Source organism: Marmota flaviventris, chromosome 16, assembly GCF_047511675.1.
Source record: "Marmota flaviventris isolate mMarFla1 chromosome 16, mMarFla1.hap1, whole genome shotgun sequence".
Lineage (NCBI taxonomy): Eukaryota > Metazoa > Chordata > Mammalia > Rodentia > Sciuridae > Marmota > Marmota flaviventris.
This window is the reverse complement of record NC_092513.1, coordinates 56,923,060-58,024,021: the sequence shown is the minus strand read 5'-3', so window position 1 is coordinate 58,024,021 and position 1,100,962 is coordinate 56,923,060. Positions and strand designations below refer to the sequence as shown.

General features: G+C 38.5%; 1 protein-coding gene and 2 pseudogenes across 4 annotated transcripts; 2 read left to right on the top strand and 1 right to left on the bottom strand.

The window, feature by feature from the left end:
* The first annotated feature begins 55,192 nt into the window (after positions 1 to 55,192).
* LOC114098698 (cytochrome b-c1 complex subunit 2, mitochondrial pseudogene) lies at positions 55,193 to 56,145 on the top strand (annotated as a pseudogene).
* Positions 56,146 to 110,894: 54,749 nt separating this feature from the next.
* Positions 110,895 to 111,504, top strand: LOC114098699 (large ribosomal subunit protein eL8 pseudogene; annotated as a pseudogene).
* Positions 111,505 to 200,883: 89,379 nt separating this feature from the next.
* Ptprm (protein tyrosine phosphatase receptor type M) lies at positions 200,884 to 1,029,727 on the bottom strand. Of its 4 annotated transcripts, XM_071602455.1 has the most exons (33): positions 1,029,188 to 1,029,727; positions 860,006 to 860,128; positions 754,913 to 755,184; positions 732,861 to 732,939; positions 706,803 to 706,918; positions 670,099 to 670,273; positions 664,605 to 664,898; positions 550,204 to 550,512; positions 545,612 to 545,721; positions 536,504 to 536,705; positions 533,652 to 533,754; positions 498,151 to 498,424; positions 497,125 to 497,161; positions 490,346 to 490,420; positions 458,643 to 458,775; positions 376,183 to 376,334; positions 372,549 to 372,623; positions 367,558 to 367,745; positions 319,675 to 319,762; positions 298,065 to 298,141; positions 293,177 to 293,213; positions 269,689 to 269,786; positions 243,117 to 243,233; positions 242,344 to 242,394; positions 238,860 to 239,014; positions 238,490 to 238,625; positions 236,307 to 236,456; positions 235,103 to 235,276; positions 234,032 to 234,163; positions 230,640 to 230,765; positions 228,277 to 228,440; positions 222,470 to 222,605; positions 200,884 to 201,709 (listed from the first exon to the last, which is right to left on the bottom strand). In XM_071602455.1, the coding sequence occupies exons 1-33, from the start codon at positions 1,029,258 to 1,029,260 to the stop codon at positions 201,656 to 201,658; spliced, it is 4,485 nt and encodes a 1,494-aa protein (XP_071458556.1). In that variant the 5' UTR covers positions 1,029,261 to 1,029,727; the 3' UTR covers positions 200,884 to 201,655. The 4 variants fall into 4 exon arrangements, with proteins under 4 accessions (XP_071458556.1, XP_071458557.1, XP_071458558.1 ...); XM_071602456.1 differs by lacking the exon at positions 242,344 to 242,394; XM_071602457.1 differs by lacking the exon at positions 490,346 to 490,420.
* Between the last annotated feature and the right edge of the window lie 71,235 nt (positions 1,029,728 to 1,100,962).

Genomic DNA, 1,100,962 nt, shown 5'->3' with positions numbered 1-1,100,962 from the left:
GCAACAGCAACAAAAACTAAATTCAGACTGTTAAAACTAATGGTGTAGTGACCCTGTGAGTCACTTATCCCAGGGACTACAGCTTCTCATAGGTCAGCCATATGAAAATGAATGAAGTTTCATGATAAATGGAACTCACCACACACCAGGCTATATGTTAATTATATTGCAGTGAATCATTTCTGGAAGCATATAGGACTCATCCCAAGTGGGTCTCATTCCAACAAGCTTATTATGAAGACATTGAATAATTTTTTTCTTCCTCCTCCTCTACTTCTCTCTTCCCCTGCCTCTCTTTTTTTTTGGGGGGGGGGGCGGGGAACCTATTCCCCACCCATCTTTTATATGTCAAATGTCCTTAAGTAGCTTTTGTCAAAAGTACAAAATACCTAACATCTAGTTATTTATACTTGTGGGTTGTTTGTGTGGACCTGTTCACTATAGCTCTAAATAAATGCTTTCTGGAGTGGATATGGTTAGAGGACTGACAATATGAATCCATTTATATGCAGTGTTTGAGTTTTAGATATCTAGACTGTATGCTGTAGACTGAATTGTATTTGTTGTTGTTTTTGCTAACCAAGTGGTCTACAGCTGAGTCATACCCCAGCCCCCTCAAATAACTTTAGATGTTAGTAGTGGGCTAAGAAGAATACTGTTAAAGTCATATTTGGTGGGGTGTGTTTCTCTCTCTCTCTATCTATCTATCTTTGTAATGGGGATTGAACGAAGAGGCGCTTTACCACTGAGCTGTATCTCCAGCCTTTTTTTATTTTAAGAAAAGAGCCTCATTAGGTTGCATAGGGCCTTACAAAGTTGCTGAGGCTGGCCTTGAACTTGTGATCCTCCAACCTCAGCCTCCTGAGGTATTACACATGTGTGCCACCACACCCTCCTGTGTTAGGTGATCCTTTCAGCATATGTAATTTCATCACTTCAGATTGGAACAGTCACCCCAACTAGGTCCCAGACCACATAGGATTGAAAGTACTGGATATTTTGTCCTGTGACCTTGTAATCTTTGCTTTTTATAAATCAGGAGCCTGGCCGGGCGGTGGCTAATGTTTCTGTCAGTGGAATGCCTTCTGTCTCCTCCTAATCATGGTCTTCTTGGTTGAACATTGAGCTCAGCCATCTTTTTTGCTTATATTATTTATTAACTTTATTCATTTTGTTTTTATATCATACTTAATACACAACAAAACATTTTAACCTCCATTGTATTGTTAAGAAAGAATCATTAAGAGAAGAGAGAAAGAAATGACTGTGAGGTCTTAGGATAGAATTTTGAGATAATCTAGACATGAAGTTGTCAGATATTGACAAATACTAACTTTTTTGTAGCCCAGTTGTTTTGTAGCCAATGGAATCTTCTGCCAGGCTCAGTGGTGGATGTTGCAGTCCCAGCTACTCAGGAATCTGAGACAAAAGAATCACTTAAGCCCAGGAGTTTGAGGCCAACCTGGGCAACATAGCAACACTCTGACTCAAAGAAAGGAAAGGTAAATGAAAGTTGAATATATCTATAGAAGTAGGGTTTTTGAAGGGCTTGCAGTGGACAGATATTCCAAAAGTGGTCAGAGGGTTCTGACAATCACATTTTGGAAAAACAATGATATGATACATCCATGCTATTTCATAGACAGGACACTGGACTGTAAAGAAAAGAAAACCTTTACTAGCTAGGTAGGTAAGCGGATTGGTAGGTAGGTAGGTAGATAGGTACAGCATAAGATCTATGTATACATAAACACTTGCATATATGTAAAATCATTCAATCCTTATTGTTTGTTTCTAAATATTTTTAGTTGTAGATAGACACAATAACTTTTCTTCATTTATTTCTTTTATGTGGTGCTGGAGGATTGAACCTAGGGCCTCACATGTGCTAGGCAAGCACTCTACCACTGAGCTACAACCCCAGCCTTAATCCTTATTCTTGAAGGTAGTTCATTCTATAGATGAAAAGATGAGGAAAGCTTTTAAGTAAACAGGGTTGGGACTTACTTTGATCCTTTCTGGTGACAAAGAAGCATTCTTTCCATCACATTTCCTCTCTGGTGCCTGGTTGCCTACTTGAAGCCACATGCAGCCATGGGCAGGTCTGGGACCCAGACTCCTCCTTCCTGGTCCAGGGCCATTTTCTCAGATGGCTTGCTGTCTTTAGTCAGTGGTAAAATGCCCGCTAAAAGGTAAACAGAATATCAAATAACCACTCAATTAGAACAAGAAATTCACTCCAGCCATATTGATCTTGAGAAGGGTTAATGTCCTTAGTTTCCTATATTTTAGCAACTGTTTGGTCAACTAGCGAAATAACTGCTAGGAAAGCTGATTCATGACAGTTTTTATGTCTTGTGAGTATTGCTCTAAGCTTGGAGAATTTTGCATGGAATCCAGCTTCCTAATTTTAAAAATTATATAACGAATTATTTTTCTTTAAACTGTTCTTTCTTTATGGTGAGTGGAGACATTTGATATTGGGTAAGCATTAAATACTTTTATGTTTCATAAACTTGAAAGATGCATAGTATGTAATCATTGACATTCTTTTTATGTTTAAAACCTAAAACCAAACACAACTGACTGAGGCATTAAACCAGGGCTCCAGTAGGATACACACAAAATCTCTGTGCTTTTCGTTGACTTATGCTGAGGTCTGTCAAATGGCAGCCTCATTCTTAGAACAGCAGGCCATGGGTATCTAGTAAATTCTTATATTTAGAGGCCAACTCTCTGGTTTTCTTTTTATCTGGATCATTTAGGAAAAGGAGACCTTCAGAATGAGTTTTTGTTCTTTCCCTTGGCTCCTGTACTAGTTTGAATTCCCTCCCTTTTTAAATCCATGTGTTCCCAGAGTTAACTTCCTTGAGGACAAGGACTTCTTTTTCATCCTCTGTCTCTCCCCTTTCATCCCCAGTGCCTGACCTAATACCTGGCATCAAGTCCTTAGGAACCTTAGGGCTGAGAGAGGGAGGGGGATGCTATAGTCAAATCAAAGAAGAGACTGAACTCTAGAATCAAGATTTCTTCTTCCATTGGTGCAACCTGAGTATTTGTTAAATAGAATAATTTGTCAAATTAGATGCTTCTTCTTCAGTGTTTCTTCCTAACAAAGAGACCAGTAAGCAGTGTTTGTTCTTACCTGTATTACAAAAAAAAAACAACAACAACAACAACAAAAAAAAAACTTCACACAATTCTGTTAAGTCCAGCAGGTATTTAATGATTTGCAAGTATTTTTCTAGGATTGGGGATAGGGATATGGAGATAAACAAAAAACCTTGTGCTGGTCTATTGAGCTCACAGTGCAGTAGAGAAGACAAACATGTCCAGTTAAGTGGCCACACAGTAGTACTCTAAGAACATCAAGAAGACTGATATATTTTGCAGTGGTGGTCCACAGGAAGGAGGATTGATTTTATCTGTTAAAGATATCAGGTTCCTATGTGAGGTGGCCTCTGAGCTGGGATTTGATTAGTGCTTGAGAGTTTTCAAGGTAGACTCTGGGCTCAGGGTGGGGAAAACCCTGAGTAGGTGCAGGAACTGCATGAGCATATGGCAGCACGGTCATTGGAGGTGAAGAGATAGCTGGGAATTACAAGAGTGTGAAATTAAGTGGAAACAGTAGTAAGAAAAGAAGATGAAAAGGTAGAAGGGTCAAATAAGAAAAGCAACATATGTCACATGATAAAACTTGAGTGTTATCCCATGGGCAGTAAGGAGCTGATGAATAGATTTAAGTAGGGGGAGAGTACTTAAAGCTATGTATTTATAAAATTCAGCTTTCAGGGAATGTGTGGGATTACTAGAGGGGCCAGACATGAGGGAATGGTTCAAATCAAGTGGATAGCTGAGCTGAAACTCAAATTGTGGGGGAGGATGGGAAACTGATAGGAGACACAATGAAGGGCATAAGATGTTGGGCAGAGAGTTAGGTGAGCCAACCAATGCAGTGAGGGTAAAGACACGTCTATTACTCTTTCTTCCTGAATCATATCATATGAAACAGGAACTTAGCTGTGACTTTCTTTGATGCTTATCATCTTCAATCAATGACCACACTTTCATAGAAATCGCCAAGTTCAACCTTCCCAGTTTCCCAGGCAATAGGTGATAGATGTTATGAAGGAACCATATATTCTGTAGAGCATAAATCCTCAGAGATTTTCCCTTCTTCAAAATTATCCCTGAAAACCCACTAGGGAATTTCTTCATTGAAGATTAATATATTTTTCCTCAGTAATTTCAACAGGGCCACTCTTGGGTCCCCTTGGCATTGGAATATAATTTCCTGTTTGAGCACAGAATTAGGTGATTTAGAGTTTGGACCCATGTTTTAGTGAAACATTCAGAACTTAACACTGAGAATTACACTGACCCCAACAGGATGCCATGCTAAGAAAGGCATGAAGGAATGGAGACCAACTGGGTGAGGTGGAGGGAGCACCGGTTCAGTTCCAGCTTTTCTGGGACATATGACTATTAGGCTCTTGGACTAAGTGCATTGACTTTTCTCTATATCACACTCCTCCCTTTTCTTCACTGAGATCATCTAGGTAAAGTGCACCCCCACTCTGAGGACTGCTCATCTCCTTCTTGTTCAGGGAGCAAGACACATATAACTATCAGATCCAGGACTTAATATACCCCAGGTCCCTGATCCCCTTCAGTACAGGTCAGCTGTACAATTACCTGATGTTAGATTAGTAATTCCCCTAATGATAGCAAATTGGAATGAATGGTTTGCCAAGAAAATATATGAAATTATATTCATTTTTCCTTATATGTCGATTCTACTCAGTGATTGTAAATGAGTAAAAAAAAGTTCATTGAATCATTGAAGCTTTTCATTTAGGTGAGCTTAGATTAATCAGAACCTAAGAAACACAAACAATTGGCTGGCTGTTTTAAATTTTGAACATAAATAATTGACTTGATATGCACTGCCCAATGGTGAATTCAGGACTTTATCAGCTTTTCCAAATAATGATTTATACTAATAAATCATCAAGAGATGGATTTGTAAATCATATTAAACTGTCAGGAGTGTATTAAGTGAAATTCTGTTTTTCATTAATTTCCTGGGTACTTCTGACCAGTACCTGGGATCATTTTCCATGTAGGATATTGAATAGTCCACTTAGAAAAATGACAGATTAGGGCTTTCTTAGCAGAAAATTAGAGCAACACTTTGATCCAGCTCTGCTATTTTTGTTTTCCTTATTTACCTGAGAGATATTTATGACTAAATTATTAAGTTAGTTCAAGCACCAACCTCTAAAAGACTTTCTACTTCTTGCCACTTTTGAGGAATATAGTAAAATCCATTGATGAATGAAAGAAAATATCTGAATCTCATCTTATATGTATATTTTCTAGTAATTCTTTAAAAACTCAATTACAAGCATACTTGTCATAATCAGCATATGCAGAGAACTACATGTATACAATTTATAAATAAATATAGAATAGTCATTCTTTTGGGAGGGTACTTTAGCACTATTTTTTGATCTGTGTTCTCTATGAAGAGAGACATTTAATACTTTGTGCATTTGATAAAAGCTGCCTTAAGTGGGGTCATTCTTTATTTAGAACAAATGAGAAAATGTTCCAGAAACCTTCTTAAGGGCTCTTATAGTCTTTTTACAAAATAACTTTAAATGGACTATAATTACAACAATAGGAATGATTGCCTAGGGTATATAAGTAATTTTAACCTATAAAAGAACAATTCAAAATGTGTGTTTATTTTACAAGTTTTTGAAATTTACATTTGATTGTCCTCCACCGCTTCTTAGAAGCAGTACTTTCAGGAGCTTATTTACAATGCATTTCATTTAACAGTCAGTGTGTTGTTTACTTATTTCATGCATGTAGGTAGGTGAATAATAGACTGGAAAGAGTATGGACTTTACATGCAGACCTCGGCTGAATTACTAGCCCTGAACTGAAATTTGCGGGATATTTTTGGGGAGATATCTAAGCATCCAAAACTGCCATTTGTAAAAATAGGAGCATAGTGGTCAGGATCCAGTCAAGAGACAAAAACAGTACAGTGAGTTGAATAGGGAAAAAATAATATACAGAATAATGAACTTGCCAGAACTGGTGGTGTATACCTGTAATCCCAGTGACTTGAGAGGCTGAAGCAGAAGGATCACAAATTTGCGACCAGCCTAATCAACTTAGTAAAACCCTGTCTCACTAAATAAAAAGGGCTCGAATGTAGCTCAGTGGTAAGGTGCCCCTGATTTCAATCCCAAGTACCACCATCACCATAAAAATAAATAAATATATAAATAGATAGAGAAATAAATAAATAGATAAACAGTGAACTATAAACGGGGGCTGGAATAGGAGAGATTGGGTAGTACAGACAAATGAGTGCTCTGAAGAGTAAAAGAATAGTAGATATATGGGACAGCCTCTGTCTGGACATCTTGGCAAACATAGAGCCAAGCAGGAGACCCAGGACAGGATGTGACCTACTGGATGGCAGAGTAGTCACTAGAAGGCTATACCTACAAAGCTTGGAAGGAATGTGCCTTCTGGAGAGAAAGCAGGGGGCAGAGAAAACTGTGAATGGGATGCATTCCATGGGATCCTGCTGCTGCAAACCTCAGGAGAGGTCCAGGGCAGGTTGCTTTTGCTGGAAGAGTCAGTCTCTGAGAAGGTTCCTGCATGGTGTGCTGAGGATCCTGCCAGGGAGTTGAGTGAGGCCATCCCTCCTTCCTGCAGAGTCTCTCCCACACCCTCTACTGAGAATCTTAGCTTCTTGCCCATTAGGACAGGTGATTTAGATAAAGGGCCTGGACACATTTTTGCATAGCAAGTGATGAAAAGTGTTTATAGACCTGAGAGGTATAATATATGCTGATAACTGGTACACAGATAGGTCTTTAAGAAAATTCAATGAGATGATACATATAAATTTTTGCATGGTTTTGTTATGCAGTGAGTTCTTTGAATCAGATATCTTGATACCAGAGTCTTCTACTGGTTGTGAAGAAAAAATAATAATCATATTGTCCCATAGATAGCATTTAGATAAAGGGCCTGGATACATCCTGTAGATGACACTAGGTCCATATTGAAGCAATAATAGCTGACAGTACCAGAGATCTTTGTGGATCAGGAGTTTTTCTGAGCATCTTAGTTGTGTACTCACATATTGAGGGTTGATTAATAACTTTGAGCTAAATAAACATTCTTAAGTAGTGTCTCTCACTCCCAAATCTTAGAGAATGCAAGAAGCAACTTTTGAAGAAACCCTGAAGTCAGTTTAGTGAATCTAGAGCTCCCGTTTGCAAAACCAGATGGAACACAGTACAAAATATTCACACTCTCAGTAGAGATACATTTGGTTAGTGAAGAATGCACGTAGGAGGGCTGGGTCAGGGTGGCGTGACTGGCTCACAATCAAAAACACGTTTTAAAACATTTTTCAATGGTTGGCCCTAATCTTTGTCAATTTGTCTACCTTTGTCTTTTCTCCAGGCCTGGAGTTTCAGTAGGACATAGAATGATGATGTGAAAGATCTCAGAGGGTTCCATTTTGGGTAAAAGTAGGCCAGTTCTTCACATCTTATATCTTAAAGATTTCATACTATTGTTGCAGTCATTTATGCTCCTCCAAAGAAAGAAGAAAGGCAAATTCCCTCCAGGATGCAAATGATAATAAAATATTGTCATTTTATTTTAATAAATTGAGAGTGACTCTTATAGGCAACTAGACTTGCCATCTAATTATTGCCAGGATAAAAAAAAAAGTTTGAAAGCCATAATTTGTGGAAACTTCATTAACACTTAACTGGCTTATAGTTTCAACCATAATAAAAAGTGAATATATTCAATGATTAGTCACCTTTTGCAGCTGTTTTATCTTGGGATACCCCAGAAGAATCAGGTGAGGTATTTTGGGGGGCTATATAAAGATTGTTTTTATTATTTAGGTGGATGTTACATTACACTTCCTTTCAAAATTTCCAGGCAAAAATTAATGCAGCCAGATCCTACATAGAATTTGGGGGAATTCATTGCCTCTTCTTTTAAGAGGTGTTCACTCTGTGCTTAGCAGGGAGCTGTTCTAGGGAATACCAAGGCAAGAAAGATACAGTTCAAATCAGTATTACCTTTGAGCAGAATTCCTACCCTGTTCATGGCCTTTCAGATACCTGTTCTTACAGCCTGCAGTTTTCATGAAAAGATATCTGGGGGTTTGACTCCAGAAAGTGTATACTATGCTATTACACCAATTTCTATGAAAATCAAAACCAAAACATTAATTGTTCTTTCTTTAATTGGTTGTTTCAACTCTTTTGTCACTTCCTTTAACATTATTTTAGCTCAAAAAATCACCTTTGCTATCTTCATGTGCCGCAGTCTGGCTGGGCACAAATCATGAGCCACTGAAGCAGGAACAAACTTTATTTCTGAACTCCACCAGCACACTCCACACACGCTCCCCGGGAATTCTCCGGAATGCCACGCGGCTCCTCCAGCAACCAGCAACTGGAAATATCCCTCCTCCGGCACTTCCCCAACCAATGGGAACTCTCCGGGAATCCCCGCGAGAGCTCAAGCAGAACTCAAAAGTCATCATCTTAATGGCTCGCTAGTCACCTCTCAACCACTACTTCTGGCAAAAATGCCATGCGTCATCCCAACACGCGGCTGTGGCCCTCAACATTCATGGTCCCGCCAATAAAGGTTGTTGTGCATGGGGGTATATATATTCTAGGGCTATTAGAAATTCTATGGTTGATTGTATTTTCAAGGGGCTCAGTAATCAGACATGGGCCCAGAAAGAACCATAATATACTTTTATATTTCCTTTCAAGTGATAAAACAGCTTTGTATCCCCTCACAGGCTTTGTATTGGTCTTCTGGGTTTGCTGTCAGCCACATGTGCTATTGCCTTGGTGTCTGGGTCCATCTTCAGTGCCAACAACTGACTTGTAAAGCAGATCTTTAACCAGCCTTTGCTGTTCAGTGGATGCATATCATTATTTCTGTTTAAGATTGCACAATAGGACTTTCACAATTGTGCTGTTTCCACTGAGGTCTCTTTTATATAAAAATTTATGATTATTTCATTCTTGTGGACTATTATTATTCATGCCACTCCAGTTGGGGTTATCCCTTCAGTACTGAAGCTATTCTCTATATCAAAATTAGGGATTGCAACTAAGGTAGGGGGAAATACCACAAGGATTTGTGTAATCTTCTAACATTTCTTAACCCAAATTGGAAAATTATTAGCCTTAGGCATTCAATGAATCCATTTTGCACTTGAACTTATTAAAACCTGGTAAGAGGGAAATACAAATGATTGATGGTTGTCAAGGTAAAACTTTGAGTTTAATGCTCTATCTTTTATAATGAATTTTCTGTTTCCACAAGAAAGTTTAGTTGAAACTAGAAGTGTTAGAGTTGTTACTGAAGTCAGTGAATGGACTAAGAAAAGTCTAGAAAGCTGGTAGAGACCATTTAAAACAGTTCAAAGTTCCTGGACTCTACCCTATGTACCATTTAATAGCATATCAGAAGCAAATCTGAGAGCATGCTTACTTTACTTTACTTTCAGATACAGACTGAGTATCCTTTTCAGAAGTGCTTGGGACAAAAAAAATGCTTTAGATTTTGGATTTTTTAAAATTTGAAGTATACACATATATATAGTGAGATGCTATGGGAATGGGACCCAAGTCTGAACACCGAGTTCATTTATGTTTTACATACACCTTATATACATAGTCTGAGGGTAATTTTATGCAATATTTTTAGTGCACCTACCTTTTGAATGTGACCCATCATCACATGAATTTAAGTGTGAAATTTTTCACTTGTGGTATCATACTGATACTCAAAAATTTTCAGATTTTGGTAGACTTTGGATTTTCTGGTGAGGCATGCTCAAACTGTAATGTAAATTTAGGTAGGACGACTAGTACCTGAGCAACAGGGTCAGTATGTTGAAAGTTCTCCATAGGTGACAGTGATGCAATGACAGTCCTGTGTTTGAATTCAGAAAAATCACCTCATTACAGAAAAGGAAAAACAATTCAGTGGCAGAGGTATGGAAAGGATGGATGGTTATGCAGGCTCCCAGCAGTTCAGAAAGGACCAGCACCTTGTACAGGCTGTTGAAAGAGCAGAGGTCAAGGGAATGAGCTGGTTGAATTCTGGTCTTTTAGACCAGTGTTCAAAGAACAACTGTCATGCTACTGACGAGTCTGAAACCCATCTAGTAGGAGGAATTTTAGGGGAGCAAAACATGTTTTGCTTGGAGACATAAAGACTTAGAACATGACAACTCTTTTCAGATGATCGTATTTCCCATGCAAGAGCTGAGATTTTTACCATTTCTTCATGGGTGGAGCTAAGATAAATGGGTTTCCATCTCAAGAAGCATATTTGTGTCTTTTTAAGGGGATTGTTGTTGTTGTTATTGTTTTTCTGGGGCAGAACCCAGGGCCTTGTGCATGAGAGGCAAGCACTCTACCAACTGAGCTATGTCCCCAGCCCTTGAGAGGAATTTTCTGTGTGATAAGTATATGTTACAAAATTCTGAGTGTCTCACCTCTTCAACGACTGTCTGCATGTTCAGGAGAGTATGGAATTGACTTGAGCATTTGCATGGAAGTTATATCAGGTGATCCCAACACCTGTTTTCTTTTTAATTTATCTTCTTGAGACCAGGGATACATTACATATATAATGTAATAATATTCTTAAATTTGTGTTTTCTTGACCCAGATCTTAATTCTCATTGGCAAGCACTTATAATTAATATTTTTGAATTAATGTAATTAGTATATTAATTATTGTTAAGTAATGGGTTACATAATAATATCAATTATCCATTATATAATGTATAGAATTTTTATAGTCATTAATATGGTTGATATAATTACTCGTGTTACCCAGGTGAAACGTGGATAAAGATCTGATGGTATAATAATTCAAAATAACAGACATTTAAGAGGATGAGGGGTGAAATCTACAATCATCAATGGGCTGAATGCTTTTGATGCTGAAACAGATGAACTGCTCTGCATGCACTGCATTTTCTATTGTGTTTGTTTCTTTATTTAAATAGCTTTATTCCTAGTAGCAAAATTAAGCAAATGTTTAACACATGTTTAATCTTGAAATTCTTTTTGCCTTTAAAACTTATATGGACTATAAAGTAAGTTTATAATCTCTTTTAATTTTGAGACCCTCCAAATCTCTGAAATACTAAAATGAAAGAGGTTCCTGTGTTAGATTTTAGAATGATCCTTTGAAAAATATTTTGTATTTTGTCCGTAATTTGTATTGCATCTTGTCTTCTACCATAGTGCCAATGTTGTGGTGAAAACATTTCTCTGTTTTTTGGACAAGTGATATATTTTTTAAAAATTGAAAACATATTGAATGCTTAGGGAATTTCTATTAAATGAATCACAGTGAATTTTTAAAATTCCTAGGCATCTGAAAAATGTGAATTTTAAAATTTCTTAGATCTTCCTTTCAGTTGTCTTCTATGGATATTAGATTCTTTCTGAAGAGCAACATGATATAGTGGTATGGGCAAGGCATGGTTAATACTCAGCCATAATTAGCAAATGTATGATAATGGTGAAATACACAGGTCCTGAGTAATAAAGGCTAAGTCAAACCAGATCCAGTTTGGCATCAAGTAGGTGTAATTATCACAGCTCACTGAAGAGGTCTGGTAGTCATTACTTTTCATTCTTTCACATCTTAGGTGGTTGCCTCTTTGATGAACCATCCAGCACATGTGGATATATTCAAACTGAAGATGATGACTCCATTGGTGGCAAGTGAACACCTTGACCAAACCAACTTCTGATCCATGAAAGCCATCAGGTTAGTTGTTAGTGTGAAGTTTCCTTTTTAAAGTAAAGGGAGCCCAAGGGTCTTAATCATCATCATCGTCAGTGTTCACTGGATAGTGTTGAATGATGGAGGGTGTTTTCTTTGAGTGTGGCAGTCAATGGCTGATTAGCTAGCGAGGGTGGTATAATTAATAGGACTGATTATAAGAGTTTTGACTTTATATCTCCCTCCTTATGGTCTACTTACGGTTTATTTCCCTTATCTTTGGGTACACCTTAGCTAGATTAATTGACCTCACCCAACTGATCATTTCCCAAGAAGCAGATATGGAAGATGGATGTCTTTTCTGGAAAATGTGACTCATGGATGGAATTTTACTTGGAGAATCCAAATAACAAAGTCTCTGTCTGTCACAGATAGGAGACCTTGGAAATGACTAAACATTTCTCAGCCTCAGGGGCTCAGTTTATACCTGGGAAATCTCAGAGGATGGCAAGTGGTCTTGAAAGCATTCAGAAAATATATGGCAATACATAGATATGTGCATAATTTTCCCAGTGTGGAAGTACTTAGTGAATTTTCTGCTGAAATAAAAGACATTTATTTCACTGAATACCAGCAAGAATTTGACTTGTTTTTTGGAAAAAAAAGAGTAGGAAGAGGGTGATTGATGAACTCTATTCCTATTGCAGCCTAACCATTTTACTGGATCCCTTTTTCAGGCTATGACCTTGAATGTCCCTTTAAAAGTTCAGATTTGCAGATTAATTCTTCAGGTGGAATGATGGGCATACCACCTTCAGGAATCAAAACAGTAAAACATGTTATTCTGATTTGTATTGATACAACACAATTTTCATTCCTTTTAATGAATTTAATTTTTTTCATTAATGCACCTACATGCAGCAAAAATTACATTTAGTAAATTAATCTTATAAAGGCAGTTGAAAAATGCGGTAGAGTCTAATGCTGTTCTGTGGTATCCACCACATTCCTGCCTGCCTTTCCTTTAACTTCTTATAATTTCAAAGAAAGGAGCACTGAGTTCTTTAGCACTGTGGCAATTGTCTTCTCACTAGATCAAAATTTGTAATTATTTTTCTCTGGGAGAACCCAACAGCCTGCATGGGCTAGGGAAGGGCTTACCATTGAGGTACCCTCCCAGCCCTCAGATTTGTAATTTTTCATGTTAGGTAGTTGATGTTATTATTTTGCCCCTTTAGATTGACATCTTATTTGGAAAAAATAACTTTAAAAAGAAGCCCAAACATTTGGGTCTTCTTTAGCAGCTACTGATTCTGTTTTTGTCACAAGATAACAGACCTCCATTGATAAAAACACCAAGAAGAATCTTTTCTTGCCCCCTAATTTTGTCTTTTCTGCTTTGTCATACCGAATCATGCACTCCTTACATTGAAACAGGATTTAAAAAGTCCCAGCAGTGGCCACAATAAATGTGGCATTTATACACAATGGAGTATTACGCAGCACTAAAAAATGACAAAATCATGGAATTTGCAGGGAAATGGATGGCATTAGAGCAGATTTTGCTAAGTGAAGCTAGCCAATCCCTAAAAAACAAATGCCAAATGTCTTCTTTGATATAATGAGAGCAACTAAGAACAGAGCAGGGAGGAAGAGCAGGAGGAAAAGATTAACATTGAACAGAGACATAAGGTGGGAGGGAAAGGGAGAGAAAAGGGAAATTGCATGGAAATGGAAGGAGACCCTCATTGTTATACAAAATTACATATAAGGGGTTGTGAGGGGAAAGGGAAAAAAAACAAGGAGAGAAATGAATTACAGTAGATGGGGTAGAGAGAGAAGATGGGAGGGGAGGGGAGGGGGGATAGTAGAGGATAGGAGAGGTAGCAGAATACAACAGTTACTAATATGGCATTATGTAAAAATGTGGATGTGTAACCAATGTGATTCTGCAACCTGTGTTTGGGGTAAAAATAGGAGTTCATAAACCACTTGAATCTAATGTATGAAATATGATATGTGAAGAGCTTTGTAATGTTTTGAACAACCAATAAAAAAATAAATGCTAAAACAGACTAAAGACCAGGTGTGTCCTACAATAATCAGGGGAGAGTAGAAGAACAATGGGCAAGCAACTTTGTAGATATTTGATGTTAGATAGGTTTTGTGCCTTGGAACAATGAAGTAGGGGCATTAAATGTTCAGTTTTAATTTATTTCTATTGACTAATAGAATAACTTGTGTTTTAAATCAGGCCTTTGCAGCATGAGGTCTTTGAGTGGTAACATCGAACACTTTCATCAAGTCACCTGATTCTTGCTTTAATCCAATCCAGTCTGCCAATCTATATCTTTTGATTGATGAGCTTAAGCCATTAACATTCAGGGTTATTATTGGGATATGACTTGTATTCCTGGTAATTTTGGTTGTTAAGTTGACTTAGTTTCTCCTTTGATTGACTTTTCCTTTAGTTTAGTTCCTCCCTTTGCTGTTTTCATTATTTTTTTTTTCATTTCCTCCTCATGGAATACTTTGCTGAGACTGCTCTGTAATGCAGGCTTTATAGTTTCAAATTCTTTGAACTTTTGTTTATCATAAGAGGTTTTTATTTCATCTTCACATCTGAAGCTTAGTTTTGCTGGATATAAAATTCTTGGTTGGCATCTATTTTTTTTCAGAGCTTGATATATATTATTTTAGGATCTCCTGGTGTTGAGGAGTATAGGTTGAGAAATCAGGTGAGATCCAAATTGGTTTCCTCCTATATGTAATTTGATATTTTTCTCTCACAGCCTTTAAAATTCTATTCTTATTCTGTATGTTAGTCATTCTATCATAATGTGCCTTGGTGTGGGTCTGCTGTAATTTTGTACATTTGGGGTCCTGTAAGCCTCTTAGAGTAGAAAAGATATATACAGATTTTTTTAAGGTGAAAATGTAAGAATACACAACAAAAAATGTAAAATACTATTTAGACATCCCATTCATTAATAAATTAAAATATTTGGTTTCAAAGATGGTAGAGATGTGAGAGAGGGCAAAAAAAAAAAAAGGAAAGTCTCAATGGAAAATTGAAAAATTGTTTCTATTAGCTTTGAAAATTTTTCTTAGCTTCCCTCTTCCACCAGTAGGTGCACTTGTATGAAATCTGTTGGTAGCTCCAGTTCAGTGGGTGGTAGACCACTTCCCACCCATTGCAGCTGGCCCTTTCAGTCCCCGTGCATTTCAGGACTCACTGAGCTGGAGAGAGCCTGGTTCTCTCCAGTTTCTCCAACCTGTGTTCCCCACCTGGAAATTTCCCCAGTCTCTGGCTTTCCATAGGGTTGCCAGGCCCAGACTGACCTACAAAGACCCAGCTGCAATGTGACAGATCTGGGCTTCAGATTCTCCAGCCTCTGTTTTGCTGTAATCCCAAGATCTCAATGCCTTTCCAACTTGCAGAAGGACCACCAGGGATGCCCTAACACAAAGGAACAACCATGCAAAGAGACAGTCTGATGGCAGTCACTAGCACACCCAGCAGGATGAATTCGGGTACAGCCAGACCTGCAGGTATCCCAACAATAGATTTCCAGGCCTGGCCCATGTTCCCATAGTGAAGCCCTGGTCGGTATCCCAAGATGGCAGCGGCTGCAAGTAAGGAAACCTGAAGATACCCCGACAGTGGACTTCTAGGCAGCAATAGGCAACAGGCCATATGAAGGAGAACAGCAGATGGTCTGTGGACAAATGGCGGGACATGGGCAGGCAAAAGGCGGGCAAATGGGCAAATAGTGGGCAATATTTAGAACAAAATATTTTTTGTATTAGTTATGAGAAATAGTTTAAAGTAAAGATGAAATGATTCCTCAGATCACACCACATACCCCACATTCTGAGGAAGCATTTCCTGGCTTTTAGGGTGCCCAGAATTATCTCTAAGGTTCTTTCAGCTCCTGTATAGCACAGAAACCTAGAGCTCCTGAGCATAAGAGAGAGTCTAGAAACTAATCCAAAGAATGGCTTATTCCAGAAACAAACCTTGCACCAGCCCATAATTGGTAATGATATTGACTTTTTAAAAAATTTCTTGGTCATTTGTATTTCTTCTTTTGAGAAGTCTCTGTTTAATTCATTTGTTCATTTATTAATTGGGTTATTTGGTATTTTGGTGTAAATTCTTTCAATTATTTACATACTTTGTGAGAGGAGAAGCTAGCAAAGACTTCCTTCCATTCTGTAGATTCTCTCTTCACATTCCTAATTGTTTTCTTTGTTGTGCAGAAGCTTTTTAATTTGATGCTATCCCATTTATTAACTCTTGGAATTATTTATTACCTGAGCTTTAGGAGTCCTATTGAGAAAGTCATTGCCTGTGCCTACATGAGTCTTGACCCTATATTTTCTTCTAGGAGTTGCACAATTTCTTTTATAATTGCTAGGTCTTTGATCCATTTTGAGTTGAGTTTTGTGCAAGGTGAGAGATAAGGGTCTAGTTTCATTCTTCTACATATGTATAACCATTTGTCCCAGCATCATTTGTCTTTTCTCCAGTGTATGTTTTTGTCAAGGATCAGATGATTGTAGATATGTGGTTTGTCTTTTATTCTGTACCATTGGTCTTTGCATCTGTTTTTATGTCAGTATATGCAGTTGTGTTACTATATCCCTGTAGTATAACTTGAAGTCAGGTATTGTGAGGCTGCCAGCATTAAGTTTTTGGATTAGGATTGTTTTGTTATTCTAGGTCTCTTATTCTTCCAAATGAATTTTAGGACTATGTTTTCTAGTTTTGTCAAGAATGTCATTGGTATTTTGATGGGATTATACTTAATCTATATATTGCTTTTGGTAAAATGATCACTTTAACAATATTAATTCTGCCTATCCATGAACATGGGAGATTTTTCCATCTTTTGAGGTTTTCTTCAATTTATTTATGTAGTGTTCTATATTTTTCATCGTAGAGGACTTTTACCTCCTTTTTAGATTTCTTCCTAAGTATTTTTTTAGGCTATTATGAATGGAATTGTTTTCCTGATTTTTTTTCTCAGAAGATTCATTTTTGTTACATAGGAAAGCTATTCATTTTTTAATGTCGATTTTGTGACCAGCACTTCATCAAATTTGTTTATTAGCTTCAGCAGTTTTTTGGTGGAATTCTTTGGCTCTTCTAAGTATAGGATATCATCTGCAAACAGTAATAATTTGACTTGTTCTTTCTTATTTTATCCCTTTTATCTCCTTTCCTTTGTGTAATTGCTCTGGCTAAAATTTCCAACACTACATTAATTAAGAGTGGTAAGACTTTTGAGATCCAGACTCCTGACAGATTAACAACTATAGTGACATGGCCACATCAAAGTATGTACTATGCTGACTTTAAGTCCTTTGGCTATAAACCAAGGAGTGGGATAACTGGGTCAAATGGTGTTTCCATTCCAAGTTTTCTGAGAAATCTTTGTCCTGCTTTTCATAGTGGTTCCACCAATTTGCAATCCCACCAGCAGTGTATGAGTGAACATTTTCCTCACATCCTCATCAGGATTTATTGTTACTTGTATTCTTGATAATTGTTTGGACTACTTCTCTGATCTCAATTTTTCTGTAGCAAATCTGCCCATTGTGTTTGTCTGTATTCTCCCTCCCTCTGTGGTGAGTCAGCATTGTCACTGTCACAACCAATTTGGCTCCACTATACTCTTTTTTTTTTTTTCAATGCACCCAAATTTCCAAGTCTCTCAGATACTCTGACTGTCCAATATTGAATTTTAGTTAAAACCCTCTTTTACCTACCTCACTGAGAAGCTGTACTACTACTGCCTGAATCCTGAGCCACAGGGCAACTAGAAATGCACCGTTCCTCTAACCCACCATCTTGAATCTCCTAAATATAGATCTTAATGTGTGACCACATATACACAGGAAAGGTAGCTATGTGAAGAGATTGATGTTTCAGTTAGATAGACTGAGTTATGAGTCCAGTATGTGTCATATATACCAAAACATCACATTGCACACTTTAAATATATACAATTTTTAATAAATATATAAAAAATAAAGTTATAAAAATCAAACAAATGGGCATAAAATAGTATACAATTTAAATTGTCAGCATCAATAATTAGTTGTTATTGTTGGTTGAAAGTTTCTGCAGCAGATCCAATGCATAATCATTCCAGAACACCATTTTCTACAAAAATGGACATTAGACTTTCCAGTGACATTGTAGCTCTTGAGTAAATCTTTTAAAAATTTAATTTTAAGAAGTATGGCTGTAAATGGCAAAGTTAAATATAGCTTGAGGACTACAAAAAATATTCAAAAATGCACCTGGTAAATTGTTGTTGCAAATACATTACAGTTCTTCCATAGGGGTTATATTAGTGTTTAAAAGTCACCCAAGTTCATTACTTTTTCATGTTGCTATCCCATTAATTTCTCATAACACACCATGTTTAACAACCAACTTCAACTCTAAATTTAATTTAGTTGTAGGAACAAGTGTTTATTATGATCTTTAAATTATGATGCTTTATAAATTATAAAAGGGTATGATTATTTTTCAATATTAAAAACTTTAAAAAAGGATATTATAATCTAAAAAGGGTAAAAGAAACATTAATTTTGAAATTTGGTGTTTGGTCATACATTCTGAGATGTGTAATCGAAATGAGCCTTCTGCCTTCTTTTTCTAGTATTTTCAATGAGCCTTCTGCCTTCTTTTTCTAGTATTTTCTACATTTGAGAAGTTGGTTTCAGTGTCAGTAAACTGCAATTTGTTTTGCCCTATATACTGTATTAATAATATCATTGTTTCATTTTTCTTCAAAGAATTTCTTAATCCCTTTGGTGCATTCATGTGCACATTTCAGTATTCATTATTGATTATGTATAATCACAGCCTGTAATCCCAGCAGTTTAGGAAGCTGAGACAGGAGGATTGCAAATTCAAAGCCAGCATCAGCAACTTAGTGAGGTCCTCAGCAGCTTATCGAGACCCTATCTAAAAATAAAAAATAAAAGGGTTAGGGATGGCTCAGTGTTTGAGCACCCTTGAGTTTGATCCCCAGTACCAAAAAAAAAAGAAAGAAAGAAAAAAGAAAGAAAAGGAAAGAAAAATTTGTTAATGCATCATTTTCTATTTGAAACATGATTCCAAATTATTACTGAGCAAATACAGTTGAAAGTAGATATCTCAAAACAATATCTTTGGCTTTCATTCCAGAACGTGTCTTCACTTATATTTTTCCAAATGGGTTAATCTGAGGTCTGATGGCACTAACTGTACCTTCCCAATGAGATTCAACCACAGTTACAATTAAATGCTTGGAATATATGTTCTTTTTTATGATTTATTTATTTATTTTGCATTACAATTCTTAATACACCATTATACAATAATTTATCATATCTCTGATTATATATAAGGTATGTTGACACCAAATTCACATCTTCATACATATATTTTGTATAATGATGAGAGTCTCCTTTCACCATCCATGCGATTCCCCTTCTCCTTCCTTTCCCTCCCATCCCTATTCCCTATCTAGAGGTAATCTTTCTCCCTTGCTCTCCCTCCCAACCCCATTTTGAGTCACCCCCCCTTATATCAGAGAAGTCATTTGGCATTTGTTCTTTTGGGATTGGCTAACTTCACTTAGCATAATCGGCTTTATTGCCATCCATTTCCCTGCAAATGCCATGATCTTATTATTTTTTATTGCTGGGTAATATGTGTTCTTAATACACTTTAATATTTACTGAAGCAACAAAATAGCTGTATCGTTCTAGGATATGAACAAAAAGTTCAGTGTCATCAAAAGTGTTTTCTGGGTGGGGGAGGGGGCTGGGGTTATGGCTCGGTGGTAGAGCGCTCGCCTCACATGTGCAAGGCCCTGGGTTTGATCCTCAGCACCACATATAAGTAAATAAAATAAAGTTATAATTTTTTAAAAGAGTGTTTTCTCTGCAGTGTTCACTTAGTATACTTGAAAGTATGCAAAAAAAAAGGAAGATAGGATGCCTTAGACATTTTTTTCTCTCTCTGCTCTTGCAGCCTATTCTGTTTTCTGGGCATATTTAATGGCTTGTTAGATCTCTTTTGGTGTTATTCTGTTAAAAATGGGCATAGATTCTCTTTATTCACATTGCCTTCTGGGCCAAATCCTATGAAATACTCATATAGAGATTATCTGAATCTTGAAAATCTAGAAATACAACAATAATTATCTGCTTCATGTGGCTCCATTTGGGATTTTATCTAAAACAGATACATAGTATTCTGCATTTCTTACTTTATTCAAAGTTATTTCATTCATCATTTTTATTACACCTTTACGTGGTTTTGCATTTCATTCCTTAGATAATGTTAACATTTCACATTGATACTTGTTTTCTGTGAAAGTATTCCATTATGATGTTATTACATTTTATTGTTGTTTCTGCCAAATGGAGAAAATCCTACCATTTTCATAGTTTTTTAGCTATCCCTCTGTACACTAGACATCGCCCATAGAAAAGAACTGTACCATGCATATTATGAATCCAGTGTGCCAAGACATTTTCATGCAGTGTCTGCCCTTTTGCCCCTCACATCTTTTACATATTTTTACTTTTACATATTTACTATTGTTGAAAACACACATTTCACTAACTTCAAGCTTACCAAGCACGTTGACAATTGCTGACAATCTTTGTGTCCCCCTTTCATTTTCAATGGTTTACATTTATCCCTAGAGAACATACAATGTGGACAGATAAGTCTTTGAGGTCAAATAAATTAATTAACATCTATTGATTTTTTTTCTCTATTTGGAAAGAAATTGTGTGTAGCAAGTTTCTAAATCTTTTCCAGCTGAGGTACTTTTAGAATGATTCCAGCAAGAGTTTTCAATGAAAGAGCCTGGCTTTTAATGTCCAGGTCATTGGCTGGACAGAAAATGTATTTGGTTTAATGCATTCTTGAAAAAATTCTTTCAGTTTTCCCAGAAATCCATCAGTTATGGTTGACATAGAATCCACGCATTTGAACACATGCTGCTTTTCAGTGAGACAGCTGCATCTTCTCTTTGTGGCTTCATTTTACTCTCATATCTTATTTTCTTCAAAGATTTACTTAATGATCAAAATAATTTTAATCATCTATGATTTTGTTTTCTGATACTGATGAATAATTTTTTTTTCCCTACCATCTGAGGAGAAACCATCTCTAGATGGTCCCTGAGTTAAAATAGTATGATTTACAATAGTATTGGATTTTTGATTGTACAAAAGTGATATGTATTCAGAAGCTATACTTCAAATTTTCAGTTTTGATCTCTTCCTGGACTAGTGATATGTGGTCTGATCCTCTCATGATTCTTTTGTCTAATAGCAGTAGAAGGAATTGTAGGGGGTGGCTAGGGAAGAATAGAGCTACTTTAGATTAGGTAGAGGGCAGTGAAGGGAGGAGAGGGGTGTGGGGTAGGAAGGATAGTAGAATGACCCAGGCATTACTACCCTATCTACCTTGGGGCTATGAGTCCCAAGGGTCCCAGGCAGCCCTGTGATCATCAGGGAAAACCACCAATATTCTACAGTGTGCTGTGTTGCTAAGCTAGAATATTAAGTGGAATATTTTAAATGTATTTTCAGTTTATGATATTTCCAATTTATGACTGGTTTATGGGGATATTACCCGATGATAAATCATGGAGTATCTGCCATGTTTAGTGTTTTTCTTGGAAATTTTAACATTCAAATATAACATGTATCTAACAAACTTCTTGATTTTAATACTGCTTACTTTTTACTGACAAAATTTTTATAGCAGCAAATTAAACAATTGCAGTACTATAAGACAGATTACTTGTGGATTATTAACTGCAAATGAAAGTTTTTTCTTAGAGATTTGATTTGTATCTTTAAAAATTGTTTTATTTGTTTTAATTATACCACTTAGTTATATATGATATATCAAAGTGCATAAATGTATTCTACTGTCATGTATAACTTTCATCTTAATAGAAGTACTATAGATTTTAATTGGAAGCTCAGTTACTCTGTTCTGGTGTAGTAAACAATCTGGATGACTGAAATTTCAATATAAAGTATAAACTTTTGTCAGTGCTCTAGAATCAATGGTGGATTTAAATTTTTTTCTAAGATGCTTACTGATTAGTATATTAGATAAAAACTTGAACCTTTATTAAAAGCACAGATTTATTTAGATGGGTAGGATGAAGGATCTGTGATTATTTTCCTTTTTCATAAATTAATGAAGAATCATATTCTGCACTATTGGAATAAGCCATTTTTCTGTCTGTTGAAAATTGTCAGTTTATACTGACTCTGATAAAGTAAGATATATTACTGCCATCTCCTGGAAAATTGTCATAATAATTATGCAATTGCCCATCTTTGAAGTGGACAAATATATAATAAAGACCCTCAAATCCACAATAATTAATGTGTCTCTCATGTGAACAATTTCCCCTTATAGGTGATGATCTTGATCAGAGCAGAGCCTGAATAAGTGTATATATCCTGCTCTTAGTTACCTTTTGGTTCCAGTCATAGAGATTTTCGAGGACTTTTTCTTTGTTTTGGGAAACTCTGGGAAGAAACTTGAGTATCCCTTTGTCTAATAACAGTAGAAGGAATGGGGGTGGTGCTAGAGAAGAATAGAGCTACTTTAGGTAGAGGGGAGTGAAGGGGGGATGTGGGGTAGGAAGGATGGTAGAATAAATCAGACATTATTACACTATCTACACATATAACTGTATGACTCGTGGGATTCTACATCACCTACAACCAGAAGAATGGGAAATTATACTCCATCTATGTGTGATGTATCAAAGTGCATTCTACTGTCATGTGTAACTAATTGGAACAATTGAAAAAATGATTTAGTGATTTTAAAGACAATCTGGGGCTTCTCTAAAATAAAACTCAGAAATAAAACATAAAAAAAATAAAAGAAGAAGGAATGATCAGGTTGCTGCCTGGAGAACCATTTTGTTACAGTAATGGGAAACTGCTTAACATAAGGGCCACTCTAATTTGTTCACCAGAAAACCATGGGAACTTTTGAGCCACAGGGTGGTCATCAAATTGGAAATATGGATGCCATTATTTTATTATGTAGCATAGGATAATAATAAACCATTTTATACATTTGACTATTGTATTAGTTTTCTACTGTGACTATGAAAAAATTACTATGAACTTAGTGACTTAAGACAACACAAATTTATTATCACACTGTTATGAAAGTGATGAGTCCAAAATGGTTCTTATGGGGCTAAAAGTGTTGGCAGAGTTGTGTTCTCTCTGGAGTCTCTGTGGGGGGTGGGGGGGAATCCATTTTGATATTTTCCAATTTCTAGAGGCTGTCTCCTTCCTTGGTCTCTTTCCTTGGCCTGTGGCTCCTGCTTCCACCTTTACATCACATCACCTTAACCTCTGTCTGTCATTACACCTCTTCTAACATTGACTTTTTGAGTCTATATAAGATATATATATCTGTGATAATGACATCCACTCAGATCTTTCAGGGACAGTCTCGGTCTCAAGATCCTTGAAGGGGAGTGTGCCTCGGGCACAGGTTCTTCACATCCCACTGGGATGTACAGCTCCTAGGGTCCCTGCTCCTAGCAACCTTCCCATTCCCAATGGATTTCCTGTTCCCATGTGCCCCAGGAGAGGCTGAAAGGCTGGCCTACTCATGACAGATCCAGGTATAGGTCCCTGCCACTATTTCCATGATAGTGAATAAACATCATTTTGGTCTTATATATCAGCTTCACTTTTTAAATTTAAAAGTTAGTAAATTGATGATTAATTATATATTTATGGGGTGTAATGTAATTTCTTGATTAATGTTTACAATATGCAATGATTAAATGAGACTAACAAATACTTCACCTCTCATACTTTTTTTGTGGTGAAAGTATTTAAAATATACTGTTAGCAATTTTGACTTATGTACTACATTGTTGTTCATTATAGACATCATGCCATGAGATCACTTAAGCTTATTCCTCTGGACTAAAACTTTGTCCCCTTTTATCAGTGTCTCCCCTTCCCCTCTTCTCACACAGCCTCTGGTAAGCACCAAGGATTTGGTTTTATGCATGGTTCATCTGAGCCTTCCCTTAAGAGTGTATCCACGCTTCATGTTCAGACAAAGTCAGGCTTCTGATGCTGTTTGGAATCAGAATTAGCACAGAGATAAGCTAATCTAAATTCATAATTGTCTTTTTCCAATAATAGAAATAAAACAAAAGCACAGTCAGCTCTTCCTTTCCGTAGGCTCTGCAGCCAGCACCTCTCCTACAAGGGAAGGTCTGTGCAGGGCTGTGGAACTTGCCCCTGTGCTAACATGGCTGCTCAACCAGACTTGGATCCTGGCTTGCTCTGCTTGCACATTGGCTTATCTAACCTCTGCTGTGGCTTTGCAGGCTAGTGTCCTGCCTGTCCTTGTCTCTTCAGGACCTGGTCCCTGTTGGGTTCTCCAGGCTTGTCTTTCTTCCTCTCATTTTTACTTCTAGCCTTTGCACATGCTAATCCCTTCATCCAGAAAAATATTCTCCCTTTGTCCTGCCCCAGGAATCCAAGCATTTTATTTTGTAAGCATTGACATAAAATTATCTAAATTCTTAGGTGTTTTTTCCCATTTTTATAAATAGAATAAAAGTATAGTCAGCTCTTCATATCAGCAGGTTCTCAGCCATGGATTCAGCCAACCGTGGATCCACCTTAAATACCCAGAAAAATATCTCATCCATACTGAACCTGGACTGTTTCCTTCTCCTTATTCATTAAACAATGCTGTATAACAACTTTACACAGCATTTATGTTGTACTAGAGATCATAATGAGACCCAGGCAAAATACAAATACATCCTCAAGCTTCACTTGCTTTGTTACTTTCTTTTAGTTGACTTTAGAAACATCACTAGTTCTGGAGGTCACACAGCTGAGCTGTACACTATGGGTCTCCCACTAGCTTTGCTGTAGGTAATGTGTGGGTTATGATTATAGCAGTTGCCTAGGTTATTTTTCAAGGACTTGAAGGTCACCTTTGTTGACACTACTTTCTCTTCACTTGGACCTGTCCAGGTGTTCTATTCTTATCATCTTGGTAGGTTCTAATCTCCATCAGAAGAGTAAGATAAAGGCACAACTGTGAGAGAAATAATATTTTTATTGGGATATCTTGCTTGTGCAAGATACAGCATTGACCAGGAGAGTGTCAGGCTGGCGAAGAAGAAGAAGAAGAAAGAAGAAGAAGAGGAGGAAGGTGTACAGTTTTTAAGACATCTTTGTCAGGCTGGCGAAGAAGAAGAAGAAGAAAACAGAAGAAAGAAGAAGAAGAAAAAGAAGAGGAGGAGGAGGAGGAGGAAGGTGTACAGCTTTTAAGACATCTTTGGGGTAGGCAGGGACATGGTCTCTTGATGTCATCACTTGTGGAGGTGAGAAGGTATTAGTTGTTCCTAAACTCTTCTCCATCATGCTGTTTCCTGTGTTCATTACCATCTTAAGTCCCCGCCTAGGACTCTGCATTTCTCTATGTTGCTAAGGTAAAGGCAACTGTGGGTTACTTCAGTGGCTGTTCCACCGGTGCCTTTGCCCCTCACCACCTGAAATTTGCTTCTTACCATTGGGGAAAGTTCCTAATTGGGCTTTGGAGCAAAGCAGGTCATTGTCCTGCCTCAGTAGGTATGACTTAATGATCTTGGTTTTCTTGATTCTGGCCTTTTGGGATCTCTGCTTACAGTCTTTGAAGGATGCACTGACTACCCAGCATCCAGTCTCCTGGCATGTACTGTTAGTTCAGAGCCTCGAAGACTGGTGCTCTATATGAGGTATGTTTTTTATGGGGGTCTCTAACTGTATTACTGTGGGTAACCTTTGGATGCCAGATGTACAAAATCTCCTCTCTCAGATCATGCCACCACTGCTATTATCTGAACAGGTGTTCCATGAAGAACTATGAAGACTGATTGTGCATGCATAGACCGCTGATTTCTTCACCTCCGATTATATTTCCCCATGCCTCAGACTACTCTGTTTCATTACACCATAAATATACCCAAACCTTTTCCTCAATGAGGTGATTTTCAGACTTGGGTCTTCTCCTCCATGCTTGGCCACCTTTCAAATAAACTTCTACAAAATTCATCTCAGTGATTGGCATGCCATGTGGAGGGCACAACAGACCTGGTTTGATAACAATAATTAATTTAAGGATGGATTAAAGTATACATAATGATGTTCACTGTGTTCTGTGCAAATATTGCACAATTTTATATTATATGAGACCTGAACATGCATGGATTTGGTATCTTGGCATTCCTGTGGGTACTGACAGACAACTACAGTTTTATCATCTTACAGTTTGTGAACAAAAGCCTTTAGCTTCCAACAATTTCTGTGGTGAAAGTATTCTTTGTATCCCAAAACAGGTTTTGAAAATATAATGAAGAGAACTTGTGGAAGTATCCTTGTTAATTCTGAAATATAGAATTTAACTGTTTTAACTAGTTTGAAGACCAAAACATGAAACAGCAGACTACAATACACATTCAAACACTGACATTAAAAGGCCTTTCCATGGCCAAACTAATTAGCAGAGGGCAATGGGCTGGAGGCCCAGAAGAAATTAGGCCAGGAGAAGCCACTCTCTGGGAAAGCAAAAACAATGACTACAAACTAATTACAGCCCCTGCCTGAGCCATAATTAAGCTATAACTAACCCCCTTTGGAGTAAGCTTCCCCATCACCCTGGCAGAGATCTGCATAGTGCAGGGGAAATTTTGCAACAAGCTACAGTGTGACCTGAAAATTTCCTGTTTTAAACACTTATTTAAAGGCCAGAATAAAGAAATGAGGTCTCATATTTCCAGAACTAAAAGGGTGTTTCTGTTTCAAAAATTAGGTATCTCTGTCTCTACCTATATATCTACCCATTTATTATTTATCTAATAAGGTGGTTCATATTGGCTGATTTAGAGGTATTCCTATCCTACTGTTTCTGCAGAAGTTTTGAAGCAGCCTAATGCTTTGGCTAAAGAAGCTTACTAAGACTTTGAAAGGGAACTCAAGGCCCTCCTAGATTATAGGGATGTGGGGTTAGTGCTGGGATCATAACTCAGTGGTAGAGAGCTACCTCACATGTGCAAAGCCCTGGGTTCAATTCCCATCTCTCTCTCTCTCTCTCTCTCTCTCTCTCTCACACACACACACACACACACACACACACACACACACACACAGACTTGGATGCATAGGCAATTTGCAGAGGTATTGTCTCATGACAGTCTAAGGAAGAAGGAAGTCAATGAAGATGGAGACCCTACAAACCCCTACAAACCCTATACTGTGCCTGAATACCCAGGACTGCAGTGAACAGGTGCTGAATAAATTAGAAAAAGGGAGATGAAAGGAGACAGAGACGTATTTTCTCTAGAGAGCACAATTTCAGGCTACATCAACTAGCAAACAAGTAGGAAAATGAGCCAGCAGAACCCTTGGGAAGGGGAGGGAAATTTACTGCTCCAATGGGCTCAAGGGCTCCATCACCTCCAAGACCTCAGGCTGCTTCATCTGTAGGTGGGGCTGTGCAGGAGGATGGTTTCTGCTCCCCGCCTCATTTCCTTTCTCCTTTAGGTATTTTATTCTTGTTAATCAGTGTAAACATCATTTTGTAACATACACTTGAAGTTACAAATACTCAAAATATAGTTTTATGTTTTTGATTAATGTAACAAATACTTAAAGAGACCATGCTCAGGATGAGAAGAAAGGAGGAATGTGGAGATATATAGATATAGATATAGATATATATAGATATATATATATAGATATATATATATATATATATATACACACAAAGATATATATACATTCATATAGTGAGGAGGGAGAGAGAGAGACAGAGGGGAAAATACAGAGAGGGACCAGGAAAATCTAGAGAGGGAAAAGGGAGGGGTTGATTTATCATTTAGAATTTCTGAATTCATTGACTATACACAAATCAATATGGACAGACATGCGGGCATCCTGAGCCCTCTGAAGATCTTGTGTCTTGCATTTCTCTGCTGCTGGCTATTTGTCATTGTTATTAAGTTCGTGAATGGAAGAGAGTTATCAATGGGAAGAAAAGTAAAATCAGAAAAAGATGTGAAAGGCAGGAGGTTGGTGGGAAGTGAGAAGGGACATGAAATATGGGGTTCTGTAGGGACTGGGAATTGGGGAATAAGTTAGAAAGACAGCTCTGGCAGTTGCCTTGAAGTTTGGGACCTCAGGGATATGGATGGGTAAAAGGGTTTCTAGGAAGTGTTCCTGCTGTTTTGTAGTTTAAAGTCTTTCTTTGGGGGTTAGGCTTATGTTTCTTTTGGACATGGCATTGAGCTGAGATGGGCACTTTGGTAGATTGCAAACTTTGTAGCAGATTCTTCCCATTCAGGTTGAAACCTCCACTCAACATAAGTTTTGCGACTCCCCTTCAAGAAATGAAGTCTATGCTTTTTTACCTCTTGAATCTGGGCACGGTGATGTGATTTGGCCAGTGTGGTGATAGTAAATGTGAGGCAAGCAGAGGCTTGGGAGGTAAGTGGACATTGGCACTTGCCCTTTTGTTGCTCATAAAATCTCTGGAACCATTACTGTGAAGGAGCCCGCCTACCCTGCTAGATGAGAGTGACATGACCTGGTTTTCCCAACTGGCTCTACCAGTACCCAGCCACCTATCAGACATGAACGAGGCCACAAACTACTGATTGCAAATTCATGTGCAAGTCCCCTTTCTATCACATGGAATAGAGACCACCAGCCTCTGTGAGCTTAGCTCAAAACAGAAATCCACAGACTAGTAAATTTTTTTTTTTTTTTGTACTGGGGATTACACCCAGAAGTATTTAATCACTGAGCCCATCCCTAGCCCCATTTAAATTTTATTTTGAGACAGTCTCACTAAGTTGCTTAGGGCCTCACTTAGTTGCTGATTCTGGTTGTGAACTTGTGTCCACCTGCCTCTGTCTCCAAAACTGCTGATATTACAGGAATGTGCCACTGGTGGTGCCTGACATGGTTGTCTTTTTAAGCTACTAAATTTTGGGATGGCTAGTTATGTGGCAAAAGCTAAGCTATACAGGCAGGAAGGAGTTTCGTACTATGTGATGGTGATGGGTCTTTGTTAGTGCTCAACAATTAGTAGCCTATAAAATAGCAGCTGCAGCCAGTTCCCCAAAGAGCTAATGCTGTTAATGCATGTTAGCAACATGAGTGCCCCTGGAGCTCACGCTTTGCAACCTGCCTGATGCAGGAATCCCTTGACACCACTCTGCCTCATGGCTTCCTGGGGCAGAGACTCCCCCAGCTCTCCTTGGCAGTCCATCTCACTCAGAGAGTTTGGATTAGGGATATGCTCTTCCTTATATTTGGCCAAAGGCAGCAGCTTTGCAAATGAGAGTGGCATTTTATTTTTAGAGAAATCTTGGGTCCAGGAGAGATGAGAGGTGAAGGAGAGAGATGAATACTCCTTTGCACTCCTCTCTCTTCTTCCCCTGTACTTCTCCCTGAAGACATCTCCTAGGTTCTGAAATGGGACAGCCTCTTCCTATGGGATGACCCAGTTAGCTGGTTGGGGTGATTCATTTAGCACCTTTCCAAGGGTGTAAAGCCTGGGAATCTGGGTTGTTAGGGAGTCCAGGGGGCTGAGGAAGAAAGGACCAAGACATGGCACAGGACAAGGAAGGGAACAGGCATTGTGCTGTGTGTACAGATGGGATGTATGTGGTAGGTATATGGGATAGTGTGGTATACAGTGTTGTGTGCAGAGGAGGGATGCCGTTCTCAGTGAACCTCTTATGACATGGTTTTCCTATGCTCAAGGGACAATTTGCACAAGTTTTATGGTAACAAAGGGTTGCCCTGGTGGACTCAATTACTGTTCTTGAAATCAAATCAAGAGGTTTATCACTCATTCATTCATTAAATATTTTCTGAATATCAGTCTTGGGATGCAGTGACTAAAATATGAAGAGTATATGAATTCATTGAGCTGCTCTTCAAAAAAGGAAATACCCAATGAACAATTTGTTATATAACATACATTCAGATGCATGAAGATGGTGAAATGTGATGTCTTGAGATAAAGTGGTCAGCAAAGGCCTTGCTGAAGAGGTGGTGTTTGAACAGAATTGTGAATTAGAGAAGGAAGGAGGCTGTGAATTCTAGAGGAAACCACTCCAGGCAGAGTGCACAGGAAGTACACAGGCCCTGAGGTCACAATGCTGGGTGGAGGATGCAGTCAGGATGTGATAGGTCAGTTGAGGGCTGGAGCTGGGGAGGAGGTTGGAAACTTGCATATCATATGCTGAGCCTCGTAGGTTATCAAAAGAACTTTCATTTGAGTTCTGTTAAGTTGCCTGGGAAGCTTTTAAAGATGGAGGGCAAGGGAGTAACTTCTGATTTTCATCCTTAAGGGATCTTCTGCCTGTTGCATAGGAACAGAAGACTTCGAGAGAGCCCTAAAAAGACAGCTGGATCTAGATGCTTGAACAGTGGCTCTGTCACTGGCTGACCTTGGCTTGTATCTTAACCTTTCTGAGTCTCAGTATTCTTGTACACAAATTGGCGACAACAATACATACATATGTACCTAATTCATCACATTGTGGAATAACGTAACTACTTTTTGAGGATCTGTTCTGGGCCAGACACTCTATGAGGTGCTGAACTGTATGGTGGACTAAGCAGTACCCATGGGGATCCAGCTGCCCCTAACCACAGTGAAGTTTGAGAAACGGTGACCATGCTATTGCCTTTATTATTAGGCAGATGGTGTCTTGGCCTGAGGGAGGAAGCAGCTGTGGACCTTATTTCAAGGGCCACAAACAAACCTGCTCCCAAGGCAGGAATCCATCTGGGAGGTCTCAATCACCCCTGGAGACTGAGGCCTAGTGCTATAGAAACCTAGGAGAAGGCCTGCTTTATCCTCTTCTCGCTACCTGCCATTTAGCCTTTTTCATTGTATGATTCTTAAGTGTCTTGACTTTATTTGCTTTGTTTTGACATATCTTATCCTTTGTTCCATTACTCTTTGTATGTTGATTTTGACTTTGGTTTTGGTATATTAATGATTCCATTGAGTCAAAATCTGCCTCCCTATAGCTTCAAATGTACAAACATATAAAAATAAGAGTTGTTCTGCCTTAGTCTCCTCAATCCAGGGGTTACAGTGGCAGCATTGGGTGTCATGTTACTGTTAATTATTTTTGTTATTCCACACCAACCTCCAATAAAATCATGTTAAGGAAAGCTAGATTAAAAAGAATATAATTTTATTTTAATTTTTAGTGTGATCAAATACAAAACATGAAATTTACCATTTTAATCATTTTTATGTGTATATTTAAGTATGTTCAAATCGTGCAACCATAATATCTGTTCAATTCTAGAACTTTTTCATCATCTCAAACTCAACCTGTGTTCATTAAACAAAACTTTCCTTTCCCCACTTTCTGTCTCTATGAATTCAACTATTCTAGATATCTTATAGAGAACCATCTAGTACTTGTCCATTTGAATCTGGCTTTTTTATCATAATGTCCTCAAGGCCTAACCATATTGCAGTATATCGAATTTCCTTTCTTTTGAAGACTGAATAATATTCCACTGCATGCATATGCCACACTTTGCTTGTCCAAACACTTGTGTTGCTTGTACATTTTGCCTATTGTAAATAATGCTGGTATGCACATGGAGATTTAAGTTTCTGTTTGAGACCCTAGTTTCAATTATATTGGGATTTATCCATAGGTAGAATTTCTATATCATGTGGTAATTATAATTTTAATTTATTAAGTAATCACCATACTGTTTTCCATAGGGACTCTGCCATTTTACATTCCCATCCACAGTGCTAAGTGTCACAATTTCTCTACATGTTCACCAGCACTGGTTATTTTCTGTTCTTTTTTTTTTTTAATAATAATCATCCTATTTTATTTGAGGTAGAATCTCATAATGGTTTTGATTTGTATATCCGTAATGATTAGAGATTTGAGAATCTCAATATGAACTTGTTGATTCATGTATATTCCTTGGAGAAATGTTTACTCGAGTCCTTTGCCTATTTCCTAATTGTGTTAGTTTTTTGTTGTTGTTGTTTTTCTTTGAATACTCTGGATATTAATCCCATATCAGACCTATGATATACAAATATTTTCTCTCATTCTGTTAACTGTCTTTTCATTCTTTTGACTGTATTCTTTGATGCACAGAAGTTTTAAGTTTTTTTCTCTTCTTCTTTTCTTTTTTTTTTTTTTTTTTTTTTTTTTTTTTTTTGGTACAGGGGATTGAATCCAGTGGCACTCAACCACTGAGCCACATCCCCAGCCCTATTTTGAATTTTCTTTAAAGACAGGGTCTCACTGAGTTGCTAAGCACCTTGCTTTTGATGAGGCTGGCTGTGAACTTATGATCCTCCTACCTTGGCCTTCAGAGCTCCTGGGATTACAGGCATGAGCTGCCACACAGAGAAAAAGTTTCAAATTTTGATGTAACACAATTTACCTATTTTTTCTGTATTACCTGGTTTTTTCAGCGTCACGTTCAAAGAAGAGTTGTTAAATTGTTCAACAATGCTATGGAGGCAAATTGTAAAATTTAGTGCAATGAAGTTTATGTCCTTGATCAACTTGAGTTAATTTTAATTACTAATTTATTGTTAGTCAATTATGGTATAAGGTAAAGGTCCAATTTCATTCCTTTGCAAGTGGATATTTGTTGAAAAAAATGTCCTTGCCCCATTGAAACATCTTAGCACCTTTGTAGAAAATCATTCGACGGTATGTGTGAATTTATTTCTGGATTCTTTATTTTATTCCATTGGTCTATATGTCTTTTTCTAAGTCAGTAAAACTATCTTGTTTTGATTAATGTAACTTTGGAAGTTTTGAAATCAGGAAGTATGAAACCTCTGACTTGAGCCTTCTTTTTCAAGATTATTTTGGTAATTTTCAGGGTTCCTTGATATTTCAACTAAATTTTGTGATGAATTTGTCTTTTTTTTCTGCAAAAAAATGATATTGGGATTTTGGTAGAGATGAAATATATCTGTAGGCAACTTGGGGCTATATTGACATTGTAAGAATATTAAGTCTTCCTGGACCATCAGCCATACTGTCTTTCCACTTACTAGTGCCTTCTTTAATTTCTTTTAGCAACATTTTATTGTATTCTTTGTCCAAGTTTTTTCATGTCCTTGAATAAGCATTTAATTTTTCTCAATGCTATTGTAAATGGGATTGTTTTCTTAATTTTGGCAGGTCATTATATGTCAAGTTAGTATATATAGACATAACTGATTTTTGCATGTTGATGTTGTATACTGCAATTTTGCTGAATTCATTTATTAGTTTCAACCAGTAAATGTGTGCATATGTGTGTGTGTTTGTAAAATGGAATATAAATTTTTAAATTATTTCAAAACCATCTTCTCCCTGTCTCTTAGGAGGCTGTGCATGAATGCTCTTTGCAGCTAACAAATACCGAATGAGATGTGTGAAGAATCCTCACCATTCTATGCTGATGCTGGTACAGATAGAAAAAGCAGATCACGATTGCCAGTGTGCTTTGAACTTGTCAGTTACACAAAATCAAGTGTAAATGACTAATATTCCAGGTCAAAAATGTTGGCAGAAGAGGGAAACATTTGAAAGATCTTTGCATATGTTTTAAATTTTCTTAATATTAAGATGGGAACCACTGAATAAATTTGTGTTTATCCCAGCATGTTAGAATTTTCACAGAAAATGATAGATATTTAGTAGAAAACTGCTTTGCTTTATGGGCTCTCTTTCCACACCATAAATGAGGTGTAAATAGTTTTCTAATTTAGGAAAAACAGAAGATTTTCCTGCATGAGAAAGACAGCTTTACTTATTCTCGTGGTAATGGGATGTCATACTGAAAACATTAGCACAGGAGAACACAGAAGTCAGGGAACTTCTGGAAGGTCAGATTAAAGCTACAAAGAGATGCTGTGCACATCAAGATTGTACATGCAACTGTAAAGAACAGTGTATGACTAAAAAGGTGAAGTAGCTCATCTGCCTCCACCAAGAGCAGCATGTCCAGGGGTCAGTTCTCTCCTCTGTTGATCCCGCACTCTGGGGTTAGCCACCTAAGCAGTGGCTTCCTTCATTGCTCAGAACCCAAAACAACCTCACTTGGGTCCTAGGAGCAGCCTATCTTGGCTTCCATAAGTGAGGCCAGGAATTAGAACAGATAGGATCATCTGCATTGGCAACTCCATGGCTCTTCAGTCTGTGAAGAGCACAGGTGGAACCCTGTAGCTCTCTGAAGCACATGGGATCAATAAGCCAAAGCCTTCCCCTTTCCTCCTTCACTTAATGGACAAATTGCCGCTGAGTGTCTCCCAGGATCCCATGTGGTCCTGCCTATAATTACGGTTTGATTCCATTTCTGGTGGTTCACCTCGTGACAGTCCATTGACATATGAGACCATCTCACAGACTGGCAAACAGGGGTGGAACATGTTCCAATAAGACTCTGACTCACTCATTTGATTGGGTCAAACTTCAGTTGCATCTGCCCTTAGCTCATCTCAGTTGTGTGGGCACAGTGTGCAAACCATCCCTCTGTTCTGCCAGGTTATACCCCCTGTCTGTACTCCCCCATCCAAACACTGGCTGACCCATGGAGTTTCTCCTGTGTACTGGAAGAGCTCTTTTTATTTCTACTCCTAATCCTGAGGACTTCTCCTTCCTTTATGCTGTAGATTCCTCCTCCAGTGAATCCTGCCCACTTAACATCAATTCCACATATATCATCCTCTGCCTCTTGCTTGCATTTCCCTATGAGAAGAAAATTATTAATTATTTTCCCTGTCTGTTCACCTTGGTTCACTTCTTGTATACTATAGTTTATTTCCCCCTTTCAAAAGAAAAGTACTGATACCCCTACTACTGTAATTCGCTATTTAAAGATATGTAAAATATGAACTTCCCTGTCACTTTTCCCAAAAGGAAATGTGCTTTTAACTAAGCTGACATATCTGGAAATACTGTCTTTTTACTATCTTTGAGAGCTTTGATCCACTAATTTTTTTCCCATTGTTCTATGTGCGCCACATTTCTATCACTTTTTTTGTAATATATTTCTTTTATTTTGTTTTAAATATGTGAAACAATTTCAAACTTAAAGGAAGACTGTAACACACAACTATTTTTTTCCTCAGTAATTTGCAAATAATTTGCCCACATGATATCCCATTATTACCGTCATATTCTCAAACCCCTTTACCTTTTGCTAGTTGTCTTAAAGGTGTCTTTTAGCAAAACAAATCAGCTGAAAGCCTTGCATTGCAAGCAGCTGTTCATCTCTTTAGGTTTCTTCAGTATTGAATAATTTTACAGTTTTTCCTTGACTCAACCTTGACTTTGGAGATTATGGGCTATTTATTAGACTGTCCTTCAGTTTGGGTTGGTCTGATGTTTCATCGTGGCTTAACTTCAACTATAACTCTTTGCAGAAATATGAGAGTGATGCTATATTTCTATATGTTTTTTAAATGGAATATATTTCAGTTAGTCTCATTACTGCTCATGTTTACTCTCATTACTTGATTAAGGTGGTACCTGCCAACTTCCCTGTTCTAAAGATATTCTTTTTCTCCCATAGTAAATAACATGTATTATGGGAGGAAAGTCTTGCATACTATGCAAATATCCTCTTCCTCATGAAACTTTCAAGTTACTCTCTTATTTTCTTATTTGTAGCAACATGTTTCTGTGGATTACAATTTTACTCTATGCCTTATTTATTCTGTTACTATCATGATGTATCTGAATGTGCAAAAATGTCTTAGGTCTGGTCAGTAGGAGCCCCTTCAAGCTGGCTCCACCCCTTTGGCAGTTCTTCTTATTCTTTGAGCACTGTCCTACCTCTGGCACAAGAAGAAGTTCTTCCAGGATCATTCTGTACATGCCCTGCTCCAGCTCTGGAATCAGCCACTGTTCCAAGGTGCCCTGCTTCTTCATAATGGAAAATAGGATTTAGAAATCAGAATGTGGGCACCACAATATGCTCATTGCTATTGGGCTGTTGGATGTCCCTAGGCCTCTTAACACATAGAACATCTGTACACATGTATACACATCTACATTTACATCTTTATGGCTATACATTTCTCTGTGTTGAAAATCTTGTTATCTCCAATTCCAAACAAATGGCATTGTTTATGCAGGCTTTTTTCACCCTCTCCACTTCTCCAGTGATGAGAAATCTGGCTCCTGTTACCCTTAGCATACTGACACACTTGTCAATTTCCCAACCTTCCATTGCTGCCACTGCCCTGCCCCCTCCCAATGCAGACAGAGTCCCTCCTTGCTCACTCAGGCCCTGATGCCCAAGCCAGGGCAGCTCCCTGTTGGAACATTTTCTCACCTTCCCCAGGGATCTGGCCCCGGACACCACAGTTTACTCCCTCTTCCCCACTCAGGCAGACTTTGCTTACTTCACTTGACTTTACCTAAAGTGAATTGGACTTTATTGTTCAGAAAGGAAGAGAATAGGAAGAGCTTCAAAGTCCATTCAATGCAGTGTCCACCTCTACAAAATGTCAAGTTTATTGCCACTTATTTTCCCATGGTCTAGAAGACAAAATCCATCACTTACTGTGGTATTCTAGGTCACTCTGGAGTATTAAGGTAAAATTTGGACCAATAAATATGGCTTGTATTATCTGGAAGAAACAGAAACCACCTGTGGTTGGAAGCTACTAAAATAGATTGGCTGATCTTATCATAGCTTTACCCTGTCTGTCCCTGCCAGCATCACCCACCACCCAGCAATTGGGATGCTTCCCTGCCTGGGGCTTTACAACCCCCCCTCCACATTCCACCCATCCTCCAGCCATGCCTCCCATATGGGGGGAGTGATGGGGTCAGGGAAAGTACCCACTTGGGGTCCATACTTCCCTTCTCTGAGCCATGCTCTGAATATAGGCATTTCTCCACCTAAACAGCCCCCAGTTCTTCATCTAGGGCCTGTACTAGTCTCCCCAGGTCAGGGTCAGTGGCATCCTTAGAACATGTATTCCTGAGCTGGAGGCAGGGAGACAGTGAAGAGGCTGGGTATGCAGACTGGGGCATCTAGACTGAGCATCCAGAAGATGACTTTTGGTGCAGAGTAGAGCTTAGAGTGGAAAGAAAAGGTGGTCAGGAATTCCAAGGGGCTTGAGCAATCTACTTGTGAAACTGGCCTTAGGTTGTTAGGAAAGAATATTCATCAAAGTGGAGGGAAACAGCATGTTTTATTTTCTAGCTATTAGCTTGATTTAGAACTTTCAAATATTTAGATGATGATATATGAATCCACATTTCCTTCTTTCCTGAGAGCTATCAAATATTATAGAAAGAGTTAGCCCTTGCATACAGTAGGTACTCATGTACATGAGTTTTCCATATGTACTTGTACAGTATTTCTGATATCCTTCGCTCAGGTCCCACTCTAATTTGCTCTGATGTGTAGTATGACTTGGGCATTCACACTCAAAGAGCCTGCTCTACACATCTTCAGGCAGATTCATATTATCTTCTGCTCGTATGTTCATCCTGCCTGAACTGCACAGAGCTGATTTGGAGACTGTTGTTAGATCTGTCAGGGGGAGATCCATGGTGAAGGCCCTTGCTCCAGTGCCATCCAGCACTGCCAGAGGGCCTTCTCTTCTCCTCCAAGTAGCACTTACTGAAAGGCACATAACTGATAACACAGTCACACTAAATGGCACTGTGCCCTGCTCCACCTCTGAATGGTCTTTATGGCTCTGCTTATGATCAGATCAGCCTTAGCACTGTCCAGAGAGGGCTCTCAAAGTTTTGTCATTTGGCTAACCAAAATGTAAGAAGCCATAGTAGACCATCCATTAATGCAAGCCACCAAATTACAGAAAATACACGGGCGAGACCATCCTCTTTGTTCTTGTAGCACTGGCAGTGGGGAGGTTGGCCCACTGATCACAGGTTGCTTGGTGTGTGTGTGTGTGTGTGTTGCCTAGTAGAAGGAAATTGAATTAAAAAGCTAGATTATCCTGCAGGATTAAGAACCAGATAATCTCAGTTTCTTCCTGGAGGGTAGGGTCTGGAGACCCTGGAATGTGGAGAAGAGAGAAATAGGGACGAGAGAGGAAGGGTGACATCAGGGGAAAAGGATAGGGTAGGTCTAAAAGGGACAACCAGTGGACTGAAGATTAATGATGTTTCTCCAATAATGTGACATTCATTAATATCTCTATGCAACACCTTACAGGAAAAGGCGTCAAGATCATCTTAAAATATTTGTCTTTTTGCATTAACATTTGCCACTTTTATTTAAAATATCTTCTTTCCTACCTATTTTTAAAAAGTGATAGCTTCCACTTATACACTTTTTATACTTTGTAAAGTTTTTACATTTGGCATATCGTTATCGTTTGGATCTGGAAAATTCCCCAAGGCCCATGTTAAAGGCTTGGTCCCAGGATGGTGCAATTGGAAGGTGCTGTGAGTCTTTAGTAGGAAGAGCCTAGTGGGAGATCCTCAGGTCATGGGGGTGTTCCTCTGAAGGGAATTATAGCACTTAACCCCTTCCTCCTTCTCTTTGCTTCCTGGCTTGTGAAATAACTGATTTTGCTCTACCATGTGCTCTTACCATGATGTGCTGCCTCATCCCAGGCCCAAAATAATGGGGCCAATTGATCATGGACTGGAACTTCCAAAACTCTGAGCCAAAAATAACCCCTTTTATTTTTATAAGTTTTTATAAGTAAGTTATTATTATATCTTTAAGTTTTTCTTTATAAGTTAGTTATCTCAGGAATTTTCATGGCCAGTTAGTCATAAGTACATGATGTGGAAAGTTGAACTTCTATTTTACCTTTTAATATTAATACAGTCTTTCTTTTATTTGCACTTGAAAAAATACATCTTGCAGGGCATCAGATATACTCCTGAGTTTAAGACAATCTGCAAGATCATTTCCTATTGTTGTATTAATCCTGGCATGATCTGTGAATGTGTTTTTCTATTTTATTATCTATTCTAATGAGAAGGATAGCACCATTTACTAAACACACTCACCTTCCTGTAGGTAAACACATTCTTCTCTATCATTGTTCTATTTACAAATACCCTAGGCTCAAGGTTCTAACCAGTAGTTCTAGTTACAACTTCAGATATTTCAATAAGTCAGGAAAGCTCTTTATTCTTTTAAGTAAACAGAAACTCAACATTTTGTTGACAAGATAAAAACATTCATATAGATTTAAGTTGTATTTTTTTGGTAACTTGCTTGTGAATCCTTCCTAACCTTTTCCTTATTTTAAAATAAAAGACAATTGGTATGGTAGACTTTGCTTTCTCAGAATCACTTGTATCTACAACTTTTCATCCTATTAATGTTCCTGCTTAACACCATCAAGTAAACAATCTGACACATGATTATAGCCTCTTGGATCAGTTGCTTATTTAAACCAGGCTTAATAAAAAAAAATCTGGAAATTCTGTTTTGAACTTCTCCAAGGATCTCATTTGATCCCTACAACAGGGCCATGTGGCCCTCAGCAGAATCATTACCCACAAAGATAAAGTGAGAATTTGTTTGGTTTGGAGAAAATAATGATACAAAAACACATCTTGCTAAACAGTTGCTTCTCATTATAGTGAGTGAATCCACTAAGCCAAAATTTCAGTTTTGTTAAGTATGAGTAAGTTATAGTCTTAACTGCTACTTTATTTTCATTACATTTCTAAAAATGTTTTTCCATTATACTTTTATATTAAACTCAATGTTCATAGAACTTTTAAAATCCTAAGTGTAAGTGAAAGAAATCATAAAAATGGAAAAAACTGAACACTAGAAATTTGTAATTTTAGTTCTAAAAATACAGTTTTAGATGCTAATTACTTAAAAAATAACTTCAAGGCCCAAATAATGATTTACAAGCAGATATTATCATCTCTAAAAGAAAGTTTAAAAATAAAAATTATTTCTATGTGAAATTCTGCTAAAGAGGTAAAAATAGAAATAGAAAAACAGTTGTTTCTTCAGAACATATATTTGTTCACTTCTTTTTACAAAGGCATCTCAATTTTAGCTCAGGAGATTATATTATAGTGTTGGAGAGTAGAAGGGAGTGGTGATTTGTGAACTTGGCAGTTTCTTGGAGATTTGCTTGCCCTGAGAAAGAAAGAGAACCGACCTTAATTAAACTACACGTTACACAGCCAGGTACACCCTAGCAAGGCATGAATAAGATGAACATAATCAAGCAGCATCTAAAAGGGGTGAGTGTAGTTGAGCAGTACCTAACAGACACTTCAGTTGCTTACAAAAGCTGCCAAAGTAGAGCTAATTATCTTTTGGATTGAGCTTCCACTCTGGTTTTAAATGCATATTTTTGATATGCTACATTTGAAACAATATATTGCCATTTCTGCTTAGTCTCACACAGATAGATCATTTTTATTTTCATTTCATTAAAATATTAAAAAATGTATAATTGACCAGAAGATTAAATTACCCTAATCAACAAGAACAAAAGATCCATGTGTCTCTGTTATTTCTCTAAGAATAATAACTAATAAAAAGGCATTAAATATGGATTTCCAGAAACCACTTTCCAGGAATGACACGTTGCCACGGTTCATAAGTCTTTGGGCATGATATAAGTGATTATTCAGTAATGAAATTGGCAAATTTTTTTCATAGGACTTATTTTGTTAATTTAGAGATTACACAGATGATGCCTAACAGCTGGTTAATTAAGTTACTTCTGGAAAAACAAATCAATCTCTGAATCACCTTATAAATAGATTAAATTTCTCTTACACTAAAACATGGTTTAAAAGTAGGAACACACAGTGTGTGATCTGGTCCCAAAATAGTACAGGCTGTTAATTTCCATAGGAAATGGGGATCACTGACATGATCATTTTCACTCTTTAACAAATACATTGTCCATTCCTGGTCATCTTTAGGTGGAGCTGATCACCCCTGCCAAATCTTCCCTTCTATTCCTGGGGAACAGTCTCAGCTCAGTTTCCACCATGAGGATAACAGTGGCAGAAGGCACCAGCCAGTTGCTGTAGCAGGTGAAAACTGAAAGAGGCTGAACTGAAAGAGACATTTCTAAGAGGATGCGGGGCTTGTGGTAGACTTTAATCATATGCAAAATGTCAAAATTAAGAAAGAGAACAGTAGTGGCTGCTTCAAGAGATGGGTAAGTCTGAAGGTAAGGTAGTTGGCAGCTGTAGGCTACAGATTAAGAGCATGAGCAATAATGTTTGTGAGCCATGTTGCCCAGGGGACATTAATAATATTGCATGGGAAACTGGTATTGCTTGGTGGTAAATTCAGCAGGGACCTGTATCAGTTAGGATTAGATGCCATTACTTAATAGAAAACTCCCAAATAAAAAATTACTTAGAAAGGGTAGTTTATTTGTGCACTGGAGTTAGGGAACTAAGGCCTTTCTTTTTTTCTTCTTCTTCTTTTTTTGTGGTGCTTGGATTGAACCCAGGGCCTTCTACATGTGAAGCAAGCACTCTACCAAGCTATATCCTCAGCCTAGGAATTAAGGCCTTTTTAAGTCATTAGGGACCAAGCTCCATCCAGTTCTCCTTGACTTTATGATGAAATATGACAGCTGGGATTCCAATCATTGTATTCATATTTCAGGCAACAATATTGAGACATGGGAACTCTCTTTTCTAAGAGAATCTTCTAGAAGTTCCACTAACATTTCTCTTACATCTCATTGACTCCTTAGCCATTTCTTAGTGCAAAGAACACTGGGAAATGTAGTCCAGCATATTCACCCTGGTGTGCTAAACCAGCCTTATCTACCCCACCTCACAACCCAGAGAGAAAGGGGGGGGGGGGAGAGGGAAGGAAGGAAGTCCCAATTGTAGCATTTGCTATTTTATGTGGTGTAAATACTACTACTGAGGTCAATTTCAGGCTGCCAGTGATTAACAGTGGTTTACAAAATTCCTGACAAAATTCCTTGTGGATCACTGAACTGCAAATATTATTTGTTTTGTCACTATTGTAGAATGCAATGATGGAGAGACAAACAACAGTCTCAGCCACAGGCCTCAAATAGGAAATATTCTGACCAGAAGTAGGATCAGAAACCCCTGATCTTAGATTCCAGAAGGAAACAGATACATTTCCGATAAGTCAGGAGCAAACATGGGCTGGGGGAGAGGTTCATATGTAAAGAGAGCTATAGGGCAAGGAAAGTCCATCCTTGGTGCAAGCAGATGCCATGAGAAGAACATACTGGAATGAGTCTATTTAGAATGAGCAGACCTAGGACCAGATGCAGAAGGGACTGCAGGGTAGAGGACATGGCATGAGGCAGCCAGATCTTCTGCTGAAGGAAGACAGTCTGTTTTGTTGATTCTTCTCATTTTTTGTGTGTAGCATTGATTCATTTAACTAGCAGTGTTCCCACTCTGTGGCAGGCACTGCTCCTGTGCTGAGGAAATAGCAGTGAATAAAACCCAGAAGCTCACATTCGCTGGCAGGGTATGGGGTGGGGGTGTGGGGAGAATGAACAAAATTTATATGGTAATAAGTGCCATGCAGAAAATAAGGCAGGGAAGGAGGATTGGAGGGTTATAAGTGCTCAATAATTTTTAAAAATTACTAACTAAATTCATGGGCAAGAGAGGCATAAAGGATGTGCCCTGAGACACTGGCAAACTGGGTTATGAGATCTGATAGTAGTGATCTCTCAACTGGATCCTCTGGAAAGCAGAGCTGCTTCCAGTAATTGAAGGGAGAATATTTACTTGGGAGATTCAAGAGGAGAGGAACCATGTGACATGAGGGGAAGGCTTGCTGTGTTGGATGATGCTCACTGTGACTCACAAAGAGACGCAGCTCACAGGCCACACGCCGGTCTCTGGGAGAGCTCTGGTTGGGAAGTGGCTGGAGTGTGTCTTCCATGGATTCATGAGTTGAATTTAATTCCCTTTGTGGTAGTAAGAGGCTGGAAACAGACTGCAGTGTGTAGAGTTGGGGGCTTTGGGAGGTGATGAGGGTTAGATAATGTCATTAGGATGGAGCCCCATGACTGAATACTTCCTAACTCATGTTACCAAGATACATTCCATGGGGGACAGCAGCAGGCTCCTCAGTGCCTACTCAGAAATTCATTCCTCTTGGTGTGTGGCATTTTGTTAAAGTCTGGAAGGGGAAAGGCAAGCCAGTGGTGGGGCTGGAGTGGCCCAGGAGAGAAAGAAGAAAGCAATGTAAGAAATCCAGAAATGCCAAGGTTCAGGTCTAATACACAGAGGGTCAGTCCTGGTTTAGCTGCCAGTCAGCGTCAGGCCTTGAGCATGCTGCCTGGGGCCTCTGAACAGCAGTCTCTTCAATAATAAGGGCTGCAGTGGGCCAGTCTGCTGAGTCCCCTCAGCTGAGACTGCTTGCTTTGGCAGGGCCCAGCATCTCACCATGTCCCTGGCAGCACCAGGACATACTGGTGTCTCCAGAGCCTGGCACACCGTAGGCACTTGATAAATTCTTGTTGAATAAATGACACTGGAATGCTTAGTTTTTAGCAGTCATAGTTGGTGGTGGGAGAGACAAATGTGCTGGGTTTGAGCAGAGATTTTTGAAAAAGGGTAAGAAGGAGAATTCACCTCTCTTTGCACCAAAGGAAGTGTTTCTTTCACTCTGTAGGAGGGGAAGGAAAACTTATTTCTTTGCCCAGAGAAATGTGTCACTAACATTTACTCAGTGGTGAGTGGGAGCTCTTTAAATGTGTTCAAACAAAATCACAGCATAGTTGGCTGCAAAGGGAATGGAATGAATTTTTTAAATCCCTTAAATCAAAATACTGAAATATTTTCAGATCCATTTGCTAAAAAAATTATAAACATGGATTCTACCTCGGAGTTAGAACAGTGGTGTCTTGTGGTGGGGCTAGGGAGAGTGTGGCACAGGAAGAAACAAGAGTGATGGTGGATGTTTAGTGTTAGGAGAAAACTATTGAAGCATCTGAACAGTACATATGGTCTAGAGTTGCCCTCAGCTCCATTGGTGCCTGAAGGGCAGACACAGGCTGCTCTCTATAGCAAGTGCCAGTGACTTCCTTGGGTGACGAGCCACCTTCACCAACAGCAGTGCCTCCTAATAATTTAACCAGGTCCCACATCTCACAACAGCAGGGAACACCATGCAAACTATGTCCAGTTTAGGAATATGAGCTTGGAGGGGCTGTTGCTTTCCTTTGCTGAATGTGCTCAGGCCATCGTGTAAATTTTTGCAAACAGAACACTAATTTTCATATACTTCATCACCTCCAAGTAGGGTTGCAAGATTTAACAAATATAAATGCATGCTGTTAGTTAAATTTGAATTTCAGATATAAATGATTAGTTGTTTTCCCAAATATTGCATTGAATATGATATTCATTGTTTATTCAATATTCAAATTTAACTGGGCATCTTAAATTTTATCTGGTGGCCCTACTTCAAATATGGTATTTTCTGTATATATGGGCATTTTCTGTGGATCTATAAAATGTTTTGTTTTGGCATATCTGGCATTGCATACTGTTTTCTATGTTTTGTTTTTTTGTGTGTGTATTTTGATTTTTGTTATTAAAAATGCATCTTATAGATTATTCTTTATTATACACACACACACACACACACACACACACACACACCTGCCTCATTCTTTTTAACAGCTGGTGAATGGATGTACTATAGACATTCAGCCATCTACATTTTCAAACTTATCACTTTTATGGTTGTCAAATAATGTAAAACTTTTTTCTTTTTGCTGTCTTCTCTGGGGAAGATTTAAACCCTTGTCATGCCATCCTATCATGATGGAAATGCATAGGGGGCTTTTCTACTAAAATCTTGTGCTATTCATGATGGGACATTCTGAGAAATACATCAATAGGTGATTTCATCATTGTGTGAACATCATAACGTATGTGCACAGACTAAGGTGGCTATGATGTCTCTAGGTAGTATAATCTTATGGGACTACTGTGATAAGTGGTTTGTCATTCACTGAATTTTGTCATTCATATGCAGTGTATATCATTTAGTATACATTTAGCAATAGTCATAATTACACTCTTCAGTCCTTCAGATCTCTACTCCAGTGCGGACTGGTTGCTACACAGATGAGTATAGACAGCATTCTGTGTCTTGTCTTCAGTGCTGTCTTGGGTTAGATACATTGTTTTCTGTTAAATGTCTTTATCTTTCTTGGTTTATAACTTCATTTTATGGGAGAGCATTCTCAAAGAGTTTTCTTGGAAAGACAGTTCAAAAAGTAATATTATAGGCCTTTGCAGGTTTGAAAATATCATATTCTTCTCATATGTTATTGATAGTTTGGCTATCAATCTCTCTTAGAATTCTAAAGACCTTTATTCCATTATCATTGAAATTCCTGATGACATTCTTTTCAGTGAATTTTTGTTCCTTTTTAGTGTAACCTTTTTTTTCCCTACAGAATCTTATAGAACTGTTCATTTTGAGTAATGAAAAATTTCTTGAAAATGTGCTTTGGTGTTAGACATTTTATTGATGGTGCTTGGATGATAATGGATGTTAATTATAGATCCCTAAATCCTTCAATTGAGGTTCATGTTTTTGTTTTTCTTGAATAATTTTTCCCAGTAATTTTCTATGTTCTCTCACTTCTAAAACATATTATTAGGATGTTGGCATTTTTATTTGGTTGAATCTCTTTTTTTTTCTTTTTCTCTTGTCTGTTTTTCATCTTCTTATCTATTTTTCTTTCCAAGAGGTTGTGTTGAATTTTTTTCTTTCTCTCTCAGATCTTTTAATGCATTTTTAAAATTTTGAAATGTTGAATATTGTATCATCCAGCATAGGCTAGTATGTATTTTGGTCACAACACTGAAATCTCAGTGACTTGAAACAGCAAATATTTTTCTGCCAGTTCAAACTACACATCTATTACAAGTCAACTGTGGCTCTGCTCTGTATATTGTCACACGGAGACCCAGGTTGAATCCATATGTGGAACATTGCTGGTCTCCTGCAGGGGAAAAAATTGAGCACATGGCCAACCACACATCAATGTCAGCCTGGTCCTATACTTCTGCTTACAGTTTAGTGGCCAAAGCAAGTCACATGAGCAAGTCTATAGGCAATTTTCCCTCAACAAGAGGCAGTTAATATTTTTTGAAGAATAATACATTTGACTTCATATCAAAAATTAAAATAACAAGATCATGTTATTATGTTTGATTTGTGGATTCGGTATCATTTTGAACATCTCTGAGAATATTATTTTTTATTTTGAAGTTTTACCTCAATAGTTTCTGTTTCCCCTTATTCCTTACTTTTTTGTTTGTTTATTTTTGTCTACATATGATGGTCTTCCTCAGTTGTGTCCTCAGTTGTCCATTCAGATCTAAGACAGGAAAAAATCGAGGATATATGGTCAGCCACAAGTTGATGTCTGCCTGTGTGATACTTTTGCTTACGGTTCAATGATCAGGGCAAGATGAGTCTCTTAGGAGCAGATTGGAAGCTGCCAGTAGATATTTTTTTTGAGTGTGGAACTGAGTTTGTCAGGGCACTGACCATTATTGGTCTGTGAAGGCTGTTTGCACTCCTGTCCATGCAGGAAATAGATATCATACTCAGACCCTCCCATAGCCTCTTCTTATAACCTCCTATCCCTGTCCTATAAAGACTAACAGTAGAGGGTGAGTGCTCAGGTGAGACTGGCAACAGCTGGGAGCCAATACCACATGAAGTATGAAAATAAAAGAGTACAAAGTTTGGGACTCTCCTAAAAGCTCCCAGCCCTGGGAGAGGGGTTCCTTAACAGGAACCATTGCCATCGCAGGGGAATGAAGCCATTGCCAAACTACAGTCTGGCATGAAGAAAAGGGACAATAAATATGACAGCCTCTGTCTGCTGCAGTCCAGGATCACACCAATGCATTGCCAACCCAGCAGACCTACCCAGAAGCCAGAATGAGAATTCCCAAGGGACACTGTGTGTGTGTAACTTACCTCCTGGAACACAGAACACAGAAGAGAAGGATCAAGAATAGTTCCTGAACGGCTCAGGAGAAAAGAGCTAGGCCAGGGGTCTTTCCCTAGGGGACAGTGTAGGTTTCCAAGGAGGCTGCTCTGAGAGCCTTCTGGGGCATCTGCAAATAGGGGGAGCTGTGAGGCCAACTGTTCCATATGAAGACTTTCATCTGCTCCCGACCCCTCTGTTCTCCCCATGCCTCTGCCCTGTTCTCCACTGCGCCTGTGGCCCCAGAGCCTCCTGTGTCCAGGGAAGGGAGTGTGGGCCACTTCCTTTTGTAACTTGTGATTCTGGAACATCCACTTGGAGTTGTGGCTTCTTCTTCTCTTCCAAATCAGTTACCACTTCTCTTCTAAGAACCTGTTGAAATTGCGTGGCTCTGTGTTTATTTCCAGTTTTCTTATTCCTCTGCCTTATTTCTCTAGGAAGTGGAGTTAATCACAATATTTTTACACTTACCTTAACAGAGTAATGTTAATAATATACTAATTATTTACAGTTCTTTAACACTATCCATAGTGTCCAGTGTGAACATAAAATAAATAATTACATAAAGTAACCTGAAAATTAAGCCTGTGAGAGCACACTTTATTGGAATATACTCCAAGGACATATACAACAAAGGGTAAAGGAATCTTAAATTTGGTATTGGATATGTTCTTTTTAGTGGTACCAACACTTTAAAACTAAAACTTTGCATGTGGATTGTAGATTAGAACACATGAGTAAATACAGTCATCCCCCATCAGAATCCTTGGATGCTCAAGTCTCTTATATAAAATGGCATGGTATTTACATAGAAGCTGTGTACCTCTTCCCATATGCTTTCCATGATTTTTAGATTATTTATAATACCTAGTACAATGTAAAGTCTATGTAAATAGCTGTTTAGGAAAAAAATCTATTGTTCAAGAAATGAAGACAAGAAAAATGTGTGTACAAGTTCAGTACAGATGCAATTTTTTTTTCTGAATATTTTTTATCCATGGTTGGTTGAATTTGCAATGTGGACTCCAAAAGGTATGGAGGGCCAACTGTCTATTTATGTTGTGGGGGCAGAATTATCTCTGTGGAAAATAGCAAGGGGGAAGTTGCAGAAGAACCCTGCATTACTGATTTGTTACTCTGATTTTAAACACCTATTGTTTCCTGTGTTCCTGTTGTGAAGTAGTGAGAAATTCACAAATCCACCAGTGTTCTATTTTCTTTGTTTTTTAAAATTAAAAAAAATTGTTCTAATTAGTTATGCATGACAGCAGAATGCATTTCAACTTATTGTACATAAATGGAACACAAATTCCATTCCTCTGGCTGCACACAATACAGAGTCATACCATTCGTGCAATCATACATGCACATAGGGTGATAATGTCAGTCTCAATCCACTATCCTTCCCATCCCCATAGCTCCTCCTCTCCCCTCACTCCCCAATGTCTAATCCAAATTTTCTCCATTCTTCTCTAGTCCCACACCCCCATTATGGATCACCATCCACATATCAGAGAAAACATTTGGCCTTTTGGTTTTGGGGATTGGCTTATTTTGCTTAGCATAATATTCTCCACCTCCATCCATTTACTTGCAAATGCCATAATTTCATTCTTTTTTAAGGCTGAGTAATATTCTATTGTACAAAGAGTGTTCTTCCTGCTAATGTTTAAATCATGAGGAAAGAATATAGGATGTTTTGCAGGAACTCTTCAAAGAACTTGTTGTCATGCAGAACAGTGATGTGACAGGACTATTCCACAGGAGGGGAGAAGACCAAAATGTAAGAGTCAAATGCAAATGTGTGGTCCCCAGTGTGTGGCACAATTGGGAGGTGGTGAAGGCCATAAGAGGCGGGCCTAACTAGAAGAAGTTAGATCATTAGATACATGCCTGAGAAAGGGATACTGGGACCCCGTCCCTTCCTTTCTCTTTGATTCTTGGTTTCTAGGAGGTGACCTGTTTCCTCTGTTGCTTGCTCCCACCGTGATGCACTGCCTTGCCACAGACCCAAAGACCAAACATGAACTGAAATCTACAAAAGTAAGCCAAAGTAAGCCTTCCTCTTTCTTAGTTATGAGTATTTCAGGTATTTGTGAAAGCAGTGGAAAGCTGATTAACACATCCTTATCTTCCAGAGCTGAGTCCTTCTACCCATCAGGAAATGAGAGTTGTGGATAGTCACATGGAAAACTGCTGTGAGTTCTCCCATCAGGAATGATTCCCAGATTGAATCCTGTCCAATGATGGGATGAGTCCCAAGAGTCATGGGGCTGGTGTCCTGATCTTCAGTGAAAGCAGTACCTCATGGCAGAGTAGGGTGTGCAGCAGCAGGTTTTCAGTCTGGACCTTGAAAAGCAACATCTCCTCAGGAATTCCATGTGTTGAGAGTGAACTCAGAGCAACAGAAGTTGACCAAAACACCCTCGGCCTTCAAGATGACCTTTTTTTCTCTGACCAAAAGGCAACCTATGTGCAGAGGTGGACCTGAAAGAATCCTCTTTATTCAAAATGGTCAACATCTCAGAGGGAGAACTGGCTCAACGAGGTGGTTCACTGAAGCACATTATTCCTCTGTAAGTTCATCTGGAAGCTTTGACTTTCTTCTGGATTCTTCCTTTGTGCAGGCATAAAGTTAATTTGTACTTTCTGCTTAAAAGTTGACTGTTCCAATGCTCCAAAACATTCTGAAAATGATTCATCACATTCATGTTCTGTATGAGTTTTGCTCTTGAAATCACTTCTTTCCACACATTCTGAGAGGAAAAATGGTGTATGGAGGGATAATGTTACGACATCCCTATTTGTCACCACCAGCAGGTCATCAGATGGATAAATCCATAGAATTCCTGCACAAGAAGTTGCAAGAACTTCAAATAAGAGAGTTTGCTTCAGATTGTCCACCTGTCTCTTCTGTGGAAAACTGTTTTTAGGGTCATGATAATGCTTTGTAAAGACAGAATATTCCTCCTGCTTCTGCAATACACATCTCCTTCTCTTCTATTTTCTGGGAGTAGTGTTGACAGTTTTCATGAATGGACAATCCTTGGCCAGCTACTATTCACCCAGCACATCAGGGTCAGTCTGCAGGGAGATATCAGCTTTTCCCCCAATGAGGGTTCTCATCCAGTGGAATTTCCTGGTAATGGGAGAGGCCATACATAGAATGGAGTTTCCGTTTATAAGAAGAGAGTTCCTTAGACATTTGTGACTGAGTTTTAAAACAATCATTCATCTGGAAATCATTGCTGGGCTTTATAATTTCTAATTTGGCTGGCATATCGCAAGAAGTAATATAGACTATATCAGTTTTATCCTTAGCTTGGTGTGGTTTCCAGAGCAAAACTCAAATAGCTGAGCACACTTAGAATTCAAATTTGGAAGAAGGAAAGTCTTCATTCTCTCTGTAACCAATATCTCAAGACTTATCAGGCAAAATTTTTAAATTCAGAGACTTTCTTATCCTACCTGGGTACCATCTTGGCTTCTAAGAAGTTTTTAGTGTAGATAGATAATGTCAGGAGAAACAGAGAAGAGTCCTGTTTTTCTTACACAGGTTAGTTAAGTGATGATTAAACCTGGTTGTGTAAGCCAGCCTGTCTCTAATAAGGTCAGCATTGGAAGCAAGCATGTTGCAACTCAGTAGTTCAGACAAATACTGCTATGGTTTGAATGGATACATCCTTCCAGAATGTACAGGTTCAAACTGAATCCACAGGGTACAGTAATGAGTAGAGATTTCAGGTGGTGATGAGTAACCTTATATAAGGACTAGAGGGAACTAGCTGGGCCCTTTCTGCCCTCTGCCATGAGAGGACACAATGTTCATCCCTCCCAGAAGACACAGTAACAAGACATCATCTTGGAATCAGGGATAGAGCCTCACCTGTTTGAACTTTGATTATGAACTCCCAGCCCCTGGAACTATGAGAAATAAATTTCGATTATTCACAAATTATCCATTCTGTTTTATTTTGTTCTAGCAGCACAGATAAGTACATATTAATTAAAATATATGCCCCTAAGTTTTAGAACTTTCTTCACAAAGGTTTGCTGTGTTTAGCAGGCATTGATAGTAAGGACAGAGAAATGTGTTCACTTCCTGTTACTGCTATAACAAATTACAACAAACATACTGGCTTAAAAAAACACAAATTTATTCTCTCATAGTTTTGATGTCAGAAGTCTGAAATCTGTTTCATTGGCCTAAATTCAAGGTGTTGAATGCTGGTTCCTTCAGGAGGTCCTTAGGGAAGATCTGTTTCCTTGACTTTTGCAGTGGTGCCTGGCCACCTGGATTCTTCAGCTGGTCCCTTTCATCCATTTCCAAAGTGCATCACTGCAGCCTCTGCTTCCACTGGCACATACCTTCTCCCCTGACCATGCCCTGTCTTATAGAACCCTGTCATCAAACACACCCAGATAATCCAGGATAATATTCAAATCTCAGAATCCTTCATCACATCTGCAATGTCCCTCTTGCTGTACAAGATAAGAGTCACAGGTTCTGGGATAAGAACATGCACATGTTGGGGGGAGGCAGGTGGTACAGGGCAGTGAGTGACTCCAAAAGATATTACACAACCTTGGAACCAGAGGCCCAAACAAGGATCTTCTCTGCCACTGGTCTCCCACATCTGGAGTGCCATGTGGGGATTTATATTATTTATTACACAATTCATATGTAAATATTCATCCTGTGAAAAAGCTAATTCTTCTGATTACTTCCCCCAATCCTGATTCTCTTATTTCTCCATCCTCCAAAAGGTCAACATTTTGTTCTTCACTTAATCCACATCAGATGTGTCTCTGTGTTTATATACATTTATTTGTTACTATAAAAAGCATAGCCTTGTTTATGGTTTCTATAAGTGTAAATGGTATTTTTATGGATATAATTCTGTCACATGCTTTAATCAAGCACCATTATCTTCAAGATCTTTCCATGCCAATATCTTTCCATATAAATGGAGCTTATCCTTTCCAACTTCTGAAAAATATCCTATGAAATGAGTATATCATGGAATATTCATATTCCTGGACTGCTATAACAAACTACCAGAAATGGAAATATTAAAACAATGGAAGTATTCTTATATTTATATTCTTATATTTATATTCTCTTATTTGAGTCCAAAATCAAAGCGTTGGCAGGGCTGCACTCTCTCTGAAGGCTCTAGGAGACATCCTTACTTCTTCCAGCTTCTGCTGGCTGTCAGGATCCTTTGACTTGTAAATGCATCACTCTAATATCTGTCTCCATCCTCACATGTCTATGCCTCATGCATGTCTCTCTTATCGCCTTTCTCTTCTACTGGCCATTGATAAAAAAGACAAAAGGAGGAGAGGGTATATTCCTTCCCATAAGGAAATGTCTTTTAAAATCGCAGTCTCTTCTTACATCCCACTGGCTGAAATTTGGTCACATTTACTCTTAAGGGAAGCTGGGAAATGTAGTTCCTTGCTGGTTGTCTGGAGATCTTATTACAACACAAGAAATGAGGAACAGATGTGGAGATAACTGGCAGCCTCTGCCCCCATAAGTATTTCTCTGATTTAAATACCTAGAGCAGAATGGTTGGCCATGAGGACAGGCTCATTTTAATTGTGAGACTGACAGATTATCCTCTAATGTTGTCATGTACATTTATACTCCCACCAGCAACATTGAGAAGAGCTTTTCCCTTTCCTCCACTGGAGCATTAATGTAAAATGTTTAAATATTTTTTGTCATTATATTGGGTAAAAATGACATCATGTTTTAAAATTTTTTATATCCATGGCTCCTACTGAAGATGAGCATTATTTAATATATTTATTGGCCACTTCTATTTTATCTTCTCTAATTTTCCTTTTTATTCCCCTTGTTCATTTTTTCCTACTAAGTTTTTGTCTTTTTCCAGTTGACCAGGAGCTCTTTACAATATTCTCAGTATTAATACTTTTCTGTCATAACTGTTACAAAAAATTTTTCCCAGTTTGGCATATATCTTTCCATTTTTTTTTTTTTTGGAATATTTTGTCATATCAGAAGTTTTAAATATGCTCCACCTTATCTAAAACATGTTTATTTACAAAAGCAAATGCTGTATAAGCTTTTTGCTTTATATAGCTAGGCAGTTCAGATATGATTGACTGGAAAGAGTCAGCTCCCCTAGTCTAAGTAACGGGCACATAAAAAACCGTTTCACAAATCTCAACTGCATCTGTTTCATACATGTTCACATGAGGCTCTTGTTTTCAGTCAAATGAGTAACAAAGCTTTCTGGTGATCATGTACATGCTCTGGCTCCTTAGAGGACAGGACCTTAGAGGACAGGGACCCAGTTAAGAGCAGAAGGTCACCCTATTACCTATGAGAGTCTACTAGGGCTTCAAGATGCTCACAGAAAGAGCCATTCAAATGGGCAAAATATGCTGTACCCAAAGGATACAGAAATATAATACAAAAGGTCCAGCTGTCAGAACCTACTTGAACAAAATTAGATAGAATAAAGAGAATCTCTTAAGCAACCTCCCTGAAGACTCAGAGTCCTTATCTTTGAATCAGATTTGGAGAGACTAGACAGTTATCTTACACCACTTCCAGAGTGGCCACAGGGTACTCAAGGTCGGCTTGGGATCTTCTTCAGAGAAGAGGCACCCAATCCACTTTACCCCTAATAGGAACATTGTCTTTAAAATACCAAAGGGCTGGCCTGAATGGGAAAGGAAATGGGCTGTAGGCCCTCTTATGATTATGAAGGTGGCATATTTCTTTGGCTGCTAATCTACTACTTAACTAGAATTTTAAGGCTCAAACTCTTTTGATAAAACATTGGCTGCAATATATCAATGCTATTTAAAATCTGGTTCATAGAACCACTTCCCCAGTCCAATATGAACATCCCACTATGTTATGGTTTTTATCTGGAATGTCCCCAAAAGACTTAAAATGGACTACAAGGAGGAGGTGTGGCAGGGTTGGAGAAAGTAGGCCACTGGGTGTGTACCCTTTGGGACTATATTTTGTCCCTGGTCCTGCCCCCTATCCCCCACCACTTCCTGGCTGCCATGAAGTGAGCAGTTTTCTTCTGCCATGTCTTTCTGCTAGGGTGCTTTTATCTTGAAGTCAGCTGACCATGGACTGAAACCATAAGCCAAAATGAATCTTTCTTTCTCTAATATTTTTTCCTCATGTATATGTCACAGCAACTAAAAGCAAACATGCACCCCCACTTCAACCTCCACGTTCCTTAACTAGAAAAGCACTTCAGGAGCTCCTTGGAATATCCTTTTTAAGAAAGGGCAATTCAGATTACAGCTATCCTTCCAACAGCTCCCTCCCTATCTCCACCTGTGTGGAAAAATAGGAAGAACGTTTTACTACTCTCTCCAGAACTATAGAAAATATCTTCTTGATGAAAACAGTGAACCAGCCTCTGATCTAATGCTTCTCTCCATTAATAGAAATCTATGGACAGAACTACTCCTAGTTAAGGTGTACATTATTTGTATTGCTCATTTCTATTTCATTTTCTTTGATTTTCTGTTTTCTCTATGTTGTTCATTTTGTCTTATTCTAACGGACTTTTTCTGACTGAATTCTATCCCATTAGAAATTTCTGACTGAAATTCTATCCCAGTCCCTAAACCCATAGAGTAATACCTCGGTATCACCTACAATGCCAGCCCCTGCATATGATATTTTGGTTGAATGAGAAAAACAAGATAAATTATAGACTTTTGACTTTCATGTTGTCTGATGCTCTGGGCTGAGAAAATGTTCCACTCTCTCCCCTGTAGCATGGCTTTGGTGTTACAACTCATCAACAAAAGGTGTATGCCCCAAGTTTGCACTTGCTGCCATTGACTTCTGGACAGAAACAAATTTCTTTGCAGCATTTATGACATCAGTGTTGGCCACCGAGTCAATTTGTTGAAGGAGTGTGGATGGTGGTATGTAAGAACCAGCAGCTAGAGTCTGGGATTCAACTTCATTCTGGAAGCCTTCAGAAGACTTCACTGACATTAGGTATCCAGCTTTCAGTTTTTTCTTGGCAGCCTGGACATCTGCATTGGAAAGGTTTCCTTGGGCAATTGTTTTTACTTGATTATAGGCAGCCTTGATCACATCTACAGCAACTACAGCCAGGAAGACAGTGTAAATTCCAAAAAGCCAGAATCTAAGTAATTGGCATTGAAAGAAGAAACAGTGAATTTCTGGTGCTTTCCTTTGGCAACAGCCTGGTACTATCTTGCCTGTCTTTAAGCCACAGTGACAGTGAGTCAGAGCACTCTTGAGCCATGAAGCTACTGACTAGAGCCAGGTCCTTCTCAAGATTTTATTCCTTCAAAGTTGCTCCCCAAATTAAAGGTACAACTGCCCCTGCAGGGGTTACTCTACATCCTCAGGACCTTGAGTTTACCAAATTACCAAATGGTTTGATAACTGTTTCTCTGGAAAACTATGCTCCTGCATCAAGAATTGGTTTGTTCATTAAAGCAGGCAGTAGATATTAGGACTCCAACCATTTAGGAACCTCTCATTTGCTGGGTCTTGCATCCAGTTTAGCTACAAAGGGTGCTTCATCTTTCAAGATAACCCGAGGAATTGAAGCAAGTGATGGTAAACTAAGTGTGACTGGGAAATGGAGTGCCTGCAGTATGATGGTGACATTTCAATGGAATTCCTGCTCAATGTCACCACAGCACCAAAATTTTGTTGTTGGGAAGCAGTTGCCCTTCAGTCTCAGCTAAGGATTGACAGAATCCACAGGCTCTTCTTGTTGAAAATTTGCATGCTGCTGTTTACCAGAATGCCTTAGCTAAGTCATTGTATTGTCCTGACTATAGGATTGGAAAAGTGTCATCAGAAGAGTTATATCACTTTGTTCAGAACCATTTTACAAGCACAAGAATGACTTTGATTGGGTTTGATGTGAGTCATCCTGTATTAAAGCAGGTTGCTGAACAGTTCCTCAATAGAAAGGGTGGGCTTGATTTTTACCTGGTGCAAAGGCCATCGTGGAGGTGAAATTTGAGACCAAAATGGAGACAATCTTGTCCATGCTGCTGTTGTAGCAGAAAGTGCTGCTATAGGAAGTGCAGAAGCTCATGCATTCACTGTTTTTCAGCATGTCCTTGCTGCTGGACCACATGTCAAGAGGGGCAGAAATGCCACTAGCATCTTGTACAAGACAGTTTCTTTAGAGACAAACTGTCTTTGGATGTTTGCTCCTTCCTGTGTCTTTACATGAGGCTAATTGCTCAATGTACTATGGTTGACAGCCAATAAAAAATGGGCTGTGGGAATTCTCCAATTTGAAGAAATTGCTCCTGTATCAGGAGCTCTCTGTACCTTACATGGATCACCTTGGATCCTACTGGTTTCCAAATATGCAATCTGCTTCCTGCTATAAAAGACTTAGAACTCTTCTGGAGAGTGTTTGTGGGTTGCTTGGACAAGAAGGGGCTACAAGTTTTGGGAAATTAAAGCCCTTGGGAATATCCCTGGAGCAATGATTCAAGAAGATCCATTGGGAGAGACAATGTGGAAACATGACCTAAACCATGATTTTAAATCTTTCCTAGGAGGAACCAGTTAGTAAATATTTTTTTAAAATATTTTTATTAGTTTTTGATGGATCTTTTTAAAATTTATTTGCTTATATGTGGTGCTGAGACTTGAACCCAGTGCCTCACACAAGCTAGGCAAGAGCTGTACCACTGAGCCACAACGCTAGCCCCTAGTAAATATATTTTTTCTTTTTTTTTAAATTTATTTCTTACATACATGACAATGGTGGAGTGCATTACATTCATAATTATCCATTCACAGCACAATTTTTGTAACTCTGTATATAAAGTATATTCACACCAAATTATGCCATTATACATGAGCTCTCTTATTTTTTTGCATACAATTCTTAATATACATTTATACCACCATTTATCATATCTCTGTTTGTATATAAGGTATGTTGACACCAAATTCACATCTTCATACATGTATTTTGTATAATGATTACCCTCTCCTTCCACCACCCTCCTAGTAAATATTTTAATCATTGTGGATCATCTGGTCTCCACCACAACTACTCAGTTCAGCAGTTTTAGGGAACCAAGATGCATCTACCAAGCAGTGATAGCATAGATGAAATGTAAATAAATGGACAAGGCTTTATAACAAGAAAACATTATCACTACTAAAATTTGAATCTCAAGAACTTGCATGTCATAAAATATTAATTACTTTTCTATCATTTAAAAATATAAAAGCATTTTTGCTTTAGAGTCATAATAAAAAACTAACAGGCTGGATTCAGCTGTAATTTTCTGATCCCAGTCTAAATGGTTTCCCAGGATCCCTAATGAGATCAGCCCTGGTTTCCTGCAGCAGTAATCTGCTCATTAGAGCCTTTGATTGGCTCTCTTCCCTTCCCTGGCTTACTCATCTATTCCTCTGGAATCCTCTTCCAAATAAACTTTGACCTCAAAGCCCTTGCAGATCCGTCTTTTGTTATTAGACTGGTAAATGGAATTTCCAGTTTTCCCTTCTCCCAAAGTTATATAGAAAGTAGAAGTTTTAAGCAGGGCAACTCTAGCAATAGCACCTGGCCCTCCATCACAGTCGTCACCTTCCTCTTGCTCTATCTCCCTGGATCTGTCACATCTAGACAGCATCCAGAGCTCCTGGCTTCACACTGACTACACTTTAGAGAACAAGATTGTCCTTCTCTAGCACCACAGTGTTTGTACTCTTTGGGGGAAGGAAGAGAGTTTACCCACAAGGATGGTGCACCCGATAACCAGGAAGGATGGCAGGTGGTGCCAAAGGGTCAGGAAGGATTCAAATATCAGCTGTCTCATTCATGACAAGGAGAATTTAACCAAGCCTCATTTATTCAGGGATGAGTAGATAGACAGAGCTCATCCCTTCTGGGACCAGTGGAGGGTTAAATAGATATCAGATGCCAATCACACATTATAGTGTGGGGCATATAGTAGGCCTAATAATTGAAGAGTCCTACTGTCATTAATAGATGAATAATCGGTAAAACTCACAGTGGGGGCCAACATCATCATGGGAGAGGTAGGGATATGTCAAACAGGACCCTGAGAGTGGGTAGAGTGGGGAAAAGGGGCACTTCACAGTAGGAAGTCAACATGAGCAAAGATACAGCCATGAATTCCCAACAGAAGAAACTCAGATAACAATTCCAGCTTCCTATTCCTGGCAACACAGGCTAAAAAAGAAAAAGAAAAAAAAGTTGCTCATTGAGATGCATCTACTAAGTCCCTACTTATGTTATAGGCAGTTGTTCTCTGTGCTTATAGATTCTCACCTTCAATTCTTAAAACAGCAATTATAAAGAAATGGATATTACCCAGATTTTATAGGAAAGACATCAAATTCCAGAGAGGTTAAGTTTGCCAGTGTGGAGAGTCCAATCATGGTTCCTCTAACTGCAGAAACTCTGTGCTTGCCCACAAGGCTCTATAGCATGCAGAAGAGAGACTAAGCTAGACTTGTGATTCAGAGACTGTGTCCTGAAGGATTACTGTCTATGGGGAGAGCTGAAGAATGAGCACAAGTTACCTCTGAGAAGGTAGAAAGAAAGAACATTCTGGTCATAGTCATAGTGTGTCCTTAGCTTCAAAGCCATGCTGGATGCTTGGGAATTCCTTTGTGGATGGAGCTTAGAGTACTAGAAAAACAAGCTGGAGGGGGGATGGGGGTGAGTGATGATGTCACAGGCTAGAGCTATTGGTAAGATATTGGGATATCTAATATCTGATGTTGGATAGCAAGATATTGGGGATCTGAGTATGTCTGACTGATCCCCCAAAACCAAAAGGAAGCCACATTCATTTTTGAGGAATTCTTATATATGAGCATGTGCTACAAATGACTTTGAAGCAATTGTTAGACCCACATCAGCTATTGCTCACTGTCCATGGTTTTAAGAGAATCTAGACACGGTCATCTGGACTCCATATGAAGGGGAGAAGTGAGAATTTCCTTAATAAAACCCAAAGAGCATGGAAATGCATGCCTTTATTTCCAGCTATTGGGAAGGCTGAGGCAGGAGGATCACTTGAGCCCACAAGTGGGACACCAGCCTCAGCAACATAATGAGACCGCGCCTCAAAAAGTGAAACAAAACAGAAACATAAGCTTCAAAGAATGACAACTTAAGCACTTCACTTAAAAAAAATGAGGGAAAATAAAAGACATGGGCTACTATTTCGATCCATGATCTCATGATTGAGTCATTGACACAAAAATATAAAATTCGAGGTTGAAGGGATACACTGGGAAGAAAGACCAACCTAAGGAGACCAAAATCTCCAGAGAGGGAGAATAAAGTGGGTGAGTTCTAAAGATCTGACCTGCCACATCCTAGCTGTAAAGTCTCAGGCAAGACATTTGATTAACCCAGTTTGTTCTTATCTATGAAATGAGAATATTTGTGTTTACTTCATTAATAGTTGTGAATGTCAAATGAAGTTGTGATGTAAGAGTGTTATATGTAAATTGTTTAGGTTTACAAAACTAAGATATTATTTTTGCTCAACTCCAAACATTTTCCTGAGAAGGTGTCAAAACATGCATTGCAAATCTGAAGTCCCTAATTACCTGAGTGCTTACAGAATTGGGTGCAGTTCCAAGGATGCATGAAAGGTTTTCTGTGACCATATGTAGCTCAGGAATATGTTTTTGGCATCTAACATCTTGTTCTTAACTTGAAAATAAGCTTAGGATTACCGTCTATTAATGACCAGTTTGAAGATGTCATATTGGTGGCTACAACAGTTTCACCAACTCCATTTCCTGTTTAAGCAGCTTCTATACCCTAGAGAGGCTGTTTTTATGCAGAAGAGGAAGGGCCTGGATCCCTAGAAAGAAATCTGGACACATCTGGTTGGGGCCAGAGTAAGGATTCTGGATGGACACTTCACAGTAGATGTGGCGAAGCAGGCTGAGCCCCCAGCACGGCTCCATGCTGGTGGACCTGGTTCACTCAACCTTAGCTGCCTTTCCAGCTACAGCTGCCCCTGCTTCCTGGACCAATAACCCAGCCAATCTGGTTCATATAACTATATCCCCTACCTGACCTTGACTGGTGACTAAGTGTCATGTCAATCCCTTCATCACCAGAGAGAATCATTACCTGAAGTCCATCGAGACTGCAGCCTGCCGAGACCTGGGCCACCACCAAGGGATCCCACTCTTTTTGTTCTTTTAGCCTCATCCATCTTCAACTCTCAAACAGAAGCTGTTCCAGAGATGAGCCTATGGACTGGCTCAGGTGGTACTCTTCCCATCCCTTCTTATATCTTTTCATTCTCATTTTACTTCCTGAGTAAATCCTCTTTAACTCCCAGACTGGTTCAAACTCCTTTTTTTAATATTTGTTTTTTAGTTGTAGTTGGACACAATACCTTTATTTTATTCACTTATTTTTATGTGGTGTTGAGGATCCAACCCAGGGTCTCACACGTGCGAGGCCAGCGCTCTAGTGCTGAGCCACAGCCCCAGCCCCTGGTTCACCTTCTTCAAACATACTTGTACTTTACCCTCATACTCAGGAAACAGCCTGATTTGGGTGTTTGAGTGCTATGAGGGAGGGAGCTGGGGGGGTGGGCATGGCTCTGTACCTATCTCCTTCTTTCTGAAATTGAACAGGAGCAGCAACCCCTAAAGGCAAGCTGCCATTGACCAGAGGAGGTTCAGGTGAAATACTAAAACAACAAACTGTCCTGTGATTTAGTTTTGTGCACTAAGGTTTTAGGTGGCCTCTCAAATATGGTGCCAAAATTTTTAAGATGAAATACATTTATTATTGTTATCTTAAAATGCATGAGAGAATATTTTTTATTTTCTCAGTTTTAATACCTAACAAAGTAATTATTTGACAGCTACAACATATATAAACCAATTTAGACTGTATCCCTTATCAGAGTTGTAATGTAAATCTCCACACCTTTCTGATCTCAATTTTCCTAATCCAGTAAATAAGGATAATATTGACCTCACCAGGGTATTGAGAAAATCAATAGAGTTTTAATTTTTAATGCTGGATTTGTGGCTCAGGAATCTATGTTGGTCTGGTCAAGTCTTCTCTAATGATAATACCAGGAGAAGTCCCTTTCAAAGTCCTTAATAAGAACCTTGTATGGATCTTCATCAAACTTGGTCTTTCTGTGTCTCCCCCCTTGCTCAGATGTGTCTAACCCATGGCCTGATTCATGTGCTCACTGAGCCTCAATGGAAAATAACAGAACTTAATCTAAGACCTAAAATGCCAGGTTAAGGGCAATGGTATGCTGTGCTTGTCAATGTCATTAACCTAGCATCACATTTTAAAAATAATTTTAGAAAGGGTTTTACTATGTGTCTCAGGCAGATCCAAAACCCCCCAGGCAAAAGTAGTCTTCCTGCCTGAGCCTCATAGACAGTTGGAACTGCAGGTATGTGTCACTGCACCTGGTAGCATCATATTTTTAATAATAAATACTATTCATGTATGTGTCTTAGTACAGATTATTGAAGCCCACATGATGTAAGCACCAGGAGATGGAGAATAAACAAAAGAAACGTTCATCATGATTAGAGTAGGAAGAAAAAATAAAATTCAATGTTAGACCCACAGACCCCTGCTCTGAGAGCTGCTTATGGAGTCAATGATGCATACAAAGATCTGTACACAGGTGGGTGATCCATTACTCACCCGGAGGTCCCCTTGGGACTGTGGTGCCACTGACTGAGCACTTCTATTACATTCATCACTGTTGTCATCATTACTCAAACGAGGGAGCAGAATGAGAATGAAAAATGGACATGAGCTATGGAGACAAGCTGGTGTGAGGATGATGGGACACTGGTATTATAGTTAGTCTGAACACAGCCGATAAATAAAGACATAGCGTAACAAATCAAAGCAAGGCTTCTATTGGAAACCCATTGGTTGGAAATATGAATTTTCATGTTCTGTCACAAAGCTGAATTAGTCTTTTACAAACTTTGCCTCCTGAAAGAAAGCTTCCAACAAGCTAAATATTAAGCCTGCTATAAATTCATGCCTAATATAAGATGATATTTCCTTTCTGCAAAGGAAAAATAAGATGATTCAGTCCATGAGTAGATTGAAAAGTGCATTGGAGTTTGGCATTCACAAAGTCATAAAATTAATGTGTGGTGAGGGATTAGCCTTTATGACAACATACAAGGAAATGCACCAATAAGAAATTTGCTCAGAAGATAAACTGTTTTTTTCCTGCCTACTGCCCATCTGGCTATTACCTTGAAATGAATATTCATCAAGGGAATCAAATTAAAGCATTCTAAGTCTACTAAAGGAATATGCTTAAATATAATCAATGATAAAAATATAATATATAATGGGATGGACTGGATTTTTAAAAATAATAGAATAAATCACAATCTTCAAAAAGGGTGTGTTTGGAGTGTGTTTTTTCTTAAATCAAGATGTGAAGTCAGTGAAATGGGATCTCTGCACTACTTCTGGGGAACCTTAGCCCATCAGCCCATCAGTCTGCAAACCTTTGTGCCTGGAAAGTCACTGGGAGCAGAGCTGGATGTTGATTAAAGGTTTTGCGGCACATACCCTTCCATGTCTGCTGGAGGGCAATGTCCTCGCCTGCTCTGCCTTTAGTTTGGATAAGGTTTGTTATTGTCCCCTCGGGTACATGTGTTGGAAGCCATTTCCCTAGTTGTTGACATTAAGAGGTGGTGGGAACTTTAAGAGGTGGGGTCTAGTGGGAGGCCTTTAGGTCACTGGGGTTCCTGCCCTAAAGGCAGGAACCCCAGGATTCAGTCATTCTCCTGGAATCACAGATAGTTCTTCTGAGAGTGTAATAAATGAGCAAGAGTATGCCCTGTGGGCAGCCAGTCTGAATGATTCACATTCTCCTTCCCTGAGCCAGAGAGGTTTTGACCATTACTACATCTCGTAGTGACCTGGACATTTCTGTGGTCCTGGAATTTTGAGGACATGTCTTCAGATGTAGGCATGTTGCCCCATGAGTCGAGACCTGTTCCTTTGTGATATTACCCCTTTACCCTGTTTGGGATAGAATGTTCCATGGAAACGCCCTTCATATGTCCCTTTCTCTTACTCTGCCTTTGAGTGTGGCCTTCCTAGATGTCACTCAACCTGCTGACAGCAGACATCAGGAAGCTAGTCTCAGCCCCTGAAACCTGACCCCTTGCCTCATTCGAATGGCTTCTCCTCAATAAAGGTGTCCAGCATGTGCTTGCTCACTCTTTCTGTGGACCCTTAAGGTCAGAGGAGCCGCCACAGGACCACAAAGAAAAAGGTATCTCTGTCTCTTGTGTGATTATTTCATGCATCCCAGTTCCCCTGGAGTGACCCTGAGTGTTTTATTCATGAGGAATGGGACAATGCCCTGCCCTAGCTTCCTGAATTGCCAGCTGATCTTTCTTGCATGAACCCTGCCATGATGCCCTCTCCCACTAAGTCCTTACCACAATTGGTGCCATGCTGTGTGACGTTCAGACTCTAAGACTGTGAGATAAATACATTTTTTCCTTTATAAGTTTTCTAGCCTCGAGTATTTTGTTATAGCAATAGGGAAAAAAAAGACTAATACACCTTCCAAACCATTTTTCCTTGCTCACTTTGCAAGAAGACCATCATTGAGAAATAGGGGTGAAAAACTAGATGATCACTAAGGTGCTCTGGGACAAGGGGACTGAGTCTTCATGTAATGCCTTGCCACATCAAGGATAGAGAGAGAAAAGGAAGGAGGGAAGAATAAAAGAGAAATATTTGAGATATAGCCTCTAGACCTAGATAAACCACTATACTTCTCCTTGACATTTTAGCTGCATGAGCCAGTAAATTCGCCTTTCTATCTAAGCCATTTCAAATTGGTCCCCTGTCACTTGCAACTGAGTCTTTACTAATAAATATGCCTCTCAACTCAGGGCAGACAGCTCTGGAACTGACAATGGCTGATATTTCGGTCTCTGATAGTCTGACATGTGCATAATGAATATTCAATAAGAACAACAATTGCTGTTTAAACATATGCCAAGAAACACAGTTCAGAGTTGACTATTTGGGGGGATATTATGTGAAAAAATGAATTATTATTTCTAAAGGAATAATAAAAATACCTATTAGGATAGCAAGCAATTTTGATTTTCTTTTTACTTTTCAAGGGCAGATTCTCTTTCTATTTGATCTTTTAAAACCTAAAAGCAGTGGTTATCCCACCAAAAGCACAGACAACAAAAGAAAAAATATATACAAATTGGACTTCACCAAAATGAAGTCCAAGAACACTATCCAGAAAGTGAAAACCAACAGAATGGGAGAAAATATTTGCAAATCATGTAAGTGATAAGGGATGAATAGAATATACAAAGGAATACCCATGGCTTAACCACAGCAACCAATCTACCTGATAATGGGCAGGCCAAAGATTCAGGTACATAATTGTCTCCGTAGATAAACAGATGGCCAATAAGCACATGAAAAGATGCTCCAAATCATCAGTCACTAGGGAAATGCAAATTCAAGCCAAAATCAGATACTACTCCATACTCCTTAAATTGGCAATCATAAACAGATAGACAAAACCAAAAATTAAATAGTAAATACCAAGTATTGATGATGAGTTGGAACCCTTGTGTATTGCTGATGAGGACATAAAACAACACAGCCACTATGGAAAACAATATGGTGGGTCTTCCAAAAGTGAAACATAAAATTACCATGTGACCCAGAAATTCTACTAGTAGGATATACCTCAAAAAGTTGAAAGCAGAGACTCAAAAAGACATCTGTACATCACTATTCATGGCAGCATTATTCACCATAGCCAAGAGATGGAAGCAATCTGGTATACATCATCAGAAGAATGGATAAACAAAATGTAATATACATATACAATGGAATATAATTATTTAGCCTTAAAAGGAATGCAATTCTGATACATGCTATAATATAAATGAACTTTCAGGGCATTGTGCAAAGTAAAATAAGCCAGACAACGAATGGACAAATACTGCATGATTGTACTTATATGAAGTAAACAGAATAGTCTAATTTATGGAGACAAACATTAGAACATAAGTTACCAATGCCTCAGGGGAGGAGAAATTGTTTTTTAATGAATATAGTTTTAGTTTGGGATATTGAACAAATTGAGAATGACGGTCGTGGTGTTTGTACAACAGTGTGAATGTACTTAACACCACTGAATTGTACACTTAAAATGGCTAAAATGGTAAATTCAATGTTATGTATATTTTACCACCCTCCCCCAAATAACAATGTTTCTCAAGGAAAATCTATAGAAACAGAAAATAAATTAGTGATTTTGCCTAGATGGGGTGGGAACAGCGATTAACAGTTAATAGGCAGGAAGATTTATTTCATGGGGTGAATGGAAAGTCCTAAAATTATTTATGTTAATGATCACACAGCTGGAAATGATATGCAAAATATGCTTCAATAAAGTTGTTAAAAAAAACCCAACAGTATATCTAGAAATATTTTTCAGAAGAATCCTGCTTCTAGAATGTTAATAGGAATTCCTCAAAAGAGGAGCCGTATGGTCAAGTGTGTTTGGGAAACACTGTCCATCCATCTCCCACAGGGGGACTGACCAGCCACAGGAGAACATCTAGGTCTGAAAAGACAGGTGGTCAAGAAAAGTGCTCATTTTAACCTTCTGTCCACTCCCCCCAGTGCGTTTAAGAGGCATCCTTCCCCTCTTCACAAAGTTGTTACTTACATCCCTCTGAACTCAGGTTCCACAGAACACGCTTTAGTGAATGCTAACTGGAAGTTTTGTGGAAATCACTTCAGTGGGCAGGCAGCTGCATAGGATCTTTTAAGTTGTTTTTTCTGGATCTCTAAAGTTGTTTACTTGCTGTTGTCATTTATGTCACCAGAGGGGATTATTCAGCTCAGAAAGTGCAAAGAAGGCCCCAGTGCCACACCAGATGGTGTTTATCTGCACCATAAAGCCAGGATTACCTGGAACAGGAGTGAGTCACTCTGACCCCTCCACAGGGAGGTGTGGAAAGCAGGACAATGTCTTAGCCCCGGGTACCCCCAGGCACTGCCCGGCTCCACCACTCATTTCTCTCTCAGTTACATTAAAGCTCTTATTAGGAAAAGACAAGTTTTTTTGACAGACTGGTTGGTCCAAGGTAAAATCCTAGATAATGACTTCTAATGGGTCTTTCAAAGCTCTTTGGGAAGTAAAAAGCATTTTCCAACACCCACTAATGCCAGCCACCACCCTAGATGAGTTCCTATCATCTCATTTACTTCTCTCATGTGGCAGGTGACATTTTGCTCCTTTGAAGGTGGGGAATGTGAGACCCTGAAGTGAAGTCAGCAATGTGCTTGTCACCTTGGGTCACACAGCAAAGTGCAAGTTCAAATCTGTGTTCGACCTTCCCACAGCCTATGTTCTTTTTCCATGTCACCACACATTGAAAATCTGGTGAAGTGTAGCCTGAGAAATTATGTCTAGAGGAAAATGAGGTGCCCCAGGTGGTATCCATAGGGCACCATTTGGCAGAACCTCCCAGGTAATATACGAATTATATTAACAACCACATCTCCACTGCACACTGCAGACTGGACCAGGGGTCAGTAGCCTGAGACACAAAGCAAGGACAAAGGCAGAGCACATGAGACAGCAGCTGGCCTCCAAGCTAGGAATACGTTTGAGCCAGGGAAGTTCTCCACAGTGAGCTGGGGAGAGGCTGAGGCAACTGCTGGTCTTATCTCTGGGGCTCAGCAACTCAGAAGGCTATAATTCACAGAAGAACCTGTTCTAGTTAAAGCTTTGTCCCAGGGTTTCATAAACTGACTTCTAGACCACTCACCTATAATCGAATCAAGCCTTTATTGAAGCACACCGGTGGCGGCTGACCAGAACATAAAGCTGTTCCCCTGATCAGCCCCGAACAATTTCAAGGGCACTCCTTATAAGCCTGAAAACCGCAAAAGAGATGTTCGGGGGTCTAGCCAATGCAAGCAAGCCAGGTTACAGAAGTGGGACAGTGCAGTCAAGTGGAGGGAAGCCTAACCAATCACAGTTAGCCCAGTCACCCCAGTTATAGAAACAGAGCCCCGTTACCCTAGTTACAGAAACGATGCCCCATTAGGTATTCCGTGTTCTTAAAGGTTTCTATAGCAAAAGGAAAAGAACATCTTGCTCCAGTCATGACTCTTCTACTTGGCATGTTTGTTTTACAGGATGAAGTCATAAAATAAAATGGAGTCACATTTGCTCCTACTATCACAAACCTAGAATGCCTGAATGGATGGCAGCACAGACTGATGTCAGCATGTCATGTACACAGGCCAGCAGTGCTTCAGCCAGGCCTGGGGAAAGTGGGGCTTCCTGCTCTGTCCCCTGGCTAATCCAGCTGCCCCGCAACTTTATTGAGACATTTTCTGCTCTCCCCCCAGGAGGCCACATTCAAGGTGACCTTAGAGACCCAGGGAGAAATTGTTCTTCCTGTCTCCAGCTGGTGGAGGTAGCTGGGCTGAGAACCACTGTGGCTCCTGCTCAGTCATAGACCTGTGCTGGGACAGGGTCCCTGGGAATGTCTCCTGAGGATCATGCCATTATCGTTGTCCTGTGACCCTCCATAAATAATAGAGCCACTAACACATCCCAGGAGCTACTCAGTTAACAGAAACAAGTCTGAAGTGGAAGTCCTGGCTCCCTGGAAATTGAGAACACACAGAGATCAAGCAACATGGCTGAGTCTCAGAGCTGAGTGGGCAGCTGACTCCAGTCTCCCTCTGCAAAACCTGGGCTCTGAACCCTTCCTAGACAGGACGGAGTAATAGCATGGGTTTTACTTTGACCTGATGTTGGCACAAGACCCAAATATGAAGATGAGAAGGCAGTTCTCCCTCTCTTGGGACCTGTCTACCTGGCTTTCTCCTTCTGTGCTGGCATTTATCTTGACACAGGAGTGCTTGCCCTGTGTGAGGTCCAGCCACTCCTTGCTGGCTTACCAAGTCCTGTGAGTGAGGTCTCTTCTTCAGTGTCTTTTCTGTCTAAAACCCACTTACAGCTCTAGGTACATGGTACAACTGTCCTTCAGTATCCATAGTGAATATTTTTTTACAGGAAAAGTAATACATAATATCTATTTTTAAAATAAACTTAGGTACAAAGAAAAAATGTAATTTTTCCTGTTACACCAAAGAAATAATTAAGGCTAACTTTGGCTTTATGGTTTCAAGTGTTATTTTTTTGTAAGGTTTTTTTTTTTTTTTTTTTTTTTTTGGTACTAGGGATTGAACTCAGGGGCACTCGACCACTGAGCTACATCCCCAGCCTTATTTTGTATTTTATTTAGAAAAAGGTTCTCACTGAGTTACTTAGTGCCTTGCTTTTGAGACTGGCTTTGAACTTGCAATTCTCCTCCCTCAGCCTCCCGAGCCACTGGGACTACAGGGCTGCACCACTGTGCCTGGCTGTGTTTTTATAGAACTGAAAAACATGTTCACGTTTTGTTTTCAAATTTTTTTCAAGCTATCTACATAGTGAACCTTTGCCTATAATATGAGGTACTCTTCAAAGCCATGATTTCTAAGGTCTGTCTATAATTCATCATTATTGATGATCCCCTGGATTACTTTATGTTTATTTTATTTGTCCTTTTTCACTATTATGGAAAATTATTTAATGAAAATTCTTGTAATAAAATTTACATGCACATTTGAATATTTCAAATGATAAATTACCAGGTGTAGAAATCCAATCTGCAAAGCACTTTAAAAGGTACAATTTTAAAAGCTTTAAAAATTATAAAAGCAACACACTCTCATTGCCTGAAATGTAGAAAATATGTAAAAGTCAAAAGAGTTGTGATTACACATAGAGACATCTCTTCTGAAACAACCATTGATAATATTTTACTTTCTTCCAGTGTTTTGTCTGTGTATTAAAAAGCATAATCGACCACTTTATATAATTCTGTGTTCAGGAGTTTTCACTTAGCATTTCTTGGCAGGATAATTCATGTTTACTCAATATTTTCCCTCATTATTTGTGTATTCCTACTCTCAACCTGAAGGATTTTCCCAGAGGAAAAAAGAAAGCTACTTAAATGCTATGGGTATATAAAACAAACAAATAACCCCTCCCTCTGGATGCTTTTGAGGAGCTTCAGCTGAGCCCTGGGAATGCTAAGGAGGCAGGGAAGACTGAGCAGGGCTCCAACTCTCCCACCTTGGGCCTGATCAGTCCCTAACCCTGCTCAGTCTGAAGGGTCAGGCTCGGTTAGAGCTGAGGTGGGGAGAGGAGGGCCCCATCCTGCCCAGTGGCAATTCCTGGGGAGGTGATGGTACTGCAGGGAACAAGTCTTTCCACCCAGGATGGTTAGAGGCCTCCCTGCTTCCTCTGGGCCTTCTGAGCCCCCAAAGTGGCATCGAGGTTGGGTCAGAAGGGACCAAGCAGGCTGGGATCCTGAGCACACTGCAGGGAAACATTTATTCAAGAAGCAGTTCATGGCACCACGTGTGAGAAATTCAGTGGTGAACAAGAGGGACAAGGTCCCTTCATTCATCAAGCTTACAACCAAGTGCTCTGACAGCTTTTCTTCTGCCAAGAATGAAAATCAGATGAAGTGACAGGCATGGCCTTGGCAGAAATGACTCTCATGCTCAAGTGCTGGCCAGGGATGACCCTGAGGGAGGTCATCCCAGGAAGAGGAACACTTGGGAACAAGCCTTAGGATGGCAAACTTGGATGTCCCCAAGCTGGTGGACAAAAAGAAGGACCCCATGGAGAGGGCAGCGAGGGGAGGCTAAGAGGTGACAGGGCCAGAGCCAGGGTGAACTGCGGGTAATAGACTAGTCATCCCATGGTTATGGGGAGTCATGGAGGGTTGTCACAGGAATGGGACACAACCTGTCTTACTCTGAAAATGCCCTGGATGCTCTGTGAAGGCTTTGCAGGGGATGGGGGGACAGCAAGTGGAATGAGGAAGCCAGTGGTCCAGGGTGATGAAAATAACAGGTCACCTAGGGATGTGGGGCCTGAAGAGCTTTGTGGTGGGTTTGGGGGGCTTGCCCTGGATGATCCTGGATGTAATGTGGGAGGGTGGAGAAGAGACAGGGATCAAGGAATATAGCTTGGGTATAGATCTAAGTAACTGTGTGGGTGGGCATGTAATTTACTGAGCTGAGAAAAGCTGGGGGAGAAATTGATAATGTCTGGGATGAAATTTCCTACTAAAACTGGGAGATGAAGACTGGATTTGGATGTAATTTAACTTACAGATATAGGAAATGGACATCTCAAACCTCCATGTGACCCGCACAGTTTGTGGATAAGTTCTTACTATGCTTTGGACAAGTGTCTTTGAAAGCTCATTGGTCTCCAGCCCATGGTGTCATTGGGAGGTGGTGGAACCTTTAGAGGTGGGGGCAGGTAGGAGGTATTCTGGTCATCAGGTGTGTCCTTAAAGGGATATCGAGATCCCAGCCCCTTATTCCTCTCTTTCTTTTTCCAGAACACAAGAGGGACAGTTGTACCACGTGCTCCCTGCCATGACATGCCGCCTTTCCATAATTCTAGAAGCAATGGGTCAATCAGTCATAGACTGAAACTCAGAAACTCTGAGCCAAAATAAACTTTCCTCTTTATAAGTCAATTATCTCAGATGTTTGTTATAGTGATGGAAAGCTGACTAAGGCAGTACACTTCTGTGCATTATAATGGGATCATACAAGCAGGGGCAACTCCCTAGACTCCAGAGCCTACTAGGATTAGTGAAACTAGCCAGTCCTAACATAGGCAGCACTCTTTCCATGCCCCCATACGCATTCCTTCCTAAGAAAACCCCAATCAAGTATTCCCAGCTGTTCCCTTGTTCATTGTCCCTGCCTGCAACTGACCCTGGTGCTTCCCGTTGTGTCCCTCCATGGCATGCTGTGCCCCTTCCTCTTAGAAATCTAATAAAATCATATTTTCAATGACAGTCTTCTGATCTGTTGGCCTTACCATACCTGAACTAAACAAAAATTTATTAAACTCTTACAGCAGTCTTGCAAAGGAAGCTTTATTCTGTCCCTCTTCCTAAATGAGGATAAGCAATTCTCCAAAGGTCACAGAGACACTAAGTGCTGAACTTAGGATGGGAACCTTGTCTAACTCCAGAGCCCTTACTTTTCAACAACCATTATTGTACACACAGAAGACAAGGAAATACGAGTTAATGTATTCTATGTCACTAACAAGTGTTTATGTGTATTTGGTAGCAGGAATTCAGAGGCAAGTAATGTATTTTCTCAAGTCCTTTATCTTAAAATTATTTTAATAGAATGAGAATGGAAAATTTCCTTTTATATCAGTTTCTTATTGATGCTATAACAAATTACCACAAACATAGTAGTTTAAAATAACTCTAAAGTTTTGAGGTTAGAAATCTAGAATAGGTTTTATTGGTATAAAATCAAGGTAATGTGATCATTTCCTTGTTTCTTCCAGCTTTTAGAGAACACCAGCATTCTGAGGCTTGAGGCCCCATCCTCCATCTTCAAAGCCAACAGTGTAGCATCTTCCAGGCTTTCTCTCTGACTTTGACCCCTGCTTCCCTTGTCACCTCTTTTCTCACTATGCTCTTCCTTCCTTTTTATGAGGATCCCCTATGATTATATTGGATCCACCTGTGTTATCCAGGATAATCTCCCTATCTCAAGATTCTTAATTTAATCACATTTATAAATCCCTCTTGCCATGAAAGTTAATATATTCAAAGGTCCAGGGATTAGTACTGGATATCTTAGGTCATTATTCTGCCTACCACAGCTATAAAGAAAGCCTTTTATGAAATCCAAAATGCTTTCTTAGGGATTGGGAATGTAGCTCAGTGGTAGAGTGCATGCTTAACGTGTGTAAGATCCTTAGTTCAAAAGCCCAGCACCACAGAAACAAAAACAAAAACAAAAAAACCCAAATGTGTTCTTAAATCAGAATTTATGTATAATTATCTTCCTATTTATTTTCCATTTAATCTCACTCTTTAAATGTGTTCTTCCAGTTCACATGTAAGGATAATCAATTTATCTATTTCTATTAAGTGATTCCATATGATATCTTTTTCTAAAAGAGATATCTTAGATATTTTTCCTTGTCACCATATTGTTTTGTTTCTTTTGATGATACACAGGTTTTCAGTTCAAGAATTCACTGTGAATGCATTTGGCTAATCTCTTATTGGTAGATGTTCAGTTTGGTGGACACTGTTTCCTTCTTTTTTTTTTATTGGTTGTTCAAAACATTATAAAGCTATTGACATATCATATTTCATACATTAGATTCAAGTTGGTTATGAACTCCGAATTTTACCCCAAATACAGATTGCAGAATCACATCGGTTACACATCCACATTTTTACATAATGCCCTATTAGTAACTGTTGTATTCTGCTACCTTTCCTATCCTCTACTATCCCCCCTCCCTCCCCTCCCAACTTCTCTCTCTACCCCATCCACTGTAATTCATTTCTCTCCTTGTTTATTTTCCCATTCCCCTCACAACCTCTTATATGTAATTTTGTATAACAATGAGGGACTCCCTCCATTACCATGCAATTTCCCTTTTCTCTCCCTTTCCATCCCACCTCATGTATCTGTTTAATGTTAATCTTTTCTTCCTGCTCTTCCTCCCTGCTCTGTTCTTAGTTGCTCTCATTATATCAAAGAAGACATTTGGTATTTGTTTTTTAGGGATTGGCTAGCTTCACTAAGCATAATCTGCTCTAGTGCCATCCATTTCCCTGCAAATTCTATGATTTTGTCATTTTTTAGTGCTGCATAATACTCCATGGTGTATAAATGCCACATTTTTTTTATCCATTCATCTATTGAAGGGCATCTGGGTTGGTTCCACAGTCTAGCAATTGTGAATTGTGCTGCTATGAACATCGATGTAGCAGTATCCCTGTAGTACGCTCTTTTAAGGTCTTCAGGGAATAGTCCAAGAAGGCCAATAGCTGGGTCAAATGGTGGTTCCATTCCCAGCTTTCCCAGGAATCTCCATACTGCTTTCCAGATTGGCCGCACCAGTTTGCAGTCCCACCAGCAATGTACAAGAGTACCCTTTTCCCCACATCCTCTCCAGCACTTGTTGTTGTTTGACTTCATAATGGCTGCCAATCTTACTGGAGTGAGATGGTATCTTAGGGTGGTTTTGATTTGCATTTCTCTGACTGCTAGAGATGGTGAGCATTTTTTCATGTACTTGTTGATTGATTGTATGTCCTCCTCTGAGAAGTGTCTGTTCAGGTCCTTGGCCCATTTGTTGATTGGGTTGTTTGTTCTCTTATTGTCTAATTTTTTGAGTTCTTTGTATACTCTGGATATTAGGGCTCTATCTGAAGTGTGAGGAGTAAAAATTTGTTCCCATGATGTAGGCTCCCTATTTACCTCTTTTATTGTTTCTCTTGCTGAGAGAAAACTTTTCAGTTTAAGTAAGTCCCATTTCTTGATTCTTGTTATCAACTTTTGTGCTATGGGTGTCCTATTAAGGAATTTGGAGCCCGACCCTACAATATGTAGATCGGCGCCAACTTTTTCTTCTATCAGACGCAGAGTCTCTGATTTGATATCTAGCTCCTTGATCCACTTTGAGTTAACTTTTGTGCATGGCGAGAGGAGGGGATTCAGTTTCATTTTGTTGCGTATGGATTTCCAGTTTTCCCAGCACCATTTGTTGAAGATGCTATCCTCCCTCCATTGCATGCTTTTAGCTCCTTTATCAAATATAAGATAGTTGTAGCTTTGTGGATTAGTCTCTGTGTCCTCTATTCTGTACCATTGGTCCACCCTCCTGTTTTGGTACCAGTACCATGCTGTTTTTGTTACTATTGCTCTGTAATATAGTTTTAAGTCTGGTATCACTATACCGCCTGATTCGCACTTCCTGCTTAGAATTGCTTTTGCTATTCTGGGTCTTTTATTTTTCCATATGAATTTCATGATTGCTTTATCCATTTCTACAAGAAATGCCGTTGGGATTTTGATTGGCATTGCATTAAACCTATAGAGAACTTTTGGTAATATCGCCATTTTGGTGATGTTAGTTCTGCCTATCCATGAACCGGGTATATTTTTCCATCTTCTAAGATCTTCTTCTACTTCTCTTTTTAGGGTTTTGTAGTTTTCATTGTATAAATCTTTCACCTCTTTTGTTAGGCTGATTCCCAAGTATTTTATTTTTTTTGAGGATATTGCGAATGGAGTATTTTTCCTCATTTCCGTTTCAGAAGTTTTGTCGCTGATATACAGAAATGCCTTTGATTTATGCGTGTTGATTTTATATCCTGCCACTTTGCTGAATTCATTTATTAGTTCTAGTAGTTTTTTTGTAGACCCTTTTGGGTCTTCTAGGTATAGAATCATGTCATCTGCAAATAGTGATAATTTAAGTTCTTCCTTTCCTATTTTTATGTATTTAATTTCTTTCGTCTGTCTAATTGCTCTGGCCAGTGTTTCGAGAACTATATTGAATAGAAGTGGTGATAGAGGGCATCCCTGTCTTGTTCCAGATTTTAGGGGGAATGCCTTCAATTTTTCTCCATTGAGAATGATGCTAGCCTGAGGCTTAGCATAGATAGCTTTTACAATGTCGAGGTAAGTTCCTGTTATCCCTAGTTTTTCTAATGTTTTGAACATAAAGGGATGCTGTACTTTGTCGAATGCTTTTTCTGCGTCTATTGAGATGATCATATGGTTCTTATTTTTAAGTCTATTGATGTGGTGAATAACATTTATTGATTTCCGTATATTGAACCATCCTTGCATCCCAGGGATGAATCCTACTTGATCATGGTGCACAATTTTTTTGATGTGCCTTTGTATCCGATTCGCCAGAATTTTATTGAGGATTTTTGCATCTAGGTTCATCAGAGATATTGGTCTGTAGTTTTCTTTCTTTGAGGTGTCTTTGTCTGGTTTTGGAATCAGGGTGATGTTGGCCTCATAGAATGAATTTTGCAGAGCTCCTTCTTTTTCTATTTCCTGAAATAACTTGAAAAGTATTGGTATTAATTCTTCCTTAAAGGTTTTGTAAAACTCCGCTGTATACCCATCCGGTCCTGGGCTTTTCTTGGTTGGAAGTCTTTTGATTGCTTCTTCTATTTCATCTATTGTTATTGGTCTGTTTAAGTTGTGAGTATCCTCCTGACTCAGTCTGGGCAAATCATATGACTTAAGGAATTTATCGATGTCTTCACTATCTTCTATTTTATTGGAATATAGGTTTTCAAAATAATTTCTAATTGTCTTCTGTGTTCTGTAGCGTCTGTTGTGATATTGCCTTTTTCATCCCGTATGTTAGTAATTTGAGTTCTCTCTCTTCTTCTCTTCGTTAGCATGGCTAAGGGTCTGTCGATCTTATTTATTTTTTCAAAGAACCAACTTTTAGTTTTGTTAATTTTTTCAATGGTTTCTTTTGTTTCAATTTCATTGATTTCTGCTCTGATTTTAATTATTTCTTGCCTTCTGCTACATTTGCTGTTGTTTTGCTCTTCCTTTTCTAGGGCTTTGAGATGAAGTGTGAGCTCATTTATTTGTTGGTTTTTCCTTTTTTTGAGGAATGACCTCCAAGCGATGAATTTCCCTCTTAAAACTGCTTTCATTGTGTCCCATAGATTCCGATATGTTGTGTCTGTATTTTCATTTATCTCTAAGAATTTGTTGATTTCCTCCTTTATGTCTTCTGTAACCCATTGATCATTCAGTAACATATTGTTCATTTTCCATGTGATGTAGGATTTTTCCTTCCTTCTTTTATCATTGATTTCCAGTTTCATTCCATTATGATCAGATAAAATGCATGGTATTATCTCCACCCCTGTATATTTACTGAGGGTTGCCCTATGGCATAATATATGGTCTATTTTTGAGAAGGATCCATGTGCTGCTGAGAAAAAAGTATATCCACTTGATGATGGTTGATATATTCTATATATGTCAGTTAAGTCTAGGTTGTTGATTGTGATATTGAGTTCTATAGTTTCTTTATTCAGCTTTTGTTTGGAGGATCTGTCCAATTGTGAGAGAGGTGTGTTGAAGTCACCCATAATTATTGTGTTGTGGTCTATTTGATTCTTGAACTTGAGGAGAATTTGTTTTATGAATGTCGCAGCACCATTATTTGGTGCATAAATATTGATAATTGTTATGTCTTGTTGGTAAATGGTTCCTTTTAACAGTATATAATGTCCTTCCTTATCCCTTTTGATTAATTTAGTCTTGAAGTCAATTTTATTCGATATGAGGATGGCCACCCCTGCTTGCTTACGAGGACCGTGTGCGTGGTATATTTTTTCCCAACCTTTCACCTTCAGCCTGTGTATGTCTTTTCCAATCAGATGTGTCTCCTGGAGGCAGCATATTGTTGGATTTGTTTTTTAAATCCATGTTTCCAGCCTATGTCGCTTTATTGGAGAGTTTAAGCCATTAACGTTTAGAGTTACTATTGTTATATGGTTTGTACTTCCAGCCATGTTTGATTATTTATCTTCTTTTTTTTTTTTTTAATTTAGTTTGTTTCTCCATGGTTAGCTTTCCCCCCGCCCTCTGTCTTTATAGAGGCACTTCCCACTGATGGTTTTGGTTATTGTTTTTCATTTCTTCCTCGTGTAGTGTTTTGCTCAAGATGCTTTGCAATGCTGGTTTTCTGGCTGCAAATTCTTTTAGGTTTTGTTTATCATGAAAGATTTTTATTTCGTTGTCGTACCTGAAGCTTAATTTTGCTGGATACAGAATTCTTGGTTGGCATCCATTATCTTTCAGTGTTTGAAATACGTTGTTCCAGGATCTTCTCGCTTTCAGCGTCTGTGATGAAAAGTCCGTTGTTAACCTTATTGGTTTACCCCTGAATGTAATCTGCCTCCTTTCTCTTGTAGCTTTTAATATTTTCTCTTTGTTCTGTATATTGGATATCTTCATAACAATGTGTCTTGGCGTTGGTCTACTGTGATTTTGTGTGCTCGGTGTCCTGTATGCATCTACAATTTGTATATCCGTTTCCTTTTTTATTTCTGGAAAGTTTTCTGTAATTATTTCATTCAGCAGGCTACTCATTCCCTTGGTTTGAATCTCTGTACCTTCTTCTATCCCGATGACTCGTAGGTTTGGTTTTTTTATGTTATCCCATATCTCTTGGATGTTTTTCTCGTGGTTTTTAACCAGCCTTTCTGAGTTGGCCAGGCTCTTTTCAAGATGATATATTTTGTCTTCATTATCTGATGTTCTGGCTTCTACTTGCTCCACTCTGTTGGTGATACTCTCAATTGAGTTTTTAATTTGGTTTATCGTTTCTTTCATTTCTAGAATTATTGTTTGGTTTTTTTTATAATCTCTATCTCCTGATAAAGATGCTTAACTTCTTCTTTTATCTGTTTATGTAATTCATTTTCAAAGTGTTCTTTCACTGTTTGGATTTGCTGTCTCGTATCTTCTTTAAGGTTCCATTCCATTTGTCTAAGGTATTCCTTGAGTTCTTTATATGACCATTTTTCTGCTGACTCTAGGTCCTCCTGAATATTTAGGCTGTCCTTCATTGTTTGTACTCCTTTTTTTCCTTGCTTTTTTATGCTGCTCATGTTACTTCTTGTTCTGTTTGACTGCTGAGTTTCTGTTTACTCTTATAGATTTATTTGATGCTTGGGAGGAAAGATATTAGAAGGGAAGGGAAGAAGTCACTAAAGAGAATGAGAGTAGGCAGGTAGAATTCAAGGAAGGGGGAATAAGAAAATTGAAAAGAAATGAAAAGACAAAAGAAACAAAAATAACAAAGATTAGATAATAAAGAAAGAAAAGACGAGAAAAAAAATTTTAACAAAAATAATAATGATAATAAAAAAATGAAAATTAAAATTAAAATAATAATAATAATAATAAAATAAAAAAAATTAGAAACATTGAAAAAAATTTAAAGAACAACAACAAATAAAAATTGAAAATGAAAGAAAAAGAAGAAAAAAAATGATAATAATAATAATAATAAATGCAGTCCTAGAGTTCTATTAACTTCTCTTCCAGTAGGTGGAGCTGTGCCCACTGGGCCAAGCTTCTCCTCTCAATAGGTGGGAACCATTCACTGTGCAGCAGCTCTTTCTCCTAGACTGGGCGGGTCTCCAATCCTGAGTGTCTAGGGCCTTGTCTTGAGTTTCCTCAAGCCAGGCCGTGCTCACCTGTGGCGCTCACCACAATACTGGCTACATGCCAGGTCTGCTGCTCCTAGGAGCCCTGTTTTCATGAACTCCTGGGCTCACTCTCCCTGTTTGCCTCCCTCAGACCCTAAGTTTGTAGAGCTTGGGGCTGAGATCCCCCAGCGAATTTGCTTGCCCTCCTGTAGCCACGCCCCCGGTAGCTGGTGCAAGAGACCTCAGTTGTCAGCACTGGTGGGAGCGGTAGCCGGGAGTTCCGCGCCGCAAGTCCCGCGCCACTCCTGATTCCCTCGGTCTGGTTATTGCGTTCACAGGAGAGCTGGGAGTGGCCCTTAAGGTTTCCTCGCTGTGTGGAGAGAGATGACTAGGGGATTACACACCTGTCGCGCTGGTTTCAATGCAGTTATCTCCTCCGCCTGTGACGCCATTTCTCTGCCATGGTGGTTTCCATGCAAATGGTGACCGTTCGTTCCCTTTGCCGGGTGACCAATGCAACGGGTGGGTCCTGACTGTCTCTCCCAATCCCCGTTTCAGTCCTGTGGCCACTGCCTATGAAGGCTCGGTTGGCTTTTACCTCTGTAAGTTCCTAAGGGCCGACCAATTATTTCAGTGGGATCGTTAGTGCTGAGTCGCACGAAGCAGGTGAACCGAAGCTTAATTGCCTCCCATTCGGGCTCTGTGTGTGTGTTCTGAGGGGCCCAGCCTGTACACCCCAGATCCACGTCAGCTCAGCATTGCCTAGTGATCCTGAGCAAACAGCATTTAGACAGTTTACGGCTCCCTATGCCCACGCAGTTGAAGATGTCGGAGACTTGATCTCTCTGCGCCTGCCACCATGTTAGATCTCCTCGATGATATTCATGTTGCCCTTACAGCTTCCTGGCATATGCAAGTTCTTGGGATTATACAAACTGCTGCTTCTGTTTCCAGTCCAGATTTCTAGAAATGAAACCCTGCCGCCGTCGCCTCCATCTCTGGGCCGCGCTGACGGGTGCTGTGCTCGTCTGCGACCGTAGCAGAGCCGCCCTGGCCTCCGCGCTCTTCAGCCCGGTGCCCGGCCCCTGGGGCCCAAGTGGCTGCCGCCGCGGCTCTCCGTCCCCCTCCTCCGGAGCACGGGTCACCTGGCAAGGGGGTGCAGAACGACCCCAGAGCAGGCTCTGCCCGAAGGTGCAGCGGCAAACAGGCCACCGAGGTGCTCGAGGCTGCAGTCCAGCCTTCGGAGGACAGGGCTCGGCATGCAGCCCAGCTCCAACCTCTAGGTGCAGCTGCCGGACAATGTATACAGAGCCATCAAGACAGCGAGCAGAAAGCAAATGGCCTGTTTGTTTCCTTCTTAACATAATTTCTTCCCTTTCATCTTAACCTAATTACAATTCTGTTCATTATTTATGCCTTCTCCCCTGGTTCCAGAAGGGGATATTGATTCATATAAGCCCATCAGAACATGGCTTTATCTTGGTGATGGTGTTGGTCAGGAATATACACATAACCTAAGCTCATCCATCAGATTGGAGGTTGAGGCATGGAGTTCATGCTTGGTGGAGGAGAGCTAAATTCTGCCTTCTCTTTTCATTTTCCTTCTGGACACGCTCAAGGAACATTGTAGTCATCTTGCAACTGTGAGAAGACAAGAAATGGCAGAGCGGAGTGAGGAAAGACCTAGATCCTGAATGACATCTTTGAGTTGTTTCTCATGCCACATCTGGGTTTCCAACCTCTAACCTTGCAAGTACATGAGAGACTGCCTTTCTTTCTTTTTAAAGTTTATTGTAATTACAGTTTCTGAATCTTCTGCATACTAATAGATCGAGGTTGTTAGGAGGATTTAAGCCATTTATAGTTGTAAAATGCTTAGGATGGTGTTTAGCACACACTAAGCACTAGAGCAACTCTGGGTCAAATAAATAAATAAAACAGAGATTGGATTCAACCTTTCTTCTATTAAAAGTAATGTTGTCATAAGACTGTCACCCTACATCATTGGGCATTTCTACCAGAATACATACATGTTATATGACTAACAGAAATTGTTGTGACAGTAAGAATGAGCATCAACAAATTGTTCTTCAAGGAAGTTGTTGATTCTACATCTCTCTATGGTATGTAAGAGTATTTGTTTTCCTCAATAAGTCATATTATGCCTTTTAATATTTACTAAATATAATAGATTAAAATGTCATATTATTATTTTATATTTTTTAAAGAGAGAGAGAGAGAGAGAGAGAGAGAATTTTAATATTTATTTTTTAGTTTTTGTCAGACACAACATCTTTGTATGTGGTGCTGAGGATTGAACCTGGGCTACACGCATGCTAGGTGAGCGCGCTACCGCTTGAGCCACATCCCCAGCCCTTATATTTTATTTCTTTGGTTGTGAGGGTATGCATTTTTGATGTGTGTTGGTGATCTTCATTAAAAATCACCATTAAGAAATTCTAGTTTCAAATAATCAGAATAAACTGATTTTGTATGGATTTAACTATATAAGGAGCAAAACATCTATATGTCAAAAGCTAAAAAATATTGCCATTAAATATGAAAAGATAAAAGACCATCTCTAAACTGGGAAAAAGTGAGTGTAACATACCTGAAAAAATGATATAAATAGTTCACATAAATTTTAAAAAAATGGTAAATACTCAATTTTAAAATAGGCAAAGGGCATGAACAGGCATATTCTAGGATTCAAATAACCAACAACTATATGACTCACTAAAAAAATTGGAATGTGATTTCACCCTTCAGCTATCAAATAGGAAAGGATTTCTTTCTGCTAATTCTTTTTTTTTAATATTTTTAAAGATGGACACAATATCTTTACTTTTTTATTTTATTTATTTTTATGTGGTGCTGAGGATCAAACCCAGTGCCTTACATATGCAAGGCAAGAGCTCTACCACTGAGCCCCAATTCTTGTAATTTTCAATGTTATGAGAATTTAGACACAGACACTTTTATACATGCTGGTAAAAAATGAATTGGTTCACTCTTTGGTAATATTTAACTTGCCTTTAAAAATGTGTGTAACTCAGGATTTTTAGGAAGTGAAGCTTCCCTGAATGATACTTGCATGGTGTGGTGGACACATGTCATTTCTTGTCTGTTCAAACCCACAGCATCCACAAATGTGAACCCTGATGTGAACTATGGACTTTGGATAATAATGAGATGTCATTGTAGGTTCACTGATTGCAACTAATGTGCTGCTTTGCTTTGGGAGGTTGATAATGTGGAATGCTGTGCATATTGTTCACAATACCCTATTTATAACTGGATTAGTATAGATTTGGTGTTCAATAGTTTGAGAATGTTGAGTGTTAGAATGGCTGTGTGATGGATGGAGTTCTATGCAGACTTTGATAATCATGAGCAGATTGTGAAATCATAAAAGAAGTTGTTTATGATATATTAAGGACAAAAAGATCACAAAGCAGTGCAATAGAATCTCAATTTGTGTGTCTGGGATGCAGTGTGCAGGTGGCATGGAGAACATGAACATCTACAAAGAAAAAGACCAGGAATATGATATGAAACATTAACCATGGCTGTCCCTATCTAATGACACAATTACACGGTTTTTGGGTACATTTCTTTTTTATTATATATATATTTTTATTTATATAACAGCAGAATGCATTACAACTCTTATTACATATATAGAGCTCAATTTTTCATATCTCTGGTTGTATACATAGTATACTCACACCAATTTGTGTCCTTATACATGTACTTTGGATAATAATGATCGTCGCATTCAACCATCATTAATTACCCCATGCCTCCTCCCCTCCCCTCTCACCCCTTTGCCCTATCAAGAGTTCATCTTTTTGTGCATTTCCATATTGCTCAAATTTCATTATACAATGAGCATGTAACTTATCTTCCCCTCCAATCAATAAAGCTACCCGAAGTACTTTGATTAGATTAATAATTTTTGTATAACATGATATTCTAATTTGCAATAGGGTAATGCTAGAAAAAAAACCTATATAATGAAAATTGAATGTAATCTTTTCAAAATCTCAAGTATTTGCATGAAAAGTACACTGTAATGTATATATGTTTCTGATAGATTATGGGAAGGTCTGACAAGCCTCATTCTGGAGATGGAGACTATTTATCATTCTGATGGACATAATGCAACCAAGGTTATTAGGTGTTTGGTGTTTTTTTTTTATATCTGATCACTTTTAATGTTAAACATGTAGTAAATATTAAACATAAAAAAGGAAGTTGGTTAGCAAAAAATGAAGAAGAAGTATTCTTACCTGTTACTATAGTCACAACCTATCTTAGGTAAAATCACACCTGCCTAAGAAGTTCTGTGAAATGTGAATCAATCTGTACAGACTTCTGCTTGGTAATGTTGTGCATCAAGGAAATGTGTCCAGAGGTCCCGTGCTGACCAGGCAGGATGGTGTGTAGTACAACTGGCAACTGTATTAAATTAATATGCCTGAGAAAAAGGGAGGGGTCTACTGAACAAATGAGGAAAGCAGAGGTGACATGTCAAAGTATTTTGGAACTATCAGAAGCCATGTCCCAAGAAAGATGTGCAGGCTCAGATGATATACACTGAGCAGCATTCTAAAATAAAGTGCACATTTCTCAGGATGCATAGTCTATACCCTGAAACTGTTATTACAATTTAATTGTTTGGTGAACCACAGTGTGTAACAATGTCTGGGAGAGGACTCTGGAAGGGAGGGCCAATTTTCTTCTGTGACATGAAAATAAATCCTTGGGTATTGCAACCACCCCCCAAAATTGTGGTGGGTGGGACTGCCATAAAAGTCCAGAGAGCTGCTGCCCAGGTGTCAGGAGGCAAGTTCAGAAGGACCTTCCACTTGCTGGGTGATAGTGTGTTCCAGTGTGAAGATACAATGCCCTTCCTCAGGCCATTCTCAATCAAGGAGTCCAGTGATTTCTTCTAAGATGTCAGCTATTTTAAATTCCTTGGAATATTGAGAAGTATCAAAGAATCCCTCTTCAGTAAAGAAATATTTCCATGCTGGGCATGGTGGTATAATTCTGTAATCCCAGAGGCTTGGGAGGTTGAGGCAAAAGGATCATGAATTCAAAGTCAGCCTCAGTAATTTAGCCAGACCCTAAGTAGCTTAGCAACATCCAGAGTCTCCCTATTGACCCACTCATAAACTCTTCTCTCCAGGTTCTTCCAATAACTTGCCATTGCAGAGCCTCAGAAATCCCATCTCGCCTCCTTTCTGGGCTTTGTCCAAAGGCTTAAGGAATTTTTAAAAATTTATTTATTTATTCTAATTTGTTATACATGATAGCAGAATGCATTTCAATTCATAATACACATATAGAGCAAAATTTTTCATGTCTCTGTACACACAGTAGAATCACATCATTTGTGTCTTCATATATATACTTAGGGTAATGATATCTGTCTCATTCCACCATCTTTCCTTCCCACATGCCCTCTCCATTCCCCTCCTTCCCCTTTGCCCTATCTAAAGTTCCTCCATTCATCCCATGCTACCTGCTACCCCCATTATGGATCAGTATCCACATATCAGAGAAAACATTTGGCCTTTGGTTTTGGGGGATTGGATTACCTCTTTTAGCATGATATTCTCCAACTCCATCAATTTACTGCAAATGCCATGATTTTATTCTCTTTTAATGCTGAGTAATATTCCATTGTGCATATATATCCCAGTTTCTTTATCCATTCATCTACCAAAGGGCATTTAGGTTGGTTCCATAATTTAGATATTGTGAATTATGCTGCTATAAATATTGATGTGGCTGCATCACTTTAGTATGCTAATTTTAAGTCCTTTGGGTATAGACCAAGGAGTGGGATAGCTGAGTCAAATGGTGGTTCCATTCCAATTTTTCCAAGGAATCTCCATACTGCTTTCCAAATTGGTTACACCAATTTGCAGTCCCACCAGCAATGTATGAGCGTGCCTTTTTCCCCACATCCTCACCTTATTGTTGACTGTATTCTTAATAGCTGCTATTCTGACTGAAGTGAGATGCAATCTTAGAGTAGTTTTGATTTGCATTTCTCTGACTGCTAGAGATGTTGAACATTTTTCATACATTTATTGATTGATTGTATATCATCTTCTGAGAAATGTCTGTTCATTTCCTTGGACTATTGATTCAGTTATTTATTTATTATTTATTTTTGGTATTAAGTTTTTTGAGTTATTTATATATCCTAGAGAGTAGTGCTCTATCTGATGTACATGTGGTAAAGATTTTCTCCCATTCTGTAGGTTCTCTCTTCATGTTATTGATTGCTTTGATTGCCAAGAAGAAGCTTTCTTGTTTGAATCCATCCCGTTTATTGATTCTTGATTTTATTTCTTGTGCTTTAGGAGTCTTGTTGAGGAACTCAATATGATGGAGAATTGGGTCTACATTTTTTTCTAGTACAGACAGGGCCTCTGATCTAATGCCTAGGTCCTTGATTCACTTTAGTTGGGTTTTGTGTAGGGTGAGAAATACAGGTTAAATTTTCTTCTGCTACATATGTATTTAGATTTTTCCTAGCACCATTTCTTGAAGTGGCTATCTTTCCTCCAATATATTTTTTGGTGCCTGTGTCTATTATGAGATAACTGTATTTATTTGGTTTGTCTCTGCATCCTCTATCTGTACCATTGGTCTACCAGTCTGTTTTGGTGCCAATACCATGCCATTTTGGTTACTATTGCAGTATAATATACTTTAAGTTCTGGTATAGTGATGCAACCTGCTTTACTCTTCTTGATAAGGATTGCTTTGGCTACTCTGGGTCTCTTATTTTTCCAGATGAATTTCATGATTGCTTTTTCTATTTCTATGCAGAATGTCATTGGGATTTTTGATTGGAATTGCATTAAATCTGTATAGTGCTTTTGGTAGTATGGTCATTTTGACAATACTAATTCTGCCTATCCAAGAACAGAGAGATCTTTTCATCTTCTGAGGTCTTCATTAATTTCTTTTTTTAGTGTTCTGTAGTTTTTATTGTAGAGGTCTCTCACCTCTTTCGTTAAGTTGATTCCCAAGTATTTTATATTTTTGAGGCTATTATGATGGGGGAGTTTTCCTAGATTTTCTTTCAGAGGATTTGTCACTGATGTACAGAAATGCCTTTGATGTATGTGTGTTGATTTTATATCCTGTATAGAATCATGTTGTTGGCAAATAGTGATCTAATCTGTTGGTGATGCTTTCTGTTGAGTTTTTAATTTAGTTTATTGTTTTAATTTAGTTTATTATTTCCTTCATTTCAAGTATTTATATTTGTTTTTTTTTCTCAGAATTAATCCTTTGCTTCCTATATTTGCTTATGTAGCTCTTTATCAAAATAATCTTTTGCTGTCTCTATTTGATCTCTTATAGCGTCCTTTAATTCACAGAACATTTTAATTATGTACATCCTGAACTCCTTCTCTGTAATTTCTTCTGCTGTGCTGGCCCTGGATTCTAACAATGTGGCATCTTGGTTTGTTTGGAGCACTTTCTTCCCTTGTTTTTTCATGTTGTCCGTGTGTCTTCCCTTCTAGCACTGTGGATCTGAGGTATTATAGTTTTACTCTATAGGCTTATAGTGTCCCTGCAGGTTTCCAATACCTCTCCTTTAAGGGGGAGAAGAATATTAACCGATCTCAATACAAACAATATACAACCTTAAACCAAATAGCTGCTATGAAGACTTTTACAGTTTTGTCACAATATGCAGAAATGTTGAGTCCAATTATTATCTACAATATAAACTGTAGGTTTGCTAAAGGGTCTACAGTTTCTAATGGTGGACAAAGAGAGAACCAGGGATGAGGTGTAGGATGAGATATTAAGGGGGTAGGAGGTGAGGATATAGAATTATTCAATCTTAGGAAGCTTGAAGGAGGAAATTAAAGAAATTGGCTAGTAGCAGGAGGAAAGTGAGAAAGTGATTTTGAGGAGACAAATAAGTGGGAAGACAATAGAATACAAAAAACAAACAGAAAAAATAAGAACAAATGCAAAAATAGGAGATAAACGAGTATACAACCCATCTGTAATATACTATTCAGACATCCCAGTCCTCAGTAGACTAATTCATGAAAAGTACTTGGTTTCACAAATGTTGGGGATGTGAGGGCAGGAGAAGGGAGATAGAAAAGAACAAAACAAACCAAAAAACAAAAGAAAATTTAAAAATATATCTCAAAGGAAAATACAAGGGTTGATTTGGTTGGAGTTCAGTATCTTTCCTGCTTCCCTTCTTATCCAATAGGTGGGGTTGTCTGTTACTTGCTAGTACCTCTACCCTAAGGATGGTAAAGGTTATTAAGGTAGGGGTGTTGGTCTTGGGGGTAGAGTTCCTGGAGGTGGGGTAGCACTTGCTAGTCCCTGATGAGAGACTGTACCCCAGGATCTCCTTTGGGGCCCACTCCTGTGATGTGTGTACCTGGTCTTATCTCCTTATATCACCTGTAGACCTTACAAATCTTTTCTCTAATTTAGTCTCTAAACTGTATCTCACTCCCCCTCTCCCTTTCTGCTTCCCAATCAGGAATCTCTCTGTCCAGAGGTCTTGTGGGCTGCATGCTGTGGGCTGCCCACCTGCCACAGAGACCTGATTTGGGATATTTAGGGCCAGGCTTTGAGAGCTACAGACCGGCTGTTTGGCTGCAAGCACTGTGCCAGGTTAGTGGCTATGGGGGAGAGGAGGGATTTGGGGACTATAAATACCTTGATATTGCTTCTAGGCCCCAGCAGGTGTCCCAAGCTGGGAGTTGCCCAACTAAAGATGGCAGTAAAAGTGTCCCAAGATAGAGGAGGCTGCTTTCAGAGATGGAGTGTCGGGTTGGGTTGGGCTGTGGGTGGCATTGGGCAGTGTGTTCAGAGATGCAGCTCAGTGACATGCAGTGTTGTGACTGGCGGCTTTCTCCAGACCCTGTCCTGTGTCCCCAGGTGCAGGCTACCACTTGTAGGGGACTATGGCACTGGTTGCAGTGTCCCAAGATGGAGGCAACAGGGGGAGTCCTAATTGGTAGATGGGGGTGGCAGCCAGATACTCTGCCTGTGGGTAGCAGCTGGGTATCTTTTGTGGGAACAGAGGCTGTGATTCCAGCTCAGGTGGGTGGCCAGGGGTCCCCAGCCAGTGCTGATGCTTGTGGCCCTCTGTGGGTGAGCAGCCAAGAGACCTGCACTGACTGAGTTCTGGAGACCTGAGCAGGCATGGCGGCTGGGATTCCTGCATGGGAGCAGCCATCAGGGGTCCTCTAATAACTCTCAGAGAAACAGTATTCCCACTACTAGAATCCAAGGTCACAGAGCAACACGGAATGCAGCCTCTCTCTTGCCCACCATCTTGGATTCCCCCCCCTAGATTATTTTTGAACAATGAATAACAACAGAATTTAGTAGAATCTGAAAAAAGTCTTAATTTTAATGCTTCATTTCTCACACTCACAAATGATTAGTTAAATCTCATAGTCAAATAACTTTCCTGGGCTGGAAGTTAATGGGCTGTGTTTTTCTAGAAACATACAATTTGAAAATTAAAATGACAGTGTTCATTTTTGTTTAGGTAGCAGTTTTGGAAATTAAATAGATTAAGATGAAAGTGTATGAGTAAGCAGCATGTCTTCTTTTTAATCTGATTGTAGTTTCTAAATTTACTTTTAATATACAAAGAAGCTGAATATTAGTCTGATACCCAATGGGGCAGAAAACTTACTTGTCTTGATGAGAAAAAAGAGTTGGGGAAGCTACACAATTTTTTATTTTAAAAAATGACAACAAATTGCTTCTTGTATGAGTTACTTAATTTCTATTTGTTGTGCCCTGTTTTGGGGGCTCATTGCGTTGATCTGCACTTCAGACTTTTAGATTTATGTGGGCAAACTTGACGTGAGTTTGTGTTCAGAATACCTGAAGAGTTATGAAGCCTCAAGTAGTTCCTCTAATTTCTTCCTTCAAAAGAATTATGTTTTCCATCATTGAATTATTTTAATACACAGTGCCATGGAAACAACTTTCAAACTAGAGGAAATCATATTTTCAGTTTCTAAAGGTTTTTTTTAAATTAAAAATATTTTTGATTGACATGTCTTAATTGTACATATTAATGGGGTAGAGTAGGATAACTCAATACATGTACGCACAGGCAATGGTCAAATTCAGCCTCCCTTCACCCACCCCACCATTTCCCAACCTCTAATAAATAGAGAGTGTCTTTCTTTAGAAAATCCTTTCCTTTGGCTTTAGAGTTACTCTCTGGATATAACAGGGTTGCAGCACTCACAGAATAATTTCCAGGTTGAATTCAGACTGGCTTTTAGCTAATATTTGCCATCTTTTTTTCCCTAGCAGATATGCTTCACAACTGGAGGGAAAATTTGAATCTTTTAAGATTTAACAGGTTTCCTGTTGCTTTGCCCATCATTTGTGGGAAGTGCTAAAAGGAAGAATAGATTAGGGTCATTCTTCTCTCCCCAACCAGTTCATGTTGAGGCTCCTCAAGGATCAGGCAGTCTGAAATCATCTTCTCTTCTCTTCCCATGTCTTCTTCCCAGATGATTGGCCTAACTTCTCCTAAAGGATTATCTTTATGCTGCTGTCTCCCAAAGGCATGATTTTATTGAGATCTTTCCACTGAGAAATAAATCAACAGGTCCAAGTTCTATAGAGACTCCATTCTAGAGTGTGTTGGTTGTTGGTGTTTTAGTCAGCTTTTTTGCTGCTATGACACTATGACAAAAAAAAAAAAAAAAAACCTGACAAGAACAATTTAAACAAATAACCCAATCAATAAATGTGCCAAGAACCTGAACAGAACCTGAACTATCAGAAGAGGATATACAATCAAACAACAAATATATGAAAAATGTTCATCATCTCTAGCAATTAGAGAAATGGAAATCAAAATCACTCTAAGATATCATCTCACTCCAGTCAGAATGGCAGCTATTATGAAGACAAACAACAATAAGTGTTGGTGAGGATGTGGGGATAAAGGTACACTCCATTGCTGGTGGGACTGCAAATTGGTGCAGCCAATATGGAAAGCAGTATGGAGATTCCTTGGAAGACTGGGAATGGAACCACCATTTGATCCAGCTATGCTTCTCGGTCTATACTCAAAGTACTTAAAAACAGCATACTACAGGGACACAGCTACATCATTGTTTATAGCAGCACAATTCACAATAGCTAAACTGTGGAACCAACTTAGAAGCCCTTCAATAGAGGAATGGATAAAACAAATGTGGCATATTGCTCAGCAATAAAAGAGAATGAAGTCATGGCATTTGCAGGTAAATGAATGGCATTGGAGAAGATAATGCTAAGTGAAGTTAGCCAATCACACACAAAAAAACAAATGCTGAATGTTTTCTCTGATATAAGGTGACTGACTCATAGTGGAGTAGGGAGAGGGAATATGGGAGGAATAGACGAACTCTAGATAGGGCAGAGGGGTGGAGGGGAAGTGAGGGGGCAAGGGGTTAGCAATGATGGTGGAATGTGATGGACATCATTATCCAAAGTACATGTATGAAGACATGAATTGATATGAACACACTTTATATATAAACAGAGATATGAAAAATTATGATCTATATGTGTAATAAGAATAGCAATGCATTTCTGCTGTCATTTATTTAAAAAATAAAATCAAACAAAAAATTAAATAAATAAACATAAAGGAGAAAAAGTTGATTTGGAGGCTCACAATTTCAAAGGTCTCAATCCATAGATAGCCAGTTCCATCCCTCAGGGCTTGAGGTGAGGGTAGAACATCATGGCAGAAAAGTGTGCTGGAGGGAACCAGTTCATATGATGATCAGAAAGCACACAGAGAGAGAGACTGCACTCACCAGATACCAAATATATACTCCAAGGCACACCCCCAATGACCAACCTCCTCCAGCCACACCCTACCAGCCTTAGGCTACCATTCAATTAATCCCATCCTCTGAGCCTTCTTGAATTGTCTCACACATGAGCTTTTGGGGGACACCTCACCTCCAATCCATAACAGTTGGAAGGAAGGCTGATATGGATAATGATGGGGGTCACTGAAAATTTTTTTACCCAATTCTTTTCATTTCCCAGAGGAGGACTCTGAGACCTATAGTGGTTCAGGGATTATGTCTGCTTGGTACTTTCAGACCACCATCGGTTACATTTGTTAGAAACACTGCAAAATTAACATGTCCCCAACATTTCTTCAGTTTCTCCCCAACCAGTTCTCTCCTCCTCAGCTTTTCCTTTGGCATTAAATGGCACCATGATTTCCCCAGTAAGCCAGAAAGTAGGAAATCAGACTTCATTTATCAGTTTCATTAGTAAATTTCTCAGCAAGTCCTACCAGTTCTCCTTCTAAAGTGTGTCTTAAGTTTGTCCACTTCTCTCAGTGGCCACCCTCTCTACCTTGTCCAAGCCACTATCATCAACTACTTTGACCACTTGTCTCACCTTGCCCCAATTTTTTCACTAAAAACCTGCAATAGTAATGGTTATGGTTTGAATGTGTTTCCCATATGTTATGTTAACCCCCAAATTGTATGCTAATGGTAGTTAGAGGTGGGACTTTTAGGAAGTAACTAATATTAGATAGGGTCATAATGTCGGAACCCCCATAATAGTATTGGCAGCTTTATGAAAAAAGGAAGAGAGACTAGGGTGGACAAGCTTACTCTGTCTCACCACGTGATGCCCTCTGTTGTGCTATGATACAGCAAAAAGACCTTCACCAGATGCTGGTGCCATGTGCTAAACTTCCAAGTCTCTAGAACTGTGAGATAAATAAACCTCAATTCTTTACATATTACCCAGTCTGAAGTATTTTGTAATTGTAACAAAAAACTCTAAGACAGTGACCACCTTAGAATGTAACTTGGAACCCCAAAAGACCTAAGTTTACAGTACCTTTAAGACACAGAATAGCATAAGTGATGGTGACTTGGCAGAGCCAAGGGGACCCTAAGGTGGCAGAGAACGGACAACAAGGAGCTGATGGAGTGCAGTTATTGCCAAGCAAGTCACCGGCTATCCTGTGCCAGAGTGATGAGCAGGAGGTGATATCTGCCTGCTAGTGGCATGCTATTGAAGACACATTTTCCTTTCTGCTCAGTAAAGGATGTAGTGAGACTGTGGCAACCTGGCTCTCAGGTCAGTGGCATGCTGGCCTGGTCTATAATGTCACCATGAGCATCCATCCAACTTGTTTGGTTTGGACCAGCAGGTGGGGGTGGACTGAGGTGCTGTGTGTGGTTCTGCAGGGATGGAGAAATGGCAATGGAAGTCAGAAATCAAACAGGGGTTCTATTGCAGGGGTTCAGGACAGGGTAGAGGTAGACCAAGTTCATGGCCAAGGTCCTGGGAAAATACAGGGGTGGGATTCCTGGAAAAACTGAAACTCCCCTTCTCCCACCAGGTCATTTTGGCTTTGTACCTGAGGGGCTGATGTGATTTAGGATGTCCCTTGAAATGTCCCTTCCTCCTTTTGCTCTTACTCAGGGGATGCTTCTGGGTTGCTGCTGAGAGCTGGTGGTCTTCAGTGAGCATTTACAAACCTTGGGAAGAGGATCTCGCCATCCCTGTTTCAGCAAGGAGCCTGCTGTTCATCAGATTTCTCCCTGCAGAACAGGACAGTGATGAGGGCAGGACCTGACCCCCGTAGCTGCCCTGGACCAAGCTCCTACCATATGCTGGACAGTCAGCCAAAGGATGCACAAGGTATGTGCTTCTGACCTGGTGCTCCTGGAGGAATCTCAGGGCAGTGCCATGTTGGCCTGGTCTATAATGTCACCATGAGCATCCATGTGGGGCATTGCTGGGCCTTTCTCAGCTTATAGCACACAAGCCTGCACTGAGCTCAACAAACCTTGCCTATGGCCTCAGGGAAGGTCAGTTCAAAAACAAGTCTGTTTAAGCACATCCTTCCTCTGTACATCGTTTATTTCATGTATTTCCTTTGGAATTAGAATCCAAAAAAAGGACATTTCTGGGTGTTTTAGTCAGCTTTTTTTGCTACTTTTGCTTAAGGATCTAACATGAACAATTGCAGAAGAGAAACAGTCTATTTGAGGGTTTACAGTTTCAGAGGTCTCAGTCCATAGAAGGCCGACTCCATTCCTTGGGGCTCAAGGTGAAGCTGAACATCACAGCCAAAGAGTGTGGCAGAGGGAAGCAGCTCACATGATGATCAGAAAGCAGAGAGAGAGAGGTCTCTATTTGTCAGATACAAATATATACCCTAAAGCCACACTGCCAATTCCCATCTCCTCCAGCCACACCCCACCACTTCAGTTACCACTCAGTTAATCCCTATCGGGGATAAATTCACCGACCGGGTTAAGAGTCTCATAACCCAATCATTTCTCTTCTGAACTTTCTTGCATTGTCTCACACATGAGCTTTTAGGGGATGCCTTACATCCAAACCATAAAACTGGGTTTCTGTTTCATTCATTTTTTAGTTTAACATTTTGAACATTTCGATTGATAATTGATCTTTGAAGCTGTTGAATCTGGAATTTGTGCTATTATACTATCAAAGAGCAAGGGATTCCTTTGCAGGATAGGGAGCCCCATTTTCTTTCCCCTTCCTGCTTGACCAACATCAGACTCAGGAACAGAGAATGGGGGACAGTCACTGTGGTATAGGACCTGAGCAGCTGGAGCTGGAAGCTGAGTGAGGCCCTGAGAAGTGGCAGGTGTCGTGCTGGGTTGGTCTGGCCCAGGGCCTGCAGATCCACTCCAGTGGACTGGACACTGAGGCTGTTAGTAAAACGATGGCAGCAGAAGGCCTGGGTCAGGACTGCCCGCCTCCAACCCTCTAGGGATCCATTGTGTTTTGGTGTCTTTAAGCACACATGACAAGTTTCACAACCCCAAGATCAGTTGTCACCCTCTTTGGAAAGGAAGATTTAGAACAGGGGTTGGGATGGGTGGTTAGAAGGTTGCCTGTGATGGGGGCCCTGTGCTTATGGCAGGGGACACTTTCCAGGTGTACCGAGGATCCATTGTGAGAGGTAGTGAGGCTGCCTGTTTCATTCTGGGGAGAAGAGACTCACTCCTGAGCCTACCTGGCCTGTCTGGGACATGGGTAGCCTTGGGGATAAACTAACTCAGGCCTAAACTTCACCAGAAGTTTTGTAGGCTGCAGCTAGGGGACAACCAGGTCCTGATGGTCTGTGCTTAGGCTACTCCACCAGTCATGTGATGGAAGGGGAGGGAGCTGCTCATCTGCCGCCATGGAGCCACTATGAGGGTACACCAAGAGTTGATTGTTTTTTTTTTTTTTTTATTGGTTGTTCAAAACATTACAAAGCTCATGACATATCATCTTCCATACATTTGATTCAAGTGGGTTATGAACTCCCATTTTTTACCCCAAATACAAGTTGCAGAATCACATCGGTTACTCATCCACATTTTTACATAATACCATATTAATGACTGTTGTATTCTGCTACCTTTCCTATCCCCTACTATCCCCCCTCCCCTTCCCTCTCATCTTCCCTCTCTACCCCATCTGCTGTTGTTTAATTCTCTCCCTTGTTTTTTTTTCCCCCTTTCCCCTCACAAACTCTGTGGCATCTATACACAATGGAGTATTACGCAGCACTAAAAAAATGACAAAATCATGGATTTTGCAGGGAAATGGATGGCATTAGAGCAGATTATGCTAAATGAAGCTAGCCAATCCTTAAAAAACAAATGCCAAATGTCTTCTTTGATATAAAGAGAGCAACTAAGATCAGAACAGGGAAGAAGAGCATGAGGAAAAGATTAACATTAAACAGAGACGAGTGGGGGGAGAGAAAGGGAGAGAGAAGGGAAACTATGGAAATGGAAGGAGACCCTCATTGTTACACAAAATTGCATATAAGAGTTGATTGTTTTGAATGATATGTGGAAAGAGTTCATGTGACTCACTGGATTGAAAACTTGAAAAATAAAGACCACAGTTTATTTCATTGTCTGTGCCTCTGAGCTCTCAGCAATTCTTCGGTCCCCTCCTCTTCGTGTGGAATGGGAAACCCAGCTCCCAGCACACCTGGGCTCTGGGTAGATGTGATGAAGTTCCCTGTGTGTGCTGGGATGGAGAATGGTGAAGAATCAAGGTACAATTCTCAGCCTCAAAAACCTATTATTTTAGAACATTTTATTGTGTGGCAGCAGAGTCCACTCAAGGTGACCAGAGTGGGATGGACTGCAGGGGAAGACTTCACAGAGGGGAGGCACTGTATGGAGCTTGGGTGTCTGAGCTCCAGATAAGTGTGTTGCTCACCTGGCCATAAGTCCCATGAGAGGAGTAACAGTTTGTGCACATTACATCCCTGTGCCCCACATATCCTTGGTACACAGCAGGTGTTATTAAATCTTCATGAGTGGAAGGAGCGTGTTGCTGGACCCTCAGAAGTGAAGAGTTAGGAAAGCTTCAGTGGGGAGCAGGCCAGCTGGCAGATTGACAGATCCAGCTCAGTTTTAGATCCTGGAACTGTAAAGAACTTTGATGGTTCAACTAAGCCTTTCTCCATCAGTCTCTGCATGGAAAAGATGAAGAAAGAGCCAGCAAGATGTAGGATCTTGTCAATTGATGGCAGCCTGGCTGCCCCTCACAATGGATCCTCAGTACACCTGGAAAGTGTTCCCTGCTGATGGGGAAGAGGCCTGGCCTACAGTGCAAGCCCACCATACCAGTGCATTGGCTTTTACATGCTCAGTTTTGTCCTTCACCTTACAGCAAAAGGGAGAGAAATGTGCAGAAAAGAGAGTTGTACAAGGTCCCACATATTTGGTTCAGGGCCATTTCTGTGCAGCTCCCTTTGCGAGAGCTAGTGGTTGGCAGCTTCATTAAAGAGGGCTGGGATGGCCCACGGGTTTGAATGAGATATCAGAATCTCATTTAGCCAATTTCGTTGCATCTGCAGTACTGTAATTAAGGTATCTCAAAAGGGTCATCTTTCATCCTTGTCTTCCAAGCTGATAGAGAAGGTCCTGGAACTTCTTGGCATCCTTTATCAGCTTTGGATAAAATATTCGATTGAGTCTGTGGGCTTGCCAGGAGGGACACTGCCAGGAACCGCTTCTTCTGCTAGCTGATGTGGCATGGCAGACTCACTCTGAACCTTTCTCAGGAAGGTGTAATGGGGCAGGTGTGGGCCTTCAGAGTCAAGGGTAAATGTCCTCGACATTCTCAGGGCAAAATCCAGGGCATCATGTTGAGTGGTCCCAGTAGTGTGCAGGTCTGGGATTCCTGGGATGGGCCTGGTTAGCATCTGGTCGAAAGAGAAATGGAGCCTGGGCACTGTTTTGTATCTCTGCATCCTCTCTGATCTCAGCCTGAGGGGACCACCACAGGTGGGCTCTGTCTCTGGCTGCATAGTCATTGGTGACTGTACCTTTTTAAACCTGTTTCCTTTTCTGCAAAACAGAGACACTCATGTTACTCACTGGCTGGGATTGTCATAATATGATATGGGGTGACACAGGTAGAGCTGTAGGCACCCCACCTGTCAAAACTCAGAAGCACTCTATCATGATGTGGCTGACGAGAGGAGCCCAGAAGGTTTGAATTAGCTTTAAAGAATGCTGTGACTTTGGGAGCTGTTTTTGGAAGGGCCGATTGGCTCCCAGATGGGAGAGTGAGGAGGATTTCACATAGGGTTCAGAAAAGTTCCATCTGCCTACCAGGCCCTCTGAAGGGGTAGACCCTTGGTGGTCTGGCATGAATGGGTGCAACCTACCCAATAGGAGAGACAACAACTGGCTGGCCTCCAAATTCTGAAAGAGAAAACATGGCAGAGCCAGATCCCTCTCTCTCACTCTCTGCCTCCTGTTCATACCTACTCCCCTCCCTGCTTCTAATATTATGACTCTTATTGGCATGTGTTCTTGTAAACTGCATCCCTGTTTAACAAGCAAGCCTTTGTTATTTACCAACATGATGTTGCAATCCATGCCCTCCCATTTCTGTTTGGCTTGCAAAGTGTCTACCGGGACCCTCATATCTTTGTACCACAGCATAACTGGGCCACACAGTGAAACATACTCTCCCCAGGGAGTAGTCCCCTGCCTGCCCTGGGACACAAGATAACATGTCACTAGGGATATAAGTCTGCAGCAAAATTAATAGCTGGTCATAGGGCATGTGTGGGCTTAATGACCTAACTGCCTCCTGGTTGTTGGTGGAAGTCTGTCTTCGATTTTCCACCAATCCTTACAATCTATTTGTTCACCTGTGTCCCCACACTAGGCATTTCCTACTCTCCAGTGTTTGCCAGTCTCTGGGGACAAAGACCTACCTAAGTCCTAAAACTCCAAGTTCATGTTCTTTGCTGAGCCTCTTTCAGGGAACTGTCTTTCTCCTGTGGATGTATAGGACTTACTAGGAGAGCCCTGATTTTGGTTGTTTGTGGGGTTTAGACCCAGTAAACTGGGAGACAGTATTCACAGTCTGCCAACTGTCCATGGTGTCAGGTTCTCAATAGAAATCCTTAGTGTTCAATGAAATAATGTGTGTCCACCTCCCTGCTTCATTACTGCTTAGTACCTGGCCTGGGATACCTGGAGAAGCTGTTTCACTGACTTGTATGTTCTTGTTGGAAATAAAAACAAGGAGACTCATGAGCTAGCAACAAAGGGTATTTTTCAACTGGGACCCCAGGGAAAGTAGGGAGGAACTGGTTGGCTTGGGGACCTTTTGTGCATTATTGATGGGCAGGCTGCATCCCACTGGTGACACTGAAGATGAGGATTTCTGATTCAGCAGGCATATTACCTCATTCAGGTAAAATGGGTTGACTCAGATGAGCATGAACATATAGGCAAGGCTTTAAGAGGGGGGTCTTTACATTGATGAGAAAGGGAACAGCCCTGAATGGGAGAAACAGAATGAGCCAGGCTTCTAGTAAGTGGCTGGGTTGGGAAGGGCTGGCAATTTTATCATAACCTTTTAAAGGAGTGTCTTTCTTGTGGGAGACTTTTGGGATATCTCCTGGGCCACCCTATGCCCAGTTTATGAACACCTGTTTGTGGTTGATCTGATTTAATAATAGGAGGGTGGGAAACGGCACATTCCATGCATTGTTAGGGTAGAAGAGTAGGAAAAGATTATAGTAACATTATGAATTAAGGTTGAGAGTTTATCTGCCATGCTTCCCCCCATTCTGGTCTCTTATAGTCGCATTTACCCCTGAGAGATTTTATTCTCATCATTACTAAGAGGAAAGAGTTGAAGGACTCTGAATGATATATGGTTGTTATGAAATCCCTGCATGCCTGATTGCAAAGGGGGCAAGATTGGCCTTTGGTCTGGGAGGGTTGAAAAGAATTAGTTTGTCTTGCAGCTAGTGACGTTTGGAAGACACAAATCTTATCATTATGTTAAATATGCAAGACCCCCAAATCAGAAGTAAGATAACGATGATTAACAGCCCTGAAAGTGGTAAAGGCCAGGTGGGACCAGATAGCATTTGTCATATACCTTCCATGGATCCCTTTTGGTTATATTTTTGTAGACATTTGGCTTCTTTGTATATATCCTTAACCCATTAACTCCCAAGTTTTTCAATTCTGGGAATTTTTATAAAATGTCTTATACATAAGACAAATACAATATCCTTTCATACATTGCACAATATACAAAGAAGTGACCTTCATGGCCCACTAACAATTATTTTTTGGTGGAAAGAAGCAAAACATTTCGAAGGGTTACATTACATTTTTGACAACATGTTATCAGTTTTGCATGACATGGCTTATTTTGACACCTTCATCTTTCTTGCTGTTTGAGAACACTACAATCTCTCATGTCAAATCTGCTATCATGGGGCTGGGGATATAGCTCAGTTGGTAGAGTGGCTACCTAGCATGCAAAGGGCCTAGGTTCCATTCCCAGCACCACCAAAAAAAATCTGATACCATCTTGGACAGTATGGGTTCAGGTGTATTATACTATCTTCCTCCAGATGCTTTCTCATTGCATTGTTCTAGGTAAAATGGGTTGACTCAGATGAGCATGAACATATAGGTAAGGCTTTAATGGGGGTGTTTACATTAATGAGAAAAGGAACACCCCTGAATGGGAGAAACAGATGTCTCTTTTAAAATCTAACAAATTTGAGATATTTGCCTTTGTTCAAAAGTTTGTGAAAAATCCATGCATTTATAATACACATGTCAGTTATATATATGAGCGAACAAATGTGAATACCCTTTGGAAACCAACCAATCACTTTTATCCATAGTACCATTGAGATTATTGCAGGTACCCACTACTTCTGGTTGAAGCCCATTAGTTCCACTCTTTCTTTTCTTTTTCATCATTGAACTTTGCCAGGTGGTTCCATTGTATCATAGTTTGTTGCAACAATGAAGCATTTATTATCTTACCATTTCACAAAGAGAATTCCATTATTAGTATCATATCTAATCATATGACCTTGTTTTTCATCACTGTTGTCATTTCAGATAATACCTGTGTGGCCTGTTTTGCCTTTTCCAGCCAGTGGGTTGGAATCCAGTCTTCCGAAGGGATGTCAACACGTCATAACTGGTGAATAGTGGATTCTCTGCCACCTCAAGCATTTGGAGAACTGCCTTACTCCCACACTAAAGATCATGGTGAGACCTTTCTTGAGCACTTCCCCCACAATCCAACACGAGGAGCAACACATTAGAGTTTGCCAGGCAGCAGTGTGACACACTGCACATTACTAAGCAATATACATGGTCCTGGTATTCTGTTTAAAGGACAGTTGTTTTCAAACATCAGTAATTTGAAATATAGCACATTAGTTAAAATAAAATGGCAGCCTACTTCTAGAAAATAATTTCAGGAATGCATTTCTTATACCAGTTATGTACATAATAGTGTTCCACTGAACATTTAGTAAAAGTAACTTTTGCAGTAAAGTTTATGCTATTTTCACAAAGAATTTTTAAATATTTCAAATGATCTCATCATTCACCAATGACCTTTCTCAAAAGAATACCACTCTAAGAAAAATAATTTACTTCAAAGGTAACCATAAGTGGTCTATTTGTTGCTCAGTTTAATGTATAGGACACCTCTAAAAACTAATACACAGGACAGCTGACATAATGGGTTAATATTAACCACTACTTATCTTGAGGGGTTTATCCCAGTACAACTGGTGGAGTTTAAGTGTGCACAAACTCCTCCCTGCTCAACAAATAAGAAATCTAATGCCCTTCTTGTTTCACAATATTAATGTCGTTACCTTTTATAACAGGTAGGTGAAGCTGTTTGTTATGGTTTAGATATCAGGTATCCCCCAAAAGTTCATATTCGAGACAATGCAAGAAGGTTCACAGGTGACATGATTGGGTTATGAGTGTTTTGACATAATCAGTGAATTATTCCTTTGCTAGGATTAACTAGGACTGACTGTAGGTAGGTAGGTTATGGCTGGAGGAGGTGGTTCACTGGGAGTGTGCCTTGGGAGTACATATTTTGTCCTTGATAAATGGAGCTGTCTCTTCTTCCTGGATGTCATGTCCTGAGACGCTTTCCTCCATCACACCCTTCCACCCTGATGTTCTGCCTCTCTTTGGGCTCTGACTTAATATAGGAGACTGTCTATGGACTGAGACCTATAAAACCATCAGTGCCAAATAAAAGCTTCCTCCTCTAAAATTGTTCTTGTCAGCTTGTTTGGTCACAGAGATGGAAAATCTGACTAAAACACTATTCCAGGGAACAAGAGATGTGACTGCCCCTATGACTCCTACAAGAATTTATCCTCTAGCATGCTTATGCCAGTGTGTCCTGAGGCCCTTGTTTTCTTATAGATTGTCATTTATGCCAAGACAACATGTCAAAAAAGAAACCAGTCCCCTCCAAAGTGTTGGTTACCAATGCACACCAAATTTAAGACCCATCTTAAAGCCCTGTTTATGTATCTTATGTATCTGGGAGGAATCTAGAAGTGACCCACATATCCAGCTATAGCTCTAGGGAAGATATGTTCATTGAATTCAGAATTAAAACCCTGCAGGATGCTGGGAAGTGAGGAGCAATTTGGTGACAGAAGACCCTGAGGATCAATATATATTATTAGGGTCTGTTTATTATTAATATCTTCCTTTCCTTCTAGATAGCAGCATGAAGTACTAGAAATCCGTATGTGGAATTGCTGTGGATGTTTCAAGATTTTTTTTTCTTATTTTAACTGTAAGGTACGAATAAAATTGATGAGTTTTGCTTTGGGGCAGAAGTGTGAGTGGGGAGAGCATTTGCTTCTATGGTATCATAGAAACTGACTATTGCAGTCCCTGCTTTTATAGTACCTTTTTAAATAAAACTGCTTCCACCTGTGAATCATTTAGCCACAGGGTTATCAAGAGGCTTATCTGTTGGGTTTAGCTGGCTATAAAGTTTGTTCAATAATCTCCACACACTGGTCTTTTAAAGGGGCCAAGTCTGGGAATAGGGTAGCTAGATTTAAAGTTTGAAATATCTGCAAATGTTTGATGTCAGGAATGTCTCACAGGAGGGACTGATATTTTGTTAGTCTTCCTCCTATGAACCAGTGATGTCCCTTGACTTCTAAAACTGACTGAACTTGGTGGGAGGACTGGACCTCCACGTTGTCCCAAGGTTAATTGGGAGGCCTCCTTGACGACCAACAGAGTCGTGGTCATTACTTTTAAACAGTTTGGTAACCCCTGACCCACAGGATCTAGCTGCTTGGAGAAATGAGTAACTGGTCTTAGGATGGGCCCCCACTTTTGCGATTTAGACCCCTAAAGTTAAAACCATGTGACATTTCTTTTACCCATATGATAGCACATTTGTCTTTGGTTATACTTTCCTATTGGGCATTCAAGACTGAGTAGATAGTGCATTCCTACTGTTAAGGTCAGTCAAGGCACCTCTAGTGTTACTTTTTAGGATATTTAAATAAATGTGAATTAGATTTTATTTCTTAGTAATATATTTGAATGCAGACTCAGGAAGAAGCCCATGTTTTTACTTTTTAATATGTAATACTTTTTACTACTTTTTATATACAACAATTTATGAAAACACATTTAAGAGACCCAAATATATTGTCTTTTATACACTTTAAGAAGCCAAGAATATTTTAATTTATAATACTAATAGATGCTTCAACATTTTAACTTACAGATGACTCAGCTGTTTTACCTCTGTCATATGGTTTGCAGAATTTAAATTATATGGTAAGTGTTTTTACAAATATTTATGTTACTTACATTTAATGCATTTTTAATAGGGTTGGCACACCCAACCCCTTGTAGATTACCCATGAAAATCAAGATATTAGTTATTTTGGGCTGGGGATGTGGCTCAAGCGGTATTGTGCTCACCTGGCATGCGTGTGGCCCGGGTTCGATCCTCAGCACCACATACAAACAAAGATGTTGTGTCCGCCGAGAACTAAAAAAAATAAAAATATTAAAATTCTCCCTCTCTCTCTCTCTCTCTGTCTCTCTCTTTCTCACTCTCTCTTTTAAAAAAAAGATATCAGTTATTTCAAGTTGCCTTTTTGTCAGAGAAAACACTAAGAGTTATCATACCTAAAATACAGAAAACAATAACCATTGCATTTCTCAAACATCCAACAAAGATAAATATAGCTTTCGCTGGCCAGCCACCTAGGCAAAAATGTGTGCTAACAATTTGGAAATATCTTTATTTTTAGTACAAGCAGAGATTCAGAAGAAAGAAAATCACCAAAAACCTGTAGGTGATCCCTGTAATTGCAAGTTGATGACTATTTTTAAATTGTTTAAAATAAATGCTTTAAAGTAGGCATGTCTATCATCTGCTGTGCCAAACGTGACTCATGGCTCCTTCGATGTAAAAACAATCTGGGTTCCTGGATCCCTATGGGCATTTGGATCCTGTTATTTCATGAAGGAATTATTTTCAGTGAGAACATTGCCTTCCCAAGTGGGGACAATCAGGGTATTCCCATTGCCAGTGTGGCCATAGGAGTCTGACTTGCATATTTTTGTAGTCTTTTTTTGTATTCTGACAGAGGGCCATAAAGGCCTGCAAGTAAGGGATTTCTGTCCATTTTCTTTGTCTTTTGCAGTAGAGATCTAGTTGTAAATGATGTTGAAACAAAGAGGCCATCCCTCATGGCCATCAAGTGCATACAAAGGCCAAGCAATGTTGCAAAAAATATATATATTTTTCTTTAGATCATTTAGTTTGAATTTTTTTCCAAATATCTAATAATAGATACCCTAGTGTTTCCTGTATCTGAGACCTCTGTAAATTTGGTGTCTCACAATGAGCATTCCTATGGGGGTGTCTATCCCTGGAACAAGTGTCCATAAAAATGGAGTGGTAACATTCATTCTACAGGCTCTGATTAAAGAAATGTCACAGTAAGGCAACAGCATCCTGTGACAGCAGGGGCTGGGCCCCATAGGGATCTATTCAGGGTCTTAGGTTTGAATGAAATCAATCAAATTCCCCATCTAGACATTAAAACCATGATTTTGTAGTGGCTTTATATTTTAGAGATCTCTTTAAACTTTTACACTGGTCCCTCTGAGAGCCTTGCACATCAGGAAGCAGATACAGGGAGCTACAGTGAGTGCTATGGGCAGGCAGTGGGGAGGGCACAGGGAAAGACTTTATCTTCTGCTTGGACATTGTGCTATTCTGTTGCCATCATCGAGCTGTGCATCTTTCTCAGTGTTTGCAGTGACTTCCATGACTTGCTTGGAAAGTGGACCCATGATGTCTGTCATGACAACTTATTGGCAGAAATCCTTGTTCTTTTGCTAAAGATTTAGCAAAAAAAACTACCAAGTGTCTCTTCACTTCCACTCAACAGGAGAAGAGGCCAAATTTTGTTGTTCAGTCTCCTTATCTGAGTGTGGTGGGTTCCCTGCTCTCCTGGTTTCTGAGAAGCAGTGGAACCCATCAGATCATCTGCTGCCTAAGTTGGAGAGCAGCTTCCACCTCCACCAGCACCACATTGCAGAGAGGGATGAGGTGGGACCAGGCAGAGGCAGGTTCCAGAGCGGCTGCCAGGCCCCTACAGGCACCTTGAACTTTGTGGTGATACTGAAGCTCCAAGTTAGGCCAGACCTTATGGATGGCTAGCCCAGGCCCGCTGAGCTCCTCTGTTCTGACTGCCATGGGGTAGGCTGGGGCTGTCCCATTTTTTGCAAAAAAGGAAGCAAATGCAGAAACTCTCAAGAGCTTCAGTGATTCACACAAGGCTCCATGAGAAAAAACCTGGATTAAGATACAGGTCTTGAGGGTAGGCCTCTTGTTATTGCCCTCCATAGCATGATGAAGAGCAGTGGGAAAGAGGCTGGAATGCTTGGAAGCTGGGAGAAATAATCTCTACTCTGAGAGGTCCTTTCTTATAGCCACCCCAATAAGGCACTGTCTCCTCATGGCACACCCAACCCTTTTGTCTGCCAACACTCTGGGTCTCAGATTCCCCAGGGAGGAGAGATGGCTGCCTTCCCAGTTGGAGGGTTAGGGCATGGGACAAGTGCACAGATGATCAGAAGGTAATCACTATCGTGATTATGAGGGACACCTGGGCCAGAGGCAGGCACCATCTGCCATCTTTAGATGTCCTTCCCACAGTCTCCATGCTGGACCACAAAGTCCTCTTGGCTCCTCCTTCTTCCATCTTTCATTGTCACTGTATTTAATCATTGCTGCCACCAACTCTCCTTGGGGTCCCCAGAGCTGCTCAACTGACTCTAGGAGGAGTATCAGTGAGTCCTGGGCTTTCTTCTGAGGAAGAGCTCCACCAGGGAACCAGGGAGATACTTCATCACCCCTCTCCCAGCCCCTTCTTCCTGCCAAACTGCATGCTGACCTAGTGACCCAGGCAGCCATCTGGCTCTGCCACAGGTAGATCTTCAGAGGTCCTTGTCAGCAGATGACAGGGCTGCCTCTGCCACCCTGCTTCTGCTGCCAGGCCTGAGTCTGGCACATGCAAGGCCTCTCTCCACCTGGCCTGGCCTTCCCTGGCAACCTCAGGTTTCCTTTCCAATAGCTTCCAGTTTTTTTGTTTTTTTTTTATGTCACTAAGAGTGGGGTGGGGCCCACAGCTAAGGCTCCTGGCACTGGGGCAGGCCTGGAGGAAACCCACTCACAACCTGTGGTGATAGATGATGAAGGATGAGAAAGGCCCTGTGAACACCGACCTGACCCACTTCATGGGAAAACTGTCCTCTTCCTCACTGCTGGGTTGCCTTCCCCCAGGAACCTGTCCTCCTGCAACTTGGCCTGCATCTTCTTTCTGGCTCCAGTGCTCCTGGAACAAATCATAAGAGAAACCATGAGGTAAGTTTGGGCCCATCCCATGTAACCAGATTATATGGTTCAGGTCTCTTCAAATCCTTTGTGGGGAGGGCTAGGAAAAGAAGGAAGAAACGAACAAGGGAACTAAATAAGTAGTTAAACTCTTTTTGAGAAATGTTAGTTAACACCAATAGTCAGTGGGCCAACACTAGAACGACCACCCTCGCAAGAAGGCTATGAAATGTCTTTGCCACATAAGTAGGCCACAGGCGGGACTATGGGACCAAGAGATGTGCACATGGGAGCCTCCTTCCTTAGAGAGTTGTTAGGAAGACATAAAAGCTCAATATTTTTTCATCTCCATTAGGACTGATATTCTGCATAGAAAACCCAATCTTGACTTTGCTTTGGGTTGCATACCAAACTACAGTGCAGTCTGCTCTGAAAACACAGTGTGCTGCTCAGAGAGGAGAGCCAAGGCAGCACTGTGAGAGCCAGGCCTGTTTCTCTACACCCCCTTTGGACCTCCACAGGCCCCTGTCCACTCTCTATGAACTGCTTCACCTCCGGGGTTTGTCCAGTCAGTGAATGCCTGCTTGTGCTAGGCTCAGTGCTGAGCTCAGGTGAACAACAAGGGCACAGCCCCTGCACCCCTGCAGCTGCACTCTAACCATGCCTCAGCTTCCTTGGTGGGTCAGGGATGCGGAACCTGCCATGTTGGAACCCACCTCCGTCTTCTTGTGGCAGTCTTGCTACTGCTTCAGAGGTGATTCTCAAACTCGCCTGCTCCAGGCTGTGTTCACCAAATCTCTGCTGTCACCTCCTTTAACAGGGACATTTCTCGCAGTCTTTTGCTACTCATCACCCTTTTAGACCCTGTTCTTGAGACCCCCAAGTGCCTCTTTGACTCCATCTAGAAAAGTTTTGCATCCCATCCTTATTCTCTAAGATCCAGTCACATGACTCATCATCTTGCTGGCTACTCTGTGGACTCCATGTGGGCAGATTGGTCTTGAATCATCTTGGTGTGTCCACTTCATGTGTGCCAGGGACAGTGTTGGATAGTGAATGCACAGCAACTGAGCATGTGAGGGTACAGCCAGTTGCTGGAGGAAGTGCATCTTTCAGCTGTTGGTGGCACTGTTCGGTGTCCCACAGGCTTCTTACTCAAATGGCTGTTACCTCAGGATGGTTGAGTGTCCGTGTCTGTTTCTCCCACTGCATAGTGAGCTCTGCAAATATCAGCACAGCACCTGGCAAGAAGTGGGCTTAGTGTGTAGCTGTGTAATCTGTCACACTATCTGCTCCTCTGTACCTAGCACCTGTCATGGCATCTGGTACACAGCAGGCAGTCAGTGGACACTGAAGTGAGTTGACTGGATCCTTTCCATACCTGTTGTCACTACACACACAGTGACAGGCTTTAGAATGTCACTCATGTTTTCTCTCTTGGACTGCCCTCAAAAAGACAGAAGCTAGATCTTTTGGGGGGGGTTCGGTACCAGGAAATGAACTCAGGGGCACTCAACCACTGAACCACATCCCCAGCCCGATATTGTATTTTCTTTAGAGACAGAGTCTCAAGGAGTTGCTTAGTGCCTTGCTTTTGCTCAGGCTGACTTTGGAATTGGAGTTCACCAGCCCCAGCTTCCCGAGCCGCTAGGATTATAAGCATGTGCCACATGCCCAGCCTTGCCATATCTTTCTTTTTTTAAAAATTTTTTTTATTTGCTTTTTATTTATATATGACAGCAGAATGCATTACAATTCTTATTACATATATAGGGCACAATTTTTCATATCTCTGCTTGTATACATAGTATATTCACACCAATTTGTGTCTTCATACCTGTACTTTGGATAATAATGATCATCACATTCCACCATCATTGATAACCCCGTGCCCCCTCCATTCCCCTCCAACCCTTTGCCCTACCTAGAGTTTGTCTATTCCTCCCATGCTCCTGCTCCCTATCCCCTATGAATCAGCCTCCTTATATCAAAGAAAACATTCGGCATTTGCTTTTTGGGGATTGGCTAACTTCACTTAGTATTATCTTCTCTAACTCCATCCATTTACCTGCAAATGCCATGATTTTATTCTCTTTTATTGCTTTGTAATATTCCATTGTGTATATATGCCACATTTTTTAATCCAATCATCTATTGAAGGGCACCTAGTTTTGTTCCACAATTTAGCTATTCTGAATTGTGCTGCTATAAACATTGATGTGGCTGTGTCCCTGTAGTATGCTGTTTTTAAGTCCTTTGGGTATAGACTAAGGAGAAGGATAGCTGGGTCAAATGGTGGTTCCATTCCCAGTTTTCCAAGGAATCTCCATACTGCTTTCCATATTGGCTGCACCAATTTGAGTCCCACCAGCAATGTCTGAGTGTACATTTCCCCAATATCCTTGCCAACACTTATTGTTGTTTGTATGTATAATAGCTGCCATTCTGGCTGGAGTGAGATGAAATCTTGGAGTGGTTTTGATTTGCATCTCTTTAATTGCTAGTGACTATGAACTTTTTTTCATGTATTTGTTGATTGATTGTATATCATCTTCTGAGAAGTGTCTTTTCAGTTCCTTGGCCAATTTATTGTTTGGGTTATTTGTTTATTTTGGTGCTTAGCTTTTTGAGTTCTTTATATACCCTAGAGATTAGTGCTCTATATGATGTGCGAGGGGTAAAGATTTGCTCCCAAGATGTAGACTCTCTATTCACCTTACAGATTGTTTCTTTTGCTGAGAAGAAACTTTTTAGTTTGAGTTCATCCTATTTATGATTGTAATTTGGACAACCTTTGCTTAGGTGATTTTGCCTTATAAAGTATATTAAAAGTTGTATATTTTCCTGGAAAGATGAAAGACAGTTCTCCTAGCTGTAGAATTCTAACTAAATTTGTTCTGATTTTAATTAACTATAAATATTACTTTCCATGACAAGTACTATATGTTTTAAAGTACTTTCATTCTCAGAATATCAGGTGAAGAATGTTTGAGCAATGTCAGTATAGAAGGGGTGAGTGATAATTTTGGACTGGCATTAAGTTTTATAGGTTGTTTATTTGATCAACAAATGTCTACTGAGTGCTTATTATGAGCAAAGCACAATTCTCCAGGCTCTATGGAAGAAACAAAAATACCCAGATCTACTAAGCAAACACTTGTTTAGCATTTACCAAGGGCAGGCTCTGTGCTAGTAGAGAAAGAAAGCCTGGTGACAGGGAAGGCCCCAGCCCCATAGGAGCTCTCAGTGCCCTCAGTGGGAAGAGCTTACATTTTTGGTTATGAGCTGTGTGCCTGAGACAGAGTGGAGGGGGCAGAGGGAGGTAAGGGCAGAGCCTTTCACAGATGAACACTGCTCCAAGTTAGTTATCTATTGCTATGTGTCAGTTTACCCCGAAACCTGGCTGCTGAGAACAAGTTTCAGTCAGCTGGCTCCAAAGCAGAAACATCACCACAGAAGGGCATGGCAGAGGACCGCTGCTGAGTCATGGCTGCCAGGAAGCAGAAAGAGAGAGAAAGGAGCAGCAGGGGACAAGAAACACCTTCCAGGGCTCACCCCAGTGACCTACTTCCTCCAGCCAAGTCCCCCCACCTCCAGGAGCTCTTTCAGCTGTGGATGGATTAATCCATTGAGGAGATGACAGCCCTCATGATTCAGTCACTTTCCAAAAGCCCCACCTCTCAACATTGCTGCACTGGGGACAAGCCTTCAGCACAAGGGATTTTGGGACATTCCAGATCCAAACCATAACAAGCAATGAACATGTTCTCCCCCACAGGAATAGGGGGTGGCTTAGCTGGCTGATTCTGCCCCAGGATCTTTCATGAGGCTGCAGTCATTTAAGCCCTCCCTTGAGTGGTGTGGGCAGGCCTTCACTGCCCACTGACTGGCCTCTCCATAGGATTGTCTGAGAGTCCTCAAGACACTGAAACTGGTTCCACCCAGAGTGAATGACCCACTTGCAAAGCAAGGGATAGGTCACAGAGTCCTTTATAACCTGATCTGGAACATGATGTAATCACTTCTACCATATGCTAAATGGTATTGGTCACACTGACCACCTTGGTAAAGTGGGATGGAGATTACACAAAGGTGAGACAGATTCCAGGAGATGAGAATCACTGAGCATTTACCAAGGGCAGGTTTTGAGCTAGTAGAGAAAGAAAGCCTGGTGACAGGGAAGGCCCAGCCCCATAGGAGCTCTCAGTGCCCTCAGTGGGAAAAGGACACATTTTTGGTTATGAGCTGTGTGCCTGAGAGTTCTCAAAGTGACCTGGACAGAGTGCTAGTAGAGAAAGAAAGTGGTCCTCTGGCTTTCACACCCTCCTCTCACTGAGGACAGAAGAAAATGCAGATGGGCTCACCATGTGTGCTACAGCCACCGCCCAGGTGATAGAGCTGACCACATCCCTGGGCAGTGCTCATTTAGATGACTGCAGGAGCCTTGCCACGGCTCCCTGGATAACTCATAATTGAGATGGCTTACAGACCTAAGTTCACTACCTGAGATTCATAGTGTTACAATACATAGTGAGTAATATAATACCTAAAGTAACTCAATGTGTCAATCTGATATTAATCTCATAATTGATACACTTACATCTAACAAATTAACATAGTAAATTGAAATTTAAGAGTGTTAAAAACCAGTGAGCCCCAGCCACTTCTCGGTATTTATCCAAGTGAATTAAAATTTCTATAGCAGTACATGCATACCCACATTTATAGCACCACCATTCACAATAGCCAAGTTATGTAACCAGCCTAGGTGTCCATCAGCAGATGAATGGATGAAGAAAATACCATGTATATATACACAATGGAGCTTTATTCAGCCATAAAGAACAAAATTATGGCATTTTCAGGGAAATGGATGGAACTTGAGAGCATTATATTGAGTGAAATAAGCCAGACTCAGAAAATGAAGGGTCATATGTTTTCTCTCATATGTGGAAGCTAGAGAGGGAAAGAGTGGGGAGGGGAGGGGAGCTGAAATCTCACGAAAATAGAGGGGAGACCACTGGAGTAGAGGAAGGGCATCAGGGGAAGGTCAGGGAGGGCAAGAGGAGATACTAGGGAACAAAATTGACCAAATTATGTTGTTATATTGTGTGCATGGACACATGGTTAACAACGAATACCATGTGCCAATAAAAAAAAGAAGGTGAGATATTTTCAGATAATTGAAATTTAAATTGTGAAGTTTACATGGCTTTGGAGCTAGTCATGTATTACAGCCTATTGGGTGATATACCTGGCTATTATAAAAGAACTAATAACTGAATTTAACATTTTTATTTCAGGTGTGCTTTGATTGTGTTGGGCAAGCATAATCAGTCATGCTGGTCACTTGGTGTTTGCTTGGGTTTCATCTGTAACTGAATCTTCCCTCACTGGATGGGAGAGAATCCACTATTACCTGGGGTCCTTCCCCTTTATGTTTGCTTTGGCATCACATAAAATGATCGGCTAATTGTAAGTAGTGGAGGTTGAAATCTTAGATCCCTAAGTAAACAGGGAAGATGAGTTATTTCTATTCAGGCACTATCCACAGTAGAGAGAGCTCATCAGAGATGAGAGGCGGTGATGTGAAGGACAGAGTCAGAGAGGAGGTTTTGAGGTGGCGTTTCTTTTCCTTCAGCATCATCTTATAAGTGAGCACAAATTCACAGTCATGGGAGAAGGTGGTTCAGGTATTGTGGGTTCCTCCTACACCCCATGCAAGGTGGAGAACTCATGTAAATGGTGAGGAAATGTGTTCATTAGCTTTTTGTCATGTGGTGACCAAAATACCCAACAAGAACCCTCAGAGGAGGAAAAGTTTATTTTGGCTCATGGTTTCAGAGGTTTCAGTCCCTGGTCTGCTGACTCCATTGCTCTGGGCCCAAGGTGAAGGGGCACAGTATGGTAGAAGGGTGTAGCAGAGAAAAGTGCCTTAGCTCATGGCAGCCAGGGACCAGAGAATGCACAAAATATAAACTCTAAATATATTCCCCCCGTGACCTAATTCCTCCACCACACCCTACCTGCCTACAGTAGAGCAATCCTTTCAAATTATTAATCAACAGGTGAGGTTATACCTCTTCTATTCTAGTCATTAACCCTCTAAACATTCCTGCATTGCATAACATGAGTTTTTGGGGGACACCTCACATCTAAATCCTAACAGAAGCCTTCCTTGTATCAGGGCATTACTTCCCACATAATTCTCCAGCTCTGGCTCCCAAGGACACTAATAGTGCAAAGCTTCAGTAAACGATTTCTGTTTGATTTTTAGTGGAATTTCAAATGCTTATAACGTCAAGGTCTGTTTACCTGAGGACATGGGCTACACAGGTGCCTCTGGCCAGCGAGTCACCTTCCACTTCTCACACCATGGCAGTAGCCTCTTGGGGCCTTTGTCTGCACAAGAGAAAGTCACCACCTCTGACCAGACGGCCCATAGTGGGAGGTGGAAAGGGCCTCTCTGTGAAATAAAATTAAAATAATAAATAACAAAATGATCCATCTCTCCTCCAGGCATCCAATATGGTGAAAGGAAAGAAGGTCAAGGGGAAGAAGGTGGTCCAAGCCCCAGCCACGGTCAAGAAGCAGGGAGCCAAGAAGGTGGTGAATCCACCATTCAGGAAGAGGCTGAAGAACAGACCAGAGACCAAGCAGGAGAGGAACCAGAGGCCGTTGGCCAGGGCTCAGAAGAAGGCTGCTGGCAAAGGGATTGTCCCCACGAACAGAACACGGATCCTTTGAGCAGGAGCCAACACCGACACCACCTTAGTGGAGAACAGGAAGGCTAAGCTGGGGGTGACTGGACATGATGTGTATCCCATCGAGCTGGTTGTTTTCCTGCCTACCCTGTGTTGCAAGATGGGAGTTTCTTACTGCATCATCAAGGAGAAGGCCAGGCTGAGACATCTGGTCCACAGGAAGACCTGCACCACTGTTGCCCTCACACAGGTTAACTTGGAAGACAAAGGAGCTCTGGGCTAAGTTGGTGGAAGCTATTGGAACCAACTACAATGACAGATATGCTGAGATTCATCGCCACTGGGGAGGCAATGTACTGGGTCCAAAATCCGTGGCTCCCATTGCCAAGTCTGAAAAGGCAAAGGCTAAAGAACTCTCCACTAAACTGGAATAAATGTCCACTGTTGGGCTTCTGTACATAAGAATAATTGGCCTTCATCCAGTGTCTTGGGCTGAAGGCAGTAAACTTTTTTGGAACAGTAGCAAGCACATACCCCATAGTGTGAGAGCTCTAGAGACTCATTGTGTAACTTGCATGAAAAGGCTATAGATAGCAGTAAAATACTCGGAAACCAAGCCAGGATTTTGTGATTGATCAGTCACTGCCTTATTTAAAGTAATGATAAATGTGAGTCTATAAAGCTTTTATTTATGCCAAAAATACAAGATCCAATAAAGTCAGGCTCTGGAATAAAAAATTAATTAATTAATTAGTTAAAAAATAAAAAGGATCCCCAGCCAGGCGTAGGATGTGGAACAAGCAAGGCCTACATATCACCTGCCATACCCCTTGGTACCCACCTCAGTAGGGTCCATTGAGTAGCCATGGCTCAAATCTCTAATGTTGTTGCCTCCTCCACCCAGTTCACCTATTTTCCTGCCACTTTTTTTTTCTAAGGAAGAAATCAGTGCAGCAAACTATTTGGAATTGTGGCAAGCAGTTTTGCTTTATTTTATGACTTAAGGAATAGTGACACAATGTGGTTATTCTACAGGAGCTTTTGTTCCAATAGGATAACATCTATGATAACTCATAAGGAGACACTTTTTAAAATCGCACAGTTATTCCTATACAGGAATAACTGCACCGTAATTTGCTTATTTGACATACTCAAAACAACTTCTCTGGTGCAGGGAGTCATTTTTATAAATCAGCTTGTAAAGCCATGGTGGGCTAAACATTTATTGCCACATCACTGTCGGTTAATTATTTAGAACAGGAAGTGATCTTGCATGCTCTACCTGGTTTCAGAATCATTTAACCAGTAAACCAGGGGAAGGCAGGTTAGGAGAGTACAGAAATGGCCAGCTGCTTTGGGAGGTGACTACTTCCAAAGTGGACCTAATTGAACTGGCCCCTGGCTCACCAGCTTCAAGGGCTATAACTCTTCCCCAGCATTGCTCGGAGGTCCATGAGTCAGTCAGCTGAAGAAGTGAAGTGGCCAATCTAACTCACAGCAAAGGGAAGCCCGCTGCCCAGTACATGGCACACACTTGCACACACAGAGCTCCTAAAGAACTCTTTTAGTGACTCACCCTTAACAAAGGTAGCCAAGGACCACCAGACACTTGAGGAAATATGCCTTAACTTGCAAGACAGAAACCAGATGAATAAATTTAGGGAATCAGAAGAGACAGGAATCAGAATATAAATTTTTAAAAATCATATCTTTAAGGCTGGGATTGTGGCTCAATGGGTAGAGCGCTCTCCTAGCATGGGCGAGGCCCTGGGTTCCATCCTCAGCACCACATGAAAATAAATTAATTAATTAAACATATTTTTTTAAAAATCATATCTTTAGCATTTAATGAAACAAGAACACTCTAAATTTATCTTTCACCAGGAGATATTAAAGTTGAAAACCAAAATAAAAAGAAGAATGGAAGTCAGATAATAAAGTGATGATATACCAGAAATGTAGAAGAATGATAAAAGATGTATGAGAACAATAGTAAAAATTCGGTGATTATTCCAGAGGGTCTAACAAGCAAATAATAGGCATTTCAGCAATTCAGAATAGAGAAAATGTAGGGAAGAAAATGATCAGACAATTCAAGATTTATAAGGACTGAAAAGAGTTTCCAGTTTGAAAGGGCTCATTCAGTATTCAATCCAATGTGTAAAAAAAAAAATGCTCTGGGAAGGCACATGAACATAAACTTTGTTTTGTTTTTGCAGTGCTGGGGATGAATCCAGGGACTGCATATCTGTAAATGCTCCACCACTAAGCTGCACCCCAAATTCATGAATAAATTCTTAAATCCTCTAAATAAGAAACAGGTAACAGAAAAAGGATACAAAATCAGAATAGCAACAATAAATGTTACAAAAGCAATGTTGTAGTCCTTTAAAATTGAGAAAGAAAATAATCCCCAATGTAAATTCTATCATCTAGTTTAAGCATTGTGTCCCCCGCAATTCCTAGGGTATCCTTCAGCCCCAAGGTGAAGTATTAGGAGCTGAGGCTTCTGGAAGGTGGTTAGGTCATGAGGGTGGAGCCTTTTTCTCATACCCTGATCCTTTGCACAAGATTCATCACATTTTGCCATAAGCCTTAAACAACATCCAGCTTTTCAAAGTATTTATATACATAAAACAGAATGGAAGAGAGGAAAAGAAGGGGAAAAAAAGGAGGAAGAGAGACTATGGCAGATAATCCTGGTTGTCAATTTAACTGGATTCGGAGATGCCTAGAAGATTAGGAGAGCACACTTCTGGGCATGCCTGTGAGGGTGTCTCCAGAGATGATTTGCATGTGGGTCAACCAACTGAGAGGGAGACCTGCCCTGAATGTGGGCAGCCCTTACCAATAGGCTGGGGACCCAGATGGCATAAAAAGCAGAAGGGGAAGCCTGCCATCGTGCACAAGCTTGATTCTTCGTAAGCAGGTGCATCAGACCCCAGCTTCTTCAAATTCTCAAGATGGACTTATATGAACGACTCTCCAGGGAGATTCTAGGAAGGCTTCAGCCTCAGACTGAGGCTGCACCTTTGTCCCTCTTGTTCTGAGGCTTGGACTGAGCAACTGCTCATTTCTATGGCTCCCTGCCTACAGATGGCCACTGTGGGATGAAATCAGCCTTGGACCGTGCGAGTCAATAATAAACCACTTTTTGTAATTATGTATACTTCCTATGGTCCTGTTCCTCTAGTGGATCCTGACTAATACAGAGAGAAAAGGGGAAGAGGAGAAGGAGAGAGAGAGGGACCTGATAAATTAGTTCCTATTAAGCTAATTACGATCCATAACAGTTTAGTGAATTCCCTTTCCCAAGAGCATTCACATTTTAAAAGGTGGCGAGAAACACCATTTACACTTTAACCCACAGAACTGAGCCAGGCCCTATAATGAGGAAATGGGGGCTATGTGTGGAGCCACATAATCTGGGGAGATTACCCACCATTCCAAGCCACAAGCAGAAGAATGTAAAGACGCTGGCTAGCTGGAGAAGAGAAAGTGAGAGAACAGCACAGTGAACACTGCTTTCTTGGACCTGAGGATATAGCTCAGTAGTAGAGTGCTTACCTGGTATGTGTGCAAGGCCCCAGGTTAAACCCCAGCACTGCAAAAGGGAGGGGAAGGTGGGGCAGGGGATGGGGGATTGCTTTGTTAACCAACAGATCCGTAGAGATTCTGAGTCTGCTGTAGAGAATATTGAAACAATGAATCTGACCATGAGCTTGGGAAGCACCTAGACTGACCAGGGAAGAAATGGGGTGCAAGCAGGAATAAAGTTGGAAACAATGTCTTGTGTTTATTAGTTTTGGGGTGGCGGGTATCTATCAAGAACGATCTGGACATTCAAACTGAGAACACCAGCTCCAACATGGAACACTGCCTGAGGATAATTCTGAATCCTTGGTGAATCATGCACCCTGTACAAAGGACCAGGATATGAGAAGTATGCTTGGATGTTGTTGTGGATGTGTTGATGGGTACCCCCTCATGGAAAATAACGTAGTGACTGAGCCAGTTTACACCTTTGATGCAGTTGATTCACTCCTGGTACTGCATATTGAAGCAATAAATTTGAAATATAGGTAGATTTTCCCATGGCAGTATTATTTGTGATGTGAAGGAATAAGAAAAAACACTGGTTTACATATTTGCTTCCTTCTTGTGGGTATTTTTCATAACAGTATAAGTATAAATATATATATATATATATATATATATATATATATATATATATATATATATATATATATCTGCATAATAGAAAAGTTATACAGTATTAAACTATTTATAAAGAATTTGGTAACATGGAGATATTATATTATAATGTTAGTGGAAAAATAAAACTTTACCTGTTATCATCACAACCTATATTTTAAAAACTACAGCCATTCCTCCTTATCTATGGAAGACAGGTCCTGAGACTGCCAGGGGATGGCTAAAAACAGTAACTGTATCAATCAACTTTGTATTCCTGTAAAAAAAAATACCAGAGATAATCAACTTAAAAAGAGGAAATATTTATTTTGGTTCACAGTTTGGGGGCTTTTAGTCCATGGTCAAAGGGTCTGTTGCTTCTAGGCCTGTGGCAAGGCAGCACACCAGGTGGGAGTGCATGGCTGAGAAGGCTGCTCCCTTCATGGCAATTTGGAAGTAAAGGGGCTGGGGGGTCAGGGTCCCAATATTCCCTTCAAGGGCACACTCCCATGATCAAACTTCTTTCCCCTAGACCCTACTTCCTAAAGGTACTATCACTTCCCAAATAGTGTCACCATGGTGACTAAGCCTGCAACACGTGGCCCTTGGAAGACATTCAAAATCCAAATTAGAGCAATAACTAATAAGAAAATAAAATAATTATAACATAGTGTAATAAATGGTACATGAATATAATCTCTCTTCCAAAATATCTTTTTTTAACTTAAATTTTACCTTTTCACTTAAAGAACACACTTAAGGCTTCTCTTTAGCATATCCAAATAGTTAGCATCACTACTCTTGCACTTGGGGCCATGACGGCAAAACAGGTTATGTGAACATACACACTGATGCTATGACATTTGACCTGGTCATCCATATAACTTCTAAGTGAGTAACAGGCAGGAAGCGTGGATATTCTGGAAAAAGGATGATTTGTGCCCTGGGCAGGGATGGAGCAGCTGGAGCAAGAGTTCATCACACTATTCAGAATGGCGTGCAATTTAAAACTTATGAATTGATTATTTCTGGAATTTTCCATTTAATAGTTTTGGACCATGGTTGGCTGCAGGTAATTGTAAAAAGCGCAATCTAGGCTAAGGGAGGACCACAGTACATAAGGTGACAAAAAAGAAAACTGAAACCAATACATGAAATATTAACAGCAGTGGGAATACAAGTAATTTATCATCTTTTATATCTATATTGTCCCAATTTTATGTAATGGACATATATTGCTTTTTAATTGAAGATAAAATAAATGCTTTCAAGGAAAACTCCTATAGCATCAATAGATCTGAACCTTTAAAATCAGGCCAGGAATATACAACTTCTTTAAAGTTATCCCAGAATTCTAAGTTCCTTCTAACACTTCTTGCTACTTTTGTTTCCAAGCATCTATATCAAATATTGAATTTCTTTAAGAGTTAATAAAATTCAATGATCAGCACATCTACCTACAGAGTGATCGCAGGTCTCAACTATGCATGCTCTGCTAGAGGTTTCAAGCTTATTCAAAGTATTTCAAGAAGTCACTATACCATTTATTTTAAGTGATTTGATAAGGATTTTTATTAGATTTCCTCCAAGGAACATTGAAGTCATAATTAATGAACCCACCTGTCATTCAAACCAGAATACATCAAACCCAAAGGCCACAGAGCATGTTCGCAGACAGTCCTATGCATGTCTCCCTGAAAGCAAGATAATGACAGGCAAGAGGGAGACCTATAAATATTGCATCCTGGAACACTGACATTAACCCACACTGTCTGACAGAAACATTAAAACACAGAGCGGTCTGACATATCCTACTGAGATTTCTTTTCCCCAGAGGTAGCCAAGCTTCAGGCCTCTAGCATCATTGAAATTCTGAAAGGTCTCATATCTATTGCTACTGTTTTCTTGTCACATAGAAAAGGCTAGATGGCTCTTTATCCTGGCCTACCCATTTAATTGGTTGTGTAGGACCAGGAAAATATTGAACATGTTCTTCCTTAAGCCACAGAGATTTCCCAAAGTTCTCATCCGTTCTTAAACCTGACCTCCTCTTCACATGTTATTTATGCATTTTTTACTCCCACCTATGCAGAAGAGTTCTAAAACACTTATATCATGCCTTGTGGACGCAGGGATTTCACTGATTACCAAGAAGGATTTTGTATGCTGATATTCTGAGAGAGGCTCCGAGCAGTTCAATTTCTGGTAACTAATACTGTCCAGGACCACAAGATGGCGCTTTAGCTACAGCAAAGGTGGTTAAATTCCACGGATGTTGGGGACTGTGGATTGGTGGGAATGACTCACTCAGGCCCATGTATGGCGCTATTGATAGAAATGACAGCCCTCCATCCTGAATCCATGCTATTTAAAAAATAGGATCTTAATTTATTACTAGGCAACTTTAATATGTTAACAAATAGGACACAAACACTATTGAAGAGTACATCTGCAAACAGGTAGTTTTTACATGGTTGTTCTGGGAAACATTTTTCCTTATAAACATTGTTTAAATGGAGGGAAATAAGCTGTGTTTTAAATCATGGAACAATTTTTTTTTCTATAAATCCTCATGAAGATATTTCTCACTGCACTTTTCAAAATGGTTTGGTTTGTCCCATTAACAGGCAGGAAACCCATGGTTCTTTATAGCCTGATTCAATTGAAAAGCACTTAATTCAAGATCTCAAGGGTGAAGGTAATTTAGGGGTATTTAGGCAGCACTTTTTTCACTGGTGGAAAACAGAATTTTCCTGAACAAACTTAGTACAGCGCTGTGGTAACATAAGTAGCAATGTTCCTGTGTGCATCGGCTGGATTATTTTTGGCAAAGATACCTTTTGCCCCGTCACCACACTGAGGTCTAGCACAAGGTCACTTGGTCCTGGAGAAACCCAGCAGAGTTGCGGAGGATGAAGCAGGCTTCCAGGAACCTTCCAGATGGGGAATGGAGCAGGTGGTCACCTCTCCATGTAAGTGGGACAGCAGAAGTCCTGCAATGCCTGGACCTGCCTTTCCTTTCCCGCCACCCTGCCCTGGCACCAGAAGGCATCTGGACACACATTAGAGACATAGAAAGCACTTCTGGTTTATAGATTTGTGGTATAAACTGGATATGAACAGGGATATGTTTGCAAACTTCCCAGAGGTGATTATAGTATCCAAAGAGGGTAAGGAACCATTGGGTTGATGAGTGTCATGCTTTGGGGATCTGAGGTGTCCCCCAAAAGCTCTAATCAGAAAATGTAAAGAGGTACAGAGGAGAAATGATTGGGATATAGCCTTAACCTAATCAGTGCGTTAATCCCCTGTGGGATTAACTAAAGTGGTAGGGTGTGGCTGGAGGAGGTGGGGATTGGGGCATGGCTTTGGGCATATGTTTGTATATGGAGAGTGGAGTTTCTCTGCCTCCTGATCACGGGGATGTCAGCTAGTTCTTTCTGCCACACTCTTCCACCACATTTAGGCTTGCCTCCATCCCAGGGAAGTGGAGCCAGCCTTCTGTGGATTGAGGCCCCTGAAACTGTGAGCATTCAAATAGACTCTTCCTCCTCTACAGTTGTGCTGGTTGGGTCCCTTAGTCAAAGGAGCAAAAAAGCTGACTAAAACAGCGAGCTGACAGGAGAGAAGAGGCTAGAATAAAAGACACACCTGTCACTCCTCTTCCCTTGATTTGGCATCTTTAGCAATTATTTGACAAACTGTCCTACAGCATTTTAGACCCTCTGAAAGGGGTCTAAATTGGTAGGGGATTTGTATTCGTGGCTGGGGTCATTAAAGGCAGGACAAGTTCATTTCAGTATGAATCAGTGAATGTGGTGCACAGGAGGGACAGATGCAAAGCCAGTAGCTGGACTCTGTCCCGGGCCAGGTGTCTGTGTTTATGCTATTTTGTTTAATCTCATCAACCTCCTGCAAGGGGTTACACATCCACTACTGATAAAGATACCATTGTCACAATGATTATCTGTTTTGTCCACTGTCACACAGGAAATAAAGAAAATGGTGAGAGTTCTACGTTGTAGGGGCAGCAAGCCCAAGATGAAATCGTCAGAAGGCCTGGAAAATAGATTGGAAGCAACTGAGAATGTCATTGGCAAAGGGTTCCAGGCTCCAGCAACCTGTGGCTGGGGCTGCATGGCCACAGGAGGAACTAACTGGATCCTGGAGACCACTGGTGAGCACCCTCCATGCTTCCTACCCACACTTAGGTCTTAGTGACATCATCCTATTTTAGAGATGAAAAAACTGGGGTCCAGGGAAGTTAAATAACTCTCCCAAGGCCTCACAGTGAGAGTAGAGTTGAAATGTGGCCTCAGGTACCTCATCATGCTGCTTGACCTCGATTCACTCTCTCTTAAGCCTCTCCATTTCCATCTGGAGCATTTACTTTGTAGTATATGCTTAGCCTCCTCAAAGGCCTTCTTAGACCACTCTCCCCACCTGCTGGCGATACCTGGAACTGACTCTTGCTGAGCATCTTCTTTCCTTTGCAGTTCTTTAAAAGGAGTAACCCACAAATCACAGGGCTCAGCAGCAGGACCAGCTTCTCCTGCTCCTCACATCTATTTCTGAAGAACCCTAGCTTCCTCACTCAACATCCTCTGCTCACAGCACCAGCCATCCAGTTTTCCTAGCCCTTTGGCAACTCCCCTCCCTCCCCTGTATCTCTGCAAGGCTTATGTCCCTGGCCTATGGCACCTGCGTTCAATTACCACTGACAATGACAAAATAGCTCTTCAGTTCCACAGCTTCCTGGGCCACAAACTCCAGAGACCTGTCAGCTGCCCACATCACCCTGATCCCTTCTAACTCCCAGGAGGGAACTCTGCTGCTCCCTCTCAGATCCTTTAAGCCAGTGGTTCTTAAACCTTAGAGTATATTGGAACCTTTAAGAGGATGTGTGCAAACATACATGTATTCTGACCTGTCAGGTATGGGTTAGGGCCCATGAATGCATATTTCTAGAGATACCCAGGGATGCTGAGGCTATCATGGGCCCACAGTTGAGAAGCACTGCTTTGAATGGGTGCTCAACCCTGACTACTTATTCCAACCACCTGGGAAGTTTTAGAAGCCAGATGGATCCCCCAGCTCCACCTCAGACTAATTAAATAGAAACTCCAGATCCAGGCATTTCTGCATTTGGAAAGCTCCCCAGGGATTCTAACCCACAGCCCTGACGGATGGGATCTAGTGCCCTAAGGAACTTCACACCTCTTTTTCATAGGTCTCACCAAATACTTTAAACTTCCTTTCTTTGCCTACAAAAGTTGCAATCCAGCGTTCTGCTGTTTTCACTGCTAACCCTGAGCTGCTGAAATCACAATCCTGTGGATCCGGACCATTACAAGTGTAGCATTTTAAGTCTCTGCTGGGTATTTCATGGTGCTCAGCAGCCCTTTGATGGTTCCTCGTCAGCAACATGCAGCCTTCCCTGCCATGGGCCTGATCTGCAGATACAGGAGATCCTTGGCTCATGCCACAAGGGAACAGAGCTGCTGAGTCACAGCGATCCTGATCTGTAAGGGTGAGAGACAGTTGGATGTGTTAAGTGCCCAGTGCAGTGCCAGGCACAGAAGAAACTCATTTCTGGTCTTACTGCTTTTTGTTTGTTTGTTTGGTTTTGTTATTATTCTTTCTAATTGTTCAAACTGATAAATAAAAATTGTATATACTCGTGGTGTACAACATCCTGTTTTAAAATATGTATCCATCATGGAACAGCTGAATGAAGCTGTTTATTACACATGCATCACCTTACATACGATAATTTTGTGGTAAGAACATTCAAAATCCGCTCTTTTAGCAGTTTTCAAGAATAAGTTATTAACTAAAGTAGTTCAGAGGTTTTACTTTCTGCAGTTTCAGTTACCTTTCATCAATGGTGGTCCAAAAATATTAAATAGAAAATTCCAGAAATAAGCAATGAATCAATTTTAAATTCACAGCATTAGAAGTAGCATGATGGAATCTCTTAATGTCCTGCTCTGCTCTGTCCCACCAAGGATGTGAGTTATCCCTTTATCCAGTGTATCTGCACTGTATATGCCACCTGCCTGTTAGTTACTTAGTAGCCATCTCAGTTATCAGATCAACATCATGGTATGGCCATGCCTGTATTCATTACTTAGCTTACTTAATAATGGACCCTATGCACAATAACAGTGATGCTGGCAATTCTATTATAATATACTGTTGCACTTTATTATTAGTTATTGTTGTTAATCTCTTACTGTGCCTAATTTGTAAATTAAACTTTATCATGAGGTTGTTTGCCTACGAAGAAACAAAGTATATATAGTGTTCAGTACTAACTTCAGTGTCAAGAATCCATGGGACATTTTAGGGCCTCTTGGAACATATCACCAAGGGACAAAAGGGGCTCTCGTATAGTTACCATAAGATAGGTCTCTTGTATTTATTCCTCTTTTCTAGCTGAAATTTTAAACCCTTAAAATTTGTAATCCTCTCCTTCTCTTCCCTAACTCCCACCAGCTGGTAAGTCTGGGAAGAAGAAAGAGAACATGGCTCAGTCCAAGTCTCTTTTCAGTTCTGGTCCCTAGGAAGCTAAAATATACACACCCACCCATGGGTGCACACAGGAAGTGGGTTTTCTCTGGCACAGGAAGCTGTGATTTGCAGCTGGTCCTTTATCTGGTGAGGGAATTCAATGTTGGATTCAGGGAGGGAATGGATATGGAGAAGAGAGTGAGAAAAGACCCTGCCCTTAGATGACCCCTGCTCTGGCACCAGCCTTCTCATCCTCCATGAGATTGTTCCACTGCTGGCTTCTTACTTCTATTGGTTCCAAATATGGTGGCTAGGAACACTCGGTTGTGATTGTTTTTTATTTTTTCAGAATCTATAGATTTTGCATTTCCTGTTATCCCCTCTAAGGCTAATTTTCCCTTTGTTCCCTGGATTCCATCCTCTCTTACTTCCTGAGGGACAAAGCTCTATCAATCATTCTTTCTCCCAAATTCATCTTCATGCTCTCCCTCTCTGCAGACTCTCTACAGCAGATGATAAATAGATAATTTCCTTAATAGGAACAACGACAACAATACAACTCCTTTAACAGGATGTCCCTCTCTTTCCCTCATGGTGTGGCTAAATGCACCTGCTGTATACACTTTCCCCCTCCACCTCCTCACCTCCCTTCTTTCTTATCTGCATGCTACTTGAGGCTCTAGTCACTCAGCCAAAACTTCTCCCCAAGGCCAAATAATAGCTAAATTGGACTTCACTTGGCACTGTTGTCCAAACCCATTTTCTTGAAAAAGACTACTCAATTTATTTTCTAATTTTCCTTTTAAAAACTGCTTGACCACTCCTCCTCAGGCCATTTGGAAGCTCTTTTCCTCTTGGTTAAATTCAGGTGTCCCCTGAGGAGAGTCTGTCCTCTGCTCCTCCAACTCTCTAACCTTTCCTTATGTACACTCAGCCTCTTCCATAGCCTGATACCCTGATGGGAACCCCCATAATCTGCTCCAAGGCTCACCCATCCTGTTGATGGGGACCACTCTGCCTGTGGGTCTTAAAGATAGCCAGAGTCCAACACTTGCCATCTTCAGTCCCCACTCACAATAGGAAACAAAACAGTTTAGGGTGCCCCATCACCCACTTCAGTGTAGGGTGGGAGCTGGAGTTCTTCATAACCTGCCATCTGACTATCCATCTGGCCTCATTCTTCAGCTGCCCCCATATATACTTTATACCAGGTAAGAGGAGCCCCTGGGGTTCATCCACAGGTCAAGATCTTGGAGGCCATCAGGCTGTGCTCAGGGGATTTATTTTGACCAGCCTGTCCTTCCTCTAGCATCCTGGAGACTCTGCTTGCTTCTGTTCCTTTTTGGAACTTCCCTAGACTGGGTTGGGTGCCCCCTTAGTATTCCAATAACACCAAGGTGTATGGATATGCATATTACTTGAAGCATTGTATCATAACTAGCAGTTCCCATGGCATCACGCACTCCCTCTTTCCCCTTAGAGTTCCTTGAGATCTTTGCTTTTGGTGATTCTATGTCCCCAGTGGCCACAGAGCTTAGTACTAGGCAGGTGCTCAACAGTCTCTTGGTCTCACCAGTGTATAGGCTGCACTCCAGAGACTGAGGTCCAGATGGGAGTAGTGCATGACCCTGGCTCTTCAACTTAGCAGTTCATCATTTCTGTACCCATAAAATGGGATGTTAATTTCCAATGCATTAGTCCTTGTCAAGTATTAACGAGTGGCTGGCACTCAGTAAGTAGTGTTGCCAAGCCGTAGTCTATTATCTGTAAGGATCTGTTTATAAAGGCATGACAAGGAAGGAGAGAAATGAGTCGCCCTGTTGATTGAGTCGAGGACCCAGGGGAAGCAGAGGGAGAGGAAAGGACGAGGAAGAGATGTTATGGCTTGGATCATGAACGTTCCTGAAGGCTCATGTGATAAAGGCTTGGTTCCCAGTCTATGGCACTCTCACAGTGGGTTGAACCTTCAGAAGATGTGGCCTAGTGGGAAGAAGCTGGGTCATGTGGGGTGTGCCCTTGAAGGGGATATTGGGACTCTGATCCCTTCCTGTCTGTCTCTTTTCACTTCCCATGTGGTTATGGTTAGCAGCCTCCTCCACCATGGGATCCTACCATGATGTACCATGGAACCATAGGCCCAGAGAAACAGGGCCACACAATCAATGCCTGAAACTTCTGAAACCATGAGCCAAAATAAACCTTTTTTCCTTTTCAGTTAGCACAACAGATATTTTGTCACAGTAATGGAAAACTGACTAAAATAAGAGATAAGGGAAAATGGATGAATAATTTCTTTTATAATCAAGAAAAGGAGAAATTCCAATTTCTTCTTCCCAAAGTTATGGTGTGTGTGTGTGTGTGTGTGTGTGTGTGTGTAAGTGTAAAAATGGCACAGTTTGTCCTCTGGGCTTTTTGGTATCAGAAATTTGAGCATGAATCTGTAAAAGGATATGGCTTGTTATTTATCTACTTTAAATCTAGATTCCTCATTTATAAATCAGGGATTATAGTGCCTCTTTTAAGAATTAATTTAATTTAATTTAATTTACAAGAATTAAATTATGGACTTAAAGATTTTTTTCCAACCTCTTTCTGAAAGGTATTAGGTAAGGATAAAGCATTATGATGATATTATCATGAGCCAGCCATATAAGCCTCAAACTATGCATCTTATTGAATTTATAAAATACATTTTTAATTATTTCCCCTCTGGCTATCCTAGATGACAGGATAACTCTAAAATATAGTGAACAATAATAAAAGTAAATGGAAACAGTCATATATTAGAGCAAATTAAAAGAAGTCATTACATATAGCTTGGTTATAAAATAGATCACAGATAAGGGTATGTGTAAGTTATTTTATTTCATATAATGAACATTTTGCAAATTATTTCTCAGGCTAACAGCATCCAACTACAAGAAATAGAAGTAATTTTTTTCTTAGACTTGCTATACTATCTTACAACAGGCCTTGCCTGTTAGTTTGGGCCCATAATACTGAGATTACTGAGATTACCCACTTCCCTTTGCTTAAAAGGACAATTGTATCAAAATACATAAAAGTTTGTTACCTGCTCTATGTGGATGGACCCCAGATAGAGCCATGCCCAGGCTTCCATAGGGTGGCTGTCTTATCTCATATAGAAGGCAAGATTTAAGAAGCTAGATGGCTCACCCTTACCAGTAAAAACCCCTGAAGTTTTCTTAGATGTGACTGGGGCTATCCATTCTTTTTTCATTGCCAGTACACAGTAAAAGAGTAACATACCATTTCTAACTCCTTAGCATCTGTGGATTCATCAGAGGAACATGATCGTGGCTTCCTCCTCAGGTCATCGGGTCCATGCTCACTGATAAGGAAAGAAAGATGGCAAGTGGGAGTAAATGGAGCAGAGTGACTTATGCAGGTGGCATGGAGATGCAAGGAAGTGAAGGGGGAAGGAAGGGGAGTTTAGGCAATGCTCTGTTCTGGCAAGCAGGCTGTAAGTACATCCCAGATCAACTAGTGTGTTTGGCTACAGCCAGACCCCCTACCCAGGATTTGGCCCCGTTAGGTGAGTCACATGAGGGGAGACTGGGTCATCTTAGGCTGGTGCTATCATTAGCAACACTCCCCAACAATGAACATGCTGTCTAGGTTTGAAGGTCATTCCAGAAAAGCATTCACTTTCTATTTGTTTTTCATTCCATCTGTTGATATTCTCGAGTTCTGTCCTACAGGAATTAGCTACAAAACCAAGTTCAAACTCATTGCCTATCCTGGGTAAATCCAGATATGTGTTTTGCTTGGGTCCTTTCATTTTTTTTTCCTCAGCTGTTATGACTCTTGCCCTCAAAAGACTCAACCTGGTTTTCCAAGATGATGACTGTGGATTTGAAGATGCAAATAATCAAAACGAGGCTACCTTAGCTGACTAACTTGCATATTTGAAGATATAATGGCACAGCCTCCCATCTCTGATTAGTTTAATGAACCTAGTCTTCTGATGACTCTGAAGGAAAATGTATTCCTGAGTGCAAAGAAGTGTCAGGTTTGCATTACCTCTTGGAAGTTAGGTGCCTGTGGAGCAAGGCAGAGTCCAATATAAGAATTCACTGATGAAGAAAAGTGGTTTAAATGGCCTGACACCACTTTTTTCCATCAATCAACTCTAGAAAAAAATTCAACACACAGCCCTAACCTCAAAAGAAGTGTCCACTTCCCTTTGCTGAAAAGGACAATTGTATCAAAATACAGCTCATTTCCAGCTCATTCCTGCTCATCCCGGAAAGGCTCCTGATCAGGACTTAACAGGACTAGGTCTCTTTCCTATTTGTCCCATCACTGAAATAGCCCTAAGTGGACATATTTGAACAAACCTGCAGCATAAATATCATTTAAAGTGGAGGCCTGTTTCCTAAATTTCTATAGAGAACTATGGCTTTTGTAATTAGGAAATAGAAAATATTTTAACTGATAAATAATAATTGTGTAATTAGGGAGTACAACATGACATTGTGACCTACTTATATGTTATAGAAAAGATTCATTCAAGATAATAAACATATCTATCACCTCACTAATTTGTCTTTTTTTGATTGAGAGATAAAAAAACTTTAAAAATCTATTTTAGAAATTCTAAAATACATAAGACATCGTTATTACCTTGCAGTTAAACAGATCACTAAAATTTACTTCTATAGTCCAACTGAAACTTTGCCTTCTTTGATCAACATTCTCTTCTTTGCTCTTCCTTCTACCTCCCCTTCAGCCTCTGGTAACCACCTTCCTGTTCTCTACTTTTATGAGTTCAACTTTTTTAGATTCTACACATACGTGAGATCATATACTATTTGCCTTTCTGTTCCTTGTTTATTTCACTTAGCATATTGTTCTTCAGTTGCAAATGACAGAATTTCCCTTCTAAGGCTATACAGTATTCCATCACATAAATGTACTACATTTTCTCTATGCATTTGTTGATTGATGGACACTTAAGTTGCTTCTACATCTTGATCATTGTCCATAGTGATGAGGAAAAAGGCAAATTTTAGCATAAAGATTAACAGAAGGCTAACTAACTGTTTATAAGAACAGTCTAGTACACATGACTTCAATAAGAAAGATGATTATCCCCTCTAAGAAGCTTAAAATTTGATCACAATTTTGGTCAACTAGCAACACTAGATAGAACTGTGGCAGTTCTGAACCAGCAAAGCTGCACTGAAGCCAAAGAGTAGAGACTAGTGGGCACACAAACACAAGCACCTTGTCTGAGGAGGGCATCAGCTGAGGAGAAACCAGGCCAACGTTATATCAAAAGGCACATACAGGTTTCCCCTGTTGACCAGCCAGGCTCTCAGTCATGACTAAGCTTCCTGGGCCTTCAAAGTGCCTGTGCCTCATTGGATCCTTCATTCCTACTGGTGGGAACTATCAGGATGCCAGCTCCAGTCATGGGAATTATCTAAGTGGTTTTCTTATATGGGAAGACCAGTGTTTCCAAGTTTTTGAGCTTGGCAACTCCTAGGAGATGGCAGGGATCCACTAGAATGGGGTATTTTTCCTTCTGGAAATAATGGGGCTATTGAAAATCATTTAGCTTTGAATTAAACTTCTTTAGATCATGGGAAAGGGTGTTTCCCCTTATAAACACAGACCAAGAGTCTTCTCATTTAGTGAGAAGTTCCCATGGGCAGGCCAATGTGCTCCACTCATGCCATGCATTTTCTCACTTACCCCTCCCAACCAGCCTGGGAAACTATTAGCATTATCTAGATGAACAGATGGGGAAACTGAGGCCTTGAAAATTGAAGGGTCAAACCACTTCAATTTACCAGTGCTGGTAAACTGGCACATAAAAGAAGATACCCCTGAAGAACAGGTAGGAGAATTTTTATTGTGAACTCCTTCCTTCCTGGCTGGTCCACTGGTACCAATGGCTCACGACAGGATCACAAAATTCATGCATATTTAACCATATGCTTCCGCAGGCTGACAGAGCCAGTTCTAGGATGGCCCTGGCTGGGACATGAAGGCACTTCTGAATAAGCACTGGTCCACACCCTATTTCCTTTTACAGAAAAGTTAAGTTCAGTGAGGGCAAAATAAGTATTTAGAGGAGTTCTCTGCTGGTGAAGGCTTAGATTCATCAGTTCATACCACAAATCCATATTCTGTTCACCTGAGAACTAGGGCCAATAGGATTTTATTTCCTAAAAAACGGATTTTGTCTAATGGGAGAGTGATGGATTTCCCTGCCTCATGGATAGCATCCTATGGTCAGGTGTCTGCTAGGCACAGGAGCAGAGCTGACCCCTAAGAAGAGCTTTCTCCTCACATGTGCCTTTCCCACCCACCGTCCTGCCTTCCCCTCTTTTCTACCACACCCTCTTAGTGTTATCTCCCAGTGTCTTTAGATGATCACAAATTCCTCAAGAAGACTCAGAATCAACCTTCGGAGCCCCAGCTCAGCACCCGGCATGAAGTACAGGCTCACAAAGCAATAGACATACACTTGTCAGAGGCTCATCAAAGTATATAATCTCTTTTCAACAAACATATTTCCGATTTTGATAGCACCCCAATGGTCTGAATTTTCCAGATAAGAAGTACCATATACAGAAAAATGTCTCTTTATTGTAATTAGAGGCAGGTCAAAGCCTATGGAGACAATCCTGGCCTTAAGAGAGTTGGGTAGATGTAGTGTTTCCAATTCCCTTGCCCAGGCTGGCCCTGGGGTCAAGATATCCATTCCTGACAACTACCTCACATAGGTAGATGAGAGTTAAAGTATTCCTCGCTGTAAAAGCAGGAAGCAGTTCTGGGACTTGGAAGTAGATTGGTAAAATAAGGACAGGAAAAGCTGGGAGAAGAGCAGAACTCTAGATCCTCTGTCAGCCACTAGATCTTATGAGCTTGATAGAGACGGGAGACTGCTGTGAAGTATAAGAGCCTGCAGCTGGTCTCTGTACAGTTCAGCTGTGCTGGTTTCAGAAGAGAGCATGGGCAAAGGGCTGGGTGGGTGAAACCACGATGCCCAATACAGACGCAAGCCTCAGTGAGCCTGTTTCCAGAGAAGAGCCCGCTTGGTTGGGTACTGGGGGTCAATCTATATCATATCTTGTCCTACAAAGAGATCACAGCCCTTCTCTTGCTCAGATGACACTGCTGAGCCCACGCTATTCTGGTGACAGTATCCACAGTAGAGTCCAAAGGTGCAGAACTGAGCTTACAGAAACCAAAGGCTGAAGCCCACATACCACGTGGACTCTACTGTCAGGTGAGAGTGACAGCACATCCAGATGGAACCTGGCCATAGCTCTGGCCATACTTACTGCTTCAACCCCCAAGCTCCTCCTTTGCCTTATAATTCAGCAGACAGAAACATGAGAACGGCAAGTATTAGAAGTGTCTTTCATATCGAGTCTTCAGGGAATTTAGCAAATAGAGTGGAGCAAGAGGTGTGGCTGGTACTTCCTCCACAAAAGGTTAGTGATTCTGTTAAAGCAGAGCAGTTCTTTTCCCCTATTTGCTCTGTTTAATGTTGTCAGCTGACCCCGATCCCAGTAGAAGCCAGGGTGGATGAAGAATCGTGCCAAATCAGGCATGAAGCAAGCACAGCTGGGATTGAGTTATTTGTCATGGGCAGGACCCTCTATCAAGGCCTGCTTCTTTCAGGGAGGTCAACAGGGTGCATGAAACCCCAGGTAGGTGTTTGCTTCTGGAAGCTTCTAGTCCTTTCTGGAGGCTCCCATGATGTTCTGCCTAAGCTCTTGGTATCCTGTCTATCCTTTGGTCAGCATTTGAATCTCAAAGAAGAAGAGATCATCAGTGTCTTATTTTCAGTCTATTTGATTTCCTCCCCTTTTAACTCAAAAGTTCAGTGTGGAACATGTCTTCAGCTCTCCCCACCAGTCCAGATTCCCCTTAATAACATTAATGACAAAGCTGCCAGCTGCCGAAGGACTTATCATGACTAAAAATAAAGCATAACTGTCTGTTGCCTGACATAGATTTCTAGTCCTGAAGCTGCTGCATGTCAGACCTGTGCTGTGTCTATCCCCCCCACAGTTCCATGGCTGCGTTCCTAATGTGCGCTCCGGGCAAATAACTGCCCTGTTATGGGAGAAGTGGCTATTCCGGCGCTAATGCTGATATCTAGTGTACTGGGAGGAACCGTTTAGTTGCTTCCCTGCAGGGTCCCCCTTCACCTGCTGTTCTATTTTCCAGTCCACTTACAGCCTATGGCACTGACAGATACATCAGCACGTTCCGCTGCAACCAAGCACGTCGGCAATCCAGGAGGTGGGCTCCCAGAGGTCCCCGGCATGGTGCATTAGGCAGTGGGCCAGCAGGTTCCCATCCAAGAAAGCTCCATCTCATTAGTTTCTCCCAGTACAGCGAAATGCATGGTCATCTAGGTTACAGCAATCAGGGCAGAATTGCTTGCAGTTGTGATGGGAGATGCACTAGATTTCTGAGACTTTAGACAATGCTGTTCTGTGAACTGTGGCATTTTAAAGTAGCGCAATCGCAGGGCCAGCACGTGGGTTTATCTGGCTCCCAGGCTTTGGTTCTCACTCCTTTGTTCTGAAGCTGAGAAATGCTTCCAGGTGTCAGTCTTAGATCATCAACAGTCTCAAAGAAGCTCTTCTCTTGGCTTAACAGCAAAAACATAACATACTCCAGGAATAAGCAGAAAATATATTTGGCTCTGCTCTGAATCCTAGTAGGGGCTTTAAAAGTCAAATAGGATTTGAGAGCTGAGAAATCTTTTTATCTGTAAAGTTAGCAAACAGGGTCTGAGACTAAGATGTTGAAATGCCTACAGTGTCCGGGCACATGTGGATGGGTAAGAGATAAATTGCTTCACAAAGTTATTATTGATCCTACATTCATTCAATTTTCAGTTGATCACTCATTTTCTTAATTGGAAGAAAAGCTAAGGAGCCAAATGGGTAGGTGACAGCCAGACTTCATGTTCATGAACCCAGTGATTGATTTCTGTGAAATCCTGGGTTGAGCTCCACATATAGAGAGTCTGCTAAATGTCAGTCCCTGTGCTTAGGTTTGAGATTGGTCCTTGAAACTTCCTGGCTTATGGGTGGATGGAGGCAAGAATAGATGGTCATTTAAACACATCATTTCAGTTTAGTGAGAAAGATGATGGTGACATGCACAGAGGACTCCATCAGCCCTAATTCTGGCCTGGGGTAAGGGAGAGACTCTGGGGTGAAATGAGTCTTTATTCTCTAAGGCTTTAAAAGAAGGCCATTCTCTGGAGGGCTATGACCTCTCCTACTGGTAGCAGATCACACACCCCACGCTTAGCCCAGTGCAGTGGAGCTGGGCACAAAGGCCTCTGGAACTGAACTTCAAGCAACTTTTGAGATTTGGGGCCTGGCACTGGGCAGCAAAGTTCTGGGGGGAAAAACTGCCGGAAGGAATGGTAACTATTAAAAGACATGGAAAAGTCAATAGTCAGGATAAGACACCAACTGTGCTCCAATGAGCCCGTCTTCTTCCTGGGTAGAACTTCTGACTCTGAGGATACAAGTAAACATTTTAAAACCCCAAGGGCTCCATGCAATGGGTTAGAAAGCTTTTGCCTCTGAGCATTTGTAACTTATGAAGGGCCTCAGTGGGGCCTGATGTATGACTACAGGGTAGGGTCTGAGTACCTGGGTGATGAGGATGCACTTCCTCACCTGCTTCAGTGCCAGAATAGCTTCCTTTTGCCTTTCCTCAGGATGGAATTCTGGCAGAATTACTCCTTGGGTGTGATTCCTCCCTCCTTATCCAGGGAGGAGGAGGGCTTAAGGGAAGGGCTTGGGTCCATACCTCACTTATTGCACATGGCTAAAACGAACAACTCAACTGTCAGAGCATAGCCATAAATCCTGGAGGCCTATTTTGTGTGTGTGTGTGTGTGTATGTGTGTGTGTGTTCCTCTCCCCCAGTCTCCAATTGCAGCTGATCACTGAGTATCCTCCATTCTTCCCTTTGTCTAAGTTTGGTTCAGGTTTTAATCCTCTGCCTAGCAGGCCACATGCTCCAAAGACAGCTGGCCTCATCCACCTGAGGGCCAGTGCTTGCCTGCTAACCATGACCAACCAGGAACCCAGGCCCAAGCTCACTGTTAAAGAGCATCATCTATCTGGCTGTGGGAATTGGTTCAGGAAGGACCACTAAGACACAAGGACATATTTTCCAGGGCATTTGAAGGAGAGAATTGTCTTTGTCTTAGGTAAGCAATAGACTTATCCACCATGTTACATATGGCAGGATTTCCTTCTTTTTAAATGTTGAATAATAGTCCTTCATATGTATATTCCATATTTTCTTTATCCACATCGTTCAGACCCTTTTGGTTGTTTCCATATCTTGGCTATTGTGAATAATACTGCTGTGAACAAGAGATGCAGATATATCTTTAGGTCCTGATTTCATTTCTTTTTGGTAAATTCTCCAAAGTGGGATTACTGGATACTGTGGCAGTTCTATGCTAAGTGAAATATCCAGTCACACAAGGACAAATACTGCATGATTACACTTGCACAAGGCCTGGAAAATAGTCAAGATCACAGAAGCAGAGAGCAGAATGGTGGTTGCCAGGGGCTGAAAAGGGGAGGGGAACTTAGTCATTCAATGGGTAAAAAGTTTCTGTTTCACAAGATGAATAAGTTGTAGAGATCCACTGTACCACATAGTGTCCATAGTTACCAATCTGGTATGGGCCACTTAAAAAATTGTTAGAGAGCAGATCATGTGTTAACTGTTCTTACGAAAAAAAAAAAAACAGGAAAGAAAGAAAGACGCAAGGGATGAGGGGCAAAGGGACAAAATTTTTTGTCCCTTTGACAGATTGCGGTGACAGATCTGTTTATAACATACATTATGGTGATGGTTTCACAGGTGTATGAATATGTCCAAACTCATCAAATTGTATTCATGCAGTATGCACCATTTTTTGACTGTTTGTTTTGTGTATATCTAGAAAAGAAAACTGAGCCACAGGAACAGATGCTCATCCGCCTGGGAGGACATCATGAAATAGTGTTGGGACCAGAAAGTGCCCAGCCGATCACAGGCAAGGGGAGGCAGAGCCAAGGGAACCACAGAGGGTGGCGCAAAGCCAGAGCTAAACCAATCATAGGTTTTCCTGGTGCAGGTTTTCCTGATTTCATGGGCTTTCTGTTTCCTGCCCACAAAGTATCCTAAGGAAAATCACCCCCCAGATCCCAACCCTTGCTGAGCCTGCTGGAGCTTCATGAAAGGTCGCACCACAGAGCCAACCTACCTGCCCCACTGCACCATCCTGCTGTCCCTGTGCAGCCTCCACTCCAGCATGGAGGAGGGGCTGAAACACCATGACCTCCAACTCTCCTTCTGCCATCCTCTCACCCGCCCACCCCATGGAAGTGTAGGCTGGCCTGTTGACCCCAACTCTTCATAATCTGTCCCCTTCTCTGTAGCATCACTCGCCTCCATCCTTCCTCCGGGGTCTCCCCACCCTTCACGGCTGGGGATGGGGTTCATTCACTGCTCTTCCTGGAATCCCATCCTTGCTCAGCACTTGCAGAGTAACCAACCATCCCTGCCTCCTCTGGCCTGGGAGTGGTGCCTGGGCAAGGGGACTTCAGTGCTGAACCCAGGAAAGCACCCTCCCTTCCCCACACTGGGATGGGTTGGTCACTCTACCCCCAGAATCCCTATTAGTAAGTGGGCTTGACTTCCACTGTGATGGTTTGGATATGGGGTGTCCCCCAAAAGCTCACGTATGAGGCAATGCAAGAAGGTTCAGAGGAGAAATGATTGCATCGTGAGAGTCTTAACCCAATCAGTGAATTCATCCCTAATGGTATTAACTGAGGCAGGTGGGGTGTGGCTGGAGGAAGTAGTTAATTGGGGGCATGGCCAGGGGGCATATATTTTGTATCTGGAGCTGGAGTCTCTCTGCTTCATGCTCACCCTGCTATGAGCTGCTTCCCTCTGCCCCACTCTTCCGCCATGATGTTCTGCCGCACCTCAAGCCCCAAGGAATGGAGCCAGCCTTCTCTGGCCTAAGACCTCTGAAACCATGAGCCCTAAAACAAACTATTCCTCCCCTACAGTGGTGCTGGTCAGATCTTTTAGTCACAGCAGCCAAAAAAGCTGACTAAAACAGCCCCCTTGTCTTTGTAAGCTGAGACAATGGCAGCCCTAACGTTCAAAAGCATGACTTTCTGATGCCCAGCCCCCCCGCCCACCACTGCCTTTGAATTACCTATTTATTTGTTTGTTTGTTTTTACTACACTATGCAGCTTCCTAATAACTGCCTGGCCAAGCTCTCAAAGTAATAAGAATGAAAAGAAAGAAATACAGCTGGGCCTCCAGGTCTATAGTTCCACAGCACAGATTCCACATCAGCAGATTCAAACAACCTACGGCCAAAACATTCGAAAAAAAAAAAATGGATCTGTACTGAAAATGTACAGACTTTCTTTAGATTGTCGTTATTCTCTAAACAATTTACATTGTATTGGTATTGTAAGATATATGTATAAATATATATGCCCTCAACTACTGAACCACATCCCCAGCCCTTCTTATATTTTATTGAGAGACAGGGTCTCGCTAAGTTGTTTAGAACCCTGCTAAGTTGCTGAGGCTGGCTTTGAACTTGTGATCCTCCTGCCTCAGTCTCTAGATTACAGGCATGCACCACCACGTCTGTTGATATTGGAAAGAATCTGGATATGTTGTATTGAAAGTACACAAAGAATGTGTTTAGATTATATGCAAACATTACACCATTTTATAGAGGAGTCTGCAGCTTCTGGAGCTATTTGTATGGGGGTTCTGGCATTGAGGGATGACTCTATTTAGAAAACATATGTTGGAAGGTATTCAAAGCTCCCTATCATAGACTTTTGTGTTGTTCAAAATATAGTTATGATTTTAACCATCTTGCTAAACTTAACCATTTTCTGTTGTGCTAAGGAAAAAAAAATACTACACATTGAAACTAGAAAGAGAATAGTGTGAATGCATTCCAATCTGTGGGCTGCTGGATTGAGCAGTGTTCTGTCCCACAGTTTTAATACCCTCTAATAGCAGAATGGTCACATCATACTAGGAAATGTCCTTTAACCCACCTCAAAATGTGTGCTGATGTGGGTGACCCATATCTGAGACACAGGTCTATTAAAAAGTGCCAGTTCTGAGCCAAGAAAATATAAGAACATAAATCACATGTTGCTTTATGCAGAAATTGCCTGTTAAACTTTAATATCAACCACACAACCAGCCATCCTTTCTTCTTCCACGTTGCTGTGAGGAGAATATTTCTGCCTCCCAGTATGAGCTCCCTACCCTGGTAGGGGTTGGAGATTTGTTCTCCCATTCCCCAAAGCGACATAAAAATAGTAAAAGTAGTCAATGGTGATTGATTAATTTCAATAACATAAATAATGGTTGTAATTGCAACTGAAGGAGGAATGTTTTCCACTTTGATTAATCTGACCCTCTGGGCCACCATTAGCAGAGAGGTACATTAGAATGTGAATTAGGAAATAAATGCAGAGATGTAATGTGCCAGGTGTCCAGCTCTGTCTGGTCTTCCCTAGTGATGCCCTCTGCTCTCCTGACACTGTCTTTTGCAGTATAACCTGAAACATGCCTCTGTCAAATTGGACACATCCCTTTGTCTTCAAAATCTGCTTCTCTCTTGGAGCTATTACCACGAGAGAAACATCCTGGCTGGTACTTTGAACATTGCTCTTGGCAATTTGAAAGCACTGCGTGACCCTTAGTGGCTCAGTGAGTTGGCTAAGAGGTTGGATCATTATCCCCATTTTACAGATTACTAGGCAGAGACATTGAGAGGTTTTTAACGTCCATAATCAGTTAGCAGGCTGGAGGCAATAATAGAAATAAATGTGTCCCTCCCAATCCCACACTCCATCTGCATCTCTCACAGGGACTACTGAGAGCACTCCAGGGCAGCCTCCCCTGCTGATTTGCTCTGTTTACTTCTTCCTCCTTATCCTGGGGTTCCCTGATCCCTCACTATTGCCCTCTCCCTAGTCCCACCTATCAGACCAGGGCCTATGAAGAAAGCCACTGCTGCTTCTGATCAACCTCTGGAATCTCATTTGGGTTCCAAGTTTCTTTTCTATTACAGCAGCAAGCCTTAAAGTCTGGGTGGCAGAGTCCTGGGGATGGAGACAGGAGGCAGATCTTTCTGACTGCTGGTGTTCCTGCTTGGAAACGAGTCACTCTGCCCCTGTTCCCTGCAAAGACTGGGCCAAAATACACAATTGCCAAGAAGTGGGGAAGCAGGCAAAATGTGTCCCCAGGGATCTGCTGCCCAGGTGCCTTCCCACCTGCTTTCTGGATTCCCTCAGAAAGCCTGGTCTCAGAGCTTTTTTTTCACCTGAAACTGATAGTATACTGAGCACTCCCATCCAAGACTTTCAGTAAAGGAATACGAGTCTCTATTAGAATGTTCTGGACCTCAGCTGGAAACGGGTCCTTTGACCTTGGAAAATGGAAGAACAGTGGCTGTGATGGTGCATGCCTGTGATCCCAGCAGCTCAGGAGCCTGAGGCAGGAGGATCAAGAGTTCAAAGCCAGCCTTAACAAAAGTGAGGTGCTAAGCAACTCAGTGAGACCCTATCTCTACATAAAATACAAAAAAATAGGGCTGGAAATATGGCCCAGTGGTTGAGTGCCCCTGGGTTCAGTCTCCGGTACTAAAAAGAGAAAATAAAAAATAAGAAAAGAAAGGAAAGAAAATGGAAGAACAGACTGACTGCTTGGGCTGGTAAATAGGCAGGACCAGAGGGACATTAGCCCTAGGGAACATTGCAGGAGCCTTCAGCTTCCTAGGCTGACCCTGATCCTAGTAATACTTTTCCAGAACTTCAAAACACTCTGGGCACATGCTAGTGTGCTTTTAGTGACCAATATAGCTGACAAGAACAATGTAGAGGAGGACAAGTTCACTTTGGGTTACTGCTTCAGAGGTTCAGTCCATGTCAGCTGACTCCATTGCTCTGGGCTCAAGGTGGGGCAGAATATCATGGCAGGAGGGAGAAGTTGTAGTGTGGCTTCATTCACGGTGGCCAGGAAGCAGAGAGAAGAGGCTTCAGGAAATAGGAACCATCACATCACAGGGCACACCCCCAGTGACCCACCTCCTTCAGCCACACCCCCCACCCCCTACAGTTACTTCCCAGTTAATCCATTCAAAGTAGGATGGGCTGATTAGGTTTCAGCCCTTGAAATCCAATCATTCCACTTCTGAACATCTCTTAAAACAGGAGATTTTGGGGGGGATAATTCATATCCAAATCATAGTGGGGTCAATGAACCATCAAAATGAGCTGTTCAGTCCTTGTCTTTCTCCTCCAGGGGATGCTCCCCTAAAAGTCTTCACTTGAGTTCTTGATAAGGTGGGGAATATGCAGTTTCTTCATCTGTATCCAGAAATTGGAACCTCTGGATCTATTTTTAGAAGAATATAGAAGCCACTTGAAAGAAGGAAGGATCTTACTCTCATACAATTTTCTTTACATCCATCTAGTGATACTATTTAGTGGCACAGTCGCAATAGCTAAGCATGCTGATATTTTATCAATGAAAAGGCATTAAAAATGTCCTTTTGATCATTTGCTCAACATTTTGTACCTTATACACTGTGGCGCTAACCATCCCCCACCCAATGCATCTCCTCACTTGATTCCGGGGGGACTGAGATTCCTTCTAGGGACCAGCCACATTTATCCTGGGTGTTGCAAACAAGCCGGGCCTTGGAAAAGGCTTTCACAGTGATGCTGCGGCTCTGCAAAGGCTCTGTCAGAATCATTTCTATCTTTCCGTGATGGAGATAAGACTTTCATACCATCTGTGCTCTGAGCTTTAGAGCCTACATTGAAACTGTTTTTTTTTTTAAACAATAAATCCCGACAATCCCTCTAATGTACGAGTCTATCTTCCTTTTTCTTGGACTGCATTTGTGGGTCCCTCGGCTCCCTGCTTGCTCTTTCTCTCTTTTGTCTTTCCTCTTTATTTCTCCCTCCCATTGTCAATTATTTTCCCCTCTTAACCCATCCTAACATAGATAGGAAATTCCTTTAAACTTTGTTTTATTTCATATGCTTTTCTTCAGTTACAAAAGATGAATGAATATTTTTATTCCTCTATCTCAAAAAAAAAAAAAAAAAACAATAGAGACAGAGACGTCAGTTACGTTGCTCATTATCTGGGTCCCTGGATAGAGCTTCCCACAAGGAGCCAGTAGCTTTATAAAGTCAGCTTCTTGGTGTACATAGGAACATTTATTGATTACATCAAAAATAGGAGGGAGAGGCTCCCGATTGTCTCAGACATTATTATCTCCAGAAGGCATTGTGTTGGTGATGCAAGCGTCTGTGAGGGGTTTGCATGCTGATGTTTAAACACCTTTAAGAGTTCAGAGCACTTCTTCAAGGAGTCGGTACAGGGTTGAGCCTTCTGCTTTCCTGGCCTGCGTCACTGGAAAATGCCTATTTCTTCATTGTTTCCCACTCAGCCAGTTTCCAGCTGGCACTTTGAATCCATTTCATGACTCCTGCAGGCAAAACTAGACAAAAATTACTCTCTCCCCCACTCACACATATACTTATATTCTGTCATGGTTTTTAAAAACTAAATGAGGGGCTGGAGTTGAAGCTCAATGGTAGAGCACTTGCCTCTCACATCTGAGGCCCTGGGTTCGATCCTCAGCACCAGGTAAAAATAAATAAATAAATAAAGATAATGTGTCCATCTACAACTAACTAAATAAATAAATTAATTAATTAATTAATTAATTAAATGAGACACTGTGTACTGTACCTTCTTGTCCAAGAGTTATCTTGACCATCCCAGGTCCCTCTCTCATTATTTACTTCTGCTCTTAGATAGGGTTTATAAGGGCAACAATTGTTATGACAAATCCCCTTTGGAGAATAATGGATTTTTTAGTATTCTCAAAAGATAGTAAATTGCCTGGAAAAGTGATCAAAGCCTGAAGGTACATTCAGAGATTTGTACATAGTATTTGTACTGGTAAACAAAAACTTTAAGCAAAATATAATTATTCAAATTTGTTAAATATGACATAGAAGACAAATGAAGTCTTTTCAAGAATGAAAACCGAAAGACCACTAATTGGGTAATTTTTGGTCTTTTAAAAAAAGAAACGGAATTTTAAGTATGTCAGAATGCATAATTCATCTTAAATTTAAAATGATTCAAAATGATTTCTTTCAAGAACGAATAATCATTTATTTGCCTCATTCTGTGGGCAGAATGACCATGGCCAATGACCAACAATGGGAGCGCCATTCTAGCCGTCAGCCCCATTTCTCCTGTTGTAACAATGCAGAGAAAGTGCTAGATGGCTTTCTGCTGCATGGGCCAAATTCCCACCAACCAGGGGGAAACGCCTATAGCCTTGACAGCTTTTTTTTTTCCCTGTTATCCAGCCAACAAAAGACAATTTTTCAAGATCACACTTATCTATGCTTCAGATTTCATGTGTCAAATTGCAGTAATTTCTTAGCAGAGTGAAAAATATTCACTGCTGAAAAATAGCATTTTTTTCCCTTTCTAGGCAATCACTAAACTTTAAATAGCCATTGGTGAATAGCCTCCTTCCCCATTCTCCTGTCAAATTAAAAAAAAAAAAAAACACAACTTCAACTAGCAGGAAATATGACAACTTACACTGCATTTAAAGTCAAGCTAAGAGAATCTTGAGGTTGTGTATTTCATTCTGCCCAGGGCTAAGGAAAATACCTTTGCAAATAAAAATGTCATCAATAAACAGAACATTTTCTCTCTTTTCCAATAATCTAACATCTTGGGGAAGGGATTTTTTTTTCTACTAAAGTTATGGTATATTAAAAAGATATAAGGAGGGGATTTTTTTAAGGGAAAACATTCCAGTGAAATGACACTCAATTCTTCATAGCACAGTATTGCTTTCAGATAGTTTAGAAGAATAAGATTCCCTTCTACACTCCCATTTCTAAAGTTGCTACAACTAGGAATCCTAAACAATGCACATTTTTTTCCAGGAGTTGACAACTTTCCTAGTGGCTTCCAGAATTCCTTGTTGCAACCAGGCACTAGGTATTTCCTGTCTGAAAAAATGGTTTCCATTTGTCACCTCACTTGTCCAAGCAAGGGGTTCTGATCTAAGGAATTGATCTAAGAATCCCAAGTTTTTTGCATGGTGACTGAAATGTTTTTCTCCTGAGCAACATGGTCAGCATCACTCTGAGAAGTGAACTGAAAGCAAAGGTCATTCCTTGTTGGCAGGTAATCAGCTGTGGGATAATGACCCTGAATATGTCAGGAAGAATGAGGAAGCAGCTCAGCATGCTTAGGAGGAGAGCTCATTCGTCCAGTGATTGAGGTTTGGGAGGAGCAGGACACCTCCCGATCATCTGGAAGTGTTCTTGCTCAGCTCTTTGGGAGTGTCTTCCAGATCAAAGTTTACCAAATGCTAATGTGCATAAAATCACCCAAGGATCTTGTTAAAATGCAGACTCTAATTTTATTGGTCTGGGGCTGGGTTTAATCATCTATGGGTTTCTGGATGACACTGATGCTGTTGCTCTTGGACAAGTACTAGAGACTTGAATCCTGCAAGGCACTACCCAATGTGTGACCCTCAATCATTGGCATCACCCAGTTGCTGGTTAGAATGCAAATTAGCAAACCCCACCCAGATCTACTTGTCTGAGAGTAATGACTGGAAAGATGGATCATCTCCAGATGTGGGGCTCAGCAAGCTATGTCCCCAGGAGCATCTTTCTCATCTACTAGCTTGAGAGGCAAGCAGAATCTCCAGGATCTACTCCAGGTGTTCTGAACCTAAATCTGCCTTTTAACAAGATCACCAGGTGATTGGTCTGCATTAAAGTCTGAGAAGCACTGCTGTAGAAGACTGTTCCAGAAGAGCGATGATAACTCTGCACATTTAAGGGAGGGATAGCATACCTGAGGGAGTCTGCCTGCATCTGGACTGCTTAGAGCCACCCACCACCATCAGGTAAAGTTAAATCCCAGAGGCCCACCTGCTGGCCCACAAACCCCACCCACCACAACGTTCATCAACATCAGCATTCAGCTCATCAGGCCCTTTGCTCTGACATTTTCTCTTTTTTACTTGATTAGAAGAGTAACATATATCTTTTGGGAGAAATTAAGGTGTAAAGGAAAAAAGAATAGTTCCCTCATAATTCCACCTCTAAGAGAGAACCACCATTTATATTTTGGTATATTTTATTCTAGTCTTTTATGCATTGTTAGAATTACACTTTTTTCCTCCATTTGATCTTGTTTTAGGTTTTAAAAACACTGCATAAACATAATTTTAATTCCTTAAATAGTAGACATTAATAAACATTTTTTTGTACTAATGTTAGACATTGGGTCATTTAAAATTTTCTTTCTATACATGTAAGGCACATCTTTATATTCATTTCTTATTTCCTCTGGATAGACTCCTACAAGTGTAATTACAGTAATTACTGGGCTAAATGATTTTAATATTTGTAAGGCTTTTGTTATCTATTGCCAAATTGCTTTTCAAAAAGTTTTAGATAGTAGGAACTCTCACTTATATATCATGTTCCCCCTGGCCCTTGCTAGCTTTGAGAACTACTGTTTTCAGAAATTTGCTAATGTGATGAAAAATGTTATGTTGTGTTTTTCCTTCGTTGCTTTATGTGGTGATGCACATCTGTTCATTTGTGTAGCTATTCATTTGTGTAGGAATGAAACTTGTGAGAGTCGAATGTCCCAAGACAATGTGACTTTTTTCCCCATGCCTGCTCCTCTTCCTCTGTGCATGCAGTGGCCACGGTCCTGCAGGATGCCTCAACCCTCCAGAGCATGCCCTTGGGAAGCCTAAGCTGATCCCAGGACAGCTAAACCAGGCCCACATCTAGATCTGACCACTGGTCCCAGGCAATTAATTTCCGAGTCCAACTCACTGCTCACTGCAGCTCAACTCTTATCTTTAGTGTCAGGAGGATTTATAATAATCCTATAAATTGTGTGCATGGGTGTGTACCAGCGTGTGCAAGATGTCTTTCTTCCTAGCAGTGCAGCCTCCTAACAGGGTGAGCAAAACTTGGTAAGGAAAAAGGGCTTGACCTCAGCCCCACTTATCTGTTGGTTACATGTCCTCATATAGCACCCACCTGCCCAAGTCTACGAGCATCCCCAGGGACCAAGTTCTTTCTGTTGGTTCTTCATGAAGCCTCTCACTAAATTTGAGAGAGGGAAGAACTTCCTTCTCTCTCTCGTGATGCCAGTAACATTTCTCTATAGGAATCCTTTCCTCTAATCTTTACATTTCAATGATTTCTACCCTTGGAAGAGGGCATTGAACTGCACAACTTAATATTTTTCTCCTAATTTTTATTGAAATAGGAGATTACCATGATGGAAACTCATTTTAAATTCATGTTACACAAGATTATTATCTAGTTGATTGATAAATTATTCTAAAAACTATATTTTTAGATCTTCTGTTTGTCCTTGTCTCTAAATGTCGAAGTTCCCTCCTTCCCTTTGACTGTTGCTTGGGTCCTCAGGGCTGGCCCTAGCCTACCTCTCTCTTAGCAAATAAGAAGCTGTCACAAGATGACTTGTACAGGTCTCTGCTTTGGGCCTGAGGAGGACAAGGAGTATGAGACAGGGAAGCTGGCTTAAGATAATGAACAATTGAAGAAGAGAACCTACTTGTCTGAGAGTAACAGCTGGAAAGATGGAGAAGTCACCGGTCATCCTGTCTAAATAACAGTCACCTAGGAGAGGAACTTAATAGCAGAGCTTCTTCCTGGTGTGAAATATCATTAGAAATAAGTAGAAATGACAGCTGGTGTTGCAAGTCCTGCTACTCAATCTACAAGGCATTCTTCTGAGACCACCAGGATCTAATGGTGGTGAGGTCTATTTGGCTGCCACTACACCAGGAGTAATTTTAGCAGCAATCTCATTAGTCTTCAGTCTTCTCTATACATGCCCAGGGGCAGGAGGGATTTCTTAGACTCCTTTCTGTTGCTATAACAACGTGCCCAAAGACAGATAATTTAGAAAGAATAGAAGTATATTTGGGTAATGGTTCTGGAGCCTGGGAAGTCAAAGAACATGGCGCTGGCATTATATCTTGGTAGTGGATATCACATGATAAAACAGAGTAAGCATGCTAGCTCAAGTCTCCTTCTCCTTCTCCTTCTTCTTCTGAAAACACTAATGCCGTCACCAGGGCCCTGCCCTCATGACTTAATCTAATCTGGATTGACTCCCAGTGGCTCCACCTCCATATACCATTAACATATAAATTGTAGGATTAAGTTTCAACATGAATCTAAGAGGATAGATTCAAACCAAAACAAGGTGGAGCTTCTGGACTTTTATGAAGGATACAGGGACACAAGCTTTCTAGGGGCAGCAGAGCACTTGATTACCTTGATCCAGGTGAGTGTTTGCTTTGTTCTCTGTTCCCAAAAGGACATCAGATGTCTGCATTTATAATCATATCAGAAGGCTGTGAGGAAAAACTTCTCTCCACAAACTTCTTCAACAGCAAACATAAACAGCTCCCTTTCGCAGCAATGGACATGAAAGACAAATAAGTCCAAATAAGATGTTCAGAACCATCCCACTTGTGGACACCATCTAAAAATAAAACAAAGAAACTCTTAATGGAAAGTAGGTTGGGTTACTGGGCAGATTGTTTTGGTCACTGCACGCAAATTTCTTTCTTCACAGAAAGCAACTTTTCATCAAAATAAAAAAGATTCGTGAGGCTGAGGCTGTGGCTTAGTGGTGGAGTACTTGCCTGGCATGGGGCCCTGGGTTCCATGTTCAGCATCACATAAGGATAAACAAATAAAATAAGGGCATTCTGTCCATCTACAACTATATATTTTTTTAATTTTAAAAAAATTTGAATGAACTAATAAGAGTGAACTTTGAGCCCTCTTAGTGGCTGGGTAAGTTAGCTTTGGGTCATTGTGATCAAAATACCCAACATGAACAACTTAGAGGAAAAAGAGTCTACTTGGGGCTCAGAGTTTCAGAGGTTTCATCCATGGTGGGCGTGATGGAGGAGAGCTGCTCACCTCATGACAGCTGGGGAGAGAGAAAGAGAAAGATAAAAACGGGCCACAGGGCAAATAAATCCTTTCAGGGCACGTCCCCGGGGACCTACCTCTTCCAGCCAGTTACCATCCAGTCCATTCAGATTAGGATGGGCTGACTGGGTAGCTCTTACAGTCCAGTCACTTTATCTCTGATCATTCCTGCACGAACACAACAGCTTTGAGTGGACATCTCACACCCAAACTGTAACATTGGCTAAAGCATACCAGAACAGGATTTTTGCAGATATAGATTTCCTGCAGAAACCATCTTACAGTATAAAGAAAAGAGTTTCCCTATAGTTATGGTGTTGTCTTTATACAATTTTCCAACACAGTTCAGAGAAGGTCATCTTATTTGTGTGTCACATATTGTCAAATTCATGCTTGACGGACATCATTATCCAAAGTACATGTATGAAGACGCAAATGGTGTGAATGTACTTTGTATTCAACCAGAGATATGAAAAATGGTGCTCTATATGTGTAATATGAATTGTAATACATTCTGTTGTCATATATAACAAGTTAGAATAATAAAAAAAATTTTAAATTTTTAAAAATGTTTTTTGTAAAAAACAAACAAAAAAGTCAACTTGATAATTCATTCTACAGATTTTCCAGAGAATAAAATGAATTGACCATTTTCTTGAATCAAATGTTTGTTTTTACATTTGGATTATTAATAAAGTTTTAGTGTCCTGATGTTTTAAGAAAAAGAATTATAATTATTTGTAATCTTTATGAATTCTCTCTCACCAAACAGTGATACTCAACACAGAATTATATTAGAATAATAGTAATATAAACAAAGATAAAAGATTTGTAGATTATCAAGTCATTGAAACCACCATCTTCAAAAAGTATTCTGCATGAAGGAGGTGTATGGCCTTTTATGAAAAGCACAGAGCCCTAGCTGAGAAATCAAACTGACTACAGCCCCATCCATAGAGGGCAAGTCCAAATTCATCCATAACAGGATGGTTCAAAGGGACTCTGACTGGAGATAACCATGGCAAACAGCAGATAGAAAAAGGAAGGCAGAGAAAACCCTAACACTGTATGTTATGTCTTTCATGAGGGCAGCAACCCTATGTCTATTCATAACAATTGACAGAAGGGATTTAAAAAGACCAAAAGTTCACCTCGACTTTTTATGTGACAAGTGGACAAATTTCACCTATGCAATAGAGAAATACTTATTGCAGGAAGAACAAAGGAACTTGGGGACAAGACATCCAGAGGCAAGTTATCACATCAGATGTGATGTGCATTTGCATTTGGGCCAAATTTCATTCCAAATCCCAGAGGTTTTACACAAACAGACTGGATTGTTCAAACACCTGAAGAAAGTCTGAAGACAGTCACTCTCACAGTCTCTCTGGAACCTTGGAGTAGGAAAAGTGAATTTTGGGGCCTCAAAGCCAGCATCATTCCAGAGAGGGAATTGTTTTTGATTTAAATATATATATATATTAGTTGTAGTTGGACACAATACCTTTATTCTATTTGTTTATTTGTTTGTTTTTTAGGTGGTGCTGAGGATCAAACCCAGGGTCTTGCATGTGCAAGGCAAATGCTTTACCAGTGAGCCACAACCCAGCCCTATTTTTTATTTTGTATTGTTTTTTAAACCCATTTTGTACACTCTGGTTTGTTGTTCTCACAGAAACCATGGTAACCTAACATCATGGCCACTTCCTATTTGTTTTCCTAGGGCCACTTTTGCTCAGTGAAGGCAGAAAATACCAATGTATGTACTTTGGCACTGCGAGTGGCCCTAGTTCTGGTCAATGAGATGAAGGGGAAATCTGTGATGGAAGAGCTTGGTGTTCTACTCCAAGGGCCACTCCTTCCTCCCACCTTTCATGTGCCTGGGCTAGAGTGGTCTTCCGTGAACATGAGGCAACACTCATGAAGACAAAAAGAAACTAAAATTACAGCCAAGAGACAGAAAAAGCACCAAGTCCCCATGACACCTTAGGGCTGTGGAGCCCACCCCAGAGCTTTGTTTCCAATCTTCTTTTTCATATGTGTCCTGGTCTTTTTTAAAAAAAAGAATTATAATTACTTGTAATCTTTATGAATTCTCTCTCACCAAACATTCCTCTTGAACTAAGTGTTCATTGGGATCTCTGTTGCTTTTGGCCAAGCATACCCTATTTAATTCTATTAATGATGCTCTTAACTTGTGATCTTCACTTTGTACTGGCGTATGTGTTTTCCCACACATAGACAAGTGTGTAGAAAGACAGAAATCAAGCCAATAATTTTGATTATAATGGAGGTACAGAGGGAACATTGAAGGAGAAGAGAAAACAAAAAAAATTAAACAATTAAAAGTAAAATTTAATTAAAGTCTTTAAAAACTATAAATGTGGCCAGCCATGGTGGCACATGCCTTATTTCCAACTATTTGGGAGGCTAACACAGGAGAATTCTAAGTTAAAGACCAGACCTAGTGATTTAATGAAAACCTGCCTCAAAGTAAAAAAAATAAAAAATAAAGGAAGGGCTGGGGGATGTAAAAATATTTAAAAAGGAACTTTAAAAGACTATATATATATATATATATATATATATATATATATTTCATTATATATATATAAATATATATAAATATATATATATATATATAAATATATATACTATATATATATATATTTCATTAACACTTTATAATGACAAATATTTGAAAATAATTTTCAGCTGAAAAAGTTTGATACTGTAAAAAATGAAAATCTCTGAAGCTATTGGTAAGTGTTGAAGTATGTATGTGGGTAAAGGTACATGTATATATATGTGTGTGTGTTATACAGTTTGCCCTCTGAAACTTTGGCTTTCTATTCTGTGGATTCAACCTACTGTAGATCAAATATATTTGGGAAAAAATGCATCCATAGTGAATATCTACAATTTTTTTATCATTATTCCTAAATGATACAGTATGGCATCTATTTATTTACATAGCACTTACACTGTATTAGGTATTATAAGTAATCTAGAGATGATGGAAAGTATACAAAAGAATGTGTGTAGTTTATATGCAAATACTCTGCCATTTTATTTGAGACTGGGGCATCCACAGAGTTTAGTATTGCAGGTGTGTCCAAGAACCAATTCCCTGAGGATACTAAGGAAACAGCTCCGTGTGTGTGTGTGTGTGTGTGTGTATGTAAAATGTAAATATAGTAGGATTCCATCTATTTTTATGACTCTACACATGAAAAGCAGCCTGATTGGATGGATGGGTACTAAAATGATAACAGCATTTAGCATTCAGTCTTGGTCATGGTATTATGAACTATTTTCTATAACCCATAATATAATGGGTTTTTAAATATCCTGGTTTTCTACATTGGCCTGTTTTACCTGCATAATATAAGGAAGTTAGGGAGAAAAAATAAAAGATTATCTCCAGGAGAAAGCCTGACCCTCCCGGCGGGTCAGAGTACCACAGCTCAGTGCAGAATTAAGTTAGAGAGGAAAGAGGGTCTCATGGGAAGCTTCCAGTGCTGGAGACAGACGTGATCTCTGGTTAGCAGAAAGGGCTTGTGCCAAGACCCCTATCTCTTCAGTGCCTGCCTGTGAAGGATGATGATGGGATTAATCAGATTTCAAAATTGCCTGGAAAAATTCTATTAGTTCCTTAGAGATATATGGGATATAAATTTAAGGTTTTATTACATTATTATGGTTTTGCCATCTTGGTTGGGGCGGCAAAATCAAGACTATCAAATATTACAGATCTTGCATTCTATTTTTACTGAGTACTGGTGAATAAATTTAAATGGGAGAGACTGAAACGTAAGATGACCTCTTATCTACCAATTGTAACGAAAATTCAGCTCTACACTCTGAGAACTGTGGATCTTTTTCCAAGAGGAAAAAAAAATGACTTAGAAATTTAGATTCATGTATAAGGGCTTCTGCAAAGGTTGTAAGAATAACCTCTTTACAGAGCTGATCCCTCCTTGGTAAGTTTTATTGAATGAAATTTAATGAGAACTAGTTTTTAGCTGAAGTAGATTTCTCCCCCGTCCCTCTCCATTGGGTGTAAGTACATATCTGTCTTTTTCTCATCTATTTCAAAACATGATTTTAAAATATTGAAGTAATATCGCTTTTCCTTTAAAGATGCTTGTTTCAAGTGAGAACTTAAGGTGTTTTTTTCCCCCAGCATTTAATCTGTAATTTTGTAGGTTACTCTCATTTGCAGATTTTAGAAAGTGCCTTTTATTCTTCTCGAAGTGTTAAAGCAATTTAGATTAATGGGCCTTGGACTCTTTGATACCCGATTTAAGGCATTTCAAAATCTGGAGAAGACTATACCCTTTCATATGTGATAAGTAAAAATCTTGGCAGATGAAAGCCTTTTTTTTCCTTTTTGTTTTTTTGCACAAAAGAAATCTTCAGAGCCACAGAAAAACTGCAGAGGAGAGAGAAAAGAGCTTCCATATTGAAGATTTCCTTTTCTCCCTCCCCTGGCAATCCTACACTTTGCAGTTTTCTTGGAGGAAATGGGAGAGGAGGCAGAGAAGCCCACACCACATGGAGGACAAAGGAAGGCTAGACTGTCCCTCATGGTGATCTACACACACTAAACTTTGCACCTAATGGATACCACCATGGTTCCCCAAATGACATGTTTACAGAGCCTTATATTCCGTCTCATACTTCATCCATCCATCAGCTCAGGTAGTCTCTGTGAGGAATCATATTCTCTAGTAAGGACAATGATCCAGGCGCCTCTGGGGAAGGTTGACTCTGTCCTCCAGTGGTGCTCACACTTGTGGAGACCAGCCTTGGTGGCCATGGTTCGAGCTCCAATCCCTGGCACATCTCCACATGCCCCATGTGGACAGAGACGCAGAATTTACTAGTGATCCTTGCTCTAGAAAGGAAGTTAAGGGAGATCTCAGGAGAATAAAAGCATAGTTTAAGCTTGTGTGTGTGTGTGTGTGTGTGTGAATGTGTGTGCATGTGTGCTTATTTGGGCCCATTTATAGGTAGAAAAGATGCTTTTTAGGGATGTGGAGAAAAACAGTTGAAGAAGTAACACTGTGTTTCCTTACCCTTGGTCAGTTTCAAACCTTTTTCTTCTCTTTGAGATTAATGCCAGGATGTAGGTAAATTACAATTTGGTGCCTAGATGAGGGGATAAAAGATACAATTAAAAACTAACAACCCATAAGGTAAAAGATCAAAATTAACAAAGATAATCACTGAAACAGAATTTAAACTTTCCTAAGAACCAAAAGAAAATTATAAACCACACAGTAAAGGAAACATGTGAAAAAAGAAATCAGTATCAACATAACGTGGTGTTTTTCACAAAATAATATGTAATAGTTGATACCAAATTTCCGGCTTCTAAAAACTATGAGAGAATGAGTTCCCATTGTTTTAATTATCCAGCTTGTAGTACTCTGTTACAGGAGCCTTCAGAAACTGATAAGATAATTAATGATCAATAAATCAATATCTATTTTAAGAGCAACAAAATAGAGAAATCACTAGCTAACCTAGAAAGGAAAATAAAATTAGAGGCATAGAAAGCACAAATATATAAACTAAGAAATGGCAAATGGGAAATAACCTGACACAGAAGAAACTAAAATACCATGAGATTCCAGGCTTCTCTGCAATTATATTTGAAAAGTTAGTTGAATGGATAATTTTCTAAAAAAACCCACAATTTACCAAAATTGATCCTATTAGAAAATACAGAAACAGACTGATTTCTGTATCAGAAAGAAAGAAAGCTGTCCAGGAACTGTTGCAGAAAAAAAAATTTTTTAAAGAATTAGTAATAATTCTTTATTTTTTTAAAATTTTTTATTCATTTTATTTTAGTTTTCTGCGGACACAACATCTTTGTTTGTATGTGGTGCTGAGGATCGAACCCGGGCCGCACGCATGCCAGGCGAGCGCGCTACCACTTGAGCCACATCCCCAGCCCCTGTTGCACAAAAATTAAATAAATAAATAAGCAATAGGCGGGGAAAAAGAAAGACAGAAAAGAAGGAATTAGACCTGTATGGCTTCCTAGGACCATTCTGCCAAATCTTCAAAGGCTGAATATTCCCAAATTTTCTTAATTGTCTTAACAAATGCCTGAGAGCAATAAAAAAGGACGACTTCCTAATTCACTTTATGAAACAAGTATAACATTGGCATTTTAAACTTTCAAAAGTGAGAAAATAAAATATATCATTTAAAAATATTGTTGTACATTTTCTAGGTAAATTATCATTCCAAATCATATACCTCATTTAAACAAGTGAGATAAAATGGAGCTTATTTCAGGAATGCAAGTTTGATTCAATAATAGAAAATCCATTAATCGAATATATATGTTAATAAATTTAAGGAGAAAATCCATATAACAATTATAGATGCTGCAAAATCAATATCTATTCCTGATTTATTTTTTTTAACACCCCCACACACACACACCAAATTGTGTTCTTGATCCTAAAGGTAGTATTTTACATGAAGGAAAATTAGAGAAATTTCCATCAACAGAAAGAATATTTCAAGGAAGCTCACTATATCTATATTACTCTTCAATAATGAAGTGGACCTATTAGCCCATACTATTACATAAGGGAAATAAATGAAAAGCAGATGAACTGAAAAAGAAGTAAAGTTATCTCTATTTTCAGACAATACATAAAATTCCTAAAAAACCTTAGAGAACCAATATTAACAATAAATCAAATGATAAACAAAAGCTCCATAAAGTAGTAGAATATGAAACTACATACAGAGGTAAAGTCTTCATTAACTAGTTAGAAGGAATATGGCAGAACTATTTACAATAAAAACAAAGATAAAATACCTCAGAGTAGACATAAGAAGAAAATCTAAAAACTCTTGAAAGGCACAAACTTGGGCTTGAGAGGGAAAGAAAGAGAGATTGAAAATAAAGTGACAGGCAAATGTTAACTTCGGGGGAATCGAGATTAAGAGTTGTATTTGTCAGTTTTCCATTATAGCAACAAATGCCTGAGATAAACAAATTTAAAAAGAGGAAAGGTTTATTTTGGCTCATCCTGGTTAGTTGGCCCCACTGCATTTGGGTCTGTGGTGAGGCAGCACATCATGGTGGGAACATGTGGCAGAGGGGAGGATGGTGAATGAGCTGCCTAAGGGGGCTGCCACCAGTTCTAATGGCCCCTGAGACCTTGTAGTGAACTGAGACCTTGAATAGTGGCTTCTTTCTTCTATGGGGATAAGGGACCATCAGTTCCAGTTAGCCCCTTGCCAGGTTAGGTCAACCTGATTTGAAAGATGACCCTCGAGATTCCCATCTCTAGTTATCCAATCAAGAATGAATGTAGGTTCTGCTATAATGGAATGCTCGGATGCAATTAAATGACTCATCAGTTGACTTTAAAATAGGGAGGTTTTCCTGGATTTTTCAGATGGGCCCAATCTGATCACTTGGGTCTTTAAAAGCAGAGAGAGTTCTCTGATTGGAGTCAAGAGAGATTTGGTGAAAGAAGAAAGAATAGAGGAGGTTGAGGTCTGGATCAAAAAGGTTGACAGGTTTTGATTTGCAGATGCTGGCTTTGAAAGACCTGAGGCCAGGCAATGTAAATGACCTCTAGACTCTAAGAACAATCCATTTCTTACCAAGACCCAGCAAAGAAACAACTCTGCTACCACATAGAACCAAACTAGTTAATAGCCCCAACTATTCTGAAAATGGTTTCTTCCTTAGAGCCTCCCAGGTAAGGTGAAGGCCCTGCTGACACCTTGATTTTGGCCTCGGGAGGCCTTAAGCAAAGTACCAGCTGAACCACACTGTGTCTGCATTTTGCAACCACAGGAACTGTAAACAAAAAATGGGGGTTGCTCGAAGTTACTAAGTTTGTGGTAATTTATTATAGCAGCAATAGCATCAAAATAAAACAAATGTGCTGGCGTAGGATCCAGCAAGCAATTCTGTTGCTCCTCCCTCATATCTGAAGGGTAGTTAGAATAGCGCTGGACTGGGAGTGAGGGCTCATCAGATATTAACTATGAATGTTGTTATGATGTGAAAACACAGAGAACTCCTGTACACCATGTGAGATCTCCAAGTTGCCACTTTTCAGTCTGTAGACCCACACTAAGCTCACTTTATCAGCTCTTCCTATCAAGGTTATGAATCCAACACTACTTTACCAGTTGGTCAGAAATATATCCCCAATGTCCCTGTGTGCACAGCCTGGATGGCAGATGAGCAGAGGAGCAGGGGAGGCACCCTTGAAAATGAGGCTACTCAAACCTGAGGCCATTATAAGTCTCTGGGGCTCTGTGTCTGCCAACTAAACTGTGGCTTTTAAATTTTTAAGATATTATTTTAATTTTGATGTATTTAAAGTTGGGTTAGGGTAATACATTCTCTAGAACATGGCGGGGGTGCATACATCTTATGATTGTCCAAAGGTCATAGGTTAACCTGCGTCAAGGACATTGTTAAGCGTCTCTTCAGTTGCTGTGAGCAACACCAGGCCCCCACCTTGTATGAACTCTACAGAATTTGGGGTGAGCTCGCTCACAGGCCTTCAGATTCTCAGGCCTTAGTTTTCTCACCTACTAAACAGGTGGAGGAGTAAAATTAAAAGGCTAAAAACTTTTTTGACCTTTAAACACTGGAGATTTCTGTGTTTGGCCAAAGTGTCAGCCTCTGCCCTTTGAGCACGAAGAAGTCATCCACAAAGAGGAGATAAGTCTTAGAACTTGCGGGTGAGAACTATCCTGTTGGTCATTGGACATGATAGAGGCTAGTGTTGGAAAGATGACATGTTAGGGGAGCCTCAGGAGAGATCCAGCCCAGAGACAGAAAATTCCTGCCAGCAATATTCCAGTGTCTTCTCCTGGCAAAGAGTAACACTGTGCCAGTTGGCAAAGGAAGAATATTTACAGGGCCCAACTACGTTTTTTTTTCAGAGCAGGCAATGAAACTGGAACTGAGAGGAAATAAATCAAAACCAGCATAACTAATTTAATAGAATTCCCTTAAGTCAAGAAAAATGAGGTTATGAGAAAGGTAGAAGCACATTTTCTTTCCTCTTTCCTCCAGGACCAACACAAATAAGGATCAAGGCTGCTATGTAGGACCACCCTGCCCAAGAACCCCGTAACTCCAGGGGATTTATTCACAAGGCTCTTATTGTGAATGGCACTCGATGTTGTACTCGATGTCAGTCCTAATTTGGAGAGTGAAGTTATATATTTCTGGTAATTGTTCCTGAGATGGGAGAGAGTTACTGGCAGAGTAAAGACTATAGACCTGTGTTTAGCAATGTCAGGTCATAGTTATGATGACCCGGGCAGCCTAACCCACCTGTTGTTTGCAACCTAAAACATTCTAACTGATCCAGGATGAAAAACACTTAATAAGTACTTAACACATGGAAGTGGTTGTTGTCAACTGTAGTGTTTAAATATTATAATGGAAATGAATGTAAGGTCTCCCTCCCTCTTTCCCTCTCTCTTGTACTAATCTCCTAACTTTTCTAGCAGAAAATGTCAGCTACTCAAAGAGAACCATTTCTATAGCCACCTATGTTGCTCTGTGCCCTATTCTAGGATTTTGCCAATGAATCATCACCATGTCTCCACTGTACCAACCAAAGCATTGACATTTCCATATCTGGAGTAAGTAATTCAAGGCAAATCCTGTTAATAATATAAAAAAAATTTGATCCCAAACAACATATCTCCCTTTGTTCCCTCAATTAATTAAGTTGGCAGAATTAGGAAGTCTGCTGCTCCTCCCTAGAGCCAACAATCCCAGGCTCCTTGCAGACTCCAAAATGGTCACCTAGTGCCCTGCTGTGTGCACAGCAGCCTGGGCCTTATGGTCTACATGGAGAAAATGTCAAGCCTCTTCAATCTTCCCAGCAAAGTGAGGACTCCAGAAAGCAGAGGCTCAGGACCTATTCCCCGAGCCTTCCTCGTCAGAAATCCATTCATCTCTGTGTGTAGGAAGGCGAGAACAGGCATGGGCTTCCTCTTTGACACTCCACGGGCTGCCTGGCACTCTCTGCAGGGATGTTGAGACAGGCTGCAGACCACAAAGCCAGACCAAAGATGCAGCATATGTCTGGTCCAAGACATACGGCTGTGTCCCTTCAGAGCACAGGGCATGCACTCCCAGAGTGGGAGCCATCTCCTCCTGGCCTGGCCCTGCCATTTGGAGGTGATTTGAGGGTGGCCTCCACTTGTCATGAACTTGCCTGTTTTGGTGGACTGATTACAGCGTAGACACAGTTGTCACAGTGTCACCGGTGTGATTTGAAATCCCATTCCTCATAAGGGAGAAGCAAGTTGGAGCTGGTTGGGGTGGGAACAAAGGGGTCCTCAGCTGGCAGAGCAGGAGGCGATCATGAAGGACAACAGGTTGCCAATATAAATTCTTCCATCAACAAGCAGAAACTGCTCTGATGACATTATCATTGTACCCAGGGCTCTGCTACAATTCATAGCTGCCTTGTGTTAATGGTGTTTTAGCCCACTGATACCGCATAATATATTCCATCAATTCAGGGGATGGGGGGGGGGGCTCTTGCACAGAATGTCAAACCAATTTGTAAATATGGAATGATGGATTTTTGTCAGTAAATTTATGTCAGAACCAGCAATAACATTCCCCACACAAATTAATGTATCTTAGCAGATGTTTGACTTTTGAGTATCCTGTTTTGAATATATAGTACCTGATAATGTATAGACACTAAAAGCATTTTTTTTTAATTTCTGCTCATTAAATCTCAATCAAGTAAACGTCCTAAATGACAGAGGCACAGAAATCCTGTTTCCCTATCCTTCAAGGAGTAGCCGTTTATGATGGTATAAAATAAATTAGCTGCTAATAGAATACTTTAAAAAAAACAATAATCAAGCAAAAGGGCTATGTCCCCAGGAAAAGATCGCTGAAGTAGACTGGGGCTCAGGGAGCAGCCTGGCACCGGCTGAGTGACCTTAGGCAGTTACTTCATCTCTATCTCCATTTTCTGCTCCCTGGAATGAAGATGTTCGTCATCTATTTCACCGGGCTGTGGGGAGGATTCCATGCATCAATATGTTGACATGCCTTTGGAACCATGCCTGGCATTTTGTATTTGCTCATATTATTTATTCTCAATGTCAGAAAAGAAAGAGAGAAGCAGGGAGAGACTTTTGGGGGAAGGTCTGGATGTCAAGAACCACACCAAGCCCTGTTTCCAGACTTCTTCTCCCTCATGTGCCTCTTGGGGAAGCAGAGCCTCAGTTTCCCCATGTGCAGGTGTGGATCAGCATCTTCATCTCCTTCTGTGCGGCTGAGCCCAGGCCCGTCTCACAGGTTTCCTCTCACAGTGCCAAGGGCCTTCATGACCTGTCTCTGGGACCTTGGAGGGTCAGGGCAGGGGGCTTGATGGGATCTCCTGGGCAGGACAGGACATGCAGACCAAGGTTGGAGATGCCAGGGCTTCTGGATCCAACTGCCCCTTCCTCAGTCTGCAGGCCACGTGCTGCTCACTTCTCGTTATCCTTCCCATTTCCACTCCCTCTGTCGGGCTGTCTTGTGGGTTTCCCCCGTCTTCATCCTCATCCCCTCTCATCCCGTTACCTTCTCTAGCACATTATAGATGCTTTTCTCTCCTTGCTGTCATTTCTGACATTTCCTTCTGCTCTCCGATTACTTTCCTCTCACTTATTTTGTCTTTTCTGATTATCTTCCCTGTGAAGCTCACTTTGAGAGCTGTTAGTTTTTGAAGGGTTGTGTATCCAGGTTTGGCTTTTTGTATTCATGACAGGAGGAGGCAATAGAATGAAATGTGGATTGTCAGGGTGATATGGTTTGAATGTGATTTGAGTACGTCTCCCAGAGGTTTGTGTGCTAGAAGTTGAGTCCCCATTGTGGCTATGTTGAGGTGGTGGGACCTTTAAGAGGCGGGGCCTAATGAAAGGTAATTAGGTCATTGGAGTCTCCATCCTTTCAAAGGATTAATGTAGTTCTTGTGGGCCCCAAGTTAGTTCCTGCAAGAGTGAGTTATTTTAAAAAGAGCTCCCAGTTAATTCTTCCAACAGCTGTTTCAGAAAGAGCGAGCCTGGCCTGAGAATCCCTCTTGTCCCCTGTCTCTCCAGGTGATCTCTTCTGCATGTGTTCCCATCATTGTGATGCCTTCTACCATTGAGTCCTCACAAGACTCAAGCAGGAGGAACTGCTTGATCTTGGACTCTCAGCCTCCCAAACTGTAAGCTAAATAAACCCCTTTTATTTATATAACATATAGCCTCAGGTATTTTGATATGGCAACAAAAATGGACTAAACACAGGGTAGGAAGGGGTCTCAGAATCTTCATTCAGCTATGTGGGAAACCAGATGTCATGTGGCCAATCCACAGTCTCCTATTTGGTCCATGATAACCTGATAGTACAATCTGGCCTGATCTTCCTCTCCAGCCTATTGTGTAGATAAACTGGGTTGGAGCAGAGAGATAGATTGAGAGACTCTCTCAGGCTAACCTTTCCATGTTTAACATGTGCCAGGTACTGTGTAGAGTTCCTGTGTGGAGTCTACAATCCCACAATCCTGACCAACATAACAATAGACTATCACTAACATTTTTAAGTGAGTGCTTACTATGTGCTATGTTGGATTCTTTATTGTACTATCAAATCCCTACAAACCATATTACATTGATGCTATTGTTATCCTTACTTTATAGATGAGGAAACCACCAAGACCCAGAAAGTCCAGATAAAGTACCAAGATTTCACAGACAGTCAGGGAGGACAGAGTCCAGGCTCAGGCATTGAGGTGATTCGGTTTACTCTTAGCCCCTGTATTAAATGGAGTGATTATTTCTCTTGCTTTTCTACATTAGGAAACTGAAGTCCAGAGAAAGTAATTGACTCAAGGTCACAGAGCTAAGTAGAGCATCCTGTGCACACCTGGAGTTCTCCCTATGTGTCAGTCTGCTTCCAACTTTCCCCTTTTTATAAGGACACCAGTGATACCAGATTAGGACCCACACTAACTTTTAACTTGGAAAGGCTGCATTTCCAAATAAGGCTACATTCTTTGGAACTAGGGCTTAGGACTCCAACACAACGGGATGGGATGTGCAATCCAACCCATAATACGTGGGCAACAGGTGGATGCTGTACTCAGGCGTGTGGTTCAGCCAGCATTACATAAATGGTCCAGGATCTACATTGTCTCAGTGCAAACAGGTTCCCAAGAGCCTTGGCATTGTGACTACTGATGGAACTGTCCTTGATTCTCCAGAGATGAGACCTTACCCAGGAATGTGCCCTTGTCAATAAAGAGCACAGAGAAATTGTGCCTAGACCCCACAAAGAACCTCCACACTTAATAAAATTATTTATATGGACAGGGGCCTCCAAAATGTGTTTTCCTAGGGCCCCTCATACCCAAGTGGGTATGACCCCAGGGCCAACTCTGTTCTTGGGAAGACAGCTGCTGGTCTCAGCTCTCCTCTCGGTCTTTGTTAATTCCTGCTGTGTCCCTTCTCCTGACAGGCGTGAGGTTCCCATTAATTGTTAGTGAGATTGCAACTTAAGGTTACTGTCCACCTTAGTAGGATGGACATCATTTAGTTGTAGTTTCCCTTTTTATAGTTATATAAACCAGACCTCAGGAGAGTAACTTTCCCACAAGAACACACAGACACAGGGTAGCCTAGCCAACTTAGTTTTTCTTTTCTTCATTTCAACAGATGATGATATTTAGGCTTGAAATCTGGTTACAGTGAGCATCCTAGCCAACAATCATTTAGGCTAATAATCAGGCAACTCAGTGAAGAAAAAGGTTATGGTCCTAGACATCAACCCCTTGCTGAAATGTGTGAAATGAAGGAAAAAACCTCAGAGTAAATGGTTAATAAGAGAAATGAACAGGCCTTTCAAAGAACAGGCAATGGTTTGTGACAGGTCTGTCTGGGTATGGGGGAATCTCTCCCCTGATGGATTAATCTTCAGAGGATGGAGGATCTGTCTTTAAATGACAGGAATTCTGATACATCTTGCATATTGGTGTTTACCAATTCCCTTCAACTTAAAGTAACATACTAAAGCAACAGACTCTGGGGGTAGTATTTTCTGGACTCTTTCAATGACTGTCTTTGTTTAGAGAACAATTTAAGCATAATTGTAAGAATGAGTAAACTGGGTAACTGTAAGTGGGATGGAAGTTTGTGGATGAACTAGTCATAATTTCACAACTAGTTCAGTCACTCGAAGGCTTGGTGTTGTGTTGGAGTGAATTAAGTGGCAGGTATTTACGAAATACAAGTCATCGTCAAGTAAGCTGAAAACTAAAATTTGTTCCTCCACCATTCTGACTTTAATGTGTTGGAGGAGGAGATTCTGAAGTCAGGATAAACTTGATTCTAACTGCGGAGCATTTCCTGGTTAACTCTACTGATTGGGGTAGGCTGCTAGACATTGTTCTGAAGAGAAAACAGCCATTGGTTGCTCTCATTGAGAGATGTGGGGTGTCTTAACACTCAGTAGCAAGATACATCCATCCAACCGACATGTAGCCATTTGTGTTTCCTTTCTACAAGGACGAACAAAGGATATAATGGCAAACAAAGTAGATGCAGTTCCTTCCCTCACGGAGTGTGATATAAGGAACTGACTCACTCAGGGTACATGTAAGAAATACAAAAAATTAGTAATGTCAAACATGATGAGGAAAAAAGAATTGCCCACTCGCTTGCAAATAGATGAATGGTTGAGTTTAACTCTTTGTGAGAACTCCTTATTTTGTTGACTTTAGTACCAAAAATAATGCTGGTCTTATAGTTTAATGTCAGGTAAGAAATTCTGCTAGGGAAACATTTTGTTTTCACATGTAGGGAACTCTGTCTGTTTGGGTGTGTTCCTAGACTTGAAAAGAATTGTACTATATATTTTAAAAAGTCTATTTCTAAAGAAAACAAAAGGGGGCTAATCTACAAAACTGTGATACAAAACAGTTCAAAATTGCTTTCTAAGGTTTCATTAGAAATTAAGATTACTAAGAGTTATTTTAAGTCTCAATGGTCATTAACACCAGAAACAACACCTTCTTTTACAAAGAAATAAGATGTGTTTTTGGTGGGTGAAACTATAAAGTATGAAAAATGTGTTTAAGAAAAAATATGTTTTGACTTAAAGTAGAATAGTTATTAAAAACAAAAAGGGAACAAATGCAGGACAAATAACTGGAGGATTATAAGAAGGTTGTAGAAAATTCGTGAAAGATAAATACTTTTAAAGGAATTTTGACAAGCTCACTAAAAATGAGAAAGGAATTTATTTATTTATTTAATCAAACTTAGGATTTTATGCATGCTAGGCAAGCGATCTGCCACTGAGCTAAACCCCAAACTCCATGTTCTTATTTTGATCAAGAATTTTGAAGCTTTATTTCTGACAAATTTTCTAAAATCAAATTCTAAACTTGGAACAGAATCACCATTTGACCCAGTTATCCTACTACTCAGTATAAACGAAAAGGACTTAAAATCATCATACTATAATGACACAGCCACAACAATGTTTATAGCAGCTCAATTCATAATAGCTAAACTATGGGACCAACCTAGGTACCATTTCACAGAGAAATGGATAAAGAAAATGTGATACATATACACAATGAAATATTACTCTGCCTTAAAGAAGAATGAAATTATGGTATTTACCAGTAAATGGATGGAACTGGAGACTATAATGCTAAGTGAAATAAGCCAATCCCCCAAAACCAAAAGCTCAATGTTTTCTTTGATGTGCAGATGCTGACTCACAGTAGGGTTGGAGGAGAGAGTAGAGGAGATTCACTGAATTGGGCAGGGTGGAGTGGGGGCAAGGGAGGGGGGATGGGAATGGGGAAAAGTGTAGAATCAATGGGACATAACTTGCCTATGTTCACATATGAATTCAAAACCAGTATAACTCCACATCATGTACAACCACACAAATGGGAAGTTATCCCCATGTATATATGATATGTCAAAATACATTCTGATATCATGTATAACAAAAAAGAGCAAATGCAAATATTTTTTAAAAGAATAAAAAATAATTCTAAGTTTGTTTGACCTTGAACTAACTTTGGGATATTCCAGAAGAGTCCCTAGAGCATCTGAAGGAGAGTGAAGCCTGTTTAAAATGTTAAATTGTGTGGGAAGCTTGTCAAATAAGTGACACTGGATCTTCATTGTATTTCTATGGATGTATTAATGGATACAAAATTGTAAAAATTCATGAGATTCTAATAGTCCTGGGATAACAACTTTGGTTACAGTTCTAGTTACGGTTTCAGTGTTGGGAGGAAATGATTGAGTTTCCTTGTCAACTGCATCTTTTTTGTGGGGAGGTACTGGGGATTGAACTCATGGGGCACTTGACCACTGAGCCACATCCCCAGCCCTATTTTGTACTTATTTAGAGACAGGGTCTCACTGAGTTGCTTAGCACCTCGCCATTGCTCAGGTTGGCTTTGAACTCAAGATCCTCCTGCCTCAGCCTCCTGAGCTGTTGGGATTACAGGTGTGTGCCACTGTGTCCCACTTCAACTACATCTTTATTGTAATGAAATCTCAATAGATCTTTAGTCATGGCCATTTCAAGTCATTTTCACAGATGGTTAATTGTTTCCTTGTCCTGAAGTGTTTAGTCTTCAAGGAGACTCCTGGGAAGTGCAGATTTTTGATAACTTTGAGATCACATCATTGAACTCCAACAGAGTCCAGTCTAATGGAATCCATATCATCTAGAACTTTAATAGACAGACTGATCTCAAGCTTTTCAATCCAGCGTTACCAGAGGAGGAAGTGGTTGAATCCCCTGGAAATGCTCTGGGATAGCCAATGCCAAGATTGCTGAGATGTGTGATTTGAATAAACTCTTTAAAATTGATACAATTAAATTGCATATGGTGGCCTGTTGAATGGACAGAACTATACACCTGAGTTGGAGAAACAAAACTGGTATTAGAGAGGAGGTAAGCTCAGTGTTAAGTGTGGCATCAGAGAGGGCTTGGAAAGCTGCCTGATCTTTCTTGAATCTTCAAAGCATCCATTACCAAGTTCTTTGTGTGTTTTTGAGACATAATACTAGTACGTAGTTATGAGAACAATATGATAATTCAACACGAGCAACATGTAATGATCAAATCAAGGTAATAAGCATTTCAATCTTGAGCCTCAATCCCTTCTGTGTGTTGGGAACTTTTATACTCTTTCCTAGTTATCCTGAAGTATATCATTGTGATAGAAAATAGCTACTATACTATAGAAAAACCAGAACAAATTCTTCCCATTTTGGTGTTCCTTATCTCCCTTATCTAAATTTTCTCTTCCCCCTGCCTTTCCTAGTCTCTAGTGACCACTATTTTATTTTGTTAATTTATGAGGTTGACATTTTAGTTTCTACAAATATATGAGAATATGCATTATTTGTCTTTTGGTGTATGGCTTATTGCAAATAATGTAATGGTCCTTTACTTCCATCCGTGTTCCTGCAAATGACAGGATTTCATCCATTTTATGGTCACATAATATTCCATCACGTATGTGGGCGAGTATAGACCACATTTTCTTATCCTTTAAACTATTGATGGACACCTAAGCTATTAATCTGTTGATAGATACCTTGGCTATTATGAATAGTGCAGCAATAACCATGGGAGCAGATACCTCTTTGATGCAAATACTTTTGGGTATATAACCAATAGAGGAGTTTGTTGAATCACGTGGTATCTCTGTTTCTCTGAAAGGAGTCTCCATTCTGTTTTCCATAGTGGCTGCAATGTACTAACTGACATTTCTACTTTCTCCATGCCCCCCACCCCCACAGCATTCCTTTTGTTTTGTTTCATAATAGCCGTTCTAACTGGGGTGATGTGATATCTCCTGGTTTTGATTTGCAATTCTCTGATAGTGATATTCAGCATTTTTTCACACACTGGTTGACAATTTGTATGTCCAAGAAATATTTATTCAGACTCTTAACTCCTTTTCAATTAGATCATTTTAAGTTCCTTATATATTTAGATAAGTCTCTTGTTGGATAGATAGCTTGCAAGTACTTTTTTCTCATTGGGTAGGTGACTGTTTATTTCTTTTGCTGTAGAGAGATCTTTTGTTCAACATAGTTTACCTTTTCTATTTCTACTTTTGTTGTCTATGCTTTTGGAATACTATCAAAAGATTCTTTACCTACACTGATGTCTTAAAGTATTTATTCTTTTTTTTTTTAATGCAACTTCACAGTCCCATAGTTCTTACATTTAGGACTTTGATCTATCTTTGAGGGGTATGTGTGTGTGTGGGGGGGGGGGGGGGTGTAGTGGAAGGATGTGACTCTAGTTTCATTCTTTTGCATGTCCAGTTTTACCAGGATGCACTATTTGTTGAAGGGGCTGTCCTTTTTCCCATATATGTTCTTGGTACCTTTGTCAAATCAGTTGGCTATAGGTATGCAGATCCATTTTTGGCTCTCTGTTCTGTTCCATTGATCTGTTTTTAGGCCAGTGCCAGGGTGTTTTGTTTAATATAGCTTTTAGTACATTTGAGTCAGGTATTGTGAAAGCTACAGCTTTATGGTTTGGGGTTTTTTGATGTTCTCTTCCTCACTCTCCAACCTCAGGATTGCTTCAGTTATTCTGGGGCTTCTCTGGCTCCATGTGAATTGTAGGATTGTCTTTTCTATTTCTGTGAAGAATGTCTGGTATGTTGATGGGGATGACATTGAATCTATGGTACAGTCATCTTAATATTAATCCAATCCATGAACATAGGCTAGCTTTCCTTCTTTTGTGTGTTTCCTCTATAATTCTGTACCCTGTAAGTCATCATGGGGTAGACAAAAGAATACAAGTCAGGAAAAGTATTGGCGTGGTGACTGTTTAGAGAGTGACTGCTCTTGAACACCACCCAACTGCAGTAAAGCATCAGGGCCTCACGCTTGGTGCCCATATACCTGTGCAGATAGTAAGGTAAAGCTGAGTGGAGAAAAGCCTCCCTGGAAGCAGAGGACATATGAGGATGGGGAAAGCTTTGTTCAAGATGTCAGAACACAACTTTGAGCAGGAAAATAAAAATCTTACCTTTTGTTCACCTTTTGCACTTAACAAGATTAGTGTAGATACTTGTTCTCACTCCTGGTTTAATTTAACCTTGTTTTGTCTGAATAGGAACAAATCTGAGGGTGAAAATAATTTTGTTGAGTCCATACATTTGGTACTTAGAGACTCAGTTACAAGGAAAGCAACAGGTTATTTGGTTAGACCAGGTGGACTCCTCACCTACCTTGTTCTCCATTCATCTGAGTTTTAGTTGGTTTGGTTTGAGAACCCTGGCTGAGGAACATGTTCCCAATTCTTGGTATTATCTCACTTATAATCATACGTCTCTATAGTGAACTATTTTTCTGAGCTTAAATATTTATGTGCAGTCATCTGATGAATGTTACATGATCTCTCTTTGACTGGAATGATAAGAACTCAAAGAAATGCATGATCTTGAAAACACCATAACCTATGGATGATAGATCAGGACTAGAAACTCGGGATGATTTGTATAAATAAGAATGGCACTGAAGTCCTAAGTGTTGGCCAAATTCTCATTCGGTGAAGAGTGACCAAAGCAAAATGAAATCGTTAAAAGTTGTAGGAGGCCATGGATTTGGACTAGACACACTTCACTGGGCCCAACAGACCCAACTGAACAAAATCCAACCCCATTTGAGTTTTGACTGGTTGTATAAGACCCAGTAGCCTGTTAACTAATGAGGCTGTGAACAACTAACTAGTTGGGCTGTAACTGGTGGGTTGGTCACTGAACTGTGGCCAATTAGATTTTCCCAGCCTCACTTTTGTTTTCCTGTACATGCTTTCTGATCACATTCTCTGAGATTCTCAGGACCTGCTCTGTTCTGGGAGCTGCCCATTCCTGGATCATTTCAATTTGCTTTACTGAAATAAGCCCTCCTAAACTTAATTGGTTTAAGGAATTTTCCTCCTAACAAGTATATCCAGGATTTGGGGATTTATTGGACTTTGGGTCGTCTTTCTAGGCATGGGATGGGCAGTTCTTATCATTGCTTTGTGGTGGCTTCTTTTAAGTCCTACATAGTATTTGGCTGTTGCTTTGCAAAAAACAAACCTAATCAACAACATAAAACCCATGAAAGTGCAGTTAGAAACACAGACACCTGTGGCATTCTCCCTAGGTCCTCCACACAGCAGGAGGACCCAGAGTCTCCCCTCTCCTGAGGGTAGGAAATTCAGAGTGGCTAGAGCCTGAGGATCCCTTGGTGGGTTTGCCACGGGGAATCCCTGGTAGGAGGCACCAACTGACCCCAGCCCCTGGTGGCACATTACAAATCAGCTGAGGATCATTTAAAATATTAAAATACTACTATGCAGCAAAACCCATTCCAGACTTACAATAATCTATGGGAATGTGTCCTGAGCATTGGTCATTTTTTTAAAATCAGCTGATTCTAATGGGCAGACTTGTCCCACCAACAATCTCTTCCTTGTACCCCTGCATGGCCCCTCTCCCATTTTTTGTTAATAGATGTTTATATGTCAGGCAGATAACTGCCACATTGAGTCAACTCTAAAATGCACATTTTAGGATTCTGATAGGGATATTTCTTACAATCATTGTCAGGCAGGTGACATGTATAACAACCTGCCATAGATGTTAACTACGCATGTGCTTACTCGGACAAAATATTTTATATGGTTGTCACTTTAATGGGAACTACTGGTACCATACACAGTGAGTTTAATTGATATTTTTAAATGTCCTTTAAAATGTCACACTATGATTCAGCCTTTTTTTTTTTCATTTCAAGAATGTCTGTGTTGCAGAGGCTCCAGGAAAAGAGGGTCTTGTTCTGGAATCTCACCCTCCAAAAGGACTATTCTTCAGATGCTGTGCATTTTTTATCTATTCTCCTCTTCCTGTGTGGCTGTGTCTGCACATGTGTTTCTCCCAGGCAAACAGCCCCCCACTATGCACTCATGAGCATCTCAACTGAGGTTCAGCACAAGTTCGAGGTTACATGCAGTCTGACCTAGACTTCCTGTTTGAAGTAAATTTGGAGCAGCACTTCTCATCATCAGTGGACAACATTGGTGGATCCTGGTGCTCTTGTGGCAAAGCCTGGTTGGTAACAGCTGTCACTGCAACTGGAATTGCTCTGAGGACGAGGTCAGCATCCACTTGCTCAGGAACCCCTCCTGCCTCATTGGTGTGCAGGCAAGTTCAATTGGAAACTAGGGTCTGCTGCTTCCTTGAGGCCCCCTCCTGGGAATGTTGGAGTGGATTTTTGCAGACATATGGTCTGGGGGCGGGGGGCTTGCGGCTAAAGCTGCCAGGGATCACAAGCAAGAGGCAGGCACTGGGGAGGGTCTCTCCAGTGGAAGGAAGATTTTCTGCTTCTTGCCTTGAAACCCTTGAAAGCTTCAAGCTTTCCTCAGCATAGTCAGCTGTTCCTAATCCACTCTGTGTCCAAAAGGAGCACCATTGTGCTCTGACTTCCCACGTCCTTTGGAGACACTGGGTGAACACACAGAATTATCTTCCTGCTGTCACGCTTTGTTTTAGGAAAGTTCCCAAACCAGACATGTAGCGTGATAGCATTGTCACACCCGTAGCAATCACATACATAGATGTTTAAACCCTTCTCTGATGTGGAAAGTTTTGATTTTCAACTTTTGGGGAAGAAAGGAATTATCTAGAGCTGATAAATATGTGGTCTAAGGATGAGCCTCAGGGGTTTTCATTTAAATGACAAATATCATGTTTGAGTGCATGTAAATGTTTTTAATTTTTTTGTAATTGTATATGGGGACAGAATGCCTTTACCTTATTTGTTAATTTATATGTGGTACTGAGGACCAAACACAGTGTCTCACACATGCTAGGCAAGCACTCTGCCATTGAGCTACAGCCCTAGCCCCAGCCCTGTATACGTTTTTAAATGAGAAAACTTTGGTTTCTCAAATGGGTTGGTGACCCCTCCTCCAAAAAATCCAGCACTTTTATATATGTAGGAAACCTTTCATTTTATCTTAGGATTTTGTCTTTCACATTGACTTTAGATCTTATCTTGCTTAGATAGTTTAGCAAAATTTACTCAGGGATCACAGTGGAATCTAATGTCAGTCACCAAGAAGCGTAAATTAGATATAGATGAGAATGAAAAATAGAAGCATAAGGATTGCAATATAAAAACAAAATCTTGAGGCCAATAGCAGTTATTTATAATAGCTAAAAGGTGGGAACAACATAAGTGTTCAGTGGTAGATGAATGGATAAAGAAAATGTCATATGTACATATGATGGAATATTACACAGCCTTAAAAGGGGAGGAAATTCTGACATATGCTATAATATGGATGAAACTTGAGGACATTATGCTGAGTGAAGCTATCCACAAAAGGACAAATATCCCACTTATTTTAGGAGCCTATAATAGTCAAATTCATAGAGACAGAGTGAAAGGCTGGTTATCAGGGCCTGCGGTGCGGGGTGGGGAGTCAGTGTTTAACGGGGGTGCACAGTTTCAGTTGGGGAAGATGAAAAAGTTCTGGATGGCGGTGATGGTTATGCAGAACAGTGTGAAGGTACCCAATGTCACTGAATTATACATTTAAAAAGGTTAAAATGGAAAATTTTATGTTCAGTATATCTTACCCTAATAAAAAAAGACTCCTGAGGCCAATGTCAAAATACCAGAGTCTCATCTGTAATCAATGAGTTATAAACTTGTCTCTAAGCTTCATAGCAGCCAAATCTGAAACATTTTTCCTTCAAGAATGAGGAACTTATTTGACTTTTGAAGTGAAACACTTTCTTATAATGGCCACTTAAGTACCGACAATTAAAAGGAATACCTATTACACAGTCATTTAAATGTGTGACAATTTGCTAATGCTTTTATCAGCTAGTCTGATCGAAGGAGAGGTAAATTATGTTTAACTGATATACATACTTTAAAATGAGGGTAATGACCGATAAATTGGTATTTTATGAAATAAAGACATTGAGTTAGCAGGCAGAAGAGCAGGAGATGGGCACATGGATACAGACCCCTCATTAAGTCATCAGAGGAGCAGAAAGACAAGCCTCTTGATTCAGGTCGGTCATGCATACCCCAAATCCAATAGTTTTCCAGCAACGAGAAAATCTCTTTGGCCTGGGGAAGGCTTTGCTAATTAGCCAGGAGCTTTTAGGTCTGATAGGCACCCTGGAAGGGTGCAGCCATCCACATGTGTTCCCCTGAATGGCACATTCTCTTGCCGGGCAGATTAGAATAGCTCCCCAGGAAAGCCATCAAGCTGTCCCCACTGGCTGGAATTCCAGAGTGGCTTGACTCCATCCAGAGGTACCTGGAGGGTGCCAATTCTCCCATGCCTGGGTGGCTGTGTTTGGAACCTGCTGGGGTCAGGTTGACGTGGGAGCTCTTGGCTGATTTCTAATGTTATCAGCTCCTCCTTCCTATAGGTGGCAGGTAGGCCTGAAGTGCCCTACTGTGCATCACACATCTGCTCTCCCATGGAGGTCTCACTGTGGTTTGGACACAGTTTCAGTGTGTCCTCCAGAGTTTGTGCGCTAGAAGCTTTATCCCCACTGTGGCAGTGCTGAGGTGGTAGAGCCTTTAAGAGGTGCAGCCTACTGGGAGATAATTAGGTCGTTTGGGATACCATCTTTGGAAGGGATCAATGCTGGTCTCACGCAGTGAGTTAGTGAGAGAGAGAGAGAGAGAGAGAGAGAGCGCTATTATAAAGTGAGACCACCCAATGTTGGTCTCTTATGCATTTGCCTGTCTTCCTTTCCATTTCTCTTCCCAGTTGTGATATAGCCGGGGTTCTTACCAGGATGCTGGTGCCATGTCGTTTGGAGCCTCCAACCACTAGAATTATGAGCCAAATGAGCCTCTTCATAAAGAACCAGCTTCAGGTATTTTTTTCTACCTACACTAAATGGACTAATGCTTACTCTCATCAGGATGAGTAAAGGTCAGGGTGTTCTTTCATGCCAGCTACATTCTGGAAAGGGCCTCTGTGGGAGACCAACCTTGCACATGACTGAGTCACACTCCTCGGCTGGGTGCTGGGGCATCCATCGGGCAGCAATTTGCTAGCTAGACTTTTCCCACCCTTCTTGGGTTTGTGGGACCGTGTCTTGTGCTTGGGTATCTCTTGCTACAGCCCCATGGGTGAAGCTATGCTCACCTGTTCCTTTGTAATATAATCCCTCGCCCTGTTTAGGATAGAATCTTCCATGGAAGTGCCTTGTGTGTGTCCCCTTCTCTTACTATGCCCTTGGGTGTGGCCTACCCAGATGTCAGTCAACCTGCTGAGAGTGGACATCATGAAGATAGACTCAGCCCCCTGAAACCTGATCCCTTGCCTCATTAAATGGGGTCAGTGCGTGCTCTCTCGATCTCTCTCTTCCTGCGGACCCTTAAGGTCAGAGGAGCTGTCACAGCGACCCCAAAGAAAAAGGTATTTGTGTCTCTTGTGTGGTTATTTTGCGCAGCCCAGTTAGCCCAGTTTCCCTGGAGTGACCCCTGAGCCTTTTAGTCACGAGAACAGAAACCCACCACGTCTCTTGGATCTCCACCTAGAAGACGGTCCCCTCATCCCCTCCTCCAGGCTGGGCCTCTGCTCCTTACTCAGAGGGTGCCTGGGGTCACCAACGTCATAGAACCTATCTCCAGGGGCTATGGCCATGGCCAGGGCAGGATTGCCCCCACCTCAAAGAAGCTGCATTCTGCTGACCTGTGGGGAGTAGGGCCAACCTATGCTTCTAGGGAGCATGGCTGTCTCCCAATCCTGAGCTCAGCTGGTGGGGGCAGGCTGCCATCACTCTTCCTTTCCTAGCCCTCCTGGCAGGACTGCTGCTTCTCCATCTGTCCCCAAGCTCAGAGAGGAGCTAGGGTCAGGTGGTCTTTCAAGCCCAAGGAGGCCTCTATACTGATGTGGGGTCCTCAGAAGCAATGGCTGAGTGACTGAGTAAAGTATGACCACTGGTGTGGGGGTACAGGAACATGCGGGGCAACTCTTGTACCCATGAGGTAGAAAAGAGTCTGAATGGGTCAGGAGTATTGCAGGGTGTCTGAGTCTTTGAGTGGTAACAGGCATCCATACTCCAGACTAGGAATGCCTTTCATGCAGTTTGGGGGCTGGTCTGATTTCAAGAGCACTCTCTGAGGCTGCAGTGCTGGGTGCCTGTGGCATCCAGGTAACCCCTTCCCAACCAGGGTATTCATTGTTCATTTTCCCAGCCCCACTAATCTGCACTGTGTTTTCCCTCAATCTATGAATGAGCTGCAGATCTGCTCTTGTCCATTTTGGAGTACTGAAGGGGACACTCCTTTGTGGACATGCCCTGGGGTAAGATTGCCAAGGCGAGGTTAGTGCTTCACCCTCAACAAGGGGGAGAACAACAGGGAAAAACAGAACCTGCCTATTTCTTTGAAATATGCAGTGTGTCAGGAAGCACCTGTTGGAGTTGATCAGATACAGAGATTAAAAGAGCTGAGATCAACTGTCCAAGACCAAACAGCCAAAGAACCAAGTGGCAGCCGCTGGATCTAGAAAGTTGGTTCTGAAGACTGAATCCATCCTTGTAAGCCCGGGAAGAACATGGCAAAGCCTGAGTTCAAGTCCTGCTGTGGCCCTTGGCAGGGGTGTGGCCTTAGGGGAAGCCACTCACTCACCAGAAGATCTGGTTCTTCCTGGTAAACTGAAGCAGATAAAATCAGCCTTCTAGGTTTGCTTGGTGGAAGTAAAGGGTCCATCTACCACAGGATAGACTGGTTAACACAAGTGGCTCCAAATCCAGTTTTTCTGCAGTAGGAACAAGGGCAGCTTTTAGAAATGCTCTTAATTGAGGCAGCTGTGGTGATTACACTTTCCCTCTATTACTTATATTAACACACAGAGATAGAGGGCATCTTAATGTTGCTTTAATGAACCAAGAGAAAACCTCCGTGGGTCACCAAGCACAGCACTGGAGCCCTGGTTGTGGCTTTATCTTTGTTTATGGGGCCCAGCTGCCTGTTCTTGGCATCTGAGGGTCTGGGGGCCTCTTCCTCCACAAATGGCTGGAGGGCCAGGAGTCTGTGCTGGCATCTCTGCCCAGAGGCAGCAACAAAGAGCAAGCAGTTTCTTCTGACGCCTGCCCTTTGTAGGTAGATATATTAACATTTCCTGCATTGCAGTTTGTACTTCGTCCATGCGGAGATCTTTAGGTAAGAACCTCTGATACCTGTAGCAGCTGTATTTTGCATTCAGGTTGCCCTTAACTTTCACCACCCATTCTTACCTCATTTTGTCCCATGCTAGCCATATTCTTGTGGGAGAAATAAAGAGCTCTCCCCTGAGACAGGTGAGGAAACTGAGGCAGGGAAGATTAATTTCTTTTCTGTTTGAGTGGAGGGGCCTTTGGTATACAGGAAGAGACAGTGGCATGAATCACTCTTTTTCTTTTTCCAGCCACACTTGATAAGTGCCCAGTGCGACTGAGTTCCTTAGGAATATTCCATGGTGTGTTTATAGTGATACACCTGGAAAAGGCCCAGGGACTGGCACCACATCTCTCTCTCTCTCTCTCTCTCTCTCTCTCTTTTTGTCAGGATTTCGCCAGGTTGCTTAGGGCCTCGCTAAATTGCTGAGGCTGCTTTGAACTTGCAATCCTCCTGCTTCAGCCTCCAGGACCGCTGGGATTACAGGTGCATGCCACTGAGCCCAGCTGGTACCATTTCTCTTATAGAAAAAAGTTGGGGTTCAGTGTTTTTCCCCCACCCTTCCAACTAGCACATAGGACAATCACATTAAAATGTCTCAGTCAAGTCAGATCTTCTATTCAGTGGTTTCCAGCTCAGCACTAGCACAGTAAAAAAATGAGCTGGAAGTTCAAGGCAGGGGGGATCTCATGCTGGCCCAAGTCCTTTTTCCTTAAGGAAGTCTCCCCTGCCCTTACTAACAAGAAGGAAATGGAAGATTAGGCCCCGTGGCTGGGAGGGATTTGTCATAAGAGCCATTATCCAGGCTATTTGAGGCTGAGGCTCACCTGTGCTGCTGACCCAGATGTTCCCTGAAGGATGAGACCCTGCTGGGAGGCCCTGCGGGCCCTGAGGCACTGTGGGCGGAAGTGAGCTGGAAAGATCCAGAACTGGTCAGAAGGAAATGCAGTGGAACATTTGCTTGTGTGAACCTCTGTCCTATGAGTCATCTGCCTTTCTCTTCATGCTGCTAAGAAAAAATTTAAGCCTCTGGTTCCCACTGCAAATCCTGCACAGGCAGGGCTGAAACTCTAAGACCAGGGGCTTTCAAACATATTCCCAGAGCCCGGGGGCCCCTGCATAGGCCAAGGCTGAGACTGGAACTGGGACTGCAGACAGAGGAGTGGGGGTCAGGAGGAGCACTGTGCTGGGAGTCTCCAGCCTGCTGTGGCAGGGAGAGCCCTTCTTTACTCTGAGGCATTTACTTCACCAGAAACAGAGAGAAGGCAGTGTTTTGTCTTATTGTGATAAAATATACATGACATAAAATTTACCACTGTGATCATTTTTAGGTGTGCAGTTCAGTGGCATTATGTTCATATTTTTATGCATCACCACTACCCAATCCCAGAAGTTTTTACTCACCCCAAACTGAAACTCTAACCTTAAAACACTAACCACCAAATCCCCTCTGTCCCCAGCCCCTGGTAACCACCATTCTATTTCTAATCTATCGTCATGAATTAGACTACTCCAGGAACCTCGTAGCAGTGGAAACATGCTACTTGTCCCTTTGCAACTGGCCCACTTGGTATAACATTGTTAAGACTCGTTCCTGTTGTGTGGCATGGGTCAGAATTTCCTTCCTTTTTAAGGATGGATAAAATTCCATATACAGATATTCTGTATATCCATTCATCTGATGGAGGTCATTTGGGTAGTTTTTGCTTCTGAGCTATTTTGAATAACGCTGCAGTGAACACAGGTGAATAAGCACATGAATCCCTGTTTTCAGTTTTTCAAGATATACAGTGCTGTGCCACATACAGTGTTTCAGTATGTAATGGACCACATATGCAGTGGTAGCGTCACATATCTAGTGCATGACATTATAGCTATCTTAGTTTAAGTAAGTACATTCTGTGACGTTTGCACAACAACGAAATCACACGATGCATGTGACATTAGGCAACAAATGGCTGCTGTTTAGAGAAATATATTAACATATATTGATTGTCCATATTAATGAGCTTCAGTGTGGTATTTTCATACATACTTATAGAACGCATTGATCAAATCTGACCTCTTTTTTCTATCCTCTTCCCACACACCCTTCCCAGTCTCTAATAATCACTGTTAGACTTTCAGGTGGACTCTTTTTAGCTTATGCATGTGAGAGAGGACATGTGCTGTACTTGTCTTTCAATATCTGGCTTATTTCACTTAAATAATGTCCTACAGTTCCATCTATTTCACCGCAAATGACAGGATTTCATTCTCTGTGGCTAAATAACACTTCATCGTGGACCTATACACCATGGTTTCTTCATCCTTGTGTTAATGGACACTTAGGCTGATTCTGTATCTCAGCTATTGTGAAGAGTATTGTAATAAACATGAGTGTGAGGTGTCTCTTTGGTATGTTGGTTTCATTTCCATTGGATATATACCCAGAAATGGGATTGATGGATCATATGGCAGATCTATTTTTAGTTTTTCAAGGAATCTCCAAAATGTTCTCCATAACGCTATGCTAATTTACATTCCCACCAACATAATGTAGGAGTTTCTTTTTCTCCATGTTGTAATTATAATTTTTTTTTTTTTGCTTTTGTTCCTATTTATTCTAACTGGGCTGAGATGGTATCTCTTTTACAGTTTTGATTCACATTTGCCTAATGGCTGATGATATTGAGCATTTTTATCATGTGTTTTTTTGGCAATTTGTATTTCTTCTTTTGAGAAGTATGTATTCAGATCATTTTCACAGTTTTTAACTGGATTGCTTATATTTTTGAAAGGCTTTTGAGTGCCTTATGTATTCTGGAAATTAACCCTCTGTCAGATTAATAGTTGCCAAATGTTTTCTCCCATTCTTTAGGTTGACTTTTCACTATGTTGATCGTTTCCTTTGCTATGCAGAACCTTTTTAGTTTGATGTAATTCCATTTGTTAATTTTTGCCTTTATTTCCTGTGCTTTTGGGGTCCTATTCCCCCACCCCTAATCATTTAAGTGTTTCTTTAAGTGTTTCCACTGTTTTCTTCTAGAAGTTTCAGATCTTGTATTTAGGTGTTTGATCCATTTTGAGTTGATTTTTGTGTAGAACAAGAGGCAGAGATCAAGTTTCAGTTTTCTGCATGTGGATATCCAGTTTTTCCAGCACCATTTATTAAAGAGGTTATTCTTTCTCCAATGCATTTTATTGGTACTTTTGTCAGAAATCAGTTGACAGTAGATGGTGGGCTTATTTCTGACATGCTTACTCTGTTTCACTGGTCTTTGTGTATGTTCTTATGCTGATATCACGTTGTCTTGCTTACTATGGCTCTGCAGTATTGTGATGCTTCTAGCTTTGTTCTTTTTGATTAAGATTGCTTTTTCATTTAGTGATATGGTTTAAATTTGAAATGTTCCCCAAATGACAATATGCTAAAACCTTAGTTGCAAGCCTGTGGTGATACTTGGAGGTGGTGAAACCTTTAGTAGATGGACCCTGGTGGACAGCAGTGAGATCCCTGGAGGCATGTCCTTGAAGGGGATAGTGGGAACCTGGCTACTTGCTTTCTTTTTGCTTCCCAGCCACCATGAAGTGAACAGTCTTCCTCAATCATGTGCTCCCAACATGACGTACTGTGTCACAAACCCAAAGCAACAGGACCAAGTGCCCAGACTGCTCTGAAAACAAGAGCCAAAATAAACCTTTTCTCCTTTTAAGTTGTTTATCTCAGGTATTTTATCACACCCATGGGAAAACTGGGTTTTTTCCTGCTTTCATATGAATTTCAAAATTTTTTTCTAGTTCTGCAAAGAATATCATTGGTATTTTAGTGGGACAGCATTGAGTTTGTAGATTGCTTTGGGTAGTTTGGACATGTTAACAATATTCTTTCAATCCATGAACATGGGTTTCTTTGCATCTTCTTTCTTTTTTATATATATTTAGTTTTAATTTGTAGTTGGACAATTGTGTCCAACTTTATTTTGTTTATTTATTTTTATGTGGTGCTGAGGATCAAACCCAGGGCCTCGCACGTGCCAGGCGAGTGCTCTACCGCTGAGCCACAACCACAGCCCCTGCATCCTTTCTCTATGTTTGCATTTTCTATGATTTTTGTCAGAATTGTGTAATTTTCCATTCTATAGGTCTTTCCCTTACCTGGTTAATTTTATTCCTAGATTTTTCATTTATTAATTTTTTTGTGCTATTGTGAATGGGATTGCTTTCATAATTCTTTTCTCAGCAAATTGGTTTTTGGTGTATGGGAAAGCTACTAATTTTTGTGTGTTTATTTTATATCCTACCACTTCACTGAATTTGTTACCAGTTTTAGAATTCTTTTGATATAGTCTTGGGGTTTTTATATGTATAAGAGTGTGACTGTCTCCTTTCCCATTTCTTTCTCTTTTCTTTTCTTCATTTCTTTCTCTTGTCTAATTACAAAATGGATCAAGGATCTAGGAATTAAACCAGAAACTCTGCGTCTAATAGAAGAAAAAGTAGGCCTTAATTACTGTGTATAAAACTTTCAATATTATATCAAATAGGAGCAGGGAGAATAAACAACCTTCTCTTGGTCCTGATCTTAGAGAGAATGCCTTCAGCTTTTTCCCATTCAAGATGATGTTGGTTGTGGGTTTCTCCTATATAGCCGTAATTATATTGAGATGCCATCTGTCTATAAGTAATTTGTTCAGAACTTTTAAAAGAAATTATATTAATTTTTATTAAATGTTTTTTTCTGCATCAATTGAGATGATCATACGATTTTTATCCTTCATTCTGTAGGTATTACACTTATTGATCTGTTGGTATGTTGAACTGTCCTTGTGTCCCTGAGATGAAACCAACTGGATCATGGTGTATGATCTTTTGGGTGTGCTGTCAAATTCAATTTGTTGCTATTTTAAAGAGAATTTTCATCTATGTTCATCAGGGTTATTTGTCTGTAGTTTTATTTGTGTCATTGCGTTCTTGACTGGTTTCAGAAAAGGTAAATTAATGCTACACTCACAGAACAAGTTTGGAAGAATCAGCTCCTGTTCAATTCTTTGGAATATTTTGAGGTGAATTGGCATTAATCCTTTAATAGTTAGGTAGAATTTAGTGGTGAAAAAATGTAGCCTGAGCTTTTCTTTGTTTTAAGATGCACAAATTTAGTCTCATTTCGTGTTATTAGCCATGCCAAGGTTTTTATGACCTCATTTTTTTCAATTTTTGATTATGTGTCCAGAAATTTGCTCAAATCTTCTAAGTTTTTGCAATTTGTGTAGCACTTAGTTTTTCATAATCCTAGTGATCCTTTGTATTTCTGTGGTAGAGTCATACTGACTCTCTTTTTTTTTTATCTCTTGTATTTCTTATTTGGGTCTTCTGTCTTTTTTTCTTGATTAGTTTAGCTGAAGGTTTTAATTTTTATTTTCTATAATCAACTCTATGATTTATTGATCTTTTGTAGTTTTAAAAATCTCTTGTTTATTTCTGCTCTGACCTTTGTAATACCTTTTCTTCTATTAATTTTCAGATTGGTTTCTTCTGGCTTTTCTTTGTCTTTGAGACACATTGTTGGGTTGTTTATTTGAAATATTTATATTTTTATGTAGACATTGCTATAATCTTGACTTTTAGTACTGCTTTGCTACATTCTAGAGACTTTGGAATTGTATTGGTCAGCTTTGTGTCACTGTGACCAAAATATTGTAGAAGAACAACTTCAAGGAGGGAAAGTTTATTGGCCCATGGTGGGCTGACTCTGTTGCTCTGGGTGGGCCTAACATGAGTTAGAACATCATGGCAGAAGGGCATGGCGGAGGGAAGATGCTCAGGACATGACCACTGGCAAGCAGAGAGGGGATGGGGGAAGAGGCCACAGGGAAGATGAATCCTTGCAGGGCATGTCCCCAGTGACCCACCTCCTCCAGCCCATATCCTACACTTACCACCCAAGTCCATAATAGGATGAATTATTATGGCTCTCAAAATCCAATCATATTACCTCTGAATATTCCTGAATTAATGCAGGAGCTTTGGGGAAAAACCCTCTTATTGAAACCATATAAATAAGCTGTGTTTCCATTTTCATTTGTTTTGAGAAATTTAAAAAAAATTTGCTCTTTCTCAGTGACACACTGTTGGATCAAAATTGTGTTATTCCATCTCTATGCATTTGTATACTAAGATTTCTCCTGCAGTTGACTTCTAATTTTATTTAGTTCACTGTGATTGAAAAAAATATGGGGTGTTTTCAATTTGTTAAAACTTGTCTTGTGGCCTAATATATGATCTATTCTAGGGAAAACTGATGAAAAGGATTTGCATTCTATACATCTTGGTTGGAGGGATCTGTAAAAGTCTGTTAAGTCCATCTGATCTTTAATGTAGTTTAACACTGTCTCTCTTGTTTTTTTGTTTTTGTTTTTGTTTTTGTTTTGTTTTGTTTTTCCTTTTTGGTGGTTTTTCTGAAAGTGGGGTGTTGAAAGCCCCACTATCACTTTATTAAAGGCTATTACTCCCTTTAAGTCTAGTAGTGTATGTTTCATCAAATTGGTTGCTTTGACTTCAGGTTTTTGTGTATTTACTGTAATTCTTTTTTAAAATAATTTTTAATATTTATTTTTAGAAGTAGTTGGACACAATACCTTTATTTTGTTTATTTATTTTTATGTGGTGCTGAGGATCGAACCTAGGGCCTTGCACATGATAGACGAGTGCTCCGCCACTGAGCCACAACCCCGGCTCCTTTACTATAATTCTTTTTGAATTGATTCCTTGATTTTACTTGTCTTTTCTTACAATTTTTATCATAAAATCTATTTTGTGACATGTAATTATAGGCACTCCTGTTTGCTTTAGTTTTCTATTTTCTTGAAATATTTTCCTTTCTTGTTGGGGGATTGCTTTTTTAAATTTTAATCCATTAAGCCAGTCTGTATTTTTTAACTGGAGAGTTTATTCTACTTATATTCAGGTATAATTGATAGATTAAAACTTATTCTTAAAAAAAAAAAAACTTATTCTTATCATTTTGATTTTCTTCTAGTTGTTTTGAATATTCTCAGTTCTTTTCATCCTTTCTTGTTCATCTTTGTGGTTTAATGTTTAATGTTTGATAATGTTTGATTCTTATTTAGTTTCTTTTGTGTATCACATGTTTTCATGGGAGTAGTTATCAATCTTTCACTTGTGGGTATAGGACTTCCTTAAGCATCTTTTGTAAGGTTCTGGAGTTCATGAATTCCTTCAATTTTTGCCTGTATTAGAAGGATGTTATTCCTCCATTTCTGAAGGGTAGCCTTGTTGAGAATAATATTATTTATTGGCAATTATTTTGTTTTAGGAGTTGGAATATGTCATTCCATTCCCTCCTGACCTGAAGGGTTTCTTTTAAGAAATCTTCTGATAGTCTAACAGAGATATCCTTAAATGTGACTTGGCACTTTTCTCTTGAAGATTTATGAAATTTTTCTTTGTCTTAAACTTTTGACTATTATGTGCCACAGTGAAGATTTTCTTTGGTAATGTCTTGTCTATTTGGGTTCCAATAAGTCTCCTGTACATAGATGTCCCTAACTTTCCCAGGAGTAGGAAGTTTTATGATATTATTTTTTGGAATAGGTTTTCTATGACCTTAATTTATTCTATTTGCCTTCAATTATTCTGAAAATGTGGATTTTAAAAAATGGTGTCTGATAGGTCATTTATGCTCTCTTCATTCTTACCTACTTTTCAATTCTCTTTTGTCTGACTGGGCTATTTCAAAAGACCAGTGTTCAAGTTCAGATATTCTTCTTCTCTGCTTCATCTGGTCTGTTGTTAAAGCTATCGACTGTATTTTTTTTTTATATACAAGAAATTAAACCTAGGGGCACTTAACCACTGAGCCACATCCCCAGCCCTTTCTTTTTTTGTATTTTATTTAGAGACAGAGTCTCACTGAGTTGCTTAAAGCCTTGCTAAATTGCTAAGGTTGGCTTTGAACTTGCGATCCTCCTGCCTCAGCCTCCCAAGCCACTAGGATTACAGGTGTGTACCATTGTGCCTGGATCAACTGTATTTTTATTTGACTTATTGAGCTTTCTCTTCATTTCCAAGATTTTTGCTTGGTTCTTTTTCAAAATCAGTCTGCATGCTGAATTTCTCATTCACAATCTGCATTGTGTTCTGAATTTCATTTACCTGTTTATCTGTATTGTTTTGGTTCTCATTGAGTGTTTTAATAATTATTTTTTAAATTCTTTTTTCCTCTTTCTTTCTTTCTTTTTTTTTTTTTGCAGTACCGGGGATTGAACCCATGGGCACTTTACACTGAGCTACCACCCTATTTATTTATTTATTTATTTATTCATCTTCTTTTGAAACAGGGTCTCACTAAGTTTCCTCAAACTTGCAATCCTCCTGCCTCAGCCTCCCAAATTACCAGGATCAGGGGCATGTGCCGCCGTGCCTGACTCATTATTTTTAATTTTTTATCTGTCATTTCATCCATTTCAGTTTTGGGGGGATCTGTTTTTAGAGAATTGTTATGTTTTCTTGGGTTTGTCATATTACCTTTTCTCCCTCTGTTCTCCATACATCTCCTACATTGACGTCTGATGGATTAGTTACCTCACATTACTTTTATACTTTTATACGGTGGCCTTCTTCAGAAGCAGCTTTCTCCTGAAGGTGTGTCTTGGGGTGTTGTTTTGTTTTTCAGAGTTTGGCTTCATTTATATTTGGGCACCATAGTGTTGTCCCCTCTAGTTTTTTTGACTGTGATTACCATGGAGAACTCAAACCCAATATTTCTGTGGACTATTCAGGATTCGGGGACACTTTAGCAGTTTAGACAGGTGTGGTGCAGACAGAGATAGGTATGAGGGCTAACTTTGTGGATACTTTTACAATGGGGATGTTGACCACCATCAGGAAATGGGGTTTCCTCTGAACTGAGGATGCTAACTTTGTTCCTAGCAAGTTCCTCTACTTTGGAAGCCTCAGCAGTGGCGAGGGGCCTGATCTCACATTTTTAAAAGGCTTATTCTCTGATCAGTCAATGGTATGGCCCAGACACTTCACAGGGAGAGTCCACAGTGGGAAATGCAGCTCCCCTCTTGAGCTTACAGCCAGGTTGGATGGTGATGTGTAGACAAATCATACAGCTTGTGTGGAAGCAGGGATCATGATGTTGCTTTCTGCTGATAGCAGCAGTACCACTGGCACCAGGCAAAGCTCTTCCTGGATTTCTTTAGTCGTGGTTGCCTGGGGGTAAGACAATGGTTGGATCTGAGGCTTTTCTTCATCAACCTCTGCAGTTGTAGCATGTGCTCAGGGTTAGGGAACAGCTAGACCATGGAGTTGCACAAGAATCCCTTGCTTCCACGTGGGGCAGCAGCAGGAACTCAGGTTTCCCTCCCTGCCTATTCAGTAACAGGTGCCTTAATGTAATGGGAGGAGGGGGAGACAGAACTGCATGGGCACCTTCCCTCAGCTCCATCACCAGCAGGGTTGGCCACACCCTTGGTCTCAGAGATCAAGCATCCTGATCTTCTGCTTATCAAAGATGCTGCTCTCTGTTCTCCATGTTGCTACACCCAAACCCCACAGAGCAGGGGCATCTCGTGGTTTTACTGCACCCACCCTGCTGGACCAAGCTGGGTTTGTGAAGCAGCTAATACCCAAGCCACTGCACTGGAATGTCAGTGGAGTCCAAGAGATAGGAATAGGCAGGGGGTTTGGTCCCTAGAGCAGTCCAAACTCAGAAAAATAGCTTGGTTCTAGTATTTTCTGGGAGATAACATAAGATCTTTTTCCACATCAAGGCTACAGTGCAGATTTCTTATTGTTAATAAGTACATACTGCTTAAATAAGTGAGTTTTGTGAAACTTTCCAGGAGCTATGATTGCTGTCATCTGTGCTAATAGTTTGCTGGGATTCTCTTTCACCCTTCCTCCTGCAAAGGGGCGGGTTCTACCTGCATGTAGAGCCAGAGTAGCACATTCTGCCATATTTTGTTTCTCTTTTCACACTGTTGTCCTAGGTCTAATTTTACAGCCTTCCAGTCTCCCTCTTGTTGATGTCCAGTCCTCCCATGCTAAAGGCACCTCAAAATGCAGTTAGGTACTTATTACTTTGTTTCTTCTTTTTGGTGGAGGAGGTGAGTGCTAGGCACCTCTGTTCTTTAAATACTGTTTCATTTTTCCACCCTGTTCCCCAGGTCAGTATACCATTTTTCATTTCCATATGCCCAAAACCATCTCTGAGCCCTGTATAAACTGAGGAGTGTCCAAGCCTTTAGGCAGGGAAGCCTGGTTTGGGGGATACCCAGGCGGAACCCACTGGTCTGAGAATGCCCAATTCACATTGGCGCCCTGTTCTAACTCACTGCTCAAGTTCAAACACATCACTGGAGAGGGGTAACCTGCTGGAGACAAACAGCCTCCAGGAAATAGATGTAGCTTGCCAAACACCAATCGACCTGTTTACTGCAAGACACTCCCACCCACCCACCCACAGCCACACAGAGAAACAAGTATGGAAACAAGACTCCTCCCACTGAAAGCTTATCCCTGCCTTTGATGTGCTCCCCCTTAAATAAAGAATTGGGCCCTTTTCTAGTTGTTCAGTTTCAGTTCATAACAGGATTGCAAAACCCAACAGAGCTCTGCTTTAAATCTAATTTTTGGCTTTGTCTTATTTCTTACTGGTTATTTCATATTTTTTATTTTCTTAGGCTGTTCACACCTCCTGAGTAGGACCCTGCTCTGTCAGGGTGCTGGCCAACCGGTCACCCACTGGCAACATAGAAAGGACATCTAGTTTCTCTAAATCCCCATCAATAGATGTTGTTTTCAGTTTTGTTTTGCTTTAAATAACAGCCATCCGAATGAGTGTGAGGTGTTATCTCCTTGTGCTTTGGAGGAGGAAAGCATTTAAAAGGCTGACGTTGGGAATAACAGTGAAAAAACAGCTTTCCGGGCCTCTGTTTTTCCCACTGAAATTGACTCCTGCACTTTGGACCTACTGGGTTCCTTAGGAGTTCACGCAGGTACCTCCTCCTTCTCCCCAAACAGCGTGGCTGTTTGGATTGGGTTGAGTAGAGAGAAAAGTCGAAGAAGGGAGGCATAATTACTATCACTGGGAATTTTGCAGACATATAAAAATCCATATTTGGGATTGCCTGATATTATTAGCATTAATGACAGTCACCAGTCATGAGCTCTTACTACTTTCCGTATGCTAAACTGTATTTCCTTTAGGTTTCACAGAAATTCCATTTTATGGAGAAACTGGGTCAGGTTGAGCTCAATGGTACATGGCTAGTGAAGAGGGATGCTGAGGCGTCAACTTGGGTCCAACTCCAGAGTCCATGCCCTTAACCTCACAGCCTTTTGTGTGGATTGCTGGAAATCGATGCACGATGTTAGCACCTGGTGGGTGCTTTGTGACTGTTATGGTTTGGATGTGAGGTGTCCCCCTGAAGCTCACATGTGAGACAATGCAAGAGGGTGCAGAGGGGAAAGATTGTAAGAGCCTTAATCCAATCAGGGAATCAATCACCTGATGAGATTAACTAGGTGGTAAAGGAAGTGATAGGGTGTGGCTGGGGGAAGTGGGAACTGGGGCATGTTGTTTTCAGTTTTGTTTTGCTTTAAATAATAGCCATCCGAATGAGTGTGAGGTGAGTGGAGATCTCTCTCTACTACCTGATCAGGATATGAGCCGCTTCCCTCTTCCACACACTCCTGCCATGATGCTCAGCCTCACCTTGAGCCCCTAGGAATAGAGTCAGGCTTCTATGGACTAGGACATCTGAAACTTGAGCCCTTAAATAAACCTTTGCTCCTCTACACTTATGCTGGTATGGTCCTTTAGTCACAGCAGTGATAAAGCTGACTAAAATAGTGACTGATGACATATTGATTCTCCGGTGGCTTTTGAGCCCTGTAAGACATCACCAAGGTGCATAAGCCCCACCCTATTTCCACTGTGAGGAGAATAAATTATGAAGAGAGGTCTCCGTGAGTGGTCTGTGGCAGGGCTGAGGACATGAACAATAAGCTCTTCAGCAGTCATAGATGACCTTGGCACATCTTCTATGAGAAGGACAGGAAGAGTGAGCCATTGGACAATGTTGTATAACAGTTAGGGCTTTGTCTCAGATTCCTGGCATGGAACTTCTAAAAATGTGAGAATTTCCAGAGAGAAGCATCTTTATTATTCATGAGCCTTATGGATCACTCTTGAGTTTATGCTAATGTAGTAACTCCTGGCAGACCCTTTGAGAGCTTCAGATTGGGGGCTGGTTATCAGAAAGACAAACCACAAGTAGAAAAAGTTGGAACTTTGTACCAACCTCATCTCCTGACCTCTGGTGAAGGACAGAAACTGGAGATAAGAGTTTACTCCTTCGGCCAACAATCTAATCAATCATGCCTACATAATGAAACCCCAATGAGACTCTGGACAATAAAGCTCAACGAGACTTCACTTTTTAGTACATTTTATAAATTTTTATTTTATTTTAAATATGTTCTTATTTTAATTGACATAATAATTGTACATATTCGGGGATACATTGTGACATTTCAATACACTTACACAATATACAGTGTATAAGGATCAAATCAGGGTAGTTGGTATCTATCACTTCAGACATTTATTATTTCTTTGTGTTGGGAACAAAATCATCTCTACTAGCAGTTGTGAAAAATTCAATTTATTATTATCAATCATTGTTATCACTCCGTGCTATAGAACACTAGAAGTTCTCCTATTCAACTGTACTGCAGTACCTGTTCACCATCCTCTCTCCATCTTTTCCTTCCCCACATCCTTCCTAAATCTGGTTACCACTCGTCTCTTCATTTTGAGATCAATTTGTTAGCTTCTAAATATAAGTGAGAACATGTGGTATTTGTCTTCCTTTGCTTGACTTATTTCATTTAACAAAATGCCCTCTAGTTACACCTATGTTACTGCAAATGACAGAATTTCATTCTTTTATATGACTGATTAATATTCTGCTGGGTACATGTAATAGGTTTTATTTACCCATCCATGTATTGATGGACACTTTGGTTGGTCCTGTATCTTAGCTATTGTGAACAGTGCTGCAATAAGAATGTGAGTGCAGATGTCTCTTCAACATACTGATTTCAGTTCCCTTGTATATATTCCCAGTATTAGACTGCTGGATCATATGGTAGTTCTATTTCTAGTTTTCTTAAGGAAACTCTATACTGTTTTGCATAATAGCTGTACTGTTTTACATTCCCACTGACAGTGTATGCAATTTCCCTTTTCTCTGAATCTTCGTCAACATTTGCTATTTTCTTCCTTTTGATAATAGCCATGCCAACTGCGTTGAGGCGATAAAAAAAGTGATATCTTATTGTGGTTTGATTTGCATTTTCCCGATGACTAATGATAAGCATATTTTCATACTTATTGGCCATTCACTTATTCTGAGAAAGGTCTGTTAAGGTAATTCACCCAGTTTTAAATTGTTTTCTTTTCTTCTTTTTTCACTTTTTTCTTTTGTTTTCATTTTATTTTTGTCCTTTTGCTGTTGAATCCCTTGTATGCTCTGGAAATTAATTCCTTGTCACATGAATAGTTTGAAGTACTTTCTCAATTCTATAGGTCTTTTCACTCCTTTGTTTCTTTGCTGCTTTTCAGTTTGATGTAATTACATCTGTCAATTTTTGCTTTTGTTACCTATGGTTTCGGGATCCTATCCAAAAAAATCTTGGCCTGGATCAGTGTCCTAATGTGTTCCCCTTATGTTTTCTACTGGTGGTTTCAAAGTGTTGTGTCTTACGTTTAAATCTTTGATCCATTTGATTTGTTTTTTGTATATTGTGAGAGATAGGGGTTTACTTGCTTTCTTCACATAGATATCCTCTTCCCAGTAACATTCATTGAAGAGAATTTCCTTTCTCCAATGTACTTCTTTATGCCTATGCTGAAAATTAGTTGGCTGTCAATATGTGGATTTGTTTCTGGGCTCACTATGCCGTACCAAAGTTCTCTATATGTCTATTTTTATGCCAGTTCCATGATTCTTGGGGTACTGTAGCTTTGTGGGATGTTTTGAAGTCAGGGATTATACTGCCTTCAATTGAGCTACTTTGGATATTCAGGGTCTATTGTGCCTCCAACAAATTTTAGGAGGTTTTTTTTTTTTCCTGTTTCTGTGAAGAACGTCACTGGTATTTTTATAGGAATGACATTTAATCTGCCGACAGCGTCAGTTACTATGGACACTTTCACAATATTCTTCCAATCCATGCACATGGTGGTATTAGCCAACTTTTCATCACTGTGACAAAATACCTGAGAGAAAGGAAGAAAGGTTTATCTTGGCTCATGGTTTTAAAGGTTTGTTTTAGTTATCTTCTTTTTAGTTTTTATATTCTATAACTATTGAGTTTTGTAGATCCATATATTTTCCTAATGGTTGTTAGTTATCTTTCTTTTACTATCACAAGCACCTGAGATAACGAACTTACAAAAGTGAAATGGTTTATTCTGACTCACAGTTCTGGAGTTCCCATCTGTGATTGGTTGCTTCATTTGCTTTTAGGCCAGTGCAAGGCCTAAAATTTGGGGGAGTTTGTGATAGAGCAAAACCACTTCTCATGGCCAGGAAGTGAAAGAGAAAGGGCCAGGGACAGGAGTCCCACAAGGGCATGCCCTTAATAACCTAAATACCTTCTTCTAGGTCCCAGCTCCTAAAGGCCCCACCACATCCCAGTAGTGCCCCCTGGGGGACCAAGCCATTACTGCATGGGCTGTCGGGGAGCACTTATCCGAAACATAAAAATGGTAGTTCTCCTACTTTGACTTCTAGCATAATATTCTCTTAAGCATTTCTTGTAGGGCTGATCTTATGATGATTAATTCCCTCAGTTTTTGCTTATCTTGGAAAGAATTATTTCCAGGACATATTTGCTGGATATAGTTTTTTGATTGGCCGTTTTTCTCTTTTAGAATTTTGAATATATCATCTCATTGTCTCCTGGTCTCTAAGACTTTTGGGAGAAGTCTTCTGTTGGCTTAATGGGTACTCCTTGAGGAATGACTTAACACTTTTCTCTTACCATTTCTAGGATCCTTTCTTTGTCTTGTATTTTTGACAGTATGTCTATAATGTGCCTCAGAGGTGATCTATTTTGGTTGAATCTATTAGGGGTCCTTTGAACTTCTTGGATTTAGATATCTTTATTTTCCCCAGGATTTGGAAAGTTTTTGGCAATTATTTATTTGAAGAAGTTTTCTGCACCTTGCCTCTTCTCTTTTTAGATGAACCATAACCTAAAAATGTTCTTGTTTGATTGTGTCCCTTAAGACTTTCTTTTTTCTTTATTATTTTCTCATCTTCTCACTCTCTTGAGTGGGTTATTTCAAAAGATCCATCTTCAAGCTCAGAAGTTCTTTCTTCTGCCTGGTACATTCACTGTTTAGACTCTTGACTATATATATATATATATATATATATATATATATATATATATATATATATATATTTTACTTTATGTATTGAGTTCTTTATCTACAAAACTGATTTGCTTCTTTTTAATGAACTTTATCTTTGCTGAATTCCTTGTGTCATGTTTTTCGTAAATTCATTAAATTCTTTGCCTGTATTCTCTTATATCATCAAGTTTCCTTAAAATCAGTATTTTGAATTTTTTTTCAAGTAACTTATTGACTCTTTTTTCATTTGGGTTCTGTTACTAGAGAGTTATTACATTCTTTAGAAGTGTTATTTTACCTTGGTTTTACTTTTTTTTCATATATGTGTTCCTACATTCCTAATTGAATTTGATTAATGATCCATGTATTGAGCATTTTCCATGTTTGAAATTTATTCATTCTGAGATTTTAAAATTTCTCCCTAGGAACTGAAATAATTTTGCTCATTCCTGTGTCCCCAGTGCCTAACACAGAGTCAAGTTTCAATGCATATTGGTCAAATAAAACATAGAAACATCCAATGATGATTAAATAAATCTGTTAGGTGATATTCAAGTGACCTCAACAAAAATATTCTATCTAGGTCTGAAAAATGGGGAGGATATGAACTTTTGGACTTGTAAATATTATTGCTAATACATATGCACATAGAAGCCAACATGGATTTTTTGGTACAGAGCAGACAGCTTCAAGAATGGTGAAAGATGGAAAAATATAACTGTTGTGGTTCTTCCCATGTATGAATAAAATTGGAAAATCTCAGAATTAGCCCAAAGCCCTCATTTTATAGTTGAGGAAACTCTAAGTTAGAAGTAGATGATTCTTTCTCCTTCCAAACTAATTTTCTACTCTCAGTTTTAATGCTGGCCACGCATGCACCCTTCTGGTTAAGATTCTGCCTAGAAGATCAAAAGGAGAAAGCCACATTTCCTGTGGTGGAGCTCAGTGAAAACAGGTGTCAGGACTATTGGATGAGCCTTAGACCCACATGGAGCCAAATTTCCCCACCTTTTAACTTTCAGTTGCTATGACAAATACCTTAGAGAAAACAGTTTAGAAGGAGGAAAGGTTTGTTTTGGCTCATGGTTTCAAAGCTTTCAGTCTGTGGTGCTTTGTTAAGGTAGCTCCAGGGGCCAAATCCACCTGTTTGGTGAGAGCAAGCATGTTCAGGGCTTGCTCTGGGGCTGATTCAAAGTTCGTGGTCAGGGCGTTTGTCATATTCTAGTACTACCTACGTTATCACTTATAATTTGTTTTCTGATTGTCTCACCTTTTAATGTTATTTAATATTTTAAAAAGAAGCTGTATATTCCTACAATCTATCAATCCCAGAGAGAATATGTTGGTGGATGATGTAGACATATGTTAGTAGAGAGATTGGGTAGTGTGATAATATACACTGTGTCAGTACATGATCTTAGAAGATCATTGACATCTCTGTTTAAAAAAATACCCAACATCAACAACAATTTTTCAATATTGGAGCCCATGCACAACCCTGGGGCCCAGATTTTGGTGACTAACGCCATCCTCCAATTGAAAGAAGGAAAGACTTTGTTGGGCTTTGATGCATTATTTGGGGGCAAGAACAAAATTGTCAGGACAGGTAATAATAATTATAGAAATAGTTAATCAAAGAAAGTGAATTTAATAGAATATGCCCCATCTTGTCATTTTTAATAATTGAAAAATATTGTTATATGTCTTATTTCATTGGTATGTGCTGGGTATGTTCTCGCGACTAAAAGGCTCAGGGGTCACTCTAGTTAAACTGGGCTAACTGGGCTGCACGAAATAACCACACAAGAGACACAAATGCCTTTTTCTTTGGGGTTGCTGTGACGGCTCCTCTGACCTTAAGGGTCCGCAGAAAGAGAGAGAGAGCGAGAGCACGCACTGACCCCTTTTATTCAGGAGAAGCTATTCAAATGAGGCAAGGGGTCAGGTTTCAGGGGGCTGAGTCTATCTTCATGATGTCCACTGTCAGCAGGTTGACTGACACCTGGGTAGGCCACACCCAAGGGCACAGTAAGAGGAGGGGACACACACAAGGCACTTCCATGGAAGATTCTATCCTAAACAGGGCAAGGGGTTATATTACAAAGGAACAGGTGAGCATAGCTTCACCCATGGGGCTGTAGCAAGACACACCCATTTCTGTGACTGAGTGCCTCAGCACCCAGCTGGGGAGTGTAACTCAGTCACCCATAAGGTTGGCCTCCCACAGGTGTGTCTATTTATCAAATATAGATATGAACTCTTAGTGTAAGCAAAGAGGAGTGACTTGGTGTGTGAACTTAAAGAATCTTTGAGTAAAAAGAAACTTCATCATGAACAAGAAAGCACCATGAACATGAGTAAGATGTGCTGATTTCACAAAGTACCAGTTAAGCCATATTCACATAAGTTCTTGGGTAGTAAATTAGACAAATGTCCACAGAAGAAGAAAGAGCTAACCTTCGACTGATTTCTTTTCTGAAAAAATGAAAACTCTAATTAACTCTATTAACCATAACAGCAAACTAATAAATCCACGGGCTTCCAATTATAAAATAGGCCAGAATAACAAATCATCATTCTTGGACAATAAATACAGGCCACATACAAAATTTCAAGAGTACTTAATTCATGGGAAAGACACCAAGTCTCAAAAGTGAGCATCACTAAGGAAGATTAAAAACATAAAACTCCTAGGGTGTAACAAATGCAGTTTCCTTGTAATAAATAGACTCCCCTTAGGACCAGTGGCTCAGGTTTGAATCACCTTGGTCTGTATAACACTGTTCCCACCCCAAATCAATAAATTACCAACCTAAGATCTTAGATCTCTCAGTGAGGGTCAAGGCAATATACTCTTATTTTGGGATCTGGTAAAATTTCTAAAATTTCAGAAAGGTATAGAGTACCAACTGTGGACCACAGTATTGAAATCCTAGGACAATGTGAAGAATTTAACATTCTGAATGTGTAAGAATAAGAGCAAGGATCACAAAAAGAAACAAATTAAAGTCTTGGTATCAATATCATTGTAACAACTTTTCATTTAAGGGCATCAGTCAATTTTGTAAATTTTTTCTGTGGGATCATTTGCATTTGAAGGATCTTAGAACACTGAAGGGAATTAATTAGGTTAGAATTGAGATTTTAATTAAATGTCTAAAAGTGCTGGATTAAGTTTGTTATTGAGGTTTATATTTATTGGGAAATTTATTTTGTTAAATCTATAGCTTTTTTTTACTTACTATTTGTAAATAATTATAAATATTTAGGATAACATTGACTATTTAATATTTAGAAGAATTCTAATTATCTAATAAATTCTTAAGATTAATAATTGGGACATTTCCTAAATTGTAGTTAGTGGGGCGTATTCTTCTGCATGCAGATTCCTGCAGGCACTAAAATCCATCAGCACTGAAAATGGAAAGACTGTGCTTTTCTAATACATAGTGAAATAAATTCAGAGATGTTATAAAAATAAATTATTTTCTTTGTCCCAGTTATAATCACCTTTTGCCTTGGGAATGTCCCCTTCTGGGCAGGAGTTTCCAGAACCTAGAATATGAGGCACTTTGACCTACATTTCTAAATTTCTAGGCGGGTAGTAGCTCTCTCTGGAAGCTACTAATGAATATCAGAATTAGAGCCTAAGTCAGAGGTACACAATTATTCCGTCAAACCTAGTGCGTTAAACTGACAAGCATTTATTATCACAGAGTTTTCTTAGGGGTGGGAATCAGGGAGGAGCTCAGGTGGGTGGCTCTGGCTCAGCATCTGCCATGACATCCTAGTCCAGGTGAGCGCTGGGGCTGTGGCCATTTAAAGTTGGCTCAGAGCTGGAACATGTCCTTTTCAGTTTGATCTAGTGACTGTTGACACAGAGACCTTGCATGTTGATGAACCTTGTGTTACTGAAATAAGTACCCAAGGTACAATTGCTATGTGTTTGGGTCTGGAATGTTTCCCATACCCAAGGTACAATTGCTATGTGTTTGGGTGTGGAATGTTTCCCAAAGTCCCATGTGTTAAAGGCTTGGTTTCCAGACTGACACTATGGAGAGATGGTGGAACCTTAGTAGGTGGGGCCTAGTGAGAGGAAGTTAGGTCTTTGAGGGCGTATCCTTGAAGGAGAGATTGGGATTCCAGCCTCTTCCTGTCTCTCTCTCTTTTTGCTTCATGGCTTCTATCTGGCCCTGCCCTGATGCATTGCAGCTTGCTACATGCCTAAGGGCAATATGAGGCCAAGTGTCCATGCACTGAAACCTTGAGCTCAAATAAACCTTTCCTCTTTTTAAGTTGATAATCTCAAATACTTTGGTTATAGTAACAGAAAGCTGATTATCATCAACTTAAAAAGAGGAAAGGTTTACTTTAGCTCACAGTTTTGGAGATTTCAGTCCATGGTCAGTTGACTTTGCTGCTCTCAGGCCTATAACAAGGCAGTCATGGTGGAGCAAAGCCACTTACCTCATGCAGGAAAGTGAAAGAAAGAGGGAAGAGGAAGGAGCTGGTGTCTCAATATCCCCTTTAAGGACACATTCCCAATGATTTCCCTCTAGGTCCCACATCTAAAGGTTGTACCATATTCCAATAATACTGTAGTTTGGAGAACAAACCCCTACCTCAAGGGCCTTTGAGGGACCCTTATGTGAATTATAGCACCTCAGTTTCACACCAGCTGAGGGTTAGAGGCCGTGGATTCTCATTACTTGGGCCTCTCCAAGGGGTGTTCATCAGCTGCTGCCTTCTTCTCCAAAGTGAGCGGTCCATGGTGGGTAGGCTGCTGTGGGGCCTCTTCATGACCTTGTCTCTGGAGATGCTCAAAGTCCTCCTCATTCTATTTGTTAGAAGAGTTTCTCAGTCCAGCCCAACCTGGAGAAGAGGGCAGTTATGCCCTACCTCCTTCAGGGAGGCATCTCAGAGAATCTGTGGACCTATTTTACAAGCACCACAGCTCGCCTGAGCATGAGTGCTGGTGACGAAGCCAGGGCTGTCATTCCGAAGGTGGAAGACAATCAGCTGCAGCTGTCACTCCCTCCCTTCAGATTTCCTTTTAAAGAGCACATCACCCAGGGCTGAGACACCACATCACCACAGCCATTCGAGCACCATTAGCTGGTATAAAAGCAGACTGAAAACAACACTATGTCTGCTAATTGCCTACATTTTAACTTCTGCTCCTTTCAAACAGGTATACTTCTTTTAGCTTTTTAATTTTTTTCTGTCAGAACTAAAACCAATATCTGATTCTTCCCCACCATCCCCCAGCCTGAGCAGTTCCTCAAGTAAGAACAAACTCCCCCCCCACCCCGCCCCGATGTTTCAGAGGTTGCCAACACCTAGAACAGATTCTCCAAGTTTCTATGACTTGTCCACATGTACAAAAGAGCCTGACAACTAGGTGGTTAACTCCTGCCTTGAATCCCTTATTCTACCAGTGCTAAGCACAACGTGGCAGGCACTGTGTTGGTAACTGGCACTGTGGCCCTCCTGTCATGTGGTGACACAGACATTGCACATGGAGATATGGGGGCACTGAATGTAGAGGGCAGGTTTCTAAGGCCAAGCTAGTCTAGGGAAGGCATTCTTGAATGAGGAGGATACTCTTTTGAGTAAAGGTTTTCTGAGCCTCCAGGATCTTTGTGGGTTGAGAAATCAGAAGTTCTCTCTGAGACCCTCCTCTGGAAGTGGTTGTTACAGGTGTCCTTAAGGGGAAAAGGGAGAGATTGGGAGAAGCAACCCAAAAGAGAAGCAATGTCTCAGGACTTGGGGGAGAGAGGGAACTATGGATCCCTGGAGACAATGGGGGGACCTATGCACAACACTGTAGTTGCAACCCTAGGAAGTGAGCAAGCTCCCAGACTGATTTGCTGTGTGGCACATCCAGAGCTCAAGACCCCACTCTTCAGGATGCCCAGTCTTCCAGTTTAGTCTATTTTCTATTGCTAAAACTGGATAGCACAGACTGGCTAATTTATTAAGAATAGAGGTTTATTTAGCTCATGGTGCTAAGAAAGTCCGAGAGCATGGTCCTGGCATGTGTGAGGGCCTCCTGCTGTGTTATAACATGGCAGAGGATGTCATACGGGGAAACAGCAGGTATGCTAGCTCCGGTCTCTTCCTCTTCTTGTAAAGACACTAAAGCCAGCATGGGGGCCCAGTCCTCATGACCTCATCTAGTCTTAATTACCTCCCAAAGACCCTTCCTCCATGCACCAGTAATATTTGTATTTGGAGGGGACACATTTAAACTATAGCACTTCCCAAGCATCTGTGGTCGTGGGTGCATGAGGAAGAGATGGAGACATGGGCGGGCATGAAGGAGCCCTGGTGGCTGGAGGGGTGGGAAAGAGAACCTGTCACACAAGGTTGACAGAAGAGGAAGGGCTTTATCTCAATGGCAATGAGAAGGCAGGGAGGAGTGGAGTGGGATAGGAGTGACAGTGTCACATTTGGCTTTCTGTGTGATAATGAGAGAGAGGATGGGTTGGCAGGGGCATGAGCCAAGGCTAGGGAGAACACTTCTCATGCCATGTACGAGTAGAGAAATGACCATTGGCAGGGTGTCTCAGTGGTAATACATAAATGAGGGTGGATCTGAGAGGTATGCAGGAAGCATCTATAGATGCCCCAGGGTCCTGATCAAACAACTGGGAAAAGAGGGTGTCCAAGTTCTGAGGCAGCGAGAAGGACCTCACAGGGGGCGAGAGAGAAAGCTCATCTACCCTCCCTTCCCAATGGGGGCCTGAGCACTGGGATTGTGGAGGTAGTCCCTGTCTTTAGGACCTGTGTTATAAAGGGGGAAAGAGATTATTATTTCTCTGAATGTGATCACAAAGGGGAGAGGATGGGCGTCCAGACAGACACATGCACAGGCAGGAGTGTGGACAACTGACTTTTCCTGTGGAGAAGGAAACAGTTATTGTCCTAACTAAGTCGCCTAAGTTTGAAGAACTCTCAGGTTATTTGCGGTGGGGAAGGGAAAAGGAAAGATGATGCCATGAATTTGTAGCAGCTATAATGCACCCATTTGTGTGATCTTTCCCCAGCAGCTCTCAGCAGCTTGGGTGTGTTAAGGAAAGCAGATGGGTGAGGTGTTTGATTTGTCTCTTTGTGTTTAAGTGGGTTTCTTATAGGCAGCGTATAGTTGGGTTTTGCTTTTATTCCCTCCAATCTGACAATCTTTGACTGTTAATTGGGGTTTTTAGGCCATTTACATCTTAATGTGATTATTGATATAGTTGAGTTTAAATCTACCAGCTCGCTATTGTCCCATCTGTTCCTTGTTCCATTTTCTTTTTCCTCCTTTTGGAAATTGAATCTCTTTTTATGTTTCCGTTTTACCTCCTCTGTCAGCTTAGTAACCATAACTCTTATGTTATTTTAGTGATTGCTCTAGGGTTTATACTGTAGTCTTTAAATTATCACAGTCACCTTATAGTGATACTTTTTACCACCTCTTGCATAATAGAAGAATCGGATGGCAGAATACTCCCATTTCTTTCCTCTCTGCTATTTTCAGAATTTTCCCCCTACATACACTAAAACCCACATGTTATTGATTTTTATTTAGACAGTGAGTTATCTTTAAAAGATATTTAAGAACAAAGTTCTTTATATGTATCCATGTAATAAATCTTTCCAGTGCCCTTAATTCTTTCGTGTATAAGCAGATTTTCATCTGAGATCATTTTCTTCATTCTTTCAATTTCTCTGTGTTGGAAAATATCTTGATTTTTACTTATCCTTTTAGAAAGCATTTTTGCTGGGTATAGAATTCCAGGTTGATAGTTCTCATTTCAGTCAGTACTTTAAATTATTATTCTATCTTGCGGCTTATAATATATCCCAGAAGAAGTTCACTGTAATTCTCATCTTTTTCTGAACACAATGTGTCTTTTCTCTGGTGGCTTATTCTATTTTTTTTCTTTGTCATTGTTTTTAAGCAAATTTGATTTTGGTGTACCTTGCCGTCTTCTTGTTTCTTGTGTTTGAAGTTTATTGAATTACTTGGTTTAGTTTATAATTTCCATCCAGTTTGGAAAAAATTTAGCTCTTGTTTCTTTATATAGTTTTTGTCTCCTTTATTCCCCACTTCAGGGAGATTCCAACAGTTTAATCATACTCTGTTCATTTTTCTCCATTCTTCTATTTGATTTCTAAAAATCTTTTTATTGTAGATGGACACAATGCTTTTGTTTTGTTTATTTATTTATTTTTATGTGGCAATGAGGATCGAACCCAGTGCCTGAAGTGTGCTAGGCAAGCACTTTACCACTGAACTACTACAACCCCAGTCCCATCTCTTGCCGCAGTCTGGCTGGGCACAAATGCCGCAGTCTGGCTGGGCACACAATCACGAGCCACCGCACAGCTTGTAGATTCAAACAGCAACTCTTTATTCCCGAACTCACACCAGCCGTCTATAAACATGTTCTGGGGAAAATCACGTTCTCTGCCCAAATCCACGTTCTCTGCCCAAATCCACGCCCACTGGGCTTCTATCTCCAAAATATACTGTCTGAATCCCGTGAGAACTCAAGGGGAACTCAGGCAGCAGGATACGCCCTATTCCCAGCAGGAATAATCTTAAACCTTAAACCTGGAACCTAAACTGGGAACGCCCTAAACACGATTATCTTAAAACCGGGAACACCCTAATCTGCCTTGGTCCTTGAGCAAGGTCACCTACATTCAATGTCGCTGCAACATGTCAGCAACATGGGGTACGCTGGCAAGGAAATTGTCATACCTACTTGGCTAATGGCTCCCAGCAATCTCTATTTTATTTTGAATAGTTTCTAGTGGTTTTCTTCAAGTTCACTAATTTTTTTTCTTCCATAAAGTTTAATCTCATGTTAGATGGAGTATATTTTGTTATCTCACAATCGCAGTTTTCATCTCTTCAAGTTTTATCGGGATCCCTTTCATATCTTCCATGCTAAATCTTTCCTCTAATACTTTCCTCATCTGTAATACAGTTATAACAAAACTGCCTTAATGTGCTTGTCTACCATTCCAATGCGTGCATTATTTCTGAGTCAATTTTAATTGATTTTTTTTCTCCTCATTATAAATCATATTTTCCTGCTTCTTTGTGTGCTTGGTAATTTTGGATTGGGTGCTAGATATTAAGAATTTTACTTTCTTGAGTAATGGATATTTTTTATTTCTATAAATATTCTCAAATTTTGTTCTGTGCTGAAGTTACTTGGAAACAGTTGGATCCTCAGTTATGGCTTTGTTAGACTGGATCAGAGCTGTGCTTAGACTAGAGATAATTTTGCCCCACTTAGGGAGACAAAAACCTTCTGAGTTCTCTAATCAATGGAAACAAATTCCTCTGGCTTGTGTGAATTCTATTGTTCCCTCTGATTTATAGGGTGGTTCTTTCTTTGGCCTAAAGTAACCTTATTTGCTTATCTTAATTAGTACCTAGCTGCAGTAAGCCATCCCTGACATAGATACATGAGGACCTTCTCTCAGCATGGTAGCCAAGGAGAGATAGGTCTGGCATTGGGAACTTTCTATGGCTCTCCCACTGCAATAGATTGCTCAGTGCACATGACCTTTCCCTTCTCTCTGCTAGGAAGGTTCCTCATAGTAGCTCCAGAGATAATCCATTAGGAACTGAACAGCCCACTTTTAACCTTTTTTTGAGAACATTCTATAGAATCTCTTTGATGTTTCCTGATATAAATAAAGCGGGCACAGGTTCCATTTTGTCTAGAAGCTTGATCCGTGTGATAAGCTTGCCCATCATTCCACCATTTTTGAAGATACTTTCTGTGTTCTGTGTTGTTTTTGTTTTTTTTCTGCCATTTTATTTCCCTTAGCTTTTATTTCTCAGCCAGCCCTTATCACAGAGGGATCCCCATTCCCACTGTTGGCATGGGACAGTGGGCGGGACATAGTGGAAGACCTGAGTGAGACTCTCTCCAGATCTTTAGAACAACGACTCTGTGCAGCTTTCTCATCTGATTCTCTGCCCTGAAAACACTAGCCACCTGGGCCTTTTTGGACTTTAAGCCTCGTTTTCTCAAATAAGAGAGACCTCTGAGCTGTATCTGTATTCCTCCTTCCTGAATCCAATGTCTGGAAATTCTCTCCAAGCCTTTTGCTGAGGGCTATTCAAGGCATCACCTAATGCGTTTCCCATTATCTTGGAGATCAATGTCCTCCTTTGCCTGATGGCTAGTGTTTTTATAAACTTTTTTCTTTTTAATGTTTTTTTCCCCAGGTTTTTTTTTCCAGTTGCTTCATTTAGGAAAGTAAATCTGGTCTTTGTTCCAGATGAATTTCTCTAAAACCGACCATTTGAGTGGTGGATATAACAGAACTAATAACATATCAAGGGCATTGAAAGTGCTGGCACAACTGTGGTTGAAGCCATATATCATGGGGCTTGGGTTGTTCTGGGAAAAAGGTAAGGAGGCCAGTATTCAGAGGATATGTTGGAGATTTTTCATATGGTCAAGGAACAAGGAGGCAGGAATAAAGCAAGAGAAAATTAGCAATGGAGGGAAATGGGTCAGCATTTGGTGAGTTTAAGAATACAGAGGTGAAGTGGTTCAAAGTGACAAGCTATGGGATGTGGGCATCAGTTAGCTTAAGTATAGCAGGAAGAGAAGTGAAGAAGTTTCTGCGGTGTGGAAGGAAGAATGAGTTACCCCTGCTTAAGAGTTTTGGAGGAAGCCATTTCGTTAGGTTTCAGGACAAGAGAGCCTCATGTTAATCGAAGCTTTGAGGTAGTTTATAATTGGATAAAGTTTCCTTGGGGCATACTGAAAGTGGGAGTATTGTTAGAAGTCAAAGATGGTAGGACAAAAATGCATTTCAGTATGGAAAGGGCACTATAAGAAGAAGCCTTACAGGCCAAGCCCTTTGGGATAGGATTCTCTCAGGCCCTGCAAGCCAGCCTGCAGAAGTCGAAGTGACAGCTGATGTGGGAGGTCTGAAGCTGGCCAATGGGTGTAGGCAACCTGCCAGATCTCTCCAATCATCCTCTTTTCTTAGTATTTTTGTACCCTTGTGTAGTACTTTCCCACACTGAATACAGCTGACTTTTATAGCCATTGGGATAATGTGGCAGTGACAAAGTTTGACTTCCACACTAGGATATAAAAGAAATAGTGGCTTCTGGCTTGCTCTTTTGTTGATCACTGGATGAGGACATTTAAGCAGCTTATAAAAAGGCCTACATGGAGAGAAACTAACATCTTCTGCAAACAGCAAGTGCCAACTTGCTGGATGTGTGAATGGACTACCTTAGAAATGTATCTCTCAGTCTCAGTCAAGCTCTCAGATGATGCCTGCCGTGTGATGCCTACACCAGGTCAGGATTTTCAAGAAAGCTCTTGTCCTTGGACCTCCCATCTCCAGAACCAGGAGCTGAATAAACTTTGTTCTATCTTCTGGCTTACAATGTGTCTCAAAAGAAGCCTGTTGTAATTCTGATCTCTGCACATAATGTTTCAGCTCATACACTTTTCTCTTTATCATCGGTTTTAAGCAATTTGATTATGACTTACCTTAGGGTCTTCATGTTTCTTGTTATCTCTTTCTCTTCTTATTGGTGGTAGGGGTTGAACTCAGGGTTTCATGCATGCTAGGCAAGTGGTCTACAACTGAACTGTATCCCCAGACCATTTTTTTAAGTATTGACTTTTCTTTAATAATAATGTATGAATATTGCTTCATTAATTGTAACAAATGTATCATAAAGACTTGAGATATTAATAATAGGAGAAACTGGGTCTGGGTATATGGCAACATTCGACCATATTTGCAAATGTTCTGTAAATCTAAGACTGTTCTACAATTAAAATTTAAAAAGCCCAGATCTGTACAGATAGTGGTAACATACAGATTACAAAATATCTAAGAACCTACATTATCCATTTTATTTTATTTTTTATTAAATTATTTATTTATTCTAATTTGTTATACATGATGGAAGAATGCAATTCATTTCATATTACACACATAGAGCACAATTTTTCAAGTCACTGATTGTACTCAAAGTATTTTCACACCATTTGTGTCTTCATACATGTACTTAGGGTAATGATGTCTAACTCATTCCACCATCATTCCTACTCCTTGCCCCCTTCCTTCCCCTCCCTCCCCTTTGCCCTATCTAAAGTTCCTCCATTCCTCTCATGCTCTGCCCCCATCACCATTATGAGTCAGCATCCTCATATCAAAGAAAATATTCAGCCTTTGGTTTTGGGGGATTGGCTTACTTCACTTAGCATTATATTCTCCAACTCCATCCATTTACCTGCAAATATCATGATTTTATTCTCCTTTAATGCTGAGTAATATTCCATTGTGTATATATACCAGTTTCCCCATTCATTCATCTACTGAAGGGCATCTAGGTTGGCTCCTCGGTTTAGCTATTGTGAATTATGCTGCTATAAACATCGATATGGCTGTGTCCCTGTAGTATGCTGTTTTTAAGTCCTTTGGGTATAAACCGAGGAATGGGATAGCTCCTCAGACTAGTTTTATATACATTCTCAGTTTGTAGCATTCAGTTTAGCAACAGAAAGTAGCCTAAGACAGAAAATTTGATAGCTCTGACCTAACATTTTGATGGCCACCTGAGGGTGACCTTTGTGCCAGAATCAATTAGCTAAAACCAGTCATAAGTTTTAGACCTGCAGAAGCTGCATGAGGTAACAAAGTTTATTGTTTTAAGCATCTAAATTTTGGGGGGACTTGCTATTTAGCAGCAGATAACTAATACACATTTGCCTTAACGAAACCTAAAAACATAGGCCTGGGATGGATCTGGTGAGAAGACTCTGGAAGGCCTCTGAGGAGAGTGCTGATAGGACCTGAAGCCTGTTGTTCACCTTGGAGTACTGATCAATGGCTCTCTGGGTATAAAAACAATACAGCTGGGCTGGGGTGGTGGCTCAGTGGTAGAGTACTTGCCTTGCATGTGTAAAGCACTGGGTTCAATCCTCAGCACCAGATAAAAATAAATAGAATAAAGTTACTTTAAAAAATGCAGCTGCTGCTTCACTTCTGTCCTCCATATCTTGCAGCCAATGATTCCTGGGGCTAACCCTAACTAGAAATATATACACCGTGGGATTCTGGGAAATGCAGTTTAGCCTAGTCATGCTGCCATTCAAAGACACCATGGAATAACTGTTACCAACTTGCTCATGAGGAGGACTCCGTTGGTTAATTTGATTTCTCAACTTGATTGGATTAAGAGATGAAAGGATTAAGGGGATTATTGGTGTGTCAATGAGGGTGTGTTTGGGAATTACTGGCATGTAGGTAGCCAACTGAAATTGAGACCCTTCCTAAGCCTGGGCAACACCAACCAATAGGATGATGGCTTGGATGAAATAAAAATTGGAAGAATAAGGACGCAGCAGCAGATGCAAGCTCTATTCTTCTTGACCTGGTTCTGGATTGCTGCTGCGAAGGTCTGAGGACATCACACTCTTGCTTCTTCAGTTTTCCAAAGTTGACTCTGCCAGTGATTCTCCAAAAGCCTTTCGTCTTGGACTAGGGCAGCACTGTTGATCCCTCTTGTTCTGGGGCTTCAGCCTCTTGGACTGGGCAGCTACTGGTTCTTCCAGCTCTCCAGCCTGCAGACAGCCATTGTGGACTATCCAGCTTCTGGTTGTGTAAGCCAACCTAATAAATCCCCTTTTTATAATTATAATTCCTTTTTATAATTATATATATATCTGTTCCTCTAGAGAACCCTAATACAAGGACTATGTCAGAGGGTCAGGGCAGGGTTATTGACTTCCACAGTAGCCATAGGTATGAAGTGTCTAGGAGGATCAGGATGCCACACAGATGGGAACCCAGAGGATTGAGAAATAGAGGAGGATAAGCAGGCAAGAGGCTGGCTTCCATTGTTTGCAAGGGGCAAAGACTTTGTGTACATGAAATAACAGAACTCAACCATACTGCAAAGGCTTTTGGGAAATCAGACAAAGCCACAGAATGCCCCTTCCCTTCTATTTCTTCTAAAATATAAAAAAAGTGAAAGGAGGATAAAAATCCAGAGATTTAAGTATAGAGGGAATTTTTGTCTTCAATGTGAGACTAGTGTTTGCTAGTTTCCCACAGACTCCAATCTTTTGAAGTACACATGGACTTTGGATATCGGGGATGATGCCACTGCTGTCACTGTACCTCCTTTGGGCTCTGGAGGCATTTGGTGCCCACTAGTTTTGATTTTAGACAAATGAATTAATATTTTCTGAGTTTCTCCATCTGTTGGGTGAGATTCACAATCATACCTGGACTATATTATGGAAAGAAACTGCTACCACATCAGAAAGTGCCTGGCAGAGAATTGGTGTTCAGTAAAGGTTGGTCTCCATTAGCTACCATTGAACATCCTGAAATTCAGTTCAAATGTAAATCTTCCATTCACAGCATACTTGCCTTCTGTTTTAGGAGTCAAAAGTCCTCAGGTAGCATTGAGTAGGTTCCTTGGCCATGATGTTTCCTTCTGAAACATCTGATCTTATAACCCTTTAAAAATTGTTCTGCATATTTTAAGATTTGAATAAGGTGTGAAAAGGATATATCATCCTCCATTGAGTGAGGTGAAGCGGAAAAAGTGGTCCGCCCAGCCCAAAAGTCCCTGCCCTGGCACTTTGTTCAGCCTGCCCATCTAGGTCAGAATCCATGCCCCACAGTATGTTTCCTGAGCACTGGGTAGGCTACCATGATGGACTTAGAGCTTTTATTGACAAAAGTTCCTTCTCTAAAACCCTAGTCCTACCTGCACTAGTCAAATAGGACTACAATAATTTGGATATCCCCTAAAAAATTCATACTGACATTTACAGTCACCACTATGATGGTGTCAGGAGGCAGAACCTTTAAAAAATACCTCTATTGGACTAAAGCCATGATTGAGGGAGTGGGTAAGTTGTTGTATGGCCTTTTATGAAAGTGTCCTCAGCTTTCTCTTGCTCCTGCCCTGTCTCTTGTATGCTCACCTGCTCTTCAACCATTTTATAATGCAGCATGATGACCTCACCACGTGCTGCCCCTCAGTCTTGGACCTCCCAGCCTCTAGCAATTTGAGAAATAAGTTACTTTATGCATCACCCAGTCTGTAGTATTTTGTTATAGAAGCACAAAGTGGACTAAGACAAGGTCCCAGGTGTAATTACTCCCCTAGTGGTCCTGTGTGACGGGTGTGGCCTGCACTGCCCGTGCACTGGGACACCAGGAATACACCACGCCTGGTTACGGGTCATCATTTATTGAGTTGAGAATTCACATAAGGTAACATCATACAGTAAGTCATTTCCAAGGCTTAATAAAAATGATTGTCACCCACTGTGCTTCACAAAAATTTATTTTAATGAATAAATAATTTGATGAAATCAAAAATATTTACAATATAAACAAATGGAAAAGCTTTGGATCTGTGAATCTGACCATGTTGCATTTTTGAAGTGAGTCCTCCCCAAGCTTTTCCCTTGGAAACGATACAAATCTGATAGAAACAACAACTCATAGAACATCTCTTTGTTCATTACACATTGATCTGTTAGTCCTGGAAAGCTACATAAGCTTGTATTATGTGACATGTTAAAATACAAATATTAACTAAAATAATATATTATCATAATGCCAAGGAGCATTCTCCACAGAACAAAAACATACAATGACAGAGGATCACGGGCCACAAAAAATATACCCCAAAGGTACAAATTCCTTCATAAGAATATAATTGTGCTCTTCAATCGACCGGATGTCTACGCCGCTCTAACAAGCCGGTGACCAGGTGTACAGTATCTGAAGACTGTAGGCTGTGTGTTTCTGTCAGGCAGCAGCATTACTGGGAATTGGGCAGTGCAAGCAGTTTCATAAACACTTTCTTGGGCTCTTAAAAAGAGCCAATTATGCAAAGCAAAATAAGCATATTGAGAAGTCTTCATCTCATCTACACAAACACCATGAACATCTTGGCTTTGTGGTAGGAACGGGTTTGTCGGCAGAGCTGTTTCCGCCATCAGCCAGAATTCAAGTATTCCAGGGCCACCTCGTAGCAGAACTTATACTGATCCTGGAAAACAGAAGGGGGACAATGTCAGCTCTGTAATGCCTAAGCCCTGCTTCTATCAAGGAAATTGGGAGAAATCAAACTGATAAGGATTTGAATTAGAATCAGAGGGTCATGGTTCTGAACCATAAATACATTAACTGTTTGTAGCTGCTCCCCTGGCAAAGCCTTATTAAATATATATAATATATAGCCTTATATTATTCTGATATCTATCCTCATCAGAATTCTGGAAAGTCCAGGACTACTGAAAGATGCATGCAGTCAGCTGTTCCTGTCCATGGGTTCCACATGCTTGGATTCAACCAACCTCAGATCAAATATACTTGAAAAATAATTGTATACTGAGCCTGTAAGCTTTTTCTTGTCATTATTCCCTAAACAAGTTAATAGAACAACTATTTATATAGCATTTATATTGTATGGGGTAGTGAAAGGAATCCGGAGATGGTTCAAAGAATATGGGAGGGTGTACTTTGGTTATATACAGATGCTACGGGATTTTACATATGATTTGAACATCTGAGCGTTTTGGTATCCAGAGGAGGTCTTACAACAAATGTCCCCTGAATACAAAGGGATGATTGCATATTTGCACTCACATATGTCTACCTTCACATCAAAATCCTGAGCTTTGTAAAGGAAAATCAAGAGGTAGAAGAAGAGACCATGAGGCTTGAAGAAAGGCTTCAACCGCTGGCTCATTTTTTCAATTTTATTTTATTGGTTGTTTTGATTTATACATGCAGTTGAATCAATTTTGATATAATTATACAAGTGTGGAATATATCTTATTCTAATTAGGATTCTAGTTCCTCTCCTTCCCCTTCCCTTTCCCTACCTCCTGTTCCCTTGGTCTTTCTGCCATTTACCCATAGTTATTTGTATTTATTTTTCAATTAAGTTCTTGTGGATGGGCATATATGAATACACCACAGTGAATCTCCCCACTGCATACAACCACTGGCTCTTGCAAACCTCAAAATGAAGCTTAGGTCATGGCCCAGTTTAGAGATCAATTATCAGGATTTCCTCAATTTCATGAGAATTTACTAACCACCTCTGCAATACCATGTCCCTTGACCTAGCCTCTGCTCTTGGGAAGCCCACAATGCAGTAAGGATGAGGCAGGTAACCCAGTGAACACAGGTGCACTGAGGGCACAGTGTAGGCCTTCTTGGGGAGGATAGTGGGATGGGGTGGACAGCATATTCCCTGGAGAAGAAGGGAACGCCTTGGTTTGCTCCAAATAGTCCTGTCGTCTCCCTCTTGTCCTGGTATGATTACTACTAGCATCTTCTTACAGTCTCAAGTGTCCCAGTTTGGATGATAAATTACATGTCATTCTAATTGGAATAAAGCAGGAAATCCAGGTAGAGGAAAAGGAGGAATTCATATATACAAGGGGAATGTCTGAAATTCTCTGGAAGCACAGTATCATTTTTTTTTGTTTTAAAAATTAACAGATATTGAATTTAACCCCTATCTCTCATAAAACTCAACTCAAAGTGGATCAAGGACCTAGGCATTAGACCTAGTAGTAGGAAAATGTAGGTCCAACTCTCTCATCTTGTTGGCTTAGGAACAGACTTACTCAAACAAGACTCCTAAAGCACAAGAAGTAAAATCAAGAATCAATAAGTGGGATAGTATCAAACTAAAAAGCTTCTTCACAGCAAAGGAAACAATCAAGATTGTGAAGAGAGAGCCTACAGAATGGGACAAAATACCACCTGCACCCAAGATAGAGCATTAATCTCCAGGATATATAAAGAACTCAAAAAACTTTACACCCCCCCAAACAAATAAATCAATAGTTAAATGGGCTGAACTGAACAGGCAGTTCACAGAAGAAGAAATATATGAAAAAAGTGTTCAACATTCCTAGCAATTAGAGAAAGTAAATTAAAACTACACCGAGATTCCATCTCATTCTAGTCAGAACGGCAATTATCAAGAACACAAGTAACAACATATATTGGCAAGGATGTGGGGGAAAAGGTATACTCATACACTGCTGGTGGGACTGCAAATTGGTGCAACCACTCTGGAAAGCAGTATGGAGATTGCTCAGAAAACTTGGAATGGAACCACCATTTGACCTAGTTATCCCACTCCTTGGTATATACCCAAAGGACTTAAAATCAGCATACTACAGTGATGCAGCCATATCAATGTTTATAGCAGCTGAATTCATTAATAGCTAAGCTCTGGAACCAACCTAAGTACCCTTCAACAGATGAATGGATAAAGAAAATGTGGTATATATACACAATGGAATATTACTCAGCCAAAAAGAAGAATGAAATTATAGCATTTGTGGGTAAATGGTTAAAACTGAAGACTATCATGCAAAGTGAAATAAGCCAATCCCCCCAAAATCAAAGGCTGAATGTTAGTTGCTAACACACAATAAGGGGTGGCAGGGGGGAGAATAGAAGTTTAAAGGATCAGACAAAAGGGAATGAAGGGAGGGGGGATGGGAATAGGAAAGACAGTAGATTGCAGCAGAGGTAACTTTCCTATGTTCATATGCAAATATATAAGCTATGTAACTCCATGTCATGTATAACCCCAAGAATGGGATTCTAATTAGAATAAGTCATACTCCATGTATGTATAATATGTCAAAATACACTCTACTATCATTTCACATATATCTTAAATGAATAAATAAAATAATTAACACATCTTGTACATATTCATGTGGTTCAGTATGTTCTTTCCATTACAGGTATATAGTGTGCAAAGCACAAATCCAATCTCAATATCCCCTACCCTTCTCCTATCCTTCCCAATCTCTAGTAATCTCTAGTCTACTTTCATGTTGACATTTTTTAGCTTCCATATATGAGAACAGGTGGTACATATCTGTCAGTACCTGGCTTGGTACCTGTAACATAAGGTCCTATAGTTTTGTCCAGTATTCTGTAGAAGGTGGGTTTATTGTTTTATCTACTGACAAGAATCCATTCTTTATGCTGAATAATATGCTATAGTGTATACATACCACATTTTCTTTGTCCATTCATCTGTTGATGAGGATCTAGACTAAATCTGTATCTTGGCTATTGTGGATAGTACCACAATAAACAGGAGTTCAGGTATAAGTTTCATTGTCAATTTAATTTCCTTTGGATATATACTGAGAAGTGGGATAGCTGGACCATTTGGTAGATTTGTTTTTAGTTTTCTGAGGAATGCCCATATTGTCCATAATGGCTATATTAATTTATATTCCCATCAACCGTGTACCAGAGTTCTTTTTCTATACATTCTTGCCAGCTTTTAAAATTTTATTATTTTTGATAATGGCTATTCTAACTGGGGTGAGACTCTCTCTCATTATAGTTTTGATTTGTATTTCCCTGATGGCCATTGATATATATTTTCATATACTTATTGGTCATTCTTTAGAGAAGTAACTCTTCAGATCATCTGTCCATTTTAATGGGGTAACTTTTTTTGATTACGTTTTTAAAGTGTTCTTGTTATTTTAGATATTAGCCCTGTTTTAGTCAGCTATTTTCCTGTCATCCCCAAAAGACCTGACAAGAACAATCAGAGGAGGAAAAGTTTATCTGGGGCTCATGATTTCAGTGGTCTCAGTACACAGACAGCTGACTCCACTACTCTGAGCCCAGGGCAAGGCAGAACATGATGGTGGAAGGGTGTGGTGGAGGAAAACAGCTCAGGACATGGCCACCAGGAAGCAGAGAATGAGAGCTCTTCTCAAAAAGGACAAAATACATATCCCAAAAGCACACCCCCAACTACCCTTCTCCTCCAGTCCACAGCAAACTAATGTACTTATTAGGTTAAGGCTCTTCCCCTCTAAACCCTCTTATATTGTCTCACACATGAGCTTTTGGGGGACACCTCACATCTAAACCACAACAAGTCCTCTGTCAGATCAATAGTTGGCAAATATTATTTCTCATTCTGTAAATTATTTCTTTTGCTGTGATTTTTAGTTTGACAAAATCACATTTGTCAACTTTTGCTTTTATTTCCCGTGCTTTCTGATCCAGGAAATCATTGCGGTTTCTAATGTTCTGAAGGCTTCTCCTATGTTGTCTTCTAGTAGTTTCAGAGTTTCAGGTCTTCCACTGAGGTCTTTGATCCATCTTGAGTTGATTTTTGTACAGGGTGAGAGATAGGGATCAAGACTGTTTTCTAAACGTTGGTATCATTTCCCAACATCATTTATTAAAGAGGCTGTCCTTTCTCCAGTGTATGTTATTGGTGCCTTTGTTGAGAAACCAGTTGGCTGGAGACGGTAGGTTTATTTCTGGCATATTTACTGTGTTTCAGTGGTCTCTGTTTCTATGTCAATACCATGCTGTTTTGTGGCTCTGTACTATGTCTTGAAATCAGGTGTTTTGGTGTCTCCAATCTTGTTATTTTTGTTCAAAACCGCTGTGGATATTCAGGGTCTCTGTGCTTCATTTGTCTATCACAATTGTTTTGTCTGGTTCTATGAAAAATATAATGATCTTTTGAGGGAATTGCACTGAATCTGTAGATTGTTTTGGATAACATGGGAATTTTAACAATATTAATTCTTCCTACCCATGAATATTGGAGACCCTTTGACCTATTTCATGTCTTTAATTTCTTTCACCAGTGTTTTGTGATTTTCATTGTAGAGGTCTTTCACTTCCATGGTTAAGTTTATTCATAGGTATTTTTATATTTTTTATTTTTTGTAGCTGTTATGAATGGGAATACTTTCATGATTTCATTTTCAACAAATTGGTTATTGGTGAGTAGAAAAGCTACTGCTTTTGTATGTTGATTTTGCATTCTGCTACTTCGCTGACTTTTAAAAAATCACCTTTAACTGTTTTTTGTTGAACTTTTGGTCTTTCTGTAAATAGAATCTTATCATCTGTAAGCAAGGATAGTTTGACTTCCTCGCATTCCATTTCCATGCTTCCTTTGCCTTTTATTCTGGATACGACTTCTAATATTATATTAAATAAGAACAGTGAGAATTGATAGCCTTGTCTTGTTCCTGATCTTAGAGGAAATGTTTTCAGCTTTTCCCCTTTCAATATGATGTTGGGTATGGGTTTACCATATACAGCCTTTATTGTTGAGTTATATTCCTTCTACACCTAATTTGTTGGAAGGTTTTCTTATCATGAGTGGATGCTGAATTTTATCAAATGTTTTTTCTGCATCTTTTGAGATAACTACATATTTGAAATCCTTCATTCTGTTGCTGGGATGTATTACATTTATTTATTTGCATGTGTTGAACCATCCTTGTATTTCTGGAAGGAAACTGACTTGATCATGATGAATGTTCTTTTTATGTGCTATTGAATTTTATTTGCTAGTATTCTGTTGAGAATATTCTCACCAGTGTTCATCTAGGATACTGGTCTATAGTTTTGTTTTTCTGTCCTTGTCTGGTTTTGGAAATAGGACAGTGTTGGCCTCATAGAATGAGTTAGGAAGGGTTCCTTCACCTTTCAATGCTTAGGAATAGTTTGAGTGAATTGGTAGTAGTTCTTCAAAAGTGGTAAAATTCAGAAGTGAAGCAATCTTGTCCTGGGATTTCGATGTTGGTAGACTTTGTATTACTGATTTCAATCCCACTAATGATTATTTGTTTATTCAGTTTTTTTTAATATCCTCATGGTTCAGTTCTTGAAGATCATCTGTATCCAGAAATCTGTCCATTTTTCATCATAATTCCTAATGATCCTTTATATTTTTGTAATTTCTGCTAAAATGTCTCCATTTTTATTTCTAATTTTATTCAGTTCTGCCTGTTTTTCTCACTGAGTCTAGGTCTGTTTTCAAAGAACAACTCTGACCTTTTGTATTATTTCTTCAGTCTTTTTGTTTATTTCTGATCTGATCATTTTTATTTATTTTCTTCTACTAAATTTTTGGATTGGTTGATTCTAAATATCCTTGATATTTATTATTATGCTGTTTATTTGAAACTTTTTCCTTTTTTATGGGTAGGCACTTATTGCTAGAAATATCCTTCTTAATGCTGCTTTTGCTGTAGCCCATAGCTTGGCATATTGTGTTTCCATTTTCATTGTCTTTGAAATATTTAAAAATTTCCCTTTGAATCTCTTCAGAGATTCTCTGAAAAGTATGTTGTATCAATTCATTTGAATAATTTATAAAATTTATTATGTTGTTTATTTCTAGTTTTATTCCATTGCTGTAAAATAGATATGATTTCAAAATTTTTTAATTCATTAAGACTTGTTTTGTGGTCTAAAAGATAGTTCTATTCTGGAGACAGTTCCAAGCATTGGTGAAAAGAATATGTATTTTGCTTAGGCATGGTGTGTATAATCTTAGCAGCTTGGGAGGCTGAGGCAGGAGGATCACATGTTCAAGGCCAGCCTCAGCAAGTCAGTTGAGGCCTTTAGCAACTTATTGAAAACTTGTCTCAAAGTAAATGAATGAATGAATAAATAAAGAGGGCTGGAGATATAGCTCAGTTGTAAACTGCCCCTGGGGTAAGTACCTAGTAATCACCCCCACCAAATTTAAAAAAAAAAAGAAACATACACATACACACACAAACTTGTGTGTTTTGTAAATGTTGGATAGAATGTCCTGTAAACATCTGTTAGGTCCATTTTATCTGTGAGTATAGTTTAACTCTGATGATCCTTTGTGGTATTTTCTCCCCTGGATGATGAGTCCATTGGTTACAGTGTAGAGTTGAAGTCTCCCTCACTTTTATTATACTAGAGCCTATCTCTCCCTTTATGTCTAATAGCATTTGTTTTGCTCTGACATTAAGTTTATGTAAATTTTTGATTCAATTCTTCTTGAATTGATCCCTTGACAATTTATATAGTGACCTTCTCTGTCTCCTCTTACAGTTTTTGTTATCAGGTGTATTTTAAGTATAGGCACTCTGGTTTGCTTTAGGTTTCCATTTGTTTGAAATAGCAACCTCCTTTTAATTTCAGTCTATGTGTGTCTTTACTGGTGAAGTGAGTTTCTAGAAGGAAGTGTGTTTTTTTAATCCATTCAGCTAGTCTGTATCTATTAACTGGAGAGTATATTCTGATTATATTCAAGGCTGTAATTGATAGGTGAGAAATAATTCCTGTCACTTTTATTTTGTTCTATTGTTTTGAAATTCTTCCTTCTTCTCTTGTTCATCCCTATTGAGTGTTGGCTTACTGTATCAATGGTGTCTGTTTCTTTTCTGGTTGCCTCTTGTGTAGCTGTTCTTGTGATAGATGTAAGCTTTCACCTGCTTTCATGATGGTAGACATCCGTCTTTCACTTTGGGGTGTAGGAGTCTCTTAAGCATCTTTTGTAAGCCTGTTCTGGTGGTTATGAATCTCTCTTTTGCTTCTCTTGGAAAGCCTTACTTCTTCTTCATTGCTGAAGTGTAGCTTTGCTCATTGTGGTGTTCTTGGTTAGCAGCTTTTGCTTCAGGCCTCAGAATACATCATTTTATTTCCCACGAGCCTGCACCATTTTTACTGAGAAATGTGTTAGTCTATGGGATACCTTTAAACGAGACTGGGTCATTTTCTCTTGCAGGTTTTATAATGTGCTCTGGTGAAGAACTTTTTGGGTCATGTCTCTTTGGAGGTTTTATAGGGTTCCTATACATGGATGTCTATTTTTTTTGCTATGATTAAAGAAGTAACTATTATTTCATTGAAGAGGTTTTCTATTCCATTAACTTTAGTCTCCTTGTCTTCAGGTATTCCTGTTTGTTAATGGTGTCCCATTGTTCTGAAATGCTCTCTTCACCCTTCCACTTGATCTAGTACATTGTTGAGACTTTTGCTTTTTTGAGTTATTGAGCTTTTTATTTGCAAGATTTGTTTGATTATTTTTGAAAATCTCTCACTGAATTTCTCATTCATGTTCTCCATTGTTTTCCTAATTTCATTTGACTATTTATGTGTATTCTCTTGGATCTTACTCAGGTTTTTCTGATCATTCTTTTTAATTCTTTATCAGGCATTTTAATTTCTTTGGGACCTGTAAAGTTATTATCTTTTAGAAACATTATTAATGCCCCCACCCCATTTCTAATGCTGCTACATTGAGATTTGCCAGTGGATCAGGGATCTATACCATTTTTGAAATGGTTATCTTAGTCAGTGCTCTTGAAGATGGATTTTCATTTGTTATGCAATGTTGGTCACCACTGTGTAGCCTTTCTATAGCTTCTCTGGCTGTGATTAATGACTCTGGGCATAGTGCATATTGTGGCAGAGTCAGAGAGATTCACTGTCTCTGTAGGCCACACAAGAGTGTGGTGTTGACAGCAATGGGTGTGGGGTGCTCACTGTGTGGCTATTTCTAAATGGCAATGGTGGTACTTAACAAGCCATGGGGATTTGCTTGGGCACTGTGAGTTTCATTTCTGCTTTTAGCAAGGGCCCCAGGCACTGGCAGCACTCATAGTGATTGAGGGACCTGAAGTACTTGTTCTTTAACCAGTCAGTAGAGAGTTCAGAGGCTGCACAGGGAGAGGCAATAGTGGAAGCAGTAGCACCCCTCTGGTGCTCACACCCAGTCCTCACAGCAGTGTGTGGTGTGTGGGTTGGTGGGAACATTGGCCATGTATGCTCAGGAGCAAGACTGTGGCAGGAGGCAGGTTCTCCTTAGCCCTCTTTGATCTTATACATGCTGATGTATAGAGATGGCTGGAGCTAGGGATTTTCTCCCACCCATCTCCTCTAGCTGTAGTGAATGTCCTGGGGTGGAGCAACACCTGGAGCCACAGAGTTACTCAAGGCCCCCTCAGCATGCGAGAGGGATGAGCAGCAGCAGAAACTCAGCATTCTCTCCCTGCTTTGTGAGTAATGGGAGTCTGAGTGCAGCTCAGGGGAGAGGGTGGTGGGAACCACATGGGTACCTGCTTCCAGGATGCACTGGTGGAAATTCACATGTGGCGGGCCAACCCTTTGGTCTCAGAGGGCAAGCACCCTAATCTCCTGGTTCTTCTGGGTGTTGCCCTCCATTCCCCTCTGTGTTGTAATGCCTGTCCCTTACAGTGCAGGACACTCAGCAGGCTTAGGTTGTGTCACTCTGCTGGGCAGCTACCCTCTAAGCCTGTATGGCATAATGTCTGTGGAATCCTAGAGATGGAAATATGAAGGGGCTTCTGACCCCTATAATGGTACAAACTCAGATAATAGCTCAGTTCTCATGATGTCTTCTAGCAATAGCACCATGGGTGTTTACTGGGAGATGATGTGAGATTCCTTGCCAGAGCAGGGCTACTGTACAGGTTTTAGGTTACTTAATGGGCTACTAGCCTGTAAGGACTATGGAATTTTCCAGTAGTTAGGATTGCCAGCATCCATGCTAATAGTTTTCTGGGGTTCTCTGTTTTACCCTTCCCCCTACAAATGGGTAGCCCCCATACCAGGTGTTGAGTCGGGGTGGTAGATGCTAGAGATATTTTTTTTTGTCTTTCTATGCTATTGTTCCAGGTTTCTGAGTCTTCCATGTTTCCACTTTCTTTCTTGCTCTTTTCTGGACTTCTTCTATAGTTACTCATCTCAATTTGCAGCTATGTACTTGTCACTTTGGTACTTCTTGGAGGAGGTGGAAGTGAGTGAAGACCATCTCTATTCTGCCATCTTGGATCACTGAATTCATTTATCTTGAGCACAGCTTTCCTGGATTATATAGCTTGCCTGAGTAAGTCCTAAAAGAGTTCCTGGCCTAGGTGTGGTCAGTATGGCAGAGGAGAGCCTTCTGAACTGTGTGTGTGTGTGTGTACACTGTACTGAGGGAACCAAGCCTGGGTGTGGCATGTGAACCAAGCAAAGGGACAGGAGGCTTTCAGATGCCTCGATCTGCCAGTCCTGGGTCAAGTGCTTGGCAACTGCAAGGCTCTTTTCTTCCTTCTCTAAGGGACAAGCTTTTACAACCTGTGAGATTCAGCACTACTGTTTCTTACCCACCATAATAGCCACAACCAAGGAACTATACTTTTGATTTTTGGTTCTGCCTAATTAACTACAATTTCCACAATTTACATGCCTCCTGAATTTGTCACTGAAATTTCTTTTTTGTCACCCTCATTTTGTTCTATAAATACTCAAATAGTCCAACCTATTAATTTTAGGACAGGGGACACAGTTTATCCCTGTGTAATATACCAGTCTCTGGCACAGAACTTGACACGAGTTGAGAGGGAAATTCTGGCTGCATATAGAAATGATAGCAAACTGCGGATGTAGCAACAATGGGTTCAACTCAGACATTTAAGGGTTGAAACTGGGCATTCTAAGATACCATCTCAGTTTTCTGGGAGCTTACAAACTAGAGGTGAAGACAAAACAGATCATTTCAATATATTGAAGGTGCCACAAGATCAAAAGTCATTAACAGTAACACTCACTAGAAAGGCGAAGACAAAACAACAGTGACATGACAAGTGTTAGTGAGGATGTGCAGAAATTAGACCCACATATGCTGCTGGTGGGAAGGTGAAATGATGCAGCTACTTTAGTGAAAAGACTGGCAGTTCCTTAAGTTTAAACACAGAGTTATCACTTGGTCCAGCCATTCCACTACAAACAACACACCAAGAGAACTGAAGACTTGTGTGTGCACAAAAACTTGTAAACAAATAATAGTATGTTATTCATAATAACTGAAAAGGGTACATGACACAAGAGCCCATCAATAGACAGTAGATAAAAGGTAGTTTAACCACACAATCGATGTTTATTTGGGATAATAATACCTGCTACAACATACTTCTCACACATCAGACAGAGCACTAATCTCTAGAGTATATAAAGAACTCAAAAAGCTAAGCACTGAAAAAACAAATAAATCAACAAATGGGCCAAGGACCTGAACAGGCACTTCTCAGAAGATGATATACAATCAATCAACAAATATATGAAAAAATGCTCATCATCTCTAACAATCAGAGAAATGCAAATCAAAACTACTCTAATATATCATCTCACTCCAGTCAGAATGGCAGCTATTATGAAGACAAACAAAAATAGGTGTTGGCGAGGATGTGGCGATAAACATACACTCATACATTGCTGGTGGGACTGCAAATTGGTGCAGCCAATATGGAAAGCAGTATGGAGATTCCTTGGAAATCTGGGAATGGATCCACCATTTGACCCAGCTATCCCTCTCTTCAGACTTAAAAACAACATACTACAAGGACACAGCCACATCAATGTTTATAGCAGCACAATTCACAATAGCTCAACTGTGGAGCCAACCTAGATGCCCTTCAGTGGATGAATAGATAAAAAAATGTGGCATATATACACAATGGAATATTACTCAGCATTAAAAGAGAATAAAATCATGGCATTTACAGGTAAATGGATGGTGCTAGAGAAGATATTGCTAAGTGAAGTTAGCCAATCCCTAAAAAACAAATGCCAAAAGTTTTCTCTGATATAAGGAGGCTGACTCATAGTTGGGTAGGGAGGGAGGAGCATGAGAGGATTAGATGAATTCTAGACAGGGCAGAGGGTGGGGGGGGCGGGCAGGAAAGGGAGGGGGCAGGGGATTAGCATGGATGGTGGAATGTGATGGACATCATTATCCAAAGTACACGTATGAAGACTTGGGAAAAAATAAAAAGAATTCAGAAGAAAAAAAAAAAAGAAATCATGGTGAGTGAAAAAAATCAGACACAAAGGATGATGTATTGTATGATTCCATTTACATAAAATGTCTAAAATAGGAAAATGTATAAGGACTGAAAGTAGCTTCATGCTTACCAGGGACTGGAAGTGGGGGTGACTGCTAACGTGTGGAGTTTCTTTTGGTGGTGATGAAAATATTATAAATTGTATAGTTGTGAATATACTGAAAATCAGTGAACTTTAACAGTGGAAGTTTTATAGTATGTGAGTTATATCTCAATAAAGCTGTTATATAAAGAATCACCAGCAGAACAATACTATTTTTTCCATGCTGTGAATCCTACCTCTTCTGTCAATCAAAGGTGCAGGTGAATGAGAAACACAGATCCAGTGGTTCTCGATTGCATTTGCTTTTTGAGGAGTCAGGGGTCTGAGTGCTGCACACTGACTGGGATCTTAGTGTCCTGTTGACTAGCCCTGAGACACTGTCCATATAGTTCCCTTCTGTTTAAAAAAAAATGGGGCAATCTAAGGTCACTTTCTAGCTTTGTCAACCTAGAATTCTATGAATTTAGAACTTGGTTTGCTTTTACATCAAGTCTAATGACATGAGCTAGATTAAAGTACTTTCTCTTATCTTGTAAATAACAAGTATCTAATGACCATCCTATCATCTCTTTTAACAAGCTTTCTCTCTCCATAGAAAAGGGCATGTCCACAGACAGAAATTTTCTTTTTGAAAAAACTCAAACTGGAAAAACTATTACTTGTCCTAGGAAAAGTGATATTTCTGATTCACATTCCAGTATTTATTATTTCAGGATTGGATACTTTCATTTTCAGACTACTTATAAGAATTAACTTGAATTTCAAAATACTAAAAGGCCATGTTGTCAGATAATCAGGCTGAAAAACTGACCACGAATTGGTTCTATCATTTCTCCTGTTTTTGTGACTCACAGGGACAAAGTATTGTTCCTAGAAATCTAAGAAATTTCATCCCTCGCTGTATAAGTGACATTCACACTTTGTGCAATTAATTTCAGTGACTACTATGAATCATCTTTTTAGCATACTCAGATACAGTAGGGGCGCACTGGATGCTGGCTTTAGGCAGCGCAGGGTAGAAGCTCAGAAGGGATTTTCGGCTTCACTGCTGCCTGGAAGTCTCAGAAGTTGCCCTGTCTCAGTCATGACTATAATTTTCAAAATGAATTCCTGCTCTCCCATTCTATCCCTCCTAAGCAAGCTGCCCATCCCCATAGATTTTGTGATGACTGGTTTCTGAATCAGAAAAATAAGGGGAAGTAGAAGAAAGACCATAAATTGCTACGTCCCCTCCTCCAAGCACCTGGGTAAATGCCTGAAATCTTCCTACATTGGAAACTGATTACACTTGATCACCAGGTACAGGCTTGTCTTCTGCAGTTTCCTCTGTCAGCTCACTTGCTTTTGAATGGTATAATTAAGCCACATGAGCTATCCCTGTGCTTCAGGGGAAAAAGAACATTTATGCCTTGGTCCTGAGTTCTCCCAATTTGGGCCACATTAGTTGGCTACAGGCACAGACAAATGCTCAGCCCAGTGCCCCTCACAGCACTGTATAGGACCCTCACCAGGGTCCCTCAGTATTCGTCTCCATAACCCCTGACACTTGACCTCACTCTGGACCCTGCTTCTGGTCCCTGTGGAGAGGGAGAACATGAACTCTGAAATGGAGCCAAAAGCTGAGGTTGTTCTTTAGAAGTCCCGTCTGGCTCAGTCGGGGAGTCCCAAGGCCAAAGCTCCAGCAGGAGGCTCAGGCCTCCTGTGAAGGGCCAGAGTTCTGCCTTTGTAAGCTCATGCTGTATCTTGGGAGCTCCTGGAGCCACAGTCAGTCCGGGCACTTCAAACACCCGACATCTGCCTAAGAAGATTCAGAGAGAATAGCCCACGCAGCTCACCTGGGGCAAAGCTTTCCTTCCCATTGTACCTACTGTTTGAAACTAAGACAAGTTTCATAATGTATGCGGGATCATGTACTGACAGGTCCTTCAGGCTGTAAAAGTCTTCCTGACTGATGCCCTGTCAGAAAGGTGAAGCAGTCCCCATGTGTTAATAACCACGGGTGGGAACATTGGGTTCAATGTTCCCAGCAGGTCACAGGTGACCAGTCACTCCGTGCCAGGGAGGCCAATAAATTCTCATCACCACTCTACAGATGGCTGCACAACTGTGACAACGAAGATGGAACAGGTCCTGACTTTCATCTGTATCTTTTAAAAAATTTCTTTGCCAAAGCCTCCTGTGAAATCTATGCCCAATTCCCTGTTCATCTAAATTATAGTCACAGCAACAGAGGGCAGCTCAAGCCAGACTGGGGTCTGGCTGCACAGAAGAAATATCTAGGCATCCAGTAAATACTTACTGGACATCTCCTGGGAGCCAGGTGCTCTGCTGGTGCTGGGGGTGGGATGGGATGCACGCGGAGTCCCTCAGCCTCACCTCACAGGCTTCTGCTGGACTGGTCTAGCATGGCCTGGGCAGCAGTAGCTTTGAAAACTCCCTGAAGGATCCTCCATGTGCAACCTGGGCTGAGGCATTTCTAGATTACTAAATTCCTAACCTTGGCTACACATTTGAATCTAATTACTCTGATCATTCCACAATGTACACATATATTAAAATATCACTGCTTATCTCATGAGTATGTACTTTAATTGTCAATTAGAGATAAAACTAAAAAAGCAAAATGAAACAAAATGTTCCACTGCTGAAGCCAGGCCCCAGAATTTTTTAAAGTTCCCAGGTCACATCAATGTGTAGCCAGGTTTGAGACAGACACTGTTCTCTCCACCTTACAAAGGACATGGTGGTGGGACAGGGCTTTCTCAGTCCACCTTGTCTGAGATTAAGCTTACACACACCTGGATTGGGTTCTGCTCTGCTCCACAGGTCCTGTACCTTAATCTGTTCCCTCTGTCTCCCGGCCTGAGAGGACATGCTGGTTTATGACCCTTATTGATTTCTCTTGGCAACTCAGTGCTCTTGCCAGGCAACCAACAATAAGCCAACCCACCAAGGATTCATGACCATCACTTTCATATGGGTCTCTTCCCTTAAGACCTCCATACATTTTGTGATATATCTGGCTATAGTCTACTTGGGATTTTCATCTAATGGTTTTGTGTATGTTACTGATTTTTCTATTCTTCTATCCATGATGATTACTATGAGCCACATGTAAGTTTACCTTCTAAGCAGAGAAGACAGTTCTACAAGGGTAATCCTTGTGGCAGAGTCTAAAATCAGTGGGCCTGGAGCTGGGAACCAGGGTTCAGATATGAATTTGACTTGCACTAGTTGTAGAATTCTATACCAGTTTACTTATGAGCAGAGGATGGGGGCTCAAGAGCAAATACTTCCTCATTCCCTATGTGAAGATGTCTGAGGTCAACAAGAGAACAAGGGATCATGTTTTATAAACAGAAAAGCCCTGTAAATATCTAGGATCAGTATTCTTTGTTTTCTAAGTGTTACTTTTTAAAACTTGGCTTTATTGAGATATAATTCATATACCTTAAGATGACCCTTCAAAAAGCTACTTATTTTAAATAAAATTCATGGGAGGCTATTGTTTTGGACTACATTCCTGCACAGGACCCAACAGATCAGACCAAACCAGAGTGGAGTTAAGTACTATATAATTAAACTGAATTCTGAAAAAAGCCAGTTTAAAAATTCAGAAACAAAGTTTAAGAATCCAGAAGATTCACAGCAACCAATCAGGACCTGGTTTATTAGCACTGATGTGATAAAGAAGACCTCTGTGCTTCGACCATGTGAGGAAAGCAACTTTGAACTGATCAATGGCTCTTTTCCCATTTCTGTGTCTCCTGCCCTTTTCTACCTATAAAGCCAACCTCTTAGCTTAACTCATCAGAACATCCATTCTGTTTTTTTTAAAAATATTTTTCAGTTGACAATGGACCTTTATTTTATTTATTTATATGCAGTGCTGAGAAATGAACCCAGTGCCTCACACATGCTAGGCAAGTGCTCTACTACTGAGCCACAACCCCAGCTCCCTATAAGAGCCAATTAGATCTATACATTTATTGTAATTTTGTATTTTGACACAAATCAATGGTTTTCAGTATATTTATAGAGATGCACAAAATCTAAATTTAGAGCATTTCCAGAACCCCAAAGAAACACCATGCCTATCAGCAATCACTTCATTCCTCTGTCCTCCAGTCCCTGGCTAGTACTATCTTACTTGGTCTCTATGGATTTTCCTATTCTGAACGTTTAATATCCATGGAGTCATACACTGCTCTTATCCCTATTTTACAGATGAGAAAAACTGAAGTTCAAGAAGGTCTTGTGTTTTGTATCTGGACCATGTCTTCTACTTTTTTTGCATCCACTGCCAATCAGCAAGATAATGAACACAGAACAGAAGCTGAGAAACACAGGTGGAATGGAATAGAGCTGAGATAAGATACTGGTTGATTATGCCCAGTGACAGCAGGTATGATTTTACTCTCTTAGCAGACAGACCAGATTGATTTGATGGGAAATGTTCTTTATTTGAGAAAATACCAGTATAAATGGGCTTTGAGGGAAGCAAAGATACCCAAGGGTATGTCTACTTAGCAGATATGTGTTCTGCTCTGGAGAAGGAAGACCCAGGAAGACAAAGGGGTAGGTGTGGTAATGGGGGATGTCTGGACAAGAAATTGAGGAGCAGCAGGGAGCTGCATGGAAAAGGTGGAGGGTAGATATGGTTGAAGGTTGAGAAAATCACCCTGCAATGTGATGATGATGATGACCTATTTGAAGTGTGCCCTAGTTTGCAGACTGCACCCTATATTAACAAGTGTTCTGAGTGGGTGGTGACCCTTTTATCTGATGGATGCAGAGGAAGGCATGTCTCTCAGGTATGGGTTTCAACAGAGTAGTTTTAGGAGTCAATGATGACCCTGAGACGAGCCCTCAGGCCATTGGTGAAAACACTAAAGAGGATCTTAGACCTCTATCCTGGGGGTTTAGTCCAATTTTCTTCAGACTTTAACAATCAAGAGGCCCCAGCTGACCCACAGTTCAAAATCAGGTGATTATATATGCTGTGTATTTGCCTGAAGAAGCAGCTTTGTTGAACCTCCAAAGGGCATTTGGGAGAGCAGTGAACACAGGCCACTTGTTCATTTCTGGGCCAGGCACTAAGGTGGCAGAGGGGAGTCTTCCAAAGTCTTCCACCTACCCTAGGGGACACATGCTTCTTTAGGCAAGATCTGTTCCCCAGAAGCTGTGTGTCTCTTGAGAAAGAGCCCTAGAAACCACAAAAGCCAAGTGACAAAGTGAGAAGGGAACTGTCAGGGAAGCAGCCGTTTTCCTGCAGCTGTGAGAGCCTCAAAGCAGTGCAGGCAGGGATTCCATCTGAACTGAACTAGGCCATGCTGTCCTTGCCTACCCTCTAGGACTCAGTACTTTGATGGGGACAGGTTGAAGAGATGGACAGTGTAGAAGCTGGGCTGAAAAAGGGGTCAGAAACAAATGCAGCTGCCCTGTCGGGATTAAAAAAAAATTAAAAAACAGAGTTCTAAATTATTTTGCCTCCTGGCAATCTACTGACTTTTCTCTAGAGCTCCCCAAAACTAAAAATTAGAAGGAATCAACCTTTAGGGCCTTCTGGATCTCCCTCAGGAGTGCCAGGCTTCAAAACTAATGAATGAATTTTCAAAGTCAAGAGCAATTTAGAAACTTCAGAGCTGCAAAGGGAGATGGGGAGATCTGCAGACCTCTTCCCACTCTTCCCACCCAGCAGGGAGGCTGCAGCTTCCCTTTGTCATGTTTTGAATACAGAGGGATATAGTGGGATTCAGCCTCTCTATGTGCTGAATGAGGAGACCCAGCAGGGCCCAGGCTAGGTTCCTGACTCAATCCTGCCCTGCCTCCCTGGCTGGCCAGCTCAGAAGTGTGCCCTAGGGCTCTCTGGAACACACCAGTCATTTTCTGAAGATGCTGCTCACAAGACACAGTATACTGCTCCTTCCAGTTGCTGTCCAACAGTTGGCATTAAGGTCTCAGATGGCCTCTTATACCCAGTGAATCATACCAGATTTTATCACCCTGACCTAAATTAGTTAATTCCTTCAGTCAACATACTCACGCATGGATATCAAACTAAACAGAATCCTACTCTCAAATAGACACAAGCAAACAAATGACAAGAGCTCCTACTCAATTCTGGAAGCTTCAAACACACTAAAAAGAGCACTATGACATTTTCCTCTGATCACCAGATATTATCTGTTATCCTGCTAACAGTCACTGTGACAGGTTTAGAAGACAGTTTTCTCAGGAAATTGGACAACTTTCCTACATTTCTCAGCCAGTGACATTGTCCTAAAACCGGTACTGACCTTGTAAGGTTTGGGATTCCAGGGATCCCATTTTTTCCATTAAAACTACCCATAACTTTATAGGGTTGAATAGGAGGATGAACTCCCAATGTTTTAAAGCTTAATTTGTTTGGGTAATGATGATTAACAATGGTTAACTAAACATTTCAAAATAGCCCATAAAAGAGGATCTAGAGTGTCCCCAATACAAGGAAATTATGCATGTCTGAGGTGACAGATATGCCAATTACCCTTATATGATCATTGAATGTTTTATACATGTATTGAAATGTCACACTGTATTCCATGTACATACAATTACTATGTGTCAATGAAAAATAAAAACATAGTGTTTGAAAAAGAAATTATTCTTTTATCTTGAAAAAGAAATAGAATTACCCATACTACAAAAACTTTTCTAAGTTATAGAAAAATGGCCTGTGACCACAGGCTCTCTTCTGGTCCAACCACATAAAATTTCCATTCATTCCATGAAGAATTGCCCCAGTCCAATAGTCTGTGCCACTGCTTTGGACAAAGCTCAATCATTTCTGACCATAAAAATTCCTGAGTGATGAAAGCTGCAGCCAGAGCCATTAGAGGGAAGGCCTAGAAGGGTCTCTTCTAATCATCTGCTTAATTGAGGCTGCAGTGAGAGACAGACAACATTTTTTATCAAGGTCAGTTTTCCCAAGCACCAATCAAAATCTAGAAGCTGAACATCTATCCTTGAGATGGTGAGGTTAAGGACATAATGAGGTCAGTCAGAGCATTTTAATCCCATTCTCTGCTACCCTTCTTATTTACTCCAGTTTAGGACGCCACTGATCACAGGACTCTCTTCTCTCAACTGTTATCATCCCAGAAGAGTGGGAAATCCATGGTGGTCGACACCTTCACCATTCATGTGGGATCTCAGGGAGGGAGAGTTCTTAGCGGGTTCTAGTGGAATCTACTCATAGAACACAAGAGTTGGCCTTTTGGCCACCCTCACAAAATCTATTACTATGTGAAGGGTGCTGAGAGCTGTGCCCAGCAGATATTAAGCATCACATAAATGCTCACTGTAGGCATCTTCTTCTTCCTCCACTTATTCATAATCATCTCCCACAGGCTGATAGGGCATCACATCTAGCAGACACTTACACTATCAATAACCACCTCTGTCCTCTTTGCAATTTCCACAACACTTTCAAATACATCTACACATTGGATCACCTCAATATGCTACTACTATCCCTAGTTTAAAAATTTAAATTAAAAATTTTTAATTTTAAAGTTTAAAGAAGTGAATTGTGCAAGGACAACTAAATTTGAAAAGATAATGTATCTGAGGTCACTGAACTTGAATTAGTAGCAGAGCTGAAACTAGAATCTGTGTTTTCACAGGCTTCTGACAGGGCAGAGAAGAGCGGGCAGCAGTTTGAGGAACAAATCTTTTTGCCACAGAAGCTGCATTTGATAACTGCTGATGGTTTTGAGAATATGCAAATGGCCAAACATGTTCTTCTACCAAATTCCCTGGCTTGGAAATAGAATAACTATCAAGCACAGGGCACATATCACAGGGCACATATCTGAGGACAGCAGATGCCCCTGAAGAGTGCTGTGTACTGAGCCTAGGAGAAAACTTATGTTTTTAGGAATTGTCTTGGTCACTGGGATCCATGCTGGGCACTGCTGTAGGGACTTTTCAAGTTGCAGATGGGGACTAATTAATCATCTTCAACTTGAATTTCTCTTTAGTCCTTTTGTTTGTTTATTTATTAATATATATTTTGGTAGCATGGATTGAACCTAGTGGTGCTTAGCCACTGAGCCATATCCCCAGCCCTTTTTATTTTTTAATTTTAAGAAAGTTTTACTAAGTTGTGTAGGGCCTCATTAAATGGCTGAGGCTGGCTTTGAACCTGTGATCTTCCTGCCTCAGCCTCTGGAGCTGCTGGGATTATGGGTGTGCACCACTGTGTCTGGGGTCTTGTTTTTTTTTTTTTTTTTTTAACCCCAAGCCCTCCGAGACAATGTTGTGGAACCAGGAACACTGGCCTTCTGAATTTGTCATCATTGACCATCTCTTCCTCCCCCTCCCTTGCCCCAGGCCACTTTCTTAACTCTGGATTAGAATCACCCTTGAAATCCTTTCTCCATTTACAGAGCAGCACAATAACCTAATGGAAAAGCTTCCTCTTTTAAGCTGTTCTCTTATTCTTGACTCACCATGGTTGGCATTTCAACAGCTCCATATAAAAGAAATTTCATGAAATACTCTAAGAAAATAATTGCACCTCATCCTTTGTTTCTCAACTCCTTTAATCCTTTTCTCAGATATGGCCACCATAATTAAATACCATATTCTGGATGTCAAACTAAAATTCACAGCTTTGATAAATATTAGGCGATTAAGCTATTTATAAAATATATAATTTGAAAATCTGGCATTTCATGTGCTATGATTATTTCTTCTCCATGAAGATTAAGTGCTTAGCCGCGTGGAAGGCATTGCCAGGAAGGGAAATTAATAAGGATGTTCACTTGTGAGTTTCAACTATTTCCATATTTCAAACGAGTTGAGACAGTTTCCTTGAAAAAAAGAGAGGAGAAAAAGGGAGAAAAAGAGAGAAAATTCCTATAAGCAAAGTGATATGTTATGCTTTTTAAAATGAGTCTTTTCCTCTCTGAATCAGTGTCATTGAAAATTTGGGAGCTGGGGAGGTGGGTCTCAGAGTCCTATGCTAAGGTGGGATGCCCCACTGGGCAGGGTGGAGGGCGTGTCCTACCAGAAGGTCCACCATGTTGGGTTTGTTGTTCCTCAGCGTCTTGACAGCATGGAAGACGTCCACGGTCCTCTGGTGCCTGAGCATCTCACAGACAATGCTGATGGCACAGAATGTGCCACTGCGGCCTCCCCCATTCCTGTCATAGAAGAAATCAGATGATTGGACATTTACCTATCTGTTGCATCTTACACACAATCTGTGGAGACATGTTTTCTACACTCTACCGTGCCAGTCATGATGAAGGTTCTGGAGGTCTCTGAGCACTCTACCTTAGCTAAGACAAGTTCTCTACCAAAGGGGACAAGCTAGCCAAGTGTTTGACCCATAGTTCATGGGGGTAGAGCACATAATTGAACTCGGCCTCCATTATGTTATCTGCTATGGCACCTTACTGATTTTTATAGAAAGGGCCCACTGGACAATTTTTCAATGATTACACATCTCCTCTGATGTCTGCCAAGAAAATTGATAATAAGTGTGGAAAAGGTTCAAAGACACATCTGGCTTTTAAAAATGTCCATCATTTATCTCTAAAACATGAGGCTCTTTTTAAATAAAACTTTTTATTTTGAACTAATTTTAGATGTGCAGAATCACTGCAAAAATAGCATAAAGAATTCCCTTGTATATACAACTTTCCTGGCATGAACATCTTATATAACCACAGTATGTCATCAAAACCAGGACAGTAACACTGCTACAATACTTTTTTTTTTCCCTGCTACAATACTATTAAAAGTATGGGCCTCAAATTTCACTGGTTTCTCCACTGATGTCCTTTTTCTAGTCCAGGATCCCATCTTACATTTAGTTGTCATGTCCACTTAGCCTCCCTTCATTGTGTTCCTGTCTTTCCCTGCGTTTCTTGACCTAACTTTTGTTAAATCAGTTATTTTTCAGAATATAAAATGTGAAATAGAGAATGTAGATGGGGGAAGTACTCATGGGTCTCAGCCACACTTTGAGAAGTCATCACAAAGTACAAAACATAGACTGTGATTGGAAATGAAGCCATGCGTTTTTGCCAAGAAAACTGCAGAAGGAATTGCTTCTTGAAAAGGACAAGAATTGAGGAATAAGGACTAATACGTTGAGCCATCTTATTCCTGGTGATGTTGACCTTGCTCATGAGTTGAGATAATGTCTACCAGGTTTCTCACTGTCAAAATCTTTCTGTTTCTAGTTAAGACATATAATGGGGGACATACTTTGGACTGTGCAAATATCTTGTTTCTCCACAAAGGTTTGCACACTGATTTTTGCATCCATTGGTGGCTCACATCTGCACTAATTAATGATGATTGTGGTAGTTGCCTAACATAGGAAAGTGGTTTCCCCTTTCCCTCATTTAAACATGTATTTGCTTATTTTTATTTTGTTGTTTATATCAGTGGAGGCATAGCCTGAATACCAATTTTATTCCATGAGCTAAAACCCAATTACATCACTATTTATCTTGTTTCTCAAATTGTTCATTTTTGGCCATTAGGAGTTCCACATAGTTTTTGTGATAGGTCCTATACTTTTTTGAAGATTTTCTCATCTTCTGGAACCATAGATGTTCCCAACTTATCCTGTATTTTCTCTGCAACAGATCTGGAACATATCTATTTTCATGGAGCTAAGGGACCTTTTATATCTCTGTATTTTAAACTCAATATCTCTATCATACCTAAAATAAAGAAACATTACTGTTGATGTTTTACAGTGCTGGGAAGTGCTGGCCTTATGAGTGGTAGGCAAGTGTTCTACCTTTAAATCACACCCACCTCTCACCCTTCTGTTTTAATATAATCAAAATTTTAGTCAGTGTTCAGATTTCCCAGATGGTTTCTTATAGTTGATTAAAAAAAAATCACATCTAAGAAAAGGCCACACATTGCATTTGGTTGGCATGCCTTGCAAATTTATTTTAATCTCTTTGCTCTATCTTATACCTATAATAAAATTCACAAATGGTAAAAAGATATGTTACTTTTTACTAATGCACACATTATGTAACCACATCAGGTCTAGACAGAGACCGTGAGCAGCCCCCAGTCAGCCTCCTTCAAACTGTCTCCTCATCAATACCCTCAGGACCACCCAAAACAATATCTATTCTCACTTCTACTGTTACATTTTTTTTGCCTAAATGGATATATGGAATCATACAGCATATACTCTTTTGAGTCTAGCTTATTTCACTCAATATTATCATAGACTCTTCCTGTTGTTGACTGTCAGTAGTTTCTTCTTTAATATTGACAAGAAAAATTCCACTGAATGAGTACTCTACTGTGTAACTTACCTGTCCCATAGCTCCTTCCAGATTTTAGGTATTATGAGTCCACCTGCTATAAACATATCCTGTGTCATACAACTTATTTCTATAGTCACGTATCTAGGAATGGAAGGGCTCAGAGTATGTGAGTACCTAGCTTTGATAGATGCTGCCAAACAGTTCCAAAATGGTTGTATGATAGTTACTTCCTAGCAGTAGAGCCTGAGAGTTCTAGTGACTCCACAGCTTCACAACCACTTGGGGGATCATCATTTGTCTTTAAAATTCCAGTCATTCAGGTGGATATGCAGTGGGCATCTGATCCAGGTTTTAATGTGTATTTCCTAAAAGCTAATGATGCTGAATACTTTCTCTGTGCTCACTGGCTGTCTGGATAGCTTAATTTTTTCAAATGAAGCACTTGTTGATTTTTTCCCCCAGTTTAAAGAACTGAGGCCATCTATCTTATTCTAAGGACTTGCAGTAATTCTTAGACATTCTGGCTCTGAGCCATTGGGGAGACACACAGACACACACACACACAGACACACACACACACACAGACACAGACACTCACATGTATATATGAAACAAAATTCTCCTCCTACTGCTTTCTTACTCACTTACTAATATCTTTTGATGAACGAAAGTGTTTCATTTTAATGGGACCCAATATATCTCTATTTTTCTTTATGACTAGTGTTATGTGTCCTTTCTTGACCAGTCTTTGATTATCCCATGATCATGAGGAGTTTCTGCCATGTCTTCTTCTAGTAGCTTTGATATTTTACTTTGACATTTTGGTCTACAATCCTTCTGGACAGGAATCCTTGCTATAGTGTGAGACTTCCCTGATGGCCTACAGGTGTGTGCTGTAGGAGATCTTGCTGTGAGTCAGGTGACACAGATGTGCAGTTCCTGGACCTTCTCACGAGTGTGTTTGCTATTCTTGCACTAATATTACATTGCTTTTTCCCCACCGTCTTTTTACCTGATGCTATTGACAGTTGTGATGACCACTGTCTATATCCAGAGTTTCTAAATGGTAATACCTTAATTCTATTTTTCTGTTTCTGATTTCAGTAGTTAGAAGACACATATCAAGAAAAAAATTCCCTATTTCAGTACTTCAAGTGTCTGTGGCTCAAGGAACCATTGCATTCACAGTGCCTGGAGAGCTGTCTCATGTAGGAGTCTCTTCTTATGGCCAATAGGTGGCGCTACAATATGCTGAAGATGGCGCCATTATTACAGAGAGGCACAGTGTGGTGCTTCCAAAGTCTTCTTTCCTGGCCAATACTAGAAGATACCAATTTAACTTTGTTTCTTGTATAGTTAAAAAAAAGCACAGATTTATAAATCTTAAAATAAATCTCCTTTCCAGAGTGAAGTGTCCTGCCCAATCTGATGCCAGAAGGGCAAGAGGCAGCCCCAGGGGAACCTTGGAGAGCTAGCAGGTATGTGGGTGTGGGGAGGGGGTGGTTCTCAATAAAAAATCAAGGAACCCTCACCAAAAGGGGAAGAGATGTCAGGAAAGTAGGGAGAACAACATGGCAAGGTGATGTAATTATTTAGTCTGGAGAGCACAATGATTTAAGAGGTCTTCACAGTTCCTCCTTCATACCTTTCCTGGAGGATGAAGCATTAGCATATTTTATTTGGCAAGAGGCAGGGCAAAGTTCAGAGCTCCAAGAAAGGACCTTGGCATAGCCTGACACATGGCACTGAGTGTAGAGAAACCCACACCCTTAGCCAAGTCTGCCACTTTAATTCAGGTTAGTCTGCACTGAGTAAAACTTGAGTTTGCTTTCAATTTTGGAGTGATTGCATTGTGTATTTCTAATGACATTCCTCTGGAAAGCAACATATGCTTATACTTTGAATTTCCACAAATTTCTCTAAACATCTTCCCTAACTGCCATGACTTTTTAATTGCCTGTTCCATCAAGCCAATTCCAGCTGGATGATTAGCTACCTATCGTTGCCAATGAGAAAATGCAGGTAAAAGTACTTTGAAAAGCATGGCATTCTCTATTCATAGCTCTCAACCTTGGCTGCACATGGAAATCACTAGGAGGTTTTTTTTTTTTTTTAAACACTGATGTCTGTGGTTCATATGCACTGTGACTTCACTGGTGTGGGTGTGGCTTGAGGATAGGGTTCCCCACTTCCTAAGCTCCCCAAGTGTTACTCAGTGTACAGGTAAAGTTGGGATCCTTCTGTGCAGAGGTTCTCACATTTTGGCAACTGCTAAATTGGGGGAGGTCACCTTTTGAGGATATTGGCTCTGTGTTAGCCAGTTTTCCATCACCATAACAAATACCCAAGAAAATCAACTTATTAAGAGAAAGTGTTTATTTGGGCTCAAAAGTTTTGAGGTTCCAGTCCATGATTAATCCTATTGTTTTGGGTCTGTGATGAGGTAGCACATTATGGCAGGCACATGTGGCAGAGCAAAGCTGCTCAACTCATGGCCAAGGAATGAAGAGACTGGGGACCATGGTCACCTCTGAGTCATACCCAAAATGACCTAAAGACCTCCAACTAGGCCCATCTCTTACAAGTTTAACCACCTCCTGATAGCACCAGGCTGGGGACCATGCCTTTGCTACATGGACCTTTGTAGGACATTTAAGATCCAAATTATAGCAGGCTGTAACCAAATTCTAATATACATAAATCTCTGGCAAAAATCTCTCCTAAAAACCAGGAAGAGAAAGAGTTCCTTTGAAACCTCTGATCTGATTTCCAATAGAATTATCAAGTACTATAATATGATGGCAAACTGATTTTGGCTGGGTGGGCCCTGATTTATAGCATTTGCCAATTCTATGGTGTAAATACTTCCAATGCAGATAAGTTATCAGCATTTTAATAACCAGCTCAGAAAATTCTTAGACAATGGACTCTCAAGAGATAGGACCTCACTAAATCCATCCAAGTGGTTTTTGGATTTTTGGGTGGCTGGGGAAGCCCTAGTTATAGGATCAATGCTTTTTATAATTGTGACACACTCTCTGTATAGCTTGAATGTGTTCCCCAAAGTTCTTGTATTGGAAATTTAATTCCCAAAGACATATATTAATGATAGTTGGGGGGAGGTATTTGGGGGGTAGATTAGGATTATACAAGCCATAAGGGTGGGGCCCTCATGGTAGCATTAGTAGCTTTATAAGAAGAAGACAGGCTCAAGCTAGAACACTTGCTCTGTCTCACCATGTAATGTCCTCCACCAGGTTATGACATAATGAGGAGGCCCTCACTAGATGCCAATACAAAACAATGAGATAAATAAATCTCAGTTATTTATAAATTACTTTGTCACTTATTAATGTAACAGAAAACAGACTACGATCTTATCTAAAATTAATGTTTCCTTTTCCTGAAAAGCCAACTGAGCATTAAGTGAGAATACTGATCATCCCCCTTTACCCCAAGCTTCTTATTTCTTTTCCATTTAGAGTGAGACAAAAGACAGTATGTAGGAGGAGAAAGCTGAGTGGGGGCCCTGGACACTGAGAGGAACAGCTCCATCAATACTTACAAGCAGTGCACAACTGTGCGACCTTCCCCACCGTTGTACTCTTCCTGCCACTTGTCCACCTGGCGGATGAGCTTCAAGAAGGAACGCTTGGACACTGGTGTGTCCCTGTACATCGGCCAGCCCAGGAACTGGAATTGCTGTACCATTCGATATCCATCTTGGGGCTACAGACCATCAGGCAACAATCAGGGAGTAGAGAAAGAACAGGCATTATTTACTTCCTTGGACGCCAGTGGGCTGATTCCACCTACTTGATCTTCACATCAAAGCAGAGCATTATGAAATGAGAGTCTGGCCAACAAATAACAAGGCAGCTCCTACAGGCCAAGTAGTTATGATTTTTAATTTCAAGCAGTTATTAAAAAAACAAAAACAGGTGTTTTCCATGATAGGCCACAGACAAATAAGAGTGAAGCAAAACACTTAACCATTTTGCCAAAGCCAAGTAAAAAATAACCGTATGAGGACTGAGGGCATCATGCATTATTGGGAAAATGGTTTTACTTTGATTACACAGAACTCAAGGTGAAGAGCAAATTATAACCTGGAGACGTTTGTGAGTGCAATGTGATGTAGATTACACCATGTTTCCCATGACTATAACAGAGTTTTGCTTATTGGTGTGAATCTTAATCTTTACTCCTAATTAAGTGGAATTACAGGATTCACAAAGGTGTTGGAGTTTATGTTAGAAAAGCCACAACAGCTTAATCTGTCATGGCTAAATCACTTGGACTGAACCCTCTATGGCCTGTTGAGTACTCACTTCTCAGTACACTTTCTTCACTGGTTCTTCTTTCTTCTTATCCCTCTCTCCTCCTCTGCCTCCCTGCTTCAGCCTCCCTTTCTCCCAGACTTCTTGCTGATGGAAGCCTCCAGGCTCAGTCCTGGGGTTTCTCTCTCACTTCATGATCCCATTCAATCTCATGGTTTAAAACATCAACAGTAAGTCCTAAGTCTACATCTCCAGTTCATACCTCTCCCGAGAGTCCTGAAAGTCCTACCTAATATTCCCACATAGGGCTCAAAGAGTCATCTCAAACCTCTTACGTCTAGAACTGAACTTCTCTGCACATATGCGCCTTGCTCAAATAACCTGTTACACATACAGCCTTTCCTTCTCAGTGAATGGCCAACTCCACTCTTCTGGTTTACAGGATAAAAATCTTGAAAGTCACCCTGGAATCCCTGGAATCCTACTGGTCTACCTTCAGAATATATTTAAGTCTTTCTTTTGCTCCAACTGCTACCACTTCTGTCCTACCACTGTCATTTACACTTGGGTCCTTCTCACAGCCTCCTGATGGGTCTCTCTCAACACAGGAAGTCAGAGCACTCCTTTAAAAATGTAAGTTATATCTTAAGGTTTCTAGCGAAAACCCTCTACTGGCTCCTTATTTTCTTACAAGCAAAAGCTCAAAGCTAGTAAGGCCTGTGAGGCTCTCAGGATACCTTTCCTCCCACCTCTGCCAGTCTCCTTTCAGGTGCATGACTTCACCAGCTCCTCCTGCCTTTGTGAGTGTCACGGCCACACCAGCTTCCCACTGGACCTGTAGTCACCAGGCACAGCTCTTCCTCAGGACCTCTGCACTTGCTGTGACTTCTGCCTAAAATATTATGTCCCAAGGGAGCCCAGTGGCTATTCCTCAGGGCTCTGCTCACATGACACAGTTATTTAAAACAGAGACTTGCTCTCTTCATCACTTCTTGGTCTTATAAAATCCATCACTTTGTAACAAACTAAATCCATTATTCTATCTCTTCTGTTTTCTGCCTTCTGATAAAGAGCCTTTGCTTGACCAAAGTCAGGCTCTGAGCCTTCTCCTAAGCCCACCTGTGAACCGCCTTATAAAAAGCAGTTTTAACAACCCTTGCTAAATCAATTTTACAAGAGCATCCTCTCCCCATGTCTGGCCATTCTCATCATTTGATCAGGTTCCTCAGCCTCTACCATCCCCAGGTGATGCCTGACCACTGTGGCCTTTCTTCAGAAAGAATCCCCTTACCCTGATACTTCTTCTCCTTGGGAACTTTCAACCCACTGGCCCCCCACTTCTCCTTGGCCATCAATCCTCATTTGCCCTCAGAGGTGCATTCAGAGGTGAGCTCATCTCTCTCCCCTGCTGCATGACCCCACTGTTGTGGCCCCTGTCCCTGTCATGATGGCCTTCCTTTCAGAAAGTGTCACTGAATAACTTTTTCTTTGACATTGTTCCTGGTAGAATATAAGCTCCATAAGGTCAGGGCTCTCTGACACACTCCAAAATCCTAGAACAGTGCCTGATGTAGAGTGGTCTGTTAGAAATCAGTGGACAAGAATATGACGGACCACAGTACAAAGCAATACTGTCCCTGGCTCTTACTCTGGCTGCATTATAAATACGGAATATCCTGCTGATGATGTCCTCTTCTAGGTCGGCAGACACAAATTCCACCTGGATGGGGCCATGCCTGTGTACTCCATTTTCTGGCCAGTACTGAGGACACAACTGAATTTAAAACATAGAAACACAAGGTTAATTATAATACATTTACTACTAACAGTTTGGATAAAGTCAGTATCAGACATTCACTAAATCTCAAGACTTCCTTGATTCCCTTCCTTTTCTTTTCTTTCCATCTTTTCCTTTCAGCAAGTAGACTCAAGGACTCCCTTGTCTGCTGATTCCTCACCTGTCCTTCTCCTGTGACTCTTTTCTTCATTGTCTCAGGAAGCACCTGGAGCCATGACTAATTCTGCTTTCCAGGGAAGGCATGAGGATCTCTTCCATACATCCCTTCCTAGGTCTCCTGGCTGCTGAAATGTATACTTAGTTAGGCCCTAGGGGAAATGCCTCTAGCTGCCACTGTGAAACTGAAGATGTTTAAACTGGCATGTGTACCTGTTAACACAGGTTTTTATCCTCTCCTGCTGGACTTTTGGAAATCAGGCTATTTTGTGACAAACAGTAAGGGTTGGGTGCATTTTCATATTCTGGTACAAGCTCTCCCAAAGCAAAATCTAGGTATCCTGGGTTGTGAGAGTAACTGCTCTGCTTTTTTTACCTGGAGGCCACTTTGATTAAAAACACAGTTTTCAAGAAGCTCAAAACCCAGGTATTGATGCTATAAGATAACTAGAATATTTGCACAAATGGAATCACAACTCAGCGGGCAGGAGTGTTTAGGACTTGGGAGTTTAGGAAAGGGGTCCTTGCATTTGCCACCACCCTACCATCCTCCTAAACTTGAAGATGGTCAGGTGGGAAGAACCTATAAGATCTTTTCAAATACATTTCTTCAATCCATGAAGCCTTAATAGGTATTCAAACTTCTTTCTGGACTTGGTGTTCCAGTGACTTGTGGAATTGTGTTTAACTTTTATCTTTCTGATTTACCTGAAGGACAGATGGCTCATGGTGAAGCAAGAGGGGCACTACTTCATTATTTTTAAACCTGTTGCTATGGGATGAAGAGCAGGTGAAAACCCTATTATCTCATTTTAAGCAAAATGATATACCACAAAAGGATAATCCACTGGTTAAACTTCCTTTTATTTTTCCTTTTGATAACTTTTATTTTCCAAAGGATATAAAAATTTCACTGTCAAATGTTTGCAAAGGTTGATTTATATCCAAGATTGCACGACAAGTTCTCAGTTAACAGTGGGCCAAGAGAAACAGCATCTGTCTCCATTAGAAAGAAGTTGAAGGTTAGACCTTTTTTTTTCTTTTGATTAAAAATGAAAGTAGGATAACTAAGCATAGTTTTTATGGTAGCTAAGTCTATTATATTTTAGAAATTGCATTTATTTTTAAACAATTGCTTCCCTGAAATTTTTCCTTCTTCACTCAACAGCACTTCCTGGTGACAAGTTATTAAATTGCCTTGTCAAACAATAGCATGCTAATGTTTATTTTCTTTTTGATACCCAAGGATACCCACTGTTAAAATTAATAGGCATGATGATGGGAAGTCAAGATGGTAATAAAAGCCATAACATACACATTCAACTGTTGTACCCATTTTTCTACTGACTGAGCTAGCCTTACTTTCTGCTTGTCCTCTCAGTTCAAGCATCTGACAAAGCTTGTCACTTACAATGAAGAAATATGAATGGCCTGGACTACACGAGACTACACTCTTGGCACACTGCATCCTACACTCTGCCCAAGGAAACCATGTAGAAAATGGCTTAAATGGTGCATAACACGTCCATGAACTGGACCTATAAATACTTAAAATAGTTGAGTGCTAGTCTTGTACGGTTGCAAAGGCTTTGAGTTCAATGCTCAGTTTAGTGTTCGCTAAAAGACTGAATCCCCCGAGCCTCTTTTTTCTCACTCTGAAAATCAGCTCTGTCTGCTGAATAGAATTGGAGTCCTTTTGTTTCTCCTATCACCAGTCAGCCAAGGCTTGGTTGGAGTCCAGACATCTTGGGTTCAGAATGTAGCTTTAGAATTCAAATGCTGTTGTTCATTAAGAACAAGCTAGAATCACTGATATGTTCACAGTGTATACTGCCACTTTTCAGGATTCACTTTAGCAGCATAATTCTGAACAGGGAACAAGTCCTATAACCCTGACTGTGACTGTTCGTGAGTTAGTGTGGCTCTGCAAGTTGGAAAGTCAGATCCTTGTTTCTGTTTCAAATTGTGTGTGTCTTTATAAATGGTTCCAGTCTGCCTCTCTGAGAGCATCTACAGGAAGTGATCTAAAATATTTAAGCTTCTTAAGCCAAAATGACTAGATGAGAACAAGGATTATCATTATTATTTCATTAACTAGCTTTCAGGCAAGGGCCTTAACAATATAATGTAGTGCTTCAAACATAATTAAAAATCTTAAAGAACTGAATGTCCTTTCCAGATATGGCAGATTGATGGGCAACAAAACAGATTTTAGAAAGGAGATATCTTGTCCAGTTTGGAGAATGAAATACTTCAGATCTTTTCTTAAAAAAAAAAAGGAAAAAAAATGTCTCTATTAGCAAGAAATTAATTCCGTTCCAGAACAAGTTTATTCTTAAAACATGCTAAGTTTGAACTTTCCATAATGACCTTGGTCATGGTAGTGAAATCTGTGATTGGAATAAATTCAGCTCCCAAAGGGCCTTGGTGCTAACAGTCTCCTGACAGCTCCCTCTAAGAAACTTCTACCTCCATTACTAATCTTGAGTTATCTGTGTCCAAGTCTTTTTTTTTTTTTTCCTGTTTAGGAGGAGCTATGCAAAAACTCTATTTATCATTCAGAGCTTCTCTTATCTCCAGGTGACAGTTTTATTTCTTTTTAATATCTTTACCAAAGAGTTGAGAAACTAATTGCCATCCCTTAAACTTGCTTGCTTGTTCCCACTGTCTACACACCATGACGATTTCCACCTGCAGGCTCCAGGCGAGCTATGCCAACTGGATGCCCCAGGGATGGAAGCCAGGGCTGGTGTCCTTTCTCCTCTGTCCTCTGGTTTACTTGCTCTACTTTTGGCTCTGTGATGTTTGAATTCCTGTTCATCTATATCCTTATATATCCCTAGTGGGTATTTCTATCCTTTGGAGCAGGTTAATTTTTAACCCTGTCTTGCCATGTTACTTCCGCTGTCTATGACTTTGGCCTGTGCTTGGTTTCTACCAGCCTTCTGCTCTAGATTAGCATCCCTAATTCTCAATCATCAACTGGCATTTGAGCCCTGGCCTGAGAGCCTGTGATGTGCAAACAAAGCACTCACAAACTTGCCCTAGGAGCACGAGCTCTGCCTTCAAGAATTCCCGAGTCTCACCTGGGCAGGATCCACATCATTTAACATAACCACTGATGTGCAGTGATAATCCAGGACCAGTCTCCAAAAGTCTTTGACTGTGTTTGGCAAAGGATGCTGGGTGACTATAAAAGCTGAAGGCTGTTTATAGCTCTGCAAACACAAACAAGAAAGATCCAAATATACCCAGGAAAATGTGAAAGGAGGAATCTATTTAGTGCACATGGAAATGTGTGGCACAAAACACTGAACGTATTTAGTGACTGTTAAATCCTACCACTGTTGTCAACACCAAAATAAACTAAATGTAAATTTATCTGTGGAACAACAATGATAAAGTAATCTCACTTTGATATAAGGAAAACTTAACTATCTCTTACCAGTTTTTCTCTATTTCTGATAGGCAACATTGACTCCATATGTAATCATTATAATGGAGAAAATTCAATTTAAAATTATGAATAATTAAAATCATTCTGTTTTTCTTAAAGCTTATTTGTTTGTCACTTATAAGTTTTGGTGTTACTTATTCCTGCCATAAAGAACACACATACTTTTTTCAGCTCTGGAGAGCTTTGAACAAGTGTAAGTGCCCTTTTACAACATCACACCAATACAATTAAAATTTCCACATTAGCACTGAAAATATCCATTTACTCTTCCCATCAGTTGAACTGCAAGAAGTAAATTGACAAACAGTAAGTAATGAGTTGTGTTTTCTTCCCATGTTAATTACTGCCTAAAATAGGAGGAAAGGGAAATGAGATAATGCTGCTTCCACATTACTCCATTTCCTTGCCATGGGGACTTAACAGCTGTTTCTTGCTCTTTGGCCAGAGAGTAACTGCAACATGCTTCTTTTATCACTACTTCTGGACCCATGGCCACTGAGAGCGCAAGAATATCCAGCTACACAAAAACACATGGAATCTGAAAACTATGTTTTGTTGAAAAGAGTTTGCATCTTGAAAAAGGGTGGGAGGGACAGAGGAGCATAAAGAAAGACCTCTGAAGTGCTTGCCCTGACCTTCCCAGTGGCTATCCCTGTTGGGGAACACCTCCTATGTCCTTCCCAGAAAGGGAATTGCTTACGTCCATCAGGGCGGCATTGATGTAGTTGCTGCTCTCCCCGTCGATGGTGATAAGGAAGGGCAGGCAACGGTCTGGGGGCAGGATGTCCATACACCGGTTCTTCTCGTGGTTCCGAGGCAAGAGTGCGATGCTACAGTCTTCTACACGCAATGTTGGTGTCACCATGTTTAGAGTCTGTGGGTCAAAAGAAAGGCGCATGACCTCCAGGTTCAGCCATATTGCCACCAATGGCAGGATTTTATGCATTTTTATGGCTTGATAGTATGAATTAATGCAGGGAAAACATCACACTGTACCCCAAAATATGTATGATTAGCAATGTGTCAAAAAAACATAATACAACTTAAAAACCAACTTATGAATTGTATGTCTATGATTTTCCATTTAATATTCTCAAAACATAATTGAAACCACAGAAAGCAAAACCTCAAATAAGGGGGGATTACTGGAATAGGTTAAATAAAACATTAATTTTTTAAAAAGGGCACATGAGGAAGAGAACAGTTCCACAGCAGGTGTTTCTCATGGTCATTAAGTTTCCTTAGGCTGTCAGCAAGACGACTCCTTCAATAACCCTAAATGCCCCATTAGATTCAGTTCTTTCCTGTGCTCTGCTTTGGTCCATAGACTGTTTTTCAGACACAGGGACCAGTGGCAGAGGCATAAGGGCCACTGTTGATCCCTGGGATTAAGTACCATGAAATCTAACTAGAGCTGTCCATCTGGGGATCCGGGGAGCATCTAGCCTAGAGTCAGGTACACTTAGATGAAACATGTATGTGGGGAACTCAGTGAAAAATAATGTCCAGAAAGAATTATTAATGTGCATTTCTATGTTTTGCCTGTACCCATGGTTGGTTGCACTGTGAACAGGGGTTTAGGTGCTGGTAACTGCTTGGTGTCTGCTTAGAAAGGTAATGGTTCTGTAAGACTAACTTTGGTCCCCTCCCCTGGGAACATTTAGTGATGCCTGCACATATGTTTGGCATGGTGCTCATGTCAGAGACATCTAGAGGGTAGAACCCAGGGGTGCTCCTAAATACCCTACAGGACAACACCACAGCAAAAAATCACCCAGTCTCAAATATCAGTAGTGCTAAGACAGAGGAAGCCTGTGTTGGTTCAAGGGATCAGGAGCTGACTTTGAGACACTTCTGAAAAAGCAAGGTCAGAGTCAATCACCTCTCCCTTTAGCACAACTTACCCGGAATTCCTCTTTAATTTGGCTTGAATTTGTCTGTGGGTCCAGTTTGTTCATATCATAATATAGAGACCTAACTTGGGAAGCAGGGACAGAGGTGTCTCCACACAGACAGGCTTCCAGGATGGCATCGTGAATAAATACATATTGCTCCTGAAGAAGCAGACAAAACTAGTTAGTAATGGAGAAATCAAGGTAAACAAGAGCTACAGGAGGGAAGACACTAACAGTTTTAGCTCTACATCATCAAGGTAATGGGTAAAACACATTCTCAACAATAACAAGCTCTAAGTCTGTCTGACAGGACACTGGATTTCCCAAACATTATGTGGCATTCTACCTAATTGACCATGGGAAGGAGAGAAAAACTGGAGCTTCATACAGGATGTTACATAAATCAATAAGACACTGGTGCAGACTATAGCAGGCACTGCGTTGGTATATAATGGTGACTAAGATACCTTTGTAATTCTGATGTCCTAAATTTGGAATGAGAACTTTTTTTTTTTTTTGGTACTGGGGATTGAACTCAGGGGCACTCAATCACTGAACTATATCCCCAGCCCTATTTTATTTAGAGACAGAATCTCATTGAGTTGCTTAGTACCTTACTTTTGATGAGGCTAGCTTTGAACCTGCTATCCTCCTGCCTCAGCCTCCAGAGCCACTGGGATTAAAGGCATGCATAACCATACCTGGCAAGTAGAATTTTATCTATCTGTGTTGAAAAGAGATTTTTCCAACCAAATAAATGAGAAAGGTCCAGGGAAAACTGACATTGCTCTGAAGACAGTTCTGAACACTGGAAACTACTTCTTTGAAAACATTTAATAATGTGATAACTATGAAAACTCTTACAAGTCCATAGCTCTTGATATGTGTACAATAAGCCTACAGTTTAAAAATGAGTCCTCTAGGGTGTAGTCCAGTGCTTGTCTAGCAAGTGTGAGGCCCTGGGTTTGATCCCTAGGCCTGCAAACAAAACAAAACATAACAAAAACTCCAAAAAAACAAATAAGCATTAAAATGGGTCCCATAGTTGACTTTCTCTACAATTAACCAGTGCATCTTTACCATATTTATTATTGATCTTTAATTATATGAAATGTTAAAAAGCCTCTTATTACCATTAATTTCTATAAATACATAGGATTTGAATTCTGAAAAATAGCTTACTCCTATTAATTAAAAAGGGAATTAAGAGTGAGGATATGGGTGTGGCAACATGTGCTGGACTGTAAAGAATATAAAAAATAAGTTTTAATCATTATTATCTTGAAAACAAAGTATCCATAGTCTAAAGAAAAAAGAGTATAATATAAAAAAAATCTGTGATATATTCTGTTTTTTTATGTTAACTAAAAAATGGGATTAGGTTTCCCAGTGGTTACTATAAACTATAATGCATAATTTAAACAAAAGGGATTCTTATTTATTCTTCATTCTGCTCCATGAATCACTTTCTAGGTGATGGGTTGTAATGCCTACTTAAAATGATCAAATCTTAATAAAAATAGGAATGTCCTAGGAACAAGTTGTAATTCTTTTCAAAAATGTAAATTCCTGCTATACTTTGCATTTCAATTAGAGAGTTCCTAGTTGGTACACAGTACATCTATAAAATAGGCAAATTCCCATGATGCCAGGCTACTAGAAAGAATTTTCAGGGACAAGAGGCCACTCTTCTTCCTAGTATCCCTGGAGAAGAATAAAATGTACAGAGATTACCCTAAAGCCACTCGGTAGATGCCTAGCTATTCTCATGAGTGGTCTTGCTCTGGTTCCCAGCTAGTTTAAAAGATAGAATAAAAAGAAATGGTATTGAAACCTTGAGTGCTTGATATAGAAACTCTACTGGGTCCCTTGACACAGAAAAATGTGTAAATTTTAGCTCATGGCTAAAGATTCTGCTGCCAGGAAAAGTCCTGGTAGCAGAATCTGACTTGAAAGCTCCTTTTTTTGTTTGTTTAAAAGAAGAACAACAAAACAGAGGAAAGAAGGCAGGGAGGGAAAAGGGCAGAGGGTGGGGGGAAGGAGGAAACAGGGATTGCCAGGTATATTGCTTTATCCCTAGAGCATTTAGAAGAAAGAGTTGGCAGGCTTTCTTTTGTCCTTGGCTGTGGGAGGTGAGGATGCAGGGGAGACACCAGGGACCAGGCTGCAGGATGGAGGGCAGGTTGCAGTACCTCTGTTTGCACCATGTTCACCCTCCGTGACCGCAGCTCCCTGACACAGTTATAGATGTCTACCACCCCTTCCCTTTCGGCCATGTCCAACATGATGTCTATGACAATGAAGCAGCCTGTCCTTCCTGCGCCAGCACTGCACAAAAAGAGGGGTTCATCAATGGAGGCAAAAGGACCATTGAGCTGCTTCTACATTAAAACATTTTTTGTTAAGGTGAAATTCACATAAAAAATTAACCACTAAAACACTTAGCACATTCAAATTGTTGTCCAACTGTTGCCTCTATCCCACTCCAAAACATACCACCCCACTTCTCCCACCCACAACCCATGGTAAACTTCTTTAAGAGGCACTGGGAGCTCTACTTACCTGCAGTGCACCACCAATGGGCCTGCATTGGGTGGGCTCTTGGATTTGACCTGTCTGACAAATCCCAGAAGGCCGGTGGCATGGTAGGGGACCCCATGATCCGGCCAGCCAGTGAAGTGAAACTGTCTGATCTCTCGGATTTCATGAACGCCTCTCTGCATTTCCCAGTCAGCCACAACACAGAAGAGAACAAAGGAGAATAAATGATAAACTTCAAGAGCAACCAGGGGAGCACAACCCACCCCTAGGTAGCAAGCCTAGGGGCAGATAACAATGAGTTGCTGTGGAAGAAGGACATTCTTACATTCAACACAGGTTAATCACACTTAGGAAGATGTGGGTGGGAAAGGGAGGTGGTGTTTGGAGGACATGCTAATTTATACACAAGCAACTCTAAATGAATGGATCTCTGATTCTTTGAAATTCCTTAATAAAATATAGATTATGTTAAAAGCTGCTCAATACTAGTTACTGAAATGCAAGACCTTTGTTCTGGATCATCTGTATCCTGGTAGCTCTTTGTACCAGATGCTCAAGCAGTGCACATACACTGTACATGCTCAGAAAATGTTTTTGCTGGCACAATGAATCTACCTTCCAACCAGATGAGCTGGGGAACTCATTTTCATTTGCAACTGTTTTTCTCTTTTTAATTCAGGTCAACATTTAACCCAGTCCTCAAATCACTGACAATTTTGTAATTACAGTGCTCCAAGTATTATTCAAGGCGTTAGACTGTAGAGATATGAAGACACTGTCTCCTGTCTTTAAGTGATGGTCCCAGTCTGCAGGAAGCAGGCATGTCAGCAAATGAGCCCATGGGAATCAAGAGGTGCTTTTGTATCAGTAAATTGAAGGGGGCACTGCCTGCCACTGAACTAAAGGGAACTGAAGGAAAGATACTTTACTCTTGTTTTGCTTTTAAATTTGCTCTTGAGAGTAATTAAGCTGATTATCAGTTTTGTTTTCTAACTATGACTCGACATTTTAAGACTATGTTTTAAGGCAAAAGTGTATTTTGAAAATAAAAATTACTCTTCACACCAAGGTTACATATAAATCTGGGATCAAACTTAACTTTCTCTGTCTTCTCACTGGATAACCACTAAGTACCATCTCTGCATTTTAGTTTTATTGCATCTTAAAGGTAAACACACGCTGACCTTACCACACTCTCCATCAAGCAATTGTAGGGAATAAATAATAAGTTCAAATTTTATGTGCTTGGGAAGACATGGAGAGGCAAACAAATACAGATTTTAAGATAAGACTTAGTTATTACCAATGTGTTAATAGGGCTAATAATCCACAAATGCTGAAGCTTTATTTTTCTGTGAAGATACTTTTTTAGTAGAATTTAAGCAGTTAGGAGTTAAACAGTCAAGGACTCACAATGCAAATCAGCATTGTCATCTATTAAATAGGTGCAGTAATACCAGAGTGATATTACTAGGTGGTTAGGAGCTCAAATTTCTTATCTCGGAAAAAGTCATAACATTTGGCTATCCTCAAAGAATCCATCAGAGACATGCAGTTGAGCCTCTGTCACCTTCCAAAGCCGTAGAGAGCTTTGCTGGCTTTATGAATGACTTGGGCAGAGCTGCTCCCAAATGCAGAATGAGCATCCCATAAACTGAGAAAGCTTACCAGTGATAAAATCTTATTTATTCCAAAAGGAATAAACAGAAGATTTCAGCCTGTACATTACCAAGCTCTGAGCCCCACCCATAATGAGAAGGGCTCATGATCTAAGCCTCATTGTCTGAGCAAGGTAAATGTCAGTTTTTGAAATGCAGAAGAACTGCTCCCAGAATAAATCTCCACCCTCTGATATGTTCATTACTGCCAACATTAGCAAAGGAAATTGCTTCTGATCCAACTTTCATTCTTGTTCATGGACATAAGTTTCTCCTTTTGCTGTTTTGTAATACAATTGAGGAAGAAAATCATAGATGCAACCAGTGATCACAGCCTAAATACTTCCCAGCTGGATGCTAATTACATTTTTCCTTTAGTCTTCATTATAAAAGCATTAATGCTATATAAAAAGTCATTTAATTTTTCCATGTAATATAAATGGGAACGGAGAACCCTTGACATACAACAATGCCTAGACCAAAGTGGATGCTTAACAAACATTTGAAGAATGACTCAAATCACTGAGTGCATGTTCTGTCTTTGAGATGGGGGATCATATTCACACTGCCGTCTGATTCCCTTAATATGAGAAAGAAAAAGCAGCCATCAGATGCAAAACAGAAATTCTTCAGTTTCAAACTGAAGAATAAGCTAATAAGCAGATATAACAATCTGCTTGTTTTGCAGAGTGGAGTCCAAATCCATTTTTCACCTTTAGATCCCTTGTTGTAACACACTCTCAAAATAGAATGAGAATTGCAGGAAGCTAGAAGTACATCCCTAACCATTTGTTTTCTTTCCCTTTTAATGACAAAGTTTCCAACCTACCAGAAATGTTCTACAGAAGTCCAGTGATTTGTTTTCCTCAAAGATTCCAATTGCCCAGTTAGAAAATCACTAACATGTCATTTTGATTTCCCCAAATGCATTCACAAGCCCTGCTTCCATGCACCACCTCTTTTCTAGCTGTCTGATGACTAAAATAACTGGGTTTTCAGAAACATTTCTATGTGGCTGTGAATGCAGCAGAGTACAATAAGAGGTTAAAAAAAAAAGGAGCAAAGAAACAAACAAACCCTTCCTTTAGCAACAGAGACGCATTTTCAGCTTATTAGAGAGCTGTCTATTGTTCAAAGAATTCCATGTTTAAGCAATGGCTTAAGAAAAAAATATTGAGGGTCTTTTATCGCTATTTTAATGCAGTTATTCATGAGTGCTCTTGCCAAGAGCCATACAAAAATCCTCCACTTCTTTTTTTTCCCCCAATCCTGCCTAAGAAGGAAAAATTCGACATCAAAGTGTGAGGTTCAGAACTTGAAGAACTGAGTCAACCAGAACTTCACATTCTTTGAAGTCTCCAAGCTCTTGCCTGCTTATTAAAAAAGACAGGCTAAGGAAAAAAACGCTAAATAGTATAAGAAACATATTAAAATAAACTAGTCTTCTCAGCCTTGTGATTGTCTGGCAAATTTGGATTTGCAAACCAGGAATGAAAGTTCAAATTATCAGTGTAAATTATCCAATAAGCAGGTGCTACTATTTCCTTGAATTTTCTAGAACTGGTCTTGTTGATCTAAAAAAAAATGTATTTAGATGCAATGAAAATACAGAGTAGAAAGGAAGGTCAAGAGCCAACTGCCCAGCAGTTTGCTTATAACCCTGTCCTTCAAGGGGACCTGCTACTATTAAATGAGTGTAAGCAGAATAAATTCATGACAAAGTTGCTGCATCTGGTGCAACTGTGCGTGGCTCGGTGATGGAGAAGGAGCTCTTGATCGAAGTCTGTGGGCCTCTGGAAGGCAGAGTGTTTCTCAGTCACATCACCTCCACCTTCCCCACAGCCTACCTGTGACACTTCTCTGGATGGACTGCAGTTTGCTTCACCTCCGGCCCCTCCCTATGTCAGCAAAAAGAGAGGGAATAAGGAAATTCCCTGTTACGCCCTACAGTGCTTCCCAGAGAAGAAGCCCCATCCATGCACATGGGATGAGGCAGGGTAGAACCAAAGCACAGCATTCACCAACACCAGCAACTACGAAAGGCTAGACTCAGTATGACAGTGAGCATGAATGAATGCGCTGGTTCATGCAAGAGTGTCCTGGGTCCAAAGGTCATTGGTCACTTAGTTTTCCAGGTAGGTTGATTCTCCCTGGAAAATCATTAGTCCCTGTGGAACCATGGGCCTAAAAGAGCCATATGGAATCCTAAGGGATTCCAGGAGGAGTTAGGACCTGTGTCTTAACACTGATACTAACTCACTACTGGGAAACCCAAATGGACACTCACATGGAGGAAATTTATCAAACCTGAAGGACATTCATCAAAATCTCACAAACTGCTCTGTTAACAAAGAGAGATGAGCAGAAGAATATCAACCAGGTTAAAAAGAAGATAGACCAAAAATGTTATCTTTTGGTTTAGTTGCAAAATATAGACTGTTATGAAATGGTAATGATTTACTTTAAAGGTGGAAGTGAGCTATTATAGAATCAGAGGGCAAGATGAATCCTTGAGAAAAAAAAAAGACAGAGCCTACCTGCATTCAAGTATGAACTTGTATAAATGATGCTAGATAAGGTAATGAGGCTAGTGTAGCACCACCAGAGCTTTTAGACTTACCTTTTCAACAGCAAATGTTCTGATCACATATTCTGCCAGTAGTTCTGTTTCTATTAGGGTAACTTTAATGTCTTTATATATCTCTGTGTCATCTGGCCAGTATTTGCAGCATTTGACCTTCAGAAAACACAAGAAAATTATGGGTTTATTTGTTTGTTATTTTCAGTTCCACCAGTGATGGATCATGCTATGATTTATACAATAAAATTTGCACACAAAAATAAAACTTAATCATATACTCAAGAGCAAAGTCTGTTTTTTCTTTTTTCCTCTTTCCAGAAAAAAAAAATTTTGAATCACAGGAGGAGTAAGATTTAGAAAAATGGTATAAATTTAACAAACTGTATATACTACAAATATCCTGGTTATAGAAACCATTCCTTTCTGGGCTGGGCTTGAAAAAATAAACCTTAATGGGAAGTTGGCAGTATTTTAGCTTCTTTGCATCTGAAATTTCTTTAGGTTTCAGAAAGGGATTAACATTTTTTTAAGGACAAGTGAGCAGAAAAATCAGAATTAACACTCAAGACCAGAGTTTTCTTTTTCTGAAGAAGAAGGAAGCACTGCGGTTTTCCCTAGTTAGCTCTACTGATTGATTTTAACATAAGCAAACACACACACACACACACACACACAGTCTTTCCATGTTATCTGAAACCTCTAACCGGGGGATTTTTCAGGTGGAAGAAATTTGTTAGATTTGGCCCCTCCTAGAATTTGTTCTTGAGTTTCATCAGCAAGAGTTTAGGATGAGCTAAGCAGGGATAAGTAGCCTCTGTTAGGCTCTGTCCTTGACCTTTTGGGCCTCTCTGAATTCCTGGAAGTTCCATCCACTTCCATCCATGGATGAATTTTTTTTTTTTTTTCTGTAACTCCAGCTCTATTCCTCCAAGTGCTCAACTGGGCTTTTCACTTACTTTGTGGGCCTCTTCCCTTGGGGGTCCTGCCAGCAACTCAAAGGCAAGATGTCTAAAACAGAACTCTTTGTCCCACAGTCATGGCTCTCTTGCTGACTTCTATGTTAATGCTATTATAATTTCTTCCATTACCCAAACTTGGCCAATTCCTTCTCCAAAACCCAAGTCTAGGTGAGTTGCCAAGTCTAGGAATATCTTTGAAATACCTCCCAGATATGGTTTTCAACTTTTTAAAATTCCTCTGCCATTCTCAGTTCAGGCGCTGGAGTCTTCCTGCATGAATATGCTATACAAACTAGCACCAGAAAACCTTTGGCAAGAAGAATCCACTCTCTGAATTAGGCTGCTCAAGGATCTCCTATTGCCAACTTCTGTGAAGCTAATTAATTCTTAACATAATTCTTCAGTATGGCATATATGGAACTTTTAGAATTTGGCCACAATTTGTATTCTCAGCCTTATCTTCTACTACTCTCCTATTTATGTTTTATGTTCAAAGACAAGTGGTTTGCCCTAAATTCCAAACATGCTCCACAATCCAAACTCTGACTCAAGCCCATTCCTCTCTTTTAAAATGTTCACCTCCCACCCAGTTCTTTCCAGATGAAGATTTTTTTTTTTTTTTCATTCTTGAAAGTGATCTCAAATGTTACCGGCTCTAAAGTCTTTTCTCCATAGAAGTGGACTCTCTTTGATTCCTTCATGAAATGAGCTTTTTTGAAGTTAGGATGACACCGTCTTGAAAGATTTGATACTTACTTATTACCAGGCAACAGACAAGTGTTGCTTGCTTATTTCTGCAAACCCTGCAACACCTGGTCAATGTGTCCTGTATATGCTGAATATGCAGTAGACACACAGAGCTGAATTTCATGGAGAAAGTCAGTGGATCAGTGTGGGAAATTCCTGGGAAAGTTGACACAAAGGACAAAGGCCTGAGAACAGCTTTCCCAGAAAGCTGAACACCTGTGGTGCACTAATGTTCCCAATATGACATGGTGTCAGTCATTGTTCTAGCTGCTTCCTTAGGAGACTTTCTGGCAGTTCTAGGTTATTCTTACTACCTCTAGTTGGCCAGGTACAAATCAGATATGCTAGAAGTTAGAGATAAGTGGAGCACAAGACAAAGATGGGAGTTTTCAATTTGGAAGTCTTTTTTTTTCCCCCTTCTTGTTATTGGGAACATTACCTATGACTTTCTAAATGACTTATCTATAGTATCTCAGAATTCAGATATTACACAGTATCTAAAATATCCCAGAGCAAGAAGGATCCATTTATTTTCCTGTAAAGAATGTATGATTGGGTATGTGTGGAGATGTCTAAGTTGACAGCAGTCATGATTTCATTTATAGAATTTCTAGCACTATACTTTTAGAATGAGAATGAACAGATATGCTTATATGGTACACACTATATTCTCTGCTGTGTTAGAATTGCTTTTACACTTTTGTGACTTCAATTATGCAAGTGGACAGAACTAAAAATACAGGTCATGTGTGCACTTTTAAAAATAAATAACTCAATGGTACACATATTTTTTAATATATTTCTCTGGAAATTGAACAAAATCATACCCACATCTGCCACTTACATTGTAACACAGCTAACTTACCTAATAAAAATGCCACCATCTAGGTTTAATCTTCTAATCAGTGAGTTTACTAACTATAGGATGCAACAGACCTAAGATATTTTGTGTGGTTATCTGTTCTTCTACGTTAGACTTTATCCTTCCTGCCCTCAGATTTTCAATAAATATGAGCATGGGGGCAGAGGGTGGCTTCAGTTCCTTGCAATTAGGGAAATTAAAAGCCACCTATGAGTCCCGAGGACGAGAGTTTCCCTTTGGGATATGTTCTTCCCCATCAACAGCTCCAAATTCCTTTGGGTAAATTTGGGATCCATCTGAAATCTGACCCTGCCGCCTGCGTCTGCAGGAGCCCAGGCTCTGACCGGATGCAGCTGGTGCCCCTGTGCTTCCCCAAAGGCAAGGAGCTCTGAACCACAAGTTGTTGTGGGTGGCAGAGGGCTTCCTACTGGAGCGCCATTGGGGTGGGCAGGTGCAGCCTCCAAAGTGAAGTGGCAGAACCGTGAACACGTAGTCTTCCCTTAACCGCTTGGCACTGCCCGGATGCTTCCATGAGGAGGTAATTAGGAAAAAGGAAGCGTGGGGGGCTTCCTTCCAGAACAAGTACAGGGCGGTCCCCTCCTGCGCAGAGGCACCTGGTGGGGTGGGCTCAGAACAGGTGGATGAGCCATTTCGGATCTGGTCCTCCCCATCTCATCTCCCAGAATATCCTGAAATGGTTTGCCACATCTGTTTTCAGCCTACTAAAAACCCTTCTAAATTGGGTTCCTTTTAGTATCTTTTTAACTGCTTGGACTTGTGTCAAGTTATTTTTCTGGAAAAAAAATTAAAAGGAAGAGAAAATATGCTTTTCTCTCTGGGTGAAAATGTCTGGAGAATCTAGGGCTTGCAGTTGCCTCCCCTCCTGTCCTGAGTCTGCATACAGAGACACTGAAACCATTGCTTTTGAGGGCTTATTGGAGCTCAGGAACCGCAGAACCGGATGCTCCTCTCTCTGATTCTGTGCCAGGCCCAGCTGCCTCCTGCAGACTGTCGCTACCTGCACAGCTTCTAAGCAGAGGCTCTGCCTCCCACGCATCCTAATCATATAAGGCAACAGCCTTCAGCCCGGAAAGCGAGGCCCTGATCAGGATCCTCTAATTACCTTGGTGCCCTAGTGCTGGTTCCATCAGGCCATCAATCAAGCAAACAGTACTGAGCCCTGCTGCCTGCTCATTACCACACTGAGGGCTGCAGGAGATGATGTGGTCCCTGCTCCAACGGGGTGATCGTTTTGGCTTTAAAATTCATAAACATGAAACAGTACAGAAAGCAGTATAGCCCCAGGATTTCAAACTTACTGAAAAAAATTTTTTTTTTCCAGGAAAGTAATTTTTAACCAGCAGCCCATAGATAATCCCCATGTGTGTTAAAGTGGGAGAGCTGTAGTGGGCAGAGCTGAAGCTCCCCAGGCTGGCAGCACATCCTCTCGACCTTCATCGTATTTTGACATCACTACAGCTGTGGTTCTAAACTTCAGCAGGCCTCAGAATCTCTTGGAGGGATTCTCAACAAATCCAGTAGGCCTGAATTTGTGGGGCCTAAGAATTTACATTTTGAACAAGCTCCCAAGCTATGCTCTGGTCTGTGGCCCATATTGAGCAGTGAAGATTTAGACAACATCATTGGACTGCAGAGTCTGGCTGGGCCTGGGTGCAATGTTGATGGGGTCTGGGGGTCACTGGAGTTTACACAATCTCAGGTGCTCCATCTGGCAGGCCGGCAAGATTATGGTTCCTATTCAGGAGTGTTCTTCAAATAAAGCGATTCACTAATTTGCCTATACATTAGAATAATGGGGGGGGGAGTGTATGGGAGTGTCTAAAATTCCAAAGCCCAGGCCACACACCAGGCCAATTAAATCTCAATATCTGGGGTGGGACAGAGGCATCTTCATATTCTAAAGCTCCCCAGATGATTTTGGGAACTGGATTAAGTGATCCAGTGCAATGAAAACATTTGACCAAATGCCTGGTTCACCATAAGTGCTCAGAAAAATGTTAATTCTTAAATGATAGTTTTGTGATCTGGACCCTAGCCGACTGCAGGAGTTCAGGGAGCACAGAGCCCACTGAGGGCCTGGATAAGTGAAGAGAAGGGAAGTACTGAGCACTGGCAATTGTGTGGGGTTTATGATGAGGGAGGGGAGCAAAGGAAAATCCCATGATGCTGTTATTCCTCTTTTCTGCAAACCTTACTCCACAGAAATCAGATTCAGGAGAGACATTGGCATGTACATTCTCCTATTAATGTGGTTTGATCAACTCCTCAAAGAAATTAGAAAGTAGTGTCTGTGTTTGAGGAGATTCAAACCAAACAGCTGGAATCATAGAGACAGTTTCTAGACCCTCATTTTCAAGGTCATTGCAACTCCCATGCACAGAGCCTCTCCTGCTTTGAGTTAGTTGCACTAAATGGCTGCATTCTCACAGATGTGGCCTTACTCAGGGTAATAAATTGTACAGTGACAGAGCAGAGGTGGAAGCCAGGTCTGACCCCAGCTGCAGGACTATGTGGGAGGCTGGAACTCAAGACCCAAAATGCTTTCTTTGGTCTTGTTGGGAGGTTTTGGCTTCAAGAACAGATACCAAATAAGAAGTGTAGAATGGATTGGGTGGGTTGGGAGGAACAGGGTACATACTTTGAAATTTTTAAGTTTTGTCCCTGATTGCAAGCTGCTAACTTCTAGTGATGGTCCTACAGAGCCTGAGGCAGAACTGAAGGTCTGTTCATGTGCACTGTGCATGGGCATAAGGACTTATTTTGCTAAGAAGCCCATGATTAAAAAGGCTTAATAATGGTTAGCTCTTAAGTTGGGGCACCATAGTGTGATCTGACTAAAAACAGTTTTAAAAGGATAGAAGGGAGAGAAAAGAAAGCCTGTTATAAGTTTTGATTTGTCAAGAGTTTTCAACAGACTTTTTTTTTTGTCTTTGAAAGAGGCATCCAAAGAGAGAGTCACTACACTTCTATTAATAGGGTGTTCAGCCTACAGAGTGCAGCTTTGACGGAGATATTGGATGGAGCAAAATCACTGCTACGAAGCACATTACCAAATAGCCCCAGCCAAGAGCAACTGCCAGCTCTGTTTCCAAAGAACAGGTTCATTGTCTTTCTTTTTTTTTAAAAATAAAAGTTTTATAGGAATAAAAGAATTTGCTATCTAAATATCCCCAAATACAGATTGTTTCAGTCTTGTGTGGATGGGAGTAAGATGGACAGTGGGTTTGCTTTTGTTTGTGTCACTTGCTGTTTTAGCCAGATTTCTGTCACTGTAACGACTAACTTATAAAGAGGAAAGGTTTATCATTTCAGCTTGTTTTCAGAGGTTTTAGTCCTCTTTAGGTTGCTTGTCCCTCTGGAGGCGAGGCACGGCATACCACGGCAAGAGTGTTTGCATGATGGAGGAGGGGTCCTGTGGGTCAGGAAGCAAAGTTGGAGGAAGATGTTGGGGTCCTGGTATCTCCTTCTAGGGCCAGCCCCCACTAACCCAACTTCCTTCCACTAGGCCCTACCTCACCTCCCCAAAGCACCATGGACTGGTGGCCACAACTTTAATAATGGGTCTTTGAAGGGCATCTAGTATTCCAAACTATAGCACGTACATTTCAGCAAGTGATATACACCCTCTGAGCTTCTGTTTCCTCAAGTATCATGGGAGATAAGATCATTGCTTTGCTCGGGAGGGGGTGATGATTAAATGAGATTATGTCTATACAGAGTTGTTGTGTAAGGGCCTGGCTTTATTGTAGTGTTCACAGTTTCTTCCTTCCAGGCCTACTTCATTTGGCTGGGGTTCGGGGTCCTTTGGGCACTTTTAAGACTTTTAAGCATTATCTTACAAACCACATAAGAAATGTGTCTTGTTCCTTTTTTCTTGTAGCTCATGTGGATGGAAACTTATCCAGAAAGGAGAACACTGAAATGGCAGCTAGACTTTTAGAGACATACTCATTCAGTCTGTTTGATCCCCACCTATTCAAGAGATTTGGCTTTGGCATTTATCCATTCCCCAAATATAAGGCCTATTGGCAAAAGAGGGGAGATTTGCCATCATCAGGTGCAGCAAAAAGAATGTCATGTACTCTGAAGATTATTCTTGAAATAAGTGTTTTAGAAATCTTCTGAGCAATGATGTCATTATTACAATACAAATACGGGTCCCAAGATACATCTGAAGGGACACTACTTCTTAGAGTATTTAGTGCTTCTTTTCTCTCATTGTCAGTCTTCACATGTCTCAGGGTCATAGTTTAAATCTATGACCCTGTGCAAGTCCCAGGACTATTCTGGCTCTCTTTTCTTATATGCCAAAGATTGTGGATCACATATTGGGTGTAATGATTCTGGCTCCTAAAATTATTGGACTACATGCCCCCTCATACAAATTCTGTGGCAAATTATTATCCTTTTTTTACATATATTTAACTCAAAACTGGGAGAGACTGAAGAGAGAAGATGGAGATTTCAGCACTGTGGCCGAAGTTTGGCAAAGCTTGGGTCTCAGGTCTCTAGATTATCCTGCCAGTCATTTAGACAACCCAAAAGCCCTCGACAAGCAGAATCCCATCTAGGGACTGCTGGGGATGCGGAGAAATGAGATACAGTTCTCACACTCCTGAAGACAGATGTGTAAACATAAAACCTAATTCAAGGCAAAATGAGAGGAAATGGGGGAAAAAATGTCCTGCATTCAAGAAGGACATTTACTGCTAAGAATAAGCTATACCCTGAAGTGTGCAAAGCGGGGGTGGGGGGGCAGACTGACTTTCATGTGCTCCTGTGAGCAGAACAGAGAAGGGCTATTGCAGCTCTGAGACCATTCCATATTGTGACCAATGATGGTGCCAAGAAACTATAGCTGTGCACTGCCTGAGCAGGTAGGAGTATGGCTGGTGCTATAAACACTCTCAGGCTGCAATGAATTTATCCCAAGTGATGTGTCCATCTGCCACACACACAGTGCCCCCTCCTTATGCACTTAATAGACACATAGGCAGGTGACTGCCTACATGCATCCCCAAGACTATGGCAGACAAAAGTCAAGGTGGCAGAGTAAAGAGATAGAGGACCAAAGTTCAGTCTGGCCAAACTGCAAATAGACAAGAAATCAGACCCAGATGGAAATCAGGATTTTCCAGGATTGGCCAGCTGTGGCAGCACAGTGAGAGAGTCTGCAGAAGACAAGTGACAGGACTTGACAATGGTGACTCTGAGGCAGATCTCAGGCATAGGTGGCTCCAAGGGCTCAGAGAGAAATGTTAAAAGAGCTGATCTGCATACAGCTCACAGTTACCTGGAGAGTCCACAGAGCATGTTCCGAGAAACACTTGTTATTCTGACCTGCAAATTTGCTTTGATCCTATAATATCCCATCACTGTGGCAATATGAGAGATAGCTGGCACAAATGTGTCAGATGAATTATAGCACATCAAGAATCATCTCCTGGCGCCTGCCAGGTAGGCGGAACTGTGACCACCAACAGAAAAGGCCCAGTGGCCCGCGGCGGGACAGAGCTTCCAATCACTCCTGCAAGGTAGGTGGGCCTGCGACCCACAAGCAGAAGAGGAGCAGTGGCCTGCTGAGAGGCAGAGCCGCCCCCTCCCCCCGCGCCTGCAAGGTAGACGGAACTGTGACCACCATCAGAACAGGCCAGACCTGCAACCGACAGACAGAACAGGCCCAGTGGCCTGAGGAAGGGTAGAGCCGCCCCACCCCCCGCACCTTCAAGGTAGGCGGACCTGCGACCCACTGGCAGAACAGCCCCAGAGGCCTGCAGAGGGGCAGTGCCGCTGCCGGCGCCTGCAAAGTAGGCAGAACTGCGACCACCGACAGAACAAGCCTAGCGGCCCGCAGAGGGACAGAGCCGCCGCCCGCGCCTGCAAGGTAGGCGGACCTGCTACCGACCGGCAGAGCAGGCCCAGTGGCCTGCCGGCGTGGTAGGCACATTGCCCCAATTGGAGGAGGGGCAGAGCCGCCGCCCGCACCTGCGAGGGAGACTTTGCAACTATACAAGACCAATATAAATATATAGGGGGAAAATTCAATAGCACAACAGTTTCACCAAGTAGAAAGGAACGCGAACTGTATGAAGAGACAAGGAAAGAAAGGACCACAAGCAATGCAGGTCAACTCAATGTTAGAAGAGGTAATAGCTGCAGCAGATGGAATGTCAGATAAAGAATTCAGGATATACATGCTTCAGATGATCTGGAGTATCAAGGAAGACATCAGACAGCAAAATCAGACAATGAAAGATCACTTCAACAATGAATTACATAAACAAATCCAAGAAGCAAAAGATCAACTATACAGGGAGATAGAGGTTATAAAAAACAAACAAACAGAAATCCTAGAAATGCAGGAAGCAATAAACCAACTTAAAAACTCAATTGAGAATACTACCAGCAGAGTAGAACACATAGAAGATAGAACATCAGACAATGAAGATAAAGTATTTCAACTTGAAAAGAACATAGACAGCTCAGCAAAACTGTTAAGAAACCATGAGCAGAACATCCAAGAAATATGGGATAACATCAAGAGACCAAACTTAAGAGTCATTGGGATACAGGAAGGGACAGAGTTTCAAACCAAAGGAATGAGCAATCTATTCAATGAAATAATAAGAGAAAACTTCCCAGACTTGAAGAATGAGACAGAATCCCAAATCCTAGAAGCCTACAGGACGCCGAATGTGCAAAATCATAAGAGACCCACACCTAGACACATTATAATGAAGATGCCCAACATACAGAGTAAGGAGAGAATTTTAAAAGCTACAAGAGAAAGGAAGCAGATCACATTTAGGGGTAAGCCAATCAGGATAACAGCTGATCTTTCAACACAGACTCTGAAAGCTAGAAGATCCTGGAATAACATATTTCAAACACTGAAAGAAAATGGGTTCCAACCAAGAATTGTGTTTCCAGTGAAATTAAGCTTCAGTATGGAAGATGAAATTAAAACCTTCCACGATAAACAAAAGTTAAAAGAATTTGCAGCTAGAAAACCATCTCTTCTAAACATCCTTGGCAAAACATTACAGGAAGAGGAAATGGAAAATAACAATGAAAACCAACAGTGGGAGGTAGGACAGTAAAGGGGGGAAAAATAATCAAAGAGGAAAACAAACCATGTTTAGTAACATAAATAAACAAATATGGCTGGAAGAACAACCCATATCTCAATAATAACCCTAAATGTTAATGGCTTAAACTCACCAATCAAGAGACACAGGCTAGTAGAATGGATCACAAAACAAGACCCAACAATATGCTGCCTACAGGAGACGCATTTGATAGGAAAAGACATACATAGGCTGAAGGAGAAAGGTTGGGAAAAACCATATCACTCATATGGACTTCGGAAACAAGCAGGAGTGTCCATACTCATATCAAATAAAATAGATTTCAAGCCAAAGTTAATCAAAAGGGATAAAGAGGGACACTACATACTGCTTAAGGGAACCATACACCAACAAGACATAACAATCATAAATATATATGCCCCAAACAATGGTGCAGCTATGTTCATCAAACAAACTCTTCTCAAGTTCAAGAGTCTAATAGACCACCATACCATAATCATGGGAGACTTCAACACACTTCTCTCGCCACTGGACAGATCTTCCAAACAAAAGTTGAATAAGGAAACTATAGAACTCAATAACACAATTAATAACCTAGACTTAACTGACATATATAGAATATACCACCCAACATCAAGCAGTTACACTTTTTTCTCAGCAGCACATGGATCCTTCTCAAAAATAGATCATATATTATGTCACAGGGAAACTCTTAGACAATACAAAGGAGTACAGATAATACCATGCATCCTATCTGATCATAATGGAATGGAACTGAAAATCAACGATAAAAGAAGGAAGGAAAAAGAATACATCACTTGGAGAATGAACAATAGGTTACTGAATGATCAATGGGTTATAGAAGACATCAAGGAGGAAATTAAAAAATTCTTAGAGATTAATGAAAACACTGACACAACATATCGGAATCTATGGGACACATTGAAAGCAGTTCTAAGAGGAAAATTCATTGCTTGGAGTTCATTCCTTAAAAAAGAAAAAAAACAACAAATAAATGATCTCATACTTCATCTCAAAATCCTAGAAAAAGAAGAGCAAAACAACAGCAAAAGAAGTAGAAGGCAAGAAATAATGAAAATCAGAGCTGAAATTAATGAAATCGAAACAAAAGAAACAATTGAAAAAATTGACAAAACTAAAAGTTGGTTCTTTGAAAAAATAAACAAAATCGACAGACCCTTAGCCATGCTAGCGAAGAGAAGAAGAGAGAGAACTCAAATTACTAGCATATGGGATGAAAAAGGCAATATCACAACAGACACTTCAGATATACAGAAGATAATCAAAAATTATTTTGAATCCTTATACTCCAATAAATTAGAAGATAGTGAAGGCATCGATAAATTTCTTAAGTCATATGATCTGCCCAGATTGAGTCAGGAGGATATAGACAACCTAAACAGACCAATATCAATTGAGGAAATAGAAGAAACCATCAAAAGACTACCAACTAAGAAAAGCCCAGGACCGGATGGGTATACAGCAGAGTTTTACAAAACCTTTAAAGAGGAACTAATACCAATACTTTTCAAGCTACTTCAGGAAATAGAAAAAGAGGGAGAACTTCCAAATTCATTCTACGAGGCCAACATCACCCTGATACCTAAACCAGACAAAGACACTTCAAAGAAAGAAAACTACAGACCAATATCTCTAATGAACCTAGATGCAAAAATCCTCAATAAAATTCTGGCTAATCGGATACAAAAACATATCAAAAAAATTGTGCACCATGATCAAGTAGGATTCATCCCTGGGATGCAAGGCTGGTTCAATATACGGAAATCAATAAATGTTATTCACCACATCAATAGACTTAAAAATAAGAACCATATGATCATCTCGATAGATGCGGAAAAAGCATTCGACAAAGTACAGCATCCCTTTATGTTCAAAACTCTAGAAAAACTAGGGATAACAGGAACATACTTCAATATTGTAAAAGCAATCTATGCTAAGCCTCAGGCTAGCATCATTCTGAATGGAGAAAAATTGAAGGCATTCCCTCTAAAATCTGGAACAAGACAGGGATGCCCTCTCTCACCACTTCTGTTCAACATAGTTCTCGAAACACTGGCCAGAGCAATTAGACAGACGAAAGAAATTAAAGGCATCAAAATAGGAAAAGAAGAACTTAAATTATCACTATTTGCAGATGACATGATTCTATACCTAGCAGACCCCAAAGGGTCTACAAAGAAACTATTAGAGCTAATAAATGAAATCAGCAAAGTGGCAGGATATAAAATCAACACGCATAAATCAAAGGCATTCCTGTATATCAGCGACAAATCCTCTGAAATGGAAATGAGGACAACCACTCCATTCACAATATCTTCAAAAAAAATAAAATACTTGGGAATCAACCTAACAAAAGAGGTGAAAGACTTATACAATGAAAACTACAGAACCCTAAAGAGAGAAATAGAAGAAGATCTTAGAAGATGGAAAAATATACCCTGTTCATGGATAGGCAGAACTAACATCATCAAAATGGCGATATTACCAAAAGTTCTCTATAGGTTTAATGCAATGCCAATCAAAATCCCAACGGCATTTCTTGTAGAAATAGAGAAAGCAATCATGAAATTCATATGGAAAAATAAACGACCCAGAATAGCAAAAACAACTCTAAGCAGGAAGTGTGAATCAGGCGGTATAGCGATACCAGACTTCAAACTATACTACAGAGCAATAGTAGCAAAAACAGCATGGTACTGGTACCAAAACAGGCGGGTGGACCAATGGTACAGAATAGAGGACACAGAAACCAATCCACAAAACTACAACTACCTTATATTTGATAAAGGGGCTAAAAGCATGCAATGGAGGAAGGATAGCATCTTCAACAAATGGTGCTGGGAAAACTGGAAATCCATATGTAACAAAATGAAACTGAATCCCTTTCTCTTGCCATGCACAAAAGTTAATTCAAAATGGATCAAGGAGCTTGATATCAAATCAGAGACACGCCGTCTGATATAAGAAAAAGTTGGCTATGATCTACATACTGTGGGGTCGGGCTCCAAATTCCTCAATAGGACACCCATAGCACAAAAGTTAATAACTAGAATCAACAAATGGGACTTACTCAAACTAAAAAGTTTTTTCTCAGCAAAAGAAACAATAAGAGAGGTAAATAGAGAGCCTACATCCTGGGAACAAATCTTTACTCCTCACACTTCAGATAGAGCCCTAATATCCAGAGTATACAAAGAACTCAAAAAATTAGACAATAAGAGAACAAACAACCCAATCAACAAATGGGCCAAGGACCTGAACAGACAGTTCTCAGAGGAGGACATACAATCAATCAACAAGTACATGAAAAAATGCTCACCATCTCTAGCAGTCAGAGAAATGCAAATCAAAACCACCCTAAGATACCATCTCACTCCAGTTAGATTGGCAGCCATTATGAAGTCAAACAACAACAAGTGCTGGCGAGGATGTGGGGAAAAGGGTACACTTGTACATTGCTGGTGGGACTGCAGATTGGTGCAGCCAATTTGGAAAGCAGTATGGAGATTTCTTGGAAAGCTGGGAATGGAGCCACCATTTGACCCAGCTATTCCCCTTCTCGGTCTATTCCCTAAAGACCTAAAAAGAGCATGCTACAGGGACACTGCTACATCGATGTTCATAGCAGCACAATTCACAATAGCAAGACTGTGGAACCAACCTAGATGCCCTTCAATAGATGAATGGATAAAAAAAATGTGGCATTTATACACAATGGAGTATTACTCTGCATTAAAAAATGACAAAATCATAGAATTTACAGGGAACTGGATGGCATTAGAGCAGATTATGCTAAGTGAAGCTAGCCAGTCCCTAAAAAACAAATGCCAAATGTCTTCTTTGATATAAGGAGAGTAACTAAGAACAGAGTAGGGTCGAAGAGCATGAGAAGAAGATTAACATTAAACAGGGATGAGAGGTGGGAGGGAAAGGGAGAGAGAAGGGAAATTGCATGGGAATGGAAGGAGACCCTCAGAGTTATACAAAAGTACATACAAGAGGAAGTGAGGGGAAAGGGAAAAATAATACAAGGGGGACAAATGAATGTCAGTAGAGGGGGCAGAGAGAGAAGAGGGGAGGGGAGGGGAGGGGAGGGGGGATAGTAGAGGATAGGAAAGGCAGCAGAACACAACAGACACTAGTATGGCAATATGTAAATCAATGGATGTGTAACTGATGTGATTCTGCAATCTGTATATGGGGTAAAAATGGGAGCTCATAACCCACTTGAATCAAAGTGTGAAATATGATATATCAAGAACTATGTAATGTTTTGAACAGCCAACAATAAAAAATTAAAAAAAAAAAGAATCATCTCCTAAGTCTGATTTGGAATTCATCAATATTTGAAAAAATATGAATTTTGCCTTTTTTCCTTTTTAAAGGGACCTATGGATTAGGCTGCATTACCAATAACATTGCACAAAAGGGTAGGTTAAATGTAGGTATATTTCTGTCAAATAGAAATTTCTGTCACAATATAATGAATCTATTAAATGTATAGTTATATACATTAAAGTTAGTTTATCCCAGAAAGAAGAAATCAAGGGAAAGGGAGTACCAAATGGAAATTTCCCTTCTATGAAATAAGTCGTATTAAACCAGCTTAACATGTTCTCTTGTAATTATTTTTCCACTCCTCTCCAAATATTCACTGAGTATTTTTGATGTGTCCAGCCTTTTGGAATTCATGAAGGAACTCACCTGGCCCCTGCTCACAGAAGCCTGTGGTCAGGCAGGGGCTACCAAAGGTGTCTTGCTCCTTCCCAGATAAAACTCGTCCATAATCAGATTGTAAATGTCTTGAAAGTGCTTCTCTTCTGTTTTCTGACTAAAGCAGTTGACAGGTCACATAACAGAGCCATATGTTGCTTACGGGGATACATTCTGAGAAATGCTTAGAAGATTTCATCATTGCGTGAACATCCTGCAGTGCACCAGCACACACTGGGATGGCAGAGGCTGCTGCATGCCTAGGCTCTATCATGGAGCCTATTGCTCCTAGGCTACAAGTCTGTGACTGCTTTAGACAACTGTACCAAAATGATAACTACTTGTGTCTTTAAACACATCTGAATATAGAAAAAGAATAGCAAAAATACTTGGTGATAGGAATTTTCCAGATCCATTATAATATTATGGGAGGAATGCGGTTTCCTAGGTCTGAAACATTGTTGTTGAGGTACACAACTGCACCAGCATGTTAACTGGCTGCATACATGCCAGGGAGAAGACCCAGTAGGAGAGATGAACAAAGACCCCATGGGGTTTGGGTTTCTAACACTGACAACAATAGACATGGGAGGTGTGAGGAAAAGATATGAGACCAATCCTGTCTTCCCAACTGGAAATTTAATTCACTGTGACCACTCATACAGAATTCAGAAAGACAAATAGAAGTTTGCACTTGGAGTAGACAGCAGTTTGCTGTTCCCAATACGGTAAAGGGCATTTCTGAAGCTAAGGTAAAGCTGTGTGAGGACAGGAGTGTGTGTGTGTGTGTGTGTGTGTGTGTGTGTGTATGTGTGTGTAATGCACACATTTGGAAAGAATCTTTTATCAGCTCCTGGGAATGTGAAAGTTGCAAAAGAGATCTGTTCTGGTTTCCCCATAAGCAAATATGAGGGAGGGGAAGAGCTAGCTTCAAACAAAAATGTAAATATGTAACTATATTTATGTATACATTTATTTGAAAGAGTATCATTAGAACAAAGTTGACAGAAGTTGGCGAAAACATTAAAATATGAAGTTTTATATAGGAAACCTCATTACTTCAAGTTATAAAATATAGTAGTATTAGTTTTAAAATACTTACTACACTTTCGATAACAATGAAGAATAAAACCATGTGGTTTTCTCCTTGCTTTACTCTGGGATTGTCTATTTCCCTTTAGTCTCACATTTTTCAAAATCACCGGACAATTTGTTTTGCAATTGTATTTGTTCCTACATTTCCTATAAAGGTTTGCCTATCAAAAGTAAGCACGTCTGATAAGCAAATTGGATCAATGGACATGAAGTGACCATTCTCTGAGGATTAAATCTTTTAGGAAAAGTAACTATTTCTGGGAGCAGGGAGATCATCTAGGAGATCTCCCTAGATGCAAAGCTCTCACTTGCAGATCCACAGGAAACAACAAGATGTACATAATATCTTTATTAAATGATTGCAAGAGTTCTCCAAAGGAGCCACATACTCTCCCAGGACTCCTTTCCTACCACATGCAGGAAAAACACACAGTACTGCTGATTCTTGGGTAAAGGGACGGAAATGTGCTTGGGAGGTAAGGTTAATTTATTGTGCCAGTTGATAAATCAGTGGCTTGATATGAGCAATATGGAGAACTTCTGGAAAGAATGTATTCTCTCAAAATCAGTTTACTTTTGTCAGATTAGATTGTTTTCAAAAGAAGATCTATAAATTCTTAAAGAAGAGATAGAACATCTTTTACGGTCTACATAAAGTAAAATTTAGATCAATCACTGACAGAACTTGTCTCAATGGTACCTAATCTTACTGTAACATTCTCTTCCAGGTTTTCTACAAAATTCACTTTTAGCAGAAGCAGACATGGATGGCCCTTCCCAAGGCAGTGACATTGCCTACATCTTTGTACTGAATCATTTCCTTTTAAAAATCCAGACTCCCTATTTGTCTTCTATTGCTGGTTCTCAGACGAACACAGTGAGCACTGTGGGGTTCTGGAAGCCATGTGGATTAATGCACATTTGGAGGCAGATGTATCTGTTAGTCAAATGGATCTCTTAACCAGAATGAAAAAAAGAAAAAAGAACTATTCTTCATATAACATGAAACTTTAGAGTTCCTTTGGTCAGTTTGCCTTCAAGGATGTGAAATTAAAGTTCAGAGGTAAGAACTGGCTGGTTCACATTCACCTGGACACTCTCACAACACCTGATTCAAAGAGTCACAGCCTGTCCCTCCCCAGCTCCATGAGGACTTTGGTTGTCACCTGTCACAGGTTTCCAGTCCGCCAGATCCTGCTGTCAGCAACATCAGTCTTGTTTAGATCTTTCCCTTCTTCATCCTCTCCCCAAGAGAAGAGAAGGCTAGCTCCTTGCCCTGAGTCCCTGACCCTCCCTAAAACAGGTCTTTCCCCAGTTCCTCCAGGGTCTCAGTCATGGCCTTGCTCCTTTTTTCACCTGGAAAACTGATGTTCTCAGGAGCGTGTGCCATCCCACATTTGTCATTTATGTTTTCATTCCATTTACTGAAGTGCGTCTGCACCTGCCTCTCTGTCGGCTCAGAGGAGGAGATGCCATCCCCTGTAAGGATGAACTGATCTGTGCTCTGGCTCGCTCCCTCCTGCCTCCTTGCAGACAGTCTGCATCAACTGTATACTTTCCAAGATTTCCAATCTTTCCCTCACTCCTAATTCTTTCCCTTAACATGTTTTCAGAGGTCTTCCACCTCACAGATATCCTGATATTTGGCTACCTGCTGTCCCCAGGCACTATGTTTGCTGGGAACATGAACTGGAAAACCCCTCCAGCCTCAACTCCAGGTCTAGATGACACACCTCTTTTATGAACCACCACAGTACTCTGCAAAACCTTTTTCACAGCATTCAATCACTTTGTCTGGCTCCCTGTTCCTGTGCACTAGCACAGGCTTCATTTTTGCTTGCAGCCACAGCGTTTTTTGAGTATTCACCCTGACTGGGAAATATATGTGCTTGTTCACCAATGGAATCTCCTATCTTGTCTGTGATTTTTTTTTTTTAAAGAGAGAGTGAGAGAGAGAGAGAGTAAGAGAGAGAGAGAATTTTAATATTTATTTTTTAGTATTTGGTGGACACAACATCTTTGTTTGTATGTGGTGCTGAGGATCGAACCCAGGCCACACACATGCCAGGCGAGCGCGCTACCACTTGAGCCACCTCCCCAGCCCTCTTGTCTGTGATTTTCTTCTGCCACTTCTCCCCTTATTATTTTAATTTCTGATTGCAGTTTCTTCGTCTTTTCAGCCCCCCAGTTATGTTTATATCTACCTGCTATGGTATGAATATGGTTCATGTGGACAAACTCTCCCCTGAAATGACACAAGAATTCAATCTCCAATATTTTATATTAATGGTATTAAGAAGGTGGAAACTTAATCCCATTACAGAGTTTAGTGGTTTGGAAAGTGATTAGAATAGATTAGATGATTAGGATAGAGGCCCCATGATTGAATTCCAAGTGGCTTTATAAAGAGAAGGAAAAAGGTGGACACAGAGATACTCAGGTGTTCCCATGATGTGATGCCTCTAATAGGGACCCTTAGAAAAGCCTGCATAATGCTGTTTCAACTTCCAGCTTCGAAAACTGTGAGCTACATTCACTTCTTTTCTTTACAAAGTAGCCTTCCTCAAGTATTTCCTTATCGTAATGAAAAAAAAAAATGACCAACATACTACTAGATCACTAAACACACACACACACACACACACACACACACACACACACACCATGAGCACTATAATCACTGTCTTGACCCAGCTTCCCCTTCTAGGTATTGCTCTATTTCTCTTTGATTTACCTCTCTAACATGAAGCTATGATTGTGTCTTTACCACATATTTCACCACTCTTCCACTGCCATTGGGTTCCTGTTCTGTCACACAAAGGAAATCCAATAAGTGCCAGAAACCTAATAGACAGGCACTGTAGACTCGTGAAGAGAGCCTGGACTCTGAAGCCAGACAGATCTAAGTTCTAGCTCTATGCCCTGGGCCAGATGATTTTCGATTAATAAGCCTCAGTATCTCTATTTTATAAACAGAAATCTTTAATATGGACTTAGGGTAGTTGAGCTAAGAGAAATAAAGCTTGTGAAAGCATTTGTGGGAAGCCTGGATGAACATTTTTTATCATGTACCATCTTCTCTTTCCCTCTATGTGCCTGGTACCTGTAACCCACTCATTCTTCTGCTTAGAATTGAGACCCCATTCTTTCCCTCTGCCCTGATTGGCCCCAGATGACATTCTTACTGCTCTCCTTGTCTTGAGTCCTTTGTTGTCTCAATGGTACCTAATCTTACTGTAACATTCTCAAGGTGGCTCTGGCTCTCACTGGGCTCTATAATCTTTCTTGGTCTGTTTCTTGGATTGTGCCTCATTTTTTTCATCTTGATACCCAGCCCCATTTTGTGCAAAGCCTAGCAGAGAGCAGAAAATAGAAAGGGAATCTCCAGGTTTACAGTTTATTTCTGTCTTCAGCTCACATCTCTCTCCTGAGCTTTCTGGAAAGCCCACATTTGTTCCTTACTCATGGCCACAATGAATCATGGTACCTTTTCCTTAAACGTGCTGTTCTTTTCTGGGGGATGGGAAGAATCAAGAAAGGTTTCTTCCTTAGAAAGAGCAGTATTTTAAATTAGTATTATAAGAAGGATTACATTTAAATAGGCAGAGGAAAGAAGGTCAGGACTTTGCACAGACCAAGACAAAAGCCACTAGTCACATGTGGTTATGGAAATCTAAATTAAAAAATACTATATGAACCTAAGAATTCAATTTTGCAGTCACAATAGCCACATTTCAAATGCCCAATATCCCCCTATGGCTGGGGGCTCTAGATAGGACAGTGCCAACGCAGAACACTCCCATTATTGTGATAGGTTCTCTTGGTTAGCTCTACTGTACACAAGCAGACTGCACTGAAGGCAAGATAAACACAGTGTGGGGCATGTTTTTTAGAAAATGTCAAATACTTGGTGTGTCAGTCAGTTTTCTGTTTCTGTAACAAAACACTGGACATAATCACCTTAAGACATGAATATTTTCTTCTGGACCATAGTTTTGGAGGTGTTCGTCCATGGTCGGTTGGCCCCGTTGCTTTGTAGCCTGTGAGAGGTAGCACATCATGATGGGAATATGTGACAGAGGAAGCCCATTCTCTTCATGTTAGGAAAGCAGAAGAGAGATTTGGGGTCCTAATATTCCATTCAAGGGCACACCCCCAATGGCTGGAAGACAACCCAGTAGGCCCCACATCTTAAAATTTCTATTACCTCCCATCAGTGCTACTCTGGGGTTTAAGCCTTTAATACATGTACCTTTGGTGAACATTCTACATCTAAACCACAGCACTTAGTTTTCATGACATCTTCATTATTTGTAAGAGAATGTTAGGGAATAAGCTCTGGGTGTGTGGGACTGACACCATAATGTGAAGGGCAAAGACTAACTAGATACTGAGATTTGGACTGTATTCTTAATTCAACAAGAATAACTGAGGGATTCTGAGCATATACATGGCAAGTCAAAAGCCAATGTTTATAAAAATTAATGTAGTGATGAGATATAGAATGGACATACTAACCCAAAAGTATGTTGCTGCTGATGTAAAAGTCTGAGTAAAATTGAGCTACCAAGGAGGAGCCCTGAAAGCAGGAGGTAGATGCACATTCAGATGGTATTTACAAGGCTTGGAAGTATATTGTGTTGAGTACAAAATAAAATTCATTTTCCATCATAGATGATAATAAGAGGTAGTGGGGAGAAGGAGTCTGGGAAGGAGTGACAAGTTCAATTTCTGAGGTGCTTTATTTGTGCCATTCATGAAACACACATCTAGAGATGGCCACTGAGCAGGGAAAAATTCAAGTGTGAAGCACAGGAGGGAGGAAAGGCTGCAACCAGCTTCATTCTTATGGTAGTGGAAATGGGTACAGTGGTTAGACACAAAGTAGAGGGCTGCATGAACATTAATGAATCAAATCTTACTATAGTTACTCAAGTTACAAAGTATCAATCTTAAATATCCAGCTCATTTAAAAACATGTATAAAAGGGACTAGTGGGAGTGTAAGAGGGGAAAATTTCAACAATGTCTACAGAAACAATTAGGCCCTTCTCTTTCATAGATAAGTTTGATGTCTTGAAACAAGTAGAGATATTTTGTAGTTAAAAAGTATTAATGAATTTTTGTACTGGTGGGCATGACTTAAGTAATTATCATTGTTAAGTAATATTTCCACATTTTATAAGAGGGCTACCTTGCTCTCTCTTGCATCTCTCATTGGTTCTAGATTTGGAGGCTACTGCAGAAAAGCAGATGTTCTTTGTTGCATGTAATAGGGGCACCTGGAATCTTAGTATACCTTCCCTGTGTGTGATTTAGAAAGATGACTTTTATGTCTAGTGTTTATGTCTAGCTTTTTTCTTTTAGTGAGAAATATTGTTAAAGCAATTTTAGGTTAGCTTCCTTGGGCAGATAATATTCTTTGAAGCATCCACTCCCTCCTCAACTGTGACAGAGGTTAACATTTCTGGTCCCTAATTCTCTTAACTATAAAACATTTTATCATCTTTTATCAGAACTATTCATGGTGACTCAACAATAATTTTCCTAAATGACTGTGAGACCTCATTTGGATTTTTAATAAACAGTCACATTCTAATGAGGTCTTCATAAAACTGACTAAATATGTTTAGAAATCATTAGCTTAAATTACCGGTGCCAAAATCTCCTTTGGGAGTCCTGCAGATTTGGTTATGAGACGTCTGGCAGATGGATTAGTTCATTGTGATGGCAGAGTTTTTGGATCTCCACACAAGCAGAATAACTGGGAATGCCTGGGAACTAGGCTACTGGAGAAAAAGCTTAATGCCCCTCAGGTGGGTTCATTAAAGAGGGAAACAATCACAGCACATTCCAGTGCCATTCACATGCCAGGTGTGCAGCTGTTGGCAGGTGCCAGGAAAACTGACAAGGGTCCTTTCCCAAAACACAGAGGCTGAAAGGGGATACATGGTGGTGACAAGGATGTTTTAGATAATGATAAATCCTGGCAGATGTACCGGGGACCCCGCTGAAGGGGAGTGTAGCATCTTTGTCTCTTGTACCAGGTGCTGTGACAGGGAAGGCCTCCCGGTGGCTTGAACACCAGCAATTAAAGCCACCTAATGCAGAGTGCTTCAGGGCAAGAATGGGAAGAAGCAGGTCCCTAGCTCTGACTTAATGAATCAGCAGCAAGTCTGTGTAAACAAACACACATCTGCCTGGCTCATGCTTAATTCATGAAGGACGCACCATGTGCAGAACACATGTTAAGTAGGTAGCTGTTGCCCTTAAAAACCATGTCATTTTGATTTCTTGGATGATTTGTTGTTGTTTTTATGCATGGAAAATAGAGACAATGTTCCTAAACAAATGTGCAGGATTAACAATGGGAAACAGCATGGAATAAGGTGAGTCTCTTTTCCTGAAAGTAGTATGACCTCTTGTCAAAACCCCCAAATCATGCCAGACATTTCAAGGAGAGACACCATTAATGTCATTACTAATTGAAGACAAATCCATCCAAGGAGCTGAAGGCTTTGAGGTGACGCCTCTTCAGAGCTTACCTATATCCTCACCAACCTGGTAAGAATCTGGAAGATTTTTTCTTTTTCTGTTTTCATAAGCTTACCAGACCTAAAATTACTTTTGGGGAATTCAGTTACTGTGAAGTACAAGAAACACTGGGAAAGTCATCTCCAGCTACCTCCTTCTCCCCATCAGATATGAACAGTCAACAAATATTTATGAAATGAATGAAGGATTCAGAATTGAGTGCACATTTTGGCAGAAGAAACGTAGTATGTGAAGATGAGGAAAATATTTTGCATGGCTATATTAATTAACCTAGCCCATGATAATTGCTCTGTGACATTTATGTTGAAAATGTTATCATGGATTCACTTTGTGGGCATTCACTGAGAGCCAGGATCACTGTGAGTAAGGAGAAATCTTTGAGTAAGGCTGTCTCTTCCCTCAAAGGAGCTTGCATTTTGATGGCATTGACATATTTTGCCTCCAATTGTAATTTGTTACTGTCATAGCAAAAAAAGTTAGATTTTGTGCTGGGGTGAGGAGTAATTATATACATCACTGCAAGTATTAGGTTTGTTGATGGAAATGTAAAGGTTAAGCTAATGTCTACATTTACTAAGTCCTGATAATATGTAGGACGTTCTTCAACTGCTTGACACATAGAAGCTAATTTAATCTTTACAAGAACCTCATGGAGAAGGTTTTATGGACTGAAGATGTGTGCACCCTCCAAATTCAAATGTTGAAGCCTTAACCCCCAGTGGGGCTATATCTGGAAAAAAGGCCTATATGGTAGTAATTTAAATTAAATGAGGTCATAAAGGTAGTACCCTGATCTAATAGAACCAATGTCATTATAAGAAAAGACCCCAGAGAGCTCCTCTTTCCCTCAGGCCACATGTAAAGTCACAGAAAGAAGGCAGCTACTGAGAGCCAGGGAGGTAGGCTTCCCCAGACACCCATTCCTGCCAAAATATATCTGGACTTCCAGCTTCCATAACTGCAAGAAAATAAACTCCTGTGGGTTAAGCCTTCCAGCCTATGGTACTTTGTTATGGCAACCTGAGCTGGCAGATTCTCAGGTACCATCATACCCCACTTCCTAGAAGTGGTAGGAGAGACCTCTTCTAGGCTGGTAACACAGCAAGCACCTGCTGCACCAGGCTGTGAGCCAGCTCCCAACCAGGCTCCTAGTAGAAACAAAATCCAAAGAAAAGAAACAGTTTTATACTTTTGGAACTTTAAATGTTGCTTTGTATGTTTTTATGATTTACATAATGGTATCTCCCCTCTTGTCATAGTACTTAATATAGCCTTTATTGTACAGAAAATATTACCTGTTAATAGAGTCAAATTTCCAATCCTTTTCTTAATGTACTGTTCTTTTGATTTCTATGAAATGTACTTAATAAAGAAAGAAAGAAGAAACCAAAAGCCTTAAACTATTTCTTCTGCATTTTTCCCTAAAAGTTTTAAAGCTTTATTTCCTATATTTTGGTCTTTATTTGCTATACATTCAGTGGCATTTTATGAAGGAGGGACTTATTTTTGGTTCACATGGATAACCAAAAGTCTCAGCTCACTTGATTGAAAAGCTTAGCTTTCCCTACTAATTATATATCTTTCTACTTAGGCCTGCAGTTGACATCTAGGTTCTCTGTTTTGACATATTGGTCCATTTAGCTCTTCCTATCAATTTGTGACACCTATAATTTTCCCTTATCCTGTAGTCCTTGTCTGGTATTGATTTCAAGTTTGTCCTAGTCTCATAAAATAAAGCAGTGGAGCAATTTTTCATCTTCAATTCCCTTAGAATAATTTTTATAACATTCATAACATGTACCTATATTTTATACATTTATAAAATTTATGAAATTTCACATATTCATATCATTTATAAAATTTGAATGATCTATTTATTGAATATGTAGGACCTATAAATATATTTGGGTATGGTACATTTCTCTAAGTCAGTTTTAAATTGTACTTCAATTTTTAAGTAATTAGTGTTTAGTTACAACTTGGAAAATCATTTTTTAAACTAATATTATTTTTTTTAGTTGAAGTTGGACACAGTACCCTTATTTTATTTATTTATTTTTATGTGCTGCTGAGGATTGAACCCAGGTCCTCGCACGTGCGAGGAGAGTGCTCCACCACTGAGCCACAATCCCAGCCCCGGAAAATCATATTTTTTAAGAAAAGTACTTAATTTATTAAATTTGTTATTGATATTATTCTGATACAAAGCACTAGTCTACTTCTTGAATTCTCTATATATGGGCATCTTCCTTTTATTTCTGATCTATTAGCAGAGGTTTGTATTTTATTGATACTTATTATTGCTTCTTTGCTTTTTATTTCATAAGTTTATGCTTTTATATTCATTATCTTCTTTTTTCTCTTTTTTGTTTTACTCTGTTCTTCTATCTTCTTGAATTAAATGTTTGACATTTCTTCTTTTCTAATAGTAGCATTTAAGGATTTTTAGGTACTGTTTTAAATTGCATCCTACAAGATTAATACACACATGTCTCAGTATCTGTGGGATAATCTGTTTCAAGACCCCCCTGTAGATATAAAAATCAAGTCCCTTATATAAAAAAATCACAGTATTTGCATATAATTAAGGCCCAACCTTCCTTCAATATACTTCATCTCTAGATGACTTATAATAACTCATACAATGTAAATGTTGTATGAATAGACGTTATACTATTTAGGGAATAAAGACAAGAAAAAATATGTACATGTTGAGTATAGATGCAATTTTTTCTAAATATTTTCTTTAAAAAATTTTTTGTTTAGTTGTAGATGGACACAATATCTTTATTTATTTATTTTTATGTGGTGCTGAGGATCGAACCCAGGGCCTCACACATGCGAGGTAGGCACTCTACCACTGAGCTACGACCCCAGCCCCCCAAATAATTTCAATCCACAGTGGGTTGAATCCATGAGTGTTTAACTGTACATGAGGGCGAACTGTACATGATACTTTATGGTGCACAACCCTAAGTATTTTCTGATTTGTATTAGTTGTTTTACTTTGAACCAAGAGTTAGGTTGGTTCAAAGTAAAGTAATTTTCGTCAGGATCCTAAATGAAAACTCAGGATTCACTTCCCTGTCATTTCCTGAGATGGCTGGTGTTCTCTTCCTTCCCCATCCTACCTTCCTATTGGCCTAGTCTGCCCTTTATCTGAGTTTCCTCCTTTTGTGGGTTTTAGTGTTAAATTAGCATTACACAGGTCCAAGATGATATTTTCTACCGTTGGTGGGCTTTAAAACTCAAGATCCAAAATCAGGCACACTGTGGCTACCCACCTCTCACCAGGGTGAACACAAAGCATCCCTACCAGCCTCCCAAGGGAAGCTGCAATGTCCATTCTCCCTCTGATCACTAGTCCTCACTGTACTTCTGGGACCTGGTAGTTTTCTTTATTCTCTTGAATGTTAAGCCACACATTTTTCATATATCTACACATACACACATACACATACACGATTAGAAAAATGTATGAAAATACATGTTTATATTTTTATCTAGAACTTCTAGATGTTTCTAGTAGATTTCAGGCTATTTAGTCTGTCACTGTTGCTAGAAATAAGGATTTCCTACTTACTGATTATCTCGTTATAAGAGAATTGCAATGCTTCTCTTCTTCCTGGTTTCTGCCTCCTGATTTCTTCTGAGAATCTTAAAAGACAATACCTCTCTGTTTTTTAACCCAGTATTTCAACTTAGTGGTAAACTGCTTTGCCTAGCATGTGAGAGGCCCTGGGTTCCATCCCCAGCCTTGAAAAAAAATTCAATTCTAGGCTAATTTGTAGGCTGCATTTGTAAAGTGTAAATCGTGTTATACCATCTTCTCTAAGAAGTGACCTGGTTCTTCTCTTGAGCCTAACTACAGAATTACAATTATTATAAATCAGGCAATGACATCCTATATATTTTCTCATTTTAAAATTTCACTTTGCAATAATCTTGTGGCATAGCACTGCTGAAATTACAGCCACTTATGAGTTTCCTGGCTAAACAAAAAATAGCACCCAAAAAGTGTTTCTACAGAGAAACTAATAAAAGACCTTTGGGGTGAATTGCAATCTCCATTTTACAGGATAAGAAACTGAGTCTCAGAAAAGGCAAATCTATGAAGAGAAGATGCTGGAGTTCTAATCTGAAGAGTAAATCTGGACTCTATGCTGTTTTTAGAGTCAATTTTCCTGAGTTAGGGAATGCAATCATGTCTAATGCAACACCCATGGAGTTCTGACACCCAACAACCAGCATTCATGCTTAGAGGTATTTTTGTGTGCTCAATATAGCCAGATAACAACGGCTTTTAAATCTTGAGTGCTTTTCCTGTCTGTTGCTATCGCAACAAATGAAAGCAATTCGGGCTATGTTTACTGATAATTTATAAGCAAGTGCAGCAAGCAATAGGAGGAGGTGGAGCACTTAATATTTTTCAGAGTATACATAATACTTCAAGAGCTTGGCTCATGCCTTACTTTCTATTACCAACTAAGCAAGGAACAAAAGGGCCATGTGTAGTGGACACCAGCTTACCCTTCCCACTTCAACAAGGTTGGTCACCATGATTATGCTCGCTGTGTTTTCATGCCACACCATCCTCCAGAAGTCATAGATGGTCTCCTGCATTGGCCCTGAAGCAAAATGGAAGAGAATTTTATTTTTCTTAGTTAGGTTTTCAACTGTAGAATTTCTGGACTTGCAAATAAATCTATTAATACCCAAACAGATCTCTCATTTTCATACGTGGACAGAACTCTCTAGTGTTGCTGCAAAAAGGTGATCTTTCTCAAACCGCACCCATAGAAATATCAACTTCTTCATTCATGGTTGAAATTGCTCATGTCATCAAATGTTATCTGCATTTGAGCTCTTTTTACCCCTCCTAAACTACTACTGTGAAAGTAAGTTATTTTTCCATCATTCAGCTATTTATCTCCATAATACTCCAGAGAGAAATTTTAAAAAATTGATAACATTACTCTTTCTGTGAACAATTGGCAGCTATCCCAGGGAAGTGGTATAGAGAAAGAAATGAGCTTCTATAGGAAAATGGCCTTTTCTTGTTTCTAATATTTTTCTTATTTGGTGTCATCTGTCAAATTAATCCATTGTTTTCTGCCTGACTTTCTAAAGTGAGAGAGAAGTTAAGAGTTTTAAGCAGTTGTACTTCTCACTGAACACAAAGATTCCTGGCAGAACATGGCCAGGCTTCAAATTTCTTAGATCTTGGCGGAGCATTTAAAAACTATTCCCTATGGCTTGAGGAAAAATAGAGGTGGTGTTGAGGGGGGAGTTTGTGTATTACAAAATTTCTGGACTACTGATATCATCTGGTGCAGAATGTTGGAGTTAAAAATTTCTTTAATCCATATTTTTAAAAAAATTCCCAAATTCTATTTGATGCCCATGCATACTTGAGGGTATGTAACAGTATAAATCTTGAAATGACAAGCAGAAATGTGAGGAAATGCAACTTCAAAGGCTTGGAGAGTCATATGATATATGAAGAATTTTATAAATAATCAGACACATTCAGAGCCAGGACCCCCTTGTACTGCAGGATCTTGACATTACAGATTACTGGATCTGGAACTCAAATATTTGAATTTGAGATTGCTTCTGCCTTTTACCTGGCCATGTGATTTGGGAAAAGTCACTGAGCCACTATAAGCCTCAGTGTCTTCTCAAGGCTATGTGAAACAACTATAGAATTAACACACACGTGAGAATTTTATAAATGGCAAAGCAACAAAAGGACAGCAAGGTGCATTTAAGGTATTTATAAATGATCATTCCTGTGCTGAGGTCTGGACACTGAACAATAATGGCACACCCCAAGGTCCTTTCAATCAACCTTGCATTCTTTGGAATAATTACCAATTGGTTCTTGTTCAATTTCTCTTCCCTACCCCGCCCTGCCCAGGCTTTCTTCTCCATCCTCCAGAACATGCCCTCTGAGTATTCCCTTCTGCTACTTCTGAGTACACTCCTATCCTCCCTCAATGGCTTGCTCAGTTTCCTGATGTCTCTGTATCTAATCCCTTTGGGGATGGGACCATGCATGCCACCTCCTGTGAAGCCACATCATCCATCTCAGCCCATTCCCTTGGTATGTGCGTGCCATTCTCCTGAAGTCTAGGCTGAAGATTTCAGTGACTTTAATCTAAGGTTACAGAGGGGACAAGTAAACATCGGATTCCATCAATCACCACAGTTTTAGCTTGCACAGAGCTACGTTCACTGTATACTTAATAGCTTGTTACTTATTCACGAGGATAAAAAGGCATTGAGTCCATCTTTGTGCAGACACAATCTTCCCAATGTGACCCCTGAAGCAAGGGGGTGGCCTTCATTAGGTACACAGGCCTGCGCCACCTTTATCAGAAACAGCTCTGATGGCTGTGGCTGTAGTGGATGAGTCAGATGGTCTTTTATCATGGACAGTATGTACCTGCAGGAAAAAGAAGAAATCTTTCTTCTCTTTTTCCAACAGGAGACATCCTTTTGTACCAAAGTCATTCTATGCTAAGCGCCCTGTTCTGTGCTTCCAAAGTGCTGCTTTGCTTATCCTTTCCTTTTAGGCAACACCCTGTGATTACTGAGTTCAAGTTCCCTGGAGGGAAATAGGGCACCCTTGGCTTCCTTCTACTTCCTTAGTGTCCTTCTGGAACACCTGGCACAAAGCAGAAGCCCCACAAATAGGTGAATGAGTGAATGAGTCTGTATGCATGTGTACAAATTGTCCTTATTTAATGTTATATTCATCACATGCTAAGTATTGAATAACATTAAGATTATCTGAAGATGCTTGAAAATGCAGCCCCTTTATTCCTTTTCAGTTCATGGAAAAGAGCGCAACTTTTGCAATGGTTTCTTCTGAATGAGTGTGACTATCACTCTCTCCTCAGAGCATTGCCGGGGTGCAACCACATTGAACAGCTGCAGGCAATCACTAAGCAGATCTGTCTTCTAAGTCTCCCTGCCCAAGGCTTTGCTTGGAAACTTAGCTCAGTTGATTACTTGGGTGGCCAGAGTTCAATCCTAGCTGCCCAGTCACTGTTCTCTATTGGAAGCACTGGTTCTTACCTGTGACCACAGAAGTAAATTAGTGAAGCTTTAAAAAGATGCTGCTGTTCTATGAGCCTCTGATTTAATTGTCCTGGGTGTGTTTTCAAATCTCTCCTGCTCTACAGCATCAAGGGCATCTGCTCTGCCTTCCAACAACATTGTCACCTGGTCTGCTATAGAGCTGTCATTGTGAAACACAAAGGATTTGTTTGTTTTGAATCTATTGACTAGTCCAAACCTGTCTACTTATTCTGTGAATCAAAACCAATCCCATTTCTCTCTGATTGAGAAGGAAATACACTGTAAAATGTCATCTAGAACATGGCCAGGCCACCTCACCACTGGGCTGAGGATCAGTTAAGGCTGCTTGGGGTTTATGTGAGTAACTTTGCATTATGTTTGAAATAAAGGGTGCTTATAAGCATTAATGGCTCAGATGGCTGATAACATGTACTTTAGTCTTCATGATTTTCTTACCCATTGATCTGGACTAGAAAAGAAAATGAGGATAGAAAAATGAATTAGGTTAGGTTTTTTCCAAGGCTAAATTTAGGTTTACGGATCCAGAAGAAATAAAAGAATTTGGTGTGAAATTTAAAAACAAAACTGAACACAAAGACTATTCTAAGTTGATCCCTGAAAGGGAAAAAAAAATACAAGTACAGGGTACCACCTCTCCTTGTGGTTCAGTTCTGCCTTCTCTTCCTTGTCTGCCCTCCTTTATTTCTGTGACACCAAATCCATCAGCATTTGATGTGTGATCTTCTCTCTTGTCACATGGCAGTTCAAAAATAAAATTGCTCACAGGTGAGCATTAGAGATTCTTGGCTGATGATTTAAGATATTTTCTTAAATTTTCATTCAAACCTTATTTGTTTTAAAATTTAATTTTTGGGGGGGAGGGAATGGAGGAAAGAAGGCACCCCAGTTTAAGGTTTATGATACAAAACTCACCAATCTCATTTTTATTTTTAACATATTTAAAATGATTTCCTGAGATCTGAATAAATTATTATTCACAGACTTGTCTCTTGACAAAATCAAAAAGTGTATTGGAGGCTAGGAAGAAGCCTAACTGACTGCCTCCAGAGTTCTTCCATGTCACTTTAACAGTTCCTAGTGGGGTCTGAGGGATGGCAAGCATCCTGTGCCAACATTCTGGGTCTGCAGGTATGTACCCAGGTGCCGGGCCATCATGGACTAAAATGCAGGGAGGAACACCATGGGAAGTCAGAATTCATCTTCCCATGACTTTCATCTCTCAAGGTTACCTGGGGATTGCTCCTAGAGTAAACAACCAACTAAATTCCCAAGACAAGGAATCCAAAACAGTAGGTGAAGGACTCTGAAAAACTTTCTCTCTCAAGGTATGAAAATGTGCAATTGATAGCCTTGCATTTAATTTCCATGGTTTGCAGCTGGGTGGGAACCATTCTAATTGCTATGGAGGTACATTTACAGAGGTTTCCACAATAGGCAAGGTTATTCTTGGCAGTTGTCTACCCAAGGGACTCAAGAATTTGAAAGGTCAGGTCTAGAAATTTCAGTATTATCAGGCCAATACTACATTCCATCTCCTCCATAGTAGTTGGCACAGGCAGTCCTCTGCCGAGGAGGAAATGTGTATAGGGGACATTCACCTCCACCAAGCACCAGAAGAACAAAAGAAAAGGGCAGAAAGAATCAGAATACAAGAACAAGGTTGAAACCCAATCAAAGCAGAAGTAAAAGACATTCAAGGATGGGTTCTATTGTACAAGAGGAGTTCTCTAGTTCATGGGAAGAGAAAGAAATTAAAAATTAGAATTTCAAACCTTGATAGATGACTTGTACCCCTTCTTTTCACATTCGAATTTCTATACAGTATTTTTTTTTGTTGTTGTTGTTAACAAAAGCTGCTGAGAAGTCAAGGTTCTTTAAAAGCTCACAGTGGCATATTTAAAAAAAAAAACATTTTTTAAAGCAAAGCACAAATACCAATTGCTTTTCCATCATAAACACAATAAAATCTAACATCTTTTGAGTTAAGTTCTACTTCCCAGGTCCTGTTTGAAGTACTTTGTATTATCTCATTAGCTTTAAAAAATCACCATCCTGTGTCCAATTGTCTCTATTTTATGAAAAGAGGCTAAGACATAGAAAAGTCAAGTAAGTTGCCCAAGGTCACACAACTAGTGAGCTGTGAAGCTGTTTTAAATCCAGTAGTTTGCCTCCATTTTATACCAGGGCCTTCTTCTGAATGTCAAAAACAATTTAGAAGGGCTCAACAAGACAGGAGTGTACCCTGCAGTCACCACAATCCCCACAAGAATAAGACAGAAGATAAACCATGTCAACCACACAGAAACAACCTCTTTAAAAGTGGTTTTACATCAGGTCACTTCCCTCCTTTAACATCCCCAATGGCCTCCTGCTGCTACAGAATAAAATCCAACTTCATGAGCACAGCCAGCTCCCAAGCCTCTCCACCTACCCCAACCTCTCTGCTGAGGTAGGGAAAGTATTTCCAGAACATGGCCCTTCTGGCCTTTCTCCCCTCCAATCCTGTTCCACACTCTAGCTCCGGTGGCTTCACAGCCCACCTGAAATACCAAAAGTAGCTACACACTCCTGGAATCCACACTTCCTTCCCATCCATTCCCTGCCCCTCAGTCAGAGCTCATGTCTGAAAAATGCAACGATGACATGGCATTTTCCTGCTTAATATATTCCAAGAAGGACAGCATACAACCTGATTTTTTTTGATTGAGATTTTTGAGTGGGGCCACTATTCTAAGGCCTGAGTTAAGAGTCCCTCTGTTTTCATGACATTTAGTATCACTTGTAGAGCTATTGGGTTTTTACCGCATGTTTCCTCCTTGTTCTTGGAACCTGGCACCCTTTGCTTCCCTCATTCACTCTGCCTTCATGACCTCAGGTGGCGTGAATTGTAATCTCTACATTCACCAGTTCACACTCAGTCTGTCGTTAGATAGTAAGCATTCTGTGCCAGGAATACAGAGTGGTATGTAAGGGAGGCAAAGGTGAATAGGATAAATACATTTCCCACTTTCCAGAAGCTTGTCATTTTCTGTTTTTCTGGTACCAGTGATTGAACCCAGGGTGCTTAACCATTGACCCACATATCCAGCCCTTTTTTATTTTTATTTTATTTTCAGGCAGGGTCTTATTAAGTTCCTTAGTGTCATGCTAAGTTACTGAGGCTGGCCTTGAACTTGTGACCTTCCTGCTTCAGCCTCCAAGTTATTGGGATCATAGGTGTGTGCTACTGTGCCCACCTAAGCTTGTCATTTTCTAAGCTAGAGCTAAGGTTACCATCTCATATCAATAGTAAGGCTACTGTCCTAAAACACTGAAACTACCAACTTAGATATGCATAGCCCTGAACAATGTGAAGATTTCCCAAAGGGGATATAACTAGTTTCAAAGTACTAATTCCCCAGTGCTTAACTTCTATGTGGATTTTGCCAAAACTCTTCTTCCCGAGTGGGAGCCTCCATGCACAATTCTCTCTTGCATTTGATAAAATCTTTGCTTATTTCAAATGTGACTGGGGCACTGCTCAGGTATAAAAATCTATAGGTCATAAAACAAGGGGAAGGGCTAGAATATATATCTATTCTCTCTCTCTCTATATATATATATATTGTTCTATATATATATGTGATGTTTGTGTATATTTGTTTGTGTGTATGCATATATATATATGTGTGTGTGTATATATACATACATATATATATGTGTGTGTGTGTGTGTGTGTGTATATATATATATATATATATATATATATATATTTTATACCAGGGATCGAATCCAGGGGTGCTTAATCATTGAGTCACATCCCCAGCCCTTTTTTCTATTTTATTTAGAGACAGGGTCTCGCTGCATTACTTAGTTCTTCACTGAGTTGCTTAGTGCCTTGATGAATTTCTGAGGCTGGCTTTTAACTTGTGGTCCTCCTGCTTAGCCTCCCGAGCTGCTGGGATTATAGGTGTGTGCCATGGTACCCAGCAGGGCTAGAAATATTAACCCCAGGAAGACTTGGTATTTGGATCACGTTGGGATTCATGAATAATGAATTTGAAAAGTAAAGAACAGTAAACAAAAAGATTGTGCTTCATACTGATTAAAGAGAGAGAATCTTTAAAAACATTTAATGACATATTAAACCAAGGATGTCCAGACATGAAATGGCTGATGGAGGAGACCAGAAGTCCAGAAAGGACTAAGTTTGTCTTCAAAGACAGCAGCAGTATAGCTTAAGGTGGTGTTTCCAGATGAACAGCACATGAGCTTAGGGACAGGAAGGTCAGCATAGGACAGGAAGGAATAGTCCTGGGGTCCAGCGAGGGCCCAAGCTGCCCTTGCTCAGTTAGCATGGTGGGATCTATAGCTCCTTACAGCAGAGACAGAGTCCCAGTGCCCTTTGAGGCCCAGGCCATGCTGGCCTGGAAACTAGCAGGGCTTCCATCTGAATATGAATAGGGAAGACCAGAGCTGCTCTTGCAGGACAGTTCTGAAATCCAGGAGGGCACCTATTGTCCCTAGTGCTTTATGCAAATAAATAAGCCAAGGGTCTTAGGACAGAATGAGGGGGACCCAGGACCAGATGGTGAAGCAGCTGAACAGCTCTAGAACAGGGGTGCCCTTTGTGCATGTCAGTCCTGAAACGCTCTGATAGGACTACAGGGAAGCTGGGAGCAGAGGGAGTGGCAGGCTCACAGTCAGTGGCAGAAGGACAGAGGGAAGAGGAGTGGCCCCAGGATGGCCCAGCTGTAGAAAAGACAGATACTGGGCTTCACTATCATGGTTCTTCATTCTCCAGTTCACTCCATCAGAACTGGAGACACTGGAGGTGCAATGTGAATGTGGAAAAAGACAAGCCTCAGATTTATGCATTAATTTGAAAGCTCTTGCTACATATATAAAAGCGGCCCTAAATTTTTGATCCATTATTACTACTGTTGCTGCTGGTGATAATCTATAATAAGCATTATAAAGTCAGTTATTCAACAGTCAGAGAATTGGACATCCCTTCAGTGGTTACTGAGTAAGTTTTTATTAGAAAACTTCATGTGATTTTTCAATATGATACTGCCATAACACTTACGTCCATAATTTCACATTTAGTATCTTTTCATTTTTGCAGAAGTGAAATGTAAAAGGTAAGATCTGCCACTGCGTTTTACAGACTGAAGCTCTAATGGTGACACTGAAAACAGTTGGCTTCTGCATTAATAATCCTTAACATCACTTATTTGATAGATGCATTTGCTTTCCCCTGAGGCTACTTATGTTAGAATTGTAGAATTTTTATGAATAATTTTTGGTTTCAGCTGCAGAGAAAGAAAAATGCAATTGAGATGGCCAGGTACATGGAATGTGATCTGTTCATTTTTCTCAACTGGTAAGAATATTTCAAGAAAATTACCATTTAAAAGAACAATCAGAATCAACTAATGAATGACAAGTAAACACACTAAGAATTGTTCTGTAATGGTTAAAACTTGTGAATATTTTATTTAGCCTAAATTCAAAAATAGAACTGGCAGTCTGTTAAAATAGCATTTTCTAAGGATAGCTCTCAGGCGAAGCACTGTGGCAGAATTACAGGGTTAGGAAAGTTCCCCAGTCCACTGGAATTTTAATTGGTGACAGTAAAAGAAGAGAAAATTGGCACTGGAGCTACAATAAAAGACACCTTTTTAGAAGGAGTGTCAAAGTGATGCCCTAAATGATGACATTAAGTAGTGTTTTCTGTTAATAAATTTCAGGGGCTCCCATATGATGATAAATCCCTTTTTAGGCTGGAATAGCAGGAAAACTCCTGCTGCACAAATCAGTGTCCTTTACCTGGATCACTCTGATTGGCAGGTACTTGCTGTTTGCTGTGTATCTTCTAGATTGACTCCACTCCTTCATAGTTTTTATACTTCTTTTCATACTAAAATTAAGCATAGCCTTCCTGCTGTCCCCAGGAGCCACTTTTCCTCTAGACTACATGGTGATGTTCACATTTCATCTACACTCTCCCACAAAATCCTCCTTTTAGACTGAAATAAAGGGGATGTCAACATTTACTGTGCAAATGTTCTTGGCTTTCTCTACATAATTAGTTTTGTAGGTTGTTTGTTTCTAGGTGTATTACTAAAACAATGAAACCCTTTTGGACACCAAAAGGTTATGTCAAATTTAATTAGGAGAAAATTGGTATAATCCAAACATTAGCAGACAGGCTGCACATAAACACTAAACTAGCCTGGGATTCCCTGTCTGTAATTTCATTTAGAATCCTTCAATTATTCTCTTTTTTAGTTAATAATCTGACTTTCGCTTTATTCACTTATTCAACTAAGAATAATTATGTTGAAAGATAAAAAGGATAAGCAATTACATGGTGTATATTATTTTTTCTTAAGGAAAAATTTAATCAATAGCCTTGATTTTAATTCAAATATTTAACTTTCTATTCTTCAAATTATTATTATCTAGTATCTTAGTTTCAATACAGGCTTATTCCACCTGGATTTATCATTATTTTAATTTCCTTTTTCTTTATACTTTTAAAAACAAACCTTTGAAGATTTTTATTTTGGTTTTACTGAACTGTATTTACTAGAATAAAGTTCATGCATTTCCACATTATCATTAACTATGTCTCAAGTTGCAGCAAAAACAGATAAAGAAGAACTTTTTAAGTAAACTGAAAACAAAATGACTCAAGCATTATGAATTCTTTCTTACTTTCCTCTACAAAGAACTCCAAGATCTTTAAAAAAGAAAATAAATGAAAATAAAAATTTACTAGGTCATCTTTAAAGCCTGAAAAAAAATGATTTCTGATACATACACAAAAATACTTCTAATAATTTAGACAGATACATGTGTTAATAAAATCCCAGATGAAGATTTTTAAAAAATAAAAGTCATTTAAAAAATAACTTTGATTGCTCTCATACCACACATGACACATGATGATTTAAACCACAATCATGGTCTTATTAAAAAAATCTTATCAATAAAAATGATAGAGAGCAAACTCTTAAGAGTTCTTTAAAGTGATACAAATATCAAGAAAACTTAGAAAAAACATTTTCTGTTTGTAAAATAGAAGTAGAATATGAATGGTCTGATTTTGTCACTAGGACACTTGTTTTGGAAACATTAATGATTACTGAAAAGTTTAAATGTCCATTTTGCTTTTTTCTGTATAAGTAGCAAGATGCTGAGTTTGGGTCAGGGTGCAAGTACTTGAAGCCATGGGCATAATTACTCACTAGGGTATATCTACATTTCACTCTTGCAGGAATCAATCAATCAATCAATCAATCAATCAAATCAGTGTATGTTTTTAAGAACACAATTATATGATACCACTGTATCACTTTAGGAAAGGAATAGTAATTCCTTAGAAATCATCAAATACCAATTACTACAGACTCTATAGCCCTTCTATAAACTGCAGATACATCTCCCATGTGAAGTGGACCTTAGAAGTGGCTTGGAGGAACACCTGCAGCTCAGCACTACATCCATTTCCTGCCTCTTTACACAAATCAAGACTGGCTACTTCCAGACATCTGGTCAACCTCTAGCCAAGCAGAAGACAGCGCCTGGTTATTCACCCACTCAACACACACAGGCTGCAGGAGCAGGCCCAGGGGACACACGTTTCCTTCTGATTCACTTTAATTTCTCCATCTGTTCATCTTCCATTGTTTTATTCTCTTTCCCAAAAAAACCACATCTCAGCCTTATGGTGTCCTCCAGTGCTCTCTCAGACTCCTCTCTAAAATATTCCTGTGTAATTCCTATCCCAGAAATTGCTTTTAATAAAGCTAGATAAAACCAGAATAAACTGTACGGTGTCTGAAACTATGCTCTCTTCCCTTACATGTAGTCCACCTATCGTTTAGGATACCCAAGCATGAAGCAATGCCCTTTGCTGCTATTGGAACTGGTCAATTTCTTCCAGTCATCAAAAACTACAGGAAAATGTGCTTCTCCCAACTTATGATAGAGTTTATTGTCTTTCTAACCCATACATACCTTTTGTTTAGAAGTTTACAATGATGTAATCTATACTTTGGAGGGGAACACAGGATGCTGGTAAAAACCTAAGTTTTCCCTTTGATATGTTAGTAGGCATAATGTATTGACTTTTATGAAACCATATGAGTATACACTTGGGCTACAGTCTGAACACTCTCTATGCTATCAAGCTCTGTGTATTTTGGAATCTTTAGGATTCAGTGAACAATAAGAATGTAGGTAATACTGATTGACAAGCTGCTTGCAGAATAGGTATCTGAGTCTGGGCAACCCAACTATAGAGTTGATGACTTAAATAACCATTCTTCTCTATTATCTTTTGGGGTAGTATCATTCCAGTTACTGATATAGAACATGTTTATAGATAGAAGGAATTTTAGGGCCAAAATTCAAAGATCCAATTGTGACCATGCTACTTTCATAAGCAGAGAATGCTTGTGAGTAAAAACAATAATGGGGCTAACTCCTAATATGAGTCGCATTTGGAATTGAAATATTCTAAAGCATTTCTGGAAACTGCATCTACCTAAATGAGTTACTATGTGGATTTTGTTCTTTTTGGATTATACTTAGTCCTATTCTAGAACCCCTACCCCCAGCAGTTATAGAAATATTTTTGCGTGCATTGGGACCACTGTGACTGGGAATGCAAAGGCTTCTATTATTCTTGACATAGAAAGCAGGTTGTGAAGGTACACAAATCAGATTTGAATAATGGGGGTAAAGATTAGGCCTCCAGTGATAAACACACACACACAGGAAAGAATAAAAGAGGTGGGGGTAGTACATGTTGACAATTGTTTTTACAATAGAGGCTCACTACTTCTGCAGGGACCTTTGGTCCCTGATCCCTGAGACAGGCTGTATGGCAATGTGCAGGGGGAGCTGGAAGTGGGCACAGACACTAGGAAGACAGGAATGTGACAGATGTCCACAGTACAAGAGCTTCCTTTTGGCTGAGGCACAGAGCATTCATCAGTGTTGGTCTCCAAAGAGAACTCTCAGAAGCTGAGCCTGGGTACTTGTGCATGGTGTAAAGAGGGGAATACAGAGAAGGCAATCAAGGAGAAAAAAAAGGAAAGGCAGTTTTCAGAATGGAGGGGTTTGGTGACCCAAAGGACCTGGCTGCCTTCTGTCAAAAAGAAGTAAAATGGAGGGAAAAAACCTATATTCACATGCTTCCAGGGGGCTACTGCCAGGGAAATAAAGGCTTTCTTTAGTCTCTATCTTCTTTAATTAAGCATTTTTTTTTGTATACAAGTGGGATACTCTTTTATTTAGGAAAAGAAAGAATAAATCTAATAAATGAATAAAATAGAAATAAATTGGCTCCCTAGACATAGCTCAGTGCAGGCGATCTCAAATGTTCAATGGCAGTGCAGGGCAGAGCATCAGGAAACTTCCAGCAGCAAAGTTCTTAGTGAGAAGAGTGAGAAGAGAAAAAACAGAAGTAACCTGCAAGGGACAGAAACTTCCTAAACTGTTTCCTGCCTTGACAAGCTTTCCAAAACTGTGTCCATGGTGAAAAGGGAATAGAGTCAGAAAAAGTGGCTCAGGTCTGCATTGCATCTCACTTTTTTATTTGCCAAATGGGGAAGAAAACAGTCTAAAGAAGTCCCTGAATCTGCTGCTACAACAAAATCACAAACTAGTGATAGTGTGCTGACATTTTATAATGCACTGTATAATTCTAAGGCCCTAGTACATACCTGACCTTGTGCTGAGCCTGCATGTGGTAGGAGCACAGAAATGGTTGTTTAGTTTTTGATGAAACAGTCTGTAAAGGAATGGAACCCTTACTTTGTAAGGGTCAAGGCACTGAAGGCAAGGTGAAGCCAGCACTGTGAATACTCCATAATTTGAAGGGCTAAAGGGCTGAACTTAGTAATACATGAGAAAGAAAAAAATATATATATACACACGTATATACACTATATATATATATATACACACACACACACACACACACACACACACACACACAAGTATATATGCATTCTCTCTCTTTCTCTCTCTCTCTCTCTCTCTCTCTCTCTATATATATATATATATATATATATACATACTTTTGCATACAGGACTCATTTTCACTTATAAAAATAAAGAACACTTAAATCAATTTCTGCTTTCAATTCCAACTACCAAACAAGGAAACTGTACTGTGAGACTTTTAAAGTTTCTACCAGCTCTAAAAGAATCTATAATTTTCTACTTTAAATGAGGCATACACCTAAAATTCTCTTAAAGATTTAAAAAGCATTTGTTCCAGTTTTTTATAAAATACATATAAGTAAAAGCATATGGTATTTGTCTGTGTCTGGCTTACTTCACTTAACATAACATCCTCTAGGCACATAACATCCTCTAAGTTCACCCATGTTGTTGCAAATGACAAGATTTCCTGTTAATTTTTTTTAAGGCTGAACAGTATCCATTGGGTACATATAGCACATTTAAAAAACCCTTTCATGCATTAATGGATACTTGGCTATTTTCAAAATAACTAAAAGATAGGATTTTAAATGTTCTCACCACAAAGGTTTGATAAGCATTTGAGGTGACAGATAGCATTTGATGTAATCTTTTTATAATGAGTACATATATTGAAATACTCTATACCCCATAAACATCAAAATAAAATAAAATTTAATAAAATAAAAGTTTTTTTTAAAGCATTTGTTTGAGACAACCTAGAACTGGGCACCTTCTTAACAATAGGGCATCATTTGTCTTCAAATTACTCTTCTTCAATTTAGGTTTTATTTTTCAAAGGATCCATTTCTGTTCATGACATCCATAACAAGCTAGTGATTTAACAAGATTGATTTTTACCTTCATCTTTTCATTTACAACCTATCTTTAAATGTTCTCACTGCCAAAGAGCAAGTTTATTAAGAGCACAGGGCTCAGACATCTATGAAACGGGTCATTTGGTTAATTAGCCAGTATCTTTGGAAATTAATCTGAAGATGACAAACTGAAGGAAGTTTCTAGATAAGCTGTTGATTGCAATTGTTCATCTCTCTGGGAAAACCACAGATGGGTATAAGATGCATGTGAGTCCACACATTGTGGCTCTGAGTGGCTGGAATCCTTAGCCTCATTGGGAGAGGGTCACTTTTGCCTGTGTATAAATTACATTCTTTCAAAGTTTCCCTACTTAATATTGGAAACTAGACAATACTACATTTCACTAGGTACTACTTTTAAATCAATCTCCAAAAGGATATAACAAATGAACCGAAACCCCCATGATGTTTGAAAGAATAAAAACAAAAGTTGTTTACTAAAGGCTAAGCTCTTGATTTAAAAAATAAAGTTCTTTTGATTGTACTTAGAAATAATTTCAAGTGTTCATCTCCATTTGGAAGACAGAATGTCACATTACAAAATCTTCTTTACAGAGCCCATAGACTTTCATGGAAGCCTTGAGAACATTCTGTTTCAAGAATGACTTGCCCAGGAAAGCAAAGTGAACTAATATGAACTGCTCCAAAAATCTGGAGGGGGATTTTGAGTGGGGAAAATATGAACCATATTTGTGTTTTTGAAACTCTTTATTAAAATTATACCCCATGGAAAAAATGCATGAGAAACAGATGAAAAACAAATGGAAAGAAAGCACTAGAGCACCTTCCACTGTCGTGCAGGGGTTGAGGATCTGTAAATATGTCTACAATAAACCTTTATTCTGCCTTTTTATTATTTTCATAGTAAAGCTTGATTCTCTCTGCAAGTGTCTAGAGGAAACTTTTTTTTTGGTTTCTCTTTTTCAATTATGTACAAAGTAGAATCATGGGCAAAACTGACTCTATAATGTGTTTGTTGGGGTGTACAAATAAGATTAGTGCAAAGATAAGCAAAGTGAGTCTCACAGGATGGACTATCTCCAAAGAAAGTGCCTGGATTTACTCACACATGTGAAGAGAAAGTGTTTCTAAAAACAGAAGGTGATCAGCTCTTAACTGAAGAAACAAATAGCCAGAGATGTCAGAGATAATGACATCAAGGTATTTCCTGGAAGCATATGCTTGGTCAGAACAACATGAGACATCCTTCCTGCCTCTGAAATATTCCATCATCTGATTGGTGCATGCTAACTCCTTTATGCACTCATGCACCCATTCTCATAGTCTTACTGAGTATCTGTGTCAAGTTGGCTGACTACCAGGTGGTTGTTACCACCCAATGAATGAATAAATGAAACCCCTTTTCTGATATCCTAGTCCTGAAGCACCCGTGGCATCTTCCTCTTTAGCTGCAGACACAGAATGGCCCCACCAGGTTGTGAACAGTTCTGTCTGATGGATAGTTACATTTCTCACTGTAAACGATGACCTGGTATCAGGTTTTCTATCTCCATTCCTGTGGTGTCTGACATCTGACTTAGCATCCTGAAAAATGACATTGAGCATCAGAGTCTCTGATCATAAAAGACAGGTGGTGAGAAGGCCAATGGCACATGACACAGGACCTGTATGGATGGTCAATTCTCCACAGGCCACAGTATCTAGAAACTGTTCTAAGTCTTCTAAAAATGTACAGCCCAGGGTTATTCACTCGGGAGAAATCAATATCATGTCACTAGCTAGTTAGGAATTTTACACAAGACTACTACACTTGGAAGTGTGAACATACCTAATTAATAAGACCTACTCTTCGTGGTTTTAGTGCATTTTTAAGGTCAGTGAAGGAGAATGTTATTTTATCAAATTTTTTGTAGCAACTAATAGGTATTTGACACTGCTCTAAGTGCTTTAGAAATATTAATTCACTTCATCTGTATGACAACTCTGCAAGACCAACTATTATCATCTTCATTTACAATGAGCATCGTGATATTAAGTAATTGTTAATGTCATACAGGTTATAAAGGAGGAGTCAGGGTCTGAATCTTGGCACCATAGCTTCAGAAGCCTTGTTCCTAATCACGAAGTTATACTGTTTCTCATTAACAAGAGCTTACATCTTCATGGCATTTATTCTGCATCAGGTACCTCTATATATTTATATATGTGAATACATTTAATTTCCACAGTGGCCTCTAGGAGGCAGTATAGTGAGGTAAATATTAATGTTGATGCTAGCATTCAATAGTCTGCATATGAACATGGGTCTTCCACTTCCTCTGTCTGTGACTAAGCAAATTCAAATCTTTCTACTTTAGTTTACTCATCTATAAGTTGGGGACAACAATATTTCCTATCCTCAATATTCAGGGTAAAGATGAAATTAGTTACTTTATATATAAATGTGTAGAATGTTGTCTGGCACACAGGAAGCACTATCCTAGTCATTGTTAGTTTAACCAAACACTAGGACTCTACATTAAATAAATTTAAGAAGTTTAGTAACTTCTCTGAAGCAGAAAAAGAATCTGGGCCCAGGCCTTCTGACTGTGGTACTTCTAGTACATTTTGCTTTTAAGAAATAAAAGTAGGCCATGGGTTCTGTTTCCTGTCACCAAGAGGGAATAATTTCTAACATAAATGCTAAAATTGCATTTTTAATATAAATGCTAAACTTTTGGGGAACAAATGTAAAAGAATAACATATAGGCCTCCCCCCCAAAAAATCCTGAGACAAATATGTACACAATGTACACACAGACCTTTACTGACAATGGTTCAAAATACTGAAGATTACAAACAACTCTATTCCATGGTCTTTCAATAAGGAATCAGGTTATTAAACATTTTAGTTACAACTTTTTAAATTTAATAAAAATTTTGAAGTTCTTAGAAATGTATTTCTAAGAAGAGCTGTACAGTTGTAAGAAATCTATGACTTTTTTTTAGCACCTGACAAGTATCTTTTTTTTTTTTTTAAGTTAATTAAGTTTGGGTTTCTTGTCCTGCTCCAAAATGGCTTTAAGTTTTTGATTTAAGTGAAGTTTGTAACCTGAATTTCATGGAGATAATTCATGAATAGGTTGTGGAGGTGGTATCCATGAACCACCTCAAATTAAAATGCTGTGAATAAGTGTATATATGACATTTTCTTTGGGAGGAGAAAATCTTACATCACACCAGCTACTCAAAGAAGTTCTTTGTCTCCTAAGGTGAGGAACCATGAGAGCACTCAAGGCTGGGCAGTCCTATAGAAAGCATGAGGCAGTCTTATAGAAAGCATTGGGTATAGGGATCTCCCTGTTCTCACACCTGTTTCCAGGGTTGCCCAAGGGTCCTGCACAGAACAAACTCCTGAAAGAGACAAGAGACTCCACATAGCAAGAGCCAGGTTAAGATCGGAATCCCAACTGACTAATCCTGTCAAATTAGCACAATTTACAAAAAAAAAAAAAGAAATAATATAGTGGGTATCATACCTGTACTCAGGAAGAGTCAAAGGTAGGGATATTAACAGTCTGTAGTTTCTGTTAGGACTTCTAAAATTATTTTAATTAAAAGAGGCATTTTACACTGGGTGTGGTGGTACACACTTGTAATCCCAGCAGCTGGAAAGACTGAGGCAAGAGGATCACAAGTTCAAAGCCAGCCTCAGCAACATAGTGAGGCCCTAAGCAACTTAGCAAGACTCAGTCTTAATATAAAAATATTTTAGGGCTGGGGATGTGGCTCAAGTGGTAGCGCGCTCGCCTGGCATGCGTGCGGCCCAGGTTCGATCCTCAGCACCACATACAAACAAAGATGTTGTGTCCACTGAAAACTAAAAAATAAATAAAATAAATATTTAAAAAAATAAATAAATATTTTAAAAGTGTCAGGCCGACAAACCTAAAACTGTCTGATGTTGGACAAGGGTGCCAAAGTTATATCTTGGAGAAAAGACAACCTTTTAAACAATGGTGCTGGGAAAAGTGGAGAGCTACTTGTAGAAAAGTGAAACTGGAACCCTATCTTTCACCCTGAACAAAACTCAAATCAAAATGGATCAAAGACTTATGTATTAGACCAGAAACCTCATAACTAGTAGAAAAAAACATAGAGTCAGTACTCTATCATATAGGTGCTGGCACAGATTTCCTTAACAAGACCCCAAAGCACAAGAAAAAACCAACAATCGATAAGTGGGATGCTGTCAAACTAAAAAGCATCTTCAGAGCTAAGGAAATGATTAAGAGGGCAAAGAGAAAGCCTATAGAATGGGAGAAAATCTTAGGCAGCAATTCATTCAGTAAGGGATTAATATCCATAATGTACAAAGAGCTCAAAAACGTAACACCAAAAACCCAAATAACCCAATCAATAAATGGGTAAAAGAACTAAAGAGAAACTTCTCAATAGAAGAAACACAAAAGGCCAATATATATATAAGAAGAAAATGTTCAACAACTCTAGCAATTAGGTACATGTAAATTAAAACTACACTAAGATTTCATCTCACTCCAGTCAGAATGGCAATGATCAAGAATACAAACAACAATAAATGCTGGCAAGATTATGGGGAGAAAGGAACACTTATAGATTGTTGGTGGGATGATAGACTAGTACAACCACTCTGGAAAGCGGTTTGGAGATTTCTCAAAAAAACAAGGATGGAACCACCATATGACCCAGCTATCCACTCCTGGGTTTTTTTCTAAAAGACCTAAAATTGGCATACTACAGTAACATGGCCATATCAATATTTATAACAGTACATTTCATTAGGTAAATTATGGAATCAACCCAGATGCTTGTCAATAGATGAATGGGTTAAGAAATTGTAGTACGTGTGTGTATACACACACACATATACTACACACAATGGAATTCTACTCAGCCATTAAAAGAATGAAATTATGGCATTTTCCAGTAAATAGAAGGAAATAGAGAATATCCAGCTAAGTGAAACTAGCCGAACTCAGAAACACAAAGGTCGAATGTTTTTTCTCATATGCAGAAGCTAGAGTAAAATAAAGGAAAGGTGGAGTGGAGGATAAGATTACATAAAGATCCAATCAAATAAAATTAATAGACCAGTGAAAGGAAATCTAGTAGTGTAGAAGAAGAAGGGGAAGGGGGAGATGGGAAAAAGGAGGGATCATGAACTGATATTGATTTCTATGCCTGTATGTGTTTGTTGGGATGAATATAATTATTATGTATAACCATAAAGCTCTAATAAAAGGGGGTACACTGCAGGGAAGTGGCTTAGTGGCTAAAACACATTTTATAATAGGGCTATATGAAAGAAAATTTTCTATTTTAATGTGGTAGTGAAACTTGGAAGGGGATGATCCTAGATCCATTTTATTAGAAACTAAGCATGTGATTTTGAGGGGTCAGCTTGTAGTAGACAGGGCTGGGAGTGTTAGGCAGGATCCTCTTTTTAAGGGGATTTTTAGTGCATAAATGGCTCTAGAAAATCCTTGCTGATGGGCAAGAAGTATAGGGTGTGGTTGAATTAGAAGAATAACTTTTTTTGTGTATGTGTGGTGATGGTGCTGGGGTGGAACCCAGGGTCTCATGCATAAAGCACTCTAATACTGAGCTGTGACCCCAGTCCCAGAGGAATAACTTCTAATGTCCCATATCACAGTAGTATAACTATGGTTGACAACAATTGAGTATTTCAAAATAGCTAGTGGAAGGATTTTAAATGTTCCCAACATAAAGAAATGATACATGTCTGAGGTGACACATGTGCCATTTTACCCTGAACTGATCATTACACACTGTTTGCATGTATTAAAGGGTCGTACTGTACCTCCCAAAAATGTTTAAAATTATTTTGTGTCAACTAAAAATGATAACATTTAAAAAATTAAAAAGTAAAATAAATAAAAATGACTGATGCCAGGAAAACATGTAAATAGAAGTGAAGAAGGACTCTACATGTGTAACCCACACAGATACATGTGCCAGAGACCTGCAACATCTTCTTTCACAACTGCCTTTCTGAGTTATCTAAAGCAAAACTCTACTGAAGTTAGTTTAATAAATGAAATACTAAAAGGAACACTTTTTCCAGGCCCACTTGTCTGCCCACCATGAGGCCAGCAGGTGCTCTCTGCAATCAGTGTGGAGAAGTGCTTCTTAATGTTCTTCATCCAGCTTGCATCCCACACTGTCTCTGTGGGTTGTATTTTGATTGTGAACTATGATCAGTTCTGGGCTAGAATACCCACCTGCATGCTCTTCTGGCCCTCACTGTGAGCCCTGGTTTTGAAATTCTAGCTCTGTCCTGGTTCTAAGCATATGGTAATAGATACCACTTCCTCTCCTTTGATAGATTTGTTTTGCTAATCCTAAATCTTGAATGTTACAATTGTATTAATGTCCAGTCAATCATACATTATGAAGTTCATATTAGACCATCAATATATTAGCTGTCACATGAAAATAATTAAACAGAAGAGAGATAGGAAGAAAATACTGAAAAAGCAACATATCAGGCTTGAATAGGATTTCTTTAATTTGCAGAAACATTACCATTATCATCAAAGGTCCAAATCAGGTACTGGTAGAAAAGTCAATGAATTTGAGGGAGCTGGGCAGAAGAGACTCAAAACATAAATTTATAATGTGGCCTCTGTATGAAAGGGAAATCTGTGTATTACTATCTCTTGGGAATAAAACTGGTTGTGAATAAATTGGACCATTCATGTAGTTTCACAGGTTCTGGCTGTGAATATATTTTAAAGAATTATCTCAGAACAAAACAGAGGGATAAAAGAGCGAGGACAGTGTTTAAAATGTCATCTTCCTTATGTGGATGCTAACACTCAAGGGGCAGGGAGAATAGGAGTTCAGTGGATTAGACAAAGGGAAATGGAGGGAAGGGAAGGGGACAGGAATGACAGTGGAATGATTCTAGCATAACTTTCCTATGTACATATATGAATACACCACAGTGATCTCAACATCACGTACAACCACAAGGTTGCGATCCTAATTGGAATCAGATGTACTCCATGTATATATGTCAAAATACACTCTATTATCACGTATATCTAAAAAGAACACATAAAATAAAAAATGGCATTTCCTATTAATCCTTATCATCTATTTAGTTGACTTCTTAGAATGAAATGGTTGTTTTTTTTTTTTTTTTTTTTTAATGAAGGTGATCCATGAACAAATTTTACCTCTCCACACCAATCACTGTAGGTTATTGGCTATCGTTTTGACTGGCCATCTAAGGCCATTAATTGCATTATGCTTGTGGCATATGTTAGAAAAGAGAGTCTAGCTTTCTAATCTGAGTATGGTGGTCTGAATATATGCAGCATATAGCCTTGAATGAATGTTAGAATAAAAATATTCATTTTTTACCTCTCCCTGAACCAATAAGAATGATGTTTGAGAATTCTGATCTGTAGTCCAGTCTGCACTAAAGGGAGGCCACCATGGTCTGGTAAACAGGGCATTAGGCATGACCTTCTCCATTATCGGCAGATAAGTAGCCCTACAAATGGATTGAATTTGCTGTTCCATAGTTGCCTAAAATGTATTTGCTCATTAACACCTGACAGGTTGATACCACTGAAGAGGGCTACCGAGCAATTAAGTCTCAATCAAATTAATTCTGCAGAAAGTGACTTCTCTAATGGTACTTTTCTTCAAAGAATAATCTCCCTTAGGGAGAGAATCAACTAAGGGAAGCCAAATGAGGGGCCATACATAGATTTGGGGATTTCAATCTCTAGCTGACTGTTGAGTCACATTAATCTACAAGTCCTCGGTTTTGAAAATTCAAATGAGGTTTAACTTTTATTTTCATACTACTTATAAAGACATGAATTTATAACCAAGATAACCAGCTCAGGAGTTTTTTGTGTACTTTACAATTGAATTTTCATATGTATTTATAAAAACACCAATTCAAAATTATCATCAAATTTATTACATCAAATGTTATGATGCCTACCTTAGAACACTTTGAAAGCCATGAAAATGAATTTCAAAGAACTAACAATGGGTTCCTCTAAAGGCACTCATTAATTTAGTTCAGGTCCAGAAAGCACCTAGGATTGAACTCAGAGGTCCTTGTTTAATCCCAGATTCAAGCACTTGAGCCTGAGCCAGGTGTGTGCTTTCTAAGATCATGGCAACTCCTATGTGGGGCCTGCCATGTGCTGGGGCACACTGGGCAGCCTAAAGGAGAGCTTGCACTTGGTCAGCAAAGCCCCTTTGGCAGGAGCCATTACTGATTTCATGGTACAAAGGAAGAAAGACATTTGGATTCTAAGCAGATCATCTCAGCCAGGGTGCACAGTCCCCAGTGATCATGGGAGACTGTGGACCTTCTGGTGCTACCCAGTTTTTCCATGCTAAGATTTGCTGGGCAACACTACAGGGAAACAGAAAAATACAGCTATTCACACGGATAAAAACATTTAAAATTCAGTTCCTCATTCACAGTAGCTACTTTTAGCATAGTCGTTTCCTCATTATTCCTGGGGAATTGGTGCTGGGGACCCCCTGTGGAAGCCAAAGTCTCAGGAAACTCATGTATTTTATATAAAATGACATAGTATTTTCATATAACCTACATACATCTGCCTGTATACTTTAAATAACCTCCAGATTACTTACAGTTCCTAACACAATGTAAATGCTATGTAAATAGTTTAGGGAACAATGAAAAGAAAAAATATATATACGGTACAGACAACATTTTTTCCTGAATATTTCTGATCCACTTTGGTTGGATCTGTGCACACAGAACCCACAAGTACAGAGGGACAAGTGTACTCGGTAGCCGCATGTTACTAGCAGTTATCATACTGGACAGTGCAGCTATAAAACACTCCCACCACAGCAGAAAATTCTAATAAGCTCTACTGCTGCCCTAATGCTTGAAATTCTGCTCTCTGGTTCTTCTCTTACTCTGTGACTCATCTACCAAATTTGGCCTCCATCCATTAACTATTCCCTCCCCTTAGGGTCCACTAGATCCTTCTGATCTCCCTGCCTCCAAACCTTCACTTTCCAACCAGGATTTTCTTCACATCCTTGATTCCCTTTCTCCTGGCTTTCTGTTGTGTATCAACTCCTGCTAATTTCTACTCTTTGGCAGGAAACATCCTTTTGCTCTCCCTGCTCCAGATTCTGGATTCTATTACTGGGAATGATGCAGAAATTATAATAATGCTAGTCAGCCTTAACTAGGTCTTCTCTGCTTCTCAGCAATTCTTTAGTTTATCTTATATCAACTTAGTAACTCATCCAATATGATGCCTTCTTCTCTAAAACCTCAGCACTCTTGGGACCCTCACTCTTCAATATGATCTGACCTAGTAGAGAAGATATTATTGCCATAAGCTTCTTTGACCTTTCCTCTAACTTTATTTTGGTTTCCTTTAACCAAAGGGACTCACCAATTGCTTTTAACCTGGGAATATGAATTTGCTGCTTCCAGATCTTTGTGTAATATCTCTTCATTTGCAAGTCCTCCCTCTCCAAACTGCACCTCTGCTGCTTTTGGATTCTCTCTCCTGAAAGCAATTCTTTCTGCTTCAAACTTCCCTAGCATCTTATCTGTGCCTTTCACAGTTATTACCTGGAATTTCACATACTCCAGTATACACAGGGCACCCACATATTCACTCATAAACACAAACATTTGGAGAAGGGGCTGCTAGGCAGATTGAGCTTGGCTCTCCAGCAGCAACAAGTACTATTCTTTGCACAGACAGCAGTCAGTACATATTTGTTAAATGGATATCTATAGATCTATTTTTGTAAATGTCACACTAATTCCTAAGGTAGACAGATTGAACTCAATAATGAATTGATGAACACATTTCTTTAATGATCTCAACATGAAGTTCTAACTAAATGGTTACATTGCCAGAACTTCTGATGAGAAAATAAGACTGTACATTTCGATGACTAGAACTGCAATAAATTGCATGTGCCATATCTTCTTGAGGGAGGGTGGAGTAGGTATGAAATGTTAGAGAATGGTAAATAAGCAACCAAAGAAAGATGTCAAGCTGAAATAAACTTACCTTGGGTAGCAATATAATGATTGGGTCGATGATAGCCCTAAAAATAAAGAATATTTGATAAAATCAATAAGTAGCACAGAAGTCATATGCTAAATTTGTGGAAATGATTTGCACATACAAACACAATAGCTGCTTCACTTGAAAGTTAAATTGGCCAGGCTTACGACCACTGAGTTTCTCTTAATAAGTGAAGGTGCATCAAATATAACTGTTTTGATGGTTGCACAGGAGGCGTGAGTAACTTAATTGTATATTGGCTATGAGATGATAGATGAGCAATAAACACTAACAACTTATGGATCTCCTGAAAAAAAGTGACCATCACTCTTATTAAGATGCAAACAGAGTGGGAGTGTGCAATAGAATTTCATTTATGTTTGGGATGTTATTGGCAAAGTGCCAAGGGCTTACACATATTCTGTTTTGTTGGAGTAGATAGTTCCATCAATAGTAATACTCAAAACCATTCTTAAAACACTATTAAACACCATGATATGATGCTATACCCAAGGGTCAGGAATTTCAAGAAACAAAAATTCTGTAAGACCCCTTCCTTTTATCAGGACCATATAAGAAACAAGTAAGATGAAAATTGGGAGAAAAAAAGCAGGTGGCAAAGAAATTGAAGGATAAGTATCTGGGAAAGACAAAGCCAAGTCAGAGAAATTATATCCAGTAACATATCTTCATGGACCTAATGCTTTCCATTTTAGTCCTCTGAAATGACCCAAAATATTGTGCCTAAGTTAGCTGGAACACACAAAAAAAGAAACTTGGAAAGAATATACAAATCTGTATATAAGAATATACAAATCTAAGATACCTTAAAGGTGTATCTATAAAATTAGTTTTGTTCTTAAAAACAAGTAAAAAATGAAAAACAAAAGCAAACAAGTTCTTTTTATACATCTGACTGGTTGTAGATTTCAAATTATAGAATCATGACCTATATAAAATAGACACTCATTTCCCAGTAGCTGACAAAGTTTCATAATGCAAGTACTCTGTCTGACTTATTCATTCTCTATGTCCAATGCCTAGCAAGGTGTCAGCAGATAGGAAAGACACATCTGATAAACTATAGTCATGCACCATATAGGAACAAACTATATTGCTAAACTTCATAGTCATTTCCCAGTCCTCATCTACTTGACCCATCAGTTGCATGAATACTACGGATCCCCTTAAAATACTTCTTCCACTTGCTTCCACAACAGGACTCTCTGCTGGTTCTCCTCCCTTTCTCCCTCCCTGGCCACTTGCCTTCTCTTTTGCTGGTAGGTTCTTCCTTTCCCCTTGATGTTGGAATGTCTAGTTCTTGGGTTTTCCTTTGTCTACTCTCACTCTCCTGGTCATCTGATCCAGTCCCATAGCCTTCAATACCATCCACATCCTGAGGAATTCCTCTAGTCTTTTTAAAAACATATCTTTGTTTTATTTATTTATTTTATGTAGTGCTAAGGATCGGACACAGTGCCTCATGCATGTGAGGCAAGAGTTCAACCACTAAGCTACAACCCCAGTCCCAAATCCTATACTCTTATTTCTAACCCCAACCTTTCCCTTGAAATCTGGATGTAGGTCAATTTCCTGATTATCACTCCACTGGATGCCTAATATATAGGCATTACTTTTTTACATGTGTAAAATTGAACTCATTTCTTCTTACCCAAACCTGCTCCACCCACAGACTTCTGGGAAAACAGCAATCCCATCTCTTAAAGGAATCCCTGACCCCTATCTACCTCCCACACCCTTGGCCAATCTGCCAGCAAATCCCATGGGCTCAGCCCTCAATATAGATCCAGGATCCCATTTCTCCCTGTCCACTCCCTTTGGATTACTTCCACAGTCATCTAGCAGGTCTCCTTGCTCCAGCTCCTACCCATCTACAGTTTGTTTGTTCTCCTCTCTGCAGTCAGACCTCTGCTCAGATCCATCAAATCACTCCCATCTTGCACACTGAAAGCCAAAGGTCTTGCCATCATTTCTATTACTTGGCTCCATGGCCTCTCGCGTCATTTCCTCCTTATTCCCCAGTTGCCCCCAATACCATTCCACCAACACCTGCTGCTTGTTTTTCTTTAGATTTGTTAGGTAAGCTCTATAACAAACCCTTTGCTCAGGTTGATTTTCCCAGATATCTACATGGATCCATCCCTCATCTTCTTTCTCCAATGTCACCTTCACACTGACTGCAGTCACTCTATTAAAAACTGCAGTTCACCTCCAAGCCTAACACTCCTACGTCTCCTAATGGCTTTACTTTCCCATAGTACACACTACCTTCTAATATACCATACAAAATTAACTCGTTTTACTTATTGTCATTACTTCAGCCTTATTAGATCAGAAGGTTATTATTATTATTTATTATTGTTATTATTATTATTATTTGGTTATTATTATTATTTTGGTTATTATTATTTTGGTGGTGGTTGTTATTATTATTATTATTATTAATATTATTATTTTGGTACTAGGGATTGAACCTGTGGTGCTTTACCACTAATCCACATTCCAAGCCCTTTTTATTTTATTTTTCTGTGTAGATACAGGGTCTCACTAAGTTGCTTAGGTCCTTGCTAAGTTGCTGAGGCTGGCTTTGAACTTGCAATCAGCCTCCTGAACCACTGGGATTACAGCCTAAGCATCGCCATGTCCAACAGTTTATTTTTGTTGTTGTTGTTTTGCTTTTTTGGTACTGAGGATTGAATCCAGTGGCATTCTACCACTTAGCTACATCCCCAGTACTTTTTATTCTTTATCTTGAGACAGGGCCTTGTTAGGTTGATGAGGCTGGCCTTGAACTTGTGATCCTCCAGACTCAGCCTCTTGAATAACTGGGATTATAGATATGTGTCACCTCATTCAGCTGGCTTTGTTTTTAATCTGAATTGTTCACAGGTATAACTACAACACTGGTGCTCAGTAAGATTTGACTGATCAAGTGAATAAAGTGGTCATTGAGTAATTACTCTCCTCTCTGTCAAAATTAACACTTGTCTATCAGGTATTTTAAAGTTGTGCTCATATTATTTCCTTGAGCTATAAGGTCTTCTCTCCTTTGTATGTCTACCCATCCACTATTTCAAACTTAGTTCAAGTGACCTCTTCTAGATGCCTACTCGGATCCTACAGACTCCTTTAGTCACTGATTCTTCAAACATTTAAGTGTTTAATATATTTCAGGCATATTCCAGGTGACTAAGAAACTGTACTCTATGCTCAAGGACCCAGCAGAGACCATTGGAGCTGGGACTAGAAGATGAACAGTGTTCAATGGAAGCCCCTAGGGGAAGGTATTTTATAGTTGACCTCGGGGTGAGGGGAATTGGAGAAGACATTTCATATTTCAGCTTCTACCTTGTGAGGCTATAAGGGTTGACATGATTTGGTCATCTCTTTTTACTACCATGAATAGTGAAATAAATGCAATGTACCTTAGGAAGAAATCCTGATTTAAAAAAGTCAAAATGGGAGTGGGTATTATTTTGGCCACTATCAAAATGGTATAAGGTTGTTTGATGAATGAGATATGAATTATTCTTTCAATAATAATCCTGAAGCTCCACCCACAAATCTATAAAACTGTCAAGCTATAACTAAATAGCAAAAGTTTTCTAATTAGCACTAAAAATATCATTCATAAATTATTTTTAGGTAACTACTAGAGATTATGGTGCTAGTTACTTTTCATAGCACCCAAGTCCTATTCAACCCCAGAAAAACAAGAAACAATATAAAGGTTAAACATCCCTTACCTGGAATGTTGAGACTTCAGATGGCATATTTGCATATACATAATGAGATATATGGGGAGGGGACCCAAATCTAAACATCAAATGCATTTTTTCTTATATATGTTATACATATAGCCTGAAGGTATTTACTCAATATTTTAAACACATTTTGGTTTTCAAGAAGTGAAGTTTGTGCATCAAAACTGAAGGAGCAAGAAGAGACTTTTTCCCCCCTTGGAGATACTGAATAAACTGTGTGCTGTGTGCCTGTTTTGGGCTATTACCTGTCACACAAGGTCAGATGTGAAACTTTCCACTCTAGACTTGTATCAGTGCTCAAAGAGAGCAAATTTTGGAGTGTTTTGGATTTGGGGATTGAAGATGTGTAGCCTGCATAAGATGGATAAAACTTGCCCCTGGAAATGTTGCTAGCCTAAAAGATAAGGTGATGGCCAGGCATGGAGTATATCTTGGGAACTACAAAGAAGTTGAAATATGTTTAATGTGGACTTGGGCCTTGGAGGGAATTCCAACCTTCACTTGATTTTTTTTCAGGCTACTTTTGATTTCATTCATTTCAACTGAAAACAGGCTGTCTCCTAAAGAATTTATCCTAATGTAAAACATTAAGTTAACATGATGCAGAATGAACAAAGAAGCTATCTTCAATAATTAAACAGCCTACATATTTAATGACACGTCTTGCTTTCGTTGGAAGTCCTGGTGAACAGCTGCAGAATACTTTGAAGGCAACTTAAAAGTGCACTGATGACAAGAGATTGCAAATCACTGCATTAGGAATTAGAGAGATTTGTTCCATTAATATGCAAACAGATTTTTTTACAAGTGTCGAATAATTACAAGTTGAAAAAATAAATAAATAAGAGGGGAAAAATATCTTAGTCCACATAAGCATGGGACAGTCATCAGAGAAATGCAGAACATCAGAGAAATTCACCAAGGAACAGGCTGACTTGAGAAAAGGAGTGACTGTGTAGTAACTGTGAAGTTCTATGAGGCATGGGGCAACATTAATACATTTGTTTTTAGTTTCTGTCTGAGGTGTGTCTGCCCATCTCATAGCAGACACACAATCTGGTATGTGTTAGGATGGCTGAGTTCACTGAGAGTTTAAAAATACATACATCAATATAATTTCCATTGATATAGTCTGAGTTGGTGTCTCCTTCTATTGTCTGTAGCCTCACCCGGGAATGATCATCTGCCAAGGAAAAAGAAAAAGAAAACATCCATTAATCAAAGCAAATGGTTAGGCTTCTCCAAGAATTGGAATATACTCCTATGACACAGAGATCATCCATGTATATGCTACCTTCAGGATTGCCACAATCTGTGTTTGATTTCTTTTTTTGCAGTACTGGGGATCAAACCCAGTGCCTCATACGTATTAGGCAAGTGCTCTACCACTGAACCACTTCCTGGTCACCCCAAGTTCAGCAGTTTGATCTACTGCACACCTTCTTCCATTATATGCTCAATTATGGACTAGAACCTCTTAAACTGGGCCAATATAAACCTTTCCTCTTTTTAAGTGGATTTATTTCATGCATTTTGTTACAGGAATGAAAAACTGACAGAAAGATAAAGAAATACCGCACACATTCTAAATTTCCTACTTTGCTATTGGCCATCTTACTTAGAGAAAGGGATAGCAAAATCTGCCTGAAATTGACCTGTTTCAAGGATTAAATAAAAAACATAATTTGCCAAATATGATATCTGACAAACAGAAAGTACTGTATAAATGCTGTAATTGTACAAATACTATCCAGTCAGTTATTTCATTGAAAATATTTTGAAAAGGAAGGTATTAAAAGCTCTGTAAAGGCATGTATTTTCCTTTTTTGCACTAGATTAGGACCTAGAACATAGCAGGTTCCTCTTTAAATATTTTTTTTGAATAAGTAAACTTTTCTTTTTTTGAAAAAAAATACAAACTTTTAAAAAGTATTTTCCTTGGAATGGGGATATATAATCTAGTGTTAAAGTGGTGGCCTGCCATGTGCAGGCTCTGGGTTCAATCCCTAGCACTGACAAAAACAAAACCAAAAATAAAACCAAAAACAAACACAACCAATAAAAATTTTCTCGCTAAATTAATTCTCTTTTTAGTAGAGGAACCTTTCCTTGTATTTAAGTGTACATGAGACCTCAGTATTTAGATCAGAGCTACTAGCTCTCTTGAAAAGGAAACTCCTATGGTTTCTGAGAAGAGAGGTGGCCTCATAAAGGCATTTCCATTGTTGCTAGAGTGATGAGGGATCCTGCTACCAAACTGTTACTGCTTTTCTCTGATGCTACGTTAACCCAACAGTTCATTTGAGTTAATGGGTGAGAAGAAGTTCAGAGTCTGAGGTAAGAGCCAGGAGAGCTGCAGATGCTGGCCTATTTTGCCCCCATCCCTGGGCCAAGTGCTGACCAGGACCTCTTCTCGGTATAACACGCTAATGGATCAAAGTTGCAATTTTTTGTTCGTTCCTGAAGTTTGATTTTTCTGTTGGATGTTTTGTTTGTTGTCAACAATGTAGGAAGAAGGAAATCTGTGTTGATTTTCTAAGTTTCCTTCCTTGATTGAGCTTTTCATTTCATGTCACAATAGAGCCTCATATTGAGTTGGGTTTTATCAATTTATCTGAAATATGGTTAGAAACTGGACCAGACAATCTACAGGACGGACCTAGAGGAAGTCATGTCTTTCTGTTCTTTTTAAAGGAGAATGTGGTACATGTGATCTCTGAGATCAGCTGGGTGGGTTGGAATCCCTGCTGAGGGGCAAGATTCTCTCACACGCAATTTTGGGCAAGTTACTTCATTGCTCTGTGCTTCAACTTCCATCTCTGGAAATGGGAAAAAAAAAAGTTTCTACTTCATGGAATTATGGTTAAAATAATACACATGAAGAGATTAGGGGAAAAAAGCCTGGTATACAGTAAGTTATGGATAAATGTCAGGTGTTACTGTCTGCTATGCAATAGACTCCCACACTTTCCTTATACTGACAGTTGATATCCAAAGGAGATGACAAGAAGCCCCAGGAATGGGTCATGCAGTCAGCATGTTTCCTCATGGAGACCTACTTTAGGAACTCGTTTCCTAGGACATACTTTACTTAAAACCTGTAGCTCCCTTTATGTTTTTTGCCCATGTCAGTGGTGAGGGAGTTGAGTTACTGGTGCACTGGACACGTGGGTTATTCTGGCATTTGTACATGTTGGAAGAGCTAGACCTACAACTATTTTAGAGTGGGGCTATAAGCAATCCCCTGGTGAAGCCACTGGAGCTTTCTGAATTAAAGATGCTGCAATAGAACTGAATCGGGCTGGGGCTGTGCTCGGTGGCAGAGCACTTGCCTCACATGTGTTAGGCACTGGGTTCCATCCTCAGCACCACATGAAAATAAACAAATAAAATAAAAGCATGATGTCCATCTATAACTACAAAAAAAAAAATAGAATGAATCATGGACATATTGGACATTTAGTCAACTCCTTCAGGTTTCTTTTATCTTCCTGTATGCTTAAACTTTCCCTCCACAGCACCTTTATTTTATTTATTTATAATGTTGCTGAGGATCGAACCCAGTGCCTCACATGTGCCAGGCAACTACTCTACCACTGAGCCAAAACCCCAGCCCAACTTTTTTGTTTGTTTGTTTTATAGGCAGGCAATATATTAGAGCCTTCCAGTCTTTAGAAGGGCTGTGATAAGGATATACTGCATTGTCCTGTCAGAACTTCTTTTAGAACCTCAGGACAAATGCTGCCCATTCTCTGTGATGTACCACCTTTGGGCTTCTCAAGTTGTTCTAGAACCTTCAATTTAGAAACTTCAGACTTTGAAAAGTTTGAATTCTCATCTTGTAAACACAAAGCCTTTGAATGAAGTAGTTCTTCTATTATATCCTACAATTCAATTTACCCCTCCATCCTCAGGTTTCACATGGCTGCCAGTTCTCTAAATTAGATTGCTCTTAACAACTCTCATGATGGAGAGACCTAAATTACAGATGTGTAGCATATTTTTTAAGTAAATTGAGATTGTTTATGTCTTTGTATGTATTACAGTATTTTTTTCTTCTCTTAAAAAATAATTCTACTACATTATAATGTCTTATAGCCAAAGACCAGGTCATATACATCTGGAATATCTGAAGGACATTTTTCTCCAAAGTCACACTGTCAAATCCTAGGGATTCCATTCATAGCACTTTGCAGGGCTACATGCAATGACCATGCCTAACACACAGCAAGCAAGAAAGGTTATTTAAAGGTATTTAACTCTTTGCTATGTTGATGAATGGTCATTGGTCTGAGATCATCCAAGATGTCTGGTCTTGCCCATGTATCTTTTTAAATTTTAGTTTTAATATAAAGTGGGATGCTATTTGCTAATGGAAATAACAAATATAACTATGTACAAAAACTGGGATGAGATAAAGTTGAACCAAAAAATATTAAAAAATGCCATACACCAAAGAGTACATGCTAATACCCTCTGGTAGAACTTTCTGTGTTGATGGAAATGGTCTATATGCTCTCTAGGTCAACAGTCAATAGCCAAATGCAGTTACTGAGTACATGAAATGTGCCTAGATTGATGAAGGAACTGGATTTTAAACTTTATTTTAATGAATTTAAATTTAACTAACTACATTTAACTAGCAGCTACCATATTGGAGTCAAACAGAACATAAAATGTTTCCTTTACAATTATTACATTGATTAAAATTGTAGAACTGTTAATATTTAGGATATATTGGGGTAAATATATCATTTAAATTAATATGTTTACATACATTTCATTTTTTTATTTTTGTTTTTTAGTGTGGCTATTAAAAAATTTAAAATCAGATATGTAGCTTGCATTTGTTGTATACATTCTATTTCTCTTGCAATATGCTGCTAGAGCATATGAGAAACAGGAAAAATGAGAATAAAAATTGTGCAAGAGTCTTTTGTTTTCTTTTGGTACCAAGGATTAAACCTGGGGCAGTGGAGTGGGACCTTTAACCACTGAGTCACATTCCCAGCCCTTTCCATTTTTTTTTTTTATTTTGAGACAGTCTTTGTTAAGTTGCTTAGGGCCTCACTGAGTTACTGACGCTGGCCTTGAACTTATGATCCTCCTGCCTCAAACTCCCGAGGTGCTGGGATTACAGGTGTGTGCCACCTGGTATGAGTCTTGATAGTTACTGTTTCAATGGAAGAAAGGGCAAACTGTGATCAGGACAAGAAACAATGGGGGCTTTCTGGGGTGCTGACAGTGGTCTAGTTGTGGACTTGAAATCTGTTAATGAGTACACCTTGAAGACATTATGCTCCATCAAAAGGATAAATACTACAGAGATTGGCTTGTGTGGTATCTAGAATGTTCAAATTCATTGAGGTAGAAAAAGAATGGTAGTTATTAAGGACTGGGTTGAGGGAGGAATGGCGTGTTGTTTAATGGCTACAGTTTCAGTTTTGCAAGATGAAGAGAATTCTGGAGATGGATGGTGGTAATGGCTACTCAACAATTTGAATGTATTTAATGCCACTAAACTCTACACTTTAAAAAGTAGTTAAAATAATACATTTTATGTTATGTTTACCACAAATGAAAGAAAATAAGAGAGCAAATCTTCCTTCCCTCTCTTATATATGACCTCCCCATGTTCCCCTCCAGCCCCAGACACCCTAGAAGTAGCATTTTCCGGGATGGGAAGGGCATTCATGGTCTTGGGGTCTTGAAGCCCAGGGCATTCTTTGCCAGGCAGATCCTTGAGATGGGCTCATTCCCTTTCCTTGATGAAGTAAGTACAGTGGTAACAGTGACTCTATGGCTTCCAGTGAAGGACAGCAGTCTACATTATTAATGTGAACTCAGTAGATATGTTTAAGAATTAGGAAACTGAAGTTCATTAAGTATTATTTCTTTTAGTGGAAAAATGAGTGTATATACTAAGAAGTGAATCTGTCTTATCCAAGGAGACACAGGTGTCCTTGGTATCTGAGAGATTGGTTCTAGGACCCTGTGTGGAAATGAAAATCCATCAATGCTCTAACTGAAAGTGGTCTAGTATCTGCATATAATTTATGCACATCCTCCCATATACTCTAAATCATCCCTAAATTACTTATAATACCTAGTACAATGTAAGTGCTGTGTAAATAGTTGCTATATTGTGTTGTTTAGGAAATAATGATAAGAAAAATGCAGTAGAAATGCAACGTTTTTTTCAAATACGTTCAATCTGAGGTTGGTTGAATCCATGGATGTGGAAACTATGACTATGGAGGGCCAACTGTGTAGGCTAGTGGTGAAGAGTGGGCTAACATCCAGCTCTAGAGGAGAACACTGGATATGTATTTTGCCCATGAAAAGCAGATTGGTCTCTACATATTGCATTTCTTGGCTATCATGTATCAGCACCTATTAAGTTAATCCGCCTGCCTTCCTTCAGGTGGATGTGAGTGAAATCAGGCTTCCTAAACAGGATACAATAGGAAAGTATCACCCTCACAAATAATGAGTCCATGAAAGAAGTAAAAAGCAATAGAAGCCAAAAGAATGTTCCTTCCAGCCACGGAGCCTAGGCTAAACTGACACTTGAACAACTAAAAATGACCTGGATTCTAAGGTTTCCTCTTTGAAGTCAAGTGCTAAGTTGGTTATCAAAACAATATGAACAAATGGGCCAAGGACCTTAACAGACACTTCTCAGAAGAGGATATACAATCAACCAACAAATATATGAAAAAAAATATTCATTATCTCTAGCAATCAGAGAAATGCAAATCAAAACTACTCTAAGATATCATCTCACTCCAGTCAGAATGGCAGCTATTATGTAGACAAACAACAATAAGTGTTGGAGAGGATGTGGGGGAAAAGGTACACTCATACATTGCTGGTAGGACTGCAAATTGGTATAGCCAATATGGAAAGCAGTATGAAAATTCCTTGGAAATCTGGAAATGGTACCACCATTTGACCCAGCTATCCCTCTATTCAGTCTATACCCAAAACACTTAAAAAGAGCATACGACTCGAATTGGGTTTCAATATACTTTATATATAAACAGATATGAAAAAATGTGGTATATATGTGTAATAAGAATTGTAATGCAAAAAAATTATAATGCAAAAAACCCCAAAGTACATGTATAAAGGCATGAATTGGTATGAACATACTCTATATTCAAAGATATGAAAAATTGAACTCTATATGTGTAATAAGACCTGTAATGCATTCCTCTGTCGTGTCTTTAAAAAAAATCAATAAAACTGAAAAAAACAGACTGTCAAAAAACCAAAATAAAACAAAACAATATATACATGAACTGGGGGTGTGGCTTAGTTGTAGACCTCTTGCCTAGTATTTACACCCTAGCACTGGAAAACAAATCAACACAATGATGGAAGCTAGGAATGTTGGCACACACCTGTAATCTCAGCAACTCAGGAGGTTAAGACAGGAGAATTACAAGTTTGAGGCTAGCCTCAGCAACTTAGTGAGACCCTGTTTCAAAATGAAATCTAAAAAGAGTTATGGATATAGCTCAGTGGTAAAGTGTTTGCTTAGCATGTACAAGATTCTGGGTTCAAACCCAAGTATCACTAAACAATACAACAAAAACAATAAAAACAGATTGTTGGGGTCCAATAAATTGGTGTGTGAATCCCCATCACCATATTTTCTTGGAATCTCATTTACCTTGAATTAGATGCCAATTAAGAAGATAAATCATTCTTTTAGGAAAACTCAATTATTCTCATGGAGCATTACTGAGGCTAAGTCATACCCAATTTCTATGAGGAAATACATAAAGGACATTTCCAACATGTGGCATATATGAGAGTAACTCAGGCAAAGTGCCCAAAGAAATGCCAAGTGTCCATCAACAGAGCCTCTGCCCTCCAGTCTGCTGTAGAGGCCACTAGATGGGCCTCTCTTAGGACCAGTGACTAAACATTCAGGTTGAAAGGAGGAAGCAGTTTGGAGAACTCAGTAGCTCAGGTACAAAATTTGGGAATCTAATGGGATTGTGGTGGACAACAGGTAAATTATTAACCATGAAAACCATGGGGTCAAAACTCCGAGGACTTACGACTTTTGGAGGACACAGCCCAGGAAGTTTGAGAAGATCTGAGCTTTAGAGTTACTAGCTTCCATCTGAAGTTTCTCTCCCAGAATTTTTTTCTTGGTTATTCCAAAGCTATTTAACACTCATATTTGGTAATAAATGATAGTAACAGGGCCTTGGGAATCTACAGACCCTGATGCTAGCTCTACAATTCCCACGATTGGTGAACTTACACACCTTTGAAGCTTGATGAGCTTCTTTGGTAAAAAGAGGGGTAAAAGTGGACTACTTTCATAGGACTCTTGGGAATATCAAAAGAGATCACACATATCAAGTGTATAGAACATAGTTCACCCCTTACATGAACAAAAGCAACATCCTAGCTGAGCACGGTGGTGCATGCCTATATAATCCCAGTGACTAGGGAGGCTGAGACAGGAGGATAGTGAGTTCAAAGCCAGCCTCAGCAAGGGTGAGGCACTAAGAACTCAGAAAGACCCTGTCTCTAAAATAAAAAAATACAAAATAGGGCTGGGGATGTGGCTCAGTGGTGCCCCTGAGTTCAATTCCCAGTACAAAAAAAAAAAAAAAAAAAAAAAAAAAGCAACATCCTTGTACAAGTTTCACAACATGATCATCAGAACCAAAAATGCTTGCTTGGGAAAAGCAGAGAAGGGCAGAACTGAAAACTCCAGCAGCCCCTTAAAGGAATGTGAGCTGCTTTTCCAGGGAGACAGGAAAACGGCTGAATCCTGCTTAACAACTCGTAGATTTTAATTCCCTGGCATCTATGCAATAACTTTCCTTTTTGATCCCTATTTCTTTGCAGTGTAGTATAGAGCTTATGATCTCTGCTCTGGAGCCAGCATTCCTGTTTGAATCACAGTCCTGTCACTTTCTGGTTATGTGATCTTGAACATGTTACTTAATTAGCACTTCAGTTTGCCCCACTGTAAATGGGAATAATACTCAAGCTAACATTTTATTGTTTGTGTATGATACATTAGTAAATGTTTGGCAAGTGATAAGAAATAAATTAAAAAGTTAGTAACCAGTAGTCTCATTACTGACAATGACTTAATTCAAGACTTGTTAAATTTTCACCTGGACTATTTCATTTTTTCTTCTAGACTGTTCCCTCTCTGGTGATCTATGCTGAGAGATGCTTTTATGAAATACATTTTTTTTCTTTTAGCATCTTGTTTAAACCTTTCAATGGTATCAATTGGGAACTGATCCATGGTGGTCATATAAACAAAAGATTGTAATACAATCATTAAAAAGGATTACTTTTGCTTTAATTTAAAAATGAAGAAAGGTCACAGTGACATATTATAGAGTGAAGAAGAGCAGGCCACAAAGCAACATATCTAATTAGAGTCCATCTACATGAAGTAATCAGATGCATGAGTACATAGCTGGCTCTCCTTGTCTGAGGGTTCCACATCTACAGAATCAAGCAACTATGAATTAAAAGTATTTGAGATATAATTGTACTGAACATGTACAGAGTTTTTCCTGACATTATTCCCTAAAGAATAAGTATGACAACTATTTATATAGCATTTACATTGTAGTAGATGTTATAAGTAATCTAGATTTAAAGTACACAGGGTGATATGTGTAGTTTATATGCCAACCCTATACCATGTTATATAAGGGGTTTGAGCATCTGTATATTTTGGTACCTGATGGGGTGGTGACCTAGCACCAGTACCCCAGATACTCAATGATGATTCTATGTGCATAACTATGCACAGTGGAATAACTGGAAGGAATGATGGGGCTTCTGCTGGGGGTAAATTTTGGAGTGGTTTTCTTTTTTACCTTTATGATTTTATGTACTACTTTGCTGGGAGCCATTAGCCAAGTAGGTATGACAATATCCTTGCCAGCGTACCCCATGTTGCTTAGTGGAAGGACTCGTGGAAATAGGACATTTTGCAGTGACATTGCATGTAGGTGACCTTGCTCAAGGACCAGGGCGGATCCGGGATTAGGGTGTTCCCGGTTTAGGATAATCGGGTTTAGGGCGTTCCAGGTTTAAGATTATTCCTGCTGGGAATAGGGCGTATCCTGCTGCCTGAGTTCCCCTTGAGTTCTCACGGGATTCAGACAGTATTTTTTGGGAGATAGAAGCCCAGTGGAGGTGGATTTGGGCAGAGAACGTGGATTTCCCCAGAACGTGTTTGTAGACGGCTGGTGTGAGTTCGGGAATAAAGAGTTGCTGTTTGAATCTACAAGCTGTGTGGTGGCTCGTGATTGTGTGCCCAGCCAGACTGCGGCACTACTTCAACTGTCTATGTAGTTTAGTCTGTCTTTGAGGGTCTGGGCAATTTCCCCAAACATTTTTTTTTACAGTACATGTTTTCTTTAATGTGAATGAACTTCTTTTATAATTGGAGGGAAAAAAGAGCCTATTTGCCATGAATGACTGGGATATGATAAAAATCCAAGTAATATTTATAACATAATCACAACTCAGGGTTACCCCATCATGAAATATAATAAACTCTGCCTTTTTGAGAAACTCAATCTGCACAAAAGACTATGTGCTATTTCTCTCATATCTTTTAAAAAGATTTTACTAGATAAAAAAGGGGGAAAAACCTAATATTTTGTGGGTAGGAAACTGGCACATAAAAAACTGATCATAACAAATCATCACTTACTTTTGGAAAATTCTCATGTGCTGAGGTTTTTGAACACATAGGTATGCATGTATGTGTGAATGCATGTATACAGGCACAATACACTGGAGGCAGGTCATGGAGGAGTAAAGCAGGTGTCTATGAGCTAGGAAGGAGAGGGCGAGGGGACAGAGGGAGGATATTGGTATATGATTACACTTCACAACAATCTATTATAGCTTTTTTAATATTTATTTTTTAAGTTGTAGTTGGACACAATACCTCTATTTTGTTTATTTATTTTTGTGTGGTGCTGAGGATCGAATCCAGGGCCCTACACGTGTGAGGCGAGCACTCTACCACTGAGCCATAACCCCAGCCCCCTATTATATCTTTTATAAAGAACTAGAAGAGAGGAGCTTGAACTTTTCCAACACAAAGAAATGATCAATGTTTAAGGAGAGGGAAATGCTAATAATTCTCATCTGACCATTATACATTGTAAGTGTTGAATTATCAAATTATACCCCTCCACACAAATATGTACAATTATTATCAGTGACAAAGAAAAATACTTCAGAAAACTGCTGGGTAATTAAGAAAAAAAAATTCTCTGTCCTAAGTCTCTAAAATGTGGTACTTACACACTTTCATCAAGTAATTATTTAAAAATACCTCTAAGAAGCTTCGAATATTTTCACACTTTCATACTAAACATAACGATATTGGTAATGGTCTTACAATTTTAACTTGCAAGTAATTAGATATACCCATCGGGGCAGAAATGAAGTACATCACTGATAATCTTTCACCTCTAGCCAATTTTCTCTGCCAAATATTGATGACATACTTAAGGTAAATTGGAATCACAATGATCTAAGTAACATTTGGCCTCTGAGGGAAGACTTAAAATTAATTTAATTACCACTGATTCTGCCAAGAATGGCTTTGCTTCTTTTATAGTTATTATCACCAAGGATGCTGCTGCACCTGTTTCAAGGTACAAGATGCAGAAGAGCCAGGTGACCATAACCAGTAGGAAGTGCTTGGCATCCTACCCCTTGGTGTTGAACTTGCTGGTTTCCCCCTGGGGCCTTACAATCCAGCCACACAGGCTCTGAGCAAGGAGCAAAGATAGGTCTCCTGCATTTAATGGTAGGTGGCACTACAGAGGAATCACTTTCTGCTGGTTTCTTGTGTGTCTTGTGTTGTTTCTGGCTCCTTGTTTACCTAGTCCCTCTGTTAACAGACTTGCACTCTTCACTCTTCAGAATCCTGGAAGAGATCCCAGACTTTACTCTATGCATTGTGTCAATCTATTTCTCCCTTGCTCTTGACCACCCGAATTTAATGCCAAAGCTCTCTCCACCAACTCTGTCTCCTCTAACTAAATTCTTGTTCTCTCCCTTCCCAGGGCTCTGGCTTTTACAGCTAAGTCAGATCATGACAATTATAGATTCCAGAGGAGGGGGTTGGGGAAGAGAAAGGAGAAAGGAAGAGGGAGGGGAAGGAGAAGAGGAAGGAAAAGGGGGAGGAGGCACTGTAGGAGTCACTTAGTTAGCAGAGACAACTTTGCTACAAAACAAAATCCAATACAAAAAAAAGTGAAGTCTTTAATGCAAGCCACCAAGATTGATCTATTGATTAAAAGAAGCTGGAGGGACAGATTAGGTGGAAAGTTTTCAGAGCCCTTTTAGTTTTCTCATTATTAGAAAACTACACAGGGATGCCTGGAGTGCCCCAGTGAAGATGACATCCAAATTCAGAAGGGGCCCTCTCTCCCCTTCCTAGCTAATGCCACACTTGTTCTGTCCTTGCCACTACCTCAGTCTTGACATTCCTAGGTATACCAACAGGATGTCATGAACACCCCCATTTCTGCACGACACAATGTTCCTGTGTCTAGGCTGAGCAGTTTCATCTCCATATTGTCTATTATTACAGCCCCTTTGGGTTGGTCCTGGGCTCTCTATACTTCTTCACAGACAATCTCATCATGCCAAAGGCTTCTCCAGCCACCTGTCTGCCCCATGAGTCACTAACATATCCAGGACAAGTTTTATACAACCATCGATTGGCATCCCATTCAAATGTTTCAAAATGTTCCCCACTTAAACCCATAAGCTTTCCATGCTACTGCTAACTTGAAGCTCACCTCTGAGCTCCTCTTCAAAACTGCTTCCTTCCAGTGTTGCCCATCTGAGTAAATAGCCCATCCCTCCATCTGCTATCTATCCAAATGTCCATCTATCATCTTTCTGCAAATTGGAAGTCTGAGTCATCTCTGCCTCCTCTGTCTTACTCCATATTCTATCCATATTTCAGTTTGGTCAATTACTTCTCTTGAATCTATAACATAACTTTTCTCTAGCCATAGCACTATTGTTTCTCACCTGGGCTACCCAGGATCTCCTAACTAGTGTTCTTTTCTGATCCATTTTCTATTCCTCTGACCAAAAATTTTCAATGCAAATTTAATTAACAATCCACTACCCCTACCCTCCCCCAAAAATTTCTTAATGAGGTCTCCCTTGTAATTATAATTATAATAAAATTATAAATAAAATTAAAATCCTTAATGTGCCCTAAAAGCCTCTATGGTCTGGATTCACCTGTTCCCTTCCTTCCCTTGCCTAACTTCCACCTCCAATCGATCCCAGCTCTGAACACCCTGGTTTCTGTCCAGTTCTTCGGATTTAAGGGGTTCCCTCATGTGACAGGTTCTTATCCTTTTTTTTTCTTTTGGTACCAGGGATTGGACCCTGAGGTACAACATCCCCAGCACTTCTTATTTTTTATTTTGAGGTAGGGGCTGGCTACATGGCTTAGGGCCTCACTAAGTTGCTGAAGCTGGAGTTGAATTTGTGATCCTCCTGCTTCAACCTCCCAAACTACAGGGATTAAAAAAGGCATGCACAACTGCATTCAGCTTATTTTATCCTCTTAATTCAGTTGTCTTCCATGTCACATCTTAAGGGTCATCTTCCCATACCTCCTGAATAAATCAACCCCCACATTTTGAGTTCTCATGATACTATGCGCTTCTTTTTATGCCCTTAACTTCAATTTGATTTATTTGTGCAATCACATGGGATCATTTAATTAATCCTACTAGTTCTCCTAACCCTATCAAGTTCATGAGGCTAAGGACTCTGTCGGCTGTTGTTAGTGTGCTCACCCCAGTGTCCCCCCACCCTACAACTTTCCTGTTCATTCCCTTTGCTCTGCTAACACTGGCCTCCTTGCCATCCTGACCACACTTCTTATGCCTCAAAGCTTGTGTCTGGAATTGCCACTTGCTCTCCTGCTTCTAGTCCTGGCTGGCATTGTGTCCCCTCCCTCAGGGAACTGGGGAACTGCAACTGACACCTCAGACCATCTTCGTCCCCTGCTTTATTTTTGCTTTTTGCATGAGTCACTTTGTGATACACATATTTTACTATGCACTAAGTGATTACTTTTCTGTCCCCTCTGCAAGAACATTAAGCACTATACCCACAAAGTAGTCTGCTATTTTGTTCCCAGCTCTGTCTCTGACACGTAGGATTGTGTCTGGTCTGAAAAGGCACTCAACAAATATTAGTGGAAAGAATGACTTCATTTTGGCACAGCGCCTGACACATGGCAGATCAATATGTATCTGTTGAATGAATGACAGTAAAGAGGAGGCTGGAATCTGCCTGGAATGCTCCTGCAGATTCTGGCTCATTCTTTTCAGCAGTCAGCCCTCCAGAACTCAGAGCCAGCTGCAAGAAGGCTGCCTCATTAGCTGGAGATTTGGTGTATGCCTTCAACTTGGAGTTTATTATAGCTAGGAACTGTGGAGAGTAATAGGGGCTGTGTCTGTGTGTGTGGTGGTAACAGCAGACAGAGTGTTAGTTTCTAATGGGAAAGGGCTAGCTCAGCAAATCTACAGTGTAAATAACGGAAAAGTTTAACTTACTTAGGAGCAAAAGCCAATAAACAGATTTTAAGTGCCATTAACGCCATTTTATATGCGAACACTGCTGGAATACAGTGAATGAGATCATTACAAGCACTTTTTAATGTTCTTTGAAAAGCACTAACAAGCATCTTGAAGATAGGTTGATGGAATCCCCAATTCCTCACAGGAGGTAAGTGGTGCTATCCTCAGGGCCTTGACTCTGTGAGGCAGACTTCCCAGTGAGTGACACTGACCTTTGTGCAATTACATACATGTTTATGGAAAGGGAGATGATAATACTAATCTCTAAACGTATAAAGAAACAGCCATTAAGCATCTATGGGCATATACATAAGCATGGTTAGGGAAGTATCCTCGTTTTCTTTCATTCCTTAAATCCTTGTACAACTTTAACAATAGCCAAGATTTACTGTTACTGCTGTATAGACAGACAGCCTAAGTGAAGCAGTTGCCAAATGGTGATGATGAAAGAGTGGCACAAAGCACTGCAGGAAATGCAGGCTGAAATGGGCGTCCTCCCTACTGACACACTGCTCAGATCTCAGGATCTGACCCAGACGCAGGCCGGTGCTGGTGCCTGAGCAGTTGTGCTACTGAAGCCTAAGGTAGTGGTTTTCCTTAATCCCCTACCTGGTATCAAATTCACTCTAATTTGCTGGATTGGATTAACAGATCTGTCTGGGATTTGGATCCTCTATTTAAGAAGCATTAATAACTTTGCAGGTGGCTTAAGTGTTTGATCTCTTAGGATATGCCATGATGGAGCCTTAGAGAAAATTAAATAACCAGTGTATGTGTGTATATATACATATACACATATACTATATATTCACATAAAATCATATATTTATGTAAGCCAATTATCAATAACAAAATTCTAGAGGGATTTTAGAAAATGATAGCCAACAGAACACAGGAGCACAAGGAAAGGCTTTAAGGTACTACGGAAGGGGAGAAGGAAGAGGACTGGACAGAAAGGCTGCAGCAGAGAAGTCTCTTCATATCATTGTCCCTGGACAGGTACAAAAACAATGCAATCCAATACAGAAACACTAAGGGGTGGGTGGGGAGTAGGATGGAGGGCAGGGGGATGCTAGAAAATGCAGCCCAGAAATCAAGGTGAAAGGCCACATCCAGTGCAAACCACTCAGAAACACAAGCCAGAGCCAAGTCTGGGAAGAGCTGGGACACCATCCACAGTGGGGCTAAAACTACAGAGCAAGATGGCACTGGTAATTATGTACTAACTATTCATTTGGAACCCGAGACTTCAAAATGCTGATTTTCATTTTATTTTATTTATTTTATTTTTGGGAGTACCAAGTATTAAACTCAGGGGCACTTGATCACTGAGACATATCCCCAGCCCTATTTTGTATTTTATTTAGAGACAGGGTCTCACTGAGTTGCTTAGTGCCTTGCTTTTGCTGAGGCTGGTTTTGAACTCTCGATCCTTCTGTCTCAGCCTCCCAAGCCACTGGGTTTATAGGTGTGAGCCACTGAGCCCAGCCAATTTTCATTTTAAATGACTGAGTCTACTTAGAAAAAGAAAGAATAGTGAAGAAAATGTGGTTTTTCTTTCAAGTGACAATAGTCAATATTGTTTTTATGTGACATTTCAGTTTATTTCTATAACAGGTGATGGTTCTCAGGAAATTATGATATTGATAAGGCTAATGACTTACCCAAGGCCACCAGCTAACATGTAGTGGAACAAGGACTCCAAACTGTACTCCATATACTATGCTCTTTTCTTTTGCCCAATAGGTCCTCCCTGACCTTCCACTCTTCCCTCATTCACCCTGGTCTTACCAGTCCCCAACAGTGTTACAACAACATAGCTTTTGTTATTTTGGGACCAGAGATTGATTGTTCTATGATGCCTTGGCCTTGCTTGGGCCACAGACTATAAAGTCATCAGGGCGGCAGGTAGATTTAAATATGCTTTACCTCTGCCTACAATGGCCTGCACGCTGAAGTCCAATGCCTGGCTTTGCAATGAAGGTTTATTGGTCACAGGTCCACTGGGTTTCTGTCTTGTCTGGCTGCTTTTGAAGCAGTTACACATCTGTACTGAGACTAGCTGCTTTGTTGATATGGTCCAAAATTAATGTTGAAACTTAATCCCCAACAAAACAGTGTTAGGGGGTGGGATCTGTAGAAAGTGATTAGGCCATGAAGGTTCTACCTTCATAGAACGGATTAGTGTCTTCTAAAATGGCTGGGGGACCTAGCTAGGCCCTTTTATGCTACTACCCTTCCATCATGGGATGACACAGGGTTTGTTCCCTCTGCTGAAGGACATTGCAACAAGGTGACAACTATGAAGCAGAAAGTAGCCCTCACCAGAAACCTATCCTGCTAGCACCTTGATGTTTTTTTAAATTTTTTTAATTAACTACACATGACATTACAATGATCTTGGCAATTCATACATTTGTATCATTGGGGTATAATTTCTCATTTTTCTAATTGTATAGATTGCAGAATCACACTGGTCATAGAGTCACCTATATACATACACCAATCATAATGTTTATTCTATTCTGCTGCCCTTCCTATCCCCACTACTCCTCCCCTCCTCTCCTATCATTTCTCTCTATCCAATCTAACGTGACACACTTTTTTTTCTTTTTCTCATCACAACATCATATATGTATTCTGTATAACGATCAGGTTCTCCTTCCATCTTCCATGCAACTCCCCTTCTCCCTTTTTTTGCCTCCTACCTCTCTTCCCTATTTAGTGGTAGTCTTCTTCTCATGCTCTTCCTCCCTATCTCATTTTGAGTCACCCCCCCCCCATATCAGAGAAGACATTCGGCATTTGTTTTTTAGGGATTGGCTAACTTCACTTAGCATAATCTGCTCTAATGCCATCCATTTCCCTGCAAATGCCATGATCTTGTTATATTTTAGTGCTGAGTAATATTCCATTGTGTATAAATGCCACATTTTTTAAATCCATTCATCAATTGAAGGGCATCTAGTTTGGTTCCACATTCTAGCTATTGTGAATTGTGTTGCTATAAACATTGATGTGGCTGTGTCCCTGTAGTATGCTCTTTTTAGGTCTTTTGGGTATAGTCCGAGAAGGGGAATAGCTGGGTCAAATGTTGGTTCTATTCCCAGCTTTCCAAGGAATCTCCATACTGCTTTCCAAATTGGCTGCACCAATTTGCAGGCCCACCAGCAATGTATGAATGTACCTTTTTCCCTGCATCCTCACCAGCACTTATTGTTGTTTGACTTCATAATGGCTGCCATTCTTATTGGAGTGAGATGGTATCTTAGAGTAGTTTTAATTTGCATTTCTCTGATTGCTAGAGATGGTGAGCATTTTTTCATGTATTTGTTGATTAGATTGTATATCCTCTTCTGAGAAGTTTCTGTTCAAGTCCTTGGCCCATTTGTTGATTGGGTTATTTGTTTTTTTGTTGTTTAACTTTTTGAGTTCTTTGTATATTCTAGAGATTAGAGCTCTATCTAATATTTGAGGGGTAAAAATTTGTGCCCAGGATGTAGGCTCCCTATTCACCTCACATATTATTTCTCTTGCTGAGAAAAAACTTTTTAGTTTGAATTCTTCCCATTTGTTGATTCTTGGTTTTAACTCTTGTGTTATAGGTGCTAAGGAATTTGGGACCTGCCCCCACATGATGAAGATTAGGGCCAACTTTATATTCAATTAGACACAAAGTCTCTGGTCTGATTCCTAGCTCCTTGGTCCATTTTGAGTTGACTTTTGTGCATGGTGAGAGAAAGGGATTCAATTTCATTTTGTTACATATGGATTTGCAGTTCTCCCAGCACAATTTTTTGAAGATGCTATCCTTTCTCCATTGCATGTTTTTAGCACCTTTGTCTAATATAAGGTAGTTATAATTTTGTGGATTTGTCTCTGTGTCCTCTATTCTGTACCATTGGTCTACCAGCCTGTTTTGGTGCCAGTACCATGCTGTTTTTGTTACTATTGCTCTATAGTATAGTTTAAAATCAGGAATCGCGATACCACCAGTTTCACTCTTCCTGCTTAGAATTATTTTATCTATTCTGGGTCTCTTATTTTTCCAGATGAATTTCATGATTGCTTTTTCTATTTCTGCAAGGAATGTCACTGAGATTTTGATGGGAATTACATTGAATCTGTAAAGTAGCACCTTGATCTTGAGCTTGGAATTTACAGTTTTTAAAACCATGAGAAGTATATTTCTATTACTTACAAGTTATCCAGTGTGTGTGATATTTTATTATATCAGAGGATTGGACTAAGTTACCTGTAAAGGCTAAAATATTTACAGTTGGATCATTTATAAGAAAACATTTGTCAAAACCTGCACCAGATTATAATTGCCAAACTGATTTATTTTTCATCATCTTTTTATAGTGATGTCTAGAAAATAGCAAATGATCAATAAGTGCTTGTTGAAAGAAGAAATGGGTTCACACACTCTTTGTCCATCTGTGAAGAGAACTAAGCAGAGGAGTGAGTAGGATATTTCTGTGACAAACAGGTGCACATCAGATATACAGAGGGTCAAGTCAAGATAAGGTGGGCAGAAACTCCAAGTGGCGGGGAGAGAGGATGCTGATTAAGAACAACATAGGAGGAATGTACTTGGAATGGAGCCTGAAGCTTGGAAACTTTTTATTAAAGGAGACAGTTGGTATAGGACCATTGTCAGGCTGGCCTGGAGGGGCCATGCCTCTTCCCAAGTCTATAAAAATAAACTTTCCTAATAAATTTAACTAGACCTTCATTGTTTCATATCACAAAAGAACAACTATCTATGTACTAGATCACAGACAAGTGACTTCCCTTCTCCATACATCAACTTAAAAGTAAGGACTTCACTGAGTTACATGAAACTATTTTATATTTGTGCAGCATTTGTGATTTTTAAATATCTTCATGAAAAAGTCAGTATACGTTGTGTAATAATAAGCTGGGAAGTAGGTGGGGCCACGTGTGACTTTCTTTTGCCTTCCTGCCATCCTGGGATCAGGATGCTGCCCAGTGCCCTCCAGCTGGGCATCCTGCTTTCCCAAGCAGGACACAGGCAGGGCAGCCCTGCTGACTACTGCTCTTCCTTATATCTGGCCCATTCCTAAAAAGTCCTCTGACAGTCTGTCCTCTCTGTGCCCATTCAGAGCTAGGTGACAATGATTGAAAATGGATTAACAATTACTAAATTGTCCCCATTGTCCTTCTTAGATGACAGACATGAAGCCATCATACAGAACTTCTGCAGAAGGCAGAAGTAGTACTCCAGAGTTTCTTGACAGAGGGTGTCAGGGGTCAGTCTAATAAACAGAGGACTTATCTTGAAGCCACTTTTAAGTACAGTTTTTAGTTCTTTTGTATATTTATTAGGGGTGGGGTGGCATGGAGAGTTGAAGGATAGGAAAGGAGAGCAAGAGTGTCCTTCAACTGCCTTGTCACTGAGACTGGCCTGTGAAGAATGTGACGGTAAAAGCTAAACTATGCCAATGGAAACAACCCTCAAAGTGCACATCAGGTAGTAGAGATAGCAGCTCCCAGGTTGGAGTCCTGCCTCCACATCTTATTAACTGTGTGGTCCTTTCACCCTCCTTTGCCCTCAATTTTCTCACCTATAAAACAGAGAAAATAATATTACCTATTTAATAGTATTGCATCTGGGAGTAAATGCAAAGTGCACAGAGTGGTGACTAGCAAAAGTAAATACTCAGTAAACACTAAATTTTTATGGTTGAAAATCCCTTATCCAAAAATGCATAGGACCAGAAGTGTTTTAATTTTTTTTTTGATTTTAGGATATTGCATATACATAATGATATATCTTGGGGATGGGACCCAAGTCTAAACATGAAATATTTATGTTTCATATAAACCTTATATGCACAGATTAAAGAAAAAAATTTTTCATTATCTTTTTACAGTGGTGTCTAGCAAATAGTAAATGATCGATAAGTGCTTGTTGAAAGAAGAAATGTATTCACACACTCTGTGTCCATCTGTGAGGAGAATTAAGCAGAGGAATGAGTATGATATATATAAAACTTTTTTAGTAATTTTGTGTATGAAACAAAGTTTTATGATATAGAATTTTTCACATGTATGTCAGTGTTCAAAAATCTTGGATTTTGAAACAATGTGGATCTCAGATTTTCAGATTAGGGATGCAAAAACCTCTAAATTTTTTCCTATTAATTATTCAGAAATATTTCTCAAGAGTTTCCCAAGTGCAGGTATAAAATTATATATCAGGAAGAAGTGGACTCAAAGTTATACTGCACAAAGCTCAGTTGACTCTCTCAGCATACCTAATGTGACACCCCTTGATATGGCCTTCTGTATGCTTTATTCTCAGATAAGGCCCAGATGGGCAATATTATAACAACTACAGGACAATGACTTATCAACATCCCCTTCCACATTGCATGTGAAGGGAAGTGTCCATGGTAGCTCTGTGAATCTCCTCAGAGTTTAGTGCAGAGATGAAGGGTTTCTTGGAACAGAAGCCGTTGGGAGAAATCTGAATTGTTACTAGTGAAAGACCTCCTCAGGCTCCCAGAGAACATGAAAGAACTTAGAAGAGTCTAGATAGGCTAAGAAGTAATGTTTTCCTTCTCTGAATCATTATTGCACTGTATACATAGCTGTCAACTGCAGGACTACAGCCACGGGGATCTGTCCTCTGCCTGGTCTGTTTTGTCCCATGGGCAGGGGCAACATCTCATATTGATAATCTTTATATCCCAAGTCTCTGACAAAGTGTCCCACAGGTGCCAAATGAATTCACTGAGTGGCAATCAAACCATGGACTGTGGGGCAGCATCTTCCATCTATAAAGGACCTTGACAACATCACTAAAGCACCAAATAAATATGGCATGCTTTAACAAAACCTGCAAAACAAAGCTGGTGGTTTGGCTCTATTCGTGGCCAAAGGGAAAACAAAAAATGCTCGGTTGGGAAGTTTCATATTATATGGAAGCCCCAACCCTTTGGATCTGCACTGACCAAGAGTCTGTGTACTGTCTAAATTCAAACAATAATAAAAAATAAAACCTTTCTCATTCATCCCAGTCACATGCCAAGTGCTCAGCAATCTCCTGGGTTTGAATAGAAATTTCTTTGGGGCAGCACTGCCAAAGACGCTGTGGTGTCAACTCAAGAAATGTTAACTCAGGCAAACAGAATTCAACTGTACTTTTACAATCAATAAAGCTAACGTACTGCTCCCCTGGAATATCCAAACCTTCCAAGTTTGTTCTCTTACACGTGATAAGGCACAATGAGCTAGATGTTCTCTCAGCCTTGCTGTTTAGTTTATATGTCTATATAAATACAGCTAATTCTGTTAAGTTACTACAGTGAGCCCATCACTACTGTGATGCATTTATGTGTGACTCACAGCAGTTTAATGCAGGGGATGGATAGCTTGAGCCTGGAGAGAAGGAGGCTCATCAATCTACCATGTGTCTCAGCATCATTATGGAACATTAATGAGGTTGGGCTCAATTTAAAACCCATCTGAGGCATTACGGATTGGCAACATTCAGTTTCACCAGCACTGGGAATTTCTGAGATATAATCCTAGATCTTTTGCTAATGAATATTGTGATATGGGGACTATCATTTAACTTCTGAGTTTCGCATTCCTGCCCTTAGAATGGGGCTATTACTGACCTATGTAACCCGGAGTCCAGAGGATTCATGAGTTAATATTCGCAGGGAACGCCAAGCTCCTTGCATGAAGGCAGGCTGTGCATCATGATTTCTATTCATTCTCATGAAGCAGCTGGGAAACATTAGGACGGGGGTGTTACTCCTAAAAATGTGTCTTCCTTTTCCACATTTTAACATTACCTATGTTCCTAGAACTTTAAATCTAAAAGTAAAACTGGGCCCACAGGGAGAGCACACTGATGTAGTGGCAGTATTCAGATCATTTTTCCTTCCCTTAGTATGAACATAACACCAGCCCCTTGCAGCAGGACGAAAGCAGTAATTGCACTGTAAATTCTTACTGCATGAGCCTGGTGGTCAATCTTATCAGATGTGGAAAGAAAGTTCTACAACAGCACAATTACACTGTCAGCACTCACATGCAATGATATTCCCATATCTGTTCTTCATTCTGTTCTCATCTTTCTTAGCAGAATCCCATGGTGCAGACTGCCCTTCAAAGAAACTCTGGAAGAAAGAGGAAGTGACACTAAGCATTACAATTTGGTGAAGTAAATAGAGGGATCTTAAGCAGGGAGGGGTCCTTAGAAATGTGGATTAAGGGTCAAACAGGAAAGAATACCCATGGGAATGAGGTAAGTAATTGGTTATTAAACTGTATTATATTTGAAACATTTCATTTGGCTTTTCCTAAACTTTTTTCCCCTATAGTTAATATCTCACAAACACAGGAATAAAAGTTGAAGAATGAATCCACATTTATTTGTGTAATCCAGTAAAAATGGTCACATGGTCATACCTATCTTACCTGAATAATACAGAAAACAATAAATTTTTCTCAATTTCTTCATCATATTACCACTTATCAATATTCTTATAGGAGACAGGAAGACACCTTTCTTTTCCCCCTCAATAATTGCTGACTGAAGGAAGGTTATTTTTGGTTAAAATGGTGAAAGTAGGTAAGCTAAGACTTTATGACTTTAAGGCTAAAATCCAGTAATACACTCTGTTGGAGTTTTCTCTTCATTTTTAATGGAGCTTAGATGTCCATTTATTTAAGGATTTGGCATTATTATGCCCTGGGTCTTTAATCTTCATGTTATTAGATTTTCTTTCAATTCTGGTTATAATGAAAATGTCTTCTGCCATCAGTGGACAAAGGAAAAAAAATGGAACTTTTATTTTCACTTCAGTTCATGTGACATCTTCTTTTTGTGAAGTCAATTATACATGAGGTTATGGGAAGAATGGTAGGAAGAAAGATTTAGTAGACCTGATTTCTTGTCATTACTACAGCTACCCTTACACTTTTTTGATCCCATTTAGGAAAGTAGAAGATTTGGGGAAGGAAGGAAAAATAAAGGTAGAGATGAGACAGTGCATTATTCTGAAATGTTTGAGGGCCATCATGGACCCCAAGATGGCTTTCAACAAATTCTTCAAGATGGAAACTCTTCCTTACTCCCTAATCTCCATTCTACCATCATGTCCCCTTTCACCCCTTGCCAACAGATGGTGATAGTCTGTGGTTCAAGTGAACATTAATTATTCCTTTTTCTGGGTTCTGTTTTCTCTTACTAGATAATTTGCTCTCCAGTCCTGCCACAATAGGACACAACTACTCACAGACTCCAGGGATTCTCTGCTCCTGCTACCTGCATATCACATGGCACTCAGACCATGTATATAAGGGACAGTGCTTGGCATATTCTGCAGTTTCCATGTCTATCTCTGCCACCAAGCTGTGGATTCCCTGAGAGCAGGGACTGCATGCTTATCATTTTTATTTACTAAGAGCCCATGTCTCATAATAGGAATTCAGTAATTGGTTATGGAATGAATGAGAAACTACATTATTTGGTTACAGTATGTCTTGGCTTTAATTTTAAAGATTTACATCTATAGCTTAAATGTGTGAGGAGATTCTAAGACTTGGAAAACCTATCTGTCTTGGTCCACTCTTCATTATTATAATAAAATACCTGAGGCATGCTATTTATGAAGAAAAGAGGTCTATTTAGCTCACAGTTTCAGAGGCTGAAAGTACAAGATCAGGTGACCCTACATGTTGGCTTCTAGTGAGGGTCTAATGGTGTATACTATCATGGCAGGTGCAGGTGCGAAGGGGAGTGATCACATCTCCAGATAGGAAGTCAGAGAGGTTTTCACAGTCCTTCCTGAGGACATACCTCTAATTGAACCAGGATCTCTCACCAGGCCCAACACATGAACCCTGAGGGGACAAATCACATTCAACCCATAGCACAGTCTGTTTGTTCCACAGTTTGTAGATTTCTTTTGGCCATGGATGGTAAAATCCTACTTTTATTGACCTGCTGGATCCTGATGCTGCTATTGTCATATAACTCAGCTCTCCTAAGAGACTAGCTGGAAAAGAGCCTAATCCCAGGTGTGTCCTACTGTCAGGCTTGAAGATCTGGTCATTGGTATGTCTATGCCATGGAACAGCAGGAGCAGACACTGATTTATAACATTAAAGAGCGAAAAGACAACAAGGGCAGAATTTTAAATGCATGGTCTTAAATTCCCTCAGTTATGCACACAACTGATGAACCATTACCATAACAGTTTTTGCATTACTGTAGTATATGCTAATAGCTCTATTAATAGAGCCACACCATACATTACTAGTTGAAGGATAAAATTCTGGAGAATGTAGGAGAAATACACACACACACACACACACACAAATGGCATTACTAATAAACTAAACAAATAATAATACTAGCAGTAAAAGAAAAATCACTACTTAATCCCATCTAGAACAAGACTATTATACAATCAGAACATAAACAGGTAGCAAACTAAAAAAACTTTAACTTCTATTTTGCTCTATAATGTGCATTTAAAAATAGCTCCAGGGATTTTAAAGTCAGATACTCTTGCTTTGAATAGTGTCTTTGTTACTCAATGAATGACAATTATTCTTACAGTTGAGTAATAACTATTATTTGACTTCCAACAATGTAATTCTACTTTGAGTTTGTCATGATTTAATTACCAATTTCACTTCCCCCGCCTTTTCTCCCCATCTATAAAGTTCTCTATTTTATTTTTTTTTCTAGGAAGACAGAAGAAGATAATTAACTGACTTTGAGGGAGACTCTGAAGTCTTCCAGTAAATCCACAGCTTCAACCAAAGGGAAATGCTCCCCGGTCCCTGAGGCACAGCCTCACAAATCCTCTCCTGCTCCTGACAGAGGTTCTCTCAAGGGGTCTGGCACTCACATCGCAGCTGTGTTTCTTTAGCATTTGTGATAATCATAGGATTACCAAAAATCCTTATTTTTAAAAAATGTTATTATAATTTCACTGTTTTCATTTAACTGATGACCAGAAAATAGACACAAATCAACAAATGGAAAAAGATCAAGTCTCATTCCAATTGAGCACTATAGTTTTCAGAAGGATGGGGCTCAGTGCCAAGTGTGGTCAGGAGGCTGAAGCAAGAGGATGGTGAGTTCAAAGCCAGCCGCAGTGGTGCTAAGCAATTCAGTGAGACCATATCTAAACGAAATACAAAATAGGGCTGGAGATGTGGCTTTGTGGTCAAGTGCCCCTGAGTTCAATCCCTGGTACCACGCCCCCCCCCCAAAAAAAAAATGATTGGGGCCCAAGCAGTCAAGTATGTGTGTGTGTGTGTGTGTGTGTGTGTGTATGTATGTATATATATATATAAAAGCATCTATACATCAACAAATGTCTGTAGATGAGTGAGTCCATCAGCTCAACTGGCCACCCCTGGGCTAAAGCGAGGCACAGGGGAGATGGCCTCCCAGCTCTTCAGCTGAGAGACATGGGATTGAGACAGACCTCAGTGTATTCTTACTCTTAACCCACTGCTCCTGCCCTGACAATGACATTGAAGGGGAAAACAGTATTAAGTCTACTTATATACATGCAGCCAACAATTGCTCTCCAAATTTAGATCTCTAAATGAAGGATTACAATAAGTAAGAGAATATAAAAGACACCAAGTAAACTTCGTCTAAATGTTGATTTTTTTTTATAAAATTGCAATTTTTTTTCTTAAATGATGTATGTTCATTGCAGGGAAGCAGTGGCAAGAGAAGGAGGGAGTTCTTGCTGTGAGCCTTCCAATTTCCTACCTAGAAATTGTGTGAATCACTTGAATGGAAAAAAAGAAATTTAACAAAAACAAAAAAAGAGGTGCTCTGAGAAAAAGACCAGATGATTATTGCCTCCATAGAAGCTAGCCACTGTCTACTGGCTCCCTGTGGATATGGTGACTCTTGTTTGCATTTTCAGCAATAGTTCTGCTTCCAGTTACATCAGCATCATTAGACCAGCTGTTCTTATTCTTGGCCTGGAAAAGAAGTAATACACCTAGGAGGAGCCCAAAGAGTAGAAATCGGGGGCTTTCTAGATTGGCTTGTCCTCTTCTGTTTCCTTTTTTAAATGTAGATTTAAATTTTTTCTTAGACACAGTTTTAAATGTTGCAGCATTTCATGAGTATATACTTTCAAAATACCAGAGAAAAAAATTTGCCTTTAGACTGTCTCTTATGCCTAAATAAGGATAAATGTCAACTGTTTAAGTTTCTAGTGAGAAAATAAAACTTTATCTATAATAAGGTACTCAGAGAATCCATTATATGCTACAGGGGTCTTTACAAGCTAAGTCCCTCATTGCCTTTCTAGTTTAGAAATTCTCAGAGCAAAAATAGTCACTGGGGAAAGAACACAGCTCATCAGTGCCATAGAATACACAACAAGTCCACAACCAGGCCTGGCACAGATGTGAGGTCCCCAATGTAGGAGGTACACATCCTTCTTTCATTTTTTCTTCCCCTGGAATATTAAGGCTTCTATGAAGCTGCTGTCATTCCACCTCTTTTGTGTGGTTTTTCATTTTATTTTTCCAAAGCATGAGATGGACAGAGAGTCACTAATAAACTCATCAGCAAAATATGCCTGTGGAAGATCATTTGGGGCCATCTGCAATTCTGCTTTTTCAATAATTCTATTCTTTTTCACACAGTTTTTGTTTTTGTAAACATCTTTTAATAAATTAAGCAAAATCAAAACATGTAAGTTTTTTTTCTGGGCATTTTTCTTTGTTCTAAAGAACAAAAGCTTCTTTAGCTATCTTTGTAAGAGGTCAAATCTCACACAAGTTCCTTAAAATTACATAAATCGAATTACTAAATTCTTGGATTAGCATTCTACTTTGAACCAATATTATTGGGAAAATAGTAATCACCACATAATCTATGGTGTATCTAGAGAGGCATGGTTTCAATCAATTTGTTAACAATACAGTGAAATAGCTGAGCATGGTGGTGCGTGCCTGTTACCCCAGTGGCTCGGGAGGCTGAGGCAGGAGGATCCCAAGTTCAAAGCCAGCCTCAGCAAAAGTGAGGCAATCAGCAACCAAATGAGGCCCTGCCTCTAAATTAAAATTCAAAGTAGGGCTGGGATGTGGTTCAATGGCCAGAGCTTGAGTTCAATCCCTGGTACCAAAAATAAAAAATATTAAAAAAAATTTTAAAAAGTACAGAAAACCAGATTTTGAATCCTCCTGGTTCTGAAATAAAAAGAACTTTGTTTCTTGAAGGAGTCAGAGTTTTCTGAACATTTGCCAATGACCAGCTCTGGTGGCTCATGTGAAATTTTGCTTATTTGATCCTTAAATTTTTCTATTATGTTCCACTTGAAGTACAGCCTCCAATTCCTCCTCTTTCTTTCATATCATAGTTTTTGCTTGTCAAAATTATGAGCAGGTTCACTAAAATCAAATTTAAGCAAAGCACAGATGATTTGAAGGAAGAGGCCCAATGAGAGAGAACAGAAGTGACAGCGGGAGAACGAAAGCAAAAATCATCATTTGGTGACCAAAGACTTGCTATCCAAGGAACAACAACTTAAGGACAAGCCTGGGAGACAGATGATGATTGCCCATGTTCCCAACACTCTTTTTATAGGAGGAATTTTGAATATGATGTTCACATTTAGGCAATATTTAGTGTTTAGGGCAGATTTTTAATATGCAGGTACAATTTAATGCACCAACTATGAATTTTTTTATTATGAAAAAACCACTTTATGTATTTTGGGGATTTAAGTTAATGGTCTCACTGCACCTTCTGTTAGAATTTTCATAAATATACTTATGCTTTTATTCTACTTAAAATGTAATTAAAGTGTTTCCTCTGACTACCTTAGCTCATATATACTGAGAAAAGGCAGCAAACCTGGGAGCCACTTTGAAAGAGTAATAAGTCTCTGAAACAATAAAAATGAAACCTGGCAAGCTCCAGTGAATACCAATGACTCCCTGCTTTAAGAGACGGCACTCTCCATGGGCACAGTGCAGAAGGAAATTGAACATCCTGCACACTGTCATTTTTTTTCCAAATAAGAAACATGTTTTTGTGATTCAATAACCTCCTCCCTCACCCCTCAAACCACCATCATTTTCCACAGGATATAATTCTATACCTCAGTTGCCCACCTCTAGAGAGTATTACTCTGAAATGATTCAGTCTGTTAAATATGCCACAGCTCCCAGATATTGAGAGAGAGAGAGAGAGAGAGAGAGAGAGAGAGAGAGAGAGAGAGAGAGAGAGAGAGAATATGAATATGAATCCTATTTTCCAGAAAATCTTCTGAAAGAAAGGGATGTAGTTCAAGGCTGGACATAATGTGCAGTACATTTTCAGACAGCACAGGGTCAAGTGTTTCAGAAGCTTCTGAAATTGAATTTTTCCTCCCTTCCTCTTATGAATAAAATTCTACACGTAAAATGACTAAAGTCATCACCCTTGAAAGAAGGGAGATGAACTCACTGGGGCATGCAGAGTCTCTGAACTTTCTTTGTTTTCCACCCATACTTCTCGTTCTTCTAAGTGTTCATTTTATGAGGTCCATATAAACTATTTATTGCTACAGCACTAAAGCAACTGAAGACTCCTAACTTTGCTTGATGGACCACAATGTGGTAATGCTGATGGGGAGGGGGCTCCTGAAGTTCAGGCCCAGTGGCTGCAGTGGTCACAGGTCACTGTCATTCTCTGATTTCCAAGACAAAGGCACTCAAAGGGAATAAGTGATGCTTTAAAGGCAAAGGAGGTTGGGACTGGGTGAAAACTAGTATCTAGACTTTGTTATTTATAAGCAAACTGAAATCTAAATGTGGATGAGCATTGATTCTTTTAAAGAAGTTGCTAATATCTCCACACTTCAAATGGCCATTTTTTTATTGAAACTTAATCCAATTTGAAACTTTTCAGAAGCTTTTTTCTTTTGCCAGATTCAAGCAGGTGGTGATCTCAGCAACACTTTCCCCGTGACTTCCCTCCTTTACCAAATATTTCTCTTCGGAGTAGAGGGTTGCAGCTTTAAAAATGTCTGTGGTGTTTTAGTACCCAGAACAGGCCTCTTGATGTTTAGCTAAGCTTTAGAACATGCTTCTTATTCTTTGGAATATTACACTGAATGAAGGATTTTATAAGTGACTTTTCACAGCAAAGACATGTACTTCCTATTGATTAATATTTACTTGTGTGGTTTTTGAAGCTCTATTTGATGAGCACTCTTCCCCACCAGCACCCCCAGTGCTGGGGATGGAACCCAGGGCCTTGTGCATGCTAGGCAAGTGTTCTACCACTTAAGCTACACTCCAGTCCCATTTTGAACATTTTTAATTCTGTTGCATAAATAAGGAAATTTAGGCTCTTCTGGAATCTGGCAGCTAATAAGTAGAAGAGCTGGGTCCCAGAGCTAGATAGATCTCCCCACTTTGAGCTCAGTGCTCCTGCCATTAGGCCACAAAGCTGGCTGAGAGCCTGGGGCCTAGTGTCTGATGCATTGCAGTGTACACTAGCTATCTGAAGTCACCATGGTCACAGTTCACACAGCACCAGCACTTCTGGTTACCACTTTTTAAGGAATAAGCCAGTTCAGTAACAGAGTCCTGCCACCATATGCTCAGTGATTCTTCTGGGGGTAACAGGGAGTATGTATACTCTGGAGGGACCCTTAATCTACTTAGTTTTCTTTCTCTTTGCATTTGCCCAATTTCAAGAGCACCTCTTTTCCTACCTTCAGAATCCTTGCAGTAGTCAACTTCTAGAAATAATGTGACATATCCTTCAAGGAAACTGAAGCAGAAAAAAACTGAGAACCACAGATGAAATATTGGGGGTAGGGTGGGGCGGGCATGAATGCACACCAGCCCTTCAGTTGAGTGATGGAGGAAAAAGTGGTGAAAATAGTAACCGTGAAACAATCTTGGCTGCAGAACATTCTATGGACAAGGCCAATATTCAGTGGAATTACAGAGACTGATGCACACATGGTACAGAGGCTTTAAAAAGGGGATGCTTTCTATATAACTGGGGTGAGGGTAAGCCTCAATGGAGCATTAATTTTAAGAAGTACAGGTTGGCTGGTAGGAATTACTTAGCCCTTTTCTGACCTGCATTTCTCTTACATTTGCATCCCCAAGGAAAACTTAATAGCAAAGACCAACATCCTCAGCAGTGCCTGGGGCTCCCTGTTAGTTGGGATGCCTTCTTAGGTCTGGAGGCCTCTGGCTTCCTATACATGTGATGAAGTTCTCAGATTAGTTTTGGGGAGTCCCTGGTTTCCCAGCATTTGACCCAAAAGGGGGGTTTCAAGGGGTCATCTTGAAGAGGATTTTCATCAACTTGAAATTCAAATTTTCAGACTTATTCTTTCCTCAAGGGGTCTTTGCTGCTTATTATTGAATGAGAACAGGTAGTGAGGGCTGGGACAGCAAGGGCTTTATAGCCTTTTTAGTTTTCAGTTAAAACTTAGTCAAAGTTTACTTTTTTGATCTCTGCTTGAGTTGGGTATTGCCTATTTCTTGATTATCCTGTACATCAATGAGATGAATCAATCTTTGAAAGATTCTGGAACTTGAATCTGTCCCTGTTCTCACTGCATTATCCTGGAAATCATGAAGCCAAAGTAATCAGATGGGGCATCAAAACAGTAACATTAATGAGTGATCTGTCACAAGTACTTAGAAAAAAAAAGAGAGATTACTCTGTTTTAAAGCTAGTTGAAAGTACCTTATTCAATTGCTTTGTAATTTCCATAAGTCATGAGGGGGGTGAGGTCCTCTCTTCAGGAATGCCACCCACATTTCAGTGATAGCAATTTTCATTTCCTCTCTGATGCAGATACTGCCAGAGTTTGGAATGCCAGCACTGCTAGAGAACTGTAATTTCCTCCACCTCTGCATCTGACTTGAAACTGATTTGTTAGTGAGCTGGCATTAGAGGTACCCAGGTTTTCAGAGACAAGGAAGAGCATGTCCCTGGGGAAAACCAACCTGAAAACAGCTAGAGACAAATGGAGTTTTCTGCAGAAAATCCAGCCTCTCTTTTCCTCCTGAGAGCAGCCAGAAAAGTTGAGTTCTTACTTCTCTCTTGCCTGCATCATTGCAGTAGCTTTCTAACAGTTCCCTCTACCACTCTCCAGTTATATGCTTGTCTCAGTGAGCTCCTTAATGCACACCAGGTCCCCTGTCACTTTTCTACTTGAAAACCTAGCAAGTCTCCTTACAGATCACTGTGTGACTGCCATTAGAAGGACTGTGAGACCCAGCCTATGCAATGCACTAGGATGCGTAAGTGCATAATAAAGGCTGCTACTGATGGATCTGATTCTAATGCTGAAGCCTGAGACTATGATGATAAGACACATTTGCCTACTGTATTCTTTTAGAACTGGGGGTAGTTTTTTTTTTTGGTGTCGGAGATTGAATCCGAAGACTTGCATATGCTAAGCATGTACTCCATCACTAAGCTAAGCCCCCACCCCTGTGGTATGTCTTATTCTTGCCCCTCTAATTACAAAAAAAAAAAAAAAAAAAAAAAGCCAGCATCTTCCTTTGGTGGTTCTCCTTGGAGAGCTGTGAGTTTTAAAGGATCAGAGCACATAAGCTTTATCAAATGTGATTGAATGAATAAGGATACATTTTTGGAGATGACAGTCTTGGATATGAATAGTGTGTCAGAAAAAGGAATTTTAATATGCAATTTGTGAATCTATTTTTGACATGTATTAATTTATAAAATCTCTCAGTACAATTACCAGAGTCTTCCTACAATACCCAAGTGGTAATGAGTAAAGGTTAAATTTTACAATAGAGAATTATTTTAAAATTTAGAAAACAAAGTCAGAAATATCTTTTCAAACAGTTTAATAAAAAATAATTATATCTCAATTTACTCTGTCAGAAAGTCCAATGTCTCCTCTTATTTTTCATTTTCATCTTATTTTATTTTTTTCCTAGTGCTAGGGATTAAAACAAGGGCACAGGTGTGTTGGACAATTGCTTCACTGCTAAGCTACATACCAGTCCAATGTGTACTCTTAAAGCAAACAGTTTTATTGAAAAATTTCTAAATGGTATTTGGGGGGTCACAGAGGTTCTTCTTTCTTGACTAATTTTTATCCCAAATGTCCTTTCATATTAAAGATAGAGGCTACCACCACTTCAGTTATGCAGACTGCTTATCAGGAAAGTCTTAGCATTCAGCCTTGTTATTCAGCCACAGTCTATAGGTATAAAGAGAAGATTCTAAACTAAGCCAAAACCAGGCTGTAGCAGGGACACAGCAGAGTTCTGGCATAGCAGAAGTATCCATGACATGATCACCCATCCACAGAAACAGAGAAAGGGATAGCTTGCCTCAGGAACACAAAATAAACTTCCCACTCAAGACAGATATATCACCTTTCTGTAGACTTTGGGTGGAATGCCTCAGTCAATTGAACACACTATCTAGAAACTACAATTTATCTTATTAATGTGCAATGGGATTGGGAGCTGCAGGTAGCCATATGGACAAAGGAAACAGGAATCTCTGGAGGCAAGTCATTATGATAGGAGGAGTCCAGTGCAATTCACAAGGTCTTTCTGAATTTAGCCCCTGCCACTTTGCTCTCATTTATTTTATGATTTAAATTCAACTACTGTATGTTGAATTTAAACTACATTTACTACATTTACTTTCAAAAGAAAATTTATGTCATTACAATAAATGGAAAGGTAGCCACAACTACATGAGACAATGACAACAGAAAAAGAGTAGATTTAATAAAAACAAAATAGCAGTATCAAATTCCAGCCTGGCTGAACTGTTTGGTTATATAGGATGAAAGAGATGGAAAAGGTGACAGTCCCAAACATATCTCATTGATGAATCAAAGGGTTGTAAGATAATTGGGGAGGGGATCTTTTTTCACCCTACAGGTGAGTGCTGCCCATGCCTTGTGAGAGGATCTTCTACCTTTCATCACCTGCTGTGTACGTCATCAGTTGTTTCACCTCACTTTTGGGGAAAACTGAATCCCCCATCCACCTCTGCTCATAACACAGCGGGCAGAAGGGACCTATGGCCAGAAGACTTGAATTTAAGTCTCAGCTCTGATCAATTTATAACTGTGGCCACAGGGAAGTTACTGCATTTGCATTTCAATTTTTATGATAGGATCTGTAATAATTAAGTGATCAAACAGGAATGCTTTTTGTATTAAACCCAATGAATAAATGTCAGTGAAAAGAACCTGTAGTTAGTACATATTGACACAGAATTCTCATGTTATTACAGTAGTATAACATGTTCAGCTTGTAGAATGTCCATGGAGATGCAAAGTTAGTCCCAAATATTCACATTCTTCCTAGACTATAAGCTATAAAAGGGAAGGAGCTTGACCTCTCTGCACATAGCACCCTTAGCACCTGGTATTGACCTGATCATATGGGGAACAACTGTCACTATAAGTGAATAAATTATTGGGACTTATATAGGTGAGATATATATATATACACACACACACACACATATATATATCCTATATATTTATAATATATATATATATATATACATATCAGAAGATTCATACAGCAGTGCTTTTAACTTAATATTTTTGAATGTACTTCTAAAGAAAAATTTCAAAAATTATATACCCTCATCTAATTTTAAATAAATTACTATCATGTTTGACAGAATAATAATGAAAGGTACTTTTGACAGGGATGTCATTGTACTCAAAATTTTAAAATTCCTCCCATATCATATAGTACAGTTTTTTTTTCTTTCTACTTCATAATCACAATTTGCTAAAAGGATAACAATTAGTTTAAGTGAACCAAGGTCAGATGCTAAAAGGAAATAGCCAAAGTTGTATTTAGAATCTGCTGATGTTTTTTAAAAAATGAAGAGTTGGCCCTAATTCAAGTTTCTAGATATTAGATTAAAATATTGGGGGCAGAGGGTTCAATTTTTTATTTAGAACTATAAGGTTTGGGATTAAACTAAAACCAAGATGCTTCATGCTATTATAAGTACCGTCTTAGAATATTTTAGAGAAGGCAACAGAGTCAAATGTCAAGGGTCAGTTTTGAAATGCAAACAACAAAGATCTAGTGACCTTGGAGAACCTCTACTACTAGCTCCATCCTAAAACAGAAGAAACTTTCACACTATATGTAAATATTTGCTTCAGAAAAAAAAATTCTGAAAGGGAATTTGGGTTTTTGCCAAGAAGGATAATAAACAAAAAACTTTAGCTCTAAAGATTTTGATTACTTAAGAATTATTTCAGTATAATCATAATAAACTATTAATTCAGTGGTGTTAATAAAAACAACAGGTAACATTAATAATATCACAAGAGCAGCCCACTTATTGTGTTCCAAATACAGTGATAAGTGCTTTACCTAAAATATTTCAGAGAGGTCAGCTTCACTGACAAGAATCCTTTACTCTCTTTCCCATTACAGCTATATCTTATGCTGGAAAAGAGACCCCAGCATATTTTAAAATTAATTTTAATGAATAACTATTACTATCTGTGAGTTAAGCCACCATGTTGGTAACTAACAACTTTAAAAAATTTAAATTATAAGATAATAACTTTTCATTTTTAAGTAAATACAGATTCATAGGAAGCTACAAAGACAATTTAGAGGTCTCATGTCCTCCTCATCAAAGTACAATATCAAAATCAGGAAACTAAAACTGGCACAGCCTCTGTGTATAATCTCTATGCTGTTTTATGCCATATGTAAGTTTGTGTAACTACCACTCCAAATAAATACAGAATTAGTCCATTACCACAAAGAAACCCCTTGTGGAATCTCCTCAAAGTCACCTAACCACTCTTAATTCTCAGCACACACAAGTCTACTCTTCATCTCTATAATTTCTATAACATTTATAGAATGTTCTCTAAAGGGAATCATGAAGTATTAGCACAGTAACCTTTACATTTATCCAGGTTATTGCATGTATCAATAGTTAATTCGTTTTCATGGATGAGTAATGGTATGGATATACCAGTTTGTTTACCCATTCCCATACTGAAGAACAATTGTACTGTTTTCAGGTTTGGGCTATTACAAAGAAAGCTATTATGGATATTCATTTATAAGACTTTGTGGGGATATAAGCTTTCATTTCTCTGGGATAAATGTCCAAGAGTACTATTGCAGGGTTACATGGTAAATCTACATTTAATTTTTTAGAACTGCCAAACTGTTTTGTTTTCCAGAGTGATTGTACCATTTCACTTTTCCACCATTAGTTTGTGACAGATGCAGTTTTTCCACATCCTCATCAGCATTTGGTATTCACCCTGTTTTTTATTTTATTTATTCTGATATGTATTCAATGGTATCTCACTAATTGGTGTTTTCACAATGATGTATCATATTGATGATCTTTTCATGTGTTTATTTAATTTACTTTCTACCCATACATCCTTTTTGTTGAAGCATCTTTCATATCTTTGCTTATTTCTAATTGGATTGATATTTTTCATAAAATTCTGTGAGTTCTTTTTATTTTCAGGATACAAGTTCTTTGTTAGACACATGGGTTGCCATTTTCCCCCCAACATACAGCTTATTTTTTCATTTTTTAATGATATCTTTCACAGGGCAAAAATTTTAAATTTTTTTATTCCAATTTCTTCATTTTTATTAATGGTGTGGTTTGGTGAAATGTCTACGATTCCCCATGCCTTAGATTCCAAAAGAATAATTTTTACTTGATTAAAAACACTAAAAAATTCTGTAATGCCTGATAATCAGGTTACTAAATTTAATAGTAATTAATATTGAATATTCAACATTCAATGAGTAATGGCATTGTCTGTATCAATACTTAGTATGCTAGGAAACTTCCTTAAACATAACTGTGAACATCACTCAGACATACTCTCCTAGATGAATGACTCCTCCTCTAACTGAATGTGACACCCATTTTCCAGGTTTCTGAATGCTTCCTGCATCTCTGAAGAAAGAATAGAGCTGCTGAAAAGGCTGAAGCCAAAGACATCACTGATTCTCAATTTATTGCTCAGCCAAGTTCCTGAGACAGCCCAAGGGAGTGTCAGCCTTTCTGATCAGCAACGCCCTCATCATAGACTCTTAACACTTAAATGCCACACATGGCTGGTGCTGTAATACTGGATGGTACAGACATGTCACTGTAGAAAAATCGCTGCTCAGGGGCCAGGGCAGCCATCAGCATGGTAGTCTCTACAACAAGCATCCTAGTGTAGGTAAAGGAGAAAAGAGCAGGAACTAAACAGTTCCAGAGGAAGACTCTTGAATGAAATAAAGCTTTTTGCATCTTCCAGGATGTGCCAGTGTCCAAGACAGTACTGACAAATGAAAAAGAAAAGCTGCAAAAGAGCAAAAGAGGTGAGAAGAAGAGAGAAGGAAAGTATCAGCGTCACTCAATGTCCAAGTAAAGGGCATGAGAAGGGCTGCCTTCTTTGCTGGTCATGTTCCAACTTCTGTGGCATATGCCCCCAGCAGGGGAACCTTCTCTTCATTTCCCTTGCTTGCCTCTTGCATGTATTTTCTTCTCTAGTCTGCATGAGCTGTTTTTCCCCTCCCAAGTTCTATTGTAGCCATTAGCATGTGCCACTCAAGTTTTCTCAATATCTCTGACATGCAAGATTTTATTTTTATCATCATAGATTATGTGATGCCTGACAAGACGACCTATATCCTCACTTTAAAATTCCACAGCACAGAGCTGGGCACAAAGCAGGTGCTGCAGGATATTTGCTGCAGAGTTACTTTCATATCTCACAAAGCCATTGGGCATGGCCCCTGCATAATGTGAAAGATAAAGGTTTTTCTATGTTGATAGAAATATTCTACTTTTGCATTATCCAATACGATGGCTACTTGTGGCTATTAAACACTTGAAATGAGGCTAGGGTGATTGAGGAATGTAATTTTGAATGTAACTTGGATTTAAATAGCCACATGTACTAGTAGACTACCATTTTGGACAGCTCAAGTTATGATTTACAGGGAACCATCCAGTAGAGCTGATGGAGTGTCTAATTTAAACTTTTCAGGGAAGATTCCTTGGTTAGATTGCAAACTGCAAAATATCCCAGGCTTTCTGAATGAGAAATATGATTTTCTTAGTGTTATGGGCTGAAATCTGTCTTCCCAAAATTCATATGTTGAGGTCCTAACCCACAGGTACCTCAGAAGGAGACTGAATTGGAAGACAAAGTCTTTCAGAGGTAATTAAGTTAAACTGAAGGTGGCAAGGGAGGAAACCAATCCTGCCATACCTTCATCTTGGACTTCCAGCCTCCAAATGGTAAGAAGATAAGTTCCTGTTGTTTAAGTCACACAGGAACTGGTATTTTGTTTTGGCAACCCAAGCAAATGAAAACAATGATCTCTATTAGAGATGACTCTTTCCTCGTGGTGAATCCATACACATTAAATTGAGGCAACTCTAATGTGGAACCCGGAATGCCAATGTACTAATTTAAAAAGGGGGAACTGTCCACTGTGGCCTAGGAAACGGCACTATCTAGGAAGTCAGATCATTAAGCTGAGGTTGTTTAGCAAACACTTATTTAGAGCAAGTGAAGCAGAACTGTTTTAGGGGATGTCAGCAAAGTACAAGAAATAGACCAGCTGGGGTAGGCATGGTTCTCCCACTGCAGGTGAGTCAGTGTGGGGTACACAGAATTTTTGTCTCTTAGAACATTGTTTCCATAATGGACATTCATATCCTTTATTTTTCAGGAGGTGTCATTATAACTGATTTCTTAGTGAAGCCCCAGCTCATGCAGCAGGGAGACACTGTCTTCCATGCTACAGTGTTGATTAAAAGTGACACTCCCAGAGACAGGCTCAGCCCTCCACCATGGCTTTGGATGTACAGGATCCAGTGAAAGAGAGAACAGTGCATGGGGGCAAGATGGCTACTGACCTCTTTCTCAGGCAGGATTTATTTTGTAATGACCCAGGGTGGGTGTCTTGGGGTACTCGAATTAAATTAAGAATACTAACGAGCCAACAACAATCTGCAGAGTCCTGGCAGTTAATTAAGGGTCAGAAAAGGGTGCTTCCTTCTCCAACCTTGCCTGCTACAGCAGGCCTTGGAGCTGTGAAGTCTTACACAGACGCTGACTTCCCTTTCCATTTGCCATTCCTAGCTGTAGAAGGGGACCTTAAGAGAAGTCATCACTGCATCTCTATCCTTTCCCAATGTTCTCACATTCAGATCACTCTTGACAGATGAGAACATTTTCTAGGATATATGATCTTGGAAAAGGGGGATTTTGCAACCCTGGTGAAGAGTCTGCCAAGTCAAACACACTTTCAAAGAGGCAGTTAAAAAAACACTTTGAAAAAGAAGTAAAAAAACATGGTTATGTCCATAGATACATCTCTGGGAAGAAAAACAGGTCAAGAAGAAAAGTATATATTTCAACAGGAGAGTTTGGGGATGATGGGGATATGCAGATTAATACCTTGGCATCAGTGGTGACCCCCTTCTAGGTCCTGCACCTACACATGCAAGGGTTAGATTCCAATTCACAAGGATGCTGTGTATCATGGCGATTTCTTGTTTTCAGCAGCTGCATGCCATTTTACATGTCCCCAAGAACTTCAAACGAACTGCTAAGCAATTACATTTCAACCAAAATGTATAATGTGATTGGGGTCTTTCATTTATTTATTTTTTCATTTTGCCTCTGCCCTCACTGATGACAGCAGCAATCTTTCAATCAGAAGTGAAGGGTGAGGTTTAATGAATTTATGTATAATTTAGTTTTCTGCAATATGCTTCTTCACTTTCTATTTTGCATGAGCTTAGGAAAGTATGGCAGTCAGGTCTACAAGGACACCTAGGGTTTATACCCATTACAGCTCTCCCTTTCACCCTACAACTTCTTTCATTATGAACTGTGTACTCAAGTTAAATTAGCTGTTATAAAATATTATAAAAGTTCATCCTGAGAGGCAGCAGATGCTTTTGTAGGTTGCACTGTTCCCCAAATAAAAACTTTTAGGAAACCTTGGTTGTTGTATACATGTTGTCTTTATAAAGAAGGCAAGCAGCAATTTTTCTTTAGATCCACATGAGATTCATTTAGGTTTCTTAGATTAGTGGGGTAGGTACTAAGAAACAGCTTTTGGGGTTGGCCAAAACAGAGCTAAAGAAACTGTGCTATCCATTCAGAATGCTAAAATGAAGCAAAATTATATACCAAAAACCTCAAAACCCTATTTTGTAGATGTGCTCATATCTATACCCATATCCCTCCATCCTACTTCTCCCTCAAATCTCATGGAGGCATGAGTGTATTGGCTTTTCTGTTAAATCATTGTTATTCAAGTCTTTCAAAGTACTGAACTGTGCTAGAAACAAAAAAAAAATTTTTTAGATTGCTGCTGAAGTGAGCACCAAAGAATATTTTTTAAAGGGTGGTTCCAGTTTTTAAAATATTTTTTTTGGTTGTAGATAGACACAATATCTTTATTTTTTATTTTTATGTAGTGCTGAGGATCAAACTCAGTGCCTCATACATGTGAGGCAAGCTCTCTACCACTAAGCTACAACTCCAGCCCCTAATGGGTGGTTCTTTTAGTAGCATACCTACAACAATTGGTGTAATACTTTTCATGTTGCCAAGAGGATTCTAAAGACACAAAGAAATACACACGCACAGAAAATAACAGCTTTAAAAAACCTTGACCACTTTAAACTGTTCTTTTACCCTAAAAGATTAAAATTTGATTCTTAAAGTTTGTATACTCAGGAGACTGAGTTTTTAACTTCATGAAATATCTTCATTTCTGCATATTAAACATTGACAAGAAATTGCAGCACTTCATCTCCACTGTTCCTTGACCTGAGCACATATGTGTTGCTTAATGTAAACAAAGTATTACAATGATTCAAATGCAATATGGCTTTTGTTTGATGCCAACACCACAGGGAAAATGTACTTTGATATTATGTGGCCTACCTCCACAGTGCTTCTTCCTTGCCAAATGGAACAAATCTATGCTGAAGTCTGACATTCAATGTTTTCAAATAAAGTGAATGTCATACAAACAAAACAAACTAAACTAGATTGATGAACATGATAAAAATCCTCCTATTAATGTCCTACAGTGAATTTTCTTAATTTCCAACATTTTTACCATTTCTTTGTATTTGGGGGAAAAGTAAGAATTAAAAGGATTATATCTTGACAAATATCTAAACATTATGTTTCCTATTTCTGTTACAATTAGGAGAAAAATGTCATGCTTCCTCGTGATATCTGACATACATGGATTCTTGGCTCTTACCATTTCCCCATTTCCTCTAACAATAAAGGTTTTATAAGCCCAAAGTACAAGGAAGATGAGGAAGAAGATTGTACTTCTAGGCTGTACCTAAAGTATGGCATTAGACTTGAAGTTAACTGAAGTGAATTTAAGTCCCATCATCTCTCAAGGGCTTGAAGACTTAGAAACTAAATATATGAATCAGCTTAACCCACTGCCTGAACCATGCCTGATGATCAGCAAATGCTAGTTGCTAGGATGATAAAAAATATTGGTTACATCACTACCTCTATGAAAAAAATCTACTACATTGTATTAAAATTTTTCAAAATCAAGAGATGATAACTGGTTGTTAAACTTTTGCATCACTACTTTATATTAACATATCAAAGATGGTTCTACAAGGAGCTCCCCATCCAAAATGGTCAACTCCCAATGCCTACTGATGTTGAGTACAGGGATAGACACTGTGGAGTCCACACCAAAGAATCCAAATCTACTTGGAGAAGATGCATCCCATTCATAATACTCAAGAGAAAGGTAGCAAATGTCACAGAGAAGTACATAAATAGAGGCTAGATTCCACCACAGGAACTCTGATTTGCTGCAAAGATTTGGAGAAAGAAGATATCATAGAGCGCCTGATGGATTGTGTGGTCAAAGCTTCAAGGAGTAGGAAGGAATTGTGCTGGTCTTAGTAGAGTAGAAGTACTAGGAAAGATAAAAGGGAAAATAAATGGGCTCCATGCAGAGGCAGGTGATTCCAGCAACAAAGACAGGAACATGGAAATGAGAGAAAGTAAGGATATGTCTGACCAGAGTGAGAGATTGTTCATCACAGAACAAGGGGATCCAAGGAGAAGTAGGACAGAGCTCACCAATCAGAAGCCATAAACATCCAGTGCTTTAGGCATTGTGGGCTCTGAAACACAGGAGAGAATACTATTTCAATGAGACTCCAAAATGATGGTGGTATAAAAATGGAATCAATCAGATGTTGGTGCAATTCCTCTGGAGGTGATTCTAGAATGAAAGGACCAGCTCTGGACCACAGTGAAAAGATCTATGTTTATCTTTATGTATACACACAGCTAGGTGTATATATATATATATATATATATATATATATATATATATATATATATATATATAATGTCATTCTCACAATGGCCCCACGGAGTGCACATGAATTCTCTTTCCTAAACAAGGAACTGGAAGTTTGGAGATGTAGACCAGCAGGGGAAGGGAAACCAAAGGCAACCAGCAGAATGAGCTTTCCTGGAAATGTCTTGAGATGTTGGGACTTTCTGATCTCATTCATTCCTCACTTGTACAACAGAACGATTCTTTTACTTATCTGCCAAGCTCTGCACAAAGAAGAGGCTCATGGAACCACTGAAGTTTTTACATTTCCATTATTATCCTCCTTATAACTCAAGTAGATATATCTGAAAGAAGGATGCTTTAATTTTTATTATCTATTTAATCAACATTTTAAAATCTAGTACTCATTTTTATGCACTTTTTAATTGAATCTCCCCATCACCAAATGCAGAAGGAACACATTTTGTACCATGACTGTGGGATGAAGGAGGATCACATATGTCCCATAAATTAAGAGTCACCCTCCTAGTGATACTGTAGCCTGTAATGCTGGAATGGCATCTGATGTCAATCAAAATCCCATTGAGTTCCTCCTTGATTAATTATGTATACAAGCTCTTGACAATGACATTGGAGGAACATTTCCTGAGGACAGAAAACTCTGACTATCATCCACCCTCATTCAAAGATTTTGAGCTTTGCTTAACAGGGTTCTGGTACTTATAGTAGAGGTGCCTGGGCTATGTCTCTGAAGCTCTGAATATCTAATAGTACTTTTGAGAGTCCTTGTGGGAAAAGAATTTAGAGGTCTAATTATTTAACAAATGCTTAGGGGGATGTCAGTCTGAAAAATGGTCTTCTAAGAGCAATGCCAGCATAGCTCAGGCACTGATTAAATTGTTCTGACATAATTGCCAATTCACAAGAATCATGACAGCTTCTACTCAAACAATTTGGGAGGGAAAACTATTGGAAAGAGTCACATGGGAAAAGCATTGGAAAAGCAATTATGAAGAATCATTTATTTATTTTATGGGAACACTGATGTCAAATATTGGCATTTTTTTAAAAAAGCATTAAAGTTATCAGACCAATGCAGTAATCATAGAAAGAACCCAAACACATAAATATAAAAATTTGTATCTGGTGCAAAATGAGTCCAATTCCATGTTCATCAGAATACTCAGAACTCTTTAAAATGGTTAGGAGGTCAATAATAATAATGATATCTGTGCCAAGTTATAAATAAAACCATACCATGGAAATTGAACATCAAGATTCTAAACAAAGCAAGAGCCACTGAGAACTACATGAAATATTTACTCTTCACCAACAAAGTATGGAACAGCATGACCAAGCTAGGGAAGTCTGTTCTATGTACAGGCATAAGCACCAAACCTACTTCATTGTTCCTGAGCACAGTAACAATGGTTTTGAGCACATGGAGACTGCTTTGGTGGCAGTCAGCTGCCACCCTCTGCAGAAAAGCTGCAGGATGGAGACAAAAACATTCTATGCCTGTACATAGAACTGACTTCCCTGCTGCTGACAGCCAGCACTACCATTCATAGGAAAAATGAGCAAATTCCATGGTACTTTTTGGCAAAGAACTATTCCATTAGCTTCAGATTATCTGTCCAGATTCATTGTCTCTTACTTTCTTTTTTTTTTTTCAATTAACATTTTAGTTTGAATCCATCCCATTTATTTATTCTTGATTTTAATTCTTGTGCCACAGGAGTCTTATTAAGGAAGTTGGGGCCTAATCTGACATGAAGGAGATTGGGGCTTACTTTTTCTTCTATATTGGATGCAGGGTCTCTGGTTGCATTCCTAAGTCCTTGATCCATTTTGAGTTGAGTTTTTGTATGGTGAGAGATATGGATTTCCAGTTTTCCCAGCACCATTTGTTGAAGAGGCCATCTTTTCTCCAATGCATATTTTTGGCACCTTTGTCTAATCGAATACAAAAACATATCAAAAAGACTGGGCATCTCGATCAAGTGGGATTCATCCCAGGATGCAAGGTTGGTTCAACATACGGAAATCTATAAATGTAATTCACCACATCAATAGACTTAAAGATAAGAATCATATGATCGTTTAAATAGACATAGAAAAAGCATTTGACAAAATACAGCACTCTTTTATGTTCAAAACCCTAGAAATATTAGGGATAACAGGAACATATCTCAACATCATAAAGGCTATCTATGCTAAGCCTCAGGCCAACATCATTTTAAATGGACAAAATAGTGAAGGCATTCCCTCTAAAAACTGGAACAAGACAGGGATGCCCTCTGTCTCCACTTCTATTTAACATGGTTCTTAAAATGCTGGCCAGAGCAATTATATAGACAAAAGAAACTAAATGCACATAGGAAAAGAAGAACTCAATTTGGCACTATTTGCTGATGATATGATTCTATACCTAGAAGACCCTAAAAGTTCCACCAGAAAACTTCTAGAACCAATGTAGGAGCACGATCTGTGCGGGCGGCTGCGGCAGCGCCCTGCTCCCACGGCTCGGATTTTCCGCCCAGCGAAGTAGCCTCCAGCGGTGGCGGGGGTGTCTGGGCAATGCTGCGGGACCCCTCAGGCGCCGGTGTCCTGGCCTCTTCCTAAGACTTTTAAAAAAGAAATTCCACATTGTTGGTGTATAGGAAAGTTATTGAGAAGTTTTTCAACATGGCGGCGGGCGCAGTGAGATCAAGTCTCTGACCTCTTCAGCTGCGCGGGCATAGGGAGTCGTAAATTGTCTAAATGCTGTTTGCTCAGGATCACTAGGCAATGCTGAGCTGACGTGGATCTGGGGCGAACAGTCTGGGCCCCTCAGAACACACGCACCAAGCCCGGATCGGCTGCATCCAAGTTCGCCTGCTTCTCGTGACTCAGCACTAACGATCCCGCTGAAATAACTGGTCGGCCCATCTGAACTTACAGAGGTAAAAGCCAACTGAGCCTTCATAGGCAGTGGCCACAGGACTGAAACGGGGCTTGGGAAAGACAGTCAGGACCCACCCGTTGCATTGGTCACCCGGCAAAGGGAACAAATGGTCACCATTTGCACGGGATACCACCATGGCAGAGAACTGACGTCATGGGTGGAGGAGATAACTTCATTGAAACCAGCGCAACAGGTGTGTAATCCCCTAGCCATCTCTCTCCACACAGCGGGGAAACCTTAAGGGCCCCTCCCAGCTCTCCTGTGAGCGCGATAGCCAGACCGAGGGAATCAGGAGTGGCACGGGACTCGCAGCGCGGAACTCCCGGCTACCGCTCCCACCAGTGCTGACAACTGAGGTCTCTTGCACCAGCTACCGGGGGCGTGGCTACCGGAGGGCAAGCAAATTTGCTGGGGGTCTCAGCCCCAAGCTCTACAAACTTAGGGTCCGAGGGAGGCAAACATGGAGAGTGTGCACAGGCGTTCATGAAAACAGGGCTCCCAGGAGCAGCAGACCTGGCGTGTAGCCAGTATTGTGGTGAGCATCACAGGTGAGCGGGGCCTGGCTTGAGGAAACACAAGAGAAGGCCCTAGGCACTCAGGATTGGAGACCCGCCCAGTCTGGGAGAAAGAGCTGCTGCACAGTGAATGGTTCCCACCTATTGAGAGGAGAAGCTTGGCCGAGTGGGCACAGCTCCACCTACTGGAAGAGAAGTTAATCAAACTCTAGGACTGCATTTACTATTATTATTATTATTTTTTTCTTTTTCTTTCATTTTCATTTTTTTGTTGTTGTACTTTAACTTTTTTTAATGTTTTTAATTTTTTTAAAATTTGTTTATTTTACTATTATTATTAATATTTTTTTTAATTTTTAATTTTCATTTTTTATTATCATTATTATTTAAAAAAAATTTTTTTTTCCTTTCTAATATCTTTCCTCCCAAGCATCAAATAAATTTATAAGAGTAAACAATAACTCAGCAGTCAAACAGAACAAGAAGTAACATGAGCAGCATAAAAAAGCAAGGACGAAAAGGAGTACAAACAATGAAGGACAGCCTAAATATTCAGGAGGACCTAGAGTCATCAGAAAAGTGGTCATATCAAAAACTCAAGGAATACCTTAGACAGATGGAATGGAACCTTAAAGAGGATACGAGACAGCAAATCCAAACAGTGAAAGAAAACATTGAAAATTAATTACATAAACAGATAAAAGAAGAAGTTAAGCATCTTTATCAGGAGATAGAGATTATAAAAAAAATCAAACAATAATTCTAGAAATGAAGGAAACGATAAACCAATTTAAAAACTCAATTGAGAGTATCACTAACAGAGTGGAGCAAGTAGAAGCCAGAACGTCAGATAATGAAGACAAATTATATCATCTTGAAAAGAGTCTAGCCAACTCAGAAAGGCTGGTAAAAAATCACGAGAAAAACATCCAAGAGATATGGGATAACATAAAAAAAACAAACTTAAGAATCATCGGGATAGAGGAAGGTACAGAGATTCAAACCAAGGGAATGAGTAACCTGCTGAATGAAATAATTACAGAAAACTTTCCAGAAATAAAAAAGGAAACGGATATACAAATTGTAGATGCATACAGGACACCAAGCACACAAAATCACAGTAGACCAATGCCAAGACACATTGTTATGAAGATATCCAATATACAGAACAAAGAGAAAATATTAAAAGCTACAAGAGAAAGGAGGCAGAATACATTCAGGGGTAAACCAATAAGGTTAACAACGGATTTTGCATCATAGACGCTGAAAGCGAGAAGATCCTGGAACAACGTATTTCAAACACTGAAAGACAATGGATGCCAACCAAGAATTCAGTATCCAGCAAAATTAAGCTTCAGGTACAACAACGAAATAAAAATCTTTCATGATAAACAAAAGCTAAAAGAATTTGCAGCCAGAAAACCAGCATTGCAAAGCATCTTGAGCAAAACACTACACGAGGAAGAAATGAAAAACAATAACCAAAACCATCAGTGGGGAGTGCCTCTGTAAAGACAGAGGGCGGGGGGAAAGCTAATCATGGAGAAACAAACTAAATTAAAAAAAAAAATAGGAAGAAGATAAATAATCAAACATGGCTGGAAGTATAAACCATATATCAATAGTAACTCTAAACGTTAATGGCTTAAACTCTCCAATAAAGCGACATAGGCTGGTAACATGGATTAAAAAAACAAATCCAACAATATGCTGCCTCCAGGAGACACATCTGATTGGAAAAGACATACACAGGCTGAAGGTGAAAGGTTGGGAAAAAATATACCACGCACACGGTCCTCGTAAGCAAGCAGGGGTGGCCATCCTCATATCGAATAAAATCGACTTCAAGACTAAGTTAATCAAAAGGGATAAGGAAGGACATTATATACTGTTAAAAGGAACCATTCACCAACAAGACATAAAAATTATCAATATTTATGCACCGAATAATGGTGCTGCGATGTTCATAAAACAAATTCTCCTCAAGTTCAAGAATCAAATAGACCACAACACAATAATTATGGGTGACTTCAACACACCTCTCTCACCATTGGACAGATCCTCCAAACAAAAGTTGAATAAAGAAACTATAGAACTCAATATCACAATCAATAACCTAGACTTAACTGACATATATAGAATATATCAACCATCATCAAGTGGATATACTTTTTTCTCAGCAGCACATGGATCCTTCTCAAAAATAGACCATATATTATGCCATAGGGCAACCCTCAGTAAATATAAAGGGGTAGAGATAATACCATGCATTTTATCTGATCATAATGGAATGAAACTAGAAATCTATGATAAAAGAAGGAAGGAAAAATCCTACATCACATGGAAAATGAACAATATGTTACTGAATGATCAATGGGTTACAGAAGACATAAAGGAGGAAATCAACAAATTCTTAGAGATAAATGGAAATACAGACACAACATATCGGAATCTATGGGACACAATGAAAGCAGTTTTAAGAGGGAAATTCATCGCCTGGAGGTCATTCCTCAAAAAAAGGAAAAACCAACAAATAAATGAGCTCACACTTCATCTCAAAGCCCTAGAAAAGGAAGAGCAAAACAACAGCAAATGTAGCAGAAGGCAAGAAATAATTAAAATCAGAGCAGAAATCAACAAAATTGAAACAAAAGAAACTATTGAAAAAATTAACAAAACTAAAAGTTGGTTCTTCGAAAAAATAAATAAGATCGACAGACCCTTAGCCATGCTAACAAAGAGAAGAAGAGAGAGAACTCAAATTACTAACATACGGGATGAAAAAGGCAATATCACAATAGATGCTACAGAAATACAGAAGACAATTAGAAATTATTTTGAAAACCTATACTGCAATAAAATAGAAGATAGTGAAGACATCGATAAATTTCTTAAGTCATATGATTTGCCCAGACTGAGTCAGGAGGATACACACAATTTGAAGAGACCAATATCAATGGATGAAATAGAAGAAGCAATCAAAAGACTACCAACCAAGAAAAGCCCAGGACCGGATGGGTATACAGCGGAGTTTTACAAAACCTTTAAAGAAGAATTAATACCAATACTTTTCAAGTTATTTCAGGAAATAGAAAAAGAGGGAGCTCTGCCAAATTCATTCTATGAGGCCAACATAACCCTGATTCCAAAACCAGACAAAGACACCTCAAAGAAAGAAAACTACAGACCAACATCTCTGATGAACCTAGATGCAAAAATCCTCAATAAAATTCTGGCGAATCGGATACAAAGGCACATCAAAAAAATTGTGCACCATGATCAAGTAGGATTCATCCCTGGGATGCAAGGCTGGTTCAATATATGGAAATCAATAAATGTTATTCACCACATCAATAGACTTAAAGATAAGAACCATATGATCATCTTGATAGACGCAGAAAAAGCATTCGACAAAGTACAGCATCCCTTTATGTTCAAAACATTAGAAAAACTAGGGATAACAGGAACTTGCCTCGACATTGTAAAAGCTATCTATGCTAAGCCTCAGGCTAGCATCATTCTCAATGGAGAAAAATTGAAGGCATTCCCTCTAAAATCTGGAACAAGACAGGGATGCCCTCTCTCACCACTTCTATTCAATATAGTTCTCGAAACACTGGCCAGAGCAATTAGACAGACGAAAGAAATTAAAGGTATAAAAATAGGAAAAGAAGAACTTAAATTATCACTATTTGCGGATGATATGATTCTATACCTAGCAGACCCAAAAGGGTCTACAAAAAAAACTACTAGAACTAATAAATGAATTCAGCAAAGTGGCAGGATATAAAATCAACACACATAAATCAAAGGCATTTCTGTATATCAGCGACAAAACTTCTGAAATGGAAATGAGGAAAAACAATGGCGATATTACCAAAAGTTCTTATAGGTTTAATGCAATGCCAATCAAAATCCCAATGGCATTTCTTGTAGAAATAGATAAAGCAGTCATGAAATTCATATGGAAAAATAAAAGACCCAGAATAGCAAAAGAAATTCTAAGCAGGAAGTGTGAATCGGGCGGTATAGCGATACCAGATTTCAAACTATATTACAGAGCAATAGTAACAAAAACAGCATGGTACTGGTACCAAAACAGGCGGGTGGACCAATGGTACAGAATAGAGGACACAGAGACTAATCCACAAAGCTACAACTATCTTATATTTGATAAAGGAACTAAAAGCATGCAATAGAGGAAGGATAGCATCTTCAACAAATGGTGCTGGGAAAACTGGAAATCCACATGCAACAAAATGAAACTGAATCCCCTCCTCTCGCCATGCACAAAAGTTAACTCAAAGTGGATCAAGGAGCTAGATATCAAATCAGAGACTCCGCGTCTGATAGAAGAAAAAGTTGGCTCCAATCTACATATTGTGGGGTCGGGCTCCAAATTCCTTAATAGGACACCCATAGCACAAGAGTTAATAACAAGAATCAACAAATGGGACTTACTTAAACTGAAAAGTTTTTTCTCAGCAAGAGAAACAATAAGAGAGGTAAATAGGGAGCCTACATCATGGGAACAAATTTTTACTCCTCACACTTCAGATAGAGCCCTAATATCCAGAGTATACAAAGAACTCAAAAAATTAGACAATAAGATAACAAATAACCCAATCAACAAATGGGCCAAGGACCTGAACAGACACTTCTCAGAGGACGACATACAATCAATCAACAAGTACATGAAAAAATGCTCACCATCTCTAGCAGTCAGAGAAATGCAAATCAAAACCACCCTAAGATACCATCTCACTCCAGTTAGATTGGCAGCCATTATGAAGTCAAACAACAACAAGTGCTGGTGAGGATGTGGGGAAAAGGGTACTCTTGCACATTGCTGGTGGGACTGCAAACTGGTGCGGCCAATTTGGAAAGCAATATGGAGATTCCTGGGAAAGCTGGGAATGGAACCACCATTTGACCCAGCTATTGCCCTTCTCGGACTGTTCCCTGAAGAACTTAAAAGAGCGTACTACAGGGATACTGCCACATCGATGTTCATAGCAGCGCAACTCACAATTGCTACACTGTGGAACCAACCCAGATGCCCTTCACTAGATGAATGGATTAAAAAATGTGGCATTTATACACCATGGAGTATTACGCAGCACTAAAAAATGACAAAATCATGGAATTTGCAGGGAAATGGATGGCACTAGAGCAGATTATGCTTAGTGAAGCTAGCCAATCCCTAAAAAACAAATGCGAAATGTCTTCTTTGATATAATGAGAGCAACTAAGAACAGAGCAGGAAGAAAAGATTAACATTAAACAGAGACATGAGGTGGGAGGGTAAGGGAGTGAAAAGGGAAATTTCATGGTAATGGAGGGAGACCCTCATTGTTACACAAAATTATATATAAGAGGTTGTGAGGGGAATGGGAAAATAATCAAGGAGAGAAATGAATTACAGTAGATGGGGTAGAGAGAGAAGATGGGAAGGGAGGGGAGGGGGGATAGTAGAGGATAGGAAAGGTAGCAGAATACAACAGTTACTAATAGGGCATTATGTAAAAATGTGGATGTGTAACCGATGTGATTCTGTAATCTGTATTTGGGGTAAAATTGGGAGTTCATAACCAACTTGAATCTAATGTATGAAATATGATATGTCAAGAGCTTTGTAATGTTTTAAACAACCAATAAAAAAAACCTTCTAGAACTAGTAAATGAATTCAGCAAAGTAGCAGGATATAAAATCAACACCCATAAATCAAAGGCATTTCTGTATATCAGTGACAAATCCTCAGAAAGGGAAATGAGGAAAGCCACTGTATTTTCAATAGAGTCAAAGAACAAAACAACAACAACAACAACAAAACAAATAAAACACTTGGGAATCAACTTAATAAAAGGTGAAACATCTATATAATGAAAATTACAGAACCCTAAAGAAAGAAGTCAAAGATGACCTTAGAAGAAGGAAAGATCTACCTTGCTCTTGGATAGGCAGAATTAATATTATCAAAATGACCATACTTCCAAAAGCACTATACAGATTTAATGCAAATCAAAATCAAAATGACATTTCTCATAGAATCCATTTCATGAAAAGCAGTCATGAAATTCATCTGGAAAAATAAGAGACCCAGAATAATTGTACACATTGTAGAATCACATCATTCATGCAGTCATATATGAACATAAGATAATGTCTGTTTCATTCAACTATACTTTTACTTTTATCCCCATGTTCTGTCCTTTCCCTTCACTCCTCTCCACCTAAAGTAACTCTATTCTTCTCTAATACCCTTCCCCCTTATTGTGAATTAAAAGCAGCATATCACAGAAAAAGTTTGGCCTTTGTTTTTTGGGGGGATTGGCTTGTTTCACTTAGCATAATATTATACAAATCCACCCATTTACCAGCAAATGCCATAATTTCATTCTTCTTTCAAGCTGAGTAATATTCTATCAAATATATATAAAATCACATTTTATTTATCCATTCTTCTTTTGAAGGGCACCCTAATAGTTTAGCTATTGTGAATTAAGCTTCTATAAACATTAATGTGGCTGCATCACTGTAGAATGTTGATTTAAATTCCTTTGGGTATAAACCTAGAAGTGGGATATCTGGGTCAAATGGAGGTTCTATTCCAAGTTTTCTGAGAAATCTCCATACTGCTTTTCATAGTGGTTCCACAATTTGCAGTCCCACCAGCAACGTATGAGTGTTCCTTTCCCCCCACACCCTCGCCAACACTTATTATTGCTTGTATTCTTGATAACTGCCATTCTGGCTGGAGTGAGATGATATCTTAGAGTAAAAGACACATACATGCCAAGGATCCCTACTGTACCTAATGAATTCTCCCAACCTCTGATGACTAGGAAGATGTTTCCATGGGGATTATCTTGTTTATAAGTTACAGGTTTGAGACAAAGTTATGAAGTTTCAAATGTTCTGCAGTGAAAGAAAGAGAAGAAAGAGCAGCTGCAGAGGGAGATGTGCAGGCCTGGCTGAAGGCCAGGCTGTAAGTAGTGCCAAAAGAGAGAAGAAAAGAGGAGGTAACTGAGCAAAGGGAGTGAAATATAGAACCCTGTCTTTCAGAACCATTGCAATTCATAGAGGAAAACCTAGCTGGCCAGAGGCTCACAAAAATGATCAAATTTTAGAGAGATCCACTTGATTTTATATATCCATCATCCAGGCAGCAAAACTGGAAGACAAACACAGAGAAAGGGGCCTGCCATCAGATGAGAGAAATACAACAACCACTACTGCTAGAAAGCCTCTCTGATAATGGGAGCATCAGGTGATGGTGTCTGTGTGTAACTACTATTATTAGTAACCAAAGGCACAGAGCAGCAGAGGGCCGTGTTCCAAGAGAAACAAGGGCATCACTGGTATTAGCCTGCCCTCTTGGAGCTGTGTGGCAACCAGGTAGAAGACATAGTTTTAGGATGTAAAAAAGACACACTATTTCTTGTGGGTTCCTAATTCTTCTGTGACAGAAAACGAGAGGAGTGGTCTGGGGAGGGAGACCAACATTTTTTGACCTTTCAAATACTAGAATTAAATTAAATTAATTCTAGATTTTTAAACTTAAATATAGATGGTAACATTTCTATAGTGACTAGTAAAAGAAAATAGAGTATATAATCTCTTTGGAGATTTGTCGTTACTGATTTGTCAGTAGAGTGAAAAACAGAATGAGAAAAAACAAAACTCAACCAGTAAGTAGGCTAGGTGGAAGGAGAAGCAAATGAAAAATGCAGCAAACACAACATATAATAGGGTGATGGGAATGCATTCAAATATATCAGTAACTACCACAAACTGAGCTGTAAGACTCCTCTGAAATACCAGTCCAGCTACAGCAGCCCCCTGACCCCTTTCTGTGGTTTTCCTTTCTTCAGTCTCTTTTACTAGAAGTCATCTGGAGTCTGGAAATATTAAATGGAAAATTACAGAAAGGGATCACACTCACCTAAATTTTATTACAGGAAATTGTTACAATTGTTCTACTTTATTATTTTATTATTATTAATACTTTACTGTATCTAACTTATAAAATTCTATACATAAGTGTGTATATGTAGAAAAAGCAGTTATGCATAGGTTAGGTACTCTCTGTTGTTTCATGCATTCCCTAGGGTTCTGAGAACTGTTACATAGATAAGGAGGAACTACTCTATATGCTCTTTATAAGAGAATCAATAGCTAGGTTGAAAATAAAATCCAGGGAAATAATAATAGGAAGGAAACTGGAAAAGTTATATTGAAATTAGACAAAATTTAAAAAGAAAAACATTACTAAAGATGGCATATTCCATGATGAAATATTCAATTCAATCAGAAAAAATAACAACTCTAAACTTGTATTTACCTGAGTGGGTTAGATTCAAAATGTATTTCTTTTTACATAGCTCTTTCCATAACTGGTAGATTAAACAGATAAAAAGTCAGAAATTACATAGAAAATTTATAAAATATTTAAGAAAACTGACCACATAGGTAGTTTTAAATAGTGTCCACATATTTCAATGAATTTTTTATTATTATAATTAAATCAAATTGGAAATGATAGACAAAAGGATAATAAAAAATCTTTCTAAATCATCCATGAGTCAAAGAAGAGATCACAATAAAAATTTTAGTCTACTTAATAGTAATAGAAATACTATTTATCAAAATTAATGAATGTAGTAGGACAACTGCTGCTTAGAAGAAAAAATTGACACTCATAAATATATTATTAAAAATGACTGAAAATTAGTGTTTAGTACTACATTTAAATGTAGGAACAGAACAAACTTAAAGAAAGTAAAAGGAAATTGATAAAGAGCAGAAATAAAGAAATTTTAAAAAATATAATATTAAAGGCCAACAAAGGCAATGACTAATAAAACTGATAAACTGCCAACAGGAATAGTTAAGGAAAAAGAAGGCACATCATTATGAAAAAGGGAAAATGGAACATGAGAACAGAAAATTAAGACCAGAAGATTATTAACAAATCCATGCTTCTAAATAAAAAGAAAAAATGTTCACATTCCCATGAAAATATTAACTACAAACATGAAAAACTAGAAATCAATAATAGTTCTACAAGTACTAAGGAAATTAGTAATTCAGTACTTTAGGAAGAGGAAAATGCCTCATGTAGTGAGTTTTATAAGTGACCTCTAAACATTTAAGAGAAAGATAAATTGACTCTTGTATAAATTCTTTTAATAGAAAAGAATATAGAATGCTATTCCTTTCATTTTAAGAAGCAAATATTTTTATTCTAAAACCAGAAAATGAACATATAAGATTAATAATTGTTATGATTTAAATATTCGGTGTCATGGAAAGGCTCATGTGTGAGATAATGCAAAAAAGTGTAGAGGTGAAATGATTGGGTTATGAGAACCTTAACCCAATCAGTGAATTAATCCCCCAGTGGGGATTAACTGGGTGATAACTATAGGCAGATGGGGTGTGGCTGGAGGAGGTGGGTCACTGGGGACCCACCTTTGTGGTATATATTTGTTAAGCTGAGCTTAGTCTGTCCCTGCTTTCTGATCATCATGTGAGCTGCTTCTCTCCACCATACTCTTCTACCATGAGCATTGAGGAATGGAGCTACCTGTATATAGACTGAGACCTCTGAATCTGTAAACCCCCCCAAAAAACCTTTTTCTCCTTTAGAAGTTTTCTTGTCTGGTCTTTTGGTTGCAGCAGTGGAAATGTTGACTAAAACAATATGAACAGACCAGACTCATAAATAAACTTGAATGCAAAAATCACTGGTAAATTGCATTCAGTAATGTTTTATATAGATCATGAACCAGTTATATGTATCCTGGCAAGGAAGGATTGGTGTTCTGATGGATCTATCTATCTGTCTGTCTGTCTCTATATCTATCTTAATAACTAACTTACCTTGCTAACATATTAAAGAAGAAAAAATCAAATAATTATTTTTTATCTCAATTAATGTGGAGAAAGAATTCTATGAAACACAATACCCATCCATGGTGAAAAATATGAATAAACCAGGAATGAAAGGGAAATACTTTACTCTAATCATAACTGATAGTTAATCAACTAAAGGCTTTTCTTCTTTAAAATCAGGACCTACATAAGGGTGCTTGTCAACGTAAGTATTTGGGGAGGGCTTTGATGTTGAGGATGTAACCCAAGATCTTACATGTATTAAGCATGCACTTTACCACTGATATATACCATCAGGATTTTATTTCATGCATATTCATGCATATTATACATGCATGAAATCATCACCACAGTCTAGTTGGCTAACACATATGTCACTGTAGTTATAATTTTGGAAGGTGCATAATTTAAGATCTCCTCTTATCTCAGCAAATTTCAAGCTTAAAATACAATATTAACTAGTCATCATTCTGAACTATCCTGTACTGTAGATCTCTAGAACATATTTATCTTTTAACTGTAAATTTATAGTCTTCAGCCAACAACTCCTCATTTCCACCTATATGCAGCCCTAGACAATGACCATTCTACTTTCTGTTTCAATGAGCTGGACTTTTCTTGCATTCGACATATAAATGAGATAATATAGTATTTGTCTTTCTCTGCAAGAATTATTTCACTTAAATTCTGTCCTCAAGGTTCATCCATATTGTTTCAAATGGCAGGATAACCTTTTCATGGTTGAATAATATTCTGTTGTATATATAAAGCACAAATCTTTTTAGCCTTTCATCTGTTGACTGACAAACAGGTTGTTCTCATGTCTTGGCTAGGAATAATGCTTATGAACAATGCTTCAATAAGCATGAGAGGGCCCACACTGCTTTAAGCTACTGATCTCACTTCCTTTAGATAAATATTTAGAAGAGGGATTACTAGATCATATCATAGTTATATTTTTGTTGTTTTAAGGAACTTCATACTGTTTTTATACTGGCTGTGCCAATTTACATTATCATCAGTGGTACACGAGAGTTCCTTTTTCTCCACATTCTTGCCAACATTTGTTATATTTTGTCTTTTTTATAATAGCCATCAAAAAGGAGGTTAAAAAAACAAAAAAAAAAGGTGTGAGATGATAGTTTGCTATGGTTTTGATTAGCATTTTCTTGGTGATTAGTGATCTTGAGCACCTTTTAATTTACTTGTTGGCCATTTGTAATTAGAAAAGATATCTGTTCAGGCTCTCAGAAACAGAGTGAGAACCTGTCTCAAAATTAAAAAAAAATGGCTGGGGTAGAGCATTCCTGGGTTTAATCCCCACTACAAAAAAAAAAAAAAAAAGATACAGAAAACATTTAAAACACAATTAAGTAGTAAAATGTTTATATTAAGATACTAATGCATTAAAATATTAGACAGAAACTTTATGAAAATTTATAGTGAGTTTATGGGTGATTTTTATTGTCCCTTTTTTGTCTATATGCTTTCTTTAAAATTTTCAATTATCTTTCAAAAATTATGTTTTGCTTGTAACAGAAAATAACAATAAAACTGAGCTCAGAAAGCTTTAAAAACAAATTAAGTTACTCTGTATCCTTACAACTGTTTTTCATCATTAAAATAAAGGGAAAAATAAAAGCAAGCATTCTCTTTAGGCAGATAAATCATGTTAATTGGATTTATAGTATATTCTCTTCATGTTTCAAGGAGTAAGCTTAAAATACATTTAGTAATCAGCCAAGTAAAATATTTTGGCCATAAAATTGGCAAGGAACTCAAATGCATAATTACCTAAAACACATAAATACAATACATATAAAAACATATGCTGCACATTTATAATTAACACTGAATACATTATAATTATTCAGTATCTTGTATAAGTTTCCTGAAGCAAACAGATAAAAGGTTTTCCATGTCTCCCTTCAGGGCAATGGTAGAAGGTAAAGGGAGTGAAGAAGTCTTTAAAAGCTATAGGATAATGAAGAATATGGTGAATTCTAAACTTTATTGCATTTCAAGAACTTTATTTCGGAACATGTTGTAAAAAAAACTGGACAAGTCAGCACGTTCTCTTTCTTTTCTGTGAAATGACAGGTCAAAAATATACAGATTCTAATCCAATTCTATTTTGGTCTGAATAACACATGGCAATAATATAGATTTATACAGTATAATATGTGAAACAAATTAAGTAATTTGAAACATTCAATCCATGTTCCTCATTTCCTTAGTACTCATCATATCCTTAAAAATGTGGACAATAGGGATTAGAGACATAACAGAACTATGATCATCACCATGTTAGATATCATAAGGGCTCAACCAAAAAATATCCTAATACCATGAGCATTTCACCTCAAGTCACACAATTCACAGTGTTTTGGGGTAGGGATTGCAAGTGAAAGTGGGAAGAGGGTGAAATGGGGGAATGGAAGAGGAGGAAAAAAAGACAGAAAGAGCACATCAGGATAGGAACCATCTCTTTAACTCTGAAAAAAAAAATGATCCTAGACAACCAAAGAAGCACCCATGGATCCTAAGAGATAGTAGTCCACATAGCACTGATGCCACAACCACATCCTCACAGGGGTGTTCAGCAGCTAGCCAGCATTGCTCATTGCAAAACCTTCCATCCATGAGAATACATCAACCACCCTGGAAGGCTGGCATCAGATCATCAAGGCAACAGTACTATGGAGAATATCCCAGATGTTCAGTGAGCACTTGGTCTTCAGTGATAGCAGTTGCTTCATGGAAGCTAAGTGATAGTCTCAAAGTTCCAGAGTTAGAGAGTTAGCAGTGAGAATCTGGAACCCACACCTTCTGATTCCTAATCCACTGTTCTTGCTATTATACAGCATTGTTGAAAAAAGAATTGACTTTTGAACTGGTTATTTTCTGTACCATGTTATCAAAGCTTAAGGGTTATCTTGGTTGTGTGCACTGAGGTCAGAGATCCATTTAACAGGATTGTCACTGTTACATTATTCCACCAAAAGACTCAACAACTTTCAGAGAAGATCTTTTAGACAACATTGGACTTTTATACACAACTCCAGTTTACAAGTTTACCTTCTCCTTTGTTTCCTTTATAGAGTTGGCTGGCAGTAATGCAATAATCCAGGGAGGCAGTATATAGAATAAGACTCTGGAGTTGTAGCTTGAGTTTAGCTCATAACTGGTCTCATTTCAGATGAACCAGACTGGCTCAAATCATCAGAATGATTTCCTGCATTATTCAGACAATGAAAAACTAGAGCAGGGAGGAGCAATGCTGGAGTGACCTTGCATCACAGAGCTGAGACACTGAGCAAGATTAATGGGCAGCATCTGCTGCCACTGAGATATTGAAATGCACCAGGGCTGGCACTGTCAATGGAGCTCCTGAGCTGTATGGGTCCTCTGCCAAAGGACAGAATGCTGTTCAAAGCAAACGAAACAGCACAGAGGAAAAATAACACTCCTGCCATGAAGCCACAAGCAAATCAATAAAACATGGGTGGTTCCTATTGGTCTGTACCTCCATGGCAGTGTATAAGGAAGTTGTTACAGTGTAGATATGAAATGTCCCCCAATGCAAGAGGTAAATTATTGCATTATGAGAGTTGTAATTTAATCAATCCATCCTAGTCTGCCTGGATTGTTTGGGTGGTAACTATAAGCAGGTGGTGTGTGGCTGGAGGAGGTTGGTCACTGGGGATGTGACATGGAAGGGTATGGCTTCCCCTGATTCCTTCCCCTTTCCCTCTCTGTTTCCTGGTCACCACGAATGCAACAGTGCTCCTCTATCACACCCTTCTTCCATGATGTCCTGCTTTAGCGTAGGCCCAGAGCAATGGGATCAATCGACTACGGACTGAATCTTTGAAACAGTGAGCCATAATAAACTTTTCCTCATCTGAGTTGTTTTCCTGTTATCTATTCTGGTGCCAGTGATGAAAAGCTGAAACAGAAGTAACGTGGCATTGTGGAAAGAACGCAGGCCTTAGAGCCCACAGATGACAGGATGACTCCGACAACTCCATAGAGGGATGGCCTGGGGCAAGTTACTGAAATTCGCAGTCATTTCCTAACCTGGAAAACAGGTATGATAAAGATGCACTAGCTTTGTGGACAATGCTGATACAGTAGGTGTTGTACAAAGGCAGATCCCATCAAACTCATTGTCATGGTGAGAGGAGCCAAACAAGGCCCATGAAAGGTCCACCCTCAAAACCTCATCTGCCCTTGTATTACTTCTATAGTAACACAATCTGTATTTATGAATTATAAAACTAGGTATGATGATAGGTTCCCTCTTAGAATAATAAGGTTATGGAATGCACTGAACTTGCACATAAATAATGCTATATTGTTTCTATTAGGGATTTGAAAGAGATAGGAAAATCTAGGCTGTTTTTGCTTCCTCTCCCATACTCAACATGTCACTGAATACTTTCATGTGTGACCAGATTTAGGTAAGACAGAAGAGCTAAAGATAGGTAGAAAGGAAACAAAAGGGCAGGACAAAGAGAATGTAGCTGTACATCAAAAAACCCCTTGATCACTTTTACTCCCCAGACCTATTTCTCCTTCAGGGATGTCACTCCCAAATTCCTGAGAAATCTACAAATCTTAGAGACACTGTAAATTTACTCATCTCTGAAAATTGCCATGTTTTGATTAAAGCCTAAGTGCACTGCTATCCTACACAATGTATTCTCAGGTTAGATAAAACAAAGGGAAATGTATTTTTAAGAATGCTATAATAGGGGTACATTCCAAACATCCATTAGAGGACCAATGACATCCTGAAGATCCTGGAGAAGACCAGATCACCATAAATGTCTTGTGATCTATGACCAAAAACCAGCTCATCAAGCTTAGCTCATTCCACATACTGTCCCTTGTGCACCTTCACCAAGTTTCCTTTGAAAGAAGAGCCTGAGACCCCCAAAGCATGTCTCACTCTCAAATGCTGAACTCTTTCCTCTGAAAGTGTGCATACTACTCTATTGCTTTTTTATTGAATAGGTCTCTGTTGGTACTTTACTTTCTGATGCATCCTGAAATCCTTTTCTGCAGTGAATATCAAGAGCTTTACCAGGCTGAGCTGAGGTCCCCTTCGCCCCTTTGGAGAGACTTCCTCAGACCTTCTCTGGTGACAAGATGTATGGGATTTTTTAAGAACAACCGTTCTCTAGTGGACACCAACTAAGTGTCCTATAATTTAATTCAATTCTTACACTATCTATCTGAAGTTAATGACACAGCCTGTGTCATTCCCATAAGACTGCCTCTACCTTCTGACATCAACTGCAAATAGTAGGTTACCATCTATACTTTGAATTGGCTATCAAGTATGATTCTCATGACCCCCCTCTTTATATTTGATTAATCTGCTAGAATGGCTCAAAAAGGATGTCAGAAAGAAATGAATGTACAGGGAGATGCACAGGGCAATGTGGTGCAGGGGGTAAAGGGTTCTGAGGCACTCTCTGGGCTCAACAACCCCACAGCACCTTCAGGTATTCACTAATCCAGAAGCTCATCAAATTTTATTGCTCAGGAATTTTATATAGCTTAATCTCTACATGCCTCCCACTCCCTTTGGTGGAGGTTGGTGGGTATGGGGGTAAGTTCCAACCAGTCCTTCATCTTTCTGGAGACTGGCCTCATCCAGAGGCTAAGGACCCATCCCTAAGTCACCTCATTAACATAAATTAAGGTTTTATGAAAAGAGGCTCATTATAAATAACAGGTACCCTGTTCACTCAGGAAATCACAGGGGTTTCTGGAGCTCTAATATATTTCATATTACACACAACAGAGGTAAGTAAGAAATTTAAAGCAAATGTGGATTAAAAGTATTTATCCTAATATTTTAAAAATATATGGCTGGCAAATCAATCATGTCCATTCTTACCTTTTATAAGTGATATTGGTTATGTTTCAAGTTGGTCAGCACAGTTTTATAGATTTTCTGACTGGATGCTGTGAATTCCTTGATACTATGTGATGATTTGTACCATTTGGAGCTTGTTTAAAACTTTTCTTTTTTTTTTTTTTTTGGCTCTGAAGATAAAGCTCAGGGCTTAGTGTATGCTAGGCTTATATTCTACCACTGAGCTAAACCACCAGCGCCTTGTATTTTTTTATTTTTTGTTACCAGGAATTGAACCCAGAGTTGCTTAACCACTGAGTCACGTTCCTACCCACCCCAGCCCATCTTTTGAGACAGGGTCTCTCTAAGTTGCTTATGGCCTCACTAAGATGCTGAGACTGGCTTTGAACTTATGATACTCCTGCCTTAGGTTCCTGAGTTGCTAGGAACAGAGTTGGGTATCATTGCACCAAGCTGAATTTTTTAATAAAATAAAAGGAAATTTGTGTGTGAAAGAAGCAACACTGGAAGAACTTTTCAAATAATGTTGGGAGGCTATTAAGCCAGGAAGATGTCTATAGTCCTCTAGCTGCTGCCTGCAATGGGACTTAGGTCACCTCTATCCTTTGACTGCAGGTGTCTGGAACAACCAGAATAAGGCAATTATTCTGCTCCCAGAGGCTCAAGATGCAATCAAGAGGTTATGAGACTCTTGTTTTATGAACATTTCCATTCTGTTTATACTTCCTTTTGTTGTTTTATATTGGAATACAGCCCCTATGCCTTCTCAACATTCAATAGCCCACAGAAACTCCCACTTTCACTGCCTTGGCTGGAACAGTGACTCAGAGCTTTCTAAATCTGTCTCTTGAAATGCAATTCTTAAGACCTCCAAAATGTCCCTTTTACTTGTGCATTAAGTATGGATTGACTGACAATTCTATCTGTCTAGAAGTATTTGTTTTCTCAGAAACCAATTCAGCAAATACAAAATACCTTATATTTATCAGTGTTTGTCACATATTTATTAAATCTCTAACAAATTTCCTGCCGTATCATCAATTACCATATTGTCTACTACAGTACTGAAACATAGAGAAGGGAATAGTTGTTTCCAACGGGGACAATTTTGGGGGTAGATCACATCTGAGTTGGGTCTGAAGAAATCTGGCAAGTGAAAAAGGAGGCAGAAGTGACTTTGTGCAGATGCCACCACTCTAGGCAGCACAGCCTAGAGTGAGGAGGTGCTTGGAGTATGGGAGATGGAAAGTCTCTGAGTACAGCTTGATCCCAGAGCACATAATGGAAAATAGTTTCCTTTAAAAGCAAGCCTGAAACACAAGCTGCAGTTGTATCATGAAGGGTCAAGTACACAGTGCAGAGTTTCTCATTTTGCGAAAGAATCTTCAGGAGGTTTTTGAGCATTTGTCAAATGTGGTAACATCCATGTCTGGTTGTAGGATGGGGGACAGGTCTGAGAGGGAGGAATAGTGCAGGGACTCCTACAATGGTTCAGGTAAGTGATAGGGACCAGGCAGTGGCATGGGAGATGAAAGGAAGGGAGTGAAACATGGTGGGGAGAGAAAGTAGTTAGCACTTGTGATCTGTTGATATGGAGGTGAGGAAGAGGGAGGGGCAGTTGTGAACTGTGAAAAACATAACTCGACCTTGTTCGTGGGTGGAAACACCACTAAATTAATCAAAGGCATGATAGGTGGTGGGGACACATAAGGTCCTGAAATGCTGGGACATAAGCAGCCTCTTTGGGGCCAGGTTCTCTGCAAAAGCACTTGTGGTTAATGGCATCTGACACTAAAAGCATGAAAACAAGTGGGAAAATTGCCTAACTTCTCACAGGTTAGAAAAAGAAAATTCTAATAACCAGCTTCAAAACAGAAACCAGACAGTTACCTAAAAGTGCTTCAAACAAATCAGAAGAAGCCAATTGCCACAGACTGTCATCAGAGGGAGGACAGAGAGCTACGGGAAATAACAATCTGTAACCTAATTCTCTAAAGTCTAAGCTTGTGCATGATGTCATTGGAGACAAGGACAAAAGGAGACAGGATGAAAAATCAGGGAGTATGGAAGGGGCGCCGAAAGGCAGCAATACAAAGTGGAGCAGGTGACTAAAACAGACACTTTTAGATTGATGCTTAGAAAAAATAAACCAAGGATTCATGGTCAAGCCATTTCTCTCCATTGCATTATTTAAAAACATGCAGTAACTTCTATCTATTAAGAAAGTATCCATAAACACACACACCTGACTTGCCCAAAGAGCCTGAAGCAATCTCAAAATTTCAGAGAAAATTTTATCATTTTCTCATGGACCTGGCTCACCATCACCATAATAATTAAAGGAAAAAAGATGGGAAAACATCACTTGGCTAGTGCAGCCATCAGAGGCGCAGCTGCTGTGATTCTTAATGCATTTCCAGTGCCTGCCAAAGCCTCCCCTGCCCCTCACTCCCATCCTTAGCTTTCAATGGCTTGTTTTGCATGCTTTGTATCCTATGGGATAGAAAATAACCTGCACTGATAAGTGATGGACTCAGCTGGTGCCTTGGAATATGAAATGGAAACTGAAAGGCACATTTGAGAAGTGTGTGGGCTGGAGGTGAGGGGCCTGGTGCCTCCCACTGGTGATGATGTGAAAACCACCTGGTGAGCCATGTGGGCCCTGATTCTATCTGAGTCTCACCAAGTGCTTTTTATTCCACCTGCCATTGTATCTGTTTTCAAAAACCCGACAAAAAATCTGCAGTGCACTCTTCCTAAAACTTATCTAGAAGTATGAGCAATTCTTTCCGTCTATTGGCCAACCCTCTGCCAGAGAGAGACAGGCGCTTGGTATTGGCTGTCCAAGGATCCATGGCCTTCTTCCCTAGCTAAGGACCTGTCCCATCCAAGGGTATCCGAAGGTAGGAGCCAGAACTCTGCAGAGAGCAGACCAGTGGGTTTTTTTTTTTTTTTTTTTGGTAGGATACGCTGCCTCTTTGAGGTGGGAGGCAAACAAAAACAGATGCTGGATGGCAGATGTGACATTTTTAATGATAATCCTTTCTGGGGTTGCCAGAACTTTGTCCAATGTAGACAAAGGCATCACATAAAACAGTGTGCTTCATTTAACAAATTCAGCTATTTTATTTAGAAAATGGCAAAGACAAGGGTGGGGTAGAAATATATAACCCACATATTTATAAAAGACCTACAAGGAGATAATATATTTAAAGAGAATTCAGGTTCCTTAGAAAAACTCATATGCTGTACAGAAGCCTGAAGATTCTGACATAATATCTTCAATTTCCCAGTTGAAACTGAGTGAAAAAACAGCACTTAATTATAAAATTAATTACTAGTGTTTGTGCCCTGGAGAGACCCACAAGAAAAGTAGATGAACTATGAATATTGCTTTTCTAAACACATTTAGATAGGTACAAACACACATGTTTTAGAAGAGCTGGATGTAAAGTTATTTTGGTTTCCAATATGTTTCAACTCTAATAATTGGCAAATAAGTTTTCATGCCCCCAATGATACTGATTATTAGCTAATGAAACAGACATGCCTGCGTTTTTTCAGGACATTCTATCTTGAAGGAGTTTTCAGTTGCTATCTCCCTTTATTGTAACTTGACAGAGCAACTCAAGCTCTTTGTGAATAGCATGGCTCTTTGCCTAATTAAAGTTGATGTCTTTCTGCTTTGATCCCCAAAAGGACTTAGGATCAGTTAAAAAAGAGTAAACAAGGCCCTCTGGGGACCACAGAGGGGAAGCAATTGACTCTCCAACAACACAGCTACCATTGCCTCGTCCCTGACACCGCGTGGAACATATTGTAGCTCTCATGCTTCTGAAGTAAGAAGGATAGAAAGGGACCCAGTACACGCATGTCCAGCACAGGGGCCATAGGTTCAGGACAGAGCTGCAAGGTTGTGGCAAATCACCCTTTTCAACTCCAGGCCATAACAGGCCAAGAAGTCTGCAGGGCAGGTTGGCTAAGACCTGTCCCCTGGAGTGCAGCTATGTCCTTTTTTCATTACTGGAGACCTGCCCCCAGGGGGTTAGCATGGCTGCCCTTTGTTTGTCAGGAGAAAGAACTGGCTCCTCTCTTGCAACAACATAAACAAATCTGCCCTTTCCACTGGGTCTTTCTCCTGAGATTTCTGAACCACTCTCTGCTGACAACATGCCATTTTCTGTTCGATTCAGCATGTTTACTTCTTTATTGTGATTCATGTCTGAGTTTCTTTTGAATCAAATTACTGCATCTCCCTGGTGAGATGTGCTATATGACTATCTTGTTAGAACAAAATCAAATAAAAAATTTTCATTGAGGGCAGCTCCATCTCATCCCCACCACATGTTTCCCTCTTGTTTGGATAAACTTCTGTCGGCTACTTGATCAGTAATGAAGCTTTCCAGTGTTTAGGCCAATTTTCAGTCACTGCTGTCTTGGAAAAGATAAAGAAAATTGGTTGGAACAAGGTCAACAGAGAGAAAGTCACTATTTCTAAGTATTATACCAACTGGCTAGCTGGATTTTCCCAATATACATGGATTGAAGAAATGTGGAAAGACCAAATGGGTCATTATACTAGTCATAACAGAGACTCAAGCCATTCTTAATCTTTCATCAGCAGAGATACTTCAGTGCTAAAGTCAACCATTGCTTCAAGTCTGTAGGCCAGGCATTCCTGAACATTTCTGAACAGAGATAAAGCAATATAATTCTCATTATTCCTTTTCAATAAATATATCTTCCTTCTCCCTTTTACATTTTTGGATATTGGTCAAGACTTTTCAGGCAATTCCTATGTGCCCTGTATAAATGATATTTGTGAATTGAGCTGCTTATATTAAATGGATCTCCACCCACATGCACGAGTTAGATCCATACTATCTGAGTCTCTCCTTTCTTTTCACTGCTTCCAGTATGACATTTAAATTCATGTGTGTGACATATAGGCCCCTCAGGATGGGAGCCCAGACTGTCATAGTCTCCCACCTCTTCCTGTGACTCGGGCATACAGAACTGTAGTCTTTCCCAGAGAGCACCCTGTTCTCCTGTTTTGCATCTATGTGGAATACTGCCCTCTTGCACCTTCTCCAGACGGACTTCCATTTATCCTTCAAGGAAAAGTCATCTTTTCTCCAGGCTGGAGCAGGTATCCCCCGCTGGCCTTTATGGTCCCCTGGAACATGTGTGGGTGTGGGAGTGGGTGGGGTTTTGACCAGATGCACTGCAGTACCTGGCTGCTTCCCCTATGCTGTAAGCTTCCTGAGGGCAGAGAGGTACAGCTCTCCCCAATTCTCTGGTACTGAGTGCAATGCACAATTTATTACATTAAAACCTACTTTGCCACAGACACCAATGCAATCAGTTTTTTAAAGAAGGAGATTTTGCTGTCTATCGTTACATTATTCCTTAGGACTTCCCTAACTTAGAAAACACTATTTTAGCAATAAAGGGGAAGAGTTTTTATTTAAAAATACTTATGTTCTCAAGTTTAAATTCTTGACCCATAGAATCAAACCTACTTTTTTTATTTTTAAGTTACTTTTAACGGGAACTTTTGGTGATCTATGATACAAGGTAAGGAAATGAATCCTACAGATAGAGCAAATGAAGAGTGAGCAGCTCAAGCTATCCTCAGGCTATTATATGCTAGTGGTGACAAAGATGAACTGGAACTTAATATAATATAATTTCCCTATAAAGAACAGGCTGTGAATTTCCTCTCTTAGATCTCATTATAAGTCTAGCATTTTTTTTGCACTAGCTAAAATTTCAAATGAATGCTTACTATATGCTGGATACAGTTCTAGCACTTTTGACACATTATGTGATTTAATCTTCACAGCCAACTTATGAGGTTGATAATATAATTATTCCATTTTACAGACTGAAGAAACTGAGGCCTAGAGAGGCTGGATAACTTGACTAAGGTCACACATCTAAGGACAGCTAAATTTGACACAGTAGTGTTGTACCAGAACTTGTGAACAAAGCCCTTCAAATGTCATCTGTGAGATGACCCATTGAAAGGCAGAATCTCACTCGGCCAAATTGGCACCCACTGCTCCTGACTTTGGGCTGCATTCATGGAAAGAATGCATACTTGGGGCTGGGGAGGTGGCTCAAGTGGTAACGTGCTCGCCTGGCATTTGGGGGGCACTGGGTTCGATCCTCAGCACCACATAAAAATAAAATAAAGATGTTGTGTCCACCGAAAACTAAAAAATAAATATTAAAAAAACTCTCTCTTAAAAAAAAAAGAATGCATACTTTATAGCACGACTAAAAGAGGCCTGTTTTGTTAGAGGTCTATAATCTAACTGAACTTAAAAAAATATATTTATTTTTCAGATTCACTCTATATAAAAAGTACCTGAGGGTAGAGAAAATACAGTAAGAGAATTATAGAATGGGACCTTTTATGCAATGTCAATTCCCCGAAGCTTAGCTTTGCCTCCATAAAGATCTGGGCACAAATCTTATGTAGTTCAGTAACACACGCAGATGAAGCTGGACTTCAGGCTTTGGTTGTGACAGATGTTACTTAGGAGTTGTTCCCATCTCCCTGCAGCCACTGCCTGGGTTTCCCTAAGCACTGACTTTGCTCCTTGCTCCCATGTATTCTGCCCTACCACAGTCCTCCCACCAAGAGCATCCCATAGGAGGGTAGTTTTGGGGACAGGAGACAGAGCTATACAATTATTCTTAACAGAATTTTCCATTTTGTATTCTCCTCAAAGCAGACCTCTTATTTGGTTCCTGATTCCTTCTCTAGTATATGTTAATTCTAACCCTTCTGTTTTCTTTTCTTCTTTTTATTTATTTATTTATTTATTTTTGAGAGAGAGAGAGAATTTTTTAATATTTATTTTTTAGTTTTCGGGGGCTACAACATCTTTATTTTATTTTTATGTGGTGCTGAGGATTGAACCCAGTGCCCAGCACATGCCAGGCGAGCACGCTACCACTTGAGCCACATCCCCAGCCCCTTCTTTTCATTTTTTAAAATGACAATGAATTTGTAGTTAAGACTGTTTACCATTAACTTTCCTCTCTAGTCACTGAATTGGGAGGATGAGAGTTATTATTTTTTTAAATGTAATTACTAATATGACATTTAATTTTGGGGTATAACAACCTTTAATATCCTCATGAGAATATGATTCTTCAGTTTGCACCTATGAACCAAATGTCTTCAGGAGCTCTGAATGGGAAATAGTTTTTTTGCATACACTGAAATATGCATTGTCTGAAGTTTGTTATAGAAGCTGCAAAATAGCTATTTTTAAATAGTCCATGAAAAATTGGACTCAGGCTCTTTTATGAATTGTTATTTGATCCTGTAACTAATCCCTTTCACATTAACATCTTTAATAAACATTTGAGCAATATCTGCATTCAGAATATTGGATAAAACTAAGACATCATCTCTATTCATTAGGCTTATATTTTCTCAATAACCTAATTTTGTCTTTCATAAGATATTAATGCTTATGGAAGTCTTACTCTTAATCCTATTAATTCCTAAGCTAGCCTTTAAAAGTGCATGAGGCGATATGCAAAAGCAGTCAATTTCACTGAATTATACATTGAACTGCTAAAGGTAAATCTAAGAATTCAGGATTGCTAAAATGCAGAAATTTACCAGAAAAATATATTCTGGACTGAAACCAAACCCTAGAGCATGATTGGATTAAGTGTTTTTTTTTTTTTTTGTTTTGCTTTTTGGTCTCCTGAGGTCACTGGCAAAATGCCAGGATGCACAATGTAGTTGACAAAAATGTGTCTATTTGTTTGCTTTGGACCATAGACCTACTCTTAGAAGAGAAGTGGCTCGCTAGCACTGGGGCCATGTGTAATGGATCTTTGATAAGCAAGCTTGGAAAGAGCTCAATCCAAGGCCAGGTAGAATCTGGGGCATGCCATGAAGAATCATGAGTGTACCCATAAAAGGAGACAGAAGCAGAATTTGAAGCTTACAGTCTGATTTACTGAGTCACAAGCTCCTAGCACAGGGCATAGCACATGATGTTTTTACTTGTCAGCTATTGATTCCACTGTCGTCATCAAACTCCCAGCCTGTGTGCATATATAGTATCAAAGAAGTTGAAATAGTTTCTTCCCTATCCTTGTTCATTTGATTCAAGTATGCATCATATTTCTGAACTAAGTCTATCTTCTATGTTGCTGTGGAGTTATATTTATTATGTGCCTCATATACTTTTTCAAGTCAATAACTGTATTTCTGTACAGGAATTTTTAATTCAAAGTAGACTTTAAATAGGCTTACAATAAAAATATACAGTCAAAGCAATTTAAAATGAATATGAACTTTACAAAAACTAAAATTAGCCATCATCATTGTATTTATACTAGATGTATCACTACCCAAAGTTTGGGTAAAATTAAAAGTATTTTATGATAAAAGCCCTTAGTGGAGAGAAAGGAATCAAGAAAAAAAAAATACTCTAATCACAGGTAAGATGTTTCCTAACTGTGAGCTAGTTAGGGAGATTGGGGACCAGAAACACATTCTAAGATATAAAATGGCACAAATTTATATGATCCTATCTTTTTACAAGTAAGCATACTATTTCATCTTCATCAATGACTATAAATGAATTTTAATATAAAGGAAGGAAACCAATTTTCCTGCCCTGCTTTCCCCACACACCCACTCAAGCTATGGCATGCTTCTTTGATTCAGAATTGAAGTTCATTAATTCTGTTCAGTTCTTGAATGCCTTTCCAACTGAATTTGCAAGTGGCAAAGGCTATGAAAGGTGTGAGCCCCCCATCTTATACATAGTCAGAGAAATCACTGTTCCCAGAAATGCCCTGACAGCTGTCCACACCAGAGTTCTGGATGGCAGCATGCTCTTTGGGCTGGCAGGACAATAACAGTTGTCTTGGCGTGACAATAGCCAGTTCCTTTACCGCTGGCTAATCTCCACAACTGACATCATTGGTTGGTAGATAATTGCTTTAAGTGGACAGTTTCTTCCTGAGATAACTTCAATAAATTAGGATTTAACATCATACTTAATTACAGGAAAATCCAAGGAAGGTGAACATGAAAAGGGAGGGGAAGAGAGCCTGGTAGGCCTGTTTTCACTACTTGTTTATGGGGAAGAAGGTAAAGGGTGAAGTGTTTTTCTTTTTCTATTGAATGCACTTGAACTTGCTAACCAGTCTCACAGCCAGTTGGAAAAGGATCCCAGATAAACTACCTGCTCCCTCCGCATCGTCTTTCACAGGGGTGCTGTACCTTGCTGGATGCTCTGGAAGAACAGGACCTAGGTCATGCTCACCTCGTATTCCTCCTTGAAGCCATAGCCCTCGGCACACTTCATCTGGGTGATGTGTTGAAGGAGGTCTGCCACCCGGATGGCAGGGTGAAGCTGCCCTGTCTGGTAGGGCACATCGGCTGTCTCGCGCTTCTTGTAAGTGTGTGACTGCACCAGGCTGCTGGTATCACTGGCCATCGTGTGGGTTTCATCTAGGAAAAGCAGGTCAGGGAGAAATGAGGGCAAACAAGCCAGCTAAGTCAGGATCCACTGAGAATGCTACGAAGCTGGCTGCTGACATCCCCTCAACCTATGGCTGCAATAATCCCTAGGATGGCTCAGCCATAAAAGAAAAGTTAAATGTTAAGAAATTTAAATGGTGTTGGCAATACTAATAGGAATGAGGCAGAAGTCTTTGCTTTTACAAAGCAGTCCAAACGATATATTGCGTCTACATGGCTCATAATAAGAGACTTTTTGGCCTTTTGGTGCTAAAGTGTATGGAAGTTTGGATCTGAAACTTCAGCAAGACCTGGTGTAAAACCAGTCTTATAGTTTTTTCAAACATCAGTCACCTAGTTTGAATGATGAAGTAAATAAACTCTGTACAAATGTTCTATGAGCAAAATAAAAGTGCACAAAATGGTTTGGCTTGGAAAGCTAGCAATGGGAATGGGGAGCTTAATGCATAAAATCAAGGAAGAGTGAAAAAAAGAAAAAGGGAACCTGATTTGGGTATAACATTTAGATGAGTCACTTTGCATGCTCCAGTATCAGAAAGCTTGACAAAATACTGTGGTCTAACACATCACACATGGAATGTTCTACAATAGCACACATGCAGGCCAGTGCAGGGTAGCACAGCTGGCTTGGTCAGATCTACAGTAAGACACACACTCCCACTCCCTCCGCAACTTTTCCATGGGACAAATGGGGGAACTTACCATTGATTGGCACTTTTAAGAAGATACATATCAGGAGAAAAGAGGAGGAGAAAAAGGAAACAGGGCATAAGCGATAGTACTGTGTGAATAATTACAGGTAGTTTTTATTTTGTGCTTTAATTTTCCAGTTAGGTTTTCTATTCAGAGGTGGTCAGAGGGCAGAGCCTCAGTTCTCCCACCATGTTAGGATGGAGGTGTTTAATTTAAGCACTCAATAACAGAAAGGAGGTTAAAATTAGTATCATAATTGCTTTCCATCCCCCATAAACCAAGTAATGACTTGTTAAGGTTTATTTGGATTCAACACATTTTCTCACTTAAATTTTTTGAGCAAGTCAACCAAATTGTACCACAAAATTAATGTCAAAATTTGGTTAAATAAGCCTAAAGAGGCTCTGTTTTAATGGACAACTACTAGTAAATTAGATTAATGAACTGTAGAAATGGTGGCTATTAAAAATGTCTGAGGCAGGAAAGTACTGCTTGATTAAGAATTTCATATTCCACAGGTTAACTCATTATGATGCTGAATCCCTTTAGCTGTTATATGATTGAAGATGGTTCTTATCAATGTATTATGCTATGGTCATGTACAAGAATAACATTACATCAAACTTATATCAGGTATAAAGCAATAAAACATATATAAGAGAAGTTACGTTCAATGTTTGAAAATTACCAGATTATTTATCAATAGGGAATTCAGCTAAGTCATTTTTCATTTATTTTCATTTTTTGAATGGAGAAGTTGGGCTCCAATGGAAATGTAGCCCTTGGGCACTTGGGGAGCTCAACCTGTGCTGAAACCTCACTTGTATCTGCATTGCAAAGCACCTGGGTATGCATGGCATGGAAGTGGCACACAAGTGTGTAGCTATGTTGCTTTTGCTGAAATGGCACCTGGATCACTACAAGGTGGCTAAAGACACAAAGACAAAATAAAAAAGGGTGGTACATTGATTTTATGATTTTTTTTTTCATTTGGATTTGCTTTCAAATTTAGCAATGCATTTGTTCCCACTTTAACAGTCACAAATACACCTGGAAATTTCCACATGGGATTTGCTTGTTGGCAACTGCCAAACTGTATCAACTGGGATACAGGATGCCTGCTGAAGTACTGAATCCATTGAGCTTTTATTTTCTCCAGCAGGAAGTTCTATATGTTATACTAAAATAAATGGAACGTTAATTAGTTTCCCCTCTGTGCCACTCTTGTTCTCTTAGTTTTGTACCTTATGGGATGAACATAATTAATTCATCCTTCACTGTGGGTTCAACTTCTAAACTTCACCTAAATGACTCAGGCCTTTCAATTGGATGTACCAGCAACCTAGCAATGCTCTGATCCAAGGCCCAGGTATTCTTGAAGTTCAGAATCCCCAGAGCTACAAGCACTATCACCACTGTATATAATCATCCTGTGCTAGATGATGACACCTTGGCCTCATTACTAGTGTAGAACAAGTTTAAAAGCATTTAAACACCACCGCAACCCCTTCTTGGAAAATAACACTATCATTGTGAATGTACAGATTGAAGATGAAAGAGAAGTTTTCCTGTGATGAATTTGATGGGAAACCAGGTCATCTCTCCAATTAGAAATTATTTACTCCACTAAAATGAATGACTAGTCAGTTTCCTCTTTTAAATAATTTATTATTACTGATAAAATATCAATTGTCACTATTTTCCTTTATTTGTTAAAAATTGCCACAATAATCTTTTAAATAAAAAATAATGCCTTATAGGAAGAAACTGAAATAAAACTTCTCATTAACAGTTCTGAAGGCTAAGAACTGAAAAGTAATTCTACCTGTATTCTTGAATAAATTATTTTGAAGATTTAGGAAATCAGTTGAAAAATATCAATCTGAAATGAATACTACATTTTTGAGATGGGGAAGGTTCTATCTATCATCTACTAATCTCTCTCTCTCTCTCTCTCTATATATATATATATATATATATATATATATATATATATATGCAAACAAATGAGGTAGAGACATAATTTAACTCTACATTAGGGTTCCAAGTGATAACCTCACCAATTCTTTTAAACAATATATAGATTCACAACTGCATCAGGTAAACAAGACTAATGTATATGGTTCCCAAATATTGTCATTTGTGACTCTGGTACCTCCATGAGCTGTACTGTGGACATTTATTTGTTGATGTAGCTGACTACTTATTTTTCAGGATGTGCATCTTTTTGTGTGACTTGAATTGTCTGTTCACGTGATTCTTGGGAAAGAAGCCTAACCAACTTTAAAAGATGTCATTAGTGTTCATAACAAAGCAGTGACTTTAGAAAAATGATATTTGTTTAATAAGCTTATCTTAATCCTGCTGTGAAATCTGAACACTTTCTTCCTTCTGACAATGCATGTCTCAGCCCTCCCCACTCAAAGCTCCCCCAGGGTCAGAACATCTACTGGAGGAACTTGGGAATGAATGCCACTGCACACAAAGAAATCACAAATCTTCGCCTATCCAGTGATTTTGCAAATGTCATTTGCATGTAGATTACATTGTTCTGGGTGCCAAAGATTAGTTGGTGCCCCTCACTTGTGAAAATAATAAAAATGAAGCCTTTTTCTTCTTACAGTTGGTATTAAAATGTGTATGTGGGAGAGGAGGGGTTGTGGGCATTATCAGCTCTCAAATGATACAAAACTAAAAAATTCTGTTTTATTCTTACATATGCCTTAGTTCCCTTTTTCCCCAGGCAACAAACTTTCTTAAGCCCAGAGAACACCATAAGGAAAATAAAATTACCCTCTATCCAGAAATCATAAAAACTTAGAGTAAAGAGAAGCACAGGGGGGAAAATTATGTTGCAAAGATATAAAGAGAATTAGGAAGAGAAAGTTGGACAACTGAGAATGGAACTCTTGCTACAATGAATTGTTATATACCTGGAAGCCGTTTTTGTTGTGCTCCTTTCCGGTAAGGTTAGTAGTAGAAAGAGAACACAGCCAGGACACACTCGGGTTATTTATGCGTCTCAAAGGCAACAGCAGCCCATGCGTGTTTGGTTATCACAGCCAGGGAATGCCATTTCTCCTCACCCTTCTTACACTGCACAAACAGGACTTTTTTTCTGTAACCCCCTGCTGGGAATATTTCATACTTTAAATGCATTCTGCCCCACTGGGCTAACATTTGAGTTCATTTTTAGTGACATCTGATACATAATAAACCACTTGATTATAAAGTGCCATCCTGTCATTTCCAAGTTCAGAACATTAGCTCCTTTGAAATTCCACTGTGTGACAGACACTTTGGGATGCTGGGGGTGCCCTGGGAAGATGGGTAGGGGGCCCAGACTCTACTGTGATCATTGTTCTGCATACCACTGGGCATAATTAGAAAAATGCTATTTTTTGCAATTGACATTTTTAGTGCTGAGTGATAACTGAAAATAATGAGGAGCTATTTTCACTTTTATGATGACTATTGCATTGGACAGGATTGAGCTCTTGGAAGTACACAGCTGAGTGATGACACATTGTTTTTTCCCCTAGGATCACAACTAAAGTTAAATTCTGAACACAGAAAGGGAACTGGGACTGTTCATTTAAACCTTTTGAAATCATCCCCAACACACATGCAACAAACCCTCTGCATCAATGAAGACTGATTAGACCAAGTCTTTTTATCATCTACCCCACCCCCACCCCATCCTATATCCTTCTTCTAATCACTGCACCAAACAGAATTAAAACTTCAGTCTCCTCCAGAGTGGCCACTAACTTTCTCAATTACTCCTGCAATATACTGTGGTAAAGGGAAATATTCTCACCTAAAATTGCAGTTGGCACAAATGGGTCTGTCATACATCGTAAGCAGGTCAATGCAGAGAAAGTAAAAAGAGAAAGAACAGTAAATGATTGATGAAAGGTCCCCCATCTTCCCCCATGAAAGCCACAGAAAGCCTTAGGTACAGCACATCCAACAGAGTGAGCTCCTAAAGCACCGCATGGCGCATGGCACTGTGGGAGGCTGATGGGTTCTGGCTGCCAAGGGGCCATGAAGAGATGAGAGGATGGAAGGATCTGTTACCTGGGTAATAGGAAGTAGGCACCGATGTGCTCAGTGTGTTTGTTTTCATTGTAAAGGATGATGGTGATGACACAGCTGTTGATAAAGGAAAAACCAAAAACAAAAATAAAAAGGTTGGTCAGAAGCTGTAGAGTCCTGAGACTTCACCTGAAATCACCTTGGTCTGAAATCACCTTGGTCACTCCAAGCAAGTGACAGGAAGAAACCTCCCAGATTCACTGAGGGCCACATGGAAAATGCCGTCATCCACAGGTGTCTCTGGGTAGTTACTTGTCCTCTTAGAGAACAAACAGTGCTTCGTCACTTAAAGACTTTCTTACCCAACAGCCCAGTAGATAAATGCAACACACCTCTATCTAACTTCTAGCTTTTCTTGCAGTAAGTCTGCCATTCTATGATGCTGACATTCAAGGCTTCTGAAGAACGCTGGGGATGCCAGTGTTTTGCAGGTTACAAATTCCTGTCCTTCCTCACATTTTGGAAATGGAGAGAACTTTCCATACTGATATGATTTGACTTATGAAAAATAAAGCTGATATTTAAGGTGAAAGCTGCATGTCTCTTATTAAATCCTTATCAAAATGTTTGTATTCCTTCAAAATATTCCTCTAAATCATTCAATGCTATCACACTTTCTCCTTATGTTTTTAAAAGAGAAGGTCAATCCAATCCGATTTATCCAATTCCAGTAAAAATGTCCAATTCCTAATTTTAAGGTAGTATTCAATTGTCTTCAATATCTTCACTGATTCATGATAACAGCACATAAATTTCATAAACGTCTAACAACTTAAATATGATAAGGTGGTTAAACATAAGTAACAGTATATATACTCCTCTGATGTCCTCACATGATTTATTTGATGCCAAGAGCTGGACCAGAACACTGATACCCAATTACACCATTATATTTATAGGAAGTGTCCCTGTGGACACTGTATAACTATTCTGATGACATGTTAACATATTTCAGCTCTCAGGAGTAGTTCCAGTGTTACAGTGCCTTTACCCGTGTTTATATTTTTAAAGGGCTAAATTAGTAAGTGATGGAACAAAGACCAGAATCCAGGCTGTCTGTCATTTATATGATATTTTTCCAAAGTACAGAATAATAATATATATAATGTATGTTTTACCTAGAAAAGATAATAACTGATGAAAATAAGAACCAAAATAACTGAGTACTTATATCAGGGTTAGTGAGAGTAACACCTCTTTAATATGAACAGAGAATTTTACATGATTGGCAAAAATGTGCAAAGCATATATGAAAAAAACTGTTTATTTTTGCCTTTTTGTTAAAACAAGAGAACATAAAATACATTTGTCTTTTATTATACAAGTTAAACCCATTCCCAAGTATGTTCTCCTTTTGTAGATATGATATGCTGTATTATATAAGCACAACTCATACTTGCTTTGGGGGACAGATTATTCCATACTTTTTGTAAATGTGTTCATGCTTACTTTGAAATTCTCCAATCACATTTTTCTCACTGTCTCATTTCTAAAAGCAACTCAACTTAGCTTCTAGACTTTCTCCCAGCCTCAAAAGATATTGCACTTTTCAGATTTGTAATGGGGATGAGGTTGGCAGCCAGTGGTCTAATAAATGTTCTTCCTTAAAGTTCCTGCCCCGGTACTTTAGATCTAATTTTAAAGACATTAATAGAATATTATGAAAAAGTTTACCATCAGAGATGAGACCCACTGACTGCTAAAAGAGTGAGAGGCAAACCAGAAGACTCCTGTGGCATTTCTTGGCTGGCTTTGAGGCATCAAACAATGCTAAATAGATCAACAGAGGCAGAGGGATGCCAGCTTCTACAGCCTTCTTTCCCTGATTTTTGATTTCCACAGAACCACTGTCTTACAAAAGTACTTCCTGTCCAGAGATGAATATCTCTGTGGTTCCAACCTCAAATGCCTTGAAGCTACTAACATAGGTTCCTACTCTTGGGGCAGGTCATTTCAAGCAAATTTATTCATGAGGAGTTTCACTATGAAATTAAAAGTTTGTAATCTTAGTGGGTTGGAAATGAGATCATATATCGCATCTGCATGGTTCCTTTCTTCTCTCTCACTCTTTGTTTTGTGCATGTGTGTGTGGTGCTAGGGATGGAACCACAGCCTCACATGTGCTACACAAACGTTCTAACAATGAGCAACATTCCTAGCTCCTGTGTTCCTTACCTCCTGATGCTCAAGAAATAGCTGCTGCTACAAATATGTCAACCTGGTATGCTGCTCAAAGATTTTCTCTAACCTAAGCCCCCAACAAGTACAATATAGGCCATATATATTATAGCCATTAAATGTATTATATATGTGCTTTTAAAAGAAAAATGTAACATCTTCTACAAAGAAGCAGAGAGAATCCAATGATAAAATGGGAAGCAGTTTGTGGTATAGTGAAAAACCACAGCTTCTATATTAGTAAAATGATACTGAAGGGCAAAGAAAGGCCATCAAAGATGCAAACCGAGCAGCACCTGCTCAATGTAAGACCAGGTGTGTGTGGAGAGCACATAAATGTGGGAGGAAAATGTGGGATTACTGTAGCCACTATGTACATAACAAGTAAGAGAATGAATTCTATGAAGTCTCAAAGACTGTGGGAGCAATGCGAGGCTGGGAGCAGGCACAGGCATTGACCATGCTGTGATTGAGAGAGGAGTGGATGGAGAGCCACAGCACCTGAATAGGCTGCCTTGTGCACTCAGGACACCAGGACACCAGCTCGCACTGTCCAAACTCTCCCAGACACTCTCTCTGCTCCTCTGCTCCACCAGCCTTTATGTGCATTATTTAGGTAACAGCAATGCTGCACTCTCCATCTCCACGCTGATCAATGACCTGATTATGCAGCCGGGGTCAGTAGCAGTCTGCAGGGACAGATTTCACACAAAAGAAATCTCTGACCTTGAACTTGATGAACTTGTGCTGTGGCCTATAAAACCAGCCATGGCCATGTGATTTACCTGTGGTATCTGAGATCATAAGGGGACCAAACAACTGTTCCATTTTTACATCATATAATCAATCTAATTGTTAGTTTCTTGAAATAATGCCGTGTACCTGGATCACAGGTGGAAGCAAGGGAAGGTATTAGCCTAGCTCAGTTTACCCACCTGGTGTGAGGTTTAAGGCTTGTGAAGTTGAAATGCAGTTTAATTTATTAATTACCACTCATAGCCCTATAATGAAGGCAGAACCTGCCAGCTAAACAAATAAACAATTAACTTGTTACTGCCATTTAGCAAACTGTTTTACAACAGGCTTCCCTTGTGCAATTCCACACCTGGCTTGCTTACAAATGGGACCTAAACAAAGAAAAGGATGATGAGAAACAGGTGCCTCCTCCTCAACTGGAGGAAGCCTTCCTGTCACTGCTCTGGAAGAATTTACAGACTGGTTTCCTGTGGTCTCTGACCTGGTCCTATCAACCTTAGAAAATTTTTGCTAGGCAAACCATGAGATGTAGTGTTTCCAGACCAGTTAAAGTGAGTGGAGAGAGCAATATGACATAACAATTCTTTTAGGTTAAAAGAAAAATCTTTTTTTTTTCTTTTTGGTTTATTTTTTAATCCCTCAATGCTACCTGGAATCTCAGAAAGCCATTGGGTGCACTTACATCTCCCATTTAGATTGTGTGTGTCCATGAAGGAGAAGGCTTCATCGCAGCTTGTGCCTTGCTCTGCATAACTCTTGTCCATCGAGTTCACCATCACAGTCATCTCCTGCCGGGTGCTGCTCATAGTCTCCTTCCGCTTCTTGGCTAGTTTCCTTAAGGACAAAGAATTCAATTATGTAGACATGCATGTGAATGGAAACTGGAGATCTGGTGGCACATTGAACAATGTTCAGGAATAAGCTCTACTGAAACAATTTTACACATTCATGATTCATTGATTTATGTGCCTTGTGTCAGGTACTCTGCCAGGCTACACACATACAAATGAAAAACATGCACTGCCTGTCCTCAAAAAATGAAAAAAAAATCCAACCTAAAACATTGTGTTTTTCCTATTATAAACTAAATTAAAATGACCAATAATACTTGTACTATGAGGTCATCATTGTTTATTGATATTCTCTTAGAGATATTAACTTATTACTGAATTATTATTGATATTGCTACATACAGTTTTGAAGAGAAGATTCTAATAAATATTTGCAGACAGATTTGAACAACAGGTGCTCCTTGGCTTATGTTGGGGTTACATCCCAGTAAACTAAAGAGGTTATATGTTCAAAATGCACTGACTATACTCAACAAATGAACATCACAGCAGGAATATTTAGCATGGTTAATCATGTTGCTTCCTCTGTCAGTGGAAAATCATGCAAAAAGGCCCAGGACATTATTCCCTGCATCCTGCTCACTGACCAGCTGAATCTCATAATATAAAATTATAGCAACCTATATAAAAGCCACAAAAATCTAAGGAAAACTTAACATAAATAAACAGATAAACCCATTTTTTACAGGTCTCACTACTACCAGAGGTTTTTTTTATGTACCCAAGACAGACAAGAATAGAATTCAAGTTGCTAGAGGAAGAGGGATAAAGTGAGGTTTAAGAAGACCACAACCCTAACATAACAAAGTCCCCATATCTGAAGATATTCAAATTCTGACCAAGATCCTAGTAGCATTTACAAAGAAAAAAAGCAATAGAAGCTATTTCCAGTAAATCATCTTGACACTGGTTGACCTAGGACATAACAGAATTAAAAAATGGGCCATGTAATCAAAATTGTACCCATATAAGGTGATTGTGAATGGAATGGAAGGAATCACAACATTAGACCATATGGATAATCTTTATTATCATTTCCAAATAATACATAATCCAAATGCTTTCTTGCCTGTAGTTATAATCATCTTTTAATTTCATACTTTGAAGGCAAAAGGCTTTCATTAATAAGTTGCCCTTTTAATTGCAAATAGGTGATGGGAAAAGAGATCATTTTTAAACAGATAATTGGAAGTCACCTATAATGTCTCTGACAGTAAATTGAAACATCGTATGTTCAAGGGTGATGTTACAAAGATTTTGAAAGGTCAGGTAGGGTGACTGGCACCCTTCTCTTGACACCTGCAGATCACCTTCCCCATGGAAGATAATCTTCTCCTCTTTCAGCCATGCTGGTGTGGAGTCAAAGTCTGCGCTTGCCTGTTCTTGGAATTTTATTATTTGGGAATATTATTTGTTCTTATATGCTGCTCAAAGTTCTCATGCATAATTACAGATAGTTAAGGAAGGTTATATTTAGAACTGAAGCTGGGTTATGACTGTGGATCAACTGGAGGTTCCTCCCACTCCCCCCTCCTCATTGAACCTTGTATTATTCTTTTAAGTTGAAAACCCTGAAACCTACTAGAAAAACTTTTGAGAACTTATCTTTGTAAACATATCTAAACATTCAGTACATCTATTCCTGTTTTTATTTTCAAAAACTGGTTTATCTGAAATATTTTAATCTGCAATCTCCAAATTTGTACTCCATGAATCAGAAAGGGTATTAGTAATTAAAAAGAGAAGAAGAAAACAAAAGGAAAAAAATGGTTTGTATCAACATCTATAAATAGATTATAAAACCATTGAGAAAGGACTTGCAGCTTCCAGTCTGGCACAAAGAGAGCTTGGAAGTCATCACCCCATCCTAAGAAGTAAAAGCTGGACAAATTGAAAATCAGCAACTCTTCTTATATCTGTCAGAGACTTGAGATCACAGAGCAAACAACTGCCTCCAAAATTGGAAAATCCAAAGTAAATACAATGACAACTTATGGGAGTCAAAGTCCATGAAGAAAAGCAAGAACCACTACAGGGTCAGGATGACCTAAACCATCATTGACCAAGTGCTGGAGGTGCTCTGTGGCCCAGGCTTAGAGTGAGAAACGCCAGGGACCTGAGGGAAGGGTGGGGGGAGGATGACTAATCTTTAGGAGTCTCCACACTTTTGAGAGTTAAACCTCCATGAGCTTTCACCATGTTCTCACAGTGATGATCAGAAGCAAATCCCTTCATGCTTTTAGCAGGATGAAATGGAAAGTGGCCATTTTGAAATATGCCAGAGCATTGGTATATGGTTTGGATATGAGCTGTCCTCCCAAAGATCCTATTAATTAAACAGATGAAATGATTTAGTTTATGAGACCTGTAACCTAACCAGTCCATCCTAATTTGAATGGACTAATTGCATGGCAACTATAGGCAGGTGGTGCATGGGTGGAGGAGGTGAGTTTTTCGGGGTGTTCCCTGGAAAGGCTCATCTTCCCTACAGCCCCTCACTCTCTTCCAGGCCACCATGAGGTGAGCAATGCTCCTCCACTACACACTTCCACTATGATGTTCTGCCTCACCTTGAGACAAAAGCAATGGAGTCAGCTGATCATTAGCTAAATCTCTGAAATCATAAGCGCAAAATGAATTTTTGCTCCATTAAGTTGTTCTTGTCAGGTATTTTGGTCACAGTGACAAAAAGCTGACTAAGCTTTTATACAAGGCTTTCCCTTAAGGAAAATATTTTTCCAGAGCTAACCTGCTGAAATTGTATTAGTACCTAACTAATAAGGAGGAAGGGAAATACCAAACTCCACCTCATGTTAACCATTGTGTCCCATCTAAGGGTGAAGGTGGGGAGACCTGAGAAAATCTGTGAGTTTATTGTCCAACAGCATGCTCACTAAAAGTCTGAGAAAAAATTAGCACTTTAGAACACCTCCCCTGTTCCCTTGTTATATTTAAAGGTCTACTTACTGAGGTCCTTTTTATCTGATATATCATGTTTATTTATCAAGGAAGAACTACAAGGTATACTAAAAGACAAAATTAGAGTTTGAAGACTCAGAGCAAACATCACAACCAGACTATAATATGGCAGAGATTTTGAGAATTTAAAATAACCATAATATGTTAATGTTAACAACCTTAATATGTTAAGGGCTCTAATAGGTTAAGTAGACAGCATGCAAGAACAGATTGGGCAACATAAGCAAAGAGATGGAAATTTTAAGAAAGAACAGAGAAGAAATGCTAGCGATAAAAAGCATTGTAGCTGGGCACAGTGGTGCATGCCCGTAATCCCAGTGACTGAGGCTGAGGCAGGAGGATCCTGAGTTCAAAGCCAGCCTCAGTAAAATAGATGTGCTAAGCAACTCAGTGAGACCCTGTCTCTAAATTAAAAAAAAAAAAAAATCACAAAATAGGTTAGGAATGTGGCTCAGTGGTCAAGTGCTCCGGAGTTTAATCTCCAGTACTCCCCCCCCCCCTGCCCCCACCAAATCAACAAACAAACAAAATAACACTGTAATGGCAATGCAAAATGCCTTTAATATGCTTATTAGTTGATTTGGTACTGCTGATAATGAATTTCTGAGCTTGAGGACATGACAATAGGAACTTCCAAAACTGAAAAGCAAAGGAAAATGACTGAAAAAACCAACCAACCAACCAAAAAAAAAAAAAAAAAATTACAAAACTGTGGGACAACTACAAAGGTGTAGGAGTGCCAGAAGGAGAAGAAATAATGGAATAGAAGAAACATGTGAAGAATTGATGACTATTTCATAAAATTCATGTCAGATGCTCAGAGAACACCAAATAAGATAAAAGCCAAAAAATATCTACACCTTGGCGTATCACATCAAACTGCAGAAAGTCAAAGATGAAAAAAAAAATTCCTGACAGAACCAGATGGACAAAACCCCTTCTTATAGGGAAAAAATTAAGAGTTACATTGAACTTTTCAGAAACCACACCAGCAAGAAGAGAGTGAGTGAAATATTCAGTTGTTTTTTTTTTTTTTTTTAAAGCCATCAACCCAGAATGTAATATTCTTTCTTTCTTTTTTTTTTGGTACGAGGGTTTGAACCCAAGGGTGCTTAACCACTAAGCCACATTACCAGCTTTTTATTTTATTTTTTGAGACAGGGCCTCACTAAATTGCTCATAGCCTCACTAAGTTGCTGAGGCAGACTTAGAACCTGCAGTCCTCCTGCCTCAGCTTCCTGAGCTGCTGGGATTACAGGTATGTGCCACCACACCTGGCCAGAATATTGTATCATATGAAATTGTTCTTCTAAAGTGAAGAAATGGATTCTTTCAGAAAAAAAAAACTGAGGAAATTTGTTGGTAGTTTGCCAATCACCTATCATGCCTGGAACAGGAGAAATCATGACAAAATACACACCTATGAGCAAAATGAGAGCCAGTGGGTGAAACTTTATGAACTCAAGGACCACAACAGACACATCACAGGTATTGACTGAGTTCATAAGTACAACTGCATAGTCACTTACAGGGTAGACCAGTGACTGTCTGCCTATAGCCAGAATGATGTTGTCTGGAAGCCAATTGTGGTGATCCTCAAGATTACTTGCAGAGCCACTTTTGTGAAATGGTCTTCTCCAGAGAACAAATTTGCTAGGGCTAGCAGAGCAGTGACTCATTTTTGTTTGTTACTTTGAATCTGAAAATGACTAGTGGGTAAACAAGCATATTTAAAAGCAGATATAATACATGATCCTCAAGTGGGATTGGCATCTCACTAAGGTTTTGTTGGCAGCAGGATTCTGCAACTTCAAAAGCAGTGCTTTATGCTTACAATAAAGAAGTGGATGAAAAGTGGCCTTTTGGTCAGCTATGTCAGATTCTGTTGGCAGAGGCACCAGTAACTGAGCCTACTAGGTCATCTGCTCTGCCAGTAAGAGTTGCTTGGCCTGGGTCAGTCATGAAAGCACCGTGTCCATTTCTGATGCCTCAAAAAATACAGGTCTCAGTTCTGAAATCTAAGCTCAGCCACTCCTGAATGTATTATTTATTTCAAAGAATAGTGTTGTAGTTGTTGGTCATGACAGCTGTCAAACACCCTTTAACTACAATTGACTGTGGCATCCAGCACAATATGTCTGACATGGAATTCTTCTGCAACACAGATCAAGGACCTTAATACAACCTTGGAGATGCTGCCCTAGAATAGCACCTCTTACGTGTCTACTTCTAAGGAGAACAAGCAAGACTATTGAAAATTTGCATTACTGGCATCAATGCAGCCATGTCTTTGTATCCCAAATGACAAACTGGTATTTGCTGCTTTTTGTCTCTGCTGTTTGTTGCTCTGTCATTTCATGATGTTCAGGCCAGTCCCAAGGAAACACTGGAAACAACATCATGCAAATATTGTGTTTTGTTTTAATATAAATTTATGACAGTGTTGGTTTTATAATAGCATTTCTTTTTTGTAGTTCATTCTAGTCTTGACCAAAGTATCTCTTTGAATAGTTTATTATGAAAAATTGCCACACTAAATTAAAGGAAATGCTAAAGGATGTTTTTTCATTGTTCACTATAAAATTGAATAAAAATCCTGAATATGAAAAAAATATAGAAGTTCTCAGGAAGAAGGAAAATAATATAAAACAGAAACCTGGATGTACATAAAGAAAGGAAGAGTTTTAGAAAAGGAATAAGTAAAGATATATATATATATATATATATATATATATATATATATATATATATATATATCTAGTTGATCTAGCAGATAAAAGTTTACTCAAAATAATAATAGCAACAAAGTACTTGATGACTTTGGATTTTTAATAAGTAAAATAAAATCAGTAATGATGTAAGGAACAGAAGAGAGGAAAAAAGAATACTTTGCTATTAAAATAACATGCACTAACTGTGAAGCAGTATAATGTTATTTGAAGTTAGGTTTGCATTAATTGTAAAAGACAACTGCAAACTGCAGGGCAACCAATGAACAGTTAAAAGAGAAAAAAAGCTAAGAATGTAGAGAAAATGGAATAGCATTTAATGTTCAATTAAGCTACATAAGACAGAAAGAGAGTGGGAGACTAAAATAGGAACAAAGAACAGGGCAACAAAGAGAACATGGTCAACAAACAATAACCTGTCCCCCCAAAAACATGTTAGGTTATTAATAGATCAATAAATATCAACACTCTGCACATATCAAGTAGAGCACAGAGACTGCCAGAGTAGATCAGAAAATAAGCTCCAACTATATATTATCTATAAGAAACTTACCATAATTATAAAGACACGTATAGATTAAAAAAAAAAGGGGGGGCAGGGGCTGGGATTTTGGCTCAGTGGTAAGAACACATGCCTAGCATGTGTGAGGCAATGGGTTTGATCCTCAGTACCACATAAAAATGAATAAATAAAATAAAAGTCCATCAACAACTAAAAAAAAGAATGCAAAAAAGATGGAGAATGTATCATTATGTAAATAATAATCAAGAGAAAATTAGAAAAAGCTATATTAAAATTAGCAAAAAACTTCAGAGCAAGGAAAATTATCAGGGATAAAGAGAGACATTTAGTATGACAAAAGGGTCAAGTCTCCAAGAATACTTAAAAATCCTTAGTGTGTATGAACCTCTAACAATGCATCTATCTATCTATTTATCTATCTATCTATCTATCTTTATGAAGAAAGTGATAGAAGTACAAGGAGATATAGATGATTCCACTATTATAGTTGGAAATTTTAACATCCCTCTGACAGTAAAGGACAAATCCAGCAGGCAGAAAATCAGTAAGGACATAGCTGAACTCAACAGCACCATCAATCAATTGGATATAACTGACACCTTTAGATTATTTCATCCAACGACAGCAGAACAGACATTATTCTCAAGCTCACAGGGAACATTCAGAAGAACAGAACACATTGTTCCATAAAACACACCTTAAAAAATTTAAAAGAATAGAAATCATGTAATGTATGCTCTCAGATAAAAATGGAATTAAACTAAAATTCAAAAAAGATCACCAAAAATCTCAAAACATCTGAAGAAAAATAACAGATAGATCAAAGAACAAATCTCAAAAAAGATTTAAATTTTTTTAAAACAAATGAAAATAAAAATACAGCATCAAATTTTGTGGGGTGCATCAAAGTAGTACTTAGAGTGAAATTCAAAACATTGAATACATGTATTCATAAAGAAAAACATAAATTAAATAATCTAAGCTTCCAAATAAGGAAAGGAGAAAAAAAAAGAAAAGTTGAAGGAAGCACAAGAAAAGAAAAAAATAAAAATTAGTGTAAAAATCAATGAAATGGAAAAGAGGAAGTCAATAGGAAAAAAAAACACCAAAATGTGGTTCTTTGAAATGATCAATAAAATTAATAAGCTTCTAGAAAAGTGAAAAATAGAGACTATGCAAATTATGAAAATTGGAAATGAAAGAGGGTAGGTACATCATTACAGATCACACAGACATTAAAAGAATGATAAGAAATATTATGAACATTTCCATGTCTACAAACTTGAGAACTTAGATGAAATGGGCTAAGAACTTGAGGGGCATAATATGAAAATACTCAAAACATAAAGAAATGTACAATCTTGACTAGATCTGTATCTATTCAAGACACTGGATCAATAATTAATAATATTCCACCATGCATGGAGGTACATGCCTGTAATACTGGCAGGTTGGGAGGCTGAGACAGGAGCATTGCAAGTTCAAGGCCAGATTCACCAAATTAGTGAGGACCTAAGAAAACTAATGAAACCCTTCCTCAAAATAAAAAAATAAAAAGGGCTGAAGTGTAGTTCTGTAGTAAATTACCCCTGCATCAAATGCCCAGTACCCTCTCCCATTAATGATCTTCCAAATCAGATAGCTATAGGTTCAGATGGGTTCACTGCTGAATACTACCAAATACTTAAGGAAGAAATTGTTCCAATTCTCCTTAATCTCTCCCAGAAAATGGAAACAGAAGGTATACTCTAACTTATTCTATGAGGTCAGCATTACCCTAATACCAAAATTATACATTATAAGAAAAGAAAATTGTAACCAATACCTGTCATAGACATACAAGAAAAAAAAATCTTCAACAAAATATTAGCATATTGAATCCAAGGATTCTTTTTTTTTAATTATACATTATGACCAAGTGGAATTTATTTCAGCTATTCAAGGTTGGTTCAATATTTGAAACTCAATGAATGTAACCCATTACATCAAATAGCTATGAAGAAAAAACTATATGATCATATTAATAGACACAGTAAAAGAACTTGTCAAAATCCAACATCCAGTTATTATAAAACCTGTCAGGAACCTAGACTAGAGAGGAACTTCTTCAATTGACAAAGAACATCTACTAAAATCCTGTAGTTGACACAATTGTTTTGAGAAACTAAAAGCTTTCTCAAAAAGCTCAGAAGCAAGCAAGGACATCCCCTCTCTCTAATTCTATTCAATATTTATTGGAAGTTTTAGCTGATTCAATAAGATAAGAAAAGGAAATAAAACATAATAGGAGGGAAGGAATAAAATTCTTTGTGTTTACCAGTAACAGTATTGTTTATGTAGATAATCTAAGTCAACCCAAAAGGCTCATCAAACTAATAAGCAAGGTTTTAGGATATGAGGTTAATAGACAAAAGTCAACCTATTTTCTGTATCCCAGTAATGAATAATTGGAATTTAAAAGTCAACACAAAATCCCATTTACATTAGCACTCACAAAAGTGAAATTATTATTATAAATCTAACAAGTATGTACAATATTTAGAAGAAAATTACAAACCTCCAATGAAAGAAATCAAAGAATTTAAAAAATGGAAGAAGTGTTGTTAGGATATAGTTCTTCCCAAACTGATCTATAGATTCAATAGAATCTCAATTAAAATCTTAGCAATTTATTTTGTTGACAACAACAAATGGATTCTACAGTAATTATAGATAGAGAGGCCCAGAACAGCTAACAAAATATTGAAGAACAGCTAAGTCAGAGGATTGACAAACACTATCCAACTTCCAAACTTACTATAAAGCTATGATAATAAAGACACTGTGGTATGAGCAAAATAATACATAAATTTTGGGGCAGAACAGAGAGAGCTCAGAGAACGAGAGAGAGAGACCTACATAAATATAGCCAACTCATCTCTGAGAAAGGAGCAAAGGTAATACAAACAGAGCAAAAACAATCTTTTCAAAAAATGGTGGTGTAACAACCAGCCAAAAATTCATATTTGGATAGAGACCTTACACTCTCTTACCAAAATTATCTCAAAATGGATCACAGAGCAGCTGGGTGGTTTGAGAGGCAGAGGCAGGAGGATTGCAAGTTCAAAGCCAGCCTCAGCAAAAAGTGAGGCACCAAGCAATTCATGAGACTCTGTCTCTAAATAAAATACAAAACAGGGTTGGGGATGTGGCTCAGTGGTTGAGTGCCCCTGAGTTTAATCCCCAATAACAAAAAATAAAAAATAAAAACAAATGGATCACAGACCAAAAGGTAAAATATAAAACTACACAATTCAGAGCAGAGAACATAGGAGAAAATTAAGATTGCAATGGCTTTTTAGATAAAACATCAAAGGCATGATATCTATGAAAGAAAGAACTGATGAGATGGACTTCATTAAATTAAAAACTTCTTCTCCATGAAAGACACTATTAAGGCAAGATAAGCAACATGCTGGGAGAAAGTATTTGCAAAATACATATCTGATAAAGAACTGTATTCACAATATACAAAGAACTCTTAAAGCACAATAATAAGAATATAAATAACAGAATTTAAAAATTTGGTCAAAGTCCTTAATAGATGCATTACCAAAGGAGGCATATGGATGGCAAATAAGCTCCACGTTATGTGCCACAAGAGAAATGCACATTAAAACAATGAGATACCATTGCACATCTATCAGAATGGCCTAAAATCTGAACATTGACAACATTAAATCCTGGTGAGGTTGTGAAGCAACAGGAAGTCTCATTGCTGGTGGAAATACAAAATAACACTCACTTTGGAAGACAATTTGGCAGATTCTTAAAAAAACCAATGTATTTACTCCATAAGATTTAGCAATGTTCTAGTAAATACCAATCTTCTTGGTATCTACCTAAATGAACTAAAAACTTGAATCCACTCAAAAAATCTACACACAGATGTTTATAGTAGCTTCATTCCTGCTTGCTAAAATCTAAACACAACAAGATATCCTTCAGTAGGAGAATGGATAAAAAAAATGTGGACATCCAAACAATGGAATGTTATTCAACATTAAAAAAATTAATTAAATCTGGCTGTAGTTGGCACATGCCTGTAATTCCAGTGACTCAGGAGGTTGAGACAGGAGGATCCCAAGTTTAAGGCCAACCACAGCAGTGGTTGTGAGGTCCTAAGGAACTTATCAAGGCCATGTCTCAAATATACAATAAAGTAAAATGGACTGAAAATGTAGATCAGTAGTAAGGCACCCCTGGGTTTAAACTTCACTACCCTAAAAAAATGAATTATAAAGCCATGACTTGACATAGAAGAAACTTAAATGCATATTAATAAGTGAAAGAAGGCAATCTGAAAAGACTATTCACATTATATGACATTTTGGAAAAGGCAAGAGATTATGAAGACAGTATAGAGATCAGGGAGGAATGAACAGGTAGAATACAGGATTTTTAGAGTAGGGAAGCTACTCTATATGATACTCTAATGGAGGATAGATGTCATTATAGAGTTATCAGATTAGAATGTGCAACAGCAAGAGTGAACCTTTGTGTGAACTATGAACCTTAGGTGATAATGATATATCTATATAGGCTCACAAAGTATAATAAATGTACTCCTCTTTTGAAGAATGTGGATTGTGGAGAAGGCTGTGTGAATGATAGGTGGTATATGGGAACTCTGTATTTTATTAGAGTTTGGATGCTGAGTGTCCCCCAAAGGCCCATGTGTTAAAAGTTAGTCTTCAGCTTGGTGTTATTGGGATGTGGTGGAACCTTTAAAAGATAGGGCTTCTTTTGTTCTTTCCTTCCTGACTGCCATAAGGTGAATGGATTTGTTTTGCTCTATGCTACCCATCATGGTATACTTTCTCACCACAGGTCCAAGTGTAATGAAATGAGTCTACCCAAGCATGAACTGAAATCTCTAAACTATAAAGCAAAATAAAACTTTCTTGTTTTTAAGTTGATTGTCTCAAATACTTTGTTACTTGAGAAAGTAACACATGTTTAAATAAAGCTGAGTAACACATGTTTAAATAAAGTCTATCAAAAATACTGCAATACTGTATGATAAAAAAATTAGAAGAAAAAATAGTCATAGCCTTAAAATTGGTATCAGGATAAAGGGAAGAGAGGACAGAAATGTGTAATGATTTCATGTTAAAGGAAGGGTTATTACACTTCATGCTTATTATATCCTAATCCTTCAGTTATGTTTCTTTTGTAAGGCAAAACAAAAAATAAAGTAAGGGCAAGGGAAATGAGAAAAATGCCCTGTCTTGTTATTAACTACATGACAGGTATGAATCACAACTTATAAAGAAAATCCAGTGAAGAATGAACTTGTCAGCAAAGTGTCTCATGGCAGGGCTGGAGGACAAATGGCTGCAGATTAGGAGAACATGGAGGAAGGAAACAACTCCTCCTCCTATTGTCCTCTCTCCAGCAGAAGTGTGTGGCCATGTAGGAGGAGCAGGGTGAAAAGGCACATCTGCCACCAGTACCAGTGGATTCCAGGGGAAAGATATCAAGGGTCATCCTCAGTGTGGATGCTGCTTGCACACCTGGTTCATTGCCACTAAGGGTTGTAGGACACAGTTCACCCCAGAGCATGACTATCCCTGTCCCTGTAGGCTCTGCTGCTAGGAGCTGTGCCTGAGCAATGGCTTTGTAGCACTGACCTGAATGAAGTTCAGGTGTTGCAAAGAAAAGGCATTTTCATTTAAAAACAACCTTTCACTTAAATATTATAAAGATAGCAAAACTTACAGATATGAAAATTACATTACAGACAAAAGAATGAAAGACAAATGACTTTCTGGTCCTGGCTTTTGTAATTAAGTGTGTGCTTAGACTTAATTAAGCTATGGGATAGGAGCTGGAACCAAAAAGTATTTTAATTTCTCTCACAGTAGGAATGAAATAGTTATTGGTTGAGTCAAACAATGAGTACATTATATCCAGTTGCCAAGATTCAGCTGAATAAACCTAAATGATTAAGCAGCTGTCACCATATAGATCTGTGTGAATTACCATATGCTTTTAAAAGTTAAAATTTTAAGGAAAAAACACAACACTTGGACCTCTAATTATTTCAATTTGAATGTGCACTACAACAACAGGTGATAAAAAGACAATTTGAAAATAATTAGCAAAAATTCACAGGATTTGGATAAGCCAGGCATTTTAAGTTCATTAACTTTTTAATTCTTATTAACAGCCCAGTGAGGAAATTACTATTATTATCTCTCTCTTAGAAGGAAACTAATGCAATCACATTAAGTTGTCCTAGGTCCTCAGGCCTAAGAAGTAGACCTTAGTAGTTAAATAGTCGCTTAAGTCTGGACACTGTGAATAAAGCCTGGTTTACCTTGCTGGCTGGGAGTGCATAGTTGTTGACTAAGGCAGAAGTGTTCTTTCGCTACTGCTGTTTTATGTTGGGTGACAAGAGGTAACGATGCCATGGAGTGTCTCCTTGGCTGACAGGGTATCTCTAAAGGAACATGCCCCAGGGTCTCGATGAAAAGAAACGTGGATTTCTCTGTCCAGTGGCTGATAGTAACTCTGTTGGTGCATTCAGGTGTATATGACCACGTGTATTTTATGCTGAAGAAACTCAAAGTCATATTGTATGAACTCAATAAAAAAATCATCCTTCTTACACTTATAATTTGAAAAGGAAATATTTGGAAAAGGCTGGAGTTCTTTTAAAACAAGTTAAAATTACATGGGTTGCAACCTATGATCACTCCCAAATCATGGAACAAATATGAGCCTCTGAAATGGCCATCATTATCATGAGCTACAATAAAAGGAGACCAATATTGTTATTTATTACAGTAAAATTCATGGAATCCTAAGTTAAATTGACATGTGAGAATAAAAAAGTTTAATAACCTTAATATATTAAACAACTTTACTTTTTGAACTAAAATATTAAGAAGAAAGCCTATTATATTCTGGAAGGATCAGGACTCCCTAAAATTTTCTAATAGTAGTAGACTTTTTGATCAATTAAAAAGAAAAATTTCTTACCCTTGAATTTCAATGGGATCTCTGATTACTAAGCATCTCTCATCTTATGTTGGGAGACACTGTTTTGTTCTCAGTCAACAGGTATCTTACTAAGCCGGTAGGCACACATTAATAGCCAGCAGTGTAAAGACAGTGCTATTTAATTCTTTTGCTTAGTGTTCATCCCCTGTCCTAAAACAGTACCCGGCACCTGGTGAGTACTCACCAAATATTTGTTTGTTCTTATTATTGATTGCATAATTGGTCATAATATTTTTATTTTATAAAAAATATGTGATGAATGGCATTGTGTGTGAGGGAAGGTCCGGCAGCAGTCAGATGGAGAGACAATGACTGTTACATAGTCAATGGCTCTGAGGGCTCCTGGCTTAGGACTTGGTGATGAGCATACCTGGCATAGACCCACACTCTACCAGTTTTCAAGCTGTTGAAAGAATGTAACTTAGGTAGTTGAAAACACAGAATCAGGTCATGGTTATGGATATTTGAACTTTTCTAAGTGATTGCTATGGTTTGAATGTGTTTTCCAAAAGTTCATGTGTTAGAAGATGAGTCTCTGAATTCATGTTAATGGTACTTGGAGTGGGCCCTTGGCAGTTAAAAGGAGTAGACAAGGTCATGAGGGTGGGGTTCATGATGCCATTAGAGGTTTTATTAGAAAACAAAGAGAGATCTAAGTAAGCTGGCTTGCTCTGCCTTATCTTGTGATGCCATGAGAATGTTATCATACACTTAGAAGGCCCTCAACATATGTTACCACCTTGATATTGGACTAATGTGAGAAATAAATGTATTATCTTTATAAATTGCCTGGATTATTATGGTATTTTGTTATAGCAGCAGGAAATGTACCAGGGAAATGATGAAATGATAAAGATGAATTACACACACACACACACACACACACCTTATATAACTTGAATTTAACATTATTTATTTAAGAACTTTGGGTCAATCCCAAATTACATTTCATCATCATTTCTATCCCCTATCACGTTTCTGGTCATCTTACCTCTTTCTCTCAGTTATCTTTCATACCCAGGAAAATTTCCTTGATGTCCAGTATAACCTCACCTCCACCTGAGTCTATATCTGGATCTATACCAGGAGGCTGAGCTCCCATTCTATAACAGTTTGACTGGGTTTGAATCTAGGCTCTTTTGAACACATGCTGCAGTAGGACATATAAACACATACACAGTCTGCCCTCCAAGATCCACCTGCATATAGATCCCGCCTGACAAAAAACACCTTCCATTTGGGAGTCCCTCATGGCTCCTGTGAGTATCAAAATGTAATTTCCCAAACCAGCTGAAGATTTTTAAACACTAAAAAAAGCCAGCCATAAAAATAATAGATGCAGTATCTGTCATCCTTAGTAATATTTTGTTTAGTTTTATTTCTCACATCAGGGCAATATGAATCCAGAGGGACTGGAATCAGTAATGGCACAAGAAATATGAAACTGGTATAATCCACAGTAGAGCAGAACTGAGAATAAAGTGACATTAGTGATAGCAGTTCCCTGCTCACAGTCAGCTTATGCTGCTAAATTCCATGTGTGTACATTATCTTGAAATTTAATGGTTTCAAAAATGTCACTCTGCAGCAAGACTAAATTGGTATATGGTTGATCCTGTATCAGACTATAAATACTAGTGAGAATAAGAGGGATTTTTAATGCATGTCACATTAGAATGGTACTCCCATTTCCCTCTTGATTATGTCTGTTAAGCTTACTAGAAAACCTAGGAATGCCTCTGCCTCATAAAATTGGCCAATAGGGATTCAGTAAAACTGCATATTCTGGACCCTAATTGAAGCACTGACATTATTATGAAATCCAGGCAAACCCTTGGATGTACGAGATTAAGTAAACAATAATCTCATAAACATATAGGTTGAAACTGTTTTTAAGACATATTCTGAATTAAAAACAAAACTCCTGGTTAATTTAGAGCAAATAGAATCTACTTCTTAAGGGGCCCTAATAACTGGCAGATACGCAAACTTTAGCCTTTTAGGAAGGGACATCCTTTTGTGTTGGAGTCAGACCTCATTTCTGGGCAGAATGACTCCTTGAAAACATTCACCTCCTAATCTTGGAACCTGTGACTGTATGTTACATGGCAACATGGAATTAAGGGTGCAGTTAGAATGGAAGTTGTAATGAGCTAAGCTTAAGATAGGGAGTCCATCCTAAATTATCTGGCTGATATGTCAGCATAACATTTTAAGAGGAAGAACAGTAGTAGGTCAGTGCAATGGGTGTGAAGTTCTCAGCCAACCCTTGCTGGCTCTGAAGATGTGGAAAGGGCCTCATGCTAACGAATATGGGTGGTTTCTGGAAGTGGGAAAAGGCAAGGAATAGATTCTCTTCTGCAGCTTCCCAGAAAGGAATAGAGCCCTGCTGACACCTTGATTTTATTCCAGTGATAACTGTGTCAGAATTCTGACCTCCATAACTATAACTGTGTTATTTTAAGCATTATATTGTAGTAACTTGTTAAAGCAGCAAAGGTATAACAGGGATATTCAAAATTTTAATACTGTATCATTTATGGGCATTCCATGATCAATTGGCATTTCTAAAATGTATATTTACGTATCAACAGCTCTTCCCAACACAGACATACATTTTCTTGCTGACTTATCCTAAGTGATTGCTAGCTGATTGTCAAAAATACCATTTCCCCCTGGAAAAACATAAAACCACACTTTAAAAATCTTTACTTCTATGAATCTGAAATTGTAATTTTATCTTCATTACAGAGAGAGTCTTAAAGCACACTAAATTTATTTTAGTACATCAGTACACTCGTATTGAAAGACTCGTATTTATTAATAAGAATGTGAAAAGTACATTGGTCTTCACATGGTATTCACTAATTTCATAATTATGTGTGCATGGAGGGGGTTGGGATGGGATAAGAATAATGGAGAAAAGAAGGGTTTGCTTTTTCCAAAATTAAAATGAAGTTTCAAATCTATCAACAAAGTTGTTCTAAGCTAGCAGAATTGATGAGTTTGTGTTTGCCTACACATTCACTAACACTTGCTGTCATTCACAAAAACAATTGGCAAAGTGATGCTGAAAAAATGGCATCCTATAATTTGTTGATTTGCATATACCTGATTATGTGGGAGGCTGAACAACTTTTCAAATGTTATTTATAGAATATATTATACATCTACATTATTACAAAATATACATTATACATGTACATTATTACAGAATATACATTATTACAGAATATAATGCTATTTTATAGTTTCCTATTTTATATTCATTTGTCTTTTGGATTGTGTTGTCTTATTGATATCAACATATTCTTTATATTTAGGCTATTAGTACTTTGGAATAGAGTATTAGAAATATTTCCTTCTAATATTTACTTGTTTTAAACCTTGTTGATAGTGTCTTTTCATATACAAAAGTTTTTAATTTTGAAGTATACAAATTTATCAATTCTTTGTGTTTTAAGGCTTCCCTTCCCCAGAGGGCATGAAGATACTTTCTTAGATTTCACTACATATAATAGCCTTTCTCTTCCTCGTGAACAAATAAAGGGGATAAGTTAAAAATTGGCATCAGATGTTTAAGCAGACACTGCCGGGTTAAAGATTGTAGAAGTGGCTGGTGTAGGTCTAAAAGCAATAGCCAACTGGGCTCAATGATCACCCCTTACAGTCAGACTGTGGTTTCTAAACATCATTTTTCCCTTTAAGAAACCAAGGATTCTTGAAAAAAATAGCCAATTTCAAATACGGGCAGACAATGCACAAGATGAATTAAAAAGACATCCTGTAGCCTCAGAGCCTCTCAAAAATTCCATTATTCAAGGGCTGGTGCCATACATAGCTTAATGGTAGGGCACTTGCCTCGCACATGTGAGATACTAAGTTCAATCCTCAGCACCACATAAAATAAATATTTTTAAAAATTCCATCATTCAAAACACAGACAATAGTTTGAAGGGGCTCTGGTTGGCTGAAGAATCAATACTCTAAACATCCAAACACTAATTACTGTTAAGTATGAAAACATGTCCCATACATTTGAATACCTGAGTTCATCATGACACTATTGGAAATCTTATAAAGTCCTATGGTACTGATTTATTATGAAACTGGTAAATGTGGGGAAAGAATTTCAGAAATTTATCCTATATGAACTGCATTTGAGGGGGAATAGTTGAGTAGAGAATAGTACTTCATAAATGCAGATGGATAATAGAATTAAGATGTCATCAGTTTGAAACCTTTAATAAAATAATGGATTTAGGTAATCATCGGCAGCAGCTTAAAAACCTATTAAGTGAAAGGCTGATGTGGAACTTCATAATAGATGGACGAGGTTGGCAAAACCACAATCCACTAATCGATCTCGGCATTATGTGCTTCCTGATGCAAAGTAATAGGAAGTTCCAAAAACCACCTATGAAAGTTTCCATCCAAACACAAAACTGGAATCTGATTACTCCTATAGTTCTAGACCCAGTTCACTGGAAATACAGATAACAAAAAGATATGTTAAATGACACTATGAGAATATATCAACCAAGATTAGAATGTGAAATTCTACAGCTTGAATGGTTTCTTCAACAAACAGGCCATGGATGGGCCATACTATTCCACATTACAAACACGAAATCATACATAAAAGGTTAGGTGACTTGCCCTGAGTCACAAATACATCAGGCATGAATCCAGAGACAAAATGCAGTTTGCCACTATTTTCATTAATTTTTTTCCTAGCACCCCAGACTTGACAAGCTCACAGTCAGAAACAACTTTTAAATGGGCAATCTGAATTTTCTGAGTTTCAGTGAAAATTCATAGAGAAATGAGTTGAGAGTCACACCACAGGAAGCCACTGGCGAGATGTTTGAAATGCATAGCTCAAAAGGCAGCTGTAAGGCTGATTTTTAAATATATTAATATAAATTTCTTTTTAATTGTTTCATCATGAATGAGGGTTCTCCTTTTCCCTTTTTCTTGTGGTCACGTGGTTTAAATGATAGAGAAACACTGAGCTCACCCAGGTGATGGGTACTTGATTCTTAGGAGCAAAGGATACAGACACAAAAGACATTTCCCGTGATGTATGGCAGACTTTCAAATTATCTTTCTCTAACTCATTAGCATTTTATAAAAATTAGGTTTCATCATTTAAAAGCCATCTGCTTATCTGGGAGCTGTCTGGCAAACAGTGCTGGCAACTTTCAGGGGATGTGTGTCCCCTGCAGGTACTCTACTTTCTTTTAATTTCTGATGCAAAGATAAAGCCACCCTGTCCCCAACCCAAGGAATTCAAACATAATGACCTCTTCTGTGTCATGTGATGGTGCTCTTCACTCACATCAGAGTTAAGGGAGAACAAATGCTAGGAAGAAGAAATCTGAACACTCTCCTTGCATTTACTATATATACCAAGAGGAGATTTATGATTTTGCTAAAATGCGTGCCCTCCCCATGGTTAATGGCACGACAGCAGACAGACAGTGGTATTCAATATAAATCATAATCCCTGGAGGGTATGAAGTGTTGTTTTAGCAGTTTGGACAGGTAAGACTCCTGTGGGGACAGTATAGCAAAAATAAGCCCAAGTCATTTTTAATCAGATTCATTTTTTTTTTCTATCATGGAAGTTTGGAATGCGCTGATGTCTGGGCAAAGGGATGTTGTGCTGTGGAAGGGTCTGTCTGCCCAGCATGATGAAGAGAATGCTCAGCATTTCATTCTGCTTATGATGTCTGGAACAACAATGAGAGTTTTTTGAACAATACCTGAAATATGTGAGACTGATTTATACTAAGAGGATGGAAAACCTTTGCTAAAATATCCAATTCTAAGCTACTGACTGGAGGTCTCCTTATATTTCATTTTGACAAGATAAAAGAACTAACTCTTAAAAAGACTGTCATATGCTTTTATATTACATTCCTAATTAGCCAACTACTCTTTTAGAAAAACAAATAAGGTATGAACTGTCTAGAGTGAAACTCTGCGGTCATTTTGTGTCAGGCCTTGGCAGTGAAGCTGAGATGTCTGTATATATATACTTGAATAGGAAGTCAACTGAGCAGGAGAATAATATCACTAATATTTCGTTTTCTCTTACATCCTCTGACCTCTCTTAGCACCTCCTTGTCCCCTCTCAGATGAAAACTTCTTTCACTGAGCAAATAGGAGAGACCCTACCCCATAACTTGGCTAGTTCTGGCTTTCTGTATAAAAGGCAATGAAACTTTTTAAGACTTGGTTTCCTCATATGAACATTGTGAATGACATATAATCTACTTTGTGATTATGAGGATTAGTGGGAAACAGGCAAAGCACAGATATTTGATAGGGGCTCAATTGGAAGAAAGATGGTATAGATGCCTTTTCTAACAGCTTAATGTCATTTGAAACAGCAGTGCTTTTTGTTATCCAGGAACCTGGATATCCACAAAACTGTCCTTTAATGTTTTCCAGTATGTATTCATCTAGATATTATAATTTTCCCTAAAAAACCCCCAGGAACCCAGCTTTACACCAAGTGCTTGGGATACAGGGTGAGGATGCTAGTCCTTACCCCTGAGAAACTCAAACCTTAGGACAGAGAGGGTGAGTGAAAATGACCACAGCAACAACCATAGCAACAAGAAAGTATGCTATGCTACTGGCTGTGTAAAGTGCCAGGGAATAGACAAAAATTAGTGAATAAACTCTGGGCTATAACTGGGATAAACTTTTCCTCCATTCCTTGCCTACTCTTCCATGGCAACGTCCTCCAATTGTAGTTTGCAAAATAAACACTTGGTAATGTCTGCAATTAGCTCAGTGGAGGAAAAGCAGAACAAGATTTCAAGTTTAAGATATGCCAAATGCCTTGTTTTGAAAGGGCAATCACTGGACTCTTATTTTACCTGCTTATTCTCACTTTGCTCATTGGGATCTTACCTCCTGAGGGCTTCATGAAGTGGGCTGATGAAGAAATGAACTGCCCTCAATCTGGTGGTTCTCACTGATGATTATAAAAGAGATGCAGTATTTAATAACATCTATCAGCACAGAAATGCTTACATTTAGTCCAGCGAAACATTAGACAATGAAGAAATTAATGATCTTGGAATAGGTAATTCAAGGGATGGTCGAAGGAAAAACCCTAATTAAAGAGTGAATCAGCAATTACTGACACATGTCAAAACAGACATCTAACAGTTAGATCAAGACTTGGCTCTTTCTCTCAACGAAGACTTATTCAGAAGTAACTATATCTTTCTGAACTAAAAAGATCATAATTCTTATTTAGGAAACCCATATATTATATATGTTATTTTTTCTTGATTCTCTCTTGACAACTGGTTCTAAATGAACAGGTCCACAAGGGGAATGTTCCAACCTGCCAAAAGGAGGATCAAGCTTAAATTTCTTAGTCTTTCAAAACAGCAAAAGATAAATGATTACCTTTGTGAGGGGTGTGTGTGTGTGTGTGTGTGTGTGTGTGTGTGTTGAAAAGCAATAGTATCTAATAACTGCTCTGAGGTACACAAAAGAATTCTGATGAATGGCTGGCATTATGTCATGTCTGCATGTTGGTGTACAAGTTAAGGACATTAAATTCAGAAAAGACAGTAAAGTCTTTGAAATAATCATTCACAGTTTCTGCATTTCCCTGCACTTATTTTTCATTCCCCCTCTAATCTTTATGTCCTTTGATCCCCTTTAATTCTCACTATGTTTCTTTAATGATTTCATACTGAATGTTGCTGTTCTTACTGGTAATAATCAACTGGTCATACCATGTCACACTTCCTTAGTGACTTCACAAGGTGAGCATTAGCAGATTAGAATTTTCATAAATACTGAGAATAAGAACAATGTTTCATGGAAGCAAGAGTGAATTCTACTTGCTGTGAGGTTCTGTGTCATGTTGTGTGAAGCAACAACTCTCTAAGGGTCCTTCCGTGCTGTCAAAGGGAGAAAACCCTGGCTATGGTCATTTAGGAAGAATTTTTAGTCTTGAGTCCGAAGAACCCAGAGTCACTACTCTTCCCAAGTACAGGTTCTGAAAAAGCCACAGCAACTGAAACTGGACTTATTCCTTGGAGACAGGCAGGCACTGTTCATGCAAGAACCACTAGGAGCAATCCCGGGGGTATGTTACTCCTCATTCTTCTCCTTTAAACCTGAACAGCTCCTCAACCATCACCAAAGCTTCACACATAGACCCAGCAAAGTAGAAGACAGAGAAAAATGAGAACCAGAGTATTTTTCATCCACTAAGCACCACACCACCCCTTTCCTAAGACTCCCTATTTCCCCCACAAAAGTGCAAGAGTTAATCTGCTGCTTATTCAAAATGACCTGCAGAAGTTAATAGACGGTTATAAACTAATTGAGCGAGTCTGCGGCCTTGTCTCCTCATCCATCTTGCTTATTCAATTTAACTCTCTTAGTCTTCCATAAGGCACAGTATCCCTGCTGCTCAAAACAGTCACTTGCTGTAAGAAAGGCCCTGGAACAACAGGAAGCTAATAGTTTAACCGTTCCTCTAAATTTGTTTGACAAAACTGACATTTAGAGCATTATGTCACGTTGTCAGTAATCTGCAATTTACCCCTGGGCTTGCAGTGGATGCTCATTTTATTTACCTCTCATAGTTAAAAGCGTAATTAATATTCTGCTCTGTAACAAAGATTAGAGATTTGACAAACATTGTAATTTAAATTCTCCATTATAGCAAACATTAAAATCAAACATCTTCCACACGCCCCATTGCATAGAGGACACGTGTAGCTGTAATTTAACTTTTTAGTTTTTAATACCACAAACTAATTTCTGCTGTCAATTTAATGAGGTGGAAAACACAAATCTTGCTGCTCTCTGTGTGGGCATGGGCTGAGAATGCCGAAGCGAAGACAGAGAAGAATACACCGATTTCTTTCAAAACAGATTTTGAGATGTGGCAAACAAACCATGTATGCATAATCCATTAAGTGCCATGTGATACTACAGATCCCTGAAACCTTTTAAAAGGTTACAAAAAAAATAGGTACAAAAATAAAACATATCAGGAGAGAAACAAATCACTCTGGTATTTCCTGACATAAAGGTGTAGATATATAAGTGATATATGGAAACATATGAATACTTATCACAAAGTGAAGCCACACTAGCACATATTAAGACTCAGTAAAGAGCAAGGCTAGATAGTCTCAGGCAGACCTTCCCAGGGCACCACAGGTGGGACAAGGTGGTCAGCTTGCAGAAAGAGTTATCAAAGAAACATTACCATGATTTTAATTCATGTTAATTTTCACCCAGCTTCATAAATTTTATGTGACTGAGTAAAATTATTGTTATGTAGAATACCTTTAGGCAGCTCAAATGGCTCATTAAACAAGGAAGCTGGCTGGGAATTATCAGTAATGTAACAAATTTGTATACTATGAATTTGATGTCTTTGGAAAGAATGTAGGAGGAATATTTGTGTTTGAATCCCCTCTCCCAGTGGGGAAGAAGAAATGCCTGGATCTCAAGAGGCTCTGGTTCCTCCTCTTTCTCCTAATAAGGAAAAATGCACTGACTTGCTGACTTGTGCCCAAGACTTCATTAGTCACTGCCAACTTCAATCTGCTTCAGTTATTTTGCATTCAGATCCCAGGAGGAAGTGTACTCTGCAGCAATTTCAGCTAAACCAAAGATAAACTGATTCTATTTAGAAAACAACAAGCTGGCATGTCCCAGCTTATATTTATGTCTCACAATGTGGAAGAAGGTATGTGTAAATATTATTAACCTTGCCATGGTTAAATGAAAGAGATATGTATTTTTAAGGCAGAAAGTTTAAACATGGACAAAGAGTCAAACATTATGCCATGTTGTTTCCAAAAGCAACACAGTTCTGGGGGGAAATATATCTGTTTCCTTTCATCCAGTGTGTGGGCAAGAACCCCCCTGAGAGATTCTCCAGAGGGGACAGTCTTGTATTCCCCAACATCCCATCTCTGCTCCACTGGAGGAGTCACTCTAGATGAGCATTAAAAGTGTATCAGTTAACAGCATTTACTATGAAAATCTTTGCCAAAAAAATCACCCATTTTTATGAAATGTCTAATATCCCATAAAATGCTAAGACACACACCCTGGAAATAACAGGTCACATATGCCTCGGAGGTGGTCTGTAAACCAGTTAGAAAAACAATGAAATCAAAACGTATCTGTTATTTTAAAAAGCAAGAATTTCCAAATTATTCTGTGTGCATGTATAAATATATAGCAATGAATCCCACTAGTATTTATGATTAAAATGAACCAATAAAGAAATTTAAAAGAAAAACAACAAATTTTGGAAAAGAAGAACCATATAAGAGATTTGGGCTTTTAGTGAAAAACAACAACAAAAACAGATGAAGAACCCCAGAAACACTTTGAACAATAGTCTCTCATGCTAGATATATGGGAAAATGACTCTCAATGGGCCAGGCTATAGGGAAAATGCATTCATAAGCATCTGCATGAAATTTTGGGAATGGAAGAACTTGAAAAGTTTCTTCCACATAAACAATGGTAAATGAAAAATATGACACATTATTTGTTACTAAAATTTAAAATGTTTTAAATATTATTTTAAATATTTCAAAAACTATTTAAAATACTATTTTAAGATATGCTATTGATGGGCTGTTTATATGGAGTTTCACCCTTTCTAAGTTATGGAATGGAGATGAAACTATAAGAGGAACATGGATCTGATTGTCCTAAAATTTCACATTGATCATGGCCCCATAAAGAATAAGGCTTGTCTTTTCAGGGTACTGGGATGTTACCTAAACCTATCATCTATGGTAATAGTGTCACTTTATTTATGCTTTTTTTTTTCTTCCTGCTGCCTGGACATTTAGCCAAAACAGACATAATGGCAGTGATTGTTAATTGAAGGTAAATAGAATACCTTTTGGAGCATTCAGATTCTTATAGGGAAATATAAATTGCAATCAGTTCCCAAAGTGATTTTGATACCTCACCCCAGAAAGTACACAGCCAGGCTTAATACCTGGAGTTACAGAGCTGAGCTTTCTGTATTGCCTGATGTGGGAGGAGACTTCTGGTTCCAGTACTCTTTCTTTCACCACATGGTACACTGAAGTCAGCCCTAAGGTTCTGATCTATGTTCCAAACAACCCTGAATTCCCTACTCTGTTCCATCTCCACCACCACTAAGACCCTGTTGCCCCCTCCCACATGGTCCAATTGCAACAGCCTCACCACCAGAAGCTACCTACCTACCTCTTGGGGAAATAAAATATAAAGATTGCAGCAATTTGGTCAAGAAAGCAAAACTCTTCTGTGAGCTTCAGAAATTACATTTGATGGGCTGCAGTTTACCTCAAGGACATAGTTACTCAGCCTTTACTTTCCAGATAAAGGATAGTGTTTGGGAAGAATGAACTTAGAAGATCCCATTATGATAATTTCCAACCATGGGACTTCTGCTGACTTCCTGATTGCACCAAGAGACTAACTGCTTCCAAGTAAGTCCCTTGGAAGAGCCCCCAGCAACTAACCAGGCATAGTTACCATATGAACATGCCACAATCTAAAACTGCTCAAAACAACTTGTGTAACCAACAGGGCCACCAAAAATTCAATTTACTTCATTCCACCCGACGCTCCTGCTTTCCCCCTATAAACTCAAGTTCTCCTTCCCTCTTGACTGGACACTCATCTGGTTTCTAATGGAACCTGTCAATACACAAATCCATTTTATCCCAAAATGATAACTGTATTTACTTGTATTTTAACTTTACTTATAATTTTGGGGGTTACACAGGCCACATATCCTGTCCACAAAAGTCAAGAGAATCTTTGAGGACTGTAAACCATTTTGGGTTGCTCTCCTGCTGCCAGAGCTTTACTTCTTAGAGTGAAACATAAATTCTTCACTTATGAAGCCCTGTGATCTAACCTTTTAGGACCTATCCCTACTGCTCTTTGCACACCTCTCATGCTCAAGATACACTGGCTTTTGTTTTTTCCTTAATCACAAGTTTATTCCATTCTTTGTACTTTTTTACTGTTCTCCACAGCTTCATGAGCTGGTTCCTTCTCATCACTCAGATCTTGTTTAAACCCCAGTGTCTCCATGAAGCCTCCCCTGTTACCTGGCTATAAGTAACCATCAACCATCCCTCTTTAATTTTCTGCATAGCACATGCTACTATTTTACCTTCCTTTTATATATTTATTTCTTTTAGGTTGTTTGCCCTCCATAGAATGGAAGTCTACCCATCCTGTTCACTCATTATGATAGCCCTAGCCCCTAGGACAGGTATGCATCAGTTGAATAAATCAAGAATCAGATGTCACACTGACAACCTTCTTTCTCACTGTGATTTCTCTAATCTTTTCATCATATCAATTACAATTGTCATATAACACATTCTTTTAAATAACTGCTGCAAACATGCCACTGTTGGAGAAGGCATCCCAAGAAAGCATCAGTTCTCTTTGTTGCTCCTAAGCTTCTGCCTCAGGGAGGTGTGTTCAGTTCCCTTTTCCAATAAAAATCTTCTCTGGTTCATAGAGCTTTGTATATGTGGGGTTTCTTTAGGGTCATAATTAGTTATCATGGCATTGATTGTGTCCAGTGTCCCTTACTGATTTAGTTGTAGGCTTTCATAGCACTGTATTACAGACATAATAGGTCCAGAGTACTTGCTCATATACTGATAATATTCTGAAGCTTGCTGAGCTGCATGACTCTGAGGTCTTATCATATTAAGCCATGACATGGTTGCTTAAAGGACTTAAGAAAAATCTGTGTATAAAAATTACCTTGCAGAATACACTCAACATAGGTAACTTCTCTTATCTTTGTGATACAATATCTATAACAAACAAAAAAACTCTAAACTCCATGTTGAAATATTTAGAATACACAGCCAAGAGGACAGGATGCCATGTCATATGAAGCTCATCATACCATTCTTCATAGTGATATATTTGCAACAGACACAAATTAAACATGTTAGAGCATGAGTTTCATATTTTCAAGTTGGTCTGCTGAAATACTTGTGGACAAAATTGCATGAAGTTCAGAGATGAGGGATTGACCTAAAAGTGACCAGGGAGGTGTTCTAACAGTTAGAAGAAGGAAGTTGGAATGGAAGCAGGCAGAGGGGGAAGAAAAGCAATGTGCTTTTATTCTATATTTAAAAATGCACACGTCAGTTAGCAAATTTTAATATGTGTTTTATAAAGATGTTTACATACACAAACATATAATTTGTTATGTAATTTATGTGTGCATAATTATACATATGTATTGAAGAGTGACTAAGAAATATTAAATGGGTAAATAAAAATGGTAATTACTATAAATAATCCTAGATGGTGAAGGGGGCAGTTTCCAGGTCTGCTCACCAATGCACCAGTAGCTGACCACACCTTCACTGTCATCTTCAGATTTGCTTTCGCATGTGATGTTTTCTCCTCCTGTTTGCCCTTACCTCATATTCTCATCTCCCCAATTTCCATTCATTTTTTAAGACTTTCTCTCTGAAACTGTTCTGAATCCACCCCCCCATCCCCCCACCCCCGGGGATAGGCGCTGCTTCAGCTCTGACTGCTTTGTTCATATGGCTCTTTTCTGCACTATTCATAAATAGCTTGAGATGATCATTTCTTTCCCCTTCTCTTTTTAATCTTTGCTCATTCATTCAGAAACGGTCTTTATATCTGCCTGGTATTCACCTTTATTCTTGCTCAATTCACATCCCAAGTTTCCTATGGGATGTGAATTTGGTGGCTTAGAATATCAGATATATATTGTTTCCCAGATCTGGAGACTTAAAGTCCCAAATCCCATTGTTGACAAAGTCACACTCCCTCTGAAGTCTGTAAAGATCCTTCCTTGTCTCTTCCAGCTGTTGGTGGCCCAGATATTCCTTGTTGTAGTATCACTTCGGTCTCTGTATCTACCTCACACTGCCACTCCTCTGTATGTCTTCACACCATCTTCCCTATATGTCTGAGCTCAAATTTTCCCTTTCTATAGATATCAGTCCTATTGGATTAGAACTCACCCCCAATGACCTCATTTTAACTTGATTTATTCCATAAAGACCCTATTCTCAAATAAGGTCATATTCTAAGATAGTAGGTGTTAGGACTTTAACATTTTTTTTTTGAAGGGCACAGTAAAATCCATGACAGATACCAAACAGAGATTTCAAATTTATGACCCTCAAATTCCTCATTCTTAACTTCTTTTTTCTCCTTCCCAGATCTCATTCTTCTATAGGCTTCTCAGAAAATGGCCAATCTGTACTTGTAGTTCTTAAGGCTGAAAAACTTGATATCTTTGATTCTTCGCTTTCTCTCACACTCTGATCTATAAGCAAATCTTGTTGGTTCCAGCCTTCAACATATAGCTGATCTCTGACTAGGTGTCACTCATGCTACCACTCTGGACCAACCTTCATTACTATCTCTTACCTGTATTGCTGCAACTGTCTCCTTATTAGCCATCTTATAATCTACTCTTAACACAGCAGCGATATTTAGTCTCTGAAAAGGAATTTGAGACAAGTGCAGGAAGTTCTTCTGCTCTAAAACAGACATCAGACGATGTCATTGTTTTTCTTAGAATCTTCCAGTGGGTATTCACTTCACCCAGGAGAAAAGTTAGAGTACTTACAATAGCTACTTTGCCCTATCTGTTCTCACCAGCTTTCACATTATCTGCCATGCACTTCCCAGCACTCTGTCCCTTGCCCATTCTGCTCAGTCACAGTGGCTGCAGGCTCTCTGCTTGCTGCTCCCTTTGTCTGCAATCTTTTCCCCTTATCTTCACGGCTTATTTCTAACTTTTTTTATTTCTAACTTATTTTTAACTTTTTTTACTATTTGTTTTTTTTATAGATATACGTGGCAGTACAGTATATTTTGACATATTATACATACATGAAGTATAACTTACTCTGATTAGGATCCCATCCTTGTGATTGTATATGATCTGGAGTTTCATTGGTGCTGTATTCATATATGAACATAGGAAAGTTATGTCTGATTTATTCCACTGTTTTTCCTATTCCTACCAACCCTTTCCTTCATTCACCTTTGTCTAATCCACTGGACTTCTATTCTCTACCTTCTGCCCCTTGTTGTATGTTAGCATCCACATATCAGAGAGACCATTTGACCTTTGCTTTTTTGGGATTGGATTATTTCACGTAATATGTGATTGTGCAATCTGTATTTGGGGTAAAAATGGGAGTTCATAACCCACTTGAATCTAATGTATGAAATATGATATGCCAAGAGCTTTGTAATGTTTTGAACAACCAATAAAAAAAACATAAAAAAATTAAAAAAATATGATAGTCTCCAGATCCTTCCATTTACCAGCAAATGTCATAAAGTCATTCTTTTTAATATCTGAGTAATATTCCATTATGTATATGTAACACATTTTCTTTATCCATTCATCTGTTGAAGAGCACCTAGGTTGGTTCCACAGCTTAGCTATTGTGAATTGAGCTGATATAAACATTGATGTGTCTGTATCACTGTAATATGCTGATTTTAACTCCTTTGGATATATACTGAGGAGTGGTATAACTGGGTCAAATGGTAGTTCCATTGCTAATTTTTTGAAGGAATCTCATGGTTGAACCGATTTGTAGTCCCACCAGCAAGGTATGAGTGTATGTTTTCCCACACATCCTTACCAATATTTATTGTTGCTTCTGTTTTGATACTTGCCATTCTGACTGGAGTGAGATGAAAATCTCAGTGTAGTTTTAATTTACATTTTTCTAATTGCTAGAGATGTTGAACATTTTCTTATGTATTTGTTGACCATTCATATTTCTTCTTCTGTGAAGTGTCTGTTCAGTCTGTTCAGTTTCTTTGCATATTTATTGATTGGGTTTTTTTTTTTGGTGTTAAGTTTTTTGAGTTCTTTATATAGCCTGGAAATTTATGCTCTATTTGAGGTATAGGGAACAAAGATTTTCTCCTATTCTATAGGCTCTCTCTTCCCCCTTAAATCATGCCCTCAATACTAAGGCCTTTTCTAGCCACTCTATCTACAAGTCCAGTTTCTTCCCCCACTCCCTATCTTCCCAGCTTATTTTCCTCTACAGTACTTGATTTCATTATGGCCTATCTCCTCCCATTACAAAACAAGTTCTACAAGAGAAGAAATTTTGTTCTCCAGAATACTTGGCCTGTGTTGTAAGAGCTACTCATTTGGTATTTGTTAAAGGAATGCAGAAATACATATTTAGCATTTACATATGTACTATTCAAAGAAACAAGGTTTATTATAGGATTTAAATAACTCATCTGCAGTGAAATGCACTGTATGCTGGATGAAGTGTCTTTGTCAGTACAAACCCCTGGGTATGAGCAGACCTCAGCTTAGTGTTTTGCTGTTGACTATCATGTTTTGTTTTCCTATGTTCTGAACTTTTTGCTTACTTTCTTAAACTTGGCAGATCCTATTTCTTACACTGTAGACAATTAGAGGATGATTTTTAAAAATATATAATATTTAATTTCTGAAAACTGTTGATAAAATGCATTTTTCTCAAACAGTCAAATTATTTTCATAGCTTTATGACATACCAACATACATATGTGCACATGCATACAGACACACACATACATAACCTTTCAATTTAACAACTTCATTTCATTAGCCAGTCCAGGGAAAACATTCACATTTATTAATATATAAAATCCTCTCTTTGAGATTTTACTTATTTGTCCTGTCTCAATGAATTATTAGAATAAACTATATTTTAATATAATTATTCTCAGAATAACTCATTTTCATCGTATAAAAATCTACTAAAATTAGAGATCAAAGAAAATACAAGCCATCCATTATTTCACCCCTCAGAATAATACTTGCTAACACTTTAGAACACTTGTAGCCAGTATTTTTATGTATATATTTATTTTAAACAAAATTTGAACTTGAGTATACCAATTACTTCATATTTTCTCCCTGTCATTAAGATTTGTCTGAAAACTTAGGTTTTAATTACTAATACTTAATCAAATGACTAAACAAAAATCAAAGTACCATCATTTATTCATGTCACACTTTTAGTAATTATTTAGCATCTAAATTTTTCACTGTCATACTTCTGTGAGAATCATGCTTATCTATAAATCTTTACTGCAACTAAAAATTCCCTAGAAAAATTCTTAGTACTGATAAATTGCTATGTATATTTTAAAAAGTAATCATGCACACTATAAACAGTTTTCCCCCTAAACTATATACCATCTTCTACTCACCAGAAAATATATAAAGATGCCCTTTTCACTGTACCCTGACTGGGTTTTAAAAGTACTATCAATTTGGTTTGAAAAATAAACGCTACTTTACTTTTAAAATTTGCATCTCGTTGCTCATTAGTGAAGTTGAACAGCATTAAACACATATGCTGATCATTTTCATTTCTTATCCTATAAATTGACTGCTCATGTCCTTTGCCCATTTTTCTATTGAAATCTTTGTGTACCACTCATGGATTTCAACTGGTGAAATTAACAATGTTAGCCATTTGTTACTTATTAAAGTGATCAGCCTGGATTTGTCCTTTTGTGCCCCTGCCCACTTTCTCCATTCATTTTAGTCTGTTTGCTTTCTGCTTTCACTACAAGAACTTATTCTTGCTCATCCTTCAAGTCTCAGTTCCCTCACATCATACCCTCACTTTTCTCTAAACTCCAAAGCAATTATCATCACCTCGTCCTGTCTTTTCAGTGAGTTACATTTCAACATATATGAGATCCATGGACTAAGAAACTATTTCTGGTACTTCACAAACCTAGCACTAAGCCCACAAGCAATCACTGGGCACTCCAAATACACTATAAAGCCGGAAAATTAACATTGACTTCAAAAAGCTTTGAGTATTTCCTTCTCTGAAATACATTTTCTCTAAGAATGAAAATGTGAATAAATATAGATAACTTTTAGATAATAGCAATTCATTATGCATCTAGATGAGATTATTTCATATTGCAGAGTATATGCTGACATTATGTCCTGAGATGAACAAGTAAGTAATTATATATAAAAGCTAGCAGTGTGTAAATGGAAATATTTTTGGCAGACATGATATGCACTGAACATGTGTTATTGGTAGTGGATGTGTCAAATTATTTTTCTAACTCAAGCATAACATATCATTCCAAATATAACTATATATGGATCACAGCAATTCAACATATTGCTGTGCTCTAAAATGCCAAAATATTGAAAGTTACAAATTGCATGATCAATTAAACATACAATAAAGAAACCAAAAAAGCAAACCCGAAGAGCTAAGAGTAGCTTATTGTTACTAACAGAAATGAGATGCATGTTTGATACACATTTACAAAAACAAAATCGTATAAACATAACCTCAAGGTCATACATACATACAGAGAAGATAGGGATGTTTGCTTAGAGACCCACAAGGTGGCCTAATGGATTTTGTGAGATGGGGTATCAAATGGGTAAATTTGCTATATGTTCCATCTAGTCAGAAACAATTTACAGCAGTGAGGAATGACTGTTTCTTTGCATATTAATTGCAATAGTTCTTAAAGCATCCTACCTACTAAATGGCTTAATATTTCAGTTTTGAACTTTAGGTCACATTCTTAACTTTTATCATGATTATATTTTGTCCTTAAGGCTAAAATAGCTAATTGTCCAGCCAAATACAGAAACTAAAATCATTTAGCCACACAATATTTTTGTTAAAGTAGAAGAGAGACTCTATAAAGAACACCTAGGTATATAGCAACAACTTAAACAGTAAAATGTCATTTTATGTTTGCAAATGCAGATGAAAAAAATAGAACATGGCACATGCTGATAACCTAAACTCTTTCCACACTCTGACCAGAAGAATCACAAATACCGATATACTACAAAAAGCACACAAAGATTTAAATCCTGCAAAAAATTTCATTTTATGCTGGCATATATTAGTATATTAATATTTTGTTGTTGTTGTTACCACGTAAGGATTACTTACGAAGAGGAGCTCTCAGTGCAGTCATTTTTTGTATTATGCCTCAATGCAGTTTTTGACAACTCTTACGTGAAGCAAAACACAGGAAAAATGACCCTGCTAGCTCACAACCTCCATTCTCACAGCAAATGGTGCCCCTGGTGGGGTCAGCTCCAAGGTTGTGAGCCATTCCCTTCATTTTCAAATCAGTGTCCTTCCTTAAAACTCTGAATAATATCAGCATAAAGTCCTAATTTTTCCTTTTTTTTTGTATCTTCTACGACAGCATTGTGCTTTCAAGATCAGTTTTCCCTCTATTTATATTTCAATTAAATAAAACTAAAACATTTTACTAAAGTACTAGAGAGATTTCAAAAGAAAATGGGGGCCCATTTTACTTAAGGTGTCAAGACTCAATTCACCTCCCATACAATTCAACAGACATATAAAGAAGAGGATGAAATAATCCCAAGGTATGGTAACTGGTGATTAAAAAAAAGTGTCATATCAGGGAGGTTGGGTGGCTGGGTTGCTATGGATGAAACTGCAAGAAGTAAAAACTCCATGAAAATAGCTGCAGGTTGCCCCTTGTCTATCTCATTCCACTCACTGCCAAAGTGGGCAATACTTTTTAGATCTGTCAACATCAAGTGATTTGCAGCTCTTGGGTTTATTTTTTCCAAGAAATAGTAGAGAAAACCCTCTTATTAGCATGAAGTTTTGCTTATTTCATCATGTACGTAACAAGTGCTTGTGGAAGATGCTGGGGAACAACACTGGGGTAGATATTGCACCCACACCTTGATAGGGAAGGACCCACCCCATTTCCCACTCCCTTTTAGTTTTCCTGATGGAGTATAACAAAAGCTTTTCTGTAGGAAAGGAAGGCATAGGAAACTATCAGTAGGAAAACTAATTCAGAAACCTGTCTTTTATTCACTTAGGAGAAACACAGAATGGCAAGAATGAATATATGCATGTACTGTCATGAAATAATGACAGGGACACATTCTGAGAAATACAATGTATGGCAATTCTATATGTATGAACATTGTAGTGTATACTTAAGTCACACCTAGGTAGTAGTGGTCAATCACTCCATGTCACCTCTTGATATAATCAAGACAGGCAGTAAGGAGGAGATATATAAGACTATTGCCAGCATAACAGGGCACACTGTTTTACAGTCAATTTTTTGTTTTGTTTTTGTTTTGCAGTATTAGGGATTAAACCCAGGGGTGTGTTACCATTGAGTTACATCTGCAGCCCTTCTTATGTTTTATTTTGAGACAGGATCTCACTAAGTTGCCCAGGCTAGCTTTGAACTTGTGATCCTCCTGTCTCAGCCTCCTGAATAGCTAGGATTACAGATGTGTGCCATGGGAATATGCCGGCTATAGTCAGCTTTTTAAAAAGTAAACTAACAGAACATAGTATAGTAAATGCATAACTTAGTGACAGTCATTTATCATCATCTTCAAGTATTACATACTATATCTAACTGAATGTATAGAGTATACATATCATTATGTGTATACTTATCAGCGTTGTGGCACAGTAATTTTTTTTATAGCAGCATCGCCCTGAACACGAGTAACACATTGTATTGTGATGTCATGATTGCTACAATATCATCATGCAATAGGAGTTTTTTAGTTCCAATAAATCTTTTGAAATCACTGTCACATATGTGGTCCAATGTTGAGCTATACTTGTTTATGTGGTATGTTACTATATGTGTTTAACACACACAAATACAGAAACACTTATTTTGCCAAGCCATTTCAGAGACAAAGATATGAATATTTTCCCCTAATACTTAAGCATATATCATGTAAGAATAAGGAATTCTCCTATATAATTATAGTATTATTACTATCAAGTAATATAACACTGATTCAAACATATCATTCCAAAATTATCCAATGTGACCCTATATTACTGATTACATATACTCTATAATATACATACAAATAATCATATATAATATACATATACATTCATATATACAGGCACAAACATAAGTTCTCTCTTCTTCCTTCCTTTTTACCTTCCTTCTTGTTATTGCTCAAGAATCAATCAATAAATCATTTAGTTGATATGTTATTTTAGTCTCCATAATCTGGAAATGAAGTCCCCTTCATTTCCTTTTCATGGCATTGGCTTTTTTTTTTTTTTTTTTTTTTTTAAGAATACAGCCAGTTGTTATTTGACTGTGATGTATATCCAGAAATTCACTCCATAGTAGTTAGAACCATGCTCTTCTGACTTCCAGTTGTTTTAAAGAGCCAAGAGCTCTGGAAATGTTACTGTACAACAGTAGTTACATCTGTTGCCACTGAAGTCTGAGAATGGTTCTCTCCTAGGAGCTGTACCACAAAATTGACCCAGATGGGACCTCCTTCTGCATTTCCTAAGGATAATCTGAACCAACAGCAACTAAACAAATACACATTCAGCTTCATTCACTGTAAACTAGCACATATATTCTATACTTGCAAACTAACATGAAAATTTATTGCTAGGGGTGATGAATGGGGATGTAACCATAGTCATGAGCTGAGATCTGCTGGTGCTTCCCTTCCCAAGAAACCCGTAGGCACCTGGGCACTGTAGGAGACCAACCAGTCTGGGAGGCTGTAGGCTTTCAGGTGGGAAGGAAGACCTGCTGGACTGTGTTAGTTTTAAGTGTATTCTATGAAGATAAGGCAATTGCCTGGGAGGAGGGAAACTAGTGCAACTGAGACAGAGCTAAGGAGGAAAACACTTAATAGGATAATAGTCTTGATAGTGAAATAAAAAGCAAAGAAATAAAATAAAACAAAGAAATAAGATGGAAGAAAATGTTCATGAAATATCTGCAGCACACTAGATGTTTTTAGTGAAAACCCTGCCAGTTTCTTCTCATTTTCTTTTTTTTAAATTTTTTTATTGTTGGTTGTTCAAAACATTACATAGTTCTTGATATATCATATTTCACACTTTGATTCAAGTGGGTTATGAACTCCCATTTTTACCCCGTATACAAATTGCAGAATCACATCAGTTACACATCCATTGATTTACATATTGCCATACTAGTGTCTGTTGTATTCTGCTGCCTTTCCTATCCTCTACTATCCCCCATCCCCTCCCCTCCCCTCCCCTCATCTCTCTCTACCCCCTCTACTGTCATTCATTTCTCCCCCTTGTATTATTTTCCCCTTTCCCCTCACTTCCTCTTGTATGAAATTTTGTATAACCCTGAGGGTCTCCTTCCATTTCCATGCAATTTCCCTTCTCTCTCCCTTTCCCTCCCACCTCTCATCCCAGTTTAATGTTAATCTTCTTCTCATGCTCTTCGTCCCTACTCTGTTCTTACTCTCCTTAACTTACTTATGTTAAAACAGGTTTGTGTCATATTTTAACATGTGAGCATGAGGCATTGATATGGAAGTATTGAAAAAATGGGATCTGACTTCTGGCTTATGTCTTACTTATGTCTCACTCTATGCCTTCAAAATAACAGTGGCAAGATATCTTCTAATAGTAATCTAGTATGAGGGACTCAATGCTCTGCAAGTCTGAAGACCTCAATAGCAGCCCATGATGTTCCCTTTTGAGAAATTAAGCACTTGGATAAAACTTAAATATGTGATTGAATATTCAGATTACTTTTCCCAAAGTGGTGCTGGTTTAAGGTGTGTAGGGAGGAGAGATATGTGAAAAGCAAGATGTGATAAAATGTGCAAAGAAGAAAAAAATTAGTTTACAGTTTCATTCAAGTGGTTACCACCTTTTAATAGCAAAACATGTTGAAAGAGGTACCATACATTTGAGGGTGTTCCCCAACTATATAAAAAAAATAGTATGGGTGCAGTAGGCTGAATAACGTCCCTCTCAACTCACATGTTGAAATGTTATGACAAATGTGCTGTATTTTGAGATGGGGCCTCTAGAAGGTAAGTAAAGTTCAATGATGTCATAGGGTAGATCCTAATCCCAGAGAACTGGTGCCCTTAAAAGAAGGAGAAAGCTCTCTCTCTACCATGTGAGGGCACAGTGAGAAGGTGGCCATCTGCAGCCAGAAAGAGGCCCTCACAGGAAGTAAACTGGCCAGTACCAGAATATTATACTTCCAGCTTCAGGATCCTGAGGAATTCATGTCTTCCATTCAAGTTGCCCAGTCTGTGGTACTTTGCTCTGGCAGTTTGAACAGGCTAATCAAGGGGGAAGTAAAGTAAGAGCATTATAAACTCATTTTGGCGTGATATCCATACAAGAAATTTAAAAGGACAAGCAATAACAGGGGCCATTCATAGATTTTAAGAAATGGTCACCTTAAAAAGAGTGAGTAAATCAGTACGTAAATAAAATAAATGATTATGTTTTTGTTTAAATCTGGATTTTTTCTGATCTCTATGCCATAGTATTATTACTGAAAAAAATTAACAGAAGAAAAAAAATCTCATTTTACCACTTAATAGAATAAGATAACTGTACCTTATTGAATTATTAAAACGATAAATTATGTATTATGGTTATATAAATGAATGTATTTTATCTTTAAGGAATTATTCCCTGAAGTACTCTAGAGTAAAGTGGCATTGTGTTTGTGATTTTCTCACACATAAACAAACAAATGAAATATTTTAATAACTGGAGAATCTAAGTAAAATGTGCATGGGTTTTTTTGTACTATTTTACAATCTGTTGTGGGTTTGGAATTATTTGAAAATAAAAAGTTAAAGTAAAAAATGATAGATTACAATGTATAGGTTGCACATGCTAATGTTTTTGAACACGCGAAGTAGTGAAAGTGGGTGCTTGTTGATCCTTGTTCGGGGCATGGGCTGCCCTCCAAGCTAGGCTACACTTAGGTCCCAGTGAAGGGGCTCCAACTTCCACCCTGTCAAGAAAAGCCTGCTAAATATGCCTGCAGACCAGTCACTCATTGAATAGAGGAAGAGCTGTCAAATCTCTTTTGGGTCATCACCAGCAATATTTATCACATGGGACACATAGATTATTCAACATATAGTAGGATTTTTGGCTTGTTTGGACTCAGGTTTTTGACTCAGGCAACTAGGATATAGTGCACTTGACCTTTTAATATTATTTAATGACACAGGGGCAAAAGTCTGAATGAATCCCAGGTAAGAGAACCATAGGTCATACAGGGAACAAAATGCAGTTTTTGATTATCTCTGCATTTGGCAAATGCATAAATGAATTCATCAATCACTACTCCCTCACCACGGAGAATGTGTAGGATTTATTTTGGCTCATTGTTACCCTGTAGGACAGTTAGAAATGAAATACTTTCATTTCAATGAATCTTGTCTCTGTGATGTATTACTTACGTAAATAATGAATGAATCTTCCAGAGCAACTAAGTTGTAAGGGAAAACAGAAATCCATGTTGTATGTTTTTCTGGATGATATCTAGAACATTACCTATATTTTGTTACAAAGCACACTGATCTTAGTCATATACTCTTGCTTGGAAATCTACTAATATCATCCGAATACTCCTGGCAGACACACACAGACTACTGCCCTTTGCATTTTTCTTCAGGCTAGTCTACCTCTTCTTCTTCACATATAAGTGTGATACCTGAATTAGGATATAAGTTATAAGTGGTTTTAAGTTTTGGAAATTCTGCTCCTTACTTCTGTGATCTTAGGCAAACTACTTAAAACTCTACCAGTTTCCTCTGCTGAAACATAAAGATGATGCAGTTTCAGTATCCCTTGGCATCACAAATGGTTTGGATCTTTGATTTTTAAATATTTGCATATACCCAAAGTAATAATCTTGGGGGACAGGACTCAAGTCTGAATGAAAACCATTTATGTTTTATGTACACCATATACAGATAGCTGGAAGATAATTTTAATATAACATATTTAAACAGTTTGAACATGATATAAAGTTTCATGCTATAAAATTTTCCACTTGTGGTATGAGGATGGCAGACAAAATGTTTTGGATTTTGGAGCACATCAGATTCTAGATTTTTGGATATGGAATACTCAACCTGTAAGAAGGGTCTCCCTTACTCAGTTGTGGTGAGGACCAAATAAGTTAAGGCATATACTGGCACAAGTAGTTCACCTAGAGAACAATGTCAGCACTACAAGAATTTTAGTGTTGTTGTTATTATATAAATCAAAGGAGAAGTGTAAGCAGGTGGGAAAGGAGGGGGATGAGCTCCCTTGAACTGGACAAGGCAGGATCTGACCTTTCTTCAGCTGAAGGAATTGGGGGACTGTCTCCTACTCCTCCAAGCACCTAGGGAGAGAATGTGCTCTGGATCTTCCTTTGTCACCATCACTACACAAATTTGGATGACTAATAATTGGTAATGTGGATTAGTTAAACGTGGCACCTTCATGCTTATTTATTTACTTCCTTTTTCTACTTCCTCTTCACTCAGAACCAGTACTAAGCAGACAGCCAAGCATAAGGAGTTGCTCAGTCAATACTTGTAGGAGTGATTACCTTACCTGAGTTATTTTTTATAAATATGGAGTCATGCCTTTCATTAAAAAAGACATAACTTCAGTTGTAAAGTTATAATTCATTTCTAACCATCAATGGCAAAATTTTAGTGTAGTGAAATGAAGGCACAAATCTTTCTAGTTCAGAATCTAACCTAGGGAATGGATCTTCCAGCAGATATCCAGTCAATAATAATTTCAGAAGCAGAGTGCACCCTTAGAAAAACATGGGTAAAGAATAGGGAGAGCAGTTTCCATCCATCGGGCTCGGAATGTTTTTTCTCCCAGGCTCTTCAGTGGTCTCATGGAGGCTGGAATTCTTGGAATGAGTTTCCTGTGATTGGTGAAGTCCCATGTGGAGTTCTAATGAGAACATGTTTGGCAACCAAATGCCTCAGCTCTATTTTCCTATCATACAGTTAAAGGACATTACTTTGTTCACTAACCAGAATAGAAAAGCTAGACTTCATCTTTCACTGAGTCTGAACATTTGCCTGTTAGGATTGCTTACACACCACTCTGTAAGGCGTTTTGTGTGTGGCTTGAGAAGGAAAATGCTGATGTTACTGAGAACTATATTAGTGAAGCCACAGGACAGCATGTGGCCTGATTAATCTTATGAACTCAGCATTAACATATTGTTGGAACATAATGCAGTTTATAAATTTATGAATGTATAATACTGACTCCAAATAAACAGGAAAGCTTCTTCCTAAGCAACTTCTTGATTCTATTTCTCCTAACTTTATCCTATGAACAGAAACTCAAGTTCCAAAGTAGTGACTCATAAAATCCTATAATATAATAGAGTCACATTCCTTTTAATTTTTCCATTGTTTCTTATTTATTTATTTATTTATTTATGGGGAGTACTGGGGATTGAACTCAGGGACGCTCAACCACTGAGCCACATCCCTGGCCCTATTTTGTACTTTTACTGAATTTTATTAAATTGCTTAGCACCTCACTTTTGCTGAGGCTGGTTTTGATCCTCCTGTCACAGCCTCCTGAGCTGCTTGGAATACAGGTGTGCACCACTGCACCTGGTCATTATTTCACTTTGAATAGGTCCTTCCAACAACTTAAGTGTTGAGGAACACATTAAAATTTACATGTAATATAAATTTATAACTAACAGTCAACTGAGTGATCAGTGTTTCACAGATGTTTAGTTTACTGACATCTGTATAATGCACTATTTTCCTCAAAATATATACTGAGTAAATATTTTTTTATTACCTAAAATAAAACATGATAAGAATCTTAATTATTTACCTTATTACAAAGAACATTGGCCTAAAGGTCATAAAGGAGACCTTGGCCTGTAGTTATTTAATGCCTTGCTGTTCAAATAGTCATCAAAATATTCTCTCAAAACAAACCAGAATCAAATATTAATCTTACCTCAAAGTACTTTGCATTTGTTTGTCTTTCTACATAATATGCTCCCAGTTGACTATTTAAAGGCAATCAAAACTGAGCTGGTAGTGGCTCTCAGGGGTGCCTGTTCCTATAACCCCAGGGCAGGTATTTGCCCAAAGTATAATAACAACTTGCTATGACTACTTTCATCCCACCACATACTTCTTGTGATTTGGAGTTTCTGAGTGCCCTAGACTGCCCTGGAGTGACACGATGATTCAGAACACAGCTTCTAACCCAAGTTCATGACAAGGGAGGTGAGAACCATTTCTTGGTAGTATGAGAACATGTAAACATCACATATGATTTAGGACCATCAGTGCTGTGGTCCCTCCAACTGGTAAAGATGTCTCCAAATTACTTTTTGATATCACCTAGTGGTCTTAAACACAGCTGCCATCCAATGTGAAAACTAATTTGAAAGTGAACCGAAGTGAAACTTTTCCTGCCAACCCCTCTATTAAACACTAATCCTTAAAAGAGCTGAACATTCTAGGCAAATGCTTTATGAAGACACCACAGTATTCTGAGTTTGGCAGAACCAGTGTATGGATGCATCTTGTACCTGTTCTTGTACTGACATAGTATACTTTTCTTCGAGAAAGTAAAGCAATGCCCATTCCACTCCTTATCATGCACAGCTAATTTCAGTAACAGCAGTAAGGCACAGGAACATAATATTTCACTGGAAAAAGACAGAAGGCATCTGACAGCTCTGGTTAAAACTGCAGTAAAAACCTTTGATTGTCTGAAGGTATCCCAAAGAGGGCTTACAGTCACACTGCAGGCTGGACTAATACTATAGGGTCTAATCCCAGAGTTAAGACATGCTGACAATCAAAGAAGCCCATACAACTCCAACGCTCCTGTCTATATCCAACCTGAAGTACAGCTCACACGCTGGTGATGGCTAATTCAACAGAGCAGGTGCTCAGCAGTGCTGGTTCTTGAAAACCTTTCTAAAAGATTGCCATCAATTGGCCATAGCACTCAGATGGTGAACATGGAGCAAATACATGTTGAACATTCTGAACCAGAGAATCCCAAATCCAAAATGCACTCCAAAATCCAAAAATTTTTGAGTGCTGATATGATGCCTCAAGGGTGGAAAATTCCACACCTGACCTCATGTGACAGGCCATAGCCATATCCAGGTATGGAAAAATATTGTACAAAATTGCCTTGAGACTATGTGTATAAGATGCATATGAATGGATTTCATGTTTACTCTAGGGCCCTATCCCCAAGATATCTCATTTTGTATATGTAAATAATTCAAAGTCTGAAAAAATCTGAAATCAGAAACAGTTCTAGTTCCATGGATTTTGGATAGGGGATGCTCAGCCTACAGTTGCAAGAATGTCATCCATGCTTAGGTGAGGATTCAATTGTGTCCTTTTCATTTGTTCCCCCTCACATGATGTCAGGATTGATTTTATATTTCTTTTTTACTGTTCTTTTGCCCATTCCAAATAGATGACCACTGCGTACTGACTGAGTCTGTCCACATTCCAACAGCTGCTAAGCTTTTAAAAAGGCAGCCATCACTGTAATAACCTGATATCAATTTCATGTGATGGAACCACAAAGCAAATATATATTTGAGCCAGAGGTCAGAACTGGCTCATGGAGTCCATGTGAAAAGCCTCTGAAATTGGCTCTCACAGAACACAAAGAGGAACGAAATTCTACAAGTTGAGAATTTTGACTCAATTCCACCCTGGCTACTCCCCCATACCCCTGGCCAAAGTGTGGATAACAATACTGCAGCTCTTGAAAGGTTTTTGTGCAGAAATATCCTTGTCAAGAGGCAATCTGCTCAAATGTGGAGTCCTGCCCTTGGTATGGTGGGGCTCTCAGGTGTGCCGAGAGGCATTTTCTCAAGAGATTCTTCTTTGACTCCTGAGATGGAAGATTTGTATGCTCAATCCTTACACTAATAAAAAGGGCTCTTGCAGCTCAGATCTGACAAAATAGAAAAAACGGCCCCAGTCTCAGGCTGATGAACACTCTATCACCCTAAGTGTATGGAATTCCCAAATAGGAGTATACCAAACAATGCAGTATTTCAAAAGCAAGAAAAATAAAAAAGCAGCACAAAAATGTCATTGAGAAGTGGATTTCTACATTTCCTTTGAACAGACTGGGTGTGTTGGATGAATACAGCTGTGGCTGTACTGTTTCCTGTTCATGTAACTTCTAGATTGCCTATGCCATAAATCACTGTGGTCCTGCAATCACAACAAATAAATAAAGCCTTATGAATGAATATCCACAGCTATCAGTGTTGGGGCAGAAAGCTACTATTTTTAAAGGAGTCAATCTGTTGCCAGGCTGGAGTTCAGCATGTTCTTTGAGTTTCTCATACTGGGCCCTGAGCACAGTTATCAGTGGATAATTTTCAACATGTAGAACCATCTAGAAATAGACAGAATAATGCTATTTTAAGATTCTTGTGTTCCACACATTTCTCATAATTGCTCTGCTAATCTTAAAACTTTGCTAGGCTAAAACAAGTGGCATGCTCAGCAGATGATCACATTTACTATGCTACCATCAAGCATAGAGCTAGCTTTGTTTTTATGGTACTGGGGTCCAAACCCTGGGCCTTTCATGAGTCAGGCAAGCATTCAACCACTAAGCTCCAACCCTAGCTTTTTAAAAATTTCCTTGTGAGCAGCTGGGATTACAGGACTGTGCCACCCTACCAGTAGCTTTACAACTAGGTTTTGAAAGAGAGAAACATGCAGAGCAAATGATGGGATGAGGATAGAAGCACTAGGAAGAGAACACAGACCAGAAATTTTAGTATCAAATCAAAGATTCCAAACAAAAGTGAACCACCGTGGTGTTCAGACACGTATAATAAATCGGGGGCGGGGGGGGGGCAGGGAGAGAGAGATATATAGAGAGACAGAGAGGTGCTTGGAAATAAAAGTTGGTTTCAAATGGGTTTTCAGGGCTACCTTCATATGAGGAGGATTTTCATGGGAGTGTGACTTTACAGAGCATCACTAAGAACATATTCAATATCAACAAAACCCATTATATCGGATTAACATGAACTGGTGCTTCTCTCAATAGGGCATCCATGAGAACTCGAAATTGAAAAACTGAGTATCAGAGACAAGAAGATTGTGTCTGAGCCCAGCCTTGGCAACTTAGTGAGACCCTTTCTCTAAATAAAATAAATAAATAAAAGACAGGGCGCTCCCTGCCTCTACTGGTGTTCTCTACATGGTCAGCTGGTGGTCTCTCCCCCAGGAACTTTTGGATTTCTCAACACCATTCTACATCTGAATCAAAGCAGGAGGCTGCCAGCTGCTCACTAGCTGTTGTTCTGGGCCTCTCTGCACCCCACATGGTAGCCCCCAACAGTGAGAGCACCCTGAGTCTGCACCAGCTGACTCTTTGGGGAGAGCATCTGGCCAGGGGCTGCAGGAAGGTTTTTTGCTTATTCCAGCTGACCATACTCCCTGGGGGGAAGAAAATCCTTAGCTGCCATTTAATCATATGTTTTAAAGGCCTTTGGGGTGGGGTGTAGATATTTTGTTGACTTGATTCGTATCTTAGAAAGTACAACTGTAAAGAAGAATAAAACAATACAAATGCAACTTGTAAGCAGCTGAAGATGATACAGCTGTGCCACTGAATTCCTTGAATGCTTTCTTCCCTACAACTTTTTAATCTTAAAGACTCAGCTTTGCAGTGAAAGCAAAAGGCACATCCATCTGAATTTTCTTCACCTAAAATCAATCATTGTTAACGTCTTCTTTTTCTGGCTTTTCTTCAGTATCTATCTCTTATACAGTTGATTTTTCCCTGAATTATTTGAAAGTTAGGTTTAGATACTTTTTTCTCTCTCTAAATACTATTTGAGCATGCATCTTCATAACCAAAATACAGGTTGAACAGTCCCAAACAAATACCTCAAATCTGAAATGCTTCAAACTCTGAAACTTTCTGACAGCTTACCTTATACTCAATAAGTTTTAGATTTTTGGAGCACTCATGACTTTGGATGTGGAGTTTAGAAATGTTCAACGAGTAAAGTCTATGCAAATATCTCCCCAACCCCACCAAAACCAAAATCCTCTTCTTATTCCAAGGGTTTTGAATAAAGATATTCAGCCTGTGATGTTATCACAAATAAGAAAAATAATGATTCTATAATACCATTTAATATAAAATCTATATTTAATATAATTAGTTGATCACATAATTCTTTTTTAATCTGCTTTTTATTTTCTGTATCCAGGTTCAAACATTCAAATTTGATTATTTTTCTGGTGGCTTTGGGTTATAAACTTAAGCACTCTCTACCATTGAGCTACAACTCCAGCCCTTTTAATTTTTATTTTGAGACAAGGTCTCACTAAGGCTGGCCTTAAACTTTACTTCCTCCTGCCCCAGCATTCCAATCAGCTGGGATTACAGGCATGCGCCTCCAAGTCCAGCTCTAAGCCTCCTCCAATCTTGAATAATGCACCTTCCTTATATTTCTTTAATGACCATGATTTTGTTTTAAGAGTCTAGGCCAGCTGTATTATAAAATATCTTATAGTCCAAAAATTTCTGATTGTATCCAGATTAAGCATTTAAGTCTCAAATACCACTCACATGATTCCATACCCTTCCAACTGCACCACATTAGGAGGGAAAAGATGTTGGACTGTACCCCTACTGGCTTTGCCGAATTTGATAAGTTATTGATCACCAGATCTTTTCAGTGCAAAGCTTAGTTTTCCTTAGTAAGAAGATAATTAAGTAATTTGTCGGTGACACATTAAGGTCAGACTCACCTACTTTTTTGGCAAACAGTAATAATTCTTGTCATTATCTCTTATTTTGAACTTTGTGAAATGATTTTCTAATCCTACCATTTCTACATTTATTTCCTGATATTATTCTGTAAAGGAAACTTCCATCACTTTGCCTTCTATGTATTTTTAAAAATATTTTAGGTTTGTAAAAATTTACCTATTCCACATATCCCATTTAGAACATATTGTGAATAGATTCTGAATTATGTTCAGAAGGTAGTCAAAATTACTTTTTCTGTTTGGTGGTACTTTTTAAATGTAGTTTTATTTTGAATCGACACAAAATAACTAAACAAATTTTATGAGGTGGGAGCAAATGAATTTTTAAAAATTCAGTATGGTATAATCAATTACTGTCATTATACTTTGGATAATCAAATTATCCCAAATCTGGCCTGTGTGGGAGACCTTTTCAGCTGGCTCTTTTATCCTTTGACCCTAGTCAAGTACAGCCTTGCTTTTTGGCCTATGATGTTATAGGTTCATGTGGTTTGATTTTTGATTTCTTCTGTTTCCATCTCTGCTCTAGTTCTGGAATTAATTAGTCATTTCTCACAGAAGCCCTTATTTTTTTTTTTGAGGCTTACTCAATAAACATGTTTAATATTGGAGGTGCTCAACTTTTGGAATATGCAGAAAATACAAAGACTGTTTTCATAATACAATTAAAATCAGTACATTTTTTTACTATAGGCATAACATTAAACTCACTGTGCTTACTCTATAGTCCACTCTAATTACATTTATTATGCTAATATCTCTCATAGGACAGAGGATAGACATTTTGGTTGAACGTCAGTACATGCTCATGCAAGGTAAACAATCAGTATTTCAAATGTTTCAAGTTAATTCAAGTAGCTGAACAGGAATAGTCATAGTATAATCTTTAATACTCATTCTAAGTTGCTTGAATGTTTACACATAAATAATGATGTTAACTAGGGCTGAGACATGGCTGAGTGACAGTGCTTTGAACTGGAGTGTGCAGGGCCCTGGGTTTCATCCTCAGACAATAAGAAAATATAAAGAAAAATAATAACAACAATAACAATGAAAAAAATAAAAGATCAAGGAAACAATGCTTACAATAATCTCCTTTAATATGAAAGGATATTTTTAAAATTAATTCGAACAAATAAACTCCAATGTTTATTTACTTTTTTCCCTAGTCTGCAAGGCCTTAGGCTTCATACATAATACATAAATAGAATTCAATATTTCTTTGAAGAATTTGTAAATGAATGATAGATTTGTTTGTTGATTTTTACCTATATAGTGATATATATTGTTTTAAATTCAATCCAGTTGTCCATGAATGCCAACCATTATCTGATTATTAATATAGTGCATAGAATGGTATATAAACCATATAAGAAAACAGGATTTTTCTGTTTTGTTCACTGATATATCCCCTTACCCATGTCGGTTTCTGGAAACTATTAAAGTACTTAATAAATATCTGTTGTATCCATATTGAATGGCCACTATTCAAAGGTTCTTTTTTCCATAAATGCTAGGGGTTGATCCCAGGTCCTTGTGCAAGCTGAGAACTCACTATACCATTGAGCTCATCCCCCAGCCCCTAAGAGTCTTTTAATATTAAAAAACCGGAAGTAACAAAATCCATTATTATGAATTCTTATCGTCTAAGAATATACTAATTATAACTTAGTTATACATTAAGCTAGATTTAAAGAATACATAAAATGTGTGATCTTTCATATATATATATATATATATATATATATATATATATAGAGAGAGAGAGAGAGAGAGAGAGAGAGAGAGAGAGAGAGAGAGAGAGATAGATTGTGATTGACATAAAGATGGGCTTCCTCCCATGTTGGTACTAATATACCTCAGCCTCAGGTTTGTCATAATATACTATAATGATACTCGTCATCCCCTTCAACTATCCATGTTCTTTTCTGATTTCTGATATTAAGGAATGGTATTTAGAAAGTTTGACACATGTGTAATGTGTGCTCATTGTAACTGAAGTTTCATGGTTTCCCATGAAACTATTCATTTCAATGAACAGAGCTTAGGAAATTTTACACATATATATTTAAATCATGACTTTATATGGTTATGACTTTGTACTGCTATTTCTAAATGAAATTTAAAATTACAATTTCTGTAGCATATTTATATCTCTGTGCCTATAGTGAAAATTTTGATTCCTAATTACATTAATAATTGGCTTGTTTTACTGTAATATGCATAAGATAATTTTAGATAAAGACTACTGTAATATATGTAAAATAACTTTAGATAAAGATTACCAACTCTAAGAACATACTAAAGTTTAAGATTTTACTGTAATTCTTTTGTTTTCAGTCTATATCCCACTAAGAATGCGTAGAGAGCTGTGTTCAAAAGTAGCTGAGATAATTTTTTTCTCTAGGTGGTAATTTTTAAATATATTCTTAATTTTGAATTGACATGTAAATATAAATATATATATATATATATATATATATATATATATATATATATATATAATTGGATAAAATCTGACATTTCAGTATATGTGAAAAGTGTGTAACAATCAGATTAGGGTAACTGGCATATCCATCACCTCAAACATTTTCTGGGTGGTAACATTATCAATTTGTTACATAGTTTGATTTCTTCTGTTTCCATCTAAATCCATTCTTGGAGTAGGTTGCTATTATTATTTATTATTATATGTTGTTATTATATATTATTATTAATGTAATTATGAATCGATTTGTATTTTTAATTTTTTTTTTTGATATGTAAAACATTTACACAGTTCAAAAGTCAACACTACTCTAAATTAAACAGTATGGTCAGAGAAGTCTCTTGTTTATCTCTTGTTTTTGTTCCTTCTACTACATTCCCCTCCATCACTTATTTCCATAGGTGACCATTTTTGGTGTTTGGGATTTATTTTTCTTGGGTTCTCTTTGTAAAAGTAATTTGTGTGTGTGGTGCACTCGTGCATGCACACACAAATTATTTACTTATCTTCACTTTCTTTTGCAAAAGGCCTTACATAATATATAGTCATTTCTACCTTATATCTCAATAGCCTTTACCAAATGGTGGTTTTTAAGTCCCAATGTTCCACTCACATTAATTAGCTGGCATCCTTCTATAAAAAAGAGATGTTCTTCTGCCTATTTCTTCTCTCTAGCAATCATCCCACTTCTTCTCTGAGAAGTCTGTTTCCATCTCTTTTGAAGCTGTGCTCTATCTACAGTGAGTTTCATAGCTCTGAAGGCCTTCCAACAGAATGGGCATTTGATGTGCCTCTTATGCTCACTAAATTATCAAATGATGTAGTCTGTGTTGAGAGTTAGCAACCTAACACAGGCAAGAGTGCAGGTGAACTCAGGGTGGATATCCAGGGCCAGCCAGGCAAATATGCAAAACTGGCTTCTTTTGAATGTGGCCTGTCACTAATCCTGCTAATCTTCCATTGCCCTCTCCTACTCTACCCTTCTCCCAAACCCACTCCCCTAACTCTCCTCCTACCACTTTGTGCATGTGAAGCAAGCACTCTACCAACTGAGCTATATCCCCAGTCCCCCATCCAGAATATTCTCTAGGCTTCTAAGGCATATAGTAGACATGCTCTCTCATTCTTGGCAAACAGAGAAATTACCCAACTTCCTAACTTTTCCCTTGGCAGACTTCTAGCTAATAAAATACTAATTAATTAGTGCCTAGAACCGTGAAGATACAGCCTATCCAATGAGACACTGCCATTCAATAGTTTTCAAGAGACAAACTATTTTATAAAAATTTTATTATTTTTCAAGTGTGCCATGACAAAGTAGTTTTCTATATTTTCTCACATATATTCTGTGAATTACAACTATCTTTGCTCAATAAAGCAATGATCTTGCATATTACTTTTAACATCTATGTATTTGAAATCTAATTTATCTATTAAATTAACTCATATGAAAATTCTATAAATAATCAGGACAGCATGGGCTTATTATTTTCAAACAGGGTGGAACAAAACACAATATATTTGAATAAAATCTGTTACTGACTCTTAAACACACTATATTATTTCTGTCTTTCTGAAAGTCAAATAAGACTAAGACACCCACTAGAAAAATCATGTTGGCAGCTGTAACAGCTATCTATTGAGAAAAATGGAATAAAGTGAAGGAAATCCCATCATTTGCAACAACATGAATGAATCTGGAGGACATTAAATGAAAAAAGCTAGACTCAGAAAGATAAATATCATACAATCTCACTTGTATGCAGAATCCTAAAAAGTCCAACTCACAGAAGCAGAAAGTACCAAGGCTACTGAGGCTCGATGGGGAGAAGCATGGTGAGGTACTGGTCAAAAGGTAAAAATTTTTAGTTAGGCTGAAGAAATTCAAGAGATCTTTGGTACAATCTGGTGACTAAAGCTAACAATATATTGTACATCTGAAATTTACTGAGAGTAGGTGTTAAGTGTTCTGACCACAAATAAAATAAATATTTGAGGCAATGGATATGTGAATTAGCTTGACTTAGCCATTCCACAATGTGGGCATATTTCAGAAAATCATATTGTATTCCATAAATACATTAAGTTTTTTTCATTTAAAAAATTTAAAAGTATTTTATCTACAAATAAAATGAAAGAAAACACAATCTTACTTTTTTAAGAGTTGGTATTGAATATGTATTTAAATTTTATACTTTTAACTTAATTTTACTTTTTTTTTGACCAAAGAAAGCAAATTTTAATTTGAACTTGTAAAAGCACATATACAAATTTTTCTCAAGAACAGAAATGGTTCTTGCCAGGCTAGGAGTAGGAAATGTTTGCATTAGTCATATGATTAACTCACATTGAAAGTATTGCTAAATTTATAGCTCAAAAGACAAGCAGAAAATAGAGAACTTTAGATGATGTTATTCTTCATGTGTGAAAAGAGTACTAGAAACAGAACTGAGAGGAATATAAGAGATCATATTGGATTATTCTTTATAAATGATATGTGAAAAATAAGTTATGTGACAGAACCTGGACCAGAACCTAAGGGTTTGACTCTTAATCTTAATCTTAACTTGCCTCATGGATCACATACATCTGCCCATATCTTGCCAGGTAAACATGGTGACTATGTGACAGTACAAATTTGTGGTTCCTCCCCTAAGTAATTGTTTTGTTCTTTTTCTTCTTATTTTTTTTTTTGAGATTAAACCCAGAATCTCATACTTGCTAGCTATTTTTTAAGTAAATAACTGAAAATAAAAAATTGCAAGGGAAGATTGATAATCTCTAAGAATTTAAGATAGAACAAATGTATATACAAAAAAAATTACTAACAATCTTGTTGCAACTTAAAGAATGATTTGTTATAGTCTGGTTGACAAGTGAGTAACCTAGTGGTCCCTCAAGTCAGGCATCCCTGGTACTAACTTTCCCTGGATGCACCAGACCAGTTGAGGTGGAGGGCCTATAGGCAGAAACAACCCTCAGCCTCCTCATGCAGGTCTTGTCTGTCCCACTCCAAGAAATGAGTAACCTCATAGGCACAGATTAAAAAGTTCTTAAAAACTTTCATGATCATTTATATCACTTTGATCCAAGGAAAAAAAGAGAAAGTAGGTTTAATTAGCAGCAGGAACATTTTTTGCTTTTGTAAGAAGCAATAGGTGATGGTGCTTGTGTCCATAGATAAGCACAGCAAATAGAGGAGGAGTCTTAGCAGGTCCCTTCCTTGACCACTCAGAAATTATGGAAGCCCCCTTTGCTGAGTTCTCAAATATGGAATGTTTTCTCCATTTGCCTTTCAACCTTGAGATCTTTGAATAAGTAACACAGAGAAATAATTTATACTCAGCAAGCTTCAGAAAGGCATTTCCTGAAAAAGTGGCTGAATATGGCCACTAAATGTTGCCTTATTAACTCAGTGGATTTTAACTGGAAGTGGTGTAACTTTTACGTATGTTATAAACTTATAGAATAGTCATGTTTGTATGTCATCCCTGGAAATTCTGGGTAGGACTGGAGTAAAGTCTGAATCTAAAAGCAAAACCAAAACCAAAATAGCTTTCCAGGAACTTCTGATGTATACCTCCTCATTGTAAGAAAATTATATTTCATCCATTAAACTCGTTATAGTGGAAATAAGATAACTTCACATTAATTACCATCAGCTTATTGGTATTTACTGTGAAATCATCTGCTGCTCACCGAATTTAAATTAAAGAGAACATTATTTAGTTATTGTCTTGCCATGGTTGAACATAAACTGTATGGAATCCATTGTGGTTGAGGCTAGTATTTAAGATGGACATCTTTACTATTATGGTAATGTGCTGCTTGCTTTACACAGGAAGCCTGTGGCACCTGCTTCATTATAGAAGCATTATTCATTTAAATCTTTCCTACAGAGTTGGCTTCAAAATTATGGGTTGGTTCAGTGTTATAGAATGCAGAAGAATGTAGACTGCTGCTACAATATAGAAAGAACAATTCCAGCTGTGCACATCCTTTGTATAAAGTGTGGGAAGACCCTCCTCTCTGACTACAGGGCATTCAAATTTTATGCAGAACCATGGTTAGCCTTATGCTGAATTACAGGCCTTTAGATTTTGTTTTACCGTTACAAAATGAGACACTCCACTAAACATTTTCTACCTACCTCTTCCTAAATATCTGAGAAATAATTAATGTAAGCAAGTTTAATTTATTTTTCCAATTTAGGAACATAAAATTTCTGACAAGAGTTTCTTCTGTTTTCCTATTTTTAGTTCAGGAAAAGAAATGGTTGTGTGTTTTTAAGAATGGTTGGAAAGCCAGGCACCGTGGAGCAAGCCTATAATTACAGCGGCCTGGGAGGCTAAGGCAGGAGGATTACAAGTTCAAAGCCAGCCTCAGAAAAAGCAAGGTGCTAAGCAACTCAGTGAGACCCTGTCTCTAAATAAAATACAAAATAGGGCTGGGGATGTGACTCAGTGGTTGAATGCCCCTAAGTTCAATCCCTGATATCCCCCACCCCTGAAAAAAAAAAGAATGATTGGAAAGAAAAATGGGGAAAAAGGATTTAAATGCAAGCATTTAAAATTGATAATCACAAACACATCTCCAAAAAGTAATATGCTATAAATCATGATGTATCACCTAGTGTACACAGTAGCGTTGCTCTTCTAGGATAAAGCAGCTCAAAGTAGGTGCGCATCCTGGCAGCTGAAGTCTATGCACTCTACAGGTAGGCAAAGACTCTACTCTGGTACTGCAGGAGATTTCTCAGTGCTGTACATATAGACCCTGTCACTGTCAATTCTCTTGCACAGCTGCCTTGCTTCAACTGTCTAGTACCCAAGTCCTGTAAATTTCACCTCTTAATTATGTACACTTTTCTCCATCTCCATTTGCTGCCTCTGGGATCACCTCTTCTATCTCATTTGTCTCCGCACATGTCACACTGTCCCCACTCCAATCTGTTTTCTGCACTGTCACTGGAAAACATTCTGAAGACACATACCTGACCTTTTAATGCCCTTACTTAAAACCAATACAGTATTTCCCTCTTATTCACAATGCATACATGCCAATATTCCCAGAGGATGCTCCAAATCATAGATACTACAGAACCCCATAAATACTGTTTTTCCTATAGTATTATCTATGATAAAATTTATACATTAGCACACTAAGAGATAACTATTAAAATATAACAATTATAACATATTGTAATAATAGTTATGTGAATGTGGTATCTCTTGAAATATCTCATTGTACTATGCACTCAACATTCTTCTTGTGATGATGTGACATAACACAATGCCAGTGTAATGAAATGCAGTAAGGTGAATAACATGGCATTGTGACCTAATATTAGGCTTCTAAGCAAGGGCCACCTGAACACAAGTATTGGAAGACTGTGATAGTTAATTTGATAATCAAGACAGCTGATAAGTGACGTAGTTGTGTCGTATATTGTGTGGATACATTGTGGGATGAAGAAGATGGTACAGGGCATTACAGGTCAAATCTTTTTTATTCTTCATCTAGAATATCTTGGGAGACAGGAAGAAAATAGAGATAGAAAACAGAGGTTTGACTTATCCTTCAGAGACATGCAGAAACCAAACTGACACAGAATAGACTCCTGCTCATGGAGTCCAATGGCTTCTGGCCCTTGGTTCTCCTCTTTAGATCTGAATTGGGGATGGCCTGGAGTTCAGGTGTGAACCTGGAACAAATCGTCTCTGAGATGAGGATGCAAACAAGACATAATACACTTTGTTTACTTCTTTATTCTCAGTCTTCCCAAACTGAGAGCTCCGTGAGGATGATAACCTTGTCCATTTTATTCTTCCCGTTGCTGAGCACAGTGCCTGGACTGTGGCAGTCAGTACACATATTCCTACCAAATGGCTGAATGAGAGCCTCTGTAGAGGTGCTGCAGGAGGAATGATGGCAACAGAGGGGCAAACAAAGAAGGAAAAAGCAACCAGGAAACCTTGATTGAAAGTAAAATTACAAAACTGAGGCACTAAGAAACTCAGTGAGACCCTATCTCTAAATAAAATATGAAATAGGACTGGGGATGTGGCTCAGAGGTCAAGTGCCCCCGAGTTCAATCCCCAATAACCCATATCCCTACCAAATAAAAGTGAAATTAAAAAGAAAATAAACAACACATATTTTAGGACAAGTAATCCAAGATGCTTAGTTATCTTCTTTTACGCCATTATAACTGGGAAATTTCTTCCCTTCTTTTTTACCTCTCATAATTGACTATGAGCAACAACAATTCTGATAAGAAAATCACAATGCCACATTCTTTAGAAATAATACTAAAAATTAACTTTAGAGCCATATCATAATTTAGTCATACTTAAAATACTTATTGAATTTTAAAAATTACTATCAAGAAGCTTCTCATTCCAAAAGACTTTCAATATTTTAAACAATTTAGGTCAAATCATGACCTAATTGGACTCCATGAGCAGGAGTCTACTCTGTGTTAGTTTTGTCTCTGCATATCTCTGAAAAAAAAAATGAGCTTTTTGAAAGAAGTACAAACTTATTTCATTCTAGGGATTGTGTGATAGCAAAGCTCAACTTCCTGAAAAAGTTGATAAATAATTCGATTTTCTGATAAACAATTAAGAGATTATTTATCAATATTGCACTGTGAATATGAACCATGGGTGTGGCAAGATGTTCAAAGAGTATTGTTCATAGAGTTACACATAGAGTATCCATTGAAAAAGAATTGTCCTTTACAATGGACATGTAGACAGACTGACACATGAATACACTCACTTGGCAATGCCTGAAATGATGGTCATCAGAATAGGCACAGAACTAGGGGGCAGAGGATGACATTATGCCAATTTGCTTTTTTCATCTTTCTGCTGATTGAAGATGTTGTAATACACATGTATGAGCTTTCCAAAGACAAGAAAGCTATCAAAGCTATCATTTAGTCAAAATGACTTCACAGCTATTGCATGTACTTTTGAGTATAAGAATTCTCAAACAAGAATTGTACTGCTTTATAAAACTAGAAGTATAGCTCCATGGTAGATTATATACTATGGCCTTGGATTTGAGTCCTACGAGGGAAAATTCTCTATTTGGATCAATTTAAAGTGAGGGACAAACATCTCTAAATCTTGACTTGGAAACAAGTTTGGCAATGAGGAAGTTCAAGAGGAAAAGGTCCTATAACTGGTACAACATCCAAAACAGGCTACTTCATGCTGATGAATGTCTCTCAGATTCCCACGTGCTGAAGGTCTGACCCCAAGTCCAAGGTGCTATTGGAAGGTGGTGAAATCCTTAAGAGATGGGCCCTTGAGGAAGAGAGTTAGGTCATTGGGAGCTTGTCACTGAAAAGGATATTGGGACCCACCCCTCACCTTTGTCTTTTCATCCTGGCCGCCATGAGGTGAGCAGCTTGCTCTACCAGGTACTTGCACCATGATGCACTGCTTTCCCACTGTCCAAAGAAACGGAGACAACTAACCATGGAGTGAAACCTTTAAAGCTGTGAGCAAAAAACCCCTCTTCTGCTTAAAAGTTGATTGTCATCTGTATTCTGTCACAGTGACAGAGGATGAGTAATACACTTGAATTTGAAGATATTTTAAATGCACTAAAGTTTAACTGAAGAATATCTTGACTACTTAAAAATTGAGATACATGAAATTCTTTAATATACTCAGCAACTATAAGTATATTCACATCCCTGTTCAATTTTGCTCCACAGTGAACAATGTAATGGGGTTTTGAGGGGGGCTTCCTTTCACAACATAATAATGGCACAGGGAAAAAATAGCTAAATTAGAATAAGAGCTGAAAATATCAAAAGCAGCTCCAGAGGTAAGCCAGAGGCTTAGTGAAATTAAAATCCCCAAACAAATACTACTCATCCTCATTTGAAAATTGTACCAAGGCATTTAACAAACAGGCTTCCTCTAAGTTCCAGTTTTTCCTTTTTAAGAGCATTAAAAAGCTGAATATTTTTAAGATGTCTAAGCAGAGAACTATTTTTGTACTGATGACAGTATTTATGAACAAAGTGGATTCTGAACTAGTAACCCAGCAAAAACCAGATGCAGGAATATCCTTCTTCAAGAGATGTTCAATGTATCTGATTCAGGAGTGTCATGAGATACTGTGAATGGAGATATTTCATGGCACAGTATTTATAAGATGCAGAGAATCTAAAATGCAAGAAGCAGAGAATGCTAATGACACAGAGGCACAGCTACCTGAGGCATGCACCTTTTGGGCCCTCAGTCATTGGTCATCTCCAGGGTGTCCAGCTCACTCTCGTTTCCTCTTATCCCCATGGTCTCGAGGTGGTCAGTTGCTGTACTTTTCAAGGCCCACACGTCTTCCAGTGAGGCTCAGTCCTGCTCCTGTGCTCCTGTTCTCACTGCCTTCTGTAGTTCAAGCAAGGAGCCTCTCTGAACATCTTAGGAGTATACTTAACAAATAGCTAAGTCTCACTCAATCATAGGAGCTGAGCTTCAGCCAATCATAGGCAACCCAATAGATTAAACTGTGTTCAAATAATGCAAGCTGAGCTGTAACCAATCAAGTTATTTCTCTATCTCACTTCTATATTCCATCTATAAATGCTGCCTGTCCACATTGTGGGGCAGAGCTCTCTGAAATTCTGCTGGTTCTGAGGGTTGCCTGATTCACAAATTGTAAACCTTTGCTCAGTGAATCTTTGCTCAATTTAATTTGTCTAAAATTATTTTGGTAGTAGGATCTCAAAAATAAGTTGGATGAACGAATAAACAACAAAAAAAACACAGACAACTCTGTAAAGAGATATTTCATGGCACTTTTTTATTCTTTTGGTTGAATGATAGGCTGAGAAAGTATACAATGAGAGTCTAAGAAATGCTTCCTGAGCTTGATTTCCAGAGTATGTTATTTGAACGAGTAACAATAAAACCCATCCTTCAGAAAGGCAATAGAAAACAGGGTTGATTAAAAAAAAGTATAAAAATAACTAAAGAAAAATTAAGAAATCATTGAAGGGCAGGAAAAAAAGAAAGGGTCATATAGTTTGGATCTTGAATGTTCCCTGAAGGCATACATGTTAAAGGTTTGGATTCCAGTTTAGTGCTATCGGTAGGTGGTAGCATCTTTATGATGTGGACCTCAGGGAAGAAAATTAGGTCATCTGAGTTGGACCCTTACAGGGGATATTGGGACCTTGACATCTCTCTGTCTTTGCTTCCTGGTTGCCATAAGGTGACCAGACTTTCTCTGGCATATACTCACACCATGAGGTCAAGCAGCCATGAACTGAAATCCCTGAAACTGTAAGCCAAAAAACCTTTTCTCTAAGTCCATTTTCTTAGGTATTTTGTCACAGTGATGAAAAGGTGACTAATACAAATAAAAAAATGGAAAAATGGAAAAGAAGCAGATGCATTTGTTAATCTGATCCATATATAATTAAGACTGAAACTGTCAATAAGGCTTTCAAGCCACAGTGAAGGATATTATTAGCCAAATCTACATGGATTTAAAGGACTCAGAGAGAACTGTAGCCTATTGCAGTAATTGTTCATTACTAAGGCTGACTTCCGTTTCAGAAGGTGACTGACCTTGATCTTTTTTCCCTGTCTGACTTTTGGTGCTTTGTTAATCAGAGCAAAATCCTTCATGTAACCACTGGGTATGCTGTAGCCAATATTCACATGACCTTTCTTTCATCAGTCATTTGGACATTCAAAACATGTCACAAATTATCATCCTGTTGGTTCCCTATTTTAACACAGAGCTCTTTGGGGTAAAGCTAATGATCAATAGCAATGTTCTACATAATGGGAGTACTGAATCCTAGATACATATATTTTTTTCAAACAGTGAACATCTGAATAAAGAAAAATCATGTAGTCTGTGTTTACTGCATGAATAATTATGGGAATTAAAGAAGTGGAAAGAACTTCAGAAGTACCAGATCCAACTCCCTGCCTCCAGGCACATCACTCTGAAATCACTGAAGATAGATGCTTATTCAACCTATTTTTAGAGACTGCAACAGACAGAGAATACACAGGCTCCCTTGTTAGCTTGTTTCCAAAAAGAAATTCTAGATTATGTCTAGATTATGTCTCTCTTTCTCTCTTCATTATACTTCCACATAATAAGCAATTATTAGTTGCTCAAAATACTGAATGGATTTCCCCTCAGGAAACTCTTAACAATATAAACTCATGAATTTTTAAATTTCCCAATTTGACCCTGGATGGACTAAATCTTTAATTTTTAATACTTAGTGAATATTGCTTCTTTTAATTAACATGCAAAGTTCTTAATGTATAAAATGCACCCCCTGCCTTATAGTCATAGGAATGCTTGCTTGTCCTCTAGTTTTCAGCAACTAAGGAATGAGAAACAAGTAAGAAAACAGAGGAGAAAGGTATGGAGCACTCACAAATAAGTCTGTTTACCATCTTCAGTAAGAAGACCCAATTCTCTGCCAGAGAGACAGTCTCCCTGCTAAAACCTTTATTGTTTCAAAGTAGAAATCTTTGCAATTCTAATTCTAAACTATGTGCAACCAACAAAATTACCTTTGGGATCCTCCCTTGACTCAGGATGCAAAGTTAGGCTACTTTCCTGAAGGCACTTTCCATCATAGGAGCTAAATATTACCAGTTCGAATTCACAGTGCTAAGCACTTAGCCTAAGACTTTCATAGGTAAAAACCTTAAAACATGGAAATTATATATTGTCTATTTAAACTCCTTGTTGTAAATGCTGGAAGCTGAGAAGTGGGTATTTGTAGATTTCCAACGTGATTATACTATAGCAATGGTGTGTTAAACATCTGTACCTTCTGGAAACAAAACAAAAATAAAAAGAGTTATTACACACTAAAGTTTTTATAGGAATTTGACAGTCCCCTCCCCACTTTTCCTCTAAATCTTCAAATATACAGCTTTTATCTTGAATTTCTTCCAGTTGTAGAAGAATATTGATTAACTCCAGTTGGAGAAGCCTTTTTTGAAGCACAAATATCACTTCTTTAGACTCTTGTGGGTCAATGAAAAGTTGAATAATAATATTACAAATTAATTTTCTTGACTATGGTATAACAACCATAATTAGCAGCAAATCCTTTTGCTCTATTTGCATGTGCTGAATTTTCCTTAATTACCCTACAGTCTAATTATGGAGCTCAATCTAGAGAACTCACAAAAGGCAGTGAGGCAGAAAGCAGAAGACAGTGCCTTCCACTGCCTGGATTTACTGCTCTGGAGTCCTATAGCAAACCAGTTGGAACAGAGTCTATTTGTGAGGGCATTAGCATGTAAACAGTGTCAGAGAGAAGACACATGGAGCCAACTGGCCATGCTAATGGAAAGTGATATTGAGTTTACTAATTCAGATAAGGGTGCACAGATTGCCTTTTCTCCAAAGCACAGGGACTGTCAGAGAAACAAATGCGTGGCCCATGTTGCAATTAATTTGATTCTTGTTCTTTTAAGGCTGTACTTGTAGATTTAATTAAAGCTTTCACACACTGGGCGCATTCAGGAAGGATGCAATTTTAATGGCTTCTTTTGAATGAAAGCAGCAGTAGAAGGTATGATTCAAACAGTATCAGGCAATCATAAGACAGAGATATTTTTAATAAGAAAGTGTGTTCATTCTTACTCAGGTAGCAAGTCATTTTTTATTTTAATAAGAGACAGCAAATTGTACTTTCTCTGGAGGTATTTCTTCTCTCTGCTTATTGCATTATGATTTCTGAGCCAAATACTCCTCTACGCTCTGTTATATTGTGCTTATACTACTTAGTTTATAATTTCTTCATCAAATTAATATCAGATCAATTCTTCTTCTTTTTTTTTTGTTGCACTGGGGTTTAAACCCAGGGGTGCACTACCACTGAGCTTCATCCCCAGCTCTTTTTATTTTTTGAAATAAGGTCTTCCTAAATTGCTGAGGCTGACCTCAAACTTGTAATCCTCCTGCCTCTCTCCTGAGTCATGGTGTATACCACCATGCCCGGCTCTTATCTATTCTTACGTTGTAAATCCCCAATCCATCTGTTTTTGGATTGGTCTTTAGGTTTACTTCCAAAATGATATTTAAATCTCTTTATTTGCTTTATAAAATGGACTAATATCTTTTGTTTGAAAATAGTACTTTTCTGACCTGGCTTGAATGTATCACTCAGCACAGGCACTATAGGAAATGAACAAAGCTAGGAGCTCTGTTTATTTTAATTGAAATGAAATGTTATGAAAATATTAACTATAATAATGACATTTACTTGAATAGCACATATATCATTATCATCTATGTTGCATTTTTCATATTGAGAATTTCAGCACAACTGCCACTTCCTCCTTGTGTTCCTGATTCTTGCAGCTAAAAGCAAGTTTTCCTTCTGAGTTGGCAGAGGCTTTACCTGTACATCTTACAGTGTTTTATCATTTTCACCCTCAGATTATCTTTATGGACATGCTTGTGTCCTGCTACACTATAATACTTTTCAGATTTGGTCTGATATTTATCATCCCTGAAGCACAGAGCTTAGTGCTTTGAAGAATTAAGTATTTCATATATTCACTGAATGAACAATGTTTCTCTCTACCACTCCTAATCTTCGACCTGAACAAAGACCTTTATTAAAAAGGATAAAAACATAAATATCTCACAAATGAAGAAAAAAGTTGAGTGTGTGAATACATAAATAAGTGCACACACAGGCATGCCAAGCTTGGTGTTATGCATCATTACAGTCTACTACAATTAATAACAGTGCTGGATTAGTTAGTTCATCTGCCATCCATTTAAGACTACACCAAAAGGTGTGTGCTATGTGATAGTCCTAGAGCACTAATGGAAATAAATCAGCATGACAGAATTATGTTCCCTTGAAATCTTTCTTCTGCTTCAGATGTGTTCTCCCAAGATGAAGTAGAAATATTTTTGTTCTTGTGTTGAAGTCAACATTCTATGAATCAGAAGCTTCCCCACAGCTAGGATCCTGAAGTACATGGGAATGTCTGAGGCTGGCCCAACCCTCTGGACAGTGGTTCTTAAATATCTGTAAGGACCACAATCACACAGGGAACTTGTGGTGTGGTGTCAATCCTCTGTGCCTGGAGGTAAGCACTCCAGGTGATTTTAAAAAGAGTCCCAGAACACTATGAGAAACATACTGCTATGTCTTGGAACAGCTCTGTCCTGCATAAAGTTGAATTTCCTGGTGCACTGGATACCTAACTATTAATGGGCTATGAATAGCAGCAATACCACAAAATAAAGCTGGAATAATCCACACTTTCAATGTGTTGCAGAGAGTGTGTTAGTCCACAAGGCTAATAGGTCAAAAGCCAGGTTAATTTGTACCATTTGTCATCTTTCATCCATCATATAAATCTTAGTGATAATAGGGCAAGTATCTGAAAATATATTGGTCAATCCTTTGTTTATAAATTAATGATTTTCCTTTAAGGTGATGAAATGATGTACATGATATAGGGGCAATATTAAGTCCTTATTACTGCAAAGGGAGTAGCTGAGGGCCACATTAGATGCCTTCCATATCAGATGCCTTGGAGAATACAATTAATAGATTTCAAATTGTATGTGTAGCCATCATGTACACTATAATGTAAGAAAAAATAAATTTTATTAATTTAAGAATACCTATTTGACCGGCTGGGGTGCATGTCATAGAAGAAAACAAATCAAATAATTGAACAAGAATTCTCACAGAAGGAATCCAAGCATTAGTTATCTAACTTAGTCATTTGTTGTAAAGATCAGAGCTGGTGGTGACTAACTCATAAATTAGTAATGCTGAGGTACTTAAAGTGGTCTTTGAACTGATCAGTCATGACCGCCCAGGGACTTGTCAAAGACTGACTCAGTGGTCCTGCTGAAGTCAACCCAAGGTCCCTGGACTTAGCCCAAGGCCTGTTCCCCCAATCTAGGATAAGCTTAATATTTCTTTCAAAATCATCTTAATATTCTTCTTCCACCAGTATTCTCTTGCAGTTAACTTTTGTTCTATAAAATGGGTGCAAATAAAAATGTACAGAGCAGTCACTGGGATTTTCACTGGGAATTTAATAAGAGGAGCTATCTCCTTTGCTTTGGTTTTCAACCTTTTTCCCCCCCTATGAAGAGCTGTGAAGAATGGGCCCAGAACCAGATGGGATTATATAAGCAAGGCTTTCAGCTGTTGTATTGAATGAAAGGTTGTCAACTTCTATCCAAAAGTACTTTGAGAAAACTAACAACTTTCAGTTTTACATAGTTAAGAGCTAATCCCAGGGACACCAGAGATTCAGTTATCTAGACAGAGAATCTTTTTACGGATATGAATCCTTATATACCAAACTTTATACCCACAAGTTTTGCTTTATGTGCAGAAATAAAGCACATAAAGCAAAGAACCCTGCCATGTCCTTCTCAATGCTTCTGGCATGTGATCCTCTGTGGAGTGCTCTTGGGTCCTGGTCAGGACTGAAGAAACAAGAGGCTTTTTTAAGAAAGGCAACTAGAGGTATATTTAAAAAGTAAACATTTAAACAAACAGGGTGATGCTAAAAATAATGTAAAATTGGAATAACTACTTACAAAGAAGAGGAGGTAGCTCTCTAAAAGTCTCTTTCCTAATAGAAAAAAATTAAAATATAAACTCCTAAGTTAATTTTTTCTTTTTAGAACTAGCCCTTAAATATTAGAGAAATAGACTTATTGTCAGGGATCACAAAATAATTTATAAGAATTTCACTCCAAAGAGAATTTGAAAATCTCATAGATCAATCCTGATGCCATTTTTCCTAGTGATATTGTCGGACCTGGGAATACAGCAAAAGCAAATCTGGTGGAATTAGTAATATTCAGAGGATTAACACTGGACTCAAAGAAACCTCAGCCTCTCTTACGTAGCTACCTCCAGATTTAGACAATTTTTCTAGGTAATAAAAAGTGCTCCAGGCTAAACCCAGTCTCCCATTTTAACTGAGTATGGGACTTAGGAACAAATACATTTACAGCAAACCTGCCATATTTTCTCTCAGTTCTGATTCTATTTCACTAGGCCCCAACTTTTCCCCCATTCACAGAGGTCTGAGCTGTTTAGAAAGCAACATTTCCTCATTTCTCATGGTTCCACATCCATGGCAGACCAGCGGCATCTGGTTCAATATTTCATTAAATCCTCCTGAAAACTAACAGTTCAATCTATTAGAAAACTACAGTCCCTGAGCAACATAAATTACCTAGCCGGCTGTGATTGTAGCATGCCGCACAGCCCATTTGCTGTTGAGACATTTATAGCTGTAGAGTTTTTACACATTCTGGATGCAAGAAGTGTAACCTTTATAAGCCTCTTTCAGACAGTAAACATTGAAAAAAATTTTTTTCAAGTTCCTTAGCAAGAAAAGTTTGTTTAGGTCAAGAATGAATGATTTCTGTGGTTTGCTTCAATTATTCATGAATTTAATCTAGACTCTTTTGGGGTGAATATTTTTGTGTTTAGCCACTCCTTTTGCCTGAGGACCTTCCTCTCTCTTCTTGACCTTTAGCAAATAATGGAAGAACGTATGTAAGACAGGAAGAACATATGTAAGACAGCCCCATTGAAGACCTTGCTCAACAGGAAATTTAGAGCTAATTCATTTTTGCTGCAGGGCACCTGTGAGTTAAATGGCAGAATAAATATGGATGAACAGTTTCATTCTGGACCAGTTTTTACCACTGGTGGTCAGTCACCCCACCATCAAATATAGTTGTTCTCAAAGCTAGACACCTTTGACAGCAATCAGGAGGGGAGGGTCTTCTATTTGGTTACAATTATATTGCCAGACACAATTAAAGCACCTGGATAACTCACAGAGACTGATTCTTTAAGAATCTCCCCATAATTTGCTCCTTTAATGGGTGATTTTCTGCTCCTCCAATATGTAAATCTAACCTTATATTTGTAATTATAAACAGAAAGATAGGTGTATATTATTTTCTAAGGGCCCCAAAGAGATTAACTATATGTATATTACCTATAGGTAACTCGAAGGCTGCTTTTATTTTCTTCTTCCTTAAGTGAGTACAATGTTAAATGTTTGTTGAAGAGAAAATAATAAAATGAAGCTTTAATAACAACAAATGCTCAGCTCATTTACAAATTTACTGCTTGGTAGTTTGAGGAAGCTGACTGTAACTGACTGTAATCATGTTACTGGCATGACAATCCATCACACAGACCTTTGCTGGGCCTAGCACATTCTCCAGGCATCTAGGGCCTGTCATTGTTGAAGACTTTTTGCTTAGAGGAGATCACCTAGCTGCACTACAAAAATACAACATTCTTGAATTAATTGTGTGGCTATGAATTGCCACTGACATGGCATGAAATTAGCAGAGCTGACATCACTCAGTTTAGCAGCCATCAGAAAAGTCACTTGAAAGCAATCTATGCAGAAACTGTAAATTAGGATTCACAGCTGTGGGGCCCCCTCCCCCGAAGAAGCATTTTAACTTATCTGGGATTTTCTTTTTTATCTTTAAAATGAGAGGTTAAGAAGAGATGATCTCTAAGATTCTTCCCAGATCTTGAAATTCTGTGTACTATTTAGTTTGAACAATCTTGTGCATCAAATGCATTCAACGAGATAGGAATGGAAAGTGAATACTTGCATACTAAATCATGTTTCTAAATTACTCACACTTTTGTTTCAGAAATAAGTGCTTAGAAGAAAAAAAATGAACCAAATAAAAAACAAAAGTCACAAGTTAGGAAACTAGTATGCATTCAGCCTATATGAAAAAAATATATATACGTATGTTTGGATGGGAAAAAAAAGTCTCATTAGAGTCAATCCATATGATTCCTGAACACTAATAAAAGTACACATACATACCATGCTAAGCTCCTGCCTTGTGTAAAAATTCTTTCCAATTCTAGGAATTACCTGGAATCTCATGATAGCTATAAATACAGAACGCAGGTTTCTTCTTCCTTGTTGAAAATGTTGTTATAAATCACTATTATTGAAAAAGTTGCAGGGTGATCTGCTTTAGGAAGTGTTCAGAGAAGGCACTTAGCAATGAAGAAGTAGTTTTAATTAGTCCTATTATTTTTATTTTCCTCCAACCCCAAAAGAAACAAAAATGTTTGTCACATTAATTTGCTATGTGATTTTTTGGCTGATTAAATATGTTCTTGAACATGTAACATTTGGGGCAGCCTTTGATAACATGTGTCTGTAATATACTGAAATAAAACTTCCTAAATTCACTTTTTGGGGGGATGGGGAAGAAAATGAATATGTGATGGCAGGAGAAAATAGGACTCCTGTTTCTTCCTCCTAGGAGTGGTATTTCTCACTTACTATGTGGATGACATTTACCCTTTTCCATCTTCATTTTCCTTCCATATATTCACAATATTTCTTTATCTAAGGAAACTATCTCTTAGAAGATTGATAGGATATATAGAGAGAAAATTTAATTCCAAAGTCAAACAGGAAGGCAATATATTTTATTTAACTTCTTCCACTGAGTCTAGGCAGAACTTTCATGCATGATATTATAGCAAATCTGGATTATGGGTGAGCAAATGTTCCTCTTTAAAAATGATCTATCACGATGGTCAATCTGTGCTACATGTGAGGGCTTGGATGCAAAATGGTAAGAACCAGTGAGGAGAACTTGGTTGCAGGGATATCTATAACTATATAGATCTTCACTATTAAATCCTGCTCCATCAAATTCAGTAATGGCAAGAGAGTCCATAAATGAGCTTTGTTCTACAAAATTTAACACTCTTCCACCACATAAATAATTTGTAATTATCTTTTACCTGGTTCTTTTCTCTCTTCAGTAACACAAATAATTAAGTGTTGATTCTACTTATAAAGGGACTTTGGAAAATAGTCACTTTAAGAAAAATTAGTATGGAACAGATTGTTATTTTTTCACTAATGAAGAAGAAACCATATGCAAATTAACAAATTTAGTAAATTTGTTAGGGAAAAAGAGAAGAAGTTAAAAGCAAAGAGTATTTAGGCACTAAATGTAGTCTATACATTTATTTTTACTAGTTTAACTTAACATTTATGATGATACTTCAAAGTACATTTTGTAAGAACTATAAAAGATGTTATAAATACGTTATGATAGTTTTCCTATTACTTAGTTTTTGTTACAGAGTGGCCAGGGGTTGCAAGGTTTAATTTGAAAACCAAATGGCTTACCACAAAAGTGTGATCAATTGTGATCAAACATAAAAGTATGTCCTTGTCAAAGTTATTTAAAATATTTAATAACTCTCAGGATACACCTATCCAACCAATACTACTACTGTAATATACTGTTCAAATACATGGCAAAAACATATTAATGCCAGTAAAATGTTTAACTGAGTGTGAGAAATGTATTCTGGGTTGTCCAGACTTGAGAAGCAGAGAACATTTTCTTCTTGGCAGAAGATAATACTAATGGAAAATACTTATAACTGGGAATAAACAAGCAAGAACAGGTAGCTGGTATGGAAATAAGTGCAGAGACCTAGCAGCAGCCAAAATGGAGAAGTGCAATTCACTGCAAAGGCTTATAACATGCCATTTCCTACATCACTGTAAGATAATAGTATCATTATTATCAGATGCCAGACTATGTCATCAGGGACAAAAACCTAAGAGCTGCTGTACCATTTTCAGCTCATCTGGCTTTTCACATAACACAGCCACAAACTACTGTCTGTGTCTCTGCAGGAAGGGCTCACAAGGCCACCTTAGGAACCTGTATCTAGCTTGCTAAAGTTCAGCCTTCACCCTGCATGGTATCTTTTCACTCCAATCAGGAGAATTCTCGCCTCTGGACCACAGATGCTGCCATCCACACAGGTGGGCAACTCCTCCTCATTAGTCTGTGGCGGCGCAGTGGTGATGGAAGCAGAGCTGGAGTTGACTCCACACTGAGACTGGCAATGTTTCCCTTTTCCTCTCAGAATCCATCAAGTGAGCATGTAGGGAATAAGAGAAGACAGCGGGAGCTTCCAGTCCAAGTCTGTTCTAAATCACCGAGGTGAGACTGGCTGGTAAGGGCAATGCTGGGAAGCATCAATCCAGGTCCCCTTGAACAATGCAGTGCACCCATAGCAAGAACAGGCTTTGTTTGAGGAGTCTCTGGCCTAATCCCATATGGTACTAAAAAGCAAGAGGAGGGATTTCCAGGTATCCAGGAGTTGTTACATTGGCTAAGAGAGGCTTCTGGACCAATTTGGAATTTATGGTGTGAACATCATGGGACATGAAAACTATTTATGTGTTTTAAAAATAAAAGACTAGGACTGCAAACTCCCAAGTGTGTCCTTCTTTCCATTAACTTGTGGCATATTTCCAGCCTACTTATAGGCCTGATGTGTCCTAGGCTTTTAAAGGAGTCAGAGATACCTAAGCACCCTCTCTATGTTCTGACTTTAAGTGAGCAGGGCCCTTGAACAGGGCCACCATCAAGACTGTGCACCAGGATCCAGGGTACAATTTTATTCTTTCTCTAAATGCCTAAGGTGACAAACATGGAGTATTGGTCATAATACAGGTCATGGACTTTTCTGGTGTTATTTATTTTTTTCCAGTTCAGATATTGCATTGATATTCAGATATTGTTAGACAGATATTGCATCCACCTTTTTCTATGGCTCTTCCATTTCAACTAAAGGACCACAATGGCTCAGAATGGAGGCTCTGGAGACAGGGGTCCCAAATTTAATTTTTGGTTCTGTCACTTACTGACCATGTGACTTTAAACTATTCCCTTCTCTTTCTTGGCTTCCTTGGAATTAAAACAGAGTAACTGGTCATATGTCACAGAGTTGTTTCAGGCCCAAGTTAAAAGTACTCTGTAAAGAATTTAACAGTTCTGCCCAGGATGAGGCAGAAACTTAACACTTAATACATACTGGCTGCTGCCATTGTTATCATCATCATCATCTAATAAGTAATAAATAATATAAATGACAAGACTATTTAAAAGAGTCTATTTGTGTTCATTCATAGATGTGTTATTAGTAACTAAGATATCCAAGGTAAATCTTGCTTTAATCCTTTTGGTGATGATCTGCTTAATATACTTGTTTGAAAAAGGGACGGGCTGTGTAAAACGATTTGTTCTGGTGTCATACATACTATATACCATCACATAGTGTCCCACAATAGGGGAAGCAGAAGAAATCTTATCACAGGACTTTGTTTTCTTCACAGAAGACTTAAATCTAGGGAAATGGGATTTCATGAAGTAGAGAGGGGAAGCAAGAATTGGAATTGTGAGCTAGGCGTATATTTGTGTTAGAGTGCTGGCCTAACATACACAGTTTATGCAAGGCCCTGGGTTCAGTCCCAAGCAGCACACAAACACAAATACACACACACACACACACACACAAACAAACCCCACAGAAATAGGTCTTATTACTTGCCTCATTAATGAGATGAAGCAAATAGGTCAGAGACAGTCGAGCCTCTGTGGAAATGGGATAAGGAACCTCTCAACGGGCAGAACAACATGAGCACCTGCTGGTTCACTCTTTAATACAATAGATTAAATGTTTACCAAGTGTCCAGTCTGGGTTAGGAATGGAAGAGACAAAGATGATTAAGCCATAGGTCCTGTCCTCACAGAGTTTCTATCAACTGAGAGTCACCAAGTCTATTCTGCAGAGAAAGGAGATCAGAAACAGGACAACTAGAGAATAACCTGAGATAACAAGCGCTTCAACTCAGAGGAACTGCAGTATGTATTGAATTCATTTTATTTCTTTCACTCAAACCCATAAGCCTGAAACTGCACAAGGCTGGAGCCTGCATGTGAGGAGCTCTGGGGATTTGACTTGAAGCATTGTGAGCCTTTAGAATGCTGGACACATTGATATTCTGTTTGTTGATGATCTGTGCCATTGTCACTGTTACTAGTAAAGAAGACAAAAAGTTGACAGCTGTAGAAGTCATCAGTTTAACACTACCTATATTTCATTCTGTGGAGTTGAAAAACAATGCAGCAGAACATACTGTTTTCTTCACTTGAGATTACAATAATCAGGGCATCATCACCATGATCTGAGCACATGTTCTGGCTGGTTCCAGGTCGATGGCCATCCTGCCTAGCTCCGGGGTATGATGGTAACAATACAGGAGGTGTTTTTCCAAGGCAGTTTGGTTTCTCACTGTCACAACTGTCAGCAGCAATGCTACAAGACTCCAGGTGGCATGACTCAAATGCAGCTTCATGCATTCCCATGGCCTCAGGTAAACAGGTACCAACTGCATAAATATTCTCTTCCTGTCAGCTGAACAACATAACTCTCCTAGCCATACCAGGCCTATCAGTCTTTTGAGAAAATACTTGAAGACAAGCTCTGTGTTCAGTAACCATAGAGTGGTTCAGTGCTCTGAGGCCCACTGCTAATACATCAGAAAGAGCAGTGCCAAGAGTTCAAAACCTGTCCAGATATCTTCTGCCCACAAATACTTATTTTTTACTGTGAGAAAATAAATGTAATGCTGGGCACCACGGTGCATGCCTATAATCTCAGTGGCTCAGGAGGCTGAGGCAAGAAGATCACAAGTTCAAAGCCAGCCTCAGAAAGTTAGTAAGGCCCTGAGCAACTTAGTGAGAAACTGTCTCAAACTTTCAGAAAGGGCTGGAGATGTGGCTCAGTGGCTAAGCACCCCTGGGATCAATCTCTGGCAAATAAATACATAAATGAATAAACAAAAAACACACACACAATTAAAATTTACCATCTCAACCATTTTAAGTATAAAATGCAGTGGCACTATGTGTATACAAATAATCGTAGAATATCACCAACTTCTATCTCCAAAAATTTTCATCATTCTAAACTGCACCCATTCTAATTCTGTACCCATTGAACACTAACTCCTCATTGCTTCCAGCACAAGCCTGGCAAATACTATGAATCTGAACACTCCAGGTGCCTTATATAAGTGGAATAATACCATATTTGACTTTTTGTGACTGCTTTATTTCACTTATAATGTTCTCAAGGTTAATCTATACCATAGCAAGTGTCAGAATATCCTTCCTTTTAAGGCTAGAACTATTCTATTGGGTGCACACCATATTTTGTTCATCAGTTCATCTGTTAAAGGACACCTTTCTACGTTTTGGCTGTTGTGATTAATGTGGCTATGAACATGTGTGTACAAATAGCTCTTTAAGACCTTGTTTTCAGTTCTTTTAGACATATATCTAGGAAGACATTTTTGTAATTAAAAACAGTAGGACTGCATTGGTAAGCTCTAGTTTAGTATCGTTTTCATCATGTGCACACCTAAAACCGGGATTTAATGCTGCCAGAGAAATAAGTTCAACAGACTATGTTTGCCAAATCACAGAATTAACTAAGTAAGAGACTTCTTGGCTAATGTCCTCATCCACTGGAGTCCTCAATTCATGACGGAAAACAACATTTTAGAATCCAAAAATCTATTTTAATTTGTTTTTCTATATTCTGCTTAGTTTCTTTCTTAATTTATGGATATTTCATTAGGGCTAATTCATTTACCTTAGCTTTAATTTGATTTGTTATTTGTTCAGAGCTCCAGTTAAATTGTTGTTAAGTTCTTCACATATTATCCCTAAAATTAGCAGTACAACATCTGAAAGAGAAATGATTGCTGAGTGACCTCGATTATACTAAAAAAATGCCAAAGCCAATGCAGTGGTCAGTAATTAAAGATGTTTTTGAGAATCTGAAATTTTGTAAATCATAGAACACGTGGCATTTTAAAAATCATGATCAATGTCTTTTATGTCTTGTGTTAGAAAAAGGACCTGAAAATCAATGAACAGTGTTACATGTACATAATCAGATCTATAATTTTGACCTTTGAAACTGTGAACTTTTTAATGGTGCTCATTAATCAACTACACTTTTCCCAGAGTGAGTTTCTTCCTCCACATAATTTATTATACTTTTACTTAGATATGTTTAACTTCACTTAAATTTGGGTGCTACTGTTGTTCTTCATGTCAACTGTCAACTATAAAATAAAAACATGTACAGTATAAGTACTATTTATTTAGGTTTGGTAAAATACTATCTACACTTGGCAGAATTTCCTTGAGGGTATAGTACCATGCCTGTGAAGGGTAGAGGACACTAATTGCAGTTTGGAAGAACCTGCCAAGCTCAGGTCTAATGAATGTTCTTCCTCAAGTAGACATCAACAAACTCGACTTAATCTAGCCTAGGCCTTAATCTAGGCCTATATCCTGACGCTTCAGGATAGAAAAAAATAATTTTGAGTTTTAGGCAGAAGTTGTGGGACAAGGGTTAGACATTGTTTGGAAATTCAAATAAAGGTCAGTGAAGTCTAAGTGCCTGCAAGCAATTAGGACATCCTGAAGCTAAGCCTGTCTACCTTAGGCTCCCAAGAAGGCACGTGTTGGCCTGGGCTTAGGAGTGGGCTGTGGCAGCACACAGGAGGCCTGGAAGATACTGCATCTGTCTGGGGGAGGGTGGCAGGGCTGTGGTATTTTGTGTGTTAGATGTGCTGTGATGGCCCTGGTTTGCTTCAGCCAAAAGCAGCAAAGGACCAAGTAGGGTCATAAGGCTGTGGACTGGACAGACACTGGACTACTAAGAAATTTCACAGCCCTAGATATTATTTAAATTATCTTCTTTAAAGTCAGGTCATAAAGATGGGGCTGGACAGTTTTCCCTTGGTACTCATGGGGGTTGGTTCCAGTAGTCTCTGTGCATGTTCAAGTCCTTTATGTAAAATGGCAAAGTACTTGCATAAAACATACATCTTCCTATATATTTTAAATAATATCAGATGGCTTAGAACACCTAATACAATGCAAAGGCTGTGTTACTGGTTGCTATATTGTATTGTTTAGGGAAAATGATAAGGTCTGTACATATTTAGGACAGATGCAATCTTTTCCCTAATGTTTTTGGTCTTCAATTGGTTGAATTCATAGATTTGGAACCTGTGGAAATGAAGAGGTGACTACAAAAGGAAACAGAGTATTGCGTTAGTCTCAGCTTGATAAATCTTATTGCTTCTTAAAGGTAGCAAACAAAGAGTACATGAAGAAATTCATACCCATGTGTTAGTAAGAGCCCTGCCCTTGCATGAGTCCTAGATTTCCTGCCTTCTCACATGGGCTGGAGGCACACATGGCCCTAAGCACTGGAGTCTCTGAGTAATCCCTCAGGAAGGAAAGACTGGATGGGTGGCTTGCCTCCTGGAACCATCCAAGGAAACCAGTACCACAAGGGACAGCCAATCACCCTGTCTTTCACTTGGGGGTTGTTTTTAAAAACTAGAAAGATGATTCACATGAAAAGATTTAAGATTTAACCTTCGGAGAGAAAGTGACCTAATAAGATTCTCTGAGGCTCAAGTGTCCAAAAAACTCCAGCTTGGATCTGAGAGAGATTCAGAAGTCAATAGCAATTTGAAGTGCAGAATGTGGGATTGAACTCTGATGGTAAATGGGAGGCATGATCATTCATGACCACTTGGCCACAAAACCTACAAGATAACTGAAAGTAGGTTGTAATGCCTGAGGGCATTACAGAACACTAGCAACTCTGTGATAAGGAGGAAATATGACCAAGAAAGGGGCCTACCACAATTCTCCTGGTTTAAGACACCACCTATGGCCAGAAAACTAGGTAAAAAGAGATTTTTAAAATGTGATCACTTATGTCTTGACTCAGCTTATCTTAAAAGAGAATTAGGATCACAAACTGGTGACTGAATATATTTGGCCAACACAGTATTAACATTGATAAATTTCCAACAAATAAAATTAGAAGACTTAATCAAAGAAATCAAGATTTCTTCCCTCTTTCTAAAGGGGACAGGAAGATATGTGACATTGCTGTATGTGACTGAAGTTGGGTAAGGAATGACTTCTCAAAATGCTGTGTGCCAGGACCTCACCTGTACTCACCTAGGTCATCCATAGGGGTCCCATGTGGGCAATTATAACTGTGATGCTTAACCACACCTTCTGAGACCTTTAGGACCAGAACTCTTGAGCCAACCCCCACTTATCAAATCATAAAAGAAACATTCTGACAGCTGTGGCTATAATACTGAGCAACCAACAGATGCCACAACGATGAAATAATTCTCAGTGAGGACACCAGCAGGTATTTCTAAGCTTCCTCTAAGGAACAATACCACTCCTGGATGATGGCTATTGAGTCAAGATTTTCAGTGAATGCTATGTCACAACTTCATTTTGAGGATCTTAATGTATCTCTGAGAGTTTCTTTTCTTCCTTTTCAGTAAAGGTTAAAGCCATACCTAGGAATGATGAATTGATAATTGACCAATTTTTTTTTTAAGGAGTGGTCAATTTCCTCAACTACTGCCCATGCTGACTCCAAACCCCAACTCAGGCTTTTAAGACAAATCAAGTAAAAGGATAAAGGACATTTTTGATAGATTCCAATAACTATACACTCACAAGAACCATTTCAGCAAATGGCTTTCCCCTGAATTTATTCCTATTAACATTTTCTTTCTGATACAAGGACAATGAGCGAATGTACATCACAAATTCATATCAAACATGCCAGAAGGAACAGTGCCATGCAGTGACACAGTGGGAGGGCTATTAGCTGCAGAGCAGCTTTTCTGGAAATGAGAAGGCCACCATGAACTTGAGACATCAGACATAGCTACCAAAGACGAAGGTCTAGAGACTTCCACTGTAACACCCTGAATGCAAGACCTGAAAAACTGGATGTTTTGACTGATTAGGACCAGTGCACATAGTATAAGGAAAATTCACGTGGAGGCTGTTCATTCGCTTTAAAATTAAAAAAAAAAAAATAGCTGTAGATGGACACAATATCTTTATTTTATCTATCTATCTATCTATTTATTTATTCATTTTTATATGATGCTGAGGGTCAAACCCAGTGCCTCACACAAGTTAGGCAAGTGCTCCACTAATGAGCTACAACCACAGTCCCTGATTCATTTTTGAATATCACTTTTTAATCTAAATTCTTGTTGCTTGTGAAAAATGCAATGGAGTATATTATTTATAGTTTCAGAAATAGTATATTATTTATCATACAAAGTTTCAAAATAGCAAGTTTGGGTTGTTATACTCAGGGAAGGGAGGAATGGAGATGGAATGGTTAATGGGTACAGGGGTGCAATAGAATAGAAAGAATAACTTCTAATATTTTATAGGAAGCTATGATTGACTATAATTAATTTACCATAAAGAGGATTTGCATGTTTCAAAAAAAATCATAGTATGTCTTTGGTGATGGTGACATATGTTAGTTACCATTATCTGATCCCTACATATTGTATCCATGTTGAAATGACAGCCTGCATCCCATAAATATATGTAATTACTGTCAATTCAAAAATATTAAAAAATGAATAAATATAATAAATGGTAATTTAAATATAATTAGAGTATGAGTCCTTTTTTTCTTTTAATTAAACTGTATCAGATTTATATACCTATTCTTTCAGCTATTTTAAAATATTAAATTAAAATTTCAAAGAATTACTATTTGCATTTTTTTAAAATTATATATTCCAAGTAGAGAATCTGTTCACTGTAATATTTATACTACAGAAATATAAAATATATTATAAAACTTATATACCAGATTTTTTTTAAGGTCAAAGCAATTCAAAGTCTAGTGTTACATTTAAGGCTTTATTTATTTATTTATTTATTTATTTATTTAGGAGGGCCTCCTGCTTGCTAGGCAAGTGCCCTACCACTGAGATACACACCCCTATGACTTGTGTAGACAAGTGTTTCTCTTCGTTATTGATGAGGTATGTTACATTTCTAGAATGGGCAAAGCACTGCACTAGATGTCAGAATGGGGTGTTGAAGACGACTAAGAAGGATCATCCCATATGTCATGCTATAATCTAATAGGAAACATGGCACCTAAATTGCCCAGAGTGTGAAAGTCAGGAGGCTAGACTGTTGCCATTGAAATTAGAGGAGCACCACATTTCAGGTGTCCAAACTGGAATTGGGACTCTTAGGCAGAGGCTGCATCCATCATCACAGGAACTTAATTAATGTTGGAAATTTGTGTCCATGCTGGTGAGTACTTAGGAGAGGTAAAATGGGCCATTCTTAGATGAATAACATCAAAATTTTTGCCAATTTTCTTCCTTGTTTTATTTTTACAAAGAAGTAGAAGTATGTTAGAACTCAATAAATGATTCCATTTTTACTTGGTGCAGTAAACCCCATAAAAATAGCTTTGCTTTATTTCCATATGGCAGTGCCAATAAGGAAACAGGATATATGAAAATAACAAAGCCAAAAACTTCTTTTAGTGGATCTAGTGAAGCATCATTCACTTTAAAAAGTCTGTGAAGACACTGGGCAAAAACATGCCTGTCTTATTTAAGTAAATATGTTATTTAACATAGTTTTACAACTTGCAACACTAACATTGTCCACAAACCCCCAAATCAGAAAACCCTTCTCCTTCTAACACAACAGTTCTTCTTTATTCTTTATAAATTTTAGTTTTATTCAATTTTCTATAAATGAGTCTAAATGAGTGATCCCATTTATAACTCCTTTCCCTGTTAAAAAGAAATTTAGATTTATGCTAGAAGAGGGATCATGTATCTAGCCCAAAGAACAAAGATTAGAAACCAGCTTATTTTTTTTCTTAAGGTATATAGTTTTTTATTTTTACTGTAACATTTTCATGGCTGTTTTCATTATTAATACAAAACAAAATCAGAAAAAATTGAAGAAGTGATATTATGAAGTTTGAATCCCTGGACTCACCAAAATACTGATTTGAACAATCGTTCCAAACTGGATACATCCAGTTTTCATGTTCATGATATTTCCCACTCTACAAACCTTAGAGTAAACTCCTGTCAGCATGAATACAGACAGATACCCTCTCTAGAGAATGCAAGACCATGGGTTGGGATGGGTCAGTCAATGTTGATACCATCTGGGAACAGCCATGTGACAAATGGTCAGTTTTAGTAGTTAATATACAACCCTCTCTTTATATCCTTAGATGAAATCTAGGGCTGGAGCTTCAGAGGTAAGATTTACAAAAAGATACCGTTTTCAAAAGCTATGCTAAAGGGTAAGTATCAAATAAGTTGTGCTCAGAAGTATCCAAGCATTAAAATTAAGAATCGGTTGGACAACTGTTCCCTAAGATGGCTCTGAGAATTTTCCCTGATGAGTGTAGTATAAGCCCAGGGACAGATCCTGGTCACAAGGCTGCATAAGAGCCATAATCCAGGTGGTTCAGGAACCTGCCTGACCTTCTAGAATAGTGATAGCTGCAGGAGCAGAAATGAAGACAGACTCAGGGTCCATGCAGGTGCACGAAGAGGTTTTTAGCACCCTGAGCAGGGCAAAGCTACCTTGTGTCCTTACCCCAGGAAGTGAATCAGTTGTTACTTTGCCAGGTTTAGTTTGGCAGTTTTTGAACCTCCACATATTTGTTGTTAATTCCAAGGCCATATCTACTCAGAAGCTTCTGGGTTTCTGAGGGCTTTTCCAACCACTTGTGGTTTTCTTCTCTGCAGAGAACATCGATCTTTCCCCCATAATCTAACCTGTTCCTTGACTCAGCAACGGCCTCTACATAAAGAATCCTAGTGAGTTAGCAAAAAGAAGGGTTTTTCTTGATGCTTTCAGCCACAGCACTTTCACCAAGGCCTGGCCTTTAGGAAAGAGGCCAGTGAGCTGTCTCATTCCAGGTGGCTGTGTCACTAGCTATCTCCATAATTAAAGATCCATCCAGTGTGTGTCCTTGGATGCAAAGGAGAGATGCTCCCCACAGGCAAAGTAGGGGAGGTTTCCCTTTAAAGCATAGACAGTTCCTGTCCCTGCTCTTATCCTATGTCTGAAAACAAAGACTTGGAGGCATACACACAAGGGACATTGACTCAAGAGAGGCACTGAGAGGTCCTCTATAGCAGATTACGTTCATTATTAATATAGTTGATATTTGCAGGAGCCAGCATTTGAAAGGATTAACTTGTTTTTTTCTCCTAACACTTTCTGAGATAGGTTCTATTATTATGTCCTTGGTATAGCTGGGAGAAACTGAGGAACACAAAACTAGGTGGTTCACACAGGCAGGGAGCCTCAGACACAAGCCCAGGCAGCAGTCTCCAGGGCCCTGGCTCCCACCTCCACAACTCCCAGACTTCCTGAGCCCCTGAGGAGGAAGGGGTGTGGCTAACATGCCTTTGCCTCAGGACTTACTATAAAACTTAACAAATTTCTTTCATTCACTAAGCCACAGGAAAGCATCTTCACTATTGTGCCATCAAAAGAAACTAATGAATTGACAAAAATTACACATATTCAAAAGGATTTCAAAAACATCTCTGTAAAAGAGGAAGTAGAAAATGGATTTTATAAATAAAAGATATCTGAAAATATTCTCCATTGATGATTCAAAAAGACTATGGCATGCTGGCAGCATTTCAAATATCTGTAGTCTTAAAATAATGGTAAACTGTGACAAGATGATGATGGTACCATGCTTTTAGCCAACGAGTACAGAACGATCCTTCATTTTACAGAGCAAGGGGCACCTGTGAATTTTACTCCCAGGAGTCACTGCAGCCGGGTGATAAGGACTCAGACACATTTGTGTTTAATCCAGCCTCTGCCACCTACTACATATGTGCCCTGGGACCAGTTCCTGAACTTCTGAATCCTTAAGCTATTATATTTATCAAGCACAAACTATGTACATACATAAGCTACTTTAATCTTCACTGCCTCTCCATAAAATACACTTCAACCACATCATCATATTTCATAGACACAAATTAGTGCATAGAGGTGAAACCTTATTTAAATTCATACTTCTTCGAATTTGAAAGCTGGAAGGCGAGATTCTAAAGGCATGCTCCTTAGCATTCTCTGACAGTTTCCTCCATCAGGTGGAAGGTTGGTACTTACATTCCTTATCCTCCTTTTAAAATAAAATATTTTTTATAAAGAATTCCAAAAGAATTCCCAATAAGCCATAGTTAAATAAACTATTAGGTTGAGTTCAGAAATGGGGATTAGTACAGGAGCTAGAGTAATCACATAAAGTCTAGGTTAGGAGAGGCCTTTATACAGGTCTATTTGTTCAACTTACCCTTAACTACCAGCCTATTCAGTTTTCATGTAGAAACATGAAGGACAGAAGTTAATTGAGAGGTGGAAATGACATGCCCATTTTACATCTGTGTGCACATATGTACTGTTTCAAGTATGCCAGAGCATGTGCAAGGGAAGAGAGGTCTCAGGATCTGATTCTTATATATGACTCCATCCTAAATTCATATTTTAAAAAAGCTATTCAGGAAGAAATATCTTCATGATTTCCTTCTTGTAGTTTCAAGAACTGTGATTTTGAAATAGGAGTTTGAATTAAGCTTTCAGAACTTAAGATGTTTTTTGCATACGAGTCACACTTAGCAATAGTGGAGGAAATCCTATATCCTATGTAAACAGGCAGAGGAGGGGAACTAGAACTAATGTCAACTTGCCTCCAGCAACACACCTCAGGCATCTCTTTGAAACTAGACCTTTCATCAAATTTTCTCTCTTATCTTTTTTGTTTCATGATAACTTCAGAAATATTTCTCATTTTTATTGCAATTTTCATCTTGGTAATACTAGTATTGTTTAAATGTAATAGAATGGGCACTAAATATGTAACAATTTATTATGCTTCATTTGTAAAATGTATATCAATCAGTTAAAATGAGTTATGGAAAGGAGACAGGGACATAGTGTTTCAAGATTAAAACAGTTATATTTACCTGTAACCAGTGTTTATGTAATAGAACAGCTACCATTTGCTATTTTGCCCATTAATTTATTTCTCTTTAATTATTTCCCAATAGTCACAACTTCTGCAATTTCAATGTATCTCAGTGGCTGAGACGTGAATATTATTGTAATTAATACAAATGTTCTCAAACTTATGAAAGATCTACAGCAATTTTAGAAACAATAGTAAATATAATTAATCATGGTAAATTTGATGGTGCTTATACACTAAATTCTGTCTAACATGTAATTGAGATAAATTGTTCCTTTGAAAAATGTTGAAAATGCAGGTATTTTCATTTACATAAATAAATTTAATTATCCATGGTGAAATATGGAAAGAAATATCTACTATTCATGTTAATATACTTTAATTTTGAGAGTATATTACCATGTGGCTCTGTATGAAACTTTAATTTTATAGATCTTTATCTCCCATCCTACCTTAACAGTTGCTATATCAAAAATGTTGCATCCTCAAAAGAACACATACTTTTAGATAGGAAAAAATAAAAAGAGATTGCTTTGACTATAGAACAAAGTAAAATAAATGTTCAGGTTTTTAAAGAAAAGAGATTTTCATATTATATTAGTCCAGACAAGGGCCAAATGACTTAGGACTCACAAAAAAAAAAAAAAAACTCATTGATTTATGAGAGGTTTATAGGACATTAAGACTGAATGTCATGTCAGTTTTTAGTCATTATTACGTATATGCAAAAGAATTTCACGAGTTAGTATGAGTTGAACAGATTTTACTTTTCCACCTTCTCTAACTATTTTTAAAGAAGGCCACTCTCTCTCTTGGGCATAGGTGGTCTTTATGACCAATGCATATATTTGAGTTGGCTGACTCAGAATGCTGTGGGTAAAGAGAAAGCAGGCTAACTAGCCCACACAGGAATGAGCTCAAAGTTTGGTAGAATTAGGTTCTACCAGCAAAAATGACTAATTATGTCTAGAAATCCACACCTGAGGCTGTGCTTGCCTTTTTCTCATTCCCTTTTTTCACTTCCCTACTGCTTCTCCTTTTTAATTGAGGGCCTCCTATGGGACAGGGAGAGACGTGGCTGAAAGATCAACTACTCACCAGTGAACATTTCTGGGCCTGAAGTGACTGAACAAAGAGAACATTTGGCAGACCTACTGGGTAGGCTTAAATAATGAAACATGCTTGTTACACATCAATAACACTCCAGCAACTTATCTATGATTAATAGCATGTTTTAACTATTCTGTTTAAAAGCACTACTTTTAGAATTTAGACTTGAATTTAGGTGAGAAGCCCTGAACTATTAGAAGTTTTTAAGAATTTGTGTTAAATATGACAGTTTGTACCACATTATTGCTCTGGCCTAAGTTTCATAGGTGTTACCTATTCTAAGAATAAGACATTGGCTAATTTGCCTTATGGAAAACATAGTCTATATTTCAAAAGAAGCAAAGACAAAAGTGGTGCATGCTGTGAAGACAGCCCTTTAAAGAATATTGTGCAGTAAATAATCATGTAAAATTTGACAGGACTTAGGGGTATTTAGCCTAAAGTTGTATCAAGGCCATATGTTACTGTAGGCAATCTCTTCAAATGCATAATTTATAACATCACCTCTGTGACTACCTGAGAGACCTAGGTAGAGAGATGAATTAATCCATCAGAAATAGACCCTTAGAGGTTTAGTTAACATTTAGCTAAAGTCACAAGGGCAACTGGATTACTAGTTTCAAATGATTCCTCACAGAGGGCTTGTTATATGATACAAAGATCCAATACATTCCCAGAATTTACAATAAATCACTCTGAAATCTTCAGTTTGAATATCCAGGCACAGGAGAGTTTATTGTTGCTTAGGTGTATGTTTTAATTGAGTTATACTATTACCACTAGGAGAGAGAGAGAGAGAGAGAGAGAGAGAGAGAGAGAGAGAGAGAGAGATATCATTGGTGCCAAAAATCAGGTATTCAGATAAACATCAAGATGAATAACATCTAGGGGAAAACAATTATGAGAGGTGAGAGGTAAGGAAGAGAAGAGAGAGAGAAAAAAAATTAAAATGTAAGAAATATGGAGGAAAAAAGAGAAACAAAGGAGCGTAAAAAAAGTTAAGAGAGGTACAGAGAACTAGAATGAAGGAAAAAGCATTCAAAGTTCTAGGAGCAATTAAATGAAGGGTGAAGAAAAGGGAAAAAATGATAAACAGCATATGACAAGGGATAAAGAACATGATATCATGAGGAGCCCAAACCTGTGGTGTACATGGCTATGAATGGGCCACACTTCATTCTGGAGCTGAACTGGAAGAAAACACACAATGGAGGAAGAAGAAAAGCAGCATATGTGCAATATTTGGATATAGATTCACCCCCTTCTATATTGCTACCAACCCAGGTTTTATCTTCGTTTTTTGATGATGTTTCTTCTCACTCTACAATAACTTTCAGAGGACTCGTTCAATCCCACAGCTTCAGCTCCAGAAATGTTGAAGGCTTTTAGGCTATGGAAATTAAGATTCCTCCACAAGAACATACCCACCTACATGGGACATCTCCCCTTAATGGAACCCTAAGCTTAGCATGTGCACAGCTGAATTCTCCATCTTTATTCCTCATATATGTTCTAATTCCTCCTCCACTCCACATTTTGGTAAATGGTGCTATCTCCGCTAACTTGTCCTAACCAGGAGCCAGGTTCTCTCTGTACTGTTTGTTCTTCTTCCAAATGGCTACTAAAATTTTCCCCTCAGTTATTTCTCAGATTTCCCCCTCTCTTCACTCTGCTGGTCTTCCTGACTAGAGGACTTCCCTTCCTCAGTCAGCTCAACTTCCTATGATAAAATTTGGATCATGTTCCTACCTGCTAAAGGACATCAGCAGACTTCAGGACCCAGTTCAGCCACCTTTCATGACAAGGCACAACTTTCAAGACCTTACTTGGAAACCTCTCCTCCTTTGCTGCCTACCATCTATGACCTCACTCCCATTCCATGAAAATAACTGTTTAAACCACAGAAAAAAGTAACAAGACCCATGCATTTCTTCCATTTTGGAGTTTTGTACCATCTATATATATATATATATATATTTTTTTTTTTAGAGAGAGAGAGAGAGAGAGAATTTTTTAATATTTATTTTTTAGTTTTCAGTGGACACAACATCTTTATTTTATTTTTATGTGGTGCTGAGGATCGAACCTAGTGCCCCGCTCATGCCAGGCGAGTGTGTTACTGCTTGAGCCACATCCCCAGCCCACATCTATATTTTTAAGTTGGCCATTTATATATAGATTGAAGATTTCACTGCTAAGTATGGTTTTACTTGTATTTACAGAGCAAAATTTTTCAAGTAAAAAAGGTAAGGATTGCTTACTATAGCCAGATATATTTTATTTATCTCTTCCCCCAGATGACCCTTTAGCTAGACAGGGCCATATTATAACATTTAACTCACAGTATAACTTGTCCTTATACGTGTTGATGCTCTGCTATTTTTCTGTGGGGCTGTTCTTTGAGATTCACTTTCTCAAGGGGTAGTGCTGATTAAGCAAACACCCTAGCATGGTACCTGAACATAACATGGGCTCATCTTCCTTATATAAAAAAAAGAAAAAGTGCTTTCTCATATCCTTGAGAAACCCAAATATACTAGCATGTTAGCAATAATTACTATAAATTCCCTTGCAGGGAACCAGCTTCTAAGATTTTCAGAGCTTTATGCGTTATAAGGCACAAAATTCTTGTACTATTCTGGTATAATATGTTTTGTATATTCATACAAAACACAGCCATTTACTCCAAATTTCTGTCCCATAACCTTGAATGCTACATGATGAAAAATGTTAGCAATCACAGAGTCACAGATGTGTCTTGGTCATCAGCGCCAACATAGTAACTAAATATTTTTACACATGAAGCAACCTGGCAAACAATGGGAGATAACTAAATTTTTGGCAACAGCTGGGGACTCACCTTTTCTTCATTACCAACACAACTCCAAGAAATATAATAACAAACAGCAAGATGCCAGCAATGACTCCAGCAATTTTAACCGTGTGGTCTGTTTGTTTCTCAGGTTCTGGGACTGGTTTTGGAGTGGCAGCTCCTGAAGATGAAAGGAAATGAAACAGGAGATAGAGAGTGGGTAAGAGAATAAAGATGTTACATTTAAATTTTTTTTTCTGTGTTTAACAGAGTAATAAGACTTATCAGAGCCAGCAGACAGAGGAGCTTTGATTTTTTTAAACAGCTTTCATATGCACTGAAAGGACTATAATTGTTCACGTTGTTCTTCAATATTTTACTAAACCACAGCACACCCACGTCTGACCCCTTTATAAGAGACTCCTCTCAAATACAGTTTTAAAATATTTTTATTATCTCTCTTGGCTCCTGCTCTTTCTACCATTTTAAAACTTGCTAACAACACAATAGCTATCCCTAAGCCTTTATCCAAATTTGATTTGCTGGAACATTTTCCTCAATTATTTTTCATAAATGAAGCAATAATTCCATAACATATTAGCCCAAACACCTGGAAAAGTAAGATAAGCTCATTTACCATGCATTTTACCAGCAATTGTTTTTTAACACAATAGAGTTTTTCCCCCTTGCCTTTGGAAATCAAAATCTAGGTCACATCTGGTAGGCAAAAGACTCCTTCTAAGCAATTTATTCACAAAGTGGGAAGCAGCTGGTGATCACACCACTGGCACCCACATTTAATATCTGTTTAAATGAGATAACCAGGGACTTAAAGAGGAGGCCACGTCTCAGCTCTCCTGGCTTCCCATTTCCAACACACCGTTTGTCCTTTTTACGATATAATGTGATGGAATGTCAAATCCATGTTTGATGAAACATAAATTTCCTCTGCTAAATGAGTTCACGATGAAAAATATTAGGAATGCAATGTTCAATTCACTAAACAGAAATTATTTTTTTCAGAGCTTCTCCATGGCATACCAGGATGGGATGGTGCTTGGTGTTTGAGCTACCATGCAACCCATACTTGGTAGACAAAGGTTATTTCATGCCCAAACTTCTCACCTTAATCTTTTCTTTGTGCTTTTGTTGGTAAAAATGTAATTAAAATTGAATCAACTTTTCCTCTCCTTCTGTAGGTGTTTCTACTTAGTAATCCTCAATTCCTGACAATTGAAATCTCACCACATCTGTGCCTTTGTGCACAGAAAACTAGACAAATTCTAATGTAAGTCATGGCTGAGAAATAGGGGGTGTTGGAACATGCAAATCTCATTTCTTCCTCATATCAAGATTTTTTCCAAGAAACCTTATATCCTGAACATGGCTGTGACCTGACCTGACAAAGTTGGTCAAGATCAGGTGAGAGATTTGAAGTAAAAGATTCAAGGCCATGTTTATCTTGAGATTCTACCACAGAGGCACACTTAAAAGAAGGGATAGTCATAATGAGAGCACACCTTAAGCAAAAACCCTTCTGGATAAAGCTTTACAGGCCACTTTTATTTATGACGAGGTCAAGAGATGTTCTGCTATTTTGTTTGAATGAATGTCCCTTATACTAGTTGTCTAGTTAGATGTTGAAAGTATTAATGTTAATTATTTTAATGGACATTATACACCTGAAATATCTAACAAACCACTGGAATATACAACCAGATGGTCATCTTGGAAGAAACTCTTATGTTAAATAAATTGTTAAGAAAAACCTAAAAGTCGGGCTGGGGATGTGGCTCAAGCGGTAGCGCGCTCGCCTGGCATGCGTGCGGCCCGGGTTCGATCCTCAGCACCACATACAAACAAAGATGTTGTGTCCGCCAAAAACTAAAAAATAAATATTAAAAAACACTCTCTCTCTCTCTCTCTCTTAAAAAAAAAAAAAAGAAAAGAAAAACCTAAAAGTGAAATGGGTATGTCATAAAAATAAAAAATAAAAAAAAATCATGCAAAAAGAAACAGTACTTCAAATTCAGAAACTGAAAAATTCCAATGTTTTGCAAATTTTATTTTATGTCATATATATATATATATATATATATATATATAAAAATGTGGATTTTACTCTTCCAAATGCTCACATATTGTAAGCCATTCCATTTATCTCATTAAGTTAGCATTTACCAGTTCTCCAAATATATTTTCTAAATACATAAATGATTTAAGATTTTTTAATTTCATTTTTGGTAACTAAATCATGTTAGTAAATGCAAGAGTTGGGGGAAAATGTTTAGAAACACTTTAGTTAAAAAATTTAAACATAAAATGTAGTAAGATACAACCTATATATCATAAATACTCAGTAACAGATGAATAAGTCTCGTTAATAGTTACATTTGCTTCTGTTGAGTGAATAACTGGCTATCTTTATTCAGCATTTTACCTGGGCTCATTAAGAACTGTTCATGACTCTTCTGCTTTGGGACAAAGACAGGTAGTCACCCTTAGTTGTTTGTTCCCTGTTGGAACACAGGCAAGCATATCATTATGCAGCCATTGTAAACTCCATATTATCATTCTTTAGGACTTACTTTTAACTGATTTCCCTTTGCAGGTCAAGAAAATGAAATGTTCTCTTTCTGTGTGACATAGTTGCAACATGATTATGATAGCAGTCATTTGCAAAATGGCACAGTGACTCAAAAAAATGGGGACAGTGGCCCATGATCAACCTTCTGATGGGTTCAGGTGTTTATTTGGGTTTAGGTTTCTCTGATAAAGCAGGGACACAACCACAAAGTGGAGATGAAATAAGACACATGCCTCAGACAATCTAATGAGCATGTCCTTGGCTCTGGGTGCTCTGTGGGTGCAGGTGGTGTCTGCCTTTCTCATGTGTGCTCTGTCCCTCTTGCCCTTCCTAAAATGGGCATGTCTAGAACCACATCTCTTAGGTTGCTCTTCTCCCTGCTTTCATTTCTTTGGAAACATGTGCCCGTGGTTAGGAGCTATCAATAACCTTTGGACAATTTGTGACAGATTATGATTGCAACTGATAGTTGCTTTTTTAAAAAAAACATTATTTTTTTTCTTTCCTCACCGGCATCTATGAATTTAACAGCACGATTTACAAACTGCTTGGCAAAAGAGTTGTTTTTGTAATATTTTCCCCTCTGCCTTGTTATTTTCTTGTCAGTATTCCAATGGAGTATAAACTTTTATACTTTTTTCTGTATAAATTCTAATTTTTTGAAGAAAGGCATTTTTTTTTAATCTTGTGTGCATTTTGTTTAGAGAATACTGTATATTTTGTTTCATTTGAGAGTGGGCATTGGCTAATAAGCTTGACCATATTAACAAAGATAATGAATATGCAAAAATATTACAGAGACTAGAAATGAGGCTACTGAAATATAGCACACCCTCCTTGCAGATGCCCAATCTTGACTCATAGTGCCAGCTCTGGGTACTTTGTTTTAATGACCAAGCAAATAAAAAAGGGTGATATTCCAGTCCAACTCCATTATTTAAAGTTTCAATTATGACATCTAGTATGAATAAGAAAGTTCAGAAGAAAGGGAATGATTATCCAATGTGGTATTTGGTTGGTTTTCAACTTGGCTGGAGACAAGTCAGTTTTGGCCCATTTCTGAATGTTAAATTAAATAACAGCAGCAATCTGGGCCTAGAACAAATGTACTTAGCCACTGGCTTGAAGTCTAGATCTGATGCTGACTACTGAACTGGCTGCACAAATTCTCCCAAAAGTCTGAAGGGGACAAACCCAGAAGTCCACAAAGGCCATAACTGATGCCTGGAACTACTGACTGTACTCTGAGTGGCCTTACCTGGAAAGAGCAGACACATTCTCAGAGGCCAGGTCAGAAAAGGTTGAGGGGACAGCCTGGCATTAGCATACCAATGGAAGTCCTTGCAAAACACTGATTAATGCCAGGCTGACCCTGAACGTGGAAGAAAACATCAGCAATGATGTTCTTTTATTCAACAAGTGTTTCCCGAGGACCTAATAATGTGTCATGCACTATATTCGGTATATATGGCAATAAGCAAATCGACAAGGCAAAGCCCTCTGTCTTCCTGGAACTTATGTTCTTATGGAGAAAGACACAAATGTAAACAAATAGGGTAGACTGTATGTGAACAGATGCTCTGCACTCTCCTTGAGTGCGGAGAGGCATTCAGCAGAATGTATGGGTTGGTTAGTAAGATGGGAATCAGAAGTAATCACTGAGAAAATGGCACTGGGCTGAGACCTGAAAGAGAAAAAGGGTGACATGAGGTGAAGCCTCCAAGGCAATGGTAAGGAATAGTTCTGAAGTGCAAGATGAGGTTGAAACACTAAGAGGGACTGGAGTGGAGAGATCTGGGAAAGTGGGGACATGATGTTGCAGCAAGAATTCTGCTTTTTCTCTATTTCAGATGGGAACTGCAGGAGGATTCTCAATACAGGAGAGAGGTGATTTGGCTTATATTTAAGAGGTTCATCCTGGCAGCAGGTAGCATAGCAGACTGTAGGGGGTTCATGATGGTAATATGGACATTAATTTTAAGGCTATCACAGTAACTCAAGCACAAATCTATGGATGGCTAGAACATAATGGTAGAAGTAGAGTTGGGGATATGAGGTCCAACTTGACATATATTTTGATGGCCGGGCTACTGGTCAGTGAATTAGATATACAGTGCTTTAGAGTAACATCCACTTGCACTTGGTAGGAGTTGCATGAGAGATAAAGGTGCCATTTACTGAAGAGAGTAGTGAGTGTTGGAGGAACAAATTTGGAGATTGGGTGGGGCAACCATGAATTTAGTTTTTAGTCCACTCAGGTTTGAGGTACTGACATCCAAAGGAGATATTAAACAGGCAGTTGGATATACAGGAGAGAGATCTCAGTTTAGAACAAATTTTGGACTTTCATAATAAAAGAAGATGGTATATAAAGCCATGAGTTTGCATGAGGACATTTGGGAAGTGAACACAGAAAAGAGAAGGTGACTCACGAGGAGGGACTAGCCAGCTGAGGGAGGAGGGAAATTGGATAGGAGTAGAAGGAGCTGAACACAGACAAAGTGGGGCCCTCCTGGTAGAGCAGTCAGGAGGCACGCAGGGAAATCAATTGAGTTTTTTTTTTTTTTTAATGAAGATGGGGGGGAATTACAGCATCTTTGAGTGTCAATGCTAATGGTCCATCAGAGAGGGAAAGGTTGAGCATACAGGAGAAAAAAGGAGATGTGCATAGGGGCAAAGTCCTAGAAGGGGCAGGAAGGTGGGCTCCAGGATGCACACAAGCAGAGGAAATGTCCTGGGTTGGGGCAGATGCCTTAGGGAGATGAACAGCAGCAAGGACAACTCACAGGCACAAAGGCTTGCAGGCAGGTTGACACAATGGTCTGGGGACAGAACATTCTGGTGGTTCCTTGTGATGGCCTCATTGTCCTAGTGTAAAAAGCAGCAAACGGATGAGGTGAAGAGGTGGAGGAAATTCAAGGGGGGAGGAGACATGTTGGAAGAGTGGTCTGGAACAGCCAGAGGTGAATGTGCAAGCCTGGAGGTTGGGATGTGGGGAATTGCAGGTGGCTGGCCTGGAGTACAGAGGACTAGAAGAAGGTTTTGGGAGAAGGACAGAGAAAGGATTAGAGGTTTACAGGTGGTAAGGGAATAGACAAATGGTAGAAAATGAGAGCTGAGCTACTAGCTCTTGAGAAAAAGGCACAGTGAAGTCTGTCTTAATGTCCTCAAAGTTGACAGTGACAGGGAGATATGAGGTTTGGGGACAGGGGCTGTGATTCATTCAGGAAATTCTTTGACCTGTATTCATGCCTCATAACCAGGGTGAAGGGGAAGACAAGGAGGGGGAAAAAAAAGGCAGAGTGTGAAACCTACTTGGAGTTGTATTCCAGTGGTGGGAGGGATTTGACCAGTGGCCATATCAACGGTAGAGACACATCCTGGAATATCCAGATGTTACCCATTACCACCTACATATAATGATCACAGCACTGGACTTATGCAGAACAATCCTCTTCATATGACACAGCCTTCAAAGGAACATCCTTATTAAGTTCCTTGCAGGCTCAAGGTATCATAACTAGGCTATGCGGGGCAATCAGGCAGAAACAAGACTGTGCCTTCATCATGCAGGGAGCTGGTACCAAACATAATATAAGAAGCCATGCAAGTGCCAGAGGCGAGCTACAGAACCAGACTGAGGAAGCATGAGAGAGAAAGTGGAAAGACTTCTTGTCAGAGGTTGCAATAAGGAATAAACTTGAAGGATTTCTGATGAATTGTGGAAAGGATGTCCCATAAGACCAGACAGAGAAGTCTTGAAGTCACATACTAGCTTTGCCTTCTGGAGCTTGGGTACAGGTCTGGGAGTAGTGGAGGAGTGGAGTTGGAACTTGGGCTTAATGGTGCTATGAGCTTTGCCCACTGGATAGAACAGCCTATATTATATTTAATAAATGAGGAACCACAAATAATAATGGGGTTAGGCCTTGTGGAAGGGTAAGAAGGGAACTCAGGAAGTAATGGAAAGTGAACTGCCCTATCAGGCCAGGAGGCTCTAACTTTGTTTTTTTTTTTTTTTTTTTAATATATTGTTTTAGTTGTAGATGGACACAATACCTTTATTTTATTTATTTATGGGGTGCTGAGGATAAACCCAGTGCCTCACATGTGCTAGACAAGTGCCTTACCACTGAGCCTTAGCCCCAGCCCCGGAGCCTCCAACTTTTAAGGTGAGAGGGTTCCTGGGACTAAAAGGACACAAGGAACTCCCTGGGCAAATAACCAGATACACATAGGTGGTGACACTCACAGATGGTGCCTGGGTCTCACAGTGTGACTGGGGGAAAGGTAGTGCAGTTTGTGGGACCAGGTGCCTGGCCTCCTCCTGGGAACAAGTGTGTTTGGCTTCAGTGTTTGAATCAAACCCAAGGACTGGCAAACCAGGTGTCACGATGCCACTCCTGGTGCTTGATGGAGAAAGAAAGAGGAGTTGGGGCAGGAATAAAGGGAACTACTGAAAAAAAAGCTTGATACTGAGAAACCTGATGAGAGGATGCAGGAAGAGATGAAAGCAGAGAATAAAAAGGGAAGCTGTGGACATACAGAAAAAACTGTGTCTCTAAATGTGTTTCAAACAGCAATGGCCCCCAAATATACTCTTTAAATTTCAAATGAGCAAACCTCAGCCACTTTGTAGCAGCATTTTTATGAATTTATGGGGCTGGTGATCTATTTTAATTCATTTTCATATTTTTTTTACCCTTTTACCTTTGCAGAGGTCTTTCTATTCTTTATATTAAAATAGCTGCCTTTTGATTTTAGAGATTATGATGAAATAGTTCATTCACATCTTGTTACTCAGAGAAATGAAATTCCTTAGTGTTATTTAGGTTTCTTTCAGCTGTACATTAACATTACACATAATCACAAACCATCTCCAAGATTTTTCATTTAAATTACACATCATTCTTTTTCTTCCTTGGAATGCTAAGTCAATCACTACTCCTGAAACAATCTACATTCACACTTTATATGTTATCTGTAACCTGATTATATTTTTGAATTTATAACTCTTCCTTTGTCCCTCATTTCCACTGTAGGGCATAGAGAACCAGGTATGGCTTATAAGTAATTATCAGAAATATTGCTTCTCATATAACACTGAAAGACTGAATTGTTTGAGATATACATACATATCCTCTCTAAAAATTAATCTACTTTTTTGTTTGTGTTCTAATTTAATGACAGTCATTGTTCTCATTTATTGATGTGGCTGACACCCTGTGAATAAAATGATCTATCAAAGGCTTATCACCTGATATCTAGACATTAAAAGTTCCAAGAGAATTATTAGTGCTATTACTATTCTGATGAAATATTTTTCTATTTGAATTTCTCAAATCATGGTCAAGCAATAAAATGAGGAAACAACTTGTCAATGATAAGTTATCAACTGTGTGCACCTTTCATATAAAGTGAATAATTAGTAAAGGGGATCTGAGTGGCATTTCTGAAATTGATGATTTTTGAGAATGACTTAGTTAAGAGTGGAAGTTTCCAACAATTTGTCTGAAACTAAGCTTTGAAGCATTAAAATCACCATCTACTGTCCCTCGGATTTTCTTCCAGGCTTTGTGCTTTAGGTCACAGTCTAGTTCATGTTTAGCTTCTAAAAAGTAATTGTGTGGGAGAAAGGATAAGATAACTTCCTGAAAAAAGTACTAACTGCTTGAAAATCTCCTTAGAGTCTTTTCGATGCCCTCAAATTTGCCATCCATTCTCCTATTAAAAAGTAAGAATACATAATAAATTTCACTTGCTTGCTAGAAGCGTCAATATTTCTAAGGCTCCAACAATGTGCACAGAGTCTGGCAAGCTGCATGTGGATATGGGACAGAATGTTCATGTGGCCTAAGAGCTACACACATATGATCCTTGAAATGTAATGATGACTGGGGGAGGGGGCTTAAGGGGCAGTAGAGATCCTTACATCCTCAGGTTCTCATTTAGTAGATTTACAATTTTTCCTCAATGAAGTGCTTTAATAATTAAAGCTTATATTAATTGTGACATTCTGTTTAATCGATTCTGGGATATAGAGCCTCTGATTAAAGAGAGTTTAAGAATCATTTGCAGAGGTTTTGAAACATGCACATGGCTAGGTTCCCTAAAGATTCCACATCAAAGATCTGGATTAGGATTGAGGAATTCATCTTAGGTGATTCCCTACACACATGAAGAGAAACCCCAACATAGAGGCATTGCTCCTATATCTGTGATAAAAATTTTTCAGTCTGGCAAAAAAAAAAGGAGAAAAATTTACTGTGCTATTATTTTTAAAAGATCTCTTGATATAATAAGATCTTGCTTTGCCAGCTAAGTAATGTCTACCATTTCACTATTTGAAAAAGACTCTTCTTCACATTTAAGAGGCAAACCTGGTAGAATCAAAGACTAACTTATGATCAGACTCAGTATGCAGTGATTGGATGATACTCTTCATGATAAGAGCATTTAAATTGTGCTGATAAATTTTCCAATTGCTTACTTAGGAAGGAAGAAGGCTAGGCTTTTGGAAGACCTATTATGTGCTAACCTGGTAGAATCAAAGACTAACTTATGATCAGACTCAGTATGCAGTGATTGGATGATACTCTTCATGATAAGAGCATTTAAATTGTGCTGATAAATTTTCCAATTGCTTACTTAGGAAGGAAGAAGGCTAGGCTTTTGGAAGACCTATTATGTGCTAGGAATCTTATGGAACTTTTGTTTAATACACCATGAGGTATATTAATATTGCTTTACAAATGAGACAACTAAAGTCAGAAGCTGTCAGGGTCCAAAGCTCATCCTAAATTGTTGGGAAGCAAAGTCATGGGGCTACATTCTGCATCCCACTGGTCTGACAATGAAACCAAAGCCCACTCTAGTTTCATTATACCACAGTGTCGAGCCTCACACAAGAATGAAAAATAAAAATGGCAGAATAATGCAATAAGAAAAGAAAAATCCTGAAACAAAAATAGGATGAATATTTGAGAATTTTGCTAGCAAAGGACAGAAAACAACAATCTGGTAATAGAGTCAATCTAATTTGATTCCACTGTGTACGTATGGAATGGAAGGCATAGAATTCTTCCAGAGGTCAAGGTGCTGCAGAGTAGAGAGACAGAAAATAGAGACAGAGTAGAGATCCTGAAAAGGAATCAAAGAAGAGAAATAGGAGTGATTGTCAGGGTAGAAAGGAAGGACTGTGAAGAATGAGAAAGGAATTAGGGTCATTTTTCCACTCAAGGAGACAATGAACAGGTGTAGTGACATTGTCTCCCATTGGAGTTTTCCAAGAGTAAGGACATTTTTTACCACCTTTGACTCCTAGAGAGCCAAATGATGTTTTTAATATACTGATCACTTGACAAGTCCTTGCTGAACAAATGTCATAAACTACAAAGAAGACATTTATAAAGAGAATAATGGAACCCCCATGTGGTCTATGTATGGCTATAAAAAATACTTTTTTATTTTTATGGTGCTGGGGATGTAAACCAGGACCTTATGTATCCTTGGCAAGCACTCTACCACTGAGACACACCCCTAGTCCAGAAAAATACTTTGAACACAAAGGTGTAAAAGCAGAAGTTCCAGTTCTTACAGAGAAAGACTGAGACAGGCTTCTCCTTCTTTCTGCCTAGAATTTAGTAGGTACCCAATAAAAGTCAAAGCAAGTAACTGATTTTGATTGTATATAAATGATATTTTGACCCTCAGCATATAAGACTGAAACAAATTATAAAGGATATATATTCTAACCTTAGGTTGAAGAATAATCACTTGGCACTAGGTCATTTTCCAATATCATGTTCAATCTCTAACAAGCCTAAGAATGCTATATTTTTCTTTACTGTTTCCTCTTTTCTACTCCCCCACCCTGGTTTATCTCTTTTCTGCACTTTTGCTTTTTACTCCCAAGCATATCCTTTCTAATCTCTTTTATAGATTGCAAATTCTATTTGGTTTCCTAAATAACTCTAACCAGTCACTCTTTCATTTAAAAATGAAAACCAAAAACAAGAGTAATGCTTATTTCGAAAGGCAATCAATCTGTGCATGGTGGCACACACCTGTGATCCCAGTAGCTTGGGAGGCTGAGACAGGAGAATCAGGAGTTCAAAGCCAGCCTCAGCAATGGCAAGGTGCTAAGCAACTCAGTGAGACCCTGTCTCTAAATAAAATACAAAATAGGGCTGGGGATGTGGCTCAGTGTTTGTGTGCCCCTGAGTTCAATTCCTGGTGCCAACACAATAAACAAGCAATCAAGAGCTCCCCTGAGCTGGCTCCAATCTCTTAACTTTATGCCTCTCCTCTGCTTTTTCTTTGTTCTTTCACCTTATGTATCATCAAAAAGAAAATTTTCCCTGTATGCCTAACATCTCCTCTTCTCAGGGTATTTATTCCTGCTCTTCCATCTTCAGGAAAATTCCCCTATTCATTTTTTCTTGGTTCAAATCCTACCCATTCTTCAAAGACCATATTGCCCCAGTGGCTGTGTAGGAACAGCCATTCTCCTGTGGAACTTCTGTTGCACATTGCTTCACCTCGCCTGCATAGAATATACTATTTTTAAGCTTTGGTTCAGTTATTTTGGTAAATTCTTTATATCATATATGAAACCATACAATCTTTAGGACAAAACTGGTGACAATCATCTCTGTGCTCTTCATATTGCCTGATCCCTTATCTTACATTCGAGGACATGTTTGCTGAATCAAAACTTTCTCATAGTAAACCTCACTTAATCTTCCTGTCTCCCTCACTTGCATTCTTTTCACAGCCTACCTATTATCTTTTTCTACTTGTATTGAAGTCTTCAGATATTGGGCAATAGGCATGAAAGTAAACAGGAAGGAAGAATATGTAGAAGTGGATAGTAAAGGCAATAACCAGTCCTATTCCCTTGTCTTCCTGCAGAGATCCTCAGTAGTGATTAAGAAGAGAGGCATGAGCTGGGGTTGTGGACTCAGCAGTAGACAGCTCACCTAGCACTTGCGGGGCCCTGGGTTCAATCCTCAGCACCACATAAGGGTGGATAAATAAAATAAAGGTATTGTGTCCATCTACAACTATAAGAGAGGGGGGGCATATGCAGGTAGCATGGGATCATGTTCAACAGGCATCAGTACAACATGCCAAGAGAGAAGGACAATGTCCAACCAAGGACTCCACTGAGGGTGGCCAGAGAAGAAGGGATCTTCTTAGTACACTGAGGAAAGATGAATGACCTTACCAGGAAATTTACTGACCATCAATGATAAAATGAGATTAACAGACAGAAAGAGCATGGAAATAAATGCCAGTGGCAAAATGTTATATTTCCAGCTGCCAAGCAGTGAAATATATATCCATCAAGGTGCTAAGACAGACAAAAAGTGAGTATCTATCAAGAATAAAGTACTATGAGCTCAAAACTTATAATGATTAAGTGTATACAGACCACTTTTCATGCTCATATATGGAATTTGTTTTTGATGTCTTTAAACTAGCTAAAATTTCTTCCAAAGAGTAATTAGAATAATGTGGGGTCTTTTGGAAAGAAAAAATCCTGGAAATACCTTATAAGATAATGCTAATTAGATTCACACTAGTAAGAACAATTTTATTTCATTAAGTGGTTTTCTCATTCCTATGATCTGTCAAGGGAGCATTTTCTAACTCCTTTATTATTCATGGAAGAAGTAAGGCAGAAATATGAATAATTCCCTTTAGTAGGCCCTTTCATTGGCTAATGGACACATGTAAATCACTCTGATGAATTCTTTCCTTGTGTGCATGTGTTGCATTTGTCCCTGGACATACACTGATAGCTAAAGAGATTATTCAGACATATAAGGGCAGTCCACCATATTGATAATTCAACAAAATAACTTCATTTTTCATCATGTTTACTGTGAAGCTATGTATAAATAGTCACGCAAAAAGAAGATATTTACATCACTGTGAGGAAAACACTTACACCAAGTCACAGATAAAAGTTGGTATACCAATGTGTGTTTTGACCAAGAGCTCCAACTTGAATAAAATATAATTAATAAAGAAACCATAATTAATAATTGTATCATCAGCAATCCCAAGAAGGAAACTGTACATAGTAAGTGAACATCAATTACATTGGCTGAGTGATGTTTTGCTTGGATATTTATTTACTAGACTCAATGGGAAAGCTCATCAGAGATATTGATAGATGTGCTGCGCAGATGTCATTTATTAACTCCAAGGCAGGTGCCAGGCTTATTTTCAATTATCGTTTCTCAGAGATAGTTATTTACTGTTCTAAAAATCAAAACAACATATTGAAGAAAAGGGGTAGTGGCACTCTACTTCTAAGTAACATTTGCCATTCCCTCACAAACTGCTTTATATTTTTCCAACTTCATATTTGGTGACTGAAAAATTACTAAATGAGATCACCTATGACCCATCTTAATGCTATTTATTAAAAGTGCACCCTCTCATGCTCTCTTGAGAACTGATGCTACTGAAGGACAAAGAAACCCAGGACACCAGGGACAATGGGACCCCAATGGCAAGGAAAGCAAAGGAGGCCTGAGGCTTTATTCAGTATGCTGGCTGTGGAGAAGCTCAGAATGGGTTGTACACTGCTCTGGGCCATTACTGCTTCAAATAAAGTAGCTCTATTTGAAAATAAAGTACCTGTTCTCATCATGATCATCATCACCATCATTGCCAGCAGAAAAATAATAGCCGGGGTCATGCTGATGCTGTTTATAACCCAAAGACTGGCAAATGAAAAGTATCATCCGTGGGGGACTCATTACAGGTCTTGACATATGATAGAATAATAATGTTCCTCTCATGCTTGAGCACTCCTGGAAACCACAGCATTCACATGGTGTTCAGGTAAATAACACCCTATATACCATTGAGAAATCCATTCATTTCCTGGGAAGTTCAATTTTGAACTTCTGTGACTGGCAGTGGCCTGGATTAATTACCTAATTCTCTTGAAAGCTTCAAAGGCCATAAAGCAATACTATATTAGAATAACAACAAAGCCACAATAGCAGCACCTGCCATTTCCTAGGCCTTTACTCTGAGCCAGCTGTGTGATCAACTTTATGCCCATTATGGTGTTCAGTATATAGGTTAAGAAATAATGAGGTTAAAAAACAGTATTCTCCCTATATCACAGATTTGGAAGGTACGATTTCAAGAGAGTAAGAGATTTGCTCAGAAGCCTGGACTTGTATATACTGCTTTCTGTATAAAGCACAAGCTTTGTAAATTATGTGCACTGGGATCTAGACTGCCCATGTGAACTACCGAATTAAAATCAGGGACAGAACACTTAGGTCTAGATACCTATCTGATGTGTCTGAAACCTGCCAGAGGAAATGTGCAATGTGGGATTGAAAATGATCTGGATTCTACCACTGAGGACCTTCATTGTTCCTTACTGATCTGGCTGAAGGGAGGCAAGGACTTTCCACTTTAACCTTTGCTTATACCAGGAGGGGGAGGGAAAACAATAAAAGCCTGTGGGAAGCTCAGCTGTATGCTTAGTGACCCACCCCAAGCTTGAAATTTCTTTGAAATTTGTGGTTTGATCTTTTTAAATAAAGGATGTTAAAGAAAGTTACATCTTTATTCCATAATGTATCAATTTTTAATAAAACTAATGTTTTACATTATTTATCATCACAGAAAGCGATGCTCCCAGAAACTGCACCATGCTTGATCCTGCAATGCCATGAAGCCCTGGCTTTCCAGCTCACAGAGCATTTGAGATGGGCCAGGGGCTGAACAAATGGTACAGTTCAACAATGGAGAGAGACCTCTTTCCTCCCCTTTCCTGTAGGACAATCTTGCAGACAATGAAAGGTGATTTGATAAAGAATATACGATAACTATGCTAGAAAATCCATGGCTTGAGAAGGAATCAAACATGACATCCTCTTCCACTAAAAACAACCTTGACAATTATAAAAGTAAAGAAGTAGAGTGTGTGCTGCAGACTGAGCCGCGAGATGCTTTTCACACAATAGAATGGTGTAAGTCAAATCTTAAAAGATTTTGGGTCTTTACCCCACTGGAGATACCAATGAACATATTTTCACACTAAGTGTTGAAGGGGTAAATGAAGTCTTCTAAAAGGACTAAACTTATCCCCTTTTCATTCACCAGGTCTGGCTTCTCCCCTGATTTGTTACAAGGTTGGTAAGACATTTTAAATAAGATTAAACATTTTTTTCTTCAAAAACAAGTATTATTTTTTCTAGATCCATCCTTGATATTTTCTTGATTTGTTGCCTCCTCTTAGGACGATGAAGGAAATTCTGACTTGCTTTCAGTTTGGAATAAATATATTGAATTATGCCCCAAAAATATTTCCAAAGAACCATCACAAGCACTAGTCATTTTACAATAATTTAAAGATATTTATTTACAAAACAGACTAGTCCAAAGTCAACTAAAAAGTTAAATCATACATCAGTACAACATGTCCCTCTGCCTATAAATTCTGAGAGAAATTCACTGAGATTCTTAGGTATAAAAATGCCAGAATTAATACTAAAGTCTTATATTTTAAAACACAGTAAATATTTTTCTAAGGTATCTATAAGGATGAAAATCAAAGTTAAGACAATTGATAACTATTGATAGCAATTAATGAGTGGCAGACATGTTAGCCACTGAAGGAAAGGGACAGAACAAAAGAAACTAATATTGTCACTCAGTTGTTGTTGTTATTGTTTGGTTCTGGGGATTGAACCCACAACTTCATGCATGTGAGGCAAGCACTCTACCACTGAGCCACATCCTCAGCCCATCACTCAGCTCTTATCAATATTTTAAAATATCCCTGGCCTTTTCCATTTTGTACTACTATCAAGGATGCATTCATTTAATTTTACTATGTTGGAAATAATATATTTCTTTTTAGAGAAGGCAAAGAATAATTTAATTATCAGTACAAAATCCAAATTTCATTTCACAACCACTGAGTCACATCCTCAGCCCAATTTTTGTATTTTATTTAGAGACGGTGTCACTTAGTTGTTTAGTACCTCGCTTTTGCTGAGGCTGGCTTTGAACTCATGATCCTCCTGCCTCAGCCTCCAGAGCTGCTGGGCTTACAGGTGTGCACCACTGTGACCAGCTATCAATACAAAATCTTGCATGGAAAATCTTCAACTAATTTTTAAACTGCAGATACTTTCTTTAATACACCTTTTTTCATCTTTGTCCAAACTTGGCTTACACTGAGCTCAAAATTTCACTTTCAGTATCTTTTGGATGTGTACAACTCACCAGATTAATATCAAAATGAAAAGGTAGGTTTCCCAAAATACAAAATTTCAATGTATTCTGTCAAGCCCCAAAACTCTATGCATTAAGCAAATAAAAATGTTAAATGTATTGTTTACTTTTTCTTTATCACACTGCTGATAGAAAGGAAAAACACAAATGATATTGAAAAATTGAATTGTCTGTCTCTATTGGAAGTCTTTTACATAGAAATTCTTAAGTTTATGTAATAAAAATGGAAAACAATGTTCTCTTTCAGTGCAATTTACAGCTTTTAAAATATATTATCTCTAAAATCAAATACTTGACATTTGACTCAGTATTTCATTCCCAAAAATGAAAAGAAAAAAGGAACACAGCCTCCCATGGCATTGCCAGATCCTCTCACCGTTTTCTTGTAACTATACTGTTTTATAGATGAAACTGTCATAGCAAAATGACAAATATAACATATAAAAGAACAAAAAAGGGCAATAAATCAACAGTGACACTACAGCCCATTAAAATGCAGTCAGCTGGTATTGCAGAAAGAATAAAATTTCCCCCTCACTTTACATTCTTTGTGGCTGGAAAGAAAATCTCAGACTCCTCAAGCAAACCTTGTATGAGCTGCTAAAATGCCAACCAAATTCTCTCCATACTCTCCTTTCTGCCCTGGTTTCCACAGCAAAAACACACACTGCAAATATCCCTTATGCCATTTAATCTGAAATGCCCAGAAGGGTTTACAAGGATATTAATCATCCATATTTATATGATATTGCTTTGGACAAAAAATAAGATACCTAGATAGTTGAAAAATGGTCTTTTAATTCACTCACTATTCCAATCTGCTGATTATCAATGTAATGAAGAGTTTGGCGATTTTTATTTATAAAGAAAGCCTAAAGGAGGTATTGTCTTGCCTCATTTCTTACCCACAGTTTCTTTGATGCATCTGGTATAAAAAATGACTCCAGTATAGTATAGATATTATTATGGTTTTGAGCACAACTGAATAGATATTAGCTTACTTTGTTACCTACTAATCATTATTACAAGATATTAGTGAATTTGGTGAAGTTACATGAAAGGTCACAAGTATAAGTTACTTGAGAGTAAAGAACACATGTTTTTTGTAGAGCTAGTTATGCTGCAAGTTCTCTAAGAGGATGAGAAGTTCATCAATGTAAAGAATTAAGGAATTAAACAAATTCCCTAATAATGCAGAAAACAGTACTCACAGTACAGTTACATACAGTTATATATTTCAGGGACTGAAAGATTCAACCTTGACATCTGTCAGGCCTAAATGGCATGCACTTCATAAGTCTGTCTAAAAGAAGCTGAACAGAGGTGGTCTACATAACCCTTGGTCCAGTGCACTTTCTGAAACACCACACATTTCAACTACAATCATAGTTATCTGCTATCTATCTATCTATTTATTTATTTATTTAAGTATCTTGGAAATGAGTTCAAGCCTTCAAGGGAATTTTATCATTTACGAATGACTTCACTCTGCCAGAAAATAATAGTGAGTCTCTAAGTGTCCTTCAGGTGCTAAACACTGAATGACAGTAGAATATGGCCCCTGTAATATCAGATACAAATGTTTCTATATATTTGTATAAATATTAATATAAATGCAATCAAAAATATCCTGCGACACAACTCTTCATGGGTCTAAAGGCCAAACTCCTGAGAGGTCAGAACATAACTGTCTGCAGCTAAAGGAGGTGAAATATTATTTTGATGCCAGTATATTCAAACATACAGCTGAGTTTTATTATCCTTAATCAGTTTTGATTCACACAGAAGTGAATCTCAAATGAAGTGGATCATCTCAGGCAGTGGGCTGAAGAAACCATTCCCTGTAGAAGGGACTCAGAGTTCTATTAATATACCTGACCCTGTTCCTTAACTTCCTTACCTTCCAGGCTCACTGCAGACTATCACTCATTCATGGCCAGCACTCACTGTATTAATTTCTTCACATTTAGCTCTTCTAATTACATACAATCACTCTGTTCTTTTATTTTAGGTTGTTGAATGGCATTCCGTTTCTTAGAATGTTACTTTCCATCTTTTGGCCTTGCTTACCTCAACTTGACAGTTTCTAGTGTAAATGGGATGTACGGGGTAAACTGATCCTGTCTGTGCCTCATGAAAACATTTCAACTGCTAGCTAATGTCCCTAGACTCCAGACCAAAGTCCTTAATGTAGCACACAAGGGTACAGTCGCCCTTGGCTACACATACATCCCTGATGCTCAACCCACACATCCTTGCTTCCTGCTCTCACCCACAATGACCTTTTGCAATTCTTCATGTTTGACCATGCTTCTCCACATCACAGTCCCTTTGCATCTGCTGTTCCTTGTCACTGACTGAGCTAAAGTTCAGGGAACAATCCCCCCATCATTAAGCCACACCCCATCTGCCAGCTATTCAACATGGCTAAGATCCGATTTCAGTTGTATATTAATCTTACAAATACATAACCATGGGCCCACAGAAAGAAAAACATCATTTATCTGTATAATAGCCCTGTCATGCTTATGGCTCATAACTAGTACCAAGGATCCCTGGCTGGCCTGATAGGTGAAAATAGAAAATTATACAGGATCTGGGGAGTGGCGGTGAAATAAATAATTCTGGTGCAAGTGAGCTGGCTATTCTTTAAATAAATAAATAAATAAATAAATAAATAAACCTTTTTATAACTCCAGTCAAAAGAAACGGCTGATTAAAAATTGTGTTTTCATAAGTGAATTAAAAAACCATTAGTTTGCGTTATTTGCAATAGAAAGGTCTACTGAATTAGAAAATATATATAGCACAAAGAAGGGGTATTTTGGATTTGAGTAACATAAAATTGGTCCAAAGTAGAGAAAATAAACCGATTTAAAAATATTTTCCCCTTAATAAAAATCTGTTGAAAATGCACTCATCAAAGTTATGAAAGGTATAAGAAAACTTGAGAATGCATTTAATAAGAAAGGTCATCAGAGTTACTCATTGTTATTCAGAAAATCATTTGAAATACCCTCTGGGTGTCTGCAAGCTACACTGAGAACAAGACAGATGGATTTTGTTTCCTGAAGACTCACTCTTAGAGGGAGACAAAGGCATCAAGAGAGCACGTGACAGTGACTAAGGGCCACCAGGACATTCCACTTTGGGACAGTTGTCCAGAAAGTCTTCTTTAAGGGAATGACAAGACACTGGCTCTCAGATGTTGAGGAGATGATAAAACTTGATCCTTCCCAATCCAAAATGCTCCAAAACTGAAAACTTTTTGAATACCATGACATCACAGGTGGGAAATTCCACACCATAAAACAGTTTTATGCACAAAATCATTAAAAATGTTATATAAAATTACTTTCAAGGTATGTGTATAAGGTATATGTAAAACATAATATTGTGTTTAGACTTGGGTCCCACACCAAGAAATCTCATGGTATACATGCAAATAATCTAAAATCTAAAAAAATCTGAAACCTAAAACCTGAAGATATCAATCATTTCAGATAAGGGATACTCACCCTGCAAGATGAGGTCTGAGGGAAAATCAAGGGCACACAGACAATACCTAATACTGACTGTTGTTCTGGAGAAACAGAAAGAACTGTTAGGGTCTGTAAACAAGTCAAGATGGCGCCTGGCATTTTGCCAGAGGGAGTGGTTTGTGAAGTAACGCCAGCGAGCCATTAAGTGTGGAGATTCCTTATTGGTTGACTGCTGTATCTAGTTTATGTTAATTAAGATAAGCTGTGTGTAATGTATATATACCCCTCCGGTTCCCCCCCCCCCCCCCGTTATTTTGCTGCAGCCGGAATGCGGCAAGAACATTGGCACTGAGTGGGAAAGAGAAGAGAAGGGGGTACATGGGGCCCATAGCCGAGCCATGAGGCCTTTTATGCTGTGATATGGAAGTGCAGAGGAGGTGGCTATCTGAGGCTCTCAGATAAGTTGGGATGGGACCAGATTTCCATTAGAAAGAGTCCACCTGCTCTGTGGCAAGTGAATTAAAGGGGACACATGAGTGTGACTAGAGATGGTTAAAGTTCTTGGGCAGTGGTCTAGGGGTGGCTGGGAAATGGTGAAAGGTCTTGGATCTGTAATATAACTTGGAAAGAGAACTGGAAAAACTGGGTCTATAGAATACTCCAAATTTACACGAAGAGCCTTATAATGAGAGGTGATTAAAGGAGAAAATTACCATTTTTTTCCCACAGTAAGAATCCAAGGGAATTTCTGTGGCATGATTTTTTAAATGACTGCCTGTTTCTGAGATCAGAACACAGTAAACAAAGAATCCTACCCTCAAGATGCTTACATTCTAATGGGGGCAGGGGAGACAGTAGCAAAGAGGACCAACAAGTATAAAAGGCACTACAAAAATGAGGAAAGCAGCAGAGAGAAATGCAGACGAGTTGGGGATGCAGTTCTGTAGCAGGGGTAGCATTAAGAAGGACCAGCAGCAATAAAGCAGACTTCTCTGAGAAGTGGGATTGTTATGATCCTTTGTTGAAAAGGTAAGGAGATGGTGAAAGGTTAGCCAAGGGGTTATCTGGGGAGGAGGATTCCCAAGCAAGGGAAAAGCTAGAGCCAAAGCTCAAAGATGAAAGTATGTCTGATTTTATTTTTTAATGTGTCCCCTAAAAGCCCATGTAGTAAAGGCTTGATCACCAGCTTGAGGTATTCCTGGGAGGTGGTGGAAACTTTAGGAGGTAGGGCCTGGCAGAAGATAGGTCACTGGGGGTATGTCCTTGAAGGGGATATTTCCTAATATCCTATTTCCTGGTTACCAAGAGGTGAACATATCTCCTCTGCCATTCAATCTTTCTTTTATGTATTGTGTTGACAAGGTCCAAAGGAACAGGGCCAAGTGTCCATGGACTAAACCATCGGAAACCATGAGCCAAATAAACCTTTCCTCTTTATAAGTGTGTTATCTTAATATTTTGTTATAGTAACTGAGAGCTGACTAACATATGTTCAAGTAACCATGATAGAAAAACATGACTGGTGTGTAATGAAGTAAGATGAAGACAAAAAGAGTTAAAAAAGCAATAGGGTTCACCAACAAGACATAACAATTATCAATTTATATGCACCAAATAATGGTGCAGCAACGTTCATAAAACAAACTCTCCTCAAGTTCAAGAGTCAAATAGACCACAACACAATAATTATGGGTGACTTCAACACACCGCTCTCGCCATTAGACAGATCCTCCAGACAAAAGCTGAATAAAGAAACTATAGAACTCAATGACACAATCAATAACCTAGACTTAACCGTCATATATAGAATATATCAACCATCATCAAGTGGATACACGGTCTTCTCAGCAGCACATGGATCTTACTCAAAGATAGATCATATATTATGCCATAGGGCAACTCTTAGTAAATATAAAGGAGTGGAGATAATACCATGCACCATATCTGATCATAATGGAATGAAACTGGAAATCAATGAAAAAAGAAGGAAGGAAAAATCCTGCATCACATGGAAAATAAACAATATGTTACTGAATGATCAATGGGTCACAGAAGACATAAAGGAGGAAATCAAAAAATTCTTAGAGATAAACGACAATTCAGACACAACATACTGGAATCTATGGGACACAATGAAAGCAGTTTTAAGAGGGAAATTCATTTCCTGGAGTTCATTCCTCAAGAAAAGAAAAAACCAACAAATAAACGAACTCACACTACATCTCAAAACCCTAGAAAAGGAAGAGCAAAACAACAGCAAATATAGCAGAAGACAAGAAATAATTAAAATCAGAGCGGAAATCAACGAAATTGAAACAAAAAAAACCATTGAAAAAATTGATAAAACTAAAAGTTGGTTCTTTGAAAAAATAAATAAGATCGACAGACCCTTAGCCATGCTAACGAAGAGAAGAAGAGAGAAAACTCAAATCACTAACATACGGGATGAAAAAGGCAATATCACAACAGACACTACAGAAATACAGAAGATAATTAGAAAGTATTTTGAAACCCTATATTCTAATAAAATAGAAGACAGTGAAGACATCGATAAATTTCTTAAGTCACATGAGCTGCCCAGATTGAGTCAGGAAGACACACACAATTTAAATAGACCAATAACAAAGGAAGAAATAGAAGAAGCCATCAAAAGACTACCAACCAAGAAAAGCCCTGGACCAGATGGGTATACAGCGGAGTTTTACAAAACCTTCAAAGAAGAATTAATACCAATACTTTTCAAGCTATTTCAAGAAATAGAAAAAGAAGGAGCTCTTCCAAATTCATTCTATGAGGCCAACATCACCCTGATCCCGAAACCAGACAAAGACACTTCAAAGAAAGAAAACTACAGACCAATATCTCTAATGAACATAGATGCAAAAATTCTCAATAAAATCCTGGCGAATCGAATACAAAAGCATATCAAAAAAATTGTGCACCATGATCAAGTAGGATTCATCCCTGGGATGCAAGGTTGGTTCAATATACGGAAATCAATAAATATTATTCACCACATCAACAGACTTAAAGATAAGAACCATATGATCGTCTCGATAGATGCAGAAAAAGCATTCGACAAAGTACAGCATCCTTTTATGTTCAAAATACTAGAAAAACTGGGGATAACAGGAACTTACCTCAACATTGTAAAAGCTATATATGCTAAGCCTCAGACTAGCATCATTGTAAATGGAGAAAAACTGAAGGCATTCCCGCTAAAATCTGGAACAAGACAGGGATGCCCTCTCTCACCACTTCTATTTAATTTAGTCCTTGAAATACTAGCCAGAGCAATTAGACAGACAAAAGAAATTAAAGGCATAAAAATAGGAAAAGAAGAACTTAAAATATCACTATTTGCGGACGATATGATCCTATACTTAGAAGACCCAAAAGGGTCTACAAAGAAACTACTAGAACTAATAAATGAATTCAGCAAAGTGGCAGGATATAAAATCAACACGCATAAATCAAAGGCATTCCTGTATATCAGCAACAAAACTTCTGAAATGGAAATGAGGAAAACCACCCCATTCACAATATCCTCAAAAAAAATAAAATACTTGGGAATCAACCTAACAAAAGAGGTGAAAGATATATACAATGAAAACTACAGAACCCTAAAGAGAGAGATAGAAGAAGATCTTAGAAGATGGAAAAATGTACCCTGTTCATGGATAGGCAGAACCAACATCATCAAAATGGCGATATTACCAAAAGTTCTCTACAGGTTCAACGCAATGCCAATCAAAATCCCAATGGCATTTCTGGTAGAAATAGATAAAGCTATCATGAAATTCATATGGAAAAACAAAAGACCCAGAATAGCAAAAGCAATTCTAAGCAGGAAGTGTGAATCGGGAGGTATAGCGATACCAGATTTCAAACTGTACTACAGAGCAATAGTAACAAAAACAGCATGGTACTGGTACCAAAACAGGCAGGTGGACCAATGGTACAGAATAGAGGACACAGAGACCAATCCACAAAACTACAACTTTCTTATATTTGATAAAGGCGCTAAAAGCATGCAATGGAGAAAGGATAGCATCTTCAACAAATGGTGCTGGGAAAACTGGAAATCCATATGCAACAAAATGAAGCTGAACCCCTTTCTCTTGCCATGCACAAAAGTTAATTCAAAATGGATCAAGGAGCTAGATATCAAATCAGACACTCTGCACCTGATAGAAGAAAAAGTTGGCTCCGATCTACACATTGTGGGGTCGGGCTCCAAATTCCTTAATAGGACACCCATAGCACAAAAGTTAATAACTAGAATCAACAAATGGGACTTACTCAAACTAAAAAGTTTTTTCTCAGCAAGAGAAACAATAAGAGAGATAAATAGGGAACCTACATCCTGGGAACAAATTTTTACTCCTCACACTTCAGATAGAGCCCTGATATCCAGAATATACAAAGAACTCAAAAAATTAAACAACAAGATAACAAACAACCCTATCAACAAATGGGCCAAAGACCTGAACAGACACTTCTCAGAGGAGGACATACAATCTATCAATAAGTACATGAAAAAATGCTCACCATCTCTAGCAGTCAGAGAAATGCAAATCAAAACCACCCTAAGATACCATCTCACTCCAGTAAGATTGGCAGCCATTATGAAGTCAAGCAACAATAAGTGCTGGCGAGGATGTGGGGAAAAGGGTACACTGGTACATTGCTGGTGGAACTGCAAACTGGTGCGGCCAATATGGAAAGCAGTATGGAGATTCCTAGGAAAGCTGGGAATGGAACCACAATTTGACCCAGCTATTCCCCTTCTCGGTCTATTCCCTGAGGACCTTAAAAGAGCATACTATAGGGATACTGCCACATCAATGATCATGGCAGCACAATTCACAATAGCTAGACTTTGGAATCAACCTAGATGCCCTTCAATAGATGAATGGATTAAAAAACTGTGGCATTTATACACAATGGAGTATTACGCAGCACTAAAAAATGACAAAATCATGGATTTTGCAGGGAAATGGATGGCATTAGAGCAGATTATGCTAAGTGAAGCTAGCCAATCCTTAAAAAAACAAATGCCAAATGTCTTCTTTGATATAAAGAGAGCAACTAAGATCAGAACAGGGAAGAAGAGCATGAGGAAAAGATTAACATTAAACAGAGACGAGTGGGGGGAGAGAAAGGGAGAGAGAAGGGAAACTATGGAAATGGAAGGAGATCCTCATTGTTACACAAAATTACATATAAGAGTTTGTGAGGGGAAAAGGGAAAAAAAAAACAAGGGAGAGAATTAAACAACAGCAGGTGGGGTAGAGAGGGAAGATGAGAGGGAAGGGGAGGGGGGATAGTAGGGGATAGGAAAGGTAGCAGAATACAACAGTCATTAATATGGTATTATGTAAAAATGTGGATGTGTAACCGATGTGATTCTGCAACTTGTATTTGGGGTAAAAAATGGGAGTTCATAACCCACTTGAATCAAATGTATGGAAGATGATATGTCATGAGCTTTGTAATGTTTTGAACAACCAATAAAAAAAAAACAAAAAAAAAGCAATAGGGGACAGTTTAGTAAGACCTTGTTAACATAACATTGTAAAGATCAGAGTATAGATATTGGAAGATAAGTGGTATAACTTTTGACAAAAAATAAGGAGAGAATTCTAGTTTTATCATATAACAAAATGTCTTTAAGAAGCCTCTGTACTCAAAGATGATCATAAAAGTATAGAAAAAGATGAAGAAGATCATAACAGAATCTAATCTGGGAATTCCAGGTATATATGAAAAATTCATATATGACAATGAGGCAGATTGATTCTATGAGAGAATAACTTTATGTAATAAAGAGTGCTGGTCTAACTGGATATTTGTCTGGAGAGAAGTTAGATCTGTTTCCCAGCAATACATCATATTGTATTAATAGTAATTTTTAGGTGAATTCAAGAGCTAAATTAGAGAATACTATGAAAATGTTATAAGAAAATTCATGGTGGCATATACCCCGAGACTTGAGAGGATCTTGAGCAAAAGATAAGCCTTGGAGAAGCATTGAAAAATGAAAAACATTTGATTATTTAAAAATGGAATCTTCTTTATGTTAAATGACACAATAAACAAAGTCAAAGAATAGTGATCAACAAGGAAGAAGATATATGAACCAATACAAAGAAATGTAAATGGCCAATGGTTATTTATTCTAGCTTTTGTAACTGTTATTTAACAGAAAGAAATAAAGTGGGGAAAATCTGACTGTCCATTAGCCATAGTCTTGGTGAATAGACTGTAATATATCCTGACAGAGGAATAATATCAAATATTAAAAAGAGTGTATTGGATTGGCACATGGTGGCTTAAAGGTAAATGTGTGACATGTTAAGTTCAAAATTCAAGTGACAGTGTACTGTTTATACATGATAGTCAAAAAAATGGTGTATGTTTGTATGTTTTCACACACGGAAAGGTGTGGAATTTCCAAAGTTGTTAACTAATATCGGGACTGGGGATAAGTTTATTGTAGAAAGTTATAAGCTTTTCCAGTGCACTTGAATTGTAGATATTTTTTTCACTGAAATTTCCCAAGAGCCTCACATAGTATCTACCATGCACTAGGCACTCGGAAATAGGTGCTCATTGAAGGAATCGAAAGAGTCTGTATTCTTCCCATAATTAAAAGAGAATATTTTAAGGTAGAAAGACACCTGAAAACAACTTTATGAGTAGAAACCACCATAATTCCCACTTCATAGCTGAATAAACTGGTAAGTTATGGGGATGGTAGTAACTTGCCCAAGGTCAGTATGCTGGTGAATTCAGGTAGCTTAGTTCTAGAGCCCACGCTCTGACCACCTCAGAACCTATGGGAGCTACTGCTCAGAAAAGAGCCCTGCTGCAAGGCAACTTCTGAGGTGTTTCCACAGAACCCTAAAGAATACAGTTTGAAAACTACTGGACCAGGCACTTTATAGGGTTGCCAGCTCTGATGGGCTTTAATCTAGTAACTGATGATGGCATTTGTGGAAAGAAGGATTTGAGATTCTTGCTTTCCCCAATATATCAAATCCCCTCACTCCACAAACCAAATTTAAAGTCATCACCAAATTTAAAGGTCCTTCTTGGGCCTCCATGCCTAATTTTAGCTCTTTCCTAGGGCTGTAACTCATGAACATATTGAACCTGGTACTCTGCTCCATCCTTTGTAAAGATGGCAGGACAAACTTAGAGTGTATTATGTACAGGCTTCAGGACACAGTGAAAATGTTATATTTGATAAGGACATTGCACTGGTCAGAGTCCCAGAAATTTCCTCAGGCTATTGATGTTGAACTTCAATCATGATTTTTGTTCCTTAGGAAAAGTTTTCCTTCTCTGTGACCCAATCGCTTCCACCACAAGAGGCTTTAGAAAGGATACTATGCCAAGTCTAACCCAGGACACCAGAGAGAGGGTATCTCTGAAGGAAAGAAGGAAGGGAAATCCTGACCAAGTCACCTTAGGGCACTGGCAGATATGCCTGAGAGAGGAGCCTGTGTGGGGTGGAGGGCAGAAGAACACTTACTCCTACAGAGGCAGGGACATTTGGGGATTAGAAGGAAACATTCATGGGAGAGGATCCACAGCACCCATCTGTCATTTCTCCAGCCACACTTGGAAGGATGGAAAAGTGGCAGAGAAAGCAGGTAAAGGGATTTCCTCAGGGCTGGGCATAAACATAAGGTGTTGCAGAAGGCAAGGTGGCCAGGAGCCCAGGAGACTGGGGTAATGGTAGAAACCCAAGTGGGGCCTGGAGGGTTCAGGAGAAGCTGAGGGTTTCCAAACAGGCATCAAATACATGCTGTGGTGGGAAGAACCTACGGCTCCAATCGGAAAGCCTGGGATCCAACTAATTCCCCAGTCTTGACTGAATATGGTACTTCTGAGTCCCATACTGGTGAATGTCTTGCTATTGAGCTTTGAGCTTCCTTTGCCCAGTGGTAAAATGTAAGGATATTTCTCCCCTTGGGGCTATGGTGAAGTGTTAGAGAATAATGCTTGGGGAAGGCTCCAGCTATACTGTTGCATTCCTTTCTCTCGGGGGACCTAGTTCAGTGGCTGCCCTGACATGAATTTATATATATATTATATATATATACACACACACACACACACATTTATATATTTTTAAGGAAATCCCAATCTTTTTTGAAAGCCACAGTAGGGATATAAGTAAATTCCTTAGGATTTATTTCATGATATATTTGCCTCTATCCTGACAAAGTTCTTTTCCTGCTGGCCGCTCTTTTCTACAAGGCCTCAGCTATGGCCTCTGAAGAGCTCAACAGCCCTAACAGGGTTTCCAACTGCTCTAGCCCTACTGCTAGAATAATCCTAGCCTGATGTAAAATGGTTGCCTGAGAAATCTCAAAGCTGCCAGCACCTCAGGACGAGGTCCCTGTCTCCAGCCTCAGAGTGAGTGCAGCAGCCTGACTTCCTTAAGCACCAGTCAACAAACACAGAAGGGTTTCTCCTGGACCAACCTTCTGGCTTTTTGTAATGTTTCACCTCCTTACTGAGCCTCCACTCACTCCTCTCCCTACTCTTGCATTGTCCCTTTAAAGGGCCTGGTTACCTCCTTACAAATCAAAATGGAACTTGGCTCCTTCACCTACTGTCAGCAGTTGATGAATAAAATCTATTTTCACTCCTCTATTGTCTGTCTATGTTTCATCTTTGACAATACCGATATGTGGGAATAATAGTTGTCTAGTTCTGAGTTTTTTTATCTAGCAAGAAGCTCTGTATGTTCTGATATATCACTCTCACATGTGAACCCTAGAATCACTTTATAAGTATTTTTGTAAATATTTATAAACATTCTAGGCTATAGATCTTATTGTATTATATATATATATATCAAACAAATGGATCATAAAAAATTGTTTAAGGAAATCATCCTCCATAGCGTCTCAGAATTGGCTGCGTTAATTAATAGAAACACCTTAATATAAATGGCCAAAACATATTTATAACATTAATTAGACAAATCTTAAGAAAATGTTCTAGTCTATTCAACTTTCCATTTTATTCCCAAGGCAGTTCTAGATCACGCAACAGTGAATCACAATATAAAGAGAACAAAGCAGAGACTAGATGCATTTCCTGCTGCTAGAATGTAGTACATTCTCTCCAGAGTAGCAGTTTTGAGTGCCTCTACACACACACACACACACACACACACACACACACACACACAACGCCCCACAACGGGAAAAAGAGATGTCACTCCAGTCAGACATTCTGTTCCTTTTCACTATCCCCTAAGTCTATTGCTTTGGCAACAAATATTTTTAAAAACCATGGATTACAACCATTAGGGAAACAAAATCAATTTAGTAGGTAGGAACAGAATTTGTTAATAAAATGAAATAGCGTGATACAACAGAAGAGGAAACATCAGAGTGTATCTCAGACAGGGGTAGTGCTGGAAGAAGAGTCAGTAAAGCTTTATTTCCGTTAAACCTGCACGTGTATCTATGTCTTTATATTGCATCATGATATATTTCTCACTTTTGACCAAGAACAACATTTTAAGAACAATCTCCAGTGCAACAGCAGAACCTCCTATGAAACACAATTACATTTTATACCTGGTGCTCCTTCTTTGGAGCCCTCTTGGCATCTGGGCCATTTACTCAAAAAATTCAATCACATAGTACTTTTATTGTGGTGGGCAAGTTCTGGATGCTGGCACCAGATCACCAGGGTGCTTGTTTTCTTTGGCAAGCAAGGGATGTGCCATGCACAGCAAGGCAAGCCTAACCAGCATGCAGTGCCTGCTAGTACAAGAAGAGCCATGATATCAAGGACTTGCAATCTCATGGAAGCTTCCTAATGGAAGGGCAATGTTGAAAAGGATTTGAGGGGCAAGATGTCAGCACAGTTAAAATGAACAACATAACAAAAAAAATAAAGGCATCCCTCCAAAATCTCTTATTGGCTTCCAGAAAGGGAAGGACTGTTCTAGTAAACAAAACTATAACTGTTCAAAGTGTCACCAATGTGAAAGTACACAGCTAACCATTTCCTTACTAACCATTTCCTAAGTTGTTCAACATGATGGGAAAGGTATTGAAACATCAAGTTTACCCCCAACAGTTATAAAATTGCTGTCTCTTCTTAGTTTTGTTAAGTGAAAAGTAGGATGTGATTTTTTTTTTTCATTCATAATAGTATGTGTATACAGAAGTTTACTGATGCTAAGAAACCTGATACCAAGATGTCTGGGCAACCACACTGTTAGAGTTGTTGATCCATACTTTGCACACAGAAGATGCTCAAAGACTGTCAAAAATGATTGAATGAATTGAGTCTCAGGTTTGCATTCTAGACTAAGGAATAAATCTATTAAAAAAGACAGTATTACTGCTACTGAAGTTGATGGCTGGTACAGATGGAAAATGCAAAAGAGATATTGCTTCTCTCCTGGTAAGATGAGCCATCATGAAAACCAGCACCCATACAGAAGCAAGAACAGGAGTCGTTTTCCCACTGGTTTTTGAGGCTTATTCTGGCCTTTCATCATTTTAATCTCTAATAAAACAAAGTGGATGATGCAGAACACATGCAACCTTTAGAGAGATGGAAGCTGTACACTGTGGCAACAATGAGTGCCCTTCACAAACTGGTTCCAAATAACAACCTGTGCTGGGTCTGAAAGTCCTGAAAGCGTGTTTGTTTTCTGAGGTGTCTTCATTACACAATATTCAAAGCTTTACTTGCTTCATACCTAGGAAATACCATGCTTCATTTGATGACAGGATTTTAGGAATAGCCTGTTTCTCGTATGTACTCCTTTTTATGATGTGGGCCAATCATTTTTAAAGATATTCTGGCAAGACTGATGACAGCTCAGATATAATGGGGAAGGAAAGAGTAAGAGTTGCTAAAGGATCTTAAAAAAAAAAACCCTGAGATGGACAACAAAGCCTATATACAGTGCCATGAACCAATCTTTAAATGTCAGGGTTGTAGAGAGAAGGATTTCCATTAAGGACAGAAACCAAGCTTCAGGTACTATTCATGGTGGGAGGAACATATCAGAAGTTCAGGATAATGAAGTCTCTAACAAGGAGAACTTCATTCATTACAAGAAATATGCATAACACAAACTGGAAAATAAGAGAAACACATATCAGAAAACTGAGAGCTCTTAGGCCCTGAAATAGAGAATTAAAAATATGTATAGAATTCTAGTGGAGAAGGAAGTAGAATTATTCTACAGTTCTTTACCTTATCAAATCAGTGTGTACTTTTCCTCAGTCTCAGCTGCTTTATTTTACAAAATATTGAGCTCACAGAATGGTCTAAATGTTTATGATTTCTTATCCTAAGTTAAGTTTCACCATTTGCTTAAATGTTAGGGGATTTTTGCCTAGTTTCTTACACACACAAAAAAATTGCTGGAGTGAAAAATTATATGTAAAGCAGTTACATATTTTCTACTTGGCTTTAATCATGTCTAACTACATGCAATAGCCTACACTATCACAGTTCTTCTGAAACTGGAATTTCGAGTCCTGCCCATGTGATTAGATTAGAAATCTTGGTGATGACTTGCTTTAATTGCAGGAAAAAAATTTGGAGTTCACTCTCTACTCACCTGGGATTTAGGATAATTTACTGGACTCCTCTCCTACATAAATTTACACAGATGTCCATACAACTTCAGAGGTAGTAAGAGTGAACAAGTTAATCTCTTGGAATATAGAAGCAACCAGTTCAGCTCCATGAGTTTAAGCCATTCGACTTTACTAAACTTTCCTAACTAATCAGTGTATTTGATGTGCATAGATACTATTGCTCTATATAAGTTCTTTACTTTGAAAAAAGAATCTATAAGCTCTGCAACAATTGTACATATATAAAAAGCAGTTTGTACAGCATCACTCTAAAAAGTTTCAGGGTGGCTTTATTTGATAATACTGGCAGACAGCATCGTGCACTGCTAATAAATGTGCAAGCTAGATACTGTAGTATGAAAAATAAACCTCTCTCACTCTCAACTCTCAGTGCCTTTTTAGATTAATTTGGAAAACTGGAAATACATCTTTATGAATTTTGAAATCCTGTCAATTAATATAATTGCTATTGCAAGTCCAGCAAATTTCATTCTATATCACATTAGGCTAGAAAGGTACATACCAACAGACCAAACACACAATGAAAACATGCAGTGGAATTGTACTTAATGCATGGATATAAATGTGCACACGGAAGAGGCCAAGCATATCACTTAATTTAATACGAGCACAGGTCTGTACCAAAGGTCTGAAACATTGTAAACAGGCCTTAAGCAAAGGAGGAAATGTAGAGGGGAAACAAAGCTGAGAAAAATGAGCAGGAAATGGGCAAGATGACTCATCTATACTTGAACATCTGACCTGTTAGTTGGCCGTCGCCTGCAGCAGGGGCGATGCGAATGTAAGGTGTTGTAAGCTGAGTCACGATTATCGCAGCTAAGGCAAAGGAGGATTTCCAGGTCAGCATGCATGAGGGAAAAAAAAGCCAGACTGAAGCTAGGCTAGCAAGAAGAATCCCCATCAGTATATCAAATCGTCTCAACTTTGTTCCAATAACAATAAAAAGAAAAGGAAAAAAAAAGGCAAGGAAAAAAACATAGCAAGGTGTTGAATTTTATGAACTCTTTTCTCTTAAACAAGCGCTAGTCAGGCAGTAAGATTTCTAACTCTGACACAGTTGCAAGTTTTGGCTGGGATCTTGGATAGATCAACTGAAGGAAAAATAAAATAAAACAAAAAGTTAGTTCTATGTTAACCTGAAGACTAAACTGTTTCCAATTGCAATCCAGTGTGATGTAGAGAGATTAGTTGCTAATTCTGATGATACAAACATCAGGTTTTTAATTTATGAGGTTATTTAAAATGCATTGCTTAAGTATCTTCTCTTCTTGCTAAAATCACCTATGTGAAGAATATTATCCTCTTTCACTAAAAATGTTTTTATGTAGAACAATTCCTCTGATAACTACATTGCATGCAGATTTCCATTTAGGAACCGCTGTTTTTTCACATTAAGAGAATAAAAATTGTGTCTCAAAGTATTAGTTAAAAACAGAATGGAAACTACTAATTGCCTTTGCTATAACTGTCATGGTTAACATGTGACTGAAGAAATGATTAAGATTCTCCAAGTGAACTGGGCTGCCTTCTTGATTTGCCTGCACACCTCTATAGTTGTGTGTAAGTGGTTAACATTTATGACACACAGATATTGAAAAAAAAAGGAAATTAAAACATCAGTTCTAACATGATACAGCTGGAAAATGATGCAAAGAAAAAATATTGGAAAATTAAGGACAGGCTTACATGAAAGATTACTAATTTACATGGAACAGCCTGAGCACTATTAGAAATGTGGCAGCGAGTAAGGAAAATAGATCATCTACCATCTGCAGACAATTAAACCCCAAACTGCTGCTGCATAATATTTTGAAATATCCCTCTGCACCATTCAAACAATGTTGCTTCTTATAACTACAAAACTGTAGCAACTGAGTTTAAAATGGTGAGACAGTCTTTCACACATTATTAATGAATCCATTCTAGTTTTGCTAAGTGAGATGAACAAACTGTGTGGTCCACACAGTTCCAATGCATTACACCAAGACAATTTTCTAGAGATGACATATTCTGCAATTTTGCATATGGATAAACTTTGCACATGGAAAAATGATATTTCTAAGACTTGTTACAAAGTTAGGAGCAATTCCAAGGTCTACATACATTATATTTTTTCTTGGTCATACTACTCATACTTTACATTGTTGTGTATTACAGGAAGATCTGACCTACTCTACTTTTGAGAAAATTGATATTTTATTGAAAAACAGGGCTCTTTTCTAACATTCAAAAAGGGTAAATGGTCTGAACTAAAAGTTATTTGAAAATCACTATGGGTGGTCAGCCAGGCATTCACAAACTATAAAGAACTCAAACCACAATCCAAGGCTAAGCATTGCAATGTGTGTCAGGAAGGATATTTATGTAATCTCTATGTTCCTCTTTATAAAGTGTTTATTTGTGAATATTCTTTTTAGTTCAACCAAAATGCTTGATTGCATTACAAATTACTTTAAAATGAGTCAGTAGACTCACCTCTTACTTTTACAAATAAAGTTTTATTGGGCCAGGTGCAGTGATAATTGCCTATAAATTCCAGTGACTTGGAAGGCTGAGGCAATAGGATCTCAAGTTTCCTGAGGACAAACAGCAAGACCGTGTCTCAAAATAAAAATAAAAAGAACTATATCCATAGCTCTATGGTAGAGTGCCCCTGAGCTCGATCACCAGTCTGGAGGACAAAAGAACTGTTGAAACATGTCCACAGTCAATTATTTAGGTGTTGCCTATGACTGCCTTGTCTAGCAAGGCAGAGCTCAGTAGTTGTGACATATAGTTCACCAAGGCTAAAATAAATAAATAAATACAAATTTATTGTTATTATTATTCTTGCTGTACTGGTCATTGAACCCAAGGTGTCATACATTCCCTAGTCCAAAATATTTATTATCTGGTCTTTGACACAGAAGTTTGCTAATTTCTGCCTTGAAATAGCAATAAGAATTTATATAAAAGTGAGTAGCACTAAATTTGGCAAAATAAAGCCAGAAATTTTAATCCTATACTTAGAAGACAACATCTGATGGTGATAAAACTAGGGTCTCTTTAGGTATGGAGCTGTGCATGGAAGAGTAAATAATGTGTTAAATAGATCATACATATCTAAAGTGCCATTTCAGTTGCATGTAGAGAAATGTTTTGGAATTAAACTGAGTTGGCATTTACCAAACTCTGTTTTGCATGATCTGGTATTCTTCAAAAACAATTTTGGGTGAAATAAATAAATTCTGAATAGTGCATGTTCCTGTATCTAAATTTACAGCCTAAATAATAGGAGATTAGCATATATGAGTAGCCTTACTATATAATTTGTTTTCTCAGATATTGAATACAAGTAATTAAAAGGAATCTTAATTAAGTTTTACATCTAAACATTCTTTTTGGTTCTTTTATCAATATAGTTCCATTCTGTAGCACTATGGCATAGAAATAATGTTTTTAGAACAAAAGTGTGAAAAGAAAAACAGTCTGGAGAAACTTCTCCAAGACACTAGTGATTAAAAAAATAAGTATTCAGATTTCTGAATATGGTTAGAAATTTTATCAGAACAATAGAAATCCTTCAAAGTTTTCTCAAGGTCTTCCAGCAAAGCATATTCCCATTCAGTACAAATTGAGTTAAATAAAATACTGATCTTACAATGAAGCATTTTTTTTTCATAAAAAATTCGCCTTAAACCAAATTATTAGATGGAAAATGTAGTTTGTTTTCATGGTAAGGTTTTTGTAATCTGATATCTCTAGTATTTTTTGAAAAGAATTTAGCATGTGTTTGCACGTAGATTTTCTTCTGACATTTTTCTATACTGCTATTAGTCAAATCATAGCAAGAAAAGAACAAATTAAAGATAAAACCCCCTGCCCTTGAATATAAAACAAACAAACAAATAAACAAACAACCCCCTAAATTTAATGAACTCAAAATTTTCAAAGGTTGATATATTTATCTATCTGTACTTTGAATTCTACAGATTAGTCTATGACTAACAAATAGTAGGCATTTGAATAATTTAAAAAATAAGTGGAAAAGAGGAAAGCATCAATGGTTACACTGTCAAGGAGAGACATAGGTGGCATCATATTATGGAAAATAATCTTATAAAAGATTAATGTAATGTGTATAGTTTAAATTGTCATTATAATTAGAATGAATATACCTCATAATACAAAAGAACTAATTTACTAATAAGACAGATTTTAATTTTTAAGCATACCCTGTCAGTTTAGAGTTGATCATCCATACAACCTTCCAAAATTCTGAAGTGTTTCTACCCAAACAGTTATTATAAGGTAGCCAAACTGTATATAAAAGTTAAGGAAAATAATACACTAATTACTAAGAAAGAGTTGGACCAAATGGTCATTAAAAGAATCCAACTGTAAAAATGTGAGTTTAATTTTTAAAAATTTTGGAAAATCTAAGTACAGTTAAAAACTTTTATATTTGCTCCAGAGTACTGATTAAATTGGAAGGCTCACACCCAAATGTCACTCATACCCTACTATATAGTGCCTTCATGTTTTAACTCAAAAGAGAATGTTCTGTAATGAGTATGTCTATAGTCAACAAACTGAGGGCAGATAACTATGGGCATCTCATCTAGATATACAAATTAAAGGAGGATACATAAAAAATATAGGTAATCATCCAGACATGAAAATATGTAATAACACACCTTAGGTTTTCCATGAGACTATATTTAAAATGATAAGTATCAAAATATATCTTTGGAATATGATTAAAATAATCACAACTTTAAATTTATAAATAGCATGAGATATACTTTTGACACACCCTTACCTGAAATTATAAACTATTTCTTTTGAAAACAAATCCACCTCCATACTTTCTCTATAAAGATCTTTTCAACAGTTGTTTCAGGAAAACACTGAAATCTTTGTGCACTTAAGATGCTGCTTAGGAAAGTGGTTCAATATCTGAAAACTCAATTAAGCTACCACACTGTCAGCAATATGTGGCAAAACACACTGGATGTGTGAATTTTTAAATTTCAAACATTTTTATTGCACACTACTAATAAAGTTATTAAATCTACCCATTTCCGTGTTTAGATGGAATGGCCTCCTGTGGTGCAAAAAGAATTTTTAGTATAGAGAAGGGAAAAATATCTCATTATAAAGGTGGTGAAACATTATGCTGTGCTGTAAAGGGAGAACTGCTGAATATATCCATGTAGAACTTTATAAAATAGCACAAAACGGTGTTTTTTTGCCTGGAGGGAGATTATCCCCCAAGGTTTCCTACTATACTATGATTTTATGAAATAGGAACGACAATGTTAGGCAGTGAATATTAAAGTCTGTTTCCCTATTTTCCCCAAAGAGGTTATTTGAATACAGTCTGTTGCTGTGTAAATGTTTGCAAATGACTCAGAAAATATGAGTTGGGAATACTTAGTCAATCAGGTCATCTGACTGCCTAATCATCCTTTGGTGAATTGAAAAACAAATTACAATATTGATGAAATTTAGCTGATGGAAGAAAATGATCCAAATCACCATCTAATTCAATCTATTGTGGAAACAGCAAACTTGTCAGGTTTCCATATTTACTAGTGTATCATTTATATAATTATTTAACTATGTGAATCAGCCTGATGAGAAATAGTTCATTGTTTTCACAGCAGATTGGGCAGTGACTCAATTCTGATAAAGGGGAGGTCAGAAGCTTAAACTACACAAAAGTATAATTGGCCAGAATTTCTGCTGTGTGAAAAACCATGAGACAAAGTGAAAGAAACACTGGGGTAGGAGCCATAATGCTTGGGATCGAGCTGTGACCCACAGATTATTAGCTGAGTGACCCTAGTAAGTCCACTCATCTCCAAATACACACATTGTCTTCATCTTAAAAATAAGAGTCGAACTACTTGTCTCCTTTTTTGTACTGGTGGTTAAGAAATAAATGAGAACACATGTATGAAAGTGATTTTAAAATTTTCCACTATAATGTTAAACACAAAGCATTATAAATTAGGCACCTTGGGACTAGATTTACTTTTTCAGACCGTAAGGGTAAGTGGAATGTAATAATGCAATATTTCACAAGTCCTGTGCTCAAGCACAGGCAATTGGCTGCAGATCTAAGATCCTGGATGGATACCTGGTTCAAGGGCTTTGTAATACAATAGATAACTGAAAGCAGCTTATAAAACATATTAACTATAATTTCATTTTCTACTAACTTACTCCTATAAATAAAGGTATTCATTAGGTTCAATATAATATACAGAAGGTTTTAAAAGCAAAAAAAAAAAAAATAGATTCTCAAAAGTAGACCTATAAGCCCCATAAGAACAAGTCACAAATGAGTTCAGTAGCTTGCACATAACATGCAAAGGATAAACATTTGTTAATACTAAATGAAAAAGTCATGTATCTTCATGGAGAAAAAAGGCAATGAAGATTTTGATGTACATGCCTATCCATGGCATATTCAAACTCTTTCCTGACATTTAAACAACAACAAAATGATAATTTTATCCAATAACACTTATCCGGCATGAACTGATGTAATATAATGCCACAGACTCAGTGATGCCTTCTTCTCAATATTTCTTAGTTAAATCACACAGGACCTCATGAATACCCTGATGGTCTGAAAGAGTATATTGAACTATAATGGTTAATTTATAGTGATTCATTTTAATAAGGCATTTTATATTTCTCAAAGCATTTTCTTATGCACTTCCATATGTAATGTTTATCATATGAAATGATAAGAGATTACTGCTCATGTCCAAGAACTCACATCTGCACCTTCTTTAGGAAGTGTTGTGTGGGCAGTACATGGTGACTCACCTATCTATAGCTCATCCTTGATCACATTTCTCAGAATTTTAACCAGGCCTGGGAAATAGAAGTTCTGTAATAAGATCTCCTGGCTCCTGGGACTCAAGCATCATCAGTGAAAAAAGCTCATATAGACTTGATTTTCTAGGGCTATTATAGTTAGATCTCTGCTGAAAATAGCAGGTGTGCCCTGATGGCACACACCTGTCATCCCAGCTATTTGGGAGGTGAGGAATAAAGATCACTTGGACTCAGGAGTTTGGGGCCAGACTAGGCAACACAGCAAGACCTCATCTCATTAAAGAAGGGCATAAATATTTTACTCTCTTGTATATGAAGACTCTCAAAATATAGTTTTACTAGGTAGGGTGAACAATGATCTAAACAGGTATGATGTGTATAGACATCATATAAAATTAATATTTTAGAACAATTTTTAAAAAGATAAGCATTGAAAACTGCTTGGAACATGGCAGTATGAATCATAATTGTAAAAAGTATGTACATAAAATAGTGTTAACTGCCATAAATACTTCAACACCTATATATATATATATATACATGCATGCATATAGATATGATACATACACCCAGAGACATGCACATACTTATATAAATGAAGTTACATTGCAAAAAGCTTTGAAAGATAGCCCAAAGTAAATTTTAAGAGACATAAGCCAGAAGATATTCCCACAATTTCAACCTACCTTTTGTGGCCACTCGGACACAGTCAATTTTAGTTTCCTGTATTAAATAAAGAGGGGTGAAATTATTATTTATATTTTATTTAAAACAACAGAATTATCTATAATTTGAGTTGAATAACACTGATAAAGAAAGATTTCATTGTTCCACTTAGTTCGCTCTCTGAACAATGTTCATGTACATTTTCTGGCTCCAGTGTAGATGGTCTTGGGGAATGCTGTACCCCATGAGGAAGGAGGAGTTGAACATAAATGATCTCTACCTGGTGGATGCTGAATGTTTCCCCAAACCCATCCTTGTGCCCAGTGCAAAGACCAATGGAAGGATTCTACATCCCAGATTTTTTCTTTCACTGGCAAAAATTCAGTGGCCAGTGATACCCAGACCTGTGCCATGAGAGATGGAATTGATAGAAGAATATGGAAAATGTTTCCTTTTGTGTAATGAGACTTAAAAATTTTATCAGAGCTCAGGTTGGTCTGAACAAGAAACGGGACAAATTTCAGATGTGGGACTCAATGATAGTTTTCATTTTATTCCATCTCATCTTCCTAAATCTGTTTTGTCTTAGAGGAAAAAAAAAGAAAACATTTAATTTAGCCATAGCTAATAGGAAGCATAAAGTCTTGTGGAATTAAAGAAATGGGACAGATTTTCAGAATATGCTGAAAAGACAGATGTTGTAGAACTCGCAAAACTTTAAATGAGCTGGATATATGTGTTGTAGCTATACTGTTTTCCTGTAAAATAGTAAGCTAAGCAAAATGTCTAGCCAACTTTTGGTAATAAGAAAATCTGAAAGTAAAAACTATCATTGTTGACTTTCCAAACCAAAAAAAGATGAATATGAATATATTCATTTTTTGCCATAAATTTCTCTAGATGAAAATAACTTTAAAGGAGAAAAATTGTTAACAAGTAAAAGCACACAAATGCATGACTTCACTTATTTACTACCATCTTACTTAAGCTATGTTCACATTAATAACCCAAAATAGCACTGGTAAACAATCATCTATAAAACTTACCCCATTGGCTCTACTAGCAGCTTGGAAATAAATTCTGTAGCTTTTATGGGGGAGGAGGGGAGTGTTCCAGTATCCATTGTATGTCTTGTTGTCACCAATAGTAAAAGGCTGAGCAGCTTGGAGGCTATCTGCCGGAAATTCTGCAGCAAAGTAGTACTGTGAGTTCAGGATGGAAGCATTCTGGAAGTGAATTGGCACTGGGTAGCACTTCAAGACCTCTGTTGTCTTTTTAGTTCTTCGAGGACGTTCTTCCTCAACAACTATTTGATAGACACTAAAGGAAAAAAAGGGAGAATCATAAGTGATCCCCTCTGCCTTCAACTGCAGGGAACCACACAGAAGATCTAAAATAAGGAACACAGTGAACACAGTCAAGTGCTTGGTACAGAAGCCACTCACTTGATGCTTGCTCATCAAAAGAGAGAAGGAGAGTGTTTATACTCTCCCTCAAAACTCTCTCACCCAAAATAACCCTAAATAATTTACTGAGAGAAACAAAACTTACCACAATTTAAAACATTTAGAAACTGCTGTTTGTAAGTAGGACACTAACATAATCCTTTTCACAAAAAGACCTGAAGATAATTTGTAAGCTTATTGATAATGAAATTATATTAACAGTAGGTTTGTAAGAAAGGCAATGCATTATTCTCTTCAGTGGCATCAGTATGACCACAGGTGAAGTTTTAACAAGTCACAAAAGAAATGTGCAGTGATTTATCTTAATTAATGTTTATGGCTCCCATCTTTTCTTACATTCCTTTGCCTTTGACCATATTCAGTCAGTGGAAAGCAATGATTTGAGAAAAACGGAGATGAGGGACTGGAATTTCAAAAGCCAATCTTTGGACTTCCATGTGACTTGAAAGAGTCTCACATACATCCTGCCTGTTGAGAGAAAGGGTTTCCCTCCAGAGGGATGGGCTGGCTGAGAAATAAAAGCTAAGAAAATAGTACCACAAAATAACCACAGGACACAGAAATATAGTTTCAGACTGGGATCAGTGAAGGGATAAGCTGACCAGTCAGGTGCAGCTTCTAACAAAGACTGAGCCCATGCTTGCTCTATTTATATCCATACAGATCAAAGAGGATTGGTAGGTATAAGGTTTCAGTGGGAGGAGTCTTGTCTCCTAGGTCCTTGCTTCTTCACAAAGAATAACAGGATATAGGTGGGCATAGGACCAGTGTTGGATGGGACCTTTTGGCTAGGTAAGAGCTCACATGTATGGGGCCATCTCACCAGCAGAAAAGCTGCTGTGAGTTTCGAGATACCAGATCTTCCCACTCAAGGGCTTCAATGACAATCTGGTCCATGCACAATTCATGGGAGGATTCCCACAGAAGAGAAAACCACGAAAGAAGCTATTTGAATCACATATAAAGAAGGGATGAGAAAGTGCCATTCAGCAATAACTGCAAAGATGATGTGCCCCCTGAAGAACAGAACCCTGGTTCCTACACTGGTTCCCTACAACAATGGTGCCATTCAAAAGTTTCTGAGCACAGCTGACCACTAATGATAAGAGAGAAGCTTAGGAGTGGGAGCCCATCCCCACCTCCCTGGGGAAGGCCTCTTCATGGCTCTCGTTGGTGTGAACTCAGAATCTGCATTCAGGCAAACGTTTACTCTTTTGAGTACAACCACTTAGTGCAAAATGAATCAAAAAGTGAGTTTTGCCATTCAATTTATAATCCTAACTACAATTCAACATACAGTGGTTTCTCAGCGCACAGGTAGTCCAACAGGTTTACAGTGTGAGAATAAAGTGAATTTTGACATTTCAACCAGTGAAGGAAAGAAAGAAGGAAGAAAGGGATTTGCTACTGGGTGTAGTTATGTAAGAGACTCCACCAAATCTGGTAGATTCTTCCCTGCATAATAGACTCAACATGAAAGAAAGTATTTAGAGAGCTTCTTCCCAGATAGAGGACAAAGGATTCATAAAGACATAAGGCAGACTTTGATTTCTCTCATCCTTCTTGACTTCTTACATCTACAAATACTTGGATGTGGTAATTTAAAGATTTATTTACAAAGACCTTGACATTTCTCCTTCAAGAGGTGGGCTTCACTATATTTAATGACTCACATGTAGCCAACAGAATGTGGCAGAAGGGTCACTATACTATACGTATAAAGCATCTTCACCTTAGTTCCTTTGGGAGCCTGCCCTTGAAGAAGCCAATCAAGTAAATGGTCCCATAGCATGAATCTGCCAAGCTGGAGGGGGGGACACTGCTTGGCAGTCCAAAGGATTCCCAAAAAGCATATCTGGCAGCCATGTGTGTGAGTGGCCTCAGAAGGTCACCAGCCAAGCCAGCAGATGACTGAAATGCTGAGAAACCCTGATCAGAAGCTGTCCAGCCAACTTTCTGCTGGCCCATACCATCATGGCAAGATAAAAAGTTTGTTTTGAGCTGCTAAATTTAGAGTAGTTTGATACAGCAGCAAAACCAGTAAGTAGTCCTCCCTTATCTGTGGTTTTGCTTTCTGTGGTTTCGGTTACCCTCAACCCCAAAATATTAATTTTGTCTTGCCTTCTGTGGTTTTACTCAACCACAATCCAAAAATACTAATATTTGTCTTGATTCTTTCAAGAGAGACAGACCTTTAAGAAATAAACAAAACACTTTTAATAAAAGAAAAGAAAGCAGAATGGTATTTTGTGATGCATTAAATCATATGAAATTAAAATTTTAATGTCTATAAGTAAAGTTTTATTAGCATACAAAAAAGATACAATGAATCAAAATACATTATTCTGTCATATATACATAATTAAAATAAATCACAAAAAAAACAAAATAGAGACTTCGTTCATTTAATTACCATGGTTTACTGTAACAATAGTTCTATATGCTTATTAGTTATTGCTCTTAATCTCTTAGTGTGCCCAATTTATAAATTTACCTTTATATAAATATGTGTGTATAAAAACAACAGTGCATCTAGGGTTTGGTACTAACTGTGACTTCAGGCATCCATATGGGGTCTTGGATTGTATCTGCTTCGGAAGGGGGAGGGGCTATAGTACAAATCTGCATTTTAGGTCTCAAAATAATAGCAGGAGTAAGGGTTGAGGTCAAAGTAACAAACAGAATGTCACCTGCTTAATAGTACAATCACAGATGACAGTTATGGAAGGAATTTACTCAAAATGTCATTAAAACAGCACTGAGAAGCGTGAACATTTTCTTGGAATGACTTTTGTATGGATGAGTCAATGCATGGGTCCAGGCACTAACTCTAATTCTGCAAACACCTGGGGTTTTTAATTGATTTTGAGGGTTCTTATTTTTTCCTACAAAATGAGAATACTGGTTGGCTCTCTAATGTGCATTTTATAAATCCAAAATTTGTATTCACCATATAAGAATTGCTCTCACAAATTGAACAACCCATAAGAATAATTACTTGCTTTCCAAAGAAATTCCCAATTTGATAAAATAATTTTTAACAATAGCTTCCTTCAAAGAGTCAGTTTTTCCATTCATTTGCTACATGATTTTCAAAATTTCTATTTAAAAACAACTTTTCAGATACCCCTGTGTAAGACAATGCAGAAAAATAAAGATAACATGAAGATCAAAAAAAAAACAAAAACAAAACAGAAATTATTCTGTCTAGCACCAGGCCATGTAATGTAACTTTTACTTTTTCCAATTTACTAAGGTGAAGTGCTATTCTACTGAAGTGGCAGGGGAGCCCAGTTCACATCTTGTTCTGGGCCAGGTGATGCTTTCCTTCTTCACAAGTACTATTTAAGGCACTGATGTGAGCCATCTGCCTTCAGTGGAATACCCTGCAGATGCAACCAATATATAAGCTGATCTCTACTTTCCATAATCACTTCATTTTGAGTGTTGTGTAAAGAGTCTTTCACTTTTATGATTTCAAGAGAGTTATAGATGGTAATGTTACCTTTGACCTCATTCCCTTCTGCGATATGCATATGTGGTATAAATCATTTTCAGGGAAGGATATATTTCTAGAGTGACAGTGACTGCACCTTCTGGAATCTCTTCGCTTTTCCCACCATGCAAGGGCACCCTCTGATTCTAAAAAACACAGCTACTTTTGGACTTTTCAAGCCCCAGAATTTGGACACAAACCTCTGCGTCTCTCTTCTTCCCCTTTGGCCTGGGCTCAAGTGTGCTTTTGAAATGCTGTTGTCCCCAAAAGGATGGACACTTGGACAATCTCAGCAGGAAACTACTCTCATAAAATGCAGAGACCCTCCTTGACCCCTCTTCCAGTGGCTTCCAATCATTTCCTCACTTTGAGATGTTCTTACTCTGCTCTAAACTCACAAAAACATGGTTTTTTTGGTGAAGACTGATAGACATTGGTATCATTTTATCATTATTTTCAAAAGTCTTCTAAGCTTCTAGGGGAGGAGGGCTACAATTTATTCATTTTTTTTCTTTTTTTTTGGATTTTTTAAATTGATTTTATTTTTTAAATACACGACAGCAGAATGTATTACAATTCTTATTACACATATACACCACAATTTTTCATATCTTTGTATAAAGTATGTTCACACCAATTCATGTCTTTATACATAACTTGGTATTTTGCATTATAATTCTTACTACACATATATACCACAATTTTTCATATCTCTGTTTTTATATAAAGTAGGTTGACACCCAATTTGTGCCTTCATACATGTACTTTGGATAATGATTTATTTATTTTTGTTTCTCGTGATTCTTGGAATGAAGTGAGCTATGAAGCGCATACATTTGAAATCATAATATAATCCAAAAGTCATGTCTATTTTGTTTTTGGGGTACATTACACATTATATGTGCTGGTAAGGGGGAAGCCAACTGCTCTTTACAAGTGTGTTTGCATTACTAAAATTTAACATTAAATCTATTCTTTAGTTATTTCCTGAATACAAGAGCTAAAAGAACAAAGTTTTGAGATAAAAGGGTCAGAATTTAACTCTGTCCTGAATGACCCACAACAAATGGAAAACAAAGGCTGCATCTCTCCCTCCTCTACCCGTTCTCTCAACTGCATCTCTCACTTCTCATTCCTCTCTTTTCCAATCTTGCTAATATGTGTGATGTGTGTGTTCACTTACTTATTAATTTAATAAATATTTTTGAGTGCCTAATCTGTGCCAGGTAATGCCTGACTGTAACTCAAACTATATAATCTATTGTTCCTTAATGAGACATTTCTTAATGAAACAAAATTTTCTTCTGTAACTTATGTACCATTTAAGAGAATATGGATGAAGAAGTTTTTTTTTTTCCTCAGAAGCAATTTAATGAGGATTAGGTGACAATCAGAGAATGAAATGATCATTTAATGGGCCTCCCTTTTTGCCAGCTGGTATTAGTTATATTATACACTCTACTCCAGACATATTACTTTTTAAATGGTTACCATCTACTCACCACCAGATATATTAAAGAAAGAACTAAGTTGACTGGAGCAATTTCAAACCCCAAATGTCTTTTCATCCTTGCTCCACAAGACAAATTAGATTTGCAAGCATCCAGACCTCAAATCTATTTGCTCTTTAATAATTTAAGCACTGAAAGGTCAAGCAGCTCTTTTCTATTCCCCTTTATCAAAGTCCAAGTGCTAATGAAAAATAGCTAAATCCTTTCTGCTGCCCAACTGCCATACATTGCTGTCTCCCTGATGGAAATTAGCATGTTATTAGCACCCAGGTCAATGGTATCTTGACTGAACTGTATGACTAGTGTGTTTTTCATCTGTACAAATAACTACACCATTTCACTAATCAATTTCATAAAATCTTCCCATCACAATCATTCTCAAAACTAGGTTTGAAAATCTTACTGTCTGGTTTTTCTAAAAAGATTTAAACAAAAAGCAAATTCTCAAAGATAGAAAGCCCATCAGAAGTTTCTGGATTAGTGAGCTGAATTAAAATTCTATTATCCCTTTAATATATTACTAAGGCTCCTTTTGTTTATTAAAATTGCACCATTTCTAATGCTGGTCTAACAATATTCTGGAATTTAAAGTAACATAATATCTTCCCACTACTTTTGCAATATTAAAGTACAACCCATAGTAAAGATGAATCTGCCAAAAATGTAACATTACTTCTATCAGAACTTGCCAATGGAATGAAATTTAATTTAAAGTTTAATTTATGCTAGGCTTCTCTACAACAAAACTCTAAGGCCTTTACAAGGAGAATAAGAAATCTGCATTTATATAGAATAGCACATGAAGTATAACCTAGAAAAGAACATCTGAACATCTTTCATGTACTTTTTTTAAACTTGAAAGTTCAAATGTGATAAAATGTTTTCAGTTTTCTCCTGACTTTGAGGTCTTTGAGAGGAAGCCTCTTTGAGAGGAAGTAGAACTGAAATTGTCTTAATAATTTGCTAATTCCTTGCAAGATAAAAACATTAGTTAAGTTCATATTTCTTATCCATTTATTCTATTTCTTTTTTTTGTTTTTTTTTAAATTTTTTATTGTTGGTTGTTCAAAACATTACAAATTTCTTGACATATCATATTCCTCACTTTGCTTCAAGTGGGTTATGAACTCCCACCTTCACCCCATACACGGATTGCAGAATCACATCAGTTATACATCCATTGATTTACATATTGCCATACTAGTGTCTGTTGTGCTCCGCTGCCTTTCCCATCCTCCACCATCCCCCCTCCCCACCTCTCCCCTCCCCTCCCCTCCTCTCTCTCTACCCACTCCACTGTATAACCCTGAGGGTCTCCTTCCATTTCCATGCAATTTCCATTTTCTCTCCCTTTCCCTCCCACCTCTCATCCCTGTTAAATGTTAATCTTCTTCTCCTGCTCTTCGTCCCTACTCTGATCTTAGTTACTCTCCTTATATCAAAGAAGACATTTGGCATTTGTTTTTTAGGGATTGGCTAGCTTCACTTAGCATAATCTGCTCTAATGCCATCCATTTCCCTGCAAATTCTATGATTTTGTCATTTTTTAATGCAGAGTAATACTCCATTGTGTATAAATGCCACATTTTTTTTATCCATTCGTCTACTGAAGGGCATCTAGGTTGGTTCCACAGTCTTGCTATTGTGAACTGTGCTGCTATGAACATCGATGTAGCAGTGTCCCTGTAGCATGCTCTTTTTAGGTTTTTAGGGAATAGACCAAGAAGGGGAATAGCTGGGTCAAATGGTGGCTCCATTCCCAGCTTTCCAAGAAATCTCCATACTGCTTTCCAAATTGGCTGCACCAATTTGCAGTCCCACCAGCAATGTACAAGTGTACCCTTTTCCCCACATCCTCGCCAGCACTTGTTGTTGTTTGACTTCCTAATGGCTGCCAATCTTACTGGAGTGAGATGGTATCTTAGGGTGGTTTTGATTTGCATTTCTCTGACTGCTAGAGATTGTGAGCATTTTTTCATGTACTTGTTGATTGATTGTATGTCCTCCTCTGAGAAGTGTCCGTTCAGGTCCTTGGCCCATTTGTTGATTGGGTTGTTTGTTCTCTTATTGTCTAATTTTTTGAGTTCTTTGTATACTCTGGATATTAGGGCTCTATCTGAAGTGTGAGGAGTAAAGATTTGTTCCCAGGGTGTAGGCTCCCTGTTTACCTCTCTTATTGTTTCTTTTGCTGAGAAAAAACTTTTTAGTTTGAGTAAGTCCCATTTGTTGATTCTAGTTATTAACTTTTGTGCTATGGGTGTCCTATTGAGGAATCTGGAGCCCGACCCCACCGTATGTAGATTGTAGCCAACTTTTTCTTATATCAGACGGCGTGTCTTTGATTTGATATCAAGCTCCTTGATCCATTTTGAATTCACTTTTGTGCATGGCGAGAGAAAGGGATTCAGTTTCATTATGTTGCATATGGATTTCCAGTTTTCCCAGCACCATTTGTTGAAGATGCTATCCTTCCTCCATTGCATGCTTTTAGCCCCTTAAGAAATTTATCTATGCCTTCACTATCTTCTAATTTATTGGAGTATAAGGATTAAAAATAGTTTTTGATTATCTTCTGTATTTCTGAAGTGTCTGTTGTGATACTGCCTTTTTCATCCCGTATGCTAGTAATTTGAGTTCTCTCTCTTCTTCTTTTCGCTAGCATGGCTAAGGGTCTGTCGATTTTGTTTATTTTTTCAACGAACCAACTTTTAGTTTTGTCAATTTTTTCAATTGTTTCTTTTGTTTCGATTTCATTAATTTCAGCTCTGATTTTAATTATTTCTTGCCTTCTACTTCTTTTGCTGTTGTTTTGCTCTTCTTTTTCAAGGATTTTGAGATGAAGTATGAGATCATTTATTTGTTGTTTTTTACTTTTTTTAAGGAATGAACTCCAAGCAATGAATTTTCCTCTTAGAACTGCTTTCAATGTGTCCCATAGATTCCGATATGTTGTGTCTGTGTTTTCATTTATCTCTAAGAATTTTTTAATTTCCTCCTTGATGTCTTCTATAACCCATTGATCATTCAGTAACCTATTGTTCATTCTCCAAGTGATGTATGCTTTTTCCTTCCTTCTTTTATCGTTGATTTTCAGTTTCATTCCATTATGATCAGATAAGATGCATGGTATTATCTCTACTCCTTTATATTGTCTAAGAGTTGCCCTGTGACATAATATATGATCTATTTTTGAGAAGGATCCATGTGCTACTGAGAAAAAAGTGTAACTGCTTGATGTTGGGTGGTATATTCTATATATGTCAATTAAGTCTAGGTTATTAATTGTGTTATTGAGTTCTATAGTTTCCTTATTCAACTTTTGTTTGGAAGATCTGTCCAGTGGCGCGAGAGGTGTGTTGAAGTCTCCCATGATTATTGTATGGTGGTTTATTAGACTCTTGAACTTGAGAAGAGTTTGTTTGACGAACATAGCTGCACCATTGTTTGGGGCATATATATTTATGATTGTTATGTCTTGTTGGTGTATGGTTCCCTTAAGCAGTATGTAGTGTCCCTCTTTATCCCTTTTGATTAACTTTGGCTTGAAATCTATTTTATTTGATATGAGTATGGACACTCCTGCTTGTTTCCGAAGTCTATATGAGTGATATGATTTTTCCCAACCTTTCACCTTCAGCCTATGTATGTCTTTTCCTATCAAATGCGTCTCCTGTAGGCAGCATATTGTTGGGTCTTGTTTTGTGATCCATTCTACTAACCTGTGTCTCTTAATTGGTGAGTTTAAGCCATTAACATTTAGGGTTATTATTGAGATATGGGTTGTTCTTCCAGCCATATTTGTTTATTTATGTTACTAAACATGGTTTGTTTTCCTCTTTGATTATTTTCCCCCCTTTACTGTCCTACCTCCCACTGTTGGTTTTCATTGTTATTTTCCATTTCCTCTTCCTGTAATGTTTTGGCGAGGATGTTTTGAAGAGATGGTTTTCTAGCTGCGAATTCTTTAAACTTTTGTTTATTGTGGAAGGTTTTAATTTCATCTTCCATCCTGAAGCTTAATTTCGCTGGAAACACAATTCTTGGTTGGAACCCATTTTCTTTCAGTGTTTGAAATATGTTATTCCAGGATCTTCTAGCTTTCAGAGTCTGTGTTGAAAGATCAGCTGTTATCCTGATTGGCTGACCCCTAAATGTGATCTGCTTCCTTTCTCTTGTAGCTTTTAAAATTCTCTCCTTATTCTGTATGGTGGGCATCTTCATTATAATGTGTCTAGGTGTGGATCTCTTATGATTTTGCACATTCGGCGTCCTGTAGGCTTCCAGGATTTGGGATTCTGTCTCATTCTTCAAGTCTGGGAAGTTTTCTCATATTATTTCATTGAATACACTTCTCATTCCTTTGGTTTGGAGCTCTGTACCTTCCTGTATCCCAATGACTCTTAAGTTTGGTCTCTTAATGTTATCCCATATTTCTTGGATGTTCTGCTCATGGTTTCTTAACAGTCTTGCTGAGCTGTCTATGTTCTTTTCCAGTTGAAATACTTTGTCTTCATTGTCTGATGTTCTATCTTCTAAGTGTTCTACTCTGCTGGTAGTATTCTCCATTGAGTTTTTAAGTTGGTTTATTGCTTCCTGCATTTCTAGGATTTCTGTTTGTTTGTTTTTTATAACCTCTATCTCCCTGTATAGTTGATCCTTTGCTTCCTGGATTTGTTTGCGTAATTCATTGTAGAAGTGATCTTTCATTGTCTGATTTTGCTGTCTAATGTCTTCCTTGATACTCCAGATCATCTGAAGCATGTATATCCTGAATTCTTTATCTGACATTCCATCTGCTGCAGCTGTTACCTCTTCTAAAGTTGCGTTGACCTGCATTGCTTGTGGTCCTTTCTTTCCTTGTCTTTTCATACTGCTTGCGTTTCTTTCCTGCAGGCGCGGGCAGCGGCTCTACTCTCTCCTTATTCCAATTGGGGTGTCGTGACTACCACACCGGCAGGTCACTGGGCCTGTTCTGGGCGCTGGTGGCGGCTCTGTTCTGCCCCTACTCCAATTGGGGTGACGAGTGTACCACGCCGGCAGGCCACCGGGCCTGATCCGCCGGTCGGTTGCAGGTTTGCCTACCCTGCAGGCGCGGGCAGCGGCTTTACTCTGCCCCTACTCCAAATGGGGTGACTTGTCTGTCGTACCGGCAGGCCACTGGGCCTGTCCCGCTGGTCGGTCGCAGATCTGCCCACCTTTCGGGCATGGGTGGTGGCTCTGCTCTGCCCCTACTCCAATTGGCGTGTCGTGACTACCCCGCCGGCAGGTTGCTGGGCCTGTTCCTGGCACGGGCGGCGACTCTGCTCTGCCCCTACTCCAATTAGGGTGATGTGTGTAACACGCCGGCAGGCTCCTGGGCCTGATCTGCAGGTTGGTCACAGGTCTGCTCACCCTGCGGGCACGGGTGGCGGTTCTGCTCCGCCCCCACTCCAATTGGGGTCACGTGACCACCACACCGGCAGGGCCTGATCCGGGTGTGGGTGAAGGATCTGCTCTGCCCCTACTCCAGTTGGGGTGACGTGTGTACCACGCTGGCAGGCCTCTGGGCCTGACCCGCCAGTCTGTCACAGGTCTGCTTACCTTGCAAGCGCGGGCGGCAGCTCTGCCCTGCCCCTCCTACCACGCCCGTGTACCACTGGGTCGCGGGTCTGCCCATTTGCGGGCGCGCGTGGCGGCTCCGCTCCGCCCCCTCTCCAATTGGGGTCGCGCGGTCACCACGCCGGCGAGCCGCTGGGCCTGCTCCGGGCGCTGGCGGCGGCCCGGCTCCTCCCCTCTGGCTTCACGACAAATCGAGAGAGACTTGGGTGTCTGTGCCTCACCCCCCCTACCAGGAGACCAACTGTTTCTGTCGCTGCTGGTATTGATGAGGTTCTCTCCTCCACCGCTTTCTGATGACATCAGATCTCTGCCATGTTGGTGTCCTATGCGAATGGCAGCATTTCGTTCCCCTGTTCTATGGCTGAATGAGCTGCGGTCAGTCGAAAACAGGGATGGTGATGTCAGCTCTCCAACATGGTGGCCGCTGGCCTCCTCTGTGGTCTGACCGGTGTGGAGAACCGAAATGGACCGCTTCCTTTCCCTGTCTCGAGCCCAGAATTCAGCCCTGAGTACGGTGCTTGCACGGCTGGCAGAAACTGCAGTGCTGTATCCCTGCGTCGCTATCTCTTCGTTTCCCAGAGGGCGCTGCAGACTCTAGCCTCGGGGCGATTTGCTGAATAAGCAGTGTTACCCTCCGTGCGACAAACCTCTCGCGTTTGAGTCCCCGTAGCCGATTCTCGTGTGATGGAAATCCTTCCTCCAGGTTCCGGAGCACCCCACTATTGCTGGAAATTCCTAACAAGATAGCCTTTAGCCGTCCTGACTTGTCATACTCCCACACAGTGAAGCAGCACATGGGGGCAATGCACTCCCCTCGCCGCCATCTTATCTATTCTATTTCTTATTAGCATAAAATATTAGAGGATTACCAAACTGATTAACAGAAGAAGGGACAACGAGAAAAGGAGAAATGTAATGATTCTTCCATTGCTGCTTTTGCTATTCATTTACAATATTCACTTATCATCATTTCAGCGATTTTTAAAAAATATTTATTTTTTAGTTGTAGTTGGACACAATACCTTTATTTAATTTATTTTTATGTAGTGCTGAGGATTGAACCCAGGGTCTTGCACGTGCTAGGTGAGTACTCTACTGCTGAGCCACAACCCCAACACATTTCAGGGACTTTTAATATTGCTCATTTCGTGGGAACTAAAAATGACTTATGTCTTATTTTACAATTTTTTGAATCAATCCATATAGCCTATGATGTATTAAAAAGAAGAGAAATGAGTACTGATAATCTTTCTGAAGACTAATTTGTAGGAGACATGAGAAAATCAAAATATTAATTACATGCAAACTAAACATATAACTAAAGTGTCTCACCATGTAACCACACAGAATTTCTGCTTGCTGTTTATTGTTCAGATGTAGCCCTTTCCTAAATCTGTCAACACTTACTGAAATGGTACTCAAATCACCAAACAACCTTGCAATATTTAACTAAGTTTTAAGAAGTATGTCACTAGTTTAAAATCAGATAAGAATTTAATATGATGTCATCATGGCTAGGATCCCTTAGAGTTCTGCATGAAGCACTGGTGCTGAGAGCATCTGACCTAACAATGCCCTGGTCATTAAATTATTAATGAAAACTGGTAACTAGTGTTACACAGACTTTGGTAACACACTGCCAGTGTGAACAGACCTGTGAGGTTGAAGAGTTTATGTGAGCAACTTTAATTTCTCTTTGTCCTGCTGTGATCCTAAGGCTGGCCATAAACGGCTGTGGAAGGGTTGCAGACCACCACAAGCATATTTTATGTTCTCTCAGCCATAACTCATAACAAGGAGCTTTCCTGGCATCAGTAACTCACTATTGCTCTGGATGTGTGTGTGCATGTGCACATGTGCACATGCAAGCATGCAATTTAATACCCTGCTGCTCTGCTAGTTAGTGATAAAATCTGCTATAATAAAATATTAATTACAGCTGAAAGGTTGGGTGAGAAATATGAACTCAATTACAGTCCCATATTGTGAACAAAGGGCAGGAAAAAAAATCCTATAGTTATAGAGGTTTGAGGTGGTGGGGGGGGGGAACCAGCACATTAGACTCAGGCTGAGAAGCTCTGCAAAAGGCCACTACCTGTCATTAATCTTCACAACACGCACTACATTTTGAGTAAATTAGTCCTAGATAGAACATCTTTAAGAGGGATTTCTCCTGCTTTGAACAATTAAGACATTATCCTCTGCACTTCCTATTTCACCTGTTTATCATAATTTAACCATATAATTTCATAACAAACACATGTTTATGAAAATTATAGTTTAAGGTCAGTTACTAATATAAAAGTATTTTCCCATTATTATCCCTAATGATTGGAATGAAAATAGAAATAGAATAAAATCAATAAAATCAAAACCATACCAAATAAAGATTAAGGACATCCTTAATATAAGAATCCTTTCAGAAAGTTCTAGATTGTGGAATATTTTGGATTATTGGATTAGAGATGCTCAACTAACAAAGTCTATATAAATATTCCTAAATGTAACAAAATCCAAAATCTGAAATATTAGGGTGCTAAGTATTTTGGATATGGGATATTCAACTTGTATCTTTTTTTTGGTTCTTTTTAGTTATACATGATAATAGATTTCGTTTTGATATAATTGTACAAGCACAGAATATGTTTGTCTAGTTAGGAGTTCATTCTTATGGATGTACAATGATGATAAAATTCACTATGGTGTACTTAAATACGTACATAGGAAAATTATTTGGGATTCATTCCACTCTTTCTTTTTCCTATCCCCTCTCCCTTCCCTTCATTTTCCTTTGTCTGATTATTCTTTATTCCAGTCAGAATGGTAATTATCAAGAATATAAGTAAGAATAAATGTTGGCAAGGATGTGGGGAATAGGGTACACTCGTACATTGCTGGTAGGATTGCAAGTTGGTGCAACTACTCTGGAAAGCCCTTAAAAAAACTAGGAATAGAACCACCCTCAATAACCATTTGACCCAGTTATCCCACTCCTTGGTATGTATCAACTTGTATCTTTGCTCCTGTATGCTTGCTTTCTATCCATTGCAGAAAAAGCTTTATTGTTGCAGGTCAGGTGAGCTAGAAAACAGATGTGACCATCAAAAGAATAGGTGCACCCAACAGGAACGCCACTGAGGGAGCACTGAAGTGAGATCCACCATCCACAGATGCCAGTTGCCAGAGGTGCCAATAAATCATCAGCTGCCATGGAGAGTCTGGGTCTGTCAAGCTCTTATGCTGTATGACTCCCAGTATAAGATGGGACAAATTGTGACATCAATAAATTAGAATAAAATGATCTTCTTGTTTTCTCCATCCTGTCTTTCCAAGGTACCCACCACATATCAGGCCTTGTGCCAGGCACAGGGGAAAAATAAAAAGTGGTATCAGGCACAGTCTGCCTCTGTTCTTGAGGAGCCCATTGGAAGGGTGTTAGAAATACCTCACACCAATGGAGAACTATTGTGACAAGGAGCCAGGAAGGGTTTGTACAAAGCACAAAGTTACAGGACCCACAGGGAGTGACAATCTACATCAAAATTTCTTCAGCATCTACTACACTGGGAGCATCTGGCTGGAACCTAGTACCCATTCACTGTCACATGCTGATGACACCTGGAAGCTGATTCTGTACTGCCCACATCACCAGTGTTCTCCTCAAATTGAAAACATAACAGAACATAGCAGAGCACCATGAAGCACAGGTGCATTCTTAGCAATGCAGGAGGCTGCAGCAGGAGGATTGCTTGAGCCCAAGAGTTCAAGACCAGCTGGGGCAACCATAGCAAGACTCTGTCTCCAGAAACAAAAACCCCAAACACCATAGCACTGAACAAAATAGTCAGTGACTTTAGATTCCTAGCATATGTCCCTTCACTTAAATCACTTTCAAGAGCCCTTTGTCAGTAACACAGCTGATGGAAGGTAATGGCTGAATCCAGCTGGTGGCATTCCCCAAGAGTTCCCCACTCTGACTTATCCTGAGTAACTCTAAGAATTTAAGAGTTTTCTTCCCTCGATATCCATACTGTCCAACTCCTCAAAAAACAGTTTTGCATCCCAAAGCCACCCACGAGCCTGAGGTGAAATACAGGCATCGAGGTATTTGGGTGGGGTAGGGAAATAAACTTGACAGTTTTGGATGGTCTTTATGTCAGATCCCTTCTCTAAATAGTTGAAGGACAATTTGTAACTACTCTTTCTACCTCTATAATCCCTCCTCACATTACAAGATCTGTAATTCCTCAATTTTGATATTTAATTGCATATCCATTTTCATCACTAAGGATACATCAAAATATTATATTAATATTTCACTGATTTGGGACTAGAGGGGCCTTGCAAGAATTTGGCCCCAAGATTAATATGGGGCTTCCACATGGCCTGTCTTTCCACCTCCCCCACAGGAGCCCTGGGCTGCTGACCCCAATATGGGGCCTGGGCTCACCAGTGCACCTGGTCAGGAAGCCCTGGTTATAGGACTGGAGCTCTGATCTAATGCACAGAACCCTTCAGAGGAGACTGTGAAAAAAAAAAGAGAGAGAGGGGGAAATAGGGGAAGGAAAGTTATTATGCAGCATATTTTCATGCACAAAAGCAAGTTTGAAATGGAGTTTGAGGGAAGTTAAATTAAGTTGCCTTGTATAAATGCTCTAATATCTCTATTATTATTATTATCTTTCCCCTGCCATTTTTACAGCTCCTTTCTAAGGGTGCTTGAGGAACAAACTTCATTTCCAAAATGAATTTTCGGAGATGACTGACACTGTCATCCAAGAAGCAACATTAATAAAAATGATCTTTGTTTCCTGGCAGCAAAAAAATCCAGAGTCTTACTTTTTTAAACATAAAACTTACCTAAAAGAGGTGGAGGAAGATGAAGAAGTCAGGGGGATTTGGCACTTTCTGTTAACATACTGGGGCAAGTCAGCCACAGTAATAATGAAACAAGGTAATGCCAGATACAAAAACTAAAGTTTTACCACTGAGTGTCATTTTAATCTTTCTGACTAAGTATACCCTAATGCAAAAAGAAAATTTTTAGGTTAGAAATTAGAGTTACTTTCCTGAAATAATTTTAGCAAAGGTTAAAACCTTTCTATAAGGATTCAGAAGTGGGACAGAAGAGCATTTAGCCCAAATTGTTTAAGATGCTCATATGGTGCAAATTTCTTCAATAACTAAAAAGCACTAATTAAAAAGCTATTTTAAAGTGTCTCAAAAGAACTGGTACTTTCTTTCTTGATCTTCTGAAGACAATTAAAAATGGTTAAAGGAAAAAAGAACATCAATACCAACAATGAAGGACTGAAAAGTTTGTTTAAAATAATCCAATCCCCCCCAAAAAAATCAATTTTGTCTCAAAATTAGTGCCTAAATACTTAGGAAGTTGTGTTGGCCCTTGGCTTGAGGAGGAGGAGGAGGAGGAGGAGGAGGAGAAGGAGGAGGAGGAGGAGGAGGAGGAGAAGAAGAAGAAGAAGAAGAAGAAGAAGAAGAAGAAGAAGAAGAAGAAGAAGAAGAAGAACAACAACAACAACAACAACAACAACAAATATATATATATATCAATGAAGAAAACTCTGCTGCTGCTAAGAATTAAACCACAAGGATAAACCCTAAGGATTCCAATGATCATAATCTAGAAGCAAAGTCCAATGTGGTTTCTAAATATTAGAAAAGATAGGAAAGATATTAACTCACAGTAAAGTCCTTCTTTTCAAAAGAAGTTGTGACCATATTGGTTCCAAAGAATCAGCAGGGAAGAGGTCTCCTGACCAAGAAAGGGTAGTGCAAACAACAGAACCAGAGAAGAGAAGGATCCATTTTGGAGGAGGAGGCAGGGTCCTGTGAGTCATGAGGCTTGTGGATCTGAGTACAGGACTCAGTGCTTCTCAGAAAGCTCCTGGCTTTGGGGTAAGAGTGGACCAATCTCTTAACTTCCCCAACTTCAGTTCCTTCAATTGCCTAAGTGCTTCTGCTGGCATGTAAAGAGGAAGGCTGCTCTGGATGACTAAAAATCACTACATAAAGGAGCAAGCAGAGGCCTGGCATGCCCTAGCTCCTCACCCTAAGTAACAATTATGATTCATTTTGTATTATCATAATTATTACTTATCTATCACAAACTGCTAAGACGAACATAATTGAGATTCAGGAAATATTAAACTAGAACCCAGAAGGTGTCCCAAGACACGGGCAAGATAAAGGGGTTACCATTTTATCTACACATTACACTTATCATTACTAGACAGGATAGCATCCACACTAAGACTGAACAGACTTAAGCTGTATTAGAGGCTGTCCTGGCTGGGTACATGTCAGTGATTCTCCTGCTGCCCTTTCCTGTACATATTATTATTCCTTGCCTCTAATTAATGAGGAGAACAAATCTTGAAAAGTTGCACAAACAGCCCCAAGTTCACAGGCAATAAGAGACAAGATTTGAAGACAGGATTGTCCAACTCCATGCTATGGTTGCATTTTTTTTAATGGTTCTTAAGATCTTTGCATCTTCCTTTGCTGCAAAGAGCTGTAGTTTGTAACTTCTCCAACCAATAATGCTCCTCTTATGGCCAGGGTGTTTAGATGGAACAACAGGTCTTCTACAAATCTGATGATTTCACAGAATGAATGAACAATATTAATGGCAACAGACAATGTTTAGAAATTCTAAGCATATTAATAAAAGGAAGGAATAGACACTGATCAGTAATCTAGTCAACATGTTTTGAAGGCAAATCATGATATTACAGTTCAACTCTCTTACAACATCATATTGCAAAGAATTTCCACCTACATTAATCCTCCTGACCATGCTGTGATTCGAGAAGTATATATATTTGATGCAAAACTTTACAAATACACAATCAGACTCAAGAGAGTTTTCAGGGTGACCCAGGGTACACAATTAGACATGGTGAGGAACAAGCCCAAAGTGTTCTTTGAAGGTGTGATGCCACATTTCTAAGACATTAAGTTGAATGAACTGCTTCATCTGAGAGACTGGACTTCACTTACTATAAATGAAACTGGGATCATCTGGAGAGAACTCAAGGGACAATACTCTTGATCACAGTCAGCTGCCTCCCACCCAAAGCCCCTGACTTGGAATAGATGGGAAGTATCCATTTGAAAACAACCTACTATCCATCTGGAAGCCACAGAGGCCCATTTACTGAATCTCTGCCTCAGTGATCTGCCCATATGCAAATCAAGTCCTATTTTTCCCCATTAAATCGCCTTCTAGAGTTTTATTGTTTTTATAAAAAAATAAAACAAACAAAAAGTACTACTGAGGTCTTGGCAGAGAACCAGGATTGGAAATACAGAAATAAAATCACAGAGGGAAGTCCTTGTCCTGAAGGAGCTGGCTCAGCAGGGCCAACATCCCTGACCAATGTGTTAAGTCTAGGGTGAGTTGGACTGGGAGAAAGGAGAACATGGACAGGCTAGGAGGCCAAGGAAGGCCCAAAGAAGCAGTCATCTGGGCCAAAACATGGAGTGCAGTAGAAGTGAATGAGTGAGAGAGAGACAGACAAAAGAGGGAGAGTGTAATGTGTGTGTGTTGGGGGCAGGAGGCAGCAGAGGAGAGAGAAAAGGGAAGATTCCAGTACAAAATAATCAAAATGGTTTAGAGAAACCTAGCATTTTTTTTTTCAATACTGACGATTCATCCCAGGGGTGCTCTACCACTGAGCTATACCAGCTCTTTTTATTTTTTCATTTTGAGACAAGCTCTCCCTCAGTTTCCAAGGCTGACCTCCTCCTGCCTCATCTTTCCAATATGATGTGATTTCAGGCATGTGTCACAACTGGTTCCAGAATATTCTCATTACTAAATGTACATAGTAGTCCCACCTCATGTGCAATTTCACTTTCTGTGATTTCATTTAGCAGCAATATGAAAATATTAAATGGAAAATTCCAGAAATAAACAATTTGTAAGTTTCAAATTACATGTTGTTCTGTGTAGTAAGATGAAATGTTGTATCATCCCACCCAGGATGTGAACCATCCTTTGTCAGTGTGTTCATACTATATATGCTATCCAACCCTTCGTCACTTAGAAACTGTCTTAGTTATCAGATTGACTGTTGTAGTATCTCAGAGCTTGTGATCAAGAAACACTAATAAGGGCTCCCATGTACAACAGTAGTAATGCTGGAAATTTTATTAAGGTATATTGTTGTAGTTGGTACACTTTATTACCTGTTATTAATCTCTTACTGTACTTCATTTATAAATTAAATGATACCACAGACATGTATGTATAGGGAAAAACAATTACATAGCATTCAATGTTATATGTGGTTTCAGGTATCCATGGCAGGCTTGGAACATAGCCCTATAGGCTAAGGTAGGACAAAACTATTTATATAGTTTCAAGCTGGAGGATGGCTTGTAGGGGTCTGCCCCCCAAAGTGCTTAATGTTGGAGACCTTGCATGTTAAAGGAAGTCTAGATTTATGTTAAGGGCAACAAGGCTGGGATGGGTTGTGAATCAGGAAAATAAAAGCTCCTATATCCAATGTGGGGCATGGCTAGGAGATCTAAGAAAAATATTAGTGTGGACCAACGCAATGACTGAGGGTGAAGATAGAATGAAAAGGATGTGGGGAGCTGTTCTTGCCGATCCTAAGAGATGAGAAGCTAGAAAAGTATTCAAAGGAGGCATCACGGTGACCTTCCCGATGGAGTCCGAAGTATGGTCATGTCTTATTTGAAGCAATCTTTCTGAATTTCTTTTCTTATTACAATAAATAAATAATTGGTTGATTCTAGGGTAATGTCAGGGTATTCTTTTATGCTTCTGAAATCTATGGTAGGGTCATGACATTTAACTTTTATCTAGGCATAAGAATATAAGATCAAAATTCTGTTCCTGACAGTCGAACTAATTAAACACAGGTCTTGGGTGTCTTCTTGTCTGTAAAACTTTTCAGGTGAAAAAGGTTGAGGTTCAATTCAATAAACATTCGTTGCACACTTAATTAGCCTGGAGGTACTGAATAATATTCAGAAACAAAATTATAAAACTCATAGTATAATCCTTCTGCATTTCCTATTATATTTACATACATTTTCTGAACTGTTTAACCTAGGAAAATAGTCATCCTGAACATTAAGTCCATAAATCTAATTAATGCTCCTCAGTGCTGGCCAAACCTCCTGTAAGAGTTTTCAATCTTATTAACTAGGATGACCACTACTTATGTATCTTTAGATTTTTCTGTAAGTTGCTCTTCTACCTAATGAATGTATGGCACCTTTCAATTCATTAATGAACCCGATGGGCTCCTTGCCTGTCACTTCTGACTTCCCCATCAGTCTCAGTTTCTTGTATCACATTCTTAGGAAGATACTCTTGGTTCCCTTGCAGAGAGTCCCTCCTTCTGGCACAGGTTGTGAAGTAGCCTGGACATTTCTAGACAACATTTATCATAGTCCTAGCAAAATGATTTTTAACATAATAGTGATCTACAGACAATTGGTGAATGAATGATAAATAAATAAGTGAATAAAAGCCAACTTTTAACCCTAAATTTTCCTGTAACACTTTCCAATGTTGTTAAGGGCAAGGATTTAAAGTAGACACTGGTAACCAGAAAGAGCTCTTACCATGTCTTAGGAGAAAATTTGCTATTACTGGACAAGGCAACACTCAGTAGGTATAAACAGAGAAATGTAAGAACTGGACATATATCTAAGGACAACACAAAAGGATCATGAAGATATAAGGAAAAATAAACACCTCTTCCTAATCTCTGTATTATCTAACAGGTGGAAGAACTGGATATTAATTTAATGAAGTAGCTGAAAATCCAATGCAGTAAGCACTGCAAGCATAACATATAACATAGTTGGAGATGAAACTGTGAAGACATATTTTGGTATACATTAGTGTGCTCATAAGAAATGATTACTGGATCTAGGGCTGTAGCTCAATGGCAAAGCACTTACCTTGCATATGTGAGGCACTGGGTTCAATCCTCAGCACCACACAAAAACAAAAATTGTCCACAACTACAAAAAAATATTTAAAAAGAAATGATCACATTGTGCATATTTATAAGATGTGGTTGACCAAATGCTCTGCTAATGATAAAAAGTAGAATTCATTACATAGCTATGTCCCCTCCCCTAAAGTAAAATGAGGATCCAGAAAGGCCATGAGAAGTGGAAAGCAGGGTGTGCCCATGGGTCACTCCAGCTCTGCAAGTCTAGGACTCTAAGCCTATCACACTAGCTGTCACTATCTCTTCCCTATGATCTTATCAGCCTCTACAAACTTGGAATCTTCACTCATATATACATGTATATATGAGTAAAGATTCTGACTCTTTAAAAAAGTGAAAGTGAAGCAACTATAGTCAAGTCTTTTAGTCTTTATCAAAATTATCAAGATAATTTTCTCCCAAAAGCTCTCAGTCTTATTGGAACACTCCTAGAAATACCTCCCTTCAACTTCTTGAAAGCAAGAGTTGTGATTAAGATCCAGCAGTTCCCAAGAGCCAAAAGTATTAGGTTATAAGATTCATAACTGAGACAATACACTGTCTAGGTGCTCAGGGTTTATAATTGAAGCTATTTCTAATTTCTTTCATTGTTAACATTTAGAAAAGGTCTGGATACATGGGGGGAGAACCAGCCTGTAACCTCCTGAACTGCCAATGGAAAATGTGACCAACTTTTATTTCTCCTTCCCTCCACCCTGAGGAATGGCTTCTGGGCAGTTGGGTCAGACTGAGGGGAATGGAGAACCTGACTCTACCCTCCCTTTGGGAAGGCGGCCATGGGTAATTTATAACTTCGACTATAAATGTCACTTATTCATGTAATCTGTAGGTCCAACCTCAGACATACATCTTTTTAGAGATGAATATGGGTTCCATCGGGGATAGCAGGAACTTTAAGCAGTATGATTAAAACTTGGGTCTTCCCTGGCTCTAGGCAAGAATTAGCCAAAGTCATCAGCTAAGCAGACTGCTGGCCTTCCTTCCCAAGCTCAGAGAAGCATTTCATACTCTGGCTTTCAGTAAACAAAGACTTATCTTCATTCAGCAGGCATTGCAGACACCCCCAATCATCTCACAAGTGGCCAGCACAGGCTCTGGGTGAAGAGGTGAGAGTGACATAGTGCCAGGAAGGCAGAGAGAAGCACAAGAGAAAGGTCCAGATGGTTCTTCTGAAGGACTAATAAAGTTACACATTTGTAGGGCTTATAAAAACAGATTTAACATCATATAATTAGATATTTCTAATAAATTATCAGATTCCCTGCTAAGCTCATTTTTCAATTTCTAGTGTTTTAGTATTTCCTTTAATGAGACTTTAAACAGTGTTATTGTCATTAATTGCTTTGATTAGTCACTATAGACTCTTTTCTTCTTCTACAAAGGATTAATTATTTTTGATTTCTCTAAATCCTATTTCTAACGAAAATTGAAACATGGCAAGTACAAGACCCCCTCCCTTCATGCCCTGAAGGTTAGAGATATCTTAACTGAGCCCAAGGAAGAGAACCTTTTCCTTAGGCCTATCCTCCTGCCACTCTCCCATTTGCTTTCCCAGTGCCCCAGGCCCTCTCAAGTTCTTCTGAGCAACTGCAGTCCTTCTTTACTTGTTCATTACCAAATCTCCCCTTGAGGCCAATCCTCAGTATGAAGTGCAGGGCCGTCCAGACTAGCTCAATCTCCCTTCCCTCTCCTTCCATCCTCTCCTTCCATCCTCTCCTCTCTGATTATACAACATTTCTCGTTTCCAGGTCAGACTCACCTGCGCAGTCCTCAGCTGCCCTCTTGGAACATCTGTCTCTCTCCTTTTTAATTCCCTGTCACATAACTAACCTCCCTGACCACAAATCACACACACTCCATATCACATGTATTCCCTGAACAACATCCATCTGTGAGATTCAGCTTTTTGGCTGAGTTACCTCCTCTCCAAGCCTAAGCTGACCTTCCTCTGTATCGACCACCCCTGCTCTCCCACTGGTCCCGGCCCTCATCCTTACTAGAGGAGACCAGATCACATCTTGATCTGTCTCCCACCTAAACTGCTAGCCCCTAGAGAGCCAACAATTGCTGACTGTGGGTCCCCAGTGAGTAAAACATACACATGATACTGACACAACTTTAAGAGATTAAGTAAACCATTATATCCTGGGCTTGGAAAGAGGAGAAAGCCACAACTCAGAGATAGTAAATTTGTGATGGTCACATAACTACCTAGTGACAAAGCTTGAATTTAAAACTAAATTCCCTGTTATCTCAGGGTTTATCTGAAAAGTTAGATGCACAATTTATGTAATGTATAAAGCTGAGTAATTATTTGAATATTAGAAATTTCCTTCCTAGAATATGCTGAGGGAGGAGACTGATTCTGCCTGTTGACAAGGCTTGCGGTGACACCTCACATTATCATGTGTTTTAGACTGTGCAGATCTTTATTATTATTGATAGATTTAGTAGCTTCTAATTAATTTAGAGGAAAAATATTGCTTAGACCTGGAAATCATATGCCAATTCACCGTAGGCTGATTGAAAGTGAAGCCATTCTTAAATTTGTATCACAGAATCTTTATTTATTTTTTAATTAGAGCTTTATTAGTCATACATTGTAGTTGGGTTGAGTCTTTAGATATTAAAGTATACTTTGAGGTCTGACTAAAGATTTCCCTTTTTCAAAATAATATTGTCATTACAAAAGGAAAATATTATAGAGGTATGAACTTCAATGTGAGTAAATAACCAAAAAAATGTATTTTTAAATCACTATTTAATTGGCTCCTTTAAGTCAGGTCAAACTCTTGAACCAAAACCATTTTTATTAGAAGAGACAAAATCTACAATTTCAGTAGTAAATTCAAACTCAGTTATAAAGACTGAATGGTCATAAAATGTGACTGAGTCACAAATATTTTTCTCTTAAGAAAGTAGAAGAGGAATCAGATTTATCCCTCATATTTTTTATTGGTTCAATTTATCTGTATATAATGGAAGGATTTGTTATTACATATTCTTACATGCACAGAATATCACAATACAATTTGGCAATACCATTCCCCATTATATTCCCTTTCCCTTCCCTCCCTGGCTCCTTTCCTCTACTCTCCTATCTCCCATCAATTTTCATGAAACACCCCCCTTTTTCCTTTGCCCTCTCTGGCTTCTAAAGCTGAGAGAAAACACTTGACCTTCTAATTTTGGCATATTTGCTTAACATAATGTTCTCAAGTTCCATTAATTTTCCTGCAAATAACATAATTTCATTTTTCTTTATGGCCGAATAGAGCTCCATTGTTTATCTATACCATATTTTCTTTACTCATTCATCTGCTGATGGACACCTAAGCTGAGGAACCAGATTCATGAAGGCTGAGTAAAGCACTAGACTTCCTTGAGTCAGTCAAGTGAAATGAACCACTGGCTCTTCTTAGGTACATCACACTTGTGAATTTTACTGTGCTGCCCACTGGTCTTTTAGAGTGGATATAAACAGAAGATCAGTTTTCTTTGTTTTATGGCTAAGTTTATTTCAGCTGGGCTCATAAAAAGTATATTTAGGGGAATTTGGGCTTTATCTTTGCAATAGAATGACTACTCAGAATGCATGAGGCCCTGGGCTCCAACCCCAGCACTACCTAATCAATGAATGAATGAATGTATGAATCAATCAATCAATCAATAGTTAGAGAACTATAACTAGGTAATGATTCAGAGATCACTAGTGGCACACCTAATACAGAGCTGGGAAAAGTTCACTCCTTATTTGTAAGATCAATTTCTGGAAAAAAAATCACAAATGCAGAAATAAACTGTAGCCACATGTAATCTGATTTCAAAATACATAAAGAAATCAGAATTTACAGGAAATCTACTTATTGTTTTGCTGTTAGAAGCAATTGTCAAATCCATAATTCATTTTCATGTAAAATTAGATTTTTCATGATCTCAGATCTGAATAATTGAGACATACACAGGAAAAGCTAAAGAACCAGGGTTGCTCTTATGAAAAGAAAAAGCACAAACAATAGTGATACAGTGGGAGGAGGGTCATAGCACAAGCAAACACTTATATGGCATTTAGTATGTATAAAGTGTGAAGTGTTTTAAAATATATTTGCTCATTTAATCATCAAAACAGCCCATGTTCTTGGTATGCTCAAAGACTCTTTGCATGAAGAAAAGAACAGAATGTTCAAGAAGGTGGTTTTAATTAAATTAAAGTTTCTTTTTTTGGAAGTACAATCAGTGAGACAAGAAAATGGCTACAACTGCTTTAAAATATTTTTATTTAAATATCTCATTCATACTTCATACTTTTAACTCTAAGTTAAAAGTCATAATCAACTATATGCCAAAAACTATAATTTCTAATATAGGAAGTTTTTAAAAACACAATGTATGATTATATCCTGTCTTTCATTAATAATAACAATGGTACTCCTGTTTTTGTCTCCAATCTGAGGTGACTCAGATACACAGACACTCTTGTGCTGAATTCCCTTAAGAAAAATGGCTGTCTGATAAGCAGCTGGGAACATGCAGAAGGCTGATGGCCCACAGGAGAAAATCTCATTTCTTATGTAGCCCCAGGATCAAATAAAAAATTTCTAGAAAGTATAACACATTTTCTGAAAATAAATACAATTGCTTTACTGTCTACTTTTCCTCAAAGAATGAAAACCTGTTCTTCATATTGTTCTAAGAACTTGGCATGGATTTTTTGAAAAACAACATGTTGGTAAAAAAAAAATATACCATGCTTAATCCACTTTTAATTTCTGTCTAAATGGTTATAAAAGAATATCTGGTAAGAAGCTGGAGTAAATGAGGAAATATTAAAGTTAACAATGGAGTTTTAATACCTGTACATGTTTTTTGTAAAGCAGCATAAGAAAAAGATCTGATAGAAGAGTAAATAAAATCAGTACAGCTCTTTTTCTGGCTGGAACCATGAAAGAGAAGAAAAAGAAGGTTCCTGCTGTGCCAGAAACTCTTAAGAAAAAGTGAAGGAATTATGCAAGTTGAAGGTAAAGTGCCTGAGGAAGAAGTTTGCCCAAAAGATGCATAAAAGGGCAAGGAGGAAGCTTATCTATGAAAGAATCAAGCATTACCACTAGGAATATAGGCAAATGTACCTAATAGGGATTCTAATGATTAGGATGGCAAAAAAAAGCTGGCAATTTCTTTTTTTTTTTTATTTTATTTTTTTATTTTTTTTAATTTTTTATTGTTGGCTGTTCAAAACATTACATAGTTCTTGATATATCATATTTCACAATTTGATTCAAGTGGGTTATGAGCTCCCATTTTTACCCCATATACAGATTGCAGAATCACATCAGTTACACATCCATTGATTTACATATTGCCATACTAGTGTCTGTTGTATTCTGCTGTCTTTCCTATCCTCTACTATCCCCCCTCCCCTCCCCTCCCCTCCCCTCCCCTCCCCTCCCCTCCCCTCTTCTCTCTTTGCCCCCTTTACTGACATTCGTTTGTCCCCCTTGTATTATTTTTCCCCTTCCCCTCACTTCCTCTTGTATGTACTTTTGTATAACTCTGAGGGTCTCCTTCCATTTCCATGCATTTTCCCTTCTCTCTCCCTTTCCCTCCCACCTTTCATCCCTGTTTAATGTTAATCTTCTTCTCATGCTCTTCGACCCTACTCTGTTCTTAGTTACTCTCCTTATATCAAAGAAGACATTTGACATTTGTTTTTTAGGGATTGGCTAGCTTCACTTAGCATAATCTGCTCTAATGCCATCCATTTCCCTGCAAATTCTATGATTTTGTCATTTTTTAATGCAGAGTAATACTCCATTGTGTATAAATGCCACATTTTTTTTATCCATTCATCCATTGAAGGGCATCTAGGTTGGTTCCACAGTCTAGCTATTGTGAATTCTGCTGCTATGAACATCGATGTAGCAGTGTCCCTGTAGCATGCTCTTTTTAGGTCTTTAGGGAATAGACCGAGAAGGGGAATAGCTGGGTCAAATGGTGGCTCCATTCCCAGCTTTCCAAGAAATCTCCATACTGCTTTCCAAATTGGCTGCACCAATTTGCAGTCCCACCAGCAATGTACAAGTGTACCCTTTTCCCCACATCCTCGCCAGCACTTGTTGTTGTTTGACTTCATAATGGCTGCCAATCTAACTGGAGTGAGATGGTATCTTAGGGTGGTTTTGATTTGCATTTCTCTGACTGCTAGAGATGGTGAGCATTTTTTCATGTACTTGTTGATTGACTGTATGTCCTCCTCTGAGAAGTGTCTGTTCAGGTCCTTGGCCCATTTGTTGATTGGGTTGTTTGTTCTCTTATTGTCTAATTTTTTGAGCTCTTTGTATACTCTGGATATTAGGGCTCTATCTGAAGTGTGAGGAGTAAAGATTTGTTCCCAGGATGTAGGCTCTCTATTTACCTCTCTTATTGTATCTTTTGCTGAGAAAAAACTTTTTAGTTTGAGTAAGTCCCATTTGTTGATTCTAGTTATTAACTTTTGTGCTATGGGTGTCCTATTGAGGAATTTGGAGCCTGACCCCACCGACTGTAGATCGTAGCCAACTTTTTCTTCTATCAGACGGCGCGTCTCTGATTTGATATCAAGCTCCTTGATCCATTTTGAATTAACTTTTGTGCATGGCGAGAGAAAGGGATTCAGTTTCATTTTGTTGCATATGGATTTCCAGTTTTCCCAGCACCATTTGTTGAAGATGCTATCCTTCCTCCATTGCATGTTTTTAGACCCTTTATCAAATATAAGATAGTTGTAGTTTTGTGGATTGGTTTCTGTGTCCTCTATTCTGTACCATTGGTCCACCCGCCTGTTTTGGTACCAGTACCATGCTGTTTTTGTTACTATTGCTCTGTAATATAGTTTGAAGTCTGGTATCGCTATACCGCCTGATTCACACTTCCTGCTTAGCATTGTTTTTGCTATTCTGGGTCTTTTATTTTTCCATATGAATTTCATGATTGCTTTCTCTATTTCTACAAGAAATGCCGTTGGGATTTTAATTGGCATTGCATTAAACCTATAGAGAACTTTTGGTAATATCGCCATTTTGATGATGTTAGTTCTGCCTATCCATGAACAGGGTATATTTTTCCATCTTCTAAGATCTTCTTCTATTTCTCTCTTTAGGGTTCTGTAGTTTTCATTGTATAAGTCTTTCACCTCTTTTGTTAGGTTGATTCCCAAGTATTTTATTTTTTTTGAAGATATTGTGAATGGAGTGGTTGTCCTCATTTCCATTTCAGAGGATTTGTCGCTGATATACAGGAATGCCTTTGATTTATGCGTGTTGATTTTATATCCTGCCACTTTGCTGAATTCATTTATTAGCTCTAATAGTTTCTTTGTAGACCCTTTTGGGTCTGCTAGGTATAGAATCATGTCATCTGCAAATAGTGATAATTTAAGTTCTTCTTTTCCTATTTTGATGCCTTTAATTTCTTTCGTCTGTCTAATTGCTCTGGCCAGTGTTTCGAGAACTATGTTGAACAGAAGTGGTGAGAGAGGGCATCCCTGTCTTGTTCCAGATTTTAGAGGGAATGCCTTCAATTTTTCTCCATTCAGAATGATGCTAGCCTGAGGCTTAGCATAGATTGCTTTTACAATATTGAGGTATGTTCCTGTTATCCCTAGTTTTTCTAGAGTTTTGAACATAAAGGGATGCTGTACTTTGTCGAATGCTTTTTCCGCATCTATCGAGATGATCATATGGTTCTTATTTTTAAGTCTATTGATGTGGTGAATAACATTTATTGATTTCCTTATATTGAACCAGCCTTGCATCCCAGGGATGAATCCTACTTGATCATGGTGCACAATTTTTTTGATGTGCCTTTGTATCCGAGTGGCCAGAATTTTATTGAGGATTTTTGCATCTAGGTTCATTAGAGATATTGGTCTGTAGTTTTCTTTCTTTGAAGTGTCTTTGTCTGGTTTAGGTATCAGGGTGATGTTGGCCTCGTAGAATGAATTTGGAAGTTCTCCCTCTTTTTCTATTTCCTGAAGTAGCTTGAAAAGTATTGGTATTAGTTCCTCTTTAAAGGTTTTGTAAAACTCTGCTGTATACCCATCCGGTCCTGGGCTTTTCTTAGTTGGTAGTCTTTTGATGGTTTCTTCTATTTCCTCAATTGATATTGGTCTGTTTAGGTTGTCTATATCCTCCTGACTCAATCTGGGCAGATCATATGACTTAAGAAATTTATCTATGCCTTCACTATCTTCTAATTTATTGGAGTATAAGGATTCAAAATAATTTTTGATTATCTTCTGTATTTCTGAAGTGTCTGTTGCGATATTGCCTCTTTCATCCCGTATGTTAGTGATTTGAGTTCTCTCTCTTCTTCTCTTCGCTAGCATGGCTAAGGGTCTGTCGATTTTGTTTATTTTTTCAAAGAACCAACTTTTAGTTTTGTCAAGTTTTTCAATTGTTTGTTTCGATTTCACTGATTTCAGCTCTGATTTTAATTATTTCTTGCCTTCTACTTCTTTTGCTGTTGTTTTGCTCTTCTTTTTCTAGGATTTTGAGATGAAGTATGAGATCATTTATTTGTTGGTTTTTTCTTTTTTTAAGGAATGAACTCCAAGCAATGAATTTTCCTCTTAGAACTGCTTTCAATGTGTCCCATAGATTCCGATATGTTGTGTCTGTGTTTTCATTAATCTCTAAGAATTTTTTAATTTCCTCCTTGATGTCTTCTATAACCCATTGATCATTCAGTAACCTATTGTTCATTCTCCAAGTGATATATTCTTTTTCCTTCCTTCTTTTATCGTTGATTTTCAGTTCCATTCCATTATGATCAGATAGGATGCATGGTATTATCTCTACTCCTTTGTATTGTCTAAGAGTTTCCCTGTGACATAATATATGATCTATTTTTGAGAAGGATCCATGTGCTGCTGAGAAAAAAGTGTAACTGTTTGATGTTGGGTGGTATATTCTATATATGTCAATTAAGTCTAGGTTATTAATTGTGTTATTGAGTTCTATAGTTTCCTTATTCAACTTTTGTTTGGAAGATCTGTCCAGTGGTGAGAGAGGTGTGTTGAAGTCTCCCATGATTATTGTATGGTGGTCTATTAGACTCTTGAACTTGAGAAGAGTTTGTTTGATGAACATAGCTGCACCATTGTTTGGGGCATATATAGTTATGATTGTTATGTCTTGTTGGTGTATGGTTCCCTTAAGCAGTATGTAGTGTCCCTCTTTATCCCTTTTGATTAACTTTGGCTTAAAATCTATTTTATTTGATATGAGTATGGATACTCCTGCTTGTTTCCGAAGTCCATATGAGTGATATGATTTTTCCCAACCTTTCACCTTCAGCCTATGTATGTCTTTTCCTATCAAATGCGTCTCCTGTAGGCAGCATATTGTTGGGTCTTGTTTTGTGATCCATTCTACTAGCCTGTGTCTCTTGATTGGTGAGTTTAAGCCATTAACATTTAGGGTTATTATTGAGATATGGGTTGTTCTTCCAGCCATATTTGTTTATTTATGTTACTAAACATGGTTTGTTTTCCACTTTGATTATTTTCCCCCCTTTAGTGTCCTACCTCCCACTGTTGGTTTTCATTGTTATTTTCCATTTCCTCTTCCTGTAATGTTTTGCCAAGGATGTTTTGAAGAGATGGTTTTCTAGCTGCAAATTCTTTTAACTTTTGTTTATCGTGGAAGGTTTTAATTTCATCTTCCATCCTGAAGCTTAATTTCGCTGGAAACACAATTCTTGGTTGGAACCCATTTTCTTTCAGTGTTTGAAATATGTTATTCCAGGATCTTCTAGCTTTCAGAGTCTGTGTTGAAAGATCAAAAGCTGGCAATTTCTATGTACCTACAGAATCTAAGTTGGCATTTGTCACTGGGATCAGAGGTATCAATGGTGTGAGCCCAAAGGTTTGTAAGGTGTTACAACTTCTTTGCCTTTGCCAGATCTTAATGGCACCTTCATTAAACTCAACAAGGCCTCAATTAACATGCTGAGGAATTTGGAACCATATATGGAATGGGGGTACCCAAACCTAAATTGGTGAATTAACTAATCTACAAGCATGGATATGACAAAATCAATAAGAAACAAATTGCCTTGACAGATAACACTCTGATTACTCCATGTGTTGATAAATATGGCATCATCTGCATGGATGATCTGATTCATGAGATCTACACTGTTGGAAAACACTTCAAAGAAGCAAATAACTTCCTGTGGCCCTTCAAATTATCTTCTCCAAGAGTTGGAATGAAGAAAAAGATCACGAATTTTTGTAGGAGGTTGAGATGGTGGCAACAGGGAAGTCCAGATCAACAGGCTTATTAGAAGGATGAACTAAGGTATCTACCATGGTATTTTTTAAATCTGGTCAGTTAATAAAACAGTACCTGCTCTCAATATGAAAAAAAAAAGAAAATAGTACACATTTTTACTGCCAACTATGGAAATGCATTCAAAGAAATAAAATTTCATAAAATTTGGACATATTATATAAAATAAATTCCTGATTTTTATATAAAACTAAAGTCATTTTGTATTGAACATTTTTAATTAGAAGGATTTTATCTGGAGAAAACATTTATGCTTTCCCCAATGAAATATTTACTATTTCACCTGAAATCTTACTTACTTACCTAGGATATATCCTTATAAAAAAAGAAAGCCAAAATATTTCTCTCATTCCTAATACCCTCAACTTTTCCCTATTCATAATATAATGAAGTTCTTATTAGCTTTAATAATTCTCAGCAACAGAAAGGATTCACAAATTGCTCTTTGAATATATTAAGGAAGCATTCAATTATAATAACAATAATACTATGGGAAGTTACCAGTGACAATAATTTAAGCACGGTATTAAAATAGTTGAAGCTGTCAATTTGAAAGACAAAGGGGTCATATCCACTAAAATAACACCAACATATTACAAATCAGTTTTAAAGCTGTGGCTGCTGGTGTGGTTCCTGCTCACCTCCCCATCCCCAAGGACAGATCACTGTAAAAGACATTCTTCCCCACATAGTTTCTCCTGAAAAAATGAAACAGAGCAAGTACATACTTAAAATTTTAATCCTTTAAAATTTCACTGAAATGAATGCCAGAAGATTTAATTAGCATATTCAAGCATGGAATCTTAACTAAGAAGACATGTAGCTCCAAAATATTTATGAACATATTAAAGCAACAATGCCTAAAGAATGAAAACACGAGTCATTTGAAAACTCTATCATATGAGGTACAAAAACATGAATGAGTCTCAGGCTGGAGAGTATCAGAAGGTAGAAAACATCATTAATGGACGCTCCTCACAGTGGATTATGTATTGTGTGCATGTGCTTATATTTGTGTTTTCATGAGAGCAAAACAGCAGATTTTTGTTGGGAGAAGAAAAGCACAACAATTTATGTAAAATGTATCCTTTATTAAGAATTTCTTTCTTATTGCCAAATTATAAGAGTTTTCTCTGTTGGACTGTGTCTACACATAATGAACAGTGGAGTGCAGAAGAGAGAAATAAGGTGATTCATTAAAGAAAAAAAATTAAATCCACAAACAGATTTAAAATTCTCTCCTCGGTGCCTAGTTTACTGTCTGGAATGATAGAATTTGTGTTCTTCCTGGCCATCTCAGGATTTAAATAATTTTATGTGACAGAGGTGATGTGTTGATCAATAAAAAGACAACAATCATTTACACTGAGAGTTGAGTGCAATTTTAAGAATCTGCCATAACCAAGCTGAGCTTTTGCAGTGGAATCGATACACAACCACCTTACCTAGTGAAATGGGTAAATGAAGTATGACTGAATTTTCAACACCAATGAATATGGATCAAAGAAAAATCAAATCAATTGAAAGAATGGGTTTTGGAAATCGCACAATGACGCTATTCTTGAACACATAATACCGTGCACTTTCCAGGAAAGCAAACAGATGTTCGCTTCCATTTCCCCTCTTTCTTCTAGTATTTATTTATCTTATCATTTGGAAAATGCTTTCTTGTATTGCAGTTTGATTACATGTGCATTTTGCACATTTCCAGATGTGTTCAAATGTTTTCATCCACATTATGGCTTTATATTTTAGGTCCATATGATTCTCTAATCAGAGTTCTTATGTCTCTAAACATTAAATGAAATTGAGGATTTTAATATACCCCATTCAAGTAGAGGGGACTGTGGATTTTTTTTTTTCCAAACTAGTCTTTCTAGATATCCTGGTCTGCCATCTTTTCAATAGATAATCAGGCCTATTATGTTGCACTATATAATGAATTCCTTGATAAGAACACTCACTTATCTGTGAACAATACAAAACAAAATTAAAAAAAAACCTTAACAGGTTAGGTTGAGATAATTTCATCTCTCAAATTTGAGCCAAGTTAATTTACCTACCAAAGATAGGCGTCCTTCCATAAAGGCAATCCCTGTAGTGGGTTTTCCTATAAAACTTACTGAATAGTGACCCACAATAATTGATCTTGATCCCAGTATTACAAATCTGGATGATAAAGACAAATAACACATTTATTATCTCAAGATGCTAATGCTGTGGAAGAAGGTAATATGAATGCATAAAGCAAAGTGACCCTGATAAATTCAAAGAGTCAGTAAGAAGATGATGCTTAATTGAGGCAGAACACTGATGAGCTTGGAAACGAAGGTGTTGGACTAACTATAGAAAATAGTGTGACACTATAAACCCAAATTTTGGCAGAATTTAGAGAGGTGGACCTGGTGAAATGATTAGGCATCTGCAATGAAAGTCATGCAATCTGAACTCTGACAAGCACTTGAATCTTTTTTTTTTTTTAAAATAGACATAAAAACAGAAAGCCTGAGGACATCTACAGCTAACTAGTAAGGTCCCAAAGTCTCCAAAAGCAACTAGAAATGTATAAAAGTAAACAACAAAATAATGTCTTAGCAACGTTTATAAGACAAAAATTGAATACCAGTTTGGAAGGCACCCGATGCTTTCAAAAGATAGAGGAGGGGTGGGAAGAGGGTAACACAGACTGCCCGAAGAGAAATTACTTCAAAACTTAGAGTTGGAAAGATCTATGCAAAGACGTGGATGGAAATCTGAGTGAAAGAGTTTGAAGGTAAGTGTAGCAAGAATAGAAAATGTTTAGGAGGGTTCTGTATAAGAATAAAATATAGCAGGGAATAAGCACCTGTTCTTGAGAGATGGTTAGGATTTCTGTGTCTTTCAGTTTGGAGGCGTTGAATCTGAGAGACCTCTAACCTTTCATTTGCTTGTGATTCCAACTCCTGTACTAATGACCTGTTATTTCTAATGCTGGGCAACCATTAGGTTGGTCAGAGAAAAAATGAAATCCCCAAGGCTATGTTCAGAATATAAATGTTCATTTAATGAAAATTCAGCATGTTAAGTGAACAAAGGGTAAGAAATTTTTTCAAATAAAACTTTGCATGATTCTATCCTAACATGACTTCACTATCAACTAATACTACTGTTTTTATTTTGACTTTATGTATAAACTTGAGATTATTTTATCAAATACAAAGATGTCCAACTGTTTGCACTATGACACTGCAGTGAAAATTTCATCTAATACACCCCGGTTTTAAAAAGCTCATGAAATCTGGGTTCACAAAAGAATCCAGAAAGAAACCATACACAGCCTGACTTGTGAATGTAAAAGTTTCCTTGGAGTATGCTCTTGAGAATAATAGATAACTTTGAATGGAGTCTATTCTGATAAGACAACTGTAAAATATCTAAACTCCTCTGAAGCAAGTAGAAATTTCATTTATATAGATTAATGAGCTTATGACAGGTCCACACTTGAGAGTTATCGTAGCATTTCTTTGCTCCTTCCTAGGAAGAATAAATTTATTTTATTCATTCACTGTAAAAGTTATACTTTGTAATTTCTTGGCTATATAAATCATAATGCAATGAAAAATTGGGCCTAGATGTTGGTAATAAACTTAAATCTGTTCAAATAAGGACTTTAGAATGTTCTTTCCAATTATCTGTTTCCTTTAAAAAAATTATACATTGAATATTCAATTGAAAAAGAAGCCAATTGACTGAAAATTAAATGACATAAAACCCAAATGAAAAAATAAACATTTTACTTAAAAATAGAGTTCTGGACAAAGATGTCACTTGCCCTTGGGTAAACATATTTCAGTAAGCAATTACCTTCTGGAAATAAAGCTACCTCCAAAAAAGACTGGGACTTTGTTCCTTATCTTCAAAAGAACAACACACTTGTTTCAGAATAAATCCCTTCAAACAATACTTGACCACCTTACAGTGAAGACATTTCATTTTCCTCACTTGTTTCTTTTAATTAGAGCAAATAAAAATATAGGTTTACATGCTGACTAAGGACAGCAAAGTTCTACAGAACACTTTGGGGAAATGAATCAACAGGATTTTAGTTTTCTTCTCTCTAGAGCCAGCCTACCCTCCTTCTGCTCCGTACCTGACAGGTGCGCCTCTGCTCTGTGCAGGTTTCAGCATGACTGTCACTGTATTGTCAGTTTGGTTCAAAGGTGTCTCAAGTTCATAGGCTGGCATAGATGGTGCTGGGGAAAAGGGCATAAGAGGGAAGACTCATTATTTCTGGTTGGTTGCCTCAGTGAACTTCTTACTTTCTTTTACAACAACAACAACAGCAAAAATAAATAAATAAATAAGAAGCACAGGGCATCTCATTTAAATTGCAGCTATCACCTGACTATTAACAAGCTCATATTGACTGACCCCTCTGATCCTGAGTGGAAGTTGGGAGAGGATCTGAGGGGGTTGTGAGTGTTGGTGACGTTTTGCTTCTTCATTTGGATTCTGACTAAATGTGTATAGTATGCTTTTGAATACTCATCAAACTGTATACTTAGAATTTACATGCTGTTTTGTAAAAAATGTTGTCTTCCATAAACCATTTACTTAAAAGGCATAGTTAAGTTTTGAAATAAGCACTAGGATCATAAAACTGAACTTCACAGGTCTTTCATTTAAGTAAAAGTTTCCCATGTACCAACGACCCCTGGGGAGGGGCGTTAACCCTTTATGTCCCACTGTCTTATATGTGACACATCAATAAAAACTTAAATCAAGCAAGATGTCCTATAATTTAGGTGTCTTATATATATGAAGATGGGACATAATGGGTTAAAGTAGATAAGGGGAAGACATTGAAACTGAAGAAAGAAAGGCTTGGGTTTGACTTTTTGTTATGTTTTGTTTTAACCAAAGCTTATGCACATTAATCACCTCTGAAGCTTCAGTTTATTATGTATCTTTGAACGTAGAGGAAATGACCCTATGTTCAAAGAGACAACAAGAGAGCACACCAGGCAAACATAATTCTACAAATTTTAGCTCTCTTCCCAATGTGAATCCTATTTCCAAGGCCATTTTCTGGCATTCTTTTTATTCTAGGTTGCTAAGTCTCACTACAATAAGACAGCAACAACACTTTTTGGTAATTATGCCCCCATCCTGGACAAGACAAATCATTGCATGGAGCTGTGACATGGAGGGACACAGCTCTCTACCACCCACAGGTAGATATGTCTGATAAGGTAGTGGGAGACTGTTTCTTACAAATGCAGTTTTAAAATTCATCTTAAATATAAAAAAGCTTTTATATAACAGACACAAGTTATTTCTCAGTTTCATCTATCACATTTTCTTAACATTCAAATTTGACACCAATTCCATTAAAAATTAACTCCAATCCATATCACAGAATTACATTTTGTATACAAGTGGTTTTCTGAGGTCCATGAAAATAGAAAATAGGGCCCATAAACTAGCATTTTAATTTAATAAAAAACAAATAGTATTCTTGATGAGCCCACATGTCAAGGGTTTTTTTTTTTCCTTGTGTGTGTGAGTGTGTGTGTGTGTGTGTGTGTGTGTGTGTATTTTTTGCTTTTGGATTATGAACTTTTGAACTTGGTATATCAACAGTGGTCAAACTCATAATTTTTAGTTAATAAATATAGGGAAAATAATTTTTTTTTCTAAAAGGATATCCTCCTTAAGATAATAATCTTTGAAAAATGATTTACACTAGGAAAAATATTTAAAATTACTTGGGAGTTTTTCATATGGATACATAAATGGCAATAAATTGATGGGCTAGATAACATTATCTTAATTCATATGTAAGGGTAAATTCACTTAATCTAGGTCAGAAAGAAAGTCTATGCAAACATCATAACTAAAACCCAAATTTCCTGATTCCAACCAAGTCCAATGGTCTACTTGATCATTTGCATAACCTGTGTTATTTTTGAACCTCTAAGGTGGATGTCTTTTCCAACACTGTATTGGTCCTATAACCTAATGTTTTATACTAGAAATCAAATGTGCATTAAATTTCAACTCAAGTTTGCTTATATAATAAAAAAGTTTCCCTTAAGTTATAACTGCTTCAAAACAAAATTCCAAACCTTGGCCTCAGAACCCAACATAACGCTTTATGGTACTCTAATTGTGGTATTCACTTCCTTCTATTCCAAATACAAACTTTCATTGAGTTAGAAATAAATGTAGAAATTAGACTAAATATTGTTGATCTAACCCTGGCTGATTTAAAGAGTCACTTCCCTCCCCCATCTCTATCTCATCTACCCCCTCAAAAGACAGTCAAAGTCAAAACTCAAATACTTCCCCATACCCAAAGGAGTTAACAAAATGAAAGAAAATGTCCATGGAATTTAGTTTTATTGTGGTTACATATCCCATACCAGATGGCAATTTCATTTCCTCTAGACTGAAGTAAAAAGACATTTTCTGCACAGTTGAACATGCCCAGAAATATTTCTCAAATTATGACTTTGGTTGGATGGGGTAGCTGAGTCTCCAAAAAACCTAGAGGCCCTAAGAGCCTCATGCCATCTTAGTTGTTGCCTCTTTAGGATGTAAACCTACTAAAGGTGAAGGTCCTGAGGGAGGCTGACCCCTTTGGAAGCAGATTCCATATGACACTGCTTTCCCACTCAACTCTCAGGACAGAGATTTCACCAGCAAGGCTTTTCTGGTTGGTGACTTGCGATTGGCAAGGAGATGGATGAGACAGAAACTTGTGCCTCATATTCCAGTCCTCCCAGGCACACTACTAAAATAGCAGCCACTTCTTACCTCATGAGGACTTTAAGCTCCCCAATGATAAATATTGATAGCATTTCATTTAATTCCATGTGCCTGGGTTTCACATGAATAAAATGTATTAGTCTGTGTGAGCTCTGCATACTTGACAATGGGAATGGAGAAGTATAATAATGTTACTTCTGACAACAGGCATAACTCATGAATGCAAAATACCTGATATTTTGGTGGTAAACTGGTTTGTTGCTGGAGGCCCAAAACCCTTAGCTGTGCTTGCTCGAATGGTGAAGGAATACGTGGTCCCCGGGTATAGTCCGAAAAACAGAAAATGGGTTTCATTTCCCAGTTTTGAAACTCTTCCACTTTGATTGGATAAATCTATTTCTGGGTCAAAGGAACTGACTGCTTTGTAAGTGATCTGCAAAAGAAGAAGAATGTGATAAAATATCTGGAGCAGATGGACCCAGATTGCGACTTTATCCAATAAGCCCTTCTGATGTATGCACTGTCAGACCCTTTATGATAAGCTCTCCTCTTCACTAGACTCTTCAAATCCTGAATGCAGTGAATGGATGCAGGAACTCAGCCAAAACTGTTATGAGTTATTACCGTTATAGACAGAGGAACTCAGAGCCAGTAGATTAGAATGTAAAGGATGGATTCATGTTTAAGCTGATACCTTGAAGTTATTTGCTTTCAAAATGTCATTTTTGTAGAGCTACATAACAGCTGGTTTAGAACCAAATAACAAAAGAGACAACTAGCTCAAACAGACAAGGCTCTGACAAGCATAAGGCCTCATCTCTAATCTAGTGGCCATGATTTGATTTAGCACTGAATAGGATTATTGTCTACTGGGAACAAGGACACATTTAAGTGTTTTCATCAATGTAGGAACAGAGATCTGCTCCAAAAATAAATCCTAGATGCATGCCAGGAGTTGCTGATGCTGAAAATGGAGTGCTCATTATGGGCCATACTCATTTATTTGTTTTTTCAAAGAAATATTGTCCAAAAGAACTTTCTACCACCATAGAAATGTTCTACTATGCCCTGTTCAATGTGGTGGCCATGTCACATGTGGCTACTGAGCACTTGAAATGTGGCTATTGAGTCTGAGGAAATGAAAAATCCATTTTATTTAATTTAACGAACTCAAATTTCGGTTTAAATTGCCACAACTGACTGCTAACTGCCATACTGGAGAGTGCAATCCTAGATATTTTCATGTTTGCTACATAACAGATATCATGCTGGATGAGTCTGGAATGTTTGAAAATAAATATAACATAGGTACCTTTAAATTTTGCCCTTTCAAGTTATTTTTTAAAAAGAATTTCAGCATGAGTAGTTCATCAACTATTCAAGAACAAGTACTTTAGTGGTGATTACTAGCTTCTACTGGTTGTAATGACATAATTTTCAAATGTGGCATATTCAAAAGTTTTAAATTGCAAAACTGAGCACTTTTCTCATGTGCTTAGGTAAACTTACTTATAATTTATGTGCATGAACACTAACACTGTTATTATACGAAGTGATAATTGACATTCTTTCTTCTTATATTTATACCATGTCATTATAATTAAGAAGACCTCTCAGAAAGAATATTTAGATTGAATCAAGTGAGCTTTGGCAAGGAAATGTTTACTGTGTATATTAATCACTGCAAAGTATAACTCTCTTAGAGTCAGGCAGAAGATATGTTGTTAATCCTCTAAAAAATATCCCTCAGGAGATTAAGGAAGTCAGGAAGAAACAAGACCCTATCTATAATGAAGGAACCTCAGTATCATATCCTCTGTGTGTGTGTATGTGTGTGTGTGTGTGTGTGCACGCGCTTGCTTGCTTGCTTGAGTAGTACTTTGTTCTCCAATTCCCAGAGAAGGGGGCAGCTCAGGGAGGCAGATCTCAACAATGATAGTATAATTGCTGCCCAAAGTCAATTTATGCATTCATTCACACATTCAGAATGTGTTTGTTGTGTGGCCTACATGCCAAGCACTGTGTTCTGAGTCATGGTGAACTGTATGGTGACTCATACACTGTACCTTCCCTGGAGGGAATAAACATCTGGTGAAGGGAAGGTTAAGGTAATCCATTAGCTACTATGCAGGAAGAGTGAAATAAGGACTAGCACTATCCTTCAGGGCTGTGTAAGTCTTCTCCTTCATTTAATCACCTTGACTAGAAACTTGAATGGGACACTATGCACACAGAACAAAGTCCAAACTCCTTTGCTTGGTGTTTCAAACTTGCTTTCATGTGCTTCTCCAAACTCATTTCTGAATACATGATACTGCCGCATTATGTTACCCTCTGATTTTTAAGGAGATGAGCCCCCAACACACTTAGGGGGCTTTTCTGATACTGCTTTTGCTCATATACTTTTACCTGCCTGAGAGAGGAAACAGTCACCTCTGTGAGATTTACCTATTCAGTTTCACTGATTCCACTCACACACTGATTGCGTAGAAGGACTCTGCAAGCATGGTGGCCTGTGGGTAGGCCAGACCTACTTTAGGAAGCTAACTATCTGGATAATGTGTGGGGGAGCTGGGGAGACCTACAATAAGTAAATTAATAATTCTATAATACAAAGAATAGAAGGAGCAAACGGTGGTAAGATAAAAGACTTTGTTGGAAGAAAAGGGTCCATACACAGCCATTCAGACTGGCTGGTGAAACTGGTGTCAGTGACACCGAGATCTGAACTTTATGCAGGATCAGTCAGTTTGTGAATTTGGAGAATAATAGCATGGATGAAGTCCATACAACAGAATTGTGCTTGCCCCAGGTAATGATCAGACAGAAAGCCTGTGTGGTCTTTGGGGGCTAAAGGGGCTATCCCATGCCTAGTTTTGATCCCCAAGATTAAAATTTTGGATACATACAATGGGCAACCTTTGAAATATATACATATATATTTGTACCAGGGATTGAACCACTTAGCCACTGAGCCATGTCCCCAGATCTTTTTTTATTTTGAGACAGGGTCTCACTAAGTTGTTGAGGCTGGCCTCAAACTTGCAATCCTCCTACACCAGCCTACCAAGCTGCTGGGATTACAAACATTGTGCCACCATGCCTAGCATCATTTGAATGCATTTAAATTGGCAATAAAATAATCTGCCTTTCTTTTATCACCTTGGATATATATCAATCATATACACATATATGTATATGTACACACACACATATTTAATATAACCTTGGATGAAAGTTTTATTTTGATTGAAGGTGACAATAAAAGTAGAAGGGAGACCACTAGGAACTATGCCAGATTGGGAGTAGCTTTTAAGAATACAGGAGAGAGGATACTGTGGCTTCTACTACGTGGGGAGGAGAAAGCAAGAAATTAGTAGTGTTGGCATATTTTAGAGACAAAACAGAATTCAATGAAGGACTGGATATGCAGAAAAGAGGGAATAATCAAGAGTAGGTAACTATGTTTCAGGCCTAAGCAAAAAGGTGAACCCATTTTTTGAAATGAGATGAAATGAATAAGAAGGAATTTACAGATGGATGTGGACATGTCAAGTTTGAAATGCCTTTGACAGTCAAGTTGACATATGTGCATGACATGAAAATACAATTTGAGAGAGGGCTAGGTGGGATAGAAATAGAGACCTAGAGGTGTTCAGCATTGCAATAATGTTAGGATGGTTTAGAAATGGGTGCAATCACAGGGAGTTCAGAGAAAAAGAAGGAGACCCAGAACCATGCCCATGCAGGCAAAGAGACAGAGAAGCCAGAAGAAAGTGAAATGACAGAGAGGAGAGAGGAGAGAGAAGGAAGAGAGAAGGGGGGGGGGGCAGGCGAGCATGAGCATGAGTGCATTCTTGTTAAAAAAAATTTAAAAGAAAAAGAGACAAAGTGTTTCAAGAAGGAAATACTTTTAAAGATGTTTCTGGGAATCAGGCAAGACTGGGACAACAAAGTGCGCATCCACATCTCTAACCAGAGTCCCAATATTCCTTATCTGTAAAGCCATCCTAAGTGCAGCCTACCAATCATCCATCAAACACCCACCCACTACTGATGTTGTGTTCCTAAACTTCATTTGGCAATGAGTCATGGAGTGCTGTAAAAATATTTTGTTTTAGTCTTAAATCAGGAGCTAACTGTCAAGGGATCAGAACGTTTCATTTAATTTTATCTCCTTTCTGAGGAGTGACATGTTTTATCCTCGTTTCTGATTCCACTGTGATCAGTAAATATTTGGCACTCAGTATATATTTTCCTAAAAAGACTCCTGGGATATGCAGGTGTGTGTGTGCACATTTGCTCCTATAAACACACTAGTACAAGCAGGTCCTCACTGTACCAGCACAGACTATAAGCAAATGCTTTATTAAGGGGATCACTGCTGCTTGGGGAATGGGGGTTTGTATCCACCCATGGGCACAGAGTAGCAGGATGTGCTACACTGGTGGATCTTCATTTTTAGTCATGGCCCTTACATGTAGATCCTCTTTCCCTGTCCCTGCAATATGTACATATAGAATAATTCATGCTCTCCTGAAATTACCAATCTTCTTCCTCATCCCTAACAAGTGTGTTGTACATATCTGTACACATAAAATTTCAGAATGCCCATGGATCCCCCTCTCCCAAACCCCTTCGCAGAGTCTGGGAGTCCAAATTCCAAGAATGAAAAACAGATCTTTAGGAAAAGAACAACCAATTCTACTTCCTGCCATAGAGATAAGTCAGTGAACAGCTAAGGCCTGGGCAGCAATTTTCAAGGCACCAAGATATACCTCCACTGTCAAACCCACATGTGTCACATTCTGCTGGAATTTGTTTCTTCACTTATTCATTCAATAACTGTTTATTAAGTGCCTATTAGGTACCAGGCACTGGAAACAGCAGCAGGAGTCTCACAGAAGGAAGGTGTAGGAAAGTTTTTACACCTGCACCAAGCTGCTGTCTAAGGATGGAGAAAATTTTAATGAAGCCTCTTTAAAGAAACCTGATGGTCCCATGTTGCATCCAATGTTATGGGATGTACCAAGATGAAAGTCCTGATACATACACAACATGGTGGAGGGAGGGGGGATTTAAATTTAGGTGAGGTGGAATGATCTGTTGTTTATTTTTGGATGATTTCTCATTTGCAGGTAAATGCCTGATATTTTACCAAATTATTTTCTCCTTCTCTCCTTAAAGTCTCAAATTTTAACCAAAGAGTTTCATAGAGAACCAAATGTAATGATGTTTTAGGGAATTAAAATCATCCAGAGCGTGAGATGATAGTAATTGCAGCCAGTGTAAAATATAGACTTTTCATTAAGGCCTAAGCAATTTTCTCTGTGAACACAAAGAAATGAATAATTAAATCTGATTTCAGTGGAGGAAAATACTTATAACACTTCGAAGGAAAGTATAGTATTTGAAGGACATACTGAAAGATCAGCAGATGTACCATTGGAGGAGAGTGGAGGGGTGGCATAGGAGGACAGAACATATCAAAAGAAGAGTGGTGTGAGAATTCAGAAGGTTCTAGGAGAAAGGAAATTTTTATACACATGACTCACTAAACTTCAGGAGAAGAAAATTGAAGATGAAGTAATAAATATAAAGTGGAATCAGATCATGGGAGGCATTGAATATTGGAAGAACTTTTTTTAAAATGGCCCCTAAATTATCATTACTTTTACATTATTACCTATTCCAATCCATGATGATTAAATTAGCCCTGTCCCCTTACCTCCAGGATCAATCAGTCCCAATCAACTGACAATTTCAGACTAATCCACCCTCTTTTACCATGTTCCTGAGCAAAACTGCACTTTAGATGCTATTCATTTGTGAAAAGAGCACCTAACTTTAAAACTTATTTAATTCTTTCTCTAGTAAGTTGCTTATAGGAAAGTTACTTCTAGTAGAGAAAGGACAATATCTTTTCTATTTTTGTCTCTTCCTGTATCTTACACATTTGAAATATTAAAAACACACACCCACAACATGTTGACCAGTAGTGCAGAATTTACTAATTAGGCAATCAAGAGATATACATAATAAGGTTATGAGGCATAATGCAAATACGTGGACATATATCCTTGTGCATTTGGAAGTATTAATGACTTATAAATTTCTAAAAATAGGCTTGATACATAATATTCAAATTTTCATAGGAACTCTCAACTTGCCTACAAAAGAGGTTGCAAAATATATGCATGTACACATTTATCATGTCACTAAGACTTGATATTATACAAAATTAAATTTTCTGTATACTTGTTTTACTTCACTGTTTAATCATTAGTAAGGTTGGATAGGCATATTACCATATACATGCATGCCTGCTAGATTTTTTTTAGTTGCCCTCTCTTGTTCTTTGTTATTTTCTAATTTTTTCTTTTACTAATAAATTTGTATTGACTCTACATTTTACAGCTGCTGGACTGTTGACACAAAGTGTTGAATATAATTTCTCTAAGTCTTCTTTTTGTATTTAGACTTTTATTCCTTTATACATTCATCATTTGTAGTTTAAAATCTTACATAACCAATCTGTTGATTTTTTTAAAAAAATGGCTTCTAGGACTCTATGTCAAGCTTTGAAAGACATGTTACAAAAATGTCCTCCATATTTTTCTTATTATGTTCTTATAAGTTAAATTTTTGTGTTTAGTTCATGAATCTATGTAGTATTTATTTTTGCTTAATGTTAGATAGGGTTCATATATGGCATATGATTTTTGTAATTAAATGCTAGGTTTACTAATATTTATTAATTTACATTCACCTCTATTCATAAATAAACTTGCATATAGTCTCTTCCTTTTAAAATTTTTGGAATACTTGTGTCTAGCTGTTAAGAGTAGTTACTTCTTAAAAGTAAAACTGAGAAGCAAGAATATTTTGTTTCATATAATTCTTATTTAAAACATTCTTTCAGATAACAGTATTTCATTTATAACTTGACAAAATGAGAGATTTTGATTTTATTGGGGAAGGATGTAAGCACTAGATCCAGTTTTTAGGAAGATAAATCTGATAAAACTCAATAGCTGAAGTAGGAAGTCAAGTATGAGAAGAGCTAGAGCCAGGATGATGACTAGGACAGAAACACATGGCTATTTTGGTGAAAAACAAGAATAGAAGTTAAAATATAAAAGAGAGGTCAAAGAATAAAACTGGAAAAACATTGTACATTGACATAACTTTTGGAGAAAACAATGCTGTTAGCATTTTTCTATCATCAATCCTTTGGTATGTCCTTCATAAGATGCACAAAAAGAATCCAGGTATAATCTAAATATAACATATTCATTTATATCTATAACAACCAATCTGTTTTAACTTCTGACTTTAAACCATCCAAGTGCATTGCCTGCTTTAAATAGACACTTGTGCTAATTATAACAAAAGTTTTTCCAATCATAATGATTTATTTTTCCTTTCCCTCTTTACTTATATTCAAATGGGATAGAATCCACTGTTACTACTCCCTACATCTTTTAAGGCAACTGTTTGGATTTCTTGACATGATGTCTGTCCCTGAAGACTAAGATCCTCCAGAGATGGGACCAGTCTGGATCCATACCAATCTCCAGCTCCAGCAGGATGCTATGTATTTTGCAGCTTCTAGCATAGGCTGAGGGAATCACAGTATACAGGTGCCTCTCTATTACAGAAGGAGCCCACCTAAGGCCCACCACAAAGAGTCTGGAAGTTTCCTTCTTTCCTACTTCTAGAAATGGGGTGGAGGGGAGACAGAAAGATTTAGTGTCCAGAAAACTTATATTTAATCTCTTAAGCCTGATTTATACATTTGACATTTCCCCCTTTGGTTCCCTTAAAAATGAGCCAACCTGCTCTACTTACAAATATCTGATTTTTAAAACCTTGATTTATGACACATTCATGCATCCCCATTGTACCAGCATTTAGATCAGTGTTCAACTGGGAGATCCTGGCTGCTGAGTCAGAGAGATTAATGGGCTTTTCCTTTGAATTATTATTATTCCTGCTGTTTTCATGGTAAAGTTACTTATCATACAAAGATAAATGTCCAGTGGGATTTGAAAGAAAGAATCTTGCTATTACTTTCTGACAGTATAGATAGCAACATGTGGCTTTTATAACAGGTGAACTTACTGCTTGGATCTTAAAATACATTTCAAATACTGTGCCTTTGCCAGTTAAAAAAAAATACAAACCTGCTCTTCTTAGGTGAGAATCCTCAAAACTGAGGTCTAAAAATGGTCATAGGGTCACAGATATGGACTAGAGAAATATTTTCTCTAAGAAAAAAATTCAAAGTTGTTTGATGTGATTATAAAACTTAGCTCCATAAAAGCTGAGCCATGAATTTTTCATAACACTCAATTCTTTTAAAATAAAGCAGCCAATGAACAAACATCAACATTAACAGCATAAAATTACTTCTTTTCTTTTACCTTTCTTCATTTTGTTTTCAATTATTTATTTATTTTGCATTTCAATACCAATTTTCAAAAGACATAGGGAAACATAAATTTGAGGCTAGTAGGGTCAGAGAAGAGGTTTACTGGTGATGACTGTCTGACAGCTCATCTGCACAGGCTTTTGTCAGAAGTTCTGAAAGGTATTCAGGCAGAGGTTCCATATGAGAATCTGCCATGATTTTTAGAAACCTTAAAACATATAATTTTGTTGAATTTGCATTCAAATAAATGCTAGCTTTAAAAAACTGTACCTGCTTGTTTCTATGACAATAGGCACAGTAAAATGATGCTCGCAAGATGTGATGAGGAATGTCACCCCATTATTGCTGTGATTTTTCCCTTGAATTCATTAAATTCTGCTCTGCTATCTATCACTCCACCATTTGATATGCCTCAGTAGACAAAACCGTGTCAGTGAAATCTAACAAATGTTTTACTAATATTAAGAAACCAAATGACATTATTCTATGGTTACTCCTGATACAATTCTTTATTGACTTTGCTAATTGGACAAACAGTGTTCTTCTATAATTGAGTAGAAAAATATTTCACAGCTAAGCAAGAATAGGATTTAGTGTTTGCCTTATAATCAATGTATGTTTCAAAATACTCTGGTTTATAATACAAATGACTTTCTAATAAGTTATGTTGTCTTTATATAGTAACATACAATCCCCAAATATCCAACTTATTTTCAATATGCATTTTTAAACTGCCATAATTAAAAAAAACTTATTAAACTTTTTTGGCTTTTATATAATAATTATAATAACTATAGAAAGCATTGAATTTCTCCAAAGGCATTGTGCAATTACATGTATATTTTAAATAGTAGGTTATAAGAAATAATACTGAAAAATTATATTACCAACAAATATATATATACCTCATATAAAGTGATAACACCATAAGTTTGAGTTGGTTCTCTCCATTGAAGAAATATCTTCTCTTCAAAGGTACTTCCTTGGATGGATTCAGTAGGAACCGCACCAGGGACTAAAGGAGAGTGGGGAGAAATTAATATGTGGCAATAAATTAGCCCCCACCCTCACCCAGAGTAGGGTTTAACCCTTTATTGAGACATTGATTTTTAATGGTCTATATATACAGTCAGATTTATTCTCAACATATAAAATCTAAAGCCATTTTAGCTACACTGACTTTACAAAAACAACTTATCATTTTTTCATTAAAGTTTGAGTTACTGGGGTTGTGGCTCAGTGGTAGAACACTCACCTAGCACGTCCACATAAAAATAAATTTAAAAACTAAAGGTATTGTGTTCAACTAGGACTAAAATATATAAATAAAAAATATATAAATCTCAGTATCTTTTAAGTAAACATTTTGTTTTTCATTCTTCCAATACAAATGAAGATACGGAACAATGAAAGTCAGTATATACTGCTTGTGGGAGTGTAACTTGGTATAGTCAGTTTGGAAAATAAGTAATGTTTAGTAAAATTAAAATGCACAGACCAGACCATAATGCCCCCAAAAAACAACTTCTGGGTAAATTCCCTGGTAAAATTCTTGTACATATTTACCAGGAGATATTTGCAAGAGACACTAACATAGCAGTGTCTTTAATAAGTATAATAATAAAAATAATAATAATAATAAAAATAAACTGAAAACAAACCAAATAGCTTAATAAACTGTGTTTAGTTATATGATAAAAGGCTAAAAAGATTGAAAGTAAATGACTTATCTACATCATCACAGATATCTCTTAATACTGAGTGAGAAAAACCACGTTAAAAGGGATATATATGAACTACTGAAATATATAAATACACACAAAATGGAAGCTGATTAAATAACAATAGAGGTTTTAAAAATTATTTAATTTCTACTATGTGAGAATATTCGATCCTATTTTTAAAAAACCTAAAATATGAAACATATTTTTGCAAGGAAATCTAATTGACATAGGAAAGATGGAATATTTCTTGGCAATTCTCTATAAAATAAGATTTAGTATTATTATTTTTCAGTATTATTTCTCATCATCCTTTTACATTCAGCCTCTGAATATACTTCTTTCATATGCAATTAGTGTACTGGTATGTTCATCCTGCTAACAGGCTGACTATACCATTTACAAATATATATATATATATATATTTGGAGGTGCATGATTAAATTGTTGGATGATGGAGAAAGTTATTCAAAAGTGGCTAGAGGGAAGTCGAAATTTACAACAAATCTACAATAATCAAAACAGTATGGTTTTAGAATAAGGCAGATATTCAAGTTAAAGGAATAGAACTGACAATTTCAGAAACAAGCCATTATGTTTATAGTCAACTGCTTTTAATAAGAGCACCACAAAATTCAATGAGAAGAAAATGATCTTTTTAACAAATGTGCTGGCACCAATGGATCACTACATACAAAAAATGAGGTTGGATTCTTCTCTCATAGTATTCATAAAATAAATAAAACTAATTAACAAGCTAAATACAGGAACTAAAAACAAACAAACAAACAAATACTCTTAGAAAAAAACCCACTGGTGTAAATCTACATGATCTTTGCATTAGGCAAGGATTAGATAGGACACCCAGAGCAGAAGCAATGACATAAAATATCAATAAAATTTTAATACATCATTAAAATGGAAATTTTTTCATGCTTCAAAGTGCAATACTCAAGTGAAAAGACAACAGAGAGTGGGAGTTTTTGCAAATCATATATCTGATAACAGACTTGTATCTACAGTATTATAAAGACCTTTAAAACCTAATAGTAAGAAAATAACCTAATTAGAAATGGAACTCCCCATTTCTCAATATAAAGTTCTCCAAAGGAATACAGATAGCCAATCATCATGTGAAAAGTTATGCAATATCTTTAGCCAGTAGGAAACGGAATATTAAAACCACAATGAAACATTACCTCGCACCTACTAGGATTGCTGAAATTACAAGAAATATGATAACAAGTGTTGGTAAGATTGTGATGATTTGAGAATCTTATTAAGGGCAAATAAGGTCAGAAGTATGAGAGTAATATGGGTGAAAGGGCTAGAGAAATCTTCATGCCAGACTTGAAATGAGAGAACTTTAAAGGGTAGAGAAGAGATAGACTTGAGAAATATTAGGTAGAAAAGATATTAGCCAAGAAGAGCTGGGAAGGGCAGAAGCCCAGGAAGTGAGGAGCATGACAGACAGGACCTTCTCTGAGGTGACACCTTTGCAGAATGAGCTGCAGTGGAGGAAAGTTATTATCTTAGGAAAATGGACCAAGAATACAGAGGAGCTCAGGACTTAAGGCTTTGGAATGAAAGACGAAGAACCAGGGAAGGTTAGTGCTCTATCTGATATGTGAGGGGTAAAGATTTGCTCCTAAGATGTAGGCTCTCTATTCACCTCACAGATTGTTTCTTTTGCTGAGAAGAAACTTTTTATTTTTTATTTTATTTTATTTTATTTTATAATTAGAGCACTCTAGAAGGTATGATTTATTCATGTGTTGAATCATTATAATATAAGATGATAAGAAAACCTGGTCTAATTTAAAACCAGCTATAGATAAATTGTGAAATGTACGTATTAGTTTATAAGTTGTCTTATAGAAGAGTTTTGGTATTTTAATTTATTCACAATTACCTACTTTATTTGCAGCTTAAATACATAATGTAATTATATAAGTACAAGAATCAATTTATAAGACATTTCTGAGTTTACTCACAGCTATCCAAACTTTTTAGTTTGAATCCATCCCATTTATTAATTCTTGATTTTAATTCTTGTACCAAAGGACTCTTATTAAGGAAGTTTGGGCCTAATCCCACATGATGGAGATTAGGACCCATTTTTTCTTCTATTAGATGCAGGGTCTCTGGTTTTATTCCTAAGTCCTTGATCCATTTTGAGTTGAGTTTTGTGCATGGTGTCAGATAGGGGTTCAATTTAATTTCGTTGCATATGGATTTCCAGTTTTCCTAGCACCATTTGTTGAAAAGGCTATCTTTTCTCCAGTGCATGTTTTGGGCACCTTTGTCTAATATAAGATAATTGTAATTTTGTGGGTTAGTCTCTGTGTCCTCTATTCTGTACCGTTGTTCTACCAGTCTGAAGATCAGTGATGGGAGGAAGCTGAAACCACAATAAGGGTGAGAGATGAGAATGGAAATTTTAACATAAGATTATGAGGGTCTGAATATAGGTGGTGGAAGCTAAGATAAGAGAACAATGTGGCACTGTGGAAGAGACAAAAAAGTTTGGACCATAGTAACTCAGAAATTCAGAGAAGAAGGGCCAGTAATGGCTGCTGACAATGTTGACGCCATCTTCCTTCCTTCCTGAGAAACAATGGAGAGCTAGGAGAAACAGGAGACAGGGCTTCCTGTCTCAGCCTTAATGGAGCAACCTGATCGAGCTAAGACCCCAAATAACCAATAAACGTACTCTAAGAGTAATCAACACAAGCAGGATATGAGGGGCAACAAAGGACAAGAGAGAAGGATGTGAAGTGAGCATCTTATTTGTGCCAGCTGTTTCTGTATTTTTCAGTGGTGGGAAAAATAATAAACACTAAATGTACTTTGCTAGTTGTTCAAAGGAAACAAAGTTTCATTATAAACAGTCATTCATTACTTAATGATCAAAATTATACAATTGGTTGTCTGAAGAAACAAAAGTTAAACATCTATTCTTTCCCCCAGAATAAGTTTAGTCATTTAATGAACTTCCCAAGTTCTTTATTTTCATGCTTGACAAATGAATGTCTGGCCAAATAAGTGACACACTATCTTTATGTTTTATATGCTATATGATCATGTTATTGTACACAAACATTCCCCACATAATCAATGTAAAATCACATTTATATTTTGCTACAGGGTTTAAAGCATAATTTTACTATTTTAAAATAGTGCAGAGGTTTATTACAACTGTGCATTTGCTTTGATTTTTGGATGTGTTCTGGTGACATATATGGCTTCTTTGTTAAGTCATTGGTTATTAAAGCAATATCCAATTATAACATTGTTCCTGTGGGAAAAATGATTAATTTCACAAACATCAACAATTCTCAGTACTGTGTTGAAAATCCAGAGAAGCCTCTATATTGTGCTAAGTTTTTAATGGAACTATAAAAAATGTTTCAGAATGCTGTTTACATATATTTAAAATAAGCACTTCATATAACAATTCTAACACCTGAAACAATTTTTTGGCCTAATATGATAATAAAATTTGAATGGGGAACTAATTAGAACAATACAGAATTATCATATAGAGAATAGTATTATATGACTAATAAAGAATTATATCTTTATATCTATATCTTTATATATTATATCTATATCTTTATTCCTTTTCTTTCCTCAGTGCTTAAGCATAGATACACATTTGTATTATTCAAGAAAGTTCTTTTCATGATTAAGATTCTCAAGATTCTCAACATAAAAGAAAAACAAGTTGTTTTGAAATAACATATTTCATACAAATATCATTTAAAAGTACTCACGGTCTTCATCTGTTTGTACTATGAGTTCTTGACTCTCCTTTCTCCCCTCGGGGTTCATGAGAATGAGCTTCACACTCACATTGGTGTATGGTGACAGGTTAGTGATTGTATGCTGGGGGTGTGAATTATCAGTATCCCAGCTTACTTCTTCTCGTACTTGTTCTTGTCCTCCCACTTGGTAACAGTAGTGGACTGTGAGATTGTAACTATGGCAACGAGTTACATTATACCCAAATGGCTCCCATCGGATGGTGATTTGCCGAGATTTGACCTCTACTACTTCCAGTTTCCTTGGGCCACGCATGGGATCTATTTTTTTAAAAAAGGAAGAAAACATAGGGGGAAAGTATTATAAAAGATCTAGTGGATCCCATATACCCCAGATATATGTACTTGTCCAAAACACCTGGTCTCCTCTAGTTCCTGTATAATAAAATCCCTAAATCTTCCCTGGGGATAAGGCTACCCAGAATAAAGACTACAATTCCCATTCTCCTCTGCAGTGGAATGTGGCCATATGCCTAATTTCTGATGATGGCATGTAAAATGAAACATAAACAAATATTTCTGGGAGATATTCTTAAAAGGAAGGGGCTCACCATTTTTGTTCTGTTTTCCTTCACCCTAGCTAGATTAAGGATATGATGTTTGGATCTCATGCAGCCATCACGGACCATGGAGTACTTTAACATAAAGAATCTTAGCAATGATAAAGCAGGATTCAGGGACCTGTAATTACTTAGCTGTTGTACCAGCCTTGAACTAACTAATTCCAAATTTTTCATTAGGAAAAAATTAGATGTCATCTTACTTAAGCCTCTTTTCCTCTGGGTTTCTAACAGAAAACAAAAAAATCTTAATACTAACTGATAAACACAATGTCTCTTTAAAGTAAACTTATGTAATTGACACAGATACAATTACACAATAGAGCACTAATCTCCGGGATATATAAAGAACTCAAAAAACTTAACACCAAAAACAAATAAACAAACAACAACAACAACAAAAAACCCCACAAATAACACAATAATTAAATGGGCTAAGGAACTGAATGGACACCTCACAGAGAAGAAATACAATCCTTTGATAAACATTTGAAAAAATGTTCATCATCTCTGGCAATTAGAGAAATGCAAATCAAAACCACTCTAAGATTCCATCTTACTCCAGTCAGAAAGGTAATTATCAAGAATACAAGCAATAATAAGTGTTGCTAAGGATGTGGGGGAAAAGGTACACTCATTCATTGCTGGCAGGAATGGAAGTTGGGGCAATCATATGGAAAGAAGTACGGAGAATCCTCAGACAACCTGGATGAAACCACCATTCGGCCCAGCTATTCCCCTTCTTGGTTTATACCCAAAGGACTTAAAATCAGCATACTACAGTGGTTCAGTCACATGAATGTTTATAGCAGTTCAATTCACAATAGCTAACCAATGGAACCAACCTAGATGCCCTTCAACAGATGAATGGATGAGGAAAATGTGGTACATATATGCAATGGAATATTACTCAGCCTTAAAGAAGAATGAAATTATGTCATTTGCAGGTAAATGGATGGAACTAGAAAATATCATGCTAAGCGAAATAAGCCAATCCTCCCCAAAACAAAGGCTGAATGTTTTCTCTAATAAACACATACTGATCCATAGTCGGGGTGGGTGGGTAGTGAAGAACAAAGGAACTCTGGATTGAGCAGAGCGGAGTGAGGGGAGGGGTGGGGCTGTGGGGATGGGAAAGACGGTAGATTGAGATAGACATTATTACCCTATATATGTGTATGATTATGCTACTGGTGTGACTGCACTACTGGTGTGACTCTGCAGCATGTACAGCCAGAGGAATGAGAAGCTGCGCTCCATTTGTGTGTAATGTGTCAAAATACATTCTACTGTCATGTAGATCTAATTAGAACAAATTTAAAAAATTAAAAAATAATAAGCATAAAAAAGTTAACTTGTATAATTACAAATATAAGAGTAAAAGCTTTAGAATTCTGCATGAAGTAAAATAATGATGAGAGAGCAGATTTCTGGGATTTCTGGGCAGAATTCCAGGGCTTTCTGCATTTGATTTGCACAGAAGTCCATATAATCAAGCTAAGGTAGTTCCTGCCTACTCATGACAATGTCTCCGTATTCTTCATTAAACAAAGATCTAAGTACAGTTTCAACCTTAGAAATCTAAATAAAAAGCAAGAAATATGCACAATTTGAACAGTTCAAATTACAATATACATAGAGAAATCTTAAGCATGTTTATGAAATAATGATAAAATGCAGTAAGACTAAATACAGGACATTTATTGAGCACTTTGTCCAATGCACTGCTCCAGGAAGTTCACCATTCGGGGGTTTGGGGAATGCCTAATTTAGAATGTTCTGCTTTGGCATTATACATTTGATAATTTTAATTTTTTTCTGAAGTACTGTCACTATTTATGAATGTAAAGAAATTAATAATTAGTAAGGGAACTATACATAGAAATTTGAGAAATCATAATTACCATTTCCTGTGAATCTACTACATGTGAGCTGCTTTACATATACATATTTTCATTCCCTCAAAACATTCCAGTAGATTGAATACTTTTATGCCCAATATACTGATGCAAAACTTGTGGCCAAGGTAGGCTCAATAACTTGAGCAGGGTAAAGGAACTGTGGTACTCAGATTTAGATGTGAAATTGAAACATTGTGCTGCTTCCTCTCTACTGTTGAATCTCTACTAAAGAAAATTCCTCCCTCACCCCATCTCTCTCTCTCTCTCTCTCTCTCTCTCTCTCACACACACACACACACACACACAAGAAATTAGGATATCAAAGATACTTAAACATAACCAAAGAATATAAAATGTGATCAAGATTCAGTGCATTTAATTTTGACACAAAAGTGCTGGGAAGAATTCTCCTTTCCCTCATTTCACAGAAGAGGAGGTCATAGCCATGGTCCCCAGCTCAGCTATACCAGGCAGAGCACTAGAAATGTGTCTGAATATTACTGAGGTTCACTTCTAATCTCCATTTGTGCCTATCCCTTGGGTGTCTGTTCTGTTTAGGACCTTGAGAGAACTCAAAACCATCCTTTTACCTAGCACCTCCAATCCATGAAAATGTTGAAAGTGAAATAATATTTTGATTTAATATACGAAAATTGGGATTTATCTGCCAGATATCTGCTCAAAACATGAAATAAGGTTAATACTGATCATTCATGCTGCTCTTGCCCAATAACTTCAGGGACCATGGACAAGAGAGATGAAAATTGCTCCAAGAAATCTTGAGTGACAGTCTTATGGAATGTTCGTTATTGCCAAATTAATTTTTTATATTTAAATTACCAGTGTTAAGGAAAATATCATAAATAAGTTATTTAGAAATAACACTGAAGATTTCTTCCAGATTAGTGAGTTCTTATGGTTTAAAAGAAATGTCTAATTTTATTTAATGCTTCATTAGCTGAATGTTTACAAAAACTTTTAACAAGCTCCAGATCCCTTATACATAAACAGATTAACATGTGTCTCTTTGCCCTTTCCCTTATTAATCACTGGTCTCCGCAAGAACTGTTCTAAAGCATTTCCCCAAGGTTTTCATCAATTTTACTTACTTAATAAAATGACTAAAAGCTTCAGATATTAGCTTAAACAAGCAGTGAAGTTCTAACTTAATTTCAGTAGAAAACAACTTCCCACTTCATAAATTAGTCTGCATAAGTTCAGCATTCCTTGGCCCAGAAAATACACACTTAAATTAAACCCCTAGATTAAAAATAAATGGTTCTATCTACTTAGTCAAGTTTACTTGAAACTCTTTGTTAGTATCTTTGGGTTTTTTTTTTTTTTTGGTAGTCAAGATTAAACCCAGGAGTGCTTTACCATTGAGCTACATCCCCAGCCCTTTTTAATATTTTATTTAGAGACAGTGCCTTGCAGACTTGCTGAGATCTCTTGATCCTCCTGCCTCAGCCTCCCAAGCAGGTGGGGCATGGGTGTGCACCACTGCACCCAGCTTTTCTTAGTATCTTTTAAAATTCCACCACAATAAAAATAAATCTTGAGCTTTCCTACACTTGTCAAGTAGCATAGCCTAGCACACACACACACACAAAAAAAATAATCTCCATGACCAAGTCTCCCATGTCACTATTGTCATGGGTGGTAATTAACAGACTAAGGACAGTGGATGTCTGAGGTCTAAATCCTTGTTTAAGAGTTACACTCACTCACAGGCATATGCAAGTTCCAGATTAGCCCAAACAAAATAATCCTGTAGATGCATTTGCACAGTACAGATTGTCCCCAATCTAAGATGGATAAACTCATGATTTTTCAACTTTACAACAGTGTGAAAAAGAAACCATACTTCAAATTTTGAATTTCAAACTTTCCCCAGGCTTCCAACATTTAGTGCCATTTTCTCCTAAGATCCAGGGCAGCAGCAGCAAGCCACAGTTCCCCATCACCCCTGTGATCAAGAGGGAAAAGAAAATGGCACTCTGTGGTGCTCTGCATGGCTAAATGGCAATGCTTTGCAGCTTAGGGTGATTAATGCAATTTTTACTTAGATATTTTCAACTTACGATGAGTTTCAGAGGATATAACTCCATCATAAGTAGAAAAGTATACAGGGCAGAGTCAGTATCAACAGAAACAAGAATGAATCACACCAGCAGGCTGTAGGGATGAGGACCACTTTGATTCCTAAACACTTACCACACTTGTCAAAAGCTTGAGAAAATACAAATCAACACATGGTACAGGTGATATGTCCACCTCGGGTGAGTACTGCCAATTTCCCTTGCCAGGACACAAAGGCAAAATCAAGTGAGTGGGGGAAATCCGCTAATTGAAAAGAGATACACAGATTGGAGGTATAGCTCAGTGGTAAAATATATGCATGAGCCCTGGAATACAATCCCCAGCATCCAAATAAATCCATAAATCCATAAATAAAACAGGTACATCCAAGAACACAAATGGAACCTATGTGCTATTATCATGTACCTGTGTAGCACTTCTTTAATGACAAGGTTGATTGGCTGAGTCAAGTGACAGTCCTATCAACTCACCCTAAGCATCCATTATTTTTCTTTGCCTCTGCCATTCTGCAAAAATTTAGTTCCATACAGCAAAAGATTTATAACAATTGCATGTGAAGTTAGCATTTTACAGAAGCTTTATTTTCAATGTTTCTGTGGAACCATTTCTATTAAAGTGCTTCTCACTTCGAATGAGCCATTCCATAGGGACATTTTCAATAGGGAGCTATATTGATGATCACTGAATACTCTCAAGGGCATCACTGCAGAAATATTTTACATGATAGGAAATATATGGCATCTTCATAACAGAAATGTGTAATTTCAGTAGGTTAATTGCAACTTACATTACATTTCTACAAGCAGAGCACAAATATTGCCCAAAACAATGCTTGGCATTCCATTACTACCATTTTATTTGCACAACATAAATCTTTTACAGTTAGATAATAGGGCAATAAATTATATTACTAGGCCTACTAATTTTAGGATATTTGCTCATTTTTCCTCATAATCCTAAAGATGCTACTGAGAACAGGAATCAATTCCAATGTCATTTCTCTACACTCTCACATCCTGGGGTCACACTGACATATTCCTCTTCCCTGGACTGGGTATCATGACAGGCCCCGTTGGCATAAATCGTGAGGCCGGCTGATACAATCTGGGCCCTCTGACTCATGATAGGAGACTAGAATGGCCTCCCTATGGAAGAGGATGGCTGTCATGCCTGAAGCTTAGTTGGGAGTCCCTCCCCATTCCCTCGCTGGCGCCTGCAGCATTTCTCATTTTGTTCTCTTTTTGCCAGTTTGAGCCAGGTTTCAAGCAGAGAAGTCTGACAGTTGCAGTCCTGACCTCAGGGACTAGCAAGCCCAGTTCTAGCCTCCAGCACTTTGGTATCCTATTTAATCAGTGATCCTGGCTCCTTCTACATTCAGTTCCATTTTTTTTTTTCTCTGAATCAGGGCAGAAAGGGACTGATAGGATCAATTTCCATTGTAGGTTCAATTCACAGCTCATTTCTCTGTAACTCTGCACTTTACCTTCTATTACTCCTACAGTGCTTTTTCAGAAACTCAATTTCAGGACCTGTGAGAGATATTTGGGTGTAATTTTAGGATCCTGTCATTGATAATCAAAAACATAGATTACAACCAATGCTCCTGCTAACAGGTTTCTCTTTTCTACCTCTTCATGAACCATACAGAAGTCTATTACAATAACGGCTGTAACACCTGAACAGCATGGCTCAGGGTAGACATATTCACATAATGCCTTTCATGTTTTCCAAGGGATGATTTGAACTTAGGCTACTTTGTAAAGATAAGCAACCTACTAACCCATGTCTATGGGAAATGGACCATCTACATATCAATATCAGCACCTTCAGTTCTTACATTTCTGCCTCACAGTCACACAAAATAGAGAAAAATAATTAGGACACTGTTTTATTTACTTTACTATTCACTTATATCAGAGTAAAGACATGATTAATATTTTATTGTCTTAAATAATAATTCAGTTTTCCTAAGCAGTTACAATTCCAGGTACATTGTTTGACATTGTTTGTGAGTGGTAAGGCTATAGGTTTTGAATGACTCACTGCTTTCCAAAGTTTAAAGGGCATTTTTGTCAGTCAAGTGGAAATTTTTGAAATATGTTACCTTTAATTACACTATCCTAAGGCATCTATATGCCTGTGACATGCCTGAATGAATTAAAACTTCTCATAAGAATTATATAATTTGAAAACTCCTCCATCAGAATATTTTTCACATATATTACTATTTTTAATAGTTTGGCATCAGTAGAATTAAAAGTCCTTGAAAATAATCTGTTTTTCTCAAATATATCAGAAAATCCTACACAAAGGAAGAATAATTTCATTTCCTAAACAAAAGTTAAATTAAAAAATAATAGTAATACAAGATACTGAAAAAACAGTCTTCCTGAATGAATAAATGAAAGTGTGGCAATGTCAAGTCCACATTCCAATCTATTTCTTGGCTTGGAGTAGACATATTCACAAATGTCTCTCAAGTTCTCCAAGGGATGATTTGAACTTAGCCTACTTTGTAAAGATAAGCAACCTACTAACCCACATCTATGGGAAATGCACTATTTATGTATCAATATCATCGATCATTTAAATTTGAATCACATTAAACAGCTGAAGTTTCTCTTCACATTTCATGAAAAGCATACAGGAGTATCTTACCTAAAAAAATAAGTAGGACATATACTTAAGGAACAGAAGTCCTCTCAGGCAACAGGCTGAACATAGATCTCCTGGATGGCAAGGAGGGTCTTTCTGTAGCTTCTCCAGCAGTATTAAGAATAGTGTAGACAAACACTTTGTTTAATTCCTGGCTTGGTTTGTAGATTTATAAAATAAAGTAAAAGAATACACCTTAACCTAGGTTACTCACTCAAGGTGTCTACTTTCAGGATAACCTCAAAATCTTTCAGAGTAAATTTTTTAGAGAATTATTAAAGTTTTTTACCTTTTTAAGTGAAAAGTCTGATAGATGAAGACTGGAAATGGGGTAAAAATTTACTATTGATGCCTTTGAAAAACAAAGAAATCTGGATATCAATGAGGTATTTGATGACAATGACATTTGTCATATTCTACCTGAATTGATTAATGGTACAAAATAACACTAGAAGTCACACAAGGAATGAAAGATGTTTTACTTTGAAACATAAAGTATTCTTTTCTGACTGGGGTTTAAGGTTTTGGAAATCTTAAATTATATCTTTAAAACACTGAAAAGTACAAAAGAAAATAATCACTCATACCCACTAACATCAAATGTTGACATTTTCTGTTTTGCCTTAGTCATTTCATTAAAGAAATAAAATATTGACAATATAAATTCCTTCTACCTTCCTGATTTCTGTCCTAAGGTTAACTTTATGCTTTATTATCAGACATATTTTATATACATTATATATATATATATATATATATATATATATATATATATATATATATTACTATATACATAGTATAAATATTATTACATACATAGTATATGTATATCTATATTTATATCTGCATCTATATGTATGTACATATCTATATTTATATATAGTAATATATAAATAACATTTATGTATTATATATAAATTATTTATATATTTACTATTTATATATTACTATATATATAAATATTTGTACAAATGCTACCATTCTTTGCAACTTGAGGTTTCATTCAACATAGCCAAGTTAAAGCATATGGGTTTAGTTATCTTTTTAACGAGTATATAGAATTCCATTAAATTAAGAAACTACAGTTTACTTATTCATGTTCCTATTGAGGGACAGGTGGTTGAGTCTAAACTTTACTAGTACAAGTGCTGCAATGGATATCCTTGTATATGTGTCCTCTTGGCCACAGCCTCCCTTTGGGTCAACATAACAAGCGGGACCATTGGCTTGTTGACTTTGCAAATCCTAAAGTGTACTTAAATCAATCAAATTGCTCAATTGTGTTCCAAATAGAGAGAGAAACAAAACAAACAAAATCAACCAACCAACCACCCCTAAAAGATCACCAATGTTCAAATGTCCCATTTTCTTAAAAAATATTATTTTTCAAGACGATGAGTTAATATCAGTTGCTGAGGACAGTTCTTGGCCAATTGGGGCTGGTTTCAGTTAAATGTAAATAAACAAAATCTAATATGAGATTGTTTTATGAATTGTAACATTTCTTTGAAATAACCTTCGGAAGAAATTTATAATTCACAGACTTCTTTCTTTATTGATAGACTTTTCTGCTTAAAAGAAGCTAAAAAGATCTCCCCTACAAACCATTTATCATGTGATACCATTATGTTGCACTTGTGTGAAAGGAAATAAAATATTAAAACTCATCAGAGAATAAGTTTAATAAGCTGATAGGTGTCCCTAAAATGATTAAGATTTCTAATTAAAATAAAATACCACATCATTTACTCTAAAAGACTCTCCCATCCATAAAACAATTTTCCCTTATGATTTTTTTTCTAGGGGTTAGTACAGGGAATTGAAGCCAGGGATGCTTTATCACTGAGATATAGCCCCAGTCCTTTTTTTTTTGAGACAGGGTCTCACTAAGTTTCTAAGGGTTTCACTAGATTGCTGAGACTGGCTTTAAACTTGTAATCCCCCTGCCTCAGGTTCCAGACTCGCTGGGATTACATGTGGGTGTGAATGCCGGGCATAATTCCCTTAGTGCATAGGCTGTGGCTGCCTCCAGTGATATCTTACACTGGGCCCCTCATATAAGAGAAGTGAAAATTCAAACGAAAGTTGCATCAGCTCTGAATCTCAAAATTGAACCCCGGGCCAGTGACAGCATAAGGGAAACTAAACATGATGGCCCTGGGCTAATTTCACATAATTATAGTGGCTAAAGCATCCACAGTTAATGCTGTTCTCCTGGATCCCAGCTGACACAAACACGAATATTCTATACATGAAACAATCTTAAATGAGGCTCCACGTTTTCATAGTCCAAATAACTATGGGCTTCCTAGTAAAGATCATCCAAAATACCCAAAGTCAAAAATGCCATGAGAGAGAGTAGAAATACAAAAGAATAGATGTATAACACCTAAATTATCGGATACAAAATATAAAATTAGTAACTTTAAAGTTTAAAAATGTAATCATAAAAATGAACACGCAATAGGTCACTATGACCAGAAAATTAAAAAAAAAAAACTAATAGAACTTCAAGAAAGATATAAACTATTGAAACAAAATGAAAACTCAGTGGATCCCATCAATTCTGTAGGCTGAGGCAGGAGGACCACAAGTCTTGAGATTAGCCTCAGCAACTTAGAGATCCTCAGGAACTTAATGAGACCCTGTTTCAAAATAAAAAAAATAAAAAGGACTGGGGATGGATTAAACAGTAAGACTAACAGAGATTAAGAAATTAAGTAAACTAAAGATAAAGTGGTGAAAATACACAGGAGGTAACATGGAACATTAGAAATAAAAATAGAGTAATAATAGAAAAGAAAGACAAAGACAGAGTTAGAGGGTTTACCTGTGTATAACTGGACATCTAAAAGTAGAACTCAGAGAACAGACAGAAGTCACATATTGCCCAGGGTTGACCTCAATCAAAATACACAAAAAGTATAAAATTTAAAAAAGAAAAAAAAATAAATTAAATCCATATTTAGATACTCTTAGTCAAACTATAGATATAAAAATCAATGAGAAGATCTTAGTAGTGTCTAGATTTTTAGAAAAGGTACAATCATTTACAAAAAATATCTGCAATTAGATGGACAAAGAGTTCTCAGTTGACACAGGGGAAGGCTGAGCACAAGGGGATGATATATTCAAAGAGCGGAGAGGAAACATACCAACTCAGAATTATGTTCCTACCAAAACTGTCTTTCCAGGATCATAATGAAATAAAGATGTCTTCATAGACTCATAACTTTTCAAGCTTACTACCAACTACAAGAAGGATAAAAGTGATATTCGAAGGAAGGTTTGAGATACAAGGAGGTATGGTAAGCAAAGAAACTTTTAAACTTATGTGCATACAATAATGTCTGATTTGAAGGATTTTAAACAATGCAGAACTGAACTACTGATAACATGAACATGTAAGCAGTGGGGTAGCACTCAGCTCCAATGTTATAAGATCCTTACGTAATGAGGATGGAGGTTTACTACCTCAGGCACAGACTTTAAGTATACACAGCAAATTTTCTAGAAAACCCACTGTAAGGATAGCAGTAGAGTGATACCTTTAGCAATAGGAAAAACAATAACAAATAAAAACTAACAAAAATTTAAAAAGTAGAAGTTCACTAGATTAGACAAAGGGGAAAGAAGGGAAGGGAGGGGGACAGGAATAGGAAAGACAGTGGAATGATTCCGACATAACTTTTCTATGTATTTTAATGGATACACCATAGTGAATCTCTACATCATGTACAACCCAAAACTGGGATCCTAATTAGAATAAGATGTACTCTAGGTTTGTATAAATATGTCAAAACATACTTTACTGTCATGTATAACTAAAAAAAAATAAAAAATGATTATAAAGGTAATCCATCTAAAGAGAAAAAAGTATTATCAGTCAATTGTGTATAGGGGGACAAAAAGGGCAAGAAGGGGGAGGGACATAGAATACAAGGGAAAACACTGAAAAGTGATTAAAATGTATTAGTAAAGAATATACAGTAAATGAAATCTTGCTAATTAATAAAAGACAGAGGTGTAAAATCAATATCCTACTGTATTCCATATTCTATTTAAATCTAAGCCACATGTACACAGAAAGTTGAAAGTAAACAAATGCAAAATGATGGCTGCAAATATTAACCAAAAGAAACAGTAGTTGCATTAAGGGACACAGAAAATCACTACATAATGATAAAAGCATTACTTCATCAACAAGATATAACAACTCTAGATTTTTATGCACTCTAATATGGCTTTAAAATATATGAAGCAATTGGTAGTCTTAACATAGAAACAAGGGTGGGATGAGCAATGTACTTCATTCATGAGGATGGGCATAAAACTCTAAGGAAAATATTCAAATCCATCCTCATACTTATAAAACACTATGTGACCAAGTTGGATTAATTATAATGATTTAGTATTTTAAAAAAATCTATTAATATAATTCATCACATTACCCAATTAAATAAGAAAAACAAGACTGGGGTTGTGGCTCAGTGGTAGAGCACTTGCCTCATATGTGTGAGGCACCGGGTTCAATCCTCACACCACATAAAAATAAATAATTAAAATAAAGGTATTGTGCCCATCTACAACCAAAAATATTTCTTATAAAAAGAAGAAAAAAATATGAACATTTCAATTAATTTAGAAAGAGAACTTGGTGAAATATCCATTTATAATAAAATTTTTAGCAGATTAAAACAAAACAAGGGCTGGGTTATGGCTCAGCTGTAGAGCACTCTCCTAGAACATGTGAGGCCCTGGGTTCAATCCTCAGCACCACATAAAAATGAATAAATAAAATAAAGATATTGTGTCCAACTAAAAAATAAATATTAAAAAAATAAAATTTCACAACTCTAATTAGCAAACTTCATTTTTAAGATATTAAGGTATAATACAAGATGTACACTATCCCTGCTTATATACAATATTTTCTGAGAAGTTCTATTCAGGAGAAAGAAAAGAGTAAAAGGAAGAAACAAAATTTTAATTGTATACAATGTGAATGTTTTAGTATGTGCATGCACACACACACAAACACACAGGATATGTAAATTATAAAAAGTAGCAAATGTTTAGTACAATGGCTGAATATGAGATAAGTATTGAAATCCTCTGTATTTCTATACAGTGAACACCAAAAGAAGCACTAATTTAATTTTTTTCATTTACTACAGGACCAAAATATAAAAATACTCAGGTATAAATCATAAAAGAGCACAGTAGTGGATAAATGTCTGAAACTTTATTGAAAAGCATTAGTGAAGCTCAAAATAATTAAAGAACAATCCTCTATTTTTGAATGGGAAGAATCAATATTGTAAAACTTTTAGTTTTTTCCTATGTTAATCTAGGAGTCAATGCAATTTCTATACAAATCTGGAGATTTGAGGAACTTGAAAGTTTATTAAAATATAAGGAGGGCTGTGGATACCGTACAGTGATTAAGCACAAATTTAATTTGTACAAGACCCTGGGTTCCATCCAGCACCACAAAAACAGAGGAAGGATAAAAGGGAAGAAAGAAAAGTAAAGTTTCCCTACAGTCCTGAAAGAAAACCAAGTAGGAAAATTTGTCCTATGAGACAGCAAGTTACTAAAAACTATGATAATTAAACAGGGAGATATGGCTAAAAGAATAAACAGAGTTAGATCAGAAACCTTAATATATGATTAAAAGTGGCATTTCTGATTTCAGGGGAAAAGACAAATGGTGGTGATACAGGAGGAAAATGGAACTAGATTCCTACCCTATACCATAAACAAAAATCAATTCCAAGTAAATGAAGTCTATGAAAACTCAAGTTAATTTTGTTTGTTTTTTTACAAAAAAGTGGGACATTATTTATCCAATTGTAGGATAAGGAAATATTTAAGATAAAAAAAAGCCAGGTGCAGTGGTGCATGTCTGTAATCCCATTGATTCTTGAGGCCTAGGCAGGAGGATCACAAGTTTGAGGCCAACTTCAGCAACTTAGCATGGCTCTAAGTACCTTAGTCTCAAAATGAAAATTTAAAATATTTGGGGATGTAGCTCAGAGGTAAAGCGTCCCTCATTTCATTTCCAATATCGGAAAAAACTATTAATATAAAGCTAAAAAAAAAAAGGTGTGTGTGTGTGTGTGTGTGTGTGTGTGTGTATATATATGTATATGTAGAGAGAGAGAGAGAGAGAGAGAGAGAGAAAATCAAAAAGTTACATTTTTCAAAACATACTATAAATAATGTGAAAATCTAAACTAAACCTTACTCATCTAAGGAAAAGGAAACAACTAAAAAGGGCAAAAGATACAATAGGCATCAAATAAAAGTAAGCCATATAGAAGATGGAAGCAATAATTTAACAAAGAAAAGGTATGAATATCATATACAGAGTGTCTACCTATCACAAGAAAAAGATAACAACTCTAAAGAAAGTTTGCCAACATGATCTGTGGGTAGGATGAAGACCCAGCAAAGAGTCAAACACACAGTTTATGGAACCGGTAACCAACTATGGGTGGCAATGTGGTGTTGTCTTGGCCACAAACAATAGAACTCCATAGAACCAGCAGCTATATTCTTCTATGTTCTAGAACAGTACTTTTAAACTTCTCTGATGAGAACAACAACATGCATACGTTTTACATATAAAGTTTTCTGGGTCTCATCCCCAGAGATTCACTTTCACTGAAGCTCAGAATTTGAACCTTAAAGAAGCAGTCCAGGCTATTCGTATCATCAGAGAAGTTGAAGAAATAGTCTATATCCTGCTACTCAAAGTAAGTTTCTCCACTAAGGAAATAAATTGAAGAAGACCTTAGAAGATGGAAAGATCTCCCATGTTCTTGGATAGGCAAAATTAATATTGTCAAAATGGTCATACTACCAAAAGTATTATACTTTTAGATTTAATGCAATTCCTATTAAAATTCCAATGACATTCTTCATAAAATTTTTAAAAAGCAGTCATTAAATTCATTTGGAAAAATAAGAGGCCCTGAATAACCAAAGCAATTTGTAGTGAGAAAAGTGAAGCATCACAATACCAGACCTTAAATTATACTACAGGGCTATAGTAACAAAATTGGAATGATATTGACACAAAAACAAGCATGAATACCAATGTCACAGAATAGAAGACACAGAGAAATCCACATCAATACAGTTATCTCATACTAGACAAAGGCACCATAAAACATAACCTCTTCAACAAATGGTTGAAAAGATAGCCTCTTCAACAAATGGTTGTTGGAAAACTGGAAATCCATATGGAGTAGAATAAAATTTAACCTCTATCTCTCACCCTACACAAAGCTCAACTCAAAAGGGATCAAGGAGTTAGGCAGTAGACCAGAGATCCTGTGCATACTAGAAGAAAATGTAGGCCCAACTCTACATCATGTCGGCTTAGAAATCGAGTTCCTCAACAAGATTCCAAAAGAGCAAAATTAAAATAAGAATCCATAAATGAAATGGTATCAAACTGAAAAGTTTCTTTACAGCAAAGGAAACAATAAAAAATGTGAATAAACAGCTCAGAATGGGAGAAAAATCTCACCTCAGATAGCACATTAATCTCCAGGATATATAAAAAACCCAAACGCTTAACACAATAAAAACAAATAACTCAATCAATTAATGAGGAACTGAACAGGCACTTGACAGAAGAAGAAATACGAATGGGTAGCAAATATATGAAAAAGTGTAACTAGCAATTAGAGAAATGCAAATCAAAACTACACTGAGATTTCATCTCACTCTGGTCAATTATCAAGAATACAAGTAACAATAAACATTGGCAAGGATGTGGAGAAAAAGGTTCACTCATGTATTGTTGGTAGGAATGCAAATTGGGGCAACCACTGTGGAAAGCAGTATGGAGATTCCTCAGAAAATTTGGAATGGAACCACCATTTGACCCAGCTATCTCATTCCTTGGTTTATACCCAAAGGACTTAAAATGAGCATACTATAGTGATGCGGCCACATCAAAGTTTATAGCAACTCAATTCACAATAGCTAACTATGGAACCAACCAAGATACCCTTCAACAAATGAATGAATGAAGAAAATGTAGTATTTACACACTGTGGAAAATTACTCAGCCATAAAGAAGAAGAAATTATAGCATTTACAGGTAAATGGATGGAACTGGAGACTATCATGCTAAGTGAAATAAGTCAATCCCCAAAAAACAAAGGCCAAATGTTCTCTCTGATATGTGGATGCTGACACACAATGGGGTACGGGAAGAATAGAAGTTCACTGAATTAGACAAAAGGGAATGAAAGAAAGGGAGTGGGGTTGAGAATAGCAAAGAAAGTAGAATGAATCAGATATAACTTTCCTGTGTTCATATATGAATACAGAACCATATCATGTACAACTACAAGAATGGGATTCTAATTATAATAAGTTATACTCCATGTATGTACAATATGTCAAAACACACTCTACTGTCATGTGTATCTTAAAAAAAAAAAACAACAACAGTTATTTTTTTTTAAGTAGGGTTCTCATACCAGCACCAGCACTAGCACCCGGAAGTATATCAGAAGTGCAGAAACTCAAGCCTCCCAGCTTCTTGAAGCTGAACCTTCCTTTATACAGCAAAGCTGAGAAGCTCTGACTTAGAGGAATATTTCCACAGTGCAGACTGGATCCCCAGATCATATACTGACAGTATCATTTGTTTTAAAGAAGGAGTGGAAAAAGAAACATCAAAATATTTTAGGTCAAAAGGTGAGGATTGCACAGAATAATAACTAGGTCACAATGCAAAATATACTTCATGTTGCCTTAAAAGAATTTGACAATTCCAGATAAATTCATACTAGTGGATGCCAGGAGATAAGCAAAGAAATATCTTCAGCAGTACTGTTGTTAAAATAACATGAAAGTTAAGCATGTAAATAATCTGCTGAGTAGAAAACAAACACCCATGCAGAGGAAAATTATACTACAGTGAAGATGAATGAACAGCAGTTAAAGCAATAAAGGATCTAAAAACACCCAGTACTGAGTAGAAAATGTAAATCATCGAAGACTACTAATGGGCAATTTTACAAGACTAAAAAAACATGCAAACAGGAATTGTTTGATTCATATATATGTGATAAAACTATTTGAATAACAAAGAAAGAAGGGAAAAGAAAAGTGTATATAAGAACTCAGGATATTGGTTACCTCTGCAGTTCCACACAAAGGATCTTGGGTTATCCCGTTTTTAAGCTAGGGAGTCAATTATTGATATGCTTTGAAACATACAATCTTTTATATGTCAATTATTACATAATGATTTCAAAAGAAGATTATTTCAGGAAAAGCATGACTACTCCAGAAACACTGTGGGCTCTTGGACAAATATCCATGTTTGGCTGAGTGTGGTGGTGCATGCCTGTAATCTTAGCAGCTTTGGAGGCCGAGGCAGGAGGATCACAAGTTCAAACAAAGCCAGCCTCAGCAAAAGCCAGGCACTAAGCAACTCTGTGAGACCCTGTCCTATAAAATACAAAATAGGCCTAGAGATGTGGCTCAATATTCAAGTTCAATCCCCAGTCCTCTCCCACCCCCCAAAATTTCCATGTTTGGTTCTTATAAGAGAGATATAATGGTATTTACCAGACCAACTTTAGGAAGCAAGATCATATGCCATTGAAGATGTTCTGGGAAGCACCCATAGTATACCTTAACGCTGTCATCCCTAGCCCTCAGGCCTAGGTTTAATCTGGATATAACACTTAAGGGGACATCAAAGGACAATTTCATGCTTTCATTCTAGGATACGTATGACTGAATTCAACATGGAACTCAGGAATTCACATTAGGAGGGAGAGAATATCAGGCAAGTATTTGTTCAAGGTCATAGATGACCTACAAGGTACCTTTTGCCAATTTGAAGAAGAGTTCTCTCCTGTTCAAAAAATTGAAAAGAAAAATAAAAGTAAGGAAGGAAGAGAATCTGTTTTTCAAGTCCCTGTTGGGAGTCATCTGTGAGAAAATTTTCACAAAAAAGATACAAATCTACAAGTCATTTGAATGGGCACTCCAAATTTATTATGATTATGGCATATAAAATCTACACAACTGTGCACAGGGGCTCTGTTTGAATCAGTGTGTAACACGAATGTTTGGGTGCTATCCAAAATGTGCAAATTATGTGAGGAAAAAATATGCATTTTGACAAATATGCTAAGGATTTGTAGTGTATGTGATATAGACTCACATATATTGTATATGGTTTATATGTATATTCTTTTTGTATAGGCAACCAAATAACATATGCTGTATAACCTGTATTCATTAATATACATGTTATATAGTATATATTACATATACTAAAAGCCCTCAGAGAGTACATTTGTAAATAACAATTTCAAAGCTTATGACAAATTAGGACTGCAGAAGTGAATATGGTGAGGTATGCATGTTGACAGAAATGTATTATTTTCCCATGAAATTAATACCCATACTTATTTACCAGACTTTATTATTCACATGTGCCATGAAGTACTTAAAATACATTTTCCAAAGGTTCTAATTCTAGCTATTCCTTCCTAATCTTATCTGTTCTTCATGCCACCATCAGAATGCCTTCCTGATGTGACAGTTCATCTGTATCAACTGAAGGACTTCTAATTCGGGCTGTCTATCTTCTAAACCAAATAAAAATGTTTCCATTAGAAAGTCACAACTATCAAACTGATCACATAACGCTATCACTATCCATACTGGCCAGGTGAATCTATCTGCTGCCCTTCAAATACAGTTCTTCCTGGAAAATGAATTTCTCTGCTTGGATGGATACATACACATGGATTGATAGGTACTTTCTCATCCGCCAACAAGTAGCCTTCAATTCTTTTCCATCATAGTTCAAAATCAAACTCCTGTTTATTCTTAATTGCAATAAAAATCAGGTATTTGAAGACCCAAGATGATCAAAATCCCCAATTACATTTGTTGACCATGGCTTTATCATTTTTGTAGCAATCAAATTACATATCTCACCCTGCATCTATATGAATCTCAATCCTGGAAAATGTCTATAACTGTCAATAAATGTTAAAAGAGCATTAACACAGAATAATAAGCAATAAGATCTTGCTCAATACTTTGGTTCTCATAAGTTCATTCAAGAAACATTTCTTTTTTTCCAGTATTTATCTATGCTGTTTATTTTATAAATTTTTATTTGATGTATAATGATTTGAACATATTTATGGGGTACAGTGTGATAATTGCATACATGGATACAATGTTTAATGATTAAACCTGAGTAATTAGTGTTTCTATCTCCGTAAGTATTTATCATTTCTTTGTGTTGGGAGTCTTTGAATTCCTCTTTTCTAGTTATTTATAAAATATATAATAAATTATAATCATCCAATTTTGACCAAGAACACAAAACTTACCCCTTTTAACTGCCTCCTCCTACCTGCTAGCCAATCTCCCTTTCCGCTTTTCCCCATCCCGACCTCTTATGACAATTTTTCTGCTCTAACATTTTTAGCTTCCACATAAGGGAAAGAACATTCAGTTTCTCAAAAACTGAAAACAGAAGTAATAACTGATCCAGCAAACAAACTACTGGAAACACATGCAAAATAAGTAAAATCAGTATCTCAAAGACACATTGGTAGTTCACTGCAAAACAATTCACAATAGCCAAGATGTGGAATTGCCTGAGGTATCCAACATGGATGGGTACACCAAAAAACGTAGCATATATACACATTGGAATAGTATTTAGCCACTAGAAAGAATAAAATCCCGTCATTTGGCAGCAAATGAATGAAGTAGAGTATGTGCCTATTTTCTGTGAACAGCCTTTTCCAGTTTCTGTGTTGCGACACTCATCTCTGTTTTCCTTTACTGCTTTGAAGAAGTCACCCAGGCACCATACACATGGTTTCCACTAACCACCAGAATAGCTCTGACTTTGCCTGCACTCCTTGGTGACATTTACAAAGTGTAAAGTTCATCACTACAGAATGAACACTGCTGCTTTACTCAAAATTAGAATCTTGAATTGTTTCAATGCACTGGAAGGAACAAACTGCAATTCATCCTATAGATGAACTTTACAAGAAAACTGTTGTAGGAAATAAAAATGAGTCTGCAGTAAAAGACTTCCTTGGTATTTATTTCAGACTATATAAAACAGGAGGAGGCAAAATGATTTTCACAGAATTTTTCAGAACTGTCAAAAATTGGTTTGGAATGGATTTTGACCTTTTCTAACCCTCATAAAGCTATGATAGCCACAAAAAAGCCTTAGAAGTTTGGAACTGATATTTTACCCAAGGCAAAAGAGGACACAAACTATTCACTCTTTCTTTCTTATAGAAGTAATGTTATTAGTGATAGAAAAAAGCCAATCAAAGACAATTTTACTTTTATCCACAGGTAACTGTGCTCTAGCTAATATTAAGCAGATAAATGTTATTTAAAATATTTTTGTACATTAACAGCTTCCTATGTTGGCATTTGCAACCTTTTTATGATCATACAATTTCCTCTTTGAAGTTGTTTATGGATCTGGGCAAATGGTTTCACAAAAGGCCACGCTCAACTCTGCTGGATTTATGGTTATGTTGTAGTTACTCCTCTCTGTTTTATCAACAAAGTTCTTATTTAAAACCTAGGTTTGGGAGCTCAGTGGTAAATTGGTGCACTTAGCATATTCATTTGAGACCCAGGGTTCTATACCCAGCATAAAAACAAACAAGAGTCCCAAGTCCTAGGTTTTCCATCTTGTTCCACTTGGGAAGCTAGGAAGAGAGGGTGAAGGAAATAGAAGGAAAGTAGTTCTAGCAAGAGAGAATATATCCAGTGTTCCACTTAGGACTGTCACCAGGAGAATGGGAAGAGGTATGGCCAGGGAATAAATGAACCAGGTTTTTAGATTTGAAAAGATGAGAAGAAAACCAAGGTTCTGACTTGAAATTACTTACTTGTTCAGAAAAGTGTGCCTCAATGCTGAATGGAATCCACAGTTTATTACCACATTAGTGCTATTTGAGAGTTTCTCCTTAAAAGCAGTTTTTGTTCAGGATCAACTCTATTTTCCCAGCAAAGTCAAAAGAGTTTGCAATGTTACTTTTCTAACCCTTGCAAATATTAAGCCTAAGGTAATATGAGAAAGTTCAATTTCCTGATTTTAAAAAATGGAAAGGCAATGTGGATTTTTTTTTTTTTTGTTTTCTTGGAAGTCAGGAAATCCATTATTTATTGAAGATGTACTGATTTGCAATCATTTATTCCGGCACTCTTGGACTCCTGTCATCTGTTCCAAGTCCCTTTGAGAACAGTCTATTACATTTATTTACAAATGGTTGCCCAACTTCTCCTTCAAATGAACTTTTATCTCTTGATTTTATAGCCCAATGGAAAAAAATTCCTGCAGTTATCTATCTCCAGAGTCCAAAAACATGAGGAAGGTGTGGATGGTGCTGTCCTCACCCCCAGAATCCTTTACCATGTCACCCACACAGTCACTTATTCCACACTCCCTTGATTCTGACATTCAATTCCTCTGGAAAGAGGATGGGGGACTGTTAGGGTTCAGGGTAACATGGCACTTTGTGAAGTTCCCCAGGTGATTCAGAAACCACCTGGAAAGGAGTCAATCCCTCAACAGCAAACATGTACACACACACAATACTCATTTAATACCCACAGAAGCTGCGCTGTGTGACTGATTCAGTACAGCACGCTTTGATTTTTGGGTGGTTTGGGGCTACCCTTTTTCTTTTAAAAACCTTGCTATATTTTCTAGGTATCACTTTTTGAGTAAAGTAATAACGAAGCTATCACAAAACAGAGATATTATACATCTGATTGCTCACTGTATTTTTGAAAGTGAATTGCAGTTTACCAATGTGCAATTTTTTTCATTTGCCAGAGAAACTTCTTTTTATTACTGAGAAGTATGTTTCCTTGCATATTGGTTAAAAGTGGCTTAAGACTAGGCAATGTATTGAGTCACCTTAATACAGTGGAGCATTCACTTGCCATCTAGTGTTCAGTTTAGATAATAATAGCCACGATTCATGGCATGAGAAATTTAACTAAATTTTTCATGAGAATTCACAAATAATAATTCTAATGGACCAGTAATATAATAAACATTTTTTAAAAACTTTTTTTTAGCATTTTTAGCATCTTAGTAAATAGTCATACAAAACTGAACATAATCTCTCTCTGGGCTAGTGCTCATTTGAGTTTCCAGTCTTCGCCCTTATTAATACTTGTGACTACAGCACATGGCAGGTTGGATGTAGTATGGAACAAACCTAAACAGGCATGAAAAGGTGGTGGTGTGAGCTTTGACTTGGATGTGGAGAAATATGGATTCTGTAGAGTCATAGACCTCTGCTATGTACACCTGTGACTGGACAAAATCAATCTGACCACACTGTGAACACTGGGAGACACCAGATCCAGAAACAATATCTTCTGTGATGGAGAAGAAGCAGAGAGAGAATAAAAAAGAGACTCCATTTACCAGTCATTTCTCATTGGCAACCCATTCCCACTAGCCCTTAGCAACCACTAATATAGTCCTGTTCTCTATAGACATTTTCACAATATTTTAGACATTTCGTAAAACTGGGATCATACAACATGTGGTCTGTTACAACTTTTTCCTTGGCACATTATTCCCAAAGTTTATACAGGCTGTAGGCAGTATCAGACTTGAATCCTTTTTATTGCCAGATAACATGCCATTGGATAGAAATGTCACATGATTTTTTTTAATACACACGATATTTTTAATATATTAATCAGTTGATGTTAACTGTGTTTTCACACCTTTTGGCCATATAAATAGCACTGCCATAAACATTCAGGTACAAATTTTGTGTGGCTGTGTGCTTTTCTTATGTATTAGGGATGTATCAGTGAAACTTTCGGGTTATGTGTTTACTCTATGTTTAACTATTTGAAGAAGTGTACAACTGCTTTCCAAAGTTACCATATTTTACATTCTCATCAGCAATGTACAAGTGATCAAATTTTTCCATGTTTTCCATTATTTGTATTTTGTGTGTTTTTTATTTTTTCTTTTTTTTACACTATCCTACTGGATAAAGTGGCACTGGATATCCTACTATATAAAGTGGCACCTTATTTTGACTTTGGTTTTCAGTTTTCTAAAGGCTAATGATGTTAAACATCTTTTCTCACACTTGCTGGACATTTGTATAACTGGGTACTAGGCCACTCACTCCTGTGAGTCAAGTCAGTGCAGGGCCTGAGGACAGTACATTTTTAAGTTTACATATGGGAGTAAGTGGCTACAGCCCTGAGAAGTCTGACGAGCTTAGTATGCAGACATGGTGAACAGTTTAGGCAGTGAGGTGGACTAGACAGAGAAAGCTTGCAGGAAAGAGAGAAGGCTGGAGACTTCAAGGAAGGACTATATTAGCAGTGGGTAAACAGACTGGACTATACAGTTTTCTAAAGGCTAATGATGTTAAACATCTTTTCTCACACTTGCTATACATTTGTATATGTCTATATACATGTATAGACATTTGTATAGAAAAATGTCTATTCAAATCCTTTGTCCATTTTTTATCCATATTATTTTTTTATTATTGAGTTGTAAGAGATTCTTTATATACTGTACATACCAGTCCTTTCCAGAGATGTTTTTAAAAGAGTGTCTCCCATTTTTTGGATTGTCTCTTAATTTTTTATGGTATCTTTCAAACCACAAGCATTTTAAATTAAGCATGTTGAAAGTATTTTTACTTTTGTCACTTGTGCTTTGATGTCCAATCTAGATCCAAGCTCATAAGAATTTATCCCTATAGTTTCTTCTGTGAGTTTTATAATTTTAGTTTCTACATTTGGTCTCTGACCCATTCTGAGTTAATTTTTGTAAATGGTGTGATGTCAGGGCTCAAATTCATTCATTAGCATGTGAATATCCAGTTGTCTCATGAGTGTTCATTTGAAAAGAATACTCTTTCCCCATAGAATGGTTTTGACATCCTTCACTTACTGGCCAGAATATATATGGATGTATTTCTAAACTTCTGGCTCTATGTTTTAACAACACCAAAAAAAATTTTTTTTTAAATAAATAAATAACATAACTAAAATTTAAAAAAATAATACTTATTTCTAATATCAACTCAATAAATATCAAGCATATATTATAAAGATATTACCATGAACCAATAATAGAGAGAGGAAGACAAATGGTAATGAAGATAAATGATGCTGTAGCATGTCTGTTCAGAGGATAATTTACATTGAAGGCAGTGTTGTCAAGACAGGGAACGAGATTGGGAGGCAGGGTTTAGCTGAGGTGGCTCTCAGTGTTGCTCAGTCACATGCTGTTACAACATGAGGTTGTCATAAGGAAAGTATAGGCATGGAATGGAATCCAGGGAAGATCTTAGGTATATTAAGGAAGAGTGTCAGGTACTGAAATAGATGAGCACATTGTTGCTTGGTATAAGTATAAATTGGGATTAGACCTGATCATAATTACTGGGATAAAACAAGTTACAAGAAATCCAGATGTCAGTTAACTAGGTACTAGGCCACAAGTTAAAAGAAATCCAGATGTCAGTTAACTGGGTACTAGGCCACTCACTCCTGTGAGTCAAGTCAGTGCAGGGCCTGAGGACAGTACATTTTTAAGTTTGCATATGGGAGTAAGTGGCTACAGCCATGAGAAGTCTGATGAGCTTAGTATGCAGACATGGTGAACAGTTTAGGCAGTGAGGTGGACTAGATGGAGAAAGCTTGCAGGAAAGAGGGAAGGCTGGAGACTTCAAGGAAGGACTATATTAGCAGTGGGTAAACAGACTGGACTAGGAGAATGGCAACATGATATACATCTTGGGAACAAACCATTGGATGTGGTCAAGTAGTTGAGCAGGGGTAAGGGTGGAAGGTAGGTTGAGGGAAAGAAAAAAGATCAACAAAAACCCAATTTACATTGAAGACAGTGTTGTCAAGACAGGGAACAAAGTTGGGAGGTGGGGTTTAGCTGAGATGGCTCTCAGTGGTGCTCAGTCAGATATCCTTGTCAGGACACCAACATGTCACTCAGGATAGTTCTGTACTCAGTTGGAGTGGAAGATTAGAAGGTTATGTGATTATTCAAGCCACCAATCAACAGGATGATTCCCAGGAAAAACATTTAAAACATTTAAAAGGAGAAGAAAATATGTGAAAAAATACCTTAGCCATAGTTCATTTATTTTTTTTCCCTCTCAAGATTCTTCAAGGCATCTGCCCTGTCACATGAAACTGACAGTAATAAGATATTAAAGAGTTATAATTTTTAAACCATTCATTCTTTGATACATGCCACTTTTAATATATTATTTTACAATAGGTAGTGTTTGAATTTTTATAAAAAAATCTAAGTTTTTAGTCAAGTGCAGGATTTTCACCTCTGAACTTAAGCCAACTGGTATTCAGATTTTTATATTTAGTATGTACTTAATAGTTACACACTTTAGAGAATGCCTCATTTAAATTCTAATGTATTTTAATAAGGAATGAAAGAAAATATCATCCAGTATTTTTTTCTTAAATTACCCCTAGTTCTTGATTACTCCTCCACAATCAAAATCATGTCTTAAATATGAATGATACAAAACAAGACTACAGACTGAATGTCTAACAGAGAGATTTTAGCTGCTTGTTTAAAATGACATACCTAGCTATTCAGTAATCACTTTATAATAACCCCTTTCATTTCCAAATCTACTTAGCCATCAGGCAGCAGTGAGGAAAAGCTGGCAGCAGTTTTTACAACTGCACATTAGTTTTACATTTCATGACAAGCTAATTCTAGAGAGTTCTAAAGAGAGACAAGCACGGGTCCTTGTGATTTTCTTTCCTTTGCATGAAGGAAACATGTGTCTAGCTGATAAATGAAAGATAAAAGAATACAGGCATATACTTTTCACTTCACCCTATGTCAGTGACAGTTTGCCCTAGCTGCACCCCAAGTGACATGGTACATAGTAAAGTTAATAAAATGTAACTAGTCTAGACAATTCCTCCTTAGACCTACTCAAGGCCTTGGAATCCCAACCACATGTGGAGGTGTTCCCAGAATGATGGCCACCTTTCCATCAAAACTTCTGGGTTTAAACGCAGCCTGAACACAATGTCAAACACTGCATCCACATTTCATAAGGCAAACAATGCAACCATACTATACAAGAAATGATAAATATGTGTGTCCTTTTTTTTTTTCCTTCTGTCTCCAAAGTGTATTTCAGTGCAGACTAACTCAAGGTCATTCCTTTAATGATGCATCTAATTAAATTCAAAATCCCATCAAGTGTCAAGTGTGAGTCCATTTGGCACTGAAGAACTGAAAGAGCAAAATGGCTTTCAAGGCATTATTGAATCCAATCCATGATCCACACCTGAGCAATGCTTTATGCTCTCAATTTAAGCTTTTAAGATTGCCATGAAAATCACCTGGTAAAATGATAAACCATAGCATAAATCTTTGCAGATTTTAGCAGTTACATCCTTGCCAGAAAAGCAGAGGCACAGATGTTGTTTATAATGTTGTACAAAAATAAATGGGATATGCTATTTGATACATCAGTTTGAAGAAGATGGAGCAGGACAATCCTTGCTATCATTGCTGTCTATCTCGCTGACAAATAGCATTAATCCCAAATCATCAGCAGCAAACTTAGATAAATTGTGAGACAAGATTTTACTGGACCAAAATTACAAGACTGCATGCTCACATCAATCTATGCTAAAGAAATGTTATCATCAGATGCTATATGACTAAATAGCAGAGTTAATTTTATTCTAAATGGTTAGATTCTGATAAGTATAATCAGCCTGAATGAAAGAATACTGAATAAAATCAATTTGGGCAAGTTAGCTCCGAAATGCAAGAATTGATAAGTGAACAATATTCTCCAGATCAACTGGTGTTATAAACCTTGAACTGCTCATTACATTCAAGTATAGAATGAACAGAAATAGCTCTTTCACCAAGCAATTATGTTTTAACTGTTTTAAACATCTGGAAACAAGACAGAAAAGAACACAGACGTAAAAACTGAAAAAATCTGAGATTAAAAGATAACAAGTGGAAATTCACATTTGGATTCTGGTGGAATCATCTTGTTTTAAATCCCGACATGAGTATATGTATCACTGTTCTCAAACAATCTGATTCTGTTCTTTAAATCCTACCACTTGGACTACATCTTTAACTATATCTCTTTTACTTCAAGTGAACTTTTGTTGGTCTTGCTACATATTTTAATAATACTAGACATACTACTAGTCCAATGAAACCTTATACTTCATTGTACCTGAACTTCCTCTTGCTCCGAGAGGAAGGATGTAGAATTAGCTGGCACTGAATCTTGGGTGATAATTCACATATGAAAATAATTCTGAATGGGAAGAATGCTTAGATCCAAAGACAGTGAGATTCATGCTTTCCTGCCACATATCAAAACATGCAGTACAGGACTGGGGATGGGGCTTGGTGGTAGAGTGCTTGAGTAGAATGTGTGAGGCCCTGGGTTTCACCCCCAGCATTGCAAAACTAAACTAACAAATAAATAAATAAAAGTAGCATAACATGTTTGCCAATCAGATAAAGCAGGACAGCTGGATGGCATCCCCTTGCTCTCCATATGCTGAGACACATCCCACACAGGGCTTCCAGAGCCAAGGTTCAAATGCAGAAGCTTGGGATAGATCACTCAAAAGACTGAAATAACTGACAGCAATTAGTAGCAAAGACACCACACCATCACTGATTAGGGCTCTCATAGCAAGAGGAAGGTGAAGTAAGTGGGGAGAAGTGAAGGAGGACCCCACACTGTATGTAACCCATCCTCTGCTTATGGGGAAATAATCCAATGCTTTCATAAAAAATATTATTACTTCAGTAAAGCCAAGAATGGAAACAATTTTTAATGATTGAACCTAATATGTTCTATCAGTTTGCATAATGTCCAGTTTTCAATATCTCTAAAAGATTTTAAGTGTGGGTATGTGTGTGTGTGTCTGTGTATGTGTGTTGTAGGGCCTTTCACATGCTAGGTATGCTTTCTACCACTAAGCCATGACCCCAGCTCAAATTTTGTTTTGAGACAAGGTCTCATTATTTTGCTCAGACTGGTCTTGAACTCATGGACTAAAATGATTCTGTTGCCTTAGTCTCCAGATTAGCTGGGACTACAGGCCCATGCACCACTCCTAGCTTCAGATGTTTATTTTAAATAGGAGTTTTTATTATTATTTTTGACCAGGAACTAGGGATCCACACTATGCAAAGGCCTTTTTAGTAATCTCAAAGACTCAAGAATTTTAGTAGTCTGGGGCTGGGGTTGTCGCTTAGAGGTAGAGTGCTTGCCTAGCACATGTGAGGCATTGGGTTCAGTCCTCAGCACCAAATAAAAATAAATAACAAAATAAAGGTATAGTGTCCATCTACAACTAAAAAAAAATTATAATTAAAAAAAAAAAAGAACTTCAGTAGTCTCATCTAAATTACTCGTCCTCTAAAAATCTTCTTTCTTTGGATACAATAAACATGGAGACTTGAGGAATAAGCTTTAGAGATCTAGTGTACAACATGGTGACCAGATAACAGCCATGTACTATATAATTGAAAATCACTATGAGAATAGATCCTAAATATTCTCACCAAAACACAAAAGGAATGTGAAGTAATATATTATTATTACTGAGCTTGATTTAGCCAACCTACAATGTGTATACATTTCAAGACATCATGTTATAGACCATAAATTTATACAATTTTTGTCAGTTTAAAAAAAAAATTAGGTGTGATGGTGCCTACCTGCAACCCCAGTTACTTGGGAGGCTGAGATAGGAGGATCTCAAGACAGAGACCAGTTTCACAACTAAGTGAGACTCTGTCTCAAAATTAAAAAAAAGGTTTGGGGATGTAATTCAGTGGTAAAGTGCCCATAGTTTCAATACCCAGTACTAAAATTAAATTAAATTAAATATAAATAAAACTGCAAAACCATATATCAAATACTCATTAAAAATAACAGTAAGGTAAATTGTAACAAGTGGCAAATTGAAACAAGGTAAATTGTAACAAATATTCATTTTTGAATATTCATGTATCAAAGCAGTATTCTAAGCAGGTTATGCACACACACACACACACACACACACAACGTTTTCTGAAGCAAAACTATTTACAAATATAAAAGGAATTATTGTAAAATCTAAAATTAAGATAAAACTCTTTTAATTAATTAATTAACTAGTTTCATTTTGGTTGTGCTTGGGATTAAACCTGGGCCTCAGAATGTTCTACCACTTTACCAGTGAGGCAAACCTCCTTTAAATGAGAAAACAGAACAGAACAAGTACCGTATTATTAAGGAGAGAAATAAAATAATTTGCAAAAGTTCCCAGAACTTCTTATGAGGCTTCATTTCCACATGTGTGGTTTATATGCATACAAAATAATATACAAGATTTAACGGGTATTTGCAACACTGACAACTGCATTTTATTAACTTCAAAGGCTGTTTTCTAGACAATAAATCTAGTGGATTCTAATAACGTAGGAGCTAAAAATCTGCGACTCACAGAATTATGAATCCGGTAATTACTTTTGAGTTGCACAAAATCATAAAATGTATCAGGTTTTCTCTAATACAATTCTGGCAAAAATATAAGCTTAAAAATAATTCCAGTTATTTACTAATACGAAAACTTGTTCAAGATGTCACAAAGACATGTTCTTCCATGGATATCTTCCTAGAACTTAACTCTACCATATATCTTAATTTCTCCTATGTGTGTAACTTCAATCATTTTGCAGTTTCCCTGAACTTAAAGGTAAAGCTGGTGGGGGCGGGGAGAAGAAGGGAGGGACTTACATAAATAAAAGTCTAAATACTGGCCAAAAGGCTACTGGTATAAATCAAAATATAGCTGCCTTCTAAAACTCAAAAAGCTAATAGGGGAAAGAAAGCTAGAAAGTAAGCGTCAATTTTTAAAACCTGAGTACCCTTTTCCTCATCTTATCTTTTTAGCTGTTTGTCTCCTGCTGAAACAAACAAAACAGATTCATATGACCATTAAGTTCATTCCAAAATTCCATAAATGCAATCCGTTTTAGGGGTGCATGTAAAGATGTCATGGATATAGCATAGCCAACACAATATCAAACTACAGTAGAAGATAGAGGTAGCTATGACTGTCTTCTATCCCAAGAAATTCACAAGAAGAATCTGGGACGAAATCTTGAGGCACTCAATGAACAATAACTGCACATATGTCATGAATTAAGAGGGGATATCAATATAAAAAGGACAAGGAACTCAGAGTCTAGTACATCAGTCCCACATAAATAATTTCAATATACTATAGTTATCAGAAGCAGAAGCCACACAGTGGCACATATGAGTAAATCCAGCTTCTCGGGAGGCAGAGGCAGAGGGATCACAAATTTGAGGCCAGCCTTGGTAACTTAGTGAAAAATGCCTCAAAGTAGAAAGTGAAAAAGCATATAAGCACAGGCTATGAGTTCCTCAACAGATACCTAAAACTCATGAAATAATGCCAAGAATTAATAAACGGTATGGCATCAAATTAAAAAGCTTCTGCATAACAAAGGAGACAAGAATGTGAACAGGGAGCCTACAGAATGGTAGAAAATCCCAGAAGTTCTGGGAACTTTTACAAATTATTTTATTTCTCTCTTTAATATTCAAATTCTTCAGAAATAAGGGAGGGGAAAGAGTAGGTACTGGGGAATGAAACTGACCAAATTTTGTTGTGTGCATTGTTTGTGTATATGAATTTGCAACAATAAATCCCACTATTATGTATAATTATAATGTGAAAATTAAAAAAATAATTTCACCAATAAAAGTGTGAAAAAAATTTCAAAAATAGAACCATGTTCAAGGTCAAGTGAGGTCATAAAAAAGGAGGGAAGATACAAGTATTAACAGGTCAATGACAGCAACATGGAAGATCAATATCCAGATATTAATATCCAACAGAGGATTAATATCTAGAAAAAATATACATATAAAAAATCTTGTCACCAAAAAATAAATAACCCTATCAATAAATGGGCAAATTAACTAAACAGATACTGCTCAAAAGAAGTAAAAACAGCCAACAAATATATAAAAAAAATTCAAATTCTTTAGAAATAAGGAAGATATAAATCAAAACCACACTGAGATTTCATCTCACTCCAGTTAGAATGGAAGCCATCGAGAATATAAATAATAATATATGCTGACAAGGATGTGGGGCAGGGCATTTATACACTTAGGATTGTAAATCAATACAACCATTATGGAAATCAGATTGGCGGGTACTCAAAGGACCAGAAAGGAACCATCATATGACCCAATTATACCATGCCTCCGTATTTATCCTAAAGAATTAAAGTCAGCATACCATAGGAATACATGTATACCCATGTTTATAGCAGCACAATTTACAATAGCCAAATTATGGAATAAGCCTATGTGTCCATCAATAGGTGAACGGATAAAGAAAACATGATGTCATCACACACACACACACACACACACACACACACACTCACACACACACTCACACACACATATATACAATGGAATTTTATGAACCACAAGAATGAAATTATGTTGTTTGCAGGAAACTGAATGGAACTTGAAAAGCATTATACTAAGCAAAATAAATCAAACTCAGAAAGTCAACAGTTCCATGTTTTCTCTCATATATGAAAGCTAGAAAGAAAACGGGGCAACGGGATCAGAGTCTCATAAAAAAGAAAAGGGAGCAAATAGAGTAGAGAAAGGAGACTGAGGAGGAGGGAGGGGAAAGGGTAGGTACTGGGGAATGAAATTGACTAAATTTGTGTGCATTGTGTGCATATATAAATTTACAACAATAAATTCTACTATTATGTATAATTATAATATGAAAATTAAAAAAAATAATTTCACCAATAAAAGTGTGAAAAAAATTTCAAAAGTAGAACCATGTTCAAGGTCAAGTGAGGACATACAAAAAGGAGGGAAGATACAAGTATTAATAGGTCAATGACAGCAACATGGAGCTCCAGTCATTTGCTGGTGTGCAGGTTTCTCCACTGTTCCATCACTATCACAGACCTCATCCTCAGACTCGAAGAGCACTGACTTACAATTCACTCTTTAAAGACAGCCTTTAAAGACAGCCCAGAGACAGCCTACAGAATGGGACAAAATCTTTACCATACACATATCAGATAGAGCACTAATCTCTAGGATATATAAAAAACTCAAAAAACGTACGACCAAAAACCAAAAAATAATCCAATCAATAAATGGGGTAAGAAGCTGAATATACACTTCACAGAAGAAGATATAAAATTGAGCAACAAATATATGAAAAAATGTTCAGCATCTTTAGCAATTAGAGAAATGCAAATCAAAACTAAGATTTCATCTCATTCCAGTCAGAATGTCAATTATCAAGAATACAATCAACAATAGGTGTTGTCAAGGATGTGGGGGGAAAGGTATGCTCATACATTATTGGTGGGACTGCAAATTGGTGCAACCACTCTGGAAACCAGTATGGAGATTACTTAGAAAATTTGAAATGGAACCACAATTTTACCTAGCTATCCCACTCCTTGGTTTATACCCAAAAGACTTAAAAATCAGCATACTACAGTGACACAGCCACATTGATGATTACAGCAGCTCAATTCACAATAGCTAACTATGGAACCAAACTAGATGCCCTGTTTTAAACAGATAAATGGATAAAGGAAATGTGGTATATATATATATATATATATATATATACCACATTTCCTTTATATATACATATATACATATATACATATACATATATACAATATATACATATATACATATATACATATACATATATACAATGGAATATTACTCAGCCTTAAAGAAAAATGATATTATGGCATTTGCAGGTAAATGAATGGAGTTGGAGAATATCATGCTAAAAGAAATAAGCCAATCCCCAAAAATCAAAGGCCAAATGTTTTCTCTGATATGTGGATGCTGATCTATAACGGGGGGAGGGGAGGTGGCTACAGAAAAATGGAGGAACTTTGGATTGGACAGAGGGGAGAGAGCAGAGTTGGGGGGTGTGGAACCAGGAAGGATGGTAGAATGAGAAGGACATTATTACCCTATGTATATGCACAAACAGTGTGACTGCATTGTGTACAGCCATAAAAATGAGATGGAGACATTGTACTGCTCCATCTGTGTATAATGAGGTGAGATGTTTTCTGCTGGCATGTATAACTAATTATGAAAAATACAAAGAACACAGCCCCCAAACTTGAGAAAGCCAACTGCTATGGTTTGAATTTGAAATGTCCCTCAAAGGCTCATGTATTACATTCTTGGGTGCCAGTCTGGGGCACTCCTGGGAGGCGACAGCACCTTTAGAATGTGGGTCTAGTGGGAGTAGTTAGGCCAATGGAGGGCATGATCTTGAAGGGGACCTAGGGATCCTGGCCCCTTCTTATCCCTTTATTTCCAGGCTGCCATGAGGTGAGCAGCTTTGCTCTTATGTGCTCCCACCATGTCACAGACCCAGAGGAATAGGCCAAGTGACCACAGACTAAAACCTGTGACACTGTGGGCCAAAATGAACCCTTCTTTCTTTTATGTTGTTATCTCATGTTCATCCCAGCATCAGGAAGCTAACATATCAACCCATTTAAATGTTTTACAAATTTGAATTGTCTGAGTTAAAAAAAGAAAGGGGATAATCAGAGAATTAGAACCTTAATGATTTGTGAAACTATGACAGCAGGTAGAGAATACAGACCATTTTATTCCCTTATACACTTAACTCATTTCTCAAAATGAGAAATTCAGTACCTCAAAGGAAATGGGTATTTATTTCAATAATTGCAGTTTTTTAATAATTTAGTTAAATATAGGCTTCTTACACTTAAGATGTTGAATCAGCAAAAGAAAAATGACAGTTTGCTGCCTCAGAAATTAAATAGTAAAATCATGTCTATAAAGTAAAGGGGAACTTTTCAAACATCTAAAGAAGCTATTATCGGAGGCATAATATATTTTTCCTGATAAGTACACTTCTAACGGTCTGAGAAATTAGTGAAGATGTAAGAAATTTACTTCCTCTTAAGTAGATGAGATAGGGATGTGATAATTCCCACTAATGAAGGTATTAAGTGTGAGAGGGGTACAAAGATATTACAAGAAAGAACCCACAAACTTTGAAAAACCCTTTATCTATTCTGAGAAGACAGGCCCAAGAATGAGACTGCCTCCTTAACCTAGATGTTTTATTCAACTTCATATATTACTTATATGCAATTTTCATATTTTGTGCAGATCATTCATTTCTGGCTGAAAGACTCATTCTCTTAAGGTGCAATGTCTTTCATAAAACAAGAAACCCATAAACCTGGTTTATAAACAGAAAATTGCTCAGCGCAAAAACCCTAGGATTGATAAGTATCCAGTAAAGGCAACTTCTCTGTAGTCTGAAGTTAAATCACTGCAGACATGTGTATGATTATGTTTACATTACCAGTTGTATAGGTGGCCATCTTTGAATCAGCACAGCACATATCCAGTTTAGATTTATTCTTATCAAATGTGCAGTCAAGTAAGGTATATATATATATTTTTTTCTCCAATATTATTGGAACTCAGCTAACAGTGGAAGAAATAAGAAATCAGAACATGCCTAAAATCTTCATTGTGAACTAGTCTTAATAATCTTATTTTTAAAAAATACTTTGGTTTTATATTCAGATATTATATTCATGATTATGGTGAAAATATAGTAAAAATCAATATACCATTTAATATATATTCACATAATAGTTTATATTGGATGAGAAAATTATGAATATATAATTCACATTTTATCCTAACCATACAAGGAACTTGCATTCATTAGTCCCTTGATACTGGGATTTTTTAAATTTGTTCTTTTTAGATATACATGGCAGTGGAGTGTATTTGACATATTATACATATGTGGAGTATGATTTATTCTACTTAGGATACCATTCTCCCATCTTAATGTTCTTTTTTTTTTTTTAATTTTTTATTGTGGGTTGTTCAAAACATTACAAATTTCTTGACATATCATATTCCACACTTTGATTCAAGTGGGTTATGAACTCCCACCTTCACCCCATACCCAGATTGCAGAATCACATCAGTTACACATCCATTGATTTACAAATTGCCATACTAGTGTCTGTTGTGCTCCGCTGCCTTTCCCGTCCTCCACCCTACCCCCTCCCCACCTCTCCCCTCCCCTCCTCTCCTCTCTCTCTACCTCCTCCACTGTATAACCCTGAGGGTCTCCTTCCATTACCATGCAATTTCCCTTCTCTCTCCCTTTCCCTCCCACCTCTCATCCTGTTAAATGTTAATCTTCTTCTCCTGCTCTTCGTCCCTACTCTGTTCTTAGTTACTCTCCTTATATCAAAGAAGACATTTGGCATTTGTTTTTTAGGGATTGGCTGGCTTCACTTAGCATACTCTGCTCTAATGCCATCCATTTCCCTGTAAATTCTATGATTTTGTCATTTTTTAATGCAGAGTAATACTCCATTGTGTATAAATGCCACATTTTTTTTATCCATTCGTCTATTGAAGGGCATCTAGGTTGGTTCCACAGTCTTGCTATTGTGAACTGTGCTGCTATGAACATCGATGTAGCAGTGTCCCTGTAGCATGCTCTTTTTAGGTCTTTAGGGAATAGACCAAGAAGGGGAATAGCTGGGACAAATGGTGGCTCCATTCCCAACTTTCCAAGAAATCTCCATACTGCTTTCCAAATTGGCTGCACCGATCTGCAGTCCCACCAGCAATGTACAAGTGTACCCTTTTCCCCACATCCTCGCCAGCACTTGTTGTTGTTTGACTTCTTAATGGCTGCCAATCTTACTGGAGTGAGATGGTATCTTAGGGTGGTTTTGATTTGCATTTCTCTGACAGCTAGAGATGTTGAGCATTTTTTCATGTACTTGTTGATTGACTGTATGTCCTCCTCTGAGAAGTGTCTGTTCAGGTCCTTGGCCCATTTGTTGATTGGGTTGTTTGTTCTCTTATTGTCTAATTTTTTGAGTTCTTTGTATACTCTGGATATTAGGGCTCTATCTGAAGTGTGAGGAGTAAAGATTTGTTCCCAGGGTGTAGGCTCCCTATTTACCTCTCTTATTGTTTCTTTTGCTGAGAAAAAACTTTTTAGTTTGATTAAGTCCCATTTGTTGATTCTAGTTATTAACTTTTGTGCTATGGGTGTCCTATTGAGGAATTTGGAGCCCGACCCCACCGACTGTAGATCGTAGCCAACTTTTTCTTCTATCAGACGGCGCGTCTCTGATTTGATATCAAGCTCCTTGATCCATTTTGAATTCACTTTTGTGCATGGCGAGAGAAAGGGATTCAGTTTCATTTTGTTGCATATGGATTTCCAGTTTTCCCAGCACCATTTGTTGAAGATGCTATCCTTCCTCCATTGCATGTTTTTAGCCCCTTTATCAAATATAAGAAAGTTGTAGTTTTGTGGATTGGTTTCTGTGTCCTCTATTCTGTACCATTGGTCCACCCGCCTGTTTTGGTACCAGTACCATGCTGTTTTTGTTACTATTGCTCTGTAGTATAGTTTGAAGTCTGGTATCGCTATACCGCCTGATTCACACTTCCTGCTTAGCATTGTTTTTGCTATTCTGGGTCTTTTATTTTTCCATATGAATTTCATGATTGCTTTCTCTATTTCTACAAGAAATGCCGTTGGGATTTTGATTGGCATTGCATTAAACCTATAGAGAACTTTTGGTAATATCGCCATTTTGATGATGTTAGTTCTGCCTATCCATGAACAGGGTATATTTTTCCATCTTCTAAGATCTTCTTCTATTTCTCTCTTTAAGGTTCTGTAGTTTTCATTGTATAAGTCTTTCACCTCTTTTGTTAGGTTGATTCCCAAGTATTTTATTTTTTTTGAAGATATTGTGAATGGAGTGGTTGTCCTCATTTCCATTTCAGAGGATTTGTCGCTGATATACAGGAATGCCTTTGATTTATGCGTGTTGATTTTATATCCTGCCACTTTGCTGAATTCATTTATTAGCTCTAATAGTTTCTTTGTAGAGCCTTTTGGGTCTGCTAGGTATAGAATCATATCATCTGCAAATAGTGATAATTTAAGTTCTTCTTTTCCTATTTTGATGCCTTTAATTTCTTTCGTCTGTCTAATTGCTCTGGCCAATGTTTCGAGAACTATGTTGAACAGAAGTGGAGAGAGAGGGCATCCCTGTCTAGTTCCAGATTTTAGAGGGAATGCCTTCAGTTTTTCTCCATTCAGAATGAGGCTAGCCTGAGGCTTAGCATAGATTGCTTTTACAATATTGAGGTAGGTTCCTGTTATCCCTAGTTTTTCTAGAGTTTTGAACATAAAGGGATGCTGTACTTTGTCGAATGCTTTTTCCGCATCTATCGAGATGATCATATGGTTCTTATTTTTAAGTCTATTGATGTGGTGAATAACATTTATTGATTTCCGTATATTGAACCAGCCTTGCATCCCAGGGATGAATCCTACTTGATCATGGTGTACAATTTTTTTGATATGTTTTTGTATCCGATTAGCCAGAATTTTATTGAGGATTTTTGCATCTAGGTTCATTAGAGATATTGGTCTGTAGTTTTCTTTCTTTGAAGTGTCTTTGTCTGGTTTAGGTATCAGGGTGATGTTGGCCTCATAGAATGAATTTGGAAGTTCTCCCTCCTTTTCTATTTCCTGAAGTAGCTTGAAAAGTATTGGTATTAGTTCTTCTTTAAAGGTTTTGTAAAATTCTGCTGTATACCCATCTGGACCTGGGCTTTTCTTAGTTGGTAGTCTTTTTATGGTTTCTTCTATTTCCTCAATTGATATTGGTCTGTTTAGGTTTTCTATATCCTCCTGACTCAATCTGGGCAGATCATATGACTTAAGAAATTTATCTATGCCTTCACTATCTTCTAATTTGTTGGAGTATAAGGATTCAAAATAGTTTTTGATTATCTTCTGTATTTCTGAAGTGTCTGTTGTGATATTGCCTTTTTCATCCCGTATGCTAGTAATTTGAGTTCTCTCTCTTCTTCTCTTCGCTAGCATGGCTAAGGGTCTGTCGATTTTGTTTATTTTTTCAAAGAACCAACTTTTAGTTTTGTCAATTTTTTCAATTGTTTCTTTTGTTTCAATTTCATTAATTTCAGCTCTGATTTTAATTATTTCTTGCCTTCTACTTCTTTTGCTGTTGTTTTGCTCTTCTTTTTCAAGGATTTTGAGATGAAGTATGAGATCATTTATTTGTTGGTTTTTTCTTTTATTAAGGAATGAACTCCAAGCAATGAATTTTCCTCTTAGAACTGCTTTCAATGTGTCCCATAGATTCCGATATGTTGTGTCTGTGTTTTCATTAATCTCTAAGAATTTTTTTAATTTCCTCCTTGATATCTTCTATAACCCATTGATCATTCAGTAACCTATTGTTCATTCTCCAAGTGATGTATGCTTTTTCCTTCCTTCTTTTATCGTTGATTTTCAGTTTCATTCCATTATGATCAGATAAGATGAATGGTATTATCTCTACTCCTTTATATTGTCTAAGAGTTGCCCTGTGACATAATATATGATCTATTTTAGAGAAGGATCCATGTGCTGCTGAGAAAAAAGTGTAACTGCTTGATGTTGGGTGGTATACTCTATATATGTCAATTAGGTCTAGGTTTTAATAGTGTTATTGAGTTCTATAGTTTCCTTATTCAACTTTTGTTTGGAAGATCTGTCCAGTGGCGAGAGAGGTGTGTTGAAGTCTCCCATGATTATGGTATGGTGGTCTATTAGACTCTTGAACTTGAGAAGAGTTTGTTTGACGAACATAGCTGCACCATTGTTTGGGGCATAAATATTTATGATTGTTATGTCTTGTTGGTGTATGGTTTCCTTAAGCAGTATGTAGTGTCCCTCTTTATCTCTTTTGATTAACTTTGGCTTGAAATCTATTTTATTTGATATGAGTATGGACACTCCTGCTTGTTTCCGAAGTCCATATGAGTGATATGATTTTTCCCAACCTTTCACCTTCAGCCTATGTATGTCTTTTCCTATCAAATGCGTCTCCTGTAGGCAGCATATTGTTGGGTCTTGTTTTGTGATCCATTCTACTAGCCTGTGTCTCTTAATTGGTGAGTTTAAGCCATTAACATTTAGGGCTATTATTGAGATATGGGTTGTTCTTCCAGCCATATTTGTTTATTTCTGTTACTAAACATGGTTTGTTTTCCTCTTTGATTATTCCCCCCCCCTTTACTGTCCTACCTCCCACTGTTGGTTTTCATTGTTATTTTCCATTTCCTCTTCCTGTAATGCTTTGGCGAGGATGTTTTGAAGAGATGGTTTTCTAGCTGCGAATTCTTTAAACTTTTGTTTATCGTGGAAGGTTTTAATTTCATCTTCCATCCTGAAGCTTAATTTCGCTGGATACACAATTCTTGGTTGGAACCCATTTTCTTTCAGTGTTTGAAATATGTTATTCCAGGATCTTCTAGCTTTCAGAGTCTGTGTTGAAAGATCAGCTGTTATCCTAATTGGCTTACCCCTAAATGTAATCTGCTTCCTTTCTCTTGTAGCTTTTAAAATTCTCTCCTTATTCTGTATGGTGGGCATCTTCATTATAATGTGTCTAGGTGTGGATCTCTTATGATTTTGCACATTCGGCGTCCTGTAGGCTTCTAGGATTTGGGATTCTGTCTCATTCTTCAAGTCTGGGAAGTTTTCTTGTATTATTTCATTGAATAGACTTCTCATTCCTTTGGTTTGGAGCTCTGTACCTTCCTGTATCCCAATGACTCTTAAGTTTGGTCTCTTAATGTTATTCCATATTTCTTGGATGTTCTGCTCATGGTTCCTTAACAGTCTTGCTGAGCTGTCTATGTTCTTTTCCAGTTGAAATACTTTGTCTTCATTGTCTGATGTTCTATCTTCTAAGTGTTCTACTCTGCTGGTAGTATTCTCCATTGAGTTTTTAAGTTGGTTTATTGCTTCCTGCATTTCTAGGATTTCTGTTTGTTTGTTTTTTATAACCTCTATCTCTCTGTATAGTTGATCCTTTGCTTCCTGGATTTGTTTGCGTAATTCGTTGTCGAAGTGATCTTTCATTGTCTGATTTTGCTGTTTAATGTCTTCCTTGATACTCCAGATCATTTGAAGCATGTATATCCTGAATTCTTTATCTGACATTCCATCTGCTGCAGCTGTTACCTCTTCTAAAGTTGTGTTGACCTGCATTGCTTGTGGTCCTTTCTTTCCTTGTCTTTTCATACTGCTTGCATATCTTTCCTGCAGGTGCGGGCGGCGGCTCTGCTCTCTCCTTATTCCAATTGGGGTTTCGTGGCTACCACGCCGGCAGGTCACTGGGCCTGTTCTGGGAGCTGGCGGTGGCTCTGTTCTTCCCCTGCTCCAATTGGGGTGACGAGTGTACCACGCCGGCAGGCCACCGGGCCTGATCCGCCGGTCGGTTGCAGGTTTGCCTACCCTGCAGGCGCGGGAGGCGGCTCTACTCTGCCCCTACTCCAAATGGGGTGACGTGTCTGTCGTACCGGCAGGCCACTGGGCCTGTCCCGCTGGTCGGTCGCAGATCTGCCCACCTTTCAGGCACGGGTGGAGGCTCTGCTCTGCCCCTACTCCAATTGGGGTGTCGTGACTACCCCGCCTGCAGGACGCTGGGCCTGTTCCTGGCACGGGCGGCGACTTTGCTCTGCCACTACTCCAATTAGGGTGGTGTTTGTACCACGCCGGCAGGCTCCTGGGCCTGATCCGCCGGTCTGTTGTAGGTCTGCCTACCTTGGAGGCGCGGGCGGCGGATCTGCCCTGCCCCTCCTACCACGCCTGCGGACCTCTGGGCCTGATCTGCAGGTTGATCACTGGTCTGCTCACCCTGCGGGCACGGGTGGCGGTTCCGCTCCGCCCCCACTCCAATTGGGGTCACGTGACCACCACACCGGCAGGGCCTGATCCGGGCGTGGCAGAAGGATCTGCTCTGCCCCTACTCCAGTTGGGGTGATGTGTGTACCACACTGGCAGGCCACTGGGCCTGAGCCGCCAGGCTGTCACAGGTCTGTTTACCTTGCCAGCGCGAACGGCGGCTCTGCCCTGCCCCTCCTACCACGCCCATGTACCACTGGGTCGCGGGTCTGCCCACCTTGCGGGTGCGGGTGGCGGCTCCGCTCCGCCCCCTCTCCAATTGGGGTCACGCGGTCACCACGCTGGCGAGCCGCTGGGCCTGCTCTGGGCGCTGGCGGCGGCCCGGCTCCTCCCCTCTGGCTCGACGACAAATTGAGGAGACTCGGGTGACTGTGCCTCACCCCCCCTACCAGGAGACCAACTGCTTATGTCACCGCTGGTATTGATGAAGTTCTCTCCTCCGCCGCTTTCTGCTGACATCAGATCTCTGCCATGTTGGTATCCTATGCGAATGGCAGCATTTCGTTCCCCTTGCCAGGCAACCAAAGCAATGGATGAGTCCTGACCGGCCCTCAGCAGGACCCGGACCGAGAAGCAGTTTCCGCGGGCTCCTAGCCCCGGGCCAGGGAAGTTCCGGGAGCCGGAACTCGGCCGCTCTGTGCTCTGTGTAAGCTCCTATAAGTGTAAGCTCCAAGAAGCAGTCCCCGCGGGCTCAGTTCCGGGAGCTGGAATTCGGCTGCTTAGTGCTTGGTGTATGCTCTGATAGGCGCAGGTTCCAAGAAGCAGCCTCCGCAGGCTCCGCAGCCCAGGGCCAGGGCGGTTCCGGGACGGTTCCGGGAGCCGGAACTCGGCCGCTCCGTGCTCTGTGTAAGCTCCTATAAGTGTAAGCTCCAAGAAGCAGTCCCCGCGGGCTCAGTTCCGGGAGCCGGAATTCGGTTGCTTAGTGCTTGGTGTATGCTCTGGTAGGCGCAGGGTCCAAGAAGCAGCCTCCGCAGGCTCCGCAGCCCTGGGCCAGGGCGGTTCCGGGACGGTTCCCTTAATGTTCTTAAACAGAACTTAAATTGCACTCAAAATAATCAGGTTTTCTGTGGAATGTTTTCCATGTTCCAGTTTTTGTATCTTAGTCAATTCTTGTTAATATAGTAGAGAAACTACAACTTTCTAACCAATGCATAAATCTCCCTAAAACATCTCTAGGAGGTTACTTTGCCTTCTTTCTCAGTCTGCACTGCTTTGGGGCAGCCAGTTTGTTTGGTGAGTAATCTAAGGATAGAACATTCTTTCTATTGTGTCAGAATAGCCTCATTGAGTAAATCCACTTTTCCTTTGAAGCCAAACTAAATAATGTTTATTCTGTCTTCCATAGGCATCTTGACATGTTAGGAGGTACTCCCAACCCCTCAACTCTTCCTTCCTCACAGCTAAACTCAACTGGGTAGATTCAAACTTCAGCATGATATAGCTAGCCAACTTGAAACTATTATTTTTTTTTTACTGTATTTCAATAATAATTGGTTATTTATTCCATTTAACACCTCATTCCTACCAAGCCCTAGATGCTTTCTCAAAGGTACCCAAAAGGAATACACTAAGGTATAATAGATATTTCGCCAAGGTTCTAAAATCCTTTTAAGTAGAATATTTATTTTCTTTATCTTGAACCTTGATTTCTTTCTATTATTAAAAGGTCAGATGAAGTATAACTAAGATACAAAAATGCACATATTTAATGCATAAAATTTGATGAGTTTGGATTATGCATACACCCATTCACTACCATCATGGTAATAACACATTTTTTCATAGTCAAAAGCTTCCTTGTGATCCTCTGTTTTTTATTTCTTTGGCTTATGTGTGGCAAGGACACTTAACATGAGTATAGTACCCAGCACATATTATGCTATTCTTATTTTTAGATAGCTATAACTTTTTTTTTTAGTTTTAAGGGACACATAATTGTACAAAATGAGAATTCAACATGTTTATACATTGGATGATCAACCAGGGTAATCAGCATTTCCATTTCCTTAAACTTTATCACTTCTTCAAATCAGGAGACTTGGAACACCTATCTTCAAATTTTTATATATACAACAAATTATTATAAATCATATTCATCATGCTGGGCTGCATAACATTAGAACAAATTCCTTCTATTTGACTGCATTTTTGCACTTGTTACCCCAAATCTTGGTAATCCTCTCCCTGCTGCCTTCTTTCCCAGCCTCTAGTGACCACTATTCTACACTCTGCCTCTATGAAATAGATCAACTTTCTTACCTTCCACATATGACTGAGAACATGTACTACAATTATTCCTGTGCCTGGCTTACTTTTCATGTAATGTCTCCCAGTTCTATCCCTATTGCCACAAATTACAGGATTTCATTTTTATTGGCTCCAGATAATTCTTGACTGTGTATACATAACACATTTTTAAAATTCACTCACCAACTATGAACACCTCAGTAAATGCTGTATCTTGGCTATTGTGAATATGAATGCAAGTATCTGACACATTGATTTCATTTCCTCTGGATATATATCCAGTAGTGTATATTTGGATTATAACTATAAAGTTATATCTTTTTCTAGTTTTTAAAGGAACTTCCAGACTTTTATCCATAATATTGTTAGAAAAACATCATAAATGTAATTGTTTAAAATTTTGAAATGCAAATATAAAAACAAAGAAGAAAGAAGTCTAAACCATCTAAATTTTTATTGCTCACAGATAACTGAGCTTAATGTTTTGGAGTATAGAATCTATTCTTATTCTGTGTGAGTATGTATATAATTATACAAAATTGGAATCATTCAAAGTCACCTATAATGGCTACTTATTGGATTTATAACAGAGAACCTTCTGACACCAATAATTTTAAAAAATGTTCTTTTAAAAGGATACACAATACTCTACTAATTATATATACCAAAATCTATTAAACCAATTCCCTTTCGGTGGGCTCTGAGGGTATTTACAAATTTTAATATAGAATTCATTATAACAAATATTCTTAAAACTCTTCTTGCCAGTATGCATTATTCTCTCCTTCCCATCTTTTCATTATTATTTCTAGGAATAGAAATGATGGCTCAAAAGACAGTCCATATTCTAAAATTTCACTAGAGGGGCTGAAGTTGTAGATCAGTGGTAGAGCACTTGCCTAGCATTTATGAGGCACTGGGTTCAATCCTCAACACCACATAAAAATAAATTAAGAAAATAAAGGTATTTTGTCTATTTACAACTAAAAACTGTCCTTTAGAAAACTGGTCTACCTTACACTTAGAAAAACAATGTCTGAGAACTTATTTTCTCTAATATTAGATACAATACAGGATTGAATATTTTGCCCCCACCCACAAGATATGTCTATGTCCTAGAACATGGAAATGTGACCTAATTTAGAAAAAGGATCTTTGCAGATGTAAATCTTCAGATGAAGAAAACATCCTGGATCATGCATGTGGGTCATAAATCTAGTGATAAGGATTCTTACAGAGGAGATTTGCCAGACAGAAAAGGAGAGGACCATGGGAAGATCCCAGCAGAACTGAAATAATGGAGTCATAAGCTAAGCAATGCCTGCAAGCAGCAAAAATAAATAGAATCTCCCCTAGTCTCTGCAAGGAGTATGGCGCTGGCAACATCATGACTTTGGACCACTGTATCTGTCCACTTAATGTCCTTTATAAAATTATGATTGGGCCTGCAGAACTGTCATTCTATGCCTGTGAGTTTGGGGTCATTTATCATAGAAGTCATGCAAAAACATCATGATGCTGTGATAAATATCTAAAAATGCAGACCTAGCTGTGGAATTGGGTAGCAGATATTAGCTGAATAATATTGGGGGCACATGGTATTAAAACAAACAAACAAAAATTAACCAAACTTAGACTGCTCTGAAAAGACTGTTGGTAGGAATGAGGATATTAAAGGTGTTACTGGTGAGGCCATAGAAGTAAATAAGGAAGATGTTATTGCAAACTGGAGGAAAGGCAATCTATTATATAAGGGTAGAAAACACAGTAGAATTTGGACCTACAAGTTATGTACAAAGCAGAATTTTTAAGTGATAAGCAAGGAAATTTAACTGAGATTTCCAAGACAAATGTTGAAGATGAAGTCTGGTTTCCCCTTGGCTGCTTGTAATGAAATGCAAGAGTAATTGAGACAAATTGAGTGGGTGGGGGGAATCCTGTTAAGTCAAAGGAACTTAACTTCATTATTTGCAAAATTCTCAGCCTATTCAGATTTCAAAGGATGCTAAAATTGGTATTCACTGTTTTCACTGTTGGGAAAGGTGTTCTGGAGAGAGGGTCAGGGAAGAAATGGATGCCCAACCTTTTCTGATGAGATTATGTGTGACTCATGGGTCCAATCAACCATCTCAGCAGAAGATAGAAAGACAGATGGGTTAACAACAAAAATCCCAAGAAGGACCCTGGATCCTGTGACACACACAGGAGATCCAAAAGTTTTGGTGTTTTTGTTTTGTTTTGTTTTTTATTTGAAAATGTTGCATCAACAGAAACACTGCTAGCTTGGACAGAATGGGGACAGAGACAAAATGAGTTGAAGGAAGGTCCTCAGACTTCTGGAACTTTACAGATAGAAAACAGGCTAGTAGAGCAACTCCACTGAGAACATGTGATATCCTTGAAAGAAAAGGAAAACAATCCCTAAGGCAATACCTTAGGCCTTGAGGCAGAGGCTGGCAGAACTGAGGGCCAGACTTGGCCGTTGTTCTCAGGTCTTGAAAGCTATTGGAATTTACCCTGCTGGATTTCAAACTTTCCTGGAACTTGGGGCCCCAGTATTCCTTTTTGAAATGAGAATGACTATCCTATGCCTGCCTCATGACTGTATTCTAGAGGGAAATAAAATTTTTTAGTTTCATAGGAATACGGATGGAGAGGGATTTTGCCCCAGCGCACACCATCCCAGAGTCTCAGTAATAATTTAGATGATTACAATGATGAAGCTTTGAACTTTTGAGTCAATAACATTCAGTTGAGATTTTGAATTTAGATCTAATGCTGTTACAGATTGAGGCTTTTGGAATAGGGTGCATAGGATTGGTATAAGGATAGACTAGGTGGGTTGAGAGGCAGCCATGTATAAATATAACCTAATTTGGAAAGAAAGTTTACAATGTAATACATTTAAAGAGCTAGAGATGAAAAGATCATCTTAGATTACATGGTTAGGCCCTAAAACCAAAAGTTGTGTCTTCATAGGATTCACACAGGGGAATCTTAACAAACAGAAGATAAGGATCATAAAGATGGAGGCAGAGATTCAAGTGATGTGGCCACAAGCCAAGCAAGGCAGACAACCACCAGAGCTGGAAGATACAAGGAGTTCCCCTGAAGCTTCCAAAGGTTTCCATCTTGCTTTCAGATTTTTGGCCTTCAGATTGCAAAAGAATATATGTCTACTGTTTTAAAATTAATCGGTGGTAATTTGTTACGATAATTACTACCAAGTTACCATCCCCCAATATAAGTACTATCATTTTTTAAAAATAAACTTTCTAATTTCATTTATGCTAAAAAAAAATGTATCATTTGAATCCACTTTTTTTCTATTTAAAGCTGTTGCTGACTTTTAAAATGCTTAATATTTTGAGTGCTATGTTAATATAAATTTTTTCATAAATTCCATCTTGCAATTATTTGTCTGTTTTAATATTATAATATTAATTTTTTCTTATTGATTTTTTAAGAGTGCATAATAATATATTCATCATTTTTTAGTGCAAGGCTGGGGAAGGAACACAGGGCCTTGTCCATGGTAGGCAAGAATTCTACCACTGAAAAATACCCCAGCCCCCATTTTCTCTCTCTTTTTTTATTATTTCCAGTTTTAATCAGGCTCTAATTTGTCTTTTGTTTTTATGTTTTTTTATTTATAGACATAAAAATACTCAAATCTAACAATCTTTTCTTTAATGGTTTGGAGTCTTGAGATCATGCTGAGAAAAATTTCATAATGATCCATGTCCAGTACTACAAATATATTTGCCTATCTTATTTATTTATTTTTTCATTCTTTCAAGTCTTTATCTTTCTTGGTTATACCTTAGTCTTTCTTAAATTTCTCGTCATAAGAAGTTAAACAAACATGTAATAGTATTTTTTTCCAGATGATAATTCTACTGTCTCTAAAACATTTATTATATGACTCATTTTTATTCACCTGTATTTGCAATGGTGCCTTTATAAATTTCAAATACTTGTATTTTCTATTTTATTGCACTGAATTATAAAGTTTTTGTTATAGTTACTATAACATGTTTAAATACATGGTAGGGCAAGTCACCCTCTTCCAAATGTTTCTGTTTCAATTTTTGTTAGTTTTTCAATCTTATAATCATCTAAATAAACTTTAAAATATTTAGTTCTTATTGAGATAACTGAAATTATTTTACATTCATAGATACTGACATTTTTGAAATATGAAGATCTCCATGTATTGTAATATTCCTTGTTAGGTTTTGTCTGAGGCACTGTATATACTTTGATTATTATTGTACATGGATTCTTCTTAATTATAGTTTATATAAATATTCTAGGAAGGCAAGGCACAGAAATACAAACAACTGAGATCAAATACCTACCCTACACTAACAATGTAGTGGGAGCTGTTGGAAAGCTTTACAGATATAATTTATTAATAGCCATTAATACCAAAAAGGAAACTGAGGAACAAATGCCAAGGAAGCTGCCCAAGTTCACAAAACTGACAGGTGGTAGAGCCAGAATCAGAATCCAGGCAGGGATGGCTCCAGAATTCTTGACTTTTATACACTTAACTCAGTAGTCAGTAGCTACATTTTTCCCTGGAAAGTCATATTACCTTTAACAATTTTCCAGTAGATTCTTTCACATTTTCCAGGAAGAGAATACATGATCAAAAATGACTGATGCTTTTGTCCACCACTACTATACTTTATTTTTCTCCTAATTTATTGAGTTGGTAAATAGTTTCCTAATGTCGAATAATGTTGAATCTACACTTTAGGACTTTGCTCATTTTTGTATCTGGTTAAGTGTTTTACATGCTTGCACATGTCATTATTCATCTTTCCCATGTTTCTTTCATCCTCTTGCCTAACTCAGGCCTTGGTCATGTTCTCCCCTCTATTGAATAAAGACTTGAGACTGGCCTAGGAAACACTGCAGATTTCCTTGGGCTCAGGAATTTCCAAGTTCAGCCACAGCATTAGGATGCCCCTCTCCAAAACTCCACACAGTGGCCACACAATTGTGGAATCCTTTTGAGCAAGAAGACAAAGTTAACCTTCATCCTCTGCCTATATTTTCTCTTCCTATCAGACTGGAAAGTGCTCTAACTATACTACACTGAATTTCTTGAAGATCTTCACTTAGCACAGAATTGGAAGACATATTTTTGCCCTGTGTTTTTTGCAGAATTGGCTTGCTGTCTCGACAGTTTGATTCTGGCATTTTCATTAATTCTGTGCATATTGCATCTGACAGAATTACTGCTGTTTGTTGACAGGACCCTCTGGCCTCCAAACATCAAATGCATGATGTCCCTATCAAATTTGACACCTGTTTTTCATTCCCAAGCATTGATTTTTCCACCCACTAGCCAACATAATTCATAGAAAAACCTGTTAGCACTATCTGCAAAGTATTGATTGCAAGAACACTGAAATCCTACCTGAAAATTTACAGCCTTAATTTCCAGTAGGTTACACCAGTTATCTTCAAGTGGGCAAAGATTTACACGTGTGATCAGCATGTGCTAACTACACTGTTTGCTACTGAGCAGCCTACATGACCTACAACCTATAACAAAATTAAAAATATTGAAATAAACATTACGTAATTACTAAAGTTTCCCAATATTCAGATAAATGACCAGTTCTTTTCCAAGAAGAGAGTCCAAATTCACACAAAGCATATACGCTTTCAAAAAAAGAAAAGAGATCCAAAATAGAAAGAAAATGCAAGTTTTCAATGTTGCAATTTAGAAAGAAAAAGATGAGGTAGTATAGAGGTAATTTATTCTACTATTAAGATTAGAAAGTGGTAGCCAATAATGGCAAGGACCCTGTCTAAAAGAAGAGAAAGAGAGAGAGTAGAGCGTGTCTTTTTTTTTTTTTGTCTTTTGCAAAATGTTCAGACCCAGAAGTTACCATTTTATTTGTGAAACATATAGGATCTCACTGAGTTTTCATTATCTCATTCAATCATCAATAATTACATATGAAGAGCCTACTAATGTGTTAGTCACTATATTAAGAATTTAATTTAAAGTTGGGCACAGTGGCACACACCTGTAATCCCAGCAGTTTGGGAAGCTGAGGCAGGAGGATCATGAGTTCAAAGCCAGCCTCAGCAAAAACGAGGTGCTGAGCAATTCAGTGAGACTGTGTCTCTAAATAAAAAATACAAAATAGTGTTTGAGATGTGGTTCAGTGGCTGAGTCCCCCTGAGTTCAATTCCCAGTAGCCCTATCCCTGCAAAAAAAAAAAAAAAAGATTTTCATTTGAATCATCTCATGTTGACTTCATATTTGGAAAGTCTATACAGTATTTTCCATACCTTTTGAGAGAGAACACCTTACATATCCTTAGATATGTTATCCTCATATTTGTAAGGTCTATACAGTATTTTCCATAACTTTTGAGAGAGAACACCTTAGATAGAGAGAGAATGTTTTCAATATTGGAACTGAAAAGAGTTAATATTTCAAATGTTATTATACTGAATGAACAAATTTCAAAAGAATCCCAGGGTCAGCCTGCTATCCTGTTACTACAGGAATATGTACCAAAGAAATACTACTCATACAGGTATTTGTACCTAATTCTTTCTGTGGTTTTGAATAAACTCTCACTCTACAGGAACACAGCAAGGGAACAGCTACTAGACACTTACTTGAAGTTACCTCTGAGACACCAGGATGTCAAGGTCTAGGTCCCAAATCACATTCTAATCTATCCTACCTATAGCACTTATTATCTAAACATAAGGTCCATACTGTATTCAGTGCTGCTGGAAATACAAAAGAACTTTAAGGTATAAGTCTTATGCTCAGAAACTCTTTTTTTGAATGGATAAAAGTCCACTATACAGGCAATATGTAAGTGAAGTGGTATACAATGTCAATACTGCACTGTGCAAAGCATATAGTATCTCTTCTTGGACAGTTCTTAAGAGACGAGATGCAACACAGGCTGGGATGGGCCTCTAAAGTTTCTGAACACAGTGGCATCTGGGCTGTTATGTGATAGAAGGGATCGGTCTGTTTTAGTCTGCTTTAGAAATGCTGTTGCCAAAATACCCAGCAAGAACAACTTAAAGGAGGGAAAATTTACGAGGAGGTTAATGGTTTCAGAGATCTCAGTCCATGGATGGCTGATTTAATTTCTCTGACCCATCTCATGAGTGTGAGGCAGTGCATCATGATGGAAGGGCCCAGAAGAGGAAAGCTTCGCAGTTCATGGTGAGGTCAGGAAGTAAAAGCCAAGATCCCAGAAAGAGCCAGAGAGAAGATGCATCCTTCCAGGTCATACCCCTAGTGACCCATCTCTTCCAGCCATGCCACATTTGCCTACAGTTACCACCTCAGTCCATTCAAACTATGAATATTCTGCATTGCTCATTAGGCAGAAAGAATGGGGGAGGAAATTCTGGCAAGGACAACATCACCTAAAAAATTCTGATGTGAAATTAATGCCTCTGAGTCAGAATGCTGAGGTCATATAGACAGATCAGCTCTGCCATACCTGAGTTTGGGCAATAGGAAAGTTTCCACAGTAGAAAATGTAGGAGGAAAACATCCCATTCAACAAATATTTACTGGCTTCATTGTGTGCAAGGTATTATATTGAGGCTGAAAATATGGAAAGTAGTAAGTAAATAAAATATATTTCCTCCTCTAATGAAGCTCATATTAGTGGGAAAGACTGACATATACAGTAGACCTCCCTTATCCATGGAGACTTTATCATTGGATAGTATAGAACCCTATATATACCATGTTTTTCTCTGAATGACTTGGAGCATTGCCAAATAGTACCTGGGTTAATCTGTCCTTCCATACTTTATGTCCTGGTGCCTCCTTTGCATCACTATTCTTGTTCTTTAGGGATCATTATTAAGTTAAAAAAAGGGTTAAATGAACATAAGCAGTGTGATACTACAAACTGATAACCAAGGCAGTTACTAAGTGATGATCGTGCAGGTAGCATATATACTGGACAAAAGGATGGTTCATGTCCTGGGATGGCTGGAATTATAAAACATGAGATTTCTTCAATCTTTTCAGAACTGCTCACAATTAAAATTTATGAATTTTTTTTATTTCTTGAATTCTCCATGTAATATTCTGAAAGTGTAGTTGACTTAGTAACAAATCATGGGCAGTGAAGCCATAGATCAAAGGAGACGCTATAAACTACTAAGACAAAATAGAATTACATAAAAGATCCAAAACAGCACAAGTAAAAATAATACATTCTTTTAGGATATGGGGTAGAGTGGTAGGGGATCCAGTGCCAGTAGGCTTCCAAAGGAGGTGCCTAGTGAACTAGGGTTGAAAGGGCAGGTAATGGCACGAGGCAGGCAAGGGTGTAGGGCAGGCATGTCAGGGAGGCCCAATTGGAAGTGAGATGAGGGAGACTGTCTGAATGAAGCCAGATGGGAAGTTATTACAGACACCATTTAGGAAAATATGTAAATCTCTATTTCACAAAGAAGCTCAATGAAGGACCTACCTTTTTTTCCTTGGAGGATTTACCTGGATGGTAATGCTCTACACCTAAACACCAAAGAAAGTGAATTAAAATGTATTGACTTTGCCAGCATTTGGTTTGTTATTGCCAAATTAATAAAAGGCACATTGGTGAAGGGGACACTTCAGAGACTCAATCACGATCATTGCACACTTTGTCATCCATATCACATCATCTTAGAAAATGCCAATGCTGATCAACCAGTTGATTCTAGAAATGTAGATAGCATTTCTGATCTGGACTCATAATCCTCTCTTCTTCCCACACATGGAATTCCTTCTTACATTCTGTGTGATTTATTTCCTAAAGTTCCCTTGAATTAATCGATTTTTCACCATGTCCGTTTCCCACATTGCAATCCAAGCCACCATATTTTATCTAGACTACTGCAATGGCCCCCTAACTCCAATGACTGATATTACAGGGCACTAATACACATTAGCTTCATTAATGAGCAACTCATTGATTAAGGTAATCACTAAGAAGGGCTCTAGGAGTCAGCACATGTGGTATCAAGGGGTCAAGTGGGAACAATAGTTCTTATTGATCCTGCCCATGAATGTAAAAGATGCTAAAGGTACTCTAAATATAAAAACATACATATATCTATTATTGAATAGATTTCCGTAGAGCAATACTAAGGACCAAGCATGGTACTAGGATCCATTCATTTTCTAAGAAGAAAAATCAGTTATCAGATTAGAAAGAATCATCAGGATTGATAATCAGCCTGCAAGGTATCTAGAGAAAGAGTGGTCATGTGTGAAAAGATACACAACCAAGAGACAGTAGCAGGATAAAACTGAGATGGAATGAAGGAGGGATGGGGAAGGGAGGAGAGTAGGAGGAGAGGGGCAGGGCCAGAGAGAGAGGAAGTCATGGGTAGATGGAAAAGGAACCAAAAATAAATTCTATTTTTCTATTTGTAATTAAAAAAATAAGACTCATCTAAATTTCACATCTAAATGATATAAACAATCATTTTTCTAGAACTGTAGTAACTCTATTGCCTTTCACTTGGTTACACTTTGTCTTCTCTTCCTTACTAAATCAGAAACTATGTTCTCCTTTTAAAATTAATTTCCACAGGCTAAGTTCCTTCTGGTTTTATGTTGTTTTGCTTTTTTTATTTTTAACTTTTGCTATGTGGGAAGTCTTATTTAATGTGTGATGGATAGACAGATAGTTTTATACATGTATAGATTTGGCAATGAACTATGTTTGAGGAAATGGGCAATATATGGTTAAACAGAATCCTTAAAATGAATTATGAAGGTTATTAACTCAACAGTATACATATTTACATACAAAACAGATTCCAGAGGAAAAGTAAAATCTTAATAACTTTCATATGCCAAAGCTGTAAGGACTTCAGTTTTCTTAATGGAAAAATTTCTCATTCTAGAATTAGAAAGAACTAATTATTAGGGCATCCCTCTCAAACACAAAATAATTGTTTTTTCTAATTTATTTATATTAAAATGATAAAAAAGACTGAATTATCTGTCAATCAAATTCTGGAACACTAATCCTTAAATGTACAGATCAAGACAATTTACTTAAACATGACTTTATGCTTTTTTAAAGCTAAATTTTTATTGAAGAAATGAGTATTACCAAATTCAGGCAAATGTTCTTTATTTTATATATATAGTTTATAAGGGATAAGCTGGTACCAATAAATATCTATTTGTGTACTAATAAATATCAATAATTTGGGAATCTGGTATCTGTATACTATCAGTTCCAGAAATTAGTGTCCTGTAGTATAATATAGTGAGTATCACATGAGTCAAACTGACATAGTGTGATCTATTTTAAGCATACCAGTATTTTGAAATATAACACCGAAGTACTGTGAAGCAACAGACCACATATTAAGAAACCAGCATAACGTTAGAAAATAACTGTATCTTCTTCAGCCTTCTCATATTCTTATGGATTTGAGTCCCATTCTTTTATACTTCATATACAGTCAGCCCTTCTTATCCAAGGATTCTGCATCCTCAGATTCCACGAACCTCAGACTAAAAATATCTGGGAAAAAATGTGCTACACTGAACATGTACAGATCCTGTGTTGTCATTATTCCCTTAAAATACTGTATACTGACTATTTGCATAGCATTTGCATTGAACTGGGTATTATAAGTAATCTAGACATAATTTAATGTGTGTAGTTTATGTAGGAGACTTGAACATCCCTAGATTTGGGCACCTGGAACCAATTGTTGATGGTTACCAAGGGAAAACTGTATTGATATTTTGCTATATTATACTAAAAAGTATCACTTCAATTCCTCCATACCATTCAACCTAGAACTTCTGGTCCACATTAAAGGAACCATGACCTTGTGAGGGAGATGTAGAAGGGCTTAGGCAGCCAGGGAAAGATGGCCAGTGAGGAGGTTGGGGTCAGGGCCATGGAGAGGGTCTTTTAATGAGGTCAACATCTTGGTTGATGAAAGTGCTCAGCGACACAAGCAGGGGACCTAACCAGACAGACACTTTCTACTCATGCTCCTTTCAGCGGAATCTAATAGAAAAACTAAAACAGACGCATAGACAGAGGGGCACCAATCAATAATAGTGAAGAGCAAGTGGACAGAGGAGGAGGTGAGGAAAGGAGGAAATTCCAGAGACCATAAAGAGAACAAGCCAAAAATTCTCACCAGATTCCCAGTTCTGGAGCCCCTTCTCTTCAGAGAAGTCTGTCTCTGTCAGTTTTGAAAAAAAAAAAATGCTGCTTGCTTGCTATCTCTGCCCTGTTCTGCTCTTCAATTCTTTGCTGAAGAGAGACAATGAACCCAGTACCCCTAGATGGTAACATCTAGATATATATAACCAAATGCAAAAAAAAAAAAAAAATTGGTCTTTGCTATTATTTGCATCCCCTTATCTAAGTTTTTCCTATGTGACCAAGGCATTCTCAGACATCCAGGGAGACAAAACATTCTTATAAACTTGAAACTTGAAGGTGAGCTAAGACATCTTGCATCAGCAATACCAAAGAAACTGTCTTCAAGCCTGCAATGGAGCACTAGGCTGTCTGGCCTCTGCTCAGCCATTTCTCTAAGGATTTTTGAATGTGTGGGAATATACTGTCTCTTTCTTCCAGCTATTAGCACTTGCTTAATTGTGCTGATAAATGTAATGAGTGCTCAAGTGCACTAGGGCATCATAGGCATTACTGAAAAACACCTCTCTGCCTTGAAACCCTCCCATGCAGTCATTTACAAATGCAACAGAGCTTAAGGAAGTTCTCATGGAGTGGACCAGAAGGACTTCTGAACAGACCCATGTTGGCCAAGACTAAATATTGAGAAGAAATCCCCTAGCCATCCTTCATCATCAAGCTCGGCCCTGCTTCCTCACTCCTTTCACCTTCAAATCCCTGTTTTCACCTAGAAAAGGGAAGCTCTCTTTGTTTTCTTGTCACCTGTAAACCTGTGTGTGGTCTTGGGTTCTTTTCAATACAAAACAGTTTACCAAGGTGTTTTCCCAGAAGTAGAGCTCCTTTCCTAATCTGATGCAACTATTGAAATAATTCATTTCTTATATTTTTGCTATTGTAACATGTTATATCGTATGAAACACAGACATAGAGCAAACAATCACATCAAAAAGGTTTGTTAAATGAATCAATGACTACTTTTCTTGAGTATATTTCCCTCTTTCAAGAAGTTTTACAAACAAAACAGTGATAAATACAAAGCAGAAACCTCAGGTGGCACCAGCTCAGGCAGATTTTCAAGAGTAATTTGAGGGGAGGAAGTTTTTCCTCTTCATCCAGTCACAACCTTTATGTCTCTAAGAGAGGCAGGAAGAGCAACAGCAGGGTTCCAATGTTTTCAGAATGGAGATAATTAGCTTTGCTTGTCTTCAAATTTTGGGTCACTTAAGTCAGTTCTTTTCAAACATTTAGACAAAAGCACCACCAGCAACAGACCAGAGAGAACAGAGGCATAGGAATGCTATATTAAGCAACTTGCTGTAAAGATAATGTTTCTTTGAAGATCCCAAATTTTATCTTAAAACTATGCTGACTTTGGGTCGTGTTGCATAAGAAAAATTTGTCTAGTATTTATCACTGGTTAAAACTTCTATACTAGGAAGGTGTCACTTCTACTCTGTAGTTTTGCATATGAATTTAATATCCAGATTCGCTTGTTTCAAAATGCAGTATTATGTAAGAGTGATTTAGTAATGGGCAATTTAAAACTTGGAATTGCAAAATGTTACCATATGTCCTGGTTTGCAATGGGTTCAAATGTGTTGTCTTGGAGTCACTGTTAATAGCCCTAAGTACACTGATTTGGATGGCAAATTATATTGCCACAAGCCACCTAAATGCCAAGATATTGTCAATTCACAGTCCTCATTGCCAGAAATGTCCACAGTCATGAAGTGTAACAACAGCCCAAGTTATGAACAACCCATCAGACTCCAGGAGAAACTAATGTATGAAGATAAACAGGATGATAAACAATGTCAGAAATTTGACATCTAAATAACCAGTTACTTGAAATAAATGGAAAAGTCAACCAACGGTGCTCCAACAAACAAGAAATTTTATTAGTACTGGAAAGAGGCAGAAATATAAACAAAGTAAAACAAATACATGGAGCTCATCTCATACCAGATAAGAAAAATTACTGTCCTCATAATGTATAAACCATAGAAGGATTTCCAAGGGCAAGTATAGGCCATGTCTGGCTCCCCTAAGAGGACCCAGGGCTAAGATAAAGGCATGCATTCAGTGTGTGATCAATAAGGACACCATAAGTCATTTTGGTTACTGACTTAGCATTCCTTCTATCGAATGAAGCACAGATTAGAAAAATGCTTTCATTAAAGACAGATAAACTCAAAGCAAGAAAATGGTTCACTTGAGGGGATGTGTATGTGTGTATCTATGTATTCTGATAATTTTCCTCATTAATTATTCATATTTTGTATTATTTGAAGCCATCTTTAAAATGTTCAATTCCAATCAGCTTCAATAATTGAAAATATTTCCCTCTAATTAAAAATAATGAGCTTTTCAAAAATTGCCTAACACTGAACTTTTTCATTTCATTTTTTAAGGTTCTCCTCATATTACCTAGTACAATTTAGTGTTATTAAAATGCAAGACTGGACCCTCCCCAGACTCATTTTCTTGATAAATGCCCCTTGGGCACATGATCAGACCCTTTTCCTTTCTCGACCATGATGTGATATATCCAGATGGTGGCGCCATGCTGGTTGAACTTTCCAGCCACCAAAATGATGATCTAGGTAAACCTCTTTCCTTTATACATTACCCTATACTATATATTTTGATTAAGCAACACAAAATAGACCAAGAAAATTAATCTTTTGAACTGGTTATGTCAATCACAGAAATAAGAATTTAATTTATTATGTCTCTGTTCCTAGATATTCAAGTTCAGAGCTGTAGACAGCCTCCCATGAGAACCACAGAATAGGAGATATGATGAGAGAGAGAGAGATAGAGAGACAGACAGACAGACAGACAGAAGAGAGAGGAGGCAGAGATGCAAGACAGAGAAGACTGGATTAAGTTCCGGACAGGAACTGTGTAAAATAAGAATTATATCTGGAGAGTAAGGAGGAAACATTAAGAGAAACAATAAATAAATAAATAAATAAATAAAAGTGCTTCCTAATATTCCTTGCTTTCTCTGCACAGAATGTCCTAAATGCTCATTACTTATCACCAACCTTTGTGAGTCCTGGCTATAAGCTGGACCTGTATCGAATTTTCTACATGCCTGTTATACTTAACTTCATATCACTTGGTCTCTGTTTCTTGGAACCAAAGATCATTAACTAATATAACAACAGCTCTTGTAGGACTGCTTCAAGCAGCCACTTCAGGTCAACACAGGCTGATGTCAGAAATGCTTAAGTGTCACCACACAAAGTAATTTCTAATACAACTTTCAAAAATGGCATGTGGCATGAGTCACTAGGTATTGTTACTCTGAGGATTCCCAGACCCTAAGGACTTTTCTCGAAGCCCTAGTAAGAGGTGTTTTCAGACAGGATCCCCAGTGTCTGTCACCAGTTTTTCTGGTTGTAACAAAGTCTCACTACTGCAGTGAAAACAAAAGGCTCTAAGAATGCCACTAGACCTGTGCCTGGGAAGCTTCTAGAATCACAAATGCCAGAACTTTAAAAATCATATTTCTCCACTCAACTGTCCCAAATGGTGCTTTGCAGAACATATATAAACAATATGCACCGTACACATAGGTTGACTGTGTTGAATGATTGCCGCCAAATACCACCCAGGAACAAAACAATCAAACAGAGGTGGAAGAAAAACACTGAAATAATGGTATGCAGGCCAATATAAATATACCATAATTGGGCTGTAAATGTACCAAATAAGTACTAAGAGAGCAAGGGGTGATTCTGCTGATTAAGCAAAGATAAGCAAAGATTGCAGAAACACAGACAATACACCAGGTTCAAAAACATTTTAAAAATTCTCATGAGCCATAAATTTTTTGAAAATTGTCTTCACCTTGTTTAAAACCTCATAGGAAAAACAATAACAAAACATGGAGCACTTCAGAAGTCTTAGATCTATCTCCCCACATAACTTTTGAATGTTCAGGGATGTGGGAAAACTACTATAATTCACGTGTATTATATCTCAGACCCAAGGTTTACAATACAGCTGAAAAAGACTCTGCCCTGAATTTCCTTTGTTTCATAAACATGTATAAACCAATAAACACTAAAAATTCCACCAATGTGAGTCAAATGAAAGGAATGGTTTTGGACCAAGTAATGGGGATGACTTTTAACCTCAGCCATATGCTTTAAAAAAAAAAAAAAAGGCATGGGTGGAGATTAACAATCATAGAAACTTCAGGGTTTTTTTTAACCACAGCTACTTTAATAAGAATAGCTAATGAAGGTTAGTGCCAACAGTTAATTATAAATGATTCATGTATGTTAAAACTTGTCCTCAAAAGTGTCAATTCTTGTTACCCTGGTTAACTGGGAAAAAAGTAACAGTGTCCATCCAAATCCTTTTAAGTAATAATCAAGTTTATCAGCAGGATATTTTCCTCAGTTGCTTTGGGTTGGCAGGAATTTGCCTCAAGGGAATCATGGACACATGGCAACATTTATATATAATGAACTTCCAAGTCCTCGCAAGAGAAGTAAAGCATTACCTCTAATCATCCTTCTTTAATTCTGTGATAGCAAAGGAGAATAAAAGGTGTTTTTTTTTTTTTCAATCATTGCAGACTTCAAAAATACTACACGTGTCTGGGCACAGTGATGCACTCTTATAATCCCAGTGGTTTGGGATGCTGAGGCAGGAGGATCATGAGTTCAAAGCCAGCCTTGGCCAAAGTGCGGTGCTAAGCAACTCAGTGAAACCCTGTCTTTGAATAAAACGCAAAATAGGGTTGGGGATATGGCTTAGTGGTCAAGTGCCCCTGAGTTCAAATCCCGATAAATCTCCCCGCCCCCTGAAAAAAAATTCTGCACGTGGACTAGAACGTTGGTAGAAATATTGGAAATAATGACCAAATTAAAAATATGACCAACTAGTCCTATGTTCTGCCACACAATTTTAGTGCTTTATACATATCTTTATGTCCTTGTATATTTTACATATTTATATATAAATATTTATACATAAAAATGTTTTTACATATTTTATTAATTCTTTTTTTTTGGAATTCTATTTTTTTACTATAATTTGTTATATGACAGAAGATTGCATTACAATTCATATTACACATACAGAGAACAATTTTTCCTATCTCTGATTGTATACAAAGTATATTCACACCATTCGTGTCTTCATACATGTACTTAATGATGTCCATCTTATTCCACCATTTTTTCTCCCCCCCCATGGCCCCTCTTCTCCTCCTACCTCTTTGCCCTATCTAGAGTTTGTCTAATCTTCCCATGTTCCCCTTCCAAACCTCACTATGAATCAGCCTCCTTATATCAGAGAAAACATTCAGCATTTGTTTTGGGGGGATTGGCTACCTTCACTTAGCATTATATTCTCCAACTCCATTCATTTATCTGCAAATGTCATGATTTTATTCTCCATTGCTGAGTAATATTCCATTGTGTATATATACCATAGTTTCTTTATCCATTCATCTATTGAATGGCATCTAGGTTGGTTCCACAGTTCAGCTATTGTGAATTGTGCCGCTATGAATACTTAGGTGGCCGTGTCCCTGTAGTATGCTGTTTTTAAGACCTTTGGGTACAGACCAAGGAGTGGGATGGCTGGGTCAGATGGTGGGTCCATTCCCAGTTTCCCAAGGAATCTCCATACTGCTTTCCATATAGGCTGTACCAATTTGCAGTCCCACCAGCAATGTATGAGTGTGTCTTTTGTCCCCACATCCTTGCCAGCACTTATTGTTGTTTGTATTCTTAATACCTGCCATTCTGACTAGAGTGAGATGAAATTTTAGAGTAGTTTTGATTTGCATTTTCTAATGTCTAGAGATATTGAACACTTTTTCATATATTTGTTGATTGTATATCATCTTCTCAGAAGTGTCTGGTTTTTCTTCATATATTTGCATGTGCCAAAACCAAAAGAGAAACTGAGGTAGAATTTTCCTGAATATGAATAAATTTACATACCTTCACTTAATTCTTACAAGTTATCAGTATGATAAAGAACCAGACTTAGTCAAATTGAGTAACTTGTCCAGAGCCATTTAAATAATGAGTAACAGTCACTCCCAGGGCAATGCACTGTGCTATACTTTTTCTCTTCTGCTGATCTACCTTTAAGGGGAGGTATTTAAGACTATAGAGTTTCAATGGGGTCCTTTTATGAAGCATAAAGAAAATTGATGCTATATTCTCTAGAAGCCTTTTCTCTTGCTTATCTTATTCACCACTTTTCTAAGAAGTCCAAAGACTATCATATATTACCTTATTAATTTTACCATTTATCTGTATACACCAGTTTGGGATGTTATTACCACTGTTATTATGGATGGAAAAACTAACATGAGCATTGGTGAACACAAATGTCAGCCAGTGAGTGGCAGCAGGGGCTAGAAGTCTTACCACCTAATACATAATCCAGAGCCCCAGCCACTAAATCTTGCTTTTTGTGATATGGTAAAGCACATAAGACCATGCTGCTATTAATCTTTAATGAAACCAAATGTCAGCTATACTATTCTGAATCATCACTCAGATTCTAGGATAATATTCAGTATATATTCAATCTTAAGACCACACATTCATATGTAAAGGTTGAAACAAAATCCAATTTCCTTCCTATAATTACATAAATTATTTTTAACATGTCACAACAATTTTACATGAGAAAGGAAAATTGATTTCCCCATCAATTTAGACTAGCATATTTTCCCTGGCTTTCACGAGTTGATCCTTTGTTATTGTAGATTGATGATTTTTCCTTTTCATAAAGAATTCTTTAAAATAATGATGTCATTCTGATAAATGTCCGGTTTTCTATCCATCAGTGGCAGATGCCTTCTTCTGCCAGAGGATGAGTTTAATGCTCTGTGACCACAAGGGAGTATAACAATCGACCATAATGCAACTTGACTCTGCTCAAACTGGGTTCTCCAGGCTGTTTCTTCCTTTTACGACACACAGCAAATATAAAAGCTGCCATTTAAAAAGTTTCCTACATATTTTCCCCAAACCCATAACATCATTAATAATCAGACTAGTAGCTGGGCCCAGTGGTACATGCCTGCAATCCCAGTGACTCTGAAGGCATAAATATAGTATAAAGACCATGTGTTCAAGGCCAGCCTGGGCAACTTAGCAAGACCTGTCTCAAAATGATAAACAAACAAAGAAAGAAGCATTAGGGATGTATCTCAGTGGTAGATTAAATTTCTGGATTCAATTCAAAGAACTGACAAAATAAACAATAAAATCAGATTCTTATTTACTAATATCACATGCAAAAAATTATCTGTTAGGTAGTCCATTGGCAAAAATTAAAATGAGGCTAGAAAAACAACACAATGTAAAAGTCAAGCTACAACCCTTAAATATATGACACATGTACCCGGATGGCTTAAAATTATACTTCTTAAAAAATAATAATTAAAAAACACTGCGTTTTACCTCCTCTGTGTCTCACTACACACCATTCCTTCAGCCTAGAATATTCTCTTACTTTTCTCCGTTGTGAAAGGCCCAATCCAGTTACCCTTCTAGGCCTGGCAGAAATACGCATCTTCACTTTAGCTTTTACTGACATCCAATGTGCCCCAGCCCCAGTGCCCATTGGATCATACAATATTTGTGGTTAAAATTAAGCAAGTACTTTCTGTTTGCTACCTAATCTCATCTATTCCCATTCTTTCAAAGGCTTGGAGCTCCTTCAGAGGTGGGACCAAGCTTGCTTAATCTCTGTACTCTTCTAGCACATTTTCATACTCCTGTTTCAGATAGGTTTGCCATTAATATTGGGCAAATATAGTATAGAGACCCCTTGAACTATGAAGTTCTCGAGTCCATGCAATGTACCAATGCCTTGTATAGGGAATGCCTCAGGTATAAAATGGACTGATAGTACCTTCTTCTGGGAACCTATAAACCCCAAAGCATTATAAAAAATGTTTTAGAAATTGTTTCTTTATATACAAGTATAAGGTATTACTATGGTTTTTGGACAAATGCTCAAGTGTGAAAGGCTTGGTCTCCAACTCATATCACAATTGGAAAGTGGTGATGTCTTTAAGGGGTGTGGCCTAGTGGGTGGTCTTAGGTTAGTGGGTGTGAGCTCAAAGGGACTTATGCAATGCCTGTCACATCTTTTCTCTCTCTCTGCTTCCCAGCAGCATGGTATGAGCAACTTTGTTCTACCACATGTTTCCTGCCCAAGCAACCGGGCCAACATGATCATGGACCAAACCTTCTGAAACCATGAGCCAAAACAAAACTTTTTTCTCTGTAAGTTGATTATCTGGAGTATTTTGTTAAGAGTATATGAAAGTTAGCCAATAAAGGTATCATACCTTTATGTATGTGTATTTTTGAAAGATAAAATGTAAAATACTTAAAATAACAAGTGTTTGGTATATATATTATATTTTGATATACTTCAATAAAAAACATGGTTAAAGGAATACTTTCAGAAACCTGCAAGAGGTAGCACTGGTATTTCATTAATAGATGATCATGGGGAAAATCTGTGCTATTTCATTTATATACTTAGCATTTAAATATTTTACCATAACTAGAATGGTACCACATAAACATGGGGAACAGAGGAGAAACCTAAATGCATCAGTGAGTGAACATAGGCCAGCAACACAGTGTAAGAAAATGAAGAGAACCAGAATTGTTACCCAGAGCCCTCAATTATGTTCTTTGTTTAAAAACGTGTAATCATCTTCAGATTTTTCATATGCACAGAGATGTTCTATTAAAAATGAGAGCTGCATTTCTAGTGATTGAACAGCATAAAGTGCCACATACATTATATTCTGCTTGTTCTAAGTAGCCCTGTGGGCAGCTCTCTCTTTATGCCCTAGCTTCCCTGTCCACATGTTTCTGTTTGTTCCTGTAAGTATCTGAATGCAGACATTTTCAGTTCCTTTGGGATGTACCAGAAAGAATGGGTCTATATAAGGAATTGATGATAAATGGGTCCATATAAGGAATTTGATAATAAAAATAATATTTTTATTATGATTCTTATAGGTTAAGGAAATCAGGATGGTCCAAAAAATGCTAAAATATACGAATGATACCATCTGTTTTTTTTTCCCATCAGCCAGCAATAGTTCTAGCTCACTGTTCTTTCTTGGTCTATGTAGCCACCTCTTCCAACAGTTATATCTTTTTTAAGTAACACAGTATCATAGAACAATCTCAAATTTACTCCAAAACATCATTCTAGTATTTACACAAAATAAAGGATCCTAGTTAAATGTCAGAAAACATTTTAGGTACTATCTCTTATACAAAGATTATTTTTTCCATTATCACAAGGCACCTAGAAAATTTTAATTTAATTTATTTTTTTGGGGGGTGGAATTTTCAATTATAATTCCAATTATAAAGACTCTAAAAATGAAAAATGAGCACTTCTACCCTTACCTTGCAAATGATTAGTAATAACCCTCTTTCAAAGTTAAGGAACATCCATATAAAAAGTTTCATTCTTGTTACAGATCCCTTGGAAAAGTTTTCCTCTAAATTAAGTTCAAAATTAACATACTAAGTCAAGTAAATTCTAACCAATCTGTTGAGTGGCCAGGAGATTCTGGCCCATACTATTGTTCAAAGACTCAGGGACATTTCCCTTTATTGGGCTTGAAGCTATGCTCCATATTTTGAAGGACATAAAAACTTTTTCAATGTATAAGGCTTTGCAATAAAATAAAATAAACATCTTTAAATGAGAAAGTGATTTCTTTTAATATGAAAATGCCAATGATTGAAGAAGTTTTTGTCCTTTTCAAATTAAGGTGAAAGAGAAAACAACTACAGAATTACCATAAGCAGTGATTTTTTTCATTTTGCCTTCTGGCTGTTTGCTGGAGAGGACCTTTGTGTTAGGTCAGAGGTTAGGTTCAGCTTTGTGGCCCAGTAGAAGTGTGATGTCCTGCTGCTCTGGCTGAGTCTGGCTGACTCACTAAGCCAGGAGCACAGATGTGCATGTGTTGAAAGGAGGTGATTTCAGAAAGCAGTGAGCCTATCAGAATGAGTTCTGATACACACAGACAACACTCTCAGACATGGAAAGTGAGGTGTAGAGGTCAGCAAAGCTCTTTTCTCCAGCTCTAGGTAGGCACTGCAGCATGGAAAAAGATTCTCTGACAACCTCCTGTGGATGCAGAGTGATGCATTATCCATTGCAACTTGATGAATGAACTGTTATGAAGAATGAATCCCATTTGTTTTTCACCATAAATATTTAATGCTTAGTATAACTTTGTTTTAGTGTATATGGTATATATGTGCTTGTGTGTGATGCACATATACACATGTATTTATGGATGTGTGTGTGTGTGTGTATCCATATGTGTGTGTGTGTATCCATATGTGTGTGTGTGTATCCATATGTGTGTGTGTGTGTGTGTGTTCTTTAGACTTCTAGATAGTACAATTTCTCTCGTGTCTATTAGATCTGTTTTATGCCTTATCCCTTAGTTTAATATACATGTCTGCATTTCATTTAGCAGTAAACAACTGAAGCATAATGTATCCATAAAAGGCAATTATTCTAACAGTTCTAATTATCTTGTAACACTTTCACATTTCTCCTTTAGTGTGTGGGTACACAAATGTTTACCTTCTTCAAAAGAGAAAAAAATGTAGACAAAAAAAAAAAACACTTTTGTTTTAAACCAATTCACTAAGCCAGGAGAATGTTATTTCCTCAAACTCAAACAACAACAACAACAAAATTAAGAAAATATGATAAAAAAATTTTCCAGGCAAAAGGCTACCACAAAAAAAAAAAAAATCACTGGTTTAAAAGTGTTTTCTAACTTTATACACACACACACACACACATATTTCAGTGTCAACTTTTACTTTTTTTTTTGTTTCATTGCTTAAATCCTTGCTGTTAGGCAACATTTTCTTCCAAATAATGGCTTAATATTAATTTCCTGTATATTAAAAGTCAAGGGAAATGTTACCTAATTTCTTCCGAATCCATTTACATAGGGCTGGGTTGTGGCTCAGTGGGACAGTACTTGCCTAGCATGTGGCAAGACCCTGGGTTCGATCACTGGCACCAAAAAAGAGAACAACAACAACAACAAAACTTAACTAAATAATCTAAGTTAAAATAAGACCTTATTTTTTTCCCACATTCCCATGTTAAAGACAAGGGAAAACTGGAACTCCTACTAAAAACCTGTTTGTTTGTTTTTAAACTTGCATTTGTTGTTTATGACAAAATCTTGAACTTCAGGATGATATATTTAGGATACAATTTTCATTAATGGATGGTAAAAGAAATATGAACCTAAAACATATATTCATACATTTCTTTTGTAAGGTCTAAATTTTAAATACTAAAAAACATAATCTGTGTAAGTAGAATGGTGCAACTACTACAGTTGGGTATTTCTGAAACTATAGGAAACTTTCAGAAGGCTCAAATAGATTTTTCTCCCTAAAAACGAAGAGTGACCATTTCAACTAGTTCCTATTGTCCTTAATGGCATCCTCCTTCACAGTGGCCCAAAGCAGTGTGGAGGGAGTCAGTATTTTCTCAACTAAAAGAGACTGAAATCTAGGATTTGGGTTGCTACAAACTAAAAAAAAAAAAAAAAAAAAAAAAAAAATGTCACTTAATACTATTTTCATAATGCCTTTTAAAGATTTTTATGCTTTTAAAAACCGAACCAGTCTTTACACACACGAATATATTGAGAATAGTGTTTACAACAAGATAGGGTATTTTCCCACTGAAACTCTCAAGTGGGTTCCTCTAAGGAAGGGTCATGAATAGCCTTTGGCAAATACTTTTCCACCTCTATACTCCCCACTCCAGGAGCAACTGGAGGCATCCACTACCCACCCCTGAATTTTCCAGCTCTTTTGTGTTTCACACTAGTCTGTACTCTGGGAAAAACAAAAAACACACTTCATTTGAGAGATGCAACATCCAATGAATCATTATTCCCTTGGTTAAGAGAGAACATTTCAAAACGACAGTGGTGCTCATGCAAAGAACAAAAATGACACAATTAGAAGGCTGTAGAATGCCAGTGGGAGGTCCTGGGAGAAGCAAAGTTACCATTCTAGAGAAAAACTCCACAGCTCCTCCATCTATCAAAGACATGCCTGTCATTTAGAGTCTCCAAAAACAAACAAACAAACAAAAAGGCATTTCTAAAATAACTCTTTGAAATCACAGCAGATGTACTATTTCCCAGAGTTGTATGAAATCAATAAAGGAAACTATGTATCTAAAAACAAACTACCAGAGGCTTAACTACTATTTCAAAAGAGGTAAAAATTCACTGAAGTGGGGCTGGGGTTGTAGCTTAGTGGTGGCACACTTGCCTCACACATGTGGGGCGCTGTGTTCAATCCTTAGCACCACATAAAAATAAATAAACAAAATAAAGATATTGTGTTCATGTACATCTTAAAAAAATTAAAAAAAAAAAAAGAATTAATTGAAGTGCTCAGAAAGCACAAGGCAATATCATCACAGGGTGGGGTCCTCTCATCATGTGAGCTGTGCCCATACAGAGGGGGATCCAGAAATATAGAAAAGGTAGGCAGCAACACCAAATCCTGATGTTCTTCTCTAAAAGACAAAGGGATGGAATAAGAGAAAAGGTACATGGCACATTTCATTTTATACCATTCTTTATATCTACAAAGTTGGTTACTATTGGTATACGTACTGATTAATGCCTATTTCTGAACAGTGAATATCACGTGGTTGTGAGCTGTGTTCCGAATATGCCACTTCAAACTTTGTCCTTACCATTGTATTTGAGTTAATTAGCCACCACAAATCCTGCACTTCACCTGAGGTTACTTTCTTGAGCAATTACTTACTAATAGCTATAATGGGTGTAATTCTAAAGCTTACCTTTCTACTGGAAAATTAATATGGAAAGACAAGAGCAGGGAATCATGAAAACAAATTTTCTATTTGTGCAAAAGCTTTTTCCAGGTTACAATAGTTTGCTTTGGGCAAACAGTGTCTCAAAGAAAGCATTTTTAGAGACATCTTTAAATGACTCCAAAAAGGGATGAAAAGAAACTTATAGAAGTGGAGTGAAAATATGAAAATGTTTCCAACCAGTACAAAACGGGATGAATGGACTTGAAGAACTGTCAGATGTGCCCCAGTCAGTCCCTCCTTCACAGAGAGATTCCCTGCCTAGCCTTCCTGCTCCTGGCAGGCAGGCCCTGCTCCAGAGATTCGGGATGTCAATATTTTAGCTGTAGTTTTCCACTGCAGACACAAGTCTCCAATCTGCCCACCAACCTGAGCCACATAAGATTTACTCTTTTCTCATTTTCTTTGAACAAATCAAATCCTTTCCCACTCTGGTCCAAATATTCATTCCCTGTCCCTTTCTAGAAACGCTATTGTGTTGGAAGCAGACACTCCTTTTATTTCCAGCTGGATTTTCCTATATCAAAATACCATCCTCCTTGGAAATATCCTGAGCTATAGGAAAGGATCTTGGCTTGTGCTCTTCAAGGCCTCTTCCAAGCCTTTTTGGCTTTTTTGTTTTTTGACCACTTTCCTTGCATTCAAGATGCTGTCTGCCAGGCTATCTCCATGACATCCAAACATCTTCCCACTGTGTCTCACTCCTTATTCACATCTTTCATATATACTCTACAGACTTTTGTCTTTCTAGGAGCCACATTTAAAATGAATCTGGCTTCAAAGAATCCCAAGCCTTTCACTTTTAAAGATGCCTTTAACCTCAAAGTTTGCCGCCTCCAGCATCTTAAGTATACCTCTGACCCTGGCTAATTTCCACCTCCCATATTCAACATCCTTTCCTGCTCCCTCCATCTTCACAGAGTCTAAGCTCTTTGACCCTCCTCATCTGCCCACTGTGTTAGCTCATGGCCACCCAGCTTAGGCAGAATCACAATGTCAGCATTATTGTATGCATTTCTCAACTCTTGCTCTTTCCAACATGCTGTTTACTCTTTCTTGTGCTGCATTTTTCATGATGGAGAGGATTTGACTAAGCTGTGAAACAAATGACCAAAAAAATAAAATAACTACAAAAAAAAAAACAGAATGTTGGGAGAAAATAGGTCTGTGAGTCACCCAGGCCAGCAGAGATTAAAAAGTTCATAAAGAAAAACAGTATGAGGTGACACTGAAAAGGTGAAGAACTCACACAAGAATGATGAATATTTTTACATTTGCCCAAAAGTAAGCACTGAAAGCTTTGGAGCAGGAAAATAACCCGATCAAAGAGATTTTTTAGGAAAATTAATTTGGTAATCAAGAAAAAGAGAGATAATAGGAGTCACCTTTTAAATCATGAATGATCCTAAGAAGTCATTTAGTCTAGAATATTCTCTGCATAATACACCATTACAGGTACCACATCTACTATAAAACACTTTCAAAAATAGATATTCCATGACTTCCTACCTTCTGGATTTCAGGATGGAAGTTTCTCATGTAAAGAAATGCCCATTCAACTCTTACCTACCTGTTCTTAAAATTTAACTCCCAAATAATTAACTAGTGTTTTACTATTAGTCAGAATATGAAGTGAGTATACAGCAAAGTTTTATATGTATGTGATGTATGTGTGTGTGTGTGTGTGTGTGTATATATATATATATATATATATATATATATATATATATATATATAACATAAACTTAGGGAAAATATCAGCATTTAACACTACTGTCTCCAGTCCTAGTTTTCTTCACTATTATAGGAAAGTAGATTGTCTGTATTTCAAAATGGAAAGTAATTGAGGTATCTTTTAGTTTAACTGGCACATTTACATGGAAGAAAAATAAGATATAAAGCAAAAGGTGATTTATTATCTTCTTAGATACTTGGTGAATAAGCCAAGACTCTAACTTAAGTAAGTAATTGGCTCCTTGAGGCTAGTAGGATTTTGAAAAATTTTAAAAAGTTACAGAAGCCAGGGAAACATAACTGGTTCATTCATTGTCTTGTGAGGCCTCATCTCTCAAGCACATGCTCCCAAGTGACAGCTGAAAGGTACTAAACACTTTGTGTGCCAGGTATCATGCTCTATGATGTACATATTTCCTCACCAATTCTCAACAAGTACACAAGACCAATTTATGCATGAAGAAAACTGTACTAGACACACCTTGGTATGAAATGTCTTTGCTGTTTCCTCTCTATTTATTTAAACATTGCTTGCTTCAAAAAGTTCGGGTTAAGTTTCCAACCATCTGAGAAGCTTTTTTTGGTAGCCACTAGTAACCAAAGCATCCCCACCAAGTAACTTTAGCATAACTTGCTTGCCTGACCTGATCATCCATCCCTAAACTTCAAGCCTCCTTCTTTCATCACTAAGCATTTCATATTTGTTCTTGATTTCTCCTCCCAGACTCTAAATTCCAGTGGGCAGGGTTTAGGTCTTGTATATTTTCATATCTCCATTGTCTATTGAGCAATATCTGCATCAAAATGCTGCCTGCTGAAGGGCATAAGGTCAGTGTAGCTCTCTAAGTGCAGAAGCAATGCCATGAAATCAAGCACTAAGGAGACATGGCTTCCAGCAGCAATGCCCTCTTCCAGAAAGCCTGAAAAACTCTGGAGTAAAGGAAAAACAACATTCCCTGCCAAAGCTACAGGAAGTCAAAGAGAACAATTCATTATGTTTTCTCTGTCAACCAACCACATTATTAAACTCTAAAATACAAAGAAATAACATTGCTGGTTATTTAAGTTTGGAACCAATATATTCAAGCACTAAAATGGGGAACACGTTTTTCTCTCATTCTTCAATTATCTATTTCCAAAAACAATAAGAACTTTATTTTCTAATATAAAACAAAAAAGCCTTTTTCTTTTGGAATGTTTAAGCCAGAAGATCAAACCTTTCACCAACCTTCTTTGTCAGCCTTTAATTTTCCCCTCGTTCGTCCTGTCAGCTGCTGCTGTTGGTTTCTGGGCTTTATTCTGTATTATGCAGAACTGAACTGCTGGTCTCCTACCCAAGGCATCGCATCTTCTGCATTTTAGGGGAAAGGGAGGAAGAGGACCTCACATAGGCTTATAGCAAGACAGTGACATTTGTACAGGATCAGGTGGACTCTGTCTCTACCATGCCACCTCAGTTGATTAATCTCCAAGCAACAGTCAGAGAACAAATAGTTCATAGCTATATTAAAAATAGTTCCCATAGAAAATATTCTAAGGTCTTAAATGGACTCTAATGTAGAGGTAAAGATGGACTGTTCCCTTAAAAATGGAAGATGACAACACAAGCAGAAGTCCCCTCACAGCCCAGGCACAGCAAGGCAGTTACCAAGGGGAACTCAAATGAATAAAAAGGATTGATTCCTCTCCTAACATCTTAGACCATGAGACAGGACTCCACCAGCAGAAACAATCACAATGTGTGAAATAATTTAAAATACAGTTCTCTCTCATATTACAATTTCAGTTTTTAGAATTAGACCCTCAGTGGTCAGTGGCAGATTTAGTATTGAATCTCGAGCAGTAGAACCCACAATATTACTACATGTGGTTTGTTATCTTCATTCTTTAAAACAACGGATCTCACTCATGATCTCTCAGACATTTATTTGATCAATTCTTATTTATTATTTTGCTTTGGTGCTGGGGATTAAACCTAAGGTCTCACCACTCTACCACTGAGCAATAGACACAGCCCCAATTCCCATCTACTGGCTCGTATCTTTATGCAAGTCACTTGAATTTGAGGTGTTTTAATTTTGCTTGAAAAAGATATAAACTCACAAAATAACTCACAATACTTGGTAAACTGCAAATGGCTTTAGTAAATAAGAGAAGAGCAATGGAACGTAAACTCTTAAACATTGTGAGAATAATCAAATCATTATTTGTTATCTAACTAAGGTAAATTTCCTAACATAAGATTTGAGAGAGTGTCGAATAGTTATATAACTCAGATAATATCCACATTAAAATCCACACTAAAGTGCAAGTACTTATACAAAGGCACCTTTGCTTGTCTGTCCTTTGAGGAGCTGTAGGAATGCTCTGGATGACATGAGGGAAGATCAAGAAACACACGAAACTGTGACCCAGGAGGCCTGCTGCTTCTAAAATCTCCAATCTGAGTGAGGTTGCCATGGTTTTAGCAATAGAAGATCCTCTGAGTTCTAGCACTGATCTGCCAGAAACAGGGACAGAACATGCCAGCTTCCAGAACTGGGAAGAGCCAAGAGCAGAGAGAGGCAAGCTGAAGGTGAGCCTACCTCCACTAGGAGCTCTTTGGCTCTGTACTTACAGTATGTTTTAGATGCACACACTTTCTAACAAACTTGGTGAGGCCAGGAAGGAAGCTTCATGATGTAATATGCAAATACTTACTGCTAAATATTCATTGTGCCAACAAAAACATGGTGACAGAGGTGCATCCCATAGACAGAACAGTGACCATGGCCCTGACTTTTTCTTGCACAATGTGCATGCTTGTTTTTATTAAAGTGAAGTCTTATAAAGAAATTTAAATCATTGAAGAAGTATTTAGAAATGTTTCCAAAAATTTAGAAATGTTTATTCAGGACAAAGGACATGAGCTAGTCATTCCCAGTGCAGGAGCTAGTGGCCATGCAGAAACAGATTTTCCCTAATTAGTAATCAAAACACAGCAGCCTGTTCTGGTAAACAGCAGGTCTAACAGGAGCTGGCTTGGAAGAGCCCAAGTTCATCTGTTCCAACAAACCCTCCTGGGAGCTCCAGCAGCCACAGGCAGCCATCGAAAGAGGAAGAAATCAAGAATCCTTCTTTTACCTCATGTTTCTTTAAGTCGCCCTAAAACCAAATAAATTAGGTTCTCACTAATCAAAGAGCCAGAGTGATCCAGGGGACTTTGTGAAGGATGTTCCCCATCTCTGATAGGGCTCCTGAAATTACCTTTATTAAGGAAGAAAGACCAGTTATTCCATCATTAGAAATTAAAAGGCTTAAAATACAAAATACAGATTGAGATACTGCTTAAGTATAAATGAGTTTCAGCTGTATAATAATAATAGCATAACTATGGAGAACTGTAATCAGAGGAGGGGAGGAAAGTGAGTAGCTCTGGAGAGCACTAGGTACCTGATGGGGGAGGGGTCACCCCTGAAGTGACAAAAAGGCACTGTTACCCAATAAAAATACTGCTGGTGGGGACATAATATATTCTGAAGAAATGACCCCAAAGAGCCATGTGTGAAAGACTTGTTCCTTAGCCCATGGTGCTATGGGGATGTGGCAGGACCTTTAAGAAGTCGCCTAGTTGGGTGTCTTCAGATCATGCGGGGGTGTGCCTTTGAAGAGAATATTGAGACCCATGCCCTTCTTCCTTCTATTCTGGCTTCCCGTTCTCTGTGAGGTGAGCAGCTTCCTCTTTCCCCAACCCTGGACTAACCACCAGAACTGTGAACCAAAACTAAACCTTTTCTATTTTTAAGTTGATTACCTCAGTTTTTTTCCCCTATAGTTATGCCAAGTAAACTAGTCCAGGACAGGAGTCTGAATCTGTGCCCTGCTATTTGCTTGCTGTAAAATTCAAGAAGAGTATGCATTGTGCAGAACCACAATTTACCCATCTGTAAAACAGGTACTATGTCAACCGCAACCATTGCTCTGAGAATTAGATGGGGCTATTTATATAAACACATTTTTGAAAAGGAAAAAGCCATGTATCAAAAAGAAGCAATATTTTTGCATCAGAAAGGTAGGGCCAGAAAATAAAAACTTCCCAGAGAGGTGACTTTGTGTGAAATGGACCTGCTTGTTTTTTTTTTTGTTGTTGTTTGTTTGTTTTTTTTTTTAAAAGAGAGTGAGAGAGAGAGAGAGAGAGAGAGAGAGAGAATTTTAATATTTATTTATTTATTTTTTTACTTCTCGGCGGACCCAACATCTTTGTTTGTATGTGGTGCTGAGGATCAAACCCGGGCCGCACGCATGCCAGGCAAGCGCGCTACCGCTTGAGCCACATCCCCAGCCCCCCTGCTTGTTTTTAATGGGATAAAAGATGTGAAGACATTCTGATTCTGAAGGTATAAAGTCAGGTGGCTCTACTTGAGAGGGCTGATGAATGATTCTGTATGATTGTAACAGATGACCTGATTACTAAAGGGCACCCATTAGCTAAGACTAATCTGCAGCATTACTGCCCTACCTTTCAGTGTATTTCCATGCAACCATTCTCCAGGCAGGACCCGGCCAAAGGGCCATTCTTTAAACTGGCTCTAAAACCAATTTAACACTTAGCTATACAAGCTTCAAACATGCTTCTGGAAAACACAATATAGTCTACACTCATCATTTACATAACCAGATATCTGGAGTCTACAGAAATGCAAATTCTATCATTGCTTTAATACAATGAAAAAATATTGTTCACTGAAATGCAAGGGTGAAGGGCAACTATTTGAGGGAAAAGAGTTTGTAACAAATTCAAACCATAAGCAAATAAAGACAAAATCAAATTTTCTGCAAAAGTAAGCCATTTGTGTGGGGGTCGATTTTCTTTATGTCACTCTATGTTAGTTTTGACTTTTGGCCTGAGCCATGTGGTTCTCTGGGCTCTCCTTGGGATTCCATCCAACTTTGCACAATCTATGGCAAGGTGCTATGGAAGCCCTCTCCTTCTCCTGGAATTATGGGCTTTTCTTCATTCTTTCTTTCTTCCCTATGCCAGTCATCTTCTGAACTGAATTACTGGGGGCTGCAAGGAATACTGACTCAGACCCACCCTATCTTTGCAATCTCAGTTCCAAACCCATTAGAACTTTTGCTTACTCTCTTTTTCTTTCTTTCTCTTCCCTTTCTTCCATTCCTCCCACACTTCCTTCCTTCCTTCCTTCCAACCTTCCTTCCTCCCTTTTCATTCATTTTCTTTCTTTCCTAGTAGATAGGTAGGCAGGCAAATAGCCAATCAATATATGCTATCTTGTGCCAAACATTACTAGTATGAATTTCCTGGGCAATTTTTCCACCCAATTTCCTATAAGACATTGCATGCATACATGCATGCACACATACACACATACACAACTGACATAAAAGCATAAGCAAAATCCATGAACTGCAAAATTACAGTGATTCTATGGACCTGTTTCATTATTTTAAAATAAGGGACTTAGCCAACATGAAATCTCTTGATCCTCACTCTAAATAAGTGGCTGCTTTCAATTTAAAACCCAAATCACTGTTAGCCCTGAAAACAATCCTCAATTCACTCTCAAATCACAGGAAGTGATTTGGATTCTGGAAATTTCAGTGCTCAGCTGAGATTTCTCTTCTGTCATATTCTTTCAGGCTACATCAGGCTCGGGAAGGTTAATAGGGCAATTTACAAAAAAAGAATTTCTATTTCTTTTGAGAGGCATGTGTTCTCTGCACAGTCAACACTTGGCCATCAGAAGAGTTAATGTAAGTGTCCTCCAAGGCTGGAAGAATGCACTCAGCTTCCATTTTCCAGAACCATCACTATATTCCCAGAGCATCTGGCAGGAAATGAGTGACTGAACTTGGTGCTCCTATAGGAAGAAAAGGAATCTGAATATTTTTCTTCTTTCTTCCTTAAGTTTCTTTAAATAGAGGCAAAGGGCCAAGAAGTAGCACAAATAGAGCACCCTTGTATGCAGCAGGCTCTCAAACGTGAATTGAACAAAGATGTTGAACTAATGGCCGAAATTATACAGATGCAAAAACATACAACAATCTATTAAAAGCTTTAATGAACATATATAATAGGCTTAACCTCTAGAATTTAGTTCAGGGATTTGGGGCAGCACTATGACTTTTTTGGGTAAGTTAAAATTCTTTCTTTGCCTAGTAGTCCAGAAGGCATGTGAAAAGGGGATGATCTGTAATTCATTCATATGTGAATGTGACAGGGCCTGAGACCAACTTTTGCCAGTACAGAAACTAGTTGTTCTGGCCCAGCAACATCTCTCCCCCCCCCCTCCCCTAGAGAACACTGGTCCTGTCGTCTACACTAGAAATGGGATGCCCACATTTGCAAACTTTCTCTTTTGTGGCAAGATAATAAATACTCTGGGTGACAAAATACAAAAGCAAATGCCAGACTGTTTTGTATATTTCATTTTCATTTTGGTCCTCATAGGAAACTTCCAGAGGATCCTTTGACATTTCAGATTTTAATAGAAAATTTTGCAATTATAAAATCTACTCCCCAAACCTATTAATCCCTTAAATGGCTTTCAAATTGGTGGGTAAAAATATGTGGTCATCTCTTATCCTAATCTTAGGCTGAGGATTATGATCATGAAAAAAACGGTCCATGAAATCACCATAACCTCTCTTCTATTGGGGGATGCCCCTTACTGGTACTCAAACTTTAGAACACATGCAAAGAACCAGAAGACTTGTGTTAAAACAAGATTGCCCAGAGTTTCTGACTCAATATATCTGAGCTGGGGCCTGGGATTTTGCATTTCTTGCAACATCTCAGAGAATGCTGAAGCTGGCTGGTCGAGGGGCCACCTTAAGAGAATTACAGACAAAGAACATGCAGAGATGGTTCCCACAAGGAGAAACAAGTAGACTGAGCTTCTCCCAGGCTCACTGATCTCTCTTACCAGTATTTGTCACCTACACTCTAGGCAACTAATGACTTGATACTTGTCTTTGCAGCCCCTGGTTCTGACTTTTATCTTGTTCTGGGTCTTGCTCAATTCAATCCTATAGTGGTACTGGCTTAGTACTAAAAAATTAACATATATGTTCAGGGTTGCTCAGACCTTTAAAGAATTAAAGAATGTATCACCCTTATAGCAGGACAGTCAATTCTTCCTGAATGCTTGTTTTCAGTGTTACAAAGGTATTTAGAAACCAAACTCAAGTAAGAAAAGAGGACAGAAACTACACATGTACACACTGCACTCAGCATTCAGACACATAAATATCTGCTAGCAATCCTTTCCAGGAAGTATGTTTCTTCTGCTTTGGGCAGGGATTTATAAATCTAAATCCAGTGTGAACATAAGTGGATGGATTACCTGAAATTTCCTATGATCTCATCTCACATGGTACTTTAATGGCCAAAATAATCAAAAGCCATTTTCAACATTTAACAGTAACTCTTTTTTAAATTCTGGAACTTAATGACATTAACTGAGGCAGAACCATTTAAGAACACCAAAGGAAAATGTCAATTATAACACACAGCAGGGACTGTCAATGAAGTTTGTGCTAGAAACCATAAATCTATGTCTTAACATTAGTAGAGTATTATTTGTTCAGTAAGTCCAGTCTGTGAGCCTTCTGCCTGGAGGTTATGAAAATGCTTGCAGTTGCTAACTGAAGTTGATCACTGCTACTGGGGTACAGCAAAAAAAGGTGATCAACAAGGACACTGCCTGGATTTGCATTGAGAATACTAGTGCAGAACAAGGGGCACTGGATCTTTGAGCCATGCACATTTGACTATGGGTTCATAGAATTTCATAATTTTTCCTAATTATAGAATATATATCGGGGCTGGGGATGTGGCTCAAGTGGTAGCACGCTCTCCTGGCATGCGTGCAGCCCGGGTTCGATCCTCAGCACCACATACAAAGATGTAACTAAAAAACAAAAAAATAAATATTAAAATTCTCTCTCTCTCTCTCTCTCTCTCTCTCTATCTCTCTCTCTCTCTTTAAAAAAAAAGAATATATATCTACAGATAGCCTTAGAAGTCATAAAAAGCAGTGTATATGCAGGCTGGTAGAGGGGCAAAACAAAAGTCATACCTTTCATTCAATCCTCCAGAACCAGAAAAACTTTAGCCAGAGCAGTAGGTCCAACTTTCATGAAATCTTCTGGGCCAGTTACACATACATCAGCCCAACACATGTCAAATTTCAATTCTCATACCTGGCTATTGTTTCATGCCATGTCATACTAAACAGGTAGCAGTCACTCTCCAGTAGTTGTGGCAGCAAAGCCCTGTACCTATAGACACAACCCTGGCTCAACCCTGCTTTGTCCCAGAGGTCCCTAGCAGAACACACTAGAATGAAAAGGATCAGCCTACTCAGCAGAGACTTGGAGTGATAGGCTCCCTCACCAAATAAATCATGGTCATAGGCAGAGAGAAACCTGCAGCCTCAGGCTCATTATTTCAGTCCAGCTCCTTTCTATATTCTCTTCTGAAGCTTCATCAGTTGCTCACTCTACTGCCTCCTGAGTCAAGTTCAGTTTCCTTGAAAATGCCATTTTTCAGTCATATTTTGGAATGGTGATCTCTTTCATAGATGCTCACGTTTCACAAATGTAAGACCCCCCCCACACCCTGATGCTCCCTAAAGTCATTTACTGTGCTCCAGATTGAGCAGTTCATTCAAGTGCCTGTCACCACTGCAGAAGCAGGTCAATAATTCTTTGGAGAAGAAATGTGAGCAACTGTGAAAGCCAACTACTTTGGTGACCTCAAGCACAAGAGCAAAGAGATGATCCCCAACTTTTTTCCTCTTCTCCTTGTGGCTTTATGGCATGTGGTGTGTAACATTAAATAGACACAGAGAGGCACACCTATTTCTATCAAACTTGATCTACAAAGGTAGGTCTCAAGGTCATATGTTAGACTGTGTCCATGAATAGGAATATTTATTCCTAACAGTCCTATTTCTAACCTTATTATACAGGATGGCTATTTCTTTGCTTTAACTAAGGCTCCAGACCACATTAGCAATGATTGTTGCATTAAAAATATGAATTGAGATAGGGCTCTCCTAAGAACTGACAAAATATATATGCTAGCAATATGGTTTTCATGTACAAGCTAGTGCACATTTGCATGGGAGTCTGTATTCCCCATGTCTGTGGGACCTAGTGCCCATCTGTTATAGTTTGTATCTGAAATGTCCCCCAAAGGTCCTTGTGTTGAAGGCTTGGTCTCCGGATGGTGGCTGCTACTGGAAGGTGAGGGAACCTTTAGGAGATGAGGCCTACTCAGAAGAAGTAAGTCATGGGTGAGTGCCTTTGAAGTGTTTATTTTATCCCTGACCCCTTTTTCTTTTTCTTTCTCTACTTTCAGGCAGCCACGAGGTAAGCAGCTTTGTACCACCAACACCCTCCCTGCCATGATGCTCTGCCTTCATTCAAGCCCAGAAATAATGCAGCCAAGTGACATGGGACTGAAACCTTTGAAATAATGAGCCAAACTAAATATTTCCACCATTAAGTTGTTTTTATCAGGTATTTTGTCACAGTGATGAAAAGCTGACTAATACACCATCCAATCAGTAATTACTGAAGATAAAGAAAAGACAGGTGTTAAAAGGTACCTTCAAATGCAAAGTTGGACTTTTGTGATTTAACTACAGAAGGGAGGTACTCTGCAGGGTAAAGAAGCACTGAGTTAAACAATATTGCTCTGACACATCATCTCATCAACACCTGTTGATAAATCTTTTCTAGTAAAGCAACTATTGCTGATAGAAGTTTTTTTTTTTTTGTTTTTTTTTTTTAAAGAGAGAGTGAGGGAGGGAGAGAGAGAGAGAGAGAGAGAGAGAGAGAGAGAGAGAATTTTAATATTTATTTATTTTTTTAAGTTTTCGGCGGACACAACATCTTTGTTTGTATGTGGTGCTGAGGATCGAACCCGGACCACCCGCATGCCAGGCGAGCGCGCTACCGCTTGAGCCACATCCCCAGCCCTTCAAGAAGTTTTTCCCTTGCTTCCATGCTTGATTAACTGAACAATTTAGGGTAGTTATTCAAGAAACAAATTATACTTTTGTAGTCACAATATTTTGTTAAGCAAGATCATATTTAGTGTAGCTATTCTGGGTATAGCAGGCACAGGGTCAGAGGAACTCCCTCTCCTTCCTGTCTACCAAGCGACTGAGTAAAATGTACATCAGATTTAAGCAAAAGATATCACTTCCCTTAAAGGAGCTAAATATCTTTCCTCCTTTTGTCTGATCTTCTTTTCTTTGCATTTTTCCTTTTACTGGAGGGCAACCAAAGTTGTTGTTGGTGGTGGGGGGTCTTTTGCCCAACCACAACATCTCATTAGAAAAATACTTTTTAAAAGGGCTGTTAACCCACAAGTCTGAAGCATCACCCATATATCTCATTATTGGTCCTTCCCTACATAGTTCCAGGAAGTTATGGGCTTCCAGTGCATACCTCCTAAGTCTTAAGCCTTTAAAATATTCACTGCATCTTTTTCTGGGAATCAGAAACCACATGAACCATCAAAAAAGCCCTAATGGTAATAAGCTCTCCCAGGCCAGTGGTCTAACATTTTTTTTTAGTTTAAAACTAAACAGAAGCAAAAATATTCAAATAAATTGCTAGATTGTGTTACTACTAAAAAATATAAATCTGTTTGGTGTAGTTTGTTCTTTTCAGGAAAAGGTTTTGTTGAAAGGATGCTAATGAAATTAGACCCTGGGACTCTGTTGAATACTAAGGCCTTGCAAACAAATATGTCTGTTTTACTTTAATAACTGCTTCAGAAGATTGCCTTAGATTTGCCTCTATTCTTTTCCACCTTCTCTTTCTCCCTCCCTTCCTAGTTTGAGCCACTTTCCAGTCACAAGAATAGTAATTCTCTTCACATTACTGTTACAGCCATCACAATCCTCAAGTGGTTAAAAGCATTGTGTCCTGTGAATAAAACAACCTCTACTGCCCTTATTTTGCATTATTCTTCACTTTAAAGAATAGTTACCAACCGACATGGTGTTTAATAGGGAGTAGGTAGCATGGATTTCTAAAACTGGATTTTTTTCTTTTTAATTTCTGCAATGCCTTCATAAAAATTCTCTCTGAGGTCAGGGAATAAGCAAAAAAAAAAAAAAAAGGAAAATAAAGAAAGAAATAAAAATAGGAAACTTATTCATGGTTTCTTCATTCTCAAGAACATAACTGATGATATTAACTGTAAGGATATAAATTCACTGATTCCACTGAATTACACTCTATTATACTGGGTCAGTAAGCTTTGAGCAAACCAGAGCTTTAATCAGAATCATTTTCATAAGGCCTCCATTAGCTATAACAGTCATTCATGTAAGAAACCACTAGGACTCACTGTCACCTGCAAAGCCTGGCACATTGAGAGACATTTTCTGCAACCTACCCATCTCCTGCTTCCAGAAACCCACAATCATTTATACATAGGAAAGAAGGCTGATATGAACACAGAATATATTCTACGGAGAAGAAGAATTTATAAAAATGCAGCATGGAGGAAGAAGAGCCTCCTCTATTTAGGTGACCAGGGGCGACTGTGTACCTGTGAGCTCCAGGTTTATCCCTCAAGGATAGAAGGCTAAATTCATCATCTTCATGAATCAGTACCAACCAGGACTGCCATCCTTCTGGGAAAAATACCTTGACTCCTAAAAGTAATCCAGGTGAACTATTAACCTTAAAATACTTTTGCTACATAAGATTTTATTTCATATTTTTACTGTTTATCCATGGGTTCCACATTTTAGATTCAACCAACATGTATAGAAAATATGTTTTAAAAAAGAGTTGCATATCTACTAAATGTGTACAGACTTTTTCTGGTTGCTATTTCCTGAACAATACTGTGAAACAACTATTTGCATAACATTTCTATTGCACTAGGCATTAGAAGTAATCTAGAGATAATTTAAAGTATTCTGGAGCATCATGATATGAATGAGGTACTACCATCCTTGACACTAGGTATTTGGCACTGGAAAAAAAGGAATTGAATACCTGGAGTAGAGGTATGTTGAGGTCTTTCAAAGCCTAAAATTGTTAAGAGTTTTCGAATTAAAATGAAAAGTCCATTGAAATATTGTACAAATTTTAATTTCCAATCATAATCCACTAAAGCAAAAGCTTCTGGGGTCCTTTTTCATTCTCACTCTGAAAGTGAAAAATGTCCCAGCCAGAGATGACTGCTGGGGGTTATGTCCAGGCCTGACTGCACTATTTCTTGCTCTGACCTCACAAAAAGCCATTATGAGGGAATTTCAAATACTGGGCATAGAAGAGGTTGGCTGGGGCTGAGTTTTAGTCCATAAGTACAGGAAGCTCTTCATGGTGACCTGTTGGACTCCCAGATAGTGCGTTTGTTGTTGGCGTTTGGCAGTTGGTGGCTGTGGTCTTTGGATACTGGTTTCTTTTTGATTTTGATCAATTGTTTTGGCTTGTCTTTATTTATTTATTTATTCATTTACTTTTTTATGTATTTCTTTTTAGCTAGCATCCTTAGTTGGGGTTCCTGATTAGGATGTGTAGCAAGAGGAGTCAGACTAGTATAGTGTTGCAGGGGTCTAGCTCCTCTGATGAGACGGCCTTCGCGGACCGTTATGAAGTTCTGAGGGCCATTGGACATGGTGGGTTTTCCCAGGTAAAACTAGCCTGCCATCTCCTCACTGGGGTGGAGGTGGCGGTGAAAGTCCTTTCAAAGAAAAAAGAGAACTTCTCGGGACACTCTGAAGCAAATGTGATGATGGACCTGGAACATCCCAATGTGATCCAGCTATTTCAGGTTATTGAAACTGCTCAACATATTTACATTGTCATGGAGCATGCAGATGGGGGACAGCTACATGACTACATAAAGTCAGGTGGCATGCAGGAAGAAGAGGCCCTAAGACTATTCAGGCAGATTGTGTGTGCGGTGGGCCATTGCCACAAGAAAAATATCACACACCGAGACCTGAAGGTTGAGAACATCATGCTGGCTGCCAGAGGCAACATCAAACTCCTTGACTTTGGCATAAGCATGAAATCCAGACCTGGGCAGAAACTCAGTGGGTTCCAAGGCACTCTCCCTTATGTTGCCCCCGAAATCATCCAGCGGGAAGAATATGAGGGCCCCCTGGTGGATGCCTGGAGCCTAGGTGTCATTCTGTTTTATATGTTGTCAGGGAGACGCCCATTTAGGAAGATCTTCCCTTGGGACTTGGCGACACAGATTGTGGAGGCAAGGTACCACATTCCTGATCATGTTCCCACCCAAGCTAGAAGACTCATCTGTAAAATGCTGAACAAGAACCCTGCACATCGGCCCTCAGTAGAGGAGATCCTTCAGCACCCATGGCTGAAGGAAGGTGAAGAGTATTCTGCCCATCGATTTAGTGAGCCACAACCCAAATGCCCAGACCCAGCACTAATGACAATCCTGTTTGACATGGGTTATAACCCATACAGGATCTGGGTGTCCCTAGCCAATAGAAAGTTTGATGATTCCATGGCCACATACCTGATTCTCCAGCACCAGGTGAGCCAGGGCTTCAAGATCCAGGTGAAGCCTGGGTGTCAGAGGGTTTGGCCTCACCTACAACCCACGGGTCATTCCAATTTCCCTGACCTTTCCAAGAAGTGTTCTAGTGAGCCTGTACTCCACACCTTCCCCTTGCCCTGTGAGCATCAGCTGCCTGAGGAAGCCAAGCAGCCAGGAAACAAGGGCATCAGAAGATTCAGCCTGACTCTCACTGATCTCCACTACTTATGTGCCTCCCAGCATGACTCTGGTCCCACATGCCCAACTCCAGTACAATCTTCATTAGGGATGTCTCAGCAGCAGATGGCAGCAATTTCTCCCAAGATACCTCCAGAGGGCAACCCCAGGACAACAACAAAGTATGGAAGAGGGTGACCAGGAGGATCGCTGCCTGCTTTCAACAACTGTGTTGTTGTATGCCCTGTGTCAGCAGAACAGTGGCTCCCATCCAAGGAGGGTCAAAACGTGGGAAATTCAAAAACAGAGTAGTACCAACGTAAATATGCAGAGCTGCGACAGGCAAAATGAATAGACAGCCAGCCATTGGACCCTATGTTCTGTGGATTCTGACATCATGGGGTAGGCATCAGGCAAAGGGATTCTTTAACAGCTGCAGGATCCAGGTAGGGATATGCCTCAGGCTTCTCTGTACCAATTCATCTAGGGGCACCTCTGGATCCACCTGGACTCTTCTGCCCCCACCTGTGAGAGACATCAGAGACTGTTTTTCCTGGGACACATCCCCCTGCCCTGTTCTGTCTGTTTTCCCATGCTCTGGGATGGCAGGGATGTTTCTTAAAAAAGTTGGTTTCTTGCTTTTGTATAATAAAATTGATGTTCAAAGATTTTTAAAAAGTTGACTGTCTCAGGAATTTTCTTATAGTAATAGACAGCTGACTAACATACTAGATGTTTAATATCTGGCAAATAGTTAAATTTCTATGTATTTCACTTTCATCACTGGTTATTAGGGATACCCACCTCATAGGGTATTTTGAAGATAAATGAATTCATACACATGAAATGCTTAAGCAGCACTAATCCTAACCCATGTTGAGTACCATGTAAGCATTTACTCTCTGATTTATTATTACTCTAAGTAATTCAGCAAGCAGGCTGAAAGGACTAGAGAATTGGAGTTTATTTCCATGCTCTGCCAACAACTACCTCTGAATGCTAGTTTTGACATCTCTAGGTTTCTGTCTTTACATCTGTAAAATAAGTATGTAGGCCAAATGGAAAAGCTTCAGGAAAAAAATACTGCAACAATTTACCTGTCCCTCCAATTTTTCCCTTTCAAAATGAAAATGTATGGGATTGTTGCAATTAAGAAATTATACTATGAATGTGTAAGCACCATAAATGCAAAACAAATGTAATGCTGGTTTACGGTATAGTTGTCGGGTGTATTCAATACTGCATTCATGATGAAAACATTCCAATATTAATTACCAATGAATAAGTCCCAACTACATTGCAAATATAAAATTAAGTGGGCATCAAAGAAAATAAGACAACTACAGAATTTTTTAATAAGATGGTTTGCCTAATGACCCAGGGTTTCTTCTTTTACCTCTCTTCTCACTGCTCACCTTTGCTTTCTCTCAAACTTCCTGTTCTCACTCAAGGAATCATATGTTTCCAGAACTAGAAGCATCTTTCTTGATTTCCTTATAATTGAATACTCTCCCATCCTTTCTGAAAATTAGATTTTTCATTTGTTTCCTCCTATTATAGTAATATTATTGACTTACTGATGGGGTAGGTTTAGCTGAGCCATGGGGATATTTAATAGATTGGTTAAAAAAATCTGTAAATGATGGAGCTCTGTGAAGAATATATGCAGGAAACATGAATTAATCTGTGGCAGTTGATTGTGTGGGCTTTTCCTACCTGCTTTTATCATTTGAGTGAAAATATAGGTTAAAATTTCAAAATACTGAAATATTTACATAAAAAATTATAGGGGCCCTATAAATATATGATCATAGCATTTTAAAAGTCAAAAGGACCTTAAAGCTTATCTAGGTAAAATCTGATGACTTAAATAATAATTAGATTATATGATAAAAATATGCTTTGCCTCTGTACTATTCTTTCCCAAATCCTATAACTCTAGTCTTATCCTAAAAAGAACATCAGACAAGACCAGATTGGGGCAAAATTCTTTCAGGATGCCTGGTTGGCTTTCCTTCAAACTGATAAAGGCATGAAGAACAAGACTGAGAAGCTGTTGTAGGACAAAGACAACTGGGGAGATGAGATAAAGTATCACAATGTAGTTCCCTGGGTTGAATCCTGGAGCAGAAAGAGGACATCTATGGAAAGACTTGTGAAATCCAAAGAAAGGTAGAGCCAAGCACTAACTGGAGGATATTAGTCCCCTTAGAAACCTCTGAACTCAGGACTGTGGGTCCTCCTGCCTGGATGGGAGCAGGGTACCTTCCTTCCCTTTCCAAACTTTCTCACCTCCCTTCTCTCCTAAAACACCTAGTTATGACTCTCAGATCATCTGATGATACAGTTTGTCACCCCGTCCCCACCACTGCCACTCTCCTTGAGCTCTCTCTTTTTTTTAAACTGATGACAGAACTTTTATTTGTAAAATAAAATGTGTTATCAAACAATAAAATTAATCTGTTACTGTATCCCATATGACAGATGAGAGAATGAACAATTCCAACAATCTTCTCTCTGAGCTTGAAAGCAGGACTATTCAACCTGTTTTCCAGAAATATTCCATCATCAAACCTATCATTCACCCAATTTTCCACTGTCTTCATGTCAGGTGTTTTTTTTTTTTTTTCCCAACAATATCGATAATTAGTTTAAACATAAATGAACTAGATATTATAATTAAAATATATAATGTTCAATGTGTAAAAAGCAAGCAATAATTATATGGTCTCTACATATGCTAGACTTTAAATATGATTACACCAATAGGATAAAAGCAAAAGATGGGGAAAGTAAGCATGAGAAATCTGAAGTAGAGGAAATTGCGACTTTGCAAAAATTTTTAGGTGTATATTCTACTCCCCATTCTCACCATTAATCAGACTAAAGGCCACTAGTTGTATCAATGATGGGGATGGAATGCAGTGATCTCTTGAAATTTCCTCCACCACATTAATTAATCCATCACTTTTAAATTCAGCTTCACACAGAGTCTTGGGATGTGGGCAAAATATCATCAAGTTCTCAAAACCAAATCTGTTTCAGTTAGCTTTTTTCCCCTCACTGTAACTAACATCTACTCTTGTCAACAAGAAGAGCTTAGAAAATGAAATTTGTCCAGGGCTAATGATTTCAGAGGTCTCAGTCCACAGATGGCCAAATCCATTCCTCTGGGCTCCAGGTGAGGCAACTTATCATGTGCCAAGAGCTCAGCCAAGGAAAGCTTCTTACCTTGGGGCAGGAAGAAAGCAGAGACAGGGGGAGGGACTGCAGGGAAGAAACACCTTTCCTAGCCTTTACCCCTGTCACTCAACTCCTCTCATATTCCACCTGTCTCCAGTTCCTACTCTGTCAATGCACTGAAACTAGGAAGGTTGGCTTATTTTAGGGTTCTCATAATCTAATCATTTACCTTTGAATTTTCCTATAATAAGACAGGAGCTTGTGTGGGTGTGAGGAAAGCCAATCTACTTGGGACACTGAAGATAGAAACTAGCCTGAGCACATTAGCAAGATCTTGTCTGAAAATTCAAAGGCTGGAGATGTACCTCTGTGATAGAGCATAACCCTAATATTTGCAAGGCCCTGCATTCAATCAACAGAACATTTAAGTAAAAACAAAAGGTGCTTAAGGGAATTAGTTTCAACCTTCTGCCTCTTCCATCCTGTCAGGATACACCAACACAATGCTTTGACCTTGAACTTGCCAGTGTACAGAAATGTGATAAATTAATTTCTGTCAATAAATTACCCAGTTAAAGGTATTCTGTCACAGCAGCTTGAGAACACCTCCATTTCTTGTCCCCATGGGAGGGACACTTTTACTGGTTAGAACCAGCATTCTTGGATTACATGTTTTGTCCTTTATTGTTTTGAATGTATCAACCCACTTGATACATTGCATTCCAGAGTTTCTAATGAGAAATCTGATGAAGATCTTATGGGGATCTAGGATGAGCCTCTCCTCCCTCTCAACAGCATAGGTATGAATACTATGCTCTACAGGGAACAGAGTATTTTTTTGCATAGGCACATCATTTTATGGAAGGGACAAGATCATCAGAGAATTTTTGAGTCCAAGGGGATGTTCTCATATCAATCCCCTGAGGTTACTGAAGGATGATGTCCTCATACCAATTCCCTAAGGATACTAAAGGATGACTAAGTAGTTATTCTCAAAAATACCATCAGTAAAACCATTTACTACATGGGAAATTGTTCAATACTATCCAAGGTCTTCATACTGCACAACTGAAAAGGTCCTGGTACATTTTTAATAATCACTGGTGTTAGGACAGGGAAGACGGGAGAAAGCACCAACTTGATAATTAGGGAAAGCTCTGAATATCTTCAGGAAAAGAGAGAGGCCCAGGGGAAGATATGTAGGGGCAAGACAGTGAATACTATAGGCAAGCAGTTCTCATTTGCTGGGCAAAAGCTATAACTTTATAAAACTTGTAGAAATGAATGTATTCAAAAGTCTTGCAGACCAAGAAGAATCAAGTAGAGATAATAGAAAAATTGAAGTAAACAAAAGGAAAAGAGGTTAGCTAGTGGGGTGCAGTACCAACATACTGCACATGGTGAATGGCCAGGAAATCTGAAACCTCTTGCTTAGAAGTAAGGAGATGTGAAAGTGCTGCTCACTGTCCCTCGAAGTCCCACATGTGGAGTCACAGCTAAGCTTTAATTCCCATAAGCACTGAAGATTGATACGTACTGTAAAATCTGTATTGTGTTAAGATGAACTGATGAGAGAGGGAGGCTTAGGGATAATAATAGTAATATATAATAAGCAAGATGAGTACAGATTTTGATTCTGAACCTACTAGCCCTGGTAAACTGCCCATGGTTGGTATAACAATGGCAGTTACTAGATGGCATTTCTTTTTTTCCTGTTAATTTTGCTTTTAATTAGTATAAATCAGCCACACCCACAAACATGGTTTTCTTGGATTTATGTTAATGGCAAATATAATAGTAAACCACACAAAAAAATGTAAAAACAGAAAGAACTTTCAGCTTAATTAAATCAAACAAATATTAACTGAATATATATAAATATAATGGGCAAAGTATGGATAAACACCTAATAAAGGTGACATATTCTCTGAGCAATAATAACTCTCTAGATGAGTTCCTCATGCTTATATTGAACTTGATCTCCAATGTGCAATGTACTAGGAGTTGAATCCAATTTGGGTCAAAAGCCCTTAAAACTTGAATAGATACTTGTGCATGAACATTCATAGCAGCAGTCTTTACAAAAGAAGAAATGTGGAAATAACCCAAGTTTCCATCAATTGATGAATAGATAAAATCAGTCTATATACTTAATGGAAATAATTCAGCCACAAAAAGGAATGGATTTTGATATATGCTACAATATGAATTGATCTTGAAAATACCATGCTTAGTGAATTACACCAGAAGTAAAATACACAGAAGAATAAATGCTGTATCATTCAGTTTAGATGTGATACTTACTGATAGCAAATTCATAGAAAATAAAATAAAGGCTGCCAGGATTTGGGTGGAGGAGGGAGAAGTGAGGTTTTGTACCTTTTGTTTAAAAGGTACAGAGGTTAATTGCAGAATGATGAACATGTTTGGGGGATAGATAATTACATGGCTTGTGAATGTATTTAATGTCCCTGATTTGTATACTTAGAAATGGCTGAAACGATAAATATCATCATGTATATTTTACCACAATAAAAATTATAAAAGCCTTTTTTATTTTTTTAAATCAAAATTAGAAAGAATCTATTAATTCTCTTCAAATCATAAACTAATAAAATGTTTACCAAAGATTTCAGATGACTGAAAGTGTGTTTAAATCATTTTTATTTTCAAATGCATACTTGTTTTTAAAGACAATAATGAATGAAATGTTTTGGCTTACTTAAAATTCACTAAGAATAGTGAACAAAAATGATGTTGACTCTGGGAAATATTTTTTTAATCTTGATGGTCTGTTTTGAAAATTAGATAACATACTATTCATGTAAGTGTTAAATCAACTGTATCTTCACAAGTTTTCTGAAACTGAAATAAAATCAAAATATTGTCCGGGTCAGTTTCCATATCTGCTCAGTTTTGTCATGAAGTCCTGTGATCCCCATTTCCCTTCACCTGTTCCCCTGAAAATCATCAATATAGACACACCTGCTGTTGGTCTTACCCCCCAACTCACCACCAGTTATCTAGTAGAGTGACAAGGGGCTTGCCATGAGACACTCGTGACCAATCTTCCCCAATCACTGATTCTTACATCTACAATATATCATTTTAAAGTGAGTTTATGCCATTAATAATTTACAAATAATTAAAGACAGCAAACATTTGTCCAGTTGTTCTTTACCAGTGGCTTTGACAATTTCCAATGACTCGCTTAATCACAACCCAATCAACTTCCCTCTGGTTTTAAGAATAATCCTTTAAAAACCATATGTCAAAATAATGACGAATATTGACCTACATTTTTAGATGTAAGAACACAACTTTGGGTGGTCTGAATAACAATTTTTCGATGTTACAATGGTATAAAAACATAGTATGTAACTGCCGTTTTTCACTTTTGGTATTGTATTCAATAAATTGCAAAAGCTTTACTCAACTCTTCATTACAAATTAGGCTTTGTATTAGATTATTTTGATGAACTATAGGCTAATTGAAGTGTTTGCAGCACCTTTTAGGTAAGCTAGACTAAGTCATGTTAATATATAGGACAGGTGTATTAAGTCCCTTTTTGGCTTAGGGTATTTTCAACCTATGATGGATGAAATAACCTCATCATGAATGGAAGACCACCTGCATATGTTTCTCAAGAAGCACACTGTGGGTAGTAAAAAATAAAGGTAAATTTTAGAGCCAAGTTAGAGCTTGGAAGAGCTGTGTTAAACTGTCTCTGAGAGGGGGTTATCAATGGCATTATCGGGCCACTTCTTCTATATAAACAAAGTGCCATGGTCTGGGGGCTTCAATGATAGATCTATTATTTCACAGCAATCAAAGTGGTCTTCCCTCTGTACAGTATCTGTATCCTCATCTCTCTCTCCTTAAAAGAACACCAGTCACTCTAGATTACACTTTAGCTTAATTATCCATTTAAAGACTCTCTCTTAAACACAGTCACAATCTTGGTACCAGGGTCTGGCACTTTAATGTGTAAATTTTGGGGGAATACAACTCAACCTACAATAACAACTCAACACACGATAAATTATTGTGTATGAAGACATTTGCCAAGTTTTAAAATGGTTGGTACATTTGGATCATCTCTTTTTGCAATCTCACCCACAGCTGCTTCCTGATACTGAATAACTGCAGGCCCAGCCCCGGCTGCTGATCTCTAATAAGTCCTGATACCTTCATTCACTAGCCTTGGCGAAGACCTGTATGCACTATTCCAGACGTCAGGCATGAGTTTCCAAGCCCCACAACAACAATGCCATGCCGGCTCTTTCTGGCAGGTGATGGGAAGTACTGTCCAGGTAACAGCTGGCAATCACAGATTTGAATAAGTTCGATTGTGCTGCTCCAAGAGTGGTCCAGAACCACAGAATAAAAAATATTCCTAGGTGACCAGGTACATAAAAGTAAGGAATCTGCTTTTCTCTTTCCTAAGAAAATGAAACACATTTTCAAAACCCTACAAAGGGCTTTGATTCCTGTATGTGTTCGGCTTAGCTAAGCTGCTTTAAACCCTGTTTCACAGTACTGAGGACTTGGAACTATGGGAGATCTGTTGTTCACATTCATTTTGAATTCTGATAAGCTCACCAGAATTTTTTAAAAAATGTTTTTAGTCCCTCTATTTGAGCACTAGGCCTTAGACAGCTCTCCTTTTATCTTCAAACTTCAAAGTGTAATTTTGAAATAAAGGTTTACTTTCCTGTGGAATTCTGAAAGTTTGATACTGTCAGTGACAATGGGTTGAAGTTTCTAGAAATGCATCTCAGATTCTGAAAGAACTTTCATTTGCATTGCACATCCTCCCCCTTAGCAGGTGGCTGGGAATATTAAAAGGGAGAGAGATATTGTATATACTCAACTGTACAATAATCCTGGGGTCTCTTATCTCTGGGACACTACATGAGGTTTACTCTTTGAATATTAATCATGATGGTAAATTTTCTAAATATTTTATTCATGTGTGTCAATTTGAAATGTTGATTTCCCTAACAATGGATTAGCTATGCTGTAACAGAAGGAACCCTATTTGGAGTCATACACATTTGGAAATATATTGAAGTTTTATGTGACCTCTGAATATCACTTAACCTCTCTGATCTTATCCTGATTTGGACAGTGATGATACTGCTATCTTCACTGTAATCATTATAGAGACTAAGTAAGAAAATGGTTATGACCGTGTCTTATAAACAATTGTGCTCTAAAGAAAGTATGGGTGGTGGCATTTCTTTTATTCGTCAATGACTCTGTTGCTAATAAGCAGTCAACACCATCCTTGCTTTGTTTAAAAGCACCAGGATGGCATCATAGCATGAGGCTTCTTCATATCCTGCTTTTATTTGGAGGTTATTTCATAAGGAATATCAAAATACACTGCTTTCCAGAATACACCATATTCAAACGATTTACATTTTTATTGATCAAGCCAACAATATTTTCAAGGCAAATTGATAGTCTAGCAAGCTTGATAATGTCAATTTACTATTATGGTGAAAATCTCAAATGTCTCTTGCTCTTTAGCATTAAATATTGAGTGGAAGTGGAGCTTTTATTGGCAGCTTTATTACTTTATTTTACTACCACACGTTTTTATGTGACAGTAAAGCAGCTAAACACACATTAAATAAGTGCTGAGATAACTTGATAATGACCTTTCACAGATTATTTTCTCAAGAAAGGTTAGTGGCAAGGAAGATGGGCAAACATATTGCAAGTAGAAAGTAGCTTCACCTAGACAGAACAAGGAGCAGTGATTTAAATGCTCAAAATGTTTCCCAGGCTCCTAATGTGTTCTAGGTTTGGAACACAAGAGATAAGAAGAAATAAAATCTTTAGCCTTATAGAGACTAATGATGGAGCTAGAGACAGAAAATACATTTAGAGTATAAGAGACAAATCCCTGTTTTCAGTTCAATAGCAGGGCAGAAAAAGGGGCATAGAATTTTGTCTGGTGAATAAGATAAGGCATCCCATTTCCTTTCTACCAAGGATGTGGAAGTGTTGACAAATAGAAAAGAGGATGGAAAGGCATCCTCTGAGACAGGAACAGCATGTGACAAAGCACAAAGATATAAAAGAATATATCGGGATAATGTGCTAGGAAAGATTCCTAGAAGGTTCCAACCAACTGAAATAGAAGGTATGGGGAGGCCACAGTGAGGGGCTCTGAGTCATTGAAGTGCTAGCTTCAAGGGCCTTAAAGAAGCCTCCTGACTTTTAATAACCCTCAGAGAACTATATACACTTAAAACTCATATGTTCTAAGGCCTGTCATGTGACAGCTATTCCTCAGGAGCAATATGAGCCCAGAAACTCCCAGCTCCCAATCACAATCTAAACTTGGTAGGCTATGTATAGAAAGATTGGTAGTTGTTTTTTGTTGTTGGTGGTGGTGGTGGTGATGATAGTGAGTATTGAACCCAGGGTCACTTAACCACTGAACCACATTCCTAGCCCTATTTATATTTCATTTAGGGACAGGGCCTTGCTGAGTTGCTTAAGGTCTAAGTAGCTGAGGCTGGCTTTGAATTCCCAATCCTCCTGCCTCCGCCTCCCAAGGAACTGGGATTACAGGCATGTGCCACTACGCCCATCTCAGGAAGATTGTTTGAGTCTGCATTTTTGTTGCTGGGACTAAAAGAACTGACAAGAACAATTTTAAAGGAGAAAAAGCTTATGTGGGGTTTATGGTTTCAGAGGTATCAGTCCAAATATGGCCAAGGGCCTTGCTTTGGGCCTAAGGTGAGGAAGAACATCATGGCAAAAAGGTGTGGAGGATGAAAGCAGCTCAGACATGAAAACCAGGAAGCAGAGAAAGGGTTCTTATCATCAGGAACAAAATAAAAACTTTAAAGGCATGCCCCCAGCAACCTAACTCCTCCAGCCACACCCTACCTTCCTAGAGTCACCACCTACTTAATCCATTCAAGTGGATCCATGCACTGATTAGGTTAAGGCTTTCATGACCAGATCACCTCACCTCTACACTTTCTTGCACTGTCTAATACATGAGCTTTTGGGGGACTCTGAATATCTAATCCATGACAATGGTGCTTCCACTGATACAACTGGTTCTATCCAGGAGAAAAATGACCCTTCACTATACTTGTTAGATGCTAATCCACTTTCTGAACAACAACTATTCATTCCTCTGAATATCTGAGCATTCACACTGGTTTAGATACTGTGTGTCATCAATGACAAGACAGACATGGTCATGAAGACTTGAGGTTTCCATAACAATAGATAGATCAGACAATTCAAAAATAACTATAAGATAGAGGCCTTAGCAAAGTGGTAAAGCATTTGTCCAGAATGTTTAAGGACCTGGGTTTGATCTCTGCCATCATCAAATAATCATCATAATAATTTTAAAATAATAAGACCTACAAGAGAATGCATGGATTCTTTGTTCAGAGGTTGCTTAGGGAAAAGTGCCCTGAGAAAGGGGTATTTAAGCAGACAGTGAAGTGAGGGACAGAGAACAGGGGTGGGACAGTACTTAATGGTGGGCAAAGGATGACACCTTCATCTTCTATGACACCTTCATCTTATAAAGCAGGGAAGAGCAATCCAATTTCAAGAACAGGAATGAAATGCAACAAAGTTGAAGCTGAGAGAACTCAGGAGACAATGAGAGGAGTTTCTGGGGAGAAGGCCAGAGCCAGACAAAATAGGGACCAGAGGTCAATCATTCAGCTATTCCTTAAAGGCCTTCCATGGCTTAGGTGCTGCAAACTAGACAGAATCCCTGTGCACTCCAGCTTATACTCTAGTATAAAGAGATTGGCATACAAACTCATCATCTAGATGTCCCACTGGAGGAGAGTTATAGAAAAAATGGAAGCTGGAAAGGGACCTGGGGAGTGGGGCCAGCTGCACAGGAGGGAGTTGGTAAGTCACTGGCTGTCCACTTTTGAGTAAGAATACAATGGCTGAGTTTCATTTTAAAACAATCTGCGACTATCAAATAGAGAAACTCTGTTGGAAAGTAAAAGGAACTTGAATGGTGAGCTACAAGGGTGTCACAGAGAGGAATGAATGGGACTGAGGCTGGGCCAGTGGCACTGCAGAATCTCCCTAAACCCAGAGACATACAGGAAGGAGAACAGGTAGGACTTAGTGATAAATTTGGTATAGAAGGAGAAGTAGCGAAGAGTCAAGGGTCAATCGGAGGTTTCTGGCAAACTGCATGGGTAGTTTACAGAATTATTTAAGGAAGTAAGGGATACAGGCAGGGGAAAAATATACATATATGTGTGTATATATATATGTGTGTCTGTATATATATATGTGTATATATATGTGTATGTTTATTTATTTATTTATTTATTTATTTATGGGATGGGGTGTTCCTAGGGAAGAACATAATGTTACAGGGAGGAAGATGTTGAGTTACATCTCAGGGATGCAGATTTAGAGATGCCCTGGGAATCCACATGCAGGTGTCTGATAAACAGCACACCTGGAGGCAGGAGATACAGCCAGGCCAAGCTCAGAACCAGGAAGAGGGGGTACCCCTGGGAGGAATCAAACACACTGACTGGTTAGATGAACCCCTTGCTTCACAGTCCCTATCCCTTCTCAGTGGGGAGAAGCAGCTGCCAGGTAAAAGCCTTCCTTGTATCCCTTCTGCACTTCTAGTGCAGCCTTCCTTGTGTCCTCTCCACACTTCTAGTGCTGCAGGTGACAAGGGAATACTCAACAAAACCCCAAGATGTGGAAGCCTGCGATTTTCAATTCTCATTTCTGACTTTGTATTTCATTTCTATCATTACTTATTCAAAATGATGTCATTTTCTGAGAATAAACTGCTGGGAAAAGATAAGTAATGCAAACACATTTGATGGGCTTCTACACTATCTTTGGGAAAAGAAGGTTTAACTTAAACAAATATTTTACATTTGGGCTAATATGTCATAGGTTAACTATTCTTCTCAAAGGAAACACCTGAGATTCAGAATGTGTCTAAAAGAATAGTTTAGATCTACCTTTCTAAATTCATTATTAAAATGTTTCTTGGGAAGAAACATCATTCTAAGTGGAGAAAAATTGGAAGCATTTCCTCTAGAAATTGGAACAAGACAGGGCTGCCCTCTTTCACCATATATATTCAACATAGTCCTTGAAACTCTAGCCAGAGCAGTTAGATGAAAGAAATTAAAGGGATACAAACAGGAAAAGAAAAACTCAAACTATCATAATTTGCCAATGATATGATTCTATACTTAGAGCATCCAAAAAACTCCACAGGAAAACTTATAGAATTAATAAATGAATTCAGCAAAGTGGCAGGATATAAAATCAATATCCATATATCAAATGTATTTCTATATATCAGTGATCAATCCTCTGAAAAAGAAATTAGGAAACTACCCCATTCATAATAGCCTCAAAAAATAAAATACTTGGGAATCAATTAAACAAAAGAGGTGAAAGACCTCCAATAAAAAACTATAGAACACTGAAGAAAGAAATAGAAGCAGATCTTAGAAGATGGAAAGATCTCTCATACTCTTGGATAGGCAGAATTAATATTGTTAAAATGGCCATAGTACCCAAAGTGCTATACAGATTCAATGTGATTCTAATTAAAATCCCAACATCATTTCTTATAGAAATAGAAAAGCAATCATGAAATTCATTTGGAAAAGTAAGAGACCCAGAAGAGCCAAAGCAACCCTTAGCAAAAAGAGTGAAGCAGAAGGCATCACAATACCAGACCTTAAAGTATACTACAAAGCTATAGTAACAAAACCAGCATGGTATTGGCACCAAAATAGACATGTAGACCAATGGTACAGAATAGAAGACACAGAGACAAACCACATAAATACAGTTATCTCCTACTAGACAAAGGAGCCAAAAACCCACACTGGAAAAAAGATAATCTTTTCAACAAATGGTGCTGGGAAAACTGGAGATCCATATGCAGCAAAATGAAACTAAGCCCCTATCTCTTACCATGCATAAGACTCAACTCAAAGTAGATCAAGGGCATAGGAATTAGACTAGAGGCCCCATGCCTAATAGAGGAAAAAGTAGGCCCAAATCTTCATCACATAAGATTAGGTCCCCAAATTTCCTTAACAAGACTCCTAAAGCACAAGAAATACAATCAAAAATCAATAAATGGAATGGATTCCAACTAAAAAAGCTTCTTCTCAGGAAAAGAAACAATCAATGAGGTGAACAGAGAGCCTACATCCTGGGAACAAATTTTTGCCACACTCACATCAGATAGAGCACTAATCTCCAGAATATACAAAGAACTCAAAAAACTTAACACCAAAAAAACAAACAACTCAATCAATCAATGGGTTAAGGAGCTGAACAGACACTTCTCCGAAGAAGATACACATTCAATCAACACATATATGAAAAAATGCTCAACATCTCTAGCAGTTAGAGAAATGCAAATCAACACTACTCTAAGATTTCATCTCACACCAGTCAGAATGGCAGTTATCAACAATAAGTGTTGCTAAGGATGTGGGGGAAAAGGTACACTCATGCATTGCTGGTGGGATTGCAAATTGGTGCAATCAGTCTGAAAAGCTGTATGGAGATTGCTTAGAAAATTTGGAATGGAGCCAACATTTTATCCAGCTATCCTTCTCCTTGGTCTATCCCAAAGGAATTAAAAACAGCATACTACAAGTGTCAAAGCCACCTCAATGTTTATAGCAGCACAATTCACCATATCTAAACCGAGGAACCAACCTAGATATCCTTCAATAATGAATGGAAAAAGAAACTGTGGTATATGTACACAATGGAATGTTACTCAGCATTAAAAGAGAATAAAATTATGGCATTTGTAGGTAAATGGATGGAGTTGGAGAATATCATGCTAAGCAAAATAAGCCAATCCCCAAACACCAAAGGCTGAATGCTCTCTCTGATAAGTGGATGCGGGGAGAGGGATGTGGGGAAAATGGAGGAACTCTGATTGGGCCAAGGGAAGGAAAGGAAGGGGATGGGGTATGGGGATAGGAACGATGGTGGAATGACATGAACATCATTACCCTAGGTACATGTATGCTGCATATATGGTGCGACTCTACATCATGTACAACCAGAGAAATTAAAAGTAGTGCTCCCTTTGTGTACAATGGATCAACAAGCTTTCTGCTGTCATGTACAACTGATTAGAACTACCAAAAAGTAAATTAAATTAAAAAAAATAAAATTGGTCCCACTGATTGTTGACAATCAGTGGGGGAGGGTCCAGGAAGAAGGGCAGCTGGAGCCCCACTCTAAAAAAGGCCAACTCTGTTTTTCAGCTGGGCCCCTGCCTAAAAGGAAACAGAAGTCCCTTCTGTTAGGTGGCATTCAACAACTAGGCCATCCCTTGGAAGAATCATATCTTAAGGGGACACAAATATTTTCTATGTGAGATATAGGGCCAGAAGGAAACAATAAACAAAAAGATAAAATAAGAAAAAAAAATTCCAAAGGTATCCCACTGATGAACTTATCAGAAAGAATTATAAATTGCCAAATATTAAATTTCTGCATCACAAATCCCCAATAATTTTATGTATACATTAACCTATATTGCTGATCTCTTTAAGAGTCACTCTTAGAAATTCCAGGATTTTCTCCTGGAATGGAACTTTTGTGTGTTGCCAAGGTGGACAGAACACAGGAAATCATAATAGCGGGTCGGTGATTTCCTTTGTTGGGCAGATCCAGTTCATCTGCAGAAATCAACTCTGCTATCAATTTTGCTTTCAGACACTTTGGCAACTGTTACAGCTTCAATATGGCAGCAATGAAATGAAAGATAAGGTCAGTTTATAGATAAGGTCATCTGGGCAACATTCAATTTTCTTTGCCACAGGCTTATAGCTCAGTAGAAACACAGGTGGAGGGCCCACAGCCATGTTCTGCCAGCTTCCAGGTGAAGCATTATTTTTTAATGTCTCTGTAGGTAATTCTGAAAGTGGAAAGATGTTTCTATGTTTTCAGGAAAAAAATCAAGAGACTATAATGAGATCTATATGAAAGGATATTTTGCCACATGCTCAGAGAACCTACATAATGTTGGTATCCTAATTCCATTATAATGATATAATTTTTTTAATTATTGAAGCTGAGATTAATCCCTTTAAGAGTTACACATAATACTAATGGACTACAGAATAAGAGTCAGGATTTCACAGTACAACAACAACAAATTCTTTTTAAAGAGAAAAAGACAGATGCTAACATGTCAGCACAGGAAAAAGTATCATCATGGCACATCTCATGAGTTAGCAGGTTAGTCCCACTAATGGGAGAGGTTAAATGCATACAAAATATTTAATGTGATCACCTTACTAAGTTCACATATTCTTCCACCAGGAGGCATATTTAAGACCTAGTGGTCATATAGACTTCCAATTTATAATTTAAATTGTTAACCACCCTCACTGAATTTCAGCAACAAGCAAGCATATCAAAAAATAATGGAGAAGGTCCACTGACATTCAATTCCAGTTCTCAGAAGAGTTACAGCTAAATGACTCTGGCAGACAAATATCATACAGTGTTGTGGATCCCTGTCTGGTTATATCTATATGATGCATACAACTAAACACCCCATTTAGTTTTTGTCAATTTCATCTGGTTCTGGCTTGAAATGAGAGGTACTTATGGTTTGATCAGATCCTTGAATCAACTCTAAGCCAGGGTTGTAAGCTTTTGTTCTTGGTAAGACAAGAAACAAGGTTAGATTTATAAGTGCTGGTTCTGACAAATCCTCTGCAGAAATGGACTTATTGCTCTCTTGTACAAACAGAATCACTGTGCACTTGAGTAAATCACTTCAGTCATCCAGATCCTGATTTCCCAGTCAACAAAATGTAGGAGTTAGGGAAATTATAAAGAAGTTCATTTTTTTTTCTTTCAAGAATATTGTTAAAAACTGTGAAGGGTCTAAGAATTTAATCAACTTTCAAGCTAATAAGGAAATCTGACATAGTTTCATTGGTGCTGGCAGAAGAAATGATACTCCTGGGTCAGAGACAGAGGTTTCCTTACTGACAAGGCAACAAGGAGCATGAGCTTAATGTTGTTCTTATCAGTGACTTCCTCTTAAAAGCCCATGGGGGGACAGATGGAGAAGTCTAAGTAAACAATACATACAAAACCAATTTGAGTCACTGCTGAAGAACCTTGAGTTTTGAAAACCCAGATCATTTGTTTTGGATAGAGAGCAAACCTGCCTGCCCTTTGCAATAGAGACAGATATTATCTTTCTTATCATGGACAGCAAAAAAAGGTTGTCTGTCCTCTGCCTCAGGGAGACTATGTTTATTTCCCAAGTTGGTTCTTCACAGAAACATCCTTGAAGAGATGGTCTAGAACATAGGCCATCAGTGTCTCTGCTTACAAGATGCACACAGGCAGGAGATCTAAGTAGAGACCCAAATCCTCTCAATGATTAAGATACTATAAATCCTTCTCATTGTAACTACACTCAAGGTTAGAGCCACACTTATTATGAAGAATGGGTTTCTAATTGTTCCTCATAGACAAATGGTATAGTATCCCTGCTAATATGAAGCTTTTTTTATTTAATGAAAAGCAAGATTCCTTGCAGATCCCAATTCTGATTCAATGACAGTACTTAATAAGCTCAAACACATTTTGTCAAGATCAGAAATGGGCATTTGACTACAAATACTGCATAATTCACATCACCTTGTATACTGAACCATGTCAGTTGCTTTCCCAACATCCATCTACCTTTCCCCTTCCAAACAGCTCCCCAAATTTTTTTCAATGCTGGGGACCAACACAGAGCCCTGTGCCTGCTAGGTAAGTACCCTACCATTGAGCCACATTCCTAGCCCCCAAATCCCCAACTATTTAGTCCTTCATACCTTTGGCTCAGAGATGATACCAAGGCTAGACCCAAGGGGGAATCTTTTTCTAATACCCTTTATTTTTAGAGCAGTTGTTTTATAGAAAAACTGAGCTAAAGACAGACTTCCCATATCTCCTGCCCCACACATGCACAGCCTCCTCCATTATAATCATCCTAAAACACATTTCTACAGGCAAAAAATCTACATCAATTTGTTAATATGACCCAAGGTCCACAATTTAGGGCTCACTCTTGGTGTTGTACTTTCATGACTTGTGACAATGTATAAGAACATGTATTCCCTATTACAGTAACCTCCAAATGTTTCACTGCTCTGAAACTTCTCTGTGCCTCCCCATTCATCTTTCCCTGATGCCTACCTAGTACCTGGTAACCATTGAAATTTTGACTCTCTTCCTTTTCCAGAATGTCAAATATCTGGAATCACACAATATAAAGTGCTTTCAGGTTGGAATTTTTTCCTTAGTATTGTACATTTAAGTTTCCTCCATCCCTTTTCATGACTTGCTCACTCATTTCTTTTCAATGCTGAATAATGATAGTTTCTGAATACACCCTTGTTAACACCATTCACTACTGAAGGCTTAAGTAGGCTGCTTCCAAGTGTTGGCAATTATTTAAAAAAAAAAAAAAAACTAGTATGAAACTCTATGTGGACATAAGTTTTCATAAGTTTATCCTTTGGGTAAATGCCAACTAGCATGACTGTCAAGTTATTTGGTAAGAGCCAAAATACCCTCTAAAGTGGCTGTACCAACATCCTCTCTGGCACTTGGTATAGGTGTTCTGGTTTTTGCTCCTTATTCTAATAATTGTGGTATACTTTCATTACTACAAATCAGTAGTTCTCAACAAGCAACATCATCATTACTGAGAAATTTGTTAGAAATGTTAATTTCTGAGTCTGTACTGTACCTAAGCCCACTGAATCAAAAGGTCTGGGGAAACATCCTTCAATCTATATTTTAATGTGATCTTGATGTATATTAACATTACTAAAGTACATTAATTTTTAACAATAAGTACATTAGGTCAAAATGTTTATGAAATTTTCTTGATATTATTATTAGTCTTGCATTGGCTTAAAATGCTAAAAAGGAGAATTATACTCCACATTTGGGGAAACATTTTTATCTCCTTTCTACTGGATGTGAACAAAACACAATTCCCTAGTTGCTTATGAAGGTCACACTGTCACCATGAAGTGGTGACAAGAAGAGCCCTGTGAGGAAACCAGTGGAGCAGAGATCTTGAGAGAACCCATGTCCCTACTCATACTTCTGAAACACAAAATGAACAATCCCTGAAGTGAGGATAGTCTAAGTGGATTTCCTGTCAATACAAGTTAATACAATTCCTTCCTCATTAGTCTATTTGAGCTGAGTACACATTACTTGCAACCCAAACATACTGATTAAAAATAATTATTTGTAAAGTTCCAGGCTGCCCTAATGTTTATTAGGCCTTACTCCCCACAACTCATCTGGGAATCCCTGTGAGCTTTGCCTCATGTAAACATGTGTACACACTGCAAATCAACGAAGAACTGGATGATTTCAAAAGCTATGTCCATGAGGGTGGGGAACTCGTGTTTTATCTACCACTGCATCCTCAAAGCCTAGGAAACCACCTGTCAAATAAGATTCTCAACAAAAATTGTTGACTAGAGTTCAAAATAAGTCCAATTAAAATTAGAAAAATAACTTCAAAAATAAGACTAAGAAGTGAAAAGACATTAGGAAAAATCACATCAAGTTGGCAGAGTAAAACCTGATAGAACCTTCCAGAATATAATCTTGTAGCATTTCCTAAATGCATGTATCCTTGATCCAGCAATTCTATCATAAAACCATAATCTACCAAAATAAAAATATTTGAAAGTAAAAAGCTATATTTATGGGTATTTGTTGATGGCCACAGCAGAGTCAGGATGACACATGGCATTTTGAGAGGTGACGCCAGCGAGCCATTAAGATGATGACTTTTGAGTTCTCCCGGAGTTCCAGTTGAGTTCCCGTTGAGCTCTTCCGGGGATTCCCGAAGAGTTAGCATTGGTTGGTGAAGTTCCAGTGGTGGGAGTTCCGGTTGGTGTGTGGTGTGTTCCTGGAGGAGCCATGTGGGTGGTGTTCGGGAGAGTTCCCGGGGAGTGTGCTGGTGGAGTTTGGAAATAAAGTTTGTTCCTTCTTGAGTGGCTCGTGATTTGTGCCCAGCCAGACTGCGGCAGGTATTTATTGAAATATTCCTTTTAATAGTGAACATCAATGATCTGACTATCCATCAAAAAAGGACTGAGTAGGGGCTGGGGTTGTGGCTCAGTGGTAGAGTAGCTTGCCTAACACATCTGAGGCCCTGAGTTCGATCCTCAGCACCACATAAAATAAATATATAAAATAAAGTATTGTGCCCAACTACAACTAAAAAATAAATATTTTTTAAAAAGGAGTGAGTAAACAAAGGTATTCACATTTCATGAATTACTAGTAAAACTGAGCTAAATCTACATACATGTATTGCATTAAACTCTTGCAAACAGAGACACATTTAGAGAATACTGAAAGACATGAAAGCAAGATGCAGATGACATATACAGTATGGTCCTATTTTGTTAGAATCAGATCAGTAGGGAAGGGACCAGACACATATATTGATATTTATATATCTAAATGGGCATAGGGAGAGCTGTCATAGTTTCTGGAATGTTCCCCAAATGCCTGTATATTAAAGGTTTGGTCCTCAGCTTGGCACTATTGGGAGGTGGTGGAAGCTTTAAGAGGTAGGGACTAGCACAAGGTCTTCTAGTCACTGGGAATGTGCCTTCATTGGGAATAGTGATATCCCTTATTCATCTGTTTGTATGTTTGTCTTGACCCTGGATGTGAGGTGAATGATGTGCCCCTTCCATGATAAGCTGCCTTATCATATGCAAAAAGTGATGGGGCCACTTGATCATGGGCTAAAACCTTCAAAACAATGACTCAAATTAAACCTTTTCTCCTAATAAGTTGTTTGTCTCAGGCTTTTGTTTCAGTGATGAAAAGCTAAACAATACAAATACTGACAATAATTACCCCTGAGAAGGAGCCAAAAGGAAAATAAAGTACTTGATTAGTTTCTTCATCCTATATTTGTTTAATTTTTGCATTTTATATGGCATCTATGACTTCAGTAATTAAAGTAGACTACTAAGAAGAAATAAACATTAACAAATAGAATGTTACTGATGATGGATTCATGAACTAAAATAGAAGAATACAGTCTAGCTAAAGAGTAGTGAATAGAAATACAAAATATATAACAGAAATATATTTTGACACATCTGTTCTAATAATAATTCATGCTAGAAGTGATTTTCAATGTCTACTATAAATATGTGTCTACAGCTACTGGTCTAGATCTATAAGAAAGAAATTTTGCTATTTGGTCAACAGAAATATACCACTTGAATAGTTATATTACTTGTATTACTCATTCTACAATGGTAATAATGTGGATGGAAGACCAGCAATTTTGGTATCAAGGAGCTCTATTATCTTTCTTATTTTAATAACAGGTATAACCATATTTTCTAATAAAATTTCTTGTATTTGTAGCTTTAATTTCATTTATATGCATTATTCATTTTAAAGCTTTCTCTTCACTTCTAATTTATTCTATAGGTAACGTAATTACCAATTCTTTATATTCTTAAAATTAATTTATAAAAAAGTTGCACAAACAAAAGAAACATGGTTAACCCTCATAAACTACAATTTTGACATGTCATCAAGCTTTTATAATCTCTTGTTATTGCTGTACCAGTTTTAGCTTTCATTTATTTTTCTTTTCATTAATTTAACTTTTAAAATCCCAAGCAGCAGCATTGTCCTTGGGTTTTTAAAAGATGAAGCAGGTGAGTTCTAATGGAAAGCTGAATGCCACACAAAAAAATGTTCAAATGGTTTTTGCACCCACATGAAGCTGAGAGTTCATTTGATAAGAAGAGAGTGAAGTTGGGTGTGCTACAGGGAGAATGAACAGAGCATGTGACATACGCGGTCACAGGCAAAACTCATTTCCCCATGTGTAACACTGGTTTTGGCAGTGCTCCTCCATTCTAGAGATCAAGCACAGCACATAACATGCCTGAGAAGTGAAGAATGAGTGAACAGAAGACTAGAGGGTTCAGAAGACTAAGATATTCTGAGAGGAGTTCTTTCTGCTCTTGGCTCAGGGGCACAAGACGCAGATAGATGTGGCTGAGAATCAGCCCTCATTCTTAGAAGATTTTATTGTGTGCTTCAGTGTCTTAGATCTGTGGCATCAGGACTGAGTCTCCATCCTCACTTAGCAAGGATTCTCTACTTTCTGAGACCTGCACATAATTGAGCAAAAGGGAAAACAGGCCTACAGGACTCCTCAGCCATAATACTTTAAACTAAATTGTCCTTACCCAGGTTTGTTTGTTCTATGTGAACTTAGAAGTATTTAAGATTGGGCGAGTGCCCTCCAAAGGGTTTAAAGTGCACCAATACTCATGGCATCACTAATAACTGCAGCATATACACTACCATGACAACATCTCACCTGTGAATAAAGCCTTCACAGTTATTCTATTTTCTCTGTCATCCTGCAAAGTGACACTGGGTCATTATGCTGTTTTCAAGCCTGACAACACTGGAAAGAACAAAAGCAAAAAGTTCTCTCAGGATCCAGTGAATGTGTGATCATTTTTTGGAACTAGCTTGAGTTCATATAGGTTCTTTGTTTTATTTTGTTTCTCTTTAAGTGAACTGCAACTTGAAGTGGGTGTGTCAAGTGAAATCAACCCATTGGACTTAAAAGTCCTAATAGAAGATTTTACCAGAGCAGTACATATCCCCAATTGTAAGAAAAATTAATTTTATTAACCAATCGGAGTTTGACAGCAAGTTTTCATGGGATTTAGAAGGTACCAGTTCATCAAGATACTCTGTCAACCAGTTTTCACACATTAGCAGATCTGATTTTCCAGCATTTTAGGAGGGAAGATGCTGGTATTGGCAGGAAGCTGACTAAAAGTATTGGGAAATGTAAGTTCAGAATGGCTCAGTAATATGTTTAGAATTTTTAGCTGTCAGTGTCAGATGAATCACTTGCCAGAGTCAGTCAAGACTATAAAGATAAAGAAGTTAATGGAACACTCACTCTTTCCGAGTGTTCATAAAGGCAGTGAGAAAATTATCAGCCTTGGTGATAAGTTAAAATTCTCCAAGTCCTATAGGACAACAAAAACATGCAGTACAGATTGATTATGCATGCGACACTTGTGTATTATAAATGCTAACACAGAGACCATAAAATACAATCCCACTGCATCATAAATGGAATAAAGAACTAAGGCATTTGTTCTAATAAAAAAATTAGTCATTCAATTATCAATGCTTTTTTCCCTACTAAATCTGTAAGACAGTTTTGGAAAGATTTAGGTGGCCCAGGGTCTCTAAAGGAGATTAAGTGTCTTAATTTTTCTAGAAGATACTGTTATAGGAAGTAAAGGGATCCTCAAACACTCCAGTGGCCTTAGGGCCACATGCTGTAAACTGGTGCTCAGTAAGGGTCCAGTTCTAGTAACAATGGTGATTTCCCACAGGCTGATGGAATCAGAACACTGGAACAAGGAATCTGGTCAAGCCCCTGACAGATGCATAAAATGTGGCTTGGAAGGGTTTTGTGAGTTTTCTCTGTCTCAGATGGCCCATCAGAAAGAGAGAGAGATCTGGGATTGGCCCCAGGCCACCAACTGGCAATCCCCAGCTTTGGCTCCTAGTTTTCTCTACCTCTTCAGTTTATTCAAAGCTACACAGGAAGCTCTCTACAAAAAGTTCAAACACAAGCTTAGAGGAAGCTAAGAGGAACAGTTAGTATGCTCATTTTTCACAGCGAAGGGGCCTGTTTGATGCCTTCCAGAGAACTATCATAGCGCTTTAAGAATCTCTGCACGACAACTCCAAGAACAACCAATTCCACCTGTCCACACTTTTTCAAAGGCCTTCCAAACCTCTTCTAAAGAACTGCTCATGTAGTTCCATTCTATTCCTGTACTGCCATTGCCCTGGTGTTCCGATGCAGGGAGGGTGCTAAATCAATGCTAAAAAAAAAAAAAAAAAAAAAGCAGCAGGACTGGAGATTTAGGAATCAGTTATAATACCTCTGAGGCATGAAGACCCATGAGGAAGGGCAAGATGTATTTTTAACAAAAAATGGTACTGCATGTATAATACATTCCTGTCTTATCCACCATGCAATGTAATCCAAAGCAAAGTGTTTACAATGGCAGTAAAGATAGGGAAGATATTTTTAATGCCCTTTTAATGTTGATAATTTTAAAAGGTTCTTAATGGTTTAATGTGTTAGAAATGCATTAAAAATATGCTGCCCTTTGGCAGAGCTATTTGAGAATTAGAATACTTTGAATTTTTCCCCTGGTAAATACACTTAAATTAAAAGTAAATTATGTTCTCTTCAATTAGTTCATTGGTCTTTGTTCATTCAGAATAACAGTCATTATTAGATCAGCTTCCACCTGCCCCTGAGTTCCCTGGGATCAGTAATGTAGGTCCAAATTCGTGATGTTGGTGACAATATGGTGTAGAAAAAAACAGATTTGGCTATCCTTGTAGAAAAAGTAATCCCTGGCAGGGCTTCAGTGAAGATCAGGCTCATTCCAACCAGAATACTCATTTTCCCCCCCATAAGAAGGAACTAAGAAACAGAAGCAGAGACCAGTCTTTAGTCGAATTCTGATATCATGCAGGTAGGGCTTCACCTAACATCCCTTTGCCATGAATCCCATTACTACTCACTTCCCATATGAGAATTTCATTCAGATATATTTAAAATGATTTGGTCTGGTGTTATAGTTAGGCAAACACAGTGAATTGATATTTCAAAACCAATTTAACCCAAATCTCATAACATTTAGACTGGTCCTGGTATGATAGAGTGTGCCACTACATAAATCACACTGCAATGATCTCAAAGTGGATCTTAAAGAAATCATAGGACTTTGAACTTGTGGTTAGTAAAAACTTCCCACAGTCAGAATGCTGGGTCCTGCCCTGAAGGGCCTCTGATCCCTTGCTCATATATGCTTACTGATCAAAGGACATGTCAAGGTCACAAGATAGGCACCCAAGTACATGTGTTCAAGTTGTCTTCAAAAAGAGCAGAGATACATGAAAATGTACACTATGGGTTATGCAGACTTCCAGAGAACAAAGAACACTAAAAGCTGAAATGACCTTAAATAGTGAAAAATAGGTCTAATATTTTGTGTCACTAATAACACTGCAGAGAAGATATAGCTACCACTTCATGTAATGAAAAGAGGAATTTTAATGTAATATATATTCAAAGATATCATGGAAATTACATAGAAGGCTATATCTAGGTATATATGGATATAAAAATGTATCCACCCTCTATCGAGAGTTCCTCTAATCCTCCCATTCTCCATGCCCCCAACCCCATTATGAATCAGCATCCTTATATTAGAGATAACATTTGGCATTTGGTTTTGGGGGATTGGCTAACTTCACTTAGCATTTTATTCTCTTTTAATGCTGAATAGTATTCCATTGTGTATATATATACCACATTTTCTTTGTCCAGTCATCAACTGATGAGCATCTAGGATGGTTCCACAATTTAGCTATTGTGAATTGTAAAGGGGAGGCATGGGTTTAGGAAAGATGGTGGAATAAGATGGACATCATTACCCTAAGTACATGTATGAAGACACAAATGGTGTGACTCTACTTTGTGTACAACCAGAGATATGAAAAATTGTACTCTGTATGTGTAATATGAATTGTAATGCATTATTCTGTCATATATAACAAATTAGAATTTAAAAAGTACCCACCCTATTAGTATAAAAGCCTGATAGTTAATAACAATACTCTCGCCTTTTCTACATGACCCTTCTTGACGCACAGTAGGCTGGACATGGATGCCACTTCTGCACCATGTCCTTTGACTCAGCACTTTTGGGCTACTTATCACTGTTTTGACACCTTACAAGCACCATGGTACAAAATTAATAGTAAAAATTTCCCCAAGTCATAAAGCTGTATCTTTTAAATTTATAAATAATTAATTTAATTAAAATCCTAAGGCAGTACTAAACATCCCAAAAAGAACTTCCAGAAAATTATGTGAAATAGGTACACATAGTACCATGATCACAGGAACCAAAAAGTGAAGTCACATACACTATGCGGAGGATGAACCTAGAACACCAAACTCTGATCCCATTTGCATGAGGTATCTAAAAGAGTCAAATTCAGAGGGAAAAGAAGTAGACTGGTGGCTGCCAGGGACTGTGAGTAGGGAGGAGAGGGTTCATTTTAATGTGTATAAAGTTTCAGTTTGGGAAGATGAAATCGTTTGGGAACTTGATTCAATGAATTCAACATAACTGAACTGCACACTTAGAACTGGACAAGATGGTAAGTTTATGTTATGTGCGTTTTACCACAAGAGAAAAATACTCTATTCCTTTATTTTTCTTCATTGCATTTATCACTACCTTACACTTTACCTTGTTTATTCATGTGTGCATGTGTAGATACATGTATATAGGTATCTACCTATTTATGTATTGCCTATTACCTCCTTTCTTCTAATACCTCCAAATATATAAGCTCTGAAAGGCAGAAATCTCTTTTTTCCCTGATACTAGGAATCAAACCCAGGACCTTGTGCATGCTAGGCAAGTGTTCTACCACTGAGCAACATCCCCAGCCCTGAAGGCAGAAATCTTGTCCTGTGACTCTAGCCTGAGGGCTTGGAACTGTGCCTAGAACTCAAATAAATATCTTATGAATATTTTCTAGAAAAAGGTATAATCATTTTTTTCTGCTAAGATGTTTAGTTATATTAATTCTAAGGAACACTTTTGAGTTGTTTTTTTCCCCCACTCTTACCAATCTTAACTCTTTTATCAATAGTTATCAACAATCTTCTATAACTTCTGGGACTAATTATTAGCAGGTCACTTAACCACACTTAACTAATCACTAGGATTCATAAAAAGTAATATCCCCAAATAAAACACATAAAAATGCATTGTGAAAATGAATCTAACCATATTATCCATTTTTCTATTCTAAGGAGCAACTACTTAATGGCTTAGGATATACAGGCTGCGTATAATTATAAGAATATAAGATATAATAGAAATCACAAACTAAATTGCATTTTGCTTAACTGGATGTTGAACTCTCTGAAGTTACCCAACTATAGCTGAGCTCCACAGCTGGGAAATAACTGGATGTATATATAAATCATGAAGCTAGCTCCTGATTATAATTATTTTCTAACATAACCCACACAAGCAGAGCATTTTATTATTTTTAAAATGCCTTTACAGTTAAGATCTAACCTGATCTTCAAAAACACCTCTGATACAGAGGTGCTTCTACCCCTATTTTAGAGATACAGATGCGGAATCAGAGAAGCTAAATGATGGGATCAAGCTCTGGCAGGAAGAGGTTGGGTATGTATTTGGAAATAATTTTCAGAAGCATAAACAGCAAGCACTCTGGAAGTGTGCCACAATACAATTCTTGCAGAAAGCTAACCAGGTAATGAGATTGCATCTATAAGCCACACAGAAAAATCAATAACAGCGACCCAGGGCAGGTAATAAATGGTGATCTTGCTATTTTTCATACAAGAAGCTAAACAGTTTCACAGGTGTCACAAAAGACATGATAGTACAGGTCTTACTGATGCAGCACAGGAATGAAAGCAAACAGCTTGGTTAAAACAAACAGGTTTAGGAGATGAAAGAATGATGTCTATCAAGAACACAATGCTCCATTATTCTATGAGCTCAAAAATACAAAGACAGTGGTTCTCAAATTTATACATTGCCAAGATAAGTAATACTTCTAAAAGACTAGGGATAATGAAATAAGAATTGTTAATGTCAAATTCCTTTGAATGAAAATATTAAAAGATAACTAAAATTTTAATTGGAAGTTCATGTTACTTGACCACTCACTATATTCAAGGCTCTGGTCTAGGTTCCTGATATGCCCTGGCTAGTTAAGGCTTCACAGTCAAACTATGGGATATATGACATGCTTTAATTCCCACCAAAGCTGTTTCATCAATGAAGTGGTATTCCACATGAAAATCAGGCAGCAAATCTCAAGAGTCCCAGTCAGACCTCCAAATGTAAGCTATGTGGCCATAAAAAAATTAACCATTTCTCCCTCTCTGCTCAGATTTCTGGAAAGATCATCAGAGACCTCCACAGCCTACAAAGAAGTACTTGATAAACATGATTAGGGTGTATCTGGACAAGGTGAAAACTGAAGGGAAACTGAAAGACTTTGAGAGTGGAAATATGCACTGGATCAGTTCATGAGAAAGAGGACAATGAATGAATCACAGAAGATTCATTCTGAAGAGATCATCCATGTTAACTAGTTCAATCCATTTGACTGTAGACATACTTTCTTCAGACTAAACAAATAAGCCCCCCAAAACTCACTATTTTATGACTCATCCCTATCCCCACCTCCTACATCCCTTTTCTTAGTTCTATCCACCATCTCTCATTGGTTGAATAATATTCCACAACATCTTACTGAAGTCAGTTGTGTTCCCCTAGCACAAGTGTTTTTTTTTTTTTTTTTTTTTTTTTTTTTTTTTTTTTGTTCTGTGTGTCTACAAGTCCAGGGACCAGAAATAAATACTATAATTATGGGAGCCCATCCAACTGGGTCACCTCCTTCAAAATGGGAATTTTGCAACCTAATGCAACCTAAGATTCTAGGGGTTTTTTAGGGGTGGGCGGATAACATTGTATAGTGATTGATTTAATATGAATTATATTAAAGATTCATATATTAAAGATTTGGCATTTAAGCCAAATCTTCAATGTCTTCTTCAGATATGCTGATGCTAAATTATATTAGTTTGATTTGGCACCAATTTGGCTGTTCAAACCATGCAGGATAAATTTGTACTATTCCTTCTGCTTCTCATGTATTAGATTCATCCACTGCTACAACCTGGTCAACAGAGTTTCTATCTACTATTGTGAAAGCCTTGTAGTCTCTCAGGGTTATGAGATCCCTGACTTGCTCTGTATAAACCCTATAAATGCTCATGAACCATCTGAGCAACAGTTTGGGATGAATATCAAAGTTTCCAGTTTATAGCATCTGTCTTCTTTCCTCTTAGTCCTGCTTTCTACAAGTCCACAAGGATCATCAATAGCAATCACCAATCTGCAAATTTTTCTCAAAAGTCTCAGGTCAAGAAAGGTTGCACTGTCTTTCTTCTAGCAGTAAGAAGTCTCATTTGACTTCAGTTTCTGTACCCACCTAACTTGCCTCCCCCACTTATTTCTAACTGTGACACTTTCACCTAGAATACTTTCCTCTGTTTTCTAAAGTTTGCTTGCTCAATTGCAGTTTTTTCAAAAATATCCTATGTCAGTGCTTGACACTTAGGGACATGCAGCACGAATAGTGTCAAGTGCAGGCTGTGAACATTAGAAGGGTGCTTTGTCACTAGGTTTTCTCACTTAGTGAGGTTCAATCCTTTAAGGCACAATGTTGGTGGGCAGATACCAATTCAAAATTGGCTTCCATTTCTTCAAAGGGAGACTGCCAATCTATTACAAAAGGAACTCTGTCTCTTTGAGAGCTATACATTTACAAATCATGCAGCTGCATCAAAGGGCTTATAATCAGGGGAAATATATATATGACAATGTGTCTGTAGTTAAATGTTCACAATCTAGAGAGAAGACAAAAACATGGAAGTAAGGGCAGAACTAGACGCATTAAGTAGCGGGGCTACCAGTGACTAAAAAGAGATAGATTATTCTTTCTCCAATCTAGACAATGAAATTATAACTTCTTTTAGAGAGAAAGAGAAATCATATACTGCCGTGTTCCAAATGGGATTCCTTAAATCAATACTAAAGGTATTTCTTCTGGAGCATACTGAGGTGCACAGGAGTCTACAAGGGCTTCAATTTCTTCAGTTATGATGGGGGACTCACATTATCTGCCATGAAGATCTCATGAGGCAAATGCCAAATAAATAACAATTTGAAAGCAATTTCTGTATTGTAAAATCATAAGGCAATGTTATGTAAGATATTGTTTGTATTATAACAGATTAAAACACAAGAAAATATTTCACAAAATGGAAGAAATTTCCTCAACTAAGTGAGAGAGAAATGAGATGACAAGGTTTTGGGGGGGCAGGAGGAGGCCCAGGAAAGAATTAGAAAACTCCTTTCCCAGTAGTTTCTAGAGCCACAAAGAAGGTACCACACCCAAAAGGAAGAAGTGAAGAAGTGACTGAAAATGCAATTTGTTCTTGATTTATGGAAGAAAGTACAGAAAGTTTTGATGAAAATAAAAATCAGTACATCTTAAGCCAGAAAAATATTTTGTTATTTTCTTTAATACTTTTCTACATAAATTCATGCACTGCTATAAGAAAATAATTCTGCACATATATTTTCAATTGCTATTTCATTTATTGATGTGCTAGTCCCCAATTCATAGTGTTCACTGCATGATAAAAATTATGTTTCTATGTATGAATGAATAAGTCATAAAGCAACCAACTATTCTGTATAATTAATACACACAAAAAAAATTTTAAAAACAATCTTTTTTAATAAATTACACAAGAACTAAAAATAAAAGAATATACAAATTAATAAAGCGAGTCATGCACACAAAAAAAAGAAAAAAAAACTCCTTCCCCTTTAGAACCACTAAACAGAGCTATGGAAAGCAACAATCCAGAAGAGTAGTTATTTTGTGTGTTTGTGCTATGCTTTTTTTTAATTGGTTCTTTTTACTTACACATTATAGCAGAATCCATTTTGATATAATTATACAATTATGGAATATATCTTATTCTAGTTAGGATCCCATTATTGCAGATATACATGATGGTGGGATTCACTGTGTTATTTTCATATACATACATGGGAGAATTACGTTGGATTCATTCCACTGTCTCTTCTTTTCCTATCCCCTCTTCTTTCCTTCCATTCCCCATTGTCTAATCTACTGAACTTCTATTCTTCCCCTCATTCCCCATTTATTGTAGGTTAGCTTCCACATATCAGAGAAAACATTCAACCTTTGGGTTATCGGGACTGGCTTATTTCACGCAGCCTAATAGTCTCCAGTGCCATCCATTTGCTGGCAAAGTCATAAAGTCAGTCTTCTTTATGTGTGAGTAATAATCCATTGTGTATATACTACATTTTCTTTATCCACTCATCTGCTGAAGGGCACCTAGGTTGGTTCCATAGTTTAGCTATTGTGAATTGAGCTGCTATAAACATTGAAGTGGATCTGTCACCATAGTATGCTGATTTTAAATCCTTTGAATAGGTACTGGGGAGTGGCATAACTGGGTCCAATGGTGGTCCCATTCCTAGTTTTTTTGAGGAATCTCCATAGTGCCTTCTATAGTGGTTGTATCAATTTGCAGCCCCACCAGCAATGTGTAAGTTATTTTCATATACATACATCCCCCACCCCCATCTTCACCAACATTTATTGTTGCTTACATTCTTGATAACTGCCATTCTCACTGGAGATGGAATCTCAGAGCATTCAATATCCCAGTGTGGATGATACTATGAGAACACAGAATCAAGGAACAGAGGCATGTGGTATAAACAGCCCAATACAGAAGCTGCTAGAAAACGTCATGACTCCCTGGAAGGACAAAGTACCTGTTCCCTCTTCTAACACTAATCTTTCTCACAAAAAAGAATTTTCCCCATGAGTATTAAATTTATAGAAATGTCATAATCCAAATTACATAGAAAATAATGTAACAGCTAGGACTGTTAAAGATTCCAGGATCTCCAAATATAACAAAATCCTCCAATGCCAGAATTGTTAATATAAAATGTAGTATCTGCATATAACCTACTCAAAGCTTCCCATATCCATAACATTATCTCTCAATTACTAATATAATATTAATGTCACAAAATAATAATTTATGTTATATTATTTAGGGAATACTAATAAGAAAAAAAAAGTTTATAAATGTTCAGTATATACACAATTTATTTTTTCTGTATACTTTCAAACCAATGGTAGTTGAATTCATGGATGCAGAACCTATGGATGCACAGGGCCAACTGTACTTTTAAATTTAAAAACAGAACTTACTTAACTTTTTAATTAATGCTATGTGAAGAATTAACTAACTCCATAAAACTTCATGAAATTTCCTCCTCTCAGACACATCAATACAAGGACTCTTCATGTCCACCATACAAGTGCACTGTAGGAACCCAACACGTTATTTATCTTCCTACCAAAGAGTCACCATACAGAAATAGCCCTTGTAATCTCTATCTAACGAGAGTGTCCTTTAGGTTCCAATTTCTATAACACATTACATTCCCTCTTCATTAATCCTACTTTTGTTTAAGTTGCAGGATAGGTTTATATAATTAGGACTCTGCATTCAAAGAACTCAAAAACTGCATGAAACCCACAAACCATTTCTGCTCATGTTACATATGGGTTCCCAGTCACTGGCCAGCTGCCCTCTATCAGATATCCATTAATAAAATATAGCTTTCCATGGGCTGTAGCTCAGCAGTAAAGCATATGCCTAGCATGTGTGAGGCTCTGGATTTGATCCACGGCACCACATAAAAATAAATAGAATAAAGGTACTGCTGTGTTTTCCTAAATCATTGTCTGAGAAGAAAGACAAGCAATCTTACCCTAAATTGTGAAAAAAAATTCTTAAAATAAACCCACAACTTTTTCCTATCTACAATGGAATCTATATTATTACTAAGACCCCACAGGTTAAAAGCACATTAGCCATGAACACAAAACAAAGGAACCACAAAAAGAGGGTCTGACCCATTAGCAGACATCATTGAAGTAGACAGTTTCTGCGTCCTTAGGAACCATTCTAGTATGAATTGGAGGGTACTCAGAGCGAGGTGTACATTGAAAATAGGAAGAAGAGATGGAAGAAAGCTGAAAGATATCAACCCACAAGTTCACAAGATGTTAACCTGCTGTTCTCTAGACTGAAGGAACATTTTATTCACATACAAAGTTGATGATATATTTAGGGAAGCAGAGGAGCCACCCAATGAACCCTAACATTAGCAGACAGAAAGACCAAGATGACTAATTGCAGATTTCCTTAATACTCACCAGCACACTTTGTTCTTGTCCGAAGAGCCGGCCCAGGAGATCCAGTGCCACCCTCCCCGGGCCTGGTGAGTAGGACACTAATCTCATATTCTGTATCTGGATCAAGGTGCCCAATTTTATAACTTGTGGAATCCACTGGCTGCCGATCATTCCAGCTCCCACTGGCTGTGCAATACTCCACCTCACGGGCCACAATGGGCCCATCCCCATTGATAGAGTTGGCATTGAGCTGTATCCACAGGTAGGTTGCTCCCACAGAGGCCAGCTGGGGTGGGGCAATAGGAACAGGAGGTTCTGGAAGGTAAACCAGAGAACCATCTTTCAGATGCTTCTGTCTTTTGTATTTAAAGACAACATCATGCCGCAATGATTAAAATACACAAGACATTAACATTTCAGGAATGAACTGATGAGAAGAGTTTTGTTCAGGTTAATGAGAAAAAGCACATTAACAAATGTTTCCATAAGGCTCCCAGTTGCAAAAAAAAAAAAAAAAAAAAAAAACCATCTATAAAACCTAACTTGAACTGGGTGTGGGGGCTCATATTTGTCGAAGCTACTTGGCAGGCTGAGGTGGAAGAATCACTTGAGCCCAGGAGTTCAAGACCAGCCTGGGCAAAATAGGGATACCCTGTCTAAAAATGAAACAAAACAAACCTAACTTGTTCAAGTAGATATGCCCCTAATCGTTCTAAACACACAACTCATTTTGCTCAAACAGCTATACATACATCAGAGTGAATGGTAAAAACTCTCTGAACTTCCTTATTGAGAATCATTTTTAAATCACCCAAAGTACTAGAGTTCTCTACATCATTAAATTGAGTCTTCCTACATTAATATACCCAAGATAGCATCATTTTAAAAACAAAATGAAAGTATAGTTTATTTCATCATAAACATATCTCTAGGATGACTCATTCCCCCCCCCCACCAAAAAAAATCACAGTGGACTCATTTAGCTATCAGAGAATTGAGCATTCTGGATAATAAAATCCACTGCTGCTACTATCAGGGAATTTCTAGTAATGAGTCTTATTAAAGCAATGAATAGAAAGGAAATCTCTGAATCAAAGAACAAGCTATACCTAGCTTGATAAAAGTTTAAGAAGTCAATAGCAGATGCTCTATACAACCTGAGAAAGTCTATTCTGTTGTTTATAACCAGAGACTGCTGTGTTTTCCTACATCATTGTCTGAGAAGAAAGATGAGCAATCTTACCCTAAATAATTTCCCCAGCTTATTAGGCAGATGCTAGGTGAATGGACCTCAGGACTCAAATGAAGATATTCTGTAAGTGAATGTCACTGTGAGTAGTGACATATGTGATGAGCAAGATCATTATACAAAATAATACATTTTTACTTCTATGAGTTGTCATCTCAGAAAAACATGAGATCTAGTGATTGTTCTCAAGATCGTTCCCACAGGTGATCTGTGCTTTTTTGGTGTGTGTTTGAACTTAAGTCCTCATTTTGGTCATATAATGTGTGTGAAATAAAACATGTTCCAGGCTGTTACTGGCACACGCTGTTGCTTGCTGCAATTTCTCCTGCCCTCTCACACAGCAAACATCACTAATGGATCATAGTCTTGTTTCCTGATGAACAAGATCTCAGGGCAACAAGTACCTCTGAGGCTTGCACTAAGAACTCTGTTCCTTTTATTGTGGTGGGGAGTCCTTGTTCTTGTGTATATTATGAAATATTTTTATGGTTTATTTGTGTGGCTGTCACCAAATCAAATAAATATAAAGTAGCTTACTAGAATGACTAAAAAAGAGAAAGACCACATCAAATTTTCAGTGAATTTTCTTTATAATTATGATGTCAGTGTACTAAAACATTGTTCCTATAGCTTATACACTGAAAGTTTGAGCTTCAAACAGTTCTAACTTAATTTTAAAAAATTAACGTTAATTTATATCATTAGGCCATTCCTTGAACCAAAACATAAAATGGGCCTTTCATAATACATCCTAAGGCATTCATACAGCCAAGCAGAAAGAGCTAATTATATTCAAGGACTGTTGTACTGCCAGTCAAAATACAACCCAGGGATAAGGTCACAAAGAGATGTAGGTAGTACCACTCATTTAGGATATTGTTACTAGTATCCTAAAATTGACACGGCTTTAATGCGTTTTTGTCCAGAGAAAAGTAACTCACACGCTAAGTCAAATGAAACACTCTACTAGAACTGGAAACAACTAGGACAGACATTCAAAAGGACTTTTGGTTTCTGGAAGAATCAACATAAGAATTAGTCAACAACCATTTAAATTATGAACAAAGTTTCATAGAAAAGGAAAAAAATGAAGGAAGAGAATGAGGGAGGAAGAATAGATTTCAGTCTATAGGCATTAATATGAAACAATTTAAAATATCTCCTCCTCCCTTCTCCTTCTCCCTCTTCCTCCTCCCTTCCTCCTCCTCCTCCACCTTCTTAGGCTTCTTCTTCTTCTCCCCCAAGGTAAGGTCTCACTATGTATCCCAGGCTGGGATCAAACTCGTGATCCTACAGCTTCAGCCTCCTAAGTACCAAAGACTGCAGGCATGCATCACTTCCCCTGGCTAAATGTTTAATTCAAGAGAAAGGACACCAAACAATTAATTCTAAATCAAACCAGTAATGAGAGAATGTACTCACATAAGCACACACATACATATACCTAATTGATATAAATGAATGTCTGATGCATATGTCAATACCATATTTAATTATGTGAGATCTATAAATCATATATATACAGATCATATAATTAAACTTTATATTGATATGTGCATTTATGCATGCATTATGGAGATTATATGAAATATTTTTATGTATTTGATTACCAAAAGCAGCGGTAGACATGAATAAATACTAGAGTTATAGTAAAAGAGTCTGGGCTTTATTTGGGTGGCTGTCACCAACTCAGACTGTGATCTTAAGAAAATGATAAACTCTTGAGACTGTAGTTCTTCCCATGTGTAGAACATTAGCATTCCAAATTCTATATAACATACAAAAAGTGTTATAAGTAAGTGCCCTAACAATGCTATTGTGTATTTTAAAGTAACTGTCTCACAAGGAAAATAACTTCATTAAACTAACAGAAAATGGTATATAATTTCATTTTTATTATGAAGTATATACAGAAGTTGGCAATAAAATTATAAATGGGAGAAAAGACAAATTCAGATTTGAGTGCCACCTGAATCCCAACCTATCATCACTGGCATAGGAAGCATGCAGAGATGGGAGTTGGTGCCAGTACATTTTTATCAATGAGCTGCGATACTACCATAGGAAAGCATGGAGCACAAATGTGTACATTCCTTATGTCTAGGTTTGTTCTAGCAGTCTAAAAATTTCTGATTTATTTTTACCTCCCAACAAATTAACTTTTCCACAGAGGCAATTTTTAAAGAGGCTACCATATTTGCCATTGGTGCATCAACCACACAGCATGGACCACAGTGAAATGTGAGAGAAACTATTAATCAAAAAGTGAAACTAATAACAAAGAATTGAACCAAGATCAAAGTTAAATAACAACAGTGATGATGGGAAGACTTAGGCCATTCTACAACATTTGTCAATAAAATTTACCCACTTTATATACTGTGACCTCTCACCAGAGAATCTTCAGAAGGTTAGGGTGTGTACAGCAATGATGAATTTTATAAATTTATAAATTTTATAAATATTTTATAAAAAAATTATAAATTTTATAAATATTAAACCTAAATCCAAAAGTTTTCCCAGGAAGGCTAGTTAAAGTTTCACTACAAATCAAAACACTTAGAATCTGGTGTGGCAACATATATGATTCAGGTAGATTTATGAGGTCGTGAGGGGTACCGGGGATTGAACTCAGGGGTATTCAACCATTGAGCCACATCCCTAGCCCTATTTTGTATTTTATTAGAGACAGGTTCTCACTGAGAGAGTTGCTTAGCACCTTGCCATTGCTGAGGCTGGCTATAAATTCACAATCTTCCTACCTCAGCCTTCTGAGTCACTGGGATTATAGGTGTGCACCACCATGCGATGCTTCAGGTAGATGTTTTGGCATGTGCTTCCTTCTGCTGAATATCCTTCATTGCTGGTAATTCTCAAGGGACAGGCTCTGATAAGGCCAGTGCTGTCTTCTAAGCCATGCATGATGACTACACACAACACTGATCTCCCAACGAAACTCATATACAAACTACCTGCAGGCTTTATAATAGAAATTATACACCGAGAGATTCTGTTTCTGGGTGTGGCAGGAGGAGACCCAAGAGGAGAGGTGGGCAGGCATTATACCTTTTTGAATGTGGAAAGGGAGTTCTGGTATGCATTCCCAGATGACAACAACTGGTCTATTGGTTCAGACAGTAAGAACACCTCTGAACTTCTCCTCCCCATCACAGCCCTACATGTGCCAGCTTTGTGCACTGTTCTAAGTGCTGCAATATACTTTTAGAAGTTCATCCTCCTATCCTATAAGATAGGTGACATTATAATAGCTATCTTATATACAAGGAAACAGATACTCAGAGAGGGCAAGCCCTTGACCTGTACACACATAGCTAGTTCTGTCTTAAAAGGGGAATTTGCTGATCAAAGAAATGGCTTCTCCTTAGAAGATCAATTTTATATTTCATATTTAAGAAATGCAAAACAAAAGTTTAAAATAAAGGCCCAGGGCTGGAAGCATACCTCAGTGAGCATAGCTTAGTATGCATAAAGTCCTAGGTCACATTCCCAGCACCGAACAAATAAAATTAAATAAGGTGTCATCTTGTTCTCCTAGAAAAACCAGCACTGGCCTGCCACAGTTTCCTAAAAAATGCCACATGGCACATCTACAAGTCCAATTATTATCTGGGGCCCAAAATTGCCTTTACAGCTTAATACTATAAACTCCTCAGACCACAAAAAAGCACTAAATAAGCTAAAGAAAACTTATTTCCCCTCTCTTTTTTCTCCCCTCATTCCCAACCCTCTTGAATATAATGAATCAATTTTCGTGGCACACAAAATATAGTAATAGAGTCTAACTGGAACGTTATGAATGTTAACGCAGCATTATCAATATGGCTCATGTGATATGATGGAGCATTTTTATACTGACACTGTTTCATTTTATTAACCACTCTGCTATTATAAACACCCTGGCTGGTGAATATTTGCATTTTATGTGATTTTATATCAGTAAAAAAATTTTAATTCCTTAAAAAAATTATAGGTTGTAATCTGTATGTACAGAGTTGGCAAAAGACTTTGCCAAGAGCACATTCAATGCTTTGTATGTAACAAAATGAACATAAATAATATGCATTTTTCAAAAATATTGCTCATGTACAAAATTTGTACTTAAAATGCAATCTGTCAATATAACCTGTCACCAAACTACTGTTCAAAAATAGGACAAGTTTGGTTTAAGCAAATAATGAAAAAAAGTCCATCTAACGTATCTATTTCAATAGACTTAAATGCAGGATATAAAAACACATTAAATACCTTTAACTACCAGTTCTGCATAGTTTGATATCCCAACACCTCCTTCAGTGCGAATCATGCAGCGGTACTTTCCAGCATCTCGTTTGGTGGTATTCACAACATTAAATGAAGCTATGAATCTTCTGGAACTAGTCACCTTTGTTTCCTTCAGCGGAGCATCTCGTACATCAATGCCCTATAATAGCAGAAGTAGAGAGGGGAGAAAAAGAAGCAATGTCAGCTGTCACATCAAAACAGTAAGACCTGATAGAATATGATCGATGTCATTTTCATGCAGATCTTGGTTCACTGGTTTATAATCCATGGGCAGTTTTTCAAGGGGAACAGCTGCCCAGAAAACTGAAATTCTGGATTGATCAACACTTTGAAGATTGAGGGATACAAAATAAAATGTGCATAAATGTCATGATTTTACCTACCGCAAGCTATAAATTATGTTAAATTAACCCAACAGGGAGAGGGAGAAAAGTACATAGAAAAATTCTTAACTTTGCTCCTTAGGAATATTTCAACTCTTTTTTAAAATTGATTTTATTTAAATATATGTCAGCAGAATGCATTACAATTCTTATTACACATATAGAGCACAATTTTTCATATCTCTAGAAATTAGAGAAATGCAAATCAAAACTACTCTAAAATATCATCTCACTTCAGCCAAAATGGCAGCTATTATGAAGACAAACAACAATAAGTGTTGGCGAGGATGTGGGGGAAAAGGCATACTCATACATTGCTTGTGGGACTGCAAATTGGTACAGCCAATATGAAAAGCAGAATTTCAACTCTTTCTGACATTTTATATGATATTTTTAGACTTGGTTAGGAAACAAAAACTAACTTGCTAACTACCATATCATGATCTCATTTTATGTATCAACAAAAATAATGTTTCAAGAATGATATTAAAGTGTAGATTAGGTATATTCCCAATGAACATGCCTAGAGGACTAATCCAGACTTTATGATGTTGTTTCTAGATATTGAAAAAAACAAAGAGAAGTAGATGCCTAATAAATATTACTTTCATACTTAAATATAACAATATCCCATATCTCAGGACCATATAAAGCAGGTTCCATTGCTGGTGCAATTTAGTCTTTTATTATGCCTATACATTTAACCTTTCAGTAGGCTCACTTGTAAATTCACTCTATGCTTCCAAATAGTTTAAAGTCCCAAAACAAGGGTAGAGATTTCAGTTCTATAATTTTTATTTTTTGTAATCATGGGGGGAGCTATCTTTTACATGTTATTTGTAAGTATTAGTAGAAAAGGATAGTCTAAGATTTTAAGACTAATGCACGATGTCAAAAACTATGTCCATTTTTCACCCACCAAGCATTCTTTGTGTGCCAAACTGTACAATCATTGTGGCAAGACACTAGGCCCACAATGGTAAACAAAAAACAAGGGGTTGTTATGTTTATGGGGTTTCAGTTTATTGGGGAGTGTAAGTTTGAAATGAATACTTAAGCACTAATGATGGCCAGGGTGATAAAGGGAAAGAACAAATAGCTGCCAGAAATCACAATGTGGACCAGCTGTAGATATTGTGGACACAGGAGGCCAGTACAAGGAAATGACATATGAACTGAGATCTGAAGGGTAAGCAGAAGTTAACCAAGCAAAGAAGGAGAATGGAAAGAAATAGTATTCTAGTCATAATAAATAGCATAGGAAGCCCAAGATGGTTAGAAAAAGCTGCTTAAAATTAAGGCAGCAATGGGGCTAGGATTATGACTAAGTAGTAGAGTGCTCACCTAGCACGTGGGAGGCCCTGGGTTCAATCCTCAGCACCATATAAAAATAAATAAATAAAATAAAGATATTGTGTTCAATTACAACAAAAAAATAAATATTTTTAAAAAATTAAGGCAGCAAGTGGAACCAAGGGAGGTAGACAAGGCCCTATTCATTTAGGGACTTGCAGACTATATTAAAATGCATTCTTTTGGTTTGTTTTTTTAATTTACAGCCATAAAAATGCAAGTCTACAAAAGAATCCAGCTCACTTGTATTATTCAGTGATTTATATTATGTAAAGTCCTTTAAAAGCTTTTAACAGTGATATTTTCATTGGCAATATGTCTTAATGGACATGAGTTTGTGAGTTAGCCTGACCAGGGTGCCAAATCAAACTTGATCACTTAAAGTGATTTACTCTCACAGGACCCCATCTTCCTTATCTGAAAGCAACTCATTTTGAAGTGTGTTGTGGGAAATAAAACCTATATGAAGAACAGTGGCATGATAATGGATACCACAAATCCCCACCTGAATTTTGGAACAAATGAGCAACAAATTTAAAGAGAAATCCAGGCTGGCTATTAAAATTCCACCTTTCTTACTGATAAAACTGCAGCTGCAACATCTGGTATAGGTCTGAATAATGTGCTTGCTAATACTAAAGGACAGAATTAAACAGACTCACCCACCCAGTCACAGGCAGCATTAGAAAACCACAAGGCCTTCCATATGTTGGGTGCTGCTGTATAACTCACAGGATGAAGAAATGGGGTTCCCATAGGCACTTAGATCCCCAAAGAAGGGACTGAGCTAAGCATACCCTGTGCTTCTTCTCAGGCAGCTCCTGCTTGGGAAGTGAGAAGGTAGTCAGGAGTGCTGCACTAGTAGAGCTCCTGCCCATACAAGGAAACATCAAGAGTGGAGAAAAAGGGTTCCACCAACATTATCTTTAGTATCAGCTATAAAAACAGCCTTGTTTGTGGATTAAAATGTCATCAATTAGAATATAAAATTGGATATATAACTTATGTATACGTGTATTTTATTAAATGAACTAAATTTGATCTGACAAAGAACACTAAGAAGTTAAAAACTTAATATTACTAATACAGAGAAATGGTTCCTCTTTGTACTTCATACATTCAGTCTCTACTATCCCTCCAAATAAATAATCAAATCTATCACCAGAGTAACATGAGACTGACTAATCTACTTTTTTTTTCAAACAGAATAAAATATTTACCTCTGGTTTTTAAGGAAAATAATTAAGCCCTAAAGAAAGGCATATTTTTAACAACTAAATACTTTCTGAAAAGAATAAAAAGGAAAGGGACTATATAGTCATTTATTTGCTTACTTTTGGCATGAACCCTACTGGCTTATACTTTTATAGTAATCCTATATATTTTTTACTAAAAGAAGCGCATCTCAAAAGGATGTTTATTCAAATTTTTGTTTCCTTATTAGCAGTGCTGGGGACTGATTCCAGGTCCTATGCCTGCTAGGTAAATGCTCTATTACCTATGCTCTAGGTAAATGTACTTAATGATCTAAGGACTACTCAAGGCAGTACTGAGAGAACACAGGGTAAGAAAACCTCTCTTTTACATATGTTGCAGGAGCATCACTCAGGATTACTATGTCTTCAAGTCACAGCCTTACCCTGTAAAATAAATAGCCTCAGACTGGCAACTCTACACAACTCTAACACATGGCATGGTTTCTCATGAGAAGCCTTTTAAAAACAAGTCTCATGTGCTTAACCACATAGATAATTATATTCAGCTTCTTTAGGAAAAATAATAAATAGGGAGGGAACCCATGTACTAACTAGCATAATTTTAGCTAGGGATACACACAGGAATACCAAATAGCATGTCTTGCTCAAATCTGCAGGTCATTTTATCTTACATAATTCATGCATGCACGGATCCAAGCATTCATTCAACCGAAGACCGGTGAACATCTTTATGAGGCACACACTCCATCATCTAAGGGAGCAGAAAGTCAATGGAATAATCCTTTGTATAATGAATTTACAGTATTGTTAGTGAAATGAACGTGTGAGGTAATATTAATGATGCAGAGCAAAGAACACCTCCCATGGCACACTTAGGGCCTAACCCAGCAATCTTTGAGTGCAGTGCAGGCTTCCAGGAAGCGGAGCCAGAGCCCAGCCTTGAGGATGCAAAGCAGAGTCCTAGGCAGAGAAAGAGAAGAAATGGAGCCAGCAGAGAGGGGGGCTCTGCAACAGAGGAGCCTAGGGAATACAAGGAACTGGAGGAGAAACATAAAGGCTACAATGAAGCAAAATAGAGACCACACTCTCACAGCAAAGGAAACAAATCAATAATGTGAAGAGAGAGCCTAAAAAATGGGAGAAAATCTTTGCTATCTGCACCTCAGACACAGCAATTATCTCCAGGATATATAAAGAACTCAAAAAACTTAACAATAACAACAATTAAAAAATCCAATCAATAAACAGGCAAAGGAACTGAAAAGACAGTTCATAGGAGAAATGCAATCAGTCAACAGGTAGATGAAAAAATGCTCAACATCACTAGCAATTAGAAAAACGTAAGTCAAAACTACATTAAGATTTCATCTCACTCCAATCAGAATGGCAATTATCAAGAATACAAGTAACAATAAATGTTAGCAAGGATGCAGGGGGAAAGGTATACTCATATGCTGCTGGTGGGACTGCCAATTGGTGCAACAACTCTGGTATGCAATATGGCGATTCCTCAAAAAAACTAGGAATAAAACCACCTTTTGACCCAGTTATGCCACTCCTCTGTATATATCCAAAGGACATAAAATCAGCACACTATGTGATGCGGCCACATCAATGTTTATAGCTGCTCAATTCACAATAGCTAAGCTATGGAACCAACCTGGGTGCCCTTCAACAGATGAATAGATAAAGAAAATGTAGTATATATACATAATGGAAAATACTCAGCCATAAAAAAGAATGAAATTTTCTGGCAAATGGATGGAACTGGAGGCTACCATGCTAAGTGAAAAAAAACCTATCTTCCAAACCAAAGGCCTCTCTGTGAATGCTGACTCACAATATTTGGGGGTGGGGGCAGTTTATCTGATTGGACAGGGTGGAGTGGTGGGAAGTGATGGAGAAAGGGAATGGGAAAGACTGTAGAATGAATCAGACTTTTCTATATTCAGCCACTGTAACTTCATCCATATCATAGACAACTACAAAAATGGGAAGTCATATTCCATGTATGTATGATATGTCAAAATACATTCTATTCTCATGTAACTAAAAAGAATAGAGCAAAAAATAAAAGTGTTTGCAATTAAGCCAGGTATGGTGGCCTATCTACAGTCCTAGCTACTCGGGTAGCTCAGATAGGAGGGTGGCTTCAGCCCAGAAGTTTGAGGCCAACTTGGGCAACAGAGGAAGATCCTGTCTCCAAAAGATTATTGGTAGGTAAAAAGTGCTGGTGAGCTGAAAAGTTTGGAATGAGAGCAAAATGAGAGTCACAAGTAAACTTGCTTTGTCCAAGAGGAATACAAGAAAGAAGAAAGACTTTATTCAGCCAGGTGAGGTGGAAAAAACCTAGAATCTAAACAGCAGAACATAATAATCTATGAGATACAAGTACACTTATGTACACCTGCACATAGTATATTACTAAGGACCAAAGGAAAAAAAAAGAGGAATGACCTTTAGATTCAAATGTTTACTATAGAAACTTTTTTTACTAACCAGAGTAAAGTTATATTTTTAAAACCATATAATCTCAGTACTAATTAGAGGTAAATATCATCATTTTTGTATACCACAGACTACTTTTTCTATTAGAGATTATATGAATGTTAATAAAGGTTAAAATGATGGTTCAAAATATAAATAATACTTTCTATCTTTGTTTATGATATCTGTGGAATTTTTCATATTATTAAATATTATTAGTACCCTGATGCATAAAAATTGTTATATATATATATATATATATATATATATATATATATATATATATATATATATAATGAAACCTATCTTTAAATGAGATCAACTATGTTTTGACAAATATTTCTATTTATTTTTGTGATATCACAGTGTTTCCAGAACAAAATAATCTTCTTACTAGATAGCATTTTAAAATTAAAATAAATATCATACTTATTATTTTCAAAAATGATGAATCCACTATCACATTCTAAGATGCAGACTATGTTGACCTCTTTCTATGGGACAAGGATATTCCCTGAAATCCATATGTTCAATAGCCATAAGAGGATATTTCTCAGAATATACAAACCAATCTAAGTAAGATTAAAGTGTGCTGGAGATAATTTAAGAGAAGAGCTTATACCATGACTAAAATGTATATTTAAAATTAGGGATGCATGGCAATATTTGAATATCTAGAATATTCATCACCCAGAAGGAGGCATACCATTGAAATGTGGGGTGTACTTCCACACAAGCTGAAAGCTCACTTTGGAAACATGAGCTATAACACCTGTCTGAGGATGGGCAAGCATTGAGGTGCCGCACAAGGTAAATGAAATGAGCAGAGAACAAACCAACAAGGATGGAAAGGACAGGACAGACTGATCCAAAATGAGACTTGCACAGCAGGAAAGATGAAGGAAATAACCAGTGAAAGAAAAGGAGAAGAATTGGGTGGGCAAAGCAATAGGTGAGAGAATAGAGAAAGCAGAAAAATACCCAAACCCCAAATCTAAAGGTGTTCATTCACATGGGAAAATGAACTGCTCCTTGGATGACATCATTTCTTCTTTTGCTATGAAATCTTGACAGGTATACATTAATAAAAGCAACCTTGCTTCCTCATGCTGAAAAGTTGGTCCAATCCGCAATAACTGTTAGGTTATTCGCTCCCTATGGAATATCATGCTTCAGGAGTCATCCACACCTGGGTTCAAAGGAGTAGAAATGAGGAATTGTCCTCAAAGTTCAGGAGAGGATATGGAAGGAGGGGGAGACACCCACCGTGTCTATCACTTTGTTAGATCTGAAGTGATGCAGAGAAAATGTTCCCCCAAAGCATGTCCCCTTGGCATGTTGGGTATTTTAGGCTGAAAGCAACTGAGAAAAGTGCAGAAGCAGGGTAGTCTCTCTGACCTTCTACCACTGCCCATACCTCCTGAAGCAAGCTACAGAAACTGAAATTACCCTGGTCCACTTCCCCTGAATAGGCCTCAACACCTAGGAAGGTCTCTCTCAGGCCTCCCTCTCTCCTCCTCTGACAGGAATCATGTCCCATACCAGAGAGAAGCAATGGCCACACAGAGAAGTCAAGAATAATCTGAAAACTGGCTATGTCCCCCAGTTTGTAGCTGTTAAACCATCCACCTTTTGTCCTCCAATCATATTTCTGGAGGAACGTTCATAAAATCATGATCTTCTCTGGGTCCTTGAGTATTCATTTTCTGAAGGTTTTTGTGTCACATAAAATATATATACTTTTTAGTTCTTTGTTTAATCTTACTAATCTGTATTTGAACCTTATGATAGGTTAAGGAAAAGATTGTACTTTTTTCCCCTATGGTGCCAAACCCTATTTCTTGGGCCCTTAGTATATAAGGAAGATACATCATTTAAAGTCACTGATAGAGTCTAGCACAGTGGCATACACCTGTAATCCCAGTAGCTTGAGAGGCTGAAGCAGGAGGATCATGAGTTCAAAGCCAGCCTTAGTAAAAGTGAGGTGCTAAGCAACTCAGTGAGACCCTGTCTCTAAATAAAGTACAGAAAAGAGCTAGGGCAATAGATCAGTGGTTAAGGGCCACGAGTTCAATCTCTGGTACAAAAATAAATAAATAAGTAAAAAACTAAATAAATAAAAATAAAGTCAATGGTAAAAACATCAGCCAGAACTGCCTAGACTAGCTCCCATGACACAGTGAGTGCAAAGTGAGATAATGACAGTGAATGTAAGGTGAACTTGACACCTTCAACAACCAGAGTCCATGGCTAACATGAACACAGTGCTAAAGTAAGCACCGATGCTATTTCCCCATCCCTGACATTGCCCAACATTATCCCCTCTGATAAAGTTGTGGATGTTCTGGTCAAGTGAGCACATGTATGAAAAAGGAAAAAGAAAAAAAATGATAGAGAAAAATATCTGTGAAGTCAAACAGTGAATTTAAACTATCAAGATAAACATCAACCAAAACAAATGTAGACCTCATACTTGCTTGTAAACACCACTTAATAAATAGCTACCTAGGGGCTGGGATTGTGGCTCAGTGGTAGAGTGCTCACCTAGCATGCATGAGGCACTGGGTTCAACCCTCAGAACCACATATATATAAAATAAAGATATCGTGTCTGCCTAAAACTAAAAAATAAATATTAGAATGAATAAATAAATAAATAAATAGCTACCTAGGGACCTGACTTAGGGATGTCTGTATCATTGAAATGTAGGTAAAGATTGTGGAGTGGAAATTTTTAAAAATCTAATTCAATTTACAGTTGTATTAATAGAAATGAAGGGTCTGGGGAGGAAATCCCTCTTCTCCTATTCTGGAAGGAAGCCCAGCAGAGGACATTCCATCCAAGACATCCTGATTTCTGCATAGAAAGTAAGAAGTGGCTTCCTTCAGAGAAATGTGAGCAGGACACAGAAGAATTCATCTGGTCCACAGCTAGGGTCCAGAAAAGGAGATAAGAGTATGAAAACAGCATCCTTCAGAAGAGAGGAGGCAGCTCCTCACCTCGCTAGTGCTGAAGGAACAGGTATGTAAATTAGATCCTGGACTCAAATGCCATGGCCATGGGACAGGCCATTAGCATTTATCTGAAACCACTGGGCACAATAGGGTTCAAAAATCACATTTTAACAATATTTAGAAAGGTATATACTGCTTATTGAGTGACACTCCCAGGAAAATCTGGGAAGCACCTCACAAACAGGCACTTTGATATTTCTGCATCAAAACTTAAGAATACTGACTCTAAGGAGGAAAAAATAGAGACCCTATTAAATAGCTTGTTCACTTCCTATTAGGTCAGGTTGTGTCACCAAATGAATTTTTAAAATGGGCAGGCTTCACTAGTAAGTGAAAACGTTCATTTTGTTGATTTTTGGAATGAAGGCAAAGGTACTCAGAATGACCTCCAAGAATGCACACAGTACCCCAAACCTCTCTGCTTTGGGGTCCCCATCACTGTAGTGTCAGCTGAAAGTCCAGCCACACTGAACTTATTCACTGTTCCTTCCCACCCAGGCAGGCTCCACACCTTCCTCCTCCTGGAATGTTCTCCCCACCCAGCCCCATGGCTAACATGTCCATTTACTCCCAGTCACTGCTCAACCTCATCCTAGATTGAAAACTGACACATGCTTCTGCATGGCACTGCTCGGGTTTTCCTTTTGGAATAGTAGTGACAGCGCTTTGATGTAGTGCCTAAATTACTTACTTACTATTGTTATCCTCTCCTTCCCCTTTCAGGATATAAGTTCCAGGAAGGCAAGGATTTTGCCAGGGTTTTACTGTTATCTCTAGCACAGAAACCACACCTGGCATATCATGTTAGTTAACTTTCCATCACTGTGACCAAAATACCCAACAAGAACAACTTAGAGAAGAAAAAATAATTTTGGCTCACAGTTTTAGAACTTGAGTCCATGGTTTGCCAACTTCAGTGCTCTGGGCAGGAGGAGAGACAGAGTATCATGGTGGAAGGGCTTGGTGAAGGACTGCAGCTAACTCATGGCCGCCAAGAAACAGAGGGAAGGGGCCACAGGGCAGATGAACCCTTCCAGAACTTGCCTCATCTAGCCATACCCCACCTGCCTACAGTTACCATCCACTTAGTCCATTCACACTAGGATGGATTGAATGGTGAGACTCTTAAAATCCAATTACATCGCCTCTGAAGATTCATGAATTAACACAGGAGCTTTGGGTAGGGGGGGACACCTCATATCCAAACCATAACACACATCTTAGGGAGGCTTAGTGGTTATATTAAACACATTTAAGGCATAAATGGGTGATTACATGAGTTCATTTTAGGAAGACCTGGTTCCCAGAATTCCTTCCTTCAACTACAATTAAACTGGGAATTGTGAGGAATGAAGCCAGTCCTATTCCCTTGATGCTGGGGAGGTGCAGAGACACATGGGCCCTTCTCCCTTTTAGCCTCTTTTCATGTCACCAATAACCAGAGAGGGCAATATGTTCTGAACCTCAGGAATTACTGTGCATCTAGGAGCCTTTGGGGAATCTTTTTTAATCAGCTTATTGAGTGACACTCCCAGGAAAATCTGGAAATGTACACTGAGTAGAGATGGCAAGACTATCAAGATTTCTTCCAACTTCCAATGTTAGGAAGAGGTAGCCCCACCAAGCACTGGCTCTCCATCTTCTAAATAAGTGTGATAGGAAAATGAGAAGGGACCAAGAGTGGACAATGAGCCACAACCAAGAGTGGTTATCCAGATTTTTCTTTATAATATAAAGAATTTACCATGGAAGACTTCAATTTTGGGGAATAAAAACCTTAAATTTCATAAGAAGCATGGCAACTGCATGTCCAGGGTTGTTAATGAAACTGCTGTCCCATCTTTTGTGAACTTAATGAAAGAAACATAATGAAGATGCCTGAGAGGAAATGATCTTACAGGTTATTAGAGGTCTTTATGAAGGCAAGAGTATCTTTAAAAGTGCATGTATTTCAATGTGAGCAAGCTGGAAAAAAGAACTGATAGTTATTTAAATTAGACTTACAACCTTCTTTATGCAACGGACTAACTTGAGGACTTCTAAATGAGCAGCAATTTACTAGCAAAAAAAGATACATATTAAGTCTTTCAGGAATAGTTTTGCAATAATCAGAGCATTGATTGAGAGAAATTGAGTTCTGGGAAGTTAGCATCAATCTCAGGCTTTTTGGAGTTGCTCTGTGTGCACAAGTTCAGAGGAGAGACGAGCCAGGCCCCTTCCTCCTTTGCACAGGTGGGGATTAAACTGCATTTGCCCTTCTTCAACAGTAAAAATAGTCTGTACTAACCCACTTTCAAATATGCCCATTTGTAACACGCTGATTGAAATTCTTACTGCTGAGATCACTAATAGCATCAGCAGAGTCTGGAGTAATTTTGTTTGGAACATCATATGTAATTTAAATCCAGTATTAATTGAGTAAGTCCACAATTTTTCTATGGTCCATATTTTTATTTTGATAATTAAGGGATTAATTACTACACTGACCTTTGATGTTTATACCACAGCTAAGATAACCAAGTATATATGGAGGTAACACACAAGAAACTGAAGTTCTAGTTTCTGTCACCATATACCATTGATTTCTTTTTTTTTTTTTTAATTTTTTATTGTGGGTTGTTCAAAACATTACAAATTTCTTGACATATCATATTCCACACTTTGATTCAAGTGGGTTATGAACTCCCACCTTCACCCCATACACAGATTGCAGAATCACATCAGTTACACATCCATTGATTTACAAATTGCCATACTAGTGTCTGTTGTGCTCCACTGCCTTTCCCATCCTCCACCCTCCCCCCTCCCCACCTCTCCCCTCCCCTCCCCTCCTATCTCTCTACCTCCTCCACTGTATAACCCTGAGGGTCTCCTTCCATTACCATGCAATTTTCCTTCTCTCTCCCTTTCCCTCCCACCTCTCATCCCTGTTAAATGTTGATCTTCTTCTCCTGTTCTTCGTCCCTACACTGTTCTTAGTTACTCTCCTTATATCAAAGAAGACATTTGGCATTTGTTTTTTAGGGATTGGCTAGCTTCACTTAGCATAATCTGCTCTAATGCCATCCATTTCCCTGTAAATTCTATGATTTTGTCATTTTTAATGCAGAGTAATACTCCATTGTGTATGAATGCCACATTTTTTTTTATCCATTCGTCTATTGAAGGGCATCTAGGTTGGTTCCACAGTCTTGCTATTGTGAACTGTGCTGCTATGAACATCGATGTAGCAGTGTCCCTGTAGCATGCTCTTTTTAGGTCTTTAGGGAATAGACCAAGAAGGGGAATAGCTGGGTCAAATGGTGGCTCCATTCCCAGCTTTCCAAGAAATCTCCATACTGCTTTCCAAATTGGCTGCACCAATCTGCAGTCCCACCAGCAATGTACAAGTGTACCCTTTTCCCCACATCCTCGCCAGCACTTGTTGTTGTTTGACTTCCTAATGGCTGCCAATCTTACTGGAGTGAGATGGTATCTTAGGGTGGTTTTGATTTGCATTTCTCTGACAGCTAGAGATGTTGAGCATTTTTTCATGTACTTGTTGATTGACTGTATGTCCTCCTCTGAGAAGTGTCTGTTCAGGTCCTTGGCCCATTTGTTGATTGGGTTGTTTGTTCTCTTATTGTCTAATTTTTTGAGCTCTTTGTATACTCTGGATATTAGGGCTCTATCTGAAGTGTGAGGAGTAAAGATTTGTTCCCAGGGTGTAGGCTCCCTATTTACCTCTCTTATTGTTTCTTTTGCTGAGAAAAAACTTTTTAGTTTGAGTAAGTACCATTTGTTGATTCTAGTTATTAACTTTTGTGCTATGGGTGTCCTATTGAGGAATTTGGAGCCCGACCCCACCGACTGTAGATCGTAGCCAACTTTTTCTTCTATCAGACGGCGTGTCTCTGATTTGATATCAAGCTCCTTGATCCATTTTGAATTCACTTTTGTGCATGGCGAGAGAAAGGGATTCAGTTTCATTTTGTTGCATATGGATTTCCAGTTTTCCCAGCACCATTTGTTGAAGATGCTATCCTTCCTCCATTGCATGCTTTTAGCCCCTTTATCAAATATAAGATAGTTGTAGTTTTGTGGATTGGTTTCTGTGTCCTCTATTCTGTACCATTGGTCCACCCGCCTGTTTTGGTACCAGTACCATGCTGTTTTTGTTACTATTGCTCTGTAGTATAGTTTGAAGTCTGGTATCGCTATACCGCCTGATTCACACTTCCTGCTTAGCATTGTTTTTGCTATTCTGGGTCTTTTATTTTTCCATATGAATTTCATGATTGCTTTCTCTATTTCTACAAGAAATGCCGTTGGGATTTTGATTGGCATTGCATTAAACCTATAGAGAACTTTTGGTAATATCGCCATTTTGATGATGTTAGTTCTGCCTATCCATGAACAGGGTATATTTTTCCATCTTCTAAGATCTTCTTCTATTTCTCTCTTTAGGGTTCTGTAGTTTTCATTGTATAAGTCTTTCACCTCTTTTGTTAGGTTGATTCCCAAGTATTTTATTTTTTTTGAAGATATTGTGAATGGAGTGGTTGTCCTCATTTCCATTTCAGAGGATTTGTCGCTGATATACAGGAATGCCTTTGATTTATGCGTGTTGATTTTATATCCTGCCACTTTGCTGAATTCATTTATTAGCTCTAATAGTTTCTTTGTAGAGCCTTTTGGGTCTGCTAGGTATAGAATCATATCATCTGCAAATAGTGATAATTTAAGTTCTTCTTTTCCTATTTTGATGACTTTAATTTCTTTCGTCTAATTGCTCTGCCAGTGTTTCGAGAACTATGTTGAACAGAAGTGGAGAGAGAGGGCATCCCTGTCTAGTTCCAGATTTTAGAGGGAATGCCTTCAGTTTTTCTCCATTCAGAATGATGCTAGCCTGAGGCTTAGCATAGATTGCTTTTACAATATTGAGGTATGTTCCTGTTATCCCTAGTTTTTCTAGAGTTTTGAACATAAAGGGATGCTGTACTTTGTCAAATGCTTTTTCCGCATCTATCGAGATGATCATATGGTTCTTATTTTTAAGTCTATTGATGTGGTGAATAACATTTATCGATTTCCGTATATTGAACCAGCCTTGCATCCCAGGGATGAATCCTACTTGATCATGGTGTACAATTTTTTTGATATGTTTTTGTATCCGATTAGCCAGAATTTTATTGAGGATTTTTGCATCTAGGTTCATTAGAGATATTGGTCTGTAGTTTTCTTTCTTTGAAGTGTCTTTGTCTGGTTTAGGTATCAGGGTGATGTTGGCCTCATAGAATGAATTTGGAAGTTCTCCCTCCTTTTCTATTTCCTGAAGTAGCTTGAAAAGTATTGGTATTAGTTCTTCTTTAAAGGTTTTGTAAAATTCTGCAGTATACCCATCTCGACCTGGGCTTTTCTTAGTTGGTAGTCTTCTTACGGTTTCTTCTATTTCCTCAATTGATATTGGTCTGTTTAGGTTTTCTATATCCTCCTGACTCAATCTGGGCAGATCATATGAATTAAGAAATTTATCTATGCCTTCACTATCTTCTAATTTGTTGGAGTATAAGGATTCAAAATAGTTTTTGATTATCTTCTGTATTTCTGAAGTGTCTGTTGTGATATTGCCTTTTTCATCCCGTATGCTAGTAATTTGAGTTCTCTCTCTTCTTCTCTTCGCTAGCATCGCTAAGGGTCTGTCGATTTTGTTTATTTTTTCAAAGAACCAACTTTTAGTTTTGTCAATTTTTTCAATTGTTTCTTTTGTTTCGATTTCATTAATTTCAGCTCTGATTTTAATTATTTCTTGCCTTCTACTTCTTTTGCTGTTGTTTTGCTCTTCTTTTTCTAGGATTTTGAGATGAAGTATGAGATCATTTATTTGTTGGTTTTTTCTTTTTTTAAGGAATGAACTCCAAGCAATGAATTTTCCTCTTAGAACTGCTTTCAATGTGTCCCATAGATTCCGATATGTTGTGTCTGTGTTTTCATTTATCTCTAAGAATTTTTTAATTTCCTTCTTGATGTCTTCTATAACCCATTGATCATTCAGTAACCTATTGTTCATTCTCCAAGTGATGTATGCTTTTTCCTTCCTTATTTTATCGTTGATTTTCAGTTTCATTCCATTATGATCAGATAAGATGCATGGTATTATCTCTACTCCTTTATATTGTCTAAGAGTTGCCCTGTGACATAATATATGATCTATTTTTGAGAAGGATCCATGTGCTGCTGAGAAAAAAGTGTAACTGCTTGATGTTGGGTGGTATACTCTATATATGTCAATTAGGTCTAGGTTATTAATAGTGTTATTGAGTTCTATAGTTTCCTTATTCAACTTTTGTTTGGAAGATCTGTCCAGTGGCGAGAGAGGTGTGTGGAAGTCTCCCATGATTATGGTATGGTGGTCTATTAGACTCTTGAACTTGAGAAGAGTTTGTTTGACGAACATAGCTGCACCATTGTTTGGGGCATAAATATTTATGATTGTTATGTCTTGTTGGTGTATGGTTCCCTTAAGCAGTATGTAGTGTCCCTCTTTATCTCTTTTGATTAACGTTGGCTTGAAATCTATTTTATTTGATATGAGTATGGACACTCCTGCTTGTTTCCGAAGTCCATATGAGTGATATGATTTTTCCCAACCTTTCACCTTCAGCCTATGTATGTCTTTTCCTATCAAATGCGTCTCCTGTAGGCAGCATATTGTTGGGTCTTGTTTTGTGATCCATTCTACTAGCCTGTGTCTCTTAATTGGTGAGTTTAAGCCATTAACATTTAGGGTTATTATTGAGATATGGGTTGTTCTTCCAGCTATATTTGTTTATTTCTGTTACTAAACATGGTTTGTTTTCCTCTTTGATTATTCCCCCCCCCTTTACTGTCCTACCTCCCACTGTTGGTTTTCATTGTTATTTTCCATTTCCTCTTCCTGTAATGCTTTGGCGAAGATGTTTTGAAGAGATGGTTTTCTAGCTGCGAATTCTTTAAACTTTTGTTTATCGTGGAAGGTTTTAATTTCATCCTCCATCCTGAAGCTTAATTTCGCTGGATACACAATTCTTGGTTGGAACCCATTTTCTTTCAGTGTTTGAAATATGTTATTCCAGGATCTTCTAGCTTTCAGAGTCTGTGTTGAAAGATCAGCTGTTATCCTGATTGGCTTACCCCTAAATGTAATCTGCTTCCTTTCTCTTGTAGCTTTTAAAATTCTCTCCTTATTCTGTATGTTGGGCATCTTCATTATAATGTGTCTAGGTGTGGATCTCTTATGATTTTGCACATTCGGCGTCCTGTAGGCTTCTAGGATTTGGGGTTCTGTCTCATTCTTCAAGTCTGGGAAGTTTTCTTGTATTATTTCATTGAATAGACTTCTCATTCCTTTGGTTTGGAGCTCTGTACCTTCCTGTATCCCAATGACTCTTAAGTTTGGTCTCTTAATGTTATCCCATATTTCTTGGATGTTCTGCTCATGGTTTCTTAACAGTCTTGCTGAGCTGTCTATGTTCTTTTCCAGTTGAAATACTTTGTCTTCATTGTCTGATGTTCTATCTTCTAAGTGTTCTACTCTGCTGGTAGTATTCTCCATTGAGTTTTTAAGTTGGTTTATTGCTTCCTGCATTTCTAGGATTTCTGTTTGTTTGTTTTTTATAACCTCTATCTCCCTGTATAGTTGATCCTTTGCTTCCTGGATTTGTTTGCGTAATTCGTTGTCGAAGTGATCTTTCATTGTCTGATTTTGCTGTTTAATGTCTTCCTTGATACTCCAGATCATCTGAAGCATGTATATCCTGAATTCTTTATCTGACATTCCATCTGCTGCAGCTGTTACCTCTTCTAAAGTTGCGTTGACCTGCATTGCTTGTGGTCCTTTCTTTCCTTGTCTTTTCATACTGCTTGCGTATCTTTCCTGCAGGTGCGGGCGGCGGCTCTGCTCTCTCCTTATTCCAGTTGGGGTGTCGTGGCTACCACGCCGGCAGGTCACTGGGCCTGTTCTGGGAGCTGGCGGCGGCTCTGTTCTGCCCCTACTCCAATTGGGGTGACGAGTGTACCACGCCGGCAGGCCACCGGGCCTGATCCGCCTGTCGGTTGCAGGTTTGCCTACCCTGCAGGCGCGGGCGGCGGCTCTACCCTGCCCCTACTGCAAATGGGGTGACGTGTCTGTCGTACCGGCAGGCCACTGGGCCTGTCCCGCTGGTCGGTCGCAAATCTGCCCACCTTTCGGGCACGGGTGGAGGCTCTGCTCTGCCCCTACTCCAATTGGGGTGTCGTGACTACCCCGCCTGCAGGACGCTGGGCCTGTTCCTGGCATGGGCGGCGACTCTGCTCTGCCACTACTCCAATTAGGGTGGTGTTTGTACCACGCCGGCAGGCTCCTGGGCCTGATCCGCCGGTCTGTTGTAGGTCTGCCTACCTTGGAGGCGCGGGCGGCGGATCTGCCCTGCCCCTCCTACCACGCCTGGGGACCCCTGGGCCTGATCTGCAGGTTGATCACTGGTCTGCTCACCCTGCGGGCACGGGTGGCGGTTCCGCTCCGCCCCCACTCCAATTGGGGTCACGTGACCACCACACCGGCAGGGCCTGATCCGGGCGTGGGAGAAGGATCTGCTCTGCCCCTACTCCAGTTGGGGTGACATGTGTACCACACTGGCAGGCCACTGGGCCTGACCCGCCAGGCTGTCACAGGTCTGTTTACCTTGCATGCTCATTCGTCACAGCGCGAACCGCGGCTCTGCCCTGCCCCTCCTACCACGCCCATGTACCACTGGGTCGCGGGTCTGCCCACCTTGCGGTTGCGGGTGGCGGCTCCGCTCCGCCCCCTCTCCAATTGGGGTCACGCGGTCACCACGCTGGCGAGCCGCTGGGCCTGCTCCGGGCGCTGGCGGTGGCCCGGCTCCTTCCCTCTGGCTCGACGACAAATTGAGGAGACTCGGGTGACTGTGCCTCACCCCCCCTACCAGGAGACCAACTGCTTATGTCACCACTGGTATTGATGAAGTTCCCTCCTCCGCCGCTTTCTGCAGACATCAGATCTCTGCCATGTTGGTATCCTATGCGAATGGCAGCATTTCGTTCCCCTTGCCGGGCAACCAAAGCACCGGGTGAGTCCTGACCGGCCCTCAGCAGGACCCGGACCGAGAAGCAGTTTCCGTGGGCTCCTAGCCCCGGGCCAGGGAAGTTCCGGGAGCCGGAACTCGGCCGCTCCTATAAATGTAAGCTCCAAGAAGCAGTCCCCGCGGGCTCAGTTCCGGGAGCCATAATTCGGCTGCTTAGTGCTTGTTGTATGCTCTGGTAGGAGCAGGGTCCAAGAAGCAGCCTCCGCAGGCTCAGCAGCCCTGGGCCAGGGCGGTTCCGGGAGCCGGAACTCGGCCGCCCCGTGCTCGGTATTCACTCTGATAAGATCAGGTTCTAAGAAGCACCCAGGCGCTGAGCCCTAGCAATCTGTCTGCACGCCGCAGGCGAATTGCAGCCTGAAATTACCTGTTCTATGGCTGAATGAGCTGCAGTCAGTCGAAAACAGGGGTGGTGACGTCAGTTTACCAACATGGTGGCTGCTGGCCTCCTCTGTGGTCTGACTGGTGTGGAGAACCGAGATGGACTGCTTCCTTCCCCCGTCTCGAACCCAGAATTCAGCCCTGAGTACGGTGCTTGCGCGGATGGCAGAAACTGCAGCGCTGTAACCCTGCGTCTCTATCCCAGCGCACGCTGCAGATTCTAGCCGCGGGGCGATTTGCTGAATAAGCAGTGTTACCCTCCGTGCGACAAACCTCTCGCGTTTGAGTCCCCGTAGCTGATCCTCGTGCGATGGAAATCCTTCCTCCAGGTTCCAGAGCACCCCACTATTGCTGGAAATTCCTAACAAGATATCCTTTAGCCGTCCTGATTTGTCATACTCCCACACAGTGAAGCAGCACACGGGGGTAATGCACTCCCCTCGCCGCCATCTTCCTTCCCCTTACCATTGATTTCTATGGCAAGTATACTTTAATTGGTTAATATCTATACAGATACCAATATAATAAACAGATACCCTAAGTATTACCACACTAAGGGAATATTGTATACAATCACATTTTATTTTTATGGAAATTTAAAATCTCACAGACATAGTTCATTTCATTATATATTAGAGACGACTAAATAATATTATTTAATAAACTTATGTTCAAATTTTATTTAGAAGATCATCCAAGGAATAAAATATATGCATAATAAATGCAATAATTAGAAAGATAACACATAATTAGATAACCTAAATAAGCCCTCTAGCTTCACCTGCTTAAGCTGACTTAAAATTATCAATTTTGGAAGACACACAGCTGAGCAACATGTTAGTCTCCCACTAGCTTTGCTGTAGCTGACACCTCTGATTGAACTGCCTAGTGTTCTCCAGCAAAAGATGCTTTCTGATCCCATCACCTGTTCTGTATCTGAAACTATAAAGTTATATATTCCTTAAAAAAAAAAGACAACTTTTTAATCATTAACTTTTCTTCAGAGTGACAGAACCCAGAATATTTGGTGACATTCAGATAGTAACAGAAAAGCCCAAAATTTATGACCACTGCAGAATGCTGCCCACTTATCCTGAAGTAAAAACATACCTCTCTCAAATCCCTATATAAGCTTTGTGCCTGTGACCCCTAAGCAAAAATTTTTTTGTTGTTGTTAATGGACAAGAGTCCCCATCTTCCATCTGTTGGCTTGATGCCAATAGAGCCTGCTCCTTCCCTATCACTCTGTCTCTTCAGTTACTGGTTTTACTGAGCAGTTACAGAACCAGAACTTTCCTGGATTCAAAAATAACAGTGACACTAGCTCTTCAGTTTTAAGATCAAATTCCCAATAGTTAAATAAATAACTTCACAAATCAAACTATGGAACTCAACACTAATATTTTTATTAGGTTAATGGTTTGTTTTGCAAGGCTAGGACTCAAGCCCATTTCTTCACAGTTGTACTTAATGTGGGGAGGATAGCAGTGCTGTCCATCACACATGATCTAAAGGTCTGGGCTCATCATTAACACGACAGCTAAGAGCCCTGCATTTCCTTAATCAATCAATATGCTTTAAAATACACAACTCTTTCTGAAAACACAGTTGGTAGAAAATAAAATTATAATGTAACCAAGATTAAAATTCCTGTAGTTCTGAATTAGAATTCAACTTAGTGCAGAGCATATATCTTTAAATGTTTCTGTTTATATATGCCATTTTGTCCTATGGGTGGATCCCAGAACAACCAACAGAAGTAATGAGTACTCTGTGCTCAGACTGTAATTTCTAATTACTATTTCCCACTGAAAAAGAACCAGAATTGCTTGAGGAAATGGTGAATTCCAGTTTTCAGGCGGACAATGATTGAAAATACATGCCTAGAGCCTGTTGCATCAGTAGTCAGTAGAGATGGTAAGGGACAGAGTTACACGCCCTGAGTAAGCCCCATGGTAAAAAGGGTGGGGAGGACTTGAGGAACAATAAAGATAATAGGTGTTATGAGTTGAAACACATCACATGTGTTTAAATCTCCAAGTTGGTGAAGACAATGACAACCATGATAAAAATATTAACAACCACCTTGGTCATTTTTTGAGCTGATAATAGCAAACCACCTCATTATTTTGAACACTCATTTAAAAGAAGTCAAGGCAAGCATCAACACCAGCTTCTCATCATCAATACTTATATATATCAGGGTAACCAAATAGTTGATATAGAAAACTTCTTTTTAGAAGCAACTCCAGCTAGTACACACAGGACCAATAGAACTGGACCATTCTGCAAGCCCTAATTAATTAATGAAGATAAGCAGCGATCATCAAGAACTGATATCAAAAATGAGAAAGAATTTCCTAGGAAGCAGAAAAACTTACTGAATGACATAACAGGAAGGCAACAAGCAAAACTCAAAACATGAGGATCTATAGTACGAACAGTTTCAACAACAATAACATTGACCATGAAAGAGAGGACAGGATGGATGTGGAATTATAAAGAAGAAATGGACTTAAGAGCCTCATGATCAAAATTAAGTTAAATGATAAACAAAATTAAGTTATAAGACAGGCAAGAAAATTTGAGCACTAATTAATTTTCTAAGGCTTACAGAGAGATTTATTTTTTGAGGGCTCTTACCATATTCTTTTTAAACAGCTTTATTGAGGTATAATTGATATACAAAAAGGTTCACATATTTAATATGCACAATTTGATGAGTTTGGGCATAGATGAACACCATGAAATCATCATCACTATTGACGTAATTCTTTTTTCAATTGATACACTATTTATATATATCTACAGGAGAGAGTATAAAATTTGATTCACGTTATAATATATAATGACCAAATCAAGGCAATTAGCATTTCTATCTACTCAAACATTTACTATTTTTTGTATGTTAGAAACCTCTGAACAGTGAAGTTGATTGATGGGCACCAAAATTCAGTGAGACAGGAGGAATTAGTTCTAGTGTTCTACAGCACAGTAAGCTAAGTAGAGTCTACAACAATCCATTATATATTTTAAAATAAGTAAAGGGAATCATTGTTGTAGGGCTAATGCTGAATTCTAGCTCAAAAGCTAAGAAGGATGTTGACATTTTAAAATAATTGAAAATAATCATAAGAAAAATATTTCATGACAATGAAAATTCTATGAAATTCAAATTTCAATGTCCATCAATAAAGTTGCATTGAACACAGTCATACTCATTCACTTATACTGTCTTTTACTGTCTGGTGCTGCAAGGGCAGGACTGGGTAATAGGAAATGTGCAATCTGCAAAATTTACTACCTGACTTTTTTACACAAAAAAATTTCCAATCTTTGTTTCAGAGAAACACTTGCAGGATGATTGAGACTGCTTCAAAAATCATCAGATTCAGAATAGGTGAAGCATGATACATATGGGGTGTTTGACCACATGTTGTTAGTTGCTGAAGCTAGAAGTTTAGTTTAGTGAGTTCATTATACTATAATTAAGTAGATAATTTCTTTAAAAAATGATTATCTGATTAACTATGATTCTTTTCTAAGGAAAACAACTTTGCTTCTGACTTATTCACAGCCCAATACTACATAAATGAAAGAGTTGTTTCATCTAGGTGCTACTCAAATTCCTGGTTCTTTTGCAGACAAAGACACCAGCACAAGAGAAAAGAAACTTAAGTTTGGCGAAGTGAAAACATACCCAAGTGAAAGTATCTCTATCCTGAGGCTACATTTACTTAACTACTATAATTTACCTAGACACAGAAAGTGTGTTAGTTCAGTGGTAGAGAGCTTGCCAGACATGTATAAGGCCCTCAGTTCAATACCTAGCACTGCAAAAACAATCAACCAAAGTGTGTAACACAAATATCTTAAATAAAAGTAATAACTTTGAACAAAGCATAGCAATGTAAAAATATGAGATGCAAAAGAGAATACTGATCTGATCTATGATTTCAAAGTTCATCCTCTATTAGAATTACCTGGCTGCTACCATATGCCAGATAAAATATCCACAGCCTTATCCCAGACTGTGTATCATATATCAGGACAACCAGCAGCATGGGCTGTCCCCATCCTACTTCCCTAGTCCTCAAGACAGTTTAGAAATTAGAACCCAGCAAGAGTTGTCAATTCTCTTTCCAATGAAAGAAAACCCTAACTAAGCAAATCTTCCTCTCTTGTCCAGGTACAGTCTACTCTTTGTATCAAGTTCTGCATTGGTGGAGTCAACTGACCATGGATCAAAAATATTTGAAAAGAAATTATTCCTATTCTGAACATATAAAGTCTGTTTGTTCTTGTCATAATTTCTAAGTAATTCAGTACAGAAACTATTCACATAGGATTTATATTGTATTAAGTATTATACATAATCCAGAGATGATTTAGCAAGATATGCAGAGGTTATATGCAAATGCATATCATTTTATAAATGGGATTTGAGCATCCATGGGTTTTCTTATCTGTGGGGGTCCATATGGATATGGTATGACTCAATAAGTGAACTAACTGAAAAAAAAAAAAAGAATGACACTTTGTGACATTTAGGGATGATGGTAATTCCGAATTACCACACTAAAAACTCTTCTAGGACTATAAGGGCCTCTTAGAACAGATATGTAAGGTTTCCAGCTAAAACACTTTCCATTTTATCCGTTCACTTCCAAAACAAAGAAAGATGAAAAAGTTGAGATTTTAATAAATGCCCTAACATCCTTACTCCAAGGCCCATAATGCTTAAAGGAGACAAGTGAACACAAGTCAGTATCCATAACTCTATTAAGAATGCAGAGGACCATCTCTGTCTTCTCTTCCCATAGTATAGCCTCAGATACTTGGAAGCAAGGTACATAAGCCAGCCTACTGACGAATCTGATAAAAGAAATAGAACAGAGGCTTTCCCAGGATTTATAGCCCATGGGTTCCAAAGGAATGCCCTTAAGATCAGTGCTGATACCTTTCTCTTCTGCCCTCTAGATGGAACTATCTTCCAAGTGGTCCAAATTCTATTCCTGGCCAGGAGACCTTGAAATCACTGTAGACAAGAAAGCTCTCCACCCACCACCACCCTAATTTTTCTTACTGGATCCCACATGAAGCACAAGCTCATTTCTTTTTTAACCTCATTTTATTCCACTGAGTTAGATAATGTTTCAAAGTAAACTTCATTAATTTTTTCCAGAATCTCTCTAAATATGACATGCCATCTCACCAACATAGAATAAATATTTACCTTTAATTTGAAGTAATCCCAAATCATACTAAGTTAAAAAGTATGACAAAAGTATGAGCTTGAAGCCTTTCATTCGTCTCAGTCTGAATGTTTGAGGTTATATAATATAGATGCAGCTACAGATAGACAACTGACTAAAACAACAATGGATGTGATTTTAACCACTCAAAATTTTAGACAGTAAATGGTTCCTATAGCAACTGAAAAAAGGCCTCTTTATGTTTTCCTCATATTTTCTGGTGGTTAAGTGATGTTAAATTTTGCTTTAATATATATGATATAAAACATGTGAGTATTTGCCAAGGGAGTCATAATTTTATTTCTTTATAGATCAGTTTGGGGCTTTTATAACTAACAACAAAAGTGTTCTGATAGAGAGTTATGATTTTTTCCCTCATAATCTATAAATGAAGATAAGAGCCACCCAAACAGGTTGACCACAGGGATGCCTTCCTTAAAAGGGAACACTGCACATACACAATTTTTATTTAATATTATGTAATTTTATTTAATATTATTAATATTTATTTAATATTATTAATATTATTTAATATTATTAATATTATTTAATATTATTAATATTATGATACAAGTGATCATTTACATTACTACATGATGTTTATAAATTCATAAAAACTGTCTGAGTTTTCTTCTGTGCTTACACAGGGGGCATCATGATTTAGGACATATATTCTAGATAGAGATGACCTGCATTCAAATCCTAATTGTTACAACCAATTTGCCATTAGGAAAAAAAAATCCTGAGCCTCTTCCAAGTTTCTACTTCTATAGATGGGCATATCATAAAGTTCTTGCAAAGATCAATAAACAAAGTAACTAAACATCCTTTAGCACAGAGCTGTGCTCAGTAAATGTCATTGTAATTATTTTATTTCAAGAACATCTGTTAAATCAATAATGTAAATACTATTCATTACAATTTATAGTTTGTTCATCTACAAGTCCAATTATATAGTCCATCAAAAAGGCTGTTCTTGGGCTAGGGTTGTAGTTCAGTGGTAGAGCGCCTGCTCATATGTGTGAGGCACTGGGTTTGATCCTCAGTACTCCATATACTCCATAAAAATAAATAAATAAAGACATTGTGTCCATCTACCACAATAAAAACTATATTTTTTTTTTAAAAGGCTGTTCTCATAAGAATAATTTTAGGTCACAAAAATCTTTAATTTTTTCCCCTTTTTCTCTCAATAAAATGGTCTAAAATTATCTGAGCTTAGAAAAAGACCATGAGAAATTTATTGGAATAGTTGAGAAAGGTTTTGTTTTTTATAATTGAGCAGCTCATAATCAGTTAGATGGAATTATATATCAAAAACTCAAAAGAAAAAAATCTATCTCTAGGCCAATAGTTAAAATAGCTTTACCTCCAAGTAAAGTGTTTCTTTTTTAAAAAGAAATTTATACTCCCCAAATTAACAGTCTATATTGAATTACATTTCTTACAGAATATGGAAAGTGTAGGTTTTATTCGTCTGTTACTATGACACAAGTATTGCTATGGGGCAAGCTCAAATGGAATATTCTTACTAGAAATATATTTCTATTACTTTTCTTTGGTACCAGCGATTGAACTCAGGGGCACTATACCACTGAGGCACACCCCCAGCCCTATTTTGTATTTTATTTAGAAACAGGGTCTCACTGAATTATTTAGTGCCTCGCAGTTGCTGAACTCCAGATTCTCCTGTCTCAGCCTCCTGAGCCACTGAGATTACAGGTGTGCACCACTGTGATCGGCTCTATTGCTTTTAACAGAGATGCTATGGCAATAAATTTGTTATTGTTTTTTTAAAAAATGAATGACAGCAGAATGCATTATACATATACAGCACAATTTTTCATATTTCTGGTTATATATAAAGTATGTTGACACCAATTCGTGTCTTCATACATGTACTTTGGATAATGATGTCTATCACATTCCACCAGCCTTGCTAACCCCCTGCCCACTCCCTTTCTCTCCACCCCTCTGCCCTATCTGCCTAAACATTTGGCATTTGTTTTTTTGGGACTGGCTAACTTCACTTAGCATTATCTTCTCCAAAACCATCCATTTATCTACAAATGCCATGATTTTATTCTCTTTTATTGCTGAGTAAAATTCCATTGCGTATATATGCCACATTTTTTTAATCCATTTATCTCTACTGAATGTCATCTAAGTTGGCTCCACAGTTTAGCTATTGTGAATTGTGCTGCTATAAACATTGATGTGGCTGTGTCCCTGTAGTATGATGATTTTTAAGTCCTTTGGGTATAGACCGAGGAGAGCTATAGCTGGGTCAAATGGTGGTTCCATTCCAAGTCTTCTAAGGAATCTTCTTACTGCTTTCCACATTGGCTGCACCAGTTTGCAGTCCCACCAGCAATGTATGAGTGTACCTTTGCCCACACATCCTCGCCAACACTTATTTTGTTTGTCTTCATAGTAGCTGCATTCTGAATGGAGTGAGATGATATCTTAGAGTAGTTTCAATTTGCATTCTTCTAATTGCTAGAGATGATGAACATTTTTTCATATATTTGTTGATTGATCGTATATCCTCTTCTGAGAAGTGTCTGGCCCATTTATTGATTGGGTTATTTGTATTTTTGGTGCTTAGTTTTTTGAGTTCTTTATATACCCTAGAAATTAGTACTCTATAAGATTGTGAGGGGTAAAAATTTGCTCCCAGGATGTAGGCTCTCTGTTCACCTCACAGATTGTATCTTTTTCTGAGAAGTAATTTTTTAGGTTTGACTCCATCCCATTTGTTGATTCTTGGTTTTAATTCTTGTGCTATAGGAGTCTTATTAAGGAAGTTGGGGACTAATCCCACATGATGAAGATTAGGGCCTACTTTTTCTTCTATTAGACACAGAGTCTCTAGCTTAGTTCCTAAGTCCCTGATCCATTTTTGAGTTGAGTTTTTTGCATGGTGGGAGATAGGGATTTAATTTCATTTTGTTGTATATAGATTTCCAGTTTTCCCAGCACCATTTGTTGAAGAGGGTATCTTTTCTCCAATGCATGATTTTGGCACCTTTGTCTAATATAAGGTAATCGTAATTTTGTGTGTTAGTCTGTGTCCTCTATTCTGTACTATTGGTCTACCAGGGTTTTTTTTTTTTTTTTTGTGGTGCCAATACCATGCTGTTTTTGTTACTATTGCTCTATAGTATACTTTAAGATCTGGTATAGCAATGTCACCTGCTTCATTCTTCCTGCTAAGAATTGCTTTAGCTATTCTGGGTCTCATTTTTCCAGATGAATTTCAGGTTGCTTTTTCTATTTCTATGAGGAATGCCATTGGGATTTTGATTGGAATTGCATTAAATCTGAATAGTGCTTTTGGTAGTATAGTCATTTTGATGATATTAATTCTGCCTATCCAAGAGCAAGGTAGATTTTTTCCATCATTTCTCTCTTTAGGGTTCTATAGTTTTCATTGTATAAATCTTTCACCTCTTTCATTAAGTTGATTCCCAAGTATTTATTTTTTAGGTTATTGTAAATGGGGTAGTTTTCCTCATTTCATTCCCAGCAGATTTGTCACTAATATACAGAAATGCCTTTGATTTATGGGTGTTGATTTTATATCCTGCTACTTTGCTGAATTCATTCACAAGTTCTACAAGTTTTCTGGTGGAGCTTTTTGGGTCTTCTAGGTATAGAATCATATAGTTAGCAAATAATGCCAATTTAAGTTCTTCTTTTCCTATACATATCCCTTTAATTTCTTTCATCTGTCTAATTGCTCTGGCCAGTGTTTCAAGAACTATGTTGAATAGAAGTGGTGAAAGAGGGAATCCCTTTCTTGTTCCAGATTTTAGAGGGAATGCCGTTAATTTTTCTCCATTTAGAATGATATTGGACTGAGGCTTAGCATAGATAGCCTTTACAATGCTGAGATGTGTTCCTGTTATCCCTACTTTTTCTAGTGTTTTGAACATGTAAAGGTGCTGTATTTTGTCAAATGCCTTTTTTGCATCTATTAAGATGATCATATGATTCTTATCTTTGAGTCTATTGATGTGATAAATTACATTTCTGATTCCATATGTTGAACCAACCCTGCATCCCTGGGATGAATCCCACTTGATCATGGTGTACAATCTTTTTAATATGTTTATGTATTCTATTTTCCAGAATTTTATTGAAAAATTTTGCATTTATATTCATTAGAGATATTGGTCTAAAGTTTTCTTTCTTTGATGTGTCTTTGCCTCGTTTTGGGATCAGGGTGATACTGGCCTCATAGAATGAGTTTGGAAGTGCTGCCTCTTTTTCTATTTCCTGAAATAAATTGAAGAATATTGGTATTAGTTTTACCTTAAAGGTCTTATAGAACTCGGCTGTGTATCCATCCGGTCCTGGGCTTTTCTTTTCTGATGGTGTCTTCTATTTCATCACTTGATATTGGTCTGTTTAAATTGTGTATCTCTTCCTGATTCAACGTGGGTAAATTGTATGACTTAATTAATTTGTCAATGCCTTAAATTTCTTCTATTTTATTGGAGTATAAGTTTCCAAATAATTTCTAATAGCCTTTGTATTTCTGTAGTGTCTGTTGTGATATCACCTTTTTCATCACGAATGTTGATAATTTGAGTTTTCTCTCTCCTTCTCTTCGTTAGCATAGCTATGAATCTGTCAATTTTATTTATTTTTTCAAAGAACCAACGTTTTATATTGTGAATATTTTCAATTGTTTCTTTTGTTGTGATTTCATTGATTTCAGCTCTAATTTTAATTATTTCTTGCCTTCTACTGCATTTGCTGTTGATTTGCTCTTCTTTTTCTAGGGCTTTGAGTGGAATGTGAGGTCATTTATTTGTTGACTTTTTCTTCTTTTAAGGAATAAACTCCATTCAATGAAATTTCCTCTTAGTACTGCTTTCACAGTGTCCCGGAGATTTCGATATTGTTGTGTCTATGTTATTTACCTCTAAGAATTTTTAAATATCCTCTTTGATGTCTTCTGCAACCAATTGTTCATTCAGTAGCATATTGATTAATCTCCAGGTGTTGGAGAAATTTTTATTTTTTATTTTGTCACTGATTTTCAATTTTAATCCATTATGATCTGATAAAATGCATGGTAGTATCCCTACTTTTTTGTATTTGCTAAGAGTTGCTTTGTGGCATATTATATGGTCTATTTTAGAGAAGGATCCCTGTGCTGCTGAGAAGAAAGTATATCCCCTTGATGCAGGTTGAAATATTCTATATATCAGTGAAGTCTAAGTTATTGATTGTATTATTGTATTATCATTTCTTTCATTTCAAGGATTTCTGGGAGTTTTTTGTTTGTTTGTTTTTTAAGAACCTCTATCTCCCTATTGAGGTCATATTTTGCTTCCTGGATTTGTTTATGTAGCTCCTTGTCGAAGTGATCTTTTCATTGCTTATATTTGCTCACTTATATCTTCCTTGAGTTCACAGAACTATCCTGAACTCTTTCTCTGTCATTTTTCCTGCTGTGGCTGCCAATGATTCTAATAATGTGGTGTCTTGATTTGTTTGGGGGTACTTTCTTCCCTTGTCTTTTCATGTTGCTCATGTGTCTTCCTTTCCAGCTCTGTGGGTCTGGAGTGTTATTTTTTTTACCCTATAGGTTTGTAGGGTAAAAACAATCTTTTAGGGTTCCAAGATCCCTCCTGGCCAGATGGATATCTGATCTGAGAGCTGCCCCCACCAAATATGGCAAGAATGGTTATCCAAGATGGTGGTGGTCTGCTTCTAGCACTAGGGTGTCTGTTGAGGTGGGGGGAATCAGATAATGGCATTGTGCTATGGGTAGGTAGTAGCTGAGTGACTTGTGTGGGAGCAGAGCGCAGTTTGGAGTCCTGCAGAGGTGCTAATAGGTGATTCTGCTAAGGCGCTTGCAAGCTGTGTGGGGGTTAAAACTGCAGGCTTTGGGTTTAGGGAGCTAGGAGTACTACTCAAACACTGAGGCTCTGAGCCCTGCGCAGGGGTCACAACACTGGTGATTTCTGTGGAAGTTAGCTGTAATAGGGGTCCTCTTACCCTCTCTGAGATGCAGTATTACAACTAAGTGAGATCTCCATCACAGAGCAACAGAGAATGCTGCCTCCCTCTGGCCCACCATCTTGGAATCCCTGTTTTATCAATAAATTTTTTTACTAAGAGAAGTGTGTGTGGGGGGGGGGGAGTTTTACAACAGAATAAAGAAAAACCTAGGGAAAGAGGACAAGAAATTAAGATTTAGGGAAAAATTATATTTTGACCATATTTTCTTCTAAAATTACTCTGACATATGTCTGTTTTTGCTAGACCTTGCAACTCTTCGTAATAACTGGTTTGTAATAACTGGTGTACATTATGAAGCAACCTAAGAGACACCACTAGGTTCTATATATCTTCCTTCTTATCAAAGACCATACCACTAGATAGGAGCTGGGCACCTACAGCAATCTACCAGGGAGACAATGTAGCATTCTCTGTGCCTATCCTCCTGCTTCAGCCGTAACCCTCCCTTTGAGGCTCACCTGGAGGAGACACATGATCTGTGCAGGCCTCAACAAGGGCTGGGTTTTAGCAGGTATTAATAGAGCCTTTGCCACACACAGGTACTGCTTCAGGTACTGGGTTCTACTAGTGTTTATAACAAGAGTATTTCACAGTAATATCACCTGGATTCCTTTTCTCCTTGTAAAAACTGATGCATATTATGAAACCATTATTCTGGAATCTTATTTCTGATAAACATTAAGCTCTCTTTGCAAAAAAAGAAAAACTATCAATTACATTTTGTTATGATGGACTCTAAAGTTCTGAAGCTAAAACAGATATTTTCACTGTCAATTTGAGAATATCTGTTAAAGATTAATATTGTTTCAAAGATACTTGGAAGAAAAATGTACAAACAACAAAATTTACTAAATTGTAAAAAAACAAAATATATTTATACACAACTATAGAGGGGTGGGAGGGAAAAGGAGGGGGCAGGGGATTAGCAAGGATGGCAGAATATGATAAACATCATCATCCAAAGTACATGTATGAAGACACAAATTGGTATCAATATATTTTATATACAACCAGAGATATGAAAAATTGTGCTGTATACATGTAATGCATTCCGCTGTCATTTATTTTTTTAATCAATAAAAAATAGATATGAACATAAATGTATCATGTATGTATCACTAACTTTCATGAATTGGATTATGACTGTGTTAAAATTTCCTAATTTTTATGGGATCACACTTTTGTATTAATAAAATTGATATTAAATCTTAAGATCATGACAGCCAGGTGTGGTGGCACATTCCTCTAATCCCACTGACTTGGGAGGCTGAGGCAGGAGGATTGTGAGTTCAAAGTCAGTCTAAGCAACATAGCAAGATCCAAGATTCAAAATAAAAAATAAAAAAAATGGCTGGCAATGTGGTGCAGTGGTAAAGTGCCCCTAAATTAAATCCCCAGTATCCACCCACTCCAAAAGTTAAAGGTTGTTCCAAATTCAGAAGTTACATAATTGTATAATGTTAAAATGTAAGCCACTTAAACTTGGTAGGTAGGAAATGGTTCTCCTCCAGGCCTCCTCTGCCAACGATTTTTCAGTTAACATGTACACATCTGTCAAAGTTCCCACTCATCCACTGTCCAGAAGATAGCTCTACTGCCTCTGAGCCTTCTGCCATGTGTCCAAGAATATGAACCATTTCATATTCCATCCACTCTAAGTGACACATGGTAGCTAAAAAAAAGATAAGTAAGGAATGGAGGAGACTCCACATGATCAAAAATGATCAAAGTCCAGAAGTCACAAAATACCCAAATGGGGCAGATATAGGTGAAGAAGAGGGCAGGGTGGCCCATAGGCCATGTGACCTAGAACTGAGTGAGCCCAAGTCATCAGCAGGGTTCAAATGTCTAGAGTAGATAGTTTTGGGTATCTTCTTCTATTACTGAAAAGCTGAAATAGATGTTATATATATGAATTCTCAAGAGAAATTAATGAATTTAGAAAAGTAAAATTTGAAATATTGAAGAAATAATAATTTTAACACAACTATACATGGTTTAAAGGTCAATAACTCATAAAGAATAAGCAACTAAGATGTTGCCCATGAGCAAACAAAGCTATTTTTAAAAGTACTAAAGTATACAAAAAGAACAGAAAGAAGAAAATCTAAAATTCCTTTTACCCTCTCTGTGTGTGTGTGTGTGTGTGTGTGTGTGTGTGTCTGTGTAAAAATACACATATGTACTATAAGGTATTCCAAAATGTAGGCTACAGTGATCAGAAGATTAATAACAACAAGAAATGTGGTCACATTTGGGAAATTTATTTGAGTTTAAAACATTCATTTAACTGGTATATCACATGGTGAGAGCCCATATTTAACCATATAGATTGCCATATCTGACAACATATAGTTGGGATCTATAGGAACTTCATTGCCTATAAGTTTTGTACTACATGAAAGCAGTCCTACAAATGCTGTATTTTCACCATAAATTGTCTGAAAAGTGTTTCTGAGTACTTTTCAGGTATAATTCTAGATGCACACACACTAAGTTTATTTTCTTGTTCTGTGTTCTATACAAACCACTCCCACATTGACACTAACCTGTGTGGCCCACAAATGAGATGGATAAAATATAAGCAGATGGGACACATCTGTTAGTCATGAACATTTCTCCATTGGTGCCATCACCAAATTTATTTGTCTTATGATTTTGTAAAGACTCTGGATATTATATTTCAAACAATCAAATCCTTGATCATTTTTCATAGGAGGGTTTTAGTTAGTTTTTGTGCCTCTGTGACCAAAACACCTAAAAAGAACAACTTAGAGGAGGAAAACTTTATTTTGGCTCATAGAACCAGAATCTCAGTTCAGGGTCTGTGTACTCCATTGCTCTGGGCCCAAGGTGAGATGGCACATCATGCGGGAAGAGTTGCTCCCCTGCTGGCAACAAGAAAGTGGGGTCAGGGGGCACAGGGAAGATGCACCCTTCCAAGGCATATCCTATAGTTACAACCCAGTCAGTCCATTCAAACTAGGATGCATGGATTAAAGTACAGTTTTCATAAATCTAATCATTTCATCTCTGAATATTCTTACATTAATAGGAGTTTGATAGGGACAACTAATATCCAAACCAAAAACAGGATGGATCAATCAGTACATGTAATACATATGAACATTTCTTCTATGGTCAGGTTGGCTCCTTGATGTCAATCATGTAAGCTGGTCATAGCTAACTTCTTCTAGCAAAGTGTTAAATGCACATTGCCCATTCATCTATCTTCAGGACAGGAAAAAACAGTGAAGTATAGAGGAATTAATCAGAGGTAAGCAAAAATAGACAAGGAGTTGGATGTACAGTATCATTTACCTCTGTGACCCTGGACAATTGTGAATCTCAAACTCCTCATCTATAAAATAGATAAAACACCATGGGGAGAATCCATGACACTTGATGCAAAATGTCTACACTGGGGCTTAAAGGATGGTGATGTATGTAATGAAAATTATTGCAAATTACTAAAATCAAAAATATTGATGCCCCTCAAATAAAGGAAGTATTATGAATTTCTAAATCTTGCCTTACTTACGGAGACTCAAATCACAAAAAAATATAAAAATATTTCTTCTCATTCAGTTTTCTTCCTGGATTTCATAATTATTTTAAGGTCTCAAGTGAGTCTACATACAGACAAGCATTTTTAAAGCTGTTATGGCATAATAGTATTATAGGTTGAATATCCATCACAAAAATGCTTCCAACAAGAAGTGTCTCAAATTTCAGATTAGTTTGGATTTTGGAATATTTGCATATACATAATGAGTTATTGGAAATGGAAATTAAGTCTAAAAATGAAATACATTTATATTTCATATACACCTCATTCATATAGCCTAAAGTAATTTTATATAATATTTTAAATGATTTTGTATACAGTACAGTGGTAGAGCACGTGCCTACCATGTATGAGGTCCTGGGTTCAATCCATAGCACCACATACAAAATACACACACACACACACACACACACACACATACACACACACAGATTGGACTGAAGTGTGTTTCAGTGTAGATTCCTTGGCTAACATGCTCAATGCCCTTGGGTCTGAGTCCCAGCACTACTAATTAATTAACTAAACAAATACTTGTGTGCATCAAACTCAGTTTCATTGTATGAAACTTTCCACTCCAGGTGTAAGGTCAGCACTCAAAAAGTTTGAGGTTCAGGAGCATTTTGGATGTTAGATTAGATTAGATCTTGTACCTCTAGATTAGAGACACCTGAACCATGATTGTAGATTTCTTTTTTCCACCACCCCTAAGGAATAGTCTGAGTCAAAGGGCTAGAAGTACCAGGCTAAAGGGCAGGAGTGGCACTGGGAAACCTTCCTCTACTTTAAATCTTCATCCCTACCAGAAATCATTTGGTACAAATACAGATTAACAGAAACCACCTTATAAGTGAAGGGCACTGGTCTTCTTTCACAAGCTATTAATAAAGTAAACATCTCCCCACAAAATACCAGGAGACATAAATTATTTAACAGTAAAATTATCGTAACATCACAAAGATTCACAGACCAAATAGTATTCTGAATCCAGGACAAACTAAGTTTCATTTAAAAATCCAAAGTCATATGAATTCAATCCCTATCATCCCCCCTCTTGACCAGGCTATGTGCGTGGAAAGCTACAGGGACTACACAGTCACTGATAACAAGAAGGACATGACTGGGCAGTAGAAAAAGAAAGATGCTAGCGGGTCAAGAGGAAAATAATGCATCACAGCTATAGTCCAAATCTAACAGAACAAAGAGACACAGATCTAGTACTTGGGAACCTCAACAAGAAATTGTCTTTGAGACTCCCAAATACAGGCAGTCCTCCATTTCTGCATGTTATGCACCCAAAGATTCAACCAATCACAGATCAAAAATATTTGGGAAACAAAAATGCCTATACTGAACATATACACACTGTTTTTCTTTTGTCATTATTGCCAAAGCAATACAGTATAACACTTATTTGAATATAATATGTTTGCATTGTATTAGGTATTATATGTCATCTAGAGATGGATGTATTTAGTTTTATGCAAACACTACACCACTGTATACATGGGACTTGAGCACCTGAGGGTTGACCTAACCATGGGTCCTGAAACCAGTCTCCAGTGATACCAGGAAACTGTAGAGGCATACAGGCACCAGTTGTACTTTACATCTTTTTCTTTCCGATTTGAAACACATGTGACATTTTCCTTCCGACTAGTGAATTTTCAATCTTGGGTTTGAATGCTGAACAACAATTCAGACCAATTAAGTCAGCATTTAGAAATGAAGAACCACTGCCTCTATAACAGCAAATAATTAAAAACTCGCAGCCATAAATAAATGCTCAAGGTTAAACAGGAGCTTCCCAAGCCCAGGACATTTATTAAAATAAAAAGAGCAAACTGTTGTCTCTCAACTTGTCAGTAAAATTTTGGCAAAAGCTAAGATGACTCCATGAAGACCAAGAATTATACTTCACGCTGTGATCTCTCAGAAAACATTAACATCGATATCTATCTATCTATCTATATATGTGTATTTTTTTTAAAACTTACTGTTTTTTCAAGAAACATTAAGAGTTCTAGCAATAAATCAGAGATTAAATGAAGAGCTTCACTTTTCAAAGGTGGTTAAGGCTTTGTGTAAAACATCAATAAAAGATGTCTATCTCATCACTGGTCCAGATTGTCAATCTGGAGAGCACTTAGTACAAAACGGCACTAACAGAGAAAAATATTCTCAATCCCAACATCAAGAATTTAAAATACCTGAGAAGTAGGATAAGAAGAAAAGTTGAATCACACACTGCAGAAAGCTTTTAAAGCAGTGATTATAAAACTTTTATAAAGAGGGAAAAAACTAAAGAGGAATTTGAAACATACAATTTCAGCTGTCTGCATACAGTCCTCTTTCCTGGTAGGCAAGTCCCTAACAGGGACAGGATGTGAATAAACAGTGACATCAGGGAGAAGGGGGAGGCACTCTGGGCAGAGGCCCTCTCCCCCAATGTATTCAACCTGGCAACCTTTTGCAGGCTAACCTTGGGAGGCCCATTCTCCCATTTCCTCAAGGAAAGGAGAAACAAAACAATCATTTATGTAAATTACAATGATTAAAAGGGATAAGGTATTTTAAAATAATAGTGTCACACAAATGTATTACATCACAATCATTATGTCCCAGCAGAAAGGAGAAGTAGGATAGGAGGTAGAGAGATGATCCTTACAGAAAAACGTCAGCACAAGATCTGGAAGCTGACATGGCAAGAAATGGATGTAGAGAGAAGTGTTTAAATCTGAAGGTTATGAAGCTAGCTCTGTGGCTCTGAGGCAGAGCGCTTGCCTAGCATGTTTGAGGCACTGGGTTCCATGCTTAGCACCCTGTAAAAATAAATAAAATAAAGGAATTCTTTACATCTACATCTACAAAAAAAAAAATTAAAAAAAAACGTGAAAGTTCATCTTAGTAGCCAACTCAAAATTTAAATAAAAATAAATAAATGGATTGGAGGTGTGGCTCAGTGTAAGGGACTGTGCTGACCATGAACAAGGCTCCAGTACCATGAAAACAGACAAATAAAAGTAAAAGTCCCACAAAAAACAAACCAAGGAAAGAAAAGGGGGGGAGGGGTTCAGTCAAGATGAGAAATGAGCACACCACAGATTAATGCTTAAAAGGGAAAAACAAATTTTTAAAAAACATGTAATTGGAAGGCACTGGGTAGAGGAAACCCCTCATAAAACCTAGAACTTAAGAAGGGGGTAACATTCTGATAGAAGGGAACCAGTCATTTTAATCTATTCATTCTGCCAGAATTCCTAAGACCTGGCATAGACACGTAAAAACTACTTGCAAGGCAAAATATGAGAGATGGAACTTGAGAAATTGTAAACAAAGTCACACAAATTATGTTAATATATATGTGTGTGTTTGTGTGTGTGTGCATACACACATACACACATATAAGTTATATGTATTTTACATGTTTGAAAGCAAAATATATGTCATTAATTTCTATGTTTGGGGAAATTGCTAGAAAATTAAAATTACAAAAGCCTAAAAACTCTTTTTGTATGCACGTGCTTGTGAGTATGGGTGCTGGTGTACGCACATGCTTGTGTATAAGTTTGTGTAAGATTCTCTAGATTTTGCTCAGGAGGATAAATCAGAGAAAGTGCTGTATTTTGAACATCTTCACAGTGTTCTGAAACAATTTGACAATATGATCTTCCAAATGAGACAACTAAGCAAAAGCAAAGGGGGGAAACAGAAATTCATAAAGGATGTGTGAAAAGAAAAAATACCTAGTTTATGCAGAACACCTAAAAACCTGGCCACTTATTGATAAAGACGAAAGTCCTGAAACAAGTGTCCAGACACAGGCTTTTTCACTGATTCCTCCCTCCAGGGCAGGAAAAATTGTGGTTACTATACCTGCAACCAGAGCTTGTCACCAGCCACGGTCCTGCCAATGGCACTGCACTGGAAGGTGGCAAACTGGCCAGCATTCACTTCTACATTCTGAATCCGCAGAAAATGGGGAGTTCTGGCTACATGAAAAGAAAGAAATAGATATATTAAAAGTGGAGTTCTGCAACTACTATGATCTTTTTCAATCTATCTGTAATTTGGGGCCTTTCCATTTTCTTCACCTTGGGAGAAAATAATGCTTTTGCTTACAAGAGCTTTAAAGATTTCACTGTAATTGTGCAAGATAACATGGAACCTTCTGGGTGTATGCTTTGTAAAAGACTAAAAAAGCCAAGCAATCTGGGATAGAACCAAAAAAAGAAGATATTTTATTGTTCCTGCTGTGCAAATTATCATAGCTCAGTAGTCATCTTGTAATAACAGATCTGTATTAATAAAGATTATGCTGAAGCCTAATTGATGTTTTGAACAAAAACATATTAGATATTTATACTAGCAACATGAAAAGAACAGTAAGAAGTTAAATGATGTTGTCAAGGAAACTTTTAAACCCAAATACAGAGCTGTGCATAATATATATTTTAATACAACTAATTGGAATGCAACATTACTCATGTAATATTTTCCAGCTATCACAAATAATATCCCTATAGACACACTTTGTGAATGATTCTGTGACTGCCATAGTGTAGTAATTTCTGCTGATTCTTATTTCTAATTCAAGAAGTAACAATGATTTCAAATGCTAAACAACATTGTTTCATGATGTACATTGTGCCTATGGAACAGCTGTTTAAATACAGGGCAATTTTATTTGACCTGGGAAGCACAGGCCAATTCTGCATCACACTGAAAACAAGTGTCCGGGAGCTAGAATGATAGATGTTGTGCAACTCCTTTTAGGAAAACATTCTCTCATCACAACAATTAGTAGAGTAAAAGAGTAGCAAGTCAGGTAGAGGGAAAGAAAAGGAGTACAACAAGACGTCATGATTTTCTGGAGGAAGTAGGGATACAACTCAATAAAAACTAGTATAAAGGCAACCCTTGTTGGGTTCCCTTTCACCTTGAAGAAGCTCTGTATCTTTTCTTCTCACTTGAATAAATCCTACTCTTTTATGCTCAAAAGCAAAACAACAACAACAACACACACACACACACACAAAAACAACTAGTATAAATACCTTAGTCTTCATTGCTAATGGTCTTCAGGCCATATCCTAATACTTTCAAGGAACTGTGCCCTATTATTGGTATCCAATGATTATAAACTCACACTTAGGTTAGCCTGAGAAGAACATAATTAGGAATGGAAGTGGGTTGCAACCAAAGAACAAGTAAAAAAAATTCATTTTAATGTCAATGACGTACAGTAAAATCCCATTACTAATTTGGAGGCCACTAATAATTTAATGTATTCCTGATATTTAGCATTCAAAATGTTCTGCATAGCTTCTGACAAAACTATGGTCTCTATCTTTTTTTTTTTCAGAGAGAGAAGAGAGAGAGAGAATTTTTTAATATTTATTTTTCAGTTTTCGGCAGACACAATATTTTTATTTTATTTTATATGGTGCTGAGTATCGAACCCAGCACCCCGCGCATGCCAGGTGTTACCACTTGAGCCACATCCCTAGCCCGGGTCTCTTTTTTTCTTAATGTTAATATATAATGCTAAACTCTATAAACTATTTCACTGATTCAATTCTCATCATTTCTAAGAAACTAGAAAACACATTGATTTTAGAAAATGTAGGAAAATAACATTTGTTAAATACATACATGCCACATATCTTTCCACTAAATACTTACAAATGTTCTGGGGGTGGGAGGTGTTTTCTCCATTTCATGGGTGAGAGGACTGGTGGGAACGTGGATAAAGAGTGTTAGAAGGAGAATGCAAAAGGTTGGCCAGTTCAAAGCCCACGTATAGGCCACTAAGCCAGGCCTCTCTAGGTCTTCTTATCACCTCTGCCTTCCCTATTGATCTTCTGCTCACTGGGGGTACCTCCTCTGTTGTAATTTTAACTTCTTCCAAGATGACTCCTCAGTGCTATTTCTTCATTGAGGCTTCTATGAATTCTCTCATTTTGATGTTCATCATTCTCCTATCACAATAGCAAGGGCACTCCTTGTAACAGCGCCTGATATTAATGCCTCACATAGAACTGATACTACTTGGCATCATTAAATTTAATCTATTTTAAAGTTATTAACTTAAAATTAATAAAAATGTGAACACATAACCTTAAGGACTATTCAGTTGAGATTTTAACTTCTGCAGCAGAATCACACTACTCTACCTTACTACCCCACCTCTGACACAAACTTTTACTCTATAAAAAACTTTACTGGACAAAGACCCACAATCATTTTAGACATCCCTGAAGCTCATAAAGATCTGGAAAAAATTCTGCAATTTGACTAAATTAAAAGGACTGCATTGGAAGTCAAAAGGCTGTTTTCTTATCAAGAAAATCTAAGCAAAAGTGAATACTGCTCCTCTTCTAATTAAACATAAATATATACAGGTTGAACACCCTGATTTGAAAATCTGAATATTTCTGACAGCAGACATGACACCACAGGTAAAGAATTGTACACCTCATGTGATCATATTTCACAACATATGCATGCTAAAAAATTTATTGTACAAAAATTACTTTCAGACTATATGTATAAGATTTATTATAAGACATAAATGAATCCCATGTTCAGGCTTGCATCTGATTCCCAAGAGATCTCATTATAAATATGAAAATATTCCAAAATCTAAAAAAATCCATAAGTCCAAGTATTTTGGATAAGGGATACTCAACAAATTCAACTATTTCAGTACATGGGTCATTAATATGAAATTTGCTCAAATTTTCATAAAATTAATCTAAGCATACCATCCTAGCCATGTGGACATCAACCTACATGATGATCCTTAGAAAAAAAGAAAAATGATGGCAGTGAAACTCCTCTATTTGTCAGTGTATTTGTACACCAACAGATTTTTAACACTTTTATGTAAATTGTGCATGTCTGGTCCCAGCAGATAAGGTACCCTGCAATCACACAAAGAGTAGTACATACTCCTGAGGGACTGCTAGATCCACTTCCTGTCAAGTAGGGGACTGACAGATCTACTTCCTGAGGAACTGTCAGGTGCACTTCCTGTGAGCTGAGAGACTGCTAGACCCACTTCCTGAGAAACTGTTGAATGCCCTTCTTGTAGGATGAGGGACTGCTAGGTCTACTTTCTATTGACTGAAGGATTGCTAGAACACTTCCTGAGGAATTGTTAGATGCACTTTCTGTAGGTCGATGGATTGCTAGGTCCACTTCCTGTTGATTGAGGAACTTCCAGATCCACTTCCTAAGGAACTATCAGATGTACTTCCTGTAGGCTGAGGACCTGCTAGGTCCACTTCCTGTTGATTGAGGGACTGCTAGATCCACTTCCTAAGGAACTGTCAGATGCACTTCCTGTCAGCTGAGGGACTATTAGATCTACTTTCTGTCTACAATTCCAGGAATCAGAAGTCCCCATAACAAGTACCCCAAATCACTCATCTTCTCAGGCAGAAGGCTTCTGCCCCCAACCGGCTAAGAAAACAGCTGTCCTCAGATCACCAAAAACTGAAAACTGGCCTCATATGCCTTCTATCCTTCCTCTTCCAAATTCACCTCCCAATAAGAATAGATGCTTCTAGCCATACAGATCCTTTAAAAAAAACTTCCAAAAACACTTTGAACATTTTCCTTTCAAAGTCAATTTTCTGTGGCCTTTTCCCTTTTCATCCTTCTTACTAAGTCTCCCCTAATGTTGAAGACCTTAGATTAGGACTTGGCCATTTCACTTTTCAGAGAACAAAACCTCCTAGTAGCTGTCTTATGCCACCATAAAGTCAACAACCCACAACTTTCTTCCTAAAATCAAAAGAAACAACAAAAACAAAAATCTTATTTCTGAGGTGCTTAGACATAGAGAATCTATAAAAGCCTACACTGGACTATCCTCCAGCCAGCCATGAGGTGGGTCATTGACCCTAAGGAAGGAGATGCTTCCATCAACAATCTACCTCCAGATAGGGTCCTGCAGCCCCTTCAAAGTCAACCTTGACATCCTGCTACATTACTGGAAGGGAAGCATGCACATCAAGGGAAGCAGTAGAAAGCTGACAAGCTCAGTGTGACAGAGGATGATAAATACAATGGGGAATAGTTGTCACATGAAAAACTGGGTGTTCTTGTTTGGGTTTTTGTTTGTTTTTTAAAGAAGATATTTCAGTGTCATGAAGGGTAAACAGGCACATGGGAAGAATACAAGCAGTGGAGAATGATAACTGGCTTTAAGTTTATGAGAAAGACCAACATGAAATAACATGCAGGTGTGTATTTCTAAAGGTGAACACAGTTTTAAACACTTAGAGACTATTGTATGAGCTGGCCAGTGAGATAGCCATTGACTAGAGAAAGAAGTCATAGTTGCAGGGCAGAAATGTGGATGGCCTGAACACCCCATTTTTAGCTGGCATCCTACTAAACATGGCCACTGTCACAGGGTTCATCCAAGTAAAGATAAAGAATCTCAACTTAAAAAGTCCCACATTGTCTTTTTCCCAATTGCCTTTGTGTATTCTGCCTCTGGCAATAGGAGTGCCTGCTGTCTTCCCTCTGGGCTATCTACAGATATGGGGCTGTATCTTGAGCACCTCTGGGGTCACCTCTTGCAGGGATGGGTAAGCCCCAGAAAGACCTATGGTTTAAGACCTTTGAATGGGTACACTCTGTGTAGCTGGGTTAGAATCCCAGGCTTCTTAATGTGTCAAGGATTTCTTGGACTGGGAGTTCCTAGTCTAGGCTTTGATTTCCAGGACTCTATACTCTGCTTGCTTGATCATGTTATTCTCAGGGGAACCCTCAGTTGACTAAGCAACCCCCCTTCCTTTAAATACCTGCTTACTGTATGCCCCTTCGTTATACACCAGCTCCAGCATACTTAGAACTTTAGAAATTTAGAACTTTGGTACTTAGATAAGATAACTAAAATCTTCCAAGCTGTATCCCCTAGTCTTCTCTCTCCTCATCCAGCCCTTCAACACTCTACTGGTCATCACAGTCTCCCTTGTTCCACTTTAGGGGTTCTTAAGGGACTCAGGAACCCAAACAGCAACCAACTGAAGCTGGAAAAAACTCTAATGGAAAATAAAATGTAGTCCACAGCCTCGATGAAATTACATGTCAGGATAAGAGAAAATCACAAAAGTATCCTCCACAAAAATTGGTAAAAGCTTTGGCCCTCATATTGAGCAAGTAACAATTTATTTCATCTGCCAGAAGCACAATTTAGATAAAAATATAAGTGAGGCAAGACAAGAAGCAACTGTGTTAATGCCCGACTTATGGCTAAAATTTTAGAATAAAAGCTGCAGAACTCTATTTGCATCTGTGTGCACGTAAGGCACATAAATACCTATGAATATTATGTGTATGTGATATTTTCCTACTTCTGGGTGATGTGACTATTTTTTTTTTTTTTAAATTTTGGTGCAGTACTGAGGATCAAACCCAGGTCCCAAATCTTTGGTTGACTAGTTTAATACTGTTGGTTTAATTAAAAGAAACATCCATCTTCTGAATTATCAGCAACTTAAATTTACTAGTTAAATAAGCTAAAGCTATATTTACAAGACTTTATGATTATAAAACCAATGAACTTGATTTTAATCAAATTAAGTCATTCTGCTGAGAACCTTTATTTCAACAATCATTCCCTAAAAATATTTCTGAAAATTATTTTGTTAACTTTCAACGTGAAAGTAAAGCCAAAGATAATCATTAAGTATCTTGTTTATTTTTAAGTAAAATACTGAAGTATTTACAATTTTTTAAATATATTTTTGGCTTCTTATCCTTGCAAAAAGACTAAATATATTTGGCCCTATATAATAAGCATGTTCTTTGGCCACATTAAACTTTGTTTTTTTTAAACTATGAACAAGCATGTAGCTTCAAGGGGATGTGAAGATATATTCATAAAATTATATGTGAAGTAGATTCATAAAATTTCCTCATATTCACAGAATGCTGGAATATGAAAATGTTTCACAGTTGTCTCCTTTCTCATTTGCTTTGTAAAATAAAGGTTGCTAATGGGTTGTTTTGTTGTGGTGTTTGGACAGGCTGGCCTGGAACTTTCAATCCTCCTGCCTCAGTCTCCCGAGAATTCAGGATCGCAGGCATTGTGGACACCACAGATTACTAATGGTAAAATTATAATCAATGTATGTAAGTAAAAGTACTAGAAAAATAAAGAGCAATGGGAAACAGTTTTGAATGAAAAATATACACAGAATGAAGGACATGCTTTGTTAAAGGAAAACAAATAATTATGTCAGAAAATAGAATTTTGATTTTTTTAAAGGTTAGGTGAGAAGAGACCAGGAATAGGAAAAACCCAAATGGATACAGAAATTTACAACAGGTGTAGGGAAAAGTGATCATATATTATATGGTCCCGCTGGCTGAAATCTGAGTGAACTATAATCTTGCCAGTACATGGATGTAAAATGAATGTGATTCCCTCTCTTCTTTTCCTTTTTTTTGGGGGGGTGGGGGGTGGGGAGGGGGGTACCAGGAATTGAACTCAGGGACACTTGACCACAGAGCCACATCCCCAGTCCTATTTTGTATTTTATTTAGAGATAGGGTCTCACTGTGCTGCTTAGTACCTTGCCATTGCTGAGGCTGGCTTTGAACTCTAGATATTCCTGTCTCAGTCTCCCAAGCCGCTGGGATTATAGGCAGCACCACTGACCATCGCTTTTGTCTCTTGGATTATTGGTCTGTTGTCAGTAAAAAATTGAAAAGAGTTTCCTTTACCTTTTTAGTGATAACCAAGAAAAGAGATTCTTTGTCTTGGTCAAATAAACTTCTTGTGTTGTCTTTACTGGAACATTTAAGGGAACCAAATTTTCTCAATATTAAAAGGGCTAAGTTTTTTAAAAAAATTTTTTTAGTTGTAGTTGGATACAATATCTGTATTTAATTTTTTAATCTATGTGGTGCTGAGGATCAAACCCAGCACCCTGCATGTGCTAGGTGAGCACTCTACCGCTGAGCCACAACTCCAGCCTCAGGGCTAAGGGTTTTTGATTCTCTCAATCAAGTTACCTCTCACATTTGAAAGTCTTATATATTGCCACTTTGGTTAAATATATAACAACTATGCACTGTTTCCTAGAGACCCAAGATCCTATTTCATCAACAATTCAAAGTTCTTTTTTATATTTTTGACAACTTCTGATATTTGTACTTCCTAAAATCAAATATGAAATAAAATATTGATCTTAAACTGATTTGGAAATTCCTCAGAGGATCCCTGAGAAATCTTAAAAGGTTTGTTCTTCCACCTTACAAAAAGAGAAGATGAAAATAACAATGACAATTAGGTATATTTGATATGTTGACTTGCATGAGAAGCATTATCAAATAAGAAAAGTTTAATCTCCTCCCTTGGGTTATATTTTCATGGGTTAATGTCATTAATGTAAATATTTCAGGAGTTATGTAAATGCCTAGAAATCACCCAATATTCTTGCTATACGTATGTTCTCATTCTGCCCTGGCTGATAACAGACAACAATGGTATAAAGTTATTATTCATAATTCTAATTATTATATAAAAGGTTTTAAGTCAATGAAACTTGTTTATAATACTATTATTTTAAAAATACTACTAATAATGCACTATTTGTATAATACTATCATTAGATCTTTAACCATGTCCCTTTAAGTCTTTTATCATTCATAGATATTAATTGTCTTACAGTGATGTGATCCTGTTTTAGCAAATACGTGCAAGATACCAAGACAGAGAACTTCATCCTAAAATAAAAAACAAATTGCAGTTTTTCTGAGATCCATGAAGACGACTCGGCCAGGTGCTCTGGAGTACCAGCTTTGTTGGCACTGATGATTTCATGATAGTCACTGAACTGAATAAGGATTTCCAGAACTCTAGTTGAGAAGCTGGTGTGTTCATGAAACTGTTTACCCAAAATCAAACAGAACCAGAATTAACTGAATGGGACTGAATAAACTAATGGATGATGATGACAGTTTTTATGCTCTTTTTGTTTTAAACATTGCTATTCCATTAATGTTCTATTTCTGGAAGTCAAGGAACACTTTTCTCTTTTTATCTTAAGTAACCTATAACTCCTAATTGGTACGATTATTAATGTGTAAGCAGAAATGAAATATCTTTTCTTCCCTGCCTAAAACCTTCAAAATTTCAGAAACTAATATTGAATATTCTTAGATTTTGGGTCCATATAATTATTTACCTAGGTTCAATGAGAATCAGTCCTCTTTATAGTAAGACACATTGAAAACATTGCTTACATAATCAGTACTTTAGAATGTCTTATCTGAAAATAATGTGCATAGAATCAGATGTGATGAGTTTTAGGAAACAAAGGATGATTTTATTTGACAAAGCCCTCTTGGGAAAATGAACCTCATTATAGATGAGGAAGGAAGGTCACTTCCTGGCAAGTCCAGGAAACAGGATACAGGCATTTCAAGAGAAGTTTGGTGCTAAGTCTTTCACATGGCTTCCTAGATTAGGCAAGCTTTTAAATATCCAGTCTGATCCAAACATCTTAAGTCAGCATATTATAGTGATACATGCTTACCCATGTTTATAGCAGCAAAATTCCCAATAGCCAAGTTGTACAAAAGGCCTAGGTGTCAGTCAACGTATGAATGGATAAAGAAATGTGATACACATATACGATGAAGTTTTATCTAGCCATAAAAAATGAAATTATGTCATTTGCAGGAAAATGGATGGAACTCGAATACATTATGTTAAATGAAATAAACCAGGCTCAGAAGATAAGGGTTGTATGTTTTATCTCATATAAAGAAGATAGAAAGGAAAAAGGAAAAGAAAGAGTTGGGGAGGGGAATCTTATGAAAATTGGAACAGAATGAGTAGAATAGAGGAAAGGGACCAGAGGGAGGGAGGAATGAAGGGAAAGGAAAGGTACTGGGGAATAAAATTGGCCAAATTATGTGTGTGTACAAATATGTCATAATGAATACCACTATTACACGTAATTATAATGAACCAATTTAAAAAAACTAAAACGCATACAATCTGAGATTTCTTGTAAAAAGTCCCAACGAAGCAAATTTTAAAAGGTGCCATGTGGAGAATTATCTTGCTGCATTTATATGATTTATTCAGTAGAATTTAATTGGACTTGACTTATTTTGTATGATCAGAAATGAAGTGACTGTGGTGAGAAATTTCAATGGAAAACAACTCACCACTGTGGGTTCTCAGATTCCAGTACTATTCATTGTCTTTGAGATATTTTTCACCTATTTTTAGACTGGTTCTTGCTATCTTGGGCATTTTGTCAGTAACATTTCCAATTTTCCTCACACCTTACTGATTTGGGATCATTGACAAATAAAACTTTCATTTTTCCAAAGCCCTGTGAGCAGAAGCTGGACAACTCAACAGAACTTCAAAGGATCCATCATTAGAACAGGATGTACAACTAGAAAATTCACTGGAACACCTGTTTCCTCCACGCTGTGCTCCAGGAGAGAATCATGACTAGGACACTGCACTTGCCACCATCACCAAAGATCCTTCAAACCCAGCAACTGGCAGTTGCCCTCTGCACTCAGGAAATGTCCAGTCTGCTCCAAACATTAACCTTTACTTTTGTTTCCTCCTTCTAGTATAAATTCTTCTCTCTTTTTTATAGGTCTATTTCCTTGCTATTTTTAATTCTAATGGCTCTCCACAGCAATAACCTAGCTGCTGTTGCTACTTTTTATTTGGTGAAACTTCCAGAAAAATTTCAGACATAGAAAATGTAGGAACCCACTGAGACCCCCAGAGTTGGTATAAAAGTTATTTTAAAGTTAAAACATTTGAGCTAAAGAAGATAAAGAAAGAAATCTTCTCTTGATGTCCCTTATTTGACTAAAGCAAAGCTAGCCCAAAACTACAGTGGCCACTAAGCCCCTCATAAAGTATTTCCTGCTAATTAAGCTGCCATGGAGATAGACTGCCCATTCCCATTAATATCAAATAATCCAAAAGAGCCTTCTACTCTTTCCCAGTGTATGGAAGATTCTGTTGGATTACTTGATTATAACTCTCTTTTTTGTTAAATTTAGTATATAAATATTTACCTCTAGTTATTTAGCAAGTTTGTCATTATTAGGGGCTTCTTGCCCATGCATGGGGGAAGCAACTTTGCTTTTTCTTCCATTAATGAATCTCTTTGTCAGTTGGTTTGCAGGCCCCCAAGCACTGAACCTCATAGTTAGAAGAGGAAAAGTTTTCCTTGTCACAGTATCTAAATAGGTATGTTTATGCCTCATTCCATATATGAGGATTATATGTGAAATCTAATCTCTCCTTTAGTATCCCTATGGATCATTAAAGGCTGAGCTAATCCTGCACATTCAGAATGGCACATTGCCTCACAAGGCTGCCCTCACTTATGTGCAAGACCTCTAGTTCTGTTCTCCTCTCACAGCAGGCCTCTATATAAAGTTGGGTCTCTAATACCAAGTGTTTCACTATGGACCCATCTTTCATGATAATCTATGGCTTGAACATATGTTAGGAGCTTGGTCTCTGGGGGGCAGTGTTGAGAGGGGGTATGGAATACTTAGAGGTGGGGCTTAAGGGTAGATCACTGAGGGAGCTACCCTCTGAAGTGATGAAGGTAGCTCTTGGGGGACCCCTGACTCTCAAAAAAGTGAGTTGACAAAAGAGCAAGCTTAATCCCTGAATTACTCTCTGGTTTCCCATTAGGTCATGCTATGTCTTAATCTTCCATGTGCTCCCTCTATGATGCCATTAGGCCCTTGCCACAGGACAGAGTAATGAGGCCACCTGATTTGGGGACCTTCATCTCTCAACAGTGAACTAAATAAAATTCTTTCTTTTATAAAATTGGCCTTCCTTGAGGGTTTCATTATAGTAACAACAACAAAAAGACAAAAACACTGGTCAACAGGGTGCTACACTTGGGGATGTTAGTCTGCAGTTGGTTAAGACCAGGGCAGTTCCGAGCCGGTGGTGAAGGATTGTTTAACGATTTGAATATAATTTCTGTCATACCAAAGGGGTTTTAAAATTTATCAAGTCTCCCCTAAACATCCCCTGCAAAATCCTATGTGTCCTAGGCCTTGACTTCTTACCTTGAACCCACCTGTGCATCCCTTCTACCTGTGCCCTAGTTTAACTGTGCTTCTCCCTCTCCCTGTTCCTCATCTTCCTCCTTTCCTTCTTCCTCCCTCTCGAAGTATTCCTCTTCCTCCTGTTCCTTCTCTTCTTCCTCCTTGTAATTTTTTTTTCACCATTGTAACCAAAAAACCTTACAAGAACAATTACAGGAGGAAGAGTTTATTTTGGGGCTCAAGGATTCAAAGGTCTCAGCCCATAAACAGTTAATTGCATTGTTTTGGGCCTGAGGTGAGGCAGAACATCATAGTGGAGGGGCATGGCAGAGAAAAGCAGCTCAGGACATGGTACCAGAAAGTAGAGAGAGACTAAGCTTGGCTAATCAGGGACAAAATATATGTATCCCAGAGGCACACCTCCAATGACCTACCTCCTCCAGCCACACCCTACCTGCCAACAGCTACCACCCAGTTAATCCCTGTCACTGGATTAATGCACTGATTAGGTTAAAACTGATGATGGGATCATTCCACCTCTAAACTTTCTTGCATTGTCTCACACATGAGCTTTTGTGGGTGAGTCACCTCACATCTAAACACTCCTTTTTCTTCTCTATCTCATCTCTCTAATCTCTTCCCCTTGCTAAGAATATCAAAATCCCTCTTGTTCATTATATGCAGGATAACTGAGTTCTTTTCACTTTTCTCAACCAGAAAGGCCCAGGATACTGGTAAAAAGGGAAGAGCTCTGCATGCCTGCCTACTTCTCTATAATGCAGAAATGCAAAGGTTTTCCTGCTGTTAGGAACTTTTCCTTCCCTACTACAATCATCAGAATGAGATCTGCAGCCCTTCAAAGGTTTCCATGCTATCAGAGTGACACAAAAGGAAAACCAAAACTGATTTAGTCTAGAGCATCATAAACAAGCTTACCATTGATTAAAATAAATTTCAAATGAATTTCAAATCTCAAAAACTTTAAGTTCATTCTGCATTAAGCATTTAAGGAGTTATTTTGAAAAATCAAGGGTGTTTTCCTTTTAAAAATATTATGTTTCTAAACTGTCTGAAAAATCATTTATTTTCCCCCAAATATGAAATACCCTCCTATACAATTCATGGACACTCACTTCGTGTTACATATTCCTCCTTCCCTTAAGATGAATATGTTTAAAAGGAGTTCAAAATATTTGAAATCATTTTTATTTTTTCCCTAAGAATTGTGATTTTTTTAAAAAAAAAAGGTTTTTCACATTTAGTATTTCAGTAAGAAGACTTAAAATGGAGAAATAATTGTTAATCATATGTTCATTATTTCTAAGATGTAACTTCTGAAATGTGTATGCATTGCTGCACTCAATTTTGTTTTTTTCTTAAACGGAAAGCATTCTGCAAGCTGTGGAGGACACACATGGCATTGTGTCCGAAAGCTTGGCTGGGGAGTAAAATTTAGATTCATACAGGCTCACAATGAGAGAGGGGATTCACAGAGATTATCTATTTGCATTAGGTGAAGAGGCAGATGGGAAGCCAAATCTTGAGAACAGTAGAAAATGGGGAGGGAATGGTGGGTAGATGGTGTGGATAAAGGTCAAAGAAACCCCTACTGAGCCCAAACAGAAGGCCGGCAGCACCTGGTAGAAGCTGCCCTCTTACTGCCTTGGTATAGGTAGTTATGCTACCCATGGCTGCTCCGGGAGACCTGGAAACTGGAAGGATTTCTGGTATTACACAGCACTCCCAGAACAACTCTTGCCATTGTAGAAACTATATATCCTCTAACCCCTAACTACCATTATCCTTCTGCCTTTTTCAGGAAAAAAAAAAAAAAAGAAAGAAAGAAAGAAACATGCACTTTTTTTTTTTTTTTTTTTAAATTTCACAAAATACTGTCAGCATTTTTCCTTATCAAATGTTCACTTAAAACTATTGGAAAATCTCCTGACCATGTATCACTGGTTCTGAACCAAGGGTAATATAGTTCCAAGGGGGATTTTTTTTGTTTTGTTTTGTTTTCCTATGTTTTTTCCAGGGCTGGTGATCAAACTCAGGGCCTCATGAATGTTAAGCAAATGCTCTAGCACTGAACCAACCCCCACCCCCACACTTGCCAAAGGACATATGACAATGTCTGGAGACATTTCTGTCTTGTCACAGCTGCTATGGTGATGGTGCTTCTGGCATCTAGTGGATAAGGGCTAGGGATGCTAAACATCCTAAAATGTGTAAGATAGCACCTGTAAAAAAGAAGTATCCAGCCAAAAATGTCAACAGTAGTCACAGTTGAGAAACTCTGACATACATACATGGGAACACAGGTATGGACACAATCTGTTGCTCTGAACACATGGCTTTCTTTCATTATATCTAATGCCAAGGCAAAAGTGCTCATAATTGAATACTTATGTGCAGTTTTTATTTTTCCTTTCATCAAATTTTTAGAAACTGAATTACTGAGACCAAAACCATTCACATTTTTAAAAGACTTCTGACACAATTGTCAAAACTGTTTTCCATAAAGCTTATCCCAATTTGCATGTCCAAAGCAAGGCATGAGAGTGTTCTTTTTAGTACACTTTCAATGAACTAAAGAGAATCTATGAAGCTCATGAATCACTACACTACCAATACTGTCTCCAGAGAGTTGTCTCTTAGAACACACCTTAAATTTTGAATTTGGGGGCCAAAAATAAGGTTTGTGATATTTGGGTCTTTTTTTTGTTACCCCCATACTTAATTAAGACATGATGCATGGGATGAAAGCCATCACTTTCCCATTAGAATTATTGTAGCCTACTCAAAGAGTTTTAGTGCACATACTTGCATGGGAATGTTAAGGATCTAAAACATTTTATGCCTCCACTCAAACTAACTGTATTGTGTGAGAGAACCTCCAGTGGAATCCACTGACTGGCTTTAGCCTGGGAAATACTGTTGTGGAGTTAAGAAGCAGATTGCCAGAAAAAACAATCATCTGGCTAAGATAAAAAAGCCACACCTTTAATGGAAACCAGATGAAGACATACAAACCTAGTAAGCATACCATCTTTATAAGCAAATTATCCATTTTAAATGAAAGACAATTGACAGAAATGGAAGACAGTGACTAACCCACCAGGGTAAATAAGAAAAGACACTGTGGAATTCTATTCTATTGTAAAACATTAAGATCAAACTTTTTGCTAATGATATGTATAAGTTTCTTTCAGTAAACATCAGGTTATATAATTTTCCAAAGTTTTAAGATGCATGAATTCTCCCTAAATCTATAAACCCTAGAACCATTTTCATTTGGCAAGCAGCTTAGGCAGTTCAATCACAGTATTTTATGATTTGGATCTCAGGACATTTGTGTTCAAACATCACAACTTCAGCCCTTTACTACATCTGAATACATGCAAAAGTTCCTAAATGTAAGTATTACTGGAATTTTTTAAACTTATAAAATAGGAAATTTAAAAAAAATTTAGTTGTATATGAACACAATACCTTTATTTTATTTATTTATTTTATGTGATGCTGAGAATTGAACCCAGGGCCTCGAATGTGCAAGGCAAGTGCTCCACCACTGAGCTACACCTCCAGCCCGAAATAGGGAATTTTTTTTAATACCTGTTTCATAGGGCTGGAATAAAGTTTAAATTGGACAACGTGGGCAAGGCATCCTATTTGCCTGTTACTTAGCACTTGAAATTGTTCTTTACTGTTTTGTTTTGTTTTCATACCTCTCACTGGAAACTGGAAAAAAGCCCAAGAAAAAGATTTCTACAGCCAGAAAAGTTTACAGTCTATGTTGTGCTATACACCCTAAACCATGCCAAACTAATTTAATTGTAACACCAGGTATTGCAAGCACCTTTAGAATGGGAAATTATCTATCTCAAATTCAAAATGAGACATTCTCTCTCCCTCTCTCCCCACCCCCTGCCCTCACTCTCTCCAAATTTATAGGCCCATTCATCTCCCTGGATACCCTTTCAAAATGCTATGCCAGCTTTCTTCTAAGATCTGAAGGAGTTCTACAGACTAAATATCTTCCATGAATAACAAACAGGTTTTGGTATAACTCCTCTCTCTTATCCCTGCCATATTCTGTTGCCTATCACAAAGAAAGGACGTTTTCAGGTATTGATTGATCTCAAATCATCCTCTGATCCCCAGGGCAAGGATTATCATTGACCAAGATGCAAATCTGCTTGTAAATGCTTCGTTATTATTGATTCTTCAAAGCCTGCATCAGAATACTAGCACCAAAATCAGAGAAGAATAATTTGCAAGATCAAAGTATAAACTGAAAGGGGGAAAAAAGAGGAATATGTCTTAACTTCCCTTTATTTTAATTTACATTTTAATGTAATGGCATGGTTTGAAATGAACTGGAAGTACGCCCAACTGCCAGTTAGTGCGTCTCCTTATTTGTGTAATGTGTGTGTGTGTGTGTGAGTGTGTGAGTGTGTGTGTGTGTGTGTGTGTGTGTGTCATCGATCATCATCATCATTATCATCATTAAAAGCAAGGAAGGCCTGGGTAATTCAGCCAAGAAGAAGAGCAAGAGGGTACCCACTACAACGCTGAGAAACAATATATTTTTCAGTTTTAAAATGAAACCAACTAAATTCCTCCACCTAAGAAATCAATCAATACAGCTCATTAAGTTTACTATTTACAACTAATTGATTCTAGTGTGTCTATCAACATATAGCATTTAATATAAAAACAATAAAGTTTGGGCAAAGTAATAGAAAACATGTGTAAGAAAAGCATATAAAACACTATGGGTCAATCTGAAGCAGCAGCAGCAGCAGCAGCAGCAGCAGCATCGTCGTCATCATCATCATCATCATCATAATAGCATGAGCATCCCTTATCCAAAATGCATAAAAACAAAAGTATTTTAATTCATTTTTTTTCAGACTTTGGAATATTTGCAGATGCATAATGAGATATCCTAGGGATGGGACCCAAGTCTAAACATGAAATTCATGTTTCACATATACCTTAAATACATAGCCTGAAGGTGATTTTATACAATACTTTTGGTGAACTTGCCTTTTGTCACTTGATGTCAGGTATAGAATTTTCCATTTGTGGCATCAGGTTGACACTAAAAGATTTTTTCACTTTAGAGGATTTTATATTTTGGATATTCATGTTGGGGATAGTCAATGTGTAATAATCATAGTAAATAATAGCTTACATCTATTAAGTTCTTAGAATGTGCTAAGCACAGTTCTAAATATTTTATGTACCTCAACCAACTGAGTCCTTGATTGGTCTTAACATGCTTCAAACAACAATTTTTTTTTCTTTAAAAGTTAAGAATAGGTCAACATTCTTATCTGAGAAAAATAAGTCAGGCACTAAATATAAATAACTTTTAGAAATCAACTGTATCTTGAAGAAGAATGATTTTCCTTTGGAAAAAATGTAAGGTAATTTCCCCCATCTTCAAAATGAAATGTCAAAGAGTGCAGTGGCACGTGCCTATAATCCCAGCTATTTGGAAGACTGAGATGGATGATCAAAAGCTTGAGGGTAAATTGGGCAAGACCCTGTCTCAAAATTTAAAAATGTACTGTGGCATATTCATATATGCACCTAAGAGAGTTAGGTGCTTTTGTAATTTTATCAAAATGAATTATAATGTTATGTATAACTAAAATAATTCCTTAAAAAATAATACAGGTGAGGGATAAATTTTTTAAAAGTAATAAAGTATGCACCTGGCATGTATGAAACCTCGGTTCAATCTCCAGTACACACAACTCACAAAAATAAAAATGAAATGAAATGTCAATTTTGAGTCCTGTGCCCTTCTCAACTAAAGCAAAGGGATCTGTCTTTATTCAACAGAATATAATTTTGAAAACAATTCTAGTTTGTGCTTTGTCACTGTCATTCTTATTTTATTTCCACTGCTTAACTAGCCTTCATTTAAAAAAAAAATCTCAATTTGGAAATAGGCAAGCAATGTATGGTTATGAAAATAAATTGGGGGAAATTAATTTTTTTAAAAAATATGAATAATTTTAAACCTAAAACACCATCTTCAGTCAATACCATATTGAATGGTTAAATGGATAGAATAAGCTAAAACTATTTCCTCTAAGATCAGGAATAAGACAATTATTCAATATATTGCTAGAAATTTTAGTCAGAGCAATTAGGCAAAATAAAGAAACAAAAGGCATACAAATAGGAAAGGAGGAAGTCAAATTATTCCTGTTTTCAGAAAGACTCCATGAAAAGACAATTAGGACTGATAAATGAGTTCAGTAAAGTAGCAGGACACAAAACTGACATACAAAAATCAGTAGGTTTTCTCTACTCCAATAATAAACTTACTCAGAAAGAAATGAGATCAATCTTGCTCACAACAGCCATCAAAAATAAAACACGTACAAACAAGCTTACTAAGTGAAAGACCATTATAATGAAAATTGTAAAACACTGAAGTAAAAAGAATTGAAGAAAACACTAAAAGGTAGAAATACTTCCCACATTCATGAATTGAAAGAATTAATATTGTTAAAATGATTCTTCAGAAAGCTAGACAAAACAGCCCAAAATAATCACATGGAAGCACAAAAGGCCTCACATACACAAAACAATATTGAGAAGAGGAAAAAAAAGCAAACGTAGAGGCAATATGATACCTATTTTTGAGAGCCACAATTTAAAAAAGAAAAAAACAGCATGGTATTGGTATAAAAATAAACACAAAGACCAATGGAAAAGAATAAATGATCTGCAAATAAATTTACATATCTAGGGACAAGTGAGTTTAGACAAAAATGCCAAAAGCATACACTGGAGAAAAGACAGTTTTTTTAACATATGGTGCTGGGAAAACTGGATATCCACATGCAGAAAACTGAAACTTGATCCCTATCTTTCACCCTGTATAACAATCAAAATGCATCAAAGACCTTAATATAAGATCTGAAATGCTAAAACTACTGGAGGAAAACATACAGGAAACACTTTAAGATAATGGAGCAGGCAATAATTTCTGGACAGGACTCCATAGTACAGAAAACAAAAGCAAAATCTGACAAATGGATTATATAAAATTAAAATACTTTGCACAACAAAGGAAACAGTCAGCAGAGTGAAGAAACAACCTACAGAATGGGAGAAATTATTTGCCAGTTATTCATCTGACAGAGGGTTAATATTCAGAACACATAAAGAACTACAAAAGTTTAAAAACAAAAAATTAACTAATTTATTAAATAAGCAAATTATCTGAATACATACTTCTGAGAAGAAGAAATACAAATGGCCAATAAATATATGACAGAAATCTCAATATCATTAGCCATCAGAAAATGTAAATTAAAATTACAATGAGATACTACCTCACCCCAATAATGGCTATTATCAAAATTATAAAAAAATAACAAATATTGGTGAGGATATGTAGAAAATGGAACCCTTATATACAGATGGTAGGAATGTAAATTAGTACAGCCACTATGAAAAATGCGTGGTAGTCCCTTGAAAAACTAAACATAGAACTACCATATGGTCAAGCTGTTCCATTTCTGGGTGTGTATATATATATATATATATATATATATATATGAAGAAATGAAATCAGCATACAAAAGCAATACTTGCATGTCCATGTTTATTGAGGCACTGCTCAAAATCACTAAGATATGAAATCAGCTTAGGTGCCTGTCAACAGATAAATGTATAAAGAAAATATGGTGTATAAATACACAATGGAGTATTGTTCATCCATAAAAAAAATGAAATCCTGTCATTTTCAGCAAAAATGGATGGAAATGGAGAATATCATGTTAAGGGAAATAAACTAGATACAAGAAAGAGAGGTACTGCAAGTACTCTCTCACAAATCCGAAAATTTGGGAACAATAACAACAACAAAATGACCTTAAAGTTGAAGTGATTACTAGGCACTGGAAAGTGTGCATGGAGGGTTGGTGAGTATAGATGATGGGTGGATGGACATGACCAATGTAAGCATGTATGGAAATAGCACAGAAAAGTCCAATAATTTGTGAAATTAACATATGTTAAACATTAAGAGAAAAAAGAAAATGCTGAAGAACCTACACAAAAATTTTAGAATAAGCAAGTTCAACAGATCTCAGGATATAAGATATAATATACCAAAAAATTACATTTCTATAAACTAGCAATGAACCATTGAAAAATAAAATAATTTCATTTACAATAGCATCAGAATAAAATACCTAGAAATAAGTTTTATAGCAGAATTACAATAGTTGTACTACTCTCTGAAAACTACACAATTGAAAGAAATTATAAGATTTCAATAAAAGCTAAGTCATCCCATGTTCATGGATCATTAAAACCTAATACCATTAAAATGAAGATATTTTCTCACCCAGAGCAATCTACACATTCAATACAATTCCTACTTGACAACACAACTGATTTGGGGAGGGCTAAATTGACAAGCTGATCCTCAAATTCATTCAAAAACATAAGTGACTCAGAAAAACCAATATAATATTGGAGGAAAAAAGATGAAGAAAGTTGGAGGATTCACAGGTTCTAATTTCCAGAATGAAATCTTTCTATTTACAGTCAACTGATTTTCAACAAGGGTACCAAGGCAATTCAATAGAGAACAGAACAGAACAGAACAAAACAAACAATTCTCAAATAACTGGATATCCACGGACAAAAAGAACAAAGTTGCACACCTACCTTATACTCTACCCAAATTAACTTAAAATAGCTCCTAGACCTACATCTAAGAATGGACCCTATAAAACTCTTAGGAAAAAACACAGAATAAACCTTTGTGACCTTGGATTAGGGAAAATCTTCTTAGACACAACATCAAATGATCTAAGCAGCACAAGTGACAAGAGAAGTAACAAAAATTAGACTTCATCAACATTAAAAACTTGTGCTACAAATTTCTCCATCTAGAAAATGAAAAGACAATGTACAGATGGGGAGGAGATAGTTTTAAATCATGTATCTGATAAGAGATTTTTATCTAAACATATGAAATTATAATAACTAAATAATAAAAAATAAGTAATTTAATTACAAATAGGGAAAGGGCTGGGCATGCTAGCACATTCCTGTAATCCCAGCCACTTAGGAGGGTAAGGCAGGATGATGTCAAGTTCAAAGTCAGCCTCAGCAACTTAGCCAGGCCCTAAGCAACTCAGAAGACCCTATCTCAAAATAAAAAAATAAAGGGCTGGGGATGTTGCTCAGTGTTTAAGAAGCCCTAGGTTCAATCCCCAATACCAAAAAAATAAAAATAAACAAATAAAAATGTATATGTGTATTGTGTGTATGTGTGTGTATATACACATACATATACACACACACATATATACATACACACACACACACATACACACATAAAATTTACCATTTCAATACTTTTAAGTAAAAAATTCAGTGGCACTAAGTAAAAAGAAATAAAGAAAAAGAATGGGGAAAGGATCTGAATAAAAATTTCACCCTAAAAGAGATACAAATAGCCAATAACTGTATGGAAAAATGTTCAACATTATCATTAGCCATTATGTAATCCAAATCACAAACAGATACACCTTCAAATCCCTAATATGGCCATGATAAAAATAGACAAGTATTGTTAAGAATATGCAGAAATTGGACCCTTTATACTCTGCTCTGTGGAATGGGTCCAGCCAATTTGAAAAACAATTTCACCATTCTTTAAAATGCTAATCAGTGTTACCTTGTGACCCAGCAATTCCACTCCTAAGTATATACTTTGGAGAAATGAAGACAAATGTTCATAAATAAACTTGTGCACAAATGTTCATACCAGCATTTTTGACAATTACCAAAAGGTGGAAACAACTTGAATACTCCTCAGTTTATGAATGATTCAATAAAATGTATTATAACCATACAATGAAATATTATTTGGCTTAAAAAGGGCATAAAATATTGATACATGCTACAATGTAAATGATCCTTGAACTATTATGCCAAGAGAAAGAAGCAGGACACAAAGGAGCACATGTTATCTGATTTAATTTAAATGCAATGTAAGTAGACAAGATGTAGATTAAGGGTTGCTAAGGGCTGGAGCAGGGGAATAAGGATTGACTAATTTAGGGAGAGGGATGAAAGTGTTTTAAAATTGATTAGGGAACTCTGAATATACAAACAACATTACTGAATTCAATAATTTAAATGCGTAAATTGGATGATATGCAAATTATGTCTCACTAAAACTGCTAAATTTCTCTATATATGTATGTGTATATATACACATATACATATGTGAGTGTGTATGTGTGTTTGTATATATATGTATATGTACTCGTATATGTACATGTATATAGTTATGGTTTAGATCTGGAGTTCCCCAAAAGCTTACACATGAGACAATGCAAGAAGGCTCAGAGAAGAAATGATTGGGTTGTGAGAGTCTTAACCAAATCAGTGAATTAATCCCCTGACAGAGACTAACAAGAGTTAGTCTCTTGAAGTGATAGGGTGTGGCTGGAGAAGGTGGGAACTGGGGGCGTGACTCGGGGGTATATATTTGTATCTGGCAAGTAGAGATATGTCTCTCTCTCTCTCTCTCTCTCTCTCTCTCTCTCATATCATGATGTGAGCTGCTTCCTTCTGCCAAATTCTCCCACCATGATGTTCAGCCCTCATCTGAGCCAAGAGGATAGAGTCGACCTTCTATAGACTGAGACCTCTGAAACCATGAGCCCCTAAATAAACTTTTCCTCCTCTACAGTTGTTCTGGTGAGATCTTTCAGCCACAGCAGTGACACAGCTGACTAAAATGTGTGTGTGTGTGTGTGTGTGTGTATGAATCACAAGATAATAACAGAAATGCCAATAGATGAAGATCTCATAAATACCTTTAAAACAGAAGACAACATCATGAAACAGACAAAATGCTTTTTCAGTTTTTCCTACCAGTTTCACTGAACCAAACTCAAAATATATTTTTAGTGTTCATACCAAATGCAAGAATTATCTTTGTTTATTAGAAGTGGTTTTAAGCCAGAGAGCTGCTGATTCTGCACAGCCATCTCCACATTTCAAGCTGATCCTCCATCTTATTGTCACTACATTAAAATTGATTTTATGAGCAACTACATACTTGTATGAGAACAGCTACTATTTAAAAAATGTTGTAATGCCTACTCATAAACCTATATGAGTTGAAACAGGAGGCTTTACGGTGAAATAAATAAGATTCAGCAATTCTGCATCCATTTGGAAAGCATAGTTTGGGACATGAAATACTTATGCTTCACTGGTATATGAATATAATGAGCATCAAAATTTCAAAATAATTGATTATTTAGAAATCTTTATAGGAAATCTCATAAAATATTATGTGTAAAGCTTTCCATTTTAAGATCAAACTAATGCTTTAATCCTTAAATTCTTTTTTTGCATGTTTTCCCCATAAACTTGGAGATTCAAGAAAAAATAACTACAGAAGGGCTATCATCAAAACCATTTAAAGTTTACAGTTCAAAATGCTGTTGTACTTCAGCACTGAGACTGTTTTGCAATTCTGTGCCTCCTAACAGCAGTCCACAAAGCCAATTAAGCATTAGCACAGGGATTCTCCAAAGGAATGAGACATAAATACCTTTTCTATAGCCATGGGAGGCTGGTTCCTAAGGAATGTATAAAACAGCAACAGATAATGTTTCAGGAAAGTACTGATAGAAGGATAAGCAGTCTGTTTTTGCTGAACAGAATGAATGAAATCCAGTGGATGGAAGGAACTATACTTCTGAAGCTCGGACATTAGCCAGTAGCCAGAGGCCAGATGTATAAGATGGAATTCAGGTTACAAATTTGGGAAGCCCTAGGCAACCTTGGCCACACTCTTCGCACCTGCATCCAGTGCAGTAGCAGCAGCATCTATTTTGCTGACAGATTTACTCTTTAAGAAACAGGGTGACCACATATATCATCTGTGCAATTAGCACTTAGTAGGGGCACAGTATTACTGGCTCTTATTTTTCTACCTCCTTGTAAGCAGTGAATCAGAGGCCATGAACATTTGTGTGTATCAGAAGATCCCGGGGCACTTTTCCAAGCCTGAGGGTATTACTCTGAGGATTTGGCTGAGTTCCAACTCAGGTAATTATATTCTGCTTCCTAAATTTCCCCTGCTGTTTCAATTAGGTGCAGCCTTGTTCGTTTTCCTGCCTTTTCAGGAAAAAAGGTGGGGGGGATTTTTCTCTAACTCCCAGTCTTGCTGACACAGATGAAAAGGTAAATGTGACACATTACAAAAGTAATGGCTGCCTTAGCAATAAATGGTGTGACTACTGTATGTTAACTTGCATGCTATAGCAAGCTTCAGAGCACCAAATAAAGATTTCAAAGAGAGAGCAAACCCCTTTGGATGGAATTAGACAACTGCATCATGATACCCTCATTAGATAATAGCCACACAGACCTTGTCTGTAACTACAGCAAAGAGTGATATAATGACCTATTCAAGTCCATGAACTAAAAAGTAATAATATTTTTTAAAAAGCTGAGACATTCTTATAAGCATCTATATTTTTAATTTTCTGGATATAACCATTCTCTGGTGATTTGGATAGGAGCCATCAGCAGAGATCCATAAAATGTATGAACTAGCCAGCTTCTCTTAATGCTAGGGATTCCAAAAATAAAGCAGGTGGCCATCACTCAGATGGCTAAAAATTTAAAGTCTGACAATATCAATTTTGGGCAAGGATATAGGGGAAATAAAACTTCCATGCACTGCTGGTGGGGATATAAACTGGTCCAGACACTTTTCATACCAATTTGGCAGCATCTAATAAAACTAAAATGTGTCTTTTCTATATCCCAGAAACTGGGCTTCTAAGAATATATCTACCACACGGAAGCTCTCCAAATTGCATCAGGACACCCAGCCACAGATGTTCCCTGCAACAATGTGTTTAAGCGAGAAAACCATGGTTAGAGGAGACACTAAATGTTCAAAAAAGAATAAAATGCAGTATATTCCTGTGACAGAGCACTGTGGATTGACCTAAAAAATGCAAATGCTAAGTAAAAGGGGAAAAAATCAAAGAGTACAGTCATATCTGCAAGTTCTACATTTGTGGATTCAACCAAATGTGGGTAGAAAATATTTTAAAAAATAATTGTGTCTGTACCAAACACATACCAACATCTTATTTTGTAACCATCCCCTAAACAACTTATAAAAACAACTTTGAACAACACCATCCCTTATACATCTATCTATAAAGCATTTATATTATGCTAGGAATTAAAAGTAATCTAAAGATGATTTAAAGTATATGGCAAGATGAATATAGATTATACTTAAACACTACACCATTTCTTTAGAGCATCAACAGATTTTGGTATCTGCAGGGGAAACTTGGAAACAATTGTCAGTGGATATAACTGCACAGAAAAATTTGTAAGGTTGGATATCATTCATTAGATGTACAGAAGACAAGGCTTACAAGTTTGCTGTGTATAAATACTTTGTGATTATGGGAAACACCACACACCACACACACACACACACACACACACACACACACACACAGTGTTTGATTGCCCAGCAGGATATATTTTTTAGTAAAAGGCAAGGCCTAGCTCTTATACGAAAGTAGAAAACCCTGTTCCCCTTGATTGTGCTGTTTGCAAGAGGAAATAGGCATGTGATCTAGCATAACCAACCTGACAATCACACTATGGGCCTTGCACTTAAGGCCAAGGATGCCAAGGTCCATAGCAATGGACGACTTTCGGCTACTGGAGACAAGGGTCACCTTCCAAGTGTTAGGGAACAGGCAGGGCAGCAGCTCCTTTGCCATGGTAGTGCTTGTAGTCTTCCTAAAGAGTCTCAAGTTTGAGGTCTACTCACTCTGTGAGCCAGTGATGCTACAGGGATTCCACTTGCCACCCAATTCCCATTTGAATAAAAGCTTTTTTTGCTTAAAGCAAACAAGAAACTATATAGACAGAGAGGTGCAATGAGCAGTGAGCAGCTCACCACCATGGTGGCCCTGGGGAGGTGGGAGAAATGAGACTATCTGCAGTATTTTATATAAATAGTTCAGGTGTTCATATCAGCTTTTTAAAAAAATGTATATGTGTTTATCATCCATTATACTTTACTCTTTTTCTTTTTCTTTCAAGGAACTAGGGATTGAACCCAGGAGCCCTCTACCACTGAGTTACATCAAATGCATTTTTCTCCCACCAGACAAGCGCTTGCTAAGCTGCGGAGGCTACCTCAAACTTGTGATCCTCCTATGTCAGACTCCTGACTTGCTGGGATTATAGGCATGCACCGCTGCATTGGGCCTCACATATTATACTTTTTTTAAAAGTACTAATTTGTAAAAGGTGAGGAACAAGCCACTTCTGGGGTCCCAAAGTGACTTAGGTAGGTTTCTTATATAGTGTGTTGGGGGCTATATTTTTTTAAATTATGGGACAAAACTAAGAAAAAAATGGCTGAAACTTACTTAAGACTTAAATGCACCAATTCTTATCACTTAATCCTGTGCCAATATTGAAAGGGAAATCCAAGGATCATGGCAACAAATAAGCAGATCCTCTACCAGAATGTTCAAGTGTATGAAAGAATTCCTTTCTACTCCATATCTGATTTTCATTTTAAAAGATACTTAGATACTATAAGCCATGACATTTATTCATGAAATACATGCTTTTGGACTTCTGGGGTAGAAAATGAACCTGGAGACATGCCAATGAACTCTCTTGACAGTCATCTTCTACCAGGGTTTTAGTTCCTTCACTAAATCCGCAACACAAATATACCCCTGTGATGTACCACAAGATTTAATAGTAGAGGCAACTTACTACATGGATGTCCTAACACCTTCACTTCATCAATAGCAAGGTAGCCTTGATGTCCAGAGGTTATCACTTCAAAAATCACCTGTAAATTAAGAAAGATCTAAGTTATTCACTCATTTTGTCATAATTTTTACAAAATATCTTCTATATATAAGACACAGTTTAAGTCTTTCATTCATTTTCGTTGCCAGTAGATATAATAGAATGAGTACTTAACATCTTCTCAGTTGATGTTCCAGGTTCTAGACTATAAAGATAAATAAGACCTCAACCCCATCTTTAGGAAGGGTAAAGAGTAACAGGTGGGGCAGCAAACACCTTGCAACAAAGACTTACCTGGTTTGGGGAAAGGGTTCCTTGATTAAGAAAAGAAATTTGGAAAAGAGAAACTTAGAGTCATTTTTAAGGGGCTGAACATACAGTGGGGAGCAAATCATCAAGTCCTTGAGAACTTAAATTCTAGAGAAGGCATATAGAAAGCAAATGATCAAATAAAAATAATACTGGCCAGGTACAGTCACACAAACAAATCCCAGCAACTTGGGAGGCAGAGGCAGGAAGATTAAGGCAGTTTGAGTCTAGCCTGGGCAATTTAACAAAACTCTGTCTCAAAAAAAGAAAAATTATAAAAAGGCACTGTAAATGTAGCTAAGTTGTAAGATATCCCTGAATTTAATCCCTTATAGCAAAAAAAAAAAAATAAGTAAATATATACTACATTTTAGCTGGGTGTTGTGGAACATTCCTATAATCCCAGCAGTGAGGGAGGCTGAAATAGGAGGATCATCAGTTCAAGGGCAATAAGACTCTGTCTCAAACTAAAAAATAAGTTGGGATATATCTCAGTGGTAGAGCAATGCAGGGATCAATTCCTAGCATTAATACACATCATACTATACTTTAAAGTATAAACACATTCAGACTTTTTTCCCCTCTAGAGGCAAAGTAGAGGCAAGGTTAAAATTTAGATTGTTTTAGTTAATATCTTTGGAGGTGAATGTCTGACCAAACTGAACCATATGGGTTCTTAGGCTTTATACAATTGGGGGGGAAGGTAAAAAGTACAATAGGTATTATAAAAGAAAAATACTGAGTATACTGAAAGTACCTCCCATCAGAAGTGACACGATGATAGCCTGAGGATGAGAATGAAATACAGTGTACAGAGGATCATACCCATTCCAGGAAAGGTACAAAAGTTCTACATGGGCATGGCCATGGCCAGGTGGAGAAGACTCTGCTTATAGGGTAGAAATATGCAATTAACAATACAGAAAAGAGGCAATGCTACCCAAAATTCTGGTGGCAAAGATATGAAGTAAGAGAAATATGGTACAAATTTTCCACGATAGTGAAATCAAGAGGGCTTCAACAACTAACTGTCTGAACATGGGAAAAGACAGACAAGAAGAATAGGACCATGTGCCCTGAGGTTCTAAGACTGAATGACTTCTGAGATAATGAAACCACTTCAGGGAAATTGAGGCCAAAGGAAAAGGAAGAAACAATAAAAGGGCTATTAATTTTCTTAAGCTGATTGTGTACAAGTTTAAGTTATCAGGCTATTGTTTAAAAGATCCACTTGAATATTATTTTAAATATCGCTCATATATAGAAGGAAACTATAACATCAGGAGAACCATGATTTATGACTCTTAAAGACCATAAGTCTTAATGCACAACCCAACAATTTAATTCTTACCCAAAGGGAAAAAACACTTCCACAATAAATTGCAAGACATGCAGGGGAAAGAAGAGATACCCCAAAAGAACAAAGATGAAGTTAAACTTAGTTCTGTTCATATTTTTAATATATATTTCACTGATGATAAAAGATAGGAAGAGATGCATGATATCATTACAATGGGACTATGCTAATTTATTTCTCCTATAGTATATTCAAAGATAACTGAAGGGACAAAAAGATGAGAACAAGAATAGGAGGAAGAATTCTAGTGGCCCTCAGAGTACAACTGCCAGAGTAGGCTCTGCAGGGTCCTGAGACCTGCTCTAGTATAATGGCAGCCCCAGGAACAGCCAGGGATTGGCTGCTGATGCCACAGCCAGAAGCTATCCAAGTACACTGACACATTGGCCATAAAAACAGATTCTGAAAGCCAAACTCAGAAATGATCATTAGACCTTAGGTCATTCCATCAATCCTTTCCTTCTCCCTTCCTTCTCCCCTCCCTGCCACTCACTCACGCATTCATTTACTAACTCAACCACTCAACTCAGTGCTCTCCTGAGCATCCTCTCTCTTCCAGGAACTGTGATAAGCACTTGGAATATATGAGGAACAGAATAGATAAAGGGCCATTTTCTTATTAAAGTAGTCCTTCTTCCTATAAATTGCATTTTACTTTATCATCTAAGAGGGCTGACGTATCTAGAGAAAGCAGAATTATCCTTATTCTTCAAAGGGATGCATTAGCTCTTAGACTATAGTGTACATACAAAACACGTTCATGTGAATTCATTTTGTACCTGATCTGTGTGTGTAAATTTAATTCATAATATTTTGTTTAAACCAATTCAAAACCATGGAATGAAGAGGAAGGAAGAAAGAAGATTAGAGACTTAGAAAAGTCTCCTTAATGTCTGTGAACTGTTTTTTCATCTATCCTGTCAAAGAATGATGGCCCTCAGAAGTTTTATGCTAAAAAATAGTAAGTCTTTTAGTTTAAATATTTATAGAATATTTACTACATACTCTGCAGGATCCAAAAAATTAGACACGTTCATGAAATGTGAGCCTTAATTAGAGAAAATAAGGAATCCAATGAAAGAACAGAAGAAGATAATAATGACCAAATGACAGATTCAAATCAGAAGGTCATAGTAGTGTGATCCTCCCAACCTCAGGATTGTACCTCCTTCTCACCAAACACTTCAGGAAGCCTGTGACACAGCCAGCACCACCTTCAATGTCACCCTTAGCCTGCCAGTGTGAGCCCACAGGTGTTCCAGTGGCTGTTTCTCTTTATCCCTACTAGACAAGGGGTAAGGGAGCATTTAGAGACAAAACAATGGACTCCAAATTCCCAGCATGACTGTCATAAGGCCACAATGAAACAATGAAGTATATGGATATTTCTGCAACTTCACTTGCTCCAGCAATTTTTCCAAAAAGACACACAGAAAGACAGCATCATATTATAAACTGGCCCACCCCTTCCAGTTCACTGGAAACTTTTGAAAGTAAACTTCTTAATATGGCACATTCAGTGCTGATTTACTTAAAGCTAAATGCAGAGACAAAAAGGTAAAATACACTGTTGATTTTATGTGTATATATCTACACAGACACACACACACACACATAAAGAAAGTCACAGTTTATATATAAGAATATATCTTTTTATATATATAAGAATATATCCTGATATCATACATTTAGATGTTTTACATAAGATAATTATATTATAAGCTAAAGCAATAAATTCAATATTTCTTAAAAAACAAAAGTATGTTTTTAAAAAGAGCATTTGACAGCTCTTAGTAAGGGATTTATGTAAGGGATTTATTAGTACAAGTTTTATTAGTCACTTCATCAAGGTTACAGTACACTATATAACTTTAATACATACCACAATTATAAAGTAAGTTTGATTTGTACTGAAAAAAATGCTATTTTAAAATACATATGATTAAATAAACATCCTACATTTAGAGGCTGCACAGCAGTCTTACACTGACTGACTGTAAATGCCTGACACTTGAGAGATTAGCTCTGCTGCTTCTTACAGTCAAGGGGGTCAAAATATGCAGCTCAAAGATGAGACCCATCTAAAAGAAGTTTCTTAGAAACAGATTTGTGAATCCCATAAAATGTGTGATTGCCATGAACTCTCCCTATCTGGCAAGTTTTCCATTCAGTGCTCCTCTCTAACCAGTGCCCCGACCAGGAAAGCTTCAAAAGAAAAGGAGTATGTTTGTCTCTTTCTGTCAAAAAAGACTCTCCTACCGAAAGTGCAAGTACTGCTCTAGAGAGGTATAATAAGTGTATGCAGAGCCCAGGCAAAGTCACAGGAGTGTCTGAATGTGTGGGCAACCAGGTCCAAAAAAGATTGAGGTCAGATAAAACAATAACATGAGGACGCCAATGGTACCACTGCAAAAGGAAATCAAAAAGGTGCAAGAAATTGATCTGGGGATGTTCTGTTTGTTTTTATCCAGAAAATCTTCCATGGAAGTAACCCTTTAGTTTCTTCAGGAAGCCACACCAAGTCTTAAAAAAAGAAAAAAGTGATTCAGTCATTCAAAATACAATGATATTCTTGTGTATGTACTTCTATACCCTAGGTTGTATATGTTATCTACTTTTCCTCAGTGAACCAATATGAGGTGGGGCATAAGAACTCCCTTCAGGGATGAGAAGGCTAATTCAGAAAGGTTAAATAATTTTTCTGAGGTCACACAAGTAGTTACAGAGTCAGAATATAATCTTGGGTCTATTTTATTTTCATTCCTGAACTCTTTTTTATGTTATTGAACTGCCTTAAGTAGTAAGTGTGAGACTATAATAGAAAACAAACTCACACATTCCCACACATGCATAAATACACACACACACACACACACACACATTTACACACAAAACAAACAACTGGGTATACCTACATGTATGTTCTTTCATGCATAGATACATATGCTGTAAAAGTTTTTACTTTAAGATATAAGTAAGTAAGGGATATAGTAGTCATGTGTTTGACCTGGAAACAGATTCAAAAAAAAAAATTATAGACATAGTTTTAACCACATAAATTTTAGAATAAGGTCTGTCAAACTACTGCCCTAGGGCCAAATCAGTCCTATCGCCTGTTTTCTATTGCTCCCAAGCTAAAGATAGTTTACATAGTTTTCAATGGTAGAAGCAAATAAAAAATAATAATATTTCCTGATACATGAGAACAATATGAAATTCAAATTTCCATGTCCATGAATAAAGTTTTATTGGAAGATGGCCATGCTCATTCATTAGGCTTTGGCTCCTGCTGTTTTCAGACAACAAGAGTAGTGCTGACCAGTTGCCACAGAGACCGTCTGGCCTGTAAAGTTTGAAATATTTACTATGCAGCCTCCTGTTTGTGGAGAGACTTCCTCCTTGGCTCTCCAACACACGATCATTACTCTGGTTTACAAGGAAGCACATATCCAAATTAATACTTTTGTCACACCCAAATACAATATGGCTGGCACTACATGTAGAAGCCTCCTATTCCAATAATGGCAGGAAGAACACCCTGTCCCTGGTTTTACTGCCTTTCAATTCTTTAATCTGTGTGGTATTTTAAATGCCCAATTAGTCTTATAAGTCATTACCAATTTTTTAAAATAAGAGATAATTACCACATACCAAAACAAAACCATAATCTAATTTCTTTAGACCCCAAAATACTATAAAAATAAAATAAAATAAAACCCAACTCATTTGGAAATAGAATTTATCCAAAGGGGAAAATAATGAAGTGCTGAGAATTTTAAACACTTTAATATTAAAACCTAATCCTCAGATATAATTTTATACTATATTTCCCCAAATTGGCTACATTTGGACTAAATGTTTTGCTTGTTTGATTTGACCAAAATAAACATTTAAAATTTTTGTTTTAAGTAAGACATTTGTCCTCTGGCCCAACCAAGATGGTTGATTATTTGAAATGCTATAAATCAGTATAACAGAATCACAGAGCCATGCTGATCTGGAATAATTTTGACACAATTCAGTATTTAATTTTAGATTATTCCTTTTTTAAAAATTGCTTAAAATAAATTCAGTTGATCCTCATTTTTCATGTATTTCATATTTGTGATCTGCCTAAAATTTATTTGTAACCCCCAAATCAATATTTTTAAAACTTTAAATGTCATTTATAGACATGCACAGAGCAACAAAAAAATCTGAGTTGCTCAGTGCACAGGCTCCTGGCAAGGCCAAGCAAGGCAATACTCCATCTCCTTGTTTTAGCTTCATGTTGTAAAAAACCATCTGTGTTATGGTCTACCTAACTCTGTTTTTCATATTTTTATGCTTTTTATTGGTGATGTTGCATTTTTAAAGTAATGTCCAGTGTTCTTAAGGGCAAGAGGCTGTGAGGTGCATTATGGAGACAATTTACCTGTAATTCAAGTATGAGTTACAGTGCTGTTGCCTATGGGTTCAATGTTAATGAATTAACAACATAAATTAGAGAAGATATCTTTACACAGAGGTAAACATAAACATGAGTATGCATTGATCGACTGACAAAAACTTTGTGTCTAGAGCCTCACAGGAACCTGATTCATATTTTCCATTGAAGCAATAGTTCAGTAGAGCCAGCCCTTCATGTTTCTGTTTGGTATCCACAGATTCAACCAGGTATGGATCAAATGTATTTGGGGGAAAAAAAAACAAAAACAGAAAACAAAAACCAAACTGGGTCTATACTGAACAGGTACAGACTTTTTTTCCTTGCCATTGTTTCCTAAACGATACTATATACTTCCCTAAATGATACCATATAACTATTTATATGGCACTGACATTATATTAGGGGTTACAAATAACCTAGAGATAATTTAAATTTTATAAGAGGATATGCATAGGTTATATGCAAATACTATGCCATTTTACGTAAGGGTCTTGAGCATCCACAGATTTCATATGCAGAGGGATCCTAGAACCAATCCCCTGTGGATACCAATACATAACTCTATGTACTAATTCTGTGCGCTCATTGTTTTGACTATCATACATAACTATAGTAAATACTGAGAATCTATGTTATTAGTGTGGTTTGGTTCACTCCAAATCCCCATTTCTCCTTTTTTATTGTTGTTGTTTTTGTTTTGTTTTCCTGATGGCTCTCTGATATTATTTGTAGCCACGCGATGTGGAATAGACAATCAATATTCATTCAATCCTTCAACTAATAATATCTCAGGAGAGGAGATTCTGCATCCTATAGCCTTTAGAGACTTTGGGGAAAGTCATTTGCTGTCAGATAGGAAACAACTGGTTAAACCACTGACTAGTGCTCTCCTTTGCTCATGGAATGTTGGCTTGAGAGAGGGCTGACATCAGCTTTCCCTCAGATATATGCCAAAGGTGGAGGGGGGAGCAGTTTAACACTGCAGACCCCCGATCCTCCCTGCTTCAGTGAAGAGCAAAATTAGCTTTCCATGCTGCACTTTCCCTTGTATGTGCGAGCAAAGAAAAGGGATTTGCTTTCCAATACCAATGCTCACCAAGGAAAATGTGCAAGTGGAAGTCATTTGTCAATTCTCTAGAACACAGGGGATTAAGGGGTATGTGTCTATCCTCACGCAGATTACCTGCTAGATCCTTTCCAGTTTTAAGTAAAAAGCAAATGTGGGGCCTACACATTTTTAAAAATGTTATGTTGTTTGTGTTAAAGAAATTAAAAGAAAAATAGAAAGAAATATGGACTATAAAAAAGTTTCTGTGGGGGCTGGGGATGTGGCTCAAGCAATAGCACGCTCCCCGGGCATGCATGCAGCCCGGGTTCGACCCTCAGCAACACATACAAACAAAGATGCCGTGTCTGCCGAAAACTGAAAAATAAATATTAAAAAATTCTCTCACTCTCTCTCTCTCTTTAAAAAAAAAAAAGTTTCTGTAATATTAAAGAGCCAAAGCAAAAACCACAAGATTCCTCGCATTAAGAAATCAGGAACAGGGGCTAGGATTGTGACTCAGTGGTGAAGTGCTTGCCTTGCACATGTGAGGCAATGGGTTCAATCCTCAGCCCCACATAAGATAAATAAATAAAATAAAAGTACTATGTTCATCTACAACTAAAAAAAGGTATTTTTAAAAAGCTTTAAAGAAAAAAGAAATCAGGAACAAACACTCAAGTTTCTATTTATATTGATGTTATCAGCCGAAAATATAAAACCCAGTTTTGAAAAGGTAAAGACCCTCAAAGGACAACAAAATTTGTCATGGAGCTAATTACTGATGCTTTATCATGCCTAGTTTTTTCCTTTTTGTGTATGTGTGTACATGTGTGGGCAGGCACCATGATGGGTATAGAAGTCAGGTCTTCACATAAGGTAGGCAAAATCACTACCACTGAGCCACACCTCCAGCCTCCATGCATTCTCTTAAATGATTTTCTGGTTTTGCTACCAATAAGCATGACTTTCCTCATTTGTGTCCCCTTTCCCTTTAGAAAGTGATATTATCATAGCTCATCTACTCCTTCAATAAAACCGAATTCAGAAGAAAATTAGAGGAAAAAGTGTAGAAAGTTTAAAGGGACAGTTCTGATAAGCAGGAAGTAGCTGTTCACACAGGTATGAGACTAAACAGAAGGCATACTCATCCTTGATCATCAAATAGTAAGTACAAGCTGAAAATGAAATTTAGAGATGTGGGAAGGTTTTTAAAATGAATAAACAAAACATGGTCTTTGAGGATGAAAAGACTATCACACTTTCCCAGGTGCAGTTCTGAGTCAATAATAAAGTGACAAACTCCTGTGCCCCCAGTGGTTTTTAAAATATAATGCTCATCTTTTCTAAGCACAAAATGCAAAGTTCAGGTGCAATTGCTTAGAATCACTTTCACTTTCTTGCTTGAGAGAGTTACTTATCAAATCCCCCTCTTTGTCCTGTAGTAAGCAATGAAATTGTCCTGCACTTAGAATAAAGGCCCTAACAAGGGAATTTATGGAGTTAAGGCATGTGTTGTTTTTCAACTGGGACATATCAGTATTTCCCAAGTGGACATTAGGGGACACTAGCCTCTGCAAAAGCCCAAATCAATGTACAGACTCCAGCTGGGCACCCACCATGCGTCCCTCCTGGATATTCAGACATGCACCTAAGCTCCGAAACTGACTGCAAAACAAAACTGTTCAACTTTGTCTAAATTGACAAATGACTAGTGTCTCTTTCCACTTGGCCAATGAATACCTCCCAATTCCTTAGATTTGAAGAGCACAACTAGAAAACACTCACTTATTCAGCTCTAAAACGTGATCTCTAAGCAGCAAATGGATGTGGGCCTGCTGCCACTTATTGTGGCCTTACCTGGTTCCTAGTGAAATAAGGGACTGAAGGCAAATACAGCAAAGAAACCAGGCAGCTGTGTGGGGAATAAAAGCTGGAGCTAAATGTGAAGGGATGGGTAAGATCCTGTCATTCCTATTCCCTCAACTCCTCATTTACCAGCAAAACTGTCAGCTGGTAAAGGGTAAATCTTGGTTTAGCCTCCCTGCAACAGGCAGACTCCTTTGTGTCCTGGCTGCACAAAGAATTTAGAGCAGGGCCCAGCTGGAATCCATGTCAAATCTTCTCCCAGGACTCTTCAGTAAATCTAAGGAGTTTTTTTTAACAAGGAGGCTCTAGCGAACCAAGACTCGCCCATTTGATGACTTTATCCTCATGTTCCTCATTGCCAGCCCTCTACCTACATGGAGATGCCTGACTAAGGGGTTCCTGGAGCCCTGTATGCATTTTTTTTTCTTTACAAAGCCACTATTTATATTAAAAGACTCCTGCCTTCTGAGCCTCTAACTAAGCTGGGAATCAGGAGCAGAGAGAGAGACTGCATGGGTGAAATTCAGGAGGCTTCTGTGGGTGCATACATGATTAGAGAGAACCCAGAGCAATCGATGGGTGACTCTTTTTGCTTCAGGGGCACCTGAAACATATGAACACAAGAGAGAGGAGAAGGGGAAGCAGAATCAAAATCGAGAACTATGCTTTTTTATCAGTACAATAAAACAAGAGGGTGAATGTGAAACGAAAATATTCTTTAAATGACAGGAAATCAATGTGGATATCCAAGGATGTGGGTGCCCGGAGGCAGGTAGGCACTTTCCCACTGCCACTGATCCCCAGAAGGGCTGATCTAAGAAGTAGCTATTAGGACAAACATTAATTAAGGAATTAAATATGTTTTAAGCACCACATACTTGACAATTTATGTTTTAAGAAACAGTAATTAGCTGTATTCATGCAGGTTATCACTGTGCTCTGTACCTGCCGAATACTATTCCACCAGAAAGAGTTAAGAGGTACATAAAATGACTGCAGTGCAAGAAGGCTTTGGTCACAGCCAAGAAATGTTTCAAAGCTCTGTAAGTCTTTAACAATCACATTGAAGGAAAGACTATGAAAACAAGAAATGCCCATGAAGACCTACACTCTTCAACAAAAGAACTTGGAACAGCTGTGTCTGATTTGATCAAAAACTTTCCCCAACCTAACAACTATAATGCTCAGATTCTGACTAAGATGAAAAAGGACTCCACATTTCATGGTCAATCCTTGAGTGAGATGTGGACATTCCTGACAGAAGCCCAGGAGGTAGATGGAAATGACAAACACAGCTGTCCCCAGATGTGCCCCTACAGCACTGGCTCTTCAGGATATGGCCCAACAGGTACAGGAAGGTAGAATTCCATGAACCCTCATGAAACCTAACTTTGCAATTTTGTAGGACAGCAGTTCTAGAATATTGAAGCGGGGAGGCGGGGGGTGGTACCAGGGATTGAATCCAAGTTTAAACACTGAACCACATCCCCAGCCCTTTTAAAATATTTTATTTAGAGATATGGTCTCCCTGAATTGCTAAGTTACTCCCTAAATTGCTGAGGCTGGCTTTGAACTCGGGATCATCCTGCCTCAGCCTCTGGAGCCTGGCTCTGGACTACTGTTATGGAAAGAACTTGGATTACTTTGATTCACCCTGTGTTTTACAAAACAATTTGTTGGTTCTCGTTTTCACTTACTACCTTTGGACACTCCACTAAACACATTTAGGAGGTGCCTGCATAGGGAGAAAGCACTCAGCTATTAACTATTTTCCTCTTTCATGTCTCCCACAAATCTTGCCTGTGGCTCAACAAACTGCCATCATTTATTGAAAGGCCAGCATATCACAAACACATTTTTACTTTCATCTTCACACTCTACATGGTCATTATACTTAATCCATAATTAGGAACGGGAGACTCATAAAGTTCAAATCAGTTGTCCAGCCTTGTAAGTCAGCAAGACTTATCCAAATCTGTTTCCGTCCATCCAAAGTGTATCTTCTTTTACTACGCTGTGATGCTGCCCTTAACAGTATTATACTGCGGGATGCCTTTAAATCAGTTTGTATATCCGTTTTAACTCATAACAAATCTACTTACTATGGGTTGTGAATAGCTGGTATACAGTGATAGAACACATGTTTAGCATGTCTCAACTGGGTTCAACCTCCAGTCACACAGAGAAACAGACAATTACAAAAAACAAACTCTCACTCCTTACTAGTATGAAAACTAGTACTGTAGAAACAAGTACTACACAAATATATTTTAATATACTAACATTTAAGTGTATGTGAACCTTATATTAAATTTTTGCACTCTCCATAATGTACACTGACGTAATAATGTGGAGTTTGTCAAAGGGAAGCTGACTCCCTGTGCCCAGAGTGGGTTACTCAAGAGGACCGTCTTCAGATACCAAAGTCCTATTATCTTCAGCTTTCAGGACCAGAAAAGCCAATCAGTATCCTAAGAATGCTTTATTTGGATCCTGGTTTTTATGCCCCAAAGAAAATGTTACGCACATGTATGCATACATGCATAATACCCAAAATTATTTTTATATTTTGAAATTAGAAATAAAATAGTCTCAAACCAAATTCACTTCTTCAAGCTAATACAAAACTCCTTATAGAGAAATCTATGTGAAAAATTATACCATAGCCAATAGGTTCTTGTATAACTCACATTTTAAAAAAACATCAGGTGACAAAAGCTATCTCTTTTGTCAGGGTATGCTGACCCCATGGGATGAGGACTGAGTCAGCTGCCCAGGGAAGCTCTTCACCCACCCATACACCTCACCCACAAACCTGACAGTTCAATGTTCTGACTTTTCATCTCAGCCTCTCTAGTTAATCTGACACCTCTGGTTAGGGCTGGATACAGGTTTTAGATGGTGGTTTCCTTTAACTTCATCTCTTTTAATACGGCTTGTCCATCTCATCCCAACTGGAAAACATCGTTCAGGTCTTATATGTCAGTTTGAAGGTCTACAGCTCAGTGTTAAGTTTCCTGCTGACATCTCTCTTGTATCATCTACAATGTGTCATTTGCCTAATAGCTGATGATGTTACTAGGGTAATGACTTGGGTTTGTTTACTTGTGCCCAACAGACAAATGAAAATATGTGGGAATTATTGCTCTCACCATGCCTTTAAAACTTCAAAGGTGGGCACATGATGGAACACTTAGGATTAAATGAACAAGGAGTTTTCCAAAGATCCTCATTCTTTAACAATATTGGCTCAGTAGGGGTGCAAAAAGGGGAAACAAATTCTAGCTCTCAACTGTAGCCAATGTCATAGTAAACCAGTGCATTAAAAGGTTTCTGGAGAACTCATTTAAGAAAGGTTTGGGGTTGAGCATTGCTCAGGCCAGAGCAAGCAAACTGAGGCAAAGAAGGGCAAGGACATACTTTCTGATCTTATCTACCAATGTGTCCCACTGGACTCAATTCAGCAGCTGCCTGAGGTGAGGAACAACCTGTAACCTGTTTCAGAAGGCAGAGAGAACATCCCAGAGGGGTATGAGAAGTTTCCTCCAGATGAACCTTATAATCACACTCAGCCTCTGAGCCTGACCCAACATGGAGAAACCTGCTAAAGACTCACATGGCCAACCCCTCTTGCCCCTGCTTGCTTTTAACCATATGAAGGAAGAAGCTTTGTCCCAGAGACTATCTTTGTTAATTATATTACCAATTGGTTACTAGTACATTTCTTATCAGAGGAAGGTATTCATTAAATAGAATATTTTCATTCTTATGGAAGAAATATGTTTTTCTCTTTTTTGTTGCATGAATAAAAACAGTACATGCACACTGGAGAAATTTATGACAGATGACAAAAAGGAAAAGAATCAAACCACAGTTTTTCCTCTAGTTAGGGAGAAATCGTGTTTGTATGTATTGATTTCAGAATATACATTTTTAAAAATATTTTTTTTAGTTATAGATGAACACAATATCTTTATTTTATTTATTTATTTATTTTTTAGAGAGAGAGGATTTTTTAATATTTATTTTTTTAATATTTAGTTTTCGGTGGACATAACATCTTTATTTTATTTTATTTTTTTTTTAATTTTTTATTGTGGGTTGTTCAAAACATTACAAATTTCTTGACATATCATATTCCACACTTTGATTCAAGTGGGTTATGAACTCCCACCTTCACCCCATACACAGATTGCAGAATCACATCAGTTACACATCCATTGATTTACAAATTGCCCTACTAGTGTCTGTTGTGCTCCACTGCCTTTCCCATCCTCCCCCCTCCCCCCTCCCCACCTCTCCCCTCCCCTCCGCTCCTCTCTCTCTACCTCCTCCACTGTATAACCCTGAGGGTCTCCTTCCATTACCATGCAATTTTCCTTCTCTCTCCCTTTCCCTCCCACCTCTCATCCCTGTTAAATGTTAATCTTCTTCTCCTGTTCTTCGTCCCTACACTGTTCTTAGTTACTCTCCTTATATCAAAGAAGACATTTGGCATTTGTTTTTTAGGGATTGGCTAGCTTCACTTAGAATAATCTGCTCTAATGCCATCCATTTCCCTGTAAATTCTATGATTTTGTCATTTTTTAATGCAGAGTAATACTCCATTGTGTATAAATGCCACATTTTTTTTATCCATTCGTCTATTGAAGGGCATCTAGGTTGGTTCCACAGTCTTGCTATTGTGAACTGTGCTGCTATGAACATTGATGTAGCAGTGTCCCTGTAGCATGCTCTTTTTAGGTCTTTAGGGAATAGACCAAGAAGGGGAATAGCTGGGTCAAATGGTGGCTCCATTCCCAGCTTTCCAAGAAATCTCCATACTGCTTTCCAAATTGGCTGCACCAATCTGCAGTCCCACCAGCAATGTACAAGTGTACCCTTTTCCCCACATCCTCGCCAGCACTTGTTGTTGTTTGACTTCCTAATGGCTGCCAATCTTACTGGAGTGAGATGGTATCTTAGGGTGGTTTTGATTTGCATTTCTCTGACAGCTAGAGATGGTGAGCATTTTTTCATGTACTTGTTGATTGACTGTATGTCCTCCTCTGAGAAGTGTCTGTTCAGGTCCTTGGCCCATTTGTTGATTGGGTTGTTTGTTTTCTTATTGTCTAATTTTTTGAGTTCTTTGTATACTCTGGATATTAGGGCTCTATCTGAAGTGTGAGGAGTAAAGATTTGTTCCCAGGGTGTAGGCTCCCTATTTACCTCTCTTATTGTTTCTTTTGCTGAGAAAAAACTTTTTAGTTTGAGTAAGTCCCATTTGTTGATTTTAGTTATTAACTTTTGTGCTATGGGTGTCCTATTGAGGAATTTGGAGCCCGACCCCACTGACTGTAGATCGTAGCCAACTTTTTCTTCTATCAGACGGCGCGTCTCTGATTTTATATCAAGCTCCTTGATCCATTTTGAATTCACTTTTGTGCATGGCGAGAGAAAGGGATTCAGTTTCATTTTGTTGCATATGGATTTCCAGTTTTCCCAGCACCATTTGTTGAAGATGCTATCCTTCCTCCATTGCATGCTTTTAGCCCCTTTATCAAATATAAGATAGTTGTAGTTTTGTGGATTGGTTTCTGTGTCCTCTATTCTGTACCATTGGTCCACCCGCCTGTTTTGGTACCAGTACCATGCTGTTTTTGTTACTATTGCTCTGTAGTATAGTTTGAAGTCTGGTATCGCTATACCGCCTGATTCACACTTCCTGCTTAGCATTGTTTTTGCTATTCTGGGTCTTTTATTTTTCCATATGAATTTCATGATTGCTTTCTCTATTTCTACAAGAAATGCCGTTGGGATTTTGATTGGCATTGCATTAAACCTATAGAGAACTTTTGGTAATATCGCCATTTTGATGATGTTAGTTCTGCCTATCCATAAACAGGGTATATTTTTCCATCTTCTAAGATCTTCTTCTATTTCTCTCTTTAGGGTTCTGTAGTTTTCATTGTATAAGTCTTTCACCTCTTTTGTTAGGTTGATTCCCAAGTATTTTATTTTTTTTGAAGATATTTTGAATGGAGTGGTTGTCCTCATTTCCATTTCAGAGGATTTGTCGCTGATATACAGGAATGCCTTTGATTTATGCGTGTTGATTTTATATCCTGCCACTTTGCTGAATTCATTTATTAGCTCTAATAGTTTCTTTGTAGAGCCTTTTGGGTCTGCTAGGTATAGAATCATATCATCTGCAAATAGTGATAATTTAAGTTCTTCTTTTCCTATTTTGATGCCTTTAATTTCTTTCGTCTGTCTAATTGCTCTGGCCAGTGTTTCGAGAACTATGTTGAACAGAAGTGGAGAGAGAGGGCATCCCTGTCTAGTTCCAGATTTTAGAGGGAATGCCTTCAGTTTTTCTCCATTCAGAATGATGCTAGCCTGAGGCTTAGCATAGATTGCTTTTACAATATTGAGGTATGTTCCTGTTATCCCTAGTTTTTCTAGAGTTTTGAACATAAAGGGATGCTGTACTTTGTCAAATGCTTTTTCCGCATCTATCGAGATGATCATATGGTTCTTATTTTTAAGTCTATTGATGTGGTGAATAACATTTATTGATTTCCGTATATTGAACCAGCCTTGCATCCCTGGGATGAATCCTACTTGATCATGGTGTACAATTTTTTTGATATGTTTTTGTATCCGATTCGCCAGAATTTTATTGAGGATTTTTGCATCTAGGTTCATTAGAGATATTGGTCTGTAGTTTTCTTTCTTTGAAGTGTCTTTGTCTGGTTTAGGTATCAGGGTGATGTTGGCCTCATAGAATGAATTTGGAAGTTCTCCCTCCTTTTCTATTTCCTGAAGTAGCTTGAAAAGTATTAGTATTAGTTCTTCTTTAAAGGTTTTGTAAAATTCTGCAGTATACCCATCTGGACCTGGGCTTTTCTTAGTTGGTAGTCTTTTTATGGTTTCTTCTATTTCCTCAATTGATATTGGTCTGTTTAGGTTTTCTATATCCTCCTGACTCAATCTGGGCAGATCATATGAATTAAGAAATTTATCTATGCCTTCACTATCTTCTAATTTGTTGGAGTATAAGGATTCAAAATAGTTTTTGATTATCTTCTGTATTTCTGAAGTGTCTGTTGTGATATTGCCTTTTTCATCCCGTATGCTAGTAATTTGAGTTCTCTCTCTTCTTCTCTTCGCTAGCATCGCTAAGGGTCTGTCGATTTTGTTTATTTTTTCAAAGAACCAACTTTTAGTTTTGTCAATTTTTTCAATTGTTTCTTTTGTTTCGATTTCATTAATTTCAGCTCTGATTTTAATTATTTCTTGCCTTCTACTTCTTTTGCTGTTGTTTTGCTCTTCTTTTTCAAGGATTTTGAGATGAAGTATGAGATCATTTATTTGTTGGTTTTTTCTTTTTTTAAGGAATGAACTCCAAGCAATGAATTTTCCTCTTAGAACTGCTTTCAATGTGTCCCATAGATTCCGATATGTTGTGTCTGTGTTTTCATTTATCTCTAAGAATTTTTTAATTTCCTTCTTGATGTCTTCTATAACCCATTGATCATTCAGTAACCTATTGTTCATTCTCCAAGTGATGTATGCTTTTTCCTTCCTTCTTTTATCGTTGATTTTCAGTTTCATTCCATTATGATCAGATAAGATGCATGGTATTATCTCTACTCCTTTATATTGTCTAAGAGTTGCCCTGTGACATAATATATGATCTATTTTTGAGAAGGATCCATGTGCTGCTGAGAAAAAAGTGTAACTGCTTGATGTTGGGTGGTATACTCTATATATGTCAATTAGGTCTAGGTTATTAATAGTGTTATTGAGTTCTATAGTTTCCTTATTCAACTTTTGTTTGGAAGATCTGTCCAGTGGCGAGAGAGGTGTGTTGAAGTCTCCCATGATTATGGTACGGTGGTCTATTAGACTCTTGAACTTGAGAAGAGTTTGTTTGACGAACATAGCTGCACCATTGTTTGGGGCATAAATATTTATGATTGTTATGTCTTGTTGGTGTATGGTTCCCTTAAGCAGTATGTAGTGTCCCTCTTTATCTCTTTTGATTAACTTTGGCTTGAAATCTATTTTATTTGATATGAGTATGGACACTCCTGCTTGTTTCCGAAGTCCATATGAGTGATATGATTTTTCCCAACCTTTCACCTTCAGCCTATGTATGTCTTTTCCTATCAAATGCGTCTCCTGTAGGCAGCATATTGTTGGGTCTTGTTTTGTGATCCATTCTACTAGCCTGTGTCTCTTAATTGGTGAGTTTAAGCCATTAACATTTAGGGTTATTATTGAGATATGGGTTGTTCTTCCAGCCATATTTGTTTATTTCTGTTACTAAACATGGTTTGTTTTCCTCTTTGATTATCCCCCCCCCTTTACTGTCCTACCTCCCACTGTTGGTTTTCATTGTTATTTTCCATTTCCTCTTCCTGTAATGTTTTGGCGAGGATGTTTTGAAGAGATGGTTTTCTAGCTGCGAATTCTTTAAACTTTTGTTTATCGTGGAAGGTTTTAATTTCATCCTCCATCCTGAAGCTTAATTCCGCTGGATACACAATTCTTGGTTGGAACCCATTTTCTTTCAGTGTTTGAAATATGTTATTCTAGGATCTTCTAGCTTTCAGAGTCTGTGTTGACAGATCAGCTGTTATCCTGATTGGCTTACCCCTAAATGTAATCTGCTTCCTTTCTCTTGTAGCTTTTAAAATTCTCTCCTTATTCTGTATGTTGGGCATCTTCATTATAATGTGTCTAGGTGTGGATCTCTTATGATTTTGCACATTCGGCGTCCTGTAGGCTTCTAGGATTTGGGGTTCTGTCTCATTCTTCAAGTCTGGGAAGTTTTCTTGTATTATTTCATTGAATAGACTTCTCATTCCTTTGGTTTGGAGCTCTGTACCTTCCTGTATCCCAATGACTCTTAAGTTTGGTCTCTTAATGTTATCCCATATTTCTTGGATGTTCTGCTCATGGTTCCTTAACAGTCTTGCTGAGCTGTCTATGTTCTTTTCCAGTTGAAATACTTTGTCTTCATTGTCTGATGTTCTATCTTCTAAGTGTTCTACTCTGCTGGTAGTATTCTCCATTGAGTTTTTAAGTTGGTTTATTGCTTCCTGCATTTCTAGGATTTCTGTTTGTTTGTTTTTTATAACCTCTATCTCCCTGTATAGTTGATCCTTTGCTTCCTGGATTTGTTTGCGTAATTCGTTGTCGAAGTGATCTTTCATTGTCTGATTTTGCTGTTTAATGTCTTCCTTGATACTCCAGATCATCTGAAGCATGTATATCCTGAATTCTTTATCTGACATTCCATCTGCTGCAGCTGTTACCTCTTCTAAAGTTGCGTTGACCTGCATTGCTTGTGGTCCTTTCTTTCCTTGTCTTTTCATACTGCTTGCGTATCTTTCCTGCAGGTGCGGGCGGCGGCTCTGCTCTCTCCTTATTCCAGTTGGGGTGTCGTGGCTACCACGCCGGCAGGTCACTGGGCCTGTTCTGGGAGCTGGCGGCGGCTCTGTTCTGCCCCTACTCCAATTGGGGTGACGTGTCTGTCGTACCGGCAGGCCACTGGGCCTGTCCCACTGGTCGGTCGCAGATCTGCCCACCTTTCGGGCACGGGTGGAGGCTCTGCTCTGCCCCTACTCCAATTAGGGTGTCGTGGCTACCCCGCCTGCAGGACGCTGGGCCTGTTCCTGGCACAGGCGGCGACTCTGCTCTGCCACTACTCCAATTAGGGTGGTGTTTGTACCACGCCGGCAGGCTCCTGGGCCTGATCCGCCGGTCTGTTGTAGGTCTGCCTACCTTGGAGGCGCGGGCGGCGGATCTGCCCTGCCCCTCCTACCACGCCTGCGGACCCCTTGGCCTGATCTGCAGGTTGATCACTGGTCTGCTCACCCTGCGGGCACAGGTGGCGGTTCCGCTCCGCCCCCACTCCAATTGGGGTCACGTGACCACCACACCGGCAGGGCCTGATCCGGGCGTGGGAGAAGGATCTGCTCTGCCCCTACTCCAGTTGGGGTGACGTGTGTACCACACTGGCAGGCCACTGGGCCTGACCCGCCAGGCTGACCCAGGTCTGTTTACCTTGCAAGCGCGAACCGTGGCTCTGCCCTGCCCCTCCTACCACGCCCATGTACCACTGGGTCGCGGGTCTGCCCACCTTGCGGTTGCGGGTGGCGGCTCCGCTCCGCCCCCTCTCCAATTGGGGTCACGCGGTCACCACGCTGGCGAGCCGCTGGGCCTGCTCCGGGCACTGGCGGCGGCCCGGCTCCTTCCCTCTGGCTCGACGACAAATTGAGGAGACTCGGGTGACTGTGCCTCACCCCCCCTACCAGGAGACCAACTGCTTATGTCACCACTGGTATTGATGAAGTTCCCTCCTCTGCCGCTTTCTGCAGACGTCAGATCTCTGCCATGTTGGTATCCTATGCGAATGGCAGCATTTCGTTCCCCTTGCCGGGCAACCAAAGCACCGGGTGAGTCCTGACCGGCCCTCAGCAGGACCCGGACCGAGAAGCAGTTTCCGCGGGCTCCTAGCCCCGGGCCAGAGAAGTTCCGGGAGCCGGAACTCGGCCACTCCGTTCTCGGTGTAAGCTCCTATAAATGTAAGCTCCAAGAAGCAATCCCCGCGGGCTCAGTTCCGGGAGCCGGAACTCGGCCGCCCCGCGCTCGGTATTCACTCTGATAAGATCAGGTTCTAAGAAGCACCCAGGCGCTGAGCCCTAGCAATCTGTCTGCACGCCTCAGGCGAATTGCAGCCTGAAATTACCTGTTCTATGGCTGAATGAGCTGCGGTCAGTCGAAAACAGGGGTGGTGACGTCAGTTTACCAACATGGTGGCTGCTGGCCTCCTCTGTGGTCTGACCGGTGTGGAGAACCGAGATGGACCGCTTCCTTCCCCCGTCTCGAACCCAGAATTCAGCCCTGAGTACGGTGCTTGCGCGGCTGGCAGAAACTGCAGCGCTGTAACCCTGCGTCTCTATCCCAGCGCACGCTGCAGATTCTAGCCGCGGGGCGATTTGCTGAATAAGCAGTGTTACCCTCCGTGCGACAAACCTCTCGCGTTTGAGTCCCCGTAGCTGATCCTCGTGCGATGGAAATCCTTCCTCCAGGTTCCAGAGCACCCCACTATTGCTGGAAATTCCTAACAAGATATCCTTTAGCTGTCCTGACTTGTCATACTCCCACACAGTGAAGCAGCACACGGGGGCAATGCACTCCCCTCGCCGCCATCTTCCCAATATCCTTTATTTTATTTTTATGTGGTGCTGAGGATCGAACCCAATGCCTCATGCATGCAAGGCAAGTACTTACCAATAAGCTACAACCCCAGCCCTCAGGATGTATTTTGATCTTTATCACATATTTTTTAAAATTTAAGAGTACAGTTTAATATGTTGCTTTGTACCTGTTTTATCCATTTAAACACAGGCCTAAATACATTACTAAATGCTTTTCCCTAACATTATTCTTAGTGTTTGCAAAAATGAATTTTTGTATTGAGAGAGCATATATTAACAAATCCTTTATTATTGAAAATGATACTGTTTCTGTTTTTCATTATTATAAATAAACTGCTATGAATATCCTTGTAGTTAATTATTTTCAATCACTCTTCATTATTTTTTCAGGATAAATTCCTAATGTAGATTCCTAAAATAAGACATATCTAATTTTTTAACACTCTAAAACTTATTGCCAATGTGCATTTAGAAAACATTTTAACAATTTTCTTGTGTAATAACAGAGTTTTCACTATCTCTTCACTTCTACTGAAGAAACATTTAATTGTAATTTAATAAATACCAAAAATTGCTGTAAGTAAAGGGAAACAAAGATAAACTAAGCAAGAAATTTACAGCCCACTTATTCCCATTATCAACCCCCAGGTAAGGATCTGGAATTGATAGATCGATACTGATCAACACCAAATCTGTAGGATGTATTACTGGGTGCATTTCATGCCCATTCTGAAGACAAGGAGCCCTTGAAAAATCTAGTTTCCTGTCTCTAAGTCTAGCCAAGCACCTTAATTGAACATGAGAAATGATCTGAGACGTATGTTCCAGCTGACTCCTGAATGAGCCAAAGGAATTAAGAAAGAGAACAGCAAAATACCACAATCCTCTTCAGGCTGCCTCTTAGCTGGAAATCAATTGTGTATTCTTGATACCAAGCTATTTGTAAAAGATGCCATGGATAAAAGGTAAAAGCACCTCAAATGCCCACTGTCACTTATTTTTTGCCTTTAGTTGCACAGCAGGATGCTCTTGTGTGACAGCATCCCTGACAGAGGGATGTGACCTTAGATCACTGCTCTTAACTGCCCTGGACTTCCTGCCTGCATTACTTTAAAAGGCAATTCACTCAAAGTGGGCAACAGGTTCTCAAAAGAGTCTCCAAGGGCTGGGGTTGTGGCTCAGTGGTAGAGTGCTCGCCTAGCACATGTGAGGCACTGGGTTCAATCCTCAGCACCATTTGAAATAAATAAATAAAGGTATTGTGTCATCTACAACTAAAAAAAAAAAAATCTCCAAAATAACAGAACTTGGCAGCAGCCCTCTGTGACAAGGACTTGGTCTCCACATGGCATTTTGTTCCCACTGCTTCCAGGGGTGGAAGAAGGAACCCGCACTTCACAGGCTGACCCCAACAAGGGCTCACTTCTTCATGACTCATCCACTCCTGAGACCCATTCACAGGAGAGCCATCTTCCTTCAGACTCAAGCACTGTCTCCAGGGGTCAACATGGCTAACTCAAGATAGAAAGTAAACTATCCCTGCACATAGCACTGCTTGCCCTACTGAGGGATATTGCTTTGTTTGTGCATAAACAAATGTGAATTGGATTTTTATTCATTTCAAAAAGTCATAAGACATTTGTCATCAAATAGCATGGGTAATAATTACAGTGGTATTTTAAAAGGAACCCATTATTTATTTTACATTCTAATTATATTAACATAAAAACAATTCAAATTCTTAGAAATTAGAGGATGCTTCAAAACACGAAATGAAAAGAAAACACATACCTGATAAAAGTTAGGCCAGAATGTACTAATGGCCAGTTCTGCTCTGTTCCATGTACGTGTTGGGTCTCCAGATATATTCCAGATAGGATTTCCCAAAGGTCCGTTATTGACTTTCACATAGACATTGAGTAACCCAGGAGCAGAATTACTCTTGCTGGATACAAAATAGTGAAAGTCAATGCAGTGGGTATCATTTTCCTTAAGCTGAGGTAAGAGTAGGTGAGCTCTCTGCCCCTCAGGTCTCCCAGATGCATTCACCAGCATGAAAGAGCCTGCAGAAACAAAATCAAGGGAGACTTACAATCTGAAACACTACTTTATGATCACCTCTGAGAATCTATCACCATTTACATGGGTTGGATACTGCAATTCCATGTATCTTACTTAAACTTAAAGCCCCAGTTTCTTTCATACCTTTTTATACACCATGTGCTCTTTCCTACTACCAATGTGTTCTCAAGGTCAGTGAATGGAAAATACTCAGGATTTTACTGCAGTTAGTCTTGTAAATAATAGATATGCATGCAGCATAATGTTGGTAGACTTGCTTTGATCAACCTGGTAGTCACTGACTACATTTATACCAACTAAAATTAAATTTCATACTATTAAAATTCAGGGTCTCAGTCACTCCAACCATTTTATATATTCTATGGCCACCTGTGAATACTTCCTACCAGGTTGGGCACAGCAGCACAGATATAAAAAATCCTCATCTTCTTAGAATTTTCTATGAACAGCACTATTCTATAACTGTACCACCATTAGGTAATTTTAACATCCTGAGATGACAACAGGTCAGGTGCAGTGGCACACACCTATAATCACAGCTACTCCAGAGACTGAGGAAAGAAGATCACAAATTAGAGACCCTATCTCACAATTAAAAGGGTTGGGAATGTAGCTCAGTGGTAAAGCATTCCTGAGCTCAATCCCAGTAAAAACCAAAAAGAAAAAGAAAAATTAGTATAGTCTGTGGAATCCTACTTTATTGGCCCTATGATACTCCCTAAGGTCCATGTAATATGATCCTTCTGCAGTTCAACACCACCACCCCTCTGTCACTGTTGTAACAGGTGACTTCTTGACAGTGGGGGCATTTGCCCAACAAGGTGTAGAACTGAACACACTGATGCATAATGGCCACCCCAGAAGGCGACCATTCCCAGAAGTCTCCATAAGCTCATGTACTTTGACACTCACAGCACTAACCTGCCAATGAGTTCTTAACAATTTCCAGATGGATCTATGCTTTCTATATACCCTGGCACTTGAGCGTTCTCTATATCTTGCTTCATCAGGAATGGTGCTTTTAAAACATGGGCTTTATAAACCATATAAAATGTATAAAAGCAAATTATTGGTTAAAAAAAGAAAATAGATCATAAGTCCTATTTCCTTTTAGCAGTAAGGCAAAATAATAATAGTCTAAGGAGGACCTCTACACTTGGAGCATAAAAATGAAAGAAAAAACAAAAACACCACCCAGGTGTTGATGGACTCCAAATATCTACTGGACAAGCAGGCTACTGTCCCAACTGAATATTATTTTTAAAACTACCTCATTGTGAGTCATAGTGGTCAAGGTGGTGTTGTGTAAGTATGTTTGTGTGTATATCTGTGTTAGTGCATACTTCCACATAGCTATACACAATATAACATAACCAGACTAGAAAAAGTGTGTAGAATTTTTGGTTATTCACCTGCAGTGATTTCCCTAATAGCAACACAAGATTACCTTTCCCAGAAAAATTATTATAAGGACCAAAAAAAAGGTGATATTCTTTAGTTATTAATAGGCCTTAAACAAATGTACTAACGCCATTGTTAAGGCTGTATGGCTGTTATCATTGCACTGGGGTGAGCTAGTTTTAATGCCATTTACATGCATAGGTATGGGGTCACAGAGAGATTAGGAAGCACTTTTCCAGATGATTTTAAGGTGAGTTATTGGCAAAACCATGACTTTGAGTCTCTGAGCTTCCAGCCCATTCCTTACCCTACCACACTTCAATAACCTCACGTGCCATTTAAACATTCATTTTAAAAAAGAATCTCTTCACAACAGTAAAGGATAATTATAGTAGCTTTTAAAAAATGGGACAATGATTCCAAAATGAACGTCAGGCCCATTAGAACACAGCTCAAAGGGGAAGGGTTATGTATGGAATGTGTATTTCAGTAATAAGGAAGAACTTTGAAAGATATTTAAGAAATGATTAAGAGCCTGTAGTCCTTGCTACACAGGAGGCTGAGGCAGGAAGATTACTGGGGTCTAGGTATTCAAGGTCAGCCTGAGCAACACAGTGACATCCAGGAAAAGGACAGATGGACAAATGGAAGAAAAGAGAAACAGAATCACTGAAATGGTTTGGCTGTTACAATTTAAAAGAATTTAAAAGAAGGAGAAGAAAATCTTTGAAAAATACAGGGCTGGCTATCCCCATCACAAATCCAAAGCAGGTCTTTGGTGTTAAACATGAGTTAAAGATTATATTTTACTGCTCTAGGTAAAATGTGAGCTGATTTATTGCACAATCTGTCATCTGGGGCTTTGTGATTTGTGAGGTAGTTACCATGTGCATTCCTACTGTTGGGGTTGTGGCACAACAGGACCTTGAGGCCACATCTGAATCATCAAAACGTATAGTACTACCACTCCATCAAGAGTATGCTTCCATCAATTAAACTTTGGCAACCCTGGGAGACAATCGTGGCAAGCTGCATAGGATGGCAAAAATATGCACTGCCCATATTCAGGAAAAGAGGCTTGAATGAAATTCAGGATGGGAAAACTCTGTTCTCATGCTGCCATACGCTCTTCATGAAATTACCTGGGTGTCCAAAAGTACTGTTTTCCTAGTTTCACAGCCTGTCTTAAAATGCTTAAGCCACTGTGCTCCATTCTACCACAACATTCCCTTCTAGTCAGATTTTTGAGTTATCCAAAGTAGACAGAGAACTTTATGTTTGAAGTCAAAGTAAAATTCAGGTAAAATCCAAGTTATAATTATAGCAGTCCTTTCTCATCTGCCATTTTTGTTTTCCATGTTTCAGTTACCAGTGGTCAACTATGATCCACAAAATTAAAGAAAAGATTTCAAAAATATAAATAATTCAAAAGTTTTAAACTGTGCACCATTCCAAGTAGCTTGATGGAATTTCATGCTGTCTGGCTCATTTCCACCCAGGACATGCAGCATTCACTTGTGCCACGTATACACACTGTACATGCTACTTGCCCATTAGTCATTTAGAGCCATCTAGGTTACCAAAGGGACTACTGAACTATCAAAGTGTTTCTGGGGTTTGGTGCTATCCAAGATGTCAGGTATCCACTGTGGGTCCTTAGAACATGCCCCTGACCTAAAAGGGTAACTATTTAAGTGACCTTAATTTATACAGACATTTCTCCTTTTTTGTCACTGTTTGAGTCAGAATGCAATCTGTTTTACAACAAGGTATGCTTCTGTACAGCAGATTAGCAAACAGGAATGGCTTCCCTAGAACACACAAGTCCCTTGAGTTCATGTGCAATTTTTTGAAAATGTAAAGTCTCTGGGGCATATTTTTCCTCCAAAAAAGGGAAATCTTTATCAATCCATGATGGCATTTAAACACTGCTAAGATATCCTGAAGATGTGCTTTCCCTTCCCTTAGACCAAAAGTGACAAGAAAAGTTCCTCAGTGAAGCTGCCCAGGAAACAGGAAGAACAGATAAGGAAACTGAAGCCCCCACTCACTCCCTTCTTCAGTTTGGAAAAAGAGAAAAATTATTAAGGATAAAGAAAAACTTTGGATCATATCTTTAAGTTTGGAAGAATATAGTCTCCATTAGAAGGAAAAGAATTGAAGACCCTCAACAGACAGAAGGAAGGCTCTGCAGACTATAATTTAGGGTTAAGAACAAGGTCCCTGGGATTCTGCTCAGATGAGCCAGCACTGTAATTAGAGATATCCCTATTTTATTTTTTTTTAATTTCTCTATCTACAAAGCTGCTTAGGTTTTGAGTTATCCACCCCAATTCAGGTTTCCTCCTGTTCTGTAATGTGTGATTCTGTGAAATTAGCGGGAGGTTTTCTAAGTACATATGTGTGGTATTGGTAGAAACACATATTCTCTGTGCGCTGTTCCTCTTCCACTTGTTCTGACCCTCAGGATGCAACACTGTTCTCTATGGTCCTAGCAAAGGTATCATTCTCCCAAATAGTCTGCAAACTAGCCAGTACTGTGATCTCAACACACAGAAGTTTTTAGGGAAAATTCTCCTTTCAGAGCACTTTTCCTTGGGGTTTGCTCCCTGAATGATATTCTTTTTGCTTTGCAGACTCCACTATTAAGGATGAATGTAGACACAGTCCTTAGGACAAAGTTTCCCACAAGACAGAAGTTCAACAAATGCTGATGATCATCATTATGTTGATGTTGGTTCCTCAAACCTTCTAAACACAGGCTTCTCTCCATCATCTGCAATTCTTTGTCATCTATTTTTCTGTTTCTCCCTGTCCACCTCCCAACTCACCTGTTCCTATTCTAGTTCATGGAAGTGGTAGTTTTTAAATTTCCTTTCTTTATAACAGGAATACTAGCATTGCAATATTATAAAACCTTTAGTTTCATCTTGCCCTTGAATTTGGGGGAAAAGGATGATCTTATTGTAGTTTGCAGCTATCAGGACTTAATTCATAGCTTTAAAATACAGAAAGTGACATTTCCACACCCATGAGTGTATCCTGATAGTGCTCGCTGCTATCATCCACTGAGTTTACAAAAGCAAGTGTGAACATTTATGCTTAGCAAAGTCTAGCAGCCCAGACCCTGCAGGAAAGTCACAGTTGTGTAGAAAGGAATTGCAGGAGGGAGGGAGAGGGACTGTTTAATAGTGTGAATTTATTACTGATCTGCTATGAAAGTAAAGTCAACTCACCAACAAATGTTTAAAGAACTAAAGAATTCAAAACATTGATATTCAATTTTAAACCATTAAGTGTGGTTTTTAAACAATATCCCTATATGGCTGAATGTTTAATTTTCATCTTCTACTTCAATGTTTTGACTGCAAGGAGATGCATTTTCAAAGAGTAATTGGGTCTCCCTCTGTAGTTATTTCCTTACCTTAATTTTCTCCCCCTACCAAAAGCACTCCAACCGGGCAAAAAAATAAAAGCAATCATAATTCAAATTAACATTGAAATTCTGTTTGTGTTCAGATAACAAAACACCCTTAAGTCACTAGTACATAAGTAGAGGATATAACATTGCAGGCAAATGAAATGAGCTCCAGTTGATGAAGCCAGCTTCAAAGGAGGCAGTCTTTAGATGCAGACTTCGAAGGTTTTTAAGAATAATTATTTTGGTTCCCCCCGAAGAGGAAAACTCTCTTCTGAGAACATGCAATGCTCGCATTCTCCAATCTTTGGGTGAATTAAATTTAGCTTAATCATATCCATTGGCAAATGCTTTTGATTAGACTATCTTCCATCATTGTTTGTGACAGCAGTAATAACTACATACGATTAGTTATTCCTTTCTACCCCATCATTAAAATTTGCAATGGTGTGGTAGAAGCTCTAGATTTGGAAGCTGAGGAAACTGCATGATTTCTCAGCCTGTGTTTGAGAACTATGCAAACGAAAGAGGAAGCATTTTCTGTTCTATAGCGTGAGTTATTTAATACTTGAGCTGATGGAGAAGCACCATGTTGTAAACTTTAAAGCCATTACAAAATCTACTTTTAAAAGCTTCTTAGTTCTAGCAAAAGCACACTGATCATTGGTCTTTCCTTCCCTTTGGCCATTTTGCCTTCATTTTATCCTTTATGATAATGCCTTTGAATATGTGGATTTAGGATCCAAAAGCTCCATAAAATGTTTACAAGTTCCATCAATGTTAACATACACCTTGACTCTAGTAGATGGGGCCATCTGGGCTTCTTCTGACCTATTCAGAAACAACCAGTTATAACAATTTAGTTCACTAGAGCTGTGCTTCTCAAACCATATATGATGGGGCAGTTTTTTAGACAAATATCCAGTGCATCTCAGAACAGATTTAAGCAAAATGCCACAAACCATGAATTGCTTTTTAAAAAAAATGAAATAAAAACACATAAGACATAAGCCCCAAATTTGTTTTGATTCAGTGAAATGAACAGAAAATTACTCTCAAATTCCTATGAACATTTTCTAAGGATTTGCTGTTCATTTCAGTACTGGTCACAGAGCAGGAACAAACAATGCATGGGCCAGCTTTGACCTGCACACAGCAGCATAGCATTGGCTTCTATCAGAGCAAAACAGTAAGCAGAGAGAACTCTGGTACCCACATACATTGTCCCTCTTAGCTCCCTGGGATTGGCTTGAGTATGCTCCACACATACTAAAATTCTGGATGCTCAAGTCCCTTATACAGAATGGCATAGTATTTGCATATAACCTAAGCCCACACTCCTGTATACTTTACAGCATGTCTAGATTACTTAAAATACCTAATGAAATGCAAATGTAAATAGCCATTATCCTGTAGGGTTCAGGCATAGTGACAAGAAAAAAATGTCTGAATATGCTTAGTACAGGTGTTATGTTTTTCAAATATTTTCAAATACCTTGATTCTCTGGATATGGAGTGGTCTACAGAGGGCCAACTATATACATTTTTCTTCAACGGTAGATGAGTGAAATTTAAAGCGAAAATAGGGGAGGGGATCTGCAGTTTCTTAACACAAAGGTAATTAAAAGAAAAACCCTTTGAATATGAAAGAAAGTTATACAAGAAAAGTAGGAGGCTGTCAGGAAATCAAGTGAACAAAGACAAGACAGATATGATCATGGTGACTGAAAAGGTCTCATTAGACTCTGTGAACAGAAAAGAACTGGCTTCAAGGCCAGGAGGAGATGCAGAGCTTGCAGCAGGCCACAGCCTAAGGAACTGCCACATATATCAGCAGAGCTGGAAGCCATGCACAGTGGTGTGCACCTGGAGTCCAAGCTACCGGGAGGCTTACACAGGAAGAAGATTGGAGCCCAGGAGTTCTAGGATAGCCTGGGCACACAGTGAGGACACCTCAAAAAAAAAATATTTAAGAGAAGAAATGTGCTACCTAGTGCCTAGAGCAAGTGTCCTATATATTTGGCCTCAATAAATCTTCACTACAATTGAAGACGGAAAGGCACAGAGTAAATTTAGCAAAGGGGTCCAGAGAAGTATTTAATAACAGAGCCAGGGGAATTCAAAGCTTTTCCCTTCAAGTTCCAAAGGCAATGCTTTAAACCCAATATTTCCTCAAATATTTTGACTGCAACTCGTAGTACAAAATGTATTGTACATAGTGACCCAGTGTGTGAGTGGAATATCATGTTTCTATATGTAGTTATGCCCACACACATGCAAACACAAAATTTACAGCAAAACAGGTGTCACTGTTTCTGACCATGTGTGTTTGTGCACTACACTCACATTTTCTATTCTCCTTTATTTCATTTTTCAAGATAAACAAATAAATTGATGCTAGCTATAACCCATAATTGACTTCACACTCCATGAATGTTTTACAACTGACTGCAATTCCTCCCCAACAACCAAACCAAAGAGAAATACACTGTGCTCTGCTTCCTCAGAAAGAAAGCTTTTTATTATTTGTCCTTTAAAATTTGATCCCATCCCCCAAGAGTCAAACTGCCAAGTTGTATTCCTCCTCCCACTCCGTCTGCCAGAGCTGGCAAGGCTCCAAAGAACATGTCTCCTCGGATGAGAGACTTCATGAAACTAGGAAACTAACTCAGGGAATAAAGCTCAAAGGGAGCAAAGCCTCTGTGGGGAGTGCCACCATCGCTTTACAAACACTTATTAACACCCATGCCAGCAGCTGAAGCCGTCTCCACAGCCATAGTGATGTCCTGCAGACCAGATGTCATGCATCCTTCTTAAGCTATTGCTGCTTCTGTGCCCTTTTCAAAAATCCACCCTCCTGCAAACATGAAATACTTATTCACAGACACTAGGAAATAAAATGTGAAGAAAAACAATTCTTTCTTCTCCCAAATGATATGTCTCCTTTTCAACTTGCCCTCTCTTCTTGCCACATTCCTGATATGGTGGTGAAACTACAGTAAGACAGCAAACAGAAGCCCATGGAAAATTCTAACCCACTGCACGACATTCTCACACCTAAAGAGTCCAGTTTGTACACTCACTGGGAAAAGATCTGACAGGTACATCCTGACAGGGAGATGCTTATAAGTCATGCCGGTTAATACACAGTATTCTACTCTCCTTGAGGGAATTCCACAGCAATCTATGTGCTTAGTATGTTTGGATCTGAAATCACTCCAGAAGGCCCATGATTTAATGGCTTGGTCCCCAGCTTGGGGATATTTAGAAGTATGAAAACTTGAGGTAGAACCTAGAAAGAGGTACTTAGGTCTTTGGGGCAATGGTCACAAAGGAGACGTGAGAATGAGTCTCTTATTCTCTTTTTCTTTGGGCCATGGGGCAAGAAGTTCAGCGTAGTCACATGCTCCCCACCATGATGTACCTAAGGCAATTGGGCCAACAGATTATGGACAGAAACATCCAAAACTGTGAGTCAGCTGTACGTGGTAGCACACCCCTGTAATCCTAGCAACTCAGGAGGCTGAGGTAGAAGGATTGCAAGATGAAAGCCAGCTTCAGCAACACAGCAAGACCCTGTCTACCAAGAAAAAAAAAAAAAGTACTGGGGAAAGTAGCTCAGTGACAAAGAGCCACTGGATTTCAATCCCCAGTATACCAAATAAATAAATAAATCTGTCATCTTTATAAGTTGATTGTCTCAGGTATTTATCATAGTAATTGAAAGCTGACTAGCACAGTATTCTTAAATAAATAGCATGGCTTATATACCTCAAATGTACATGCAACACTTGCTAAAAGACATTTATATTAAATACCCAAAACATATTCAATTGTCAGATTCACAGCACAACTGAATGCCTATTTATTATTATTCATAAAAGTACTGAGCTGACAGAAATATCTTTCCCCTTACCCAATCACTTTTAACTATGACAGGATTCATCTAAGCACCCAGTTTGTACTAGGCATTTTGAGAATTATAAACAAAACTTGAGCCTATTCCTCCAGCAAGAACTTCACAGCTTAGTTATAAACCTTTAAATGTTTTCTATTCAACACCAAGAAAATTTTAAAAATCACAGAATTAACAAATCATATGCACCAAGGTTGCTGAAATTTACATATAAACATGATAAAGTAGCTATAAAATTTGTGGATTCAGGGTTGTCAACTGATCTTTGAAAGGAGTTTTGAGACAGAGTTATCTGAAGAGACAAAGAAGCTTCTAAGGAGACTCATGGGAAAGGGAAGAACCCCTGAGAATTCCATTTAGAGAAGTACTATGCTCTCCTTTTATAAGAGAAGCAAAGCTTTAATGAGAACTAAATTGTATTATAGTGTGTCATTCAAACAAATGGCTTCAGTAACTTAGCTGGAAAATACTAGGTGTGTGCTTTATAATTTATAAGTAAAAAAACAAACAGAGTAAAGCAAACACAACCTTTTAACTATCTGATGACGCTAATGACTATATCTTAGGAAATGAGCCACAAGTACAACAATCCAAGAGTGACAGGTAGGCTATTTAAAATGTTCTTAAGAGACTGCTTAATTTCCCATACTTCACGCTTTTTATTGATTGACATCTTTACAAATGAGTTCGTTTTTGTTCTAAATCTCAGAATGACACAAGCCATCACAATATAAGCTTCCACTTATTTCTTCCCCAAATTACTGTTGATTCAGAGATCATTTTTCCCCACATGTATATCTAGCGATAATCTACCAGCTAAACTATGACTTGCTTTAAGAAGAAATTATGCAGAGAGCTTCTATAGAAAATGCAAACCAAACTTAAATATTTTAAAAGTACATCATCTTTGACATTCTCAGCCTAATAAATGCCTGCTAGTGGTATTCAAAAGGAGTTAAATCTTCCTTTGTCACATAAAACAGTTCTCCAAAGGACTCTAAGGGTTCTATCAACATCCCTGATTGAAAGCTCCCCATATTCCTGAACAGGAAACCAAAGGACATTTCATTAGCTCAGCTGAGGTCAGAATGCAGGGACTTCAACTACTTGATCAGATGATGGAAAAAAGAAATTGTCTAAACTTAACAAGGTTAGTCAGCAGAGGAAATCAACCTGATCTCCACAGGAAACTGAAGGTACAAAATCAAATGGATGTTACCCAAACCATCTGGAACTTAAGGAATTTGTTAGATTAATTAACTGAAAGGTATATATGTATGAAAATTTCTCAATAAAATTCATTATTTCATATAACTAATTTGTGCTAATAATTATAATAAAAAGACAGCAATAAATAATTAGCAAATTATATGAAAGAGCAATTTGTATTAGCAGAAATACAATTAGTGCTGAGATGCCTGGTAAAATATTTCTTTTCACCATTAAACCAAGATATTTAAATTAAACAAATGCCTGATAAAATTTTCATCTGAATACATTTTTAAACATGTAAAAATTTCAATATCAATGCTTGTGAGGTTCTGGTATAGCTCCTTCTTCCAAGAAGGAAGGTCAAATAAAATGTAATTTAATGCAGCATTCTAAAAGTACAGTCCACAATGACAAAACTCACCTACAAAACTTAACAGCTCTGTCATGTTATGAAAATCACTCTCAACCTGAGTCAACTCCTCTATAAAATCAGAAAAGAGCAGTGCACACTTGGAAAGACATCAAGTAAGGCAAGCAAAATATCCATCACCATGGTGCACAAGACTGGGAAGGGTCCCTGAGTTTGGTGATAAAAACTGGACTCTGTAGCTAAATCATCTGTATTTGGACCTTGACTCAGTCATTCACCGTGTTCCCTAGAAGTTAACTAGCTTCTCTATGTCTCCTTTTCCTATACATGACATGGGGAAAAGATTGTACCCATTTCAAAGAGGGTGTTTAGTAAATCAAATGAGATAATTTCTGTAAAATGTTTCTTAAAAACAGTGCCTGGAACAAAGCAGAGATACACGAAACTTTGGCCTTGGTCCTGGATTTTATTCAAATGTATGTGAATTTTGCCTAGGAAGATGGCATAGCTGAATGTCTATTTAAAGGTAATAGCTGGCATCCTTAAACTTACAGGTATCAATGATCATGTGATTATATTAGCTACTGTCATCCATATTTATTCAGTCTAGCAAAGTCAGAAATACAAACCAGGTATGCTAGTTGGACTTACCTTTAATAGCTAAATATTATTTTTCAAGTATAATCACTCTAAATATAAACTTGGAGTGAATAAAATCTAATGTGATTTAAATGATGAAATATTACCAACTCTGTTGGCTTTTAAATGTATTTTTATTACAATAGTCAAATGTTATAATAATTAATGGTGATTGTGACATTTTTAGTTTTTTTTAAAGAACTATTTATTAATAACTTTCAAACGGTGCAATAGGTTAATAGTGAATACATTAACTATTAATAAAAAGAGCAATAATAGCTAAAAATTATACGAATTTTTGATACCTGAAAAGCATTCTTCTAAGCATTTTATATATATGAGCTTTTTTAATCCTTACAGACTTGAACTCTTAAGAAATAGAGAGTTAAGTCACTTGATCAAGATCGTTCATGTAATAAGGGGTACAGCTGGAATATGAACCTTGGGAGACTGTCTACACTAAAGTCTGTTCTCTGAAGCATGATACTGTCTGCTCTCAGATTAAGATCAAGAGCAACACTAGTTAAACAAGTTTGGGAAGAACACCAGATCCTCTTGAGTAAATTCATAAACAAAGCATATTTAGGATAAATGAACCTAAGGTAACTAAGAAAGGAAAACACATGAGCATGCTCCCTACCATGAGAGTTTGGAGGATAGGAAATCTTTTGGGGTGGAGATGAGTCTCCCCAGCCAGGACCCTACTGACCTGACAGCTAGCTGCCAGTACATGAGTGAACCCAGTCAAGATTAGTCATGTGGCCCCCAGCCCCAACAGCTGATGGCTAGAATTGTCAAGTATGTCTAGATAGATCTAGATTGTTATAAAATGCCAAGCTGGGGATAGATCTAGATTGTAAGTTTATGAGGTTCACAGAACCACATGCTCTTCCCACGTGTATTCTGAAACTTTTAACAAAGTTTTAAATGATAATAAAAAAGTTTTTATAAAAAGCTAACATCTGAATTGTGGATCACATAATATCACTGAAAGTACATTATAGGAAATTAAAAAGTCTTCTCTACATCATTCAATTGGATGTGTAATTCAAAAACAAGCAAATATTTGGGAATTTCATTTGATATAAGTTGATGTTTTTAAAATCACTTCATAAGTTGATGTTTTTAAAATCACTTCATAGTGAGTTTCTATCTATACATACTATATGAATCACACACACACACATGCTCACTCACATGCCTGCACACACTCTATATACTTACAAAAAAAAAACACAGGAGAAATTTTAAAAAGGAAGAGGGAGAGAGAAAGAATGAATTGTGAAAATAAATTTACTGAAAAAAAAAGTAATTATGGTAAACCTTGCAGTATTTTTGGCAAGAATGGTGCACATTCATTAGTACCTACAGTATCCTGGGATATACCATAACATATTTGATCATTTATGCATTGTTAGATATTTTACTTATTCGTGAGGAAATCCTCAATGAAGCTTTTGGTTTCCTCTTTCTCCTAATGTTTTCAACCTGTAGACGGTATAGGTTAATTAAAATGGTTTAATTAACTGTTTCTTGATTTTTATCCATCTTGATGTATGACACAGAAACACATTTAGGTATAAATAGTCAAATGTTATAATAATTAATGGTGATGGTGACATTTCTTTCCCTTTACCTAAGCTTGGTCGGAAGGAAAGTTTACCTTCAACTTTCCTGAGTTTCACTAGATTTTAGGTTTTTCCCCCCTCAGAACTCAGGATAATTTCTTACATTTCTAATCAAAGCTAAGGTTTTAAAATTCATTTTTCTCAGAGTCCTAAAGAATTGGGTTTTTCACCCTGTCTCTAGAATATTTTATTTTATTTTAGGTAAATTTCACATAGCATACATTTTGACCACTTTAAATATTCACTTTTATTACTTTTCCTTCAAAGTGTGCTCACTTGATGATGAACTGATCCACTTACAAGGGAAATAACTATGCTTGGAAAATTCTGTATACTAGCTCTATTACTACAGCAAATAATAGCCAAATATTAGACATCTTTGAAAATTGTTTTCTATTCACAAATAGGTCCAATTCATTCTTTTCCTGTGTTTAACTGTTTCCTTCATTTAAAAAAAATATCAAAATGCCATTTGCTATTGTGAAATATCAAACAATAAAATATTTCAAAGAAAAACAGCCACTTCTTCTCACTCAAAGGCCTACAATCTTATTCCACCCAAGGCAATAGTAGTCTCTTCCTTGAAAACCCTTCCCTATATTTATAAACCTACAGTCACATAGAGGAAGTCTATGTTATAATAATTAATGGTGATGGTAACATTTCTTTCCCTTTACATAGTTGGAAGGAAAGTTTACCTCCTTTTTTTAAAGCCTTTTCTTATTTTTTTTATATCTTTGTTTTATTTATTTATTTTTTATGTGGTGCTGAGGATCAAATCCAGTACTTCATATATGTGAGGCAAGCACTCAACCACTGAGCTTACAACCCCAGTCCAAGCCTTTTCCTATTTTTTAAAAATAATAATAAGTTGGTACATTCCTCTGCAGCTTGTTTTGTCCCTTTAACAATAATATATCATGGAAAACTCCTCAAGCCAACATGGACACACAAATTTAATTGGACATTTTTAATACCTCTACTACAAAGTATACTTCAATAAATATCCATATGAACATACTGATGTTTTTATTTCTATACTATAGAGTCCTATAAGTCAGGTTTCTGGTGGCTCACGCACACACACGTTTTTTAATTTTTTTTTTTTAATTTTTGATGGTACCATGGATTAAACCCAGGGACACTTAACTACTGAGCCACATCCCCAGTCATTTTTTTATGTTTAATTTTGAGATAGGGTCTCCTAAGTTGTTTAGAGCCTCACTGCTTCACTAAATTGCTGAAGCTGGCTTTGAACTGTGTTCCTCCTACCTCAACCTCCCAAGCAACTGGGATTATAGGAATGCTTCACAATGCCCATAAATTATATGTAATCTTAATTTTATGATGTTTTTATTTGATTGTTTATTATTTGATAAACAATTGCTCCAGACATAAAAATATCAATTTCTTGCTTATTAATGACACAATCAGTGGTTTATTACACAATGTTCCCAATACTTCAGAGAACAGAAAGAGCCCAGGGGGCAGGGTCTGAGCCCAAAAGCAGCTGTCTGCTGGCTTTCTCTATTCTGAGAAAGCATCTTGACTCTCATTGTCAATATAGTTGATGCTGTTGTTGGGTAGCATTGATTCAGGCTTCACTATGAACCATTCACTCTAAGAAGCACTTTACATCTATTCTTTCATTCATTCCTTTCAATAACCCATTCAGAGGAGCATTATTATCATTTTATATTCAAAAGGATTGAAAAAAATATTCCCCAAGGTCAAACAGAAAACCAGGATTTCAATGTAGTTGGTGTGCTTCTAGGGCTGATGTTTTAACCCAACATATATAATCAAGATTTCATAGTGCATTTCAGAGTCAGATAAACAAATATTTGTGGCATATGTTTTCTGGAGAAAATGGAAAATGGAAAAACAAAACAATGCACTAGAAATGATTAGGGTCATCTTCAGTTTTTGAATTAGAACACCCAGAGTAAAACTAGTGGATTCTCAGATCACATGGGCTATTCTTTTATTTTAAAAAAAAATTAAACCTACTATGTTTACAATGACAGTATGAAGCCAAAATTTGTTCTATTCTCTCTCAAGTAAACAAAAAGACTAATGACAGAATGCAAGATAAAAAGATGAGAATAAAATCTATTTCTTTAAAAACTACCAAGGTTCACTAAAAAACATAAATTTAATATAAGACATTTAATACAGTAAACAATTAAATTGTTCCTGGGTCTCTTCAGAAGCCCAGAGGATACTGTTCATTCTTGTTGTTTCCTAAAGCAATAAAATGATACCATAACAATCATATGGCTTTAGTTAAAAATGTACTTAAGGTCGAATTATTCAAAACAGATGTCCAATTCCCTTGGCTTACACAACCCTGGTGAAGACAAACATTATCTTAGTAAGTGCTAAAAAAGTGTAAGGATCCGAATTTATTTGTGATGAGTCACAGAAGCATTAGATGCCAAGCACACTCCACCTTCTACCTTACAAGAGTCCTCCACTCACAGGTTTGTCAAGAGTCAGGAGGAGGCTGGACATGGTGGTGTGTGTCTGCAATCCCAGAGACTTGGGAGGCTGAGGCAGGCAGATTGCAAATTCAAAGCTAGCCTCAGCAATTTAGTGAGACCCTAAACAACTTAGTGAGAACCTGTCTCAAAATAAAAAAAAAAAAGGGAGGGGGGGGAATAGGGATGTGGCTCAGTGGTTAAGTGCCCCTAGGTTCAATCCCTGGTGGGGTGGGGGGTCATCCCCAAGGTTAATCATTATACAAACTACACTCTCTTTGTAGCTGATAATGAAATGGGAAGAAACATGCATGAATTAAAAATATTGATGATCCTGGATACTTAGCTTAATTTCTCTTTCATTTAACCAATATGTTTGTGAATAATTCATACAAGGAATTGCTCTTAATCCAAGTGGAGAATCATATCATATACACATAAACTGCAAATCAATATGAATAAACATGCTCAATAGGATCATGCTTCCCTGTTAACATACAGGGAAACTAAAAGACTGGAATAGTAGAATTAAATTTACGACAATAACACTGGTGATGTGGAAAGGAGAAAAGAGATATTTTGAGTTATAATCAATGGATTTTAGATCTGAGGATGGAGAGCTAATTGCACCCCAAATGATTCTTGGCCCAAATGATAAAGAAGAACGGGGATTTCATATTATGGCAAGAAATAAATTTTCTGACAGAAAGCAAACTTATAAATTACACTTCTCTGTCTCCAGGCTTCCATGTTATCTGGGATACAGCATGCACTCAATTAGTTGTTGAATTAACTTCCATAATTCATTATGAACAAGAAATGGCAATTGATGGGTTTTAAAATCACATTATGTATCTTGCTAGTAGAAACTTTAATTATTTTTCTTTATCATTCTTTACACTAGAAAGAAGAACAAACTTCACACGTTTCACAAGTTCCTCTACAATACATTGCAAGCCTTTCAAGGTCTTACCAGATGACAACTGCAACTTCATCTTCATTCACTCCTTAAATATACACCCAGGGCTTTAGCAATCACTGTGTGCTGGGCACTGTGGAATGCACCCTGCTTTCAAAGCTGAGGATGCCTCCAGCCCTATTCTTAAGCCAAGTGGAGCAGGAAGATGATGGTAGGCAATGGAGGAAGCAGGGACAGCACCATGCCCACAGAACAGGGGCACCAAAGGTAGTCCAGGAAGTGGAGTGCCATGATGGATCCTCAGGGGAAGGCATCCCTGAGTCTCATGCATGGTCACAGGCAGAAGGAGAATGGACTGAGGACTCAGCCTTTGTTCTTTTCTACAAACATTTGTGAGGCCCTGACAGGTAAACAGACATTGATACTAACATGAGGAAGAAATATCCATAGCTCTTCAGATGCTACCAGTGTAACAGGGTAAGGAATCACATAATCCAATAATTACCACACAAAGTTTTAAGTGTTCTGGTACAGACAGATGCAGAGCCCTGGGCTGGGAGAGAGAAAAGGGTGGCTAATGCAATTTTAGGATTATTGTCAGGGTAAATTAAAAACTAATCTGGACCACACTGAAAAGGTTTAAAGTACACACAAATATAAATAATGATCATCATTATCTGGGAGGCTGGAAGGACGCTTGAGATTCATTTTATTGGCTGTACAAACTGCAGGAGGGTTGACCCAGCACACAAGAGCCGAAATCAAGATGTGAGTAAGCCACAGGTGGGTAGCACTGCCACAGTTGTTTCAGGAAGCACAGTATGGTTTTCCAGGAAAGCAACTGGGCTCTTCCAAAAGTAATAGCAGTTCACATTAAAACACTTTGTTCTTTATAGCTCAATGCTGTGGTTTAAAAAAAAAAACTTTCATGAGTGCCGTTGCTGCTTTAAGTGGTATTTCAGGGAGTGGAACTCCTGCCTTCACACAAACAGGTCAAATACTTCAAGCTCCCCATTACTGTGAGGGGCTTGAAAGCTACTTTACTCCTGTGGGAGTTGCTCTGCCAGAGACCAGGTGTTTGTAAGAGCATTTTAGAAAGCATCTTTAGAGCTTTTCATTAGGCAGAATTGCTTCCACAGAAGTCTATACAAGGCTCAGGGGACAAAAGTGAGCCAAAGGCCAGGAATATGTACAAGCTGCTCAGAAAAAATAAAACCCTTAAATGGTTTTATAATATTCTGAATAAAAAAAGGATTCTGTTGGTTTCATATTTAAAATGGTCTATCAGATGTTATATTGATTGGTAAGTAATGAAGAGAGGGAAGGATAGGGTATTATTGACTGAGAATTAATTATCTATCAGCTACAAAGTCCTGGAGAGTAAGCTTCAGATAAAACAGATATCATCAAATCCAAGCATTTATTCAGGGTAAACAGCGATAACATGAACATGAGCAAGTGGCAGGTCTGCAGAGCCTTTGTGATCTCAGTGAAACCATTAATGTATTGCAGACAGCTTAATTTATACTCAGTGAGACCAGGAGGTGCCTGAAAGGGTTCAGAATACCTGTCACCTATAGGCAGGAAAATAAGTCCAGGTGCCAAAGAGTGACCAACTGTTTACCACCTTGAAAATTCTGCTCCCTAGAAATAATTCATCTGCCCCAAACTAAGACAGTCTCATGATACTACAACTTCAGTTTCAGTTTCATTACCTGATAAAGTCCCCAAAATTAAATTGCACAAGGCCCAATCTGTAGCCCAAGGGATGACATCAGGGCCCTTAGCTCTCAGATGTTCCTGTCTTTATTAAGATACTCATTCTCTCACACACACACACCTATATCAAAAAAATCTTTATCTGACTATCTCCCCTAATCAAGAAAGTTGTGCAAGATTATAAAAGATAGACAGCTTTACCATTTAGATTGTCTGTAGATCTTGATGCCTAGCTATGTCATCACTCTACCCAGACTGGATCCTCAGAAGGAGAATCAACTTAAATGTCTACATTTGAGTGAGCTTTTCTGAAGCCTTCAAAGTCTGACAGTTTTCAGATTTGTTTTGGGTATATTTAGTAGTTTTTAGGCTCATTTAAATTTACCCAAAATAAGCTGTATAAAATTCTGATTAGGTACAAGTATAAATATTTTAAAATATTACACTGTCACTTGCAAAACCCTGCTGCAATAAGCCAGATGCATTCAAATATTAAATACGTGAAAATCTGCAGTGAGTAATTGTTGGCCTCACTTAGTTTTCATATTACTATAAATACTGAGTATGTTTCATTTTAATCATTATTCTGTTTACTTTACACGCAGAAACTTAGAAGCACAAAGCGTAATTTTTAGAGGATTTAGAGAACTGCAAAGCTCCAGTTTAGGAATAAAGAAAACAAACTTTCAGGGCATACAAGAGACACTGAGAAATCATACATTCAGTCATGCAGAACACATTTATTAATGGTCTAGACACTGAGCTAAGAGCCCAGGGGCCAGAATTCAAAGATGAAGAGGACACAGAGGAGGGCTTCAGGGAGCTCACAGGCTCATCCAACAGGGCAATGCAGCCTTGTTTAACATACAAGTAAGAACACAGCTGGACAGTAGGATGCACAGCAGGAACACAAAAGAGGGGGCAGTGAAGGAAAGGTGGAGGAGGGATAGCAGCAGAAATGGCTTATTTCTTAGAGGGAAAGTATTTAAAAGATGCATTGCCACTCATAGCTGGGATAAGGGTCCAAATAGGAAGCCACCAAAATAACTGGCTTTGAAATAGGAAGGGCAGAAAGAAGAAGGTAGAAGAAAGCCTGGAAAAGAAAGACTGGAAGGTGAGGCAGCATACTGAGTGGGCCTCCACCAAGCTCCAGAACTTCACATCCCTGTGGTTGCCACGAACCACACATCCTGTGTGTGACAACATTGTATATCTGTTGTATACATCTAAGATAATTTCCTTGCATATTGATTAAGTCTTTCTTACAGTGTTTTTGCCAAATACAAATATTTCAGAGGGACAAGATGTACAAGAAAAAATGGTGAGGAAAGGCTGAACAGATGATAACCCAGGCTGGAAAGGCTAATAAGTAAGCTCTAGGACTGTAGCAGTTGGGTTCCCAAGTATCACACGCCAGCAGGGACTTTTCTTGGGATGTGAGAGTAAACACGACAGGTCCCCACTCTGCCCTCACTGAGCATATAAATCTCTCTATGTACATGAATCCATTTTTTCTCCCCCCAACTAAAAAAATGAAAACAAAGAAATCTTATAGGAACACAATTCAATAAGGATCAGAAAATTCTCCATGAATTCACTCAAATGGGAATCCCAAATCTACTAGCCCTCCAGCTGCAATTTTCTCTGAGTTCCATGGTAAGGGAGGCCACAGAAAAGACTTCCTGGCTTACACGTGAATGGAAATTAGGAGGCAAGAATAAGGGGCACAGGGTTGTGAGACAAAGTGGGAGGGTAAATAGAAGTGGGTTAGTTACTGACCTGGTCACAATTTTTGTAAGTATGGCCAATGGAAGCACAGTAGTCCCCTGTTATTCTCAGGAGAAATACATACTAATACCTAGAATAAACACCTGAAATCTCAAACAATATCTGTTTTAGTTTATTTTCTGTTGTCATAACCTAAAACCGGAGGATTTATACTTTATAAAGAAAAATGATCTATCAGCTTGCAGTTCTGGAGATACGAGTGCATGGTGCCAGCTATAGTTTGGGCTTTCTGGCTATACCACAACATGGCAGATGGCAAATTATGGGAGCATGTCTAAGAAGAGCAGATCATATGGCAAGACAGCAAACAAAAGGGATTCAGGAACCAGCTTGCTCTTTTTACTCACTATATCATAGGCACTAATGAGGGTTCTGTGACAACTACATTAACTCCTTCTGAGGGGAGCACCCTAAATGACCTTACCACCTTCTGCTAGAAAGACCACACTTCTTAAAGGTTTTAAACCTCAATATCGCAACTCTAGGGACCAAGCTTCTAGCATATGAAGCTTTGGGAGACAAACCATAGCAGTACAAACTCCAAAATGTACTATATTTTCCCCTATGCATGCATACCTATGATAAAGTTTAATTTATAAATTATATACAGCAAAATATTAACAATAAAACACCAGTATCTTATTTCTCATCCGTACCCTGATCCCTCTGGAGGCCAACCTAGAAACATGAGTCCCCCATAGGAGTGGCATTATGCTGGGTAGGCCAGGGGATTCAGAGACACCAGGGGGCACACTTGGGCCAAGGGGGTAAAGAGGTACTGAATCTCAGAAGCTCAAACAAACCCTAGGTAGCCAGATGAGAATGCTGCTTTGCTGGTTCTAGACCACAATCAACATCAGAATGGGGAACATAATAGTGCACCTGGCCAGTCCAGCAGAGGTACCATGAAAGTCAGGGTAGAAGCCTGACTTCTGTATCTAAAGAACATGATTGGCATCAGGGAATCTCGCTGAACGAACATCAGCACGATGTTAATATACATATTACATATCCCATGATAGTAGAGAGAATAAATGAAACTGCTCACATTTCCTCTATATACTTTGGATTTCACATTTACTATACTTTGGGGCAAGACTTCAGACTTCACTACCTGCCTCATGGACTCTCTTCTGCAACTGAAAGAAACAGGATTTTTAAAAATAGGCATATTATTGGAGTAAAAAGTAAACTGAATTTGTTTTATAGAGAAGACTGGTTGAACAATGGACCACTAGAATGTCAGTCTTAGGAGGTCATGTTATGGATATCTTCAACGTCACATGGTACATGGCAGTTAGTAAGTGCTCAGTAGATAATTTCTCATATTTTTGTCTTGTATTTAGAAAGCTCAGAGCTAGTTCATGGGACCATGGAATTCCCCATTGTAATAGCTCTACCTCTTATTTTATCTATTTATCTATCTATCTAGTTAGTGCCTGGGATTGAATTCAAGGATGCTTAATCACTGAGCCACATCCCCAGCTCTTTTTATTTTTTGTTTTGAGACAGGGTCTCACTAAGCTGCTTATAGCCTCACTAAGTTTCTGAGGCTGGCTTCCAACCTACCATCTTCCTGCCTCAGACTCTCAGGCTGCTGGGATTTCAGGTGTGAGCCACCACGCCCAATTTACCTCTTACTCTTATTTCAAGATTACTTTCCAAACATTACTAGGTTCTGTATTTGACAAATATTAAGATTTTCATTAAAATTATATTAATTAATACTGGTAACTCCCATCACAATAGTAAAAACAGAGTTTGCTCCCAAAACTTGTTTTAATAGACAAAAACCTAACTTTGGAAGTTTCCCAGAACCACATTTCAAATCAGCTCTGGTGGAGTAATCCCTTCCTCTCCCAAATGTGATTGCACTCTGTAAATCACCTTTATTTACCTTATCTGATACAAAAAATACAGTCTGCACAAGATTTAAATCCTTAGTAAGCTCTGAGATGCACCCAAGCGTACTGAGCTTTGATTTAACTGCTGGATGCTGTACCTATGGCCAAGCCAAAGAAGACTTAGAACTCAAAAAATTGAAAAGATTCAAATGGAAGATTTGTCCCCTCTACCTTTATGATTGACAGTTAAATGGTGGGAGAAAGCAATGAAAATACATGAGCCCTTTCTTTTCTCTGTTCTTCATTTGGAAGAGTACCACCTCCTGCTTCTTTACCTTCGTCAGCAGTTCTAAGGAACCGCTATATTTTGGGTAAGTGTCCCCAAAGAATCATGTGTTGAAGAGTTGGTTTCCAACTGGTGGTGCTATTGGAGGTGGTAGAATCTTTAATAGGTGGGGCCTAGTGAGAGGAATTTAGTCTTTGTGGTCATGTCCTTGAATGGGATTGTTGGGACCACAGCCCCTTCCTGTCTCTATCTTGTACTTTCCAGTCACCACAAGATGAGCAGGTACTTCTACCATGTTCTCCTGACTTGACACACTGTTGCCACAGGCCCAAAAGCAATGGGATAACCAAGAACAGACTAGAACCTCTGAAACCATGAGTCAACATAAACTTTGATTATCTCTGGCACTTTGTTATAGTAATATGAAAGTGACAAACACTTTCATATTTGTTTGGAAGGAATATTATGATGTAATCCTATGATGTAATTCCTGTCCACATCTCCAATTTCTATATTCAAGAGCCTTGTTTTTTTGTGATGAATTGATACACAAAAAATGATTGTAGAAACATACAAATTAGCCAAGCAATGGGTCTATTATAGGAAAGGTAATGGCTATAAGAACCTGTGACAGAGTCCAGAGTTTCAGGAAGAATGAATGGCCCTGAAAGTGTGACCTTCTTACCTCCCTTAGGTGCCCAAAGGAAGAACAAATTGAAAGGAAGACTGCATTACCTTGCCAAAGGCCCTTTTTCAGTCAATAGAAACCCCAAACTGAAAGGCAAACATAGGAATGCTGTCATTACTTTTTTTTCTTAACAAATTCATCATGTATTTGTTGTAATATTTTTTCCTGTAATTTTTAGGGTCTCCATCAAGATTTCTTTCATGCAGAATTCCCAAAGCTGGCCTGGCATCCCAATTGTAGAGTAAGGCTACCTGTTATTCTGAGATTAGGTCACTGATAGATTCCAGGTTGCTTATTTTACAATTATTTTAAAATTTTTAATTTTGTTACTGTATTTTGCAGTATAAAAATCTCGTTTCCTAGTTGCTTATGAGATACAGCCCAGCATCTTCAGCATGACACATAGGACCCTTCAAATCAAGCTCAGCCCACCTATTAAGTATAACCATCTGTCAACCTGCCAGCCATGTGCCTGTCTCACACTCCCCAGGCACAGACACTGTCCACTGATTTCCCACAGCAGAAAGAAGCCAGCAACTAATTCTGTAGGAGTCCGGAAAAACTTCCCAGAAGAGATAGCATCTGAACTGCAAAGATGATAGGAAAATTATATGGAGAAGGAGTGGGAAGTTATTGCAAATCTATAGGTTTTCTGAAAACTAGTTCAAGAAGCATTGACAAGAGAAGTCTGCCAGGAGAAAATGCTCCTATCTGTGAATTATTTGTAAGTTGGATGTTTCTGAGATGAGGATTGCCTCTGCAAAAACAGAGAATACAGATATTACTGCTTCTCCCCGGAACAGGTACCAACTGCCTTAATGACTATAGTAACCTTCAAAGCAGGCACACACTAAGGACCTTTTCAACAGGTCAAGTGCTTATGGACATGGTGCAAAATATTTTAAATTTCCTTTTAGAAGTACTACTGTAATTGCAATGCATGTCTATAAGTAGATATGTCTAAAACAGCATTATGTCTTCTTTATAAATCTCTGCCATCCAGTTAACTCATTTTCACAGACAGCATATCAACAAACATGGTTAAGAACAGGGCAGAGAGCAGAAAACTTCTATTCCTGTAGAAAACAGACAGGAATCCAGAATTCTGGAATATTACACTACAGCTATGGCTTAATACTCTAAAGTAAAGTAAGGAAACTTTGTTCATTTAAGGCCTTTTCACATTGAGCAATTTGTTAATCATACCAAGCCAACAAGCATTATAAACACATGCTGCAAAAATGAAAACAAAGTAACTTTACACTAGCTTACCTAGGCTGGTAGCATCCAGACCTAGGGACTTGTAATTCCCAGGTCTGCTTTTTCCACTGTGGCTCACTCAATACTGGCGTGCTACTTTCAGCCACATTGTTGATAATATTATGCATCTGAATTATGCCATTAATTCTCCTTATTGTCTTCATTAAGATTCACAGAGAGTACTAAGATACTTCAGGCAGTTCAGGTGCTAGCCGGACAAAGTAATGTCCTCCCTGACTCATGGCTACATTTTTCCACTACAAAATAAGAAACTGGAATTTAGCTTCCTATAAGTCTTTTGGGAAATTAGTGACCAAGAAGCTGATCCATTCTCCTTGTGCTGACTAAAACTCATTTAGTTCTAACAAATTACAAGGTGAATTCAGTTCTACTGTTTCCATTTTACAAATGGAAAAACAATAAGATTTTAGAGAGAAGGAAGTAAATCCCAAAGAAAATTCAACCACAAGGGAGTAGAGATGGGATCCGAAGGCAGATAAGTTTCTGACTCAGTTGACTAGTATTGTCCCAAAGTTTTCTTCCTTCCCAGGGAGGTCCCATTTTGAAGCAACAAAAGAAAAGAGAAACTTCATGAGAGTGGAACACCCACCCCTGATAAAACAGAGTATGGATGAGACAGCATTTCCAAAGCCATAGGCCTTCTAAATTGCTTGTCCCTGCTGGCATCTCTCCATGAGACCAAGCCTTGTTAATCACAGACATAACGCCAGAGACATTGTTCAAGTATAACTGAACTTTAAGTAAAGACCGTGATGCACAGAAGGGTACATATACCAAGGGCTAGTGACCAGCTGTTCTTCTTCACTCAAAAGAAGTATATGCTTATATTGTACCATGAGTCATTCAAAATGCATATACAGTTGGCCCTTCATATCTATGAGTTCTACATCATGGGATTTCAACCAACCATGGATCAAAAATATTCAGTAAAAAAAAAAAAAAAAACTGCACATGTACTAACTTGTTTTTCATCATTATTCTGTAAATCATAGAGTATACCAACTACTTACATAGCATTCATATTATATTAGGGATTATAAGTCATCTGGAGGTGCTTAAAAGTATATAGGAAAAATGTGTGTAGGTCACATGACAATTCTACATTCTTTAACTTGATGGCCTGAGCATCCACAGACATTTATACCTACAGGGAAGGGGTTTGGGAATTCCAGCAGATAACAAAGAACAACAGTATTCAAGAATATCCTTTTATTATAGTAAATAAAGTTGAAAACTCTCCTCTGGAAATGTTTAAATACAAAATACTCATTTGCCTAGGGCAGTTGGTTGGCATTCTTATGCCTGAAGGTAGGAGATAATGTCATCTAACCACCAAGGAGAGAGAGAGACATACAATGGTTACTTCTTTGAAATTATTTCCTTGGAAGGAAATCTATCAAAGATTAAAAGTCAGATCTCCTAGATGAAGCAATAAGAAATGAAATTCTGAGTATGTAATAACCCATTTATACAGGAAACTTCCATGCCATTAAAAAAATTCCCTTCTTAAAAATGACATGTCATAGTAAAAAATCCTAACACTTCAGAAGTTTAGAAAGTAAAGATTAAAAGTCTCCTACCCTCTCAACCTTTAATTTCATGCCTCAGAGGTGACCAACTGCTAACAATCTGGTATGTGCGCTTCCAGATATTAGATTCATCTTTAAATGGTATTTTAAGGTTAGGGAGCAAGTCAAAGAATATTTCTGTTCTGGTACCTGCATTTTCAAGGAGTTGCCAGTATCTTATACTACAAACTCTCATTCCATAATGGAGTTTCAAGAAAATGTAATTAGGCTTTATTACATTTTTGCACTAAATTTTTTTATAGAACCTGTCAAGATTTTACATAGGAAAGTCATTTGATTCTTACAAAAGTTAAGAACCTTTGCCAAAATGTAAAGGCATAGCATACTAGATTCTCATTATTTCTACTCTAGCCAAGAGAAGAAAAAGCAGCATGAGACCAAAATTGGAATTTCATAGAATTTTCTTCCTAATATGTCCTTATTTTTCCCATACCTCAGCAATAAAAATGGGCAGTCACACAGTAAAATAAGAATGACAATTACTAGAAACTGGTACATGACAATTTCTTTAAAAGCAACTACATCCATCATTTCCTTTAGCTAAAGGAATTATTTTCTTTCATTCTCTTATGGTACAAAAAAACTAATATAGCTGTTCAAATTTTCTGTTTTCTGAAACTTTGGGGGGAAATCCTGAAATGCATCCTAACAAATGGCCAATTCAGCAACTCTCAATTCAGCAGTCTAGGTCCAACAGAGAGGGAAAGATAATTTTATGGCTCATTTTCTCTCTAACACCTGCTCTCATTAGCTAGGCTTCTTTGAATGAAAAGACAACCATACTGAAAACGTAATTCCACTGACTAACAATTTACAAAATCAGTTTTCATTGAAGTTCAAAGCTATAAACCTGATTAGAAAAAAACTGCTCCTTGATTGAAGCTGTTTATCTTGGTGGACAACAGCAGTTCCAAGAAGAATCAGCACAGTGTAGGAGATTATTTTAAGCTCTTTCAAGGCTACTTTTTTCCCCAAAAATTCTATTTATCCCTCCAAAGGCACATGGTCATCTCCATCAGTTCTAACCAATGGATGTGCCCTTATTAGTCAAGGAGGAACTGGTATACAGGAAACAACAGGAAGAGAAGACTTGGAAACCCACTGGAACTTTCTTGTCACTCAATTGGTGGGGGTGGTAGTATGCACTGGTGAAAGAAGTCAGAGTCTCATGCAAGTAAAGCAAGGCCTCTACCACAGAGCTTCATCCCCAACCCAACACCCACATTTTTTTAAGTTCCTAGTGAAATCCCAAACATGAAGGCAGGCGGAATTCTCACTTTCTTGGCATACTCTCACTTTTCCAGGCTACCTCTGAAGCTAATAGATTCTAGCAAGGCTCGCAGTTAGGACAAATAAGCAAATGGCCTTACTACCAACTCTTTCCCTTACCCAAAGCTCCTACCTGGATGATAATGCCTTCCACCTGCAAAAGATAGGCCAAGTTTCTTCTCCCTATAGTTCTATTTCCTCAACTACACAACTGAGATATCAAAAGACACCAATCTCCTTTAAAAGGGACTGTGGGGAAGGAAGGAAGGAAGGAAGGGAGGGAGGGAGGGAGGGAGGGAGGAAGGAAGGAAGGAAGGAAGGGAGGGAGGGAGGGACAGACAGATGGATGGATTATGGAAAAGGTAATGGCATGGTCTGAATTTGAAAGCTGCACATTATTATTATCATTATTTTTCCAATGCCCTGAAGATTATCTATTCTGCCTTCAGCAAATTCTGTTCTTTACAGGCAAGTTGATAGAATATTAGGTAATGTTCTGTCTTTCACATATTTTTAGGTTATGCTATTAAGATTTATATGGATTATAGTTTCCTGTTATGCTGAACTTCTTAGCATTGTAAAGTGGAATATTCTTTAGTAATCTGCAGATCTAAGCCCACTGACTAGCAAGTTCCTAATGTTATTGGTGCCGAAGGGCTGACATTACTCTTCTTACTGTTCCTGTCAAGGTGGGATGATGAGCTAGACCTGGCATCATCTGCTTGGCACTTGGTCTGGAGGATATTTCCCTAGATTAAGATGTTTTTTTCCTCTGGCTTTCTTTTAGACTTTCTCTTGTCTTTGGTTTCTAGCACTTAGACAAAAGTTCAACTAAATTTCTTTGCAATTATCATGCTTGGGTTTATAACCTTGCTATTTTTAATTAAATAGCACTATAAATAAAAAGCTATAGAGAAAATGTGAGGCTCAAGTTAATGTTAATTTCCTCCAGGAAGGATTTATTTTGTTTCTAGTAGAGAGACAGATTAGGAACAAATTCTTTTATTCCAGTCCTTGAGGAGGCAGAATCTGGGTATTACTCTCTGTGGGAACTGATGGTTTTCAGGTCCATTCACTTATACAGTGTAACCTTTGGGGGTCCCAGGACAAGGTTCTTCCTCTTTGGAAGAACATACCATAATGTTCTACTTTGCCCCAAGCCCTGAGGAATGGAGCCATCCTTCAGTGTGTTGAGACCTCTCAAACTGTGAAACTGTGAGCCCCAAATTAAACTTTTCCTCCTCTGTAATGTTCTTGTCAGGTCTCTGGGTCACAGCAGTGAAAAAGCTGACTAAGCACTGCCTAGGTAATCATAAAGACATAAATAAAATCCATAAAACCGGTTTATGAAAGTACATACTACTTTATATACCAAAAACTATATTAGCAAATAAGTATTAGCAAATTATGACTAATCTTAATAAAATAAATATTAGCTGGGTATAGCTTTGCCTATACGTAATCCCAGTTACTCAGGAGGCTGAAGCAAGAGGATCACAAGTCCAGCAACTTAGGAAATCCTGTCTCAAAATAAAAAGGGCGAGAGATGTAGTGCAGTGGTAGAACACTTGCTCAGCAGGTGTAAGGCCTTGGGGCTCAACTCCCAGTACCATGAAGAATAAATAATATCATACCATGCCAAAGACAGCCTCCACCATTTTTAGTGGACATTTCAAGTTTGTCAGTTTGAGCAGCTTTGCCTCTCGTTACCACACTTTGTTCTCAATTTTCATGGAGAAACCACATCTGATCACTAATTTTCAAATCATGACTGGAATGTTCTTTGCAATTATTTCCCCAAATTTCTAACTAGCACCTCATTATTTTAAGACATTTCCCAAAAGTCTACATATCATTGTTACAAAGCATTATATTAACACACAACCTAATTCCACTCATTTCATGTAAACTGGAAGCCCCAAGACACCTATCGTTCATGCCCCATATACTTAAAAGGATGCATCAATATCTTTTCCACTTTCCACTCAAGAACTGGGGCTAGAGTTCCATGTATTTCCTAGAGACCTGTCTGAATCTTAACATTTCAATTTTACTTCTCTATGTCTAAATCTCTTCAAAGAGACCATTCAGGCTTCCTTTCTGGTTGCCAGGGCAGGGAGTGAGTGTGGGAGGAAGGAGGGTGGCCTGGGGAGAATGTCATTAAAACACACACCAGATGTCTCCAGGAGAAGAGCATTTTCTTGACGACCTGGAATGTTCTGATTCCTCACTGGAATCTGTGAGACCTTTCCCCTGCCTTCATTGACATATGGATTTAAACCAAAGTGAAATGAGCAAATTGCAGCTGGCCACTGGAGGAAAATCAGTTTTGGAGGTAAGAAGGAAAGTCAGATCATTCCGGGTGCAATATATTCTACCAAAAAATATTAATGAGGCAGAAGCTGTCGCGGATCCAGCCCAATCAGCCACATACTCCCGTGTGTCAGGGGAGAGGAAAAGAACAGAGAACTCTCAAATACCTGTACTGGAATCAAGGCTACATGATTGATAGTTTATTTATAAGGAAATTTACACATTCTCAGAGAAAGCCATTTAATTTCCCAAAGTTAATGTTATTTTATATAAAAATTACCAAAGTGTTAAAAGAAAATTAAAAGATTTCATTTTCTAAAAAGTGGGCTTATCTCACTGTGTAAAGTAGGAGCATATTTCAAAGCAAATTTTATATTTAAGCAATTACTTGTGACTCAGAATTTAATGTAGGCATTATATGACAGTAAGTCACATTTTTTTTCAGGTGGAATATGGATGCCTGCCTATTTGTGCATGAAAAGGTTAGTTAACAGCGGGATGGCCAGCATGGTTAAACCAAATCAAGCATTTTTCATATTGTTTCATCTGACCAGAGGAAGGTGAATTCTTGTGGAGCTGCCTAGACAATCTCAACTCATCAAATATGTTGATTAAGAATGAAAATAAAGACCCTGACCTTCTTGTTCTCATTTACTCTAGTACATCACTTGCAATGCCTCTGACAGGCTGAGCATGGTGCCCAGGAACAGCGATGCACAGTCTGGTAGGGAGGGCAGTGAAGGGGAAGATCAACCCAGGTGAAGGGAAGCAAATACAAGGTGACTGGGAGCAACCCTATGTTGACGTGTATAATGTATGTGGGTGTAAATTCTGGCTCATCAAGTGGATGGAACTATGATACGAAGCTTTCATCTGTTTCTGCTTTTTCATTTCTCTACTGAAATAGCTAGCTATGCATAAGTGCTCATTCTCCCTCTTCCATGACAGAGGACACCTGCTATTTACCTACTCCTTTGAGGGGACTCTCCAATAGTACAGACTTTGGTCTGGCTAGTCAATCATGGTGAGCATGTGCATTAAGCTGGCAAATGAGAATTTTCCATGCTCTGGAAACAGTGAGTAATATTTGAGTTTTGGTATGTGACCCTTTCCACAAGACATATAATATGAATGCTGAAAGGAAGAATGATGGTCCCTCCTCCTTTCAATCTTTAGTTGTAGAGAAATAAACCTGAAAATATCATTCACTCATACCATAGAGAGAAATTCTGCCTGAGAATGAAACCATAGCATCTAAGGAAAAGCAAGCTGAGCTCTGGAATTGGATGCAGAGACTATTTAGCATTGTTTCAGGCCCTGAGTCCAGCTGCACCTAAAACCAAAGTATCCCTTCATTCCCAAGAAGTCCCAAAGATTAGGATAGAATATAATACAAATAAGAAGAAAAGCAAGTACATGTAAGAGGAACCAAAATCAGCAACAGATCCAGAAACCTTGATATTAGAATTAGGAGTACAGCAGGCAGCAGCTACTCATATTACCTGAATGGAATTCCAAAGACAAGGAGAAAAACAAGAATTTAAGAAAGGGAAGGCAGGCAGGAGTCAGGTAACCAGGCATTTGATGAAAATCTTCCAGTGCTGGGCACTTTGTTAGGCTAATAAGACATGGCCCAGCTTTCAGTGCACTGTGGGACACAGCAATATGACAACAACAGTGTTGTAAGGACAATTAATTATGCAGACACAGGTTTCTGCTCTAGAAGTACAGAAAGGAACTGCCCACACACAGGCTGACAGACAAGGACACATCATGAGCACACATAGGAATTCAGCTGTTGCCATGATACCTTGATATCCCAGAGAAAAACAGAGTTTATCAGTGGCTGGAATCATAGGAAAACAGACAAAAGTGTTTAAAATTATGAATGGAAAGGAAGTCATTGTTTCAGAAGTCATTCACTGTTCAAAATTTTATGCTTTTCCTGAACTTAGAAAAAGAAATGAATCAGCCACAAAGACCATGTGCTGTTTCTAATAACAGGTGTAGACACCACACATGAAAAACTTGTCCTGCCTGGCCCAATTGTTGTTTCAGGTGTGTGTCATGGGCCCTGGAAGGTGCTACAGGGAATACCACTTGTCATCAGCCATGAGCTTCCAGCACTGCCTTGAAAGAACAGAGTTGCCATCTTGCCCTAGGTAATCCACTTCCAGTGAGTGGTCCATGCTAAGTATAAAGACAGCCACCTCACTGTGACTCAGGGCAACTCTGAAGGCACATCAAAGCTTGTGGCGTTTCAAACAGAGTATTCCAAAGACTTTGATGAGACTTTAGGAGTAGATGGAGGGAGAAGAGGGCTGCTTCCTTCTCTTCCCTTTTGTGTACACGGATCCCAAGAGCAACCTCCAAAGACATCACATCTAACTTGTACCTTAGAGGTGGCTTCCTGGGGAATCTGTGTCTATAGATGTAAAGGACCACAACAGAGATTCTAGAAAGGGAAAAAAGGAACTCTTGCTGCTAAATTTCCTATACTGAAAAACAAAGGGAAGAAATAAAAAGGCATTGCAAACTTGGAATAAAAGGTAATTTTATCTGTAAAAATATAAAGAAGTCAATAGCATGGAAAAATGTTGCTAATCAGACTGCTTAACACATACAGGCTCTCTAAGACTCTTATATATATAAAAAAATTCCTGCAAATAAAAGTGGAGACCCTAAGAAAACTCTGTAGGACCTGTGTAGTCCTGAGAAGGTAAAAAGCCTTTTGCATGAGACTGGTGACATCACTTCATGAAAAAGTTTCAATACCACATAACTTAGGAAGAGCATACAAGTCTGGACATTTTCCAAGTCTTCATAAAGTTTTTGAAGGTGTCATGCATTAAACAGGGACTTACCAAATACAAGATCACACAATACAATTTTGAACCCACTGGCCATATTATTCTAATTGTTGTTTTAGAACAAAGTAATCTCAGGACCACAAACTTTTCTAGTTTCATGCTCTTCTATTACCAACAGTCATGAATTCAATCCAGAAGGGGCTGGGAATGCAGAGTATTTACTAGTATGTGCAAGGCTCTGGGTTTGAAACCCTGCACCACAGGAAATAATAAATAAGCTGAATTCCACCCACAAAATAACTCTCACTGATGAAGCTGAGGGTACACCATCAAATCCTTTCATAAAATCCCAGAAAGATTTTAAGTTAGTGCCTCAGGGAACAATTCAGTCAGACAGAAGCTAAAGGCCTAAAGACCAAGTCTCACAGAACCTGTCTATTAAGCAGCAATGACTCTAAAATTGCAAGGGGTCACCTTTCAGAGAAAGCCCCTGGGCTTATATTAAAGAGATTGATGGGTGTGGCTTTCATCTAATAAAGTGCATCTTAATAACAGGAGACCCACAACATTTTTAAGAGGATTATTCTGACAGACACCAGGATGCTTTAGACTAAGATGAATAGACACAGCTCTAATGCAAAGAGGCTGTTAGATGTCCTGAGCTCTACAGGCAGAAATCAGGCTGAGGCTGAGCAGTGGCTGTTTCTTTCAGAAGAGGAAAAATGGCTTAGATGGAACCAAGAGTTACGGAGAATTCTTCTTAGGCAAGCAGGACTGCTAACCAAGGAACTGTACCACATGCTAGGGTATATTGTAGAATCCCTAGGAACCATTGAGCCCTTCTGCTTCTGCCCTTTCTGGATGGGGACCCAACCTGGCAGTTTCCTGCTGCCAGTCCTACTGCATTATGTCAGAGGGTGGTAGGGCAGTGGCCCTTCGCCGGCTGATAGGTCTTCGGACTAAAAAGGGCTATATATGAGGAGACCTATAAAACCACACAAAGGCATCTGGGTTAGTCAGATTTTCTTCTCTGTGACAAACACCTAACAAGAACAACTTAGAGGAAGAAAAATTTATTTTGGTTCATGGTTTCAGAGGTCCATGGTCAACTGGCCCCATTGCTTTGGGCATGAAATGAGGAAGATCATCCTGGTGGAAGGTGTGGGAAAGAAAGCTGTCAACTCATGGCAGCCAGGAAGTGGAGTGAGGTGGGATGTGGCAGTGTTGGAACAAGACAGCATCCCCAGTGACCTAGATCCTCTATCCCTTCCCTACCTGCCTTCAGCTTCCACTTCCTCCCAGCAGTTCACTCAGCTGTCAATCGATTAATCCACTGATAAGGTCAGACCCTCACCATCCAATGAATTACTAAAAGCTCCACCTCTGGACACTGCTGCACTGTGGAACAAAACTTCAACACATGACTTTGGGGAAATATTCCAGATCTAAATCATAACAGCATCTCTTCTGTATGTCAACTTGACTTTGAGCTAAGACCCTAGACTTGGACCTGATGTCCTCATAAGATGTTGAAAAACCAGCCTCTACCTCAGAGCAAAGCCTGTCCAAGGGAGGGACATGACCTTTATCCTTGGAAAGACCCACAGAGCACTCCTAGGCACATTCCCACCCTGCTAAGTTGTTTATCTACAAATAACAGGAGAGATCTACTGCACCAGGTGTCCCAGACTCAGTCAAGCTAGGTGGGGCTACATAGCAATTCCCCAGCAGCCACCAATCGGCATGAAACAGGGAAATCCCTGGGATGCCAGATGACCCTCCCAGTAGTTTATGGTGTTGGGAAACCATGTAGTTCAGCACTACTCCCCTCTTGGCTTAAACCAATCAGTTCAAATGAATCTCCCTCTTATAGTAACCAATCACCCCTACCCAACTTGTTCCCTCCAATGAATGTGCTAATCATGCTTTAGAGTTGTTATTTGATTTTCCCGCGGTGTGATGATTTGCTAAGAGATGCTATGATGTATGTGGGGATCCCTGCCTTCTCCAAAGAATGTATAAAACTGCTGCAAACCCTGGGCTTGGGTCCTCTCAGCATCACCAGTTGCTGTGTGCATGCGGAGGACCGAGCTAGCTCGCAATAAACACCTCTTTGCTGTTTACATTCATCTTGGTCTCTGGTGGTCTTTTGGGGGTCCCGAAATCGAGCATAACAATTACAGATCTTGGAAGAGGAGGATGAGTGTATTTTACACACATAGGAGGAATAGAAAATGAATTCTATTGATCAGAAGACACTGGGCAGATTAAATTTTCTAGTGCTAGCCATGCAAATGCACAACCTGTCCCACAAGTACTTCCTTAAAGGTGATGTTAACACCTCTGTCCTGGTCCTATATTCCCACCATTGATGAGGGGTTCAGGGACTGCAACTATCAGTGATGCTTTTTTATTTTTGTTTTTAAGAGGGAATATAGCTTACTAGTAAAGAGCTTGAGCTGTACAGTCTAAAAAAATCTAGGCTCAAATCTCATGTTAGTTAAAGCTGGATGACTCAACTGAGTTAATTAAACTCTCTGTGCCTTCATTTCATCTGTAAAATGGGGTCTATATGAGTTAGGGTCACTCACACACACTATGCACAATGTGTGAGAAAGAGATTGGTTGGTTGGGTGAAATTTTAAGGCACTATCTCATGCAACTCCAGATAGCAAGTTCAAATTCCTCAGGCCAGTAGGCGGAATCTGAGGCAGGGTCTTCCTATTGAGTTTATAGAATTTCTTCAAGAAATCTCAGTATTTTCTTTTAAGGCCTTTGATTTCTTGGCTGTGACTCACCTATATTGTGATAGATAATTTGCTTTATTTAAAATCCACTTATTCATATTTTTTATCCATTCATCTACTGAAGAGCATTTAGGTTGGTTCCACAGTTTAGCTATTGTGAATTGTGTTGCTATAAACATTGATGTGGCTGTGTCCCTGTAGTGTGCTGATTTTAAGTCCTTTGAGTATATACTGAGGAGAGGGATAACTGCGTCAAATTCCTAGTTTTTCAAGGAATCTCCACACTGCCTTCCATATTGGCTGCACAAATTTGCAGTCCCACCAGCAGTGTATGAGTGTACCTTCCCCCCACACACACATCCTCTCAAAACACTTACTGTTGTTTGTATTTATAATAGCTGCCATTCTTACTGGAGTGAGATGATATCTTAGAGTAGTTTTGATTTGCATTTCTCTAATTGTTAGCGGTGATGAACATTTTTTCATATATTTGTTGATTGATTGTATATCATCTTCTGAGAAGATGTGGTATATATAAAATATTAAAAATGTGGCATATATACACAATGAAATATTACTTGGCAATAAAAGAGAATAAAATCATGGCATCTGCAGGTAAATGGATGGAGTCAGAGAAGAAGTGAAGTTAACCAATCCCAAAAAAACAAATGCTGAATGTTTTCTCTGATATAAGGATGTTGATTCATAGTGGGGTAGGGAGGGGGAGCATGGGAGGAATAGATGAACTCCAGATAGGGCAGAAGGGTAAGATGGTAAGGGAGGGGGCATGGGGCTAGAAATGATGGTGAAATGTGTTGGACATCACTATCCAAAGTACATGTATAAAGACACGAATTGGTGTGAATATACTTTGTATACAACCAGAGATGTGAAAAATTTGTGCTCTATATGTGTAATATGAATTGCAATGCATTCTGCTATCATATATAAATAAAAAAATTAATTAAAAATCCACTTCCTCAAATACTAATCTTTACTCAGAGTCCACACATTTAAATATTAATCACATCTAAAAATACCTTTAAAGCAACATCTAGACTGGACTTTGACCAAGTAACTGAGAACCACTCCTACCCAACTGTACTCACAACATTAACCATCATAAGGACAAAAAGTAGTACCTATACCTCATTGGGAGGATGTGTGGATTAAGTTAGATAATGCTCAGAGGGTCTTCACAAAATGCCAGGTAAGGAGGAAATGCTCAAAGCATGTTCATTACTACCATCAGGCCATCATTTTGTCCTGAGTACTACCTATTGACTTCTACCTACTGTTCTTGCATAATAATTCATAATACTTTCATGTCACTCAAGTACTTCTTACAAATTAATCTTGCAAATCAGAAGATCATTCAGCCTTATGTTTCTTCCCACCTTTAGGTGAAAGTGGCTGTAAAAGAAAAAAGGAAGCAGGCAGGTGGGATGTTCCTGAGGAAGCTGGTCTTTAGCCTACTTCCTCTCCAGTTCTGGGTGGCCTCACTGCAGTCACACACCATGACAGTAATAGAGTCCCTGGGCTATGAATCCAAACAAGCCAAATGATCAACATCTCTCTCTCTTGAGCATCGGAGTATATCATTCATTTCAGAAACAAAATTGCCCTAAAACCAAAGCTAAATTCAAAACGTTAGCACTGCTGGTGTTGGAGTGCACTCCTGTAGTCCTAGCTAATAGGAGGCCTAGTCAGGAGGATCACAAGTTAAAGGTCAGATAACAGAACAAGACCCTTCTCCTACCCCAAATAAAAATTGGCACTTAATGTGTTCAAATGTTTATTGTAGTGACCCCTTTCTCAGGATCTAGAAAGTTTAACTGTTATTCATTCTCTCTCTCTCTCTCTCTCTCTCTCTCTCTCTCTCTCTCTCTCTGGATTTCAGAAACAGCTTAACTGTTCAAAGTATAAACTGAAGGAATTTTGTTATTGTTCTACTCCTTTTGTAGGCCCCATATCAAGCAAAGGGGTTTATCTTGTAAACTTTCACAACACATGAGTCAATTTGGCTTCATCTAGAATGCTCAATTTAGCAAGGACAGCTTCAAAAGCACATGTGATTTTGTTTTTAGCTAACTGGCTATTTTCATGATTATGCTCATATCAGGGTATTTTAAATAACTATGGTACCATATGCAAATACTCTAAATAATCAAGTGCTAATCGCTAAGCAATGATTTGAACCTAAAATGCCCAAATCTGTCTCACCTGAAGTTAGAAATGCAACTACTATATGTAAAGAAGCATATGTCTGAGAGGAATTCCAGTATGGTCCTTTCTGAATAGCTCAATTTTGGGTTATCTGATAATCACTCACCATTCACCATGAGCTCAGTGTTGCCACCATGTCCTTCTATAAGATCTGCTTTACAGCTCAACTAACTTAAAACAATGCCATGGGGCTATAAAATAATGAGCCTGATTTTCCACACAGCTTCTCCAATGACTTTCATTGTGGTACTTTCTTTTAATTTCAGACCAATTAAGAACATACACACATACACAGAAGTGAACCTGTCTTCTTAGCAAAGTCCCACAAAAATTTACATTAGTTTTAATCCAACAAACACATCATCGACCAAAGAATCCTAGATTTTCAAGGGCATGTCAAAGCCAAATAGCAGCAGCTTCTGGAGTTACAACAAAACAAACAAACTCTGCAGCCAACTGTTGTACCATATGTTTCTAATGGCTTTTATTCTACATAAAGCAAATTCATCATTTAAACAAAACACAACATCACAGAGCCTAGTGACTGAAGGCACATTTCTGACCGTTTGTCAATTTCTTGCAAAAGCAAGCTCTGAAGTCTAAACATAAAGCAGAATCTTGCCTGAAAATGACAGACCCATTCCCATCGGCTTTTCTGGAAAGGAAAGTAAAAAATCTGGATAATGTATACTGTGAGTTTTTGGAGGAAGACCTGTAGAGTGATTCTCATAACACCCAGGTATTTTTTCCACAGCACCAAGATATGATACCCTCAGAGTAAGAATTTGCCCAATCACTGCATGTTTGTGTCCGCTAATAAGTAATTTATCTCTTAACTAATCATATATATGTGTGTGTGTTTAAATAATATATATTCTATATGTAATATATATCATTACATATATATTATAACATATATTTAAACACACATATATGATTATTATAATTAAATATATAATAGTTATATATATGATTTGTTAATTACATATAATAGTTATATATTTAATGTATTAACTATAAAAATATTTAAATGTACTTATTGTGGTGCTCAGGATTGAACTCAGGGTCTTGCACTGAGCTTACATCCCTAGCCCTGTGTGTACATTTTTTCTTTGTAGATTATCTAGAATAAAATTTAAAACTCAGGAAGTCTTCCTCTGCCAGTCAGTGATCCTTCCTGGAATGTTAATTGGGATATTCTGAAAATAAATATATTCCTGCCTTGGTGCAGACTGACATGATGAGGAAGTTAGAGTTGCTCCTCAAGGGCTGTACTTCAAAGTAAAATATAAATAACCTTTGGCAATATTTAAGACCATTGCTCCACTTCTCAGTACAGATAATCAATAGTTGCCAACTGTGATCTACCCCTTGTTGAAAATAAAAAAGAGCATGTATTCTCCTCAAAAATCAACACAGTAAGATTGTGATTGCCCAGAACTTTGAAGAAACTTAAATTCTGCCCACCTGATAGCAAAACTGTGCCTATACGCTGTTCTGGAACATTAAAGAATACATTCAATCCAATCAATCTCTCACAAATCTTATCAGGCACCCCAAATTTTAAGTAGTGAAATAAAAGATTCAGGATAAACTCCATACTTACCTCATACACAAACAAAATATAGTTTCTATTATATTCCAGTAATGAAAAAGTTCATTTCAAACTAGAAGAAAACACACACACACACACACACACACTCACACACACATACTCCCTCTGTCTGTCTCTCTCTCTCAAATATATATATATATATATATATGTAACTAAGCGCTGTAAATATGCTTCCAGAGGTATGGTGAAGGAGGGACTTAAACTTGCCCAACTCAAATCTCTATCCCTCTGCCCTCCACTAGCTGCCTTCTGTTTAGACAGGATGATTGACAGCTGCAATTCACTTATATCCAACTTCTTCAAGGCCCTTGGGAAATACTCCAGTATTTCCTAGCAACTGTGACATAAGGCCCATGTTCACTCTGATTGAATAAATTAAATTTTAAATAAGTAATTGTGACCACAAGGAAATGAGTTAATTCTATGAATTTGCAACATCTAAGTCAGATTCCCACCTCTCAACCAACTATTATGGCTGAGGGAGACTGAGGCTCTGCATGGCCAGACCTGAATGACACAGAGCCACTCCTACACCTAGGAGTGGGACTCCACCTGAAGCACAAGGTCTGCTAGGAACCAAGTGAAATGTGGGTTTTGGGACTAAAAGGAAGGAAAGAATATGGGGAAGCAATACACAGCATTACTATGTTGTTATATTAAATTTAACAAAACAATACATTGCACTAAACTATGTTAATATGATTTTCCTTTTCTTCTTTTTTTTTTTAAGTTCTAGGGATTAAACCCAAGACCTTGTACACACTAGGCCATATGTGCTACCACTGAGATAACTCCTGGCTCAGTGACTCACAAGAGGTATCCCCTCATACATTACTGGTGGGACTGCAAATTGGTGTAGCCAATATTGAAAGCAGTGTGGAGATTCCTTGAAAATCTGGGAATGTAACCACCATTTGACCCAGTTATCCCTCTCTTTGGACTATACCCAAAGGACTTAAAAACAGCATACTACAGGGACACAGCCACATCAATGTTTATAGCAGCACAATTCACAATAGCTAAACTTCCCCATAAAATACAAGACAATATTTATCAAACCTAGATGCCCTTCAATGGATGAATGGATTAAAAAATGTGGCATATATACACAATGGAATTTTACTTGGCAATAAAAGAGAATAAAATCATGGCATTTGCAGGTAAATGGATGGCATTGGAGAAGATAATGCTAAGTGAAGTTAGCCAATCCCAAAAATCAAATGCCAAATGTTTTCTCTGTTATAAGGAAGCTGACTCATAGTGGGGTAGGGAGGGGGAGCATGGAAGGAATAGAGGAACTCTAGATAGGGAAGAGGGGTGGGAGGGAAAAGGAGGAGGCAGGGGATTAGCAAGGATGGTGGAATGTGATGGACATCATTATCAAAGGACATGTATAAAGACACAAATTGGGTGTCAACCTACTTTATATAGAGAGATATGAAAAACTGTGGTCTATATGTGTAATAAGAATTGTGATGCATTCTGCTGTTGTGTATTTTTAAAAAATCAATTAAAATTAAAAAGAAAGGAGGTATCCCACTTAGCTCCAAGTTAACCAGAACATTAACTTCCCCGTAAAATACAAGACAATATTTATCAAATGATTTAATTACCATGTGAACATAAAAAATGAGGAAATGACTTGCAAAAGCAAACCAATGAAGAAGGAAGTAGATGAGAAAAGAAAAAAGGAAAGGAGGAATAGAAGTAGTAGAAGAAAGGGGAGGGGGGACAGAAAGGAAGTTCTCAAGGGAGGAGGACTCTGATTAGGAAATTCTTTTTCAAAATGTCTATCATTCTGCTAAAACCAGAAATGTTTTACAGGTTATCACATGAAAATCTTTACTATTACCAAATGAGTAATTTTCTCTTCCTGATTCACAATTTCTCTCATCAAATGATGTTGGAAATGATCTTGCAGATCCTTTAGCATACTCTGAGATTTACATGTATGTCATGTAGACTTAAGTTATCTTTGAGATTCTTTAAAAAAAAAAAAGATTCTTCTCAGATTTTAAAATATCAATAATACAACACAAACCTGTATTTTGTTTACTTGTACATATTTCAATTCTTATTCTACATATCTATATGTGTAAGATTTTTAAAGAAAGCCACTTTAATTTGCTGTAAAATTTTGGTCACCCATCTCTGGAACACAGATACTTTGATTAGCTGGGATAGACTCTATTGGTATTTTCCTGGCTATAAAATGTGCCTCTGTTTTTATCCTGAGTGTGAAGATGGTGTCATCTTGAATTCTGAGACATCAAATAAGCAATTATTATGTGCACAGATACAGGTTTCCTGAAAATATTATGCACAAAAATGTCTCTAACATTTATGCACATTATTTTGCTTGTTCCTCTCAATATAGAAGTGCTTTGAACCATACAAATGCTGACACAAAGATATCACTATTATCATCATTTAGATTCAGGTTTCCATTATTTACAATAAAAATGACACAGATAATCCAAACAGCAGATAATCCGAAAATCGTTTCATTTTTATTTCAAAATATGATTTGGTATTTACAGTAAATGCATATCTTTGATCTTGTAAGAATCAACAGCATTGAATATAAACTAATGGAACTCACTGTAGGCCAGACAAAAAAATTGAGAATAAAAGTGGTTTTTTTATTACTTACATAATGCCATCACTTACTTGTATAACCAATTTCACTTTTAAAAATACCCTTCATACTTATTCCCTCGTTTATCTTTTCAAGAATGCTAAACACAAGCAGCACAGGTATTCCAACAGTTATAGAACCAGGGGGTCTGGTTCGCCAGTCCAATTTTCATGGATATCTCCCAGTAATATTGTTCCCCTTGGAACCTGGAATAATCCTGTTCACAGTGGTTCTCTCCTAATTGTATGGATTCAGCTTGATGAGACCGTAGCCATCCAAAGTCCTAATTGCCATGATTGCCCCAGAGTAACCCTGGTCGATTTCCCATTTCCCTACAGGCTGCAAATACAACCACTGTAGAGATGTGTGGAGCTTTATGAAAGGACTTGGTGCTGTTAGTGCCAGGAATGTGTCTGAAGTCTTTCATACTAACCTGAGATAAACTAGGTAATTCTCACTTGGATGAAGTCATGTTTGTCTAAATCATTATCTACATCTCTACTTGTAACCCAAATTGTAGGACTTCACCAGGTCTTGCCACTACCCAGAACCTACCTTCTGTCAGTAAGTCAAAAAAATGCACTCTGTGTAATACTAAATCTGTCATTTTCTTAGTCTCACAGCACTTTGGGGCTAGTTCTCATATACTGTGAAATCCTGGGTTGTTACTGAACACTACTACTAATTCCAGACTATAAAAATAAAGTAGCCTTCTAAACAGATTTAGGCACCATGAATTTCTATCACTCTCTTCCAAGTTCAACATCATTCATGAAAGAAGAGCCTCCTGAGTATTGGAATGCAATGGAGGTCGGACCTTGGCCAGACACCACATGTGCAATTAGGCATAGGCATCGGACATAGCCCTGATGGAAGGGCCATCCAGTCTTGTCATGTCCAGGTTTCACTTTCCCCCTCTGACAGACTTGTTGGTTCCTAAGCCTGGTTACTCACCAGAACCACATGGGAATCTTTCACATTCCAGATGCCTGCACTGTTTAATTTTAGTAAATATGAGGTGAGCCCAAATAAAAACATAAGACATGTGTGTACATATTTATACAAGCAAACACAATTTTAAAAAATTCACCAAATGATTTTGATGATTGGTTATTGTCACACTGATACAATTATAAACTGCATGTGGCCCTGATTCTATCCGTCCCTTCTCTAAAACCCCTAAGCACTTGATAAAAGGCCTTGTGCATGCAAATAGAATGACTCCTGACTTTTTTATAGGCACTGAAGGAAACCATGCTTCCTGACTGCTGACAATCAGGGGACAGGTGTCCACTACAGATAGGTTAACACAGATGTGGAAACTTGTGTTTATGTGGGAATGAGAACTACACCAATGGAACTATGCCAACTTGTCTTGCCAATGAGGCAGACAAGAGTCCCCCAAAGTTCAGTGTAGAGTCAAGACTCCTTCATGGGAGTCTGCTGTATAAACTAAGGAAATTCTTAGTGTTCAGCGATCATGTTCAACCAAGAGCACTGATGTACTCACAGAGGGAAATACAAACACTTACTGAACACTCAACATTTTTCCAGGGAACAGATAAGCCATAGTCCCTCACCTCAAATAATTTCCTCTCAAGAGAAATGAAAGAGGTTTGTAGAGCAAAGTGCAGCATAGGAAGCACCGGGCAGAGGGGTGGGATGCTGCTCATTTTCTATAGCCTCTACCCTTTAGTGGTCACAGCTCTCCTCAAGGAAACATATAAGGCTTTGAAAGAAAAAGGAGTAAATAGCAGATGGGAGAAACAACAGGCTATTGAAGGTAAGTGTTGGGTTTGTTTGTTTGTTTGAAAGATTATAAGATAATCATTTGGGGAATGGGGATGTAGCTTAGGGGTAGAGTGTTTGCCTAGCATATGGGATACCCCGGGTTCCAGCCCCAACAATGCAAAAAAAAAAAATAATAATAATAATCATTTGCTTTTCTTCATACTCAAATTAACAGGGAATATATGTCTATTCTATTTTGTTCCAAAGTGCAACTTCAGTGCCTTCAATGCATGAATTTGATTCATAGTAAGTTTTTCATTAAAGAAATTAAAGCATATCTATCTATGTAAAAACAAAGAGTAAAAGAAAATATGCCAGAAGTAAGGAATTACCTTCTTTCTATGATATGATTGAAGTTTCTTTGATTTTGTTTTGTAATGTTCTCTATTTTCCAGGATGAATAAGTATTGCTTGAATTATTGCTAAAGACAAGATCATGAACTTTTCTGTGAAAATTTCATTTCATATAACCATCCAATAGCCAACATCATTACTTTCTTACTTTCTGCTTTTCAAGGAAATAATCAAGCCATGCAACAAATGGAAAGAAACCGTTTTACTAGATACAGCTCACATTTTCAAAGCAACAATGCCTGGCATCACTGGATGGCACAACTAATGAGTAAGCCACCCTTTACTATGATCAGAAGCATTTGTGGGTGGTATTACACCCACCTAGGTATTCATATGAGCAAGCCCTAGTAAGCACATCCGTGGGGAACATTCCAAAGCAAGGCTTAACATTTTGCTACTGTGGATTCCATTAAATATAAATTCTTCATAAAATCTATATTTTATGAAATACAAATCTCACACGTGGAGATAAAAATGTGCTAGGCCAAGACTTTTTTCAGACCTTGTGAAGTGTGTAGTTTGGTGAGACAATGTGGGGCAGGTTCACAGCGCTGGTGGAACCTCACATAGGGACCCATTACAGGCTATAAATGCTGCTGTTGTACAGAGCTCTCTGGTGATGCCAGTTTGAGGAGAACGTGATCCAGTGAGAAAGAGCAATAGGTGGTCTGCAAGTTGCCATTACACCATACACATATAGAATAGTAATAATAGCCATGCATGGTGGTACCTACCTATAATCCTGGTGAGGCAGAAGGATCACAAATTTGAAGCCAGCCTCTGCAACTTGGCAGTACCCTGCCTTGAAATAAAATACAAAAGAGCTGGGGAGTGTACCTCAGTGGCAAAATGCCCTTGGGTTAAATGCCCAGCACAGTTATACATTAATTAATTAAAATAAAATGGCAATAATTATCCTAATGGAATAAATGTTATACAAACTAAATGGGCTGATATATGCAGTGATTTTAGAACAATGCCTGACATTTACTACTGATAATATACTCTGGATATTATTCCAGAAATAGCTCCTAGCATGTGGTGGTATCCAGTAAATCTGTTGTGATGAATAAATACTGGGGTCAGCTCAGAGAGACCAATGTCAGGCCTGAGGGGTTGGGGTAGATTTACAGTTAGGAATGAGAAGCTTTGGAGCCACTGCCAGTTTCTAGCACTGTAGAGACCAGTGACCACCTGTCAATCTCTAAACCTTGTATATTAGAGTCATGTTGGCCCAATTATCCAAATTCCAGATCTGTGTTTTCTTTCCTCTCTGATACCTTTTTGTACCTGTCTTCTATCATTCACTAACACCTGGCTGTACCCTTGGCTTTTAAAGAACCTGAATGATTTCCGTAGAGCAAATGTTTCCCAATGTTCTCCTTCGTGGAGATTTTTTGCATGGTGCCCCAGGTGCAATTAAATACCTAGCCACTCTCTTTATTAAATAACTAAGTCTGAACAACATAACAGCTGCCCTTTGCATGTGCCCACCTGAGGGTGCTGTGTTTCTCTCAAAAATGTTAGCCTCTCACAGCACCTATGGAATTTATTCCAGGTCTCCAGGGAACCTTGGCACACAGTTGAGGAACCAGAGCCTTGGCATTCCCTCTCTTCTCTTCAGGACAACTGCCACTAAATTTGGAATGCACTTTAGTTCAGCCTCCTGGCTCCCCACCACTTCTTCTTAGCCAACTTCCTCCCTAAACAGCTGGACAGAAACTCAGGTCCCAATAGTACTAATAGCCACTGCACATAACATGTGCCATGCCTCACACCAACCAGAACAAGAAAAAAATCCAAAACTCCAAATCCTAAAAATAAGCGTACAGACACTTTTTAAGTGTTTAAAGGTCCATGGAGACAAAGAAGAGTCTAGAAACATTTCACAGTGACTCCATTCATCCCAGAGCTCCAGGCAGCAGCCTGAGAAGTCCCTCCCCAGAGAGATTCCCTTAGCTAGAGTCACCCATCTGACAGCCTTGACAGCACAGTCACAAGTGTGCTTAGGCCAAGCACACTGGGACAGTGCAGGCTTTCTCCTCACCATATCCCAGGAGAGAAAACCATATCTCAAGCACAGTTTAGATGGTGTCTTGTTTTACTAAAAATATAAGGCAAAAGCTTTCAACCTTAATAGGGCAGGAAAACAGAAAATACTACTGTTTTAAAAATGTACCTTGCCAACAGGAAAAGTTTACTAGTTACAATAAGGGAAAGTAAATTTAAAAGAGACGAAAAGAAGAAACTCTTAGTCGTTGAGACAAAATGAGCAATAAATGAGAGGCTTTAAAAAAAATATTAAAGCATTTCCTCTCACAAAGAAAGAGAAAGTTATTGAGCAAAAGTCAAAACAAAACCACTATCAGGGTCTGGGGCTGTGGTCAGTGGTAGAGCACTTGCCTTGCACATGTGAGGCACTGGGTTTGATCCTTAGCACCACATAAAAATAAACAAACACAATAAAGGTATTATGTCCATCTATAATTAAAGAAAAAAATTAATTAAAAAAATAAATACTACCAACCACACAAATACAGACAGCCACCTCCAACTGATCTTGGGCTGGCTGGGGACACTGACTTAGACACCAAGGTGAAGATACCATGGACATTCACATGTCACCACCTGCTGTGACTGAGAAGCAACTGCTCAAACTGAGGTTACCCTGAGGAATGGGGGCAAACCTTACCTCTTCCAGAAACTTTTTCCTAAAAATGATGTCACAAACATGTGCTGCACAGGACAGCAGGTTCTGGGTAATGCTCAGAGAAGAACAATGATGCCCTTAAGATAGAGATTTAGGATAAAGAGAGAGACATACTAAGTCTTAAAGGAAACACCCACTGGCCAGTGCGATGCAGACAACATAACCACGTCTTGACCAACACGCTCCTGTAAAATGAGGAATATACCCAAGAAAGAACTGGGACAAAATTGTGTAGGTCCACCCTACCTCCACCTTTCCTCCAGCCCTAGCAGGGGCCCTCTACAAATATTAACACCCCACAGCAAGAAGTTGCTGTCTCTTGCTCTGGAAATAGCTCACATTCTCCCTTGAATGCATATTACTGGCTCTACCCCAAACGCAGCTCTCTCTTGAGATGGCCCCCATTCTCCCTTGAATGTGTATCTACTTTTCCTAAATAAACCTCCGTCTGTTCTTTTAACTGTGTTGAAATTCTTTCACGTATGCCAAGAAACCTGCTGGTCCTGAGCAGAATTCTCCCTTCTCTCTGGGAACTGCTGATACCTTTCTTTAGTGATCTCTTTCCTCCTATGACACCATGACACTGGTGGAAGCAAAACAGCAAGCACCATGAGGCCCAGCTAGCGATAGGATTTATTTGAGAGGTGACAGTGGACAGGATGCTGGAGTGGAGATGAAGGCCACACATTGTCCAGGGGGAAGGACAAGGGACACTTGATGTTAGACTCCCTTGCACAGGACCTCAAAGATGCTACTTGGCTAACATGCCTGTCTAGGAAGCCTGGGCCACAGCACAGAGTGGCTGCAGGAAAGGAAGCATGAGAGGCAGTGTGAGGACAGGAGAGGGAGCCAAGAAATGTTTATCAGTGTGTGACATCAGGGCAGTCCAGGAGACTCAGAATCTCTATAGGCAGAGGCTGAAAACTAAGAGAAGACTGAATTGAATTTGGCCATTAATTTATTTATATCCTTCTTAAACCCAATGGGAATCAGAGGAAATTGGATTTGAGTTCAAGGTTCAAGGCAACCATGAAAATCTTCAATGTAAGTTTGGCAACAAAAACAAGAATAGCCCGTGAAGACTTTGTTCATTTAAAAGAATGACAATAAAAAACAAGTGGAGTAACAGCTTCTGCCCCCACCCTACTGCCACTGCCACATCAAACAGCTTGAGCTACTTAAGCCACACCTGGAAATACTCTGGGCCTACCTTTGTTTTATATGCAACAAAATGTAGCTAATCTTAAAATGGGCAAAATTATAAACATCATCTTATCTAGTATACAAAGTACCAAATACAACAGAAACTGTAAAGTCAAACAAAAGTTAATGAATCATATCTCTAATGTTGCCAAGGGTGCTTTCAGTAAATGCAAAAGAAACAAATGAAAAAGGAAAACATAATTGTGATTAGAGTCTCATCTTGAACATATATGTTTACAAAATGGGACTATTCTATGCCATCTCTATCAATTTATCCCATAAAGAAGAAGAGGGCTATTCTACACAGGCTCTTTTAACACATTAACCTATTAGGTATCAAGAAGGTTACATTGCTGAGTACCATGGCCAGTCCTGGTTTTGGGAGGTGGAGGCAAGAGGACCTATAAACCCAAGAGTTCAAGACCAGCCTGGGCAATATAGCAAGATACTATACCAAACATTTTCAAAAAGAAAGAAAAATGGGATTTTTTAATGGTTGTTTTTTGGTTTTGTTTTGTATTTCACCTATTTCAGATAAAGCAGTAAGTATAAATTAAAAATGGAGTTCACAAAGAAGGGTTGCTGCCATCTGAAGCCCTGCAAACTAATTCCCACAACTTCACCCTACTGGCCACCTGCAGAACTTTTGATATTCCTTCCTCAAATCACTTCTCAGCCTTGTCTCTTCCAGGACTTCTCCAAGCCTAACCTTCTAAAGAATTAGACTTCTCCCTCCTGAGTCTTCTTGGGTTCCTTATGTAATCTACTCCATCATGCATTTCCCTGAATCTTCATTTATTGGAATGTGAATCCCCAGCATGAAGGAGCTGAGCTCACTCACTACCCTCATTCTCCCCCACATGGAATCATAAATATGCACCCACTCTTTCCTGTATTCACTTCCTCAGTAATGATAATAATTGATTACAATGGTGCTTCACATGCAGTAAGCATTTCATAGGTACCAGGCTCAGAATGAGTGCTTTATACACATTACACTTTGACCACAACTGTGATGTTATCATTATTTCCACTTTGGAAATGCAAAAAGTAAACCCTAAGAGGTATGTAGCTTTCCCAAGATATCACAGCTACAAAGTTCAGGGAAGGATCCAATCCTGTTCAAATGCCTAGGCTGAAATCCACTATGCACCAGATTCAGGGGTTTGCCAAAAGACAAATGTGACATGGAGCCCAATAGGAGGATGTGAAATGTGTAAAGGAGTAATGAACTGATATGGGTGCTAGGGGTTGGTCTGTACCAGATATTAGGAGGCACAAAGAAGGAGAGGTTAGTCTTACCTTGGAGGGAACCTTTTAAATGGTTCTTGAAAGACTGATCAAAGTAAAGGAAGTGAATATGTCTAGATAAAATTTGCACCTCTCATGGAGAAGCAATAATATTTAGATCAAGCCAAGGAAAGTCTTAATGGTTTCTTTCAATCTTAAACTACTTTTCACTTTAAATCTTTTTCTGGGGAAAAAAAAATTCAAAATGAATTTAAAAGATACAGCACTACTGAATAGAATCATATTCCCTAGAAATTAAGTGACATTCTTTCCCTAACATCTTCAGCTAAAGGTTTTCTGCAAAGAAGGTATTAGCCAAGATAAAAGGAAACTAATTTCATTCTGAGGTAGGGAGGTGACTGACCTGGAAAATCCCTAGGCAGATCTGACCCAAGAGTGTGAGGTTATGGGCAATACTATGGTCCAGGTGCACTATCAGCCTGCCAGAGGCTTTCCTTTCTGGCATAAAACATATTTCATCCTTAACAATGCAGTTAGAGAGGTCAGTTGACTCAGTCCTCACTGGATTCCAGATGCATTACTCAGAGTGCAGACCAGCAGTGAGACCAATGCTGTGCACAGGAGTAGGACAGGCTGCTCTGTATCCACACCCAAATGCCAAGACTTGAGAATGACATGATGCAAACACAAGTTCAATTTTACAACTTGACCCCAATTATCCTACCAGAGATAATGCAATCTATGATGCTGTTTTAGAAAAAACAGAACAGCCAAAGTGCATCCCTGTACAGGAACCCATTATTTCATGGGATTGATAGGAGAAAGAGCATAGACATCATCTCATAAATTGAATCATTTAAGATCCTGCACAAAGCTGGGGATCTCTTTATAATAATAAAAGCTGAATAGTTTTGTGTAAGTGTATAATAGCCAAAAATTATTAGAAAAGGGGCTTGAGGTATAGCTCAGAGGTAGAACACATGCTTAACATACACAAGGCTCCCAGTTCCATCCTATTATGGTTTGGATGTGAGGTGTCCCCCAAAAACTCACGTGTGAGACAACGCAAGAAGGTACAGAGGAGAAATGATTGGGTTGTGTTAACCCAATCAGTGAATTAATCCCTAATTGGATTAATTGAAGTAGTGGCTGGAGGTGGGGGAACTGGGGCATGACTGTGGGGTATATATTTATATCTGAGAGTGGAGTCTCTCTGCTTCTTGATCACCATGATGTGAGCTGTATCTCTCTGCCATACACTCTGCCATGATATTCAGCCTCATCTCAAACCACGAGAAATGGACCCAGGCTTCTATGTATTAAGACCTCTGAAACCATGAGCCCTCAAATAAACTTTTCCTCCTCTATAGTTGTTCTGGTCAGATCCTTCAGTCAATGCAGGGAAAAAGCTCATTGAAAACATCCCCAGCAGCAAAACAACATGGCTGGGAATGTGTATGTGTTAGGCATGCATGTACACAGACACGAGCACGTATACAAATACAAAGCAGTGACAAAAATAGCAGGAACAACACAAAAATAACCCTCAAATGGTATCTAATATTTTATATTTCTTTTTTATCTGTATATTTTATTTTTTAATTATTCTAATGAGTTCTATATGACAGCAGAACACATTCTAATTATTGTCCACAATTGCAGCACAACTTTTCATTTCTCTGTACATGATATAGCATCACACCATATGTGCAGTCGTATATATACCAAGGGTAATGATGTCCGTCTCACTCCACCATCTTTCCTGCCCCCATCCTCTATCCCTACTGCCCAATCAAAGTTACTCCATTTTTCCCATCCCACCCCCATCATGGATCAGCATCCACTTATCAGAGAGAACATGTGGCCTTTGGTATTTTGGGATTGGCTTACCTTGCTTAGCATGATATTCTCCAACTCTATCCATTTACCTGCAAATGCCATAATTTTATTCTCTTTTAATGCTGAGTAATATTCTATCGTGTATATATGTCACAGTTTCTTTATCTGTTTATCTATTGAAGGGCATCTAAGTTCGTTCTATAGTTTAGCTATGGTAAATTGAGCTGATATAAACATTGATGTGGCTGCCTTACTATAGTATGCTGATTTTAAGTCCTTTGGGTATAGACCAAGGATTGGGGCAGCTGGGTTAAATGGTGGTTCCATTCCAGATTTTCTAAGGAATCTCCATACTGCTTTCCAGAGTCGTTGCACCAATTTGCTGTCCCACCAGCAATGTATGAGTGTGTTTTTCCCTCACATCCTCACCAACACTTACTGTTGTTTATATTCTTGATAACTGCCATTCTGACTGGTGTGAGATGAAATCTTAGTGTAGTTGTGATTTTAATTTCTCTAATTACTAGAGATGTTGAACATTTTTTCATATATTTGTAGATCAACTGTGTATCTTCTTCTGAGAAATGTCTGTTCAGCTCCTTAGCCCATTTATTGATTGGGCTATTTGGTTTTGGGGGGTTAAGTTTTTTGAGTTCTTTATATATCCTGATGTGTGTGTATGGCAAAAATTTGCTCCCAAAATGTAGGCTCTCTCCCTACCCAAATGATAGTTTCTTTTCCTGAGAAGTAGCTTTTTAGTTTGAATCCATCCTATATATTAATTCTTGATTTTATTTCTTGTGCTTTAGGAGTCTTATTAAGGAAGTCGGGGCCTAATCCAACATAATGAAGATTTGGGCCTACTTTTTCCTCTGTTAGGCGCAAGGTCTCTGGTCTAATTCATAAGTCCTTGATCCACTTTGAGTTGAGTTTTGTGCATGGTGACAGATAGGGGTTTAGTGTCATCTTGCTGCATATGGATTTCCAGTTTTTCCAGCACCATTTGTTGAAGAGGCTATATTTTCTCCAATGTATGTTTTTGATGCCTTTGTCTAGTATGAGATAACTTAATTTATGTTGGTTTGTCTCTGTCTTCTATTCTGTACCATTAGTCTACATGTCTATTTTAAAATGTATCTCACACAATACATAAATATTTTAGGAATTAACTGCTGAGTATTTCCTTAAAGTCACATTTACTCTGGATTGCCAACATGATCAACTAGACCTGGTCTTATTCTAGCAAAAAATTATCAACCATAGGCAAATAAGATAACAAAGGGAAAAAAAAAGTCTCTCTTTTCAATGAGATGCATTTCAAATGGAACATTCAGTCATTATGCTTAATTATTACTTGTCAATCTGTCATATGTTTATGTTGTTTATTGCAGGTAAGGTAAATTAGTATAGTATTCCTCAAAAAACTAAAAATATAACTACCACTACTGTATGATCCAGCTGTCCCACTCTTGGGTATACCCAAAATAATCAAAGTCAGTTAAAAAAGTTACAAAACCAGCAGATGTCCATCAATTTATAAATGGATTAAAAATTATAATACGCAGTGGAGTAAGATTCAGTTATAAAGAACAAAAAAAATCTTCTTTGCAGGAAATAGAGAGAACTGGAGATCACCATGTTTAGTGAATTAAGTCAGTCTCAGAAAGACAAGCACCACATTTCTCCTGTGAAATCTAGTAAAACAATTATTTTAATTTTAAAAAATGGCACAAAAGAAGAAGGGGGCCTATTAAGGAAGCAGAAGGGGACAAAGGGGAGAGGTAGGGGATGAGAGTGTAATAGAGAGGGTAGATATGACCAAAGAACGTTACATGCATATATGGCAATGTCCCAATGTCCCATTAATTTGTACAATATATGCTAATGAATTAAATACGCACATAATGTTTTGGGGTCCAATTTTTTGCTAACAATAATTGTGATGACAACTAAATCCGGAAGAAATTTTTTAAAAAACAAAACTCCATGGTCATGAGAAATTTTAAAATTATTATTTTTATGTGTTCATTTTAAATGTAGATAAGAATGTAGAGTGATCCACAGAAAGTGTTAAAAAAAAGCAAACACTATGATAATAGATATAAATCTAGTGGGGAATCAGAATAAAAATATGACTCCAAGAAGAAAAAAGAATAATGCAAAATTTCTAAATGTAAAAGAATTTGTTCATGAGTTAAAATGAAACTAACAGTCTTTAAACTGCTATGGTATTTGTATTACAGAAGATATATGTAGATACATTTTATTTTAACATGTCAATATTTATAATTTATTGGAAATGACATCCTTTACTCATATTGAAACTTACAATTTTTAAAATACTGCATGTCATCTTACAAGTCAGTTTCTTCTAGGAGCTGGGGTATAGCTCAGTGGTACAGTGCTTGCCTAGCTGGCAACAGGTCCTGGGTTTAATTCTCAGCACAACAAATAAATAAATTAAGTAGATAAATTCTTCTAGGCTATATACAAGGGAAAAAGTTTGGAAACTAGTTAGAAGATCTCTATGCCAACTGTCTACTGTCTCTCCATGCCAAAACTGAGGCTCCAGTTTCTAAGAACTGCCACATCAGAGAAATATTCCTTAACTAGCAAAACACAAACTTTCCAGTTGTCCTTTCCAAGGGCAATACTAGTCCAGCTGGATACTCTGGTAAAAAAGCTCCATCTTCAAAACCTGAGAAATACTACAACGGTTAACTCTACATGTAACAAACTGGAGCCAGATGAAACAAATACAATCCAGACCAAATACACAAAACTACAATTTATAAGATACTGAATTTCAGGCAGTGAAGGACAATGATCCTTGAAAAATAGGAAACCAATGTGGTAAACCCTATAATCACCCAGGTTAATCCCATGGGAGAGTCTCCAGGCTGTATCCCAGACAGGAGCATTCAGGAAGAGCCCAGGAAATCCCCTGCATTGTTTATGTTGTTTAGTGCAGATAATGTAAATTAGTACAGTATTCCTCAAAAAACTAAAAATATAACTACCACTACTGTATGATCCAGCTGTCCTACTCTTGGGTATACCCAAAATAATCAAAGTCGGTTAAAAAAGAGACACCTACATATATATGTTTACCATGGCACAAGTCACAACAGCAAAGTTACAGAATCAGTCTGTAAACATAATAGGAGTTACAAGGAAGTAAAGAAAGAGGGCCGGACAGTAAAATTATGTGGAAAAATAATGGCCAAAATTTTCTAAATTTTCCCCATACAGAGAGTATGGAGAGGACACAGGCGCTGGAGTTCACCATATCAGAGTACCACAGAAAAGATAGTTGGACATATGTATTTTCAGACACCTGCAAAGCATCCCCTAGAACATTCAGGGGAGTGCTAATCACTGCCAGTACAAAAGGAAACTACCAAAGCCTACAGAAAGACTCACTCACAGTGTCTAGTATTAGTAGCATCCACATTGAGCCAGGAACAATATACATTCACACCAGCCAGACTGCAGACCACAGAGTTGACGGAGCATGTGGATTTGGATGGTCTCACCCATAGCAATTGGAAATAATGAATTCTAGGCTGCAAACTGCTCCAGGTGTGAGTGCTACCTAAAAAACCTTTAAAGGAAGATGAAAATGGATTCAGGGAGTTCCAAAAAAGACACTAGAAAAATGTTCAGGAATGTTTATAAAAAAAGAAATATATTGATCCTAAATAGTACAAAGTCTGGCATTCACAACATCTGGCATTCATTCAACAGAGAGTTACCAACGGTTTTAGTCACCTTTTTCACTGCTGTGACTAAAAGACCTGACAAGAACAATTTTAAGGAGAAAAAGGTTATTTGAGAGCTCACGGTTTCAGAGGGAAGAGTGTGGGAGTGAGAAGCGGCTCACATGATCAGGAAGCAGAAAGAAAGAAAGAGAGACTATACTTGGCAGATACAAATATATACCCCAAAGCCATGCCCCCAATGCTCACCTCCTCCAGCCACACCTTGCCTGCCTACAGTTACCACTCAATTAATTCCCATCAGGGAATTAATTTACTGATTGGGTTAAGGCTCTCATAAGTTAATCCTTTCTCCTCTGTATGTTCTTGCATCATCTCACACTGGAGCTTTTGGGAGACACCTCACACCCAAACCATAACACCAAATCTGAAAACAAAAATTAATAAAGAGATAAATTAACTGACAGATATGCATCCAGAACCAGCATAAACATTAGGTGTAGAAGACAAGCACATGTCTAAAATGTTAAATAGAGACATAGAACACAAAGAAAAAAGTAAAAGACCCAGATATAATCTGCACATATTCATAAGATGAAAACTATACCAGCTGGAAATAAAAGATTAGACATTATAGAACAAAACATTAATGAACTTGAAAATGTAGCAACAGAAATTATTCTATACACATCACAGTTTGAAAATCACTGATCTACAGGATATAATCTTAGTCTGACCTTCTATTTGCTATACAGACCACATGCTGTAAAGCTATGTTAACTTGAGAAGGTTGAAAAATTACAAATTATTTTTGTCCACTAGATATGCAAATGATTTCCGCCAAGTAGAAAAGATAGCCTCAAAGTTAACATTTTATGGCCTACAGGAACCTAAACCATTTTGTATCTAATTCCAGGATTCTTCCTTCCAGTGACTACTTCCAATTCTTCTTTAAGCAAGATTTACCGTCTTACTTTTCCTTCCTTCATTAATTAAATAAAACCTTGACACAAACCAAAAAAAAAAAGAAAGAAATTGTCCAAAACAAAACACTGGGAAAATAAATTTAAAAAAAATAAATAGAGTATAAATTGTCTATGGAACAACTTCAAGAGGTATCATAAACATAATAGGAGTTATCAAGGAAGTAAAGAAAGAGGGCCGGACAATAAAATTATTTGGAAAACTAATGGCCAAAATTTTCTATATTTTCTACATTTTATGAAAACTATAAACCAACAGATTCAAGAAGCTCATGAACATTAATCATTAAAAACTTGAAGAAAACTATATCAAGGCACTGATGTACCTTATAATCACAATCTTCCAAACCACTGGTAAACAGAAAAAAATCATAAAAGTAGCTTAGGGGTGTCATGTTACATACAGAGAACATAAACAAGGATAAAAAGCTAATTTCTCATCAAATACAAGATAAAAGAAAGAAAACAACACCTTCAAAATACTGAAAGAAAAATTGTCAAATTTCAAATATATAATACTGCAGGTTAAAAACAAATGAGAAAATAGATTTAATACTAACCAAAAGGAAGCTGAAGCAACTATAAGACAAAGATTTCAAATTATAAAATATTTCCAAGGATACAGGAGGCCATTTCATAATGGTCAACTCAGCAAGTGAATATAATGCTCCTTAAAGTTTATGCACCTGATAATTGAATTTCAAGATTTACAAAGCAAAAATGGATAGAACTACAAGGAAAAATAAACAAATCTACAATTATTATCAAAAATTTCAGCATTCCTTCTTCAGTAACTGATAAAACAAGCAGACAGAAAAGCAGTAGTGATGAGCAAGACTTGGAATTCACCCTTAACCAACTGGACCTGACTGACATTTATAGGACACCACACCCAATTACAGCAGAATAGACATCAAGAGCACACAGGACATTTGCCAAGATGGAACAAACACTTTCGCAACCACAAGTAAATCTGCATAAATTTTAAAAATTTCAAGTCACACCAAAGTATGTTTTCTAACTACCACAGAAGTTCAATTAGAAATCATAACAAAGATATCTGGAAAAATCTCCAAATATCAGAAAACTAGCATACTTCAATGTCACCCAGGAGACAAAGAAGAAATTCTAAAATATTTTGAGCTGATTGAAAATTAAAACACATGTATCAAAATTTGTGGGACACCATTAAGGCAGTCCTTGGGAGCTGAGAGGAACTATACATACAAGCAGGTGTGTGAACTTTGGCAAGTCCCAGAGTAAAGGAACCATCAAACTTACTTTTTAATCCTTTGGCTTTGAGAATGCTATTAAATCTAGCAGAACATAACTTGTGACCCCAAACCACTTATTACTCACTTGGCACTCAATGATATACTTGTCAGTATTGCTGAATTTTTCATTCAGACATGCCTGATTGGAATCTCTTCAGAAGAAGGGGACATAACATGCACTAATGTCCTTCAAACAGTGTATCATTTTGCTTATCACACAGGGATGGCCGTTGTCTTACATTTAGAAGTTTGTTAGTTTTGTAATACAACTTCATTTTGCCTGTTTGTATTGACTTCCCCTGCAAATATTAAATCTATTCTCCTATTTTAAACTATACAGACAGTCCCTGACCTGTGACAGTTGAAGATTTCTGAACTTTAAAATGGTGTGAAAGTGATATTCACTCCACAGAAATCCTGCTTGGAGTTGTGATCTTTTTCCAGGCTAGTGATATTTAGTACTATCCGCTCTTGCAGTGGGCAGCAGCAGCCGCAAGTCACAGCTCCCAGTTATATGCTCAGTACCAGGGGGAAACCACTGACACTCTAATGCTGTGCTCTAAACTAGGAGGCTAGCAGGTTAGATGTATTACACACATTTTCAACTTAACAGAATTTTCACCTTTCAAAGGATTTATCAGGATGGAGTCCCATCATAAGAAGCACCTGTAATCTCTTCCAAATCTTCTGCTCTCACCCTGACCTTTTCCTTTAAAATGAGGCCTGTATTTCTAACTGTATGCTAGCCATCATGGAGGAAAACTGTAAGATAGAAACATGCCCCAAAATAATGTATCATTTTCCCCTACAATCAATTTTTATGAATTCACAGAGTGAAAGTATAAATTAGTGTATATTTTGCTAAGGACTAAGAGAAACATGGCAGATAAGACATTAGAGGAAAATAAATTTGAGGGGCATTTAGGAAGAAGAAAACACAGGACTGCTAACTGATAGGATGAGGGGAAAGCAGAAAAAGCTGCTGTCACTCCTTGATTCCTGGCTTAAAGCAACTGGATGGATGGATGGATGGATGGGCAGACAGACAGATGGGTGGATGGGTGGATAGATAAAAGGAGGTGCCCAATGCATGCCCAATTGATTTCATTTTCTATTTAGCATTATTATTGTCCCTTTCCAGTGAACTATACAATGCAGGATTTCCAGATACTCTTTTCCATCCCATCCATCCTTTTCTCCACTCAACTGCCAGCACTTAAATTGCTCTTGCCCTCCTGCTGAAATAACATCCATGCTTCCAAGCCATATCAGAATCCTCAACAGAGCTTTCCTTATCCCACTCTAGTCCAAGTAATCAATGCTTTTTTGAACTCCCATGAAATCCAAATCTAAACATGGCACTTATTTTATTGCCTTTATGTTCAATGAGGTAAACTGCCTGGCACAATGTGCACACAGCAGACCGGAGCAGGATTGCTATAGGAGGCCCCTGAGCTCCTGGAAAAACAGGGATTCCCAGATAAGTCACTGACAACCCATTCAGCATCCAGTTCCCACAATCTCCTGAGAAAAGTGCTAAAAACACATACAGCCTCATGTTGGGTAATAAACCTCAACTATAGAGATATGCACACAAATTCCTAATCATTGGAAGAAAATGAATATAAAGAGAAGCAGCAAATACAATAAATGGTGTAAATAACAAATTATCAATAGGTATTAAAGCAAAGAAGATATTTAAAATTGTCTCTGAATAGAAAAAGACTACCATGTTAGTGTTTTCTTTTTTTAATGAGAAAGTTGATTCTAGTTATTTTAGAAGGTTTTTAAATGAGAAACTATCCTAGGTCTACACAGGGGAAAGGGGAAAGTCAAAGAAGAAATTACTAATTTGGAAGGCAGAGCCAAAGAATTATCCTGTAAGTCAAGTGCCTCCCATAAAAAGAGAGAAAAGAAAATATATGAAAGAAAAGTTAAGAAAAGACCCATTTTAACATGTCTAATATAAAAGAAGAAAGTAACAGAGAAGACTAAATAAATAACAAAAGAAAAATGTACAGAGCTGAAGGCCCACATCCTCAATCCAGAGGACTGAGGAAGTTCCAATTGGACCAAGGCAAAGATGGCCCACACCTGATAAAAAGCCCCATGGAGACTCCAGAAAAAACCCTGGAGTCTTCCCTCTTAAACACCTGAGAACCTCTCACATGGCCCCACAAGCACTGCATTTCAAAAGTATTCAATTCCCAAACTGCAGCGTGGAAGGAGAGCTCTAAAATGAATGGCAGGCTCTCTCTCACTTTGAGAAATAGTCTGCTTGGCTACTGAAAGCAAGCTTTTGATCTTTGCCAATCCCAGCAGAATAAGCTTCTGTTGCAAAATTCCTCTGGAGAGTTTACAGCATGCTGAAGTGCATCTACTGTATCTTAATGTTCATATTCATTGTTTTTCTCTGCCCCTCCTCCCACTTGTTACCCCCTCCTACTTTCATTTCTATGTTAGGAAAAAAAAAATGGGAAGCTGACCTTGACATATGTTTATCTTTGGGAAAAAAGTAAAGGGAACCCTCATCCAAGTGGGCATGATGTGCAGACATTCATCAACCACAGGGAGTGCCCTGCCAGCATAATATCTCACAGAGAGAGGTGGCTGAGACACTGTTAGCTGCCTTCTACATGAATGGCACATGTAAGCTACACTAGATTTCAGAAATACCGTTTTCTCTGTTTCAGTCCAACCTTGGACTGACAAGCTCTACCACATGGCTCTGAGCTCCTGCTGTTTTGGTCTGTCTTTTCACACCCCATTCGCACATGGGGTAGTGGTACTTAGTGTTCACTCTTTAAAGAGCTCAACTACTTAGATCCAATTTCTCCTTCATGAGCAAGTGCATTTCCAACAAACACTGCTGTTAAAAAATAATAACAACATTATGTCTTGGTTTTCAACATTCAGTGGTAAATTTGGCAACTAGATATTTTAAATTCCAGATTGGTGACACAGCTCTCCCAGGCTGCTCTGTGGGGCTTTATTTTCATACAGTGTTGTGCAATCAGTCATACTTTGTACCCTAAGGGAAAAGAAAGAGGCCACCTTTTTATAAATAGCTGCAGGAGATTCCTGGGGAGGATCATGCCTGTCCTGGGCTAAATCCAGGGAGCTTAGATCTAAGAGGCTCACTTCTCACTGCAAAATATCATTTACCTCAGGTCCCACAAATGTTCACCAAGCTGCTTCTAGGTACCTTGACTAGAAAGAGAAAAGCAGCTTACAGAACATGCCCCTTCTTATGGGAAAGGGAGAGATAAAAGGAAAAAAACAAACCACACACTAAAGATTTAACAGAACCTATAGCATTATTGAAACAATTTTTTAAATGTCAAAGGCAACCTGAAAAGCTGAAATTAGGCATGGGGGAGAGCAAGACTTAAAGAAAGAAAATGGTGGCCAAGAAGAACTAAGGATTGGAGGTGTACCAGTCTCTCAATAATATCTATTCATCCAACACAATTACCAGAGAAATACATTAAAATAAAATGGATTCATTTTTTTTTCTTGATTAAGAATCAGTGGGTAAGGACCTTGATGAACATAACTATCATAGAAAAGTTTCCAGAATCAGGGTTCAAACTCACTCCAGTGAAATATCCTAGAACTTAATTTTTCAAAAAGTAATCCAAAATCTGAATCTATCCAGGTTCTCTCATGAACAAACAGTGCTATATATGTGCAAATATTACCCCTATACCCTGGTATATTAACTCTTATATTCAAGTGTTCAGAATATAGATTATAATTGTACTTTTGACATTAAGTTTTCAGATATCTGCATACCTCATAGAGCAGTGCCCTGGAGAACTTGGCCTCTTGTATCCCTCTTAGAACCACCACAGAGCAGACAAGGGATTACCCCTTCCTTGGTTCTCAGCCCACAAATTTCATCTTGGACCTGGCTACAGCCATAGTGCAGCCATCTTGACTTCAAGCCTTTCAAGTATCCTGCCCAAAGCCAATGCAGATGATCATCGAATATCTGCAACTGCAGCAGATCACTCTAGCTATGGGGGACAGGATGCCCTGGGGAATCTGTACACTGGCTATGAGGGTGGTTCTGATGGAAACCAGCTCAAGGCTTGCTGTCACAGGCTGTGGCTGTGAAGACGTTATGAGTCACACTTTTGCCTCTCCTCTGCTATGTGCAGAAACCATTCCATGAAACCTTGTCAATTTTAGCATATTTTATTTCCTACTGGACTGTTTCAGAAGGCATATTGGTTGCATATATTGTAATATGATTCTGGCAATTGGTCAGAAAATAGCTGGGGGGAAAATCACTGTACAAAAAGCAGAACAAGTATGCAATTTTTAAGAGAAAAATGTAAACTACAGATGTGCTGATATTATTAATTTAAAATGAAGCTAAATTAATAGCTTCATTTAAAATATACAAAGCATGAGAAACATTAAACATGGAGTTTCAGTAAAAAATCTATATATTTCAAAAGGGGGGGGAGTGGGCACTAATGAAATTAACCACCTAGTTAAGGCCTTGCTCAACTAATAGGATGTGTTTTATAAAGGTACATGAAACAATTTGCTTCAATAGGCCCACAGGTTAAATGTTCCCCATCAGATTCCAAGGCACCTTCCAAATTTCTTGTCAAATCTTTGTCTGCTCTTCCCTCCCTCACTTTCTCTCTCTGCCTCTCTCTCTCTCACACCCACATATTAACTACTAGGTAGAGGTCTCTCCAGAGATGAAGGTATGTGGCTCCTGTTATGTTCCTTGCAATCCTAATGCTTCATGAATCAAATGCAAATGCATACAATCCACAACTTATAACAGGCTTCGCTCAAGAAATTCATTTGTAAGCAGACTATCTAGAAATCATAATAGATATTCTTATGGAAACTATGTACTTGAAGTAATTTGCATCCCCAGGCTATTCATAATGAATCAACATAACACACTGTATCTAGCACATTTAGCACAGTAACAAGTGTGCTACAGAACCTAACTACCAGATTACAGTGCTAGTAGTGGAAAATGCAGTTTTATCTTGCATTTTAAGGACCACTCTCTAATAGTACCTCAACCCTGAATTGCCAAAGGGCAGTTCCTAAGGCCCAGAGAAACAGGGGATGAAGCCAAGAAGAGATGGGAGGGGGCAAGAAAGGGATGGATAAAATGAGTTAGTACAGAAAGAGTGATTTCAAAGGTAACCAAGCACATAGGAAGCCCTCAGCAAGTTCCTTTAGCATAGGTATCCCCTTTTTCTTCCCTCCTGTCAACATGTGCTGGGATATGCTCTTCTCCCCACTGCCTCCCCTTGGTCTGGCTCTCCTGGATTGGTGTCTCCAGGGCAAAGTGCAGGACACAGGCTAAGGCTCCCTGCAGCTCCTCTAACCTCCTTGCAGCCACTGCTTCTCCCTGAACCACTCCTTCTGTCCTCAGTCTCCCACACAGGCCCCAGTTCTTTCCTTCCCAGCATTCCCTGTGGCACTGTCACCAAACAACCCCATCCTACTGTGATGAAATGCTTCAGGAAACCTGAACCTTGTTTAGTGTGCAGTGAAGATTAATTTCACTAGAACCCTAGGCACTATTATTTACAGATGGAAAAGGGGGCACAGCGAAGCAAAGAAACTTGTGAAATCCTTGAAGTAGAAACTTGAACTCAGATCACTGAGAGTTCGCACTCTTACCTACCTCCTCCTACAGGCATCCCAGAAACACTTGGTGATCCAAGAGGCTGAAGTCAGAAAAAACAGGGATAGAAGCTTTGGTGGAAGATGTATCAGATCCATAGACTGAGATTAGTTCCGTGACCTCTTTAAGTCTCAGGGGCTTTAACTGTCAAATATGATGCTACTCAAGTTTGAAGTTAACTGTTTCCCTAAGGCCCATGTGTTAAAGGTTTAGTCCCCAGGATGGTATAGTTGGGAGGCAGAGGAATCCCTAAGAAGTGGGGCCTAGTGGGAGGCCTTTAGGTCATTGGGAGTGTGCCCTCCAAGGGAACAGTGGGACTCCAACCCCTTCTTGTTCCTCTTTCACTTCCTGGCCACAAGGTGAGAGCTTTTACTCCACCATCCACAACAATGTGCTGCCTCACCATAGGCCCAAAGCAATGGGGCCCCCTGGTCATGAAATGAAACCTCCAAAACTGTGACTCAAAAGAAACCTTTCCTATTTATAAGATGATTATTTCAGATATTTTGTTATAATGGCAGAAAGCTAATACAATTGCTAAGATTAAATATACCTGAAAACTTTTTGAAGTCTAACAGAGCAGATACTCCATAATTGTCATCTGTTATTATGGTCATTATGACTACTTTGAAAATCGAGGAGTCTTTGTACTGCTCACATTTTTTCCAATATGGAATCTACTATAAATCGGAAGTGAATATCTTTAAACTCACTGTACATTAACTTTGAATATTAGAAAACAGTAAAGATATATTTTGAAGAAAATTTAGGATATAGTTATAATACTAAAAAAATTATAAAATGTTCTCTATTCAGAGAAATTGCTAATTTCTCACATCAGAGCTCAACTTCTTATCAAACTCATCAAAAACTCCAAGATTAGCTGAAATCTTGTAGTACTGCTTATGTAATTTCAACAATTCAACCTCAATCCTTTGTCAAACAGTAAAATTAAACATGACAAGGGAAAAGTCTAAAAAAAAATATGTCACCAAAATCAGGCCAATTTTCTATTACTTGAATCCAGTGAAGAACTAAAAACTAGGACAACTCTTCACTTTACTTCTCATAAAAGCAGAGTTTATTCAAGAGAGGAAGGATAGGCCTTCTGTATGTGGTTAGCTTCAACCATTTAAATAAAGTAGGCACAGGGTCTGTTTCAGGAATCACTCTCCAGAATTTTACAATGAAGAAGATCTCTTTTTTCCCACTATTGCTAATGAAAAAGATCTATTTTTCCCTCTATTACTCTCCAGTCCATATTATCTTTTCTTGGTAGGGATGGGGGCCTCCTGGGCTGGCAAGTTCGCCCTTGACTTCTCCCCTGCCTTCAGCCATCTACTTCTGAGCCACTTCACCCATCTTTGATTATCCAAGGGAGTGTGAGAAGATATGAAAGTAAATTAAATTCTACTCTGTCAGTTTTGTTTCTAGTTCAGATTGAGGAAAATAGAAAACAAAATATTGGCAGATATGACATTTGGGGACTGCCCTTAATACATTCACTCAAGCTTCACCTACTGCTCATAACCAATGAAGTTCAGTATGTTATGAATATGCATAAGTCGCTGAGACATAGGAACATGCATCTTCCCTGGCACAGCAGGAAAAATTTACTACATTATCCTTAACGTAGGAAAGAATATTAAGAATCTAAGAAAAAAAAACATTAAAGTTATTAAAGAAAAACATTAAATTCAGTACCTCCAGAGTAATTATATGAAACAAAATCTATAACCATTTAGCAAATGGTAAAAGTACATGGACTGTCAAATATTAAAACAATAAAGTCAAAATTTACATACATTCAAATACTATTTATATCTATTTCCTTAAACACATAAAGTCTACCGACACAACAATTTACTATCAGAATCTTAGACTGACACTATGTTTATCCTTTATTTTTCAACATTTACTTGGGGACTTCTTGGGTGTTCAAACCACAAACATAACTTAGATCACAACCAAAATCACTTTATAGGCATGAATCCCTTCCCCCATTACTTAATATTTAAGTAACTTTAGTTAGACATCCACAAATCCTTGATGCTTGGATAGATAAAATGGGGGAGGGGAGGATTGGATAAATAGATGGGTACATGGGTGAACAGCAAATAAGCTTTATTAAAACATACAAGGTATCAGTTTTCATTGTTCTTAATTTAAGGCAATTAATGCGTTGAATAATGTTTTAATATTCCTACAGACTGAGTATTGAGTGTCCCTAATTCAAAATGCCTGAGAACAGAAATGTGTTTTTTTAAATTCTGAATATTTGTAAATACATAATGGAATTTCTAGGGGAAAGGACCCAAGTCTAAATATGAAATGCATTTGTGTTTCATATATACCTTATATGCACAGACAAAAGAAATTTTATATAATACTCTCAGTGTACCTTCATTGGAACTATGATCCATAACATGAAGACAGGAGTAGAACTTTCCATTTGTGGTATTATGTCAGTGCTCAAAAAGTTTTGGGTTTAGGAGCATTGGGGGTTTCAGATTTTTGGATTAGGAATTCTCAACCTGCATTTTAATAAACTTTATTCATATTAATATAAAATTACTTTTGATCCCAGTGATTCAGGAGGCTGAAAAAGGAGGATCACAAGTTCAAGGTCAGTCTCAGCAACTTAGCCAGGCCCTATGCAACTCAAGAAGACCCTGTCTCAAAATAAAAAATAAAAAGGGTTGGAGATAGTAGTTATCCCCCACCGCCAGGTTCAATCCCCGGTACCAAAACAATTTGCTTTTTCTGTTTTCTATATTTGCTACCAATGTCCCATCAGTGGTATAAAAGAAAATAATCATTAGGAAAAGACATTTCAGTAAATTTAGCTTTAAAAAAACATATCAGCACTTTAAGAAAAGTAATGGCATCACCAACAATTTCAACAGTGAGCACAGGAATCTGCAGAAATAGAAATACTGTGAAACAGACCCAGTATTAACAAACAAGAGAAATCTGGGAACTAGAAAATTGCTTCTCTCATGGTGGACACACCTGCCCAAGGCAAGACTCTGAAAGGAACACTCTGCAGGTGCCTCTGAAGAATTAGATCCACCTGTAGCTACATTAAAGGGAAGCAGGAAGGAGGTGGAGGGCCATAAAAACTTGGCAGAGAATATCTGGATGCCAGGGAAAAAGAAAAAATAAAACAAAATTCTGCCTCTAGAAGGCAACCTTGTTTAGGGCACAGGTTTGCTCCCTTCCATCACCAGGACAATCTTAGGGTCTGTAGCATTTCACCTATATGATTCACAACCTCCCTCCCCAGGAACAGGATTCTCACTTGACTGCCATGTGCACAGGAAACAAAATAAGGTCACTGCCTACATTTAAAGGAAAAGGGGCAGAAAGCAACCAAGCATGTAAACCTGTGCCTATCAAAAGCCCCCTTGCCCTTGTAAAGGGGACAGGGATGGAGCAGCCAGTCTCCAGCCACAGCCTAGCTCTGCAGAAATCAGTTCTAAACATGGCCTCACCTCCATCTGCCAGTACGACAGTTCTCCCTTAGCTATGTTTGGCTCACTCTTTTTTTTTTTTAAATTTTTTATTGTTGGTTGTTCAAAACATTACAAATTTCTTGATATATCATATTTCACACTTTCATTCAAGTGGGTTATGAACTCCCATTTTTACCCCATATACAGATTGCAGAATTACATCAGTTACACATCCATTGATTTACATATTGCCATACTAGTGTCTGTTGTGTTCTGTTGCCTTTCCTATCCTCTACTATCCCCCCTCCCCTCCCCTCCCCTCCCCTCTTCTCTCTCTACCCCCTCTACTGTCATTCATTTCTCCCCCTTGTATTATTTTCCCTTTCCCCTCACTTCCTCTTGTATGTACTTTTGTATAACCCTGAGGGTCTCCTTCCATTTCCATGCAATTTCCCTTTTCTCTCCCTTTCCCTCCCACCTCTCATCCCTGTTTAATGTTAATCTTCTTCTCCTGCTCTTCGTCCCTACTCTGTTCTTAGTTACTCTCCTTATATCAAAGAAGACATTTGGCATTTGTTTTTTAGGGATTGGCTAGCTTCACTTAGCATAATCTGCTCTAATGCCATTCATTTCCCTGCAAATTCTATGATTTTGTCATTTTTTAATGCAGAGTAATACTCCATTGTGTATAAATGCCACATTTTTTTTATCCATTCGTCTATTGAAGGGCATCTAGGTTGGCTCACTCTTAAATCTATCTGTTGAACATATTTAAAATTTTTAATTGCTAAATATTCCCCTTGCAGCTCCTATCCCTTTAGTTTCTCTGATGTGTAATTGGTTGAGTTTCATGCTGTGTTGTGTCTGCTGACCATATCTCATGCCACTACATCTTCAAACATGCTTGAATATTTGTGTGTGAGCTTATTCTAATTCAGAATCTTTTATCTTCCTGGAGTTCTCAGTGACTGTCATGGATTATGGAGATGTCCCTGATGAGGTTTGATGAGGTTCACATTTACAGAGCAAATTTTGCCCAAGTTTCTGAGATTAAGGATTCCACAAAAATGTGGCTCATCAAAGATGAGGCTCCAATTTCCAGTGTGGGTTGAGGTAAGGGTTTTTCCAGTGGGACTGTCCTGCCCAAGCCATAGCTCATTTCCAAGTGTGTACCAGGGCCTGGGGCTTGTAGCCTCTGCTAAGAGTTCTAGCTATTACCACCCAGTCTTCTCAAGTAATTCCCCTGGCAGTTCAAGATTGTGGTCTCCTTCTTTGTTTCTGACTCCCAAACATTTCCCTTTCTTGAGTGGGCATTTGAAAAATATTTTTAATATTAAAAATTTGATCTATTTTTCTAGCCTTTCCTTGATTGAAGTGTGGAGGGCAGCTGACCATTTGAACAGGTTCTGCCATCGTCAACAAAAACAACCTTCACACCCAACCTCAAAACTCCTTTTTCATCTTCATACCAAATGTCCAAATCATCTTTCGTGATGATTGGTATTCAGTTCTGCGTACACTTTATATAGGAGAAACTAAAAAACCATGACTTCTACCCTCCAAGAACTTAGTACAGTCTAAGAAAGACACTACAGGGCTGGGGATGTGGCTCAAGCGGTAGCACGCTCATCTGGCATGCGTGCGGCCCAGGTTCCATCCTTAGCACCACATACAAACAAAGATGTTGTGTCTGCCAAAAACTAAGAAATAAATATTAAAATTATCTCCCTCTCTCTCTCTCTTTAAAAAAAAATACTCTGTGTCACTATTTCTGTTCTTCTTTAAAAAAAAAAAAAGACACTACAGTTGAACTTGGAAGAACTAAGCAATCAACAAGGGTTAAGAAGTCCAGAAAAAAAAAAAAATGTTTCTCAACTTGCTATCAAAAGAAGGAGTGGGATATAAATCTAAATTCTCAAAACTCTCTGGGCTTTAAAAGTATTTTGGAAAGTCTTTCAATCATATAAAGATCGAAGTGAAAGAGCTCATACTCAGAAGCACAGCAGGTTATTGAAGAGGTTCAGAAATCTTATAAGGAACTGAATGGTTGGTAGCAATCATCTTGGAAAGAAATGGTAGAAACTGGGGGAAGAAATGATGAGCTGTAACGGTGGTATGAACACAAGTGAGGAGAGCAGAGAAACCGAAGACAGTGAGGCTGGTTTATAGATGTCCAGTTTGCAAAACTGTGTAAGCAGAAGATCGATCTTAAAAAAGAAGAAGAAAAAATAAGCTAGAAACATGAAAGCAGAGAAGGGTGTCAGATCTGGAGCTGAGTTTCTCCAAATCATCTGCAGGGAAATGTTGGTGAAGGTCGAAGAGGGACAAGTAGCACTGCAGAGCAGAAGAGAATCATGACAGAGAGTGAATTCAGGTGTTTGTACCTCTTTGAACATAAATAAAGCCAATCAGAAAACAACCACAGTGGAAAAGATTTCCCATTTTCTCAGTCTGAAATTGTGCCTTGAAAAAAAGAGGAGATGCCCCATGGACAAATGTTAAGGCACAAATGATGGAAATGCTACAAGCAGAGTGTCATTACACGCTCAATATATAAATAACAGAAAGATCCTCACAAACATCTGAATTTGAATGAAGATGATGTGACTGAAAAGGATTTTATGGGAGTGAGATTAAATCTGCTGACAGACTGAAAGAGACAGTTGCTCAAGGGAAGAAAGTGATCGAAAAGGCAGGCATGATTTTGTTTCATTACTATATGAAGTTTAATTAAATATTTCTATTTTCAAAGTCACACAAATGATATCCATTACCAAAAGTCTTTGTGCTGATTCTAAATGAAAAACTGGGAGAATATAGACATTTACATCTTTTAAGATTTCAAGCCCAGGCCCATCTGTAGAGAACAATTGGAGAACAGCAATAATATGATAAATTTCAGATCATATCTTTTCATACTAGCAATAACATATGACAAAGAGATTTAGACAATGCCCCCATCTGCATGGTTTTAATTGAAATTTGGTAACAAAGCTCAGAGCCCGGCTCTCAAAACATCAGAGAATGTTTCACATTCAGAAGCAAGTTTCAGAATTGCCTGACTAGCAGAGGAGTCAACTGTTCCTGAGAGATGCCCAACTCTTAGACCACATCTCTTTGGACACACTTAACATAGGAATGATTCAGGACTAAATACAGGAATCTGGGAGGTCCCCTGAGGCTTAATCCTAGAGCTTATACTTCTGCAAGTGCCCCTGGCACTGGGGTGTCAGATCCCTTAGATGACAGCTGAAGCCTGGACATCCTGTCTCTGCAAGGGAAGAATAACAATGATGACACCAATACAGATCAGTAATGACTTTATTTGACCCTCTGGGCCCAGCTGTTCCCAAGACATTTCCTTTACATAAACCAATTTTCAGTTTCCTAAACCAATAAATCCTAGTGTGGGTCTGGGTCCACCTGAAACAGGTATTCATCAGATGAAAGAGTCCTAATCCAAATGTTGATCAATATTTTGAACAGCCTGTCATAATCAAATTCTTCTCAGAATTACATTTTTGGTGTTCTGCCTACATATATGCATATTCACTTTTTTCCTGACTGTCTCTTCTTTCTGATTAAGCTCTGATAATTCTCAGTTAATTAGCTTCAATTCATAGTCAGTGAAGTAGGCATGTATTATCAGTTAAGAGCCTCCAAGTGCAGGTAGAGGAAGTTTTCAATAACTCAAATCTAATTATTTCACTCCTTAATGGTTCCTCATTTTCTTTAGAATAAAATTCAATCACATTTTCATGGCTTCCTTCCTCAGCCCCTCTTCCTGTCATTGCTTCCTGTGGGCTAAGCTTTCAGTCATGCTGAATTTCTTTCAGCTCCTCACATCTGCCATGTTCTTTTCTCTCCTGGGGTATACAGAATAATACCCTCCACCCCCAATCATGGCCATGAATTTATACTTTATCTCCAGAATCATGAGTACATTTGAATTACATGAAAAGGTTTATTATGATTGCACTCAGGAATGAAGTAGCTAATCAGCTGACCTGAAGATGGGCAGATGACCCACGTGGCCCCAATCTCATCACCAGAGTCCTTGCAAGTAGAAGAGGAAAGCAGGAAGTCAGAATGAGATCTGAAGATGGGAGAAGGAACCAGAAGTCAAAAAAAAAAAAAAAAAAAGCAGGCAACTTCTAGGAGTTGGAAAAAACAAGAAAACTAATCCTTCTCAAGAACCTCCAGAAAGAACACAGCCTTTCTGACATCTTGGTTTCAGCCTCGTGAAAATCATTTAGGGTCTCTTGACCTCCAGAACTGTAACAAAATATTTTTTTTCTTTTTTAAAGTCAAGAAATGTGGTAATTTGTTACAGCAGCAATAATAATATATTTGTCCACATTCTTCATTTCTCCGTTCTCCCCCCATAAATCCTCACTATTTCTGAGGTCTCAGATTAGACATCACTTTCTCTCAGAAGCATTGTATGACCACCCAATGGCAGATTCCCTTCTGTGCTCAGCACTGGTTTCCAATATCTCTAATTGTCATTATGTGACCAGAATGGTCTCTATATGTATACAGGTTAATTTCCTTAAGGGTTTGTTTGCTATTCAATATGTACTACCCAGCAGAATGCCTAATCCACAAGAGAATTCCAATAATTATTTGTTGAGTAAATGATGTAATCAATGAAAGAATCAATGAATCAATAAAGAGATGTCACTTTCTATACAACTCAAGCAGACTGACTGAAAGCAAACTCCAATTCACTAGAAGGTTGGTTTCAAAAGTGGCATCAATTATATGTCTTTTCAAGTTGAAATGCAGACTAAATATTGTATATTTTAGTAATAAGAGTAGACTATTATATAGAAGTGTTGGAAAATAAAGCAGAAATAACAAACTACATTTCCCTTAAATTCTGATGCTATTTATCACCAGATTACCCATTCATCCTTCTTATTTCAGTGGCAATTCTAAGTAATAAATATCACTTCCAAACTTTTGTATTTAAAATAACATCACCTAAAAAATACGACATCCTCTTCATTTGTCCCTATATCCTTAACTTTGAAAGCTCTGAAATTCTTCCTGGGTTAAATAAGATAATTGCCTTACCCGGAGGCCTCTTGGAAAGACATGGCACACTTAGTCCTGTCCCAAAAGATGTCAATATTAAGCAGCAGGATCCAAAAAAAGCAAGATTGAATGGGTGGCCAGATGGATTGTCCAAGGTGAAGATTCTCAGGAAAAGCAAACAGCAAAGGAAACCTAAGAGCTGTCTTAAGTGGAAAAAGTAAAAGAAAGCCTTAGAGAAAAATGTGGGGGAGAAAGAACATGTTTCTATTTAAAAGCTGCCAGACCAAGGAGAAGGGCAGAAATAGGATATTTCTAAATGTGGTTTCTCTACTGCACTCTCCAACATGAAAATATATATGGCACTCATATAAACATCCCCACCATCACAGAAACTTCCAGTGGGCAGCACTATAATAGGTTTATTATATGCTTTTGTGATCCTCTGTCTATTGAATGGAACTTCCACACCCAGATGTGTAAAATACTCTTAAATAAATATCCCACAGTACTTACTCAATGGAGTAGATAGCTTCAACTCACAGTCATAGTTGTTGCATGGCATGCTTCCCAATTAAAGATGAAGACATCCACAAGGCAGTCTCGGTAAATAAACAGAACTAACTGACTTAGTGAATGACAAATGTTTCATTAATCTTTCCTTTTAATACTGCATGTAAGACAAGGATAATGTACACATAGGAAATCCAAAAGAACCTATAGAAAAACTTTAAGAGCTCATAAGTAAATTTAACAAGATAAAATAAGGAATATATTTTTATGTACCAGCAATAGTTAGAAGTGAAATTTTTTAAGATAGCATCTAAAATAGTATTTAAAAATAGTAAAATATCAAGAATAAGTCTAATCAAAGCTGTTTAAAATACTCTTATAAGGTACATGTGTATTATGTGTGTGTGTTCACTAAAAATATACACATTCTTGCTTTACTGAGCAAGAAATGGAGATGTGTTCACTGAATAAAAAACATGATGTATTTAAGACATTAAATTTCCCAGAAATTATCTAGAGATTAAAGTCAAAACAGAATCAAAATCTTGGTTGTCAAAGTGAGTTTAAGATTATGTCTGGAAATGCCAATAATATCTGTGATGATACAAAAATAATGTATCCCTCACAAAATTCATGCATTAGAACTTAACCACAAAATTTATGGAATTAAGAAATCAAGTTCTTTGGAGATGATTAGGCCATAAGAACTCTGCTCATAGGCACAAGATTTAAGCCCTGACGAAAGAGACTTCAGAGAGCTGCAGCCTCTCTTACCATCCTGCCATGTGCCAGGTGAGGATGCAGCAGTAAAGCTAAGGCACCATCTTGGAAGCAGATAGCGAGCCCTCACCAGATACCAAATTCATTGGCACAATGATCTTGGGCTTCCCAACCTCCAGAATTGTAAGGAATATTTTTTTATTATTTATAAATTACTTTGTTTTCAGTATTTTATTACGTCAGCATGATTTTTCTAAGACATCTAAACTGCACTTAAAAGAAATGAATAAGAACAAGGTGGACTTGCTCTAGAAGCTATCAAAACATTGAATATGATGATGAATATGACCATAGTAAAGACTGAATAATTATCCATGAGGAGATGAACAATGTGACCATAGAAACCGAAGAGTAAGTCTAGATACATTAACTACATATATGCATAAGCTTATATTTCTGTTCATTTATGGTCAAGGTGACACTGCAGAACAAAAAAGAAAGAATAGTCTTTTAACAGTGGTATTGAGGAAGTGGATTTGCACAACCCTAATTAGAAGAGAATAGAGGAAGAGAAGGGAGAAAGGAAACAAAACAGGAGAAAGAAGGGAGGCAGGGGGAAAAGAATCTGACCTTATTTCACATCATGCACAAAAATAAAATCTAAAAATAGGGCTAGGGTTGTGGCTCAGTGGCAGAGTGTTTGCCTAGCATGTGTGAGGCACTGGGTTCGATTCTCAGCATCGCATATAAATGAATAAAACGAAGGTTCCATAGACAACTAAAAAATTTTTTTAATTAAAAAAGTCTAAATAGATGAAACAACAAAATACACAGGAAAATATATAAACATTCTGTAAGATAATATAGAATAATACCTTCTCAACTTTGGCATGCAGAAAGATTTATTAAATAATATGCTAAAATTATTAATCATAAAATAAAATATTATTATTTTATGATGACACATGCCTGTAATCCCAGCAGCTTGGGAGGCTGAGTCAGGAGGATTGCAAGTTCAAAGCCAGCTTCAGCAAAAGCAAGGCACTAAGCAATTCAGGGAGACCCTGTCTCTAAATAAAATACAAAATAGGGCTGGGAATGTGACTCAGTATTCAAGTGCCCCTGAGTTCTATCCCCAGTACCAAAAAAAAAAAAAAAAAGAAAGAAAGAAAAATCATAATGCACCTACAGAGGCATACTAGGATATTCCTATAATCCTGGCTACTCAGGAGGCTAAGGCAGGAGGATAGCAAGTTCCAGGTCAGCCTGGACAACTTAATGAGACCCTGTCTCAAAAATTTTAAAAAATATTTTATTTTTTAGTTGTAGTTGGACACAATACCTTTATTTTATTTATTTGTTTATGTGGTGCTGAGGATCAAACCCAGGGCCTTGCACATGCTAGGCAAGCCCTCTACCGCTGAGCCACAACCCCATAAAATTTTGAGGGCTTGGGGATGATGCTCACAGTAGAGCACTTGCCTAACATTCAAGAGGCCCTGGAATCCTCAGAAATGAAAAACAACAAAAAATAAGATTTCTATTCATTAAAAGACACCATGAAGGAAATTAAAAACAAATCACAGAATGGGAGAGGATACTTAACACAAAACTAACAAAGAACTTAGAAAGAATATGTAAAGAATTAGTTCAGCAATGAGAAAAGGGTTTCATCAAAGAGGAGCCCCTAATGGCCATAAGTGTTAAACTGTGCTCAACTTAATTGTTTATAAGAAAAACACAATTTTTAACCATACTGAAATTGCACTGCATATCTATAAGTTTGGTAAGTTAATGATAACCAGCATTAGGAAGATGTGGGACAAGAGTAATTCTCATACATTGTCACTAGGAATATAAATTAGTGCAATCATCATAGAAAAAGTTTGTCAGAACAAAAATAAAGCAAAAGTTTCACATCCCCTATACTCAATTACAATCTCTGTATGACTGTGTTCATTAGGATGAATATAAAAGAACATTCATAGCGGTATTGTTTCACAGCAGTCTAAAAACCCAAATGTCCAGCAAGAGTAAAATGTATTAACAAAAAGAAGTGTGTGTGTGTGTGTGTGTGTGTGTGTAAATACATATACACACAATGCATATACATATACATATACACAAGGAATATGAATAAGCAATGTCAATGAAATAATTATAGTTACATACAATATTCTAGAATCCTAAACAATATTGAGAAAAAGGACTAAGTTACAAGCTAATATAAGTATAAAGTTCAAAAGGAGCTACCAACCTGAAATTAAGATAGAGAAAGGAGATGAATATCTAAGCAAAGGATTTAGTGAAAATATTATGAACTGCAATGCAGAAGACATAGACCAGATTAGCCTCTGTATATTTTGAGAACAAAGGAAAAGGTTAGGGTTTGGGGGGAAAAGAGAAGGTTACAAGTTATTTTGAAAGAAAGCTGATTAGCACAGACAGTGGATGGCAAGAGCTGGAAAGTTCTGATTGGTGAGTTGCAGGTAAGACTCATAATCTTGGCTTCATGGTTAAGTTCTGGACTGGGTTTGAGAGGCGTTTGGAATGAGCATATGTTCCCTGTGGCCTCTTGAGTCCACCTGAGCATGACATAAACAACCCCATTTGGTATACTCAACTTAAAATAGAATGTCTGTCTACATAGGTAATAAAACTATTCTTAGAAATGCAATAAAGTTATTAATACAAAAGTAAAGAGATGATTACCTCTGGGGAGAGAAAGAAAGTTGAGTTTGGGGGGCTTCTTAGATACGAGCCATGTTCTGTTTCTTGACCTGGCTGAAAAGTTAAGCAGAAACCAACCTCACAACTATTCAGTATACATTGGTATTTATTCACTTTGTGTAAGTACGTTATATTTCACAATCTAAAAAAATGCTTCACAAGCACCATAACTCGAATGGATCACATAAATATGGACGATCCTCCACCAAGTCACCTTGAACATTCTGAACTGTTTCCTTGGCTTTTCCTAGAAATTCTGTCATTAAAATATACATAAAACAACAAGAGTGACCATCATGTATGATTTGTGGGTAGTGCCTGGTCAAGAAGTGACTGAAGTACTTAAAAGGCAAACCAGAGGAATAGAATGTGAAGCCACAGAAATCAGGAAATATGTCTGACCTTATTGTTATCCCCAAATATTATATTATATTCACATATGAATTCAGTATATTATCAACTTACATTACTCAAAGACAGCTATGGCCATTATTTGTTTTATAGAAAGATGTTCCACAGGATCTGAGATCAACTCTAAGCTTAAAGGCAAACAATATATACAGGAAGTTCTAGACTAAAAGAGATGTCTCCATTTTTAAAAAGAAATATCTAAAGAGATGCTATATTCTCCATCATGACAAGAAAATGACCATTTAATAGGCTCATATGATAATGTTTCTTTTGAATTGAATCGTTTTTCCAGACTTATGACTATAGTTTAAATCACATATTTAGATACTATTTTTATATTTAAAAAAAAACAGGGAACATGAGCACTGAAATCACTCTGCCACATAATTGCAGAATTAGACTGCTTTACAAAATCTAGTCTCAACTCTTTATTTTCCTGGTTGGTTGAGCTGCGTACCTTTTCTGGGAATTACATTATTTGAGCTAATCTATACGTCAATTTCAAAAACATTTTTAAAAATTCAAGTAGTAATTTTGCTACAGCTGCATTCCATGAGGATAGACTAAGGTGGCTCAGCACTAACACACTTGCAAAATTTTCATTTTCAAGGTTATTTGGGCAATTAATTTTTGCCTAAGATTATTAAAAGAATGTTTACATACTTGACTTGGAATTTCAAAATACCATGAAATCTTATTTATTGTCTTAATTAGCACTAAAATAATTAGTATAACTATTATTTCTCATTTAAGCAAATGTTCTCACAGTTCCAAAAGTAGGGACTGTTAGAAAATTTATAAAGGAAAAGATCATAAAGAAAACTCAAATTATTAAACTTCAACTGTCATTGAAAATACATTGGTTATATAGTACTAAATGTGTGAATGATTATGTTTGTTTGTTGGTTGGTTTTTAACAGAACTATACACAATGGTTCTTAGCTGTAAATTGGATTTTTTGTTTTGTTTTCTTGAGGGTCTAGAAATCAAACCCAGGGACTCACATGCTAGGCAAGCATTTGACCACTGAGCTCCATATTTAGTCCTACAAACTGATTTAGATGTTATCTCACCTTCAATAATTTGAGTATTCTAACAGAGAAACAATGTCAAAAAGTGTTTAAGAATCCCCAGATTGCTGAAAATTTATTTGTATTTGTATATTACCTTTATTTTTTTTTTTTACTTTTTGAACCATCACAATTACAGAAATGACAGAAAACAGGTTCAACTGAAGACTGTATTAAAATTTATTTCAAAAGTAACAGTCTGAATTTCTAAGAAACTTTTAGAATAAGCAAATCCACAGAGACATAAAACAGTAAAGTGTTTGCCGGGGGTGAGTAAGGGAGGAGTCTGGGATGTGAATGCTTATTGGGTCTGAGGTTTCCCTTCGGGGTGGTAAAAATATTCTGGAACTAAATAAATGGTGGTGAGGGCTGCACAACACTGTGATTCTATTTGACCACAATTAAAAACAAAAACAAAAACAAAAAAAGAAAAACCTTAATACTAGAATTTAAGCACAAGCAAAAAGGAAATTCAAAACAAATTTTCACAAAGCAATAATTAAAAGAAAATATTGCCAATGCTCTTTAGTGCACTCACTTTCCTCTAATTTTATAAATCAAAACCAAAATGAGGGCTGCAGATATAACTCAGTTGGTAGAGGGCTTGCCTCATATGCTCAAAGCCCTAGGTTCAATCCCCGGCACCACACACACACACACACACACACACACAAAAAAATACTTGAGATAATCAATTTTGTATTCTATTGTTGTCCTGACATATTATAAGTGCTTTCAATGAATTTATCAAAGGCTGGCAAATATAAGATAGAAACACAAATTCAGTATTAAACATCTTGAGTTTGAAGTACCTGTCTAGTGTAGGTTACTAAATATACAAGTGTCATTGAAAAAAGAAACACAGACTAAATATTTACATCTAGAATCCAGATGCATTACTGAGACAAAATAACACTAAAATTTATTTATTTATAAAATATTACTATATTTAATAAATCATAGCTAATATAAAACATCAAGATTATTGTGAGCAAACAATAGAAAAATTATTATTGCTATTATTGTTATTTATGGGCTTTTATTTTGCAATACTAGCAATTGAACACTGGTCCTCACACATGCTAAACAAGTGCTCTGCCACTATGCCACTGAGCTATATCCCCAGCCTTTTGGTTTTTTTTAAATTCTTACTAAAATGCCATGACTGGCCTCAAACTTGGGATTCTCCTGCCTCAATCTCCTGAAAACTGGGATTATAGGAGTCTGCCACTTCACCCAGCAAAAGTGAACTTTTAAAATGTGTATTGACTGAATTTAGAGAAACATTTTATCATACTGAAATGATTGATAAATATGTTTCTGTATTCTAATTCATTTATTATAATAAGTCTAGAAGAAATCTGAGATGATTTTAAATTTTTTTACAAAGAAATTGTAATTGTTATAAAACACAAATACAAAATGTACCACATTAACCATTTTCATTGGTGCAGGTTGGCAGCATTAAGTATATTTTTAATGTTGTGCTACCAATCTTTGAGATTTTTTTTTAACTACAACTTTATTGGTCTTGTATTTCCCCTTTTGTGCTGAGATAGCACTCAATCATCTCTATGATTCTGCAGGGGACATCTAACCATAGGGTAACTTTAAACAGCAGATAATAGGACCTACATTCATGAATCTATCTTGCATGGGAGAGTCCTCCCTTGCTTCAATAAAAGTAGCATAGGGGCATCAGAAGTCAAAGCAAGGTTAAAATTAAACCTCTATAGCAAAATGGGTATCTCTCAGGTGGGGGGACTTGCTATCACTGTACCAGCAGCAGCAGGTACAGCTGTCGACCCTAAATTTGAAGTTAGGTGCTCCTAAGACAGAAGTCAAAGAAATCACTGTCCATAATATTGCAATAGCCATCCAAGCTTTTGCCAGGGAAAGGCAAGCTTCTCTGGGCTCAAAATCCCAGGGACTCCACTGCTTCTGACATCACAGGACATTCTTTTTCGTGGTGCTCTCCTAGATATGAAGGCCAGAGGAAGTAATGATCATGCTTAACTAAGTACTTTCAGAGGCACTTGATTATAGCTTAAAAACTCATCTTAGCTGGTAAGCACAGTGGGAAACCCACATAATTAACTCTTTTCAATGCTGTCATCTCCAATTACAGAAGACCAATGCAATGAGAAACTGTGGGCCCAGAGATCAGGCCACTCTGAAATGGAGGAGTACCTGGGTATTAGGGAGAGATGGGTTTGGATGTGGGAATATTAAATGTAACAGAAATAAAGGTATTTCCACAGAAATCACCACAGAAGGCAGTGGGAGCAAAGAGGCAACATCTGGTGGGTCCAGGAGAAGAGGAGGTGACTCCACAGGCAAGTGTATCTTGGGCAGCAAAAGCACTAAAACCAGGTAAAGCCAGGCAGTTCAGGAGACTGGGGTCAGAGAAGGACAAGGCCACACACATTTCTTAACGCTCAGCTTAAGGGTAGGGTGCTTCAACCTCATTTTAGGGGAATGTGAAACCTACTAACTCAGTGCAATCCCCAGTGGGCAGTCCACAAAGGTGATACAGCAATAGCAGAGGAAAGAGGACTGGCTGTGGCCGCTTCATTTCATATGCACTTCACAGATTTGAATCATAGGAATAATGACGACATCCACAGTCATCTGTTAGGATGCTAATCGCTTTTGGCCCCTAGAAATTATACATGTGCTACACACATGCACCCTTACTCCTGGAGCCAGCACTCTCAGCTCACTGCAACATGTGATAAGTGTCCCTTGAGATGGTCAACAGATGACTGATTAACTTAGGCTCTAATTGTGTGGGTCTGAACTTGAATACTTTGATTTGACTGGAGGCTAATGATAACATCCAAAACTGCTGGGTTCTACTAAAATCAAAGTAACTACCCATTTAGCCTTGGAAGAGGCAATGGCCTCTGGCCTACTCCCTACTCCTGGGAAAAGTCCTGGGTATCCAGACACTCTATTAAAGTGATACCCTATCTCCACTGGGTTCTACTGGAAGACTGAAGGCCCTGACTACCTCTGTCCTGGATTAGTTCACTCAAGCAAAAGCAGGGTAACAGGTATATCCATGCCCTCCTGCCTGCCGCTTCTGAACCACATGGTCTGAGGTCACACAGCAATGCAAGCTTTTGGTTTTTTGGTTCTGCTTAATCTTATAGGTTACACATGTGTATGTATATGTCAAAACTCAAAAGTTAAGGATGTGTAATCTGATGTGCAGCCCCACCCATGACTAAAGTGAGAACAAGGGGTACCCAGTATACACAAGAACTAACGCAGCTCATCTCTTCAAGTTCACTAGGTCACCAAGTTCCAAGTTTGAATTTTGACAGCCATAATTTAATCAATGCACTTACATCATTTGCCTGTTGCTAATCATTTGTTAACTCTATCATATTTGTTATTGCAGTGTGGCATTTTGACCCAAATTCACAAAAATGGATTCCATGTTTCCAAAGTGATTTATTAAAATAAAATGTAAACAGCAAAATAGTAACAAACTACAGAATTCAAAATAGTACACTGAACATACTATTAATAGAACAAAAGGTACAATGCAAATATTCAATATAAGTTAGCATGTGCTGGTAAAAGAGTTACCACAAAGAGTGATGACTTCATAAATTTTTCCAAAATAGAGAATGTACAAGTAAGAAAACAGATGAATACCTGAAGATCAAATTTGACTTGGACCACAATGAATCTGCCTTGACTCCTTAGGAAGCTATCATGGAACTTTTATAAACAATGGCAAATTACAAAAAGTTTACAAAAGTTTCAAAGTGGTATCTCAGTAATCCAATGGGGACTGTCCACAGCAAACATATTAATTTCTTCAATATACCTAATGAATGTTGTCAGAAAAGAAAGAAAAAAATCCAACCCTAAATTAGAGAGACACCATTCAAAACTGTTATCCTCAAAGGGGAGAAAAAAGTAAAATTCACACTCTGAGAAGCTCTTAAACCCACTGCAAAGTTGATGAACCACATTGTGCTCAGGGGGAAAGCACAAGAGTCTACTGGAAAAATTTCAACATCAAATGGCACTGCTGACCACCTATCTAACACCAAAATACAATAGCAATAGAAAGTCAAAGGAACTGAACATAGAACAATTACTATCCACAATCCCTGCCAGCAGAAACCCACTGTGTACAGAGTCAGGGAATCTGCTCTTAGTACATCTGTAGGTCACAAGAGAGAACTGCTATACAACTTAGGTCTTTTGACAGAGCAATATTTTAAAAATGTGTTTGAGTCTCAATTTGTAAGCCAGGATATAGACTGGGAAAAGTCCTCCAAGGTCAATCCTACTGGAACCTTGACCAGAATTCCACCATGGAGATCAGAGCTGCACCTGGCTGCCACTCTACCCCCTCATTTCTTATCAGGAAACAGTTGTCATGGGGCAACACAGGGTCAGAGAGTCCTTTGCCAATTCTATTTTGAGGTCTCTCCCACATTAAAAATATGAAGAGTTGACAAGATATGATCTTAAATTGTGTTATTTTAAGTGCTTAAACATATTAACACTTTAAATAGTAAATAATGATAATGCAATATAATCATGTTATTCACTAGTTAATAAAATACATTAAAATATTAATTCATGATCTTCTGTAAGCAGTTATGATCCAGCAGTGTGACACAGATTTGGCCATATGAGAAGCACATTTTATTGTCAATCTTTTTCACATGCCTCTATGCTATGAAGTTTATCCTCTCTTGAAGATAACATTGAAAGCTAAATACGAGAATCGGGCCCTATGGTCCATCCTCACCCCATACATTAATCAGTTTTGGTCACTATAACCAAAATATCCGACAAGAACAACTAAAGGGAGGAAAAGATTATTTTTGCTCACAGTTTCAGAGGTTCAGTCCATTGTGAGCCAACTCCATTGCTCTGGTCCAAAGGTAAAGCAGAACATCATAAGAGAAGGGCAGGATGGAGGAGCACTGCTCCATTCATGGCAGCTAGGAAGCAGAGACAGGAATAGGGCCACAGGGCAGATAATGCCTTCCAGGGTACACCCTCAGTGACCCACTTCCTCCAGCCATGTTCCATCTGCCTACAGTTACCATCCAGTCTGTCCATTCAAAGTAAAATGGATTGATTAAGTTATGGCTGTCACAATTCAATCATTTCACCTCTGAACATTCTTGCGTTAATATAGAACTTTTGAATGATATCTCATCTCCAAACCATAACACCCCAAAACACTCCCTGGATAGAATTTAACATCCTAATCTTCAGAGCCTGATTCAGTGGCGATGCAACCAAATTTTGGCCAAGTTTTCATATGACCACATTTCTAGTGGAGAAAATGTAGGAAGAAAAGAAAATGGCTTTGCTATAATGGAATGCCCTGGCCAGTAACAGACTGCACAGGAGGAGACATTCTATGACTTCAAGCAACCAACTCAATGGCATGTTTCAGCAATACACTCTCTTATTGTGGATGGCTTGCCACTCTAAAACAGGGAGATAAAAATAAATCCACGTAGATGTTAAGATAATTCAACGGGAGAAAGAGAGTATATTGACTGTTATATAGTGATTTTAAAAAATAGCACAGGGGCTGGGAGTATATCTCAGTGTTAAAGCACTTGCTTAGCATGTGGGAGGCCCTGTGTTCCATGCCCAGCACCACACACACATAATCAATCAGTCAATCAATCAATAAAACAAACACCCACAGACTTAACAGAAATTTATTTTCTCACAGTTCCAAATACTGGGGGTCCAAGATCAAGGTGTCCTCATATGGCCTCTTTTCTGTGTGCACATATCCCTACTGTCTCTTCCTCCTCTTAATTGGACATTGCCTACATAGAATAGGGCACACCCTAAAGGATTCATTTTAACTTAATCATATCTTTCATGATCCCATCTCTAAATATAGAGATTGCAACTTTAGCATATGAATTTTAGAGGTGGGGGAAACACAGTTACAAATGAGTCTGTTATCCACTTGAAAAACAAATAAGTAAATGAACTTAGGCTGCTATTTCACCATATGCAACAATTAACTCAATCTGTGTTCTGGACCTAAGTATGCTTCATTTAGAAGAAAAGTGAATGTAAAACTTTTAGGAGAAAATGCTCCTGGTCATGACCTATAACCTCCAAAGCATAATCCATAAAAGAAGAAAATGATTAACTGGATTCCACACCAGATATTATGCTCAGCTCTGTACCATGTTCTTAACATTGATAACAATTTTATGACATTAGTAAAATTCCTCCATTTTACTAATAAGAAACTGAGGCTCAGAGAAGTTAAGTAACTTGAACAAGGTTTTAGTTAGGAGGTGCTGAAATCAGGGAGCTCTTAACAGCTATGCAAGTGGCCACCTTCTTACTAGGCATGCTGTGGAACCTAATTAGAAATCACATCTTAATACTTGAATAAAAGCTAAAAAAATTATTTTCTAAAGCTAAATGCAACCAAATTGTGGTCTGAGAATCTATTAATTTTCTGCAAGTTGAAATATTCAAATGTCTAATTTTCAGTTGTAGGTTATTTCTTGATTGGATCCTTGTTATAGTCTGTAGGAAGAAATATCAAGGTCCCTATGCATAAAACTTGATAATAAACATTTTTAATTATTTCACTGGCAGGAAACTGTTTTAGTTTTGCAACTGAAAAAACAACTTTTCAAAATTATATAAAATTGTGATTGACTTAAAAAAAATGTGCCTGTGATAGTAACTGGATACAAATACTTTGAGAAATACAGGCCTATGTAAAGAGATGTCAGGCCTGTATGAAGAGAGTCACGGGAATTTAAACACATATATTTTCAGAGAGATGGTATACAGAGGAGCAGCAAGATTGCCCAGCATTGAATAGAGAAAAACAGAAGGAAAAGGGATAGAAAAGCCACAGGATTCAAGTCTCTGATGGTTTCCTCTCTGGAAAGAAAAGCCAAAGTATTCTTTACACACCCTCATAATAAATCACTTCTCCAAAGCACAAGGTTAAAACTGAATTAGATGTAGAACACAAGACCACTATGAAGAATGATCTACAAAAATTACAATGATGTCATCTATAAATATCTATTGGTATCAACTGCTTTAAATTATGGGTTGGTGTTTTGGTTTATTAGGAAGATCCTTCAGATGTATTAAAAATCTGTTTACTTTCATTATTGATTTTTTTATAAATACATTATCCAGAGAGGTTATATACAATGATTTCTCTGGAAAAGCTGACATTTATTCGATGATGTTTGCTTTACTGAATTAAGTAGCAATATATGCTCATATATCTTGCTGTACCTGAGAAATTATCTTATCAGAGTTAAAAGAATATCTATTTTATAGAAATCTTAGGGTTTGGATTAATAAAATAGAGCTCAGGAAAGGATCTAGTTGTCTAAGATCCAGTAGTTACACTGAAAAGTATTCCTAGATTTTTTTTAAAAATATTTTTTAGTTGTTGATAGACCTTTATTTATTTATTTGTTTGTTTGTTTATATGTGGTGCTGAGAATCGAACCCAGTGTCTCACACATGCAAGGCAAGCGCTCTACCACTGAACTACATCCCCAGCCCTATTCTTTGACTTTTATATCAATACATCATAAAGTTAATTCTCAAAACATGCTTAGTCATTTTGGGTTGTTTTAAAGGTGATGCTACTATTTTGTTAAAGGTAATCATCATATCTCATTTTTAGTAATTTTCTCCTATACTAATTCCTAGAACCAGCACCATGACCAGGCTCTAAGGCCAACAGTGACAGAACCCTCCAGCTGGTCAACAAATATTTTTTTGATTCCTCCTCCTGGATACCTATTCTGAACTATACTCCTTAAACTATGCCCTTCTATGCCCAAGTCAGGCCCACAGAAAACTCCCACATGAGCATCTGTGGATTCTCTCCTCTGCTACGTAGATATCCCCTTCAGAGAAATCTTGGAGAATATGTTGAAGATGACAGAGTGGGTTCAACCTGGCTGACTCCCAACCCAGAGACCTCCCATTTGGAGCCATTCTGGATGTCTATATGAATAGAAAATAAATGCCAACAATGTTAAGGCACTGACAATTTAACAGTAATTTATCACAGCATGTAGCATTACTCTGACACAAACATTATTGTATTCTATAAATTCTTATAAAAACAGTTTTGTTTTTCTTTAGAAAGTCCTTTCATCTTAAAATAAGGATCTAGACCACAGGACCTACTGAATTCAGATGTGTTCTATTCTAAGAACTCATTCAATAACAAGATAGATATTTATGAAATAATCATTTCATTTGCTCTTAGGAAAACTTATGAGGAAAATGAACATGGCTGGCATGAATGTAATTCATGACTCAGCTTGGAACAGGACACATCTGTAAATTGAGTCTTCAAATTACAGAGAAAGTCTTATAGCAACCAAAAATTAAAATTAAAATGAAAAACTACAACAAAAATTTAAATGACAAACTACAAGCTCCCTTGATTTTGGTCACAATTCATTTTTTACTTCTTTGTTTCATTAGTGAGTTATCATTTTGTGTGTGTGTGTGTGTGTACATAGTAACTTATTTTGTGTGGCCAAAATTCATGTCTGATTCTTAAAGAGTTCGCAGCTATTCCCATAAATGACTTCAGCATATTACTCTTATTTTCTTTTTAATTTACTGGAGGAAAGTTGATTACAGCAGAAAGCATTGGGTTTGAGAATATGAAAACCAGTAATTTTTCCCAGGTAATGGGTAATAATAGTAATAATGGCAATAAATACAACAAATGGCATGTCTCTAAGGGGCCTTACAACAATTATCATCTTTGAAAGGTTTTACTAGGTTTGTCAAAGAGAAAGTCTTAAAGATTCCTTTAATGTACTTGAACTAAGTATAAGGTAATCAGGGAGAAAAGAAAACAAAATTCACCTGAATCTGGAGATGGCTTGAAACTAAAGCTATTTTACAATTCCTTCCTCTTTGTGTTAGTGGGTATGCAAAGAGGCAAATGAGGATAGCCTCTTTCCACCCTTATACTAAGCTCACAAATCTGTGATCAAAGTTTACTTTGCTGACTGAAAAAAGATCTGACCTCTGGGATTTACTCTGAACCAAAACATTGGCAGGACATGGCCTGTGAATGGCTCACATGGGATTTCAATGTATTCCCTTGGAGTTCAGAGAATTCTCTGCTCTGAGCTTTGCTGTGAATATGTCATTAAAGAAAATATTGTCTTATCTACTGGGGGAGGTCACTAATGATGAAGACCTTATGCAATGCAAGAATAAATAACTGCTAACTGGCCAAAGGAGGGGAGGGAAAGAAGTGCACAAGGGCATTTTCATTAGCTCATTAGCAACACCTGACCCTGCATCTTAACTGGAAGTCAAGCAGGACATGTAGAACAGGGAACAGTGGCCCCAATAAAACAGCAAAGAACTGCAGGTCTCCATCTGCTGGGGGACTTAAGGAATTACCCAAATAAGAAGGTATGACTTTGCATGAGACTTATCAAAAATCATATTAAAGAGAAATTAAGAAAATACTACCTCACTTCAGGGATAAGAAAATGGGACTGCACATACCAGTCACAATCATGATTTTTACTAAACACTGAAATGGAACAACATGTTATTTCTCTTTTCAGTGTCAGGATCAACAATGTTTAAATCAAATAAAGGCATTTAATAAAGATATTCTGTCTCAGTGAAGGCAATGCCTCAATTATACTTGAGAAAGGAGAAGGATGTACCCTCAGTGTTGTGGCAACCTCTGCAGATGCCAGCTACATCAACTGGGCAGATGTCAACTTCTGGCTCTCTTAATTACATCCCTCAAATCTTCTGAGGCAAGTCCTCGTTAAAGTGTTCTCAGTCTGCTAGGGACTCTCCAAATAACATATTCATTCTGAAGTGAGTCCCAGACTTCAAAAGCCACCATAGTGGGCAGCCAACTAGCAGATGATTAATCCTTAGCAAGTCTATGCTACTTCATAAATTTAACTTTCTTTTCTTCCAGTCAGTGCATTATTCCATTTTAATACTTGATTCTTCAAAGTCCTGAGAACACTGTATGTAATTCCTCCAAGAATTTCCTAGTCTTGAAGGATACAAAAAACAGTGATTGTCCATAGCAGATACTTCTTTAAGTATGTATTTTTGAAAGGAGAATCAAAAACCTAGAAAGGCCATCTGCTTCTTTCTTGTTCCTCAAGCTTAAAGATTAACTATCTATAATTACTGGGAAAATTTTTATAGATCACCAGATTCCCTGGGAACCTTACCATAGCTATATTAAGATAATACAGACAGTGTTTATCTATCATGCATTTTAAATATTAGCAAATCCTGATAGAAATCATATCTTCATCTTTGGAAATAAATGTGTAACCTGACATAATCTGCCTATTGATGGGAGACACATGACTTATAAAAATCCCACCTGTGGGATTTGTTATCAATTCATAAGCAATTTCCATCAGGCATGATTTCTAAGTCTCTCTGAAATGCATTTAGTCATCTTTATATCATTTTGTCACTATACACTTCCTCATAAAAGGAACTAAAATGATTTTATCATGACAATATATATGACAGTTCCACAGTTAAGATTCTCAGAAGGGTGAGCACCACTGAATGAATTTAGATAGGTTCATTCACATATAAGTTTAAATAATTCACTTTGTCCAACCAGCTACTGCTCAGAAATCCTATACTCAATTCAAATATATGAATATTAATCCAAGTTTCAAATTTTTCTAGAGCAAATGATTTCATAAACTCAGCCTTCATAGGATTAAGAATACTCATATGCAGTTATGTGGTTCTATACAAAGTAATTTGTGTGTATATTTCATCTGATACTCTAGTGAATAGGCATTTGCTGGCATGAAGGACTACCTCTCAATAAAAAGAATGAACTATTTATGTTGTCTTTAATCAAAAAGAAAAAGTAAATTATAATATCCAGGAATATGCTTCTTGCAGTGTTTCCAAAATCTTTTTTTCCTTCTTTATTTTCCTTCCTGACTCCTCTGAGCCTTTAACTGTAAAATATAAAAGTAGGCACCTCACTTAAGGTGGCGCCTGCCAGTGGTTCTCCAATTGTAAGGGGCCAGGGACCTCTGAAATCCCTAAGGACCTTTTATGGAGGTCATAAAATCAAAACTATTTCTTATAATAATAAGACATTATCTTATTTTACTATTCCCATTTCATTTTCCACTGCTCACAAGTATACTGCACTGCTGCGAACTCAATGGAATGGGTGCTGATGTATTCTTGTGTTTTTTAACACTTTGGTTGTGATTTCTGGATTAACAGAAGACAGCAATAGATAATACCTGTTAGAGTCTGTAAACAAGTAAGGATGGTGCCTGGCATTTTGCCAGGGGAATGTTAGAGTCTGTAAACAAGTCAGAATGGCACCTGGCATTTTGCCAGAGGGAGTGGTTTGTGAAGTAAAGCCAGGGAGCCATTAAGTGTGGAGATTCAATATGGTGGCAGGCGTGGAGAGATCAAGTCTCTGATCTCTTCAGCTGCGCGGGCATAGGGAGTCGTAAACCCTCTAAATGCTGTTTGCTCAGGATCACTAGGTAATGCTGAGCTGACGTGGATCTGGGGTGAACAGTCTGGGCCTCTCAGAACACACACCGAACCCGGATCGGCTGAATTCAAGCTCTCATTCGCCTGCTTCTCGCAGACAAACTGCTGTGATTCAGCACTAAACAATCCCGCTGAAAGAAGTGGTCGGCCCTTCTGATCCTACGGAGGTTAATGCCAACCGAGCCTTCATAGGCAGTGACCACAGGATTGAAACGAGGCTTGGGAGAGACAGTCAGGACCCACCCGTTGCATTGGTCACCGTGCAAAGGGAACGAACTCTCGCCATTTGCATGGGATACCACCATGGCAGAGAACTGACATAACCAGAATGCGGCGGAGGAAATAACTTCATTGAAACCAGCGGCGACAGGTGTGTAACCCCCTAGCCTTCCAATAATGGTGCTGCGACGTTCATAAAACAAATTCTCCTCAAGTTCAAGAATCAAATAGACCACAACACAATAATTATGGGTGACTTCAACACACCTCTCTCACCATTGAACAGATCCTCCAAACAAAAGTTGAATAAAGAACTATAGAACTCAATATCACAATCAATAACCTAGACTTAACTGACATATATAGAATATATCAACCATCATCAAGTGGATATACTTTTTTCTCAGCAGCACATGGATCCTTCTCAAAAATAGACCATATATTATGCCATAGGGCAACCCTCAGTAAATATAAAGGGGTGGAGATAATACCATGCATTTTATCTGATCATAATGGAATGAAACTGGAAATCAATGATAAAAGAAGGAAGGGAAAATCCTACATCACATGGAAAATGAACAATATGTTACTGAATGATCAATGGGTTACAGCAGACATAAAGGAGGAAATCCAAAAATTCTTAGAGATAAATGAAAATACAGACACAACATATTGGAATCTATGGGACACAATGAAAGCAGTTTTAAGAGGGAAATTCATCGCCTGGAGGTCATTCCTCAAAAAGAGAAAAAAAACAACAAATTAATGAGCTCACACTTCATCTCAAAGCCCTAGAAAAGGAAGAGCAAAACAACAGCAAATGTAGCAGAAGGCAAGAAATAATTAAAATCAGAGCGGAAATCAACAAAATTGAAACAAAAGAAACTATTGAAAAAATTAACAAAACTAAAAGTTGGTTCTTCGAAAAAATAAATAAGATCGACAGACCCTTAGCCATGCTAACGAAAAGAAGAGAGAGAACTCAAATTACTAACATACGGGATGAAAAAGGCAATATCACAACAGATGCTACAGAAATACAGAAGACAATTAGAAATTATTTTGAAAACCTATATTCCAATAAAATAGAAGATAGTGAAGATATCGATAAATTTCTTAAGTCAAATGATTTGCCCAGACTGAGTCAGGAGGATACACACAATTTGAACAGACCAATATCAATGGATGAAATAGAAGAAGCAATCAAAAGACTACCAACCAAGAAAAGCCCAGGACCGGATGGGTATACAGTGGAGTTTTACAAAACCTTTAAAGAAGAATTAATACCAATACTTTTCAAGTTATTTCAGGAAATAGAAAAAGAGGGAGCTCTTCCAAATTCATTCTATGAGGCCAACATCACCCTGATTCCGAAACCAGACAAAGACACCTCAAAGAAAGAAAACTACATACCAATATCTCTGATGAACCTAGATGCAAAAATCCTCAATAAAATTCTGGCGAATCAGATACAAAAACACATCAAAAAAATTGTGCACCATGATGAAGTAGGATTCATCCCTGGGATGCAAGGATGGTTCAATATACGGAAATCAATAAATGTTATTCACCACATCAATAGACTTAAAGATAAGAACCATATGATCATCTCGATAGACGCAGAAAAAGCATTCGACAAAGTACAGCATCCCTTTATGTTCAAAACATTAGAAAAACTAGGGATAACAGGAACTTACCTCGACATTGTAAAAGCTATCTATGCTAAGGCTCAGGCTAGCATCATGCTGAATGGAGAAAAATTGAAGGCATTCCCTCTAAAATCTGGAACAAGACAAGGATGCCCTCTATCACCACTTCTATTCAATATAGTTCTCGAAACACTGGCCAGAGCAATTAGACAGACGAAAGAAATTAAAGATATAAAAATAGGAAAAGAAGAACTTAAATTATCACTATTTGAGGATGACATCATTCTATACCTAGAAGAACCAAAAGGGTCTACAAAAAAACTACTAGAACTAATAAATGAATTCAGCAAAGTGGCAGGATATAAAATCAACACGCATAAATCAAAGGCATTTCTGTATATCAGCGAGAAAACTTCTGAAACGGAAATGAGGAAAAACACTCCATTCACAATATCCTCAAAAAAAAAATAAAACACTTGGGAATCAACCTAACAAAAGAGGTGAAAGATTTATACAATGAAAACTACAGAACCCTAAAGAGAGAAGTAGAAGAAGATCTTAGAAGATGGAAAAATATACCTTGTTCATGGATAGGCAGAACTAACATCATCAAAATGGCGATATTACCAAAATTTCTCTATAGGTTTAATGCAATGCCAATCAAAATCCCAACGGCATTTCTTGTAGAAATAGAGAAAGCAATCATGAAATTCATATGGAAAAATAAAAGACCTGGAATAGCAAAAGCAATTCTAAGCAGGAAGTGTGAATCAGGCGGTATAGCAATACCACATTTCAAACTATATTACAGAGCAATAGTAACAAAAACAGCATGGTACTGGTACCAAAACAGGCGGGTGGACCAATGGTACAGAATAGAGGACACAGAGACTAATCCACAAAGTTACAACTATCTTATATTTGATAAAGGGGCCAAAAGCATGCAATGGAGGAAGAATAGCATCTTCAACAAATGGTGTTGGGAAAACTGGAAATCCATATGCAACAAAATGAAACTGAATCCCCTTCTCTCGCCATGAACAAAAGTTAACTCAAAATGGATCAAGGAGCTTGATATAAAATCAGAGACTCTGCGTCTGATAGAAGAAAAAGTTGGCTCCCATCTACATATTGTGGGGTCAGGCTCCAAATTCCTTAATAGGACACCCATAGCACAAGAGTTAATAACAAGAATCAACAAATGGGACTTACTTAAACTAAAAAGTTTTTTCTCAGCAAGAGAAACAATAAGAGAGGTAAATAGGGAGCCTATATCATGGGAACAAATTTTTACTCCTCACACTTCAGATAGAGCCCTAATATCCAGAGTATACAAAGAACTCAAAAAATTAGACAATAAGATAACAAATAACTCAATCAACAAATGGGCCAAGGACCTGAACAGACACTTCTCAGAGGAGGACATACAATCAATCAACAAGTACATGAAAAAATGCTCACCATCTCTAGCAGTCAGAGAAATGCAAATCAAAAGATACTATCTCACTCCAGTAAGATTGGCAGCCATTCTGAAGTCAAACAACAACAAGTGCTGGCGAGGATGTGGGGAAAAGGGTACTCTTGTACATTGCTGGTGGGACTGCAAATTGGTGCGGCCAATTTGGAAAGCAGTATGGAGATTCCTGGGAAAGCTGGGAATGGAACCACCATTTGACCCAGCTATTGCCCTTCTCGGACTATTCCCTGAAGACCTTAAAAGAGCGTACTACAGGGATACTGCCACATCGATGTTCATAGCAGCACAATTCACAATAGCTAGACTGTGGAACCAACCCAGATGCCCTTCAATAGATGAACGGATTAAAAAAAATGTGGCATTTATACATCATGGAGTATTACGCAGCACTAAAAAATGACAAAATCATGGAATTTGCAGGGAAATGGATGGCACTAGAGCAGATTATGCTAAGTGAAGCTAGCCAATCCCTAAAAAACAAATGCCAAATGTCTTCTTTGATATAATGAGAGCAACTAAGAACAGAGCAGGGAGGAAGAGCAGGAGGAAAAGATTAACATTAAACAGAGACATGAGGTGGGAGGGAAAGGGAGAGAAAAGGGAAATTGCATGGAAATGGAAGGAGACCCTCATTGTTATACAAAATTACATATAAGAGGTTGTGAGGGGAATGGGAAAAAAAAAACAAGGAGAGAAATGAATTACAGTAGATGGGGTAGAGAGAGAAGATGGGAGGGGAGGGGAGGGGGGATAGTAGAGGATAGGAAAGGTAGCAGAATACGACAGTTACTAATATGGCATTATGTAAAAATGTGGATGTATAACCGATGTGATTCTGCAATCTGTATTTGGGGTAAAAATGGGAGTTCATAACCCACTTGAATCTAATGTATGAAATATGATATGTGAAGAGCTTTGTAATGTTTTGAAAAATCAATAAAAAAAAGTGTGGAGATTGCTTATTGGTTGACTGCTGTATCTAGTTTATGTTAATTAAGATAAGCTGTGTGGAATGTATAAATACCTCTGTTGTCCTACAATAAACGGCTCCCACTCCTGCTGTATTGATGTACACAAGTCGTTCGTCACCCCCCATTTATTTTGCTGCAGCTGGACTGTGGCAACACCCATATGGTTCTTTGGATGTTTTAATATTTTAAGGGCACAAAAGAGGTCTTAAGGCCAAAAACCATTCCACAAACCACACCACACTCGAGTGGCACAACACAATATATTTCATTTCTCACCCACCTACTGCCATCTATTGAATGAGTGTGAGTGTGGAAGGCAGAGGAAAATCATTTCCACATCTTCCTCACTTTAGTACTGTCTTAGTCTATTGTATCACAGAATACCACAGACTATATAACTTATAAAAAAAGTTTAGCTCCTATAGTGCTAAAAGCTGGGAAGTCCAAAGATGTGGCTCATGCATCTGGAGAGGCCTTCTACCTCCTTCATCAAAAGAAGAGACAAAGGAGCATGTCAGTTTGAGTCTCTCTTCCTTCTCTTACAAAAGCACTAATCCTGTGTCAGGGCACTACCTGCATAATCTCATCAAACCCTGATTTCCTCCCAAAGGCTCCACCTCCAAATAGCATCTACATATGCATCTAGGGATTAAAAATGAACAGGGACATTCTAATGAGAGCAGGTATCCACTTCCAGTTTGTAAAAACTTCTCAGTGCTTCCACAATTGCCAATGCAGGACAAAAGCAGAGAGAGCATTGTGAATCTCAGCCCAGTTCTAGAAGCTTCTGCCTGAAAGTAACACATGTCACTTCCACTCACATTTCACCAGCCAAAGCAGGTGTTTCCATGTGTAAATCAAAGACAACACAGATATACAATCTTCCCACATTTAGAAAGTGAAGGCTGAAAGCAGCTATCCAACACCACTAACTCCCATGAGGGCTCCTAACTCCCATGAGGGCTACATTTTGAGGTTACTAATCTCTTCCCAGCATTTACTAGAAATCATTCACCTGTAAGACTCTTCACAGGCTTCATAGCACACATTTCAGGAAACACATAGAGTGATACTATTTAATTATGCAAATTGCATGTGTGATAATTTAAAAATATATATATTTTTATTTAAATTTTCCCCCTTAACTACTGAGAAATATCCACAGTGAACAAAATATATTATAGTGCATGCTAGCCAAAACTAGTATATAATGTTGTATAAAATGGGCACTCTTAAGAGCCTCTGTTTGGCCAGTGCATAAAACCAATTATTTATAATAATTTCTGCCATCAACAAATGCCCCACACCATTTGATAAGAGCAGGACCCTGATCAATTCAAGTAAATTAACATTCCTGTCTGAATGGACTCATCCGGTCCAAGTACAAATTCATGTGTCAATGGTGGAAAGGCCCAATGACCTACCGACTGAAAAATACAAACTGTATCATTTTGTTTTCCAAATAACAAGCATTGATTGCAGTGCTAGAAAGGTCACTTGTCATCAGCTCAGTCGTTGACCTACTGGCAAATTGCAGCCTGTCACTCCACAGTAAGCCTGGCCCATCATAGGAACTAAGGGATGTTTGATTTATAGAGGACAATTAGAGAGGCAATGCCATTTTCACAAGGTGTGCATTCAACAGGATGAAATCCTTTACAAGGATTTCAAAATTTCCCAAGATGACCATTCAAAGCCCCATTTCAAAATATTTACTTAAAAAGTGGTGGTCTGAACTCCGGCTATGTCTTCCAAATCTTATAGTAAGGATTTCAGTATCTTAAATATTTTCTATAAATAACAAACTGGAAAAATTACACTTTCAAGTTTCCTAGAATGAATTAGGTGAGATGTAATTAAGAAACAACTCTATATTAGAGAATTTAAAACATACAAATAAGGACTAACCATTTGAAAAAGAAATTTCCATTGATATTCTCTCTAAAAGTGCTACTGTATTAATATGCTATCCCACATTCCTCACTCAGGCACTTACAACTACATAATCAGTTGTTTCAATTTGTCCACCCACCAGATAGAGGCATTATGATTGTCCAGCAGACAATTAATTAAATAGCCATATTTATTTCTCTTTCAACCACTTAAGCTTTGAAATATCATGTTAAGATGTAATTTGTCACAATCTCTTAGAATAAAGTATTGCTTAACTAGGCATTAAAGTCCACTTATTTAAGATAATGATCTGTACAATCATTTACTACAGTTTGCCAAGAAATTTCATATGAATTTTTCTGTGTTCAGTACCATATTATAGACAGGATATAAATGCATGCAGAAAGGTATCTAAAAATAAAATTTAATAATTCTTTATGCACCTTCTTACAAATTTTAGCTAACCACCAAAATATCTACCAATAGGATAAAGATCTTTATACTTGAGCTATCCACTGAGGCATAAAACCACAGCATGAAGTATTTGTCCTATTTTAGAAAGTCCTAAAATTATATATCCCTGCATTTAGTCCCTCCAAATCAGAATTATATAAGTCTGCTGGCTCCTCTAACACTCTCCAGTTATGACCAAGAATCATCAAGATATACTCAGAAAGGGAAGTCATGATGCAACCTGGGTTTTGGAAATATAAATATTTTCAATTCGAGTTGACAGAAATAGCATTTGACTAAAATGCATTACTGGCGAAAAACCACACTGGCATGGCACAAAATTGGTATGCCTCAATAGAGTGCCTGTTTCCCCACATTCCACTGCAAGTTTTCTTTGGCTACAAAAGTACAAAAAAGATGAGAAAGTATAATAATTACTTATCTACTTCTTACCTAGACTTAATTGTTAACATCTTAACATTTGCATGTATTCTTTCTCTCTAGACACTCACAATTGCTTCTACACAGTCATCCAAACACTTATTCCTTCATACTTTGGCATGAAATCTTCTAAAGATAAGGGTATACTCTAACATATTCATGTGGTTTTATAGTACATATTTTTTAATCAGATTTCCTTCCTACAGCTTTTCCTAATATAATCTTTATCAGAAATTCTGAATTTTCCTCTTCACGTAGTTGAATATGTTCTTTTCTCCTACAGAAATGGCAATCCCTTCTCCTTGCTTCACATCTTTCACAAGCTCAGCACAGTCTTTAAGTCTGTCCTCTGGCCTCTCTTCTCTTCCCCATCTAGGTCACCTGCAACTTTCTGAATAGCTCAGTGCATGCCCTGTTCTGTCCCCACCCTTCCTGGTCTTTAGACAGGATGGTCCTCTGTCTACTCTTCTAACCTGCTCCAGCCTCACTCTTCATGCCCTTGTGCCCTCTTCTGAAGCCGCTTCCTCCTGGAAGCTCTATCTGCTTGCCCTTGCCCCACTGACCTCTGTCTGGGTAGCAGCCTGGTCAGGCTCAGAATAGCTGGATGCAGTTGCCACAAGAGCATTTCCTTGCCACATCCCTTCTCCAAGACCTGGAAAATGGGGTACTGGTTTATCACTAAATACCCAGTGCCTAGAATTATGACTTGTACATGACAGGTGCTTGAGAAAGAATTTCATTTTGTCCTGGTTTTAAGGTTAACATAACAATCCAAGCCTAACAGTTCTTATTTTCACATACTTAGCTATTCAATTTTTTGGATAGAAAGTCCCAAAGGTACTTCCAGGGAATCTTTCAATGGCTTGGTCTGACACAGAATGAGAATGGAACGAATCTGAGCCCTCAGGCTACCCAGAATTTTCCAGGCCTTCTCCATCCTGGCTGTCTGCAGGAGGGCTGCTAGAATGCTATCTGCTGGAATTCATTCACCTGCCAGTGGGCTGTGCCAACTGCATGACAATGGTCCACCCAAAACCCATCTTTCCCCAAAGGTACCTCCTCCCCATAAAGAGAGCTTCTGTGGACTGTCTTAAATCCAGGAGGCAAGTGTTTCTTAGCCCTTGGGCTTTCTGGTCTTTAAATACTTTTTTTTTTAATTAGCCCCATCCCTACTCCATGCCAACCCCCACGGCCCACTGCAGTTCTACTAGGAATCTGTGCTCAGAAAATTGAGGGACTGTCCCTCATAACCCATTGTCCCTTTTCTTGACTTATTGCCAAAGGGGGCTCTTCCATTTCAGTAACCAAGCCCAACACCAGCACCTGTACCACAAAGGCCAGTAAGCGGGACACACAGGACCTGAGTTCCAATCACATCCATAGTGTGCTGGTCTTGGGCCACGGATAATAACTGTCCCACTGCTGATCACTGTGATCCTCACCCCTCCCACCCTCCTCTACTCAGATGCTAACTATAAGACTTACAGCATGAGTCATGAATGGCCCATCTGTTTACTCTAATACTTGGCCTCATATAACTCTTATGAAGTCGTTTCATACAATTTTACAGGGAATCAAGCAAGAAATGAAACTATTAAAATGCATATTTATAAACATAGGCTAATCTGTATACATTTTAGCAAATACTTAATATACAGCTGACTACTATTCTTACTTTTTGTGAGTTTCCTTCCCATCTGCCACCACAAGAATTTAAAAGAAATTTAAAGGAAAACATTTGTTGAATACTAGACATAAACTAACAAAATAAATGATCATATATAATGCAATGGCTTACACTGGCTTCCATGAAACAGTTAAATATTAAAAATCAGAACATCCAGGTGTGGTGGTGCATGCCTATAATCCCAGCAGCTCAGGAGGCTGAAGCAGGAGGATTACAAGTTCAAAGCAAACCTCATCAACATAGTGAGGTCCTGAGCAACATAGGGAGACCCTGTCTCTAAATAAAATATAAAAAGGGCTGGGGCTGTGGCTCAGTGGTTAAGTGCCCCTAAGTCCAATCCCCAGTACCAAAAAAAATCAAACAATTTTGTAAACCATTATTGTCTTTATCTCTGAAAGTTTTGGCATATAAAAATAGAATCACTGAAAATATTATGTTTAGTGAAATAAGCCAGACTCGGAAAGACACTACTGTATGATTCTACTTACATGAATTCATAGTGACAGAAAGCAGAACAGTGGTGGTTAGGGGTTGAAGGAAGAAGACTTTTGTTTAATGGGTATAGATTTTCAGTTTGCAAAGATGTACGCGTTTAGGAGATGCATGGTAGTGCAAGATAAGCAACAATGTGAATGTACTTAATGTCAGTAAACTATACACCTAACAATGATTAAAATGGTAAAATGTGTGCTTTGTATATTTTACATCAACTTTTTTTTAATGAGGTACTGTGAAATGTGATCCATCACCTCGGACCCATCCCTGAGACCTGGCCCAGTAGGAGCCCTTGCACACCCCACTCCCTGCACAACAGCAAGGAATACTCTTGTTTACACCCTTGAAGAAATGAGGACACAGTGTGCCTGGTGGTGTTGAACTAAAAGCTCCCCAGAGAAGACTGATCTGAAATAATTTTTTTTTCTTTCTCATCATCTAAAGTTATTTTTCTAAATTCTGTAACTTAGAAACTGCTGACAGAATACAGCTTCAGTCCAATTTCTTTCACTATGTCTCATCATTTACCATTTAAAAGCTAACTGAAAATTCACTCTAAGGCTCACCAAGGTGATCTGAGTAAGATTTGGGAGGAAGAGTGACTAGATTACATGTGGATGTCAGGCAGGGGCTAGGTACACAGCCCTTGAATGAAGAGTCAAAAATAAACAGTTCCTATATCCCAGGTTCAGGGACTGAAAACATACAGTCAACTAAAATAATGCTAGATCCAGTGCTCCCCACTCAATCATTTTAAGTGTTAATTTTTATTGTAAAGACAGACTGGTCATTAAAGGAAATGATAGAGCAATTATCTCAAATCCACCATCTTGATAAAAACAATAAATATTTTAAGAGAATTCTTTCAACTTTCGTAATCTATTCAAAAATTTTATGAAGACCTATAAATTCTGTTTCTTATTTGCTGTATTGAGAAGATAAAATAATCCTTTGGCACAAAGTGCCTACTTCACAGAAAGTCAAAATTAAGCTGAATTCACACCAAATTGCCCTCTGAAAATGACTTAAAAAGAAGAAAAGGAATGTATTCCTTAAATATTATGCTGGGCCAGGGATGAGGATGAGTTCCTGATTTGGATAGTGTGGTCTTGTCTGGTCAACAGCCCTGGGGCAAATTCTGATTGTCTTCCCAAGTCTTCTAGGATCCTGCCTGATTTGATCCCTACCATTACCAGCAAAGCTTACCCTTTGCTCCTGCCCTATACTCGCCTGCATCACTCAGCCTCCAAAGCCACCTGGCCCTGACTTGTTGCAGGTCTCTGCCCACAAACTGCCTCCTCAGAAAAGCTGAACCTGTCTGCTGGTTCCATGGCTCCCTAAGCTCTGATCCAGATGCAGCTTATTCTCCTGGCTCCTAGCACAGTCCACTATACTGTACATTCTCTCTGCTTATTGATCAACTGCCTGCCTCCTTCCTGGGATAGAACTGGTGAGAAGACAGAGACTCATCTGCTGTAACCACAGCACCTACAGTCCACGGTCATCTCCATAAACATACATAGTTATCCCATGCTACCTGTGGGAACAAAGACACCAGAATCCATGGATGCTCAAGTCCATTATATAAAATGGAATAGTATTTACTATGCACATTGTCTCATATACTTTAAATCATCTCTAGATGACTTACAATAACTAATGCAATGTGAATGCTCTGTAAAGAGTTGTTGTATTGTTTAGGAAATTATAACAAGAAAACAGTCTGTACTAATTCAATGAAGATTTTATTTTAAATAATCTCACTCTGCAGTGGGTTGAATCCATGGATGTTGAACCCAGATATGGAAGGAAGACTGTATTACTAATATTTTACACATAAGGAGAGTTAAAACTGAGACTATTAAGAATTTTGCCATGGTCAACTGCTACAAAGAGGTAGAGCCAGCAGCTGGCCAACGTGGGACATGCAGATAGCCCCCTCAGTGGAGAGTCTTGATGCTCATTTTGAGAAGATCCAAGCAAACGCCACAGGATGAAAGACTATGCCCTTCACTAGATGTATGTGCTTACATGGGAAGGTCACTCAAGGACACACAGAAGAGCAAAAACTGGAGACTATTTTTCTCGCCAATAAGCCTGGGTCAAATTTTACTTCTTTGAACTTCAGTTTTGTATGGTATAAAATGAGGATAATGACACCCAGTTTCTCAAGACCATCAAGGACCAAATGATATAAAGCAAAGAAGCCAAATTTGTCAACTGCTAAGTGTCATCTGTGTGTACAAGATTACCTTGTTTCCTAAGACTGATTGATCTGAAAGTCTTGTGCTGCCACATGCTGTGACTTCAGACTTTTTCCTGTCTTTGCTCTTCTTCTTACTGTTTTAAGGAACAAAGCCTATAGGAAAGCTAAATCTGATATTTTATGTGCTACATCTGATGAACTGAATTTTTGATTACCTTTTAAATATTCACTACCTCATTAATAAATGAAGATAAACATGGTTTACAGCATATGATCATGTTTGCCCATCCAAGAACACTCTAATCAGACTGAGAATGTCACGTGCTCTGGGAAAGGCATATTTATTTGCTTCATTCAGTGAGGAATCCCAAGCATCAATAACAATGCCTAGCACATAGCAGGTGTTTAATAAATATTTGTAGAGTGTTGACTGATTGAAGAAAAAATGAGATAATTAGACAACTGTCTGAATATTCGGTGCCAAAAAAATATTTCTCACTGGATAGGCAGAGAAATTTAAGGGGAAGAAATCTTTTCAAGCTCATAGTTGTCTTTTCTTCATTACTCACTAAACCCTCTATAAGCTCTGAAGCATGAATATATAGGAAAGTCCTTCCTAGCATGAGGAAAATGTGTGCCTGATAAATGCACCAAAGAGAAAACTTCAATTGCTTTGACTGTCAATCTATCATTTTTCCCCAAATGTGAAGCTAATGATAAACAAATATATGTAGTCGTTTTTCTATTTTCTGGGTCATTACACTAAGAGTACATACTACTGCTCTATCCCAGCCTTTCTGTCTGCCTTTCATATAGGCACCTACATACATGATTTGATCCTTAATCATAGCATCCCCATGAAAATGTGCAATCTCATCATGCCTAACATATAAAGCTAAGTATTGGAAAGTAAAATGAGCTAGCTATAATTTCATGCCGTAGCACTTAGAAGAGTATTAACAGAATTGCCTTTACCAAGAATTAGGATCCAAATTCACTTTTTAGAGGTTCGATATTGTAAGGGGACAATGTAAAGCATAAATAAGTATTAATTCTATAAAATATCAAATAGCTATGGTTATGAGCTACCTTTACATTAACACTATTGGTAAGTTTATTGTTTAAATTTTTTCTGTTTTTTAAAAGAGGGTCACATTTTCTATACAGAAGATATAGATCTTTCCAAATATCAGTTTTACAAAACTTGAGTAGTAAGGTACAAATATTCCATAGTAACAATACACACCAACCACTATCAAATCAAGTAGGTGATTTAATATCATAAAATACTTCTTAGTCATTACTTAATCTATGTGATTATTATACAATGTGCTACAGTGTAAAGAGGGATAGAATTCCACAGTACTTACAAAATGTATCAGGATATTACTTGGATTCTTAATCAAGGTTCTTGTGCTCACTGTAGTAATTCTTATGATAAATTTTAAAAATTTTTGAGTTGGGTTTGAAGCCCAGTGGTAGAGAGCTTGCCTAGCATGTGTGAGTCAGTGGGTTGGATCTTCAGCACCACATAAAGTTAAATAAATAAAATAAAGGTATTGTGTTCATCTACAACTAAAGATATTTTTTTAAAAAATGTTCCCCATTGCTAATGCAGAGGATCAATCAATATGAAATTAACTTCACACTTATCAATAAAAGAGAAACTAGGTTTGGCATAGTTTGCACATCGAGAAAGCCTTTATGATTCAGAGCTAGCTACAAAAGTATAATCTACCATGACATAAATGTTGACCTTAAATATAAAAATTTAAATGAAATGTGGTATTCACTTCCCCTAAATATGTATTGCCAGAGCTAACATCACTGACTTAGAAAACTATTGAGTCAGTTTTTAGAAAGCTCTATACTGTATTTAAGTTGTTTAAAATGTGATTAATAATAACTTCACACATGAAAATATAGAGAAACAAATCCTGTAGCATTTGACTTAAAACACTGGAGCACCGATGTTAGAAAGGACACAGAAAAAGTAAAAAGCTAAAAATTAAGAAGAAAAATTTTAGTCTCCATCACTTTTAATTTCACCTTGATTGATTAACTGTTAATCAGAATCACAGCAGTAGAACAAAAATTTTGGTATTAAACAATTTAAAAAATATAATTTTCAATAGATGGGATTTTAAGAGGAAAAACAGAAAATCCTTAATCTTGTTTATTTTCTTTGATTTTAATAGCCCAATGTTTGGAAAAACCTACAATTTGAACATGAAAGAAAATGTGAGGTAATGCCTGTATGTGAACAATTACGATAACAATTACAGTATGAATACAGAAAATAATGACAATATATAGCAAGACTCTAAAAAAACCATTCTAGGCTGAAGTTAATCTAACCAGTTTAAGAGAGTGGTCACAGAATTTCTCAGAAAGGGCCACACTAAATATAATAGGTTTTGTGGACCAGTCTCTATCTTAATAAGTCATCTTTGCTCTTATAGCTTAAAATCAGCCACAAATGTATTTAAACAAATTAGCATGAGTAAAACTCTGTTTATGGACACTGAAATTTAAATTTCATGTGTCACAAAATATTACTATTCTTTTTTAATTTTTTTCAACCATTTATAAACGTAAGTGCCATTCTCAGCTTGTAAGTCATACAAAAATTTGGCAGCAGGCTGAATCTGCACAGCAGGACATAGTTTGCCAACTCTTGGTCTAAAGCATTATAGAACCAGCCCACACATGGGAGACCAAATACACACTTGCACACACACAGGAAAAAGTCCAACTATATTTTAAATGAACATTTAAATAAAATTAAAGAACTCTATCGTTATATTCAATTTTGACACAGCTTTACCCTGAGAAATATTTTTAAAATTAGCCTTCTGGTTTTGCATGAAAGGACCAGTTTTGGAATCTGCTTTTGAAAGGAATAAATTACATTGCACACATTAATGGAAAAAGGAGAAGAGGAAGAGAAGAAAAAAAAAGAAGAAGAAGAGAAAACTCTTGAAACTAAATAGTATTTAAAACTTATGGCTATATATACATGATGGAAACTCAGTATTAAAATCATATTAGGATGGTATAGGATGAATATTTATCCAAAATGTTTTGAACCAGAAGTGTTTGGGATTTGGGATTTTCTTGTATTTTGAAATATTTGTAGACATGATGGAGTATATCTCGGGGCTGGGACCCAAGTCTAAACATGGAATTCATTTATGTTTCCTGTATACCTGTTAACACATAGCCCAAATGTAATTTTATACAATGTATGTAACTGTACTTTGACTACAATCCATCATATGAGGGCAAGTGGACAATTTTTCCAATTGTGGAGTAATGTGGGTACTCAAAAAGTTTCAGATTTTGAATTGTTTCATATTTCAATTTAGATTAGGAATGCTCAACCTGTGTATGTAAATTCATAAGATCACATGTTCTTATTTCTAAGAACATTGCTTGGAGAATTTAACTTCTTACATATCCGGTTATAATACCCTGGGCTTACACTAAGAAAACTGCTCTAAGAACACTTCCAACCTGTCTCACAGCTAGTTATGTATAATCTTAGGTTGTGTAGTTATTGTAGTTTTCTAACTTTTTCCCAAGTAGGTAAAAGTTCATTGAGAGAAAGAGTCCTTTCTTACAATCCTCCATCTCTAAAAGTAATTATAACCATATTTAGCATATGTTAGGGGTCAAAAAAATTACAGTAACTAAAGTTTATTTAATGAAATAGTAGAAAGAGAAATACCAGTGTTTGCAAGCATGTATTATGGCACAAATTTAGTCTGAGAGAACCTCTATTGATTATCCAAAATCTTGTCTGCACCCATCCTTGAAAGCATAGCACAGGGGTATAGATAATGCTTGTGTTACCCTTCATTTACACTCTGACATCCAAACATCCACATATCCAAACAATGAGCTGCACCTTGTGTGTGTTGGGGGGTCGGGAGTGGGGGCTCAGGGAAGGGCTGGGGTCTGGAACAAACTTTCTGTAACCACCAGGAATCAGATGAATTGATGAAAGTGTTAGAAGATGGAAAACAAAGACCTCATGCTGCAAAGGCTTAATTTAACCATAAGTTAATCTACTAATCAACAGAAATAAAATAAAACAGAACATTTAAATGCCCCCACTTTATCGTTCCTAGGCACAAAATCCATCCAACATTAAATATCTGTAAAGTTGCTTGACTTTTGTTCCTTCTACTCTCTCCCTGATTGTTCTACAACACACATGGCTTTTGGTATTTATTACCATTTGTAATGGCCACTGCTAGTAACTCATTCTGCTTAAATTTAAAGAGTGGACTATTTGGGGCTGGAGTTGTGGCTCAGTGGCAAAGCGCTTGCCTAGCATGTGTGAGGCACTGGGTTCGATTCTTAGCACTGCATATAAATAAATAAAATAAAGGTCTATCAACAACTAAAAAATATATATATTAAAAAATTGAGTGGACTATTTAGTGAGAGATGGCAGTATGGTGTGTCAAAAGGTAGAAAAGGGGGACCAAGAAAAGATTTCTTAAGGTGTTTTTATCAATGGAGGTCTGTCATCTTGTGACAAAAATAGAATCAGCAGCAGCTACAAAAGTTTCTTCAATGTTTAGGCTTCTTTTAAAGTTAATTTTTCAAATAAGACTTCAATAAAAAGGGGTTCAATAACAAAATCAACAACCTACAGTGAAAAATTACAAATCCAGGGGCTGGGAGGGTAGCTCAGTGGTAGAGCCCTTGCCTAGCCAGGTTGGGTTCCAACCTCAGCACTGCAAAGAAACCATTACAAATTTTGATCAAGTGAGAAGACAACAAAGCAACTGTGAGTGTGTTTCGTGGAGAAATCAATCAGGACTAAATCTGGCATCCTTCCACCTCCCCAAGCCTCAGCTGTACTAGACTCTCTGAACATAGGCTGGGCACTCAACAAGAGGGAAAGTCAAGACCCAAAGCCTCCAGGGCAACAAACCTGTCCTGGAAAACTCAGTGATAATAGGAAAAGCACAGTTGTGTCCCCCTCTGACATTTGACTAGAATGGAAGCAGGAACCGGAATTGTGAAAAACAACAAGTGTATCATAGATGCCACCACAGCCATATGTGAAAGTACACACACATACAAGAAAACAGGAGACAGAGGGGAGAATGTGACCTGCAAGAAACTAGCCAAGAGCTGGAGAGGTTCTGAAGCCTATCAAAGGCACAGTGCTAAAGAACTCAGTGCTCCTTTCTTTGAAATTATAAGGAGTTAAAGGAAAGGCAGGCAGGAATGTGGTGGATGCCGTATTGTTAAAGCTTAGTAAGAACAGCATTAGATTCTACCTCATGTTTCAAATCTACATTTAAAAAATTAACTTACTAAATGTATTGTTTGCTGCATGTAGGAGCATTAATGAAAAGCTTAAATTCATTAAAAGTACAAAAATTATGTTATATCTGAAATCCAAATCAGAATAATATATTTTACTAGTTTGAATCCTGAATGTGATATGCTCATCATTCCATCTGAAGAATGAATCTGCAAATCTGAACTTTTAAAGGGATGTTGAAGGTCACAGGCTGAAAAGGAGATCCAGTAAAATGGTCAGGCTGCAATACTACCAGAGTTCATCAGTCACCATCTCCTACTCTTCTTTCCAAAATACAAGCTGAATTCTTGCTGTTGTTCAGTGAGATAAATGTCTTTCCCTCAGCAGAAAATTCACTAAGTACTTCCACACTGGGAAAATTATGTACATATCCATGCATTGCCATTATATTTTCTGAATGTTTTCGAGACCACTTGCAATCTTCTGAGACTTCCCAAGTATAAACTGAGTCCCTGAGGTTGAGAAATGTTAAGTCACCTCCAAAGTCTCCTATCTGTGACAGCAGAGACTTTGTTATTTGGATTCTCCAAGTAAAATTCCACCCATGAGTCACATTTTCTAGAAAACACATCCATTTTCCATATCTGCTGCTTGGAAAATGATCAACTGTGTGAGGCCCATTAATCTAGTTAAGGTGTACCCAAAGATAAAGGAAATAAACTGTAAGTAGACTGTAAGGAGGGAGATATAAAGTTAAAACTCTTGTAATCAGTCCTCTTAATTATGCCACCTTCACTAGCTAATCAGCCATTGACTGCCACACTCAAAGAAAACACCCTCCATCATTCAACACTATCCAGTGAACATTGATTAATACTCTTGGGTTCCCTTTACTTTAAAAAGAAAACTTAACACTAAAAGCAAACCTGATGGCATCCATGGATCAGAAGTTGGTTTGGTCAAGGTGTTCACTTGCTCCCAATTGAAGTCATCATCTTCAGCTTGACTATATCCACATGTGCTGTATGGCTCATCAAAAAGGCAACCACCTAACATGTGAAAGAATGAAAAGTAACATTAAGTGACAACTAGACCTCTTAAAATGAGCTGTGATGATTACACCTACTTGATGCCAGAATCTAATTTAGCCTTTTTTGCTCAGGATCAGTAGATTTCAACATTACTGTATGCTTGCTAAGTATTGCTGAGTATTAACCATTCCTTGCCCTTACCACTATATTCTGTTTCTCTCAAAAAAGAATCTAACATCTATAGAAGAAAATTAAAAGGAAGAAATTTTAAAATTCACATTTTCCAGATGTATAGGAATTTAGAAAATTAACTGTGCATTCAAAACTTTAAGAGAACTTCCCTGAGCATTCAATGGATTTTCAACAACAACAAAATTTATCATTTGTCCCAAAAAAATAGAGAAATGTTTTCATCCACAACACTGGCACAATGGTAGAAGACAAGATGCAGTACAAACTATGGACAAAATACAAAATATTTTTCAAAAGATTATTCTAAAATCTAACATAGAAAAAGCTTTCACTTTAATATTTCAAAGATTTGGGGAGGGGTCTCAAAATTAAAACAGAATATAAATTTACTTTATAGTCCACATAAGGCAAAAATAATTTCAAGAATAAACATGTGGTAAACATCTGCTTAATTTTGCTACTAGGAACAAAGCTATTTAAATAAGGAAACAAAAAATAATAGAGACTGCAGTATATGCAGAGCAGCTCATCTGTTTCAGCATCAATAGCATTCAGCACATGATTGTAGATTTCACCTCACAACTTCTTAAACGTCCATTACTCTGAATTATTATAGATAGCATCAGCTCTTTATCCAAATGTTTCACATGAGGAGTGTGAGTCATTATATCAACCATATTAATGACTATGAAAATTCTACTATACACTATATAATGGATAATCGATATTATTATTCCATTGCTTAACAATAATAACATATTAATTTAAAATACTGATAGAAGTACTTGACAATGAGAATTAAGATCTGGCTCAAGCAGGGCACAGTGGCATACAACATTAATCTCAGAGTCTAGTGAGGCTGAGGCAGGAGGACTGCGAGTTCAAAACCAGTCTCAGCAAAAGTGAGGTGCTAAGCAACTCAGTGAGACCCTGTCTCTAAATAAAATACAAAATAGGGCTGGGGATGTGGCTCAGTGGTCGAGTGCCCCTGAGTTCAATCCCTGGTACCAAAAAAAAAAAAAAAAAGATCTGGCTCAAGAAAACATAAATTTAAGAATATTATTCCACTATGTCTGTAATGTATCCCTGGTGGCAAGAAAATAAATAGAATATAAAACAGATGTTGGGGATCACCTGATCTAACTTCCATGCAAATGCTCAAGTCAATTCCATAGAGACAGTCTTTGAAAAGTGTGACACTCAAAACTTTGTAACATATACTTATCACACAGACAATGCCCCTTAAAAAGGCCCAAATTTGCTTATTGAGAAGGAAACCCATTTATCTTAGTCCCATCCATGAAGAAATGGTAAAAATATCAGAAAATGCAATCATCTGAAAATAGTTGTGATGTTCTAAGACTTTATTTCTCTAAGCAAAACATGCTTTTTTTCCCCCTTGAATTCCTCCTACTAGATGGGTTTCAGACTTTTAGTAGCATGGCAGCTGTTCTTTGAATACTAGTCCAAAACACCAGAATTCAACTGGCTGCTTCCCCTGACCTCTGCTCTTTCAACAGCCCACATAAGGCACTTGTCCTTTCTGAGCTGCTGGTAGCCTTCATATCCGTTTATCCTTTCCATATCACTGCCAGAGTTGTTTCTCTTCTATAATGAGGTAATTTTTCTGAATTAAAACACAGGACTGACATTCTCCCTAAACCCCACCTCATTTACAGTGCATCATCGTGGCCTGTGGAGAGCTTTCAGAATACTGACCCTGTTGCTCAGTTACTAGTCATCCTGCCTAAATTTACATTATAGGTTGAGCATCTCTCACCCAAAAATCCAAAGTCTGCAAAAATCTGAAAATTTCTGAGTATCAAAATTTGATGCCAAAAGTGAAAAATTTCACACCTGACTTCATGTGATGGGTCACATTCAAAATTCAGGTACACTAAAAATACTGCATAAAATTAGCTTCAGGCTATGTATATAAGGTGTATGTGAAACATAAATGAACTTTGTGTTCAGACTTGGATCCCATCCCCATAGCACCTCATTATGTATATGTAATTTTAAAAAATCCAAAATCTAAAACATTTCTGATCCCAAGCACTTCTCACAAGGGATACTCAGTCTGTGTCTGCAAATGTGATAGGCATGCTCTCAATGTCTGCCTCCCGAGTGCTGTTAAATGTTACATGGGGCAGAGTCCCATGTTTTAAATGGTCTCTCCCAGCTTTCTAGCCTTTTCTTAAGTCATTAGTTCCAGGGATGAGGGTGAAATCGACTCAATGACTTCACTAATATTTCTAACACTTCTAGTCTCAAGTAAACCTTCATCTGGAAACATAAAACTCATTATAAAGGGTAAAGCACTGAATTCAAAAGTTTTACCTTGACAACCATCAATCATTTGTATTTCCCTCTTACTGGGTTTTAATAAGTTCAGATGCAAAGAGAATTCATTGAGTGCCTAATGCTAACAACTTTCCAATTTAGGATAAAAAATGATAAAAGACTGCACAAAATAGTAATGGTATTTCCCCCCACCTTAGTTGCAAACCCTAATTTTGATTCAGAGAATAGCTTCAAGTACTAAAGGGATAATCCCATCAGCAATGCCATGAAAAATAGTCCAGAAGAATGAAATAATCATAAATTTTGATATAAAGGGACTTCATGGAAACAGCACTCCTGTGGAAGTCCTTTCATGAAATCTTAAACAGAGAGAAATAACTATAAACATCCACCGAACAGCAAATGCTGGTTAAATATCTAGTTTACAAGACGGCTGCTGGCATTGAAGATGGACCCAGATACCAAGGCAATAGCATGTGTGGCTGAGAGAAAACCCAGTAGACCAATACAAGGCCTGTGAGGGGATATAACTTTACCATTACACAAAGCTGTTTTATCACTTGAAAGGAAATATAAAAATATGGTATAGTTCTTTTTGGACCCATGTCTGGTTACTTAACCCCTTGAAAATAGAATCAACCATAGAAATTCCAATGGTCCTAGGATATACCCCCATGCACAACAATCTTTATTGGTGGGACCATGAAGATAGCAAAGGTGATTTTTTTTCAGCTAAATAAGATTAAAGGAAGTAACAACTGAATTAAAACAACCAATTAAAAAGAGAGCAATTAAGTTTTGGGTTTTCAGGGCAGCTGGCAAAGCAGCAAAATATATACTCTCTGGAGTCAAACCCCCAGATATATTTTCATGAAAACTATAGATTTTAAGAAATGGTATCTGAAAAGGCCATGGACAGGGTAGGAATAATGCTCAAAAGTAATACTGATTTTCTAACTATATTTTTCTTGCCTTGGTATTCCCTAGAGCTGCTACTTACTAAGCACCCAGTGAACACTTTTTAAAAGAAGAGGCAATGAATCCCCCCAAATTCTATGTAGGATCTAGCTGCAATAATTTTTGCCTGGAAATTTTTAAAAGAAGTGTAATGTAACTTCCATCAAAATAATAAAAACAATCTTTATACAGACTCACAAAATACCTTGCCTAATTCTTCTGGGGGTATCCCAACATAAAACAGCTGGAAAAGGTGACTAATCACTGAACATGTTCATTTTTATTATGGTTGAAACTATAAGCCAGTTAAATGTTAATGAAGTCTCCACAAATTATGGCTTTAACTTTTTTTATCCTGGCAATAATTAGATGGCAAGGCTAGTTGCCTATAAAGGTCATTCCTAATTTATGAAAATAAAATATTGTCATTTGCATATTGAACAAAATTTAACTTTCTTCTTTCTTTGGAGTAGCAGAAATGACTACAATAATAGTATGAAATCTTTAAGGTATAAAGTGTGAAGAACTGGCCTGCTTTTACCCAAAAGGGAACCCTATGAAATCTTTTATGTCATCATTCAATGTCCTACTGAATCTCCAGGCCTGGAGAAAAGACAAAGGAAGACAAACTGACAAGGATTAGGGCCAACCATTGAAAGATATTGTTAAAATTTGTTTTTGATTGTGATCCATTCATGCCATCTTGACCCAGCTCTCAAGCATGCACTCTTCATTAACCAAATGTATCTCTACCGAGATGTGTGAATATTTTTTACTATGTTCCACCTGGTTTTGCAATAGGCAGCTCTAGATCTACTAAAGTGATTTCAGGATTCCTTCAAAGTTGCTACTTGTAGTCTGTAAGATTTGGGAGTGAGAGCTGCTACTTAAGACTGTTTCTTTAGCTTGAAGTTATTAATCAACACTCAATATACTCAATACTCAGAGAAAAACCCCTGATCTACAAAGTTCTTTGCTACTGAAAGCTACTATTGCCTCATATGGACCTGGTATCATCTACATGCTATCTAAGAGATAATATGGCTATTATTTATTCTTCACAGCCAGAGAAAGACACTTATCTCAAGATGTCTGATTCAAAGAACTCACTGCAAAACCAAAACCATGCAATTATGTATATGTATCATCTCATTTAATTTTCCTAAAGAACTATCTGTGTACCAGTTATCAACATATATTATACCTCTCAAGTCTATACACACCTTTCATCACTTTCTCTGTAAAAATGTGTCAGGCCCAATGCGCCAGAAGATAAGATTCTCAGTAGAGGGTGTGGGACAGACCCTGCATGAAGGAGGGGTTGGCTTCACTCAACTCCCTGGCAGGATTCTCAGCACACCATGTAGGGGACTTCTTGGAGCCTGACTCCTCCAGCGATAGCAAGCCTCTGCACCTCTTCTGGGGATTGTAGCAGCAGGCTCCAGTGGAATACCTCCCATTCACAGCTTTTTCTGCCCCCTGCTTCCCCTCCAAAAAGGCATATTCCCTCCAAAGTTTGCAGGAACAGCCTTATAGTGACTACTCTTCCATCCACTGGGCCACAGCGCTGCCCTGGGTCTCCTGCTTGGCTCTACATCTGCCAAGATGTATGAACAGAGGCTGTTCCAATACATCTACTATTCCTTTATTCTGTAGAGCACTCATTCATCTGTACTACCCCAAGCTCTCCTATTCTAGTACCTCATTATAGTTCTTTCTTTCCCCCTTCCTCCCTCCCTCTCTTCATCCCTTCATTCTTTGTTTCTATTTTTCTTTCTTCATCCCAAGTCCTTTGTCACTTTTTGAGACAAGATCTTGCTGAGTTGATGTGGCTGGCCTACGTCAGCCTTTTAAGACACTGGGATTACAGGTATACACCACCAGGTCCAGCAAGTTTATTATTCTTTATATTAAATTTTCCCTATCCAAGTTAATGTACTGTTTCTGTCTCCTGACTGAATCCTGAACAATGCATTCCTATTTTTACAAATGACAGTTTTAGGTGGTCAGATAGCTCCCCAAAACATACCAGAGTTTCAGTGCAGGGCTAGTAATTCAACCAAGGTCTGCATCTAAAGTCCACGCTCTTTCAAGTCTATGAATTTTCACTTATATCTATCAAGTAAGTAAACAACACACTGACTAATAAATGAACTGTACTGTAAATAAGCTCCTGAAAGTGCTGCTTCTAAGAAGCAGTGGAGGACAATCAAATGTTAATTTCATAAACCTTTAAGATAAACACACATTTTGAATTGTTCTGCCTTTTACAGGTTAAATTGACTTATACACCCTAGGCAATCGTTCCTATTGTTGTAATTATAGTCCATTTAAAGTTATTTTGTAAAAAGACTATAAGACTCCTTGAGGAGTTTTCTGGAACATTTTCTCATTTGTTCTAAATACAGAATGACCCCATTTAAGGCAGCTTTTATCAAATGCAAAAAGTATTAAATGGCTCTCTCCATAGAGAACACAGATCAAAAAATAGTACTAAAGTACCCCCCCAGAAGAATTAATGTTCTATGTTCTATTTTCCTAAAATACATGCAATCTCAGGTGGTCCTATCCACTTGTTTCAGATTTTAAAACTGTGTTAGATAAGTGGCTACACAATTCAAAGGATAAACAGAAAATGAACTATAATAGACATAATTGTTTTAAGAGTTAAAGAAAAAACCTATACCAACATGCCAGAGTCCTTGCTTTCTTCTTATAAATCACACTGACATCTACCTTTAATTGCCTGCCAAACAATAAAAGTATATAATGCCTCTTAAACTTTGAGTGTGCTGGAGATGTTTAGTGAATCAGACACTAAGCATTATAGAAATGCTCTCCTACATAATTTAATCTAGCAAGCAGCTTTTACACATCGTACAGGCATTTAAATGGCTAATGCTGTGGCTTTATTGTAAAAAGCTTCATTTGCCCATGGATATATCTTACATAATACAAAGAAAGTGAGTTGTATTGCTCTTAAAATATCTATGGCTTATTACACTTACCTCATACTTCATTTTATCACAATCAATGGATTCCTAATTTTTAAAAATGCTGGATCGCAACAAATAGCCACATATTTTTCTTATTGATCATAAAATTTGGTTAAACTAAATGGGTAATGGTATTTTTTCTATTTCTAAATGTTGTGTAGAGCCAATTTATTAGGAACTTCAGTGTCTCCATTTTTCCATATGCAAATAAATACCTCATAGAACTGCTACTGGATTTAATTAGAACACTTATATGAATTTTCTGTGTAAATCTGAAACTACCTGAGAATACTAAGGTATTCTTATTCCTTGCACCACAATATAGAAAACTATAGTATAGGAAACAGTTGTCTACCTCCCTAGTAATCGATTTGGAAAGGAAAAGAAAATGATGGACAATTTGCCAGAATGTCCTAGTAGACACTCAGACCTACATCAGTATCTACCATCTGCTCTCTGCAGTGGTTTGTGTCCTGAGCCCTACATTGCAGCAGTGATTCTCATGGACAATTCTGGGCCTGCTACATCCCTGAACTACATTAGAAGATTCTCAATTCCCCTCCCCCAAATTCCTGAATCAGAAACTCTGGGATTGGGAAAGTACCCTCTGCTTTAACATGCCTCCCAGGGATTCTGAGGTACCCTGATAGCCACAGTTCTAGACTAACCTATTTAACCAGAATATTCTGGGAGCAACCCCAGAAGATTTTTTAAAAGACCCTTTTAAAAAAGGCCCCAGAATAATATAATAGTTGACCTAGTTTAGAAAGGGTGCTCTAGATCAAACATGTTTAAGCATATATACACAATGGAATTTTACTCAGCAATAAAAGAGGATAAAATCATGGCATCTGCAGGTAAATGGATGGAGTTGGAGAAGATAATGCTAAGTGAAGTTAGCCAATCCCAAAAAAACAAATGCCAAATGTTTTCTCTGATATAAGGAGGATGACTCATAGTGGGGTAGAGAGGGGGAGCATGGGAGGAATAGATGAATTCTAGATAGAGAAGAGGGGTGGGAAGGAAGGGGAGGGAGCAGGGAATTAGCAAGGATGGTGGAATGTGATGGACATCATTATCCAAAGCACATGTATTGAAAACACGAATTGGATGTCAACATACTTTATATACAAACAGAGATAAGAAAAAATGTGGTCTATATGTGTAATAAGAATTGTAATGCATTCCACTGTCATGTATTTTAAAAAATAAAATCAATTAAAAAAAGAAAGCATATTATTTGTTTTTTTAAACAGCCATGACCATTCTATATTTACTTACAAACTGTATGCATGTAGTACTCTGAATATGCTGATTATGATAAGTATGCATATAATTGACTTTTTAAAGCATTTCTAGAAAATATAAATATAAGTTGAGATTCAGACTTTTCTTTCATTTTCTTTCATTTGTCAATGGATTATACTGTATTGCTCAAAAGGGACATGGAAGAAAAGCCTTTTGGAGGTTGGTGCTTGGAATAACTTAATAATTTAGTCGTAAATCTCTCTCAGATAAATTAGGAAAACAAAATAGCACAGCTGGATCAAAGTGTTGCTCTAATTTTCTGCTAAGAAAGCACTGAACTGTCATTTTTCTAAGTGGAACTACTCAATAAAAAGAGATATCCTACATGGAAAATGATCCTGGTTACTGGTCAGAAGTACCCAGGAAATTAATGAAAAGCAGAATTTCATTTAATGCACTCCTGCCAGTTTAATATGATTTATAAATCTATCCCTTGATGATTTTATTAGCATAAAATCATTATTTGGAACAGCTGATAAAATAAAGTCCTGAATTCACCAATGAGCAGTGCAGTCAAATCAATTGTTTATGTTCAGTTTAAATCAGCCATCCAATTGTTTAGTTCCCTGGTCGATGATTAACCTAAGCTCACCTAAATGAATATCCTCAATGAACATTTTTTTTAACCCATTTACAATCACTAAGTAGAATTGATGTATTAGGAAACAGTAAACATAATTTCATATATCCTCTTGGCAAAACATTCATTCCAATTTGCTCTCATTAGGAGAATTACTCAACTAACATCAGGTAACTTGTACAGCTGACTGTACTGAAGGGGATCAGGGACCTGGGGTATATTAAGTCCTGGATCTGCCAGTTATATGTCTCTTGCTCCCTGAACAAGAAGGAGATGAGCAGTCCTCCCAGTGGAGATGCACTTTATCTAGATGATTTCAGTGAAGAAAAGGGAGGAGTGTGAGATAGAGAAAAGTCAATGTACTTGGTCCAAGAGCCTAATAGTCATATGTCCCAGAAAAGCTGGAACTGAACAGGTGCTCCCTCGATCTCACCCAGTTGGTCTCCATTCCTTCATGCCTTTCTTAGCATGGCATCCTGTTGGGGTCAGTGTAATTCTCACGTCTAAATATCTGAATGTTTTACTAAACATCAGTCCAAACTCTAAACCACCTAATTCTGTGCTCAAACAAGAAAATAGATATTCCAATGCCAAGGGGACCCTAGAGTGGCCCTGTTGAAATTACTGAGAAACAGTATGTTAATCTTCAATGCAGAATTTCCCTAATAGGTTTTTAGGGACAATTCTGACTGTGGGCAAATCTCTGAAGATTTATGCTCTACAGAATATAATTCCTTCATAACATCTATCACCTATTGCCTGGGAAACTGGGAAGGTTAAATTTGGTGGTGCTGGCGTAAGTGGGGTCATTCATACAAGATGATGACTATAAAAGAAAGTCACAGCTATGTTTGGTTCATATCATACAAAACAGGAAGAAAGAGTAATAGAAATGTCTTTATCCACACTGCATTGGTTGGGTCACCTAACTCTCTGCCCAACATCTTATGCCCTTCATTGTTTCTCTTCTCAGTTTCCCATCCTCCCCCACAATTTGAGTTTCAGCTCAGGTCCCCACTTGATTTGAATCATTCCCTCATGTCTGCCCCCTCCAGCAATTCCACACATTCCCTGCAAGCTGAATTTTATAAATGCATAGTTTTAAATACTCTCCCTCTACTTAAATCTATTCATCAGCTCCTTACTGCCTATGGGATAACACTCAAGTTTTATCATGTGACATATGTTGTTTTTCTGATTTGACCCAATTTACCTTTTCATCTTCTTTTCTTACTTCTGCTTCCCTTTAATTTTACACTCTAGTAATTCCCAGCTATCCCTACATTCACCTCCAATGACCGTGCTGCCATATGCCACCATCTGCTTATGCAGTCCCTGCACCTACTCAAGACTTTCCTCACCCTGAGCCCAGAGTCTACCTTAAAAACTCTATTACAATAATTAAATCCCAACTCAGAGGCCATCTCACATAGAAACCTGATCTTTTCACAGATAAAATCAATCACTCCTTCCTGTGGACCACCATGGCAAAATATATCCGTCTTCTTGATGTTCTTAGAGTTCTACCGTGGGGCCACAGAACTGGACGTGTTTGCCTTCTCTACTGCACTGTGAGCTCCACAAACCAGCACAGGTTTTTTGTTCATCTCCATATCCCTGTCCCAATCCTAGAAAAATACTTGCAAATCATTAAATATCTGCTGGACTTAACAGAATTGTGTGAAGTTTTTTGTAATACAGGTAAGAACAAAAACTGCTTACCGGTCTCTTTGTTAGAAAGAAACACTGATGAAAAAGCATCTAATTTAACAAATTATTCGATTTAACAAATCTCAGGCTACACCAATAGAAGATGAAATCTTGACTCTAGAATTTATCTCTTCGATCTGACTTATGGCAACCCCCTCCCTTTCTCAGCCCTAGGGCTCCTAAGGACTTGGTGACAGGCATTAGGTAAGGTACTAGGGAGGAAAGGGAAGAGAACTAGAGGGAAGAGACAGAGGATAAAAAAGTCCTTGTCCTCAAGGAAGATAACTCAGGGAACACAGGTAGTTAAAAGGGGAGGGAATTCAAACTACCACAGGAGCCAAGAGAAAGAAAAATAAGTTTCCTGAAGGTCTCCTTTTCCTAAATGGTCCAGATAAAATGCAAACCAGAGAGTCGGCCACTAGATGTAACAATCTACTAGATACCCCTGGCCTGCTATTCTAAGAATCTGCATAATGAGGCTGGTATTTGGCAGACCTCAGCATAAGTCAACAAAAAGCATAGAGATTTTGTGTGTATCCTACTGGAGCTCTGGTTTAATGTCTCAGTTGTGTTTGATTTTAGGTTTTAAACATAAAAAGAATGTTAATGATTACATATTATGCATCTTTCAAGTTTATGAAACATAAAAGTAGTTAATGCTTACTCAATATCAAATTTAGCCACTCACCATAAAGAAAGGATGCTTTGAAGAAAAGTAATTTGTTCCATAATTTTTAAGATTAGAAAGCTGAATTCCATGCAAAATTCTCCAAGCCTAGAGCAATATTCACAAGGCACAAAAGTTAACATGAATCAGCTTTCCTAGCAGTCATTTCACATGATCAATTAGTTGCTAAAATATAGGGAATTAAGGACATTAACCCTTCTAGAGGTCAACATGGTTGGAGTATATTTCTTGTTCTAATTGAGTGTTTATTTGATATTCTCTTTACTTTTTAGCAGGTATTTTACCACTGTCTAAAAATAGCAAGCCATCTGAGAAAATGGCCCTGGACCAGGAAGGAGAAGTCTGGGTCCCAGATCTGTCCCTGCATGCATATGGCTTTGGGCAAGACAACCAGGCACCAAAGAGGAAATGTGATGAAAAGGATATAACTCTGTCACCAAAAAGGATCAAGGTGAGTCGCAACCTTGCTGATTTTTTAAAAGCTTTCCTCATCTTTTCATCTACACAATAAACTACCTTCAGGAATAAGAATTAAATGATTTTGCACACATGCATGTGTTTATGTATACATATATCTTATACTGTGCCTACCTACCTATCAATCCACTTATCTACGTAGCTAGTAAATAGGCTAATGTTCATTTTTGTTCCTATTTTAGTCCACAGTGTTCTGTCTATGAAATAGCATGGATGTATTATATCATTGTTTTCCTAAACTGTGATGGTCAGAACACTCTGACCCCTTTTAGATTACCTATCCACTGCAAACCCTTCAAAAACCCTACTTCCATAGATACATTCAATTTCATTTACTTTTTTTTTCTTTGAGACAGGGTCTCCCTATGTTGCCCAAGCTGGCCTGAAATTCCTGGGCTTAGGAATTCTCCTGTCTCAGACTTCTAAGCAGCTGGGACTATGACATCCATCACTGAACCTGGCCCATTTACCTTACATTTTGGAAGATTCCATTGGTTATAAAGAAACTGAGCTACAAAAAGTTAGTATTTGACAACTTTGGGTATAGATTATCTTAAAATTCTATCCTAAGATCACAAATTCATTTCTTTCTCTCTTAATAATTCTTTATTAGTAATAAAATGTGTTGTTGTGTATCAGGTATATTTCTGGGAGGGATGATTATAATATTTAAAAAAGTGAATAAAGTTAAATAATATAAGCAAAAAAGATGGCTGAGCTCAATGTTCAACCAAGAAGACAAGGATTAGGAGGAGGCAGAAGCAATCCTATTGATACAAACACCAGCAAGGGCCAGTCAAGCTACTGATCTATAAAAAAGCCAAGATCAAAATAAGGTCACAAAACAAGGCATCCACATCCAGTATCCTCAATCCTATGTGATCTGAAACCCAGCTGGGCTGACTGATCCTATCCTAGTATCTAAAATGATTAAATCATATATTGAAAGGATTGCCTAATATAGGTGGGCATGGCAATACAAGATGTAATCCCTTCTGAGGCAGGAGGATTGCAAGTTCACATAGTGAGGCCCTATGCAACATATTGTGACCCCTTCTTAAATTAAAAATTACAGAATCTGAATGCAGCTCAGTGGTAAAGTGCCTCCTAGTTCAAAACCCAGTACACACACACACACACACACACAAAAAAAAAAAAAAAAAAACACCTAATATGATTTCAGTAGGATTCTTCCTAGCTCACTACTAACATCTAAAGTTATTTGAGGGGGCTGAAGATATGAAATGCTGTATATAAATGAATTCATACTATCAGTCCTCTAATCACATCCACTCCAAAAAGTATTTCTTTAGCGCTATAGTATACAGGTCCACAAAAACAACCCATAAGTTTAAAGGGTATTTTGTATTTTCAAAAATTACTTAAGAACATTTGACATATGAAAGATGGGTGGGGAATAATTTCCAATAAAAAAAAAAGAGGGAGGAGCAGGGGTAGGGGAGCAGGGAAGATGAGGGGCAGGAAGAAGAAAAAAATCAGTTACTTCATATTAAGCTTGCTGGGATTGAGATCCACTTGGGATGAGTACTATATGTTTCCAGAAACAATTCATTGGCTGTGGATGAGCTGTGGGTAGCAGGGAGTGTGCTGCACCAGGCTTGGGTCCACCCTGGTACTCTTATGTACATGATTCAACATGGCCATCACAACAGCCTGGTGACAAAGGAGAGCAGAAACATTATTCTCTCTTACAGACAAAAGCAGCACTTGGAATGAAGTGACTGGCCTGCCGTCACAGAGGTAGACAAGACATAAGTCAAACACGACACTTGGTATACTAAGTCCACAGAGGCATGTTTTCCTCATGGTATAATTTGTATAAAACCTCACCAGGATGACTATTCCACAAATGCTCCTTATGTATATACTACATAAGGTAATTGAATCTTTATTAAAATAGACACATTAGATGGCATCTTTGAATGTTATAGCCAAAGACCACTAATATCTCAACACCACTGAAGAGCCTTTATAAACTTATTAAGGGAAAATGTGGTAACCGAAAGGAAGTAAAGAAAGAGAGGCATGGAAAAGTGAGATAAATATACTCAAATAGATACCACAGAAAACTCACTTCTATCAATAATTCTGCCAAACGAATCAATCCTGAACAAACTGAGCATGCTAAGCAAGAGCACTTGGAGAGGCAATGGATTACACCAGGCAAGTTTACAGATGCCTCAGACTGACTGCTTATTTGCTTTTTCAATTTGAATCAGAAGCTAACTAGAGAAACCTAACTTAACATTGAATGCAATCACCATGAACCATCAAAGAAGCTCACAGAGATGTGGAATAGCTCAAGGGTAGAGTACTTGCCTAGCAAGAGTAAGGCCCAGGATTTCATTCCAAGCAGGACTAGGGGGGGTAAAAAAAAGAAAGAAAGAAAGAAATTAAAAGAAAAAGAAAAAAAAAAGCAAGCACAGATACATGGCAAGGGTGCTCAGAGATCAAAATCTCTCTTCAAAATTGAAAAGAAATGCTAATGCACCCCAGCTCAGAACTGCTGTGCTAGAAAGGAAATTAATATCAAAGCTGGAACAGCAGCTTCTGTCCCACACAGTATGATGGAGACAATGGTGTTTGGCCCAACAGTACAAGGAAACACAGGAATCTGACAGAACAGAGGAAATGAAGACAAATCTTACAAAGAATTCAAAGTGGAACAAAGTTGTGCAGATTATCCCTGGGCAAGGGAAAGAATAGAGGGAGAAGCTGTTCTATATTGAACAGAGTATGACCACAGGAGCTCCTGGGCTTGTCATTCCATATTCTTCAAACCCCTACCCTAGCCTCCTGCACAGCAAGGACACTGCACAAATTGAGGAACCTGCACAAATTAAAAGTCTGAAGAAGAGCACAAATATGATTCATTGTAACCTACACTCTGTGAAGACAAAGACTTGGTCACACTTTGGGCCAATGCTATTTATGAATATAAATAGAGATAAGGCAGATTGTGTTTCAGTTTAAAAGCCAAGTAACACAGACAGCAAAATTTAACTTCTTGTACCTGCCCTCAAATCCTGTTTTCATTTTGAACCCATATTCAATGAGCTACGCAGCCTGCACCTACTCCTCCACATGGGCCATTCTGCCCTTGTCCACTACTGGAGCAGGAAGGCCTTCCCTGTCCACATCCCAAGAGGCTGGGCCACCATTTCCTTATATGTATATTCAAAGCCATGCTGATTCAACAAATCAACTCCTCAAGGACCTTCAAAATGAGAAAGCTCAAACATTTATAACTCATACAGCAAAAACATTCAAAATCCTTTCTTCTGCTTTTTTGAGATACACAGTAAATACCTGCTACTGTCACATTGTTATGCTCACCAGAAATTGTTGTTTCTATCTAACTATAATTGGTACCCGTTAATCAATCACTCTCCTCTCTGCCTTCCCCAGTCTCTGCTAAGGACCCCTTCTTAACTTCTATGGGATCAACTCTTAGCTTCTATGTATGATTGAACTCTGGTGGTGGAATTTGTCTGTGACCGGCTTATTTCACTTCACACAATGATCTCCTGTTCCATCCATGTTGCTACAAATGATAGAACTTCACACACTCTCATGGCTGAATAGCATTTGATGTTGTATATGTACCACATCTGAATCATAAGTTGATGGACATACGTTGTTTCCATTTATTGGTTATTGTGAACAGTGCTGAAATGAATATGGGACTCCAGATGTCTCTTTTACATACTGATTTCATTTCCATTGGATATATATCCACTGGTGGGATTGCTGGATCATAGGGTAGTTCTATTTTTAGTTTTTAAAGAGCCTGCATGCTACTTTCCATATGGCTATACTAATTTCCAGTCCCATCAAGAGTGTAAAAAGGTTCCCTTTTCTCTACTTCCTGCCAGCACCTTTTTTTCCTTTTGATAATGGTCATTCTTTCTAGAGTTAGATCCTGTCTCAATATGGAATTGATTTGTATTTCCCTGATGATCAATGATACTGAGCATTTTTTTTTCTCATATACCTGTTGGCCATTTCTATGTCTTCTTTTGAGAAATGACTATTTAGATCTACAACCTAGTTTTTGTTGCTTTGTGTATATGTGCACATGCACACTGAGGAACAAACACAGGGTGTTGAGCATACAAGGATAGCATTCTGCCACTGAGCCACGTTCCCAGCTATATCCCATTTCCCATTTTTAATAGGACTAGTAGGGGATTTTCTTGCCATTGAGTTTTTGGAGTTCCTTATAAATTCTGGATTGATTTTTTTTGTACCAAGGATTGAATCCAGGGGCGTGTAACCAGTGAGCTACAATTCCCAGCCCTTTTTATTTTTTACTTTGAGACAAGGTCTCACTAAGTTACTGAGGCTGATTTGAACTTGGGATCCTCCTGTCTCAGCCTCCTGAGTCACTGGGATTATAGGTATGCACTATCACACCTGACTGTGTTCTAGATATATAGTTTGCAAATATTTTCTCTCATTCTGTAGATTGTCTCTCTACTGTAATGATTTTCTTTACTGTGCAAAAGCTTTTTAGTTTGATGTAATCCCAAGAAAGGATTCTAAATATTTTCACTAGAAAGAAGTGCTAAATGTTTGAGAACTTAGATATGTTTTATCTGATTACACAATGTATACATGTATCAAAATATCACAGGGTACCCCATTTACATGTATAATTTTTGCGTTTTATTTACCACTAAAATAAACTTAATGTAACTTTTCCATTCAAAAACAAAAAGTCACGTTTATTTTCTTATTAAGTCCTCTAACTTTCAACCCTAATCCCTCATACTCCCCTCTAACAGTGCCTACACTGGATCTTTCTGGCTAGTCTTTTTGTAAGGAAATTTCTGGTTTGTCTGTGTTTTCATTAATAATTCTACCTCTTCCTGTGTCCACCCACAAGTACTAGTTGTTTGACCTGTCTGGTTTTTACTCTCCTTCCCACTCCCCTTCTCACCCCAACCCCGGGATCTGGGGATCAAACCCCGGACCTCATGCATGCTAGACAAGTACTCTACCACTGAGCTGATTATTATCTTCTCAGATTATTATCTTCAGACTGTTGGTTCCAAATATCACAAACTATGTCCTGGTACATTTAATTAGAAGAGCACTTCATCAAACAGGAAATTAGTAAGTGGCAGACCGCAGAAGCATGCAGGGGTCCGCAGAAGGGAACACAGATAGGAGTAGGCCAAAGGAGTAATTTGTTCAGTATCACTGGACTCCCGCTGTCACTTGTGCAGCCTGGTCACCCCATATTACCTGCATTTTTTCTCATTGGCTGCAAGAAGTCACAGGTCCACATCTAGCTGTCATTTCTTTGTCTTCTATGTCTCCCTTTGGCCTCCACAAAGGGAAGTGCACTCTGCCCCTACATGTCCTGGGATCCCCCAAAACATTCCTGCCCATTGTTTTTGCTTATTGCTGGGGAGAACAGACTGAAAGAACAAAGCTGCAAAGAGGCCATCATAGGCAGTGTTACTGCCAACTGAATCAAAGACTCTACCTGCTTTGCAAGTGGCACAACCACCTGGCAATTATTCTAGGCAACATGGAAAGAAAGCTGACATCTCCAAAAATCTTCAGAGATTGCAGACAGGATGAAAGGTAACACCTGGGGAGCCAGGAGGCTGGCCTGTGGTGCACCTTGCTCATATCTGTTTCACACACTCACACACTATTCAACTATGTGCTTGGACTCTAGGTCCACATTTATTTTACATTCAAGTACCTAGAAGGCGACAACTTGTATTCTATGAAACATGGCCTATAATAAGCACAGGAAACAATGGGTAGTGAACAGGTTCTCTTTAAACTACTTGGTACATGATTCAGCACAGAGACATGCATTTTAAGATTCTTAATAATCATTCATTGAGGACAAAAAACTATGAGGTATATTACAACAAGGGTAAAGAAGAAATAGAAAACCAAACAACTATATAACAGAGGCTAAGGCCTAAAATGTCAACGAATCTATATTTTACCAGAAGTTCTAAAGCATTTTCACATACCTAAAATATAAGCTTATCATTTTGAAAAACAAAAAGAGTAAAGGAAAGCTGCATCAGGAAAGCTGCACAGGGCAGACCCATAGCATATGTGTCAGTGATGCCAAAATAAAATAGAAGGAGATGGGCCAAAATAGGAGGGGGGAAAGGTAAGTGAAGCCAAAAATCCAACAGTGCAATGGGTCCCAAAATGAAATAGTATATATGCAGCCAACAAGAAAATAGAATTATAAATGAAGCCAGCAGAGAATGGTATTATTCTACCACAAACTTTAGCAACTACAGCCAAAGCAAAATAATATGCATTGAGATTTTTTTAAAGGGGCATTTTAAAGAGAAGCAAATTTAACCATTTAAAATTTGTTGAGGGGAGTACTGCAGTTAGTCTGCAGATATATATGAATTCATCTAGTGGATTTAAACCTTCTGTATGTTATGGAGAGAGAATGAAAACTGATCACCTCCTTATGTAGCAAGTACCAAACCTCTCTCAAACTCATGCTCAGCAATCCTTTCATACAGGAAGTACTGCACTCATTTAATTGATGAGCACACTAAAACTTGAGGAGGTAACAGAAGTTTCTCAGGGTTATTTAAGTTAATGACAGAAACTAGTAATAATTCAGGATGTGTCTGTTTTCAAAGTTTATTTCATACTTATGGTGCTTCTTATAATGTATAAAAGAAAACACCTGGTTCTATACCTTCAAAATAATATGGACTCACATGAAAGAAGAATACTTATCCATTTCAACCTTTTTTTTCCACAAGTATTAGATAGAGATGATTGGTTAAATAACTCTTAATGAGTGTTTTACAAAATTACTAAATTTTCCAATACATTTTGAATCAAATATTATGACTAAACAAATATCTATATGCCCTTCCAAACTACCTCTGGTATTCTACTAAGCCAAAAATCTATAAGACTGTTCCGCAATATCTTATTCATCACCATATTTCTGGAATCTGCCCCTCCAAACAAAGCACTAAACCCCTATATTAAGTTTTCCTTCAAAAGGGGTTATAAAAGTAAGAATTAATAAAAAATTAACAAAATGGATTTTAAACTAAGAGTATCCATCAAAGTTACCAAAAGCATGGAAAACATATTCTTCACCAAGTGACTATAACTAAGGAGCCAAAGGACCTCTAAGCTGAGTAGGTAGTTTTTTGAGTATTATTTCCATGATTCACAAGTTCATATCAAACATTCATAAAACCTAAAGCCAGGCACTACTGTGTTTCCTACTTCCAGGAATCACAGAAATAGTCTCCTTACAAAAAGAAAAAGAATACACTCAAGGCCTATCATAGGTACTTTCCTAGAATGTCATAAAGAACAAACATAAGAGATGTTTGGAATCACAACTCAAAATTTATAACATTCTAAGACTAATTGATTTATTGACTCAAAAAGGAAATCTGGATAATCTTTATGAAGTACTCAATAAGAACTAAAACCAAAAAATATTAAAGTGATTATATATGTGTGTGAAAGTTGGAGGAAGAACAGGAGAGAGGAGAAAATAATTCTAAGTGCTACTAAATTTGGAAAATACCAGACAGAAAAGTCATTTTGTCAACAAATATATTAAATAATGTATGTACGCCAGGCCTTGTGCTGACCACAGAGGATACAGCTGCTCCCAAGGAGGTAAGCACACATATAGCTCTGTGTTTGGACAATCTCTGTGGGGTTGGGGGTGGAGTGATAGAGCAGAGAGATTGTGCTCTGGCCAAAGGATAATGAAAGATACCAAATTCAAGAAGGGACAGAAAACTGTCACTTGCTTTGGCTCACCCTCTCTGGAGGGAGCCGTACTGGCCCTTCACTTCCTTAGACTATGTCATAGTTGTTACTCTGGAGCCTCACACTTTCCTCTCTAATCCATCTTCCTGGAATAACCTTGAAACCTCTTATCACAGAGCAAGCTCCTGAGCCTCTCATGTTTCAGCTCATGCATCACTTCCTAAGCAAAGGCTTCTGTGACCATTCCAACCCACCCCAACCAAATAAGGTCCCTCCCTGTTCCCATAGCAGTTGCACCCCACAATGGCAGCACTCAATACATTTGTCATTATATATTCAGTGTCAAAGAACTACCAAAAATTAAGAAAGAGATAACTACTACATGCAGAGGAAGCTGTCAGGAAATTGTTCACAGAGGAAGAACCAAGGTCTAGAATGCAATGCATGGAGGTTTTCCCAAAGGTTGGGTATACCAGGTGCTTACTAGGTATCTGGCACTGGGTGGGTCACTTAATCCTCGCAGTAACCCTATAGGAACAAACTGTATTCTTTCCCAAATAAAGAAAAAAGAAACTGGGTTTTAGAGAGAATACACTTTCTCCCTAAAGTCACATGACATGTATATGAAGTAATTAGATTTCCAAATACAAGTTCAATGACAAAATTACATGTAAACAATGTGATTCCAACTCCCTTCATTTTCAGATGAGGGAATCCAGAACCCAGGATATGAAATCACTTTCCTGGAGTGGCATGCTCATGGTCAATAAAGACAATCTGTGGCACTGGCAACAATACTGAGAAATCAGAACTGAAGATCCATTGGAATGAAAACCCAACCAAGCTAAACACACAGGTGGTGGGATAAAGAAAATCCCAATGATATGCTAACAACCTAGACAATTGACAATGGTGAGAGACATCAGGAGATAACACAGGTGAAAATGACAGGCAACACATCTGGCAGATGATTAGAAATGTCAGATTTATCTTGAAGGTGCAGAGAAAGGTTTGAGCCAAGATGTACAGCCCCACATTTGTGGAGTCAGTAGATCATGATGAAAGGGTAAGCTGGGAACAAAGAGGTACTGGCCTTTGGTGTTAATTAAGCAAAGATTTCTTAGTCCTCTAAGTCAGGGCTCCCCAGCCTTCCCCACGCTATAGCGCATGCACACAGAACACAAATCTGCACATCTCTCTGGGGTCCGTGGGTGTGAAGTCAAGTTTCTGTCCTTCTGGAGGCAAGGTACCTATTTGGGGCATAACAGCCAGCAAGCTAGGCTCAGCCATAGCACTAAGAAGTTATAATCTTCATTCTTGCCACAAGAGGACTTGCTTCATTGTATCTTTTCTGGCCTTGAATAATGGACTATGAATGTTTGAAGGCACAGTTCAGTTTTGTTCCAAAAGTGAAAAGGCAACAATTCTAGGTGGGTGTGAGCTCATTCAAAAATACAGAAATTAGATGAAATAAACTGTGGCCATGAGGTGGCAGATATTTTGTCCAGATTTGTGCCGAACTTGACCAACATGGGGTGGAGGGAGGATAAATTGGGGAGACAGCAAAGAGGAAAAAACAAAGTCAGGGATTAGAAGATCTAAAATACAAAACAGAAAGTCTTTTATGCTGTAATGGCCAATAGAGATATAAGGAATATTATCCTATTTGAAGTGTCTATCACAATAAAGAAGCCAGGGACAGCACACAGGTGGTTTCAAATTTAGGAGAAAAGGTTAATTCCACAAAGCAGTTTGGAGGAAGATTTGGCAATTTAAAAGATGTTACAAAATAGCTTGTTTTACTAAGAAGCTTAGAAATCATTTGAATATTTCCTTAAAAAAAAAAAAACAATACAACAAACACTTAAAAGTGAACAAAAGATCTGTATTTAAATTTAGCTTATCAGAACTAAACTTATCCCTACAGTATTTCCTTCTAGTGTTATTAGAGCGATAACAAAGAAAAATATGCTTTAGTCATAAAATTATCCTATAATTCTAACTTTCAGAAATCCTTATCAAGTAGGATACCAGGTCTTAAGGCCTAAAATGAAAAAGGACGTTGGGTAAAAAGTCAAAATGCAACAGTTACCAACATTAGCTGCCATTATAGTTGCAGACGGCAGATTTCTTAAGCCATCTGCAAACACAGGCTTTTATTGGACTTGCTGTAAATGAATTTTTTAAATGCTTGACAAAGCAGAGACAGGTCTGGCCTTGGGAGGCAACAATTTTACTTAAAAGCAGAATTGTTTAACTATAGGGATTTCAGCAAAGGTTGTTTTGTTTTTAATATCCCTACCATGGGGATTGAGAATGCCTATCTATGCTTTATAATCCAAAAAGCACTAGATTCAGACTCACTCACATAAGTGAGTCTGTCAGCAAGCTCCATCTTTCTGCAAACAACCTGTGAGCACAATCAGTCCACCACCTCATCACACAGGCTAGAAGCAAATGAGGTCAGATGGTAACTGCGCTGAAACAGAGCTCCAACTCCTACTGCAGTTAAGACACGCACTTCCTTCGTGGGCTCAAGAAATTAAAACACATGCGCATGCGCACACACAGACACCCATAATCTCACTGGAAATAAAAATATTACTGGCTCATATCTTTTGATATTCCAAAGTATACAAGGAGACCAAGAAGGTTTTGGATTGTAGGGAGAAAGGCAATTAATGAGCTATTACTATTTAAAGACCAAATCCCTGTCAAAACAGCTTGACAAAAAAATAGTGGTTTTTAACACACACAGCTTGCAGTAGTGCTGCCAACAAAAACAGTGGGTGGTAATTCTGCCAGCTAAAATGGTGCTGTAATGGGGGTAAGGGCAAGAATGACTGTCCCTCCCAACTCCCTCTCCAGCAGCTACAGCTAGCCCACATCCCATCCTGTGGCTGCACAGCCCACCAGTTCTTCATAAGGCCATTGCACGGGGAGCAGGGGTGCTTTTCTAGGCAAGGAACTCCAAAGGCCACTATCAAAGCAGCAAGGAGACCTAAAACCATGTCACTTATAAGTGAAAATGCTTCTCAAATGAGACTGTCTCATCCTAAGTAAATTTAGGCCTTTTAAGTTGTAATCAGAAAAGAGCAACAGAGGAATTCTAAAATTATCCTAGAGTTAAACACCAGCAAATTGATCTTAACTTTTCCCAGAAGCTGGTGGTTAGACTATCAGGGAGGCTCCTCAAGGGCCCCTCTCCAGTGATGGCAATGGGAGGGTGTGGGTTCCTATGTCAATAACTCTACTTCCTGTTTTTCAAGTCATCCATTTAAAGTGGGGCAATGAGGATTTTGGCCAATGTCAAATATTAATCCAACATCTTCACTAATGATGCTGGGATTTACACCTGGCTTTGATCTCCTGAATTACTTCGGATTAGATTAGTTAAAGAGGGCAAAAAAACTCAAATGTACCTGGGTTAAACAAGATACTTTATCAGAATCTTTTTCTCCTAGCCACAGTATGTTTGCCTAAGTGACCTGGGAATGATATGGCTCTACTTTACAACGTCCCTAGAGATCCCTAAACCCCTCGAGTCCGTCATTACATGATCCTTACAGCACAGGTCTCATCCTCACTGTGAGCCTGGGGCTCCAGTCAGCAAACTCCCACTCCATGCAGAAGGGCAGAGGCAGAGAGGAAAGAAAGAAGGGTGCATTCCATCCTTGACAGGCCCGTGGTAGGTGTTCTGAACAGCATGTCCCCGTGTACCCCAGTTATAGATATGCTGTTCACTACAGGGTTACTAGCCACATTCAATATTTACATTTAAACTGAAAGTAATTAAATATAACTAAAATTAAACATTTCTTCCTTAAAGACACTAGCCACATTCCAAGGGCTCAGCAACCTCATATACTGATTTGTTACTGTACTAGACAATTCTATCTGTCCAGAAGCTCAACTGGACAGTTCTGATGTGGAGCTTAAGTATTACATTGCCACACCCACTGCAAGAGGGACTTGGAAAAGCAGTCCTGATGGCGGAAGACCATGACCCAAACAACATCAGATAACCCCTTCCTATATAGAAGAAGGGAAGAAAACAGTGGGAACTGCAGTCTCTCCTGGAAGCTTCAAAGTGTTATATTCAAAGAGACCATCTTCAGATAGACTTTTAAACTTTCAAGCAACCCTTACATAAAAATAGTACACACGGAAATGCCAATTGTGTCCCCACAAAATTCATGTGTCCTATTTAGAAAGAGGGTCATTGCAGCTATAATTAGTTAAGAGGAAGTCCCCCTGGAGTTGGGTGGACCCTTAATCCAATATGGCTTATATTCTCATACAAAGGGGAAGCTGACACAGAGGCCCCACACAAGGAGAACGTCACATGAACATGAAGGCAGAGAGCAATGAGCCAAGGGACAGCAAAGATGGCCAGGAAACCAACAGAAGCCAGGACAGAGGATCCTCCCTTACAGGCTTCAGAGTTAATTAACCCTGTCAACACTTTGATCTTGGACTTCTAGCCTCCAAAACAGGCAATCAATTTCTGTTTTGTAAGCCATCCAGTCTGTATCATTTTGTCACAGTAGTCTTAACACATTCATATGCCACAGAAGATGGCTGACATATAAAATCCATTTTTCTCTAAAAGAATTTACGGCTCCCTCCTCTTCCTCCTCCCTCTGGGGGATTAGAGACACCATACCTGCTCCAAAGCCTACACAAATGGCACACTTTCCATTCACTCTAGAATGCAGCTGATGAATTCTACATCAATATCCTGGACACCCTTATACTTTCAATTAATGTTTAGGAGGAGTGTTTTGAGTCCTTACATGTTTCCCATTGTTCCAGTAAAATAATTAATTGATAGATTTAAAGAACAAAAGCAAAACTTTCAAAGGATTCTGAGTTTGTTCTAGGATCAAAAAATGTCAGAGAAAGCTACCAGCCTGAGATTCTAGTGGAAAACAAAACATCATGGGAATAAAGAAGAGTTAATTGTTCGTAGCAACATGGTTGGCCTAAAATAACTTGAGCCCAGGTCAATACAACTTCATTGCTTAATTTCTTTTAACCCCTAGAAAAAAAAACTTTCTCTGATTTGATCCTTTATACAATCTAAGGAAGAAAGAAAATGGCATGCTGGGGTTCAGCGCTACTCTGACTTCAGAATCCCATTACCTTGATGGTCTTTCAACTAGAGTTTGGGATCTACATTTAGCCTTTGTTTTATTTCCTAGAGGGGGAAATATATTTGAACTTCAAAAAATGACTTTTGGAGAGTACACCCAGGCTCAGCTGAAAATGGACTAATAGGGACAGAGGTGTGGCTCAATGATACAGCATGAGCTTAGCATGTGCAAGGCCCCAAGTTCAATTCCCAGCAATAAAATAGGGTGGGGATGGGTGAGAATGGAAATAATGTCTTTGAACAAAATTATCTTCATAATAGCTCTGGTTACTCAGTTAACTCATAGTTGCTGGAAAAGGAGTGTCCAGTACAGTTCTCATTTTTAGAGAAATAGGGCCACAAAGACAGAAAACCTAGTTTTTTATTCATTTATTCATTCAATGAATATTTATTTATTACCTAACATGTGCCAAGTACTGTTTGTTCTGGACACTTAGAACGTATTTTAATAGGTGAGACAAAATAAATAATAAATATAACAAATAAGCCAATTACATGGTTCTTAAATTCTGCTGGGGGCTGGAGGAATACAGGGCCCTATAATAGCTCTTAGGAGTGTGAGGAAGTTGCACTATTTTATTTTTATGTAAGATCAAAAACTTGGCAGATAATTACTCCACCTCACTCCCATACTGTTCTTGAAGACATGCTTCTCTACAGAATAAATGAAAGTTGTTTTTTTTTAACCTGCAAAGTCAGTTTCCTAAATTTCATCATCTTTTAATGCCCTAGGACTAAAACTTTAACACTCAATGTTTATTCTGAGTATCTATTTTGCCTTTAAGACTTAGAGGCAAACAAATACACTAATTTTTTATAATAGAATCCAGTATTCTACAACAGATTTTCGGCTTTTTGATCTTCAAATCTGCAAGAATGTATGGTCTGATTTTTTTTTTCCTAAACCTGAGTTTATTTATTTTGCACAAGACCTTTTAAAGAAGCTCTATTGAGTAATTCTTGAAAATGTAGTCTCCTTTAAGCTTTAAAAAGGATTTCCCCCAGTCAATCTAAATAACATAAATCCAAGTGTGATGCTTTCCCACTAATTGCAGAAAAGTCTAAGTCAGAAGCCTGATTTCATGGTAATCATTCCCATTTGTTTGATGAATGTTGCAGTTTTCAGAATACTCATGAAGCCTCTTAGATAAGAGCACACTAAGCCCAGAATAAGAGCTGTTAAATAATGCATTCGTACTTTTATGTATATACAAGTATTATTAATTTTGATAGTTTGTATGGATGCTCTTAGTTTATAGTTTAAAAGAGGATCATAGGTTTCTCTATAAACCAGTCCACAAACCAAAGCAGGCAAGAAATAATTACACTATATATACATTTCTCCTTTTTGGTTTTATGTCCAAAATATTCAAGAGACAATACAATGACATTGACAACTACATATCTTGTCAATTTATTAAATAAAGTAAGAGTTCCAGCTATCTAATGTGTTAAAATACCAGGTTTTAGCCAGTCTCCCTTTTTATTTTAAGAATGCAGTATTATTCAAATTTTGTTATGTAACTGTCTCTATTTCCACTATTTGGGTATTTCACAATAATCAACTGGTAAACAGATAACTCTTCAAAATTAGCTAGAAGAGGTTTTTAGACCGTTGTGATTTTACTTTAAAATCCAGTGGAGTATGTGAACTTGTGTTTATATAACATAGTACAGTGCACCAAATATTTTCACACAGATTATCCCATTACATCCTTATAACAGTGCATTAAATTTGGTAAGACAGGCACTGCAATTGTTGTAGCTGAGAAAAATTAGGCAAAGAAAAGTTTAATGATAATTGGTGAGCACAAAGATAGCAAGTGGCATATGTAGCAAGTGGATGCTTCGATCCTTTTCCTTTTCCCCTAGGCTATTCAGAACAGCTTGAAGCTTAATTAAGCACTGGATTCTACTCAATTCAGACCAACAGTCCAATCTTTAATAGTTATGTGACAAATATTCAAGTTTCCTAATATCTTTGGCCCTCTCTTTTTCTCATCAGGCCTAAATTGGCCTTAAACTCCTGGCTAAGTGATCCTCCTGCCTTAGCCTCCCAAGATGTTGAGACTATAAGTGTGCACATGGTTCTGAGAATTAATTCAGATAAAGCATATATAGTGCCCAAGGGCAAATATCTTCTATGTAAACAATCCAAAGTAATTTCCAACTCTAAAGTTATATGTTTACTTTTAGGAGATCATTAACAATTTTTTAAACATTTATTTTTTTAGGTGTAGATGGACACAATACAAAGCCTTTATTTTTATGTGGTGCTGAGTATCAAACCCAGTCCCGCCCGTGCTAGGCGAGCGCTCTACCGATGAGCCACAATCCCTGCCACAACAATTTTTTAAAATTTACACTTTCCACAATCTATCTTCAGCAATTTCTCATACTTTTAGCTGGTTAAAACTCAAGTGTACTTCAATGTCTTTGGTCAGAGTCAGAATTGTGATCTGCTACACAGAATCTCAGAGTCTTTTTCACACCAGAGGAGTTCTTTCAAAAGACAGACCTGCATTTCTCAAATATACATCTTGTTATCTGTGTAATTTGCTGGTATTATACCTTAATTATAAAAGATAACTAGATAGCTGGGTGAATGTCTGGAGGGATGAGTGAATATACAGGAAAAATCTAGTGCCTCAACCATTTTGCTCAAGAGGCCTGTGACTATATAGCAAAATGAACTGAGAACCCATTATTTGTATCCATTTATTCAAACTTCTGCATGAGATTACTTTTTAAAGTTATTAGAAATCATCAACTATTTTTCACTCACTGAAAATTAAAAATCATCCTGCTTTAAATGTATAAAATGCATTGAAGATGGGAAGAAGAAAATTATATACAGAATTCCATTACACTGTGCTGTCTAATATCATCTTTTCCTGGGTATATTCAAATACTATTGAAGACAATCCATCTATTGCTTCACACATGCCCACATCCTGTCTTCCCTCAAACTCCAGGAAATTTCAGTAGGGAGTAATGTGTTAATGACTTAAGCAATTAGGATCTAGGTGTCACCTTAAAAAAAAAAAAATAGAACTTGGAGGAACTGAAGGTGACACATTTGAATAACAATAGCGCTTAAGAAATGGGTGCATAGCCAGTCCCATAAACAGAAACTTCCCTGCAGGAAAACTTCCTCCCCTGGGATGTATAATTTGGCAGTTGCCTTCCTGAACTGATGAAAGCAATTACAGGATACACAAGCTGACTTCCCAGGCTTCTGTTGAGGGGAAGCCAGGGAGAGGTTTCATCTATACCAAAGGAATTTGCATTTTCCTCCACAATAGAACCCTGAAAGAGACAGCTTACCTCATCAGAGACACAGACACCTACTGAGATGAAACTCCTCAAGATTCCTTGCCCCAACCTTAAAGGTCAGCAACTTATTAAGAGCTGTAACAGTTCTGTCAAAAATGACCACCTTTGGTGATTCATGGAAACCTTAAGGAAAGCAAGGTACACTTTCTGGGTTTTCACTAATGGAAAAATTGGTGCCCAATAAATACAAAGTTTTATTAAACATCACAAAAGAGCAAGATCTTATCTCAAAATAAAAGTTTAAGGCTGGGGATATAGCTCAGTGGTAGAGTGCTTGCCTTGCATGTACAAGGCAATCCCAAGCGCGCGCACACACACACACACACACACAAAAAAAAAAAAAGTCAAAATAAAAATTTAAAAATGGTTGGAGATATAGCTCTGTGGTAGAGTGCTTGCCTAGCATAAGCAAGGCTTTGGGTTGCATCCCAATATTATGTGAAAAAAAAGAAATCAAAGGAAACTGGGCTTGGGAAAATAAATTCCTTCTTGCCAATGTTTAAATGATCCTTTCACAACTCAAGTGCTGCCACAGCAGGGAGGCAAGCATTTCAGGCATGCCCACCTGGTGCCCAATACACACAGACAACATTTACTGAACACCTACTTGATGCCCACTGTTACACTAAGAACTTTTCAGAAAGTATCACATTTTTTTTTTTTTTTAAACAGGACAATGAGTTAAACACAGTATGACTATTCCATTTACCAATGGGGGAAAAAAAAAACCCTGAGGGTAAGAGAGGCTCATAATTTGCTCTAGTCACAAAGCCAGACCACTGAATTCCATGAGTCTACACACACAATCACCAGTACACATGGCTTGGCTTTCTCTGCCATGAAGCCCAATGAACATGAGGGTGGTCACAGAAAAGATGCTTCCAGTTTGGGGCTGAGGGATAGGGGGAGAAGTAGGAAGGACAATCAAAGCCCTCAAGACCTGAAGGCAGCCCAGTCCAATATAACCTTCTCTAATGATGACAGTGCCCCATGTTGTCTAATAGGGTCCTCACTAGCCACGTGAAGCTAATGCAACTGAAGGGAACCAATGTTTTATTTATTTATTTATATTAGTTTAAAGAACAAAATGTGGCTAACACCAGCTGTAAGGGATACAACAGTCTTAAGAGATGAAGTAGAAACTAAGATATACAGAGCAGGAAATGCAGTGGTAAATACTCTAATATATACAAAGAGAGCCTCATTCTTCAAAAATGAAAGAAGATTCCAGGTGTGGTGGCACATGCCTGTAATCCCAGGGACGCTGGAGGCTAAGGCCAGAGGATCGAAAGTTTGAGGCCAGCTTTAGAAATTCAGTGAGGCCCTAAGTAACTTAGCAAGACCATGTCTCAAAATAAAAAATAAAAAGGGCTGAGGATGCATCCCATTGTTTAAGTGTCCCTGGGCCTCTGGGTTCAATCCCTGAACCCCACCCCACCAAAAAAAAAAAAATCAAAGAAAAGGAAATTACCTACACTTGTAAAAAATCAAAGTTGATTTAATCACCATCCACATAGGAGAGGGAAAAAGAAAACCTCTAATCTGAGAGAGCAGTACAGTGGAAGTAAAGGCAAGAGAGAGAGATGTAAGTACATAGTAGTGAGTCCATAAGACAGAAACAGGGGTAGGAGTGGGGGGCAGAACCCTAAGAAATACATAAGGAAAGTTACAGTGTTTACAGTGTTCATCTCCACCAAATCCCATAGTTGAAGAGTGAGAAAGCAAAAGGGAAATAAGCTGTAATCAAAACAAAGTGCTCATCAATCAAAAAGAATAAATGACAGAACTACACTTCCATGAAGAAAGATCATCATTATAAGTTAAGGGCAAATACACTGGTAAAGCACCTAGGAGAAGCATGCACTGAAGATGGCAGAGTGCAATCCAAAATATCTAATAAATGTTGCATCTGCCAATCAAAGGGAAAACTACAGTACCCTGAACTGGCCACACATGAGCAACACAGCAGTATACCAAAGGGCAGCCAAAAAGGAGAAGGGGCCTATTGGACACTGTGTGTTTGTGTGTTTCATGCCCATGCCCTGAGAAAGCCACATGCCCATCAAGGTCTGGACCTGTAATGGTGCAAAAAGAACAGAGGACAGAACCGGTACAGAGAAACTGCCATGATGGGCTGGCCCAGGCCTGGACCTTGGTCTCACAAAGCTCCCAGCAAGGTCACAGGCACCAAAGCAGTGGCTACTTAAAAACCAGCCTGTGATGTTTTCACATTTCATAACCAGACACATTCATGTGGGTTCAATATAAGCCCAGTGTCTTATCTAATCTGCAGGTTAGAAACATGCTTCACACCAACCAATGATTCTGACATTATTTGAATGAGCTGGCAATATCTAAAGATAAGAGCATTTCAGTTTTAAAAATTCCCAACATAGGACTTTTATAAAAATGCCTAAGATCTGGAAAAACCTGATCCATATTCCCACTGAGAGATGAGCAGTAGTAGCCCCTCTTATATCCACTCAGTGGCTAATGTCAGTGTCCCTTGCCCCTGAAGTCACCTGGGTTTGTGACTTTATATATCTGTGCTGTAAAATGGCACTGCAGCTAAGCCAGGAGCTACTGAAGCAAAAATAAATACCCACAGGAAGACAGGAAATTTTTGTCCTAATGAACTGAAAGAATCACTCTTCAGAGAATTCACTTTTCCTCCAATATGCCAATGAGACTACCACAGACTATTTTTAACTGAACTTAGCAATGTTACAATGCCCCCTGGAACACTAATGCCAGCAGGGCTTTTTCAAGATGTAGTAAAATTCCATACAATTTTCTCCCCTTTTCTAATTAGTGCATACAATAGATGCAGATCTGCTTTACTTCTTAAGAAACTGTGACAGAGATAAATTTTAAATATCACTTCTACTAGAATTCAAATTTGCCTGCCTTCTCCCCAAAATGTTTCCCTGTTCCCAATTACATAATAATCCTGATTTGGTACTCAAGACACTAATAGGCACTTAATTATAAAATTAAACTCTTAAGTTTAGTATGAACAAAATCATAATTTTACAAGCAGAACCCTGATTTACTGGATACGCCAAAACCAAATTTAAAGCAGAAGGGGGCCAGGATTATGGCTCAGTGGCAGAGCTCTTGCCTAGCATGGGTGAGGCACTGGGTTCAATCCTCTGCACCACATAAAAATAAACAAATAAAATAAAGGTTAAAAAATTAAAGCAGAAATATTACAGAGCATAGGTGATCGCACTGCATATACACTGTAGCCTCATTGGCTCTGGACACAAATAAAAACCAACTTCCTTCTTCTCCTCTAGACCCTTTCCCAAATTCTACTGCCTCAGTCACATATGATTTGGGATGCCCAGGCTGTGTTCTATTTTGTTAGTTTTATATGAATTAACTACATTTGTCCTTTGGGCCCACTGAGATCACAGGATCTCAGAAAGGGCTTAGTGTAATGCAAAACCAGACTAGAACATATTTAGCCTTGGAGAGTTTCAAGCTCTTGGTAGATGTGATATGCTTAGTTTGAATAGCTTTCTTCATTTTATTTGGGGGGGGGAGGGGGTGTCATTCCTACATAGCATACAGCAAGCTACTGAAATAGCCCTGGAAAAACTTGCCAGAAACAAGCTGCCCAGCAAACCCACATATTCTGATTCCACAGTTCAAATAAGGGGTCCAAGAACTCACACTGCGAACATGTTCCCAGGAGTTTCTAAAGACTGAGGGGGATCCAGAAGCAACGCTCCCCTATTAGTTTGAGCCACTGAACTTTCTCTGTCAGGAATGCAACCAGGTTAAAAGCCAAGGTGGAGGACAAAGGAGCACTCAGAAGGCAGCATGTGGCTCCACAGAGAGGTCTACTCTTTGACTCCAATAACCAAGGATCTGGTTGGGGAGAAGGAAGCCTGAAGATATATACTATATAATATATCAAAGCCTCCAGGAGACCATCTCGTCTCTATTTATAGCCCTATGCCTTGTGTGCAGAGGTCTATTTAGAGATGGGCTGTGACCAATGCAGGAGTACGTGACCCCAGAAATCCTTTAGAGTCTGTGCCATTCACTTCAAGTAATGGCCATCAAAGGCAACAGAGAAATAAATATAGGTATTAAAAAGAAATGCCATGTTAGAAGGTCCTAGGGCATTTACAAAGTACTTTTCAGTCTTTTGGCCCATGATAGGAAAAAGAATTAGTAAAGAGAATTCACTGATGATAAAAATGGATTTTTCAGAGAGAATGTGAGGTGAAGATTGGTCAGCCATCAAGTCTTTAATGGACTATACAACACAAATGACAAAGTCTTCATGGGGCACTATAACACATGCCAAAAAAAAATGTAAACTAAATACAGTGATATTCTCCCAATTTAAGCTAGATGCCTGGTTACCTAGAATACAGACTGAATTTTTCAGTCTTCCTCCAAATAAGAAGTGTTCCCATAACTAAGTTCTGGCCAATGGCAATGAAGTATTATGTGATTGCTTCCCGACACCACATCACACACCAGTTCATACTGCCCCATCCTCATCTCCCCACTTCTGTCCTTCATCACATACTTCTCCAAGCCAGCTAAAATAAAGACATGATAGCTGGGTCTTGAGCAGGCATCTTGGGCCCTCAGATGCCACTCTGGGATTTATTGGAGTTTGGATTCAAAAAGACTGTGGTCCTACTGAGAGGTGGTAGAACACATAGGAGGTGGGGCCTATTGGGAGGAAGTTAGGTCATGGGGAGGGTGCACCCCCTTCCTCTTTCTTGGCTTTCTAGCCACCATGAAATGAACAGGACTCCTTCACATATTCCTAGCATGATATACTGTGCCACTATGGGCCCAAACCAACAGGACCAAGAGACTATGAACTGAACCTTCGAAACTATAAGCCTTCTTAAAAGTCATTTGTCTCAGGTATTCTGTCACAGTGACAAAAAGCTGACTAACATAGGATAGGAGGACTGCAAGAGAGAAGGAACATTCAGACTACTTACTTCTACACTCTCTTTACTTGAAAGAAAACCACATTCTACTTGCCTACACCATTCTCATTTTGTATTCTCCATCATCTTGGACTGCATCTAATCCTGATTAACACATAGTTTTATACCAATAATTTTCATCAAGACATTATAGTATGTCTTCTCACTGGATTTTCTAGTTCCAGAAAAAAAATCCATAACTATGTGATTTTTGCCTCTGCAGATGTATATATAAATTAACCAGAATGACAACATACAGCAACTCTCTCAGCACAGTTCATGAATCAATTTTTCGGCAGCTATCTGACATTACATGAGCTAGAGAGAAGCATGAATGGAGTGTGGTCTCCTTTTCCTTGTTTTCCTCACATAAGTCTTCTCATCACTCAAAATCAATGGATCAAGTCTTTCTCTTCTCCCTCAAATCCTCCAAGATAATGGAGGCTCACAGAAGACACCATATAAAATTTGTATGTGAAGATAAATAGTGAGATCAAATAAAAGCTATTCCTCAGTTAGGAAACCTGCATTTTTTATTCTTGTTTTCTGCAGAACATTTAGATTGCCTTCTTGTGACATTCATACACCCATCTTAGAGCCCAGTTTTCTCAGCCGTAAATGAACAGCACTGGATGAGATCTTTAGATACTCATCCAACTCAAGGATTCTATGGTCCTACAATAATACCTCTTAAAGTATCTGAAGGGCTCTAGATGGATACTTGCAATAACAATCAAGCTTGTTTCAATTCAGAACATACATACATAGGAATAAGCTACTATTTTTGTACCATGATAGCTCACAATATATTTCCATTGCTCTTCTACTAAATTTGAAATTTATTTTTATCATTAAGAAAAAAACTTGGGGGCTGGGGATGTGGCTCAAGTGGTAACATGCTCGCCTGGCATGTGTGGGGTGCTGGGTTCGATCCTCAGCTCCAAATAAAAATAAAATAAAGATGTTGTGTCCACAGAGAACTAAAAAATAAATATTAAAAAATTCTCTCTATCTCTCTCTCTCTCTCTAAAAAAAAAAAGAAAGAAAGAAAAAAAACATGGGGGGAGGGGGAATCAAGAGCCACGAAGACTTTGAAAAGAATCTATTAGATACCGAATGTTTTGGAACAAGTGTCAAAATCTGAACCTATAAAGAAAACAACAACTTGATGTAGAAGTGCTATTCCCTTTTAGAGTGAGTAATTTTTGCAAGATAAAAGTTGTTAAATACAATTTAATTCACACTAGAGTACAGTTAAATAGATATGATGGATGGCAAGTTGTCTTGATCTTTTCTACTGGAAAAATTATGATTGATGAGTGATGCTCACTGCTGAATCTCCAGGCAGAGGCTGTGTTTGAACTCCTTGTCTGTATCAAGAGCTTCCAATCAACAGTTGTTCCACATCCATCTCCATCAGACCAAACTGACACTCTGCAATTATGATGAAGGAGAAGGCCAGAAACCTTACAAAATAAGTCTCTTGGTACCCGGTGTGATGTGAAGTGCAATCAACATGTCAGGGAGGCAAGACTGTCTCAACAAATTTGCAGTATTTTGGACACTAAAGGAAGCTTTCTATGTGACCCTCTCTCCAGCAGAGAAAAAATATTTCTGGCTCCATAATTACTTGCCTTCAGGGAAGGGATTTACTATGAGGCACTGATACAGAAATTTCACACTTCAGGTTCCACATTTCCTGAGTAATACAATAGCCACAGATAGATGACTTTTAATTAGTCATTCCAAATTGAGTGAAGAGTGATACACACCAGCTAAACTGCATAGTCCAGGAGACAGGATGTGGCATTTAGTTAACAATCCTGGTTGTTTGCCAAGTGCTACCTGCACTGAGCACATTGAGGTTTCCAATATTTTGAGTTTGCAATAATGTAGAGACTTCTCTGCTGCCTCATTATAATGCTGCTTTATAACTTGGTGGGGAGGAAAGATAGGAACCCTAAAAGCACAGAAAGAGATCCTTGTAACAGAAATGACAAGCTATTAAATACTGAGCAAAACTTATGTACCAAATTCATGAACAAATAAATTGTTCAACATTGAAAAAATAAAAATGACATCTCATTTTCAGAATCATATATCCTCTGGTGACATCTTTTCAAAACCCGGAATGCAGAGTCTTTCAAGTTACCATGTGTTTTACCATAATAGTGAGAGTCCACTTTCATTTCTCAGGGTCCATTCTGGGCCTTACTATCTTTTATTACTTAAGCACCAAATATTTGCAATAATTGGACCTTCTACGTATACACAACCTAAGAATGATGACATAGGCTTCAGGCATAACAAAGATTTAGGGTGAAAGCAGAAATTTTTCTATAATATTTGACACTTGAAAGGAATTTTGTGTAAGCACTGAATTAGAATATATTTTTCATTCATGGAATATACTTGAGACTACTTCAACAATACAGAAATGTTCAAAAGATTGATCTTAATTTAGTATTTTATCACTATGATAAAAATGAGACCAGGACTCAAGTTTAAGTGAGCTTTAGATGGTTCTATAAGATTTTATTTTAATTCTTCAAGTTTGAGGAATTTTAAAAATCAAAGTAGTTAATGTGGATAATAACTGAAGTAATGAATTCAAATGTGTGTTTTAGAATGATTTAAAAAAAAAAAACCTATAGTGCCTCTAGAACTGGTAATGTGGTAAGTTAAAACTAAGAGTCCCAAGTCCATTTTTAATTGTCCTACTTAATTTGTTGATGTTAATTTCCTTCTAACATCAAGTCTACCTTGTCTATATTAAGAGCTTTGTATTGCCTGTTTTTCTTTCAGCCTTACTATAAAATAAATGCGATTTTTAAGTACAACAGTTCTCCCTATAGGAAGGGAAAGAGATAATATGCAACTCAAGGACTAGACTGGAGCATGACTATATAATCTATCCTGAGATCATCATCTACTTCCCAACCAAAGCGGGATCTGTGAGTGCTATATTAGGGACACATAGTCATCATCTATGTAAAGTTCTTAGTTAAAAAAATAGAAGCCATTAAGTGAGGAATATTTCTTTTTCTATTACTCTAATGTACAAGGAAGATAACGGTATTTCATTCAGGAACATCTCTCATATAGAAATTTGGAGAGAAAATAACTTTCAAACATATTAATAGCTAGGGTTGGGAATGTAGCTCAGTTGTAGAGCACTTACCTAGCATGTGTGAGGCACTAGGTTCGATCCCTGGGCACCACATAAAAATAAACAAATTAAATAAAGGAATCGTGTCCATCTACAATTAATTTTTTTAAAATCAAGCACATACTCACTTTCCCATATTCAAACTGGGGAGAAATGACAATTTGGCTGTTTGTTTGGCCTTCTGTGTCTGCAAAACAGGTTTCCAACATAAATTCAAATTTGACATGCCATTGGCTTGCCACAAAAAATCAGTTACTTGGCTGTCGCTCAAAGATAGCTGTGAAATTTAACGACAAAAAAGATGAGAATATACAACTATGTGAAAATTTATCCAAGTATACATTTAAAATCATTAATGAGAGCTGGAGATGTGCTTGTTTAGCATGCCTGACATCCTGGGTTCAATTTGCAGCATCGCAAAAAAAGAAAATATTATTAATGATTAATACTAAAGATGGGATACTTTCCTTACAAGCCAAAATAATTTAGTTAAGAATAAAAGCAATCTTTCAGGGTTATAAATATCCAATTGATTAAAAAAATAAATTGAAAATATAATCTCACTGCACATATACACAAAACACTGACCTTTTCTCTGAAGTATCATGGCATATAATAGGATTAGAGGTCAAAAAGAAAACACAGCTATTCTTAAATTACTTGGTTATGGTTTTTTGCAGTCATCAGGTCCTTCTCCGATACCTCTGATTGTTCTCCCAGCTTCTACTTACATCCTGTCAATGACAGGGAAGTCACTACTCTTCAAATCATCCAATTCATTGTTTCACAGCTCTGGGAGTGTTACCAGCGTCTTAGGTCGAGGCCTGACTGTTGGGTGGGGAAAGGTCTCAGCCATTCACTCCAAACACCAAACAGAAAAGGTAATGGTGAAAGCAGGAAAATAATTTTAATCAATATGATCTTATTGGGAAGGCAAAGTGAGATCCAGTGCCTCAGCCCTATCCTCCAGGTACCAAAAAATTCTTAGGTATAAATAGAGGAAGAATTGGGGCAGGGGTAAGAGGTCTGTTTAATTAAGCAGTCTTGGCCAGAGTGTGGTATGGCTGACCATTATTTTAGTTCTGACTCTATAAGGAGTTCCCTCTAAAGAATTCCTATCACTTTGTTAGAGTCTGTAAACAAGTCTGGATGGCGCCTGGCATTTTGCCAGAGGGAGTGGTTTGTAAAGTAACACCAGCGAGCCATTAAATGTGGGGATTCCTTATTGGTTGACTGCTGTATCGAGTTTATGTTAATTAAGATAAGCTGTGTGGAATGTATAAATACCTCTGTTGTCCTACAATAAATGGCTTCCACTCCTGCTGTATCGATCTACACAAGTTGTTCGTCACCCCCCCACCCCACCCCCACCCCACCCCCACCCCCGGTTATTTTGCTGCAGCCGGACTGGTATCACTTGAGGGGGCAATTTTCACTTGCTGCTCAAGATGTTCGTCTACCAGACCTGTGATCCTGGAAGAGGGCTATGACTGTAGAATTTTAGGCACCACTCTAGGGATCTAGAATAGAATGCTGCAAATTTTGCCTCAGTTTTGAAGAGGGAAGAGATAGGTTAGCTAAATAAGCCAATCAGAAAAGACCACGTGTTATATAAGACTCCAACAATAGGGAAAGCACAAAATAAGCAAATCTACAGCGACAGAGTAAGTTAGTACTTGCCAAGAGGGAAGAGATAGGTTAGCTAACTTTAGGGCTAGTAAATCTTGCATTACTAGTTTTTAGATGAACACTCCTAAATGATTAGAATTCATATGTGCAGAGCAGAGCAAGAACCTAACATAAATTTAATACAGAGAAAAAAAACTAAAAAAAAAAAAAAAGGCAGGGATGCCAAGCTTTATTCAGCATTTAGACATTTGCAGGCCTAAGAGTCACTGCTTTTAGCTAAAGCAGTCTAAGTTACTGTTATAATAGGATACTCCTCCCTAAAGATAAAACCACCAACAAAATCCAAACATCAATTAAAAGTAAAAAAAAAAAAAAATTGTCCTACCATTGAATTATGTATAAGCAATTGACTAAAAAGTGCAGGTCTTTTTGTACAGAAGCACTGTCAAAGCCAATATCCTCTATTCTTCACTTGTATACTTATTCTTCTTAAACTAAATGCATAGCTTTGTGTGACTTTGACCAACTATTCCAACATAGAACATAATAACTCCTATACTTGCAATAAACAAATAATTATAAATTGCTTCTAAAGTCATGAAATCTTAGGCTGAATGAATAAAAAATTATGCTGAGTTCAATGGAGATCTTCACCCCAGTGTACCCATAATAGAATGCCACATAAGAATTCATTTGGAGAGCTACTCTTTAAAAAAAAAAAAAGTAGCAAATCAGTTGACTTCCAAAAAATGGTAATTCCTAGAGATGGCAGCTGTGTGCAGTGGGGCATGCCTATAATTCCAGTGATTTGGGAGACTGAAGCATGAGAATTGCAAGTTCAAAGACAGCCTCAGTAACTTAGAGAGACCCCGTCTTAAAATTTAAAAATAATAACAATAAAAAGGACTGGGGATGTGGCTCAATAGTAGCCCCGGTACCAAAAAAAAAAAAAAAGTAACGGAAAAACATGAGACTCAAAGAGGGCCTGAGTATATTTAGGTTATTTATTAGGTTGATCATGAAAACGAAAATACATAATTCCTTTACTCGTAAACTTCTACTAAACACCTTCTAGGTTCCAGCACTGTGCAGGTCACAGATTAATAATCTTTACATTTTAAGTGCTGTAAGAGCTAAAAAATTATAAATTAAATGATATGATCAACAATCTGTAGAATAAGAGAAAATATTTGTAAATCCCATCTAAAACTCGATATGAACAACAACAAAAAAAGGATTTGAAAAGACATTTCTTAAAGGAAGATATACAAAAGACAAACAAGCCCATGAAAAGATGCTCATGCTCAGCAGCATCAATCAGAAGGGAAATGCAACTCAGATCTGTAAGTTCCACTTCCCACCCATGAGGATGGCTAGAATCAAAATGACAGATGATAACAAGCATTGACAGGCATGTGGAGACACTGGAAACCTTATACATCACTGACTTCTTTCTGGCATTTCTTCAGAAAAATAAAAAGATTTACCATGCAGCTCAGGAATTCTGCTCCTATGCGCATGACCAAAAGAAATTAAAACATGTATCCATACAAAATCTTGCATACAAACCAAAAAAGGGACACAATATAGATGTCCATCAACTGATAAATGGATAAATAAAATTTGGCACAATCACATAATGGAATATAATATAATAAGGAATGCAGTATAGACTTACACATGCTAAGACATGGACAAACATTAAAAATATTAAGCTAACTGAAATAAACCAATCAAAAAAGACCACAGGTTATGTAAGATTCCATCTATAGGGAAAGCACAAAATAAGCAAATCTACAGAAAGCACAAAATAAGCAAATAAGTTAGTACTTGCCAAGGACTTAGGATAGGAAGTAGAAATGGGCAGCATGACAGCCCATCATTTTGATGTGTCCAATAATGAAAATGAGCTGCCTCACTAATGAAGACCCTGGATCACCACGTGTTCAGGCCGAAGCTGAAGAAACTTCTGAATCAGCTACCAGAGATGGAATCCCTACAGTTGAGATCAATTATTTCAATCTGTTGAGTTCTAGAATTAAATACAACCCTAAAATACTACTACTTTGGGTTGGGAATATACCTCAGTGGTAGAATGTTTGCCCAGCACATAAAATACATACATAACTAGTTTACATAACTAATAAATGTATGCAGAAAAAGAACATGAACATTTTAGTTCAACACTTAAGTTTTCAATGTAGAGAATAATAGGACTGTAATATTAGTTTTAAAAATTTTAAAAGAACCTGAATCCCATTGCCATTTAAAGCTTATTTTGAATATATGTATAGACCAGAAACAACCTTTGCTAATCTCACTGACTTATACTGAATGTCTTTAATCTTGACCACGGGGAATTGCATACATCCTATGTACCCATAATGGGGTTAAAATGGTAATAACAAGTCATGATTAGATTCTGAAATATATTTTTAGGCAAAGTCAAGTAACTGAAATTGTGGAAAACCAACACTGTAGGATGATGTCAGAATACCAGTACTCCACAGGTGTGTGCTCAGGGTATAGGTGAGGCAGTTCCTTTTTATGATCATCACTTCCTGTTAAAAGCCAAATTCCCTGTAGGCATGGTCTACTGGATTTAAATATCAGGTTTCACTGGGTCCATCTTGCTGTAATTTTTTTTTAATTTTAAAATTAGAAGTGGGATAAATGGGGGGCTGGGGATGTGGCTCAAGCGGTAGCACGCTCGCCTGGCATTTGCGGGGCGCTGGGTTCAATCCTCAGCACCACATAAAAATAAAAAATAAAGATGTTGTGTCCACCGAAAACTAAAAAATAAATATTAAAAAAATTCTCTCTCTCTCTCTCTCTCTCTCTCTCTCTCTCTCTCTCTCTCCTCTCTCTTTCTCTTTTTTTTCTTTTTTTAAGTGGGATAAATGGGTTAAGGCCATTTTTTTTCAGCAAGAGAAACCATCATGACTGCCTTTCTATCAGCAATTCTTAAGATGATAGTTGACCTAAATAGAAAACAATTTGTAAGAAGAAAAAGCTTTATAAATATTGTAACAAGGGCTGGGGTTGTGGCTCAATTAGTAGAGCACTTGCCTAGCACATGTGAGGCACCTCAGCACCACATAAAAAATAAATAAAATAGAGTTATTATTTAAAAAATCATATTAGTGTATAAAAAAAAAACTTTAGGATGAAAATCAGAAAGCATTTCTATTCTCCATGTCCCAGGTAAGTACTGGGCAACAGGAATGTACAAGACACACACCTAATCCTGAAGGCTCATGCTTTTTGTCTTCCAGTTTATACCACACATTAAAGAAAAAAAAAATAGAAAAGAATTTACTAGAATACACAGAAGAGACATTAGAGGAAGTTTCACAACATGGTAAATTCTTAGGAATTCAGAAGCAGGTTCACATTTGGAGGGTATTGGAAGCAGGGTCTTGAGTCACAATTTCAATACCAGAAGATATTGGTTAGGAAGCTTCTGAAGCATAAATTGTAACAGAACAAGTTGTGCAAGTTGTTCATTTGGCAAGTGCAGAGAGCACCAGGAAGAGAGGAAGCAAGCAAAAAGTTTTAAAAGGCAGCTAAGAAAGGCGCTCCATGGAGCCTGTCCCCTAATGGACAGGGGCAAGTGTTCCTGAAGGCCAGCACTGGGCATAGTGCCATAGACCAGCTCAAGATCATCCACCCGCCAGAGGAATGGCAGCAGTGCCCAAGAGTCACTGGTTGAGGACTGCTAATTCTCAGACATTTCTCTCCTGCTGTGAGGGTGGGCCAGCAAATTTTCAAGGTTTGGGTTAAATACCACACACACAGAAAGATCTGGAGCACCATGAAGGATGATAGGGCAGTGACTGGATGCAGAAGAGTCAGGGGAGGCAATTCTGTTCCACACTGAAATCTCACTCCACAATGACCTGCTCAGCCTGCACTCACATTTACTTTTCTTTCCTACAGTAAAAAACCCTGACCCATTTGGAGTTTATGATGTTATATGGTGTGAGGTAAGAATCCTATCTTATATTTACCATAATTATCCAGTTGTCCCAAGACAATTTATTCAAAGTCTATCTTTTTTAATAAAATGAAATGAGCTATCAAGCCACTAAAAGACACAGAAGAATCTCAAACCTATTTCTCGAAGTGAAGCAAGCCAATCTGAAAAGTCCACATACTGTTATTCCAACAATATGACATATAGGAAAAGCCAAGAACAGAGGTTTCCAGGTGTTGAGGGAAACAAGGGATGAATGGGAAAAGCACAGGGATTTTTATAGTAGTGACATTATAAAAATATTGTAATGATGTACACGTGTAATTATGCATTTTTCAAAACCTATCACATATGCAAATATCAAGAGTGAGTCCTATGTAAACTATGAACTTCAGATGGTTAAGCATCCCTGAGTTCAATCCCTGGTATTAAAAAAAAAAGTAATCTTATTAATATCAGCTCACCGACTTTAACAAATGTAATGTAACACACAAATGCAAGAAACTTAAAAATAGGGGAAACTAATGGGGAGGAGTATATGGGAAGTCTCTGTACTTTTCAATGTTTCTTCTATAAGGCTCAATGCAAAAAAAATAAAATAAAATAAAACCAAAACAGTGCAACAATTGCCTTAACACATGTACAACAACGGACTAGACAGGCCAGGAAAAAACTCTCACAAATATGATTGAATGATTTCTGCAAAGAGTGCCAAGTGCATTGAATGACAAAAGAACAGTCTTGCAACAAACAAATGGTGCTAGATAAACTGAATATTGCATATTCAATTCAAAAGAATGAAGCTAGATCCTCACCTTATAATATATACAAAAATTAACTCCAAATGGATTAAAGACCTAAGGGAAAGAGCTAACATTAATAACACTCTTAAAAGAAAAAACTAAGGGAAAACTTGATGACATTGGATATGCCAATGATTACCTGAATCATTGTGGAAAAAAATGGAACTCTTATTGCCAAAAGTATAGGCAACAACAACAAAAACTAAGTAAATTGGATTTTATCAAAATTCAAAACTTCTGCACATCAAAGGCCATATCAACAGGTAAAAGGGTAACCCACAGAATGAGAGAAAATTTGCTGATTATCTCTCTGATAAAGTGTTAACTCAGAAAATATCAAAATAAGTTCTAAAATTCAACCAAAAAATCCCAAACAATCCAATTATGAAATGGCCAAAAGACTCCAATACACATTGCTCCAAAGAAGATACATTAACAGCCAGTAAAAACATGAAAAGATGTTGAGCATTACTAAGCACTGGGGAAACGTACATCAAAACCAAAGTAAGATACCATTTTAGGATAGCTACTATGAAAAAAAAGGAAAATAAGTATTGATGATGATTTTATGATTTGGAAAAGTTTAAACTTTGTTTCTAATTTGTTTGGGGGAAGGGGGTAGCAGGAATTGAACACAGAGGAGCTTTACCACTGAGACACATCCCAAGCCCTTTTTATGTATTTTGAGATGGAATCTTGCTGAGTTTCTTAGGACTTGGGATCCTCATGCCTCAGCATCCTGAGCCACTGGGATTTATAGGAATATACCACCCATGTCTGGCTCTGGTTCTAATTTTATTGGCAGATGTGCAAAATGGAATAGGCTTTGTGGTAAGTGGTATAGGCAGTTCTTCAAAAAAAAAAATCAAGAGGGCTGGGGCTGTAGCTCAGTGGCAGAGCACTTGCCTAGCATGTGTGAGGTACTGCGTACAATCCTTAGCACTGCATAAACATACGTAAATAAAATAAGGGCATGATGTTCATCTACAACTACAAAAAAAAAAATTTAAATCAAAAGAGAATTAATTGCCACATGACAGAGCAACTACTACTTATATCTAAAAGAGTAGAAAGCAGGGCCTTAAACAAATATTTATGTATTCATGTTCATTGCAGCATTATTTATAATAGCCAAAGAGTAAAGCAACTCATTGTCCTCCAGTAAATTAACAGGCAAACAAAACAGGATTCTCACATTCAGTGGAATATTATTCAGCCTTAAAAAGGAAATTCTGACATAAACTATATGTACAAACCTAAAGATATTAGGCTAAGTGAAATAAGACAGTCACAAAAAGACAAAGACTGTATGATTCCACTTATATTGTAGTATTCAGAGCAGTCAAATACATACGGACAAAAATGTAGAATGGTGGTAGCCAGGGGCTAGGGGAAGGAGGAGAGTGGCGAGTTATTGTATAATGGATACACGGCTAGTTTAGCATGATGAAAATAATTTTGCAAATGGCTGCAGTGCACTGTACACCTAAAAAATAGTTTAAGATGGTAAATTTCACATTATGTGTATTTTACCTCTGTGAAACTAACTTTTAGCCTCTATCTTTTCTCAATTGATTTTAGAAGCAACTTTTATTACATTGAATTTACTGAGTTATTGGGTCTATTTCTAGATTTTTCTCTAGTGGTCATTGGTGTGCTAGCACTGTACTACTTCACAATTTCAGAAGCTCTAGAGTATGGATAGTAGAAAATACAAATTCTCCATTACTCTCCTCTCTCCAGGTTTTCCTAGATATTTCTGTAAGTTTACTTTCTGTATGAATATTAGAATAGAAGTGTCATGCTCGAAAACTTGTCATTTTTATTGGTACTATATTAAATTATTAATTTGAAGAGAAGTGACAACTTTATGATGACAAATCATCCTATCCAAGAACCAATTATGACTACCCATTTGTTCAAGTCTACTTTGGGGTGCTCCAGGAGAGGTCTAGAATTTTCCTTATTTAAATATTGTGAATGTATTTACTTAATGTTATTTGTCAGTATTTTATTTTGTTGTTATTGTTGCTACTATAAATAAGACTTTTCCATTTTATCATCTGATCAGGTAATGTTTACATATATGAAGTCTTTGAGTTTTATATGTTAACTTTATTCTTGTGTGTTACTGAATTCTTTTATTGTTCATATTAGTTTTGTCATTGATTCTTTGGATTTTTCAGATATCATCTGTATAGAAATAGTTTTACTTCCTTGTGTGTAATTCTCAAGCCTCTAATTATTTTTCCTTCTCTGATTTCATTGGCTACTAACCCCAATATAAGGATAAAAGCAAAAAAATCAGTGTGATCCTTTTCTTATTTGGGGGCTTATTGGAAATGCTTCTCAGTTTACCGTTAGGATGCTGATTTTATTTCTGCAATCTATATATTATTTTTAATGTTAAAGTACTGTTCACCAATTACTATTTTAATGAGAGTACTATTTTCTGTTTTAAAGTCAAAAATAAGTGCTGAACTTTGTCAAAGGCCTTTTCACTACCTAAAATAGAATTATAATAATCATTATCCCATAATCTCCATGAAGACAGCTATCTTGGTAAGATTTTTTTCAATACTTTTTTCTATTGAATGCTAATATATAAAGTTTAATATTAGTTTTAATAGATGGTTAAATGAGCAATGTTAAGCTCCAAATGCTTCAGTATAATATATGAATTATGTTATATATAATATAATGTTGTTTTCTACTGTTTATAATATATATGAGGCACATGACAATTGTCAAAGTATTCACACTGGCTCATGTGATGGTAGACTCAAGGAATGCAAAAACCAATTGTGGAGGTTACAGACTCCACCTGTACAATTTAATCTTTAAAGCACTTGATAAAAATTCCATCTCTGTACTATGAATCTTGTTTCTTTTCTCTCCCTGGAGGTCAAGAGCAGCAACCAAGAGCTAATCTAAACCTATTTTAAATAATCTACACCAGTTTCAACATTCATTATGCTCTCATTGTAAAAGACAGTCAGGTGAAAAGCACAGGGCATGGAACAGCAGGGTGAAGGTTTTAATTCAGTGGGAGGAAGGGACACTGTAAGCCAATAACATAAAAGCCTTTTAAACAAAGGATGTTATTCTCCTAAAGTAGTAATCTATGGCAAATTACACAGAAAGAGTGTGATTATAGTTCTCAGTGGTTTAGAAAAGGATAATTTAATATGAAGTTATAAAAGCTGATTCATTTTTGCAAGGAGTTTACTAGCTGTCAATTATACTCTTTATGAATCATCCACAGAGTTGATGTATAGTTAAACACAGACTAGAAAACATTATTTGGTTACAATTAAGGCTTTTGCTATGTATTGTAAAAGCTGGATACACTACCAAAAATATATATTCTCCAACCTCTGTTTAGTTTATATTTCCATAAGTCAAGATACTCACTTTGTTTAAAATCTTAGTGCAAGCTTTCTAAAAGCCAATTTAAGAGCTGAATGAAGCAGTTGATTATAAATAATCAAGAACACTTTGAAACAGCATATTCTGCAATATTCTCATGCTAAAGCAATTCTTGTATGCTGGAAAGAGTCAATAGTCATGGTACCAACTTTTAGGACCATTGTGTTTGAACACAGAAATGAATATTGAGGTAGCAAGGACTTAGAAAATCACCTGGTAAATTCAACCCTCTAACATAATAGAAAAAAATGAACGCAAGAAGGCAAATCTTTTTCGAGGTCACACAGTTACTGGTAGAGACAGAACTTGTTTGGGGTTTCTCAATCAAGTATTAATGCCATGTCACCTGCTCCCTTCCCAAACCAGTGAACACAGAGTACATGGGACACATCTTCTAAAAAATTAGTGTATTTTTAGGTAATTGGCACTGTATGTTAATTTACCTGCCATAAATGGCCCTTAACTCAAGTTAAAAAGATTCTGTGGGCTGAGTAATAAAGCACTTTTCTCTCCATGACTTTTGACACGTATAATATGAAGTTAAAACGGTAGAGCTTCAAGTAATTAATAATGCTTTATACTTTTCTTTAAAGAGATTCCTAAGTTTTCTCATATATGAGGTAAGTCTTTAAAACCGATTGCATAATTATCTCCATAAGAAAGTCAGGCATCAAGAGTCACTAAATATCAATGTTCTGAAAGTTATCCCACCTTAAAGGTCAACTTTTATATTTCACTTCCACTCCCCACCCTCACCAATACTCCATCTTAAAACATTTTGAAATGGCTAACCTCAAAAAAATATATAGAAAGGTTAAAAGGGCAGGATAGATAATAAAGTTTAAAATATAAAATATATATAGATGTATATATGTACATATGTGTGTGTGTGTGTGTGTATAAACTTTGTAAAGCATAACTCGTTTCTAATTGTCTCAAAAGTCTAAATATGGACAGGGTTTTAGTCAGCTTTTTTGTTGCTCTGACTAAAAGACGTGAAGAGAACAATTTTAAGGAGGAAAAGTTTACTTGGGAGCTCACGGTGTCCGAGGTCTCAGCGCACACACTTTAGGTTCCGCTCTGCTGAGGCTTGAGGTGAGGGAGGAGATCACGCAGCTGAGTGTGGGGAAGGAAGCGGCTCACGTGGTGATCAGGCAGCAAAGAGAGAGACTGCTATTGGTCAGATACAAATAGAGACCCCCCAAAGCCACGCCCCCAATGCCCACCTCCTCCAGCCACGCCCCACTTGCCTCTAGTTACCACTCGGTTAATCCCCTCAGGAGATTAATGCACTGATTGGGTTCAAGGCTCTCATAACCCAGTCATTTCTTCTCTGAACTACTTGTGTTGCCTCATATATAAGCTTTTGGGGAACACCTCACATCCAAACCATAACAGGCAGTAGCTATCTTTGGGCATTATATAGGTAGTAACCCACCCACCCCAATTTTTTTTTAAATCTGGGTAAGAAAAAAGAGAGGAACTGTTGAAAGAGAAAGAGGAAGGGCAGAAGGGGACAGGGAAGGAAGGAAAGGGGAGGGAAGGGAGAAAATCACCCACCACACACAGAGCCTCAAAATAACTATTACTTTCTTTCTTGAAGTCTCTGGCACCCTCTAAGTCATTCTCACATGATCCAGACCCAAAGAAATAGTTCTTGGTTGTGCGAAGAAAAAGTCTTACAGAAGTAGAGAACTACTAAAGAAGATAATATAATTTAATTAAATGAATTCATTACACATAAAACCAATACAGTGCTCTTCAGTCCTTTGAGTGTTTAAAGAAACTTCAAGAAAAAGTGAAAATTATTTAGTGAAATTGAAAATATAGACACAATTTCATCTTAATCCTTAAAAATCAAAAAAGCCTCCGAATCAGACACAACTCATTGGATTCTGCCAGTCTAATGCGTATTAATCACTACATTGAAACACAATGGTTTCTTTTCTTTATTTTCAATTGTAGATGGACACAACACCTTTGTTTGTTTATTTTTATGTGGTGCTGAGGATCCACCCAGTGCCTCACCCATGTGAGGCAAGTGCTGTACCACTGAGCTACAACCCCAGCCCCTGCAATGGTTTCTTTATGTTTACCCAACCCTAAGTTTCTGTCTTTTGTTTCTATTTTTATTAGTGCATTAGAATTGTACAAAATGGTGAGATTCCTTATTACCTATTCATACCTGAACACAATGTGACAAAATCATTTGGACAATATCATTACTCAGTATTTCCCCTTTCCCTCATCTTTTCCCTTTCTGGGTCCCTTTCTTCTACTCTACTCATCTCCCTTCAATTTTTATGAGATTCCTCCCCCATAACTTGTTTTTCCTTTTGCCTCTCTAGTTTCCACTTATGAGAGAAGACATACAATTCTTGATTAATTCAGCTTTTTTTAAACAGAATATTCTTAAGTTTTATCCATTTTCCTGCAACTTTTCATAATTCCATTCTTCTTGACAGCTGAATAAAACTGCATAATGTATATATACCACTGTTTCTTTATCCATTCATTTGTTAACAGATACCTAGGCTAGTTCCATAATTTTTGGCTATTATGAATTGTGCTGCTATAAACATGGGTATGAATGTATCACTATAGTATGATGACTTTAATTCTTTGGGATAAATATTGAGGAGTGGGATAGCCAGGTCACATGGCGGTTCCCTGTCTAGTCTTTTGAGGAACCTCCATATTGACTTCTGTAGCGTCTATGCTAATTTACAAACCTACCAACAGTGTAAAAGTGTTCCTTTATATCCACATCCTCTCCATTTATTAATTGGGTTATTTGTGAAGTGTGGGGTTTTTTTTTTTGTTGTTGTTGTTTAGTGTTAAGTTTTTTGAGTTTTCTATAGATTCTGGGTAGAATATTAATCCTCTATCAGAAGAATAGCTAGCAAAATTTTTCTCTCATCCTGTAGATTCTCTCTTTACAGTCTTTGATTACTTCATTTGCTGTGCCGCAGCTTTTGGATTTGATGCCATCCCTTTTTTTAACACTGGTATTATATTCTGAGCTTTAGAGGTCCTATTGAGAAAGTCACTGCCTATGTATGTATGCTGGAATGTTGATCCTATGGTATATTTTTTTTGTTTGTTTTTTGTTGTGTTTTGTTATTGAGGTTGTTGTTGTTGTTGTTATTTTGGTACTGGGAAGTGAACCCAGTGCACTTAACCACTGAGCCACATCCCAAGCCTTTTTTTAATATTTATTTTTTTGTAGTTGTATTTGGACACTATACATTTTATTTATTTACTTATGTATCTATTTATCTATCTATTTATTTATTTATTTTTATGTGATCTAAGGATCAAACCCAGGGCCTTTCATGTGCGAGGTAAGCACTCTACTGCTGAGCCATAACCCCAGCCCCCCCACCCCAAGCCTTTTTTTATATTTCATTTAGAGACAGGGCCTCATTAAGTTTCTCAGGGTCTTGCTGAGGCTAGCTTTGAACTTGCAGTCCTCCTACCTCAGCTTCCTGAGCCATTGATTACAGGCATGCACCGCCATGCCCAGCCAACCCTATGTTTTCTTTTGTATACTGTATTCTTTATACACAACCAAGAAACATTTTAGGGGTCTGGACCATGTGAGAATGACAAATAAGGTGGCATCTGTTATAGGCCCAATAGTGCTAGAGATGTCAAGAAAGAGTCTAATAGTTACTTTTTTGGCTGGGGAGGGTGTTATTTTTTTTTTCTCCCTTCCCTTTGGAAGGGATCAGCAATGCGAGCCAAGATTTTCTCTGAAAAATTATTACAGGTTAGAAAAAGAAAAAAAAAAGGAAACTTTACTTAAGAATAAGGGTGGACTTGCACTATAGTCAATATCAGGAAAGGTAGAATGTGACCATATTTTCCATCTCAAGCCTGAAGTTCACTCTAAACATGAACAAAGGAGGGAATTCAAAAAAGTCAAAGATTCTTATTTTATTTTCAATCTTCCCAGTCATGATTTTGTCCCAGCCACCTTGTACAACAAGCTATTTGTAGTGACTACAAATACACCCAACAGTTCTTTTGTTAGGCATCCCAAAGCTCTTGCTAAATATTACTAAAATCAAGACAGTCAAACAGAAGAATGGGCAAAAAACGTTAAACAGAAGGAATTAAAACTAAACATGCTTACCTGATGTTCAAATTTGTCAATCAAAGCAATGCAAATTGCTTTGGATTTGATGCCATCCCATTTTTTAACACTTGGCATTATTTCCTGAGCTTTAGAACACCCTTCTGCCAACCTATACCAAGAACCAAAGTCAGTGGACAATCAAATTCAGTGCTTGGTTTCTCTGGGCATATCTCTACAATCTAGAACTATTCGTTTTATATGGACATGGAGATTCTAGAATTGAGACTCCTCAAGTCCTCCTGTATGGATTGTGATGCATAGTCAAGCCTTTTCAAATGTCAAGTAACCAGGAAGCAATAAACTATATACAGGGTGAAATAAGCAAATGGGAAGGGGAAAGAATTATAGCAGGAAACAAAAAAGGAAGGCAGAAAATAGACCAACTGTCGGGTAAGGCAAAATGCCCACAGCCACTTCAGATGCCCCATTACTTCCACACAGGATGGGTCCTGGACTGAGTGTCTCTAACTGTGCAGTTACTAAAGGTATCCTTCCATTTTCAGGATAAACACCTGGGACCAGGTAGCAACCTTCTCTTGCTAAAGAGTTACATATAATTCAGAAACAGGAAAATGAGTAGTGTGTGTATGTGTGTGTGTGTATGTGTGTGTGTGTGTGTGTGTGTGTTTATATATTGTACAGGAACCACTAAGGCTTTGATGACTGGCACATTCTAAAACAGCAAAATGGCAATTCAGAAATCAGAATGTCTGGAGATCAAATAAGTCAACTATTCAAGGAATGGGTACAAAGCTCTCAAGCAACACTGGTGTAACTGATTTTTAAAACAACATGTGTTTGAAAACCAAGACTTGTAACATAGCAGGCTCTCTCCCTGGAGGGCTCACCCCATCCTGCTCTTCAATCTGTCTGCAGAAGTCTATTCTGCAACAACACATTTTTAAAAGTGAGGGACCTGCTTAAGTTTGCCTTCTGGCAAATGCATATTAATCAGTGTTCATCCCTGACAAACCTTACTCCTACTTCAAGGGCAAGTTTGTTAATGTTGCAGGGGGAGGTAATGACATACTGTTGTGGACAACTGGTTTGTCCAACAAGAACATTCCATCACTCTTCTCTCCCAGTGTCCCCTCTGTCCTGGCACGTACCTCAACCATGCAACACATGAACTATTCATGGACATTTCTTGTTACCATCAGTCACTCTGACTACAACAGAACTACAAGATGGCAATGTTCTTATTCACTTTTCAATTTTCAGCACATGAGAGTGATTGACATAAAGGGAGCATTTTCTGAGGACTATTTTTCCCTCTATTTCATCAAAGACCCTCTTAGTACAATTTTTAAAGAACTACAAATCCTGCCACAATTCCTGTGTAGACAGGCATGACAACCTCTGTTCATGCCTAGTGAGGATGATTTTCACCATGCCAGGTTGAGGTGTCCTACTTAGCTTATTATGTAAATATACTGAAGTGCAATGTATGAGAACCACACTATTCAAGAGAGTTGAAAAGGACCACCTTACTGGCTTAAGACTCTCTGTTCAACTGCTGAGCTTCCTTCTAAAGAACAAAGAGTGAGCAGCAATTCAATGCTACTCCGAGGAATTGGCCAATCACACCACAGTGACCTTTTACTGTCCTGTTGGACACGATTCCTACTAAATTCAAGTAATTTTCATCATGATTTAATAGAGCAGGCTATCAATTAATATCTGTTAATCTTGTTTGTTTATTAATAATAGACTTTTAACTCTTTTAGGAGTCAGAGAACATTATTTTTTTAAAAAAGAATTCAGCACTTTTATGAGAAGTATATTTTAATTCTGGTATGACCAAGTAATACAGGCACCTAGGTATCAGGTACCTGGGTATCTAGAAACTTCCCAGATGGTATGATTTTTGAAATCTCTACCAAACTACTTCATCCAGCTAAACTAAAAACAGCTCTGAGATGATCACGTTTGAGTGGTGATCCTCTGCTGCATTTTATTCATTTCCCTTCATACTAACACACCCCGACATTCAGTGGTGATAAAACGGCACATATGGATAATGCTGTTTGGTATACACTAACAATCTTGGCAGGTTTCCCTTTAATAAAACCCTCCAGATGTTAGTCTCAGTAATTATGCCTGACATCATTCAGCTTTTAGGAATGAAATATGGCTGTCACAATTTCTTGTTTGTGTTTCTATGGATCATCTGCAAACATACAGGCCACACAGTAAAGGCACCCCCAAGTACAGGTGCTGTACAAAAATGTGCATAAACAGGTATGAGCAACAGGATGATAGACAAGAATGGAAAACTATAGAAACACACTATGCAATTAGAAGATTTCCAACCATCCTGGTAAAGGGCATTTGTTCCTTTATACTAATGATTTCAAAAAATGCCAGAAAAATGGAAAATCTGATTCAAACAACCTCTGATGCAGATACCATACAGATGGGTATCATACAGGAAAACACACATACTCTGGGAACATGATTTTAGGAAATTAAATTAGATTTCATGTGCCAAACTTTCAAATATGTTGTAAGAATCACAACACCATGACACAGTTTTCATTGTCCAAAGGCATAAAGTTTCTTTAGGATCCTATTAAAAAATAAGTCACAATAGATCTATTACTTGGCATCAAGACAGTAAGTTATAATGATCTGATTTAAAGAACAGAACCCTGAAAAGGCAGACCCAGTAGTACAAAGGGGTCCTGATCTTCACTTTAAAATGAATACACATGGGGGAGAACCATCACTCCAGTCCCTTGTACTATTTCAATGATCAAGTAAAAATGCAAACATCAACCATTACAAGGATTAGACTGACATCACATGGGAGCTGACATAAGAACCCTGAAAATATAAATAATGCTCTCAGTGTCGCATGCAGCACTGAGAAAGGAACTTTAATAAGATCTAATTTTACATTAAGAAAATTAAGCAACATTTTTTTTAACCTGTGTGACTTTAAATCATCAAGAGGGCCATGTCATATTCCTGTCAAAACCTGTTTGCTTCAGGTTCTGAAGTAACAAAAAGAAGCAATGACCAAAAAGGAGCAGAGTATTATTAAAACAAGTCTGACATATAAAACTTACTTTTTTGTGTCAAGAAAAATGCTAAGGACCTATAGTTCCTTTTTTGGTTTGTATGTGGTTTTGACGAGTGATTTTACTGACATGAGGAACTGACTTTCTATTAATAGGGGATTTTAGAGAACAGCAGGTTGGGGGAGTAAGGCCCACCAGGGTCAAACCCCCACTCTGCTGCTGCTCTTTATCAGTTATTCCACATCAGCCAACTTATTCACACTCACCAGGCCTCTCTTTCCTCATCTGCAAAATGGGAATATTGACAACCCCACCCTCTCAGGACTACTGTCAGAATTGGAAAAAACTTTAAGTACAGAGCAGGTCACAGTAAGCCTTCCACAAACATTTGTTTCTGCTTTCCTTTTTTTTTTAAATGGTGGTTCAGTTTTTTTTTTAACCTCAGGTTTGTATATACTATTTTAAACACTAATTACAACAAACTTCTCACATTTGTCTGAAAGATCTAGAAACACTGCATGAATACATTCACCCATTCTTATGGCTTAGCCCCTCCCTATAGATTTTAAAACCATATGGAAAGGTGTTTCCTCTGCTTGCCCCTGTTAACGGTCCACACCTGATCAAATTCAAAGGCAGCACATTCACAAGTATTTCTCTTTATGAGCAAGAATCATCATTAGACACTATCAGTAATTTCCAATAAGGTTTCTCAGAATGGAAAATGACTGTAGACATGAGACATGTGGCACTTACTAAGATTGCAACACCCTCTTCTGTTCTGTGGCTGGTGCGTCCTCACATTGAAAGGAAGTGGACAACACACAGGAAAAGCAATAGGAATAGAGGTGATATCACAAGCCAAAAGGAAGATCACAACCCTAGAATGCAAACTCCCACCCACCAAGACTTCTGGGCCACACTGGATCACTTAATTGGCAAAGCAGAGTCACTGCCTGTGACCATTCCCACTGCCTACTGAGGAGCAGCTAGGCACTGCCAAATCTCTCTCTACACACAGCACTTCTCATTTGTCAAACACCAGTCTCATCTCCTCCTTTCCCTATGCCTGCTCCCATCCTCTACTGCCCCAGCCTTCATCCTGTGTCTGCATCTCTGACAGCCACCTGGTCTTCCAGGGTCCTGTGCAAAAGCCACTGCATCCACAAGGCACTCCTACATTTTCCTTAGGTATAATTAGCTTTTCTTCAAAAAGCATCTATATTCCACTTTGTACCAGAGGTTTGTTTTTTGTGTTGTTGTTGTATTTAGTTGTAGATGGACATAATACCTTTATGTTTTTTGTTTATATGGTGCTGAGGATCCAATCCAGGGTTCCACGCATGCGAGGCAAGCGCTCTACCTCTGAGCCACAACTCTACCGCCTACTAAGAGTTCCTTACTGATGATATAGATTGTCTGTATTATACCTTGCTCAGTCCTGAACAGCCAATGTGGTACTCATTTTATATATCATCCATGCAGTTATTTTACATGGTAGATAGTGACTACATCTTTTTGGCAGAAGGCATGAATTACAGTAAGTGTGTTCGATTCTTAGGCACATATTACTGGCTATCATTATACCATGTTGGTAGAATATATTATACCAAGTATAATATATGTCTGTTCAAGGGCCTTTTAATAATTTTGGAACACAAGGTCATTTTACAAAGTACAAAGAAGATTGGTCTTTGGGATTCAACTGCCTGGCTTCTGATCCTGTTTGGCCACATATTAACTATGAGAGTGTGGCCAAGTTACAACACATATGCAAACCAAGTGGTAACAGTTCTAACCTCCATGAAGTTGGCAAGAAGTGGAAAAAGATCTCACATGTGGAGTGCTGAACAAGTAGTACATGTCCATTGATAGCTGTTAAACTTTTCATAAAAACACATTTGTATTTCCTTCCCATAAGAATAAAATGAGAAATGTCAAGGCAAGCTGGTCTTCAACGCATTTCAGCCTGCCAGCCACACCATCTGATTTCCAGAGAGTGAGCATTCATCATGTTTACACTAGTTCTAGGCAAGACGTATTTAAGACATTGGTGTAGGCTCGGGGCGCCCGCTCCCCAAAATACTACTTACTCCCAAGAAATCTTATTTTCCAGATACCTTTGAAATTTTCAAGAGTTTCTTCTCTGATTCTCACTTTCTCTTTGGAAAATTTTTAAATCTCTATACTATATAATAGTGCCACTTTTGGAGACTTGCCATATTTCTCTCTGGTCGTCACATAACCCATATCTGTGGTGAACAGAAGGTATTGCATTATCTTTGGTATCATTAGAAAAACAAAGATAGGCCAGGTGCAGTGGCACAGGCCTGTGATTCCAGATAATCCAGAGGCTGAGGCAGGAGGATCACAAGTTCAAGGATAGCCCGGGAAACTTAGTATGACCTTGCCTCAAAAGGGTGAGGCTGGGAGGGCAGTGGCTCAATGACAGAGTGCCTCTGGATTCAATCCCCAGCAGTATCACAAAACAAAAACAACAAAAAAAGGAAAAACAGAGATAATTGGTTTAATCCAATGAAAATAGAGGAAGACAGAACTTGATGACCGTAGTGGTTCTCATCCAGGAAACTCAAGAATAAATACAGTTGGCCTTATAATCACTGAAAAGTTTCTAGTTCCTCAACTGTTTCATATAAATAGTGAAATGAAAATGTTGGTCACTCTTTAATAATGCCACCAGAGCAAAACATTTTTATGCTCTCACTAAAATGTTCTGCTATCTATACTCCAAAGTTTTAAAGTTATTTAGTATCTTCAGGTTTAATCAAAGATACCATCATGGATTTTAATATATAATTAGGACTACTTGAGATAGAGTCCCAGAAAAAAAGGCACAAAAATATTTAATGTGGTCTTTAACATGCCTGAGTCAATTTTTCAAAATTCATTTATCTCACAAATATCTATACTTTCTATTTTATGCCACGCTCTGTAGAGTGCCACTGGATTAAAACAAAATTAAGACACAGACTCTCCTCAAGGGCCTTGTCGTCAGAAAGGGGATCATTCTAACAGATTTAAATCTCAAAATATAAACATAACACAATTCAAGCTTTTATTTAAAGCACTGCTCACGAATTCCCAAGCTGGCCCCATATGTTCAACACAAACAGTTTAGAACTTTGCTTCCAATATTTTCAAACACAAAAGCACTCTGATGTTCATAGTTTGCCTTATAACAAAGTTGGCTACAGTGATCAGAGGTCTTAAAAATACAAAAAAAAAAAAAAAAAAATGGAGTCAAAATATTTTCTGAACAATTCTTTTTTAAAAATCACTTTTCCAGGTGTGGTAGCATGGGCCTGTGGTCCCAGGACCCCTGGAGACTAAGGCAGGAAGATTTCTTGAGCTCAGGAGTTTGAGACCAGCCTGAACCATACAGGCAGACCACATCTCAAAATTTAAAAAAAAAAAAAATTATTTAATCAAGATGTGGCATGTAAGAAATAATTGCTCTCAAAGTAAAAAGTAAAAAAAAAAAAAAAAAAAAAAGTAAATATTTTTCTGGGTCATAGGACTAAGCTTTGAGATCTATTGTAATGGCATTGTTCACATTCCATTAACATTCCAGTAAACAAAGAACTCAACATATAAATCATAACTTTGTTTCTTTTTAGATCAGAAAAGAATTATAGACTTGCAAAAGGCCTGTCCCAAGGCCCAGTTCTGACTCTTTAATTCTGATCACTCTGCAACTGAAGAAATGTTAGACTTTTCCTGAAGCATTTTTATCAAGTCAGTAAGAGTTAATGGAGTTTAGGTTATAGCCCTTTCCAAAAATACTGTTCTTTAGCTTGCACATGCCAGAAGTATTCCCTGATTTTCAGAACTGAAATTCTGAACAGACTTCTCTCTTGAAAACACTTATTACATATTTTGCTTTCTAAACCTATTAAATATTATGCTTTTACTCACTTAAAAATACTTAATAAAACATATGTGCCAAGAACAGGATCACTTTCTAGGACAAACCTACCACACTTACAAGGAACTCTCAGCTCAATAAGCAATATCAATGAATAAAAGCAAGAATTATAATGAGAGAGTTGGATAGATACATATAAACAATACAGTATAAATGCCAAATAGCATACAAGGTAGAACAAGGGAAGAATACATAATACTTAAATATATGCTTTAGGAGCCAATCTTGGAACAAAACATTTGTTTAAAAAAATGATTTTTTTAAAAAACAAATGCCATTCCACACAATGAACTAAGAAATTACCCTCTGGAAATGCAGCTTCTGCTCCATGCTGGGGACCGTCTGGGACTAGAAGGCCTTTGTGACATGGTGTCTATTTACAGGTGGTCTTCCAGACTGGCAGAGTAACAGATGCCTGGCATCCTGTGGTTTCTGATAACAGACTTCATCTACCCCACAACTCAGGGTTGCTACTGAATGAGATTAATTTCTACAACTATTAATGAAAGGTCTTGGGGTAGGGATGTAACTCAGTGGGAGAGCACCTGCTTAGTACACAGGAGGCCTTGGGTTCTACACCAGAACCACAAAAAATAAATAAAGTAAAAAGTTTTGATTGGGCCTAACTTGGCAAAAGGCTCCTTCCCTTTGATTTCTGATGATAGCTGATCAGAAACCAAATGTCCATACAATATTTTTCATACAGTACATATAATAAAGAGACCTAAATGTGAAAGATGATGCAAATAGAGCTATTAGACAATTATTCAATTGCTCTCTTGCAATGTAATTAATGATAAAGGATAAGGATTCATAACCTTCAGGGAAAAAAACCTTCTTAGGAAGACACAATATTCAGTAAAAACACAAGAGTATAATAACCCTTGCTGAACAAAAAAAACATTATTTTCTAAAGGTTAGAATTATTAGATTAGTACTCATTGCAACTGTAATGAACATAAAGCCAGTGACATCCACTAGCAAGGAAAACCAACCAAATATCATTTGTTTATCTTCTGACATTGGTCTGTACAATTTTTAGCAGATCATCATAAATCTCAAGTTTACATTTGCACTGCTGACTCAATTCCCTTGTGGAAAAACAGTTCACACTGGAGTGCTAGCTCCTTTCAAAGCTCAGACCAAGTCAGTGCAAAACAAGAGGCCATAGGCTGTGAGTGCACCCCTGCCACAGATGGGGTTTCAATGCTAAAACCATTTTTACGGTATTCCCTATGTGTGAGGAGACCAGTATCTTTCCTGCATGGGGAGAAAATCCAAAAGCTGCCTGAAAGGTACATAAGAACAGGACAAATCATAATTCATGTTCAGATGGAGTTTGAAAAATAGGTTACAAAACAAATATTTAATGAATGACTCCCCAAATCATCTTTTTTTTTTTTTAATTTTTTATTGTGGGTTGTTCAAAACATTACAAATTTCTTGACATATCATATTCCACACTTTGATTCAAGTGGGTTATGAACTCCCACCTTCACCCCATACACAGATTGCAGAATCACATCAGTTACACATCCATTGATTTACAAATTGCCATACTAGTGTCTGTTGTGCTCCACTGCCTTTCCCATCCTCCACCCTCCCCCCTCCCCACCTCTCCCCTCCCCTCCCCTCCTCTCTCTCTACCTCCTCCACTGTATAACCCTGAGGGTCTCCTTCCATTACCATGCAATTTTCCTTCTCTCTCCCTTTCCCTCCCACCTCTCATCCCTGTTAAATGTTAATCTTCTTCTCCTGTTCTTCGTCCCTACACTGTTCTTAGTTACTCTCCTTATATCAAAGAAGACATTTGGCATTTGTTTTTTAGGGATTGGCTAGCTTCATTTAGAATAATCTGCTCTAATGCCATCCATTTCCCTGTAAATTCTATGATTTTGTCATTTTTTAATGCAGAGTAATACTCCATTGTGTATAAATGCCACATTTTTTTTATCCATTCGCCTATTGAAGGGCATCTAGGTTGGTTCCACAGTCTTGCTATTGTGAACTGTGCTGCTATGAACATCGATGTAGCAGTGTCCCTGTAGCATGCTCTTTTTAGGTCTTTAGGGAATAGACCAAGAAGGGGAATAGCTGGGTCAAATGGTGGCTCCATTCCCAGCTTTCCAAGAAATCTCCATACTGCTTTCCAAATTGGCTGCACCAATCTGCAGTCCCACCAGCAATGTACAAGTGTACCCTTTTCCCCACATCCTCGCCAGCACTTGTTGTTGTTTGACTTCCTAATGGCTGCCAATCTTACTGGAGTGAGATGGTATCTTAGGGTGGTTTTGATTTGCATTTCTCTGACAGCTAGAGATGGTGAGCATTTTTTCATGTACTTGTTGATTGACTGTATGTCCTCCTCTGAGAAGTGTCTGTTCAGGTCCTTGGCCCATTTGTTGATTGGGTTGTTTGTTTTGTTATTGTCTAATTTTTTGAGTTCTTTGTATACTCTGGATATTAGGGCTCTATCTGAAGTGTGAGGAGTAAAGATTTGTTCCCAGGGTGTAGGCTCCCTATTTACCTCTCTTATTGTTTCTTTTGCTGAGAAAAAACTTTTTAGTTTGAGTAAGTCCCATTTGTTGATTCTAGTTATTAACTTTTGTGCTATGGGTGTCCTATTGAGGAATTTGGAGCCCGACCCCACCGACTGTAGATCGTAGCCAACTTTTTCTTCTATCAGACGGCGCGTCTCTGATTTGATATCAAGCTCCTTGATCCATTTTGAATTCACTTTTGTGCATGGCGAGAGAAAGGGATTCAGTTTCATTTTGTTGCATATGGATTTCCAGTTTTCCCAGCACCATTTGTTGAAGATGCTATCCTTCCTCCATTGCATGCTTTTAGCCCCTTTATCAAATATAAGATAGTTGTAGTTTTGTGGATTGGTTTCTGTGTCCTCTATTCTGTACCATTGGTCCACCCGCCTGTTTTGGTACCAGTACCATGCTGTTTTTGTTACTATTGCTCTGTAGTATAGTTTGAAGTCTGGTATCGCTATACCGCCTGATTCACACTTCCTGCTTAGCATTGTTTTTGCTATTCTGGGTCTTTTATTTTTCCATATGAATTTCATGATTGCTTTCTCTATTTCTACAAGAAATGCCGTTGGGATTTTGATTGGCATTGCATTAAACCTATAGAGAACTTTTGGTAATATCGCCATTTTGATGATGTTAGTTCTGCCTATCCATGAACAGGGTATATTTTTCCATCTTCTAAGATCTTCTTCTATTTCTCTCTTTAGGGTTCTGTAGTTTTCATTGTCCCAAATCATCTTAAGGTAGCAGTCCAGGATAAAACAGCATGCCAATTTGCATTTAGTCTCTGAAACCTCCCTCAGAGTCACCCAGCTAAGGTTTGTTCATGCACTGAAGAAGCAAGAAGCCCTATGAGTCACCAGGACCACTGTCTGTCTCTGAGGGAGATCCAGCTCAGCAACTCTATCTCCATAAATTTGCCCAGGCCTGTGAAGTCAAATTCCAAAAATATTTTAAACATATCCTTTCCCACCTTCCCATAACCAACTGTGTTGGGTATTCTGACAAAAATCAACAGCAAAAATAAGAGGAACCAGAGGGGACACCCACTGGTGTCACCTCACAGCAAATCTCCTGGACCAGAATGTATCTGGGCTCCTTTCCTCATGACTTCCCAAGCATGAGGTCTTCTCCACCTTCCTCCACAACACCTTTCTTTGTCATAAACTGACCAGGGACAGCCCCTAAATGTCATCACCTGAGAGTTTTCCCCTACCTTACCCTATCTTCAACCTTGGCAGAAACAGAGGTACAGCCAGACCTCCATATCAACAGCTTCAACCAACAATGGAACGAAAATAATTTTCTAAAAATTCCATTTGTGTTAACATACACACACTTCTTTCCTTAGCCTTATTCCCTAAACAGTGTGACAAATATTTGTGTAGCATTTACAGGATGTATTATGAGTAATCTAGAGATGACTGAAAGTGCACTGAGGGATGTACAAAGGTTATGTGCATACACTAAACCATTTCCTGTAAAGGACTTGGGTTGGTGTGGGTTTCGGTATCCCAGCGGTTCTTGAAACTAACCCCTGCAGATACAAGGGATGATAGTGGCAGCTGCCATCCTCCAACTACTTGCAGAAAATACTCAGGGAAAGCAGCCTTCTGAGATTGGATGTTCTTTCAGGGAAGAATACTTAGTACCTCTGTGTTCCACCACAGAACAGATCTCCTTTCTTCTAGCAAAAATCCCTGGAGGATTCCTCTTGGTGGAATGAATGCAGCTCCCTGTGCAGAACCAAAGCCCTGATAGGAGAAACCTCTGTCTCCAGGGTCAGAGCAAGACCAGTCCTGCCCTACATCTGCCCAGGGCAAAGTCTTCAAGAGTGCCTCTGAGCTAGGAAGTAGCTCAGACCAGGGCATGTATGAAAGCTGACAAAACATAACACCATAAACCTAGTTTGCCTCCACAAAGGTACTTCTGGGAAATGTTTTTAATTCTTTGAACTCTTAAAAACTTCTTGCTCCTGCTACACACAAACATCAAGGGTACACGTAGTAAAAAAAGTAATTTTATCCATCTCCATTACCATAAAATATGAAGCCCAGCATTGCTGTCCATTAAGGAAATCATCATTCTCCATGAACATAAACATCTTCTGTTGCCAACACATACTTTATAGTGTTGAGATGTGCAGTTTAAGTGGAAAGTTAAATTATTCCAGGGAATAAAATTATCATTAGGAAGGTTTCCTAAAGCAATTACAGTAGCAGCAGATTTTTAAATTATCATCTAACAGGCTGCTGATATCAGATAAATTAGAGTAAATCAAAATAAGATTAAATGTGTAAATAATGTATCGCTTCCATACCACTATAGGTATAAGTAATTACATGGAAGAGTTTTTATTTAAAATGGGGAATATTCACCAAAATTGTCATTTTTTTTAGTTTCCCTGGTGGTTTTATGCAATTTTATTTCCTTGCAAGAGCACAATTAAATCTTAGAATTTTAGCTCTCTCACCAACAAAAACCCTTTTCCCTATTTATCCATTTAGAAATCACACATTTTAAGTGTAAAAATTCTGTGCTAATGATTTGCTCTTGTCAGAATTACATTATAAATATTTTAAACTTTTTTTTGCAATCTAATAGTAAAACTGGTTAGTGCACTCCCAAGGCACACATTAAACTTTTACTTTAAAACGTTTATTACAAGATTCGTTGGGGTTATAAACTAGAAAAAAAATCATTTTGAATAAGTCAGAAGCAATAGCTTTATTTGATACCAGTTCTTTCTACAAAAGCTTATATTCATTTTCTAAAACAGTCAAAATCTTTTTGAAACTATGACTTCCTTCGGGAGCTTTCTCTTTGATGTCATTAACTTTGGCCTCTTTTTTTTTTTTTATCTTCAATCTTAAATTAATTCCCTAGGAAGCTTGTAGCAGGTTGGCTGGTTGGAGGGATTAAATATAAGGGTTTATAAAGAAAAGCAGCTTTTGATACAATACTATTACAACATGATCACTTACCCATAAACTGTCAGATACAGAGGGTTTTTTTATGTTCGACACAAATGTTGTTCATTTTAAAAGCTATTATCATTCAATAAATAGAATGGGGATTATTTTTTGTCGTTCATACTCACTTTACAAATAAATAATCAGTCAATATGACTCCAGGACCATAAACAATGCTTTTGGTGCTCCTGTGTCTTTGCTTGCTCTGAGGGCAAGATGGGGGTACATGGGTTTTCACTGTTGAATGCTAAATGGAACCTCTTCACACAGCTGGTCAGAGAATTTCATTGATATTATGCAAATAAGAATATGAATTGTTCATTTTAATTTAACTAGCTTGCGGGGTGCAGACTTAGGTTTCTATGATTTGAGACAAGCAATATAACAATAAAAGAGTATTCTTTTGTTTAAGGAAGATATACTTTTAATTACCATTCAATACACATTTTAATTTGAGACAGAATTTGATGGAACAAGGGATTCTATATTGAATATCAGGGTTTTTTGTTTTTGTTTTTTTTTTTGTTGTTGTTGTTGTTCTAGGGTTTTACTCCCCAGCATCTACTCCCAACTTGCTTGATAATGGCATCCCAAGTCCCTTTAAGAGATTCACCCTTCATCAGGGTGTGTACTTGGTGTCCCTGCCCTGTGGATTTTTTTTTCCCAGATGAGCTTTGGGTCTTGGTTAGTGTAATGTATGGACAGAGAAAATGGGTCCTATCCTATCCCATCCCTGCAGCATGCCCTAAATGACAGGGCAGTAGTTAGGTAGTAGATCTAGTGCCCTGGAATGACCCTGGACTTCTCTTGATCTTTATTCTGTACCCACTTTTCTGGCCTGTCACTGCATTCTGCAAGCTTCCTGATGTCCTTACAATAAATTCCTTTTCTGCTTTAACTGAACTGCAGTCCAATTTCATTGCTTGCAACCAGAGAACCCTAACTGATACAGGTGCCCTTTTGTGAGATTATCTCTATGATAAAGTAATGAACACTGACTCCATTCTAACTATCAGGTGCTCTTTCTAGAGATGAATTATTGCCTGACCTTGCCTACTAGCTCTGAGGAGTCCTTTGGAGGCAAACTCGAAAAAAAAAAAAATCAATAGCCTTAGGAACTATTTCTAATGGTTTTGCTGTTGCTATGGCGCCCCAGGACCTGGTAACTGATCAACATAGTAATGCTACATTTGTCCACTTATATAAGGGAACTTCTAACTCATGACCTATAATCTCAATTATATTTGTAGAAAACCCAAGTGACCCAGTTTCACAGACTCATTCCCACAATAAGGAGCAGTGAACTGGCCCACAGTATGTCTTTGTCTCACCTGTAAGACACATGAGGAGTATGTATATAAACAGATCTACAAACCTTGAGCAATACTTGCTCCTTTTCTAATGTGCTTATTATTCTCATTCTCAGGAATCTAATGTCTTATGGGGCATCAAGATACAATGATCATACGTTAGCTGAAATTCATCCATAAATTTTCCTAAAATCAAATGAAATTAGCTACCCCTATTAACATAGGATGTTGGTTGAAACATCCAATGAAACATCCAATGAAACCTTGGGCTTGTTCCAACAGAGTTCAGAGCCAGAGGCACCTGGAGGTACCCTTAGATGTGTATGAAATTCTAAAAATGCTCCCACCCACCCCTAGACTCCACATCCTAGAAAACTTGTGAAAATCTTGGTGTATCATTTTGTGAATATTATAATAATTCTGCCTATCATCATAAGCACAATTATGATTTTGAAGACATGACTCGGCCATGTTGTCAGACAGCACAGTTGACCTTCAAAGTGGGAGATTCTGACTGGAACCCTTGTACACTGCTGGTGAGACTATAAATTGGTACTGCCTTTATGGAAAACAGTAGGGATATTCCTCAAAAAATTAAAAATAGAACCACCATATGATCCAGCATTTCTGAACAAAAAAAAAAGGATCTTTTTAAAGAAATGCAACCCTATTTTGATTCCCACACACAGGAAGTGAGTACTGAGCAGAGATAGGCATCATCAAACCAACACTAAAAACAAAATTATAAGGAGAGAACGTGATGGCATGTGCAGAAGCCCAGGCATCAATCCAGGCAATACTTGCCTGAAAACCAACAATTGCAAATTTACTTATTAAAAAAACTACTAAAGTCCTGTCAGTGGATGCCATACAGGCAGCCAGGCCCTCAGCTCTCTAGCAGTGCTTAGCCTTACACTCGACTTTAAACATCGCACAATCTTAATTCCTTCAACAACAAAAAGGATGAGTGAGTACCTTCTCACAGGCATCTGAGGATTAAATAAGACATAACAGTGGAATGTTAAATGTACCTATTTATTATTATTAAATATTATTATTAAGGCATTCCCAGGATTCACATTTAAAAATATACTATGTCAAAGTTGGAAGCACCCTCAAGACAAATCACTATACTTGTTTCTATTGACATCCATCTTAATAAAGCCCAAGGTTTCTAGAGCACAGGGTCAAACCCTTCCTCTGACTTCTGTGCTCTGTCCACCCACAGGTGCCCTTGGCACTACCCGGCATTCCAAACTATATTCTAAGACCCACACAGGTCTGCAACTGGGAGAGAACATGGGAAATGGTGGCTGCACAGAAGCTGGGTGGGTTCACAATTGATTATACATTAGCTGAAATTCTTCCATAAATGCTGAGCCAGCAGTCCAGGAAAGGGTGGGGTAAAGAAGAGTGGCAGCCACCGCTTCATTTAGAGGAGACTGTGGCCAGGGCAGGGTTTGAGGACCAACTAATTATCTATTTCATTATTTTCAGAGTACTGACACAAAAAAATCTGTGCCACACTTCCCCACCACCCCCAGTTCACTCTCTCTAAACAAAACAATCGATTTCTCAGGTAAAGCAGTAAAAAAGTATTTTCCATACACACCAGTCCCCAGACCACGTGCAGTTGTACAGCAGAAGAATGAAACAGTTCTAGAGCATAGAAACAGGGTTGGTAGAAATGTCATCTCTCACAGACATGAGGCCCAGTGACACCTTTCCCTTCACTACTATCCAACAATAATATATTTTTATTTTGTGTTGCAATGTTTCGAGCATCGATCAAGGAAGTTTTCACGACACACTAAGGACTCTGGAGACAGAAACCTGACACCATGAATATGGCATGCTGCTGTAAGCAAATTGGGGCTCGAACCTTTGGTTTAAGGGACAAAGATGCCATTTTCACACCACACAGAATCATACAGAAGCCATCCATCCATCACATAATCAGTCCCCTCCATCACATGTCACTTTTCTTGGAATCAAAATATTTAGCATTTACAGCTTCCATTAATTATACTTCAACAAGTGACTAAATAAAGCCTATTTTCAAAGTTCAAAATTACACACATTAATGGATCCAGACACTTAAAATTTCCCAGAGCAGATTATAAGCACCCATAAAATTCTGAATACAAAAATCTTAAAATCTGATCTCTGAGAAAATGAAATGATTCCCAACTATAAATGCTAATCTGAAAGTTCCTTTTTAACCATACTTAAAAATCAAACCAAGAAATGGGTGAAATATCTAATATGTGAAGTAAGTGATAAAACATGGCATAGGAAGATGGATTCTTAAATGAATTCTTAAAAATTGAAGCAGTACATCTTCCTAGTAGTCAAAATTTTGTCTAGTGAATGCCAGCAATAATAACTGCTACAGGTCTTGTAGGTGTACAATGTTAAAAAAAAATTGAATATTTAGATACTTAAAAAAGTGGAAGATAATTTCATTTTTTATCTGACAGATTGGAAAAAAATAAAGATTTGAGCAGCCACTCCCAGTTAAGATATTAGGATCAGCAGGCCTGAAGGTTTTGCAGAGAGAATGATTGGTCCCTTTGGGAAAGCATTCTGGTGATAACTATTGAAATAAAAAGCACACATGTCCTTTGACTCAGAGATCCCACTCCTGGCCTTGGCATTTAAGGATAGAGGCCTGCATGTATCCTTTTGTACAAATCTATCCTTTGGACAAAAGTATAAATGCTTTTGTTTAAAAAAAAAGTATGTATAATAGTAAAAAAATGGAAAGAGCTTGAAAGTCCATCAACAGGTTTATGAATGAATATGTCAGATATATTCATTTAAAAAATATTATGCACCAATTAGAAAAAATAAAGGAGATCGGTATTTATTGACCGGCAAAGATATAGAATCCTAAGTTTAAAAGGCTGGATTTGTGGCTCAAGTGGTAGAGTGCTCACCTAGCATGAGTGAGGCACTGTGTTCAATCCTCAGCACCACATAAAAATAAAATAAAGTCATTGTGTCCACCTAAAACTAAAAAAAGTAAAATAAAATAAAAAATAAATAATAAATAAATAAGGCTTTGGTAAGTATTAGGCATGACCTAATACCATTTCTGTATAGTAGGGGAAAAAAGGGATATACTTTATATAAGCATATATATTTGTATTTAATTACCTTCAATAGTAGAGAAATATGGAGAAAGACACAAAGTGCTAACAATAGAAACCTAAAAAGAGGTGAGCTTAAAAGGGGGAAAAATACTTAAATCTTTGCCGGGTGCCAGGAGAATTGAAAGTTTGAGGCCAGCCTCAATAACTAAGAAAGGCTCTAAGCAAGATCGTGAGACCCTGTCTAAAAAATAAAAAGTGCTGGGTATGTGACTCAGTGCTTAAGAGACCTTGGTTCATTCCCTGGTGCCAAAATAAACACTCAAATCTCCTAAAAGCCAACTTAAATTAGGTTTGTAATAAAAATAAGAAGAGACAAAAAGTACAGGAAAAAGAGGAGACTGGCGTAATACATTTATTACCTGGTGGCATATAGAGACACAATTTGTAACTTATTACCATCATCTGCAGGCTGTAAAAACAGCACAGGAGTTCTAAAAGACCTGAGTGATGTCACCTGCTCCCCAGACTCAGGATATGCTCCCAAGTCATACACTATTAATGTTTCATTGAACAGCACAAGCTTCCTAATTTAAGCAGGTCTACAATCCCCACCAAATTGTCCCAGTACCCAAGAGCTGAAGCAGGCTAGTGGGAACATATGGGATGGGGTGGGGTAAATGAGTGAAAGGGGAAATAGGCTTGCACAGGGCAGGCAGACAGACAAGAGTCCCCTAATGCTACTCCTGCTCTCCAGACACTGTTGAGTTCCACTTCTCCAGGGACCACCTATGTTGTTGCTTTAATAGCATCTGCTTGTCCAGAACTGCACATGCTCAGGGCCTCCCTAAGGGAACGCCTCCCAATCCCTCCTCTGTCCTCACCAGTGTGGAGAGCTTGAGTTCCCCAAGTTGCTCCTCTGGGGGATCCCTGCTTGCAGATCTCCATCTCTGGATGCAATCAAATCCCTTATGCAGGTGATCCTGCATTTTATCATCCAAACTGGTGAACTTTCCAGAATAGAAGAGGCTGTTGTTAAAGATTAGGCTGGGGAAACAGGTATGTAGTAGGCTTATTCCAAGGGAAAGCACTGAACCATGACCAGGTAATAACTGCCCTCTTGCTCACAAGGATCCCTATTGATGAGGAGTGACTTCCTTTATCCAAGAGAATCACCACCTATTTTCTAAAGCACAGTGTCTCAAGTCCTTTCAAACACAGTTACCTTAAATAAAAATCCTTCCTCCCTCATCCCATGAATGCACACTGAGCACCTCCTCCTCCACCACCAGGTTTCACTAAATAGGTGAAATGCCATACACTAGGGCCCCAGAAGATCAGAGAGCTGGTCCCTGGGGATGTAACACTGTGCTTGGAGCAGGCAGAGGATAAAGGTCCACACAGATATCCAACAGGCTGCTGTATACCACAGAGTCTTAAGAAGAGGACAGGTGGAGGGCATCAGGAATGTGGGACAAAGGAAACAGGGCTGTCCTCTGATGAAGCAGCTTTGATGCAAGATGTGAAGAGAGAGGGCAGAGTGTTTCAGGCAAGAGAAATGAAGGGCCGAAACTGGGGCTCCAGAGAAGGCAGGATCCTCAAGGAGTGACCCTCTGAGGAGGACTTTGGGTTTACTCAGAGCAAAGAGCCAAGTCATTCATATATGAACTCAGCCACAGCAGGAGCAGAAACAGCAGCTGCAGCCTTCATGAAAATGGAGGAAGAGGGACAGGAAGATACTGACCCACAGGAGAAAACTCATCAGCTTCCTCATGACAGTGGCTCTCCTGCTTCTCTTGCTCAAGGGAAAAAGGGTAAATAAACTTCAGCTCCTGTGGCCTGCCACTACTCTGGGGAGATAACTGAAACTGAGTGTTTTGTGTATCTGCTGAAACATACACTGTTCAACTAGCAATCACTCATCTATTTTGACTGCAAACATCTATTTTCACTGCTATAAGTAGCCACCCCCTTATAGGATGCATTTATTAATCTCCAAACAATCCCAAAAACTCACATTCAGAGAAGGATCTGGTAGGGTTTTATAAACCATAAGAAACATGTGTCTCACTGGCTGCCCCAGAGCAATTCTAGAAATGATATATAGGCTTCACATGTTATCAGATTTGAAAGAAAGATTTTTTGTTCTAAGATGAAAATAAGAGAAAGGAATTTGGAACGAGAAGGATATTAAATTCAATCTGTGTAGAAAGTAAGAGAAAAATGTCACTCTTTAAATCATGAACTAAATTCCCAAATAATTTCTTTAGCTGGCTTGAGACATGGTTTATCAGTAACTTCATTGGCAAAAGTATGCAAAGTGAAGAAAAATAATATTAGTTTAGAGACTGCTAAGTGCCTCTCAAAGCACTAAAAATGTGCTTCCTTTAGAAAAATATTTTCATATTCTTAGGACTTAAAAGTCATCTTTTGTGTTCTAATTTTTAAATAACCTGGCACATTTGAATCTGTAAAACAACTTGTCAATAAGATTTGTGTAGTTAAGTCTTTATAGATTTGGGTATTCAAACACTTCACATGCTTGCACGTGCATACACACACACACACACACACACACACACACACATATGAATAGACATCCATCTGTCCTTGAACAGGTAGCTGAATCATGAAATTCTGGTGAGGGTTGGGGCTGGGGGCATGGAGGAAATGGCAGTTTGGTCATAAAACTCAGTACCATTTATTTCAGTTTCCTATTACCCCTTCAAAGCTGTCTCTGCAAGTTAGCTATAGTATATGCAAGGCCAAGGGTGAGGGTAAGAGAGAAAGTTACAGCTCATCCAAACACTGGAAAAGGAAACTGTTACACCTCACAGCTGAACAGACCACCAGCCACCAAACATTTCCTTCCTTATGCCAGGGCTCCAAGGTAACCAGGACATCATTCCCTTTGTAAGGCATTAAGAAGATGGAAACTTCATCCAACTACGGTATTCGGAAGTGGAACTTTCAGGAGTAATTAAGGTTAAATGAGGCCATCAGGGTGGGACCTTAATGCAAACAGACTGTGTCTTAAGAAGAGAGACCTGAGCTAGGATGCTCAGCCCCACCATGTGATACACTGTGCTGCCTCAGGACTCTCCAGAAAATCTCTACCAGCAACAAGGATGGTACCAGAGTAGCCTCCAAACTTGGACCTCCAAAACTGTGAGCTGAATAAACCTTTTTTTTTTTTTTATAACTTTCCCAGTTTGTGGAACTCAGGTATAGCAACAAAAAATGGACTAAGACAAGAAATTTTTTCCAACAATTGTAACAAATTTCTATTTTATAATAGACAAAAAAAAAGTATTTGCTTCCCTGGGCTTCTAACCAACTCAGAATACACATCTTGAAAACAAGAGCAAACTCTGAATTATGGCTTCATCTGTTGGTGCTTAGTACAGTACCACGGATATAGCAATTCAAAAAAAAAAAATGAAATGAAAGAACAAAGCAAAGTTTTCCCCATCAAATGCCAAGTTGACTACAATAAGGAATATCTACAAAGCTTCCTGTGTGGGGAAGGATAGTATGAAGGGTAAACAGAGTCAGTAGATGTCAAAATGCAAAGAGACACCGTACACTATTCTGAAAATGTGTCCAGAAACGGTCTTCTCTCCTCATCACAGCAATGAAAAGAGGTTGGTGACATGAATAAACTTCCTGAGACGTTTCAGGCTATCCACTTTGGATCTGATTTTTATGCATATTTTGTTTTCATCAAAATGCATGAGCTCTCAATGAGCTCTTCATGAATTCTGGCCCCGTGCTCTCTTCTAGTACACTTATGGCTGAGGGCTCTCACACACCCGATGCCACTCGGTTTTCCCTTAAAATGTCACCATGTCCTCAGCACCCATTTCAGGTTCCAGCAAGTTATGTGAGATAATTTAAAACACAAACTACCCGCAAATGAAAACAGGGTCTCAAAGACACCAAAAGAACAAAGACCCTAACAAAAACACAAATCTCTGGTACAAGGACCCTGCCAACAACATCCAAAAGAAGAATAAGATTCTCTCTGCAATATTTACAAAGCAGGATTATTTTATTAAAACTGATTTAGTTTGTTTTCCTCCGTGTTGATTCAAATTGTATTTCAACATCCAGCCTGGGTAAGCACATTGTCTGGACACTTCATTACTCCCGCATCTTCACACCACACTCTTCAATCACACCCTAGGTCCAGAAGACAAGTGGCACTTCAGGGAGAGGTCGGACCTGCTGTACTCTCTATGGGTGTTTGGAGCCAATAAGACTACAACACTTCTTTGCCATTTAACTAAGCAAAACCATTGTGTTTGGCTTTGTGGCTGTGGATCTAAAGAGCCTACCAAATAGGGCTGGACAGAATTTAACCTAATGCATTTTTGAACTTATGTATTTTACTTCCACTGCTGTCTGATTCTCTGTGTTATGTACAAAATCAAAGAATCAGACAAGTAACTAACTTTTCTACTCTTCTAGAAAAGGCACTTCTTATTCCATCTATATTCTGCTTTACATATTCCTAAGAAGAGTCACCCCCCCCACACCGCAAACTTAAAACACAGCTCTCTCAACTCTGCACTCACTTAACCGTGTCTTATTATTCTCCCTTATTCTTCATAAGACTGTCCTGAATATGTTCCTTTGCTCCAGAGGCCTTCTCCACTTCCTCCCAACTGCTTCCTCGGTCCTGGCCCTTCCAGAGAAAACAAACAGAGAGTCCTTCAACCCACAGCTAAAAAACCTACATTTCTATCTAAAAGTGCTTTCACCACTACCTCTCACTACAACAGAGGAGAAAGACCTACTCTTACTTTGGAATGGTCCCTGCTGTGATCAGGATATGTTCTGTCTCCATATGTTCTTGTGCTGGATGCTTGGTCCCCAATATAATGTATTGAGAGGTGCTGGGACCTTTAATGGGAGATGATTAGGTGAGGCCAATATCCTTGAAAGGGGTTATTGTCCATCTTGCTTGACAACTGGATTGGTCACTATGGGAGCTGAGAGTAATATATCATGTCAGCCTCCTTTGTGAGGTCTTTCTTATACTTTTGCCTCTTCTTTAAACACACTTGCTTTCACTCCCACTTCTCTGCCATTTAAGAAGACAGAGGTCCTCACCAGAAACCAAGAAGGTTTGGCATCATGCTGTTGAAAAAAATGCACTGCCAAATACTTGTGAACCAAAGCAAACTTCTCTTCTCAATAAAGTTTCCAGACTCAGGCATTTTGCTATAGGAGCTGAAAATAAATTAAGACAGTCCCTCCATCAATGCTGAGGATCAAATTCCCTCCCATCTTCCTGGAGCTTCATTTCATCTTCTATGAGAATTGTTTTTAAATTCAGCTATCTTTTAGAATCACCTCGGAACCCTTAAAAATCTCAACACCAGTCATGTCCAACACCAATTAAATGGGAATCTCTGTGAGTTGGTCCCACCATCACCAAAAACACCTACCTATTCTCTTCCATGCACCTCTCTGTCCACCAGTTTAAACCAACTCCTCCTCGCAGCTGTTCTGCAGCAAGTGCTTTGGGCAATCTCTTCTTGTTCATACAAGAGATTGAACCCAGGGTGCTTAAGCATTGAGCTACATCCCCAGCAGTTTTTAATTTTTGAGACAGGGTCTCACTAAGTTGCTTAGGCCCTCACTGAGGCTGGCCTCAATCTTGTAATTCTCCTGCCTCAATCTCCCAAGTTACTGGGATTACCAGTGTTGCCACCATGCATGGCATCAGTATTGTTTCTAAAATTCCAAATGGCTGCAATTTACAGCCAAGGTTGAGAACCACTACCTCTATCTTCACATTCTCCAAAGATATTTAAATATTTGAAGGTTTCTCCCATCTTAAGAAAATACAGCCTCCTTACTCTCAAAAAGCAAAAAAAGAAAAGAAAGAGAAAACAAAAAATTCTGATGAGGATGTGGATAAAGGAGAACTTTCATACACTGCTGGAAGGAATGTAAATTAGTAAAGCCATTAAAAGAAACAGTATGGAGATTCCTCAAAATAACTAAAAGCAAATCTACCTTGTAACCAGCTGTCCCACTTCCAGGAATATATACAAAGGAAGAGAAATCAGTATGCTGAAGAAACAACTGCTCACCCATGTTTACTGAAGCATTATTCACAATAGCCAAGATATGGAAACAAATGAAGTGCTCTCAATGGCTGTGTGGACAAAGAACATGCGATACAGATGTACAGTGAAATAGTATTCAACTGTAAAAAAATAACACACTGCTATCATTTGTGACAACATGGGTGATCCTAGAGGACATTATGGTAAGTGAAATAAGCCAGACACAGAATGACAAATATCACATGTTCTCACTCACGTAGGCTCTAAAAAAAAGTTGATCTGATGGAAGTGGAGAGTAGAAGGAAATCAGAAGATGGGTAAGGGATACTAAAAACATAGCTGGACGGGAGGAAAACTCCTAGTGTTCTGTGACACAAGAGGGTTACTACAGGTCATAATAATTTACTATATATATCAAAACAGCCAGAAGCAAGGAGATTTTGAATGCTGTCAATGCACATGCACACACACACACACACACACACATAAAAAAATGTTTGAGGTGATGGATGTGATAATTATCCTGATTTCATCACTGCACTTAGCATGCATGTATCGAAATATCACACTCTGAGAAATGTGTAAAATTATAATGTGTCAATAAACACACACACACACACACACACACACACCTTCCCTCAATTTCACGTCCTCCTCTGAATACATTCATTCTCTCTCATTTCTGAAAAGATGAAACTTCTCAAAAGACCTGTCTAGTGGCTGAAGAACAGGAGGACTATAGCTTAGCAAGGCCAGGTCTCAAATAAATATACAAGCTTTTTATCAGGAAGGTTTACTTCTGTTCTCTTTCTTCATTCTCTTCCTTTAGAAAAACAAGTCAAGACGTGATGTGATGGGTGACCCTTTGTTTCTCCTACATAGCAATTTCAGAGAAATCCTTCTTCTCACATCTTCACTTTGTTTTGTGGAACTTTCTCAAGTCTGACTGTTTGTTCCTGCATTTTCATTTATATTTACCAAAGTTGAGGGCTTCTAATGTGATTTCCATCTTTCTACTGTTTTTTTTTTTTCTTTTTTTCGGGGATGAATCAACTCCTTTGCCATCCCTTTGATTTTCTCTTTTTTTTTTTTTCCCATCATATGTGCCTTTTCTTTAAACCCTCTCTTTACAATATCCAGTTATCATTATTCCATAAAGGCCTTGAAGGACTAGGAGTCTGAATTTTTCTTGTGGGACAGAGAGTTGGCTTGGGATCTGTGTTCTTCATTTCCCTCTGTGTTCCTTCCTTCCTTGAATTTGTGTTCCCTGGGCCCAGGCCTGGCACAGGCAGAACCCTTCCCACTGCAACAGGACACAGCTGGTCACGTGCCCATGATCAGCACAGGAAGAGGAATTAGCAGCACTGGCCTCGTCACTGTCTGCACCTCCGTCAAGCCCGGTACCCTGGGAGGATTTCATGCTCAGATCTTTGGGGTGAAGCCCCTTTAACCCAAGCAGCCCCTTATGTTGTAGACTCTGTCCTGACCATCACCATCTAGTTGATCTTCCCACTCCACCTTAAAGAACTGCCAATATTTAGGAGCCTATGCTAGACATGCAGGTAGTACATGGTCACCATGGTGGGAAGGCGGGCATACTGACTCCAGGGATCTAAGTTCACTGCGACTCTGATGTGCATGGGCTCCCTGGAGTTGTTTAGTTCACAGCCTGCCCTACTGCACATGGTGGCTCGACTCTCCCATCTGTTCCCTGTCCGCCAGCTTTCTGCAGGACATAGCCAAGCTGCACAGCAAGTGCTGGCTGTGCCACTTTATTATCTTAGTGAAGCCGTTTAATTTTTAGAGGCCTAACTACTTGAGAAAACTACATCCTGCCCAGAATTTGAGGTCTGGGCAAGTTCACAGCACCCTTTCTCACTTGGTCCAAATTTCACCGTATTTGGCAGATATTCTTTATAGCTTGTGGTCTGAGGTTGCAGCTATTTAATGGAAGACAGCAATTTCTTCTTTGTTTTTTACTTTTTTTTTTCTTCCTTTTGTGGGCTTCCAGGAAGAACAGTGGAATAAAAAAATGGCTTTACACCACCATCTTTAACTAGGTCTTTGTTTAATTTTTAAATAGTTTGAAGCAAAGCCAAGAAACGTTTTTTTTTTTTCCTTTGAGAAAAGCCAACCAAATATGAACTATTCCCAAAATCTTATTAATTAAAACATGGAAAAAATGCTTAATGGGCAATTTACTACTCAAAATATTTCTAAAGACAGATATCACTTCTAAAAGACAAAATTATTATTTTTTTTGCAAAATTTCACTAAGATGCAAATCATAAGTAGTTACTTTGCTTTTTACTAATTAAAAGTGCCTCACCCTTTTCAGGGGCTATGGATTCCAAAATTTGTTGAACTTGTGAACTTCAAAAAAAAAAAAAAGAAGAAGAAGAAATTGTTGAAAGATATGCTTGGAAAATTATGACTTTTTAAAAAATGCCAGGGATTCTCACTTAATTTAATCCAGAATAAATTCAAGATGAGTACTTTGTGGGAAAAGCTTATTTCCCAAGAAATTACATTTAGAAGTTAACACTAGGGCCAGGTGTGGTGCCCCACACTTGGAATCCCAGTTACTGAGGAGGTTGAGGCAGAGGGATCCCCAAGTTCAAGGCCAGCTCTGGGCAAAACTTAGCATGACCCTGTCTCAAGATAAAAAATAAAAAGGCTGGGGAGGTAACTCAGTGTAAACACCCCTAGGCTTCAATTCCCAGTACCAAAAGCAAAAAGCTAACACTAGGGCCAGGAGTATAGCTCGGTGGGAGAGCACCATCTGGCATGTGTGAGGCCCTGAGTTCCATCCCTAGCACCACAAAAGAAAAGGTTAATATTATTTATTATAGATTACCACCTTCTTCACTCAACCTTGCCAAGTAGGAACAACACTTTTATAAACCCTATCATTTGCTCTCAGTTTAGATATTGGTAACCTAGCCAAAAAAATGAGAGGTTGCCATATAAAATTCAAATCTTGTCTCCATTTGTGATTTAATTTGCTTCGTTTTAAATAAATGAACAAATTAAAACTAATCATTACGGGCTTTAAAATGTCTGTTTCTCTCTTCTCTAGGGGCATCCTCTCCCCACTGAATTATCACAACCTCAGATGCAAAACCACGATCAACTGCAACGGCTAATTATATATTTAATTGACTTATAAATAAATGACTAATTTCCTCTAAATATAATTACTTTCTTTTGGGAAAATAATTTATAAATAATCATTGTGACATATCCCACATTATTATATTTCAACTCATGAAACATTCCCCTAATGTAAACATTTTCATCAGAAAAAAGACAGTTGCCTAGGTATAAAACAAATCAAATTTTCAGTTAAGCTTTTTTTTTTTTTTGTCCTAGTTGAGAGGGGAAAAAATTAGTAGCTGCTAAATTTTGATCCCCGAGAAGCTGAGTTATACAGTCACAAGGAAGAAGGAAGGAGAGAGGCAGAGACTGTGTCTCTGAGGACCACAGAGCGTCCTGGTTAAAGAGGCACCTGCGATAAATGCAACCTGACAAGTATCCAGAGACTGGAGCGATATTCTATCAAGTATTTTTAAATTCAGTTCCACACAAGTCAACTCAGTTTTGCCTGGAGATCCTACTAGACATTTAGCTGGTGTGTATATAATTACTTGTCTCTCGGAATTGGGAGTGGGAAACAGCAAAAGGAACAGTGTGTATTGTTTCAAGATAGAAATAAACTAGAAGGTTGAGTATCCAAGGCAGCTGAAACTTCCTTCCAATGCTCAATTTTTTTAAGCTTTATTTTGACATATTTAAGGAACAATATTTTTTAAATTTGAAGGTTGTCACCATTATTTTGCTCAGATGTTTAAAAACAAAAATGCAATGCTATTTACTCTTCAAGGACTACCTCCTTCATCTTATTTGTCATACCAAAGACCAATGTGGGATTGTCACCATGCACTGCAATCAACAATCATCTTTCAGAGTGAATCAAGTTACATTTACCAACCTAAGCAATCTTAGATGCTTATCTTCAGGATTCATTTAGGATATATAGTAGTTAAAACTCCTTACAAGTTCAACATAGAACTGCTTCACATACATTTTAGTACCCCCTGCCCTTTTTTTTGTTTGGTGGTGCTGAAGATGGAAACCATAGGTATTCTGAGCTATATCCCCAGCCCTCTTTATTTTTTATTTTAAGACAGGGCCTCATTGTGTTGCCTAGGTTAGCCTCAAACTTGCCATCCTCCTGCCTCAGCCTCTTAAGTTGCTGGAATTACAGGCATGCAACTCCATACCCAGTTTTAGCCCATTTTGGAATGAGACACTGCAGTAAACAGAAGAAAAAGAGTATATGAAGTCTTAAGCCAGACCTTTATAAAGCCTCATGTAGCCAGGCACAGAGATGGTGAAATTCAAGGCCAGCCATAGCAACTTAGCAATACCTTATCTCAAAATAGAAATAAAAATAAAAACAAACTGGGGATACAGCACAGTGGTAGAGCACCCCTGGGTTCAATCACTGGTGCAACCCCAAAAATGTATCACATAGCAAAATAAAAAGATATGCCAGACAGCTAATGTATTTTTATATAGATCTCCATTTCCAACTTCTCAGTTTCTACTGGAACTATCTTTACTACTTGATTTCTCAATTCGTAAGAGGAAAACAGAAAGCTCAACTAATCATTATGTTCATGATCATTTACAGAGTAATACACATTTTCTATGTTCTACAGACTTTCTTTATAACACCAGACATGCTACAATACAATATGGAGACTGAAAATAACTTTGAACCTAAGTAAACTTTTTAACAAGGATAGAGAAAAAGATAGAACATATATGTAGTGAGTTTTTTTTTTTTTTTTATCTTATCACAAACTATTTATAGCTATCTTGTCCAATACATTATTGCCAGCCACAGGTAGCTATTGAGTGCTTGGAAAAATGGCCAGTCCAAATTGAGTTATAAGTACAAAATGCACCCCAATTTTTGAAAGCTTTAAAATAAAAGTAAAATATCTCATTAATAAATTTTATTCCTGATGATAGGCTGAAATAATATTTGGGATGGATTAGTTCAGATAACATACATTATTAAAATATATTAAAGCTTCTTAAAAGTGCAGTGACTAGAAAATGTTAACTTGTAACTGTGGCTTACCACATTGTCTTTATTTGGCTTTTTCTTTTTTCTTTCTTTCTTTTTTTTTTTTTTTTTTTTTTTTTTTTTTTGTGGTTCTGAGGATTGAACACAGGGTCTCACGCATGTGCTCTGTCCCTGAGCTACACTGCTAGTCCAGGACAGTGTAGTTTTAGAGACTAATGCTAAAATAATCTATGAAGCAGTTCAACTATCTATTAGATTAAAAATTAAGATTAAAAAATCAGCTGGGTGCCCTGGTGCACACCAATAATCCTAGCTACTCAGGAGGCTGAGGCAGGAGGTTTGCAAGTTCAAAGCCAGCCTCAGCAACTTAGCAAGGTCCTAAGCACTTAGTGAGACCCAGTCTCTAAATAAAAAGTAAAAAGGACTGGGGATGTGACTCAGTGGTTAAGTATCTCTGGGTTCAATCCTCAGTAACAAAAAATAATAATAATAATAAGGTAAAAAACAGTACACAATCATTTTCTCCCTAACTCTCTCACGTGTGCCTTGTAGGAGGAGGGGAACAGCAAAACTCCCATCAAGAAGGTTACTGAAACAAAAAGACTTAGCTCATTGCCTTCAGCCTTATCCCTGACATTTACTTCTTCCAAAAATTTCCTCTGCTCCACTGCTTCCTGTTGTGAACAGTTTCTAAACAAACCCTGACCCCAGTCTCCCAGGAGATGGGCACATACTTTATAAATCAGCCGTTGCTATGGCAGTCACGGCCACTCTAAAAAAGGTGGGTACCCAAACAGGTATGCAAGTGATCAGATACATGTAGGAGTTCATGAAACCCTCTCAAGTGAAACACGATTAGGGCACCAACACAAAAATCTGGCCACTCACTTAACACCAAAAGAGTTCTCCCCATATATCATGATCACAAAACAGAGACATATCTTCTACAGATGGGTAAACCACAAAGGGGTATGGAATGGAGAATGTGCTGGGAATTACAGAATCCCTGGCTGGATTCTAGCCCTACGCCTACGAAAGCTCTCTGCTGCTGCTGTTTCCTGCCCTTTCCTCCCCAAGTTTCAGTGGTACCTGGAAACCCATGTTGGTGGCTGAGAGTTTGCAACAAGGAGCTTGGCTGAGCTGGGGACCAGCAGATTTAGCATGCTCAGGGAACAGTTGCAGGATAAGTATCTGCTGAATCTTTCAACAGGCAGAATTCCTACTATGTTCCAGGCATTATATGAAGGCTACATCACTGAACAAAAAAAAAAGTTTGAGCAAAGTCATAGTCGCACGCACGCACGCACGCGCACACACACAGGAAAAGTATAAACCACTTCTAGAAGGTAGTAAGTGGTAAGCAAACATAAAAGTAGCTCAGGTAAGGAAGTTTCTGGGCTCTCTGCAGAAGCAGCAGTTCCCTAGAGTGGCCGGGGTAAGCCTCACTGAGAGGATAAGACTTTTCAAGATACCTAGGAGGGGGAGGAAGTGAACCAAGCCTGCCCCAAGGGGAGGCAGCATAAGGCAGCAGAGGCCACAGCTGGCACAGTCCCCATGCAGGGCAGAGGCCTCTGTAGCAGGAGGCAGCTGGGTAAGGAGCAGAGTGACAGGCGGTCACAGAGGTCACAGGGCGAGACATAGTTAAGACTTGGAGGCCATCCTAAGGACTGCAGTTTTTACTCTGAGAACCCACTAGAAGCTTTTGAGCAGAGGAATACTTTGTTCTGCCTTCTGAAAGAACTTCCCTGTGTATTGTTCTGCAGAAAGACTCTAAGGTCAAGGATAGAAGCACAGACTACTCAACAAAAATGTGTTAAATACTGTTGCAACTGCAAGTTAAATAATAACAAGACAAAGAATGATAAGAGTATGGATTTCTGATCAGGACTGAGAGAAGAAAGGCTGTGGGTGATAAAGTAGAGGAATGGGAAATCCCACAATTTTCAGGACCTGAAATGGTGTCACTGTGACTCATCCAGGAAGACCAGGTGTGGAAGACCTGCAGTGTCTACAGATATGATCATGGTGCAATTCTGCAATGCACCTGTATTTTGAAGGGGGAGTTTGTTAACAAGAGTTTGATTTTCCCTGTTTCAAGAAGTAAACTATTTCCCTAAAAGCAAACACATTACAACAATAGCAACAAAAAGAAAAAAAAAGGTGGTGAACACAATTAACCTAGCACTTCCAACCTATTTCAACATTTAGTTAGGAAGCAGAGCAGGTATGTGCACTGCCTTTGGATTACTAGCAGGGAAATGTGAGTATATAAAGAAAAAAAATCAGTATAAATAAACATTAATATAGAACTAATTTTCTTAGTTCTCATTTCACTGAATAATTATACCTTTGGGCTAACATGAATAATTTATTAAGTAGCATGCAGTTTATATGTAGCCTTGCAACTTTCTGCCCTCATTATGCAATCATTTGAAATCATTTCCAGGGCAAACCATGGCTGGAAAGTGACTTCCATGCAAATGTCCTTTTCCTGTGAGCTTATGGATAGTTTACTGAGTGTCTCTTTAGGTTAACAAGAGCTGTTCAAAATGCTATTTAAAAATCTTCTCTCTGAAATATGCTCAATAATTCATTAAAATCCTAAAATACCAAACTCCCCTTTTTTTTTCCCTTGGTTTATTACACAGACTGGTGCTTTACTCAATTAAGCTTTTAAGGAATGTAAAACTATATATTTGCTTCCTGGTTTCTTCACAGTTATTAAAAGTTACCTATCCTTTAATAAGAACCACTGTTAACAAAATAATCCTCATAAAATAATTCAGTGTGGGTTCTCTGGGATCTATCAGCCCTAAGAGAGATCCACTTCCCATTAAAACTGCCTCCATTTTTAGCTGTTATAAGAAGAAGCCAACATGTAATGAAGCGTCAATACATTAATCCCGAGAGTTGACCTGTTTTGATAAGTCTCACGGAGCACAGAACACTGATTATATAGACCTGAATGTTCCTCCTCATTTTTCTTGCTTCTTCACGTTCTCTGCTACGTTGTAGATCATCATAAAATGGTAATCTAATTACTACAACTATTAATTATGCTCATGATTAATTTGAAATACCTGACACAAAACGTAAACGGGTTCAGTGAAAGACAAAACACAGCCTTAATGAAATTCTAACACCTGAAAATGTTTGGCATCATTATCAGTCAAGTAACTGCACTTAATTTCCTCTCAGTTGGGCATATTAATAGAGCTGGTTCCTAGTGTTATTTACTAAACGTATGTTTCAACACAAAACAATTAATATGGACCTGAACTATGACCTTGAACTGCAGACTCATATCCAGCACTGGCCTTCCAGGTAGGCCCTAAAAAACCACCAATCCCTGTTTTTGACTTCCTCTTAGCACCTTCCCATCTGCCTACCCAATGCCCAATCCCCTCAAGAAGTCAGCTCATATTCCTGGAACCTCCAAACACTAGGTGGTTTGTGTTTATGTTTATGTTGAAAATAATGGGGGAAATGTTCTTATTTTTAATATTTAATTTTAATAAAAATTCTTATTTTTAATCTTTAAAAATAAGAATGCTTCGCCAAAAACGCCAGGGCTTTCATCTGAAAACTGTATTCCTGACCCAGGGGATGAAGAAGTGGGAAGACCAGGGCAGAATGAGCTGTGGGGCTTCCAGAACTGACAGTCTAGAACCACTAAGGGTACAGCCCTGAGTGTTGGCATGCAATGTCGTGAGGACTGTTCAGGCATTTGAGCTCTTCCCTTAATTAAACTAAAGTAGGACTTCTAACAGGGGCATGAGGTCACCCCCGTGTTCATGTCACAAAAGCCCCCTGAAACCTCTGCCCTCTTCAGGTTCAGTCACAGTGGAAGGTGGGAGTAACAGAAAGGAGCGCTGTCATTTATAGGATTTCTGTTTCCCTTCCTTTGCTCTCCATCTCTGGCTTGCAAGCAAGAATTTAGGTCTTTGGTCTGGGAAGAGAAGACAAAGGAAGAGAAAAAGAAGGAAAAAGAAGTGGGAGGGAGAGAGGAAGGAAAAGAAGGAAGAGAAGGTGGGAGGGGAAGAAAAGGAGGGAGGCAGGAAACATATAGGAGATTAAAAGAGATAATGTTCAGTTGGACATGGTAGCACACATTTATAATCCCATCAGCTAGGGAGGCTGAGGCAGGAGGATTCCAAGTTCAAAATAAAACCAGCCTCAGCAACTTAGTAAGTCCCTAAGCAACTTAGCAAGACTCTGTCTCAAAATAAAATTTTAAAAAAAGGAGCTGGGGATATGGTTCCATGGTTAAGCAACCCTGGGTTTAATCCCTAGTACTAAAAAAAAAAAAAAAGGATGGTAGATAACTTCCTTGGAAAGAGAAGAGAGTCCCCAAGTAAAATTTCCCAAGTAAAAGGGAATGTTGCCTTTAGGAATAAAATGCCTCTTAACCAAAATTTTCAATAACTTTGCCACCTAACAAGTTTTTTTAAGTGAAAAAGTCCTTTATTAAATGAAATGTATGTTAATGATATACATTTAAAATATTTTATAATAGCATGTCTTTCCCCTAAGAGCAAACACATCCTGTCATTTTTCCATCAATCAATTTATCTCATTGTGTGAGCCTAATGGAGTATTTGTCACTTATGATTCAAAGAATAATAACAAAAGCTAAAGAAATCTATTCTCTAAAACCCTGACTCAAGTATAGGTAGGGTGTGCATACCGATCCAAAGAATAACCCTGAATATCCTAATTTTAAATGTTTTTGTTTTTTTAATTTGTGATACTTTCAAAACAGAATCAGATCACTGGGAAGATAGAGGGAGAAACAATTTGGTTCTCCTCGTATTTGAAACACTAATTAAGGGGGAAACTGAGTTTACAAGTTTAACAAGTGTACATGTTAATAAAGAAAACACCTACAAAATATCTATATAAAGGCAAATTTGAATATCTTAAAAATACAGACCATCTAAAACAAAACCATAAACTATAATATCACAAAGGAAAGAACATGGCTGAGATATCTAGAGTACAATACATAGACATACATGCACATATGTACATACTATACTTTAAAGGAAAAATTTCTTGGCTGATCATTTTTATCCAAATATGAAAGTTGAGGAAACGTGATAACAACACCTGTTTTATCACCAGTCTAAATGTAAGGGAACTATCTCACCTTTAATAGCAAATTCATTCATTCTATAACCTGTGGGGACTCATTCCTCCTGAGAATACATCCATTTTTCTTCTTGATCTCAAAGTGAGTACTCTCAAAGTTCTGTCTCTATCTCAGGCCTCTTCCATAAACACCAGTCTGTAGGTCCAACTGCACTTTTAACATCTCCACTCGGGGATCTCGGAGACATCTCAAACTTAAAATCTCCAAGCCACTCTGATTTTCCCCATCACATCTCTCATAGATTTCCACATCTAAATTAAGGATCATGCCACCAATCAAAAAAACACTGTAATCACCCTTGATCTATCCTCTCGATATTCAAATTCAATCTGTCACCAAATCTTACTTTAATATATCCAGAGACAAAAATCACTCCTTATCACCTCCATTGTTACTACTTGGTCCAAGCAACTAGGGGCCCCTGAACACTGACTATTCCAAGTATCCTAAATGGGTCACCTGGCTTCTACCTTGTCCCTGTAGAGTCTGTTCTTAAAGAGCAGGCAGAATGATCTTGCTATAAAGTGAGTCAATAACTCAAAAACCTTTAAAGGTTTCCGATGTACCACTAAAAGCCTCAGAGTCTTTCCAGATATGACATGATTGGCCCTCTGTCCCTTTCCAAACCTCTCTCTTACTTTCATCCTTTGATTCTGCCTGTCTGTTCTTATAATCCACTCCACATAGGTGCTCCCCTCTGCCTGGAACATTCTTTCCCCGGATGTCTAAGAGCTCTATCTCTAATGTTCTTCAAATGTTAAGGAGGCATTACCTGACCCAACTACTCAATGTTGCAAGCCAGCCCACCCACGATGCCCCTTTTCTGCCCCCTTCTGCTTTCTGTAACACTTATCTCCATCTCACATACTATCTACTATCTTACAGTAGCAGATTGTGTTTTCTTAAAAAAAACACATGGCTGCAACAATAAATCTGGACATCTATATCTTCTCCTCCTGAACCTGGGTGGGCCTTGTGATTTCTTAACAAACACAGTATATGGGAAGTGACTCTGTGATTTCTATAACTAGACCATAAACACAATGCAGCTTCTGCCTGGCTCCCCTGGGACATTCTGCAAGGAATGCTTACAAGCTTTTGTTTTTTTTTTAAGTGAAAATGTCCTTTATTAAATGAAATGTATGTTAATGAAGGCATAAAGAGCCCATATGGAAAAAAGAAATCTCCAGCATAGGGCATGGATGGGGGACCAGCAGTTCCCAGTGCCCTCTGCTCACAAGGGCTTGTGCCTGAGGTCTTGGTCTTGAAATTCTTAACACTATCTTTGAATCTTGTGTTCTGTACATGAAGCCCAATGGGACCGTGAATCATGGGTTGGCAACTTGAAACCTTCTGCTTCTGCAGGATCCTGCCTCTCTGGGACAGGTTTTCAGCTGCCTGGTTTCCAGCTCCATGGCCTTCTCTGCCCCTGTCCCTCAAAAGTGACTGCAGCCTCCTTTGCCCTTGGCAGAGGCCTAGATACAAACACAGGAAGAAGGAGGGGCTAGGAACATGTGCAGTGGTGGTTCTGGGTACAGCATGGTGGAGGCCACCCCACCCTCATCTAAGAGTACCCCAGCAGTTGTGATAAGTCACAGGACTGGAACCCCAATTCAGGTACTGAGCAGAGCCTGCACAAAAATTGCAATCCCTCAAGGGTCACCCATCCAGTGTACATCGGGATGATGGGCCCAAGGGAAGAAGAGGAATCCAGTTTTATTTTTTCAACCCTAGCTAAGAAATGTTCCCTCTGTCCTGGTACTGATGAGAGAGATCTCTCAGCTGGTAGGCTGAAGGTATTAAGGAAGGGGCTGCAGATGCCTGAGAGAGTCTATACTGCCTAGCAAATACCCCCATGCCCAAGTGGGTACTGACTGAGCAAATAAAAAACACCAAGACAGAGACCACAGAAGGGAGTAAAGATGTTTTGCATTAGGGTACCTTTTAATAGCACTTTACCCCTGCTTTTTTGACCTTGGGCCTTGGGGCCTCTCCTTTCCATTGTACATGGGACCTGTTCCAACACTAAAAGCCAAGACAAGCTTTCCCCATTAGTCCCATCCAAACTACAGATTTGTAAGCCAAAAGTCACTATTATTTTAATTCAGTATGTCTAGGGATGGCTTGTTGTACAACAGAAGATAACCAGAACACTCAACAGCTGCTGATTTTCTGATTTCCCCCAACACATACATGCATACATGGTCAAGTTTTTCTGAAAGCCCTAGAAAGGCAGTGCTTTTGAAGATCTTTCCATATCCCTGATACCTAGAACACTGGCTCACACCAACAGTCACCCAAAAAGTATTTGTTCAATGAACTGATGTCCAATTTTGATGAAACTTGGCTATAAATAAGTATAGGAAAATTTATAGTTTAAAATGAATAAATATTGATGTTCCTCAACTTCTGCTGGGGTTCTGTCCTGATAAACCCATCATTAACTTGAAAATATTGTAAGTGGAAACTGCACTGACTTTATCTTAACCTGGTGAACAGCACAGGTGAGCAACATAGTGCTCTGTAGAGTGACAGCTGTCTCCATTGTGATGTCAGCACTGCCTGGATCTGCAGCTCATTGCTGCTGCCCAGTATCAGAAGAGGATCATTCTGCATATCACCAGCCCAGGGAAAGATCCAAATTCAAAATTCGAAGTTCAGTTTCTACTGAATTGCTTTATCATTTTCACACCCTCACAACACAGTATCTGTGACCATCTATAGTTAGAAAGTGGACGCCAAGAGGACACTAAGATAGCACACAGAACCACACCCTCCCTTTCATAAGCAGTCCCTCACCCTGCACAGTACAATGTCCTTGCCCATGATCATTATGGATGAATCCCTTATTAGAGACAAAGAAGTATTCAGGACAACCAAAGGAAAACTGAACATAAGCAAGACATAGTCCTTAGCATTAATACCTTTAATTAAGTTTATGTATGTGAACACACTTGACAAGCTGTATCTCCATTCAAAAATTAAACCACTAATGGTAACAGCAATCATTATTTGGGTTATTCCAGTGTTCATTTCACAATACCATGTTGCTCCTCACCCTCTCACTCTGTACCTACCCAACCAGCACAAAGAATGTATACACCAGGAGTCTATTAGGAGTAGCATATGTTGGCAGTATCAATGGTTTTCCATGTAAAGGGAGCTGTAAGTTTGCAGTGGAACATGACCAACATTCTGCAAGATTACTGGGTCTTCCCACAGCACCAGGTTGCTTTTCTCCATGACCTAATTTTTGTGAATGGGTGTGTGGAAGATACCCTTCCAACCTAGCAGGGATCGTATTCCTACTAACCAGCTTGGAAGTTGGCAAGAGATTGTTTTCTGTCTCTTCCTGGCCCATTCATTGTCACTGTCTTTTCAAGGGCTCTTCCCAACATTACCTACTAAGAACTTAGTCAGGAGTAAGATCTTGAGAACAGCAAATTCCCTGGCAATAATCTCACAGGTGCCATTTAAATGGTCCACAGATGCAGCTGATGCAGAAACAATTGCAGATCTCGGGTCTTCTTGGTGGAATTCAGAAATTTAACCACATCTGTAAAGAGAGTTTCAACAGCCACATACATGCCACAGGAGCTTGTTTTATGAATATTCTGAGTGTCAGACACTACTGAGGACCCGGAATGTTTTAACTTCTGTTACAAATGAATTGTTTCGATAGTTTCTGGAACAGATCTTTCACCTTGCTTCCTCATTCCTTTGCCCTCTGCTAGAGAGTCCAGTTCTGTATTTCTCTTGTTGTCTTGACTGATTCATCCTGCCATTAAACTAATTCTGGCAGGTTAGAAAATGCGGTTATGGTAGACCCCTGAAAGCCAGGGCTCCAGATGAGGGGACAATAGAGCAGCAGGCTCTCTCTCCTTGAGCTCCTGTATCTGGGGGAGGTTACATCCTCACTTAGCATTTGCTGAAAGATTCCGTCTGTCCCTGCAACCATGAAGAAGAGTCATGTTTCTCCCTAGCTCTTGCTCCCTTTCACTGCTATTAGGCCAAGCTGGACACGTGGGAAACAAAGTAACTACATTTTCCCCCGCCCCTCCCTCCCAATTCCTCTTTGGAGTCTTTCTTCACCCCATTCTCAAGTTCTTGGCTGCTTACTAAGTCAACCAAATATTAACCTGAGGACTTAGTAGGAGGAAGACACTGCATGTCACACTTTCTCTCTGTCATGACAGGCTTTAGGTCCAACCTCCCATCCTAGCAACAAACAGTCTCCACAGGCAGGAGGAGGCAGGCACTCAAAATGGAACGGCCAGCCTAGGTCCTGCAATCCCTAACATAACTGGTGCCTGGACAGAGTGGAAATGAGGAAGTCCAGAGACCAGTTGCTTCAACCCAAGTCTGAAGCTGAAATCCTTAACAACTGTAGAAATCACTGAAGAGCCTGCTACCTCCTGCACTAAACTTGTTTCTCTTTTTTAAAGAATAGTTATTTTTAAAAAGCTTTAAGTTTTAAATAGATTCTCAGGCTTTCTAGGGATCATGTTGACAAAAAAAAAAGGCAAATTCTATGTAGTTACTCATTTGAATTACTCTGTAGCCTAGAAGAACATTTAAGAATTAAAAAAAAAAAAATAAGAAAAAATCAGGAGATATTGTAAGAAGGCACAAAGTTCCAGTTACGTGAGATTAAAAAAAAAAAAAAAAATCTGGTGACCTAATCAGCATGGTGGCTGCAGTCAATAATACTGTGATGCATCTTGTAATTTGCTTAGAGAATAGATCTTAAATGTCCTTACCACACTGGGAGGGGGAAAAAAGTAACTTGCCACACCAAAAAAACAAACAAACAACAACAAAAACAAAGTAACCATGTGAGGTGATGAGTGATGTTTCAAATATGTATCAAAACATGGTGTGCCTTAAGTAAATAGCATTTTTATTTGTCAATTACAACTCAATAAATCTGGGAGGGGGTGAATGAACAGGTGACAAAACAACAATCTTCCCATAGGAAATATGACTAAAAAAATCCTCATTTTTTCCCTGGGAAAGAGGCTTCCTGATAAACAAGGTGAGCCCAGGCTGGCCTGAGCAGATCACAAGTGAAACACCTTTTCCATTTCACCGCCTCTTTTTTTGAGTGGCAAAGCTTCATGAAATTTTCAGTCCATCTCGAATGAGGCCCTGCCCAAGGCCAGCGCACAATTAAAATCTCGTGCCCCCTTCACTGGCTCAGTTCATGTAAACCCCACTGTGTAATCTGACTAGAAGATAGCATATGAAATGAGTAATGGAGCTTATGTGTGTATTCTGTCATTCTGCATTACTGCTGTGTACAGAAAATAAGATGCAAACAGTTCATGATGAGCGAGGTGAAGAAGGGAAATGAAAATGTCAACTGCAGGAGGAAACTGTTAAATGGCACCAACTGCCTGGGTGAGGTGTTTGTCTACCCATGTGCTGCTTGTCTCCCTCAATCTATCATCAGAAAGGACAAGACACCGCAGGAGGAATGAATGTCCTAAGCCAGGAGGATGGAGAGGCCCTGGCTCCTACTGCCCCCGGCAATAGCATGCTCACCCTGAACTGTCAGTTTACGGGCTTCACTGTAATCTGGCTGTTGTCAGTGGTAGATCCAGAAATAGGCACACGCAGGGCCTCCTGGCCTTCAAACTCGGCTGACAGTTTGGCAAACACTAAAGTCAGAGGGTAAGGATGGTGATGTGAAGCATATTTTTTAAAAGAATGGTTACTGGATAGGGATACAAGTATCTGCTCTCAATTTTTTATGCATAATGTAGAGCCCAAATTTTAGCAAAAAGGGTCACCGCATATTAGGAAAATACAGAGCAAAGAACCAGCAGAAGATCTCAAAGGAAATACACAGGGAGAATGGAGTTACTTCTGCTTGTTACACCCCCACGAGCATCTTCCAATAGGGAAAAGGGTGAAAAGGGGTGGGGGCAATAAAAACACGAGAACAACTCTGTTAGAAAAAGTGACTGCTGGCCCTAAACTGGCCACAACCCTCAGGGGATGAGAAGTTCTGTGGTTTGGGAGAAGAGAAAACTTTGCACAAATGACTCCCTTCCATGAATAAGGGAAACAATGAAACACTTTTCCTAGTTCTCAGGGAAAAGGAAATACTAAAGCACAGTCTATTTTCCCTCAAAAGAAAGCTGCAGGTAACCAAATGGGCCTCTGGAATGAAGGTGCTCACCTCCCAGAGAGGTTCCTCCCATCTATTCCATGACTTAGCACTTGGACTATGCCTTCATTGTCTGTGCAATGTTGCACTGAATTGTTCAATGTGTGTGCTCAGTGCTGATGGGGACAGGTGGTTAAGAGGAAGTGAGAATGTTGAAAATTATTCTTATACTAATGGTTTTGTTAACCTTAAATACTTGACTTTTAGACAGACTATTCCTAGGATATCAGTTATTTCCACTCCCCCAATTGTGCTTTGATTCTTCAGCCACATGTGGGTCTCCCTCCCTATCCCTTTCATCCTTTTTAATTAATATTTAATTTTTTAGAGCAGATTTGGGCATTTAGAAACATTGTGCCAAAAATATAGGAAGATCCATGCATGCTCCACCATTTCTCACATCCTCACTTCCCCTACTATTAATATCTTGTGTTGGCATGGTATATTTGTCACAATTGATAAACAAATACTGATACATTGTTATTAACTAAGCTGACCTTTTATTTTGCTATATTCAAAAAATAATCTGAATTTCCCCAGTGAGATTCAGTTTTTTAGTGGATTTCTTACATCCACAGGAGGCTAATGATACATTTCATCAGTGGTTTGATTGGCTGGAGATTTCATTCACTGATGAGGTTATGAGAGCCTTAACCCCATCAGGGAATAAATCCCCTGGAAGAAGAAATAAAGAAACCTGCCCTCTAGAATGAGAGTTCTGTAGCATATGGCTAGAAGAGGTGGGTCTCTGGGGGCATGGCTTTGAGATATATCTTTTGCCCCTGGAAAGAGAGGTCTCCCTCTCTCTCTCTTTCTCTCTTTGCTTCTTGGTGGCCACGTCCTGACCTGCTTCCTTCCACCACACCCTTGTGCAGTGATGGTGTTCTGCCTTATCTTGGGCCCTGAGAAATGGAGCCGGTTCTCTATGGTCTGAGACCTCTGAAACCATGAGTCCCAAAGCAAACTTTTCCTCCTAAAATTGTTCTTCTCAGGTCTTTAGATCATAGCAGCAAAAAAGCTGACTAAAACACGGATAAATCCACTGTGATCCTAGAAGACAGATGGCAGCCACATCCATCAAAGCCCAGGAGGACACCCTGCCCATGGGCTGGACTGGCCAGCTGGGAACACAGGTGTATGCTACTCTGACAATAGTTGCCTCAAGGCCATTCTAACAAGGACCCCAGATGCCACCTAAGCCATGCTACCTCTCTTCAAGAATAAAATTTGAACATGGCTTGGTAGGGTAGCTCATGAGAATTGCATCTGCATAAAAAGGGAGGATCTTCTGAGGAGCCAGAACAAAATAGAAATGGCACTTCCCTTGTCCAGAAGGAGAGACAATCCCACAATGGAGCCACTTAGATGAACCTCTGGTGCAATCTCCCCCTTATTAAGGAATTCGACAGAGAAAAGCTTCTAAGGTGAAAATCAGGACCCCGTCATCAATAACTCTGGCCACCAACATTGCTGACATATATCCTCTCTGATAAACCGTGGCACCAAAAGGAAGAAAGTGGCCTTCTCTTGCAAGGTGTGCTGCAGGTAGGAAGGCCAGGAAACAGGGACACCTGGGGCTGGGCTTTGGGCACGAGCCCACCCACCTGCCTCCAGCTTCCTCACATCCCTGGAGTCACTGACTCTTTCTATTTCCTTAGAAAGAGACTTCTCATTGTGAGGCCTCTGCACACTGGTTTCCCTTCCTTCCATGTCTCCTCCCTCCTTTCTCCTGAGTAGCCCTCTTCCCTCTTCTGGTCTCAAAAGGGTGTCAGATTCCCCCAAGGACCCCAGATGACATGCTTCACAGAGCCTTGAAGAAGAAATAAAGATACATGCCCTCTAGAATGAGAGTTCTGTGGAGACAGCCATAGTGCCACTCTGCTCAATAGTACAGGCAGGACACAGGCAGGAAACAAGACTGCATTAATGCTCATGTTAACATGGCCATTTTAATCCCCTTCAAGGGCACAAAAGGAACTCGACTTCTTCCAGTACATTCCATCCCCTACTTCCAGGTTCACCAAAAATAGCTCAATTATAACGGCTGACCCACAGTTTGCTAGAAAGACTGTCACGACTAATGTTGTGAGTGGCCAGTTCCTTTAAGTCTTTCCTATTTTCTCATTATAAATTAATAAAGCCAGGTGTGGGGGATACAAGCCTATGATCCTGAGGCAGGAGGATCCCTTGAGCCACAAGATGGAGACAAGCCTGGGCTCAGTGAAACCTCATCTCAAAATAAAATAAAAATATGTAAAATAAAAATAAATTCATAAAATGCCAATATCTCTGCTTTAGGAGTAACCCAGTGCTGGTGGGCTGACAAACCTAGATACTTGCCTCTTTGAAAGACCAACAAACAGACTCTGGATCTTAAGACTTAGGCAAATTCATAAGGAAAAGCTGCTCTCTCTGTAGATGCTCTGAGGATCTGGGCAGCAAAATGGTTTGTTCCTCCACACGGCCACTCACTAGATGGGCTATTTTTTTTCATTTCCGCAAGTATTAAAAATTCAGAAGAGAACAGCATCCTGAGCAGTCTTTATCTGTGTTGTATATTGAATTATTATTGGCCTGACAGGCAAAGTGAGCAGCATCCACAGCGGCAGAGGAGACTGCTCACACATTCGTTGCAGAGCTTGTATTAGCATTTGTGCCTCGGATGCTTTGCAAGGCCCAAGCTGCGTCTCAACATTTTGCCACTAAAATGGTCTTACCAATTTTATTTCTGTGCACCTTCTCAAATTGTTTTTTTTAAATTGTTGTTGTTTTAAGTATTAGAAGTGTTAAGGAAACTTCCTTAAATCAATGAAATTCAGTAGAGTTTGTTTGTTGGCCCCAGTAAACAAAATAAAAACTATTCACCGTCCTTTAGCTCCCAGAACCGGAGCACGTTTTGAGAATTTTGGCCAACCAAGTGATCAGACACCTTCTACAGGAACAGATCTGAGGCACAGAAAACAACTTGACCACAGCCCAGTTCACCCATTAGTCAGCTGGTTACAACTGAACTGGCTAGTGGTTCACGGCCTAATCACTTAACTCACTGAATCCGGTGCCTTCTGTGACCAGCCAAAGCTCTGTCGGGAATTAAACTATGTTGGTTTGAACCCAACGCAGGTGCTCAGTTCAAATCCATGGCCTCTTACAGAATCTTACTTAACAGAAGTGATCCAAACAAAAGAAAACCAGAACTTACCATACTGACAAAACTCATGGGTCAAGTATCAGTTTCATTTCTAACAACTAAGGATTTCACTGCAATTGTTGTGAATGAGAAGTTATGCTCCATTTGTATAAAATGTGTCAAAGTGCATTCTACTGTCATGTATAACTAATCAGAACAAATAAGAAAGAAAAGAAAACACCCTACCCAGCTTAGGTGAAAATATGTGCTGGCTGATTATTTTAAATTTTCTCCACCATAGCCCTTGGTTTCATTATATTTATACTGTTTTAATAATATAATGTTTTGAAATTAATACACAGATCATTCATAAATTATAATGATGACAGGTACAAATGGAACGGACAAAAGAAAAAGAATTATATGAATAAAAATTAACAACTTTCCTTTAGACTGTTTTTATTTTTTTAAAAAATGCTTAGCAGACTGTTGTCCCAGCTATTGTGTTCACTAGGGTAGAGCAGGAGGATCACAAGTTCTAGGCTGGCCTCAGGAACTTAGCAAGACCCTGTCTCAAAATTTAAAAATAAGAGACTATCTTTTTTTCTCCAATGTATGTTTTCAGTTCCTTTGTCTAGTATGAGATTAACTGTTTTTATGTGGGTTTGTCTTTGTGTCTTCTATTCTGTAACATTGGTCTACATTCTATTTTGGTGCCAATACTGTGCTGTTTTTCTTACTATAGCTTTCTAATATAGATTAAGGTCTGGTATTGTGATGCCTCCTGTTTCACTCTTCTTGCTAAGGGTCTCTTATTTTTCCAAATGAATTTCACAGTTGCTTTTTCTATTTCTATAAGGAATGATGTTGGGATTTTAATTGGAATCGCATTGAATCTGTACAGCACTTTGGGTGGTATGGTCATTTTGACAATATTAATTTTGCCTATCCAAGAGCATGAGAGATCTTTCCATCTTCTAACGTCTTCTTCAATTTCTTTCTTTAGTGTTCTGTAGTTTTCAATGTAAAGGTCTTTTATCTCTTGCAGCAAAATGAAACTAAACTGCCTCTCTCACCAGGCACAAAACTCAACTCAAAGTGGACCAAGGACCTAGGAATTAGATCAGAGACCCTGCACCTAATAGAGGGGGAAAAGGTCCAAATCTTCATCAAGTTGGATTAAGCCCTGATTTCCTTAACAAGACTCCCCAAACACAAGAAATAAAATAAAAAATTAATAAATGAGATGGATTCAAACTATAAAGCTTTTGCTCAGGAAAAGAAACAATCAATGAGGTAAAGAGAGAGCTTACATTTTGGGAGCAAATTTTTTGCCACACTCATGTCAGATAGAGCACTAATCTACAGGATATATAAAAAACTTAACACTAAAGAAACAAACAACCCAATCAATAAATGGGCTAAGGAGGTGAACAGACACTTCTCAGAAGAAGATATACAATTGAGCAATAAATATATGAAAAAAATGTTTAACATCTCTAGTAATTAGAGAAATGCAAATCAAAACTACTCTAAGTTTTCATCTCATGCCAGTCGGAATGGCAGTTATTAAGAATACAAACAACAATAAGTGTTGGCGAGGATGTGGGGGGAAAGTACACTCATACATTGCTGATGGGACTGCAAACTGGTACAACCACTCTGGAAAGCAGTATGGAGATTCCTTAGAAGACTTGGAATGGGACCACCATTTGACCCAGCTACCCACTCCTTGGTCTATACTCAAAGAACTTAAAATCAGCAAACTATAGTAATGCAGCCACATCAATGTTTAAGCAGCTCAATTCACAATTGCTAAACTGTGGAATCAATTTAGATGCCCTTCAATAGATGAATGGATAAAGAAACTGTGGTATATAAACACAATGGAATATTACTCAGCATTAAAAAATAAAATTATGGCATTTGCAGGTAAATGGATGGAGTGGAGAATATAATGCTGAGTGAAGTAAGCCAATCCCCAAAATCTAAAGACCAAATGTTCTCTCTGATAAGTGGATGCTGATCCATAATGGGGGGAGGGTAGAGAAAGTTTATTGGGCAGGGGGGATGGAGGGGAGGAAAGGGGGTACCGGGGCAGGAAAGATGGTGGAATATGATAGACATTATTACCCTAGGTACATGTATGACATATGGTGTGATGCTACATCATGTACAGCTAGAGAAATGAAAAATTGTGCTGCAATTGTATGCAATGAATCAAAATGCATTCTGCTGTCATATGTACCTAATTAAAATAAATAAATAATTTTTTAAAAAACTAAAAAAGGGCTGGGGATACAGCTCAGTGGCAAAGCTCCCCTGAATTCAATCCCCGTTACCACCCCCCCAAAAAAAAGTCCAGATTATTTTAAATTACTTTTTTGCTTTACTATTTAAAGAAACAGTCATTTTGGATTTCACAGTCTGTTGAAATAACCAGAAAAACATGGATCCACACTAAAAATAAGGAAATGTAACTGTTTATGCCTTATTAAAAACCAGGGGTTTTCCAATGATAGGGTTCTTTTTTTTTTTTTTTTTTTTTGTATATATAAAGTTTTATTTTGTAAATAGTGTTCTGGGGAAAAACTAAGCAAAAGTCATTGAAAAGGAGCAGCCCATCAGTTCCCATGAGGAGACACATTTGCAATTATGAACACCTTATCTCATGGTTTTTTCAAAGAATCTTAGATCTTTGCTCTTGACACAGAGCATTATTATTATTAATATCTATTTTAAGCTAATAAGATGATATTTAAATTTTATAAAATACTATGTAAATATATTTCTAAATGTTATGAAGGAATAGTTCTATAAAACCAAAGTTCACCCCAAATACTTTTACCCTAAACATGGAAAACGTATAAACATTCCAATTTAAAAAGATAAAAAAAAAAGTTACAAAATCTCAAGTTTGAAAGGGGAAAAAAAATCAACAAAATAAGGAATGAGAGGACTGAAGTCTGGGGCTCCGTTTACCTTTCAAATGTGCTCAGTTCACCGGCCCAGTGTAATTAAACCAGAGGGCGAAAAACACTCGCGATATTCATGATAAACATTAAAAGAAGAACCCCTAACAGCCACAGGAACACTACACAGCTTTCCATCAATACAGTCAGCACTGAACGTTTCTGCCACCCAGTACATGGAACTTGCTCTGAAAAAGGAAGTAAAGACTAGAAAAAGACAGGAGGAAAAAAAAATAGGCTAGAGGCAGTGTCGTATTTCCCACATTGTGGAATAATTCTTTCCATTCCCAGGATGATTTAAGTTGACAAATTGGTTCCTCTGGTTGCTTAGCTTCCTGACCTCGAAAAGTCCATTTTCTAACTTCTGTCTTATCCAGCTGTTGACAGGCTAATGCCACTAACCAATGTAATAAAACCTCCATGGGGTTTAGGATTAGGGTAGGAAATTGTAACGACAGCAGAAGAATTAGATGTGAAGTCTACCCAACTTTTAAGAGCAAATGTTGTCTCCAAAAGAGAACAAACAGTTCTCTGGAAGGAGGTTAATGTATATTCCATCCCTCCCAGGGCTCAGTGCTGTGGAGCACTTCCTGGGAAAAATTGGAAACTTGTCTTGCCTAAAAAAATCACTCCTCCAAAAGTTACAATTTAAGGGCCTGCTCTACTTTGGAACAATGTTTCTCAGAAACAGATACTCAATTTTTCTTCCCAGAACCATGTGTTAATAACCTAATATAGCCACTTGATTTTCCATCCTGAAATATTTGGGGTAGCATCTGCCTCGGATGCAGGCAGCACATGGGGCCATTCAAAGCTCAGACCCAATGTGGACACTGTTCCTCACCCTCCTAGTACCCAAGAGTGTGGAGTCACACCCAGATCTGCCTTAGCCCATTTACTTGACCTGCTCAAGCTTTGGTTTCCTCTGTACAGTGGAATTTGCCACAGTATGCACCTCACCTCACAGATGAAAGGGAAAAGTAGAACAAATATAAAGCACCACGCTGGACCCAGAGTAAAATCTCAATCCATTTCTCACCTATTTTTTTACTGCCCTATTCTTAGATCATAATAAATTAATGCCAATAAATGAAAGTCTTCTGTTTTAATAGCTCCTTTGATTAATCACTATTTTCTCAGTATCTTATCAAATCCTGTAATAAAGATTGTGATTAGAGTAATCCATCAGAGACAGAAGTAAAACTTCAGGTAAATTGCCCATTTCTTAGGATCCATGCCATTGCTTTTGTTCTGTGGGGTGTAATTAAAGTACACACATTTGTGTTACTAATATCTGGAAGATGTATGTTTCTTACTGAGTGGGAGAACTTAATCATCCTAATATAGTGTGAGAGCAATCATATCTTGATACATTATACAGTTTTAGATTTACTAAATCTTTTCCTGTCTCTCTTCCATTCTTTCCTGATACTATGAGTATTTTTGATCACATTTACAACAACTAAGTAAGAATTGTTAGGAAAAACTAATAGCAAAATCAAATATACATACTTATGCACATATTTAATATTAAAGGACAAATCTAGAGGTTGAAATGAAATTTATCTATAAATTATACTTTGAGCTTCAAAATTCATACCTGGTATTTAGAATGTATCCCTATGAAGAGGGAAGACTGTACTTTTTTCTTTTTCTTTTTTCTTTTCTTTTCTTTTTTTTTTTTTAAGTTTACTTAAACTAGTTTCAATTGGAGATTCTGTTGCATGCAACTGAAAGCATTCTAACACACAATGGCCTGGGAAAACTGAAAGTTTCCTTGACTTCAGTTTCCTCAATACCACAAAACTGGCTTACAAGAAGATTGGCTCCTTAGCTCCTTCCATGTAATTATGCATTTCAAACTATGTAACTGTCAGATAATTTGAAATGGCATAGATAACTATAATTGAATAATTCCTTTAAAATTAGACTGTAGAAATTTCTTTCTGCAATGAGTGCTTGTTTTCTAAATAACAACCTATACTGGTATAGGACAGAAACCCAAATGCTAATTATCAGCATAATAAAGTATTTGTACTGACTTTCTGAGACATAGGAAACCTATTTAAGTATTATCTCCCCCTCTTTTGTCAATATCTGTCACTTCCAATCATTTTTCCATTCTACCATTTTTCTTTAATTACAGAACCTCTCTACCCCCACTACTACTAACAAATTTCCTGTGAACAACTCCTTATGCACCTTGTTTGAATGACACAAGAATTTACAATTCACTGCAAGTAAAATAAGGTCTGATGGCAAGGCCATCTATTACCTTACTAATCTACTTGTTATGATGTGACAGCATTCTTTTTTTTTTTTTTAGTGTATTTTTTTTTAGTTGTAGGTGGACACAATATCTTTATTTTATTTTTATGTGGTGCTGAGGATCAAACCCAGCGCCTCATGAGTGCTAGGAAAGCTCTGTACCACTGAGCCCCAGCCCCAGCCCCAGCCCCGTGGCAGCGATTTTTAGGTAAATTTTCAGACACAGATATATTCTAACTAGAAATGAAAACTAATGTAAAAACACATTCTATTTGCTCATTGGAAATGAGCCAATGGAAACTGCAAGAAATTGCAGTATTACAATATAAGGATAGTATCTGCTTGCCCAACATATAGAAAGTAAAAACAAGTAGAATTGTAGAAGTCAATCACATCAGAGAAAATGAAAAAAAGAAATGGAAATGAGATACCTAGTTAAAATTCATCACCCAGCGGCTGGGGCTATAGCTCAGTGGCAGAGCGCTTGCCTAGCATGTGTGAGGCACTGGTTCAATGATCCTCAGCACCTCATACAAAACAAATTAATAAACAAAGATATTGTGTGACCATCTACAACTAAAAAAAAATATATCTAAAAACATATTCATCACCCAGAAATGAAGGAAACTTACAAGGTAAAACACTACAGTTTTAAGGCAACAAATATGGTTAAGTTTATTTAAGATAATCATTTTTTTTCCATCATGAAGAAAAGAGTTTATATTTATTATTTACCATAGAATTTAATATCCCATTACTTTTAGGAGTATTAAAATATGTCTTGCACCAAGTGATTAAATCAAAAGAAAATCATTCTCTAAAGACCCATAAAAACAGCACCTGCATTTTCAACTACACACATTACTGGTGAATCAAGCAAAAATTAATAATTGGAAGACTTGAGCATATCTGTTAATAAATCTAAAATTAACATAAGAATCAAATTAATAATACTCAATTAAAAATGCATTAAAATTACAATCCTAATTTAAATGAGGTAATGTAGCGCTTCATGAGTTTGCCTCAGAAGATGCTCTGCATAACATTCTTAACCTAAAAAATGAACTTAAAATCATGGCAAGACTAAAGACTAGGGTAGACACAAAGTGTGGTGTTTTCAAGCACATGTCATTATGTCAATATGTTTAGAAGATTCCAAAAGAGGTTTATACAATACAAGATACAATATAGGGCTGGAGAAAATTATAAATAACTACTATCAAATGCTATTGACTTTTTCTATGTTTGAAACCTTCATCTTGTTCATACACTGTCTTTCTCCAGAACTTGAGCCCCAGGCCAAAATATTATGCAGCATAAATTTAAAAATGAAATAAACTACGTTTATCACATGAAGTCAAAATTATGAATCTAAAATTTTTGTCTTCCAAAAGATCACACATTTCACTCTGAACCTTTTTTGACAAATTCACTTTGCTGGGTCTCCCAGAAGTGTGAGTAACTAACTACATGCTTGGGGTAGGATACAAAGATCATATCCTCTGTAAGGAAAAACTATTCAATATTTAGCTCTTCTCTTGGGTTGATTACATGGGTTTTCACTCACCCTCAAATCATGTAAGAGCTAAAACGCCCTACAGAAATGTTAGCATTGATAAAAGCATAAAGAACTTTAAATATCTGTTTTCCTGGCAAAAGCCAAGAATAGTCCTCATGCTTAAAGTTATATCAAAACCCCATCAGATGGTAAGGTTAGTCACATCACAAAGGTAGGTTCTTGAACACTGACCTGATTAATCTGTGGAATTATCTATTAAATGAATATAAAGCACTGCAAAAAATTCAAATGTAGTAAACACATTCTGTTCTAATGGAGCCCTATGAAACAAAAGACTTAATATTTGCACTCAAGTCCAAAACTCTAATGAGATTTTCAATAAGTCCATCTTGTTCATCACTGCCTGAATTCCCATCTGAGATTTCTCAATATGCATGCACTGGATGATTATTATGAACCTATTATATCCTCCAAAAAATGTTAACAGAGTAGGGGAAAGAAAAAATGTAAAATATACTATGAAGAATGCAAGCACAATTTAAAGACAGTAGATAGTGTCTTGGCACATAGTAGGTATAGAGTAAAAATCTGTTTAACAAATAAATATGGTGGCTCCAATGCCAGTAGGTAAGAGGCAGGCCTGCACACCTTACCACGTAAAGTTCCACTTTCTACATGGACACTGCCCAATATAACTTCAAAGGAAATCACAGCATTCAATTATGATTTCCTTTTTTTATCTTGACTGTGAAGAATTTCAATGCTTAAATAAAGAAATAAAATAGTACAAGGACAAAAACCTGAACAAAACAGAATTTTGTGCTGAATTACATTCTATACCAAAAGATACTTAACTGCATAATTTTTACTTAGACAAATACACATGGGCAAATGAATTAAACCCTTAATGAACATAAATTCATTTATATGACCATACAGTTACCAATTCCTATGCCTGTTGCTTTTCTTTCTTTATTTCTCTTTTCCTTCTTCTTTTTTTTTTTTTTTCTTTTGAACCCAGGCCTCATGCACGTTAGGCAAACAGTCTACCACTCAGCTACATCCCCAGACACTGTTGCTTTCTTTTCCTCTAATATCCTTGCTTTAAATTCCCAGCCCACTCCAGTCCTCCTTACCTACACACCCCCAGGGCTGGGGATCAAACCGATGGCCTCAAGGATGCTAGGCAAGCCTTCTACCTCTAAGCTATATCCACAGCCCCTAACCCATTTCTTTAAACCCAGTATCTCTTTCAAGGCCTCGATCAAATGCAACTTATATTCTCTAAAGCCTTCTGGATTCCTCCAAACTGTACAGAATATTTTCCTCCTCTTAAGTCCCTCAGTGTGTGTAACACCCCTTCTATCCCATACAGACAGAAATGTAAGCAGGTTTCATCTCCTTACTACACCACAAGCATCTGCCAGAGGCCCACCTTGTTTACATTTTAGGTCCACTTACAGCCCAGAGGAAGGCCTTGCAATTCTGATACAGTATTTTTTAATCATTATGGGAATAAACAAAATTAGTTTGATCATGACAAGGAGGACTGGTTTTACTTAGAAGTCAATAGTCCAATACTGATGTAATGATGGGTTCCATTCATTGATCTGAAAATGACTTAACCTTCCGGCGAAACACTGAGCCTTGGGAGGACCAGAGGAGCTTGGAACTGAGCCATCTGTGCAAAGTGAGCTTCTCTCCTCTACCTGGAATGGTGTCTCTCCCTGGTTCTCATCCATCCATCCGTGAATTCACTGAATGCCCACTAGATTTCAAGCACGGCGGTGAGTTCCAGGTAGACAAAAATGAACATGTAACAAGCCAGGTGCTGGCTCTCAGAGATTAACAGCTTTCATCTTCAGCGTGAGGCATCCGAGCAAATAAATGATTTCGGAAAGGCCACCTTTCTCTCCTGGGCCTACATGGTAAGGAAACAGAAGCAGTTATCTGCCCTGCACAGTGTCTCACATTCTTTCCATCACTCTGCCTACCTTTCTCGAACAAATAGAAACCAAATGAGTCATGAACCATAAATAACCTGAGTAACTAATCTTAACCAAATGGGGAACTCTATCAAATTTAGTAGAAGCGGGGCATTCTACGGGTTTTACGGGGCCTTTGAGGTCTTTGAACAGTGTAATATATCCCCTGTTAATTTAGTAAAACTGCCTCAGCAAGGAAGCCGTCGACAGGCAAATGTGACTTCTGGCTAGTCCCCAGGGACTCCTCCTGTCTCCAGTGGCTTTTCTGGGATTATTTCAGGCATTCACTTGGCTACACTCAGAAGTTCCTGCCATGTTTGGGCTCCGTATTATGGAACTTCAGATAATCAAAGCTACTTAAATTTTAAAAGAATGTTCACGAGTTCATTATTTATTCAGCAGATAAATAATTTATTAATCCCTCACAATGTACAAAATTCTCTACAGCCTTAAAGTATACTTAGCTAGGAAAGACATGTAAGAATAACTATAAAACAAGGCAAGAAGTGACTCTGAAAAGAGGACACTTTTTCCCAAATAATAAAAGCTACCATTTATTGAATGTTCACTATATATTAAGCATACAGTACTGTGCTAAGCACTTTATACAAAATATCAACCCAACAGATCATGAAGTACTGGTAAGAGAACAGACAAGAAAGAAATGACACTGGGCCTGCATTAGAAAACTGCCTTAGCCATTATAAGCAGAGGTATTTTAAATATGAGAATATAAAATAAATGTTGACTTAAAAATAAAAAGTTCATCTTATTCTATTTTTTTCTGTAATGTTACAAAAACAGTTCAAAGTATGCATTCCAAATTCATGGCATAAATTTTGAAGGCATGACAGAAATTAGTTTTTTCCTTGTAACTAGTGATTTCTTTTTAAGTAAAAGTAGTCACCTGGGGACTGAGGGTGTGGCTCAGTGGGAGAGCACCTGCCTAGCATGCGCACAGCCCTGGGTTTCATCCCTTGCACTGCAAGAATAATAATGATAATTATTTTTCCTGAAAACACCCACCCTGCAAGCTTTCTGTTGGACTAATTTAGTTTAGTTTTTCCATTTAAAAGAACCCAAAAAAATGAAATAAAATGTGTGCCCGACTGCTACATTAATAATTCATTGTTTATTATCTTAGGGACATTTAATATGAAAATAACACATCCTAATTTGTTATCATATGCATGTTCTTTCTTGTTCGTATAAATAATTTATACAGGAGAAAATAATAAAATCTTTCCACACTAATTGAGATTGCTTGAAATATGAACTTTGAGCTGTTTCTATCAGTAAATAAGTTGGGTAAACACAGTTTACAAGGTGATAACTAAGGATAGATCAAACTGAAATGAATCCATCCTCAAGGATTTTTAGAGGGATAACACAGTAGAAACTTGCTCATGAATAGTAAGGACAAATTTGACAAATGCTATAAAAACGGTTAGTGAATATCAGAGGAGAAAGGGATACATTGGGGGGGGAGGCATGTAAGATATTTTTCTGTGAGCAGCAATCCAAATGGGCATTATATATAAGATATAGACCCTCATCAAATATAGGTGAGGACAGATCTTCATAGCTATGGGAAAAACAAAGGTGAGGCCAAGGTCCACCTAGGGTCAGATACATAGTCCGGTGTGGCTAGGACTCTGAGGGTACAAACTGTTAAGATTGAAAGAGAAGGAAGAGGACACTATGAAGAAGACCAGATGTCATGATAGGGAGTTTAAACTTCTTCAGTTTGCATTTCTCAAATTGAAAGGGGAGAAGAAAGAGGGGGGATAAAGGTTTAAAGAGGGGGGATAAAGGCACTGAACACAATGGAAAACAAATATCCTGCTCTTTATGGAACATTCTCATGGAACACATAGATGGCAAAAAAAAAAAAAAAAAACACCATCTTGATTTATAATAATACAAGTCACGTTTTTAATAAAGGCTGACATCTAACCTGAAGAAACTCAGAGAAGCCATAAAGTAAAATGAGGAATAGAGGGAAGAGCTGCAGGAGGTGAGCTCAGAGCAGTGTCTGGTAGATCTAGACAAGGATTCTGATATTTTGCTAGTGAGACGGAGGTTCTGTGAGCTGATTCATATTCTGAAAGTCTCACGGTAGACTATCATGGGCCAGTGCTGAAAGGAGGAAGGCCAGCTAGGAACACAATAACCCTAGAGGGGAACCGTGCCAATGAAGACCTGCATGAAAGCAGGAAGGTGCTTGAAAATATTCTGAAGCTGGAGGCAACAGGATTTGCTAACAGGCTGCATGCGGGTCTGAGGGAAATGGAGGAAGCAGGATGACTCCAAGTCTTTCAGGCTGTGGACGAGACCAAAGGCACAGTCATTTCCTGAGAGGGAGAGGATGCAGAGGAACACTGGAAACAAAGGTGGAGAATCAAGGATTCCAAAGGAGAGGTTCCTGCCAGGGTGAGGTATGGGAGAGGTCAGATTTAAATCTAGATCTGTCAAACTCTAACACCCACCCAATTTCCCAACAGGTGAAAAAATGGACCTTAAGAGGAGTGAGGGGAAGGTGGGAGAGTTGACAGCTAAGAACACAGAAGTCAAACCAAGGGGAGGGGAAGCATCTGGAGGGAGTCAGGGAAACCAGGAAAAAAACGTGGAATATTTGCTGAGTGACTCTGATACAGAATCAACCAAAGATGAATTTGAAGAACAACAAGAAAATGGATCCTGCTGCTAAGATTAAGTAACATGACCAACGAATGCATGAAGGAGAGCCCATTTTATCAAGCAATGGATGCACAATCTGAACCCCTCTGAATTTAGCAGCAACGTTTCCTCCCCACTTGGAATATATTAGATTTGCAAAAACATCTCAGAAATACAACTAAAAAGCCCACTGATGCACCTCCAAAGAGTGGAAGAGCTCATGATCCAAGTCATGGCCAGTAACGTACCCACATTATGTGACAATAGGAACTGAATGAAGAAAAGAAATACTGCTGCTTACAGAGAATTAATCGCTCTGCCGTATTTCTGTTTCAACTGCTGTCTCAACACCACTGTTATAATGACATACTGTACCGTGATGCCTCAGTGGCTAATCCTGAGGATTCTCTATTATCTCCTGCGTTAGGATGTGCAGCATCAGAAATCTGATGGATTAATGAAAGACTGTTACCGCTAATTGCTGACATAAGACTATTTAGGGCACTGAGGCAATTGCTGAATTTTTTTTAGATGTTTTCACAGCTTCTCAGAGCAGAGCACTAATCAGTCATGCTAATTCCTACAGTAAACAGCACAGAGCTTTGGTGAGAGACCATTATAACTCTACATCATTTCATCTCTGCAATGCAATTCTTTCCCCAAACCAACCCTAAATCCAGATAATTTGCTTAGATCATTTACCAGCTACAGCATCATACAGTCTATCCAGACACCAGACAGAGCTGATGACTGGAATTTAACACTTCCCTAAGAGAACAGATGTGGCCAGCCCAGGGAGCCTTTCTCAGGCTCCTCAACTCAGACAGTGTCTCAGCAAAGTGAACCAGAAGCCCTGCTTACTGAAACAACATCAGGTGGTGGGGCACAGAGGTTTCTCTAAAGTTGTTTACATCACAGAAGACCCATGGACACCAAAATTCTATCAGTAAAGTGCGTGAGCAGAAGCACAGCCTGTGGAATTAAACACAAGCTCCGGTTCCAGTTGACCCTTATCATCTGGGTAACTTGGAGGCCAATTACACAATGTCTCTGAGCTTCACATTCCACATCCATAAAATGAGCCCATCATGTCATTTCTTTGCACATAGAACGTATAGTAGGGCACTGCTGGAAACAGAGCGCAGCCGCTGACTCAGAAAACACCGTGGTTTGGCTCGTGTCACAGATGTGTCACTGCAGTGCACACTCAGCAATAGCCTAATGGCAACTGGCCACTGGCCTCACCCAACCAACCCTCTATACCCATCCCACACTCAACCAACCCATCCTTGAACTTCACATCCCCTAGATTATTCAGATTTGATTACTATCTGCCCAGCACAGAACACCGTAACACAGTTCTGTCTGTAAACTGACAAGCTAGCATTTGGGTTTTTTTTCATCTGCACCCTGAGATTTTGTTAAACTAAGTGCATCACTCACCACCGGATATACTGCCAGCCAAGCAAATTTCACAACATCCATAGTTAGCACTACAATGGTGCCCTGATGGATCTGTAATGCTAACATAACTAAGAAATATCCCAGATTCAGGAGAAGATGGGTACCACCCATCTATCTGGAAAATCCCTCTGTATCTCTAAACCATTATCCAGCCCAGGAACCCGGACCTATAATCCTCAGGAAGCATCTCCCAATTAATCCTCTGGTGTATTATAAAATTAAAAAGCCAGTCTTATATTTGTTTACTCTCTGTCATTCTGCATACAAATGTATCATTAAAGCAAAGATAGTGGGAAGAAATATATCTTTTCACAGTTACTAACACAGAAAACCAAAGCTATTGATTCTTTAAGAAAGCAAGGGTAAAGACAAAGAAAGAAATTAACACAGGTTTTGAGAAGACCGGGTAATATTCTCTCAGTGGGATTCAGTTTCAATTTAAAACTGAAAGGACACTTTGAGCTTAAAGATATTGGGTGATTTGGTTGAAATTCCAGAGGATTGGATTCAAGATTACTTTGTAATCTCATGACTTTAAAACCTTCTTAATTAAGGACTTACATGTGTTTTAAATAAAGCAGGACATAGATTTGTAGAACAGAAAAAAGCAAATCAGCATGAGGGAACATGTTTCTGGACAGTAGTCCCCACGGCACCTGAATTTAATGTGATGCTCAATTAAAAAGGAAAATCAGGTCTTGGGCACAGGTGGTTGCACTCTGGTGACATACATAAAGGGAGCTGACCTAAGGGGGCTCCAAGTATCAAATCACTGCTGGGTCTTAGATGCTGCAACATCTGTCTGGAGCCTTCCCCCTTCTTAGGCAACAAGGCAAAATGTGATGTTAATGGTAGGTGTGTTTATCTTATCTCCAGGAGAGAAAAACAAAGCTTTAGTTTGGGAAAAGCTACTTCATGATGGTTGCCTTGTGTAATAGACTTGTTGATGTAAATCCATCATCCACTCAAAGATTTCTTCAGAGTCCATCACAGAAAACATTTTAAAATAACAAAGATGAAACTTTAAAAGCACTCCTCCAATTTTTTTTTTTTAGTTTCCATACTTAAAATTATCAAATAAGTCAGAAAATAGACCAAATGTCTATTCCATCCTTATAAAGTATTTTAAGGGCTGGAGGTGCACCTCAGTAGCAGAATGCTTGCCTAAAAGGCACAAGGCCCTGGGTTCCATTGTCAGCACCACAATAATTAATAAAAATACTAAAAATTTATTTTATAATTATCTTAGAAACTTCCTTCCACACTCCCTCTAAGTCTCTGTCCTCCTTTTCTGCCCCCTTCATAACTAGATTTTCAGGGTCACGTGCATTGATCCTCACCCCTTAACATACCAGACCTCCATCACTACGCCTCAACAGCTCTCAGAGAAGTCACAGTGACCTCCCAGCTGATGGGTGGAGGGCCATTCCTCTAGGGTCCCTGCTTTCCTCCTCTCTGGGCCCATGCACCATTTGGAAACCCACCCTCCTCTCTGGGTTTCTCCGACACCTAATTGCCTCCTCTATCACCAGGCATTTAACATCAAGCATGCTTGCGCCCAGCTCTAGATTCCTTTTTAACACTCTTCTGGCTCCCTGGACAATTCCATTCACCCCTTGGCCTCAACTCCTGACTGCAATTCTAATCTCCAGTTCCACATCGCCACCCATTCAACATCCCAGGGTGGCTGGGTAGTGACAGGCACCTCCAAGCCCACACACTCAGAATGTTCCCACAAACCTGCTCTGCCTCTAGTGTCCTCTCAATGGGGAATGTGTTCACCTCCACGCTCCCCTTCCCCTTGCCCATTTATCCAGTCCATCAAGTCCAGCCAAGGTTAGCTTCCACAGTGGTTCACCTGGCACATTTCAACCATCTGCTGTCACCCACCCCTGCCTCTCCACACACTTTTTAAATGTCCTCTCTTCATATGCTAGTGATTTTTTTAAGCATTTAAAGAACTTTAATCAACATAGACTGGGAAGACCAGAGGACCTTAGCTCTATCTTCCAGGGACTGACCGGCCATGACTTTGAGGCTTTATAGAAAGGGGAATGAGAGAAAGGACTAGGGGGTTTGCAGAGCTAGAGGCTTTTCACAGCTGCCAAAGCAGGTGATCTTGATCAGGTGTGGTCTATCCATCATCATCTCAGGATTGGTCAGAAAGGCCTTGTTCCAGATAAGAAAGTTGCTGTTGCCTGAGGGTTAGCTTTGACTCATCAGATGATACTTATTAGATCAGCTCTTGTTCCTGGAATCTAAGGGGAGCAAAGAAGACGGATGCCAAATGGAGGCAGAGATGCCAAGTTTCTGATCCTACTTTTTAGGTATACATGGGACATTTGCAGGAAAAAGTGAATTTTCCCCTGTCTTTGCCATTCTTCAATCTTGAGGGAAAGAGGGTTTCAGTCAGTCTGGTTTTGCAAATTTCTTGTCACCCTATGCAACTCCAGGCTAAAATGGTTCCAAATGAATTATGATCTTTAACATGGTTCAGCAGAATCTCTTATCTCCACACTGGTATCTCCATTTTTTTTTCTCCTAATACAACTCTCTCTTCACTCTTTTAAGTACAGCCACAAAGTGGTCTTTTAGTTTCTAAAAAAGTCTGTACCCTCTCATCAAAACATAGTTTTTGTACATCTATGACCTTTGCTTCCTGAGCCCCCAACTGCCCTGACAAATGAGTCCTCTACTGAGGTGATTAAAATTTCAAATGTTCAGGCTCCATCCTAAACTTAATGAATCACAGCATCTCGGGGCAACCAGAATGTAACCTTCAAGAAGTGTCTGGATCATTCTGATGAAAGGTCAGAGAACCTGATATAAACAACTTTCTCCACCACATCCATAAGCCCCAGACCACCAGTCACAGCTCAGCATTCAATGAGGCAATCCATTCCTCTCCTGAACAGGTTAGACAGCTCTTCCTTATATTGACCTGAAACCTCTCTCCCAAACCTTCTGCCCATTGATCTCAGTTCAATAATTCTTTATAATTACTCTCATTGGGTATTATTGGTAACCCCACCATTCTGACGGCTAACTAGAGATGCTTCCAGTCATCTACCACAACTTTTAAGCATAGTTTCTGATGCCAAATTTGAGGGGTTCCACAAAAATTCATCATTGAAGGTAACTCAGTGGTTCAAAAGGACTCCAAAGAGATCATTTACACTGTTGTCATGAAACCACCATCAGGGTAGATGGAGATGGTCTAAAACCCTAGTTAGTCACTTCTGAGGCTTGAGACTGCAAACCTCTCAAAGCCTCAGCTTCCTCGTTTGGTAAGGTGGGACAGTAATGGTGCCCCTCTCCTCTACCTCTGTGGGTGGATGCAAGGATTTAAATAGCATGAGAAGCACAGTCTGGTGCCTGTTCCACAGAAGCACTTTTAAAGACAATGTGAGTTCCTTTCTTGTCTCTTTTGTTTCATGTCAGAACATCAACTGACACAGTGGGCACTCAATCATCTTTTGAATGATCACATTATTAAGTGTCACAGACAAAACAAGCATTTAAGAAATTTTAAAATTTTGAATGCAGTTTTTTTTTTTTAAAAAAAGAGATGGGAACTTGAGTTTGGTTTTCCTTTTATTTCAAATTAAAGCATATTCTCTAAGTGACTCTTAAAATGCCAACTAATGGGTTTGACAGATTACACAGTGATTTAAACATCTCATTCTTTTAAATAAAATAGCATGAGACACGTATGATTTAGAATCAAGTCTTTGTACCATAACTGCAATTTTCAGAAAGTTATATCATCTTTCTAAGCTCTCATTTCAAAGACAATAACTGCTGTGCAACAATAGTACACTGGGGGATAATAGAAATACATTAAATTAGTTGCATTAATTTTAAGTAGAATCATTAAACTACTTATCATTTTTTGTTTCTGAATTATGTTAATGCTTAGTTATTAAAGTGAAAAAAATAGTGAATGCTTCAGACACCTCTAAAATTCCAGTCTGGTACACAGAAATTAGTGGCTCATTTAGTATGAATCCTAACATATACAGTTTATATTTCTAATTGACCTAGTATATTTGTTATGTAGCTATCTGAAAATCCTTCATGTTATTTTAGAGAAAGCATGGTGGCTCTTGTGTTTTCACATGGAGGTGCAAGTAGAGGTGCCTCCACCAGTATTTCCATCTAAACGGGGCTCCTTTGCATGTGTGTGTGTGGCTCTGGGGATGGATCCCAGTGCCCCATGTAAGCTTCTGGACTTAATCAGACCCTCAAGAAAGGGAACTGTAACCCTGAAAGAGACTAAGCCCACATCTGAGGCTCAGAAGGATTATAGTGTTTGATGGCCAAAAACTGAACAGGGAAAATTTCCTGCCCAGTGATAACAGCAGCTGGTCATGCAAGTCAGTTGGGACAGGAAGGTAACAGCAATAGCCACTTCCAGAAGGAATCCAAATCCCACCTGTTTTAGTCAGCTTTTTCATTGCTGGGACTTAAAAACCCAACAGGAACGACTGTACAGGAGGAAGAATTTTTTGAGGGCTCACAGTTTCAGAGGTCTTAGTCCACAGAAGGCCAGCTCCATTCCTCAGGGCTCGAGGTGAGGCAGAACATCATGGCAGAGTGAGTGGCAGAGGAAAGCAGCTCACATGGTGATCGAAAAGCAGAGAGAGGGGTCAACACTTGCCAGATACAAATATATATACCAAAGCCACAGCCCCAATTCCTACCTCCCTCCAGCCACACCCGACCACTTGAGTTACCACTCAGTTAATCCCTATCAGGGGACTAATACACTGATTGCATTAAAACTCTAACAACCCAATCATTTCTCTGAACCTTCTTGCATTGTCTCACATGAGAGGTTTTAGATGACATCTCACATCCAAATCTTAACACCACCCATATTTTGCTGTGAGCCATCCCACAACCTCAAGATGAGAAAAGAAACCAGGACCAGGAAGTCCCTTTGCATAGAGGGAGCACAGTAGGCCAACAGCACAGGGTGACGGGGTGTAGAGTCTGGTGTCCAATGAGGTACAACTGAGTACACTGCACTCCCCAGTGAGACGACAGAACTGAATACAACACAAAAGCATGTCAGACGCCCCACAGCTAGAACTCAACTCCAGCATGGAAGCCAGAGGACTGGCCTGGCTACTGAGCACAGAGCTGGATGCCCAACAACCTCTCTGCTAGCCTAGCCTCTGCTCACAACACTACTGGTTGTGAGAAATGCCATACCCTTTGTGAGACATATACTTGACAAAGACAAGTCTCACAAAGGGTATGGCATTTCTTAAATCATATTACTGACTGGACAGTATAATAACCTAGAAACAAACCCAGAATAAAGTCTTACTTTGGAGCATTAAGTGCTGAGCATTGGTGGATGCAGCCTTTCTCAATAAACATCAAAGGAAAAGATGCTAAAATTATAAAAGCCCTGAACTGGAGACTTTCACAGATGTTAACTCATTCAATCCTCACAGTAGGAAGTATTATCTCTATTTTACAGAAAAAAATCAAGCTGGGAGGTGTGAGTGACCTGTTTCAGCTACATGCTGGGTACCAGGGTTTCAAACCCAGGCTCCTGGCCGTGACTGTCATGCACTGACCACAATCAGTGGTGTCAGTGCAATCTTTCTGGTGCCTGATAAACATGGAGTAAGTGCATCTTGATTCTCAAACCCCTACGACCTCCCAATGTCTTCCTTCAAGAAGTCCTGGAGGGATTATAATGAAAGGCTTTATTTTCTATTCTTTTACCTACAATATAATTTCACCATAGGGCAAAGATTAGTCCATATTCCTTCTTCATTCTTAGGCCAAAAATAGCAAATTTAATCAAATAGTGTGGGGAAACTCCTTTTATAAACATCTATTCATATTAAATTTAACAATAAGGAGATTACAAATAAGTGAAACCAAATCAGGAAATCTGGAAACCTCTGACTTATTGATAAGCTATTAAGCCATTTCGTTTTAATCACTTCATATCAGGAAACAAGGGAAACATATTCGAGAGGACTTTTCAGTACCTATTTAAAAACACCTTTGAACTTGGAATTTTCTTAGACTTCTAAAAGCTTTTCTTTTTTTCACAAAAGCTTTTATCTTATTACTCTCCCTAAATATATACTCTCAAATGACAGCTATAGGTGCATTTCAAGCTCTTGTAGAGTTCTGGTACATTTTGTTCGAGGTAAAAATGAATCCTTCAAGGTCTTTGAAAATGGTTGCTAATGGAGGGAGTTGGAGAAGGAATCATACCTGGTTCTTCAAACAGCAGCAGCTCAGGGTACACAGTGCTGGGGACAGGCCCTGCACTGTTGCAGGGCTCTGCAGGAGCTTGCTCCTGGGGTTCTCACAACAACCCCATGTGGTAGGTACTACTGTTGTCTCCTTACAGAAGAGGAAACTGAGGCACAGAGCAACTTGCCCAGGCTACACACATAGGAAAAGGGAGCTCTAAGAGTCAAATCCAGCCAGTCCACAGTTCAGTGGATATCCAATGATTTCCAATAGATCACTGGGGAGAAGTCCTTTCAAAGATGTAATCAGGGGCTGGGGTTTCAGCTCAGTGGCAGAGCATTTGCCTAGCATGTGTGAGGCACTGGGTTCGATCCTTAGCACCACTTAAAAATAAACAAATAAAATGAAGACATTCTGTCCATCTACAACTACAATTTTTTTTTAAAAAAAAAGATGAAATCAGATTTCCTTGTAAATTGAAAGTAATGAGTTTTCATCCTTTAGGAAGCGAGAAGTATAGTGGAAAGAACACGGAAGAACAATTGCTAGGGTTAGGGCTCCGCTCTCAGGTATAAATAATCAGATAGTCTCTGGCAAATCAATTTGCTGCTGGAGGCTTTATTTTTAAAAATCAAAAATGCCAGAAGTTGGGTAAAAAGAATCTGTAGGATCATTTGCCAGTCCATACCTGCCTCACCTGGTTTCAGATCCACCAGGATTGGCAAGTTCTTGATCTAACAGTTTTTCCCACAAGATTTGCAACAGCCCCTCCTCTCACCATGTGGTTTCCACATGTGCTGGAGCCAGGGAGATGGGTAAAGAGCTGGGGTGCAGTCTACAGATTGTATGTACACATACCACCTCCAAGGCCCCCCAGAGACAGGCACCTCTATGGTTTGTTGGACTTGCTGTAGAGGGTCATGCCTACCTCACATGGTTATTTTGGGTCTAAGTGAAGTTTCTCCTAAATGTCACATGGGACGGGGTTGTGAATAGGAGTTATTTTTACTACTCTAAATACTATGGTTAGAATGTGTCCCCCAAAGTTCATGTATAAGAAACTTAATCTCAAATGTAACAGTGTCGATAGGTGTGACCTTTAAAATGTTCTGCCCTCATGAATGGATTAGGGTCATTATTACTAGGATAGAATCATTATCAAGAGAAGATTTGTAATAAAAGTGAGTTTGGCCCACCCTTGCTCTCATAACATTTGATGTCCTCTGCCATGTTATAACACAGCAAGATGGGTCTTACCAAATGTAACCCCTTGATCTCAGCCTTGGCAGCCTCTAAAACTATCAGCCAAATAAACTTCTACAGTTTATAAATTACCCAGTATATGGTACTCTCTTTCAGCAGCACAAAACAGACCAAGACACTAAACCTTAATCACGTCTCGCCTAAACTCTTAAACCTCATAAACACTTGGCAGTAGAAATGCTCAATGTAACATTTATTAATAGTGAAAGACCACTAGCAAACTAAGTAAAAAAGTCAGAATGTATAAATTATAGAATAGAATGAAAGTTATATGCAGCTTTTTAAAAAAATCACATTTTCCAAGATTATTTCCCAGCCTGGAAAAATAAGCATGATCTTGAACAGTGAAAAAATGTAGGCTATAAAAAGTGCATACACACCATATTTTCAATTATACCCCAATGTGAAAATCATGTACACACACTCTCTCTCTCTCTCTCTCTCTCTCTCTCTCTCTCACACACACACACACACACACACACACACACACACGTATGCATGGAAATCTGGAAAATACAACAAATTGTTAATAGTCTTTGAATAACTGGACTATGTTCTATTTTCCTTTTGATACTATTTTGTATTTTCAACTTTTTACTACAAAAAAATTATGGGACTCTTATACTCAGAATAAGGGTCGAAAACAGAGTGATTTGACAAAAAACCAATATACATTTTTCAAATAAAAGTAAGATTTACACTAACAACAAAATCATTTTTAGTAATTAAATTATAAACTATCACCCGAACAATAGATTACCTTACACCAAGAAGAAAAATAAAAATATGAGAATTTCTGAAAATTCAAATGGCATTAAAATATGTGAGTTTAACAGACTGAGGATTTATAAATTTAAAAAAAAAAAGTATCATAAAAACTTTACACAAGTTTGACTGCCCAGAATCACAGAAAAATCAGAAATGGAAAGTTTTAGAAAATGATTTTTCCTCTTACGCCTGGAAAAAAAAGTCCTGGAGGGATCATGGGTTTAGATGAGAACTTGGCTGGACCTTGCTTGCTCAACAGCCCAGTATTTTTGTTCTCTCCGTCTCCTCAACGCAGACACACAGGCACACAGTGCCAGGCCTAAGGACAACTTCACTCTTGACTCTCAGATTTAAAAAGTAAAGAAAAAAAAAACAGTCTAGCTTCCCCAAAGCCTCATGTTCCTGCCTCCTAATGCTGATAAGGACCTGGCAGTGAGGCTACTTCTCTTGTGTGCCCTTCACTCACTGCCTCTGTTCCCATTCCAATAGGGGCCACTCACCTGTCTTGGGGCTGGCCTCTTCCTAACCACCCTATGCCCCTGGGGCCAAGCCACAGCACTGCCCACAGCCAAAGTGGCATTCAAGTCTGCTGCAACTGCATGTGTGTCCATCAGGTTCCAGGTGACAGCCAGAACCCCTCAGTGACTGGCAAGTCTCAGGTAGTTTATTAGTGTGTCTTCCCTCTCTCCTCTTCCTATAGTAAACAGCCCCAGCAAACAGTTGTTTTGAAAGAACAAAAGAAATAACTAGGGAGCCTGGCACAAACCACAGGGAACTCAGTATTGACCCCTGGAAGCCCAGGACAGACCCATGGAAGCCCAGTATCAATTGCATATGAGAAGCCCAACGCCTACCATGAGCCACAGGCCACAATGGTAAGGGAGGCGAGGGAGGAGGGAGGTGGGGCAAGAAGCTTGAAACACAGTGCAATAATATACATATACAACATGTATTCTTAAACAACAACCACAAAAAAAATGACTATGTTACAGAAAATTCAGGCTTATTGTTTATAAAAATTCAATTTAGAGTACTCTTCTCACACACCTATTAGAAAGACCAAAATCTATAAATGGACAACAGCAAATGCTGGTGAGGATGGAGAACATCAGAACTCTCACTCACTGCTGGTGGAGATGCAAAAATTGCACAGCCACTTTGGAAGTTCATGACAAACCCAGGTATCCTGTTACCAGATGATCCAGCAATCACAGTCCTTGGTGTTTATCTCAGGGAGCTAAAAACTTTTATGTGCACAAAAATCTGCATACACATACTTACAGCAACTTTATTCATAATTTCCAGAATTTGAAAGCAGGCAAGGTGTCCTTTAGCAAGGGACCAGATCAACAAACTGTGGCACACCCAGGCAATGGAATATCATTCAAGGCTAAAAAGAAAGGAGCTGTTGAGCCACAAGAAGATGTGGAAGAAATTTAAATGTATCTAAGTCAAAGAAGCCCATCTGAAAAGGATCACAACTATCTGACATTCTGGAAAAGGCAAACCTGTGGAGACAGTAAAAAGATAAGTAGTTGCCAAAGGGCTGGGGGGAAGGAAGATTGGATGGGGGAGGTCTGAAGATTTTTAGGACCCTGAAGCTATTCTGCATGACACTGTATGGGTGGATCCATGTTATTGGATATTTGTCCAAACCTACAGAACATAACATACACCACTGAGTGGAAACCCTAAGATGAACTGTGGGGTCTGGGAGATGATAATGCAACAATGTAGGGTCATTTCTTGTACATTGCAGGGGATGCTGATGAGTAAAGCTGAGCTTATGAGGGAGTAGGGAGCATGTGGAAATCCTGCACCTTCCTCTTATTTTTGCTGTGAACCTGAAATTGCCCTTAAAAGATAATTGTTACAAAACACAAAGCAATAATCTTCTTGTCTTCATTTAAGAGTTTCAAACAATGGTCTTCTAAAGCATGGATTCTCTAGGACCTTGGTTCAAATCCCAGTTCACTGATTAGCTGTGTCACCTTGAGAAAATTTCTTAACTTCTCTGTGCCTCTACTACCTCATCCTAGGAGACACCTACTTGCAGTGTTATGAAGATACATTGCATTAATAAACTTAAAAGTTTTTAGTACAGTATAGCTAGCATACAGTAAGCACTTTATATGTTGCTTTAGCTGCTAGATTTACTTATTATTGCTGTCTTATTATAGTCATTATCCATTTAAACCTGCCTTTTATGGTATGAAGTATTTCTTTCTGCATTTTTAACAAAGTCTATTTAATAATACTCAAAAACCATGTGATAATGCAGTACAAAGATGTCCTTTGTGAAAGAAGAGGAACTCTGGGGCTGGGTGAGCCATGTGATGGCCATATGGATAATCTGAACACATTACCTAACCTCTCTGAGCTTCAAGTTCCCATGGACAAGACACTTGTTTGACTACCAACCTCCTAGAGTCCTACAGGGGGTGAAGAACGTGTGAGAAGCAGACTTACAAAGCTCTGAGATGTAGCAAATGGAAACAGGCCTGGCAGTGACCCACCCTGGGCTCTGGCTCTGCGAATGTCAATGACTCCCTTGCTTGGCAGACAGGGACCAGGAAGGCTCTGGGACACAGAGTTTTCCTCCTCTGTGGCAGGGAAGAGGGAGGGTGCCAGGGGTCCAGTCATTCAGGGTCATGTATCTGAAGAAGGTAAGTTGCTTTCCACTTTGGGTTAATGTGAACTTGAGAATCCTACCAAGAAACCATCCAAGGGATCAAAACAGATTCTCTAGGGCTTTGGTCCTTCATTGGTAGAAGAAAGAAAATAAAACATGTTGGAGTGAACTATGAGAGAGAAAAAAAGAAACTAAAGAGAAAAGCCAATCCTCTAGTCCATTGTTCTTATTCAGCAGCCTACAGTGAGTCTTCACAACTTGCTGCTCCTCATATTGTGACAAGAATTCCTCCACTCAGCCCAAGGTGAAGAAATGCCAATGGGCCTCCTGACCTGAGCACATTTCTTTTCCATACAAGGAATATAGCACCTTATGGGTTATATCAGTCAGGGCAGACTGAGATGCACTGCAGTAACAAGCACCACATATTAAAAAAACAAAACAACAAAAAAAAAAACACTTCTTGCTCATGTCCCATGTCTACTGCCTCTGTCAGCTGGGATTCTGGGATTCTTTTCCAAATCACCCCAAGATATGATAAAGCAAACACTGGCTCCTAATTCTTCTTTCCAAGTGGGACATTTAATTGACCAAAGCAATGCACAAAGCCCGGGGACTGTATTCAAATGAACATAGAAGTACAATCTTCCTCATGGCCCAGAAGGAGAGCCAGAATATTTGTGAATATCCATGCACTCAACAGGTAGGTCTCCAAGACCTGCTTACCTACCTGCTTCTTAGAGAAAGCTTTCAAGAAACATCTTTACTAAATGAAGTTGGAAACAGATGACAAGAGAGGGTGATACAAGTTTCAGCTGGTTACCTTTAGAAAATTGTGACTGTATCCCTCCTAAGTTTTCAAGAGTTTTCTTAAAGCTTAAACATTAAATATAGTACAGGGCTTAAATGGTTACCTAAGAACCAATGTAATCATCACCATCCTGTATCGTAAACACACAAACACACACACACACACACACACACACACACACCCCACAAACGTATATCTACACAAGTGGCAATTGTCAACCAACTATATTGTGAGTAAAATACTCTTTGTTTTATGAATCACCCTTTTGCAGGACTGGACTCCTGAGAGGATCATGTCTTTAGAGCCAGTCCCAAGTGTGGGTTCTTTCTCTCTTAGAAAATGTCGTCCTCTGTAAATGTTCCCTGGGGCCAACCTCACGGAGGCTTCCAGAGCTCCTCCCAGAATGAAGCCCTCTGTGAAGCAAGCTTTCAGATACTCTCAACACTCCTGGCATCCAGACATTCGTACAACCCTGAATTATTTATTCACCAATCCTTTCACGATTTCCCCAACGCCGATGGAGGCCAGGACGGTTGCAGCGATTTGATGTTACATCTTCTCAAGTGGCTAAAGAGGCTATAAAGCACCCCATTGCTTAAGCCTGCCATCTCGGTTCCATTAGCAGTAAAGACCTCTCTATTCAAACTGCTAAGTAAATCCTCCGAGAGCCCGGGGACTGTTTCATGCTTGAAAGCAACTGTTAAGAATTTGACAACAACCAAACTGTTCCTATTTAATCCTTCTCCCAAGGTAAAAAGAATTATAGGTAAACATATGCCTTCATTATTTGCTTTGCTGCATTTCAATACCCAATCCCACACAAAATTGCCAGCCAAGGATTTATGCAATCACTTCTGTATTTCAGAGCTACTGCCTCTACAGAATGGAAAAAGCTTAACTAGGGTGATGGAGCTGGTTAGCCAGTGCGGCATACATCTTAAATGTCACCGGGATGAAGGGTGAAGGGTGAAGGAAAAAGCATCCTAAAACAAAGGTTGCAGAAAACTACAAAAAGAAGAAGGAGGAAGGTTGTTGCAGAACGGAAACTATTATTATTTTGTTTTGAAAGATGGTAGCGATGAGGCATAGAGCTTGGGTGCTTATTTGGGGTTTTTTGAGTTTTTTTGTTTTGACTTATATACCTGTCACACCCCCAATTTACTACTCCTGCTGAAGGTAATTTTACTAATACATTAAATAGACATTCTAAAATCGATAAATCCAAGTTAAGGTGAGGAAAATAAATACTTTTTAAAGATACATTATTTAAGAAGAATAAATAGTCAGTACAGAACAAAGGAAGTGGAAATAATGAGAAGAGGGAAGGGGAAGACAGAGGCCTGATTACCTATTGAACTGCAATGTGATATCTTTATTCCTGTGAGTGAGTGAACCCATATCATTTCCCTTAGGGAAGGAAAGATGACATTTTCTTTATTGGAGTATTTTATTCAACTGTCTATGAAAAGTACAGTATTAAAGGATCACTCAAGGGCTTTTTTGTTGTTGTTGTTGTTTGGTTTGGTTGTTTTGCTTTTGTTTTAATTTATTTTGTTTTTCAGGGAAGGGAGGGTTTGGTTTTGTTTCAGGATTTTGGGCTACATATTCAAGAGGCTGAATGGGAAAGCAAAACATCCTTCCCAAGAGTGGAAGACTATTTCCAATATACGCTGTCATCACTGGCTCAGACTCAAGGCAACATCTTAGAGAAGGGATTCCAGCACAGTTACTTCTCATGAGCCCCGGCTCTGAGGCTCCTAATTCCAAGAGCCACTGGAGCATTCCTCCTCCTCCTCCTCTTCTTCCTCCTCCTCCTCCTCTGAGCCAATTCACACAGAACTGAAAGTCCAGGGCAGCCTTCCAGACCACGGGAAGGTAAACCAAATGGAAACCAGAAACGCTCACAGATTATTCAACAAGGAGGCATTCTGCCACCTCCCACTTCCCAGACGCTCTGCCACACTCTGGTGACTAACAACTACTCACTTCTCAGGAAAGGCTGACACTGGGTCTGGGGAAACAGATACAGACATACAGATGTATCTCTTACCCTTGGTGCTCAAGATGGGTGCAGACCCTCTGTAAAGTTAAGCTTTGGAGGCTGGAGATGTTGGCTCAGTGGTGCAAAGCTCTGAGTTCAATTCCCAACCCCACAAAAATAAATAAATAAATAAAATCTATAATTAAAATTAACCTTTTTGAATATGGCTCCTTTTTTTCCAGTTAGGTAAAGAATTTGTAAATTTACTTAAAAACACAACATTTTCCCCAAAAACAGAGAGAGAGAGAGAAAAGACATTGTCTGACATATTTTGATTCAATTCAATTAATCTTTATTGAGTATTCAGTATTTGCTCCAGGAAAATAAAATGGAAAAAAAGGGAGGTTATGCCTTCAAACAGCTCACAGATTAAGAGGAGAAAGTCATTTAAACAAATACATTCTGCAACATATACTGTTCAAATATTCTGGACACCACAAAATGTTCAAGCAGAGCAATATTAGCTCCAGGTGGAATGAAGCAGAAATGCTTAAGAGGGGACATTTAAGCCCCCGGGACTTCCAGGTCAAGGAAGATTTTGATCACTGAAATAGAAATATCTGTCCCATCACTTAAGCTTCCCAAGACTCGTGGACAAAGATCCTGTGCTCTGAATAGTGAAATTGGCACTTCCAAGGACACTGAGGTTGGGTACCTTCCAACATGCAAGCCCACAATGCAAGACAACCCTAAATGTTTTGTACTGAAGGGGTCGTTAAGCTGTGAAGTCTACTTCTAAGGCATTTACTCAACTATATTATTTTTAATGCCCTCCTGGTTTTTGTAAATACAAACCTCCGTCTCTGACCTTGTTTTGATCAAAGAGGTGCTGACAGTGAGAACAATGTCAAATAGCCCAGCCACTCACATGTGGAAACACTGAGAAACTCTATCTTGGGCATAGGCCAGGAAGGCAGGCCAGACAAATGAAACACACCAGGATCAACTTGGCCTTGTGAGTCAGAACAGGCGGATCTCTCCAGGCCTCCCACCAGTGAAGTCTCCCCTAGAAGCCAGTATCAGCTCTGCTCTTGTGGGAGGGCAGGCAGGAGTTGCAAGCACAGAGAACACACTCTGAGGGCCATGCTTCCCTCAGAAGCAAAAATCAGCTGCTGTCTCTCTTGAGGCATTTCTCCAGGAATCCAGCCTTGGAGAGAACACAAAGAGGAACAGGGCCCATGGAATAACGGATAGCCAGGCTAATACCTAGTGGATGGACCCAGCCTCTGAAGAATCATAAAGAGGTTTTCTGAGAAATAAAACCAAAGGCAGCTATATTGGTCTGTTTTCTGCTGCTCTAAGAAAGCACCTAGGCTGGATGTTTTATAAAGTAAAGAGGTTTATTGGGATTACAAATTTGGTGACAAAATGCAAAGAGCACTTTGCTAGCATTCTGGGGCCATCTGGCTGCATCACAACATGGCAAAGAAACAGAAAGGGAAGCAGAAGGGGCCCAGTACATGGAGTGGCCTCACTTTATGACAATCCATTCCATGAGACCAGCATTAATCTGTTCCAAGGATGGCAGCCCTGTGACCTAATCACCTTGCACTGGGCCCCACCACTTAAAGGTTCTACCACCCCACCACCAGCACACTGAGTACCACGCTCTCAGCACATACACCCCTGGGGAACCCCATAAAACCATGTCCAAACCATAGCAGCAGCTAAACTCGGCTACAGAGTAAACCAAAATGAAATGAGTAAGTCACTCCAAGGCCTTTGGCTATAACTCTGGGTCAGCTCTGTCAGGGGAGATCTGTGGTAGAGCATTCTGCACACATATAAACAACAGGGTGTTTCCTAGCATCCCTTGCATGAAGGGAGAGGAGCATTCTTCAAGAGCACCCCAAAAAAGACAGGCATGACCCCATTCCCTCCCTGTTGTTTCTGTGCCACAGATGACAGGTGAAGGCCTCTTGTATGACACAGGTGGCTCCTAGGGCCAAAAGAGGAGTCTCCACTTCTCCCAAGGTCAAGGTCACTGAGGAGGTAAGATGTAACTACTAACAGGACTTTAGGCCCTGGTCCAAAGTTTGCCATTTTTGATTTCACACAACATTTCTTCATTAGTTCCCAGGTTCTATTCAAATACAACTTAGATTTTGGAAAGAACTCTAGGGCCACCCCCTCCCCACATCCCAAACCACCACACCCACCAGCTTTCCCAGCAGACTCCACCAAGCCAGAGGCAGGCCCTGCTACTCTTCTCATTGCAAGGACACCAGCCGCTGAGGGCTACCTTGGAAACTGGGTGCCAGGATAAATTCATTGAAGATGTTCTGCAAAGACAAAAATCTCTGAGGCTTGGATGCATACTCAGTACCCAGAAGGCCTCCAATAAAGAAACCTGCTTATGGCTTCCGTGTAAACTCACATTACAAAAACATCTTTAAAAACAACAACTAACATTTTCCTCATGCAAAACCTACCTCTATAAGCCCCAGAGTGAACCAGGAAAAACAAGTCCATCCCACCAGACTGTGCTAAAACAAAATATCTCGATATACAAGACACAAACTGACCCTTCCCTACTTCCCATAAGGAGTCAACTGTTCCTATAAAAGCCACACCAAACGTGGAGACATCCCCTCTAGAATGACTTTCTTTAAAACTCTGGGGGACCATCCTATCCCTCTTCTTTTGATGGAGGTGACAGTGGTTTTTAATTTGTGCTATACTATATGTAACTGAACTCTGTCTTGCCTCTTCATGACAATGACTTTGGTGGGCTATGTCTTTCTTTGATTTCCTTTATTTCTAGTGAAATAAAGGATGAGGCTTCATGAATAAAGGCCAAATATAGGAAGATCGCATCATCACAAAGTGCATGCATCCCCCCTCTATTCATAAGGGAGACATTCCAAGACCCCAGTGGATATCAGATGGTACAAAATCCTGTATATACTAAGTTCTTCCTAAACATCCTAACCTATGATAAAGCTTACTTTATAAATTAGGCATAGTAAGGAAATTTTTAATTATAATGATGATGATGAAACTATTTTAACGATATATATAATAAAATTTACATGAATGTGGCCACCTATAGCTTGAGTTCAGCCCTCCCTGTCACCTGATCACACCTTCTCTCATTGTCTCCCCAACCCCCACCCCACACAGCCAGGGGGACACCTATTAACATGTATCTTAGGTTTGCAAAATGGCAGCAGACCTCTGCTGAAAGAGGCTAAGTCTGATTCAGCTACTTGGTTGATGAGGATGAGCTTTGTCAATTAGGTCCTGCAGCTATAAGGTGATGGAAAAAAAAATGCATTTAAAACAAATAGCAATGGACAGGTAACATTTTGGACACACAGTGAAAAATCATTGCCCCGGGATATATTATCTTCCAGGGTATCTACCATGCAAAATGATAATCTCCACCTGGGCCAGCCCCTGGTCCTGACCACAAAGCCATCACCCCCGCACCACCTGTAAAGGGTAATTCCAGATAATTCTCAGGGACAGGGATCCATCTCTCCTCTCTTCACACCCTGCTGCTGAATGTGTGATCACTACACTAAGAATAATCTGAGGGGTAGAGGACATGCTCCAAAAATTAAAAAGAAAAAGAAAATAGACATACACTAATGATAACAATGCTCTCATTAGTAATAGTTTCACAGGTGACAGTTTTCACTCCCGGATTCTACCTTGTATTACATTAAAAGTATGATTTAAAATAATTATATTTATTAGCATTTCACTTTAGGAAGGAGAAATTAAGAAAATTCACCCACATGATTTGGCTGGGCCTGATAACGCTCAGATTATTAACTGGATCAATTGCCTAAAAGTGATCCAATTTTCTCTAAAGAAAAAGACATCCCTTCAGTAACAAGCCATTTTGTTCTTTTTATGATCATTTATCATTCACTCCCTACTTCTAAGCTTACAGGAAACTCTAATCACCTCAAACACAAACATTCCTGGGTTCTTTAATATTCCTTCAGTTCCTGGGCTTATAAATGACTTTTGATCACACAGAATCAAACTCTCAGCATCTTCTGCCTTTGAGCTGGTATTCCAGAAGTCCCCTAACTACTGCCTCCCATGGACCACAGGAACATCACCCTGTGAATGCTTTATTCGTTTTATTCCTATGGCAATACCAGTTTGGCCTGTGTTTGTGCTGTTTTATGCTAAACTAGTGGTTTACAAAAATTTTCACAATGTCCCTTAAATCATTTGCACAACTAGTAGGCTTGATTTGAGTTCTATGTAACATGTGTTTTCTGGTTCTGCTTCCTACCCTCAACTATTCAAGGGAGGGTAGAGGAAATAGTATTTTCCTATCTACGATATATTCACCATCTGCAGACCCCACTGCCTAAATGAGCCAAATCAGCAATCACCCACTGAATCATGAACATCTTCTCCAATAACTATCTTGCAGCCCATTCAAATAAAAGCAATAAATGTTACCAGGGGACATACAAATTTCCACTCAACCATGACTTTTCCATCTAAGCAACATTACAACTTATCTACCTGTTCAAATTTTTTTAAATTATGAGATAGACCTGTTGGAGCTGACAATAGTAATCTGCTAATCCCAGGAGATTAATCCAACAGGGTCACTTCTTCACAGCACTGGAATCAACCAAGCATTTATTTACTGATCATTAGTTGCATGGACAACACAGTTTCAACTCTAAGGATGTTTTCAATTTCTTTATAGAAACAAGGGAGATAGGTCTGCAGCAGTGTAAGCATTATTTATCAGGTGTCTACTGTAGGAAAAGTGACTAAGACAAGATAGAACCAGGGGTTAAATTGTGTACAGTAGTTCATACCTTGCTAGAATTTAATATTTCATTCTAGTTTCTGCCCTATTCACCTGGTCCAAACAGTAAATTAGAATTTAGATAGATGGAGAAAAAGAAATTTGAAATATGGGGATTAACATGAACCAAGTTCCCAGGTAGTTAGAATCAGAGTGAATCTGAGGAGCAATTGAGAGACAGGTCTGACCAAGGTAGTTAAAAAAGACTGAGAGAACAGTGGAAAGTACAATGAATGCCTAAGAAGAAATCAGCCTAAGGAAATCCCAGGAACAAGACACAAATTATCTGATGCAGCTCAAAGGGAGTCAGTGAAGAGTTTCCAAGAACAGCAAGGATCATTTGTCCTTAAAAGTACTCCTGAAGATGTGACCAGCACCTTAGCAAGAGGTTTCCTATACATTTGGACTTGTACTCAGAACAGAGAGCAAAAGTTAACTGAAGCATGATAACATATCACCCAGGCACATGTACATGCACACACATAGTCACATTAGTTCACTTGATTTTCTTCTCTTCTTCAAAAACGATGCCAAAATAAAGAAACACGTTATTCCAAACCATGAGAGAAATTCATATAATCTATGTTCTCATTTAACTATCTCTAATGCTATAGTTCTCAAACTTGAATGAAGTTCAAGAACCTTGTGAAGAAAAATAATAATTATCAAAGATCCAGAGAAGCCAGGTGTGATTGGAGCATGACTGTAATCCCCCCAGCTCAGGAGGCTGAGGCTGCAGCATCGTGAGTTCAAGGCCAGCCTCAGCAACTCAACAAGGCCAGAGCAACTTAGAGACTCTGTTTCAAAATAAAAAATAAAAAAGGGTTGGGGAAGTGGCTCAGGGATTGCGCGCCCCTGGGTTCAGTCCCTGGTGCCAAAACAAAGAATCAAAAAAATCTAAAGAAAGTTTCACTAAAGGATTCTTGGGCACCTGGGTTTGAAAAAGACTGGCTAAAATAAAACAATAAATAAAAAGACCTTATAACTAATTTAAACACACAGTGTTTCTCTCTAACCACCCCCGACACACACACTTTAAGAATCCAGATGGAAACTATGTATTCAACCAGAGATATGAAAAGTTGTGCTCTATACATGTAATAAGAATTGTAATGCATTCTGCTGTTATATATAAATTTTTTAAAAGAGAAAAAAAGGTTACAGAAAACTGATGTTTACTGAAAAATAATCATAAAATCCAATGTGTGAGAAAATCATTTAGAACCACTGTGCAAAACCCAGCAATTTCTATTAAACAAGATGCCTAATTCCAAGGTTAGTGTAAGAAATGTTTTAAGTGCTAGACTTTTTACAAGACCTTTTCTAAAATAATCATTTGCCTTGTGGGGTTTTCAAACTGCCCAATAGAATCTGTCTTCTATTTTTCCTACCGTACACCTAGTCAGTCTCCCTGTTCATTTTTTTTGTCTTTCCATTTATTAAAATGTTTTAAATTTGTTAACTGATACATACAAATTGTACATATTAATGGGGTACCATGTTGTCTTTAGATACATGTATACACAGCATAAAATTTAGATCAGGTTAAGCCCTGTTGATGTTTGTAATATAATTATTAGTTTCATAAAAATGCCTCCCAATCATCAGTACTAACAAGCATAATTCATTTGCTTACATTTTCCCAGGAAAACAAAATTACCATGACTCTCACCACCATCAACAAGGGAAGTCAGGCATCCTCCAGCAATAGTCACTAATAAAATTCTCACCACGTGCTGAGACCCTAAAATACCCCAAATCCTCTGAAACTACTGTTTCACCTCTGTGGAAATGTTCTCCTTAACTTAAGGCTAATGACCACACTTCAGCAGTAATCAGAAATCCAAGAGCTGCCAGGGCGCCCGGGATCCACAATTCTAGTTGATCACAAATGATGTTTTTCCCTCAACTGAAGATGATCCCCAGGTTGTGGGGCACAACAGGAGGCTAGGGGACAATACGTGGAATAACTGGCAGTGGCATGTGTGCACATTTTCTAAACTGAGGCTCCATATAAAATTGTTTGATGATAGGGTATCCCTTTAAAAAAAATGAGAAGGGGTGGTTTTTAGATGTACTGCTATTCCATGATTCAATTCTACCTAAGAGAATTCTGAGTGTATGAAATGGGAAGTGACAATCCCAAGCACGAGGCAGCCAGTGGCAGCAGCTGGAACAGAATATCTAGGGCTGATCCCCAGGCCAGCACATCCAAGGAGTTACCAATGTGACCATCACCACTGGTGGCAGGTGTTTGGTGCACTGAGAACTCCGTGACTGCACCAAGAACCTCCCATCAAGTATAGCAACTCAAAGAAAGAACTTGAGGGCAAAATTCACTATGATGCCAGGACACCAAGATCTCAGAAGAGGGCTGGGCAGAAAAATCTCAGAAACGTTAATTAAGAACAAGAGAATTATTTTTAGCTTTAAACAACATTAGCTGGAAAGTGTACACTAGGAAGGAATGAACAAGTGTGTGTAATCATTTAATAATAGCATGAGCGTGCCCTGGGGAAGTAAACAGGAGTCATGAGGGCATCCCAGATTCTAGCCATGGCATCTGCTTCATTGCCTCTGATCAGCTGACCTCGGGGCACCCAGAGACTAGTCTTCACTTGAAGAATTTTCCAGATGTTTTTGAGGTTACTCTCCTCCTTCTTGCATCTGTTCCAACTGGGAGAAACTGCCCTTTCATCAGATCTTCCCCCACTGCATGTCCACCCCTGCTCCCCAGAGCTCTTTTAAAGTTCTTCAAGCTGTTTCAGAGCAGTAGTACTCCAGTTCTTCAGCTCTCCCAGGGCACCTGCAGGCAGGTGCAGGTGAGTGGGCCAGTCCATCTTCAGTGAGCATGTACCAACATGGGACCCAAGAACAGGAAGAGCCACTACCCAGAAAAAAAAAAATGAGCGCTTTATCCCAAGGCTCAAGGGCTAAATGATACCCATACACCAACGTCACTCAACTTTTCAGGGTTCAAAGAGAACCAGGCCCTTCCCAGTCTCATTTCAGAGACCTCAGAAGCTCACTAACACTAATTCCAGAGATCAGTGGAAAGCTCCAAGACAGTTAAAATCAGGTAACCTACAGAGGAGGTTCTTACTGTAATCTCACAGAGAAACAAGACTGTCCTTTCCGTGGAACTCTGCAGAATGTTTCATAAAGATGTAATGTTAAAAAAAGTAGTAGGGACCTTCTAGTCCTGGACAAGCTAGGTTTCGATCAGTGTAAAGTCAGGAGTGTGCAGAAGCATGTCTGTCTGACATAAAACTTGAACCTGGAAAAATTGTTCTTTGTGTCTTCAGATTATCCGTGCCTCCCCTTCCCAAGCTGCAGTTTCTAAAAAAAAACATGCTATCAGTCAACGGGATGCCTCTCCCTGCGCTCTTGCCTGTCCAGTGTCTTCTATAACTAGGGAGTGGAAGCTGTCAAGGTCTCACTCATTACTGCAACAGGTGAGAGAAAGACCCTGTCCAGAAGAAGGGCTCCATGTCCCTAAATGGCCATCCCCTGGGCAGCTGTGAGGCGAGAACTGTAATTAGTAGCTACTGAGCAGCCTCAACCTCCACCCCTCGCCACTGAGTTTTAAATAGCAGGTGCATGGCAGAAACGAAATCGAGTCCAGTGCCAGGGGCTATGGTAGATGTTGAGGATGATCAGAGCTTTGAGGAAGGCAGAGCAAGGCATGAGCAGCTTACCTAAGGCATCCAGGATTCTTATTTTAGGAAACTGACATCTTAGCACTCAGCAGGCAACTGTAACTTGAAACTGAATAGCCTAGAGCTATCATAGAGAGGGTTGGGACAACCCACCCTGGCCTCTACCAGATCAGACTGGCTCAGGCAGGGGAAAAGGCCTTACTCCTTTGGTGGTAAGTGATGATTAGAATTATACTCAATGCTTAATTTACTTAATAAATATCATAAACAGTGAGGCACAGAGAGGTTAAGTAATTTCACTGGGGTGACAGAGAAGTGTCAAAGATTGGAACCTAGATCCAGGTGCAGTGGGACCTGCCTATAATCCCAAGTACTACTTGGGAGGCTGGGGCAGGAGGATTGCCTGAGGCCAGGAGTTGAGAATTGTCTGGGCAACAAAACAAGACCCAGTCTAAGAACGAAAGAAAAAGAAAAAGATTGGAACCCAGAAAGCTGGCTCTTAGGTGTAAGCTCTGGTCTGAACTGAGGCTAGGCTTCCTCCTCAAGATGTGTGCAGAAGACAGTTCAGCACACCGAGCAGCCAATTGCTCTTTACACCACTTTTGAACAGTCTTTTTCACATGCAATGAGTGAAGGAGGATAAGAGCAGTCTGCAGTGAGAATTTCTGTCATAAAGATGCTTATAATCTTTCCATTACTTAGAGCTCCACATCTCAGTTTCTGCACCACCAAAACACTGCTAACACCAGCATCTCCCTTTAAGAGCTGGTGTGAATGCTTAATGAAGTAACACTGGCAGCAATGTGCCCACAGCCTGGCACACACTGAGTACTGAGTAAGCATCAGTTCCTCCTCCCAGGGCAACAGCCCCCAGAAGCAACCATAGCCTCTTCTTTCTAGACCCCTAAACCACCAGTATCCAGGAAATGAATGGTGGTGACCGCCTGATTCTCCAGCTTGAAACCATTAACCAGAGTCGTCTTCCCCACAAATTTCAAACTGGATCCCCAGGACTTTTTGCTTATTGTTTTTTGTTTTGTTTTGCTTTTTTTTTTTTTTTAGGTCCTGGAAATGAACCCAGGGATTCAAGAATGCTAAGCACGCTGCACACTCAGCCCTGATCTGCTAGAGTTTTAGAGATGGTCTCAGTCATCAATCCATAAACACAGGGGGCAAAGAGCATAGAAGCCAACCCTCACTTCAGTTGTGGGAAGGGGCTCAGGACCACTCCACCCTCCCTCTTTAGTGGGTCAGAAGAACAGATGAAGGGAATGGCTTCTTGAGGGGTCTCCAGAACCTCCTGCCTCTCCTTTCCCAGGCCTAGCTCATAGTCAGAAATGCTTCCCTGGTTCCAAACCACAGCCTCTTCCTGTCTGGTCTGCTCCACAAAGACTTGTCCCAGCATGAGAACCAGACCCACATACACACCACCTACCCCCAAGTCATCTCACAGTCTATGTCCAAGTAGGGGAGGATGATCTGCCTTGGAGAGCCAGACAACAACACAGGAGACCCTTCCCCAAATCAGCACCACGGCCTCAGCTCTGCAGTCAGAGGGCCCATGACTCACACCCTGGACAGAACTGAAGCTATCTTGAATGGGTAACATCACACATGAACTGTGTATGGTTCATGTCAACTCACTCATTCAACTGAAATTGCATAGTAACTGAGGAACTAATCCTTAAAATGACTGAGAAGACTCAGCTTGATCCACTGTAAGGGCTGGAAAAGACCTACTGATTTTCACCTGGCCTCTCTCATGCATCTACTGGAAAAAAGAATGTTAGTTCATTATGAATATCTTTTTCTTTCTGAAAACTCTTTGGTAGGAAGCATGCTATCAAAAGGGAGGGGAGGGGTGTGACATTGTTGCTGGTTTCTAAAATAAAAAATGACAGGGTGATAAATACAGTTAATTTCTAAGACTTTATCATCAAAATTTCACAAAGTATAGCTTTCTATTACACAAAACATATTAAGATTCTAGTGAATAAAACTGACTTAAGTTGATCACATTAAAAATTTATGGGGCGGGGGTGGAGTAATAGCTCAGGGGTAGAGCGCTTGCCTTGTACACGTGAGGCACTGTGTCCAATTCCCAGCACCACATATAAATAAGCAAATAAAATAAAGGACCATCAACAACTAAAAAAATATTTTAAAAAATTTATCTGGGACTGGGACTGGGGCTGGGGCTCAGTGGTAGAGTGCTTGCCTCACATATACAAGGCACTGGGTTCGCTCCTCAGCACCATGCAAAAAAATAAATGAATAAGTAAAGATATTGTGTCCATCTGCAGCTTAAAAATTTTTTTTAAAAAAAATTTATCTGTTTCACTGGAACTTTTCCTCAACATTCCAAATGGTACCAAAGTGTCACTCCCAAAAGAGAAAGAGCCCAAATTCTATTTGAAATTCTAATTGAAAATCACTGTGCCCTACAAGAGAAAAATGTGAGCATGAGAACTGTTGTACCATGTCATCCAAATAGATTAGAAGAAATGGTCTGGTCCTACCAGCTGAAGTCCCTGTTGGCTTCCTGCCACACCCTCTCTGAATTTCCACAGAAGTGAGGGTGGCACCAGGTGAACAGGGCACTCCTGTATGTCCTTCAGGAACCAAATCCTCTATGGCCTCTGTGTACAGTTTCTGCCAATTCTGCATCTCACAGGATGGTAATGTCGAAATAAAAGGTAAAGTCCGTCTGCTTCCTCCTCCTGAGTGCACACATTCCTTCTGGGCTCATAACTTTGGCATCACCACTGACACTTCACATTCCCCAAAACAAGTACCACTTGCAAATTCCTCCATGCAGCCCCTACAAGGCCCCCTTCAGATTCACTGGAATTGAAATAAGTATTTCAAGGAGCTATTACAAATACTGAGACTCCCGGATTTTCCACACCAGAGAACCTTTTTTTCCCCCCTACATTTCAGCACATATTCCACACAAATCAAGTTTTTGTTGCTTTTTTTTTTTTAAACAGAGCAGCAGCCATGTCCAAACCCCATCAGGAACCTCCAGGTCTTACCTCTTGCATTTGGCATGTGGCCAAGCTGCCATTGTGTCTCACTCCTAACCCTCCTGATCCTAAATCTGTCTCCTGATGTCCCAAATTTAGCCTGAAGCCTTGCTTTGGCATGAAAAGAATTGGAACTACTCATTCGAAACCTGGATCATTTTTCCATCTCCAAAGAGAGAGGCGATTTTAGTAAATCTCAAATAAAAGAATAAATGGGGGCTGGGGTAGTAGCCCAGTAGGAGAGCGCTTGCCTTTGAGGCCCTGGGTTCGATCCTCAGCACACATAAAAATAAATAAATAAAAATAAAGATACAATTTAAAAAAAGAATAAATGGGTCAGGCATAATCAGTCTTGTAATGAGACTGATCAATACATCAACTGCAAATCATTCCTTGTAAGAAGGATGATAATTACGTGGGTATCAAAAATCTATAAGGTGGCTGAACACCCCTTCATGAAGAATGAGATTAGGAGGATGGAAACCCCCAGAACTACAAGCTAAAGGCAGAGAGTCAGATATAAAAGCGCACTGAAATACAGGCTGGCCGGAGCACGTGTTTGCTGCAGAAGCTGGGGTGCCACATGGCAGCAGGGATCAATGCTCCATTGTGAATCCTGCGCTAAGCAGACTCCACAGGACACTGTGTATGCCACAGCATGAGCCCTGAAAGGATAAAAACCACTAATTCTGAGGCAGAAAGCAGGTTTGCCCATTTGAAAGCCAAAGCTACCAACCAGCAGTTATAGAAATGAAGTTGGAGGAACACAGAGTATCAGTGGGCCTCAGGGGAAAAAAAAAAAAAAAACAGATCCTCCTAACAGCAAAACAGAAAGGGAAGGAAAAAATGGGAGGCCCTCCTGTGGAGAGCAAGTGGTCTCACCCAGATTCTGCAGGCACCAGCCCAGGTCAAGAGAGGAGCAGAAGCCAGACAAGCAGAGGCCTGGCAGAGGTTAATGGGCTGGAGCCCTAAGCAAACATGCACTTAACATCCAAATCAAACACACTTCAGAAAGACTTAAATAAAATGAATCTCCTCAAATGGAGTTGCAAGTAGGCATTCTCGGGGTTTTGCCATGAATCTCAACAAAACAAATTCTGCAGTTAAGGGAAACTCCATTTGTTAATTTATTCCAAAGTTAAATGACAGCATGAAGGAAGATTATAAAAATGATTCCAAAGAAATATTAGATATTTCACAATATCTTCTCTTTTTCTCACAATACTTTTAATGCGAAGTATTGAAATATAAACTCAGTGAAACACTAGCAAGTTTTTTTTTCTTTTTTTAATTTCAACAAGTTCATCTTTTTTTAGAGAGAGAGAGAGAATTTTTAATATTTATTTTTTAGTTTTTGGTGGACACAACATCCTTGTTTGTTTGTGGTGCTGAGGATCGAACCCTGGCCGCAGGCATGCCAGGCGAGCGCACTACCGCTTGAGCCACATCCCCAGTCCTTCAACAAGTTCATTTTTAAAGTTCCATGGTCACAGTGCTAGGGAAAATAGGACTAGTGGGATAATGGTATAGTTAACACTTGTATACTATACTGTGTGAAAACGGTGTTTGTAAAAGCATTGCCACAACTGAATTTCCCAGATAACCCAAACATGAATGTTAAACTCAATCAAAGCCAACCGAATCTTCATTCAAACCTTCTCACTGGCCTTTTGATTTTTCCCTAATAATTCCCTCTCCACAGTCCTTTCACTGTGCTAGACGAAGTCAAATTCATACAAGTAGAATAACTCTGCATGGTTTTCCATCAATCTGGTGGTAGAAATTAGGTCACCAAAATCCCCTGCCCACTCCTGACTTAAGGCCACCACTCTGCAGTCTTATTGCCTTGAAGAATACAGGCAACCAAGAGTTCACTGCTGTTTCCAACTAACTCAGCAGACCTTCGCAGGTGATTAAAGAGCTCCGAGCCTCAGTCACTTCATCAGTAAAATGAGACAATGGTGGCACCTTTCTCCTGAGGCAAGGTAAGCTGCTGGATATCAACTGTACTTGGCATAGCAAAGGCTCAAAATTGTTTCTTTAGTTGTTAGATTCATTCTGGCAGCAGTCAGATTACCAAAGTTGATCCACACAAGTTTAGCTATAAAATTGGTCTGATGTAACTGAGAGACAAGTCAATGACTGTTCCCCAGGTGGAGCAGACTGAATAACGGTCACCCAAAGATATCAAGTCCTCATCCCCGGAACATATTACCGTGTTTGGGAAAAGGGTCTGTTCAGACATAATTGAGGATTGAGAGATGAGGAGGCAATCCTGGATTATCCAGGGAGGCCTAAATCTAAAGAGAGGATCTTTTTTTTTTTTTTTTTTAATTTTTAAAATTTTTTTTATTTTTTATTTTTTTGTATTTTGATGTTAGTTTTTATTCAACTTCAGTACATTACTATTTCTTCAGTTTATGTACATCATATCCTTTCATCCACAAGTTCACAAATTTTTTTAATAATTGTTTTTCTCTTCTTTTTTTTTTTTTTCATATAAGGGATTGAACAAACCCACAGGCACTTTACCACTAAGCTACAATCTTACTTTTTTATTTTTTATTTTGAGACAGGGTCTCGCTAAGTTGCCTAGGACCTCACTAAGGTTGCTGAGGCTGGCTTTGAACTTGCAATCCTCCTGCCTTACCTTTCCAAATTGCTGGACTTACAGGCCTGAGCCTCCATGCCTGGCTTCTAATTGTTTTTCTTTTTTTTCTTTTTTTTATTTTTATTGTTGGTTGTTCGAAACATTACATAGTTCTTGATATATCATATTTCACACTTTGATTCAAGTGGGTTATGAACTCCCATTTTTACCCCGTATACAGATTGCAGAATCACATCAGTTACACATCCATTGATTTACATATTGCCATACTAGTGTCTATTGTATTCTACTGCCTTTCCTATCCTCTACTATCCTCCCTCCCCTCCCCTCCCCTCCCCTCTTCTCTCTCTACCCCCTCTACTGTAATTCATTTCTCCCCCTTGTAAGAGAGGATCTTTAAGAGACACACAGGTCAGAAGAACACAGAGGAGAAACAAGGGGATGGAGCAGAGACTCTAATGATGCAAACACAAGCCAAGCAACACCAAGGAATCCCTGCATTTCCCCATGAAACTAGGAGATATTTATGGATCAGGCCATGCCAGAACTGTGAGAGAATAAACTTGTTTTTTTTAAGTCAGGAAGTTTGTGAAAATTTGTTACAACAACCCCAGGAAACCAATACACCAGGAAAGAGTAGTGGCGATTCATGGAGCAAAAATTAAAAGGGAGATGAGACATTTCCACAGCTAGGACTTGTACTTCTTGCAGAAACTCCTACAGGGGAGGAAAACTTGAATTTAACTTGGACTTAAGATCTGTGAAATTGTTTATAAAGTGTGGAGTCTGGGAAAATGGTCATTTGGACATTATAACCAGTTTCCTGTCTCATAAAAGGTGGGCATTTGTTCCCTTTCAGGATGTGTTCCATTTGTTTTGGAAAAGCCATGCATACCACTGGGCCAGCAGCTTACACAACCCTAATACCAAGTTCCTAACCAACAGAGGTTATGGGGAGGTGGCCTTTTAGGATTGCTGTCTTTGGAGAATGCTTGTCTTCTCCAAATTCAGATTAGGTTCTGTGATTCTCCAGAGGTAAGCTCGATTTGAATATAGTAGTGCTCCCTGCAGGGAGGTGACAATGGAATCAGAAAATAGATTTATAAGTAAAATCATTACCCAGTACACTCAATCAATAATTGTGGGGCAATCTGCAGAGTGAGTGAGTGGTGTATTTGGTCCTGGAAATGGAAGGGGAGGCAAGACCTAAGGCACCACTGGAAGAAGGAGAAGGAGAAGGAGAAGAAGAAGAAGGGATCCTAATGTTAACAATGCTGACCTTGACAATGCCAATCTGTTGCAGGCCAACAGCCCAAGAGTCACCACTGGGAGCACTGTATATTTTGGGGAAGGGCGGAGGGGTACCAGGAATTGAACCTAGGGGCACTTGATCACTGAGCCACACCCCCAGCCCTATTTTGCATTTTATTTAGAGACAGGATCTCACTGAGTTGCTTAGTGCCTCACTTTTGCTGAGTCTGGCTTTGAACTTGAGATTCTCCTGCCTCAGCCTCCTGAGCCACTAGGATTACAGCCATATACCACTGTGCCTGGCTGAGAGCCCTGTATGTTGATCATCTCTTTTGGTCCTTGCCACAGACTGAGAGGTAATCATTGCTGTCCCCACTTTACACAGGAGACATTTTAGGCCCAGATGGATTAAGTAATTCATCCTTAGTCAAATAGCTACATGAAGCTTAGGTTTCAAAGCCAGGTGGTTGGACCCCAGAGTCCTGCTCTTAGCCACTGGGATGGTGTGAAAAGAGGTAAGAGATTTGGGTTGAGCATTATGACAGCAGGTAGAGTAACAAATTATATTACAAAGTAGGATGCATTAGAGGAGAACAGCATAGTGATAAGTCACTGGACACCAAAAGACAAGAAGATCCTAGGAAGCAGGTGGGCGAGGTCTCTCCATAGTACCTGAACAAAGGTGAGGGGTGCAGGTCAAGTGTGTTCTAAGAGCAGCAAATGCAAAGCAAAGGAGCCGAGAGCAGCTTTTGACCATGAAAAGCCCTGTGCTTTCTCTCAAGAGAGCTCTACCTCACTTGGACGGCTTTTATAAATCACAGATGTTCCTGGCCCCATTCCAGCCTCCTGAATCAAAACTGTTGTGGGTGTTACTGTCCTTTAGCAAGCACCCCCCTACCCCACCCCCACCCACCCAGGGTACCATAAAGGTGGAGAACCTCTTCTGCCATAAAGAAGAGCACTCACAGACTGAAATGATGGGGGCTGCTGCAGGAGATGAGTTACAGGTTGCAGCAATGGTCAGGCAGAAGATGGGAGTATCCCAATTAGATGGTAGAGTTTTCATGTAGTACTTTTTATTAAACTTGCAATTGTATAGGCAAATTGAAGGCTTACTTGACACTATTTAGATTTGCATTAAACGTTTAAAAATATGTTAAATGTTAGAATGTGGACTGCATTAGTATAGTCCATGTTCTAACAACAGCAATTCAGCTACTAATTACAAATTCAACCCATTGGTGAGTCATTTTTTATTTAAAGCTTGCAGCCAGGCCTGGTGGTGGTACACACCTGTAATCTCAGCTATTGGGGAGGCTGAGACAGGAGGATTGCAAGTTCAAAAACAACCCTGGTCAACTTAGCAAGACCCTGTCTCAAAATTAAAAACTGAAAGAGCAGGGAATGCAGTAGAGTGGTAAAGCATCCCTGGAGTTAATTTCCAGTACCCTAAAAAGAAAAAAAAGGAAAATAAAATCTTGATAATTGCTTCGTAATCATTTTACTATATATCAAAACATAAAACAAATGAATACATAACTATTCTAATCAAGGTATTGGCTTTTTCCCCCTCTGGCATCCCAGAGTTCTTTTTTTATAAACAGCTTGAAACAATACTTGCAGACCTATAGTTACCTCTTCTCAGCAAGCACTGGGTTAAACCCTTCTGATGTGCCTGATACCAAGAAATTCTAAATACTTGATTAAATTGCTCACATCCTGGAAAGCCACAGTGTATTTTGAAATGGCAAAAATTATGAGACTACAATCTTTATCTAGTCTAAAACTTGATATTAGCGCTTTACCAATTGTGGAGCTCTAACAATTCAAAGGGTATCCTTTAGAAATGAGACTTTACTGCTAAGTCAGTGGATGTAAATCATCTTAAATTGGCTACTGTATCAAGAGACACATACATACTTGCTTAGTCCTCCATGATGTTAAAAGAAAAATATATATGTATGTGAACTAAATTCTCAGGCCAAAGAGCCAGTCTAAGAAAATAAGAAAAATAGCACTGTTTAGCAGGAAAAAAAAAAATATGACATGAGTTAAAAGTTGAATAAACACAAAACACTTCTCCCAAGAAAACTGCTGACCTCAACAATACTATTAATATAACAAAGCTCCCCTCTTGTTGAAAACACTATTACAAAAGGACATCAGATTAGCACTATTTTAAAAATAATGTTACTTACTTCTGGAAAATTCGCCCAGAGTACCTATCTTCTGCCCCCTCCCACATCACAAAGAAATGAGCACTGAATTGAGCATATTTGATAATGATCAAAAAACACCTCTAGACATGAGCAATAGGAAGAATTCAATGATACCAATGTTTCTCCTAACCTCAGAATGCTTTGTATTCATCTCTACAAAAGTATATATAACTTCAAATACAACCATAAGCACTTTTAGCTCAGATTTCAGTTACATAAACACAGGATCATAATTTGGAGCCACACTGCTTACTAAAAGATATTTGGCTGTTGCCAATAAACATTGTAAGTTTGGGGAAACCAAAGATTTCCTTGGTAATTCTTAGCTCTGAAAGAAAAAATACCAAGCAATACATATTTGGATTAAAATAAAAAGAATTTCCTTTTGTTGTAGCTTAAGTAAGAATTAAAAAAAAAACAACCACACAGATCTTTTTTTTATCCGAGAATCTGATCTAAAATATGCCTAAAAATATAATTTAAAAGGACTCTCAGCCTTTTATGAAAAAGAAAAATATCCCATTTTTAGAAATGTAATGCATTTTTTAAATGCACAGTTTCAGGTCTGGAATAATTCCACTCTTCATTAATGCTATTTTAAATGCACTGTTTCAGGTCTGGAATAATTCCACTGTTTATTAATGCTAAGATGACGTATTTACAAATGTTCTGGTACATGATATTAAAATGCCCCTACCTGGACAATGTTAGGGAATAATCTTCTTACCTATCAGTTACATTTTTATTCTCTTTAAAAATTCCCAGTCTCTTTTTTTAAGGACCCAGAGGAGTACCAGGAATTGAACCCGGGGCACTTAACCTCTGGATCACATCCCCAACACTTTTTTTTGTTTACTTTGGAGAGAGGATCTCACTAAGTTGATTAGGGCCTGGATAAGTTGATGAGGCTGGTCTAGAATTTGTGATCCTCCTGCCTCTGCCTCCCAATTCACTGGGATTACAGGGTTACACCACCATGCCCAGCCCATTCTCTTTTAAATAGTGTGGCTTCTGACATCTTTGCAGAAAGTTTAATACTTACAAACATCTAAATTAGCACTTTACCTAAGAACTGGAATACACGTGTTATAGTTTGGATGTGAGATATTCCCCAAAAGCTCATGTGTGAGACGATCAAGAAGGTACACAGGAAAAATGATTGGGTCATGAGAGTCTTAACCCAATAAGTGAATTAATCCCCCAATGGGGATTAAGTTAATGGTAATTAAAGTGGTAGGGTGTATGTTTGAATCAGCTTTTTCACCACTGTGACTAAAACACCCACCAGAACAACTGTAAAGAAGGAAAAGTTTACTTGAGGGCTCATGGTTTCAGAGGTCTTAGTCCATTGAAGGCCAGCCCCATTCCTCGGGGCTCGAGTTGAGGCTAAACATCATGGTGGAGTGTGTGGCAGAGGGAAGCAGTTCCTATGTTGATCAGAAGCAGATTCTATCACCAGATACAAATATATACCCCACAGCCACATCCCCAATGAACCACTTCCTCCAGCCACACTCCATCTGCCCCCAGCCATCACTCAGTTAATCCCATCAGGGATCGAGTTTCTGATTAAGTTAAGGCTATAACCCAATCATTTCTCCTTCTTGCATTGTCTCATACGTGAGCTTTTGAGGAACACCTCCCATCCAAACCATAACACTGTGGCTGGAGGAGGAGGGCATTGGGGGCATGACTTTGGGGTATATATTTGTATCTGGCAAGTGGAGATACCCCTCTCCCTCCCTCCCTCCCTCCCTCCCTCCCTCTCTGTCTCTCCCTCTCTCTCTCCTCCAGATCATCATGGGAGTTGCTGACCTCTTCAATACTCTTCTGCCATGATGTTCAGCCTCACCTCCAGCCCTGAGGAATGGAGCCAGCCTTCTATGAATTGAGACCTCTGAAACCCTAAGCCTCCAAATAAACTATTCCTCCTCTACAATTGTTCTGGTGAGATCTTTTAGTCACAGCAGAAAAAAAAAAAAAAAAGCTGTGGGTACTTGAAGTCAATGTTGGCTCACTGGAGGTGCCATACCCAACCCTGTGGTTCTCCTCCCCTTCCTGTCTAACCAGCTCAATGCAACTGAGGGGACAGATTTGGGAAAGGGGACAGACTTTAGAACAAAAAGTGACTTTGGAAAAAAAAAGAATTGCCGGCTCAGGTTGCCACAGTAGCTAAGTTACCTGTATTTAATTCCACCCCACCTACATTTTCCCTTTAAAATACAGAAATGTCCATGCAAATGAGAGCAGGAAAGAATTTCTTCTACTTATGTAACATTAATAGGATGGATAAAGAAATGATGAGCACCCAAGTCTGAGACAGGGAAAATGAGCAGGGAGAGAGCTGCAGGCGCCTTCCAGCCCACGCTAGACCTCTCCCTCAGCAGCTCTCAAGGCCTCTGCTGCTGATCACAGAAGCAGTTCCTCATCCCCTTCCACATACACCACCCACAGATAACCTTCCCTCTGTCATAAAAGTGCCCTGAGTTAAAAGATAAATATTTCCAAAGAAGTATGGGAAAATACTTTGAAACAAGGAAAGGAGTTAGTAACATTATTACAGTTTTAACAAAACCATAAATTGGATGATAACTCCAGTAAAAAAAAAAAAAAAAAAAAAATATATATATATATATATATATATATATATATATATATATATATATATATATATATATCAGGTCAATAAACAAACACAAATGACCAAAAGCCTTACCAAGATTTTTTCACTGTGATTCTAAAGAAAAACTATTTTATGGACAAATTGGGCACGAACTGAAACATTTCTGGTCTGTTTTGAGATCTGAATATAAATGAATACAACTTTTCTAGAGGGCAGTTTGTGGAAAAATACACCGCAGGTTGAATATTCCTTATCCAAAATACTTAGGACCAGAGTGTTTCAGATTTTTGAATTTTTTGGACTCTGGAATATTTGTGTAGACTTGACAAGTTGAGCATTCCTAACCTGAACATCTAAATCTTTCTGAGCCACCTACATAACCCTTGGAGTTTCAAATTCTGGAGCATTTTGGATTTGGATTTGGAGATTTTCAATTAGAGATGTTCAACTGTTCAGACATTTATGGTGATTTCTCCTCTGTAAACAATCAGGAATGCGCAGGAATGTAATGTGTGGGTAAAGTCATTAATCACATCACAATGTAGTGTTTAGCATAATAGCCATAGCTTGGAAACAATATCCAGCCTAAGAGAAAGCAGCACGAAAGAAGCATGCACTTCTATGCAAAAAGTCTTTCTGTGGCCACAGAAATCATGTTCTCAAATGGCTTCCTACATATCAAGAACATACAAAAGTATAACTTGCAATTATTGAAGGTTAAGATCACAATTTAAGATTAAGAAAAGAAAAATTGATAGCTGCATAATTCTTGTGTGTGTGCACACTGGAGATCAAACTCAGGGTCCTGAGCATTATTGAGCACATCCTGAGCACATCCCCAGCCCTATTTTTGTAGGCACAAGCTCTGCCACCAGCTACATCTCCACCCCTCTAATTTTTTTAAAACATACAAATTAAAAGCAAACCCAGGAAATATATTGAACTACTAGTAATAGCATTAAGTGGCAAGATTATAAGCTTCTTTCTTCTTTATATTTTTACCTATTCCCAATTTACTCTACCAAAAAGTAAACATTATTTTTTATCAAAAAAGAGCTAAAGGGAAATTGTATAATGTAAAAAAAGTACCAAATGAACTATAAAGCAATGTTTCTACTAAAACATTTCCAGGAGATATAAATTAGAAATATTTGTACAAAATCCTTTTAAAATAGTTATGAATATGATGAAATTTTTGCTGCTGACTTTTCAGGGTAAAGGCAAGCTACTTCAATGCTCTAATCTGCAAAGCTCATTCCCTTATTGAAGCAATGAGTACCTTGTATGTACACATACCGTTCTTGACAAACTAGGCACAAAGTGATCAGTTTTAATTTTTAAAAATTAATGATAGCTAGATATCTGAATGGTGTAAAATCTCCACTGGGTTGGAGAGGAGATGCAACATTGTAGAAAGAGTCTGTGGATGGAAAGAGAAAACAAAACAAAAACAAGTGTTTACCCCCAAATAAGAGAGACATTAGGCTGCCTTCTAAAAATGGCAAATGAGTTTTACTGAGCAAACTTTATCAGTCATTTCTTCTTTTCTTTTTTACAAACATGCCCACCTTGTATACAGAATTCATTTTTACTTTCAGTTTGGCTACATATTTAATGGAAAAGTTTTCAACAACCAGAAATGTAAAAAGGAAATATAATTAGTAAAAAAAAAAAAGTTACTAAAAATGATTCATTACATTTCAATATGCTTGATTCATTTTTTTGAATCTCCATTTCAATATTTTTAATTCTTTAAAAAAAATAGTCACATTTGATTTTAAGACTTGAATATTTATTCTCCTAGTTTTTATCAGACAGACATATGGGCGATCTTTTCCTCGAAGATTTTCTTTTTTGGTGGAGACGCAGTCTGGGAATTGAATTCAGGGGCATTCGACCACTGAGCCACATCCCCAGCCCTATTTTTGTATTATGTTTAGAGAGGGTCTCACTGAGTTGCTTAGCACCTTGCTTTTGCTGAGGCTGGCTTTGAAGTCAGGATCCTCCTGCCTCAGCCTCTTGAATCAAATGAAATTATAGGCACACAACACCCTGATGGCTTCCTCTGAGATTTTCTTTGACACATTCTGTTGTGGAACCAAGAAATATTAGCCCCAAAGTCACTTTCTCTGGGAAGCCTTCCATCATTAGCTTGAGTTTTCCAATTTTACCTGTTCTCAGGGCATGATGTTGCTCTTTTAGTAGCACCACTCTAGGTGTGTCATTACATATATATTTGTGTGTTTCTTCCCTGAAATGCAAAACCTTGAGGACAAGGGCCTGACTTGTTTGGCTCACTCCTGTACCCCCAATGTGTAGTACTTACAAACTAAAAATACCAGGTAAGTAAAAGCCATGATGTTCTCAGAGTGAGAAGACCCACCTACAGCTTATTAAAACATAAGGTCCAAAATTCTCTCATGAGTTAGATTAGCTCCATTCAAAGAAACACACTGCTCTTATTGCTGCAGCCCAGCTGGGCAAATGACATTCAAAAGTGCATATTCTGTTCCAGATGGGGAGGAACTGCAGTGCCACAGGAAGAATACTGTGCCTGGTCCCTGAAGGCTGGTCAGTGTCCACATCCCTGGTTCTGCTACTGACCAGCCACTCCAAGCCCCAGTACATGTCTCTGTCTATAAAATATGCAAGCCATTACCAACTTCAAGGGATTATTTTCTGAAGACCAAATGTTTTGAGATAAGACCGGGGGAAAAAAAAAAAAAAAACAAAGCCACCTACAATGTTAAGTTTTCTTATTATCTTGACAAATTCAGATATTCACAGGTAAATAGGGCAAAGACCCCAAAAATGAGACCCCAAGTATTCATTAGATAATCAGTATGAAGATTTTTATCTATCATTCACAGAAAACATTAAAATGCAGATTGAGTAATAATGTTACTATTGATGTCTCTTGCCACCACGCTCTTTTAATGTAGCCACCTGAGACTTCACTGCAGCAAAGCATGCATTTGACATGTGGAGGCTCTCTTGCAATGCCAAGCCTCCTAGGACAGCATCATCACAAGATGTTTCCAAACAACGCACCTCATTATTGCTCCTTCCCCAAATAGGTGAAAGTTATGCCAGAATAAAATCACTGTCTGATGGACATTCCCCTACACTTAAAAGGCCAATAAAAAAAAAAAAAGCCATTCCAATCATGGGTCAATCTGTTTCATTACTCAGAGGTTCATTTTGCAACCAATTCCTCCTCAGAGGCACATAAGAAAGGTGGCTTAAATTTTGTGCATTCCTGAGGTTTCCTACAAGCGTGGTAGGCCCCTGGGTAATACCTGCTCTGAAACACTCCAGATAAAAACCATGCCTGTCATCATCAACAGCGGGGAGCTCTGGGATCAAAACCAAGCCCTGTCTGAGCCTAGAACAGCCTGGCTTCTGCCTACATCCAGCCCAGCAGATGCCAATGACGAGATATTCAGAGAAACAATTAAGCATCATGGTGCTTCTGAGTGCCCTTATCTGCAAAGACCCTAGAACTCCACAATGCCCAAGTACTTACCACCAGTGTCCCAACTGTCAAGATTCAGAGCAGAGAAGTGGTCCTGGATGGTGATCATTTCAGAAAGATGGATATGCCCATTTTGGTGCCTAAATCAAATCAGCTATCGATCATTTCTGCCTCTCACAGAATTGCTTTGACTGAACTGTTTCAAGTTATTCCTTCAATCTGAAGGTCAAGTTAAAAAAAAAAAGCTGCACACATTTTGCTACCATAAAACTATTAACCAGAAGAACATCATTCATTCCATAAAACATTGGGTGGAAACCTTAGAGCAGCAACCAGAAAATTTTCCCATGCAAAGATTTCCTGCATTTCCCTCTTCGCAGAATTGCCAGGGAGCTAAAAACAAACATCTATTGGTACATACACCTTTCTTTTTTGCCCGATTTTAGTAATATTCTTATAGTCTCATCACCCACTTCAAATAAGCTAAATGGAACTTAAAACACTATTTCTTGTATAAATTTGATTTTTTTCCCTTTGGCCAATCAATTGCATCTACAGCTTCCCTAACATCTGTAGAAACTAGACTGGGGAAGAAGACGGGGAGAGTAGAGAGAAACAGTTACTTAATTCTATCCTCAGAGACTCTAATCCACTTAGGAAAATTTCTGGATTCAAATCTCTAAGAAGTTCTGAATTCAAATCCCAGCTACACCACTTACTCCCTGCAAAGCCACAGAGGTTTTCTGCATCTCAGTCTCCACCTTGGTAAACTGGGTGTGTGGCCTTTCCCACCAAGCTGTTGAGATCCACGATAGGCAGAGTGGAGAGAGGCCAGTTAAAAATCTGTAAAGCATTATATCTGAATAAGCTCTTTATGTCATTAATCCAGAGGTTCAAGGTTAAAGGCTTGCAAAGTAAAATTCCTGCAATGCCATTTTCTCAAGCAGGGAAACAGCGGGTAGAAAGTGGACGTAAGTGATTGCTAATGCATTAATGACTGACATGTGGCAGCCACCATGAGACACACAGATGCAATGTGACATTAATGGAGAGATTTGCCTGTGGTCATGGACATGGGGAGGGGGACGTTCCACCGCCTCTTGCCTTTAACTCGGGTTTGAAATCAAACATCAGCCAAGATTAATTAGAAGCCTGGAGTTTCATTCTACTCTGTTGATAGGAAAAATACATTTCCATAATGTGAGGAAGCGTTTATGTGGGCCGCAAATCTAACTGACGCGGAGGGAAGGGCTGCCGTACTGTGAATGCTGCCTGTGTGGCGCTTGTCAGGGCAATTACTTTCTGCTCAAGTGGCTGCTTCTTAACATTTTATTATCTTAACAACAAAAAACCCTGCAAGCAATAATTATTTATTATGCTAATTCTTCAGCTTTCTTCCTGAAATTTTTGTAAGACCATTAAAAACTAGCTGTGCCCTTGAACCAAACCATGAGTTTATTAATACTCAACCAATTAAGAGAAAAAAGCAAAGTCAGAGAGTGCTCCACACCAGCAATTATTAACCAAGCAGCCGGCCTACACGCTTGCCTGGCCACAGATTTTATTTGAGGAAACATCCTATAGGTTGAACTGACTGGGAAACAATGTGAAATGTGTTTACAGCATCCCAGGGACCTCGAGAAGCTCAAAGGAACAGAAGGAAACTGCTGTCCAGGTCCAGACAATTCTCAAGTCCAGGTTATGGTGGAAGCCATGGAATACCTTTCTTACCTCTCACCAACAGAACAAGGCCGTCAGAGGCTTTCTCCAACCCATTATAGAAGACCCCCAAGAAAGGGCACTTTATCTTCTCAGTTCAACTCCCACTGCTACGATTTTGGGTAGTGGTCCCCAAAGGTCCACATGTTGAAGGCTTTCTCCCCAGCCCATGGCACTACAGGGAGGTGGGGAAAACTTTAAGAGGTGGAGCAGAGCAGGAGGTCTTAGGTCATTGAGGGTCTACCCTTGAAGGGGACTGTGGGAATCCAGGCCCTTCCCATCTCTCTTCTACATCTAGGCCATTAGGTGAAGATTTTTTGTCATGCACCCCACCATGGTGTGCTGCCTCTCCACGGGACCAATCGACCATGGACTGACACCTTTGCAACTGTGGGCCAAAATAAATAACTTTTCCTCTTTTCATCTCAAGTATTCTGTTATAGTAACAGGAAGCTGACTAATGTCAGCTATGTTAACATACACAGTTAAACCTTAGCAACGTTGCTCTTTCTTGAACACTTTATCAATATCCACCCTTTTTTTTATAACATATATTCTAATCTTTAACTCCTCAATTCAAGACCCCTGTGGATTGTGAAAGTCACATCAATCTAGTAATAACCCAAAACCAAAGGAACAGTGACCTACGGAATCTCTTCCTCCACTGTCTCTGAGGCAGCATCAAGAAGCTCTGCACCTTAGACTTGCAGGCAGGCCATAGTTTGACAGATCAAGATCAGGAAAAGTCCAGATAAAAGTGGCACCCAGCTTCTGGGCCAACATGGCAATAATGGGCAGATGCTTCTGGAGAAGAAACGATAGGCTCCATGTGGTAGAACAGAGGAAACACCCTTAGCTGTGAGGGCATTCCTATGCAACTGCTGACCCTATTGGTAGATATATGATGAGCTGGAGCTCCCAGAGAACTGGGAAGGCAATATCTTCTACTCCTCTCTTTCCTTTTTGTTCCATTTTCCCTGTTTTAACCCTCTGTATTAGTCCATTTTGTATAGCTATAAAAAATATCTTATCTAAGGCTGGATACTTTATAAAGAAAAGAGATATATCTGGTCACAGTTTGGAAGTGTCTAAGTCCAAAATCAGGGGGCCCTGTATTCCTCACACCATGGCAGAGAATTTAGAAGAGAAACAGCAGTAAGCAGAATAGTCATATGGAGAGACAGGAAGACAGAAAGACTCCAAAGCCAGGTTGCTCTCTTTGTAACCCACTCTCACAGGAACTACAAAGTTCCTTTAGAACTACATTAACCCTTTCCAAGGAAGATGCTCCCGATGACATGATCACCTTCTACTGGTCCCACCTCTCAATATGGCTACACTAGGAACCAAGCTTCCAGGATATGAACCTTCAGGGGACACCCAAACCATATCCAAAGCCCTGTGTCACCTGTAGCCACATGAATTATGTAAGTCTTCAAATATTAATTATAGTCTTTGTTTTTCTATTTTTCCAGGTGACTCTGAAAACCTCTGGGACCATCCAATTTAAAACAACAATGATAAGGAAAATGTTCTCAGTAAGGTCTAGTGGGAAGGTAAAATGTCTGACTCCTTCTAGGTACAAATAGGTTTTCATTCTTAACAGTACGTCAGTGTTTCTTAAAAAATGCGCACATACATAATACAACGAATAACTTTACATCAAGAAGCAGGGTGCTAAGCATTCAGCTTGGGGTTCCACTGCTGTTGTGATACTGCTAAGAATAAAGTTTAAAAACAGGGGTGGGGGTAGCAGGCAGAGAGACGTACACAGGAGCACCGGGACATAGAGGCACGGCACCCACAGGGTGGTGTTCATGTCTCCTCCCCCATTCTCCCTGCCTCCTCTGCTCAAAGGCACAGTGAAGATTTTCAGATGCTGAATTCATCTTCCTTACTTGTGGAAGAAAGCAGCTGTCAGCTACGGTTTTTAAAAATCAGTATATTTCGGGCTATTATCTGTAGTTTTCAAAATAGACATGGTCCAATTAAATTTTCTGAAATTGTTTCTCTCTTTCTTTATGCACAGAATACCTCCAGCCTGGTGCCTAAATATAATCACAAGCAGCCAGAATTTTTTAAAAAAATTTTAAAAAACTAGCACTCTTGCGATTTTGTTAATTCTTGCTTATTTCTTTTCCCCCAAATAAAAGTAAATCCTAACAGATCTAAATAAAAAGCATAGGCTGGCTTGCATGTTCTCCAACAGCACTCAAACATACAGCAAGGAAGCCGTTGTGTGTGCTTTAGGATACTTCTGAGCCTCTGGTCTTGGAGTTTTCAATCTGTTCTATCTAATTTTGGGGGTCAGGGAGCAGGGGTCTTAATTAGTGCCTAGCTCACTTGTTGGCCTTGAGATCCTCCCTCCCTCTGTCCCCTGGCATGCTGCTTCTTAGAGCTCTCGAATCTAATTCTGCACCAACACTTAATAAGGTTGTAGAGATTTCATACAATTAGGAGTGTTGCTCGCAAATTAACCAATCCATTAACACTCCAGCAAAGAAACAATTCCAGAGGAAGAGCCAGCCAGAGGAGGATGAGAAGACAACCGGCAAAGGGAACAATCTGCTTAAAATCACACGCTGGGACGCACTTTCACGCCCACCTTTGTATGTTTTATACCTTTCAGAGCAAAGAGAAACCGAGGTAAATTGTGACATCAGGAAATCTCCCTCTGCTACTGTTCGGCTTCAGAAAGTAGGAACTGAGTGTCACTCTGCCAGTTCATTTTGCAAAATCACCCCAGCTCTTTACTGAGTTTATATACTCATAGATTCAATGCTTATTAAACTGTTTTTAAATAACTTTCATCATAAGGTGGATATATGAACACATTGAAGAACTCTAGTAAACACAGAAAAGTCAAAAGAAAGCAAAAACACCAACAAATCCACTGTCTAGAAATAAGCACTGTTAATATTTTGGTTTGTTTTGTAGGCATTGCCACAGATACATCAATAAACATTTTAGATAATTCAATAAGATTGGCATTGCTCTATGCTCATGGCTTCCATCACGAGTTCTACCCTGCTTCACGGTACTGCGATTGCCTACACGTTTGCTTTGTCACCATCCTTAGTGGCCATCTGGCAGTCTTACATGGACATGCCCTGATTTCATGCCTTCCTGCTGCTGGGTGTTTAGGTTGCTTCCAATATTTTTACTTCTCCAAACAATGCCTTCAGGAAGATGCACCCATGTTATTCTTCATACACTGTTTACTCTTATTTTCTTGGAATAAATTTATCATATTTAGATAAAATTCCACTAAGCTTCTTAGGGCCTTGCTATGTTGCTGAGTCTGGCTTTGAACTCACAGTCCTCCTGCCTCAGCTCCCTGAGCCACTGAAATTACAGGCCTGTGCCACCATACCCGGCTCCACTATGTTCTTTATGCATCCTAATGGAGAATCTTTCCACTCTCCAGGTGTGTGTGGGCTCTCAGGACCTCTGTTTTATATGATCCATTGCTCAGGAAACAGCCACTGATCACTGGATTGCCCTCCATGAACTACCAGTTTATAAAATACATCAAAATATCCTTATATACAAAAATTACTAAAATACTCACTAGATGCTACCTTTATATTTCCTGAAAGACAACTGAACTTGACTAACTGGACTTGACAATAGCAGGAAGGGTCAGCACCCTTCCCAGTGCTTCCTCATCTCCCTCAGTGCCACACAGAAGCTCTGCCACTGCTGTTCAGAACTCTCAGCAACCTGAGCTCTGGCTTTCCTCAGGGCCTGCAGAAACCACTTAACCAGTGTTAGAGGCCCAAGAAATGAGACGCCACCACCACCAGATCCCAGAGAGAAACAGCAGAAAGACCACACAAAACAAAGAGCTGAATCCCAAATAATAAGTGGCACAAGGACACGGGGGACATTGTAAGTATCTACAGAGCTCTGTGTATGTCTTGTTCTCTCAGAATGCTGCTTCCTGGAACAGAATGAGAATTCAACGTGAACCTGTCTATTATCCAGAAGATTTAGTACATAATGAGAAACTCCGTGTGTTGCAGAATTCTTTCCTGTTCAATGAATAGTTTACCCCATTGTTGAGAGTTCAGCTAATTACAGTCAGTCCTTGGTATCCATGGGTTCTGCACCCATGGATACAATCAACCTCAGGTTGAAAATATTCAGGAAAGAAAATATGCACAGTTTATTTTTTCCTGTCACTATTCCCTTATAAATACCACATTTATACCATACTACATTTTATTAGGCATTATAAGTCATCTAGAGATGATTTCAAGTATATGGGAGGATGTGCATAGGGTTATATGCAAATACTAGGTAGGCTCTTTCACACAAGATACTTGAGCATGTGCCAACTTTGGTTATCCTCTGGGGTCCTGCAACCAATATCTTACAGATACTGAGAATTGACTGTGCTAACTTATAAGCAAAGTCTAACATCTAAATTATTTTTTAAGTTGTAATTACCTGTCTTGATTTCGGAAGGGGTAATTGAAGCAGAGAGGCATAAAATATTTGCTAAAGTCATAGACCAAGACCAGAACTGAAGAAGAGTTCCCCTTGACTTCTGTTTCTTGGAGGTCACACTTTCCAACACTATGGTCTCCATCGAGAAGGATCAAGACTACAGTCCCCACAACCACAGGGCCTGCTCTTCCTGTCCAGGGTAAGTGTTAAAGTCCCCATGGGGCCACACTGTGTGGGTGCAGGAAAATTCAGAAGTATGCAGCAATGATAGGTCATGGGAAACCAGTGTTTCTCCATTCCCACGTGCCCTTTCTCAAAAGGTCTCACCTCTTCCATGTTTCCATCCAAGAAGCTTAGGTCTTTGCTAAATTACTGAAGTTGGCTTGAAACTCATGATCCTCCTGCCTTAGCCTCCAGAACCACTGTATTACAGGTGTACACCATCACCCCCAGCTAGTATGCTTTCTAATTTAATCTACAGTAACTCATAAGTTTAGGTGTTCATTTTATTGTATTTAGATAAATTAATGAGAATCAGAATAGATTTGTAATGGTTTTATAACTTATTACAAATATAATTCTTTTAAATATACATTATTTTAAAATTGGCTCAACCACTTTAAGTAATCTGTCATTTCGTTTTAGCATTTTAAGAATTTTTCCTCAAAATGCAAATTTAAACTTATTTGAAATTTAAAACAACTTTTTCTGATAGAAAGTGAGGCTGGTTTGACTGACAGCTTTGATGAAGACTGCTTTGCTAATCAGATGATATGGTAGATATTTCTCACTCACTGATTAGCCTGAATTTTTTTTTTTTTACATATAGGATACATTATAACAATATAAATAATAGCATTATAAATATACATGTTTTATACATATATTTAAAATACACATTGACTAACATACAAAGAAATTAACATTATTTTTGTTTTCACAACCATTTCTAGACATTCCTGTGTTAAACAAGGTGCTTTTAAGTTAAAAAAATAACAGGTGTAATTAACAGTAATTGATGAATCTTGGCAAAGCTCTTGGCGAGCTTCCCAGCAAATAAGATGGTGCATGACTGGCCAAGGAATTCTTTAGAGACGAGTTAGTTTCCAGCTTTTTGTTTTCAATAATTTTGAGAATGAACCTAATCAAATGTCAACTTATAAATAATTTTTGATGCCAAATCAAGTGTGAATTTTGGCATGCAATTTGAAAACTACCCTAAGAAGTAACATTGCCACAGCAAAAATCCTTACAATTCTATTTATTTATATAAACAAAGTTGCTCAGCACATATTTATAAAAATGAACAATGGAAACAGAATTGGCACTTCATTCAGTATAATTCTAGCAATAAATAACACCAATTCACATACATATGAACTAATTTCTTCAAAGCCCAATTGATTTCTGAAGTACTTTTCCAATACAGTTTAACAATGATTCAATTGTACACTAATAATTGGAGTGATAATTCAACTGGATAAAATTTAGCACTTAAAGCTTTATGCACCAAAGAAGTTAAAATTTCCATTTTATATATACTTTTGCTGAAGAGAAGTTTGGTAAATAATAAGTAGAAGATTTCAAACCTGAACATATTACAATATGATACAGTTCTATGAAGAAATAAAAGTAAAATACCTGTTCAAGGAGAAAAATTAAGGAGGTAAAATAAAAAATAAAAGCTTGGGGCTGGGGATGTGGCTCAAGTGGTAGCGCGCTTGCCTGGCATGTGTACAGCCCAGGTTCGATCCTCAGCACCACTTACAAAACAAAGATGTTGTGTCCGCCGATAACTAAAAAATAAATATTAAAATTCTCTCTGTCTCTCTCTATCTCTCTCACTCTCTCTTTAAAAAAATAAATAAAAATAAAAGCTTGTTCATGAATTTTTAAATGGACAATGGATGGTATCAAGTTCTTGGGTACCCAGCTTCTCTGTCTGATAGACATCTTTAAAAGATCTTTGTAAAAGTTTTATTTTAAGATGCAATGTTTACCATAGAGTTTATGTTCTCTCCTCTGAATTGTAAAAAACAGGATAAAAATTTCAGATGTGAACTTATCAAAGTGCAAGGAAGTGCCTAGTTTTTAAAAATTCTTTTACAGAATACAGAAGCATGAAAGTCAGAAGCCTACCCAGTACCACTGCCCAAAGACCTCAGATCTTAGCCTTGGCCATTAGCTCCCTGAAAGATGCCATACAGCAAGGTTCCATACAGCAGTAGCTATTCCATTTTGCTACTGACAATCACAGTTATTTTTGTTGATGTTGTTAGGATGCACTACAGTCTCCAGAATGAGCAAACCTATCCATTGACTCTGTTTGAAAAATCATCCTCCAAATTGAAGAGACCAACTTCAAGTATCCTGAGAGCTGGTGTCCTGCAGTTCTTAGTCTGCTATTCAGGTGACAATATTCTTTGCAGTTGAGCCATCCATCCACCCTTACCAGACTCTTGCCTAACCAGTCAAAACAGAAGCATGCAAAAAGGTCTAGGATCTCAAAACAGGATCAGGTTAAGCTCCCTGGGTATACATCATAATACTAACTCTGTCTGATACAAACAAAGCACTACGTTCAGGGTGAGTATCCTGTACCCAAAATGCTTGAAACCTGAAATGCGTTCATTTTGAATTTTTTTTAGATTTTGGAATATCTGCATACATGGAATGAGAGATCTTGGGGATGGGAATAAAGTGTAAACATAAAATTCACTTCTGTTTCATGTGCATCTTTAACATGCTGCCTAAAGGTAATTTTTACACTATTTTCCACATGCCTACATCTTGACTGCAACCCGCCACATGAGGTCAGGTGTAAAATCTTGCACTGTGGCATCATGTCAGGACTCAAATAGTTTTGGATCTGGAAGCATTTCAGATTTCAGGTTTTGGCATTTGAGATGCTCAACCAGCTGCATCATTTAGTGGCTTCAGGATCATGTTAATGAAGTACAAAACTCAGCTTTGTCTTCTACCATGTACTTGATGTTGGTCACTTTGCACTGAAAGTGCAATGAAATGTTGAAATAAATGTTCAGAAGATCGGTTGCTCTTCTGTCACATTGCACTGCTATGTTTAAGGACTGCTGTGCTGACTAAAAACAAAGCAGAGCCTGAGCAGGTCTCTCATTACCAGCTCACTCCATCTGGACCTGCACTCACTGTGCCATCCACATCCTGCAGAGGAGAAAGGTGATGATAAGCAGCCTGTCTTCTGATAATTCCACCACAAGAGGAGCAGCAATGGTTCAGTGGGACGAACGCACCTGTTTAAAGCTCAATATTACAGAACACAGAGAAGGAGGAAGGAAAAGAAAGGAGAAAATGAAAGCCCAGGAGCTTGATATCAGGCATAGAAATAAAAGAACAGTCAAGTTTTTAACTCAGGAACTCCTCACAAAATCATGCACACCAACTTCTGGCCAAATTCCAATCCTGTGCACAGTCATCTTTTAATATAGCAGAAAATACGTCTGCCTGGGGACAGAAGGAAAGGGAGCCAAGGCACCAACAATGCCATCTTCTAGTTTAAAAACTAAGTGAAAACTATTTAAAATTTTCTCTTCCCTCCAGTTTCCTAGGCCCACCCATTCTACATCTATCTAAGCAAATAATCACTACTCTCAAAAACTCACCCACTTCAAAAGCATCTCATTTTAAGAACAAAACATTAAGAGGAACATCTAAAGATTTGGTCTGCCTCTTCTCTCTGAATAGTACCCAAATAATGCTGCATGCCTCGTGGGCAGCACCTAGTGCCCAAGCACATGCTAAAAACCTCTGGGCTCAGTAGCTAACCCCTGGAGGGCCCTCCCTACAGTTTTCTAGAGGCTTCCTTCCTCCAGACTGGACTTCAAGCTCCCTATTCAAGTCAGCCCAAGAAAGGGAGATGCCACCCCCTCCCTCTTTAATTTCCATACTATTTTTATTTAAGAATAGAAGGGTCAGCTGACCTGTTTTTTTAATGTCATTAGGCATTTTTTCCTTTAAATATTTTTAGTTGTAGATGGGCACAATACCTTTATTTTATTTATTTAGTTTTATGTAGTGCTAAGGATTGAACCCAGCATATCTCATGTGCTAGGCAAATGTTCTGCCACTGAGCTACAACCCCAAACCTAACATGTATTTTTCTGTGAGCTCCTTACAGGGTCTTCTTGGGACAGCTTTACATCCTCAATATCCAGCAAAGGCCCAGAGTATGGACCTCAACAAAGGATTCATAAACCAGTCTTTGCCTGCAAAAGGCACAGGCACCTCTTAGGGTAGGAGGATGCGTTCCTATCTCATTTCGCTCTTAGCATTAGACAAGTATTATTTCTGGAAGAGAATATACCTTGAAAACAAATCTTTTTTTCTTTCGTTCTTCTTCTTTATTTTATTTTTTTTTAGTTGTCCATGGACCTTCATTTCATTTATTTATATGTGGTGCTGAGAATCGAACCCAGCACCTTGCACATGCCAGGCAAGCACTCTGCCACTGAGCTACACCCCCAGCCCACAAATCTTGAATATTCTTCCAATCACTGAGGATTTCTTCCCACTGTGTTCAGTTTTGGATTATTAAACTGAGGTATGGAAGAACAACCTCAAGGTAGGAGGCATGGCCCAGGATAGAACCAATAAAAGAAAAAAAATGTCAACTTAATAGCAATTTCCCATTTATAAAGAAATGGAGAACAATCACCTGGTGGCTCCTGGTTTATGTATCTGAACTAACACAGGCTTAGGAAGAGGGTGGGAAGGGCAGAATGAGGGGCACATGTGCTGGCTCAAAGCTAAAACCCTAAGCAGCCAGGCCCAGGACAGTGTGCTCAAAAGCTGAGAAAGCAACTTTTCAAATTATTTCACATGATCTGCATAAACTTTTTATGTGCTTAAAATAATAATATCCATCTACTTTGCTCTTCTAAGACAAAAATCACAATTAAGCTGGGGCATAGCTCAGCGGGAGAGCACTTGTCTAGCATGTATGAGGCCCTGGTTTCCATCCCTAGCCCTGCAGAAAAAGAGAAAAAGAACACAATTAAGACTCTTGACACAAATCTAAGTAATTATATATAAATCTGCATTTGTTGAAGATGATCAAATACTTTTAAAGAGTCTAAATCCATAAATTTTAAAAAACTCACCCTGAAAAAAATGCCAATATGCTCTTCATAGTCATTTATTCTACTTTTTTGGTTTTTGTGATGTTGGTGGTTAAACCCGGGCCTTCATAGGTGGCAGGCAAGCACCTCACCACTGAGCCACAGGCTCAGCCCTGCACTTTTGTTAACGCACAATTTATTTTGATATAATTCTCCCCAGTGATACTGCCAAAAGAAATGATCTAAATAAAGTAAATAACTTGTGGACTATTATATGTACCAAATAGTTCTTTTTCCTGGTGAATACATCTAGATAGTAAACAATGGATTATTTTAAATCCTTCAAATATGGATTTACATGCTTCTTTACTTTTGTTAAACCTCAAAAGACCACGTGTCCTAGAGAAGGTAATGTTAACTCCCAGGGCCTACTCACCCCCACTTGAAAGGTCTTAAAATAAATTATCACTGACCTTAGAAGCACTGTTCCTCCATAATCACTAATGCAAGATTTTACACCCTTTACCTTAATCAGATATTCAGATGCAAAACACAAGAAATCACAAAAATCTAATTTTATCTAGAGGATTTGAAACCAAAGAAGGTAACATTCTGCCCTCCTCTGCTCATGAAAAACATGAATAAATCTCAATTCAATTAATTTTATTCAAGTTCCTAAGAAACTAAGTACTATTCCTTCTAATTAACTATTTCAGAGAGATGTAAAATAGTATTAAGTACATTGCAATACTGGGCTATGACAATTTTACAATTGTTTTTAACATCGACATGAGAAATTGTACTAAATGTAAAGCCATGGTTCCAAATTATAACGTCTGCTTTTGGGTTCAACAGGTGGAGACAGGAACACAACCCATAAAGAGAAGTATGCTTTGGGATCCAAAATCAGCTGTGCCCACTGTCTGAAAAACATCCTGAAATGTGTTAGAGGTTCAGTTCCTTAAACCCTTACAATGCCAATAAAACCCTGCAATGCTATTGTCTCCTTATACGATAGTTTTGGGAGAGTAAGTAAATGATATATAAAGAACCTAGCACCTAGGTGGCATGCAACTGTCATATTTTCTTTTCCCTTGCTCCAGGTATATGAGGAAAAATAGCAAGTTCATGAATCAGAATTAGAAATAGAAGAAACATTGTGACCGGGATAAACCATACCCTCTGGGGCTTGCAGACAGAAAGGGAATGGCTCAAGTTTAATCTGTAGTCACAGGGCTCTGGTAGTGATAATAGCAGCTAAGCTACAGCAGGCACTGTGTTTTTCACAGGATGGCCAGGAAAGCATTGCTCCCATTTCACAGATAAACAACTGTGCCTACAGTCTAGTGGGGCCCTGTGACTCACAACTGGAAATGTGCACATCTACAATGAGAACTAGATTTAATCGGGCTATTATCACACCTTCCCCTAGCCCCAGAGACACAAGGTTTGTAAGAGTCTCTGGAGCAAACCCATGAACCACATGGCATTGGATGACCCTATTTACAAACAAGCAACCGAGTTCACTGGGGGTCAACAACTTCCCTCTTCAGATGACAGTAAGTGGCAAGGTTGAAACCTCAATGCAAGTCTTTGGAGCCCAAATTCTTGTTTTTCATGCTGCCAGCAATTTCCTAACTGTATTCTATAAGGCAGAAGCATCTCAGATAATATGCACTAGATCCAACAGATCCTTGTATAAGGCCCAAGACTCCATCTCTCCTTGCACCTACACCCTTTACCATGTGGCTTTCCAATCTCCCACACCAAGGAGTGAAATCTGTCTGCACCTTTGATTCTAGGCTAGCCTTGGGACTGGCTCTGGCCAGAATGAGGGGTAGACACAAGGTACCCTTCCCAAGCATGAGCCAGGAAGCCCTGGTGCACTTCTCCTGTTCTCTTTGGAAATTTTGCCAGGTGGAGAATCATACAGCACATGGAAGGATACCCGGGTGGCTCAGCCAAGGCCATCCCAGCCAAGCAACCCCAAAACTTCATGACAGCCCAGCCAACATCAGCTGAGTGGACGCTACACAAAGTACACCAAGCCCAACTTACATCAGCAGAACCACCATGGAACATGAAAAGCAGTAAATTGCTCTAAGTCTATAGATTTGGGGATAGTCTGTTAGCTAATATAACATGTTCATAGCTATATTGATTATAAAGTTACAAAGACTTGGAGAGTCTTTTCTTTTTTCACATAAAATGCTGCTTAACCAAATGATCTGTATGTTTTTCTACCTACATAAAATTTGGCATAACCCAAAGATTTTGACACTTTAAGCAATAAATTGGGGAACTACTCAAGAAGGGTATAAGAATCTCTGTACCCACTCCAGTGTTCTAATCTTTAGCAAGCAATGAATGTGTTCCATGGTGTTATTAAGAAGTAAAAGAAAAGCACACACACCAAAGTCCTATTGGGAACTCTGACTCAAATGGCAAGATTTGGAACTCATTTATTTTCTGCCACCTCCACCCTGTTCCAAAAAGATTTAGTGCATTTATAATGATGCATAAAATACAGCAGATATATTAGAATGAGGTGAGAGAAATGAAGAGGAGGCTAAGAATCAAGCAGGGAAAAACCCCCAGAAACCAGGATCTACAGAGTGATGACTGCCTGGAATGGTTCCTTGCCCTTTTGCCTGTACCCACCCTCTTGCAGGGGGAGTAGCCAGTTTTTCTTGGAGCTCATTCACAGGCGCAATGTGTTCCTCTGGGGAATGGAGTCTCTCTTCCCACTGGGCTTGGACTTTGATGAGTTAGCCTGGAACTCCTCAGAAATATCAGAGACAGGAAAGATGAGTAGAGAAGAAGACTTAGAATCTGATGATACAATCTGATGACAGTGTTGAACCCTTGGGACCAGCCCTGCTCTTACAATAGCCAACAAATTCTCTGTCAGATGTAGGCCTGCTTTGTCTGAGTTTGCTGCTCAATTTAAAAGTCCATTGTACTTTGGGGTGGGGCTGTAGTTCAGTGGAAGAGTGCTTGCCTAGCACAGGTTCAATCCTCAGCACCACATATAAATAAATAAATAAATAAAGCTATAAAAAAAAAGTGCACTGTACTTTGATGCATAACTAAATAAAACCAAAAAAATTAAAAAAAAAAAAAAAGTTCTGGGGCTGGGGTTGTGGCTCAGTGGTAGAGCACTCACCTAGCATGTACAAGATGCTGGTTTAATCCTCAGCACCGCATAAAAATAGATAAATAAAATAAAAGTATTTTTAAAAGTTCTAACTATGACAACATACATTTCAAACTGTCTTTCTACAAGCCCACAGAAAGAGGAAGACTTGGTGGGTTGTAACATTCACTGTGTTCCTGAAAAGAAACTGTCCAAGAGATTCACCTCTTTTCCTAGAACTAAGGTCCAGAAAGAAACCTTCCCAGAAGGTCATCATACAGATTTTAAATTATGCAATACAATATCACTCAACAAAACAACTAACAACACCACATTTTTAATGCATTTCCTTAAAGCACACTTAATACAGGCAGAAGGTATCACAGCAATGCATAAGTTAAGCAAAGAAAAGTCTGTGTGTATACGGGAGACTTTCTGGAGAGGGAGAAATGACAACAGTACATGTACCCTCTGCTCAGATGACCTGGATTGGTCAGGAGTGCAGGCAACCTGACCTCCCAAAGCCTCTATAGATCCTCTAGCCAAGTTTTTATTAACTAAAGAGCAGTAATAAATTTGAGAATATCGTATCTTCACAGGATGGGACCTAGCACATAATTAGTGTTCAATATCTGATAAAAAAATTATTACCATCAATTATAAGCCCTTGAAATACAGCTTACTTATGTTGTCAAAATTTATGTAGAGAACCACAGAGCTACTACTACAAAACTTTTGGTGGCTCTGTGAATGGTGACTACATTGTTAATCACAGGCAGAGTAAACTTCTCTTGCAGGCATCTTTGCAGGACCAACCTATGGTAAATGTGCCAAGCACCAAAAGTCCTACAAACAGCCTTTCAGCACCCACTTCCTCTTAGCAAGCCACCTTGTGCTCTGTCAGGTACACTCTCAAATAGTTCCCCATGTTCTACACAGTTCTCCCACCCTCACCCAGCAAAAATGGCCCATGGATCCAGGGACCATTCTCTTAAACAGTGATTTTGACAAATTAATTTGAACTAAGATGCAAATACCTGACAATCTTCACGCTCTTTAAGTGACTGGAGAGACCCTTATAGATCTTTGAATCAAATGTCTTCATTTTACAAGTGAGAAATCTGAATCCAAAGAAGTCAATGTATCAAAGTGACATACTGTTAGAGATGTCATATAAAAGAATACTTAATGAGCCACCTTTCCCAGAGACTGCATTTTGACAAGCACCATTCTTCCTTGACCAAAATGATAAGGAAGTGGAAATTTCAAGTGCTTACAGACTGGTACATTCATTTTGAGGTCTATGAGACTTCTAGGAACTCAAAACATCTATGCTTACAGGGCCCCTAAGGCAAATGATTCAACAGTGTCCATATGTTTCACTGAACATGAAATAAAGGAATAAGTTCTAGAAAATAATCTTCCCCAAAATACTTTGCAGATTATCTTGTCTCATGATCTTCCCTGAATGAGTCATCTCAAAATGCAGCTCAGACCTGCAAATTTAGATATCTAAAATCATCAGTGTTCTGATTACCCTGAACTGTCCTTATTCTTTCATTATACCATCCCCAAATTCCAGACTGATATCACATTTACTAAAGGCCACTGAGTTGGAAGATAAAACATAAAATACTTTCTTTCATAATTAATTTTCTCTTTCTGACATCAGAAAGTCTCTGCTTCAAACTCTCAGGTCAATCAAACAGTATGTAAGAATTCATGAGTGACACTCATGCTTTCTTATATCCAGTCAGAGAAGACTAGTTAATCCTGCACAAGGGCAAGGCCCCTATGAGTCACTGCTATTCTCCTACCTTAGTAGCTATTCCATTTGAACGAGCAGCAACATCACCTGGAATGCTTCTTTAGCAGTTTCCGTGGTCACTCCAGAGTTCCCCACTTGGTAGGTCTCTGAGGGCCAGGACTCTGCATTCTTAACAAACACTTCAAAAGGATCCAATGCCAGTGTCCAACACTGCCTTCCACAGCACTGAGCAGTACTGGCTTTCCATGGTGCCAATTTGATTATTTTGCTAATTTGGAGGGAGTTGTTTACAAGTGTTTTCTTTTCTTTTTTTTTTTTTTTTTTTTAAAGAGAGAGAGAGACAGAGAGAGAGGGAATTTTAATATTTTTTTTTTTAGTTTCCGGCGGACACAACATCTTTGTTTGTATGTGGTGCTGAGGATCGAACCCGGGCCGCACGCATGCCAGGCGAGCGCGCTACCGCTTGAGCCACATCCCCAGCCCCCAAGTGTTTTCTTATAAAACATAATACTGGCCATATGCTTGTAACTGATATACATACATAACTACACATGCATGCATATATGTCAATTATACAACCTCCCAGAACCACAACCACTAAAGTCTTGGACCTAGAGAAGGGGATCCAGGAGTTTGAACCACATGAAATATTGCCAATATTCAACCTTTTTTAATTTATAGAAAATGAGTTCATGCAGCTAAACCTACAACCTGCATGGAATGGCTGTTACAATACACACAGCCAGTCACTTCAAGAAGCCCCCCCTCATGCCATGCACTTCAGTGTTTACATTATACCTGCAAGGTGTTTTTCCAGAAAAGACAACCAAAGCTCAGTGAAATGAAATAATGCACCAAGGCCACACAGTTACTCAGAAGTAGAAACAATTCTAAACCAAGAAGGTGATCAGACCAGGATATTCTGCCTTTCTGTCTGCGCCCTAGGGCCCCCAATACTGCCTGGACCTCCACAGATTCCTGTCTCTTTCTCCCTGGAGAGGCCACACCCACAATCCCCTAAGGGTCAACAACAAAGGATCCCTAACAGTCAGGCTCTCAGGGCTCTCTGCCCTCTGAGCATTGCTTGAAAAAAAGGGAGAGGCTCTTTAAAAACCCACATAAGATGCAAATGGAAACTGACAGTGAGACTAGAGAAAAAACTTCCATAACATAATGTCTGTGCTCAGAACAGGATACCCTCAAAATCTGGCACTTTGGTCTGCTAAGTACTGTAACTAATGGACAATAGAAGACCTAGATTTCAGAAGTGGGGTCTCTCTGCACTTCTGCTTCCTGCCTTTCTCCCTCAAAGCAAGTCAGAGAAACCAGAATTCCTCTTCCCCAAGGCGAGCCACAGAAACTAGAACCTCTCTCCCCAAATCTCCTCAAATCCCCAAATCTCTCCCCAAAGGTCACTCTCTTCCTTCTCCACCATCATTTGGAGGGGTCCTACCACATACCTGCAGGAAGGAATGCCACACAGGCCAAAAAGAATCTGAACAGACCGGTCCTGCTGCATTTCCCATCACCATCCATTACTATTAGATCAGACCATCCATTGAACTGCAATTCTACAAGACATCCATTCCTCAGCAAAAAACAGGCAGTTTTCTCTGGGTCTTCATTGCCAAAGGCTCTCTTGTCCCCTCAAACTTTAAGTCAATAAATGTGTGATGCTCTTCTCCTCTTAACATGTCTTTTGTTATGGAAGTATCTTCCATGACTTCTGTGCCACACCTTTCCGCCCCTGGAGTCTACACATGACACAATGCCAACTGATACCTGTGCCCTGACTCACTGCGGAAATTTCACACCATACTCAGCAGTCAAGCTTCAAAAGTCAAGGAAGTAGAAAACACAGTTTATGAGATTGTTGTCAAAGTTGCCTTTTTTTATTAAGTTTTATCACCTGGGAGGAACCCACTGAATGAAAAGCAAGGAGAGCATGCCTGCTACAATAAAGATGAGCCCGACGTTATCAAGCTGCCATCTGAGCTCCGGGTAGGTGTAATTAATTTCATTCTATATCTGAAATAAAAGGCAGCAGAGACAGTATATATTATTCTCTATGATGGAACCCGCTTGTGGTGATATCACAGTTCCTTTAATATCCCGATGACTAAATCAAATCCTCCTAGAATAGAATCATGATAAATCTGCTGCACACTAAAACTCATTTTTTAGTGATCAGTATTATATCAAAATTCTATTTTATAGCAACAACTGACTTATAATTCTTATATGAGATGAAATTACAGGCTTACATATTTAAATAACAGTTTTCCCTTTAAATTTAGTGACTGAGTCCCTGTTCACCCGAAAAATGCACAGGACAATAAGTCCACACCTGGTTCTTATTGTTAAGGTTTTGGAAAATGCTTTTTAAAAGTCACAATGGATAGAAAGGAGAAAAAAAAATCAGTAAGCTTAAGTAATTTGGTATTTTTCCTCTCCAAGGGAACTTTACTCACTAATACTCATTCATTCAACAAGTATTATTGAGTACTACATGCTAGTCAGCAATTTGACTTTGTACATCATCAGTACTTTTTTTAAAGGAATACTTAATTCTATACCTAGGCAGAATATGAGGCTTCAATTTCAAGTATTTGGTTATTACATGAGGTAAAGTTCTTCAAGTTATTCAAAACCAAGAAGAAAGTTCAAATATGAGGCTCCAATAAAACAGATTTTCCATAGGGTGTGGTTTTTCAGATCACAAAAGATTTCCTTTTCCCTCTGTCTCAGGCCCGCCTGTGAACCCATTGTGATCCCACAGCAAGAAGCAGGGAGATGCAGGAGGCCTCTGACTTCCAGGGGAACCCAAACTAAAACATATTCTTTTCATTGTATGCAATAAATCTGCTTTCTGCATATTGAATAGGAGAAAAAGATTAAAATGAATATTCACTCATCTGAAAACAAACTGATGCTCTATAAGCTTTTATGCTTTGCAGCCCATAAAAAGTAAATGCTTTGCTTCGGCTTAGGCAGTTGCACGTTGAGATAAATCATTGTTAAACAGTAGCCTGTTCCTTCCCGGGAGATTCTAAAACCTTAGCAGTTGTGACAAGTCTCTAGATTCTTCACTCTCTTCAATTGCTCCTATGTGTCCTCAATCTTCAGTCTTTTAGCCTGTGATGCCATTTCCCTCCCCAGAGCCCCAGTCCTGGTAAACCACAGCCTGCTTCCATGGGGTTCCAAGCCAGGGCCCAACATTTGTGCTCCACAAAAAAGTTCAATACCTCATTAGTCTGCTGAGTTTAAAGAAGGGAAAAAAATGACTGAATCAGATTTCCATGCAAATTCTAATGATTTCTTGAATTATATACTTAAATCCTCAGTGTCAGAGAAGTAATCTCTTACAGATGTCAACACAGTGTATATATATATATTTACTGCTTCCTAAAGATTGTCCACACCTACACAAAGCCATTCACTCCACTGCTTTTGCTGGTCTACCACAAGAGGAAACCAGAGGTGAACATGAACTCCTACTTGGTCAGCAAATAAAGACTACCTATTCTCATTCTAACCCTGTCTTATAGACTAGCAGCAACATATTATACAGCCAAAAAAGAAAAGAAAAAAATGAGTAAGATTATTGCAGAGGAGTGTAAAGTTGTATTTGGGTGAGTGCTGAATTACAACAAACTATACCATAGTTAGTACTAACAGAACTACGGCTTTCACTAAAGAATTTAATTATACAATTAGGAGTTGGAGATACACATACAAACAGTTGAGGTCCACTGGCATCCCATTCTTTAGCTGTTAATGAATCAAGTTCAGAAAGTCTTCTATGGAAAAGGCCAGACCTTTCCTGGCTCAGGCAGGTGGGTTTAGGGATGCAGCTACACCTAGTGATCAGCTTTGGATGACAGCAGAAGGAACAGGCAGCAGGAGGCTAGCCGGCCTGTGTCAAGCACTCTGAAACAATTTCTCTCTCAAAGTCTCAGTCTTGCTGAATGCATTTCAGGTAAATCCATTAAATGAACAACAAAATCAATTTTATTTATCCAGAGTGTTAAGTGACAGAGATGCCGTAACACTCTTTTGTGGCTAACAGAAAAACGGGGCTCTAATTCAGGCTGTACGTTGTTAGTACTTTGGACGTGAAATGAAAAATCCTTTATTTTTTTATCTGGAAGAGTATATTTCCAAAGTTTCATATTTCCATGTTAAAACTCCAACTCTTATACAAATTAATTTTTCCAGTCTTTCCTAAAAAATGTCCCTGTTTCCTTATGTTTGAGTAGATCTAGAAATTCTTAATAGATGGGCAACTTTTCAAAGTGTGTCAACTACGTCTTCCTTATCTTTGCCTATTTCTACATCATTAATGGGATTTATAAACAGTAATTGAGAAAAAAATATTAACTTGATCTAAAGGCATTATTTCATTTCATTTTACTTTTAAAAAAATATTTTATTAGTTCTTAGTGGACCTTTATTTATTTTTATGTGGTTCTGAAAATAGAACCCAGTGCCTCACACATGCTAGGCAAGCCCTCTACCACTAAGCCACAACCCCAGCCCTAAAGGCATTATTTTAATAAGCACATTGGGTTACACCATTATTCCAACAACTCAAAAAATATCTTCTAGCTGGGCTCAGTGGAGCACATCTGGAATACCAGAGGCTCTAGGGGCTAAGACAGAAGAATCACAAGTTCAAAGACAGCCTCAGCAACTTAGCAACACCCTGTCTTAAAATAAAAAAAGAAGAAAAACTAGGGATGTGGCTCTGTGATTAAGCACCCCTGGGTTTAATCCCTGGTACCAAAAAGAAAAAAAAATTCTATACCAAGTATCAATGTGGAGAAATTTCCAATAAATATTACATCAAATTTTAATTAGAATTTTATACTCACTACAGGAAGCTTTTTGTATTATAGTTTCACAACTGGTTGAATCAATATCTTCCTCAGGGAAGACTATTGTTCAAAGTACTATACTAGTGGTCTCATCTAAGTCACAGCACAATCACATGGCCATTTCCAGAATTCTGTCAGTGCTTGTCAAGAGGGCAATCGGTGAATGAATGAACGCACATTCTCTTTTTACCCTTGTCCTCTTTTGGCTCCGATGAAGGGAGTCTGATAATTAAGGGTTCATACAACAGTGTAAACTATCCCTGACTTCTTAAATTATCCCTGACTTCTCAAACTTCGAGGCACCTCAGAATCACCTGGAGGGCTTGTTTTAACAGAGTGCGAAGACTCGTACCTACAGTTTTGGACTCAAGACCAGAAAATCTGCAGGTTTCACAGCCTCCTAACAGATATTGCTGTTGCTGGCCCAAAACCCACTTTTAGAACAACAGCTCTTCAAAGCATGGACACAAACCAAGGAGATGCTACTGGTCCCTACTCTAAGGTGACAGGACATCAGAATCACTGTCCCTGGCCCTGGGCAGCAATATCTGTAAGGAGGACTCCATGTGATCCTTGTGCCCACTGTTTCGAGGTGGACAGGGGCAAACCCAGTTTCCCATCAACACTGGCCCAGTAACCCTGACCTTCCTAAGAGCCACCAAAAACTGCCAAGGTACATGATCTACTTACAAAATTGTCACCAAGGAGGGCTTCAGAGCTGAGTCCCTTGCCTGCTAGTATCTGCAAAGCTTGTCTCACTAAAGTATACGGTTCTTTTCTACTCACACTGTTTTCTTTTTTTCTCTTCTTTCACACACCCATTCCCTTAATTATGCCCTGGCCTTGCCAGCTGCCCCCTCTCACCCGCTCCAATGGGGAGGGGGATGAATTATGGACTAGGAAGCTGGGTGACTAAATCTTTCCTCCTCCCCACCCAACACAGCCCTGTTTATTTTTCTCTGCTAGGTTTTTCATAGCTACAGCGTAAACTAAGGCTTTCTGATGACTAAACTACAAACCACCACAATATTTTAGGAACCTGAGAAACTGCATCCCCTTCTAAAGGAAGGCTTGTAGTATTGTGGATCTTTTAAAAGTACTTCATTAGTGAGTTAGACATTCATAATTAAACTATCCCTGATTTATAAAATAAGACTGTGGATATGTTCTATGCTATATTCATTAAAGTATAAGCACACTGAGATGTGAAACTGTAAATAAGTTGTAGAAAAATTGGTTTTAAAAGACTGGAATCTTAGAATAAAGTAGAGTGAATGATAGACATCACCCTTAAAGACAAAAACTTTACATTTAGAGAAATGTTGGAAACATTAAAATGTCATTAAAATGCTTGACCTCCTAACTGGAAACTATGCTCCAGAATACTTAGATAATCCATGTTCATTCTAGGAAACTTAATAAAATCTCCAACAAAAACTGAAAGGAAACCATACTTACTCCAAAACATAGTTCCTTCATCAAATTAGATACTTAGTCTAACAGTTCCAAGAATGCATTAAGCTCTATGAAAAATTTAAAGTCACTGACTTATAGAGAATTGTTCCAGAAATGCCCAAATTCCCAAACGAACATTTCCCAGATATATGCTTCATTTGTTCAAGGTTTAAATAACCTGAGGACATGATTCAAAGTACTTGTTTTTTGAGGAAAGTTCATTTAGAATTATTCAAGTTGTATACACACTTATCTATATATCATTACATGCAGGAACTTCCTATGTGAAAAACTGTAAAATAATCCCATACTAAAACATATAATTTTCGAGATCAGAACAATTTATTGTGCTCAAGCAATTCTTTACAAACACATAACACTAAGAATGTCACAGTAATTTCCTGGCATATTTCTTTCAGGCTTGCTGATTTAAACTTGAAGTATTTGCTTCCTATCAATTATCTAGTGCACGCACCACAAAAATGTAAAATGTCATGACTGTAGTTATCTGAAAAAGAAAAATTAAATCAGAATGCTAAACAAATCTATCTCCACTCTTTTAATGGACTCTTTACAAAGTCTGTGTTATGCAATAATTTTAGGCTTATAAAAGAATTGCAAAAACAGTACAAAGAGTTCAAATACACCCTTTTCATAGCTTCCCCCAGTGTTAACATCTTACATTAGCACAGCAGAGTTAACAGAAATAAGACATCAACAGGATGTATCCAGAAGATACAAAGCTATTAACTGAGCTACAGACTTTATTCAAGGTCTGGGATGTAGCTTAGTAGTACAGCACTTGCCTAGCATGCAAGAGGTCCTGGGTTGCATACCCAGGACTAAAGGGAAAAAAAAAAAAAAATATATATATATATATATATATATATATATATATATATATATATATATATATTTCTCCAGTAGAGACCCAAATTCACAAGGTTATCCTAAGGTTTAAGGTTTAATCTATGAACTAAATGCTTAACAGAACTTAAAACAACAGTCACATTACAAGGTAGAACTAAACACTTCATCATATAACATATATTACAACTTGACTTTTAAGAAATGGGTCAAAACGAAATAATTTGCCAACTCTCTGAATTCTTACCATGGAGAGAGAAGTTTAAGCAAAAGTAAAATGACTTAACTTTCTTGCTCAGGTCTTATGTGCTTTGTATAAGTTATGTTTAATTAATATTCAAAGCCTTGGAAACGAAGTGAAATGGGATAGTCTACATAACAAGTTAAATACTATAAAGATTTTTAAGTTAAATGTTTACAGTTGATAAAGTCCTCCTGGGTCAAAATCTTAATTCTTTCCTCTTTCAATGAGTTTAGCACTCTGTTTCTGATGTCTGGAATCCAAAAGATGTCTAGTCCACCTCTTGAAATGATTCACTAACAATCTTCATTTCAAACCCATCCCAGAGGAGGCCAGGACAGCACTGCTGAAGGGGCACAGCAAGGTGTCTTACGCATAAATCTCAGTTAAACAAGAAACTCCCAAGTACATAAACTTCATGGTTTAGTCTATTAGGTGATCTCCAGGGAAGCCCCACAGGGAAAATGTAAGCCAAATGTAACTTTTAACAATCACTCCTCTCCTTCCTTTTATACCAGTCAATTCACACACATACCAAAAGTTTGCATATAATCCAGATTCACATTAGTAATGTATTAAATAGTGAGTGCCTGTGAGTGCTAAGGCCCTGTGTTAAGTGTGATATGGGGAACCAAGAAAGAAAAAAAAAATCGATTTTGCCCTCAAGGAGCTTTCAATCTGACTCCTCTGCTTCCAAAATCTATTCCTACATTAGATGAAAAGTAGCCAACTATTGCCCTTTCCAGAAGAATCCTAAATTAAAAGAAATGTGTCAGTGTTACCCAGAGCATCAGAATTAACTTTCCCAAACATACGAAATAATAAAACTTAACTTTTGCAAAGCATGAAGTGCCTTGAACCTGTACGAACTAAAATGCAAAGTGAAGGGGAAAAAGTGTAATGAACTGCAATATCTCTGATCCTTGCACACATGAAATCTGCAAATTCAAATTTTAAATCTCAACTTTGCTAAGCAATCATTTGGATATACCCCTTCATTTCCCTTTTATGCACTAACATACCAGGATAACACTGATTTTCAAAATAAAAAAAGAAGAAACACTCTAGTTAATGGTATAATTCAAACAAATAAAAATATACATTTCCTTCAAAAGAAAAATCAGGCTAAATTTTGTAAAAGTCTATTTGGGCTTGACTGATCATTTAAATTAGCCTTAACAAGGACATAGGTCAGTGCCACAAAGTCTAAATGAGCCTTATAAAGATTCCTTTCCAGAGCTGGGGTTGTGGCTCAGCGACAGAGCGCTCACCAAGCACATGCGAGGCCCCAGGTTCCATCCTCAGCATGACATAAAAATAAATAAATATAGGTATTGTGTACAACTACAACTAAAACATAAATATTTTTAAAAAATTTCTTTCCACCTCCTTGCATACAATTTAAAAATTCATTCCAATGATATATAACATAGCTTCAATTTAAACAAATACAGGCAGAGAGTTACAGATGTTAATACAATGAAAACACCACTAAGACCCTCAAAATTGGCTTCTAATGCTAATGAGTTACTAGACTTCCAAACTGGCAAGTGCAGGCCGAAATCTACATCCAATCAGACAGTCATGTAATGTTACATTAAAATCTTTGCAGCACGTGCAATTATCAGCTAAGGAAAAATTAAACACGGGGAAGGGTATTTCTCTTCAAGTTAATTGTTTGGGTTTCTTTCAAAGCTCAGGGCAATCAGCTATCTACGAGCTCCACTCCATCTCTGTCCCCTAGTCAGGGTCAGGGGTCCTGCAGCTCAGCAACATGCAAGACACAACAGAAGACTAACAGCAAAGGGTCTTGGACTCCAGGAAAGTAAAAATTGATGTTTTCATGCGCCAGAGTGCCAAATGCCTTTAATGTTTAAAATGTGCCTTTCGCTTTTAATGAAAGTCTCCATCAAAAAAAAAAGTGTCCAACTTACTCATTCCTCCCGAATAAACATAGAAACCTATTCTGCAAACCAAGTGTAAGGCCAAATAGCGGGAGGAGGTGGTTATTATTAAAAGAAAAAAAAGAAAGTCCGCCCCCACCGCTGTGCACGGACTTTAATGAAGCTCATTTAATAAGCATGGGAAAGAGTAAAGATGTTGCCAGCATTTGCCCATCCACGTGGGTCCTCCAGGTACAAAAAGGGGATCCTGGAGGTAAACCCTGGAACACCGTGCTAGGTTTGGCCTTGCCCCTGACCCCCATCTCGGGTTGAAGATCCTCTCTCCACGAAGGAGCTCTTCTGTGCTCCTAAAGCCCCAGCGCGCCCGCAAGAACATGCTTGCTCTTGTGCACACACTGCCAGTCCCCTCCTTCCACCTGGGACACCAGCGGCAGCCCGGCTGGGTTAACAAGTTGCCACTGGACGCGGCGCTCCACAAGGGGGCCGAGGATGAGGAGGGGGTGTCCTGTGCAGCGCAGGGCCTCGGAAGCCCGGGCATGGGTGGCTGTCACTTCCTCTACCTTCGCGGACACCTCTCTGGAACCGACAAGGAATGCTTATCTGGGCTCTCCCAAGACTCCGCGCTACCGCGGGGATCTACTGAGGTCGCCGGCCACCGCGGCAGGGATAGGCAGGGAGATCAGGGAACCGGGAAATCGCCCCCGGATCTGCAGTTAGATGAGGGTGATCAACGAGGGCGCAGCTGGACACTGGTGGCCCCCACCCGGCTGCTACTCCGGGTCGGAGGGGACAGCGCAGCGCCTACGCCCGGCGGCGGCTGCTGAGAACTTCAGGCAAAGTTTTCTGTTGTTCCTTTAGGAGCTGGCCAGGGACTCGAAGTGGCGGGCATCCAAACCGAGGCACTAGCCCAGGGCGCCAAGAAAGGGGCCAGGTTGGGGGACCAGGGTCCAGGACTGGTCCTAGAAGCGAGCCAGCTCCACCGGCCCGGGTGCTCGGCGCCAGCCCTCCCTTCAGGCCCCTCGCCTTGTGCCCCGCTGACCCGCAGACACGGTGCCTGACCTGCCGCGCCCCCCTGGCCGGCCCCGACGCCCTCCTCCAACTCTCCTACCCGGGAGATTTCAGCGTCTGGGACACCCCGCTCTGACTCCCCCGCCCCAGGAGTGGCTGTGCCTACCTGAAAACGTCTCCCCTGTAGCAGTTAGCAAAAGTCCAGCCAAAGTCGCCAGGCAAGTCCCAAGTCTCCTCATGGTGCTGGGTGCACGCCCGGCCGCTCCGCGGCGGTGGCGGCAGAGGGTGGGCACGCGAAGGCGGAGGGGGGACGGGAGCTGGGGCTTCCACACAGCGAGGAGAGACGCGTAAATAGCAAAGCCTTGAACCAAACCTCCAAAGTGCCAATAGTTGCAGAAGTCCGAACTCCAGCAGCTACCGGGGCGCGGGGACGGCGTCCTGGGTCGTCTTGCCCTGCTTCTGGCCCTGCTCGGCGTCTGGCACTGCTGTGAGAGGGAGCGGAGGGCGCGCCCGCGGAGCCAAAATCCTCCCTGGGTTCCGGCAGCTGCGCCCGCCGCCGCTCGCCTTCCGCTACTCGGGACCCGAGCCGCCGGCGCCGGCCGTGGCCGCGCGCGTCCTGCCCGCCGCCTCTCTGCTGGCAGCCCCAAGCCAGCCCCCGGCGGCGGCGCGCCGATGGCCGAGCCCGCGCCGGCTGCGCGCGGGGCTCTTGCTCCCCGACTGACTGGCGATGCCCCGCAGGCCGGCTGAAGGGAGCGCCCACGTCACGGCCGCCCGGCACCGCCGCGGCCCGCTAGAGGGCGTGAGCGCCCGCACCCCGCCGGCCGGTGCCCAGGCGCTTGGTGGCCGAGGCGCCTCCGGGAGCTCGGCAGGGGGTGGCCCCTTGGCCGCCGCCGCGGGTGCGGGCGTCACCCGCGCGGGGAGGAGCGGCCGCAGGGTTGCTACCCTTTGCCCCTCCTCGCCCCGACCGCGTCTTCTATTTCGGTGGTTGGCTTCGGGAGGGTGGCTGTGGAAGGGGCTGCGCCTCGTCAGAAGTTTGTCCCGGGTCACGAGCTGCGAGTAGTTTGAGAGCCGCGGGGCGGGACCAGCGGCCTGCAGCTCCGCGGGCGCGGCCAAAGCCGCTCTGTCCCGGGCGCCGGACGGCAGTGTCCGGGAGCAGGACCAGCTTCACCAGGAGTCGCAGGGCCCGCGCTCCCCGGTGTCTGCGGGAAAGGCGAGCGAGATGATCGTGGAGGTTACGGAGGGCTGCGGGCTGCTCCGTGCCGCCGGCGGAGAGAAGTTGGCGGAGGCCAGGGGAAGGAGCTGGAGCCGCCGCGCTCCAGCCTGCGCCTGGGCGGCCCCGTGGGGCACAAACGCGGCTCCCCGAGCCCCCCGCACCGGCGAAGCAGGGTGCGCTTCTATGCTGCATGGTGTCTCGGCGTCCAGTGTTGGAGCCGCGGGCTGTGATGGAAGGCGGCGGTCCCTGGGTTTGAACATAAACCGTGATTTTTGTATCTGGTGCAAAGTGCTGGCCAACAGGGGAGAAAGAAAGATGGGGAGTGAATAAAAAATGTCTTGAAATATTTTAACTTGCCATTTTGAGTCTGAGATGACTCTGAGAATTTTTTTTAAACTTCTACTGCTTCAGTAAAGGGTAAATTTTAAGCATTTTGTTTGTTATTTATTTATTTTTAATGATCCACATCTCCCTCAGAAAAAGCACATTGAACCAACTCAACAGAGCTGTAGGCTCCTGGCCTACCCACTGCAGCCAAAGAGGGCTTGGGAAGAGGTTAAATTGGAAATCAAAGTAACTGTTTGAATATCAGAATGTTCAAACTTGGCAAGAAGTCAAGTCCTTGTGGACTCCAGGGTGCTGGAGCTCTCCAGGACTGCTTCCTCCAAGAGGCATCCTCTAATCAACCCTCTTCTGCTTTATGGTACTTTGAAGACCAAATAAATATATTGACCCTCTTTCATGTTGACCAGCTCTACAGAGAGCCCCAGAACCAGCAGACAAGGATACATTGCAGGTGTCATCCTCCCAGGGTAAATTTAAAAATCCCATGATGTTTGCCTTTGCTATGGCATCCAGCACTTTCTTCCTGAATTCCACTTACTAGGTCTTTATCAGACCTGCTGTTTAAACGCTGTCTCCATATTAATAATTTTTCATCTTAATATACCTTACATCACCATGCTATTTTAGCCAAATATGTTCAGCCTTATCTTCAATGAAAAAAATGAAATTTTGAAGTCTGACAATAAGGGAAGTTTCATATTTCAAAAAAGGATCAACAAGCCAGGATGATCCAGTCTGTAACCTGGGCTTTCCATTTTGGTGAAATTGTGGCCTATACCAGAAAACAAAATTTGCTTTTTAAAGATGGTAGTGGATTTTCCAATGGAATGGTATACTAGTGAGGATCCAGATAGGAAATAAAAGCCAGTGTAGTCACGTTGCTTCTGAGTTAACTTCCTTAAGCTGGGCGAAGAGGTTAATGTCAGGATAGGATTTCATTTGCAAAGTATGTTAATTCTTTCAGTAAATAACTATTAAGGCAATACTGTTTGCCAGGCACTGTGTTAAGTGCCAGAGGTTGTCTTAGCTTGGGCTCCCACAGAAGCCGACCTTAAGGTTAGGATTTAAGTACAAGTGATTTTTTTTAATTGGTGGAGTGATTTTTATTAACTGGGAAATAAAACAAATCAACATGGGGGTTGTAAATGAGCAGGTTACTGCCCAGGACTACTGGGCTTGATCCCCTGGGAATTTTCAGGGTTTGGGAATTCCATTGCTGCTACCGCGGACTTCCCTAGTAACCTCAGGAAAATCCTGTCCCTTCCTACTGTTTCTTAAAGCTCAGCTGAGTGTCTGAATGTCAATTGTCCTTGTTCTCTGCTCTTTATGACAAGGGTAGGCTGACTGCCCTTAAGAGCCTGCCATTCACACACTCACATTTCAAAGGGCAAAGGGAGTTTACCCAGCCACAACTTCCCTTACAATCCAGACTACTACTATTTTTTTTTATTCACTCTTACAAACTGGTCAAAGCAGCCTTTGAGACCAACCAGAGACCTCTATTGAAAACTAATGGATCCTAAGGAAGGACTACTGTAGGATGCTCACAATAGGGTATTTGCTTTGGCTTGTATTTTCAGCAAGGAGATTTCTCATTTCAGTCTAACTTCATGTGACACCAGGGCATCTAAGGACAATAGTGACATTTAGACTGTGGATGGCCAGAGTTAGGGATGCTGTCAAGGAAGCCCCTAATATTGGGGTGGCTTGGGGAAGAGTTAGGGAAGGAAGACCATATGTCTAAATTTTATCAAGATAGTAAACTACTATATATATTCTTATATTTTGATAAGAATCAAATTATAAGATATTTTTAAAACAGTTTTCTTTTGGGGGGGGTATTCTTGAGGGGGAAGAGTTGCTAGGAATTGAACCCAGGGCCTTGACCATGCTCAGAACTGACTAGCATGAAACTGTACCCCCAGCCCTTACTATAGTTTTTATGTCACAGAAAGTCAACAAAACATTGAAGACAACAAACTACATTATTATGCATATCTAGATTTACTGTTAAGAAACAGTCTGGATATATAGACAAGTAATGCATACATAATTCATATATTATGGCATATATATTCCAGAAAATTGGTATATTCCAATTTTATTTTAGTGAAATCACCAACTAGGTTGTTATAATTAAGATTTTCACATAATGTGCATTCTATTAACAACAAGGATCTAAAGCTATGTGTCTGTACGCCTAGTAGCACCTAGCCACTTTCAGTTTTGTCACCTAGTGGTACCAGCTACATTTCCAGTGCTCAGGAAAAACATATGGGCCAATGGCTGTCCAGCAGAAAACATTTTCATTACCATAACTGTGATCTAAGAGATTAGTGTATTCAAATTATACAAAATCTGAACATGTATTTTCAAAAAAAGTCAATTTTTTTAAATTAGAAAATTATAATTACCTCATATATTTGAAATTTATCTTTCTTCAAATGATTTGGAGTGATCTATTAAAATTCACAATCAAAATACAAATTATGATTAAATTCCATCATTTAAATAAATTATATATATATATATATATATATATATATATACATATATATATATATATATATATATATATATATATTTTTTTTTTTTTTTTTTTTTTTTTTAATTTTAAGGCAGGCTCTCACTAAGTTGCTTAAGGACTTGCTAAGTGGCTGAGACTGGTCTTGAATTTGCAGTCCTCCTGCATTTGGAGTTGCTGGGATTACAGGCATGCACCACCATGACCACCTTAAATAAAAAAAATTTAAACCTTAAATTGTTTCATATTTGAAAATTTAATTATACCTTATCCAAATTTAAATAAAATATAAACCTATCAGCAATGCTCCCACTGAGTCCACCCAGCTGCCAATGTAACAAATCAGTATCCTGTTTCCTCTGTTATTACTACATAGCTACCATTTTAACAGTGGAGTTCATTATTTAACTTTATAAAATACTCCTCAATGACCACATTCAACTAAACACAAATATATAATAATGTGTGACTTTCTCCAGACCCACGAATTGGATCATTAAAAGAAATGAGGAAATGGGTGTTTGGTATTACTGGGAAATAACACCCATTACCTAAAACTAAAATCTTCTTGCTATCTAAAAGGAAGGATTTGACTTCAAATCAGTGTCCTCCACCATTACGTCATGCATGCACCAAGGAGCGCCCATCTTCCCTGTCACCAGCATCATGTCCTATAAGCCAGATGCTGGGTGCATTTGCCTTTTGTTTTAAGGACATGGGGCAAAGTTGGGGTGAAGTATTTTCTAGGGCCTGAACAGAGCCAATATTTGGGTCACATTTTATGATCTCTCAGTATGAAGCGCCAGACCCCTAGTGACTGAGGCAACCACATGTTCCTAAATAAATATTTTTACAGGTTTGTGATACTTGGGTTCTCCAAGGCCCAGGCCACGGCAGGAGCCCCTTTCGCCCAGTTTTTGCAGAACTGCTGGCTGTGCCTATGTAGTGATAAAGCCTTTGTCAACAGTAGCTGTTTCTGATTTTGATCTCAAACCCATTAAAATAAGTAAATTAAAAAATGAAAACTGATCTGACCAAAACCCATCCCTCACATCCTAAATGTTATGTTGAATTTGGAGGTTAACCACATGCAGAGAAGTTCCTTAAGCCATGGAAAATATCACCTCACCTGCCAGAGAGCATAGAGGGAAAGGATTATTTAAATACCTCCAAAACCACTTAATGGGCACTGTGGTGATCCAGTGGAAATGGAAAAGATCGTCATTGTTTTCATTACTCATGTGTTCTTATCTAGGCCTTGCTGAGATTACGACTTCCCATTTTTAAATGTGTGTTGGGATCATGAAAATGTTTTCTAAGATAATAAATGGAAAATGGAAATAAGCATCCCTGTATAGGTTTCCACAATGAGGCATTCTCTTCTATTGATCAAGAAAAATATGTTTGGGGGGAGGGAGGAAGGGAGGACGGATGGACTTGAATTCAAAGTCCAATTCAATATGAACCCAAGTGTGCGGGTAAAATGAGTTCATTTCCACTTCCTGGATTGTAGAAGTGGTATTAGATGCGAAAGCTCTGTGTAAACTCAGGCATTGAGCAAACGTGATTATTTATTATGTTGATTAAGCTAAGCTTTATGTGAGCAGTGCCCCTCACTCCTGCCTGTTCTGCTTCTAATTTTCTTTATTTTAAAGACCTGTGTGAGCTGTGGGACAGCAGAAATACTTGGCTGAGTGACATGCATATCCCCAGACTCAAACACACACCTTATACATTTGGGGGTATCTATATATTTTTGTGGTGCTGGGTGGACCCAGGGTCTCATGAACACTCAGCTTTACCACTCAGCTCCACCCCTAACACCTAATATCAGATAGAAGAGGAGCAAACAGAACTTTCTACCCAGAACTTCATTTCTCAGCTTCACTCTCCTTTGAATGTTGTCTTGGTCCTCTTCCTGGTACCACTTTACCAAATACCGGTTAAGTTGAAAAGACATTTATTTTGGCTCATGCTTTTGGAGTGCAAGTTCACGAGGCTGGTGATGGTTTTACTGGCAGAGCTCTGAGGTAGAACAGGGCATCATATGACAAGAGACAAAGTGTTTGTGTACATGTGTGTCTCGTCTGGTGTCCCCTTGTAAACCACCACCCCTATGACCTTGCCTAAACTCAATCCCTTTCCAAAGGCCCCACCTATAAGCACCATGTCCAATTAAGTTCCTCCCCTCTTAACATCTCACAATGGGGATTAAACTTCAACCCAGTGTCAGAGACAAATCATATTCAAACCACAGCAAATGTGTGTGTACGTGGAACTAGGGTGGGATGAAGATGAAAGCACAGGACTGGTTTGTCACAGGAGCCAAAAGAAAGCAGGTCACCTAACCTTCCACCAGTGAAGCCCTGGCGTTACCTGAACAGAAGAAAGAATGGGGGCAGGTGCCCTTTTTTGTGACTGTGCATATTCTGCCTAAGGTCAGAACCTGTCATTGACAAAGGCAAAGCTCATCCAAACACAGTTCAAAGCCACAGTTGTATAAAGGCTTAAATCACCAGGTTGCAGTCTTAGATGTTCCAGAAATTCCTTCTTGTGACCTGATTAACAGGGAGAGGTAATAGATTTTAGCTAGTTTTTTGCTTTGCCCACATTACACTCAGAATATAAATTAATTTCCTACAAAGCTGGTACTAGGGTATCACAGCGTTTGTATAGTTTTTTTTTTTTTTCTTTTTGCAGTAGTGGGGATTGGACTCAGGACATTGCATTCAAGCACTCTATCACTGAGATACATCCCAGTCTATTTTTATTTTTATTTTGAGACAGGGTCTTACCCAGTCTGACCTCAAACTTAATGCTACTCCTCCCTCAGCCTCCAGTGTAGCTGGGATCACAGGTGTGATAGCCACTGTGCCTGGCTATCCTTTTTAAAAATGTTAATCCCCCCATTGTTAGACTGTGTAACTGTGGGCAATTCTCTTAACCTTTGTGTGCTTCAGTTTCCTTATTTGTCAAATGAAGATAATAATTTTATCCATTTCACAGAATTGTGAGGATTAAATGGGGGTAATAATGTAAATGCTTAGAACAGTTCCTGGCTCATCATTAGTGATATATACATTGTTGATCATAGATCATTCTATGGCAGAATATATGATGTAGGTCAGCTTTGGTTTGGTACATGTGCTGGAAGCTTGGTCCCCAATACAATGGTATGGAAAGGTAGTGACACCTTTAAGAGGTGGGGCCTTGTGGGAGGAACTTGGATTATGTCTACTCACATGAAAGGATTCATGCTGGTCTCCCAGGAGTGGATTAGTTTCCACCAGAGTGTATTGCTATGAAAGAGTAAACCAGGCCCACCCCAGTCTCTTGCTTTCCTCCTGTTACCATGTGACCTCTCACTCTCATGCTCCTTCCATGTGGTATTCTCTACAAGGCCCTCACCAGAAGCTAATGGCAGTACCATGGTCTTGGACCTCTGAAATTGTAAACTAAATGAACCTATTATCTTTTTAAAGTACCTGATCTCAGATATTTTATTGTAACAGACCAGACTATGCAAGCTCTTCTATTTAATTTTACTGGATGATGCTGAAAATTCACAATTTGCAAATGGGTCATATTTTAATAAAAATATTTTTTTTCTGATTGGAACTTTCATCTCTTTGTATTTTTAGGTATAATAGTTGGGTAGGTTGATATTCTTTAAAAATTCCCTACAAAGTCATAGAGTCAGCAGCAGGAGGATCCTACAGGGCAGTCTCCATATACCAGAGAATGTGATGGTTGCTGCTCTGTCCAAGCCTGTGTTCCTAGGAACAGTACTTTACAGAAGGAACCTGCTGGCGAGTTGCTGGCCCCACCTGACTCCCTCTGAAAGCTGTTCTGTGTGCTCTTGAGAGAATGACTGGGATCTCCCAGTGACTTCCTGCTCTGTGTGCAGGCAAAACGTTGGGCTGCCCTGATGCCCAGGGGCCTTGTGTGAAAACAGGTCTCACTGAACCCTTTCCTTCCTTTTGCTCCTGCATCCTGGACTAGGGGGAAAAACTGCCTGCACAAAAGCACACTTCTGACCAGGATAGCCTGTCTGCCCTGCCCCCCTGGAGCGGGAGAGGCCAGGCCAGGCTGTTTCCTGCCCAGAAGCAGGTCCCATCTACATGACCAACCAGCAGCAGCGGCAACAACATGAACACTGTACCCACCTGCACACAGTCATAGCGACAGTAGTTTTCAGGCTAGCTAATCATATATGGAATGAAAAAGTGAAAAATCTGGAAAAAAGAAGATCTGGCTTATGAAGATTTTATTAGAGCCCTCAGGCAATCACTGTACGGTCGGTCACTCTACATCTTTTGTTAAAACACCCAGAAGTCCTAGAAGAAAATGATTTCTGCAAACTTTTTGGAGCTGGGAAGTTTTTCAAGAGCTGCTGGTGCATTCCAAGAGTGAGAAATGACACCTCGCTGTTTGAATCACAGGAAGTTCAAAGGCACAGGCACCAGCTCACCACGCAGCAGCGACTTTCCAGGAGGGGGTTCATTAAAGGAGAGAGTGTCTGTCTTTGGGTCCCTCATTTTGCCCAGAGGCTTTGAACTAATGTTTCATATTAGTTCTTGTGCTTTTGCATGAGACAACTGTTTTTCTCAGAACACAGTTTGGAGGTTAGTCAGATTTTCCAGAATTCAGGATGGAAATTGTGGTTCTCTATCATGCTCCTATGGATGCTTATTTCCTTTTTATTTCACTTTCTTTAGAACAAATCCTTTGAAGTCGATAGGTATGTTCCTTAAAGCTCAGCTTGACTAATACTATTAAAAAACGTTATGCTAACAATGTCATTCTTATTTTAGATTAAATTATTGCAACAATGTGTCCTAAGTCCTGTGATCTGTAATAAGGCTGGATTTCCAGTAGAATATGAAAAAAAAAGTTTCAATACTAACATCAAAGACAAGATCATCTTCACTTTCTCTTCATCTTTGATATTTTAAAGTTTCCCAATGTTGTAGTTGGAATTGACCATTTCTAGACAGACATTATTTTCAATATGAGACAGGCACAGGGGAAAACATTCAAACTTATCCCAGTATGTTTTTAAGCTATCATTTACTGAATTGTTGTTATGAACAGAACATTTTTCTTGGGATTGAATCTCTAAAGGACATGTGTGGTTATTATGCCCATTTTAGAGTTGAGAAAACATGTTTAACCCAAGAGCGACATAGATAATGCAGTGCTATTGGGCCACAGTCACTAAGCGAGCAATAACTGGTAGAGCTGTGATTTGTAGGCAAATATTCTTTCTCCTGAGCTCCCTTTCTTAACCCCCTCTGCTGTATTTTCCATCTTCACCTTGGTCTCTTTTCCTACCATAAATTCTTCCTCAAATTGTTGCCTAAGTTGCCGTCCTCTGGCCACATACTACACTGATGTTCATGTAATGACCCCAAAGCTCCCATATAATTCGAATCCACTCTTCAAGGATATGTTAGGATTGTGAGCATTGGCAGTGTTGTGGTTTAGATACGAAGTATCCCCAAGGAGCTCATGTGTACGACAATGTAAGAAAAATTTGAGGTAAAATGATGGGGTTATGAGAACCGTAACCTAATCAATGCGTGTGGGTGTGGCTGGAAGAGGTATGTCACTGGATGTGTGCCTTTGAGGTATATATTTTTGTCCCTGGTAAGCAGAGAGCCCTGTCTCTCTCTCTCTGCTTTCTAGTGGTCCTGTCCTGAGCCACTTTCCTCCCCCACACCTTTCCACCATAATGATCTACCTCATCTTGGGCGCAGAGCAATGGAGTCAGCCATCTATGACTGAGACCTCTAGAACTGTGAGCCCCTAATAAACTTTTCCTCTTCTAAAATTGTTCTTGTCATGTCTTTTGGCTACAGTGGTAAAAATCTGACTTACGCAGGCAGGTAATAAAACCCAGCCAACACTGGAATGGAGAACCATGATTAAGGGCATAGGATCTGCGAGTACCTTCGTGTGTTTAAAGTCCAGCTTCTCCACTTACCAGTGAGTGACTTGGGTGAACTAGTCAAGCTCTTCACGCCTCGACTTCCTTTCAAATACTAGGATAACAACAGCAGGACCACATGGTACCCACTTCTTCGAGTTCTCACATGGATTAACTGTGAATTCATGTAGGCTGCTTAGAAAGTATTTAAACCATTTCCTCTCATTATTTAAGTAAATAAATGGGTTTTAGTTTCTCCTGTTTTAAAAAAAAAACGTGCAGGTGGTACAGCCCCATCAGGATGCCACTGAGGAACGAGGTTCCTTCTTCTTGCACTCTGCCGTTTCCTGCATGTCGACTTCATTCTCAGGGTTTGCACAATGTGCCTCCTTCTGCATCCCAGACAGAAAGAGGGAAGGCCAGTGTTACAGCTTGGAACTGGAGTGTCCCCTACAGTTTCACGTGCTCAAGGCTTGGTAGCCAGCCTGTGGTGCTAGTGGTGGGTACATCAGGAGGTGGGGCCCAGTGGAAGGAAGTACATTATTGGGAATGTGCCTTTGAAGGGGATATTGGGACCCTGGCCCCCTTCTCTTTCTCTTTATCTCTTTGTTTCCTGGTCATCCTGAGGTGAGCAGCTCTCCTCCACCACACACTTCCACCGTGGTTTCTGCCTCACTACGGACCTAAAGGCAATTAGGTGAAGTGACTATGGTCCCATACCTCTGAAACTGTGAGCCAAAATTAACCTTTCTTCCTTGAAATTGATTTATTTCAGGGATTTTGTCACAGCAACTGAAAGTTTACTAACCACAGCAAGGGACATGATGACTTCTTGAGGATTTTGGATTTTATTTTAAGAAAAGTCTTCCTAAATGATTTCTTCGACAACTTATCAGCCAAAATGATGCCATATGACCAGGGCTTCACTTCAGGGGATGTTGGGAATTTCATTTCTTTATTTTCCAGGCTCTTTGGTGGAGGAAAGCTGGGGAGAATGTGGTTATAACTGGGTGTTGAGTGAACTTACTTCTAGTATTGCCCAATGGACCCAAATCCCACCCATGGTTTTCTCTAATGGACAACATCACCTGTACTGCTTTTGACACTCATATATGGTTCTATCTACCAGGAAATCTCATCATTTTACATGATTATGTGCTAGCTTTTTGTTACTATAACCAAAATATTCATCAAAGCTCATAGTTTCAGAGATTGGGTCCCTGGTTGGCCAACTCCATTGGTCTGGACCTGAGGTGGAGCAGAACATCATGGCAGAAGGGCCTGCAGAGGAAAGCTTCGCAGCTCATGGCAGCTGGGAAGGAGAGAGAAAGATAGAGAGAGAGAGAGAGAGAGAGAGGGAGGGAGGGAGGGAGAGAGAGAGAGAGAGAGAGAGAGAGAGAGAGAGAGAGAGAATGTACACAAGAAGTCAGGCAAGGACAAGTTTTAATCCCCAAGGGCATGATCTCACTGACCCACTTCCTCCAGAAGCACCTTACCTGCTACAGTTATCACCCAGTACAGTAGTCTTAGATCTATTTGATCCATCAAATATATCAATCCACTGATTAGGTTCTATCTCTCATAATCCAATTGTGCCACCTCTAACCATTTCTGCATAGTCTCTCAATGTAGATATTTGTGTGTGTGTGTGTGTGTGTGTGTATGTGTTGCTGGGGATTGAACCCAGGGCCTTGTGCATGCAAGGCAATCACTCTACCATCTGAGCTATATCCCCAGCCCTCTGCATACTCTCTCACATGAGCATTTAAAGGACACCTCATATTGAAACCATAAAAATTGGTTTGTTCTCATCCTTCAGGATCCAGTGAATAGCTTCTCAGCAAGGAATCCTCTAACCACTCCCCTGAATGCATGTCGTTCTCTGTCTTAGCACCCTGTGTATTCCTCCATGATGCTTAGGTCAATTTTCAAGGGTAGAGGAATAAGTCTTTCTGTTTTTCTAAGAAACCAGGTTTTCTCCTTGCCTGTGGCATACCACTCTGACCCCTGGTAAAAGAGCAAGATGCCTTGTTTTCACCAAAGGAATATGAAATTTTGAGGAAGTTCACGTCAAAGAGAATAAGAAGTGGAAGATCATCCTCTTCCTGCTGCAATGGAACATTGGAAGAAAAAAGGAAATGAAAGCAGAGAAAAAGAGTCACGTGGTAAGGAGGAGATGCTCAAGAATATTGGAGTTAAGAGCTTACTTCTAGAGAATAATCTGACAAAAGGGAACACCTCTCACAGAAACCCCAAGTTCCACATGGCACTGATCTGACCAGGTCAACCACAATAACTTGAGTGCTGCACAAAAAAGTAGCTAGCTAGGTTTTATTAAATAAAAGAGCAAATACTATGTTTGAATGGGAAATGCATATACCATCCTTGATGGGACTTGAATGTCCTGTATTTTGATGGGATAAGGGATGTGGACCTCACTACAACATGGCTAACACCTGACATTTTGCTTCCCTCAGTGGATGATTTCTCCCATGCAGAGACTCTCCTTTTCCTCCTTTGAATTCCCTCCTCAGTGTCTCTTACGGAGACACTCCATGGTACTGATGTGGCTCAGAGTTTGAGCACAACTGGGTTCAATTTCCAGTACAGAAAGAAAGAAGGATCATTTCACCTTAAGAAATATGACTTGTGTCGTATGTATCTTTACCAGGGAATCTAATTTGATGTCTTAGAACCTTGATTAGATATCTAGGATTCATTCTGTTTTTCTACCAATAGATTGATCTGTATTTCTAAATACCTGTTTGCTTAGTAGAAACTTGGTTCTTCTATCCTACCTATTACTGTTATTTTTGTCAAAATACACAAACATTTATTCAGTAATCAGAATCACACCTAGTACCCTGCTAATTTGCTTATTTTCTGCATGTTTCTATAGTTCTGTTAGGCCACGTGGCTCACAGAAGCATGGTACTCCCAATTTTAACCCTCTCTGGCAGTGTGTCTTTGGAACACACAGGATCCTCTCTGAACCTCAGTTTCTACTCAAATTAAAGGGACTACCAAATCCTGTATTAGCTGACTTGTACAAGCATCAGGAGGAGAGGAGATATATGGAAAACATTTTATATGCAGGTTATTGGAAATGCTTGGGACCAGCAACGTTTGCGATTTCAGTTTTTTTAATATTAGGGAATATTTATATAGACTTAGCAGTTAAGCATCCTTATTGTGAAAATCCAAAATATGAAATCTGAACCTTTTTCAACTTCACATCAGTGCACAAAAAGTTTCAGATTTTAGAGCATGTGGGAGTTCAGATTTTTGGATTATGGATGCTCAATCTGTACAGTAAAGTGATACATAGATGAAAATGACTCTATCTTACAAATAGTATCATGAGTCTATATTTCATTCCCTTCTTTCAGGAAAAGATATTGAAAACAGAATGGTCAGATAACTTATCAGGGCTTCAAGCTAAAGATGGAAGATTGAATCTACACTTATACCTTTTGTCTTTTCCTCAAAGCCGAAACAAGGACAATAAAGAAATGGGGACAGGGACAGGGGATGGAGTTAAGCCACACACACACAAAAAAAAAGAATGGGAAAGAAGCAACAGCAATAAGATATCGTGATTTTTTTCATTTTTTTAATTGGCACATTATAATTATACATAATAGTGGGCTTCATTGTTACATATTCATACATGCACATAACGTAATTTGGTCAATTTCATTCTCCAGTATTTTTTGCTCTTCTCTTCTTTTCCCACTGGTCCCCTTCCTCTACTCTACTAATTTTCCTCCCATTTTCATGAGATTTCCACTCTTTTTCCCTTTCTTCTACCTTCCATATGTGAAGAAACCATATAACCCTTGACTTTCTGAGTTTGGTTTATAATATGCTCTCAAGTTCCATACATTTTCTTGCAAATGACATAATTTCAATCTTCTTTTTGGCCACATCAGCCTCCAAGTTGCTAGGATTGCAGGGAGGCACCACCATGCCAGGCTTTTGTTTGAGTTAACTTTTGTGCAGGGTTAGATATAGGGATCTAGTTTCATTCTTCTATATATGGATATCCAGTTTTCCAGTACTGTTAGCAGCAAAAGTTTGAAAGAAGAAAATCGGGGTGGGGGTGGGGATGGGGGGTGTGAAACATGGCAAATTGCTCAACAGAACCTGGAGGAATGAAACCTTAACTGATGTTTGAGAGATTCAGAAGCACCTAGATCTGCACCACGAAAGTTCCTGAGGTCTCAGGAATTGGGGGTCAAAGTGGGCTGCAGACAGAAGATTGGTTAAAAGTTTGTATAAACTGCAGTGAACTGTCTGGGCACAGTGCATGCTTGTAATCCGAATAGCTCTGGAGGCTGAAGTAAGAGGATCAAGTTCAAAGCCAGCCACAGCAACTTAGCAAGGACCTGAGGAACTTAGCAAGACCTTACCTCAAAATAAAAGTAAAAAGGGGTGGGGATGTGGCTCAGTGCTTAAGTGCCCCTGGGTTCAATCCCCAGTACCAAAAACAAACAAACAAAAAAATGCAATGAACTGAGCCCTCTCCAAACCATCGTCTCTCTACTTTGCTAAGGTGAGCCAAGGCCTCCCACCCCTTCTGGCTGGAGATTAGAATTCCTGGCAAAGTTATAAAAGATAGTGTCTCCACTCTTGGTGACCCAGATACCATTAAGGTTGGGCATATCTTCTTGATAATGAGCTGAAATGACAGTGTAAATAATGTGTAAACAATGAACATTCAAACAATTATCCCTTTTCTCCCCTCAGCTCCCAGTACACTGGCAACCAGATTTTTTTACACTCTAGACAGGAGATGGTAAGGTTCTTATCAAAGGACTCTCTCCAGTCCAAGAGAAAAGGATTCAATTCTGACGTTGCCCCTGCCCCAATAAAACCATCCAGTAGCAGACTACAATTGACAAGCCCACTTACAGCCTCAAAACTTCCCATCCATTTTACAATGCCCTACTTTCCCTCTTTTATTTGTTTAGAATTCTATTAAGGCATAATTCACAACTACAAAATAATGCCCTCTGTTTAATAGGAATAAAAAACCAGCAACCATCAAAAACTGAGGAAAATCTCTAACAGGAAACAAGTAGTAAGCAGAAAACAACAGCATTAGCTATGGAACAGAGACATTACACTTCAAAAAAAAAAATCCACAAGTACCATCCTCTGGGTAATGATATTGAGCATCTTTAAATGAAGACAGGATGATATAGAAAAGAAATAGTCTTAGGGAAAAAAATGTGAGTTCTTAAAATTTAAAAATACAATAGCAGAAGTCGATGATTAATAGAAAAATGGAAAATAAAACTGATAGATTTTACTCAAAGAAGAATAGAAATGAAAAGATGAGATATTTAGAAGATTAGGCTAGGATTATTTATCAGCCAGAAAATGTCATTCCAACAGAAAAGAAAAGAAAAAACAATGGGAAAGGAATAGTCAAGAACATAAACCAAGAAAATGTCCCTGAAATGAAAGACAGGGGTCTCCAGACTGAAAGGATCCTTTCAGTGCCCCTCAGAACACATGAGAATAGCCCCAGACCATAACTCATGATGTTGTGACATTTCAAAACAGTGGGACAAAGAGAAGATACTGCAGATTTCTGGAAAGAAAAAAAAAATGTTTCATAAAATGGATCATGAAGCACAGTAATTTCAAACGTCTCAATAGCATCATGAGTCTGGAAAACAATAAAGTAAAGCTTTCAAAATTCTGAAAGAAAATGCTTTTCTATCTGGAATTTTATTCTCCATCATGTTACAATAAAGTGTGAGGATAACATAAAAACATGTTCCAATATGCACAATTTTAGGAAAATAAACCCCTTCTAAGGAAACTGCTGACAGACATTCTCCACCCAAAGGGGGAAGTAAACCAAAAATTAAAAAGGCATAGAATTTGGAATGTAAAGGGTTGAACACAATAGAGACAAAGAGAAATACTAGAATTGTAGTAGGGAGAGATTCCAGGATGCCAGGTGCACAGAAGACTGGGAGAACAGAATCCATGAGAGATGTCTCCACGAAGACAAAGTTGATTGAATAATTAATATGCTCAAACATACAAAAGGAGAGTTAGATATTTAGAAGCAGAATTTAGAAGAAATTGATAAAGAAATGATTAGAAAATTAATCCAACAGAACACAAGTCTATTATTAACTCTGAAAATACGTAAAGGAAAGGGATTATGATCATAGTTTACATCATGTATCAGCTGTGAAGAGCATTTGATTGTCATAATAACATCAACAGTAGTTATCTGCCCCAAAGTGTGATAGAACTATATGAAGAGGCCAGGAACAGAAGTGTGGGGTCTGTGCTGTGTGGGGTGCGGTGCAGATGCCAGAGGGTGGTAAGAAAAAGAGCTGAGTCCTGATTTTCCAAAGTGGAAGTCAATGGCAAATCTTAGATTACTAGTGTAAACATGATAGGAAGCAAATGCCTGTATCAAAAGAAATGGCCAACAGAGTTGATTAGAAATGGGAAATTGTGTGTGTGTATGTGCATGTGTGTTCAGGTTGTGGATAGTGCATTCACTATGATAGATTTTGTGCATATGTAACTTGAATGCAAGTGTAAACTAGGTTTCTTAAAAGGTCAACTAAATTGCCAAACTATATTTTGGGCACAAGGGACAAAATTAAATTTTCTCACCTCAATTTTGTTTTCCTTGTTAATTAGATTATACAACTGGCACCATATCTAAGTACTTGAGATACTAAATAAAGAGACAAGAACAAATGTAAAACAGAGAAGTATGGGCCAGGCGCAGTGGCACATGCCTGTAATCCCAATAGCTCAGGAGGCTGAGACAGGAGGATCACTAGTTCAAAGCCAGCCTCAGCAAAAGTGAAGTGCTAAGCAACTCAGTGAGACCCTGTCTCTAAATAAAATACAAAATAGGGCTGGGAATGTGGCTCAGTGGTCGAGTACCCTTGAGTTCAATCCCCAGTACCGAGAGAGAGAGAGAGAGAGAGAGAGAGAGAGAGAGAGAGAAAGTATGACCCATGATTTGTGATGGCAACCATTCAAAGAAGCCAAACCATCATCACCCAGGAAGCCAACCTGCTGTAAGTCCAGCTTGTTGGAAAAGAGACAACTCTTTTTCACAACCAGTCCAGGAAATCAAACAATAATCCCTGCAACATTTGGCCCCCAAAAGCCAGAACTTGAATAATGAATGATAGCTTCCTTAATTTTTGTCTGGGTTTTCAACTTAGGACCAATCAGAGAAAGCCAGATATACCCCCTTCACCAATCACAAAGGATGCCCTGCTTCTAGTTAGTCTGCCTACAGCTTCTCCATGGCAACAGCCACCAACCAGAACAGACCTGAAGCCCCCCCTGTTTTCCACTACAAAGAACTGCCACTCCCCTGCCTGCTTTTGATTCTCTGCCAAACAGTAGTGATGGTAGTTGACCTCCTTGCTATAACAAGCTCTGAATAAGTATTCTTTACTTGTTCTCCTTTGGTTGATCTTAATTTATTTCCACACACTATTTGGAGGCAGAGCAAATTTTCAAAGATTGAAGGCCACTTTATTTGTTAAGAAATAATGCTTGCTAAACCAACAATCCAAGTTCAAGAAGACTTAATATTTCTTAACGGCTGGGGATGTAGCTTGGTGGTAGAGTGCTTTGCCTAGCATGCACTAAACCCTGGGTTCCATTTCCAGCACTGAAAAAAAAATCATTTTATTTGTTCACATATTGTACTCTATCTATTTCCAAGTGCAAAGTGCTGCATTGGGTGTTACAGAAGATATAAAAATAAGTAAGATAATTTGATTTAGTACTTTTTGAATTTTTGAAATTCAGATAGTCAAAATTATCCAAGTTTTGATAACTCGAAACTGTTCATAGTTTTAAGAAAATGAACATGGTATCAAAAAGTGGGCTGCCATAAAGTGAGAGCAAGTTATCCTTTTATATGTTTTTATTTGACATTGTCTCTCAAATTGCCCAATTTAAATTTTCTTATTTAGCTATCATGGTATATGTCTAAATTATCTCCCCCTCCCTGTGAAATCTTCTCTTATGTTTACTACTACAAATATAAATGTTACAAGTATTCATTTTTGCACATTCTCTTCTTTGTGCTTTAGAACTGAATTGCAGATGTCCTATGAAGGGGCACATATACGAGTATGGAAATTATTCTATTGAAAATAACAGTAGTTTTTGTAATGATGTAAATCTGAGAAAGCAAAAGAAATTGCAGTTGGAAAAACAGATGTATTCAATAAAAAGCTACCGTGTGCATGCAGTGAACTAGTCATTAGCAAGATTCAAATAATGCAATCAGTAGGAATTTGACTGGTCTGTGGAATTGTCAAAGGCATGTGGGATGTTTGAATAATAGCTGCAAATTTGTTGTGGACATGAGGCTATTAAGTCTGTCTCCTGCTGCATTCAGTACGGCCGTAAAAACTATTATTAAATAACTGGTTTTATAGCAACTGTTAAAATTATTTGGCCAAAGTATAAATTAAAGTTTATGATGGATGCAAATGTATGCCTTAAAATGTACAATGCTAATTTAGGTTCCTTTCCCATTTTAAAATAACCACTTGGACAAAAGAACAGTGATTACCAAAATAAGAGCAAATTAACAAGGCTTCCAGGAAGCCTTCCCCAAAGTGTGGAGCATTAAATGTGACTTCACTATGTAAACACAGAACCCCACAATTATCGGGGTTCTCTTCCCCAGCTGACTGCACATAACTCCCATTAGCACTAATGGAGGTGGCACACGTGAAGTCCAAGAACTGATTAAGGGGCATAAATAATGGGTCAGAGTCTCTGGAGTCACACACAGATGTGTGGAGGGTCAGCTGACACCTACCGCACCTGGAGAGGGAGAATTGTATCTCATTAGCCAATTAACTTTGATTCCCCTTTCCAGCCTTTGTTTCCACCTGCATCTTTTCTTCCCTCTTAGTCCCTGCAGTGAAGCCTGTCAATTTATAAATGGCAGTTATCTCAAACTCAGTGATGAGCAAAGCTTTTCTTGGTTAGCAGGATAGGACCAAATCCCTCTTCTCTCCCTAGACTGTTACTTATATCAGAGTGGTTGTCAAACTTGGGAAGCATTTTACTATGGAAGCAGTTTAGAAATGTCAGATTCTCAGGCCCCACCCTATGCGTACTGAGCCTCTGAGGTTGGGAGGGCAGCCTGTGTTGCCCAGAGTTCCTTGTGTAATTGGAGGCCGGTGTTTGGCAGTAGTTGGGAAGCAGTAGCAGTCACTGAAATATCTAACTCAGGGTTTGACTACATACTTGAGGATGGATCAATTTAAAGAGTATATATTTTTTTAAAAGCCTGTGTGTGTTTGTGCCTAAATATAAATCATTTGTCACTTAAAGACAGACCATAATCTAAGACACCCATCCTTAGCAATTTTGTTGTCAGTGAACATTGTAATTATTTATGCAAACTAAGATGGCTTTGATGTCACAAGGTGATATAATCAGATGGGACCACTGTCATTTATGTGGTCCATTGGTGAGCAAAAGGTCATTAGGCACAGCCTGACTGTACACACACACACACACACACACACACACACACACACACAAATACACTTTGAAAAGTGAAACATTTAAGCTATTCTGGAAGTCATATAATCTAGGCTTTAAAAAGTAATCTGTCTCATCATCATAATCACCTCGGAAGGTCTGAAAAGGGGTAGATTACTAAATTCTTCTCCTTAATTATGGAGTCTAAACCTCTGAGATCAGGCCTGGGATTCAGCATGGTTTAAAAATTTGAAAACACATCCTCGGTCTTATGTGGGAATTCTCATTTTTCATCCTAAATGAATTTGTTCTTCCAGGACATTCTCAGAGGACACGGTTTCCAGCAGCTCATCAGCTGGCCCTTGTCCTCTGAGCAGACTGTTTTCCTGGTTATTGCTAAAAGCACAGAGGTGTGTCTGGAGCCAAAGGGGGCCTCCCCTTCCCCTGGTTCTGGCCTCTGCTGGTCAGTCAGACAACCAAGATCCAGGGAACTCTTTTGACAACTCTTTTTCACTTTTTGCTCATATTGATTTACCCCCCCCCCAAAAAAAAGCACTAATAAGCCATAGTTTTCCCATCTTGGTTGTGAAATTGAATGTTAACCTAGCATAGAAGCTATTTAAGGCTTGTTAGATTCAGTCCAAGATCCAAGCTGTCAAGTTCATTTTGGATTTTATCAATCAATGTATTAATCTGTCTCCCCCAGCTCATGTCATACTTGCATTTGATAAACAAGCTACTTCTGACCTTATTGAAGTTATTAATAAGCATATTACATGAAAGATGCCCTGGGCAGATCTTCTCAAAACCTCCTTTTGGATGTTCATTGGTTATCACCCCCTTCAATCTAGTTTTTCTCTGGTCACACATGTGTCCAACTGCTCAACCCAGGTCTGCCAGATCATTAATAGAAACCCCAGAAATACTTTAAAAGTTGATTTCTTGAAATTAAATCTCAATTTAATCCTACATTATTACACATCATGCCAAATCTCTGTAACTGCAACATGTATTTTACATATTTAAAATATTTTATATCAAAACTTTAGTTGTAAATAGATTCCTCAACTTTTTCAAATTTTCTCAAGAAACATCTTTACCAAGGTGAAATTTCTTATGATTCTTTTATCAAAACTTCCACCAACATACACCATCGCCTTCATGACAATATTTTTGCTGATCCGGAGGCAGAAGTGTCTGACAGTAATTCACGGAGATACCACATTTCAATTGCTTTGGCACATTTCAATTAGTAGACCTTTGAGGTGAGAAAGAAAAAGAAATAGAGTGGGAGTCAGGTGACACGAAAGAAAAACAACATGAAAGGCCAGGCCGAAGAAACATCTCTGGATAATAGAAAAAGGAAACAATCTGAACAAGAATTCCCAGGAACAACTTGACTTTACCTTCCACTCAAAGTAAACGATCACAGAATGCACCCAGAAGTATTCCAGAGCATTGGATTGAAGTAAAAAGTTTCCAAAGTCCCTAACATGTGTGGACCCAGTATGAGAGGCTTTTCTAGAAGTTATTTTCTAGTGATGGACAGGTAATTTATACTAGTCTTTCTGTTGAAAAAAATGGCTTAAGTAAAAAGGGAATTTATTAACAAATAATTTATAGTCCAGAGAGTGACCTAACTTTGGGCCTGGCTGAATCCTAAAATGAATGTCATTGTAACCCTGTTTCTGTCATTTTGATACTCTTTCTCCTTCTGAGGATCCCATTCTCAGCCAGGTATTCTATTCATGGCAACATTTCTGCAGATATTCAGATTCTGGAAGAGGCAAGGAATGCATTCTCCCCTAGAACCTCTGGAGGGAGTGTGGCCCTGCTGACACCTTGATTTTGGCTCAGTGAGACAGATTTCAGACTTCTGGCCTTCAGAACTGTAAGAGAATAAGTTTCATTTGTCATTTCATGCCTTCAGGTTTGTGGTAATTCCTTACAAGTCACAGAAAATGAATACAGCAGGTAATGTGGACCACTGATTTGACAAAACCTGAGTCACATGGTTAACTCTGAACCAATCATTATACACTAACAAGCTGGGCTTGGGTTATAATAGGAGGAGAAGGAAGCATAATTGGAAATAGTAACTGGTGGGATGAAGGGGCAAAACACCTACATACATTCATTTTCTCTTCAGAAGAACAAAGAAGATAGGTGTAAAGTTAATAGTTTTATCCAAGTATAATATTAGTGCCCTTGAGCTTTTTGTGTAGCTGTGATCATGTTGTTAAGCAGCATATTATCAGAATACACTGGGATACACAGAAACCATTTGGTAAGAGCAGATTTGCTTTTAGTGCAGAAAATTGTCTACAGTGGTCCCATCCACAACTTATCAGAGATTTCATTTTCTACGATTTTAGTTACCCACAGACAACCATGGTCCAAAAATATTAAATGGATACTACTGGAAATAAACAAGACATCGGTTTTCAAATGCATGTCATTTTGAGTAGTATGATGAAATTGTTCCACCTGGCTCTAACCTGCCTGGGGTTAGATTTTCTTCAGGATAAACAGAGACCATTTGGTAAGAGCAGATTTGCTTTTAGTGAATCTCTCTTTGTCCAAGGTATCCTCACTGTATATGCTACCCTCCCATTAGACACCTAGTAGCCATATTGGTTATCAGATAGCCTGTCATGGTATTGCAGTACTTGAGTTCAAGTGACCATTGTTTACTTAAAAATGGACCCGATGTGCAAGAGTAGTGATGCTGGCAATTTGGATATGCCAGAAAGAAGGTAAGTAAAAGGACAAAAGTTTTCTACTTAATAATAAAAGAGGGCTGAGGTTGTGGCTCAGTGGAAGAGCACTTGCCTATCACACATGAGGCATTGGGTTCAATTCTCAGCACCACATAAAAATAAATAAATAAAACAAAGGTATTGTGTCCATCTAAAACTAAGAATATTATAAATAATAACAATAAAAGAAAAAAATCACATGCTGAGATTGTTAAGCTTTTTGGTAAAAATCCATCTCTTACCCCTGAAATTGTGAAGAAGGAAAAAGAAGTTTGTGCTAGGTTTGCTATCACAAATGCATCCCTCACAGATGGGTGGCAGCGAATAGCAATGTATTGCAATCACACATATTAACCCAAATATAAATGTACACTGGTTTTAGGAGAGGATAATGGTTGGTATATACTTCCTAATAGTTCTAATTATGTCTAAAAAAGTTGCATTAACAATGTTTGCTACAGTAAGAACTAGGCCAGAGTGATTTTTGTAGTATTTTCGAAACCTGTTCTTGGATTCTCACCGATAGCCTATGAAGATTATTTTCAAGGATGCCTCTGCCTTTTATGGGCTCTCTGACCTTGAATAAGTTACTTAAACCTTTCAAATGTCAGTTTCTTCATATGTAAAATGAGGACAAATAATTTCACACCATGTGAGGATTATCTACAAAAAGGTGCGAAAGCATCTATCAGCAGTGCACATCAGCACAAAGATGCTGATTATGTTCTATTATGGACCCATAATCCAATAAGCACAGTTTACCTCATTATTCCTTCATTTGTATTCTTTTACACACTGAAGCTCTTCCAATGATGTGTTTTTGCTTCAAAGATCTACATGTATTTTCCAATTTGCTGAGGAGCCTGATGGCAAGTGCACATGGGATGTTTTAGCATTTTCTCCCCCTTCTTGAATCTTTGTCTGATTTAAAATAAGATTAGTGTCTGTAATGCAGAGCTAGGCCTGCTTGTTTATTCCAAAACTGGTTTTGATGCTAATGAGATTTCTTTAATAGGACCAAATAATGTAGCCCACCTCCCCAACCTGAAATGACTCATTTTCCTTTGTGGAAAAGCATGTCATTTTGAGTAGTATGATGAAATTGTGCTAGAATCTGCCTGGGATTTTATTTTAAAGGCTCAAATTAATTGAATGTATTAGTTTTCCCTTAGTATTTTCATTATTTACTCTCAAAAATCCTTATATATGAGTCAATCATAATTTTCCTTTATAAACATTTTGCTGAAGGGAAGAAGAAAGCAAGCATCATTTGTTCTATAGGGAAGAATAGCCCCTCATGATGGGCAGAGCCTGGAGTTCCTGTGAGCCAGTCTCTGTCACTGAGGGATCCTTGGACCTCTTGGGAAAGCCACAACAACTCTAGGTCCCCCTGAAATGTTTGAGAAATCCATGACCAGGCTAGACAGGTTTTTGGAGTTTATATTACTCCATCTTTGTCCAGAAAATTCTAGAACTCAGTTGCAGGGCCTTCATGAGCATTTGCTTCCCAGACTTTGTTATTTAAGGAATATCTGCTTCTATTCAGGGCAGTCGTCATTCCAAACATTATAAACCCTATCTAAAATAAATTTTAATTAGACTTCAGAGACCTAGAGAGATGAAATACAGAAAAATGATGTTTACAGTTGTAGTTTACATGTTTACTAAAATTTAAATAAAAGAAGTTTATTATTATTACTTTTTTACTGTGAATGTAAAATCTATTTTTTTATTGGTTGTTCAAAACATTACAAAGCTCTTGACATATCATATTTCATACATTTGATTCAGGTGGGTTTTGAACTCCCAATTTTACCCCAAATACAGATTGCAGAATCACGTCGGTTACACATCTACATTTTTACATAATGCCCTATTAGTAACTGTTGTATTCTGCTACCTTTTCTATCCTCTACTATCTCCCCCTCCCCTCCCCTCCCATCTTCTCTCTCTACCCCATCCACTGTAATTCATTTCTCTCCTTGTTTATTTTCCCATTCCCCTCACAACCTCTTATATGTAATTTTGTATAACAATGAGGATCTCCCTCCATTACCATGCAATTTCCCTTTTCTCTCCCTTTCCCTCCCACCTCATGTATCTGTTTAATGTTAATCTTTTCTTCCTGCTCTTCCTCCCTGCTTTGTTCTTAGTTGCTCTCATTATATCAAAGAAGACATTTGGTATTTGTTTTTTAGGGATTGGCTAGCTTCACTAAGCATAATCTGCTCTAGTGCCATCCATTTCCCTGCAAATTCCATGATTTTGTCATTTTTTAGTGCTGTATAATACTCCATTGTGTATAAATGCCACATTTTTTTTATCCATTCATCTATTGAAGGGCATCTGGGTTGGTTCCACAGTTTAGCGATTGTGAATTGTGCTGCTATGAACATCGATGTAGCAGTATCCCTTTTACTCCTCACACTTCAGATAGAGCCCTAATATCCAGAGTATACAAAGAACTCAAAAAATTAAACAATAAGAAAACAAATAACCCAATCAACAAATGGGCCAAGGACCTGAACAGACACTTCTCAGAGGAGGACATACAATCAATCAACAAGTACATGAAAAAATGCTCACCATCACTAGCAGTCAGAGAAATGCAAATCAAAACCACCCTAAGATACCATCTCACTCCAGTAAGATTGGCAGCCATTATGAAGTCAAACAACAACAAGTGCTGGAGAGGATGTGGGGAAAAGGCTACTCTTGTACATTGCTGGTGGGACTGCAAACTGGTGCGGCCAATTTGGAAAGCAGTATGGAGATTCCTGGGAAAGCTGGGAATGGAACCACCATTTGACCCAGCTATTGCCCTTCTCGGACTATTCCCTGAAGACCTTAGAAGTTTATTATTTAATGAAGAATTTTATCCATCTTTTATCTGTAATTCACACTACATCGAATATCACAAGTTCTCACTGATGCTACATGAACACTCTGTGTGCCAAAATCTCAAATTTCAAAAGTGATGGATTATGAACAATCTTTCATTTCTCCTTTTTTCTTAAGCAAATCTCCTAGAAACTCAATGTTTAACAAATATTCTATACATTAATATGAAATATTTTGATTAATATTTTAGAAAGAAATAGCTTTTAAGAAGCAACAATTGTGAATATGTATCATAGTATTATTTCTAAGTTAAACCAGAAAATATGTCTGATAACAGAAACTTGTTTAATTAAAGTTTCAGATCCATATAGAACACAAGTTCATTGCAAATTCCCCTTATTTAATAGGCATTTGCATTTTGTGGGGGAGTTATGGAAACAATATTTTAAAAATTGATGTCAATTTTCCCAATTAACTATTTTTTTTTCATTATTTGACCAACAATATTTTATATTAAATCAATTCCTAGTCTTCACCAAAAATTGTTGCATTCTAGTGCTGAGATAGGAGGGATGTAATGAGAAGTAACAATGATATTCATTAAAAGAACATTTACATGTTCACTTGGTTCTTCTCAGAATCTGACATTGCTAATGACCACCTTGAGACCTAGATATAAGTGTCCCTTAAATGATGTGGAATTCTATTGTGAAGGTCAGAACATTCAAAATATAGCTGGAAGTGTTTGGAATTCACAACCTCATGTGAATATGAGAGGGTAGAATATTAAGAAGTATTTTATCTCTTGAGTTTGGATAACAAAATTATGGTTCTAAATAATGTATTTTTTAAAAAGACAAACTTCCTTAGGGTAGAAAATGATTGTGTGAAGTGCTGCAAATTATGGCAAAATATGAGACCTCAGGATTAAGCACAACACCTTCCATGGTCAAGTCCAGGTCTCTTGGTTGGATGATGCACTTGTGTGATTGATCCATGGAAGGATTTCCTTGGGTTGTTGTCCTCTTAGTGGGAGAGGATTACCAGGATCCTGGAAAGAAATCTGTGCCCTGGGAATCCAGGACTATGACTGGAGGGACCAGATCTGCCAACTGAAGGGCACAGCTAAGGACCTACCCATGGTAATTAAAGCCAGAAGAATAGACCCAAGTGTCAAATGTTTATACCCTATCTCCTGAAGTCTTCAAACACTATGCACACTGAGCCAACAGAACCAAAAAGTTACCAAGCATAATGGGGCTCATACTTAGCAGAATGTTTATTTCCTACTTCACCCTGATGTAAAATTAAAGTTATATTAAATGTGTGGATGGAAGTCACAGTTAAGTGATTATAAACTTTGCTTTAGTAATAAGTATTTTAAAAATGTTTCCCATATATTATGCCATTTTACATCAAGAAATTCAAGATAGATATAAATATTTATGTCATTATTTTCATAGAATAATATGCATAAAGAAAGATCAAAATCAGATACACCACATAGTGTATTCTTGTCTTTCTCTAGTTGTCCCCACCTGAAAAATCTAATCAGTGATCTGTGTCACCAAAGCCAGGCCTCATCATTCACCCAGAGTGAGTCAGGGCCACATATCAGAAAGAGAGTGTAGTTAATCTTTCTTGTTTTATCAGCACAGTCTCTAAGCCAGCAAGCCCCTTAGGAAGGGATCTAAGTAATTCATTCTCTGTGATCTTTTTAATCAAAACTAAAAGGCCCAGGCTTGAAGAGAATGGCACAGGAATTTTAACCCATCCTGGCTGTTCTTTACATTGTTCTTGTAGCCTTTATACCCTAACTCAGAATCTATTCCTTACCACTCCATCAGAGCTACAAACCAGGAGACTTCGTATGTGACACAAGTTCATTGCAATTTGAAGAAAAATTCCCAAGTGTGGTCATGGTTCCAAAAGAAGCTTCTATTCAGTTTAAATATTAAAAGAGATTAAACTGAGCTTCCGCAGCTACTATGTCTATAAAAGACACACTTCTGTGCTAAGTTATCTTTTTGTGGTTTTAAGTCATTTTTTTGTTACTGAAATAGGCTCAGGATTATAGGATTGGCCTTTCAGAGGGTCTTTTTCTCTTAACTGAGAACAGATTTGAGAACTCTTACGGGTACCTCCAGCTACTGGTTGATGTCTCCTTAAGGACAGGGACATACATCTTCAAGGCCTGTTTCAGGTGTGGGTAACAGGGAAAAATCTGCCACTTCATATATCAGCTTCTTCCTACCTGTAATTTTTCTCTAAAGTTTGATATTCACAATTCTTTACTTTCTTCTCTTTTCTCCCCTCTTTCATGTAGCTCTGAATAAGCTTTTACCTAGTAAACATAACTAGATTTAGACCTCATTTCCGGGAATGTTTCTGATTGTCTCCTACTAAGTGATTAAGTGATTACATTCTCTTTTCTTTCCTTTTTATTTATTTGTTTATCTATTTGTTTGTTTTCATGTGGTGCTGAGGATTGAACCAAGTGCCTCACCTGTGCTAGGCAAGTGCTCTATCACTGCGCCCCAGCCCTAGCCCCCACGTTCTTTTTTTATTAATCATGTGATTGCTTCCAAGGGACAGACTTTATTTTTAATAAAACTTCAAAACCCTCAGATAAACCAAAAGACAAAATCAGAAGGGTTTCTTATTATCATATTATGGAATGTTTTGACTTTTTGAAGATGATAACATCCATTTGATCCTTTCTCTTTTTTTTTTTTTCATATTTTTAGACACAGATGGACACAATACCATTATTTACTTATTTATTTTTATGTGGTGCTGAGGATTGAATCCAGTACCTCACACATGCTAGGGAAGTGCTCCACCACTGAGTTATGACCCCAGCCCTGATCTTTTCTTTTTAGTTCTTGCTGTAAGTGCAAATAATTGAGTTTTTGAATATACATAAACATTCTAGCACAAGACACAAGGATAATGCTTTGTGGTTTTAAGTCACTTAAATTCAGAAAGAAATATGATGTGAAGGAAGCATGATGAACATAATTGGCAAAAAGAAGGAGAAATTAAAATTAGTGGAGGTAAGACAGAATTAATAAGAAAACCAAAAGTTGGCAATTGAGGTAGGTCTTAAAAATGGATGGGGGATATTTAAATTACTACATATCTTTGTGTCAATCTAATGTTAACATTAAACACGTACACAACAATGCATGTGTACATATGTACCAGAATACAAATGGCAAGTTTTTAAATATAAAAACTAAACTGTTGTGTTTCTTTCTTCCTTTTTTTTCCTGCACTATAAAAATGAAATGGAAAAATTCCTCCTCATCTCATGACAGATTAAATCCTTGCCTCTTGAGGAAAGTGCAACTGGTTTCAGGGACTGTAATGATTCATGCTCTGGATATAATGAGCCACCAAATATGTGGCAAAAGCTGACCAGGAAGGGCTGGGGAAAGCCTGTGTTCTGGGGAAGGGGCTGAGCATCCTCTAATTAGGGGAGGAAACAGGCCCAAGGGTCCCAGGGCAAAGAGGACCCACTTCCCATTTCTTGCAGATTCCTTGGGGGAATCAATAGGATCCCAGAGAAGCCACATGGTACATTTAGGGAGAGATGGCCACAGACGTCTGTTTCTCAGAAGTGACTTGGAAATTGCAGAAAGTGTACTGACCATGTCTGTTTTATTTGACATTGTTGATATTTTGATTTCTTTCTGACTCCCAGGACCAGCCAATTCCTGGAGATAGTGAACAACATACCTGCCAGTATATATGCAAACCAACCAGTCTAGAGTTGAAAGTCATTAGTAAGCTGAATGCAAAAGAATAAAAACCCGGGCAAACAGGAATGAAGGATTCTTAAAGTGTTTGTCTATACTGATAGCACACAGAACAACTTTCAGATAAAAACAGTTTGTTTTATAATGATAAGAGTATGATTGTATCAGGAACAATTATAAATACATATGTAGCTAAAAGAGAGACCAAAATACCTTAAGCAAAACTGGCATAAGGGAGGAGTGAAGCAGATGATACAATTATAACAGTTGGAAGCTTTAATATTGCACTTAAATAGTAGAATAATTAGACTGAACATTCGCAAGGAAATACAAGACTTGAGCAATATTATAAATCAACTAGACTTACAAGACATTGATAGGACCTTCCACTCAACCATAGTGGGGTTTATATTTTTCTTAAATACACACAAAACATTCTCCAGGACAGATGATATACTAGGCCATAAAATAAGTTTCAATACATTTAAAAGGACTGAAATCATACATAATATGTTCATCCATTACAATGAAATTATATTCAAAATCAGTAGAAGGAAATCTGGGAAATTCATAAATATGTGAAAATTAAAGAATATATTCCTAAATAATCAATGTGTCAAGGAAGAAATCTCATGAGAGATTAGAAAATCGTTTATTTGAAGGAAAATTAAATCACAACATCCAAAACTTGTGATGTGCAGCTAAGATAGTACTTAAATAAAAGTATTCTATGAACAAGTACATTTTAAGCAAAAGGAAGATCTCAAATCAATAACCTAAGTGTCTACCCTAAGAAACTAGAAAAAGAAAAAAGAAACCCAAAGCAATTTGGGGAAGAAAATAACAAATATTAGAGCAGAAATGAATGAAACAGAGAATTGAAAAAAATCGAGAAAACAACAAAATGAGAAATTGGTTTTGTGAAAATTGGCAAAACTTTGTCTAAAGAGAAAGAGAAGTTTCAAATCGCCAGAATTAGGACTAAAACGGAGTTTATTGCTACTTTACTTGCAGAAATAAAAATGATTACAAGGGAATAATATGAAGCACTATATGCCAAAGGGACCATGGAGTGAGTGACAATAGATGGGAACCAGTGTGGGCGGCTAATTTATGATAATTATCCTGTGTACACACACACACACATACACACACACACACATCTTAATGTAGTGATTAAGGAATAAATATGTGCTGGACAGGGCAGATGTTTGGAGTCTCCATTAAGGTAAGAAGCAGAAAATACAGATTTATAATATTTCACCCACATAGGAAACTTATACCTACTCCATAATTTTAACAAATGGGAATAATAGGAAATCTCAAAGAACAAAGTTATGATCATTTGTAATGGTAACATCTAGAGAGATAGTCACTATTATCCATGTCTCTCTCTATTCGTATGTTATATGCAGAAATCTCAAATATGCAAGAAATGTATTTTATTTTTCATCACTCAACTTAATTTTTATTTCTCTTGGTAGCAAAAACAAATCTGTCTAAGCATGATTTTCCCCTACTCTGGCCTGGCATCTAAAAGTTCCAGGGAGATTAAATGGATTTTCTCTCCTATCTGCCAGGTTCTCAGTTTCTGAACCATGAGGAATGCTGACCACACAATCTCCGTGGGTCTAGCTCACTCAGGAGCCTTGGACAGGTTACCTGTGTTGCTCTGAAGTTGTCAGAACTTCTTACCACAACTGCTGTACTCAGGGACAGGGAAAACACTGCTCCCCCATGGCAGCTGGGCCACTGGGATTGTGGCTGCATTTTTCATGCAAATGTTTTGTTGTTGTTATTTTCTATTCCTGTATGGAGACAATCTGAGACCTTTCCAGCTCCTCCAGGCTTGGTTCTGTTTTGGGGCCAGGGATTCCCCTTTGAGGTCGAACCTCACAAACTCTATTTTGTTAGCTGAAGGAACCATAATTTATTTAACTATTCTTTTGTATATTTAAATGACATTAATCTTTTACTATTTTATGTCATACTATCTTGAATGTCTTTGTAATGAAAACTTCATGCTGATCTATATTTCTTTAAGAGAAATTCATAGAAGGGAAATTTATGTGTCAAACAATATGCATATTTTAAGGCTTTTCTGTATGTTGCTAAATCATAATATAACAATTTACCTCTCACCAGAAGTGCATGAGAATTCTCATTTCCTTGCACCTAGAAGATTTAGCAATAAATTAGTTGCAGACGTGATATCCTTGTTGTGTGTTTCCATACACTACTGATGATTCCATAATAAAAATATGCTTTGATAATTTGTAAATAACTGATGGAGAACCAATAATATAGTTAAAGTTTTTAATGATTTTTTTAAGTTTAAAAATGGGATTATTCATGAAAAACATGACTAAGTTCACCTCTTGTCAGGTGATCATTCGACAAGGTCAATGATCAGCTTTTTTCCATACTATGCATTGAGTACAGAATTTTTTAAAAGAAGTTCTGTAACAACAATAACTATTACTAACTGGTAGGCAGAAGGGCTGCCCAATGAAATCCATGCACTGGTAATTGGATCCTATGAATATGTTACATCAAATGGCAAAAGAGACTTTATAGATATAATTAAATTTAGGCACCTTAATTATAGATTAGGTTAAGATATTATCTAACCTAAGAATTATCTGGGTAGCAGGAAGTCAGAAGAAGTCCCAATGCACAAAGAATTAATGCTATTTTTTTTTTTGCCCCTCTACATAGAAAGCCTCATGCAAGGACTGGCACCTAGGAGCTCAGGACAGGCCCATCTGGCAGCCAGAAAGGAAATGAGGACCTCAGTCATATTCTACTAACAGCTTGAATGTTCTTCCAAGTGGATTCTTTCCAGAGCCTCCAGATAAGAGCTGACATCTTGATGTCTACCTGTTGCTAGAACAACATAAAGGAGATAAGGCATTTGTATTGTTTAAACTGCTAAATTTGTGGTATCAGTTACTGTAGTGGTAGAAAACTAATTCATTGGCTGAATAAATAAATAAATAAACAATCCCTCAAATTTAAGCAAATCGATAAATAAATAAATAAACAAATAAATAAATAAAATACCATTTCAGAGCGGAAAGTGTTGTCCTTTGAATATTTTGTTTTACTTTGTTTCAGTTTTGTCCCATTGGTGACTTCCAAGATGAGACAATTACATGATGTAATCATCCTCTCTGCCCTTTGGTGATAATATTTATTATCAGTTTTAGCGGGCAGTAACTGTTTTATGCTTGTGATTATCACTTGAAGAACATGAGGATTTCCCATCCAGCACATAAACTATCACTGTTCTTACCCAGCAAATTCAAAAATAAAAACCCTCATGCATTAATTTTTTTTCTTTCATTTATTACACTGCTGCTCTGAGTATAGTTTTCTGCTAAGCTCTGAAGCTATTAGAAAAGAAATACAAATAGTTCCTGAATTAAAAGCTGATGTATGTTCTAGAAGTTTACTTCCAAGTTAGGGTTTATCACTCAGAGCATATTTCCATATCGAAACAATATTAAAACCTTGACTCTGTTCCTAATCCAGCCCAACAAGCCTCGTGTAACTCAAAATTTACTTGGACTAATCCTGAAAGAATTTAACTGTATTTAAATGTTATTTATTTTGTCTCTGTGAAAAATGACTCAGTTTTCTAACTTGTAAGTTTAGAAACTCAATGTCCTACCAAGAAGCAGTGATATTAAGAATGTCACTTAATTTAATAACTGTATTTAAAGTATTTTAGGGCTGCTAGGTGCAGGGGTGCATGCCTGAAATCCTAGCCACTTGGGAGGCTGAGGCAGGAAGATTACATGTTCAAAGCCATCTTCAGCAATTTAGTAAGGCCCTAAGTAATTCAACAAGACCCTGTCACTAAATAAAATATTAAAAAATAGAAAAGGGATAGGTGCTGGGCATGTGGCTCAGTGGTTAAGGGCCCCTGGGTTCAATCCCCAGTACCAAAATAAAAAACCAAAATCAAAACCAAAAACAAAAAGCAAAAAAAATCTTAGGGCTGGGATGATAGCTCAGTGGTACAGCGCCTGCCTATTGTGTGTCAGGCCTGTGTTTAATAGTATATGATTGAACCCTCTCTTGGTTTTGTTTCAGTTCTCTGTAGCAGGAATACCAGTTGTCTCCATGTTGGATCATCTTGTTCTGTCTTCCATGTTTATTACCTTCTCTCTTGTTGCTCTTATTATATCCTGATTCTGTAGTTATCATTGTTGTCTCTGTACATCTGTTACCTTAGGTATTTAATTTCTTTCTTTTTTTAATAATTTAGTTCTTTTTTTTAAAGAGAGAGAGAATTTTAATATTTATTTTTTAGTTATTGGCGGACACAACATCTTTGTTTGTATGTGGTGCTGAGGCTCGAACCCGGGTCGCACGCATGCCAGGCGAGCACGCTACCGCTTGAGCCACATTCCCAGCCCTAGGTATTTAATTTCTAATTGAGAAATAAATGGCACTTAGCTTCACAAAGAACTCAGTGCCCATCTCCAGAACCCAACTTTGCATGTATCATTTAATAACGGTGTTGTAGCTATGTCAGGAGTTATCTGTGATTTTTAAGATGTGCCACCCTCATTCACATCAGATTTTTCTCTATGGAGACTTAAGTCATATATGTGAACCATTTCAATAGATAGGCTGATAGATGACTTAGGTAAAGTGGTTCATACAGAGAGATGATATGGTATAGATACAGGGGTCAATCACATAAAAAAGTTAGAGGTACAGAAAATAAAAATTTAAAATATTTAGGAGTTAAGAAATTGGGGACTTAGCTTGTGCCTTCTTCAACCATTCAGCAATCCCAAATACGTGGAGGATTTCTTTGCTCATAATTTTATCTCATTCTTGTAGACTCCTTCTCTCCTCCCTTCTCCCTTCTTTGTGTGCCTAAATCTTGTCCATCTTTAGAGCCCAGCACATGTGTGTACTTTTCAGGAAGCTCCCTTGGAATCCCATTTATTTTTTCCTGATGGGGGTAGAGGATAGTGATACTAGGAATTGAATCCAGAGGCACTATACCATTGAGCCACATCCCCAGACTTTTAAATTTCTTACTCTGAGACCGGTCAGCTGAGGCTCGCCTTGAGTTTGTGATCTTCAGCCTCCTGTGTCTCTGGGATTATAGGCCTGCGCCTCTGTGCCTGTCAGAAATGGACAGGTATGTTTAGAAAAGAGCAAGGAGGGACTTAAAATACAATTGTTGAATGACAGGTGATTCAGATTTATGTAAAAGAAAGAAGCAGAAGAACATTTCAGATATGATGAAGATGACTAGAGAAGATGAACAAAGGCATACAGACTGGAAGTTTCTGGAAACAGATGACTCGTATTGAAGACGGCAGAAGGTAAAATGTTCAAAACTAGTTGGGGAGCAGATGGTGCAGGACCTTCCACAATGCCTCAGGGGTGAGGAGTTTGGATTTCATTCTGAGAGCAACAGGGAGCCATCGAATGCTTTGTTAAAGAGGGCATTTAGTAAGATTAATTTGGCAGCATTATGTAAGATGGACACAGGGAGCTTATTTAAAAGATATTTTGGTCAGATGAGGGCAGCAGGTACAAATTTTAAAGGCCCTACTCAAGTGTACCACCACCACACAACCAGAACCTATAACTGTCCTAGAATTGGTTTAAATTTCTGGTACTAAGTTTCCATTCTGTTTCCTGCAGAAAATGTGCTCTTCTCACTTCTAGGTAGAATAAGTCCAATTTTGTGCTTTCTTGGGGTCTTGAATTCCATCAGTTCAGATGGGGTGGAGGAGAAAGAAGGTGGAGGGGGGCCATATTGGCTTTACCTTTCTCTGCACATGGTGGAGACTGTTCCCAAGAATACTCTTCACATTTGTCATTTACGTATGTGTGAGATAGTGGTCACTAGGAGCCAAGGCTGTCCACATGAAATCCTTGTATTAGAAGTTCCCTCGTGCTGACTGTCCTGGAAGGTCCTTCTCTTAGACAATGCTGGTCCCCAAGTGGAGGATCATGGAAGCCTTCAGATACTCCCCACACCTCTCACCTCTCCAGCCCACAGGACACTAGGTGAATTGTTTCTAGCTGCTACTTGAATGCGAGCCACACCACCAGTTTCACCTGCAGCTTCTTCTGAATGATGGTGGTTGGTGTGTGAGTGTGTGTGAGAGAATGTATGTGTGTCTCCAGGCTTTGCTGTCAGATATCTTCCAGCCTTGCCCCCTCAGAAGACTTTTCTTTCTTTTAAACAAAAGGGATATGTCTTCTCGCTGGACTCATCCTGAGGGGGCAGAAGGCAGGGCATCAGATCTTCACATTCAATATTTAAATCCTGTTTCTTTTTCTCTGACAACCATTTTCTTAATTTCTCTTATTTCCAGCTTGGAGATTATTTTATTCTAGTCTAATTGAAGAGTCATGCTCATAGATCTGAATCTTTCAGTATAATCCCAAGATCAGGAGAATTTTAATTTATTTTTTGCTTTTGTTGGGTTTTGTTGTTTCCTGGTTCTACAAAGTTCCTCTATGAATGTCTCCTGTCTTACTCTCTGGAAAGAAGGAGGCTTAGGAAATGATTTAAGTGAGCATAGGAGTGGACATGGGTAATCATATGAATTAGTAACTTGAAATACTTTGTCACCACACACATTTGGTGTCCTCAGGGCATAGGTTTAGGAAGAAGAGAGATAAAAATGAAACATCTGTTGGACTTGATTAAAGTATATTTTGGTCCATTTTGTGCTACTATAACAGAAAATCTGAGATGGGTGACTTGTAATGAAAATAAATTTATTTCTCACAGTTCTGGAGGCTGGGAAGTCCAAGCTGGAGGGGCCAGTATCTGTTGGGGTCCTTGTTGATGAGTATCTCATGGCATAAGGTGGAAGGGCAAGAGAGAACACTTGCATCAGAGAGGGAAGGCTGAACTCCTTTATAACTGAACACAGCCACAATAATGGAATTAATCCATTGGTGAGGGCAGAGCCCTAATGACCTAATGACTTCTTGAAGAGCCAACTGTTCAACACTGTTGCATTGGGATTAAGTTTCCACCACATGAACATTAAGTTTCCAAACTACCGCAGAGGATTAGTATACAATGTAGATAAAGCATTCAAAGAATGGGTTTTTGTTTTGTTTTGTTTTGTTTTTAAGATTTTGTGCCTGAGTAATGGGAAATGAATTACATTGAGGGGATTAAAAAAAGAATAAGAAAGAGATACAAACTAGTTGCATATGTCCTATGGCTTGAAATACTTTAACTTAGATGAGAGCAACACATGGAATATATGCATTACTTTATCAGTGACATGTGAGCAAGTTCTAGAGGCTCAATCACTTGATCCAACTCAGTAATGATAGTCTGGAAATGAGTATCCTCTTCATTAATTTATCCTGAGGATTTTACCCAACAGGTTGACTGTAGTGGTCATTGAGTATGACTACAGGGCCGGCCATTCAGATGGGGACTGATGCTTGGACATCAGTTTGATCAGAAGATTGATAAGGGAACATAGAGTAAGAACAGATAGATTCAGCTGAAATTATGGCCTGTCCAACTACACAAAAAGATAATTTGTTCTTGGTCCTGGGACTATTTTTAAGTTATCCGGTGGCAGTCTTTAGAATCAGAGTGTCTCTTTACCTAGAAGAGTAAGAACACGCTGACAAATTCTCCTCTACTATTCATTTTCTATATTTTTTATGTGTCATCTAAAACCTCTGTCATTTCCTTATGACAGTTTGCAATTTCTTAAATTACTGCTAATCTTCCACTAGTTACATTTCAAATTGATGACTTCCCTTTTAGAGAAGCATACTAGACCCCTTGGTGAGACTTAGAAAGCACCCTGAAATTGCTAGCAATATGCTAGTGAATCATCTCTTGTATGGCTTATTTCCCAGGATGATTTCTGCAGATGGCTAATCTTCCCCATTTTATGTTGATTTCTGTTAGCTCTAACCTCTAAGCATGGTATAGCTGACTGTCCTAATTTTAGGTTATACTTTTTTGTTGTTGTTATTCTTTAGCTTTCCTTTCTAAAATTCCATATTTTGGCATTTTCCAGAATTTAAAAAGAGAGGTGATGAGGTAGTGCTTACTTCACTTTGGGATATAGTGAGAATCTGATACAGAGTACATATTGAGCTAATTCGAATAAAAAATATTAACTGCAGAGGTTTAGAGAGTCAATACATAATACCTTTTTCTTTTTTCCTTCCCCAATGAAGAAGTAAAACCCTGTGACTGGACAGATTGAGATTAAAGAGTAGTTTCATTATTCTGTCCTGAGAAAATAGTACCTGGAAAATAACAGGTACTTGATAAATCTTTGTTGGATGAATGAATGAGTAAAATTAGATGGAATAACATGATGCAAAGTCAAATTGATTTCCCAATGCTTTACTCAAAATTAAAGCAACCCATCCTCTTTTGGGAAGATCCTGACCACCCAAACATCTTCCACGGAGGGGGAAAGTCTTCCTCTATGGCTATAGGAAGCTGGTGTGGAGAAAGCTAGCGAGTTTGGCTCCAGGGCAGGTCACCTTTCCCTTCCAGGGAAGGAGTAAGAAAGTAGAGAGAGGCCAGGAACTTGATTCTGAGGGGAAGTCCCCTCAGGGAACCAGAGACCAGGTCAGAAATCTCCTTTATAATGTCCCCAGCTTTGGTACTTTGAAGTCATTGAAACTAATGGTTCATCTTATGATCAAACAGAAGCTGACCAACCCTGGGGAACATAGATATGGGAATCATTTTCTGCATTTCAAAAACCTTATAGTCAAGCACACAGAGCCATTGTTAACTGTAGGCTCAGCATTAAATATATTTATTTTGTTGTGCAACTATCTTTGCCATGTATTTCCAGAGCTCTTTTCATAGTGCAAATCTGAAATTTTATACCCATTAAAAAAATAACTCACATTGTTCCTTCCCCATAACCTTGTGTCAGCCACTCTTCTGTCTCTGTGAATTTAACTACGACGAAAAGAGATATTCTTAAAATCAGCATTGTCACACACACACAAAAAATGTTGGATGAAAGGTCAAAGCTTAGATAGTATGCCCAGATACGCTTCGTAACCTAAATACTACTTCAGAATTAAAATGACCCCAGTACTTGACAGTCACAGATTCTTCCCATCCACTCTGCCTCTCTTATGGAGGCAGATTGTCCAGGAAGCCTGGGTAGAGTGGGACTATCTCTGGACCTGCAGACCCCGAGGTAATGCCCAGAAGGATCTGATTGGAGCAGGTTCAACCTTCTCTCAAATTCTCCAGGAAAATGGGACAACCTTCTCTATGGGAACAATGGAATGGCATTGGAGGTAGGAGAGGCTGGGGCTTTGGAGGAAATCCCTTGTAGGGAATACAAGGTCAGGACGGGTGGAAAGAAGGTCTAGAAAGTTCATCTCACCTTCACACTAATCACCATCGAACCCAAAAAGAGGGAAGCCAGAGCTTTGACAAGCTGAGAAGATGATGGCAGTTAGCTGGAAGTCATGTCACTGTCTCATCAAGTTGTGTTTATCCACCTCAGATTATGAAGAAAAGAAACCGGCTGCCTTGGAAGCTTATTACTGACAACTTGCAAATATATATTTGTTTCTAAGTTGGTTTTCTTTTTTTTTTTTAACAGAGAAAGAGTGAGTAACAATTCTACTACCACAGACTAAAGAGATTATTATCCTCAAGAGATCACTTTGTCAACCCAAAGTGAATCATTGGGCTGTGTCAGTTGCTGTCTAGATAAGCTATGTTAAAACATTTCCAGAAATCTGAGACAGAGCCGGGAGGGAGATGGAGCAAGCCAAGGTGCTTTCTTCTTTTGCTATTAGAATTCATAGGCATTCCTTTTCTCGCAAGACTGGTTCTTGTCTAGTCTCAGAGTAATGGATACCTGAAATGCTTCCTGGCCCTTCTTTCCTCTCAAAGTTATTCAACATTTTGGATGAAGCTAAAAACAACAAAGGACATACTAGGAAAAGGTATTTGGTGTGGGGTCTACGAAGCAGACCCCCATGAGAAGGCATTTACCCTGTCTGTTCTTGAAAAAAAAAATCCCTGCTTGGTTACCAACACACCAAGAGTAGCAGAAATCCTGGGCATTTGTGTTTTGGTAAACTTTAACTGGCTGTGAATATTTTTTTTTTCAGATTCTTAAAGGTTTTTGTTTTAATTTGCATAAATTGGAATTCATGGATAATCTAAGGTTAGAAATCTGACAAAACAGAAGTTTAGAGGACTAGCTTTCCTGGGAAGATGCCAAGTGACCCTTGACTTCCCTGACAATACTCTCACAGGTGTATGGTCAGCTCTCCCCAGGTTTTGCTCCCCCCTCCCAGAAGATCGCCCTTACAAAAATCTTAAAAAGAATAGGTATGTTGCTGAGGCAATGAGGTAAGGAAGTATTTTTTTGCATACAAGGAAAAACTGCTCCCATGAAATCTACTCTTGTAGGTTACCCATGGTTTCACAAAAAGATTTTTCTGACAGGTAGTCATTAAAGATACCAACACATAATGACATTTTGTTTTTACACAGAAATACGTGCTCTGTATCTTGAACACTAGCCTTGGAAACAGGAGTTCTCACGGAGGACTAACTTTAGGAAGAACCAAATAGAAGTTGCGGCCTCTCTGCTCTCAGATCTGGGTTCTGTTATCCTCCTCTCTGCAAGTATGGGGAGGGAGGAGAGAGCAGGCTCTGAGGGAGGACCCCTTTGGGAATCGGTTCCTCCACTCAGGAAAAACAGTGTCCTATTTCCTAACCCCTTCCTTTTTCTCCTAGCCTCAGGGCTAGTTTACTGCCCTTTGAATCTTCCTTAAGAAAACTCCAGAAAAGCTTCCAGGGAGCTGACCAGGTGGACCCTGCGGGCAGAAGTGTGCTGCCTCCATAGGCCTGAATATCAGAAATCTCCAAAGGCAAATCTTCTTGTTAAGCATTTTATTCTTCTATAAAAGTACTGACACAATTTATACGATTGCCCTTCTGAAAGAGGTTATTTCACCATGAGTGGACTTTTTAAGCTGATCTGCAATTCAGCTAAGTAAATAAATGGTGAAGAAATGCTGGCTCAAAACACATTACTCTGGACAGGAATCAAATTAGTGCTTCGAAAATTGTGGCTTTTAGGAAGGTAGTCTTAGCAATTGTGTGGTCTTACTAATCTGAGACCAAGAAACTTTAAAAAATGAAGTAGCCGGTTACGGCAGCACATGTCTATAATCCTAGAGCCTCAGGAGAACTGAGGCAGGAGGATTGCAAGTTCAAAGCCAGCGTCAGCAACTAAGCAAGGCCTTAAGCAATTTAGCAAAACTGTCTCAAAATAAAACATAAAAAGGACTGGGGATGTCGCTCAGTGGTTAAGGACCCCAGGGTTCAATCCCTGGTACAGGGGGAAAAAAAAAAAAAACCAAAAAACAAAAGTAATAGAGAAGATTGTTTCACTTGCAGATATGTTTTTGTCCAAGCTTAAAGGCTGTTCTTCTTTTGCATGTAGCTAAGTTTCCATTTAATGTATTATACACAAAGTGCCTGTGAGCTTGGGTCTCAGCTACATTCTGCTAACCTTTGTGCAGCAGGTGACCTTTAGCTGGAGTGGAGGTGAATAAGCACAAGACTTTCATTGAACAAAATCATTTGATATTTTGCCAGTTTACACAGTTTCTGTGAATATCAGTTTACTTATTTCTGAAGGGCAGAAAGTAATGTTTACAACACAGCCAGTTAAGTAATTCAAGAATTAAGTGGCATAATATATGGAAAACCCATCAGCTCAATATATATTAGAATCTAATAAATATAAACTGCTGCTAAGTTGGGAATTCATTTTCCTCCTCTAGTGCCAGCTCTGCCACAGCCTCACAGTGTGATCCTGGGATAGCTTCTTAAACATGGTAAACCCCAGTTTCCTCATCTGCAAAAAGAGGGTATGCAAATGAGATACTGACTTGTAAAGTTTTTAGTGCTGTGTTAAGCTAGCTCATGGTAGATTTCTTTTTTACTATGGCTCTGCAGAGATGTAATTCATATTCTACATAATTCCTTTGTTCAAAATATACAAATTCATGGTTTTTAGAATATTCACAGATGTGTATAATTGTCAACATGGTCAATTTTAGAACATTGTGATTACCTCAAAAAGACAATCTGTATTCTTCAGCTATCTGCCTTCTATCCCCCTGTATCCAACTCCCAGTCCTAGGCAACCCTGATCTATTTCTCCATCTCTATAGATTTCCATGTTCTGAACATTTCATATGAATGGGATCATATACCATGTTAATTTTTGTGTGTCTGTGTGTCCTTTCATTACTCACAGTGCCATAGCGTGTCAGTACTTCAGTCAGGTTTTTGGCCAATAATATTCCAGTGTGTGTAGATTTGCCACAATGTGTGTATTCATTCTAGGCTTTCATCCAAATGTTGATGGACTCTTGGGTTGTTTCCATTTTGGGGTTATGATGAATAATGCTGAGATAAACATTTTATAAAACTTTGTATCTGGAATAATTTTACTAGATTGTACAGAGTAATGTTGAACAGTTTTTTTAAAATTTTCATTCTGCTGTCACTTTTTTAAAAAAAATCAATAAAAAATAATAATGTTGAGCAGTTTAAAGCTTCCAGACTGATTTTCAAAGTGGCTGTACCATTTTATATTCTCACCAGCAGTGCACAATGGTCTCACTTTCTCCACACCCGTGTCACTGTTGGTTATATGACATTTTGTTTCTAGCCATCTTAGAGGGTACAAAGTAGGTATCTCACAATCTTGATTTGCTTTTTCCAGGGGAACAGTGATGCCAAACATCTTTCCATGTGCTTTTTGGCCATGATTTTTTTCCTTGAAGAAATATCTATTCAGATTCTTTGCCCATTTTAAAATTGGGTTATTCGTCTTTTTATTATTGAATTGTCAAAGTTCCTTATATTTTCTGGATGCAGATATATACTTTGCAAATGTTTGACTCCATTGATTGGTTTTAATTTCACTTTCTTGATAATGTCCTTTGAGGCACAAATGTTTTATTTTTGATGATGTCCCATTGATCTTTCTTTTCTTTGTTGCTCATGCCTTTGGTGTCATATCTGAGAATGCTTTGCCAAATCTAAAGTCGTAAACATTTGTCCTTACTTTTTCTTCCAACAGTTTTACCATCTTAGCTCTTACCTTAGCATATTAACCCATTTTGAATTAATTTTTGTAGATGGCATAAAGTGACAACCCAAATTCATTCTTTTCCATGTGAATATTCGATTTTCCCAGCACTGTTCAAAAGACTATTCGTTCTCTATTGGATGGTCTTTACATCCTTGAAAATCAATTGATACCCCATTTGATTCAAATGTGTGATATGTCAAGATCATTGTACTGTCATGTGTAACTAATTAAAACAAATAAAAAAAGAAAGAAAATTGGCCATGTAGAAGCTAAGCAGTTAAAATATCAATTGAAAACAATAAAGAAACCTATCTTAAATGGATAAAAAAGAAAATCAGTTGATAATAGATGAGTGTGTTTATTTCTGAGTTCTTGTTTCTATTCCGGTGATCTGTGTGTTTATCTTTGTGTCAGAACACACTCGCTTGATTAACGTTGCTCTTTAGTAAGATTTGAAATCAGGTCGCGTGAGTCCTCTTACTTTGTTCTTCTTTTTCAAGGTTGTTTTTGCTATTCTGAGTCCCTTATGGTTCTATGTGGATTTTAGAATCAGCTTGTCAATTTCTATAAAGATGTCAGTCAGAATTCTGATTGGGGTTATACTGCATCTGTATGTCAGTTTGGGGAGTATCTTCAGCTTAAAAATTTTAAGCCTTCTGATTCCAAAAGAAGAATTTTCTGAATTATTTCAATCATTGTTAATTTTTTTAGATAGGTTTTATAGTTTTCATAGTATAAATTTTGCATGTCTTTTTAAAACTTATTCCTAAATATTTTATTCTTTATAATATTATAGTAAGTGAAATTGTTTTCCTAATTTCATTTTCATATTGTTCAAGTGTACAGAAATACAGTAGACATTTGTACAATAATTGATACTATATCCAACAACTATGAAAAATTTGTTTGTGGTTTTTAATATTTTTTGTAGTGGATTACTTAGGATTTTCTATATACAAGATGATTTCATCTACTAGTAAAGATGATTTTACATCTGCCTTTCTAATATGGATGCCTTTTATTTCTTTTTCTTGCCTAATTTCCCTGGTTAGATCCTCAAGTACAATGTTGAATAGAAGTTAGGAGAACAAATGTCCTGGGTTTGTTCCAGATCTTGGAGAAAAGTATCCAGGCTTTCAACATTAAGTATGGTGTTCATGGTGAGCTTTTTATGTATGATCTTTATAATGTTGAGAATGTTTCCTTTTATTTCCATTTGAGTATTTTTTTCATGAAAGGGAATTAGATTTTGTCAGATGCTTTTTCATACATAATGAAATGATCACATAATTAAAAAAAATCCATTGATATGATAAATTCTATTAACTGACTTTTCAAATGTTGAACCTACTTGTTTGTAGTATGACTTTATGACCCTTTCTATTTCTGTAAGGTCTATAGTAATGTCTTTTATTTCTGAAATTTATTTGTTTTAATTAGTTATACATGAAAGTAGAATGCATTTATGCACTTTGATATATCATATAATGATGGGATATAATTTCTCATTTTTCTGAGTGTACATGTTACAGAATCATATTGGTCATGTAGTCACATATGTACATACAGTAATAATGTCTGTTTCATTCTACTATCTTTCCTATCCCCCCACATCCCTTCAACTCCTCTTCCATCACTTCCCTCTACCTAATCTAAGGTAATGCTATTCTTCCCTAGTGCCCCCTCGCCGCCTTATTGTGAGTTAGCATCTGCATACTAAAGAAAACATTTGGCCTTTGGTTTTGTGGGATTGGCTTATTTTGCTTAGCATGATATTCTCTAACTCTAACCATTTACTGGCAAATACCATAAGTTTATTCTTCTTTAAAGCTGAGTAATATTCCATTGAGTATATATACCACATTTTCTTTATCCATTCATCTATTGAGGGACATCTAGGTTGGTTCCATAGTCTAGCTATTGTGAATTGAACTTCTATAAACATTGATGTGGCTGCATCACTATAGTACACTGATTTTAAGTTCTTTGGGTATAAACCAAGGAGTTGGATAACTGGGTTAAATGATGGTTCCATTCCCAATTTTCTAAGGAATCTCCATACTGCTTGCCATAGTGGTTGCACCAATTTGCAGTCCAACCAGAAATGTATGAATGTACCTTTTCACCACATCCTCGCCAAAATTTATTGTTGCCTGAATTTTTGATGATTGCCATTCTGACAGGAGTGAGATAGAGTAGTTTTGACTTACATTTCTCTAATTGCTAGAGATGTTGAACACTTTTTCATATATTTGTTGATCAATTATATTTATTCTTTTGTGAAGTGTCTGTTCAGTTCCTTAGCCCATTAATTTTTTTGAGTTATTCATATATCCTAGAGATTAATGCTTTATTGGAGGTGCATGTGGTAAAGATTTTCTCCCAATCTGTAGGTTCTCTCCTTATGTTATTGTTTCTTTTGCTGAGAAGAAGCTTTTTCTTTTGAATCTATCTCAGTTATTGATGCTTGATTTTACTTCTTGTGCTTTAGGAGTCTTGTTAAGGAAGTCAGATCCTAGGCCAATGTGGTGAAAATTTGGGTCTATTTTTTTCTTCTTCTAGTGCCTAAGTTTTTTTACCCTGTACCAGGGACTGAACCTCTGGGTGCTTAACCACTGAGTCACATCCCTAGCCCTTTTTATGTTTTATTTTGAGACAGTTTTGCTAAGTTGCTTAAGGCCTTGCATAGTTGCTGAGGTTGACTTTGAATTTGCAATCTTCCTGTTTCAGTCTCCTGAGGCTCTGGGATTTTATTTTTTTGAGGATATTGTGAATGGAGTAGTTTTCCTAATTTCCCTTTTGCTGATGAATAGGAATGGGTTTGACTTATGGGTGTTGATTTTATATCCTGCTATTTTGCTGAATTCATTTATTAGTTCTAGAAGTTTTCTTTTCTTTCTACATCAATAAATGTACAGTTATTGTTGCATCTAAACTATAAATTTCCTGTTAAACTCAGCTTTAGCTTCATCACATTAGAAATACCAACACGTTATGTGTTCATTTTTGTTAGTTTCAAAGTGTTTTCTTACTATCCTTGTGATTTTTTTCTTTGACTCATTAATTAGTCAAGAATGTATTGTTTAATTTTCACATTTGTGAGTTTTTCATTTTTCTTACTACTAATTTCTAATTTCATTTCATTATGGTTAGAGAACAGACTTTTTACTTTATTTTTTAAATAGACGTTTAAGTTTACTGAGTGTTGTTTTATAAACTAGCATGCAGTTCAACCATGGAGCAATGTTTAATTGGCCCTTGGGAAAAATGTATGCTCTATTGCTATTGGGTAATATGTTCCATAGATGTCTGTAAGTCTAGTTAGTTTATACCACTGTTCAAGTCTTCTATTTCCTTGTTGATATCCTGCCTAGTTGTTCTATTCATCATTGAAAGTGGGATACTAAAGTCTCCAACAATTATTGTTGAGTTGTCAATTCTTTTCTTCAATTATGACAATGTTGCTTCATGTGTTTTGAGTCTCTGTTTTGAATACATAAATATATATATAATTGTTATATCATCCTTATACATATATACACACATAAAAAATAAAATGTCCTTTTTACCTCTAGCAACATTTTTGTTTTAAAGTTGATTTTAACTAATATCTGTAGAGCTTGTGATTGCTGTTTGCATGATACATCTTTTTAATAATTCATTTTAATCTATTTATTCCTTTGATTTTAAGAATTTCTCCCATAAACAGCATAGTTTGAGCTTGCCATTTTTTGAGTCTGACAATCTCTTCTTTTTAATTATACCATTTAATCTCTTTACAATTGATGTTGTATTATTGATAGAGTTGGATTTGTATCTGCCATTTTTCTTTGTTTTTGACATGTCTCATTCCTTTTTGGCTCTGTAACTATAATGAAATACTAGAGGCTGAGTACTTTATAAAGAAAAGAGGATATTTAAGCACAGATTTCTAGAGGCTCGGGGTTGGTAAGGCCTATTTGGCTCTGGTAAGGCCTCCTGGCTGATGGCATTACAGTGGTGTGTGCACGTGATAGAGAGGGGAAGAGATCCCATGGTGAGACAGGACGCCCCAGTATGACTGAGATCCCATGAGTCCTTCTATCAATCTCTTCCAAAAACATGCCTCCAATGACCCAATTCACTTTGCAGTAGGACCCATCTGTTGAAGGTTCCAACACCTCTTAACACTGTCACAAGTTTCCAACACCCCAACCCTTGAGCTACACACCACATCCAAACAAATGGGCTCCTCTCTATTTCTCCATTACTGTTTCCTTCTGTAATAAATAAATATTTTCAACTGTAGTACTTTAATTTCTTTAATGATTTTGTCAATATGTTTTTGGACCTTTTAAAAAAAATTGATTGTTCTAAGGTTAAACATATTCTCTCAACAGCACTGAGATGAGAGTGGTTTGGGGCTCTATTTCTTTCTTTTCTTTCCCTTTTGTTTTCAACAATGCCCTGGGGCATAGTGGTTTAGCCTCTCTCTGGAATCTCCTCTCAATTGCATCACTACAATCTCTACTGCTCTTGAGCAGGCCTTCAGGAATAACATCTCCATGGTCAGCTGCAAATAAGTCAGTTCCTTTAGGAGATTAAGCGCTATCTGTTTTATTGTATGCTTCTTCTTCCAGGAAAAATCTCTAAACCAGTGTTCTGGAGCTGAGAGTGGGGATAATGGCCACCTGTCTTCACTCTGCTCTAGGAGCTCACTGCTTGGTAGACTTCGGGGTGAAGGTAAAGCAGCCTGAGGTCTTCTTGGCCTCCTTCTTCTATCTCAAAACCACTGCCATATAATAAGGCAAGTTGTATTAACACTCCAGTATTCTAGCATGCTGTCTAAGGCGGAGCTTTGTCCCAGGAGTCCGGGTGGGAGATAGCCTCAGCAACAGGAGGCCGGGGCAGGATGAGAAATGCTGAGATCCTTTTCTTCCAAGAACTGTAATGAGGAGGAGGGAGGGAGGGAGGGAGAGAGGGAGGGAGCGAGAGAGAAAGGGGGGATACCATTGTTTTGGGGTGCAACAGAGTGGAGGAAAGGGAGTAGTTTCAACTCAAATACCTCTCATGTTTCTTACTGCATTTTCATAGATTTCTCTTGACTAGATATTTCTTTATTTGCTCTTTATCTTTCAGCCCATTTCAGAGGCTTTTAAAGTGGTTATCTTTTAGTAGTAAGTATTTGATAAATATTCATTAACCTTCCCTGTGTTTCTATTCCCTCACAAAAGGCTGATAGGATCTCTAGTCTCTTATAGCCAATGATTTTTATTTTAGAGTTTCATAATCATTCATTGCCCTAGAAAGACATCTTTGATCACACCCTATTTTCTTCCAATGTACTCAGGGTCTGACAATCTCTTGAGTCTGACAATCTACCTGGACAGTAGGCACAGTCACAGAACGCTTTAAGAGACAGTGAGGAAGGAGAGTTTAACAACCTCCCTTTCCCATGATCCAGAACCTCCACAGTCTTCTAAGTCTTTCTATTGGACCCAGCTCCTCAGGATATTTCTAAATAAATAATTGCTCAGCGCTGCTCCTGCGTCCTCTCAAGAGCAACGCTGGTCAGTTATTTATTCATAGCAGCCAATTCTCAAGAATCCTGGTGTACCAGTGAATTTTCCTAAGCACCTTTTGCTTACTCTACTACTGTTGGATCTGTTTACAATAGTGCAGTTAGCACACCTCCTTCCTGCCACCCAGGGTTCTGCTGACCTTACAGCAACAATGCAGAGTTATACTTAGGTGTATTGAAACTGCTGAATCAAGTCTCCCACACTGTGGCTTAGTAATTCTAAATCCTGGCCATGCTCTTGTATTCATATCTGCTTTCCACATAACAGCAAGAACCTCTTATTATGTGTATGGCCAGAGTTCTGAATGACAGTATGGCACATGTAAAATGATCTCATGCCATTCTTCTGTGTTGAGGGCTTCTTTGACTTCCTACCACGCACTTCAGTCTTCAAGAACCCAAACTGGGGCTATGTGAATGTTACCTTCCTCAATTTTAGTTTGGGCTATTCACCAGATTTTTTTTTCAACTTCAATATAGTATAAAGATTACCTGAGTTTATGAACTGGTGAATCTTGTTCCCCAAAGGTTTACAATTCAAGGATCCTTTATGAGCACAGACAGGGAAAAACAGAAAATAGGAGATTTAGATACACCTGATAGAGATACAGTCCTGCAGAACAAATGTGAGTCAGAGAAGGAAAAAGGAGAAGGAAGGAAAGTTCTAAAGAGAATAGAGAGAAAATGTTACATCAGCTGAAGAGGTAAAATTAAATACGAAAACCTCTAAAATTTTATAATAATTTTTAAAATATTGCACAGCAATACCTCCTGCCAGATCAAAATGAAATTCCCTCTAATATAGACCTCATGATTGCTGATCTCTGTTTATGACATTTATCTTTATGAATTCATTGAGTTCATAAGGGAGAAAGGCTAAAATAGTATTGGCATTATCTAGCTTCTCTTTTATGAAGAGAAATGTCAATGTCATAATAAAAACGAAGTGTCTTTTACAGCTAGATACCCCTTTTTATATTACAGTGTGAGATTGTAAATTTTAAAAAATCTAGTTTAAAAAAATGTCCTGATTAATAAAAGGACAAGGAAGAATATCTTTATTTTTATTGAAAGATAATATAGTTATGAATATTCAAGATTATTCCTATTTTGGTTTTGGAAAATAATTTGGACTGTCATATGCATTTGGGTACATTTACATTTATATTGAGTGAAATACTGAGGCTTTGTAGTGAAGATCCACTCAGGAGGTGTTAATAAACATCTCACTGGGGCTGGGGTTGTGGCTCAGTGGTGGAGTGCTTACCTAGCATGTGTGAGGCACTGAATTCGATTCTCAGCAATGCATATAAATAAATAACATAAAAGTTTATTAACAACTAAAAAATATTTTTTAAAAAACTAGCACTGCTTTAAAAAAAATAATCTCCCTGTTTTACCTCTGGTTTTCTGATCAGCTTTAGTCTGCAATTCATTTCAAATCTGCAAAAGTTTCCATCACCTTTCAGTCCTTGGCAAAAAGCACATTTGCCTTTCTAAACTTGCTTGTCTGTCAAGCTCGAAGCTTCCCTGGGGTTAGAAGAGATAAATAAATGTGTGTGTGTGTGTGTGTGTGTGTCTTAAAAAGACTTCTGGTAGTTGGGAGTAAGAGCTCAGACTATCTTTCCTTCCAGATTCTGCAGGCTGCATTTGTAATCAAGCGGGGGGTGACAAGTCCATAAGAGTTCACAGAATGGAAGACCACTGGGAAAGATCTACCAGCTCTTTTTAGGGATGTTCCCCAAATTGGTTTGTAAGATTTATTAAACTGCTCTTATACCCTGATATTCATATTTTTAGTTATATTGTCCATTTATTCGTATTGTCTAGTTTTGCCTTATACAGCAATAGATACCCCTCATGACAACGAAAGAAGCAGATGGATTTAGACACAAGTGACCCCACATAGAATGGCAGCCCCCTTCCCCATAGGGGCCAAGTTTCTAGAGGCAATCTCGCTGAAGAACTGTACTGACTGCAGTTAGCTGAATCTCTCACTGCTTGTTAATGACTGGAATAAAAAAATATTTTCCATTTGTTTGTGACACACTAGGAATTAATACATAAACCCAAAGTCATTCTTTCAAGGATACATCGTGCTACTCTCTGAAAAGCTAAGTATTGTTATGACAAGGAACACACTAAGACCATTCTTAAGTTTGATTTTCCTCCCTATGGGTATCTCACCATATTTTTTTCCAGGCTATTTCTCCAAAGCATATGCTTTTCATTTGCATCAGAGGTTCTCTCATTAAGATGACCACGACCAGCATTCACTCCAGCTGGTATTGTACCCACTGGCTGACTGCATGAGTAAGGTCTCACTCAGGCGGAAAGATGATTTCCTTTTTTAAATTTTTTCCCCCTCTGCTTTTGTGACTTCAGGAGGAAAACAGTGATATACAGCTTGTGTTCCCAGTGGTTCAAAATTGAAGCACATAACACAGACAGAAGCTGTGGATGAGAACAGAGACAAAGGATCTATAAAGCATCAAAGGATCAAAATAGAAAATGTTAGTGGGAAATAGCTGGAGAATAAAGAAGAAAGGGGAAAAGTGGGCAGAGGAAGAGTCTGGAAGGGAGAGAGGAGCAATTTGCCTACAGGAGAGGGTGGTGCAGTCATGGAGTAAGAGGGTGGTCCTGGCAGGAGGAATACTGCGGACCCAGAGCAATCCAGCCCCGGCTCAAGGAAACAGGCTGCTGTTTTATTTTAATAGTCCATTGAGCAAACAGTTCATTGAATTAGACTTGCAAAATGAACACCATAGATCATTTTATAATAAGGAAGAAAATGAATGTGTTAAACTTAAGATTGGATCTATGAGACAAAGGGGGAAATACTTAAGATTGTAGGGGGCTAGATTGCTCAGAGAGAGGACACATGGATCTGTCTCCTGGCATTGTCATTTTCAGGACATGACCACACGAAGTCAAGATGGTGAACATTTTATCTCATGCAATTGTGGGGAAGTGACTTATCATCTTCAGTTGCAGAGAACAGATGGCATGTGTCACACACTGCAGGCACTGTGAGGACATGAAGGACCTGCATAGCTCAGTCTGAGGAATTTGAGGGACACTTTATTTCAAATGCTAACTGCTATGGTTTGCATAAGAGTCTCAAGGCCCATAGGTTGAAGGCTTGGTCCCCAACTCATGGCTCTACTGGGAGGTGGTGGAACCTTTCAGAGATTGAGCCTAATTGAGAGTCTTCCTGTTGAGTAGGGCAGATCTTAAAGGGAATATTTGAACTCTTTTCTTTCTCCTCCTGACTGACTGTAAGCAGGTTGGCTCCACCACACACTCTCTGCCATGATGTTCTGTCTTGTCACAGGCACAAAAGCAACAGGGCCAACTGACCATGGACTGAAACCTCCTGAACTGTGAGCCAAAATAAACCTTTCCTCTTTTTAAATTGATAATCTCAGGTACTTTGCTATAGTAACAAAGCTATCTAACACACCAACAAACTTGAAGTCATTCCATTCCGAAGGATTTACTACTCTCATTCTTGACATATTTTCCTTTGCTGTTATTGAGAATTGATCCACAGGCTAGAATAAAGTACTCTGAAGCAGGGAAGAGGAAGAAAGAGGGCAAATGAGAGGAATCCACTGAGAAAATGTCAAGGAATTTTCTTAGCTCTTAAGAAGGGTTCCAAGTATTATTATTTTTTCTTCTTTCCTTAACCTGAATACATCTTCACCACTATCCTTTTCTTAGTGAATGTTTTATGGAAAAATTTGGAAAGATATTATTCAAATTTCTCAACCCAGCTTATTTTGTCATCTCCTCTCCCCTCTTGCAAGACACATCCACAGGTGATGTTTGGTGATGCTTGGAGAGATTTTTGGTTATTGCACTGTTAGGGCTGTTCCTGGAGCCTAGTGTGGAGGAGCCAGGGCTGCAACTAAACATTCAGCAATGCATGGAACAACCCCCTTCAAGGAAGAACTGTCCAGATTTAAATTTTAAATGTGCCAAAGTTGACAAACCCTGGTATACCTCACAGGCATATAAATGAAAGACTAATGGTTCCAGACAAATTCACTTGTTATCCACTCATTTGTCAGCAAACATTGTGAGTAACTCCTAAGTTCAAAGTATGAAGTACTGAGATGCAAAGATAAGACCCACGTAATTTTGTTTTGTTTTTATGGTACTAAGAGATTGAACCCAAGAGAACTTTGCCACGGTGCTACATATATCCCCAACCCTTTTTAAAATTTTGAGTCTCGCAAAGTTGCTGAGGCTGTCCTCGAACTTGCGATCCTTCTGCCTCAGACTTCTGAGTTGCTGGGATTACAGGCATGAGCTCCCACCACACCTGGGGAGACACATATATCTTTGCCTTTAAGAATATGCTACTATCAGCCAGGCACAGTGGTGCACACCTGTAATTCCAGCAGCACAGGAAGCTGAGGCAGGAGGATCATGAGTTCAAAGCCAGCCTCAGCAATGGCGAGGTGCTTAGCAACTCAGTGAGACTCTGTCTATAAATAAAATATAAAATAGGGCTGGGGATGTGGCTCAGTGGTCAAGGGCCACTGAGTTCAATCCCTGGAGCCAAAAAAAAAAAGAATATGCCACTTTCCACAAGAACACCACCATATATGATTAAAAAAAGATCCAGAGCAAAGCTAGATTATTCTCAGAGGTGCCATCAGAGAGAGCTTCAAGAAATGGCAATGTTGAAACGGACTGGTGTTAAATGGGCCAAGGAGGGGACTGAAGTCAGGCACAGGAAGGAGGAGGAAGAGGAGGAGCTACTTATACAGAACAAGAGGCCACCCACCCCAACCACCATATCGGGAGGGGATCAGAGCAAACTGAAGTGGGAAGAGCAAAAAACAAAATTAGAAGAGAAAATGTGGCCAAGATCAGAGGATGTCAGAAAAGCAGGCTAAGGAGGTTGCTTTTCTTTAAAAAAATTTTTTTAAATATTTTTTTTAGTTGTAGATGGACATAATACCTTTATTTTATTTTATTTTATTTTTAATTTTTTAATATTTATTTTTTAGTTTTCGGCGGACACAACATCTTTGTTTGTATGTGGTGCTGAGGATCGAACCCGGGCTGCACGCATGCCAGGCGAGCGCGCTACCGCTGGAGCCACATCCCCAGCCCATAATACCTTTATTTTATTTATTTATTTTTATCTGCTTGAGGATCGAATCCAGTCTTCACATGTGTGAGACGAGCGCTCTACCACTGAGCACAACCCCAGCCCAGGAGACTGCTTTGTTGCTGCTCGTCTATTAGTTTTTACCACATCTAATAGAAAGGGGAATCTCTTCAAGGTTTTTGGGGTGGGTAGTGCCCTGGTCAGAGATGCACAGGTGAATCCCTTCCCTGACACATGTATGCCATGTATGCGATGGTGGCTCACAGTGCTCCTTGAATGGGTCTCCAGGTGTCAGGGAAGAAGCACACACTGCCCACAGCCTGGGTTCTGATGGTTCTCATTAACCTGTTCATAGTTGCCCCTGCTTATCCCAGATGCTGATCTTGCTGCTAATCTCCTATTTCCTTCTTTTCCTCATAGTTAGGATTTTATCTTTATTACTACTTTTGAGCTATGACTCTGGGTCCTCTTAATGACAGTTAATTTTGGTTTTCACACATTAGCATCAGAATTACCTAGGGATGGCGGGTGTGGGGAGACAGGAGGGAGGGACTACCAAGGGGTGATGGATGTGTTCATTATTTTGACTGTGGTGATGGTTTTATGGTGTGTGCATGTGTCAAAACTGACAAATTGCATGTTTTATTGTTTTCTGGATTTGGTGCTGGGGTTTGCATACAGGGTTTTTGCCGCAGTCTGGCTGGGCACAAAATCACGAGCCACCACACAGCTTGTAGATTCAAACAGCAACTCTTTATTCCCGAACTCACACCAGCCGTCTACAATCACGTTCTGGGGAAATCCACGTTCTCTGCCCAAATTCACATCCACTGGACTTCTGTCTCCCAAAAAATACTGTCTGAATTCCGTGAGAACTCAAGGGGAACTCAGGCAGCAGGATACGCCCTATTCCCAGCAGGAATAACCTTAAACCTGGAACCACCCTAAACCCGGATAGTCCTAAACCGGGAACGCCCTAAACCTGGATTATCCTAAACCGGGAACACCCTAAACCCGGATCCGCCCTGGTCCTTGAGCAAGGTCACCTTAGATGCAATGTCACTGCAAAATGTCCTATTTCCACGAGTCCTTCAACTAAGCAACATGGGGTACGCTGGCAAGGAAATTGTGATACCTACTTGGCTAATGGCTCCCAGCAGGTTTTGCATGTATGCTAAGCACATGCTCTACCACTTGAGCTATACCCCCAGCCCCACAATATGTATGTTTGAGACAGGTACTATTTACTATATGTCACTTAAACTTCAACAAAGCTATCAAAAAAGTGCCCATCTGGAGGGTTTGTTGTAACACAGAGTTTCTGATGACACAGATAGAAGCGAGGCTGGAGGTATTGCATTTCTAACCCACTTTAAGAAATGCTGCTCTATGCCAACCTTGGATAAATCAATTCCCTTTCCCTTCTGCAAGGTTTCCAGATTTTTCTGTGCAGTTCCCTCTGGAAGGGATATTCAGCAAACATTTATTTTACTTCATCAGATGCTATTTATCTTTGGTCGGTGCAATCTGGCCTTTCCCTTCTACCACTGGAACAAAATTTCTCCTTTAATAATCATAGATAATGATAACCAGCATTTATGTAGTATTTATCAGCTATGTTCTGGTAAACTGAATTTGGACCCGAGGATGCCTCTGTACTTTGAGTTCTTACATAAGGAACCACAACCTAAGTTAGTACATAGGCTACCTGGAAGCCTAATTTAGGAGAAGATTTTTGTAATCACCAATCAAAAGAACTGAGCTGTAGTCAATCATAGGCAAGCACAGAGGCATAGCCAATCAAATTTTTGTACCTCAGTTCCATTTTCCATGCATCAATGCTTCCTGCCCAATTTGCAGAGCAGAGCTCTCTGAATCTCGTTTTAAGTGTAACAGAGCCTCTGTGGAGGGAAGAGCCTAAATTGTTTTCTCCCCCAACTTCCTGGTTGTTATTTTCTCCATCTCAATGGAATCTGAGAAACTGCTTCCAAAGACCAGGCAGGGCCAGCAAGGGTGAAAAAACATGAATTGTGACATATTCTGTGGCTAGCAAAGATATGTCTATTGCTTGCCTTTTGCCCCACTGTATCCCCCTCCTCTTATATAAGCTGTTAACACCCCTGAGACCCCACCAGAAGATGCAGATTTGAGGCAGTAAAAGTCTCTTCTATCCTATGCAAGGCCAGCTTTGAATAAACCTGTTTTATTTGACCAATCTGTCTCCCGAGCTTTAGTGGAGCATCAAGCAGAAGAACTTCCCTTCTTGGTAACGTGAGAACTACCTGATTTGTAAATGGTTCTTTGATCAACTCAATTATGTTAAATTTTAATTTATCTAACTTTTTTTTTTTTTTTTTTTTTTTTAGCAGTTCTGAATACTTTACATGCATTTTAAATCCTGAGTCCTGGGACAAGTTAATGAATTCAATGTTATTTTGATCTCTACTTGAATACAAGAAAACTCAGGTACAAAGAAGATAAGCAATAGGTCAAGTCAGAATTTGAATCCAGGCTGTTTGTCTCCAGTGTTAACTGCTGCTTGTCTTTTTTGCAGAATCAATGGTCTTTCTTGACCACAGAAAAAGGTAAAAAAAAAAAAAAAAGAGCCACTGCTGACATTCAGAAGCCTGGCTGCCACTCACTGATAGGATGTGTTATTTTCCTATTAGACATAAATAATCTCACAAGATACCAACCTTGGACAAGGCTACCTACCCTGAGACTGTGATGAAGTGAGTCAAAGCAAGGCCACTTTATCTTCTTGACTAAGAACAGACAAAAACAAGGTCACGGTGCCACTCACAGAGCACCAAACACCCCCTTTTCCCAGCCTGAATGAGTGACTGCTCCTTTATCAATTGCAGTTTTATCCTCTTTGTCCTCTCCATGTGCAAGATTTGTCAAGATACTCAAATCAGAATCATGGACACTTCTATGTCACATACACTTCCCATTTCTTGAAAGTCTTTTTTTTTTTTTTTTCTTTTTGGTTCCTAGACACCTTCTTGATTATTTTCCTATCATTCCAAAGATTTCTACCTCTTGGTCTTCATGTCTTTGTGTTATCCTCGCCCCTACCCCCTGGCATGTGGGTTGGACCTACTGACTTGCTTCTAATGAGTAGAACCCACCCAAACCAACAGGATGTCCTTGCTGGGAGTAGGTCACAAAAAGACCTTGATCTCTCATTTGCACACTCTGATGGAGCTAGTAGATATATTGTGAACTGCTGTGTCCAGTTTTGGGGGACAGAGGTAGTCTCCAAATAGCAGACAGTGAGGGAACAGAGGCTTTTCAAGAACAGAATCCTGCTAACAACCATTTGAGTTATATTGAAACTAGAGCCTCACCCTGCTGTCCTGGGTAACACCTGGCAGCCTTGGGAGAGACTTTGAAGAGATATCTAAGCCACACTCGATTCCTAATCCACAGAAACTGTAGGATAATACTTTTTTGCTATTTTCAGTTTCTAGATCTTGGGATCATTTGTTATGCAGCAATAGATAACTGTTAAAGACTTCCATAATAGAAAGATTAATTATTCTATAGCATAGATCTAGCTGTGTCACTAGTATAGAATCTTCCATGGCTGGTCACTGCTCTGAGGATAAAGGTTCACAGTCTGACTCAAGCTTTGCTTTAGCCTTAACGAACTGCTCACAGGTCCCAGCACATACCACGTTCATTGGTCTCTCTGTGATTTTGATCACACAATTCCCTTTTCCTGTATGTGAGGTTTTCCTAAGAGCTCCATGTGTGAATTAATAGTGTTTCCTCTGGGCTTCCAAAGCCCAAAGAAATCAGAAGAAATGGAGGCAGGAAAGGTAGAGAAAGCACGCAGACATGAGGAAGTAAATATAATAACATAGAAAAAGAAAGTATTTAGCTGGAAGAGTTAGAAGACAGAAGAGATGAAGACTGATTACAGAATTCATTGGCTCCAAAGAGGATGGACTGTGGACTACAGGAAAACGCAGACTTGCCCATAAGAGAGATGGAAGAGATCCTTTGTGAAAGAATCAGTCTGATCCTTAGCTTGGCTGTTACATTTATAGCTGGGGGAGGATGATGGTAGGGCCTTAGGTGGAAGAATGCTGTTGCTATTTTTGGCCAATCAACATAAGCAGCCTGAGGCATAGGCAGATGCCTAGGGCCCTGCTCCCTTGGGCGCCCATCATGCAATAGCCTCTGGGTACATTTACAAATATTATTTTTAGATGTCATTTTTGGCTCTCAGAACTTTTGGCTATCAGTGTTACTTCACTCTCCACCCTTAAATTAGGCTTCCTCCCTGTGGAATGTCAGGGATGCTATGATGAAACCAGATCCACTCTGTTCCGCGTTTCTATTAAATCTTCTTTGCAGAGTGTTGTTTTTATTTTTCCTGGGAGGGGTGACCACTTGGACTAAGAGAGTTTATAAAGGAAAAAAGCCTTTGCTAAAGGCATCTGAGCTGAGAAATATTTAACGGTATGTAAATTCAGCAGGCAGCTCCCAGAGAAGGGAGGGGGCTGTTCTCTTTTAAAAAAGGAAATGTATTAAAATGCAGTCATTAACTGGTGGAGTATTCCAGAATTGGCGGTTACCTACTGGGAATTTGGGTTAAGTTTCTCTGGGGGTATAACAGAATTGAACATCCTCATGGGACTCAAGACAAGAGGAGGATGTGCCGCAGTGAAGCTTAGATCCTCCGTGCAGAGTGCATAGGCAGGAAGAGAAAAACCTTCCCTGCCGGATTCTGAAGGAAGGTGGGGACCGTTGCCTGGGGAGGAAACAGGTAGAGATTGTTAACAGCAGAGAGAGCAGTTCCAGCAGGCAGCCGGTGGCCAAGTGTTACTCATTTACCCTCCAAGCTAGTGCACTTTAAAGGCACACTTGAATCGCTGTTTAGGGCTGTGGGTAGATGAATAGAAAGACACACTGGGAGAAAATAAGATACCTGTATCTCCTGCCACCCCCAAACCACAGATATGTTAGGGCCCCAAAGAGGCTTCAGCAATAATCACAGGATTTCTTTCTTTTGTCTAAAGTCATAAAGAGGCTTCTTACTATGAAAAGCATGTTAGTATTTTATCTGGTTTATGAAGTTCTAGAAGGAATACATGCAAACACTTAGTTGTCATCCTATCCACCCACTCCACTTGCTCCTTTGCTGCCAGCTTCTCTCTCTCCCTCTTCTTCTCACTTCCCTCCCTCTAGAGACCCACCTAGGGGTCTAAGTAGGAACTACCCACCTAGGAACTAGGTAGTGCCCATGGTTAGGGAGCAGCTGCTGGCAGGACCAGCCCCAGACCTGTTCATGGCTGCATGTTCCTGGGCTCCAGCCTGGGACAAATTGGCCTCCTCGTGGTCTCCACTCTCAGGTACCTGCAGCTGCCTCAACAACTCTGCCCATGTGGCGCTCTCCCACCTGGAGGGTCCTAGGGTCCTGTGCATCATGCCTTCCACCTTCCAATGCTATGTTTGAATGTGGCCCCTCCTAAATTCAGGGGTTTCCAATGTGATAGTATTAAAGAGGTGGGGCCCTGATGAGGGCTTCTCCACATGGCCTTTGTGAAAGATGCCACATAGCACCAAGCTGGCTTAGTCTTCTGCTCTTCTGCCATGTGAGGACACAGCAAGAAGACTCTCATTAGATATCAGCACCTTGATCTTGGGCTTCACAGCCTCCAGAACCATGAGAAATAAATTTCTGTTCTTCTAAAAATTACCCAGTCTCAGGTATTTTGTTACAGCAGTATAAACGAAGATTCCCAGCCTGCCTGCCTCACCCTGGTAAGTCCAAGAGTCAGTCTCATCATCACTAGATTGTGCTGATACCCTTTAATATCTAATGTCATTCTCCTACCTCCTCCATTCTCCAAAGTCATTCTTAAATGTCCCTTTGAAATTCATAGTCCATCAGCAAAATCCTCGTGTGTCTTCAATCTCATGCTGAACATTCTGTTCCTCTCCTTGCTCTTTCTGGATCATAAAACCTTTAGGTTTTGTTTTGTGGGACATCTGGTCTCATTGGCAGCTATGTAATGTTGCCATCCTAGTGCAAAAGCAGCCATAGAAAATACATAAACAGGGGCAGGGGTTATGGCTCAGTGGTAGAGCACTCCCCTAGCATGTTCAAGGCCCTGGGTTCGATCCTCAGCACCATATAAAAAAATGAATGAATAAATAAATAATAAAGTTATTAAAAAAGGAAAGTAAAATGTCTGTTAAAAATATTTTTTTTAAAAAAAGAAAGAAAATAGGTAAACAGATGAGCGTGGCTGTTCTCCAATAAAATCTTATTCACAAAATCTGGGGACAGGCCAGACTTGGCTCAGGGGTGGTAATTTCCTGATCCTTGCTCCAATGGAAACCAGGTTACTCCCTTGAGGATTATGCTTCCTGTGGAGTGCAGGTGAAAGTTGTTTTTCCTAGATCAGAGCTGTCAATTACCAATCTATTATTTCTTCTTATTCTTTGATGAACTATTTCACTCTTACCCCTGCTATCATTCTTAGAGACTTCAGAATTTGATAAATGCTCCATCCAACAACCCGATCCCTCTTTTAGAGCTAATAATCTCATTCTTCACCTCAGCCATGCACTCACAAAGCCATACCCTAGACCTTGATATCACCAGTCACATGCCCAACACCATAAATACAAACATCTCTGCTCCAACTGTCACCTTCAGTCCTCCAGCACACCTAGCAAGCCCAACCCATGAGTTCCCTGAATTTAATGAGACTTATAATTCAATGACCAGACTTCTCTTCCATGCACAAATTCCTTCATGCTGTTGTTTCCCCCCTGGACTTGGCAGTTGGCACTGGGACTATTCCCCAGAAAGCATTCGAAGTCCTCCTGCCCCTCTAATTCATCACTGTATTTTAATACTGGCTAAGCCCAAATATCCTCTATATCTCTACCTGATGCATAGCATTTCAGTGTAGAGAAAAGAATCACACAGCCACACTGATTGGATTTGCTATGCACAAAGTACATCTGCTTTGGTTTGAATGTGGCCTCCTAAAAGCATGTGTTGGAGACTTTAGCCCCAGTGAATTAGGGCCTAATGGGAGGTGTGTAGATCTTGTGGCTTCCACCCTCGGGAATGGACTGATGCTCATTATTAAAGAACTTGAAGCTGTGAACTACATTTCTCCCTCTCCCTCTCATCTTCTCTTGCCCTTTCACCTTCTGCCATGGGATGAAGGCCCTAACAAGATTCTAGCCCTTTAATTGTGGACTTCCCAGTCTCCATAAGTATGAGAAATAAATTCCTGTTCTTTCCAAATTAGTCACTCTGTTCCATTCTGTTATAGCAGAACAAAATGTACTATGACAAATAAAACAGACAAAAAGCCCTATTCCAATGAGAGAAAAACACCCATTGAGCAGTAATTGAAACATAATAAATTAAACATATCATCTTATATATAATAAATTAAAGGATGATAAATGCTAAAGAAAGCATAAAATAAATCAGAGAAGGAAGTAATGAAGTAAGAGAGGGATGTAAAATTTTATATACTATGGCTGGGAAGGCCTGCTGAGATGATAGGTTTTGAATAAAACTAAGAAATTAGTGAGGACAAAAATCATGTATACATCTGAAGGAAGAACATCCAAAGTTTGGGGAATACAGCTATGCAAAGGCCTTTATGGACACCTACCTGGCTTCCCTGAAACACAGCACAGAGGCCTGAGGGGCTCAAGCAGAGTGGACGAAGGGGAAAGTAGGAGGTGATGTGATCAGAGAGGCAACAGGACTGTAGTAGTTATTCATCGCTGCACACATTACCATAAACAGGAAGGTTCAAAACAACACTGCTAAGGTCTGGATACATTTCCCCCACATGCCCATGTGTCAAAAGCCTGGTCACCAGCCTGTGGTGCTACTAGGGTATGGTGGAACCGTTAGTAGGTGGAGCCTAGTGGAAGGAAGTTGGCCATTGGAGTTTGCCCCCCAGTGGGGTCTTGGGCCTTCGGTCTGTTCCTTCCTCTCTTTTGCTTCCTACCCTCCTCGAGGTGAGTAGTTTACTCCAGGGAGTGTTCCCACCATGATGTACAGCGTGGCCACAGGCCCCAAAGCAATGGGACCAAGCAAACATGGACTAAACCCTCTAAATTGTGAGCAGCCTCTTATTCCAGATGTGGGTTTACATTGCACCCCTGCAACATATCCACAGGCATTACTGAATGTTGACAGAGTGCTTCATTTATAGGCACAGAATCGTGAATAACATCATATGATACAGAAGAACCCATTTTTTGGTAACGGTCATAGGACAGTGAGCACATGGCCATGGGACACAGTGTGTTCTACATGTCTCAATTCCTGGAAGCAGAGGGAATGCTACAGCGACTTATTGGAAGGTTCCAAAAAGACATGAGTGTAGGGAGGCATTTCTGCAGGATGGAGGTCTAAGTATTGAACTACTGGTACAGAGTGCTCTGTCCCTTCTGGCTAGATGTCATGATTTCAGGAATAAGGTGGTCAAAATAGGACTGGCCATTTTACCACGGCTCCAACTGACTCATTCATTCTGTAACTCTAAGCTCCAAGTTGTGGAAAGTTTTAGATCCCATAGATGATTTCTTTGACTTGGGTACTCTAAGACTTCCATGGAAGCTAACAAAAGCCTGCAATCTGGTCAATCTGGTCTCTTCAATATGGGAGGCTTGCAGGCAAGAAGTCCTTATATTGTCAGGGGAAATCAATTCTGATTGCCATGAAGAGCTACAGTGCAACAGGGGGAATGGGTCTGCAAGAGACTGACCAGCACCCGTCGCGCACTCCACCGCTGCCTCTGGTTTCAGTTGCAGGGTGGTGGACAGTTCCTGTGTGTGCTGGGTGTCTGGCCTCAAGTGCCTCTGGCACTTTCTTTCTTAGAACTTTCCCTGAATTTGCAGTAGCTCACTTAGTTGAGGACACATAGCTATAACTTTATAGGATTTAATGCTTTCAGGAGCAACCCTGGAGCAACAGGTGATGTGACCTGGTAGAGAATGCCCAGGCTCTCATCTTTTGGTTTGGGATCATATGGAGGAGTCACATCCAACCCCCTCAGGGGGTTTCCAATGCAAACTAAGTCACAGGTACCTACAGCAGCAACCAATCCAGTAACATACACTAAATTGGCTTATTTTTGTGGGGGAGGGAGGTGGTTAGTCAGGGATTGAACTCAGGGGCACTCTCCAATGAGCCACATCCCCAGCCGAATTCTGTATTTTATTTAGAGATAGAGTCTCGCTGAGTTGCTTAGTGCCTCACTTTTGTTGAGACTGGCTTTGAACTCGCGATCCTCCTGTCTCAGCTTTCTGAGCCCCTGGGATTATAGGTGTGTGCCACCACACCCAGCTTAGTAGTTGGCTTTTACTCTGTCCTCCCTCACACTTTCCTGTCCTGGCCTCTGCTTCTGGGGGTCACCTCTCCTATAAACTACTGCACCCAAATCCAGCCTAAGACACCTTCTCATCTTCCCCAGGCCAGCAGTGTGTGACAGCACTCACTGGGCTGCCCAGCTGAGTGAAGCAGACTGGGAAGGAGCCTGGGCTGTGTGAGTCTGTACTAAATGGGGAGAGTTTGTGACCTGGGGCAGCAAAACAGGTCAGGGGGGTCCCTCAGGGCAAGCTGAGCTTCCATTGATAGCAGTGTACAGGGCTCCCATCTCAGTAATTTCTGGTCACCTCATTTCTAGGCTCTCTGTTCATGGACAGTCATTTCGAATTACAGCTTCTTGTTTTAGGTGTGCAGTTCAGTAAAAATCTATATTGATTTCGAAGAGTTTAAGACTTGAATTTGCAGTAGCTCACTTAGTTGACTAGAATTAAAATGGTACCTCCAACTTCCTCATCCTACCCCAGATAGGCTGTTATTCATAATATCTATCTTTAAATCATTTTGGACTTGAACTTGATGTAAATAAGGCTCTGCATATTCATACTTTGGTTTATTGCTTTTAGACTGAAGTTACTGTTTAATTTACATGATTTCTACTGAGAATGGGCATCTCCTAAGACAAGAGAATGAGTTTGTGTCAGTCTTTTTTGATATGCAGTTCGCTGCTCACTCTCTATAATTTTTATGCCAGTGGTGAAATTGTGTCTTGTCTTTAGGGCGAGGGCTTGTCCTCCTGTTCATTCAGGTAGGACTATGAATAAATATATCACATGGAAAAGACATTTTGTTTTCAAATTCTGTACATCCTTTCTTATCTAGATCAATTCAGATCAATCATTTTGACAAATATCCTAAAGTATTAACAGATCTAATTTTCCAGAGGCCAGAATGTGGCAGAAAGAGGAAAGAGAAGGAGGGCATTCAGTTCATTGACTCCAGGCTTGAGTGGGAATATTGAGAAAGTCATATACACAGATGACCTACAAGATACCGATCTTACCATGCTTCATCCCAGCTCAGATGTCACAGAAGATCCCAACTCTTGTTAGCTCTCTAAGGCATTTCACAGCTCAGGGAAAGCAGGTCTCCTTCTCATGATCTTCCTTTCAAAGAAGAATTTTTTTCCTAACAAATTGTGTTTCATAGTAAGAATGAAACTGTGGTTTATAGAGCAGTGATCTCCTGATCAAAATGAAATCAATAAAGAATCAGAAGCTCTTCCCCAAGGCATTCCAATCACCTCTCCAAATGAAACAATTCCTGATGCGACAATTGCACAATTTTATGACCAGGGTCTTCTTCCATTCACATTCAGCTCTTCATCTCCTGACTTTGAGATGCAGCAGGTTTGTTGAATGGGAGAGGTGACACCAGAATCAGGTTTCATATTCAGACAGTCCTTATGTCCCCTTAAGAGCACAGATTTATGGAGGGAATACAGCTTTTTTCCCCCCTTATGTTGCGTCATACCCTGATTGGGGTAATAAAAAGAAAACAATTGAAAGTACTGGTTCAAATGCTGCCTTTTCCTTTATGGTAATGACACAGATTTTTATATATCTATATCTGGTATATAAATAATCTGTGTCTATCTGCATCTGGTGTAGATGTGTGTGTGTGTGTGGGCGGGGAATGAGGAGCTCTGTACCCTTGCTGAGACTGGCTTCTATCTGCCTTGGATGGAAGTTCTCACACCAAAAAGTGCCAAGAGAAGGGAGGGCTCAGTCTTGGCCGCATTCTTCCTCCCAGCAGGTAAGACAGACAGACAGGTCCTCCCCTCTCTGTCCTGGCAAGTCAAGTCACAGAACTTGCCTTAGTGCTGGTTCACCCTTTTGAGTCTGGTGCAGGTTTCATCAACCTTCAAAACCACATCCAGGTATCTTTATTCATCAGTCTCCTTGTCTCTGAATAATTGCTGTCCCTGGCATCCATACCGGCACTTTATCATTTTCTATTTTGTGTTGTTATTTAACAGTGCATTTATGTCTCGTTTCCTTGTTTAAACTCATAAGCTCTTAAGAAATTGCATCTTCTGAGCCCAGGGCTGGAATATAACAGAAACTCAATAGTAGACACTTGAATGGGTAGAGGAATAAGGAAGGAAGGAATGGAAGATTCTGGGAAATGAGGTGGGACAGTGTGGGGTGATTTGGCCCATTCAGGAACATTTCTCTTAAGTACCTGAGAATGACTTAGAGGACTTTGTACTTTGAGACACTTGGCAATTAGGGAGATATTACCCCCGCTGATTACTTATTGTCTTGGGATGGTATTAAATGGACCTGTATTCAGTGTGTTCTAGAAATCAAATCTCAATAATTATTAAAGGAAACAGACTGATTCAATTATTTTCCAGTTTGGAAAATGCAAATAATATGCATAATGAGTTTTGCTATTTTTCTCACCTTTTCAAAGAATGAAGTAAAATTCAAAAGAGCCATCTTCTCCCCAAGCCATCTTAACTCCCTTAAAGATCCTCCATGTATCATCCTGCATTTTGTTACCCACACTTTTGCTGAGATTGATGCCTATGATCAAAGTCTCTATTGTGGGGAGCCACTCTGTTCTCAGAAGTTCAGTCTTTTCAAGGTTAATTCTTAATCTCAAATTTCTGTGGCTCTCCTTGTTTTGCCTTAAACTGCATCCATCTTCTAATTATATGTCAGATTATTTATAATCCCTTTTATCAAATAGGTATAATCATATGAGACATTTACAATAATTTTTTTAAAAAAACCTCTATGTTTTTTATTTTAAAAGACAATATAAGGGAAGGTACTGGGGAATGGGATTGATTAAATTATGTTAAGTGTATAAAAACAGACATGACATAACAATCCCACTATTAATGAATAATTATAATGCACCAATAAAAAAGGTGACACGAATTTTTGATTAAACCCTGATCCCTCTGTCTCCGGACTGGTTCCATTTTATTCAGCACTTCTAATTCAAACTTTAGGAGTTTAAAGTGTCTTAGAAACATTTTTAGAAGATTTACATATTTTGAAGTTTGTTTACTTGATGAGGAACATGACACATTGATTATATTATTATGATTAAAACTTAAATTAAAAAACAACACCTTGCTCTATCACCCCTCTTTCAATTAGATCTTAGCCTTGACCGTCCCCATTCATTCTGTCCCAGGAAGCCACAGACAGGCCCATGGTCAGTCTATTTTCGCATAGCAGATAAAGAAAGAACAATTTTTACATCTTTAAATGTTTTTTTTTTTTTGTTTAAACTCAAAGCACTATTTTGTGATACATGAAAATTGTGTAAATTTCATATTTCAGTGTTCTTAAATAGACCTTTATTGGAACATAGCGGCATTCATCTGTTTACACATCGTCTATGGCTGCTTTCACATTGCTGTTACAGAGTTGAGTCATTGTGACAAGACCATATGGCCTGAAAAGCCTGAAATATTTACTGTCTGGCCTTCCCTAGAAGTTTGACAACTCCTGCTCTATTTTGCTAATTTCCCCTCACACAGATAACCCCCTACACCTGCCCTTGTTTGCCAGCACCTAGCATTTAGTTACCTTTAAGCCTGAGCTCAGCTCCTAACATTCTGTGAAGTTACTGTTTATAGAATGAGACCTCATGGAGTTTTCCTTTCTTTAAAGCCAATAAAGCCAGTCAAACAGATGGGCTGCAATGTGGGACTTGTGGAGCCAAACCTTAAGCTGGCCCCAGGGATCCTGATGTTCACACCTTGTCTGGTACCTTCTCACCTTGTACTAGGATTGGAGTCTGTGACCAGAAGAATTTGGTGAAAGGGATTATGCATCACTTCTGAGATGTGTTGTAAAAGACTCTGTTGCGATCTATTGTTTTGGTCTTGCAATCTCGTGCTCAGATTGCTTGGTTTGAGAAAGCTATGTTTTAAGCAATCCCGTGGAGAAGCCCATGTGCGGAGGAAGACCGCTGTCCACACCATATAAGTGAACTTGGAAGAGGAGCCTCAGCTCTAGTCAGTAATCTGGCCCCAGCCAACAGCTTGACTATAACTTCAGGAGAAACTTTTGGGCCACACCATTCTGCTACAATGCTCCCAGATCCCTTACCATTGGAAAGTGTATTAAAAATAAAATGTTTACTGTTTCAGGTAGCTAATTTTGTAGTAAATTTTTATGTAGCAACAGACCACACAATACACAACTCAAAAAGTCCTGATTTGTCCACCATTAGACTCCCCTTATCTCTGGGGATACATTCCAAGACCTTTAGCGGAGAGTACTGAACCCTGTATGTACTATGATTTTTCTTGTACATACAACTTGTGACAATGAGAGATAAACAATAACTAATAATAACATAGAACAATTATAACAATATATTGTAATAAAAATTATTTGAGGCTTATGAATTGTTTATTTCTGGAATTTTCCATTTAATATATTCAGGCTGAGGTTGACTAAGGGTAACTGAAACCATGGGTAAGTGTGTGTGTTAGACGGGACTATCATTCCAACACCAAGTTTGCTTCCGGTGTTCTTTTGAAATGTGGTTTTCTTTCCCCCTTAAGGCCCTGGCCCTACCTGCAGGTCATGATAGTTAAGATTTTTTTTCCTCAGCTTTGAATTTTTGCTTCTCTCCTTAGTTAAGATCCAGCCTCTCCTTTGGCCCTTACCCTCACGAATTGGGGATGTACAGTTTAATGCAGATTCCTTGGTCCCCTCTGGCCCCAGAATAGGAATCAATTTTAGGTTGTTGCTTCCTTTTTAGTTATAGGTGGACACAATATCTTTATTTTATTTTAGGGCTGAGGATCGAACCCAGTGCCTAATGCATGCGAGGGGAGCGCTCTCCCTCTGAGCCACGATCCCAGTACCTAGGTTGTTACTTTCAAGTGTCAAATTGCCATTGATATCAAGGTCTCTCAATTAATATTTTAGATAGGAAAATGAGGCACAAAATTCCCCAGGGGAAAAATACTTCTATGTTTTTTTTGAATATTCTTTCTAATATCATTGTCTTATTTTTAGCTTCTCACTTGAGGAACATAAAGAATAAACGAATTTAGAAGCATGGAAAAACACTTAGAAAAGGCCTAATCTGAGCGCCTGATTTATGCACGATGAAAATGAGGCCCCCGAGGTTACATAATGTTCCCAAGGTCACTCAGCCAGTTAGTGGGTCCCTTAATGCCACGAAAGATCATTTAAATGGAGCAAGGGTACACAGGGCAATTGAAGCTAAATCAGGCCTTGTGGGGAGAGGGTGGAGTTCTGCTGAGGATGCCATCAAGCCTTTTGGTATGAGTGAGTCCTGGCTCAGTTACAGAGGCTGGACTCAGTGCGATGGATCAGCAATAGACTCACCTGTTGTTTTGCATGCTTTTATGTAACTTTTAAGGAGAACAGAAAGCTCAGATCAAATAGCAGCTATTAGGTCAGAGTATCCAGGCTTCACCCGAAGATGTAAGATTTTTTTTTTTTTTCTACTGAGGGCCAGCTCTATATTTGATTCTATGGAGCTGCATTTCTTCCGGCACTACACAAACAGGAAATAAGGCTGTATCAAATAATGGGGAAAATTTTTTCAAAACAGGCTAACGGAAAGGCTAGGTAAGACTGAAAGTGTAGATAGTAACAGGGTTGGGTGTGAAATAGGAGGCAGAGACCTGAGAGGACACCTCAGTGTTTTATTCTATGTATGTCTCTATTTTTAAATCTTTTATCTTAAGAATGCATTGAAAATTTTTTGTGTGGTTTGTTTTCAAGATTTTACAATCTCCTCCTCCTTTTCCTCCTCTTTCTTCTTCTTTTTCTATTTTTTTTTTTTCAGTGCTGGGAATTGAACTTATGTATGCTCAGTAAGTGCTCTACCACTGTTAGAATTCAGAAGCCTTGATTTCACAATATTTTTTTTTTGCCAGAAATATAGCCCAACGAGTTGTAATCATTACAGAAATGGAGTCTGCAAGTGGAATTTATGAAGGCGTGTGGCATGTATGTAACTCAAGTAATTGTCCCTCCCAAACAAACAAGGACAAGGGATTATTGTTATCAGACAGGGAAAAGTTCAAAAGGCCCCAAACTCAAGGCATGTGCCTTGAGGAAAGTGAAAGTCACAGGCAATAATAGATTCACACACAACCAGTCCCAAGAGAAGACATGGGGTTAAGTTATGGCTTTGGAGATTTGAATTAACTGTAATGAAGAGCTTCTTTATGGTAGAGCTATTAAGAGCAGGAAGGAAATTTAGTAACAGATTATTCAGGCAAACTGGGACTCTTCTCCCTTGGATATTTTACAAATGGAATTAAAAAGCACTTGTTTCTGACTAATTAGTTATAGTTCACCTTGGGGGTTGAATTAGTCAACATCTTCTCTATGTGGTTTTAGAGAAGAAAAGCGATAGCAACTCTTGATAGTCACGCTCAACCCGCAATCATTTTAAAATACAATAAATTTGGAGCAATAAATCTGTGGTTTTTGGCTAACTGCATCCTGAAAATGAATTCAAATTGAATTGGAATATTTCTTTTAAATGTTTCTACTTTATTACTCACCTATGGTTCAAGTTCAGAGCTCCACATCTTTTTTACAGGTTTAAAAACTTAACTGTATTTTCCAATTTTTCTACAATGGACACACATTTTTGTGTTTAAAAAATAAAGATGCAATAGCTACAAGCGAAATCTGACTATTTTGGACTAGTACAGAACAAAAAGTATTTTATTTTAAATGATTTAAAATTTTGAGATACACATTATGCATAATGCAAGTTAGAATTTAAAAATGATTGTTTTTTAAATGAACAAATAAGAGTTATCTGACTCCAAAAACATGTGAGGCAAACTTGTTATTATAAATATTTCAAGCTTTTTATTTTGCATAAGCTATTCATTTGTATTAGGCAGGGAAAGAAGGCTGACTTTAAGTCAGTCCCTATCTGTACTTAAATCACACTTTTCCAGTAGTGGAATCTGTACTGCTGGGGTTTTACTTACTGTCTTCATTGTCCCTGTGAAGTGACAATCTTAGCTTCTGATTGCCACATTAAAGAGAAGTGAAGACAAAGAAAGAATGAGAGCTAACTCCGTGCACAATTTACGCAAAGAGAGCAGCAGCCCAAGATGCCAGCAACTACATATTGAGACTAGTGTTCACACACGATCAATTATTTGGCATAGGTGATGTTCTTTAAAATTCATCCCTCAAGGAGTATATTTATCACTCCCAAATGGTTACATATCCCAGTCGAGGACGGGGGTCGGGGGGGAGGGAGGCAGGAAGCCAGGAAAAGAAAATTTAAGCTAATATGAATATATTGAAATCTTGCTTCATAAGAAATGTTAGGAATTATTTAAAATAATGCTGTATTCATTTGAGATACTCTTCAATCTCTCTCTCTTTTTTTATTATAATTTTTAGGTGTGGTATTAACTTCCCTGTTTAATTTGCTTTAGCTTAAACGATGAGCTCTGTAGCCATATTAGTAATTTAAGGATTAAACAATCATATAAATGGTAGGATTACAAATATTTTAAAATTCCCCTTATCTTTTATACTTTCACATACTTTCTGGTTTTAAAAAATAGTAATCAGCATTTACTACTTTTAGAAGAAGAAAGTAAAGTCTGTGTTAAGGGCTAAAATGAGTGACTGATCCAGAACCTTCAGCTTGTTTTCAGGATAGGGAAATTCAGAAGAGATCTGGAGGAGAATTTTGTCCAGTCATCATCCTAAAGTCACAAGGTAACCAAACAGGCTTGGAAGGCTGTCAATAAGAATGTTCTCATCCTTTTTAGGGTATATTTTGGAAAGCCAAGGGTCACTCCCCCCATTTTTCAGACTCCATGAACCAGTAAAAGGAAAGAACTAGTCAGATATTGTTACCACCTCCACTGCCTTCTTTTTCCTCCTTCTCAACCTCTTTCTCTTGTTTTTTTTTTTTTTAATATAAGGAAAAGAGTAAACATTTTAAATAATTCCCTTAAAATATTTTAAACAGAAAATTGTGAGTATCCTTCTGTGTTCATTAGCTTTCCATTACTATCGTAAAATACCTGAGATTTTGGCTCACATATCTAGAGGTTTTAGAATGTGGTTGCTTGGCCCCCATTGCTTTTTGGCCTGTGATAAAGCAGTACCTAATGGCGGGAGGATATGGTGAAGGAAATTGTTAACCACCTTACAATGGGTGGGAAGTAAAAGTCAGGAAGGAAGAGACTGGGGCCCCAATGGCACACCTCCAATGGCCAAACTTTCTTCTATTAGGATCTACCTCCTAAAGATTTCACCATCTCCCAATATCACCGTAGGCTGGTAACCCTTAACACATGGGTATTTGGGAATCACTTAACCAAAACATAGCATTCTTCTCTTGGCCCCCAAAGTTTCATGCCTATCTCATAATGAAAAATACAGTTAGCCTTTCTCCAAGAGTTTCCAAATTTTGGCTCAAAATTCCAGAGTTTTCTCTGAGATTCAAGGCAAACTCAGTTGAGATCCCCTGTTTAAAACAAACAAACAAACAACAAAAAAAACAAGGTATATACTTACAAAACACAATGGCAAGAGTAAATATTCTCATCTGAAAGGGAGGGACAGAAAAATAATAAAAAGTAACTGGCCCAAAGCAAGATGAAAATCCAGCAGGGAAAACACTAAATCTTACAGTTCCATTTTCGGTATCTAAGGCATACGGTGGTGTGACATGAACTCCAAACGGCATGGCCTTCTTGTTGGATTAACTTTGCATGGTGTCTGCAGCTTCTCTTGGTTGATGTTCCATGTTCCTGTCTATCTCTAGCTTCCTGGGGTCTTCACTGTGATTTTGGCTTCACAATCACAGCTTCATCCATTGCCCTGTCAGGGGTTTCTTTCAGGGACTCTGATCCTGCCACATTCTACCTGGTCTACCATGCCTGTCTTTGAAATCTCCATGGAAACCTCTATGACCCCATTATTCTTGCATTCCGAATGCCTGCAAACCAGTGTTCTGTGGACTACACCAAAGTCTGCTGTTGGCGTGCCCTGTACTCGGGCCTGCTTGATCCAGAGTTTATAGCAGTCTCTGAATACCTTGATTGCTGAACACAGAGAAATAAATTCAGGGAAAATAATTCCCTGGGTGACTCTGTGTGTGCAGGTTACCCTGGGACAGTCTTCTCAAAGGAAAATCTTTGGAAGGAATTTATAATTTTATACCTTTGAGTTTGCAGTGGGTGGGATCATGCAGATTCCTGAGATACCCTCAAGGCAACTTTCCTATTTTCCTGGTGGAAACTTCTTGGCTTCTTGTTAATGGCCCTAATCTTCTTAACCTCTCTCCCATCTTCCTTGGTGACACATTTAACACTCTCCTTTTCTGGACAAACTCAAATTTTTCAAATCTTTCCACTGTTTTTTGCCCCTGATTCTTACTATACAAATCTGGCTAAAAACCACCAGTAATACTCAAGCCACTGCCTGAGTGCTGTGTGGCCTTGAAATTTTGTCTGCCAGATAACCTAGTCCATCATCACCTTTAAACTTGGACTCCCATGATCTCAGGGAATGAGTGAAATTCATTTGGATTATTTGTCAAGATGTGACAAGGATGACTTCTAGTCCAAGTCATGATAGCATCTTCATTCCCATCTGAAACCAAATGAGCATAACCTTTATTGTCTGTATTTTCATCCACATTCTGGTCTTCTGAGTCCTCATCAGAATCATCCATTAAGCTCTACAGATAGCATTCTATATTTTCTCGAGCTCACTTTTAAAAACTTCTCCAAATCCCTCCTATAAACAAACTCCAAAGCCTTCTCCACATTGTCACAATAATGACCCTGCATCCAGTACCAGTTCTCTGTCAGTTTTCCATTTCTGTGACA

Coding starts and splice junctions, on each gene's coding strand:
- Ptprm (XM_071602455.1), bottom strand. CDS start 1,029,260: ATGAGGAGACTTGGGACTTGCCTGGCGACTTTGGCTGGACTTTTGCTA. Junction 497,162..498,150: donor CTGCTAGTAGAGCCAATGGG/GTAAGTTTTATA, acceptor TATTTAATACAG/GAAACTAAAATTGACTGTGT. Junction 458,776..490,345: donor AGGCGACGGCCAACTAACAG/GTCAGATGTTCA, acceptor TTTCATCTTCAG/GAGCTGCCACTCCAAAACCA.